The sequence below is a fragment of the Hyperolius riggenbachi genome, chromosome 10 (assembly GCF_040937935.1).
Source record: "Hyperolius riggenbachi isolate aHypRig1 chromosome 10, aHypRig1.pri, whole genome shotgun sequence".
Taxonomy (NCBI): domain Eukaryota; kingdom Metazoa; phylum Chordata; class Amphibia; order Anura; family Hyperoliidae; genus Hyperolius; species Hyperolius riggenbachi.
In genome coordinates, this window is record NC_090655.1 from 145,790,543 (window position 1) to 146,841,803 (window position 1,051,261).

Here is a 1,051,261-nt window from a genome sequence, read left to right on the forward strand (position 1 = left end):
AAAAGTCACTTATCTATCGCAAAGCGCCAACAGCAATTTAAACTAAATACTGTACAAACGTTTTAACTCATACATGAACATTATGGAAAATCCAAGTTGAAAATAAACTGTGAAGATAAACAATTTCATCCATCCTACTCCTGAAAAATGTATTCAATTTTTTAGAACCTCCCAGTTTTATTTTCTGTTTTAAAAAGCTAAAAAAGTAGGTTTAATGCTATTGTCTCATATGATAAGGATTCAGCTTTTCCCATAGTCTCGCAATTAGCAATCATGTGACCCCCAACAAGACAAATTCAGCAATCATGAGGCCCCCAACAAGACAAATTCAGTAATCGTGAAGCCCCCCGACATGACAAATTCAGCAATTGTGAGGCCCCCCGACATGACAAATTCAGCAATCGTGAGGCCCCCAACATGACAAATTCAGCAATCGTGAGGCCCCCAACATGACAAATTCAGCAATCGTGAGGCCCCCAACATGACAAATTCAGCAATCGTGAGGCCCCCACATGATAAATTCAGCAATCATGAGGCCCCCAACAAATCATGAGGCCCCCAACAAGACAAATTCAGCAATCTTGAGGCCCCCAACAAATCATAAGGCTTCCAACAAGACAAATTCAGCAGTCATGAGGCACATAAATAGACAGCATTTTACATAAATAGGCAGAATGCCCCTTAATATGGTAGCCCCTCAGGTTAGGTAGTGAGTGACAGGGACCCCAGTTAGTGAGTGACAGGTACCCCAGTTAGATAGTGAGTGACAGGGACCCCAGATAGTGAGTGACAGGGACCCCCGATAGTAAATGACAGGGACCCCAGTTAATGAGTGACAGGGACCCCCATTAGTGAGTGACAGGGACCCCAGTTAGTGAGTGACAGGGACCCCAGTTAGTGAGTGATAAGGACCCCAGTTAGTGAGTGACAGGGACCCCGGTTAGTGAGTGACAGGGACCCCAGTTAGTGAGTGACAGGGACCCCCGTTAGATAGTGAGTAACAGGGACCCCAGATAGTGAGTGACAAGGACCCCAGATAGTGAGTGACAGGGACCCCAGATAGTGAGTGACAGGGACCCCAGTTAGTGAGTGACAGGGACCCCCATTAGATAGTGAGTGACAGGGACCCCCATTAGATAGTGAGTGACAGGGACCCCCATTAGATAGTGAGTGACAGGGACCCCAGATAGTGAGTGACAGGGACCCCAGATAGTGAGTGACAGGGACCCCAGTTAGTGAGTGACAGGGACCCCAGTTAGTGAGTGAGTGACAGGGACCCCAGTTAGATAGTGAGTGACAGGCCTGTGGTGTAGTCTGTGGTGGAGGCGTGTGGCAGAGGCACTGTGGGGGGCATCGGCCGGGCAGTGGTGGTTGGTGGGTAACTGAGGCGGCGAGGCCTGCGGTGTTGTCTGTGGTGGAGGCGTGTGACAGAGGCACTTACTGTGGGGGGCACCGGCCGCGCAGTGGTGGCCGGTGGGGCACTGAGGCGGTGAGGCCTGTCTGCAGCGAGGCCTGAGGCCTGCTCTGTGGTGGAGGCGTGGGGGCAGTCTGATGGTCTAGCGGCGCCGCGGGCGGAGTCGGATCGTGCTTTGGCGGGTGCTCCGGGTGAGGAGGAAGCCGGCGCCGCCATGATGCCATTGCCTTGCCTGGGTCAGCCGCCGTCCGCAGTGGCCACGCAGGGGGCGGAGCTGGTCACGCTCCACACAGCTTCAGACCCCTGCCTTTCAATAGAACCCCCCTGCCAGGTGCTCCTCTATTTCTGATTGGAGCAGGGGGCGGATCAAGCCTGTCACTTTTTAAGTTGATGTCGAGACTCGGGAGCAGCCGGAAATAGAAGCGGCTGCCGTATCGTGCGAACGGCGACCGCGTGTTAACTTATAACTTAATTGCACCCAATACATTCGGGACACCTGTGTTGGGCACCCCACAGGTACAGATTAGGGGCACCCCTAGGCCAGGTTCATGGCACGTGCCACGATTGAATAGCGCTAGAAACGCCCCTGTGCTGTTTAAATGCAATGCAAATGCTAAAAAGAGAGTCCTCTGTGGCCAGGCCCTATCAGCATAAAATGCTAAAGAAATACCAGCTCACAACTATCTATATCCAAGTTCATTCATACAAATCGGGGTGCTGCAGGATTTGCCTAATAAGTCAGGCCAGAAAGTCCAAAGAAACAAATAATCTCTGTGCTCTCCCTTTTTCCACAATATGAAGCAGTAGTAAATCCCCTTGCGGGTGCAGACTCACCAGATCCAAACGGTCAGATTGACCAAATCTCGCATTCGGGTGTGTTCCCCCCCCCCCCCCCCCCCCCGTCGCCTCTGGCTCTTATGCAATGTCTCCTGCTTCTTCCGTCTGTTATATGCTCCAGGCAGTCCAGTGAGGGGAGAAAAAACAAAAAGGAGAGAAGGCCCGCCTCTAATAGTGCCTTACTCCTTTTATTAAAATATAATTAAAGCAAAGACAAAACAGCAGCAATCAAAGTACGGCTTCTCTGTACAGGCATAGGCTAGTAAGGGGACTTAGCTCCCGGGTGGCTGCCTCACTCACCGCCGCTGCCTCTCAGTACAATCTCTCAATGCGAGATTTGGTCAATCTGGCCGTTTGGATCTGGTGAGTCTGCACCCGCAAGGGGATTTACTACTGCTTCATATTGTGGAAGACGGGAGAGCGCAGAGATTATTTGTTTCTTTGGTATTTGGAAATAAGTTTATTTAAATAAGAAGGAGCTAGGTTCCCGTGAGTTTGAGACTACATAATTTAGGATCACAGGGCTTTGAATCCCCAGGGAGAAAAGCACTATACAAATATTATTATTATTATTAGGTTGTAAAGCGCTTTGTAGACTACTTTACATATCCCAACATTTTATCGTCTTATTACAATCTGGCCGATCCCAGCACACTGGCCCTTCACAGAAAAAGAGAAAGTCTCTGTTCAAACGAATTGGCTTTTAAATTCTGCACAATACTTGGGTTAATGTTAATCTGGACCTTTGAGCATTCAGTCTGCCATCTTATTTTTCTTTTTTTTTTCTTTTTTTTTTTTTTATGAAAGTGTTCTGTATAGCTTCATCTGCCACTTACTCTCATTTGAAATGCAGAAGGGGATGCATCTTTTTATACCAAATGTAATTTGAGCCTATGGCAGATACATGAAGAGGAGTGACAATTATGCATTCACGTTAAAGACCCAAGAGTAGTTGCTCCCTCGGTAGGCTGATCATGCGTCCTCTTTTGCCCGGACAGGTCCACTTTTTCTGACCGGTTTGAGCTGTCCTCCCGGGTTTTTGAAATGTCCTGGTGAAGAGAGCCGAACACGAGCGAGCCGAGCAATTAGCCACTTCCTTGCGGCTCTTTAGTGAGCCGGACTTCCCATCACTAACCTAACCACTATTCTGGGCTAGAGACGAGTCTCTGCCAGAGAGTCTCTGGCAGGCTGCTCCTCTGGCTGCTTCTGTGAGTCATGAGTCGACTCATGAGTCAAAGATTGCTGGCCTACAATCATTGACTCATGAGTCGACTCATGGGAGCAGCCAGAGGAGCAGCCTGTCAGAGACTCTCTGCAGCACGTGGAACCAGAGAGAGGCAGAGGGCGGAGGCAGAGAACATCAGCATGGAGGAAGACAGGAGGTGGGACTGGGAACACTCGGAGGAGCAGAGCAGGAGAAGGGGTGTCTACAGGGAGTGCAGAATTATTAGGCAAGTTGTATTTTTGAGGAATATTTTTATTATTGAACAACAACCATGTTCTCAATGAACCCAAAAAACTCATTAATATCAAAGCTGAATATTTTTGAAAGTAGTTTTTAGTTTGTTTTTAGTTTTAGCTATTTTAGGGGGATATCTGTGTGTGCAGGTGACTATTACTGTGCATAATTATTAGGCAACTTAACAAAAAACAAATATATACCCATTTCAATTATTTATTTTTACCAGTGAAACCAATATAACATCTCAACATTCACAAATATACATTTCTGACATTCAAAAACAAAACAAAAACAAATCAGTGACCAATATAGCCACCTTTCTTTGCAAGGATACTCAAAAGCCTGCCTGCCATCCATGGATTCTGTCAGTGTTTTGATCTGTTCACCATCAACCAGTGGCGTAGCTAGGGTGCTGTGGGCCCTGATGCAAGTTTTACAGTGGGGCCCCCCAAGCACTCTATACATAACAATTGCCACTGCGCACCAAACCTGCCAACGGCAACCACGGTGTCAGAGGTGCAAGAAGGGGATGGGGAGCAGTTTGTTAGTGATTACCACTATTCACAGTATCTATAGAAGTGATAATTATGAGCACAGGACCAATAGAGAGCTAATACTGTAGTTGAGGGAGGGCCCTTCGGGGCCCCTCTGGCCCAAGGGCCCCGATGCGGTCGCTACCTCTGCACCCCCTATTGCTACGCCCCTGCCATCAACATTGTGTGCAGCAGCAACCACAGCCTCCCAGACACTGTTCAGAGAGGTGTCCCTCCTTGTAAATCTCACATTTTATGATGGACCACAGGTTCTCAATGGGGTTCAGATCAGATGAACAAGGAGGCCATGTCATTATTTTTTCTCCTTTTATACCCTTTCTTGCCAGCCACGCTGTGGAGTACTTGGACGCGTGTGATGGAGCATTGTCCTGTATGAAAATCATGTTTTTCTTGAAGGATGCAGACTTCTTCCTGTACCACTGCTTGAAGAAGGTGTCTTCCAGAAACTGGCAGTAGGACTGGGAGTTGAGCTTGACTCCATCCTCAACCCGAAAAGGCCCCACAAGCTCATCTTTGATGATACCAGCCCAAACCAGTACTCCACCTCCACCTTGCTGGCGTCTGAGTCGGACTGGAGCTCTCTGCCCTTTACCAATCCAGCCACGGGCCCATCTATCTGGCCCATCAAGACTCAGTCTCATTTCATCAGTCCATAAAACCTTAGAAAAATCAGTCTTGAGATATTTCTTGGCCCAGTCTTGACGTTTCAGCTTGTGTGTCTATCTCACTGGTGGTCGTCTTTCAGCCTTTCTTATCTTGGCCATGTCTCTGAGTATTGCACACCTTGTGCTTTTGGACACTCCAGTGATGTTGCAGCTCTGAAATATGGCCAAACTGGTGGCAAGTGGCATCTTGACAGCTGCACGCTTGACTTTTCTCAGTTCATGGGCAGTTATTTTGCGCCTTGGCTTTTCCACACGCTTCTTGCGACCCTGTTGACTATTTTGAATGAAATGCTTGATTGTTCGATGATCACGCATCAGAAGCTTTGCAATTTGAAGAGTGCTGCATCCCTTTGCAAGATATCTCACTATTTTTGACTTTTCTGAGCCTGTCAAGTCCTTCTTTTGACCCATTTTGCCAAAGGAAAGGAAGTTGCCTAATAATTATGCACACCTGATATAGGGTGTTGATGTCATTAGACCACACAACTTCTCATTACAGAGATGCACATCACCTAATATGCTTAATTGGTAGTAGGCTTTCAAGCCTATACAGCTTGGAGTAAGACAACATGCATAAAGAGGATGATGTGGTCAAAATACTCATTTGCCTAATAATTCTGCACTCCCTGTATAACGGGGTGAGTGCTCGATGAGCTCAGAACATCCTCTCTGCCCTAAAAGATAGACAACAGCATGATAACCGTTATTAATTAAAGTGGACCTGAACTCAGAACATGCTTTCTGCTCTAAAAGATCCACAACTACACAACAGCATAATGCCCTTTATTAAAGTGGACCTGAACTCAGAACATGCTTCCTGCTCTAAAAGACACTTCTGCCAGAGGTAACGGTTCGTGCAGTTATGTGTCGGAGGAAACTATTGTTGCATTTCATTCCTCAGAGTTAATGGTTGCTGCATTTATCATTTTGACAGTCATTGTTGTCTAATCGCATTTTGTGGTCTGCCGGCCCTCCGCCATGTGGTCTGGAAAAAAAAACAGCCCTCCATGCCCGCGTAGTTGGACAGCACACTGCTAAGGTCTTGTATATTTGGCACCACCCATGACCACGCCCACATGCTGTTGTGATCGTCCTCTTTTTTGGAAATCAAAATATGGTCACCCTATCCCTCGGGGTCAAAACCAGTACAGTTAAAATGCATTGTTTTACTTCCTTCTGCTTAGAAATAGGCAGTGCAATACCTTCCTCAAACAGTTGAGTCAAAATTTATTTATATCTTGCTATTATGAAAGGCATTAAATGAAAAATGTAATTGATTTTGAATAGTTCAAACTACCTGGCAGAAAGCACAAGGCCATCTGTCTTTCACTGAGCCATGTATTATCTCGCCTTTCCTATTTTAAGCTTCTTCTTATAGCCATCCTCTCAGTCTGCAAGCACGTAATATAGTGAAATTCAGCAGTCTGGAATGGAATGGAACAGAATGGCATGGCACAGCAAAGCTGGTAAGGAGACACATGATTTCCAGATCTTTTGGATGACCTTTGAGGATTACTCCTGCATTTGATCATTCTGCCAATCATATCACAGACATGCTTGATGGAAGACCTCATCATAGGTGCTTCACTAACTTAAAAGAGCAGTCCACTGAACTGGAAATGAATAAGTGGTAATTGTACAAGATAAATGTGGAAATGTGAGCGGATGCCCGAAGACTGGTAGAGTGTAGGCGTTCTCACGCAGCATTTGTTGGAGGTGTTATTGTGGAAGAAAATCTTGAAAATACAACATGAAAGGCTTACCTAGTTAAAGAAAAATTTTGTTTGTTTAAAAAGCCAATTCTCATTCTAATATGGGACCCTCTCTGCTTAATACACAGCAATAAAAAAAAGGGAAAGATTAAGAATTATAACTTAATTCTGTATTATTGAAAAAAAACAACAACACACTGTTATTGTTAATACAGCTATGCAGCTCCAACAAGATCAAATTCTTTCAAACAGAATACAGGTAGTCCCCAACTTACGAACGCCCCACCAATACGAGCTGCATAGATTCTGTGATTCAGTGGCAACAAGTAAAAAAAAAATTTCAAATTGGACTTGTAGTTTTTGAGAAAATTGAGAATTGAGAAAATCATTGAAAGAAAAAAAATGGCTTTTGAACTTGTATAAGCAGGGACAGAGGGCAGAGGTGACACAGAGGGGGGAAGTGGAGGCACTGAGGGGCACAGGGGAGGTACAGGGGACAGAGATGGCACAGTTTTCTGACTTAAGAACAGATTCAGGTTAACCTCCCTGGCGTTCTAATAAGATCGCCAGGGCGGCTGCGGGAGGGTTTTTTTAAAATTAAAAAAAAACTATTCCATGCAGCCAACTGAAAGTTGGCTGCATGAAAGCCCACTAGAGGGCGCTCCGCATCCGTAATTCTGATCGCCTCCGGCGACCAGAATAAACAAGGAAGGCCGCAATGAGCAGCCTTCCTTGTTTTGATTACCTCGTCGCCATGGCGACGAGCGGAGTGACGTCATGGACGTCAGCCGCCTCCAATCCAGCCCTTAGCGCTGGCCGGAACTGTTTGTTCCGGCTACGCTGGGCTCGGGCGGCTAGGGGGACCCTCTTTCCCCGCTGCACGCGGCGGATCGCCGCTGCACGCGGCGGATCGCCGCGCTGCAGCGGCGATCAGGTAGCACACGCGGCTGGCAAAGTGCCGGCTGCGTGTGCTGCTTTTTATTTGGAGAAAATCGGCCCAGCAGGGCCTGAGCAGCAGCCTCCGGCGGTGATGGACGAGCTGAGCTCGTCCAGACCGCTCAGGAGGTTAAGAACAAACCTACAGTGCCTATCTCATTAGTTAACCGAGGATTACCTGTAGTAAAATGAAGAAACATGCAGGGTGTGGTGGCTCCACAAAATACCTGACATCTAGTAGCCATCAGTGATCCACAAACAACATTCATACAAAGCATACAGAACATGCTCATTAAATGATCATTGTAAAAGTTCATAACCTGCTTGGTGAGGTGCAGACATAATTTACACTTACAATTATTGTGTTTCATTTTCATTTTCACCATATATAGAAACACTGAGCAGCTCTGTCCAAAATGTATCTAATGAACTTCGCCCTAAGGGAGGTTCGTAATGATGGGGGCTGTGCAGGGGCTGTGTAGGGTGCAGGGGTTATTTAATTACCTTAGGAGGGTTGTTCCCTCGCCCCCATCTGCAGGGCCGAGGCAGAGGCAAGAGAGGCTCCAGCCTCAGCTATCATTCCCTTATTGTGTTTGTGTTACGATTCATGTTGTATCATCTCCTGCCTGCTGGTGGTGGTATTGAGTTGCTGACTCTGTTATTTCCGTTTTGACCTGTCTTCGCCTGCTCCCTTTGATACCGCGTTATTGTGTGTATATATTTGCTTGTACATATATATCTCCTGCACGCAGTTTGTAGATAGATAGATAGTCAGGGTTTTGGTTATATGTGTGCACACTGTTTTGTTTGGTTTTGCGGGAGATTCACTGTATATATTGTTTGCATATGGTTGTATATTATTTGCATGATTTGGTTCTTAATAAAACACCTTTTTACACATTCCTGTCTCAGTATCAGTGTTTCTGCAAACTGTGGTCATTCCTTGCAATACCTGTCTATTGTTCTGTAACAGTTTGAAGCAGAGAGAAATATGAAAGGGGATACATGGCAGTGACTGCAAGCCAGATAACTAGATATTATGGTGTTGGGGCAGTTGGGGACTCTGGGGCGCCTCTTAGTCTAATAGCAATCAGTGTGTGATGGTTGGAGGGCTCTCTTAGGCGTCTCAGCCTTGGGTGCTGGAGGACATTGTCCTGGCTCTGCCCATCTGTATGGGCTTCTACATCTTTTCTCTCCCAGCTGCACATGCAGTAGATAAATGTGCCTAGCATAGCTCCAAACAGTCCCTCTTTTAGAGGGACAGCCCCTCCTTGAGGCGTACGTTAAAAAGGGGCGCTGGGAAAAAAGGGCGCCGGGTTTTAAACGATAAACATGGATAACGTTTAAAAATATAATGTACTATATTTCGTTTAAAAATAACGTTTTATAAAGTTATAAATCATTAAATAATGTGCATGAAATTGGCAATTGTGAAAACGTTAATCTTCCGTTTAAAAAGTGAAACGTATAATAACGTTTAAAAAAAAATAGTAAGTAACCCTCCCTGTACCTACCCCTAACCCCTAGACCCCCGTGTTGGTGCCTAAACCTAAGACCCCCCTGGTGGTGCCTAAACCTAAGACTCCCCTGATGGTGCCTAAACCTAAGACTCCCCTGGTGGTGCCTAAACCTAAGACTCCCCTGGTGGTGCCTAAACCTAAGACCCCCCTGTTGATGCCTAAACCTAAGACCCCCCTGGTGGTGCCTAAACCTAAGACCCCCCTGTGATAAGCATTAATAACGTGTGAAAAAAATATTGTGCTGTTTTTCGTTTAAAAATAATGTTTTAAAAAAGATTGTACTGTTTTTCGTTTAAAAATAATGTTTAAAAAATTATAAATCATAAAATAATGTGTAATCATGAGAAGCAGTTATAAAACAGTAAAAGTCTCCGGGCGCCGCTTATAAAACGTTATTTTTCTCCGGCGCCCTTTTTTCCTGTCGGGCGCCCATTAAACGATATTTATTATGGGAGTGAATGGCGGCGCCCGATTTGTCCACTTGCCTCAGGCGCCCGAATTTACTGTTACCCTCCTTGAGAACCAAATCCCTCTGTCCCTCTTTCTTTCTCATTTGGCTCTCCTTCAGGACTGATGTACATACATATACATATATATATATATATATATATATATATATATATATATATATATATATATATATATATATATATATATATTCCTACTGAAAAATTAGTTTCATTGACTCTAAACTTTATTCTCATCCTTTAAATTGATATATTTCTTACTTTCGTATGTTAATATAAAGTAAAATGAACCAGGATAGAAAGGACCAGTGTGGCTGAAATTATAAAACAACATATTTTCCTTATGACATCTTTATGCAATATTTATGGCATGTGTGGCCAAGGGTGTGATTAGGGGCGTGACAGGGGCAGGGCTTAAGCGTCTCTCTTTCTTATCTAAAAAAAAGGGAGGTTAACCCAGCTTAACCCCAGTCGCTGCAGTGCATGCCAGAATATGTACTCCTTTAATGTGACTTCTTTCTTATTCTCAGGGCAGGGTTATTAAATCTGCCCCAAACAGCCCACACATTACAAATCATAATGGCCCTGATATTACTTGTAAAAACTTACACTGTAATGACTTCTCACTTCAGCGTTTATCACTATTTTTTAGCTTTTTTTACTCTGAAGCCTGAGCGTTCTCATTCTGTAGGAATCAAGTAAGTAGCCCTTCTCCGTAAGCTAAGTTCATTCACTTTCTGTTTATAATTTACACATCCATCTCTCTCTAACTTTTGCACCGGTTCACCGTGTTTTACAGGGTACAAATAAAATCCTAATCTCAAAATGCAAGACACACAACAATGTTATTTATTTTCTTTTAAGGGTACCTGCAGAGATCAAATAACTGTTAATATTGTGTCCTAATCTGCCATAGCTTTCCTTGCTAGGAAGGAAAGCTATAGCAAATTTGGACACGTTACTAAAGGATAGTGATGTCACTAACAAAGATGAGGATACTTAAAGCTATAGTCTTCCCAGTAGTAACATATGGCTGTAAAAGTTGGACTGTAAATAAGGTCAAATGTAAATTTGCTGAATTGGGATCAGGTCTAGGTTTTGTGCAGGTCTGTCACATTCTTCCACACCAGATCTAATTTCTTTTATGATTTCTTTGTGCACAAGGTCTTTCTTATACTAAAAAACAAAAGAGCCCTTTACGAGCTGCTGTCAGAAAGTTAAAAACATAATATTCTATAAAATGTCAATATATGTTGTAACATGCACTGTCTGCAATGAAATGAAGGGGTGTAGCCCAATCCATGAAAACCTTAGATCATTAACTATTGTGTCTTCACCATCAAATTTTACAGACGACACAATTGGCCCAAACCAAATCACATTTTCGTCTACGTTTTCTCCTAGACATTCTTTTCACATTGTAAATAAAATGCCCTTTAAAGGAAACTAGAGCTCATTAACATAAAAAGATTTATACATACCTGTGGCTTCCTCCAGCCTTTAAAGGAAACTAGCCTTTAAAGGAAACTAGAGCTCATTAACATAAAAAGATTTATACATACCTGTGGCTTCCTCCAGCCCCATCCGCTCGGATCGCTCCCATGCCGCTGTCTTCAGTGATCCTGCAGCTCCGGTATCGGGTCCCCACACTTCCGTCAGTCGGAGCAGTCTGATGTAAGAGAAGTGCGCCCTCTACGGATCTCTCCAGCGGCTGCTGGAGAGATACGCAAAGAGCACACTTCTCCTGCGTAGACTGGCTCCGACTGACGGCAGTGAAGGGACCCAATACCGGAGCTGTGGAAAAACTGAGGAGCAACCCGAGTGGATGGGGCTGGAGGAAGCCACAGGTATGTATAAACCTTTTTATGTTACTGAGCTCTGGTACACTTTAAGCCACCAGCAAGTAAGAAAATACTCATAATAATTTTGATCAGTACTTCACCTACTTTTGGTACTTTTTCAATTTCAGAGTGCAAAGTTTTTTTTAAACAGAAATTGAAAAATTATATCCTAGGAGAAAACTTAGGAGAAAAAGTGATTTAGATCGGGCCCAATGTGTGCACTCTGTCAAACCTAAATGTGCCTATCAGACTGTTAGATGAAGAATTTCTTATCTCAGAGAATGCCTTTCCACTGCTCCTGTCTAGCTACAGCAGGCAGAGCAAGGTCATGAGAGAAGTCAAAGGATCAGTCCCAGAAATAGCTGAAGAGTTCAGGAACAGGTGCAATGGAATCAGGGACCAGATTTTAGCTGCACTTAAAAAAGGTTGAACAGTGTTAGGTTGCACAGTGGTAGGAAGTAGAAATCTTGAATAGTTTGTAACTGTGGTACTGCCGACAGATGAAGGAAGGAACTGCGGGTCAGATGTGAATGGTAAAATCGTAACCAACTCAGTGCCATAAAACGTGCAGCTGTTTTGTAAATAGTGCCACCAGTACGTAAGGCAAAGCATCCCACAGTTCTGAAAGTCCTTTTTAGGAACCAAAGTAGAGTAATAAATAGGAACAGGGAGTTATAAGTAGAGATGGCCCAAACGGTTCGCCGGCAAACGGTTCCAGGCGCACTTTGGGTGGTTCGCGTTCGCATGCGATCGCAAACTTTCCCGGAAGTTCGGTTCGCCCCCATAATGCTTCATTAGGGTCAACTTTGACCCTCTACATCACAGTCAGCAGGCACATTGTAGCCAATCAGGCTACACTCACTCCTGGAGCCCTTTCCCCCCTTATATAAGGCAGGGAGCGCCGGCCATTACACTCACTCGTGTGCCTGCTGTAGTGAGAGAAGTGCAAGCTGCTGCAGACTCTTTCTCCTAGGGAAGGATTAGTTAGGCTCTTGGCTTGTTAGCTTGCTCCTGGCTGATTCTTATTGCTATAATAGCACCCCACAACAGCACTTTTGAGGACTAATCTTGTTCTTATGATCTATTTTTTTCTGTGAGTCCCACTGATCTAACTGACACTTGTGTTGCATAGACAGCTTTTGCAATTCATACTGTGTGTGTGCCACTGCCCGGCCCAACACATTCAGTGACTACCTGTGTGTGTGATAGGCAGCTGCACATTGTAATACCCATTACTGCATATACCAAGCTGTTGTGTTGAGTGAACCCACCTCATCACTGCATATACCTACCTTTTGTGTTGAGTGAACCCACCTCATCACTGCATATAACTAGCTGTTTTGTTCAGTGAACCCACCTCATCACTGCATATACCTAGCTTTTGTGTTAAGTGAACCCACCTCATCACAGCATATACCTAGCTGTTTTGTTCAGTGAACCCACCTCATCACTGCATATACCTAGCTGTTGTGTCGAGTGAACCCACCTCATCACTGCATATACTTACCTACCTTTTGTGTTCAGTGAACCCACCTCATCACTGCATATACCTAGCTGTTGTGGCAAGTGGTGTCATCAATATGCGCCATAACAGATTCTCGTTAAAGGATTTAAAGTTAATTAATTTCAAATACAGCAAGCCCTCGAAAGTCCTCCTGTATTGTTATTTTTGGTCACTACCTCGGGACGTGCATGCCATGCCTGCTGCCTTCCTTGGATGTGTGGTGGTGGTAGCCGTTTCTTAGGCTCCCACTCCAGACCGGAATCGAACCAGGATTCCCCGGCCATTACCGCTGGTCAGTCACCATGGTACTGAGAATGTACCATCAAAAGTTTCACACAGTTCAATGAATAGCAGACTTGCCATCCATAACACATTCTTGACAAATGCATTTGAATTGGTTTGTCTTCCGCTGGGTCAAGGGTCCATCTGACCACAGATGCCTGGTCTGCAAAGCACAGTCAGGGCAGCTACATCACTTATACACCATGGGTCTCAGGCTCCCACTTCGGAACGGAATCGAACCGATTCCCCGGCCATTACCCACTGGTCACAATGGGAGACTTGCCCTCCAGAACAGATTCTCGTGAAAGGCAAGTGGTGTCATCATTGTCCGCCATAAAAGATTCTCGTTAAAGGATTTAAAGTTAATTCATTTCAAATACAGCAGGGCTTCGAAAGTCCTCCTCCTGTATTGTTATTTTTGGTCACTACCTCGGGACGTGCATGCCATGCCTGCTGCCTTCCTTGGATGTGTGTGGTGGTAGCCGTTTCTTAGGCTCCAACTCCGGACCAGAATAGAACCAGGATTCCCCGGCTATTACCTGTGGTCACTCACAATGGCAGACTTGCCCTCCATAAAAGATTCTCGCCTCCTTGAGGAGGAGACCAACCTGGTGAATCACAGTGAAGGCACCATCAGACTTGCCCTCCATAACAGATTCTTGTTAAAGGATTTAAAGTTGATTCATTTCACATACACAGCAGGGCCTCGAAAGTCCTCCTCCTGTATTGTTATTTTTTGTCACTACCTCGGGACGTGCATGCCTGCCTGCTGCCTTCCTTGGATGTGTGGTGGTAGCCGTTTCTTAGGCTCCAACTCCGGACCGGAATAGAACCAGGATTCCCTGGCCATTACCCGTGGTCACAATGGCAGACTTGCCCTCCATAATAGATTCTCGTTGCAGGTACTAAACCGCAAGCATGTAAATGTAATGTAAAAAAAAAATAGATGTAAGCTTTAACTATGGTAGAGAAAGAACCATGGAAAGTTGATAAGGCAGTCAGACATTGCCTAACCTGACATCACTGAGGGAGGAAGAGCAATCTCGCCATGGTGCGCAGTAGTCCAGCACGGTGCGTTACACACTGAGTTTTCAGTGTCAGTGTGAAGCAGTACACTAATTACACTACCTGATTGATGTATACACATGCAAGATGTTTTAAAGCACTTAGGCCTGCAATTTAGCATTAAATGTGATTTCTGCCCTTAAAACACTTATTTGCATCAAATCCAGATTTTTCCCCGGGACTTTTGGCATCTATCCCACTCCACCATGCCCCCCTCCAGGTGTTAGACCCCTTAAAACATCTTTTCCATCACTTTTCTGGCCAGCATAAGTGTTTCTAGTTTTCCAAGTTCACCTCCCCATTGAAGTCTATTGCGGTTCACGAAAGTTCGCGCAAACTGAACCTTCCGCGAAAGTTCGCGAACCGAAAATCGGAGGCTCGGGCCATCTCTAGTTATAAGAATTTTGGTTTTAAAATCAGTACTGAGGAAGAACTTGTGTGCATGGATAAGGAACTGGCTAGCTATTAGAAAAAAGGGGGAGAGATGAGCGAGGTGGAGGCGGCGCACTGACGGGGTGAGAGGCGTGACCTGATCCGCCCCTCACCAGGAGATAATGTGCGAGATGCCACGTGTGTTGCGGCGACTCTGACCGGAGTTTGGGCTGGAATCCTGCTGGGAGGCTTGGATGTGCTGCAGGGACATTGCAGACCTATCTGCCGATCTTGTGGGAGGAAGAGAGAGACCCTGAGGGGTAAGGAGGATTGTAAGGCAGAAGACAGACTAGCACAGGACATAAAAAGCTACAGTACAAGAGGTGGTGAGCCCGCAATTATATGCATATTGACGATCGTCAGAAATTGGAAGCAGCAAGCTGTGTGTGTATCCTGGTGTGATTGGCCAGAAATGTTGTTCCTATTTGACAAGTGCTGCAAGTCGCAACATATTGGTGATTACAAAGTATTGATAACAGCAGACTGTGTATGTATTCTGGTGCGATTGGCCAGAAGTTTTTAACAAGTGTTGCAAGTCGTGATATATTGGTGGCCACAAGAAATTAATAGCAGCAAACTCTGTATGTATTTTGGTGCGATTGGCCAGAAGTTTTGATAAGAGCTACAAATAGTTATATATATGGTGAACGTTAGAAATCGATAACAGATTGTGGGTATAGTCTGGTGTGATTGGCCAGAAGTTCTGATTATTATGACACGTGGAAGACAAAGAGGGAAGACTAACAGTTGTTCACAAACAGGAGATATTAGGAGCTTTATGGAGGTGAAATCTGGAAAGTCTGATGAAAGAGGAGAAAGAATGGAGGAGACTTCTAGTGAACCCCCTGGGGAAGATGGTGGAGCGGGTAAAAGCCCTGCAAGAAAAAAGAGAACTCTATCTGGAACTGAGGAAAAGGAGGAGGAGGATTGGAAGGAGCGGGTGAGGTATTTAACAACCTTATCTGAAGTTTTGATTAACCACCCTGGCGTTCTGATTAAATCGCCAGGGTGGCTGCGGGAGGGTTTTTTTTAAATAAAAAAAAAACTATTTCATGCAGCCAACTGAAAGTTGGCTGCATGAAAGCCCACTAGAGGGCGCTCCGGAGGCGATCTTCCGATCGCCTCCGGCGCCCAGAATAAACAAGGAAGGCCGCAATGAGCGGCCTTCCTTGTTTTGCTTATATCGTCGCCATAGCGACGAGCGGAGTGACGTCATCGACGTCAGCCGACGTCGTGACGTCAGCCGCCTCCGATCCAGCCCTTAGCGCTGGCCGGAACTTTTTGTTCCGGCTACGCTGGGCTCAGGCGGCTGGGGGGACCCTCTTTCGCCGCTGCTCGCGGCGGATCGCCGCAGAGCGGCGGCGATCAGGCAGCACACGCGGCTGGCAAAGTGCCGGCTGCGTGTGCTGCTTTTTATTTCATTAAAATCGGCCCAGCAGGGCCTGAGCGGCAGCCGCTGGCGGTGTTGGACGAGCTGAGCTCGTCCAGACCGCTCAGCTGGTTAAACGCTTGGAAAAATCGTTCCATATGGAAATGGTGAAGATTAAAAATGAGATGATGAATATAGGTCAGAGAGTAGCAGCTGTGGAGAGTAGAGCAGAAAAAGTGGAACAAACTGTGTCTGGAATGAAAAAAACAGAGGCGCCAATAGAATAAAAATGATGCCAAATAAAACCAATTAAAATGTGGGTGGCAATGGTGGACTTGCCTACCCTACAAAAAGCCAAAGACCACTTTGTATGGTAAAAAATATAAATTTAATCAATTTAGCACTCCAAATAAAACAATTAATCTGCAACGCGTTTCACGGGACACAAGCCCGCTTCCTGAGGCCAAACACATACAAGCAGGAGCAACCAAGCAGTAGTCAGTACTGGCATGACAGAGGCGCCTCCAATAAAACCTTTATTGGAGGAACTAAGGAAATCAGGAGCAAAATATAAGTGGGGGTGTCCTTTCAGTGCTACCTTGAATGAAAAATCTGCAATTTTGAAATCCAAGGATGATGTAAAAAACTTTTGTGAGACTCTGGTAATATCATCAGTAGATTTTGAAGATTGGAGAAGTCCTAGCTTTAACCACTTCAGGACCACAGTCTTTTCGCCCCTTAAGGACCAGAGCCTTTTTCTCCATTCAGACCACTGCAGCTTTCACGGTTTAATGCTCGGTCATACAACCTACCACCTAAATGAATTTTACCTCCTTTTCTTGTCACTAATACAGCTTTCTTTTGATGCTATTTGATTGCTGCTGCGAGTTTTACTTTTTATTATATTCATCAAAAAAGACATGAATTTTGTCAAAAAAATGACTTTTTTAACTTTCTGTGCTGACATTTTTCAAATAAAGTAAAATTTCCTATACATTTGAGCGCGAAAGTTATTCTGCTACATGTCTTTGATAAAAAAAAACCCATTCAGTGTATATTTATTGGATTGGGTAAAAGTTATAGCGTTTACAAACTATGGTGCCAAAAGTGAATTTTCCCATTTTCAAGCATCTCTGACTTTTCTGCGCACCTGTCAGGTTTCATGAGGGGCTAAAATTCCAGGATAGTACAAATACCCCCCAAATGACCCCATTTTGGAAAGAAGACATCCCAAAGTATTCAGTGAGAGGCATGGTGAGTTCATAGAAGATTTTATTTTTTGTCACAAGTTAGCAGAAAATGACACTTTGTGACAACAACAACAACAACAACAAAAAAGTTTCCATTTCTTCTAACTTGCGACAAAAAAAAAATGAAATCTGCCACGGACTCACTATGCTCCTCTCTGAATACCTTGAAGTGTCTACTTTCCAAAATGCGGTCATTTGTGGGGTGTGTTCACTGTCCTGGCATTTTGGGGGGTGCCTAATTGTAAGCACCCCTGTAAAGCCTAAAGATGCTCATTGGACTTTGGGCCCCTTAGCGCAGTTAGGCTGCAAAAAAGTGCCACACATGTGGTATTGCCGTACTCAGGAAAAGTAGTATAATGTGTTTTGGGGTGTATTTTTACACATACCCATGCTGGGTGGGAGAAATATCTCCGTAAATGACAATTTTTTTATTTTTTTTACACACAATTGTCTATTTATAGAGATATTTCTCCCACTCAGCATGGGTATGTGGAAAAATACACCCCAAAACACATTATACTACTTCTCCTGAGTACGGCGATACCACATGTGTGGCACTTTTTTGCACCCTAACTGCGCTAAGGGGCCCAAAGTCCAATGAGTACCTTTAGGATTTCACAGGTCATTTTGAGACATTTGGTTTCAAGACTACTCCTCACGGTTTAGGGCCCCTAAAATGCCAGGACAGTATAGGAACCCCACAAATTACCCCATTTTAGAAAGAAGACACCCCAAGGTATTCCATTAGGAGTATGGTGAGTTCATAGAAGATTTTTTTTTTTTGTCACAAGTTAGCGGAAATTGATGTTAATTGTTTTTTTTCACAAAGTGTCATTTTCCGCTAACTTGTGACAAAAAATAAAATCTTCTATGAACTCACCATACTCCTAACGGAATACCTTGGGGTGTCTTCTTTCTAAAATGGGGTCATTTGTGGGGTTCCTATACTGCCCTGGCATTTTAGGGGCCCTAAACCGTGAGGAGTAGTCTTGAAACCAAATGTCGCAAAATGACCTGTGAAATCCTAAAGGTACTCATTGGACTTTGGGCCCCTTAGCGCACTTAGGGTGCAAAAAAGTGCCACACATGTGGTACCGCCGTACTCAGGAGAAGTAGTATAATGTGTTTTGGGGTGTATTTTTACACATACAGATGCTGGGTGGGAGAAATATCTCTGTAAATGACAATTATTTGATTTTTTTTACACACAATTGTCCATTTACAGAGAGATTTCTCCCACCCAGCATGGGTATGTATAAAAATACACCGCAAAACACATTATACTACTTCTTCTGAGTACGGCGATACCACATGTGTGACACTTTTTTGCAACCTAGGTGCGCTAAGGGGCCTAACGTCCTATTCACAGGTCATTTTGAGGCATTTGGATTCTAGACTACTCCTCACGGTTTAGGGCCCCTAAAATGTCAGGGCAGTATAGGAACCCCACAAGTGACCCCATTTTAGAAAGAAGACACCCCAAGGTATTCCGTTAGGGGTATGGTGAGTTCATAGAAGATTTTATTTTTTGTCACAAGTTAGTGAAAAATGACACTTTGTGAAAAAAACAATAAAAATCCAATTTCCTCTAACTTTTGACAAAAAATAAAATATTCTATGAACTCATCATACACCTAACAGAATACCTTGGGGTGTCTTCTTTCTAAAATGGGGTCACTTGTGGGGTTCCTATACTGCCCTGGCATTTTACGGGCCCAAAACTGTGAGTAGTCTGGAAACCAAATTTCTCAAAATGACTGTTCAGGGGTATAAGCATCTGCAAATTTTGATGACAGGTGGTCTATGAGGGGGCAAATTTTGTGGAAGCGGTCATAAGCAGGGTGGCCTCTTAGATGACAGGATGTATTGGGCCTGATCTGATGGATAGGAGTGCTAGGGGGGTGACAGGAGGTGATTGATGGGTGTCTCAGGGGGCGGTTAGAGGGGAAAATAGATGCAATCAATGCACTGGGGACGTGATCGGAAGGGGGTCTGAGGGGGATCTGAGGGTTTGGCCAAGTGATCAGGAGCCCACACGGGGCAAATTAGGGCCTGATCTGATGGGTAGGTGTGCTAGGGGGTGACAGGAGGTGATTGATGGGTGTCTCAAGGTGTGATTAGAGGGGGGAAATAGATGCAAGCAATGCACTGGCGAGGTGATCAGGGCTGGGGTCTGAGGGCGTTCTGAGGTGTGGGCGGGTGATTGGGTGCCCGCAAGGGGCAGATTAGGGTCTAATCTGATGGGTAACAGTGACAGGTGGTGATAGGGGGTGATTGATGGGTAATTAGTGGGTGTTTAGAGGAGAGAAGATCTGCGGGCGATCTATTGGTGTGGGTGGGTGATCAGATTGCCCGCAAGGGGCAGGTTAGGGGCTGTTTGATGGGTGGCAGTGACAGGGGGTGATTGATGGGTGGCAGTGACAGGGGGTGATTGATGGGTGATTGACAGGTGATCAGTGGGTTATTACAGGGAATAACAGATGTAAATATTGCACGGGCGAATTGATAAGGGGGGGTCTGAGGGCAATCTGAGCGTGTGGGCGGGTGATTGGGTGCCCGCAAGGGGCAGATTAGGGTCTAATCTGATGGGTAACAGTGACAGGTGGTGATAGGGGGTGATTGATGGGTAATTAGTGGGTGTTTAGAGGAGATAAGAGATGTAAACAATGGATTTGGGAGGTGATCTGATGTCGGATCTGCGGGCGATCTATTGGTGTGGGTGGGTGATCAGATTGCCCGCAAGGGGCAGGTTAGGGGCTGATTGATGGGTGGCAGTGACAGGGGGTGATTGACGGGTGATTGACGGGTGATTGACAGGTGATTGACAGGTGATTGACAGGTGATCAGGGGGGATAGATGCATACAGTACACGGGGGGGGGGTCTGGGGGGGGTCTGGGGAGAATCTGAGGGGTGGGGGGGTGATCAGGAGGGAGTAGGGGGCAGATTAGGGACTTAAAAATAAAATAGCGTTGACAGATAGTGACAGGGAGTGATTGATGGGTGATTAGGGGGGTGACTGGGTGCAAACAGTGGTCTGGGGGGTGGGCAGGGGGGGGTCTGAGGGGTGCTGTGGGCGATCAGGGGGCAGGGGAGGGGGAAATCAGTGTGCTTGGGTGCAGACTAGGGTGGCTGCAGCCTGCCCTGGTGGTCCCTCGGACACTGGGACCACCAGGGCAGGAGGCAGCCAGTATAATAGGCTTTGTATACATTACAAAGCCTATTATACTTGTTACATGCGGCGATCCGGGTGCTAGTAACCCGCCGGCGCTTCCGAACGGCCGGCGGGTTACAACGAACGGTGGGCGGAGCCAGTCCCCGGCGGCTGATCGCGTCACGAATGACGCGATCGCCGCACAGCCACTCCCGCAGCCGCCCCCGCCGATGGGCGTATTGCGGTCGTTTGGGCCCGGTCTTTGCCGCCGCCCATCGGCTGGGGGCGGTCGTTAAGTGGTTAATGTAACCTTTTCTCAACAGGATAGATGGCAGAAGAAATAAGGAATGATTTCTAATGCAATAGATTTATAAAGGTTGTTTAAGTAATAATACTGTTTTCCTGGTGGTGGTGGTGGGGTGTTAATGAGCCTTTTCAAATCTCCTAGAGTGTCTCTATGGGGTTGGAGATAAAGAGAATGGGGTTCTGTGGTGGGGTGTGTCTTGAGGAGATGATTGGGGTTTTTTGTTGTTGTTTTATTTATTTTCTGATCATTTATTTTTTTCTTCTTTTGGATTTTTAATTTTTTCTTCGCCTTCTAGTCTCCTCTAAACAATTAATGGAGTTTATGTTTGATGTCTCAGAAGGGTGATAATTTAAGGATTCTCTCCTATAATGTTAAGGGTCTTGGTTCTCCAGTTAAGAGAGGAAAATTATGGATGGAGTTGCATAGACGCAAACCTCAAATCCTTTTTTGCAGGAAACTCATTTTTGTGGAGATAAGATGCCTGGTTTGCCCTTGTCCATATTTGATAGGTGTTTTTTTTTTTGCATTCTGGGATTAAAAAGGCTAAAGGAGTTGCAATAGCAGTGAGTAAGACATGTCAGTTTGTATTTTTGGATAAAAAGAGTGATGGAATGGGTAGATTTATCTTTTTGAAGGGTCAATTAATGGGTCAAGTATATACTTTTGTTAATATCTATGTGCCTAATGAATCACACGCTGTTGTTTTTTAGATTGGTGCTTGAACAACTTAAAGTGTTCAGGGAGGGATGTTTGGTTTTTGGAGAGGATTGTAATTGGGTCTCTGAGCCTAAAATGGTTGTGTAATCTGGTTCCAGGAGTATTACGGCAGTAGCGAATAAATCTATCAAAAAGATTTTTCAGAGTGTCCGTCTTATAGATGTATGGAGAGCACTTTTTCCTTCTGTGAAGGATTATTCATTTTTTTTTGCGCATGTGCACAAAATATATACAAGGATAGACATTCTGTTTTTGGATCAATATTTTTTGGATAGAGTAAAAGGGGCGGGTATAGGAAATATAACTATTTCAGATCATACTCCTGTGTGGTTTGATTTGGATTTGATGGTAAGAAATAGGCATGATTGGCATTGGAGACTCAGTTGCAACCTTCTGGACAATATAGAAGTTAAAGATAAGATTAAAAAAAAAACATTAGTGGAGTATTTTGAGGACAATGAATTGGTTGATATGGAAAAGGGCATAGTATGGTCGGCCCCTAAGGCGGTGGTAAGAGGGGTCTTTATTTCTTTGGGAGCCAAAAAAAGAAAGAGTATAATGGTAAACAGTGGTGCTCAGCAGAGCTCGAATATTCGAGTAGCTCGAATATTCGAGCTCTTTTTCAGCTATTCGAGCTCGGTATTCGAGCTCCGAATAGCTGGAGCTATTCGAATGGGCTATCCGAGTACACTCGAATAGCCCATTCACTATTCGAGCTATTCGAGCAACCCGGCGCTATTCGAGCTCGGTACCGAGCTCGAATAGCGTCATAGCCCAGATTGATGTCCTTAGAGCCAATCAGAGGGCTCCCAGGCCCTCTGACGGCAGCCAATCACAGAGGGGGACCCTGGCCAGCCCCTACCCTATAAATAGCGGCCGCCATGTTCCGTTTCTCCGTGCTTGCCTGAGACTTGTACAGAGAGAGAGTTGCTCCTTTGTGCTTTGGCTTAGCAAGAGCTCTATTGTGGTCATTTACCTAGCGTTTTTGCTCACATACACCTCCTATACACACCTATATTGTTGTTAGTTATTTAGACATTGTATTTTAGTTAGTAGCTTGTGTGTTACATTAGAGACAGGCAGCTGCTGCAAGCTTACAGGTTTAGGCCTCAGGGGGGCCTTGCCTCTGTGGGCAGCTGTCCTCTGTTTATTTCTCTCATCTATACCAGTATTTCTGCTGTCCTTTACTAATAGTATTGTAGTTATACTGTACTAGGAGTAGGACACTCACTGACTGTCACTGTTTATAGGCTACTAGCTAGCTCCTGCGTGTGTGCACTCACTCACTGTCTGTGTGTACACACACTCTATTTCCTTCTGATTACTGATAGATTATTGTTAGTTAGTTGTACTTACTTACTACTTACTCTTACTGTACCCGTAGGGACACTCACTGTCACTGTTCATATAGGCTACTAGCTCCTGCGTGTGCGCACTGCACTCACTGTCTGAGTGTACACACACAACACACACTCTATTTCCTTCTGATCGCTGATTGATTATCGTAATTAGTTAGTTGTACTTACTGTTACTACTTACTCTTACTGTACTAGGAGTCTAGGACACTCAGTCACTGTCCATAGGCTACTAGCTCCTGCGTGCGTGCACTCACTGTCTGAGTGTACACACACCCACACTCCATTTCCTTCTGATCGCTGATTGATTATCGTAATTAGTTAGTTGTACTTACTGTTACTACTTACTCTTACTGTACTAGGAGTCTAGGACACTCAGTCACTGTCCATAGGCTACTAGCTCCTGCGTGCGTGCACTCACTGTCTGAGTGTACACACACCACCCACACTCCATTTCCTTCTGATCGCTGATTGATTATTGTAATTAGTTAGTTCTACTTACTGTTACTACTTACTCTTACTGTACTAGGAGTCTAGGACACTCAGTCACTGTGTTCATAGGCTACTAGCTCCTGCGTGCGTGCACTCACTGTCTGAGTGTACACACACCACCCACACTCCATTTCCTTCTGATCGCTGATTGATTATTGTAATTAGTTAGTTCTACTTACTGTTACTACTTACTCTTACTGTACTAGGAGTCTAGGACACTCAGTCACTGTGTTCATAGGCTACTAGCTCCTGCGTGCGTGCACTCACTGTCTGAGTGTACACACACCCACACTCCATTTCCTTCTGATCGCTGATTGATTATTGTAATTAGTTAGTTCTACTTACTGTTACTACTTACTCTTACTGTACTAGGAGTCTAGGACACTCAGTCACTGTGTTCATAGGCTACTAGCTCCTGCGTGCGTGCACTCACTGTCTGAGTGTACACACACCCACACTCCATTTCCTTCTGATCGCTGATTGATTATTGTAATTAGTTAGTTCTACTTACTGTTACTACTTACTCTTACTGTACTAGGAGTCTAGGACACTCAGTCACTGTGTTCATAGGCTACTAGCTCCTGCGTGCGTGCACTCACTGTCTGAGTGTACACACACCCACACTCCATTTCCTTCTGATCGCTGATTGATTATTGTAATTAGTTAGTTCTACTTACTGTTACTACTTACTCTTACTGTACTAGGAGTCTAGGACACTCAGTCACTGTGTTCATAGGCTACTAGCTCCTGCGTGCGTGCACTCACTGTCTGAGTGTACACACACCCACACTCCATTTCCTTCTGATCGCTGATTGATTATTGTAATTAGTTAGTTCTACTTACTGTTACTACTTACTCTTACTGTACTAGGAGTCTAGGACACTCAGTCACTGTGTTCATAGGCTACTAGCTCCTGCGTGCGTGCACTCACTGTCTGAGTGTACACACACCCACACTCCATTTCCTTCTGATCGCTGATTGATTATTGTAATTAGTTAGTTCTACTTACTGTTACTACTTACTCTTACTGTACTAGGAGTCTAGGACACTCAGTCACTGTGTTCATAGGCTACTAGCTCCTGCGTGCGTGCACTCACTGTCTGAGTGTACACACACCCACACTCCATTTCCTTCTGATCGCTGATTGATTATTGTAATTAGTTAGTTCTACTTACTGTTACTACTTACTCTTACTGTACTAGGAGTCTAGGACACTCAGTCACTGTGTTCATAGGCTACTAGCTCCTGCGTGCGTGCACTCACTGTCTGAGTGTACACACACTAAATTTACTTGTGATTACTACTGATTATTGTAACTGCTAGTTGTACTTCCTGACTGTTACTACTTACTTACTGTACTAGGGGACACTCACTCAGTCACCTCACCAACCAACCCACTCCATTAAAGTACCCCACTTTTCACCCGCCCTTTTAAAAAACTTTTGTCTATACGCCCAAAACATTGAAGATGTCTGGAAGTGGCAGCCAGCGCGGTTTGGGCAAGGGGAAGGGCAGCAAGGTAATCAGGAGGAGAGGGAGCAGCATTGTGGCAAGCCGCGGCCGCGGGCGCGCCACCATGCACAGTTCCGCAGCAGCAGCGTCAGTGGCTAACATTCCTCCCATAGCCACTGGCCGTGGACGCCTTGGGCGCCGCCCAGCAGGAGCATCTGCAACTCACGCTGCAGAGACACAGCAGCAGCAGCGTGTAGCACCTGCTCCCATTTTCCTCCAGCCGGGTCGGAAACGTCCCATTGAGGAAAAGGATGCAGACACTGTGGTGCAACTTATGACGGAGGATGAGCAGCCCGCCATCAGCTCTGCATCCGAGGCCTCCACCCTCACCACCACCACCACCACCACCACCACCACCACCCCTGTTCGCAGCAGCCGCCCAGCAGGGTCTGGGGAGGAGGCCAGTTCACCGTCACTCGCCGACCTGTCATTCAGCAGTCTTTTGACCCCAGGCATCATGAGTAAATTGTCTGCTGTTGTTGGCGATCTTGAGGAGGAGATGCTGATGGGCACTTTGGGGGATGAGGGATTGGACAGCAAGACTGTGGCGACAGTCAAGCAGCCCATCCATGCATCAGGAGAGGAGTTTGGGGGGTCCTCATCCCAGCAGGACATGTTTCAGGAGGGGGAGGATGATGATGACCCGGTGACAGACAGAGACTGGGTGCCACCACCTCCAGGGGATGTCGTCCTCAGCAGCTCTGAGGAGGAGGAGGAGGATGCGCTTGTGGGCCTTGCAAGGAGGCGCATCATTGCAAGCATTGGCAGCGTCCCACAGCCTGCTGGTGTCTCAGGCTCAGCAGCAGCAGCAGCAGCATCAGCCAGTACCACCACCAGCCGCACCCAAGCCCCCCCCCCAACCACCACAGGGAGACAGGCAGCAGCGCTTCCATGCCGTAGGGGGAAGTTTCTGTCACCAATCTGGCGGTTTTTCACCATGCCCACTGTGTACAGCAAGTACGCCACTTGCAACCACTGTCAGCGGAAGTTGAGCAGAGGTGCAGACCCCTTAAAGTTCAGCACCAGCTCGCTCATCAACCACCTTGCGGCTAAACATTTCCACCAGCATGAGGAGTTCCAGAGGCTGAAGGCATCTGCTGCTGGCAGTGGCACCACACCCATCACTGCACAGCCTTCAGCAGCAGCAGCAGCAACAGCAGCCACCCGCCCTCCTGCTCCTCCAGCAGCACCAGCAGGAGTGCGGAAACGCACTGCTCCTCCCCCCTCTGCAACTCCTGCCGCCGACACTGAGGCCTGTTCTGGCAGCCAGTCCTCAGTGGCCTCCTCTGCTGTGTCTGCTGATTCCCGTGTCAGCAAAAGGCCACGCCAGAGCCTTTTGAGCGAGTCCTTCCAGGGGGTGGTTAGGGCTCTGCCTCCCAGCAGCCGTCGCGTGTGGCAGCTGAACGGCTTGCTGGCACGGGCCATGTGCTCCCAACTCCTGCCGTACACGCTCGTGCGGGAGGGGAGCGACATTCGTGCGCTGCTTGCTTGCGCAGCCCCAGACTGGCAGCTCCCCAGCAGACACTTCTTTGCCCGCAAGGCCATTCCTGCACTGCACCGCTTTGTGATGGCCAATGTGGAGCGAGGGCTGGAGCACGCGGTTGGTGAAAGGGTCCACGTCACCATGGACTCCTGGAGCAGCCGCTTCGGGACAGGCCGCTACCTGTCCTTCACTGTCCACTGGGTCAGCTTGGTGGAAGGGGGTGAGGATGGGAGAGCAGCAGCGGGCACAGCAGCAGCAGCAACACAGTGGGTGGTGCCACCCCGCAGGGTCAGGGGAACTGCAGCAGGTTCCTCCGATCCTCTGCCATCCTCCGGCACACCTGGCCAAACCCCCCACCTCAGCAGCAGCGTGAAGGCCCGCCACTGCCAAGCGCTGCTGCACTTGGTCAGCCTTGGGAAGACCAAGCTGACGGCAACCCATGTGTTGGCCAAACTCCAGGAGCAGGAGAGGATTTGGCTGACCCCCAGAGGCCTCAGAGTCGGAGAGGTGGTGGCCGACAATGGGGCCAATCTGGTTGCCGCAATAGACAGGGGAAACCTGACCCACATCCCCTGTCTTGCCCACGTGCTGAACCTGGTGGTGCAGAAGTTCCTGCGCACCTACCAGGGGATGGGCGAACTGCTGGAAACGGCAAGGAATGTTGTGCGTCACTTCCGGCGCTCGGCTGCAGCCTGTGCGAGCCTGGAAGACGTGCAAAAGGAGCTGGATCTGCCACGCCATCGGCTGATCCTTGACGTTCCGACTCGCTGGAACTCCACCCTGGCGATGTTGGAGCGTCTGGTTGAACAGAGGCACGCTGTCAAACAGTACCTTGCCCTGGCCACTGTTTCCGCAGCTCAGAGAAGGGACAAGACCAGCAACATCCCGTCCATCGTCCCCGATGATGACTGGAGGCACATGCAGCAGGTGTGCTTAGTGCTGGCTCCCTTCCTGCAGGCCACAAACATGGTGAGCAGGGACCATGCTATGGTCTGCGAGTGGGTGCCCCTGGTTTCTCTGCTGAACAGGGCCCTCGATGCTTTGCTGGAACAGGGAGCGGCAGCCTTGGACCAGCAGGAGCGGCAACCAGCTGCGCAGTCCACCTCTGAGGGGGAGGAGGAGGAGGACTTGGTGGAGGTCCCTGACCTGGCTGCTGATGAGGGGGATCAGCACAGCGCAGCTGAGTTGGCGCGGGGGTGGAGAGAGGATGAGGCGGCAGAGGAGGAGGATGAGGACAGCACTGACGACGATGTGCCAGCAGACGTGGCCCGCCTCTTCCCAATGGCAGCGCACATGCTGACGTGCCTGCGCAGGGACCCCAGGGTGATCCAGATGAAGCAGAGGGAGGACATCTGGATCAGCATGATGTTGGACCCACGCCTCAAGGGGAAGTTGAGCCAGTTCCTGCCGCCTGCAGGAGGAGACCCAGCGCAACAAATAAGGAGCTTGCAGCAGGCCCTTGTTGAGCGCTTGGAGGAAGCCTTCCCCCAGCCTTCCACCCCCACTGTCCAGCAGCCAGCACAGAGGCAGCAGCAGGTGCCTGCATCCAGCAGCAGCAAGCGCCCCACAGACCTGCTGTCTCTCAGCCACGAGCTCTACAGGACTGTAGAGGCTCCGGCAGCAGTGACTAGAGAGGAGATGCATGCAGCAGCATCCTCCTCCGGTCACAGCCAGCGCCTGACCCGCATGGTGGCTGACTACATGGGGTCGTACAGCGGGCTTGACAGCGATGCCCCTGTTGATCCCATGGAGTATTGGGTCAAGCGCATGGAGATCTGGAGCGAGCTGGCGCAGTACGCCCTGGAAGTGCTGTCCTGCCCCCCTTCCAGCGTGCTGTCCGAGCGCTGCTTCAGTGCAGCTGGTGGCGTGGTCACCGAGAAACGCTCACGTCTGTCTCACAAGTCTGTGGACAGACTGACGTTTCTCAAGATGAACCAGGCGTGGGTGGAAGGCGAGTTCCTGGCCCCTGTTGTCGGCGAGAGGGGGACATGAACTGGCTGCCGGAACCATCGTTAATGTGCCTTACCACCCTTTACCACCTCCTGGCTCCTGCTCACTAAGCCAGCCTGGTTCACTTTGACTATTACGTCGCCTGCAGCCACACATTTTACACCTACAGTGGGCTGCTGTGTACTGCCCTTCTGCTGTCTGTCTGTGTTTCCCACTGCCAGGGTACACAGAATTACCTTCTTCTGCTGCCACTCTGCCACCAGCTATTACGTCAAACAATAGCTATATTGGTTGCAAAACCAAAACCAAACAAACCATTAAAAAAAAAAAAGGTTTAATTTTTCTGAGGTGCCCGGGTTGAAAACTGTGTTGTTCCAGTTGTGTATTGGACACAATGTGGGCTGCACGACCGCTGTCTGGGACCTCCTGTTGTGTTTATTTACAGCCCTGGTATCACCGCTAGGTACCAGGGCTATTATGTCACGCTGCCTACCTGCTGCCACACTCACACTGCTCCTCCATACCTCCTCCTGCTGCTGCTGCTGCTGTCTGTCTGTGTTTCCCACTGCCAGGGTACACTACACAGATGATTTACCTTCTGCTGCCACTCTGCCACCAGCTATTACGTCAAACAATAGCTGCTCGCCTACTCCTCCATTCCTCCTGCTGCTGTTGCTGTCTGTCTGTGTTTCCCACTGCCAGGGTACACAGAATTACCTTCTGCTGCCACTCTGCCACCAGCTATTACGTCAAACAATAGCTATATTGGTTGCAAAACCAAAACCAAACAAACCATTAAAAAAAAAAAAAAGGTTTAATTTTTCTGAGGTGCCCGGGTTGAAAACTGTGTTGTCCCAGTTGTGTATTGGACACAATGTGGGCTGCACGACCGCTGTCTGGGACCTCCTGTTGTGTTTATTTACAGCCCTGGTATCACCGCTAGGTACCAGGGCTATTATGTCACGCTGCCTACCTGCTGCCACACTCACACTGCTCCTCCATACCTCCTCCTGCTGCTGCTGCTGCTGTCTGTCTGTGTTTCCCACTGCCAGGGTACACAGATGATTTACCTTCTGCTGCCACTCTGCCACCAGCTATTACGTCAAACAATAGCTGCTCACATTACTCCTCCATTCCTCCTGCTGCTGTTGCTGTCTGTCTGTGTTTCCCACTGCCAGGGTACACAGAATTACCTTCTGCTGCCACTCTGCCACCAGCTATTACGTCAAACAATAGCTATATTGGTTGCAAAACCAAAACCAAACAAACCATTAAAAAAAAAAAAAAAGGTTTAATTTTTCTGAGGTGCCCGGGTTGAAAACTGTGTTGTCCCAGTTGTGTATTGGACACAATGTGGGCTGCACGACCGCTGTCTGGGACCTCCTGTTGTGTTTATTTACAGCCCTGGTATCACCGCTAGGTACCAGGGCTATTATGTCACGGCGAGCTGCCTGCCTCATTGACTGCCTGCTGCCACACACTCATCCTCCTCCTCCTGCTGCTGAATTTACCTCCTGCTGTCTTTGTGTTTCCACTGCCAGGGAGCACATACAATGGCGCTTCCAACATGCGTGCGCCCACCAGCTATTTGTTACGCTCAAAAATAGCTGCATTTCTTTAAAAAAAAATTTGAAAAGAGAAATACGTGAAGAAGAAGAAGACGATATTGAAAAAGAAGGAGAAGGAGAAGATGAAGATGAAGAAGAAGATGAAGAAGAAGATGAAGAAGATGATGAAGAAGAAGATGAAAAAGAAGAAGAAGATGAAGAAGATGAAGAAGAAGAAGATGAAGAAGAAGAAGATGAAGAAGAAGAAGAAGAAGAAGACGAAGAAGATGAAGAAGAAGAAGAAGAAGAAGAAGATGAAGAAGATGAAGAAGAAGAAGAAGAAGAAGATGAAGAAGAAGAAGAAGATGAAGAAGAAGAAGATGAAGAAGATGAAGATGAAGAAGAAGAAGAAGATGAAGATGAAGAAGAAGATGAAGAAGATGAAGAAGATTAAGAAGAAGAAGATGATGAAGAAGAAGAAGAAGAAGATGATGAAGAAGAAGAAGAAGAAGAAGACAATATAGAAGAAGAAGAAGAAGATATAGAAGAAGAAGATCTAGAAGAAGAAGAAGAAAGATAAAGAAGAAGAAGAACAAGTATATACAGTAACACTACTGAACAAAATTAAGGACACAACTTCTCTTTCCACCTTTTTTTTTAAAGGAACATCCCCACATAATCACTTGCTGTTGTTACTTGGAAAAAAAGATGTTTCTTGCATCATTCACCCTCAAAACAAGTGTTGGAAGCTATTTAAGGCCAATTCGAATAGTCAGCTCGAATAGTGAGCTCGAATACCGACTCGAATAGTGAGCTCGAAGTCCGAGGTCGAATCGAATAGTAAAAATTATTCGACTTGAATATTCGACTGACCTCGAATAATTTACTATTCGAATTCGACCAAACTCGAATTTTAAAAAGGGGTATTTGAGCATCACTAATGGTAAAATTACAGAATTATTATCGGAAATAAGAAAATTGGAATTAGAACATAAGGGTTCATTAGATCTGAAGGCATTAGATAGTTTGAACAGGACAAGGATCAAATTGAGAGTAGACTGAGTGAAAAAAATAGAATTTATTCTGCCAAATGGTTTGAGCATGCAAATAAGAGTGGAAGGTGGTTGGCAAGGGCATTAAAAGGACAAAGGAAAAGTGTGTATATTCCTAAGATTAAGGATGATAGGGGGGTGGTCGAGCTGCAGGCGCACAAAATAGCGAATGTTTTCAGGGAGTATTATTCTGCACTGTTGGCCTTCTGAAAAATGGATCTGGGGATTTTGATAAAGGGATGTGAAAATACTTAGAGTAAACTGGAATGATCAAAATATCACAGGAAAACAGAGATATAGTGGAAAAAGAGATTTTTCCAGAGACTCCCTGGGAGTCTGATGCGGAAGCGGAGTTGTGTACGCCTGGGGTGAGCAGCGGCTGGGAGAACACGTGTGGCGTCTCTGATCTCCGTGCACTCGGCGGAGGAGCGGGGGGACACGCTTAGACGAGCCTGCCAGCCTGGCCACCTAAACGGGGGAGAGCCCGTTCAAACAATACTCTATGCACTGATTTTATGAAGATTCATGTGAGTGCAATTGCGTTTTATCAATAAATATTTTTTAGCAGTATCACATTATGTGAAGTTTTTTTAAATGAGGTTTTGAACAAGAAGGCTGGTCTTATATGAAGAAGTGTTCTGGTGTAATCTGTGAAACTACTTTGCTGGAGAGGTGGGGGACGACCCAGGAACGTTCCCAAGGCGTATATAGACCATTGGTTGGTCTAGGACGGCGGTGATTGGATCACAAAGGGTGTTGGTGCAGGTCCGCAATACTGTCCAACTAGTCAGGAGATCCAGCATTTTGATGATTACAAGGCCTATGGAAGAGAAACGACTCTAGTAGCACATGTTGAAATTTTAGGGCATATGCACATGGACTTTCAATATAGTTACATGCAAGGACTTAAGAGGGACTTTTTAATATTGGTCAAAATCCATTTTATCTGAATATTATACTGAGTAGTTTGCAACCAGTGTTTTATATAAATCTAACCCAATGAAGGGGTGTGTTTAATGGGTGGGTTATGCATATCCTGAGCGCCAACCTCTTGATACATATTGTTTATTGAGTAAGAGGAGGCGAACAGGAGGGGTCTCAATTATTTTTTAATTTTGCATCAATCAATCAGCTGTGAGCGCTTACCTCTTGTGGATACCAGTTGTATATAAACTGCATTTAAACTCTCCTAGGCATAAAAAATATTATTCACGTTCTGTTTCTGTCCTTAAAAACAACAATACCATTGTAAATGTGGTACATTTAACAAGAAGAAAAGAAAAGAAACTCGGTTGCAGACACATACATATAAATACACATCGGCTATCACAATGCAAAATAATAATAACAATAATAGCAATCCCTGTAATCATAATGCTGTGGACCTCATTCAATCAAACTCCACTCCAGTAGTAGTAGGAAGTTTGCCACAGACAACAAATAGTAAATGCATTGAATGAGAATCCAATGCAATTGGGACCTACTCTATTCAGGGTACTAACCCTATCTCCACGATGGTTAATCAAATTAATTCATACAGCAGCGACCTGCGCTGTTAAAATATGGATGTAAATGTCAAAAAGGCTTACCTTAGAAGTGTGTGTATAAAGCACAGCACCCCTGTATCGGCCAGGCACTGTGCACAGTCAGATATAGTCTGCAGATACTGGCAAACTATGAGTGGAGACCGGGGGGCGTGGTCAGGGCGGAAGCTGTCATAGCACTGAACTAGGGTGGAAGTAGTCATCTATGGGCAAAAGCCTGCACGCCGCCATCATTGATTTTTTTTTTTTTTTTTACCAAATCCACCAGCAGAGGGAGACTCTCCCACATAAACAAATGAATAGCTATAATGGAGTTACACGACCCGAATATGCAAATAATAAAAAGGAGAGCACTTTAGGATCCCCAACTCCCCTCTGCCCTTCTGCTTCTTCCTTCTTCATGATATTTTTAACTCTAGCAATCTTATTTAGCTACTAACTAGGGGCGTTTCTAGGGTCCTTGGAGATCGGGGGCACCTGTGGGCACCAGGCGGGGAGGTATATGCGGCGCACGCAGCGCGCCACGGCAAAAATGGGCATGGCCATGAGGTGAGTGGGCGTGGCCATGGGTGGGGCCAAATGTACATGAACTTAGCAGCGGTGTAAGCTACAGATAACGGGCCTGCCCATCGAAATATTGGATGGAGCCCCCTCTCCTTTATTTGGATAATTTACAATCAGTATAGGCATAGATCAAAGATGTATACGCACATACAATTTTGATTGGTCAATCACCGACCCCCAATTTTACCACCCCCGTGCAGTAAGTGGGCCCAACAGACAATGAATTTTATGAACAGAGCTAAAATTGGCTAATCAAAATTGTATGTGTGTACCAGGCTTTACAGCTAATACTATACATACTGAAAGTAGCAGGGATCAGCATACAATATAGCTGGTTTACAATCAGTAAAGGCACAGAGTAACACCTTACACTGTACACACTGGAGGTAAATCAGCACACAGTGCAGGCACTAGAGAACAGCGTATACTGTACATACTGTAGGCAGCAGAATTCAGCACACTGCAGCTAGCGTGCCAAAAATATGAGGGTCACGTTGTGCGGCGTGCTTATCGCGCCGCACCGAAAAATGGGTGGGCCATGGACCAGAATATAGGTGTGGTAACGGGTGGAGACAAATTTACATGAACCTAGCAATGGTGGGACATTAGATTATGACAGTGGTGTCGAACCTTTTGGAGGCTGAGTGCCCAAACTGCAACCCAAAAGTCACTTATCTATCGCAAAGTGGCAACAGCAATTTAAACTAAATACTGTACAAACGTTTTAACTCATACATGAACATTATGGAAAATCCAAGTTGAAAATTAACTGTGAAGATAAACAATTTCATCCATCCTACTCCTGAAAAATGTATTCAATTTTTTAGAACCTCCCAGTTTTATTTTCTGTTTTAAAAAGCTAAAAAAAGTAGGTTTAATGCTATTGTCTCATATGATAAGGATTCAGCTTTTCCCATAGTCTCGCAGTTAGCAATCATGTGACCCCCAACAAGACAAATTCAGCAATCATGAGGCCTCCAACAAATCATGAGTCCCTGAACAAGACAAATTCAGCAGTCTTGAGGCCCCCAACAAATCATAAGGCTCCCAACAAGACAAATTCAGCAGTCATGAGGCACATAAATAGACAGCATTTCACATAAATAGGCAGAATGCCCCCTTAATATGGTAGCCCCCCAAGTTAGGTAGTGAGTGACAGGGACCCCCAGGTTAGCTAGTGAGTGACAGGCACCTCCAGTTAGGTAGTGAGTGACAGGGACCCCGATAGTGAGTGACAGGGAGCCCCTTTAGGTAGTGAGTGAGTGCCAGGGAGCCCCTTTAGGTAGTGAGTGAGTGCCAGGGAGCCCCTTCAGGCAGTGAGTGAGTGCCAGGTAGCCCCTTTAGGCAGTGAGTGCCAGGGAGCCCCTTTAGGCAGTGAGTGAGTGCCAGGGAGCCCCTTTAGGCAGTGAGTGAGTGCCAGGAAGCCCCTTTAGGCAGTGAGTGAGTGCCAGGGAGCCCCTTTAGGCAGTGAGTGAGTGCCAGGGAGCCCCTTTAGGCAGTGAGTGAGTGCCAGGGAGCCTTCAGGCAGTGAGTGAGTGCCAGGGAGCCCCTTCAGGCAGTGAGTGAGTGCCAGGGAGCCCCTTCAGGCAGTGAGTGAGTGCCAGGGAGCCCCTTTAGGGAGTGAGTGAGTGAGTGAGTGAGTGAGTGACAGGGAGCCCCTTTAGGGAGTGAGTGAGTGCCAGGGAGCCCCTTTAGGGAGTGAGTGAGTGCCAGGGAGCCCCTTTAGGCAGTGAGTAAGGGCCAGGGAGCCCCTTTAGGCAGTGAGTGAGTGCCAGGGAGCCCCTTTAGGGAATGAGTGCCAGGGAGCCCCTTTAGGGAATGAGTGAGTGCCAGGGAGCCCCTTTAGGGAATGAGTGAGTGACAGGGAGCCCCTTTAGGCAGTGAGTGAGTGACAGGGAGCCCCTTTAGGGAGTGAGTGACAGGGAGCCCCTTTAAGGAGTGAGTGAGTGACAGGGAGCCCCTATAGGGAGTGAGTGACAGGGAGCCCCTTTAGGCAGTGAGTGAGTGACAGGGAGCCCCTTTAGGCAGTGAGTGAGTGACAGGGAGCCCCTTTAGGCAGTGAGTGAGTGCCAGGGAGCCCCTTTAGGGAGTGGGTGAGTGCCAGGGAGCCCCTTTAGGCAGTGAGTGAGTGCCAGGGAGCCCCTTTAGGCAGTGAGTGAGTGCCAGGGAGCCCCTTTAGGGAGTGAGTGAGTGCCAGGGAGCCCCTTTAGGGAGTGAGTGAGTGCCAGGGAGCCCTTTTAAGAAGTGAGTGAGTGGCAGGGAGGCCCTTTAGGGAGTGAGTGAGTGCCAGGGAGCCCCTTTAGGGAGTGAGTGAGTGCCAGGGAGCCAGTTTAGGGAGTGAGTGAGTGACAGGGAGGACCTTTAGGGAGTGAGTGACAGTGACCCCCTAGGGAGTGAGTGAGTGACAGGGAGGCCCCCCCTCCAGCCGCTGCCACCGCCGCTCCCCCCCTTACCTCGCAGCAGACCTCATGATCAGCGGCGACCCGACCAGTACCAGCGGGTGCCGGACGCACCCGCTCGATATGCGGAAGTGATGTCACTTCTGCATATCAGTGCGGGCGCTGGGTCCTAGCGCCTTCACGATTGGTCGCCGGCTCGCCGCCTGATCCTGAGGTCCGGCGGCGGCGGCTGGCGGCTGACAGAGGGGGTGAGCAGCGGCCGGGCGGAGATCCGTGGCACCCCAGGACAGATTGGGGGCACGTGCCCCCCCAAAATAGGGCTAGCGACGCCCCTGCTACTAACTATCACTGCTAGTTTTTCCCCTAAGCAAGATGGCGGTGCGCAGGCTCATAGATGACTACAAAATAAGATGGGGGGTAAGGGTGGACTTACCTCCCCAGGACAAACACAATGATTCTATATGATCAAAAGTTTTAATTCTTACTCCAAAAATATGAAACGAGTTTCACGGGTCTCAAGCCCGCTTCCTCAGGCAAAAATACAACAGGCGTAACTGTAAAAAAAACAAACAAAAATATGCAAAATATGCAAAAATAAGCAATAAAATGCAAAAATATGCAAAAACATGCAAAAATATGTGCAAACAAAAATATGCAATAGTACAATCTCATTAAAAGTTGTCATGATTGTGGAATTACAGGAAAGTGTAAACTTACCAGATACTCAGACCCCAAAAAGGTCAGTACTCGCTCATGTAAGTCCCAGCCTCCCTGGTCGCAACTTAAGTGGCTCTGGCGGAGAAAATCCTCAGTGTTCAGCTGGCTCTTTACAGCATTACATGCAATGAACAGTCTGAGATGGTGCATTACTCTTATAACCAAATGTAGTTAAAAAACTAATACAAAACAATATTAGGAGGTACTAGAGCAGAGCATATACTCCAAGCAACAGAGACATTACTTATAAAAATATCAAAATGTTATTATTATTATTTATCAAATATCAAAAGAAACACTTACACATCTCCAAATAACATTAAAAGGAAAGAACAGCCCACTGGCCGTCAACACATCCCCCACTCACTCATACCGCACATACAACATTCACACCTGGCCACCTGGTTACAGTTGTCGCAATTGCTTAAAAACATGTATTTCCCATGCAAGGACTGATGATCAAAAGAAAGATGATATCCCCAAAAGTTCCTAAATTGGAGAGTCTGCTATATTCTGTAATGTAGTAAGCAGTCATAAAATGCATAACAGTATCCAGCACAGCAGTGTCCAGCAAAGCACAGCAGCCATGCAGTCAAGCATGGATTGGAAAGAAAAGGCAAGCTCTCTAGTTTTCCTAAAAGTCCAGCACAGAGTTCAAAGGATGTAAGTAGATATAATCACAAAAGGACAGGCAGGAGCGACAGACACTGTATGTAGCCACTTGTGTAAAAGTACAGATGAATATGATGCATATTCCAAACTGTCAAAGCCATACATATAGTACCAAGTAGAAGGTATCACGTCAGTTCCAATCAGCGTGTCCAATGGACATATCCTGTGTCACATGCAGCTCGACTTTATAATCACCAGCAGAGTCCTTGTGCCCTACCAAAGAATGCTTGTAGGAGTGCCTTGATGAAAATCCAACTTCAAAGCTGAAGAAGCATGGGAGAGACGAGCGATATCCAGCCAGAAGATGTAGTGGTCAAGCATTGTATAGCGGCATGGCCGGCGGGTGTGGACAGCCTCAGTTCAGCTGGCTCTTCACAGCATTACATGCAATGAACAGTCTGAGATGGTGCATTACTCTTATAACCAAATGTAGTTAAAAAACTAAAAACATAACACTTAACTTTTGTACAGGAGTTTTGGTATTGAGAGGACTTGCCATCTCTAATGAAAGCTGGCATTCCAAGGTCCTCTCCATTTGTCGGTGAAAATCAAGTGTGCCCGATGCTGTGGTTAAGCAGACCCGACAGTTTCCCCATGCTATGGTTAAGCAGACCTGACCAGTTTCCCGATGCTATGGTTAAGCAAACCTAACCAGTTTCATTTTGTAGAACTTTATCAAGTGTTATGAGGGCAGCGGGTGAGGACTCTACTTATATCCTGTAAGTTCTTCCCCATGGTGCCTCACAATTAATGTACATCTATCTGTTTACAGAATTCAAAATCCTCATAACTAAACTAAAATTTTATTTGGACTAGCAACACAGGACAAGACTACGGGATATCACCTGTAAAATAACCTCGTCTCACCCTATATGAGAATAATCAATTAGTACAAAGCATAAGGGAGCCTTAGGTATATACAAATTGGTAGCAAAATTTTATTCCTTATTACTTGCGTACAAAACACCCCAAAAGACACCCAATAAAAAATCCCACCCCTAAAACCACCGTAATCAACTGAATGCTTGGTCTGTGACCTGTAAAAGATAATTTCAGTCCTGGAGTGCACTCCTATTTGAACCAGCGCTGTTATTTTTAAATCTTCAGGCCCATTCAGAGATCACAGCATATATGACAGCCAAGTTAGTGTGGAGAGGGTATCTTCATCCTCAACCCGTATAATTACGAGGAGCACGTCGCCCTCTGGATTCGTTATGTGGACGATATATTTGTATTATGGAGAGGCTCTGAAACTGACCTGAGGGTATTCGTGGAAGAACTAAACAAAAATGATAGGAACATCTTCCTCACATATACATTTAGTCGGGACAGCATTGCCTTTCTAGACCTATGGATAGGAAAAGAGGGAAACTCCTTGACCACACGTACCTTCCGAAAACCAACAATGGGAAATACCCTCTTGTCCGCGGCCAGCTCCCATCTCCCCTCCCAAAAATGGGCAGTGCCCACTGGGCAGTTCCTGAGATTACGCAGGAACTGCGATAAAGTTGAAGATTTTATAAGAGAGTCTGGGGAGCTGCGGGCTAGGCTGCTGTCAAGGGGGTACCCCAATCGGATAATAATTACCGCATATCACCGAGCACTAGCAAAAAATAGGAGAGATTTACTCCTGAGAAAAAATTCCGAAATGGCGCAGGATATTCCAGCTGAAAATAGTCAACCTATTTCTAGGATAGTCACTACTTATGGAGCACATTTTAATGACATTAAAGAAATTTTGAATCGCCATTGGCATCTCCTTATGAGGGACCCCATAATACACAAAATCGTAGGGGATTATCCCCACATGGCAGCACGTAGATGTACAAATCTAAATGATTTACTTACTAGTAGTGAATTCAGCTGGGATAGACGTGCCAAAAAGGAGAAAGCCCGAAAGGGAATGTATCGATGTGGCGGTTGTGACATGTGTAGATACGTGGATAGAACAGATGTTTTTTACAATTTTGATCGCTCCAGATCTTTTCATGTGAATGACTTTATTAACTGTTCTACTGAAAGAGTAATATATCAAATTAGATGCCCATGTGACCTTATTTACATCGGGAAAACCTATAGATCTCTTAATGCCAGAATTGGCGAACATTTGTCAAATATTAGAAGTACAACAATTGAGAGAAAAAAGCTAAACCCGTTGGCATTACATTTTAAAACTGTACACAACTCTGAAACTAAAGATTTGAAAGTAATGGGGATTTTCAAACTGAATATCAGCCCAAGAAGAGGCGACTATGATAACCAACTATTAAGGAAAGAATCGTTCTGGATATATGAATGCGGAAGTCTGTACCCGCAGGGACTCAATCGTGACATGAATATTAAGGCTTTTCTGTAAACTCACAATAAATGCACCACTTCTGGTCCGCATGAACATTTGAACTTACCCAGACACTCTGCTTTTAATATGCGTTTTGCATACGTTTACATATTATACCCGCTTGCTTCCAGCATAAATAGGAGGCTTGAGTAACCTGGGTTACACGTCTGATGAAATCCGATAGGATGAAACGCGTCACGTGCGCCTGTGACGCCAACTAGGTGGGCGGTGCCGCGTCCTCCCCGTACCTCCATGCGCTTCCTCTCGCTCTGCTCCCGGCTAAGCGTACAGCACGCCATTTCGCAGCTCATCCCCGCCGGCAATACGGCTGTCTACTGCGGGTCTCCAGACCATCTTGGAGGGGTGAAAGAGCACTGTTCCGTGCAAGGTCACGTGAGTTGGAGGCTATAAAGTTATTACCTGAAGCTACTGCTGCCACACAGGGCTGGAGAGGTTAGACACAAGCCGTGGCTGTAATGCGCATGTAAAAACTACAATGTTTAGAGGTATGCTTTGAAATTATACGGGTTGAGGATGAAGATACCCTCTCCACACTAACTTGGCTGTCATATATGCTGTGATCTCTGAATGGGCCTGAAGATTTAAAAATAACAGCGCTGGTTCAAATAGGAGTGCACTCCAGGACTGAAATTATCTTTTACAGGTCACAGACCAAGCATTCAGTTGATTACGGTGGTTTTAGGGGTGGGATTTTTTATTGGGTGTCTTTTGGGGTGTTTTGTACGCAAGTAATAAGGAATAAAATTTTGCTACCAATTTGTATATACCTAAGGCTCCCTTATGCTTTGTACTAATTTAAAATTGTATTTGTGTTCTCTTCCATAAATGTGTATTATACAAACAGTTTAAGATAAAGGCCCATATGCATTTCACTTTTCCTCCTTAGTTTTCTCCAAGTTGATGTCAGGATCCCTCCTGTAGCATGTTCTGTCCGTTGCAGTGAAGCTGCAAACGGGCAGTACTGGCTTATCTGCTGGCATTCGGTTGTGCATTCGCAATAAGTCTCATTGTCATTTGCAATCACTATGCAGTTCAGGGCAGCTCAGGATGCTGTCATCATTCCACCAATTGCTTGCTGCAGCTGAACTGCAGCCAGATTACTTTGGATTTCCTGCATGCATGTTGTTGCATAATACTGCATGTATTTGCTATGGAAGTCCTTTGCATTCACAGTCAGCTAGCAGATCAGACCAGCTCAGGATTTAGTAATTACCATTCAGCTGTGTGGGAGTTTGCATGTCTGCATCCATTGGCTGATGTCCACATAAAAGTCTGCCTCCCATTTCAGACTCTGCCCGACATAGCGGTCAGTACGCTGGTCTGCTGGGCACTTTGTCACTCTGTAATAGATCTGTTATTGTAGTTCAATGTGACCTTATTACTTGTGCTTTAGCTAGTTTCTTGATAAATATATATGCAGACTTGCTAATATATATTTATCCTTTAGTGGAGCCATTTGTTATTTTTCTGGATTATTGTTTATTGCCTTGTTTCCATTCCTGATGGACGTTCGCTGCATTCGTGGTGGGTCAGTGAAGTCCACTATCCTGATAGCTTGGATTCTGCCATCACCACGTTAGTGACTGGTAGTATTCCTGCTACTCTAGTTTCTGGGTACGTAACTATAGGCTGCGGTTGCTATTAGTTACATTCCTTCTTTTAGTCTTGCCTGTGTGGATGCTTGCTTCTTGCTTCTGTGGACATGATTGTAAGCTGCGATTGCTACTAGTTATGCTCCAATCTATAGTCCTGTCTTGTACCTGGATGCTCGCTATCGCTAAGGCAGCACTTAGTCTTGCAAGCGTTCCGTCTGTCTTTCTTGTATCTGTTTTATTACTTAGCCAGAGGCTCAGACGGCATCCGCCCTGGGCAACAGTCAGTCAGTCTGTCTGTCTGTTCGTTCTTTGTCTGGTTACTCAGACCATAGGCAGCGCAACATCGCACTGCACTGCCATTGTATCTTATTTGTAGTGATATCGGAAGCCCAGAGCTGCAGATGCTCTGGGCAACCTGTGTAGCCTCTTCCATTATCCATGCCCCCCCAGCATTACATTATGCCTGGCCAAACACAAACCCACATGGAGGAGGCCTCTGACACAGTGTATTATGGTTCCTTGTTCTTTAAAAGATTTGAAAAGCTTGGCCCTGAAACAGCAGACACATTTGTGCCTGAATGAATGTGTTAGATTTTTGTCAAACCCAGAGTTCCAAGCTACACCTGTCTCTACTTGGGCTGTTCAGTTAGTTTACACTCTGTTCAAAGGTAAACTTTTTGATTGGGCAATTGATGTTTTGAATCACTCTAATTTGAGAGAAAAACCTTTAGAATTTATAGCCTTTGTGATTCATAACTGGTTACAAATATCTCCATTACCTTATCCTCTCAATGAACTACTAGCAGCTAGTCAGTCAGCTATATCCAAAAACAATCAGGATGCAGATGATTTGTTGATCAGTTTTCTCAACCTGCAGTGTCGTTGCCCATAGCAACCAGTCATTTGTGTAGTCACACTGACTTAAGACGTTCCATTTTTGATCCTGTGATGCTGAGAATCCCTAAGCAATTACCTTCTGTAAAGAAAAATGCTAATTCTGTTTTGTTATTGCCCTCAGCAATAATGCATCAGGTTCCTAGTAATGATTCAGTTAGTCAAGTTGATTCTCTGTCAGAAGTAAACCAAGCCAAGTCCTCTCCTGCTAACTTCCTGCAGACTGTTCAGACTGAAAATTATGCCCAGAATAATTTTTTAGTTTCTAACAAGAATGAATGGGATCCTCCATTTGAAAAATGGGAAATTGAAGCTTTGATTTATGAATTGGAGAATGATCGAGAATATTTCTATGAATTTTACACTGCTAAGAGTAAAATAACTTTGCATGCATGCATTGAGTCTGCTGTTTCTTTGATTGAAATGAATCTGTGTGTGCATGACTTTGTGATTCCGTTAATTGATGCATGGAATGAGATCTTGAATTATCGCTATGGGAGTCAGTGTGAGCAACACTCAGTAACCATTGTCAGTTCTGTCTCTCCGTTGCCCCTAGTAATGACATCACCTGCTAGCCTTGTTCCCGATGCACACCTTACTTCTCTAGCCCGTTATAATGGTGGCAATAAGTCTCTTTTGAATTTCTTGCAGAATTGAAAAATTTTGAATTCATGTTCTTTCTTCAGATCAGCTACAGCATTTCAGCAGTCCAGGTTTATTATCTTATACCTGCTTGATAGCACGATGAGAACCTGGGCTGAGGAAGTTGCTGATGAAAACAAGGAGGTTTTTGATGACCCCCTGGAATTTGTTAAATTGATTGCAAAACATTTTGTGAAAAAACACAAACAAATTCCTACTGATTTGTTTTCTGCATCCTGCAAGCCATATGATCCAACAGACACCAATAGAGGCATTACATCAGTGTAATGGATTGCGGAGATGCCGCCGCGCGGTCTGGCAGCAGAGCGGCTGTCTCCGCGTTGAGACCAGCGGTTTACGCACAGCAGCATGCGTCTGGTTTGCCTGGGCCTTCTAGTGCACACAGATGGAGAGCTACGCGCGCGCGCTAGAAGGCAGGCCCTTTATGCCAGTAGGAGAGGGATCAGCTGATCAGGTCGATCAGCTGATCCCAGCGCAGTTACTGATTAGCTGAGTGGCGCAGGGCGGCGCTGAGGAGTGCTGCAGTATATATAGATCTTGCTGGTCAGTCTCTGGTTGTCTGCCATTGCGAATACTTACGTGTGAGCACTCAGACCTCAGTCAGATCCCACAGTGTGTTAGAACCAGGTGGACCTGGGAATTCACACTTAGCCAGATTACGCTCTTGTTATACTTTAGACAAGTTCCGGGGTGTTGAGACCAAGGACCTCACACCCAAGCTTAGGATCACTGTGTCATTGCTGTGTTATACTTTAGACCAGTACCGGGGTGTTGAGACCAAGGACCTCACACCCAAGCTTAGGATCACTGTGTCATTGCTGTGTTATACTTTAGACCAGTTCCGGGGTGTTGAGACGAAGGACCTCACACTCAAGCTTAGGATTACTGTGTCATTGCTGAGTTATACTCTAGACTAGTTCCTGGGTGTCGAGACCAAGGACCTCACACCTCAGACTAGGACTGTGCTTTATATCTGTTATGACTATTTGCTCTGTCGACCTCTCTCTTGCTTTCTGATTCGGTACCTCTGCATATCTGCCTACCTGTTGCCAAACCCTGCCTGTACCCGGTTACCGAATCAGCCTTCTGTCTCTGTACCTTATCTGCTCGTGTGTTGCCGACCTGGCCTGCCCAACCCTCCAGGCTGTCACTCATCCCTTGAGTGCTCAGTCTATCTGTACTAGCTGTGACACTATTCCACCAAGTGTCAGTTAGCTATCAGGACTCCTGCTCCTCAGAGAGTCCGGCCTGCTAAGCAGCCAGTGGCCTCTACTCCTCTGGAGTCCCCTGGCTGCAGTACAGTCTATTATCTGATCACCAAGTATCACTGGTTGCCGGGTTCACTCTATTCCCTCTCTCAAGGAGAGAGTCCCTGCACAGCCGAGGGCCACCTGCCCCTCAGGTGGTTCCTGGACGAGCTGCTTGTGTCTCCCGCCTCACGGGAGATAGCCTACAGTTACACCAAACAATTACACTTCATTAGGTGTCCAGAGGTTAGTCATACTTGTATTATTGGTGATTCTGCAGATCATCCATAATAAAGTATACATCTGCATTATTGATGATTCTGCAGATCATCAATAATCAGATTCTCTCTGTGTGCTGACACCAATCGTTACAGAACGGCAGACCTGAAAAACAAAATGGACACACTAAACAGCCGTCTGGATGGACTAACCACCTCGGTGGAGAATTTCATCAGAGTGTTGGACGGTCAGCAGACCCAGATTACTGCTTTGTCTGGGTCAATACAGGTCCTTCAAATGGCTGTGAATGCAGTGCGATCTCCTCTAGTTACAGACTTGCGTATGTCTGTACCCAAAAGGTTTTCTGGTCATAGATCTGACTTTCAGAACTTTAGAAATCGAGTAATGTCATATTTTGAGTTAAGACACAATTTATCAGGGGCTGAGGCACAGAGAATTACATTTATTAAGACCCTTTTGTCAGGGGATTCTCAAACATGGGCATATAGCCTTCAGGCAGGGCATGAGGCTTTGACATCAGTTGAGGAGTTTTTTAAGGCCATGGCCATAATTTACGATGATCCGGACATTGCTTCTACTGCTGAGCGGAAGCTTAAGACTTTGCGTCAGGGTAAGAATCCGGTAGAAGTCTACGCAGCTGAGTTCAGGAAGTGGGCTGTGTCAGCTAGGTGGGGGACATTTGCGTTATTAGACTGTTTTCTATCAGTGCTATCAGACGCAGTCTCTGACTTGATGTTGGGACACCCTGAACCGAAATCTATTGATGAGGCAATCTCTTTACCAGTACGGGTTGATCGCCGTTTACGCTATCAGAAACAAACCTGGGGTAAGAACACTGTAAGATATGTCTCCTACGCCTCTCCTCCACCCGTTTCACTTCCGCCAGAGCCAATGCAAATTGGACAGTCAAAATTGACACGGGTGGAAAAAAATCGCAGGAAAACAGAACAGCTCTTTTTGTACTGTGCAGAGGAGGGTCATAAGGTACAGAATTGTTCTAAAAAGTCAGGAAACGCTGCCGCCTAGGTATAGTCAGAGGTAATACCCTAGGCGCGCAGTTATTACCTCGAAACAATAAACGTCTGCTCCTTCCCTGTTCTGTCACATGGGAGGGTCAGACTGTTACCACTGAAGCTTTTATAGACTCTGGTTCAGCGGCTAACTTTATAGATTACGAGTTTGCAAAGAATTTGGGGATTCCCGTACTTCCGTTAGACCAACAGGTTTTAGTCACTGCGGTAGATGACTCTCCTCTGCAAAGTAGACATCCCCTGTCTCGGACCCCGGAGTTGATGTTCAGTGTTGGGGTGCTACATAAAGAGAGTCTACAGTTTCTGGTCCTGCGTATGGCAACCTCCACTGTTATTCTTGGCATGCCATGGTTACAACTTCACTCCCCTCAGATGGATTGGGCTTCAGGTCAGCTAACGAGCTGGTCTACCCATTGTCATCATCACTGTTTAGCGAAAGTAACCGTGGGTAACACCAAGATTCAGGTTAAAGGTGTGCCAACTTAATACGCAGAATTTGCTGACGTATTCTGTCCCAAATCAGCAGATAAACTTCCCCCCCACCGTACCTTCGACTGTCCCATCGATTTAAGATCTGGTTGTATGCCCCCTAGGGGTCACCTCTATAATCTATCTGGGCCTGAGAAACTGGCAATGCAGGAATACATCAAAGAAAACTTGGCCAAGGGTTTCATCCGTCCCTCTCGTTCACCAGCAGGGGCAGGATTCTTTTTTGTAAAAAAAAAAAGGATGGAGGCCTTCGTCCCTGCATTGATTATCGAGGCTTAAACAAGATTACAGTGAAAAATCGTTACCCTTTGCCCTTGATTGACGATTTGTTCACTCAGGTTACCAACGCCAAGATTTTCTCTCTACTAGATTTGAGAGGAGCATACAACCTAGTTCGAATTAGGGATGGTGATGAATGGAAGATGGCCTTCAACACACCCGACGGGCACTACGAGTACCTGGTAATGCCCTTCGGGTTGTGTAACGCCCCGGCCGTCTTCCAGGAGTTGATTAATGAGGTATTCAGGGAGGTGTTGGGGAAGTTCGTCTTAGTATATCTGGATGATATACTGATCTTCTCGTCCAATCTCTTGGAACATCGTAAACATGTTAAATTCGTCCTAGGGAAGTTAAGACAGAATCTGCTTTACGCTAAATTAGAGAAATGTCTTTTCGAAGTAACCTCTGTTGCCTTCTTGGGGTACATTATCTCTACGTCTGGCCTCTCCATGGATCCTGGGAAGGTCTCTGCTATTTTGGAGTGGCCTCAGCCTGTGGGACTGAAGGCGCTCCAAAGATTTTTGGGCTTTGCCAACTATTACAGGAGGTTTATAAAGGGGTACTCTTCAGTGGTCTCGCCCCTCACCAGTCTCACCAAGAAGGGGGCTGATACTTACCACTGGTCAGCAGAGGCACATTCTGCCTTCTCTACACTGAAAAAGCTGTTCTGTTCTGCACCCATATTAAGACATGTGGATGTCACCTTCTCCTTTATCGTGGAGGTTGATGCCTCAGAGGTGGGTGCTGTATTGTCTCAGCGATCGGGTTTGCAGGGCAAACTCCACCCATGCACCTACTTCTCTCGTAGGTTTTTACCCGCAGAGAAAAACTACGATATAGTAAACCGGGAGCTTTTAGCTATCAAGTTAGCTTTTGAAGAATGGCGACATTGGCTAGAAGGTGCAGAACATACTATCACAGTTTATACAGATCATAAAAATCTGGAGTACATAGAGGGCGCCAAGAGACATAGCCCTCGTCAGGCCCGGTGGTCTTTGTTCTTTTCAAGATTCAGATTTGTAATTACGTATACCCCTGGTAGTAAAAACATCAGGGCCGACGCCTTGTCCAGGTGTTTCGAGCCCGAGACAGTACAGCCCTCAGCCCCTGAGACCATTCTACCTCAGAGAGTAGTTTTGGCAGCCACTGAGACCTGGAAGGATTGGACAGTCACTCTGAGTCCTTACCAACAGGATGTTCCAGAGGGGAAGCCCGATGGGGTTATGTTTGTACCACTGCCTTTTCGTCTGCAACTCCTACATCTGTTTCATTCCCACAAAAATGCTGATCATCCCAGGGCCACCAGAACTCAGAATCTACTGGCCAGATGTGCTTGGTGGCCTACGTTGGCAACAGATTGTAAGGAGTTTGTAAGAGAGTGTGCAGTGTGTGCAAGGAGTAAACCTTCTCGCCAGGCTCCTGTGGGTACTTTACAATCCTTACCAGTGCCAAGTGAACCATGGACTCATTTGTCCATGGATTTTGTAGGAGAACTCCCCAGGTCTGAGGGCAAGACGGTCATTTGGGTGGTAGTAGACAGATTCAGTAAGATGGCTCATTTTGTTTCATTGAAAGGACTCCCCTCTGCCCAGGAATTGGCTGATCTCTTCATCCAGCACGTTTTCCGGCTGCATGGCATTCCGGAAAATGTAGAGTCAGATCCTGGAGTCCAATTTGTATCTAAGTTTTGGAAAGCTTTTTGCCATCAGCTGGATATGGACCTTGCATTCTCATCAGGCTACCACCCACAGACCAATGGCCAGACCGAGAGAGTTAACCAGTCCCTAGAACAATTTCTCAGATGTTATGTTGCAGATGCTCAGTCCCACTGGGTAAAATTTTTGCCGTTTGCGGAATTTGCGCACAACAACCTGAAAAGTTCCTCCTCAGGATTTTCCCCATTCCTGGTAGTGTCAGGAAGATCACCCAAGTTTGCCCCGTTGCCTGTGGCGTCTACACCATTCCCAGCCTTGGAGGATTGGCAGAGGGCTTTAAAGGGATACTGTAGGGGGGTCGGGGGAAAATGAGCTGAACTTACCCGGGGCTTCTAATGGTCCCCCGCAGACATCCTGTGTTGGCGCAGCCACTCACCGATGCTCCGGCCCCGCCTCCAGTTCACTTCTGGAATTTCTGACTTTAAAGTCAGAAAACCACTGCGCCTGCACGCCCGTGTCCTCGCTCCCGCTGATGTCACCAGGAGTGTACTGCGCAGACACAGACCATACTGGGCCTGCGCTGTGCGCTCTTGATGACATCAGCGGGATCAAGGACACGGCAACGCAGGCACAGTGGTTTTCTGACTTTAAAGTCTGAAATTCCAGAAGTGAACTGGATGCGGGGCCGGAGCATCAGTGAGTGGATGCGCCAACACAGGATGTCTGCGGGGGACCGTTAGAAGCCCCGGGTAACTTCAACTCATTTTCCCCCAACCCCCTACAGTATCCCTTTAAAGGAGATTTGGGGAATGGTTAAGAGGAACTTGGGGAAGGCTTTCCAGACCCAGAAAAAACAGGAAGTTTTCTCCAGGAGACTTGGTGTGGGTGTCCACTCTGCATTTGGTCCTGAAGCAACTGTCACACAAACTGGGTCCTAGATTCATAGGACCATTCCCAGTGACCAGAAAAATTAATAATGTCACTTATGCGATTGATCTCCCAGCCAGCATGCGAGGTGTGAGATCATTCCATGTGTCTCTGTTGAAACCGGCAGTGCACGTGGATTCCTCTCCCCCCCCCCCGTGATGGTTGATGAACAACCTGAATATGAGATTGAAAAGATTCTGGACTCTCGATCGGTGCAGAATTCCGTGCAGTATCTGGTCTACTGGAAAGGATATGGTGTGGAGGAAAGAACTTGGGTGCCAGATTGTCGCATGCATGCAGAAGAATTAAAGAAAGAATTTCATGACTCACATCCTGGGAAGCCCGGTGGGAAGTGTCCGGAGTCCACTCCTCAGGGGGGGGTACTGTAATGGATTGTGGAGATGCCGCCGCGCGGTCTGGCAGCGGGGCGGCTGTCTCCACGTTCAGACCGGCGGTTTCCGCACAGCAGCATGCGTCTGGTTTGCCTGGGCCTTCTAGTGCACACAGATGGAGAGCTACGCGCGCGTGCGCTAGAAGGCAGGCCCTTTATGCCAGTAGGAGAGGGATCAGCTGATCAGGTCGATCAGCTGATCCCAGCGCAGTTACTGATTGGCTGAGTGGCGCAGGGTGGCGCTGAGGAGCGCTGCAGTATATATAGATCTTGCTGGTCAGTCTCTGACCAAGTATCATTTAAGTATCACAGTCTGATCACCAAGTATCACTGGTTGCCAGGTTCACTCTATTCCCTCTCTCAAGGAGAGAGTCCCTGCACAGCCGAGGGCCACCTGCCCCTCAGGTGGTACCTGGCCGAGCTGCCTGTGTCTCCCGCCCCACGGGAGATAGCCTACAGTTACACCAAATACTTACACTTCATTAGGCGTCCAGAGGTTAGTCATACTTGTATTATTGGTGATTCTGCAGATCATCCATAATCAAGTATACATCTGCATTATTGATAATTCTGCAGATCATCAATAATCAGATTCTCTCTGTGTGCTTACACCAATCGTTACAATCAGTTCCTCAGTCTCAGCAATCATGTTTGGTAAACTTAGAACCCCAGCATCTGAATTTTCCAACTTTACAGTTGAAGAACTGTGGTTCAGATTCGCAAACTCTGTGTCCTGATCCTCCTGTTTCAGCACCTTGCTCTAGTTCCGCGAATGGTTCAGAGCATCTGTTATGTGAACCTGAAATCACAGAATAATGATTCTGATGAATAATGAAGGCAATGGCCTTATCCAGAAAATGTTCCAGTAAATTCGCCCTGTACCATGAATTACTCAGTAGTTCTGTCCAATGAAGCTCAGGTCACAGAATCATTATGCTGTCCAGCAGGTGCTTCCATGGTTCTGCCCTTTAACATGGATTGTTTAGTGATCCTGTCCAGTGAAGTCGAGGTTGCAGAGTCTTATGCTTCACCCAGTACTTTGGATGCTTCAAGATCTCTAGCAGAGGACTCAGAGGCTCTGCTTACTTCAGTTGGTGTTGCAGTAATATTCACCTGTTTAGCAGCTGTCTTAGAATTACAGTCCCATCTAGTTAAGCTTGATGAATCTCTGTCCAGTGAAGCAGAAGCCATTGAAGCATTGTCCTCATCAGCAAGTGTGTTAGACGCCTTACCCTGTACACAGTCTGATTTAGCTAATGTTGTTGAATCCCTGTCTGATGTTGTAGCAGCCAGGGAACTTCAGCCCCGTCCTCTGAATGTTTCAGAAGTCTTGCCCTGTAACATGGATAATTCTGACACTCTGGTAAAAATTATAGAAGTCTCAGAATTTCAGTCCTGCATTGTATCTTGGAAAATTCTGGTTCTCTGTCCAGTGTGGCAGAGGTTCCAGAGTCCCCTTCCTGTCCAGTGAGTTCTTCAGTCTTGCCCAGTTCAGTGGGGATACAATACTGACTTGTTTTGCAGCTCTTTTGGAGCTCCAATCCAGTGTAGTAGGTGATGAGTCTCTGTCCAGTTCAGAGGAAGTTGTGGAGACTCTATCTAGTTCAGTGCATACATCAGAAGATGTGTCCTGTCCTGTTAATGCCCCTGAGCATGACTTGTTAATAACCTTGGTAGAATCAGTGACTCCTAAGTCTGATTCTGCATTCTTTAGTGAGAGTTCAGTAACTTTGAAGTCTAAGCATGATGATTTTCTGCCCTGTTCTGGTTTCGGTCTTATCGTGACTAACTCTGAGGTCCGCAGTTCCTTGACATGCCCAGAAGTTTCTCTTGTACCAGTGTGCCCAGATGGGCTATGTGTGCCAGAATGCCCAAGTGTGTCTTGTGTGTCAGCGTACTCTGATGCTTCCTTAGTGGTGACATGTTCTGATATTGCCAGTCTGCCTGCATGCCCAGAGATGGTTCTGGTCCCTGAAAGCCCTGATCTCGATGTTTGTCCTTGTAACCCTGACTCTGGAATTGCCCTAGGTTCCATAGGGGTTCTTGATAGTTCTTCATGTGAGCCTAAAGGGCGTTCTAAGCTTTTGGGATCTCTATGGAGTTTCAAAGTGTTCTGGGAGATTTCTGAGGAAACTTGTCCTGGTGCCTTGGACTGGTTCGACAGTGGGTACAGTGTTGGAAAGGACAATTCCGATTGGCATTTCATTAAAAGGTTTGGCATTTTTGGACAGTCCCTGGAAGGTGGTGGATATCGCTCGGAGAGTTTCGGGGGCTTTTTCCTGAAAATCACACTGAGGCTTGTAGTACTGATGGGAATGGTTCTGGAGGTTCTGGTTCCAATTGGTTCAGTCTTGGTGTGACTGATTCTGGAATTTGGTCTTGTCAGGCTGTCCCGACCTTCATGAGTTATCAGTCAGATCTGTTTGCTGGATTTTCTGCATCTGATTTTCTGGTTTGGGTGGTTCAGGAGAATTATGCCAGTTTCTATAGGCGTCTGGAAGCCGCCTTTAAAGGAGGGGGGTACTGTCAGGATCCCTCCTGTAGCGTGTTCTGTCCGTTGTAGTGGAGCTGCAAACACGCAGTTCTGGGTTATCTGCCAGCTTTCGGTTGTGCATTCGCAATAAGTCTCATTGTCATTTGCAATCGCTCTGCAGTTCAGGGCAGCTCAGGATGCTGTCAACATTCCACCAATTGCTTGCTGCAGCTGAACTGCAGCCAGATTACTTTGGATTTCCTGCATGCATGTTGTTGCATAATACTGCAGGTATTTGTTATGAAAGTCCTTTGCATTCACAGTCAGCTAGCAGATCAGACCAGCTCAGGATTTAGTTATTATCATTCAGCTGTGTGGGAGTTTGCATGTCTGCATCCATTGGCTGATGTCCACATAAAAGTCTGCCTCCAATTTCAGACTCTGCCCGACATAGAGGTCAGTTGGGCATTTTGTCACTCTGTAATAGATCTGTTTTTGTAGTTCAATGCGACCTTATTACTTGTGCTTTAGCTAGTTTCTTGATAAATACATATGCAGACTTGCTAATATATATTTATCCGTTAGTGGAGCCGTTTGTTATTTTTCTGTGTTTATTGCCTTGTTTCCATTCCTGATGAATGTTTGCTGCATCCGCGGTGGGTCAGTGAAGTCCACTATCCTGATAGCTTGGATTCTGCCATCACCACTTTAGTGACTGGTAGTATTCCTGCTACTCTAGTTTCTGAGAGTGTAACTATAGGCTGCGGTTGCTATTATTTATGTTCCTTCCTGTAGTCTTGCCTGTGTGGATGCTTGCTGGTGACTGGTTGTTAACCTGCTTGCTCTGCTTCTGTGGACATGACTGTGAGCTGCGGTTGCTACTAGTTATGTTCCAATCTATAGTCCTGTCTTGTACCTGTCTGGATGCTTGCAATTGCTAGGGCAGTGCTTAGTCTTGCAAGTGTTCCATCTGTCTTTATTGTATCTGTTTTGTTACTTAGCCAGAGGCTCAGACGGCATCCGCCCTGGGCAACAGTCAGTCTGTCTGTTCATTCATTGTCTGGTTACTCAGACCATAAGCAGCGCAACATCGCACTGCGCTGCCATTGTGTCTTATTTGTAGCGATATCAGAAGCCCAGAGCTGCAGTTGCTCTGGGAAGCCTGTGTAGCCTCTTCCATTATCCAGCCACTTAGCCTTGTTGCGCTGGGTGGTCAGAAAGTATGCATCCACCCCCCCCCCAGCATTACAGTTGATATTTTTAAACTTGCCAATAAAATGCCTTTTAAGCCACCAGAAAGCAAGAACATACTCAAAACAATTTTGATAGTACTTTTCAACTACTTTTTGGTACTTGTTTAGTTGAAAAGTGCTGAAAAGTTATTTTAAATTGAAAATGAAAAAATATCTTCTAGGAGAAAACTCAGGTGTAAAAGTGAATTGCATATGGGCCAATAAATGTTATATTCAGTTTACATTTCATAAGAAAAACTTTACCAACTCCATGAAAGCATGAACAAAATTCTGCCGACATTTTGAGCGCCAGTGCTCTTTCATTTATGCCAATAAAATCACCATTGCCATCTTGTGGCAAAAACACATATTGCATCTAATTGATAGTTAATGTATATTCCTGCATAGAAGACTACTTTTTAACCCTTAAAAAGCATCTGAAAAGTCAGGTGTCGTCTTATACGCCTGGTGTCATTGATGCTGGGTGATACGCCCTATCCTGTCACCGCCTCTCAGATCTCGCTGCTGAGGATTGTAGTAAAGCGGCGCAGGCGCACATGTGCAAGATCTGAGAGGGAGAGAAGGAGGTAAATAGGATACAAGGGTGGGCCAGACGGGTGAAAGAGGCGTGTTTTATGGGCACAGCGCAATCTATTCTTCCATACCACTCTGATAAACAGGGAGACCAGGAGAGCTGACAAATCCACATAGGGAGAGTTGACCAATCCAACCAGTCAATCACTTATATACAGTACTTTTATATACTGGGTACCACATACAGTACAGCACCAGTATCTGTTCATTCATAGCACCAGTATATGATGTTTTTTAACTTTTATTTTGTGTGTGTTGGAAGAGGGGTAGTCTTATACGGCGAATATATCCCAAACTCTATATTTTAAGTGGAAAAGTTGGGGGGGTCATCTTATACGCCCAGTCGTCTTATACGCCGGAATATATGGTATATAAAAGATCTGTGCAATATTTTTTTTTAAATGTCAAATGAACCTCCCCTAAGGGAAGTGAGTAAACTGTGTGGGCTGTGGTGGAGAAAGCAGGCATTTATTTACCTAACTGCTAGTTGCTCTGTTGCCCCCCCTTGTCTATTTGAATGCCTTCATCTTCTCTCCCCCATGCTGCACGGCTGCAGGTTTGTGCTGTGGTTATTCGTATGTCCCTTGCTGTGCAATGCATGTTGGGAATGCGGGATGAATGCCGGGAGATATAGTTCTCATTGATGTGATTTACAGATGTAACCACATCAATGGGAACTACATTTTCTGGCGCTGTCACCTGTTAAACATCTTCGACTTGCTAGGTCGAATATTGCTTTGGTAGTCTTTGGGCATGCTTTGGAAGTACTAGTGTCCCCAAGTACTTCTGAAGATAAGGGGCACCATACTGAGCACATGCAAGCCTAAGCCTGCCTAACGATTACCGGATGTCCAATACTTGGAGAACAAGAAAGATTAACAGGGAAAGGCACAGGAATGTCGGCTTGCACTGAGGAACAGGAAAGCTCTTTAGTATCCAAAGCATTTCCTCTACGTAGGTAAGTGAGTCTCCTTACTTCAGGTTTGCTTTAAATGCATAAGGCAATTATTTTTCACTTGCAACTGCTTTAGGCCTGAGGAGACAAAAATAAGTAAGAAAATGAGGTTATGAGGTGTCCAAATAATTTGGACATTTAAAAAAAAAGTTCATAGCTAGAGAGTAGAGAATGGTCAATACAATGTTTTTTGGCATATTTCACTGTAAGTTAAAATTATTTGTTTTGGAGGTCACGTGAAATATTATTCTTAAGGTGGACACATATATTAAACCTTTATCTGTAGAAATTAATATTTATAATTCATGATCATTTCGGTTGTCAATCCCATGTCTGTCAAGGCATCCCTCATTTTCTGCACCTGTTGAAATATGGGCAACAAGGAGTGGTCATGGTAGAATTGTTTTATCTAATTGCTTTATCATTGGGCACTTTAGTAAGCATCATGCTTCTTCTTCCCCTCTCCTCTCCACAGGACAGGATATCCCACTCGGATAAGTAAATGTGCAGGAACTGTCACAGGCTACAGGCTGACTGTTACTTAAAATGGTTATGAATGATTTTTTTGGCTGGTAAACTGAGATTGTTTGTACCAGGCTTCAATGCTGAAGTTTGTCAGTGTTGCTTACATAAACCTGTTTTCTACAATCATTTCTAGAAATGCTCATAAAGAATGCGTCACTACAAGGACTCCTTGCTTATGTAATCTCTATGTATCTCTATCTCAGCATCTCGTGTTTAGCCTTGACTTGAGGGGTTTATTGGATATGACTAATACACCCCACATTTTCTATAAACTTGTGTATAATGGCAATAGCTAGCATAGACTTCTTCTACCCAATGCACAGTGACTATGTCAAGGTCAGAACACACAGTGAGCATTACTAGATACACAGTATAAAGCAGGACAATTTTGTTCTATAGATAGCAAAACAGTAAAAAGGATGGGAATAAAAAATCTGCAGATGGAATAATAGGGAAGAACCATATGTTCTATCACAATAACAAAGAGAAAACTAGTTCAAGGTCTTCAAATAAATTGATTTTCTATTTCTTTGAAGGCTACCATTTGATAATGTGTTTATCATTAAGGGAATCCTTAGCAGTACTTTGTATAATAAATTTAACCTTTATTGTGTGGTATTAAATTATGTATCATTATGCAAACATTACACCTGCTAGCATGGAACTTACCCATTATCAAGAATCTATTTATCTGAAAAACTGATATATTTCATGGGCTAAAAACAAAGACATGGTTATTTTATTATAACACACCTTTGGGGTGTGCGGATAGGTTTCATCTGATAAGGTGGGCTATTACCGAAATAGCCGTATGTGTTTCACTTAGTTGTCGGGACCAGGCATATGTGGGAAGTCTGTGGCATCCGTTCATGGTAAAATAATTGAAGATTTTTGGATGGTATTGCTGGTCAACTACAGTATGTTCTTGGTGGTGTATAGCAGTACATTGGTATTATTTTTAATGTATTATTATTATTTATTGAATGTATATAGCATTGACATATTACAATGATAATAAGGGTAACAGACAACGCAATGCAGTTAATAAGCAATAAGACACACAATGCCAGATCAAACACTGGAGTAGTAGTCCAAGTAAGTCACGTTCACATTATTCTGTGAGCAGGATGCACAATCAGCTAGGATACACAAGGATGGAGGACCCTGCCAAAGTCTTACAAGCTAAAGGGTAATTCAATATAATGGTCTGTAGATATATGTTAAGGGGTCCTGGATGTGCTGTAACATGCACATCCCTGCAGGACTAAGGCTCCCTGCACACTGCAAATCCAATTTGCGATTCCGATTTGCGATTAGGATTTTCCCTGGATGCTATCAAAAGAAAAACGCAGAAAAAAGGCAGCATGCAGTACCAAAGAATCGGAAACCGGAATTGCATGTGAAAATTGATTAAAAATCGAAATTGGAATCGCATGCAGTGTGCAGGGAGCCTAAAGATGTCACTGCCTGTGATAAATTTCAGAATGGAAATCAGGGAGAAAATAGATTTCACAATTGACAAACTGAGTAAATGATTTAAGAATGAATATTGTAAAAAAAAAAATAAGCAACTTTATTAATTACGTATTTTCACTATAGCCCCTCTTTAAGCACTAAATGGTACAAATGCGCATACGGCTGTTTCTATAAAAGCCCACCTTATCAGGTGGGACCTGTCCACACGGCCAGTTATAATTTTCCTACAGTGACCACTGTTTTTTTGTCTTTTTGCTTCTGATTCAGTGTTTAGTCAAGCTGCCCCAGTCTTATCTTTATCAACTGAACGCTCACCATTACTCTTACCTCTGGATTGCATCCATGATTATTCCATTACTAATACTACTGAAGAATATTGATGAGAATAAAAACAAGAATTTAGAAAAAATATTAAGATATCTAATTGAGAAAATGAAAGGTTATTAATAAAACTTAATCCTGTTTTGAGATACCATACATTGGGCTCTATTCAATGAAAAATAATAATATTTATCTGCGCAAACAGCACATGTTCATTTTACCAGGCACTACGCAAAATATGTAGCACAAGTCATGTAGCTATTATTTGTAATAATCTTACCTGCCAGTGGCAAGTCCCGCGATGTCTCCAGCAGCGTCTCCGGCGGGACTCATTCGCGTACTGGGACTTCCGCTCCGCCGTACTCCAGCCGCATTCCCAGCACCCCTGCGGCGGGGGTTCGGCATGCGCAGTGTGACCAGATGGACACGCGCAGGACAGAGCAGCCTTTACAGGCTGAGAAGGCATGTCCATAGATGTCAGCTGTGATGCCATCAGCTGACACCTTTTTTGCAGGAGGTGCTATCTTTGCTGGGGGTGGGTTTAGGATCTATCCTTTGTGTATATAAGGCCAGAGTATTCACTTGCTCATCGGCCTTGATACTAATCAGTTCGCTAGTTTTTTGTCCTTATCCTAGTGAGATAGTCTTTGAGAGCTACATTTATATATTGCGCATTCCGTGATATATATGTACTCTAATAAGTCTAGAATTGTGTAATATATGTATTGTAATTATTATATTGTATTATTATTTTGTATTCTGTGTATGATCCGGCAAGTCCACCCTTCTGATTAAAGCCTCATCCCTTGTACCTCAGTCATCTGATACCCGTTATAGACCTCGGCTAGCCTAACGACCTTGTCTCTGTCTCATCCCTTCTGTACCTCAGCCATCTGATCCTATGTGTACGATCTCGGCCTGAATATTGACTTAGCACTTGTCTTGACCCTCTTGTACTGTAGCCATCTGACTTCCTGTGTAACGATATTAGCCTGTTATTTGACCTAGCTCCGCTTAGTCCTTCTGTACTGCACAATTCTGACTTCTCGTGTATGACTTAGCTTCAACCTGACCTCGATGTATTGTATTCTGTGTGCACACCAAACACCCAGCATCACATTATATTTTATTGATTAATAAAACACCAACACATTCTGTGGCGCTGTCAGAAACAAACATAGGGTGCAAAATAATACAGACAATGGTATACACCAATATACAAAATACAGAGTTGGTACAAAATACAAAAAAGGGTACAAAATACAGAAAGGGTACAAAATACAGAATTAGTAATTACAGTGACAAAATTTATATAAATAAATGTGTAACAGATTCCAAGACACAAAAGGGTGAGAGAGCCCTGCCCTTGCATGCTTACAACCTAAATCAATTGGTGGTGGTGGGGGGGGGGGGGGGCAAGAGGTAGGGTAATACACAATATTCCTACCTGGAAGCAGTGTGGCTTAGGTTATCTATTAGGTGTACAACTTGGCCAGAGGTCAAAAGGGGAACTGGCCTAAGGTAGAGCCACAAAGCGGTTTGTGGTCCACAAAGCGGTATGTTACAATAGTCCAGATGAGATATTATAAGAGCATATGGTGGGTACGGTGAACAAAAAACACAGAGACAACGGGAGCCCTGATGATGCAGTAAGTTACGACAATGGACAATTGAGGTAGAGTAGGTAGAGGTACTCACAAATGGAGGTTGGAGGGGGACAACTAACCACTGGAGGCAGTTGGAGATGCACAAACCCGACTCCAACTGGGTGTCCAGTCAAACTGGAGGCAGTCGCACTCCTGGTGCAAAAGATTCTAGATGGTTGTGGGGGTTGTGGGAGTGGTATCAGCCACCTGACCAAATAGAATACCCCTTCCGAGGGAGGATAGGTAACACAAAGGGGGGAAAAAAGACACTCAGGGTATAAGAAATTAGGTGGCTTACCTCAAGTATAACAAATTAGAATGGTAGACAACAAACTTTAACCACTTAAGCCCAACTGGACGAGATTTCTCGTCCAGTTGGGCTGGGCGCACTCCCGCGGGTCGCGCGCGCTCCCACGGGCCCCCCGTGCGCGCCCCCGCTGCTGGCCGCTAGCCCACCGATCAGTGAAAGGGATTATAAATCCCTTTCGCTGATCGGACCCCCCCCCCGGAGAAAAGCCGACAGCGTCTCTTCAGACGCTGCGGCTTTTCTGAGCTCTGGGCTCCTTTCTTCTGCCTGGGAGCGAGATCGATCGCTCCCAGGACATTTTGATTCTGGCCATCTTGTGGCCAAATAGCAAATTACACCCAAAAAAAAAAACAGTTTTAAAAATAAACATATAAATATATTAAAAAAAACCCTGTTTACCTCCCACACCCAAAAATACCCACATACAAGTTTAAATTAAAAAAAAAAAAATTACAATAATAAAAAAACAAAAAAAAACATAAATAGTTACCTAAGGGTCTGAACTTTTTAAATATGCATGTCAAAGGAGTATATCAATATTATTTAATAAATTATGGGCTTCTAAACAGTGATGGACGCAAAACGGAAAAAATGCACCTTTATTTCCAAATAAAATATTGTCGCCATACAGTGTGATAGGGATATAATTTTAACGGTGAAATACCCGGGGCATATGGGCAAATACAATACATGAGTTTTAATTATGGAGGCATGTATTATTTTAAAACTATAATGGCTGAAAACTGAGAAATAATGAATTTTTTCCATTTTTTTCTTATTCTTCCTGTTAAAATGCATTTACAGTAAAGTGGCTCTTAGCAAAATGTACCACCCACAGAAAGCCTAATTGGTGGCGGAAAAAACAAGATATAGATCAATTAATTGTGATGAGTAGTGATAAAGTTATTGGCAAATGAATGGGGGGTGAAAGTTGCTCAGATGTAAAAAAATTTCAACCCTTCGGGCTTAAGTGGTTAATATCCACTTGGCATTACAGAAGCAATGCATGCACTGTGTGTATAATATAAGTTAAAAAAAAGTAACATAATGTGCATTATGTAACTTGTGTAACACCTGGTAAAATTTGCATGCACTTTCTGCGCTCATACATTTTACCGGTTTTATTACTCATAATTTCTTATGTGAAGATCTGCCCCACATTTGGGGTACTCTCTGGCTCTTTATTGTTCAAGTGCTATACGACTTTTTGTTAATAAAAACCTTTTGAAACTAAATTTCACAGTTTTTTAGTGAATACACCCCATTGTCACTTGCTCTCAGTGCCGCTCTTATGACAAATATAATAGTATAATAATGGCGTGATAGAGGACAAAAACTAAACTCAACTTCTGCACGGAAGCATGACATATCTTCCTCCTCCTGCTCTGATTCTTGCACCCCACTTAACACTCAGTCGGCAGCCATCACCAAAGTGCCATCATCCCAGGGCTCAGCGGTGTGGAAACTGTTTTGTGTGTCTGCCTCAGATGACAGCGATGCCATCTGTACTCTATGCTACCGAAAATTGAGCCGTGGAAAGACCAAGACCCGCATAGGGACAACTGCCTTACGAAGGCACATGATGAAAAAGCACAAACTGCAATGGGATGACCACCTGAGGAAAAGCAGCACACAAAAGCAAAGCCACACACCGCAGTGGAAGATACCAGGCCGCAATTATTTCTCAAAAAAGGCGATGCCCAAACTGTACCATGATGTTGAAAGGCAAGTGGTGTCATCTCCGGCACACAGCGTTGGGTCAAGGGTCAATCTGACCACGGATTCATGGTCTGCAAAGCTTGGTCAAGCCTGCCCGAAGACTAAGCCAATCCCCACACACAGCATCTTTGCCTGCAAGCTGTGTGACTGCCTGCCCCAAGACTAAGTTGGTCCCCACACAGCATCTCTGCCTGCAGGCCGTGTGACTGCCTTCTCTGCCACCACCAACAGTGTCCAGGACTCCAGGTGGATTCCTGAATTTTTAGGCCGCTGCTTTTTCTGGTGCGTGTACATGGCTGCCTAATTTTTCTGGCTGCACTGCGACTGCAACAACAAAACAAAAGGCATGTACATGTGTCAATTCCCATTCGTGATCGTTACCTTGCCGCGGTGAAGAAGCTTGCATATCACAATGAAGCAATGACCGGCTATATGAGTTGTGTTGGGGGGCACACCTGACCCAAGATAATAAGGTCGCTGCTTCATTGTGGACAGACCAAATTCGATCAGCTGGACACTCAGTCACTGTTGTGACAAAATCAAAGATAGAGCTATAAATCAATAATTGATTCAATTGAGCTAAGCAACATGTTAAACACAACTAAGAAAAGGAGCCCAATCAAAAAGGCCATCAATTGTCAATAAATGCTGAAAATCGTCTCAATATATCAAAAATGTAGTTTATTGAAGACTGAATTACACATTTTATCAATTGTGATGTGTAATTCAGTCTTCAATAAACTACATTTTTGATATATTGAGACGATTTTCAGCATTTATTGACAATTGATGGCCTTTTTGATTGGGCTCCTTTTCTTAGTTGTGTTTTACTCAGTCACTGTTGTTCTGTCATTGAGCTACCTCAGCCCGACCATATGGGCTTGAAAACCACCATCGCCTGCACTCTGGCCATGGTGCGCACTAGTCCTGCACAGCCATCACTAAACAAACAGCTGTTTGTGGTGCGTTACACAGTGAGTTTGGTCTTTCAGTGTGAAGCAGTACGCTAATTACACTACCTGATTGATGTATACACACGCAAGATGTTTTAAGCACTTTATGCCTCCAATTTAGCAATCCAATGTGATTTGTGCCCTTAAACCCTGCTCTGCGTCAAATCCGGAATTTTCACGGGGACTTTTGGTGTGTATCCCACTCCGCCGTGACCCCCTCCAGGTGTTAGACCCCTTGAAACATCTTTTCCATCACTTTTGTGGCCAGAATTAGTGTTTGTAGTTTTGAAAGTTTGCCTGCCCATTGAAGTCTATTGCGGTTCGCGCGAACGCAAACTTTTGCGGAAGTTCGCGTTCGATGTTCGCAAACCTAAAATCGGAGGTTCGAGCCATCTCTAAACATTAGTGCCTTCCAAAGACATGTGTGTGTGTGTGTGTGTGTGTGTGTGTGTGTGTGTGTGTGTGTGTGTGTGTGTGTGTGTGTGTGTAGGACAAGGCTGTGTCTAGAAGTCCCTCTGACATAATGCAAAACTACCAAGTAACAAAGCTGAATCTCTTTTGAGTGATACAGTCTGCCAAGTTCCCTGGTGTGCAAACATATAAGGTACTTGATGAAGTAAAAACCCTATACTAGACAAACAGGATAAAAAGACCTTATAGTTTTTGAGAAAATCAATTTTAAAGTTTCATAGGAAAAAGTATGTATTTAAATGTAAATGACAGATAATGTAGCAGTAACGGTAGTGTAAATTCACATGTATCAAAAGAAAGAGCAATTAATTTCATGACGAGGTTTCCAGGGGGTCCGTACGATGTGCATACGGACCGCTGGAAACCCCTCCAGAGCCGCATCGCTTTGGCCAGGGATTGCTATACAGCCGCAATATAGCTGTATAAAGATCCCTGGCAACTTTTCCTACTTTTTTAAACTTTTTTTTATATTCTGAGTGTGGGAAATTGACTTGCGGTCCCCCCTCCCGAGCCTTTTTAACCCTTTGTCCCCATGCAGGCTGGGATATGCTTTGAACCCTGAGCTATACCAGCTGGCATGGTCCATGGTATGGGGGGGCATCCCCCTCCATCTCCCTCCTTGGGCCCTTAAACCCTGCTCTGCGTCAAATCCGGAATTTTCACGGGGACCTTTGGTGTGTATCCCACTCCGCCATGCAACCCTCCAGGTGTTAGACCCCTTGAAACATCTTTTCCATCACTTTTGTGTTTGTAGTTTTGAAAGTTTGCCTGCCCATTGAAGTCTAGTGTGTGTGTGTGTGTGTGTGTGTGTGCGCGTGTGTGTGTGTGTGTGTGTGTGTGTGTGTGTGTGTGTGTGTGTGTGTGTGTGTGTGTGTGTGTGTGTGTGTGTGTGTGTGTGTGTGTGTAGGACAAGGCTGTGTCTAGAAGTCCCTCTGACATAATGCAAAACTTGGCAATGCCCCACTGTGCACAATAATACATCAGCTACCAAGTAACACTGGAACCCTGGAGCACCCATAGCACCTATCAGGGTGCTCCAGGGTGCCATTGTAGGTAAGGGGGATTTGTGCAGTGTGCAGGGAGGAGAGCGGAAAGCCGTGGAGGGAGACGCAGCTCAAGCTATACTTTGTATAGCAGAGCTCAAAGCATCTTTGAATTTGGCTCCAAGGCTCACCATTGGTCTATTAACAGACCAATGGTAAGCCTTGGAGCCAAATTCAAAGATGCTTTGAGCTCTGCTATACTTAATATAGCAGAGTTGTATGCGGTGAGCGGCGGTGTGTGGCATCGGGTGCATGGAGATCTTCAATCAATGTAATAAGAAGAGGGTCGCAACATAGAGGATATTGGTGTGGGACCTTTTCTGAGGATATTGGCGTGGGAACAGGTAAGTATTTCTGGTTAATTAAGATTAATAAAGGACTTTTTTTCATTGTTGTGTTTTTATTTCATTTAACCCTTTGTGGAAATGGCTAAGGGGTACTTCGTACCCCTATACTAATTTCTCCTGGGAGGGGGCGGGCATCTGGAGGTCCCCTATTTAAAGGGGACTTCCAGGTGCCACCATGAACCCCCCACCCTGGGAGTTGTTGCCCCCACATCCTCCTGGGGCACCGGAGGTGGCCAAGAGCCCCCTGTCCATGAATTGGACAAGGGCTCAGGATGGGAGGGGGAGGGGACCATGCGGGCTGCTATAGCTCAGGGTGAAAAGGACCACTCGCCGGGGCTCCACATTCTGGCTATACCAGCCTGCATAGGGGACAAGCGGTTAAAGAGGCTCCGGAGGGGGGACCCCATGTCATTTTTTTTTTATTTCCCACAATCTGAACATAAAAAAAAGTTTAAAAAAATAGGAAAAGTTGCAAGGGATCTTTATACATATTCTATGTTCGTGACATCTCTATTTGCCTATTCTAAAATCTTTGCTCATCCTGATTTACATTTTGAAATTTATTGCAGGTGGTGACATCTTTAGTACTGTCAGGTGCAGCTCTGTGGAATCTTTGTTATTGAGAATTCTGAAGCTAGTGCAAACATTACTGGTCTCCCAGAGTGCTCTGGGAGGAGAATTCTGCATAGCTAAACAGCCTAGGCTAAGCATAACTAGAAGACCGTGGCTACATACTTACATACAGCAATGTACAGTATAGATATAGGAAGTGTTGCTGATGCTGAAACCAGGAAAGTTACAGTAAAACTGGGTAGCCTGAATAATTTACTGCATTTTACAATATGCGACATGGTGATCAGGCTTTTCATACACTTTAAGTGTTTCCGTGACCTGCCATTTTGCATTCCATACCATTCCAGAAATACGTGTCAAGTTGGGACTCTGTATTTTATACAAGTGGAAGTGAATCCTATTTTCAACAATACGATACCGCTTCCTGCATTGAGGAGGGGTTGCATAAAATATACTAAATGGGTACGTTTTCTGCACAAGTGGGAACCAAGCCATAGTGTATAGCCTGTGTAACAGCCATCATCATCATTGCTTTCAGTGTGGCTTATTGTAATAAATAATTTAAAGTGCAGCATATTATCACACTGAATTCAATCCTAAATATACTTCCATTTTTAGATTGTAAAGCACTGAGAGTAATTCCATTCTATAGCGCTACATGTTTGTCTTTGACTGTCTTAGTTTTACTGTTGTTAGAGGGTCCTCTGGTGCGCAGGAAAAGCAGTGCAGGGGCCCACACCGCCTGATATATAGTAGGCGCCCTTGGGGCTTCCGCTAAATGTATGGCGGTAAGGGCACCCAAATTTAACAGTATAGCTGCAATTTATAATGGCACCTATGGTGGTGCCCAAGTTTCTGCCGATAGCGGACACCCAAATTTCCCACTTCGGTCCTCTGACTCTCAACTTGGTTTCTTCATAATTTATGTCTAACGTTTATTAATACATAATCCCTTGCTTGAGTTATTTTTTGAATTGTCTGTTTCTTAATTGCTAAAGAAATTGTTATAAAAATTGATACCATTGTTATAAAAATAAAAGCAATTACTTAACATAATGTTCACTTGAGTTTCATTTTAAGGTAACCAGAAAGCAAGAAAATATCAAAATAAGTTTGATATTACTTTTTTAAATTGCAGTGTTGAACAGTTATTTTGTAGAGAAGATGAAACTATGTCTCCCAACCAGGGCTACCACTAGGCATAAGCGAAGCAGGCATCCTCTTGGAGCTACTCGCATCCCCAATCCTGCCACTATGACAGCCGGGCACAGACTGTCACTGCTGTCACTGAATAACTCTGCGCCATTGCGCGGGTGGGGCCTCCTGACAGGGCTGGTCTTTCAAACCCATAGCCTGTGTGCAGCTTATGAGTGACTTTTTGCCTCACTCCAAGGAGCTGCATGTGATTCGTAGCTATATTGCAGTAGCCCCACCCCCGATGAACCAGTGTAAAAGAAATGGGGCAGGAGATTCAATGGCCCCGCCACCCGATCAGCGAAGAATCAGAGAAGAAATGCAGGGCGGGATATTTAAGAGGCCTGGTAACTGTGCCATTCTTTTCTGAAGCAGGGACCACATCCCCGTTGGCGGAGAAGGTACAAAAGACATGTTGTCAAGCTCTGTCTCCTCATTCTACATAGCAACCTAACTTTGAGCCTCTCTTGCTCTCCACACTCTTAAATAACTTATATTCTCTGCTGTCTGTGGCCTCTCCCCATCAGCCATCACTTTTCCCTCAGCACCCATAATGTGGCCTCTCTTTCTCCCCCCAGCATGTGGCCTCACTCTCTTCCCTCCTGCACCTATAATGTGGCCTTACTATCTCCCCCAGCACCCATAATGTGACCCCTCTCTCTCTCTCTCCCCTAGCACCCTTAATGTGGCCTCACTTTCTCACTCCAGCACCCATAATATGGCCTTATTCTCTTCCCTTAGCACCCAAAATGTGGCCTAATTTTCCCTCAGAGGATCTCACAATCTAATCCTACCATAGTCAGTCTTATGTACTACTGCTGCTGCTGCTGCTGCTGCTACTACTACTACGTAACACTATTATTATGTATTTATATACTATATTATGTATTTATATAATGTAACACTGCAGCACCTCACAGAGTATATAGCTATGTGTTGAAAAACTCACAATCTAATCCCCACATGGCCATAGACTAATGTCTTGCCTTATTATTATGGATTTACACAGCATTTACATCTTCTGCAGCACTTTACTAAGTCATGTTACTGACGGTCATCAGAGGAGCTCACAATCTAATCCCTACCATATACGGAGATACAGAGGCGCCAAAAGAGTAACATTTTTTAAAAGGCTTAAAAGTATTCAGGTGGCGGTGGTGGCCCGGCAACACCCAAAAACAGACACGATGCTGTTGATTGAAGATACAATAATTTATTTACATACTCCTATATTAAAACTGCAATGCATTTCTTGGGCAGCATCCCGCTTCACCAGGCAATGAACAACTGGAGTATCTCACAGCGTGGGGTCCAATACGTGCTTGGCACCTCTGCCTTTACAGAGGTGCCAAGCACGTATTGGACCCCACGCTGTGAGATACTCCAGTTGGTTATTGCCTGATGAAGCGGGATGTTGCCCGTGAAACGCATTGCAGTTTTAATATAGGAGTATGTGAATAAATTATTGTATCTTCAATCAACAGCATCGTGTCTGTTTTTGGGTGTTGCCGGGCCACCACCACCACCTGAATACTTTTAAACCTTTTAAAAATGTTTACTCTTTTGGCGCCTCTGTATCTCCATATATCAAGTCATCCACCCTTGGTGGAAGGGTGATAAACCCTCTTCTCTTCCTTCTACAGAGAGCGACATCTTAGCCCTGAGTGGAGACAGGTCTAATCTCCCCACCTGCCTATGCAGTGGTTGCCTAAAGGGTAACCCTGGTTTGTAAGTATATTACTTACGTTTCGATATTACTTCATTTTCCAAAACATACTACACTATATTGGGCTCTCGGTCTCCATTTTTCTAATCCCTACTATAGTCATAGTGTAAGGTCCTACCATATTACTATTATGATTTGTATTGCACTGACAGCTTCTGCAGCAATTTACAGAGTGCATAGCCATGTCACTGACTATCCTTAGAGGAGCTCACAATCTAATCCCTACCATAGTCATAGTCTAATGTCCTACCATATTGTTATTATGTATTTATATGGCATTGACATCTTCTGCAGAACTTTACAGATTGCATAGTCATGTCACTGAATATCCTCAGTGGAGCTCACAATCGAAACCCTACCATAGTCATAATCTAATATCTTACCATATTATTATTACGGATCTATAGAGCATTGACATCTTCTGCAACACTTTACAGAGTGCATAGTCATGTCAGTGACTGTCCTCAGAGGAGTACAAAATCCATACCACCGATCTATCTGCAGTATTGTCAGCTGTAGCCCAGCAGAAACTCTCCAACCCACCAGACACGTCCACTCACTGCCACTGGGTGAAATAAGGAGTCTGTCCTTTAGCAGTTACAATTTAATCCCCTCATAATCATAGTCTAATGTATTGCCACACTAATGTTATGTATTTATATAGCATTGACATCTTCTGCAGCACTTCACCAGGTACAAAGTCAGGTCACTGAATGTCCTCAGAGGTGTTTACAATCGAATTCCTGTTATATTATGTATTTACTAGTGACCTAAGCCCGAATAAAATGGGCTGTAGGTCTGTTGCCGTGCACGAGCATCTGCCCCCCGGGGGGAGTCCTTGTTTTCCTTTGTTCCCGTAATCTAGGTATCACATTTTTTTGGAATTGCCCAAGAAATGTAAATCAGAGTGAAAATATAAGGTTAGTTACCTCACAGACTCATTGGAATTTGGGAAAAGTTATGAAGTGTTTTATTAGCACTTCGATTGTATTTTTAAGTTAATCTATGAGGTAAGTGTCCTTCATTTGGTTCTTTTATTAAAGGTATATACCCTGCAAAAAGAAAAACATTTTATGGCTGTTCATAGTCACCTTAAAGGACAACTGAAGTAAGAGGTATATGGAGGCTGACATACAGTATTTATTGCCTTTTAAGCAGCAATACCAGTTGCCTGACTATCGTGCTGATCCTCTTCCTGTAATGCTTTTAGCCATAGACCGGCCTCAACAAGTATTTAGCAGATTCTGTGTTTCTAACATTATTGTCAGCTCTGACTGGATTAGCTGCATGCTTGTTTCTGGTGTTATTCAGACACTACTCCAGCCAAATAGACCAGCAGGGCTGGTATTGCTTAAAAGGAAGCACAAATGGCAGCCTCCATACATCTTTAACTTCAGTTGTCATTTAATGTTATTTTTGAAGTGAAACTCACTTCAGGCAAGATGCTTACCTAAATAGAGGGAAAGCTATAGATAGTATAAAGCCTTCCCAGTCCCCAGTTCATCATGTCTTTCCTGCATGGGCGTAGCAATCACCCCTGCGACCCCTGCAATCACAAGGGGCCTAGAGGCTTTGAGGGCCCCTCCTCCTCTTTCTCCCCAACCGCAAGTGCAGCCAATTAGCAAAAAAATCTCCCTGTTTGCTCACAAAAACCATGTGCAGAAGTGAGTGCAATTTATTCCTGCTTTCAGACATTAATTCACAGCAGAACACTCTCTGCAGCCATTCGCCAGCTCCCGATCACGTGACCCGCATGGTGTTCGGGCACCAAGGGGGCGCCATGCTATCATTTTTGCAGGGGGGCCCTATTAATTCTAGTTACACCCCTGCTTTCCTGCTCTGTCCCCTGTTGAAATTAAGCAACATGCTGGGTCGTTAGTCCTCCTCAGGCAGCCTTCATATGTATTTGTATCCCCGAGTACAGCATGAATGTGCAGTATGGATGTGCTTATCATCGGGGATGTGAGTACCTTTGGAGGCTGCCTGAGGAGGCCTGAAGACCCAGCCTGTTCCATAACTTCAATGAGGGACGGTGCAGGAATGATGGGAAAGATTAAGGACCAGCAAGGCTCTATGGTATCCAGAGCTTTCTCTATACATAAGATATGTATCTAACCTGAAGTGAATTTCTTCACATCAGATTTGCTTGAAAATACATTCCTGACCATATCAAAAATGCTCATTGGCCTAAATATTTAGGATCACAGTAAAGTTTGTTACCTAACTGCATATTATGGAAAATAATGCCTCTCAAATGACAACAGATTCCTAAGCTTTCATAAGCAGGTCAGCCTGTCTTCCACTGTCTTTCAAAGCACATTAGCCTAATACACAGCACTGCTGATTTTAATTTGCTAAGATCAAGAAGAGTGCAGACTTGCAGTGTCTTTGAATGCTGTAATATAACTGAAGTATGAATGAGACCAAGCAGTCAGTGAGCATGTGCAAACAGTACATGCTCTTATATTTAAAGGGAGGCTGCATCTGTGCCGTCTAGCAGCAGCACATGGAAGTGGCTATTTGCAGCTGCACAGAAAGCACTCTTCTTCTCTGCATCAAAGGCATCAAACTGTCACAACTACTAAACACAGTCAGCTAGCATGACCTCTGTGTCTGTTAGAAAGGGCATCACCTGCCCTCCTCAGGATGCCAACTGTTCCAAGATTCTGGAGTCCCTGAATACCTGGAACAACACGGAAGTCAGCTCCTACAAACTTGTCGAACTTCCTCCAATATTTACCACTGTGGTAAGTCCTGCCATTCCTGCTGTTTTCTTATTTACTGTTGCTTATTTAGTTATACTGATACATATTAAATAATATTAACTGACTTGTGTGTACATTGGCAACCTCAGATATGAAATGAATGAGATTATTATTTCAACACCCCTGTTTCCTATCATTATTATAATACATTACTAAACAAATGGAATTTTCTGCAGAATTTTATAGAGTATAAGAAGCAATGTACAGCACTAATTGTCCCTATAGTGTGTTTGACATATTTTTCTTAGACACTACTTTTTGTTCCTCATTGCGAATTGCCTGATATTTAGCTCAAAGTAGTTTTAGAAAAGTCCCCGATGGACTTTATTTAATAAGTTGGTGATAATGAACAGTGAGGATGCAGTTGCCGTGACGATCATTTACAGCTCAGCTTTTTATGATTTTTAAATTCACCATAATATACACTATGTCTGGGTCGCTGAACATGGTTGTCATTGGAGCTAATCCCTTTTCCTCAAAAGCAAAAAGTTTGTATAACTAATAGCGTTTACTTAAACTCAAAATATGTTGCGTTTTGTAAGGTAACTTATGTGTTTACATTTGCAATAAAGGATTCTGTTTTTATAAATTAAAATATATAAACTGCTAAATAAAATGTATTGCACTATATGCACTATATACTATTGACTTAGTGAGGTGGACAATATATTCCCCTGGCATACATAAAAAGTGTAGGTGTGATTGAAGTAGGGTGAAGTGAAATGTTTAAATTGGAGATTGAAAACTGTGAACACTAGCAAAGGTGCAAAGTGGCTTAGAAGAGCAAGTGGAAGGGTGAAGGAAGGTCATGAATGTGGGTTACAGGACAACAATGAAAAAAGCTGTTTAGTTATATATAATAAAAGTAACTTTACATGAATCCGATTTGTCAAGCGTGTGACTTGAAAAAGAGACATGTTGTAGCACAAATATGTTTAGGCAAAGTACATGCTGTTGTCATACCTATGGTACTTACGATTACTAAAAATTCTTCATAAAAAAGCAGGTCTTCACGTAGCTACAGATATTTACAGGGTTGCCATTGGCAAAATAAAAAATATATACTAGGTAAACACTGGTGCTGCTGATTTAAAAGACAACTGAAGTGAGGAGAAAATGGAGGCTGTCATATTTATTTCCTTTTAAACAATACCAGTTGCCTGGCAGCCTTGCTGATCTGTTTGGCAGCAGTAGTGTTTGAATAACACCAAAAACAAGCATGTGGCTTATTTTGTCAGATCTGACAATAATGTCAGAAACACCTGGGGCTCGATTCACAAAGCGGTGATAACTCAGTTATCACGCCTAAAAGACTTTAGGCGTGATAACCTTTGCACTAGCAAAGTTATTACCGCTTTGTGCTCTAACTCGCGCGAAGCTACCGCGCGTACGTGCGTACGCGCGTACGTGCGAACGCGCGCGCGCAAAGTCCCGTAGGGCTTAATGGGAGCTTCGCGCGAAGTGCCGGGTGCTGCGCGCGTGCCTGCGCTCGGAAAATTCGCGCGAGTTTCTTCTTATCATGCCTAAACTGAGTTTAGGCGTGATAAAGGGCTTTTCACTGGCGTGCAAACACTTTGCACCGCTTTGTGAATCAGGCCCCAGATCTGCATATGCTTGTTCAGGGTCTATCGCTGAAAGTATTAGAGGCAGAGGGTCAGCAGGATAGCCAAGAAACTGGTATTGCTTAAAAGTGAATACATATGGCAGCCTACACATTCCACTCATTACAGTATGTAAATTACAGCAAGGGTAGAGCAGTAGTTGTCCAAGACAACCAATTATATTTCAGATGCTGAAATAAACCAGGATCTCGACTGGTTGCTCTAGGCAGTTTTATCACTGCACTGAGTTTCTTTGCAGCTGTTTGGAGACAAATAAGCAATATAATAATGCACCGCTTCAGTGCGGGTGCCCAATGCACACTGATACTCCACCAATAAATCTGCAATGGCACACAATCCACCACTGAACTATTGATAACTATAATGCATCATTTATTTTTTCTCATTGTAAGGGTTAAGAAACCAGGGGCCATATGCAATTACATTTTTCACCTGAGTTTTCTCCTAGGTAATATTTTTACAACTTGTGAATAAAATGACTTTTAACCCTCCTGGCGGTCTATTGGAATCTGCCAGGGGGCAGCGCAGCACTGTTTTTTAAAATTAATTTTTTTAAATCATGTAGCGAGCCTAGGGCTTGCTACATGATAGCCGCTGTACAGCGGCATCCCCCCGCCCACTTCGATCGCCTCCGGCGATCTTTGATCAGGAAATCCCGTTCAAAGAACGGGCTTCCCCCGTCGCCATGGCGACGGGGCGGGATGACGTCACCGACGTCATGGACGTCGTGATGTCTAAGGGAGTCCCGATCCAACCCTCAGCGCTGCCAGGCACTGATTGGCCAGGCAGCGCACAGGGTCTGGGCGGGGAGACGGTGCGGCGCGGTGATCTGCGGCTAATCGGCGGGTGGTGGCGGCGGCGATCGGGCAGTACACGCAGGTAGCAAAGTCCTAGCTGCGTGTACCAAAAAAAATTATGCAAATCGGCCCAGCAGGGCCTAAGACATCCTCCTGCTCAGCTCGGGCTTACCGCCAGGAAGGTTAATATTCCCCCAAGCAAAATATACTCTGAATAATGTTTTTTCAACTACTTTTTGGTACTTTTTAAATTGCAGGGTGCTGAAAAATTATTTTAAATAGAAGATGAAAAATGATCTTGGATAAAACTCAGGAGAAAAATGTAATTGCATATGGACCCAGGGCTCCAAATGACAGTTTCTTTGTAGCTGGGCAAATCAGACTCACCTAATACACCTAAGAGTAGGGAACAGTTTGTGTGTTTCAGTTCATGCGTCTGTATGGGAGTGGAATAACAATAAAAATCTGCCCCATGTGGCTAAGACAGTTCGATTTTTAACTTTTAAATACAAAATACCACCATGGGATTCCAAAAAATTCCCATTTAGAATAAAGCCCCGTTTTCACTTGTGTCTGCATCCGTCTCCATGGTAATGGATGTGAAGTGAGTCACATGCACAGCTATGGGGATTCCCAGGTGTAATGCTAAATAATGCTGCCGACCCTTTGGTTTTTCCCCCCCCCCCGCACAAAAATTCTGAATCACTCTTAGTGGAAATTAACCCTTAGGACTATAGATGCAATTGTTTATCTCATCAGTTAATTTCGCTTCAGGTTTATTTAAAGGACACCTGAAGTGAGAGGCATATGGAGGCTGCCATATTTTTTACTTTTAAACAATACCAGTTGCCTGGCAGCCCTGCTGGTCTATTTGGCTGCAGTAGTGTCTGAATCACATCAGAAACAAGCATGCAGCTAAATTGACAAAAATGTCAGAAGCTGACTTGATCTGCTGCATGCTTGTTTGGGGTCTATGGCTAAAAGTATTAGAGGTAGAGGATCTGCAGGATAGCCAGGCAACTGGTAGTGCTTAAAAGCAAATAAATATGGCAGCTTCCATATACCTTTCACTTCAGGTGTCCTGTAAAGTAAGACATTGCAACCTTTATTTGGAGCATATCAGACTAAAACAAGCACTGATAAATTGTGTTGCATGTTTTCAGTTGTGTGCATGCAGCCATTGTAAACATAAAAAAAAATCCAGTGCCCTGAATTTATTTAACAAAGATAATTGTGAGGCTGTGCACGTGACTGCAATGGCACAGTAATATGTAATCCAGGTGAATTGCAATTCCTTGCTACTTTATCTTATAGTAAAGTCACACCAGCTTTGCTGGATCAGTTTTGATGATTGATGATCATCACTATGTCAGAGCCTTAGCAACTATAATACAAATATTCAGACTGATAATGAACCCTAGTCAAAAGATGTTAATGGGTGACAGAAATGGAGTGCAAACAAATCAATTTAGAAACTTGACTCTTTTACTATGCAACCATGCTGTTGTAATATGTGCAGTATGCAGCTGGACATTGTCTTGCTGAAATAATCAAAGCCTTCCCTGAAAAAAAGGCATAATTTGGATGGCATACCATGTTGCTCTAAAACCTGTGAATATCATGATTCTTTCCCAGATATTCAAGCTGCCAACACCATGGCCCATATGCAATTCACTTTTTCACCTGCGTTTTCTCCTGCGTGATATTTTAAAACCACCAGCAAGCAAACAATTATTTAAAATAACTTCAATAGTATTTTTTACCTATTTTTTTAAATACTTTTTCCTTTGCAAAGAGCTAAAAAGTGATTTTAAATTGAAAATGAAAAATTATCTCCTTGGAGAAAACTAAGGTAAAAAAAGTGAATTGCATATAGGCCTATGTGTTCTTATGTTGTCTTAAACCAGCACAAATGCTGTTTTTTGAACTGTGCACTGATATCAAGTCAGATAGTTTTTCTTCTTTTGAGGATGCCCTTATTTACTAACAGAATAACTATGTAAGGGCCTGAGTATGGAAGGGCCTGAGAGCAGCCACGAACTTCAAACCGGCCCCCCAAACGGTGACCCCCAGCCCTCGGCTGGCGGAGGAGCACAATGAGTTCTACTGCAGGTTCGAGAAACTTCCCAACCAGCCAGCGAGCCAAACATCTCCGACCCCCCCCTCGGGTGAACTCGTTGCCCTGGCGCCGGGTGCTGTTCAGGAATCAGAGGTACTCCGGCACCTCCGCAAGCTGAACCCCAGGAAATCTTCCGGCCCTGACGGTGTGTCATCCATCTGCTTGCGTACCTGTGCCGATCAGCTAGCCCCTGTGCTCACCTCCTTATTTAAGCAGTCATTATCTGGTGGTACAGTCCCCTCCTGTTTTAAGAGGTCTATAATTGTACCGGTCCCAAAGAAAACAGGCAGTACCGAGCTAAATAACTTCCGACCAGTGGCCCTAACCTCAAATATCATGAAGCTCCTCGAGCGGCTGGTCCTTGCCCTCCTGAAGAGGTCCACGGACTCCCATTTAGACCCGCTCCAATTTGCTTACAGGTCTAACCGATCCGTGGAGGATGCCATCAATGTCAGCATGGCTCACATCACTGAGCACCTGGACAGCCCCGCCTCCTATGCCAGGATCTTGTTCCTAGACTTTAGCTCAGCGTTCAACACGATCTGCCCAGACATCCTGATCACCAATCTGACGCAGCTCGGAATTGATACTTCACTCCGAGCATGGATCAAGGACTTCCTGACTAACAGAACGCAACAAGTGAAGCTTGGCAACTTCTACTCCAGCGTCCGGACCACCAATACAGGGGCCCCACAAGGCTGTGTTTTGTCACCTCTGCTGTTCTCCCTCTATACCAACAACTGCATCTCATCCGCTGACTCTGTGAAGGTCATCAAGTTTGCAGATGACACCACCATCATCGGCCTTATTGGTAGCAACGGGGAGCACGAGTACCACAGCGAAGTCGAGAGAATATGCAAATGGTGCAGCGACAACAACCTGGTCCTCAACACAGCAAAGACTGTTGAACTAGTCGTTGACTTCAGGAGAAACCCTCCCCCCCTCCCACCTGTCCTCATTGGAGGGACAGAAGTCTCTAAGGTGTCATCGGTTCGGTTCCTCGGCACGACTCTCACTAATAACCTAAAATGGGGGCTAAACACCACCAAAATTCAGAAGAAATCCCAGCAGCGGTTGTTCTTCCTGAACTGAAGAGATTTGGCATGCCCAAGGAGCTGCTGACCAGCTTCTATACCGCCACCATAGAATCTATCCTCTGCTCCTCGGTAATTGTCTGGTATGCAGGCGCAGCGGCAAGCGACAAACACAAGCTGCAGAGAGTCATAACTGACGCGGAGAAGATCATCGGCTCTCCTCTTCCTCCTCTTGATCTCCTCCACTCTTCTAGGATGAGAAAGAGGGCAACCATGATCTCCCGCGACCCCTCCCACCCAGGCAGCCACTACTTCAGGCTCCTCCCATTGGGCCGCCGCTACAGGACTTTACCATCCAAAACTAATAGGCGGAAGAACACCTTCTTCCCCCAGGCTGTTCGGCTACTGAACTCTAACCTTCCCCGGCTTGGCCTGAATCTCTAACTGCCGGGTCGGTCAGCCGATCCCTGCCTCTGCCTGCCCAGGTTCTTTATCCGTAAAGGGACTGTGGACGTTTTAGTGCACCTTATTATTACCTGACTGCCCTGCACAGAAGTGGAATCGCCCGTACGGTCCTGACCATTGCATTCTATTTTTGTACTTTGTATTTGTATGCGTTTTGCTTTTGTCTTTACTCTGTCTGTCTTTACACTGCCTATGCCATGTGAACCACAAATAATTCCGATTACAGCTCTTGCTGTACTTGGCGAAATAAAACTGATTCTGATTCTGATTCTGATTCTGATTCTGATGTTACGATCACAGGAGAGATATGGTAGGAAAATGCAGGTACATTTCCTTATATCTCTTCCACTTGCGTCTGTGAGAAAGAAAAGCAAATGTAATTTGTCTGCAGCATGTGACATTCTATCATAAGTATTAGACAGAGCACATATTCATATTATATTATTCTCTGGGGGTAAAATAAGCTGAATAGAACTCAACCAAGTCATGCTGAATATACACCAATCATTTTCTTAATAAGTTTAATAGCTGCACTGGTAAGAATGTTGTATACTTATTTTCATATTATTAAATACATTTTAACAACTGTGATATGCATTCAGGGCTGGTGCACACCGAGCGGCTTTTTGGGCGTTTTCAGATCCGCTTGCGGCTGCGGATCTGCTTGGTCAATGTATCTCAATGGGGTGGTGCACACCAGAGCGGGAGGCATTTTGCAGAAACGAAAAATGCCTGGGTGAGGCATTTTTTGGATTGTGGATGCGTTTCTGCCTCAATGTTAAGTATAGGAAAAACGCAAACCGCTCTGAAAAACGGCACTTCAGAGCGGTTTGCCAGGCGTTTTTGTTACAGTAGCTGTTCAGTAACAGCTTTACTGTAACAATACAGGAAATCTACTACACCAAAACCGCTACACAAAACCGCAAAACGCTAGCTGAAACGCTACAGAAAAATAAGAAAAAGCTTTTCAAAATCTGCTAGCATTTTGCGGATCTGCTAGCGGTTTTTGGTGTGCACCGGCCCTCAGTTTCATTTATTTTACAACCACGTATTTGCAGTCTTCTTAGCCACAGTAAACGAGTGTTGTGATCAGTTTTATCCATTACTACTTAATGTACTTGACATACTTTTAATTCATGTGTGGGGTTTAAAGTGTGCATTAAAAGCATATGTGCCATCAGAGAGCGTCATGAAGGGTGACACGGCTTGCAGTATTGATCCCCTGGTTACAATTATTTCCTTAATCACTGACCTGAAGCAAGCATAGACCACAGGTGCTCTGACTTTCTTTACCTGTATCTTTTCTAGAGAAGCAAGTCAAAACTCTAAGGGCCCATTTCCACTATCGCGGAAACCGCCGCGAATCCGCAAAGTTTCCCCACAGGCAAATCGCGCGGGGAAACTCTGCCATAGGGAATAACGGCGCCGCCGGCCGAATCGCTTGCGGTAGCAAGCTGCCAGCACTTGCGGTAGTGATTCGGACGGAACCCCCCGCAGAATTCGCTGCGGAGGCTGCGATTCCCATAGCCGTGCATGGCATGGCTGATGGGATTCGCCAGCTTGCCCGCAGCCCAGCTCAGTGCCACACTAATGGAAATGAGCCCTAATAGCAAGTTGATTAACATCACAGCTAGGAAATCAGCATTTTTAGAAGGAAGACAAGTTGGCAGCCTACATGTGGAAATTGAATTAAGCAGTTGCATGCAAGTTAGCTTTGTCTTTAGCTTAAAGTGCTGCAAAGCTATTTAAAGGGAACCTAAACTGAGAAGGATATGTCTTGAAGGAAGAGGAGAAGCGGGCAACCCTCTCCCCCCACTGCAACCACTCTGTAACCCGGCCACAATAAAGGGATTTTACGCAGCAGTGCCCGCTTCTCCTCTTCCTTCAAGACGTTTCTGTAATCGGTGCACGTTGCAGGTAAACCCACCTGAGGCCGTTCCATCCCTGCCGCATACTGGTGCCAGTTTTTTCTGTTTTCTTTTCTTAAGTTTATCATGAGAAGGATATGTGTTTTTCCTTTTAAAATAATATTTATTTTATTTATTTATTTATTGTATGTATAAAGCGCCAACATATTACGCAGCGCTGGACATTAGTTTAGGTTACAGACAATATTTAGGGGTGACATACAGCAAAATGACAATACATGAATACAAGAAAGACCAGATCATGCAGCACAGTATGAGTACAAGGTAATGCTTAGTCAGTCACTGGAGGGGAGCATGGCAATTAGACAAGTTAGGTTCACTCAGATGCATGGCATGGGTTCACAGTAATGGAGGTGCATGATCAGGTAGGACACAAAAGGAGGAGGACCCTGCCCAAAGGCTTACAATCTAGAGAAAATAATACCAGTTGCCTGACTCTCCTGCTGATCCTGTGTCTCTAATACTTTTAGCCACAGCCCCTCAACAAGTATGCAGATCAGGTGCTCTGACTGAAGTCAGACTGGATTAGCTGCATGCTAGTTTCAGGTGTGTAATTTGGCCACTATTGCAGCTGAAGAGATCAGCAGGACTGCAAAGCAACTACAGGATCTTCTCAAAAAATTAGCATATTGTGATAAAGTTCATTATTTTCTGTAATGTACTGATAAACATTAGACTTTCATATATTTTAGATTCAAATATACACAACTGAAGTAGTTCAAGCCTTTTATTGTTTTAATATTGATGATTTTGGCATACAGCTCATAAAAAACCCAAATTTCCTATCTCAAAAAATTAGCATATTTCATCCGACCAATAAAAGAAAAGTGTTTTTAAAACAAAAAAAGTCAACCTTCAAATAATTATGTTTAGTTATGCACTCAATACTTGGTCGGGGATACTTTTGCAGAAATGACTGCTTCAATGTGGCGAGGCATGGAGGCAATCAGCCTGTGGCACTGCTCAGGTGTTATGGAGGCCCAGGATGCTTCGATAGCGGCCTTAAGCTCATCCAGAGTGTTGGGTCTTGTGTCTCTCAACTTTCTCTTCACAATATCCCACAGATTCTCTATGGGGTTCAGGTCAGGAGAGTTGGCAGGCCAATTGAGCACAGTAATACCATGGTCAGTAAACCATTTACCAGTGGTTTTGGCACTGTGAGCAGGTGCCAGGTTGTGCTGAAAAATGAAATCTTCATCTCCATAAAGCTTTTCAGCAGATGGAAGCATGAACCCACTTTTGAACCAGAAACAGCGGCAGAAGCGCCTGACCTGGGCTACAGAGAAGCAGCACTGGACTGTTGCTCAGTGGTCCAAAGTACTTTTTTTCGGATGAAAGCAACTTTTACATGTCATTCGAAAACCAAGGTGCCAGAGTCTGGAGGAAGACTGGGGAGAGGGAAATGCCAAAATGCCTGAAGTCCAGTGTCAAGTACCCACAGTCAGTGATAGTCTGGGGTGCCATGTCAGCTGCTGGTGTTGGTCCACGGTGTTTTATCAAGGGTAGGGTCAATGCAGCTAGCTATCAGGAGATTTTGGAGCACCTCATGCTTCCATCTGCTGAAAATCTTTATGGAGATGAAGATTTCATTTTTCAGCATGACCTGGCATCTGCTCACAGTGCCAAAACCACTGGTAAATGGTCTACTGACCATGGTATTACTGTGCTCCATTGGCCTGCCAACTCTCCTGACCTGAACCCCATAGAGAATCTGTGGGATATTGTGAAGAGAAAGTTGAGAGACACAAGACCCAACACTCTGGATGAGCTTAAGGCCGCTATCGAAGCATCCTGGGCCTCCATAACACCTGAGCAGTGCCATGGGCTGATTGTCTCCACGCCACGCCGCATTGAAGCAGTCATTTCTGCAAAAGGATTCCCGACCAAGTATTGAGTGCATAACTGAACATAATTATTTGAAGGTTGACTTTTTTTGTTTTAAAAACACTTTTCTTTTATTGGTCGGATGAAATATGCTAATTTTTTGAGATAGGAAATTTGGGTTTTCATGAGCTGTATGCCAAAATCATCAATATTAAAACAATAAAAGGCTTGAACTACTTTAGTTGTGTGTATTTGAATCTAAAATATATGAAAGTCTAATGTTTATCAGTACATTACAGAAAATAATGAACTTTATCACAATATGCTAATTTTTTGAGAAGATCCTGTAGTATTGTTTAACAGGAAACATCCATATCCCTCTCAGTTAAGGTTCCCTTTAAACAGAAAATGAAAAATTATCTTCTAGTAGAAAACTTAGCAGAAAAAGTCAATTGAATAAGAGCCATTGGTACTTATCCGTTAGCCAGCGCATCCGGCAGATGGCGCTGTTGTATCGAATTTCAATGCGCTGGGTTGTATCTAATTCCATTCATACTTAGTTAATGTAGCACTGTGTGAATGGAAGCGCTGCAGGTGGCGCTAATTACATTGATACGTTGATAACAATACAGTGTTAATGGCAAGGAATACATCGTATTTGAAGTGGCCGGCACTGGCACTTAATGGCATTCAAATGAAGGCGGCGGCAATGTAACAGATGAAGCCGCCGCCTTCGTCTGTTCTTCTTCTCCCCCTTTGCCCTCTCTCAACTATACAACCCTGCCAGCTGGGGGGGGGGGGGACACGCCTGTCCCCCCCCCACAGTCGTTCGTCGCTAGGAAACAAGCAGGATTCCCTGCTGCGACGAACGACTCTGGGGGGAGACGCATGTCCCCGCAGGCTGCCAGTATTGTAGAAGCGAGAGGAGGGCAAAGGGGGAGAAGATGAAAAAGAACAGACGAAGGCGGCGGCTTCATCTGTTACATTGCCGCCGCCTTCATTTGAATTCCATGTAAAAGTGCCAGCCACTTTAAATACAATGGGCCTGATTCACAAAGCGGTGCAAAGTGTTTGCACGCGAGTGAAAAGCCCTTTATCACGCCTAAACTCAGTTTAGGCATGATAAGAAGAAACTCGCGCGAATTTTCCGCGCGCAGCACCCGGCGCTTTGCGCGAAGCTCCCTCTTCGCGTGAAGAGCAGCACAAATCGGTGATAACTCAGTGGTGCAAAGGTTATCACGCCTAAAGTCTTTTAGGCGTGATAACTGAATTATCACCGCTTTGTGAATCGAGCCCAATGTATTCCTTGCCATTAACACTGTATTGTTATCAACGTATCAATGTAATTAGCGCCACCTGCGGCGCTTCCATTCACACAGTACTACGTTGAAGTATGAATGGAATTAGATACAACCCAGCGCATCGAAATTCTCTACAACACCGCCACCTGCCGGATGCGCCCGGCTAACGGATAAGTACCGAGCCATTGTGCCAGGTCCAATTCATTTTCTCACGTTTTCTCCTAGGAGAGCATTTTTCAAAAATTACTCTGCGTATTTTATCGCTTGCTTGTGGCTTAAAGGGCATTTTATTGATAAGGTATGAAAATATCATCTAGGGGAAAACTTAGGGGAAAAAGTGAATTTAATAAGAGGAATTATGTCCTATCCAATTGACTTTTTCTCCAAGAAGATTTTTTCATCTTCTGTTTAAAGTAACCTTTAACCTTTCAGCACTCTGCAATTGAAAAAGCACCAACAAGCAGGTAAAAAATAGTACTTATTCGTTAGCCGGACGCATCCGGCAGGTGGCGACAAAACTCCACCAGAGTTACATCTTTCCCTACTATCCATGTCGGCCTGGAGGGGGAATAGTAATTAGCGCCACCTACCGGATGCGCCCGGTTAACGGATAAGTACCTAAAAAAGTACTGCCAAAATTATTGCGAGTATTTTATTGCTTGCTGGTGGCTTAAAGTGTACCAGAGATGTTTGAATAGGTAGATTTTATACTTACCTGGGGCTTTCTCCAGCCCCATGTCGGCCATGGTCATCATTACCATCCTTTTGGGCCCCACCATTTTCCCGCTATGTCACCCTGCATGCGCATCCAGTCTGCGCATGCACCCCTGTCGCGCTCCTGTGGGCTGGACTGTTCTGCACCTGCACAGTACTAACTGAACAACGACTTGCTGTGACTGGGAACACAGCAGGGGAACGGAGGAGCCCAGGAGGATGACGATGGAGCCCACTGGGGCTGGATGAAGCCCCTAGGTAAGTATAAAAGCTGCTTATTTAAACATCTGGTTTCCTATAACCTCTTCACCTCCAAGGGTTTTTCCCCTTAAAAACCAGAGCAATTTTCACCTGTCAGTGCTCCTTCCATTCATTGATCTATAACGTTATTATTACTTATCACAACAAAACAATCTATATCTTTTTTTTTCACCACCAATTAGGCTTTCTTTGGGAGGTACTTTTGCTAAGTACAGGAAAAATAAGAAAAAAAATTGAAAACATTTATTATTTCTCTGTTTTCGGCCATTATAGTTTTGAAATAATACATACTACCGTAATTAAGACCCACACATTTTATTTACCCATTTGTCCTAGTTATTGCAAGTTTATTATTGTTTAAATAAAAAAATTACAATAAAAAACAAAACATAAACCTAAGGGTCTGAACTTTTTAAATATGCATGTGAAGAGGGAATATTACTATTATTTTTTTAAATTATAAACTTGTAAATAGTGATGTTGCAAAACTGTAAAAATGCACCTTTATTTCCAAATAAAATATTGGCGCCATACATTGTGATAGGGACATAATTTAAATTGTGTAATAACCGGGACAAATGGGCAGATAAAATATGTTAGTTTTAATTATGGTAGCATGTATTCTTTTAAAGCTATAATGGCTGAAACCTGAGAAATAATGATTGTTTTCCATTTTTTTCTTAATATTCCAGTTAAAATGCATTTAGAAAAAAATAATTCTTAGCAAACTGTACAACCCAAAGAAAGCCTAATTAGTGGCGGAAGAAACAAGATATAGATCAATTAATTGTGATAAGTAGTAATAAAGTTATTGGTGAATGAATGGGAGGTGAAAATTGCTTGGATGCATAAGGTGAAAAATGACTGAAGGCTGAAGTGGTTAAAAAGACACTGAAGCGAGAATAAATCTCGCTTCAGTGCTTATATTCAGCTATCGCGCCGCTAAACGGGGGTCCCTTACCTCCTAAATCCCCTCCGTGCAGCGGGGGATCACTTCCGCATTCAGGCAGGGCTAATGGCCGCAGCCCTGCCTCACGCGCGTCTGTCAGCGCGTATCTCCGCCTCTCCCCCGCCCCTCTCAGTCTTCCTTCGCTGAGAGGGGCGGGGAGAGGCGGCGATGCGCCGCTGATAGACGGCGCTGAGAGGCAGGGCTGCGGCCATTAGCCCTGCCTGAATGCGGAAGTGATCCCCCGCTGCAGCCAATAGCCATGCCTGAAGAGCAGCAAAATCTACGACCAAGTTAGTCGTTGATTTTGCAGGGGGGGTTTGGGGGTGAAGGGACCTCCGTTCAGCCGCGGGATAGCGGCATGTTAGCAGGGTCACACATGCCCCTGCTGAATATAAGCACTGAAGCGAGATTTATTCTTTCTAGTCTCTTTAAGGACCATAGGCTTACACCCCGCTAGTGACCAGGCTATTTTTTTAGAATTCAGTGCACTGCAGCTTTAAAAGCTTACTGCAGAAACATACAACTGAGCACACAAATGAATACACCCCCCTTTTCTTACCACCAACAGAGCTTTCTGCTGGTGGCATCTGATCGCTGCTGCCATAGTATTTTGGCAAATTAATTTTTGATTCCTTGCGGACCATCTCACAACAGGGACCTGATTGTTATGATGAACTTATGAATTGTTTTTGCCTAATTAGTCTGTAGAAACGACAACTACACACTGTATAATTTCTGGTGATCTGCCCTGCCATTTTAAAGATGCCCATACACTCATCTATTTTTACTGTAGAATCCCGGCAGATTCAATCACTCTGATTATTGATCAGACCTGACGGGAGATGTCTATTGATCTGGAGCAGAGAGGTAGATCGACAACATATAGCATTGCACATCACTGAGCACTGCAATGCTGTGGTTCAATAAATATTAAATAGATGTAATGCTGAAATCTATTGAATATCTTTATACTATGTGTAAAAAGAATAGATCCCATTCTGATCAGATTCCAATCAGAGAGGGATCTAACTTTTTGGGACATTGGGAGACAATCTATAAGTGTATACCTGTCTTAAGAGTGCCAATGGATATTATAGGCAATGGATAATATATATTATACAGGCACGATCTCACTTCCCTCACAGTAGTCCATCTCCAAACAGTTACCTAAAGTGGAATCTTTGGCTTGAATAAGTGCTTTCATTTACGTGAATGGGGATAAAATAGGTTGCACTTGAAACAAAAAGAAAAACCGAGAGCCCAATATAGTGCAGTAAGTCTAACAATTGTTGGCAAAATAATTAACAGATGTGGATATACTCACAAACACGGGTTACCACATAGGCAGCCACTTGAAATGCAGGTGGGGAGCATTAGAACCTGACCCCACTCAGGTTTAAGAAGTCGCTTTCTGTAGATAGAAAGAAGGGGACAGTCCCCTCCACCCAAGGTGGACTATATACTGTGCAAATTTGGACAGAGGCGCCAGGCAGGTTAAAATGATCTAAAAACAACTAAAAAGGAGGAGTACAGGTGGACTTACCTCCTGAAATGATGGACAATCGAGATTGTTCAAATCGCAAATAACAATTTATTTTGGCACTCTGCAACGCGTTTCGCAGGTATAACCCGCTTCATCAGGCAAGGAGTGCAAGCTCAAAAAGGTCCAATAGTGGCAATGCGCCTCTGTCAAGAGCCACTATTGGACCTTTTTGAGCTTGCACTCCTTGCCTGATGAAGCGGGTTATTCCTGCGAAACGCATTGCAGAGTGCCAAAATAAATTGTTATTTGCGATTTGAACAATCTGGGTTGTCCATCATTTCAGGAGGTGAGTCCACCTGTACTCCTCCTTTTTAGTTGTTTTTAGATCATTTTAACCTGCCTGGCGCCTCTGTCCAAATTTGCACAGGGGATAAAATAGGGTACGGAAGCTATCACACCTAATTGAGGATGGCAGTAATAAACATGCAAACTTGGCACACCCTAATCTCTTGCTGTCACCTCGCCTACCAATACATTTATTAATTGACACTTTACTCTTAGGGTAGGTGCACACATAACATAACATAACATAAAAGGCTGCGTTTTATGTCATGTGCAACAAAATCGGCATTTTTGAAAACACACGCATAGAAAACGCATATGCGTTTTGGATATGTGTTTTTTCCTGCGGCCCATAGGCTTCCATTAGCGGCAAAAACGCAGCGTTTTCCGCAACACTAGAGTTTCTGCTAAGTGTGCACCTAGCCTGAATGTTTGATGCAGTCATTAGAACTAGCCATCCTTTTTACATTTCAAAGGAAGTGGCACTTTATTGAATGGAATAGTACCAGGTTTCAAGTTGCTAAATCCACGCAGAAAATGATATATAAGTTGCCGCTCTGACGCTTATGCACTGAATAATTCAGAGGGCAACAGTAGGTAGGAACAATTTTTGTTAATTAACTTAATAGATATTATTATAAAACAAGCTAGTCATATTGTCCTCAAACCACAGATGAACTGTGACCAACTTTATTAGATAGTGAATATATTGATATCACTTTCTTTCCTAATAAATGTTTGGGCGGATCAATACTGCAGCAATACTGGACGCATTTACAGTATCAACCATAATACCCCTTATTAGAGTACTATATACCTGTACATTATATCTAATATAGTAATAGCTGGTTGCGCTCGCTATACTGTTTGGGCCTGGAGTACATAAGGTAAGGGTGTGTGCAGCAACTCTCTGGACACAAAGACACTGCACACATTTGCACCATGTTTGCAGATAATGTCGTAAGAATATTGCATCGCGTGATGATGATGATGATATTGTTCATTGCAACGTAATGGACACAGTGTGAGAGAACCCAAACACAGACACACTAATTGGCAGCTCACAGTATATGTAGCTCTAGTAGTTTTGGTTGAACTAGTATCAGTTTGGTTTGATTGGATTCACAAATTAGTCTTGAAAATTGAAGTCCGGGGGGGGGGGGGGGGGATTCTTGCTTGTGTTCTGGCCTCTGGAAAGCTGGAAAGCTTGTATAGCAGCCAAATATGGAAAAAGAAAAACATGGGATGAGCTCCACATGTGCGAGAACACTTATTTAAAAAAAATAAACATTTTCCACTCAAAATACATGCACCAACAGCCTGTAGCACAGACAGAGATAAAAGCCACTAAAGTTGGCAAACTAGGGGATGTTCCTTTCCTCAGCGATTTGTGCTAAAGCCAGTTCCCCGTGACACTGTTCATACCTTAAAACTGGCCTCTACCCACTTCAATCAGCATGAAAGCAGACACATCATGCTTTTAAACCTGAATCCCAAACTGGGTGCAATTTCTGGATCATAACCTTTAGATAAAGGGACACACACAAATATCAACTAAACTCTCTCCATTGGGCAACAATTTGTACCACTCAAACCATTTACAAATGAGTAGTACTGGCACAGAGTCAAGAGAATAGTTCTGCTCCTGCTCTGCTCCTATTCACACTTACTCTGCATTTACAAGGTCACACAGATTCACAGACACAGTGTTCATACTTCCAAAAACCACAAACAAACATACTCATGCTTGCTGTTACATACTCACACCCACACAAAGACTGCCAAACATAATGTACATGCTCAGTCCAGACGGAGGACAGCTTTCCTGCCATTTTCTTATATCCCAGCGCCGCTCCACAGCAAGCATGTGGTGAAGCGGCCTGACTGCATGCATCATTGGCATGGTAACAGCGATAAAGTGCTGTTCGAGGTAGGTATGCAAGCTTGGGTGGAAGTGATTGCTGGATGGGGCTCTGTGGGCATGAAGCAGCATGACCATGTCTGCGATATCTGGGGGATATCAGCCCAACTCTCTACTGCATGATGGGGGCCCATGGCAGATCTCCATGAGGTCTGCCACAGGCCCTCCTGGCTATGGGCCCCAAAGCAGTCCCTGTGGCTGCTATGGTGATCCCTACACCAGTTGTGCCTACATGAGTGGTACAATGTATTGTTCACTGGAGAGAGATTAGTTAATGTTTGTGTGTGTTCTCTTTACATAACGGTTATTATGAACCAAAAATTACAACAAATTTCAGATTTAGGTTTAGACACTTGAAGGGGATGCTTGCCTGTTTACTGGCATGGGTAGAGTATGGACCCATTCTCAGGAAAAAAAACATCTTGGGATAAACTAGAGGAAGTTAAGGTGACAAAGGTGTACAAACAGGCCCGGATTTACATCACAGGAGCATATAGGCACAAATGTGCTGGCACCATAGACTTTGCACTCCTACAAACACCTGCCAAACCGCACTGCAAATGTGATGGCTGTCCCAAATTTCACCTCTCCCTTACTTCCCTTGCCCATCATAGGTAGCTACAGGTGCCCCTTAGTATTATGTAGCCAGAAGTACCCTTATTATTAAGTAGCTAAAGATGCCCCTTAGTATTAGGTAGCTAGAGAAACCTCAGTATTAAGAAGCTAGAGGTGCCCCCAAGTATCTAAAGTATCTAGAGGAACCTCAATATTTGGTAGCTAGAGGTACCCGCAACTGAAGGGAGATCTTGTCAATGGAATGCCGAAAGCTGGGTGAGTAACCTCTCATTTACACTCTGCTCAGGACTTTGCATAGGGAAGGAGGCACTAGGGGAGGGGAGAGAACCACCTTTCCATCATCAGTTGTCTGCAGGCATGTGCCTATAGTGCCTTATGGTAAATCCGGCCCTGTGTACAAAGCTCAATCAAGTCTACGTACTGCATTTCTACCAGCAATTTAGTTACACTGCATTACTCACAACTGCTACTTAATTCAGTGACTGACCCACTGACCTGTAAAAGAAATATACCATATCTGTTAAGGCTTGTACAATCTGATTGAAGAGCAGCTGCTTTGTCATGAAACAGCTATTGTGAAAATGAAAGCAATAGCGACTTGAGCTCAGGAAGGGAGGCGTGTCATACACACACACACCTCCAAATGGGCTAAATTGCCGCACTAAGTAATCTAGCCTTAGCTTATTCCCAATCCCAATATAGCCCTGCTGTAAACTATATGCTGAACATTATCCATTGATTCATGTAATTCAGGCTATGACTATTGCTGTTGCGGGAACCCAAATTGCATTTAACAGTGATGGGTAGTGATGGGCCTAGGGTTAAAAGTGGGGCTAGATTAGAAATAAGATGTTTCTATTGCTTTCATTTTCAGCTGCAGACAGAACGGAGCAGCTGATTCATGACAAAAGCTATCAGACTGTGAAAGCTGCCATTTAAGTTTCACTGTTTATTTAACTTACCGTTACATTCTCCCTTTTAATGTCTTTCTTAGGAAACGCTAACAGATGAAGTTCATGGTGCACATGGTGTCTTCCCTACAGTTGATGCTCCTGATCATGTCCACTACACAATTGGAGCCGTGATCTTAGCAGTAGGAATAACAGGAATGCTGGGTAACTTCCTGGTTATCTATGCTTTTAGCAGGTATTGTCATACGCTTATAGTGATGATGCTAGTAGGTATTATTACTTTTAATATTACTATATTTCACTGGACAACATTGTTGGTGTTCAAAATCGGGTTATTGAAACTCGTATACCTTAATTCACCCGTCAGCACACTTCAGCACCCAGAAATGTGGACAGGGTCAGGGGGAGTTCACTTATTTGCACTTCATGTTGCGCTCAAGACTTCTCCACCTTATTCTGTAGAAATGTTTATCATCCTATCAGGCTCACCTTTCACTCCTACCTTGCAGCACAGGGTTCCCAGTTCAACTCCCAGCCAGGGCACTATCTGCAAAATGGGAATGTGGTCTCCCAATATTTAATAAGCCAAATTTGAACAACAACACTACTGGACAATAATGTATTAAGGGGTAAAGTTTACGTAAAGTTTACAAAAAACAAGACAACTACAAAAGCATAACACTGGAAAGAAAGAGGATACAACAAGTAAATGGTATCAACATCTGGAGGTGTTAGTGGATAGTTTTGGTAGAGAGGCGGAGGGTTTGGTACATTTAAAAGAAATATTTAGCATGTTAAAGGTGAGCCTTATAGAATGAGAAGAAATTCCGCTAAAAAAGGTCATTCTAAGAGAAAGACAAGTTAGTGCACAACTGGTGTAGCTGAAGATTTCGACTTGGAAAAGGATATATGAAAATAGTTCCAGTTAAGGTCCTTTTGGGTTCTCACAAGGCAAACAACCTGTGGGAGAAGTTTTGTTATACGGTGTCATACAGTGCAGCTTCCTCTTGCATGGGATGTATGTCTGGAACTGCAATAAAGGGATAGGGATAGTGCTCCTATGGTGTAACACCTTTTTTATTTGTATAAAACAAATGCGCTACATTGTTGCACTTACAAAATAAAAGTGAACTGTTGTGCTTATCACAAAACTGGGCAATCCACATGAATCTCCAAGTCCTTCATGGCCAGTGTGGATTGTCGGGCAAGACAATATCTAAAGTGGGAAATACCTCTGTGAGCCAGCTTTGTGTCAGATAGAAAATGCATTTCGACACTACAACGTGCCTTTGTCACATCAGGTGACCTAACAAAGACATGCGTTAGTGTCAAAATGGACTGTCTCCTGAATTAGCAAGAGTATGATTTGGAAAAGTGGTGGGACTTTGAGATGTGCTGAGTATGAGGGAAAATTGAAAAATCTGAGGTAGTTTGAAATGTCAGGTGGGATATGTGGCAACAGATCAGGAGTAGATAGAAAGATCTGGGTGTCATCAGGGTACAAATAGTATTTAAAACCAAAAAACACTGGTAAGTTTACCAGTTAAAGGAATTCTATCAAACTTTTACTATTTCTGTAAACACTATAAATCAATTTGCCAACAACAGTAAGAATGAGTACAGCATATATTTTTGCTGTCTTTGTCTTTATCTAACTTACTGTCAGCGTCCCCTGAGAAAACTGACCCACAGCAGAGCAAGTTATGCAGCATGTTATCCAGCTCATAAAGTTACTGTGAGGACTAGGAGCCCTCTCTCGCTCCTAGTCTGAAGGAGACTCTGTGCTGAGCTGCGTGATTAGTTGTTGCTACACAACGGCAAACATATGAGCTAGAGGAGGTTGCGTTATTGCTCTAAAGAGGAGCCATAGAGGAATGTTTATTATGTTAATAAATATTCCTCTACAGCTCCTCTTCAGAGCAATGACGCACCCTCCTCCAGCTCATATGTTTGCCATTGTGTAGCAACAACTAATCACACAGCGGCAGCTCAGCACAGAGTCTCCTTCAGACTAGGAGCGAGAGAGGGCTCCTAGTCCTCACAGTAACTTTATGAGCCAGATCACATGCTGCATAACTCACTCTGCTGTGGGGGGAGCATCAGAATAGAATAAACCACAGCTGTACTCTGCAAGAGGATTCACTTGCATAATGAACTGCCCAAATTCCCCGTTGCCGTCAGTTTTCTAAGGGGATGCCGACAGTAAGTTAGATAAAGACAAAGACACGCTGCTCAGCAAAAATATATGATGTGACCATTCTTACTGTTGTTGGCAAATTGATTTATAGTGCTTACAGAAATAGTAAAAGTTTGATAGAATTCCTTTAAGGTGATGAAGAGAAAGAGGACACAAAGCAAAGAATAATAGCGTGAGGAGCCGTGACACAAAGGCAGGTCATAGCAGGACGCAACCATTCTGACCTAATTACTTTAGGCCTTAGATGTTTATAAAAATGAAAACAATAGGGCTGGTGTTAGTGTAATTATTAAACTAGAGCTGTGTATTTTCTTCATAAGAAATACATAGAGGCTTGCATTGTTGATTTCTTATTAAACAGGCTAGTTCTCAGATTGCTGTCATCCCTCCAGGGCTTCAATATATTCATTCACTTCAGGTTAATGGTACTGCCTTTTCCTGACTTCACCCAGTGGGCTTGATTTACTAGGCCAAAGGACTGCAATTTGCAAACCTTTGGCTTTGTATTGGCTTGTGATTGCTCAATCTAGGCAGGGTGCTACCACATGCTGTGATGTACCCACAATGTGCAGAGAACCATAGCTCTCTGCTCAAAGTGACCATGACTGGCTTTATTGAAGCGGATAAGTAACAGTGCACATACATGCATTTTTACTTATTCATCACAGGATGATGCATGGCCTTGGCTCTGGATGGTACACACTATTCAATAAAAAATAAACAAGTTTCTCATAACTGTGTGCACATATGTATTGTGTAGAAAGTGAAGCAACCCTGGAAGTAAAGAAATAGGTACTCACCTATTAAGAGGGAAGGTTCTAGGTCCATAGAGCCTTCCCAGCCCTCTGTTCATATCCTCATTCCAGTGCTGTCTGACCAGGTTGAATAAGTCTTTAGTCCTCTGCAGGTAGGCTTCAGAAGTATTCAGGTCTCCTGTTATTTCTGAGCATGAGTAGCTCTGTACTTACAAAAGGCTGCTGAGGAGTCCCAAAGGTGGGTGTTTTAAACAGGGGGCAGTGGGGGACCACGGAGATGAAGAGAGGATGGGAAGGCTCTATAGAATCCATATAAGATCCAGAGCCTTCCCCCTCCATAAGTGAGTATGTAACTTGAAGTGAATTTCCTTGCTTCAGGTATGCTGTAAGTTATGGCTGGCGCTTATTTGAATTTTCCCTTACTGCTAATTTGAATAACTTACCTATGATCTTTCTTAGTTCATTTGTCTGGAACAATAGGGAACCCCATTACAAAATGCAAACAACCCATTGCTGGCCACAGGCAATAAGCCACATGTTTGATGGTTCCTTTTTTGTTCTTGCCTCAGGATGAAGGGTCAATATTGTTCAGAGCGAGGGGGCTACATTGTTTTAAAATAAGTTAAGAATGCAGATACTTTTATAATACTTATTTGATAAATACCTATTAAAGTTGACATAAGATTTACCTTTTGTTTACACAAACCATGTTTAGTGAGCAGAATGAGTAGCTGTTTGCTGGTGAATAATACTGCAGTCATTTCATGGAACTTAAAGAGGAACTCCAGTGGAAATAATGCAATAAAAAAAGTGCTTCATTTTTACAAAAATTATGTATAAATGATTTATTCAGTGTTTGCCTATTGTAAAATCTTTTATCTCCCTGATTTACAGTCTGACATTTATAGAATGGTGACATTGTTACTGCTGGCAGGTGATGTCAGTGGAAGGAGATGCTGCTTGCTTTTTTGGCAGTTGGAAAAAGCTGTAAACAGCTATTTCCCACAATTCAATGAGGTTCACAGACAGGAAACTGCCAGGACCATGGTCCTCACAGTTTCCTGTGGGAGGGGTTTCACCACAATATCAGCCATACAGAGCCCCCTGATGATCCATTTGTGAAAAGGAATAGATTTCTCATATAAAAGGGGGTATCAACTACTGATTGGAATGAAGTTAAATTCTTGGTCAGCTCATTCCCCTTGAGTTTTTTTATACGGGGGTCCCTCAACAGGCTGGACAGCATGAAAGACGCCATCTGCACAAAGTTGGATCCAGACGTACTATCCATCTCCTCTTGCTCTTCCTCAGCGACGTCAGGTAAGTCCTCCTCCCCCCAGCAACGAACAATACCACAGGAACATTGAGCAGCACAAGCCCCCTGCAACGCCTGCTGTGGTTGTTCTTCTGCCGCCGCCTCCTCCTCCAAAGAAACACCTTCCTCATCATCTGAGTCTGACTCCTCTTCTCCACACGACTCTTCCTCCTCCTCCCCCCTCTGTGCTGCTAAAGGTGTTGAGCAAACATCTGGTTCTGATGAGAATTGATCCCTCAATGCTTCCTCCTGTAACTGTTCCTGTTCACGCTCTTCCACAGCTTGATCCACCACTCTACGCACGGCACGCTCCAGGAAGTAAGCGTACGGGATCAAGTCGCTGATGGTGCCTTCACTGCGACTCACCAGGTTGGTCACTTCCTTCAACAGCCACATGAATCTGCATGCATTTCACATGAGTGTCCAGTTGTTGGGCCAGAACATCCCCATCTCCCCAGAGTGTGTCCTTCTACTGTAGTTGTAGAGGAACTGGGTGATGGCTTTCTCCTGTTCTAGCAGGGGAGAGAACATAAGGAGGGTCGAATTCCAGTGAGTCGGGCTATCGCAAATTAGGCGTCTCATCAGTAACTTGTTTGTCCACTGAATATCGGCAAACTGTGCCATGGCCGTGTAAGACCGCCTGATGTGCCCACACACCTTCCTGGCCTGCTTCAGGACGTCCTCTAAGCCTGAGTACTTTGACACAAATCTTTGAATAACTAGATTCAGCACATGTGCCATGCAGGGTACCTGTTTCAGCTTTCCCAAATTCAAAGCGGAAATGAGATTGCTGCCATTGTAACACACCATGTTGCCGATCTCCAGCTAGTGCGGGGTCAGCCACTGATCCACCTGTTTGTTATGAGCAGCCAGGAGAGCTGCTCCAGTGTGACTCTCCGCTTTAAGGCAAGACATGTCTAAGATGGCGTGACACTGTTGTACCTAGCATGCAGCATAGGCCCTGCGGAGCTGGGTCTGTGTAGCTGGAGAGGAGATTGCAGCACCAGTAGAGTTGAACTGCCACTCAGCCAAGGAGGAGAAGGATGAGGCCAGCGAAGAGGATGTCGCAGGAGGAGAGGAGGTGGCAGGAGACCTGCCTGCAAGCCGTGGAGGTGTCACAAGTTGGTCCACTGCACAGCCATGTACTCCCTGCTTGTCAGCAGTCACCAGGTTGACCCAATGGGCTGTGTAAGTAATGTACCTGCCCTGGCCGTGCTTGGCAGACCAGGCGTCTGTGGTCAGGTGGACCCTTTACCCAACGCTGTGTGCCAGAGATGACACCACTTGCCTCTCAACTTCACGGTACAGTTTGGGTATCGCCTGGCATCCTCCACCGCGGTGTCCCAATGGCCACAAATTTACGGAAGGCCTCAGAGTCCACCAGCAATACCATACCGGTAACAGCTGGCGAGCTAACAGTTCCGCCAAGCCAGCTGTCAGACGCCGGGCAAGAGGGTGACTGGCAGAAATTGGCTTCTTCCGCTCAAAGATTTCCTTCACAGACACCTGGCTGCTGTGGGCAGAGGAGCAGGAACCGCTCAAGGTCAGAGGCGGAGTGGAGGAGGGTGGCTGTGAAGGTGCAAGGGAGAAAGCGGCTTAAGATGCTGCACCTGAAGGAGGAAGAGGAGAAGGAGGGTGTATTTTCTTTTGTGTGCTGCTTTTGCTCAGGTGCTCTTCCCATTGCAGTTTGTACCTTTTCTGCATGTGCCTTCGTGAGGCAGTTGTCCCTATGTGGGTGTAGGCCTTTCCCGGCTCAATTTTTGGAGGCAGAGAGAACAGTTGGCCTTGCTTTGATCTGAGGTGGACACATTAAAAAATTTCCAAACCGCTGAGCCCCCCTGGGGTGATGGCACTATGGTGGCATCAGCAGCTGACGTTGAAGGGCATGTTGGCTGGCTGTCCATAGGTGGTGATGCATGGTGACGGACACTGCCACCAGCTGTTTCTGACGATGAGCTCCCCCTGCTTCTTTCAGGAACTCGTCTCCTGCTACTCCTCTCTAACTCCCCCTCTGAACTGTCCCCCGGTTCATCTCCTCTATTGGGAACCCACGTGGCATCTGTATCATCGTCATCATCATAATCATCCTGCCCAACTTCGCTTGCCTCAGACACCTCATAAACTGCACCAACAGCAGGTACTTCATCATCCTCCTCCTCACGTTACGTCCATAGTGTCGCCTAACTCAGACATATGAGGTGGTGTAACTTGCTTAGCACCTTCATCTTGTTGTAACAATAATGGATGTGCATCAGTGATTTTCCCACCAAATAACTCCTGCGAAGTGTCAAATGCAGCGGATGTGGTGCTTGTAGTAGCACTGGTGGCTGTGGAAGATGAGATGTTCTGTGTTAAATAGCCAACCACGTCCTGACAATCTTGGGAGTCGATGGGACGTGCCTTCTTCTGAGCACTGTACTTTGGTCCAGGTTCGCACGAAATCACATCAGCACGACCTCGCACAGACCTAATGGGTGGCCTTCCTCTGGGTCAGCCTCTACCTGTTTTGTCCGTTTTGTCCATATCGGGGGGGATGAAGTGAAATGTATGCACTAACTTGACTAATACAATGTGCAGTCACACAGGTGCAGTTAACAGGTATGCTCGGAGTGGTATATCACACTGCGTGCACTCACGTAGGTAGGTGGGTGCACTGAACACAACAGGTAGGTATATGCAGTAATGGGTATTACAAATGTGCACCTGTCACACACACACACACACACACAGGTACCGCCATGAACAGGTGCAATGACTGGTGGTATTAACAATGCGTGCGCTCACGTAGGTAGGTAGGTGCACTGAACAGTGAACAGGTGCACTGTTTGGGATGGGATTACAAATCTGCAGCTGCCTGTCACATACACAGGTAGTCACTGAATGTGCTGGGCCTGGCAGTGGCACCAGGGGCGTAGCAATAGGGGTTACAGAGGTTGCGACCGCACCGGGGCCCTTGGGCAAGAGGGGCCCCATAGGGCCTTCACTCAACTACAGTATTAGCTCTCTATTGGTCCTGTGCTCATAATAATCACTTCTATAGATACTTTGAATAGTGGTAATCATTAACAAGTTGTTCCCCATCCCCTTCTTGCACCTCTGACGCTGTAGTTGCCATTGGCAGCTTTTGGTGCGCCATATCAATTGTTATGTATAGAGTACTTGGGGGGCCCCATTGTAAAACTTGCATCGGGGCCCACAGCTCTTTAGCTACACCACTGAGTGGCACAGCAGGAATTAAGGTACCAAAGACCAGCTGCGACTGACTGACAGGGCTGTATATAATGCAAGAGGGCCACACACAAAAAAAAATAGATCACAAGAACAAGATTAGCTCTCAAAAGAGCTGTTGAGGGGTGCTTTTTTAGCAATAAGAAACAGCAAGGAGCAAGCTAACAAGCCTACAAGAGCCTAACTATGCTTTCCCTATGAGAGTCTGCAGCAGCTCTCCCTTCTCTAATTACTGCAGGCACATGAGTGAGTGAAAAGCCTGATGCTGCCTGCCTTTTATAAGGGGGGGTGGGGCTCCAGGAGGGAGTGTAGCCTGAATGGCTACAATGTGCCTGCTGACTGTGATGTAGAGGGTCAAAGTTGACCCTAATGATGCACTATGGGGGCGAATCGAACTTCCGGAATAGTTTGCGGGTCTACGCGAACGCAAACCACGGAACCATTCGCCGGCAAACTGTTCAGGCCATCTCTACTATACATGCGTTAGAGCCCTAGCAAGCACTTAGCACAGCATTGCAGAAATTCTAGAACATAGCGAAGATTGCAATGTTAACAATATTTTGATGTTTTGATTATTATCATGTTTGTAGTGTGGAAAGATTAGTAACTGCTTTGCATTTTAGACGATTTTAAATTATTTGGAATTCAAGTATTGCTAAATATTTATATAAAATCAAGTTCTAATAATTTGTAAAAGTTTCTTTTTTCCTGTGTTTTGGTGGTCTTTAGTACATTTTTGGGTGCCGAAGCTGCCAAAGAGAGTAAATAATTGTACTTCCAGAAGAGGGAGTGCACTGTGAAAACATTAATTTGCTAGGCAGTAATGGGAAATGGATAAGCATCAACATCAGATGCAAACATCTGATAGAGGAAAATACTGTAACTGTTAGGGTGTCCTACAGAGTCTTCCATTCTACTGTGTGTCTTGACAAACAGGACCCCCCGTGGTACTGAAATTACTTGTTTTTGATTTGTTGGTTGTACATGTTGTCATTACATTATACTGCTTTTGGTGGTGTGGACTGATTCCTCCAGAACGTGTGTTTTTGGAGAAACACTTCTTATGGTTGTAAAAATCATGATGGCCACACTTGTTTACTTAGTGACCCTTGCAAGATGGGCGCTCAGGCTATGAGGGAGGCAAGGGAAAGGGTGTGCACTTTGTGGGTTCCATCAAAGTGTTGCTGGAGGGTGGAGGCCCCCATGATTTGTACATACACCACTGGTCTGAGAGTACTACTTTACGATCTCAGCAAGGGGGGCTGCATCTAAAGCTGTACAAAGCTAATTATACAAAATTTTATATATATAGGTCCTTCTCAAAAAATTTGCATATTTTGATAAAGTTCATTATTTTCTGTAATGTACTGATAAACCTTAGACTTTCATATATTTTAGATTCATTACACACAACTGAAGTAGTGCAAGACCTTTATTGTTTTAATATTGATGATTTTGGCATACAGCTCATGAAAACCCAAAATTCCGATCTCAAAAAATTAGCATTTTTCATCCGACCAATAAAAGAAAAGTGTTTTTAAAACAAAAAAAAGTCAACCTTCAAATAATTATGTTCAGTTATGCACTCAATACTTGGTCGGGAATCCTTTTGCAGAAATGACTGCTTCAATGCGGCGTGGCATGGAGGCAATCAGCCTGTGGCACTGCTCAGGTATTATCGAGGACCAGGATGCTTCGATAGCGGCCTTAAGCTCATCCAGAGTGTTGGGTCTTGCGTCTCTCAACTTTCTCTTCACAATATCCCACAGTTTCTCTATGGGGTTCAGGGCAGGAGAGTTGGCAGGCCAATTGAGCACAGTAATACCATGGTCAGTAAACCATTTACCAGTGGTTTTGGCACTGTGAGCAGGTGCCAGGTTGTGCTGAAAAATGAAATCTTCATCTCCATAAAGCTTTTCAGCAGATGGAAGCATGAAGTGCTCCAAAATCTCCTGATAGCTAGCTGCATTGACCCTGCCCTTGATAAAACACAGTGGACCAACACCAGCAGCTGACATGGCACCCCAGACCATCACTGACTGTGGGTACTTGACACTGGACGTCAGGCATTTTGGCATTTCCCTCTGCCCAGTCTTCCTCCAGACTCTGGCACCTTGATTTCCGAATGACATACAAAAGTTGCTTTCATACGAAAAAAGTACTTTAGACCACTGAGCAACAGTCCAGTGCTGCTTCTCTGTAGCCCAGGTCAGGCACTTCTGCCGCTGTTTCTGGTTCAAAAGTGGCTTGACCTGGGGAATGCGGCACCTGTAGCCCATTTCCTGCACACGCCTGTACACGGTGGCTCTGGATGTTTCTACTCCAGACTCAGTCCATTGCTTCCGCAGGTCCCCCAAGGTCTGGAATCGGTTCTTCTCCACAATCTTCCTCAGGGTCTGGTCACCTCTTCTCGTTGTGCAGCGTTTTCTGCCACACTTTTTCCTTCCCACAGTCTTCCCACTGAGGTGCCTTGATACAGCACTCTGGGAACAGCCTATTCGTTCAGAAATTTCTTTCTGTGTCTTACCCTCTTGCTTGAGGGTGTCAATGATGGCCTTCTGGACAGCAGTCAGGTCGGCAGTCTTACCCATGATTGCGGTTTTGAGTAATGAACCAGGCTGGGAGTTTTTAAAAGCCTCAGGAATCTTTTGCAGGTGTTTAGAGTAAATTAGTTGATTCAGATGAGTAGATTAATAGCTCGTTTAGAGAACCTTTTCATGATATGCTAATTTTTTGACATAGGAATTTTGGGTTTTCATGAGCTGTATGCCAAAATCATCAATATTAAAACAATAAAAGGCTTGAACTACTTCAGTTGTGTGTAATGAATCTAAAATATATGAAAGTCTAATGTTTATCAGTACATTACAGAAAATAATGAACTTTATCACATTTTTGAGATGGACCTGTACAGTATATAATTTTTAATTATTTCCCTGAACTGAAAATCAGACCTAAACTGGTCAAACAGAGTTTTGATAGCATTTTTATTGAGATGCCAGTTTCCCTGCCAATGTAGCTTGTATGACTGTACTAAAAGAATTCTCTCCAGTTCAGGGCAAGCACCTATGTTCAATGTACTTTGTTGGCCACTGCCGAATAAAAAAATGATCTCTTTAGCACTAAACTCACATGTAGAATACATTTACAGTATTTACATTGCATGATGTTTATTAAACTGTCCCTCAGCAAGGACATCATAGAGGTCAGTATGCACAATGTGGCCTACTGGGACTGATCCCTGACATCAGACACAGGCTATTTCATAACCTCTAGTGCAGCTTTTTTTCAAATATGAAGCCAGAGGTTGCAGCAGTTTCAAGATCTGAAGAAGCAACTGATGCATTATGTAATCACAATGTGTAATCTCCATATTTGGCAGTCAGACTTAATCTTGTCAAGTGCATAAAATGCCCGTGATCCCTGGGCTCAACTTTGTTCAAATCCAGAAAATCAGTGAAGGAGGTCAATGTTAATTTCCTGCAGATGATAGAAGAAATGATGCAGTGTGGCAGTAGCAAACCAAAGCTGGATAATTAAAAGCTACTGAACAGTGGAATGGACGAAATTCAATTTCTGTTACATCACTTACCAGCTGTTTTTCACTGGTCATCTTAGCTTTGCATTAACAAAGCCCTAATCTTTCTTTCCCATATAGGAGTAGAAGTCTTCGATCTCCAGCCAACATGTTCATTATAAACTTAGCCATTAGTGACTTCTTCATGTCCGTGACTCAGGCGCCCGTGTTTTTTGCTGCAAGCTTACACAAGAGATGGGTCTTTGGAGAGAAAGGTAAATAAAGACTCTCTGTTAATCATGAGCTTCTGGTTACTGGAATCATGCATGTGGGACAGTAAGGGCTGGTTCACACAGACATTTTGCTGGCATTAAACGCAGCGTTTTAAAAGTTACGGTTTTAGGGATCTACCGCCCTCCCATGCAAGTGAACGGAAGCGTTTAGTACAAGCTTTTGCAGGCTTTCATGAAAGTCTGGCAGTTGATCCCAGCGTCTCGTCTCATCTCAAAAGCAACGTGCAGCTTCTAGAAGGCGTTTGGAAGCCAGCAAAAGCCACTGAAAGCCAATATGAGCCAATATGAGCTCATAAAAGCCGAAGAAAGCCCATAGAAGCCCAGCCTTTCCATATACTTCCTGTAAAAGCCACCAAAAGCCCAGAAAATGTAATGCTCTCCTAAAAGCCATTAAAAGCTAAGCTGTTAAATGCTGGCATTCTTGAAAAAAAAACACAGCGTTTGAACGAAACGCTAAGCAGAAGCTCAGCAGAAGACCATGTGAACCAGCCCTAAGTCAGGTTGTTGACACAATCTATTCTTTGAGTAAACATTTAGATGGAAAGAAAAAAGAAAATCAATGACATTAACCAAGTTGCAAAACATTGCACTAATAGACCATGCCACAGTTTGTCACATAATATATAGATTATTGTTTAATTTACGAGACCTGGCTGCACCCAATACAACTAGGAACAAAGACAAAATAACAGCTTCAACTGGGTATCTTTTTGGTGGTCTGGGTGTTTTGATGCTATTGTAAGCAACTTCATCGATGAATTTAGGAGAGAATCAGAAATCACAAAATAACATAGACTTGTCATTAGTGTTGTAACTACCAAGGGGGCAGCCTCTGAAACCAGGGAGCCCCAAGGAGTAGTGGAGGGCTTCTACTCCCTCACCTCCCTCCAAATGGGTCTTCCTTCTTCTGCCCACTTCCCTGGTAGCTGTCATCCACCATTGATATGTAGAGTGTGGCCACCAGAGCAGAGAAGCTACATACCTGCTCCAGCGTCAGTTCCTTTCTCCTCTTTACTGCCATCTGCAACCTTCCAGTGATACATTACCCTCTGTGTTACCCTCTGAGTGCTCTTGAGTCATTAGATGTGCAGGAATGTCAGTACCTACACAGGGGGATGTCTTTAGGTGGCTGCAGACAGCTGTGTAGAGGAGAATGGACATGACTGGAGTAGGTAAATAGCTTCTCTACTCCAGTGTGCCTAGTTTGCAATGTGGGGGTTGGAATCTGATGGCAGCACTAGATTTCTTGCCTGGTGGTGTGGTTAGCAGATAGGTGGTCACATATGCTATTTTCTGGATGGGGGTGTCATGTTGGTTGCAGTTGTTCTGGGCCACACTTGGTAAGGAGGAGAAAAGATGGGATATGCTGGTCAGGGGGGTAAGAAAATATGTTGGGTACACTTGTTATAGAGGGGATTGGGGGAGATGTCCTGGCCATATTTTTCATATGCTGGCCTCACTTGCTATGAGATGAATAGAGAGATATGCTCGCCATACTTTTTATGGGGGTAGAGGAATAATTGGTTCATTTTATACCTGGGTGGGTGGGAGTGGGATTGGTGGTCACACTTATGGGTGGCAGGAGTAGGAGGTTGGGGTGGCCATTCTTGCAGTGGATGGAAAGGAAGGTGGTTACACGTGATATGAGGGAAAAGGGGGAGGGGGGTCATGATTGCAACACTTGTTATGGAGGAGAGCGATTATTATCATCATAATAGTTGTATGATCACGAAGGTCAGTACACTAAGGGGGCCCATCACCATTTTTCTGTAGGTTCTCATGAGTTGAAGTTATATCCCAACTTACTGGTATTATGTGTAACTGGTGTATCAGGAACAGTTTGCTTTTACCTACATACCAACATACTAAGACAGAAGCATTTGTGACCCAATATACAAACACAAGCAATGCGGCTTGTGGTATGCAGTCCACTGTTTTGATAAATGCATACACCTGTACATTAGGGAGACAAAGCAACCCTTCAAGAGGTGCATGGTGTGAAATAGGATGGGTAACTCTGCAGGCCATGACTCTGGTCTTCCTACAGATCAAGAATAAGGGATACGCTTTTCATGATAATGAGCTATAATAAGTTGAATATTTTGGACAGAGAAGAAAACTGGTTTATTAGAGGGTTGAGAAAGGCAATCTCTGTCATACTAGACCAACCACCCCTAAACAGGGTACAAGGCCATTAAAAACATATTTTCAACATGCTATGTGGTTTGATGATCAGCCAGTCATGTTTAACAACTTATGCATTTTGGACGTAGCTCCTAAGTCCAAAGCTGAGGTCTCCTGTGCCCCAAACCTCCAGAAACCCTACATTTCTGGACATAGCCATCATATGTGAGAATGGATGTCAATACCTTTTCAGCCCCTCCAACAGGCATCAGAGGTCTCTGGGTATATCCTATGTAACTTTTCTGGGGTCATATACCAGCAAGTCAACAGTTTAAAATTTGACTCCTAAATAGAAGAACAAAATGGTGAGGTATGGGCCAAACTCAAAGCCGCATTATTCTGGGCCTCTTTATCTGGTACATCCATTCTTTCTCCTAATCTACCATATCATTAGGAATGTCCAAGTATACAGAATTTATCAACACGTTGTATACATTATTCATATGGAGTGCAGTAACAAAACTAAGGTCACAGCAACAGCCTAGAACTTATAGAAAATGGAATTGAGAAGAATTCTCCAAATCTCCTCATATGGACACAGACAGAATAAAAACCTGACCGAGCAGCATAACAACTCTTAATCATTTTATTTCCACTTTATAATTAATAATGGCTTTGGTGGCACGTGTCCACTGTTACCCACCACTTTGTTAGGAAGGTAAAGGTAGCCCTTACTACCCTAATGTTTTATACACAATAGCCTAGTATGACTCCCAAAATAGATCATTTCACTCATGATGCCCATACTCCATATATAAGAATGTGATGTCTCAGTGAGAACTTTATTAACCTGTTTTCATTTTTTTCTCTTGATGCTAGGTTGCGAGTTGTATGCCTTCTGCGGCGCCTTGTTTGGGATCACATCCATGATAACATTGATGGTGATTGCTGTGGATAGGTATTTTGTAATCACCCGACCTCTTGCCTCCATTGGAGTGATGTCTAAGAAGAGGGCAGTGTTAATCCTTTTAGGTGTTTGGCTGTATGCTTTGGCCTGGAGCCTTCCTCCCTTCTTTGGTTGGAGTAAGTTTGGATGACTGCTTTGAAGAGCTAATATGAATTAAGGAATCAGAGAGCGCTGTCAGAAACAGACAACACTGGCCTGTCATGTAAAAGAAATGGCAGGCTTGTGATTCATTTCTACATATTTAAATGAAAAAGAATTCAGCTTTTTATAGAGCTTCAGCCTTCAATGATTTAATTATTTGTGCGTGAAAATGTACTTAGTGGATAAAACAGAAAACTGGATTTAATCAAGTTCACGTCAAAATATACAAAACAAATTGCGTAACCTGAGACTGGAGAATACAAATAAGAATTGTTTAGACTGATAACTGCATCTGCCCCCACAACAGAGCACTTGGAGCATTTCACTAATTTCATAAAAATAAAGCTTTCTACTTATTAAGACTTATTCAATATACATGTTTTATTCATATACCTTGAATAATATTAAAATTGATAGCAATAGAATATTGGCAAAATGGTATTACCGATATTTTATAACAAGCTGTGGCATACTTCCTTCATTGGGGTTTTCAGTGGTCTTTCACATTCATTGGTTACCCCTAAACTATGCCCGCCTCCTTCCTAATACTTAACCCCACCCTCCCACCTAACATAACGTCCTTTCTGATGCCTAACCCTCCCCATATTGATTCTCTTTTAATGCCTAACTCTAACCTACCATTCCTTCCAAAATGTACAGTCCTTCCTTACCACTAACTCTAAACTCCGAGCCCTAACTGATACACACAACTTTTCCCAATCATATCCTGTAACCCTTCGAAGATGGTGCCTAACCCTAACTGACCCTTTAAGACATCTTGTTTTCAAGTGCTGTATTCAAGGCCACTTCAAGGCCATCATGTGGCTATACTATAGCCAAATGCTGGGGTCAATTTTAAGTACCATGCACTGACAATGCTATATAGGCACTAATTAATATTTGTATTTACAGTATATGGCAATGATAACTTTAGTAGCACTTTACAGAGTACATAATAAAGTGTTTAACTTTCTCTCAGAGGGAATCTAATCTAGTCCTGACCATGGGCTGATGTCTCTATCATAGCCTGGGTCCAAATTAGGGAGGAAACAAAAGGGGAGAGATGTGAGAGACATATGAAGGCTGCCATATTTATTTCCTTTTGTGCAATATGCCTGGCAGTCCTGCTGATCTTACTGGTCAGTAATGTCTAAATCACACACCTGAAACAAACATATAGCTAATCCAGTCAATTTTCACTCATATACATCTGATCTGCATGCTTGTTCAGGGTTTATGGCTAAAAGCATTAGAGTGTAGAGACTGAGGATCAGCAGGACATCCAGGCAATTTGCATTGTTTCAAAGGAAATAATGATATCAATCTCCATATGACTCTCTCCTCAGGTTTCCTTTAACTTATCAGTATGTTTTTGAAGGAGGAAACCAGATTGCTAAGAGGAAACTAATATAAACAGAGTGAGAGCATACAAATCCCATGCAGGTAGTGTCCTGACCCAGGTTTGACCCTGGGACCCTTGTGCTGTAAGGAGAAAATGCTATCTATTACACCACTGTTCCACCTTCATTTTCATAGTGAATAGTAGTGCTCAAATTAACAGGCACATTGCCAAATTTATGGTACAATTAGACTGTGTTCGCAGCCATATTGAAGTACTATTTAAAATGTTATTCTGCACAATAAAAGGAACCCGAGTTGTGAGACTTATGGGATCTGCCATATTCCCTATAATAGCTGCCAAATCTATGTAGTGCAGTACAATTGTGCTTAAAATGGTATCTAAATTTTGACCAAACTTTTATAATAAGAACAGGATGTAGAAGCATTTTCCACATCCCATACATAAAGGTGAGTAGACTGGGTAATAAATGATTAAAATATATATGCCCTTGTTTATAACAGTTACTGACACTAAACAATAAACAGTGGCTGCATCGAAAACCTGACGACTGTGTCATCATCGGATCACAAGATTCTTCAAAAGCCTATACCACCATATGCATGTAAAGGCCTCTGTACAAGCGAATAATCCTGCAAAACGGCTGCCTGGCTGCTGTCTTTGTCATTGATGCACTTGGCTTGCTAAATGTTGATATTTATTGGCATGGAAATATAAATATGAGCTTGTATGACTTAGAGCCCAGACTACTTTCCTTCATGTATGTAATAAATGCTTCACATCTTTTGTGAAAGCATGGATTTCTATACCGACCTCATCAATTTATAACAGCACAGTGTATACATTTACTGCCAGTAGCTCTGATTCATTACTCTGATTGTTTTTCCACATCTTGTTTTTCATTTTTTCTTTTAAAGGGACCCTGTCAACTTTTTCACACATAATGAAGTGCGCAATATTTTAAAACAAGCTATTTCAACCTTGCCTTTTTTAGCCAAAATCAAGAAAAATGTGTATATTTTTACCATTACCATAGCCGATTTTTTTCTTCTATTTCTTATATATGACATCAAAAGTGAGCCCCATCTTTTTTCTAAATAACAATATATAGGTTCGCTAGGTTGACTACAAAACCAATGTGTACTTTCCTGTTATATTCAGAACACTTCTAAGAGCTAAAAGAATGGTCAGTGTATATACAGAGTTTTAAAAATTTCAAAGGTTTTGAAGGCCTGTCTGACATATTGGGTTGCGTCAGATGATATAATTGCATAGCAAATTCAATGCAATTATCTAATGTCCAACGCTGCGTAATATGTTGGCGCTTTATAAATACAATAAATAAATAATAAATAAATAAATTATAAAGGAATGTTTGCATTGGCAAGTTAGCAGTGTGGTGTGTCAGAATCCATCAGAATCCATCAGAATGACATGAAGCATACTGTGTGGTACCTGACAATGTGCGCATTTACAGTTGCAGTGAAGTATACTTTGCAATCGCAATACAACGTACACTGTGTGAAAGGGTCCTAATGTAGTAACACCTTGAGGAAGCTCCTTCCATCTGGGAAAGGACACTGGGGTTTAACATTAATAATTAAATGGTCTTATTTCACAATTCTCAATTTGCTTTATTATGTATGAGGTGGTGAAAAGATCCCATTAAATCTGTTGTCTACAAGGACTGATGTATAGATGCATTTAACAATTTGTTTAGTCATGGCGAGGATATTTTTTCCCATGCTGAATACACAATGAAAACTTATGACCATCTCTGACCTGACTTCTAGAACAAAAGTATAAATAGCCAGTATCGGATATAAACAAGAGCACAGCATCAGCTGGTGAATGAGAGAAACCAATCTATGAAAAACACTCTATGAATGGGACCTCTTTTTTTATTTTTTGTTGTTGCATGTTTTGATGCTTCGCTTTGCTAAATAGAATTACTTTGGACGTCACACTTTAATCACTTGATGGTCACTGTGAACTTCTCTATGGGTCATATGGAGATCACTGGCAAAAAATCAAGCTTTTGCAATGTACTTTTAAGGCTAACCCTTTCCATGCCACATAATATTGGGACAAAAAGTTGTTTTTTAAAATGCTGATTAAAAGCCATAGCAGCAGTCTCATAAAATGCGCAAACTATTTTACTTTAGGTATTATGGCGCATTATCCAAGTTGCTAAAATTTAAAGGGATACTGTAGGGGGGTCGGGGGAAAATGAGCTGAACTTACCCGGGGCATCTAATGGTCCCCCGCAGACATCCTGTGTTGGCGCAGCTACTCCCCAATGCTCCGGCCCCGCCTCCAGTTCACTCCTGGAATTTCTGACTTTAAAGTCAGAAAACCACTGCGCCTGCGTTGCCGTGTCCTCACTCCCGCTGATGTCACCAGGAGTGTACTGCGCAGACACAGACCATACTGGGCCTGCGCTGTGCGCTCTTGATGACATCAGCGGGATCGAGGACACGGCAACGCAGGCGCAGTGGTTTTCTGACTTTAAAGTCAGAAATTCCAGAAGTGAACCGGAGGCGGGGCCAGAGCATCGGTGAGCGGCTGCGCGGGCACAGGATGTCTGCGGGGGACCATTAGAAGCCCCGGGTAAGTTCAGCTCATTTTCCCCCGACCCCCCTACAGTATCCCTTTAACTGAAATATTGCAGTACAAGAGCAGAAGAGCTTGCAATGAAATGCTTTGGTAATTCTTGAACAAAGCAGTAAATAACTGCATTTAACACAGAAAATGGAGTATCCAGACTTCAGGCAATCAACTTGAAGAATGCAGAATAAGGAAACAGTAATACGTTTTACAATTCAGCAGTCATTAAATGCTTCACCTATTTTAAGAGCTGTAATGCATCTCCGTTCTCCAACATCTATGAGACATAGACCTCAACATGCTGTCCAATCATAATTTTGATCAATTTCTTTCAGAAATCAACTAATATTAGCAATTGGTCAGTATGTTTTTTTGGTGGTTGATTGTGGGCACGGCAGTATTTATTCAGGGGGACTAGAGGCGATGAACCATCCCCCTGCTAATGCTGCTTTCCCTATGGCCCTATGAAGACCATTAGCATGACAAATTACTCTTAAGGGGCCCATACACTGAGCCGATTTTCTGGCCGACAGATCGATCCAGATCGATCGATCGATTAATCGGTTGAAAATCGATTGGCCAATCGACCGATCGATGGCCGATTTCGATGGATTTCTGTCGAACTGGCAGGATGGAAAATGTAGGTCGATCTGATGAGATTGCTTATCATTTTGCATTGGCCTTAATGGAAATCTGATGGCAAAAAAATGCCATCAGATCGAATTTCAATAGATTTCAAACTGAAATCTATTGGAATTCTATCCTGGTAAAAAATGTTCTAAAAACGCATCAGATAGATCATCAGATGCATTTCTTATCTATCTGCTGCCAATCTGACGAGTGTATGGGCACCTTTACTCACCTCTCCAGCTGGAGCACACCCTCATTTGTGCTGTTGTCATTTCCAGGTGCCAGTAGTGAGTGACTTGGCAGCAACCAGTGTTTCTCGGATACAATCCGTGACCACGGCATAGCCGTGATTCACGAGCAGTTTTTCACTATCCGACATTGTGATCCGAATCCGTGTTCGAGAATAGATCACGGAATTCAATCACGGATGCGGCCGTTATTTCGCATATTCGGCCCGTGATCACGGAAAAAATAGCCGTTATTATAAGCTGAAAAGCCGCCGACTTTATCAGTTAATAGCAAAGCCCTCTTACAAAGTATAAATACCAGATTTGCAGGATATATTAAGTAGAACAGTGGGAACAAGGTAAAACATTTTTTTCCCAAAAAGACCTTATAGTTTTGAGATAATTGATTTTAAATGTTTAAAGGAAAATAATATACATTGAAATGCGGTAAATGACAGTTATTGTACTTACCGCATTACATGTATACTTTTTCCTTTGAAATTCCCTTTGAACCATTAAAATCGATTATCTCAAAAACTATAAGGTCTTTTTGGAAAGTCTAAACATGTCCTGCAAATTTGGTGTTTGTAGCATGTAAGGGGGCTTTTCTATTAACCGGTAAAGTCAGCAGGTTTTGGCAGGATTTAATCACAAATACTTTTTCATTGGAAACTTTAAATTAGATTTTCTCAAAAAGTATAAGATCTTTTTGTAATTGACGTATGTACATCACTAGATCATGGGGTCACCACAGGCACCTGGAGATGATGGCAGCACTGAAGGAGAAGTGTGCTAGCTGGCGTGGCTTTGCTGCAGTAATAGAGCAGCAAAAGTAAAAGAGCAGCAATAGCAAGGGGACATCTGGGAGAGCGACAATAATTGATTTTTTATATATTTCAGGCTTAAATCTATTACAAATTGTGAAGCAGCAACAGATCCCTCTCTGATAAGACGTTGATCAAAGAAGGATCTATCTTTTGGGCTTGTCAGAAGAAAGTTGAGCTGTTTTTATGTTTTGTAACTGAGACATAGATGCTATTTAAGTGAAGTACAATAAAAATGTTTCTGCATAGCATTAATAATAATATATCTTTTGTTTTTCTCTTACATAGGTGCTTATGTACCCGAAGGCCTCATGACATCTTGCACATGGGACTACATGAGCTTCACACCCTCCGTGAGAGCCTATACCATGCTGCTATTTTCCTTTGTATTCTTCATTCCTCTTTCTATCATTATATATTGCTACATCTTCATTTTCAAGGCGATCAAGAACACAAACCGGTGATTGTTTTCCCTCTATTAGTTGGTTGTTGAGTTGATTGTTGTGATAAATAATCATATGTGTATAATGAAGAGCAGAAGAGAAGCTGCCTGTTATATACAACAGGGATGATTTTGACGAATGTTCGCAATTTCAATGCTTGCCATAGGCTCTATATTACCCAGATACGCCCCTGGCAGTAAATATATTCTATATAAATATCATGTATATTGACCACTTACATAAACATCATGTATATTGACCACTTAAGTGATGCTGGCACAGTTTTGGAACTCTTAAAGGAATACTATCGATACCCAAAAAATGACAGTGTGCAAATAATGTCTAAGTAGCTGTGTAAACATTTTCCTACTTTTCATGTTAAATATCAGAGGCAAAAGCTGTAATTTATTGAGGGTAGGATTTAGCTATAATGGGACAATTGCAGAAGGGGTGTCTGCTTCAATGCACAACCAGAGTTGCATATCAGACTACAGAAAGCAAATATCAAACATATCAAACTCTGAAAGCAAAAACAGTATGAATGTGAGGAAACGCGGAAAAGCCGCCGCGTGTACTAACGGCAGGACGGCTGAGTCCGCGTCCAGCACAGCAGCGGGCATGTGGAGACGTGCGCCTGGCACCACGAGGGAACGCGGAAAAGCCGCAGCTGGTACTGACGGCGAGGCGGCTGTTTCCGCGTCCAACGCGGCGGTTTGTACACGGCGGCGTGCGGTTGGTGTGGCTGGGTCTGTTGGTTCATATGGACGACATGGAGAGCTACGCGCGCGCGGCCCAGATGTCAGGACCTTTATACCAGCAGAGGAAGTGTCAGCTGATCAGGAGGATCAGCTGATTCCTGCTGGACTCATGATTGGCTGAGTGGCTTGGGCGGGGCGGCAGACTCCAGCAGCTATATATACAGCTTGCTTGCCAGTTGCTGGTTGTCTGCCATTGCAAATGCTTTATGTGTTAGCACACAGACTTCAGTCAGATCCAACAGTGTGTTTGAACCAGGAAGGACCTGGGAATTCACACTGAGCCAGATTACTTGTATTGTCAGTTCTATGTTATGCTTTAGACCAGTTCCGGGGTGTTGTGACTACGGACCTCACACCCAAGACTAGGATACTGTGTCAGTTCTATGTTATGCTTTAGACCAGTTCCAGGGTGTTGTGACTACGGATCTCACACCCAAGACTAGGATACTGTGTCAGTTCTATGTTATGCTTTAGACCTGTTCCAGGGTGTTGTGACTACGGACCTCACACCCAAGACTAGGATACTGTGTCAGTTCTATGTTATGCTTTAGACCAGTTCCAGGGTGTTGTGACTACGGACCTCACACCCAAGACTAGGATACTGTGTCAGTTCTATGTTATGCTTTAGACCAGTTCCAGGGTGTTGTGACTTTGGACCTCACACCCAAGACTAGGATACTGTGTCATTTCTATGTTATACCTTAGCCCGGTTCCAGGGCATAGAGAATAGGCCCTCACACCTAGTTAGGGCAAGCCTGTTTATATTAGCAGCAGGGCTTCCTGCAACCCAGCCTGGGTCCCTCTTCTAGGGAGTCCTCAGGCTACAGGAATATTCCCCACAGTCAGGGGAGTATTCCTCAAGTCTCTCAGGCCACCAGGGTCCCTGGTGGTCTATGCTCAGAGTAGTATTGTTACTCCAAACACTCACATCACTCAAGTGTCCAGAGGTTAGACATACCTGGATTATTAGTGATTCTGCAGATCATTCATAATCTGGTGTATATCTGCATTACTGGTGAATCTGCAGTTTACCAATAATCAGATTCTCTCTGCGTGTTGACACCATTCGTTACAATGAAGAGCTGTGATAATTCGTTACATTTCCTGTGCTCTCTTCAGACACTTCAGTCAGAAACAGAGCTCCCAACAGCTGCAGCTCCTGTGTCCTGTCTCTCTCTGTCACACACAGAGCTACACATAGACTTAACTGATCAAGTGTGAGGGGAATTTCCCCTCTCCTCATGGCTCAGTCAGCCGTCAGTTTTGGCGTCAGTAAACTTTGAAAGTATTTTGCTAACAGTAAACAAAGAAGTTGCTACTAAAATGTATACACCAGTACTTAGCAGCACTTCCCAAACAATTCCTGTGTCAATTGAAAAAAATATGTGAATCGATAGTATTCCTTTAATGGGCAGTCTTGAACTCTTTCAGATTTTAAGGATGTGGGTACTAAATGTAGTGAGAAAAAAAAGTAAAAAAACACAGCCTACGTCTAAGTGAAATTGGAACATACACATTAATCTTATTATATTACATGTCACTTTAACCTCCCTAACGGTCTGATTATTTTTGGATTTTAGGATCTGAAAGTGATGACATTTTTTCACAAGCTTTTAGACCCTAATAATCATACTGCTCGATAGATCTGCAGCAGCCCTGCACATTACACACCTCCCATGGATCCAGCTTGGGGGTAACCGCTATGAGCTGCTGATTTCTGTCCAGTGCCTGACTCGGGATTATCGCTAAGAAGGTTAAAGGAGACTTGGACATATTATGTGATTAACTTTTTTTTCCTGTGTTTTCTCCTTCTTGGCATTTTCACATAATGTTATTAAAATGCCTTTTAAGCCACCAGCAAGCAAGAAAATACTCAACATGATTATAAGGTTCTTTTTCACCTACATTTTTTAACTTTTTCTATTTCAAAGTGCTGAAAAGTTATTTAAAAAAAAAAAAAGTTGAACAATTTTCTCCTAGGTGAAAAACTCAAAGAGAAAAAAAGAAAAACCTCAAGTGAAAAAGTTAATTGCATATGGGCCTAGAAGTCAAAATGCGGGGCCCTATATGCAATTACGTAACTTTTTCTCCTGAGATTTCTCCTAGGTGATATTTTACCATCTTGTCAATAAAATGCCCTTTAAAGATAACCATAGATGAAGCACCCTCATGTATTTTACCATATATATTAATGGGAACATGACAGTAAACACCTACCCTGCTCTCTGTTTCATTCTTCTCTGCTAAATCTGCCTGTTATCAGCCCTGATAAGAATCCCCGACTGAGCATTCAGTCTAGCTTTCACCGGAATGATTATAGCTGAGTCAGTCTTCTGTGATGTCTTTTCAAGCCCAAGCCTGCCCCCTTGTGGCTCTGCTTTGCTGCTTTGAGGATAAATAGCAGCAAAGCAGAGCCACAAGGGGGCAGGCTTGGGCTTGAAAAGACATCACAGAAGACTGACTCAGCTATAATCATTCCGGTGAAAGCTAGACTGAATGCTCAGTCGGGGATTCTTATCAGGGCTGATAACAGGCAGATTTAGCAGAGAAGAATCAAACAGAGAGCAGGGTAGGTGTTTACTGTCATGTTCCCATTGATATATATGGTAAAATACACGAGGGTGCTTTGTCTCTGGTTCTCTTTACGCCACCAGCAAGCAAGAAAATACTCGGAGTACCATAATATTGACACTACCCTTTCACCTACTTTGTATTTAGTATTTATTTAGTATTTTTTCAATTGCAAAGCTCTGAAAAAAATTGTTTTAAACAGAAGATGAAAAATTATCTCTTAGGAGAAAAACTGAATTGCTAATGAGCTCGTTTTTTCCTAGGTGATGATTATCATCACTTTATCTAGTCTTTAAAATACATTTTCAGAACTTTTCTATTGAAAATTAACCAAACAATAATGTAAAAGAGTACTGTTAAAATTATTTTGAGTGTGTTCTTGCTTGTTGGTGATTTACAAGGCATTTTATTGACAATTTGTGAAAATGTCACCTAGGAGAAAACTCAGGAGGAAAAGTGAGTTGCATGTGGGTCTCTTTCTCCTAAATTTTCTCCTAGGAGATAATTTTTCATCTTCTGTTTAACATAACTTTTCCATACTGCAATCAAAAAAGTATCAAAAAGTAAGTGAACATCTATGTGTGTGTCACTTACTTTCTAGATTATATCAAGAGTTTTTATTTTAGTGGGCACCCAATCCCCACCATTTTTATTTCTAGACAAATGGAAGACAGCTTTGGGTTAAAGTGTGCAATCTAGTGCATAAGAGCACTCTTAATGTTTCTATGCAGGGATGCAACTTCAAGATATTATCATGGCGGTACTGCACACCGATGCTCTTTAACAATAGCTCTTTAGCTCGCAATCTGACCTCTGTTGGAGGTGTGAAGCTCAGCCAGGTGACATGCTCCACATCTGGTGGTCTTGCTCAAAGATTTCTGATTGTTGCCGGTAGGTTCAGACTTTGATTAAAACAATCATGGAATTTAACATACCTTGGGAACCTGAGGCATTTCTCTTTCATTTGATGACAGAGATGGACATGGGCTATAAGAGCGCTCTTCCTTGCCATTTGCTCAATGCTGCAAAATCTTGTCTCCCAGTTTTATGGAGATCCCCAAACCCACCATCAGTTAAAAGGTGGTTAGATAGGGTTCATGTTATTGCAGATGTTGAGGAGCTTCTTTTCTTGGAACAGGATAAAATGGATATGTATACCGCTACGTGGGCTCTATTGTTTGACTTTATAGAGGGGGATATCTATAAGGCTGCCATGATGTAAGTAAGGGGATTCTTTTGCTTCACATTGTTTTTGGTATATTTCTCTTGGATGGAGAGCTCCTGATCCTCTCTTTTTTTAATTCTTTTTGTTGCTGGGAAGCTATGGATAAATCATGAACACTTTATGGAGTGTCTAATGTTTATATTGCCCTGTATCGTTATCTTTTGCTGTACAGGTCTCACTGCTTCAACTGTATATAACTTTTCTAGATGTATTAAGAGACTTCTTGTGATCCAAAGATCTTTTTGCCTCTAACATTGATGGAAGAATGTGTTATGGCACATGTGTGCAATATTTCTTCTTCATATGCGCAAGTCTTTAACCACTTAAGCCTATCTGGATGAATATGTTCATCCAGATAGACTGTGCTGCTGCAGCTGAATGAGGCGCGCTCCCGCCTCATTGAATATACTTCCCATTCATCGATCTAAGTCCTCCCTATCAGAGGCCGTGGTCTTTCTGCTTAAAAAAAAGTTCCCCGTCCTAATTTTAGTTCCTAGAAGCGTGATCGCTCGCTTCCAGGACTTTTTGACTGTAGCCATCTTGTAGTCAAATAGTAAAACTACACCCACATACATTTTTTAATAAATAAATACATTATTTTACCATTAAAATTAGTACCTCCCATACCAAAAAATACATAAATAAATGTTTTAATAAAAAAATTAAAAAAAATTACAATAAAAAAAAAAAAAAAACAACATAAATAGTTACCTAAGGGTCTGAACTTTTTAAATATGCATGTCAAGAGAGTATGTCAATATATATTTTTTTAAATTATAGGCTTGTATAGGCTTGTAAATAGTGATGGACGCAAATTTAAAAAATGCACTTTTATTTCCAAATAAAATATCGGTGCCATAAATTGTGATAGGGACATAATTTAAATGGTGTAATAACCGGGACAAATGGGCAAATAAAATTCATAGGTTTTAATTATGGTAGCATGTATTCATTTCAAACTAGGATTTTTTCCATTTCTTTCTTAATCTTCCTGTTAAAATGGATTTAGAATAAAATAATTCTTAGCAAAATGTAGCACCCAAAGAAAGCCTAAATGGTGGTGGAAAAAACAAGATATAGGTAATTTCAGTGTGATAAGTAGTGATAAAGTTAGTGGCGAATGAATGGGAGGTGAAAGTTGCTCGGATGCATAAAGTGAACAACACTGTGGGCTGAAGGGGTTAAATAAAATTTGTTACAAAAAGTAGTTGAAAAAGCACAGTCACAGTTATTCTGAGTATTTTCTAGCTTGCTAGTTCTCTAAAAGGCATTTTATGACAACCTGTAAAACTATCAACTATGTTAAAACATATGAGAAAAAGTGACCTGATTAAGGGCTCAATTCACTTTTTCTCCTAAGTTTTTCTCCTTGGGGATATTTTTACATGTAAAAATAAATGCCTTTTAAGTCACAAGCAAGAAAACATTTTGACAGTACTTTTTTCACCTACTTTTTGTTACTCAATTGCGAAGTGCTGAAAAGTTATTTTAAACAGATGATTAACTTCTAGGAAAAAACATAGGAGAAAAATTAATTGGATCAGGCCCAATAGCCTCGATTTATAAAGGGCTGTGTGATAAAAAAAAAAATAAGATTGATAAAATATTGCATTTGGCATTTTAGACTTTTGTTTGCTAAGTTAGAAAGATTATCACAGGTAGAAGTTCGATGAGTTAATAAAGCAATGGGCTTCTAATTAACAAAAAACTGTTAAGTAACAGCAGTAATGGAGTTGTCTCTGTTTTACTACATGTTGTTCCGTGCAGTGACGGCATTACAATAGTAAGAGGCATCCTCGACATCCCTTTAGAACGTACATGCTTGTTATACTACCTCTGCTCCCTCTGAATCTGTCCATTTGTTTTTCTTAACATTTTATTTTATTGCAACTGTTTAGATGAACTTCAAAGAAACACTAAACATGCCATGCTTAGGTGATTTCCCCACTTGCTTCTCCAAATCTTGAAACAGGAACCTAAAGGGTTAAACTTCTGAAGGGCTGCAGGGGAAACCTCTTCCTTTCCCTCTCTCTCTCCTCCGCTGCCTGGGGGTTAGAGAGGCTTGTTCCTCCCAAGAAGGTGTTGCAGCCTATCAGAGGGTCTGGTAGGAGACAGAGGCTGTTTCTATTGGCTCTCTGCTCCTGTCAGTCATAGGTTATCCCTCTCTGTTTCTGTGAGTCCAAGGCTCCAGCACAGTTTCCACCACATCAGAGCTCACATATTTCTGGGCTTTACTGCATGTTCTAATCTTTATGAATTGACATTTGCTGACATTTATTGAGGTATTTACCGCACATGTCAGTAATTTACCTCACTGCTCAGTAATTTCAGCTTGCCATGGGGTAACAGCCTTTATGAATTGCCATTTTCCCAAGTGCTCGGTAAAGTCAGCTGTTTTCTGCATTACCGCATGTGGTAATGCTTTATGGATCGAGACCAATGTTTTTTTAATTTTTCTTGAAAGATATAGTCTGGTTTAGACAGCAGAAAATATTCCTGAATTCTGGGGACTGTAACAAGATCACTGAGACATAATTACTATGATGACCCCCACCCCCATCACCCTCTTTTTTTACAGTATATATAATTTCACATCCATCATTGTTTTGGTTTGTTGTCATACTAAAGTTAATCAGTAAAGTTACAATACAGAGTTTACTTGTTAATCGATCTACTTTACATAACTCTGTAGCCCAACACATTTAAAGCCCCCCCCCCCCCAAAAAAAAACCAATGCTTGTACTCTGCTTTAAACAATTGCTAAAACACACCTTTGATTGCTTCACTCGAGAGCATTGGTCTCTGTTCTCACCACTTACACTACAGCGTGACGTCAATCCCACGCTGCTTTGCTTAATTCTAAGAATAGGACATGTCACAAGGCTGCAGGCTAGCGAACCTTCTGTACAGTTTTGGCTCTGCAATGTTGTCCATGAAATTAAGTGCTGACTTCACCAGGCTACATGCCTTGTACATGTACAGTATACGAGGCTTGAATCTGCTGATAAATACAAACTTTCAGTCAACCTCAGTCATTCTGTTCTGTCTTCAGTCTTCAAGGAGTTATTTTTAAAATTGTCTGGGACATTGGGGTTGATTCAATAAACATAAGTAATATTAGCATGCACACACAGGCCACTGCACTATTAGCATTTCTTCCGCACATAAGATCTGCAAGATATGCTAGTAAGTTGACCCGTGGTACCGTAGTAACAGTCGCGCTACTGGAGTACCTTGGGGCATGCTACTGGCGTATCTTGCAGTACTTATGCACGGAAGTAGTGGTAATATTAATGCGCTGTGTGTGCATGGTAATATTACCGATGTTTCATGAATCAACCCCAATTAACTGGATATCACCCATTTGATTAGCAGATTCAGCCACATACTATATGTTCTTGTTGTAAAATGGAGCACACTTTTAACAATACAATCATGTTAATGATTCCATTTGTCCTATCACAGGGCTGTCCAAAAAATTGGTTCTGATGATAACAAAGAATCTCATAAACAGTATCAGAAAATGCAGAATGAGTGGAAGATGGCCAAGATTGCCCTGATTGTCATCCTTCTTTATGTGATCTCATGGTCTCCCTATTCTACAGTAGCACTTGTGGCCTTTGCTGGGTAATGTACGATATATAAAAAGTTTTTGTAACACTGAAGTTCAAAGAAAAATAAAAGTATCTTTAACCAGACAGGTTTTTCTGCTTTAGAATTTGGTTATCACTACTGGAAAGTATATTTTTCCATATCTTATCAGTGAAGGAATTTCTAGGCATTTTATTAGTAAAGGTAATCCACTTACTAGATGACGACATCATGCAAATGTAATTGTTTAAAGGGAACCTGGAAAGAGAGGGATATGAAGGCTGACATTTTTATTTATTTCTAAATTATACCATTTGCCTGGTTGTTCTGCTGATTCACTGCCTCTAATACTTTTAGTCATAAACCGTGAGCATGCATGCAGATCAGATGTTTCTGCCAAAATTCTGACAAGATTAGTTGCATGCTTGATTCAGATACTACTGATGTTAGAATTAAAATTTGGACAGCCAAGCAACTGGTATTGTTTAAAAGGAAATAAATATGGCAGCCTCCATATCCCTCTCACTGCAGGTTCCCTTTAAGAGCCCAGTTAAAAGTGTGTATTAATGTCAACCACTGTAAACTAGCATTCTATGCTGATGACAAATGGTTTTGTAGGCGAACTCCACTGTTTAGGGATAGATGTTTCAGTTGATATAGATTGCCTTTTTCATCCCTCTTGCAAACTAGTTTTCCTCTCTGTTCAAAATGAGCACCTCGCCATTCCCAGTAGAGTCCTGACCACAGAGTTAGCTCTCCTATGTTGAACTATTTGCTTACTCAGGGGTTGCATGGTCTCCTTAATGCACAAATCTTTTAGCTTCAGGGAATTGGGCTGTTGACTCTCACACTGGTAGTAAACAGACTTTCCCAAGGCACATAATCTAAGTAGCCAGTGATAGTCAAGGGCAAGCTGATATTTAAGGAAGGTGGCAAACAGGTAAGTCAGAATTCTGGCCAAAGGTCAGGGCAGATGATAGGTCAATAATAGCTGGTAACAGGCGGGTCAATTCAGACAATGGATGAAGTGGTGGTCAGTACACAAACAGAGGTCAATACAGGCAGCAGGCAAGAAAAAAATTCAAAGAGCAGGCAAAGATTAGCAACAGTTGCCCATGAGCGAGACTAGCAAAGGTACTTGATTGCTGATCAGAGCCAACATCACTTGGCTGCTGGAGTCTTAATACCCAACTTGATCACTTAGGGCCATGTGCGCCTGTGCAGTGCACTAGAGTACTGACTTGCATGCATATATGCATGGACATGGGCCACAATATTTGTGTGCACAAATGTCTGCAGATGGCCATAAGTCCACACACAGGCATGCTCACACACAGAATTTCACCCCTCAAGTAGACACAGGTAGGCTGACAAAATATTTGCACTCCTCAGTGCACTGGACTGCATACAACAAGTCGCCTTGCTTGTGTTAGGATGTTGAACCCTTAGGATGTACACATTTCTATCTCAGTGTTTTGATGGTTTTAAAGATAACAGGTATGTTATGTTTATTAAAGATCCTGCTGAGTGCATCCAGCACTCCATATGATGGGGATCACTCACTATGGTGATACTATATGGTGAGCTGGATGCAGGGTAAGCCGAATGACGGCTCACCCTGCTGCTGCTCAAATACCCCGTGGCATTAAAATACTATTCCCCTCTGACTCAGAGTTGTAGCAACCTGGAGGGAGATAATATTTGCAGTCCCCAATATACCACTGTATGCTGTAGCACTAGGTTAACAATGCTGCTGCGTGCTGCAACTCCACACTTGCAGGCCCTGTGCACATCAGATGCAACACTATCCCCAGTTGTCATCAATCCCAAGTGCATAAGTAAGCAATGTCTCTGGACTGCAAATAGCTGATCACCATGCAGCAGAGAGCATCAACAAACAGGCAAGCATATCAAATATCAGTGTGGTAAAGCACTTGGCAGCATGATTAGCAGAAAGCAAGCCACACCAATGTATGCGTGTGTGCCTCACCAGACTCCGGAGGACTGTTCATCAATGTGCATAGTTAGCTGGATGCTGTGCTGTACTGGATTAATGCATGTAGGCACAATCAAGGTGCAGATCCCCCATACCACCGGATCAGAGCAAGGCTCTCAGTGCTGTAGCAGGTCAGCATGGATGGCATACCCTCGTGGTGCTTGAGAACATTGCACTGTGGAGGAGAGACAGGTGGTAAAGAGGAGAGAGGAAATACCAGGGAGAGAGGGTGAGAAAGACATGGGGCACCCACTTCAGTGAGGCATAGAGGTAATTGGATTTAAGAGGGCTGTCGCATGAGCAGCCAGGGACCAGGAAGTATTCAGCTGCCTTATCAACTGGACCTCCCTCTTTGCTTGTTCTCCTATCACTACAGAAGTCAGATGATTGGGTAGGCATAGTTATCTGTATCCACTGGCATCTGTAGCATATTCAGTTTGGTGTTACAGGAGCCAATGAATACAGATAATAATATGGAAAGCTGACATCTGTAATGAAAAGGGAAGTAAAGCATACTGCAGGGTCCCGACAGCCTTCTTTAGTAGCACACAACAGGAACACAGGGCTGTGCTACTACCTGGCTCTGTCAAGCTCCCTAGAGCTGCTACATGCTTTGTACACATGCTGCTGCTACATCGAAAGTCAACCTTAGCCAGGAAAGAAAGGGGGCATAGTGCAGGCAGCAGTACAGTGCTGTGACCTGCAGGATGCCTCCAGACATTCTGGTGTCTCAACTTGTGCCTGTCACCAGACACTGCACCATCCTGGGCTTGAGAGGTACTCTAGGCACCAGAAATCCCCCCTAAATTTGACTATGAACGGTACAGTCTTGGTAGCCAAAAACATTTATGACTAATTCCACACATGGTGCTGTGCAATTGTCCTGCGACAGGAGACCTCACGGCAGGACAATCACACCGCACAATTTTATGTATACTACACCCTGCGGGAGTGCGTTGACAGGCTAATTTGCGTAGCTCCTCCCCCCCCTTCCGCACACACACACACACTCAGTGGCATGATCCCTTCTATACACCACTGGTTTTACGACAATCTGCGCACTGCTGCTACCACAACAATCTATTTAGATTGTCACTGCCATTGACTCTAATGCAACTGTGTGTCCAGCGATACCGCTTGGACTGCTCGGCAACGCACCCAGAGCTTGCGTCACCTCTGTGTCGTTGGAAGCACTTCTGTCATATTGCATCGCACTGCAGGTTCTGTGGACAGTCTCAGGCTCCCTGCACACTGCAAATCCGATTTGTGATTCTGATTTGTAATTCCGATTTTCCCTGGATGTTGTAAAAAAAACAACTGAAAAAATGCAGCATGCAGTACTGATTAAAAATTGGAAATCGGAATTGCATGTTGTGTTCAGGGAGCCTCATAGAGACTAATGGCCATTGTGATTGAGGAGCAGCAGGGGAGTGGTAAGGTGGAGTGACAAAATGCCCTAGTGTGAAAGGGGCCTTAACCTCCCTGGCAGTAAGCCCGAACTGAGTTTGGGCTATGCTGCCCTGGAGGATTTCTCAGGCCCTGCTGGGCCGATTTGCATAATTAGCACTTTGCTAGCTGCATATACAAACCGATCGCCGCCGCTCTGCGCCGATTCGCCGCTACCCGCTGCGCCGCGCCGCCCCCCCCCAGACCCCTTGCGCAGCCTGGCCAATCAGTGCCAGGCAACGGTGAGAGGTGGATCAGGACTCCCTCTGTCGCCATGGCGACGGGGGAAGCCAAACAGGAAATCCCGTTCTGAACGGGATTTCCTGTTTGCTCTGATCGCCGGAGGCGATTGGAAGTAGAGGGGGGATGCCGCTGCACAACGGCTATCATGTTGCTAGTACTAGGCTAGCTACATGATTAAAAAAAAAAATGTGTTGCTGCGCTGCCCCTGGCGGTTTTAATAGACCTCCAGGGTGGTTAAAGAGAAATTCCAGTGAAAATTATGTAATAAAAAAGTGCTTTATTTTTACAATAATTATGTATAAATGATTTAGTCAGTGTTTTCCCATTGTTAAAGCTTTGCTCTCCCTGATTTACATTCTGACATTTATTACATGGTGACATTTTTCTGCTGGCAGATGATGTCACTGGATGTAGCTGCTGCTAGCTTTTTTGGCAGTTTGAAACAGCTGTAAACAGCTATTTCCCACAATGCAATGAGGTTCACAGACAAGAAACTGACAGGACCATGGTCCTCACAGTTTCCTGTGGGAGAGGTTTCACCACAATATCAGCCGTATAGAACCCCCTGATGATCCGTTTGAGAAAAGGAATAGATTTCTCATGTAAAAGGGGGTATCAGCTACTGATTGGGATGAAGTTACATTCTTGGTCTGGTAGTTATCTTAACCTAGTGGTGTAGATTTCTAATAACACACAGCTTCTGATCCAGGGGTAGTGAGATTCAAAGAGGAAATACTGGCCAGTATAAATAGATTTCCTTTATACATTTTGTCTAAGTTTCCTCCCTTAACATGTATCACATAGTCCAAAGAGGCTATCTTGATGCTTTGATTGTTTTTTGTGTGAACGTATTATTTGTATCTACTGGTTTGGTAAACAGTTGTATGTCACATTTTGCTTTTGGCTCCTGTCAGCCACATACTTAACTCTTAAGCTGGCCACTAACGGTCCAATTTCTAGCGAAAAATCATTAGAGCGATCAGAAATTCTGATCGGATTGGTTGTAAATAATCTCCATTAGTGGACACAATCGATTATGAACGAGTGAAAAAAATGTCGCCCGAATGAATTTTCGTCGAACGAAAATTTGGATTTTCTTGGTGGTTGTGATAGATAGGAAGCAAAGATTGGTTAGTTGATGGTGTAGTGAACGATTTTTCGTCCGATCAGAATTTCTGATCGCTTGAACGATTTTTCGCTAGAAATTGGACAGTTAGTGGCCACCTTAATAAGTAGACACTACTTATAACTCCATACATTACCATTTTCTTTCACAGAAGGAATACATAAGAACAGAGATATGACATCTTAGGACATCATAGTTTGCTCTGTCCCTCAAATCAATCTACTGACCTTGTATTTTTTAGAATTTTAAATGTGGTGTACAGGGGCGTAGCTAAACATCATGGGGCCCCATAGCAAAGTTTTGGTTGGGGCCCCTCACTCCCCCCCAAAAATTAAAAGGCATGCTTTTTCCCAGTATAGGTAGCCAGCAGTAGCTCACCAAGCAGGGCCATTTTTGCCTTAGTTGTCACTCCAGGCAAGAGGACCTGCGTCCAGGGCCGGTTCTCCCAAGAGGCAAGGTGAAACATTTGCATCAGGCGGCAGAGATTACAGGGGCAGCAATTTTGTTTACTGTGTTTATGCTCCCAGCATGTAGCCAGCCAGTGTGGTGCTATTGAGCTGCAGCATGCCATGTGGAAACATTAATTGAAGCATAGTAAATTGTTGGGTGCTGGGCGATCATTCCAGAATAGGGAGGGGAGGGGGGGTCACTCGGCACCAGGGCCGGCCCGTCACTTTTTGCCGCCTGAGGCAAATTTGGCAGAGCTGCTGCCGCCGCCCCCCCCCCGGACGGCCGCCGAGCCGGAGGGGTAGCGGGCAGGTCGGGGGTATTGTGCCTAGCGGTGGGGAGGGGGGTCGGACCCCCCCCTCCCTCGCCTGGGTCCCCCGATCTGCGCTCCCCTCCAGCCTGTAATTAGTAAGCTGCTGCCAGATCATAAGAGGCACGGGCGGGGAGGACTCACCTTTTCCGCGTTCCATCGTGCGCTCCATTGACGTCACTTCCTGCATCGCCGTCCACTTACAATACAGTGGGCGGCGATGCAGGAAGTGACGTCAGTGGAGCGCTCGCTGGAACGCGGAAAAGGTGAGTCCTCCCCGCCCGTGCCTCTTACGATCTGGCAGCAGCTTACTAATTACAGGCTGGAGGGGAGCGCAGATCGGGGGACCCAGGCGAGGGAGGGGGGGGTCCGACCCCCCTCCCCACCGCTAGGCACAATACCCCCGACCTGCCCGCTCCCCCTCCGGGTCGGCGGCCGGGCCCCCCCCCCCCCCCCCGTCGGGTGCCGCCCTTTGAAGTTTGCCGCCTGAGGCAAATGTTTCACCCCGCCTCATGAGCGGGCCGGCCCTGCTCGGCATTTCCTCACAAGTTTGCCTCAGGCAGCAAAAAGTCTAGAACCGGTCCTGGCTGTGTCTCCTCCACCCCTTATAAAACAAAAAAGACTTATACACACATAAAACAAAAAGGTTTCCCTCAAATATAAACTTCTGAACAACTGAGACCTTAGTTGTCTGTTACAGTCTGCATAATACCTATAGGTGCTCTGGTGACCAATCTGTATATATTAAGTTGGTGTCATTTTCAATCTGTTTATTTAACTAGTATATGTTTACAATTTTTAAAGAAAGAATTAAGCTTAATTTCAGCAAAAAGTTAATCCTCTAATAAGGGGGTTCCTCTCTGTTTTTTGCATTTAGTCAGCCTTTTTAATGTTCTTAATTTGCTATGCACATAAACCAACCTGCCTGGTTGAGTTTACAAACTCATCAACCTATCCAATTATCAACCACATGAGGTAGACAGAGAGGGGCTAGGAGAAGGCACTAGGAGAAGGCACTTTTCTTATGCTCCACAGAAGGGAACAGTGGGAGGAGCTGTTTGAGGTCAGGGGAAGATTCTGTGCTAGGGAAGCAACTCCCACTCTACTGGCAGCACCATATTTTGTGTATACATGTGTGGATCATGTGATTCCAAAGGGAATTGCTCTGGAACGTCTGAACCAAATATAAAAATTGCACAGTCCTATTCACCTAGAGCTTTAAATTAAAAAGTACATCTATAATGTGTAGTTAGCATGCATATTCTATGTAGTGTAGACCTTTTTCTATTTTGATGACAGATGTGGCAAGATTCTGAGCAACTTTATTAAGCTTACATTAACAAATGTAGATGACGCATATTGTCCTTCAACAAAGATGTATTATCATGCTTGTTTTTTCTATTTTCTGCAGGTATTCAAACATGTTAACACCATATATGAATTCTGTGCCTGCTGTGATTGCAAAGGCATCTGCCATCCACAATCCAATAATCTATGCCATTACTCACCCTAAGTACAGGTAGGGTTTACTATTCTTAGTAAATATGACATAGTTGAATGCTTTGTACTAGATGGTGTGTAAAGAACATAAAGGCTAAATGTACTATCTCTACTCTCTCGTTAAATGCCCTAGAAATATACAGTATGTAGGTACAAAAGCCACATTTTTCTTTCACTTATTAATAGTTTTATGATGCTAAAACTTAGCAAAATTCTATATTTAATGATATTAAAAGGTTTCTGCACTGCTCGGAGTCCCTTTAATATCTTTGGCACATGTTTCTAGATACTCAGCTTAGTTTTTTTTAGCTATAGATAGATTGATAATTCTAGTCAACAGCAAGTGAAGTCTGCCTGTAATTTGTTGCTTTCCTTCAAAGATAATTAATAATGTTTGATTTATTTTAAGGGAAAGTCAATCAAAACTCTGATCCTACCTGCTGACCTGCAATCTGCTAGAATTTTCTGATCTGCATAGCAATTATATAATTATAAAATATCAGTTAAAAGACCACTATCATGAAAAAATGTAAAACCTAAAATACATACCGTACATATAAAATGTACATCTCTTTAAAAAATGCACTATGCATTACTTGTTTCCTATGTTGCTTCCACTTACTATATGTGGTCAAAAGCTGACAGATCTTTCAGGATGCGAACTAGTCGTTTATTTCCACATGAGGGATTCTCAGTATTAACTTTATTCCTTACAAAGCAACAAGAAATTATCTATACAAAGATGTAAGTCAGCCTCCCTACTAATTTTGGCAGTTGGACTGAGAAACTGCAGTTCAGTAAGTCATTGTAAATAATGAAATAACCGAGGAGATGGACTAGTCTAAAACCTGACAGAGCTTTAAGATTTTCACTACCTACTGTAAGTAACAGCAGCATAGGAAAAAAAAAGAAATTTATAGTGCAGTTTTACTCTTGATGAAACGTAGATTTATATGTATGAATGTACTTAAAATTTTACATTTTTGTGCTAGATGTCCTTTAAGAATGACATTGCATTGTTATCAACCTGTCTATGGCCACATTTAGGACCTTGTCACATGAGCAACTAAGTTACAAATGACTAGTTGCAGCAGCTAGCAGTTACAACTACACTTCTAGACATTCTAAATAGAGTTGCCTAGCTAGGACTATTGACTAATCACTAGTACTATCATCGAGTCGCAGCATAGGCACCAGATGCTAGCAAACTAGTTGCCACTAATAGGCACCAGTTGCTAGCAATTCAGTCACCCATATAATTTTGCCCTTGCTCTTCACTATAGCCTGGGGAGCAGGCATTCAAATTCTGTAATACAATATTTGTTCACAGCAATCAGCAAAGTATAAAGCTCTTAGCTAAAGATAAGAAAAATACACAACAACTCTTGCTTGAAGGAAATGGCAAATCTAACAAGCAGTGATTCATTCCTCCATTTAGGGGTAATATCAGTTGTTTACATCCTTGAGATGCACAGCAGGTATCCATCTCATTGTCTGTTCAATGCACTGAAAATATCTTGGCATTGTACCCAGAACAAAGACAATTGTTCATGCCTAGCAAAATGAGAAATGTAGCATGCAGCACTGTGCTCTCGTAATTTCAATCCATTTTTACCTTGTTAGGATAAAGTTTTTATCTGGTGTTCTAAAAATAATAAGCTTTTTGGAAATAATAACACGTAAAGTGCCAAGTTAAAGTTTTTGGAAGGTTGGATAGAACAGGCATACATGGGCACTTATGTACCGTGTCCTGAGGAGACCTTGGTGTGTGGAAATGGTATATAACAATCAAAAGTGAAATAGGCCAATCATGCGTAAATATGCATTACAGATATCATATGTGCAAATTACATAAAGTGGACCTGAACTCTTGCATGAGACAGAAGGGAAACAGAGAAATGCACCCTGCATATATTTAGAGAGTTTAGCCTGTCTAATTCCTCCTCATTTGTGTCTAATCCCAAGATGTAATTTGATCTCTCACCTGTGTCACCTGACCGCCATGGCAGAGATGGCAGATAAGCTCATTTGAAAGCACAGGATATTAACAATATGTCTGCTTCCATTAATCAGAAAGTAGAAACAGTGCAGATTTATTTTAGGATGTGTATCAACTGTAACAAAGAAATGGTTTTTTTTGTTTAAATGTTATTATGCTGTTGCGTATCTTTTAGAGCAGAGAGGACGTTCTGAGTTCAAGTCCACTTTAAGTACTTAAATAGCTTAAGTTAACTAGATAACTTGATGGTCACACATTAAAGTTGGCATTATAAGGTGCCAAGACATACCTTCTGTCCCCCACAAGAACGTTCTTGGTTGCCTAGGTCAGTTGTCCTCAATGTTCTACATCTACCAGTCCTGTTAAATGTTACAATACCAATAATCTCCTACATCTACTTTATACATCTCAATCTGACAATTCTTACTTTACATGAATGAAACTTAAATTAAACCTGACAAAACCGATACAAAAGCAAGCAGATGGATGGCCACAACAGTCTGGTCACCAAAATGGACACTTGCATGAATGATGCAGACTGGTCAGCCTTATACAATTTAGAATCTCTTTGTATTTTACTATCAATGGTTTCCATTGACTACACTATATTAATGATGTGAAGGTTACAGATGAGACAACCTCTATGAGAAAACCATCATCAATTTTATCTGAACCTTCTAAATTTTAGCAACATATGGAGAAAGGCCACTAATACACAGTTAGATCTTTTTGTCAGACAAGATAAAAACTCGTACATCTCCCTATGCCCACTTTAGTTAGTGGGTTGTTTTTGGTTCATACTTCAATACAAATGGGTTTCATACTAATCACCATATTGTCTATGTCACAGGAGCCCTCAGTGGCTGACCGCACTTAGCCTTCTAAACGGTGCCAGCGCACAGATCGTGCGAACTCTGGTCGCAGTCAATGCGCAGGAACCGTTAAGAATTAGCCGCAGACAACTCAGAAGGGAGCCTGTGAGACACGGGTGATTACAACGTCACCTACTGGTTCAGAGTAAACTGCCACCACCGCGGTTACTATGGGACCGTGGGGCCCACTAACTGACTGACTAATCCTGCGAATAAAACGGTTAAACACACGATATTCTGTCTAGCCAACAACAAACAAACAGTAGCGTATCTTCAGAGACCCGGGATCATTTCTGTGTGTGCTGATAAGCAGGGTAGCGGAAAGTGAATGACTTGGAGAAAGTCGTTTATTCACGCAATATAAATAATTAATATATACAGACAATTATGAAAATCAACAATTATGAAAACAGTAATAGCCAGTATGAAAAATAAAAGAAGGGAGAAAAAATACTTAGTTCCTGGAAAGATGTCCTTATTGTGGGAAGAATCATAAAGTCCTTGGTTTCAAAGTCCAGAGTTCAGACCAGGTGGATGCCAGCATATCCTCAAGCTGGCATCTGATGAGTGCAAGATGGTTCAGTGTGGAGGACACAGCCCGCCTGCTGGCTCTGTGCTTTTGATGAAGCTGGTTTGGGGGTGTGGCAATGCCAGCCCCCTCTGAGCTACCAGCAAATGACAGTTCATTCCCTCTGAGAGATTTTAGAGCTAAACTTATGAATTGCTGTAACTCCTGAACCATACACGTTACATTTAGGGGGGTAACAGCTTCATACTTGGAGGAAAATACAGATTAATATGATACCTGACATGGCTAGTGCATCAGATCAGGGTCCTGAGTAGATTCATACCTGGGTGGTAGGGGCCCCGGGCCCCTCTCGACTGGTATCAAGAGATCCAGCATGACCCTACGGATCCAATGATACCGCTCTCATAACCACCCTATTTATTGTATTCTGTAAATGGGCAAAAGATTATATTGTACATTCATTTCTTCCTGCTAAGGCCGGAGTCAGCCTGACTGGAGTCCAGCTGTGTCTGCTTCTTGTCTATGAAAAGGCCCTGTTGGCTCCTTCAATTAACATCTGAATGTGAAATCTGCTTAGACAACTTTGAGTTTACACCTCTGGCTTGATCAGCAGTCACAGGGCCAGTCTTCCTGCCAGCTGCTTGTCACCTTATACCTGATGGATGGGCCATCAGCACAGCTTGAAGCCAGGGACTCTCTGGGCCCAGGCTCATTAGCATATCAAAAGAGCCATCCTGCAGTTAAGGTGATGCTATTCCTCTGCTAAGAAGGGACTGCAGACCTCCTACACAATAAATCCAGATTCTATCGATTTGAAGCGCAATCGACGCAGAGAATCGAGTGCGATCGCTTTTCTTCACGGGCGGTTTCAGGACGCGCCTGCGTCCCCGCAATCGTCCGTGACAGCCCCCCCCCTTGTCCGTGGCTTAGCCACTCATCCGCAAGATGTGTGGCGGCGCCGCTAACCTGGCTGACGGGTCTCGAGTTGCCGGTACGGCGGGAAAACCTATTGGAGCCTGTGGCTCGGTTCCCCTGGACCGGTCGCGGTCGGCTACCCTCAGGGTTGACCCAACATGGACCGTTCTGGACAGGGCGTTTGCGCCACTGCAGTCGGACGTGGTGTCTGCCGGGACTGCGGACAACGGGCAGTGGGTTGGTTAGGTCAACAGCCAGCCCACGCAGGGTTCCCCTGCTGAGTGGCTGTGGACCTAAGGGAACCCCGCGGGAATCCCTGGACCTTCCCAGCTCCTGACAGACGGCACATGCCCTGCAGTAGTTGGCTACATCCCTTTTCATCCGGGGCCAATAAAACTGGTTCCGAATACCGGCGAGTGTCTTGCGGACCCCTGAGTGCCCTGTCAGAGGATTACCATGTGCGGATTTCAGCACATGTCCCCTGAACGCACTCGGGACCACAAGCCATTTGGTATTCGCGTGGGATCTACCTGTAGGGGGCTGTGCAGACTCACTGTACAGTCTCCCACCTTCCCAGTACACCTTGAATGCGGCCCCGTCTGCGAGGGGCTCAGCGGCTTGCTGCCTGAGCACCTCCAGGCTTGGGTCACTTTGTAGTGCGGCTGAGAATATGGCGCTGTCAGTTTCAGCCAACTGGCTCATGTCACACGAGGCCAGCGGCTGAAAGGTCTCATCCCTGTGGTCAGAGGAGGGGGAGGAGGCCGGAACCCCCTCCACCTGTCCTGAGCTCGGGTTCTGAGCAGTGCAGCTGCGCGGTACTGCTAGCACCGGTACACTGTCAGAATGGCACAGACGGACATTACTCAAATCATCATTGCATGCAGTAATGACATTGACAGGTATAGACATTTTTTCATTACAGACAGGTTGTACAGTAAACTCAGGTACAGTTACAGCATCATCACAACAGACAGTCTGTACATCAAACTCAGGTGCCTTTGAAGCAGGCACTGTTGAACCTGGTACCCTTGAACTGGGCACATTCAACCCACCTCCCCCTGGTGCTCCCCCAAGTGTATAAAGTACCTGGTGGTGGGTGGAGAGTCCGTCTCCTTCCGTGAGCGACAAGGCGGTCGTGGCAGGTTCATAGTAGGACACAAGCTTGCCCAAATCAGTCCCTAGCAACACAGGGACTGGGAGATCCTTCATAACCCCAACAACCCTTTCGTGGACCCCTCCCACTCCCCAATCCAGCTTCACTCTGGCGTGGGCTATGTGGAAAAGGGTGCCCTCTACTCCAGTAAGGGCAAGGGATCGGCTGGAGCTGATGCTCTCCTTTGGCACAAGGTGTGAGTGAACTAACGTGATGTCAGCTCCGGTGTCTCGGAATCCGGTGACAACTTTGCCGTTCACTCTAACAAGTTGCTGCTGGTCGGTTCGGTCGCGGATTTCCTTTCCGCGGGCAAACAGGACAAAATCTGATGATCCAGGCTGTGGTTCGCTGGCGGGTTGCCTCTGCTGTGGGTGAGGTGCAGGTGATGCAGATGATCCAGGTGCTGGTGGTGTCTGTCTCCGCTCCGGACAGTCGAATTTCATGTGTCCGGGCTGGCGGCAGTAGTGACAGGTGACCTCTCCAGGCGCTGCAGGCCTGGGTGCAGCAGCTGCGCTGGGTGGCCTCTGTGGCGGACGGCTCACAGGGGCAGGAGAGTCTGCCAGAGTATTGGGCTGACCTCCTCTCCAGCTGGATGGGACAGTTCTGCGGGTATCAGCCACCCGGGTAGTTGCAAAAGTCTCAGCAAGGTCTGCAGCGACAGTTGCTGAAGTCGGCTTGCGTTCTAACACAAATTGTCGTACATCAGCAGGGCAAATGTTCAGAAATTGCTCGAGGACTATCAAGTCCTCCAGGACGCCATAAGACCCTTTGGTGAGGCCTAGAGTCCACTGACGGAGTGTGGTGAGCAAGCTGCTGACCACATCTCGGTACGAATCAGAAGACTTTTTCTGCCAGGCCCTGAACTTTTTGCGATAGGCTTCTGGCGTCAGCTGGTACTTAGTAATGATAGCGTCTTTTATAGCAGCATAATCATTATCCTTCTCCGCAGGCAATTCTGCGAAGGCATCAAGCGCTTTGTAGCGCAGCAAAGGTGTCAGATGTCTGGCCCACTGGTCTTGGGACAGACGATACTGACGGCATGCTTTTTCAAAAGACCGCAAAAACAAGTCAATGTCTGTGTCTTTTTCAATATTAGCAAATTTAAACTTTGCACTTACGGGTGGTGCAGCTCCTTCAGCAGGGAGACTGGGCGGTGAACTCCGGCTGGCCTGTTGCACTTTTGCCATGTTTAGCTCATGCTGTCGTTGGCGCTCCCGTTCTCGCTCAGCGGCATCCCTCTCCGCGTGGCGTTCTGCAGCAGCGGCCTCCCTCTCTGCGTGGCGTTCTGCAGCAGCAGCAGCATTGCGTTCCGCAGATTGGCGCTCCTCATGCATGTACTGCAGGTACTTGTCCAGGTCAGTGTCCATCAGCTTTTGTAATGCCTGCTGCATTAGCGGATCAGTACAAACGGACAGTCCAGTACTGGCCGGTTCCAGGCGAGTACTTTCAGAAATTCTGGGATTGGGGTCCACACTGACAGTCTCTGGCGTAACTGTTGCAACAGGGCCCGCAGGATGCTCAACCTCTGTACGCCTAAGATCTTCAGCCTCTGGTTCCCCTTGATTGTCAGATGGGCTGGTATCCACCTCAGCGGACACTCCCGGCTCCCGCAGTTGCTGGGCATCCCATCTGGACAAGTCTGCTATCAGGTCCCGTTTTGTCTTGCGGAGGATGCCAATGCCCCTCTCTTCGCAAAGATTTTCCAGGTCTGCTAGGCACATGTTCTGGTAGTTCCCGGACATTTCCATGCCAAATAAAATAAAACTTTGGGGAGGGGTACTGGCTACACAGTCTCTCTGTATATATAAAAAATATATTGCCTTCCAGCTACACCAACGAATTAGTTCGTTTCTCGATAGCGCTAGCGCTATCGCAGATACTTTCAGCACAACACAGGTCCCAACCGCTGCCTAACACTGTCACAGGAGCCCTCAGTGGCTGACCGCACTTAGCCTTCTAAACGGTGCCAGCGCACAGATCGTGCGAACTCTGGTCGCAGTCAATGCGCAGGAACCGTTAAGAATTAGCCGCAGACAACTCAGAAGGGAGCCTGTGAGACACGGGTGATTACAACGTCACCTACTGGTTCAGAGTAAACTGCCACCACCGCGGTTACTATGGGATCGTGGGGCCCACTAACTGACTGACTAATCCTGCGAATAAAACGGTTAAACACACGATATTCTGTCTAGCCAACAACAAACAAACAGTAGCGTATCTTCAGAGACCCGGGATCATTTCTGTGTGTGCTGATAAGCAGGGTAGCGGAAAGTGAATGACTTGGAGAAAGTCGTTTATTCACGCAATATAAATAATTAATATATACAGACAATTATGAAAATCAACAATTATGAAAACAGTAATAGCCAGTATGAAAAATAAAAGAAGGGAGAAAAAATACTTAGTTCCTGGAAAGATGTCCTTATTGTGGGAAGAATCATAAAGTCCTTGGTTTCAAAGTCCAGAGTTCAGAGTTCAGACCAGGTGGATGCCAGCATATCCTCAAGCTGGCATCTGATGAGTGCAAGATGGTTCAGTGTGGAGGACACAGCCCGCCTGCTGGCTCTGTGCTTTTGATGAAGCTGGTTTGGGGGTGTGGCAATGCCAGCCCCCTCTGAGCTACCAGCAAATGACAGTTCATTCCCTCTGAGAGATTTTAGAGCTAAACTTATGAATTGCTGTAACTCCTGAACCATACACGTTACATTTAGGGGGGTAACAGCTTCATACTTGGAGGAAAATACAGATTAATATGATACCTGACATGGCTAGTGCATCAGATCAGGGTCCTGAGTAGATTCATACCTGGGTGGTAGGGGCCCCGGGCCCCTCTCGACTGGTATCAAGAGATCCAGCATGACCCTACGGATCCAATGATACCGCTCTCATAACCACCCTATTTATTGTATTCTGTAAATGGGCAAAAGATTATATTGTACATTCATTTCTTCCTGCTAAGGCCGGAGTCAGCCTGACTGGAGTCCAGCTGTGTCTGCTTCTTGTCTATGAAAAGGCCCTGTTGGCTCCTTCAATTAACATCTGAATGTGAAATCTGCTTAGACAACTTTGAGTTTACACCTCTGGCTTGATCAGCAGTCACAGGGCCAGTCTTCCTGCCAGCTGCTTGTCACCTTATACCTGATGGATGGGCCATCAGCACAGCTTGAAGCCAGGGACTCTCTGGGCCCAGGCTCATTAGCATATCAAAAGAGCCATCCTGCAGTTAAGGTGATGCTATTCCTCTGCTAAGAAGGGACTGCAGACCTCCTACACAATAAATCCAGATTCTATCGATTTGAAGCGCAATCGACGCAGAGAATCGAGTGCGATCGCTTTTCTTCACGGGCGGTTTCAGGACGCGCCTGCGTCCCCGCAATCGTCCGTGACAGTCTACTAGACCATAAAATACACATTTTTGTGGATTACATCTTTCTTTGGGAATGCCCAGAAACCCAGTCTATATAGGAGGTGTTTCCAGGTGCATTTCCACTAATTTCAGTCTGTACTGTCTATGCAACAACAGCAACATACAGTATGTTTGGGAATTGTCATGGAGCAAAAACGTAGTTCTTGAGCATTTCTGAGTTTTTCTTTCTCATGGCTCCATGCAACTTTGTTTTCAGGATGTGTATAGGTTGTCACTGTTACCTGGCTAGCCAGAAGGAACCCATTGCTGTAGGATGATGCACCGGCGTTAGTATGGTTGAGTTGAGCCAGTATGAAAGTCCATAGGGAAATTCCCCAAATGTGTTTGGGTGGACAGCACCGTTTCATACTACTAGATATCAGATACGTTATAATAACAATACACCCAACTATTCAGCCAGTTAGAATGCTTCAAGTTGTATACGTTGCTGTGATTGGAGAACTATTTCCTATGGACTTTCACGCTGGCTCATTTCAACCATACTAGCTCCCATACACTTTGCATCAAACAACAGCAGAAGCATACATTTACCTGTAAAGGGACACACACAGAATTGGTGATTAATCTGCGTGTTTCCACAAACTTGATTTTAGGTCATAATGATGTAGGTAGAAAAAAACAAAGTCTTGTAAAGGTCATACCTTTTAATGGCTAACCAGTGGCGTACCTAGGGCATTTGGCACCCGGTGCTGGGTATTAAAATACACACACCCCTGAAAAAAAGGGACGTGGCCACAACCTGCGGCATGCTTTGCACGCTGCGGTGGAAAATGGGCGTGGTCATGACCAGATGAGGGCGGAGCTAACTGTAATTTAAAGTATTAGCTAGTATAGTTGCCCCAGTATAGCTAGTATAGTTGCCCCCAGTATAGCTAGAACAGTTGCCCCCAGTATAGCTAGTACAGTTGTCCCCAGTGAAACTAGTTGCCCCCAATGAAGTTAGTATAGTTGCCCCCAGTATAGCTAGTATAGTTGCCCCCAGTATAGCTAGTATAGTTGCCCCCAGTATAGTTGCCCCCAGTATAGCTAGTATAGTTGCCCCCAGTATAGCTAGTATAGTTGCCCCCAAAATAGCTAGTGTAGTTGCCCCCAGAATAGCTAGTATAGTTGCCCCCACTCCCCAGTATAGTTGCCCCAGTAGTATAGTTGCCCCCAGTATAGCTAGTTTAGTTGCCCCCAGTATAGCTAGTTTAGTTGCCCCAGTATAGCTAGTATAGTTGCCCCCAGTATAGCTAGTATAGTTGCCCCCAGTATAGCTAGTATAGTTGCCCCCAGTATAGCTAGTTTAGTTGCCCCAGTATAGCTAGTATAGTTGCCCCCAGTATAGCTAGTATAGTTGCCCCAGAATAGCTAGTATAGTTGCCCCCACTCCCCAGTAAAGTTGCCCCAGTAGTATAGTTGCCCCCGGTATGGGGGAAGCTTGGAAGGAGGGGTGGCGGGGAGGGGGGCCAGACCCCCCACCTCCCTCACCTGGGTCCCCTCCTTCTGGCGCTTTCCCCCTCCTAATTAGCAGCAGCTTTAGATATGCGGGCAGGAGCGGACGGAGAAGACTTACCTGCTTCCTGGCGATGGCGCACACAATGCTGGTCTCCGACTTCTCTGTCGCTCACTGCGCTGCCACTAATCAGGAAGCACAGTGGGCGGTGGAGAAGGCGGAGAGCAGCGCCACGTGACGATGATGCTGTGCGCCATCGCCTGGAACGCAGGAAGCAGGTGAGTAAGTCCTCTCCGCCCGCTCCTGCCCGCATATCTAAAACTGCTGCTAATTAGGAGGGGGGAAGCGCCAGAAGGAGGGGACCCAGGTGAGGGAGGTGGTGGGTCCGTCCCCCCTCCCCGCCGCTTTCCCCACCACCCCTCCATTCTGTGTTGCTCCCCCCTCCTGCACAGGCCTCTGTGGAAGGCCTTGATGACACCCCCTGGGGCACCCGACACCCGGAGCGGGGCGCCCCCTGCCGCCCCATGGTAGGAACGCCACTGTGGCTAACTGATAAAGTTAAAGTATGCAAGCTTTCTGGGATCTAGTCCCCTTCTTCAGGCATATTTCAAGATGTTAGCTGAAGTAAAACACTGATGCAGGTAAATAGTAAACTCAAAAAACTTTCTTGCTTGTTCATTTTTGAAGTTACCTTAAGAATAAGTACTTTGAGATCTTGCATGCTGTGTCCTGGTTCACAGAAGTGTTGGCCCACCGGTGTGTCCATTTTACCATCATTAATTTTAAAGCGGCGATGGTTCTTTCTTGTGCGCAGTTTTTTGCCTGTTTCTCCTATATAGATAAGCAAGAAAGATTTTTGAGTACACATTTATGAAAATGTTTAAGACATTAACAGAAGGTTTAAATTGTGGAATGGGATTCATGACTCCTTATGTAACATGATTGACTTGGCTTCATGATCTTCAGAAACCTGCTGTATTTCATGTGTGCTTGCATAAGCTCACTGGCTCCAGCTTGCTGATCACCTGACATCTAACTGCTAAACAGTAACCAGCACAACTGCCATCTACATGTTTACTATTTACCTGCATCAGTGTTTTACTTTAGCTATCATCTGGCAATATGCCTGAAGAAGGGGACTAGATCCCAGAGAGCTTGCATAATTTATCTTTATCAGTTAGCCATTAAAAGATATTACTTTTACAAGACTTTGTTTTTTTTCTACCTACATAATTTGTTTGGCTAACACGGTACAGAAACATTTTTACTACTAGGTCATAATGATAAATTCATGATTTGTCACTCATCACAATAAAGCTTAGAAAATAAAAAAATAATTTAGATAATTTCTTGCTCACATGAACACATTGTTGCATTGCATATGCCCTTGCCTGAGATTTCTGGGTAACCACCTGGTTCTTACATGAAGAATTTTCAGTTTCTGTGTAACGTGAACCTTCTGTTTTCATGCAAAAGTCATTTTAGCCATGGCATTTTTCACATACAGGGCCATATGCAATTCTCTTTTTCACCTGAGTTTTCTCCTAGAAGATAATTTTTCATCTTCAATGTTAAATAACTTTACAGCACTTTTCAACTAAAAAAGTACCAAAAAGTAGGTGAAAAGGTACTATCAAATTTATTTTTTAGCATTATCTTGCTTTCTGGTAGCTTAAAAGGCATTTTATTCACGAGCTTAAAAATATCACCTAGGAGAAAACTCAGGAGAAAAAGTGAATTGCATATGGGCCACAGTATGTATCCGGCACTGGAGGGCCTCCCTGAATAAGCTTTGTCATTCGCTCGACACTCACATGTTTCTGATCTGAAAGTGCTTCCACCACTGAAATAACATTTCTGGAGTTTCATTGCCACTTTTCCTAATGAAAATTCAGTCACATACCTATACTGTACTCTCACATTAATGATTTCTTCATTCATCATAACGACACCTATGAGGTGCTTCTACTCACTGTGAAAGAACATTAAAGAATACAGTGGTCCAATTGCAGTGTTTTTTTAGATTGGCACCAGTTGATTCTTGCACTAATAGTAGGGTCAGGTTTTGCCAGGGAATACCTGACCTGAGAGTGAAGTATAATGCTGGAAATACACGGTTAGATCCGGCGGCTCGATTATCTTCCGCTTGATTTTCGCTATTGTCCGCCCGCGGGTATCGAGCGGGGAATCGATCCGCGTGGTGATCGGACATGTCGGAAATTATCAATCGAGCCATCAGCGGCTCGATTGATAAGAATCATTACCCGTGTATGCCCAGCATCAGACAAAGTCAGGAACAGACAAGAGGTCATGGCTGCTGGCAGAGTTGGCTTTACAAGTGATACAGTAGGTTGGGACCTGTGGCTAGCAGACATAGTCATGATGATTTAGGTGCAATGCACTTTACGTCTTATCCTTGCACATATACAGTACTCACTGGGGCACAATATGCCTGCACATTTACACTGTGCAAAGTACACTAGGGTTTTTATGAGTGAAACTTTTTTGATGAATCTTTTGGCACAAGGTAGAAATCTTGGCTGCAATTCGAATGTTGCTGAATTATAATTACACAGACGGAAACAACTACTCACCTTATTGCATGTATTGTTAAATAATTTCACAGTTGTATCTCTATGTTCCAATTCACAGGATGGCCATTGCCAAATATATTCCTTGTTTGAGACCAATACTCAGAGTGACTCGCAAAGACTCCAAATCCTTCACCAGCTATGCTTCTTCTAGACGATCTACTGTTACCAGTCACTGCAGCCAGTCTTCTGACTTGGCCGGACACCACAAGCTTAAAGGACGTCTACCTTCTGTCTCCGATAGTGAATCGGTAAGAATGATGATGTGTCACACAACCCTATTTATCATTACTGATTTCCTCATACCTCATTCCCAATTTCAAGTCACAATTACACCATAAGCAATGCCTAAATCCTGATACAAGAGAAGCAAGTGTGAAAAATAGTATGTATAACTGGTGCTGCACTAATAGTGTTCCAGAAGAATTTAATCAACAGAAATGAGACTGGCCAGGCAGCCAATGTATCCAGGTGGTAACCACCTCAGGCCCCATTTACAGTCAGGCACTTTCTGGCAGTGTTTTGCGCTTTGCTACATGTTATCCTATAGGATTACTTGCACTGCACCGCCTGCAGTGTGATTGCCATTTGCACTGAGCACAAACGCAATGCATGCAGAATTTTCCAGGTAATTGCGATTTGATTCTCTTTCTCTTAAATGAGAATCACAGACGAAAATTGCGGAAATCGCAATGGAAAAATGGTATTGCAATTGCTAGACAATTACGTTTTGAATTTTCTAGTGTGAACAGTATAGTACATAATATTGCAATAGACATCAAACTGAGTTTTGGCCACTAGGGATGATCATTGAGATGCTATTAATTTCGAATTATTGCCAAGGTGTTTGCTAATCTGATGCAAATTTATGCAGTGGAGAAATCAAATTCAGCAGAAGCAGCCTTTAGTCCATTTTCAAGGTGCATACATTTATATAACGTTAGCACAAAAATTATAAAAACAACCTACCACTAAGGGAGTTTTGTAAATGATGTAGGCTGGAGGGTGGGGGGGGGGGGGGGTGAGGTGCAAAGCATTTTATTACCTTTGGGGTGCTGCTCCCTAAGCACACACCCCTCCCCCTAATGAGTGTATGTGGTCCTTCATGTAATGGATTTCTGCCACAGCTGATACAGCTTGAGGTGGTCACAATGATATGGTGCATTCCCAGAAGCAGCAATGTAAACCTGGATGTGATTACATCTCCAGGCCTAGGTAGATGTAATCACAATAATGGACTCCTGGCATGCATTGCAGTGGCCAGACCACGTGCTATCATCACCGCCACTTCAAATAGATGTGGCAGGTAGACTTTTTGCTGCCTGAGGAAAAGTTGTGAGGATGCACCCCCACCCTCCGATTTGGAATGATCACACAGCACCCGACAATTTACTCTGCTTCATTTAATGTTCTCACACGGCATGCTGCAGCTCAACACAATAGCACACTGGCTGGTTGTGAGTCTGTGACAAACAATCTGCTCACCCTCAGCCACTCTATTCCTCCTCAGGTAGGTACACACAGTACTAAAATGCTGCCTCTGAAATCTCTGTGCCTGATGCAAATGTTTCACCCGGCTTCATGAGAGAACCGGCCCTGATTGTGCATTATTAGAGGAAGCAATATCATACGTGTAAATTGTGATGGTAAGCTTGCTCAGGATTGTGGTGTGTGTGTGTGTGTGTGTGCGTGCGTGTGTGTGTGTGTGATAGTAATGCACATTACCTTAGTTACTAACACTTTGTGCTAAGAGTCATGTAACTTTGGATACCCACCATGCAGTCAATAGTTATATTAAATGCATTTTCAATACCATTCATCACAATAAGAATTAATGCTGCATTTTATTACATGATTCCTATGATTTTGTCAATGTTTTCTCCTACTAGTTGAACCATGGTATTCTATACCTGTTCAAAACATATGTTTGTAGAGACCTGTAAGGGACATTTTCCATGGACATACAGCTGGGCAACTTGCTAGCGCTGCACTTTTGTCATTGACATAAGAAAAACAAACAAACAACTTTTTGATGTAATCATTTATATATATTATATATAGCAATTATTTTTTATAGTTAATCAGTAAGGTTTGTAGGCTTATAGTGACTATTGAGGTAATATATTATGAAGCCACTTGTTGGCAGTATAATACTGTATGTAACAGTGTGCACTTTATAATTGTTTTCTTTATTTCAATTATTTTATGTGATCAATGGAGAGCAGCAAGCTAATGAGAAAAATGCTGTGACAGCAAGGTCTAAATTAACATTTATTTTTCAAATATCAAGATATTACCTTTCATAAGTTTTAATTTATGTCCATTTTTGAAAACTTAATTGCTAGACCAGAGTGACATCGCTGCAACACAAAACTTACAGGATATAAAAAGTTTGCCAGACCTAAAGTTGGCTATTAACTATTAACGTTATGATTCTTCAGATGATCGATTCCCCCGATTGAATCGAAAGATTCAATCGGGGGAAAAAGTTCAAATCGATCCGTCTTTCACATCAATTCCATTAATCTAATTGAAATTGATAGCAGCTTTACTTCTGTTAGCAGGCCAAAATGATCAATATTACGATTAAATCGGAGAATCAATTATCCAAAGAATTGTATGGTTAATAACCACCGAGATAATTCAATAATTCACAGCCACATTCACAAATAAAATCCATCTACAAGGGGCCATAAACAATTCCACCAAATGAAAAGATTTTTCAATTTTTCAATAAAAACTAATGATATGTAAAAAATTAATCGATAGTGCTGTGGCGCACATGGCATGAGTCATGCCTGCACCCCTCTAGATACGGCTCTGCATAGAGATGGCAGTTGCAGATACCGGAAATGCTATGGGCAATAGCATACAAAACTGGAAACAGAGTACGGGTGACAGTAACACTGGACAGCTAGTGCCCACTTTGAGTGACATTTGACAAATGGAACACACTCAGTGTAAATCTGTGACAGAACATAGAGGGAATGGTACAAACTACAGATGAGGCAGTAACAAATTTACATACATTTTAGGAGGTTCCCCATATACATGTTTTCTCCATCTAAGAATGTCACAGGGATTTCCTATGAGGTTTATGCAGTACAGATTGCCACTGTGAAATAATTACCTAAGTATCTTTTTAAGAAGAGATGTTCCTGTACGTCAGGTAATGTTTTCATTCCTTTCTCTATTCCCACATACTCCTCACCACCAGTGCACTGTCTCATAATAAATAATCTGGCATCCGTAAAGCAGAATGTCTCTTTCCAATATATTTATTGCAGGGCTGGACTGACACTGAAGCTGATAGTAGTGTGAACTCCAGGCCAGCCAGTAGGCAGGTTTCCTATGAAATGGGCAAAGACACAACTGAGGTCAATGACATAAAATCCAAAGCTAAGCTGAAAAGTCATGACTCGGGAATATTTGAGAAGGTAAATTTTAATACTGTACTACAGTAACTGGTTTCAATTAATTTTAAGTTTTAGCCCTTCCCAGTACTTGTGGTGATGCCCAATCAATCTGTGTACTTGTTTATGCATTTCTTGCTTTATGTGACTATTTTGTGCATCATGATGTTTCAAATTCACGTGCATTTCAAGTTAAACTCCAGTTTTGTTTAAAAAAATTTAAGAACTTTTTAAAAGAGATGTTCATCTGCCTCTACTCTTATGCTGGGCATACACGGCTCAATTTTGCCGCTCGATTCTTCCGCTCAAGCGATTCCCCGCTCGATTCTGCAGGCGATTCTCTTATCTTCTGCTCATTTTTCTTATCTTTTTCCATTGTCCTCAATGTAGAATCGAGCGGTGAAACGATCGGGTGGGAGATCGGACGTGTCGGAAATTATCTATCGAGCCATCTAAATTACTCAGGATCGAATCGTGTATTCCCAGCATAAGACACTGAGATCATCCATTCTACTATTCAGATTTATAATTCAGTGTTTTCCTAACCAGTCCACAATTTTTATCAAATCGCACTGATGAGCCACTGGGAAAAGCAGCAAGCCAACTACTGGGACAGGACTTTGGCAATGGGGTGCTGCTGTTTGAAAAATATTGCTGAAATAGGTCATGGCCCTTATTCAATTTTTTTCTCTTTAGTTTTCTCCTAATTAATATTTTCACACCTTATAAATAAAATGCTTTTTAAAGAGAGTCTGAAGCGAGAATAAATCTCGCTTCAGACCTCATAGTCAGCAGGGGCATGTGTGCCCCTGCTAAACCGCCGCTATCCCACGGCTAAACGGGGGTCCCTTACCCCCCGAAATCCTCTCCGAACAGCGCATCTCCTCTTCTGCATAGAGGCAGGGCTAACTGCCGCAGCCCTGCCTCTTGCGCGTCTGTCAGCGCCTATCTCCGCCTCTCCCCTGCCCCTCTCAGTCTTCCTTCGCTGAGAGGGGCGGGGGAGAGGCGGCGATGCGCCGCTGATAGATGGCGCTGAGAGGCAGGGCTGCAGCCGTTAGCCCTGCCTGAAGAGCAGCAAAATCTATGACCAAGTTGGTCGTTGATTTTGCAGGGGGAGGGGGTTGGGGGGTCAGGGACCCTCGTTTAGCCGCTTGATAGCGGCGTTTTAGCAGGGGCACACATGCCCCTGCTAACTATGAGACAAGATGCGAGATTTATTCTCGCTTCAGTGTCTCTTTAAGCCACCAACAAGCAAGAAAATACTTTTGACAGTACCTTTTCATATTTTTTTTGTACTTTTTAAGTTGCAAAGTGCTGAAAAGTTATTTTAAACAGAAGATGAAAAACTTTGGAGAAAAAAATTGAATAAGGGCTCATATGTTTTTGGATAGCTAAAATAATGTTCAGCTGAGTACAGTAAAAAAATGGACTGGAAAGGTATTTTCTTATCATTATTCTGTTACAGAATGGCTTGTGTGGCTGATTGTGTGACAGATTCACATAGTTACATAGATATTTGGGTTGAAAAAAGACATACGTCCACAGGCTCGGACAGAGCCGCCGAACCACCGATGGTCCCATCGGTGGGCCCCGACTGCCCCTCCTCCTGGGGGCCCCAGAGCTAAGAGGGAGGGGGGCACAGCTTGGAAGGGGGGGAATTGGGCACAGAGCGGCGGGGAGGGGGGAAGCGTCCCCCCCTCCCTCACCTAGGGCCCCCCCTTCTGCGCACCCCTCCTCCAGAAGTGCAGCCAGGCTGAGCCAGCAGCGAGCGGAGAATAGCTACAGAGATGATGCTATCTCTGCTCCGCTCCGAGTCCGCATGCCGCTGCCCTGCTGGTCTCTGACTGTAGTGTGTGACGCTGTCCAATCACGCTCTCCCAGTACTTCCTGCGAGAGCGTGATTGGACAGCGTCACTACAGGAGACAGAGACCAGCAGGGCAGCAGCGGCATGCGGAGCGGAGCAGAGATAGCATCATCTGAAGCTGGTAAGCTATTCTCCGCTCGCTGCTGGCTGCACTTCTCGAGGAGGGGGGTGCGCAGAAGGGGGGGCCCTAGGTGAGGGAGGCGGGGGACGCTTCCCCCCCTCCCCGCCGCTCTGTGCCCAATTCCCCCCCTTCCAAGCTGTGCCCCCCTCCCTCTTAGCTCTGGGGCCCCCAGGAGGAGGGGGGTGCGCGGAAGGGGGGGCCCTAGGTGAGGGAGGGGGGGGAATCTTCCCCGCTGATCTGTGCCCTCTGCCCCCCCTTCCAAGCTGGGGGGGACTTGCTCTGTGTGGGGGTATCTCTGCCACCAACCTGATTGCATTGTGTGGGGGTATCTCTGCCACCAACCTGATTGCATTGTGTGGGGGTATCTCTGCCACCAACCTGATTGCATTGTGTGGGGGTATCTGCCGCCAACCTGATTGCATTGTGTGGGGGTATCTCTGCCACCAACCTGATTGCATTGTGTGGGGGTATCTGCAGCCAACCTGATTGCATTGTGTGGGGGTATCTGCACCCAACCTGATTGCATTGTGTGGGGGTATCTGCAGCCAACCTGATTGCATTGTGTGGGGGTATCTGCAGCCAACCTGATTGCATTGTGTGGGGGTATCTGCAGCCAACCTGATTGCATTGTGTGGGGGTATCTGCAGCCAACCTGATTGCATTGTGTGGGGGTATCTGCAGCCAACCTGATTGCATTGTGTGGGGGTATCTGCAGCCAACCTCATTGCATTGTGTGGGGGTATCTGCCATGGCTGTGGAGTTGGAGTCGGAGTCGAGGAGTCAGAGTCGGGGCAATTTTGGGCACCCGGAGTCAGAGTCAGAGTCGTGGTTTCAGAAACTGAGGAGTCGGAGTCGGGAGTCGGAGTCGCATGATTTTTGTACAAAATCCACAGCCCTGTTAAGTATCAGACTAAGGAGTCGGAGTCTGAGCAATTTTGGGTACCCGGAGTCGGAGTTGGAGTCGTGGTTTCAGAAACTGAGGAGTCGGAAGATTTTTGTACTGACTCCACAGCCCTGGTATCTGCAGCCAACCTGATTGCATTTTGTGGGGGTATCTGCAGCCAACCTGATTGCATTTTGTGGGGGTATCTGCAGCCAACCTGATTGCATTGTGTGGGGGTATCTGCCACCAACCTGATTGCATTGTGTGGGGGTATCTGCAGCCAACCTGATTGCATTGTGTGGGGGTATCTGCAGCCAAACTGATTGCATTTTGTGGGGGTATCTGCCGTCAACCTGATTGCATTTTGTGGGGGTATCTGCCGTCAACCTTATTGCATTTTGTGGGGGTATCTGCCGTCAACCTGATTGCATTGTGTGGGGGTATCTGCCACCAACCTGATTGCATTGTGTGGGGGTATCTGCCGTCAACCTGATTGCATTTTGTGGGGGTATCTGCTGCCATTTGACTACTTGATGAATTATCATGAGGCATGTAACTACTTGAATATTTTATCTAAAATGTATCTGGTCAGACCTAATCTCTGTGAATAACGCCGCTACTTATTTTGTGTTTTGTATTTTTTTTTTTAAGTCTGCCCATGACTCATCATGACCACGTCGATGTTCCAGTGCGTGGTGACGCCCATTTAGTTTCGCTGCGGCATTTAAACATATCCCTATTGGAGACTGTCCTCAGAATTGCTCACAATCTATTCCCTACCATTAAGTCATGCAAAATTTCTAGAGTACATGTGTATGTGAGCCCAAAATGGGGGGGGGGGGGGAGGGAGGAGGAGAGGGGGGTGGGCCCCAGGCTGAAACTTCCTTGGTGGTCCCTTGGTTTCCCAGTCCGACCCTGTACGTCCATAGAGTTCACATTATGTAAAATTCAAAAGATAGTTGGAGTTTTTCTTTTGGTGTAATATGTATTTGAAGCATGTGTGTCTTAATTATTTTATTTCCAGTTATTGTTTTTTACAGATTGTGCCCATGTATTGCCTCATTGTATGTTCACTTGTTTATGCTGTTTACCACATAAATAATAAAATATAATAATAATAATAACAATAATAATAACAGTGACATTTAACTATATTCTAGACCTCCATGGATGCAGATGACATATCACTGGTAGAAATTGGTCCATCAGATCGGAGCTCCCCTCTTGCTGTAAGTGTCCTTAAAATGATTAATGTTCTCACTCCAAAAAAGCTATGACCTTTGCATCATTAAATTATTACCAAAATACCTTTTAGGATAGTGATGGCAAACTAATAGTGTAATAATCCAGAAAAACAAAACCCTCCCTGATTCTTCTGATGCCTCATTGCTAAACTGAAAGTACATCAATGCATCGGAGTTCCAGCAATAAATTGTATCACAGTTTGATGCTAAACCACACCAGTTTCCTGTGATGCGTAGCATGGCAAGTGCAATATGCTGCAACCACAAGGGCCTGATGAACTGTGATTATGGATCCATGATTCAGAAAAGATATGGTATGGAAAAGAGGACTTGCTTTGCCTATAATGAATTCAGGAGAAGTCAAGAATTCAGTATGTGATTTCTGGCCATTGCTATTCTCCTGAAAATGGCTGCGGTCACCACACGCTGGTGATGCTGCTTTCAATTGTCAAAAACATGCAGGTATGTTTCTAGCACTCTCACTGGCATGAGCGAAAAGGGGATGAAAGGACACAGCACGCAGCAGTGGATTAGGTAATGTATGTCCGCTCTGCTGCATTCATACTCTGCATGCATGACACACAGATAGGAGAGAGGGGCGGGCAGCTGGGGAGTTCGCAGAGAAATACACTGTTCAGAGAGGGGTTTACCAGTAGAACGACGGGGTGGGGGGAACAGCAGTCACAGCAGCAGTATAAAGTTTGAGAAAGGTGCGCTGACCCTTGGCTATAATTTGAGGAATTTAGGTCTGAATCGTATATAAGGCGACCCCTATGTTTTAAGTGAGTCAGTCCTAAATTTCTCAACTAACAGCCAAGGATATTCCATATTAAAAAATTACGCAAATTTTCAAAATAGCGGTTCCTGATTACTTTTACAATTAAAATAAAAAAAAAATTTAAAAAAAGAAACAACCAGGTCGGCACTAAGAGCAGTAATTATAGCTCTTTATTCCATGAGCAGATGGACAACAGTGACTGTTTCAGGAGTTCACTCCCTTTTACCTGAAATTTTGCATTACAATTTTGCATTGTGATTGCAAATTATTATGCGAAATTACGATTATGCAAAAAAATGTGTGCTTATCACTACCAGGAAGGCTGGAATGTGCATGTGCTAAACTCCACCCCTCGCCAATACCAACCCACATAGCTTTTAACATTCTGACAGTACCTTGCGAAGGATAGGAGGAGAACTCTCCCCTGCCCCTTGCAAAGCAAAATTTTCCCTGTTCTTACTCAGAAAGGAAGTGAGGTTTTAAAGCTATCTGATCACCTCCTCTCAATAAGGATATTATTGATATGATTTCACTTGTATGTTGCATTGTAAATCACCTGTAGTTTTATTTACATACACTTATACATTCTAGAGGGAACAAATGCTAATGCAAGAAAGTCAATGCCATTCACAGAGTTTTCAGCACATACCGGTATTTAGGAATTCAATGGGAAGTAGAGTTTTGCTTTTAAATGGGAAGTTGGCAATTAATACAGGACTCTTATTACATAATTTAGGGATTCTATAAACTGACTACCAAACAAAATCAACATATTTCAAAGATCCTGATATTTTTGAATATAGTTTAGGGCCATGCCACATGCTTGTACATATTATTGTAAAAAAAAATGAAATTAGTATTTACAAAAGTCTTACATGTTCTAATAGTTTTCATTTTTTTCATTTGTCAACTCAGACAGGTAAAAGTTTGAATAACTATGGGCAAAGGAAGGGAGATCTTATCTCCCGTGTGTCAGCATCAAGAATACCAAGCATTGTTGTCACATACACTAACTACCAGAGTGGCCAAGCAGCAGCAGTAGATCACAACTCAGCCCTGCCTGGCAGTAGGACCAATGGACCAAAACAAAATTCAGCAGTTGCCATCATTACTGAGACCATACCAGAAAATAGCACTGAATCATTATCAAATCAATTATCAGCAAAAAGCACATGAGGTTTCCATGGAAAGGAAAACTTTGTATGTTGTCTGTTCACCCATTTCATGGTTAGTGGTTACCAATTACCATAAAGAGAACATGGTAAAGGGGCTCTCAATGTGGTGCACAAAGCTAATATAAAGCTAATATAGCATTCCACATCATAAGTGGAATCACAGTGTGTATTATTCATAAGTAGCAACCGAATAAATATTATTGACTTTAAAGTACCAAATTATGTAATTCAATCTTGTGGAAGTTTTGTTTTTTTTGTGGTCAAGACTTAATATCTTTTTGAACCACGTGAACTTTATAGCTCAAAGGATGTGAAAAAAACTAAATGCAACATAGACTGATAGAATTTACTTATCCAGACAAATATCCAATACATTGACCAACTTGTTTGAAAATGTATACTGTACTGTGCAAGTGCAATGTTCTATAGGTAACATATATTTAGCTACATCAAGATACATCAAGTAATGCAATTAAAATAAACAGTGAGACACCAATATAGTTTGCAATTATTACAATTAACAAGGGGTTGTGTGAAAAATGTTAAGTGTATTAGAAGAAGTATTATAAACTAAAAATAAATATGCCTTCAGGTAGATAAAGTAATATAAGCTTACGAAACATTGCTTTCTTTCTCTGAAACAATTAATTTAATTGCATCAAGAGATGTTTGGTATAACAAAAATGTCCCCCCACCTCCACATCACACAGGTAAATTAAACAATATCTCAGCTGACTACTTCAAATTTTGAAAATAGGGGATTGAGACAAAAAAAAAACCATGACAAAAGGGAGTTTGTGAGAAAATGCATGTAGGTTAGAAGGTGAGCTCAAAGACTTAAAGGGACTCCGAGCACCTCTCTAGGGCATGCCTTTAAGCCAGACGACTTCCAACAAAGTCGTGCTATGATCCCTCTGGAGGAGCCTATTGCAATGGCCATGCGTGTCACTTCCTCTTCCTGCTTCATTCAGTGATGCACTTCTCTAACAGAGAAGACATGGGAGACCCGGAAGTTATAACATAGCCAAGATGGCAGCTGTGATTTTTAAATTGAAATTAAATGAAAACTATGTGGGTATCATGAAAGAGGAGAGCACAAGCTACAGAAAGGTATGCATCTTTAAGTACTTTGCAGTACTGGCTGAAGTCTCTTTAAATGCACGGTTTAGCTGCCAATGGATTTCTAGTGCCTTCCAGGTTGCAAAATAATGCAACTGAAGGAGAGCCTTAGTAACCACAAGCCAGTCTCATCTATTGTCTTCCTGTTGTATGAAACTTCATTCAGTTGTGGTCCTGGGGAGTGAATTGCTTAGCATAAGGTTATTTGATTTGGACCTAGTCATTTCAAAATCCATCTTTAACCACTTGAGGACCTAGGGCTTTCTACCCCTTAAGGACCGGCCACTTTTTTTCCATTCAGACCACTGCAGCTTTCACGGTTTATTGCTCGCTCATACAACCTACCACCTAAATGAATTTTGGCTCCTTTTCTTGTCACTAATAAAGCTTTCTTTTAGTGCTATTTGATTGCTCCTGCGATTTTTACTTTTTATTATATTCATCAAAAAAGACATGAATTTTGGCAAAAAAATGATTTTTTTAACTTTCTGTGCTGACATTTTTCAAATAAAGTAAAATTTCTGTATACATGCAGCGCGAAAAATGTGGACAAACATGTTTTTGATAAAAAAAAAACCATTCAGTGTATATTTATTGGTTTGGGTAAAAGTTATAGCGTTTACAAACTATGGTGCAAAAAGTGAATTTTCTCATTTTCAAGCATCTATGACTTTTCTGACCCCCTGTCATGTTTCATGAGGGGCTAGAATTCCAGGATAGTATAAATACCCCCCAAATTACCCCATTTTGGAAAGAAGACATCCCAAAGTATTCACTGAGAGGCATAGTGAGTTCATAGAAGATATTATTTTTTGTCACAAGTAAGCGGAAAATGACACTTTGTGAGAAAAAAAAAAAAGAAAAAAAGTTTCCATTTCTTCTAACTTGCGACAAAAAAAAAATGAAATCTGCCACGGACTCACCATGCCCCTCTCTGAATACCTTGAAGGGTCTACTTTCCAAAATGGGGTCATTTGTGGGGTGTGTTTACTGTTCTGACATTTTGGGGGGTGCTAAATTGTAAGCACCCCTGTAAAGCCTAAAGGGGCTCATTGGACTTTGGACCCCTTAGCACAGTTAGGCTGCAAAAAAGTGCCACACATGTGGTATTGCCGTACTCAGGAGAAGTAGTATAATGTGTTTTGGGGTGTATTTTTACACATACCCATGCTGGGTGGGAGAAATATCTCTGTAAATGACAATTTGTTAATTTTTTTTACACACAATTGTCCATTTACAGAGATCTTTCTCCCACTCAGCATGAGTATGTGTAAAAATACACCACAAAACACATTATACTACTTCTCCTGAGTACGGCAATACCACATGTGTGGCACTTTTTTGCACCCTAACTGCGCTAAAGGGCCCAAAGTCCAATGAGTACCTTTAGGATTTCACAGGTCATTTTGAGAAATTTCGTTTCAAGACTACTCCTCACGGTTTAGGGCCCCTAAAATGCCAGGGCAGTATAGGAACCCCACAAATGACCCCATTTTAGAAAGAAGACACCCCAAGGTATTCCGTTAGGAGTATGGTGAGTTCATAGAAGATTTTATTTTTTGTCAAAAGTTAGTGGAAAATGACACTTTGTGAAAAAACACAATTAAAATCAATTTCCGCTAACTTGTGACAAAAAATAAAATCTTCTATGAACTCGCCATACTACTAACGAAATACCTTGGGGTGTCTTCTTTCTAAAATGGGGTCGTTTGTGGGGTTCCTATACTGCCCTGGCATTTTAGGGGCCCTAAACCGTGAGGAGTAGTCTTGAAACGAAATTTCTCAAAATGACCTGTGAAATCCTAAAGGTACTCATTGGACTTTGGGCCCTTTAGCGCAGTTAGGGTGCAAAAAAGTGCCACACATGTGGTATCGCCATACTCGGGAGAAGTAGTACAATGTGTTTTGGGGTGTATTTTTACACATACCCATGCTGGGGGGGAGAAATACCTCTGTAAATGGACAATTGTGTGTAAAAAAATCAAAAGATTGTCATTTACAGAAGTATTTCTCCCACCCAGCATGGGTATGTGTAAAAATACACCCCAAAACACATTATACTACTTCTCCCGAGTACGGCGATACCACATGTGTGGCACTTTTTTGCACCCTAAGTGCACTAAGGGGCCCAAAGTCCAATGAGTACCTTTAGGATTTCACAGGTCATTTTTGTTTCAAGACTACTCCTCACGGTTTAGGGCCCCTAAAATGCCAGGGCAGTATAGGAACCCCACAAATGACCCCATTTTAGAAAGAAGACACCCCAAGGTATTCCGTTAGGAGTATGGTGAGTTCATAGAAGTTTTTATTTTTTTGTCACAAGTTAGCGGAAATTGATTTTAATTGTTTTTTTCACAAAGTGTCATTTTCCGCTAACTTGTGACAAAAAATAAAATCTTCTATGAACTCACCATACTCCGTACGGAATACCTTTGGGTGTCTTCTTTCTAGAATGGGGTCATTTGTGGGGTTCCTATACTGCCCTGGCATTTTAGGGGCCCTAAACCGTGAGGAGTAGTCTTGAAACCAAATGTCGCAAAATGACCTGCGAAATCCTAAAGGTACTCATTGGACTTTGGGCCCCTTAGCGTACTTAGGGTGTAAAAAAAAGTGCCACACATGTGGTACCGCCGTACTCAGGAGAAGTAGTATAATGCGTTTTGGGGTGTATTTTTACACATACCCATGCTAAGTGGGAGAAATATCTCTGTAAATGACAATTGTTTAATTTTTTTACACACAATTGTCCATTTACATAGAAATTTCTCCCACCCAGCATGGGTATGTGTAAAAATACACCCCAAAACACATTATACTACTTTTCCTGAGTACGGCGGTACCACATGTGTGACACTTTTTTGCAGCCTAGGTGCGCTAAGGGGCCCAACGTCCTATTCACAGGTCATTTTGAGGCATTTGTTTTCTAGACTACTCCTCGCGGTTTAGGGCCCCTAAAATGCAAGGGCAGTATAGGAACCCCACAAGTGACCCCATTTTAGAAAGTAGACACCCCAAGGTATTCCGTTAGGTGTATGGCGAGTTCATAGAAGATTTTATTTTTTGTCACAAGTTAGTGAAAAATGACACTTTGTGAAAAAAAACCAATAAAAATCAACTTTTGACAAAAAATAAAATCTTCTATGAACTCGTCATACACCTAACAGAATACCTTGGGGTGTCTTTTTTTCTAAAATGGGGTCACTTGTGGGGTTCCTATACCGCCCTGGCATTTTACAGGCCCAAAACCGTGAGTAGTCTGGAAACCAAATGTCTCAAAATGACTGTTCAGGGGTATAAGCATCTGCAAATTTTGATGACAGGTGGTCTATGAGGGGGCGAATTTTGTGGAACCGGTCATAAGCAGGGTGGCCTTTTAGATGACAGGTTGTATTGGGCCTGATCTGATGGATAGGAGTGCTAGGGGGGTGACAGGAGGTGATTGATGGGTGTCTCAGGGGGTGGTTAGAGGGGAAAATAGATGCAATCAATGCACTGGGGAGGTGATCGGAAGGGGGTCTGAGGGGGATCTGAGGGTTTGGCCGAGTGATCAGGAGCCCACACGGGGCAAATTGGGGCCTGATCTGATGGGTAGGTGTGCTAGGGGGTGACAGGAGGTGATTGATGGGTGTCTCAAGGTGTGATTAGAGGGGGGAATAGATGCAAGCAATGCACTGGCGAGGTGATCAGGGCTGGGGTCTGAGGGCATTCTGAGGGTGTGGGCGGGTGATTGAGTGCCCTAGGGGCAGATAGGGGTCTAATCTGATAGGTAGCAGTGACAGGGGGTGATTGATGGGTAATTAGTGGGTGTTTAGGGTAGAGAACAGATGTAAACACTGCACTTGGGAGGTGATCGGACGTCGGATCTGCGGGCGATCTATTGGTGTGGGTGGGTGATCAGATTGCCCGCAAGGGGCAGGTTAGGGGCTTATTGATGGGTGGCAGTGACAGCGGGTGATTGATGGGCGGCAGTGACAGGGGGTGATTGATGGGTGGCAGTGACAGGGGGTGATTGATGGGTGATTGATAGGTGATTGACAGGTAATCAGTGGGTTATTACAGGGGAGAACAGATGTAAATTTTGCACTGGCGAATTGATAAGGGGGGGTCTGAGGGCAATCTGAGCGTGTAGGCGGGCGATTGGGTGCCCGCAAGGGGCAGATTAGGGTCTGATCTGATGGGTAACAGTGACAGGTGGTGATAGGGGGTGATTGATGGGTGATTGATGGGTAATTAGTGGGTGTTTAGAGGAGAGAATAGATGGAAACACTGCGCTTGGGTGGTGATCTGATGTCGGATCTGCGGGCGATCTATTGGTGTGGGTGGGTGATCAGTTTGCCCGCAAGGGGCAGGTTAGGGGCTGATTGTTGGGTGGCAGTGACAGGGGGTGATTGATGGGTGATAGGTGATTGGCAGGTGATTGACAGGTGATCAGTGGGTTATTACAGGGAAGGCCAGATGTAATTAATGCACTGGCGAATTTATAAGGGGGGGGGGGGGGTCTGAGGGCAATCTGAGCGTGTGGGCGGGTGATTGGGTGCCCGCAAGGGGCAGATTAGGGTCTGATCTGATAGGTAACAGTGACGGTTGGTGATAGGGGGTGATTGATGGGTAATTAGTGGGTGTTTAGAGAAGATAACAGATGTAAACAATACATTTGGGAGGTAATCTGACGGCGGGTTTGCGGGCGATCTAATGGTGTGGGTGGGTGATCAGATTGCCTGCAAGGGGCAGGTTAGGGGCTGATTGATGGGTGGCAGTGACAGGGGGTGACAGGTGGTGATTGATGGGTGATAGGTGATTGGCAGGTGATTGACAGGTGATCAGTGGGTTATTACAGGGAAGAACAGATGTAATTAATGCACTGGTGAATTGATAAGGGGGGGTCAGAGGGCAATCTGAGCGTGTGGGCGGGTGATTGGGTGCCCGCAAGGGGCAGATTAGGGTCTGATCTGATAGGTAAAAGTGACAGGTGGTGATAGGGGGTGATTGATGGGTGATTGATGGGTAATTAGTGGGTGTTTAGAGGAGAGAATAGATGTAAACAATGGATTTTGGAGGTGATCTGATGTCGGATCTGCGGGCGATCTATTGGTGTGGGGGGGTGATCAGATTGCCCGCAAGGGGCAGGTTAGGGGCTGATTGATGGGTGGCAGTGACAGGGGGTGATTGACGGGTGATTGACAGGTGATGGACAGGTGATTGACAGGTGATTGACAGGTGATCAGGGGGGATAGATGCATACAGTACATGGGGGGGGGGGGTCTGGGGGGGGGGTCTGGGGAGAATCTGAGGGGTGGGGGGTGATCAGGAGGGAGCGGGGGGCAGGGGGGGGATACAAAAAAAAAATAGCGTTGACAGATAGTGACAGGGAGTGATTGATGGGTGATTAGGGGGGTGATAGGGTGCAAACAGGGGTCTGGGGGGTGGGCAGGGGGGGGTCTTATGGGTGCTGTGGGCGATCTGGGGCAGGGGGGGGGGAAATCAGTGTGCTTGGTGCAGACTAGGGTGGCTGCAGCCTGCCCTGGTGGTCCCTCGGACATTGGGACCACCAGGGCAGGAGGCAGCTTGTATAATACACTTTGTAAACATTACAAAGTGTATTATACACTTTGTATGCGGCGATCGTCGGGTTAACATCCCGCCGGCGCTTCCGTATGGCCGGCGGGATGTTGCGGCGGGTGAGCGGCGCCAGGCGGAGGCGGAGGATCGCGTCACTGATGACGCGATCGCTCCGCCCATGCCCCTACAAGGACCGCCGCCAATTGTCAATACGGCGGTCCTTGCGGGGTGCACTTCCCGGCCGCCAATTGTACATACGGCGGTCGGGAAGTGGTTAATATCAATCCAGGTTGCTATGTAAGCTAGTGGTGAATATGAACTTCTCCATTTTCTGAATACAGTATATTTCTTGGAACCAATTGGCAATCAAAATGATTCCTCAGCCACTCAGTGACTAAGCTTATTTTACCTGCATAGAATATGCTTGAAAAGCTCATGCCTAACAAGCCACTTGTAGTAGGAGTAATAGGTCTGAAGCCCTTTCATCAGCAACTTCCTGCAGAATAGATGTCCTTCTTAGCTGTAGGCTGCACACCTCTTTAGACACTTACATTTGTCTTGGAGCTTGGACATCCTGGTGATGCTGAGCAAAGCAGCACTGTCTCTATTAGCTTTTTTGGCTGTGTTGCTTCATATCACCTGGTCACAGTTAAAAAATGAATTAGTGCAAAAGCTGCATGCTACACAAAATGGTGTTACTTAGGCACATTGGTATGTTTAGATCAGTGCCTGGTGTTTTGCTTTAATGTCAACCTAAATATCCCACGGCATAACAGTCTCCTAAACACTTACAAAACTCCTTGTCACATTGTAGGTGGGTCCTGAAGCTCTCAGGACTCAGGAGAGCAGAGAATGAGGTTTTCCAAGTCGTATAATTGCTGAGATTAACCAATTACAGCAATCACATGTGCAGGGAGAGAGCAGTCACTGCTGCAAGTCGGATCAGAACTCTGCTGCATGAGAGGGCAATAGGCTACTGGCTAGAGTGTCTGTGCATTTCTGTAAATAAATAGGAAGGAATACATACATTAATCATAGTTATAATAAAATAGAGATAATAAAAATTTAACAATAGATGAATGTGGTAACAACCATAATAATAGCAATACTAATAAAAATATAATACTATAATATTTAAACTATTTAAATAATCTTAATAGTAACAACAAATAATAATGCACCCGGTTTCTTAGCTAATTTAACTTTTTATTTGTTTGTTTTTTTGTTAAATTTAGGGAATAAAAATATTTGGTAAAGAAATCCATGTCTGTATAAAAAAGATGCTAGAATTGTTTACGTTGGGTAACCTGTATAAAAGCTACAATCTGAGAAAACCTCATATCACTAAAAGCAAAGAATCAAACAAATGATGTGTCCAATATTTGTACTGGTAAGGGCAGTTTCTCGGCTACCTAGCTCTCAGGGTGAGGGTGTAAAAATTATGCCCTCATCCCACCGGTAGACTCCCTGCCCTAGTATATAGGTATCCTGGATGCCCCCTCCCATATAGGTGGCCAGGGTGCCCTTCCTCTCCCTTATAGGTGGCCAGGGTCCCCACTCCCATAATGGGTGGCCAGGGTCCCCCCTCCTATATAGGTGGCCAGGGTCCCCCCTCCTGTAGGTAATCAGGTTTTCCACCTCCCCTTAGCGGCAGGAAGGGTGGGCACATCGGCGGAGGGAGCACGGGCACAGAGCAGTAGCAACTCACCTACCGGAATCCATACACAGCCTCTATATTCTTCCTCCTATGTGTCCGTCACATTGGTAACAGCACCCCCAGTGACGATGTACCCGCATGATGTTACCAATGCGATGGCCGGTCACCAGCTCCTCTCAAAAAACGGGGCTGATACTGTTGGTACTGAAGAGGTTAAATCTCAATTCCAAAAAGAAAAATACATACACCTTGTTGTAGTTCAAAATCATAGAGAAAGATTTCAGCCTTATTGTATTTTCTTCCATGCTGTGTTTATTGCCTGTGAGCCTCTTGGTGAAAGCATCACTTAATTTCTGTGCTCTTAATGCAAGCACACTCCTAAACCTAAGGCTACGTTAACACACATACAGTCACAGTTGAGCCATGCAGTTTCTGCATGGTTCATCCACCTAGCAGCAGGGGACCAATCATCATCACATGGGTGCATCATCACTGCCAGCAGTTGACAGACAGACAGACAGTGGGTAACTGGTTACTGTTGATAGGTGGCCAAAACACTGTAAATTAACTCATAAACTCTGCCTAACTCTCAAAGAAACCTGTATCAGATCATTTCTGGAATAATACTAGTGTTGTTATCTGACTTATCTGACTAAGTTTTCTTTCAACCAAAATTCTGTACACTGAAAAATAGAAATCAATTTGCATTTTATGCATTCTTTAATGGAATGACTTGTGTGCATAGGGTTTATTTCTTGCTGCATGACTAGGGTTATTCTTGAGCTTCAGTTTGTGGGCTTCTGTTTATCATATGTTGACATTTGCCAGATTTTTATTTATTTTTTGAATGATTTATTATGTGCTTTTTTTATTTAAAACGTTAAAGAGCACACAGAAAAACAAAATGGATTTAGGATTATTACATTATTACATAGAAATTGGAAATTCACCTAGTAGACACCATTAGAGAGAGACTTTGTTACCTAAATGTTTACTAAAGTTTTGTGTATGACACAGAAACCCTACATGACAATGTGAATAACTCATATAGAAAGTCTTTTGATTACACTGTGGAGACAGTGAAAAATGTTTGGGTTCATGTTAGCACTGTACATGTCAAATGTGATTCTCTTTATTTTTACGGTTTTATATGTTTGTTTTAGAATGCTTTTTCTGTAAATATTTGCACTGTTTTTTGTTTTTTTATAATTAAAAATAAAAATATTAAGCTGAATCTCTGAAATGCACTATATAGAAGTTTAGGAACACAGACTGTTTCATAATTACATAGTTATTTGGGTTGAAAAAAGACATACGTCCATCGAGTTCAACCAGAAACTAAAGTACAACACCAACCCGTTCCCTCACATATCCCTGTTGATCCAGAGGAAGGCAAAAAAAATCCCTTTACAAGGCATGGTCCAATTAGCCCCAAAAGGGGAAAAAATTCCTTTCCGACTCCAGATGGCAATCAGATAAAATCCCTGAATCAATACCACTAGGCATTACCTAGTAATTATAGTCATGGATGTCTTTCAACGCAAGGAAAGCATCTAAGCCCCCTTTAAATGCAGATATAGAATTTGCCATAACTACTTCCTGTGGCAATGCATTCCACATCTTAATCACTCTTACTGTAAAGAACCCTTTTCTAAATAAATGGCTAAAACATTTTCCTCCATGTCTTCTAATCCTTTGTGACAGCCTAAGGACAAAAAAGCTCATCTGCTTAGCTTTTATATTGCCCTCTGATGTATTTATACATGTTAATTAGATCCCCTCTAAGGTGTCTTTTCTCCAGACTAAATAAACCCAGTTTATCTAACCTTTCTTGGTGAGACCTTCCATCCCTCATATCAATTTTGTTGCTCGTCTCTGCACCTGCTCTAAAACTGCAACATCTTTCATGTACTGTGGTGCCCAGAACTGAATTCCATATTCCAGATGTGGCCTTACTAGAGAGTTAAACAGGGGCAATATTATGCTAGCATCTCAAGTTTTTATTTCCCTTTTAATGCATCCCAAAATTTTATTAGCTTTAGCTACAGCAGCTTGGCATTGAGTACGATCTGTCGATAAGTACCCCTAAGTCCTTCTCCAAGTTTGATGTCCCCATCTCTATCCTGTTTATTTTGTATGGTGCTAGACCATTGGTATGACCAAAATGCATGACTTTAGATTTTTCAACATTGAATTTCATCTGCCATGTATGTGTCCATATAGCCATCCTATCCAGATCCTGTTGCAATATGTCGCTATATTCATGTGAGCTGATGATTCTGCACAATTTTGTATCATCTGCAAAAATAGCAACATTACTTTCTACTGCATCTACTAGATCACTAATAAATAAATTGAAGAGTCAAATCTGCTGCATTCCTTTTTGGGTATGGCAGTTAGTAAAACAGAATTAAAGGTAGATTTGCAGCAGTAAGTTAAGTAGCCAGGTTGAGCTTTAATTAAGGATCTGTGTTATGCCTGGTACACACCATGCAATTTCCTGTCAGATTGACAGGTTGAAGATAATTTCCAATCAGGTTTTTAATCATTTTTTTTATGGATTTTGTAAAGAAATGATCAGAAAAACAATCTGAAACCTGATCCGACCTGTCGGAAATTATTGTTTCCACTAGTCAATCTGACAGGAAATTGTATGGCGTGTACCAGGCATTAAAGGTTAGCTATTCAGCTGACCAGCCCCAGTGACAGGTACCCTTAGATTACTGGTGCTTGGACAGCTCTCCAGTGAGTTGGGAAACTTGTGTAAAGAATGAGGCTGAGATTGCACCCATCACATCAAATACATTGTGCAACACAGCAGCACAAAAGATGATGTTACTATAAAAAGCCAAAATATTAATAACTAGCTGATGGCCCAGCGTTGCCCGGGGTATGTATTTGGCTGGTGTTGGCTCAGCCCAATTTTTCTAACCCTAACACACAATTACTCAATTTCTCAATGTCCTAGTTTGTCAGCTTTGCGGTCTTCAATAATTTGCATTGAAATGAAACAAATCTCATTGGCTGTGGCTCCACCCTCTTTTCTGAATTTGAACCCCAGTCACCCAATGATCAACTGTATCAGGTTTGAGGCTTATGCTTTTAACAGTGCAAAAATGGCAGCAATAAATATTCCTGTAACAATCCCTGGAGAAGCAGCTGCGGGCAGTCTGGATGCCTCCGCAGCTGCTTCAGTTTCCCTGTCAGGCATGTCTCCTGTCCCTCCGGCGTCTAGCATGCCGAGGAGTGGACTGTCAGTGGCTCACAGAGTAGCTTTGTCGCGCGCGCGCACAGATGAGACCTTTATGCGGGAAGGAGGCGCGTCATCTGACAGGCCGGTCGGCTGACGTCAGCGGAGACTCTCGGCGTCTCCGATTGGCTGATGAGCGGAGGCGTGGCCGAGGGGTCTCCTCCGCTTCTTACGCAGCTTGGAGTCACTTGCAAAGTGTCTGCTGTTGCGAATGCTACATGTTAGCACTCAGACCCTTAGATAGATCTGGTGTGCTTTGATCCGGGAGGAAACCGGGGATTTCACACAAGACTAGGATTTATTACTGTTTGATATATATTGTTTGATATTCTGTGTATGACTCTGGCTCTCTTCTGACTTTGCTCTCGCCTTACGATTTAGTACTTTAGCCCATCTGATCTTGTTGCTAACCCTGCCTGATATTCTCATCCTATTGCTTGCCGATTTTGTACTGTACCTTCCTGTCTGTTGCCAATCTGTCTGACCACTCTACTCACCAGTGAGCCCTTGTCACTGGTGAGGTTCATTACTGATAGTTCCCACCAGCTCCTCTGGTGAGGTTCTGCTCTCCACTCACCAGTGAGCCCTTGTCACTGGTGAGGTTCTTTACTGATAGCACCCACCAGCTCCTCTGGTGAGGTCCTGCCAAACTTATCAGTATTACTGTTACACCAAGCACGTTACACCTGTTACACCTTTTGTATTTGTTGTCACGGCAGCTTCTGATATACCAGCATTATAGGTGATTCTGCAGATCACCTTATAATCAGGTATATATCTGCATTATTGGTGATACTGCAGATCACCTAATAATCAGAATTCTGCCTCTTGCTGACACAAATCGTTACAATTCCCCTTGAAAATCAATAGGTGAATTTTGATTGGCTTTTGTAGGCTCCAACCACTTTTCTGAATATTAATCCCAGACACCCAATGACCAACTGTGCAAAGTTTGAGAAGCCTGCCATTAACAGTGTAAGAATGGCTGCAGTTTACATTTTCCCAGTGAAATGTGTATTTGTCTCCGCCCACACTCTTATGGGGATAAAATATATTCTATATGTTATTCCAGGTAATGTACTATGTGTGTGCCAAATTTCATTCAAATCCGTTCTGCCATTGTTGCGTGATTGAGTAACAAATATCCAAACTTTCGCATTTATATTAGTAAGATATGAATGCCAGATCACTATGGATTAATGGACTCAGAGGATACCTGAGTTATTCTCAGGTATCCTCTGTTCAAAAGCTCAGTCTGTGTTTAATCCATGGCAGATGCCATCTTATGTTATAAAGAACAGTCTGTTACAGAGAGTCTTTTCATATTGGTTTCTGAATATATGTAACACTGTAATGCTACAAGGACAGCATTATATTCTGAGACATGGGTCTAATTTTATCCCTAAACATGTTTTTATTAAACTTATTGCAAAAAAGGTAAAATAGCTGCCACATTAGCATTTTAAAATTAGGTCTTGCATAGAATGTAATGCAATGTTGTGGCTATTTGGTATAGGTTGTGTAATTTGGGTGACAGTGCTCAGCTACACAATAGGCAGTTACATCCAAACGGTAGTTCGGCACTGGCTGTTGGTTTCAGAAGATCCAAGGTTTACAGCTTTGTGCTGCTGCTCAGCTATGTTATACAAGAGCACTACTGGTGTTACAGATTGTAAGGCGAGTTGCCAGTGCTCAGCTATACAATAGTTGAGTCGTGACAATTGAAATAAGCACAGGACAAGGAAGACCACGGAAAGTGCGTATCGACTAGGGTCCCAAGTTAAGGTTAGGTGTAATTAGGAAGATTAATGTTAGAGGATAAGGTGTAGGTGGGGTTAGGTTATTAAGAAGGCGTTTTCATTTGAGGGAGAATAGGGTTAGGAATCAGAGGTTTTTTTTTTCAGGGACAATGGAAAATATATACTAAAAACCCAACAAAGGCGCTGTCACAAAGCCGATAGCAGTACATCGGTAACAGCACATTACCAATATCTTCAATGTCAGCAGCATCAACCAGTGCCCAAATAAACAGGCCCGTCTGATAAATGTACACTAAAACATGCAGCATTATATGCATCTTGAAATAACAGTATGGGGTTTATTCAGTAAAACTAGAGGAAAATGGTCTTGAAAACCAGGAATGCATTTTTTAAAATTATAATCATTTAGGGCTGGTGCACACCAAAACCCGCTAGCAGATCCGCAAAACGCTAGCAGATTTTTAAACGCTTTTTTTTATTTTTATGAGGCGTTTTGCTAGCGTTTTGCGGATTGCTGCTGCGGTTTTCAGTATAGTAGATTTCATATATTGTTACAGTAAAGCTGTTACTGAACAGCTTCTGTAACAAAAACGCCTGCAAAACCGCTCTGAACAGGCGTTTTTCAGAGCGGTTTGCGTTTTTCCTATACGTAACATTGGGGCAGAAACGCATCCGCAATCCAAAAAATGCCTTACCCAGGCATTTTTCGTTTCTGCAAAACGCCTGCCGCTCTGGTGTGCACCACCCCATTGAGATACATTGACCAAGCAGATCCGCAGCCGCAAGCGGATCTGAAAACGCCCAAAAAGCCGCTCGGTGTGCACCAGCCCTTAGAGAGTAAAGGTGAAACAGTTCTTGCTTAGGTGTTATGAGAACACAGTTGACATTGCTGAAAGGTCAATTAATTAAACAATGTTACTTATGTTTCTTATTTTGATTTTCAAATTTTTATTTTGACAGTAATTTCATGATTGACAAAGATAAGTACAAGCAAGCCTTAAGGTAGCCATACACTGGTAAATGTATGGGTAGATCGACCATAAGATAGATTCCTCTCTGCTCAAATCTGATAAGAGATGGATCTGTTGCCTGCCCATACACCACACACTGATTTCAGATAGATTTCAGCATGAGCACCACCACCTCTGTCCATCTGCCTGGTCTCCCCACCAAGTTTAAAAGTGTTGTTTCAAAACCCCTGAGGCCAGTGCCCACCTGTCCGCCAGCACCACTCCTGGCCTCTTAGGCATCTAGGCCCTCCGAGTCTGTGCTGCTATACCCTAAGACACTGTTACATTACCTGAGGAAGTGGCAAGTCCCAAAAAATGCATTGTTGTTTTCTGTCCAATAAATATATGTTTAAACCTTTGTACTGAATTAAGATTGTTTTGATTTATTCCATTTACATCCTGTCCTTTGCATTTTGTGGCACCTTCTCCCACTTTGTATAGTCCAAACCCCTCCTACGAGGGGTACCCCCTGTAATAACAGATCCAGTGGTTACTTTTTTTTTGTTTTTTGGATGCAACCCACCAGATCCAAAGGAAGACATCAGATCCGCGTGGAGACGGAATTCTCTACATGCTCGTTACAGTGGTTGCCTATTAGCAACACATGTCTGTAAATAGTATTTGCTTAAATAATGATAGTCCTACATCCAGAAAGGCTACACCATATTGACACTCCTGGGCCCATATACAATTCACTTTTTCTCCTGAGTTTTCTCCTAGGGAATCATTTTTCATTTTCTATTTAAAGTAATTTTTCAGCACTTGGCAACTTAAAAGTACCAAAAAGTAGGTGAAAATGTGCTATCTAAATTATTCTGGGTATTTTCTTGCTTGCTGGTGGTTTAAAAGGCATTTTATTGACAAATGACAATTTTGAAAATATCACCTAGGAGAAAACAAAGGAGAAAAAGTTAATTGCATATGGGCCCTGGTGTTCTGAATCCCTCTTTTGATAGTGGACTTCAAAAGGCGCCCTCCCACACCCATTCCAGTCTCCATTGAAGGCACTGACGTCTCCGTGGTGTCGAGCGTTCGCTTCCTAGGTACCACCATCACAAATGACCTAAAGTGGGCTGAGAACACCTCCAAGATACAAAAGAAGGCTCAGCAGAGGTTGTTCTTCCTGAGGCAGCTGAGGAAATTTGGGATGCCGCGGGAGCTGATGTGTACTTTAAAATACTGCCACTATTGAGTCTATTCTTTGCTCCTCCATCATCGTCTGGTACGCAGGCGCTACCGCGAGGGATAGCCTCAAGCTCCAGAGAGCTATCAATGCCGCAGAGAGGATCATAGGGTCACCTCTTCCACCTCTAGACCTCCTACACAGCTCCAGACTGTGGTCCAGGGCAAACAGGATACGGAACGACCTAACTCACCCCGGCAGCTGCAAGTTCGACCGCCTGCCATCGGGCCGCCGCTACAGGTCCATCCCCACCAAGACCTCCAGGCATTTAAGCACCTTCTTTCCCCAAGCTGTCCTCCTGCTGAACTTGAGCCACCACCCTCGCAAAACCCCCTAGCCTTGCTCCGCTGCCCAAATCATCACGTATGCTTGAAATGGTTTAGCATACTCGTACTTGTAATCTTTCTGCTTCTAGAATGTGCTGCCCAAATCATGTTTTACAATGTCCTTGGTGTGCCATGTTGTAATGTTTAGTATGCTTCTATGCTCGTCAGGATGTATTGTTAAGGATACTTTTTAGATTGTTTTGTTATGTGTAAGGTTTATGCTGTCTGTATTCTGCTGCTAACTCTCGTTTCTACCTTTCTACTCTTTACATCTGATCGTGCCAAATGCCTCATATCTGTAAAAACAGCTTTCCATGCCGTTGTGTACCACAAAAAATTCCAGGTGTGATGTTTGTCACACTTGGCGAATAAACTTATTCTGATTCTGATTCTTTTCTTTCCAGTCCCTGGAGTTTTACATCTGAATTTCTTCTATTGGACACTTTAGAGCTAAAAAAAAAGATCTCAAGCAATTTTAGAGGCAATAGATTCTGAACAGCTTTTCATCTGCAGGCACATTGTTCACCATGTGAGGTTTAAGAAGCATTTTTAAACCTAGAGAAAACATTTATTGCACAGTCCAGTAGTGCTCCTGTTATATTACGCTACCATTGCTGGGCTCACTCAGGCATTTTTTCTGTAAAAAAAACAAAAAACCCCAAATCAGAAAAAGGCAGTGTGGCCCCTTTGTTATATCCACACCAAGTAAGGCAGGAAGCTGGCACATCCAATATAATTCTTTATTAATTTTGTATAAAAAATAGATTTTTTTTTTAATACAAAATAGTACAGCGGGCACAGCTTGAATGATCTTCGTGTCACTGCCCTGAAGGGTGGCTTCAAATTGTCAAAAGATAGATTAATAGCAGAGACAAAAATTATAACTTGGTTCTAAACTGTGGGAAAAGGCTTGAATAAGGACAAAACATTTATATTGGTATGAGGGTGATGATATTTAAGGCCATAACTCTTTCTAAGCCTATATTGCATCCACTGTGCTTGTAGCTAAACGTGTGAACTCGGAATTTACAATGTCTCCTCTGTGACAGTCTGAGTCCCAATTGGTGTGTAAACAAGGGGTCTCATCTATTAATCAGCAATCAACCTCTCACCCCATTTAGATGTTCTGTTTCATTTATATTATCTTAATGACATGTATTTATGCCTGCAAAAAAATCTATGTATCTCCTTTTGATGTTGCATGTATTTGGCTATCTGTTCCATCAGCTTGTAAGCAAACAGGATTGAGTCTGATGAAGGCTACATAGCCGAAAGCTTGCTTACTCTTATAAGTTAGCCAATGAATGGTATCATCCTGATTCAAAACTTCTTTTTTATACAAAACAAATAAAGAATTATATTGGATGTGCCAGCTTCCTGCCTTATTTGATGTCATATAGGGGGTGTCATCCCTCTTCTATAAGCTGCAGCACTCCTGGGTGTCATCATGGTTTAATTCACGAGTGTGTGCGAAACAATACAAGCCTACATATCCAAACCAGCCTCGCCCACAGGTCTGTGAATTGTCAGTCTGCAGGAAGGAGACCCAACATCTCGCTGACCCTGTCAGCTAAATGTAGCAGCCCCAATGGTTTTTAGGGGGGTTGATAGCAAGACATTAGCAGAGAACAATGGTTGCACAGATATATCAATGATTATTTTGGAGCTTAGTAAAACGACAATGATTCAACTCACTAGATAGAGACAGAGAGAAGTACAACAACGGAACACAGTGGTTGCAATAGGATAATCATGTATGGGCAATAAATATTTATATAATAAGGAGAGGTCACGGCTGAGCCGGCAGCCAGCACAGTTGGAGTTCAGAGGGCAACCCACATTTACGTCAATATTTGCAGATTAGCATAGCAAACCCCTGAACCCACTGATGCTAACTTGCAGGTTTATCAGGCAACTGGCAAACCGCAACCCAAGCAGTTCACTGATCATGTTAATCCAACAAACAGCACTGCAGCGAGTTTGTCCAACACCAGCATGGCATGGCTTTGCTATATCTACAGCCACTCTCTTTATCTAATTGCCTTTCAAGTATGGCTTGTCAGAATGCGCAGTATCTACAGAAAAATACAGATATTGCTGAAATAATAACATGGACACGAATTATTTTGCTTTTTAATGTGGACTCCACTTTCTTTCACCTCTGTTTTGGTCCTTAGAGTGACCGATGGATTCAGTGACCAATAGAAGACTCGGAGGCTCAATTCACTTTTAGCTAGTGTTGTTTGTTTTTTCTCAGAATTCCATGGTACAAACCATTAAAACGACTAAAATGTTTTGACATAACTTTAACTGTGTATTTTTTCCATCATATGCCATTTCTTGTTGTCTGCGCCAGGTTGCTTTAAGTATTTGCAATCACAGCTACCACAGCTTCTGAAACTGTCCAGCCTTCCATCAGTTCTATGGTAACGTGTGTCACTAATGAACGTTACTGTTAGTAGCGTGTGTAACATTAGCAACGGTCACGCTAGTCGAGTACTGCAGGTCACGCTAATAGAGTAACTTGTGGTACACACAGAGCCGGTTGTGAGGGTAATATTGCCATGCGATGTCTGTGCATGGCAAAATTCCCACACGTTTGTGAATCAAGCCCAAAGCCACTTCTCTTGGATAAAAAACTGGGGTATGAATGCTGTTGCTCACGTTACAAGACTGTATGCAATGTCTAGGTACAGATTGATGCCTCGATAAACCATGGTAAAAAGGAAAAAAATTATATATATATATATATATATATATATATATATATATATATATACTCTGTATATATGCACACACACAGACATTGTCTTTTTACAGTATGTGTATATATACGGGGGAGGGGAAGAAGAAAGAACACAAAGGACATCACAACAAGGAATAGTTGTGAAGCTTGATTGACCTACATTTTGGTGGCGAAAGAAACTGTCGGCAGGATGCCAGGATAAATGCATTGAAGTGGTTGTGTAATCCCCTGCTTCCCCTTGCAGTCTATGGCTTTGCTGTAGCAATGTTGGATTCGGTTTCCCTGATGCTAAGGATGGGTTATTTATTTGTCAACTTGTGTGTCTGCCGGTCTGAAAAACAGGAATTTCATGGAATTAAATGTTTGGAATGAACACAACTTTGCTTCTTTTTTGCTTGCTCTTTAAATCACTCCTCTCTCTAAGATGGTTTGGTTAGCTATTTATTCTGGGCTGTTACCAATCTGTGTTTAGTTAATTTTTATTATTGTATTTATAAAGCGCCAACATATTACACAGTGCTGGACATTAGTTAAGGTTACAGACAATATTTAGGGGTGACATACTGTACAGCAATAAGACACTATAGGAATTCATGCAAACCAGAACATGCAGCATAGTATGAGTACAAGGTAATGCTTAGTCAATCACTGGATGGGAGCATGGAGATTAGGCAAGTCGAGTTCACTGAAGAGTCACTCAGATCCACAGGATGGGGAGGTGCATGAACAGGTAGGAGACACAAGGAGGAGGACCCCGCCGAAGGCTTACAATCTAGAGAGAAAGGTATGGACACGAAAGGTAGGGGACCAGACTTCAGCTGCGAGTTTAGAGCACCAGTGATAGGGGTAGGCCAGAGTGAAAAGGTGCATTTTGAGGGCCTTCTAGAAGATGTTGAAGGAGAGGGAAACCCTTCTGGGGAGGTAGGGAGTTCCATAGAGGAGCAGCTCTTGAGAAGTCCTGGAGGCATGCATGGATGATGGGGGTGCAGTCAAGCAAAGTTAATTGGAGGAGCGGAGTGAGCGGCTAGGTGTGTACCTCTGAGTAAATGTAGGTTGGACAGGTTTTGTGGATAGATTTGTAGGTCAGACACAGTATCTTGAATCTAATTCTGGACTGGATAGGAAGCCAGTGGAAGGATGCACAGAGGGGAGCCGCCATGGTGGAGTGATGGGAAGAGTGGATTATTCTGGCTGCCACATTCATGACGGACTGCAGCGGGGCAATTTGGGTCATAGGGAGACCAGACAGAAGGGCACTGCAGTAGTCAAGGTGGGAAATTATAAGGGCATGGATGAGGAGGTGGTGACAGAGGTTAGGAAAAGGCTGATCTTGCAAATGTTGTAGAGGTTGAAGTTGCTGGACTTTGTGAGGTTTTGGATGTGGGAGGTGAAGGAGAGTGCCGAGTCCAGGGTGACACCCAGACAGCGGGCTTGAGACGTAGGGCAAATGGTAGTGTGGTTAACAGTGATGTGCTCTTATTGGAGGGTCAGGGATGGCCGGGGTGGAAAGATCATACATTCCGTTTTATCTAAGTTTAGTTTCAGGAACCTATTATTATTTATTTATAAAGCACCAACATATTCTGTGGCGCTGTACAATGTAATAAAACAAACAAGGGATACGTAATGTTACAGACAATGATGTACATCAAATATGAACACTGGTACAAAATACAGAACTGGTGATTACAATAGCAATTTTAACATGATGACTAAAATGTATAAATGTATAACAGAGTGCAAGCAATTAAATTAATAACATTCCACGACACAAAAGAGTGAGAAAGTCCTGCCCTTGCGAGCTTACAATCTAAAGGATGGGGTGGAAACAAGAGGTGGGGAAGTATACAGTATATGTACAGGCAGTGCACAATTAGGTTTTTTAGTAAGGAGTAAATGTAGACGCGAGGTTAAAGGGTGCATGGCCTAAGCTAGACATCCAGGAGGAGATGGCTGATCCAGGAGACCTTGTCCATGGTAGTGGTGGATAGGTCAGGGGTGTGAAGGTAGATCTGGGTGTCATCTGCATACAGATGATAGTTAAAACCCATGGAGGAGATAGCCTTTCCAATGGATGATGTGTATAGAGAGAACAGTAGGGGACCAAGGACCGAGCCCTGGAGGGGGGGGGGGGGATCCCACTGTGTCAAAAGCTGCTGTAAGGTCAAGGTGGAGGAGAATGGAGTAGTTATTAGTTTCTATGTATAGATTGCAACCTTTAAAACTCTTTAAGGAAATGCACTGACATTGCATCATGTTCCTAGGCATTCAACGTTTCCGCAGCAGAGAGATCATTTTTATTTTCATATTGCTTGAAAATGGTGGTCTACTTAATAATGTGGAACTTCTTTAATAGTTTTTCCTTTCACTGGGCTCACCTGGCAAACTAATTATCACAGGTGTCCAAGATTGATTTCAGTGATCAAAAAAGCCTTGAGACACAATATCATGCAGGAGTTTAATTGGAAAAAAAAAAATCTTTATAGGATAGTAAGTCCCTGAGGTTGTCCTTAAAAGGAGAAGCCCTGGTCACCTGTGTAATAGGGAGAGACCAGGAGCCAAATGGTGCAGTAATGTAGGTTATTTGGTGGTACTCAAATTTAAGTGATTATACTCACAAAGGTCGGTTGCAGTCCCTGCAACCACTGTATATCTCCTGTGGGGAAATTACTGTTCCCACTCAGTATTCCAGGTCCTGCCAGAACCTAGGATCCTTTTGTAGTTGTGGGTGACGCCAAACCAAAAAGGTAAAAAAACACCTCCCAAGGTGGTATGATCGATACAACAGGGGGAAGGTGGAGGCAGCCAAACGTTTCAAAAATTCAAGTTGGGTATGCAGTAATATATATAGTATATAGTATACAAAGAGGTCTCTTACCTCTCCAGATGACAAACGACCAAAAAGTGGGATATTTTTGGATAGGATTTATTCAAGCATGATAATAAATGACAAAGCGTTTCATGAGTCTCAACCTGCTTTTTCAGGTCCTTAAAACAACAAATCAGTAAAAGTGCCTTTTATATAACTGTGTGTGGAGTGTGGGGGCCTTGTTGTTTTACTGACCTGAGGAAACATGCTGAGACCAATGAAACACATTGGGCCATATCCTATTCAAGGTGATAAGTAGCTTGCAGATGCGAGCTACTTATCACCTAGCCATCGCGCGAGGATTACCGGCACATCCTATTGCCCATATCCTTCACGCGATGGCCGATCGTTAGGGAGCATTACTCAGGCGCTGTGGTGCTGGCCTCACTCCCCACACATGCGCACTCGCCTGCCAAACATCACCGCCATCTTCCGCCGCAGTATCTGGGGGTCTCCTTTAATAAGGAGACCCCCAGAGCTCCCCGTCGGGTCGCCACACACTTTAGAAGCCCCCGCGCAGCTCTGCAAAGGCTCCCCTGTCATTATACGTACCGCCGCCGATCACCTGACGCCTCTCGCCGCAAAATCCATTACATAATTACAGTGTATCTAACACTGTAATTACTGTCTGCATAGGAGCCCGGGCAAAGCATATTTGAATATGCAGCCGGGCTCCCCATTGGTCCGCTGTCTGAGCCATTTTATTGGTTCAGACAGCGGACCAATGGGGAGCCCGGCTGTAGAGTCAAAGATGCTTTGCCCGGGCTCCTATGCAGACAGTAATTACAGTGTTAGATACACTGTAATTAGGTGATGGAATTTGCGGCGAGAGGCGTCGGGTGATCGGCGGCGGTACGTATAATGACAGGGGAGCCTTTGCAGAGCTGCGCAGGGGCTTCTAAAGTGTGCGGCGACCCGACGGGGAGCTCTAGGGGTCTCCTTATCACGGCGATGACGTGCGTTAGCTGGTTTAGACCTGCTTTTTGCAGGTCTAAGCTAACGCTCATGTCTGCCGGGAAGCATCGCTTCCCGGAGGCATGAACAGGGTAATTGGATACTGTGTTAAGAACTCGCTGGACGATTATATCGCCCAAGCAAGTTTTTTTCCGCTTGGGGGGGGGGGGGTCTAAAGTTTAGTAAGATTAGGCGATGCCCCCATTGCCTGAGTTAAGAACTCGCCAGTGCTTAGCGCTGGCGAGTTCAGCAATAGAATATGGCCCTTTGGCTTTTATTATCACACTTGAATAAATCCCATCAAAAAAATACCCCACTTTTTTAGTGGTTTGTCATCTGGAGAAATAAGATACCTCTTTGTACTATATACCATATAGGTTATTGCATAACTGACTTTATGACACTTAAAGAGAATCTGTATTGTTAAAATCGCACAAAAGTAAACATACCAGTGCGTTAGGGGACATCTCCTATTACCCTCTGTCACAATTTCGCCACTCCTCGCAGCATTAAAAGTGGTTAAAAACAGTTTTAAAAAGTTTGTTTATAAACAAACAAAATGGCCACCAAAACAGGAAGTAGGTTGATGTACAGTATGTCCACACATAGAAAATACATTCATACACAAGCAGGCTGTATACACCCTTCCTTTTGAATCTCAAGAGATCATTTGTGTGTTTCTTTCCCCCTGCAGCTATCTTCCACTGAAGTGTCAGGCTGTTTCTTCCTGCAGAGTGCAGACAGCTCTGCCTGTATGTAATTCCTCAGTATGTGAAAGCCCAGCCAGCTCAGAGGAGGATTTATCCAGCTTGTCAAAGATAAGAGAGAAGAGAGAAGCTGTCCTAATCTAAATAATACACAGGCAGTGTGCAGAGAGAGGCCTGGAGGGGGGAGATGCATCACAGAACCACAATACTGAAGAACTTGGCAGCCTTCCAGACATAGGCTGACAAGTCTGACAAGAGAGAGATAAGTTGATTTATTACAGAGATGGTGATAGTAGAACGTGCTGCAAAAAGCCAGAACACATTAGAATAGCTTTTGGAACTTGTAGGATGATAAAAAACAGGATGAAATTTTTGTTACGGAGTCTCTTTAAGTACAATGTGCATAATAATTTGGATTGCAGTGTACTTCTGACAATATTAAACTGATTTTAAGGTACAATTTACATGATGTACATGCAATATTGTTCTTTGGACAGATCCTTCTGTGTCAGAGTTCCTCCTTTGTCTTAAAAAGCTTCGTTCAAAAGTCAGGCAATTATTACCCAGTCTACTCATTTGTGAGTTTGGGCAGTGATTATGCAACTGTACTGTTTCTCAGAAGCAACACTACTAGGAGGAATATCAACTGGCTGCAGTTTCAGCATATTGACATTCATCTTCTGCGACTATGGGTATTAGTCTCCTGTTCCTCTGTATAGGGAAGAATATGCTTACTTGGCCAAAAGGAAAGATAGTCTTATGTGGGTACCAGGTTTTTAGAGGGTTGCTGCTGTACAGATCTGGAAGCTTGCAGTTAGGCAGAAAACAATATTTAAGAGTAATAAGAAAAGCATAAATCCATTTCACATGCCATAAATAAAGACATGTTAGAAGCTAGAAAAAAAAACACTCCTGGGAAGTAGGACATTTGGAGAAGTGTAAAGTGCTTCTGATGTCTTCAGCTCATGCCACACTGCTAAGGAATTCTTGTGGTAGTTCTTCAAGTACTTGACCAGAAAAATGTTGTTAATCTTCTTGTGCATAGGTTGAGACAAAACAGAGGAAAGAATTATAATTAGACATCCTCAGTAGTCATGGGATTAAATAGACTATTGCGAGGGAAAACAAATCACTTTGGAAAACCAGTATACTGAGATGACACATGGTTGAGAACTAAAAGGCTGAGCAAAGTATGCAGTGTAGTACACCATTGATCCACTATTGTATTTAGAGTGTAACTGTTGGGCATAAGATCAAAAATCAATTATTTATTTTTATTTGGTAAACAAGTAATAAGGATGCTAACCAGGCAATCCAAAAGTTAAAAATAACTCTTAGTTTTCTTATCCATAAAACAACATTCCCAGTTTTATTTGGTCCATCTGCAGCACAATGGAAGTTGCAGGGCATGCTGGGTTGTCTTTTTTTGCCTCTTTACTTTCCTCTCAGACTTAACTAACGCAGCCTGATTGGCTAAAGCCTCTCTCCTTCCTGCCCCCCCCCCCCCCCCCGCCCACACACACACACACACAACTCTGTTCTTCTCTGATTGGACAATATTTCTCATGCTGAGATAATGCACTGTCTATTGCAGAGCTGGGTGGGAGTGCCTGAAAACTGGGAAGAGGGCGGGCAATGCTACACAATCAGGCACAGGAGAGTAATGGAGGAAATTACATCAGGATTGGCCTATGGATATACACAGTTAAAATGGAGAATCCTAAGAAGGATGTTCTCCTTTTTTACTATAGAAAAATCACTAAAATCAAAGAATGGACAGTTCAATACATATGTTATGTAAGTAGAGCAAGTATTTATCTACTTATAAATGTTTTTTTTTTCTGAGATATTATGGCTGACTGCTTCTCTTAAAATTGTCTCTGTTTGTGCCCACTGGTTGGTGTGCGTGTGTCATGGAACAGCCGTGAGAAACGCAGGCGAATCGGGAAGATTGGCGCAGTAAATTTTCTGATCGCTTCTTGGTTAGATTTGCCCAGTCATTGCAGCGATCAGAAAATGACATTCCTTCTTTTAAAAGACAGTTTTTTTTCCTTTGACCAAATGGCAGGAAGCCTGCAGCAGAGTGTCCCAGGCACCCAGCTGTGCTAAGGGCCCATCCATCAGATGAAGTCAGATAAGCAGCCTGACAGAACCAATTTACTGGAGAAAGAGTCAGACTCTCCAGCTACAATCTCAGCAGGGAAGCTGACACGTAGCCTGCTGTCCTAAGCTTCAAAGAGCCACTCACCCAGACCTGACCTGCTGTAAATCCCAGATGTATATAATAATCCATAAACTGCTATATTTGTCATATTTCCTGTATTTCAAGGCTGCTAGGCCCTCCAAACTCACAGAGTGGGTCAGGCTTTGTCTGGCGCTGGTACTGAGAAAGTTTCAGAACATTCTGAGGTAAAGACTGTCAGTTAGGCAGTTCGAAAGTGCCCTGGTGATACCACAGGAGTCCTACCCCTCATGTCTGGTATCAGGGTGCTGGGTAAATCGGGACGGATCTGAAAATGTTAGTAAATCTGCCCTGACCTGTATGGTTCTGTGAGATAGAGCCCATATATGGTTAGATATGATTTCTGGTCCCCAGGACAAGGGGAGGATTCATCTCATATTCTAAGGGGGTTTGTGGCTCTTCATGAGTTTTCCCAGAAGGACATATTTCCAACGAACTCTAAGTATTTTCTCCCTTTTATTTTCATACTGGCTATTAATGTTTCTATAATTCTTGATTTTAATAATTTTCTGTATATATTAATTATTTATATTGCGTTTTAATAAACGACGCTACGTCATTTGTTTATTCAGCTACCCTGCTGTTCAGCCGCACAAACTGAACCCCGACTTCTGAAGAGTCGCTACTATTGTTGCTAGCTAGACAGAATAGAGTATGTTTACCCGTTTTTATTTGCAGGTCTAGAATCAGCCAGTCAGTGGGCTCCTCTGTCCCATGGTAACAGAGGTGATGGCAGTTATACCCTGAAATAGTGTGTAATTTGTAATTACCGTAACTCACAGGCTCCCTTCTAGTCGGTCTGCTGCCAAAATTCCAGCGGTTTCTGCGCACCGATTGCAACCACAGCTTGCATGATAATGTAGAAAAAGGGCTGCTACACAGCTTGCATGGTCTGTGCGCTGAAACCGATTGGAAGGCATTGTGCGGTCCGGCCACTAGGGGTCCTGTGACAGCGTGGACCTGCATTATCATGTGGCGGATTTAATCACTCCTTACCCATCGCTACAAGCTGAGATGTCACATGTAATGGCTGCAATGACTGCCAGAAAATCTCAGAGGATGCTGCTTTGTATTTTAGAAAAAACAAATGTTATAAACGAGTATAGGTTCAAAACTTCCTTAAAAAAAGCACTTAAGACAACGTGTTTTGCTGTCTATCAATCGCTTCCACAGGCCAATCGAGTGTGCCTCAGCTGTGTCATGATATGATGTCTGCACTGCAGTGGCTGGCCTTCTAGGTTGTTAGATAATTGAGTAAAAGTAGTCTTTTTTTAGACCCCCAATTCATTCGGACAAATGGTAAATAGTAATAAAAATACCCACACCGATGTAAAAAAAATAATAATGAAATGTATCATGTATGCCTGCTTCTAAAATAAAAGAAGATATATGTACTTTATATGTCTCAACAGCATGGGTGGTGCCAGAAGGGTGCTTTGGGGTGCTGAAGCACCCCCAAAAATAGTCCAAGCACCCTGTGTAGCTAGGGCAGCTCTACTACCTATTCTGGGGCAGCTCTACTACCTATACTGGGGCAGCTGTACTACCTATATTGGGGCAGCTCTACTACCTATACTGGGGCAGCTATACTACCTATATTGGGGCAGCTCTACTACCTATACTGGGGCATCTCTATTACCCATACTGGGGCAGCTCTACTACCTATACTTGGGCAGCTCTACTACCCATACTGGGGCAGCTCTTCTACCCATAATGGGGCAGCTATACTACCTACACTGGGGCAGCTATACTACCTATGCTGGGGCAGCTATACTACCCATACTGGGGCAGCTCTTCTACCCATAATGGGGCAGCTATACTACCTACACTGGGGCAGCTATACTACCTATGCTGGGGCAGCTATACTACCCATACTGGGGCAGCTATACTACCTACAATGGGGCAGCTATACTACTTATGCTGGGGCAGCTATACTACCCATACTGGGGCAGCTATACTACCTATACTGGGGCAACTATACTACCTATACTGGGGCAATATTACCTATACTGGGGCAACTATACTACCTATACTGGGCAATTATACTACCTATACTGGGGCAACTATATTACCTATACACACCCACTTTCCAGTGCATAGACCAGAGCTCCAGCACCTGCATAGCACTCCCTAAAAAAAATTCCTGGAGCCGCCCCTGCTCAACAGTAAATAAGAGCAAGGGTTTTTTTTCTTCACCTGAGCTTTTCTGGCTTGGATAAACAGCAACCACCTGGCCAGATATAACTACTACATTCCTGCTGGACCCATTGACAGATTATTCAAAATTTCCTCTGAGAATTTCCATAGGTCCATTAGGAGTGAGGTGGCTTACCTCAAAAATGACAGTCTTGTCCCAAGAGACTGTCATTTTTGAGGTAAGCCAACTCACTCCTTCTTTTGAGTTTTACTGTTGTTTTTAACCTAGTTTTATATACACCTGCGTGCCTCTTTACCCTTATTGTGCTGAACAGTGGTGTGAGGAGTTTGGTCTGGTCTCACAAGGTCTATGCCATTGTGAGAGCCAGCTTTTTACCTTCAAAGAGAGCAACCACCCCCAGTCCTGGTTGGAAACCCTGATTGGAGTCAGGTTCATTGTCTCCACCTGCTTCAAGTGGATGGTTGCCCCTGCCTTTGTGAGTAGCCCTTTTATATATTTGTGTTCATCCCACATTTATTGAAAATATGCTATCTGGGATCCAGTGTTTGTTTTTCTGCATTCTATTCCCTAGGGGGTTGAGACACCCCACCCCATCTTACCCTATATGCTGGAGCATTTTTCCACCCTCAAATGTATCAGGTCATAGCCAAGGTTGCTGAAAGTTTGTAAATTAGTGGTTGAGCAGCCAGCTACTTTAATTTTCTCATTTCATAGTGAAAAATACACTCTGTAGCATTATTTCAGAATCAAATATCTTCACCATAAATTGTGACCGGAACATAATCTAAGTTTTGTAATAAGCAGTAAGAATAGCCAAACAAAATGTGTGTTTTTTATCTACAGTAGCACTTTTTAGTTTTAAACTGGAATTGGTAAAACTGAGAAATAAATGTTTTTCTATTTTTTTCTTTGATTTCCCATTGAAATTCATAGAAAACTAAATTGTTGGAGGGAAAAAAATGGCATACAATAAAAGCCTAGTTTGTCTTGAAAAAAACAATATATATATTTCATTTCTGTGTCCAAAGTAGGGATGAAGTTATTTTTGATTAAATAAGGACATAGCTAAACTGTCAAAACTGCTCTGGTCAATAATCGGGAAAAAGGTCTGGATGTGAAGTGGTTAAACAAAATATGAAAATATCTCAGAGGAGAAAACAAAGGAGAAAAAGTGAATTTGATTGGGCCCAAATGTATTTTAATACACAAATTCACCTAGCGCTATAGCTTTTAGCATTTCTAACTTTTCCATTTATTCCCTCTAAAAATGTATGAAAAAAATGATTTATAGTAAATACATTCTGGCATTAGGAAAGAACATTTAGAACCATTCAGATGGGGATGCCACACCAACATTTTGTGCAGAGCACCATGCCTTGTAAGGGCAGCCCTTGTTCCATTTTAGAGAATCTTAAGCACCAATACTTAATGTATGCATACAATGTAAAGATTTCAGAGAAAATGGATGTGTATGTTGCAGATATGAACCCATGTGTTGTGTTTTTCACACACATATATACATTTTCACATTCTGGTGTTTTTAAGTTTTGTTTTTTTGTTTTTTAAAGTTAAACAGCAAACATCTAGCTATTGTTGTTTAACAGTAGTTGTTAATGATTATAATAGTATATGTAAGTATTTCCACAAGTGTTCAACCATAAATCACAAAGTGAAATTATCGTAAAAGAAGTACACTACAAAACTATTGTTCAATGAAAATAAGTAATAAATAATAAATACACATAGTAAAAAGCTTCTCACGTGTTATCCAGAAGATAATGTTTGCCTGTTAACACTCTGAAATTATCTTATCTGTTTTGAGTCGGGATTCCTCTTTTGAACAAAGCAAAAAACTGTTGAATATTAAAAATAAATAAAATACATAGATTCTTTCGGAAGATGATATCATTCTGTTATCATTCTTTATTTCCCTTTGAGGAACCATGTTCAAGTAAAACACTTACAACTGTAAAACACTTACAACTTATAGGTCCACCTTAAGAGCTCCCCCCTCCTCTTGCCCTCTCCAGGAGAATGACGTCACGCTGGATGCAGGGATCAGATAAATGTGCTTATGGAGCAACTGTTGAGCCACCAGAGCACCAGAAGGGATCTGCAGAACAGCTCCCAGGTAGAATCTAATGCATTACCGTCTATCTGCCAGCACTAACAACTCTTCCAAAGACACAGGGCAGCTGCCACCAAGTTTCCCCTTCTAACTTGTTGCATGATTAGCTCAGTACAGCTCTTCTTTACTTCTAAACAGGCAGTATTGTGTTGTTTGCATTGCCTTTGCCTGCTCTTGCTGTGCCAGCTGGGAGTTACAGCAACCCATTTGTTCACTAATCACAGGGGATCAGCTGTTTTGCAAAGCTCCTAGCTAACTGCAGGGAGACTGATGATGCTGGTTACAGCACTACGGTTGATCAATTGCACTGTATTGTATACGGGGTCACTGCTTTCAATTACGTTGACATTTCACTTACTAGCAACACTGCTTTCCATACTTTTAAAAGGTTATTCGGCATCATTCATTATATTTAACCTTTCTCCAGAGCACAACTAACGGGATAAGATGAACATGCTAATGATAGTTGATGACGGCAGCTAAAGTTGACTGTGCAAATCATAGTGAAGATTATATAACGTACATCCACACAACGATCATACAAAAAGTTTGCAGTCAATGAGACCTTTAAAGTTTAAAGCAAACTAAATGTTGAATACTCTATGTACAGTTTTGTTTTCAGCAAAAGATTTTGACCTAGCAAAGTGATGCAAAATATTTTAACTATCATTAGTTATTGGAATGTTTATTTTTATCAATTTGAATTCAGTGAGCTACGAAGGCCAATATTAGATTGGTTTCTTTGAACCAGAGGACAGAATTCTTCTCTGTATCATGTTGCTAGGTAATGGCCAAAGGTTAGTCAGTGTATATTTAATATATTCTATTCATATCATGCATGCATGACAGAATGCTGCTTATAAGGCTCCTGAAAGAGGGACACCTAAATTCAAATTGACAAGATCTGGAGAGAAAAAAACCCCTTAAAAATGGTAACAGCGTTTCACGATAAAGTCTTGGAAAAGCTATTATGCTGTGTGAGGTACATTAATGCATACAATTGTAAGAACAGCCATACAGGGCTGTGTAGGGTGATAATTTACTGTAATGGATCACAGATATGTGCTAAGAGAACCTCCTTATGGTGTAGTTTAGATTGTTAGGCTAAGTTCCCAGTTGGCATTGCCTTCCCTATAAAAGCAGGAAGTCAATGGAACAGGAAAGTTTTGCCCCGTGTTATTAGAGCATATCCATTGCACACAGTGAAGCATGCAGTCACAGAAAAGTATGCTTGCACTGTCACTGTTAGTACCTGCGTTTTGTGGTAATGCACTGCATGCAGTGCATTGGGATGCAACACGCTGTTGAACTGCTCCAGCCGCACTGTGAATGTCGCATAGGTGGTGCACTGCAGTGACAAGAAGCCCCAGTACACTGCACCCCAACACACCACTTTGAATGTAGGCTTACCACAACTCTTATGTAACTTGGAATGTTCACACTGCTGTTCAAAGGTTTCATGCAAATACTGTATATTTCCTGTGTTTGAGTAGCAACTGCATCATAATAGGAAAACTTTCCAAATTCTTGAGAAGATTTGTCAGGTGCTTACTGTAAAACACAATGCATCTCTATGGCTAGTATTAACCTAGTGTTTGACAAGCTGCACCAAATACTTAGAAGATGCGATGAAATGCTCTATCTAATGCAAGAAAACACTGGTCACAATTTCTTGACTTGTGACATGAATGCCAGCATAAACATAGTCTTAGGGCCCGTTTCCACCTGCGCTGCTTCCACGCCGAATCTGCAGTTTCCATAGGGAGGAATAGCACCGCCGGCCGAATCGCTTGCACTAGCGATTCGGCCAGCATTTCCATCTGAAGTTGTGCAGGAGGCTGCGAATCCCATAGCAGTGCATGGCACGGCTGATGGGATTCGTCTGCATACCCGCAGACCCGGAAGTGCCGCCGCGCGTCTCGCAGACGCATGCGGCACAAGTGGAAATGGGCCCTCAAGCTCCATACTCACCAGAAGATGGCTCAGGGAACTCATGGGGATGTGACTCGACAAATGAGCATTTTCCTGATCAATCTTCCTACCACAGGAACACATGACAACAAATGACAGGTGCAAAAGAAAGTTCAAACAATCACATCTCTTTGCGCGGGAGTCATCAGGGATCTTAACCCCCCGTGATGGTTGTAATTGCCGCACATCACAAAACATCATTCATGTAATCACGCACAGGTACCCACGTTGCAAAATCACCAAAATGATTGCATGTTGCAAAGTTGTGTCGTGGGTATGTGCTTTTTAGAAAGATCACAGTGAGGGCCATTACTCTAAAGGCTTAGGTCCTCTAGAAACTGCAAATCGCTCTGAGAGATTTCAACACTGAAAAAACAGTGCATTTCTGGAGCAATTGCAAATTTGTCAAAATGGCAATCGCGGTGCCTGCAGTTTTTTCGAGGTGATTTCATTTAAATTGCATTCCTTGAATAAAATCCCTCCAAAAATGCTGCAGGCAGCTCGATTGTAATTTCTGCAAATCACAATCACTCTTGTGGAATCACCGCCGTACACTCCTGTAAGCACGCAAGTGGGCCCCAGGGCTAAGTATGAATTTCAAGATGAACTGGTGCTGAATACCATTGCACTGCATAAGTAATATTCTTCTATATAGGGATACAGCAATCAATCAATAACTTATGTAGAGTGATTCATCAAGTGCACTAGTAATTGTGCAAGAGGTGTAATCCAATAGCAGCCAATCACAGTATATTGTTGTTAGGTAAGCAAAGTAAGGATTTTGATTGGTGTTTATAAAATACTAACCACTGAACATTTATTTGTATCATTCAGATACATTATATCGTGTCTTATAGAGCACGTAGAAAAATTCACATCTGTCCTAGTCCAGATGTATATATTAATTGGGATGGAATGTCTATGGGGAGTTTGGATGGTCAAAACTATGGTTAATGGCAGTCTGTGGGCTGGCAGGAGGAAGCGTTGAGTGAGGCTTCTTCCCAATGCTGTAAAGCCTTGTAAGCATGCTAGACTGTTCTCGCCCAGGTGGCTGGTAGGAACTGACTTCCGGGAATTTAGCGAGTGCACTTGTGTCCCTCAAGATAATAATAATAATAATTGCAGTATTTGTATATCGCCTTTCTCCTGTCGGACTCAAAGCGCTTACGAGGCAGCCACTAGAGCGCACTCAGTAGGCAGTAGCAGTGTTAAGGAGACTTGCCCAAGAAACTCCTTACTGAAATAGGTGTTGGCTTACTGAACAGGCAGAGCCGAGATTTGAACCCAGGTCTCCTGTGTCAGAGGCAGAGCCCTTAACCATTACACTATCCAGCCACTGCTTAAGATCCACTAAGGTTGCTCAAAGATCTGGCATGCTAGATATTTAAGCCACAATTGAGGGCCGAGACCATTGTTCCTTTCATTTCTCCTCCGCCCAAAAGCCACTCCGTTGTGCGCTGCTCAATGTCTTTCATCTCACCGCAATAGCAACAGATGTGTGGCACTAATATAGCATCTGACTCTTGGACTGTTACTGAAGGGATCGATTCCCAGAAATTTTAGGCAAGAACCCCCGGGGTGCGTACACACCTTAACACTTATGGCTTTTTACCACTGAAAATCACAGGAAAATTACAATTGTTAGCCTATAGCAATGACAATTTTTGGGCTGTTGATGTGAGACTTTCATTTTGGGAATGAGAATTGCAGTGTGATCATTCCGGAAATGCTGCATGCAGCACTTCTGCTATTGCAATGCTTCAGTGTTCCCACAGGAAGACACTACACTAGCAATTTGCAGATTGCAGGCGATCGGCAATCAAAACGCAAATATCCCCCAATCGTACCCAGTGTGAAAAAACCCTTATCGGGGCTTTATAAAAAGAGAGACCCTTCCATACTAATAAAAAAAGGTTACAATGCAGGTTACAATGCGGTGGGACAGGGAATACCATGTTAAAAAAAAAAGAACTTAACATGGTTGCTACTGCTCTTTTATACAATATATTAACAGAAATATCAACAATACATTATCAGAAATAATGAAGAAAAAGCCACAATAAATTCATACTGTATTGCTGTATTATCATGGTTTCACTCTTGTATGACCATGTAAAAAAAGTGTTGGGCAGCTGACCTCAGAAGCCAGTAACCCAGAAAAAGCTGTGTCTGTCCTGTGTTTAGCCTGTCAGGAGCAAGGAGGAGATGCTATGCCTCTGCCCACTTCCATCACTATGAATGACATAGAAGAAGGAACGCTGTGTATTTTAAACACATTCCTAAGTTCATTCACCAAGAAGGAATGTCCACCCATAAAAGCAAGCGAAAAGGTAAAAATTGCAACTCCCAAGTAGTAACACAGACTCAATAGCTCATAAAGCCTATGTGTAATTCAAACACAATCCCAAGATGGGCAGCAAGGGACAGACCACATTGGGTGTGCAGAACATGCAGCTGGAAGACCTACAGGCGTTATGAACTGTTGAGCCTGAGTTCCTATCTTGGGTGTTGCAATCTGTACTTTTTTACTTTACTTTTTGGGTGGCAGTGCATTGTGTGAGTAACATTTACAGTTTTCTGTGTTCAGTAGATATGTGTACTTGCATGGGGATCACCACTGGAAAATGTTTATTTGGAATCTTTGTAGTTATTTATAATTATGCTTCCATCACTATGACATATTTAGGAGGTGGAATGGTAGCTTATTTTTTCCCTTATTACATTCATGAAACTGTTAAAAGTACAGGATACCATATCAATATTTTTTCCAGAAAATGGGTCTAGGTATTTTTGAATCATTATTGAGGTAGTGTTGTCTTACACAGCTAGCTTCGATGGCAGTACTTAGAAACAGGGGCATATATGGGTAATATAGCGCCTATGGAAAACACTGATATAGGCCTGGTGCACACCAAAACCAGCTAGCAGATCCGCAAAATGCTAGCAGATTTTGAAACGCTTTTTCTTATTTTACTGTAGCGTTTCAGCTAGCGTTTTGCGGTTATGTGTAGCGGTTTTGGTGTAGTAGATTTCATATATTGTTACAGTAAAGCTGTTACTGAACAGCTTCTGTAACAAAAACGCCGGGAAAACCGCACTGAACAGGCGTTTTTCAGAGCGGTTTGCGTTTTTCCTATACTTAACATTGAGGCAGAAACGCATCCGCAATCCAAAAAATGCCTCACCCCGGGAGTATGCGTTTCTGCAAAACACCTCCCGCTCTGGTGTGAACCACCCCATTGAGATACATTGACCAAGCGTATCCGCAGCCGCAAGTGGCTGCAGAAACGCTGAAAAAGCCGCTCGGTGTGCACCAGCCCATAGAGTTAGCTCCCCAGTATAAGTACCCTAAGGTAATACCCTTGTATAGGTAGCCAGAAATAGTCCACCTAGTATAGGTAGCTCTCCAGTTTAGGTTGCCCTCCCAGTATAGGTAGTGGGAGGTGTATTCCCAGTATAAATAGCCACCATTAGCATAAGTAGTGATAGGTGTACCCCAGAATAAAAAAAATAATTATTTCTCAGTTTTCGACCATTATAGTTTTAACCTCCCTGGCGGTAAGCCCAACCTACGTTCGGGCGAGCCGCCGGAGAGGATCACATAGCCCCCGGAGAGTTTTTTTTTTAAATAAAATTTGTTTTATATGCTTAAGCTAGCACTTTGCTAGCTAAACATGCCCCCCAACTTCCTCCGCTCTCCCCCGATCCCCCCGATAGCCGTCATTTTACGTACCCCCCCCCCCAGCGATCTCACGATGGCGCAGCCTCCCAATCAGCTCCAGGCTTCGCTATGGGGAGGATCGGGATTGCGCATGACGTCATGACGTCCTCCCGCGGACGCAGCATCGGAAACTGCGTACTGCCAGGGAGGTTAAGATAAAACATACTACTGCGAATAAAACCCATGTATTTTATTTGCCCATTTGTCCCAGTTATTACAACATTTAAATTATGTCCCCAGTACAATGTATGGCAACAACATTTTATTTGGAAATAAAGGTACATTTTGTTAAGTTTTGCAGTTTTGCATCCATCACTAATTACAACCACATATATGCAAATATAACAGTAATATACGCTCATGCCACACAAGGTAAAAAAGTGGTGTCTTGTGTTTTATTTTGTTTTATTTTGGTAACTATGGTGGGGGGAGGGGGGCAGGGGAGGGGGGACGGAGGTATCAATTTATTTTTTGTTTTATTTAAAGTGTGTAAATGTTTTTTGTTTTCTTTTACTTATGTACGTCATTTTTTTTACCACTAGATGATTTCAAATTCACTGTCTCTATGATTGTTACAACAAACCTCAAGCCTCATTGGCTTCCAGGTGAAGCCATGATCTTTGCATAGCACTTTTATTGGTTTAGGGATGTTTTCTTCCCTTTCACCAATCGCAGCTCTGCGGGTTTCGATGGGTAAGCACTGTGGGGGGGTCGCTCCGGGATGTTAGCGGTGGTGGGGGCGGACATTTTAAAACATCCTGGTCCATTCAGAGGGAGGGACCAACAGGATGTTTTAAAGTGTTACTGTCGGGCATAACATCAAATATCAATTCTTTATTTTTATCTGGTAAACAAGTAAAAAGGATGCTAACCAGGCAATCCAAAAGTTAAAATCACGATTACTTCTCTTGTTGATAAATGATCATTCCCCAGTTTACCTGACGCTTATTTGGTACACACAAAATTTGGTACACAAAAAGGAAGTTGCAGGGCATGTTGGGTTGTCTTTTTTTGCTTCAGTACTTCCCCTCAGAAGTAACTATTGCAGCATGATTGGTTGAAGCCTCTTTCCCTCCTCTTTTCCCCTCCCACACCTTTGTTCCTCTCTGATTGGCCAATATTTCTCATGCTGAGACAATGCACTTTCTACTGTATATTGAAGGGCGGGCAAATCAGGCAGAGGAGATTAAGGGAGGAAATGACATCAGGATTGGCTTCAAAATAGCCAAAGTTAAAATGAAAAATGCTAAGGATTTTCTATTTTTTCATTGTGGAAAAATCACTAAAATCAGAACATGGACAGTGCAATACATGTTATGTAAGTAGAGCAAGTATCTATCTACTTATATGTGTTGTTTTTTTCTGAGATAGTATGGCTGACAGCTCCTCTTTAAAGTGGTGAGTGGGCAGGTAGTGGTTAAAGATTAATATTAGTACCACCATTTGTTTGCTATTGTTGTGTGTGTCTCCACTGGGGGAAGCTTTTTATTTCTTCTTGTATTTTGTTATGCCCATGAGAGACACAGACATCACCCTGTCTTCCTTTGTACTGCTGTGCCCATCAATAGGAATTTATTCTCCCATTCTGTCACATCCTAACCTTTGTGTCACCTTAAAAAGGAACAGAAAAAAAAACCTAGCAGTGTGTAAGCTTGCACTATTCAAGGCCACAAGAACACTTCATGTGAGGCTAGGCTTTAATGGAAAAAGCCATTTTTGTAACGATCGGTGGGCGCAGAGAGTATCTGATTACCGGTGATCTGCAGTATCACCGGAAATACAGATATATACCAGATTATAAGTGAACTGCAGTCTCACCGATAATCCGATATACAAACTAACCTCTGATCACCCGAGTAGAGTGTAGTGTTTGGTGTAACTGTAACACTAAGAGGACAAGGCCTCAATGCAGTAAGGAGTACTGCACAGATTCCTTCCGCAGACCTGAGCTCTCCAAGACGGGAGGAGTCAGACTGATAGTAGGAAGGGATATCTGAAAGTGACCCTCAGGAGGAAGGATCGCTAACAGAGCGAGGAACCGCCTCTAACGGTAAGGTTGGTTCTCGAGGTCGGACAAGCCAGGTCGTACACACACGGACAGATAAAGTACAGGATCAGGAGGCAAAGTCAGAGTCAAAGTACAGGCAGGGTTCAGCAACGGGGTATCAGAAATATCGGGGTACAAAATCAGGAGGCAGAAGCAGAGTCAAGGAACGAGCCGGGGTTCAGCAACAGAGTATCAGAAATATCGAGGTGCAAGATCAGAGTTCAGGAGGATAGTCGAGGCAGGCAAAAGTCATAACATATAATCACAATCAAACTAGTACTTTAGCTATCAAATATCTAGCTAAGTGTAGGATTACAGCTCCAGCTGGTCCCGGCACACTTCAGGATCTGACTACGGATCTGGGTGCTCCCACGTATGTGATCGCACGCCAGACAAAGAGCAAGTGAACAACCAGCAGTATATATACTCTAGGACCTTTCCAGGACCTCCCTAATTGCTGGTCCAATGGGAGCAGTGGAATTTGTCAGCTGACCCAGCTGGTCAGCCGACACCCCTCTAACTGCTATTTAAACTCTGCCTCTGTGCTCGCGCGCGTGTAAGTCTGAATCTTGGTGGACTATCAGTCCCAGCCACACCAGTACTGTTTTGCAATGTATCTAATGCGGGGGTCGCCTCTGATGTGGATTCCGCCGTTACCAATGCGGATTCCGCCGCACTGCCCATGCGGCATGCAGCGTTTTTTCCGCGTTGTGACGCCATGCTGGACGCGGAAACAGCCGCCTCACCTCGAGAGACGGCGGCTTTTCCGCGTTTCCTCACAGTACCCCCCTCCCGAGGAGTGGACTCCGGACAACTCCCACCAGGCTTCTCGGGATGTACAGCATGAAATTCCTTCACTAACTCGTCCGCATGCATGCGGTTCCTAGGTACCCATTGCCTCTCCTCAATCCCGTACCCCTTCCAATGTACGAGGTACTGTACCGAGTTCTGTACAGTACGTGAATCTATGATCTTCTCCACTTCGTACTCGGGTTGGGCATCCACCAACACGGGAGGAGGAGGAGTAGGACCTACCTGGACTGCTGGTTTAAGAAGGGACACGTGGAAGGACCTCACCCCCCGCATGCTGGTGGGAAGGTCAATGGAATAAGTAACATTATTAATCTTCTTGGTCACGGAAAATGGGCCCACAAACCTGGGACCCAGTTTGGCAGATGGCTGCTTCAGGGTCAAGTGACGTGTGGACACCCAGACTAGATCCCCTGGCCGAAACTTCCATTCCACGGACCGTCTCTTATCTGCTTGACCCTTCTGACTCTGGAACGCCTTCTGTAAATTCCCCTTAACAATTCCCCAATTGTCCCTGAGTGATCTCTGCCAATTTTCCAGTGCTGGAAATGGAGACGAGACAACTGGAAAAGGGGAAAATTTGGGTGACCTCCCTGTTACAATCTGAAATGGGGAAAACCCAGACGAGGAATTCTTTAAATTATTTTGAGCGAATTCCGCGAAGGGCAAAAATTTCACCCAGTCACTCTGCGCCTCAGAAACGTAGCATCTCAGAAATTGCTCCAGGGATTGGTTAATGCGTTCTGTCTGCCCATTGGTCTGTGGGTGGTAGCCTGACGAGAAAGACAATTTCATGCCCATTTGGTGGCAAAATGCCCTCCAGAATCCAGACACAAACTGGACTCCCCTATCAGACACGATGTCTTCCGGAATGCCATGCAGCCGGAAGATGTGAATGATAAACAATTCAGCCAGTTCTTGAGCCGAGGGGAGTCCTTTCAGGGGCACAAAATGGGCCATTTTGCTAAACCGATCGACTACCACCCAAATGACCGACATGCCTTCAGACCTGGGCAATTCCCCCACAAAATCCATGGACAAGTGGGTCCATGGCTCACTCGGGGTGGGCAAAGGCTGCAACCTTCCTACAGATGCCAGCCGGGAGGGCTTACTCCGGGCGCACACCGCACACTCCCTAACATACTCCTTGCAATCTGTTGCCAAGGAAGGCCACCAAGCACACCTGGCAATCAGATCCTGCGTTCTGGCAGCTCCAGGATGACCAGCATTCTTATGGGCGTGAAAGAGTTGCAGAACCTGTAACCGGAATGGTAGTGGTATGAACAAGACCCCTTCGGGTTTCCCTTCAGGAACCTCCTGCTGAAAGGGACCCAAGATCTCTGTCCACTCTTCCCAAGACTCCGTGGCGGCTAACACCAGTTTCTGCGGAATGATGGATTCAGGAGTGTGAGGCTGTGCTGTCTCAGGTTCGAAACACCTGGAGAGGGCATCTGCCTTGATGTTTTTGCTACCTGGAGTGTATGTGATTATAAACCTGAATCTCGTAAAAAACAAGGACCACCGGGCCTGACGAGGACTAAGCCTCTTAGCCCCCTCGATGTACTCCAAGTTCTTGTGGTCGGTGTAAACAGTGATCGTGTGCTCTGCCCCCTCCAACCAGTGGCGCCACTCCTCAAATGCCAATTTAATGGCCAGGAGCTCTCTGTTGCCTATATCGTAGTTTCTCTCCGCCGGAGAGAACCTACGGGAAAAGTACGCACAGGGGTGTAGTCTTCCCTGTAACCCTGATCGCTGAGACAGCACAGCCCCTACCCCGACCTCTGAGGCATCGACCTCAACAATGAACGGATAAGTGGTGTCGACATGTCTCAGGATTGGTGCGGAACAAAACAATTTTTTCAGACTAGAAAATGCATTCTGAGCCTCCGGAGACCAGTGGGTAGTATCTGCCCCCTTTTTTGTGAGACTGGTAAGGGGTGCAATGATCGTGGAGTACCCTTTTATAAACCTCCTATAATAATTTGCAAAACCCAGGAATCTCTGGAGGGCTTTCAGACCCACAGGTTGCGGCCATTCTAGGACAGCTGTGACTTTAGCAGGGTCCATTGACAGACCTGAGGTAGAAATCACATACCCCAGAAACGTGACGGATGTCACCTCAAAAATACACTTTTCTAACTTGGCGTAGAGTCTATTCTGTCTTAATTTGTTTAGGACAAATTTCACATGGACCCTGTGTTCAAGGAGGTTATTGGAATAAATTAATATATCATCGAGGTATACCAGTACGAATTTACCCAATACCTCCCGGAATACCTCATTGATTAGTTCCTGGAAGACGGCGGGCGCATTGCACAACCCGAAGGGCATCACTAAGTATTCGTAATGCCCGTCGGGTGTGTTAAAGGCCGTCTTCCATTCATCGCCCCTTCTAATGCGGATTAGGTTGTATGCCCCCCTCAGATCTAACTTAGAAAAGATCTTTGCAGTAGTGACCTGCGTGAATAAGTCGTCTATCAATGGTAACGGATAGCGATTCTTCACCGTGATTTTATTGAGACCTCGGTAGTCGATACAAGGTCGAAGACCCCCGTCTTTTTTCTTAACGAAAAAGAAACCGGCCCCAGCAGGTGACCGAGAGGGCCGAATAAACCCCTTGGCCAGGTTGTCACGAATGTACTCCTGCATGGCCAACTTCTCGGGACCGGACAAGTTATACAGGTGACCCCTAGGGGGCATACAACCAGCACGGAGATCAATGGGGCAATCGAACGGGCGATGAGGAGGTAATTGATCAGCAGACTTGGGACAAAAGACATCAGAAAAATCGGAATACACCTCGGGAACACCCTCCACGTACACCTTGGTCTGACCCAATGTCACCTTTCCTAGACACTGTTGGTGACAACGATCAGACCATCTGGTTACCTGACCCGTGGCCCAGTCGATTTGTGGAGAGTGGGCCTGTAACCAAGGCATACCTAAGATAATAGTGGAGGTTGACATGTTCAAAACGAAAAACTGTAGCTGTTCCCCATGCAATACCCCTATCGTGACCCTCACCTGCGGAGTCTGAGACAGGGGACGATCCCGTTGCAGCGGGGAATCGTCTACTGCCGTGACCTGAATGGGGGGACTTACTGGAGTGAGAGGAATACCCAACTCCCGAGCAAATTCAAGGTTCATAAAATTGGCCGCTGAGCCAGAGTCAATAAAAGCTTCAGTGTCCACAGACTTATCCTCCCACGTAATAGTACAGGGGAGAAGTAACTTCTTCTCTTTTTGGGGTGAGAATGAAGTGCCTAGGGTGTCACCCCCCACTACTCCTAGGCAGACCCGTTTCCCGACTTGTTAGGGCAGTTTCGCACCCTGTGCCCTGCTTCTGCACAATACAGGCACAGTTGTTCTGTTATTCTCCGCCTACGTTCCACCTGGGTCAATCTTGATCGACCAATTTGCATGGGTTCGGGTGGTGGTGAGGCTGGAGAGGGTGACACCGGTGGAGATGCCGTTACTGCGGGCGTACCAGAAGGTGCCACATACGAAGTCACCCTGACCCGGTGACTGCCCCTAGTCTGCCTCTGATGGCGTAGTCGACGATCGACTCTGATGGCCGATGATATGGCCTCATCGACTGTTGCGGGCTCGGGTAAGGTTAGCATCAAATCAGAGACCTCCTCCGACAACCCGGATAGAAAATAATCCATCAGAGCAAAATTGTCGAATCTGGCGGTAACAGACCACCTACGAAATTCTGCTGCGTAATCCTCGACCGACCCTCTGCCTTGCCGCAAAAGTTTGAGCTTCCGCTCTGAAGTTGCCGCAAGGTCAGGGTCGTCGTATATTACGGCCATAGCCTTAAAAAATTCCTCGACTGAGGTCAGAGCTAAACTAGTGGGGGACAGGTTGTATGCCCAGGACTGGGAATCACCAGTTAACAGTGTTTTAATGAAAATGACCCGTTGGGTCTCAGTCCCCGAGGATCGGGGTCTTAACTCGAAGTATGACAACACTCTACTCTTGAAATTCCGGAAGTCAGACTTGTGGCCGGAAAATTTATCAGGTACAGGCATACGTATGTCATCACTAGGAGGGGATCGCACTGAATCAACTGACGTCTGGAGGGTTTGCACAGAGCCTGAAAGGGCATCAATCAAAGCTTTGTGCTGGCCCAGTGCTTGATGAAGGTTATCCACCGAAGTGGCAAGCATACCCAGACGACCAGTGTTTGCGTCCATTTTGTTTTTTGGTCTGGCGTTCTGTAACGATCGGTGGGCGCAGAGAGTATCTGATTACCGGTGATCTGCAGTATCACCGGAAATACAGATATATACCAGATTATAAGTGAACTGCAGTCTCACCGATAATCCGATATACAAACTAACCTCTGATCACCCGAGTAGAGTGTAGTGTTTGGTGTAACTGTAACACTAAGAGGACAAGGCCTCAATGCAGTAAGGAGTACTGCACAGATTCCTTCCGCAGACCTGAGCTCTCCAAGACGGGAGGAGTCAGACTGATAGTAGGAAGGGATATCTGAAAGTGACCCTCAGGAGGAAGGATCGCTAACAGAGCGAGGAACCGCCTCTAACGGTAAGGTTGGTTCTCGAGGTCGGACAAGCCAGGTCGTACACACACGGACAGATAAAGTACAGGATCAGGAGGCAAAGTCAGAGTCAAAGTACAGGCAGGGTTCAGCAACGGGGTATCAGAAATATCGGGGTACAAAATCAGGAGGCAGAAGCAGAGTCAAGGAACGAGCCGGGGTTCAGCAACAGAGTATCAGAAATATCGAGGTGCAAGATCAGAGTTCAGGAGGATAGTCGAGGCAGGCAAAAGTCATAACATATAATCACAATCAAACTAGTACTTTAGCTATCAAATATCTAGCTAAGTGTAGGATTACAGCTCCAGCTGGTCCCGGCACACTTCAGGATCTGACTACGGATCTGGGTGCTCCCACGTATGTGATCGCACGCCAGACAAAGAGCAAGTGAACAACCAGCAGTATATATACTCTAGGACCTTTCCAGGACCTCCCTAATTGCTGGTCCAATGGGAGCAGTGGAATTTGTCAGCTGACCCAGCTGGTCAGCCGACACCCCTCTAACTGCTATTTAAACTCTGCCTCTGTGCTCGCGCGCGTGTAAGTCTGAATCTTGGTGGACTATCAGTCCCAGCCACACCAGTACTGTTTTGCAATGTATCTAATGCGGGGGTCGCCTCTGATGTGGATTCCGCCGTTACCAATGCGGATTCCGCCGCACTGCCCATGCGGCATGCAGCGTTTTTTCCGCGTTGTGACGCCATGCTGGACGCGGAAACAGCCGCCTCACCTCGAGAGACGGCGGCTTTTCCGCGTTTCCTCACAATTTTGCTTTGGTAGCAGCTGACATGGAATTTGATGGATCAGGGGCGTAGCTAGAAATGACTGGGCCCCATAGCAAAAAAAAAATGTATGGGCCCTCCCCCCCCCCCCCACAACCTTCCAACCCCACAGACCTTGGACCTCCAACCCAAACATTTTGCGGGGAAAAGATTTCCCCACAAAATGCAACCAGATTGTCGGCAGATTTCCCCACAAAATGCAACCAGATTGTCGGCAGATTTCTCCACAAAATGCAACCAGATTGTCAGCAGATTTCCCCACAAAATGCAACCAGATTGTCGGCAGATTGCTCCACAAATTGCAACCAGATTGTCGGCAGATTTCCCCACAAAATGCAACCAGATTGTTGGCAGATTTCCCCACAAAATGCGACCAGATTGTCTGCAGATTGCCCCACAAAATGCAACCAGATTGTCGGCAGAGTTCCCCACAAAATGCAACCAGATTGTCGGCAGATTTCCCCACAAATTGCAACCAGATTGTCGGCAGATTTCCCCACAAAATGCAACCAGATTGTCGGCAGATTTCCCCACAAAATGCAACCAGATTGTCGACAGATTTCCCCACAAATTGCAACCAGATGTTTGCAATAACAATCTGGTATGCTAGAAACTCACAAGCAATATGATGGCTGTGTGCTATAACAATCTGACATGTTAGGAGCTCACAGGCAATATGATGTCTGTGTGCTATATGATTCTGATATGCTAGGAGCTAACAGGCAATATGATGGCTGTATGCTATAATAATCTGATATGCTATGAGCTCAGAAGTATTATTATGGCTGTGTGCTATAATAATCAGATATGCTAGGAGCTCACAGGCAATATGATGGCTGTGTGCTATAATAATCTGATATGCTATGAGCTCACAAGTATTATTATGGCTGTGTGCTATAATAATCAGATATGCTAGGAGCTCACAGGCAATATGATGGCTGTCCGCTATAATAATCTGATATGCTATGAGCTCACAAGTATTATTATGGCTGTGTGCTATAATAATCAGATATGCTAGGAGCTCACAGGCAATATGATGTCTGTGTGCTTCAGAATTCTGATATGCTAGGAGCTCACAGGCAATATGATGGCTGTATGCTATAATAATCGGATTTGCTATGAGCTCACAAGTAATGTGATGGCTGTGTGCTATAAAAATCAGATATGCTAGGAGCTTACAGACAATATGATGTCTGTGTGCAACAATAATCTGGTATGCTAGAAACTCACAGGCTATATGATGGCTGTGTGCTATGGCAACCTTGTCTGCTAGGAGCTCACAGGCAATATGATGACTCTGTGGTATAGTAACCTGGTATGCTAGGAACTCACAGGCAATATGATGGCTGTGTGCAACAATAATCTGGTATGCTAGAAACTCACAGGCAATTTGATGATTGTGTGTTATAACAATCTGTTATGCTAGGAGCTCACATACAATATGGTAGATGTATGCTATAATAACCTGGTCAGCTAGGAGCTCACAGGCAATATGATGGCTGTGTGCTAACATAATATGACATGCTAGGAGCTCACAGGCAATATGATGGCTGTGTGCAATAACAAACTGGAATCCTAGGAGCTCACAGGCAGTATCATCATGGCTGCATGCTCTACCAGTCTGATATGTTATAGTGTGATGTGGGGTATTTTTACTCTCAGAAAGGGCTTTATATTCTGTGGATCATAAGGTAAATCACATAGGAAAATGTATACCTAACATCCTTTATGTCATCTCTCATCTGTAAATATAATATTAAATTAGTAGCCACAATTTTGTTCACTAGCTCTGTAAGCACAAACTAGCACTAAAACCTATTTATATTCTTCCCATCATAGTAACAAGAGGAGGAAGAGACAGCCCTGTTTCAGACAAGCATGAACTCAGTTTTCACATTAGCCATGTGAAGTCCTGATGGTCTGACCAGCTGCTGTAGACAGCTCTGAAGAGCTGCATTCAGTGAGACCTCCTCCTCTGACTTCCTCCCCAGTGTGTGCCAGCACTGAGGGCTGCATAGTGAGATTGATTACAGCAACACCTGTCACATAGCACACATTCAGGGGTGGATAGTGTGACAGAGTGGACTGGCCTGTATAAAACACATTTAGGAGACTCATGGGCCAGGAATTCAGGTGGCTTTACAAGAAAAGCACTCGTTAAAAGCCTTACAGTTTGGCATTTTACCTTTAGTGACTTTGTCATCATCTATAAACAAACATCAGTTTGGCATAACAATCGAGCAACTAGAATGGGGACCAATTTGATGGCATAAGATACACGGAATGGAGATCATTCTCACCATATCTGCTTGCCTGACAGATTAAGTCACTGCAAAAAGCTATTATTTTTCATTTATGTGGATAATTATAAGAGCAGAGTGCAAGTAACTCTATACTGTCCTTTGCATCTGTACAGTCTAGAAGTAGTGCTATGGATTTCTCTGGTGATCTCAGTTGACGGCATTTGTGGTTTGACTTCATTTAGAGATCTTCTGACACTTAGACAGGCACTTAAAATGAGATCAGCAAGGGTAGGAGACTTAGTTAAAGGGTATCAAAATAAAAACATAATTATAGCTTGAAAACTGTATACTAAACTCTTCATGAAACCTCTGCTTGTGTCTGAGTCTCTCGCTCTTTGCAGATTTCTTCTCTTCCCATCCTGCTGTGTTTGATGAATGCCCCAGTGCCTTTAGTACTGTACACACCAGCTCTCCAGGTCATAGAAAATGGGGAGTGGCCCTGGTCATCAAAGCTTCCCCTTTACTTGCCCATCAGTTGTGGACTGAGTAGGAAGGAAGTCACAATTCAGGACACTTGTTTCCTACATGCGGCGGTGTCTCCACCACCACACACACACACATTTCCCCATTGTTGTGTGCATAGTGATTGAACAGCTTGAAAGATAGAGAAGGGGATAAGCCATAAGGAGAGACCCCAGATGAATTTAGAGGTGCAGGATCACCGAATCACATTAAAGAATTACAGGGAGCTTCTATAGCAGTCCTGTGCAGCCCCTACTGCAGACAAATTGTCCCTACACCACTTTATGGTTATCCATATGATTGTCAAAAGCAGTCCCCATGCACCTCCTAACTGTCACAGGTCGTCCCAACAGTCACCAGCTGACCCCCAAGAGTCATAGCTGCCCCTACAACAATCATGTGTGCCCCCCACAGCAGTTATAATGGCTACAGAGCAGAATGGCTACAGAAAGCCCATCAATCACCTGTTCCCCTTCAGAAGTCACAGTGTGCCATCTTCTGCAGTCAAAGACAGTGCCACCCCAATCTTGGTCAGCACCAGTTAGTGCAGTCCCCCAATCTCAGCTAGGCTCAGTTCATACTATGCTAGAGTGGTAGTTAATCCATATATATTAGTTACACTGTACCATTCTGAAGGTTTATGGCAGTGGTAGCTGCACTAAGGAGTGGATGTGTTCCATTTAGTAGAATGAGGGGAGCTGTATCCACTGTCCCAAAGAAGGTAAAAAGTCATTATAAATTGAATATAATAGTGCAAAACTATGAAATTTGTTCTTGCCACGTATGAAATGTTCTTGCCAAGTATGAAATACCACCAAACATAAAAGGCTAGGCACCACCAGGGGGGTGGATAAGGGTTAGGCAACACCGGGGGTGTTAAAGGGTTAGGCACCACCATGGGTAGGTTAACTTCTTTAGCCGCAGGGATTTAAGTCGCACGTCCACGGCTACTGCTGCTACAGCTGCAAGGATGCGAGACACTCGTCCCTGCACTTATTGGGGGTGCACTATCACTATGGTCATGGTGACAGCAGGGATTTGGTGGCAGGGGTCCGAAGTCCCCTGAGCCAATTCATGCTTTTCCAGCGAGAATGATCACTGTTTTTGTTCAAAAACAGTGATCATTCTCAGATTTGGTAGCGATCGTGCTACCGCTCTCCCTACCGCTTGCTCGTTCCCGTTGCTCCTGCTGATCATTAGATTAATGAATGGGAACTTCACATTCATCTCCCCTCAGGTCCTCGTAATCAGTGAGATGCCTGCGTCACCTAAGTAATGCATTACTTCCGATTTGCGTATTTATGGTACGCTAATAGAAAATAATGCCCAAGAACATCTTGTGGCCAAATAGTAAAATTACACCTACATACATTAGGGACTGATTTTTTTAATATGTATGTCAAGAGGGTGTACATTGTTAAATTATGGGCTTGTAAATAGTGATGGATTTAAAACTGAAAAAAATGCCCTTTTATTTCCACATAAAATATTGTCACCATACATTGTACTAGGAATATACAGTAATTTAAGCGTTGCAAAAACTGGGACAAATGGACAAATAAAGTGTATGGCTTTTATCCACAGTAGAACTATAATAGATGTAACTGGCCGAAAACTGAGAAATACATTCTTATTATTCCCATTAAAATGCTTTGAGAATAAAATATTACATAGCATAATGTACTACCCAAAGAAAGCCTAATTGCTGGTGAAAAAAACAAGGTATGGATCATTTAGTTGTGATAAGTAGTGATAAAGTTATTGAGGAATGAATGGGAGAAGCGCTTAAAATTCCTCTTGTTGGTAAGGTGAAAACAAGCCGCGGGCTGAAATGGTTAAGACAGGGGTTCTCAAACTGGGTGCCGCGGCACCCTGGTGCGCCTTGAGCACCTGCCAGGGGTGCCTTGGCATTCATCCCCATCCTTTGGGGGGTGCTGCTGAATAAGGGTCGTAACAGCATTTCAGTCGTTATTTTTGCCGAGGGGTGCCTTGAAAAAAATTGCAGAGCCATCAAGGGTGCCCTCAACCGAAAAAGTTTGGGAACGACTGGGTTAAGCGTTAAGCAAGGCTTAGGCAACACCAGGGGTTTAGAGTTAGGCAGCACCAGGGTTGGATGAAGGCTTAGGCATTGGGGGGTTTCTGTGTCAGAGTAGGGTTAGGTTAGGTCATAGTAAACTATGGGTAAAGATAACTGATATTTTATTATTAAAATTAAGTAGTAGAATATCTGTAATTTTGCCATCAGCTAATAGTATTACTCATTCCTATTACCACTTTATATTAGTTTACTACACAAAGCTTATTATTTTTATCATTTATTACTTTTGATAATGCACATTGGATATTGCAAATTAAGTCTCATAATTGAACTAATCCTTTTGCGCACAGCCATACACCAAGTTTCTGTATAATCTTAGTAACTTTAAAAGATTCAAAAAGTAAGCTTTCTGCCAATACTGTAGGTACATACCAACAATAGTAACTACATAAACTAAATCTGAAGAAGAGCTATTGTCTGAAAGCTTACCATTTGAATTTTTTAAAGTTATCAAATAAATGGTATCATCCTTATTCAAGAAACATTTTAATTTGAATACTGGGCTCATAAACCTGAGCATGCAGAATAGTTTTAACAATTTCCTTTCTGATTTTAAAACTACAACTGTGAAGTATCAAATTAATTGTGTAAAAGTATGGTCTGTGTTTGAAAATATGTGGCTAGAAAGTTTACCTAAATATTCTCCCAGTTAGGATTGAACATAAGAACCACCGACATACAGGCTAATAGACCTGACCAGTATTGTACTGACTAAGCCTCCATTTCTTTTCTATTTTTGTAACAAGCAAAACAGTTGTCAGGAGATGTCATGGACCACACAATGTCAAAAAATATACTGCAGCCTCTTAGGGTTTCTTGACACTTGATCAATCTTATCAAGAAATGTAAACACCTATACAATTCAGTCCTAATTTTTCCCTTTCTTTGATGACCACCATGGGATATTACAAAAATTCTAAAAAAGTGCTAGAGGTCTCAATATTTTGGACATAAGCCTCTAAAAGCCAAGTGTCCATCACAACAGTGTAACTGTAGTTTGACCTATTTAACAAGGTAAAGCCAGGACCTTAAAGAGTACCCAAGCCGGGGCTCGGGTACACAAAATCTGATACTTACCTAAATAGAAAGAAGCCTCAGGATCCTATTGAGGCTTCCTCCCGTATTCTAATGTCCCCCATCGCTGAGCGATTGCTCCCTTTTAAATAAAGTGACCTATTGATATCTGACCTCTATTCCTTTAATACCCGGAGGTGGATGCCATCTGAGCGAGGTGCCGTATCTATCTTGATCTTATTTAAATATGCCTGCACATCTTCTTGTTTTAGGCGATTTATGCTAAATGAGGTACAATGGGAACAACCTAGAATCATATTATGAGACTAGGGCATCACCTAAAGCCGTAATACATTTAAAATCTCAGCTTTAGCTCAATTTTCCACATTCAAGTTCCCAAAATGATCCTATATTCTCAACTTTCTTTCTTTTTGTATTTGTATATTTGTAAAACTTTTGGAGATTTGACTTTATATCACTAAGAAGTTAGAACTTGTTTTTCAGCTTCCAGTTTTGCAAGTCTGATTCTTCTCATGCTTTATGGCCCTAAAGACACTCATTTTACACTTAATCATGTACAATATGTGGTTGTTTATTCATATTGGCATTTTTTTTATTTTTTTGTGAATTTTTATTCTCATAGTATTTATAGTCTACAATAGTCATTAAGAATCTGTTTAAAGTTTCCCATTTACTTGATGGGATTTCCCATTTTGTTATTCACATTGCCCAGCAACTGGGAGAGGTGATCAGCACACAGGACAGTTGGAACTGTGTTTCAGGCTCCCTGTCACCTCCTTTCAACCAAAAAGATGGCTGTCCCCATGAAAAGATGTCTGCCCTCATGAAATCAAACATTTGCCTGTTCTTTTAAAACAGTGTGGGTAAGAGATTATATCATGTATCTATTTTAATTAACATAACTAATGTAACTTAATGACAGTATGTTTGTTTAGGCTGAAGTTCCTCTTTAACCATCTTAGCGGTATGGACGAGCTCAGCTCGTCCATCACCGCCGATGGCTGCCGCTCAGGCCCTGCTGGGCCGATTTTGTTCAAATAAAGAGCAGCACACGCAGCCGGCACTTTGCCAGCCGCGTGTGCTGCCCGATCGCCGCCGCTCTGCGGCGATTCGCCGCGAGCAGCGGCGAAAGAGGGTCCCCCCAGCCGCCTGAGCCCAGCGTAGCCGGAACAAAAAGTTCCGGCCAGCGCTAAGGGCTGGATCGGAGGCGGCTGACGTCAGGACGTCGGCTGACGTCCATGACGTCACTCCGCTCGTCGCTATGGCGACGATCTAAACAAAACAAGGAAGGCCGCTCATTGCGGCCTTCCTTGTTTATTCTGGGCGCCGGAGGCGATCGGAAGAACGCCTCCGGAGCGCCCTCTAGTGGGCTTTCATGCAGCCAACTTTCAGTTGGCTGCATGAAATAGTTTTTTTTAAATTTAAAAAAAACCCTCCCGCAGCCGCCCTGGCGATCTTAATAGAACGCCAGGGTGGTTAATGAATCCTTTAGCTTCTTAACCACTTGAGGACCACAGTCTTTTCGCCCCTTAAGGACCAGAGCCTTTTTCTCCATTCAGACCACTGCAGCTTTCACGGTTTATTGCTCGGTCATACAACCTACCACCTAAAGGAATTTTACCTCCTTTTCTTGTCACTAATACAGCTTTCTTTTGCTGCTATTTGATTGCTGCTGCGAGTTTTAGTTTTTATTATATTCATCAAAAAAGACATGAATTTTGGCAAAAAAATGACTTTTTTAACTTGCTGTGCTGACATTTTTCAAATAAAGTAAAATTTCCTATACATTTGAGCGCGAAAGTTATTCTGCTACATGTCTTTGATAAAAAAACAACCATTCAGTGTATATTTATTAGATTGGGTAAAAGTTATAGCGTTTACAAACTATGGTGCCAAAAGTGAATTTTCCCATTTTCAAGCATCTCTGACTTTTCTGCGCACCTGTCAGGTTTCATGAGGGGCTAAAATTCCAGGATAGTACAAATTCCCCCCAAATGACCCCATTTTGGAAAGAAGACATCCCAAAGTATTCATTGAGAGGCATGGTGAGTTCATAGAAGATTTTATTTTTTGTCACAAGTTAGCGGAAAATGACACTTTATGACAAAAAAAAGAAAAAAAAAAAGTTTCCATTTCTTCTAACTTGCGACAAAAAAAAAATGAAATCTGCCACGGACTCACTATGCTCCTCTCTGAATACCTTGAAGTGTCTACTTTCCAAAATGGGGTCATTTGTGGGGTGTGTTCACTGTCCTGGCATTTTGGGGGGTGCCTAATTGTAAGCACCCCTGTAAAGCCTAAAGATGCTCATTGGACTTTTGGCCCCTTAGTGCAGTTAGGCTGCAAAAAAGTGCCACACATGTGGTATTGCCGTACTCAGGAGAAGTAGTATAATGTGTTTTGGGGTGTATTTTTACACATACCCATTCTGGGTGGGAGAAATATCTCCGTAAATGACAATTGTTTTATTTTTTTTACACACAATTGTCTATTTATAGAGATATTTCTCCCACTCAGCATGGGTATGTGGAAAAATAAACCCCAAAACACATTATACTACTTCTCCTGAGTACGGCGATACCACATGTGTGGCACTTTTTTGCACCCTAACTGCGCTAAGGGGCCCAAAGTTCAATGAGTACCTTTAGGATTTCACAGGTCATTTTGAGAAATTTCGTTTCAAGACTACTCCTCACGGTTTAGGGCCCCTAAAATGCCAGGACAGTATAGGAACCCCACAAATTACCCCATTTTAGAAAGAATACACCCCAAGATATTCCGTTAGGAGGATGGTGAGTTCATAGAAGATTTTTTTTTTTGTCACAAGTTAGCGGAAATTGATTTTAATTGTTTTTTTTCACAAAGTGTCATTTTCCGCTAACTTGTGACAAAAAATAAAATCTTCTATGAACTCACCATACTCTTAACGGAATACCTTGGGGTGTCTTCTTTCTAAAATGGGGTCATTTGTGGGGTTCCTATACTGCCCTGGCATTTTAGGGGCCCTAAACCGTGAGGAGTAGTCTTGAAACCAAATGTCGCAAAATGACCTGTGAAATCCTAAAGGTACTCATTGGACTTTGGGCCTCTTAGCGCACTTAGGGTGCAAAAAAGTGCCACACATGTGGTACCGCCGTACTCAGGAGAAGTAGTATAATGTGTTTTGGGGTGTATTTTTACACATACCCATGCTGGGTGGGAGAAATATCTCTGTAAATGACAATTGTTTGCTTTTTTTTACACACAATTGTCCATTTACAGAGAGATTTCTCCCACCCAGCATGGGTATGTGTAAAAATACACCCCAAAACACAATATACTACTTCTTCTGAGTACGGCGATACCACATGTGTGACACTTTTTTGCAACCTAGGTGCGCTAAGGGGCCTAATGTCCTATTCACAGGTCATTTTGAGGCATTTGGATTCTAGACTACTGCTCACGGTTTAGGGCCCCTAAAATGCCAGGGCAGTATAGGAACCCCACAAGTGACCCCATTTTAGAAAGAAGACACCCCAAGGTATTCTGTTAGGAGTATGGTGAGTTCATAGAAGATTTTTTTTTTGTCACAAGTTAGCGGAAAATGACACTTTGTGAAAAAAAAAACAATACATATCAATTTCCGCTAACTTGTGACAAAAAATAAAATCTTCTATGAACTCATCATACACCTAACAGAATACCTTGGGGTGTCTTCTTTCTAAAATGGGGTCACTTGTGGGGTTCCTATACTGCCCTGGCATTTTAGGGGCCCTAAACCGTGAGGAGTAGTCTTGAACCCAAATGTCTCAAAATGACCTGTGAAATCCTAAAGGTACTCATTGGACTTTGGGCCCCTTAGCACAGTTAGGCTGCAAAAAAGTGTCACACATGTGGTATCGCCGTACTCAGAAGAAGTAGTATAATGTGTTTTGGGGTGTATTTTTACATATAACCATGCTGGGTGGGAGAAATATCTCTGTAAATGACACATTTTTGATTTTTTTTACACACAATTGTCCATTTACAGAGAGATTTCTCCCACCCAGCATGGGTATGTGTAAAAATACACCCCAAAACACATTATACTACTTCTCCTGAGTATGGCTATACCACATGTGTGACACTTTTTTGAAGCCTAGGTGCGCTAAGGGGCCCAACGTCCTATTCACAGGTCATTTTGAGGCATTTGTTTTCTAGACTACTCCTCACGGTTTAGGGCCCCTAAAATGCCAGGGCAGTATAGGAACCCCACAAGTGACCCCATTTTAGAAAGAAGACACCCCAAGGTATTCCGTTAGGGGTATGGTGAGTTCATAGAAGATTTTATTTTTTGTCACGAGTTAGTGAAAAATGACACTTTGTGAAAAAAACAATAAAAATCCAATTTCCGCTAACTTTTGACAAAAATAAAATCTTCTATGAACTCATCATACACCTAACAGAATACCTTGGGGTGTCTTCTTTCTAAAATGGGGTCACTTGTGGGGTTCCTATACTGCCCTGGCATTTTACGGGCCCAAAACTGTGAGTAGTCTGGAAACCAAATTTCTCAAAATGACTGTTCAGGGGTATAAGCATCTGCAAATTTTGATGACAGGTGGTCTATGAGGGGGAAAATTTTGTGGAACCGGTCATAAGCAGGGTGGCCTCTTAGATGACAGGATGTTTTGGGCCTGATCTGATGGATAGGAGTGCTAGGGGGGTGACAGGAGGTGATTGATGGGTGTCTCAGAGGGCGGTTAGAGGGGAAAATAGATGCAATCAATGCACTGGGGAGGTGATCGGAAGGGGGTCTGAGGGGGATCTGAGGGTTTGGCCGAGTGATCAGGAGCCCACACAGGGCAAATTAGGGCCTGATCTGATGGGTAGGTGTGCTAGGGGGTGACAGGAGGTGATTGATGGGTGTCTCAAGGTGTGATTAGAGGGGGGAAATAGATGCAAGCAATGCACTAGCGAGGTGATCAGGGCTGGGGTCTAAGGACGTTCTGAGGTGTGGGCGGGTGATTGGGTGCCCGCAAGGGGCAGATTAGGGTCTAATCTGATGGGTAACCGTGACAGGTGGTGATAGGGGGTGATTTATGGGTAATTAGTGGGTGTTTAGAGGAGAGAAGAGATGTAAACACTGCACTTGGGAGGTGATCTGATGTCGGATCTGTGGGCGATCTATTAATGTGGGTGGGTGATCAGATTGCCCGCAAGGGGCAGGTTAGGGGCTGATTGATGGGTGGCAGTTACAGGAGGTGATTGATGGGTGGCAGTGACAGGGGGTGATTGATAGGTGATTGACAGGTGATCAGTGGGTTATTACAGGGAATAACAGATGTAAATATTGCACTGGCGAATTGATAAGGGGGGGGTCTGAGGGCAATCTGAGCGTGTGGGCGGGTGATTGGGTGCCCGCAAGGGGTAGATTAGGGTCTAATCTTATGGGTAACAGTGACAGGTGGTGATAGGGGGTGATTGATGGGTGATTGATGGGTAATTAGTGGGTGTTTAGAGGAGAGAAGAGATGTAAACACTGCGCTTGGGAGGTGATCTGATGTCGGATCTGCGGGCGATCTATTGGTGTGGGTGGGTGATCAGATTGCCCGCAAGGGGCAGGTTAGGGGCTGATTGATGGGTAGCAGTGACAGGGGGTGATTGACGGGTGATTGACGGGTGATTGACAGGTGATTGACAGGTGATTGACAGGTGAGCAGGGGGGATAGATGCATACAGTACACGGGGGGGGGGGGTCTGGGGGGGTGTCTGGGGAGAATCTGAGGGGTGGGGGGGTGATCAGGAGGGGGCAGTGGGCAGGGGGGGGGATAAAAAAAAATAGCGTTGACAGATAGTGACAGGGAGTGATTGATGGGTGATTAGGGGGGTGACTGGGTGCAAACAGTGGTCTGGGGGGTGGGCAGGGGGGGTCTGAGGGGTGCTGTGGGCGATCAGGGGGCAGGGGGGGGGAAATCAGTGTGCTTGGGTGCAGACTAGGGTGGCTGCAGCCTGCCCTGGTGGTCCCTCGGACACTGGGACCACCAGGGCAGGAGGCAGCCAGTATAATAGGCTTTGTATACATTACAAAGCCTATTATACATACGTGCAGCGGCGATCCGGGTGCTAGTAACCCGCCGGCGCTTCCGAACGGCCGGCGGGTTACTACGAGCGGTGGGCGGAGCGAGTCCCCGGCGGCTGATCGCGTCACGAATGACGCGATCGCCGCATAGCCACTCCCGCAGCCGCCCCCGCCGATGGGCGTATTGCGGTCGTTTGGGCCCGGACTTTGCCGCCGCCCATCGGCTGGGGGCGGTCCTCAAGTGGTTAAGCTGGCCTTTTTAAAATTCATAGTTTTAGTTATCCCTTTGCCCACAACTCTGTTAAGTCACAGGTCAAATGGCCACTATTTTCCAAGTTTTCTCAGAATTCTCCTGCTTCCTTTCATGTGAAGCCTTTGGCAGAAAAAACACAACCTCAAAGGTTCTTGCCTTGATTTTATTTTCTAGTTCCCTGAAATCATTTTTACTATATTCCACTTGACATTGATACCAATGTGTACCATAACAGCTGGGTCCTTCATAAAAAAAAATCCATTCAATAATACTTTCATGGCCCGTCCATGCTGATCCCTGTTTAAAGAATCTAATTCTGACATCTCCACTTGCCCTGCTTCAATTCTACTTCATATCTCTGAGAGACAGTTAAGTGACTAGACTATACATAATCAGTACAGTGCTGCAAAAGATGTCAGTGCTACGCAAATACTAAATAATATAATATTAATAATACTATGTCTGCTCTACTTACCATCTCTGTGCATGCCTTATTAACACTTTATACAGTGGGTTGCAAAAGTATTCGGCCCCCTTGACGTTTTCCACATTTTGTCATATTACTGCCACAAACATGAATCAATTTTATTGGAATTCCACGTGAAAGACCAATAAGTGGTGTACAGGTGAGAAGTAGAACGAAAATCATACATCATTCCAAACATAAAAAAAACAAAAAACAAATCCTAAGTGGGGTGTGCATAATTATTCAGCTCCCGGAGTCAATACTTTGTAGAACCACCTTTTTGCTGCAATTACAGCTGCCAGTCTTTTAGGGTATGTGTTTACCAGCTTTGCACATCTAGAGACTGAAATCCTTGCCCATTCTTCTTTGTAAAACAGCTCCAGCTTAGTCAGATTAGATGGACAGCGTTTGTGAACAGCAGTTTTCAGATCTTGCCACAGATTCTCGATTGGATTTAGATCTGGACTTTGACTGGGCCATTCTAACACATGGATATGTTTTATTTTAAACCATGCCATTGTTGCCCTGGCTTTATGTTTAGGGTCGTTGTCCTGCTGGAAGGTGAACCTCTGCCCCAGTCTCGAGTGTTTTGCAGACTCCAAGAGGTTTTCTTCCAAGATTGCCCTGTATTTGGCTCCATCCATCTTCCCATCAACTCTGACCAACTTCCCTGTCCCTGCTGAAGAGAAGCACCCCCAGAGCATGATGCTGCCACCACCATATTTGACAGTGAGGATGGTGTGTTCAGAGTGATGTGCAGTGTTAGTTTTCCGCCACACATAGCGTTTTGCATTTTGGCCAAAAAGTTCCATTTTGGTCTCATCTGACCAGAGCACCTTCTTACACATGTTTGCTGTGTCCCCCACATGGCTTGTGGCAAACTGCAAACTTCTTATGCTTTTCTGGTAACAATGGCTTTTTTCTTGCCACTCTTCCATAAAGGCCAACTTTGTGCAGTGCACAACTGATAGTTGTCCTATGGACAGATTCCCCCACCTGAGCTGTAGATCTCTGCAGCTCGTCCAGAGTCAACATGGGCCTCTTGACTGCATTTCTGATCAGCGCTCTCCTTGTTCGGCCTGTAAATTTAGGTGGATGGCCTTGTCTTGGTAGGTTTACAGTTGTGCCATACTCCTTCCATTTCTGAATGATCGCTTGAACAGTGCTCTGTGGGATGTTTAAGGCTTTGGAAATCTTATTGTAGCCTAAGCCTGCTTTAAATTTCTCAATTACTTTATCCCTGACCTGTCTGGGGTGTTCTTTGGACTTCATGGTGTTGTTGCTCCCTATATTCTCTTAAACAACCTTTGGGTCTGTCACAGCTGTATTTGTACTGACATTAGATTACACACAGGTGCACTCTATTTAGTCATTAGCACTCATCAGGCAATGTCTATGGGCAACTGACTGCGCTCAGACCAAAGGGGGATGAATAATTACGCACACCCCACTTTGAAGTTATTTATTTGTAAAAAATGTTTTGAATCATGTATGATTTTCGTTCCACTTCTCACGTGTACAGCACTTTGTATTGGTCTTTCACGTGGAATTTCAATAAAATGGATTCATGTTTGTGGCAGTAATATGACAAAATGTGGAAAATTTCAAGTAGGCCGAATGCTTTTGCAAACCACTGTAAAAACTAAGCACAAAGTACAGACTTTGCCCTGGGTCAAAGGTAATCATGGCTACATTGCGATAACTCATCTGTCCCAGTGTGTTGCTCCATCCATGCTCTTTCTTCAGCCCCTCTGCCTGCCTCTTCTTCATTCTGCGCCTGTTATGCATAAATAACCTGTGGCAGGTCATGGAGAAGAGGCAGGCAGCAGGGGTGAAGACGGAGCCCGGACAGCATGCCAAGAAAGATGAGTTATTACAATGCAGCCATACATTGTGCAGGGGCCCCGGGGACTCAGGAGCAGTTGAGGGGGGAGTCCACCTGGGGGGAGGGTCCAGCAGCACGGGGGCCAGACAGTGGTCTAGGGCCCTGGGGCAGTTGTCCCATTTGTCTTAATAGCATTTCAGCCCTGTATATAGGTACAATAGCTGTTTAAAGATAAACTCTATGCACAGCTGTAAATAAATCTGACAGCTTAGTAACTGTATTGCTCCGATGCTAGTTCTGTTTTGGCAGATGAGACTTCTTGAGTCTTCCTCTGCAGTCAAAAATCTGATCAGCACACAAGAATATTTACATATGTACCACATGTTTAATTAAATTACATTTATGTTTAAGACATGAACATAACACTCTACATCTAACTAATTTCACTGTTCAGTACCAGTAGTGCACTGTCATTAATTGCACACACACACGTAGTGCACAGTATATGCACTATCCACACTATCAGAACAGCTGTCTCTTAGATTTTTAACTATTCTGGGTAGAGAGTTCTGCAAAGGGTAACCTTTGTTTGCTCTGCGTGTGAAGTTCATAAAGACCTGCTCACTGCTTTGTAAGATGTTCTGGATACCCACTTAGATATTATCTGAAAGAAAAGTTTGGATATAGTATGGAGGGCACCCATTTAGAATACCTGGCAGTATGGTACAGCTTTATCATAGAGTGCTAATCCTTCACACTCATTAACACATGGTCATTTAGAGGGAGTTAAATCATCTTGAAGAACAAAATCCTGTCAGTATAGCTATTTCTCTGTCTCCCAAACTGTGTTACGGTCTTCATTTCAAGGACATGCCATTTAGCTTGGTTCTGTAGTATCATCAGTTGTAAGTAAAATAAACAGCCATTTTATTTTACCTTGAGCTGGAACACACCATTATGCAGTCTAATATTGGACTAGAGAAAAGTAATACTTGTTCAAAAATAATCATAGCTAAATTAACTAGTGCTGTTTCAGCCCTTTGATCCTATTTTGGTTTTGCTTAAACTCTCTGCCATTCAGTTTCTGTTGTCTGTTGGATTGCTGTGCAAAAAGTGATCCAATTAATTTTCATAACCCCTTTTCCTGTAACTTACCAAAATGTGACAAGCAAGGGTCTAGTAAACATTATGGTGTCGAATCATAAAGCATTTGTGCATTCGGTAATGCAGAAAATAGCTGACTTTAGCAAGCACTTAGGAAAATATCAATTCATAAAAGCTGTTACCGCGTAAAAAGCTGAAATTACCAAGCACTGAGGAAAAATACCAACTTCTGCGGTAATTACCTCAACACGTCAGTAAATGTCATTTCATAAAGCCGGCAACAAGCGGTAAAGCCACAAAGAATTACCATCTGCTTTTGAAGTGGTAAAAGGAGTGCGGAGATTGTGCTGGGAGCCGGGACTCACAAGCAGATGCAGAGGCAGCTGTGACTGACAGGAGCAGGGAGCCAACAGAAACAGCCCCTGTCTTCTGCAAGTCTGAATGGTGGAATCTGATAGGACCCACAGCCTTCGCAGGCAGGAAAAGCTTTTCAAACACCCAGGCAGCAGTAGAGCTAAATTGGAACAAAACAGGCATCCCCTGAATACCTTAGGCTGTGTGTCTTTTTAACCTCTTGGGTACCAGTTTGAAGATATGTAGGGACTAGGATAGAAAATCACCTAAGCATGGAATGTTTAAAGTTTTTGGGAGGTTAATCTAAGTTGTGGCAATTAAATAGAATGTTAAGAAAGACTAATAGACAAATTCAGAGCAGATTCAGAGCAAGCAGAGGCATCTAAAGGGATGTCGGGATGCCTCGCAATGCCCTCACGGCACAGAACAACTTGTAACAACACAGAGACACGCCACTCTCTTTTAATGTTAATAACAGGTTTTTGTCAATGGGCTTCAGTAATTTACCACACTTCTACTGTATCTTTGAAAATTTTTATGAATTAGCACACAAAAGTCTAAAATACAGAATGCGGTATTTTCCCAACCAGATTTTTATTTTGCACAGCCTTTTATGAATTGACCCCTTTGAGTATAATAAAAGCTTGAAACACAAAATCAAATCAAAACTAAAATTTGATAATTACTCCCCAAAATCACTGATCATTTACACTTCTGAGCTGCAGCTGCTCATCCTGCTCTAATACGAATGTAAAGGTAGCCATACATTTAGCGATGATTGACAGATTCAACCAAGAGACAAATCTCCCTCTGATCAAAGCTAAATAGAGAGAGATCTGCCAGCAGCCCATACACTGCAGGGTGATTCCCGGTCGATTTCAGCATGAAATCTCTTGAGAATCGGCAGTATCTGCCGCCTTGCCGCTACCCCCAAATGTATAAATGTACCCCCATGTGTGTGCATTCGGCATTCCCTGCGGGTTATTGCATTGAATTCAATGCAGAAAAAAAATTAGTTTGCCGCCAGATGTTGATGATGGTGTGTGACCCTGGCGTCATCAACACCGATCATCAGGGAACATCTCACTATCGGAGGTACATGACGAGGGATCAACACGCCAATGGTGAGTAAAAGTGCCCACAGTATAGGTAGCCAAGTATCGGTGCCCCCAGTATAGGTTAGCCAGCTATAGGTGCCCCAGTATAGTAAGACAGCTATAGGTGCCCCAGTATAGTTAGCCAGCTCTAGGTGCCTCAGTATAATTTGCCTGCTTTAGGTACTCCTAGTATAGTTAGCCAGCTTTAGGTGCCTCAGCATAGTTAGCCAGCTTTAGGTGCTTCAGCATAGTTAGCCACTTTTAGGTAATCCAGTATAGTTACCTAGCTACAAATGCCCCAGTATAGTTAGCAAGCTACAAGTGCCCCAGTATTGTTAGCAAGCTACAAGTGCCCAAGTATAGTTAGTAAGCTACAAGTGCCCCAGTATAGTTAGCAAGCCACAAGTGCCCCAGTATTGTTAGCAAGCTGCAAGTGCCCAAATATAGTTAGCAAGTTAAAGTGCCCTAGTATAATTAGCAAGCTTCGGGTTCCCCAATATACTTAGCAAGCTACATGTGTCCCAATATAGATGAGCTAGCTACAAGATGTAGCCCAATATGGGTGCCGCCCCCCCTCACCAATCCCCCCATCTCTCTCCGCCTCACTCCTTTTCCCTCTGAAACAATAGCGGGTGACCGATTCCCCTCATCTCCACATCCATCTCTCCCTCCCTTCATCTTCCGCTGGACTGATAGCAGGGGGCAATCGCTGTTACTTACTGTGCCTCTCGCCCGCACTGATCACCCACTTTGGTCTTTACTGTCCACAGCTTGATGAAGTCATCATGCCGTGTCCTAGTACTGTAATAAGAGAAGACAAGAGCGGGTGGTGGGATGAGGCACGGGGGTAAGAGGCACAGTGAGTAACACCACCAGCCACCCGCTATCAGTGCAGAGGGGGAGGAAGGGATGGATATGGAGAGAGATGGGGGGGAAGAATCGCTGCGTGGGAGGGGGGGGGAATTGGAGAGGGGGCATCTATACTGGGCCTCCTATAGTTATCTAACCTATATGTTGGTAGTGGAACTTACGCTCACCTGTCCACCTGCGTTCTCCTCCAGTGTCCTCTCTCTATCGCTGCTGGACTGCCTGTACCTAGTGACCCAGTACTTACATTATGTGATCACCTACATGTCATTGGGTCACGGGACAGAGGCACCCCTGCGGTTATGAAGAGAAGACAAAGGAGACAGGAGAAGCATGTCAGTGGACTAGTAAGCATATGCTCCCCTGTCAACACCCTGCACGGCCCAGAGGGAGCTCAATTTAGATGGGGGAACCCAGCCGTGGTCCAGTCCATCGTCCCTAAATTGAACACTGTTGCCGTGCACCTGACCACCCCCTTTTGAGCAAGATCTTACTTGACTGCCCAATCAATAGTTTAGCACAATTTTACATGGAAATTGAACAAAATTATAATTGGGCAGCCATGAAGTGGCATTAATCATAGTGATCGAATCTGCCAGGGAAATCTCACACGTGTATGGGCACCTTTAACTAATTAACGACTAAGGGTTTTTTCCCCTTATGGACCAGAGCAATTTTCACATTTCAGTGCTCCTCCCTTACATTCGCCAATAACTTTATCACTACTTATCACAACAAAATGTTCTATATCTTTTTTTTTTTCCGCCATCAATTAGGCTTTTTTTGAGTGGTAAATTTTACTAAGAATAATTTTTTTTCTAAATGCATTTTAATAGGAATCATAGGAAACAAAATGGAAAAAATCAATTATTTCTCAGTTTTCAGCCATTATCATTTTAAAATTAAAACATGCTACTGTTCATAAATGCTGCACATTTTATTTGCCCATTTCCACAGTTATTACAATGTTTAAATTATGTCCCTAGTGCAATGTATGACAACAATATTTTATTTGGAAATAAAGGTGTATTTTATCAGTTCTGCGTCCATCACTAATTATAAGCCCTTACTTTGAAAAATAACAGTAATTTACTATCATGACATACATATTAAAAACATTGAGTCCCTAAGGTAACTATTTATGTATTTTTAATATATATACAGTGGGATGCGAAAGTTTGGCCAACCTTGTCAATCGTCATGATTTTCCTGTATAAATCGTTGGTTGTTACGATAACAAATGTCAGTTAAATATATCATATAGGACACACACACAGTGATATTTGAGACATGAAATTAAGTTTATTGGATTTGCAGAAAGTGTGCAATAATTATTTAAATAAAATTAGGCAGGTGCATAAATTGTTGTCATTTTATTGCTTCCAAAACCTTTAGAACTAATTATTGGAACTCAAATGGGTTTGGTAAGCTCAGTGACCCCTGACCTACATACACAAGTGAATCCAATTATGAGAAAGACTATTTAAGGGGGTCAATTTTAAGTTTCCCTCCTCTTTAAATGATCTCTGAAGAGTAGCAACATGGGGGTCTAAAAACAACTCTCAAATGACCTGAAGACAAAGATTGTTAACCATCATGGTTTAGGGGAAGGATACAGAAAGCTGTCTCAGAGATTTCAGCTGTTTGTTTCCACAGTTAGGGACATATTGAGGAAATGGAAGACCACAGGCTCAGTTCAAGTTAAGGCTCGTAGTGGCAGACCAAGAAAAATCTTGGATAAACAGAAGCAACGAATGGTGAGAGTCAACCCACAGACCAGCACCAAACATCATCTTTCTGCAGATGGAGTCACTGTGCATTGTTCAACCATTAGCGCACTTTACACAAGGAGATGCTTTATGAAAGAGTAATGCAGAGGAAGCCTTTTCTGAAACCCACAGCACAAACAGAGCCGCTTGACGTATTGCTAAAGCACATTTGAACAAGCCAGCTTCATTTTGGAATAAGGTGCTGTGGACTGATTAAACTAAAATTGAGTTATTGGGGCATTATGCATGGAGGAAACAGAACACAGCATTCCAAGAAAAACACCTGCTACCTACAGTAAAATATGGTGGTGGTTCCATCATGTTGTGGGACTGTGTAGCCAGTGCAGGGACTGGGAATCAAAGTTGAGGGACGCATGGATTCCAATCAGTATCAGCAGAATCTGAAGATGAATGTCCAGGAATCAGTGGCAAAGCTGAAGCTGCGCCGGGACTGAATCTTGACTAAACAAGACAACGACTCTAAATACTGCTCAAAATCCAACCAAGGCATTCATGCAGAGGAACAAGTATAACGTTCTGGAATAGCCATCTCAGTCCCCAGACCTGAAAATAATTGAAAATTTGTGGTGTGAGTTAAAGAGAGCTGTCCATGCTTGGAAGCCATCAAACCTGAATGAACTAGAGATGTTTTGTAAAGAGGAATGGTCCAAAATACCTTCAACCAGAATCCAGACTCTCATTGGAACCTACAGGAAGCATTTTGAGGCTGTAATTTCTCCAAAAGGAGGCTCTACTAAATATTGATTTCATTTCTTTTTTGTGGTGCCCAAATTTATGCACCTGCCTAATTTTGTTTAAACAATTATTGCACACTTTCTGTAAATCCAATAAACTTCATTTCACTTCTCAAATATCCCTGTGTTTGTCTCCTATATGATATATTTAACTGACATTTTTTATCGAAACAACCAACGATTTATACAGGAAAATAATGATGATTAACAAGGTTGCCCAAACTTTCGCACCCCACTGTATATGTGTATATCTATATCTATATATCTATATCTATACACACAGGAATGTGCAGAAAGGGGGACCTGGGTGCCCAAGCACCCCCCTTTTAAAATACCCATAAAAAGGCCCCCTTGGCAGCAAAAATAAGCCCCCCCCACCGCACACAGGACGCCCAACCCACCACCCATGGGAAGCTCCTCCCACCACCTGTGGGAAGCTCCTCCGTATCTGGGACACTTTGGAGTAAAGAGGTCACATATAGGCTTCCTAATGTAACCATGCCTGCAGCTGTATGGGAGCAGGTAAGATGGTGTCTCTCTGACAGCAGTTACCTATCCCTCCCCCAGTATTCACAGTGACCTCTCCCTTAACCAAGCACCCACAGTGACCTCTCCCTTCACCTAGGACCCATACTGATCTCTTCCTCCCCAGCATTAGCACTACAGTGATCCTGCCTCCCCCAGCACCCACAGTGATCTCTCCCTCCCTGGTGGCACTCTTCTTGTCCCCAGCAGCACCCATAGTGACCTCCATCAGCACCTAAACTGACCTCTCCCTCCCCCAGCACCCCTAGTGACCTCTCCCTCCCCCAGCACCCCAATTACTTAACCCTTCCTGCAGCACCCATACTGACGTCTACTGATCTCTACTTCTCCTAACATCCACCCACACCCCTTTCCCCCATAGTTGCCACCCAGTTCTCACACTCACATGACACCAAGTACCTGCACCCAGGCCTGACATTGCACCCAGTACTCACACCTGCACACAGCCTTCACATGGCACTCACTATCTGCACAAAGCACCCACTTAACCAGTACCCACACACCAAGTATTCGCACCCATGTCACACCCAGTACCTGCACCCAAGGCCAGCACTGACATGACATCCAGTACATGCACCCAGATCTCACATGGCAGTACTTGCAATCTACACTCGCATGACACTGGATACCCACCTATAGCCAGAATGCACATGACACCCTGTACCCACAACCAGAACCCACATGGCACCCAGCATCTGCATTCAACACCTACATGACAACCAGTACCTCCTAGCCAGAAACAAGAAGGGAGAACCATGCGGCCACCGGTGACAGGTCCAACTGACTCCACACCATTAAATGCAGCCAGCGCTTCTGTGACTGAATATATATGTCAAGCGGAGGGACTTAGGGGTATGGTTTGGGACAGTTAGAGAGCCAGGGTGGGTGAAGGTCACATGTCACTGCAGGACAAGAGGTACCACTTGTAGTAGTACTGTGCATTTTGGGGCTGGGGGGGAGCGAGGCCACTTTTTTAATTTGAGCACCCCCCACTTAAGGACCCTCTGCATGGCCCTGTATATAGATAGATAGATAGATAGATAGATAGATAGATAGATAGATAGATAGATAGATAGACATATACAAATTTTTTATTTTGGGCAAGGTAAGAGGTTAATTTTGTAACGGGGTTTATGTATTTTTATTAAATTTAATGTGTTAGGCTGTAATTTACTATTTGGCCACTAGATGTATCCTCCCCCAGTTTACTCCTCCTGTGTACTGAACAGTACGCAGAGGAGGTAAAGCGCATATGTTTCACTTTTAAAAATGACCACCAGCATCTCAATGATGATGCCGGTGGTCGTTAATCACAGGCACTTAGATCAATGAATTCACTGATCTGTATACTAGTGGGCAGCGATGAGAACAACTGTGGTGTCGCAATGCACGTAAATAGCGTGATCCCCCCCCCCTCCTTCCATTGATATCCTGCAGGATGTCCAATGTAACAACCTACTGTGAATATAACCTTATACAAAGTAAAGGCTGGGATTACAAATTACAATTGACAAAAAAAATTGTGTGTTAGCCAAGTTGTGCCAGTTAGCCAAACTATAAGTGAGGCTTTCTAGCACTCACTTCCTGTGGCAGAAATCCGAATTGCAAGGAAGTGTATTGAAAAAAATACACTTCCATGCATGCGTACCACAACGCCAATGAGAAATGGTTGAAAATGTCTGTGGCACCATTGAATTAAATGACTTCCGGTCTATGCCCGTCGCTGTGGATGTTGACCCATAATACGCTGGTGCTTTCACGTCGTCCAATAGGAAACTTCCGGTGCATCACATTGCATCGCATCAGGTATGAAATGTCCCGTAGACTTTAGCGTTACCCTGTGGTAAAAAAGTGTGACGCAACTCAATGAAAACATTCTAGTATGAACGGGGCCTGAAGGAGTATTCTGAGAAGAGAAGCCTGCAAATTTTAAAAGGAGGCTGTAAATAGGGGCGGGTGCTGGTGCAAGAGAGCTGTACATAAAATAGAAGTGATGCTGTACATGGATAGTACACATGGAGTAGCCAGGCTGAACATGGAATGGGGGGATCAGTTGCACATGGAGGGGCAAATTGACCTAGGAATGCTAAAAGTATAAATCAGGCCAATGGCCATACAGATCTGCTGGGAAAAAAGATGACTGGTAGCAGGGCTGGGCCGAGGCATAGGCGAGAGAGGCTCCAGCATCGGAGTGCAGTGGAGGAGGGGAAGCACAACTCACTCAGCTATCCTTCCCCTACTGTGTTTGAAGCAGAGAGAATTAAGAAAAGGGGATACATGGCAGTGGCTGCAAGACAGATAACTAGAGATTAAGGTGTTTAGGGCCCTGGGGCGCCCCTTAGTCTAATAGCAATCAGTGTGTGACGGCTGGGGTGGTGGGATGGAGGGCTGACTTTGGTGTCTCAGCCTTGGATGCTGGAGGACCTTGTCTCAGCTCTGACTGGTAGATTTGATCAAGATTACTGAAACAGCCAGAAAAAAAAATATGTTTATGGCCACTGAAACTCCTAATGCAAGTCTACATGTCACAGCTGCTACAGACACCGCCTTGGGAGACATATGGTAGTAATATTTCATTCAGACAACTTGGTAATGCATGAAGAGCAGTAGGGAACAGCATGAAGTATGCTGCACAGCCTGCATAAGTGACAAGCAGCTATCTACAACCGATGTGCATATTTACACATCTCAATACAAATTAAACAAAGAAATACACACACACAAGCGCGATGTGTTGAAAAATACAAAGTTGAAGGAGTCAAAGCATTAAAGGACAACTGTAATGAGAGCAATTTGGAGGGTGCCATATTTATTGCCTTTTAAGCAATGCCAGTTGCCTGGCTATCCTGCTGAACCCCTACCTCTAATACTTTTAGGCATAGACCCTGAACAAACATGCAGCAGATCAGGTGTTTCTGACATTATTGTCAGATCTGACAAGATTAGCTGCATGCTTGTTTCTGGTGTTATTCAGATACTACTGCAGCCAAATAGACCAGCAGGGCTTCCAGGCAACTGGTATTGTTTAAAAGGAAATCAATTTGGCAGCCTCCATATTCTTCTGACTACAATTGTCCTTTAAGTTAGTCTTTAGTGAACAAATTGAACATTTAACAAGGCGGATTGCAAGTTACTACTACTACTACTATAATGACAGTCAAAATATGTCATTTAGAAAGGGCACAATAGAATTGTCAGTGTCCTGCAGACATATTACTGAATGCAGACACCTGGTGAGATCACAGCAGACACACAGTGGACTAAACATTCGAGAATGCTAAACGCAGTGGCGTAGGTAGGGTATTTGACTCCCGGTGTTGATTATTTACAGCCAGATCCACCTTTTTCCAAATGTAGGAGGTTGAGAGGGTGGTATGTTGAGCGTGTTGCTGCAAAAGTTTGGTTAACAGGATATGAGTGTGGCGCATTAAGTGCCATGTGGCAGAAATGGGCGTGGTTATGACATAATGTGGGCTAACTGTAATGTAAAAGTGTAACTCAAAAAGAGTGGGCCCAAATGTCCTCTCAAAACACAGGCTAAGCTAAGGGTCATTAGATTACACCCCCCCCCCCCCATCCCCCAGAATACCAAATGCTGCAACAATAATGCCAGAGAAGCAAATGCAGCCACTTTGACCATCAAATAATAAATGTAACAAGCAACAAGAAAATGTTACCTCCAGCACATGAAATGCAGCAAACGTTACCTCAGACACATAACATGCAGTAAATGTTATCTCCAACAGATAAAATGCGGCAAATGTTCCCTCAGACATGCAATGCAGTAAATATTACCTCTGACACATAAAACTGAAGTAAGCATTAAAGAGACTCTGAAGCGAGAATAAATCTCGCTTCAGAGCTCATAGTTAGCAGGGGCACACTGTTAGCGCCGCTAAACGGGGGTCCCTTGACCCCCAAACCCTCCACTGCGACACTTGGTCGCAGACTTGGTCGCTCCTGGAGGCAGGGCTAACGGCTGCAGCCCTGCCTCCAGTCGCGTCTATCAGCGGCGCCTCGACGCCTCTCCCCCGCCCCTCTCAGTGAAGGAAGACTGAGAGGGGCAGGGGAGAGGCGGAGATACGCGCTGACAGACGCGCGTGGGGCAGGGCTGCGGTGGTTAGCCCTGCCCCAACCAGGAAGCGCTCCCCCGCATTACGGAGGGGATTTGGGGGATCAGGGACCCCCGTTAAGCCGCTGGATAGCGGCGGTTTAGCAGGGGCACACGTGCCCCTGCTAACTCTGAGGTCTGAAGCGAGATTTATTCTCGCTTCAGACTCTCTTTAACTCCAACACAAATAAGACAATACTAAAGTTGCATTAACAAAGTCTCACTGACCATCCCATGGCGGGTTATTAATAACATCAGCCCGCATTAAAGGTGCATACACACATCCAATCTTGATTGGTAAATGTTACCACTTCTATGTAGCAGGAGAGCTTACCTACACAATCTGTTCATAGTATTTAAGATAAGTTGGATAAGTTTACATTGGAGCGTCACAGTGGGCAGTTGTTTTCCCCACCCTGTTCCTGTACATAAACACACTCTTGACATCCTAATTTTTGCACAGGCTGTAGGATAAATTTATAGAGGTATACTTAAACTTCCACTGCACAAAAGAATGGACAACAACACGATCCACTGGGGTTCACATCTGGGTAATTTTGGACTTTGATGGGGTAGACAGTAGTGGTAGTCATGAGGCCTATATATAAAAGCGTAGAGAGGAAAAATGGGTGTGAGATTTTGCTGATAGTAGAATATTGGTCATGTTACCTATATTTTACTCAACCTATTCTCACACTAACCTTCCCTGCATCTATGTGTAAAGCCTGGTACACACGTCCAATTCAATTTAAATTGGCTAATTTGATCACTTGCTTGTAACAGAAGAGCTTACCTACACAATCTGTTCTTAGTATCCAACAGCTGTTAGCCCACATACCACATGGAAGTCATAAAATTGGCCAGTAGTTGGCCAATTAAAATTGGATGTGTGTATGCCCCCTTAAAGTACCCCTGACCTGATCCCCTCTGCCCCAATACTTTTAATATTGTTTTATTACTGGTGCTGTGACTAGCACACCTCATCCCTCCTCCAGCGCCCCCGTAGCCCTCGTTCTGCGCAGTCGTAATCTTCAACTGAGCAGAACGTGGAATATGGGCCGAGTGGAAGTGGCAGTTCTTCCTCCCCTCTGTTCATCCATAATTCCACCCCTCCACTCGCCGCTATAATTCCCCTTATGATTCACTGCACACAGCGTGCCAGGGATCTGTGTTGTATGTGGCCTTGTGGCAATTGAGGTTGGATATCCTTCTGACCTCAATTACCACAAGCCCGCACACAGTGCAGCTTCCATGCGCGCTGTGTGCAGTGAATCATAAGGGGAACCATAGTGATAAGTGGAGCGGGTGGGACTCTGGTCCCCTACCTTTCATGTCCTTACCTTTCCCTCTAGATTGTAAGCCTTTGGGCAGGGTCCTCCTCCTTTTGTGTCCTACCTGATCATGCACCTCCATTACTGTGAACCAATGCTATGCATCTGAGCAGGGCCGGATTACCGACCAGGCAAAAGAAGCAGTCGCTTGGGGTCCCATTCAGAGTCAAAGGGGCCCCATCAGCACATAATCCAGCCCTTGCCATCCTGTCAAAGGACGCCGCCCGCTGCTGACTGTCTTCAGAGCCGGCTCTCCTCCTGAGTTCCTCTCCTGCTACTTTGCGCTCTGCCGCTGCCCGCTCCTCCCTCCCTTCCCACAGAGAACGACAGCTGCAGCAGGCAGAAATGATAGCAGCAGATGACAAACGCCCACTCACCTATCCGTGATACAAGCGATAGAGGTCCCATCATCTGAAACCCATCTGTCTCCTCTATGGTGCCGCCGCTTGCTCTGAACTTCCTGATTCTCAGATCAGACAGGAAGTAGGAAGTAGTAATAGTAGTAGTAACAGAACAGCGGCACTGTAGTGGAGTAAGATGGGCTCTGGATGACGGGACCTCTATTGCTTGGATCGCAATAGGTGAATGCGAGTCATCTGGTGCTGTCAATTTTCCCCACTGCGGCTGCCTTTCTCTGCAGGACTACCGTATTCACGGGGGTGGAGGCTGCATGGTGGATGTGGCTGTCTAGTTTGGGAGGAAATTGGTTGTTCAGTGGTGGTGGTGGTGGGGTTTATGCAATTCTGTCTGGGGGGCGGCTTCCGGGTTGGCGGTGTCCAGAGTTTTCTGTTATTGCCAGGCTGGAGATGCAGGGGGAAAGTGCTGCTGCTGTGATATCTAGCACCCCTCTTACAGGGGTGCCCCGAGTGACAACGTCCCGGCCATTCATCTTTCCCTCTGCATGTTGGCGCTGCTATTCCATGCATTGTGCACCCGCAGAGGAAAGCGGGCTGTTGCCCATAGCAACCAGTAGAGCGGCTTTCCCGGTGTGTCCGGCATGTTACTGTGCACACAGCAGCTGCATCTTCCCATTTTAATATGGCGGGGTGGGGGGCCCAAATCAGTTACTTTGCTTAGAGCCCCATTTAGCCTTAATCAGCTCTGCATCTGAGTGAACCTAACATGCCTAATCTCCATGCTCCCCTCCAGTGACTGATTAAGCATTACCTTGTACTCATACTGTGCTGCATGATCTGGTCTTTCTTGTATTCATGTATTGTCATTTTGCTGTATGTCACCCCTAAATATTGTCTGTAACCCAAACTAATGTCCAGCGCTGCGTAATATGTTGGCGCTTTATAAATACAATAAATAAATAAATAAGGATGGGCAGAGGGGAGGAAGAGCTCCCACTTCCTCCCCGCCCATATTTGGTGGCAGAATGGGATCACAGGGGCGCTGGAGGGGGAGGATGGTTCTGTGTCCTAGTCACAGCACTAGTAATAAAACAATATTAAAAGTATCAGGGACCAGGCCAGGGGTCAGGGGTACTTTAAATTAGCCTACCCCCTACCTATTCCTAAAGCTAAGTAAACATATGAGATAATTGTCACTAGTCTGGGATCGGGAAACGATCCCTAGGGCGATAATTTGGATCCGATGCTGTACAGACATATTGCTAGCCTGAAGGCTAACAATATCTTCTATCTATTGCTATCGAGGGGGTGGAGAGATGACCATTGGAAAATGACAGAGTAAATTCCTGCGGTGGGGGAGCAAACATAACATTTGATTGGTCCTACTTGGGCGTTGGGGCCGTTAAAGATCTGACATGACTTAGCGCCGTTACTACAAAATACAGGATTTTCTCCTCCACTAATAATTGTGGCTTGCATGCAAATGTCATGTAAATGTTATAGTAGTTGGAATTAGGTCAATGAAATGCATATCCTGCCGATTTTGATTAGCCCAATGCCAAGCTCCATATAATTTGCATGTAATTTCTATGCAAGCTGGAATTATAATTATTTTGTGGCTCCTTTCTGGAGGAGGGTAGCAAGGCTGCAACTATACACTGCTACATGATTTATGTTTAGGAACCTTTGGCTCACTTTAAGTAATGTTTGCAAAAGTTTGATTAAAATAAACTGTTACACTTTAAATCTTCTTGAATCTGTCATACGTTGGATTAAGTTAAACACAACCACACATTGAAATAACTTGCAGACAGCCATTTTCTTCATGTGCATGGTTACCTAATGTCTATCTAATAATTGGACTGTATTGTTGATGTGCTGCTATGTTAATGCAATTATGAAGCATTTAGCACTACAGAGAATTGGAGAACACAAATGGGGAGTGAAATGCTTGAAAGATCCTCTTGAGTACTATGAGGCAATAATAGATCTCTGAGTCACAGTATCCTTGCATGGGAGGTATTTGGTTACATACCTTTTATGGACCCTGCTCAGCTGGGATATCTGTATCTGCATTATACCTCCCTTCTATTCTTAGTGGCACTTCAAGTCGAGTGAACAGGCAAGATTACAATAACCTTATAATTGTGTGAAGCGAGCCTTTTTCCTCCTCTGTGTTCCTGACTTAGTTTGACCTTGGTGAAACCGCTGATTTTTTTGTGTTTTTTTTTATTCCTCTCAGAGCCTTCAAGTGGCTGCACTAAAAGTTGGGTAAAATGGCTTTCAATGTATCTCTCGCTGGACCCGGACCGTGGGGATTCCGCCTGCAAGGAGGAAAGGACTTTAACATGCCTTTGACCATCTCCAGAGTAAGTGAAAATATATATTACATTTTGTGTGTGAGAGTGTGTAAGAGAGACAGTGAGAGAGAGAGACAATGTGTGAGAGAGAGAGGTATGAAACTACGTTGTAGTATGTAGGACCCTTCAAGGCATATGCAGGAATTGTACAGCAAAGTTAGAAGCTATGCATGTGCCATATTAATCCATATCACTTTTATAACTGATTCTTATTTTGCACAAACATGCTAATAAAGCAATGCACTGAAGAGCAGAAAAGATTCATTGTGATCGCTTCAAACATCCAATCACAAGCACAACAGTTTTCCATTTGAAATTCCCTTGCACATGATTGGATGTTTAAAGGGATAACAGTACAAGTTCACTGAAGCTAAAGTGTTTCAAATGCAAATCAGATAACCAGGTCAAGGATTGTGATTGGCTGCTATGAGCACCTGTTCACTTTTGCACCTGTGTTACACCAGTTTTATGCACAATAGTTTTGATAAACTGTTTCACTGTTTAATGTAAATTAGCTTCTATAGAGAGGAACCCAATGGAGACCAGTGCTTGGTAGGATATACGAGATGCTGATGATAATACTATATTATGTTCTAGTAAAAGCACCTGACATTTGTATCTGGCTCTAATATGGTTGTTATGTTTGTAGTCAGCTTGTGCTGTTAAAATTTTGTGAACTACCTGCATGCATTTTGTTTATTAGTTATAAATTTAAAACATTTTTATTTTACAATACCTGCTAGTGTGCCAGATTTATCCAGAACAGCACAAGAAATATAGAAGTAAAGCGGAGCAGGTACCAAGATCAAGCACTCTGATTGGCTGCTCTAGGCAGCCACTCCACCTTTGCACCATTTTTGCTCCAGCTATCCTTCGTCTGTTTTTGATAAATTGGCAATATTGTTCTGATTCCTGGGCCCCCTCACCATCAGCATTCAGCTGTTTTTAAAATGTGTGTTTTATGGAAGTCACATATCATGAATATATCTTAGGGCCCTTTCACATTGTGTCTGTTGCTTTCCATCTCAATGGAAAATATTATTGCATTGTAACATGATGCAATGATATTTCTATGTGGCCCTCACATTGTGTGCGGTGCAGGAGGTACCAATGGAGAAACATACAGCATGCTGTGTGTTTATCGTGCAACATGTGTGCTTACAGTGGCAGAGAAGCATCATTTCATAGTACTATACATGTCTAATGTGGGGTACAACTTTTCAGCAGCATTGCAATGGTATCGCAGTGCAAAAGGACCCTTAAGGGTGTTGGATTTTCCCATTAACTAGTAAGAGCAGGTTCAGACTGTAAGGTTTGTATGCCACTATTTCTTCTGCTCTTTTGTTTAAAGTTTCAGTTGTGATAACTGATAAAGCAAGAAACTATAGCATAAGGGAAATCAGTGATTGCATCTTTATATAGAACATTTTCTGTCCCTCACACACTTCTGGGGCTGGGAAGGGTTGACCTCATCCACCCACTGGACTATGGTTTATTCATCAGATCACCGTGGACCTCTTATTTTAAAAAAATACAGCATATAAACCCAATAACATGATGTAGACTGCAAGCTTTCAGTATGCTACCAGATCTTTCATGTCATGCAGATCTCTCATTATCATATACAGTACATGCTTTCACTATGATTGCAACATGTAGGAGGCTTTCTCTACATCTTTACATCATTCTTAAAATTTTCTCCAGAGCACTTTTGCCATATAAAAGATTACACGCATCCTTAAAAATTTCCATAAATTAATGACCTACTTAAAATTTTATAACAATGAAGTATTTTTTTTTTAACTCTTATCTTATTAATGCTCCAATCAAATGCAAGTGATTGGAAATACTGTCTACCTTATATAGCAAATAAATAATACTAAAGCGGTATACTGAAAGATTTGCTTACGTTAATGTATTAAATACAGATAAAATACCCATTTTCCCTTGAACTGGCGAAAGTGACAGCTGTTCATGTTCTGAACAGCAGGTGCCAGTTTTATACACGTCCCTGAATGTAGTCTCCTGCACTGGGAGACATGCTAAGAATAGCATGCTGTCATTACATGTATAAGGTGTATTACTGTCAGATCAGGCTTTTAGGGCTCGTTTCCACTATCGCGAATCCGCATGCGTCCAACGCATGCGGATTCGCACATGTAATGCAAGTGGATGGGCCTGTTTCCACTGTAGCATTGTTGAGGTGCGTTTTTTTCAGCGGTGAAAAAACGCACAAAAGAGCCGCAGAATTCACCTGCGAGTGGAATGCATGTGAATCGCATGCGAATCGCATGCAATGTATTTAATAGGGAAATCGCATGCGGTTTCCCCATGCGTTTTTTGCCGCGAATTCGCATAGGTACCAATGTAAATTCACACAGGCAGTGACATGGTTAAAATCGCATATACCCTCACCTATGCGAATTCGCATGCGAATTTGCGGCAAAAAACGCATGGGGAATCACATCCGCATGCGATTTCATCAGCGGTAGAATCCAGGTGATTCCGCACCGCAATAGTGGAAACGAGCCCTTACAACTGTTTTAAAATACTGAAATCTTGGTTATGTGGATGCATTTTGGTTGTAAGGTTGTGTGATATCCAGTGGACACTTTACTAATATTTGTAGAACTGATTTCTATGTGTATGTTAAAATTAAGGAGGCTACTATTGTACAGATATACATAGTCATTTTAGCCAGAAAGGAGTAGCAGGGTATCCTTTGTGAAAGGATGTAATGTTGTCGTTGGTGTTGGTGTGGTAAACTTGAGCGCAGCGTAGACCGTATATTAATTGCAGCTATATTTTGGGCACCAGCGGCGCACCATAATCAGTAGCTACAGGCGGCAGAGATATCAGTAGAGGGAGTTTTTATCAGAGGAGATCACAGTGCAGATATTGGTGGGGGGGGGGGGGTAGATTCGTGTTAGGAGTAGGTAGAGGGAGGTTTAGTGTGAGAAGATGGTGAGGTTAAGTGATAGTAGATTATTGGTAACAACAATTACTGATATTCTACAATCGGTATTAGTCAGACTATCAGTAGAATATCAGTAATTTTACCAATATTCTGCTAGTTGCTTCCTCTGGCGCCTAAATTATGCTCCCTTTTTCAGGTATTCTTTTTGTCCCTATTGGGAATCCCACTGTATGTTTTGAAGGAAATCTGTATACAGCAAAGTCCCCACTATCTGGATCTCAGGCAACTGGAAGTCTCAATTAGCCGGCATGCCTGAGGGGATAACAGGGTCTGTTTTGGGGGGGGTTTGGAGGGGTTTGCAAGCCTTAAAATACTTGCCGAGCTTCCAGTGATGTCCTGTAGCTCCAAGCGGCCTCCTAGCAGCTTTTCGGTGTCCATGCAGGCTCCCGGCATGTCACCTGACCCAGCACAGGTCAGGTGACATGCCGGCAGCCGTACACGGAGGATGCCGGAAAGCTGCCAGGAGCCTTCTATGAGCTACAGGACGTCACTGGAGCCAGCAAGCACTTGTATCCAGCATCAGGCGATCCCCAGTGGTGCCAGATACTAGGGACTTTGCTGTATTAGTAACTTTATGTGTCTAGTTTGTTAGGTAGTAGCAAAATAGTTTCTGTACTATGTTAGCCAAAGAAATTAAGTAGCTAGACAACATAGTTTTTCGGTAAAGGAGTAGTTATAGCCTAGCACGGTCTGGCTACACAAGGATGTACATAGGTAAAGCCAGTATTTAAATAAAAATGAACACAAAAATGTAAACTTCTGATTTGTGCATGCAAAAGTAAAAGCCACCTCAGAGGAGTAGGCCAAAACCAGGATTCTACAAGGTTGTACATCTGTTGCTATGGCATAATTTTCCAAATTTGTATTAGTCGTAAAACGCCTTCTTTAAGTTTTCAGGCCCAAGCCAGGGTGTAACAATGCCAAACCAATGGAATAATTTCCTCCAAATGCTACATTAACTATACACTGGTAACAATCAATCATGCGTGTGACTTTGAATAGCTGTGATCATTAACAAACTGTACCCCTCCTACTATGCTTACACCACTCTCACTCTTGGAAAAATGTATTAGTGTTCCAAATCATGAAGCTTTGTATACAGTGTTGGTAGGGTTCTTTAGTGAAAAATGTATACTTTGCTAATAGCTTCTCAGCTATGCCACTGGATCCAAGTGCCACTTGTGTTAAAGACAACAGGGCCTAATTTATTTTATGCACAGGCAAGTCAGGCAAGAGATAATCATAAGTCATTGTACAAAATGGCCAGGATTTATGGGAAAACAAAAGTCTGCTATTAGCTGCTAAAGGTATGCAAAGGTGACCTGATTAGTTTCAGGCAATAGTGAGGCTTTCTGAAGGATAAGTGCATCGAAGTACCGACGACAATTTAAGTGGCACAGGGGCCCCTGAGTAAAGGTAAATTGGGGATCCCCTACCATCCCCAGCAAACTCAGCCCCTGGGGCTGCCAAGCCAGCTATCAACCCACACCCCCAGTATCCCACCGACTGCTCCCCGGGGCCCCTGAACAATGTGTGGCCGCATTGTAAAAACTGACCTGTCTTGGCTGCTCTATCCATGCTCCATCCTCCTGACTCTTCTCCATGACCCGACGCATGTTACATCAAAATGAACTGTGCCGGGTCATGGAGAAGAGGTAGGCAGCGGCAATTAAGATGGAGCATGGACACAGCAGTGTTCTGGAACGGGGGAGTTATTACAATGCAGCCACATATCATGCAGGGGCCTCAGGGAACTCAGGGACAGTTGAGCGGAGACCGCATGGGGGTCCAACAGCAGTCGGGGACCCTGGGGCAACTGCCCCCTTTGCCTTAATGGCAGTGCCAGTCCTGGAAGTACCCATGCTCGCAGCAAGAACCTATTTTTAAATAATAAATACAGTCTGACCTGTTGCAAAAGTACATTCTTTGAGTTCAACCTGTATAAAAACAAAACAAAAAACAAGTTATTGCTATAGTTGGAAACCGTTGACACTAGCATCAATATAGATCTGTTGTGTATGGTCACTTATGATCCTCACTGACCCCTGGTTGGACAGATATGATTGGTCACCATCCACTAGTCAATATTTAGTCAATGTTTCTAGCATATCTGATCACTGTGACAACATCTGCAGGTAAACTATTGATTCCAGCAAGCCGACTGATAAGTGTCCAATTAATTTGGGACAGTTTATCAGCTGATTCTGTGATAAGGCAAAACAGTAGTTTTTATCGATAAGACAGGGGATAAGCGGCATGGCTAGGAATAAAGCTACTGGCCACAGCGGTTTATCAAAGAGAAACCATAACCAATAATTGAGCTTCATCCCAATCAGTAGCTGATGCCCCCTTTCCCATGAGAAATCTTTACCTTTTCTCTAATAGATCATCAGGGTGCTCTGTATGGCTGATATTGTGGTGAAACCCCTCCCACAGTGTGAAGTCCATGTCCCTTTCTTTTAAAGTGAACCTGAAGTGAAAATAAGCTTATGAGATAAGGAATTGTATGTATAATGCATATGATAATAGAACATTAGTAGTAGAACTGCTGTTACTGTTTAGAATCTACACTCTGCCTTCTTGCTGCCTTCTTAGCTGAAAAAGAAAAGTAATGACCCTTTGAACTTTCCAGCACTTTTCCAGCTGTTTTAGCTTTTATTTACTTCTCATGAAACCAGACTTCATTTCACAAGCTGTTCGACAAGCTCTTCTGCATAGATAACAAATCAAGTTTTTTTTACTCTTGCTGTACTGTAAAACAGAAAGGAGTTTCACATAATTTCTTAGTAGGGCTAGTACTATATGTGTAAATTTGCAATGACAAATAAAGAATGACACCGAGAGCCTGATATAGTGTAGTATGTACTGGTAAGGATGAATTGATAGAGTAAGTATCTTTATACTCACAAGCCAGGGTTACCACTCAGGCAACTACTGTAGATGGACGTGGGGAGATTAAGCCCGTCTCCACTAAGGGTTAAGGAGTAGCTCTCCGTAGATCAGAAGAAAGGGGTAACACTCCTCCACCAGGGGTGGACTCATATAGTACAAGGTGAGCAGAGGCACCAAAAGTGTAAAAATAGATAAAACTTTTATAACATGGGGAGGCAGTGGTGGACTTACCTCCTCCAAGTAGACACATAAACATATTAATGTTTAAAACATAGAAAATGTATTTATACACTCCAAAGTTCTTTGCAATGCATTTCGCAGGTACGACCCTGCTTCATCAAGCAATGAGGTAGGAGTATGTGGCAAATGCAGGTCTCAGTCTGGGCCAAGCGCCTCTATATGTGTAAATGTTTATCTCATAATGTCACATGTCACTTCAGGTACGCTTTAAATAAGAATTCCACAAACTATTAATGTACTTCTCAAATGATATCAGTTATTGCAATTTATGTTCACACTTTTTTACCCTTTTTCTTTTAAACCATACTGAAAAATCACTGAAAATATATATAAAAAACGACACATAGTACATTAAACTTATATTTTGCACAAATCATGTTGTCTTCTACATCCTCAGTTGCAAAAACAGAAGTGAATTCCAAAGACTTGAATGGTATGGTTTAAAGTAAAACACATGGGAAAAATGATTACCCATGAAAATCTTCTGTCAGTCATAAGACAGCAGATGGGCAGTAATTCAAAGCACTGCAGACAGACATTTTAAATGTTTCACAGAAATGGCTATATTATTAATACATGTGGTAAGATGGTGAAGAGAGCAAGGGTGTGCAGTAACCCATAAGAATCAATCACAAGTAATTTTTTACTGCTGTGACTACTTATATTACTATTGTTAAATGTTGTCTCTTACTGGCCCCTTACAGAGCTATTTGCAGTACTCAGATGTTCATTTGACATCTTGAATGGTTTAAAATACTATACATAGTTGCTCATAACAACCACTGTTCTCTTTATCTGAATTTGGCCCTATTGTACAAAATGCCTGTAAATTTTCCATGCACAAAGAGTGCACGTAAATTTTACCAGTGCTAAGGCACGAAAAGCACTGTCCATTGACATATTTGCCCCACACACCTTAGCGAGGTAATGGACGGGTTGGTAAGGTAATGTGCATTACACCGTAGGCCATATGCAATTCACTGTTTCTCCTGAGTTTTCTCCTAGTAGATCTTTTTACATCTTTGATTTAAAATAACTTTTTTAGCACTTTGCAATGGAAAAATTACCAAAAAGTAGATGAAAAAGTACTGTCAAAAATTATTTTAAGTATATTCTTGCTTACTGGTGGTGTAAAGGGCATTTTATTTACAAGTTGTTAAAATATCACTCGGGAGAAAACTCAAGTGACAAAGTGAATTGAATATGGTCCCCTGCGTTATCACAGTAACAAGTCAGGTGGTAACAACGTAACGGGTGGTGCTGCACTGGCATTAGTACTGGTAAAATTGCCGTGTGCTCCCTGTGCGTGGCAAATTTACTAGCTTTTTGTACATTAAGCCCTTTATGACATATTAAACAATGCAACTCCATTGCTGATCAGCAGTTGTAGTATCTCTTCTCTTCATTTTATTAAATGAAAGGTAATCTAAAATAAAGTTAGGTATACACCAGGGGCATAACTAGAAACCACTGGGTCCCCTTGCAAAACTTTGGATGCCCCCCCTCCCCCCCCCCCCCCCACTCCTCTCTTCCCCCCTCAAAACAGAAATTGGAAAGGCAGGCCAGGTAGGATAAAAAAACATACTTCCAGTATAGGTAGCCTGGTGTAGGTGCACCCAGTATAGGCAGCGGGGTATAGGTGCCTCCAATATAGGTAGCCAGCTATAGGTGCCCCAGTGTATGTAGCCTGGTATAGATGCATCTAATATAGGTAGCCAGGTAAAGGTGCCCCCAGTATAGGTAGCCAGGTATAGGTGTCCCCAGTATAGGTAGCCAGGTATAGGTGCCCCCAGTGTAGCTAGCCAGGTATAGGTGCTCACAGTATGGCTAGCCAGATATAGGTGGACCAGTATAATTAGCCAAGTATATTTGCCCCCAATATACAGTAGGTAACCAGGTATAGGTGCCCGCTGTATAGGTAGTCAGGTTTAGGTGCCCCTACTATAGATAGCCAGTTATAGTTGCCCCCAGTATAGGTAGCCAGGTATAGGTGCCCCCAGTATAGGTAGCCAGGTGTAGGTTACCCCAGTATAGGTATAGGTTCCCCCAGTAAAGCTAGCCAGGTATAGGTGCCTCCAATATAGGTAGCCAAGTATAATTGCCCCCAGTATAGGTATCCAGGTATCCAGGTAAAGTTGCCCTCAGTATAAGCAGCCTGGAGGGGAGCAGCGGGCACACCCAACTGGGGGGAGGGGGCCTGACTCCCCCCTCCCTCACCTCAGGCCCTTCAGCCCTTCGCCCTCCAGAATTAGAGCAGCAGCTGTGCAGGTAGACCCACCTAGAGCTGGGACAAGGTCCTCCCGCACCCAAGGCTGAGACACCAAAGTGTGCCCCTCCATCACCCCCACCCCAGCCGTCACACACTGATTGCTATTAGACTAAGAGGCGCCCCAGGGCCCCCAATCCCACCAACACCTTAATCTCTAGTTATCTGGCTTGCAGTCACTGCCATGTATCCTCTGTTATTATTTCTCTCTGCTTCAAACACAATAGGGGAATGATAGCTGAGAGAGTTGTGCGCCCCCCTTACACTACGCCCTGAGGCTGGAGCCTCTCTCGCCTATGCGTCGGCCCGGCCCTGGACCCACCTCACTTCCACATTCCATGTGCTTGGTCTTCATGCGTGCCGGTCTTCTCTGTCTCAGCAACTCACTTTCTACTTCCGCTAATCAGGAAGTAGAGAGTGAGCAGCGGAGACCGAGAAGAGCAGTGCGCATGAAGATCCAGCGTATGTAATGCGGAAGTACCAGACACTGCTCTAATTCTGCAGGGGGGAGCACTGAAGGGCCCGAGGTGAGGGAGAGGGGAGTTGGGCCCACCTCCCTGTGGCTGTGTGTGCCCGCTGCTCCCTGCTCCTTCACTGTGCCCCACCCCCAAAAATGGCCCTGCGTGGGCCCCAGTGCAGGAGCCTCCCCCCAGGCTTCTCACCCCGGGGCTCCCCCGCAGTTGCATCCACTCTGGGGGTGATTGTTACACCCCTGGTATACACCCTGGTTTAAACATGGGCCAAGGTATTTGTTAAGGACTTTTGCCCAAGAATCTAGCATGCTGAAAACAGTCCTCTAGCATTGCCTAAAGATCTGGCATTGCAGATCTTTAGTGACAATGATACCCAACCGACCCCCAAAGCGCATTGTTCTTTTTCTTAAAGGACCACTATCACGAAAAAAGTAGGCAGTTAAAAACCTGACAGAACCAAGGTTTTGGCCCAGTCCATCTCCTCGTGGGGATTCTCAGGGTTTTCTTTGTTTTCATCAGCATTTCCTGAACAACAGTTTAACTGCCAAAATAGTAAGATACCAGCCAACCTCCCTACTCACTTGCACATTATTTTCTCAGTTATGCCTTGCAACTGCTGTTCAGGAAAACAAAGAACCCCCTAAGTATCCCCCATGAGGAGATGGACTGGCCCAAAACCTGTCGGTTCTGTCAGATTTTAACTGCCTACTTTTTTCCCAATAGTGGTCCTTTAACCATGCAGCTAGTAGCAGCGCCATCTGCATCATCCCTCCCCCATAGCAACAGATGCCTCTCTAGGCTACAGCACTATGCCCTAAAACGTTGTCGAGGGACTAGAGTCCCAATCCCTGCAAGCGACAATGCTTGTATATATGTAGGAGCCTTTAGGAACACTGTTAATTCTATTTCTTACTTGGCTTTGTAAATACTTACTTAAATCAGGGGACTGGATTATATTAAGCACAAAAAAAACCTAAAAAACTTTAAGTGTTAAAATAGTTCTTCCATACTGCAAAAACTTGGTATACAGAGGCGCCAGAGTAGAGTAAAACGTTTTAAAAACCGCTTAAAAGCAGAGGGGGATGTTAAGGTGGACTCACCTCCCTCTTACAAAAAAGAAAACTCACTTGAGTCTCGATAAAACAGAATTGACAAATAATTTATTCAATTCCACAAATGCAACGCGTTTCGCGTGCGTGACCCCGCTCTTCCTCAGGCAAAAATGGGAGCACAACTCAGTGGGTCAAGCAATAGGTTTGAGCGCCTCTGTGACCTATTGCTTGCCCACTAAGTTGTGCTCCCATTTTTGCCTGAGGAAGCGGGGTCACGCCCGTGAAACACATTGCATTTGTGGAATTGAATAAATTATTTGTCAATTCTGTTTTATCGAGACTCAAGTGAGTTTTCTTTTTTGTAAGAGGGAGGTGAGTCCACCTTAACATCCCCCTCTGCTTTTAAAGGAATACTTAAGTAAAAAAAAAATGATTTTTACTCACCTGGGGCATCCCTCAGCCCCCTGCAGCCTCGCTCCGATCCTCCTGTCCCCGCCGGCAGCTACTTCCGGGTCCATATACATATACGCTATAGCAGCATAGATGGTGATATAGCGGCTGGGAACGCGAAGAATCACTCAGCCTGTCGGCGGCTGTCGCCGAACCTGGAAGTAGCCGCCGGCAGGGACAGGAGGATCGAAGCGAGGCTGCGAGGGCACCATACAGCTTCAGGGGGCTGAGGGATGCCCCAGGTGAGTAAAAATCATTTTTTTGGGGGGACTTAAGTATTCCTTTAAGCGGTTTTTAAAACGTTTTACTCTACTCTGGCGCCTCTGTATACCGAGTTTTTGCTGTTTTGCTGATCTTCTAGTCCACCCTGGGTGGAGGGGTGCATCCCCATCTACTATCTACAGAGAGCGACTTCTTAACCTGAGTGGGGTCAGGTCCTAATGTTCCCCACCTGCATTTAAAGTGGTTGCCTATTGGTAACCCATGTTTGTGTACATACACATAAAATTGTATTGAACTCTTCATTTTACCTGACTGCACCATATTGGGCTCTCGATTCTCTTCTTGTTTTTAAGCATCCTTCCATACTGCATTTCTCTTTACACCTGATACAGCTGAAAACTATCACTTACATTGTTGGTGTGTAAAAATAATCATCTCGTATATAAAACGTGCATTAAGATAGTATTTGTAGGTGTATTTGAGGGTCTTTTCTCAGTTATTAGTAGACCTTGGTTTTTTTATGACTTGGTTAAATCACTACTGAAGAAGCCTTTCATAGTGCACTTCCTCATACATTACTTTATTATTTAAATTGGGGTTGCTGAGATCTCCCCAGTACTTTAAGGGAACCTTAACTGAGAGGGATATGGATGTTTCCTTTTAAACAATACTAGTTGCCTGGCAGTCCTGCTGATATCTTTGGCTGCACTAGTGGCTGAATACACACCTGAAACAAGCATGCAGCTAATCCAGTCTGATGTCAGTCAGAGCACCTGATTTTCATGCTTGTTGAGGGGCTGTGGCTAAAAATATTAGAGACACAGGATCAACACGAGAGTCAGGCAACTGGTATTCTTTTAAAAGGAAAAATCCCTACCCTTCTCAGTTTCGGTTCCCATTGAAGCGGACAATTAGAGTGCAGATGGAAATCCTGCAGCCTGCTAGTAAGAAAAAATTATATTTACCTGATAAGCCTTGTCCCGCGAAGGCATCATCACGAAGACCCTGCATCACCCGACTTCGGGTGCCTGGCCCTGCCACCCCCTCTCTCCTCTGAGAAAACTGCCAAGCTGTCTACTGCAGTAAATGTCTTGGAATTTTTCTCAGAGGAGAGAGGGGAGGTGTGGCCAGGTGTCAGAAGTCGGGTGATGCAGGGTCTTCCGGAGGGCTTCGCAGTACAAGGCTTCTCAGGTAAATATAACTTTTTCTTACTAGCAGGCTGCAGGGTTTCCGTCTGCACCCTGGAGGTCTGCTTTAAGTAATTTTGAATTATAAATAATGAAATTTCTAGTAGGTGCCATGCCAAGTGGGTGATTCAGACACTACTGATGCCAGAAAGATCAGTATGACAGGCAGGGAACTGATATTGTTTAAAAGTAACTCAATATGGCCACCTCCATATGCCTCTTAAGTCAAGTTCTCCTTAAGTATTATTGTAATTTAAAAGGTTGGCATAGTAGCACTTCTTATGCGGGTGTGTTAATACTACACTTGTTATATGGGGTGATATATTAATGGCAGATCAAAGTTTGTAGGAAAACTGTAAGCAATATAAATATAGCTAGTAACATTTTAATGAATTAAAGAGGAACTTCAGCCTACACAAACATACTGTCATTAATGTAAATTAGTTATGTTAATTAAAATAGATAGGTAATATAATCTCTTACCCACACTGTTTTAAAAGAACAGGGAAATGTTTGATTTCATAAGGGCAGCCATCTTTTTGGTTGAAAGGAGGTGACAGGGAGCATGATATACAGTTCCAACTGTCCTGTGTCCTGAGCACCTCTCCCAGTTGCTAGGCAACGTGAATAACAACATGGGAAATCCAATCATGCTTTGCACAGCATCGGGGGGAAAAAAGTTTTCTTTTATGGGTGGAGCTTAGCTAAAATGCAGCTAAAATGATGCTTTGGTAAGAAAAACAAGTTCTGATGCTGTGAAACTGTTAAAGAAACACCAAGCCTTTTCAGTTCTGCTGAGTAGATTTTAGTCAGGAGGTTCACTTTAACTAAAGAAGGCATTTACAGCATCTAAGAGGCAGTTTACTAGCTAAACATACTAAAAGTTGTGTTTCCATGGTAACTCCTCTAATGAATGAACATAATCAGAAACAGTTCAACTTAGTGGTAATTACTGTGAAAATGGTAAATACTTAATGTGATACACTTTAATGAATGCTGCCCTACAACAATAAAACACCTAAGCAATTAGCAATATATCAGTAATTGATTCTACTGGATGGCATGGGCATTACACTAAAGGACGCCGAAAGCTTATTGTTATGTTATTTTAGAGAATAGATTACAAATCTGTAAGCATTACTTTATCGTCAGTTATAATGTTAGTGTTTAGGTTGGTTTACAATAAGAATGAAAGGTTAGGGCCTGAGCCTGCAGGTAAAAAGATGTATGTACAGCAACCTGGCTATGTGACAGTATATATGGAAGTTCTGTGTTTACTTTCTGGGGGGTTGCTTTGACCACTCAAGTTTTAACAGAGTGCATGCTGGTTAAGTTGGTCTTAAGATGGACTAGTCCAATATCTGTCAGATCTGTTAGCTTTTTACTACCAATTAAGTGACAGCAACATTGGAAAAAAGTAATTAATAGTGCATTTTACTCTGGGAGAAATGTAAATTTTATATGTATGTATTAGTAGCAAAAAAGTTTCTGTACCGTGTTGGCCAAACAAATTATTAATTTTTCTACCTACATAATATGTATGTATTTAAATTTTAAAATTTCTTGTGATAGTGGTCCGTTATTATATACATCTAGAGGGTTCATTTGCTAAAAATATATCTGGTTGATCACATACAATTCCCTTGTGTGTTGTATAAGGGCTTTAGAACCTGTGGTACACGTACCACTGGTGGTACTTTGCTGTTGGCCAGGTGGTACGCACCAGGTGTGCCTGCCACTTAAGTGGCTGCCTGCTGCTTGTCCTGGTCCTGTCCAGCCTCCTCAAAGTGTGGCTTCCCCTCACTGGCTTGTAGTTGTGCTGCCTTATGGCATACTTCAGACCTCAGTTCAGTGGTGGAGAGACAGCCAGGCAAACGGTGCACAGTGACAGCACATAAAATCTGTAGGCTAGCATTTTTATTTAATTCCTTTTCCCCACCTATGACTCTTGCTTTTCCCCTCTCATATGTCCCCCTTTTCCTTAAAGTGTACCTGTAAGAAAAAAGTGGCCCTGGGGGGTACTTACCTCTGGAAGGGGAAGCCTGTGGATCCTAAAGAGGCTTCCTCTTCAGTTGACGGGATCTGTTGCTAGGTCCCCCCGAAGATCTCCTTGTTGGCTTGCGTGCATGCGCAGTATCGGCTTTCCTCTCGGTATCTGGTGGAAACAGCCGAGTCCGATCGGGTCCGCTTTACTGCGCAGGCACACTGGTGGTACTTGAACATTTTCAGGCGATAAAAGTGGTACAATTAGTGAAAAGGTTGAAAAGCCCAGTTTTAGCCAAATGCTTGTGATGGATCTCAGTGGTGTCCAGTCACATCAAGGACAGCAGATCTCTCATTATCTGTCCTAAAAGTCCTAGACTGATTTGTTGACAGATGCTAGATATATTATCAGCTTTGTTTAATAGAGGAACATTTTACACAGCTACATTTATTTGTATATCTGAGATTTATAGGCATTAGCTCAGTTAGACTGCACTTCTATTCTAAAAATATGCTGGTGTGTAGTATAAGGACTATTTTTGCACTGAGAGTTATCAACAGATGTACAGAAGTCTGAGCCCAGTTTTATATATGCCCTTTTTCTGTATCCCTTTGAAGTGCTGTTATCTCCTAATTATAGATACACAGGATTAGCCTAGGTTCAGGTGATTAGAAGTTGCAGGAGGTTGTCAGGGTGGTCAGTGCAGGCGGTCATAGTCAATCAAACTGTGACAGATGATGACCCATTTGTGTGCCATAGTCACAGAGAGTATTGTCCCTCCTTTTCTCCACTATAAATAAACCTTGAAACATGTATGTGGTGTTATCTAGCTGTCAAGTTATCACAGACACAATCTGATAATCCTGGGTTATTGGGTAAACTGACAGTTATGAAATGTAGAGGCATCAAGTCTCCCCGATCCAAAGAGCGACATCAAAATACTTCAAAAAGTGTTCTTCTCAGTACGACAAATTCTTGTGAAACTTAAGACCCCTGTAAATCTGTGTAGGTGTCAGCACCAAATGCCTTTACACCTAAATCATTTTGAGTGGTATACATAAAACGTTTATTTAATTTTGAGAAAAAATAGGATTTTACATTACTTACATTGTTTTTCACACTCTGTTCTGTTGTCAGTGAAGATATTCTTTTAATGTTGGATATCTATCACCCACTATTTAGGTTTAAATATAAAAGAGTACCTAAAACTGGATTCATTTGACTAACTTAAATAAATTGCATATCGTAGTGATACATTCATAAACTATAAGGGCTTTTTCACAGTGCTCAGTTGTATTGCAGAATAGTTCTGCATGTCAGCTCACTACCCATACAATTCTATGGGCTTGTTGACAGTACTGAGTTGGAATGGATCATGTTATTCTAACTTGCTGCATGCAGGCTTTGTATTTACAGTACAGTATATACTCGAATACAAGTTGACCTCATGTTTAAGTCGACTCCAATATTCAACCTTCTTAACCCATTCGCGTTCCGTCGTTTTCACTTGAGCAATGTTCACCTCCCATTGATTAGCCTATAACTTTATCACTACTTATCACAATTAACTGATCTATATCTTGTTTTTTCCGCCACCAATTAGGCTTTCTTTGGGGGGTACATTTTGCTAAGAGCCACTTTACTGTAAATGCATTTTAACAGGAAGAATAAGAAAAAAAACGGAAAAAATCATTATTTCTCAGTTTTCAGCCATTATAGTTTTAAAATAATACATGCCTCCATAATTAAAACTCACGTTTTGTATTTGCCCATATGTCCCGGTTATTACACCGTTAAAATTATGTCCCTATCACAATGTATGGCGACAATATTTTATTTGGAAATAAAGGTGCATTTTTTCCGTTTTGCATCTATCACTATTTACAAGTTTAAAATAAAAAAAATATAGAAATATTTCATCTTTACATTGATGTTTAAAAAGTTTAGACCCTTAGGTAAATATTTACATGTTTTTTTTTTATTGTAATGTTTTTTTTTTTATATATTAAACATTTTGTCTGGGTATTTTTGGGAGGGTGGGATGGAAACTATAGGTTTTTAATGTAAATGTGTGTTGATTTTTATTTATTTTAGTTGTAGTTTTACTTTTTGGCCACAAGATGGTGGCCATGAGTTTGTTTACATGACGTCACTCTAAGCGTAACACACGCTTAGAGTGACGCATGGGGGAGGCGACAGCCAGAAAAAGCACAGCTTCCGAGAGAAGCTGTCGCTTTTTCAGCGGCGGAGAGCAATCAGTGATCGGGCACCGTAGCCCGATTCACTGATTGCCTGGCTAACGAACTGCGGGCCGGGAGCGTGCGTGCAGGAACCAAAGTAGGTTAAGCAGAAATTTTTTTAATCACTCAAGTATAAGTTTACCCAACAAAGTTAATGGCTGCACTTGAAGCTCAGAAGGGGTTAATGGCTGCACTGCATTGCAGCCATTAACCCCTCCTATTAAGTGCAACCAATAACTCCTTCAGGCTCCCAAGTGCAGCAATTATTCACCCCCTCCTGCAGCCTAGTATCTTACCCCTGCACCTGTCCTTGTTAATTGTTGTGGCCAGGACTTTCAGACCTGTGTTTTCTTGGCATTTCCTTTTCTCAAAGTGTCATTTATCACAGGGTAAATTGCTGCAAAAGGGAATGTCACTATTAGTACACACATTCCTCAGTGTGCTCTGTGTTGCCTGTGACTCGTGCATAAGTTGTCCCCTATACTTTTATGAAGTGAATCAGACCTAAATATCTAGACTTATACTCAAGTATATACAGTAAGTCTATGTCCAGTATCCATTGCAGTTAACACACATTATAAAACATATGGTATGTAATGCAACTGACCATTGTGAACCTAGCTTAACAGTAAATAAATGCTGATAAGTACTTTCAGAACCAATACCATTTTTAGTCAAGTTGAAGAAGAATCTAATTTCTGGGTGGGTCGATGGCATTGTGGAAAGTGCTAGGGTCCCAGGTTTGTATGGAGTGTCTGTGTTCTCCCCATATTTATCTTGTTTTCCCCCAGGCACTCTGGTTTCCACCCATATTCTAAAAACCTAATGGTAAGCTCGTTGGCTCCTTCCCAAAATTGGTCTTAGACTATGAAGAGCACACCAAACTATGGCTATGATTGGGATTCGATTGTGAGTTCCTGTGAGGGACAGTTAGTTACATGACTATGGATTCCGTAAAGCGCTGTGGAACATGTCAGTGCTATATGAATACCAGTAGCCAAATCCTGTCTCGTAAGAAATTATCAAGTGATCAGATAGCCTAGGCATCCTAGCCTCCTCACTATCCATCTCCCTAATAAGATAGCAGGCACAATTTTGTCCCCCTCCATTTCAGCAAAATGAGTTAACTTCTTAATAATACAGTCATTTCAAAGTTTCTCTGTTTGTAAGCACTTTTACTAATAATGTGACTTCCCTTGTAGCCCTCATATATAACAGTGTTTGAGCCTTGTAATCCTCATCAGTAGTAGACATTTCAGCCTCGTAGTCCTCATCAGCAGCAGATATTTTAGTGGCAGTGTTTCAGTCTTGCAGTCCTCATCAGTGGCAGTATTTCAGCCTTGTAGTTCTTATCAGTGGCAGTGCTAAAGCCTTGTAGTCATCATCATGTAGTCAATTATTCTGGTGAGCACCTAACACACTGGAAATGCCGTTTAAGGAAATTAACTTTGTTATTAAAAGGGAAAGAATGTCAAATGTATGGGCTCTAATTTTAGAAAAGGACAAATATGTTTTCCAGCACATGCAACAGATTTGATTATAAAAAAAGTTGCAAATGTGGTCATGAAATGCCAACAAAATGTCCATGGTATTATAAACCTGGTACTCTAGTTAACATGCCACTCGTGCCTGCTAAAGTTTGCCACATTTCCAATGACTTAGGTGTACTAATGACCCCAAGACACAGTAACTTCATTTTCACCTTACCCCCATTCTCTAAACTCTCTGAATTATAGGTGTATAAACGTCAAACTGTGCTGTCCACTTGTATCCTCTGGTTTGACTAATTATGGAGCTATCTTTGGAGAAAGGCAAGCACTACAATGATGTAATCATTCCCATCAAAACAGAGCAAACAATTATTAGGAAACTAGTGACAGCATGGAGTTTAAGGTGTCAAATTGTGTCGCAATGTGGAGTTAAACCTGCGTTAGACGTACAGTGGAAAGCTTGAGGCTATTTTTATACAGGCCTGTGCACAGCAGTCTATTTTGGACTTGTTAGTCAGTTCCATAAGCCTGTTGGAATGCATGCTGAGGACAGGACATTTCAAACCAAATGCAAATCCTGCTCAAATTCATCTTGGGTGCATTCCATAGCTCAAGTGGACATCCAGTGACAAATCAATTAACTGGATTCCCAGTATTTTTATGCAAAGAATTTTCTACTACAATAAAATGCAGAATTTGTATTTGTTTCAATGAGGACTTCAGAATATCACCTGTTTTTTTGGAATCCCCAAATGTTAGTATACTGTTGTGTACTGTTGTGGAAACAACTATCACACACACACGCACATACGCACACATGTTGCAGCACGGTGGCGTAATGGTTAGTGCTCTTGCCTTGCAAGCACTGGGTCCCTGGTTGGAATCCCAGCCAGGTCAACATCTGCAAGGAGTTTGTATGTTCTCCCCGTGTCTGTATGGGTTTCCTCTGGGTACTCCGGTTTCCTCCCACACCCCCAAAAACATACAGGTAGGTTAATTGGCTTCCCCTAAAATTGGCCCTAGACTACGTTACATACACTACACTAGACATAGGACTATGGTAAGGATTAGATTGTGAGCCCCTCTAGTGACAAGACAATATATTCTGTACAGCACTGCGGAAGATGTTGGCGCCATATAAATACTAAATTATATATATATATATATATATATATATATATATACATATACATACATATATGTATATATATATATATATATATATATATATATATATATATATATATATGTAAAGACTTCTCCCAGAGTAAAATGCACTATAATTTACTTGTTCCCATTCATTGATCTAAGTCCCCGGCAGAAGCCACAGTCTTTCTGAGAAAAAAAGCTTCCCGTCCTCCCCATACTTCCTGGAAGCGAGAATGTTTGCTTCCAGGACTAAAAATTTTTGTTTTCACTGTGGCCATCTTGTGGCCAAATAGTAAAACTACATCCACATGCATTTTTTTAAATTAAATAAACACATATTATTACATTTAAAATTAACTGTTTACCTCCCACACCAAAAATTACCCAAATACAATCTTTAATGAAAAAAAATTACAATTAAAAAAAAACAAAAACAAAACATAAATAGTTACCTAAGGGTCTGAACTTTTTTCATATGCATGTGAAGAGGGAGCATTACTAATATTTTTTAAATTATAAGCTTGTAAATAGTGATGAACGGAAAACTGAAAAAATGAACCTTTATTTCTAAATAAAATATTGGCGCCATACATTGTGATAGGGACATAATTTAAATGCTGTAATAACCGAGACAAATGGGCAAATAAAATACATAGGTTTTAATTATGGAGCCTTGGTGTCTGAGGAGGCGTGGTTTCATGTGAAACAGCTGTCGACACAGGCAGTTTTGTAACCTGTTGCAAGTTGTATGCCGTGCTTGAATAAACTACCTCTGCATGAGTGCTGGAGTCCGCTTTCTTCATTTAATATTGCATAAGTTTTAATTATGGTAGCATGTATTACTTTAAAGCTATAATGCCCAAAAACTGAGAAATAATGAATTTATCATTTTTTTTTCTTAAAGAGACTTTGTAACATCAAAAAGATCCCCTGGGGGGTACTCACCTCAGGTGGGGGAAGCCTCCGGATCCTAATGAGGCTTCCCACACCATCCTCTGTCCCACGGGGGTCTCGCTGCAGCCCTCCGAACAGCCGGCAACAGACCCGACTGTCAGTTCAATATTTACCTTTGCAGGCTCCAGCGGGGGCGCTGTGGCTGCTCTCGGCTCCGAACTACATGGAAATACTCGATCTCAGTCGGGTCCGCTCTACTGCGACGGCGCCGGAAACTTGCGCCTGCGCAGTAGAGCAGACCCGACGGCGATCGGGTATTTCCGCCTACTTCGGAGCCGACAGCCGTCAGAGCGCCTGCGCAGGAGCCAGGAAGGTAAATATTGACGTCATCTTTCTCGGAGGGCCGCAGCGAGACCCCTGAGGGACGGAGGGCGGCGTGGGAAGCCTCATTAGGATCCGGAGGCTTCCCCTACCCAAGGTGAGTACCCCCCAGGGGATATTTTGATGTTACAGATCCAATATTCCTGTTAAAAAGCATTTAGAAAAAAATAATTCTTAGCAAAATGTACCACGCAAAGAAAGCCTAATTAGTGGCGGGAAAAACAAGATATACTGTAGATCAATTCATTGTGATAATTAGTGAAAAAAGTTATTGGCGAATGAATGGGAGGTGAAAATTGCTCGGATGCATAAGGTGAAAAACGACTGAGGGCTGAAATGGTTAATAGTGGTGTTCACTAGTATTTGGTTATGTTCAGTCATTAGGGCAGTGGACTTGAATCCTAAAATCCATCTGTTTAAAGAAGTTAAGGAGGGAAAAATAAGGTTTGTTTAATCTATGTCAGTCTGGGTAGTGTTTACCCTTTTTTATTATTGTTATTAATATTAAAGTGTACCTGAGATCAGTAGTAAGAAAGATTTTATACTTACCTTGGGCTTCTTCCAGCTGCATGAGCACCGCTGCTTCCCTTGCTGGCCTCCCATGTTGCTCCGTTCGACCACAATCAGCACCGTTAGCTCTTCTGCGCATGCGTGGATGGCTGCGTATGCGCAGAAGAGCCCGACTGGCGTTACCAAACCAGATTACCGGGCTGATTGTGGGCGAACTGAGCCATCTGGGAGGATGGCGAGGGACGCAGCAGTGCTCATGGGGCTGGAGGAAGCCCCTAGTAAGTATAAAATCTTTCTTACCTCAGATTTCAGGTTTCCTTTAAGGCAATATCAGCTTACCTCTTATTTTTTACACATGTTTATACAGTTCTGAATCATTAAATTCTGCCCATGATGTGTTCTATCTTGTTTTGTAAATTGTATTTCTTCCATATCATAAATCTATCCATCCTATGACTGCTTCATCTTGGGGACATGGATTGACTTCCATCATTTAGGGATTTTTGGGCTGTACAGTATTTTCATGAAAACAAAAATATTACTTGATTAAATCACATTTCATTGAAAGTGCAGTTTTCTAGATTAACCTGTGAGTTGTGTGTCATTTGCTGCACTGAGCATAGTCTGATCATGGCTTACACTTAGAGTACACAGGAGAATGTGTGTCTCTAAATGTCCATACATTATTCATAAAGATTAATGATTCCCTCGTAACTGTGGATTATCCCGGTGATGGTGCTGACAGTGGTGTAATTTTTCTTTTAGCATCCTGTAAAACACTTAAGCAGTCAAGGCTGGGCAGAGTTATGAGCTGTAGCTGTACTCACTCTAAGAATGTAGAATAATGTATACATTGCCTTGTGATGCCTGCAATGGAAATGTGGAATGTCAGGTCAAAATAAATGGAGCAGACATACAACACACAGGCCTGGATTAAATAAACCATAGGGCTAATATGTAGGGTGGGTGTTTGATTAGTTATGTTTTAGAGAACTACTTAACATTAGTTCATTCTATTAGCAGATCCTTCTAAATGGGCCATTTCCACAGTCATTACTTCCAGTGTCATGTGGATGTTATTAAATGTGCCAGAACGGAAAAAGTTTGTGGGATGCCAAAACAAGTTGAAACATACAAGACAGTACAATTAAAATCACTAGGATACAATTAACAACTTTGCAAGCTTTAGGACTACTTATAACATGGCAGGATGTGAAATGCTTGGCATTGTATTTTTATCTGGTCTGCACTTAAAGAGTAACTGTCAGGCTGCAGAAGCTAATTTAAACCTCTATTCTCCTGTGTTAAACAGTTTAGACAGAAGCCAAAAAGACATTACTAAAGATAAAGATCTCTCTTACATTTAATGTGTGCTTATCAGCACATCTAAGCTCCTAAGGAGGACGCAAGCCGCATTCCATACTGCAAAGCATTCTGGGGCCCTCCCCTCGGCTGCTAAGGAGAAGACGGGATCAAGTTTCAGCAGCTTCTAACGCAGTCCAGCCACAGCACAGATAAATCTCGGGGAAGATTACTCTGCAGGAGTCCGCTATTGTTCCTAGCCACATGGCTCATTAATATTCACTGCACACTGTGTTATTCTGTACTAGCTCCTCTGTGATCCGAAGCAGGCAGGACATGACGACACATTTGGCTTCACAAACATGGAACCTGCCATGGGCTGTCAGGAGCATCATTCTCTGCATATACTATATAAAAATTCTGTGAAATCCAAACGTGGACAGTGAAATGCATATGTAATGTAAGTACAGCCAATCTTTAGCTACTGATATATGTGTTTATTTTCTCTGAGACCTTATACCTAACAGCTCCTCTTTAACAATAGCTGAGAATAGCCGCATTATTAGCTGCACTAACAGGCACTGTACAGTAAGTACTGTGATCAGATAATTCAGGAACATATATAAGCGTAAAGCTGGAGGATTAGCACAAACATAAATAGCAACGGTGAAGAATTTCATATGACACAGGATTTAAATCAGCTAGTTACAGAACCTGCCCCATTCCCACTAACAAAAAAGATAACTATTTCTGCATTTCAGAAATGGACATGTTCAAGGATCCATGTTATTTATTGGATCCGTGCACACTGCATCCATTTCATCCGCACAAGTAAGTGGAATGCAAATTTGGAACCTGTATGATTTTTCCCTGATCACCAACAAAGCAGATGCCAATGGAATCAATGCAAGTGTACGTTGTCTGTAATCTTTTCTTGTGTTCAGTAGAATTAACTTGAAACATTTTTACAATCTTGGCCAAGGATTATCCAGTGTTTTCACAAAAAGAGTTATACTTGTCTAGGTGAACACCTGCTAAACCCTGGTAAAAGACTTTTAGCTCAGATCCTCCAACACAGATCACTCTAGTACAGGCATGGGCAAACTTGGCCCTCCAGCTGTTAAGGAACTACAAGTCCCACAATGCATTGCAGGAGTCTGACAGCCACAGTCATGACTCATAAAGGCAGATGCATTGTGGGACTTGTAGTTCCGTAACAGCTGGAGGGCCGAGTTTGCCCATGCCTGCTCTAGTAGGTAAGCAATACTTTACTCCCGAGGTTCTAACATCCTTCCTTCCTGGAAACACCTTGCTTTTAATCAAACACTTCACAAAAGTTTGACTGCAATCAGGAATGGTGGGGGAAGCTCTGTATGAGGGCTGGTTTCTATTATGCTTGTGTGCGTTTCACTTTCTTAGCACTTGCAGTGATGCAAGTACGCACCCGAATCTCTGTAGCCATTCCAAGCATAGCTATAGGGATTCAGGCTGGCTTGTGATTCGGATGGCAAGCCTATTGACGAAATAGGCAGCATTTACTCACTTAAATCACCTGCAAAGAAACTCTGTTGATTTCTCACAATTGGAAATGGGCCCTTGTGGAAAACATGTGTGAACTTTTTTTCACATTAAAATCTGCATTCATATGTGTTTTTTTTTCCATAGTGGCTAAAGTCAATAGGAAATTGCATGCAATGTGCAAATTTATACAATAAAGAAATGTGTTTTTTTTTCAATGCAACACAAACACAAAAACATGAAATTCTCATTAGATTTGCAGTAAATATATTTTAAATAAATAAATTTTAATAAGTGTGAACACTGCCTAGGAGAACTACTGTATGTACCTACTGGAGAGAGTAATTTTGGAGGGTATGCCAGCTGCAGGCCGGCCATTGTGTGCCATCATGGGACACTGGAAGTGTAAAGGAATTAGCAGAGATTTAAAGAGGAACTGTAATAACATACAGTAGAATGCAGTAAATTATTCAGAATACCCACTTTTAAGCTACGTATCCTAGTTTTAGTATCAGAAACACTTCCTATAACTACATATTGTGGTTGGTTTTTGGCCCCAGCCTCCCACTGAGGCTTAGTCTAGGCTGCTTATAATGCAGAATCCCCTCCCCCCTCCCCCCCCCCCCCGAGCATTCTAGGAGACCAGAGATCTTTACTACTGCCTTTAGAACTTAAGAACTGTCAGTTAGCAAACATTCAGAGAAATCACCTGCCTGAACTGAAGCTGTTGCCGCCTGTGATAAATTTCGGTAAGTAAGCCAGGATGTGGAATGTTTAACCATGGGCAAGATTAGATGAAATATTTTACAGATGAATATTGTAAAAAAAAATATAATCAAATTTACTTAATATGTTATTTGACTACAGCTCCTCTTTAAGCCCATTATGCTTGTATGTATCTGCTGTACCGATGAAGAGATACTGACAGTTGCAGAAACAGACCCAGAAAGGATTATTTTTAGTAATAGTGACCCTACAACATGACCTGGTTCAGTGTTACAGATAATTCATTCTTGACCTTTCAAACCCTACCTAGTTATAGGCCTCAATTCACTAAGCAGTTTAGACTAGTCTACTGATGGTTTTTAGTCTACTGGTAGTTTGGTCAGTTGCATCAAAGGGGAATTCACTATTACAAAATGTTTTAGACCTGGTTTTAGACCTGGTCTAAATCATTTGGTAATTAGGTCGGTAAAGCAGGGGAAATGATCAAAAGATGCAATTCATGAACAAGTAGCTATGACTAATATCCTTCTCCTTTGATGAGCTCTCCTCTGCATACAATTAAACTCCTGCATAATTAATTCAAAAGGTTCCATACTCACATCTAAAATACTTCACGGAATTACTTTACCAACAAGAAATCAGCTGGTCTAATATCTGTCAGAAAAAGTGGGCGTGGTTACTCCTTGTTTGCCTTTGTGAATTGTGTAATTGCTGAATGTTAGACCAGTTCTAAAAGCAGGTCTAAAGCATTACACCAAACCATCAGTAGAATAAAAAACACATGTAGACTAGTCTAAACTGCTTAGTGAATTGAGGCCATTGTAACCTGGCCTTAGTCAACCTTCTGTAGGAAGTTTAGTTAAAAAAACAAACAAACCAACAACAAAAAAAACAGTCAATCAGGGAGGGCATGGGAAGCTTAAGAAATTATGTACCTGCTGGAGTGGACCATGTTGGAGGGTAGGCTAGAGATGGTGACAACTGACCACCTGGAACTCCTTAGTGGGGGAAGTAGGGATGGGAAGGAAAGAGGCTTTAAAGAATGGAAAGGATTCTGTGGAATAATAACAAGCGATAAACAGGTGGAGTGTGTGTATTTGTCCGTGTGTGTGTGTTGTGTGTTATTTATATTATGATGGTAGAATATGTCACATAAGCTTCACTGACTACAACATGCCTTAGGTAGGATGTGTAATGATTGTGGAGCAATTAGCGCATTCGAAGAATGACACTCTCCCAAAGTTTGAGTATAAATGGGACTCCGGAATTCATTTTACGGCCTCACCAGGAGAGTTATATTTTAAAGTTAGGATGTAATTTGGGTCATTTTATTATTCTGTAGCAAAAACTACCTTTTTCTAAAGGCCTCAAGGTCTTGACGACATGACTTAGGGCTGTCATGAGCCTGACTTAACGGTAACTTTATAGTGCCGATGATTAGAAGCTAAGATTCTTCATTTTTTAAACTATGGTACTTTTGATATTCTGCTATTGTGTGTTTAAAATAGAATGTTAATGTTATTGTTGTTGATGTAGGCACTTATTTAACAACCAAACGATGGAGGGAAAGGTGGAGTATGTTAAATAGGAACTCCAGCCTAAACAAACATACTGTCATTAAGTTACATTAGTTATGTTCATTAATATAGATAGGTAATATAATCTCTTACACACACTGTTTTAAAAGAACAGGCAAATGTTTGATTTCATGATGGCAGCCATCTTTTTGGTTGAAAGGAGGTGACAGGGTGACAGGGAGCATGAGACACAGTTCCAACTGTCCTGTGTCCTGAGCAACTCTCCCAGTTGCTAGGCAACAGGAATAACAACATAGGAAATCCCATCATGCTCTTCACATCATCAGGAAAAAAAAGCCCGGGCTTTTTTTTCATTGATGGGTGGAGCTTAGGTAAAAATGCAGCTAAAAAGGATGCTTTGGTAAGAAAAACAAAGTTCTGATGCTGTGAAACTGTTAAAGAAACACCAAGCCTTTTCAGTTCTGCTGAGTAGATTTTTTGTCCGGAGGTTCACTTTAAGGGATACTTAAGTTCTTAAATGTAAAGAGGGGAGAGACCTACGCTTGCCTGGGGCTGTGTGGTGTACATGTATGTCTGAATGGAGGGATGCTTGGATGTATGAGTAGGTCCTGATGTATAGTTGAGTTTTTGGATAGCTAAGAGGTTTTTTTTTTAATGTTTAGGCCAGCATAAATTGTCCAGTACAGGGCTATTGGAAATGACGGGTGGGCACTACAGTATTAAGGAAGATAGATACACTTTATGTCTATGATTTACATGTATTTATGTAAAAAAAAATTCACTCTATAATCTCGAGATCTATTTTCTATAAATTAATTATTACTAATATTAAGTATCTATCCACTTTTTTCAAACTATGATGCAAGCATTGCAATGAAGCTCTTTATCTACGTCGGGCCAAACCTTTAGAAGGTGTGCTGAGTTTGAGGGAAAAAAAAGAGTATTAATGTTCACTTAAAGAGGAACTACAGTGAAAATAATGTAATCAATAAAATTGGTTATTTTTTTTTCTTACAATATCAATTTACAAATCATTTAGCCACTGTTTTCCCATTGTAAAACCTTTCCCCTCCCTCATTTACATTCTGAAATATAACACAGGTGGCGAGATCTTTAGTGCTGGCCGGTACAGCTCTGCGGAATCTTTCATTATTGAGAGTTCTGAAGCAAAATACACCTGGCCTTCCAGAATGCTCTGGGGAGGAGAATTCCAAATAGCTAAGGGCTCTTTCACATTAGGGCAGATTTTCTGCGTTTCAACGCAAAGGATAAAGTTTGCATTACCCAAGGTGAAATGAAAGTCCATAGACTTTCATTTTAGCTTTCACATATAACGCAGCCTTTTTGTGCGTTGCGTTCCACTGCACCCAGGCGCAGTTTTTTGGCCAACGCTAGCTTTATGCGTTACAATGTTAGTCAATGTAAAACGCACACTATGCGCGTTTTTAATCCGTTAACGCAGGCAATCAGTCCCAGAATGCAACAGAGGAACAATGTAGAAAGTTGACAACTAAAAGAAAAAAAAATTACCTGCGTTTTTCTATGTGCAGTAACGGATTGAAAACGGATTAAAAACGCACACTCACTGCAGTGCAACGCATATCAAAACGCAGTAAAAGGCATACAACAAAACGTATGCTTTGAGCGTTCTCTAACGCAAGCTCTGATGTGAAAGAGCCAGACTAGGCTAAGGATCACTGGGAGGTAGGGCTACATACCAAATATACTGCTGTATAAAGATATAGGAAGTGTTTCTGATATCAGAAACACTTAACATAAAAAAGGGTATGCCTGAATGATTTACTGCACTCTTCTAGGCCCCTTCTTCTACAATGCCTCTTTAATAGTCGGCCGAGAGCCACAATTCTGTGTCACAGAGAAATAACTTTATTGGGAAGAGGCTTATGATAGCATGTTAATTATCAATATCAATAAAAATCTTTCGTAAATGGAAGCGCTTGGAGGATGGCGAGAGGGAACTCAATGGCTCCTCCCTCACTTTTCACCTAAAAAATAAATACATTCAGGTTTACCTGCAAATGGAAGAATCAGTGCAACAGCTGCCGGTTACATTGTGCAGTGTTTTTAACCACTCTCTTTAAAGGTTAACGTTCAGACTCATCTCTAGCTGTCTGATACTTAGAGGTTCCTGGGGATCCTAAACAATTTGTGCTATTCAGAAAGGTCCCTTAAGAACACTTCTCAGCCAGCCACCTGGTTTGTCAGTCTTATTTAATATTGTGGCTGCAGGTGTCACATGTCCTGCCTTGTCGCTGAGAGTTTAAGTTGCACTTAAAGAGGAGCTGTCAGCCATACTATCTCAGAAAAAAAACACATATATAAGTAGATAAATACTAGTTCTACTTACATAACATATGTATTGCACTATCCACGTTTTGATGCGAGTGATTTTTCTACCGTTAAAAAAAAGAGAACATTCTTTTTAGCATTTACCATTTTAAGTGTGGCTATTTTGAAGCCAATCCTGATGTCATTTCCTCCCTTACTCTCCTCTGCCTGATTTGCCCGCCCTTCACTATAGAAAGTGCATTGTCTCAGCATGAGAAGTATTGGCCAATCAGAGAGGAGCAGAGATGTAAGATGGGAAAACAGGAAAGGAGGGAAAGAGGCTTCAGCCAATCGGGCTGCATTGGTTAAGTCTGAGGGGAAGTAGAGAAGCAAAAAAAGGACAACCCAGCATGCCCTGCAACTTCTTTTTTGTGTATCATATGTTGTGTGTACCAAATAAGAGTCAGGTAAACTGGGGAATGATCATTTATCAATAAGAAAAGTAATAGTGATTTTAACTTTTGGATTGCCTGGTTAGCATCCTTATTACTTGTTTACCAGATAAAAATAAAGAATTGATTTTTGATTTTATGCCCGACAGTTACACTTTAACACTAATGAAATTTGGTGACAGTGGACATTGCTATTGTACCAATAAATAACGGCCCGATAACAAAAAAATGGCAAAAAAGAAAAATGTGATGTCTGGTGCCTAGTATACTGTGATGCATCTAGATTCATATGAGCTTATGTAAAACTCACATTTTGCTACGATTTAACTTCTCATTTTAGTGTGACTATGCTTTTCTAAGTCAGCCATCCTTTCCATAAGGCTGGTTTCACAGTGGGACGTTACAGGCGCACGTTAGAGCAGCCTGTAACGCAGCCCACCGCACAGTAATGAAAAATCAATGGGGCTGTTCACAGTGCCCACGTTGTGTTACATTGTAACGCTGCGTCACAAGACAACGTACTGCATGCAGTACTTTAGACGCGGCTGAGCCGCGTTAGACTGCTTGCACATGCTCAGTTGTGTTGGGGAGGAGCGGAGAGCGGCCAGGCACATGGCTAATTAATATGCACTGCACATTGTGACGTGCAGTGTTTACTTCCTGGAGCGGCCGCTCCGTGCGGCGATTGGCCGGCGGGACCACGTGATGCCGCATGCGCACAAGAGTACGCATCACGGCATCACGGACGCCAGAGTGAGCTGCACAACGCGGCTCACTCTGACGTCCAGATCCAGCACCACCAGGCGTTCCGTTAGGGGGACGTTATGCGACCTTAACGCCCCCTCTAACGCAACGTCCTGGTGTGAAATTAGCCTAAAGGTGTAAATGAATGCTACAAAAATGTGACTAGCATGTTGAAGTGGTGCTTTAGTTATGGTCAATTATTATGGACTTTAGATTTTTTTAGCCAAAATGTTTATTGATGATTGTCTCTGACACACAGTTAGATATGTACGGGTATTCCCTGATCTCATTGGCCTCCCCTCCAGCACTCCATTGGGTCAGATTGATTTGGCCTGATCACTCTTTCTGCTATAGGAAATTCATTTGATGGTCAAAATAAAGAAAAAAGAAGGTGTGCGCTCTGACCAGGTGTCACCTGACTTATATACTGTATATATAGAGGCTGACTTATATATGTATACAGGCTGCCTAATTGTCTATTGCCTAATTAAAATGGCCAGCATTTGCAATTGCATCTGCTTGACAAAATACCCACATTCTAAAATGAACTACCTGCTATGCCTTGCAGAGTGGGCCACACTTTGCATCTTAACAGGGGCACCACGTGTAGGCCTCCCATGCACCCAAGAAATGGGGAGCAGCGCTGGTACCCCCTCAAGCACTCTCACTGCCCAGGAGAGCTGTAACTGCCACATGGAGGGAGCAGAGAAACGTGGACAGCCCACCTAAAGATTCCTAGAAGATAATCCATTACGCCTTGAATTTTGGCTGTTTATACAGTCTGTGGAATGCTATAATGTAACAGGCTTCTAATATAAAACCATAAGTTTAAGTCACCACCTCCTGTAATTCTCCATTATTCTATATTTTGAAGCACAGTAAAGACAGATAAGACAATGAGCTCAACTGTCTTCCTTTTTTAATTTCCTTTTTCGTCTAAGTACTTTGAAGCCGATATAAAGTAAGAAAACAAAACAAACTAAAAAACAAACAAGGGAGTGTTGCTAACTAATTCAGTGTTGCTGTGCTGCTCTCACCATGGCACCTGTCAGTACGTTACTAAGGTGAGGCTTCTTCAGCTCCATGGCACTTGTTGTTTTTCTGATGCCTTGTCTCTGCATTCCTGACTGCCATAGACTAGTAATAGGAATACTTGCATGAGGACCACTGGAAAAGGCAGGGCGGGACTGTAAGGTAAAGTCAAAATAGTACTAGCTTATCAGTTTTGTAATTTTTTTTCACTTTACATGGACTGAATGATTTGATGAAGAATTGAATGTCACAAGATCACATTTTCCAAGCCCTGAACTCCATGCAATAGTGCAGATCTGCAAAGGTCAGGACATTCTGTCTTCTGACTTCACAGAGTTAGTAAGAGCATTACTTTGCTAACCTATGATACAGTGGCAGTCCCCTAGAGCCAGAAAAGGACATGGAGAAAGCAGCCAGAGTAGTCATGTTACAGCCACCACAACAAAAATTTAACTATTTGCTGGTATTATATTAAAATCACTAGTCAATAGTAATGAAGGAAGATGATGCATCCATTTTATTTTGGTACAGAGAATTTCTCATTAAAAATATTTATGACATAAAATGTACTTCATACTTACGGCTTTTTATACTTAAATGTACTTTAAATAAATTAAAATAGAGCTCTGGTGATCAATAAGGCAATATACCAGCTTTACTGATTTTAGCCCTGTTTTAAGCATATCATTCCTATTGATTAGATTACAAAATTGACACACCATCATTCTTTATGCCCATGTTTGTTGAAGTGCTGGGATTGGGAAGTTGCGCATAAGGTTGTATGGAACTAGAAAAAAAAAACATTTAGAGCAGGGGTAGGAGGGACAGTTAGAATGTTTTAGAAGCACATTGCAGGGATCAGCATATACTGTAGCTAGTTTACTATTAGTGTAAGCACAGGGTGCCATGTTATACCATACATTCTGGAAGATGGCATGCAAATTTAAAATGAGGTAATTTCAGCAATGCAAAAACCTCATAATATACCGCCCGCACTAAAACTTTACAATGGGACAGACAAAAACTAAGTAAATGAACATATTTTAAGAATGACATTAATCATTTTGAACTGCCTGTCCTGTTTGTATTCATTAGATGATCACATGAATGCATTAGATCAGCTTCTCTAGATGCTAATTTCTCTGCCCTGCAGCCACTAGACCAGTGGTGGTCACCTCAGTAGACATACAGAACCTCACCTGCCATCTTCAGAAGGTTGTGCATTATATTCTGAGATGCTCAACACTGGTCTGGACCTTGCAATCCAGGTATGACTACAGGTGGCCACACAGGATACAATAAAATATTTTATTTTACTGCTATTTGATAAGTCGGGAGTGGCTGATTTTGCTGATCATTTTGTTTTTTATGAAAACTGGATGGTGTAGGATAGATTGTCAATTTCTTCATTTACAGACCTAAGCAATTTTTTTTCAGAGTTTTCATCATTTCTTTTTCATAATCATAGAAATATGTAATACATGTGTGATACATTGTCTATTTTTTTTATTTACAATCAATCATAAAAATGAATTGTAATTCTCAAATTGAAAAGAAATATGAAAAATTGTGTGGCCACCTTTAGACTCCTACAGCCCACAATAAGTACCTTTTAAAGTACTTGATAGATTTGACTCCTCCTACAAAATTTCGTAAGAAAGTAGAGTGCAGTTGCTTTACCTGACCACTTCTGACAGAGTGAGGCAACATCAGAATTTCTGCAAAGAAACCATTATTGGAAAGCCTTGATCAATTACTTTTGTTCCTGGTAATATAGTACTGGAGGAGTTTGTGTAAGCATCCCTTTCATTGTTGATTACATTTGTGTGCCAGTATAGACCCACCTGCACCCCCCTCCTCTTCCTTGCTCCTTAGCCTTGATTTGCTGAGTATCATAAACTATAAGCTTCACATTTTGTTTTCTTTATAAAAGTTCATAGACAGGTGAAACAGAGAAATGGAAAAGAACCTGTATGGCTTTGACGCAACGCCCAGAAGTCAAACTTTTCACCCTCACACTTTCTGATCATTTTTTCCTATAATCATTAGCATATTGTTACTTCTAGTTCTATGAAAAAGCATTTGTTATCTCTTCTAATAAAAGATACATTGATGATTTTAGCTTCTCTTTTTTTAAACGGAAGTAAAGCTCTGGGCTTATACACAAAAGTCAAACAAAGACCTGCTCACATAAATAGTTCCAGTCAAGGAATGCAACCATCCCGGTCTATGTCCTGTGACTATAGCCTTCCCTGACTGTGATCGGTCAGTAGAGTTCACATAACAATGCCTTGATAGATGGGAGATACTTAGAAATGTGTTTTTCTCTGAGTTATAATTACTTAACTAGGGAAACTTCTGAACATATTATAAGAACTTTATTCAGAATGCCAGTTTCCCTGTCATCAATTTTTGATAAATGTTTAACATATCTCAGAAAACCGTTGTTAAGTTTCTGCAATTGCATTTTCCAAGTAGAACTGATTCGACTACATTAAAGCCTATTACCGAGATTTGTTATTTTGTTGTTTGTTTTGTTTTTGTATTTATATGTCTCAATTCTTTATTCATTTTTTATTGCTAACAAGTTTGTTCTACTATCTGTAAAAGTTTGGGTTACCTTTCAGAGTCTATGGCCCTTATTCAACTTTCAACTTCAACTTTTTCTCCCATGTGTTCTCCTGATATTTTCACGTCACACACTTACCTCAGCAGCGTTTCCACAGCGATTTCCGAAGCCAGTCTGTACAACCCGCTCCTTCAGCTTGCCGTGGCTCCCTTAGAAGTTGACTTGGCCACACATGGCCACACCAGCAGTACTACTGGAGTGCAGTTTTCAATTAAACGGACAGAGTGACCAATTGGTCACTCTCTTGTTTTAGCAGCAGAGGCTTGATTAGACCTCATGTTATATAAGCCTGCCTCTCCCAAAGTCCCTTGATAGAGAAAGGTGCCTTGCTACTCCACTGGTTGTGTTTATTATTGGATCTCTGTGCATGACCTTGCTTTGCCTTTTGACACTGTTATTAGATTGCCACCTGGACTGACCTTTGGATCTGTTCTTGACCTAATACTGCCTTATCCCATAGTACTGATATATTCTGTTCTACTGTGTATGACACCTGGACTGTTATTGGATTGACTATGTTTTGAGATTCTGTACTGTGTTTTCGTGATTACCCATTGCTGACCTGGGCTGTCTTACTTTTTTTTGCCTTTGCCTCCCCAGTGTGGTTCTGTTGGTACCTCTGTCTTGCCAACTTATATACTGTATCATTGCATATCAAGGCCTGGGTGTAACCTGGTGCTGGGACAACGCACTTTGCACTGACCAGGGACGTGCCCACCCAAGGTGAAGACTGTGGAGGAGATTGGGGCATAGGAACTGAAGTAAGACAGTCGATCCAGCAGGCCTCTCACTCATCTTCTCAATAAAATTATTTTTTAAGCCTCTGGCAAGCAGGAAAAACTGAGAATAATAGCAATTTATTTTAAACTGAAGATGAAAAATTATCCCCTAGGACAATACCTCCTAGGAGATAATTTTTTATCTTCTGTTTAAAATAACTTTTCAACATTCTGCAAATAACGAAGTACCAAAAAGTAGGCAACACAAGTACTGTAAATTATTCTGTTTATTTTCTTGGTTTCTGGTAGCTTAAAAAGCTATTTATTGGTAAGGTGTGAAAATATTATATCTCTCCTAGTCAATTAGATCATGTTTGTTACAGTGAGAAGCAGATATAGGAAAAAAGGTTTTTACCTAATGATTTTTAAAAATGCATTGATCCTGGCCCATGGGTCCTCAAGGTTGTGTAAAGTACAGGGAAGGAACTATAGGATCTTGATTCGATGGTTTCACACCCCAGCACAGATCTCAAGATGGAAGGAGGAAGTTTCAGGGGCATGCTGGAGATGTGGGAAAGGAATGGGGGACTATATATATATATATATATATATCGCAGGCAGTGATCGTATTTTGAATTTGTGAAGGCTTGCTTTTGAGAGGTTTGAGGAGATCAACTCATGTCAAATAGAGCATGCCCCTGAAATTGCCCTACTTTCAATGTTCCCAGGCCTAATAAAATCTGCAAAAGGGTCCCTCCTTGTGCATTTGATAGCCTCGGTCAGGTATTTCATAGTTAAGAATTGGAAATTAGATGCCCAATCGGGGGCAATAGACCTGGCCGAGGCCCTCAATGATACAATGAGGATGGAGGAACTGGTTCTAACAGCACAAAATAAGTCTGAAAGGTTTTATGGCCAATGGGCAGCTTGGTTGGAGTTCAGGGAGAGGCTCCATTGAGTGTTATAGAGACTACCTTCGCTTAAATGGGGACCAACTAATGACGGGGGAAGATTCCCTGTAAAAGCTTTAGGAGACAACTGCATTTAAGGGATGTATCTAAATCGACTTGCGTTCCTGCTCTTTTTCTGATCTGATCTTCTCTTTCTCCTCTCCTTTGCTTTTTTTGTTTATTTCTTGTTCTCTTTTTGTTGTTGTTTTTGTTTCTGTTCTTTGTATAATATTCATATATAAAAGAGGGTTTGGAGCATCCTAGGGATTGCTAGGTCAACTGCTTTTGGGGGTATGGGGTATTAGTATGCCTTGTAATGTAAGAGGAATGTTTGAAAGACTCATGTACTGTACTGTTTTCTGTGTTGTCTATACTTTGTCTTAGCAATGATTGTTTATATACAACTTGGACCAAACAAAAATTTTGATTGATAAAAAAAGCAATTTATTGGTAAGGTGTGAAAATATCACAGAAGACTTAGGATAAAACTTGAATAAGGGCCCATATCTGTTGTAAAGTTATGGCATAGACACAGAAAGTGACCTGTGTTTTGCAATTCTGATCTACAGTGGTGAAGAGCATTGTTCTCCTCACTCATCCTGCCCACTGCATTATATCACTGCTGCGACAGCGACACTACACCGGTCCTCCCCCTTGCATAGCAACAGAACACATTACTAGCCTGTAGTCTAGCCGGGCATCTGTACAGCCTTAGCCCTGCAATGTCATCCAAGGGATCGAGTTCCGTTCCCGACCAGGCAACATGCTTTGCCTGTGTGCACAAAGACTAAATGGAGGCTCTTATCGAGCAAAATTATATTCAATTGCAATTATTATTGTGGCATTGCATTGCTTATAATTTTTCATGTCACATAATTAACTTGTGAATGCCATATTAAAAAGTGTGTAAAGGGTATACTGGCTCGTGGATTGCTGCCATAATAGCATTTACAAGCTGCTTGCAGTCTAACAGTAATAAGGAAATTCATTGATAGATTCTGCATGACTGATGTGAACTTGGTGATTTGAAATACTTTTACAGAGGGTACAGGTATAGATATGAGAACTGAAGCTTCAGTCGATCAGTCAATGTTTGCGTTAACGATTTCACAGCAGATTTGAGCACAGTGAGGGAATCTGCTGTATATTGACAGGAAGTTGGGCTAGTCTATGGGTAACTTTAGATTGCCTTTATCTCCTCTCATCTTAGATTCACTTTCAGTTCACTCCTCCAGATCTTTTTTTAAAGATTCTTTATTTTTGAAAATAAGTTTTTACAACAAGTAACAAGCAGGTAAAGCTAATCACAGTATCTTGCATTATACATTACGAGCATTCCATACAGTAACAAAAGAAGAGAAGGTCATAGGAGCGCAATATTCACGGCCAAGCAGTGCCGTGAAGGAATGCTCGTGTTTTCAAGGGCAGCAAGTTAAGGGGAAAAAAGTAGACACCCAGGACACATCATTAGTAACTTTGATCTCATGACTGAGATCATGGCAGGTTATATTTCGCATATCATGGAATATGGATAATAGAAAGCAAAAGAGAATGGGCTTAATCTTAGTGCTACTGCCAAGCTATAGCTCGTGTAAGTAGTGATATAAGGGTGGGTCTCGGGGCCCTAAGGGATCATTTCCCCGAGTCCCAGCCCAACTTACAATCTATAAGTTAGCCTGGTTGCGAGAGAAAGATAGCTAAACTAGGATGGGTCCAGGTATCCACTTAGGCCCTAGATACTTCATATGGGTATCTTGCCCTTAGAAGGGCAAAGGAGGAGGAGAAAAGAAAGGGAGGAAAAAAGGTACAGTTTAGTTAAAAAGAGAGTAGGTGAAGAAAACAAGATAGAAAAAGAGAACCACAGGTACTGACAATTGGAAGACCAGGCACAGAGGCATTCAATGCATGGGGAGAACGGTCATCCTCCCCATGGTGCAGGACACGATACCTCAATCACACCCATGTCAGGGGGGGGGGGGGAGGAGAGGACGTCACTTTGCACATAATCACGAGACTAGGCCATCAACTGTTTGAACTCATCAGACTCCTCATATTCATTCCACGGGGCCCATGTACGGCTAAATTGTTCATCTCTTTTATGGATTGTGTGAGTCAGATTTTCCATTAATTTGATATTTTGAATCTCCTTGACCCACTCGGCCACAGGGGGGGTCTGGGTCGACTTCCAATGACGGGCAATGATCAGTCTCGCCGCATTGATCAAATGCTTTGAGAGAGATTTCTTGTATTTACCAAGCCGTCTTGGTGTATTGTGTAGCAGGTAATAAGAAGGGTCGTCTGTGGAGTCCACCCCTGTGACCTTCGTGATCACGGATTTAACTTTATCCCAAAAAGGGGTCAATTTTGGGCAATCCCAGAAAATGTGTGTTAAAGTACCCCTGTGAGCTGTACAGCGCCAACAGTTGGGACTAGAAGATGGGAACATTTTCTGTAATCTATCAGGTGTATAGTACCATTGAGTGAGTAGCTTATACCCAGACTCTTGCAATTTGGCTGAGATAGATGATTTTTGTGATAAGATGAGAATCTTGCGCCACTGATCTGCCGAGAAAGTTTTATTTAGTGCTTGTTCCCATTTGAGCTTTAGGGTATCTGATAGGTCAGGGTTAACTACAAGCAGTGAGTACAACTGAGAGATTCCCTTAGTTACAAAACCCTCCCCCGCACATAGCCTTTCGAATTGAGTGAGATTCCTAGCAAAAGATTGCCTGGGGGACAGGCTAAGAAGATAATGCTTAAATTGTAGAAAAGACCAGTGGTCCAGTCCCGGTGCCTTCAATTGAGCACGTAAGACTGAAATGTCTCTCCACTCTCCATTGTCGAGTAGGTGGTAAGCCCTCAGGGGACGAAGACCTCTCCAGTGTCCATATGCAGCACTCCCAACTCCCAAGGGAAAGCCAGGGTTATCCAGCAATGGGATCAAAGGAGAGGGCCATGGGGAGAGTTGGAGAGAGTTGTTAAATCTATGGAACAATTTTATCGTGTCCCCTATCAGAGGGTGCAGTGGTCCCAGAGCAGAAGCATGTTTTCCTGCCCATGGCAAATGCAATAGTTGGGAGCCAGCTAGGTCTCTCTCCATCTCAACCCATCTCTTAAACGAGCCATGCCGGTGCCAGTCCACTACACGAAGTAAAACAGCAGCAGCGTGATATAATGCCATATCCGGCACTGCCATGCCACCCATGCTCTTTGGTTGTGTAATCAGGGTATATTTGAGTCTAGGCGGTTTGCCCCGCCAGATAAATCTCCTGAAGCACAGTCTGATTTCTTTGAAGAAAGAGGCCGGGGCCGTTATAGGTAAAGTCTGAAAAACATAGAGGAGCCGAGGGAGCACGTTCATCTTAATGATGTTGACTCTGCCAAACCACGTAAATTTGGCTACGTCCCATTTTCTGAGGTCTGATTTAATTTTAGATAAAAGGGGGGCATAATTAAGGGAGAATAGTTCCGAGGGATTATTCGATATTTTAGTGCCTAAGTATGTGATGGCCTTGGGAGCCCATCTAAAGGGGAAGTTATTCTCTAGGAGGGATTGTTGGGGGGGGCTCAGGCCTACATTCAGCGCTTCACACTTGTCATAATTAATCTTAAGGCCCGCCAAATTGCCATATGTTGAGAATTCCTGTACTAAATTGGGGATAGTGATAAGAGGGTTGGTGATAAAGAAGAGGAGGTCATCAGCATAGGCTGCAACCTTATGCTGAGATGAAGGGAGTTGTATGCCAGAGATGTCAGGGTTGGCTCGGATCGTACATAGTAGAGGTTCCAGAGAGAGGGCAAAAATGAAGGGGGACAGGGGGCACCCCTGGCGTGTGCCATTATATATGCTTAAGGGGCCGGAAAGTTCTCCATTAATTTTAATCCTGGCTGATGGTGCTTTGTATAGCGCCATAATATGCGTCAACAATTGCTGAGGGAGTCCGACGTGGCGTAAAGCACCCTCTATAAATTCCCATCGGACACGGTCGAAGGCCTTCTCCGCATCAGTGGATAATAGCATCATCGGTGTGGCCCTCGACCGTGCCCAGTGGACTGCCGACAATGTTCTAAGGGTGTTGTCTCTGGCCTCTCTTGTCGGGATGAAGCCCACCTGATCAAAGTGTATTAGCTGGGATATATGGGGGGAAAGGCGGTTCGCTAAGATTTTTGCATAGGCCTTAAGATCAATATTAAGCAATGATATGGGCCTGTAGTTTGCGCAGGAAGAGGGATCCTTACCAGGTTTTTGGATTACGGTAATATGGGAGGCCAGCATGTCATCAGGGAAAGTCGTGGGGTTGTCCAGGTCGGTCAGGGAGTTTAAAGCTTTAAGTAGGGGGGCTTGAAGGGTCGGTAAATATAGCTTATAGTAATCTATGGAGAAGCCATCAGGCCCCGGGGCTTTGCCAGTGGGGATCTGTGAAAATGCTAGTTGGAGTTCCGTCAGTGATATAGGCTCCCCCAGCTCCTCCAATTCAGCTTCTGGTACAGAAGGCATACCTGACTTTTGAATGTACTCCCGTATTAACTGCTGCAGGGAAGAATCGGTCTGACTATGAGAATGGCCATGTATGTCATATAGCTTTTCGTAAAAGCTCTTGAATATTCGAGCTATTGATTGAGTTTTGTAGTGCTTTTTAGAGCTAGTGTCATTAATATGCGGAATATAGTTTGTCGCCCGCTGGACTCGGAGTGCTCGCGCCAAGAGGCGCCCACATTTATTACCAAATTCGTAATAATGGCGCTGACATCTAGAAGCTGCATATCGTGCCTTAAAGAACAGAAGAGCTTTAAGCTTCTCACGTTCGGAAGTAAGTGCCGATAGGTCCGAGTCCAGCAGGGAACCTTTGTGTAATAGTTGCAGTCTATGGATTTCCCTAAGTGATTTTTCAATGGCTTCATTTCTTTCCCTCTTGATTCTGCTACCCTCCTTAATCAAAACCCCCCGTATAACGCATTTATGGGCAGCCCACACCGACATCGGTGACATCCCCTCCACTGCGTTGAGCTCAAAGTAGTTTTCCAGGGCCCTTTTCACTCTCCCCTCTATTTCCTTATCTTTTAACAGAGAATCATTCAGCCTCCACGTGAAAGGTCCTCGTCTGCCCTCTAATACCTCTATGTATGCCGAGACTGCAGAGTGGTCTGATAGCACCCCAGGGAGAATCTCAACCTTTGATACTTGTGGTATCAAGTTGTGTGAAACAAATATGTGGTCAATGCGGGAATAAGTCCCGTGAAGTGCGGAATAATACGTGTACTCCCTGCCCGATGGATCCCGTAGCCGCCACATATCAACAAGTTGCCTGGCTCTTAGTGCTAGCTTACATTTTAATAAAATTCTGTGGGGGATAGCAGACCTGCCTGTGGAAGTATCCAGGGGCGGTTCCAGCACTAAATTTAGGTCTCCACCAAGGACTATGGACCCCTCCGCAAAGGCATCCAATTCATTAAGAAATTTTTCCAAGAAGGTGTGCTGGCCCACGTTAGGCGCATAATAAGAGCCAAAGGTGAACATTTTATTATTGATTAGGCCCTTCACAAGGAGAAAACGTCCCTCCGTATCCGAGCTATGTTGAATTTGTGTCATGCACACCCTCTTAGAAAACAGTATAGCGACTCCCTTTGTTTTTGAATCTGCAGCGTTGCTGTAAAACACCAAAGGAAAATATTTGTTGTCCAGCCTAGGATGTTCTGTTCCTTTAAGATGTGTTTCCTGAAGAAACACCACATGCGTATTCGTTCTTTTAAGCTCAGTTAGCAGTGACGACCTCTTCTCTGGCTTATTTAACCCCCTGACATTGAGCGTTTTAACATTAAGTAATGCCATAGATCGTGGGTAGTGTATCAAACTGATCTAGCCCCTTTGCCCCAGCACCCACGTCAGCCCCCGTAGTAAGAAGAGAAGAGAAAAAGAGTAGTAAGAAGAGTAGAGAAAGTACAAAGGAAAGTGAAGAGAGGTAGAAAACATACCTCCATTGGTGAGACTCTCGAGGGAGAGATCTCTCCGAGTACACCACTCCAATTAGGCCAGTCTTCTCATTCAAAGTTGAAGAGAAGAGGAAAAAATCAACGCACTGGCCCGTGAGGGAGAGGAGAAGGAACCAAAACATGTCACCGTGACCTCCTAGAGCTCCCGGCTCGTGTTCTACCCTTAACATCCCAATCATAGCAATGTATCACTCCAAACTCTCACCTGTTAACATAAAATCTACATTATAATACAGTAGGCAAGTGTAAGCTATATTAACCGACATATCTATGTAATTAAACGTATGGCATTAGCCCCTCTCCTCCCAGCCACCCCGGTTCTCCACTCCCCCCACCCCGAAGCAGCCATCAAATGTTATTCTCTCTCCCTTAGGCCTCGGGTGTTAGTTAGGTCAAAAAGCATGTATGATTGTCATGTGGGGGTTAAAACCTCATCACATTAAAGCAGAGGAGTCTGTACACTTTAGGGTGCTTTGCATAGGGAGAAAGAATCAGAGGACCCTTATGCCGACTGCATAAGAGAAAAAAGTGTCCAAATGACCGGCTGCGTAGTAGGACCATCGGTCGGACGGTACCAGGCTTTTTCAGGTGTCTGGGCCACAGTATCTGTAGGCTCATAGGGATCAGGTGGGGGCAGGGGGGGATCAAAGCGGCAAGCAAATGGGGGGGGAAAGAAGGGGCACCCACACGGATCGTCTTCGTGGCAACAAAAATGTCAGTTCAGGCAAATTAAGAAAGCATTGAGAATACTTCCCTCAGGCATCTCTGGAAGCATAGCTCCTCGACCTTCGCTCACGCGGTGGGCGCGCAAACTCCACCGAATCCGGGTCCCATTCCGGAACTGCAACTGCTGTAATTCCTATGGTTTTGAAAAACTCAGGTAGGTCTCTCGGGTGCTTAAGAGTAGCGGATTTGGATCCCCGCGTTGCGTACAGTTGGAACGGGAAGCCCCACTTATACTCCGCTCCCGCCTGGTGCAGGGCCAGCAGGATGGGTTTCAGTGCTCGCCTCTGTGCCAAGGTAGTAGGGGCAAGGTCCTGATAGAAGGTGATCGTGGCGCCGTCGAAGTCATAGGATCCCGCCGCCCTGGCTGCAGCCATGATAGCCTCTTTAAGGGGAAAGTCGTGGATTCTGCAAATTACGTCCCGCGGGGGATCAGCATTTTTAGGCATTGCGCGCAGTGCGCGGTGGGCTCTGTCCATCTTAACCGGCGTACCTTCTGGTCTACGCAGCAAGCCATTGAAAATGGCCCGCAAGGTATCCGAGAGGTCCTCCGCCCTGGTTGCTTCAGGGAGGCCGCGCACCCGCACATTATTCCTCCGGCTCCTATTCTGTAGGTCCTCCATCTGTGAGCGCATCTGGCTTTGCCGAAGCTCCGACTTCTCCTTATTCTCTTTGAGAGCTGCCACTTCGGCTTTAAGTGTTGCCACGTCCGCCTCCAGGCTACACACCCTTTGTGTTGTGGCCGTTATGTCAGCCCTCAGAGCGGCGATTTCCTCCTTCGTGGAGCTAACTATGTGCTCTGTCTGCTGCTGCATGTCGGCTTTTGTGGGCATTTCTCTTAAGTAAGCCCATAATTCTTCCATCGCTCGTGCTTTCCCAGAGGAGCCCGGAGAGCTCGCGGGGGAGGTGCCCGAGGCCGGTGTGTCAGCCATCTTGGTTGCCTTGCTGCGGGTGGCGGGAGGAGAAAAGTACTTATCTAGCGTCTCTTTTGTTCGTCTTGAGGTCTTGGCTCGAGATGCTCTACCACGAGAACGACTTGCCATACCATTCCGGGCAGAGAGAGAGTGAGATAACTGGGGTAAAAGTTGATAAAATGTTACATGTGGCCGGGAGCTCTTCTTCTTCACGTCCTCACACGGCCATGCTTAGCTCCGCCCCCCCCACTCCTCCAGATCTTCTGCTTTCAGTTCAGTCTTCTTTGCTTGTTCAGCAGCCTTCACAATTGCTGCCACCAGAGGCGTAGCTAGGGCTTTCAGCGCCCGGGGACAAAGACTATCAATGCGCCCCCTAAGGTGAAGGCTGCGCTGCGCCAAAAAGGGGTGTGGCCACATAATAAATGTGGGCGTGGTTATGGGTGGAGCCAAATGTACAGGTTGGTTGTACAAATGGAGGTTAGCAGGCTCACGCTTACCCACCCTCCCTCAGTATGTACCTTCCAGCATGTTCCAAGACAAATTCAGCAATCATGAGCCCCCCCATCAAGACAAATTTAGCAATCATGAGGCCCCCAACAAGACAAATTCAGCAATCATGAGGCTCCCAACAAGGCAAATTCAGCGATCTTGAGGCCCCCAACAAATCATGAGGCCCCGAACAAGACAAATTCAGTAACCATGAGGCCCCCAACAAGACAAATTCAGCAGTCATGAGGCACATAAATAGACAGCATTTCACATAAATAGGCAGAATGCCCCCTTAATATGGTAGACACCTCTCACCTGGCAGCAGTTCCCCAAAATACACTCAATCTGACCAGGGGCAAACGCAGGATTTTTAAGGGGGGGGTTCCTGAAAGGTCCAGAAGCACGTATGTCCCCAAGTGCTTCCGAATGCAGGTGGCTCCATACTGCCCATGCACAAAAGTGCGCTGGCGTATTACGGAGCTGCCTATCTTTGGAAGTACTCAAGGACACGAGTGTTTCTGAGGGCTTCTGGTAGCAGCAAATGTGAACGGGGTACAGCGCTGGAACAACTCCCCAAGAGAGGAACAGGAGATTCAGTGGAATATGCTACATAGTGTCACATAGTACAAGCGATACCCATATGATGCAGGGATATATGCATCTGCGGAAGATGTCGGCACTACATAAATACTAAATAATAATATTTTGCCTCACCAGGATTGCACTTTTATTTAGCTTTCCTGTAAGACAAGAACACACAGCCAGCACTAGGGGAAAAGGGAAACAAAGGTGAATGAAGGAGGGCTGGTGCACACCAAGAGTGCTTCTGATCGTTTTTCAAATCAACAGTGATTTGAAAAGCGCTTGGCTAATGTTACCCTATGTGGGTGTTCCCACAGCAGCGTTGTGATTTTTTCAAAATCGCAGGTATACTGCATGTAGCATGTTTTTGAGCAATCCATTCAAAAATCGCTCTGAAAATCACTTCACAAAATCACACTCACAAATTGCTAGCGATTGCTATTGTGATTTTGGCGTTGCACTAGCCCAGAGAGAGGAGTGGAGAAATTGAGAATAGCCTGAGATGGAGCAGAGAACTTATCTGTATTGAAGTCCCACATCACACAGGCTACTTGCCTGTAATCGGACTCCTGTCCATGTCAGTCTCTCACACAAGTCAGAAAGAAGCCCTCCTGGAGTCTAGGGACTGTCAAAAACTTTTCAGCTTGTTATCCACACCTTACCCACACATGCAGTCATTATAACAATGGGGAGAGACCAGACAGATATTTGCGCACAGACCCTGAGTCCAGGCAAGCTCTGCATCATGCTGTGCATATTTACCAGCTTGCCTGCACTCTAATTTCATCATGTCTGACACTTCTGTGCTGTGGAGAGTCCAGGACTCCATAATCAACATTCTCTCACTGCAGGCTGCATCTTCTTGTGAGGGTTGTGAGGGAAGCTCGGCTGCCTCTCTCATTCTATTAGCTGGAGGGAGGCACCAGAAGTAAGAAGGGAGGGAGAATGAGGCTGTTTATATTATGCAGGCTTCCCTGGCTGAATACACAGCTCAGTGCAGGGGGGAGGTTCCAGACACCCGGAATAGCCCCCTGAGTTCACCAGTGTAGGGGCCACCTGCAAAATTTCCCTGCCACTCTCTGCCTGCATCTTCTTCCTCGGGTGCAGCTGAGGAAGTCTATTGCTTTCACTGCTTTCATTTTCAGTCAAGAAAAAGGTATAACTCTCTAAGACTACTCGCACTACATATGCCTGCTGTTCTCCATCTGAGCCAAGCAAGATTATTCATCCATTGCCAGAGCACTTGCAGCAAGATAACTCTGATATTCAAGCAGCATGCTTTTGTTCGGTCATACCTGGTGTCAACTATAGAAAAATACTACGCAGTAGGCACCCTAACAGAATTTTAAAAAAAGCAAAAATTTGAAAGAGAAGTTTTGTTGGCTTACCTCGAATGTAGAGACAACCAAGTAAGTGTGCATAAATAGTTTATTCATACGTAAAAATACATGTTTTACAAGTTAACCTACTCTTCCAGTTCAATCACAGAAAAAAAGGTGCGATTCAGCTGGATAAAATTAGGTAGACCTGAGTATTTGCAGATGAGTGACACCTTTTCTGTGACAAACTTCTGTAGTCCCATTAAAACCAGTTTAACTCCTTTCTAAACATTTTTGTTAAATGCACATTGGCAAATTGGACATAATTAAAATTCTTTAAACTACCAAGTGCTTCCTCTAACTTGTGCAGTCACTGCTAACATTTAGTTAGTAGTACATTGACCCAAACATTGAATTAAGGCCCGCATACAGCTGGCATCTATTGATATTACACAGCAGAGCTGTCTTTTAGTTATGAAAAATAGACCACCCCAGTGTTGGACTGGGAGGTGGTAAAGCTGAAGAAATCCACTCGCTTGCCAAACAGCAGTAATCAGGTGTTGCTGCTCACAGTGAAGACCTGCTACAGGCTTCTATTGGGAATGATAACACAGGGTTACTGCTGCTTGGCCAGCAGGTGGTTTTCCTCAGTTTTTCCACCTCCCAGTCCGACACTGGACCACCCTGTGGCTTGGATTTCCTTCTTTTTTATTTTTTAAACGTGTAGCGTCCTGGGACGGTTAACCGCTGCGGCTAATGTCCCCCTGTGGGGGAGAAAAACGCTGACTGCTACTGAACACCAGGGAAAGCCACTGAAAGCTCAAAAGCGACGCTGCCACAACGCTGCCGAACGCAATGCCTCCGAAAGCCCGTGTGAACCAGCCCTTACTCAAAAAAGGCTGCTGTGAGAACACCTCCAATGCATTCCATTGCCACAGTGCTTTGCTGCTCATTAGTGGTCAGACATGCTGAAAATCACCTAACAAGTGATGTAGTATAAACTTGGTCTAAGCAAGTTTTTATGGAGGATTACATTTCCCTGAATTCAGAGCAATCCGATAAGCCAATAAAGCTAATGTATATATGGCCTCGTACATGTTGGTCCACTGTGTAAAAGTTAAGAGTCAATAAAACACATAGGGAATTGCAATTCTAAAGTCTTATATAGGACTCCTGTCTTCATTACCAGCATTGATTGCAGTATGGCCAGGGGCGTAGCTTGGGGGGGGCGGGGTAGGACATGTGCCCCCGGGCGCTGGGTCCCTAAGGGCGCCCAGCCGCAGCGCAGTATCATTCTTTTTTTTTAAATCCTCTCCACCTTGCTCGCAACTTTGCCCCCGTGACGTCACACGTCACCGCCGCACTGCGTGCACTATAGGAGCGCACGCAGATCCAGCCAGCCAGAGCCGTTTGCTGATGGTGAAGAGGAGCCGACGAGAAAGGAGGGGGCGGAGACAGAGTACAGTGGAGCCAGCAGCAGGGCTGGATTTATCATAGAGAAGCCGAGGCACGAGTTTATAGGCATCTGATTGGTGGAGGGGCGGCTCCCAATCCTCCCCGAGTACCGGCCAAACAGAAGAGAAGTTCACCCACGTGCTGACTCCCGCTGTCTCCCGGTAGGACAGATGCACGCTCTGTTTCCACTGTTCAGCTACTACTCCTGCCCTCCAGCTCCAGTTATTGGTTAGTCAGCAGTCAGTGTGTGGCCATCATGTAGCACAGTGCCCCAGCATCATCCTCTTGTACTCTGCACATTTCCCCAGCTTGCAGCCTGAAATCTGCTTTAGCTTCTGTATCCTTCTGTCTGTCCTGGGTGCAGTCAGGCAGGTTCATGAATAACAGTGCATTGTTTTGCAAAGGGTGTTCGGGCTGGAGAGGGAGGAGGGGAACGGAATTACAGTCAACTTCACCAGGCTTTGACACAGCCTTTTCATGCTCCCTTCATCCTCTCTCCCGCCCCCCCCCCCCCCAGCCTGTCTACTTCCCCAGCGTTTGCATCTGTTAACACAGACACTTAACTGCTCTTAATCTATCTATGCAGGCTGCAGCACTTATCTGCTAGATGTTTTCCTGCTGGATCTCAATCTAATAGCACTGAATGTTATGGAGCTTGAAAAGTTAAATTCAGGTTAACTTCTAAATTGCTGATTATCTGCTGCCAAACACAAGCTGGTTTGAAATATCTAAAACACTGACGTCCTTGATGGGTTAATATTCCTTGAAAGATTGGTCACTATTTCATAAATGAACTGCAGCTAATATGTATTGAGTTTGATAAATTATCAGAAGTTACTCCTCTAAATGAGTCACTATGTGGTTGCTAGGGGTTAGTCTTAAATCATTCTGCTCTAAATGTGCCCATACACTTGTTGACTTTACCTGTTATCTGGAAAATGTAATCACTGTGATTCATTTTGCTAGAAATCAGGGCTGCAAATTATGCCCAATTTCCATCTTAAATCAATTGATTTGGTAAATTGGGCAGGACAGAAACTTTTGCTTGATCTGCGGTCGGGAGCATTTCTCTAGCAGTGTTTGATTTGGCAATGACTGACGTAGTGTTGGCAGCAGAGCTAACTCTCACCTGTCCCGCTGCCATGCCTCCTCCCATGTCCAGCAGTTCTCCATACAGCGGTGCCCCTCTTCCCTGTATCTATGCTAGAGGTCAAACACTTGGGCTCTGGCAGCATACATGCACCTCTAATGATTGGCCTCCAGCTTTTGTCACAGGACTCAGCAAGAAAAGACACAGAGGAGGAACGCCACTGCATGGAGAAGAGACATGGGAGGACGCACGCCAACGGGACAAGTGAGGGCTTGGGACGGGTACCAACACCCAGGGGAGCACAAATTGGGGAGACCTGGACAGCCAGGCAGGAGGGGCTGGCTTTTCCACAAATACACAGAAACTTATTGAAAATCTATGTACAGTGTGTGGGCATCAGAGAGAGCTTTATATGATGGTTGATCTGATCTGCTGGCCATCTATACGTGTGTGTGGCCACCTTTATAATTAAGCCTACACAAATGTCATAGCCAATTCGCACTGTGTCAGTGGGATGCAACAAGTCCAGAAGTGTTTTTTTTGTTTTCTGTACAAGTTAGGTTAAAAATAGGTTGTAACTGACTGACTAGGCCTTAGCCAGACCTGAGGCTTGCTGCCCAATACGCCTGAGCTCAGAGAAGCACCCTCTAATCCTACCATCCTCCTGGCCTAATTTCTTCCCATATTATTATGTATTTATATAGCACTGACATCTTCTGCAGCACTTTACAGAGTACATAGTAATGTCACTGACTGTCCTCTGAGGAGCTCACAATCTAATCCTACCATAGTCATAGTGTAATGTCCTACCATATTATTATTATGTATTTATATAGCACTGACATCTTCTGCAGCACATTACAGAGTACATAGTCATGTGGCTGACTGTCCTCAGAGGAGCTAACAATCTAATCCTACCATAGTCATAGGCTAATGTCCTATCATATTTTGGCTCCATCCATGACCACGCCCACATACTATTGCGTGGCCACGCCCCTATTTTGGTGTGACTTTTCCTTTAAAGGGCGCATTAATAGTGTTTGTCCCCGGGTGCTGAAAGCCCTAGCTACGCCTCTGAGTATGGCTCCTGTTTTACTGATATAATTCATCTATTTCTGTTACTTGCAGTCTGCTGTCATACTTTAAGATTCTCTTCTGTTCTTCTGCTGAACTAACTGGTCAACTCCTCATCTAAATATAGACTCAACCAAGAGGCTGTCTATAAATAGAAGAGGAGCTGACAGCAGATCACTCTACAAACCCTCACACCCTTTATCAAACACCCCACCAGGCATAGGGCTCATTGCTTGAGATGTCCTCTCTGTCATGATCGGCCTTTGAGGGAAAAATAACGCATAAAAAACTAAACACACTGGAGGAAAACCTTTAAGTTTTCTTTTGTAATTTGCTGTCCAGTAAGCTGTGGTACTCACTGGTGATATGTATGCAGAGTACCACAGCTCCCTGCATGGTTTTTACAGAGTATGAAGATAGTGACCCAGAACCACTAGGACAGTATAAGCAGCTAAAAGAGACCAAAAAGCCACCTTAAAAAAAATAAATTGTTAAATATAATTTTGCCATCTAAAAAAATGTTCATTTTATTTTGCCTTCAGAAAAGACACAATATTTGCAATAATTCAGTTTTAATTGAGCGTGGTGGTGTGTGGTTTCCCATGATACGTCACTCCCGATTATGCAAATCAACTCTTTAGGCCCCTGGAAGAAAGGCATCCATCTAGAACCGCTGGTGTATAGTAACCCTATAGCTTATAATTTTTCAATCAGTAGCATGGATTAATATGGCTTAATAGAATAGGGTTTGGACTAGTACTACAGAGTACCCAGATAGCTCATGGTGGTTTTTGTGATCATTATTATAAGAAATAATTTTGCTTTTCAGTTTGTCAGCAGAATACATTTTTTAGACATGGGAGATGATTCAAAATATGCTTACATGCTACTTTACCAGCAACTCCCTGGTGAATGACACTCCCAGAACTCCATTTCCACTCAGTCTGCTTCTCATCTGGCGACACAAAGACCACTACCACGTTCTATTCAAATGCTCAAATGCGTGGTAGTATTCATTTTTTTTAACAGAGAGTTTTTATTGTTTTTTATAAGAAGCAGTACAACAAAAAAAACATAAAGTAGAAAATAAGAAAGAAAAAGAAGGACCATTCCAGCACACATGCGGATATTGACATAGAACAATAGTTTGATTACAATTGACACTGGGTCAGAACATAATTATAGTTTAGACAAAACTTTGATTTCTCACAACTTACATGTATTATTGACATTCATTGTAATGAAGGTGACGATGAAGCATATAAATGTATCTATAAAAACCTTTTAAACCCATTGTAGGCCTTGAACAGCTACGTTTATATCGAGATTAGGGATTGTAGTTTCTGTAGCATTTACCCATCTATACCAGATTTTATCAAATTTTTTAAATTGGTTTCGTGACTGGTATGTGATTTTGTATAGTGGGAGCGCTGAATTTACTATTTTTTTCCACTCTCTTATTGAGGGGATTGACGGTCGTTTCCATTTTAAAGTTATAGCTTTTCTGGCATAATGTAGAAGAATTTTAATTAGGATAGATTGATTTTTGCTACAGGGTATATCTCCCAATGTCCCCAATACTCAAATTTTCTGAGACCTTTAACGAAGTACAAGATTAAAAAAAAAAAAAGAGAGAGTCTGTAATGTACTGTAATGTAATGACTCCCTGTCATTGCCTCCATCAGCAAAACTGGCGTAACTTTTTTTTCCTTAAAGGGGTTCTGTGGATAGTTAAAAAAAACAAAAACTGACACTTACCTGGGGCTTCTATTGGCCCCCTGCAGTTGTCATGTCCCGTGCTGTCCTTCTACAATCCTCCATTCCCCGCCGCCATAACCGGTGAATTATTCGTCTAATTAAACGAATAATGCACGTTCCCGCTCGTGTCTCCGGGAGCTTACTGCGCAGGCGCAGTATGAGGATTTCTCATACTGCGCCTGTACAGTAAGCTCCCGGAGATGCAGCGGGAGCAAGCACGCATACAGCCGCAGTTGCATTATACGGCTAAGTGGACTGGGACCGGCGGCGGGGAATGGAGGCTCATAGGAGGACAGTGCGGGACATAACAGCTGCAGGGGGCCAATAGAATCCCCAGGTAAGTGTCAGTTTTTGTTGTTTTAATAATCCACAGAACCCCTTTAAGTCTTCCGAAGCTTTGGCCACCCTCACCTGTGTTGCCTCAGCCTGCTACCAGTTCTGTTGCTGCCAAGCCGGAGAGGGCTTCAGCAATGCAGGTGGGGGTGGCCAAAGCTTTGAAAGACTTCAAATAAAAATGGCCATAGTGGATGAAGGGGATCAACCGTTCTTTATCAAGTGATAGCATCACTTGACAAAGAACGGTTGATCTGTTCGAAACGGCGACAGTCCGTTGTCAGCAGAATTGTGCTGCAATGAAGGTGTAACCTATCCTTGAGGAGATCTTCATGCATCTGTATGCAGCTAAGAACTATTACTACTACTGAGCTATAGTTACATTCTGGAAGTCCGGATGTCATGGCTATACTTTGTTCACACTTTTGTGAATACATAACCTGCTTTTTTAGAATCGGCAAGTGATGGTCATTTTTTGCTTGTGGTCTACATCAAGTCTGTGCTAGCCACACGGACTAGACCTGGCACAGCCATTGAAGCAAGATAGGTGTGCTGTCCGAGAAGTACAAATACTTTACTTCCCACTATTCATGCTCCATATTTTTTCTTTTTTTTTTACATTGGAATGAGTAGCCTTCCCCCCCTTGCAATATACCACTGCCCCAATGTTGAGGTACAAAGGCCCACTTTTGTGTCATACCAAAGAGGCAGTGGGGGTAATGGAAGGACTAATAGTGCCATAAAGAAACCCATTTTATGTAGAAAGAGGCCTCCATTTATATGCCACTCTCCCTACCAGTGTGAATAAGTGTAATGGCCTTTGCAGTCCCATTACCAATTCAAAAAGGGTCAAAAGTTGTACGATGTACAAAAGGCATTATTGTGTAAAAAAAAAAAAAAACATTTGTCAGCTTTTATTTACATTGGAGCAAAAAGTGTCCAGTACAAAATTATTCATACCCTTCACAAACTGTCACAATCTGTGGAAAAATCCAAAGTTCTATACCATACCAAATAGTCCAATTTGTTCTAAAGCATCCTAATTACCCTGATTAATTGGGAACAGCTGTTTTAATCAGTTCAACAGGTGAAAAAGAGCAGCTCTCTGCAGTTGGTTTGTGGACAGTCATGGCTAAGACAAAGGATCTCAGTGAGCACCTGCGGTTGCGCATTGTGGCTGCTCAGGTCAGGAAAGGGCTACAAGGCCATTTATAAATGTTTTCCAGTTCCAGTGGCTACAGTGCAAATTATTATTAAAAATACAAGATGTTCTGCACTGTGGAAAATCTCAGAGGACGTAGTTGGAAGCCAAAAGTGACACCTGTGCTTGCCAGGAGGATAAAGAGAGAGGTGATAAAGAATCCAAGGATCACCACCAAGGCAATCCTGGTGAATCTGGGCTCTGCTGGTGGCAATGTCTCAAGGCAGACAATCCAATGGACACTGCACACTGCTGGGTCCCACTGATGCAGAACAAGGAGGACACCACTTCTCCAGATAAGGCACACAAAAGCTTCCTTCGCCCTAGCAAATGCTCATCTGGACAAATAAGACGACGTCTGGTCTTCTGTGAAACAAATATTGAACTGTTTGGTCACAATGATGCTTCCTTCATTTGGCGTAACAAAAGGAGAAGCCTTCAACAAAAAGAATACCATCCCCACTGTCAAACATGGTGGTAGGCACCTAAAGCTTTGGGGTTGTTTTTCAGCCAATGGAACAGGGAACCTAATCACAGTAAACGGCACCATGAAAAAAGAGTAATGCATGATGTTTCGCAATGACAACATCAGGTTATCTGCAGAAAAACTTGGCCTTAGCCACCAATGGACAGTTCAACATGACTATGACCCAAAACACATGGCAAAATTGGTGAAGAAATGGTTAGCAGACAACAACATTAAAGTTTTGGAGTGGTCCAGCCAGAGTCCTGACTTGAATCCAATTGAGAATTTGTGAAGGGAGCTAAAGATCAGAGTGATGGCAAGAAGAAGACCCCAACCTGAAAGATTTGGAGTTCATTGCTAAAGATGAATTGACAAAAATACCCATTGAGACATGCAAAAAGCTGGTCTGCAATTATAGGAAGCATTTGATTGCTGTAATACAGTAGCTACTAAATGCTTTGCTTTTGATTATTGAGAAGGGTATGAACAATTTTGGACTGGACACTTTTTGCTCAAATGTAAATAAAAGCTGAGAAATGTTTTTTTCCCACAATAATTCCTCTTGTACAGCGTCTTATTATCTTTCGGGAGACACCTGTCATTTCCTATCAAAAAATGACTTGCTGGTTGAATAAAAGTAACTTTAAGTCAAAATTTGCCAGGGGTATGAATAATTATGGGCAGCAATGTATGTATGTATATATATATATATATATATATATATACATATATATATATATATATATATATCTACTGTATATATATATATATATATATATATATATATATACTGTATATATATATATATATATATATATATATATATATATATATATATATATATATATATATATATATATATATGTATATATATTCCCTAAAAATCCTTTTCCAGTATAGAAAAAAAAGCATTAATTGCCCATGCTGTGATCTGGTTCACAAGTGTCCAAATTGTTGTAATCCATCTGTGGCCTTAGCAAATTCCTGCATGAAGCACCCCTTGCCCTCTGTCTGCTCTGTCACTCAATCAGCGCTAACTGACACCAGTTTGTGGCTGCTACCTAATGGCCCATACACACGGGGCACAACTGTCGCCACAAACACGTGGCACGCTTGTTGCGGCGACAGGTCCCCCGTGTGTATAACGCGCGCGCCATGAACTGGCGCCGGGAAGTGAAGTTGCCGTGCGATTGAAAAGTTCAATCAACGGCAACTTCTGTCTCCTCAACGGTCGCTAGTCCGCCACGCGTACTGCGTGTGTATGTGGACTAGCAACGGGAGACAAACGCAAGTGAATGGAGCATCCGGCCGGGGGATGCTCCTTTCACAGACAGCTTCTGTTGCGTCTCTGCCTTTTTGGCGAGATGTATGGATAGTGGTCGCCGCCAGCGAGCTGTCGCTCCCTGGTCTCTCCCTGGTCTCTAGTCTGCTGGCAACAGTGTACGAGGCTTTAGACTCAAAAAGTCCCCAGTAATGACCAAATACAGCTTCCAGGATGTGATTATTCAGCTGAATGGGGGAGTTCAAGAAACCCTACCCTGTGTTGTTTTAACTGTTTACAGTATTTTTCTTTTCTTATTTTGTGATCTATTAAAGCAGTTTGAATACATTTTAATGCATCATAGTGTTCTCTTTTAAACAGCTGTTTTTCTTTTTGTTGTGCAGTTTGATACAGTATAATAGAAAATTATTAGATTATCTAAATTGGTTGGTTTCCAGCAAAAGCATATTTGTCAGACTGTAGTAATTTTATGTTAAATTATTATTTACCCAAAGTATTCTGCACACTCCAGCCTAGTGTATCTATTTTTTTTAAATAGTTGATTGATTAATTAGCATAGAGGACATAGATGTGTAGAATCAATCGTCAATTCATGTGGATGCTATGCTGCCAATCATATCAAACAAGTCATAGCTCCAGAAAGTAAAAAAAAACTAACAAGAATAGTTTGCTGCCATAAAATGCATAATTTGGTTATTAAGTATTTCAGAGAATATGGATCAGAACATGGATCAGAATAGCGTGTAGATGAGGCAGTGGTTACATCTTCAGCATACAGCAGGCTTGTCCAAATTCAGTCCTCAAGGGCTTAGGTCCTCAGACTTTTTTGGCACAGCTCAAATTAATTGACGAGACTGAATCAGGAATGGTAAGTAGAAAGGAAGGTAGAATATATTTCTCCATTTCTCTGTCCACCCTAAAACACTGGCATGAATATGGCCCTCAAGGACTTGGATAAACTTGGCATACAGAGATGCATCTCCCAGAACTCCTGGCAAGTACGCATAAGTACGCCCCTGAATCCTGAAGCAGTTTCCATGGAAACGGCCGCTCGTATGAGCGGCCGTTCCATGTCAGTTCACGCAGGGTGTCTCCGTGAACACCCTGCGAGCCTCCGATCACGGCTTGCAAGGTAAATGTAAACACGCGGGGAAGATCTCTCCCGCTGTTTACATACATACGGCCGTAGAGGAGATCGGCGATCCCCGGCCTCTGATTGACTGGGGATCGCCGGCATCTGATAGGCTGAAGCCTATCTGAGGCTGCGCAGGACGGATTTCCGTCCTGCGCAGCCCATAATGGAGAGGGGAGGGAGGGAAGGAGGCAGAGGGAGGAATAGCACTGCGGGGATCGCCGGCACTGCACCGGCACTGCGGGGATCGCCGGCACTGCGCCGGCACTGCGGGGATCGCCGGCATCTGATAGGCTGAAGCCTATCTGAGGCTGCGCAGGACGGATTTCCGTCCTGCGCAGCCCATAATGGAGAGGGGAGGGAGGGAAGGAGGCAGAGGGAGGAATAGCACTGCGGAGGGGGGCTTTGAGGAGCCCCCCCCCCCCCCGCTAGGCACAACAGCACGGCGGCGATCAGACCCCCCCCAGCAGGAAAAAAGGGGGGAAGTCTGATCGCCCTGCCTGCTATCTGATCTGTGCTGCGGGCTGAAGAGCCCCCACAGCACAGATCATCCAAAGGACTAGAAACCCGGAAGTGGTTAAAGATACAGTATAGCTCGATTAATTTGTCCTTTCAGCATTGTTTTGTTAATAGACTAAAATGAAGGCATTACAACTATACTTTGGTAGCAAGCTTTGTTGAGAACTTTATTCTTTAGACATTTGTAGAAAAAAACTGGCTTTTCTCAAAAGCTTGGATTGAAATATATAGTACTATTTATTGTTAGCTAATGAAATTTGTCTTTTCCATTTTCTCTTTCTTTATTCAATTTCAGTCGTAGTCTAGGATGCATAACCAAGTTTTAGCCAGAGTTTAACCAATTATATAGAAATACATTTTGCTTGTACACATTTTCAGAACTTTTGAGCCTGTTTTTTTAAAAAGTGAATCCAACAATAAACAATCGGATGAAGAGCTGGTTTAGAGATTACTATGTGTCAAATTGTTTATAAGAAATCGGACCAAATATTATAACATTTCTCATATATGCAAAGTCTTGATGAACCTTGAATGGATTATGTTGAGACAAATCACTAGTACCATATACCATCTCTCCACAAAAATATGCTTGCCAGCTCAAAGATGGCACGTCATTCAGTTCTATAGGACTATATAGAAACTTATGTTTATCAGTGATCAAACCAATTGTAACTTCACTCAATTTTGTACAAAAATCTATCAAAATTATTGACTGGACTTTAAGGAAAATCTCAACCCACCAAGGGTGGGGCAGGAGTGTCAGTTGATCAACAGCCCATATAATTTTACTGCATCGAGCAACGCTGTGGTTCCATTGATTTTCCTTAGATTTTATGCTGAAATGTATTGAAAATGTATGTGCAGTATGTGGAAGGAATAGATCTCTCTAATTATATTCAGATCAGAGAGTGGTATAACTTTTTCCCACATTGAGTGGCAATCTATTAATGTGTGGCTACTTTTAAGCTTGCTGCAGATGTTTGTTGGCAATCAATGGAGATAACCAGTTATCAAGGTCATATTTGTAACATGCATAGTTATATTTGTTCCCTTCGTATTGAACATAATCCAGTTATGAATGGCTCTCCAAAGCATTTATTATTTTAAAACAGTAGTATGGTTCGTAGCTAGATACTTGGCAATTGTTGCATGCACTATTTAAAAGCATCTCGTTAAGCTGAAATTCTTTGTTAGGCCAAGGCTCTGGCTGTACATTTGGTAAAGAGCACAGCTGACAATAAGATATCATACTGATGTCCTTTGAGAGACCCTGATGTCTTTGTTATCATATGTGACCTTTGGAGAATGTGTTACATGATCACCCCTAGGGAAAATAGCAGTTAGCTGGATATTTTTATGGCTTGAAGTCAGAAATGATAGAGTCATGCCTAATTTAGAGGCTGATAAGGAGTAGTAGATATGTCCTACTACATGGACACTACAAAACCAATTTGTCAGCACGTGATGGTAAAAATTAACATACATGCAACTGGAGAGGCTTAACTTTGCACTTATACACGGTATTAACATTTCCGATAAAATGCACTCTTCAGCATGGAGTCACTCAGTGGAACTTCAGATTATCTCTGTTTACCAAAAACTACAGTACATTAAAGTACACCTGTCATCTGACCCTCTTAAAATGCTAGAGTGGTATAGTAAAGTTTATGAACTCTTCTGAATTTGCTGTGTAAATACAACCTATAGCATTGTTTATCACACACATCCTAAAATAGATAAAACAAAACAATCAAAAACATCATACTTGTTCATTTCTTTATTGGGATTTTTTTTTTAGTGTTATATAGTTGTTTGTGGTAAAATTATGTAAGCCTTTGCTTTCAATAACTCCTGGTAGTTGTTGCTATGGCTTGTGCATCAGCTTGGAGAAATGTAATCAATTTCATCTTAGGCCTGGTTCACATTAGCGTTTTTTTGCGGATCGGAACCAGACCGTATACTGTACAACGGAACGGACGCAAACAGATCCAATGTTAATTTATGAGACCGTACACATCCGTCCGTCCGGATACATTACCTACGTTCCGGTCCCCGGATTGCAAAAATGCTGCAGGCCCTAATTTTCCAGACTATTGCTCCCTGCGGACCTGAAACGGAAGGTTTTGCAGGGCAATAGGATCCAATAGAAAACGGAACTTAACAACACACTACTATAAAAACGGACCTTTCTAGCCGCTTCCTGTGTACTCTCTATGGTACACCGGCCATCTTGGCTTGTTTGACACATGGGCCTAGCAGTGCTGCAGGAGTGGGATCCATCCCAGTTCATTGATTTCTGGTAAGAGATGGAAGACATCAGGCCATACAGCATCTAGGACCCGATTGTCCAAGTGCAGGGGCAACCTTTAGAGGAGTAGAGGGTGCACCCACCATCTCCTGTGAAGAGCAGGCCTCCGTCCCACATGGTAGTAAGTGAAAATTAAAAACGAGGATATTCCAAGCCAGAAGCTGAAGAAAAACACTGGATCCATTGTCCAAACACAAAGCTCTTTCCTCAAAAATGACCGCAATGTATTTACAGATCATTCCGAGCTCTGGTGTATATATAGCTTATCTTTAATGCTAATTTTAGAACTTCCCCTTTAAAGTGGAAACTGATACAAAACGTATGCAAAATGGATACAAATGGAACTGAACTGAACGGATCCATTCGAACAGACAACAGATCCGTTGAAAATGACAGTTTTGGCATGAAACGCTAATGTGAACCGGGCCTTAGAGAACAATTTAATTTCAGAGAGGTTGGCACCAGGCTCCCTCTCATTAACTTTTTGCTCCCAGTCCCTCCACAGCATTTCAGTAGGATTAAAGTAGGGACATTGCACAGTTTCAAAAACATTCACTTTTTATGCTTTAGCCATCCTTTTGTAAATTGACTCGTGTCTTCAGGGTGACTTCCTTGATCTCCGAACCAATTAAATTTGAACTTTAGCTCACATACAGATATTGTCCTGCAGCATATACTGTTTCAATTCAGAATGTATAGCTTCATCAAGAATGGCAAGCCGTCTTGGTCCAGAGACATCAAAACATGTCCAAATAATAATCCTGTCACTATCATGGTTTACAAATAATAGAGTAACCAAGCAGCTCAGGGTGACCCAAACTACTAGGAATGTATAGGGTGATAAAAGGGACCAAAAAGCCCTCCTACTAAAAAAAAGCAAAGCTTGGTGTATTTGCCTTCTTAAAACAGAAGGAAATCTGCAATAATTCAGCTATAAATCAACATTTGTGGTTACCCACAATACACTACTACTGAATATGCAAATTATCCCTTTTCGCCCTTGGTAAGCCAAGCAAGCATCCAGAACCGCTGGTGTATAGCAAGCCTATAGCTTTAAATTTTACACAGCCATATCAAACCCACATGTAGACAGCCTGTTACAAATAAAATGACTTTTGTCCATCGTAATGCTTTGTAATGCTTTTTAATAAAGTCTAAAAGTTATATATTTTTACGACTACACAATGTCCCTTTCAGTAGCCTTCTGGCTTATCCCCATGTTTGGAAAATTGAAGATGTGCAGCAATGTGCTTTTTGATGGGGGTGGCTTTCTACTTGCAAAGTTGACATGTACAACAACATAGTTGTTAACTTTTTATGATGACATTTACCAAGAAGAACGGTCATTAGTTCCTTAGATGTTAGCCCGGGGTTCTTTGAGATCTCTCACAGAATTATTTGTCTTAGGCCCGGTTCACACTTGCGTTTGCAGCCCAAACTGTCAGTTGAAACAGATCCGTTGAAGTCCGTTCCGTTCCGGCTCCCTTTTGGTTCCATTCAGTTTCCGTTCCGTTTGTACCCAGTTTTTCATACGTTCTGCATACTTTTTAGAACAGTTTCTGTTTTTTAAAGAGATAAGATACTGTATATATACCTGGGATCTGGAAGGTGTGGAAATGCACTGTGGTCATTGTTGGAGAGAGCCTGCTGTGTGGACGTCATCGTTGGAGACAGAGACTGCTGTGTGGACCATGAATCCAGTGTATTTATACAGCTTCTGCCTTGGAATAGCATCGTTCCTGATATTTATCTACTACTATGTGGGACGTAAGCGTGCTACTCGCAGGAGATTGAGGGTGCACCCTCTACTAATGAAAAGACAGAGGAAGGGACAGTTCCAGACGCTGTACCGTGACCTGAGACGACACCCAGAAAAGTTTTACAGGTACTGCCTGATGTCCATATCCCTGTAAGTATCCATACCTAAACACCCCACCCCCACAACCCCTTCATCCATACCTAAACTCCCCACCACAATCCCTTTATCCATACCTAAACTATACTCCCCCACAACACCCATACCCCTGTATACATAGCTAAACACCCCACCCCCACCCTCCCCACAACACCTTGTCCCACAGAAAACTCTATTCTTCCTTTCCATCTCCTGTCATAGGTTTGATACCCTCCTGGACATGGTGAAGGATGACCTCAGGAAGAAGGATACCAGGATGCGTAGAGCTGCCACACCACAAGAACAACTATTGATTACTCTGAGGTTAGTAAAAACAATTTTTTTTTTAAACAAAACAAACATTCCAACAACTTCCAACTTGGAAGTAAACAACATTCTTCCAACATGGAAGAGATCAAACACATTTTAACAAATTGTAGATAAATGGTACAACAAATGGGTGCGGGTACAATGGGCCACAGAGCCCAACACTACTAGTGCAAAGAAGGGACACTAGTCCCTGGATCATAAAGTGTACACGGTGGGTACAGAGCAGGGCAGAGCAGGACATGGCCTTCTAAACCTGGGATACAGGAATGTCAACATGACATGACAAGGCCAAGTGGCCAAGCCATGTCATGTTATGTTTCCTGCGTCACAGGTTCTGAAGGCCATGTCCAAGGGGAGGCCAAGACTAACAATTTCCTTTACAATTTGGGTTCTGCACCAGTTCCATGGAAAAGGTTTGGTGAACTTGTGAGGTCAGGAGTGTTAGGGGTACTAACCGTGGAAGTGCTTGAACTTGTTCCTAAGTACCTTCTTTCCTCAAAAGCAATCCCTCTATACCCTTGGTAGCTTTGGGAATTTGATTGCCAGGTGACAGGTGGAGGTGGAGGTGCTCTGTACATGGCCTGTAGGGTCTGAAATTGTGGGTCCATATGAGATTTGACGGCCTCTAATAAACTGTACTGGCACATGACCATGCTGACACTTGGGACTTTGTCCACAAAAGGAAGAAGTGACATGAGGGTGTGGTAGGCTGCGTGTGATTGGTGTCGCATAAGGTCAGCACTTTGATTTTGCATCTGTTGCATCTGCTGCTGCAACTGTGAAACTTGTTGGTGATGTTGCATTTGCAGTTGGTCAAACTGTGCTCGATATTGTTTGTGCAACAGTGCCTCCATCAAATGACTTCTGTCCTCATCCTGCAGCTGCCTAGTTAGGATAGTTTCCTGGCTTCTAATTATGCCTAGTAGGCCTGACACTGCACCCGACATCTCGATCTCGGTCTCCCTTCTTGTGGGTACAGGACCAGGAGCAGCTCTACGCCTACTTGCTGGAGGGGTGTCCTCACTTGGTCGGACTCTGGTTTGGGAGACTTGGGTATGAGTAGTGCGAGGGGGTGCAGGTGCGGATGCCTGTGCCAGTAGAATGTCCTGTGTGGGTGGTTCAGGGTCAGGAGTACCAGGGAGTACAGGGGCTGGAGTTTCAGGGAGTACAGGGGCTGGAGTATCAGGGAGTACCAAGTCCTCACTAGACCTCCTGGAGTCAGACGAGTCTCGTCTTGCTGGTGGAGTGAAGTCTTTGTCCAAGATAGGGTCATCAAGGATGTCATCCTCAAAATCTTCCTCACTGTCCTGTAGATAGACCTAATTTTTGTCAATGTCCACATCCTCCATAAAACTATCTTCAGTGCTGTAGATAATACAAAGGAGAATGTTAACATCATATACCATGTGTTGTAGGTGAACATCATATACCATGTGTTGTCGGTGAATGGTCAAAGTAGTTGAACTTACTCTCTAAGGTCCACAGAAGATTTTAGGAAAGACAGCTGTCACTCTTTAGCCGAGATCCTCAGATCCTTTATGTAGGCGTCACGAACACTTCGCCATCTGGTTTTTAATTTTTCAACTGCAAAGACAAAAAAAAATTAATTTGATTATTTCTCTCCTAGGTTCATCGCAACTGGAAACGTATGCATCACTACACGTAACATTCAGTATAGGGAAGAGCACGGTGGCAGGCATCATTGTGAGGACTTCCAGAATCCTCTGGAGAAGGCTGAGGCCCACATATATGCCTGTTCCGGACACCCAAAAATGGGAGGAGATTGCAGACCTATTCTGGACCCAGTGCAAGTTTCCTAATTGTATTGGTGCGATCGATGGAAAGCACATTAGGATTCAGAAACCATTGAGGAGTGGCAGCCATTACTTCAGTTATAAAAAGTACTTTAGCATTGTGCTAAATGGCTGTGGCGGATGCGGACTACAAGTTTGTTTACGTGGATGTGGGGTCATACTTGAGTGCCAATGACTCCGGCATTTTCCAACGTACGACCCTGTACTAGCGGCTGGAGCAAGACCAACTACAGCTACCCCGTGACAAACCGTGGCCTGGGACAAGGACACCCGCCTACCCCTTTGTGTTTGTGGGAGATGAGGCTTTTGCCTTGTCTACCCACGTGATGCGGCCATATCCGGAAAGGGGCCTCAGTGAGAAGCAGACCCGTTTCAATGCTCGGCTCAGCCGTGCTCGGCGAATGGTGGAGTGTACATGTACATTTGGAATCCTGGCGTCAAAATGGAGGATGTTCCACACACCTTTGCTGCTGAAACCGGACAACGCTGTCCACGTTGTCAAGGCAGCATGCATTCTCCACAATTTTGTGCGCCAGGAGAAAGTGGACGTTTCTGAACCTCCAAATGTACTTCCACTTCAGCAGATGCGGAGGTTTGCTACAAGGCACAGAATAGTCTGCCTCCGAAACAGGGACAAATTGGCAGATTATTTCATGTCCTCTGCTGGACAACAATAAAAACGTTTTATTTTGTTCATATACATTTGTTTAGTTGACCTGTTATGTTGGTTTTTTTTGTATTTTTAATATTTTTCTACTGGTTTTTAATAAATTAGACACAGAGCATGTGTCTCTGGGCCGCAGGCCTGTAGGCCATGGGCCTGCGGCCCAGACACACATGGGTGGGACACAGGTGGCACAGACACACGTGGGGGGACATAGGTGGCACTGAACATGGGTGGGTGGGACACGGGTACACACAGAGCGTGCGTGTCAGGGCCACAGGCCTGTAGGCCTTGGGCCTGTGGCCCAGACACACATGACTGGGACACAGGTGGCACAGACACACGTGCTTGGGACATAGGTGGCATTGAACGTGGGTGGGTGGGACACGGGTACACACAGAGCGTGCGTGTCAGGGCCGCAGGCCTAAAGGCCTTGCGCTTGCGGCACAGACACACGTGGGTGGGACACAGGTGGCACTGTACGTGGGTGGGTGGGACACGGGTACACACAGAGCGTGTCTGGGCCGCAGGCCGTCGCAGGCGGCCCAGACACACATGGGTGGGCAAGGCCTGTGTGCTACACATTCAATATGAAACTCACCACAAGCAACAAAACACAGATGCAACACCACAAGCCCCCCAAATCGTTGTAAACATACCTTGCGCAGTTTTTCGCTTCCGATTCATTTCATCGAATCCCTCCACATAGATTTTGGCGAGCACGAACTGGGAGGAATCCCAGTCAAACCCTGCTGGGCACATGTGTCTGCAAACAAAGATGGCCGCTGTAGAACTTTTTTCTATGGTCCTTTCTATATACATGAAGTACCATAGAACCATAGAACCATAGAAAGCATACAGGAAGAGGGCTAGAAAGGTCCGTTTTTATAGGCAGTGTGTCGTCAACTTCCGTTTTCCATTAGTTCCTATTGAGCTGCAAAACCTTCCGGATCAGTTCCGCAGGGCTAAACGTTGAAAAATAGGGTCTGCAGCATTTTTCCGGACCGGCCGCCGCAACGTAAAATCTGTGTGATCTTTACCAGCTACCAGAGGCGGGACAAGGTCCTTCAGCACCCAAGGCTGAGACACCAAAGTGCGCCCCCCATCCCTCCCACCCCAGCCTTCACACACTGATTGCTATTAGACTAATAGGTGCCCCAAGGCCCCCAACCTCCCCAACACCTTAATCTCTAGTTATCTGGCTTGCAGTCACTGTCATGTATCCCCTTTTCTTATTTATTTCTGCTTCAAACACAATTGGGAATGACAGCTGAATAAATTGTGCGCCCCCTCCTACACTGCGCCCTGAGGCTGGAGCCTCTCCAGCCTCTGCCTCGGCCCGGCCCTGCCAGCTACTCACAAGGAGAGTAATAGTGTCGTTGAATTTGTTTTGTAAAACTCTGCCCGATGGTACACACACAGTCTTTAGAAATAATTTAGCAACCTTGTTCTGGTTCTCTGAGCATTACTGTTTGCCAGAGGTTGTCAGGAATCTCTTTTGTTTGAGATTTGACATCCCTCAGAAACCTGCATTGTAAGGATTAGCCTTATTATGTTATAATGTAAAAAAAATGATGCTCTTGCTTGTTGATATTTGCTTGGATAAATACTGTATGTTATTTGCTTGGGCATTAATGAAAACTTGAAAACTCTTGAAATCATAACACAGCTTAACTAGACTGTGCTGTGCCTAGTGTTGGGCGAACACCTGGATGTTCGGGTTCGGGCCGAACAGGCCGAACATGGGCCAGATGTTCGGCATGTTCGGCCCGAACGCCGAACTCAATGGGAGTCAATGGGACCCCCGAACATGCCCATTTTGGGGGCCCTATGGGGTCGCAGGCATAAGGGGGGAGCATGCCCCGGTCGCGGGGGGGGTCGGAAATTCCCCCCACCCCCTCCGCTAGCGCTCCCCCCTCTGCCCGCTTCTCCATACAAAAAGTTTGAAACAAGTTCAATAGTACCTGGCTGGTGGCACTGGCTGGCAGTGGAGTGAGGAGGAGGAGGAGTCCGAGTAGCAGAGTGACGTTGAGGCCGGGCAGCGGGCGGTTCAGCGCTAGTACCCTTGTGGTACTTCCGCCCTTTCTCTGACCTCACGTCCTCTGCGTGATGACGCATACGAGGGTACGCGTGATGCGTACCCTCGTATGCAGAGGACGTGAGGTCAGAGAAAGGGCGGAAGTACCACAAGGGTACTAGCGCTGAACCGCCCGCTGCCCGGCCTCAACGTCACTCTGCTACTCGGACTCCTCCTCACTCCACTGCCAGCCAGTGCCACCAGCCAGGTACTATTGAACTTGTTTAAAACTTTTTGTATGGGGAAGCGGGCAGAGGGGGGAGCGCTAGCGGAGGGGGTGGGGGGAATTTCCGACCCCCCCCGCGATCGGGGCATGCTCCCCCCTTATGCCTGCGACCCCATAGGGGGCATAGGGGGGCAGTATTCGGCCGAACAGGGCCCTGTTCGGCCGAACAGGGGCCCTGTTCGGCCATGTTCGGCCATGCATTCTGCAGTTCGGGCGAACCCCGAACAGTTTGGCCGAACACCACCAGGTGTTCGGCCGAACTCGAACATCACCCGAACAGGGTGATGTTCTGCAGAACCCGAACAGTGGCGAACACTGTTCGCCCAACACTAGCTGTGCCTTCCTTTTTTTTTATATAACCACACCCTTTGCATGAAGACACAGATCACTGCAATAAATAATAAGGCACCAACCTTATTTTCATGCTGTACAGAATCTACCTAAATTCGGAAGCATTACTAGCAGACCAGTGCACATAGTGTTGTTATTATTATACAGTATATATATTTATATAACACTGTTATATTTATACAGTGCACACTGTCAAGTCACCAGCTGTCTCTTAGAGGAGCTCACAACCTCAACCCTACCATAGTCATAGTCTGATCTCCCTGTCATAGTCTAAAGCCAAATTTGGAGGAAATTGATGAGCGCAATATGTTTTTGAACATGGAAGGAAACCAGAGACCAGAGTTCCTAGAGGATTAAGACGAAACAGGGTCCAAAGCATAATATTAGCTTTGGCTCCCTATTATAGTCTCTCTGGTAAACTGAGGTCAAAGAAGGTTGCAGCCAGGCCCCTTGACACCCACTAGACCCCAGGCACTTGTCTAGGTTGCCTTGTGGATGATCTGCCTGAAGAAAACCCATGCAAACATGGGAAGAATATACAAACTTTATGCAGATAGGGTCCTGGTCCAGATTTGAAATGTGCCACAAAGTACTCCTTATGGGAGTTCTAAAATTACCACTTTAGAGGAACTTGATTATTATTTGAGCACATTTGCTGGTAGAGTAAAGAAGCCACCCATCTTGGTTTCCATAAGTAACTGTTCAGCCTAGCTAGAAGTCTGTCCTGCCCACCCAAACCTACAGATCTGTGCTTTTTATGGGTTTAATAGGCGAAACAAATTGTATCGTTCTCGAATTACAAGAGTTGTAATTCTTATACATTTAATTATTTAATTCATGTAATTCTTTAGGTTCTAAGATAGGCCAAATTAAGGGTCTTGTCTGATTTGCATGGATTTAGGAGGTTACCTTGTAGTTATTCTTTCACACTCTTCTATTGTTGCTCATTTGGGTTTCTCAGGCAGTTTCTGGGTTTGCGTCCTTGATGTGAATTTAAAGTGATATAAAAAAACCTAGCTACTTACCTAAGAACAGGGAAGGCTCTGGACCCTATAGAGCCTTCCCTGGATCCTATAGAGCCTTCTCAGTCCTCACAATGTATTCCCTACCACAGTCATAGTCTTATGTGCTTGTAGTTAACTAAGTCCCATTGTGGAATGTACAATTTAATTTACCTATATGTGTTTGGGATGCAGGAGGAAACCAGAGTGCCTAGAGGAACCTGAAGCAAACACAGAGAGAACATACAAACTCTGTGAAGATAGTGTCTTGGAAGTACAACATGATTGGCGGGTCTTGACCTGGATTTAAAGGCTAGGCTATAAAAGTTAAATTCTTTATTATGTCACAGCATAGGCACACACAACGTTTTGGCACGTAGGCCTTTGTCAAGTGCTTACTCACCCGACAACTGTCATAATTTTATCACAAATAATTTGCATAAAACACACCCTCCATTGCCATAATGCAACAGCAACAACACCCTTTCTGCTGTTGCATTATGGGAATGAAGGGTGTGTTTTATGCTAATTATTTGTGATAAAAGTATGACACTTGTTGGGTGAGTCAGCACTTGACAAAGGCCTACGTGCTAAAACATTGTGTGTACCTATGCTGTGATACAATAAACAATTGCGTTTTCATAACCTTTAAACCCAGCTTGGGGCCCCAGTCATTTCCTAGTTTGAGTACGTTTTTCTGCACCTTCTCTGGGCCCAGGTGCTGACTGGTTGACTCCCTGGTGTTTAAACCATTGTAAGCAGTCCAACGATTGGACAACCTATCTTGATCAGATAGTGTCCTGGCCCAGATTTGAATTGCAAGGCGAGAGTGCAATACACCATGCCACCATATGTTCAAAAGAACAGGCAACCATACAGCATGCTTAAAACAGTGGCAGCCTCCCCCAAATGTTTAAATAAAAATGTAATTGTTGCATCTATGATATCAAGATGATTTGGCACTGAGGAGGCGAACAATGCTGTGTGGTGCTTTTGAGCAGTGATCATTAATTAAATAAACTTTTTAAATCCATAACAAGGGAGCATGCAGTGGGGTTTAGGTGTACCAATGTTTGACATCAGTGTGTAATTTAATTCCCATTAAAAGCCATAAAGCTTATACATGTAAAAGCTGCAAAACAATATACACACCTGCATCAGAATTGTACATGTATAACCAGTAATTGTGTAAAGCAATTGGCACCACACAAGCTCTTGATAAGAAACAATTTCTCACAATAGGAAATACATTTTCTTTTTCAAATCCTTCTGATGTTTTGATTCCATTTCAAAGACTTCTTCTGAAAGCCATAAAAAAGACTGAACAACAGGAAGAAGTGTTAATGGAAAGGAAACGGCTATGATGACAACTCTCTACACTAAAGCAATTTTAATCTGTATGTCAAAGGATTGAGAAAGTTTAGTTATTGTAATGGGAACTACAATTCCATTAAAAGGAGGTCACAGCCATTTAACAAAGCAAGCGAGTTACTTCTTAGCTACAAAATGAACAGTAACTGAGAGATTTTGTAACAACAGGAAAGGGTGTATATAACCAAACATATATTAAGGATCTCTAGAGGAAAACAAATGAAGAGGTTCAATAAGTTTATATTAACAGTACAGTAGAGATAGTGATGGTCAACATAAGGCCACATACAGTGGGATGCAAAAGTTTAGGAAACCTTGTTAATTGTCATGATATTCCTGTATAAATTGTTGGTTGTTACGATAAAAATGTCAGTTAAATATATCATATAGGAGACACACACAGTGATATTTTAGAAGTGAAATGAAGTTTATTGGATTTACAGAAAGTGTGAAATAATTGTTTAAACAAAATTAGGCAGGTGCATAAATTTGGGCACCACAAAAAAGAAATGAAATCAATATTTAGTACACCCTCCTTTTGCAGAAATTACAGCCTCTAAACGCTTCCTGTAGGTTCCAATGAGAGTCTGGATTCTGGTATTTTGGACCATTCCTCTTTACAAAACATCTCTAGTTCATTCAGTTTTGATGGCTTCTGAGCATGGACAGCTCTCTTTAACCAACACCACAGATTTTCAATTATATTCAGGTCTGGGGACTGAGATGGCCATTCCAGAATGTTGTACTTGTTCCTCTGCATTAATGCCTTAGTGAATTTTGAGCCGTGTTTAGGGTCGTTGTCTTGTTGAAAGATCCAGCCCCTGCACAGCTTCAGCTTTGTCAGTGATTCCTGGACTTTGGCCTCCAGAATCTGCTGATACTGAGTGGAATCCATGCACCCCTCAACTTTGACAAGATTCCCAGTCCCTGCACTGGCCACTCAGCCCCACAGTATGATGGAACCACCACCATATTTTACTGTAGGTAGCAGGTGTTTTTCTTGAAATTCTGTTTTGTTTTTCCTCCATGCATAACGTCCCTTGTTATGCCCAAATAACTAAATTTAGTTTCAGCAGTCCACATCACCTTATTCCAAAATGAAGCTGGCTTGTCCAAATGTGCTTTAGCATACCTCAAGCGGCTCTGTTAGTGCTGTGGGTGGAGAAAAGGCTTCTTCTGCATACAGCATCTCCTTGTGTAAAGTGTACCGAATGGTTGAATGATGCACAGTGACTCCACCTGCAGCAGGATGATGTTGTAGGTCTTTGGTTCTGGTCTGTGGGTGGACTCTGACTGACCATTCGTCGCTTCTGTTTATATGAGATTTTTTTTGGTCTGCCACTTCGAGCCTTAACTTGAACTGAACCCGTGGTCTTCCATTTCCTTAATATGTTCCTAACTGTGGACAGCTGACATCTCTGAGACAGCTTTCTGTATCCTTCCCCTAAACCATGATGGTGAACAATCTTTGTCTTCAGGTCATTTGAGAGTTGTTTTGAGACCCCCATGTTGCTACGCTTCAGAGAAATTTAAAAGAGGAGGGAAACTTACAATTGACCTCCTTAAATACTCTGTCTTATAATTGGATTCATCTGTGTATGTAGGTCAGGGGTCACTGAGCTTACCAAGCCAATTTGAGTTCCAATAATTAGTTCTAAAGGTTTTTGAATAAATAAAATGACAACAGTGCCCACATTTATGCACCTGCCTAATTTTATTTAAACAATTATTGTGCACTTTCTATAAATGCAATAAACTTCATTTCACTTCTCAAATATCACTGTGTGTCTTCTATATGATATATTTACCTGACATTTTTTATCATAACAACCAATGATTTATACAGAAAAATCATGACAATTAACAAGGTTGCCCAAACTTTCGCATCATTTGTTGTGAAATACAGACTGTAAAAAATGGTCCCCAATTAATTTAACTTTTGAGTCTTCATCCCATCATCAAAATAATTTAAAGGACCGCTATGGCGAAAAAAGTAGGCAGTTAAATATGACAAAACCGACTTTTGGGCCAGTCCATCTCCATCTATTTCTACTTTCAGATTAATGGAAGCAGGCATATTGTTAAAAACCTGTGCTTTCAAATGAGCGTATCTACCATCTCTGCCATGGCAGCCATGTGGTAACAGGGTGAGATCAAATTACAACTTGTGATTAGAAGGGGAATTAAATAGGCTAAACTCTCTAAATACATACAGGGTGCATTTATCTGTGTTTCCTTCTGTCCTGTGCAAGAGTTCAGGTCCAGTTTAAGGGGTTTAGTGGGAAAAAGTCAAACTTTTTCAAAAAGACCTTGTAGTTTTTGAGAAAATCGATTTTAAAAATGGAAAGGAAAAATGGTTTTTCTGAGATACATTTTTTTTTTTTTTTGCAAATTTAAAATAGCTTTTCTCAAAAGCTACGAAGTCTTTTTGAAAAATTATTTTTCTCCCTTATTCCTACCCCATAACATACAGTGGGTTGCAAAAGTATTTGGCCCCCTTGAAGTTTTCCACATTTTGTCATATTACTGCCACAAACATGAATCAATTTTATTGGAATTCCACATGAAAGACCAACACAAAGTGGTGTACACATGAGAAGTGGAACAAAAATCATACATGATTCCAAACATTTTTTACAAATAAATAACTGCAAAGTGGTGTGTGCATAATTATTCGGCCCCCTTTGATCTGAGTGCAGTCAGTTGCCTATAGACATTGCCTGATGAGTACTAATGACTAAATAGAGTGCACCTGTGTGTAATCTAATGTCAGTACAAATACAGCTGCTCTGTGAGGGCCTCAGAGGTTGTCTAAGAAAATATTGGGAGCAATAACACCGTGAAGTCCAAAGAACACACAAGACAGGTCAGGGATCAAGTTATTGAGAAATTTAAAACAGGCTTAGGCTGGCACAGGGAAGCTGGTCATAGTTGAAGGGAAGATGGATGGAGCCAAATACAGGGCAAACTTGGAAGAAAACCTCTTGGAGACTGCAAAAGACTTGAGACTGGGGCGGAGGTTCACCTTCCAGCAGGACAATGACCCTAAACATAAAGCCAGGGCAACAACAATGGAATAGTTTAAAACAAAACATATCTATGTGTTAGAATGGCCCAGTCAAAGTCCCGATCTAAATTCAATCGAGAATCTGTGGCAAGATCTGAAAATTGTCCATCTAATCTGACTGAGCTGGAGCAGTTTTGCAAAGAAGAATGGGCAAGGATTTCAGTCTCTAGATGTGCAAAGCTGGTAGAGACATACCCTAAAAGACTGGCAGCTGTAATTGTAGCAAAAGGTGGTTCTACAAAGTATTGACTCAGGGGGCTGAATAATTACACACGCCCCACTTTGCAGTTATTTATTTGTAAAAAATGTTTGGAATGATGTATGATTTTTGTTCCACTTCTCACATGTACACCACTTTGTATTGGTCTTTCACGTGGAATTCCAATAAAATTGATGCATGTTTGTGGCAGTAATGTGACAAAATGTGGAAAACTTCAAGGGGGCCGAATACTTTTGCAACCCACTGTATATAGCAATTTTGGTGACAATAGCATGTATAGAGGCTTTTCCATTAACCCCTAAAGTCGGCACAAAATTACGAATGGCTTACACAAAATCGGTTGAATGTCCAAATCGCAATTACGTATGGCCCTAATTGTGAAATTGTATGTGAAATTTTACGTACCGTAATCGCAATTAGCTCATTATGATCATCGCTACTGAAGTGTGGTGATGGGTGAGTTCAGGCTTCTAAATTTCAATAACCCGAAAAGAACACCAATAAATTGTGCCCTCTATTTATGCAAGTTAGTGACAGGAATTGTTGTATGTACTCTGCACAGCGCTGCAGAAAATGTCAGCTCTATATAAATGCCTGATGAAAATAATGTAGGATAAAATGTAACAACAACAACAAAAACACTGCATAAATTGTACTTCCGCGTTGTAATAATTTAAATGTACATTTATTGACAATGTCATAGTCCGGTTTAGTGCTTCCTGCCAGGTAGAATTTCTCAGCAGCTGTCATACATACCTGTTGTTGGTTGTTTGAACAAATGACTTTCAAGAGGATATATTTGGAATTATGAAAACACATTAACCCTTAATGATAAGACCAAATAATCAATGTAAACTTGTTTGCTAGTCACAGATTTTTGAAAGTGAAAGGCTATATCTCTTGAATTATGCAGCAATGTTTTGTGAGATCTGTGAGAAACAAGATATATAAATACCCTATTGTGTTAGAAACCTTAGACATCCAATCAGACATGTCTGTCCACTGGCTACTTTTAAGATATTCATCATCTCGTCCCCTCTCTTTCTTTCCCACTCTGGCCTGCATGACCGTCTTTTGTTTGCTTGCTGATTACTAGTTAAGGTGGCTCATCACTTCTTACAAATGTACAGTATACAGTATTTGCATCAATGGCAGTGGAATTAGAACTCAGCAATCTAGCTCGCAACCAAGCTCAGTTTAAGCAATACAAGAGGATCTTGCGTACTTTGTATCACCGGATAAACCTTTTAGTTTTTTATAGAACATAATGGGATTTCTAAAGTTTAAAACCAGATACAAACAGCACAGCTTTGTTGTCTGCCATTACAGTGCAGTATATGTGAAAGTACTGAGATAAAAGTGATAAAACACTTTCACAGCTAAACCTTGCATTAAATTTGGCTAACTGATTTTTCATGCAAATTAGCAGAGCATGTTGCACTTACATTCAAGATTCGCAGATTCACGTTTATGTTCACATGTTTATTTACATTTACATGTTTATGTTATGTTACATTTACATGTTTAGGTTATGATTACATGTTCATTTACTAAGGTTTACTAAGGTTGCACATTGCATTATGCATACATTTCAATAGCGCATAGAGGATGTGATGTGGCGAGTGCACTCAACAAAAAAGCCGTAAACCATATACAATAATGATGGTACAACATCCAGAATCAATAGAAAGCCCATTCAGTAATATCAAGAGAAGTAAAGCATTCCAGGAGCAGCTCATCCCAAAAACACAGTGGTAACACACGGCTTAAAAATACAAAACTGTAAGATACTTAACAGGCCATTGCAGATGGATAGAGGTGCGGAGGTGTAGTCGACGGCCGTTTCGCCCCACAATGAGGGCTTTCTCGAGACCGAAGGTTTTGGGGCGAAACGGCCGTCGACTACACCTCCGCACCTCTATCCATCTGCAATGGCCTGTTAAGTATCTTACATTTTTGTATTTTTAAGCCGTGTGTTACCACTGTGTTTTTTTACAAGAAAGCAAATTAAAAGTTCAAGTTTTATATGGGATGAGCTGCTCCTGGAATGCTTTACTTCTCTTGATATTACTGCATTATGCATACATGCCTGTCTCTCTGATCATGTGTAGTTTGTGAAGTGGGAATTTTCGAAAAGAAAATAATAATACTAATAATAATAACAACAATAATAATATTAATAATAATAATAATTTAAAAAAAACCTTTAAAAATAAGCAAATGGGGGTCATTTTTTATATGATTAAAACATGATTAAATCTGGACTTTATTTGCAAGCCAGATGATACAATAAGAAAATACCAATAGAAGACTAGAATAACAGAGAATCTGAAAATCAAAGAATTAGAAACAAGTATACAGGTGAAAATGACAGACAATAGAAACATACAGAAAAAGATTACATTACATCATAAAGAAACACAGAAGAAAAACAAAAAAATATAGAACAGAAAAAAGAAATTAATAAAAATAGAAGAGTACAGATAAAAAAAGAAGAAAATGGATTTTATTATCTTTGTTGTTTGATTTGTATTTCATATAACATTTATATTTAACTAGTTATAAATAGGTAAGAAGACATCAGGGAAAGTGTGTGTGTGTGTGTGTGGGGGGGGGGGGGTCCCTTATTATTTAAGAGGGCTCCACCTTATGCTTATAACAGTATCGTTCCTTATAATTGTATGTTAGTTATCTTCACCACCACTACACTGATGTAGACATGTACTGGACAAGGGAAGGGTCAGGCCTATAGGCACAGATGTCCTGGTACCCAAGCTTCACCTTTCACCTACAAACTCCCTCTGAACCGCACCGCAAGTGTGTTGGCTGTCCCAGCTGTCACGTCTCCCTTAGTTTCCTTGCCTGTCATAGGTAGCTACAGGTGCCCCTTAGTATTAGATAGCCAGAACTATCCTCAGTATTAATTAGCGAGAGGTGCCCCCAAGTATTATGTAGCTAGAAGAGCCCCTGACTGAAAGGAAACCTGGTCAGTGGAATGCCGAGAGCTGGATAAGTAACCTCAGATTTACACTCTCATCAGGACTCTGCAAAGGGAAGGCGGAAGGCACTCGGGGAGGGCAGGAGTGAGCAACCTTTCCATTGTTAGGCGCTTGTAGGCATATGCCTACAGTGCCTTATGGTAAATCCAGGCCTGGAAAGGGTTGCAACATGGAGGTGGTCTTGCTGTCTCCCTTTTTTTAGATGCCCCTCTTCCACCAATGTTATTGACCATGCGGGCTGGTATTGCTCAGATGGCCTCTTCTTTTTCTATATTTTTTGGAAGTGGGAGGGTTTGCACACATTTGTTTAAATAATCTATACAATGTACATATTTCTATTACTCCTACTTTACTCTGCCTCAAACATAGTAGGGAATTTGCAAACATAAGAGCACATATAACTACTTAGGGCCCGTTCAGATCAGAAATGCGGATGGCTATGCGTGCGGAACGCGTGCGGACCGCAACGCGTACGAACGCATGGCCATCCGCGTTTGTGTGCGTTGCGTGGCTGATCCCATCACTGAAAAGTGAATGGGACAGCCACGCGTTTTTGCAAAATCTGCGTGCAGCATGCGTTCCCGGACTGCACAGGTCCGGAACGCATGCAGTGTGAACATCAGACATTGCACTCTATGCAATGTCTGATGTCGTGCGTTTTGGCCACCTGCATGCGTTTCCAAAACGCGGCTGGAAACGCGTGCAGTGTGAACGTACCTATCATTCCTAGGGGCCTCCATAATCAGCTTCACCCAGATAGTTTCCTGGCTGTCTACTGCTCGGTATTATGCCACCACTGTATAATGTGTATGCTAATGCTTTATATAAGAAAGTCAGCAATGTACAGTCTCTCAGATGTCTAGCCATTCAGTTATTGCATCTGACTGTACTTTCCTTAAAGTGCACCTGAACTCTTGCATAGGACAAAAGCAAAACATAACAGAAATGCACCCTGTATGTATTTTGAGTGTTTAGCCGGTCTAATTTCCCCTCATTTGTGCCTAATCACTAGTTGTAATTTGATCCTCCGCTGTGTTACATGACTGCCTATGAAAGATAAGCAGATAACCCCATTTGAAAGCACAGGCTGTAAACAATATGTCTGCTTCCATGAATCAAGAAGTAGAAACTGTGCAGATTTATTTTAGGATTTGTATCAGCTGTAACAAAGACATTTTCTTTCTTTGTTTCATACATTTACTTTAGTGCAAGCACAGTTTAAAGTACACCTGCTATGACAATCATTTTGTGATCTCCTTTTACTCCTTCTATAACATTCTAGATTTCTGGCCGTGATGCTGATTTTCTGCCCGCAATAACATCTCCTTCACCAGAAACAATTAAATCAGATGTTCTGACTTTTCTCTACAAGCTTATCCGATGTGCATGACTCTAAGTACAATAAAAAAGTGACTTTTTTACAAGAAAGTGAAGCTCACAGCCTCCAGGGCTATGCAAAATAGACAGCTGCCCTCTTAAAACAGAAGGTATTTGCAATTTTTCAAGTTGGAGTGAGCGTATGAGGTGTCCCACAATGCATCACTAGTGAATATGCAAATCATTCCTTTGATGTCCTTAAAGCCGTCTCCAGAACCTCCAGCACAAGTTGACATGTAAGCATGTTTTACATCATTGCATTCCAGTGGTTCTAGAGGTGTGTTTGGCTTTCAGTGACAGTAAATTGATGATTTGCATATTCAGCTTTGTGGCACACCTCATATGCTCACTCCAACAAGAATAATTGCAGATAACTTCTGTTTTAAGCAGGCAAATTTCACTGCTAAGAGTTCTGGTTCACTGTAAGCTTGCTGGGCAATCTGTAGCCTCCAGGGCTGTTCAATAGAGGTTTACATTAAGAAGATGAATTCTTTCTCCAGACAGTTTTGACTAGATCAAGTGATGCTTATATCTGGCCAGCAGATAGTTCCAGCTAATCTTTCTGAATAGATTTTTTTCAGCTGGTTGGTGTTGCTTCCCTAAAACATAATGGATGCCAAGAGGCAGCAGCATTCCAGTACCACAGGGAATCTGGCACTACTATTTATACACAAATAGTTTAAAATGGCAGCTCTTTAGTTGTCAGGTAGCATAGGAATCATTTCTTGATGTTACAATAATTCAGTCTTTTCAAAACACTTCACATCATACAAATTTTTACTGTTGGAACAAAGTGTCACTTTTTGGAAAGTATTTTCCCACTATGTGAAACGGTATTAAGCACGGTATTAATCGTTCGCTCCTGTAGCTGTAAGTTTAATATAACTTTCTAAAATGATCTGTGGGCTTTCATTGAATATCAGATGGAAAATAGTCTAATCTGCTACATGAATAAATGTTTGGGATATATTTACATGAATTGTTCTACTGAGGCTTTTCTCACTGAGGGGTGTAGTTCATGTCAGCTATCCACACAAAACTACACGCTAAACTCATATTATATTACTAGCTCATGACTCGGAATTGCCTGGGTATGTATTTGGCTGGTGTTGGCTACGCCCACTTTTTCTAACCCTAACACAAAATTGCTCAATTTCTCAATGACCAAGTTTGAGAGCTTTGCAGTCTTTGGAATCAATAATTTGCATTGAAATGAAACAAATCTAATTGGCTGTTTGTGGCTCCACCCCCTTTTCTGAATTTGAACCCCAGTCACCCAATGACCAACTGTACCAGGTTTGAGGCTTGTGCCATTAACAGTGCAAGAATGGCAGCAATTAACTACTCCCCTTGAAGATCAATAGGTGAATTTTGGCGTTTGTAGGCTCCACCCTCTTTTCTGAATATTAATCCCAGTCACCCAGTGACCAACTGTGCAAAGTTTGAGAACCCTACCATTAACAATGTAAGAATGGCTGCAGTTTAAATTTTCACAGGGAAATTTGTATTTGTCTCTGCCCACTTTTTGGTTATGGGGATAAAAAGTATCCTATCCTATATGTTATTCCAGGTAATGTACCATGTGTGTGCCAAATTTCATTCAAATCCTTTCAGCCATTGTTGCGTGATTGAGTAACAAACATCCAAATTTTCGCATTCACAATATTAGAAAGATGCGTGCTTAATCTGTTTAATGTCTTCTCTTTGTATGGTTTCATGGACCTGTGTTAAGTTGACTTCTTTAGCTCAGGTACATCCCCATACCATACTATACTATACATCAATGAGCGCTTGGCCAATCCATGGTGCATAGTCACATCCCCATCCTATATACCAGTGAAAGCTTGGCCAATCAATGGTGCATACTCACATCCTCATCCTATATATCAGTGAGAGCTTTGCCAATCAATGGTGCATACTCACATCCTCATCCTATACATCAGTGAGAGCTTGGCTAATCCATGGAACATACTCACATCCTCATCCTATATATCAGTGAGAGCTTGGCTAATCCATGGAACATACTCACATCCTCATCCTATATATCAGTGAGAGCGTGGCTAATCCATGGAACATACTCACATCCTCATCCTATATATCAGTGAGAGCTTGGCTAATCCATGGAACATACTCACATCCTCATCCTATATATCAGTGAGGGCTTGGACAATCCATGGAGCATACTCACATCCTCATCCTATATAACAGTGAGAGCTTGGACAATCCATGGTGCATACTCACATCCCCATACATGGCTAAGTGGCTGCCTTACGCTATAGCATATAAACTGGTAACCTTTGGCTGACCAGTATGTAACTGGGCACAGATGCCAAAATCATTCACCTGTAAATGAAAATCCACATTCAGCTATAGGTCCTCAGATCACACATTTACTGAGAGGATGAATATGATGATATGATTAGGCAAGGCTTCAGGAAGGAGTTTATGGGGGAGAGGTTGAGGACTGGCATCAATAAGAGTTTCAGGTTTACTTCAGAGCAGAAAGCTAAGGTTAGGCTTCAGGAAGGGGCTAAAATGGGTGGGGGGAGGTGGGCAATGTTGTGTTAAGCATCAGAAAGGAGAATAAAAAAGTACAGAGATAAACAATTGATAGGCCATACACAAGCCTAATGCCAAATTATTTTTTAATTTTCATTGCCTGCTGTTGTGGTTAAAAGATTGCAGCTCTATTGTTATTTCATTAAAACATAGTGGGATTGCTGAAAGATTGCTGGAAGATTATGGAACTAGCAGTTGGGTGATTGCATCCTCAGTGAGGCTACATCAGTGAGTACATGACCACTAACTCATAAACCTTCCAGTAACCCTGAAGGTGTTTTATATGACACAGGTGAGGAAGAAAAACCTGAAGCATTTTTTTGTAATTAATCCAGTCCATGTTTGCTGGATCACTTATCACCAATCTTGTCAGTAGAGATCTCAGGAGATGCCTCGGTACATGACGCCCCATTTTCTTTATGACTGCTGAACGTTTATCTTTTTGTCTTTTTGTCTATCTTCTTCACTGCAAGTATCTATGCTGATTCCATGCAAACTTATACAGCATAAAAACAGACCATTTCAATGATTTTGTTGTGGCATTTAATTGCTCCATTTTCAAGCTGCATAAATCTGCACACAATTAGCCTTAAATCTGCATCAACATCTAATTATTTACATCACACTGACCATCCCTAAAGCTGAGTAACGAAAAGAAAAAATACAATTTGTAATTAGGCAAGCAGCATGGTGGTGGAGTAGAATAGAGCGGTGGTTGATTAGTACCAGCAAGACAATTCTTATAATGTTCAGATTTGCACTTTTATAAAAAAGGAAAGAAAATGATCCTATCAAAGTCAGTGGCTGCTAACTAAGTAGCTAGCAGCTGGTTTGTTAACTAAGAGTTAAGGTCCGTACACACGCCCGACTGGAGGCAACGACGGGTCCGTCGTCACCTCTCGCTGGGTGGGCGTTCCAGAAGCAGCCGTATCTGAGCGGATCGCTCAGAAGCAGCCGTATCAGTCCGCCGACAGTGCGTACACACGCCGGACTGTCGTTGGAACGCCCACCCAGCGAGAGGTGACGACGGACCCATCGTTGCCTCCAGTCCGACATGTGTACGGACCTTTAGGGTCTTTGGGATTGACTAAATTAAATCTCCTCCCTGGTGTAAGGAGAATTTTCTGCTGATCACTGCTTGATTGCTATATTTCTCGTTATATTGCTATATTTCTCGTTATTGCTATATTTCTCATTATTTATCAGCTACAGGGTACATTAAACACATGATGTGAGAGAAGCTTTCAGCATGAAGACGTCACATATGCCACTTGTTTAAACTTGTCTAAACTTCTGCTTATTTTCTATTTTCTTATTTTTTGTGTATTTCCAGGTAACTCCCGGCAGTAAATCAGCACAATCCAATGTTAGTCAGGGAGACTTGGTGGTGGCCATTGATGGAGTTAACACAGATGGCATGACTCATTTAGAAGCCCAGAACAAGATAAAGTCAGCGAGCTACAATCTGAATCTCACCTTGCAAAAGTAAGTCAACTACTAAAGAAACAGCCTGTTTAGGAATATGAATATAACCATTTTCCAGAGAATGAGGGAGTCGAAACTCTATCACCAAGACGGTGGTCAAACACTGATTAATTTTTTTTAATGTTGATATCCAGGCCAATTTCATAATTTTATAAAACATGCTAGAAATGCCACAATGATTCCGAAATCGATCAAATTGGTCTATTATGCCAGACAGAAGATATTGCTTGATTGGTGGTGGGTCGGGAGCTTGGCCGTAGCGGTATTTGATTTTCGGGGACCCTGAGTGTAGGCAGGAGAGCTTACACTCACCTGTCCGCCGTAGCACTTCCCATGTCTTCTTTTCACCACTAGGCACTCCTCCCTGTTTCATCTTTCCCACAGCCCCTGTTTCAAGGGATAAATGCTAGAGGCAGAACAATAGAAGCCTTATAGGTCATGTAAAGTACATGCCACATTGCCTCTAGTGTCCAGCCCCCTTTTACTTGAGAAATATAATGCTTTTCACAGACAGACCATCAGGGGGCGCTGTATGACTGATTTTGTGCTGAAATCCCTTCCACAAGAAGCTCTGGGACTGTAGTACTTTTGGCAGTTTGTTACAATGTAACAAGGTTCACAGACAGGAATTAGCTGTTTACAGCTGTCTCTAACAGCCAAAACAGCTAGGAGCAGCTACATAACCTGCCCACAGTAACAATGTCACCATGTAATACATGTCAGAATGTAAATCGGGGAGAGGAAAAATTTTACAATGAGCAAACACTGACTAAATCATTTATACATAATTATGGTAAAAATGAAGCACTTTTTTTACTACATTATTTTCACTGGAGTTCCTCTTTAAAGAGAGTCTGAAGCAAGAATAAATCTCGCTTCAGACCTCACAGATAGCAGGGGCATGTGTGCCCCTGCTAAACCGCCGCTATCCCGCGGCTAAACGGGGGTCCCTGATCCCCCAAATCCCCTCGTTTTAGCCGGGGAGTGCTTCCTGGTTGGGGCAGGGCTAACCGCCGCAGCCCTGCCCCACGCGCATCTGTCAGCACGTATCTCCGCCTCTCCCCCGCCCCTCTCAGTCTTCCTTCACTGAGAGGGGTGGGGGAGAGGCGGCGATGCGCTGCTGATAGACGCGACTGGAGGCAGGGCTGCAGCCGTTAGCCCTGCCTCCAGGAGTGACCAAGTGTCGCAGTGGGGGGTTTGGGGGTGAAGGGACCCCCGTTTAGCGGCACTATAGCGGCGGTTTAGCAGGGGCACACGTGCCCCTGCTAACTATGAGCTCTGAAGTTAGATTTATTCTCGTTTCAGAGTCTCTTTAAGTTACCTCCTCTGTAGTTATTTTCACATGCAGTTAATTAGCAGCCTGTCTTTAACTTTAGAAACCGGGAGTTATTTTAAGAATTGAAGAGTTAACTTCAGGTTTGCCTGAGGTAAAATGTTTCCTGAATACTACATGCCTTATCACCATGGTGATAACTCTAGAAATGTTATTAAAGACGGGAGTTAAGCTTCGTGAATTGAGGCCATAGCCATGCAGCTGACCAAAGAATTTAATTTTAACCAATCACTGATTGCCCTAGAATTATTTTTCTTCTAGCCAAAGGCTTGTTGGGAATCAAACTATTAATGGTGGGATTGAACAATGATCTTTGCATGACTTTATGTTGCTTTGTTCGTGAATTGTTTTGCCAATGTTGGATGTGAGGATGTTGATTATAATTTCTTAAACAGTCTGCCTTGGACTGTGTACTTTTGATTATATTTTTTGCAGAAACTTAAAAGTTAGTCTTTTTTACAGAGTGGTTCTTGGAAAGAATTGCAGGTAATAATGTAGACTTAAGTAGTTCTTTAACTTTTAACAATGAAGCTCCATTTGTGTAAAGAAAACCAGAAAGCAAAGAAATATTGCCCAACAAAACCTGGGAAAGAACACATTAATAGATAATAAATATAAAAACCCTTCAGTGAATGCTTCATCAACACTACAAAAATTGTTTTGGTGAAGACAGAAAATGTCATAAAGTTTATTCTTTTTGCTCCTGGAAACAACATTGATGTATAAAATAGAGAAAGAACATTGACACATAACAGCTGCTAACAGTAGTTTAACTGAAAATCATGGGGCTTCACAGCAAAATTTTTAACATGTTCATGTGGCCTCTGGGCCTCGAGCAGTGATGCTATCTTTCCCATCTTTTTGGTTGGATTTACATTTTCTTTGACCAAAGGTCAAGGTTGATGTAAAGTAACAGTTTTATTAGTATAGCACCATTGAAGGGAAACTAAAAATCTGGGTACTGGTTAACAAATTTAGGTACAAAGAAATAGATTTGCATCCCTCTTTAAAGCAAATATGAAGCAAAACTAAACATATGAGATAATGAATTGTATGTTTAGTTTGGATAATAAATATAACATTAGTAGCAAAGAAAGGGGTCTCATATTGTTTTCCAGTACAGGAAGAGTTAATAAACTTCTCTGATCTAGTGGACTAACTTAATAAAACTCAGTCCTGTTTTCTGAAGAGCTGAAACAGCCAAGAAACAGTTAAAAGCATTACACATTTACATGTACAGGAAGCATTCACCCACAATGAGTTATTGCTCTATAATCAACCAATCCTCCAATCTATATTTCAAATGGTTACGTTTAACTGAGATCTCTCTAATATACTGCCAGAACTAAAAGAGTGAAAATGGATTGACTGAACATTTAAGTGTAATTCCATTTTCATTGGGTGCACTAGTCCATATCCCCATTGGAGATTCTTAGGGCTTTATTTATTTTCAAAAGCACTTACTGGACAGCAGTTGCTCAGTCTAAGTGTCAGATGTTTACTGCCTACTGTAACTGAAAGCCACATAAAAACAAAGTAATTTATAGAGCAAATTATTCTAGGGAAAATGTAGGTCTTATATGTATGTGTTTACATGTACAGCCATGGCGGAAATTGTTGGCACCCCAGAAATGTTTCCAGAAAATCAAGTATTTCTCACAGAAAAGTATTGCAGTAACATGTTTTGCTATACACATGTTTATTCCCTTTGTGTGTATTGGAACAAAACAAAAAAGGGAGGGGAAAAAAAGCAAATTGGACATAATCTCACACAAAACTCCAAAAATGGGCTGGACAAAATTATTGGCACCCTTAACTTAATATTTGGTATCATACCCTTTGGAAAAAAATAACTGAAATCAGTTGCTTCCTATAACCATCAATAAGCTTCTTATGCCTCTTGTGTGAAATTTTGGACCACTCTTCCTTTGCAAACTGCTCCAGGTCTCTTATTGGAAGAGTGCCTTTTTCCCAACAGCAATTTTAAGATCTCTCCACAGGTGTTCAATGGGATTTAGGTCTGGATTCATTGCTGGTCACTTCAGAACTCTCCAGCGATTTGTTGCCATCCATTTCTGGGTGCTTTTTGACATATGTTTGGAGTCATTGTCCTGATGAAAGACCCAAGATCTCGGTCACAAACCCAATTTTCTGACAGTGGGCTCTACAGTGCGACCCAAAATCTGTTGGTAATCCTCAGATTTCATGATGCCTTGTACATATTCAAGGTACCCAGTGCCAGAGGCAGCAAAACAACCCCAAAACATCATTGAACCTCCATAATATTTCACTGTAGGTACTTTGTAGGCCTCCTTCCATTTTCGGTAAACAGTAGAATGATGTGCTTTACTTGTGTTTGTGCTTTTTTAAAAAGTTCTACCTTGGTCTCATCTGTCCACAAGATGTTTTCCCAGAAGGATTTTTGGCTTACTCAAGTACATTTTGGCAAACTGTAGTCTTGCTTTTTAATGTCTCTGTGTTAACAGTGGGGTTTTCCTGGGTTTCCTGCCATAGTGTTTCATTTCATTAACCACTTGAGGACCTAGGGCTTTCTACCCCTTAAGGACCGGCCACTTTTTTTTCCATTCAGACCACTGCAGCTTTCACGGTTTATTGCTCGCTCATACAACCTACCACCTAAATGAATTTTGGCTCCTTTTCTTGTCACTAATAAAGCTTTCTTTTGGTGCTATTTGATTACTCCTGCGATTTTTACTTTTTATTATATTCATCAAAAAAGACATGAATTTTGGCAAAAAAATAAAAAAAATTTAACTTTCTGTGCTGACATTTTTCAAATAAAGTAAAATTTCTGTATACATGCAGCGCGAAAAATGTGGACAAACATGTTTTGGATAAAAAAAAACCCATTCAGTGTATATTTATTGGTTTGGGTAAAAGTTATAGCGTTTACAAACTATGGTGCAAAAAGTGAATTTTCCCATTTTCAAGCATCTATGACTTTTCTGACCCCCTGTCATGTTTCATGAGGGGCTAGAATTCCAGGATAGTATAAATACCCCCCAAATGACCCCATTTTGGAAAGAAGACATCCCAAAGTATTCACTGAGAGGCATGGTGAGTTCATAGAAGATATTAATTTTTGTCACAAGTAAGCGGAAAATGACACTTTGTGACAAAAAAAAAAAAAAGTTTCCATTTCTTCTAACTTGTGACAAAAAAAAATGAAATCTGCTACGGACTCACCATGCCCCTCTCTGAATACTTTGAAGGGTCTACTTTCTAAAATGGGGTCATTTGTGGGGTGTGTTTACTCTCCTGACATTTTGGGGGGTGCTAAATTGTAAGCACCCCTGTAAAGCCTAAAGGTGCTCATTGGACTTTGGACCCCTTAGCGCAGTTAGGCTGCAAAAAAGTGCCACACATGTGGTATTGCCGTACTCAGGAGAAGTAGTATAATGTGTTTTGGGGTGTATTTTTACACATACCGATGCTGGGTGGGAGAAATATCTCTGTAAATGACAATTTGTTAATTTTTTTTACACACAATTGTCCATTTACAGAGATCTTTCTCCCACTCAGCATGGGTATGTGTAAAAATACACCCCAAAACACATTATACTACTTCTCCTGAGTACGGCGATACCACATGTGTGGCACTTTTTTGCACCCTAACTGCGCTAAAGGGCCCAAAGTCCAATGAGTACCTTTAGGATTTCACAGGTCATTTTGCGGAATTTGATTTCCAGACTACTCCTCACGGTTTAGGGCCCCTAAAATGCCAGGGCAGTATAGGAACCCCACAAATTACCCCATTTTAGAAAGAAGACACCCCAAGGTATTCCGTTAGGATTATGGTGAGTTCATAGAAGATTTTATTTTTTGCCAAAAGTTAGCGGAAAATTGATTTTTATTGTTTTTTTCACAAAGTGTCATTTTCCACTAACTTGTGACAAAAAATAAAATCTTCTATGAACTCACCATACTCCTAACGGAATACCTTGGGGTGTCTTCTTTCTAAAATAGGGTCATTTGTGGGGTTCCTATACTGCCCTGGCATTTTAGGGGCCCTAAACCGTGAGGAGTAGTCTGGAAATCAAATTCCGCAAAATGACCTGTGAAATCCTAAAGGTACTCATTGGACTTTGGGCCCTTTAGCGCAGTTAGGGTGCAAAAAAGTGCCACACATGTGGTATCACCGTACTCGGGAGAAGTAGTACAATGTGTTTTGGGGTGTATTTTTACACATACCCATGCTGGGTGGGAGAAATAGCTCTGTAAATGGACAATTGTGTGTAAAAAAATCAAAAGATTGTCATCTACAGAGGTATTTCTCCCACCCAGCATGGGTATGTGTAAAAATACACCCCAAAACACATTGTACTACTTCTCCCGAGTACGGCGATACCACATGTGTGGCACTTTTTTGCACCCTAACTGCGCTAAAGGGCCCAAAGTCCAATGAGTACCTTTAGGATTTCACAGGTCATTTTGCGGAATTTGATTTCCAGACTACTCCTCACGGTTTAGGGCCCCTAAAATGCCAGGGCAGTATAGGAACCCCACAAATGACCCCATTTCAGAAAGAAGACACCCCAAGGTATTCCGTTAGGAGTATGGTGAGTTCATGGAAGATTTTATTTTTTGTCACAAGTTAGTAGAAAATGACACTTTGTGAAAAAAAACAATAAAAATCAATTTTCCGCTAACTTTTGACAAAAAATAAAATCTTCTATGAACTCACCATACTCCTAACGGAATACCTTGGGGTGTCTTCTTTCTAAAATGGGGTCATTTGTGGGGTTCCTATACTGCCCTGGCATTTTAGGGGCCCTAAACCGTGAGGAGTAGTCTGGAAATCAAATTCCGCAAAGTGACCTGTGAAATCCTAAAGGTACTCATTGGACTTTGGGCCCTTTAGCGTAGTTAGGGTGCAAAAAAGTGCCACACATGTGTTATCGCCGTACTCGGGAGAAGTAGTACAATGTGTTTTGGGGTGTATTTTTACACATACCCATGCTGGGTGGGAGAAATAACTCTGTAAATGGACAATTGTGTGTAAAAAAAATAAATCAAAAGATTGTCATCTACAGAGGTATTTCTCCCACCCAGCATGGGTATGTGTAAAAATACACCCCAAAACACATTGTACTACTTCTCCCGAGTACGGCGATACCACATGTGTGGCACTTTTTTGCACCCTAACTGCGCTAAAGGGCCCAAAGTCCAATGAGTACCTTTAGGATTTCACAGGTCATTTTGCGGAATTTGATTTCCAGACTACTCCTCACGGTTTAGGGCCCCTAAAATGCCAGGGCAGTATAGGAACCCCACAAATGACCCCATTTCAGAAAGAAGACACCCCAAGGTATTCTGTTAGGAGTATGATGAGTTCATAGAAGATTTTATTTTTTGTCACAAGTTAGTGGAAAATGACACTTTGTGAAAAAAAACAATCAAAATCAATTTTCCACTAACTTTTGACAAAAAATAAAATCTTCTATGAACTCACCATACTCCTAACGGAATACCTTGGGGTGTCTTCTTTCTAAAATGGGGTCATTTGTGGGGTTCCTATACTGCCCTGGCATTTTAGGGGCCCTAAACCGTGAGGAGTAGTCTGGAAATCAAATTCCGCAAAGTGACCTGTGAAATCCTAAAGGTACTCATTGGACTTTGGGCCCTTTAGCGCAGTTAGGGTGCAAAAAAGTGCCACACATGTGGTATCGCCGTACTCGGGAGAAGTAGTACAATGTGTTTTGGGGTGTATTTTTACACATACCCATGCTGGGTGGGAGAAATACCTCTGTAAATGACAATCTTTTGATTTTTTTACACACAATTGTCCATTTACAGAGTTATTTCTCCCACCCAGCATGGGTATGTGTAAAAATACACCCCAAAACACATTGTACTACTTCTCCTGAGTACGGCAATACCACATGTGTGGCACTTTTTTGCACCCTAACTGCGCTAAAGGGCCCAAAGTCCAAAGAGTACCTTTAGGATTTCACAGGTCATTTTGCGGAATTTGATTTCCAGACTACTCCTCACGGTTTAGGGCCCCTAAAATGCCAGGGCAGTATAGGAACCCCACAAATGACCCCATTTTAGAAAGAAGACACCCCAAGGTATTCCGTTAGGAGTATGGTGAGTTCATAGAAGATTTTATTTTTTGTCAAAAGTTAGCAGAAAATTGATTTTTATTGTTTTTTTCACAAAGTGTCATTTTCCACTAACTTGTGACAAAAAATTAAATCTTCTATGAACTCACCATACTCATAACGGAATACCTTGGGGTGTCTTCTTTCTAAAATGGGGTCATTTGTGGGGTTCCTATACTGCCCTGGCATTTTAGGGGCCCTAAACCGTGAGGAGTAGTCTGGAAATCAAATTCCGCAAAATGACCTGTGAAATCCTAAAGGTACTCATTGGACTTTGGGCCCTTTAGCACAGTTAGGGTGCAAAAAAGTGCCACACATGTGGTATCGCCGTACTCGGGAGAAGTAGTACAATGTGTTTTGGGGTGTATTTTTACACATACCCATGATGGGTGGGAGAAATAACTCTGTAAATGGACAATTGTGTGTAAAAAAATCAAAAGATTGTCATTTACAGAGGTATTTCTCCCACCCAGCATGGGTATGTGTAAAAATACACCCCAAAACACATTATACTACTTCTCCTGAGTACGGCGATACCACATGTGTGGCACTTTTTTGCACCCTAACTGCGCTAAGGGGCCCAGAGTCCAATGAGTACCTTTAGGCTTTACAGGGGTGCTCACAATTTAGCACCCCGCCCACTTGCCAGGACAGTTAACAAACCCCACAAATGACCCCATTTCAGAAAGAATACACAACAAGGTATTCCATGAGGGTAATGGTGAGGTCATTGAAAATTTTATTTTTTGTCACAAGTAAACGGAAAATGACACTTTGTTAAAAAAAAAATAAAAAAAAAATTCTGCTAACTTGTGACAAAAACTAAAATCTTTTATGAACTCACCGTGCACCTCACATAATACTTTAGGGTGTCCTCTTTCCAAAATGGGGTCATTTGTGAAGTCTGTCCTGGCATTTTAGGGTCTCTGCAATCATTACATGTATGGCCAGTATTAGGAGTTTCTGCTATACTCCTTATATTGGGTATACGGGTAATGCACTCTGGGCTGAAAGGAAAAATGAACGGCAAACATACCTTGCTCCACATCAATGGCAGATCTTCCTCCACATCAATGGCAGTGATAACCTCAGGAGAGAGACACCCCGTGCCACCCTGCACTCAGGGTGAGCCACCAACTTATGTGACTGGGCCTCAGAACTTTAGTATACAGCATTATGCCTGTAGGATACAGCAATATGCCTGCCAATACAGATGACTCTGTGTGGCATTAAAGCATCATCATAGGCCCAAATCACATATAAACCGGGGGTGTCCACACTCAAGGGAAATTCAAACATGCCGTCTTATATCGCCAACCCAGGACAGATCAGCAATATCAAGCATGGAAACCGATCCTTCTTCCGACTTTTATGCTTACCCGTTTGGTTTTCAAGCTTACCTCTCCTTTCCCTGCGACAATGTGCGAAAGACCACTGAATGTGTGCCTACTCCTGTGTCTGGAGTTCCCTAGGTTCTAATAGTGTACCTGCTCGTGGTACCTCTCAAAACACGGCCCTACGCATAGGCCAGGCTGGTCAGGACAGCGGGGACAATAATAAACGGTGTTAGTCCTTGTTCCAGCCCTGCTGCAGACACGGCAACGTTTTCTTCGGATGCGTTGACCTGGGGCACACGGAAGCTGATAGGCGTAATGCCTTCCATGCAGTCGGCTAGTTGCATCTGGGGGGGGGGGGGGGGGGGCCTGGCACCTCCTGGATACAGGATGTCCAGAATAATCTGTTCCTGAAATTGGAGGAAAGATCCAGTTCTCCCAGCCTTACTGTAGAGAACAAAGCTGTTATAAACTGCCAATTGAATCAGATAAAAAGACACTTTCTTATACCAGCGTCTTGTTTTCCGGGTAATTAAATAGGGCGCTAACCTCTGATCATTGAAGTCCACCCCTCCCATGTTGACATTATATTCGTGGACGACAAGGGGCTTTTCAATGACCTTAGTTGCCCGTTGAATTTGGACTGTCGTGTCTGTGTGAATGGTGGACAGAAAGTAAACGTCCCTCTTGTCCTTCCATTTCACCGCGAGCAGGTCTTCAGTGCGCAAGGCGGCCCTCTGCCCCCGTTCAAGTCTGGTGGTAACGAGCCATTGGGGGAAGCCCTGGCGACTAGGCCGCGCAATGCCACAGCATCGGATTCCTTCTAACTTTAAGTGCTGAAAGAGGGCCACACTTGTGTAATAATTGTCCACAAAAAGATGGTACCCCTTCTGGAACAAGGGCGACACCAAGTCCCACAAACCTTTCCACTGCTCCCCAGGTAGTCAGGGCATCCGACCGGCTCCAATTTTGAGTCTTTTCCCTCATAGACCCTAAAACGACATGTATAGCCTGTGGCCATTTCACAGAGCTTATACAGTTTCACCCCATACCGGGCGCGCTTGCTTGGGATGTACTGTTTGATGCCAAGGCGCCCGGTAAAGCGTAAGAGGGACTCGTCTACGCAGATGTGCTGTTCAGGGATATAAGCATCTGCAAATGTTGATGACAGGTGGTCTATGAGGGGCCGAATTTTGTGGAGCCGGTCATAAGCAGGGTGGCCCTTTTCATGACAGGCTTCGCCGTCGTTGAAGTGCAGGAAGCGCAGGATGGACTCAAATCGTGTCCTGGACATGGCAGCAGGGTACAAGGGAACATGATGTACTGGGTTCGTAGACCAATACGCCCGCAATACATTCTGTTTCATTAGTCCCAAGTGAAGGATAAGGGCCAAAAAGATTTTAATGTCGGAAACTTGGACTGGTTTCCACCCGAAAGGCTGGGCATACATGCTCTCCGGGTGCTCGGTGATGAATTGTGTGGCTTTACGGTTGGTCTCAACCACAATTAAGTCCAAGAGAACCTGGGTGATGAACAGCTGCAAAAAGTCTAGGGCCGTTCCTAGATGAGCTGTCGCCACCTGGACTCCAGACTGGGCGGTGAAAGGGGGCACTACGGGTGCGGCGGAATCAGGGGATTGCCAATCTGGTTGTGCCAGCACCTCTGGGAGTCTATGGGTAGTAACGGGCCCGTCTTCTTCTTGGTGGCTGCGACAGGGGTACTACTGCACTTGCCACCGTACCAGTTTCAACTTACATGCTGACGCTCACCACTTCGCCAGGGTCTACAGAAGTACTGGTACCAAGTCCAGGAGATGCTGCGCTGCTGGTGCCTGCCTCACCAAGAAAACTATCAACAGCGCTAGCACCACCCTGCTGCCCTTGAGGCGGATCCTGCTCCACCTGCGGTCTAACAACTTGGGGTCTGGTACGCCTGGCTCTAGCCGGGGCCAAAGCCTCGTCATCACTTTCGGTCAGGGAACCACTGCTTTCTACAGGTTCAAATTCGGACCCGGAAAATTCGACGGAGGATTCTTCCCAAAAGAACTCATCCGACTGGTCCATGTACCTGTATACCTCGTCATCGGAAAGCCCCCTTCTTGCCATTGTGGATTGCTAAATTTATGGGGTTTTCCTCCGAGACTACCCAGAAAAAAAGAGCACCTACCTAGCAAAAAGGGAGTATTTGAGAGGTATTGGGGTTGGTGGGAAGTGGGGTCTCAGAGGCAATCAAACAATCACGGGACAATCAAATACAATTACAGCACAATCGACTCCAATCACAGCACAAGCAAATCTGATGCACTCGGAAGGTGGTGGTTGGGTGTGGTGGGGGGGGGAGGGTGGGGTGGGGTTGGGTGTGGTGAGGGGGGGGGAGGGTCGGGGTTGGGTGTGGTGGGGGGAAGGGGGGGTTGGGTGTGGTGTGGGGGGGAGGATGGGGTTGGGTGTGGCGGGAAGTGGGGTCTCAGGCAATCAAACAATCACGGGGCAATTGAAGCCGATCACGGGACAATCAAATACAATTACAGCACAACCGAATCCAATCACAGCACAATCAAATCTGATGCACTCGGAAGGTGATGGGGGGAGGGTGGGGTTGGGTGTGGCGGGAAGTGGGGTCTCAGGCAATCAAACAATCACGGGGCAATCGAAGCCAATCACGGGACAATCAAATACAATTACAGCACAATCGAATCCAATCACCGCACAATCAAATCTGATGCACTCGGAAGGTGATGGGGGTGGGGGTGGTGGTGGGGTGGGGGTTGTTGGGAAGTGGGGTCTCAGAGGCAATCAAACAATCACGGGACAATCGAAGCAGATCACGGGACAATCAAATACAATCGCAGCACAATCGAATACAAGCGCAGCACAATTGATACAATCACAGCACAGTCAAATACAATGCACTTGGACGGTGATTAGGGGGGGGGGGGTCTGAGGGCAATTTATGGGGGTGGGGGGTTGATCAAGAGCCCGCACGGGGCAGACTGAGTCTTGATCTGATGAGAGGCAGACACAGGGGGTTACTGATCAAAGATCAGTTAGTGATTGCTGGGGAGGACAGATGTAAACAAAGAGCAGGGGATGTAATCAGAAGGGGGGTATGAGGGCAATCGAGGGCCTGGGCAGGTGATCAGTTACCCCCACGGGGCAGTTAGGGTCTGCTCTGATGGGTGGGGGTGCTGAGGGGTGATGGACAGGTGATAGACAGGTGATCAGAGGGGGATCAGAGGGGGATCAGGGGGTAAGGTAGCTGTATACAGATGTATACAGTATACAGGGGGGTAGTCTGGGATGGGGTGTGGGGGTGATCTAAAGGTAGGGGGGGGATCAGGGGTGACTAGGAGGCAGTTAGGGACCTAACGCAGGGGATAGCGTTTAAAGTTAGTGATAGGTGGGGGGGTTGGGGGTTTTACAGGGGTGCAAGGGTGCTGGGCAGGGGTCTGCTGGGGTGATCAGGGGGGGTATGAGGCCTGGGGTGGGAGATCAGGGGGGCTGTAGGTCAAAAAACCACGTGTTCTGAAGAACTCACAAAAGGCTTCCTCCTCGCTGGTGGTCTCTGCAACAATGAGACCACGAGGCGAGGAGGAAGCACGTATAAGGCACTTTGTTTTATCTAACAAAGTGCCTTATACATCCTGATTGGTCAATTGTGCGGATTCCTCCGCTCGCCGGCGCTGCAAAGTGGCCGGCAAGCAGAGACAAAATGCCCGTGCAACGATCCCGGGCGGAGGATCGCGTCACGGATGATGCGATCGCTCCGCCCATGCCCTTAAATGGACCGCCGCCTCTGTGGGTGAGCCGGTCCTTAAGGGCTCCACTTCCCGGCCGCCCCTGTGCGTTAGGCGGTCGGGAAGTGGTTAAATATCGATGGATAGTTTGTGCTGACACTGATGCTCCCTGAACCTGCAGCACAGCTTGAGTTTCTTTGGAACTTGTTTGGGGCTGCTTATCCACCATCCAAGCTATTCTGCGTTGCAATCTTTCATTAATTTTTCTCTTCCATCCATGCCCAGGGAGATTTGCTACAGTGCCATGCATGGGTTGTAAACTTCTTAAAGGAACACTATTGATTAACATGTTTTTTCAATTGAGATACAAATAGTTTGGGAAGTGCTGTTAAAGGACAACTAAAGTTGTCCTTTAATAGATGTAGGCTATATGGAGGCTGCCATATGCATTTCCTTTTAAAAAATATCAGTTGCCTGGCAGCCCTGCTGGTCTATTTGGCTGCAGTATTGACTGAATAAAACCAGAAACAAGCATGCAGCTAATCTTGTCAGATCTGACAATAATGTCAGAAACACCTGTTCAGGGTCTATGGCTAAAAGTATTAGAAGCAGAGGATCAGCAGGACAGCCAGGTAACTGGTATTGCTTATAAGGAAATAAATATGGCAGCCCTTATATACCCCTCACTACAGTTGTCATTTAAGTACAGGTGTATACTTTTAAATGCTTATCTCTTTGTTTACTGTTATTAAATTCCCTTCACACTTGCTTACGGCATCTGAGGAAAAATCTGAAGGGACTACTCATTCTTGAAGGGAGGGGGATTCCCTCACACTGCATCTGTTAATCCTGTGTGTGTTAGCAAGCTCTTACTGCCTGTCTCTGACTGAGCTCTCTTCAGAGAGCAGAGGAAATGTAATTTGTTTGTAATTGTGTGTGAAACCTGACATCCCTTTTCATATGCAGTCTCACAAGCAAAGAACAGTGTTTTATTGAAGCAAACCTTTGCAAATAAAACTTTCCAACTGAACTAAAATCTACACACATTGAGTTAAAGCTTCTGCCTCTGATATTTAAAATTGAAGGTAGGAAAATGTTTACACAGCTACTTAGACATTATTTGTACATTTTCATTTTAGAACACTTGGATTGATAGTGTTCCATTAATAATGTTGCACTCTATGGACAAAGGCAAATCTAAATCTTTGAAGATGGATTTCTTCTCCTCTTTCTGTTGTCAGTGCTTAGTGTGGCACACACAGGCACACAATGCAAGTGAACATCTCTCCTTTTTATCTGTTTTCAGGAGTGATTTTTAAATTGCCCACACCTGTTACTTGCCCAATGTGAGTTTCAAGGATCATCACTTGCTTGAAACAATCTATTTATCCACAGTTTTGAAAGGGTACCAATACATTTGTCCAGCCCATTTTTGGAGTTTTGTGTGACATTCTGTTCAATTTTCTTTTTGCCTTCCTTTTTTTGTTTTGTTCCAATACACACAAAGGGAATAAACTTGTGAATAGCAAAACGTGTTACTGCTAGACTTTTCCGTGAGAAATATTTGGTTTTCTAGAAAAATTTCTGGGGTGCCAACAATTTTGGCCATGACTGTATTTTAAGTTCAGAGTGAAATAAATTTCCTCACAGGTATAAATGATTAGCCACAGCATGCTAACTTATGGACAAAAAAATATTTAAAAAAAACACTTTAGCTCTGCATACCAGTAGTAAGCATGATCCCTCTCATGCTCCATGAGGCATTTTTTCTATACCACACTGAAAGGGTAAGATGATTTTTTTTCATCTCTTTTGCTTATCTCTTTTTTTCCTCATAACACACTCTCTTTTCTTTTGTTTTGTAATAAAAAACCTCAACACAGCAGTAGATTTCTTCAGCAACTATATGTGGAATATGGCTTTTCATTGTGTGCTGTGCAAGAGTTCAGTTCATTTTCATCTCATTGACCAGGGATGATCAATGAGATACAAATATTTCCACGTTCATGCAGAATTTTGTACATTTTTATGCTAATATATGTAAGCTTGAAAATGGACCAATCAATTTAAACCTTGTTGGGACTTGATTTGTCTATTTTCAAGCTTCATATATTTGTATAAACATTTACATAATCCTGTATGAACTCGGAAATATTTGCATCTCATTGATCATCCCTAGCCTAAAGGGCTTCAACCCATAGCAACATTTATAATCGCTGTGAGTTTAAAAAAAATCCTTTTTGCCTCATTGGACATGGCTTGTTACTTGACTTTGCACAGTGATTCAATAACACTTATTCAATAATGTTGTGTCATTGAGGGCCTAATGATGTGTTGGCAGCTGGAGAATAGGGTTAGTTAACTGTAGTTCCATACCCTGTGCTGGAAATGTTTTCCACTGACTTTAGGTACAAATGTCTGAACATAATGGAGATTAAAAGTAGAGGCTGACGCTTCCTGAGAATATAATCTGTAGGCTCAGTGCTTCAGTGATTGCTTGAAGTCAAAAGTTGAATAAAAGGAAATAGACAGTTCAAAACTACAGTATACAAAGGAGTTTTTTCTACTAATCAGAGGGCATTGTGATGTGATGTGAGGAAAAAATATAGTTCATAACTACATTATAGCAGAATACTTCACTCGCATGTTTTTTATTTTTTGTGTGCTATTGTTTGGATGACTTGCTGTTTTAAATCAGAAATCCATCTTGGATTCAGTCATCCAATTTTCTTTTCTGACATTATCTAATGCTCATAAGCCAGCTTACTTATTTCATACTAGATGGGACTTAAATGATTTTTCTGTTCTTCACATTCCTGGGGGGGCTCAGCGCATCTCTGATAGGAGGCCATTCGGAGGCGGCCTGGTGTTGCGCTGATCCACCTTTTGCGCAATGTTCTTCACATTTATCAGTCACATTTCAAAATTCATTGCAGATCAATAAAGTCATTCTTGTTCTAAAAGTGGGAAACCTTTTTACCTTTTGTTATACAAAAAGTATAAAAAACAAAACAAACTTATTTGTATGCACAAACCACAACTGACTAAGTAAACAACTTTTGTTGTTATGTCTTCGCAATAAGTTATCAGTAAAATATCCAATACATTTTGGATTGATTTGATTAGTTTTTTTATTTATTTTTTATTAATTTATTGCATTTATAAAACGCAGCTGGATTAGATGTAAGAGATGTTCTTATCATTCAGCCCTAGAGCTAGGAATCACAGATGGTGGCATGTATGTTGGTCATTCTGTAGTGTTTTTTACATATCATTGATGCCTTTGCATATTGTATGTTAATTTTGTCACCCTATGAGCTAGATAAAAGTGTTAAGCATTGACCCTTTTGCTGGATCCACATGGTGCGTTCGCGCACTCGATTTCCCGCTCGATTCCCGTCGATTCCCATTGATTTGTTTATTTCCAACATGTCCGATTTGGATTTCGATGGATCGTTAGGTTGATTCGCATGCAAAGTATGCCAAATCGACCTAACGATCCATTGAAATCCAAATCGGACATGTTGGAAATAAACAAATCAACGGGAATGGAGCGGGAAATCGAGTGCGCGAACGCACTGTGTGTATCCAGCATTTGGTCTACTAGAAAGCAGTGAGCTCTTACCTCACACATAGTATGACTTATTGTTTGCACTTATTTCTAGGTGCAGTTAGAAAAGTCATGTTTGGGTTTGTAAGACCAGCAGGGTTAAATATAATAGATTTAAACTGGTAATTGAAACCAAATTCTTTAAATTGTTGCATCCATTTGCTAATCCATCTGTACACTGGCAAAGGGCAAGATTTACATTAAAAAAATCAATTTGCATGTAACTGCATCAGATAAAATTTTATGTCAGCAATGCATACACAATGGCCTCAATTCACTAAGCATTACCGCATTCAGTAATACAGAAAACAGCTGATTTTACCAATCACCAAATTCCAAATCATTAAACCTATTACCACTCTCAAAAGTAAAATGACCCACTAGTGAAGTAAAATACTGATCTGTGAGGTAAATACCTCAAAAAATTTCAAGAAATATCAATTAACAAGGATTAAACCATTCAGTAAATCAAGTAACAGTGTTCGATATTTATCTCCAGCTCTGACCAGCTGGAAACTTACAATATCCATGCAGTAAAAGTTCACAGATGTAGCAGACAGCCAATAGGGAGAGCGAGACAGCCAATAGGGAGAGCTACACAGCCCTGCTTCTTACTTTATTTGATATGATGCTCTGAAGGCCGGAACTTCAGAATGGCAGAGCAGGAGAAGGAGACACATAAAAAGGCTTTTCTGTATCCCTTTAGATGTGCATATCTGTATACCGATACACTGAAGCGCTCTCTCTAGTTAGTGTAGATGCACATCTAAAGGGGTGCTGCGGATGCACTGGACAGAAAATAGAATGGCTCATGCACAGACTTGTTAGAGAAGACTGATAGCTTGCTGGACCTGCTCCACAGCTGGTGAGACTACCAAACAGGGCTTAGTGAATTGAAGCATTTTTGGGGGTATTTTTTTTCCGAACTTCTACCACATGTGAGAAATCTTAGTAAATTTTGAAAAAAAAAGTGTAAAATACTGAATGTAGTATTTTACTATCCAAAATTATTTTGCCGAACTGCCTTTAGTGAATTGAGGACAATATCTATATTACAAAGTCAAAATCCCATCTATTAAAGAGAAGTCTAAAGTAAAATACCGAATGCTGTATTTTACAGACCAAAATTATTTTACTATTTTGCTGAACTGCTTTTAGTGAATTGAAGCCAGTATGTATATTACAAAGTCAAAATTCCATGTATTAAAATAAAGCCTGCTGTTCTAAGAAATCCTTTGCTGATCCAAAATTCGTACTCAAGGAGTGTTGAGCACAACATCAGTTCTCATGCTTAGTGTCGTCTTTGCAAAAAAGTTTGTTAGAACTGGATAAAGCTTCTGCGCCATTGTTTGGATCTACCTTGATTAATATGAATTTTTGCGTATGTTATGGCCAGAACCCGAAGTCTAGCCACTTTGGGATCTGACTGGCCAATACACACTGTGTGGCCAACTGATCTGACCAATACAGGAAGAGGTGTACTCACTTTTGTTGCCAGTAGTTTATACATTAAGGGCTGTGTGTTATTTTCATGGGACAGAAATTTTACACTGATATAAAATATTTAAAACAATGTGAGAGGTGAGCTCTCTTTTGTGAGATACTGTCAGTCAGGATTCCCTTGCATTGAAGTAGAGCTCATATCATGTTGTGGTTTATGTATTAGTCCAAGGCAGATAGTTGACGGTACTGTGCTCTGCTGTTGATGGTACTGTGCTCTGCTGTCACATTAATATAGATTATTGGCACCTGCAGAGTCACTGTTCTACAATTTGAGGGTCCTTATTCTTACAGCCCTCCTATTATAAAGACACCAGTCTGTGCTTGGCAGGCTTAAGAAGTATCTTTGAAGATGGGGGCTTATTTCCTCAGTTAAAAAGGTGGATTATCAGATCTAAATCCTGGGAATAATATTGTGCATGTGTGTCAACAGCTAAAGGTGCATATGATAATATAGTTGTGTGGCACTGGTGAGACAGGCAACCGCAAAGGATAAATTAAATAATTTTATTCCAATTGTTCCGGAACATATTAACAGTCCAGTCAGCATAGCCATAAACAGATAATCCACAGCTACAAACAGCAACAGGAAATACAAATCCACATGTGTCTCCAATAGCAAAGTCCATCCACAGCAAGGGAGACAAAGCTTCAAATGTTCACATCTTCTCCTCCAAAGCTCAAATGACTGTGAACTCTCCCTCTGCCCTATGAATCTAGCCTGATAGATAAACTGCAGACTAGCTGTCTCTCAGGCATTATACTACACAGCAGGAGATAATCAGAAGACAATGCACCAGAGATAATGACCAGTCTCGACCAGTCCTGGTCAGCACTAATGTATACTATGGTATACACATGTAACGATCGGTGTCAGCACACAGAGAGAATCTGATCATTGGCGATCTGCAGTATCACCAAGAATACAGATATATACCTGATTATTGATGATCTGCAGAATCACCGATAATACAGATATATCGCTAACCTCTGGGCACCTGAAGCGTGTAAGTGTTTGGTGTAACAGTATGGATCGGACCACCGGGGTAGCAGGTGGTCCAATAAGTAGAAACAGACTCTACTGCAGTCAGGGACTCCAGGAGGGAGCAGACCTTGACTGGTATGCAGCAGTGCCCCCTCTGAGAAGCAGGGGACCCCTGCAGGAGGACTGAGCACCCAAGGGGTGGGTGACAGTCAGACAGGTCAGGCAGGCCGAGTTGACAACACACAGACAGATAAAGTACAAAGACAGAAGGCTTATTCGGTATCCAAGGCAAGCAGGGTTTGGCAATGGAATATCAGAAGTGCAAGGTACCGAATCAGAGATCAGAAGAATAGTCAGGAAAGCAAAGTCATAACAGATATCAAACAATGCCTAGTCTGGGTGTGAGGTCCGTGGTCTCTACACCCTGGAACCAGTATGACATATAACAGAATGATAACACAAGTTCCCTAGTCTGGGTGTGAGGTCCGTGGTCTCTACACCCTGGAACTAGTCTGAAGGATAACTGAATGATAACACAAGTTCCCTAGTCTGGGTGTGAGGTCCGTGGTCTCTACACCCTGGAACTGATCTAATGAATAGCACAGATGATACACAGTATTCCTAGTCTGGGGTGTGAGGTCCATGGTCTCTACACCCTGGAACTGGTCTAATGAATAACACAGATGATACACAGTATTCCTAGTCTGGGGTGCGAGGTCCGTGGTCTCTACACCCTGGAACTGGTCTAATGAATAACACAGATGATACACAGTAAACTGGCTAAGTGTGGATTCCCAGGTCCTCCTGGTTCCACCACACTGAAGGATCTGACTAAGGTCTGAGTGCCAACACATAGGTATTCGCAACGCCAACTAGCAACTCAACAGCAAGAGATATATATGGTGAAGCGCTCCTCAGTGCCGCCCAGCTCCCATCAACCAATCATCTGCTGAGCTGGGGTCAGCTGACCGTCCCGATCAGCTGACCCTTCTCCTATTGGCATAAAGAGCCTGCTTTGCAGCGCGCGCGCGTGGCTCTCCATCTGTGTGCACTAATAGGTCCAGATAACCCAGACGCATGTTGCTGTGAGGAAACCGCCGCTCTGTGCGCGGAAACCACCGCCTCACTGTCAGCACAAGCGGCGCCTTCTCCGCAATCCTTCACAACACACTATTAGATACAGTAAACAGCAAAATACAATAAACTGCAAAAATTACATGACAGAAATAAAACTATTTTCAGTAGTCATCACAGTGCATACTCACACATGAGTGCTGTAGCCTACAGGGATCGGAACTCAATCCCTTGGATGTCACTTCCGGGCTGAGTGCTGTACAGAAGTGCCCCTCCTATCCTGAGGCTAGCAATGTGTACTATTGCTATGTAATTAGGAGGAAATATGATGCATGGTGAACAATGGAGTGGGAGAACAATGCCTTTGGCTAGCAGTTGACTGATTTGCCAATTGCCACTCCAGATCTCCTAGCAATGCATCAGGCTGGGTCTGGGGTTGCCATATATACGCATGCCAGGCCTTGGCAGAGATGGACTCAACTAGCTGCCTTGACAGACAACTACTGTATATGATAGGTGTACAGGGATTAATACTGAAAAATGTATGGCTTGCGGCAAAGACTTGGAGCACTTGCTTGTGGAAGAGGTGGAATCACATCCTGAAGTTTTACCTTTCTTCTCTTCAGAGAGAGGAATCCTGAAAACTAATGTGTGTAAAATAACATGTATAGCCTGACTTTTCTAACCCATAGCCTACTGTTACTAGATAAACATAGAAACCAGGACGACTAATTCGACTTTTTTTCATTAACAGATCAAAACGCCCAGGACCAGTTCCCACAGCCACTCCTCGAATGGAATCACCTTTCCCAGGAATCCCACATCAGAAGGTACTTATATTGCTCAGTTTTGCTTATGAAATATTTTATCTAGAATGCATAATATGCATATCCATATGTACAGATCAATGAAGATCATCTGGTTTAATTACGTTAGTAGTTATAATAATAGTCCAGAATAACTTGTCTTTATTTTATTCAGATCAGTAATTCTTATATATATTTTGGGTTATACACTAAATCTTAACTGTACATGTTTAGTTAACCTAGGAAATGTATATGGGTCACCAGACTTCTACTTCTCATCCTACTGGCATTAATTATATGCAAGTATCCAAAAAGCATCTTGATAGCTGCAAGAGGCCAACGGTTATGATACTTATCTATTATTGTACATAGATCAGGTTTATTCATAAGAAATCTCCACCTTGTCACCATCTACAGACTACTGTAAAAATATGAATTGGACAGTTGTGAGATTCATTCATTAAGGCTAAGTTCACAGTGGGGCGTTGTGGCGTTGGTGTAACACAGCTATTGTAATGCACAGCATGGCACTGCAATTAAAACCCCATGCGATGTTTACAGTGCATCCTGTGTCCCCCAACAGACCCCAATATCCCAATGCACTGCATGCAGTATGTTACTGCATAATGTGTACGTCAACAGTGACAGTGAAGTATACTTTTAATAGACTGTTTGCTTCACCGTATGCAACAAAACACTTACTTAACGTGTCATGAAACTTTTCTCCACTGTTGCAATCCTGTTTTTACAGGGTATGTACTGCAGCTCCCTCTGTGAACCTAGCCTTAAAGAGACTCTGAAGCGAGAATAAATCTCGCTTCAGAGCTCATAAATAGCAGGGGCACGTGTGCCCCTGCTAAAACGCCGCTATCCCGCGGCTAAACGGGGGTCCCTTCACCCCCAACCCACCCCCCGCAAAAGTGTGTCGTAGAAAAAGTCGCTGGCTGTCTCTTCTTGGAGGCAGGGCTAACGGCTGCAGCCCTGCCTCCAGTCGCGTCTGTCAGTGGCGCATCGCCGCCTCTCCCCCGCCCCTCTCAGTGAAGGAAGACTGAGAGGGGCGGGGGAGAGGCGGAGATACGCGCTGACAGACGCAGCCCTGCCCCAACCAGGAAGCGCTCCCCCGGTGTATCGAGGGGGATTTGGGGGTGAAGGGACCCCCGTTAAGCCGCGCTATAGCAGCGTTTTAGCAGGGGCACACATGCCCCTGCTATTTATGAGGTCTGAAGCGAGATTTATTCTCGCTTCAGACTCTCTTTAAGTGTAAACAAAATTCCAGATTGTGAAAAATCCAGGTCCAGTATACTGTGTGCATTGGAGTTTAGAGCAGCTGCTGACTATCTGCAGTTTTATTTTTCTAAACAGCTCCCAGAGAACTCTGCCACAAAAAATGACCAAAGGGTTTGTGTTGTCAAGTTGTACATGGAGACGCAGTCTTGTCCATATACAACAACCTTCATCATTCAGCATGAATCAATCTCCAGGATTTTTTTTCTTTATTTACTTTCTTATCCCCTCTCCATCACTGTACAATTCTTTACCATTCTTATCCAGTCTGTATCCATTCCCTTACCATCATCACTACATTCTCATCCAATTGCATACCATCCTTATCTCACATTTTAAGCGAGCTTATACATTTAAATGAGAAAAACTCGAACAAATTACAAATGTGTATTATTTATGCTTAAGGTTAAAAAAGTATGTGAAAAATTTAAAAGTAGACCTAGTGCCACGATTATATCATGTATAAAAGCATATCAGGCCGTTTGCCAATTACACCCAGAGCTGTACATAATGTGATTTCTGCCCTTTAGGGATTAAAACCCGACTTTGCGTCAACTCCGTAATTTTTGGTGGGACTTTTGCCATGGATCCCCCTCCGGCATGCCACAGTCCAGTTGTTAAAACAACTTTTCCTTGAAACAACTTTTCCATCACTTTTGTGGCCACTTTTTGTAGGTTTTAAAATTCGCCTGCCCATTGAAGTCTATGGTGGTTAGCCTGTTCTCGAACATTTGCGGAAGTTTGCAGTCGCCGTTCGCAAACGGAAGATTCTATGTTCGCGACATCTCTATTTACCACCTTCCCATCACTTTGCACACCCCTATTGTGTTATCAACTAAATGTTCTGAAGTGATATTATGAGCCAGTGCTGAAATGACTTGATCCTGTGGTGCTACTATTGATCATTTAAGGTCTCTACTATTGCTTTCCTGGCACATGCAACAGGATAATATGCAAGTTCCAGAGCAATTAACAGCCATACAAGAACTCCCATCTTCTTTGATTGTGCTGTTCATTTCCAGAGGTCAGGTGACAATGTCTGGAGAAAACACATAGCAGAACAGTACGAAGAAAGGGCTGAGGTCTTCTTCAGTCCTAGGGAATAAGTTAATTGATTTAAAGGCAACTGTCATCTCTGAAATAGTTTGTCAGGAGAGCATGCTTAACAGCATCGTTACCTGCTGTGATAAGCCCTCCTCAGCTGCTCCCCTTTTGCATCTTTTCTGCTTACAAGCATGTCTGCCATGTGACTGACTGTATGACTGTAGTGTCACATGATCATCAAGCTTGTGAAGAGCTGAGAAGCACTTGTCCCAAAAGATAACAATGCTAATCAACACAGGTCAGTACCAACTCTGCTGGGATGTGGGTGGTCATTATACATGATATGAGGCTCTGATGAAGGACACCTGTTTTAGGATTATATGCAAAGAGTTACTGTAATGGAGGCAAATGGGTGCATTATAATAGGAACACGTGTAAATGGGGTACTGTAATGGAGGCATCTTGTTGGGGCAAATTCAAGAGGTAGCATGTTTAACAGAAACTTCTGTAATGAGATATACACATAGTCTTGGTTAATTTACCCACTGTGTTTACATTCAGCATCTCATCAAAAAAAAGCTTTCCACCTTTCCTTGATTCGGTCTTTATCATCTATGAGGTTAGCATTATTATTTCAACAGATGTCTGTTATAGGTGGAAAACCTCTTTAGTTTTTTTAAACCCAAGATAAAAGTTACTTGCATCCTTTTTCTTATATACTGTACATCGATTTGTGCTGTTAATTTTTATTCTATCCTTCCCCTACTTTCTTATAACCTAATAATCTCACTAGCTTCTCCTCCTTACTGTTCAGCGAAAATGACAATATTCTTTTTGCCTTATTTTCGCGAAAAAAAGTATAATTTTTCCTTTTCGACAAGCAAAAATTTACTCAAATATTTTAGCGTTTTCTTTTTGCCTAATGTTTGCCGACTTTCGCGGTTAATTGCAAAGACCCCTCACCAGCTAGAATCACCAAATTTGCAGGATATGTTAAAGAGAAAAGTGAGTACGAGAGGAAAACATATTTTTAAAGAATCTTATAGTTTTGGAGAAAATCGATTTTAAAGTTACAATATGAAAAAAATATACATTTAAATGCGGTAAATGACAGATAATGTAGCAACCTAATGGTAGTCTAAATGTACATATATCAAAAGCAAGTGCAATGAATTTCATGATGTGGTTTCAGAGGGGGTCCATACGCAGTGTGTACGGATGCCCTGGAAACCCTGTGGAAGTGTCAACGCTTTGGCCAACGATCGCTATACAGACGCAATAAGGCTGTATAAGGATTCCTGGCAACTTTACCCCTTTTTGAAACTTTTCTTGTTGTTGTTCAGAGTATGGGAAATTTAAAAAAAATAACCCAGGGGCCCCCCTCCCAAGCCTCTTTAACCCCTTCTCCCCCATGCAGGCTAGGATAGCCAGAATGCACAGCATGGGGTTTCGTACCCTGAGCTATACCATCCTGCATGGTCCATGATATAGGGGTGCTGCAGAGGAGAGGGGAGGCCAAACTTCTGCCGGAGCCCTTGTCCATTCAATGGGGCACTGGAGGTGGGGGCAACAAAAGGGACCCCAAGATGCCTGCATCTCCCCAGGGGAAAGGAGTATAGAAGTACCCCTTACCCATTTCCACAAAGGGTTAAATGAAAATGTAATACAACCACAAAAAAGTCTTTTAATATTCTTAATCAACCAGAAATACTTATCTGTACCTGTACCATGTCAATATCCTTGGAAATGTCCCACACCAATATCCTCTAATGTTGCGATCTTGATTGAAGATCTCTGCGCACCCGCCACCAAACACCATCGCTCCCCGCACAGCTCTAGATGTACTTAGTAGAGCTCCATCTGTCCTACCTACATGGCTTTTCACTATACTCTCCGCCCACCTCACCTATTTCGCGCACCCACACCGATACTCTGCAGCACCCATAGCATAGCAGGGTGCTATGGGTGCTCCAGGGTGCCAGTGTGGGTGGGGGTGATAGGTGCAGTGGGCAGGGAGGAGAGCGGGAGCCACAGAGGACAGAGCTCTAGCTATACTAAGTATAGCTAGAACCAAATCATCTTTGAATTTGGCTCCAAGGCTCCCCATTGGTCTAATAATAGATAGATCAAAGGTGCTTCGGCTCTAGCTATACTTAGTATAGCTAGAGCTGTGCGGGGAGCGGCGGTGTGTGGCGGTGGGTGCACGGAGATCTTCAATCAAGATCGCAACATTAGAGGATATTGGTGTGGGACATTTCCAAGGATATTGGCGTGGGAATTTTTTTTTCAAAGGTAGAGGTAAGTATTTATGGCTGGCTAAGAATAATAAAGAACTTTTCTCGTCGACATGTTTTTATTTCATTTAACCCTTTGTGGAAATGTTTTTTTCCTTGGGAGGGGGCTGATGTCTGGGAGTCCTCTTCTTAAAGGAGACTCCTAAATGCCACCATGAACCCTCCCAGAGTGTCATCACCCCCACCTCTTCTTGGGACACGGATTGGACAAGGGCTCTGGGGGAGAGGGGGAGGCTTGGCTGCTCCTCTCCTCTAAAGTTCCCCCATTTTAAAAAAAATAGGTAAAGTTGCCAGGGATCCTTATACAGCCCTATTGTGGCTGTATAGCGATCACTGGCCAAAACGTTTCCACTTCCACTGGGTTTCAAGGGGGTCTGTGTGCACTGTGGTTAAGGGGGCTTTGCTATTAACCCTGAAAGTCTACAAACATTAGGCGAAAATGCAAACATTTTAGCGTATTTACATGGAAAATCTCTAAAGCGAAAATGCGAAAATGTTAGTGTATTTTTGTGAAAAAATCTGAAAAACAAAAATTTGCAAGCAACACTGCTCCTGTTCCATATTTCCTGACATGTACAGTACTCTTCCAATCCTATTCAGCCTTTTCATTCCACTTTCCCGCCATTATCACATACACATCCTGGCACATTAGGTTTTTACCCTCTTTTTCATTCTAGCTACAGGTGCTGCTTTGCTATCTCTTCAACTTCGGTCTTAGTTTTCACTTCGCTTTCACATTCAGCTACTTTTTGCAATCTTTTTTTCCCTTCCTGTATTTGTTGTTCCCTCGCATTCCTTTTTTCAATTTTACAATATCATATTCTTCTCCTTTGTGCTTTTTCTCTGGGTTTCTTTCCTTGAGTTTCACCTGCTGATATGTTATCCTAAGCATGAAATGTAAGCACCATCGGATGATCCTTGCAGTTTTCAGTTCATGCTCTACTATTATGTTTACTGTGTACCATCATGTGTATATTTAGGCTAACATCCTTTTGACATGAGGTTAGGTAGCGCATTTATTTCTTTGAACCGTGTTTCACAAAAAATAAGACATGGTCTTGAATTAATTTTTAGTCAAAAAGATGTGCTAGGGTTTATTTTCAGGGGATGTCTTTTTCCATGTACAACAATCTACATTTGCCAACCCTTATTGTTTTGGGTCTCATAGATTTTTTTTTAGCATGATTTTGGGGTGTCTTATTTCCTTGGTGAAGGGGCTATCTTTCCTGCTGCATTCTATTGCTAATTGATTTTACATTTTTACATATATACTGCAGCTGCCTGAACACTATTTTGGGGGTAGGCCTTATTTTCAGGGAAACAGGTTATGTCTTTTCTTTGTAAAATACAAACTACTCATTATTACTCCCAGTCTTTTAGCAAACTTTCTTATAAAAGTCCAAAAGTCTTACATTAGATAGGTTACTCCAAGCTAACCCCTATGCTTCCCTCAAAGTCATCTTATAATGAAAGATAGGGGATACCAAGGATTCTCTTGTCCAGTCATTGAGTACTTGGTATTACACAATGTAAATTAATAGAAGAGAGGATTATTCTCTGCTCTGTCACTGGCTCGGCAGAAGTAAAATGCTAAATACATTACTGCCCATGAAGTTCACTAAGTCAGTTCATGAAGTATACTGTGCAGTGATGTTCTCCATCCATTCTGGACCTATTCCCATGGATTCCTTAGTTTTCCCTTAAAATGTACACTTTTCTTCTCATTCATGAGGCTGTGTAGAACTGGGATGCTCATCTATTTGAACATATACTCCTTCACCATGTGATCATCTTCCCAGTATTATTTTGTCTTGAGTTTGGTCTCTTGCAAGTCAAATACCACAATCATGCATGGGTTAAAGTTATGTGAACTGTGGGGGTGGGGGTGAGTGTGGGATGGGGAAGGGAATAGTCAGGCCTAAAGTAACCCCTAAACTAGAGAACCAGTCTTTATGGTTTGGTAGTGCTTAACCTCTTGAGGACCATGGGCTTAAACCCCCCTAGTGACCAGGCAATTTTGTTCAAAATTGGCCACTGCAGCTTTAAGGCCAAGCTGCAGGACCGCACAACACAGTACATAAATGATCCCCGCCCCCCCTTTTGTCCCCACCAATAGAGCTCTCTATTGGTGGGGTCTGATCGCCCCTGCCAATAGTTTTTTTTATTAAATTTCTGTATTTTTTAATGTATCTTATTCCCTCCATCCCTCCCACCCCCCAGGCAGCCAATAACCAACGATCGGCTGTCATATGCTTCAGCCTATGAGAGCCGATCGCTCTCTTGCCCTCCAGGGGGACAGCCGTGTCACACGGCTGTCCCCAGTACAGCGCTGCTGCCGATCGCAGCGCTGTACAATGCAATTAAGCGGCGGTTTCGCCGTTACAGTCTCCCAAGCGGCAATCGCCGCTCGGAGACTGAAGGCGGAGCTCTGCTCCGCCCACCAAGTAGGAGATGCGCGCGCAGCGTGCGCGCGATCTCCTGCAAATGCAAGCCCCAGGACTTTACGCCAATCGGCGTCAGGCGGTCCTGGGGCTGCCGCCGCGGCCACGCCCATCGGCGTGTAGCCGTCGGCAAGTGGTTAATTTGTTTCTTTCAAAACAAGCCAAACAGTTTTGAGAACATAAAAGGTGTTATTTGATAAGAAGTTATTTTTGATTGAAATGCTTTGTTGCTGACAACTTCACTTTATTTTATAAAAACATTCAAATCTGATTACATCTAAAATAAATTAGAGATTTGCCAAGTGTTCTGCTTTAAGAGAGTGCTGACATTACAGTGCCCACGGTTTTACCTCAATCCTTTAAAGTTTTAACCATTATCCATTAAGTTTAATCCTTCTGGGATCTGGGTCTAATTTAACCTGGATTGTGGTGGGATTTTAAAGAGGCTTACTACAGAAATTTCTATTCAAACTAGGTTTTGGATGTTTTAAGTTCACAAAATAAAAAAATCTATAAAATGCTTTTATACACTATGTGGTTTGGTCCAGTGTTAAGCATGGATGGATCCAGTAAGGTTTTTTTTTATGTTTGATTTGTTTGATACTATTTAAAGGGACTCCGAGCAGTGCCTGTGGGTATGTCTTTAAGCATACCCACAACTAATTAATTGTATCCTCACACCTACCAGCATGATGTCTGTAATTATATCCCCCTGGATTCCTTGTATTTCATTGCATTGTGCTGAATGGAGCTGCAGACACTGGGGAAAGTGTCGTCCTGTGTAATACAAGTAACTATGGGAAGATGCATACCATTTTGAAGCTCTCTTTCTCCTCTTTCCAATGATATATAAACCACTGCTTTACGCCTTTTAGTTTTCGTTATTTTCGCGGCCGCGATTTCGATCATGAAAACAGCGAAAACTAAAAGGCTTAGGGCGGCGGTTTATATATCGTTGGAAAGAGGAGAAAGAGAGTTTCAAAATGGTATGCATCTTTCCATAGTTACTGCACTGCTCGGAGTCCCTTTAATGACTAACAGCAAATAGAGTTTTTTTCTGCATGCGTTTCAGGCAGATCTTATCTCTGCATCAAGAATGAACTGTAGTGGGCTAAGAAATCTCAAAGCATGCAAAAATTTCTATTTATTAGTTATTAAAGAAAACCTGTAACATCAAAAAGTTCCCCTGGGGTACTAGCCTCGGGAGGGGGAAGCCTCAGGGTCCCAATGAGGCTTCCCACGCCATCCTCCGTCCCTCGGGGGTCTCGCTGCAGCCCTCTGAACAGCGGCGATGTAAATATTTACCTTCCTGGCTCCTGTGCCGGCGCTGTGGCGGCTCTCGGCTCCGAAATAGGCGGAAATACCCGATCGCCGTCGGGTCTGCTCTACTGCGCAGGCGCAAGTCTCTGGCGCCTGTGCAGTAGAGCGGACCCGACTGAGATCAGTATTTCCGTCTACTTTGGAGCCGAAAGCCGCAACAGCGCCCCCGCTGGAGCCTGGAAAGCTAAATATTGAACAAGCTGTCGGATCTATCGGGCCGCTGTTCAGAGGGCTGCAGCGAGACCCCCATGGGACAAAGGACGGCGTGGGAAGCCTCATTGGGACCATGAGGCTTCCCCCTGCCGAGGTGAGTACCCCCCAGGGGAACTTTTTGATGTTACAGTGTCTCTTTAAATGGTGACTTTCATGATCATACCACAATGTACATTCATAGATTTTTTTTTATATAATCTGAGCTCCAGAATATTAAATGACAGGTGAAATCTAATGTATTACAACTCAATTCTGTTCAGAACAGAAGTTATCTGAATGGAGTGTTTCATGTACTTCCCCAGAGATTTTCTGGCTATCTCTGCAGTTTCATAAATCTGCCATAGTTTCTATTCTGCTATTTCTTTGCTTCAAAAAGTAAAAAGAGAAGAATATTAATAACACATTCTTGCTGAACGTAAAAGTCTAAAGTAATGAGCTTTTATTACTATTTGCTATAACTGGTTTCATTACCATTAAGTTGCTATGCAATCAGTTTCCTTCTGCTTTATCAAATATGTCATTTATGTCTCTAACACTTGTATTCTGTGAATACCATGCACAGGGTGCTCTGATATTAAAATAACACTTTGAATATTCGCTTTTAGAGATGTGAAAAATATGTGATATGGTGTATTTTGGAATGCCTTGCCTGCTTTTGCTTATGATGTATTTGTTGACCTATGAATGTTTTTTACTGTCCTGTCCTATCATAGAAATATGTTGTGTTTTTTGTGCTCTCTGCATGTTTACCCTGATTGCTCTTTTTCCCTTTGGCCTGCATGGATGCTCTTCCAGGATCACGCTTTGGAAATAAATGGCAGACCTGACTACAGTGGTTTCTCTAGCCAATCCACTGTGCCTCTGGGTGGTGCTGTGACCACCAATGGGACAATGTCTGGCTACCTCAACAAGCAGGAGATCCACCAATTACATAGCTCGTCTTTTGTAAAGACAACTCAGAGACCTTCCCTGTCTTCTCAGTCTGTGACTTCTGAAACATCTCCCATCAGGCACAGCTTAAGTGCAAAGCCCGGGGTTTTAGTAAATGCAGAGAACCATCCAAACAGCCAGTTTAGCCCGCCTAAAAAAGGACTGTATAACAATCCAATTGGCCTTTATTCAGCAGAGAACATTAATGAAATGGCTGAGAACCATAAATTAAGTCACAAGGGAAGGGCTTCAGACAGCTTTCTTCTTCGAGGGTAGGTAATTTGATTTTTCCTTTAACTTTAAGATATAAATCTGTATCAATATTTTGTATGTATGTATGTTTGGCACAATTCATCAGCTATCTCAAAACAATATGCAGGTGGATTCAGAATAACTAAAAGGTTTAATATACTCAAAAAGTGTTTGGATCTCAAAGCTAGAGTCTCTAAGAGGCAAAAGAAGCCAATGGGTGAAGTATTCAACTAGCACACGTACATAATTGAAACATTAGCTTTACGTATAGTTTCACATGGCCGGCGCTCATGTCTGCATGCTCAAACACTCTTCAGCTACTGAACAGAAAAGTGTTTGACATGGTTACCCATTAATTGGTTGAGTTTTGAGCACCCAGAGGGATAGGGACATTAAAAAATACATGCAGCATTTTGGAAAATCTAATTGATTGCAGCCCTTACGCAATAGATAGCAAACACATTGAGATATATGCTTTAATTCATCTTAATGTGGGCATGTCAGATCTCTGTGTCAAACAACGAGAATGCACACCTGCAGCCGTCCGCCAATACTGGCCCTAAGGTTGAACTTCTTAATGAAGAGATCATGGAAAAAAAATATCTGTCGGCTATGTAAAAGACTACAGCTCCTGTACCTATTGTGAATCATTTTATATAATCTGATCAGTAATATATGAGAAAAGTCTAGTATATATTTCAGAAGCTGCCTTTATATTATGTTTCATGCCTGTATATTGTGTTTGATGAATTTGGCCTGATGTATGGTGGATTTTAATATTGGCTTTTGGATCTGCATTAACTGATTGTGTTTGGGTATATATTTTGGAGAAAGGTTGCCTTCCCATCCCTGGCATGAGCTTTCAGCATTATAACAATGTTGTAACTTTAGCTTTGACCTTTCCACTGCCCATCTTGCACTTTAGACCTGTTATACATGTCCCAGGCGTAATACTATTTGGAATTTGTTGTGCTAAGCATAACAAAATGCCACAGCACTGTCAGTGTGGACAGGCAGACAGGGGAAGAGGAGAAGGCATCATTGTGCACCTTACCATATAGTTTTGAGATCTGGCTTATTTATCAGTACACCAATATGGACTAGAACCAAAACAGGAATACAGAGGCGCCAGAAGAATAAAATGTGTAAAAAGTTTAAAATTTGTGGAGGCAGTCGTGGACTTACCTTCTCCAAACAGACACAAGATATGCCAACAAAGTTAAGCAGAACAAATTTATTTACATACTTCAGGGGAAAATGCAGCGCGCTTCGCAGATATGACCCCACTTCATCAGGCAATAGGTAGGAGTAGGTATAGCGCAGGTCTGTAGCTGGACCAAGCACCTCTGTCTAGACCCAGTTAAGGTTTAGGTGGAGCCTTTAGGCATTATTATGTCAGAATTCAAAAGTGCACATTCTGTATATCTATATATCTTCAGTAGCTATGTAGGCCTATCTGAGACACGGACAACTATCACAAAAATCTGTACGACTATAAACACACACACATATAAGACATTTCCTCCTGAGTAAAATGCACTATAAAGTATTTTGGATAAGTTGTATGACAGATCTGACAGGTTTTGAACTAGTCATGTCCTTATGGCAGGTTCTCAGCATTTCCTTTATTATTTACAAAAGCAACCCCTGTAAAATATCTATACAAATATGTCAGCTATCCTCTCTAGTTATTTGCACACTATTTTGGCAGTTGGACTGAGCAAGTTCCATTCAGTAAGTGCTTTTGAAAATAAAGAACACCCTGAGAATCCCCTATCAGGAGATGGACAAGTCCAAAACCTGTCAGATCTGTGAGATTTTAACTACCTATTCTAAGTGACAGAGACATAGTAAAAAATACATTTATAGTGCATTTTATTCTGGATTAAAATGGGACATTTTTTATGTATGAAATGTATTTTTTTTCCTCTATAGTGGTCCTTTAACCACTTGAGGACCCACCCTTTACCCCCCCTTAACGACCAGCGCTGTTGTTGCTGATCTGTGCTGGGTGGGCTCTCCAGCCCCCAGCACAGATCAGCGTGCAGGCAGAGCGACCAGATCGCCCCCCTTTTTTCCCCACTAGGGGGATGATGTGCTGGGGGGGTCTGATCGCTCCAGCCTGCGGGTGTTGCGGGGGGGGGGCACCTCAAAGCCCCCCTCCGCGGCGAAATCCTCCCCCTCCCTCTCCTACCTGGCCCCCCTGGTGTTCCGGGCTGCACAGGACGCTATCCGTCCTGTGCAGCCAGTGACAGGACGTCCCCTGTCACATGGCGGCGATCCCCGGCCGCTGATTGGCCGGGGATCGCCGATCTGCCTTACCGTACAAATGTAAACAAAGCGGATTATTTCCGCTTGTGTTTACATTAAGCCTGCGAGCCGCCATCGGCGGCCCGCAGGCTATTCACGGAGCCCCCCGCCGTGAATTGACAGGAAGCAGCCGCTCGCACGAGCGGCTGCTTCCTGATTAATCAGCCTGCAGCTGGCGACGCAATACTGCGTCGCTGGTCCTGCAGCTGCCACTTTGCCGACGCGCGTTATGAGTGCGCGGTCGGCAAGTGGTTAAAGAGACTCCGTAACAAAAATTGCATCCTGTTTTTTATCATCCTACAAGTTCCAAAAGCTATTCTAATGTGTTCTGGCTTACTGCAGCACTTTGTACTATCACAGTCTCTGTAATAAATCAATGTATCTTTCCCTTGTCAGACTTGTCAGCCTGTGTCTGGAAGGCTGCCAAGTTCTTCAGTGTTGTGGTTCTGCTATGCACTCCCCCCTCAGGGGGGAAAGAAACACACAAATGATCTCTTGAGATTCAAAAGGAATGCTGTATACAGCCTGCTTGTGTATGGATGTATTTTCTATGTGTGGACATACTGTACATCAACCTACTTCCTGTTTTGGTGGCCATTTTGTTTGTTTATAAACAAACTTTTTAAAACTGTTTTTAACCACTTTTAATGCGGCGGGGAGCGGCGAAATTGTGACAGAGGGGAGTAGGAGATGTCACCTAACGCACTGGTATGTTTACTTTTGTGCGATTTTAACAATACAGATTCTCTTTAAGAAGTTTACATCAACCAACATATCAATTCAAAACATCTTGTCCTTAAATAATGGCATGTGCTATTGCCAAGTACCAGAAACATCTTATCTGCATTAGCATTATGTGTGTTAAAACACGTGTGATACAATAACCTTCTTCACACTTCAATTCACGCCAACATATGCTACAATCTCTGTGATAACAACAGGATTCTCCATAACACATTTTTTAGAATTACATATTTTGACATATATGATTAAACCAGTCAACAGATTAAGATTGATTCTTTGTATAGACGTCACTACTATATTATATTAACAAATTGTCAAGTACACCGTGTATACTTCTTTTTTATAAATAAATCTGTGATGCATAATGGGTATAGCAGTAGTTGGTAGGAAACTAAATACTAGGTCTGGTCACATGACTTGCACAACACAAGATACTTAGTAAAACATCCTTAAAGTGGTCTAACACCCAGCATTTCAACTTTGCTTTAAAAGATTGCTTACAGCTTAGAAAGTATTATGCCAGAATTTTTTTTTTAGCAGAAATTCACTGAATGGATTAAAACATGACATTTTAGTGCTGCATTTAGCTAGAAATCCTCCTCCGTGGTTAGGTTTAGTTACAAATGTATCTATTTACAATGTAATAAACAAACACCTCTCTGACCTCTCTGAGAGAACAAAGAGGGCTTCCCTGGCAGGCTTTTCAGAGGTCTATTTGCATTCCAAACAAAGATACATTTGTAACTAAAGCTAAGCACGGATGCGGATTCCTAGTTAAATCCAACACTAAAATGTCATGTTTAACCCAGTCAGTGAATTTCTGCTTAAAAACAAATCTGGCATAATAGTTTCTAAGCTGTAAGCAATCTTTTAAAGCAAAGTTGTAATGCTGGGTGTTAAACCGCTTTAAGATTAGATCCAAACACCACTTAAGCTTCGCACACACGCTAGATGTAAATCTTTAAATCACAACAACAGCCAAACACATTGTTCCACTCCTAATCCCGCCACTTGAGGCTGCTCGATTGTGCACTGTGCAGTTATCCTTCCTCCCATCACCATAGAGACAATACATGCTGCTCAAGTATACCTGGGGTTCGTCTCTGTACAGCAAAGTAATTAACAACTTATTTTGAGTATTTATTTTTTTGCTTGAAAATTGCTAACAAGTTATTGCAAAGATAAGGTGACCATTAGTTAAAGAGAACCTGAGATGAAAGCCATTTTAGGTTTTATACTTTTATACTTTCCTGGGGCTTCCTTAAGCCCCCTTGAGGCCACTCAGTCCCTCGCTGTCTCCCCAGGTGGCTCCTGTCACCCACAATACTGCCTGAAAGCCTGGACGAGTCGCGCTTCATCACAAATGCGCAGCCTGGCCAGGTGCGCTCCCCGCTCATGAAGCCTAGTGAAATCAATAGGTTGCTGTCTGATTCGTATAAATAGTCGTAGCTGTGCCTGTGCATGGCACAGCTAGAGATATTAGTATGCATCTTGCATCACAGCTGTGCAAACATCCGGTCTCGCAACACGCATGCCGGGCACAGTGGAAATGGGCCCTGAGGGCCCGTTTCCACTAGTGCGGTGCGAATCGCTGGGATTCCACCGCTGACAAAATCGCATGCGGATGCGATTCCGCATGCGATTTTTGCCGCGATTTCGCATGCGATTTCGCATAGGCAGGCTATCAGCGATTTTAACCATGTCACTGCCTGGCTCAATGTACATTAGTTTTAGTGCGAATTCGCACGCGAAATCGCGGCAAAAAACGCATGTGCGATTTCCCCTATTAAATACTTTGCCTGCGAATCGCCTGCATTCCACACGCAGGCGAATTCTGCAGGCCCTACCGTGCAGAAAAATCCTGCACAGAAAAACGCACCAAAAAACTGACAAGTGGAAACAGTCTCATCCACTTGTATTGGCTATGCGAATCCGCATGCAGACAACGCATGCGGATTCGCTCTAGTGAAAACGGGCCCAAGGCTTGGTTTGTATAGACATTTTTTAAACAAATGGAAAAGTACATAGATCGCTTGTATGTATTTGTATGCATTTTCCACACCTATTTCAAATGTTTATTGTAAATTTGGAATCATATTTCAAAATCAGTGCCCAGAAATGCTGTAGCTATGCACTTGCCCCAAACCAGCATGCTTTCTTTACTTTGACAGCCTCAAGCATGACTCCCAAACATGCTTCTTGGGTATTCTGCAACATTAGTATGGAACACATTTCATAAAAGATAGACATAAAAAAAAACAAGGTGGAAAAATGTCCATGTAAACAAAGAGATGAGAAATTAGGGGCTTAGGATAAAATAATCTACAACCAAGTCTCGAAACATAATAAATGAATCTGTTCAGTTCTGTTCACAACTGTTCCATAGCCTGGACACAAGGGGCTTTATCCAATTCACTTGTTCTCCTAAGTTTCTCCTAGGAGATTATTTTACATCTTCTTTTTAAAATAACTTTTCAGAACTCTGCAGTTGAAAAAGTACCAAAAAGTACTGTCAAAATGATTCTACTTCTGACTATTTTCTTGCTTGCTGGTGGCTTAAAAAATGCATTTTATTGATCAAATATGAAAATAGCACCTAGGAGAAAACTTGGAGAACAACTGAACTGTATTGAACCCAAGATCGGATTCTCAGAACTAGCCTACTGGTCTAGCATATTTTTGTTAATGTTTAATTATTTAAAACACTGTTCTGTATTTGTTAACACTGGATAATGTATGAGAAAGTATCCAAAATGGTTAAATTCATCATTGCTTGCATGTATTGGTACCTTAGCTTAATGCATGGATGTGGCACAGGTTATTTAGCATATGCAAATAGTATAGCAAAGCAGTAGAGTGGACCCCATCGGGCTTGTGCTGCTAGTGCACCTGTGCGCAGCATCGACAAGCCCTTGTCAATGGACTTTTGGGGCTCCCACCGCTGCAACAGAACTGAAGGCTTTAGGATCCAGAGGCTTTTTGCAGGTCACTTTAGGAAGTTAACTTTGTGGTGAAAAAATACTTTATAATGGGCAAACACTGACTAAATAATTTATAGATTAATACTGTAAAAGAGCAGCTTAATTCATTAAGTTATATTCAGTAAAGTTCTTATTTAACTGTAACATCTCCATAGCCCTAACCCTCCTAATCAGCCCCTGTCTCTAAGTCCGGTTCGCACTGGCACTGAAAAACGGTCGTAATGGAACGGATCCTAACCAAAGCGAATAGATCCAATGTTAACCTATGGATCAGTTTACATTGGTCCATTTGAACTGATCCAGATCCATTTAGCACGCTTCGCTGAACGGACCTCAAGTTTACCGACAGCAGAGCCCAGCGAAATGGAAACAGAGGCTGAAGCACTGTAATGGTGGCCATACATGGTACAATTTTTTCATACAGTCTTACCATTTCTATGTAGTATAAGGGTAAATTAAGTGAACATAGTGAAAGGATAATTTAGGCAGTTCCCTTATATTACATAGAAATGCTAAGATTGTATGAAAAAATTGTACCATGTATGGCCACCATTAGGGAGGCAATGGGAAATTGATCTGTACAACACACTGACTACAAAATGGACCGTTCAAGCCAGCAAACATCTCCTTTGGCGATGGGGGTCTGAAATACAGCAATCAATGTTCTGTACTTGTGACATGGCTATATACTCTGGTACATCGTTGAAGAAGATGTCAGCGCTATATAAATACTAGCTCTTTCTAAACATCAACACATATACACTGGCGTTTTCCCCTGCAGCTGTTCAGCACCTTCTGTTGTAAAATGGATACCAACTGAACGGAAACTGATCTGTTTACCTGAAAGTACCAGTGTGAACCGGCCCTAACTGATATGCACCTTTGATGCCCAGTCCACCACTCATCAGCAGATAAATTGAGTAATGGTGTTAAAGCTGCATTGTAGCCAAATACTGGCACCCAACACTAAGCCCTTTGCTGTTAACTTTATTGTCAGCACTTTAGATACACTATAGTTAATCATTGGCGCACAATTCAATGCCTACTCCCTCCAAGTAATGGCTTTTGCCTCATTTTTTTTTCTTAGCACATGTGGGCGCCAAATCCACTAAATCAACCTGCTTCAAAGATCCATTATGACTAAATAGATTTGTGATATTGCTATGGTAAACTGTAGACACGATTGTGATTATTAAAAACAGATGTATCTACAGGATGCTCTGATAATAACTTTTAAGAGAAAGGCATAGCTATGCATGTAGTGCACAAAGGGGCATTCTGTAAACACCCATTAGTTCCAACAAGAAAAGTATGCCCATTACCCACTGCTTGCATTTGATACATAAGTGAGTTACAACCAATGAATTAAAATAAACTTTATAGACCTTTTAGACTTTTCTTTCTGATATTCAATGTTACAATTCAACCCTTACTACATTATCAGATTTTGCAAAACAGTTGTAAGACCACCAGCTGTAACACAAATTTTTCTTTGTGAATATTGAAAGTGGACCAGTAGGGAAAAAGGTGCCCCTATAGCAGAAAGTCTCTGGATCCTGGAGTGACTTCCATCGACCTTTTCCACCTCCCCGTTCCAGTGCTGAGACCCCCAAAAATTGCTTGTTGACATCTTGCGCATGGGCAGTAGCACCGACCCGCTGGGGCTCCAGCGGAAAAAGCCAAGTCCAAGCAGGTCTATGCTGTTGTGCATGTGTGAGCCATCTGCATGGACCCAATCGGGCTTAGCCTTTTCTGCCAAAGCCCAAACAGTTCTGTGCTACTGTGCAGGCACTTTGGGGGTCTCATCACTGGATCAACCTGAGGAAAGCAACTCCAGGATCAAGAGGCTTCCCCTTCTCCAGGTAAGTATTTGGCTATAACAAAACCTCACCGGTTTGCTTTAAAGGGAACCTGTACTGACTAAAATATTTAAAATAAACACATGAGGTAAATTCAAATGAACATTAAATAGTTACCTTGCCATCAGTTCCTCTCAGAAGCTCACCATTTTCTTCTTACAGTGATCCCTTCCAGTTCTGACAACATTTTGTCAGAACTGAAATATATCAGTTGCTGTCAGTTATATATCAGTTGCTGTCAGTTATAGCTGAGTGGACAACCGATGTGCCCGGTAATGTGCATGTTTTCCTATGGCTCAAGTGGACGATGTTACAGTTTAACAGTGTGCTGACCAGCAAGCTGTTATGGGGTAATGGCCATTTTCAAAATGGAGGACGGAGAATTCCCTTGATCACAGTGGACAAACAGGACGCAGGAGAGGAGAAAGAGATTGAGGAGTAGACTACACGGGAGGTAAGTATGAGTTGTGTATGCTTATTTTGACTTTTAATTTTCAGTTCAGGTTTTCTTTAAGTGTGAGATACCTAATAATAATGCTAACAGTTTTATAGGACTTTTCTCCTGTCGCACCCAAAGAGCTTGAGAGTTGCAGCCAGTTAGGGCGCATTCAATAGGCCACCCTGCAGTGTTAAGGAGTCTTGCCCAATGACTCTTTATTGAATAGGTACTGCCCTACAATAGCTCTAGTAAGAGGTCTGTGACAGCAGGCAGAAGGGGTCCCTCTCTCTTTGAATTCCAATGGCTGCCTGAACAGGGGTACTTTCATTCTGTTTCCAAACAGCAGTGGAGCAATCTAGGATGCAAAGGTTGTGACCCCACCAGGGCCCATGAAACAGAGCCTACCTTAGCTCTTTATTGGGCCACTGGTAGTAATGATCACCTTATATGTGCTTTCAATAATAGTAGTCATTAAAAGATCACCCCCTCCCTTGCTCTTGAAACGTTTTGGTGCTCTATATCAGTGTTTATCTAGAGAGTGCTTGAAGGAGACTAATGCAAAACCTGCACCTGGACCCATAGTCCCTTAGCTATGCCTGCACATTTCTAAAGACCCCTCTTTTCAGAACCATGAAGAATTTTACTTTTTTCTATATCTAGATTGCTGAGCCTCTTCCTGGACCACTAAAACAAGTTCTAATGGGTCATCTAGTGTTCACCTGATGTAGGGCTTCCATGTCCCTAGCGCTCTCTACCATTCAGTCTCAACTGCCTTTATTTCTGTCAAGGAATGTTGTGTTTAATATTTCTATGCTGACTTGACTGTTTACTGCAAATGGGTATTACTGCTGCTGGCAGAGCCATGTAATAAAATGGAACATCTGGAGTATGTGAAGTTGTGTATATTCATTCAGTTCTGAATGAATGTATTTCCACTTCATAAATAATACATAGCTTTTTTCCACCTTGTCCACCGTGTAATAAATTAGATTTTTCTCTAAACCTTTACCTCCTGTTCTACCTTAAAAATGTCATATGACGTGCATGGATGAGGTTCAGGGGATTAAAACAGACACAGGGACCTTTTTTTACCAAATGATACTGTTACACTGTGTTTGACTGTAAGGGGATGCTCAGCTGTTGAACACATACCTAAAATGGCTATATGACTATCTGCTTACAGACTCCAGCTCGTTCCTAATATATCTCAGTAGTAGATACTATAGCAGGCAGATATTTCAGAGACCAAGAGAAATGGTACAGTACTTCTCACAGCGAGAGAAGTAATTCAGTGTTTTCCAATAGGAATAACGGAATAAGCATTATATAAAATACTGTAAGCCAGTTCATTACTTATAAGCAGTGTCCCAGGGGAAGTGAGATGTTAGATAAAAAGAAACAAGAGGAAATATGCTAGTAGTAAACAAAAATAAGAGAAGACTCAAAATAAGCAGATTGCTGAGTTGTGTGCTTGCTTAGCTATGTATGTACAGTATATAAATACTGTCATATATTATTTAAAGGTTGGAAACTGAAATCAGTGCATATAACATCTTCATAAACTATTCTCTAAGCTAAAGCACATAAAGGATAAGGGAGTTGATCCACTAAATAGTGGTAATATTGCTGTGCACAGACCTCACACGGCAATACTACCTTCATTACCGCACTGTGTACCGCAAGTTACGCTATTAGCGCGACCCACAGTACTCGACTAGCATGACCATTGCTAAGGTAAGGCGCGCCACTAACAGTAACGCTCATTTGTAACAAGTATTGCAAGTCGCGCTAATAGCTTAACTTGCGATACACAGTGCCAGCAGTAAGGGTGAAATTGCTGTGTGATGTCTGTGCATGGCAATATTACTGCTATTTAGTGCATCAACCCCAAAGAGATGTGCACAGCATAGATGCACAGAAAGTATATCTTCATCATAGAGGAAACAATGACTTGCTGATAGATAAGAAAACAGTGAGGATTGTAGCAAAATGAATCAGCTTGTCAATTATAGATGATAAACAATGACATGAAGGAAGGAAAAAAAAGAAGGGAACACCGAGAACCCAATATAGTGTAGTATGTACAATAATGGGTAATGAGAGGTATATAAATGAATATACTCACAAGTCAGGGTTACCGTATAGGTAACCACTGTATAGGCAGGTGAGGAGATTAGTCCTGTCCTCACTCAGGATTAAGATGTCGCTCTCTGTAGATAGGTAGAAGAAAAGGGGGATTCAACCCCTCCAGCAGGGGTGGATGCTGATATTGTAAGGAGAACAGAGGCGCCAAAAGAATAAAATGTATTAAAAGCTTTAAAATTCCTCGGGAGGCGTTGGTGGACTCATCTCCCCGAAGTAGACATAATACCGTCAATTTTAATACAAACAAGTTTATTTATATACTCCAATAAACAGTGCAACGCGTTTTGCAAGTATATTCCCACTTCTTCAGGCAATAACAAATAGGAGTACACACAGTACAGTCTCAAGGTCACGATAAACGCCTCTGAAGGAAATTAATGTATAAACATTCGCACTACTAAAATGTTTTGGACACAGGATTTTTATGAGCACCTAACAGAATGTGACAAATGAGATTGTCTGCACTTAGCCCAGGCTTGTGACACTGAAATATGACATTCTGTCATTTGCTTTCAGGATAACCAAGCCAAAAGGTAAAAGGAATTCTTTACTTACCTTGGGCTTCTTCCAGCCCCTAGCACCTATGTGGTCCCACACTGAAGTTCCATTGCTCTCCAGTGCGCCACTAGACCCTCCGTAAAATCACCGACCCCAGCTGTGGTCACTGGCTTCAGTGCATGCACACGGTTTACGTTTTTGTGACCTGAGCAAGCACAGAATGCTCCTAGCTACAGGAGCATGATTGAAAGATGCGCACACATATGCCCACAGATGCGCAGATGACAGTGACCACAACTGTGGTTGGTGATATTACAGACGGGCTAGTGGCGAACGGGAGGGCAGTGGAACTGTAGTGAGGGACTACATAGACTGCTAGTGACTAGAAGAAGCCCCAGGTAACTAAAGATTAACTTTTACCTTTCAGCTGAGTAATCCTTTAAGATGTGCATCCTCTATCCCTACATAAATGAATTGCTTGCTCCAGCAAACCTTTTGCCTGGGGATACAAAATGTAGGTTTTTGTGTTTGTATCCAAGTATTCACTTATACAAAGGGGAACTTTGGGCATGCCCTATACACTGTTTGGTGGTCCAAATATTGTACTATAGCCATGGTCACAGATATTTGAAATATGAATTATGTGGCAGTTTTTAAAAATGTGTAGCTGGGCATGAACTCAAATGGAAAGATGATTTTTACTGCCGTTTAAGCATAATTGCATATAAAATGTCCCCTCTGCACAAGTGGATTTGCCATACTATTATAAGTACAAACAAAAAGTGCCTGAAGTAGTTAATAAGTTTACTTTCACTTTCCCTGGAGCTATCTCATGTGATTGCCATAAGTGGCTGTTGTGCTGCACTCAGTTCTAGACCTGGACCAATATTAAGTATAAATAGGAATTAACAGATCAATAAACCCATTAAAGGATGTTTTTGCTGGGGGTCTCCTATCAGTATAGAAGAGGTATAGAGGTGGCGTACAGTGGTCCAGACGGATCACTATGGGGTCCTTAAAAGAGTTGTCAGGCAAAAATTAATAAAATAAGCGCTACTTACCGGGGGCCTCCTCCAACCCCAAGCTCCCAGCACGTCCCTCACCGCAGCTCTCCCCGCAGCCGTTCGCGGGAGCTCCGACCCGGTCCCCGGCGATGACGTCAGAGCGACCTGGTCAGAGCGACCTGGAGGTCGCTCTGTACTGCGTCTGCGCGATCGGCGCTGTCAATCACCACCACATGGGCCGGAGCGGACTGCACAGGAGCAGAACTATTGCACCTGCGCAGTCCGCTCCGGCCCAAGTGGCGGTGATTGACAGCGCCGATCGCACAGGTGCAGTACAGAGCGACCTCCAGGTCACTCTGACATCATCGCCGGGGACCGGGTCGGAGCTCCGGCGAACGGCTGCGGGGAGAGCTGCGGTGAGGGACGTGCTGGGAGCTTGGGGCTGGAGGAAGCCCCCGGTAAGTAGCGCTTATTTTATTAATTTTTGCCTGACAACTCCTTTAAGTATGTTTTACAGAGCAATATTCTACTTTGGTAAAAGAGAATCAGGATTTTATTTTGGGGGAGGGAGAGATATCATTTTTATTGATATATTTTATCAAGGTGTAGTGTATTTTTTACAGTTAACTATTTGTAGGAAAGAGAAAGGAGTACTATTGTGGCATTTATTATCCAGTCAAAACAACAGAACAGACCTCGGACCTTTATTTAAAGCTGATCCTAATACAAGAGATTCCTGTGGAGCTACCCGAGCTTGGGCCTCTGTTAGGGACGGTTAGTAAATGCATATATTCCCAAACTGATGTGAAGTGTGTGCTAATTTTATAAAAATGTATGCAGCTTGGTATTGGACCAATTAATTGTAGCAGCTGCTTTATTTGATTGGCCCATTTCCAAGATGCCTAAAAATCCTACCTAATAACACCTAAGTGTCTCTGCGTCCCATGTCCCTGTGTGTGTGTTTTTTCGCTCTGCGTATGTGCAGAGACACAGAGACACTGATGCGCGGCTTGCAGGGGAGGACGGGGCCAGGAGGGGTGGGCAGCAGGACATGTGCGCGCGCACAGCGGCCACACAAGCGGCGGGCCCATGCGCTCTGACATGTGGTGATGACAGACCTACAGCTCGTTTTTAAACAGGCTTAGGTCGCCTAGTATAAACTTAAAATATGCCACATCTTAGAATTATTTACATCTCATTCACCATTTCTGGTCACTATATTGTAACTAGTTTACCAATCAAATCAAACTACAACTTGTGATTAGTCACAGGTGAGAGGCGAATTACACAGGCTAAACTCTCTAAATACATACAGGGTGATTTGTCTATGTTTTTGTCATGTGCAACAGTTCAGGTCCACTTTAAATTATGTTTCTTGTAATTGTTGCTACAAGACGAGGCAGCAGTCCATTGCAATCTACTTTGGATCATATTTACAATCCAGTCAAATTACTGACAATACAGCAACTTTTAAACTGTTTATGTTGCAAGATTTTGCCAGCTGACATGTCCAAAAGGGTTGGCGCATGCCCAAGAGCAGATTGTCAGATTATCAGTACTATTTGACCCTTGCCCTTTGCTAGAGATTACTGTATATCCATTATGCACTATGATCTAGCTGGTTGCAGATTTGCAAACCATCTTTGTGCAAGTATAGGAATACCAGGGGACACAAAATGTTCACGCTTGTGAAAGCCGGACTTAACATATAGTCTCAGGGTGTCTAAACGAAAATACTTTTCAGAGTCAGCCAGCAAACATTAAACCACTGGAGGACTCATAGGATAAACTGTAATCTGCAAATTTTATGTCTATTACTCACAGCCGTATTTTAGTTATACAGTTGTTTTCTTCTTCTATTTCTAGATAATATATAAACAGCTTGAACTCTTCAGTTAATGTTAGATGCCCTTCAGATGTGCTTAGTGTAGCTATGTTAATACTGGTGCAAAAATGTTTTTCTCTGTGACTAGAACTGTAAGTACATTATAGTAGATACATCTATTTTTAATCGAACACATGCAGTTTAATTGTATTAAACATATCGAGGCCCCCTGCACTAGTGTTGGGCGAACAGTGTTCGCCACTGTTCGGGTTCTGCAGAACATCACCCTGTTCGGGTGATGTTCGAGTTCGGCCGAACACCTGACGGTGCTCGGCCAAACCGTTCGGCCATATGGCCGAACTAAGAGCGCATGGCCGAACGTTCCCCGAACGTTCGGCTAGCGCTGTGATTGGCCGAACGGGTCACGTGGTTCGGACCCGAACGCGCTCTGATTGGCCGAACGGTCACGTGGTTCGGGTAAATAAATACCCGAACCACGTCATATCTCCGCCATTTGTCTGTGGGTTTAGCTTTGGGTAGGCAGGCAGGGTAGTTCGCGCTCCAGCCACGCTAGCCAGGGTCCCCCCTGTCATTGTGTCACTGCTGGGAACAGTAGTACACCGCTTGCTCAGCCACACTATATAGCATTCTGTTTACTGCCACTCTGTGTACCTCGCTCAGCCACACTATATAGCATTCTGTTTACTGCCACTCTGTGTCTGCTGGGAATAGTAGTACACCGCTTGCTCAGCCACACTATATAGCATTCTGTTTACTGCCACTCTGTGTACCTCGCTCAGCCACACTATATAGCATTCTGTTTACTGCCACTCTGTGTCTGCTGGGAATAGTGGTACACCGCTCGCTCAGCCACACTATATAGCATTCTGTTCACTGTTCTGTGTCTGCTTGGAATAGTGGTACACCGCTCGCTCAGCCACACTATATAGCATTCTGTTTACTGTTCTGTGTCTGCTGGGAATAGTGGTACACCGCTCGCTCAGCCACACTATATAGCATTCTGTTTACTGTTCTGTGTCTGCTGGGAATAGTGGTACACCGCTCGCTCAGCCACACTATATAGCATTCTGTGCACTGTTCTGTGTCTGCTGGGAATAGTGGTACACCGCTCGCTCAGCCACACTATATAGCATTCTGTTCACTGTTCTGTGTCTGCTGGGAATAGTGGTACACCGCTCGCTCAGCCACACTATATAGCATTCTGTTTACTGTTCTGTGTCTGCTGGGAATAGTGGTACACCGCTCGCTCATCCACACTATATAGCATTCTGTTCACTGTTCTGTGTCTGCTGGGAATAGTGGTACACCGCCCGCTCAGCCACACTATATAGCATTCTGTTCACTGTTCTGTGTCTGCTGGGAATAGTGGTACACCGCTCGCTCAGCCACACTATATAGCATTCTGTTCACTGTTCTGTGTCTGCTGGGAACAGTAGTACACCGCTCGCTCAGCCAGAGTATATAGCATTGTGTTTACTGCCACTCTGTGTACACCGCTCAGCCAGACTATATACCATTGTTTACTGACACTCTGTGTACACCGCTCAGCCAGACTATATACCATTGTTTACTGACACTCTGTGTACACCGCTCAGCCAGACTATATACCATTGTTTACTGCCACTCTGATTCTGCTGGGAACAGTAGTACACCGCTCGCTCAGCCAGACTATATACCATTGTTTACTGACACTATATAGCAGACTATATAGCATTGTGTGTACACCGCTCAGCCAGACTATATACCATTGTTTACTGCCACTCTGATTCTGCTGGGAACAGTAGTACACCGCTCGCTCAGCCAGACTATATAGCATTGTGTTTACTGCCACTCTGTGTACACCGCTCAGCCAGACTATATACCATTGTTTACTGACACTCTGTGTACACCGCTCAGCCAGACTATATACCATTGTTTACTGAAACTCTGTGTACACCGCTCAGCCAGACTATATACCATTGTTTACTGCCACTCTGATTCTGCTGGGAACAGTAGTACACCGCTCGCTCAGCCAGACTATATACCATTGTTTACTGACACTATATAGCAGACTATATAGCATTGTGTGTACACCGCTCAGCCAGACTATATACCATTGTTTACTGACACTCTGTGTACACCGCTCAGCCAGACTATATACCATTGTTTACTGCCACTCTGATTCTGCTGGGAACAGTAGTACACCGCTCGCTCAGCCAGACTATATACCATTGTTTACTGACACTCTGTGTACACCGCTCAGCCAGACTATATACCATTGTTTACTGCCACTCTGATTCTGCTGGGAACAGTAGTACACCGCTCGCTCAGCCAGACTATATACCATTGTTTACTGACACTCTGTGTACACCGCTCAGCCAGACTATATACCATTGTTTACTGCCACTCTGATTCTGCTGGGAACAGTAGTACACCGCTCGCTCAGCCAGACTATATACCATTGTTTACTGACACTATATAGCAGACTATATAGCATTGTGTGTACACCGCTCAGCCAGACTATATACCATTGTTTACTGACACTCTGTGTACACCGCTCAGCCAGACTATATACCATTGTTTACTGCCACTCTGATTCTGCTGGGAACAGTAGTACACCGCTCGCTCAGCCAGACTATATACCATTGTTTACTGACACTCTGTGTACACCGCTCAGCCAGACTATATACCATTGTTTACTGCCACTCTGATTCTGCTGGGAACAGTAGTACACCGCTCGCTCAGCCAGACTATATACCATTGTTTACTGACACTCTGTGTACACCGCTCAGCCAGACTATATACCATTGTTTACTGCCACTCTGATTCTGCTGGGAACAGTAGTACACCGCTCGCTCAGCCAGACTATATACCATTGTTTACTGACACTATATAGCAGACTATATAGCATTGTGTGTACACCGCTCAGCCAGACTATATACCATTGTTTACTGACACTCTGTGTACACCGCTCAGCCAGACTATATACCATTGTTTACTGCCACTCTGATTCTGCTGGGAACAGTAGTACACCGCTCGCTCAGCCAGACTATATACCATTGTTTACTGACACTCTGTGTACACCGCTCAGCCAGACTATATACCATTGTTTACTGCCACTCTGATTCTGCTGGGAACAGTAGTACACCGCTCGCTCAGCCAGACTATATACCATTGTTTACTGACACTCTGTGTACACCGCTCAGCCAGACTATATACCATTGTTTACTGCCACTCTGATTCTGCTGGGAACAGTAGTACACCGCTCGCTCAGCCAGACTATATAGCATTGTGTTTACTGCCACTCTGTGTACACCGCTCAGCCACACTATATAGCATTGCGTACTCTGCCAGTCAGTGTGTATATTGCTGGGATCAGTAATACTCCACTCACCGTCAACCACTATATGAGCTCAACATGAGTTCCCCAGAGACCTCCGCTGTGAGCAGCACTCCCAACAACAGCAACAGCCAACGCCCCACGCAAGCTATAACATCCACCCCAGCAGCCAGTGGTCAGCAGCAGCCCTCCCCGGAGGAGAACGTTGTGTCCATCAGTCCGTCGCCAGAGCGATTAATGAGGGCTGCCATTGAGGAGATGATGGGGCCTGATGTGGAGGAGGAGGTCTGGCTCAGGCCAGCATCCCAAGTTAATGTTGAGGACGATGAGGGGTCTGTGTCTGGGGATGTTGAGGTGGCAGAGGTGGTGGGTGGGTCAGACTCAGGAGAAGAGTTGTATGATGAGGATGATGATCGGGACCATCTGTATGTGCCTCAGAGTCCGACCCCGGAAAACATGTTGTATCGTGTGTTTAGGTACTAAAATCTGCGTTCCCTCCCAGTAGTGTTGGGCGAACAGTGTTTGCCACTGTTCGGGTTCTGCAGAACATCACCCTGTTCGGGGTGACTATATAGCAGACTATATAGCATTGTGTTTAATGCCACTCTGTGTACACGGCTCAGCCACACTATATAGCATTGTGTTTACTTCCACTCTGTGTCTGCTGGGAACAGTAGTACACCGCTCACCCGCCACTGTATAGCATTGTGCTCTGTGTCACTGCTGACAATAGTGGTACACCGCTCACCCACCACTGTATAGCATTTCTGTACTGCCACTGTACTGCTGCCAGTCAGCGTGTACTTTAAGGATAAGTGAAATGAGGAAGAAATCCGGTGAAAGAGGGAGGGGCAAGGGAAGAGGTGTTTCCCCTGACAGTTCACGTACAGGCCACAGGGGAGCACCCAAGAAAACCCACTCAATACTGCCCATGTTGTCCAGGACAACAACCCTCACAGATCCAAAAGAACAGGACCAGATAATTACTTGGATGACCTCTCAAGCGTCCAGCAGTGGGTTAAGCAGCACCAGCACATCACGCACGAGGTCCGAGTCCTCAGCCAGTTAAAGTCTGGGCTTTCTTTGAAGACTGCACTGAGGATGTTACCATGGCGATTTGCAAGGTGTGCAAGACCCGCCTGAGCAGGGGGAAAAGTATTAACAACCTCTCCACCACCAGCATGAGCCGCCACATTCTATCCAAACATCCCACTCTGTGGGCAAACGCGGCAGGACAGGGTACCACCAGCAACACTGCCTCCCTTGGGTTCACCAGACTCACCACCAGACCCGCCTCAGCAGCAGCAGTAGCCCAGCCATTGCGTGGTTCACAACATTCACAAACATCAGACGATGCTGACACTGTCACTTTCCGGACTAGTGCTCTTGAGGTCTCCCAGTGTTCATCAAACACAACAACCAACAGCCCTTCGGTGTGCAGCGCTACGGTTGAGTTGTCTGTCTCTGAGATGTTTGAGCACAAGAGGAAATTGCCAGCAAATGACCCCCGGGCCGTGGCAGTAACAGCCAGCCAGCATAGCCAAGCTTCTGGCCTGCGAAATGCTGCCATATCGAGTGGTGGAGACAAACAGCTTCAAGGGCATGATGTCAGTGGCCATCCCACGTTACGTTGTTCCCAGCCGCTACCACTTTGCGCGCTCTGCAGTGCCTGAGTTGCATGAGCACGTGGTCAGCTAAATAACCCGAAGCTTGAAGAATGCCGTTGCCTGCAAGGTTCACCTCACCACTGACACCTGGACGAGTGCGTTCGGCCAGGGTCGATACATCTCCCTTACCGCGCACTGGGTGAACCTTGTGGAGCCTGGCAGCGATTCCTCACCTGCTACGGCGCGGGTGTTGCCCACGCCGCAAACAGCTGGATAACAACAGCAGCACCTACCTCTCTGACTCCTTCTCCTCCAACGCATCTCAAAGCTGTACCTCATCCGGAAATGCTAACCCAGCACCAGCAGCAGTAGGATCGTGGAAGCAGTGCAGCACAGCTGTTGGCATGCGTCAGCAAGCGTTGCTGAAGCTGATCTGCCTTGGGGATAAGCAGCACACAGGGGAGGAAATTTGGAGGGGAATAAAGGAACAGACGGATTTGTGGCTGGCACCGCTGGACCTGAAACCGGGCATGAAGCTAGACACCTGGCACGAACTGGCAATGTACGCAATAGAGGTGCTGGCTTGCCCGGCAGCCAGCGTTATGTCGGAACGCTGTTTCAGTGCTGCCGGAGGCATCATCACAGATCGGCGTATCCGCCTCTCCACAGAAAATGCAGACCGTCTGACTCAAATTAAAATGAATCAATCCTGGATTGGAAACGACTACGCAACACTCCTGGACCCCAACCAAGTAACATGACCGATGAACATCTGGGATGGTTTAGCGTTTCCGGTCCCTGTTTATTGAACCTCTCATCTGTATTACATTTATGACTGCATGGCGGCAAAAAGCATTGCTGCTATATCCGCACGCTTTTTGTCCTCATGCAAGGCCTGGGTTGTTGTGTCTCACAAAGCGTGGCCTTCTCCTCCTGCGCCTCCTCCTGTTCCATCACGTGTGCTGCTGCTGCTGCTGCTGCTGCTGGGTTACCGTTGCCGCGTGGTCCCTGTTTATGGAACCTCTTATCTTTATTACATTTATGACTACATGGCGGTACAAAGCATGCTATCCGCACGCTTTTTGTCCTCATGCAAGGCCTGGGTTGTTGTGTCTCACAAAGCGTGGCCTTCTCCTCCTGCGCCTCCTCCTGTTCCATCACGTGTGCTGCTGCTGCTGCTGGGTTAGCGTTGCCGCGTGGTCCCTGTTTATTGAACCTCTTATCTTTATTACATTTATGACTACATTGCGGTACAAAGCATGCTATCCGCACGCTTTTTGTCCTCATGCAAGGCCTGGGTTGTTGTGTCTCACAAAGCGTGGCCTTCTCCTCCTGCGCCTCCTCCTGTTCCATCACGTGTGCTGCTGCTGCTGCTGCTGCTGCTGGGTTACCGTTGCCGGTCCCTGTTTATGGAACCTCTTATCTTTATTACATTTATGACTACATGGCGGTACAAAGCATGCTATCCGCACGCTTTTTGTCCTCATGCAAGGCCTGGGTTGTTGTGTCTCACAAAGCGTGGCCTTCTCCTCCTGCGCCTCCTCCTGTTCCATCACGTGTGCTGCTGCTGCTGCTGCTGCTGCTGGGTTAGCGTTGCCGCGTGGTCCCTGTTTATTGAACCTCTTATCTTTATTACATTTATGACTACATGGCGGTACAAAGCATGCTCTCCGCACGCTTTTTGTCCTCATGCAAGGCCTGGGTTGTTGTGTCTCACAAAGCGTGGCCTTCTCCTCCTGCGCCTCCTCCTGTTCCATCACGTGTGCTGCTGCTGGGTTAGCGTTGCCGCGTGGTCCCTGTTTATTGAACCACTTATCTTTATTACATTTATGACTGCATGGTGGTACAAAGCATGCTATCCGCACGCTTCTTGTCCTCATGCAAGGCCTGGGTTGTTGTGTCTCAAAGCGTGGCCTTCTCCTCCTGCGCCACCCTCCTCCTGTTCCATCACGTGTGCTGCTGCTGGGTTAGCATTACCGGTCCCTTTTCCTGGAACCTCTTATATGTATTACATTTATGACTGCATGCCGACAAAAAGCATGTTACCTGTGCAAAGAAAACAGACATTTCCCGCATTTAAAAGACAGTTTTCCCTTTGAAACTTTAAAATCGATTTTCTCAAAAACTATAAGCTCTTTTTGCTAAATTTTTTTTTCCTCTTGTACCCACTCCCAAGGTGCACATACCCTGTAAATTTGGGGTATGTAGCATGTAAGGAGGCTTTACAAAGCACAAAAGTTCGGGTCCCCATTGACTTCCATTATGTTCGGAGTTCGGGTCGAACACCCGAACATCGCGGCCATGTTCGGCCTGTTCGGCCCGAACCCGAACATCTAGATGTTCGCCCAACACTACCCTGCACACCCCAAATCCAATTTGTGATTCTGATTTGCGATTTTCCCTGGATGCTATCAAAATAAGAAGAAAAAAACGCAGAAAAATTGCAGCATGCAGTACCCCCCAAAAATGTGCAAATCGGAATGGCATATAAAATCAGGTAAAAAATATGTATGCATGTAGTGTGCAAGAGCCCTAAAGGTGACCTTGTGTTTTCTGTGTTCACTTCCCAGTTACAAAGCCAGCACCTTTCAAGGTACATGGGTACCCGGAAGCAGGGCTGTTTTTAGGCATAGACAAACCAGGCATATGCCTCAGGTTACACTTACAGGAGGGCCACCAGAGATTTTTAGCGCACTTTGCTTTTTGGTATTCTTATATGCAACTGCTAGTTCAACTAGAAAAGGGATGGATGTTAATTGGAACACTTACATGGGTACTGCTGATTAGCATCACAAAGGAGGATTAAATTACATAATAATGATATGGCATGTGCTGTTAAGGTGCTTATCTATTTAAGTTGTAATTGTTCTAGATTTGGTATGATTACTGCCACTCTTCTAGATTTAAAGGACAAAATTGTTTTTATCAGGGATGAGCTTCGAATGAAATCTGAATACCCAGCTGCTGTCTGCTTCAATGCGTCCCACGTTGCGTTCATGTCACTACCATGCTTCCAAGATATTAACCACTTTACCCCCCACGGTACGAATTTCTCCGTCCCTCTTTCCCCCCTAAAAAAACCAAGGGACGGAGAAATCCGCACCTTCTGCGCTACCGCTGCTGTCTGCGCTCCCGCTGCTCATGCGCGTGCTCCCGCCGCTCGTGCACGCCGCCGCCCGCTAGACCGGAGATCAATGAACGGGAAAATCTATTCCCATTCGTTGATCTAAGCCCCCGCAATGATCCGCTGCTTCTATTAGAAACAGCGTGATCATTGTGATTTTCCCAGCCTCGTACTGCTTCCTGTAAGCGTCCTTCCGGACGCTTGCAGGTCGCATGTAAACAAACTCATCTTGTGGCCAAATAGTAAAACTACACCCTAAAGCATTTTACATATACAAATACATTAGTTTTCCACAATAAATTAACTCATTAACTCCCACACTCCCCAATTATTATTTTTTTGTAATTAAAAAAAATATATATACAATAAAAAAAACATAAATAGTTACCTTAGGGACTGAACTTTTTAAATATTTATGTCAAGAGGGTATAACACTGTTACTTTATAAACTATGGGCTTGTAATTAGGGATGGATGCAAAACTGAAAAAAATGCACCTTTGTTTCCAAATAAAATATTGGCGCCAAACATTGTGATAGGGACATAATTTAAATGGTTTTATAACCCGGACAAATGGGCAAATACATTTTGTGGGTTTTAATTACAGTAGCATGCATTATTTAAAAACTATAATGGCCGAAAACTGAAAAATAATAATATTTTCCCACATGTTTTCCTATTTTCCCTTTAAAACACATTTAGAATAAAATAATTCTTGGCATAATGTCCCACCTAAAGAAAGCCTAATTGGTGGGGAAAAAAACAAGATATAGTTCATTTCATTGTGATAAGTAATAATAATGTTATAGATGAATGGATGAAAGGAGTGCTGAAAGGTGAAAATTGCTCTGGTGTTCAAGGGGTAAAACCTCTCAGTGGTGAAGTGGTTAAAGACCTTGGTATTGACAGATATACACGTCCATACAAAACATGCTGTGAACAGTATTGACATGCATACACGTCAATACTCTCCAGCACTGTATACTAGACCCCTGCTTGACACATTTTGGCAAGTTACAGGGTTAAAAAGGTTATGAAAATTAATTAAATTACTTTTTGCACAGAAATCTTGGGGAAATTGAATGCCAGGGAGGTTAAAAAAAATACTTTTTTTTAGATATCCCATGGTTTTATTTTATATTCAAACATTTATAAAGTAGATTGAATGTTTTATTGACTCTGCTCAGTGGCAGTCTATTAAGTGTCCCAGAGTTAAATTAGATGAACTGCTGACTTTTTTCGATCTCTCCCCTACACTCCAAACTTGTATTCTGCCATGAAAACTTTTATCACTGTAATTTGCATATCAGAGCGTTTTACTATGTGCCTGAAACGATACCGACAAGAGAGAAGCTGTGACTTGCATATCTGAAAATTAACTCTTTCAGGCAGCACAATAAAAAAAATAAACTGTCTTAAAGAGTATGTGTACATTAAAGTACATAAATGTCATTTGCATTGTAATAATGGAAAGCTCATTTTGACTCCAGATTAGGTGTAAATGTTGCTACGTATGAAATGGTTTACGCAGCTGTGGAAGTCATTATCTTGTTTCTTCATGACAGAAGCAAGCCGTGACGTTTGGCTGAGGCTTCATTTGTATGACCTGTGCATTCTAAACTATTTCAAGCTGTTGACTGCAGCCAGTACTGTGATTGAATATGTCTTAAATCAATGCTAGATCCATGCACAGAGCCCAATAGCAGAGATTTTTTTTATTGCTGAATTCAGTTGACCAAAAGTACCAAAGCTGAGCACAGAATTGAAACAGCCTGGATCGGTCAAGTCAGAAAATTTCTGTCAATCATTCAAATATCTGATAATTTGAATGGGTTTTGAGAATTTTAGATCAATTCCTGTTTGATCAAAAAAATGTTGAAGCTTAAAGCTTTTCCTGGTTCTCGATTTAGTAAGCATTTTTAACAGTGTCTGTTCTAGTGAATTTACATTTGAATACCTTAGATTCAGGACTGTTTGTCTGTTTTTTGCTGCAACTGGTTCTGAGCTGTCTAATCTCCCTACTACCATGGACTCTTAGGGCATAGAGTTACCAATGCAGCACTGTTTAATTTCACCGCCATTTTTGAGAACAATGGACTCAAACTATTGGGAGCTGGGCATTAAAACACATTAATACTAAAAAAGGTGTTAAAACAATAAAATTCAATAACAAATTACGGGAATGTCTGCTGATTTTAATATTGAAGTAGGCTGGTGCAGGACCATTTTTGGCTGCTAGCTCTTGGCTATAACATAACCTATGGTGACATCGAACGGGGGGGGGGGGGGGGGGGGTGTTAAGTTCTGTATTGGCATTTAGCTATTGAATAGCTTAAGCTGGCTGTTAAAATCTTGGACCACAGTGCTTTGATTCAGTGCTGGGGATAATGATGATGTAAGTGTTTATTGGTTATTATTGGCTGTGATGTTGGAGGGCTGCAGGACAGTAGGGTGTGGTTAGATTAAGATGTTCAGTAGTTGGTAGAAAGGGATATCCTCACTGTGTTGTGTGCATATAACTGCAATCACCTAGCCAATATCTACATACCTTATTGTAGCCCATGCTATGGTCTTGTCTGACCTAACAACTGAACATTGATAAAACCAGACTGTGGGATGACTTATATTCTGCAGTGTCTCCAAAACATTGTAAGATAGGCCTCATGAAATGTTAGTCACTCTCATGCTCAATGTACACAAAAGAGAAATAATGTTATGGTCATTATTGTTATATATTTTTCATAGATTTAAACATCATTTGTATTATCATTGTTATTATATTATGCACAATGTTTTGATGTGTAATTTTTTTGTTTTCTTTTCCTTTCTTTTAATAAAAAAAAAAATCTAAGGTGCAGCAATGACACTTATGAGTTTAAAAACAGATCTCTGGAGAAAACTTGGTATATAATGCTGGGAATACACGATTCGTTTTTTAGCTGATTAGATGGTTCGATAGATAATTTACGACATGTCTGATCTCCCTTTCAATTCTTTGGCCGCTCATTTTCTGATAGAAGTGAATGGAAAAAGATAAGAAAAACGAGCGGAAGATAAGAGAATCGACTGCAGAATTGAGCGGCAAAAATGATCGAGAGCAGAAACGCACGGCAGAAACTAACCGTGTATTCCCAGCATTAGACCCTTTTGAATCTGGCTCTCTTTTTGCTGAGAGATGTCAGGTTGTGATGTAAGGTGATCTGAATGGAGACCTATGCCTGATACCTAACCAGAGCTTGGGAAACTTGGCTTCATCTATTGCAGACTGTGAATGTTCCACATTATCATAATTAGTAGTTTAGTAAACCTGGGCAAATCAAAAGATTTTATACTTGCCCAGGCTTCCTCCAGCTCTATTTGCATCAATGCGTCCCTCACCGCCCTCCTGAGTGCCTCCGTTCACCTGGTATCGGTCCCGGTAACTGGCTCAGCCGTGCCAGTCAGGCTCTTCTGTGCATGCGCAGAAAAACCAACTGGCGCACCAGAGCCAGATTACCGAGACTGATACCAGGCGAACAGAGGCACTCTGGAGTATGGTAAGGGAAGCATTGGTGCTCATGGGGCTGGAGGAAGCCCCAGGTAAGTATAAAATATTTTAGGGTACTCGTCTCAGGTACACTTTAACACATACTGTAAAATATAGGAGGGCACTGGCATGACATCAACCTCCCTGTCAGTTCACTGATTTATCTCTGATTCTCTTCTAATTCACTTCTCTTCTTTATTTCAACAGGTTATAGCCAACACTGTTGCCAAGTTAGTATAAAAGCATTACATGTCTTTCAGGTCTTTTGTATTGCTGTGACTGTTTTTTTGTTGGCATGGTCTGTGGCTTTACTCTATGGGAGTAAGAGATATTTAATTGTTGGTGTGCCTACAAGCATCAATTAAAGCATGTGATGGGAATCTGCTGTAAGATTTATCACAGCATCTTAAGTAGCAGTACTGTGGGGATTGACTAAAGGTCCGTACACACGCCGGACTGCAGGCAACGACGGGTCCGTCGTCACCTCCCGCTGGGTGGGCGTTCCAGCGACAGTCCGGCGTGTGTGCAGTCTGTCTGCAGACTGATACGGCTGTTTCTGAGCGATCCGCCCGGTGGATCGCTCAGAAGCAGCCGTATCAGTCTGCAGACAGACTGTACACACGCCGGACTGACGCTGGAATGCCCACGCAGCGGGAGGTGACGACGGACCCGTCGTTGCCTGCAGTCCGGCGTGTGTACGGACCTTAAAGCTCCGTAAACACGCTAGACCACGGTCATCAGAAACAAGCAATCCTGACAGTTAGGGATGAGCGAACAATGCCCGATCTCAGACCATAGTTATGCCATTGCTGAATTCAAATGTGTGGCGGCATTGTGCAGTCCAGGACCTTGAGGTGCAAAATTCACCACACGTACTTTGGATTGACTGTATGTTATAATTCAGTCCTCCAGGACAGATTGGTCTACATGAATGATAATCACTGTCTTTTACCATAACTGAGACACATTTTTTTAACAATTCTCAGATGTCATCTATTGTTCGTTTATGATGACCATGGTCTAGCATGTGTTCAGAGCTTAATCACTTGAAGACCGCAGTGTTAAACCCCCTAAAGACCAGGCCAATTTTTGCATAATTGACCACTGCAGCTTTAAGGGATAGCTGCAGGGTCGCACAACTTAGCACACAAGTGATCCCCCCCCCCCCTTTTCTCCCCACCAACAGAGCTTCCTGTTGGTGGGGTCTGATCCCCCCACAGTGTTTATTTTTTTTTAAACAAATATTTATATTATATTTTTATTAATAAATGTTGTTGTTTTTTATTTTTCCTAAAACCTCTTCCTCCCCCCAGCCGGCCAATCCTGGCGATCAGCTGTCATAGGCTTCTGCCTATGAGAGCCGATCGCTCTCTAATGTCCCAGGGGGACAGCCGTGTCACACGGCTGTCCCCAGTACAGCGCTGCTGCTGATTGCAGCGCTGTACTAACTGAAAAGATGGCAGTTTCGCCGTCTAACAGTCTCGCCACTCAGAGACTAAAGATGAGGCAGAGCTCTGCCCCTCAAGCAGGATATAAGTGCACAGCCTGCGTGCGATCTCCTGCAGTAGCCGGCCCCAGGACCTGATGCCAATTGACGTTATGCAGTCCTGGGGCTGCCACCGTGGCCAAGCCCATTGGTGTGGGGGGGTCGCTAGGTAGTTAAAGAGTTAGCTCTCTTGCATGATAATTGTAAGGGACCTAGATGAAATCCTATTACATACACTGTACATAGATTTTTATGTTCTCTCTGTGTTTGCATAGGATTCCTCAGGGTACTTTAGTTTTCTTACTAGGTCCCAAAACATAAAGAGGTGCCAAAACTCATAACATATTTAAAAGATTTACCAAGAGTCTCAAAATCTTACAGAAGATCAACTGGTGTAGATAAATAAAGACTGCATGTTTTGGAACAAAACTAAGCATTTTGAGGGGCCTATACACTTTATCAAATACTTGGTTCTTAGTCAGACCATCCCACTATCTACTTCTCCTCTACAGCACCAGCTGTCTATTGCCAAGTAAAAGACCTAACAAAATATTGTTCCTTGAAAGGTCTGTCACCCCAGCATCTTCAGAACAACCTTAATCTGAACGGAGTGATCATAGCTTAGACCTCAACTCCATGGTCCTTAAAACTGCTATGTATCAACAGCCTTTTAGTCTATTTTCTTCTTTATGCATCAAACGTTCCACACCTTTACATCATGCATGATGATTTGATAGAGGAACTAGACAAAGAGGGATGCAAACTGGAATCACAATGGCACAAACATTAGTTCTCAAAGAAAAAACATTCTCTATTTCTTCTCCAAAACAATACCATGCAATGATCAACTAGAAAAAGTCTTCTTTTTATCACAGGAAATTGCAAAAGCAGCCAATAAATCTGCCCAGCTATTTTGCACAGTTTATATTCTATGCAACACATCTTGCCGGAAACCCAACATTATATCCTCAAAGAACCTATATGAGAAATTTGCCCTATTTTTCACAAAGTCTCATCTAAATGGTTTGTCATGAAAACAACAGCAAAAAATCCTATGTAGAGCCTGATAATGGATGCAAAACCATGGTCTGACTTCAAGGCAATTACCAAAAAAGATATCTCAAGTATCTTTCTAAACCTTTGCTGGATTATCTGCTACCTGGGCCCTGGCACAACACAGGTCATGTTAAAATGCCCTGATCTGCTTAGTCCAGAATTTCACAAAATAGCAAAAACTGTTCCTTACAGGGAAGTTTCCTATTTGCCTGAAATCATCAGGCCAAGAAACCATTATTAGGTTCATATATTTTGAGCAGCTATGTCCAACCTTTTCTTTCTGGGGAAAAATATTGAAAAGGCTGTGTATCTCCAACTTGAAGCTATACTCTAAAGGAATATATTTGACCTTCTACAATTTGGCTTCAAGAAGCACCAAAGCTTTGAAACAGCCCTTATCCAGATTTGCAATTATCTGTTCATGGCCAGAGACAGAGACAAGAGTTCCATTCTGGTACTGCTTGAACTTTCAGTGGCTTCTGATACAGTTGATGATGAAATCTTTCTCAACAGGCTGCAAGAGTAATGTGGCATTGATGGTTTATTCCTTTAATGGTTCTCCTCCTTCTTGGTTGGCAGAACACAAAGGGTAGCCTTTGGATCTTTCTGGTCCAACCTGTGCCACCAAAATATCATGTGTCCTATTAACTATACTCTTTGTTGTTAACCATTTACAAGCTGCCAAAAATATGATCTGACATACCACTTCTATACTGATGACATTCAGCTATATCCAAATCCAAATCCAAATCCAAAAAAGCTTTATTGGCAGGACCAAATACATTTAGCATTGCCAAAGCAAAATAGAACATTAACGTGGGGGGGGGGGGGGGATTGTGGGAATAAGGGAAGGACATGGGTATACAGTCCATAGGAGGATGTACGGGATGGTATGGGGGGGATGGGGTATATAGTCCATAGGGGAGGGGGGTATAGGCATACAGTCCATAGGGGAGGGGAGTATGGGGTTATACAGTCCATGTGTTATCATGTTCCTCTCAGTTGGTGGCAGGCCGTGACATATCGGGCAGCTATTTGCACAGTTTTTTCCTCTTCCCCCAGTATGATATAGAGTTTCCTCTCCTCATCTGTGGAGGTGAAATCTGCAATGTGGGCGGAGAGTCTTTGGAAATGGGCGGTCCTCAACGGTGTATATTTGCTGCAGTGTAGCAGGAAGTGGGCCTCATCCTCCAGGACCCCCTGGTCACATTGCCTGCACAGTCTCTCCTCCCGGGGCTTCCATGTCTGTCTGTGTCGTCCTGTCTCTATCTCCAGGTTGTGGGCGCTCAGACGGTACAGGCTCAAGGCCTGTCTATCTTTGTGGTGGTGTAGCCTCTCCAGATATGGGGCCATTGTGTACTCCCTCTGTAGTGATTGGTAGATAGTGAGTTTCTGGGAGTTCTTTATGTCACTTCTCCATTCCTCTATGTATCGGTCCTTGCAGCTTTCTATCATTCCTTTTATTTGGGCTTTTGTCAGCCTGTGTTGGTGGTCTTGGCTGGGCTGGCTCTTGACGTTTTGTTTCAGAGAGCGTGGTATGGCCTCCCCACCCTGGCTCAGTGAGGCTTTATGGTGGTAAGTGCTGGGGTTGCTGCTCTGTATATGCGCCCAATATGAGAGCGCCCTCTGCTGGATAGTCAGCCATAGTGGGAATCTGCCTAGCTCTGCCCGGCAAGCTGAGTTCGAAGTGCTGCGATGGACTTGGAGAAGATACTTGCAGAACTCTAGATGGAAGATTTCTGTTGGAGTCCCATTTTGATTGGTCAGGGTAGGTGACCGGGCCCCATACCTCACTGCTATAGAGCAGGATTGGGGTGATGATGCTATATATATCATTTAAATCTGACATGACAGACCCCATTCCAAAAATAAAACATGCTAAGCAGAGCTTCAGGAGTGGATGATGACAACTGGCCTAAACTATATGTTGCCAAAACTAGGGTTATTAATCGAACATCAATGCCTAGTAACAAAGCAAAGCAGACTCAGTCAGCACTACTGAGGGCAGGTGCATTATTAGCTGTAACATTGTGCACAGCTTGGGGGAATTATTCAGGAATCAAATTTCAGCTGTTGATAAACATTCCTTTTGTTCACCTAAGGAATATTGCAAAAATTAAGCACCTCATTCATTCAGAGGATCTTCCAACCCTAGCTCACATCTTAATCACATCTTGGCTGGACTATTGCAATGCCCTCTATGCAGGCCTTCCAAATAAAGACCTGCACCACCTACAGCTAGCACAGATTGCTGTCATAAGGCTGTTAACAAGGCAATCCTGTCATTGCCATGTAACAGCATTCCATTGCTCACTCCACTGGCTACAAATACAATGGTGAATCCTCTTAAAAATTGTAATGCTAACAATCAAATCTGTTCATGATCTAGGCCCTGGATACCTGAAGGATGTATTGCAACACCTTCCACTGCTTCAGATCAACAGGATCTAATAATTTTACCACCCAGAGAGTTTAACTCAAAAACTTTGCAGCCAAAGCCTTCTGTCAGGCTGCCCCTACCCTTTGGAATGCCTCGCCACACCCAATATAGACAGCTCCAACTCTGGAGGCATTTGTGGTTACATAAATTCTTCCCCTGTAACACATCACAAACCACATCTATGTACTGATGTGAGACAAACGTATGCACTTTGGATCCGGGAGCACTTTAAATATGTTTTGATGTTCTATCCTTGTGCTGTTTAGGCTAAAACACACTGCAAAATGTGTAGTTTTGTGCTAAATACTAAAGTCCTTTGGATCTTACACCAGTACATCCTGAAATATGTATTCCTTTTTAACCTAAACATAATTTAATCAATTTGGCACCTATTCAATTGCTTTTTTTTATATTGTTCTTCCTAATCTAATCGTCTTCCCATTTTAAATATTGAAGTGTGGCATTTAGGCATCAGCTGTAGTTTTATAAACAGGGGTAACTTTCATTCAGTGAAGATACAAATGAGGGTATGAAAGGGGGCGCCACCAATTTTTCCTTCAAGCACTACAAGTGAGTGCTTGACTCTACTGAGTGAATAGATACAGTTCCTCAAACTGCTCACTGTTTCTGTACCTACTACACTTTAAGGCCTCATTCACAGTGGGACGTTGCAGAGCTGTGTTATAAACTCTTATAACGCAGCTTACCGCACTGCAATGCTAATCATATGGGACCTTCACAGTGCGACGTTAGCATCTCATTGTAGCGTGTAGCGCTATGGTAACACACTGCTTGCAGTGCGTTACCTCTCTAAGCGCACACGTAACCAGGTACAGGAAAGCATACTTTTCATTGCCTTTATGCTTTACTGTACCTTCTGTATGCGATGGTAACACAGCGTTAATGTACATTACCACCTTTTTTGCATTGCGTTGTAATGCTGTGTTGTGACTTTAACGTTGCATTACAACACAATGTTCCACTGTGAATGAGGCCTGAAAGCTTTAAAAGCTATTCATAAAGGTAAAGAATCTTGACACTGATTGGGAAATTTTAAATTTCTCTCGCAGTCTGCCCTAGCACTAACCCTACGCAAAAACACGTTTCCTTATGCCAGCCAGCATAATGTCAACTCTCTCAACACAAAAGAAAACTCCAGCAAAGGGAGTGCGATGAAGTAAATGACAAAAGTATGATATGTTTTAACTCTTCCGTCTGAAATAATAATAAAAAAGTTCTAGCTGGAGTTCTGGTGAAGGACCCAGTACCCTGTTTGTAGTTGTTATGCTAAATGCCTTTTCTGTGTTTCTCTATCTAAATAATAAAGGTGGCCATACACTTATAGATTTACAGCAGATTCGACCATCAGATAGATTTCTGACAGATGCCTGTCAAGTCGAATCTGACAGGAATTTATCTGATGTGTGCCACACACTAGGGACAGATTTCCAATAGATTTCAGAATGAAATCTGTTGGAAATCTATCTAAATGCATTATTAGACACAGCAGTAGTAGGTAATCGGTTGTGCAGGCACAATGTGACCACCTTCAATAAACCCATCTTCTGAGTGTGCTACAAACAGGAGCATTAAACTTAGGAAAATACTCTGGTTTATGTTGTGAAGAGGGAGGTGTAAAGAAATGATAGTGGTCAGGCACCATTCTCCACCCCTCATATTGCTTTGCTTCCTTTCTGGCTGTTTGCAGTCTGAAGGTAATCTGTAGACATGGGAGTAACATCCAAGCCAAGCAATTACATAATTATCTTTACAGATCTGTAACTAACTTTACACTTTGTGCATAGTAGGAAAATGGTAATTTTGATGGAGGCCATGAATCTATTTACAGAGAGCAGGTATTGCCTACTATAGCACACATGGCCCATAACCTTAGGTATGCTTTGCAAGACTTTACATTATCATTTTTGGGAATTGTGCTATAATATGCCTTGCTGAAAGTATCTGATCCAAGCTAAAACTGCAATGTTCTTTAAAAGTGCCTTGGAGCCTGAGGTCCCAACTCCTATCACAAAAGTTGGTCAACAGTAGCCATAGGAAGCAAGAGTAATCTGGCCAAGTTTAGCTTCAGTCTCTGAAGTGAAATTTGACCAGGAGACTTATGAAGAGCTTTTAAAGTTGGTCATTAAATGCTAGAAGTAGTATTAAGGGTGTCAATCAAACATTCATACAGTATAAATATGGATTTAGGTTAAGCGCTAAGACCAGCCCCTTCTGGGATTACACCCACAGACTTAACAATACAATAGTGATAGCTGAGCTACTGGGCAAAGTAAAACAAGCAAGAGGTACTGTTCCTTAAAGTATAAAAGTCACATTACATTTACAATGTTTTTGCATGGGGAACCCTGGACAGAAATATAACATGTTTAAATATATGTTATTTTGATAATGAAACAGCTTGTATTTAAGCCCTATAATATAGTATATACAGTAGTTTTTATGGAAACAGTGCTTTTGTTTTTATTTTATTGTTTAGAAAGGAAGTCATGATTTGCATTATCTGTAATTGTTCTATTAGCTGTTAAGTTGTTTGATCAGAGATGCATGCCACAGTCCCTTGGCCAGCTGACATTTACCTGTGGCCCATTAGAAGTTACAGTTTGAGATCAACTGCACTGAATCTTTATCTAACAAATTGTATCAGTAATATGGATCAGGCATGGGCTCACGAGTCCGTAAGGACTCCAATTCGTGATTTAAATGAGGCTTAATTGCCTTAGGTGTGCGGCTGGGAGAGAGGGGGTTACTTACCAATAAGTCTGCTGTCTTCTATGTGTTTCAAACGTCCTGCACATGTCCTATTGGACGCATTGCAAGACTTACTACTGAACACTTCCTCCTTCCAGCTTGAAGGAGAAAGTGCAGTAGTGAGTTCTGCAATGCGTCCAATAGGACGCATGCAAGACGTTTGAAACGCATAAAAGACAGCGGACTTATGGGTAAGTAACCCCCTCTCTCCCAGCCGCACACCTGAGGCAATTAAGCCTCATTTAAATTTGAGTCCTTATGGACTTGTGAGCCCACCACTGATATGGATGAAAAGTTTCCTAGCAAGACTAAACATTTGTCTGTTCAATATGATAAACTGTTAAAGTTCTGTTCAGATAAAAATGCCAACAATATCTCCGGTAGTGATGGAACTCTTGCATATTATTCTTGAAAAATGGAAAAAAAATTACGCAAGGGAGATATTCATGATAAGATAAAAAGTGAAGCAAATGTGCAGATGTTGTTACTATTTATGTTTTTGAAATCATTATTAGAAGCCAGGGCTACATAACCATTAATAGACAATAAAACCAAAGCACTGTCTATGATTAATTCCGAGTATTTCCAACTCCAGCCTAAACAATCGGTGTAGGTATTGGGGATTTTCTCATTTTTCATGTATGGGGAATTTTTGGGGATGAATTTGACAAGGAAAATCTTCATAATCCTCATTTTTTAAACAATTGGCTGAGATAAAATTACTATGGCAACAGGGGCGTAGCAATAGGGGTTGCAGAAGTTGCAACCGCATCGGGGCCCTTGGACCAGAGGGGCCCCAAAGGGCCCTCCCTCAACTGCAGTATTAGCTCTTTATTGGTCCTGTGCTCATAATAATCACTTCTATAGATACTTTAATTAGTGGTAATCATTAACAAACTGCTCCCCATTCTCTTCTTGCACCTCTGACACTATAGTTGCCAATGGCAGGTTTTGGTGCGCCGTATCAATTGTTATGTATAGAGTGCTTGGGGGGACCCCAATGTAAAACTTGCATCAGGGCCCACAGCTCCTTAGCTACGCCACTGTATGGGAAGAACTATAAAAGGCCAACATTAAACGTTATAGATGCATATAGACATGTCTTTCTCCAAGTGGCTGCTAGCGACAGTATTTATTAGATAAAAGGTACAGGGTAAAGCAATGATCACCATTGCAATCAGCCAATCAAAGACTAACAAAAGCAGGTAGGAAGGAAACTAAAGCTTCTTCATAAACACATTTGTAAGTCTGTGACTTGCTGGTTACAATCATGTGACCATGTTTCACTTCGGCTTACTTTTTTATCTTACATAATTTTCCTGCAAAAGAAAACCATAGGTGAAATTAATTGTGTATAATCACTATACTTTCCCCCTCTGTTCAAGTTGCTTCATGACCAACATAGCAATAATAATGTGTTGTGTCTGATGACATGAGAGGAACCTCTGGCTCACAGTTTTTTATTGCAACCACCTTCTATCCACTGCAGCCTGTGTACTGTGTTTACTGCAATATGTAAGGCATCTGCTGCTCTTCCATATGCTATATCTGAGCTCTGAGGCTAGTACTGGCCATTTCTCTCTGTACAACACTTTATGGTCCTGCCCAAGAAGTAATGTACAGTGAAGAGGGATATTGGAGCGCCCTCTATCTGAAGAAACGTGGGTGCCGCCATAGGCACCATTATAAACTGCAGAGTGCCTGTTATTTATCGGAACCAGGGTCATAACTAGAAATCCCTGCCCCCCCCCCCCTGAAAAACTTTGGATGCGCACCCCCTCCTGCCAACCCAGTAACCCCCCCCCCCCCCCCCCTCACTTTCTACACAAGTTATGTTATTCAATTGGTTAGTGCACACTTGAATGTTTTCCCCATGCAGATAAAAACAGACTGCATGCATTTTCTCCATCAATTACATTAGCTTCTGTGATAAAACGTGGCTGTTTTCACTAATACAGACACAAGAAGTGCAGAAAACGCATACAAAAATTATTACACTCACTCTGTTCATCTTTGATGGAGCAGAACTGACTCTGCAGACTTCTCCAGCATTACTACAGTACAGAGCACTTGGGGAGGGGTAGAGAGTTTGGGGAATGGGCATTGCACACAAGACACTGCTGCACACTGAATAGGGACTGTCTACAAATCTTTGTCTGCAAAACATTGTATAATTCCTCATCAATGGCTAAGCAGATGCAGTCATTTGAACAATTGTGCAGAGAGTAGAAAGTTTTCCTCTGTGCCCTTAGTTGTCAGTCTCTCAGGATGGGACCCCCTGTGGCTTCTGGGCCCCCCTGCGGTTGCATCCCTTGCAGGGTCTATTGTTATGCCCCTGATTGGCACCCAAATTTCATTCTATAGTTGCAATTTATAATTGTGCCAATGGCAGCACCCCACATATCTTGATAGAGCCAGATTGGCGTGCACTAGCAATTCGGCCTGCATCTCCTTCCGAAATGGTGCGGGAGGCTGTGAATCCCATAGCCGGGCATGGCAGGGCTGATGGGTTTTCGTCTGCGTCCCTGCAGACCCGGAAGTGCCACCGCGCGTGCGGCACAAGTGGAAACAGGCCCTAAAGCTTTCATGCAGAAATGTTAGGGCTGTACACATTACATAGGCTGCTGTGGAAAAAAAGGTTTTGTAATGAGGGGTTAAAGCTCTTTAGGGGAGAAACTCCATAATATATTATAATCCATTTGCATTTTAGCATTTTATAAAGTACAATATATTCATATTTCTTGGATCTGAAAAGCCAAGTTTCTGTTTGCTATATGCAGCATGCAGTTACGTTTGAACTGAACTTAAAAGACAGCTTTCCTCCTGGGTAATGTTCTTGGAAACTATGCATGGTATGACTTGTGTAAAGTCAGTGCATGTATTAACCTCCTTATACTGCCTGGTCTGACTGCAGTGCGACTATGGAATTTTGATCTGGTATCCATTTAACACTTCCCGCCCTTTTCTTTATTTTTCTTCTGCGTTGCATTATTCACAACTCACTTCACTTTTCGCCAGCCCTGAGTTTGTAGAACGATTCAATCCCAGTGTTCTGAAGGACTCAGCTCTCTCTACCCACAAGCCCATTGAGGTAAAGGGACCAGGAGGCAAAGCCACAATCATTCACGCCCAGTATAACACTCCCATCAGCATGTATTCTCAGGATGCCATTATGGATGCTATTGCTGGCCAGGCACAGGCCAGGGGCAATGAGCTCTCAGGGTAAGCATTTTACAATTCTTTTTTGCATGATCACTCACTGTAGTCACCTGTATGCCAATGGGGCACAACAATTAAATCATTTAAGCTACCATATTAGGAGGAATATCTGGCTTTGGGCTTTGGTTCACTAGCAATGTTCCTTCATCTGTTGTTTTCAATACTTTTATGTTTTGCGCTAGGGTTTAGGCTAGGTTTACGGTAAGAGCTGAGTTGCTTGTCTGTAAAAACAGGAACATATTGCAGCAGAAAGAAAATTTGCACCACACGTTATGCAACTGTTGCTTTGTATATAGTGAAGCATACAGTCAATGTAAAGTATGCTTCACTGCCACTGTTATCGCAAGCATTATGCGGTAACGCACTGCATGCAGTGTGTTACCATACCGCAACCCGTTATACTGCATCGCCCCCACTGCACTGTGAATGTCGTATAGGTAGTGCAAGGATCACATTGCACTGGATGCAGTGCGACTTTCTGTGGTAAAATGCCTCCGTACAGTTGCACCACAACGCCTCACTGTGAACGGGGTCTTAAGGTTAAATTCCACTTTTCAGAACAGTTGTATACATTGCAAGGATTTTGTAACACATTGTTATATGTGTGCATACTAAAATCTTTTTAAAGGGATCCTTACAGACAATGGGGTTGATTCACAAAGGTTACTTATTTTTCACCTTAACTGTAAGGAGTGCTAGTGCAGGAGATAAACAAATAAAGAGAGATAATTCATGAGATAAATAGATAAGGAAAGCTAAACCATGATTTAAGTCAGTTAAGGAGAGTTATACAATGAATTAAGTCAGTTAAGGAGAGCTAATCCATGAGTTAAGTTAGATAAGGAGAGCTAAACAATGAGTTAAAGGAGTTATCAGGGCATATAAAGTAAACTGAGTGGTACTTACCGGGGGCTTCCTCCAGCCCCAAGCTCCCAGGACCTCCCTCGCCGCAGCTCTAAAGAACTACTGCACCTGCGCAGTCCGCTCCGGCCCACGTGGCGGTGATTTACAGGGCCGATCGCGCAGGCGCATTACAGAGCGACCTTCAGGTCGCTCTGACGTCATCGCCGGGGACCGGGTCGGAGCTCCAGCAAACGGCTGAAGGCAGAGCTGCGGCGAGGGAGGTCCTGGGAGCTTGGGGCTGGAGGAAGCCCCCGGTAAGTACCACTCAGTTTACTTTATATGCCCTGATAACTCCTTTAAGTCAATTAAGGAGAGCTAAATCATGCGTTAAGTCATTTAAGGAGAGATAAAAAGTGAGTTAATAAGTAAGGTGAGATAATTTAACAGAAAAGCTTTGTGAATCAGGCCCATTGCTTGTTGTGTGTGGCAACTGGCAATATACTACAATCATTTTAGTTGTCTAGATGTGCAAAAAGAGTTCGGCAGGGGTCACACTGGTTCCTGCATGCAGGACAAAACTTGCTGCCTGCAGCAGAATAACACACTCTGTGATTTCCAAAGGCAACACTCAGCTGCTGTTAGCTGACTTTGGAATGCATGTAACCCCTTGTGTGAATGTCTGATGTGGTGCGATTACCAATATAATATATATATAAATATGCCGCACTCCTGTGTGTCTCAGAGAGGTTGCTGCCTCTTCACTGCCCATGCTGCAAGTGCCTGGCTGATGCAGGGGAGCAGCTGACAAGCTGTACATTAACTGCCTTAATTAAGCCTGCCGTGTAAAACAGGCCTTAAGGTGGCCATACATGAAACGATTTGCAGCAAATTCGACCATCAGATAGATTTTTGTCAGATGCCTGTCAGGTCGAATATGACAGGAATCTATCTGATGTGTGCCAAACACTAGGAACAGATTTACTGAAAATTGATCTAAAGGCATTACTGCACCATTAGATCCAATACAACTCTATGGACCATCAGCAGCAGCAGCCAGCAGCAGATTGACCTAGATTTTCCATCCTGTCAGATAGATCAAATCGATCGATTGGCTGATTTGAAAGAATTGATTTCTGATCGATCGATTGTATAGAATCAATCGATCCATGGCTGAAATCGACTAGTGTATGGGCCCCTTTACAATGCTTCTTGCAATTTTCACCTAATTATTCATGCAAGCGGGTAGGAATTTGTGGGCAGTCGGTACAGCATAGAATGCACCAATGCTGAACAAAATGTGAAAATTGAATTTACATTAAGTTTTAAAACTGCATAGCTAGTATTAAATGAAACTGAAAAATGCATATTAACCAAAAAAGACTTCTGTAGCACTGCTATATGTTTGTAACATTTTCTATGGAAAGTGGAATTTCACTTAAGGGCTAGCTCACATTGCTCAGTTAAGTTGCAGAATAATTCTGCATTTCAACTCACTGCCTATACATGTCAATGGACTTGTTCACAGTAGTGCATTGTAAACTATCACAGTATTGTAACTCGCTACCTTCAGGCTTTGTATTAAAGTCTATGTTCAGTTTCCATTACAGTTCACACTCATAATGTGTGCGTTATGCAACTGACACCAGTGTTTCTCAAACCTGTACTCGTGACTCCCCAATGGTGCATGGTTTGCAGGTAACCTTGCCTATGCCCAGTGGGGGTAATTAGTGTCTCAGCTACATGGAATCCACCTAGTTGAGACACTAATTACCCCACCTGTGCATAGGTCAGGTTGCCTTCAAAACATGCACAGCTGGGGAGTGACGAGGACAGGTTTTGAGAAACACTGACCTAGCCTGAGGGCCCTTTCACACTGAAGCGGGCGGTGCAGTATTTTTAAGGCACACCACCGCTGTGCAATTAAAGTCTATGGAGGATTTCATACTACGACGTTCCACGTGCGACGCAACGGAAGCAATATTTTCTCTGCATCCCCGGCGCAGTTCAAGAACTACGTTGACGCTGCAGCACTGCGTTAAGTTGCAGCGAACGGCGGCGACTTGGAAGTCATGTTAGTCTATGGTGATGCGTGGATGTTTAAAAAATTACCAATGTGAGCAGAAGTGTATTTAAACAATACACCTCTGCATACCCAAAGAAGGAAGTGACAGCAAGCGCATCACTTCCTGCTTGGCCGGTAGCCAAACAGGGAACGCGGTGCAAAATGCCTCTGCATATCCCACAGCGAACTAAGGTTAGCTTATTAAGAAGAAAATAAATGGCTGGGTCATGGTCTTTCACATGGTGCTGTAAGCAAACTATGATGTACAGTATTATATATATATATATATATATATATATATATATATATATATATATATATATATATATATATATATATATATATATAATATCATGTGGTTACTGCTCAGAGGTTGGCAGGTACATGGGGTATATGTAGAGTGCTTCAAAATATTTCCAGGAAAATAGTATGTGTCCCTGGATAGCATTTCAGATGGCGAAGTGACCTTTCGAAGCCTAGACATATGCATAACAGCAGTAATAAACCAGTGTATATATACTCCTGAGGCACAGACAGATATGTCTAGTTAAAAATAAACTCCAGTTATACTATGCTTTACCTAAAAAAATAACTTGATAGTGAACTAAGTAAGAAAATAATTGCGCAGCCTCCCAATCCCAATCCATGGGGCAATGATTAGAGGGAAAGATAGAGTGCATAAATATGTACAGCACATGTGATGGGGTTCCATTTTGGATACACTGCAGACCCGATGAGGAAATGTAAAGTTGTATTTATTGTTATAATTGAAATCTAAAATGATTATATGGATAAGTCAAAAAGTTTGACCCTTCTTTCTCAAATCATTGCAGAATCTGCAATGATTTGAGAAAGAAGGGTCGAAATGCCTGTGCGTCATCATCAAGCAGACCTGTTTTTACTAATGTCTTTTTACTAAGAGCTATAAATAAAAAAACTTGAATACTGGATGGTGCGGACCTTTGATGATTGCTGATTACTTTCTGTCGTGAAGGTGTGGTGCCCTTTTCCACTATCTGCATTTTGCGATCTGATTCTGAATGCTTTCAGATCGCAAAACGTTAAGCATAATCAAATAGGGCCCATTTCCACTACTAAATGATGCGAATGCGGCTACCTAGCAGCATCGCATCACTTCCTCCGCCGGCCACATCACTTCCGCATCTCCCGATGCGGAAGTGTATTGGAGGAGATGGGACGCGGCTGCGGGACGACGCGGCCATGCGAGAATCTGCAACATGCTGCAGATTCTTGGATCGCTCCGCACAACATGCACGCAGTGGAAACTGTTCCATTGCCGTGCATGTGTTTCAGGACACCTATGTAGCCGCATCGCACCGCTCCTAGTGGAAACGGGCCTATAATGTCCCAGTTACAACTGCCATTTGGCTGCATTTTTGCTGTGATTCAGCTCCTATACTTTGTATAAGAGTGCAGGAAAATCTCATAGCATTCGTAACTGTTATGCGATTTTCCATCAATTTGGCAATTCAAAATATTTTCCCGCTTATTTTTTTTCCCCCCCTCCGGGCGAAAATTCAAAAGCACACAATCACGCATTACACCTGACAGATCTCAGCGGGATTGAGGTAGTGGAAAAATACAAACACGCCCGAAAAAAAGCACTACTGTAAATATTTTATTTATATTCATTAGGAATGTTTTGGACAGATCTATACAGTCAAATGCTGAATGGATTAACAAGTTTAGATATTATAATGAAATTGTTATGCTTCAGACAGAGGCGAGACTCTCACTACACCTATTTTGAAGCACTAGCAAGGAGAATGTGTCTAAACTTTGAAAGCTTGCATCTGTAAATACTGTGTATTATTAATTTACCCAGTAGAATGTATTGCCTGTGACATAAACCTTAAAACTCATTCAGTTCCGATGAATTTACAAATGTTGCCTGCCCTCATGTGGCCATGGTGAGAAACTACAATTTCAAATCCAAATTTGCAGAGTTTCTATTGTTGGAAATCTAATTGAACTACCCATGGTAGTACTTTCTTCTGAAAAGGAAACATTTATGTCATAAATTTATAAATAAAATGCTCTTGAAATAATAACTACAATACTACTGTGAAGTTGGGTTGTTTGTGTTAGACATCCTGGCTTCTAACAAGCACCTGTTTAAATTCTGCATGATGTCATGTCTCCATAAATAATCTGTCATGTAATCTCCCACCAAGAACACAGAGTGCAGACAGATTAGATTAATGGTGTGTGTCTGACATCCCCATAAACCGTGATAAACTGCAGGATAGGATTTTTATCATATGCTGATGCATGAACTGTAGAACTAAAAGTGTGTTGGTTATAAATCATGTTTCTTTTTCTCAAGATAAAACAGATGATGATATGTCTGCCCTTATTCAGGAGTTAAAGCTAATCTACACTGTAAATTAAAAATGTACAACAGAGTTAGTTCTGACGAGCTCAGCACTGCCCTGTATTACTCACAGACTCCTGCTGTATGTTTCTATAGGTAGTGGGCATGTGGCCTCCTTCTCTCCCAGGTGTCTATGTACTGCACTCAGAATTAGAATTGCATCACCAGTGCACATTTTCAGCATTCTTTGGTGGTCCTAACTCCAAAAGGCTAATGTTAGATGAGGTGTACATGCACTATGTATCTGTCAGAAGTGGGACCTGCCAAAAACCAGCCAGCAGCTATGGAGTCCTATCTCTAAGTGGCTGCTATGGAAAATTGGAAGGGGAATAGACTGCATTTCCACTATCTACAGAAAAATGCTGCAAAGATCAATACAGATTGGTGGTGAACTGTGCAGCATTAATTCTGTAATGCCTTTTTGTAATTTAAAGCTTAGATAAGCTTAAAGTGTTCCCAAAAGATAACTGAGAAAAGATCCTTTATAATAATAACACTAATAAAAAATAACAGTTAGTTTAGTTGCTAGTGGGTTTTTACCATCCAACACAAGTGTATCATACTCATATATCCAATGAAATAACTGCCTCCCCATCTATCAACACCCACGATGTAGTCATTTGAAAGCACACACATTTAGGGGGAGATCACTTGGGTGACAGAGGAGTATATGGAGCCCAAGACCATATGATTGTTTTCTATTTCAGTTGTTCTTGATGGCATATGTTATGTCCTGTATGCATGGAAAAGGAAGTAGGTACATATTTTTTTACTGTGCGGTTATTCTTTACTGACAAAAAGCAAGAAAATGGCATATTAGGAAAATGAAATTGCCTGAAGGCCATTAGAAACTCTTGGCGACTCCATATGCCGGAAGATTTTCCTAGTTGTAGCTAATCTACCATAACATTTCCTGAATCTCACAATTATACATTTTTATAAATCAATGGTCAATGTTATATACTGAAATATTAGTACAGTATCTCATGCCAGAAAGTTCACAAGCAGTTGGTCAGAGTGACGTGCTAGTGATGCTAGCGATGTTCTCATAAGACACAGGCATATCGCTGAACCCTGTGCTCATCTAAATGCACCTCTTATATAAATAGAGAGCTCGTAGGAGACGGGTATAATGCAGACAAGCTGAAGATCCAAAAGACCTGTAAAATGATAGCTAAAAACAACAAATACAACGGTTATAGTAATCAACTACAACTAAGTGCAGGGCATACATCTAGGTACAGATATTTACATGTCAGGAAAATGCAGTCTGTAAACTGTCTTGTATCACTGTAGACCTGTGAAAAGGTTGAGAAGGATATCTTAAAGTTTATTGACCTGCTTTGTTCAAACTACCAAAGAGGCCAAAAGCCCCCAAAAAACTAAAATAAAAATCAATATTCTCTGCAAGAAGATATGTGTAATCAGTTTATCCACTTTGTGTTTATGGCTATGTAAATGTCAAAGGAAAGCATAAACTGCATAGTGAAGTGCAAGAATCTTTAGTGACCAATCAAGTTATAGCTTAATGCCCTCACTCTCAAAGTGAAAGTCATGTTTTTTAAAGCTTTCTTTAGGTTTGTATTAGACCGAGGATTTAGAATTTTTCTATCGGAATTCCTGCCATCTACGTCCTTCATGTTGAAATTTCTCTTCAATTCCAATCATGCCACCAACAACAGGAATCCCACTCTTTAGCGGGAAGTAGGAAAGCTATAAATGGAAAAGGAATTTCATACATGAGGAGATAGGCAGTGCAATATTTTTTCAGAGGTTCAAACATCTCCCCTCTTTTCCAAAACTAATAAAGAGATGTGGCTTTCATTTCACTTAAAATTTACTTTGATTAGTTACAGTGGAGTTCTGCACTCATTACACTGCATATGTCAATACTTTTGTTGCTTAATGGTGTTCACATACATTTCTCTCCCACAGTACACGCCTTATGACTCATCATTATAGACACTGCAGACGAAAAAACTGATCCAAGCTTTCAGTATTGGATGATCACCTTTCTGACCAGCCAATATATGAAAACCTTGAATAACTGTATGTCTGAAGGCTGATGAATCAATGAAGCATCTAGTCTGCCTTTGTTAAGTATATATAGATCATCAGACAATTGCGTTTGCATCTTTTCACAACAAGACATTTTCAGCAAACTGTCTTCAATCCAAACTCTGATTGTTTCACTGATGACTGTTGTTTTCAAACTGTAGGTTCAGTAATCACAGTTAAGGGTACCACAGTATATTATTAAGTCTATTAAAAACATACTGTAATAGTAAGAGCAGTAATCCAGACCCACTAAAGTTTATAGTAGTCAGTCCCATGAGTAGTAGTCAAAATGTAAAAAAAGAAACATACTGTATTCTACCATTGGTTAGTAGAGATTACATCATGTGGTTGTGCTTAGAATCATGTTTGTTTGTTTGTTTTTATTAAAGACCTGTTGTAGGGAACTGTTTCTTTTTTGCTTCCAGAGAAAAATAGGCAAACCAAGAGACCACACATCTCATATGGTTACAATGTGAAAGTAGCAATAAGTGAAAATTATTCCCTAGAGTAAGGCAGGCTGAGGAAAGTCTTTGCTGACATAACAGTAGTCCTTTCTATCTTAAATACTTAACCTTCCATACTGTATGTGCTTGCAATGCATTTTCCCAATAACGATTAAAGGACAGCTATCAATAACCAAGTGTTATAAAACTACAGTGTAAATCTAATGTCTAAGTATTATGTAATAGCTTTGTAAGTATTTTCCCAGAAGTAAGCAGAGGTAAGTCTGTGTTTTATGTGAATATGCATCAGCCAGTGCTGGTCTCTGCACTTCTCAGAAAGTTACAGTGAAAGATGTTTAGCTTGTCTTGGTATCAGGTTTCACACACAATTAGCAGAGAAAGTTTACTCATTTAGCAGATAAGAGATACATAACTTTCTTTCCACTTAGCACAGCACAATGGTTTCAATGCATCTTCCTCAGACACTTCAGCCATTCCAAGGAGAAGGCACCTTATCTGGACAGCTTATTCAGAGAGAGAAATGTATACCTTTTGCTCTGACTGACTAAACTATACACACTTGGTTAATAGTTGCAGGGAGGGGGTATTACAAACACCTGTGCAAATTGGCTTTTCCATTCCTGATGCTGTCAGTGAATGAAATGGAGCGTTCTAAAAAAATAAAGGAAGAGATAAGAAGGGAAATGTTTACAACAGTACTTAGGAACACTTATGCTGGGAAAACACGGGTCGATCCGGCGGCCGATTAGCCGCCAGATCGACTCCCGCACCGTCCCCGCTCGTCCGCGCGTGAGTGCGGATCGATTACCGCTCGTCCCCGCCGGCACTCCTTATCAGCTGCTCGATTCCCTGCCATTGTCCGCCGGCGGGGATCGAGCGGGTGGGGGTCGAGCAGCGTGATCGGACCAGCTGAATATTATCAGCTGGCTGGATCAGCTGCTCGATACACGGTACAGAAACGTACCGTGTATCCCCAGCATAAGACAAACTATTCCCATCCCTGTAAAAAAAAAACTTGTTTATTGATAGTTGTCCTTTAAGTTATCAAATGAATGCTATACAGTTAAAGAACCAGTAATCTCCAAATCAAGCCAAGGTTAATTGTATCTATATGGTGAATCAGCAATACATCAACCACAATATTTTAACTGGTTAATAGCTTATCATGAACCATTCCATGCATGCCTTAACCACATCTGTACAAAGATGTTTTAGGCTAGTCAGCTTCCTGAAATATTAGATTTATTTCAGCTAGATGACCAGCACTAGCTTCCCATGATACGCAAAAGGTGGAGAGTGATATCTTCAAACTAGGGTAACTCCTAATTTAAAAATAATTTATTTTTACTTTATAGAATGTTTGCTGATAATGGGTACTGATTGGCAAACTGTCAAGTCAGTGATCCATCCTGCTGCCATTTGCTTTGCCTTTTCACTATCACTTACTCACAGCTTTATCAGACCATGGTAACATTTCCTTGTTAATTTATCATCTTGTTTCCTTCATAAGGGCATCTTTTTTTTTTCTTTCTTGTTAATTTTGCTAATGATTTCCTTTACTGAATATATTCTTCTTTTTTTCCTCTTTATCCATTCTTTCTTTAATACCTCACTTCTCATACTAACACTATTCTGTGCCCATCACATCACCATATTGCTGGTTACCAAACCTCAATGCACTGGTCTGTTGGGTTTGGTCGTTTCACTCACAGTGAAGCTGAATCTACGCTGCTGTAAGTAGACCACAAATTCTAACTTAACCACAACAGAAAATAGGCTGATTCCTTTCAGGTGGATAGTCATCTGCTTAGACTTATGTTCAGCTGTCTTTACTTTTCTGCTGGTCATTCTAAGTATTCCTGCGTCATTAACTCACTTTTATTCATGCCTGCTATTAAAAAATAATTTTCCCATTATAATTCAAACTATATCACTGAGTTTAACTAGAATAAAAAAGGACAAGATTATAAAACAAATAAACCAATGATTTAGGAGTGGACAATTTATAACCAATTTACATTTTCATTTTTGCATCAGCATGGTAAACCTTGTTATCAGATTAAACTTTTTTTTTTTTTTTATATATGTACAATTAAAATACATTCTTACAAAGCATTGCACGTTGGCTGATTTCAATCTACATAGAAATAAAATAGGTCATAATTGGACTTTGTGAAATGTCCTTTCTTTCCCAGTGGGAAGGATACTGAATATATTCTTCACTGGCCCATAGTAAAAAATTATATCAGTAGTGTGTTTCCTTGGTGTCTAAGTCTCCAATGCCTTGATGCCTTGGAGTCTAACACCCAATCAAAAATAAAAGAAGGATTTATTCTTATAATGTCTCGGTGGAAACACCAACAGTAATATCCAGTTGTATTTGTTTGATGCTACGTTATCCCTGAATGTTCTGTTTATTTTGTAACTTTTTTGTAACTTTAACAAGCATCAAATCTGTTTCATTTTCCTGTTGCAAACAAAGCTGTTTTGAAAGATCAAATGAACTGGAATACTTATCCAATGGAAAATAATACACTTCCGGAAAACACCTTTATAAAGTAATATATCTCCAATGAATATAATACATAAACACAAACAAATATGATTGCGACATGAAACAATGTAAATGCCCTGACTCCTGACTTTTTTATATACTGCCACAGCAGGAGAGGATCTTATGAATACAATCACCAAGTAAAAGCATCAGGGTCTCTCCATTCTATTGCTTGATTCTGTATGTGACTGTCACATGTCTGCATACTGCGCTCTTCATACTCTTTTTGACCATGTTTACTGTTTTCTGTGTCTTACCAACACATTTAAGACAGACTGATGACATGAGATGTTAGAGAACTTAATAAGATTGGACATCTACCATTCCATTTTAAAACCTTAAAGAGAATCTGTACTGTAAAATTCTTACAATAAAAAGCATGCCATTTTATTCATTATGTTCTCCTGGGCCCCTCTGTGCTGTTTCTGTCACTCTCTGCTGCAAACCTGGCTTGTAAGTACCAGTTTTAGGCAGTGTTTACAAACAAAAGACATGGCTGCTAAAAGCTTGTGATAGGCTCAAGTAAGCAGAGTGTGTGAGTCACACAGAGCTTGCAGGGGGCCTGGAGAGGGTGTGTATAGCTTCTATCCAATCACAAGTAGCACAGCACATTCCAGCAAGACTGCCTGAGCCTGACAGACTCGGCAGAGGAGAGAAGATTAGATCATATAACAGAGATAACACAGCCACTGTGCAAGTAGGAAAGGTGCAGTAAGCCAGATCATATTAGAACAGGCATAGGAACTTATAGGAAAGAAGAAATAAGGATGGAAATTTTGTTACAGAGTTTCTTTAAATAAATACCTGTGAATATATAATTAACACACCCCAAAAACTCAATAAATCACCCAGACTCTATATTTACACTAAGAGTGGCAAAAAGAAAGTGTATATTTTTTATATTTAACAGAATACTGATGTAGGGAATGTGGAAGAAATAGCATTACTTATTATTCCATTTTGTCACAGTGTGCATCAAGTATGAAAGTGTCTGAAAGAAGAACAAGATGTATTGCCCCACAGCAAACTAGCTTATCCTTGTATTTTCAAACCTGTATTAGTACCATTTCAGGTTGCATTCATTCCTATGGGCATCACAGGTAGTTTTTCCTTCTGACACTCTTAGAGGTTATGTTAGGCAAGTCAGCTCAGCTGTACATTTTGTCTGGTCCTCCAAAAAATACGACAAAAAAAGTGATATTTTTCTGTTTGAAAAAATATATTCCTAATACCAAAGAAAAAAGGTTTGCAAAGGCAAGTCACATTAATTTGCCGTTACAAAATGTTGTAAATTAGAACTAAATCAGATAAGAAGACAACCTAAAAAATTATTACATTGACATACATTAATTATTTAGCATAATAGATTTTTTCTATTAGTATCAATGAGCCCTGAACTTTCATCACAAATAGGAGCACTGATGTTAAATGACTTCTAGTCAATGCAGAATGTTTTACAAGCTCATGCCAGAATTGAAACGTTCAACCAAATCTGCTCTGGGTAATGTAAAGTTAAAACATTTTCTTGAAAACTTTATCTGTTACAAAATATACCAAGAACCAAAAGTCAATGTCATATTTTGATGTTCTGAAGCTAGTCCAATCAAACCTCTAAAGCAAAGATCCCCTCCAGCTCTTCAACATGATCCACAAGAATCTCTCTTTTTCTCCTAGTTTTCACCTAGATGATATTTTCACACCCAGTCAACATAATGTACAGTATTTTAAACCATCAGCATGCAAGAACACAGTCCAAATGACTTTGTTAGTATGTTTTTGCTTACTTTTTGATACTTTTTAAATTGCAAAGTACTGAAAGGTTATGTTAAAGAGAGGATGAAAAATAATCTCATAGGAGAAAAAGTTTATTGCATATTGGCCATCCATTATTCAACTTACTTTTTCTTCTAAGTCTTTTTCTAGCAGATGATTTTTCATCTTCTGTTTTATCACTTTTCAGCTCTTTGCAATTAAAGTACCAAAATTAGGTGAAAAGTATGGTCAACATTAATTTGGGTATTTTCTTGCTCACTGAAAGCTTAGCCTCTTGCCGACTGCTCCACGCCGATTGGCGTGAACAGTGCGGCAGCCCCAGGACCACTCCACGCCAAATGGCTGGGAATAAGGTTTGCAGGAGATCCGCATGGATGACGTAGATCTGCCCCACCATCAGTCTCCCAGCGGTGATCGCTGCTCGGAGACTGTTAGACAGCAAAACTGTCGTCTAATAGGACTGTACAGTGCTGCGATATAAGGCAGCGCTGTACTGGGGACAGAAGGGGGATGTTAAAAACAATTAAAAAATAAGGAAATTTAATAAAATAAATAAATATTTATAAAAAATAAATAAACATTCCTGGGGGCCTCACAAACAGAGAACAGGGGGGGGGGGGGGCTATTTTGTAAAAAATGGCCTGGTCACTAGGGGGGCTTAACACCGCAGTCCTTAAGTGGTTAACCACTTAAGGACCGGGCTATTTCTCTGTGATCTGTGCTGGGTGGGCTCTCCAGCCCACAGCACAGATCACCTTGCAGGCAGGGCGATCAGACTTCCCCCCTTTTTTCCCCACTAGGTGGATGTCCTGCTGGGGGTGTCTGATCGCCGCCGGCTATTTTGCTGTAGTGGGGGGGCTCCTCAAAGCCCCCCTCCGCATCGCTGTTCGGCCTCCCTCTCTTTCCCTCCCTCCCCTCCTTCCCATGGGCGGCACAGGACGGCGATCCGTCCTGCACCGCCTCTGATAGGCTTCAGCCTATCAGATGCCGGCAATCCCAGGCCAATCAGAGGCCGGGGATCGCCGATCTCCTTTATGGCGCTGCTGCGCAGCAGCACCGTGTGACGTAAACACTGGGGATTTTTTACCCTCGTGTTTACATTTAGCCTGCGAGCCGCGATCGGAGGCTCGCAGGCTGTTCACAGAGCGGCCATTTCCATGTAAAACCACTTACGACCTGCCGCCGCCTATCGGCGTTAGGCGGTCATTATTTTATTGATAAGGTGTGAAAATATACCCTAGGAGAAAAATTAGGAGAAAAGGTGAAATGAAATAGGGCCATAGAGGTTAGCTGAAAGATAAAATTAAATAACTTATAAGCTAGAATTTTTGATTATTATTACTTTTTAATGCATAGTTTGTCATATTCCCTTATGTGATCTTTGGATCATTGGCAGAACAAGGATGGGGATCTCTGCTACAACAAATAGCCATAGTCTTGATACTTCCTTTAAAATGTTTAGTATTTAATTTGGTAATTCTGAAATTATTCATTTGTATGTTAAATAGAATCTCAGATTTAATTTTGCATGACTATAATACACTATAAATGCAAAATCATTAGAGGTTTGATTGTTTTTCAAAAGTTGTTTTAAAAGCATGCAAAGGAGAGTTCGAAAAATGTTCTGTGTGTATACAATTAACTCATGTACATTTCCCTTTTAATAAAAATAAATGTTATGCAAGCATGATCTACTGCTACAGATTCTGATGACACCTCAAATGGCAAAATATAAATAGTACAGCAAAAAAATAAATGATAACAATGTTGTTGTTATACTGGCTTGTTTCACTTGATGTGATTTTTTTAGTTAACGTTTGTATTTACACTGGCATCTGCTAAATTATTTTCTCTTAATGCCTTTCTAGTCTTCTTAGAAAATGATTAATAATTGCACTGTAGTGATGATCATAATAATAACAATAATAACAACAACAACAACAATAGTTTGTGAAAGGAGCAATCTAAGTTGTACATACCCTCATTATTCTTACACTGAGATTTTGGGGAACCGGTGTAATGGTTTTCAGTTATACTACTTTCTGTAACAAGTCAGAAAAAATAATTATGAATGGTACTGCTTCTGTAACACTTGACATGAAGCACCAAACTCCGCAATGGGCATGATTCACAAAGCTTTTTCACCTGTTTTTCTCCTGTTTTCACCTTTCACCTTTTTGCTCTTTGGGAGCTTAAAATGTAATATAATTAAGATAGGAAAGGTAATATTGAAATGGAATTAATCAGGAACAATTTAATGTGCTGAAAGGTTATTTTTATTAATCAGGTGATAAGTCATTTATGAGAAGTTTTTTTTAATTGAGTCCATTGTGTAGTTAAATTTGCGATAGATAACACTTCACACACTCACGTTGCATTTTACACAATCTTTTTTTTCTGGCTAAATTTTGTAGTATTGTTATATTTTGCCATTTGTCTAAATAAAAAGCTTTTTTTTTTCATCGTCAGTAGTTGTTTGTTTGCATTAATTGTATGTGGCTTGACATTAATTTGTTAGGAATATTCCCAGATAAATGTGGGATTGTTTTCAGTGATAATCTTACGTCATCGTGTATTGGAGACCTAAACCATGTTGTAGCAGATCTTCACCTCCCCCTTTTCTACATTGCAGTAACATCCCAGTTAAAGATCCTCACGTAGACATTGCTTCTCCAGTATATCAGGCTGTGCTTAAAAATCAGGTCAAAACCGAGAGTGAGATTGAAGACTGGGCACGTCGTGCTGCCAACCTGCAGTCAAAGTCATTCCGTGTCCTTGCACAGATAACAGGAACAGAATACAGTAAGTGGGCTTTACTACCTATTAATTGGCATGCTTCTAAATCATGTTAGTAATTTTTACTTCTTCCTTGTGAATAAGTGTTTGATTCTTCTACATTGTTATAATTGTTATGTATTTTGATAGGATTAAGTATTATTGCTCAAATCAGTAATTCTATCTTTATTATGCAAAATGTATTATTTCTGCGTGTGGGTGAGGGCCTGCAGGCTTTACGTAAAATGGTACCCTTCCATAAGTACAGCTGCAGGGTCTGATAAAAACTGGACCAATGTGACCTGTTGCTGTGTAGAATTGGACCTCCCAGCATTGGCTAAGCACAAAAATCATTATTTAAACCATGAGCAACATTTCACTTTTAAGTGAAATTAATTTGTCTTGCTTTAAATAATGTTCTCACTATACACAATGAAAATGGTCCAGACAGTGGACCAGTGAGGAGCCCCAGTGGGAGCATCAAAGATGCTTTGATGGGGCTCCGAGATACAGTAATTACAGTGAGATACACTGTAATTACAGCCTCAGCACTTGCAGCGAGAGGCAGTGGATGTCCAGTGGTGGTAGGTAAATTGATCAGGGCTAATTTTTGCAGCTTCGGGGGGTCGTCGACGATGTGCAGTGGCCCTGACGGGGAGCTCTGGGGGTCTCCTTATTAAAGATGCAGCGCGATGATGTGCATTAGCATGTTTAGAGCTGCTCTTTGCAGGTCTAAGCTAATGCTCATGTCTGACGGGAAGCATCACTTCCCTGCAGCATGAACAACGTAATAGGATAGGGTGTAAAGAACTCGCTAGGTGATAATATCGTCCAAGTGAGTTCTTTACCGCCGGAAAAGGGATGTGTTCAATTAAATGGGATTAGGCGATGCTCCCATCGCCTAATATAAGAGTTCAGCAATAGGATATGGCCCTGAGTGTCTTAAGAAGATTCCACAGCTATCTTAGGGGATTCCCTTTCTACTGTAGGTGTTACGCTCGGTGGTATATTCTCCAGTCAGCACATAATGCAGATCCTGACCTGAAGGAGACACGCAAGCACAAGGAACCAGGATATCCCCAGTTGTAGTGGAGGAGAGGACAGACTCCAGTAGGAGATGTGACGCACAGAGCAGGCGTAGATCAGAGCAACCACAAACAATACTTAACAATAGTGGCTCAGCGCAAAAGTAGCGTGGAGCGTATAAATTGTATAAATCAGAACTCAGAAAGGCAGGGACAGGTAGACAGAATGAATGCTTGCTAAACTAGTCACTGCCACAGTGAAAGCAAGCGCTCATAACAGGACAGACTGAAACGAGGTAGCCAATCGTGAATGCAGCAATGGCTTACCTCACAAGGACAGGACAGAATATTCAGGAAATAGCAGAATCTAAGGCAGGTAAATGCTATACATACAAATATACAATAGATATGATATTCCTAGCGTATTATAATTACAGCTATCAATGAAACTACAAACGACTGACTAACATATGTATATATCGGCGATGAACCAATATATAACATAAGCTAGGAACACTGGCTAGGAACTGGAGCAATACAGGGAACAGGACTAGGAAGGATTCGCTACTTCTACGCAGAAGTGAGCGCAATCCACGCAAGGTAACAGGAACAGGACTGAACTAACTAAGCACGGGTGATCACGATAAGCGCAACCTACTGAATCGTGCTAAAATTGACTGACTGAACACAGGATATAAACAGTTTAAGTACGTATATATCAGCAGCACTGATATGTTAATGTAACACGAATACAAGGAAAATAACAAACGCGCTAGTATGCGTATATAACGGCGATTAACCAATATATGATGCAAGACTAGCAAAGTAACAAATACTGATAAACAGGAACAGGACTAGAAGGACTCACTGACTCCTACGCAGGAGATTAGTGCAGTCCACATGAATTACACTAGAACCAGGAACACGGTCAGGGCCCAGAGTAACAGCGAGACAGGCTGATGCTGAAACTATGACAGCCCATGGAGCATTGCAGGAAACAGCTCTTTATACTGAGGTCATCCAATGGGAGCAGACATGCAGATTCCCACACAGGTGAATGATAATCAATCACAAGCTGAAAGCAGGAAAAGGCAGACAAAACTATGCAGCCTGCATGAAAGGAATTGCAGCTTCACTGCAACAGACAATGTTTGATTTCACAAGAGCATGTTAAACTGCAATGAACTGCAGAGCGACTGCAGATGGAATCAACACTTAGTGTGAGTGCAAGCAAAACTATGCGAGCAAATGCATGTAAAGAAATCAAAGACTGCTTGTCTACAGAACAACTGCAGCCAGCAGTACATGCTGCAGAAGTGATCATAACAGTAGGTCCATAAGCCAAGTAATCAATTGCCAGTTATCTTAGCGTTAGATATGTCTTTTCTCTTAGCAAGTTATGTTATTTCTGTAATAAATATTCGAACAGATCTAATAATATTTCTCTCACTTCATTAAGGTTTACTCTTTTTGCTTCTTTCCTACAGTGCAAGACCCTGATGAAGATGCACTTAGAAGATCAAGGTAGGCAACTAGCAGCAGAACAATGTGGCCATCTTAATAGATAACAAAATGCATAAAGCTCTGAAGCAAAATTAATAAACACAAGTTAATATCAGATTTAACATCTATGTTAATCTGCTATTGATTTTCAAATTGGCAATAGTTCACAGACCCAAACAAATAGTGAACTATGTTTTTTCTTATAAAATACAGAAAACCTGTTTCTAAAGAATTCATCTATAAATGATGTTGTGGCTTGTTGACATGTGAGCAATTTATTTGGATATGATTACCTAGATGTAAAAATATGTACATTTCATTATACCTGCAAGAGCTTATCTTACTAAAACTGTAGAATAGACTAAAAAAAATCCTAAAATGATGTAAAAAGTTGTGTATGGTATCGTGTTAATAGTTAATATGCACCTGCTAAAGTCAAATGTTATTGAGGTGAGATGTAAATAATTCCAAGCTGATGTTGATTTATGCATATGCAGTATACAAATGTATGCAGCTTAAAAATAGACCATTTGAATCACGCCGAGCTGGAATTTGGCTGGTCCATCTTAAAGTTGCATACATTTGTATACAAAATTTGCATAATCTTGCATCAATTCAGAATTATTTTCAAATTATTGGCCATCCCTAAATGTTACACAGTTAACTTAGGTGAAGCTTATATGAAAAAGCAATGCCTGCTGGACACTGGCATGCAGTGATTACCTTTTGACCCCGGCTGTTCCCCCTGTTGCAGCTACTGCAGATGCTACAATAGATGGTTTTGTTTGTTAATGGAATCAAAGAAAATATTATAAAACAGCACAGCTTTTCCAGAAATAAGTATATACAAAGCTATACCCAGATCATTTAATACATATTAATCATGGATCACTGTAGGTTCCCTGAAATATAACCTCTGTCCAGGTAATATATTATTACCTAGACAACCTGCTCCCCTTCCCAGTAGCCTAGCAATTATAGTGCAACATAGTAAAAAACCTCTAAGTACTTAAGTTATGATGTGCTCAGTAGTAATGATATGACCAAGGATTCAGATTTTCAGACCTCTCTATGATGCACTTCCTTCTGATATGAGAGACATGGCAAAGCTTCTGTTACCCACCCCTCCTAATCTGAATGTAAGAAGGGACATAATCAGCCTGACAATAAACCTTTCTTATGTAGCAGTCAATGTAAGGGAGTTTTGCTACCCTCGGGGGGTGAAGTTTGGATGCCACAGTTTTCTGAATCAGACAATGAGCACTACACCATTATTGGAGGGGCTAAAAGTGGCCATCATTTAACTGTTGCTGCGCACATCAAAATGACAGTGTTTAGGGCCCTTTTTTTAATATATACAGAAAACTGTACAGGAATAATGATGAAAATTTAAAGAGACTCTGAAGTGAGTCTACAAGCATGTGTTTACTGCAAAGCACATTACATAGTGCTAAACTGCCACTATCCCGTGGCCAAACGAGGGGGTTTTACCCCCCAAATCCCCCCTATGAGCTGCAGCTCTGCCTCCATGTGCATCAATTGCTGCACGGATCTCCTCCTCTGCCCCACCCCTCTCTGTGAAGGCAGATTGAGAGGAGCGGGAGATCAGCGGGGATTGACGCGCTGGGAGGCAGAGCTACAGGGTTAAGCTCTGCCTCTTCAGGAAGTGCTCCGCCGAGGTTACAGAGGGGATTTGAGTGGTATAAACCCCTCGTTTTGCCGCGGGATAGCGATGGTTTAGCACTCTGTAAGGTGCTTTACAGTAAACACATGCTTGTAGACTCACTTAAGTCTCTCTTTAAAGTGGACCCAAATTAAAAATACAAGATTTCAGAAATAAAATCTATTTTCTAGCTTATAATAATAAATAGCAGCCTTTTTTCAGTTGCATGATGACAAATATAAAATATTTTACATTTATTGGAGGAACCCCTCCCTTCCTTTCATATTTCCGGGACAGAATCCGGCAGACTGGTGGAGGAGATAAAAAACAAAAACAAAACACAGGCTGCTACTGATGATGTCACGGGGAGGTGATCTCAGCTTGTGTGAGATTTCACATAGACGACGCCCCTGTGAGGGAGGGTAGCTGATGACAAACACACCCATGATCTAAAACCTCCTACTAAGCTCAGAAGTAATGGCTGCCACCTGTATAACCCTAGTTATGAAAAAAGAAGGGTGAAAAGCATGCACGGAAATGCTCATAGGCTTGAAGGAGTGTTTATTTATCTTTGTATTTGTCAGAGTGGTGCAACTAAATATTTTGAATTAAAAAAAATGTTTGGTTTGGGTCCGCTTTAAGTGAATTTAGAAAATAGCTTTTAAAACATTTTGTACATTTACCTTAAGCATTGAAGCATGCAAATCTACTTTTATGTTCAGTCCAATAAAAATGTTGAGATCATTAAGTGTTCATAAAATCTCTGGATAAACTTAATGCAACAGTCACTGTCTTTTAGTTTCTTTTAAATTAATCTACCCTTTTTTTCTAAAGAAAAATAAGAATTTCAGGTGGATACCCTTATTTTCTCAGTAAGTGATGGCTGGTTGTGCTAGGCATTTTTGTATTAAGTCTGCATTGTAATATTAAGCTGGCTATAGGCATATGAGGGTTGTCAAATGTGGAGGCCAGAAGAAACGGCACAGAGGATGCTCAGCTTGGATAAGTTTGCTTATCCATTGCAACATTAGAGAGGTATAAGGGAGGTGTGAGCGATGTCAGGTTCCAATCTTTCCCAGACAAAACAGCAGTCATTAATTGAGAAGATCCAACCTGGCCATTTGTTCTTCCCAGTCGGACTTGGGCCTGGTCAATGCAGATGTGTGTACTGTGCAAGCATCAGATTTATTACACAATTAAATGCTTGGACTGGGTGGCTTATTATCTGATGTTTGTACTCAAATTTACATATACATAAACCGAACCAGCTAAAATTAGCTGTATATGAACGCTCTTTAAATATGGCTTTGACTCCTCCTGACCATTGAGTTAAATCTATTATTCACTAGTAAAAAATAAATGTAGACACATAATAGCATGCGCACTTAAGAAAAATCAAAGACTAATAGCTAGATTATTAGCTATCTTAGCAAATGTAGGTGAATATCCAAATAAATTGCTTTATCTCTAGGCAGGGGAGTGAAGGTCACTATCCCTAACCCCTCTCTTTATTCCTCCCCTCTCTTTCTTTCTGTTTCTCCATGCCACAGGGAAAAGTTTGAAACGGAACGTAACAGCCCACGCTTTGCCAAATTGCGCACCTGGCATCATGGCCTTTCAGCACAAATCCTTAATGTTAAAAGTTAAATGCCCACGTGTAACATGATATCTATTGAAAAGCAATAAAACACTCTCAAATGTCCTGCATCTGTATGCAGAGATAATCTATCGTATATATAAAATATAAATATATAAATAGAAAAAAATAACCCACAGGGACGTGCTCTAGTAGTACCTGTCATTAGCCTATTTTTCTGTTAGGCTTTTAACCCACTGTTGTCAAACATAAAAATAACAGTTTTGATATTTGCTTTGTGTTGCATTTAAATTGTAGAAGTGCTGTTTGAAATCATGTAGCTCTAGCACTTCATTTACTTCAAATAAAAAAAAGCTAAAAAAATCAAACTAACCTTTGTCAGGTGTTGTGTGATCTTTGTAGATAGTAATGATTCGGAAAGTAGGGATGAAAACATTTGTTGTAGGCCTTGGAAGGATTCATGCCTGCTATGCAGGTGGGTGATGGACAGTGGTATGGTGGAAGAGAAGAGATTCATGGTGGTCAGTGATTTGAATGGAAATATAAGTTAACTGATATATTTTTTTCTGTAGTTTAAATGATAAGAGTGCATTAAAGCTAAAGGTCCGTCTGTGTTAAAGAACTACAATACTCAAAAAAATTTGCCAACAGACATACGACTGAATTATTCTCAATGTCTTCCTATATAGCTAGAGTAGAAGTAGAATGGGTTTCTTCAGGAAAGTATCATCTCCCAGAAACCCTTGCATTTTTTAAACTCTTTGATCCCTCATGTGGTGGGCACTGGCAATATCTGTACATTTAGGGGCCTTGTTAATGATGGTGCACATAGTTGTTGTAAGCAAATAGTTAAGGTTTCATAGCGTTTGTGTGCCTTTTATTGTTATAATCCAAAAACACTCAACATTTCTAATATTCAAGAATAGTTAGTAAGAGAAGCTCCTGGACATCTCCATATATATAAATATTTGTTTCTATTTGGTAGATCATAAAGTAAGGTAGTCATTAATGGTTTATCATCTAATATGCAGATATCAGTTTATTTTTTTATGGTAGTGATGCAACAACATATGTCTATGAGAAATATGTGGTCAAGTTTATTTTTAAACCTTATCGCTTGTTGGGTATAGATATTAGTTATAGGCATTGCATTTGGATTTAAGTGAGATGATGATGCTACTCTTTAGTATCAGCTATATATTTTTGCATATTAACAAATGCCTAGACTTGTTACTTCTATCAAAATGCATTCACTAGGGTGTTCCTAATTAGACATTTTATGATGATCCAGGATGATGTAATATAAGTTTTATGAACTGAATATGATGTTGTGGTGCCTAGTTGTTTGATTTACAAATTAACTTTCTCGTACTGCTTTTGCTCATGATATTCTGTAATAGAGCCACGTTATGTGTTGGTGTTTTGTGTTGTGAAAATAAAGTGGTTCATTAAAACAAACTGTATTTGCTCAAATTAATTAACAAGGGTGATTGACAAAAGCAAAAGAATGTGGTAAAATCAATAAGCCTAAATGATCTGCAGATCGCAATATTGGAGGGCACATACATCCATTTCTACCAAATTATGCATATGTGCAAATAAAACATGGAACATCATCAAGTTAACTTCAATCAAGTAGTCTAATAGTTTTAGAGGTTTTAATGTTTTTGTTTTTTTTAAACCTGAAGAAGTACAGGATATGACTTTTGAAGGTTTCCCAAAGCAATTAAATGGCAACTGGGTTTCAACCCTGGCCTGGGTCTTTTCAGACCGACCTTGGCAAGGCAAGATCTGATACAAGTTCTACAAGCAGCAATTGTTTAATTGCACCTGCATGCATGCACCTTATTGTAAGATTTTTTTTTAAATTAAATTCTAGGTTATCCTAGATGCATTGTTAAGTGTTTATCTGCAGGTGTGTGCATGCAGCTGCAACTGCACTACTATTATTTCACTAACTTTTAGACAAACCTCACTATGCTCTCATATGAGCCAGGCAAGAATTACTATGCCCTGTTTACTGTCTTTTAGGCCTGCCAGGGTGTAGATTTTAGTTTGCCATCGTGGTGTGCTCCCTTTGCTCTTGCAACCATCCCCACCACTGTCTAATGACAGCTGAGCTTCATGCCCCAGTCAGGAGCAAGAGCCTGTGATCACAGTGAGCCAATCACAGTGATCTCAGCATTAAAATGAAGGATAATAAAGGTTCTTAAAGAGAACTGAAGTTGGTTCTAGAGGGGGGGGGGGGGGCAGATGGGACACATAGGTATGTTCTCTGCCTTATGGCATGCCTCTGTGTCCCCACACCGCAGCTCTCTGCCCTCCCCCACAACCTCGCTATAGCCCCCTGAGGCTACCGACAATATTTGTAGCTATCTTGAGGGTAAACATTGAGGAGAGGGATTCCCTGTTCAGAACGCCCACCAGGGACATTTTTGCAGGGTCTCCAGAGCTGCCATTAGGCAGCTCTCTCTCCTAGCCCCCCTCCTGCTGCTATCCCGCCTCACTGCAAACTGGTGAGAGACACACAGTCTCTCCTTGCAGCATCGTGACACAGAGGTCATGAAAGTGTAAGTGGGCCATTACAGCCCCCAGTATCTATGTAGTTAAAAGAGGTGCCAAAAGAGTAAAATGAACTAAAAAAGTTAAAAATTGCTTGGAAGGCAGCGGTGGATTTACCTCCTTAAAGCAGACACATAAACTGTCAATTTCAAAATGACATACATTTATTAGATATTCCACAAAGTATTGCAACGCGTTTCACAGATATAATCCCACTTCTTCAGGCAATATAAAAAGGACTATATACAGTGAATGGTCAGGGATGCACAGAGGCGCCTGGTGCATCCCTGACCATCCACTGTTTGCACACCTGAAGAAACGGGATTATACCTGTGAAACGCGTTGCAATACTTTGTGGAGTATCTAATAAACTTGTGTCATTTTGAAATTTACAGTTTATGTGTCTGCTTTAACCACTTGCCGACCGCGCACTCATACTGCGCGTCGGCAAAGTGGCAGCTGCAGGACCAGCGACGCAGTACTGCGTCGCCAGCTGCAGGCTGATTAATCAGGAAGCAGCCGCTCGCGCGAGCGGCTGCTTCCTGTCAATTCACGGCGGGGGGCTCCGTGAATAGCCTGCGGGCCGCCGATGGCGGCTCGCAGGCTAAATGTAAACACAAGCGGAAATAATCCGCTTTGTTTACATTGTACGGCGCTGCTGCGCAGCAGAGCCGTAAGGCAGATCGGCGATCCCCGGCCAATCAGCGGCCGGGGATCGCCGCCATGTGACAGGGGACAGCCTGTCACTGGCTGCACAGGACGGATAGCGTCCTGTGCAGCCCCGATCCCCAGAGGAGACAGATAGGAGAGGGAGGGGGAGAATGTCGCCACGGAGGGGGGCTTTGAGGTGCCCCCCCCCGCAACACCCATCAGGCAGGAGCGATCAGACCCCCCCAGCACATCATCCCCCTAGTGGGGAAAAAAGGGGGGCGATCTGGTCGCTCTGCCTGCACCCTGATCTGTGCTGGGGGCTGCACAGCCCACCCAGCACAGATCACCTAAAACAGCGCTGGTCCTTAAGGGGGGGTAAAGGGTGGGTCCTCAAGTGGTGAAGGAGGTAAGTCCATCGCTGCCTTCCAAGCAATTTTTAACTTTTTTAGTTAATTTTACTCTTTTGGTGCTTCTTTTTACTACATAGATACTGTGTCCACCCCTGGTGGAGGGGTGTTATACCCTCTTTTTTCCTATCTACAGAGAGTGACTTCTTAATCCTGAGTGGGTACAGGTCTAATCTCCTCATCTGCAGTTACACTGGTTGCCTTTGAGGTAACCCTGGTTTGTGAGTATATATTCTTGTACTCTTTTAACATATTACAATTGCCAGTACATACTACACTATATCGGGCTCTTGGTTTTCCTCCTTCTATTACGGCCCACAGGAGCAGCAGGGAGCAGCGTTTTTTGAGGCTACTTGATCCGCTCAGTTCCCCCGGATCAAAGTAGCCTACTTTTTTTTATTTTATGAGCTCATCTCAGACTGTCTTTAAAGCGGATCCGAGACGAAAAATCTATCTATATCTTATATAAAGTTTAGATGGTTTACACAGCAAATCTAGCTGCAAACAGTTTTAATAGAATATGATCATTTATTCCTGTGATACAATGACAGCAGCCATGTTGTTTGTAAACATTACACAGAGGAAGGCTTATCTGTATCTTGAGCCATCAACCTAATCCTCTCTCCTCCTCCCTCCTCCCCTCTGCCTCTGAAATCAATGGCTAGTAACATCTCCCCCTCCTCCTGCCCAAACTGAGCTCCCATGAGCCCTTGCTACTGCCAAGGTTCTCTGAAAACCTGTGGGCATGGCTTTTTTAGTTAATAGGGAATTAGAGTATTAAAACAAAAACAAAAAAGTATTTGGCTTGAGGAATGCCCTATAAACAATAGGAAAGGAACACAATTATGCAATATGTAAAAGTTCACCTCGGATCCACTTTAAGGAAACCTGAAGTCAGAGGGGTACGGGGGGGGGGGGGGGCTGCCAAATTTGTTTTCTTTTAAACAATACCACAATACCAGTTGCCTGGCAGCCCTGCTGATTATTCTGGCATCAGAAGTGTCTGAACTACACATGTGAAAAAAACATGCAGCTAATCTTGTCAGACTTATATCAGAAACATATGATCTACAGGCTTGTTCATGGGCTATCTCTAATAATATTAAAGGCAGAGGATCAGGCAAATGGTATTGCTTAAAAGGAAATAACTATGGCAGCCTCCAGATTCTTTTCACGTCAGGCACCCTTTAAGGGGCCAAAGCCTGCCGATCCTTAACGGGTATAAGCCAAGTTCAGTCAAATTTATATTTATATGTATTTAATAGAACATTGCTTTATATAAATTAAGCATAAAGAGAATAGGTAAAAAAAACCCATTGCAGTTTTTGCAAGACAAAAAAAGGGAAGTTCCTGCCGCATGAATTCACAGTTTCTCAATTCCTCCTTAGCAGTCTCTCCCTGCCTACTCACAACCACTCTCTCCCCATCCAGTCACTCTGAAGCTGTGATAAAAGGGAGGTGTGGCTACAGCTTACAAAGAAGTTAACCTTCCTAGTGCATGCTTATGTGACTAAAGAGAAAGCAAAGGATTAAAGTTGTAGATATTTTCATGTTTACTCTGCAAAAACTTTTTATACATAATTAACATAAAACAATGGTCTGTTGGATGTGTATAAAATGTTGTACATATCTAGGACTTTAAGTTCTCCACTGTAAAATTTAAATCTGACACACAAAACTTAACTGATAACCAGAAGTTATGTTTTTTTTCAGTGAATTTACAAAATGTATATAGGGGTATACAATAGGCAACTAAGGAACTAGTACGTTATTACTCTAATATAAGACACATACATTTTTCAATACAATGCATGCAATAATATTGTATAGGTAATATGGCAGATTTGCCCAACCTCATTAATATTTAGCTCATTTGGCAGTCATACGTATCGAACTGCTAACGTCAAAAAGTCCCCTATAAAAAGTACAAACAGGAATGATGAACTAAGTCATTCATATAAATCATAGATCTAAGGAAACACCCGTAAGGATGAATGAGCACAGTTTTGGGAGATGCAAGCCACTACACTCTTGTGTTCAAAGAAGGGTCTGCTGCAAAGAGGGTTCATTTACCCCAGAGGATGACTTCCTGCCTACCTTCCTGTTTCACAGCCAAAACATCTACCATAAAACCGGAAGTGCTGGAATAATGGAGTGCAGGGTGGAAAGCCATGGCAAAAGGGTATCTTTAAAATAAATTAACCCTCTCTGCAGCAGCCCCCTCCTTAGGCACTAGCAGTACAGATTTGCATCTCTTGAAACTGTGCTTACTCACCCTAATGCTGGGAATACACCATACAATTTTCTGTTAGATCCTTCTGTTAGATTTTCTGTTAGAATGCATAATTAGATTATTTTCTGTAGAGACTGGTCATTATCTCTGGTGCATTGTCTTCTGGTTATCTCCTGCTGAGTAGAACAATGCCTAATCGCTAGGCAGATAGATGGTTAGATATATAATTTCCAACATGTTGGAATTTATCAATCTGGCAGGTAAATCTTACAGAGAATCTTACAGAAAATAGTATGGTGTATTCCCAGCATTATATACCAGTTCCATTTATTGCCATAAGATGAGACTCATGAATGTTCTAGATATGTTGTGAGATAAGCCAATTAGTTGGTTGTATAGTGATTTCTTTTTTTACTACAGGGAATTTTTACCTCAGTCTTAACTTGCAACATCATAGTTTTAAATCAAAAAAGTATTTACATGTCATCAAAAATTTAAGCAGACATTCCGCAGTGAGAATGTATCCATAGGGATACATTAGTTGCAGTGCTTCGCTGATCGCCAGCGATGAAAAAGCGCCAAGTGTGAACCAGCCCTAAGTCTTAAATGCAAAGCCACTTACCAACCTCCATATAGCTGGTACATGTTTCTTACCCTTCATCAATGCAGGATATGGATACCCCATAACTGAAGCGGTTTCCTAACTTATATGCAGCTTGTGACTTATTAACATTGATACAGTTGCATTTAGCATCATTTTCCATTCTATCACCTGGTTATACTGCAGCATCCGATCCATCCTAATAAAAATAAATTACAATTACTGTGTGAAGAAGAATATAAAGTGAACTCATTTGTATGTTGAGTAACTAAATTTTATTTACTGGTCTACACTCATAATACACTGTAACAAAGAAAACATTGAAAGCTACTTAGAAATTAATTACACACACTGATATGTGTTGTGGTACATAGAATTGCATTAGATGTTTTCTATGTGTAAACTAAGCAAATTAAATGTAAGTGGCTTGTAATACTGTCCATATTCTACACAACAGTTAACACACAATTTAATAGTCCTTTGATGTAAATCTTCCAAAATTGAGCTGCTTGTGAGGGGTTGACTTACTAGATTGAGAACAGTAGTTTTCAACTGCAAAAACTGAAGGGAAAATAGAAAACATTTCTCCTCACAATGAGCCAACTTTTTTCTTTCAATTTTTAACTTCATTAGGAAATTGATAGTTTTTGTGCGCACCATCCTTCTAGTTTTCCTGCATGAATAACAAACTAGACTCATGATAGGAAAATGTAGTCTAACTAGGGTGGAATTGTATATATAAGTCAAAAAAGAAAAACTTCAGTAGATAAAATGTGGCACGTGGGCAACCAATCCATCCTGCAAACCCGTACTGAACCGATAAGCTGCAAGCTTGTGCATCCGTGAAGATGCTACCATTGGTCTGTCAGTCTTAATCTAAAAGCAAATCAAAAATACCAGCTTTAAAGGTAAAATTGCTTGCCTGGTTCCTCTAAAGGAAGCACCCTTTCTGCTGTGGCCTGTGCTTGTTTAATTGGACTAATCTCTTATCCCTTTCCCTCCCCCTTCCACGCTATCCCTTTATCCCATTCACACTAAACATTAGTGATAAATGCAATGTTGAAGAACTGTATTTTGCACGTGGTGAATGCAGTAAGGCTGCATGCTGTATACACCAATACAATGCATCTACCTTCTTTGAAGTGACAGAGTATTAGTATTGTCCATTGGCAACTTTGAAGGCATAGTACGTCTGCTCCTTGCATTAGAGATGTGACCTGAGGCATGGAGATCTGGCTTATCTAGTCCACTGGCACTCAAGTGCTATGTTATGCTATATTAATTGCATTGTTCTGATAATCATTGCTTAATATGCTTGCATACATATTTCATTCTAGAGTAGAAGTTAATATTGTTAGTCTCGTTGTATAAATGCTTAAAGTGGAACTAAACTTAGAACGCCCTCCCTGTTCTATAAGATTAGCAACAGCATGATTACCTCATGGAAAAAAAAATCTTTGTTACAATTTATGGAAATCCTAAAAAAAAAATTCTGAAGTTTAACTTGGTTTCACTTTTTCAGAAGGCACTGAAAGAGTTAAGACTCTGTGCTTCCAACATGAAGAGCTGCCTTGGCAGAGCTCTCCTGCAATCTATTGACAGTTTATGTAAGAAGTAATTAGATATCTTATCTGCCTAAACAAACACATAACATAGAGAAGTGATTTCTTCTGCAACTATCGGCTATATGCAATTCACTTTTTTTCCTGAGTTTTCTCCTAAGAGATCATTTTTATTCTTCAATTTAAATTAACTTTTTAACACTTTGCAAGGGAAAAAGTACCACAAAGTAGGTGAAAAAGTACTATCAAAATTATTTTGAGTATTTGTTTGCTTGCTTGTAGTTTAAAAGGCATTTTATTTATAAGTTGTGAAAATATCACCTAGGAGAAAACGCAGGTGAAAAAATGAATTGCATATGGCCCTATATGTGGAATAAAGACTTTTCACTATGTGCTGTGCAAGAGTTTGGGTCCGCTTTAAAGCACTGATAATCATTTTTTTGCATTTCATGTTCATGTTTCCGATAAGAACTTCATCTATAGAAATAGTGTAATAAAGGGGTGGTGCTCACTTATGTAGTATAGTAATAAATTGACTCTCAAGGTGTAGGTAGAAAAGTTGCACAAAGGCTTCTAAAGGACTTACAACCATTTGCATTTGCTTCTTTTTCTTGTATATAAAATCATTAGCCTATACATAAATGTGAATTATATCTTATACCTAACCTGACTAATTGGATATTAAACATGTCTCTGTTTCTCATAATTACCATTAATAAATAATCTTGAACTTTGTTTCATGATTATCATCTCTGTCATGGTGATTTACTAAGAGCATCCAGTCAGTGCATGCAGTTGAGTTTCACTTAGTTCACATTACACATCCAATTATGAGCAGACAACAAGAAGTTCCTGTCTTTTAAATTCCCTTACATGATTGAGCCCATTGCAGGAGAGCCTGCCACAGGATCATTGCACCGCGCAAATGTACTGACAGGGTCATATGCATAGGCCCGCCCCCATTCAGTGACGTATTCCGTGCTGGGCAGGCCAGGAAGTATGTCACCGGGATTTCCATCTGTACATGCGTGGCATTGCACTGCACTCCTGCGTTTACACTTACTACATCATTATAGACCTGCATTACTGCATAATGTATGTGGTGGGCACGCATCATGTAGTAGAACAGATGACTACTTCCACCACAGTGCAATGCATTGTATAAGCATGTGACGGGGGAGCATACCCCATAGTGACATAATGCAGTATGTGCAAAAGGGCTCTGAAATAAGCACACTGAAACTCCACTGTTCTTCACTTTATTTTGCCTTTGGTAAATCACCCTGTGTTTCCCCCTTTGGTTTACGTATTACTTTATCCCTTGGCTACCTTTTTTCTTAAACATGGGCTAACATTTTCAGCATTGCACCTTCTATGCTATCCTTGTCAGAATTTATATCACACCTTTCTATACAGATTATTTCACTCTGTCTTGTGAAGATTACCCTATATTTTTGTTTCTCTGAAGGGGTTTGAATTCAAGTATATAAATGACATACGATCTTCAGTCCTAATGGCCCATACTCACGGGCGAGAAATGTGGCCTGTCGCCAGCACACGTGAGCGTGTGGGCGACAGGCCGGCGACAGCTTCTCGCCAGGTCCCTCCGCGTACACACGCGGAAGAGGGACCAGCGGCAAGGCGGAAGCTGTCGCTGACGTTCCTCCTCCCCCCGCCGGAAGCTCCATGTACCTACATGGAGGTTGCTGTCGCTAGTCCGCGTACTCACGCGGACTAGCGACAGTTGCGGCGGGGGGGCAGCGGCGACTGTCGCCATGCGATTGAAAGTTTCAATCGCATGGCGACATGAGCGGCGGGCGACAGTTCGGGGTGCGCGCGTGTGCGACGGCCCATACTCACGGGCGACCTGTCGCCGCAACACGCGCGCGCCGCGTGTTGAGGCGACAAAAGTCCCTCGTGAGTATGGGCCATAAGTCTCTTGCATAGCACAGAATCAATTCTAACTGCAGGGAATTCATAAAAAGCTCAGTAGTTCAAGATGGGAGCTGTAGAACATTTAAAGACTGTGTCATTTAGCTGAGACAATAACACATTAAAATTACATTTTTAGCTTTAAAAACACAAAATATAATACTTTGAGATCCTAGGAAAGCCCTATTTAGAAGTAGGACTAAATATACAACTGTTTATCTCATTAGTTTGTTTTTAGTTCAGGATTGCTTTAAAGTAATAGAAAATCATCAATGCATACTTATGGAAGACATTTCAGTCGCTTTCTAGCATAAGCCCCGAGACATTAACTTTCCCTCACCAATTCTCAAGTCAATAATTCTTCTCATCAATTCTTTATCATGTTTTTTGTACTTTCAGGGTACTGAAAATTACTTATATAGTTGAAATATGTATCATGAGGAAACTAACAATGAGAATAGTTTAATTACATAGGAAAATTTACTTTAAAAAATTACAAAGCAGTGCAATCACTGGCGTAACAATAGGGGAAGCAGCCCCTGCCCCCATGAGGGTCCCATTCAGGGAAGTTTTGGGGGGGCAGGAGGGGTCACAGCATGAGGGGAGAGCTTTGCACATCAGCGGGGAGGGGGGACAATCCCCCCTCACCTCGGGCTCTCCCCTCTGCGCTCCCCTCCTGCATCTATCTAAGTGGCAGCAGCGGTGGCGGCAGCAGCTATAATTAACTCCATTCATCACGGAGGTCTCCGATCTGCAAGGGCTTCACATTACTTCCTGTTAAAACAGGAAGTAATGTGAAGCCCTTGCAGATCAGAGACCTGGAAGTAATGTGAAGCCCTTGCAGATCGGAGACCTCCGATGGTGAATGGAGGTAATTATAGCTGCTGCTGCTGCCGCTGCTACCACTTAGATAGATGCAGGAGGGGAGTGCAGAGGGGAGAGCCCAAGGTGAGGGGGGGGACTGTTCCCCCTCCCCGCTTATGTGCAAAGCTCTCCCCTCATGCTGTGACTACTCCTGCCCCCCAAAACTGCCCTGAGCGGGCCCCCCTGGGGGGCCCACTCAAATTCTTGCAGGGGGGCGGCGGGGACTTCTAGTTATGCCCCTGAGTGTAATATACATAAATGCTTAAATTACATAGCTAAATGTCTGGTGTGAACCAGCCCTGAAACAAACAAATTAAAAATGTTGGGAGGTGATAAGAGAGATGTGTAGGAATCTGAAAAATCTGTGTACACTGGACTGTTCAAGCAAAGTTTCACTCAGAGGTCTTACGATAGTAACCAACTACTTGGATAGTAAAGCAAACATTATTGAGTTGAGATTGACACCTACTGTACAAAGCTGTTATTTGCGCCAGCTATGTGACCAAACAAGAAGGATTTAGATCATGTAAGCTGGTGCTCAAGCACCATGGGATGTCTTGTTAGGATTGATAAGAACTGATTTTAAAAGCTTTTCAAACTTATATCATATTCTTTGGTGCCTTTTTAAAGTACACCTGTCAACGGCTTAAACAAAGTAACAAGTGAAAGGATACTTTAGCTTAGGAGTGTTTCATTTGGCCCCCTTTCAGTTCAGTCTAAGGTTAAATTCTTGATCTCTGCTTTGCATAGAAAACACAGACAAATGTGGCTTGATGCAGTCTAATGCAAGGATATGCACAGTGCAGAGCGCATAAAGACCTCAGATTGAAAGAGAATTCACTAGAACACTGCTATACTAACTTAAAGCACACTGTCAGCTAACTTGGTTCTTCTTTGCTTAAAGCTAGCCATAACTTTTGAGTTGAAGTCTGATTTAAGTCAGCTATGATGAAGTTTAAATTAAAGTAATCTTATTCATATCTTAGTCGTTCAAGGTCTGTATTATAAATGTAATGTTCCATGTTAATAAGATTCTGCATTTAGGAGTTTCCATACTAATATCAGCATACAGAATATTTCCCTGTGTTAATCTTACATGTAGATTTCACTTTGTCAATGCAAGGGTGATTTGTTGCTAAGGCCTGTGGCGTGGGCTGTTCATGTTTTCCCTAAGTGGCTGAGAGGAGAAAACACCTAATTTGTTTCATAAAAGCCATACACTAAGTGTAGAATACACTTGTGCAGGTTTATGGTCACTGCCAAAACAGAGGCATTCCTGATGCAATAAGGATTTTGAGTTAATTTTGTGTTCACAAGTAATTGTTCATGCATTTATCATTTGCAATTTACAACTACATTTTGAACTTTATAGTCGAACAAATTGCACAGTGGCTGTATGTACTGCACAAGTATGTGTATAACCATAGCAATGCATGGGATTCATATATATATCTGTATAACAGAAACATGATTTATTTATTTTTCTTTTTGAATTATTTTACTAAGTATACATTCACTGTTTTGTGCAAGTAAAAACAAAAATTTAGTTTAACTTAAATATAAGAATAAAAATATTTACACATGTTTTTGCTACTAATTTTCATTGATGGATTTAATTTTATTTGCAATGATAAGTTTTATCATTCATATATGTTTTACAGATTTTTGTTTTGTAGAAAATAATATACAAATATTTGACATTAACATATTAACACCACTAGATATTTATACCAATGGACTTTTGTTTCAAACAACCAGCAAAGTTAAAATAAAACTATAAATTTAATTTTGTTTTTTTTCCATCTAACCAAAGCACTTGTCAGTGAACATGAGTTTGCTGAAATGATGAAAATTAGGTAAATTACCACAGGGATCTTAATGATCTTAAGTTAAATCAGTACAAAATATATGTATCTACTTTATTGTTTCTGATTTTTATCTTTAGGTACCAGTTTAACCACAATTTTGGATTTTATATGAAAACATATATACATATTTTCTACCTCAAAATAAAAGCAAGTGCACCTTAGATGTGTCAACTAAATTACTGATACAAACAGAGGGTAGACACAATAGAACCGGCACTGCAGCTGCTGCAAAGCATGCATAGAGACAATGATGAACTGCCAGAGGATTAGTAACAGGTTATGCTGTCATTTGCGTGCTCAGACTTGAAGAGAAGCAGGATATAATAGGCACAAAGCAAGAGGGTAGTCGGCACATGCAAGCAGGATAGCATAAAAAAGCTTTATTCTTGAGGCTTCGTGCAAAGTAGCATAACATCAACGTTCATGTAAAAAATAGTAGTCCTACCCGTTACTTAAAGTGGCTGTGGGGTGAGGTGGGAGCAGTGGGGGCCGCCTGACGACCGTTTCGCTCTCCTGAGCGTCTTCTGAGGCAATGCGCATTGCCTCAGAAGACGCTCAGGAGAGCGAAACGGTCGTCAGGTGGCCCCCACTGCTCCTACCTCACCCCACAGCCACTTTAAGTAACGGGTAGGACTACTATTTTTTACATGAACGTTGATGTTATGCTACTTTGCATGAAGCCTCAAGAATAAAGCTTTTTTATGCTATCCTGCTTGCATGTGCCGACTACCCTCTTGCTTTGTGTCAACTAAATTACTGTAGTACTCCTAGTGTCCTGTATTAAAATAATGTAAGTCTAGGCATAATCATTATTGTGCATACATTTTGAGAGTAGAAGAAAATGAAATAATTGGCAGAGAGTTATATAATAATAAAAAAATAATAATAATGATTAATTATTCTATTATAATTAGTAAAAAAGGTATAAAAGACTTTTACATTTTAAAATCAACCATATTACGAGTAACCATGAATGATTGAAAATATAACTTTATGCAGGAAGCCAAATAACAATTGTCATTTAATACATAAAAGGAAACATATAAGTAGACAACACAGGCTTCAGTAACACATTTTAAAATATAGTGACACATTGCTTGTAAGTCAAAAACCATGGGTGAACAAACATGTTGTGATATTTGTAGCCCTACAAACCATTCCTTGTTATCTGTGTGTGTTAACACATTTTATTTTTTGTTTCATCCTTCCTTCTTCTCCTAACTCAAATCAACTCCCCTGCCACCTGTCTCTAAAGTCCCACATTATGTATAGGTGAACAGAATGAATATATTCTTGTTTGGAGCAAATTGCATTTTAAACCAAAATTACATAACCAAAGGCCTAATGCTGCTAGAAGCCTTACCCATCTGCTTGCTTTATACTGGAAATCTATGAGTTTCTGAATCATCTTGCTGTATTGGACATGCTTCTTATTTCTTGCTTTGAGTGTTCTTTAACTTGTGCTGCATGAACTTTTGAGGTTCTTGGTATATTATTGTTTTCACTTCACTTTTACCCACTGTTTTCATCCTTTCAGATTCACCAATCTACACTCAGATCCATGACTCACCATAAACCATGAATTAGTGCAATGCATTTATATGTTAGGAATCATCATAACCTAGCAATATGTAGAAAAAAAATCAACATGTACTACCAAGCAAGAACTAAGTACCAAATTACTTAATTGATAACGAAAAGGCTAAAATTTGTAATTTGTAACTAACAAATAATTATCTACATAGACCAGTGTTTCTAAACTCCAATACCGAACTTCCCCAAACAGATCATGTTTTCTGAGATTAAAAACCTATAGTTGTTAAGCCAGAAATGAATGTTGAAGGTAATCCTAAAACATACCCTGTTGGGGGTGTCAAGACCAGAGTCAAGAAATGCTGATATTAAATTGACATGTGGACAAAGTAAGAGACAGTAAACAAGGATCTGTTATAATGGTGATGTGAGTGAGTCATGGTTCCACAGCTAATCAAACATGGCAAGTATGTTCCACATCCATCATCATTCCTTCTCCTCAAGGCTGGGAACTCTTGCCTTGAACACATTCTGCAACTGATTATTTTAAAGCACATTTATCGTGTCCTCTTCTTTCACAGCAGCAAGGAAAATATACCCAAATCTCCTGAAGGAAGGTAACTTGTGCAATTAATTGTTTTTATAAGGTTTTGTCAAAACACATTTTATAAAGATAAATTAATATTTTTTAGTATTAGTACAGTGGCACAAAATTTACATTAAATTACATTTAAAAAGTTATTGCCTCTGTTTGCACAGAGCTGTAGGAAATAAAGTTAAAGAGATCAGCAACTTAATTTATAAATCTTATATCCACTGTTATTTTTCCATTACACATTTTTATAAAATAGTATACTCACACCATATGTTTCACTTGTATGTAGAAATTTAAGGATTAATTAATTCTATGAGTTTAGGAGTCTTTTATATATTTAGTGTATGCAAAGATAATTATACCTTAGTACTCAAGACATCATCTATAGCATTAAAATCTTTCTCTGTCAGACATTTTTTACATAAATTTAGGAGTACAAAGGATGGATAGGTTGGAGTAGAAATGGTGAGCAGAACCAGGAGCTTGACAGTAAGATTTCACCACATGAGTTTTCAATATATCTATGGAGCTGGCAGATAGTAAGCACACATCGGGGGGAAGTTATGGAGGCTATTACTTTAATGTGCATTTAAGAATACTAGTTTCTTGGCTGTAATGTTGATCTTCTGGCTATAATACTTTCCAAATCACTCACGTGGATTGAGCATGCAGGTAGGAGAGTAAGTACACCTGATCTATAGATTTGTTCCAAATTATTGATTAAGGAAGTACAGAAAATACTAAGCCAAACTTTTGACAAAAACAGCAAGGAAACAAGCATTTCCGGTACAAAGTCAAGAACATAACCTCACAGCTCACTAAAGACAAGTGTACTTTAACTTGGATTTATAAAATAGGTCATCTGTGCATGAAATGGCAATCCTGTTGCATCCCACATGTTTATAGCACATTGTACAGCGCCACGGAATATGTTGGTGCTTTATAAATAAATAATAATAAAATAGTATTACTGAGGTATTTAGCATCCACTCGAATGCTTTAGGGACAAGAAGGACAAGGATTCATAGACAAGACAGTGGTTGTGCAGGAAGAAAATTATCATATATACATGAAATGTGATTAAATATATTAATTTATATTCAGGAGTCAGCCTTGAGGAGCTGTGAAAGTCACAGTAAAAAGTGTTATTAATATAAACCATTGTAAGTTACTTCATGAGTCTCTATGCAACAATTATTGTAGTGAAAGTCAGGGTCAGAAGATCCACAATGTATAACACTAAAAAAAATTATATCTAGAGTTCAGATTTAAAGAACCATATTGATGTAGTACATGAAACCATTTTAAATAAAGACTTTGTTTAGGATATAAATGCTTTGGAGGGGTTGCTTTATTTCATTTGAGAAATCACATTGATGGTCATCTAACAAATCTAATGTTTTATACATTTTCATTCAGTAGTCAAACATAAAAAATATTAAAAGGCGAATTACCCAAGACTGCGGAGCTTGAAATCCTGTCATATCAATATATCATTTAGATGGTTATGATAAATTACCTGACTTCATAAGCATGATAGACAAGGTGATATATGCCATTTGTCACCCTTCAGATTTTATTGAGGAATGTGAGGTTTAAATATACCATTGCTGTAGTATTTGAGTTTGTCACTCAGATGTTTTCAAAAATGGATAGCCTTGCTCACAGTATTGAAAACAAATTAGGCAAACAATAAAAATTAATATTAGAAGTAAAGAAAAATAAATACAAGGAATAGTCTTGGGCATTTCCAGTCCAAATAAGTTATGGGTTGACAATAAATGTGCATCTTTATTTTCCAGGTTTAAAAAGGATATAAGAAGGTCCACACTCCACTGCTGCCTCTTCACAACCTTTATTAGCTCAAATCAAGCAGAACAGGGTGAAGGTGAGCACATAAACTATAAGATATTTCACGTCTCTATTCTTACTCATGAAACCATAAGAAAGTGCCATGGGTATGAAATGCATTAGATTTCACTTGGTTAGCTGATATGAGTTAATAACAGTTTTAAGGTGCAACAGTGACGTGAAGACCTTCTTATAACCATTGCATCACAGGAGAGCCAGGAAGGGCTTGGTTGTGCTCCTATTGCAAAGGGTATGCTATCCCCTGACTAGAAATTGTTAAAGTGGTTATATTTTTACCTTCTATGGAGTGTGCTGAAAGCACATCCTCATCTCTGTTACCCAGTCCTGCAGGTACACCAATGTCACAGAATATCACCGCTAAGGTTTGGCAAGCTTCTAAGCCAGCTACCATGAATGCCAACCCTGCCCATACAAATGCAGTGCCTGCCAGAGGTTATTCCATGAGGTTTGGTGCCGATACAAGCCAAAGAAAACCTACTTTCACCAGCCAGAAAGTGGCTAAACCCTCACCCCCTGTTACCTCCTCGTATAAAAGGTATTAAGTTAACAGATATTAACATCATAATCAACATTTTTCAGATTGAAGTTTTTCCTGATAACAGCTTCCTAACAATATACTGGTACAGCTGTTGCCCATTTGATTAAATTCAATATTGCGGCATTACTTTAAAACTTTTGGACAGAAATAGATTTAAAAACCTCATAGTTACTATTATTTCATGGGAAACATATTAAAAAAGAGATAAGATGCATACTCAGCCTAATTTTTTTCAAAGACACATCAGTATGAATAAATATCACTAAAAGCATATTTTGAATTACAGATTTCTTAAAGGAGCTTTGAAGTGAAATGGCTCTGGAAGAATCCATTGCTGACTCGCTTTTTAAAAATATGTCTGCCTGGTTTTATGCTGCTCATCTGCTGATTATCTGTTTTTAATTTACGCAAAAAAAAACATTGGCCTAGAAAGGATATAGAGATCAGTCAATCAGGCTCTGCCCTGAGCCCATTAACTGTAAATTTTCTGTAGGCGTAACTCAGACACTATGGGAAGTAAGAGATGAGCATAATTGGCATGGTACTAGCATTTTTGAAATGAACAATCCATATCCATCTCACTTCAAGTAGTCTTTAATTATTTCTTTCACATATTTATTGGGGATACCCAAGTACATACACTCATAATGTAACGCACTGTGACTGAGGCTTAAAAAGTAGCCCTTATTAGCAGCTGTTATAATGGTAGTATTGCCTTTACCAAATACATGCTACCCTTGTAGTTGAGGCAAGAATTACAAACAATTTAAGTGTTCTCAAACTTGTTATCAGATCCCACCAAGAGTGAATGTTTAGTGAATTTCCTTCTCAGACATCACTGATTAAACTGGTTAGCTATATTCTCCCTGTACCATTATAAAATACAATAGAAATCTTTATCGTCATTTGTAACAACGAAGATTGTACAACTAAATTGCACAAAAGTGTGATTTTCCAGTTAAAATAACCTTAAACAAAAAGTAAAAAAAAAAAAGCCTAAACAAAACATTTCATTCGCACATACTGTACATTCAGAGGGGGATATCAACCTCGGCTAGAAGAGGTCATTTTTAAAATTTTGTTTAGCAATAATCTTTTTTTGTTTGCATATTGTGCTCTTTAAATCTTTATAAATGTCCACTGCGCTCTCCCAATCATTGTTGTAGAAAAACATGAAAAACAGTGCGATACATACAGTAGCATAATACTGTCTTCAATGCTTCAACACACACAATCCCACAGTGCAGGTGAAAAACGTGGTCACACTTGTGATTACCTTAAATCCCACCGTAAAGAGGCTCACTTCCATCGTTCCACCACAAAAAAAAAATTATATATGTGTGTGTGTGTGTGCGTGCGTGCGTGCGTGCGTGCGTGTGTGTGTGGCCCACATATGGGCTTATCTCTTTCTTGAGGTCAAATTTATTTTAAATATATATAGTAATTTCTAAGAAGCATACATCTGTCATTTTGCTCTCAATGGCTGTAAATGTGACATAAAAGTGTTATAATTCATATCTACGAAAAGCATACAGAATCTTGCAAGTTTAACTGTCTAATCTCAATGCATTCTATCTTTCTTTAATTATCTCCTGCTGCTTATGCACAATATATATTTGTGCACTTTTCCAGTATCCCTAACACATTTCAAATTCATCAAAAAGTGAATGTAAAGATTAAAGTTAAAAAAAAATCACAATGTTATATAAGTTTAAAGGAGACTTGGATGGTTGACTTTTCAGTCTGCATTGCCTGTTCCTTAAAACAATCTATGTGTGAGCCTTTGTGGTTACACACTAGAAGCAAAGGTTTATGACCTTGGCAAATCTTTAACCACCACCTTACCCCATGTGACCATGCAAAAGGGGCATGGCTGTACGTCTGCTACCTTAAAATATGGGTATTAGTGGGATCCACTGGGTCTCATGCTCTTGTTATTTTAAGAAACATACAGTAATCAACTGGTAACTAAAACTTTTCTTTTTTTCAGTACATCCCCAGTGGTTCAGGTGTGGTTTAACACAGGTTGCCATTAAACTTTCATTTATCAGCTAGGAAACCCCTATAATAGGCTTTGAAGTACCAGGGCAAATTTTCTTGAAAAAAAATTCATTTAGGCTAGGTTCACAGTGGGCGTTGAAAGTCATACCGCACATTTTCCACGCAATGGGTCCCATACAGTGAAGCAGTCTATAAAACGTATGCTTCACTGTTAACGCATGTGTTTTGCGGTAACACACTGCATGCAGTGAATTGGCATGCCTCACACCATTAGACTGCTAATGCCACACTGTGAACATCACTATAGGAGGTGCATTGCAATGAGACATCCTGTGTTACAACACACCACTGTGAACATAGTCTTATAGTTCTGTCTACTATAATCAGGACTTGGTCAAGATGCTGCATCCCTACAATGTTATATGAAATGAAAAATTATTTCCTGTTTCCAGCCAACCAATGAAGCCCACATTTTCAAATGAAATATTTTTATTGCCCATTTTTTCTTCTCTCATTTTAAATATATTTCCTTTTGTGTTAGTATAAAACAGAGATTTCTTTACCTTGTATAATTTAAAAGCATTGTTTACTATCATTTTCGGACACAGTTCTTTTCACCTAATTTAATTCTCTATAATGCTAGGAATACACCATACAATTTTCTGGCAGATTTACCTGCCAGATCGATTATTTCCAACATGTCCGATGTGAATTTTGATCGATTTTTGTTTTTCCAATCGATTTTCCGATTGATTTTTTGATAATTTTTCCAATTGATTTTCATAGAAGTAAACGAAAAACGACCGGAAAAAAACTAAAAATTATTGAAATTCAGATTGGACATGTTTGAAATAATCGATCTGGCAGGTAAATCTGCCAGAACATTGTATGGTGTGTACTAGCATAAGATCTTCTAAGATCTAAAGGCTCGTTGTTGCAACCTTTTGCACATTTTTTTTTATCATTTCCGTGATCTCGCGACAGAACTAAACTTTAGGATCCCCGACGATGCTCGTGCAAAATGCTGCGATTGTTTGAACTCCTGTTCATGCATGTTGTGTGTCATCACATGACGTCATGTGTTCCTGCGGGTAGGAAGATGGATTGGAGAACGCTTGTTTGTCGGGAGGCGTCGCTGTTTGGTTCCCTGATCCATCTCCCCGCATCTTCAGGTGAGTATTCCGCTTAGTCAGATCTTTGCAAACAATCTGCCCAACTCAAGCATTGTATTTTTGTCTCATAGCATGTAGCTCATCTGTGTGTCATCTCTGTCCCTCAGCCTGCAGCTCATCTGTGTATTATGCTCACTGCTTGTGGTCATTTCTATATTTTAGTACAACAGTCTTGAGTCCTTTCCATTCCATAACATGTAGATGTTCTTCTCTCGTCCACAACACCAATGATAACATCTACTGTATATATGTTGCAGTTGTTCACTCAAAGTTCACCTGCTACCATGCATGATAATCAATGTTTTTTCCGAAGCATTTATCACACCTGCCATTTCCTTACCATAGCATGGATCACACCATCCTTTTCTATTACATTAGCATCCTTCTTAGATTACTATAGCATGAAGCTTTTTTTTTCTTTCCCTGCCTGCATGGTGATCACCTCTGTCCTTTCCAGGTTATATCATGAACCTCATCTGTTCTTCACGGCACAGATCTTACGCGTCCTTCCTAGTCCATAGCATAGATTTTCTAGTCCTTCCTTACCCACAGCATTCAGATTACTTGTCCTTTCTTGAACATAGCATGATTCTCATCTGTCCCTCTCAGTTTATATCAGCTTCCTTTTCTATTACATTTTTTACTTTATTACTTTCTAGCAAATTATCCTATTCCTGCAACTGTGTAGCATGGCACTTACCTGGCTTTCCTAGTCCATAGCATGGACCACACCTGTTGTTCCCAGCCCACAGCATGGAGTACAGATGTATTTCCAGACCACTGCACAGTTCTCACCTATCCTTCCCAGGAGATCAATAGCATGGAGCTTAGCTGTCATTCCCAGAGCTCAGAAGTTAGGGTCAGTTCCCACTTGTTTCAAAACCGTATCTGTGGCTCTATTTTTTTGCTCTGGACAACAGAGCCACGGATACCAATATTAAAAATAGCGTCCGTCTTCACACAATTAAAAAAATGGATCCGTGGGCTCCGTTACGGAAAATTGAACAGAGAGTTCGGATTTTGCAGATTTTCATGGAGCCTGGATACCTGCGGAGGTAATGAAAGGCAACACAAAAACGGATCTCCCTCTACACAGAAAACGTTTGCACACAAAACGGATGCCAAAGCAGATTGCGTAGTGCCTGCTCCTCCCCTCCCCTCAAAGAGCGGGCGTGTGCACGCGCGGCGGATGTGCAGGTGCTTGTGGCAGACAAGCACAATGGGCGGGTGCGTGCATGCGTGCGGCAGACGCGCGGTGGCAGACCTAGCCCGTTTTTAAACGGGCTAAAGTCACTAGTTACACACAACTTTCTATCTTTCTACTTTCTACTTACTTCAGCATTTTGCATGTGGCAGTTTCAATTTTGTGCCATGGAATTCTTACATTGTTTCTAGTTATTTCCTTTCTATACTGTGAAGATTATCTTTTTTTTTTGCTGTGTTACTCAATTCTCTTATCACATGTCCTTTCTATCCATTAGCTTGGCACTCAGTTGTCCTTTCTATCCCATAGCCTGGCACTCAGATGTCCTTTCTATCCCATAGTCTGTTACTCACCTGTCCTTTCTATTGTATAGACTGCCCCTCATTTGTCCTTTCTATACCATAGCCTGGCACTCACCTGTCCTTTCAATCCCATAGCCTGGCTGGTAATCAGCTGTCTTTTCTGTACCATAGTATGGCACTCACCTGTCCTTCCTATCCCATGGATGGCACTCAACTGGTTTTTCTATCCCATAGCCAGGAAATCGCCTGTCCTTTACTTTCCATAGCCTGGCACTCAGCTGTCCTATTCCATCCAACAGCCTGGCACTCACCTTTCATTTGTATCCCATAGACTGGCACTCAGCTGTCTTTTCTATCCCATAGCCTGGCACTCACGTGACCCATAGCATGACACTAAGCTGTCCTTTCTATCAAATAGTGTGGCACTCAGCAGTCCTTTCTATCCCGATGCATGGCACACAGCTGTCCTCTCTATTCGTTAGCCCGGCACTCACCTGTCTGTTCTATTTCATAGCCTAACACGCAGCTATTCTTTCTGTCCCATAGCATGACACTCAGCTCTCTTTTCTATACCATAGCCTGTGAGCTACTTATACTTCCTACTCATGGCCTGGCACTTAACTAAACTTTCTGTATTGTAGCTTGGCGCGCAGCAATCCTGTCTATCCAATAGCCCGGCTGTTATTTCTATTCCATAGCCTGTAAGACACCGGTCCTTTCTATCTAATACCCTGGCACTCATCTGTCTTTCCTATCCCATAGCCTAGCACTCAGTTGTCCTCTTTATCAAATAGCCTGGCACTCAGCTGTTATTTATATCCCATAAGCTGGCTCTCAGCTGTCCTTTCTATCCAATAGCCTGCACTCAGCTGTCCTTTCTGTCCCATAGCCTGCACTCAGCTGACCTTCCTATCCCATAGCCTGCACTTAGCTGTCCTTTCTATCCCATAGCCTGGCACTTAGCTGTCCTTTCTATCCCATAGCCTGGCACTAACCTGTCCTTCTTAACCCACAGCCTAGTGTGACAATCCAGCCCCGCGATCCCGTCGAGATCTGCTCCCGTTAGCGTACGCAGGAAGTACGGGCGCAGACGGACAACGAGACCGGTTGCTGGATCGTCAAAGGGAAGAAGAAAAAAAAGGAGACAGAGCGTGCCAATCCCGTCTAATCTGCTCCCGTTAGCATACGCAGGAAGTACGGTGAACAGACTGACAATAAAGATTGGTCACGCAGCTGCCGACAATATGTAATGGGACAAACATCCACCAATCCCGTATTACTAGGCCACTGTTGCCATGCAGGTCTCATGCACTAGAGACTGCTGGAGGCAAATTCACTGTGTGCGTAGTAAACGGTTAAGATTGGTTGGAGGTGCCCATACATCTACAATTCTGATTGTATATACAATCGGTAAACTAAAATTATCGATTTCACGCTGGAAATCGGGTAAACTGCCACCACTGTCTGATTGGATGAATGGAGCAGACAGTCTCCAACTGGGGCGAAGAGACCCCAACGCTATCATAATAAGGTAGCCAGCCCAATCACGTTCAACACGCTCCAGTCACCGTTCGGGGGATAGTCACTTCCGACGGCTTAAAGACTGTGAGCAATGTGACGGTAAAGAAAGGTTGCTGGGTCCCTATATGATGCAATCTCGAATTGTATTTACCATCGAGAAACGAAAGTTATCGATTTCGCACAGGAAATCTGGTACTAGCTAATCCTAGAAGGAAGAAGCGGTTATTTACAACCTAGCTAGCAAATCAACAATCATAAGCAAATCATAAAACAATGCGGTAGTATGACTGACTCTTCAGAGGGCAGATTCGTTATAGCAGCAATCAGATGACCAGAAAAGGCACACAACTGAACGATAAAATCGTTAGTTTATTTCTAAACTACATACACACAGCTTATTTTAGAACAGATTGATTGACAGAGAGAAGAGAGGAAAAGAGAACAGAATGTCCGATTATATACAGTTCAAATACCGTTATTGGTAGTCCATGCGGCAATCGCAAGTCTTTGGCGAAAGTCCCAAAATGGCGGTTGCCATGCGGCCAACAGGCCTTTGTTAGGAATAGTTCCAAGATGGAGGTTTTGGCCCGTGTCCTTGCGGGCTGCCAGGATGTTACTCGGCATCAGATTGAAGGTAAAGGACTCAGAGCTTTCTGGGCTCTGTCTGGTTATAGCCCCCACTCCAGCAAGGAGGGGTTAGGGGGCGTGGATCACACACCTCTTTGGAATAGGAGATCTCTGCCCCTCTCATAGAGACACAAATTTACCTGAATCATGATAAGTGTGCTCATCTGCAAACCGTACAAGTTAGGTTAAATCTAATAACATTTTTAGGTTTGTCAGAATTTATCAAGAACGTTGATACCAAACTTGGGGGATCAGACCCCTGGGGTATTAGAGGGTTATTTTAAAACAATCTTACGCTAGATCTGGCAGTCCGATTGGTCCGTAAACCTGTCAGAACCAGCGCCCTGTGGAATCCTATAACCTGTGCAGATTTCATGGCCAGGGAGATCTGCTATGCCAGGAATTATGAAGGAAATATGGAGAACATATGAATATTGGGATTCCTGAGGTCACAGCAGGTTTTCCTAAGGTCAGAAGTCTTTTGAAGCTCAGGGAGCAGCCGAGGTGTCATATCTCATGCTGAGACTGGGGCCGATCAGGCTGGAGAAAGCTACAATTTATGAGCTTCTGTCAACTGATATCTACCCTTCACCTGATGGATGAGGTCATAAACACCTCAGGGGGTCCCCTGTGCTGGCAGAGAATCTTTTCACAGGAGGCTAATTAACTGACCATGAAAAGATTCCGCCAGCCCTTTGGCGAAGGGGAAAAAAAAAGTGTATTTAAACCAAAAACTGTCGGTTTGGTTGGTTTGCAAAGAACTAGCGTTCGTAACTCCATGACGCATTTGATATGTCATATCGACGGCGTCACACCTAGCACTCAGCTGTCCTCTCTATCCCAAAGCCTGGCACTCACCTTTCTTTTTTATCCTACAGATTGGCACTTGCTTGTCCTTTCTCTCTTGTAGCCTGATAATCAGCTGTCTGTTTCTATCCTGTACCACAGCACGTGTTTGTCCTTTCTATCCTGTGGCATGGTACTCACGTGATATTTCTATCCAAAAGTATGGCATTTACGTCCTCTCTACCCTGTACCCAGGCACTCAACTGTCCTTTCTGTCACATAGCATGGTGTTCATCTTTCCTCTCTATCTCATAGCCTGGCACTTACCTGTCCTTTTTAGACTATAACAAGCTACACACCTGTCCTTTTTATACTATCACTTCTATTTTGTGTAGCAATGTTTGTCTTGTCATGTGTACCAATGTTTGTACATTATGTACCCTTGTCCCTTTCTGCCATTGTACAGTGGCATGAAAGAGAAATCATCATTAATAATAATAATACTATAGTACCCCACTCTATCATGTAGCCTAGTGCCCACCTGTCCCCATTTATGCCCTACCTTAGGCATTGATATGTTTTTTCTATCCTATACCATGGTATTCACGTGTCCTTTCTATCACATATCCTGGCATTCAGTTTTCCTTTCTATCCAATAGACAGTCACTCACTTGTCCTTTCTATTCCACAGGATAATACTTACTTGTCCTTTCTGTGCCATAGCAAGGCACTCGCCTCTACCGTCCCTTCTATAGCATGTCATTCACCTGTTCTCTCTGTCTCATAGCCTGGTGCTCACTGTTGTCGTCTATCTTGTAGCCTGGCATTAAAATATCCTTTCTATTCAATAACCTTATCTCACTTATCATGGAGCCTGGAACTCACTTGTTTTTTAAATGCTGTAGAATGGCTTTAGCCTATCAATCCTATAATATGACACTCGCTATCCTTTCTAAGTAATAGTATGGGACTCGCCCGTCCTTTCTGTCCTATAGCCTGGTGTTAATCCAATGGTTGGTTCTTGCGCCGGAGGACAGATTTAATTTTTGCTAGCTGATACCCTAAAAAAGTGGTGCCCCCAACCACAAGTAGTATATGAATAAATAATAACTATGGGGTGCGCTTATGGACTATTTAGACCATACACCATATGGAAGAATAATATATAACATTTAATGATTGGTTTCAGCAAAATAAGGCATAACAGTTAAAATAAATTGATAAATTAATAAGCAGGATCCTGCTTCCACTTTCCCACACAGTCACTACACACAGCCATATACTACTTCTGGTGTTGATATGTCCTTTCTATCCCATAGCATAGCACTCAGCTGTCCTTTCTATCCCATAGACTGGCACTCAGCTGTCCTTTCTATCCCATAGACTGGCACTCAGCTGTCCTTTCTATCCCATAACCTGGCACTCAGCTGTCTTTTCTATCCCTTAGCATGACTCTCTCCTGTCCTTTCTATCCCATAGCCTGGCACTCAGCTGTACTTACTACCCCATAACCTGGCACTCAGCTGTCTTTTCTATCCCTTAGCATGACTCTCTCCTGTCCTTTCTATCCCATAGCCTGGCACTCAGCTGTACTTACTACCCCATAACCTGACACTCAGCTGTCCTTTCTATCCCATAGCCTGGCACTCAGCTGTCTTTTATATCCCTTAGCATGACTCTCTCCTGTCCTTTCTATCCCGTAGCCTGTCACTCAGCTGTCCGTTCTACCCCATAACCTGGCACTCAGCTGTCCTTTCTATCCCATAGCCTGGCACTCAGCTTTCCTTTCTACCCCATAACCTGGCACTCAGCTGTCCTTTCTACCCCATTACCTGGCACTCAGCTGTCCTTTCTACCCCATAACCTGGCACTCAGTTGTCCTTTCTACCCCATAACATGGCACTCAGCTGTCCTTTCTATCCCTTAGCAATGCTCTCTCCTGTCCTTTCTATCCTATAGCCTGGCTATCAGCTGTCCTTTCTATCCCATAGCTTGGCACTGAGCTTTCTATCATGTAGCCTTGCCCTCACCTGTTTTTTTTTCTAAACTGGCATCCAGCTCTCTTTTCTATCCCATGGCCTTGCATTCACTTGTCCTTTCAATCCCACAGCCTGGTACTCACCTGTCCTTTCTGTCCCACAGCCTGGTACTCAGCTGCCCTCTCAATCCAATAGCCTGGCACTCAGCTGCCCTGTCTATCCCATAGCCTAGCACTTTGCTGTCCTTTCTATTCCAAAGGCTGGCATTTAGCTATCTTTTCTATCCCATAGCCTGGCATACAGCTTTCCTTTCTATCCTATAGTCTGGCACTCAGCTGTCCTGTCTATCCCATAGCCTAGCACTTTGCTGTCCTTTTTATTCCAAAGGCTGGCACTTATCTATCTTTTCTATCCCATAGCATGACACTCAGCTGTATTTTCTATCCCATAGCCTGGCACACAGCTTTCCTTTCTATCCTATAGCCTGGCACTTGGTTTTCTGTTCTATCCCATAGCCAGGCAATCAGCTGTCCTTTCTATTCCATAGCCTAGCACTTGCCTGTCTTTTCTATCGCATAGCCTGACACTCAGCTGTCCTTTCCATCCTATAGCATGGCACTCGCCTGTCTTCTCTATCCCATAGCCGGGCAATCAGCTGTCCTTTCCATCCCATAGCATGGCACTCGCCTGTCTTCTCTATCCCATAGCCGGGCACTCAGCTGTCCTTTCCATCCCATAGCATGGCACTCGCCTGTCTTCTCTATCCCATAGCCTGGCACTCAGCTGTCCTTTCCATCCCATAGCATGGCGCTCGCCTGTCTTCTCTATCCCATAGCCTGGCACTCAGCTGTCCTTTCCATCCCATAGCATGGCACTCGCCTGTCTTCTCTATCCCATAGCCTGGCACTCAGCTGTCCTTTCCATCCCATAGCATGGCGCTCAGATTTATTTTCTATCCCATAGCCTGGCATGCACTATACTTTCTGTCCCATAGCAGGACACTCAGATTTCTTTTCTGTACCATAGCTGTACCTGTCACCTACCTGTCCTTTCTACACATAAGTAAACTTTATATCTAGTAGCTTGGCACTCAGCAATCCTTTCTTAACTGTGGCCTGGTGCTCACCTGTCTTTCCCTTCCATTAGATTGGCACTTGCTTGTCTTCTCTATCTTGTAGCCTGATACTTAACCGTCTTTTTCTACCCTGTAGCACAGCACTCATCCCTCCCTTCTATCCTGTGGCATGGCACTCACCGGATTGTTCTATCCAACAGTATCGCATTTACAGGTTCTCTCTATCCTGTACCCAGGCATTTAACTCTACTTTCTATCACATAACATGGTGCTCATCTGTCCTCTCTGTCTCATAGCCTGGCATTTACTGGTCATTTTTATACTATTACACCATGACACTGATCTCTCCTTTCTATCCTGTAGAGATGGCCCGAATGGGTCGCCGGCGAACGGTTCCAAGCAAACGTCCGGGGTTCGCGATTGCGGAGAACTGCAAACTTTTCTGGAAGTTCGATTCCAGCTGCAGACTCTCATAGGGAAAGCTTAGTTAGGCTCTTGTAGGCTTGTTAGCTTGCTCCTTGCTGATTCTTATTGCTAAAAAAGCACCCCTCAACAGCTCTTTTGAGAGCTAATCTTGTTCTTGTGATCTATTTTGTGTGTGTGTGTGTGTGTGTGTGTGTGTGTGTGTGTGTGTGTGTGTGTGTGGCCCACTTCCATTATATTTATATACAGCCCTGTCAGTCAGTTGCAGCTGGCTTTTGGTCCCTTAATTCCTACTGTGCCACTGCCAGGCCCAGCACAGTGACTACCTGTGTGTGTGACAGGCAGCTGCACATTTGTAATCCCAATCACTGCACCTGTTCACTGTTTAGTCCACCTACCTACCTACCTACCTACCTACCTACGTGAGCACACGCATTGTTAATGCCACCAGTCATTGCACCTGTTCACGGTACGTGTGTGTGTGTGACAGGTACACATTTGTAATACCCAGCAGCACTGCATATACCTACCTACCTGTTGTTCAATGCACCCACCTACCCACATGAGTGCACGCAGTGTGATATTTAATATTTAATACCACCAGTCACTGTACCTGTTCACGGTACATGTGTGTGACAGGTGCACATTTATAATACCCATCGCTGCATATTCCTACCTGTTGTTCAGTGCACCCACCTACCTCTGTGAGCGCACGCAGTGTGCTATTTATTACCACCAGTCACTGTATCTGTTCACAGTACGTGTGTGTGACAGGTGCACATTTGTAATACCCATCACTGCATATACCTACCTGTTGTTCAGTGCACCCACCTATCTACATGAGCGCATGCCGTGCATACCTGTTAACTGCACCTGTGTGACTTCACATTGTATTAGTCAAGTCAGTGCATACCTTTCACTTCATCCCCCCTCCCCCGATATGGACAAAGCAGGTAGAGGCAGAGGCAGAGGAAGACCCAGAGGAAGGCCACCCAGCAGGTCTGTTCGAGGTCATGCTGATGTGATTTTGTGCGGCCCTGGACCAAAGTACAGTGCTCAGAAGAAGGCACGTCCCATCAACTCCCAATATTGTCAGGACGTGGTTGACTATTTAACACAGAACACCTCATCTTCCGCAGCCACCAGCGCTACTTCTAGCACCACATCCATTCCATTTGACAATTTGCAGGAGTTATTTGGTGGGGAATTAACTGATTCACAGCAACTACTGTTACAACAAAATGAAGGCGCTAAGCAAGTTACACCACCTCATATGTCTGATTTAGGCGACACTATGGACGTAAGGTATGAGGATGAGGATGATGAAGTACTTGCTGTTTGTGCAGTTTATGAGGTGTCTGAGGCAATCGAAGCTGGGCAGGATGATTATGGTGATGACGATGATACGGATGTCATGTGGGATCCTAAGAGACAAGATGACCAAGGGGACAGTTCAGAGGGGGAGTCAGAGAGGAGTAGGAGGAGACGAGCTCCTGAAAGAAGCAGGGGGAGCTTGTCGTCAGAAACTGCTGGTGGCAGTGTCCGGCGCCATGTATCGCCACCTATGGACAGCCAGACAACATGCCCTTCAACGTCAGCTGCTGATGCCACCGTAGTGCCATCATCCCAGGGGTGGCTCAGCGGTTTGGACATTTTTTAGTGTGTCTGCCTTAGATCAGAGCAATGCCATCTGTTCTCTCTACCTCCAAAAATTGAGCCGTGGAAAGGCCAACACCCACGTAGGGACAACTGCCTTACGAAGGCACATGTAGAAAAGGCACAAACTGCAATGGGAAGAGCACCAGAGGAAAAGCAGCACACAAAAGAAAAGGCACTCTCCTTCTCCTCTTCCACCTTCAGGTGCATCATCTTCAGCCGCTTTCTCCCTTGCACCTTCACAATCACAGCCACCCTCCTCCACTCTGCCTCTCACCTTGAGCGGTTCCTACTCCTCTGCCCACAGCAGCAGTCAGGTGTCCGTGAGGGAAATTTTTGAGCGGAAGAAGTCAATTTCTGCCAGTCACCCCCTTGCCCTGACAGCTGGCTTGGCGGAACTGTTAGCTCGCCAGCTGTTACCATACCAGCTGGTGGACTCTGAGGCCTTTTGAAAATTTGTGGCCATTGGGACACCGCAGTGGAAGATACCAGGCCGCAATTATTTCTCTAAAAAGGCGATACCCAAACTGAACCATGAAGTTGAGAGGCAAGTGGTGTCATCTCTGGCACACAGCGTTGGGTCAAAGGTTCATCTCATCTGACCACGGATGCCTGGTCTGCCAAGCACGGTCAGGGCAGGTACATTAATTACTCAGCCCATTGGGTCAACCTGGTGACCGCTGACAAGCAGGGTGTACGTGGCTGTGCAGCAGACGTACAGTACCTGTGACTTCTCCACAGCTTGCAGGCAAGCCTGCTGCACCTCCTCTCCTCCTGCTACATCCTCTTTGCTGTCATCTTCCTCCTCCTCCTTGGCTGAGTGGCAGCGCAACTCTACTGGTGCTGCGATCTCCTTTCCAGCTACACAGCCCCAGCTCCCCAGGGCCTATGCTATGCCAGGTACGACGGTGTCAAGCCATCTTAGACAAGTCTTGCCTCAATGCGGAGAGTCACACTGGAGCAGCTCTCCTGGCTGCTCTGAACAAACAGGTGGATCAGTGGCTGGCCCCACACCAACTGGAGATCGGCAATGTGGTGTGTGACAACGGCAGCAATCTCATTTCGGCTTTGAATTTGGGAAAGTTGACACATGTACCCTGCATGGCACATGTGCTCAATCTTATAATTCAGAGATTTGTGTCTAAGTACCCAGGCTTACAGAACGCCCTAAAGCAGTCCAGGAAGGTGTATGGGCATTTCAGGCGGTCTTACACGGCCATGGCACACTTTGCCGATATTCAGCGGAGAAACAACTTGACGGTGAGATGCTTGATTTGCAAAAGCCCGACTCGCTGGAATTCGACCCTCCTGATGTTCGACCACCTGCTACAACAGAAGAAAGCCATCAAACAGTATCTCTACAACTACAGTCAAAGGACACAGTCTTGGGAGATGAGGATGTTCTGCATCCAACTTTGTGCAGATGGCGTCTTTCATGCTGTCCAGCCTGTTGAGGGACACACGTATAAAAAAAACTCAAGGGGAATGAGCTGTACTGGGTGGCCACGCTACTAGACCCTCACTATAGGCACAAAGTGGCGGAGATGTTTCCAAATCACCAGAAGGCAGAAAGGATGCAGCACTTGCAGAACAAGCTGGCAACTATGCTTTACAATGCGTTTAAGGGTGATGTCACAGCACAACGCAATAAAGGTACCACTGCCAGTAATCCTTCTTCCATGTCCATGCAGGCAAGGACAGGACGCTCCAGCAATTTCATGGTGATGTCGGACATTCTTTAGTCCAACGCCTCGCCTTAGCGCTTCCAGATCCACCCTCCACAAATGTCTCGACCGGCAGGTAGCCGACTACCTGGCCTTAAGTGTGGATGTAGACACTGTGAGCAGCGATGAACCCTTGGACTACTGGGTGTGCATTCTTGACCTGTGGCCAGAGCTGTCCCAATTTGCCATCCAACTTCTGTCTTGCCCTGCCTCAAGAGTCCTGTCCGAAAGGACCTTCAGCGCAGCTGGAGGCATTATCACTGAGAAGATAAGTCACCTAAGTCACGAAAGTGTTCAGTACCTCACATTTATCAAAATGAATGAGGCATGGATCCCGGAGGGCTACTGCCCACCCAAAGACTAAGTCAGTCTCGGCACACAGCATCTCTGCCTGCACGACGGGTGACTGCCTGCCCCATGACTAAGTCGGTCCCCACACAGCATCTCTGCCTGCAGGCCGCTTGACTGCCTTCTCCGCCACCACCAACAGGGTCCAGGACTCCAGGCAGATTCCTGAATTTTTAAAGCTGCTGCTAGCAGCGGCTGCTATAATAATTTTTCTGGTGTGTGTACATGCCTGCCTATTTTTTCTGGCTGCACTGCGGCTGCAACAACAAAACAAAAGGCATGTACATGTGTCAATTCTCCTTCATGATTATTACTTTGCCGCGGTGAAGGGGCTTGCGTATCACAATGAAGCAATGACCACCGGCTATATGAGTGTCTCGGGCGGTGGCACACCAAAGATAATAAGGTTGTTGCTTCATTGTGGACAGACCAAATTCGATCAGCTGGACAATCACTGTTGTTCTGTCATTGAGCTACCTCAGCCTGGCGACAATATGGGCTTGAAAACCGCTAACGCTTGCACTCTGGCCATGGTGCGCACCAGTCCAGCATGGCCGTCACAACACAAACAGCTGTTTGCGGTGCGTTACACAGTGAATTTGGTCTGTCAGTGTGAAGCAGTACTCTAATTACACTCCCTGATTGATGTATACACATGCAAGATGTTTTAAAGCACTTTAGGCCTCCAATTTCTGCCTTTAAAACGATGCTTTGCGTCAAATCCAGATTTTTCCCCGGGACTTTTGATGTCTATCCCACTCATCCATGCAAAAACTCAGATGTTAGACCCCTTGAAACATCTTTTCCATCACTTTTGTGTCCAGCATAAATGTTTCTAGTTTTCAAAGTTCGCCTCCCCATTGAAGTCTATTGCTCAAGAACGTTTGCGGAGGTTCACGAACCTAAAGTTGGAGGTTCAGGCCATCTCCACTATCCTGTTGTCTGGAACTCTCTTGTCCTTTCTACTGTAATCTTAAACCTACCCCATAGCATTACCCTTGCATGTCCATGTATACTCACCTGTCCTTTCTGTCTCATACCATGAAGCTCACTTGATTTATCTATCATGTAGCCTGGCACTCACTTGACTTTTTGTTGTATGATAGCACTAACCTGTCCTCTTAAACCTTCTGTTCTTTCTGTCTTATAGCCTGGCGCTCACATGTCATTTCTATCCCATTGCCAGACACTCACCTCTCCTTTCTATTCTATAGCCTGGAACTCAGCTGTCCTTTCTATCACATTGCATGGCACTCAGCTGTCCTTTCTGTACCCTAGCCTGGCACTCAGCTGTCTTTTCTATCCCATAGTCTGGCACGCAACCATCTTTCTATCCCATAACATGGCACTCAGCTGTTTTTTTCTCTCCCATAGCCTGGCACTTAGCTGTCCTTTCTATCCCATAGCCTTGCACTCAGCTGTCCTTTCTGTCTCCTAGCCTGGCACTCAGCTGCCCTTTCTGTCCCATAGCCTGGCACTCAGCCATCTTTTCTATCCCATAGTCTGGCACTCAGCTGTCCTTTCTCTCCCATAACATGGCACTCAGCTGTCCTTTCTATCCCATAGCCTGCACTCAGCTGTCCTTTCTCTCCCATAACATGGCACTCAGCTGTCCTTTCTATCCCATAGCCTGCACTCAGCTGTCCTTTCTGTCCCATAACATGGCACTCAGCTGTTTTTTTTCTCTCCCATAGCCTGCACTCAGCTGTCCTTTCTGCCCCATAGCCTTGCACTCAGCTGTCCTTTCTGTCCCATAGCCTTGCACTCAGCTGTCCTTTCTGTCCCATAGCCTGCACTTAGCTGTCCTTTCTATCCCATAGCCTTGCACTCAGCTGTCCTTTCTGTCCCATAGCCTTGCACTCAGCCATCTTTTCTATCCAATAGTCTGGCACTCAGCCATCCTTTCTATCCCATAACATGGCACTCAGCCATCCTTTCTATCCCATAGTCTGCACTCACCTGTCCTTTCTATTGTATAGACTGCCCCTCAGTTGTCCTTTCTGTCCCATAGCCTGGCACTCAGCTGTCCTTTCTGTCCCATAGCCTTGCACTCAGCCATCTTTTCTATCCTATAGTCTGGCACTCAGCTGTCCTTTCTGTCCCATAGCCTGCACTCAGCTGTCCTTTCTGCCCCATAGCCTGGCACTCAGCTGTCCTTTCTGCCCCATAGCCTGGCACTCAGCTGTCCTTTCTGTCCCATAGCCTGGCACTCAGCCATCGTTTCTATCCCATAGTCTGGCACTCAGCCATCCTTTCTATCCCATAGTCTGCACTCACCTGTCCTTTCTATTGTATAGACTGCCCCTCAGTTGTCCTTTCTATACCATAGCCTGGCACTCAGCTGTCCTTTCTGTCCCATAACATGACACTCAGTTGTCCTTTCTATACCTACTTTCTTTCTATCTGATTAGCCTGTTCTAGTCATTAACATGGCACTTACTGGAAATTGCTCCTTATTAGCACGCATCTTACATCCTTTTTCTGTACCAAAGCACCTAATATTTTAATGCTGTATTGTTTAGTTCTTCAACACTGTGCAGTCTTTTAGACTCGGTATAGCTGTTTTTCACCATTCACTTACATGGAACTTGACTTTGTTGCGTTTTCTATAGCTACAGCAGAAGATGTCTTTTTATACTATTGTGCAGCGTTTGTCTGTACTTTCCACTCTTTAGCATGAAGCTTGGATTCCTATATATTGCATACGGTAGTACTTAGTTTTCCTCTTCTTTTCATATTGCTTCCACTTGCTTCCACACAATGTGGTATGTATCTCTCCTGTCCTATCAGTCTTCATCATTCCATTGCATGGAATTTTCATTTTCCATTTTATTTCATAGTATGGATCTCACCTTCCCTCTCTGTTTTTGAGAAATTCACCTATCCTACTTTATGCCTTAAAGGGAACCCAATGTGAGAGACAAATGGAGGCTGACATATTTATTTCCTTTCAAACAATACCAGTGGCCCGGCTGTCCCGCTGATCCACTGCCTCTAATACTTCTAGACTTAAGGCAGCCATACTCTGGTCGATTGCCACCAGATCGACCAGCAGATAGATCCCTCTGTGATCGAATCTGATCAAAGAGGGATCTATTGGTTGCCTACATTGCAAACAGATTTTGAATCGATTTCACTATGAAATCAATTCAAAATCTGTAGTGCTGCCGCCGCCGTCCCCTGCATGCATTAAACGTAAAGAAAGAGACGGCACTCCACTGGCTGCAATCAAGATGCTGTGTATTCACGAACAAGAACACTACATGTTACGGAGGAACAACCTCCTTCATCAGGTGTAAAACAGCATTGAAACATACCCAGCCACATATATATACAAACACATATAAAGGACCACACCCTTAGTGGATCCACCCACCAATACATTAACCCTGCGATTCCAGGTTATGTAATTCAAGCGGTCATATGGCACTCCTCATCGGCTACCAAAAGATAAATAAAAGACATAAAGAACTGACCGTGTTTCAAGCACTTCCGATAGGGGACTGCCACAAGACCACCTGTGAATAAAACATGCAATTAAAATTGATGTACATAACAACCTTTACAGCAATATTGCACTGTCGCATTTTATACAATGACATATAGCACTACAAAAAACATTTCAAGGGCAGACGTTCATTCATCCCCCTAGGGGATACAACATCCAAGTCATGGATCCATCGTGCCTCTTTTTGTTTTAAAACCTTCTCTAAATTCCCACCTCTATTAGTGGGTGTAACAGCCTCTAAAACACACCATCTAAGCTGTGCTGCATTGTGTCCTGCTGCATCAAAGTGTCTGGCAACAGAGGTGTCATAACTGCCCCGCTTTCCTTCTGCGAAGTTACTAATGGCCCTCTTGTGCTCCTGTATGCGGGTCCTTACAGTTCTAGTGGTTTCCCCTACATACATGAGCCCGCACGGGCATTTAAGCCCGTACACTACCCATGTAGTAGAACAGTAATGTCGCCCTTTGATCTCAATATTACTGCCTGTGTAAGGATGTCCAACAGTGTTACCTCTAATAATGGCGTTACATACATTGCAGCTAAGGCAGGGATAGGTCCCCGCCCTACCTGTATTACTCAATATCTTCATAGGGGTCCCCCTGCATGCATTACCTGATCCGGCCGGTGCAAGTCCCCCGGTCTCCGCTGTCTCTTCTCCGCTCTGGGATCCAGGTTCACTTTACTTCCTTTCGGGGGAAGTTTAAACAGTAGAGGGTGCTCTACTGTTTAAACTTCCCTCGGCAGGAAGTAAGTGAAGCTAGCCTGAGCCCAGTGCGGAGAAGGGCCTGCGGGGACAGCAGGGACAGGCGCCGGTGGAACATGTAATGTATTGCCGCTAGCATCGGACGTCGGACATTCGAATGCCGCTATCGACGCACTCCCGACCCGCCGCGATTGAGCGAAATTTTCTGTGTGGACAGATCGACGGGATCGATCGATTTTGGACGGAAATCGGTCGATCGGTCAGCGTTTGCGCATTGATTTCACATCAGATTCGATCACAGTGACTATCGGCGGGAAATCGAGCAAGTGTATGGGCACCTATAGACTCTGAACAAGCATGCAGATCACAAGTTTATGATAAAAATCTGACTGGATTAGCTGCATGTTTGTTTCAGCTGTGTGAGTCAGACACTACTGACTAGAAAAATCATCAGGACTGCCAGGCCAACTTGTATTATTTAAAATGAAATGCATATGGCAGCTTCCATGTGTCTCTCACCTCAGGTTCCTTTCAAAACTATTTCACATGTCTTCTCAATTCCATTACACAGAGGTCCCCTCTCCTTATGATTACTTACACAGAGCTCACCTGTCCATTCTATCCCATAGCATGGAGCTCATCTGAATTGTCCTTTCCATTACATTGCACAAAGCTCACCTCTCCTTTTGATTGTGTTACATAAATCTCACATGTCTATTCTGTCCTATAGCATGGAGTTTATCTGCCTTGTCCTTTCAATTCCACTGTGCTCAGCCTACCTACCTTTCTATTCCATCATGAGGAGCTTACCTGTCCATGACCCTCTTCTTTCCATTGCCTGTTTGTTGACTATTTATTCTCCTTGCCCCTTCTATTCCATAGTAAATAATATTTACTATATACATATTTTCATTCTGCATGTCAGACACATGTTCACATACTTACATAAGTATTTAGCTCTTACACCCTTTTTTAAACTATTGCACATAAATCATCTTATTTATTTTCCATTGTGCAGCACAGAGTTTTACTGTCATTGTATATTTTATAGTATGTAACTCTTGTATTTCCAGTCTCTTGCACAAAGTTAATCTATTCTTTCTATTCTTTATCATAGAACTCATGTTCACCACTCTTTTCCATTTCACAGAAACAAGCTCACTATGCTATTTATTGCAATTAATCCTCCTTCCCACTTCATTCTGTTGCACAGAGCTTACTTTTCCTTACCACTCTATATTTTGGCGCTCATGTGTTCTCGCCATGCTATAGAATGTAGCTCACCTATCCTTTCTTCAAATGCAGTGTGTCGCTTTTCTTTAATCTTCATTCCAAAAGCATTCGTTTCTCATTTTGTTCAATACTGTAACATAACTATTATTAGTCCATATGGTGGCCTCACCAGAGCACCCAGAGAAGACTGCACTCCCAAATAGGCTTACAATTTAATGGTGCCATAGGTTTTTGTTTCAGCTGATTTGCACCTTTAATTTATAATTATATATTCATCCCCACCCAGACCAGCTTTTTACATTACACAGTCTCCTAATCTTTCTTAACACTTGTATATGGACAGCATTCAAATACACAAATAAAAAAGGACAATGCCAAATGTACAGGCTCAAAAACCTATTCTGATGAATATTATTCTCTTCAAACTAATTTGTTCAGCAAACCTGAATCACACACATACCCATAATAGCTATACCATAATTGCTCATGCCATCAGGAATTATGCAATTCCTTTCTTCTCTGTATAAGAGATATAATGTAGATTTTAATAAAGATAGCATCCTACATTTCCATTCTAAAAAACAGGGTGGCATGCTATGTTTACACTTCTACTATCAACACCCTTGCCATCAAGGATAAGACATATAATGTATTTCTTAATTTGTTGTGTACATTTAATTAAGAGTATCTGTAGAGGAAGAAAAATAAGAAAACCATACACTAGTGCATTCTGGAATACCAGGTATTATTTCCACTGGCTCCAGAAATTTAGTAAACAAACCTTTTGAAGACACCTGACAGCACTAAAGATGTTGTCATCTGTGATAAATTTCAGAATATTAATCAGGAAGAGGAAAGGGTAAGGGGAGGTTTTACAATGGGCAAACACTGACTAAATACTTTATACAGTAACTAGCAGACCCAAGCCCATTTAAAAACAGGATCTAGGTTCTGTGTTTCTTGCCACCGCATGTACAGCACACGCGCGCGCACCCGACACGCGCATGCACCCATCACACTCCCGCCCACGCCCGCCTGGCTCCCTGGCCCCTCCCTGTCTTCCTGTTTCTGTGAGGCTGGGTGCATGCTGCGCACATGCGCAGTAGCAAAAAGCACGAACCAGCTACACAGAGACAGCACACGCCGGGACACAGGGGTTTTATTATAGTGGATACTGTATTGTAAAATATAAGCAAATTTATTAATTACTGTTTTTTTCATTACAGTTCATTACAGTTCCTCTTTAAAAGATTTAGACAAATAGGCAAACATGAATGTATATCTAAATCAACATTTGTCGGCTTGATGTTAGCATATCTGCTCCATAACCAATGCCGGACCATACCTCACTTACACTATTGAAGGTCCACTTTTTCAGTTTGAAAGCCATAAAGATATGTGGCTACTAGCTACTAGAAAAAAAACAACAGCTGATTGAAACTAGTTAGGTATGGTCTAGGGTTACATATAGAGCAGATCTGCAGACATGAAACCAACAAATGTTGATTCAGGTAATGCCTTTAACCTTCTTGGCGGTAACCCCGAACGTAGTTCGGGGTAAGCCGCCGGAGGGTGCCGCTCAGGCCCTGCTGGGCCGATTTGTTTAATTTTTTTTTTGCTGGACGCAGCTAGCACTTTGCTAGCTGCGCCAGCACCCTGATCGCCGCCGCCCCGCGCCCGATCGCCGCTATACGGTGCGGCGCGCGGCCCCCCCCCCAGACCCCGTGCGCTGCCTGGCCAATCAGTGCCAGGCAGCGCCGAGGGGTGGCCCGGGACTCCCAATGACGACCCGACGTCAGTGACGTAGGTGACGTCATTCCGCCCCATCGCCATGGCGACGGGGGAAGCCCTCCAGGAAATCCCATTCTTTGAACGGGATTTCCTGATCGGAGATCGCCGAAGGCGATCGAAGAGGGCGGGGGGATGCCGCTGAGCAGCGGCTATCATGTAGCGAGCCCTGGGCTCGCTACATGATATAGAAAAAAAAAATTAAAAAAAAACTGCCGCGCTGCCTCCTGGCGTATTTTTTTATACCGCCAGGAGGGTTAATTGCTGTACACGATTTCCTTGCAAGTTTTCAAAATTGGATCCAGTTCCATGTCATGCTTGAAAAAGAAAAAAAAGTCCGGAAAGCTTGCAAGAAAACTACGTACAGTTTGTCATTAACCTCTCTGCCGTTCTAAATATTTGCTGTGCACGGCATGGAGGGTGTTTTTTTGCATTTTTTTTTTTTTTTTAGCATGTAGCTAGCCTAGCGCTAGCTACATGCTTCCCCCCTCCCTGCGGCGTCCCCCCCGTATGCGCCAATCGCCGCCGGCGCATATGCCCATCCGGAAAACCCGTTCTGAACGGGATTTCTATGAGGGCTTTCCCCGTCGCCATGGCGACGGGCGCGATGACGTCACCGACAACGTGACGTCAGAGGGAGTCCCAATCCACCCCTCAGCGCTGCCTGTCACTGATTGGCCAGGCAGCGCACGGGTCTCGGGGGGGGGGGGGCACCCTCTGATGCGGCGGGTAGCGGCGATTCGGCGCGGAGCGGTGGCGATCGTAAGTGACACGCAGGTAGCAAAGTGCTAGCTGCGTGTATAAAAAAAAATTATGCAAATCAGCCTTGCTGGGCCTGAGGAATCCTCCGCGGCAGGTTACCCCGAGCTGAGCTCGGGATAACCGACAAGGAGGTTAAAGGTATTACATAAGTTGAAAATAAATGAATCAAGGTTTTAAGGTTTGTTAAGATGACACTCTACTAAATATATGTGCCCACCAGTCATTGCTGTGCAAATAAATAAATAAATCCCCAACTCACAGAGTAGACAGGAGGATGGGTAGACAATATATATAAGAGGTGGATTTTGATACAAGCTGTACCCACCTAGATGTTCAATATGCAAGGGGAGCATGTGAGTAGACTGCTCATTGGTGTTTACATTATTGGTCTGTACAGAAATGTAATAAGAAAAGCATACACTATTGCATGCCAATAGACAGTTTAGGTTTGCCCCCTCTGGAAGCATTCTCACTTGGTGAGTTGGTTGGGTATTTTTATGAGGAAAACATTACAGATGACCAGGACTAGGACCAGGACTAGGGCTGAAAGTTGTCCCTTTCTGTTAGGTGAATCATGATATCTTATATCAGTATAAAGCCACAAAGACTCTGCGTAGTAATTTGTAAAGTGTGGCAGATGCATGCTGAGGATATCAGCTACTCCCTGCAGGTATTAACCAGCCTGGCGGTATGGACGAGCTCAGCTCGTCCATTACCGCCGGAGGCTGCCGCTCAGGCCCTGCTGGGCCGATTTTTATCAAATAAAAAGGTGCACACGCAGCCGGCACCTTGCCAGCCGCGTGTGCTACCTGATCGCCGCTGCAGCGCAGCGATCCGCCACATGCAGCGGCAAAAGATGGTCCCCCCAGCCGCCCGAGCCCAGCGCAGCCGGACCAAACAGTTCCGGCCAGCGCTAAGGGCTGGATCGGAGGCGGCTGACGTCAGGACGTCGGCTGATGTCCATGACGTCACTCCGCTCGTCACCATGGCGATGAGGAAAGCGAAACAAGAAAGGCTGCTCATCACGGCCTTTCTTGTTACTCCTGATCGCCGGAGGCGATCAGAAGTACGCATCAGGAGCACCCTCTAGTGGGCTTTCATGCAGCCAACTTTTAGTTGGCTGAATGCGATAGTTTTTTTTTTTATTAAAAAAAAATGTCCGGTCACCAGCCTGGCGATCTTAATAGAACGCCAGGCTGGTTAAAGGACAACTATCAAAGTTAACTAAAATTCTAAATGCCACACATATTACTAGTAAATACTAGCAAATAGCAATACAATGGCTTTTTGTCATCTTTTCATTTTTTTATGTGAAGAAAATATGACATTTACAGAGAACAGTTTTCACTGTGGGCATTACTATGGGGGACTGTACCCAGCACATCCAGCATACAGAAACAGTCCTCACTGTCTGTAATCCTGTAACAGAAATGTCTTCAGAATGATAGAAAGCAGAAATATAGCATCAAATAGTGTGTAAATAACTCATCAGCTGCTTATGTGTCTCTCTGCCTCATGCAGTTTTAAAGTAAACAGATTGCAGTCAGGAAGAGAGCTCATTCTGAATGGTGGGTGTAAGCATGCAAGCACAGGAATAAAGTACAGGTCCTTCTCTTTCTCTGTAACTGAAAAATCTCTCAGCTATTTCTCATATGATCTGTGAGAAAGCAGTGTGTGGGGGCAGGGCAGAAACAAACAGTAAATCATTCCTCAGTAAATAGTGACAGAGAAGTCACACATATCTACATGGCACAGCTGTGGCCCCTAAACCAACTTTGTTACAAAAAGCTGATACACAAGGTATTCCTTTCACACAAGCTGCGATAAGAGACTTCTGAAAAGCATTCCATTGTTACTGGGTTACTGGCTAAAAGCTCTATAGGTATGTGGGGTTTACAGAATTACAGTTTCTTTGATAGTTCCTCTTTAAAGAGGAACTTCATCCTAAACAAACATACTGTCATTAAGTTACATTAGTTATTTTAATTAAAATAGATAGGCAATATAATCTCTTACCCACCCAGTTTTAAAAGAACAGGCAAATGTTTGGGATTTCATGAGGGCAGCCATCTTTTTGGTTGAAAGGAGGTGACAGGAAGCATGAGACACAGTTCCAACTGTTCTGTGTGCTGATCGCCCCTCCTAGTTGCTAGGCAACGTGAATTAAAACATAGGAAGTCCCATCATGCTTTGCATAGCATCAGGGAAAAAAAGCCTGGGCAGTTTTCTTTGATGGGTGGAGCTTAGCTAAAAATGCAGCTAAAAATGATGCTTTGGTAAGAAAAACAAAGTTCTGATGCTGTGAAACTGTTAAAGAAACACCAAGCCTTTTCAGTTCTGCTGAGTAGATTTTTAGTCCGGAGGTTCACTTTAAGGAATACGTTGGGACCACAGCAGGTAAGTGAAGAGTTTTTATTCAAGAGTTGCAGTCAGTAACATCATAGATTATCATAACCTTCTGGTTGGAAACATATCTCCTACACATCCTCAGGAGCCTGGGGTGGAGATGACTAGTGCTTAAGGAAAATCTCTACCCCAAACCCAAGTTTTAGTTTTCTATGACTGTGATGATATGATGCATGCCACATATCCTTCTGGATTCAAGATTCTACAGTTTTAAAATTAGTACAACTGTAGTAGGTATCATGGTGGCTGTGGGTGACACGATAATAGTTTTATCAAATGAGTGCAGGGGAAGTGGGGGAGATTAAGACATAAAGTACCGCAAGGAAGTTCTATTACTGGAGTTTCCAAGAGAGAGCTGATTCACTCCTGTGGTAAAATATGTAATTAGGACACAGGATTCAACCACATGGTTAGGAATATTCATGGTATTGCTTAAACAAACCATCATCAGAATATATTTTTTTATTTTATGAACTTAGTGGACTGCTGCAAACTTTTCAGTCAAAAGTGTTGAAGGGATACTTGGAAAAACTTTGCGATAAATCCTTACTGTGTATGAATGTAACCAATATCACTATACTATTTCCTAAGGCAGAACTGAAGTGTCAGAAAAAATAAATAAAATATATATATATCAATTTTCCAGTTTCCAAATAAACTACATGGAAATATCATACTGTTGTGTATGGTGATACTGCTCACATATGCATGGTAATATTCACTCTAACTTCATTTTTTCAGGTTGCACCCGGTTTTGTTTTTCCTTCTCTTTCTCGGTCTTTTTAATATTTTTTACTTCATTCTTTTACTTGCTTACTAGTTTTAGATGGTGATATAAATTTTGTGCTGTTACTACATTAACCACCTTCATCCAATGCAAGCTCAGCAGGGTCTTTGCTGTTGACAATAATTCAAGTGACAGACCTGTTTTCAAGAGTAATATGGCAGGATTTCCTGTCACTTTTAACATATCTAAAAATTCAACCAATTGGATTCTATTACAATTTGCTGTCTTCTTACCTGCTCTAACTTTACTCAGTAGCCCAGCTGAGCATGCTCCAACACCAACAACCACAGACTTTGTGAACAAACCTGCTGCTTCTGCAACGCATACTGCTACCGCTGAGCTATACACAACCCAATATACAGCCTCTCCGCTTCCAGCTGCTGCTCCTTCCTATGTTCCGCCTGCTGCTTTATCTCCTTCCAGCGAAAGGTAATGCTTTTATTAGTTTCTATTCTGTATGTTTTTGCTGGATAAATTCAGATATATCCAAAGGACTCACTGAATTCAGTGCTTTTGTACAACTTTTAAAGTGAACTTGTCACCATGGCAAGCAGATTAAATTAATACAGCTACCAAAAGGCAGGAACTATGCACAGCTCCTCCATGGTTTAGGTGTCTATGAAGTTAGGGACCTTTATTATCCTGTTTTATCAGGATATGAAAATGGTGTTATGTAGATGTTTGGAAGAAGTTTAAACCTCCTGTTTGACTGTATTCATGGTATCCTGTATAGCCGTACAGGTTGTGCATATTCAGGGGCAACTTTAAGTATACTGTATGCTTGAGTGATATAAAAAAGTATTTCTATACAGTATCCAGGTTGAGAAGAAAGTTCTGACTTCCCTGAGTCAGAGAGCTTATTGAATTCACTTTTCTCCTAGGAGATAATTTCTTTATCTTCTGTTTAAAATAACTTGTCAGCACTTTGCAATTGAAAAAGTCCCAAAAAGTAGACAAAAATGTGCTGTCATTTTATTGATAAGGTTTGAAAATATCTCCTGGGTAAAAACTTAGGAGAAAAAGTGAATTGCATTTGAATATAATGGAGGGGGTTTATCCAGGCAGGCACAATGAAAACTGGAGCACAAATGAGTCCGTTACTGAGAAAATTTTTTGATTTGACTGCTTTGAATAACTATTCTAGCTGTTGTGTTGAGTTTTGGAGTTCCTGGGTTGTGCCTAATCTTATTACTTTGTGTGAGTTTGATACGGTTGCGATAGTGAAGCTTTACTTTAGCAAATGTTTGTTGAATTACCGACTGCATTGCAAGTATATGACGTAACTATGGACAAGATAGTCAGCTATATTTTATTATGAGAAAAGCTAAAATATTTGATCATAAGTATTTTTGTTCTTATGGGAAACTGTGTGGTGACTACTCATTCTGTTCAAAATGACAGACCATGTTTTACAGGTAATGGGATATTGATAGGTTTTTCACATATAAACTGTATATCACATAAATAATCACAAATAGCTGTGGGGTTTTATACTATAATTACTGTCCAAACAGTCTCGTGTCTTCTACCATTGTTAATGTATGTTGTGTACTTTATGTGCTAATTAAATGCAATCATTAAAGATTCGGTTCTACTTAATGTACACAAATAACTACTACAGTTAACAGTAAACAAAAATGGTGTTTTCATTGAGATACAAAGCTTTTTAGAAAATCATCAGTATCCACATGGTACAAAATAATATGTAAAGAAATCAACGATGGGCAGATGTTTCTTTTAAGGGAGAACTCTACTCATCCTATATAATAATAGCTAAGTGTCCCTGCGGAGGATGGGGCACGCAAGCCGGGCGGACGAGTGCACGCGGAGGATGGGTGTGCACGCGCAGTGGCTGGGTGCGCGCACACTGCAGACGGGTGAGTCTGCATGCACACTTACATGCTGCGTTTGCTTACATGCGGCATTTGAAGAGACCTAGAGCCTGTTTTTAAACGGGCTTGGGTTAACTAGTTTATCCTACAGTAGCTTAGGGGGAGGAGCATTCATTTGTGAGACTGATACTCACCTTCCCGTACTTCTGGCCACCACAATTTTTCTAAGAAACTGGGGGCCATAACTTTTTCACCTAGGTGAGACTAACTGTCCCTCATGCTGGGCATACACGGGCCGATGCGCCCTTATCAACCAAGCCGCTGATGGCTCGATTGATAATTTCTGACAGGTCCGATGACCTGCTGGATCGATACCCCGCTCGATCCCCGCGGACGGACAATAGCGGGGAATCAAGCGGAAGATAAGGAGCGACCGCGGGGACGAGTGAGAATCGATCCGGCCGCCCGCGGGGCCGCGCAGAGATGCGGCGGGAGTCGATCCGGCGGCTAATCGAGCCGCCAGGTTGACTCGTGTATGCCCAGCATCAGAGGGCTCACAATCTGATCCCTAATCCCTGTATTATCTTGTTTGCTGGGGGTTTAAAAGGCATTTGATTGACAAGGTGTGAAAATATCAACTTGGAGAAAGCTAAGGAGAAGAAGTGAATTGCATATGGGCCTAGGTGATATTTTCCGACTATGCCACTCTACTATGAACAAAAGTAGATTACATCTTCAAGGTCATTCACCAGACAAATCTTGTGATGTCCTAAAAATCCATTTTTTTGCACCCAAAGCATACTTGCCTAGCTCTGCATTGCTCATATAGCTATGGGTATAAATTGTGGGCCTAATTTAACAGGACATATGCAAAAAGAAGTAGACAAAAGTGGTGAAGTTGCCTAAAAGCTACTTATCTGAATCCTTTTTAAAAATTATTTTGTTACATGTGGTTATATTTTTCTATTTTATGCTAGAATCAGAAAATGTAGAATCTTAAAGCACCATAATGAATAATTGGAATTCATGTACATTTTCTCAGTCTGAAAGTTACAAAGTGAACATGGTAGAACAGTATCTTGAGCTCATGTTTGTTGTCTGGAGCTTTCATTGTTAATGAATGGCTTGTTGTGCAATTCATTATAATGGAATTCTAGTTGCATTTCATTGGTCTCCGTGTTGTTTGTCTTATGCATTGCTGTGTCATTTGCAGACTGCCAACTACTGCCAGCATCTCTCCTTCACAGAACAAACCCAACCTGGGAACTAAGAACATATCTGCTGCAGCCTCCACTATATCTTGTGCCATTTCTGCTCAGTCTAGGTATTCATTTGCTTATTTGCTTCATGTTTGATCCTGTATGTACATTTATTTGCCATCCACAATTCATTGCAGGTCATCTATATGCAGAATCATGTTCACAGGTTGTTTCAATGACCCCTTCACCGTAGCAACCATCAGATCCACCCTATAAGATTACTGATGCAGCCACTAGCATACCCAATTAAACTTAAACTGAATGTACAAAGATATCTCATTTGAGGTGTTTACTGATCATTGTACTTTGTAATCATCTTCAGTCATAAAAAAGGTCTCAAGGTGTTAGTGCATTTCTGCTGGAAATTACTGCAGTTATGCAGTCAGTCTCTCTCTCATCCTTGCTATAAAAAGATGAGCTCTGATTGGTTGCAGTGTCATGTTTCATACTCCCACTGCATCAGAACTGCAGAACTAAAATTACATTATATCTATATAAGAGTATATGAATGTGCAGGTAACATTGAATTTGTAGTTCATTTTCCTATAAGTTAAGAACTTCACAACCATTTTCTTTCCCAGAAAAGAGAAGAAACATAAGACTTTAGGAGGCAAAAATCTTTATCCACACAGGAAATAATGTGGTTTTATTTTCAGACTAATTTCTCTTGAAGTTCATCATTTTCTTTCTTGCAGGATTATGAGATGAAGACTTGTGAATGCATCTGTGAAATGTTAACAGTTAAATGAATTTTCCTATTTTAGCTTTGATGGTCAAAGGGAGTTAAAAAGTTTCTCACAGGTGTGCATCAAGTAATCTAGTAAGAGTGTTATGAAACTCAAAAATATATGTTTGCTCTTAAACACTAAACAGGGACAAAAACTGAAAACAGTAAAAGACTCATATGTCTCTTGAAGACATACAGTATTTTCACTCAGCTAATTGATAACATTGCTGGTTGCAGGAAAAAATGTCAGATAGACTTGTAAAGTTAAGTAATTGCTTCCCTCTTGGATGCAGCAGAAGCTATTCTGCATTGTTTACATAGTTCAGTACAGCTCAAGTAAGTCTGATGATTTTGGTACAGCAACGGCAATCTTATCAATTATCTTATAATAATAATAATAATAATAATTCTGGTTGAAGTAGAAGATTGAGTATTAACCCTTCTAGTAACTTGGAAACCATTTATATATTTGTTGCTATTAGTTTTATGCTGTGTTTAATGTTTTAGACCAAAGATAAAATGTGAGTTTCATACCACTTTAAGTAACTCTAATAATTTTTAATTTAGATCCTTTAATTGATAACTTGCCTTATAGGGTAGTATTTGGTTGATATCACTACTGTACAAAATGGCATTTTGCTGTAGCGTTATAATGAAAGATTATTATTATCTTTTATAAAGTTTTGTCATATTGTGTGGTGCCACACATTAAAGCAGTAGGATTAGCCATACTATGCCAGGGGGAAAAAACACATATATAAGTAGATAAATACTTGATCTACTTACATAACACATGTATTGTACTGTCCACGTTTTGATTTCAGTGAATTTTATATAGTAAATGAAGAGAATTCTGTTCCTGGTGGGGGCCATGTCTTTTGCCCACAGTTTAGGCTAAATCCTGATGTCATTTCTGCCCTTTACTTTTTTTCTTTTCTCCTCCAATCGCTGAGTCACTTCAGTCTTTCTTGTAAACACAAGTGAGCAGGGGATCGTGTTTCAGATAAGCAGCCAGGCAGGGAAATAAATGGAAGAGGAGGAATATATTATAGATAAAAAAAAAACCAGCATGCAACTGTTTGGCACTGACTACTAAAGGGCCAATGCTCCTTAAAGAGAAACATTCTATTCATTATGTTCTCCTGGGCCCCTTCGTGCTGTTTCTGCCACTCCCTGCTGCAATCCTGGCTTGTAATTGCCAGTTTTAGGCAGTGTTTACAAACAAAAGATATGGCTGCTAACCAGCTTGTGATAGGCTGAGAGGAGCTCAGTCTGTGACTCACACAGAGCCTGCAGGGGGCGTGGAGAGGGTGTGTATAACTTCTATTCTATCACAAGCAGAGCAGCACATTCCATTCCTGCCTGAGTGCCTGAGCCCAACAAAGCTGACAAAGGAAAGAAGATTAGATTAGATAACAGAGATAATACAGCCACTGTGCAACTAGGAAAGGCTGCAGTACGACAGACCAAATTAGAACAGGTATAGGAACTTATAGGATAGAAGAAATAAGGCTGAAAATTTTGTTACAGAGTCTCTTTAAGTATGTGATAACTCCAAATCATAACAGCAGAAATTTTTTTGAAAGTTTTGAATGCAGGAATAGTATCTTTATCACTTAATACACTCAGACCAGTTGCTGTTGAAATTTGATTTTTATGGTGACACTACTGCTTTAAATAAGAAGAGTAATTTACATACTTGAGATGGAAAATCACAAAGGCTTGAAACAAGAGAGCAGAAGAACCCTTCTGATAGATCTAAAAGAAAGCTAAACTTTTGATAAAATAGTGATTTAAATGTATCAGTGCTTCACATGCCATTTTACAATTTAACGTAATTAAAATTAGCTTTATATTTCAGTCTGAAGCAAGGTATGATTTTCTATACAAGGCAAGGATGAACCACAATATGCTTCCTTACAGCCATTATAGCAGTACACTCTTTAGTGTATGGCACATAAAAACCCAGACCTGACAGTGGTAGCACTTCCAACACTACTTTGCACACATTCAGAAGTTCACACACAAACACAACCAACCAGCTGCCACACAAGGATTTTTTTTTCATAAAAGTTCAGATTTTCTTTGATAAATTGTAGACTTAATTATATGCAATAGTTCAGGCATTCTATTTAAAGAAGTCACCTGATCTGACTCAGAAGCTTATACTTTCAAACCAATAATTGCATCCTTGAGCTGATTTATGATATGTGTACAATATTAACCTTGTACAGCAGGTTACTTCTGTATACAACGAATGAGGTGAGTTCACACAAAATTAGAAAGCTGCTAATCTACCAAAATAAATATTTAATTAACAAATCCAGTTATTCAAAACCAAATTTAAAAAAAATGCAGACTTACATCCTAAGGAACAATTTTTTTTAAAAAAAAGCTACGGTATATAGAAGTTTCACTTTACACTATAAACACATTTAAAGAGACACTGAAGCAAAAAAAAAAATATGATATAATGATTTGGTTGTGTAGTACAGATAATTGTAGTATGGATAATTAGTAGCAACAAAAATGTTTTCATATTTTTATTTTCAGTTATATAGTGTTTTTATAACATTGCATCATTCTCTAATATTTTCAGTTTACACACTACTCAGCACTCTAAATGATTTTACAGAGCAGCCTACTGAACTTTTGAACCCCTTCCCTGCAGAGAAAAAGAAGATACAATGACAGGCAGTTGAGATAACAAGCTTCAGAAGACAGAGCTCTCTGAGACTTTGAAAGCCGTGGAGCTCAATGGCTCTTTTGCATAGATAACAACTGGAGTTTCTTAACTCTTCCTGTACTGGAAACAATATTAGACTTATGTCTCTGCTCCTAATTATTTATTTCTTAGCTGTACTACACATTCAAATGATTATATAATATTTTGGGGGGCTTTAGTGTCTCTTTAACTTGTATGTTTTGATGTATTGAAGTGACTCTTTTACTTTTTCACACAAAATAAAGTAATCTTAAGTTTGTAAAAAAGGGGTGTCTATTTAGCTTGATTGCTGTTACTTTGTCAGAGCACGCTACCATTGTGTAGATATAAGAACTTGAAGACAGCAAAATTGGTGCTGCACAAAACTCCTCTGAGGTACATGTAAACAGATTAACATTTTCCTGCCTAAGGGCTGGTTCAGATGGGCGTTTTTGTGGCGTTTAACGCAGCGTTTCAGACGCAGCGTTTTTTGGGATCTACTGCCATCCCATGCAAGTGAATGGGAGCGTTTAGAGCTGGCTTTTGCAGGCTTTCATGAAAGCCTGGCAGTAGATCCCAGCGTTGCGTCTAGTCTCAAAAGCAACATGCTGCTTTCAGAGGCAGTAAACGCGAGGAAACAATAGCAGAGACCAGAACTGCTAGCCTTGAACGCTTTTCAAAAGCTTTCAAAAGCTAGCTTTTAAACGCTGGCGTTTGAACGCAATGCCAAGCAAAAGCTCAGCAGACGCCTATGTGAACCAGCCCTTACTCTATCAAAAGTGGGAAAATAAGGCAGAAATACGGTTGTGGGGAACAAACCTTATTTATTCAATTTTATCAGAACATCCTTAAATCTAAACAATGGGAGAATGTTTGACAGCCAATATAAGAAAAAAAAACACCTAATTCTACAAATTTAAATATACTTCACTGTGTTTAAAAGTGACAGAGCCATTTTAAGAGGATATATACTGAAACTAACTGGGAACAATAAATAATAATAAAGTGAAATTTATACTGACTGTGTTTGTTTTAATGAACAGATTTAACTCCTACAGTTTGCAGGTACTCTGTGTTTCAGGCAGTGAGTAAGGCGTATCTGTGCTATCATCACAGTTGGTCAGTTTTAGAAGGTGTTCTGAGTTCTGACAAAAGAGTTTTTCAAACCTGTCCTCAAATCCTTCCAACACCTTCACATTTGTTAAGGTGGGGTAATTATAAACAGGTGTCTGGGCTGCAGAAAAAGTTTAGTGTCATTAAAAAATTGCTTTTACATTCCAATTTGTTGACAGCTTTGAAATTCCAAAACATACTCCAATGCCTGTAGCTCTGCTTCACCTCCAACTAAAAAAAATCCATGTACTGTGCAGCTTTTCTTAAATCTCATTTTCCAATTGTTTCTGGTGGCACCTGTTCAACTGTAACACCTGTCCCATGCCAACTTTTTGCAATGTTCTTCACATTTAAACCTCAATCCTGTTGAACTGCTAGTACCCCAATAATCTGTGATGCCTCACCCTCAGATGCCCTACCTAAAACACATTCTACTATTTTTACCCCAGCCTAGAATACTGTACCTTACTCTTTATTCCACCTCCTTTGTCCTATAATAAGTGAAGTCTGTAGAACGCAAGAGGTTGGAAGCATCGGGCAAAGATCTGTAGACTAGAGCCTCTTAACTGCTGGTAGCCTGTGCAACAACACAGTCCATACATACCCAATTCTGACTGCTTTTATCTAATTCATTGACCTTTAAAAAGCATGCAGTCACTAAGAAATGAATTGTGACAGACCTGGAGCTTATATATTTCAAGCAAGTAAAAAAAGTTCCTATTTCAAAGCTGACACTCATCTCATCCATATGTGGATTTCCACAAAGCATGAACTGCTGTTGGATTTAAGGACAGGTTTTTTTTTTTCAAACACTGATGCTTTGGTTTGATCGATACAGAGTCTTGTAAAAACATGGCACTAAGCTGCATGCAGAATAACTGCACTGCACTCCGAGTGCATATTTGCACCATGCAATACTGTATTGCTTGAATTAAGGATTACTAATAAATGCTAAAATGACAAATTCTATTATCCAATATCATTTAGAAGAGTTTGTGTTTATTTATGTACAAGCTGGTACTGTATCACAAATACATACATTACTAAAATAAGAGTTTTGATATGCAGAGATCAGTAATGTGTGTTGACTGGGAAGGTTGGCATTGCAGTCCCGTTTTTCTGATTTTAGCTACTTTTCAGCATAAGCTTTTTTTTTGTTTAGCATCTCATACATATGCTGAAGGTATGTACTCTTTAATAAATACACAGGTGTCACCTCCTTGGAGAAATAACGTAAATAGTTTTATTTAGTTAATACATTTCTGCTTGAGCCAATTTCTAGTTCTGCTAAGGTCTAAGTAGTATTGGCTATATCCTAGTCGAGTGCACCTCCCATCTTTATGCAAACTACTACTTTTAATTATATTGCGCTGACATTTTTTGCAGCCCTTTGCAGGGGATAGTCTTGTCACTTAACCTCCCCGGCATTCTATTGAGATCGCCAGGGAGGCTGCGGGAGGGTTTTTGTTTTATAAAAAAAAATCTATTTCATGCAGCCAACTGAAAATTGGCTGCATGAAAGCCCACTAGAGGGCGCTCCAGGGGCGTTCTTCTGATCGCCTCCGGCAAGCATAATTAACAAGGAAGGCTGCAATGAGCAGCCTTCCTTGTTTGGCTTTCCTCGTCGCCATGGCGACAAGCGGAGTGACGTCATGGACGTCAGCCGACGTCCTGACGTCAGCCGCCCCTGATCCAGCCCTTAGCGCTGGCCGGAACTGATTGGTCCGGCTGCGCAGGGCTCGGGCGGCTGGGGGGACCCTCTTTCGCCGCTGCTCGCGGCGGATCGCCGCAGAGCGGCGGCGATCAGGCAGCACACGCGGCTGGCAAAGTGCCGGCTGCGTGTGCTGCTTTTTATTTGAGGAAAATCGGCCCAGCAGGGCCTGAGTGGCAGCCTCCGGCGGTGATGGACGAGCTGAGCTCGTCCATACCGCTCAGGAGGTTAATGTCGCACAGAGAGGCTCAGGCCAATTATGAGCAAAGCCAATTAACGTATCTGTATGTTGTTTTGGAATGTGGGATGGAACTTGAGTCCTCAGACAAGCAAACATAAGGAGAACATACAAACTCCATACATATAATTTCCTGGGCTCCAGAGCTGCAAGGCGAGAATGCTATCCACTATGCCCCCAAGCTGCCCCAAGATCTGCATAACTCAACCAATATGTATCGGATAATTTCTGTAGCACAACCACCAAGTATCCAGAACACAGAGTGAGGCACTATGAACTGGCCTACTCCTTTACCAACAATACCTAATGATGCCTTTTGAGTACAGTAGGTGGTCTAATATCGGAGAATCCTAATGAGAGTGAAACAAGAAAATAGGAGAATTCAGCTGGGATTTTTTTGGATAGGGGAGCAGCACACAGGCCCTTTCTGCACCAGCTTCCTAATAAAAAATGATTGCTGCTGCGCATAATTTGCCTGTTGCCTCAACAATTGTAGGCTTACGGTGCCTGCAAGGCATGATTTCATTACCCATTTTGATCGTACCAATGGTCTAGCACAATACAAAATAAATGGGATACAGTTGGGGACATCAAACTTGGAGAAGGACTTAGGAGTACTCATCGACAACAAGTTAAATAATCATATTCAATGCCAAGCCGCTGCAGCTAAAGCTAATAACATTTGGAGATGCATTAAAAGGGAAATAAAAACTCGAGATGCTAGCATAAGCTCTAGTAAGGCCACATCTGGAATATGGAATTCAGTTCTGGGCACCACATTGCAGAAAAGATTTTGCAGTTTTAGAGCCAGGGGCAGAGACGAGCAACAAAATTGATACGAGGGATGGAAGGTCTCACTTACCAAGAAAGGTTAGATACACTGGGTTGATTTAGTCTAGAGAAAAGATGCCTCAGAGGGGATCTAATTAACATGTATAAATACATCAGAGGGCAATATAAAAGCTTGGCGGATGAGCTTTTGTGCCTAGGCCTTCTCAGAGCCATTTATTTAGGAAAGGGTTCTTTATAGTAAGAGTAATTAAGATGTGGAATGCATTGCCACAGGAAGTAGTTATGGCAAATTCTATACCTGCATTTAAAGGGGGCTTAAATGCTTTCCTTGCTTTGAAAGACATCCATGGCTACAATTACTAGGTAATGCCCAGTGATGTTGATCCAGGGATTTTATCTGATTGCCATCTGGGAAGGAATTGTATCCCTTTTGGGGCTAATTGGACCATGCCTTGTAAAGTTTTTTTTGCCTTCCTCTGGATCAACAGGGATATGTGAGGGAGCAGGCTGGTGTTGTACTTTTAGGTAAAATACTTAAAGTGCACCCAAGATATATTTTTTGTATAAGGGAGGTTCTCGATGCAGTGTGCCGTTGGGGGATCTGGGGATTGGGGAAGCATAATTGCTTATCTACAAAGGGCTGCTCCTCTATCACCTGTCCATGTGCATTGTGCCAAGTGTACGCAGCAAATGTCAGTTTAAAGTTTCTGCCTGTGGAGCGCATGCATGCTGGAAGAACTCTGTACTCACATCTATGGACTACATCTCCTGGGATGTATTGCGGCTTGCATTGTGGCAGTTGCCTCTAGCCCCCCCCCTCCCCCCATAAGTAAGCAATGGCACTCCCTAACCCCTGGCCCCCCAATGGCACACTGCATTATTATAATCACTAATGGGTAGGTTCATTGTTAAAATGTATTTTGAGTGCTCAGTGCACTTTAAGTAGCATACAAGCATTGCAAATAGCAAGTGAAGAAAAATAGCACACTTATGAAAAGGTGGCTGATGGACAGGAATTTGCAGCAAACCAACAGGAGGCAAGTAAGACTACAGCTCCATGCACAACTAGATAAGGGGCTCAAGCAGATGAATGTTAACCACCATAACTGGTTCATGCCAACAGACAGCAATGTCGCTAATTTGCCAGGCCTTGGGATGTGTAGCAAAGAATGTACTTTGCTGTACCTCACTGACATTGTGGCAACTGTGATGCAGTTTATTCAAGAGTCTAAGTTCTACAACAAAAATAATCACTTAAAGTATGCCTGATCTTAGTCAAAGGTACATAAGGTAAGCATGGAGGTAAGTTCATGTTGGATCCACATACCTCTGTGCATTGTCTGTTCCTTTCCTTACTTCCCCTGTAATCAATCAGCTTAAGTACGGTTTCTAGACAGGAAGAGGAAGACTTGTGATGATGGCATGTCTTATCACTCTTTCATAACCCCTCTCTTCCTTAAGATGAGTGAAAATTTTACTTCAGCCAAAAGTTACATTTTTTAGGATTTATTACAGGAACAAGGTGAAGAACTGACAGTGCACAGTGGTATGTGGTGCTTACTTTAGGCAGCTTTATCTCAGGGAAGGTATACGTAAGGGTCAGATACAGTACAGTATTGTGCCATTTTATCCATGAGTTAAAGCAGGAAGTTTTTATTTAAGATGATGCCACTTATTGGCTAACATTAAAATATTTGAAGATTAAAGCTTCCAACCAACAGTCTTTCTTCACACAGAACTTCAGAGGGATATACACAGTTATCTGCTAATAAAAATGAGTGTCATTAAGATGCATTATTATAAATATTTATTATTACTGTATTATTATGCATTATTGTAATAGGATACCAAAAGAGTTTTCAAAATAGATGCAAAAAAGTTGTTGAATCTCTGATGAGAAATAGAGCCCTTGCTTATTTTACACATGCCTAGGATGCAGCCTGACCTATAGACCTGGACAGATCGTAAATACAAAATTTACCAGATTAATTAGCAAAAATAATTAATTAATACTAATTCATGTAACTTAATAAAACACATTTTTATTAGCAAAAAGTCTGTTCTCCCTTCAAACATATATGAGCTATGTGTTTTAGCATTGTTTTTTCATTGTATGCAAAAATAGTCTGAAGAAGGGCTATTGGTGAAAGCTTACTCTTTAAATCATTTATAGTTAGCCAGCATCAGCCTGATTCTAACTTCCTGCTCAGAGGGGCCAGATAGAATAGTTCCAGGACAATGCTTTAAGACACTTCAATCTTATAGTACATCCTGACATGTTCCTTTTCTTCTTATGCAACGGGTAGACACAAATATAAGTCTCCCATGCTGCCGCCAGCCTTGGAAGCCCTTTATATATCTCCTATATTCACAACTTCACCTCTGCTCAAGAAGAGAAACGTACCAACCAAAAGAACTGGTCTGTCATATCTACCAAGAAAAGGTTTTCCGAGGTACAGCTACAACAGCTGGCTAGATATTAACAAGCCCCCTCCTTTAGTGCTGAGAGGTCAGCAACTCTTCATCCACAGTCAGACAACTAGAAGGAAAACTGAAAATGCTGCTTAGTATCACTATCTAGTTCTACCTCCCTGTTGTCAGACAAGGCTTAAAGGGAAATTATTACTGATCTTGATTTAAAGCCCTTTACTCTAGAAATGAGTAATAGTAAAAACATTTACTGATTTTTTGCTGCCGGTGTTCCCATAGAACAGCATAGTTTTTCTTATTATCTAGTCAACAAAAACAAACTATCATCCAACATAAAATAAAAGGGAAAAAAGGTCCAAGGTCAGCGTTCTTGGAATATGCCTGGTTTTCAATGCAAACAAGAAATTAAGCAATACAGCGGAATTAGGACACATTTGTAGTAGCAATACAGTTACTGCTGCACTTAAGATTGATTGCTTACCTATTGCATATTCTTCGCTTTCTGTTTCAATTATGTCTTACTGGAAAAGGAACTGGTATTTTTATAGTTCACAGGAAGAAAGACACAAGTGAAAAAGTGTGCGTAGGAAGGTTTGGCAATTGGTGATTTACTGCCCATGTTTCTGTTGGAGAAATTTCAATCTCTTTCAGTCTTTTTGCCACTGTATCATCAATTAAACTAGCAAGCAAAACATTTTTTTAACAATAAGATGCAAAAAGTTACAATGGTCAGAATTTTTTTAACAAATTGATTCAATGGTGGCACTTATTTTTATTATAAGAAATTTCATTTTCTACCAGTTAGTAATTGTATTAGCTGTACTCATTCAAATTCCAAAGAGCTATATTTTTTCAATTTCAATTAGTCTAGTATAGCTAAATTATCCAGAAAGAACATGAAAATTATTGCCCTTTTCTATGTGATGATTTCCCTTTAAGATGGAATGTTTTGTTGGCACCTTGCAAGCACTTAAGGGCTTTGGATAGTATATGGACTTCCAAAAAGCTTGTGTTTCCCTGGTGGTGTTTACACATTTTACTCTGACTAAGCTTGCATTCTCTTTGCTTGGTAACATTGGCTAACAATAAGCTTTTAAGCTTCTGGTGTTTTCTTTCTTCTTACATAATGATCATTCCATCTTGTTAAAAAAAAAAAGAAAAAAAAAACATTCCACAGTTTAACAGTGTGGTCATGATTCATGATTTTCTGTAGATGTTCAATCACAGCCTTCCTTACTGTATAACATTAAGCTTTAAATGTCTAGAGCTAAGTCAATGCTCATAATGAACTGTTCTTATGCTTTGTATCCATATCACACAGTTTAATAAAATCCATCTATGTACTGTAACCATTATTTGAAGAATACAACTCACAAATTATCTTATTTCTTGGCAGAAAAAAAGCAATTTTAGTAGCAACTAGAAAAAGGTTTAAAGCACTCCTGAGATGATTTAAAAAAACGTTAGATACTTACCACGGTAGTTAGAAGGCTTTGGATGGTACAAAGCAGTGATAGGCAAACTTGGATCCCCAGCTGTTAAGGAACTACTAGTTCAACAATGCATTGCAGAGTCTGACAGCCACAGTCATGATTCATAAAGGCAAATGCATTGTGGGACTTTTGCCTATCACTGGTCCAAAGTCTTCCTGGATCCTGGTGGATCCCACCCGCTGCGCTTCTGGCTGTGGGCTATCACATCAGAAGCGTACATTCACAATGCCCAGTAGAACAAAAGCGTTCATATACTGCCTCTTTCATCTGTGCATGAGCACTTCATTCTACTGGGCATGCATGGGCCTTACTTGTGCATGACCAATCCAGACGCACTTGTCCACGGCCAGAACTGTGGCTGGAAGAAACGTATTCGACTAGTGACAGTAAAATAGGCATAGAAGGACACTGCCCTGGCTTCCCCTGGATCTGGGAGGCCTCTGTACCATTTAAAGGCTTCTACTACTGAGGTAAGTATCTATTTTGTTATCGCTTCAGGTGTATTTTAACAGAATCAGGGTGATTTGCAAGGGTATTTGCACAGTGTTTGCAGAAATGTCTTGATTATAATTTGTAACATATGTATATGATATAGAAATGTTGCTCAAAATATGTTACAGTTAATAAATTTTTGCTATCTTTAATATAAAAGTAAAAATACAGGCATTGCAATATGAAGTATTTAATATTTTAAAGGGAAGCTAAACTGTGAGGTATATGGATGTTTCCTTTTAAACAATACCAGTTGCCTGTCATCCTGCTGATCACTTTAATTGCAGTAGTGGCTGAATCACAGACCTGAAACAAGCATGCGGCTAATCCAGTATGACTCCAGTCAGTGCACCTGATCTGCATGCTTGTTCCAGGGCTGTGGCTGAAAGTATTAGAGACACAGGATCAGCAGGAGAGTCAGGCAACTGGTATTATTTTAAAAGGAAAAACCCATATCCTTCTCGGTTTAGGTTCCCTTGAAATATTGTAATAACATAGGATGATCTCACACAAGCTATTATTGGCTATACACTTTAAATTGTTTAAAATCATCTTTTCATGTCTTGCTGATAACTTCAGCAATAAAGATAATGTCAAGACTAGTTTGCAGGTTTTCTATAATGCAGCATTAGCCATACCTTTATATATTCAGCAAAAAAGCATCTTTTAATTGGCTTTTGTGTTTTTCTTATTTTATCCATATGAGTCAAGTAGTCAAATACTTCATATTTATGCAGTATTTGTGCTTCGAGGGTCAACTCAAAATTGTGTGTGCTCTGACGTTTTTATACAAGATCCTGCTGTTTGAATAGAGAGTCTACCCCTCGATTTTTTCTTGTTAATTCAGCAGATTAAAAATCATACCTGTAATTAGGGAGACACATATTTGACCATTGCTCACCGCCTTCCAAAACTAGTTTTTTGGCTGTAAAGTTGATTTTAGGGGGAGGGGGGGGGCTTAATCTATTGCAAATCCCCCACCATGTTTGCTAGCTATTATGACACTCATCTATTAATCCTTATCTGTAACCTTTTTTATTTATTACACATTGGAGGAATAGAATCAGAATTATAACCAGGCAATCAGCGTTTCTCAGTATAATGTGCCCAGAACAATAAACAGTTTGGGAGCCATCCAGTTAAGTGGACTAGGAGGAAACCCACGCAAACACAGAAAGAATGTACAGATTGTATGTGAATAATGTACTGGTTAGGCTTCAAATCTGCAAGAGTGCTAACCACTGTGTCTTTAATAGCTTGCAGAAAAGCTATCCTTTCTGAGAACCCTTTCAATAAAAATAATGCCTACATTCTTTTCCTCTTCAAATGAGTTTTTAAGAGGCATTGAACCTCGTCCTGTTCTCAAGAGTTGTTTTAACATCAGCAGATCAGCAGACTTTTCCAAGTGATGGTTTGGAAACATTTATAATAAAATCTGTTCTTATTAATCGCCTTTGTGACAGGGTCAATTTTGTTCGGGTGCTGCGACCCTAAGCGGTCCACCGAAATGGTTGTCCAATCTTGCTTTTGCACTATTCTCCTTTTTGTTTCATATGGTGGTGGTTATACAGACAGCACATTACCTGGCTCACTGTAGATTGCTATCTTTGATGTTTTCCAATGCATAAGAGGTGACTTCTTATTATTTTTGTAGCTTTCATCAGCAAGCAACCTTCTCTTCCAGCTACCAGTCAAAAATGAGGTATTGCAACTATCTATTAATATTAATAGCACATCGTGTTACTTAACTCTAGTATTGTTTTAGCAACATAGCTATGTATAACACTCAACTTACCATGAACCTTACACTAAGGTATTGGCAAAAGGAGTGGGGTGGGGGGTAGTAAAATGGGGTTGAAAAGACAAAGTTCCCCTTCTGATTGAAGTGCTTTATGCTCTAACAATATGTTAGGACTAGATGCAAAAGCAACAGCAGAGACAAAGTTTCCATATCCTCTCCTTATCCCATTTCCAACCTGCTACTTTGGCAATTGCGATCTATCCCCCGGTCAGCTATGTCCCTTCATTACCTGGCTGATGCCTCAATGTAGCAATTGGAGAGAGTAGATTCAAACTTTATTTCTCTAGAGTCAGTAACACCATGAGTGACACAGATTTAAAATTCATCCTTATCAGCTTCTACCTATTTACCGCATGGCCTGTTAGGTCATGAAAATGGGTGGTTATGGGTTGTGTCCACAAGAAGAAGAAAGGCATTTGATACACCAGTGTGTTGGAAGACGATAATCAGTGGGTCAGGATTCATTACAGTAGACACGATGACTTCATTCAGATATATGAAAGCCTTAATGTTAACACCATGACTTGGGTTTGGAGATAAAAAAAAAAGAAAAACTTGGTGTGTACAAGTACTATTCTCATATTCTCAAGCTAGATGCTGTGCTATGTTAATGTGTATGTCATACTTGCCAATGCTCCTGGTATGGATGAGCTGGATGGGATATATATATATATATATATATATATATATATATATATATATATATATATATATATATATATATATATATATATATATATATATATATATATATACAGTATATATATATTATCTTGCTTGTGAACACCAATCATGGGGTACTGTGTATGATGATAAAAAGGAATGTTGGCAAGTATCTTTGTAACAAAATATTAAACATGCATGATCTCGTCATATCTGAGAATATGTCTCTGTACATGCATGTAATATTTTAGTCCTCTGAAAAATTGTTTTGCGTCTATTTGTGTATTCATTTCATGAGCAGTATTTCATTTTCAAAACTAGAATTACTGAAAAAAGCAAATTAGTTTTAGCAGATTATGAGCTAACATATCAACAAAATTTGATTTTGGTCATTAAGGTTGCCACACAGGCTAATACTAACATGCTATTTACCATATAATTTAATTGCTAAGTCAGGGGCCAAGGTAATGCAGTCTTTTTGGTCAAGTAAGTTATTATTATTAGATATCATGGAATACTTCTTTACAACACTTGTGCTTTATACTTAAAATGTGTTCCACTTTTAGTGCATCTAGCCAAGGATTTTCTTCTGCGACTGCTGCCAAAGGTCCTGTGCCTTATGGAGGATACACTGAGTCCTCAGCTCCTGCTCCCAAACCACGAGTGGTAACAACTGCCAGTATCAAACCATCAGTTTACCAGCCACCTCCAGGTAAGAGATAAATGACAATAAGCAATCCCTTTGGTTTTAAATACCTTACTTGTGGACGTTTTAGCATGGTATGCATAGTTAGATGCTAAGGGAAGTATAACAGACTTGAGTTTTGATTCACTTGCAACTATCAATAAAGGACTCCTAACATGAGAAAGATACAGAGGCTGCCATATTTATTTCATTTGGAACAATTCAATGCTGCACTGCTGAACCTGTGCTCTCAGCCAGAGCCGGGACAAGGTCCTCCAGCACCCAAGGCTGAGACACCAAAGTGCGCCCCTCCACCCCTCCCACCCCAGCTGTCACTCACTGATTGCTGTTAGACTAAGAGGGCCACAGGGCCCACAACCTCCCCAACACCTTAATATCTAGTTATCTGGCTTGCAGTCACTGCCATGTATCCCCTTTTCTTATTTCTTTCTGTTTCATACACAATTAGGAATGACAGCTGAATAAATTGTGCGCCCCTCCTACACTGCGCCCTGAGGCTGGAGCCTCTCCAGCCTATACCTCGGCCCGGCCCTGCTCTCAGCCATAGGCCCTGAACACGTATGCAGACCAGATACTTAAGAATCATTTATTTCACCAAGTACAAAGGAGTGGGGAGTTGTACCAGGAATTGGTTTTGGCAAGGAGGGAAAGTGTCTGAAGGCCAAGAGCCAAGGCTAAGACACTACAGATGCATGATAGATGAGCAGGATGCCATCCAGACCATTAATTTGACTTCCATAGGAAAATGCCTTTCAGCCTCGAGATCCCTAGCAAGTGCCAGTCAATACCAAAACAAACCAATCTGCAAAATAATTTATGAGACATTTAAAAAAAAACACATTTTCCTGGCGTGAATACAGTAGTGTGTTTGGGGAGATTCTAGCATGGCCAAGCATTTTTAGGAACTAGGATCTTCCTAAAGACATTATTGTATTGAGATGAGGAAGCAGAGACACCTGTGAGAAATGCTGTTGGTTAGTTCACCTTTTTTAAGGCAAGTCCATATAAATCATTAAAAAAAATAAAAATAAAAAAGGGTAAATGGTAGACTTTGGAAAGCCACAATGGCTTAACAAGTTATTGGATTTAAAGAGTTACCATCATGCAATGGGACTGTGAGGATGAAAGCAGTCAGGATAGAGTGCAAGTAGGTGAAGGACAACTGACCTGAAAGGCTGCCATGTTTATTTCCTTTTAAAAAATATCAGTTGCCTGACATCCTGTTAACCTTTTTATGTAATAGTAGTGTCTGAATCACACCCCTGAAACTAGCATGAGGAAAAAGCAGTCAAACATACCTCAAACATCTGATCTGCATACTTGTTCAGGGTCTATGGCTAAAAGTAGTAGAGGCAGAGGATCAGCAGGGCAGCCAGGCAATTAGCATTGTTTAAAAAGATACATGTCCTTGAAACAGAACATGAAAGGTCGGAAAGCATTTCTAGTTATGGGTGGAGTGAATATAATAGAGTCATAGTGAAAGCAAAATTAGGATGAAGTACAACCAGTTAGAACGTTGAAGGTTCAGATAATTCCTACCAGTTCTGGTATACAGGACCAGAGATAGTCGAGTCCTAGATCAGGGTGGAAGGAAAGATAGTAGTTGCTTTAACCTATTAACGGCAATCTGACTTATTAAAACGTCCTGTTTTACCCTGTTAACGGCAACAGGACGTTTTAGTAAGTCGCTCGCTCCCGCCGCCAATCCGCACGTGTGCACGCCACTCCCGCTGCAGTTTACCGTCGGATCACCGCGTTCCATGATTGGGGAAGAGGATCGAGCGGTCCTCGACCCAATCGCAATGCCTGGAATGAATGGACGCGATCGCGAACAGCGGCCGCGTCCATTCATAAAACAGGAAGCCCTCACAGTGTAACCAAATGTAAAAAAAAAAGTGAAACCTACCTATGAAATGGGAATGTGTTCCCTAGCGCCATCTTGTGGCCAAAAAGTAAAATTACACATACAGACACATACATACACATACACTTATACACAATATTAATAAAATAAATAACTTATACTTTCAAAGCTCCCCCCCCCCCAAAAAAAAACACTTGTAAAAAAACAAGTTTAAAAAAAAAATACATACCGTACATACTTGAGTATAAGCCGAGTTTTTGGGACAAAAAGGTGGCCCAAAAGTGGGGGTCTCGGCTTATACTCGAGTCATAGAGGTGCTGTCTTGACCCATCTCCCAGCATGTGGTGTCCCCCCCCCCCTCCCCTCCAGTATTTCTAGTTTCCATTCCTCCTCTCTGTTCCCCCGGTATGTGCCAGACCCACCGCTAGATCGGTATTTCTAGTTTACCTCCCCCCCCTCCCGCATGTTGTCGGCTCACCCGGCCCCGCTAGAGCGGTATTACTAGTTTAACTTGCTTCTTCTCTTAACCCCCGGCATGTGCCCGGTCCCTGCCAGAAGGCGATGCGCGGTTTCCTCCACGAGTGTCCCCAGAATATGCAAATCCTTACACCGCGCAGTGTTCAGTCACCGCTGACAAGATTCATCTTCAACTCTATCACTGGCTCATCTCAATTACATGCGCTACTGCATAGCGTCACAGAGATGAGCCAGTGATAGAGCAGAAGATGAATCCTGTCAGCGCCGGTGATTGAACACTGCACGGTGTAAGGATTTGCATATTCAGGGGACACTCGTGGAGGAAACCGCGCATCGCGTTCTGGCAGGGACTGGGCACTTGCCGGGGGGTTAAGAGAGGAAGTAAGTTAAACTAGGAATACCGCTGTAGCGGGGCCGGGTGAGCCGCCGACATGCCGGGGATCAAAGGGGGGGGGGAGGTAAACTAGGAATACTGCTCTGGAGGGGGGTAGACCACATGCTGGGGGATCAGTGCAGAGGAAAGGTAAACTAGGAACACCGGGCCAGGTACATGCCAAGGGAGAAGGTAAACAAGGGGGGAGGGGGGCACATGCTGGAGGATCAGTGAGGGATAGTAAACTAGGTAATATCAATGAACATACTCCATGGACACTGGTGGAGGAAATAATGGGGAATCAGATGTTACTACTGTGAGAATGGGCTGTGGAGGTGAGGACAGGAGACAACAGATGGCAACACAGGGAATCTCATTTACTGGTCAACAAACACTTTCAAAAGGCAGATAACATTTTCTGACTTTGCTAATGTGTGGCTGTGTAGCGTGTGCAGCTGTTTGTGTGTGAGTTTTGGGAGTGCAGAGGTCATTGATCAGTGATGAGGTGGAAGGGAGCTAGTCCACAATTAGTCCCATCTCCTTGCCAAAATCACAACCCGCCTGTGAATTGTAGTCCAGTGACTCCTGAGGTAGTAAAAACACAATCAAAGCAAGGTCCCCTTACCATAAATGGTGCTGCATTTTCTATCCTCGGCATATACTCGGGTCAATAATATTTTCCTATTTTTAAAGGAAAAGGTTAGGGGTCGGCTTATACTCGGATTGGCTTATACTCGAGTATATACGGTAAATAGTATTTTGGGACTCGCCTTTTATATTTTATTAGGAAATATTACTTTAACTTTACTACAGAGGGGCATGTAATTATGGACCGGACAAAACAGAAAAATAGCATCAATATTTCCACATAATATTCTGTCGCCATACATTGTGATAGGGACATAATTTAAACGGTTTAATAATTGGGACAACTGGGCAAACAAAATGTGTTGGTTTTAACCACAGGAGAAAATTTCATTTTAAAACTACAATGGTGGAAAACTGAGAAATAATGAATTTTTTCCATTATTTCCTTATTTTTCCCGTTAAAACGCATTTAGAATAAAAAAAATTCTTAGCAATATGTACTACCCAAAGAAAGCCTAATTGGTGGCGAAAAAAACGAGGTATAGAGCATTTTGTTGTGATAAGTAGTAATAAAGTTATTAGGGAATAAAAGGGAGGAGCACTGACAGATGAAATTTGCTCTGGTCCGTTAGAGTAAAAACCACTTGGGGGTGAACTGCTTAATTCAATGCAGGCTGCATTGGAATTGTTAAAACAAAATTTTGTATTGTAGGTTTGGGCACAATCATAAATTTACTAACATTGCAAAAGCCCTTGATATGACCTGATATGGCCTATGTGAGGACTAGAAAATCTTGTCAGCTCTAAGTCCTCAAGAAGCCCAGGCAAGGTATTTAGGATTGTGTTTAATCTACAGCTCTGGAGAACTTTGGTATGTTAGATCGCAGCCCTGATTCATAATTGTTTTCTTACAGGAGATGTTTTCTAATTTTACCTACAAAATACCTCTTCAGACCCTAGCAAATGAATAAGTATTAAAAAAACTAACTAAAAATATCAGTTCTTAGTTAGCATAGGGCAACATATATTAGCAATGTTTGCTTGCTACAGCAGAAAAGAATGGCAGCGCTTCCAAACAGAAGCTGCACCTGAATCCGGTGCAGAGTCTGTTTGGAAGTGCTGCCATTCCTTTCTGCTGTACAAAAACTTAGATATACTTTAGGCTAGCTGCCTCCATGGGCGTCAGCTTGCATTCAAATATTAGAATTTAGATTAGTGTTTAGCACCTAAAATGCATTTGATTTGTATTCAAGGTATGTAATTAGCCTCAGGGGGGCTGTGCACATCTCTGGAGCCTTCACTTCACTTGCAGCCTGTGAGCGCTGCCCATTGCTTGCTGTCTTTTGAACGAATGTTTGCTTGATGGGGGCTGAAAAGGTATTGTATTGAAAAGTGCCAAAAATGTCACCTGTGAAAAAAATCGAGTTGACTAAACTGGACCAATGTGTAGAAATGTAGTAACTGCAGTTTATAGAATCTGCCACTAGAGGGCATTCAAATCCTTATATGTTGTGTAGTTGTGCTTGTATAAAGCTCTTCTCACATTAGTGCGTTTTGTCTTCACAGACACTTTCTCATACCAGCTAGAAACATAAAGTTAGTATGCGAAACAAGGGGCAGGGACTTTAACTAAAGACATACGTATTTGGCTGACTGCAAATTATCTGAATACACCTAAAGTTAATGCTTCATGCAATTCTGGACAGGCTGAGCAAGCAAAAGACATTGCAGGGCATAAACATACTGTTACATCTAAAACATTACAGTGAAACACTGGGCAAAATTTTCTGTCTTCAGACACAGAGTAATAGAGCAAATACAATTTTTCTCTTTTTTTTGTGTCAATCTGGGTCTTGGGTGCCCATAAACGGTACTTTTTTTTTCAATAGATGCAATCTTTCAGCGAGTTTTTGAATGATCATAACTAATCAGAGGGCAATTTTAGAATGTTTCCCATTAACAAAACAATTTAAAAAGGTTTTACATTACGATTCGTTCATAAAATCCAACTTTTGTTTCGATCATTTTTCCTTTTCCAAGAAGTTTTGAATCAGGATGATATCATTTATTGGCTAACTGAAAAGAATAAGAGTAAGCAAGCTTTTGGCTGTATAGCCTTTGTCAGACTTCAATCCTGTTGCTTACAAACTGATGGAACAGACAGCTATATACATCCAACATCAAAAGGGGATACATAGATTTTTTTCTTTTACCAATTGACCAAAGAATTGTATCACATTAAATTGCGTCACAAACAGCGCAGTTTTCTATACAATTCGATCATAAAAAGTGCATCGAAAGTTCAAACCTGAAGGAAAAAATGTACAGTTAATGGGCAACTTTAGAGAGATTTGTCTAATTTCCTGCAGTCAGTAACATCACAGAGAAAACCATGTTCCATTTTAACACTTTGGAGATGTTATTACTGGACATCTAGCTGCATACAGGTAAAAATGGTTCCAGGGAAAGCCACTAGTAAGATAACGGTAAAACTACTTATATTCTACGTTTGGGCACTGGGCAATGTAATATATCTGTAATTTTTACCGATATTTTACTATCGCTAAACATAACCCTATTCTCACTTGAACCCTTTCTATTTATGCTTAACCCAAAACCGACCCCTCCTCCACCACAATTTCCACCTATATCTGCATCGCCTTCACCGCTAAAGACCTCCTTCACCAACATCTGTGCCACCTACTTATGAAATTTATTGGATTGTGCCGGCGCCCAAATGACTCCCTAGGCGCCGCTATAGCCGCAATTAGCATTGTAGTCTATGTGCCGTCCATTATACCATTCTACTGCAGGCTCCCAAATTACCTGCTTCACATCTAGCCATCTTCCACTTATTTGGGGAACAGCTTCTTATGACTGGTACCCACTGATAGATGAAAATTCTGGGATCAATTATTCATCTTAAAACATTTCAAATATTTACTGATGGCTACTGTTCTCTGCTGAGTAAACTACCGTATGTGCTTTCTCCTATCATTCTAAACAGATTTTATAGCAACTTTTGTCTACCTGTTACTTTCATGTTGTGCTTGGTGGTGAGAGGGTATGCATGGTAGTTACCTAAGCCCTTCACCAAAGGCAACAGCCTAAGGGCTCATTTCCACAGGCAGTTGAACTGTGTGCTCAGCAAGGAGTTAACAGGCAGCAGTGAGCAGTTACCAGGCAGCAGCAAGCAGTTGTGAGAGTTACTTGGATTATTCACTGCGCATGCTTCTGTTGCCCTATAAAACCATAAAGCACATAGTGCCCAGTACTGCTAAAAACAAGCTATAGATAGCACCCCGTGTTGCACACCTGGGGGTAGTGCCACCACCTTATAGGGAAAGCTCAGCGGGTCCCCCCTCCGTGCTTGCACTCACCAAAAGCGCGTCTTGCAATATAGCATATCACACATATGATCCACACTCCTCTGCCAGCCAAGGGGAAGTAGACAGTTTGTTAAGCGTGATTCCATTTAATGATAAAAGACATCTCGTAGGCTCACAGTTTGTAAAGAAACGGCTCCACCGCGGACAAACAGAGCCGCTCGCTTCCACTGTATCTTCCTACTTCCGGGTGATGTCACTACGTACCTCCGACTCCGCCCTACGCGTTTCGTCACAATCCGTGACTCATTCAGGGGCTGGAGGACAACAGCGACGCCGGACTTTTAACCGCACAGCGCCCCCTCCGCCGTAACTCCGCCCGCAACCCGCCCACTCTTGTTGCTAGGCATCGCCACAGCGTGCTGGCTCTGTTTCCGCTGTGCAGCTTACATCAAATCATATACCTATACACATATGAAACTATACAACAGACCTTAATAAAATATCCATCAGGATTAAACTATACATTTCAACCCTTACATCTCCTCATTTTGGTACCCTATATTTCACATCAATTAAAATTTAATACCTGAATTAAAAATCGATACATGAATTCCCATGCATACATCCTCGTATAAAACATTATTCATTATCACCCTATCTGGACCCTTTTAACATCATCATTACATATAACTCCCCTAATTCTTATCTAATATATATACCCCATTGCAATAACCTCATATCTAAACTCCCTGTAAACCGCTCAACTTATTTCAATTAATAGATACATTAATGTGCAACAAAGTGGATTGACAGCCCCTCCACTTCTAATCTTTTAAATTTTATCTTATTTATCTTATTTATTTAAGGGATATTTTGGTGCCAAGTTGCGTCGACCCGCCCGCTCAGGTTGTTATTCCTTGGCAGAGACCGGGTTTCCACTTATGTAGGGGGTGCTGCATATGTAGTGAAACCTCTAGTGTGAATACAGATGTGATTAGATCTAATGTTTTCCATCGGGATTTTAAAGTGAGACAATTTATGACGTATGTGGTATATGTTCTTATCTGTGGTTGTAGCCTCCAGTATGTGGGCAGGACTACGCAGCCACTTAAGAAGAGAATTTACCAGCATATGTATAATATTAGGAAAGGGTTTAGGTGGCATAGCGTGTCGGCCCACTTTCTGGAGGCTCACAACAAAGACCCAGGGTGTCTCAAAGTTGTTGCAGTGGAGCATGTGCGGTCGCATTGGCGCGGATCTAATCGACTGCAGCAGCTTTGCAGAAAAGAAACTGAGTGAATCTATAAACTGGGCTCTTTCACCCCAAGAGGTTTGAATATAGAGCTAGACATCAATTGTTATATTGCTAATAATTAGGGATGGGTTCACAGTGTTTTAATGTTTTAGTGTTGATATGGTTAGTGTGTATATACAATTTCATGATACAAAATTGGTGTGAGGGGTGTGATATGGAGATGATGAATTATAATGAGTTATAGTATAAATTGTTTGTGGTATGGGAAGGGGAGCTTTGTATTGAGTTGATAGAGGGGCAATTCATTGGGTGATGAAGGATGTAGGGATATGTCGTTAGTTCCCATATAGTTCCCATATAGTTCCTGGCCTTTAATTAGAGGATGATGGGGGCTTATGGAATTCACTGTAGTGGTGAGTGTATAGGGATGCACTGTCACTTTAAGGGAAACAATGGTGATATAATGTCACTTTAAGGATTAATATATGGTATGAGGGTAGTATATTTAGTGTCCAGGCCTCTATTGAGACGTTGATGGGGGGTGGTGGGATATAAATGTAGCATAGTGGTGATTATATAACGGGATGCACTGTCACTTTAAGAGGTGAATGTGACCGGCAGTATGGTATACTGCCGATCAGTAAGTGTAAGGGGCAGCACTGTCACCTACTAAGATGCACAAGGGTATATGATAAAATTTAAAAGATTAGAAGTGGAGGGGCTGTCAATCCACTTTGTTGCACATTAATGTATCTATTAATTGAAATAAGTTGAGCGGTTTACAGGGAGTTTAGATATGAGGTTATTGCAATGGGGTATATATATTAGATAAGAATTAGGGGAGTTATATGTAATGATGATGTTAAAAGGGTCCAGATAGGGTGATAATGAATAATGTTTTATACGAGGATGTATGCATGGGAATTCATGTATCGATTTTTAATTCAGGTATTAAATTTTAATTGATGTGAAATATAGGGTACCAAAATGAGGAGATGTAAGGGTTGAAATGTATAGTTTAATCCTGATGGATATTTTATTAAGGTCTGTTGTATAGTTTCATATGTGTATAGGTATATGATTTGATGTAAGCTGCACAGCGGAAACAGAGCCAGCACGCTGTGGCGATGCCTAGCAACAAGAGTGGGCGGGTTGCGGGCGGAGTTACGGCGGAGGGGGCGCTGTGCGGTTAAAAGTCCGGCGTCGCTGTTGTCCTCCAGCCCCTGAATGAGTCACGGATTGTGACGAAACGCGTAGGGCGGAGTCGGAGGTACGTAGTGACGTCACCCGGAAGTAGGAAGATACAGTGGAAGCGAGCGGCTCTGTTTGTCCGCGGTGGAGCCGTTTCTTTACAAACTGTGAGCCTACGAGATGTCTTTTATCATTAAATGGAATCACGCTTAACAAACTGTCTACTTCCCCTTGGCTGGCAGAGGAGTGTGGATCATATGTGTGATATGCTATATTGCAAGACGCGCTTTTGGTGAGTGCAAGCACGGAGGGGGGACCCGCTGAGCTTTCCCTATAAGGTGGTGGCACTACCCCCAGGTGTGCAACACGGGGTGCTATCTATAGCTTGTTTTTAGCAGTACTGGGCACTATGTGCTTTATGGTTTTACAGGGCAACAGAAGCATGCGCAGTGAATAATCCAAGTAGTCTGATTGAGGTGGAGTGAACCTTACGTAACTGCGATCCCCTGAACTTTGTGAGTTTGTTAATCCATTGGAGCGCAGTGTTTCTTGGAAAAGTTGTGAGAGTTAGAGAGGCTTATCACTGCCTATCAACTGCTCTTGGAAAAGGGGCCTTAATTAACCAGTACGCTATCCAGCTGACCAATCAGACCAGAGTCAAAGTATCTACAAGCTCAATCTGGGCCAATAAGGTAATGTATTAGTGGCACAGAAGTCAGGCAATTGGCATAATTAGAAATGAAGATGACAGCCCCTATATTCCTCTAGCTTCAGGTACCCTTTAAAGGGAATCTGAAATGAAAATAAACTTATGATATAATGAATTGTATGCATAGTACAGCTAAGAACCAGAAAATTAGTAGCAAGGAACAGTTTCAAATTGTTTCCAGTATAGGAAGAGTTAAGAAACCTCACTTGTTATCTATGCAAAAGAGCTGGTCTGAGCTATTAGGACAGTCCTATTTTCTTTTTACATAAAAAGTAAGACCCAGCTTTAGATAAGGTTTTATTGCAGGGAAGTTCAAAAAGTCATTAGTTTTGCTCTGTTTCATAGTTTAACCAGTTCGGCCTATCTGGACGAGCTTCCTCGTCCAGATAGGCACTGCTGCTTCTGCCGCATGGTGCGCGCGATCGAGCGCGCTCCCGCGCGCGCACCCGCCGCTAGCCCCCCGATCAGTGAATGGGAATATAATTCCCATTCACCGATCTAATTTCCCCGCAGAAATACCGACGCTTTCTAGTGAGAGAGCGCTGTATTTCTGCCCCCCCAGGAAACTTCTTCATGTACTTTAGTTCCTGGATGCGAGATCGTTCGCATCCAGGACTTTTTTTACTGTGGCCATCTTGTGGCCAAATAGTAAACTGCACCCACATACATTTTTAATAAAACAATTCTTTTATTTTACATTTAAAATTAGGAGTTTCCCTCCCACACCAAAAATTACCCACATACATATTTTATTAAAAAAAAAATAAAAAAAAATACAATTAAAAAAACAAAACAACACAACATAAATAGTTACCCAAGGGTCTGAACTTTTTAAATATGCATGTCAAGAGAGTATGTTATTATATTATTTAAAGTTATAAGCTTATAAATAGTGATGGACGCAAATTGAAAAAATGTACCTTTATTTCTAAATGAAATATCGGCACCATCATTTGTGATAGGGACATCGTTTAAACGGTGTAATAAGCGGGACAGATGGGCAAATAAAATACATGAGTTTTAATTACGGTAGCTTATATTAATTTCAAACTATAATGGCCAAAACATTTTTTTCTTAATCTTCCTGTTAAAATGGATTTAGAAAAAAATAATTCTTAGCAAAATGTAGCACCCAAAGAAAGCCTAATTAGTGGCGGAAAAAACAAGATATAGATCAATTCATTGTGATAAGTAGCAATAAAGTTATAGGCAAATGAATGGGAGGTGAACGTTGCTCGGATGCATGAGATTTTCGGCACTGCGGTGCTGAACCAGTTAAAGCAGAACTGAAAACTGTAAAAAAATAAGAGATTCACTTACCTGGGGCTTCTGCCAGCCCGCTGCAGCCGACCTGTACCCTCGCAGTCCTGGACCAGTCCTCCTTTCCCCCGCCGCGGCTCACTTTTTTTCCTGTAATGGAGGTCGACTCCTAAGTAGACTTAAATTGCGCCCTGACCACCCGTATCCTAGTACGCGTTCCTGTAGCCAGGGGAGTCCTGCGCAGGTGCAGTACGAGAAAATCTCTACTGCGCCATCCGTATCTGGCTACTGGAGCATGAACGAGGATGTGCATGGCAAGGCCGCGCAGGCGCAGTTCCCCGTACTGCGTGACGTGAAAGTGAGCCGCGGCGTGGGACAAGAGCATCGGTGAGTGGCTGCATGGGAACAGGTCGGCTGCAGGGGGCTGGCAGAAGCCCCAGGTAAGTGAAACTTATTTTTTTACATTGTTTTTAGTTCCACTTTAAAATACAATGTGTGGTTTGTAATTGCAAGTATGACAGAATGATGCAATGTTATTAAAAAAAAAAAAAAAGCTAGATAACTGAAAATAAAATATGAGGCTCTTTTCTTTGCTACTAATGTTCTATTGATTATATGTGCTACACATACAATTCATTTTTTCATACGTTTTTTTGCTTCAGTGTCTCTATAAATGTGAAACATTGCTTAAAATAAAAGACGATTTAAGAAAATGTAACTAAAACAAACATTTTCTTTTCTGCAGCCTTCCCTTTTTATCTGTATACTTTTATTTTTTCTTCAGTAAATTCGTTCTTCTTTTGTATGCCTGTTTTGTGATGACATCTTCTTCTGCATACTTCTATCTTTGTCTGCCATTTTCATCTGTAAACTTTCTTCATATCCTTTCTGGCCATACACTGTACAATCTTGTTTGTACTGATTTACCAAATCAGAGAAGTAAAAGGGTCAAGAGATTGAAAATACGTTGAAAATATTGTTTTGATAAGTTCTTATAGTACATGAAGAGAGTGATATTGAACAACCAAGATTGTATAGTGTATGGCCAGCAGCTACTTTTCTTCTAGACGTCTGTACTTGAATTTTATTTTTCTAGCAGTTGTCTGCCTTCATTTCTTCCACAAATGTGATTGCAGAGCAGCATGCTGTGCATTGGTTCCTTTCTCAGCTCTTCTGACCAGTACACTCGAAAGGAGCCCGGCAAAAGCATATCTACATGCCCCACTGAGGCTCCCTACTGGTCTATTGATTGGACCACTGAGAATTTTCAGAGTCAGAATCCAGTCAGACAAAAGGATTACTGGGAGGCCCTGGCAGAAGTATCAATGATGCCTCATGCCCGGGCCTGTATACTCTGCTACATATGCTTCATACCTGAAAACCCTGGCAAAAGCATCTCTGAATTTGCTTTTAAGGATTGCTGTAATGTGAGTGGTTTAACCTGTAAATAGTATGCCGTAAGCAGGAGGTGAAGTTAATGCAGGAGTTTGTAAAGAGATTACCATATTCTTCGGAATATAAGACGCACATTTTCTCCCCCAAGAAATGGGAAAAAAGTCCCTGCATCTTATTTTCCAAAGACAGAGAGTCCCAGACTTACGAACGCTCACCGATACTAACTGCCTACTCTAAGCGATGTCCCCTCTGCTCTTTGTGTGTACAATTAAGTGCAGCAAAATATGTCTCACCTCATCCATCAGCTCCAGGGGCGTTTGCAGACCTCTCCTCTGCCACACTGTTCCCCTAGTGCCGGCTTCTGCTGACCACATCATCATTACTAGCCGGGATTAGGAGAGCCATGAGGGAGAGGAAAAGTCTATGATCGCCGTTGGATGTGGTGAGACACAGGAGAGTGGAGGAGACACAAAAGGACAGAGAGAAAGACAAACAGGGCACAAAGGGGAAGACAGGAAGACAAGACAAGACAAGACAAATAACATTATATTGCACTTTTCTCCTGGCAGACTCAAAGCTACAGAGCTGTAGCCACTAGGATGCGTTCTATAGGCAGTAGCAGTGTTAGGGAGTCTTGCCCAATGTCTCCTATTGAATAGGTGCTGGCTTACTGAACAGGAAGAGCTGAGATTCTAACCCTGGTCTCCAGTGTCCAAGGCAGAGCCCTTAACCAGTACACTGTCCAAAGACACAGGAGTGCAGAGAGGGGGACAAGCAGGGCACAAGGGGACACAGGAAGACACAGGAGGGCAGAGAAGGGGGAAAACTGGGCACAAAGGGGGACAGAGAAAGACACAGGAGGGCAGACAAGGACACCGGGGGAGGCAACTAGGGCACAAAGGAGGACACATGGGGACACAGGAGAAAACATGGGGGACACAGGAGGTACAAGAGGGAAACAATAATTGGGGGGGAGAACATCTACAAGATGCTCCTGGACCAAGGACACACTAGGTTTAGTATAATTTTTTCCTTGGTTTTTACCCACTACATCTAGGTGGGCCTTAAAGTCTGGAGCGTCTTATATTCTGAAACATATGGTAGTTCAGCCTGTAAATACATTAGTGGTTCTGATTAAAATGTACCATATATAGAGTGTTTCAGCATGTGTAATAAAGTACTGTGTAAATGTGTGTACAGAGCAGAAGTGCAATTCTTTGTGGCCATAGAGGAAGTGATGCTAGGTTGTATATGTTGGGCGGAGCTTCATACTATTACAGTGGGTTGGGTTGGTAGATATGTGAAGGTGTTGTATGGTTCGTTATTCACCCTATGGGATGTGAAAATTTAAAGGGGGTGGTGTGCCAGGATGTTCAGTGTATAGGGGTGTTGACCATGGCGGTGGTGGAAGTCTCTATGGGTGTGGACAGTGAGGGTGGTGGAAGTCTCTGACATCATAGGCACTCACCAACCAGGTCACTGCTCAGATTACTTTAATTACATATTGTATCCAACCCAGGATTGTCCTGACATTGATTGAGATCCTGCCACCTGCAACTGTAGTTTCTTTCCTAGCTCTGGCTGTTTGAAACCAAGTATTTATTACCATAATTTCACACAAGTGCTTCCTAGCCACATACCCCAAGTAAGGACTCTTCTGTTTAAAGGAAGTGTAGGAGGACCCCATGATGTAATTAACATCCTCAGCAGTAGTGGCATATCACTAAGACCTTTCCAACTAAACTGGATAAATGAAACCCACTGATCTCCCACCTGGTTTATTTGATTCATTAGCCAGTGAGGGAAACGGTCAATGAAGGCGTGCTAGAGCTGATTTGTTACTGCTGTCAATGTTTTTCTACCATAGTTCAGATACACTTCAAATATACTTGAAAGTTATGATTTTGAAAATAAATTTCAGAATATATATTTTGTATAATTATACAAATTTATGCAGCTTGAAATTGGACCAATCAATTCTCACTTGAGCTTCATTCATATGTCCATGCATAAATTTGCATACAAAATTTGCATGATCTGGCATCGACCTAGAATAATTTGCAACTCAAACACCATCCCTAATGACAATACAGTACAGAAATGCATACTATTTCTGTGGACTTTGGTTTCAATTATCACTTCAAAATAAATAGATTTAACTTACTTAGAAGAAAAGATGGATATTCTGCTCTATGCAGTGATAGAGAAAACATATTTTAATTCTAATGGTGCCCATACATGGTACAATTTTTTATTCCATCCAATCATACTATTTCTATGTAGTATAAGGGTAAATAAAATGAATATACTCAAAGGATAATTTAGGCAGTCCCCTTATATTACATAGAAATGGTAAGATTTGATAAAAACAATTCTACTATGTATGGGGACCATAATAAACAATAGCATGAAAAATATGACCTTTTGTTATCAATTGCCAGCAGCCAAAAGCCATGCTTAAGCACACATATATTGCGCTTATCTCAATACTCAATTCCTGCTGTTCAAATGTATGCTGTACACAGGCACTAGAAGATACAACATTAAAATAGTATATCGAAGAATTTTATTTACCAGCATTGCGTGATTCCTGTGCTGTGCACATGACTGCTTGCTGATATCATCCCATGCTTATTCACATTCATGAAGCAAATATCCACTACAACATTACACCAGGATGACTAAATGAGGGCTTTATCAAGTAACTGATCAGTGTCGTGTGTTACATGACTGCTGTATGCTAAGTCTATATTTGTACATGTTTTTGTGTCACTGGAGTCACAATATTACAAAACACATTAAAGCTAAACAAGGTTCTGATTTATTTAGGCATCTCCAAGCTGATGATCATATAAACATCGTAGGACAGCTTGCAATCTTGCTCAAAATTAGCAATACTTGTTACCATAACTCTATTGGAAGGACATTGATAAAGGCTTTCAGCACGTCAAAGGGATCAGAAATGCAGGACAGTTTTAATTGACTCCTAAAGCCCCATCTACACCATGGGACATTGAAGCGAACCGGCGGCTCGATTAGCCGCCGGATCGCATCTTCCGCGTGCCCGCCGCGTCCCCGCTCGCCGCGCGTCGCATTCGATTCCCCGCTTGTGCCCGCTCATCCCCGCCGGCGCCGCTTATCTCCCGCACGATTCCCTGCCATTGTCCTCTCGCGGGGATCAAGCAGGGAATCGGCGGTGAGAAGATCCGTCCTGTCGGATCTTATCAATCGAGCCGCATCAGCGGCTCGATTGATAAGGAGCATCGCGGCTGCATCTACTCGTGTAGATGCGGCTTAAGAGATTAACCACTTCGGTACCAGCAGCCTCTGTCCCCTTAAGGACCAGAGCCTGCTGGTACACTAAAACGCTGCATCCAGATGAATCGCCGCAATAATCCGTCGCTCCCGCCGGTCACGCCGCTCTGTCCCGGCCGCAGGCTGCTCTCCCTGCCGTCTCTATGACGGCAGAGCGCTGTGCGCTGGTCAGGAGCCGCTTTCATTGACTCCTGACCCTGTCACTCAATGTAAGCCAATGGGATTGGCTTATAGTAATGACAGGGCCAGGAGCCAATGAAAACGGCTCCTGCCCGGCTCACAGTGCTCTGCCGTCATAGAGGCGGCAGGGCAGCACATTGCGGCGGGTAGAAAGCGGCGAGAGCGGCGGGAACGAGCGGGGACGCGCGGTGAATGGGACATAGAGCTTTCGTCAAGTCAGAACCGCAGCGCCACCCACCGGACGTAGATTTGTACTGCGTCGGTCCGAAATCGGTTAAAGCAGGAGTCATACTTGCTAGATTTGTGTTACCATGATCATTATTGTAGTCAATAGCCTACTCAGGAATTAGAATTTCTTTGCATTCATTAACGTTTTGTGCTTTTTTATCTGTTTCTCAGGCAACCACTGTGAATGAAGGTGGGGAGATTAACCACTTGAGGACCCACCCTTTACCCCCCCTTAACGACCAGCGCTGTTGTAGCTGATCTGTGCTGGGTGGGCTCTGAAGCCCCCAGCACAGATCAGCGTGCAGGCAGAGCGACCAGATCGCCCCCCTTTTTTCCCCACTAGGTGGATGATGTGCTGGGGGGGTCTGATCGCTCCTGCCTGCGGGTGTTGCGGGGGGGGGGCACCTCAAAGCCCCCCTCCGCGGCGAAATCCTCCCCTCCCTCTCCTACCTGGCCCCCCCTGGTAAGCCGGGCTGCGCAGGACGCTATCCGTCCTGTGCAGCCAGTGACAGGCTGTCTCCGGTCACATGGCGGCGATCCCCGGCCGCTGATTGGCCGGGGATCGCCGATCTGCCTTACGCAGCAGCGCCGTACAAATGTAAACAAAGCGGATTATTTCCGCTTGTGTTTACATTAAGCCTGCGAGCCGCCATCGGCGGCCCGCAGGCTATTCACGGAGCCCCCCGCCGTGAATTGACAGGAAGCAGCCGCTGGCACGAGCGGCTGCTTCCTGATTAATCAGCCTGCAGCTGGCGACGTAATACTGCGTCGCTGGTCCTGCAGCTGCCACTTTGCCGACGCGCGTTATGAGTGCGCGGTCGGCAAGTGGTTAAACCTGACCCCACTCAGGATTAAGAAGTCACTCTCTGTAGATCAGAAAAAGGGGTAACACCCGTCCACCAATGGTGGATTCAGACAATGTTGGAAGAAACAGAGGCACCATGTAACGATCGGTGTCAGCACGCAGAGAGAATCTGATTATTGGCGATCTGCAGTATCACCAAGAATGCAGATATATACCCGATTATTGATGATCTGCAGTATCACCGATAATCCGATATATTGCTAACCTCTGGACACCAGCAAAAGAACACAATAAAGATAGTAATATATCACGGAAGTGTGGAAATATCCACCACACGGCAATTCCTCAGAGGTGTGGTTACCTCTGAATGGGAACCCAGTGAGTGAGATCCTCTAACCAGGGAGAGTGAGGAATCTCGACCCCTAGCAGTAATCGTCTGCTTGGGGCAGGCGTCTCGGAGAGGCAAGCCTCAGAGATAACCCTCCAGTGGGAGATGTTCCACTGAAGGGAGAAAGGTCAGACAGGCAAGGGTTCAGCAACAGAGATGACGGCAGCAGTACAGGAACGGAAGGCAGAAGAGTAATCGGTAATCAGGCAGAGGTCGGCAACAAGAATCAGATAGGCAAAGGTACAATAACGTAGAGAGAGAGAGTAGTCAAGGATAGCCGAAGTCAAAACACAGATACAATATCAAAACACAATCCTAACTAAGGTGTGAAATCCTTAGTATCAACACCAGGGCACTGAGCTAAGGTCTGAGCGCTAACACAACAGTGTATTCACGACAGCAGACAAGGAGCAAGTGAAGTTCAGCTCCTTATATGCTGAGAGTCACTCAGCAAATCCGCCCAGAGGCCTAACCAATCAGGACACCTCCTGAGGTCAGCTGACTGGAGAGTCACCTGACCCTCCTACGTAGGAGATACAAGTCCTGACAAAGACCCTTTGCCTCTAAACGTTGGAGAGGCCAGACCCTGAATCCGCGCCCGAACGCGGACTGAAGTCCGCATGCCGCAATAGAGGACCCACCGCCATGACGCCAGACGCGGCGGCGGTGTCCCCATGAGCCTGCGCCAGCAACTCCGTATGAGCGGCGGAGTCTGCCGGCTGAGAAGCGGAGACCGCCGCCATGCTGCCCTGCATGGCGGCATTGTCTCCGCTATCCTTCACACACCAAAAGGATAAAAGTAGCTAAAAAGGTTAAAAATAGAGGAACTAGAGGTGGACTTACCTCCTCCAAGTAGACACAAGATATTGTTGATGTTGTTCAATAAAACAATTTTACTTACATACTCCAATGGTTCAGTGCGTTGTGTTTTGCAGGAATGACCCTGCTTCATCAGGCAATATGGCGCATATAACAAATGCAGATGTAGATCAAACCAAGCCCCACAGAGGAGCTTGGTTTGATCTAGACCTGCATTACAGGACTGAAAGCATCTGCTGCTAACATTTTGACGCCAGACACTAGTACACTACTCACACACTGGCTAACAAATATTGCTATGATATTATAATGTACTTCAAATGATGGTAGCACACTCTAAAGTAAACAGCACAAAGTTAAATTGTATTGTATTGTATTATTTAAAAGGAAATATATATGGCAGCCTCCATATACTGTTCACTACAGTTGTCCTTTAATCATCAATAGTGATCACATGGTGTGTTCATATGGACAAGAGTAGAAGCCTGCTTATCTTCTAATAGATCATTGTGTTATATTTTAACAGGCCCTGCTCCAAGCTATACTCCAGCTGCTCCTTGTTACTCTGCTCCACCGGTACCTGCCCCTGTGCTCACACTCGGACAGGATCCCTCAAGCCGTCCACCTTGGGTGACTGATGACTCTTTCTCTCAGAAATTTGCTCCTGGAAAATCTACCTCTACTGTTACCAAGCAAATTCTGCCAAAAGCAGCACCACCACCACCAGCTCCAATCTCCACTCCAAGCTACTCTCCTCAGCCAGTGAGCCACCCTCCTCCACAGGCACCTCGTGGGATGATCCAGCGAGCTGAGAGATTCCCAGCAAGCAGCAGGACTCCACTGTGTGCACAATGTAACAGCATTATAAGGTAAGTGTCACAGGGCCCCTAGTGGTCGGAATGCAAATTGCCTTCCAATCGGTTTCAGCACGCAGATCATGCAAGCTGTGGTCGCGATCAGTGGGCAGAAACCGATGGAATTTGGGCAGCAGCTCGACTAGAAGGGAGCCTGTGGGTTACAGAAATACACTTTGCACACTATTTCAGGGTATATCTGCCACCACCACTGGTATGGGCCAGTGGTCCCTACCGACTGACTGACTGATCCTGCAAATAAAACGGTTAAAACACGCTGTATTCTGTCTAGATATCAATAATAGTAGCGACTCCTCAGAGACCTGAGTTCAGTTTCTGTGTATGGCTGTATAGCAGGTGTAGCGGAACAGTAAACGACTTTGATAAAGTCTTTATTTACGTGCAATATAAATAATTAATTATATACAGAAAATCGTTAAAATCAACATTTATAGAGACATTAGATAACGCAGTATGAAAAGAAAAGGATACAATACTCAGGTTCATGGAAGATGTATTTTTGTGGGAAAACTTGTAAAGTTCAGTTTCAGTTTCAGCAAAATTCTTTTGTTGAAGATCAGAGCAAAGTAAAAACAAGATGGCCGCTAGCCATGTGTCCTCTAGCTGGCAGCAGACAGGCTCTCATACAGATGGAATTTGGAGGACTGAGGTCCGCCTGCCGGCCATGTGCTTTTGATGAAGCTGGTTTGGGGGTGTGGCAATGCCAGCCCCCTCTGAGTTACCAACCAACCACAGTTCAAGCCCTTGGGGAGAGATTTAGGCTTAAACTTCTAAAATGCCGTAACTCATAAACGGTACATGTCATATTTAGGTGGATAGCAGATTCCTGATTGTCAGAAAATACTGATTAATATGACATCAGACATTACCCAGGCAGCGGGTCAGGTTCCTGAGAAGATTCATAACCCAATAACTGGACGAGATATTGCCATGAATGTTATATCAGCGTGTTGGGCAGTCTTTACCGAATAAGACTATATGAATTGTATAGCTGTGCGATATACGGTCTCCATATAATAGGTGAGAAACCATACATCACATGCATTCATATCTGTCCTTGTCGGTGCCGCCCCGGCTGGCTCTCTCAGGGCCCACCTGTGAAGCCAGTTTCCTGGCTCTTTTTATGGAGCCATTTGGCTGTGGGGAGAATGAGCTGGTCCCTGTGAGGGGAATGCTTTGCTTACAGGGGGACAGATCTCTGGTTTAAAAAAAAGGAATACAAAAATGTCATTTTCTGATCGCTTTCACGACTACACAACCAATCTAGGTCTAGCACATCAATGGCAATCGGCATTAATAAACCGATTGCGATTGCGTTCTCGTTTCTCACGGCTGTTCCGTGACACCTCCCCCTCCTGATGCTGTGTTGGGGGGTGTCACCAAGACATCCTCCGTAGCAGCCATTGGCGCTGTTAGGTCTAGTTTCCCCTGACAGCGGGACAGACCATCTGCGTTTTGGTGTCGGCTGCCTGCTTTGTGTTGGATCATAAAGTCGTACTGTTGCAATGACAGGCTCCACCGTAGGAGCTTGCCATTGGTCCCAGCAGTACGGTTTAGCCAACTGAGGGGGTTATGGTCGGTAATGATCGTGAAGGAACGGCCGTACAGATACGATTGTAGTTTCTGGAGGGCCCACACGATCACTAGGCACTCCTTTTCAGTTGTGGAGTAGGCTACCTCTCGGGGCAGGAGCTTCCGGCTCAGGAAGAGGATAGGGTGTTCGTCTCCCTTTCCATCCTCCTGGCTGAGGACTGTGCCGAGACCGTAGTCAGAGGCATCGGTTTGCACAACAAACCGATGACTGAAATCCGGGGCTTGAAGCACAGGGGCACTCGCGAGTGCCTGCTTCAATGCACTCGCAAGCATGTTTCTTGCTAGTGGCATCAGTCAGGGACTTCGCCAGGGTACTATAGGCTGGAACAAATTTCCTATAGTAGCCGGCAGTCCCCAGGAATGCCTGGACCTGCTTCTTTGTGATAGGGCGAGGCTATGCCAGGATGGCATCAACCTTTCCCATGTCAGGTTTCAGGGTGTTACCCCCCACCCAGTGTCCTAAGTACTGCACCTCGGTCATGCCAATCTGACACTTACTCAGTTTACCTGTCAGATTGGCAGCGGCCAGCCTTTCTAGTACCTGGGACAGGTGTTTGAGGTGTTCCCCCCAGGTGGGGCTGAACACTGCAATGTCATCCAGATACGCTACAGCGAACCCTTGCAGTCTCTCCAGCAGGTCGTTTACGGCCCGCTGAAACGTGGCAGGTGCGTTCTTCATCCCAAAGGGCATCATCGTGAACTCGAAGAGGTCGAAAGGGGTGATGAAGGTCGACTTTTGCCTCGCGTCAGGTGCAAGTGGAATCTGCCAGTACCCCCGGCTCAGATCCATGATTGATAGGTACCTGGCGGACGACAGCGTATCCAACAACTCATCTATGCGAGGCATGGGGTAGGCATCTGTACTGGTGATAGCGTTCAACTTCCTGTAGTCCACGCAAAACCGAGTTGTCCAGTCCTTTTTGGGGACCAGGACAACAGGGGCTGCCCATGCGCTGCAGGACTTTTGAATGACCCCTAGCTCCAGCATCTCCCTACTTCTTTCTGCATGTCCACTTGCACCTCTGGAGAGACGCGGCAGGCGGATTGCCTGATGTGGGGATGGGTTTTTTGTATCCACTTGGTGAACTGCCAGACTGGTTCGCCCGGGGATAACTGAGAAGGTGTGCTGGTATGGGGCCAGCACTTCTTGTAGCTGTTCTGTCTGGGATGGAGAGAGTTGCGGGTTGACATTTATGTCGCCGTCCAACTCGTGGGTGTCAGCCAGCAGATCTAAAAGGGGGTCTGCCTCTCCCTGCTCTAACCGGCTGCACACTGGCAACACATAGTTGACCCTGTCATGGTGGGCCTTCAGCATGTTGACATGGAAGCTTTTCTGTTTCCTGCCTCCCATGTTCACTAGGTACGTCAGGGGGTTAAATGATTCACTATGGTGTAGGGCCCCTCCCAGGCAGCTTGCAACTTGTTTTGTCTCACGGGGATGAGGGCATACACTTTGTCACCTAGTTCAAATGACCGCTCTCCAGCAGTGTGGTCGTACCACACTTTTTGTTTGGCCTGAGCTTGGGTCAGGTTTTCGGTCACCATTGCTGTCAGGGACCCCATTTTGTCCCTGAACTTGAGAACATAATCAACTACGGAGACATCTGTGGGGTCGCCCTTGCCCTCCCACGTCTCCTGCATCAATTGTAGGGGTCCTCGGACATTCCTACCATACAGGAGTTCAAACGGGGAGAACCCGGTTGATTCCTGCAGCACCTCCCTGTTTGCAAACAACAGATGAGGCAGGTATCGCTCCCAGTCCCCACCTTGCAACTCAACAAACGTGGTCAGCATCTGCTTCAGCGACCCGTTAAATCTTTCACACAGTCCATTGGTCTGTGGGTGGTAGGGACTGGAGACAATGTGCGTCATCTGTATCTTTGTACACAGGGCCTCCATGAGTTCGGACAAAAACTGAGGTCCCTGATCAGAATGCATTTCCGCAGGGAATCCAATTCGGAAGAAAATGTTAAGTAGCGCATCCGCTACTTTGTCCGCTCTCAAGGAGGGTAGTGCCACGACCTCAGGATAGCGGGTGGCGTAATCCACCACCGTCAGGATGTATCGTTTGCCACTGCTGCTGGGAGTAGGCAACGGTCCAATTATGTCGACTGCCACTCGGTGAAATGGCTCACTGATGATTGGCAGCGGACACAAGGGAGCTTTGCGGGGGTTCCCAGCCCTTTTTACCTTTTGGCAAGCAACACATGAGCGGCAGTAGTTTGTCATGTCTATCCGCATTTTAGGCCAGTAGAAATGTCCCTGAATACGGTCAAGGGTCCTGTAGATTCCCAGGTGCCCGGCCAGGGGGATGTCATGTGCGGATTTCAGCACATGCCCCCAGAACGCGCTAGGTACCACAAGCAACTTGGCATTCAGCCCCGTTTCCCCTCTGGTGGGTTGTACTGGCTCACTGTACAGCTTACCACCTTCCCAGTAACCTTGAATGCCGACCCGTCTGCGAGGGGCTCAGAAGCCTGTCTTCTGAGGGCCTCGAGACTAGGGTCGGTCTGGAGTGCCTGCCTGAAGGCAGCACTATCAGTTTCAGCCAGCTGGCCGGTGGTATACGAGGTCAGTGGCTGAAAGTCATCATCCCCGGGATCAGAGGAGGTAGAGGAGGCCGGAGCCCCATCCACCTGTTCTGAGCTCAGGTTCTGAGCAGTCTTGCTGCGAGTCACCGCTAAGACAGGTATAGCCTCAGAGGGGCACATTCCAGAGTTAACCACATCAGTTTCACATGCAGGAGTGACCATAACAGGTATAATAACATTTTCATGACAACTTACAGGGGTAGCATTGAACACAGGTACCTTTAATCCAGGTACTAGGGAACCAGGTATCCTTGAAAGGGGCATATTTAACCCACCTCCCCCCTGTTCTTGCCCCTGGGTGCAAAGTACCTGAGTGTGGGTGGAGTGTCCGTCTCCATCCTGGGGTTCCACAGGGCTTGGGGCAGGTTCATAGTACGACACAAGCTTGCCCAGGTCGGTCCCCAGCAAAACAGGGACCAGCAGTTGGTCCAGGATCCCCACAACCTTCTCTTGAACCCCCACCCCCCAGTCGATGGACAACCGAGCTTGGGGAATGTGAGAAAGAGTGCTCCCCACTCCAGTGAGGGTGAGGTACTTGTCTGGAATGATGTCCTCTGCGGGGACAAGGTGCGCACGCACCAGAGTGACATCTGCTCCGGTGTCTTGGAAACCAGTGACAAGCTGGCCATTCACAGTAACCAGCTGGTGATTGCTCGTGATGGGGGAGTTCCCTGCCCCCTTGGCAAACATGATGTTGGATGCTGCTCCTGATGGGCTTACACTGGCGGGTGGTGTCTGCTGCGGGTGAGGTGCAGGTGGTCCAGGTGTTGGGGTGGTCTGTCTCCGCTCCGGACAGGTGAACTTCATGTGTCCCGTCTTGTGGCAGTAGTGACAGGTGACCTCTCCAGGTGCTGCAGGCCTGGGTGCAGTAGCTGCACTGGGTGGCCTCTGTGGCTGACGGCTCACAGGGGCAGGAGAGTCTGCCAGAGTATTGAGCTGACCTCCCCTCCAGCTGGATGGTGCAGTTCTGCGTGTGTCAGGCACCCGGGTAGTCGCAAAAGTTTCAGCAAGGTCTGCAGCGACAGTTGCTGACGCAGGTTTGCGCTCCAGCACAAACTGTCGTACATCAGCAGGGCAAATGTTCATAAACTGCTCTAGGACTATCAAGTCCTCCAGGACATCATAAGACCCTTTGGTGAGGCCTAGAGTCCACTGGCGGAGTGTGGTGAGCAAGCTGCTGACCACATCTCGGTAATAATCAGAAGACTTTTTCTGCCAGGACCTGAACTTTTTGCGATAGACTTCTGGCGTCAGCTGGTATTTGGTAATGATAGCATCTTTTATAGCAGCAAAATCATTATCTTTTTACGCAGGTAACTCTGCGAAAGCATCAAGCGCTTTGTAGCGCAGCAAATGTGTCAGATGTCTGGCCCACTGGTTTTGGGACAGACGATACTGACGGCATGCTTTTTCAAAAGACTGCAAAAACAAGTCAATGTCAGTGTCAATATTAGCAAATTTAAATTTTGCACTTATGGGTGATGCAGCTCCTTCAGCAGGGAGGCTGGGCGAGTAAATCCGGCTGGCCTGTTGCACTTTTGCCATGTTTAGCTCATGCTGTCGTTGCCGCTCCCATTCTGTAGTTTGCGCTCCCGCTCCTTACGCGCTTCCATGTACTGTAAGTACTTTTTCAGGTCAGTGTCCATCAGCTTCAGTAATGCCTGCTGCATTACCGGGTCAGCACAAATGGACATTCCAGTACTGACAGTCTCCTACGTAACGGTTGCCGCATTGCCCACAGATTGCTTAACCTCTGTACGCTCAGGCTCTTCAGTCTCTGGTTTCCCTCGACGTGAGTCAGATGGGCTGGTATCCACTTCAGCGGACACATCCAGCTCCCGCAGTTGCTGGCTATCCCATCTGTACAAGTCCGTTACCAGGTCCTGTTGTTTCTTGCGGCCGACGTCAATGCCTCTCGCTTGGCAAAGATTTTGCAGGTCCACCAGGCACATGTTCTTGTAGTTCCCGGACATTTCCATGCCAAATAAAATAAAACTTTTCGGGAGGGGTACTGGCTACACAGTCTCTCTGTATATATAAAAATATATTGCATTCCAGCTACACCAACGAATGAGTTCGCTTCTTGATAGCGCTAGCGCTATCTTAGATACTTTCAGCACAACACAGATCCCAACCACTGCCAAACACTGTCACAGGGCCCCTAGTGGTCAGAACGCAAATTGCCTTCCAATTGGTTTCAGCACGCAGATCATGCAAGCTGTGGTCGCGATCAGTGGGCAGAAACCGACGGAATTTGGGCAGCAGCCCGACTAGGAGTGAGCCTGTGGGTTACGGAAATACACTTTGCACACTATTTCAGGGTATATCTGCCACCACCACTGGTATGGGCCAGTGGTCCCTACCGACTGACTGACTGATCCTGCAAATAAAACGGTTAAAACACGCTGTATTCTGTCTAGATATCAATAATAGTAGCGACTCCTCAGAGACCTGAGTTCAGTTTCTGTGTATGGCTGTATAGCAGGTGTAGCGGAACAGTAAACGACTTTGATAAAGTCTTTATTTACGTGCAATATAAATAATTAATATATACAGAAAATCGTTAAAATCAACAATTATAGAGACATTAGATAACGCAGTATGAAAAGAAAAGGATAAAATACTTAGGTTCATGGAAGATGTCCTTTTGTGCGAAAACTTGTAAAGTTCAGTTTCAGCAAAATTCTTTTGTTGAAGATCAGAGCAAAGTCCAAACAAGATGGCCGCTAGCCATGTGTCCTCTAGCTGGCAGCAGACAGGCTCTCATACAGATGGAATTTGGAGGACTGAGGTCCGCCTGCCGGCCATGTGCTTTTGATGAAGCTGGTTTGGGGGTGTGGCAATGCCAGCCCCCTCTGAGTTACCAACCAACCACAGTTCAAGCCCTTGGGGAGAGATTTAGGCTTAAACTTCTAAAATGCCGTAACTCATAAACGGTACATGTCATATTTAGGTGGATAGCAGATTCCCGATTGTCAGAAAATACCGATTAATATGACATCAGACATGACCCAGGCAGCGGGTCAGGTTCCTGAGAAGATTCATAACCCAATAACTGGACGAGATATTGCCATGAATGTTATATCAGCCTATTGGGCAGTCTTTACCGAATAAGACTATATGAATTTTATAGCTGTGCGATATACGGTCTCCATATAATAGGTAAGAAACCATACATCACATGCATTCATATCTGTCCTTGTCGGTGCCACCCCGGCTGGCTCTCTCAAGGCCCCCCTGTGAAGCCAGTTTCCTGGCTCTTTTCATGGAGCCATTTGGCTGTGGGGGGAATGAGCTGGTCCCTGCAGGGAATCTGGCCATGTGCGACATTCCTGAGGGGTGAGGGGAATGCTTTGCTCACAGGGGGCAGATCTCTGGTTTAAAAAAAAGGAATACAAAAATGTCATTTTCTGATCACTTTCACGACTACACAACCAATCTAGGTCTAGCACGTCAATGGCAATCGGCATTAATAAACCGATTGCGTTCTCGTTTCTCACGGCTGTTCCGTGACAGTAAGTCCTTCACTTCTAAAACTAACATTAGAATCAAAGTGGACTTGACTTTAGAATAAAAAAGCTAAGCTGAGACTGTATTACATGCCTCTTTACTTACCAATGGCATCTGCTATTTCAGGTGTTTCTTATATTTATTATGGTGTCCCTTACATCCCAGAAGACAAAAGTTTTTGTGATATTGGTGTCACCTGCCAACTGACACACATAACCAGGCTCTGGCCTCTGCACTGTTGCACAGGCTGTTTTTTGACAGTAGATTAGACAATAGAGGTTATATTTACTATCTGCTGGTAAAATGTACATGTGTATGTAGGATATGTAAAGTTTTATGGGCTTTTTGCAAATGCTATGTTGTCCTTGTATATAATTTGTGAAACTTGTACTATACATGCAATGCCTGTGTTGCTTGTATTATACATGCAATACCTAGGTTGCTTGTAAAACAGGAAACGCCATTTGAATACCATGGTATGTAGATTGCGTAAGGCTTGGTAAGTTTAATGTGCGTTCTTCAAGCCGGTACATTTTACCAAGGTTTTGTGAATATACCCCTAAAGTCTACATATATATTGGGCCTTATGCATTAACTAGTGGTAAGATTGCCATGAGCAGGTTGCGCATAGCTATGGTAAAGTGCTGCGTAGCATGGCCCCAATGGGATACTAGCATTGTCAGGAGGATGTAGGTGTTGATTGACTCTATAGACATTCAACTGTCACCCAGTTTGGATGGGGTCATAGATAATGAATGTACATAGTTTAATTTAAATGAGCACAAACACAATAGTTTAGATGCAGTAACTTTCCCCAAAAGGTTCAGTAACTTTTGCAAATGGCATTGTTATGTACAAAAGGATATTTGTAAGGTGAGTTTTTGCTAATGCATTTTAGTGTTTTTTTAAGTTTTTGGCCTTTAAAGCATTTTAAATCTTTAGGATACAGTAACTATGGCTGTTTGTCTGACATATGTCTTTTGGATGATTACACAGAGGACCTTTCTTAGTAGCTATGGGTCGATCATGGCACCCAGAGGAGTTTAATTGTGCCCACTGCAAGACATCCTTGGCCGATGTGAGTTTTGTGGAGGAGCAGAAGGGTGTCTACTGTGAACGTTGCTATGAGCAATTCTTTGCTCCAACTTGTGCTCGCTGCAACACCAAGATTATGGGGGTGAGTATAATTCTGCCTCTACAGAAATACTTTGCCTAATAATACATGCATACTATTTCAAGAAAATCTATTTCTACCTTACATTTTCTAAACTGAAAATCAGAATGATATGCAGAGGCTTCCATAGTCTTCATATTTTCTCCCCAAGACTGCAGAAAATATCAACGTCAGATTTTTGACAGCAGAGAACAATGCCTTATGGCCTAATATCTCCTTAAAGCGGAATATAACCCTGCATTTCAACTTTGCTCTAAAGCATTATTTACAGCATATTATATGCAACCAGCATGTTTTTTTTTACTAGACCAGCATTGGAGGGGTTAAACACAGAAGTTAAAAGTTCCGTGGAGAGATATGCAGAAGTTCAGATAGATACATTTAACTAAATAGAATGTAACAAGTGATAAATGTTACACACTCTTTGGCTGTCCTCCAGCTCCTTCTCAGTCAGATAGAGTGTCACATTTGACACTTAGATACATTTATGTAAACAAAATGTATCTATGTAAGCTTCGGATGCGTCTGCAGTTCTCTCCAGGAACTTTAAAGCTCTGTGTAACCCTTCCAATGCTGGCCTAGTAAAAAAAAAAAATGCTGGTTGCATATAATATACTGTAATTAATGTTTTAGAGCAAAGTTGAAATGCAGGGTTATATTCCGCTTTAAGGTTTATTTGCCTTTCAAGTGATTTTGATATTGTAAGGTTATTGTGATTGTTCCCAGTCTGAAACAAACTAATAATTGATATCAATTTAGCATGCATACTGGCCAGGTTTAGGTGCAGGATTTTATATACTGTATATATTATACACGGTCATGCTTAAATAATATTGGGAATTGTGAAAAGGCATCAAACACTCATCTACTTGTAAAAAGAAGAAGTGATTCAATTATTAAAACAGTAAATTACTTGGGTTGACAAAGGGTTGTCCATACATTTACCCCCAGTAGGGAAACATTTTCCGGTATGGAGTATCTATAAGATTAGGGCAGGGATTTTTAGAGAGTAATTCTATGCTATACCAAATGGTGAGGAGGTTTCGGTGACTAAATGTAATACATACAGTATTCTCCGCTTAGTAAAAGCATTAATCAGCAGTGCATAGAATGCAGTGCAGAAATAACACTGATCTCTTTTTATTTATGCTGAGGGCATTATATTTTGATTTGGTATGAGTTTATAAGTCTCTTGTTATCACTGCATTGCATCCTATTTACTTCTGATGACGCCCTTCTGGGTGAAACATGTTAAGTGGGGTGGTAATAGCACTGTATATATGAGCACTGTGTTGTCACCGTCACGGCATACGGGGTTGCAGCACCACCAGTCTAGCTTGGTACCTGTAGAGAGGCCTGCTATACTTACAGCAGATATAACTAGCAGTAGACAGTGTATCGTAGATCTCCAGGCACCTGGCATTTATTATACTATATAGACTATAGATAAGATTCCCAGGGAGCTGGGGAATAGCAACCCCCCCCCCCAAAAAAAACACTTTGTACTGGGGTAGTGGGGGAATCGACCAAGACCCTGCCTTCCCCCCCCCCCTTTTGTTTACGTGACCTAAACCTAACTAGCCTACAGGCAGTGATGCACGCCTATTTGGAATATATGACAAGACTGTCTAGTCTTTTTAACCACTTGATGACCCAGCCTTTACCTCCCCCTTAAGGACCAGCGCTGTTTTAGCTGATCTGTGCTGGGTGGGCTGTGCAGCCCCCAGCACAGATCAAACACCAGGCAGAGCGACCAGATCGCCCCCCTTTTTTCCCCAGTAGGGGGATGATGTGCTGGAGGAGTCTGATCGCGCCTGCCTGGGTGTTGCGGGGGGGGGGGCACCTCAAAGCCCCCCTCTGCGGTGAAATTCTCCCCCTCCCTCTCCTCCCTCCCTTCCCTGGAGATCCGAGGCTGCACAGGAACGGATCTGTCCTGTGCAGCCTCTAACAGGCTCCTGCCTGTCATGTGACAGCGATCCCTGGCCGCTGATTGGCCGGGGATCGTTGATCTGGTACAACGCTGCTACTGTTAGCAGCGTTGTACAAATGTAAACAAAACGGATTATTTCCGCTTGTGTTTACACTTAGCCTGCGAGCCGCGATCGGCGGCCCGCAGGCTATTCACGGAGCCCCCCGCCGTGAATTGACAGGAAGCAGCCGCTCGCGCGAGCGGCTGCTTCCTGATTAATTAGCCTGCAGCCGGCGATGCAGAACTGCGTCGCTGGTCCTGCAGCTGCCACTTTGCCGACGCGCGTTATGAGTGCGCGGTTGGCAAGTGGTTAAATACATTTGAATTTGCATATCTTTTTCCCATATACAGTTATCATATTGTTTGCAGCCTACTTTATTTACATCAGCACCAATGTCATACATCCAGTAGAGAGTGGATTTGGACTCCCCAATACACATGAACTAGAAGTTACTTTTTTAATTTATGTGCTGTAACTTCCTGCTATCCCCAGACACATAATAGTACCATGACTGAGGCAAAAAAAAATTCTCTTTCTCAACATAAATCAGAAGAAACTGCATTAAATAGTCATATCTACAGGAGCTGGGGAGTTAATGCTTCTTGATCTCTGATTGGCTGAGCCCAAATGAAATCTTGATTCTACTCATTTCCTAGCAGTTTTCCATTTAGAGGATCAGCTACAGTTCAATCAGATTTTGATTACGATAAAAACATTATCAAAATAACTCAGTTATTAATTCCAAGTTAGGGGAAAAAAGCATTTAAACAATGGCTGTTGCTTTACTTCAAACTTAAAAACTGTCTTCAACCACAGCACCAGCAGTTCTATGCTGGGGAGCAAACATGCTTTTTTGCTGAAAGTAATGATTAGCTCTGTTTTACTCATTACTTATATTAATTTTTAAGACGCGAGAGGACATGAAGGAGGATATAGCAGACAAACAGTCAGAAACATGTATGAGGAAGGAGTTAAGGTTTGGGGTCGAGGGGTACAGTGTATAGTCTGGATATAGGTGGTATTGAAACCAAACAGAGTTGATTAGGTTGTCAAGACCGTGCATGTAGATGGAAAAGAGGAGGGGGGCAAGGACAGAGCCTTGAGGAACACCCACAGACAAAGGATGAGGAGAAGAGATCTAATCTGAGTAAGAGACTGTGAAGGACCTTCCAGAGAGATAGAAAGATAACCAGGAGAGAGCGAGGCCCTATATGCCTACAGGTGAAAGTATCTGAAGGAGTAAAGGTGGCCAAACACTCATTAGATTAGCAGCAGATAGATCATCAGATAGATTTTCTGATCTATCTGATGTGTTTAGGAACATTTTTTACTAGGAAGAGATTTCCAATAGATTTCAATATGAAATCTATTGAAAATCGAACTGATGGCATTTTTTTGCCATCAGATTTCTATTAGGTCCAATGCAAATTGATAAGCAATCTCATCAGATCGACCTAGATTCTTCAGCATGTCAGATCGATTGAAATCGATCAAAATCAATCGGAATCGGCTACAATCGATCGATCGGGCAATCAATTTGCGAGTGTATGGGCCCCTTAAAGTGAACTTCCGGACTAAAAATCTACTCAACAGAACTGAAAAGGCGTGGTGTTTCTTTAACAGTTTCACAGCATCAGAACTTTGTTTTTCTTACTAAAGCATCATTTTTAGCTGCATTTTTAGCTGAGCTCCACCCATCAAAGAAAAAAAGCCCGGGCTTTTTCTCCCTGATGCTGTGCAGAGCATGATGGGATTTCCTATGTTGTTATTCATGTTGCCTAGCAACTGGGAGAGGTGATCAGGACACAGGACAGTTGGAACTGTGTCTCGTGCTCCCTGTCACCTCCTTTCAACCAAAAAGATGGCTGCCATCATGAAATCAAACATTTGCCCGTTCTTTTAAAACAGTGTGGGTAAGAGATTATATTACCTATCTATTTTAATTAACATCACTAATGCAACTTAATGACAGTATGTTTGTTTAGGCTGGAGTTCCTCTTTAAGGTGTGGTCAGCAGTATCAAATGTTGATGACAGGTCAAGAAGGATGAGTATGGAAAATTGACCTTTGGATTTACCTTTAAGCCACTTCAGTAAGGGCAGTTTCTGTGGAGTGGTTAGAGCGAAAGCCAGACTGGAACTGATCAAGCAGGGAGTTAGCAGATTAATAATGGTTTAATTCAGCATGTATATGGCGTTCAAGTAATTTGAATGCAAATGGGAGAAGACACTGGCTTCTATTTAAAGAACTATAGAACACAGCTCAGACACTGTCTCGTATTGACCTGAGGAAGCGGGCAGGTCTCGTGCAACGTGTTGTCTTTTTATTGGTGTCTAACAATAAAAATCTTAACCTCTTATCATGAAGAGGGCAGGTCCCATGAAACATGTTGTCCTTTTATTGGTGTCTAACAATAAAAATCTAAACCTCTTATCATGAGGTAAGACTGTTCCTATTATTTACCCCCACTCACTACACATCAGTGTTCTCCCCAGAGCCTTTTAACTGGGCGGAGCGCCCGGCTGGTCTCAGTCCCCGCCCGGCTGGTCTCAGGTCCCCCCTGTCTACGGCATGCCGTCCTCCACACTCATCCAGCACTATGTGCAGTGGCTGTGGCATTGGAGCTGGCCCGCTGTCACTCTAACACTATCTCCGCCCTCCTCCTCAGCTCCTGCGTATCAGAACTGACATTATAAGCCACCGCGGGAGCTTTGAAGGAGTCGGAGCACACAGAGAAAGGGCTGAGAGAATGTGGACTTGCTGTGTTCCCTCTGGAGTCACTGATCTGCCCGAGACGGAGTAGTGCAGAGGATGGGCTCTCCTCCTCCTGTCTTCCTATCATGCAGGGAATTTCCCAGCACGTGCTCCAGCCTCCCCCGATTAGAGATCAGAGCACATAGAGAATAGTGTGTAACTCGTTCCTGCCGGGGAGAGCAACAGCAGGGCAGATGGTTATCTTATAGCGGTAATAATGGTCCCCCAGCAATGGAATCCCTGTGGTGATTGTCAGCTGCCATCTCTGTGCGACTAAAACAAGTATTAGAAAACTTTACAGGCAGCTACTACTGCTTCCCTTCCCCCACTGCTCTGCCGGAGACGTTACATAGCTGTGAATCTAGCTGTCCTGGACATCAGTCTGCAGACTTCCTGCAGTGTGCTGTGCACTCACACATTTTCATTCCTGCATTAGTCTGTTTCTCACTCTCCCTCACATTTCCCTCTCTGTCTGTCTACACACTTTCTCCCTCTTTTTTTCTTTCCCCTTTCCCAGTCTTTTTCACACACACTCTGTCCCTCAAAGACAATCTTTCTCCCTCCCAGACACTCACACCTATTCCTCTTCCCTTCAGTTTGTATTCACTTTTTCTACTCAACCCCCTCTATCCTCCATATACTGTATTTCCTGTATATGTATGTCTGCTTACCACTGCTTGAATTTGTTTAAGGGGAGAAGCCACAGCAGAAACCCCCAAGCACTTTTATTTTCTTTTGTAGTGCATGATGTTTAGCATAGACACACAACAAACATGTCTACAGGGGTTTACTACCACCATGTCAGCCAAAACTATTCTGTGACTTTTTGAATGAGATAACAGAACAGTTTGTGGGCATGTGTGGTTTTTGGGCCTAAATTAGTCACCCTGTCTACAGCCCCTTTCTTGTATTAATCCGGCTTTGGCAGCACTTTATCGGATTGCCCATCAAAACAGCACCACTCCGTGCAAGATGCCTCTTAATCCATTAGCATCATTTAGTGTAATCCTCTACCCCTATTGGCAGTGCCTAGCATTATTACCTCACCAAGTAACAACCAGCGTGATCCACCTAATCTTCTCCCTAGCGAGCAGCACCTAGCATGATCCTCCCTGCCCATTTTTGCCTAGTAGTAGCAGACATCACCCTAGTAGCAGAGGTCACCCATTGTGACCTTAATTTCCCACCCGGCTACTTTTTCATGCCACCCGGCTGGAAAAAAATTCTGGGGAGAACACTGCACATTGTATCACAATTGGGGCGCCTCCTACCATCTTAATTACTACTACTCTCTCCCTCTCTCCCTGCTTTAAAATCATCCTTCATTCCTCACACAGCTCACAAATATACTTCACTGTGTCTCTGTGTGGGGAGTCTGATGAGGAGGCTGATCTGAAAAGGTAACAGATAGCTAGATGTGTGTGGGCAGCACGGAGGCGTAGTGGTTAGCTCTCTCGCCTTGCAGCGCTGGGTCCCTGGTTCGAATACCAGCCAGGGCACTATCTGCAAAGAGTTTGTATGTTCTCTCCGTGTCTGCGTGGGTTTCCTGCGGGTACTCCGGTTTCCTCCAACATTCCAAAAACATAAGTTAATTGGCTCCCCCTAAAATTGGCCCTAGACTACAGTACTTACACTGCATAATATAGACATATGGCAATAGTAGGGATTAGATTGTGAGCTCCTTTGAGGGACAGTTAGTGACAAGATATATATATATACACTGTACAGCGCTGCGTAATATGTCGGCGCTATATAAATAATAATAATAATAATAATAATGTGCTGTAATATTTCTGTAATATAACTAACAGTCAGAGAGATACGAATACACTACTCCTGACTGACGGGCTTCTTGTGATGTTACACTCCTGGCTGCTGTGTGTTGTCCATGCTGGGAGGGAGAGACATACTGATAGAGACCCTGATAATGCCTTTGTAAACAGTTAAGGTGCGTACACACGCACTACTTCTGCCAACGACGGGTCTGTCAGACCCTCCCACTAGGCGGACATTCAGCCAACAGTAGCTCGTGTGTATGCGCTGTTGGCAGACTGATAAGGCTGTTTCTGAACGATCCGTCTTCCGGCAGCGCGTACACATGCGCTACTATCGGCTGAAAGTCCGCCCAGTGGGAGGGTCTGAAAGACCCGTCGTTGGCGGAAGTAGTGTGTGTGTACGCACCTTTAAAGAAGTGAAGACAATAAACACACATTGCTGGCATTTTAACCCCTTACCACCATCTGAATAAGATTATTTCAGGTAGCTGATTACTAGACTATACACTGAGGGGTTGAAAGCAACCCCACTGTGCAGGAACATGGTCTAGTCCTGCAGAGCCCAACATTTTTTGTACCTGGAACTGACAGGATGATTTTACAGCAGAGAGGCAGAGCTGTGTGCAGAAACAAATTGCACCTAGCACTTGTAGTAATGTGTGCCCTAACATACAACATTAAAAAAAGTTATTTTAATCGATAGTGTTCCTTTAAGTACATGCATATAATATAAAGTACAAAATATTCACAAACACAGAAAATGCTAGGTAGATGCAATGATGCAAATTAAAACACAGTAGGGGGAGAACACTTCCCTGCTCTTAAGAGTTTACAACTGAGAGTAGAGGAGGCTGAAAACACTAGGGAATAAGACACAGTTGGAGCCAAAGAGGCAGTAGGTTATTTGACATCTGGATTAGGAGTAGGCAGATGTTATGTGCTTGTGAGGAGGTGTTTTTTAATGGTATGTTTGAAGGCTTAAAGACTCAGAGCATGATGACCATAATATGGAAGAGTGTTCCATAGGAGGGTTGGATCCGGTGAAAACCCTCTGGGTACAAGAGTGTTAAAAGGTGACCATAGTGGAGGCGATAAGAGTTTCAAGTTCAAAGTGCAGACCTTGGTTCAAGAGATAACTTCTGGAGATTAAGGAGAATATGTATTGAGGGGACAGGTCATGGAGTACTTTAAACATGAGTTTGCAGCTTAAACTGGAATCTTTGAGTTATTAGTTATCTGTAGGGATTAGTAGACATAAACATGGGGAGAGGTAGATAAGTTGATTTACTTGTTAAAAATGGATTGGAGAAGAACCAGTCTGTTAGTAGGCAAGCTACCAAGGAGGATGTCGCAGTTTTCAATGCAACATCCTCCTTTTTTAAACACACACATTTCTTGAAAGTCCCCGTTCAGGCACCACTGTCACAGGATATTACTTTTAAACAAATTATGCATAAGTTTGTTTGCAAAATTCCCTTTAGTTTTTTATGCAAAATAAAAAAGTGAACAATGTGCTCCTTGGGTTTAGATATACTTACATACAGATAACTGCTTGCTCACACCAGACTCACTTCCAGCCACACCAAACCACTCCCCCTTCAGTCACATAAGCATGATTGCCCTGTCAGCTGAGCCCATACATCCCTGCTAACTGGCAACCTATCATGGTTTCAGGCTGACTGGAAAGGGTGGAAGAGGCAGTGTGCAAGCAGCTGGAGCTTGCTGAGGCAAGATTGAGAAGATATGATTTCATTTAGCAGCCATTTTCCTATTTTATTTAACAATAACTGATTTTTTTTAAACAAAATGTTTTGGGTAAAATTTATATAAAACAATGTTCTATTAAATGCATATAAAAAAGTCTGTGTCTAAATGAGGGCTCATAGTGAAAAATAAGGCTGGAAAGCATGTGTTAGGTCATATATTTCACACAGACTGTCTAGATATTACTCCAAAGCTGTGAATAGACCCAACAGTGCATTACAAGGTCACAATGCACCACATTAGCTAGATTAGAAGAAGCCTGGCAAAACAACAAAAAAACTGCATGACCTTATTTTGCTATACTCACTCCTGCATTAGAAGAGGAGTGACAAACACTTGGGAACCATTTCTGGGAAGTGAGTCTCCTATGGATGCCTTCTCTATCTGCAAGATTAGACATTATTTCCAGTTAGGAGTAAACAACATTCAGGGCAGTGGCAATCATGCTTGGCAAACAAAGCTGAATATTCCTGTCTTTGCTACATCTGGTGCCAGAAACCCATTTTTTTTTTATTTAGGATTAATCATATGGGTCCCATATAGCAGCAGCTGTTTTATAACGATAGTGTCTATCTAAACATGTTTGGGAATTAGTAAGTAAATTTAATTTACTGCATAGTACACCTTCTATTAATTTTATGGGAGACATTTTCTTCCAAGTAGGTCTATCAAATTACTGATAAGAACTCTGGCAAGACCAATGCATTTTCAAGAAAGAGTTCTTTATATTTCTACTATTTTTTCTTTTTTTTTTTAATAACAAGCTATGATTGAGTCCAGGAAATCCTACTTTTATTATTTTTCTAATATGCTGCAAATCTTACATTTATTCTTGGTTGAAGCACAGCGTTGTAAGTGTGTGCGTGTATGCGTGATTAAACTCAGCGCGAGGAGAATATGAGCAAAACTGGCGCAAAGAGGAAAAGGAGCTTACAACAATTACTGAAAAATGTATCTGAGGTGCTACTCTGCTTTTGCACTCGTTTTGCTTCACTTTGCCTTGCACTGATTTTGATAAATCTGCCCAACTCCGGCTTTGGGGGGTTGGGACTATGCAATTAGTGTAAAGCAGTAATGTAATCTTAAAGTAAATCTAAAATACATTTTGAATAAATAGCCCTCATTCCCCTCTCTCCCTGTCCCCGTGTGCACAGCCCAAAACAATAAAGTGTTAGTGGTAAATTACATTTATTCTCCCCACTCTGGCATTACTTGATCTCCTAAATCTTAATGCTTCTTGGATGTGGGCAAAATATCCACTTATGTGACTGTCAGAGTGGCCAATCACTGGTCCCAAGAGCAGTCATCTACTGTTTGGAGTTGATATGTAAATCTTGAAACCTCAAGATAAGCATATCAGATAATTCAAAGGGGGAGTTCTAATGCTTGAGGACAAGTATCAGTTGTGTACTGGGAGGTGTTGGGAAACTTTTCAGAACTTAGTTAAAGTTTACGCTTTGGGTTCTGCAGGAGAAAAGTGCTTTACAAATGTTTCATTGTTGTTTATCTCAAATGTACCCAACCATTTATTCAAACGTACATACAGTGGTTTTACATTTGGTGGTTTTTATTAAATGCATGGTATAAAACACTGTCATCTCTGGTTTGTGGAAAAAAGGAAATCATGGGATAGATATCTCAGTGCTTGGGATAAAATGGGGGGTTCAGTTGCATATGAGCTTGGTTTGAGCAGTGCTTGCACTGCATTGTGGTTTTGCAAACATTTCATATTCTGATCCCTGTATTTGAAAAACTGAGACATGAAAGAATGAGGGGACACCCAAATTGTCCAGTAGCTGCATGCGCCCAAATTTTCTGCTTCCATTGCTAATAAAGTTATTCAATGCAGCTGCTAACAACTATAGGATACTAGAGCGCGAACAACCAGATGCTGTTATCTAGCATGGTGACTATATTGCATAACATTAGTAACTGCATCTTGGATTATTAGTAGTCGCGAATGGTAATTTTCTCACGCAACATGGTCCAAAGAGGCACAGAAAAAAAAACTATAATAAATGATGACTCATATTAACCACTTCACCACTGAGGGGTTTTACCCCCTGAGCACCAGAGCAATTTTCACCTTTCAGCGCTCCTTCCATTCATTCGTCTATAACTTTATCATTACTTATCGCAATGAAATGAACTATATCTAGTTTTTTCCGCCACCAATTAGGCTTTCTTTAGGTGGGACATTATGCCAAGAATTATTTTATTCTAAATGTGTTTTAATGGGAAAATAGGAAAAATGTGGGAAAAAATTAATTATTTTTCAGTTTTCGGCCATTATAGTTTTTAAATAATGCATGCTACTGTAATTAAAACCCATGAAATTTATTTGCCCTTTTGTCCCGGTTATAAAACCGTTTAAATTATGTCCCTATCACAATGTTTGGCGCCAATATTTTATTTGGAAATAAAGGTGTATTTTTTTCAGTTTTGCGTCCACCCCTAATTACAAGCCCATAGTTTATAAAGTAACAGTGTTGTACCCTCCTGACATAAATATTTAAAAAGTTCAGTCCCTAAGGTAAATATTTATGTATTTTTTTTAATTGTACATCTTTAAAAAAAACTTTAATTACAAAAAAAAAAAAAAAAATGGGGAGTGTGGGAGGTAATGAGTTAATTTTTTGTGTATAACTAATTCATTTGTATGTGAAAAATGTTTAGGGTGTAGTTTTACTATTTTGCCACAAGATGGCAACAGTAACTTTTTGTTTAATGCGACCTCCAAGCGTCCGGAAGGACACTTGGAGGAAGTAGTAGGAGACTGGGTAAGTTTTTTTTTTCACAATGATCGCGCTGCTTAGCGGAAAAGCAGCGGATCATTGCGGGGCTTAGATCAACGAACGGGAATGGATTTTCCCGTTCATTGATCTCCGGGCGAGCGGCCAGCGGCGTGTTTACCCGCAGGAATGCGCGCTAGAGCGAGCGGGAGCGCGGGCAGCGGCGGAAGCGCGGAAAGTACGGATTTCTCCATCCCTGGGGGTTAAAGGATGGAAAAAGGGATGGAGAAATTCGTACGGGCGGGGGTAAAGTGGTTAAGACATAGATAACATCTTGATTTGCAGTAGTTACGGACATCCAAAATTACATTTTTAGGCATGTTCACTCTCAAGCTTGCAATACAGTTTATCATGTGATTTAAATTTTCAGTGTTCATTTGAAACATTTGTAAAGGTGATCAAATGTTTTTTTACAGGAAGTGATGCATGCTCTGAGGCAGACCTGGCACACCACCTGCTTTGTCTGTGCTGCTTGCAGGAAGCCATTTGGTAATAGTCTCTTCCATATGGAGGATGGGGAGCCATACTGTGAAAAAGGTAATGAAGAGAATTGTTGAAGTTATTATTATGTATTTGTAATGGACTGACATTTCTCCAAAGCACTTTATAAACTGCATTAAAGAGGAACTGTCGCAAAAATCTTAAAATTCAAAACACATACAAATAAGAAGTACATTCCTTCCAGAGTAAAATGAGCAATAAATGACTTCTCTACTATGTTGCTGTCACTTACAGTAACTAGTAGAAATCTGACATTACAGACAGGTTTTGGACTAGTCCATCTCTTCATGGGGGTTTCTCAGCATGGCCTTTATTCTTTATGAAGACACTCCCTGAAAAGGATTTACACAAAGATGCTGGACAGCCTCCCTGCTCACTGTAGACGTTTTTGGCAGTTGGATGGAGCAACTGCCATTCACTAAGTGCTTTTAAAAATAAAGAAAACCCTAAGAACTCCCTATGAGAAGATGGGCTAGTCCAAAATCTGTCGGTAATGTCAGATTTCTACTACTTACTGTAAGTGACAGCAACATAGGAGAAAAGTAATTTATGGCTCATTTAACTCCGGAAGAAACATACTTCTTATGTGTATATCTTAACATGTATTTTAAATTGTAAGATTTTCGCGACAGAGGTCCTTTAAATAGTTCACATTACTCACCCAATCTAGCAGTGAAGTACACCTGAACTTATAAATATCTATGGGGTATATTTCCCTTTTTTCTTTACCTACAAGCTTTATGTAAATTGCTTGTTTTTTGTTTTTGCACTTTTTGATAAATGATGTACAGCTGTTCTTCTAATACTTAACTATGTGATTTATGCTGTTAAATATTGTGATTTATGTATATTAAGCCTGGTCCTTTAATGTGAATGTATAGTTCAGCTGTTATTTCTTAATGAAACAAATAAAAAAATAAATATACCAATTACACCTGAACAGAGAGAGATACGGAGTTTGCCATATTTATTTAGTTTTGAACAATACCAGTTGCTTGGCATCCTTCTGAGCTTTCATGCATCAGCGGTGTCTCATCCCCACACCTGTAACAAGCATGCAACAAACTTCACTCAGACATTTGATCTGCATGCTTGTTCAGGGTCTATGGCAAAAAAAGTATTAAAGGCACAGGATCAGCAGCACAGCCAGGCAATTTGTATTGTTAAAAAGGAAATTTATAGTCCAGACTCCATACCCCTGTCACTTCAGGTGTCCCAGCAAAGTCTTTAGCATTGTAGCCTAGTTGTTTAACATTAACACACTAGATAAAGGTTTTATATCACAGTTGTGTAAGTTTTAGCACATAGAATTTTGTGTGTGGCATAGGAAAATGATCTAGAACAAAATATTTTGACTGCTGACAGAGTGATTTTCATATGATGTTTAACCACTTCACTACCCTGTTAAATTTTCACAGTTCAGCTCAGCTCTGATTACTTTGGCAATAACTTTATCAATAATTATCACAACTAAATGATCTACATATTGTTTTTTTCAGGACAAATTAGATGTTTTGTAGCTGATATTTGTTATTAGTAATTGCCTTATTTCTATGCATTTTAAAAGGAAAATAAGGCAAAAAGTGAAAAAATACACAATTTATCCACCTTCATGCATTATATATTTAATGTAAACAGTTCTATTATACATGAAACTCACACATTTTATTTGTCTATTCATCCTGTTTATTTAAACAGTTAATTTGTTTTGGTAACATATTAGATGTTCCAACAACAAAATAAAGCAGCGCTTGATGTACAGAAATATTATATGGCACTATGTATGCACTGATAGTGAAAGTTCAAATATGACTGTTAATGCCCACTCCAAGGGCGGATCGCTCTGGTAAGATGCATGTATATCTTCAACAATATTAAACAGATTTCCAGATAGCGCTCATCAACAGTTCATCACTTTAGAATGTCATCATAGGGCCCCCCCCCCCCCCCCCCCTTCATAGAGCAACTCACCGAAGGATGCAGCTCAGACCGGCCTCAAATCGCCTCTGGAGTATATGGCCACCCCACTGCCTCCACCTGGCAACCTCCAACAGTTAACAGTCATCTAGAAGTACAAAAAGGGGCTTCCATAGCGTAAAAGTGTATTTAAAATAGTTGTCAACCAGTCATACAACTCGGTGACATGCGTTAAAAATATAATACACAGAACCCATATGGTATTATAGGGTTTGCGGTATGTGGCCAAACTATGTGCGGGTATAAGGGTGTGTGTAACACACTGCTAGCACCGCAGCTCGACGCCCGTTCACAATCACATAGACGCCACTCCGCTCAAATTAGTTGCAACACCGGCCGCGTCCAGCCAGCGCTCTGTATGACGTTGTCGCTCCGTAGCTCCGCCCTACGCGTTACATTGTAAAACAACTCATCATGGAGCTACGGAGCCTCAGATGCGACAAAGTTAAATCCTAATATCGCATGCAAATTAGCCTCCCCTTGGCCAATCCACATGCCTAGATAGCGTGATCACACGCCGCAATCCCCTTACAGGAAATTCAAACATATCTTCATAAGACATTTACAATCTTCCATAATAATATACGATTAAGAACAAAACTGTAATTAATAATAACTACTCCCATTAGACTAGGAGATATCTCCTTCACGGGCAATTCTTTTTCTGGTGTCATTTTAGCATAATTATCTGCATACTATATAACTAATATAAAATACAAACATCAATGCCGCGATAAGATCAAAATTAATCTTATTATGTTGTGTATAACACTTTACTGCAGCCAGATACCCTAACGGGCACATTAATTCATCAGTCCATATCTATTCAATATGAATGGTTATCACATCTTACTGCAGTCAAAACCCAATATGGTAAATAACACTCTACTACGGCCAAATACCAGTGCCATCAATCGCAGACCGCCAATGTGGCCAATGTAGATATTGTTAGACCATTTATTCTTTCTTCAATTATATACAGATTGTCACAACATTAGGCTATGGTCTCTGGATGAGTGCCACACCGTATACTTGGGCATCTTTACTACACAATATGCCATGGTGTCCTGTTACCACCCTTGTCCCCAGAGGGACTATACTATCGGGGGACCCCAATCTCATGGGAAAGTGAACTAACCAAGAATACCATCACCCTTACAATTCACATTAATAGAAATTCATATATCACATTTCTCCACTATACTCCCCCTATCAATAGCCTGTGGGTGTTTACCCCCATAAGGTCCGCTGGGGGGCACCTATGACTCGCAGCATCCATCAAGGAACCTAGTTCCAGATCGCTGCGATATCATGCTGAGGCAGCCCCCGAAGCACGTCATCACCCCACCTAACTATTACTGATAAAACAGTTGAGATCAATTTCAATATTAAGGCCTTTTGGTTTGAGTGTCTCCATGTTGAAGATCCACTGCTTCCCCAACCTGGACACAGCTATTTCCTTATTACACCCTCTCCACCCTCTCCACCCAGGTACCGTTTTTTCCACCCCACATATTTTCAACCCCCTACAGTTCGCTCCATGTTGTTCCAAAAAATGTTGAGAGACACTATGCTGTATAAAATCTTTTCCTATATTATTAATGTGTTCTCCCCATCTCTTACACAGTGCCCTGGTCGTCCGGCCCAGATACTGTAACCCACAAGTACACCACATCAGATACACCGCATGGGGTGTATTGCAGGTTATAAACCCCCTAACTTTAAATGTTTTATTATTGGCATAAGACCTAACTTCCTTGGGCTTAATTGTATAGCCCTCCTTGCAAGCTCTACAGCTTCTACAAAGGTAGAATCCATCTTCTTACCATGGACTCCAGGTAATGTTTTAAGTTCGGGACCTTTTTATATAGGAACTTGGGTCTATCCGGCAGAGCCTTCCCCAAAATGGGGTCCTGTTTAAGTATACCCCAATGTCTTTTAATAATACTTTCCAGTTGTCTATGTTGTCTACTGAATTCTGTTAAGCAACCAAAGTCCATACCCTGTGTATTCCTGGGTCTTGCCTGAAAAGTGTCGCTTCGCTCCACTGCACCCACTTCTGTTCTCTGGGCTTCTATCTCAGCAGGAGAGTACCCTTTATCACTAAACCTCTGAGCTAATCTGATTGATTGTTCATTATAGTCCTCCATATTGGTGCAGTTTCTCCTAATAAGCAGAAACCGCCCCTTGGGGACTGCCTTCATCCATTGGGGTGATGGCAACTTGTAATGGGTATAAAGCCATTCCTGTCCGTACCCTTGAAGTGTGTCCTGGTCCACAGTCCATTCTCCCCCTTGTGGATCTCCAAGTCCAGAAAGACCACACTCTCAAGGCTACTGACAGCATTCAGCTCAATATTTAAATCATTATTATTCAAAAACTGGATGTATTTCTCAAAGTCTGATGTACTGCCCTCCCACATAATTAGCAAGTCTTCAATATACCTTCAACACTTGAGGACCCGCCCAGATTCTGCCCTGCTCAACATGACAACTATTGACAACTATTTTAAAGGTGTAAGCCTATATTTTTTAATAAAATACACTTTTACGTTATGGAAGCCCCTTTTTGTACTTCTAGACGACTGTGAACTGTTACATAGTAACATAGTTATTTGGGTTGAAAAAAGACATACGTCCATCGAGTTCAACCAGGTGGAGATAGTGGGGTGGCCATATACCACAGAGGCGATTTCAGGCCGGTCTGGGCCGCATCCTCCGGTGAGTTGCTCTATGAAGGGTCTGATCATTGGTGATCTGCAGTATTACCAAGAATACAGATATATACCTGATTATTGATGATCTGCAGTCTCACCGATAATCAGATATATTACTAACCTCTGGACACCTGAGTAATATGAGTGTTTGGTGCAACAGTAAAACTTTGAGAACAATATCAGGAGGACAGGTACAAAGGCAGTACGGAATACTGCACTATAGAATGAGTACCTTTCAGCAGCCTGAGAATCTCTCGCAGGGAGGAGTCAGACTGGGAGAGGAAAGGACCAGAGCGTGAGTGACACCAATGGAAGATGTCACTGACTGATCTGTGAACTATCTCTTAACTGAGGAGATAGTTCTCAAGGTCAGGCAAGCAAGGTCGGCAACACACGGACATACAAAGTACAAAGACAGGAGGCTGATTCGGTAATCCTAAGGCAAGCAGGGTTTGGCAACAGAGTATCAGATATAGCGAAGTACCGAATCAGTGAACAGAAGAGTGGTCAAGACAGCAATAAGTCATAACAGGTAATAAACAATGCCTAGTCTTGGGTGTGAGCTCCGTGATCATCAACACCCTGGAACTAGTCTGACATATAACAGAATGGGGACACAAGTCCCTAATCTTGGGTGTGAGGTCCTTGATCATCAACACCCTGGAACTAGTCTGGAGTATAACAGAATGATAACCCAAAATCTGACAATAAGGTCTGAGTGCTTCCACATAGTGATCGCAACGGCAGACAACCAGTGAATGACCAGCACCCGGTATATATAGCACAGCGCTCTCCAGCGCCTCCCCTAAGTGCTGGACCAATGGGAACTGGTTGAATCTTCAGCTGACCGGCTTGGTCAGCTGACTCCTTTCTGGCTGTCATAAAAGTTCTGCCTCTCAGCGCGCGCGTGCGTCCTTCTGAACCTGTGTGGCCTATCAGTCCCAGCCACACCAGACATGTGTTGTGTACCACCTGCCGCACTGGACGCGGAACCAACCGCACCGCTATCAGCGCATTCGGCGGTTTCTCTGCGTTTAGCCATACTGGCAGATGTAGGCCCACGTGTGCAAACCGCCGCGTTGGATGCGGAATCAGCCGCCTTGTTCTGAGCACACGCAGCGGCTTTTCCGCGTTTTCTCACACATACACTGGTTGATTTCAGCCATGGAATCGATCGGAAATCGATTCTATCAAATCTATGGATCGATTTGTGGCCAATTTTGATCGATGGCCCATAGATTTGCATTGGATTTAATGGTCCAATAATGCATTTAGATCGATTTCCAATTTCCATTCTGAAATCTTTTGGAAATCTGTTTCCAGTGTGTTGCACACATCAGATAGATTCCTGTCAGATTCAACTTGACAGGATTCTGACAGAAATCGATCTGATGGTCGAATCTGCTGCAAATCTACAAGTGTATGGCCACCCTTAGTAATGTATACAATCTGCTAATGTCTGCTCCAGGAATTTGTATTTCAGACTTGTTTACTAATTAACTCTGCCATTGAATTCCCTGGGAGGAGAAGAGGGGTTCGCTGTCATTATTTTACAACTCGGCAGTTATGTTATCAGGTCAGAGATAAATAAACAATGTTATGTAAGATTTTGTAGGAAGGAGAGCGCAGAGACTTATTTTTGCGTCATAGGGCAGGAAGTGGTTAAAGGATGCCTGAGGTGACATGTGACATGATGAGAAAGACATGGATATGTACACTGCTTAGCACAAAAATAACTATGCTGTGTTCCATGTTTTCTTTCTCTGCCTGAAAGAGTTAAATATCAGGTATGTAAGTGGCTCACTCAGTCCTGACTCAGACAGGAAGTGACTACAATGTGACCCTCACTGATAAGAAATTGCAACTATAAAACACTTTCCTAGCAGAAAATGGCTTCTGAGGGCAGGAAAGAGATAAAAAGGATCAAAAGTTCATAGATTTTAGCTCTGGCATACTTCAACTAATGTCATTGAACAAAAACAATAAAACAGTTAAAACTTAAAAAGTAGATTTAAACAAAATAAAACTGTGGAATATCTTAAAAAGTCATTTTTAGGAGAATGAAGATAGATACAATTGTTTATTTCATTAGATTATTTTCACCTCAGGTGTCCTTTATGGAGTAACGTTTTACCTGCAGGAAGAAGAAGGCATTTGTTCTCATACAGTCCAATATTTTTTTTTAAATGGTATGCTTGCCCAAACATACAGTGGGTTGCAAAAGTATTCTGCCCCCATGAAGTCTTCCACATTTTGTCACATTACTGCCACAAACATGAATCAATTTTATTGGAATTTCACATGAAAGACCAATACAAAGTGGTGTACACGTGAGAAGTGGAACGAAAAACCATACATGATTCCAAACATTTTTTTACAAATAAATAACTGCAAAGTGGGGTGTGCGTAATTATTTGGCCCCCTTTGATCTGAGTGCAATCAGTTGCCTATAGACATTGCCTGATGAGTGCTAATGACTAAAGAGAGTGCACCTGTGTGCAATCTAATGTCAGTACAAATACAGCTGCTCTGTGATGGCCTCAGAGGTTGTCTACGAGAATATTGGGAGCAACAACACCGTGAAGTCCAAAGAACACACAAGACAGGTCCAAGACAGGTCAGGGATCAAGTTATTGAGAAATTTAAAGCAGGCTTAGGCTACAAAAAGATGTCCCAAGCTGTGGACATCCCACGGAGCACTGTTCAAGCGATCATTCAGAAATGTAAGGAGTATGGCACAACTGTAAACCTACCAAGACAAGGCCGTCCACCTAAACTCACAGGCCGAACAAGGAGAGCGCTGATCAGAAATGCAGTCAAGAGGCCCATGGTGACTCTGGACGAGCTGAAGAGATCTACAGCTCAGGTAGGAGACTCTGTCCATAGGACAACTATTAGTCAAGCACTGTACAAAGTTGGCCTTTATGGAAGAGTGGCAAGAAGAAAGGCATTGTTAACAGAAAGCATAAGAGGTCCCGTTTGCACTTTGCCACAAGCCATGTGGGGGACACAGCAACCATGTAGAAGAAGGTGCTCTGGTCAGATGAGACCAAAATGGAACTTTTTGGCCAAAATGCAAAACGCTATGTGTGGCAGAAAACTAACACTGCACATCACTCTGAACACACCATTCCCACTGTCAAATATGGTGGTGGCAGCATCATGCTCGGGGGGTGCATCTCTTCAGCAGGGACAGGGAAGCTGGTCAGAGTTGATGGGAAGATGGATGGAGTCAAATACAGGGCAAACTTGGAAGAAAACCTCTTGGAGACTGAAAAAGACTTGAGACTGGGGCAAGGGTTCACCTTCCTGCAGGACAATGGCCCTAAACATAAAGCCAGGGCAACAATGGAATGGTTTAAAACAAAACATATCCATGTGTTAGAATGGCCCAATCAAAGTCCAGATCTAAATCCAATCGAGAATCTGTGGCAAGATCTGAAAACTGCTGTTCACAAATGCTGTCCATCTAATCTGACTGAGCTGAAGCTGTTTTGCAAAGAAGAATGGGCAAGGATTTCAGTCTCTAGATGTGCAAAGCTGGTAGAGACATACCCTAAAAGACTGGCATCTGTAATTGCAGCAAAAGGTGGTTCTACAAAGTATTGACTCAGGGGCCCGAATAATTACGCACACCCCACTTTGCAGTTATTTATTTGTAAAAAATGTTTGGAATGATGTATGATTTTTGATCCACTTCTCACGTGTACACCACTTTGTATTGGTCTTTCACGTGGAATTCCAATAAAATTGATGCATGTTTGTGGCAGTAATGTGGAAAACTTCAAGGGGGCCGAATACTTTTGCAACCCACTGTACATACACTAGCAAAGCAATCGAGTATGTGGGATGGATGTCAGCAGGAAGTGATATGGAGCATATAGACACCCTTGTTACCTCCTACTGCATTCTTGCGCTTTAGAAAGTTGTTTGGCTTCCAAATGAGGAGGGCAACTGAAAAGCCCACACCACTCACAGAGCTTCAGTGCCCAGTGCTAATAAGTACCAGGCATCATCTTTCTGTTACTAAATTAAGGTGTTGGTACGGTAATTAAAGGAGAATGGGTTATGTACTGCCTGCTCTGGCGATTGAGCAAACAGATACTGACCGACTTGCCCATCATAATGTAAAGAAATATTTTACCAGATCCCTTATATATTAACTGTAAGTATAAAGGTATGTATGTAAGGGTAGACTAAACTCGTTTGAGGAGGTAGCTCTGGGCCATTTTAGTTGAGAATCTAGGGTCTGTACAGGTGTCCTCCGAGCTGGTTAAAAGATCCGGCACTACTAGAACTGTTTCAGATCACTGTCATTCTAAACTGGATGGTAGAATGAGGACTTCTCACTTCTCAGGGAGGCTGCCAAGAGGTATATGGCAACTTTGAAGCAGTTAAGGGCCATGATACTTCATTCAGAATATAAAGGCCAAGTTCAAATACTGTATATTGATATTCATTGGCAAACTGATTAACTCCGACTGTCAGAAAATCCGATGTGAATTCTGCTACATATCATGTACAAACAACCTACAACTGGGTTTTTAGATGAGCTGTTTTTCAATTAAACATATTGGTTGTCATAGATGGATCATACATCAAACTTTGTGTATGTGTAAGGTATTAAATGAGACAAGACACTGCTCAGAAAAAACATTGGATATCTGTGCTTTGCTATTGCATTCCCACCTGTTTAATTAGTGGTCAGGCCATTGGGAAGATTAATTGGCCATGAGACAATATGGGTATTTGACTATACGTATTCAGTCTCATATACAAACTGGATTGAGCTAGGCCAAGGCAAAGCAGTCACTTGTGGCCGTCTCAGCCAAGAACGTAGCCTGTAACCCGGAGTTTGTTTTAAAGATTCAGCACACCGGATTTTTAAACAAAAGCAAATCATAAATACACTGTTCTCCTCCTTACCACACCCTTCTGAAGCCACTCCATAATACACCACACTGTCATCCCTCCTCCCACTTCCATGGCAATAGTATGTGTTGCTCTGGTATGGTTTCTGCAGTTCGTGCCAGGACGAGCTCGATCCCAACATGTGACATGAATGGTGCTTATGTGCAACCTTATGACATAAAGCAGGGGTTGGCAGAAGGCTAAGAAATATAGATTAAATATAACATATTTTTTAATGGCCAGATTTGATATCTTTCATCATCCTTCAAAAAAAAAAAACAACTGTAAAGTTGTGGATATGCTAACAGAAGCAAAAGTTTGGAAGCACATCAAGAAGTCAGTTAAAAGGGATTCAGCTAATGGCTCACTTGTATGCTTTACAGATTATGTTGCTCTCTTCAGTACAAAATGCCATGGATGTGATTTTCCCGTTGAAGCCGGGGACAAGTTCATTGAGGCTCTTGGCCACACTTGGCATGATACCTGCTTCATCTGTGCTGTGAGTATCACTTTCCACATAACTCATATAACTCATGTTATTATAATCACACCATGATTTGTATTAATATTACTGTATGTATTTATGAAACAACATTTTCTGCAACACATAGTAATCTTATTAACTAGCTCACAGAGGAACACACAGACTGATCCCTACCATTGTCTACTTTTCCTGACATGTTTTTTGATATAGTGCCCAGAGGAAACCCACACAAGCATGACCCTCATCAGTTTGTGATAAAGATCCCCTCTGCACAGGGATGAATTGCCCCCAAGGCAGCTGAGGCAACTGCTTTAATTTTTGTGGATATGATCTATGATCAGGGGACAAGCCGGAGGTCTCCATGAATCCCATAGTGGGAATGCAGAATGATGAATAGTGTGGAAACGTACATAACTCACCTGACCAGGTGGTATGATCATCCCTCCTTCTCTGGTCAGTGCAGTCTGTCTCCATGGATCCCTGCAGTTGCATCTCTACTCACATAACCTGCATGGAATGTCAAGTCATACTTGTCAGTGGGCCGTGGGAAACGAGTGAGTCACGGGAAATAAGTTAGGGAGACATAGGAATCTTGGGAGCTGATTAGCTGGAGGATAGGGTGCGGCAAAAAGACATGTGAGTGAATTCAGCCTCACTCCTCTGTTTTCTCAGTCTTTGGGGGAGCAGAAGGGGCATACAGGGCAACTTCTATCTGTGGGGTAATAAAGTGTGGCCCTGAGATAAAAGCTTAAAGCAGAATGAAACCCAACATTTCTTCTTTGCTCTAATAGAATATTTACAGCATATTATATACAACCAGCATTTTTTTTACTAGAACAGCATTCAAAGGGTTACACAAAGGACTGAACAAAGTCAGAAAATAATAAAATAAAGCATTTATAAATAAAATGCAAAGTCAGCTTTCAGAGCAAAAAAAAGTGTACTTTGGGAACATATAATTTCTAAATGAATACTAACACCTATGCTCAAAAGCAAATATGATAACCATATGGCATATAAAAAGTAGGAAAACATGTTTTTAGTGAATATTATGTCAGGGTTTTATACCGCTTTAACTCTGCCTCAGCGCCTGCTCTGCCCAGTCTTAGTCTGGGTATGCTTCCACAGAGCCAGAGGACAGAATGGAAACTACCCTGTTATAATAGAGTAACCAAGCAACTCGGGGTGACCCTAACCACTAAAAAGTATAGGGGGATAAAAGAGACCGAAAAACCCTAATAAGCAATGCTTAGTGAAATGTGCCTTCTTAAAACAGACGGAAACTTGCAATTATTCAGCTATAAGTGAACATTTGTGGTTACCCACAATGCACCAATATGCAAATTATCTCTTTTTGCCCCTGTAAGCCAGGCAAGCATCCAGAACCGCTGGTGTATAGCAAGCCTATAGCTTTAAATATTACACAGCCACACCAACCCCACATGTAGACAGCTTGATTCGGACTTTTGGCCCTCATCAGTACATGGCAGGGATTGATATGACAGTATGGGATAGGGCTTGGACCAGTACAACAGAGTAACCAAGCAGCTCGGGGTGACCCAAACCACTAGGGATGTATAGGGGGATAAAAGAGACCGAAAAGCCCTTCTACTAATAAGCAATGATTGGTGAAATTTGCCTTCTTAAAGCTGAAGGAAACTTGCAATAATTCAGCTATAAGTGAACATTTGTAGTACAGTCTTCATCTACATACAGGCTCTGAATCTTTGTAATCTGACTCTTTGTAGTATAAATATGACCGATCCCCCAACATCAGTTTTTCCCTTATTGTGATATACTGAATTGCACACTACTCAGCAAAATTGTTGCTGTTGCAAGCTTCAGCTAGATATTCTCTGCTAACCCATCAACCCCCAACCTTTTCCATAGATCACAAAGGGTTGCTTGGCACAATGGGCTTGACCGTATTTCTGACAAAATAAAAAGTTTTGGAGATACATTTGTCATATTAAAGGTCAAACTCGGAGTAGATTTTCTCTTATCTGGTTTGAGACTGCTTGGCAGAGAGCCTATCAGAAGTGGTGCTCAGATACCCCCACAATCACGTATTGGACCTATTCGGCTGTGGTTGAAAAAAAATCCGGAAATTCCGTGATTAATTTCCGGATTTGAAATGGACTCACGAATTCGACCTAGATTTTTTCCGTGAATGAGGCAATCATGGAAATTCATGGCCGTGATCACGGAAAAGCGTTTTAGCTAATAGCAAAGCCCCCATACATGCCACACTCACCCAAAATTCAAAAAGAACTTTTAGTATTTGAGAAAAACTGGAAAATGGAAAAATATTCCGTCATTATCACCCTCCGACTTTAGCGGTTAATAGCAAAGTCCCCTTACATTGTAGAAACACCAAATTTGCCAGATATGTTAAGAAGAACAATGGGAACAATTGGAAAACATTTTTTTTTTCAAAAAGAACTTATACTTTTTGAGAAAATCGATTTTAAAATTTCAAAGGAAAAAAGTATACATTTACTGTAAATGCGGTAATGACAGTTCTTAGGGAAACAATTCCCACCGACTTTAGCAATTAATAGCAAAGGCCCCTTACATCCTAGCAACACCAAATTTGCAGGATATGTTTTTTTTTCGTTTTGTTCAGATAGTGGGAAATGTAAAAAAAATGGAGTGGGGTCCCCCCTACCAGTGGCGTAGCTAAAGAGCTGTGGGCCCTGATGCAAGTTTTACAATGGGGCCTCCCAAGCACTCTATACATAACAATTGATACGGTGAACCAAAACCTGCCAATGGCAACTACAGCGTCAGAGGGGCAAGAAGTAGAGATGTAGCCAACGGTTCCAGGCGAACTTTGGTGGGTCGCGTTCGTCTGGACCAGGCGAACTTTTGCGGAAGTTCGATTCGCCCCATAATGCACTATGAGGGTCAACTTTGACCCTCTGCATCACAGTCAGCAGGCACATTGTAGCCATTCAGGCTACACTAAGCCCTGGAGCCCCACCCCTTCTTATATAAGGCAGGCTCGCTGGCCATGACACTCACTCGTGTGCCTGCTGCAAATAGACAGACTAGGGAGAGCTGCTGCAGATTTTTTCTCCTAGGGAAAGATTAGTTAGGCTCTTGGCTTGCTCCTGGCTGATTGTTATTGCTAAAATAGCACCCCTCAACAGCTCTTTTGAGAGCTAATGTTTTCCTGATGTTTTTTTTTTGTGTGTGTTGCTCACTGACACTGACATTATACAACCCTATCTGTTGCAGCTGGCCCTTGGTAATTGTTATTACTGTGCCAGCCAGGCCCTGCCTAACTATCTATACTGGGACACGTACCTATGCCTACCTAACTACTGGGGCATCTACCTATGCCTACCTACCTATACTGGGACTCCTACCTATGCCTACCTACCTATACTGGGACTCCTACCTATGCCTAGCTAACTACAGGGACACCTACCTATGCCTACCTACCTATACTGGGTCTCCTACCTATGCCTAGCTAACTACTGAGGCACCTACCTATGCCTACCTACCTATACTGGGACTCCTACCTATGCCTACCTACCTATACTGGGACTCCTACCTATGCCTACCTACCTATACTGGGACTCCTACCTATGCCTACCTACCTATACTGGGACTCCTACCTATGCCTACCTACCTATACTGGGTCTCTTACCTATGCCTAGCTAACTACTGGGACACCTACCTATGCCTACCTACCTATACTGGGTCTCCTACCTATGCCTAGCTAACTACTGAGGCACCTACCTATGCCTACCAACCTATACTGGGACTCCTACCTATGCCTAGCTACCTACTGAGGCACCTACCTACACCTACCTACCTATACTGGGACTCCTACCTATGCCTACCTACATACAAGAAGATAATAAGGTTGTTGCTTCATTGTGGACAGACCAAATTTGATCAGATGGAAAGTCACTGTTGTTCTATCATTGAGCTACCACAGCCCGGCGACCATATGGGCTGGAAAACTGCCACGGCCTGCACTCTGGCCATGTTGCACACCAGCACAGCCGTCACTACGCAAACAGCTGTTTGCGGTGCGTTACACAGTGAGTTTGGTGTGTCAGTGTGAAGCAGTACTCTAATTACACTCCCTGATTGATGTATACACATGCAAGATGTTTGAAAGCACTTTAGGCCTGCAATTTAGCATTCAATGTGATTTCTGCCCTTAAAACGCTGCTTTGCGTCAAATTCAGATTTTTCCCTGGGACTTTGGGCATGTATCCCACTCCGCCATGCCCCCCTCCAGGTGTTAGACCCCTTGAAACATGTTTTCCATCACTTTTGTGGCCAGCATAATTTTTTCTATTTTTCAAAGTTCGCCTCCCCATTGAAGTCTATTGCGGTTCGCGAACTTTTCCGCGAACTGAACCCTCCGCGAAGGTTCGCGAACAGGGTTCGCAACCGAAAATCGGAGGTTCGCGACATCACTAGCAAGAAGTGGATGAGGAACAGCTTGTTAATGATTACCACGGTTCAAAGTATCTATAGAAGTGATTATTATAAGCACAAGACCAATAGAGAGCTAATACAGAAGTTGAGGCAGGGCCCTTCGGGGCCCCTCTGGCCCAAGGGCACCGATGTGGTCGCAACCTCTGCACCCCTTATTGCTACGCCCCTACCCCCTACCCAGCATATTGAACCCCTCGTCACCCATGCAGGCTGGGATAGCTAGAATGCGGAGCCCCGGCCGACTGGGGCTTCGCACCCTGAGCTATACCACCCTGTATGGTCCATGGTATGGGGGGGGGCTCCAGGGGAGAGGGGCATCCAAGCCTTACCCTCTCCCACGGAGCCCTTGTCCAATTCATGGACAAGGGGCACTTCCCCACCTCAGGTGCCCCAGGAGGAGGTGGGGGTGATGACTCCCTGGGGGGGTCATGGTGGCATCTGGGAGTCCCCTTTAAGAAGCGGACCACCAGATGCCCACCCCCCACCCATTTCCACAATGGGTTAAATGAAATAAAAACACAAACACGGAAAAAGTCCTTTGTTAGTCTTAATTAACCAGAAATACTTACCTGTACCTTTAAAAAAATGTTCCCACGCGAATATCCACGGAAAACGTCCTACACCAATATCCTCTATCTTACGACCTTCTGTATCAACTTGATTGAAGATCTCCGCTGCATCTCTCAGCTATACTAAGTATAGCTGGGAACGCATCCCCCTATGCGGATGCCTTGCCGCCGGCTCCCGCTGTCCTCCCTGCATCCCCACCTGTCACCCTCACCCATGCTGGCACCCAGTGCACCTATGGGTGCACTGGTGTTTCTACAATGTAAGGGGTCTTTGCTATTAACCGCTAAAGTCGGTGGGTGATAATCACAGAATATTTTTTTTCTGTGATCCCGCGATCACGACCCGTGATTGCGTTCCGAATATTTTCAATCACGGAATTTCTGTGGCCGATTTCCATGATCCAGAATCGATCATGGATTCGGAATAGTGAAAAAGTGCTTGTGAATCACGGCTATTCCGTGATCACGCATATTATCCAAGCAACACTGCCTATCAGCCCATCTGTACAGTGATGGGGTAAACTGTCACCTGAAAGATTATTTTGAGCAACATTTATCCAATCCCAATTGAGACATATCTTTAGCATTCAGCAACAGTGAAATCTATTTAAAGTGAACCTAAACCGAAGAAAAAGAGTTTTGTTTACCTGGGGCTTCTACCAGCCACCTGCAGCCATCCTGTGCCTGCGCCAGTCATCAAACATTCTCCAGTCCCCCTCCGCGGCTTAGTTTCATTTTCTGCTGACTGACATTCGGTGGGCCACTGTGCCTGAGCGGCCCTGGCCGCGCGCATCTTCGTTTGTGTTCCAGACAGCAAGAACATAGTGCGCTGGCTCAGTACAAGGTTTTCTCTTACTGCGCCGGGGCAGGATGCTATTTCGGGCGGGAACGCAAACAAGGACGTGCAAGGGCAGTGCCGCACAGGCACAGTGGCCTGCTGTCTGTTAGTTAGCAGAAAACGAAAATACATTGACGACCGGGACAGGACGGCTGCAAGGGGCTGGTAGAAGCCCCAGGTAAGTGAAACTCTTTTTATTTACTTTGGTTTAGGTTTACTTTAAACATCAATTCCTCCCCAGTGTGGCAAACCGATTCAAACACTCTCTGAGCTGAATCTAATTGGATTGTGATTGATTCCTACCACACCCAGCACATCATTTTTCAATAAATTTCAGAAGGAAATCTATTGAAAATCACTGGAACTGCAATGTTGCACTGTTCAATGCAGAGCAATGCTATGGCCGATCAATCCACCACCACTGCTGCCCCACTACTAAGCAAAGTACATTTTCTGTCTTGGCGGACTGATACTTCCAATCAATTTTCAGTGAAATTGGATCCATATTTGATCGATTGGACATGTTGTTGGTGCAACAGATTTTCGGCAGATTTGATTAGATTTATCAAATATGCTAGCAATCAAATGGAAAAATTCATCTGTTTGTGGTCTGCTTAAAGGAGAACTATAGTGAGAGGTATATGGAGGCTGCCATATTTGTTTCCATTGAAGCAATACCAGTTGCCTGGCTGTCCTGCTGATCCTCTGCCTCTAATACTTTCAGCCATAGCCCCTGAACAAGCATGCAGCAGATCAGGTGTTTCTGACAAATTTGACAGATATGACAAGATTAGCCGCATGCTTGTTCCTGGTATGATTCAGACACTTCTTCAGCCAAATAGACCAGCAGGGCTGCCAGGCAACTGGTATTGTTTAAAGGAAATAAATATGGCAGCCTCCATATACCTCTCACTACAGTTCTCCTTTAACATGTGGCCATAGAGCAGGGTTTTCCAATAATAGCACCACTGCAGTATTTGCAGAAATCTGAATAATTCAAGAGGACCATGTGGGTCCATGCCTATTGAAAGATAAAATAATTGAATTTTATATATAGCAGACTTCCCCAATAAGGAGTAACCTTTTGAGGACCACAGGTTTATTTCCCCCTAGTGACCAGGCCATTTTTCACAATTCAGCACTGCGCTGCTTTAACAGTTTATTGCTCACTCATACAACTTAGCACACAAATGAATTTTATCTCCTTTTCTTGTCACTAATACAGCTTTATTTTGCTGGTATCCGATTGCTGCTGCGCTTTTTTTTTTTAATTGATAAAAACAAATCATATTATTAAAAAAAAGCCTATTTCTTTTAATCCTCCAACCCCCCAAATTAGCCCTGGACTATGATCCATGCCCTACAATGCCTACACATAGGCATCATCCTTTGTATGCGATTTGATTGTAAGCCATTGCTAGGGACAGTTAAGTGACAGAGCTGTCCCCTGTACACATGTTTCTTGCCTTTTTTTTTTTTTCTTTTTTTTTACTTTACAGCCTGCCAACTGCGATCTTGGCTGGCAGGCTGCTCACGGATCCCCGCTCTGTTTACTAGCATTGAACACGCGCAAGCGAACCTCGCCTCCAGGACTTTGACGCCAATCGGCGTTAGGTGGTCCTGGAGGTGCCACCCTCCCACCGCCCATCTTTGTGAGGCGGTCGGGAGAAAGTTAATAATAAACCCCTACAGGAGTATGACCCATGTCATATGTACCTGAGAGCAATTATACTTAAAAAACAAAGTGCCTGTGCTTATAATAAAATTTAGAGAAACCGAGAGCCCAATATAGTGTAGTATGTTATGCAAAAATAAAGTAAGGATAATCAGTGAGAAGAGTATACTCACAAGCGTGGGTTACCACATAGGCAACCACTGTATAGGCAGGTGAGGAGATTAGACCTGTCCTCACTCAGGGATAAGAAGTCGCTCTCTGTAGATCAAAAAAGAGGTAGATCACCCCTCCACCAGGGGTGGACACGGTATAGCAGTAGGAGAACAGAGGCGTCAGCAGGATAAAAATGGATAAAACCTTTAAAATTTGCTTGGAGGAAGTGGTGGACTTACCTCCATAAAGCAGACATGAAATACTGTCTGAATAGTAGCAATCACATTGCTGTACTGCACTTTTTGGGGTACTATATAATAAATGTGATTGCTACTATTCAGACAGCTCCTATAGCTATTAGAAACCAGGACAAGCTGCAGAAAAAAAAGTGGCACCTGGTTCCCTTTAAAGGAGTTCTTTCGCGAAAAAAGTAGGCAGTTAAAAAATGTGAAAGATGACAGGTTTTGGGCCAGTCCATCTTTTTAAAGGGGATTCTCAGGGCTTTCTTTGTTTTCAACAGCATTTCCTGAACAGTTGCAAAATTTAACTGACATAATAGTGTGCAAGTGATTAGGTAGGCCGGCTGGTATCTTGCTATTTTGGCAGTTAAACTGTTGTTCAGGAAATGCTGTTGAAAACAAAGAAAGCCCTGAGAATCCCCCTTAAAAAGATGGACTGGCCCAAAACCTGTCATCTGTCACATTTTTTAACTGCCTACTTTTTTCGCGAAAGAACCCCTTTAATGTATAGCGTGGTCAATAAACCACTTCATCAGAAGGGCTATACATCAATGGCCTCAACTTAACTTGCTTTATTATTCATCTGTATTAACTTCCTGTGTAGTCTCAGAAGTAAGACCCCCACATAGGCTGGCTTAACTCTTGTTTGAGTTTAATGTTAATGACGGGCACACTCTTTTGCTTCTACAGGGGGATGGAAAAAACAGTCTAGCATTATCAATAGTGAGCTGGAATTAAATCTGAAGGCTTTCATATTTGACATCTCAGCGTACTGATGATGAGGGAATCATGCAAGAACTTAGTTTCCAAGCTGAAGATAACATTTATATAATGTTCACATTAGAATGTTGAAGAGCTATGAAGGCTGCTTCTTTTTATCTAGTTTGCAGGCTTCAGTGCTAATTATTTGATTATACTCAATCATCTGCATCCAATATTTAACAGTCCTTGCATGTGTATACAAGGCTTAGCTTATTGATAGCTGTCCCCCTGGACATCAATGAAGGGGTGTAATCTGATTGGAATGCATAGGAAAAAGATTGTAACCCAATCCAGATGTTTATGTCATTTTATTTCTTTGGGTACTTAAAGAGTGTTGTAAATATTGTAAATGTTCCATCACTGGCCGTTTTGGCCGGGACACGGACTGTTTTGGCCAGGTGCTCCGCGCTAGCTGTTACTAATATGTGATAAGCAAAAGTTCTTAGTATATTTAGAAATCATTGCTTCCTTCAAATAATATTACTAAAGGTTACTAAAGACACTTTAGCCTGCAAATAGTATGCTGAGAACCATCTGTAGAGTGATCCATACGACATTACAAAACAATGGTTCATTGCTTGCTGTACAGGGTCTACTGACAATGTTTCAAGCTGCCACACTTTGGCAGAAGGTGCTATTATGGCGGTGAATAGAGTTTCTCCATTCTCAGCCGGTTGACATTGCCAAAAGTAAACTATGCTATCTCGCCAAGCCAATCAGATGTCTGTTCAAAAATATTTTAGTTGGAATAAAAAAAAAAAAAAGAAGAAGAAGAAAGAAATACTGCCTGTAATTTCTTTTACAATGTTAGCTTGCTACTTTTCTTTATTTAGTGATGTTTGTTGTAACAATTTTTTTTATATTAAAGAGGAACTTTACAGATTGTAACTTAATAAATAATTTTTTTTTTGTTTTGTTTTGTTTTACTATATTCATTTATAAATGATTTAGTCAATGTTTGCCCATTGTAAATTTTTTCTTCACCCCGATTTACATTCTTAACTTTCTCGGCGTTCAGCTTCTGCTGGATTTCTGTGCAAATGTGATCCAATTTCCATAACCTTTTTTCCTATAACTCAACAAAATGTGTCAAGCAAGGGTTGCAAGCAATTTTGAGTGTAATGAAAGCTTGAAACACAAAATCTAAACTAAATTTCAAATTACTCCCCAAGATCTCTGATCATTTATACTTCTAAGCTGCAGATGCTAGACCTGTGCTAACACGAATGTAAAGGAGGCCATACATCTAGAGATGATGAGCAGAGTTGACCAGGAGATAAATCTTTCTCTAATCAAATCTGATGAGAGATAGATCGATCGGCTCCCCATACTCTGCAGGCCAATTACTGATAAATTTCAACATGAAATTGGCCACTGACCCCAAGTGTAAAAATGTACTCATGGATGTGCATTTATACATTAGCTGTGCGCACGGTGCCCATCTGTCTTCAGAATCCCCCGCAGATTATTGTTGGTAGGTAGCCAGGTCTAGGTGCCCCCAGTATAGGCTAGAAAGGTACAGGTAACAATAATAACAGTAACATTTCTATAGCACTTTTCTCCCATAGGACTCAAAGAGCTTAGGCTCTCTCAGATTCAGCAGACTTCTGCAAATGCCAAGCTGATCAGGTGGGTTTTCAGTCTGGATTTAAACACATCCAGAGATGGAGCTGTCCTGATCTGCTGTGGTAAGGAGTTCCATAATGTAGGGGCAGCATGACAAAAGACTCTGGGACCAAAAGTTTCCAGGTGGATTCTGGGTATGACTAGATTATTAGAACCTGTGGATCTGAGATTGCAGGGATTGCTACGCAGCTGCAACATTTCTTTCATGTATCCAGCGCCCAGATTGTGTAGTGATTTAAATGCCAGTAGGCTGATCTTGAATAGGATCCTCGATTTTATAGGTAGCCAGTGAAGGGAGTGCAGGACTGGTGTTATGTGGCAGTGACGAGGTTGATGGTCAACAGTCTGGCAGCAGTATTCTGTATCAGCTGTAGGCGCTACAGGTCCTTTTTTGGAAGGCCAATGTAGAGAGCAGGTGTCGCTCAGTATAGGTTATGTAGGTACAGGTGTCCCCCTATATAGGCTAAATAAGTACAGGAGCCCCACAATATAGACTAGGTAGGTAAAAGTGTACCCCTGTATAGGCTACGTAGATACAGGTGTTGCTCACTATAGACAGGTGGGTACAGGTGCCCCCCTCTATAGCTAGGTAGGTACAGGTGTCCTCCTGCATAGGCTAGTTAGCTATAGGTGTCGCTCAGTATAGGCTAGGTAGAAACTGGTGTCGCTCAGTATAGGCTAGGTAGGAACAGGTGTCCCACTATATAGGCTAGGTAGGTACAGGTGTTTCCCTGTATAGGCTAGGTAGGTACAGGAGCCCCACAGTATAGACTAGGTAGGTACAGGTGTCCCACTATATAGGCTAGGTAGGTACAGGTGTTTCCCTGTATAGGCTAGGTAGGTACAGAAGCCCCACAGTATAGACTAGGTAAGTACAGGTGTCCCTCTGTATAGGCTAGGTAGATACAGGTGTCTCTCAGTATAGGCTAGGTAGATACAGGTGTCACTTAGTATAGGCAGGTAGGTACAGGTGTCCCCCTGTATAAGCTAGCTAAGTACAGGTGTCACTCAGTATAGGCTAGCTAGGTACAGGAGCCCACCAGTATAAGTTAGCTAGGTGTCAGGGCTCCTGTACAATGTAGGCAGCAATAGCAAAGTTAGAATTAGTGCCCCCCCAACCCCCTCGATCCAGCCACTTACTTATCAACTGTGCTCCAGTGAGCGCAGCATTCCTCTCTGCACAGCTCCGGTATCCTCCGGTATGAGGAGGATCAGGACTGAGCAGCGTCATAACGTTGACGTCGTCATGACATAATTGACGTCATGATGCTGCACAGTCCCCGTATAGCTATAGGAAGGGTTTCTGATACTGAAACCTGGATAATTAACATAAGATTGTCCTGAATAATTCATTGTTTTCTACTATATGTCATTATAGTTCCTCTTTAATTAGTCTGCTCACATCTTAACTTGGTGTTATTGGTATGTTTAAACCAGAGAACCCGATACAAACTATTACAAAAAATACATTGAAAAGGTTTAAACTTTACAAACCAGTTTATTATTTGGGTTGCAGGTTTGCCATGTGAATCTGGAGGGCCAACCCTTTTACTCCAAGAAGGATAAGCCTCTGTGCAAGAAGCATGCCCATGCCATCAATGTGTAAGAATCACCTCTGGCTCCGCTACTAGAGACAAGCAGCTGAAAGAAACGCAAATAGAAAAAAAAGTCATGTTTTGTCAACATATATTGCTGTATATTTTAACTTACTGCACAAGATGGTGCAATGAATCCAGTTTTGTACATCTATGCAAGTAATATCATATGGCAACAATTACATTGTTTGAATTTATAAATCTATGCAACAACAACATCTGAAAAATGGTTGCTTTTGAAAACTTTAACATTGCTATGCACATAAGTGTGCATTATTTTTTTTTAGTAGGGAAGAAAAGTGAATAAAATGTAAACCAAGACCTTGACAAGCTGGGGGTAAAGAACAATACTTACAGCATTGGTTATACCTAGAATGATATTTGGATGCTACTTGCATCTCTTCCTTCCTTCTACTCGTTTACTAGTTGCCCTTAAAAATTTCAACTGAAACAACATTTTTTTGCTCTAGAAAGGTCGTAAGTATTTTAGGCTCTTGTGACAGGTATTGAATGTTATTATATTTTATAAAATGTTTGCAAATGTTTTAATGCTGATTGCTTTTGCTTCAATCCGCAAGGCCTGCTTAGGCCCATGTTTACACTAACGATAGATACAGTATAGCACCACTCACAGCATGGAGTGTCTAGCAAGGTGTGGGGTCCAAAAATGGCATAACAATATAAAATGTGTTAATTCTATTTTAAAACATCACAATGTCCTTGTTTATATTCACCACCTGATATATATTTTGCGCCACAGGAAAAAGTCACTTCCTTGACGCCAAAGGGGCTTAATAGACACACATTTCTCAAGTCTGCTGCAGCTTTGTACAAGCACTCAGAGAAGTCATTGTTCTGATGATGCTGATGGGAGATTGAACACAGAGCTTCAGCCCTAGCAGAAAAATAAGCAGAGTGCCAAGCAGCCAGATGTATGGTATTTTTAGAGCTGCCATGGATAGTGTTTTAAAATAAATGAACTGCATCTTCGCCAAAAAAGGAAGTGCAGCTCCACTGTTTATATGATAGTCCCCCGGCACCTTTCTAAGCTTAGAGGGATTCGGCCATGCAGTCTGGTTGTCAGAACAGAGCAGTCCCAAAACAATGCTCAAAAGAAAGAAATGAATCTTTAACCATTAGCCAAATAGATGCTTTGAGGATGTACGTAATCTCATAATACAAATTTTTTTTTTAAATACTATTAAAGTTTACCCTCCTAGGCACATAGTGATCCTCTGCTCAAATAACAGGTTTTAGGGAAATGCCAAAGTGATCTGATTAACTAATACTGAAAAAATGGACCTTTAAAGGGACACTTAAGTAAAAAAAAAAATATGTTTTACTCACCTGGGGCTTCCAATAGCCCCCTGCAGCTGCCCGGTGCCCTCGCCGTCTCCCTCCGATCCTCCTGGCCCCACTTCCTGTTTCGGTGACAGGAGCTGACAGGCTGGGGACGTGAGTGATTCTTCGCATTCCTGGCAACAATAGCTCCATCTATGCTGCTATAGCATATATCATATACCATATAGCAGCATAGAGGGTGCTAATGTGTCTGGGAACGCGAAGAATCACTCGCGTCCCCAGCCTGTCAGCTCCTGTCACCGAAACAGGAAGTGACTGCCGGCGGGGCCAGGAGGATCGGAGGGAGACGGCGAGGGCACCGGACAGCTGCAGGGGGCTATTGGAAGCCCTAGGTGAGTACAACTCATTTTTTTTGTTTGACTTAAGTGTCCCTTTAAGGCTAGGTTGAGATGGGCATGCAAGTATGCAAACTGAATGCTAAGTAAATATCAGGGACATGGACCTTTATTCTGCTTTCCAGTGTATCTAACGTTCATCAACAATCAGAGTCAAGCAAGAAATCTCAGATGTTATGGTGTTTGAATAGATACATCAGGCAGTATCAGGCAGCAAACCAAATACCATTAATGAATGATTGCTGGTTGACATCAACCATTGTACCATCCATCTGCACCTAGAAAAATGACAAAGTGTACCATCCATCTGCACCTAGCCAAACACTATAGTGAAAGCAAAACTGAACTGTATGCCTTGCATGTAGTTCATGAGAAATGTCAGCATCAGTAGTTTAATATATATATATATATATATATATATATATATATATATATATATATATAATGTATTCAATTGATTTGCATCAAGGCAGACATACAGTTTTTATATTATATAAGGCAGATAGACCATATCATGTATTTCAACAATTCAAATTAAACCACATAGTAAGTGGAGGTTATGGCAGGTTTTGAGGCGATTTAGAGAGAATGGCATTGTGAGCTTTATACTTTATACGGTGCATATTTCTGAGTAGCATATGAAAGTTAGGGCTAAAGCAGTGAAAAGCTAAGGTCCATGGTGAAAAATTGTATCGGTAAGTTAGCACGAACCCTTTTAATCTGTATATTGTCATTGCTTATTGGCCATTAAGCTCAAGGAATGTGTCTTTAAATATTGTTAAATACTTAACCATTGAGATGATGTAAATTTCAAAAAGAAACAAAGATTATCTATCCGGCCATTTAGAAGACAACTAAACAGAATCTGACACAATCTGTGAAATATAGGCAAGCTTTAACACTGGCCACTTAGAGACAGACAAGTGTTATAATTGGCTTCTGAGAGACAGTTCTATGAAGTTGTTTTTGAAGTAAAACAAAAAAACTGACAAAAAAGTTAAACACAAGGCTACGCTGATCTGGACACTTGTTTATCCAGTGTGTTTAATATTAACATTTCATGCAATATGTGTTGTATCACAAACCAGCACATACAGTACTTGCCTTGAGCTTGTTCTATTGGCAGCTGTCTCCAATTTAAACTTGAAATATTTATAACTTTTTTATACTACATAAAAAAAAACCTCTTGTTAATCTCACAAATATGTTGTTTAACTGTTGACAACAACTGAGATACGCATATATAATATTATTGAAACAACAGAATACATGTGTAAACCATTCCCATGAATATTTATACTAGTAGAGCGCACTCAATTTTAAATTGATATGGCTCTTTGGCTTTCTGGTGCTTTAAAATACTATCAAGTAATTCAGTTTAAAGCTTTGAAAGGAGAGCTATTTCAAAGTTGACACTGACAAGTCTTGATTTAGTGTAATAATAGTTTGCATAACTGAATTCATTTGTATAATGCTTTAGACTGGATGGGTTCATCAACTTTCTGTAAGAAAGACATACAGATGTTTAAACGGTCAGTAGACCATTATTGCCAAAGGATGAGGCAGAATATTGATATGGGCAACTTACCCCCAAATCAAACAACACCAATAACCACCCAAGAAACATCCATTCCTACATACCCTCTGCAATAGGTCAGGTCTAGTTATTTAATTCAATAGCAACTATGGAATATAGGCTAGATAGTGCGTGCTGTTTTCATATAACTAATATATTAAGACTTATTTAATATTTTTTCCCTGTTTGTGCCAACTTTATATGGCTTGAATACTTTTTTGAACTATGTTATATACAAGCTTTTAAATCAGCAGTATTACTATAGTAACAGACAGCAAGCCATACTTTGCTTTTAATGCAAGTGCACTGTTACTTTTGCATCACAATACGTGTGCCTTTTTATGTGTGTATATTTATAAAGAATTTTGCATACAGATATTTCTTTAAATAGTTATAGAGTTTAAAAGTTTTTAAATTTAAAAGCATGAAATACTGCCGTACTAATTAAGGCACCTAGTTACGCAACGATTTTATCTAATTATGCCTTTTGAGTGTGACTAATTACACAGGTAATACGTTTTAATACGTTTTTTACTGAAAAAAAATTAAAAATACAAAAATATTTATGATAAAAATAGCTACTTATTAACAAATTATCAGAGGAGAGATTTTATTTTAAAAGCAGTTATTTATAGATTTGAAATTTGCTGTACTCTATTGTGTTGTGTGTTATTTAGTGTGTGAATAATGATAGATTTGGAATTAAGCTGTTTGATAAAACAACTTTAGATAAGTGTGATATCTTGAGGGATTTAACTTCTTCGGTTCCTCTAATTGCTTATATATTTAATTTAGTGATAAACAAGTTGAAATGGGTTTTAGGACTAAATACCGCTCTGTCTTGAATTATGGTTACATGACACAAAGGAAAAAGCACATTAATATCTAATAATTATAATAATTAGTTTAGATGTGGGGCATAGTTTTTCTCTGGATGCTTATTACACACACTTTGATCATCTTATGTTACACCAGATCAAACTTTTACCCCAGTTAACTGCCCTGCAAATTAATGGTGGCAGATGTGTCTTCAGCATGAGGTCAATGGTCTTGGTAGACTAAGCCATGCTAAAAATAATTTTAGGTTCCTGTAGACAGATATGTTTACTTTATTGTACTGCAGGTTTCCAGATTATGGATTTACATATTAAAACGTGCAGTCTTTGTGAGGATTGGTCAGTGTTTACAGAGCAGTAAAAAGGAACAAAATGCAACTGTACACTATATGTAATAAGTTTACGATGCCCACGAATTGAAATCATAAAGGGAAAATCCACTTTATTTTGCAACTAATTACTCTTGAATTTCTCAACAATATCACAGAAATAGTATTTCAGGAAGATTTTTCTGAAATAGTATTTCAGGAAGGGTTACAAAGAAGTACAATTTGAGTTTTGGAAATGCTTACCTGGCTACATAGTTAAATGGAAAAATAATTTCCAATGCAAAACAATTTGTGCAGCACCCATCTATGTTTATGGTCATTTTAAAATTAAAGTGGAATTTTCATTAAATGTTGTAGTTTGCTTGTATCAATACATTGGGTATTGTGTTTTTGCTTGTACCAATTAAATAATAGCGCATCAAGCTTCAACAACAAATTAGAACGCTTTATTACATAAGGCTGACTCAGTTTCTAAATTGCTGTTTTTTAGTGTTGACATCAGGTAGGTGAAAAATGGCTCTGCCGGTAAACATTGCAGGTCTCTGCTGTTCTATAGAGAAAAGCTGAATATGAATTATAGCTAGCTTTTTTATTTATTATATTTTTTGTAAAGGGGTGGGTCAAATAGGAATATTTAAATTTAATATATGAGTTGTGACCTAAAACGTGTGCAACAGAGGATCAGACTTGTTTCCCTCCATACTGCTAGAAAGATTTACCATGCTTATTCTCCAATTATTTATAAGCGTATTTAGGATGCAACGCCGCCCAGAAACTTTCTTCTGCTTTGAAGAGAGAAGGGACGGCTGCGAACTAGAGAAGAGCTTCAGTTTCATCTAAGCCAATGAGGAACAGTACCTGCTATTTTAATTAGCTGGCAGCTGGTTAATAGTCCAGCAGATACTGGACTTTATTGTCAGTGGATATTTGCATGGAAGTTGGAATTGGAACTGCATCTGCATTACAAGTCTCTGTCAGGTTTTATTGTTCTATATGTCACCCAATAACTAATAGCCTCCCAACACCCTTCAAGACAACCCCTGTTAAACAGGTTACATTTAGCTTGTTATATACAGGAGAAAACATTTGACCTATGCAGTCAAAATGTGCGGCTATCCCATATTTGTGGATATCATAAGACAACCTAAGTCAATTGGTCATTTGGAAAGTGTCTGTTTTGAGATAATCTGCCATTGATAGGTCTTACAGCACACTCTTCTGCCCTTTTAGACATAAACTCATAGCACAAGCAAAAGCATGTTTGCGCACCAATCTGTGAAAAACAAAAAGTGATGGTTATATGGTCAGCTTTACCACACATCATTACTCATTGCAGTATTACAGGCCAATAGTGTAGCTTTATGATACTTAGGATGAGTAGCTCTTGGGACATTTTTACAGTTTTGCCCAAATGTACTTACCCTAACTGGCTGATCCGCCATGGTCACAGTCATTCTCCCAGCAGGCTGTGCAGTATGAAGGTGGATGGGATACAGATCTACCAATCTGCATAGTCATAAGGAGAAAATAAAAAAAATAATAAATGTATGTCATGTCATGATAGCATACTATTTCTTTTGCTCGCCTCCATGTTTTATATACAAATCGTTATGGAGGTAATGTAACAATGTACAAATATTTAGTAGCAATAGTATCTGGCCGGCTAGTAATTTCAACAATCCAGCAAAATCTGGCACACAGAACACCAATGTGCTTTCTTGTTATGATTTACTGTACTTAGTACAATGTTAGTGAGTAAACATTGTGGATTTTCTAACACTGCCTATCACAGCAATGAAGCTGGAAAATAAAGCATTGATATTTTTAAACAGTATATTTAAATGTGAAACAAATAGCTTTGCTACACAAGAGCTATTTAGCTAAGTTTTGTTGACAGAAGCTACAGCATAGTTGATTTTGTAACTGTAACAGGAATGCATGTAAAAGAAAGTTTTTTTTGTATGTGTTCTGTCAGTTAAAAATATGTATGACATTGTTGCTTTCATAAGGAATGTACATTCATTTCCATGGACATTAGCACACACATATCTACTGCACAACACCCGAGGGCTTTTTACAGAGAAATATCATACAAGTTTATTATATTAAAATGTGACCTATTTACAGACTAAAAGGCAAGCTTCTGTAGTGTACAAAGTCAGGACAAAGGAATAACATTTCATTCGTGGCACTTTTTATACACATACTGTGTACATTGATCAACCAAAACATTAAAGCATACCTGAGGGGAAAAAAGATACTTACCGCTGTAGAGGGACGCCTCTGTTTAGTCCAGAGGCTTCCCTGATCTTCTTACAGTTCTTGTGCTTGGTCCCTGTAAACATATCAATATTGTTGCCATCCGTGTATGAGTGCGGCTGAATTGCGCAGGTGCCAGTACGATCCTTGCCTGCGCAGTAGCATGAAGTTGCACAGGCACAGATTTCTTCTCTGTGTATGAGCGGCTTTGTGCTACTGCTCAGGCACAAACCCTTCTGGCGCTTGGACTCATACATGGAAGGGAAAGTAGATGATCCTGGCCAGCAGTGAAGTGGTTGAGGAGAATCAGGGAGGTCTATTTTTTTTTTTTTTTTTAGCCTACCCCTGTGCTACCAAAATTGTTCTGACTGGTCAAGGCATGGATTTAAAGAGAATCTGAAGCCAGTTTAAAAACTGTTTTTTACCTTATATATATCTGAGGCATGTTTGCCCCTGCTAAAACGCCGCTATCCCGCGGCAGAACGAGGGGTCTTTACCCTCCAAATCCCCTGGGGCACACTTCCTGTAGAGGCAGAGCTTTCATTCATAGATCTGACTTTTTTCCCCAGCATATCCTACAGATGCTTAATTGGATTGATATCAGGGATCACTCATATAAATGTAAGTGATTTGTCAGACCAGGCCATATTTTTCCATTATTCATTGGTCCAGACTCCAGCTCTGATAATCACTGTAGACACTTTCATTGGTTGGCAAGACTCAACATGGGTGACTGGTATGCAGCTCTGTACACTGAAAGCTGTGATGCACTGTGCGTTGTAATACTTTTACAAGATTTTAGAGCTTTTTTGTCATTTATACTACAGTAGCTTTTCTGTGAAATCAGACAGGTTATTCTTTACTGCTGCTTGCTTCAAGGATGCTCGGGAGTCTGTGTAGCCATCACAATTGTCCCTTGCAAAAGTTACCACCCTCCCCCCTTCCAGTTATTCCAATGCAACATCTTCAAGAACTAACTGTTAATTTTCTGTCTAATATATCCCACCCCTCAGCAGGTGCCTTATCCACTTCACCTGTCAGTGGTTTTAATGTTGTGGATGATCAGTACATGGTGTAATAGGTATTATACAACATGAGTTGTGAGTTTTTACTATTTTACCTATTGCAATAATATTTATGCCTTAAAAATTATATTAGTCTGCAAATAACCACAATTTATTTTTCTCTGTTGGTCTGTGTGGTGTATTGTGTGCTTGTAATCAAAATGCTTTACTTAATAATATTGCGAAAGAGTTCATCGACAGCCAGTCTGTACATAGTAGCTCTTGAAATACAATTGCTATGGGTATATTACATATCATGGCCTTTATTCATTACATTTTGGGCCTTAGTCAATTCACTTTTTCTCCTTAGTTTTCTCCTAGATGAAATTTTCACACCCCACCAATAAAAAGCCATGCCAGCAGCAAGCAAGAAAATAATTTGGTAGTACTTTTTCATCTACGTTTTGCAGAGTGCTAAAATATTTTAAACAGAAGTGGAAAATGATCTCCGAAGAGAAGACTTAGGGGCCCATGGCCCTTATTCAATCCACCTTATCGCCTAGGGTTTCTGCTAGGAGATCATTTTTCATCTTCTGTTTAAAATAACTATTCAGCACTCTGCAATTCAAACAGTACCAAAAAGTAGATGAAAAAGTACTATCTAAATTATTCTGAATATTTTCTTGCTTGCTGGTGGCTTAAAATGCATATTATTGATTAGTTGTGTAAATATCACCTAGCAGAAAACCTGGGGGAAAAAGGGCCCACTGCCCATACACAATTACATTTTCTCCTGAGTTATGTTCTTGGAGCTATATGTAAAAAGAGAGCCCAATATAGTGTAGTGAGTATTGACAATTGGGTAAATGAAAGAAGTATAATATATACTCACAAACCAGGGTTACCTCCAAGTAACCACTGTACAGGCAGGTGAGGAGATTAGCCTGTCCTCACTCAGGTTTAAAACGTCGCTCTCTGTAGACAGGAGAAAGAAAGGGGTAACCCCCATATCAATTATAACGTAATGAAGAACAGAGGCGCCAACAGGATAAAATCAATTCTTAAAACTTTTAAAATTGCTTAGGAGGCAGTAGTGGACTTACCCCACACAAGCAGACACAAAAAATGTGTATTCAAAACAATCAAATTTATTAGTACACTCCAGGGTTTTTTGCAACGCGTTTCACAGGTATATTCCAGCTTCCTCAGGCAATAAATCGTCTATTGAAATGTATGGGCAGGGGGTGGTGAGGTGTGGGTGGGGAGGAAGTGTGAGGAGAGAAATAAATATCCTAGTGGGTAAAGGGGATGTATACCCTCCCATCCCCTTTACCCACTAGGATATTTATTTCTCTCCTCACACTTCCTCCCCACCCACACCTCTCCACCTCCGCCCATACATTTCAATAGATGATATTAATTACTGTAAAAATAACACTCAACAATATGTACATTACTCTGAGGACACCTTATTTTTATCTGTCTTTTCAGTGTGCACTCTTATTTTTTATTGCCTGAGGAAGCGGGAATATACCTGCGAAACGTGTTGCAAAAAAACCCCTGGAGTGTACCAATAAATTTGATTGTTTTGAATACACAGTTTTTGTGTCTTCTTGCGGGGGGTAAGTCCACCACTGCCTCCTAAGCAATTTTAAAAGTTTTAAGAATTGATTTTATCCTGTTGGCGACTCTGTTCTTCATTATGTAACATATGTTCTTGGAGCTAATTTTCATTCTCTTTACAATAACCTTTCAGCATTTTACAATAGAAAGCGTACCCAAAAGATGGTGAAAAAGTACTATCAAAATTATTTTGAGTATTTTCTTGCTTGCTTGCAATTCCATTTTTCTCTTGCATTTTCTTGTTAACTTGTTAATAAAATGTCTTTTTAAGCCACCAGCAAGCAACAACATTTTCAGAATAATTTTGCTAGTAGTTTTTCACCTACTATTTGGTACTTTTTTAATTGCAAAGAGCTGAAAAATTATTTTAAAGAGAAGATGCAAAAATACCTCTTAGGAGAAAACTTAGGAGAAAAAGTGAATTACATATGGGCCCATGACTCTTATACTATTATTAATTAAAGCCAAAAGCGTTTGGTAATATTGACATCTAGGCAACCCTGTCTCTCTTCATATATTCCTAATTGTTTACTTCACAGTTGTAATTTGTGAATGTATCATACCTATGTTTTCTTCTGTAATAACAAATCTTAAGCAAATAACAGCGTGGACTTACACTGAATGAAAAATAAAAGTGTTTTGCTGCCCGCATGTCTAAGTATCATCTTTCAGAAATGTTATTGCTTCTTTAGACCGATTACTACACTGTATTAAAATGGCATAGCTGGACCTATAGATCCAAAATGCAGCTGGCTTGCAGAGCACATCCACTTTGATGTCAGCCAACTTGGCACTTCTAGAAATGGTATGACCTTGTCTGGACAGTGGCAACAGTGGCACTGATGCATTAAAATCTATCTACATAATCTTAATAATGTTTTACGCCTAACAATATGAAGGCCTTTCCTCGATATTCATTACATACTCTCAAGAGCATGGCAAAAAAGTCAATCTGGGGCTTCCAGCTCGAGTCCTGCTGGTTTTTAAAGAGGATTGCTGCAACTCAGCTATGGCCCAACCATATCACACATCACTCACCATCTCCACTGCCTGTTTGAGGGGGTGAATGTCTGCTGCAGGCACAATCCTCTCCATCTCACCTTCTTCATTGTCTACAGGCATAGTTTTGGCAGGGGTGACATAATGGAGGGGGCACACCACTGTGAGAAAAACATGGGGCTCTGGGATGCACAATGCCAATGAACCACCATCCTGTCATTTGCTGTTGGAGGTAGCTGTGGCTTAGGAAGGTGGTAGCGACACAATCTCAGCACTGGCTCAAGGAGGAGATAATTTGCTGGGGTAGGTGTGAGTGTGTGTGTGTGTGTGTGTGTGTGTGTGTGTGTGTGTGTGTGTGTGTGTGTGTGTGTGTGTGTTGATATAACCTCAAAAATCCAAGGTTCCTTAGGTGAGAATGTAAGGTGGGGGGTATGAGTGGGTAGTTCATCTTTTAGGTGGGTGGGGCAGAATGGTGGTAGACAGTTTAATAGGGACAGCATAAAAGAAATGCTCCAATATAGGCACCAGCTGTCATTTCTAGGGAGCCTTGGCTACCTGGTTCTTGGAATTTCTCCAGTGCTACTTAAGGTTTTAGCATAAGGTTGTTCATTTTGGCCTATATCCTATTAATTTATCTTCTGAGCTTTCTCCAAGAAGATATTTCCAATCCTCACAAATAATAATAATAATAATAATAATAATAATAATAATAATAATACCTTCAAAGACTTTGCCATGCAAGAAATAATCTAAATAATGGTGCCCAAACACGGTACAATAAAAATGTTAAATTTTCCTGTTTATTTGACCAAAATTATTGAATTAAGTGAAAGTAAAAAATAATCTTTTTATTATTCAAGAAAAACAAACAATTATACTGTTTTTTCAATAAAAATCCGATCGGACATGTTGGAAAAATCTTTATATTCGATCTATTGGAATAATCAAACGAAATTATCTAATAAAAAAAAAATGTAAACATTGTACCATGTATGGGCTCCATAAGTTTGATATTAATTAGTATAATTACTTTTTAGCAGTTTTTCAAATACTAGGTGCTGAAAAGTTACTTGGATAAGGGCTGTTATCTTCACCCTATTTTTTTGGTATATAACACTGAGCACTTAGCAAAAAAAACCACAAAAATAAGGAGATAAAAGATATAACATTGGAGACTACACATGTTCTTGGTGGCCCAACCCAGTGATAGGAGTTGAAAGAAATCTCTTGAGCAACAGATCAAAAACTCAGAGGCTCTGAGGGCCGATTCACACCATGCTCGCTGCCCAAAAAATGACCACAATGGAGTATCAAACGTGCAGAATGTGTTGTGGCATTAATTGTTGTGGTCTGTTGCAGAAAATTCAATCTGGTAAATATTTTCCAGACAGCAGATTCTATTGCTATTAGTCAGATGAATGGCATGTGTCTGCACCACAATAGCATCTGACCCATTTCATATCCCTATTTAAACTATAATTGTAGTTTATATTATTATTACTGTATTTTAAAAACATATTAACAATGTCCAACAATTTCCTTATCTAAAAGCTTACCTCCAACCACTCAAGCCCATTTGCAATTAACTTTATCTCCTGAGTATTCTTCTAGGAGATAATTTTTCATCTTCAATTTAAAATAACTTTTCAGCACTTTTCAACTGAAAAAGTACCAAAAAGTAGGTGGAAAAGTACTATTAAAATTATTTTGAGTATGTTCTTGCTTACTGGTGGTTTAAAGGGCATTTTATTGACAATTTTGAAAATATCACCCAGGAGAAAATGATGGAGAAAAAGTTAACCACTTGCCGACCGCCTTAAGCCGATGGGCGGTGGCAAAGGCTGGGCCCAAACGACCGCAATACGCCCATCGGCGGCGGGCGTGGTTATGCGGCGATCGCGTCACGTGTGACGCCAACTGCCTCCGCTGACAGGCTCCACCCACCTGGCGCAGTAGCCCGCCAGCCGTTTGGAAGCGCCGGCGGGTTATTAGTTGCTCGATCGCCGCATACAAAGTGTATAATACGCTTTGTAATGTATACAAAGCGTATTATACAGGCTGCCTCCTGCCCTGGTGGTCCCAGTGATCGAGAGACCACCAGGGCAGGCTGCAGCCCCCCAGGTAAGCACCCAAGCACATTGATCTGCCCCCCCCTTCCCTCTGATCACCCACAGCACCTCTCAGACCCCCCCTGCCCACCCCCCAGACACCTGTTTGCACCCAATCACCCCCCTAATCACCCATCAATCACTCCCTGTCACTATCTGTCAATGCTATTTTTTGATTAGGTCCTAAACTGCCCCCTGGGGGCTCCTGATCACCCCCCACTCTCTCAGATCCTCCCCAGACCCCCCCGTGTACTGTATACATCTATCCTCCCCTGTAATCACCTGTCAATCACCCGTCAATCACCACTTGTCACTGCCCCTATCAGATCAGACCCTAACCTGCCTCTTACGGGTATCTGATCACCCACCCACACCATCAGATCGCCCGCAGACCCACCCTCAGATCACCTCCAAAGTGCATTGTTTACATCTGTTCTGCCATCTAATCACCCACTGATCACCCATCAATCACCCCTGTCACCACCTGTCACTGCTACCCATCAGATCAGACCCTAATCTGCCCCTTGGACACCCAATCACCCGCCCACACCCTCAGAATGCCCTCAGACCCCAGCCCTGATCACCTCGCCAGTGCATTGCTTGCATCTATTCCCCCCTTTAATCACACCTTGAGACACCCATCAATCACCTCCTGTCACCACATGTCACCCCCTAGCACACCTACCCATCAGATCAGGCCCTAATTTGCCCCGTGTGGGCTCCTGATCACTCGGCCAAACCCTCAGATCCCCCTCAGACCCCCTTCCAATCGCCTCCCCAGTGCATTGATTGTATCTATTTTCCCCTCTAATCACCCACTGAGACTCCCATCAATCACCTCCTGTCATCCCCCTAGCACTCCTATCCATCAGATCAGGCCCTAATCTGCCTCCTGCGGGCTCCTGATCATCCAGCCAAACCCTCACCCGTCCCACCGCAGTGACAGAATTTTTTTTTCTGATCACTGCTGGTCTCTACGACTTAATTGTGGCTGAGACCAACCGTTATGCCACACAATACGCAACCGCCAATCCAAGAAGCTACCATGCCCAGCCTTTTCAGTGGAAACCACTCTAAGTTTCCGAACCTAACATTTTTTGGGGCCTTCTCCTTAACATGGGTCTAGTCAAAAAGTCTACGCACCCAATACATCACATGCCCATGTTCTCTGCTGCCATGTCCAGGTCACGATTTGAGAACATCCTGCACTTCCTGCACTTCAGTGCCAATACAACCTGTAATCTAAGAGGTCATCCTGCTTATGACCGGTTCCACAAAATTTGCCCCCTCATAGACCAGCTGTCATCAAAATTTGCAGATGCTTATACCCCTGAACAGTCATTTTGAGGCATTTGGTTTCCAGACTACTCACGGTTTTGGGCCCCGAAAATGCCAGGGCAGTATAGGAACCCCACAAATGACCCCATTTTAGAAAGAAGACACCCAAAGGTATTCCGTTAGGTGTATAACGAGTTCATAGAAGATTTTATTTTTTGTCACAAGTTAGCGGAAATTGATTTTTATTGTTTTTTTTTTCACAATGTGTCAATTTCCGGTAACTTGTGACCAAAAAAAAATCTTCTATGAACTCACCATACTCCTAACAGAATACCTTGGGGTGTCTTTTTTCTAAAATGGGGTCACTTGTGGGGTTCCTATACTGCCCTGGCATTTTAGGGGCCCTAAACCGTGAGGAGTAGTCTTGAAACCAAATGTCTCAAAATGACCTGTGAAATCCTAAAAGGTACTCATTGGACTTTGGGCCCCTTAGCGCAGTTAGGGTGCAAAAAAGTGGGCCCCTTAGCGCAGTTAGGCTGCAAAAAAGTGCCACACATGTGGTATCGCTGTACTCAGGAGAAGTAGTATAATGTGTTTTGGGGTGTATTTTTACACATACCCATGCTGGGTGGGAGAAATATCTCTGTAAATGGACAATTGTGTGTAAAAAAATCAAAACATTGTCATTTACCGCGATATTTCTCCCACCCAGCATGGGTATGTGTAAAAATACACCCCAAAACACATTATACTACTTCTCCTGAGTATGGCAATACCACATGTGTGGCACTTTTTTGCAGCCTAACTGCGCTAAGGGGCCCAAAGTCCAATGAGCACCTTTAGGCTTTACAGGGGTGCTTACAATTTAGCACCCCCCAAAATGCCAGGACAGTAAACACACCCCACAAATGACCCCATTTTGGAAAGTAGACACTTCAAGGTATTCAGAGAAGGGCATGGTGAGTCCGTGACAGATTTCATTTTTTCTGGTCACAAGTTAGCAGAAATGGAAATGTCATTTTCCGGTAACTTGTGACAAAAAATAAAATCTTCTATGAACTCACCATGCCTCTCAGTGAATACTTTGGAATGTCTTCTTCAGAAAATGGGGTCATTTGGGAGGTATTTATACTATGCTGGAATTTTAGCACCTCGTGAAACATGACAGGTTGTAACGATTGTGGAATTCTCTCCGTGGTCAGCGCACAGGACGCGCGCTGACACTGCGGAAATCCTCCACAAGCGTATAATTTGAGAGAACCCAGCAAAAGGTGCAACGCACCTGTAGAGGGAAATTCCTGTAGGCAGATGGAGCTGTGGAGTACAGAGGAACAGATCCTCTGCCCTGCCAAAGACGCCAGATAGGAATTGTACGAAGGGAAGAAACGCAGGGCAAGATAGCCCTTCAAGAGAGAGAGTAAAGCGACAGAGTGTATGTGTGTCCACCAATCTAGTCGCCACCCTGCGACGATGAACACACAACCATGAAGATCAGGTGAGAAGGCAATCGCAAGAGATGGCGATTGCTAACAGTGACACAAAACAGAATAAGCACAGAGGAGGAATGTATGTATGTCCACCAATCCCGTCGCCAACCTGCAACGGTGAACACACAACAGAGGAAACCAAGTGAGAACGCAATCGCAAGAGAAGCGATAGTGAATGAGAATGAGCACAGGGACAGAATGTATGTGTGTGCACCAATCTAGTTGCCAACCCGCGACGGAGCACACACAACAGCAGAAACAGAGTAGGAACGCAATCGCGAGAGAGGCGATTGCCAGAGGTGACACAAGACTAAAGCAAGACAGGGCACGAGAGTAGCAAAGGCACAGCAAATCATACGATGAGAAGATAAGGAAAATAACAAACGCTAACTAAACGCGAACACTGCACTCATTCGCAACAGCGAACGCGTTTACAGCGCGATCTCCGCACGTTAAGCACAACAGAGACAAGCACGCCTAACTAACCACCGACACACAAACACTACAGAGAGAACGCGAGCGCTTGCTTAACGGTTAACTCAGCGAGCCTACAGCAAGCGTTCTTATGTAGAAAGAACAGAGGCGCCAGCAGGATAAAATCAGGTAATAAAATGTTTAAAAGTGCTTTGGAGGCCGCGGTGGACTTACCTCCTGTAAGCAGACACTATAAACTGTCAGTTCAAATCTAAATACATTTTATTGGCATACTCCAAGGGGGTCGCAACGCATTTCACAGGTGTAAATCTGCTTCCTCAGGCAATATAACATAGGAGCATACAACAGTAAAAGGTCTGGGTAACACCTGGCGCCTCAGACTGAGGCGCCAGGTGTTACCCGGACCTTTTACTGTTGTATGCTCCTATGTTATATTGCCTGAGGAAGCAGGTTTACACCTGTGAAATGCGTTGCGACCCTCTTGGAGTATGCCAATAAAATGTATTTAGATTTGAACTGACAGTTTATAGTGTCTGCTTACAGGAGGTAAGTCCACCGCTGCCTCCAAAGCACTTTTAAACATTTTATTACCTGATTTTATCCTGCTGGCGCCTCTGTTCTTTCTACATAATATTAATTATCCATCCTTGGTGGAAGGGGATACCCCTTTTTTCCTGTCTACAGAGAGCGACTTCTTATTCCTGAGTGGGGACAGGATAATCTCCTCACCTGCCTATACAGTGGTTGCCTGGAGGTAACCCGGTCTTGTGAGTATATATATTGTACTCTTTACATATATCCATTTTTGCAGTACTTACTACACTATATTGGGCTCTCGGTTTCCCTCTTCTGTACAGCAAGCGTTCGTATCTGACAAGACAGACAGACGGACGGACGGGAAGCAGGATAGGAAAGATCCACTGCTCTTTCCGCCAGAGCGAGTGCGATCCAAGTAAAGCAACAGAGCTTAGCAGGATCCACTGCTCTTTCCGCCAGAGCAAGTGTGAACCAAGTATAGAAACAGAGTTAGCAGGATCCACTGCTCTTTCCGCCAGAGCGAGTGCGATCCAAGTTCAGGGACAGGATCACAGATCAGAAGGATCCACAGCCGCTACCGCTAGGGGCTAGTGCGATCCAAGCAAGAGAGACAGATGAGATAGCCGGTAGCAACCGCTGCTCCAGCTATACTCCAAGAAAGCAATCAGAAGGATCCACAGCCGCTACCGCTAGAGGCTAGTGCGATCCAAGTAAGACAGATAAAACAGAAGGGGCTACCAGTAGCAACCGCAGCTCTGGTTAGCACCCACAGACAGACAGGACGATTTCCTATCGACCACCGTTGGCGACAGGACAATCACAGCAGAGAGGCAACATTGACAAAACAGATAAGCAGGCTAACTGCACTAGAGAAGCTGCCTAGTGCAGTCCCCAGAATTATTCTAAGATAACTATAACAATCCAACAGGGAAGGCTGACACTCCAGGAGTGTATTTAACAAACCGTTATGACCAGCAAAGCCTTCTGGGAGCAGAAAGCTTTTATACTGCCAGCCCTCAAAGGAGACAGCTGTGCAATTTGCATGTATGCAAATCCCTCAGCGAAGCAACTCTGAAAGTTGCAAGATGAAGCCAGGTCTCTTTTCCTAGAGACCTGCGTCTCTCAGACATAAGGAATGGTCAAATAGCTGTCTGCCTGTGCAGCCAGCTGAGCGGATCATTACACAGGTGCTCAGAAAAGTCAGAGATGCTTCAAAATGGGAAAATTCATTTTTTGCACCATAGTTTATAAACGCTATAACTTTTACCCAAACCAATAAATATACACTGAATTTTTTTTTTTATCAAAGACATGTAGCACAATACATTTGGACAAAAATGTATACAGAAATTTGACTTTATTTGACAAGTTTTATCACAGAAAGTAAAAAAACAAACATTTTTTTGACAAAATTCATGTCTTTTTTTGATGAATATAATAAAAACTAAAAATCGCAGCAGCAGATAGCACCAAAAGAAAGCTGTATTAGTGGCAAGAACAGGAGGTAAAATTTATTTAGATAGTAGGTTGTATGACCGAGCAATAAACCGTTAAAGCTGCAGTGGTCTGAATGGAAAAAAAGGCTCTGGTCCTTAAGGGGCGAAAAGACTGTGGTCCTTATGTGGTTAATTGCATATGGGCCTCAGTCTGGTGCTTACCTCATCTGGCATTTTTATCCTTGCTTTGGATGATGACTGTATACCTAAACACAAATTTCCCTAATGTCAGACCTACAGTTGTGTTCAAAATTATTCAACCCCCAATTCTGTTGTCACGCTCGGTGGTATATTCTCCACGGTCAGCACATAATACAGATCCTGACGTGAAGGACACACACGCAAGCACAAGGAACCAGGATATCCCCAGTGTAGTGGAGGAGAGGACTTACTCCCGTAGGAGATGTGGTGCACAGAGCAGGGGTAGATCCGAGCAACCACAAACAATACTTAACAATAATGGCTCAGCGCAAAGTAGCGCTGAGCGTATCAATGAAACTACAAACGACTGACTAACATATGTATATATCGGCGATGCCGATGAACCGATATATAGAACATAGGCAAGGAACACTGGCTAGGAACTGGAGTAATACAGGGAACAGGACTCAGAAGGATTCGCTACTTCTATGCAGAAGTGAGCGCAATCCACGCAAGGTAACAGGAACAGGACTGAACTAGCTAAGCACGGGTGATCATGATATGCGTAACCTACCAAAACGTGCTAGAGCTGACTGACTGAACACAGGATATAAACAGTTTGAGTACATATATATCAGCAGCACTGATATATTAACGTAACACGAATACAAGGAAAATAACAAACACGCTAGTATGCGTATATATCGGCGATGAACCAATATATGATGCAAGACCAGCAAAGTAACAAATACTGATAAACAGGATCAGGACTAGAAGGACTCACTGACTCCTACGCAGGAGATCAGTGCAGTCCACATGAATTAACATAGAACTATGAACACGGTCTGGGGCCAGAGTAGCAGCAAGACAGGCTTATGCTGGAACTATGATAGCCCATGGAGACTGCAGGAAGCAGTCCTTTATACTGAGGTCATCCAATGGGAGCAGACATGCAGATTTCCACACAGGTGAATGATAATCAATCACAGGCTGACAGCAGGAAAAGGCAGACAATGATATGCAGCCTGCCTTAAAGGGATTGCAGCTCCATTGCAAAAGACAATGTTTGCTTTCACAAAAGCATATTAACCACTTGCCGACCGCCTTAAGCCGATGGGCGGCGGCAAGGGCTGGGCCCAAACTACCGCAATACGCCCATCGGCGGTGGCAGCGGCGGGCGTGGTTATGCGGCGATCGCGTCATTCGTGACGCGATCAGCCGCCGGCGACAGGCTCCGCCCCCTCGCGCTGTAACCCGCCGGCCGTTCGGAAGCGCCGGCGGGTTACTAGCACCCGGATCGCCGCTGAGAATAGGTATAATAGGCTTTGTAATGTATACAAAGCCTATTATACAGGCTGCCTCCTGCCCTGGTGGTCCCAGTGTCCGAGGGACCACCAGGGCAGGCTGCAGCCACCCTATGTCGCACCCAAGCACACTGATCTCCCCCCCACCCCCTTATCGCCCACAGCACCCCTTAGACCCCCCCTGCCCACCCCCCAGACCACTGTTTACGCTCAATCACCCCCCTAATCACCCATCAATCACTCCTTGTCACTATCTGTCAACGCTATTTTTTATTTTTAACCATAAACTGCCCCCTGCTCCCTCCTGATCACCCCCCCACCCCTCAGATTCGTCCCAGACACCCCCCCCCAGACCCCCCCTGTGTACTGTATGCCTCTATCCCCCCTGTAATAACCCACTGATCACCTGTCAATCACCTGTCAATCACCTGTCAATCACTAATCAATCACCCCCTGTCACTGCCACCCATCAATCAGCCCCTAACCTGCCCCTTGCGGGCAATCTGATCACCCACCCACACCAATAGATCGCCCTCAGATCCGACATCAGATCACCTCCCAAGTGCAGTGTTTACATCTGTTCTCTACTCTAAACACCCACTTATTACCCATCAATCATCCATCAATCACCCCCTATCACCACCTGTCACTGTTACCCATCAGATTAGACCCTAATCTGCCCCTTGCGGGCACCCAATCACCTGCCCACACGCTCAGATTGCCCTCAGACCCCCCCTTATCAATTCACCAGTGCATTATTTACATCTGTTCTTCCCTGTAATAACCTACTGATCACCTGTCAATCACCTATCAATCACCCATCAATCATCCCCTGTCACTGCCACCCATCAATCACCCCCTGTCACTGCCACCCATCAATCAGCCCCTAACCTGCCCCTTGCGGGCCATCTGATCACCCACCCACACCAATAGAGACACACATCAATCACCTCCTGTCACCACCTGTCACCCCCTAGCACACCTACCCATCACATCAGGCCCTAATTTGCCCCGTATGGGCTCCTGATCACTCGGCCAAACCCTCAGATCCCCCTCAGACCCCCTTACGATCACCTCCCCAGTGCATTGATTGCATCTATTTTCCCCTCTAACCACCCCCTGAGACACCCATCAATCACCTCCTGTCACGCCCTAGCACTCCTATCCATCAGATCAGGCCCAATACAACCTGTCATCTAAGAGGCCACCCTGCTTATGACCGGTTCCACAAACTTTGCCCCCTCATAGACCACCTGTCATCAAAATTTGCAGATGCTTATACCCCTGAACAGTCATTTAGAGAAATTTGGTTTCCAGACTACTCACGGTTTTGGGCCCGTAAAATGCCAGGGCAGTATAGGAACCCCACAAGTGACCCCATTTTAGAAAAAAGACACCCCAAGGTATTCTGTTAGATGTATGACGAGTTCATAGAAGATTTTATTTTTTGTCAAAAGTTAGCGGAAATTGATTTTTATTATTTTTTTCACAAAGTGTCAATTTCCACTAACTTGTTGTAACGATTGCGGAATCGTCTCCGTGGTCAGCGCACCAGACGTGCGCTGACGCGGCGGATTTCCTCCACAAGCGTATATTTGAGGACACCCAGGCTAGGTGCTAAGCACCCGCAGAGGGCAATTCCCTCCGGCAGATGGCGCTGTGGAGTGCAGGCGAACACAGTCGCTGCACAGCCACAGATGCCAGACGGGAATTGTACAGATCCAGGACAAGGTACGATCAGGCGGGGCTGGATAGCCCACAAGAAACGGAGCAAAGGGACAGAACCAATGTGTGTCCACCAAACTAGTCGCCGCCCAGCGACGGTGAACACACAACGGCGGAAACGAAGTGGGAATGCAATCGCAAGAATGGCGATTGCAGACAGAGACACAAGACTGAGCAAAACAGGGCACGAGGGTAGCAAAGGCACAGCAAATGATACAATGAGGAGATACGGAAAATAACAAACGCTAGCTAACCGCGAACACCGCACTCATTCGCAACAGTGCACGCGGTTATGCGCGGTCTCCACGTGATAAGCACAATAGAGACAAGCACGCCTAACTAACCATTAACAGACAAACATGAAACAGAGGACGCGAGCGCTTGCTTAACGGTTACCTCACCGAGCCTCCAGCAAGCGTAGCAGACAAGACAGACACACGAAAAAAGGGACAAGCGAGAGATAGGATCCACAGCACTAGCGAAAAGTGGCTAGCGCGATCCCAGGAGACAGAACAGAAGGATCCACAGCGCTAGCGAAAAGTGGCTAGCGCGATCCCAGGAGACGGAACAGAAGGATCCACAGCGCTAGCGAAAAGTGGCTAGCGCGATCCAAAGAGACAGATCAGAAGAGGTAGCTGGTAGCAACCGCTGCACCAGCTATACTCCAAGAACAGAGATCAGAACCATTTCCTGTCGACCGCCGTTGGGACAGGACAATGGCAACAAAACAAACAAACAGATAATACAACCTGACTGGGCTAGAAGGGGAGCCTAAAGCAACCCCCAGGAATTAACTATACTAGATAGCAATGGCTGACACTCCAGCAGTGTCCATCAGGAACAGACCATGGAAGGCAAATGACCAGCAAAGCCTTCTGGGAAACATAAAGCTCTTATAGTGCCAGTCATCAAAGAAGGCAGGTAGGGGGTTTGCATAACAAATGTATGCAAATTCCCCAGCAAGAGAACAGACCAGAAACTTGCAATGAAAAGACAGGTCTCTGTTCCAGAGACCTGCAGCCCACAGACTAGAGGAATGGACAAACAGCTGTCTGCCTGTGCAGCCAGCTGAGCGGATCATCACACTTGTGACAAAAAATAAAATCTTCTATGAACTCACCATACACCTAACAGGTCATTTTGAGGCATTTGTTTTCTATACTACTCCTCACGGTTTAGGGCCCCTAAAATGCCAGAGCAGTGTAGGAACCCCACAAGTGACCCCATTTTAGAAAGAAGACACCCCAAGGTATTCTGTTAGGAGTATGGTGAGTTCATAGAAGATTTTTTTCTGTCACAAGTTAGCGGAAAATGACACTTTGTGAAAAAAAAACAATTAAAATCAATTTCCGTTAACTTGTGACAAAAAAAAATCTTCTATGAACTCACCATACTCCTAACGGAATACCTTGGGGTGTCTTCTTTCTAAAATGGGGTCATTTGTGGGGTTCCTATACTGCCCTGGCATTTTAGGGGCCCTAAACCGTGAGGAGTAGTCTTGAAACCAAATGTCGCAAAATGACATGTGAAATCCTAAAGGTACTCATTGGACTTTGGGCCCCTTAGCGCAGTTAGGGTGCAAAAAAGTGCCACACATGTGCTATCGCCGTACTCAGGAGAAGTAGTATAATGTGTTTTGGGGTGTATTTTTACGCATACCCATACTGAGTGGGAGAAATTTCTCTGTAAATAGACAATTGTGTGTAAAAAAAACCCCAAAAATTGTCATTTACGGAGATATTTCTCCCACCCAGCATGGGTATGTGTAAAAATACACCCCAAAACACATTCTACTACTTTTCCTGAGTACGGCAATACCACATGTGTGGCACTTTTTTGCAGCCTAACTGCGCTAAGGGGCCCAAAGTCCAATGAGCATCTTTAGGCTTTACAGGGGTGCTTCCAATTAGGCACCCCCAAAATGCCAGGACAGTGAACACACCCCACAAATGACCCCATTTTGGAAAGTAGACACTTCAAGGTATTCAGAGAGGAGCATAGTGAGTCCGTGGCAGATTTCATTTTTTTTTTATCACAAGTTAGAAGAAATGGAAACCTTTTTTTTTTTTTTTTTTTGTCACAAAGTGTCATTTTCCGCTAACTTGTGACAAAAAATAAAATCTTCTATGAACTCACCATGCCTCTCAGTGAATACTTTGGGATGTCTTCTTTCCAAAATGGGGTCATTTGGGGGGTATTTATACTATCCTGGAATTTTAGCACCTCATGAAACATGACAGGTGCTCAGAAAAGTCAGAGATGCTTCAAAATGGGAAAATTCACTTTTGGCACCATAGTTTGTAAACAGTATAACTTTTACCCAATCCAATAAATATACACTGAATGTTTTTTTTTTTATCAAAGACATGTAGCAGAATAACTTTCACGCTCAAATGTATAGGAAATTTTACTTTATTTGAAAAATGTCAGCACAGAAAGTTTTTATATTATCCTGGAATTTTAGCACCTCATGAAACATGACAGGTGCTCTGAAAAGTCAGAGATGCTTCAAAATGGGAAAATTCACTTATGGCACCATAGTTTGTAAACGCTATAACTTTTACCCAAACCAATAAATATACACTTTTTATCAAAGACATGTAGCAGAATACATTTGGACAAAAATGTATATAGAAATTTTACTTTATTTGAAAAATGTCAGCACAGAAAGTTAAAAAAACATTTTTTTGACAAAATTCATGTATTTTTTGATGAATATAATAAAAAGTAAAACTCGCAGCAACAATCAAATAGCACCAAAAGAAAGCTGTATTAGTGACAAGAAAAGGAGGTAAAATTCATTTAGGTGGTAGGTTGTATGACCGAGCAATAAACCGTGAAAGCTGCAGTGGTCTGACTCTGAATGGAGAAAAAGGCTCTGGTCCTTAAAGAGAACCTGTACTGAGTAAAAATATTTAAAATAAACACACGAGGTAACTTCAATTGAACATTACATAGTTACCTTGCCATCAGTTCCTTTCAGAATCTCACCATTTTCTTCTGACAATAATCCCTTCCAGTTCTGACAATATTTTGTCAGATCTGAAATATATCAGTTGCTGTCAATAAAATATCAGTTGCTGTCAATAAAATATCAGTTGCTGTCAGTTATAGCTGATAGGAAAACTGATGTACCAGGTAATGTCCGTTTCCCTATGGCTCAAGTGGGCCATGTTACAGTTTAACTGTGTGTACCAGAAAGCTGTTATGGATAATGGGCATTTTCAAAATGGAGGACGGAAAATTCCCTTGATCACAGTGAACAAACGGGACGCGGAACAGGAGAAAGACACTGAGGAGTAGACACATGGAAGGTAAGTATGACTTGTGTATGCTTATTTTGACTTTTAATTTTCAGTTCAGGTTTTCTTTAAAGGAATACTATGGATGTATGCATTTATTTTTAAATGCTGTATGTTGTAGCACACATTAGGACAAGTACTAGGAGCAATTTGATTCCTCACACAGCTGTTCCTCTCAGCTGTAAAATCCTCCGTCAGTTTTGGCGTCAGTTTTGGATACAAAATGTATCTAAATACTGACTGCTCCCAGAGGACTAGACCATGTCTCTGCACAGGGGAGTTGCTATCAACTCCTCAGTTTATAGTTTAATTATCACCTTGCTGAAAGAATCTTCTTGATATGGTGGTAAGGGGTTAAATATTCTAGCAATGTGTGTTTATTATCTTTGCTTCTCTTGACTGATAAATATACTAATAATGCTAATTGTAGACAGTGGTCTGCCCCTCTCAGCAGCTTGTAAAGTGGATGCAGCCTGGAGTGAATCACCACAAGCAGAGTGTAAACACAGACTAGTGTTATAGCTAGTTATATTTCAGCAATATTACTGCTCATTTAGTTACCTGTTACCACCTCAGATCAGCCTATTTCTCCTCATGTCTCTTGAATGCTGTGAGTGACACAGTGAAATATATTTGTGAGCTGTGTGACAGAGTAAGGGCTCCTTTCCACCATGAAATGTGATTGCGATCGCGATTCCCGATCGCGATTGCAATCGCGTTTCAATTTCTACCATGCGATTGCGATTGAGCTACTATACTCATTATAGTGCAGCTCAATCGCATACAAAACGTGGCAGGACGACGATTGTGCTTTGACCAAAATCGCATCGCAATCGGATCGCACTAATGGAAATTGCTGCTGCAGTTTCCATTAGTTTAATGTACCTTGCGATTTGCGATCAGAAGCAAATCGCAAATCGCAGGCTAGTGGAAAAAGGCCCTAACCAAGCAGCTCAGGGTGACCCAAACTACTATGAGCTGTGTGAGAAATTAATTTTTAAGCAGGGATAGCGAGAGAGAGAGACCTGGGTGAATAATTAAAGTGCCCCTAGAACTAGTGGTAATGTGTACACTAATATAGAGTATTAAAAAAAAAAGTTGTTTCAATCGATAGTATTCCTTTAAGGGGCGAAAAGACTGTGGTCCTCAAGTGGCTACACTGTTATTAACTTCAGAGCGACTGCAGATGGAATCAACGCTCAGTGTGAGCATAAGCAAAACTATGCGAGCAAATGCACGCAAAGAAATCAAAAACTGCTTGTCTGAAGTAAAACTGCAGCCAGCAGTACATGCTGCAGAAGTGATCATAACAGCTGTAAAGGGTTTTAGGGAATTTAGTGTACATTTGTAATTGTGTCCAGAATGAAATCTTACAAGGACTTTTTAAAGAACCAAATGCAACTAAAATGACATCAATTGTTTATGTAATACAGTATTAAATGTTTTTTTTTTGTGATTTCTTCATTGACACAATTATTCAACCCTTTAAAGATTACCACTCTTAAGAACAAAGGTTTATTAAAGTGTTTTCGATCAGGTATTGAAAACACCTGTGGATGTTAACGAGCAGCAATCAAGCATAATAAGCACCAATTACTGACTGACTGACTGTGATACTCAGCTCCTTCTAGACATTTACTGGTGTGTGTAACGAGCGGCGGGGATACGGCGGTCACGGAGAGCAGTGTGGCCGCTGCCGCCATCCCCGCCGCTCAGCTGCGCACGCCGCGCACGGGACTCTCGCCCCCGCACAGCATCAGAACTATGCGCGTGCGGCCAGCTGCGAGACCTTTACGCATCTCGGAGACGCGTCAGCTGACCTGCGGGGCGGTGGATGTCACAGGGGGTGCTCCTCGCCCCTGATTGGCCGGGCTGGCGGGGGCGTGCCTGGGAGTCCCCTGCCAGCATAAAGACAGCGAGCTGCCAGTAGCTCGCTGTCTGTTGTTGCGAATACATCGTGTTAGCCCTCAGACCTTAGATAGATCCGGTGTGCTTTGATCCGGGAGGAAACCGGGGATTTCACACAGTGATAGGATTTATGCATTATATTGTTTATTATCTGTTTATGACTCTGGCTCATTTCTGACTATTCTTACTCTCTAGTGATTCTGTACCTTTGCCCATCTGATCTTGTTGCCGACTCTGCCTGAATATCGTTACCTCTCTTGCTAAGTGATTCTGTACTTTAGCTCATCTGATATTGCTGCCGACTCTGCCTGTTAACCGTTTCTTCTCTGCCTTCCGATTCTGTACTGTATCTGTCTGTCTGTTACCGACTCAATTAGTCTGACCTTTCTACTCACCAGTGAGCCCTTGTCACTGGTGAGGTGTTTGCTGTGCTGACAGTGCCCACCAGCTCCTCTGGTGAGGTATAGTCAAATCTGTCAGTACTTACTGTTTGCACCAATCACTACACTCAGTACAATAAAGTGTGACTAAGGTCTCAGTATTTCTCAGTGTTGCTATATTTGTATTATTGGTGATTCTGCAGATCACCATATAATCAGATATAGTATCTGCATTATTTGGTGATACTGCAGATCACCAAATAATCAGAACTTTGTTATTGCTGACACCAATCGTTACAGAACAACAGACCAATATGTCTATGGACGCTTTGTGCAGCCAGGTTGAGGCCTTGACCACAGCGGTGAACACTTTAACCGAGACGGTCAATAACCAACAGGCTCAGATCAACCAGCTGTCTGAGGTCGTGCGGACCCTCCAGACTGCGGGCGCACCAGGGCAGTCCCCTCAAGTCGTTGAACGCAGAATTCCCATGCCCGAAAAATTTTCTGGGCATAAATCTGATTTTCAGAATTTTAGGAACTGTTGTCTTTCTTATTTCGAAATAAGACCCATTTCTTCCGGTTCCGAGAGCCAGAGAGTGACTTTTATTAAGACACTGTTATCAGGGGATTCTCAGTCATGGGCTTATAGTCTACCCCCTGGTCATGAGGCTTTGTCTTCGGTACAGGATTTTTTGAAAGCCATGGCGATAATATACGACGATCCTGACATTGCAGTTACTGCTGAAAGGAAGCTTAAGACCCTCAGGCAGGGGCATAACACTGTGGAAACCTTTGCCACAGAATTCAGAAGGTGGTCTGTGTTGGCTAGATGGGGACCCTTTGCTTTATTAGATTGTTTATTATCGGGTTTGGCTGATCCCATCTCTGATGTGATGCTGAGTCACCCGGAACCTAAAACCGTTGACGAGGCCATCTCATTAGCAGTTAAGATTGATCGCCGCATTCGCTGCCAAAAGCAAACTCGCGGTAGATACTCCGGGAGATCCGTTCCCACCGCCTCTCCTTCTCCTTCTCCTCCTCAGGATGAACCGATGCAGATTGGACATTCAAAGCTTTCATAGGTAGAGAAAAATCGGAGACGAACGGAGAGGCTCTGCTTATACTGTGCGGAAAAGGGTCATGTAGCACACAATTGCCCGAAGAAGTCGGAAAACTTTGCCGCCTAGGTGTAGCTAGAGGTATTACCCAAGGCGAGCCAGCTTTACCTCTAACCGATAATTCGTTTATTACTCCCTTGTTCTATTACCTGGGAAGACCAAGTTTTGTCTACCCAGGCATTTATAGACTCGGGTTCTGCCACCAATTTTATTGATTATGATTTTGTTAAGAAATGGGGTATGAGGGGTGGAGCTAGCCATGGAAGCGTGAGGACGCACTCTGAAAGAGCTCTCCCTTTGCCTAACCTCCGGAGTCAATTAAAGCTATCCGATCCCAGCTACCTTCACCTCAAAGTATGTCAGGGAGACCTAAGAAAGGATCTAAGACAAATTCGCCGGTGCAGAATACCTCGGTAGGTCAGCAACAAGTCAAAAAATACTTGAGAAGAAACGAGGCTACGCAGACACCCTCCAAGATGGCGGAGGCTGCTCCAGGCCCGGCACTGAATACAAAGGAATCTGCTGCACTCGAGGCTACGAACAAATCTCTTAATGAAATTGTAACGGTGGCGGGGTCGTTTTCGTGGTCAGCGCACAAGACGCGCACTGACACAACGAAAACCCTCCACCAGCGTATGATTTTGGGAAACCCAGGCTAGGTGCTATGCACCCGCAGAGGGCAATTCCCACCGGCAGATGGCACTGTGGAGTGCAGGCGAACACCGCCGCTGCACAGCCACAGATGCCAGATGGGAATTGTACAGAACCCGATAAACGGGGCTGAAGAGCCCGTAAAGAGAAAGAGCACAAGGACAGGATGTATGTGTGTGCACCAAACTAGCCGCCACCCAGCGACAGTGAACACACAACAGCGGAAACAAAGTGGGAATGCAATCACAAGATTGGTGATTGCCGATAGAGACACAAGACAGAGCAGGACAGCGCACAAGGGTAGCAAAGGCACAGCAAATCATACACTGAGGAGATACGGAAAATAACAAACGCTAGCTAACCGCGAACACCGCACTCATTCGCAACAGTGCACGCGGTTATGCGCGGTCTCCACGTGATAAGCACAATAGAGACAAGCACGCCTAACTAACCATCGACAGACAAACATGAAACAGAGGACGCGAGCGCTTGCTTAACGGTTACCTCACCGAGCCTCCAGCAAGCGTAGCAGACAAGACAGACACACGAAAAAAGGGACAAGCGAGAGATAGGATCCACAGCACTAGCGAAAAGTGGCTAGCGCGATCCCAGGAGACAGAACAGAAGGATCCACAGCGCTAGCGAAAAGTGGCTAGCGCGGTCCCAGGAGACAGAACAGAAGGATCCACAGCGCTAGCGAAAAGTGGCTAGCGCGATCCCAGGAGACAGAACAGATGAGGTAGGCAGAAACAACCGCTGTTCCAACCTACACTCCAGACTCAATCAGAAGGATCCACAGCCGCTAACGCTAGGGCTTGTGCGATCCAAACACAAGACAGACGGAACAGGCAAAACTGATAATGCAATCCTAACTGCACTAGGGAACCTGCCTAGTGCATTCCCACGAATTACACTAAGATAACTTTAACAAACGGGAATGGCTGACACTCCAGGAGTGTCCATCAGGAACAGACCATGAAAGGGAAATGTCCAGCAAAGCATTCTGGGAGCAGAATGCTTTTATAGTGCCAGTCATCAAAAGAAGGCAGGTAAGGGATGACTAATGTATGCAAATCCCTCAGCAACACAAGCTGCACAACTGACAGAAGGTCTCCTTTCCAGAGTCCTGCAGCAAGCAAACCTAAACAATGGTCAAAAGGCTGCCTGCCTGCGCAGGCAGCTGAGCGGATTCTCACAGAAATCAGAGATTTTCTACATCACCTACCGACAAAAGATGACTTGGCGGAATTGGCTGACCATATAACAGCAGCGTCCAGAGCGGAATTACAGGAGGTAAGAGACGAGGTGGACCATCATGGCGGCCGCATTCGCGCCCTCGAGACAGATGTAGAAACCATGAAGGCGAACATCAAACGGCTGAAAGAAGCACACGACACGCAATCCAATGTCAACACTATGCTTCGCTTAGGTCTGGAAGACCTACAAAATCGCAGCAGGATGTGTAACATTCGAGTGAGGGGCCTACTGGAGGACATAGAACCGCAACAGCTAGAAGAAACGCTGAACGCCATTTTTAATTCCATACTTAAGAGGCCAGATAATACTATCAAGATGGACAGGGCGCATAGAGCTCTCAGACCCAAACCACAAGCAGAAGAACTGCCGCGTGACATCATATGCAGACTTCACCACTATGCAGTGAAGGAATCAATCATGCAAGCGGCACGGAATATGGAGGCCATAAGATTTTATTGTTTCAAGACCTGGCGCCACGCACCCTTGCACAGAGAAGGGCACTACAGCCGCTCCTGAAGATACTCAATGAGCACGGCCTGATCTATAAATGGGGGTTCCCTTTCCATGTAGTCATTATAAAAGAAGGTAATTCCCACATCTTGAGAACACCAGCAGAACTACCAGATCTACTAAAGACCCTCCATCTTCCACACGTAGAGGTTCCGGAATGGCAGCCTGACAAAATAATTACGGATCTACCACAAAGAGTTCGGCGAGAAAGGAGACAGAATGGCAGAAACCCGGCATAGACACCCTCACCACACAGATAAGTACAATACGATTCATTTGAAACACTGTGTCGCCCCTTGCTCCTTCCCTCCACAACTTTCCGTATTGGATTGTATGACTATCTTTATTGGAGCCTAACGTAAACTCCTAACTTTGATGCCCGCTTCACTCTACATGCCCTGCTTGAGATAAGGGATCTCCTGACCTATGACTTGGGGGGTCTTGTGCAGGTACTGTGCTATGTTATAAACCCCTGCGCATCATGAAGTAAAAAGGCATCTATGCACGGGTATGGTGTCCTCTAGACATTCCGTAAGCACTACAGGGCCATCATGCCTCTTAAAACAGCGCACCTCTGGGGTGCTATTATATAACACGAGCCAGTCTAACCAGACATAGGACACCCTTCTCCATAATCTTGCGCATTGGTTGGATGGCTCAGAAGACGGCGCACCTCTGAGAGTGCATTTTGAATTAAAATTAGGCTAGCGGGGTAGGCCATTTTGTTAACTGAGCGCACAGCCTGTGGAAGCCAGCATCTTGAAGACGGCGCACCTCTGAGGGTGCAATTTGCAGCCAGAGACCCAATGAGACCCTTTATACTCAACGGCATTCAGGCGGGTTTTGTGGAGATGCAAGAGTGGGTATTGAGCTTTAAGAGCGTCAGGCTATAGTACGGGTTCCATGTAGATGGTATACGCATACATATGGCATGTACTGGATACCGCGGGGGAGGGGGGGGGGCGATCAGGTGTGTAAACATGAGAAAATGGAGTTTGAATCTTGCCTAAAAGGGTGCTTATAATCCTATGTCCCCTCAGTGTCTTGCCGGTGTAGCTGCTGCTCTCTCTCCTCTTGTCCGGCTCTGCTGCTCTCCTTTCTCCTCCTCCCTCCAAACCCCTCTAGTAACAGATAAGATCCCCCCATGATATGGGGGTGAGAATATGGAATTTAGTTGTCCCTGCGGTGGGGGGGGGGGGGGGGGGGTGGGGGGGGGGTTGGGGGGTCTGGACGCGGGCCGGAGGGGCTGCAGTAAACAGATTACAACGCAGGTAAAGACAATGGACCTGGATAGCGGGATCATTGTATGGATGCTCTCTAACCTGGCTATTGTTGAGACTCGGGTGGCGAAGGGAGAGCTCAGTTGCTCACGAAGGATTATGGTTACTTTGTGCCCACGTAGGGACACCTACTTGGTAATAACCCAGATGTGGGTAACAGCTACCATAGTTGTGTTCTTCATGTTGAAGACACTTATAATGTTTATGTTAGTACATTTGTTGACTAGGATTTTCAGATCTCAAGGTGTGATCCGTGCAATCTGGGGCTTTTGTACATCTTGCTCATGGCTGCACTAAAGTGCATCTCAATCAACTCTCAGGGACTAAATATCCCTGAAAAAAGAAGAATAGTGCTCAGGGACATGTGGAAACAGGGAGCTCAAGTTGTCTTTGTCCAGGAGACGCACTTCAAAAAAGATCATCACCCAAAATTGGGGGATAGAAATTACCCAACATCATAATTGAGTGTGTCTCCTGGGTCTAAGACAAACGGCACAGCTATCCTCCTGAGCCGATCTATACCCTTTTCGTTACTAGAGACATATTCTGACGAATCAGGTCGCTTCATTCTGGTCAAGGGCTATATCTAGGGTTTGAAGTACACCCTAGGCTCAATATATGCTCCCAATGTGGATCAGGTGACGTTCATGTGGCAGATTCCTTTGCAGAGGGGAGTGTCATTCTGGGAGGTGACCTTAATTTGCCTTTGAACCCAATCTTAGATACATCGGGGGGACGTTCAGTAATCTCCTATGCAAAACTAAATAAAATTAAGAGGATGCTACATGAGCGTCAGTTGATTGACGTATGGAGACTCACTCACCCAGACACAAAGGATTATTCATTCTTTTTGCATGTACACAATGGGTATAGCAGAATCGATTATATTTTGATTTCCCACAACCTCCTCTCACAGCACATAAAGGCAGATATTGGGATAATTTCCTACACAGATCATGCCCCAGTGATTGTCACACTTAAATGCAAAGACAAAAGAGAAACTCCCTTCACATGGAGGTTAAATGTTTCGCTACTACAGGATGAAGGCACAGCCTCAACAATTGAAAAACATATAAACGAGTTCTTCAAACTTAATGACACAGAAGATGTGACCCTACCCATTTTATGGGAATCGCATAAATGTGCTTTGAGAGGAAGGTTGATACAAATAGGTTCCAAAAGAAAGAGGGAAAGAGAAAAGGTAACACGAGAATTTATGAAAGAGGTACACGTGCTGGAATGCAAACACAAAAATTCTTTGGCCAATGATGACAAACAGGCCCTAAATCAGGAAAGGCTCCGGGGCCAGATGGATATCCCATTGAGTACTACAAGAAGTTTAAGGGCATATTAGCCCCATATCTGTGTAGAGCAGGGGTCCTCAAACGTTTTGGGTTGAGGGCCGGGTCAACATACTGCAGACAGCTGGGGGTCGGAGTATACATTAAATTATGTAAAAGTATTTGCGGGCCAGACAGTGAAGCAAACCCAGGTGACAGCCTGCAGTGGACAGCAGTGTCACCTGATGTGGAATTTCATTGGAAACCAGCGAATTACTGCGTTCTGGCTTTCATGTGGAAGGGTTTATGCCAGCACTGCTATTCTATGTGCGGACCCCCAGTATTTAAAGATGTAGCCGACCGCATCTATCAGTAATACATTTTGTGTGTGGGGGCTGTGGTGATATATTGGGGTGCTGATGATGTTAGGAATAAAGGAACATATTCTTTCATTTTTCTGCCTGTGTTCCGTGTAGGTCTGCCAGAAGGGAGCTGTTACCTTGAGTTGCTTGGGGCAAGGAAATGGGTGATTGTCTTGACCATATGAGGTGCTTTGAGTTTCTGTATGCAGTTCCTCTGAGAATGCTAATGGGATTATCTGCCTGGCTTTTTGAACCCAGGAGACAGCCCATTGTCTCAATACACAAAGCAAGAGGACCAGAGTCTGGAGACTAACACAGGAATGTTGGAAATGTACATGACAGGCTACTGGAAATTAAATTATTAGTGGAGGTGCAAACGATACCCTGTAAATTACATCTATTGGAAGGGGGTTGGAATCTCTGCAGACTTTAAAAACGGAGACAGGAAAAAGCCTTAATCAAGTTTTCACCTGGAGTTGAAAGCCTCACTTCACAATCTTTGATGTATAGACTTTTACCTGGAAATGGAATATGTCTGAGATTTAATTAAAACCTAGTTCCTCCCCTCCCCAAGGAAGTTGCAGCCTCCAGGCGTAGCTCAGAGTATAAAAAGCAGAGGCAGATACCTAGTAAGAATCTTCTCTTGGAGATAGCGCATAGCTAGAGATGATCTCGACTTCTGGTCGAACAAGCGGCATGCTCCTGCCGACAACGTTGAGACCTTCAAGTTGGTAACGTTTTTAATCCCCATTTTTATTTTTACGCAAATATCCGTGTGTGTGTATCTTTGTAACCTCTTATTTTTGTAACTTTTATCTTGTAACATTTTTACTTTGTCTTTTTGTAATCTTTTGTATATATTAAGTTCTGCATTGTTCTATGTTTTTATGGAATATTAAATCATTGTTTAATAAGCTTGACTTCTGCTGTGCTAAACTAACACTCATAGCCTAGAAGAGACTGAAGTGTAACCGTGTATAAGTTCATGCCTAATTGTACGCTTGAGCAACACTACCGTATGAAATTGTAATTGCATTGTGTGTATGAGGCACTTCTGTGCTCGACAGCCAAGTGGGAAGTCTAACAGTATCGTTCGGAACGACTGTTAGTGGTTTTGCTTCATTACAGCGTAAGATTGCAACTGTGTGTGTGTGCGTGGCGTTCTCGTATTCGGCCTAAGCGCAAAGCTGACCCAAATACGAAAACGCGGAGTGCGTGTTGAGCACTTGACAGCTGAGTGAACGTGTCTAGCAACGGCTAGTGGTGGCAGTGGGAAGTGTTTGAGGGGTCCCAGCCTTGTTTTAGCTTAAATAAGGCTGTTCCCCGCTTGATCAGGTCAAACCCGCAGTCGGGAACCGTATACGCAGGCGTGCCGCGGGCCGGTTCCTGACATAATTGGTGGCAGTGGTGCCATCGTTTAGTACATTAGTACGCAGTTTAGCTCGCTATTCTGAGTAGTAAAGGCTGGAAGCTTGCTAGAAGCAACTAGCCTACAGAAGTCTACTCAGTGCAGAATCTATATACGTTTTTTTTGTTCAAAGATACACACTTGGTGTTTGCTTTCCCTCCCCCCCCCCCCCTTTTTTCTTTTTATTTTTTGCAACACGATGGCTCAGAAAGCATCCATCTATGCAAGGCAAAACAAGGAGATACTACTCAACCTGTGTGAGCACAAAGGCATCGAGACGGTGAGCGGCCAGACTAAGGAGCAGTTAGTTCGTGCGCTCGAGGAGTATGATGAGGCAGAGCAAGCCCGTGCTTCAACGCCAGCGGATGCAGCTCACGACATGCCAGAGGAGGAATCGCTCCCGCCACAGAATGCGAGTGAAGACGATGTCGTGGATGATCCACCGAACACGGAGATGACATCTCTGGAAGCTGATCTACAGCTGCTGAACTCGGCTGATCCTGAACTGCGCCTAAAGCTGATCCTACTGCACCGACAGGCAGAGAAGGAACAAGCGGCACAGCGACTCCAGGCTGAGAGGGAACAAGCTGCACAGCGACACCAGCTGGAGCTGGCTAAACTTCAGCAGCAGAACCGGTCTGCTGAACCCGCAGAACGCGAAGGTGAGCAAGTCCACAGAATCCCCCTGGATAAGTTCCCCGCTATGGACAAGGAATCTGACATAGACACTTTCCTACAGGGGTTTGAAAGGACTTGTCGGCAGTATGGGGTGCCCCGCGAGCAGTGGGCAAGATACCTCACACCAGGGCTGAGAGGCAAGGCCCTGGAGGCGTTTGTGAGTCTCCCCCAGGAGGAAGAAACAGACTTTGAGGCGATTAAGAAAGCCATTATTGTGCGATACCACCTCACGCTAGAGGTGTATCGCAAACGTTTCAGGACAGTGCAGCGAGGTCCTAATGACAGTTACCTGGATCATGCTTGCAACCTGCGCACTGCCTTCCAGCAGTGGTTAAAAGGACTGTCAGTCAAAACCTTGGATGCCCTGCAGGAGCTGATGATAAAGGACCAGTTCCTACACACCTGTCCTGTTGAGGTCCGGCTGTTTGTGCTAGATCGAGAACCAAAGACAGTGGATGAGGCTGCGGAAATGGCCGATTTCTACACGGCCCATAGAGCACCTGGGTCCCGGAGGACTACTACGCCCAGCTGGAGGGGAGAACAGATTGCTAAACCTGTGTCATCCAGCACCCAGAGGAGGCAAGCACCGCTGTCTTCTGGATTAAGGCAACCAACCACTGACACTCGGAAATGCTTTGTATGTGACAGGGTGGGTCATATCAGCATGACTTGCCCAGAGAGGAAGAGGGAGGCCCCAAAATCCAGTGAGGCCTCAAACCCCAGTGAAGTCCCAACTGCTTTGTGTGCTACCAGGAATGCCACTGGCTATGCAGAGAATCTGCAGCTTGTCACGGTTGGAGGTACAGTTGCCACTGGGCTGAGAGACACTGGACTAGAAGTGACTCTCATACATCCCCAGCTTGTAAACCCGGAGCAGTACATACCTGGGAAAATGATTGCTGTCAGAGGAATTGGGGGTGTCACCCCTGCAATACCCACCGCCTTGGTCCACCTGGATTGGGGGGCCGGCAGCGGACTGAAAGAAGTTGGGGTAACTGACAAAATCCCCACTAACGTTTTGCTGGGTACTGACCTGGGACGGTTAGTAGCCCGGTATGAGCCTACTCCAACCCCCGTGGAGCCCGCTTCCCCAGCAGAAGTTCAGGACTCTTGCAAGGTACTGTTTGATAATGCTGTGCAAGTCGGGGGTGCTAGTGGGCCCCCAGGGGCTATGGACTGTGTACTAGGAGCCAGCCCTAGTGATTCTCCAGTGCCTAGGCCTGGAGTGGGACATGTTGATACAAAGACTGCAGAAACTGATGGTGTCATTCATGACGCACGGACTATCGAGGTGATCGATGCAGGAACTGTTGAGGCTACTTGGGAAGTGCTGGGTAGCACTGGGTATAATGCGGCAGATGTTGATGTGGAATGTGATGTTCTAAATGTCAGTATGTGTAAGACGGATAATGCTGATGTCATATGTGTTGTGCTACATAATGCTGTGTGTCACGTGGACACTCCGCCAGCTGCAGGAGTAACCAGCAGTCCTCGCTGGGCTGCAGCAGATGAACTGCCCACTGAAGGGGCAGACGGCACCAGGCCAGATCTTTCCCCTTCAGATGTTTTTAAGACCAAATGTGATGTGATTCATGATGTGTATAATATGGGCACTCCCTCAGCTGCAGTGGTAACCCGCAGTGCTAGCGGGTCTACAGCACAGGGACTGTCCACCGAAGTGGCAAATGTTGCTGGGTCAGCCACATCCAATTCGGAACCTGGCCCGGAGGGCCCAGGAGCCTCTCCGTCTGCAGCCTTCCTGGAATGTGTGACAGACAGCACTGAGCTCTCTAAGGCTGTTCGATTTGACAGCAGCCTGGAAGAGCTCAGGGGTCTGGCCAGCAGGTCACCAGCTGGGAGGGGCGGGCTGAGAGGGTTCTGGGAAGTTATTCCCATTGAGCTGTCCGAAGGGGAGGAGGCAGCCCGGCAGAGAATCGTTCCCCAAAGGGACCGAGAGATAGCTCCTGCCACTATAGAGAAAGTGCGTGTAGCGACGGTTGGAACCCTTCCCCAGCTGCAGCACTGTCTTTATGGTCGCGAATTCACGGTCATCACTGACCCACATTCCCCTGGGTGGTTACGTCCGGTTGCCAAGGGCAACGACACATTGCAGAAACCTGACCTAGCTTTCCATTCGTATAACTAGGAGCTAACTGACAGGTGAGGAACCCTCTTGAGGATGCTAAAGGGTTTCCCCACCCGGCCAGGCCGTCAATGTAGGCTTTGGCAGGATGATTAGTTAGATTCACCTGCCAGCGCCATCTGGAAGGGGAGCAATCAGGGGAATGCTGATGGGCTGTCCCGTCAAGCAGAACCAACAATGTAGGGGCAGGCAGGATAATTTGGGAAGATCATCTGCCTTGCCCCATTCTAAAGAGGGGAGGTGTGGTGATATATTGGGGTGCTGATGATGTTAGGAATAAAGGAACATATTCTTTCATTTTTCTGCCTGTGTTCCGTGTAGGTCTGCCAGAAGGGAGCTGTTACCTTGAGTTGCTTGGGGCAAGGAAATGGGTGATTGTCTTGACCATATGAGGTGCTTTGAGTTTCTGTATGCAGTTCCTCTGAGAGTGCTAATGGGATTATCTGCCTGGCTTTTTGAACCCAGGAGACAGCCCATTGTCTCAATACACAAAGCAAGAGGACCAGATTCTGGAGACTAACACAGGAATGTTGGGAATGTACATGACAGGCTACTGGAAATTAAATTATTAGTGGAGGTGCAAACGATACCCTGTAAATTACATCTATTGGAAGGGGGTTGGAATCTCTGCAGACTTTAAAAACGGAGACAGGAAAAAGCCTTAATCAAGTTTTCACCTGGAGTTGAAAGCCTCACTTCACAATCTTTGATGTATAGACTTTTACCTGGAAATGGAATATGTCTGAGATTTAATTAAAACCTAGTTCCTCCCCTCCCCAAGGAAGTTGCAGCCTCCAGGCGTAGCTCAGAGTATAAAAAGCAGAGGCAGATACCTAGTAAGAATCTTCTCTTGGAGATAGCGCATAGCTAGAGATGATCTCGACTTCTGGTCGAACAAGCGGCATGCTCCTGCCGACAACGTTGAGACCTTCAAGTTGGTAACGTTTTTAATCCCCATTTTTATTTTTACGCAAATATCCGTGTGTGTGTATCTTTGTAACCTCTTATTTTTGTAACTTTTATCTTGTAACATTTTTACTTTGTCTTTTTGTAATCTTTTGTATATATTAAGTTCTGCATTGTTCTATGTTTTTATGGAATATTAAATCATTGTTTAATAAGCTTGACTTCTGCTGTGCTAAACTAACACTCATAGCCTAGAAGAGACTGAAGTGTAACCGTGTATAAGTTCATGCCTAATTGTACGCTTGAGCAACACTACCGTATGAAATTGTAATTGCATTGTGTGTATGAGGCACTTCTGCGCTCGACAGCCGAATGGGAAGTCTAACAGTATCGTTTGGAACGACTGTTAGTGGTTTTGCTTCATTACAGCGTAAGATTGCAACTGTGTGTGTGTGCGTGGGGTTCTCGTATTCGGCCTAAGCGCAAAGCTGACCCAAATACAAAAACGCGGAGTGCGTGTTGAGCACTCGACAGCTGAGTGAACGTGTCTAGCAACGGCTAGTGGTGGCAGTGGGAAGTGTTTGAGGGGTCCCAGCCTTGTTTTTAGCTTAAATAAGGCTGTTCCCCGCTTGATCAGGTCAAACCTGCAGTCGGGAACCGTATACGCAGGCGTGCCGCGGGCCGGTTCCTGACAGGGGCCATTAAAAAAACATCAGGGGGCCACATTCAGCCCACGGGCCTTAGTTTGAGGACCACTGGTGTAGAGTATTTAATGCTTTGGCAGAGGGTAGTCCAGATGTTTGCATACCTACCCAAACACAGGAATCTCACATTACAGTTATTGCCAAACCAAACAAAAATCCATCTGCCTGTGGAAGTTACAGACCGATTTCTCTCCTTAATTTAGATCTAAAATTTTTTTTTAAGATATTGGCTAATAGATTAGCAGCACATTTATGAGTGTTGATACACTGGGACCAGGTGGGGTTTATTCCACACAGAGAGGCGAGAGACAACACCATCAGGTTGATTGATGTGACCCAGTCTGCCCGGTCGAGGGACATTCCATGTATGCTACTTTCTACAGACGCGGAGAAGGCCTTCGACCGAGTGGACTGGACCTGTATGAATGAGGTCCTAAGGCAGACTCAATTGGGGGAGAGAATGTTGGCATGTATAGAAGCACTTTACACCTCGCCAACAGCACGTATTAAAGTAAATGGTATCTTATCAGATCCCTTTGTTATTAAGAATGGGACAAGACAAATACTAAAATATATAATAATAATAATATATATATATATATATATATATATATATATATATATATATATATATATATATATATATATATATATATATATATATATATAAGACAGGGCTGCCCACTGTCACCCCTTATCTTCGCCTTGGCCCTGGAGCCCTTTCTATGCCACGTGAGAAAAAAATCAAAATATCAAGGGAGCTACTATAGGCCCCACTGACCAAAAGATTGCGGCCTATGCAGACGATCTTCTATTTTTTCTGACTGAGCCATTGACCACCCTCCCAAATTTAATTAGGGAATTTGAGAAATTTGGTCGCCTGTCTAACTTTAAAATAAATTTTGATAAGTGCGAGGCATACAGTGTTGGTCTCCCTGATGACCTGAAACAGAGTCTCGAAATAAACTTCCCCTTTAAGTGGAACGACAAATTCATTAAATATCTTGGCACGTCTCTCAAGTTCTCTGACTGATATATTTGACTATAATTTCCCCCCATTCTGAAGACATTTACGACCGACCTGACAAGATAGGACCGCCCTCATTTCTCCTGGCTAGGACGTATTCCTATAGTAAAAATGAATATTTTGCCCAGATTGTTATACCTCTTTCAGACACTACCAATAATGATCCCTAACTCCTTCCTCAAACATGCACAAATGGCCTTTAACAAATAGATATGGAAAGGGAAACCTTCTAGGTTAAAGAGACAGATTCTGTACCAGCCAAAACAAAAGGGTGGCTTAGAAGTTCCAAATGTAGCTTATTATTACTACGCCTCAGTCTTAACAAGGGCTGTAGATTGGTCCAGACATGATTTGTGCAAACAATGGACGATGATAGAAAAACATTTGACACCTCATGACTAGAGGTGTAGCGAACGGTTCGCCGGCGAACGGTTCCAGGCGAACTTCGGGGGTTCGCGTTCGCCTGCACCAGGCGAACTTTTGCGGAAGTTCGATTCGCCCCATAATGCACTATAAGGGTCAACTTTGACCCTCTGCATCACAGTCAGCAGGCACATTGTAGCCATTCAGGCTACACTAAGCCCTGGAGCCCCACCCCCCCTTATATAAGGCAGCCTCCGGCGGCCATTACAGTCATTCGTCTGCCTGCTACTAGACAGACTAGGGAGAGCAGCTGCAGAGTTGTTCTTCTATGGACAGATTAGTTAGGTTCTTGGCTGCTTAGCTTGCTCCTGGCTGATAGTTATTGCTTTTATAGCACCCCTCAATAGCTCTTGTCAGAGCTCATCCTGTACTTTTTTTTTTTTTTCTGTGTGTCAAACTGACACTTTTGTTGCATGCACAGCATTGCTAATTGATAGTGTGTGTGCCACTGCCAGCAGCCCAGCACATTCAGTGACTACCTGTGTGTGCTGCACATTGTACTACCCAGTACTGCATATACCCCAGTACCTGTTGTGTTTACTTAACCCACCTCATCACTGCATATACCTAGCGTTGTGTTGAGTGAACCCAGCTCACTGCATCTAACTAGCTGTTGTGTTGAGTGAGAACCCACCTGGCCACCTCACTGCATCTAACTACCTGTTGTGTTGAGTGAGAACCCACCTCACTGCATCTTAAGTACCTTTACTGTTCAGTGAACCCAGCTCACTGCATATAACTACCCAGTACCTGTTGTGTATACTTAACCCATCTCATCACTGCATACAGTATACCTAGCCTTGTGTTGAGTGAATCCAGCTCACTGCATCTAACTAGCTGTTGTGTTGAGTGAGAACCCCCTGGCGACCTCACTGCATCTAACTACCTGTTGTGTTGAGTGAGAACCCACCTCACTGCATCTTAAGTACCTTTACTGTTCAGTGAACCCAGCTCACTGCATCTAACTACCCAGTACCTGTTGTGTATACTTAACCCACCTCATCACTGCATATACCTAGCTTTGTGTTGAGTGAACCCAGCTCACTGCATCTAACTAGCTGTTGTGTTGAGTGAGAACCCACCTGGCCACCTCACTGCATCTAACTACCTGTTGTGTTGAGTGAGAACCCACCTCACTGCATCTTAAGTACCTTTACTGTTCAGTGAACCCAGCTCACTGCATCTAACTACCCAGTACCTGTTGTGTATACTTAACCCACCTCATCACTGCATATACCTAGCATTGTGTTGAGTGAACCCAGCTCACTGCATCTAACTAGCTGTTGTGTTGAGTGAGAACCCACCTGGCCACCTCACTGCATCTAACTACCTGTTGTGTTGAGTGAGAACCCACCTCACTGCATCTTAAGTACCTTTACTGTTCAGTGAACCCAGCTCACTGCATCTAACTACCCAGTACCTGTTGTGTATACTTAACCCACCTCATCACTGCATATACCTAGCGTTGTGTTGAGTGAACCCAGCTCACTGCATCTAACTAGCTGTTGTGTTGAGTGAGAACCCACCTGGCCACCTCACTGCATCTAACTACCTGTTGTGTTGAGTGAGAACCCACCTCACTACATCTTAAGTACCTTTACTGTTCAGTAAACTCAGCTCACTGCATCTAACTACCCAGTACCGGTTGTGTATACTTAACCCACCTCATCACTGCATATACCTAGCGTTGTGTTGAGTGAACCCAGCTCACTGCATCTAACTAGTTGTTGTGTTAAGTGAGAGCCCACCTGGCCACCTCACTGCATCTAACTACCTGTTGTGTTGAGTGAGAACCCACCTCACTGCATCTTAAGTACCTTTACTGTTCAGTGAACCCAGCTCACTGCATCTAACTACCCAGTACCTGTTGTGTATACTTAACCCACCTCATCACTGCATATACCTAGCGTTGTGTTGAGTGAACCCAGCTCACTGCATCTAACTAGCTGTTGTGTTGAGTGAGAACCCACCTCACTGCATATAGCTAGCATCCCCCCGAAATGGACAAAATGGACAAACCAGGTAGAGGAAGAGGTAGAGGCAGACCCAGAGGAAGGCCACCAGGCACCGGCAGGTCTGTGCGAGGTGGTGTTGCTCTGATTTCGTGCGGACCTGCCCCAAAATACAGTGCTCAGAAGAAGGCACGTGCCATCACTTCCCAAAATCGTGAGAAGGTGCTTGAGTATTTAACACAGAACACCTCATCTCCCGCAGCCACCAGCGCTACAACAAGCACCACATCCGCTGCATTTGACACTTCGCAGGAGTTATTTGGTGGTGGTGGTGAAATCACTGATTCCCAGCCACTACTGTCACAACAACAAGAAGGCGTAGGTACACCACCTCATACGTCTGAGTTAGGTGGCGATAGTATGGACGCAACGTGTGTGGATGGGGATGATGGTGGACCACCTGAAGTTGGTGCACTTGAGGAGGTGTCTGAGGAAAGCGCAGCTGGCCAGGAGGATTATGATGACGATTAAACGGATACCACATATGTTCCCGGTAGAGGAGATGACCAGGGGGACAATTCAGAGGAGGAGTCAGAGAGGAGTAGGAGGAGACGACTTCATGATAGAAGCAGAGGGAGCTCGTCCTCAGAAACAGCTGGGGGCAGTGTCCGGCGCCATGTATCGCCAGCTATGGCCAGCCAGCACACATGCCCTTCAACATCAGCTGCTGATGCCACCGTAGCGCCATCACCCCAGGGGGGCTCAGCGGTTTGGAAATTCTTTCACGTGTGTGTCTCAGATCGGAGCAAAGCCATCTGTTGTCTCTGCCAGCAAAAATTGAGCCGTGGAAAGGCCAACTCTCACGTAGGGACAAGTGCCTTACGAAGGCACTTGGAGAGAAGGCACAAACAGCTATGGCAAGAACACCTGAGGAAAAGCAGCACCCCTCAAAAGACAAGCCACCCTCCTTCTCCTCTTCCTCCTTCAGGTGCATCGTCTTTATCCACTTACTCTCTTGCACCTTCACAGCCACCCTCCTCCATACCGCCTCTTCCCTTCAGCGGTTCCTTCTCCTCTGCCCACAGCAGTACCCAGCTGTCCGTAAAGGAAGTATGTTAGCGTAAGAAGCAAATGTCTGCCAGTCACCCTCTTGCCCGGCGTCTGACAGCTGGCGTGGCGGAACTATTAGCTCGCCAGCTATTACCATACAAGCTGGTGGAGTCGGAGGCTTTCCGTAAGTTTGTGGCCATTGGTACACCGCAGTGGAAGATACCAGGCCGCAATTCTTTTCGACAAAAGGCCATACCCAAACTGTACCGTGCAGTTGAGAGGTTAGTGGTGTCATCTCTGGCACACAGCGTTGGGTCAAGGGTCCACCTGACCACGGATGCCTGGTCTGCCAAGCACGGGCAGGGCCACTACATAACATACACAGCCCATTGGGTCAACCTGGTGACCGATGGCAGCAAGCAGGGAGTACGTGGCTGCGCAGCGGACCGACTTGTCACACCTCCATGGCTTGCAGGCAGGCCTCCAGCCACCTCCTCTCCACCTGCTACCACCGCTTCGCTGCCGTCATCCTCCTCCTCCTCCTTGGCAGGTGCCTCGATCTCCTCTCCAGCTACACAGCCCCAGCAACCCAGGGCCTATGCTGCATGCCGGGTACGACGGTGTCACGCAGTGTTAGACATGTCTTGCCTGAAAGCGGAGAGTCACACTGGAGCAGCTCTCCTGGCTGCTCTTAACAAACAGGTGGAGCAATGGCTGACCCCGCACAAGCTTGATATCGGCAACGTGGTGTGTGACAACGGCAGCAATCTCATTGCTGCGTTGAATTTGGGAAAGCTGACACACATACCCTGCATGGCACATGTGCTGAATCTGGTCGTGCAAAGATTTGTGTCCAAGTACCCAGGCTTAGAGGACGTCCTGAAGCAGGCCAGGAAGTTGTGTGGGCATTTCAGGCGCTCTTACAAGGCCATGGCACGCTTTGCGGACATTCAGCGTAGAAACAACTTGCCGGTGAGAACCCTGATTTGCGATAGCCCGACTCGCTGGAATTCCACCCTGCTGATGTTCTCTCGCCTGCTAGACCAGGAGAAAGCCATCACCCAGTACCTGTATCATTACAGTACAAGGACACAATCTGGTAGGATGGGGATGTTGTGGCCCAACAACTGGACACTGATGCGAAATGCATGCAGGGTCATGGAGCCCTTTGAGGAGGTGACCAAACTGGTAAGTCGGGATGAGGGCACCATCAGCGACTTGATCCCCCACGCCTACTTCCTGGAGTGTGCCGTGCGTAGAGTGGTGGATACAGCTGTGGAGGAGCGTGAACGAGAAGAGTTACGGCAGCAGGAGTCGTGGGAGCCATTTACACACGAACCCGATGTTTCCACAACACCGGCGGCAGCACAGAGGGGGGAGGAAGAGGAAGAAGAGGAGTCGTGTGGGGAAGGAGAGGAGTCAGACTCTGATGATGGTGATGATGAGGAAGGTGTTTCTGTGGAGGAGGAAGAGGCGGCGGAAGAAGAACAACCGCGGCAGCCATCACAGGGGGCTTCTGCTGCTCCACGTTCCCGTGGTATTGTTAGTGGCTGGGGGGAGGAAGAGGAGTTGCGTCCTGTCATTGAGGAAGAGCAAGAGGAGATGGAGAGTACGTCTGCATCCAGCTTTGTGCAGATGTCCTCTTTCATGTTGTCCAGCCTGTTGAGGGACCCCCGTATCAAAAAACTCAAGACGAATGACCTGTACTGGGTGGCCACGCTACTAGACCCTCGGTACAGGCACAAAGTGGCGGACCTCTTAGCAACTCAACAAAAGGCGGAAAGGATGCAGCACTTGCAGAACAAGCTGTCGATGATGCTTTACAATGCATTTAAGGGTGATGTGGCTGCACTACGCAATCAAGGTATCACTGGCAGTAACCCTCCTCCTCCCAAGTCCACGCAGGCAAGGACAGGACGCTCCAGCGATCTCAGGGTGATGTCGGACATGCGGACGTTCTTTAGTCCAACACCTCGCCATAGTCCTTCCGGATCCACCCTCCACCAACGCCTGGACCGGCAGGTAGCCGACTACCTGGCCTTGAGTGAGGATGTAGACTCTGCGAAAAGCGAAGATGAACCCTTGGACTACTGGTTGCGCAGGCTTGACCTGTGGCCAGAGCTGTCCCAATTTGCCATACAACTTCTCTCTTGCCCTGCCGCAAGCGTCCTGTCAGAAAGGACCTTCAGTGCAACTGGAGGCATAGTTACTGAGAAGAGAAGTCGCCTAAGTCACGACAGTGTTCAGTACCTGACCTTTATCAAAATTAATGAGGAATGGATCATGGAGGGCTACTGCACCACCGAAGACTAAGTCAGTCCACACACACAGCATCTCTGCCTGCAGGCCGCTTGACTGCCTTCTCCGCCACCACCAACAGGGTCCAGGACTCTAGGCGGATTCCTGAATTTTTAAGGCTGCTGCTAGCAGCGGCCTCTACACTAATTTTTCTGGTGCGTGTACATGTGCCCATCCCCCTTCGTGATCATTACCTTGCCGCGGTGAAGGGGCTTGCGCATCACAATGAAGCAATGACCGCCGGCTATTTGAGTGTCTCGGGTGGGGGTGGCACACAAAAGATAATAAGGTCGTTGCTTCATTGTGGTCAGACCAAATTTGATCAGCTGGACAGTCACTGTTGTTCTATCATTGAGCTACCACAGCCCGGCGACCATATGGGCTTGAAAAACACCACGGCCTACACTCTGGCCACGGTGCGCACCAGTCCAGCACGGCCGTCACTACGCAAACAGCTGTTTGCGGTGCGTTACACAGTGAGTTTGGTGTGTCAGTGTGAAGCAGAACTCTAATTATACAATACAATACAATAACATTTCTATAGCGCTTTTCTCCCATAGGACTCAAAGCGCTTAGGCTCTCTCAGATTCAGTAATTAGTAGGATGAAGTATTCACACAACAAAAGTTATATTTCTGCAAATGCCAGACTGAACAGGTGGGTTTTCAGTCTGGATTTAAACACGTCCAGGGATGGGGCTGTCCTGATCTGTTGAGGTAAGGAGTTCCAAAAAGTAGGGGCAGAAGGCTCTGGGACCAAAAGTTTTCAAGTGGACTCTGGGTATGACTAGATTATTAGAACCTGTGGATCTGAGAATGCGGGGATTGCTACGCAGCTGTAACATATCTTTCATGTATCCAGGGCCTAGATTATTCAGGGATTTGAATGTCAGTAGGCCGATCTTGAATAGGACCCTCCATTCTATAGGTAGCCAGTGAAGGGAATGCAGGACTGGCGTTATGTGGCAGTGACGGGGTTGGTTGGTTGGTTAGCAGTCTGGCAGCAGTATTCTGTATCAGCTGTAGGCGGTACAAGACCTTTTTTGGAAGGCCAGTGTAGAGAGCATTGCAGTAGTCCAGTCGGGATGTGATGAAGGCGTGGACTAAGGTTGGCAGATCTTCTGGGGGTATGAGGTGCTTGATTTTTGCAATGTTCTTCAGGTGAAAATAGGATGATTTCACCAAAGCAGAGATTTGAGTTCTGAAGTTTAAATCCCCATCAATTAGAACTCCCAGGCTACGCACATGATCAGAGCTGCGTAGATCCGTGCCTCCTATTCCCAGTGGTGAAGACTGCAAGTTAAGTTGTTTTGTTATCATGCTCTGCCCTCCAATTAGAAGGACTTCAGTTTTGTCTACATTTAGTTTCATCCAGTTGTCATTCATCCATTGCTGTAGTTCACGTAAGCAGGCGTTTATAGTTAGAGTTGGGTCTGTCACACCAGGCTTGAAGGAAAGATATAGTTGGGTGTCGTCTGCATAGCAGTGGTATGTCAGGCCATGTTTTTGGATTAGTTTTCCCAACGGTAGCATGTAAATCGTGAAAAGCAGGGGAGAGAGGATTGAGCCCTGGGGCACCCCATATTTAAGTGTTACAGGGGTGGACAGGAAGGGCCCCATAGACACTTTGTGGGTTCTGCCACTCAAGAAGGATTGGAATCACTGAAGTACTATGCCATCAATGCCGCAGTATTCCTGTAGCCTGTTTATCAAGATGTCATGGTCAACTGTGTCAAAGGCTGCAGAAAGGTCTAGCAGTATGAGGATCGAGCACTCCCCTCTGTCTCTTGCCATGAGCAGGTGGTTGCATATTTGGATGAGGGCAGTTTCAGTGCTGTGGTGTTTCCTGAAGCCAGACTGGAATGGGTCATAACTGTTATATTGTAGGATTCTGGCTTCTAGCTGGAGGTATACAGCTTTTTCAATTAGCTTGCCCAGAAAGGGGAGGTTAGAGATAGGTCTGTAGCTGGTCATTGCATCTGGGTCCAGGGAGGGTTTTTTGAGGAGAGGCCTGATGATTGCTTCCTTCAGTAAAGCAGGAAATATCCCTGATTGTAAGGAACAGTTAACAATTTTGAGGAATACCGGTACGAACAGGTCGGGGCAGTTCAACATGAACTGTGTTGGGCCAGGATCCAGGTCACAGGTAGTTAGGCGGACGTGAAGGAGGATGCTTGATGTGACTTCTTCATCAATTTCTTTGAAATCTGCTAATGGTCTTCGGCGCTATATTAGGCTCAGATGCTGTAAGTTGGATGGCGGACCTTATGGCGGAGACTTTGTCTGTGAAGAAATGGGCAAATTGGTCACAGAGGTCCTTTGAAGACTCGATATTAAGTTTTTGACATGCCGGGTTGCAGAGTTTTTCCACTGTGCGGAACAGTTGGGCTGGTTTGTTAACTGCATTTGCAATCTCTTGTGATAGAAAGGATGATTTTTTTCCCGTGATTACCTTTTGGTAGCTCTTCAAGTGGAAGATTAAGGCATGTTTGTCTTCTGGGGACTGAGATTTGCGCCACAGCCTCTCAAGTTTTCAGCCTTGTCTTTTCAGCTCTTTTATAGCGTTATCAAACCACTGTGCATGATGGTGTGGAGTAAGATATTTGGTGCGCAGAGGAGCAATGGTCTCAAAGGTGGAGGACACACATTTGTTGTATTTAAACACCAGAGTATCAGACAATTACACTCCCTAATTCATTAATACCCATGCAAGACGTTTAAAAGCACTTTAGTCCTGCAATTTAGCATTCAATGTGATTTCTGCCCTTAAAATGCTGCTTTGCGTCAAATCCAGATTTTTCCCCGGGACTTTGGGCATGTATCCCACTCCGCTATGCCCCCCTCCAGGTGTTAGACCCCTTGAAACATCTTTTCCATCACTTTGGTGGCCAGCTTAATTTTTTCTATTTTTCATAGTTCCCCTCCCCATTAAAGTCTATTGCGGTTCGCGAACTTTTCCGCGAACCGAACCTTCCGCGGAAGTTCGTGAACCCAGTTCGCGAACCGAAAATCGGAGGTTCGCGACATCTCTATGACGTCACGGATTTGCTTTGGATAGGAGGCGCAGATAGTACTAAATGGGAGTTACCCCCCCTGGTCCTGACTACACTAAAGATCATGGATAAAATAAGACAATACCCAGACATATCTCCTGGAATTTCCCCTCTTTTCCCATTAGCAAATAATCCAGATATACCTTTAGACCTACAAAGGAAACGGGGAGTAGATTCAAGTAACATTAAAGATCTCGACAATGGGGGATCAAACGGGTTGGCACTCACTACAGACTATGCAACAAAAATTCCCATCCCTCCAATTAAACTGGTGGTCACTCTTTCAGATAAGATTTTATTTACGAAGCAGAAAAATAAAGCCAACACAATGGAGACAATTCACTGAATTCGAATCACTATGCATAGGGAAAGAGCCTATGAAAAAAATCCTATCCTCATTATATCTTTTGATCCTTGATCAGAATCCCCCATATCTGATGTTTGTTGATAATTGGGAAAGGGAACTTGGGTGCTCCCTTTCTCCGGGACAGATATCCAGGATGTGCATTTTCGCTCACAAGACCTCTCTATCAGTGAGAATTCAGGAAATCAATTATAAAATTCTAACAGATTGGTATTGGACCCCTGTTAAGCTTCAACAGGTTTTCCCTGATAGAGACCCTAACTGTTGGCGATGCAGAGAGGCCCCAGGCACCTTGTTGCACCTGCTGTGGATGTGTCCCGGAATCAGGGAGTTTTGGGAGGGAGTTCATACATTAATACAACACCTAGTGGATGGGGAAGTGCCTTTTACTCCAGAAGTATATCTGTTACATTTGAATGAATGGTCTATGAAAAAATATAAAAAATCTATTATCAGACATGTTTTAAATGCAGCAAAGTGCTTATTGGTACGCCACTGGAAAGATGAAGCAGCTCCAACATTTGGAGAAACTGATCAGGGAAATTGACCAGATCCAAGTAATGGAAGAAATGGCGCATACAGCTTTGAATAGGATAGAAACGGTACATAAAACTTGGGCATACTGGTCAACCTTCCGCATCTCGGAAGAATTTGACCTGTTAATTCACAACTTTGGCATTCAACCCCTGTGGAGTTGATATCCCTTTTGTATACTTGTAGAGCACAGACGCCCCATAGAGGTAGATGCCGGATCACACCCAAGGATAGGAGGTATACTACTCCCATGAGATCATACTGGTTAAATTATCTGTTCAATTCATATAATTGTTTATATCTCCTGTTTTTACATACGCATTTATTAATCACCTGGTTAGGTACAGGTATACAATGCCATGGAAGCAAGAAACCAATCTATGCCCAATTTTGTAATATCTTGCTACATTTTAGCAGCAAATGATTAAGAGGCTTGTTACCAATTGTTATGTCTACTGTCAATCTGTGATGTTTTTATATATAGCCGTGTATTCCAACTGGCAATTGTCATCCGAAAATGTACCTTTTTGTGTATGTAGATTAACAGAAAATAAAGAATATTTAAAAAAAAAAAGAAATGGGGAATACCTCTACTTCCTTTATACAGGCAAATTTTCATTACAGCAGTTGACGACTCACCATTACAGGGCAGTCAGGCCCCTTCACACACACCCAGTCTCCGGTGTCACGTGGGAGTATTACACAAAGAGAGTTTACAGTTTTTTGTACTCAAGATGGCCACTTCCACCGTGATTCTTGGGATGCTATGGCTACAAAACCACTCTCCCCGGAGAGATTGGAGTTCTGGCCAGTTGTTAAGCTGGTCTCCATTTTGCCATCAAATTTGCATAGAGAGAGTTGCGATTTGTGCCACCCAGGTTCAGTTGGAAAGCTTGCCCTCCCAATATGCGGAATTCGCTGACGTATTTTGTCCCAAGTCGGCAGACAAACTTCCTCCGCACCGGAGTTTTGATTGTCACATTGAATTAAGACCAGGTTGTATGCCCCCTAGAGGTCATTTGTATAACCTTTCCGGTCCTGAAAAACTTGCTATGCAGGATTACATAAAAGAAAACCTAGCCAAGGGGTTCATTCGCCCTTCTAAGTCTCCGGCCGGAGCAGGATTCTTTTTCGTCCAGAAAAAGGATGGTGGGCTTCGCCCATGTATTGATTATCGAGAACTGAACAAAATTACCATAAAAAAATCGTTACCCACTCCCTTTGGTTGAAGATTTGTTCTCCCAGGTTACGGATGCATATATATTCTCTAAACTTGATCTAAGAGGGGCAGACAACCTGGTACGCATAAGGGAGGGTGATGAATGGAAGACGGCGTTTAACACACCCGACGGGCACTACGAGTACCTCGTTATGCCCTTCGGGTTGTGTAATGCTCCAGCTGTCTTCCAGGAGTTGGTCAATGAGATCTTCAGAGAGGTGCTAGGACGGTTCGTTCTGGTGTACTTGGACGATATACCGTACTGATTTTCTCACCTAACTTGACAAAACACAGGGAGCACGTAAAGTTTGTTTTAAAGAAGCTCAGAAAACCCTGTTATACGCCAAACTTGAAAAATGTCTTTTTGAAGTGTCTGAAGTTCCTTTTTTAGGGTATGTCATTTCCACTTCCAGGCTCTCCATGGACCCCAAAAAGGTCTCGCAGTTCTGGAATGGCCACAGCCCATGGGGCTAAAAGCACTCCAGAGATTTTTGGGCTTTGCCAATTACTATAGAAAGTTTATCAAGGGGTTCTCTTCTGTGGTATCACCTCTCACTGATCTTACCAAGAGAGGGGCGGACACCTACAATTGGTCACCAGAAGCACATGCTGCTTTTTCAACTTTGAAGAAATTATTTTGCTCCGCCCCTATTTTGCAACATGTGGACGTCACCTGTCCCTTTATAGTGGAGGTGGATGCCTCAGAGATCGGGGTTGGGGCTGTACTGTCCCAACACTCTGGTTTCCAAGGCAGATTACATCCATGTGCATTTTTTTCACGTAAATTCTCTCCCGCCGAGAGAAATTATGATATGGAAACTGGGAATTGTTGGCCATCAAACTGGCGTTTGAGGAATGGCGACATTGGCTCGAAGGGGCAGAACATGTTATTATGGTCTACATGGACCATAAAAACTTGGAATATATTGAGGGGGCCAAGAGACTCAGTCCCCGACAGGCTTGCTGGTCTTTATTCTTTTCGAGATTCCGATTATCATTACCTTCAAACCAGGGAACAAAAATATTAAATCGGATGCTCTATCTAGATGTTTTGAGCCTGAGACAGTACAGCCACCAACCCCCGAAAATATCCTGCCCGAGAAAGTCGTGGTGGCTGCCACTGAAACTTGGGAAGATTGGTCACGTACATTAGGCCCCTATCAACAAGATGTCCCCGAGGGGGAAACCTGATGGGGTTCTGTTTGTACACTTCCGATTGCAGATTTTGCAGTTGTTTCATGCGCAAAGATTTCAGGGCATCCTGGGATTGCGAGAACCCAGGATCTACTTTCTAGATGTGTTTGGTGGACATCTCTGGCCCCGGACTGTAGAGAGTTCATGAGGGATTGCTCGGTCTGTGCCAGAAGCAAACCATCCAGGCAGGCTCCTGCGGGTACTCTCCAGTCCTTACCAGTACCCGAGGAACCTTGGACCCACTTGTCCATGGACTTTGTGGGCGAATTCCCCAGCTCTGAGGGGAGGACGGTCATTTGGGTGGTAGTAGACAGGTTCAGCAAGATGGCTCATTTTTATCCCTCTGAATGGACTCCCCTCTGCTCAGGAACTGGCAGATCTCTTTATTCTACACATTTTCCGGTTACACGGTATTCCGGAGAATGTGGTGTCTGATAGGGGAGTCCAGTTCGTATCCAAATTCTGGAGAGCCTTCTGCCAGCATTTGGGGGTGAATGTAATGCACCTAGTTGTATGGATACCGATTTGCTGAGGGCAGCAGCTCTTGCGGCTTATTAACCAGAGTCCCTGGACTGGAAACAGGAATCTCCGGTGAACAAGGGGCAGGAGTGCTTGCAGATCCAACAGTGTGATCTGGTAGGAACTGGAGACTCCCGCGAAACGGGACTGGTACTGCAATGACCCGTTAACCAGGCAGGATGACGGATGATTCACTGGTTGATCACTTGGTACACTTGGATAGCAGGAAGTCGGCAACAGAGCAGGTTCTCGGACAGGCCGGAGTCGGTAACTAAGCAGGTTCTCGGACAGGCAGAGGTCGGCAACAGAGCGGGTAGTCAGGCAGGTCAGAGGTCGGCAACAGAGCGGGCAGTCGGACGTAGCAAAGGTCGAAGCCGGAGCGGGTAATCAGACGGGCCAGGGTCAGCATCAACAGAGCAAGGAACAGGCAGACAAACGTCAGGTCACGGGAGAAACTAGCTGCAATACTACAGCACTGAGCTAATCCCTCAGCGAGCTTAAATAGGCCGTTTGGCGAGTTAATTGACGCCATGCGTAATGACTTCATGCGTAATGATGTACGCACGCGCACCAACAAGCGGAACTGATGTACACGCGGACGTCTGTTCGCGTGCGTGTGCACGACACACCCACCACTACACCTTCCGGCGCAGCAGTTTAAGCGTGCACGCACACGGCGCCCGCGGACACCCATCACCGGACCCCCAACAGTGGCAGCCCGATGACGAGCCTTCGGAAGCCCACGGACATCCGTTTGTGCCAGCCGCCGCACTCGCCCAGGTGACTGACCGTGACAATGAACCTGTCGTTTTCATCCGGCTACCACCCACAGATCAATGGCAAAACAGAAAGGGTTAATCCGGCTCTGGAGCAGTTCCTTAAGTGCTATGTGGCGGACGCCCAATTGGAATGGGCAAGGTTTCTGCCATTCGCAGAATTTGCACACAACAACTTGAAAAGCGCTCATCGGGCTTTTCCCCTTTTCAGGTGGTCTCAGGGAGATCTCCCAAATTTTCTCCATTGCCTGTAGTGTCCTCTCCTTTCCCTGCTTTAGAGGATTGGCAGGGATCCTTTAAGAAAATTTGGTATATGGTCAAAAATAATTCGGAAAAGGCTTTCCAGTCTCAGAAAAGACAGGCAGATAAGAAACGGTCAGTGGAATGGGACTTTTTACCAGGGGACATGGTTTGGGTTTCGACCCGGCATCTGACACTGAAACAACCCTCGGCAAAATTAGGCCCCAGATTTATCGGCCCATACCCAGTTTCCAAAAAGATCAATGATGTGACATACGTGATTGCACTGCCGTCTAGTATGAGAGGTTTGAGATCTTTTCATGTGTCTTTGTTGAAACCTGCTGTGCATGTGGATTCCTCCCCCCCCCCCCTCTGTAGTGATTGATGGGGAGCCTGAGTATGAGATTGAGGAGATTCTCAATTCTCGTTGGGTTAGGAATTCAGTGCAGTATCTGGTCCACTGGAAGGGGTATGGGCCGGAAGAGAGGTCGTGGGTACCGGGCCATCGGCTTCATGCGTCAAGAGTTGAGATGTAGGTTTCATGAATTACATCCTGAGAAACCGTGTAAGAAGTGTTCGGAGTCCACGCCTCAATGGGGGGGGTACTGTAACGAGCGGCGGGGATACGGCAGTCACGGAGAGCAGTGTGGCCGCCACCGCCATCCCCGCCGCTCTGCTGCGCACGGGACCCTCGCCCACGCACAGCATCAGAGCTATGCACGCGACCAGCCAGCGGCGAGACCTTTACGCGTCTCGGAGACACGTCAGCTGACCTGTGGGGCGGCTGATGTAACAGGGAGCGCTCCTCGCCCCTGATTGGCTGGACTGGCGGGGGCGTGCCTGGGAGTCCCCTGCCAGCATAAAAACAGCGAGCTGCCAGTAGCTCGCTGTCTGTTGTTGCGAATACATCGTGTTAGCCCTCAGACCTTAGATAGATCCGGTGTGCTTTGATCCGGGAGGAAACCGGGGATTTCACACAGTGATAGGATTTATGCATTATATTGTTTATTATCTGTTTATGACTCTGGCTCGTTTCTGACTATTCTTACTCTCTAGTGATTCTGTACCTTTGCCCATCTGATCTTTTTGCCGACTCTGCCTGAATATCGTTACCTCTCTTGCTCAGTGATTCTGTACTTTAGCCCATCTGATATTGCTGCCAACTCTGCCTGTTAACCGTTTCTTCTCTGCCTTCCGATTCTGTACTGTATCTGCCTGTCTGTTACCAACTCGATTAGTCTGACCTTTCTACTCACCAGTGAGCCCTTGTCACTGGTGAGGTGTTCGCTGTGCTGACAGTGCCCACCAGCTCCTCTGGTGAGGTATAGTCAAATCTGTCAGTACTTACTGTTTGCACCAATCACTACACTCAGTACAATAAAGTGTGACTAAGGTCTCGGTATTTCTCAGTTTTGCTATATTTGTATTATTGGTGATTCTGCAGATCACCATATGATCAAATATAGTATCTGCATTATTTGGTGATACTGCAGATCACCAAATAATCAGAACTTTGTTATTGCTGACACCAATCGTTACAGTGTGTTTACAAACATGGTGAAGTCAAGAGAATGGTCCAGGAAGACAAGAGAAGAGGTGATTTGTCTTCACAGGAAGGGCAATGGATATAAGAAGATTGCAAAGATGTTAAACATACCAAGAGACACCATAGGAAGCATCATTCGCAAATTCAAGGCAAAGCGCAAAGTGGAGTGGATTTGTCAAATGCGGGTACTGAAGTTTCAGCTCAGACAATAAGGCGCACACTGCGTAATGAAGGCCTCCATGCCAGAACTCCCAGGCGCACTAACTTGCTGTCTGTAAAGAATAAGAATAGTCAACTGCAGTATGCCAAAAGTCATGTGGACAAACCACAAAAGTTTTGGGATAGTTTTCTGTGGACTGATGAAACAAAATTAGAACTGTTTGGGCCCATGGATCAATGCTATGTTTGGAGGAGGAAGCACAAGGCCTATGAAGAAAAGAACACCTTGCCTACTGTGAAGCATGGCGGGGGGTCAATCATGCTTTGGGGCTGTTTTGTTTCTGCAGGTGCAGGGAAGCTTCAGCGTGTGCAAGGTACCATGAATTCTCTTCAGTACCAGGAGATATTGGGTGAAAATTTGATGCAGTCCGTCACAAACCTGAGGCTTGGGAGACGTTGGACCTTTCAACAGGACAATGATCCCAAGCATACCTCCAAGTCCACTAGAGCATGGTTGCAGATTAAAGGCTGGAACATTTTGGAGTGGCCATCGCAGTCACCAGACTTAAATCCGAATGAGAACCTCTGGTGGGACTTAAAGAAAGCAGTTGCAGTGCGCAAGCCTAAGAATGTGATTGAACTGGAGGCTTTTGCCCATGAAGAATGGGATAAGATACCCGTAGATCTCTGCAAGACACTTGTGTCAAGCTATGCTTCACGTTTAAAAGCTGTTATAACTGGAAAAGGATGTTGTACTAAGTACTAAGAATGAATGTCATTTGGGGGTTGAATAAAACTGATAATGATGTGAGCACAGAAAAGACATTTGTGGTTATTTCATTATAAATGTTATGTTATATTTGTCTGACTTACAAGTGCCTCTTTGATTTAATTGTAAACAAGATGACTGAAATGATCAAAATCAATGTCAATCTGGCCAAAACACTCAATTTCAGTGGGGGTTGAATAATTTTGAACACAACTGTATGTATAAGATGCAGTTATTTAATGAGAGACATTTGTACACAAAGACCACTATAGAAACATACAGCCCTAGACACGCTCTTGCCCACCCTCCATTTCCATGAATGTCAAATTCAGGAACCAACAAAATGCAGTTTGCTATGAACTATGAAACAACCATGTCATATGACCCAGCCCCGTGACAAGCCAGCAGAGACAGGACATGAAGATTTTTGACCAAATTGAGAGGAGGAGCAGCCTAAAAACTGAGCAGTAGACTTAAAAATTTCCATGAACTGCTAACCCACTGTATCCCTTCCCCACCCCTGTTCCATGTCCCCCATTCCCCCGCTGCTTTGGCAATGCCTGTATGAATCTTGGTCATGCCAATAAAGCTATATTTGATTTGATTTGAGCAGCCTTATTTAAAAGACAAAACAAGGCTATCACCCTCCTCAACCACAACTTGCAAGACTCAGCCATCACTAGCAGTCATCTGTGAGCGAATCTGCTAGCCACCATACACACAGACTCCTGTGCTGCAAGGTAATTTGTCCCTGTCTATGGAAATTACAAACATTTCATACACCCTACCAAACTGTATGCACAATACAGGCACTGGTTTTAGAATGATCTGCACGCTCTCTATGAGAAATGTAAATTCTCCACTTACACAGACGCCAAACTTATTAAATACTGGTAACAAATATGTCACGAGAGAAGCTTAGGACTGGTACACAGGATTCAATATTTACTCCTTATTCAGGTCTTCATCTCTGTGGACTTGACGTTAAATCCACTGGCTGGATGGTGTAATGGTTAAGGGCTCTGCCTCTGACATGGGAGACCAGGGTTCGAATCTCGGCTCTGCCTGTTCAGTAAGATAGCACTTACATAGTTACATAGTTACATAGTTACTTTGGTTGAAAAAAGACATACGTCCATCGAGTTCAACCAGTACAAAGTACAACTCCAGCCTGCTCCCTCACATATCCCTGTTGATCCAGAGGAAGGCGAAAAAACCCTTACAAGGTAAAAATTCCTTCCCGACTCCAGATGGCAATCAGATAAAATCCCTGGATCAACATCATTGGCATTACCTAGTAATTGTAGCCATGGATGTCATTCAACGCAAGGAAAGCATCTAAGCCCCCTTTAAATGCAGGTATAGAGTTTGCCATAACGACTTCCTGTGGCAATGCATTCCACATCTTAATCACTCTTACTGTAAAGAACCCTTTCCTAAATAAATGGCTAAAACGTTTTTCCTCCATGCGCAGATCATGTCCTCTAGTCCTTTGAGAAGGCCTAGGGACAAAAAGCTCATCCGCCAAGCTATTATATTGCCCTCTGATGTATTTATACATGTTAATTAGATCTCCTCTAAGGCGTCTTTTCTCTAGACTAAATAAACCCAGTTTATCTAACCTTTCTTGGTAAGTGAGACCTTCCATCCCACGTATCAATTTTGTTGCTCGTCTCTGCACCTGCTCTAAAACTGCAATATCTTTTTTGTAATGTGGATATCTTTTTTGTATTCAGTAAGAGACCTTTGGCAAGTCTCCCTAACACTGCTACTGCCTATAGAGTGCGTCCTAGTGGCTGCTGCTCTGGCGCTTTGAGTCCGCCAGGAGAAAAGCGCGATATAAATGTTATTTGTCTTGTCTCTTGTCTTGAAGAACAACTGGAAACAACCAATAAATGATTTTTTTATTGGCCAGTGAATGATTGAATGTGTTGTTAAACATTGTTTGTCCTGTACATGCCACCCTGTGTACATGTGCAGCCAACAGATCGTCCGTCCTTCCGGAGGCCCTCTATAGCAATATAATGTGTCATTAGCCTGTAGGCTAGCACTGCATCTGTACAGAACTTGGACCTGAACCGTTGTTTGAGGGACCAAGTCCTGATACTCGTGGGTGATAGTAATTTTATGCAAGTACACACCATAGTTATTAGCAGCTGTATTGGATAACATTAGCAGCAAATACTTGACTTGATAGAGAGACTAGTGACATTTGTTAAGACATATGCTTAACTATAATAGAGTGAATTAATCTCTCTCTCTTTTCCTTGTCATATGACTTTGTATTAGCACATGTGCTTTTACCGTGAGTTTCCTCCAAATGCATTAAACCATGTACATGTCATGTTGAGAATGACAGCTGTGCATGCAGCAGTAACCTAACTAGTGAAACACGTAAACTATATATTTCTGTCAGTGTCAGCGGCCATGTATTGGCTATGAAGTGTATTACACTGAAAGTGCTTGGGTATTGTACGCTCCTCTGTCACCATTCATCATCCCCAGGCGTTTGTTAATACACTTTGGAAAGGAAATAAGAGCAGTACTGCAGGAAATCCTCAGCCCGCCTCAAAGTGACCAATACTTACAGTTTTATGTAAAAAGGAAATAATTAATTGAGCTAGAAAGGAAGTCAGTTGTGTTTCCTGCTGCTTTCCATACAATAGATATTGCTCTTTTGTACAATGCAGTTATAATGCTAACAGACAGATCCCAAAGGCTACCTATCATTGTAGTTACAAGGCAGATTGAACTGATATGGGCTATATTACACATCAAATCATAAAAAAACACATGAATTAACTGCGTACAATAAGAAATTAAACATACAAATAAAAAAAAAGATCAGATTTTGCCAATTAAATAGCAAATTCAGTTATCCACAAAAAAAGAAATAGTGCTAATACTATTCAATGGAACTATACCAAAGGTCACAACACACTCTTAGACATTTTTTATTAGACTAGAAGTTAAGATTTCATAAAAAAACAAAAACAAAAGCAAGGACCTCTTGATTTGATCGATATTTGACTGTCCATTTATTCATATTGATGTTGCTCACAGTGTTGGTGGACAGTACATCCATAACCGGTACAGAAGATCTGCATACTTATGCCATTTGAATGCCAGGTATGATGAACAAATGTTTCACTGTCCATGGAAACATTATGGGCTACTTTCTTCCCTTCCCATTTCTGGTGCACAAGTAACATCAGTTACATTCTGATGTGGAGTTTATAATGGTTCACAAACTGCTACATTCTTGACTTTAACCTAGAGATGAGCGTAATGACCTAATTACGATTTTGCGAAATTTCGCGTAATTAGTGTAATTACGATTATGGCCGTAAGTACATAATCGTAATGAAGAAGGATTTCGCGAAATTTCGCGTAAGCGTAATTTTCGCGTAATTTTCGCATTACAGTCGTATCATGCCGTAATTTCGCATTAAACGCTACCGTAATTTCGCGTTAAACCGTAACGCTCCGTATAATATAAAAAAGCCGCCGACTTTAAGGGTTAATAGCAAAGCCCCCTTGAATGCTAAGAGCCTCAAATTTGGAGAATATATTAAGGAGATCAGGAGGAATAAGAGGAAAATTTTTTTTTTCAAAAAGACCTTATAGTTTTTGAGAAAATCGATGTTAAAGTTTCAAAGGAAAAATGTAAACATTTAAAAACCCGCCGACTTTAACGGTTAATAGCAAAGCCTGCTTAAAGTTTAGGAACACCAAATTCCCAGGGTATATTAAGGGGATCAGTGGGAATAAGAGGAAAAAAATTTTTTTTCAAAAAGACCTTATAGTTTTTGAGAAAATCGATTTTTAAGTTTCAAGGGCGAAAATGTCTTTTAAATGCGGAAAATGTCAGTTTTTTTTGCACAGGTAACAATAGTGTATTATTTTCATAGATTCCCCCAAGTGGGAAGAGTTTTACTTACTTCGTTCTGAGTGTGGGAAATATAAAAAAAAACGACGTGGGGTCCCCCCTCCCAGACCTCTTTAACCCCTTGTCCCCCATGCAGGCTGGGATAGCCAGAATGCGGAGCACCGGCCGCGTGGGGCTCCGCACCCTGACTATACCAGCCCGCATGGTCCATGGATTGGGGGGTCTCGGAAGGGGAGGGGCAGCCAAGCTTTCCCCTCCCCCTCCGAGCCCTTGTCCAATCCAAGGACAAGGGGCTCTTCTCCACCTCCGATGGGCGGTGGAGGTGGAGGCCGCGATTTCCTGGGTGGGGGGTTCATGGTGGAATCTGGGAGTCCCCTTTAAAAAGGGGTCCCCCAGATGCCCACCCCCCTCCCAGGAGAAATGAGTATAGAGGTACTTGTAGTACCCCTTACCCATTTCCTTTAAGAGTTAAAAGTAAATAAACACACAAACACATAGAAAAAGTATTTTAATTGAACAAAAAACATAACCACGAAAAAAGTCCTTTAATATTCTTAATTAACCATTAATACTTACCTGTCCCTTTAAATAAATGATCCCACGCAATATCCTCGGAAATGTTCTATCAGTTACAATGTAACAAAGTTATTATGTAACAACTTTGTTACATTGTAACTACGCCGCACCCGACGCCACTCGCCGCTCAGCCGCCGCATACGCGTCCGTGCAGGACGCTAAGTCCCCGCAGCTCCCGCTGTCCACCCCGCCCACATCTGTCACCCACATGTCACCCACATGTGGGTGACATGTGGGTGACATGTGGGAGAGGCGGGGAGGGCAGCGGAGCCGGCGGGGACTTAGCGTCCTGCACGGACCCGACAGAGCTCTGAGCTATATAGCTCAGAGCTCTGAGAAGCATCTTTGTATTTGGGCTCCAAGGAGCCCCATTGGTCCTTAGCAGACCAATGGGGTTCCTTCAAATCAGAAGGAACCCCATTGGTCTGCTAAGGACCAATGGGGCTCCTTGGAGCCCAAATACAAAGATGCTTTCGAGAGCTCTGAGCTATAGCTCAGAGCTCTGTCGGGTCCTGCAGCGCAGACGCGGCGGCGGCGGCGGCGGCGGCGGTGAGTGACGTCGGGTGCAGCGTAGTTACAATGTAACAAAGTTGTTATATTGTAATAACTTTGTTACATTGTAACTGATAGAACATTTCCGAGGATATTGCGTGGGATCATTTATTTAAAGGGACAGGTAAGTATTAATGGTTAATTAAGAATATTAAAGGACTTTTTTCGTGGTTATGTTTTTTGTTCAATTAAAATACTTTTTCTATGTGTTTGTGTGTTTATTTACTTTTAACTTAAAGGAAATGGGTAAGGGGTACTACAAGTACCTCTATACTCATTTCTCCTGGGAGGGGGGTGGGCATCTGGGGGACCCCTTTTTAAAGGGGACTCCCAGATTCCACCATGAACCCCCCACCCAGGAAATCGCGGCCTCCACCTCCACCGCCCATCGGAGGTGGAGAAGAGCCCCTTGTCCTTGGATTGGACAAGGGCTCGGAGGGGGAGGGGAAAGCTTGGCTGCCCCTCCCCTTCCGAGACCCCCCAATCCATGGACCATGCGGGCTGGTATAGTCAGGGTGCGGAGCCCCACGCGGCCGGTGCTCCGCATTCTGGCTATCCCAGCCTGCATGGGGGACAAGGGGTTAAAGAGGTCTGGGAGGGGGGACCCCACGTCGTTTTTTTTTTATATTTCCCACACTCAGAACGAAGTAAGTAAAACTCTTCCCACTTGGGGGAATCTATGAAAATAATACACTATTGTTACCTGTGCAAAAAAAACTGATATTTTCCGCATTTAAAAGACATTTTTGCCCTTGAAACTTAAAAATCGATTTTCTCAAAAACTATAAGGTGTTTTTGAAAAAAATTTTTTTCCTCTTATTCCCACTGATCCCCTTAATATACCCTAGGAATTTGGTGTTCCTAAACTTTAAGCAGGCTTTGCTATTAACCGTTAAAGTCGGCGGGTTTTTAAATGTATACATTTTTACTTTGAAACTTTAACATCGATTTTCTCAAAAACTATAAGGTCTTTTTGAAAAAAAAAATTTTCCTCTTATTCCTCCTGATCTCCTTAATATATTCTCCAAATTTGAGGCTCTTAGCATTTAAGGGGGCTTTGCTATTAACCCTTAAAGTCGGCGGCTTTTTTATATTATACGGAGCGTTACGGTTTAACGCGAAATTACGGTAGCGTTTAATGCGAAATTACGGCATGAACGAAATGCGAAATTTCGCGTTGAAAATTACGCTTACGGTATTTTCAATTACGATTTTAATGGCAATTTCGCTACGCTAATTTCGCATCATAATCGCAAATTTCGCATGCGTAATTATAGTAATGCGAAATTCCGAAAATTTCAGCTCAACTCTACTTTAACCTACTCAACTATACCTCAAGGAACCTGTTAATATTTCAGAGAGTAAGTAGGACTTAAAGTGAAACTACACTAAGTGCAGTCTACCTAAGCCTACCTGGGATAAGAACACAGCCTACCTAGGCAAAGGACCATCACCTCGTGCTCATTATGCAAAGTACTGTCTTGGAGAACCATTAAAAAATGTGCAGAATTATGACACAGTGATTAAAAGACAATGCAGACAAATGTATTTTATTATATTTTTTCATTCATTAAATAACTATAATTTTACCAATAAAGCATCAGTTCACTCAAAATTATATTTCAGTTACGTTTTGGAAGGCTGAACCAACTAATGGCACCTACTAATTTGTGAAGTCTTCAGAAGCTACAATATTTTACTTACTGCCCCATATCTGAAGCTGTGAAAATAAGTTCCTTATTGAAGCAGCCAGGTATAGTATTATATGAATATTACTGTCAAAATAGGTCTTCTCAGCACAAGCTGGAATGTATAGGCACCAACATTTACTTATCGTAGAGCTGGCCACAGGCTAACTAGAATGTATGGGAGAACATGCACCATTCATATCTGGTGCTTGCTATACAATAACTGAGTACCAACATCTAAAGGTTCCAGCTGCTTCCAAAGATAATATAAGGTATCCCCTAGGGTAGGAGTAATTTTAGGAGGATTAGTGTTAGGAAATAGGGTAGGAGAAAGTTAGATCTAATAATTAGGGTTAGGATAGGAATACCTACAATGGGCATAAAAAGGAATCGCCTCTCAAAATATTCTAACAGAAATGTGAGAGATATAATAGTAACAATTCAGAAGACACAATAAATAATGAAACACAATCACTAATGCTGGGAATACATGTCTCGATTCTGAGCCATTAAGATGGCTCGATAGATAATTTTCGACATGTCCAATCTCCCGCCCGATTGTTTCCGCGCTCGATTCCGCATTGAGTACAATGGAAAAAGATAAGAAAAATGAGTGAAAGAGAATCGCCTGTGGAGTCGAGCGGGGAATCGATTGGGTAGGAGAATCGAGCGGCAAAATCGAGCCGTGTATGCCCAGCATAAGATTACTTTAGGAAGAGGTTGGGGTTAGGCATTAGGAAGCAATTTACATTAGGAGGGGGGTTAAGCAGCAGGAAGGGGTGTAGGGGGGAGAGGAAGGAGAAGAGATCATTAAGGAACAGCCAATCGATATAAGTGGTCCAGAAAGTGAAGCACTATAGATACAGTTATATTGTTTAATGAACAATATTGATTTATGTTATTGTTCACAAAAGGTTGCGTATTACCGGTATATGCATACACTTAATATTGGCAGTTTGCACTAAAAAAATTGTTCCAGGATTACTGCCTTTGGGAATCACACCTTTAATTACTGTATATACTCTCATATAAGCCTAATTTTTCAGTACAAAAAAATGTGCTGAAAAGTTACCCCCTCAGCTTATATGCGAGTCAGTGGAGCAGAACAGATGGTGGAGCAGGTTTTGTTACTGGCAGGTTTTGCTAGTGGCTCCCTGCTGTGTCCGTGCCTCCCATTCCCTGCAACATGATGTGCAGAGTGCGCTGCTTAGGACTACCTGTGTCCCCTGGCTTGTGGACCGGAGCATGCAAGCAACATGTCAGCAGTGCAATGTTCGGGGATTCTTTCAGTGTGTGTTAAGCTTGGAGGCGTAATCTCCACAGTCAGCATACAACACATAAGCTGACGTGAAGGAGGTACACACACCAGCACAAGGGATCAGGATATCCCCAGTTTAGTGGAGGAGAGGACTGACTCCAAAAGGAGATTGTGGTGCACAGAGCCGGTGTAGATCCGTACAGCCACAAACAACACTTTCGTAATAACGTCTCAGCGCAAAGTAGCGCTGAGCGCATAAACCAGGACTGAGGAGATCAGGACAGGTAGACAGAATGAACGCTTGCTTAACTAGCCACTACTTAGTGACAGCAAGCGTCCACAATAAAACAGACTGGAATGAGGTAGCCAATGCGTTTGCAGCAATGGCGTGCCTCACCAAGACAGGACAGGATAGTCAGGAAATAGCAGGATCAAGATAGATGAACGTAACACAGATAAATATACAATAAGTATGATTTCCTAGCGTATTACAATTACAGCTACCAATGAAACTATTTGTAACGTCTGACTACCATATGTATATATCGGCAAGGAACCGATATATGACAAAAGCAGGAACTCTGACTAAGACTGGAGTAATACAGGGAACAGGACTCAGAAGGATTCGCTATCTCTTCGCAGAGATGAACGCAATCCACAAACAGGACCAGGAACAGGATTCAGAAGGATTCGTTATCTCCTCGCAGAGATGAACGCAATCCACAAACAGGACCAGGAGCAGGATACTAGCTCAGCACGGGTGCTCACGATACGCGCAAACTACCAAAACGTGCTGGAAGGCTGACTAACTGAACACAGGAAATAAACAGTTCGTGTACGTATATATCAGCGACACTGATGTATCAACGTAACACGAATACAAGGAAAATAACAAAATGCGCAAGTATGCGTATATATTGGCGATGAACCAATATATGACACAAGACAAGCAAGTAACAACTTCTAGAACAGGAGCAGAACTAGGAGGACTCGCTGACCCCTTCGCAGGAGTCAGCGCAGTCCACACGGACTAGGAACGAGGTGGGGCACGAGCAGAGTAACAGACTGAATCTGAGACTATGGTAGCCCATGAGGCATTGCAGGAAGCAGTTCTTTATACTGAGGTCATCCAATGGGAGCAGACCTGCAGATTCCCACACAAGTGAATGGTAATTAATCACAGGCTGATAGCAGGAAAAGGCAGACAATGATATGCAGCCTGCAGGAAAGGGATTGCCCCTCCATTGCAGCAGACAATGTTTGTTTACACAAAAGCATATTAAACTGTCATTAACTTCAGAGCGACTGCAGATGGAATCAGCAACTAGTTTAAGTGCAAACCAAACTATGCAAGCAAATGCATGTAATGACATTAGAACTGCTTGGTTTGCAATACCACTGCAGTCAGCAGTAAACGCTGCAGAAGCGATCATAACAGTACCCCCTCCCTTAAATGCGGCCTCTGGACGCCTATAAAAACTGACATATTTCTCCTGAACCACCCAAACCAAAAAATCAGAAGTGGGAAATCCAGCAAACTGATCTGACTGAAAATTCATGAAGGTCGGATCAGCCCGACAAAACCAAATTCCCGAATCAGTCTCACCAAAACTAGACCAATTGGAACCAGAACCTACCAAACCATGCCCGTCACCACTTCAAGCCTCAGTGTGATACCCATCAGAACCACGACTTCCAGAAAACAACCCCAGAAAACTCTCTGAGCGATACCCACCGCCTTCCAGGGACTGTCCAAAAACGCCAAAGCCTTTGAAATGCCCACCGGAACTGTCCTTACCAACACAAAACCCACTGTTGAACCAGTCCAAGGTACCAGGACAAGTTTCCTCAGAGATCTCCCAGAACACTTGGAAGCTCCAAAGAGATCCCCAAAGGTCAGAACGCCCCTTAGGCTCACATGGAGAACTATCAAGAACCCCTATGGAACACAGGGCAACTCCAGAGTCAGGGTCACAAGGACAAACATCAAGATCAGGGCTTTTAGGGACCAGAACCATCTCCGGGCATGCAGGCCAACCGGCAACATCAGAACATGTCTCTACTAGGGAAGCACGTGAGCACGCTAACACAGACACATCTGGGCACTCTGGCATACGAAGCACATCTGGGCACACCGGCACAAGAGAAACCTCTGGGCATGTCAAGGAACTGCGAACCTCAAAGTCAGTCAAGACAGGACCGAAACCAGAACTGGGCAAAAAAAATTCATCATGACTAGACTTCACAGTTACTGGATTCTCACTAAAAACTGCAGGATCAGACTTAGATGTCGCTGATTCCAGCAGGGTTATTAACTAATCATGTTCAGGGGCATTTACAAGACAGGGCAAATCTTCTGATGTATGCACTGAACTAGACAGGGTTCCCATAGCTTCTTCTGGACTAGACAGAGACTCATCAAATACACTGGATTGGAGCTCATGAAGGGCTGCAAAACAAGTCAATATTGCAGCAATCCCCACTGAACTAGGCAAAACTGAGAAACTCACTGGACAGGAAGGGGACTCTGGAACTACTGCCACACCGGGCAGAAAACCAGAATTTTCCAGGATACAGGGCTGGGTTTCAGAAACACTCATTAACCCGGACTGAAATTCTGAGATTTCTATTATTTTTTCCAGCGAGTCAGAATTATCCATGTTACAGGGCAAGACTTCTGAAACATTCAGAGGACAGGGCTGGAGTTCCTCGGCTGTTCCAACACTGGAGAGGGAATCAACAACATTGGTTAAATCAGACTGTGTACAGGGCAAGGTATCTAACACACTTGCTGACGAGGACAATATTTCAATGGCTTCTGCTTTGCTGGGCAGAAATTCATCAAGTTTTATTAGAGCAGACTGTAATTCCAAAACAGCTGCTAGACAAGTGAATATTACTGCAACACCAACTGAGGTAAGCAGTGCTTCAGACTCCTCTGCTAGAGGGTTTGAAGTATCCAAAGTACTGGGTGAAGCATAAGACTCTGCGACCACAGCTTCACTGGACAGGATCACTGAACAGTCCATATTGCAGGGCAAAACCATGGAAGCACCTGCTGGACAGCATAATGATTCTGTGACCTGAGTTTCATTGGAGAGATCTACTGCACAATTCATGGTACAGGGCAAATTCACTGGAACATTTTCTGAACAAGGTAATAATTCTACGATTTCAGGTTCACATAGCAGATGCTCTGAACTATTCACGAAACTAGAGCGAGGTGTAGAGACAGGAAGATCAAGACACAAAGTTTGTGCATCTGAAGCACTATTCAATTGTAAAATTGGAAAATTCAGATGCTGGGGTTCTGAGGTTTCTAGACAGGATTGCTGGGACTCAGAAACTAATGTAGTGCATCTATTGGCATCTGCTGGATCAGACAGGAGTTGAACTTTATTAACACAGGTAAATTCTACAGAAGTGTTTGCAGAGGCAGGCAAAGATTTTCTAATGTCTGTTTCACTGAACAAAGACTCATGAGTACTGGCTAGGCTGGACTCAGAAGTCAGCAGGACCTCTGGATTCTCTGCTGAGAAATTTGTGCAGGGCAAAGTTAAGAAAGTATCAGTGGCTTCTGTTTTACTGGGAAGTAACACTGAGTTATCCATGGTACAGGGTGGAGTTACAGGAACATTCACAAGACATGGCAGGGACTCAGTAACTGGAAAAGTGGGACAGTCTCCAATTGACAGTGTGTCTTCCCTGGTATCAACTGATTGAATCGCATAAAAATCGTCCAAAATCATCTTCCACACATCGATCAATGGAGCCACAAAGTCATACCCACACACACCAGTTTTTATTAGGTTATAGGCAGACTTAATGCATGCATTCAATACTAATTCACTTTTTGCACTGTAAAACTGACAAAATGAACTTGCATCTTTCTTCCATTCATAGACCAGGGCTTCCATCTCTCCTATCTCAAATGGAGGATCCCATGCATATTTAACAGCTGAGCATTCCGGCTGATCATAGTTTGCAAATGTGTTAGTGGCAGAAACATACATTGGGTTATTTAGCAGGTGATTGGCCGATTTCTTATTCCTAAGGATCTCCAATACCTGTAGCAAGTGTTGAACTGTAGTGTATGCAAATTTCCCTTGCTGCACGAATAAATTGATCTGTTCAATACTCTGTAATATATCTTCATAATCATATTCAGATAATTCATTTAAACAAGAACTTTTATTTTCCCTGGCTAGCAATGAAAGTTCATTAGTAGTTTCATAGGTCCATTTGACTCCCCTGAATGGTGACTGAATTTCATTATCTGCTACTGGCGGAGTCTCATTACAGATCTGATGCGCAGTCGCCAAGGGCAACGACTCCGCTGATTGTAACGCTTTTCTTTTGGAGCGTTTACGTTTGGCTTTAGACCCTGCTGCCTTAGCAGAAGAAAAGTTATCAGAACAATTATCTGCTTGCTGATTATTTTTGTAGGCAGTAGAAGGAGCAGCTGATTGACAAGCTGCCAGGAGCTTATCAAAAGGGCTAGGCAAATCGGTTTTGCGCAGCCAGTTATGGATCACAAACGCTAGAAATTCCAGTGGTCTCTCTTTTAAATTGGTATGATCCAAGACATCGTAGGCCCACTGAAACAATCCTCCCTTAAATAAAACATAAACTAGCTGGGGGGCCCACGTTGAAACAGGAGTAGCCTGGAGCTCGGGATTGGCCAGGAACCTGGTACATTCAGAAAAAAACTCATTTTCTGTTTCAGAATTAAGTTTCTCAAATTTCTTAAAGGAACAGGAACCATAACAAACAGTGTCATTTTTGCTGGGAAACCCCCCCCCCCACAATGGGGATTGGTAATGGGGCTACCATAATGTTAAGCTTGGAGGTGTAATCTCCACAGTCAGCATACAACACATAAGCTGACGTGAAGGAGGTACACACACCAGCACAAGGGATCAGGATATCCCCAGTTTAGTGGAGGAGAGGACTGACTCCAATAGGAGATTGTGGTGCACAGAGCCGGTGCAGATCCGTACAGCCACAAACAACACTTTCGTAATAACGTCTCAGCGCAAAGTAGCACTGAGCGCATAAACCAGGACTGAGGAGATCAGGACAGGTAGACAGAATGAACGCTTGCTTAACTAGCCACTACTTAGTGACAGCAAGCGTCCACAATAAAACAGACTGGAATGAGGTAGCCAATGCGTTTGCAGCAATGGCGTGCCTCACCAAGACAGGACAGGATAGTCAGGAAATAGCAGGATCAAGATAGATGAACGTAACACAGATAAATATACAATAAGTATGATTTCCTAGCGTATTACAATTACAGCTATCAATGAAACTATTTGTAACGTCTGACTAACATATGTATATATCGGCAAGGAACCGATATATGACATAAGCAGGAACTCTGACCAAGACTGGAGTAATACAGGGAACAGGACTCAGAAGGATTCGCTATCTCTTCGCAGAGATTAACGCAATCCACAAACAGGACCAGGAACAGGATTCAGAAGGATTCGTTATCTCCTCGCAGAGATGAACGCAATCCACAAACAGGACCAGGAGCAGGATACTAGCTCAGCACGGGTGCTCACGATACGCGCAAACTACCAAAACGTGCTGGAAGGCTGACTAACTGAACACAGGAAATAAACAGTTCGTGTACGTATATATCAGCGACACTGATGTATCAACGTAACACGGATACAAGGAAAATAACAAAATGCGCAAGTATGCGTATATATTGGCGATGAACCAATATATGACACAAGACAAGCAAGTAACAACTTGTAGAACAAGAGCAGAACTAGGAGGACTCGCTGACCCCTTCGCAGGAGTCAGCGCAGTCCACACGGACTAGGAACGAGGTGGGGCACGAGCAGAGTAACAGACTGAATCTGAGACTATGGTAGCCCATGAGGCATTGCAGGAAGCAGTTCTTTATACTGAGGTCATCCAATGGGAGCAGACCTGCAGATTCCCACACAAGTGAATGGTAATTAATCACAGGCTGATAGCAGGAAAAGGCAGACAATGATATGCAGCCTGCAGGAAAGGGATTGCCCCTCCATTGCAGCAGACAATGTTTGTTTACACAAAAGCATATTAAACTGTCATTAACTTCAGAGCGACTGCAGATGGAATCAGCAACTAGTTTAAGTGCAAACCAAACTATGCAAGCAAATGCATGTAATGACATTAGAACTGCTTGGTTTGCAATACCACTGCAGTCAGCAGTAAACGCTGCAGAAGCGATCATAACAGTGTGGCAATCACTGTGTATCATATCTATGACGCCATCTAGTGGGGCCTTGAGACACAGCTGTATTATCCTTGGGGCACATCTGCCTATAGGGAGGGGGGCTAACTTGTACTGGGGGCACACCTGGCTACTGTGGAGGGGGCTATACTGGGGAGCTTATACGCGAGTCAATCACATTTTTCATGGTTTCTGAGGGAAAAGTGGGTACCTCGGCTTATATGCGAGTATATACGGTAGTTAGCTTGAGATCTAATCCTGTAACTTATTTTTTGTAATTTTTATTAATTTTTACTAACACAGTACTTGGGCTTCTTTGATTATATTGTTCATTGAGCTGCATCAGCAACACTTGGCTCCAAATGTTCACTTCATGGTGCAGCTGGCAAAGAATCACTTTCAAAGTGCCACATTTATGAATACTGTACAGTATCTGCAGAGTACACTGAAAATATTAATATTTACAGTTGTAATATATAACAACTCAGCCTCTAAATGATCATCAACATTACAGTCAAGGGGATAGCAATCTCCAGCTCCGTATTGCTCACTTCAGCTTTACATTAAGATAACTAGAAGTACAAACACCATCCAGCCTCCCTAACTATTCTCTCTATAGGTGTGCAACAGACAGGACAGCTCAGCTTGGCAATGGGCAGGGTGGAGCAGAAACTGCTGGGGCTGGCTTATTTGAAAAGCAATAACTATTTGGAAAAGTGTTCCTGCACTTGACCAATAGTAGAAATGGAACACAACTGTTTAAAGGGCACCTTAACTGAAGGGGGGGGGGGGTAAAGAGTTTCACTTACCTGGGGCTATCACCAGCCCCCTGCAGCAGTCCTGTGCCCTCGGAGCCGCTCTGAATCCTCCGGTTCCGCGCTGTCACTTAGTTTCGTTTTTGACGACTCACCAGTCGGACGGCCGCCATGCGTATTATTGGACGCATTCCCTACTGCAATTAACGCTGTTGAGGACCGCAACGCGTACAAAAATACGCGTTGCCGCATTCTGCACACGTAGATATGCAGCAACGCGTATTTTTGTACGCGTTGCGGTCCTCAACAGCGTTAATTGCAGTAGGGAATGCGTCCAATAATACGCATGGTGGCCGGCCGACTGGTGAGTCGTCAAAAACGAAACTAAGTGACAGCGGGGGACCGGCGGATTCCAGAGCAGCTCCGAGGGCACAGGACTGCTGCAGGGGGCTGGTAATAGCCCCAGGTAAGTGAAACTCTTTACCCCCCCCCCCCCCCCCCCCGTTCAGTTTAGGTTCCCTTTAAGTACTTCTAAAGTCAGAGGCAATACAGTAATATATTAAATGTGTCCAGGCTGATATCCAGCAGTCCGTTATTATTAGAAATTGTTTTTATTACATCCTGAAATTGTATCCTCAGACGGATGTACAAGTGTCCTCCCTTCTCCTGTTTAACCCTGTTTCCAGCCTGCAAAACCTCCCTATTGGACAGACCATAAGAAAGTACATCTAGTTTCACCTCTGGGTTTTATTTCAGTTCTAAGCAATTGCCTTTTCTCCTGGAATAAGTCATCTTTAGCTAATTAATGTGTGTATAGGTCCACAGTTGTAAAAGCATCAATAAATGGGACAGAATAGAAGGGATACTGGATTACCGAAGTCAAAGGATATTTCCAGACAGAGGACGAATAACCTTCACCCAGGTTACATAATAGCAGCTTTGGGCTTCATAAGACATACAGGTCCATATGCAATTCCTTTTTTTCTCCTGAGCTTTCTCATAGGTGATATTTTTAAACTTGTAAATAAAATGCCCTTTAAACCCCCAGAAAGCACGAAAATACTCAAAATAGTTTTGATAGTACTCTTTTACATAATTTTTGGCACTTTTTAAATTGCAGAGTGCTGAAAAGTTAATTTAACTTCCCTGGCGGTACGCAGTTTTAGACGCTGCGTCTGTGGGAGGATTTTTTACAATAAAAGTTGCACTATATGTGTAAGCTAGCACTTTGCTAGCTAATCATGTCCCTCAAGCCCCCCGGCACCGCTCTGATCCCCCCCGCCGGCAATAATTACCCGTTTGCGATCCTGCGAGAGCCGCAGCTTCACGATCCAGCTTCACTCGTAGCTATGGTGACAAGCAGACATGACGTCATGCGCAGTCCCGATCCTCCCCATAACGAAGCCTGGAGCTGAAGGCTGCGGCTGCGCCATCGCGGGATCCCTGGGGGGGGGTACATATTACAGCGGTTATCGGTGGGGACCGGAGGCACTTGGGGGGAAATAATTAGCTAGCAAAGTGCTAGCTGAAGAATATAGCGAAAATTTTTATTTAAACAAATCCTCCCGGGGCCATGTGATCCTCTGCGGCACCTAGCCTGTGTCGGGCTTACCGCCAGGGAGGCTAATAGAAAATGAAAAACTATCCTATAGGAGAAAATTCAGGAGAAAAAGTGAATTGCATATGGACCACAGTATTTGGATGATTTGTTACATAAAACATGATCTATGTACTTTCTGAAATGGGGAGGAAATCTTTGGTAGAAAATCTTTGAGGAACTGACTACACATGAGAGGAAAATCTAACAGCAGTTGCTGAAAACGGATAAATCTCACCCATCTTGTGCTGCTAAGGAAGAGCAGTCAGTAACCAGGGGTTTAAAGAGAACCCGAGGTGAGGTTCTAACAATGAAATTCCCATACAGAGGCTGAGTCTGCTAATAGAGCCCAGCCTCTGTTGCTATTTAGATTCCCCCTAAGCCCCCCCTGCGCTCAGCGAGACCCCATTATTCACAGCGCGGCTGTGTTTACTTTTGTAACGTCAGTCTCCGCTCTCCCCCGCCTCCTGCAGAGCTCCGGTTCCCGCCCGCGTCCCTTCCCTCCAATCAGCGTGGAGGTAAGGGACGTGGGCGGGGACTGGAGAGATGCAGGAGGTGGGGAAGAGTGGAGACTGGCATTACAAAGGTAAACTCAGCCGCTGCTGATACGCTCAGTGTCGGCAGCGCGGCTGTGAATAATGGGGTCTCGCTGAGCGCAGGGGGGGGCTTAAGGGGAATCTAAATAGCAACAGAGGCTGGGCTCTTTAGGCAGACCCAGCCTCTGTATGGGGATTTCATTGTTAGAAGCTCACCTCGGGTTCTCTTTAATGTTCAGGTAACCTCTCTGAAACAAAAATTATATTTACTGATTATGGTATACTAGCTGAAGGCCCGGGTATGTATTTGGCTGGTGTTGTCTCCGCCCACTTTTTCTAACCCTAACACACAATTAGGCTCCTTTTACACCTGATTTGCTGCGTTTGGCATGCGTATACGTTAATACGCGTTAGTGCACGTTTTTCCCTGAAATGTAACAAAAACCTATTTGATACACTCTCCACACGCTGGCATCCGCAAAATAGAGTATTGTACTCTTTTTTTTGCAGATTGCAGTGTGTGGGGATTGTAACAAATAGGTTATCTATTACATTTGGGGAAAAAACACATACTAACGCGCACTAACGCGTACCAATGTGTACTAACGCATATGCATGCCAAACGCAGCGGATCAGGTGTAAAAGGAGCCTTACTCAATTACCTAGTTTGTGAGCTTTGCAGTCTTTGGCATCAGTAATTTTCATTGAAATTAAAGAAATCTGATTAGTTGTGGCTCCACCACCTTTTCTGAATTTAAATCCCAGTCACCCAATGACCAACTGTACCAGGTTTGAGGCTTGTGCCATTAACAGTGCAAGAATAGCAGCAATTCAATATTCCCCTTGAAAATAAATAGGTGAATTTTGATTGGCTTTTGTAGGCTCAATCCACTTTGTGATTAGTAATCCCAGTCACCCAGTGACCAATTGTGCAAAGTTTGAGAAGCCTACCTATAACAGTGTAAGAATGGCTGCAGTTTACATTTTCCCAGTGAAATTTATATTTGTCTCCGCCCACTTTTTGGTTATGGGGATAGAAAGTATCCTATAAATTAATCCAGGTAATGTACTATGTGTGTGCCAAATTTCATTCACATCTGTTCAGCCATTGTTGCGTAATTGAGTAACAAACATCCAAACTTTCACATTTATAATATTAGTGAGATTGGGGTAAGGGGGAGTGATGACAGTAATACATTTTGCAGCCAAGGAATGGGGTATTAAAAGTGGGTATGGTATTGGTAATGTGAAGTGGCTACTCAGGGGATTCCAGATGAGGGGTGAAGCACGTGTTATGGGGAAAATTAGGCCTTGTTCACATTATAAATCGCCAACGCTATCGCAAGTGCTGAGCAATTTATTGAGCTTTTTTCAAAGCACTTTTCCTCCGTTTTGTGCTTAAAAAAGCACTTTTGTAAGCACTTTTCTAAGAGCTTTTGCTCAGCGATTGATATTTTCACTTCAGGAAGTGAACTCTTACCTGGAAATAAATAAATCCAATGTATTTATTCAAAAAAAGATTGGGAAATTGTTATACAAAGCGCTTTTTCAAGCGCTTTCGATTTCTCTATACCTTCCATTGATTCAAAGTGCTCAGAAAATGGTACATGTAGCGTGTTTGCGATTTCGATGAAATCAAAACTCTTTCATGTGAACACTCTCATAAGGAATCATTGCACAAGCGCTTTTGGGGGGATTTCTAAAATCGCCAGCGCTTAAAAAACCCCACCAATGCTCATAGTGTGAATGAACCCTTACTGAGTTCCTTCTATGAGACATCAGTTAGCCTTAAAGAGAAACTCCAACCTAGAATTGAACTTTATCCCAATCAGTAGCTGATACACCCTTTTACATGAGAAATATAACGCTTTTCACAAACAGACCATCAGGGGGCGCTGTATGACTGATTTTGTGCTGAAACCCCTCCCACAAGAAGCTCTGAGTACCGCGGTACTCTGGGCAAACTGCCACAATGTAACAATGTTCACAGACAGGAATTAGCTGTTTACAGCTGTCTCTAACAGCCAAAACAGCTAGGAGCAGCTACATAACCTGCCCACAGTAACAATGTCACCATGTAATAAATGTCAGAATATAAATCAGGGAGAGGAAAGATTTTACAATGAGCAAACACTGACTAAATCATTTATACATAATTATGGTAAAAAATGAAGCACTTTTTTATTACATTTTTTAACTGGAGTTCCTCTTTAAGCAGCATACACACGCTCAAACTGTTGGGCTGACGTCTTTTCAGTCTTATTAGTTGTGTGAACAATAGCAAGCAACTTTATTTTGGTTGTGTCAACTTGTTTTACTACAAATGTTGTTTGATAATTGTGCTGTATAAAAGACCGCTTTTATCGCAAAACTGACAGTGAATGGCTCCTATTTTATACATAAGAACCATTCACACGTCGGTCTGCAATAGATCCATTGGATCCGTTGCGGTAAGCATGCCGCACTTCTGCGCCATCCGCGATAATCTCAGGCAGGCGGACACCATCGGACACTACACTGTCCGCTCTCGCTGGCTGCATGTTGTCCAACTGCAAATTGGAACCAAGTCTTATGCTGTGCATACACCATTTGATTCTTTGGTAGATGGATGGTTCAATAGATAATTTCCGACATGTCTGATCTGATTTTCGGTAGTTTTTCAGATCGATTTCTCATAGAAGTGAATGGAAATTGATAAGAAAATCGATTGAACAGTAAATCCGCTGAAAAATCTCATTGTGTATTCCCAGCATTAAACATGCCTGCACACTTTAGGCAATTTATGCTGAATGAGGTATGGGGACAATTACTGGGCTTGCTGTATTAGGGAGGACATTGGTTAGCCTTGATGTTTTTGGGACAATTACTGATCTCCCTCTATGAGATAGGATATTGGTTATCCTTGATGTTAAGATGACAATTACTAACTTCACTCTATGAGATAGGACATTAGCTAACCATGGTGTTATGGAGGCAATTACTGAGCTCCCACTATGAGGCAGGACACTATTTTGCTTTGTAACTTGGACAGTGACTAAGTGACCTCTATGAGGTAGAATGGTTGTTAGTATAAAGGTGTGTACACCTACAAATTTTGATTGGCCAATTTGACAATTTACATGTAATATAATGGCCAACAGATTTTGAATACTATGAACAGATTGTGTAGATAAGATTTTTTTCTCACTAAAAGCATGTGGTAAAATTGGCCAATCAAGAGTATTTCCTGCAGTAAATAGCTTGGCGTTTTTTCTCCAAGGAGAGAGGGGAGGGGGGCCAGGTGCCGTAAGTGGAGTGATGCAGGGGCTTTGGGATGGCTTCGTGGGACGAGACTCCGCAGGCAAATATAACTTTTCTTTACAGCTGCGCTGACGGGTTTTTAATTTTTGGACGGAGATCCACTTTAACTGAGTGCCCTCTATGAAGCGGGACACTAATTTGCTTTGGTGTTATGGGAACTGTACCTGGATCCCTCTACGAAGTACAACACCATGCTTACCTCCCAACTTTCTGAAGTTAGAAAGGGGGGAATTTTTAGAGGAATAATATTTGGGCAAAAGATGCAGCCCAAAGCCACCTCTAGTCAAGCACAACTTGCAATTTAATATCTTTGCAAAAAAATAAAGATACATTTTATATATATATATATATATATATATATATATATATATATATATATATACATATATATATATATATACACACACACACATACACACATACATACATACATATATATATATATTTACTTTTAAAATAAATGTATTACAAAATGTTATGATAAATATTTAAATTACTGCTTTGCTTATCTTCAAATGTTCATATAAAGAAAGTTTTATATATATGTATACATATACATTTAATCATACACATCTGTGCATTAGACAAAAAGTTGGACAATAGAGGAGGAAAGCGGGGCAGAACATGCTTAGAAAAGTGGGACAGTTGTGAGCTATGCAACAGGCTGTTCTATGAAGAAACATATTAAGATGCCTATTAACGATGCAATCCTATGGCTGATCGATCACTTTCAATTGCTGTGGTAATCGACTGGAAACGATCAGACGTGCCCATTAACAGTTGAACAATTAGATGGACCAAGGATTTAGAAGGATCTATGGCAGCAGGGGTGTCAAACGCAATCACATTAGGGGCCAACAGTGTTCTCCCCAGAAATTTTTTCCAGTCGGGTGGTATGAAAAAGTAGCCGGGTGGCATGAAAAAGTAGCCAGGTGGGGCGAGCTGAGATAATGCAGGGCCAGTGCTTCTGTGAGCAACTCTGCTTACAGCATAGGAGGAGGTGAGCCGATTACAGCTGGGTGGTCACCAAAACTAGCCGGGTGGAGCACCCGGCTAAAAGAGCCTGGGGAGAACACTGGGCCAAAATCTAAAACCTAGTTTAAGGTTGTGGGCCAAATTGTTTATTAATATTAAGCAATTATTAAACAGTCTCAAACTAAGTGGCGTAACCATAGCAAACATGGAGGGCTAGCTCCTCCCCCTTCGGCAGAGTAGCACAGTGGAGCATTTTAATATTTCCCTGGCCCAGTGCAGCTTCAGCAGGAAAAGATCAAGCTGAAATGTGGCCCAAGGCAAAATGCTAGTGTTCGTTTCCCCAATAATAGTCTTTTAAGTAAGTTGAAGGGTGAGTGCGTGAAGGGGATTACAAGCCGCATGAAGGGGTTGGAATCCAGTGGGGGCCTCATATTAGTTTTGCTTAGGGATCCAGTGGGGTATCGCTGCACCCTGGCTCAAACTGACAATGTTTCAGCCAGTGACAACAGTCACCAGTGAGCTCCTTTGGATGGAAAGGCAGTGTGCTGTTGCTCTTTTATTGCTTGCAATGAAGCATATTTAAAGCCCTGGAGGGCCACATAAAATCGGAAGGAGGGCTGCATTCGGCACGCGGGCCTTGTGTTTGATGCCGATGCTCTATGGTGTCCAAAGCCTTCCCTCTACATAGATATGTATCTAACCTGAAGTAAGGTTGCTAAAGGAAACCAGAGCTGACAAATATAAAAGATTAATACATACCTAGGGCTTTCTCCAGCCCCATAATCTCGGATCGCTCCCACGCCGCCGTCCTGTCTTCTGCTGCGCCGGTACCGGGTCTCGTCACTTCAGCCAGTCTGGCGTAAGAGAAGTGTGCTCTTTGCGTTTCTCTCCAACAGCCGCTGGAGACATAAGTAGAGGGCACAATTCTCCTGCATAGACTGGCCCAAGTGACGGGACCCAGTACTGGGGCAGCAGAAGACTGAGGACGGCGGCGTGGGAGCGATCCGAGCTTATGGGGCTGGAGGAAACTCTAGGTATGTATACATGTTTTATATTTTTCAGCTCTGGTACACTTTAACCAGCTGCCGACCGTTCCATGCTGATCGGCGTGAACGTAGTGGCAGCCCCAGGACCGCTCAACGCCAAGTGGCGCAAAGTCTCCGCATTAATTCTCAGTTCTGTCATCAGTCTCCCAGTGGCGATCGCCGCTAGGAGACTGTTAGATGGCGAAACCGCTGTCTATTTACAATGTACATCGCTGCAATCTAAGGCAGCACTGTACTGGGGACAGCCGTATAACTTGGCTGTCCACTGGGGAGGCACAGGAGCCATCGACTCTCATAGGCTGATGCCTATGACAGATTGTGGTGATTGGCTGGCGGTGGGAGGGAGGGGAAAAAAAGAGAAATTTAATTTAAAAAAAACAACCAAATAAATATATAAGTAAACAAACAAACATGTCGGCAGAGTTCAGAGCCCACCAACAGAAGTGTTTTGTTGGTGGGCTGAAAAGGGGGGGGGGGGGATTACTTGTGTGCTGCCTTGTACGGCTCTGCAGCAAGAGCCCTAATTAGTAAAAAATAGCATGGTCACTAGGGAGGTGTAAGCTTGTTATCCTGAAGTGGTTAAAGGGGTTCTGTGTTGTTTTTTTTAAAAACAAAAAAACAAAAACTGGCACTTACCTGGAGCTTCCACCGGCCCCCTGCAGCTGTCATGTGCCTGCAGTGACCTTTACGATCCTCCTTTCCCCGCCACCGGTCACTGTCTAATTATTCATCTAACTAGACAAATACAACTGCGTCTCTAGGAGATTACTGCGCAGTTGCAATACGAGAAAACGTTGTACTGCGCCTGCACAGGAAGCTCCTGCAGACGCGAGGGGGCGTGCAGGCGCAATTGTATTCGTCTAGTTAGACGAATAATTAGACAGTGACCGGCGGCGGGGAAGAAAGGATTGTAGAGGACGGCATGGGCACAGCACAGATGCAGGGTGCCGTTAGAAGCCCCAGGTAAGTGTCAGGTTTTTTTTTTTTTTTTTAAACCCACAGAACCCCTTTAAGTGAACATCTGTGGTTACCCACAGTGCACCACTACTGAATAAACGCATTCTATAGGACAGAATGAATACAAAAACGAACCTGAAAATGCATGTTAGTTAATTAAACGCATATTGGAATATTCGGATAACAATGATAACTCGTTGTCAAACAAGCACTCCTAACACATGCATGAAGCAACCCACAACATATGGTACTTCAGTACACACCGTCCTTCTAACGTGACAAGGTGTACAATGGCAGCACAAGCCATAGCTCTGTGCTAGGGCAATGCAGGTAGTACACTGACTGAAACACAGGACGTGCTTCCAGCATTTTCCCTATTGGCTGTAGGTAGGGAGATGATTCCATGACGTCACCGCATGCGTGTCTCGACTTCGCTCGGTTGCGTGGCGGGGACGTGCACGGAACGGCGGCAGCGCGCATTGTAAGGCGGCGGAGAAGTGGATGTACGTAGAGCTGGGGAGGATTTCTCGGTGTCCCGGAGTGGAGCAGCAGTGTGAGCGGCGGGAATGGAGGCCGGGGGCAGCGGGTAGGTGCAGTGTCCGGAGAGTGTGTGAGTGGAGGAGGCTGCGCTGGGATGTGTGTTGTGCAATGTTCCCAGCTCCTCCTGTGTATATAGGTATGTGGCGGCAGGCCTGGCTCCTGTGTGTACATTGTGCTTCTTGCTTGCCTTGTGCTGCTGGACATCGGCCAGTCCCGCTTTACACAGACTTTATAACAATAATCCGCTGTAAATGCTGTACGAGTGTGTTCATCACCTGGGACCAGAGACACTGCCCCCACTCTCTGCAGGACTTAGTTGGTGTTTCGTGTAATTTCAGGACTGCTTCGGAGGATGGCTACTAGCGGCTATGGGACAGTGATACATGCACAAGTAGTAGTCTAAGCAGAGCTGGAGTAGTCCTCCTATACCAGGCAGGCGGGCACCTGGTGCTCCTGCTGTGCCTCCTATGGATAGGCCTTCTTACTGCTTCCCTGAAGTAGCTTTACCACTCTGTCATGCAAACTGTGCCTGCCAGGATCATCTCCTCACACCCCATGCAGTTCAGATCCTATTTGAGTGAGCAATCTGCTCAATATTTAGATCTGATGTTGATTGGATGTTGAAAGGGCTTGTCTGCTTTCATCAGGGGATCCAGCAGAAAACCTCAAAAGGAAATTCCACTAATGTGATTGGGTGGAGGGCACCCTCTTGAACTTTTAAGTTTCAGATAGGTTGTAGTAAACTACGCCCACACTATTCAGCCAATCACAACACAGAGTTCCAATATTTTTCCAGATTGGCTGTGGAATACAAAAAAACAATCAAAAGGACAAATTAGGAGCAACTAATTTCATGATTTTTCAGTATGCCCGCTAAAAAGGAAACAGATTTTGAGCTTGGGCAAAGTCAATCAGCAATCAGCATTTTGTATAGATTTTTTCCCCCATATCTGATAATTTTCTCGATTGGAAATAGGATCTGAAGGGAAAATTGTATGGGGTGTGCCAGGCCTATAACTTTTTTTTTTTTGCAGAATGTTAATCGGAACAAAGTGTGTTCAATTTAAAATGTCCATACATGGACCAATTAATGTGAACATATATTATTATGCTGGGAATATAACATGAGATTTTTTGGCAGATGGTTTGATAATTTCTGAGAGATCAGATCTGATTTTTCAATCTTTTTTCTGAACGATTTCTCATAGATGTGAATGGAAATCGGTTGGTAAAACGATACAAAAATAGAAAGGTAAATCTGCTGAAAAAATCTCATTGTGTGTTCCCAGCATAAGTCACCACTGTAAGATTGGTTCATATCCTTGATGATTGATGTAGTGAACTGCATGTCATTTGAATTGTGCCAGTGTGATCAGTTTTAATAAGCAAATTTAATTTTTTTTTGTGCCCTAGACTGAGGGTGAATTCCTCTGGATTAATCACATTTGGAAGACTGATTGATGCCTGTAATTGAGTGATCAGCTGTCAAGTTAATGGTTCCTAATAAATGAGATGCTAATGTTTTGTTTTTTCTTATAATTTGCATGCAGTTTGGCACTGGTTCAATTAAAAGTGGTTGTTTTGTATCTGCCCAATCCCAAATTGTATACAAACTGCAACAAATGTTTGCAATAACTCCAGAACATTAACATTTCACTCATTCTCTTTAGTTCTGTAACTAGTCCTGTACAAAGTTCTGCTCCCTGTGGAGAAAGAAAAACACCTAAAGTTAAATTTGCAGTTGTATCCTAGATTTATGTATGGCCACAACAATTTGAGATGGTAGGTTGATAATTCCAGATTGCAGGCAAAGTACAGAATTGTATGCAGTTTACATTTGGCACATCCACTGGTTTTTTTTTTTTTTTTTTTTTTTTTTTTTTTTTTTTTTTTATTAGTTCTGCTAATTAGTTTGGTTATTGTTTACTTGATCATAAAAGGTTTAGAGCATTAAGTAGGGATGACCTGGCAGTTGGGTTTTTGATTTTTTTTTTTCCCCTGCTTACATGCTGCACAGGAACCAGAATGAGCAGAACCAGTAGTATTGGAAACTATTAATTATTTGATTAAATTGTGATGTGAAATAAGATGAGGTAATTTATCTTGCGCTTTATGCTGGTAATACACCTTTTGTTTCTGTTCTCAATCGTTTTTGCTGCTCGATTCTGCACTCTATTCTCTTCCGCTCGTTTTTCTTATCTTTTTCCATTCACTTGTATCAGAAATCGAGCAGCAGAAGAATTGAAAGTGAGATCAGACGTGTCGGAAATTATCTATCATACCATCTAATCCGCTAAACGAACCTTTATTCCCAGCATTAGTGATCAAGTATTCCTATGGGCCTAAAGGCTCATACACACATCAGACCATAGTCTTTGGAAAATGAAAGATCACAGACCAATTTTACCCTTTTCCATGTAGTATGACAGCCATACCTACACAGTCTATTCTATGGAGCTGAACTCCCCATCAGACAGAAATCTTTACAAGATGCTGCACACAAAGATGCTGTAGACATTCAAAAGATCAGTATCTGCAAAAGATTGTTCCTGCAAAATGCATTCATAGCCTATATCTGCAGATCATCATACACACCTTGTTTAACAGACATTCATCTGCAGATCAGATCCACCAGGATGGATTTTCAGATCTGCAGATGATTGTCTGATCTGCAGATGAATGTCAGTTAAACAAGGTGTGTATGAGGATCTGCAGATCTCATAGACTATGAATGCAATTTGCAAGAACGGATCTTTGGCAGGAACAGATCTTTTGCAGATACTGATCTTTTGTGTCTGTACAGCATCTGTGTGTGCAGCATCTTGCAAAGATTTTTTTCTGATGGGGAGTTCAGCTCCATAGAAAAGACTGTGAAGGTATGGCTCTCATACTACATGAAACGGGGTAAAATTGGTCTGTGATCTTTCATTTTCAAAAGACTATGGTCTGATGTGTGTATGTGGCCTAAGGCTGCTTTCACAGTTAGACGTTGCAGGTGCACGTCAGTGCAGCCTGTAACGCAGCCCACCGCACAGTAATGAAAAGTAAATGGGCTGTTCACAGTGCCCACGTTGTGTTACATTGTAACGCAGCACGTCAAGTTAAAGTGCTGCATGCTGTAAGTTATAAGCGACTAAGCCACGTTAGAGTGTTTGCACATGCTCAGTAGTGTTAGAGGAGGAGGTCTCCCCTCCTCGGCAGCTACATGGCTAAATAATATTCACTGCACGGTGTGATGTGCAGTGTTTACTTCCTGGAGTGGCCGCTCTGTGCGGTGATTGTCTGGCGGGACCACGTGATGCCGCATGCGTCCAAGAGTACGCATCACGGACGCCAGAGTGAGCTGCACAATGCGGCTCAGTCTGACGTCCACATCCAACACCACCAGGCGTTGCGTTAGTGGTACGTTATGTGACCATAACGTCCCCTAAAATGCAACGTCCTGGTGGGAAAGTAGTACTTACTTGTGTTTACCTACCATTGCCCAAAAATCTTTTAAAAAAGGTCCAGCTCGTCCATTACCGCCGGAGGGTGCCGCTCAGGCCCTGTTGGGCTGATTTTCTTCAAATAAAAAGGTGCACACGCAGCCGGCAATTTGCCAGCCGCGTTTGCTACCTGATCGCCGATTCGCCGCGTGCAGCGGCGAAAGAGGGTCCCCCCAGCCGCCCGAGCCCAGCGCAGCCGGAACAAGCAAGGGCTGGATCGGAGGAGGCTGACCTCCATGACGTCACTCCGCTCGTCGCCATGGCGACGAGGAAAGTGAAACAAGGAAGGCCGCTCGTTGCGGCCTTCCTTGTTACTTCTGATCGCCTCCGGTGATCAGAAGTACGCATCGGGAGCGCCCTCTAGTGGGCTTTCATGCAGCCAACTTTCAGCCAACCTCCCGCAGCCGCCCTGGCGATCTTAATAGAACGCCAGGGAGGCTAAACAGTAGTTTATGAATCCAGGGCTGTGGAGTCGCCGAGTCGGTACAAAAAAAAAAATCTGGCTGCTCGGTTTATGACATCTCCAACGCTTGGTACTCAAAATTACTTTTCAGGGCTATGGAGTGGGAACAAAAATCATCTGACTCCTCAGTTTGAGACCTCTGACTCCAGGTACCTAAAAATGTCTGACTCCACAGCCCTGTATGAATCTGATTAGTCCTGTTTAAAGTTCTGGTTAGGCTTATGTTGAATACACATGGTGCGTTCGCTCACTCGTTTTCCCGCTCGATTCCCGTCGATTGGTTTATTTCCAACATGTCCGATTTGGATTTCGATGGATCGTTAGGTCGATTCGGCATACTTTGCATGCGAATTGACCTAACGATCCATCAAAATCCAAATCGGACATGTTGGAAAAAAACGAATCGACGGGAATCGAGCGGGAAATCGAGTGCGCGAACGCACCGTGTGTATTCAGCATTATAGTAACTGCTTTGGAAGGAGAGCAAGTTGAATAGCTGACTGGTATCATTTATTGATCTACTGGATCTGATAAGTCCTGTGTAGAGACCAAGCTGTCAGCTAATTACTTATTGACTTTTTAAAAATCTAAGTAACCCTATGTAGTGTTTTGATTTATTCCCTGCTAATTGCTTTTCCTTTTAAAGCGGACATTAATTCAGAACTTCCTCTCTGCTCTAAAAGATAAGCAACAGCATTATAACCTTTAAAGATTTTTTTTTACAGCTGATATAAATCCTGCAATAAATCTGCAGTGTCTAATTCCTGCTTTCATGGAAGCAGACATAATAATATCCTCTGCTTTTAAATTGGCGTCTCTGCTGTGGCATTCAGCTGACACAGCTGAGGGATCAAATTAAAACTTGTGATTAGACAGGCTGAACTCTTTAAATACATACAGGGTGCATTTCTCCATTTTTGTTTTGTGCAAGAGGTCTACTTTACTACGCGACGAACGACTCTGGAGGGGGACATGAGTGCTGCCCATAATAAGAGAAGGAGAGAGAGGCGGGGGGGGGGGGGGGGGAGGAGAGAGAGAGGGGCAGAGAAAAAGCCGGCGGCTTCATCTGTTTCATTGCCGCCGGCTTAATTTCATTAAAATAACTAAGTTGCGATACGTTTGGCCGCTGCGCTGGGGCCAGAATATACATGAATATGATTCATTCCATTCCTCACATTGGCCGGCCAGAACCCGAAGTGGCCGGCCAGAACTAGAAGTGGCCAAACTTCGGGTTCTGGCCGTAACATATATACTAAATAACATCTATGCTGTAAGAATAAAGCCTGATGTGTAGCCGTGTCACTAATAGAGATGGTCAATGAGATAGAAATAATTCTGTATTGATGCTGGTTTATGCAAATGCACGCACTCTCTTTGCTCATGAAATCAAATAATTTGATATGTTGTTAAAATTTGATTTGGTGACTACAAATTAAAGGGTACCTGAGACGGATGAAAAGAAAAGTGTTATACATACCTGGGGATTCTTCCAGCCCCCTTCAGGCTAATCAGTTCCTCGCTGTCCACCTCCACCAACTAGATCTTCTGCTATGAGTCCTGGTAATTCAGCCAGTCAGCACAGTCTGGCTACGTACTGCTTCCACAGCCAGGAGCATTCTGCACCTGCGCAATAGTGCTGCGCAGGTGTAGTACGTTCCTGGCGGCGGAGTGTGTGCATGCGCACTACACCAGACTGGCTCAAGTACCTGGACTCATAGCAGAAGATCCAGGTGGCGGAGGAGGACAGCGAGGGACTGATTAGCCTGAAGGGGGCTGGAGGAAGCCCCAGGTATGTATAAAACTTTAATTTCATCTGTCTCAGGTTTACTTTGTTACACAGTAGTACTATACTCTACATATGCAATCCCCACAGAGCTGCAGGGAATCCACTGAGAATGTTGTGCACATTGAACACAGAGGTGTTGTTTATCACCCATAAACCTGGTTCAGATTGTGCATGAAGAATGTGTAATAGAAGAAGAATCTCCTCATTCCCCTGCAGAGTACCTGCACATCACTCTTACATGTACCCACACTTACATTGCCTAGGGCCTGATAGATGTTCTTTGTTCCGGTTTGTACCTTTTACAAGTACTCTTACCAAGAACTAGTTTTAGTCTAAAGGGAATAAATATAGTAGTCTACATATCCTTCTCACTTCAGTTGTCTTGTAAAATTCCTAAGCGTTGGCAGTTAAGAGACGAATTTCACGTTACATACTGTTAATCAACAAAATTGTAATATGCAAATGAGAGGAGTCGGTGGAATCCTAAACTGAGGAGTCAGTGGATTTTTGGACCGACTCCACAGCCCTGGTGCATGGAAGATACGAGTCGTGCGGTCGGCCATGTCATCGGGTTGGTTGTATGCTTTTTTTGGGGGGGATTAAAGCCTTTTGCCAATAAGCCAAATCACTCAGCAGGTAAGTAAAGTGCTACCTATTAAGTACCTGCTGAGTGATTTGGGTTATTGGCAATTTATTTATTATATGGGTGCCGCGCCACCTCTTTACCTTATTATTTAATTGTTTTTAATTTGTATGATGTTTAATGAGATTATTTTCTATTACCCTATCCATTGTGGTGCGTTTTTGTTAGGCCATCCTTTTTTCTTTTTAGAGATCATCGTCCGTATTTGCCTTTAGTGCATAAGCTGGGTTATTAAATTACTTTAATTACTGTACTTGTAGTTGACTGTGGTTATAACTTATGATGGTGCTTGCCCATTGGGTGCTTTTCTCATCTATGGTAGTGAGCAGGGCTGCGGAGTCGGTATAAAAATCATCTGACTCCTCAGTTTATGAAATCACCGACTTCAAGTCCGACTCCAGGTACCCAAAATTGCTCTGACTCCTCGACTCCGACTCCACAGCTCTGGTAGTGAGAGGGATGTCGGGTGCGTCTTTAATTTTCTTATGAAATGCTGTTTGGCTGTTATGCTGATCCTTTGCGTATAATACTTTGAATCAGTCACTTAAGCTGATCAGGTACTTTGACTACGCTTGTTGCGTGCTCGTTCCAGGTGTATAACTACCAAAGTGAAAATATCAGCTTAAGAACCCAGCAACTAGCATGTTTGTAAACTACATTTATTTGCAAGTTAATTGATTTTAGTTAAATCATCTGTTTACAAGGACTCAATCCTTAAAGGGATACTGTAGGGGGGTCGGGGGAAAATGAGTTGAACTTACCTGGGGCTTCTAATGGTTCCCCGCAGACATCCTGTGTTGGCGCAGCCACTCACCGATGCTCCGGCCCCGCCTCCAGTTCACTTCTCGAATTTCTGACTTTAAAGAGAACCCGAGGTGGCATTGTATTACGTTAGTGGGGCACAGAGGCTGGTTGGTCACACTAACACCAGCCTCTGTTGCCCCATCGTGTGTCTCAAAGACCCCCCTGCTCGCCGCTATACCCCCGCAGTGCTGGCGACACGCAGCGTGTCGCCAGCACAATGTTTACTCTAGCGCTGTCTGTCAGCGCCGCTCCCCCGCCTCCTCCGCATCGCCGCTACCCGCCCTCGTCCCTTCCCTCCAATCAGCGGGAGGGAAGGGACGAGGGCGGGTAGCGGCGATGCGGAGGAGGCGGCGGAGCGGCGCTGACAGACAGCGCTAGAGTAAACATTGTGCTGGTGACACGCTGCGTGTCGCCAGCACTGCGGGGGTATAGCGGCGAGCAGGGGGGTCTTTGAGACACACGATGGGGCAACAGAGGTTGGTGTTAGTGTGACCAACCAGCCTCTGTGCCCCACTAATGTAATACAATGCCACCTCGGGTTCTCTTTAAAGTCAGAAAACTACTGCTCCTGCGTTGCCATGTCCTCACTCCCGCTGATGTCACCAGGAGTGTACTGCGCAGACACAGACCATACTGGGCCTGCGCTGTGCGCTCTTGGTGACATAAGCGGGATCGAGGACACGGCAACGCAGGCGCAGTGGTTTTCAGACTTTAAGTCTGAAATTCCATAAGTGAACCGGAGGCGGGACCGGAGCATCGGTGAGTGGCTGCGCCAACACAGGATGTCTGTGGGGGACCGTTAGAAGCCCCGGGTAAGTTCAACTCATTTTCCCCTGACCCCCCTACAGTATCCCTTTAATAATGGTTCTTAGTTGAAGCGGCTGGTCGGTGCCAGGGATGGGCTTTCGAGTACTGAAATACTCGAATTGGGAATGCTAATGAATAATTAATGCACCTGTGCCCACAGGATGGGGGGGTTAACTTACCCAGACAGCGTATAGGCGGGTGATTGGGTGCCCGCAAGGGGCAGATTAGGTTCTGATCTGATGGGTAACAGTGACAGGTGGTGATAGCGGGTTATTGATGGGGTAATTAGTGGGTGTTTAGGGTAGAGAACAGATGTAAACAATGCACTTGGGAGGTGATCTGCGGGCGATCTATTGGTGTGGGTGGGTGATCAGATTGCCCGCAAGGGGCAGGTTAGGGGCTGATTGATGGGTGATTGACAGGTGATCAGTGGGTTATTACAGAGGAGATAGAGGCATACAGTACACGGGGGGGGGGGGGGTCTGGGGAGAATCTGAGGGATGGGGGGGGGGGGGGGGTGATCAGGAGGGAGCAGGGGGCAGTTTAAGGAATAAAAAAAAAAGTGTCGACAGATAGTGACAGGGAGTGATTGATGGGTGATTGGGTGCAAACAGGGGTCTGGGGGGTGGGCAGGGGGGGGGGAGTCTGAGGGGTGCTGTGGGCGATCAGGGGGTAGGGGGGGGGGATCAGTGTGCTTGGGTGCAGACTAGGGTGGCTGCAGCCTGCCCTGGAGGTCCCTCGGACACTGGGTCCACCAGGGCAGGAGGCAGCCTGTATAATAGGCTTTGTATACATTACAAAGCCTATTATACGGATGGATCGGCGGGTATGTGTATTCCTCCGCCCGCCGGCGCTGCTAAGTGGCCGGCGAGCTGGAGGCTAAATCCCCGGCCATTGATCCCCGGTGGAGGATCGCGTCACGGATGACGCGATCGCTCCGCCCATGCCCGTTCAAGGACCGCCACCTCTGTGCATGCTGTGGTCCTTGCGGGATCCACTTCCCGGCCGCCCCTGTGCAGTGGGCGGTCGGGAAGGGGTTAAAGTGGACCTGAACTCTTGCACAGGACAGATGGAAAACAGAGAAATGCACTGTGCATGTATTTAGAGTTTAGCCTGTTGAATTCCCCCTCATTTGTGTTTAATCACAAATTGTAATTTGATCCTCTCCCTTGTGTCAAATGACTGCCGTGACAGATAAACTCATTTAAAAGCACAGGATGATGACAATATCTGCTTCCATGATTTGGGAAGTAAAAACGGTGCAGACTTATTACAGGATTTGTATCCGCAAAGAAATATTTTTCTTTAAAGGTTATTATGCTTTTGCTTATCTTTTAGAGCAGAGAGAAAATTCTGAGTTCAGGTCCGCTTTAACACAACATGCATGGTATGTTAGGGCCCTTAAAGAGAAACTCCAACCTAGAATTGAACTTTATCCCAATCAGTAGCTGATACCCCCTTTTACATGAGAAATATAATGCTTTTCACAAACAGACCATCAGGGGCTGCTGTATGACTGATTTTGTGCTGAAACCCCTCCCACAAGAAGCTCTGAGTAACGCGGTGCTCCTGGCAAACTGCCACAATGTAATAATGTTTACAGACAGGAATTAGCTGTTAACAGCTGTCTCTAACCACCAAAACAGCTAGGAGCAGCTACATAACCTGCCCACAGTAAAAATGTCACCATGTAATAAATGTCAGAATGTAAATCGGGGAGAGGAAAGATTTTACAATGAGCAAACACTGACTAAATCATTTATACATAATTCTGGTAAAAAAATGAAGCACTTTTTTTACTACATTATTTTCACTGGAGTTCCTCTTTAAGCACTTTGCATCCAGACCTTGTTTTCAACTTATTGACCAGAGCAGTTTTGACAGTTTAGCTATGTCCCTATTTAATCAGAAATAACTTTATCCCTACTTATGACACAGACATGAAATATATATTGTTTTTTTCAAGACAAACTAGGCTTTCATTGTATGCCATTTTTTTCCGTCAAACAATTTTGTTTTCTATGAATTTTAATGGGAAAACAAAGAAAAAAATAGAAAAAATATGTATTTCTCAGTTTTACCAATTCCAGTTTAAAAATAAAAAGTGCTACTGTAGATAAAAAACACAAATTTTGTTTGGCTATTCTTACTGCTTATCACAAAACTTATATTATGTTCCTGTCACAATTTATGGTGAAGATATTTGATTCTGAAATAATGCTACAGAGTGTGTTTTTCACTATGAAATGAGAAAATACAAGTATTTTTAATAGTAAAAATCAATCTCATAAGCTCAGGAAACTTATATTCCCATTCACCAATTAGTGCTGCATCAGATAGTGCCAGAAATGTACACAGGAGAAAGCCCAATCCTGCACAGCACTGCTTCTGCTTCAAGACGTATATCTACTGACCTGTGGCTTAGATGAAGTCCCAGAGGACGTATATCTACTGACCTGTGGACGAAGTGGTTAAGCATTCCGTTGTGTATGTACTGTGTACAAATGTGAACAATCTGTTGTCTTGCTATGGTAGGAAGTAAGAAGTCACCTACATTCATTCCCGTATATAAAGCTATAAACTACTGTATTCCTTATACCATTTTGCGGTGGGAAACACATCAAGTTAAATAATTCCCAGGAGTTTTTATGTAATGAGAGAATTTCTAGATCTAGAGATCTTATTTTTTTTTCTGTAATTTTTAGAAATTATCAGTGGCTTGTTTTTTTTTTTTTTTTTTTAAATTTTATTATTATTATTATTATTATTATTATTAGGGTCTTTGGGAGTATATGGGAGCATGCATATGCTCATGCTCCACACGTGATTAGAAAGCAACCACTATAAGCATGTGCACTGCAATACATTAGCAAATGTATGTAAAACTAATATCAGATGGGTATTAGAAAGGCCAAGAAAGGAAAAATATATAATGGCAATACACATATAATAATGAACACCACCGGATCTCCAACAATATTAACAGCTCACCGGTGCTTATCGTGACCTTGAGACTGTACTGGGGTGAAGACGCTACAGGTTTTCTTGCCTAGGGTGGTGATAAGGCCAGAAACGCCCCTGTCTGGAAAGCTTGGAAATTGGTTTTTACATGGTCTGGATTAAATATTTTACTACGTGATGGAAGCGATTGCTGTGTAGTCATTGGTTGACAACATACGCTAGACCCACCTGGATGTGAGGTGGTTACAATCCGGTGAGTGGTTAATATTGTTGGAGATCCGATGGTGTTCATACACTGGTTTATAGATCACACGTGCATCACTTTTGCCACCGGGGGAGTCTGGTCACCTGTTTATAATACAGTAACGCACTATGTGCAGTATGTTTACATTGCAGATATAAAGGATTATAGAAGAGGAGCGCTGTCATTCATCAGATGTGTGATCCCCATTGGACTTGTGATAGCGAACACTCTAATGGTGGTGTACCTGGAGGAACTGATTATTCATAGGACCTAAGGCAGGCGCAGTTTGTGTATTGATTATATAATGGCAATAACTTTAGGTAACGCGTAGCTAGTGTTAATAGCCAAATGAGCTTGAAAAGTTTAATATAGTGTACTTACCAGTATGTACATTTTAATGGCTGAAACATTGTAATACAGTATCACAAATAAGACTCTCATGCAGAAATGCTAACACTAACTGCCCAGCTAGTGAGAGTTAAGCAGGCCCACATGCTCATTGCAACGCTTTTTTTTTTCTTTTTTCTCCCTCCCTCTCGGCAGATTCGATCACTTTTGATAGTAATTTTGATCAACTTACAGCAAAAATGTATCAAAATTATGATAGGACCAAACATAAAATTTCAAGTAACCCGACACTTTTGGTGGAATAGTGGTATATCAGCGGCCCATAGCGTTACACTGTATTGAACGTTGCAGCGTTGCATTTTAATAGATTTTCAATTATGTCAAGGTGAAATTTTATAAAGAAAAAATACAAATCTGTGTGTGGTTGGAGAGGGATTTGATTCCTCGCTGATTAGAGCGGGATTGATCGGTTTTGTCACATAGGGTGGCAATCTAAACCTGTATGGCGACGTTATTAGAGCTCCTTTATGATAGGATCAAACCAGAGTCCACCTGCAGGGAGCCACTCTGACCTGCACCATGCATCATCCCAGAGGGGGCTCTATAGCAACAGACATGTCAGAAGTTAGGGAGGTGTCTGCACACAAATGAATTGTTGTGAGTTTGCATCTCAATGCCTGTGGGTGACAGTCATGATGGATTGCTATACGGTGAACCAGTGCAGTTGTTTTGAATTGTTCTTCCCGCTGTGGGGCACTACTCTCTTGTCTGCTATGCGTTGTCATCCCTTCTCTCTCCACAAAAGAGGTTGCTTGGCTATTGCCAATCAGTGTCTCTATACAGTGCTGATACTTGCTTTGTCACCCAGAATGATCGGTTAATGATGCTTGGATAAATCCATTTTTGGTGCTGTTTGGAGAAGTGTCACATCCCTCCACACCTAAAGCAGGCAGTATACCTCTGCAACAGCCATTCTTTATTCTCTCATCTGATATGCTCGCTAACGCTCATTTTCGTGCAACCATTTTTGAGTGCTTGGAAGAGCCCTAACAGGTGTCTGCAAAAACAGGAGTAAAGCTAGCATTGAGACTGCCTAACCTGCATGCTTCTAAAGGAGGGAAGACAATGATTGGTACAAAGCAGCAGGACAGGGAACACTAAGGCCACTTCTACCCTATGAACATTTTGAAATATTTGATTGTAACGCTGTGGAAAAGTTGCATCATGTGATTTGATTATATTGTCCATTGCAGTGTAACATATGCAGTGTATAAAGTGGCCCAGTACAAGAGTCTAAGGATTGGTAATCCATTTCAGGGTAGAGTATAATAAATGCCCAAAACAACATGCTATTGGATTTTAGCTTGGACACATGGTAAGCAATATGGTCCTCTTACTGTGACCAGAGAGGGCCTTTAATATTGAACGTGCTTTATAAACACTCAATTCCTGTGTTTTAGTCATACGTAGTGGTGTATTGTGACTGGGAATTGTGAAATGTGAAGGTCAGGCAACATGAAAGGCTGTCAATAGGCCATTTAGCAGCACTCTGTGTGCCCAGCTGCAGACACTGTGACAATTACACGGAATGTTGTTGATATAAATTCTTTGGTGCGCAAGTATTATCTGCCATTTAATATTCAGCTTACACTGAAAGTGTATTGTTCCATTGGCTGAAACAGCCTGTGGGACATGCATGTCTTTATACCATGTTTTGTTCTAATGTCATTCCAAAAAGAGAGAACACATCTTTGGCTCTCCTTTAATAAGCTGGATGATTGTAAATATTAACTTTTAAATGGTCTTTGGATGAGATGCTGCAAAGGATGTTCATGTTGCCTATTGCATCTTCGGATATCCAGTCAGATTGGTGAAACACAAAAAAGTGAAATGTGCATTCTTTTGAACATCAGCGCCATTGTGTCGGAATATAATAATGAACTATTTTTTACGTGAACATGTGCTGGTTTCTTTTGAGAATTGTTTTTTCCAAACCTTGACTGAAAACGAGTATATGGCACTTTGATTTCTGTTTTGTAAACTCTCATTAGATTGAAGCTCTTTCTAACCTTTACAGAATAAAGTGGACAAATAGTGCAGCATTTGTGAATGTACATGAGAAAAAGCTCTCTCACCATGTCAGCAGTCTCATCATCCCTTTAGCAGCCAAAAAGTAACATTTTGATTTGGCTGCAGGGACAATTATTTATTTTATTTTATTTATTTATTTTTTTGCCTCTGGGGAAGTGTGTTTTCTGCCACCTGGCAGCCTTGGCAGAATAAGGGTGGCAGCAGGGAGCTCAAATGCAAACCTGTCCGGACGGCTGAATCTGCTGCTTCTTCATGCAACATGGTGGCGACGTACTCCTGGCAGGTCTCCTCTGTTCCAATCACATGGTATGACGTGATTGGAATCCAGGAGACCGCGTGGAAGTGTATTGCAAAAAATACGCTTCCGCACATGCGTGACGCATGCAATCTGCGGTGAGTGTTTACACTTAAGCTTGGAGTGCGGCCGCCAGGACTGTGGAGTCGGAGTCGAGGAGTCGGAGCAATTTTGGGTACCCGGAGTAGGAGTCGGTGGTTTCATAAACTGAGGAGGAGGAGTTGGAGTCGGAAGATTTTTGTACCGACTCCACAGCCCTGGCAGCCGCACCACCCCAGTGTAAATGGGCCCTCAGGGTTTTCTTTCTTTTCAAAAGCGTTTCCTGAATGGCAGGACTAAGGGCCCATTTCCACTTGTGCAGTGCAAATCGCCGCGGTAAAAATTCGCATGCGGATGCAAATTTCGCATGCGGTTGTATGCGAATTTTCGTGCGAATTCGCATGAAAGTTCGCATGGATGACGCTGTATGCGAATTTTTACCATGGCAGTGCCGGTGTGCTTTTCCATTGATTTCCATGCAAATGCGCATACCAAAGCCGCAGGCGATTTCCCTATTAAATACATTAGCGGCGATTCGCATGCATTCCACACGCAGGCAAATTCTGAGGGTTCTGCCGTGCAGAAAAATCCTGCACAGAAAAACGCTCAGGAGAACTGACAAGTGGAAACAGGCCCATCCACTTGTATTAGCTGTGCGAATCTGCATGCAGATTTGCGATAGTGGAAACGGGCCCTAAAGCCTCATCTACAAGTGTAGATGAGGCGGCAATCCGGCGGCTCGATAAGCCGCCGGATCGCCTCTTCCGCGTCCCCGCGCGTGCGCCGGAATAGATTCCCGCTCGATTCCCTGCCATTGTCCCCTTGCAGGGAGCGAGAAGGGAATCGGCGGTGGGGAAATCCGTCCTGCTGACAGCGGCTCGATTGATAAGGAACATCGCGTGTAGATGCAGCTTACCTGCTAAAATAGTAAGATACCAGCCAGACTCCCTACTCAATTGCACCTTTTTGTCAGATAGACTAAGCAACTGAACAAAGAAATTCCTAATGGCCCGTACTCACGGGCTGCAGAAGTGGCCTGTCGCCAGCACACGTGAGCGTGTGGGCGACAGGCCGGCGACAGCTCCTCGCCAGGTCCCTCCGCGTACACACGCGGAAGAGGGACCAGCGGCGAGACGGAAGCTGTCGCCGACGTTCCTCCTCCCCCCGCCGGAAGCTCCATTTACCACAATGGAGGTTGCTGTCACTAGTCCGTGTACTCACGCGGACTAGCGACAGTTGCAGGGGAGGTGCGTCGGTGACTGTCGCCATGCGATTGAAACTTTCAATCGCATGGCGACATGAGCGACGGGCGACAGTTCGGGGTGCGCGCGCGTGCGACGGCACATACTCACGGGCGACCTGTCGCCGCAACACGCGCGCGTCGCGTGTTGAGGCGACAAAAGTCCCTCGTGAGTATGGGCCATTAGTCTCCAATGGGGAGATATACTAGTTTAGTACCTGTTGGTTCTGTCAGGGTTTTTTTCTTTTTTTTTCCCCTGTAGTAGTCACTAATGGATAATGGTTTGGGATGTGATAGAATGAGGGAGTAATGATGTAAGTCTCGTAAATGATGGTTCTTGGCCAATGCAGCCTATCGGGGGCATCTTTGTAAGGAATCTAGCATGTGTACACTACACAATCATTCCTGATACATTGCTGAGAGATCTGCAGTTCTGGATCACCATTGTTTTTCCTTTTTTTTTTTTTTTTTTTTTAATTCCTTTATTGAGAAGAAATATATTAGGCATTTGACAAAGTCTGATAAATACATATCAAACATAGCTTTAGCATTGAACGTATAAACAGGTTTACAGTAGTCTTGTCCGCTATTATAAAAGAAAGCCAATGAATATACGAATCAGAATATAGCTTCAATGTATATCAGATAATTGTCTTAACTACCAAATGCCCAATGTAGCTCTTAATCTGGACCTTCTCAAAATAGACGGAATATACTACCTAAAAACTTAGTTTTAACATCAACATATCCAGTACCGTAACAGAAATATATTATGGGTATTAGCTTTTAAGGCCTTGCAACCAGTAGCGTCACTAGGGGGGTGCGGTGGGTGCGGACCGCACCGGGTGTCACTAGCAGAGGGGGGTGACAGCAAGCTCCAGGCTAAGGGAGAGTGGAGTAAGCTATGTAAATACAGACCAGGCTATTGTCTGATGTACTTCTCCCACCTGCTCTTCTCCCTACTGGCTGCTCCTTGTTGAGCTGATAACAGAGTTCAGAGGCCACCAGGACCACATGGTGATCATTTTACCCCCCCCCCCCTCTTATAACAACCAGCGTTGCTGCATAGTGAGGTTGGAGGTTCATGGAGTAAGAGGGGGTGACACAATGAGTTTGCGCACCGGGTGACACCAACCCTAGTGACTCCTCTGCTTGCAACCATATAGAGTCTCAATGCATCAAAAACAGGAAAAGAATAGTGAGTAAATGAAAGCAAAGGAAGAGAGTACACTGTAATTCCCCTTATCCCTTTATACCCCCTCATGTTCATAATTGACATTCCAAAAGTCCCAAACCTGTTTAAACAGTTCTTCCTTTTCATTGCCTTGAGCAGTCAGGTATTCCATAGTTTTAACCCAACATATCCTTCTAAACACCATTTCTATACTAGGAACCGAGCTCCTCTTCCAGTAAGCTGCCAAAGAAATACGAGCTGCCGTCAAGATATGGTTAAGCATCTTCTGGGTGTGAGATCTTAGACCCCCTTTTGGTTTGCCCAATAAATAGATCCAGGGATCTAAAGGGATATGTTTTAAGATAACCTTCTGGATTAAAAGTTGGATTGATTTCCAGAATATTTCGGCCTGAGGGCAAAACTAGAAAATGTGTTCAATTGTTCCCACCTCCCCACAGTTTCTCCAACAACTATCTGACGTACCTGGGAATATCTTACTTAATCTGGCAGGAGTCATATACCAATGAAATAATATTTTGTAGATATTTTCCTTAGTTTGGGTACATATAGATGTTTTACGTGCGTTAAGCCATATATCTTCCCAATCTGAGAGTTCCAAAGAACTCCCCAGTTTATTTTCCCAATCCAGCATGTATTTGTGTTTTGGAAAGGAGGATGGTCCCGGGATCAACAGATTTAAATATAACCGTGAGATTAAGCCCGGTTCTCTCTCATGGTCTAATAGAAGTTGTTCAAAAGGGGAGTATGAAGGATATGGTTGATTACCCTAAAGTTTAAGAGCGCAGGACCTAATTTGTAAATATTCATAAAATCTCCATTCAACATCTGGGTATTTGCTACGTAAATCTGCATATGAGAGAATCTTTATAGGGGGGGTTTCAAAAAGATCATATAGATAGATTGGTTCAGGTGTTACAGAATCACTCTTATATCTAGTAATTGAGTTCAAAGGAAAAAGTGGGTTACCTTTCAACCTCAAAAGTTTAGATGGAAATTTAGACAAATTAAATTTAGTACGGGTCCTATGCCAAAGATTCCAGGTAAATGTTATTGTTTTGAGCAATGTCCCCTTTATCCCTGTTATATCTAAAAGGCTAGGAAAAGAACCAATGGTATATGGGGATACCGATTCATCTTCTAGCTCAGCCCATTTAGTCCTAAGAGGGACAGAATGTCATTCTGCTAATTGGCGGAGGTGTGTCGCCAGATAATACAAATTAAATTGCGGGACCGAGAGGCCTCCCCTGGATCTATCTGATTCCATTACCCGATATGAGACCCTGGGTCTCCCTTTAGTCCATATAAATCTCAGAACGTCTTTTTGCAACTTACGGAGTACAGAATAAGAGACAGTTATTGGGAGAGTCTCGCAGAGATATAAGAATCGTGGTGGTAAGTTCATCTTGATAGAATATATCCGCCCTATCCAGGAAATATAAGCATCCCATCTGTCTAAATCCTTCCTCAACTGGTTAAAAAGGGGGGTAACGTTCAAATCATATAGAGACTTATATGAGGTGCCCAAGAGAATCCCCAGATATTTAATACTTTCTTTCTTCCATTTAAACTGGAAATTATTCTGCAACACCCGAAGCTCTCCCTGGGGAATGTTTAATGGGAGGGCTTCCGTTTTATCTTGATTGATCTTAAAGCCGGACCAAACCCCAAAATCATCAATCACTTTGAACAGGTTAGGGAGGGAGATGGAGGGGGATGTCATAGTCAATGATATGTCATCTGCGAAGAGTGACAATTTGTATTCCCCCTGCTACCCACCATTACCCCAGAGATGTCCTTAGATTTTCTGATAGCTATTGCCAAAGGCTCTATGCATAATGCAATCAAGAGAGGGGAAAGGGGGCAGCCTTGGCGTGTCCCATTTGAAAGAGTGAACCAGGCTGAGTTTGTTAATGGAACACGTACTTTAGCCTTTAGGCCACAATAAAGGCCTTCAATAGCTGAGAGAATGGAGCCCGTGAAGCCAAATTGCCACAAAACCTCAAATAAGTAAGACCAGGAAACCCTGTCGAAGGCCTTCTCTGCGTCCAAACTGAGAAGCAGAGAAGGCCTTCCTTTTGCACCCACCCAGTCTATAATATCAATTGCCCTTCTTGTATTGTCCCCCGCTTGTCTCTTTGTAATAAACCCAACCTGATCCCCATCAATAATTGAGGGTAAGATCAAGTTAATTCTGTTGGCCAAAATTTTAGTATAAATTTTCAGATCAGAGTCAATCAAAGAGATGGGGCGGTAACTTTTCACATTTTGTGGGTCCTTCACCCTCTTTATGTATCATGATGATATCTGAGGTCTTCATAGAGGTTGGGATAGCCTCTCCCTTTAAGAAAGAGTTAAACATTTTAGACATATAAGGAATAAGTAGATCTTTAAATTTCTTGTAATAAGCATACGAAAATCCGTCAGGGCCTGGTGTTTTCCTAGAAGGCAGTGCTTTAATCACTTCACGGATCTCACCCTCATCAATAGGTTCATTTAACCCTCTGGGCGATACAATTATATCGCCCAGGAGGTGGCGCAGCACTATTTTTTTATTTTTTAAATCATGTAGCGAGCCCAGAGCTCGCTACATGATAGCCGCAGCGCAGCGGCATCCCCCCACCCACTCCGATCGCCTTCGGCGATCAGAGTAAGCAGGAAATCCCGTTCAGAACGGGATTTCCTGCTGGGCGTCCCCGGTCGCCATGGCGACGGGGCGGGATGACGTCACCGACGTCTTGGACGTCGTGACGTCAGAGGGAGTCCCGATCCACCCCTCAGCGCTGCCTGGCACTGATTGGCCAGGCTGCACAAGGGGTCGGGGAGGGGGGGGGGGGCTGCACGGCGATCGGCGGCGATCGGAAGTTACACGCAGCTAGCAAAGTGCTAGCTGCGTGTAACAAAAAAAAAAAAATTATGCAAATCGGCCCACCAGGGCCTGAGAAATCCTCCTGCGCGATATACCCAGAGCTCAGCTCGGGATTATCGCTCAGGAGGTTAAGCTAAGTAGTTGATCTTCCGACAATTTAGGAATCCCCAGATTTTTCTAAAATAATGTCTCATATTACCTCCTGTTTCCAGGAGGAATTGAGGGATCCAAGTTGTAGAGTTCATTATAATATGCTTCAAATGTTTTTGCTATATGAGAGAGGGGTCTGCAGACACACGTCCCGTCCTATCCGCAACTGCGTAAAGTTCTCTCTTTTTTTTAAATTCCCTCAATTTCCTGGCTAGGATCGTATGAGGTTTATTACCTCTTTCGTAAAACAATTGTTTCGTCCATGCCAAAGCTTTTTCTGCTCTACTGACCTGAAGATCATAAATCTTTGTTTTTGCATCTTGCCTTTTTCTATAGTTAATTTGGGAGGGACAGGACCTGTATCTGCTTTCTGCCTCTCTAGACAGCCGTAGTCTCCAATCAAACAGAGCTTTATCATTTCTTTTTTTCATGACTGCTTCCCTTATCAGTACCCCCCTAATGGTAGCCTTATGGGCTTCGCATAAAATCGCAGGGCTGGGAACCGAGTTTTGATTATTATGGAAATATTCCCTAAGTTCCCGTTTTACTACATCATGGACTGTTTCGTCTCTCAGAAGGGACTCATTAAGACGCCAATGAAAGGGGCCCCTGAATCCAGATCTGCAATTTAGGTCTAGGGAGATAGGAGCGTGGTCGGACCATGTTATATCATGGATATCCGTCTGTATGATTTTACTAATAAAAATTTTTGACGAAATAATCTAATCTACTGAAATGGTCATGAGGAGCGAAGTAAAAAGAATATTGCCTTGACCACGGATGGTTCAATCTCCAAGTATCTACTAGATGGTTATCTCTAACCCATATACGGAATGCCTTTGCTAAAGCATTTACTCTGGATTCAGAGGCCCCAGGTGGGATCTGAGACCGATCCCATAATGTTGAAAACACCAAGTTGAAGTCCCCGCCTAATAACCAACAATCTGCTTTAAATGACCTGAGCTTTTTCTGAACTCGATTAAGAAACTGTGACTGTTGGGTATTAGGGGCATAGAGATTTCCTAGGATTACCTCCGTGGAAGCCAGCATTCCCTGAAGTAGTAAAAAATGACCATGAGGGTCAGAGTAAGATCGAGTGACATTAAAAGGAGTTCCCTCCTTTAACAATATCGCTACCCCTCCCTTCTTGTTTGGACCTGAGGCATAATAGACCGTGGGGTAATGTCTTGAAAGTATTTTAGGTTGTTGTTGAAATTTAAAATGGGTCTCCTGGACCAAGACGATGTCTGCCTGTAGTCGTGTTGCCTCTTTTAGCAACATCTTTCTTTTGAGGGGGGAATTTAACCCTTTAGCATTAATTGAGACAAAGCGTACCATGGTTGTGTTTTGCATAAGAGCACTCATAACTTAATAACTCTAAAACATGCTGCAAGGAATTGGTTAGTATAATAAAGCCAGAGCCATACCCACCGTCTAGTAACATAAAGTGAGAACTGGTAAAAAAAAATATAGAAAAGAACCTAAACAGTATTTAACACAAAACACCATGTCCAAAAAAGAACGTGGTTCTGCCTGAGCCTCCAACATTTCCCGTATCAGGGTAGCGGGAGGAAAAAAAGGCAGATCGTGGGGAAGCATGTGGTTTAAACCATAAACGGTCCCAGTTAGAAAGATCTCGCCATAAATGCCCTTCTTTAAGCAGAAATAAAATATGGAGGGTCACCTTGATAAAGTTGGAACCTCATTCTCCTATATTGTCAGGGGAGTCCTGAGGAATTAAGGCAGGAGACAATGGGGGTGAATCCGAAAACTTTGATCCTTGACGGCGTGGACGTTGGGTCGTCCAATCTGGTGACATGCAGTGTTGAGAGCGAGTGTCCGATGCAGAGTCACGATCTTTTCCCGGGGAGCCCCCCTGAGAACCATTACGGGCAGATTGCTTGTCAAGACCTATTTTCTTTAGGGACTCTGATGCGTCATCCGGATCGTGTAGTATAAAAAATCGCGAGTTCTTCGTTGCTATCAATTTAAAGGGGAATCCCCATTTATAGCGGATCCCCGCTTCTCTCAAAGCCTGGGTCACTGGCTTTAATGTCCTTCTTTTTTCTAATGTAACTGGAGATAGATCGCTATAGAAAGATAAAATTTCACCTTCAAATTCTATGCGCTGCATGTTCCTTGTTGTATTCAATAAAGCCTCCTTACTTTCAAAATAGTGGAAGCTTAAGATCACGTCTTTAGGTGCCTGAGTGTTTCGTATGTTGCCTCCCAGAGCACGGTGAGCCCGGTCCATTCTCCAGAGAGAAACCTCCCATTCCGGGAGCAAGTGCGTAAACAAGCGCAAGAGGTAGGCCCGAAGCTGATCTGGTGAGATTGAGTCGGGTACCCCCCTAATGCGTACATTCTGACGGCGATCTCTGTTTTCGGCGTCTTCTTGTGCCAACTTGAGGAATTTAACGCCAGTTTGTGTCTGAGTATGTTCTTCATCCAGTGCATTATGTCGCTTGATCATCTCATCTGTCTTTTCTTCCAGCTTGTTAGTCCGCTCCCCTATAGCTGCTATGTCAGCTTTAAAGAGAATCTGTATTGTTAAAATCGCTCAAAAGTAAACATACCAGTGCGTTAGGGGACATCTCCTATTACCCTCTGTCACAATTTCGCCGCTCCCCGCCGCATTAAAAGTGGTTAAAAACAGTTTTTAAAAGTCTGTTTGTAAACAAACAAAATGGCCACCAAAACAGGAAGTAGGTTGATGTACAGTATGTCCACACATAGAAAAATACATCCATACACAAGCAGGCTGTATACAGCATTCCTTTTGAATCTCAAGAGATCATTTGTGTGTTTCTTTCCCCCTGTTCTCATGCACTGAAGTTTCAGGCTGCTCTTTTCTTCCTGCAAACAGCTTTGCCCTTGTCTGTAATTCTTCAGTATGTGAAAGCCCAGCCAGCTCAGAGGACGATTTATCCAGCTTGTAAAAGATAAGAGAGAAGCTGCTCTAATCTAATTAACACACAGGCAGTGTGCAGAGAGGGGCCTGCAAGGGGGAGTTCATAGCAGAACCACAACACTGAAGAACTTGGCAGCCTTCCAGACACAGGCCGACAAGTCTGACAGGGGAAAGATACATTGATTTATTACAGAGACTGTGATAGCAGAAAGTGCTGCAGTAAGCCAGAACACATTAGAATAGCTTTTGGAACGTGTAGGATGATAAAAAACAGGATGCAATTTTTGTTACGGAGTCTCTTTAATTATTATTATTATTATTATTTAGTATTTATATATCGCTGACATATTACGCAGCGCTGTACAGTGTGGTACAGTGTGTGTGTGTATATATATATATATATATATATATATATATATATATATATATATATATATATATATATATATATATATATATATCTTGTCATTAACTGTCCCTCAAAGGAGCTCACAATCTAATCCTTACCATTGCCATATGTCTATATTATGTAGTGTAAGTACTGTAGGCTAGGGCCAATTTTAGGGGGAAGCCAATTAACTTATCTGTATGTTTTTGGTATGTGGAAGGAAACCGGAGTGCCCGGAGGAAACCCACGCAGACACGGAGAGAACATACAAACTCTTTGCAGATAGTGCCCTGGCTGGGATCCGAACCAGGGACCCAGCGCTGCAAGGCGAGAGAGCTAACCACTACGCCACCGTGCTGCCCAACTTTAAGCTCTTTAGTAGCAGTAGAAAGTAGTTTGTTCATACTGTTTAGGAGCGATTGCCTGTTTCGTTCTAGAAGCTTTTCCGTCTGTTCCATAGTGACTGCTGCAGATTGTTCTTCCACATTGCGTATAGCGGCATGTGGAGTCTGGGCGCCATCTTCTTTGGCCGAGGGAGTGAGATACTTCTCCATGCGGTCTGGTTGCGCGTCTCCCCCGCCGGTTCTTTTTGCTTGTTTCGGAGGCATTAGTGGAAGGGACCCTCTCGCCACTAAAATCGCCGCTGTGTAGCCACTGTAAGCTCGCCTGGAGGGGATATTAGGCGGATCGCTCTATGGAGCTCATAAAGCCGCGGCTATCTTGGTTTACCGCGCGCATGCGCCCCCATTGTTTTCCTTTTTTAAGCTCCAGAGTGTGCCACATTATTCCCCTCCTCTCCATAGCAAGCTGTACAGCATCCTGCCAAAAACTTTTGCCCGAAGGATTGAGTTCCGATCCCTGCCAGCGACAGTAGTTGTGTGTGTACTAATTAAGAGCTTGTTCACACTACAAGAGCTTTTCTAAGTGCTTGTGATTTTAAAAGCTCTTGCTAATGCTATCCTATGTGAGTGTTCACACTGGAGCAATGTGAATTTTTTTTTTTTCAAATCCCCCATGGCCTTGCATTAGCAACAGCTTTTAAAATCTCTAGCGTTTAAAAAGAAAAGCTCCTGAGTGTGAATCAGCCCTAACTGTGCGCATGACAAATGTACAGAAATTGTGTGGTGCGGCATCCACTTACATAGGCATTAGGCTGTTTTGAGGGCAAAGGGAAGCACTAAGCAATATTAATACATTTCTCTGGGAGATTAAAACCCAGTTTCTTTGCTGTACATTTCCAATGGAGTACATTAGTTTGATTTTGTAGAATTGTCATGTGGTTTTCTTGCATATAAGCATCAATAGTTTGTATTTCTTATTAAGGGTGAGTTTGTCTTTTTGTTTGCCCCCCCCCCCACCCCTTATATTCCATACATGTGACAGTATTTAGCGTGGTCTGTTCCAACATCTGGTTCTCATATTGTTCAGATATTTTGGTTGAGCAAACAGACTTTTTTTTTTTTTTTTTTTGCTTCCCCCACTGCCTTAAAAACTAAGCTCCAGCAGAATTCTGCTGTAACCATATTGCACTGTTTTCTACAGCCATTGACCTCATTTTGCTGTTGGGGTCAGGTAGATCCTGAAGTCGCTTAAAGGGGTAAAAGGTCAATGCTCAATTTTTGTGATGTATGAGTCTGCTGGATGAACTGCAATTATCTAAAATCATGAAATCGCATCTCCAATGCCATCACTTATGTCTGATTTCTATTTTTCCTCCCCTTCTTTACGAGTGAGAAAGAACTTAAAATGCTAAACAGTACAAATGTGTTTAAAAGAATGTCTGCCATTGCAACCTATCTTCACACATCCACTTTTTTTTTTTTTTTTTTCTTAACTGGGTCATGTGCTGAACAAAATTTTATTTATTGTTATTTTTCTTTATCTTTTAAATTGAATAGCTCTGGCTATTTGAGGCATAGGCTCATATGCAATTAACTTTTTCTTCTCAGTTTTTTCACCCAGGAGGATCATTTTTCATATTTTATTTAAAAGACCCTTTCAGCGCTTTTCACATGAAAAAGTACCAAAAAATAGTTGAAAAAGTACTGTCAAATAGTTTTGAGTATTTTAACCAGGACTGCAGCCTTAAAACCCCTCGGGGTGCGTTTCCACTAGTGCGATGTGGAATCGCTGCGGATTCCCCGCGGACGAATTCGCATGCATGAGCGAAATCAAATACGGTTGTATGCGAATTTTACCGCAAATTCGCATATGATATGGCATGGATGACGCTGTGTGCGAATTTAACCATGGCAGCAGTGCCTGTGTGCTTTTTCATTGATTCCATGCAAAATCGTATGCGAATTCGCATGAAAATTTGCATACAAAAAACACCATGTGAATTCCCTATTAAATACATTGTATGCGAATCGCATGTGCGGTGTCCGAATTCGGATGGCTCTGCTGTGCAGATTTTTCCTGCACAAGAAAACGTTCACAAGTGGACACAGGCTCATTAACTTTTATTGGTTATGCGAATTTGCATGCGGGGAATGTATGCGAATTCGCGTTAGTCGAAACGTACCCTTAAGGACCAGACACTTTTTTTTTTTTTTTTTTTTTTTTTTTTCATTCATACCACTGCAGCTTTAACTGTTTATTGCTCGGTCATACAACCTACTCTTTAACCATTTGAGGACCACAGTCTTTTCGCCCCTTAAAGGGAACCTTAACCGGCGGGGAAAAATAAATTCACTTACCTGGGGGCTTTCCCAAGCCCCCTGCAGCCGTCCTGTGCCCGCGCCGGTCCTTCGGTGCCCTCCGGTCTCCCTCCGCCGCTAAGTTTCGTTTTCGGCCGACCGCCAGTCGTCCTCCAGCAAAGCGTCCTCTTCTTCCGCATTCCCCGTCGTAAAGCGTGTCCGCATGACGCCAAACACGTCATGCGGATGCGTTTTACGGCTCTTTACGACGAGGAATACGGAAGAAGAGGACGCTTAGCCGGAGGACGACTGGCGGTCGGCCGAAAACGAAACTTAGCGGCGGAGGGAGACCGGAGGGCACCGAAGGACCGGCGCGGGCACAGGACGGCTGCAGGAGGCTTGGGACAGCCCCCAGGTAAGTGAATTTATTTTTCCCCGCCGGTTAAGGTTCCCTTTAAGGACCAGAGCCTTTTTTCCATTCAGACCACTGCAGCTTTCACAGTTTATTGCTCGGTCATACAACCTACCACCTAAATGAATTTTACCTCATTTTCTTGTCACTAATAAAGCTTTCTTTTGGTGCAGTTTGATTGCTGCTGCGAGTTTTACTTTTTATTATATTCATCAAAAAAGACGTGAATTTTGTCAAAAAAATGACTTTTTTTTTTTTTTTTTTTTACTTTCTGTGCTGACATTTTTCAAATAAAGTAAAATTTCTGTATACATGCAGCACGAAAAATGTGGACAAACATGTTTTTGATAAAAAAAAAAACCCATTTAGTGTATATTTATTGGATTGGGTAAAAGTTTATAGCGTTTACAAAGTATGGTGCAAAAAGTGAATTTTCCCATTTGGAAGCATTTCTGACTTTTCTGAGCACCTGTCATGTTTCATGAGGGGCTAAAATTCCAGGATAGTATAGATACCCCCCAAATGACCCCATTTTGGAAAGAAGACATCCCAAAGTATTCAGTGAGTAGCATGGTGAGTTCATAGAAGATTTTATTTTTTGTCACAAGTTAGCGGAAAATGACACTTTGTGACCAAAAAAAAAAAAAGTTTCCATTTCCTCTAACTTGCGACAAAAAAAAAAAATGAAATCTGCCACGGACTCCCTATGCTCCCCTCTGAATACCTTGAAGTGTCTACTTTCCAAAATGCGGTCATTTGTGGGGTGTGTTCACTGTCCTGGCATTTTTGGGGGTGCCTAATTGTTAGCACCCCTGTAAAGCCTAAAGATACTCATTGGACTTTGGGCCCCTTAGCGCAGTTAGGCTGCAAAAAAGTGCCACACGTGGTATTGCCGTACTCGGGAGAAGTAGTATAATGTGTTTTGGGTTGTATTTTTACACATACCCATGCTGGGTGGGAGAAATCTCTCCGTAAATGACCATTTTTTGATTTTTTTTTTACACGCAATTGTCAATTTACAGAGATATTTCTCCCACTCAGCATGGGTATGTGTAAAAATACACCCCAAAACACATTATACTACTTCTCTTGAGTACGGCGATACCACATGTGTGGCACTTTTTTGCACCCTAACTGCGCTAAGGGGCCCAAAGTCCAATCAGTACCTTTAGGATTTCACGGGTCATTTTGCGACATTTGGTTTCAAGACTACTCCTCGCGGTTTAGGGCCCCTAAAAAGCCAGGGCAGTATAGTAACCCCACAAATGACCCCATTTTAGAAAGAAGACACCCCAAGGTTTTCCGTTAGGAGTATGGCGAGTTCATAGAAGATTTTTTTTTTTTTTTTGTTACAAGTTAGCGGAAATTGATTTTAACAGTTTTTTTTTTTTTCACAGTGTTCTTTTCCGCTAACTTGTGACAAAAAATAAAATATTCTATGAACTCACCATACTCCTAACGGAATACCTTTGGGTGTCTTCTTTCTAAAATGGGGTCATTTGTGGGGTTCCTATACTGCCCTGGCATTTTAGGGGCCCTAAACCGTGAGGAGTAGTCTTGAAACCAAATGTCGCAAAATGACCTGTGAAATCCTAAAGGTACTCATTGGACTTTGGGCCCCTTAGCGCAGTTAGGGTGCAAAAAAGTGCCACACATGTGGTGCCGCCGTTCTTAGGAGAAGTAGTATAATGTGTTTTGTGGTGTATTTTTACACATACCCATGCTGGGTGGGAGAAATATCGCTGTAAATGACAATTATTTGATTTTTTTTACACACAATTGTCCATGTACAGAGAGACTTCTCCCACCCAGCATGGGTATGTGTAAAAATACACCCCAAAACACATTATACTACTTCTCCTGAGTACGGCGATATCACATGTGTGGCACTTTTTTGCACCCTAACTGCGCTAAGGGGCCCAAAGTCCAATCAGTACCTTTAGGATTTCACGGGTCATTTTGCGACATTTGGTTTCAAGACTACTCCTCACGGTTTAGGGCCCCTAAAATGCCAGGGCAGTATAGGAACCCCACAAGTGACCCCATTTTAGAAATAAGACACCCCAAGGTATTCCGTTAGGTGTATGGCGAGTTCATAGAAGATTTTATTGTCACAAGTTAGTGAAAAATGACACTTGGTGAAAAAAACAATGAACATCAATTTCCGCTAACTTTTGACAAAAAAATAAAATCTTCTATGAACTCGTCATACACCTAACAGAATACCTTGGGGTGTCTTTTTTTCTAAAATGGGGTCACTTGTGGGGTTCCTATACTGCCCTGGCATTTTACGGGCCCTAAACCGTGAGTAGTCTGGAAACCAAATTTCTCAAAATGACTGTTCAGGGGTATAAGCATCTGCAAATTTTGAGGACAGGTGGTCTATGAAGGGGCAAATTTTGTGGAACCGGTCATAAGCAGGGTGTCCTCTTAGATGACAGGTTGTATTGGGCCTGATCTGATGGATAGGAGTGCTAGGGGGGTGACAGGAGGTGATTGATGGGTGTCTCAGGGGGTGGTTAGAGGGGAAAATGGATGCAATCAATGCACTGGGGAGATGATCGGAAGGGGGTCTGAGGGGGATCTGAGGGTTTGGCAGAGTGATCAGGAGCCCACACGGGGCAATTTAGGGCCTGATGTGATGAGTAGGTGTGCTAGGGGGTGACAGGTGGTGACAGGAGGTGATTGATGGGTGTCTCAAGGTGTGATTAGAGGGGGGAAATAGATGCAAGCAATGCACTGGCGAGGTTATCAGGGCTGGGGTCTGAGGGTGTGGGCAGGTGATTGGGTGCCCTAGGGGCAGATTAGGGTCTAATCTGATGGGTAACAGTGACAGGTGGTGATAGGGGGTGATTGATGGGTAATTAGTGGGTGTTTAGGGTAGAGAACAGATGTAAACACTGCACTTGGGAGGTGATCTGACGTCGGATCTGCGGGCGATCTATTGGTGTGGGTGGGTGATCAGATTGCCCGCAAGGGGCAGGTTAGGGGCTGATTGATGGGTGGCAGTGACAGGGGGTGATTGACAGGTTATCAGTGGGTTATTACAGCGGGATAGAGGTATACAGTACACGGGGGGGGGGGGTGGGGGGGTGGGGTGGGGGGGGGTGTCTGGGGAGAATCTGAGGGGTGGGGGGGGGTGATCAGGAGGGAGCAGGGGGCAGTTTAGGGTAAAAAAAATAAATAGCGTTGACAGATAGTGACAGGGAGTGATTGATGGGTGATTAGGGGGGTGATTGGGTGTAAACATGGGTCTGGGAGGTGGGCAGGGGGGGGTCTGAGGGGTGCTGTGGGCGATCAGGGGGGGAGAAATCAGTGTGCTTGGGTGCAGACTAGGGTGGCTGCAGCCTGCCCTGGTGGTCCCTCGGACACTGGGACCACTAGGGCAGGAGGCAGCCTGTATAATAGGCTTTGTATACATTACAGAGCCTATTATACACTTTCCGTGCGGCGATCGGGGTGCTAGTAACCCGCCGGCGCTTCCGAACGGCCGGCGGGTTACAGCGTGGGGTGGCGGAGCCAGTCGCCGGCGGCTGATCGCGTCACGAATGACGCGATCGCTGCATAACCACGCCCGCCACCGCCGATGGGCGTATTGCGGTCGTTTGGGCCCCGCCCTTGCCGCCGTCCATCGGCTTAAGGCAGTTGGCAAGTGGTTAAATGAATTTTTCCTGTTTTTTTTTGTCACCAATACAGCTTTCTTTTGGTGAGATTTTTAGTTTTTATTATATTCATCAAACAAGACACGAATTTTGTCAAAAAATGTTTTTTACTTTCTGTGCTGATATTTTTCAAATAAAGGAACATTTCTATATACATTTTTGTCTAAATTTATTGTGCTACATGTCTGATCAATAAATAGACACTTATTGGATTTTTTTTTTTTGTTTGGGTAAAAGTTATAGCGTTTACAAAGTATGGTGCAAAAAGTGAATTTCCCCAGTTTGAAGCATCTCTGAATGACCCCATTTTGGAAAGAAGACATCCTAAAGTATTCACAAAGAGGCATGGTGAGTTCATAGAATTTATTTTTTGTCCCAAGTTAGCGGAAAATGACAAAAAAAAAAAAAGTTTCCATTTCTGCTAACTTGTGACAAAAAAAATGAAATCTGCCATGGACTCACCATGCCTCTCTCTGAGTACTTTGGGGTTTCTACTTTCCAAAATGGGGTCATTTGTGGGGTGTTTACTGTCCTGGCATTTTGGGGGGGGGGTGCTAAATTGTAAGCACTCCTGTAAAGCCTAACTGTGCTCATAGGACTTTGGGCACCTTAGCGCACCTAGGCTGCAAAACAGTGTCACATGTGGTATCGCTGTACTCAGGAGAAGTAGTATAATGTGTTTTGGGGTGTATTTTTACACATACCCATGCTGGGTGGGAGAAATATCTCTGTAAATGAGAATTGTTTAGATTTTTTTTTTTTTTTTTTTTTCACACACAATTGTTAATTTACAGAGATATTTCTCCCACCCAGCATGGGTATGTGTAAAAATACACCCCAAAACACATTATACTACTTATCCTGAGTACGGTGATACCACCTGTGACACTTTTTTGCAGCCTAGGTGCGCTAAGGGGCCCAAAGTCCAATGAGTACCTTTGGGATTTCACAGGTCATTTTGAGGCATTTTGTTTCTAGACTACTCCTCACAGTTTAGAGCCCCTAAAATCCAGGGCTGTGGAGTCGGAGTCGTGGAGTCGGGCAATTTTGGGTGCCTGGAGTCGGGGAAAAAATGCACCGACTCCGACTCCTAATGAATTTGTAACTGTAATTAAAATAGAAAATATGATAAAATGTTCTATTTCTCAGATAATCGTCATTAAAAATAATGTATATATACAGTAATAGCTGTGCTTAGTCCACAAAAATGAAATAAACCAATCAAAATTAGTTACTTGTGCTGCTTCAATAAAGCAGTCCCCGTATTTTTAAGGTCAGATATACATATCTGATTGTGACTGTATATATGATGTGTACACAGGAATCTCTTATATATACTAAATAACATCTATGCTGTAAGAATAAAGCCTGATGTGTAGCTGTGTCACTAATAGAGATGGTCAATGAGATGGAAATAATTCTGCATTGATGCTGATTTATGCAAATGTATGCACTCCCTTTGCTGATGAAATCAAATAATTTGATATGTTGTTAAAATTTGGTTTGGTGACTACAAATGAAAGGGTACCTGAGACAGATGAAAAGTAAAGTTTTTTTTATACATACCTGGGGCTTCCTCCAGCCCCCTTCAGGCTAATCAGTCCCTCGCTGTCCTCCACCACCCGGATCTTTTGCTATGAGTCCTGGTAATTCAGCCAGTCAGCGCTGTCCGGCCGCATGCCGCTCCCACAGCCAGGAACATTTTGCACCTGCGCAATAGTACTGCACAGGTGTAGTATGCTCCTGGCGGCGGAGTGTGTGCATGCGCACTACGCCAGACTGGCTTAAGTACCTGGACTCATAGCAGAAGATCCAGGTGGTGGAGGAGGACAACGAGGGACTGATTATCCTGAAGGCGGCTGGAGGAAGCCCCAGGTATGTATAAAACTTTAATTTCATCTGTCTCAGGTTTACTTTGTTACACAGTAGTACTATACTCTACATATGCACCCTCCACAGAGCTGCAGGGAATCCACTGAGAATGTTGTGCACATTGAATACAGAGGTGTTGTCTGTCACCCATAAACCTTGTTCAGATTGTGCATGAAGAATGTGTAATAGAGGCAGAATCTCCTCATTTCCCTGCAGAGTACCTGCACATCATTCTTACATGTACCCACACTTACATTGCCTAGGGCCTGATAGATGTTCTTTGTTCCGGTTTGTACCTTTTACAAGTACTCTTACCAAGGACTAGTTTTAGTCTAAAGGGAATAAATATAGTAGTCTACATATCCTTCTCACTTCAGTTGTCTTGTAAAATTCCTAAGCGTTGGCAGTTAAGAGACGAATTTCATGCTACATACTTTTAATCAACAAAATTGTAATATGCAAATTAGAGGAGTCTGAGTCGGAGTCGGTGGAATCCTAAACTGGGGAGTCGGAGTCGGTGGATATTTGGACCGACTCCACAGCCCTGCTAAAATCCCAGGGCAGTATAGGAACCCCACAAGTGACCCCATTTTAGAAAGACACCCCAAGGTATTCCATTAGGAGTATGGTGAGTTCATACGTTTTATATTTTGTCACTGCGGTGGGGCGGATGAGGGTTTGGCCGGGTGACCAGAAGCCTGCAGGGGGCACATGCGTATACGGTTCCCGACTGCGGGTTTGACCAGATCAAGCGGGGAGCAGCCTTATTTAAGCTACAAACAAGGCTGTGACCCCCCCCCCCCAGAACACTTCTCACTGCCACCACTAGCGGTTCGCTAGACACTTCCACTCTGCTGTCGTCCTCAGCGCGCAATCCGCGTTTTCGTATTCGGGTCAGCTTTGCGCTTAGGCCGAATACGGGAACGCCACGCACCCACACACACACACACACCGTTGCAATCTTACACTGTAGTGAAGCAAAACCACTAACAGTCGTTCCGAACGATACTGTTAGCCACTCTGCTGTCGCTACTCGCACTGGCGTTTTCGTACGTTGGGTCAGCTGCGCGCTTTAGGCCAACGTAAGACAAACGCCCCACACTCAATGCAATTACAATTTCATATGGTAGTGTTGCTCAAGCATACAATTAGGCATGGATTTATACACACTTCAATCTCTTCTAGGCTATGAGTGTTAGTTTAGCACAGCAGAAGTCAAGCTTATTAAATAACGATTTAAAGACTACCTAAAGCCAAAAAAAGTTTGAACAGCAATACATATATGCAATCTATGCACTGTGTACAGTTAGATAAACATAAAAAGTTTACATCTGGTATATTGCAGTGCATAGAATAGACTCACATTTATATCTGCTGTAGCACCGCCATCTTGCTTCTCATGCTGAAGCCAGGGACAGTACACCCTCAGCTTTGTGCCTCCCCTCCAGCAATTGTCCTCCCCTCCAGTCTTCTGCCCTCCCCTTTGTGTAACTATGTCTGGGAAATCCCGTGCAGATAGGAAGGACTGATGACATTGTAGATAACCTCCTGCAGCCGTCTCTAAATCATCTCTCTCCCCGCTGTGCAGCCACCAGCCTCTCTCTGCCTTTTCCCCGTGTAATTAAGCCTGTCACTCCCCGCTGTGCAGATGCTTCAGCCTGTGTTCATAGTCTCACTCGTGAGATGATGCAGAAGTTTACCATGCATCATCTCTCGAGATTTTGCAAATTGAGCCATTCGTGGGTCGGGCTCTGTAAGTGGGATTGCCAGTGATGTCAGCAATCCCACAATGCTGTGCAAGCTGGCCAGGCAAAAGAAAAATCGCCAGGGGCAAAATTGACAGGGGGGAGTGGCTTATGAATGAATTGATTGATTGCAGTAGCATGTGGTAAGAATTAGATATTATTTTTATCACAAATCTATATATTTTACTAAGTTAGGTTATTTCATTATAAGTTATATCTTAGCTTTTGAGTCTCTTTAATATTCCATAAAAAACATGGAACAATGCAGAACTTAATATATACAAAAGATGTACAAAAACAAAGTAAAAAAGTTACAAAGATAAGTTACAAAAATACACACACGGATATTTGCGTAAAAATAAACGGGGGAAAAAAGAACGTTACCAGCTTAGGTTAGAATGTTGTTTGATGGGAGGACGCCGTTTCGACCAGGAGTCGCGATCATCCCTAGCTAAAGCGCTACCTCCAAGAGAAGATTCTTTCTAGGAATCTGGCTCTGCTTTTTATACTGTGAGATACGCCTGGAGGCTGCAACTTCCTTGGAGAGGGGAGGAACTAGTTTTTAATTAAATCTCAGACATAATTCCATTTCCAGGTAAAAGTCTATACATCAAAAGATTGTGAAGTGAGGCTTTCCAACTCCAGGTGAAAACTTGATTTAAGGCTTCCTTCCATTCTTTCCTAGCATCAAAGCTTTCCTGTCTCATCCCTTAAAGTCTGCAGAGTTTTCTAACCCCCTTCCAATAGATGTAATTTACAGGGTATAGTTTGCACCTCCACCAATAATTCAATTTCCACAGGTAGAAAATGGTATCAAAAGGACTTCACCCCTTCACCCATTTCCAGTAGGCTGTCAAGTACATTTCAAACATTTCTGTGTTAGTCTCCAGTCTCTGGTAGTCTTGCTTTGTGTATTGAGACAATGGGCCGTCTCCTGAGTTCAAAAAGCCAGGCAGATAATCCCATTAGCAGGGAACCACTCTCAGAGGAACTGCATACAGAAACTCAAAGTACTTCATATTGACAAGACAATCACCCATTTCCTTGCCCCAAGCAACTCAAGGCAACCGCTCCCTTCTAGCAGACCTACACGGAACACAGGCAGAAAAATGAAAGAATATGTTCCTGTATTCCTAACATCATCAGCACCCCAATATATCACCACAGTGGTCTAATGGGATAATCGAGGGGGGGGGGGTGCTGTGGGCGATCAGGGGGACAGGATCGGTGTGTGTGTGTTTTTACATACACAGCTGCCTCCTCCCCTGGTGGTCCCTCGGTCACTGGGACCACCAGGGGAGGAGGCAGCCAGTATAATACTTTGTTAGCTTAACAAAGTGTATTATACACTTTATATGCGGTCGATCGTCCGCATACAACCCGCCGGCGCTGCTAATTGGCTAATTAGTCCCCCAGGTGCCGCCGCCGCTTGGCGTTACGTGGTCCTGGGGGAGCCACCTTGCCGCCGCCCAGGTATTGGGCGGTCGGCAAGTGGTTACAGGACACATCATCGCACTAATAAAATAAAAAAAATCCAATTTCCTGGGGCTTCCTCCAGCCCCTGCCAGCCGTCCCATGCTCTCGTCGCAGCTCCACTCCACACTGATGGTCTGGATTCCCTGCCGGCGAAAGATCCTCACTGGGCATGTGCGGCATCTGCACTGAGCAGGCGCAGTACAGTCCAGATGACGTCAGCTCAACCAGTGAGACGCATCCTGGAGCGCAGAAAAAGCAGATGCGGAAGCAGACCTGGCGAGGTCTGCTTCTCCACTGGAGGAGACCGGGAGCCATCGGAGCTGCGGCAAGGGCACAGGTTGGCTACCAGGGGCTGGAGGAAGCCCCAGGTAAGTGGATTTTTTTTTATTTTAATGTTGCTCGGACCTTCCCTTTTAAGGCTTAAAGAGAGTCTGAAGCCATAATTAAAATGGCTTTTTTGCTTGTATATAGCAGGGGCATGTGTGCCACTGCTAAAACGCCGCTATCCCGTGGCTGAACGAGGGTCCTTTCCCCTCCAAATCCCCCCTGTGCTGCCCGGGGAGCGCTTCCGTGTGAGGCGGGGCTATGAGCTGCAGCCCTGCCTCACACGCGTCTATCAGTGGCGGATCTCCGCCTCTCCCCTGCCCCTCTCAGTCTTCCTTCACTGAGAGGGGTGGGGGAGAGGCGGAGATCAGCCGCTGATAGATGCGTGTGAGGCAGGGCTGCAGCTCTTAGCCTTGGCTCACACGGAAGCGGACAGGGGTAGCAAAATCTACGACCAAGTTGGTCGTGATTTTGCAGGGGGGGATTTGGAGGGGAAAGGACCCTCGTTCAGCCGCGGGATAGCGGCGTTTTAGCAGGGCCACACATGCCACTGCTATATATAAGGAAAAAAGCCATTTTTATTATGGCTTCAGACTCTCTCTTTAAAGGGCATTTTATTAATGAATGATGAAAACCTCACCTAGGAGAAAAGTGAATCGAGTAAGGGCCATTGACTACAAGTCTTCTAAAATGTTCACTGTAGTGTTTGGCATCAATATGTTAGCTGCAGGTCTTTAAAGCTATGTTCACGCTGGGGAAGGTACATTGCGCTGGACAGTACACGGTTTACATTGATGTGTTAGCAGTGGGGTGCAACAGAATCCATTAGCGCTGTACTGTGTACGTTAACAGTTACAGTAAAGCATACTTTCTGTGTACTGTATGCTTTACTGTATGTTTCACCCTGCAATGCAACTTTCTCACTTTGTAGTGATCCTGCTTTTAGAGGGAACGCAATGCCCCAGTGTGAACCTAGCCCAAGTATTGAAAGTTGCTAGGTGGGGCTTCCATGGATTAAACTCGTTTTCTAGCATTTCCCAAAGATGTTTGATCAGACTGAAAACTGGAGGATTTAGAGGTAAAAAAAAGTGATCACTTTTCTCAATCCACCTTTTTTCATTGTTTCATAGTCTGGTTCTGACACACTCGTGATCATTGTAGGCGAGTTTTTTTTTTTTTTTTTTTCTTTTTTGTGGTGGTGAGGGGTCAGCATTGGCACTTTGTGCTTGCTAAGTTTGTGACTTTGCCCAGTTCAGCTTCAGGTCTAAGGTCCTGTTTCACCATTAGCATGCTTCCTCTTTAATGTAGATCAATAATGAATTAAGAAATAGAAGATATTCTCTGAACTTTCTTCCAGTGGCCATCCAAAAAGGAACCTAAGCCAGAGATTTGCCACAGCCACTTAAACTGCATGGCATAAAATCTATAGGTGGACAGCACGGTGGCGTAGTGGTTAGCACTCTCGTCTTGCAGCGCTGTGTCCCTGGTTTGAATCCCAGCCAGGTCAACATCTGCAAAGAGTTTGTATGTTCTCTCCCTGTGTCTGTGTGGGTTTCCTCGAGGCACTCTGGTTTCCTCCCACATCCCAAAAACATACAGATAAGTTTATTGGCTTTCCCCTAAATTGGCCCCAGGCTACGATACATGAGCTACACAATACATACATAGACATATGACTATGGTAGGCACTAGATTGTGAGCTCCTCTAAGGGACCGTTATTGACAAGACAATATACTCTGTACAGCGCTGCGTAATATGTGTGTGCTATATCAATACTTAAATAAATTAAATTATGCCATACACGTCTCTGGCTGGAGTGCAATGAAATGTGCAAACTGTAGTCACGTGATTCATGAACCACGTACTTGGGGTCTACCTCATCCGTCACCCTATTGAAAACATTTGTTACATTATGAAATAAATATCCTAAACTGTTTGTCTGGTAAAATCATATGTTGGGCAAGAATGGCAAATGTCACCTTCGGCGCAATGGTACTTGGCATCATCAGCGCCCAGATGTTTACAGAGTGTAGTAATAAAAAAAAATCAAAAAAAAAAATCAGCCAGATACTTAAGGAGCTGGAACGCTCTGGGTCCTATAGAGCTTTCCTGTTCCTCTCTCTGTCCCCTCCGTTAAGCGCTGGTTCTCCTGTTTGAGTTCTGCGCTATGGGGGGGTCTTCAGAAGCCAAGTCCTCCCGAAGACAGGCAGCTTTATACTGTGTAAGAGTGAGTGAGCGAGAGAGCGCGCTTGCGCAGTGTGGAGCGGCCCATCTTTGGGAGCACTCAGGCTCCTGAAGACTTCCGAAGCCTCCTTTGGTGTCAGAGAGAACAGTGTTTGACCAAATTAGATGCAAAGTGCTACCGGGGAGCCAGCGCTGAAATGGGGATTGAGAGAGGAGTTTTTTACCAATTCCCATTGACTTTAAAGAGGTAGTGAAACTCTAGTCATTATGCTCCTGTCCTCACTTTTTGAAATGTTTGTGGAATTAAAATTCAAAATTGACATAAAAATGGATTCTTCGTTTAAACGTTTGCTTTGTTATGTTTATATAGAACACAAAAAGTACAAATACAACTTGTGCACTGGATAATTTTCTGCAAAGGGACTGTAGAGGCTTATTTATTTTCTTGGTGCATCTTCAACACTGATATTTTTGCATGTTTAATGCTGGGAATACACGGCACATTTAGATGGCATGATTGATAATTTCCGATGTGTCCGATCACCCGCCCAATCAATTCCGCGCTTGAGACCGCATGGGGGACAATGGAAGAAGATAAGAGGATCGCCCATAGGGTCGAGCAGGGAATCGATTGGGCGGCAGAATCGAGCCGCGGAAACGCACCGTGTATTCCCAGCATTACACAACTTGAAAGTCTGTTATCCTTTTGCACCTTGTTTTTGCATTGACTTGTGCGTTTTGACTGATAATTTCATGTCAGCCGGTTTCTTCCTGTATCAATAACTGAAAAATAACATGTAGTTTTGTAAAAATATTCTAATAGACACTTACCTGGAATAAGCCAGAAATATTAGAAATTGAGTTTTTTTTTCCATCTTTAGCTTAAAATTATGTGATCAATTTTTAAACACATTTTTGCATGCTGGTGATTTACCTATTAAAACGTAGTTGCCAAATGCAAATGGCTCTAAAATGTGAAAGCTTGTTTGTTTCACACCCTCAGAATGCTGTTTTAGAGGAATCTGTTTCCATTTTCATGAAACGCTTCTGCCTCAGAAGTCTGAGCTCAGCTTCTTGGCATAAGCTTTTTAAAGAAGCTCTACCTCTGTGTCGTTGGATTAATTGCTTGATTGGTATAACATATTTTTTTTGTTTTTTTATTATTTTTAAAGGGCCAACATATTACGCAGCGCTGCACAATAGATAAATGGGTTAACATACAAGGTAGAACATACATTTAACTCGCAACAAAACAAGATAATTTGTAAGTTATATCTTTGTTAGACCTTTTTTTTCTTTTTCCCCTACAGGGAAAACCCAATTATGTCATGTCAGCTGGCTTATATGAATGTAAGACCTGGGCAGAGAAAGATCTACATAAACCTTACACACAAGTCAAGAATGTAGCATGTGCACAGCCAACTTAATGTGTCGCCAAAAGATTGCTGGGTCATATCAGACTAGTGCATTCCCCCCCCCCCCCTAAAACCCATAATGTACCTGCAAATTAATATTACATACTTACCTTCCGCTCAGTAATTTCTTCTGATTACTTCCAATTTGTCAGAACTGAGATATAGCAGTTGCTGTCAGTTATAACTGAAAGGACAACTGATGTGCAAGGTAATTTTCATATTTCCCTATGGCTCAAGTGGGCGATGTTACAGTTTAACAATGTGCTGACCTGGAAGCTGTTAGGGGTCATCGCTATGTTTAAAATAGAAAAGTGAGAATACCATTGCTCACAGTGGACAAACAGGACACAGGAGAGGAGAAAGAGATTCAGATGAGTAGACTACATGTGAGGTAACTACGTGTATTTTTTTTTTTTACTTTTCAGTTCAGCTTTGCTTTAAAGAGAATCTGTATTGTTAAAATCGCACTAAAGTAAACATACCAGTGTGTTAGGGGACCTCTCCTATTACCCTCTGTCACAATTTCGCCGCTCCCCGCCGCATTAAAAGTAGTCAAAAACAGTTTTAAAAAGTTTGTTTATAAACAAACAAAATGGCCACCAAAACAGGAAGTAGATTGATGTACAATATGTCCACACATAGAAAATACATCCATAAACAAGCAGGCTGTATACAGCTTTCCTTTTGAATCTCAAAAGATCATTTGTGTGTTTACCTTCTGTCCCCTTCTTCTCTCATGCACTGAACATTACAGGCTTCCTGCAGACAGCTCTGCCTGTGCCTGTGTTTGTAATTCCTCAGTATGTGTCAGCCAGCTACTTTCACAGCCTAATGCTGGGAATACACGGTTCGTTTTTGCCTTCGTTTAAACGAGTGTTGAAAACGTATGTGAAAATAGTCATAATCTCATTATAGTTTTGATTAATAGACCCCAAAAACGAACGACTAGTGATCGAACATGTTTGATATTATCTCTCTTTATCCATCTAATCGAGCCATTGGTAGGCTTGATGGCTGTTCAGATCGATTATATATTCGTTTATGCTAGTCCGTCCCTGTAAAAAGGGATTTTCGTTTCGTTTCTTTGCAGCCTTCGATCATTGGAAAAACGAAACCATCAGAATCGAAAAAAAAAAACGAAACCGTGGGTGGTGATATTAACCGTATGACCGATTATTTCGGGATCGAAAAGGACAAAAGGCACAATCGAAACGAAGGTTTAAACGAAGGCAAAAACGAACCGTGTATTCCCAGCATAACAGAGGAGGATTTTTATCCAGCTCTCTTCTATCACTGATAAGATAGCAGAGAAGCTGCTGGCTTATGTAAATAAAACACACACTGGAGTGTGCATAGAGGAACAGACCAGCACGGAAGAGTTGGCAGCCTTCCAGACACAGCCTGACAAGTCTGACAGGGGAAAGATACATTGATTTATTACAGAGACCGTGATAGTACAAAGTGCTGCAGTGAGCCAGAACAGATTAGAATAGGTTTAGGAACTTGTAGGATGGTAGAAAAAACGTTGTAATTTTTGTTACAGAGTCACTTTAAAGTGAATGTTAACTAAAATAAAGAAAAAAAAAAAAACCCCAGATACTCTCCTATTGAGAGGGGAGGCTTTGGGGTCCTCTAAAGCCTTCCCGCTTCTCTTGGTCCTATAAAGCCTTCCCGCTTCTCTCCTGGTCTCTGCATTCCAGCATTTTCGCCCCGTAAACTGTATCCGTCTGATCGGTAAAATACTGCTCTTTGCCACTTCATTAGGGTGCAGAAGTCTTCAGGAGCCCCAAGCACTCCCGAAGATAGGTAGCTTTGTACAACGCATACAAGAGCGCTCTCTCGTGCACTCATGAATGCGCAGTACAGAACTTCCAAAGCCTCCCGTGGCAGGGGAATCGAACCGGGGTGACATTGCTGGAATACGGGAACTATGAGAGGGATGGAAAGGCTCTATAGGACCCGAATCCTTCCCCCTCCATAGGTATCTGTGTTGTTGTGTTTTTTGTTTTGCGTAACATTAGCATTAATGTAAACAAAGTTCACGGCTGTAGTGCATGTTGGAGATCATTGAGGTTGGGAAGTGATGCGTTAATAAGAATCCATGCTAAAACCACCTACAGTGGTAACACTGATGATGATGATTTATTGAAAAAAATATATATATGGCAATGTAGACACACAACTGATCAACAATAACCCCCCCCCCCCCCCCCCCCCCCCGGACCATCTACACGTGTCCCAAAAATAGAAGTGTGCTTCCTATATTGTCGAGATCCACACATGCATGTGCATTTAATTTCTTCAGGCTCAGATGTCTGCAGAAAAGGTGACCTCCAAAACCAGAATAACAGCGTGCTGGAAGAATCCATGCTAGTTGGGGAGGTCCATCATTCCCCAGGGTTTCAAACAGCTCCAGAGTTGACTTTCGCAGGATCTGAAACTATCACTCAGCTGCAGCAATCTAAAACGTAGAACTATCATAATAAGCAGTGAAACTGCAGCATGCAGATCTAAGTACAAACTTCAATTTGTAAAAAGCTCAGAGTACAAATATTATACACAAGACAAACTAGTGTTATGTGCATCATATGTGCAACGCATTTGAGAATGTTGCGCAAAAAAATTACATCTGTTTTATTGGTAACTGTAGAAGGGAATCTGTTACGTCTGCCCAGTTTCTGCAAAGGGTGCGGTACAGTTGGATTTGATCTTGGGAGAAGGAAGCCCGGTCTTTCCTCTTTAGATATGGGACTCATTCACACAGATGATAGTGTATCTCGAGACGCAGGAAGTCTTGTGTGTGGGGCAGTCACAGCTGATAGACGCTGTACTGAGTTATCACAAGCGAACATTCAAGACAAACATGCGGTGATTGTAGGTGTGGTTGTCAGTTTTACTTTGATTTATTATTTCCAACCAACTTCTTTGTCCCAGTAGCTCACTGTAACTCTTTTATAAGATTTAATTTTTTATATTTTAAATTTTCTTCTTGAACATTGAAAGAATTGTTATGAAACTAGATAAATTGACATTTGCATAGTACCATTGTTACAGGAAATGGGTTTATATCCTGTCTGTTTGCCCATTTTTTTTACCTACACCTACTAGCTGTACTTCTGTGGGATTTTTTTCCTGCTTGCCTTCTATAAAAGTGCTTGTCATATCCTGCTACTGTCAGAATTCATTGATATGATGTTTTTAAGTGTGTTATTGATCAAAAATCTGATCTGATGAAAAACTTCTCCAGTTTGGATGTTGTCAGTCGGTGGTTTCATAAACGGAGCATTGGATGATTTATGAACAGACTCCACAGCCCTGTTTAAATCCCCGTCTACACGGGGAGATGTTGGGGCGATCGGCGGCCTCTTGCGTGTCCCCAGCATTCGATTCCCCGCTCGTCCCCGCCGCATCAGCGGCTCGATTGATAAGGAGCATCGTGGCCGCATCTACTCGTGTAGATGCGGCTTAACAGTGCAGACAGCAGCAAGGAACTGGAAAACCTGTGTTAAGCGGTGCCAATAGCGGGTTGGAGGTGATCTGGGGCTAGGGGTGCAGGTAATATGTAGCTGAACCCCACATAGCCACTAACTGACTTAGCTGTACATAAGGGCTGGGGTTTAGTGCTAGGTATAGGTTGGTTAGTGTTAATTGTAGGAAAGGAGAGGTTAGCTTTAGGTGTGTATAGGGGAGAGTTAGTGTGAGAATTGAGTTACAGTGGGGGTGGTAAAATATCAGTATAATTATAATCTATTAGCGGCCTCACAGACGACCACATTTCCGGACTTTTTTTTTTTTTTTTTTTGATGGATGCCTCATACACAGAACATGGGCACCTAAACAGAGTAGGGATTTTGTGAGTAATACACACCATGCAATTTCTTGTTAGACAGGTCAAATAGATTATTTCCCGCAGGTCCAATTTGATTTCCAATCATTTTTCTGTTTGATTTTGAATAGAAGTGATCAGAAAATTGATGAGAAAAATGATTGGAAATTAGATGGCACCTGTCGGAAATTATCTAATTGACCCGTCTGACGGGAAATTGCATGGTGTGTACCAGGCATAAGTTGATTGTCCGAGTCATCCATGCAAAGAAAGGAAAAAATGGGTAAATACAGTAACATTTTATTTTGTCCTTCAAAAGTTCTAACTACCAAAACCTGTGAATGGTGTGCAGACCCTGTCCACTTGTCTCCCTGCCCATGTAACAGAACAGATAAACGGCGTACTTGTGTGGAAAAAGATCACGCAGTTATCAGGAATATATCAAACAACTGTTGTTGCAAATGTGTATGTGCCTGAAGTCTGAAACATTTTTAGAGAGCAATTTCTTGACTGACGTTTTGAAAGATAAGTCAGCCTGATGAGCAATAGATTCTGCCCAGGAGATCTTCCTTATCTGTTAGCTCAGCAAGAGGTATAGAACATCTCTCTGCAATGTCATTTACCTGGGAGTAAAATGAAGCACACACATTAGATAAGTCCTTGCTTATGAATGGTTCCACAAGAACTGCAATTAGTGAGCAATATGGTGCACAAGGATTCTTTGTTGTTTGCCACGCTGTACAGGCTGCAGAGAAGCACACTGGGAATGCTCATCCAAAGTATGTGTAGGAGCCATGCGTGGGTACTTAAACAAATTATCTTTTTTTTTTTTTATGTAATGTTTGTTCAGATGTCCTCACGTGCACTATAACTGCCTGGATGGAGCAGCTTTATGACTGGTCCAGTATTAATCTGCATTCAAATTGCAACACGTTTTCACCAACTCAGAATTGTTACCACTTCATTGATCTTCTATTTCTTTGTAATGCCACAAGCTATACTATAAAGCCATATCTAATCCAAACCTTGTTCTGGTTAAAACCATACAACCTTAAAGAGGAACTTCAGTGAAAATAATGGAATAAAAATGTTTCATTTTTACAATAATTATGTCTAAATGGTTTAGTCAGTGTTTGCCCATTGTAAAATCTTTCCTTTCTCTTATTTACATTCTGATATTTATCTGATGGTGACATTTTTACTGCTGGCAGGTGAGGTCACTGGAAGGAGATGCTGCTTGCTTTTTTGGCAGATGGAAATGGCTGTAAACAGCTGTTATTTTACCGCAATGAAAGTCTATGGGACATTTCATACTTAATGCGGTGTGATGTTCTGTAAGTATCGCTTCTAATGTGAACGCATCAGTGCATTATAGGTCAACATCCGCGGCGAAATGCGCTGAGTGAAAGTCATGTAAGTCAATGGCACTGCAGATAATTTAAAATGTTTCACGGTGCACATGCGCGGAAGTGTAGTTTTTTCAATACGCTTCCTTGTAATTTGTATTTCGCCACAGGAAGTGAGTGCTAGAGAGCCTCACTTATAGTTTGGCTTGCTCCTAAAAGTTGTGTAAACTCTTAATTCATAATGTATTCAAGGCTGCCTCTAGGTGTGTGTCTGGAGGCAGCCTTAAATGATACAGACAAGGCACAGAACATTAATATTGTGCTTTTCTCTTGGGGAACTAAAAATGCCAGAGCTGCAACCACTAGGGTGTGCTCAGTAGGCAGTAGCAGTGTTAGGGAGTCGTGCCCAAGGTCTCCTTACTAAATAGATGCTGGCTTACTGAACAGGAACAGCCAAGATTCAAACCCTGGTCTCCTGTGTCAGAGGCAGAGCAGCTTTCTAATGAAGCAATGAATGAAGTTAAGTGTCTGCCAAAAGGCATAGTGGAAAGAATTCCAAGGCGCTGTGACATTCCAGGTACCTTTATTAGTTTAGTCATGGTCTGCTGGGTGAAAGCTGGGCACCGTGTGTAAGATTATCTGCTTACATTCCTGAAATCTCACTGACCCTGCATGATGCCATATAATATCCTCACTATTGAGCATTTTACTGCACCCCCTACTTTCCTTTTTGGTGTGGTTAACAATATACCTTTATTTTTTATAACTTGTTAATGCCTTTAGGCTGCTTACACACCAAGACGTTACAGGCGCACGTTAGTGCGCCTGTAACGCTCCCCCAACGCACAGCAATGTAACACAAGTGGGCTGTTCACACAGCCCACGTTGCGTTACATGTAACGCTGCACATTCTCCGCAAAGTGCAGCACGCTACGGCGTTGGAGCGGCTATAGCCGCGTTAGACGGTTTGCACATGCGCAGTGGGGGGCGGAGAGGAGGCGGGGAGAGCAAGCTACAGTAGCCGCGCACATGGCTACTTAATATTCACTGCACTGGCGGGCGCTGATTGGCCGGCGGGACCACATGATGCGGAGTGTCTCGCTCCGCATCACGTGGACCCGCTGGCCAATCAGCGCCACTCTGGGAGACATTATAGGAATCGAGCCGCCTAACGCGGCTCACTCTACCGTCGGCTCTTGCAGCACCATACGTTGTGTTAGGTGCACGTTATGCGACCTTAACGTAGCACCTAACGCAACGTCTTGGTGTGCAAGTAGCCTTAACCTACAGATGCAGCAGCTAACATTATTTTAATGCTTAGAAATTTTTTTTCTGTTAAATGTTGACTGTGCTATTACGTTACTTGGAGTGCATAGGTGGCAATATTTGATTATGATTTTGGCATATTGGTAAAGCTGATTGCATAGGATACAATAATCAGTTCTGCTTTACCCTTAATCCTCTCTATGCAAGAAAGTTTTGGTCATTGGTGTCTGGTATACTACTGGTTTACTCTTGGCAGCAGGTTGGTAAAGTGGTTAACCCTATTGCCTTGCACCTTGGAAAAGCCCTAGACTAAACATACATTGCACTCCTACATAATGAGAGGCTATTTGTAGTAAAAAAAATAAGTTTTACAAATGTCAGTAGTTCCATATTAAAATCAAAAATACAACTTTGAACTGGTCTCAAGTGCCAATAATGGCCTCATTCTCAATATTTTACAGGGACATATGCAATGTTTTGTATGTCTGATACGTTTTATGGCTACGTGTACTAAAATCTGCATGTCCAGATCTACATTCAAGACCCTGTTTACGAAAAATGCCAGTGCTTTCTGCAAATATGTAGCCTGCTGTAAGTTGTGTTTTAGGGCTCAGAAATGCAATAGATGTGAATGACAGTGGTGTAAATATAGGTAAGCATTTCCCATGGTCTCGACGTGCCAGTGAGGACAGGGTCGGCTACTTCCTTCCATGTCCATCAGGGCCTCCCTCCAATGCTCCATTGGCTTATCCAGACCCACAGGTCAGCACGGCCAGTTAAGGGGCTTACCTCTTTCACAGATGGCCTCTCCAGCCACTACGGCACACTCGTTAATGAAAATTGCAGTCGCCCAGCGATTGCAATTTTGCATTACTTTTTTTGTCCATTTTTCGGCGTTTAACGTTTTGTGATTCTTATTCTAGTGAGTGAGAATCGCTATGCAATCACCGGGAAAATGCTGCATGTGGCACATGTGCGATAGCCGATAATCGCAGACGCACCACAATCACTGCAGTGAGAGTAATCCCATAGGATTACTTGTGCAGCAGCGCTTTGGAATTTCAGGAATTTCGGGGGGGGGGGGGGGGGGGGGAGAAAGTGTGAATAAGCCCTAAGTGTCCTCCGTTTCTGTAGGTGTGGAAAACCAAGATAAAGGCATAGACCAAAAAACGCTTGGGTCTCTCTGCTGCAGCCATTGACAGTGAAAGATTTAAAGGGGCACTATGGCGAAAAAATTTACAATTTTAAATCTGTGCAAACCTAAACAAATCAGAAGTACGTTTTTTCCAGAGTAAAATGAGCCATAAATTACTTTTCTCCTATGTTCCTGTCACTTACAGTAGGTAGTAGAAGTCTGACAGAAGTGACAGGTTTTGGGCTAGCCCATCTCTTCTTAGAGGCTTTTATTCTTCATAAAGATATTGCCTAAAAAGGATTTAAACAATGCTGGCCAGCTTCCTTGCTCACTACGCAGTTTTTTGGCAGTTGGACAGAGCAACTGTCATTCACTAAGGTGAGGTGATGTCAGTAGAAGTAACTGCTTCTTGCCTTTTTTTGGCAGTTGGAAACAGCTGTTACTTAACACAATGCAACAAGGCTTCCACAGTGTGATGTCAGTACCATGGTCCTGACATCACACTGTGGAAGGGGTTTCACCACTATATCAGCTATGCAGAGCCCCCTGATGATCCGTTTGAGAAAAGGAAAAGATTTCTCATGGGAAAGGGGGTATCGGCTACTGATTGGGATGAAGTGCAATCCTTGGTCACAGTTTCTCTTTAAGAACCCCTAAAGCCACAAATTACATTTGGATTTAAGCCTATGATCGGTCAGATAACGTAGTACAGAAACTCCGGCCCATCAGTTGTATCCAGTAAGTGTGCCACTTTTCAACTGGTCATACTCAAGTTTTGAACTGTGCATACCCAGTAAAAGAAGGTATAAGTGCTTTCTTTCACTGTGAATGCGCGGTTTGGAACTTGCACATGCCCAGTTGATGGAAACCTGATACAAAACAAATATGACTTCATACTTACCGGGGGTTTTCTTCAGCCATCTTTAGGCTGTGGGATCCCTCTCTGTTTTCCCGGGATACTCCCATTCTCTATTGGCCGGCACGGTCTGTTCCACTACTTGCCGGCTGTATTGCACACTGGGGTGACTGGAGAAAGAGCCTTGGCCAGCAGGTTATCCGAGCATTCTGGGAGGTTGGCGAGATCCTCCTCTTATTCTTCTTTGCAGAGGCATGTGGCCACGTTGTGTAGGTGCAAATATAGACCACGCCTGTGCAGTAGCATGGAGACGTTCGTGTTCAGAGGAGAAGGACGCTCGTACACGGACAGGAACGCAGACAAAATGTCTAAATGAGCATAAATTGAAATGGATTTAATCGTTTGAAGAATGACAATCAAAAACAAAAATGGGTGATAATTGAATAGTATATGGCCAGTTTAAGTTTAGCGATTTTTCTGCTTTGGTCCGCTTAAAGAGAGCCCGAGGGTGGGCTCATATCCTTTAAAAAAAAAACACAAACAAACCGAGGCTGCATGATCCGGGGTGCTGGGCGGATCAGGTAGCAGTCATCCCTTGCTCTGGAAAGCCTGCAGGAACGCCCCTAGTGGGTGTTTGAGCAGGGAATCCCTCTCCTCCCATTACCCTCCAAGATAGCGACAAATAGTGTCGCTACTTCCGGTGGGGGGGATATAGTGGGAGACCAGACACAGAGGCATGTCATGAGGCAGAGACTATGCCTCTGTGTCTCATCTAACACACACACACACACACACGCACACACACACCACCTTGGGTTCTCTTTAAGAATTAAAAATGCTAGCAACAAGAATTAAGTGATGTGTTGATTTAAGCTTTGGAAATGTTTCAGATTTCATTCGAGCGATCTGTAGCTGAAACTTTTCAGAACAATGAATGTCTGAAGGACGCTGAGCTCATGTAAAACATTCCTTCTCTCTGCCAGGCTGAAGAATGCTTTGAGTTTCAAGATGTTAACAGTTTAGTAACCACTTTAATATTCATAAAATATATATACATTTTTCCCCTTTCTAGAAAGGTGACTTCTTGTTTAGGCTGAGCACTCTGTTGTGCCATTCTGTTACAGCTCAAATTACTTGCTAAATGTGGCTGAGGGAAGAGGAGGAGGAGGGGGGGGGGGGGGGGGGGGAGACAGATCAAGTTACACATTCTGCGTTCCAGAGTTTGCAGCTACACTTGAAGGCTGGAGCCTGAATGACTAGAGAGAATATGCAATCTCTGCATTTGTTATTACCCTGCCCCCCATCTTGGAAAGGAAGGGATATAGGAGAAATGTACTGCTGTACAGACAAAAACAAAGACTGTCTAGACTTCAGAATGTCTCTATAAAAATGTATAGAGTAACACTAATGTATACCAATGTAACTCTGTGGTTTCATAGGCTGACACAGTATGTTTGTGTAACATAATTTAAAAGTTACAACTTTAGGATGATTTCTGTGAATCAACCTATAGATCTTAAAGTGGCCATACATGTTTATATTGCCAGTGTGGCAAACAGATCCATCTCTCTCTGATCTGAGTCTAATCAGAGATGGATTGAATTGCCCCATACTCTGCACACAGATTTTCAATAATTTCACTATGAAATCTATTGAAAATCTTTCCAACTGCAGCATTGTACAGTTATAAACAGCACACCTCTATGGGCTGTTGATGTACCAGCCGCTTCCTCGCCACGTCTGATTGATTGAAATGTACCATGTGGTTTGATTGCAATTTTGATACATTTTTGTTGCAAATCAATCCAAATTACAAAAGATGGGACTTGTTGCGTCATAGATAACCATTAGATTTGATCTGGGCGACCCAATCTGCAAGTAAAAATCAATGTGCGCATCAATCTCTTTTTATATTGCAACCAGACTAGGTAACTGTTTGGACTATCATACCCGATGAGTCGATGTAGGAAAAACTTAAGAGCATTCCCTTGTTTGGATCTTGACTGCACAGTAGCTACTGTCTGAAACTTAAGAGACATGAAATCTTTTACTTTTTTTTTTTTTTGTCTAGGGTTATTTTCTGATTAATGGGGAAACAAACTTTTAATAATCTGGATGGCTTGGAGGGACACCTGCATACTACATTGTGAAATTCAGTACAGTATACTGAACTGCAAGGGTTTACTGTAGACTTTTTTTTTTTTTTTTTTTTTTTTTTTTATGAGTAGCCAAGCAGAAGATTTCAGTGACATGACACAAGCTGTAGCAATGAAAGTATGATGAGCATGCAGCACATTACATGGAAATTCTTGGAGAAACAGTAGTCCGTGAGTGTGGTTTTCTTGTTACCATTACAGTTGCTGGAAAAAGTATTCTTCAAAAGCCTATTACATTATAATCTGCTTTCTCTGAGCCTTCCATTTAAAGGGAGAGAATATGGTTACCAGATCTGTAGCTCTACGACGGGCAAAATATCTACCTTGCGTGACCTGCACTGATTTATGTTGCTTTTTATGATTGTTACTTGATCATTAAAGTGTACCTGAGCCTATTACACATAAAAGATGTATACATACCTGGGGCTTCCTCCAGCCCTCTCTGCACATATTGCTTCCATGACACTGTCCTCAGCCTTCTACAGCCTCGGTACTGGGTGCCGTAACTTCCTCCAGTCATAGCCAGTCTGACGCAAGAGAAGTGCGCTCTTTACGTATCTATCCAGCAGTCACGGGAGATATGTATAGGGTGCACTTCTCTTACGTCAGACTGCTCGCGACTGGCTGAAATTACAGGACCCAGTACCGAAGCTGCAGAAGGCTGAGGATGGTGGCAAGGGAGCGATCAGTGCGGATGGGGCTGGAGGAAGTCCCAGGTATGTATAAAACTTTTGTATGTAATTGTCTCTGGTTTCCTTTAAGATGACTTTACAGGGAAAGAGCTCTGTGCACATGGATAGGGGAGGACAGATGATGAGGTGGTGCATGAGCAAGTGTGGCTTATAGTGGGCAAGTAATGGTGTGTACACCCTTTGATTAGGCAGTTTTACCACTTGCATGCAGTATGAGAGCTTACCTACACAATTTGTTCAGTGTGTTGAAAATCTGCTGTTTCTCATACAATATATGTAAGTGGTAAAATTGGCCAATCAAGTTTTGACGTGTATGTACCCTAAAAGTAAAGTGGGATCACTTAGTGATCACATCCCTAGTCATTAAATGCCTTTTTAACCTCCGACAATCAAGAAAATACTCAATCATTTTTACAGTACTGTTTCACCAATTTTGACAGTACTTTTTCAATTTTATAATGCTGAAAAGTTATTTGGAAGAGAAAATCTCTGTGGTAAGGCTCTAGTGATATGTATCTTTTTTTCACAATATGGCCTCAGTTCACTAAGCAGCGCTGCTTTTGGTAATGCTGAAAACTGCTGATTTCACAGATAATAATCTCAAATTCCAAATCGCCAAACCTTTTACTCCACAGAAAATTACAATTACCGACTATTGAGGTAAATTCCCGACTTGTGTGGTAAATATCTCAAGAAATGTTAAGAAATTGCAATTCACAAAGATTAAAGCATTCGGTAAATCAGTATTTGGTATTTTTCTCCAGCTCTGACCAGGCGGTAACTCACTCCATGCAGTTACATTGACAGACAGCCAATAGGGAGAGCCACACAGCCTTGTTTCTCACCTGATTTGGTCCGACACCCTGGAAGGTGGGACTTCATTCTGGCAGAGCAGGGGAAGGAGACATTTTATATGGCTTTTCTGCATCCCTTTAGATGTAAAAATCTGTATACTGTTATACAGAAGAGCGCTCCCTGGTGGCTGCAGCACATAAAGGGAGAACATGATACGCTACGATACAGAAATCCTAACTCGCACACACAGTTTCCTGCATGATTGCTGATCTGCTCCACAGCTCTTACCGGGCACGGCTTAGTGAATTGAAGCATGTTTGTTGGGTAAATTACTAAACTTCTGCCTCATGCAGAAAATCTGTAGTGAATTTAAAAAAAAAAAAAAGTGTAAATACCAAATGCGTTATTTTACCGACCTAAATGATTTTATTTAGCTGTCTTTAGTGAATTGATGACTGTGTAGTATGCTAATATGCAGTGCATTTAACTGATAGATGCCTTGCATCCCGGGGCATCAGAAACGTGCACTGCAGCACACTGGCGTGAATGGCAACAGTGTTTGATTCAAAATCTCAGCCAGCAGATGGTTTAGAGCCTTACCATATGATAAGAAACCCAGCATGCCCTGCAACTTTCTTTGTGCGTCAGTGTACCAAATAAGAGTCAGGTTAACTGGGGAATGATCATTTATCAACAAGAAAAGGAATAGTGATTTTAACTTTTGGATTGCCTGGTTAGCATCAACATTACTTGTTTACAAGATAAAAATAAAGAATTGGTTTTTGATTTTATGCCCGACAGTTACGCTTTAAGGCCTGATTCATAGTCGAATCATAAAAATCTGGTTCAAAATGTTGGCAATTAGGCGATTGCACTATGCAATTCCCATTTAAGAACACAAGCATCGCTATGCAATGCTGCATTAAGCACATTTGCAATTTCTGCAAATTGCAAGCGCTGCAGTGACAATGATTCCATTGTGGTACATATGACACACTGCCAGCAATCATTGCGCTGAAACTCTCCCCAAAAGGGAGGGCTTCCACAAGGAATTTCAAAACGCATGCATTTTTTTTTTTATCTTCAGTGTCTATTTTGGTTCAAATGCAAAGTACTGAATAAGACAGAAGCGCAATTGCACCAAAACAAAAATGCAGCAGGTTGTGTCTATGATCCCACAAGAATTGCATCACAGTAGTGGGAACAGAGTACCGATCTACGGTATTCAAACTTGTCCTTGTGATATGCAAAATGTGAGCACTTCAAAAATCAAATTGCACATCATTACTTGTCCAATTTCCTTTCAGTAATGAAAACTGCTTCCAGGGCTTTATGTAAAATGAGTAGTTAGAAAGGTGTGCCTAATAACACAGCCAAACCTTCCAGGATCCCAAGCCATACCTGATGAGATAAGCACTGCTAATCAAATACTACATTAACATACAGATACTTAAAAAATACAAATTCAGTGGCTGTGAAAAACTCAGTAATGCCTAGCACACACCATACAGTCTTGTTAGATTTTCCTTTTATGCTGGGAATACCCGTGACGGTTTTTGCGGAGAATCGATCCGATAGATGCCCATCGATCCGATGATAAAATTCCGACATGTCAGATTCTCAGCTTGATTCTGTTCTGATCGATTTTTTATAGAAGTGAATGGAAAAAAAGATAAGAAAAACGAGCAGAAGATAAGAGAATTAAGCAGAGAATTGAATGGCTAATAGATCGCACGGAGAATTGAACGTGAAAAACGGAACGTGTATTCCAGGCAATCCAAATTAAAAATCACTATTACTTTTCTTGTTGATGTAATGATCATTCCCCAGTTTACCTGGCTCATATTTGGTACACTGACGCACAAAGGAAGTTGCAGGGCATGCTGTTTTGTTTTTTTTTCCTCCCCCCCCCCCCCCCCTTCTTTATTTCCCCTCAGACTTAACTAATGCAGCCTGATTGGCTGAAGCCTCTTTCCCTCCCACACCTCTGTTCCTTTCTGATTGGCCAATATCTCACATGCTTAGACAATGCACTTTCTATTGCAGAGCTGGGTGGGAGTACCTGAAGACTGGGAGGAGGGTGGGCAATGCATACACAATAAGGCAGAGGAGAGTGAGGGAGGAAGTGACATCAGGATTGCTTCAAGATACACAATTAAATGGAGAATCCTAAGAAGTATTTTTTTTTTTTTTTACTATAGAAAAATCACTAAATCAAAATGTGGACAGTGCAATTTTATGTAAGTAGAGCAAGTATTTATCTTACTTGTATATGTGTGTTTTTTTCTGAGATAGTGAGGCTGACAACTCCTGTTTAATGTCCAGGTCTGCTGAAGCAAGGACTGAAGATGATTTGAGAGAGAGTTTTCATAACCTAGCTGCAAAGCTTATCTGATGCAGAATTCAGCAATATTTTTGGGATGTGATCAGGCCTGGACAATTTATCGTTTTGGGATCGAAATCGCGATCACAGAATCAACGATGTTTCGATTTTCACGCTAGTGCTAGCTGCTTGTTTGAAAAAAAAAATTGTCCAAATCGACCCACCAGGGCTTGAGCCAGTGCCCTGCGGCGTTACTGGACGAGCTGAGCTTGTCTGTAACGCCCAGGAGGTTAAAGGAGAACTGTAGTTGAGAGGTATATGGAGGCTGCCATATTGATTTCCTTTTAAGTAGGGGTGGGACGGACGAATCCAGCGAATCCACGAATCCCTCGAATATTAGGAAATATTCGAGATTCGTGGATTTCGAATCCCGACGCCATTTTCCACTATACGAATCCGCCGAATCCCGACGCCGCATCGCCGCGCACTCGTCCTCCTCCGAGCGCCCGCGCCTCCTCCGCTCGCCCCCCGCCCGCATCCACTCACCTATCCATAGCGGAGCGCAGAGCGGCAGACCTCTCGCCGACTTCCTGGTTCCCCCTAGTGACCGGCTCTTACAATGACGTCATTAGTAAGAGCCGGTCCGGCCACTAGAGGGAACAGGGAAGTAACGAAGAGGTCTGCCGCTCTGCGCTCCACGGGAAAGGTGAGTAGATTATGCAGGGGTGAGCGGAGGAGGCACGGGGGACGGAGGGGGCCGTGGGGGGGTTGGCGGGGGAGGGGGGTTCTATCTACCTACCTACCTACCGACCTAAACACTATCCCTACCTACCTACAGGCCGCTATAGCTACCTACCTACAGGCCCCTATACCTAAAAGGCCCCCTATACGCACCTACCTGCCTACCTAAGGCCCCTATACCTACCTAAAGGCCCCTATACCTACCTAAAGGCCCCTATACCTACCTACCTACAGGCCACTATACCTACCTACCTACCTACAGGGCCCCCTATACATACCTACCTACCTAAAGGCACCTATACCTACCTACCTACCGGACACTATACCTACCTACAGGCAACTATACCTACCTACAGGCCACTATACCTACCTACCTACCTACCGGCCACTATCCTTACCTACCTACAGGCTGCTATACCTACCTACCTACAGGCTGCTATACCTACCTACCTACCTACAGGCCACTATACCTACCGTTCCCTACCGGCCACTATCCTTACCTACCTACAGGCTGCTATACCTACCTACCTACCTACCTACCTACAGGCCGCTATACCCACCTACCTAAAGGCCCCCTATACCTACCTAAAGGCCCCTATACGTACCTACCTACCTACCTAAAGGCCCCTATACCTACCTACAGGCCACTATACCTACCTACCTACCTACCTACAGGCCCCCTATACGTACCTACCTACCTAAAGGCACCTATACCTGCCTACCTACATACTTACCTATACTTAAGGCCCTATACCCTGCTACCTATACTGAAGGTCCCTTTACCTACCTACCTACCTACCTAAAGGCCCCTATACCTACCTACCTACATACCTACGTATACTTAAGGCCCTATACCCTGCTACCTATACTGAAGGTCCCTTTACCTACCTACCTACCTACCTACACTGAAGGCACATGTACCTTACTACCTATACTGAAGGCCCCCTATACCTAGCTACCTACCTATACTGAAGGCACATATACCCTGCTACCTATACTGAAGGCACATATACCCTGCTACCTATACTGAAGGCCCCTATACCTAGTTACCTACCAATACTGAAGGCCCCTATACCTTGCTACCGATACTGAAGGCACATGTACCCTGCTACCGATACTGAAGGCCCATATACCCTGCTACCGATACTGAAGGCCCATATACCCTGCTACCGATACTGGAAGGCCCATATACCCTGCTACCGATACTGAAGGCCCATATACCCTGCTACCGATACTGAAGGCCCATATACCCTGCTACCGATACTGAAGGCCCATATACCTGCTACCGATACTGAAGGCCCATATACCCTGCTACCGATACTGAAGGCCCATATACCCTGCTACCGATACTGAAGGCCCATATACCCTGCTACCTATACTGAAGGCCCATATACCCTGCTACCTATACTGAAGGCCCATATACCCTGCTACCTATACTGAAGGCCCATATACCCTGCTACCTATACTGAAGGCCCATATACCCTGCTACCTATACTGAAGGCCCATATACCCTGCTACCTATACTGAAGGCCCATATACCCTGCTACCTATACTGAAGGCCCATATACCCTGCTACCTATACTGAAGGCCCATATACCCTGCTACCTATACTGAAGGCCCATATACCCTGCTACCTATACTGAAGGCCCATATACCCTGCTACCTATACTGAAGGCCCATATACCCTGCTACCTATACTGAAGGCCCATATACCCTGCTACCTATACTGAAGGCCCATATACCCTGCTACCTATACTGAAGGCCCATATACCCTGCTACCTATACTGAAGGCCCATATACCCTGCTACCTATACTGAAGGCCCATATACCCTGCTACCTATACTGAAGGCCCATATACCCTGCTACCTATACTGAAGGCCCATATACCCTGCTACCTATACTGAAGGCCCATATACCCTGCTACCTATACTGAAAGGCCCCATATACCTGCTACTATACTGAAGGCCCATATACCCTGCTACCTATACTGAGGGCCCATATACCCTGCTACCTATACTGAAGGCCCATATACCCTGCTACCTATACTGAAGGCCCATATACCCTGCTACCTATACTGAAAGCTACCCAATATTAAAATCACCCATACCTAGCTAGCTATACTGAAGGCACCTTTACCTTGCTACCTATGCCTGGGTACCTATACTGCGGGCAACTATACCACGGATCGCACAATTTTTATGTGCAGGATTCGTTAGATTCGGGATTCGAAAGGTTCGAGATATTCGAGAACCTTTTTAGATTCGGATCCGGATTCGGATTCGAAGAAATTGTGGATTCGTCCCATCCCTACTTTTAAGCTATACCAGTTGCCTGGCAGCCCTGCTGATCTATTTGGCTGCAGTAGTGTGAATCACACCAGAAACAAGCATGCAGCTAATCTTGTCAGATCTTACAAAAATGTCAAACACCAGATCTGCTGCATGCTTGTTCAGGGTCTAGGGCTAAAAGTATTGGAGGCAGAGGATCTGCAGGATAGCCAGGTAACTGGTATTGCTTAAAAGGAAATCAATATGGTAGCCTCCATATACCTTTCACTACAGTTCTCCTTTAATACTCTAATTCCCTATAAACAAAACAAGCCTCGCCCACAGATCCTTTTGTGCCTTGCCTTGGCACTGTAGCTAGGGCTTATGGGAGCTCAGTCTGGGCAGGAGGAGGAGGAGGTTACTAGCCATTGATTTCAGAGGCAGAGGGGAGGAGGAGACGGGACTGAATTTACACACCGGCAAGCTGATAGCATCTCCAGCCCTCAGCATGTGACAATGTGACAAACAGAACATGGCTGCCGTCGTATCACCGGAATAAAATATTCATAAACTTTTGAAGCTGTTGGCAGCTAGATATGCTGTGTAAACTATCAAAACTTTAGATAAGATATATAGACAAGTTACTTGTTATAGTTAGTTTTTCATCTCGGATCCGCTTTAAGGCGTAGCATGCTGCAGTTTTCTCTTGCATGTGAAGATTTAAAGGGAACCTCAAGTGAGAGGGATATGTAGGCTGACATAGTTCATTTTAAACAATACACTTTGCCTGGCAGTGCTACTGATCCTTTGCTTCTTATTTTAAGCCATAGACCCTGAACAAGCGTGCAGATTAGATGTTTAAGACAAAAAAGATTAGCTGAATACTTGCTTCTGGTGTGTGATTCACACTACTGAAGCTAATGGCCCATACTCATGGGCTACAATTGTCGCCGCAACATGCGGCGCGCGCGTGTTGCGGCGACAGGTCGCCTGTGACTATGCGGCGTTGCAACGGGCGCGCACCCCGAACTGTCGCCCGTCGCTGATGTCGCCGGGCGATTGGCGCGGTCAATCTCCTGGCGACAGTTGAGTACGCGGACTAGCGACAGGAACATAATTACAAATAGACGGCGCTTCCGGCGTGGGGAAGGACAACAGCGACAGCTTCCGCCGCATCAGTTGCCAGGTCCCTCCGCCGTGTGTATGCGGAGGGACCTGGCGATGAGCTGTCGCCGACATGTCGCGCACACGCTCTCGTGTGCTAGCGACATGCCAAAAAGTTGCCCGTGAGTATGGGCCATAAAGAGATCATCTGGACAGCCAGGCAACTGGTATTTATTAAAAGGAAATCAATATGTCAGCCTCCATATCACTCGCACTTCAGGTGTCCTTTGAGTAGCAGGCTGCAATTCTGTCTTGCATGTGAAGATTTAAGGAGTAGCTCCGTATTGCTTTACTCACACTGTGTATTCATACATTTTGTCTTATTTACAAAGGACAGTTGTATTCAACCTACATTTCCAATCTTCTCCAGCGGTACACACCTTGCTGCTGAGCGCTGTGATTGCAGCGCAGGAGATTTGGGTGCAGCCGTCGCCACCATAGGGTGTAATAGGAATTACAGCTATAGCGGCGCACAGTCAGTAACTTTGTCGCCGTCAGAAGACTGAGCTGAAGTTGCTTCTAAAACACTGTAATTTGCCTTAATTACATTATTCCCCACTATCCACGTAGGCCTAGAGGGGGAATAGTATTTAACCCTGTCAGAAACTTGTGCCAGCAGTAGGATAAGCCATACCGGCTGTATCCTGCGCCCAAGTCTCCCAGTGGCCAATTCATATGCTGCTCACTCTGCTCCTCCAATGAACTTCGCCTAACTGCCCCACGCATCACCCGGTTCTATGCACGCCTCCAGGACTTCTGAAGAGCTTCTTCAACACTATGAAACAACCTACCTCCCCCATTAGGGTTTCCCCCTCCATCATCTTCCAGAAGGCCCTCAAAACTCCCCTTTGACTCTGGCCTACCCACCTCACTTCTGTTACTTCTAAACCCGCAGCTGAACTCTGGTCCCCTACCTTTCGTGTCCCTACTTCTCCCTCTAGATTGTAAGCCTTCAAGCAGGGAACTCCTCCTTATGTCTCCTACCTGTTCACACACCTCCATTACCATACACTCATCCTATGGATCTGAGTGAACTCTATTTGCCTAATCTTTATTCTCCCATCCAGTGGCTAAGCATTACCTTGTACTCCTACTGTGCTGCGTAATCTGGGTGTATGTCACCCCTAAATATTGTCCAGCGCTGTGTAATATGTTGGCGCTTTATAAATACAATACATATTAATTTCTAAAAATCCCCAACAGGATTTCTCCATTTCTGTCTGCACAGGTAAACAAGGCTAGAGGAAGATTCCCCCCCCCCCCCCCCCTTTTTTTAAAGTTTACATAAACCTGTTTCCACAAGTTGTAAATTGCTGAGGTCACTACAGTCTCTATTCTACTTTAGAACATACTGTGTGGTTCATAAACAATAGTCTGGCCTGACGTCTAATGTATTAATGGACGATCCTGGCAGTCTTGGCTAAAAGTGTGTGGTCAGGTCACTAAATACTTCACAGTATTATTAAATGTTTAGTGAAGTCTGTGTGCATCATTTTCAGACCTCTTGCATGTAGTTTTAAGGCTTTTTCACACTATATAGTTGCATTTGAGGCATGCAAAAACATGTATTACCTTGTGTTTTGATTTATTTTATACACGTATGCTTTTTTGTGTGCATTTTTTTTGTCTCCCTACCGATGGGAAAATAAATGTGGGTTGGAAGAAAAATGCAATACTTAGTACAAAAAAACACACGTTACAAGTGCTGTTGAAGTCAATCGCCTATATGTAATTAACTTTTCCTCATGAATCTTCTCCTAGGAGATAATTTTTCTTCTTCACTATAACTTTTCAGCACTTCACAATTGAAAAAGTACCCAATAGTAGGTGAATAAGTACTATCGAAACTCTGAAGTTATTTTGAGCATTTTCTTGTTATTTAAAAGCATTATATGAACAAGGTGTGAACATATCACCTATGAGAACTCAGGAGAAAGACTTAATTGCATACTGGTAACTGTGTATTGCAGTTTTAGGGCTCGTTTCCACTATCGCGAATCTGCATGCGTCCAACGCATGCAGATTCGCACATGTAATGCAAGTGGATGGGCCTGTTTCCACTGTAGCGTTGTTGAGGTGCGTTTTCTTTTTTTCAGCAGTGAAAAAACGCACAAAAGAGCCGCAGAATTCGCCTGTGAGTGGAATGCATGCGAATCACCACTAATGTATTTGATAGGGAATTCGCATGCTGTTTTGGTATGCGAATTTTCATGCGCATCCGCATGCGAATTTTGCCGCAGCGATTTCGCAACGCAATAGTGGAAACGAGCCCTTAATAGTTCATTCACTTTTAAAGAAGGCATACAAACACACAGTGCAAAAGAGCCCTTAAAGTACACCTGTAACCAGGGCGGGGCGCCAGGGCTGTGGAGTCGGAGTCGGAGGAGTCGGAGCAATTTTGGGTGCCTGGAGTCGGGAAAAAATGCACCGGCTCCGACTCCTAATGAATTTGTAACTGTAATTAAAATAGAAAATATGATAAAATGTTCTGTTTCTCAGATAATAGTCATTAAAAATAGTGTATACATACAGTAATAGCTGTGCTCAGTCCACAAAAATGAAATAAACCAATCAAAATTAGTTACTTGTGCTGCTTCAATAAAGCAGTCCCTGTATTTTTAAAGTCAGATATACATATCTGATTGTGACTGTATGTGTACACAGGAATCTCTTATATATACGAAATAACATCTACAGGATCTTCTCAAAAAATTAGCATATTGTGATAAAGTTCATTATTTTCTGTAATGTACTGATAAACATTAGACTTTTATATATTTTAGATACAAATACACACAACTGAAGTAGTTCAAGCCTTTTATTGTTTTAATATTGATGATTTTGGCATACAGCTCATGAAAACCCAAATTTCCTATCTCAAAAAATTAGCATATTTCATCCAACCAATAAAAGAAAAGTGTTATTAAAACAAAAAAAGTCAACCTTCAAATAATTATGTTCAGTTATGCACTCAATACTAGGTCGGGAATCCTTTTGCAGAAATGACTGCTTCAATGCGGCGTGGCATGGAGGCAATCAGCCTGTGGCACTGCTCAGGTGTTATGAAGGCCCAGGATGCTTGGCCTTGATGGTGGCCTTAAGCTCATCCAGAGTGTTAGGTCTTGCGTGTCTCAACTTTCTCTTCACAATATCCCACAGATTCTCTATGGGGTTCAGGTCAGGAGAGTTGACAGGCCAATTGAGCAGAGGAATACCATGGTCAGTAAACCATTTACCAGTGGTTTTGGCACTGTGAGCAGGTGCTAGGTAATGCTGAACAATGAAATCTTCATCTCCATAAAGCTTTTCAGCAGATGGAAGCATGAAGTACTCCAAAATCTCCTGATAGCTAGCTGCATTGACCCTGCGCTTGATAAAACACAGTGGACCAACACCAGCAGCTGACATGGCACCCCAGACCATCACTGACTGTGGGTACTTGACACTGGACTTCAGGCATTTTGGCATTTCCCTCTCCCCAGTCTTCCTCCAGACTCTGGCACCTTGATTTCCAAATGACATGTAAAATTTGCTTTCATCCGTAAAAAAGTACTTTGGACCACTGAGCAACAGTCCAGTGCTGCTTCTCTGTAGCCCAGGTCAGGCGCTGCTGCCGCTGTTTCTGGTTCAAAAGTGGGTTCATGCTTCCATCTGCTGAAAAGCTTTATGGAGATGAAGATTTCATTTTTCAGCACGACCTGGCACCTGCTCACAGTGCCAAAACCACTGGTAAATGGTTTACTGACCATGGTATTACTCTGCTCAATTGGCCTGCCAACTCTCCTGACCTGAACCCCATAGAGAATCTGTGGGATATTGTGAAGAGAAAGTTGAGACGCAAGACCCAACACTCTGGATGAGCTTAAGGCCGCTATCGAGGCATCATGGGCCTCCATAACACCTGAGCAGTGCCACAGGCTGATTGCCTCCTGCCACGCCGCATTGAAGTAGTCATTTCTGCTAAAGGATTCCCGACCAAGTATTGAGTGCATAACTGAACATAATTATTTGAAGTTTGACTTTTTTTGTTTTAAAAACATTTTCTTTTATTGGTTGGATGAAATATGCTAATTTTTTGAGATAGGAAATTTGGGTTTTCATGAGCTGTATGCCAAAATCATCAATATTAAAACAATAAAAGGCTTTAACTACTTCAGTTGTATGTATTTGAATCTAAAATATACGAAAGTCTAATGTTTATCAGCACATTACAGAAAATAATGAACTTTATAACAATATGCTAATTTTTTGAGAAGATCCTGTATGCTGTAAGTATAAAGCCTGATGTGGAGCTGTGTCACTAATGGAGATGGTTAATGAGATGGAAATAATTCTGCATTGATGCTGATTTATGCAAATGTATGCACTCCCTTTGCTCATGAGATCAAATAATTTGATATGTTAAAATTTGGTTTGGTTACTACAAATTAAAGGGTACCTGAGATGGATGAAAAGTAAAGTGTTTTTTTTTTTTTTTTTAATATATACATACCTGGGGCTTCCTCCAGCCCCCTTCAGGCCAATCAGTCCCTCGCTGTCCTCCTCCACCACCTGGATCTTCTGCTATGAGTCCTGGTAATTCAGCCAGTCAGCGCAGTCCAGCCATGTGCCACTAGCACAGCCAGGAACATTCTGCACCTGCGCAATAGTGCTGCGCAGGTGTAGTACGCTTCCGGCGGCGGAGTGTGTGCATGCGCACTATGCCAGACTGGCTCAAGTACCTGGACTAATAGCAGAAGATGCAGGTGGTGGAGGAGGACAGCGAGGGACTGATTAGCCTGAAGGGGGCTTAAAGGGAAGGTTCAGGGAAACCTTAAAAAAATAAAAATCCATATCCACTTACCTGGGGCTTCCTCCAGCCCGTGGCCGGCAGGAGGTGCCCTCGCCGCCGCTCCAGAGGCTTCCGGTCGTCTTCGGTGGCCGACCCGACCTGGCCAGGCCGGCTGCCAGGTCGGGCTCTTCTGCGCTCCAAGGACGGGCTCTTCTGCGTCCCACGCGGGCGCGCTGACGTCATCGGACGTCCTCCGGGCTGTACTGCGCAGGCGCAGAACTACTGCGCCTGCGCAGTACAGCCCGGAGGACGTCCGATGACGTCAGCGCGCCCGCGTGGGACGCAGAAGAGCCCGTCCTTGGAGCGCAGAAGAGCCCGACCTGGCAGCCGGCCTGGCCAGGTCGGGTCGGCCACCGAAGACGACCGGAAGCCTCTGGAGCGGCGGTGAGGGCACCTCCTGCCTGCCACGGGCTGGAGGAAGCCCCGGGTAAGTGGATATGGATTTTTATTTTTTTAAAGGTTTCCCTGAACCTTCCCTTTAAGGAAGCCCCAAGTATGTATAAAGCTGAGCTGCAGGGAATCGACTGAGAATGTTGTGCACATTGAACAGAGAGGTGTTGTCTATCACCCATAAACCTGGTTCAGATTGTACATGACGAATGTGTAATAGAGGAAGAATCTCCTCGTTCCCCTGCAGAGCACCTGCACATCATTCTTAGATGAACCCACAGTTACATTGCCTAGGGCCTGATAGATGTTCTTTGTTTCGGTTTGTACCTTTTTACAAGTACTCTTACCAAGGACTAGTTTTAGTCTAAAGGGAATAAATATAGTAGTCTACATATCCTTCTCACTTCAGTTGTCTTGTAAAATTCCTACGCGTTGGCAGTTAAGAGACTAATTTCACGTTACATACTTTTAATCAACAAAATTGTAATATGCAAATTAGAGGAGTCTGAGTCGGTGGATTTTTGGGCCGACTCCACAGCCCTGCGGGGCGCTTCCCTGATCTACTATGACCCCGCAGCTGCATTCCGCTATGTGACCAAGCGCGGTGCGCACTGCGCAGGTGCTAGGGGGGTGTTAAAGTATCAAAGGACAACTGAAGTGAGAGGGCCATGGGGGCTGCCATATGAATTTCTTTTTAAGTAATACCAGTTGCCTGGCTGTCCTGCTGATCCTCTGCCTCATACTTTTAGCTATAGACCCTAAACAAGCATGCAGCAGATCAGGTGTTTTTGACATTATTATCAGATCTAACAAGATTAGCTGCATGCTTTTTCTGGTGCGATTCAGGTAATGCTGCAGACAAATAAACCAGCAGGGCTGCCAGGCAGCTGGTATTGCTTAAAAGGAAATAAAGCCTCAATATACCGATCACTTGAGTTGTCCTTTATGATAGCCGTACATCTAGCGATTTGGCTGTATGATTGACTATTCGATTCAATCATTTTATAGAATCGAGAGAGTCGAGTGTGTTCCAGAAATCCCAATCGATGAAAAGTGGCTGATTTCATGTTGAATCGACCAGCTTAGTCAAGCGAGCAGGATGCAAGATTTCGGTCAATCGCACATGAATTGGCTATTGTTCACATGTCATTCAGTCTACGCTGAAACCATTTTTGCATTCATAGGATGGAGACACAATATCGGTCAGATCGAATGTGAGCGTGAATTGCATTGGATATGGTTTTTTTTTTAGTGTGTGGGTCACTAGTCAATGGACTTTTGATTGACCATACTGAAGTTGAATAGCAGAAAGTCGAATAGAAGCTGATCTTACACTCTCAGTTTGCGACCTGATGTGGCAAAAGATTGATTCCTCTGTGATAGGAATTGAGACATGAAGGGATAGAGATTACTACCATGCACAGTACATTCGTTTTTGCCAAGGAAGCAGTTCAACACTGTGACCTATTGATCGACTACGGCTCCTGCCCCCAATTGATGCTCTTGATGGATTTTTGGTGAATATCGATTGATATTTGTTTCCTGCATGGGGGTACCTTCAGCTGACATCCTGAAAGTAAATAGTTGGCAAAACAGTTTTATCTGGCTGATAAGATGTTAGTGCTGAAAGGTTCAAAGGTCATTACTGTAAGGTAGTCCCCGTTTAACGAACAAGATAGGGACTGTATGTTCATTCTTAAACTGAATCCTTTCTTAAGTCGGAACATTGTGCCATCTCTTTCCCTTGTGCCTCCAGTGTCCCCCTCTGTGGCATCTCTGTCCCCCTTTGGGCCTCCTTAGGTCTCCCTTGTGCCTCATTGTGTCTCCCTTGTGCCTCCTTATATCCCCATTGTGCCTCATATGTCCAGCTGTGTCTCCTTAGTGTCTCAGAGATGAAAGCTATTAAAGATTTTTACTTACCCGGGGCATCCTCCAGTCCCATAAGCATGGATAGGTCTCTCGCCGTCCTCCCGCATGCCTCCGTCAAGCCGCGATCAGCTCCCAGTGTTCGTCTTTCGGGCCCATTCTTACTCAGTGACGTCAGCCAGGGTCTTCTGCGTACACTTTAAGCGGAATAGACGCAATGGAAGCCGCATCAGCGACGTCTCACCTGTTCCATGTTGGTGAAACATCTAATCGAGCTGCGCACCCCGCCCTCTCTCCCTTCACAGCTTCCGGGCAGCACGATTAGACGTTTCACCACCAAGGAACAGGTGATATGTCGCTCATGTGGCTTTTGCTGCGCCTACTCTGCACAAGGTGCAGGCAGCAAAACAGGTTGTCCCCCACATCGTGATGTAATCTCCCCCCACATTGCTCCGCCCCTCAAGCATGAGATGCCCGCACAGCCTGCGCACGATCTCCTGCAAACTGCAGCCCCAGGACTTGACGCCAATTGGCGTTAGGCGGTCCTGGGGCTGCCGCCGTGGCCACGCCCGTTGGCGTGGGGCGGTCTTCAACTAGTTATGGTAATTTTACATCAAATTGTCAAGGCTGCGGTTGAGAATTCAAAGGTGGCCATCTAGTGGTTTGGCTGTACGATAAGCCATTAGATTTAGATCATTTTTAAATATTGAGAGAATTGAGTGTTTTCCAGTATGCTCGAATGATGAAAAGTGGCCGATATCATGTTGAATCTACTAACTTTGTCAGTTGAGCAGGATGAAAGATATTGGCCGATTGCACAGGAATCTGCTACTGTTCACATATCATTCAGTTGACACTGAATTGATTTTTGGATTCAGAGCATGGAGGCACAACATCATCGATTAGTGAAGTCGCATCGATTAGTGAAGGTGAATCGCATAGGATATCACTTCTAGTGTGTGGGCCACTAGCTGATAGACTTTCAATCAACCACACTGAAATTGATCGCCCGATAGTCAATCACTTAATTGATTGAAGCAAAATTGATAAAGGGATTCTGTGGAGGAGTGTTGAAAATAAATACAGACACTTCGGAAACTTACTACGCAAGTGCACAGCCGCAGTTGGATGGCATGCCGCGCTAGACTGGGGCCGGATGCGGAGGACGGCATGGGACATTACTGCTACAGGGGGCTGATAGAAGCCCAGGTAAGTGTCTGTTTTTATTTTTAACACCCCCCCCCCCCTCCCCCACAGAACCCCTTTTAAATATGGCATCCTCTAGATATTCAGATCTTAAAGGAAACCAGAGACGAAGAGCGCACTGCGCTTGCGTCGACTGGCCGAAATGACGGGACCCGGGAACCGGACAGAGGCAGCGGAGAAAGGCGGCGTGGAAGCGATCCAGGCTTATGGGGCTGGAGGAAGCCCCAGCTATAAATCTCTTATGTTCTTGTCTCTGGTTCTCTTTAAACTGATAAATAAAAGCATGAGACTCAATTTCTAAGTTCTATATACTATTACATCACATACAATTAGTGATCTCAGTTTTTTTTTTTTTTTTTCACTTCAGATTAGGGCTGGTTCGTTCACATGGGCTTTTGCTGAGCTTCTTCTCAGTGTCTCGTTCAAACGCAGTTGTTTTTTTTTTCAAGCATGCCAGCGTTTTACAGCTCAGCTTTCAATGGCTTTTAATGGCTTTCAGGAGAGCGTTGCGGTTTCTTGGGTTTTATTGGCTTTTGCAGGAAGTATATGGAAAGACTGGACTTTTATGGGCTTTCATTGGCTTTTACTGGCTTTTGCTGACTTTTAAACTCCTAGAAGCTGCAGGTTGCTTTTGAGATGAGACGCCGGGATCAACTGCCAGGCTTTCATAAAAGCTTGTACTAAACGCTCCCATTCACTTGCATGGGACAGCAATAGGTCCCTAAAAACGTTACTTTTAAAATGCCATGTTTAAAGTGAACCTAAAGCCAAGGAAAAAAAATGAGTAACTCACCTGGGGCTTCCCTCAGCCCCCTGCAGCCGATCGGTGCCCTCGCAGCCCCGCTCCGATGGTCCAGGACCCGCCGGCGAACACTTCCGGTTTGGCCTACCGGCATGGGAACGCGAGTGATTGTTCGCGTTCCCAGCCTGTATATCGCCCCCTATCGCCGGCGGGTCCTGGACCATCAGGGAGGGGCTGGGAGGGTACCGATCGGCTGCAGGGGGCTGAGGGAAGCCCCAGGTGAGTTAATCTCATTTTTTTTCCCTTGGCTTTAGGTTCACTTTAATGCCAGCAAAACATCCATGTGTACCATCATCCCTTATGGTACAGGACAGTTTCCTGTATTTGACCACTCCACTGGGAAGAATGCAGATCATAACCCACAGATAAGCACTTTTAACAAATTTTGTGTAAATTCTGTGTAAATGTTTCAGTTTTTTAAATGGCTTATTTCCAGACATGCAATGGGAATGTTTGTATGTGAAGTAAAATATCATAGATGTGTGACAGGGTCTTGGGCCTATAGACTTATGATACTAAAATGTATTTTCCAGAGCTGCTTGTCTGCATGATGCTATAGGAACTAATGCCATTTGATATGCTCTGCAGGGTAAGGTTCCCTGGTGTCTACTGTAGAGTAAACAATGGCATATTACAAGTGACTTATTCTAATGGATTGGAAGAAAGGAGGCTGGTAACCTTGGGAGGAGGTCACGCGGATCCTGGAATTCTTCTTTAGTGCTGCCATGAGTAGATAAGATTACCCACTGGGTGGTGAAGCCAGGATTATTACACACTGACATTTTTTTCTGTCTGCAACTGTTTCCCTCTAGTGTAACACTGAAAGCATAAACCGAGAGGAGGGAAAAATGTTAACCCTAGAGTTCAACTGCATTGACTGATTGTTTTAACCCTTATCTGCATAGTAGATTAGTTGACATTTGCTTACGTAGCCTTCAATAGCAACAGGTAGGGCTGCCAGTGCTTTTTAAGCACAAGTGATTTGAAACGCTCTTGCTAATTCAATGCTATAGATGAGTTTTATAAAATCACTTCACGCAAGTGAGAATATGCTCATAGCACTACATTAGCAAGTGCTTTTAAAATTCAAAGACAAAGCTTGCAGTGTGAACCAGCCCATAGAGGAAGTCTTTATCACGTTACAGTGATGTTTGTTTATACTTTTATAATCAATGTTGTCCTTTCTTGTTTTAGGACTGTGGAAATATGCCTCACTTTGACACTGCTTTGGAATTAATGACTGGAAATTCGGGTAGAATCACTGCAGATGTTTCAGAAGATACTTCAGGCCTCTACTGATGTTAAGGTATATTCCCTTGAGCCTATTTCCTTAATGGTATAGGTATTCTAATAACTTCTTAGGTATTGATTTTGTTTATGTGAGCAGTCCTTAGCTTTTATAAACATGAAATGGTTGTTTCAGAGTCTTGCTACTGATTATCTTAGCCTCCTTAGTGGTATGATCCTTTCCTGATTTCAGCTTCTAAAAGCGGTACAATGTTTTCTCTGGAAAAAATCATAGTATAGGCAGCCAGAGTGCTCCCCCAGTTTAGGGAGCCAGAGAGTGAACCCCTAGTGTAGGTAGCCAGTGTTCCCCTCTGTTATGGGTAGCCAGGAAGTGCCCCCCCTCCTCCTCCAGTTCATGTAGCCAGAGAATGAACATGAGCATGAAATATTTGCATGACGAAGGCCTGTCTGGTTCTACCGTTATACAGTTCACATGCATGCACATACATCAGTCTTAAAGGGAAGGTTCTGGGACGCTACAAAAAAAAAATCCACATCCACTTACCTGGGGCTGGCAGGCAGGAGGTGCCCTAGGCGCCGCTCCCCAGGCTCCCGGTGGCCGACCTGGCCAGGCCAGAGGCCAGGTCGGGCCTCTTCTGTGCTCCATTGTGCGTTCCACGCCGGCGCGCTGACATCATCGGACATCCTCCGGGCTGTACTGCGCAGGCTCAGAACTACTGAGCCTGCGCAGTACAGCCCGGAGGACGTACGATGACGTCAGCACGCCGGCGTGGAACGCACAATGGAGCGCAGAATAGGCCCGACCTGGCCGCTGGCCAGGTCGGGTCGGCCACCGGGAGCCTGCGGAGCGGCGCCGAGGGCACCTCCTGCCTGCCACAGGCTGGAGGTAGCCCCAGGTAAGTGGATGTGGAATTTTTTTTTTTTTTTTGTAGCGACCCTGAACCTTCCCTTTAAAGCGGGATCGTCACCATAAAAATCAAATTTCAACAACTGGTCTGAGTTTATTAAGTGATAAAGATTCTAATCCTGCATTCAAAACTTTCATAACTTTTTCTGCTTTTATGATTTGGAGTTATCGCATACTTTAGGCGTACTGGCCCTTTAGTAGTCAGTGCCAAACAGTTTCATGCTGGGGGTTATTTTTATCTATAATATATTCCTCCTTCACTTTATTTCCCTGACTAGCTGAAACCTGATCCCCCCCCCCCCCCCCCCCCCCGCTCACTTGTGTTTACAAGCAAGGCAGAGGTGACTCAGCGATTGGAGGAGAAAAAAAAAGTTAAGGGAAGAATTACATCAGTATTATGCCTCAGCTGTGGGCAAAAGACATGGCCCCCACCAGGAACAGAATTCTCTTCATTTACTATATAAAATTCACTGAAATCAAAACCTGGACAGTACAATACATGTGTTATGTAAGTAGATCAAGTATCTATCTACTTATATATGTGTTTGATTTTTCCCTGGCATAGTATGGCTGATCCTCCTGCTTTAAGCTAAGTACTCACCCTGCGATGCAAAGAGATGGATCCATTGACGACGAGCACTCTGGCAATCCATCTTCCTTCATTTTCCAGACGGCGGGTATGCGTGGTGTTAGAGAGGCGCTTCGTTCTTGGCTCTAGATACATCTCTGATCTGAGGAAGTGGGTGTTACATCCACGAAACGCGTTGCCTGTGCATGATTAAACTTCATATGTGTATCAATGTGTCCTTATTGACGTAAGCCACCTCTCCCTTTAATATTTTAGCAGTTTTTAACACAGTTTTATCTATCATTGGGTGCCTCTTCCCCCCCCCCCCCTTCCCCCCTCCTTGTGCTTTTTCCCCTCCTTTGCAGGGTTGTACTCTGTGCAGGGTTGTACTCTGGTACCCAGTGGCTCTGCCACTGATAGGTCCTTTGTTGTTTTGCCAAGTATGCGACCGGATCCAATTCCAGCTGGTCACCCGAGTGGAGTTGGGTTTATAAATCTCGACCTGCCTTCAGTGGTTGGTTGCCCTCTGTGCAACCTTCCTTTGTGAGTACCACAACCTTTTTGTAAATTTGCCATTGAACTTGTGACATACTGCACTATTTGTGCTCCCGTTTTTTCTGTGTTCTTCTTTTTTAACCTCCCTAGCGGTATTGACTGTGTTGCTTTCATAAAACGTTTAGTTTTAATATTTTATCAATAAATATGTAAATGGTTGCATAAACCAAATTTGCTTTTGGCTTGCTTGAAAATTTTCCTAAAAGGGGGTTTTTATTTTGCAAGTCTGCAGCTAAGATTACATGGTGTGTTCATACCAGTCTTGCCTTCATTCTTCCTCTCCTTTCACACTTGTTTTTCCTGCCTTGGCTTCTCTTGCCGCTGTGTGCACCACCACCAAATCCTCAGACACAGCAATCCAACTGCTGCTGAAATGAGGCAGTTTCATTGCTTGCTGTGTCTGTGCTGTCTTGTACAGGGTTTGAAAAGCCTCTTTGTGAAATGTGTCATGGAGCTCTGGCCAGTACAATTTTGTTTTAAAGGCCAGATGATGAGCTGAAATTGTTGCTTTTTTTTTTTTTTTTTTTTTTTTTACATACTTGTCATATTTGTTTCAGTCATTTGTAATTTTTTTTCTAGCATTAAATATAATAAAGCAAAAATAAGCTAAATCACCATAAATGCTTTGTTACACATGAATAGCAAATGCTGGCCTTTAACTGCTCGTTAATTTATTGGCTGACAGTTTGGAATGTGCCCCTAAGGGGCCCAGTTATTTTCTCCTCTTGGCCATTTGTAGAATTTTTTTCCAACGCCTAATCATAACCCTTAACACCATTTATTTGCAGGTAAAACCCACGTTCACCTGTTCACTATCTGACTGCCTACTCTTATCCTGGAAGATCTTTCATGCAGTCTGTTGGGTGGCCAGGAAAAATCAGAAAGTGTGCAGCCACACAGTTTCTGTATCTATACTAGACTTGGATGCCGCTTAAAGGATACCACAACTGACATGTGGCATAATGAGATAGACATGGGTATGTATAGTGCCTAGCACACAAATAACTATGCTGTGTTCCTTTTTTTCTTTCTCTGCCTGAAAGAGGTAAATATCAGGTATGTAAGTGGCTGACTCAGTCCTGACTCAGACAGGAAGTGACTACAGTGTGACCTTCACTGATAAGAAATTCCAACTATAAAACACTTTCCTAGCAGAAAATGGCTTCTGAGAGCAAGAAAGAGATAAAAAAGGGGGAATTTCTTATCAGTGAGGGTCACACTGTAGTCACTTCCTGTCTGAGTCAGGACTGAGTCAGCCACTTACATACCTGATATTTACCTCTTTCAGGCAGAGAAAGAAAAAAAGGAACACAACAGTTATTTGTGTGCTAGGCACTGTACATACCCATGTCTATCTCATTATGCCACATGTCAGTTGTGGTATCCTTTAAAGCAGTACGATCAGCCATACTATGCCAGGGGGAAAAAAACACATATATAAGTAGATAAATACTTGATTTACTTACCGTATTTTTCGAACTATAAGACGCTCCGGACTAGAAGACTCACCTAGGTTTAGAGGACAAAAATCAGGAAAAAAATAAAAATACTAAACCAGGTGCGTCTATGGGGCAGGGGCGTCTTATGGACCTTTTCCCCCAAACTGTCTCTACTTAAGCTTCACAGCCCAGCTACACTAACTCCTGCTGCTCCACTAGCTAAACTAACTACCTTACATTAACTCTTGCTGCCCCACCAGCGACACTAACTCTTGCTGCCCAACTAACTACACTACACTACACTAACCCATGCTGCCCACAAAATCTACACTAAACAACAATGCACCCACTACCTACACAAGCTACAAATGCCCCCCTACCTACACAAGATACAAGTGCCCCCACTACTTACTCTAAGCTGCAATGCCCCCACTACCTACACTATCTACAAATGCCCCCACTACCTACAAATGCATTTTTCATACTTACCGATCCTAGGGGAGAGGCGTGCTGCCAGGATCCTGGGCTACTGGCAATAGGATGGCATCCAGTGTCCCCTGCAGTCTTTCTCAGAGTGGCAGGGTCGCACTGTTCTATCTTGTCCTAGGTCCAGGAAGCAGTGGTAGAACAGCAGGGACAACAGCAGGGACATAGGTGAGGAGACTGGATCCCTCCTGGACCTGGAGTCACATGGGCAGCTACAGCTGATTGCCCTCGTGACTGAAAGCAGCCGATGTCCTGGTAGAGCAGCGGGGACATCCCTGGCAAGGACCGTGTGCCTTTTGAAGCCAGAGCTGGAGCCTCTGTGGGAGCCGGAGTCACATGGGCAGCTTTAGCTGATTGCCCATGTGACTCATAGCCGCTGATGTCCTGGGTCCCGGCAGCAGCGGCGGAAGAGCAGAAGGGACATCAGTGTGCGACTATGTGACTCATAGCCACCGATGTCCTGCTCCTGGTAGCAGGGAGGAAGAGCAGAAGGCGAAGACTGGAGCAGGAAATGGAGCCGTTAGCCGGAGTCACGTGGGCAGCTCCAGCTGATGACCCACGTGACTCATAGCCGCTGATGTCCTGGTCACTGTAGCAGCGGCAGAAACACAGAAGAAACATCAGTGGCGACCATGTGACTCATAGCCACCGATGTCCTGGCCCCAGTAACAGCGGCGGGAGAGCAGCGCGGACCTCACTGGCGAAGACTGGAGCAGGAGATGGAGCCGTTAGCCGGAGTCACGTGGGCAGCTCCAGTTGATGGCCCACGTGACTCATAGCCGCTGATGTCCTGGTCACTGTAGCAGCGGCAGAAACACAGAAGGAACATCAGTGGCGACCATGTGACTCATAGCCACCGATGTCCTGGCCCCAGTAACAGCGGCGGGAGGGCAGCGCGGACCTCACTGACGAAGACTGGAGCAGGAGATGGAGCCGTTAGCCGGAGTCACGTGGGCAGCTCCAGTTGATGGCCCACGTGACTCACTGCCGCTGATGTCCTAGTCACCGTAGCAGCGGCAGTAAAGCAGAAGGGACATCAGTGGCGACCATGTGACTTATAGCCACCGATGTCCTGGCCCCAGTAACAGCGGCGGGAGAGCAGCGTGGACCTCGCTGGCGAAGACTGGAGCAGGAGATGGAGCCGTGGCTTGAGTCACGTGGACAGGTGCAGCTGAAGGCCCACGTGACTCAGAGCTGCAATGTCCTTATCAAGCAGCGGGGACATTGATCGATGGTAAGGACCGGATGCCTCTTGGAGCTGGAACGTATACGGGAATGACTCTGCACTGGCTTGCCTCCTTTCCCGACACAGCTCTCAGTGGATAATGAAGGAGGATGCAGGACTCGGAGCCCGCGGCTGGATAGGTGAGGGCTTCCGATACATCCTGCACCTGCTTGTGGGGGACATCTGGCTGCACATTCGGACTATAAGACGCAGGGACTTTTTCTCCCCACTTTTGGGGGAGAAAAAGTGCGTCTTATAGTCCGAAAAATACGGTACATAACACATGTTTTATACTGTCCACGTTTTGATTTCAGTGAATGTTATATAGTAAATGATGAGAATTCTGTTCCTGGTGGGGGCCATGTCTTTTGCCCACAGTTAAGGCTAACTCGTGATGTCATTTCTGCCCTTTACTTTTTTTCTTGTCTCCTCCAATCGCTGAGTCGCCTCAGCCTTGCTTGTAAACACAAATGAGTAGCGGATTAGGTTTCAGATAAGCAGCTAGCAGGGAAATAAAGGGAAGAGGAGGAATAGTTTATAGATAAAAAGAACCCCCAGCATGCAATTCTTTGGCAACAACTACTAAAGAGCCAGTGCTCCTTACGTATGTGATAACTCCAAATCATAACAGCAGAAAAAAATTTGAAAGCTTTGAATGCAGGATTAGCATCTTTATCACTTAATACACTCAGACCAGTTGCTGTTGAAATTTGATTTTTATGGTGACGATACCGCTTTAACATTGATGAGTACCTCGCAATAAATGGGTGTTCCCTGAAAATTACACTTGTCCCAATGATAAGGATCAATGAAAGGGATAAAAGCGCTCAGTTTTCTGGCAAGGTAAATTGTTCCCGCTTGTGTACAAGGAGGGGGCTGCCGCAGAGAGGATTGAATTTCTGCGGTGCTCCACTCTGTGCTCCATCCTTCCGACACTTTCTGCTTCGCAGCGGATGTTCCAAGTAAAGCGCAGCTTCAAGAGGCGGGCCTGCAGGTAAATTAACTCTCCTTGTGGCAGCCCTCTCCTCGGACACAGGCAAGTACAGGTTCACTTCTCGAAACTGCTCACTCCGGGCCACCATCTTGAGCACACTTTGCCTTCGGGACACAAGGCAGCAGGAAAGACGACTGTGACTAGGGGCTAGTCACAGTCTTCTTTCCTGCTGCCTTGTGTCCCGAAGGCATAGTGTGCTCAAGATGGTGGAATCTGTAAGCCGACTTAAAAAGTTAGTCACCAGATCTATGTCCCCTCCCAGGGAATGATTACAATAATAGATTAGTTCCTCTAAGTCCCAGAAAGGGTTAAAAGTAGAAAAAGTGTACTAACTCCATGAAAAATCATTGCAGTAAAGCACAACTGTAACGAGGGATATGGAGGCTTTTATATTTCCTTTTAAGCAATACCAGTTGCCTGGCTATCTTGCTGTGGTCAGCAAAGCAGCAGATCAGGTGTTTCTGACATTAAGGTCAGATCTGACAAGATTAGCTTCATGCTTGTTTTGGGTGTTCTTCAGACACAACTACAGCCAAATAGATTAGCAGGGCTGCCAAACAGACTCACCTCGGGAGGGGGAAGCCTCAGGGTCCCAATGAGGCTTCCCCCTACCATGCAGCTGCAGGCAGTCCAGCGCTGGCTCCCCCGAAGTGTCCCGTAATCCTCCCTTGCTAAGCGCTGATTTATTTACCTTTCCTGGCTCCAGCGGGGGCGCTCTTGCGACTATCCGCTCGGAGATAGGCGAAAATAGCCGGTCTCTGTTGGGTCTGCTCCACTGCGCAGGGACTTGGCAGCCCGACAGCGATCAGCTATTTCCGTTTATCCCTGAGGAGCTTTATCACCGCCGCCGTGGGACCAAGGAGGATGGGAGAAGCCTCAATAGGATCCGGAGGCTTCCCCCAACCGAGGTGAGTACCCCCCAGAGGAGGTATACCTCACTTCAGTTGTCCTTTTAGGAAAAATACATGCATTAAAATGTAATTACTGTAGTTTTCAGCCCATAAGACTCTTCTGACCATGAGAAGCACCTACGTTTGGATGGAAAAAATATATTAAACCTGGAGCGTCCATGGTGCATGAGCGTCTTGTGGATTCCCCCCCCCCCCCCATCATTATGTCCTCCTTGTACCTCTTGTGTCTTCCTTTAATCACCCTGTCGTCCTTTGTGTTGTCCTCTGTGTCCCTTGTGTCCATCTAGGTCCTTTTCAGTCCCCATGCCGTCCTTTGTGCCACCTGTGCCCATCTGTGTCCTCCTTCATCCCCCTTGTGTCAATCTGTGGCCATCTGTATCTCCCTCTGTGCCCTTGTGTCATCCTCCTTGCCCCTGTGTTCTCTTCCGTGCTGCCTGTGCAAAGTGCAGTGTATCCGAAACGGAAGCAGCCTCTCACTTGCTCTGGGCGGCTGCAGAAATGATCAGGGATGTGTCCTCTCTCTCATGGCTCCACTTAGTGTTGGTCGCATATAGTGATGCAGTAAGCAAAAGCCAGCACTAGAGGCAGCTGGAGGGAGAGGAGATGTCGCTGATCATCGCTACAGCCACCCGGAGCATGTAAGAAACACTTCCGCTCCTGCTGCATATTACTCTGCACGGGGAAGTACAAGAATTCCTTCGCATCACAACGGGTGACCGGTGGTTCCTTTTCGGGCGTTTGTGAGTCTGGGGCTGCTTGTATTCGATCCATAAGACGCAGTAACTTTTTCTTCCCACTTTTAGGGGAGAAAAAGTGCGACTTGTGGTTCGAAGAATACGGCAATGCCCGAAAAATAAGTTATTGATCTTGTTGTCCAATATGCCAGGCTTCACTCAATATCCAAATGTGACATTACATATTGCATTACAGATAACCAGTACAATGGCAGCCACATCCCTAGTTACCAGGCCGTGGGATAAATTATAGCTATAATTGGGCAGCCAATGACTTAAAGGGAAGGTCCAAGCAAAAATAAAAAATCTACTTACCCGGGGCTTCCTCCAGCACCTGGGAGCCGATATGTCCCTTGCCGCAGCTCCGCTTCCAGCCGGTGGCCTGGGCTTCCCTCCGTTGCAGAAGCCAACCTCGCCAGTTTGCATCTTCTGCGACTGCGTACAGCAGTTGGGCTCTCGTGACTGTGATCACGTGGCTTGGAGCATTCTGCGAAGGCGCAGAATGCTCCGGACCACGTGATTGCGAGCAGCATGGCCGTGCGCTTGTTCAGGTTGGAATCTGCAACGGTCTGCATCTGCAACGAAGGGGACCTAGGGCCGCCGTCTGGAAGTGGAACTGAGGCAAGGGACATATCGACGGCCAGGATCTGGAGGAAGCCCCAGGTAAGTAGATCCTTTTTTTTGTTTTCTCCTCGCATCTGTCCTTTAATTGTCGCCACGATCCAATCTTTTTTTTTTTTTTTTTTTTTTTTCTGTCCCAGTTTTACCAAATCTATGTAGTAGAAGGGTAAACTGAGTGAATATACTGGATACAGTATTTTAGGCAGTTGCTTATATCAAATAGACTAAAAAAGAGTGAATCATTAGTGGCCACTAACAATACAATTTGCCGAAGAATTGTTCACAAACTATTTGTATGAACGATCTGAAATAATCGTGTGGGAATCTCGTCTGATAAAATCCATTCCATCAATATGATCGGATTGATTAGCAGATTTTTGTCCGTTAGTGGTCCCAAATGATCATTTCTGATCGTTTATATGAATAATCGGTCATAAACGGTTGTTCTTGTATTGTTATTGGCCACCTTTAGACTGTTAAAAAGTCTCTGCTGGACCAGAGGAACTGCCACTGATGTTTCTGATTGCAGTGGACCCTGCCAAAGTCCTGAACAGGGTTGCAGTAATATTCCTACTCCAGTTTCGTTACCACTGACCTCAATGGGTTTTTAATGCAGGTTGGCTCTTTTTTTGGGGGGGGGGGGGGGAGGGGGATAGGTTATTTGCCAAACTGCTGTATAATTGTTCGACTAATACTTCCTTTCAGCCAACTCCTTACGGGTCCCTGAAATACAACCTGGATAAAACAAAATTAATAATCTTCTTTCGCTCACCCTCAAAGCCATGTGGCTATTTTTTTGTAATAAACAGCATATTTGTCCTTTTCTGTGATATGCTGGTGATTTATAAATTAAAGGTAATAAAAATGTCCTTTTTAAAGCAGACTTTAAGTCTATTTCCATTTTCTCAGGAAACATACATTATTAATGCTAAAATCATTTCTTCCTCTTTCCTTATTTTTTGTGGCTCGAAAGCACTTAGCGTTATGTTCTTTTGTGTAAACATGAAGGGAGCCATATTGGATTCCACAGTTTGTAAAACACACTATATGCTGGAAACCTGATCATTATATTTGAATAAAATTAGGTCTATGAATCATGATTGCGTTTTGATACAAAACTGTGAAGTTCAAAATAGTTCCCTTCTGTTGTTCTGAGGTTATGTGCAATATCTCCATACAGTGGGTTGCAAAAGTGTTCGGCCCCCTTGAAGTTTTCCACATTTTGTCACATTACTGCCACAAACGTGCATCAATTTTATTGGAATTCCACGTGAAAGACCAATACAAAGTGGTGTACATGTGAGAAGTGGATCGAAATATCATACATCATTCCAAACATTTTTACAAATCAATAACTGCAAAGTGGGGTGTGCGTAATTATTTGGCCCCCTGAGTAAATACTTTGTAGAACCACCTTTTGCTGCAATTACAGCTGCCAGTCTTTTAGGGTATGTCTCTACCAGCTTTGCACATCTAGAGACTGAAATCCCTCCCCATTCTTCCTTGCAAAACAGCTCCAGCTCAGTCAGATTAGATGGACAGCGTTTGTGAACAGCAGTTTTCAGATCTTGCCACAGATTCTCAATTGGATTTAGATCTGGACTTTGACTGGGCCATCCTAACACATAGATATGTTTTGTTTTAAACCATTCCATTGTTGCACTGGCTTTATGTTTAGGGTCATTGTCCTGCTGGAAGGTGAACCTCTGCCCCAGTCTCAAGTCTTTTGCAGCCTCCAAGAGGTTTTCTTCCAAGATTGCCCTGTATTTGGCTCCATCCATCTTCCCATCAACTCTGACCAGCTTCCCTGCCCCTGCTGAAGAGAAGCACCCCCAGAGCATGATGCTGCCACCACAATATTTGACAGTGGGGATGGTGTGTTCAGAGTGATGTGCAGTGTTAGTTTTCTGCCACACATAGCGTTTTGCATTTTGTCCAAAAAGTTCCATTTTGGTCTCATCTGACCAGAGCACCTTCTTCCACATGGTTGCTGATTCCCCCACATGGCTTGTGGCAAACTGCAAACGGGACTTCTTATGCTTTCTGTTAACAATGCCTTTCTTCTTGCCACTCTTCCATATAGGCCAACTTTGTACAGTGCATGACTAATAGTTGTCCTATGGACAGAGTCTCCCACCTGAGCTGTAGATCTCTGCAGCTCGTCCAGAGTCACCATGGGCCTCTTGACTGCATTTGTGATCAGCGCTCTCCTTGTTTGGCCTGTGAGTTTAGGTGGATGGCCTTGTCTTGGTAGGTTTACAGTTGTGCCATACTCCTTCCATTTCTGAATGATCGCTTGAACAGTGCTCCGTGGGATGTTCAAGGCTTTGGAAATCTTTTTGTAGCCTAAGCCTGCTTTAAATTTCTCAATAACTTGATCCATGACCTGTGTTGTGTGTTCTTTGAACTTCACGGTGTTGCTCCCAATATTCTCTTAGACAACCTCTGAGGCCCTCACAGAGCAGCTGTATTTGTACTGACAGTAGATTACACACAGGTGCACTCTATTTAGTCATTAGCACTCATCAGGTAATGTCTATAGGCAACTGACTGCACTCAGATCAAAGGGGGCCGAATAATTATGCACCCCCCACTTTGCAGTTATTTATTTGTAAAAAAAATTTGGAATCATGTATGATTTTCGTTCCACTTCTCATGTGTACACCACCTTGTGTTGGTCTTTCATGTGGAATTCCAATAAAATTGATTCATGTTTGTGGCAGTAATATGAAAAATGTGGAAAACTTCAAGGGGGCCGAATACTTTTGCAACCCACTGTATGTGAGTATGCAGACACTTATACTGCAGTGTTCTCCCCAGGCTCTTTTAGGTGGGTGCTCCACCCGGCTAATTTTGGGGAGCACCCGACTGTCATGTAGCTGCTGTATGGGGATGAATCCTCACATCCAAAGGTAAAACGTAACATTGCTATTTAACAGCGCAGATATACTCTTCTTTAATGGTGTATCTCTCCATGTCACCACCTGTGTGCACTCAAGGTGCAGATAGAATAAACAGGGATGCTTTCAGTGGATAGTATATATTCGTTTATTTCTGGGTAAAAGCAAAACAGGCAATGCAGGGTGGGCACTTACTTCTAGAGGGTCCCAATCCACTTAGGACCCCCCTTAGCTAGTTGCGCTTCCCACTGATTGTGGTACTCAAACCTCACCACCCGATCCTGTCTCCGTGCTGCCCGCTCTTGTCCCTCGAATAACTTGAATGAATACAGCGGAGTAACTAGGGTACGGAGAGATATAGAGTTATAGCACAGCACTATGATAGAAGTTCCTGTTTTGTTAACCTCCCTGGCGGTATGATTTTTTTCCTGATTATAGTCTAAAAGTGATAAAAACATTTTCAGTGCTTTGTCAAAGATGTCTGTCAGCCTACTCACTTCCTCACTATTTTGGAAGTTAGATTGATAAACTGCAGTCTAGTATGTGCTTTTGCAAGTAAAATAACAGAGTACCCCCATAAAGAGATTGACAACAACACAGAACATTTATATCGCGCTTTTCTCCTGGCGGACTCAAAGCGCCAGAGCTGCAGCCACTAGGACGCGCTCTATAGGCAGTAGCAGTGTTAGGGAGACTTGCCCAAGATCTCCTACTGAATAGGTACTGGCTTACTGAACAGGCAGAGCCGAGATTTGAACCCAGGTCGCCTGTGTCAGAGGCAGAGCCCTTAACTATTACACAATCACCATTACACTATCCAGCCACTATCTTACACTATCCAGCCACTATCCAGCCACAGATTGACTAGTCCAAAACCAGATTTTCACCATTTATTGTAAGTGACAGTGACAGGAGAAAAAATAAGTTATAGTGCATTTTACTGTGAGAAATATACATCTTGTATGCATTTATTTTAAATTTGACAATTTCATGATAATTATTCTTTAATAAAGCAGCAGCTAGTACTTCTCTATAAACTGTCCCAGGAACAAGATCTCAGCAAGAATTAGCTATGCTAGTGATTTCCCCCCCTCACAAACCAGTGCCATAAAGTCTGCTTATGCCTCAGGTAGACATTGGGAAAGAGCAGCTATATTTTCTGAATGAGGGTAAAGGCTTTCACCCAGGAAGAGGATATTTCCTGTTAGTGGGATGGAGACTGTTGCTGTTGGAATGTAAACCTAACCATTGCACCCTGCTTTTGTATACTTGTTGAAAGAGTATGGTTCCTTTTGGCACCCTCTTTGAATTGTTTGAATTGTTGTTTGCTCAGTCTAGGGGGTGTATGCATTTTAAGTAATGAGAGTTTAGCACACTGCTTAGCAGTGTGTTAGGACAGGATTTATCACCCCTCATTGTATCACAGTTTATACGTGCGAATAAAAGCATAGGCTAGCAAATATGGCCTCACACGCTGAACTGATCACGGCCGGGCAGCAATAAAAACTGCTTTCGGTTACAATCTAGTGCAGGGGTCTGCAACCTTTAAGAATGAAAGAGCCACTTGGACCCGTTTCCGAAAAGAGAAAAAAAACTGGGAGCCGCAAAACCATTATAAAACAGATATGTCCCCAATATGCACAAATCGTTAGCAGATATGACCCCAATATGCACAAATCGTTAGCAGATATGACCCCAATATGCACAAATCGTTAGCAGATATGTCCCCAATATGCAGATATAACCCCAATAAGCACAAATCGTTAGCAGATATGTCCCCAATATGCACAAATCGTTAGCAGATATGTCCCCAATATGCACAAATCGTTAGCAGATATGACCCCAATATGCAGATATGACCCCAATATGCACAAATCGTTAACAGCTATGTCCCCAATATACAGATATAACCCCAATAAGCACAAATCGTTAGCAGATATGTCCCCAATATGCACAAATCGTTAGCAGATATGTCCCCAATATGCACAAATCGTTAGCAGATATGACCCCAATATGCAGAAATGACCCCCAATATGCACAAATCGTTAGCAGATATGTCCCCAATATGCAGAAATGACCCCCAATATGCACAAATCGTTAGCAGATATGTCCCCAATATGCAGAAATGACCCCCAATATGCACAAATCGTTAGCAGATATGTCCCCAATATGCAGAAATGACCCCCAATATGCACAAATCGTTAGCAGATATGTCCCCAATATGCACAAATCGTTAGCAGATATGTCCCCAATATGCACAAATCGTTAGCAGATATGTCCCCAATATGCAGAAATGACCCCCAATATGCACAAATCGTTAGCAGATATGACCCCAATATGCACAATTCATTAGCAAATATGACCCCAATATGCACAAATCCTTCAGCAGAAATGACCCCAATATGCACAAATCCTTCAGCAGAAATGACCCCAATATGCACAAATCCTTCAGCAGAAATGACCCCAATATGCACAAATCCTTCAGCAGATCTGAAAAGAAAACCCCATTTACTCACCTAGTAAGAAGACCTCCTGTCACGATCTCCTCCTGTCCCGACCTCCGGTCCCGACCTCCTTGTGGCGCGCAACTCCGTCGGCTCCTCTTCCTTCCCGACGTCACGTCCTGCCTGCACTACACTGCAGGGCTACGGGAAAATGGCCGCCCGAAGCCCTGCACTGGTCCGGCGGCCTCTCTGATAGGCTGCCGGCCAGCGGCAGCACACGTGACGTCACACGCGCAAACGTCACACGCGCGCCGCAACCACTGACACCCAGTCACCCACTATGGGTGTAGTGTCAGAATGGGCAGCCCTGCAGCACCGGAGCCAGGACTGAGCCGCGGCAAAGGGGAAAAAGAGCCGCTTGCGGCTCCGGAGCCGCGGGTTGCCGACCCCTGATCTAGTGTGTACAAGATTGCTCCAATGTTCCTGGCATGCTGGATCTTTAGCGGTGCCCAAGTGACTCTCAAGCACATTATTTAGTATTTAAATAGCACTGACATCTTCCGCAGCTCTTTACAGAGTACATAGTCATGTCACTAAATGTCAATCAAAAGGGGGAAGCCTATTAATTTATCTGTATGCTTTTGTGATGTGGGAGTGCACAGAGAAAATTTACATAGACATGGGGAAAGCACACAAACTCCATGCTTATAGTGCCCTGGCTGGGATTGGGGACCCAGTGCTGGCGAGAGTGCTATTCATTATGCAGCCATGCTTGTTCTTTCATTCACCCTCATAGCTGGAAACAGCCCTTCGATGTGTCATCCCTTCTCCTTCCTCAGTAGCAACAGATCAGATGTATCGCTGACCTGTAGACTAGTGACCGGTCCTTAAACTGTGGCCGTAAGCTAAATACTCACCACCTGATGGAGGAAGATGGATCCATCACCTTCCCCCTGACAACAAGCGTCACATGATACAGCCGGCAGTTACACAAGGTGCGCGCACAGGAACTTAGTCAAACACAAGTACTTTGCGCTGAGTCATCAAAGATCTGATACAATGTCGTTATCACTGTTCGACGCTAAACGTTGTTTCGCGCGCCTGTACCCATGTACCAAAAATTGCCGGTCGTTAGAAAAATTGTCTGAAAGACTGTGTAGTGGATACGGTCCTTTAGCTATCGAGTTCTGACCCCTTTGGATGACAGTAATCGTATGTGTTTATATCTGTACCCAGTGGTGGGCTTATTTGCACTGCCAGCAGTTTTGCACAGTTTAACTTTAGCATAATGCTAATACAATGTGTATTGCTTTGTTCTCGATGACAGACCAGAGCAGCGTGCTGGCTGGCATTGTTGCGGCTGTCATTTTGTGTGCAGTGATTAGAAACCTAAAATGAGAGAATAGTAGGGATACAGAAATGCTTGCCAGGTTCAGGAAAAACTGTTCCAAACTCCAGCAAAAATGCTATGCGGTGCCAATCAACATCTGGCAGAAAGGGAAGGGCTGGAGCTGCTATACGAGGTTATTAGGGAAAAGCAACCGATGTTAAAGCTGACCTGAACTGTATATGCACATGTTTCCATTCTCTATGGTATAAATATCTGTTGTCAATAGTAAAATGATTTCTGCTTCTTTTCCAAGTTTCTGTGAATAGAAAGACACTTGCAAGTCCATTTCATGGCATGGTGAATATACACCCCAGCAACCATCCCATTGTGAAGCCTCGTACACACATTGGGCAGCTGTTCACTTATGATTAGGGGTTTCCACTTTTAAAAGCAGCCATCGTCCACAAAGTGGGACCAGAAAGATTAAAACACCCCTGTTGTGCATTGAAGCCAAATGCTATTTGGTAATAACGCTGCGATCAAACTAATTGGCCCTTTAGAAATAAGGTGAACAACCTTTTTTTTGCTGATTAAGGACATCAGTCACAACAAAATAAAAAAATAATAATCCTTTACATTTTTATAATATATAGTGATCAATAGTGCATATTTCACATTAAAATACTTCCAGGTTTTACATTAAATCACTTTTAATTGTTTAGGCCCTGTTAACATTGAGGCATTCCATTAAAGTCACACTTTTTTGTAAATTGTAAATCTATGTGACATTCAGAGTATATCCCGTGCATTGCTATCCAACCGATTACCGTGCATGCAGTGAAGCATACTGTTATTTGACTGTATGCTTCACTGTGTGTGATGCAAAGCTTGCGTAGCATGTGGTGTAACTTTTTTTAAATTCTGTTGCATTCCCATTTTTACAGCCAACAGAACTTAACCCCTCCTGTAAACCTAGCCTTAACCACTTCGTCCACAGGTCAGTAGATATACGTCCTCTGTGACTTCATCTAAGCCACAGGTCAGTAGATATACGTCTTGTAGCAGAAGCAGTGCTGTGCAGGATTGGGCTTGCTCCTGTGCACATTTCTGGCACTATCTGATGCAGCACTAATTGGTGAATGGGAATATAAGTTTCCTGAGCTAATGAGATTGATTTTTACTATTAAAAGTACTTTATTTTCTCATTTCATAGTGAAAAACACACTTTGTAGCACTATTTCAGAATCAAATATCTTCACCATAAATTGTGACAGGAACATAATCGAAGTTTTGTGATAAGCAGTAACAATAGCCAAACAAAATGTGTGTTTTTTATCGACAGTAGCACTTTTTATTTTTAAACTGGAATTGGTAAAACTGAGAAATACATGTGTTTTCTATTTTTTTTCTTTGTTTTCCCATTAAAATTCATAGAAAACAAAATTGTTTGAGGGAAAAAAATGGCATACAATGAAAGCCTAGTTTGTCTTGAAAAAAACAATATATATTTCATTTCTGTGTCATAAGTAGGGATAAAGTTATTTCTGATTAAATAGGGACATAGCTAAACTGTCAAAACTGCTCTGGTCAATAAGTTGAAAACAAGGTCTGGATGCAAAGTGGTTAATGTAATAACCTGATAAATGTTTGATTTTTTTTTTTTTTTTTTTTTTTTTTAAGAATAGTTGAAGTAGGAAGCAGATATTAGTAACGGTGTGTTCATGCACAATGCTGTATATGAATGCACTTTCCATATAAAGGTATGGGCATGTTTACATCTCTGCAATTTAATGGACCACATTATCCAAATGCACTTTCTGCAATGCAAGTTTGAAAAACCTGTGTGAAAACAAGCTGATTACTGTAACACTATAGTACTATAAATACTATAATAAAGGGGCACTACAGCGAAAAACTGTAAAATTTAAAATATGTGCAAACATATACAAATAAGAAGTACTTTTTTTCCAGAGTAAAATAGCCATAAATTACTTTTCTCCTATATTGCTCTCCCTTACAGTAGGTAGTAATCTGATAGAAGTGACAGGTTTTGGACAAGTCCATTTCTTTATAGGGGATTATCGGGGATATATTTATTTTCAAAAGCACTTAGTGAATGGCAGTTGCTCTGTCCAACTGCCAAAAAAAACCTGTGTAGCAAGCAGGGAGGCTGGCCAGCAACATTGTTTAAAGAGAAACTCCAACCAAGAATTGAACTTTTTCCCAATCAGTAGCTGATACCCCATTTTACATGAGAAAGACAATGATTTTCACAAACAGACCATCAGGGGGCGCTGTGTGACTGATTTTGTGCTGAAACCCCTCCCACAAGAGGCTCTGAATACCGCGGTACTGCTGGCAAACTGCCACAATGTAACAATGTTCAGAGACAGGAAATAGCTGTTATTAGCTGTCTGTAACAGACAGAGCAGCTAGAAACAGCTAAATAACCTGCCCACAGTAACAATGTCACCATGTAATAAATGTCAGAATGTGAATCTGGGAGAGGAAAGATTTTACAATGAGCAAACACTGACTAAATCATTTATACATAATTATGGTAAAAAATGAAGCACTTTTTTTACTACATTATTTTCACTGGAGATCCTCTTTAAATCCTTTTTAGGGAATATCTTTATAAAGGATAAAAGCCTTGCTGAGAATCCCCTATGAAAAGATGGACTAGTCCAAAGCCTGTCACTTCTGTCAGATTTCTACTGCCTACTGTAAGTGACAGCAACATAGGAGAAAAGTCATTTATGGCTCATTTTACTCTGATAAATATGTACTTATTGTTTGTATTTGTTTGCACATGTTTTAAATTTTACAGTTTTTCGCTGTAGTGCCCCTTTAATGAGCATGTTGCTATAGCAATTCTATATGCTATGAGGAAAAAAAATGCAGAGTGTGTTGCCTTATGCCTGCGTTGCTACTCGGCCGTTGTGCAACACATAAAGGACTGGTAAATTTGCTGTGCACAGGTAAAACTGGGGAGAAGTGCTTATTCCACTAGAGTCAGTGCATGGTGCTAATAATATAACACGCTGCTCCCCTGCGTTAGTACCAGTTACATTGCTGTGAGCTGTCTGCCCACATCAAATTTACCAGCCTTTCGTGCATCAGGCCCGTAGTGTGAACTTGGTCTTAGACCTAATTTTATTTGAGAGCTGATATACCTGTAAGAATGTCAATTTAGTTGGCCCCGTCCATTTTAAAACTAGTGACCCTGAAGTTACTGTTGTCAGACTTAAAGGGAACCTTAAAGGGAAGGTTCAGGGACAGTTAAAAAAAAAAAAAATCCAAATCCACTTACCTGGGGCTTCCTCCAGCCCGTGGCAGGCAGGAGGTGCCCTCGCCGCCGCTCCGCAGGCTCCCGGTGGCCGACCCGACCTGGCCAGGTCGGGCCTCTTTTGCGCTCCATTGTGCGTTCCACACTGTCGCGCTGACATCATCGGACGTCCTCCGGGCTGTACTGCGCAGGCTCAGCCCGGAGGACGTCCGATGACGTCAGCGCGCCGGCATGGAGCGCAGAAGAGGCCCGACCTGGCCGCCGGCCTGGCCTGGTCGGGTCGGCCACCGGAGACCACCAGGAGCCTGCGGAGCCCCAGGTAAATGGATTTGTATTTTTTTTTTTCTGTCCCTGAACCTTCCCTTTAACTAAAATAAAAAATGAGTTTTACTTACCTGGGGCTTCTACCAGCCACCTGCAGCCATCTTGTGCCCTCGTAGTCATTGACGCTCCTCTGGTCCCGCGTACCTTTGCACACATTACAGCTGGTACAGGAGGCTATCGCGGACGTGAACGCGTATCTTTATACACGTTGCAGGGCACAGGATGGCTGCAGGGGGCTGGTAGAAGCTCCAGGTAAGTAATACTCCTGTTTTATTTTGAGTTAAGGTTCCCTTTAACTATGGCAACTGGAGATTTCGCTTAAAGTGTACCCCAGGCGATATGTGACACAATGAGATAAACGTGGTATGTACAGTACTAAACACATTAATAACCAGGCCGATTTATTTTGCAGCCTGAAAGAGTTAATTTCTAGGCATGGGAGTGACCGCTTCTGTCTAGTTGGTACCTTGGCAGGAATGTAGTAAACATCACTGATGAGCAAATTACAGCCATAAACGCCTTTTTCTAACTCCGGGGCATGTAATTGGCTGACATTGATTAGAGACAGTAAAACATACAACCTACTTTGTAAATGTTTAAATATAAAAGAAAACCCTGGGATACATTTTTAGGAGTAGGATAAATTTAATAGTTTATCTCATCAGTTTATATTCGCCTCAGGTTCACTTTAAGACCTCTTTCAGACAGGAGGCAGAAAGGCACATTTGGTGAGCAGCGTCCCTTCTGCCACCCACCAATACAATTTGAGTGCAAATGTAGCAGAATTGCAGCGGTATTAACACTACGCGTGTCTAGGGCTGACGTGCTGTGGTGTTAACTGGCAGCAGAGGGTCGTGACTGAGCACAGATGTGGAGTATGTCATTCATAGTTATGCTGGGTACGCACGTTGCTTTTACCCGCTCGATCCGTGGGACTGAGCGGGATCGTTTATTTCCGGCATGTTCAATTCAGTTTCGTTCGATACAGTCATCGATTTTGCATGATAAGTATGCAAAATCGAGGGCTGTGTCGAACAAAACCGAATCGAACATGTCGGAAATAAACGAATCGAGCGGGAAATCGTGACGTGTGTACCCAGCATAAACTGAAGACATTGTTTTCCTCAGAGCAAGTAAAGTTGGAGTTTCCCTTTGTAGTTACGCGGGGCAAGTTTGTGGCTGGTGGGACTTGCTGTTCTCTTTTCAGCTAGACATGAGTTTGCAGTTGATGTACATTAAACTGGTATATGGTGTGTTAACACACTTTTTCCCACATTGGTATGTTTGATACAAAGCAATTGTAAAGAAAACTGAAATGTGCCTGTGCATCCCATGGATGAGAAGTTTATTATCCTCCAGCAACTTCTGTTTTCATTTTAACAAATTAAATTGTGAAACGGAAATTATCTTGTCATAGATGGTCCTCCAGCAATGATGTAAAGCTTGTTTTACACTTGTCTGGTTCTGTTTAATCATTGTTGCATTTTTAGACTTGTTTTTACCCTTTTCTGCTTCTTAACGAGTTTTGCTACAATCTGTTTTAGTGTGTTATAAAATAATGAAAATGTCAACAGGAAGTAACATATAATCTGGCATAAGGGCACTTTCTGTATTGCCTGCCATGTGTAGCTGAAGTTTTCAGTGGAGTCCCCAGCACAGGCTTAAAATAATAGGCATGCGTTATGTGATGGTCTGTCGTCACTTTCTAAGTGTTAGAATTTCTAAGAGGCTCTGAATGGGATGAAATGATTTGTGGAGAAATAATATCAAGGAAGGGGGAAACCTTGCCATGTACAAGCCTCAGAAAGGGAGGGCTATTGCTTGGATTTGCCTGCTTGAAGAGAGGATGGTATTCTTATGCTAATCCATGACTTGGATAAGGAGCAAAACAGCCCCCTGCACACAATGGAAGTGGAGCCAGGATGTCTGGCCTGTAGTGGAGCGCGCCTTGAAAAGCATGTCAGACTGGGCGCCTGAGGCAGCCTTTGGGGGCAGGAGCTCAAGGAAGAGGAGGGTCCTTACTTCCCTGATTTTTTTTTTTATTGTGCTGGCACTTGGCCAGTAAAGAAGACTGCAGATGGTAATTCAAGAAATGCAGCACAATTACTGTTTTTCAGCTGGCTTTAGTCTTCTATGTGTAACCCTTTCTGGAAGGGAAATATGCACCTCCAGCTGGAAGCAGGAGCAGAGGCACACGGAAATAGGTGCTTAGATTACACACTTGTAATTAACTAGCCTTTTGAAAGTTTTGCCTAGCGAGGATTGTAAACAGCGTGTGTGTGCGTTTATGCACTTTTTTTTCTTTCCACATTCCATGTAAATGCTATACTGTCTCTAAGGTTAAATTGTTTGCAGATGCATCATATTTTTTTTTTTTATAAAACACTGCAGTCTTGTGTCAGCTATTGAATGCAGCGATGGAAGACAAAATCTTAACGCAGACACAAGCTTATGCTGGTAATACACGGTACGTTTTTCGCGCTCGATTTCGCGGCAGATCAATTTTCGCGTTTGATTCCACGCTCGGCTCGCTTATCTTCCTTATCTTTACGCATTGTTTCCTATGCGAAATCGAGCACGGAATCGATCCGGCAGGGTATCGGAAATGATCAATCGAGCCATCTTAATGGCTCAAAAACGTACCGTGTATTCCCAGCATTAGGTACTATCTGTGCACAGGCAGTTAATTTGTGGGCATCTCAGGAGGCTGTCCACTCTCGCTATCCGCATTCCTGTCTAGTGCCACTGGCTTGTCTGCAATACTTTGTAGGATATATACGGGTATTTTCAATCATCAGATTTTTAGTTTTGAATTTAATTTAATCAGTCAGGAATGTGTATAAGATAATTTTTAGGAGTCCTCTTTAATACATTCCAGACATGGAAAGTATGTGGTTGACCATGTATTCAGTACACCTGACAAAATGGTGATGTAGCAAAATAATCTTAGTTTATCTACCGTGAAAATAGAAAATCTAACAGCAGAGCTAGTACTGTGATTACAGCACTGCCCTGGGTGTTGTACCGGCTAATATGCAGTATGCACTTTTTTCAGGCAACTTTTAACCTAATTATTTCTCATATACAAAATAAATATATACTGTATAGCACTACAGATATGTGGATATATTGGGGGTAATGTGTGCGGCAGCCCCAATATGCAGAGTGAACTGCTGAGCTTGCTTCAGTATATATAACTACCTGTCCTCTCCTTAGCTTGCTTCTGCTAGTGTTCCTGGCAGCTTTCCGAACTGGCCACTAGAGCTCCAAGCTCACTGCGGTCACATGACATTGAGCCTGGAGCTCTATTGGCCAGTTTGGAAAGCTGCACAGGACACCAGTGGAAGCAAGCTGGAGCAAGGACAGTAGCTATATCATCTGCAGCTATATCATCTGCAGCATGCTCTGTTGATCACTCTGCACTTGCCGGGACACGCAATAGCATTCTCCATGGGGTCGATTATTTGCATTGCAGCATTCGGTAATGCAGAAAAAAGCTGACTTTATTGAGCACTTAAGAAAATGTCAATTCTGTTACCGAATGAAAAGCTGAAATTACCAAGCAGTGAGGTAAATTACTGACTTGTGCGGTAAATACTTCAACACATTTCATTAAATGTCAATTTATAAAGCTTACAATATGTGGGAAAGCCACGAAAGAATACGGTCTGCTTTGAAGTGGTGAAAAAGTTTAGTGTCTGTGTGAGAAGACTGTGCTGCGAGCTGTGACTCCCAAACAGAAGCAGTAAGAGATGTGAATGACAGGAGCAGGGAGCCATTAGAAACAGCTTGTCTTTAGCAAATCTGGATGATGGAATCTTATAGGACCCGCAGCCTTCTCAAGCGGAACAAGCTTTTAAACCCTCCAAGCAACAGCAGAGCGAGATAGAAACAAAACAGGCTTCCCCTGAATACCTTAGGCCAGTGTTTCTCAAACCTGTCCTCGTGACTCCCCAACAGTGCATGGTTTGCAGGCAGCCTCACCTATGTACAGGTGGGGTAATTAGTGTCTCAGGTAGGTGGATTCCATGTAGCTGAGGCACCTGTGCATAGGTGAGGTTGCCTGCAAAACCTGCACCGTTGGGGAGTCATGAGGACAGGTTTGAGAAACACTGCTTTAGGCTGTTTAGCTGTTTAACCTCTTGGGTTCCTATTTGACGATTTGTGGGAGCTAGTGGTGAAAAATCACCTAAGCATGGCATGATTCAAGTTTCTTGGAAGTTAATTTAAGCTGTGGCAATTAAATAGAATGCTAAGAAAGACTAATAGACCGATTCAGAGCAAGCAGAGGCAGTATAACAAAACTTGTACATCTAAAGGGATGTCTGGGATGCCTCTTACTATTGTAATGCCCTCACTGCACAGAACAGCTTGTAACACAGACACTCCACTCTCTTCTGCTGTTATGGACAGGTTTTTGTCAATGGGCTTCAGTAATTTACTGAACTACCGCACCTGTGAACATTTTTATGAATTGGCACACACAAGTCTAAAATACCGAATGCAGTATTTTCTAGACCAAATGTTTTCGCCCAGCCTTTTATGAATTGACCCCATTGTATAGTACAGTCAGAAATTAAGAATGACCAAAATGCATTATTCGCTTACTCTACCATAAGCCTCTCTGTTGGACACTGCGTGTTATTTCCCCCTCTCTCCCTCCATAGAAATTGATGCCTCTAGGTTATAGATGTCTATACAGCACTGTGCTCCAAAAAGTCACCCGTTAACCATAAATAACGACCAGCTTTAGCCATGGGTAACCACAGAAAAGAATATCCAGTAATAACTTTTTGGGGATAGCCTGATGATCAGAACTTGAACCCTTCTGAAAGCTCACTTCTGTAAATATATTTAGTAAAATATAAAATGTATATTATAAAGCAGTTATCCTCCTCCTTTCTTCTTTTGTAAGCTGAAACAGTGTCCAGCAGCACAAGGGCCATCACCTGCAGGGATCCAGACTCAATCCCTTGAGAGCGATAGTTTGGGGCCGAGTGCTGTACAGATGCGGTGCTAGTGCTTGGACGATATGTTCCAGCAGGGTGGATCTCTCGCCGACTTATCAGGGCCGCTGTATACTTGGCCAGACAGACAGCCTCTCTCTGGCTATGACCATCTCTAGCTTGTGTATGAAGCCCTCATTGACAACCTTTTAAGATTGGCAACATGGTTGTGAAAGCACAAACTATAATCCACACTGGATGATAAAGTTATTATTCAATTTATCTATCTGATGCTTGAGTGAAAGAACCGATTCAGTCTGCCACAAACAAGTATTTAAATACAAACACAATCACTTAGCCTGCAGATAGTATGTATGTAGATGTATCATATCTGTGGGTAACTTAAAGGGTCGTACATACATTCAACAAAAGTGCACATCCAACCCAATCGACATAACCAACCGCATGACCTGTATTGTCCGCACACCAACCAAATGAACCACCAACTCATTTGCATACTGCAAAGGCAAGCGGACCGAGGGACTGCACGATATGGCCATATTCAAAACAAGCACAAGTCGTTCAAATGACGTGTACACATGTGGCCAACTGCACAATATCAGTCGTGTGGGTTGATCTGCCAGTTGGATCGGGCAAACCGCCTGTTATCAGTTGCTCGTCTAGTCGTTTGTCATGCGTACACACACCCAACTATTGTCGAACAGACCCAAGTTTGGATGATAGTTTGGCAGAAAAGTTGCATGTGTACAGGAGCCTTTAAAAACTGCAGGATGAATGGAAATGCTTTTTGTTTTAGGAAGCTCTGCTCATGCTAGGAGGTGACCCACCCTGCTTTCCAAGATAATAATCCCCAGAAACAAAAAGTGTTGGTGAGAACTGATTGTATTCTTCATGCAGTGATTGCTGTCTCTAGCACATCCTCTCCTGGGGCAGGCAACTCAAAGCGTAAACAAATGCACCCTTTGCTGAGTTTATTTTTGTTTGAACTAGGAAGGATGTTATAATGTTTCTGAAATGAAGACACCAGAGACACATCAAAGGGAGCAACTAGTCTTGTGTCTGATTTCTAGACCTCCATGGGATTTACAAGTGCTGTGGTGCACTGTATGATAGGATTTAAAGGTAACATTAGGTGAATATTTTGTTGGCAACAACCTGTTTGTATAGTCGGTGTGCAGTTCTACTGCGTCCGATACTAGAGGATGGAAAAAGGTATATAGAAAACTATCTGAAAATGGGACCAGGGAACTACTAACCATACACCGTATGTCCAACTGGACCTGCCCTATAGGTACATGATAAAAAAAGAATGGTCTCTTTATAATACATACAAAGCGTAAACATTAGAGACTGTCCTGCATATGGACATATATATAAAATATATATCTGATTCCCCACCACTTCTGCGGTCTGTTGGGAGTGTGGTTTTAGCTATCCCCCAGCCCCCCAGGGTGCATATGCTCATGAAATGATGATATAAGGTGTGATTAAAAAAAATATCTGGGCAGTTTAAATAAAAATAAACCAGTCAATATTTCCTAATAGATAGAACTCCACCTATCAGCAGACAATAGGGGGCATCTAAAAAAAATAAAAAAAAAATACACACTTATGGGGTGCTATAACAGTGAAATAGCAGATTGTCGCTAGCCTGGCGCTATTTTTAAGGGGGGGAGGGGGGACAGCAGAGCCCGGGTGGGGGGCTGGAGGCAGCAGTAGAAGGCCACAGAGGCATGTCATTGTGCACAGAACATGCCTCTGTGTTCTATTAAGATTTGAAAAACACCCCTCGGGTTCTCTTTAAAGAAACAAAAAACCCATACATTTTTACACAAGCAATTTGAGGTTATAAGTAAAACATTCAAATTGGGGTTGAACTCTAGAGGATTGAAGACCTTTTAATAACTCTTTTAAAGGGCAGCTAAAGTGAGAAGAATATGGATACTGCCACATTTATTTCCTTTTAAGCATTACCAGTTGCCTGGCAGCTCTGCTGATCTATTTGGCTGCAGTAGTATCTAAATCACACCAGAAACAAGCATGCAGCTAATCTTGTCATATTTGACAAAGTCAGAAACACCTGATCTGCTGCATGTTTGTTCAGGGTCTATGGCTAAAAGTATGAGAGGCAGAGGATCAGCAGGACAGCCGGGCAACTGGTATTGCTTAGAAGGAAATATGGCAACCTCCATATCCCCCTTGCTTTAGTTGTCTTTGAAGCTAAATCGCTTTGTTTAACATACTGCTAAAAATACTGAAGGATATCATAGTGGGATGCAGACCTCTTCGGTTTTAGTTGTAGGCAATACAGCTTCTTTAGGAAATCTATCATGGCTCTGAAAAAAATAAACATTTGTTGATGACCAGAAGTGAGCAGATCATTTATGCAGAGTAGCCGCAAAGGCCACATTACCCACCACTGGAATGCAAGCTGAGGCCTGTGAGCCTAAGTTATATTTAGCACAGTTCCATATTTGTGCATTAACCTAACTGTATGGGAGTGAATTTAATCCCTTCCAAGAGAGATTTTGGTAGGCTATAACAGAGGATGGGTGCACTGGAGCAAGAATTCCGCTAGGGCTCATCTACTATAAGAGGGCTTCATGGTCCTGGCCACTAACTGCCCCAAGTTGCCAGCTTGATAAAACAAATATCCAGAATTGAGATTCTTTTGTGAACTCTTAAGCTAATAGAGCAAATCCCTATATTCTAGGAGTCTTAGGGCCCTTTCACACTGGGGCGGTGTGGTGCGTCAAATTGACACACTGCAACTGCACTCCAGTGCAAACTTATGGGGTCGTTTATATTACCTGTTTTGCAATGTGGTCTGCCGGAAGTCCTCGATCTGGCGCTGGTCCAGAACTACGTTACCACACGGCTTCTACGGGGACTTGCGGTGATCTGTGTCGGCCCGAAAGTCATGTTAGTCTTTGGCGACGCATGGCTTTTTAATCATTTTCTGATGTGATGTTGCATGCGCAGAAGCTTTATTTTTATAATACGCTTCCCAGTAACTTCCTCATAACCGAAAGCAAGAAGTGAACGCAAGGGCGTGTCACTTCCTACTTGGACTGATGCCAGATGGGCAATACCGCGTAGTAACCGTATTCCCCGAAGGCCTGTTTGCAGTGTGAAACCAGCCTTACGGTTCCAGGTAAACCCATGTATTTATCGAGGACATATTATTATTATTATTATTATTTAGTATTTATATAGCGCCGACATATTTCGCAGCACTGTACAGTGTATATATATATATCTTGTCACATATATTTGGGACCAGGAATCTTTCACAGTTACAAGTGAGAATGCATAGAGGAGCTATTGTAATAAGTTAATTTCTCATAATCCTGTCTATAAAATAAAATAGTTTGTCCTATTCTGTTTACTTCTATTAAACGTTTAGCAAATTATATTTTGGTGCTAGCTCCATTGGCAATACTTAAAGAAAACTTTTTAAGAGCCCTGACTACCTGGTTCTGTGGATTTGTCCAACCCTGGTGTATTATATGGGTGTCAGAATTTGGCTCTTCAGTCTGTTACCATTTTTTATTTTTTAATATGACAAGGTTTGTTTTAACCCCAGAGGAAATTTAGACCATATCTGAAAACATTTCCTAATAACACCACCATATTTTTGAGTCCTATTTAGGATGGAGAAACATGGAAACCTACTACAATGAGTACATAACTCTGTGGAGATTAAGGTTTTGGGTTTAATTCCTGTAAAGACTATAGTGTACCCCTAGCCTGGTCCCCCCCTCACCCCATCCTTATACTTTTAGTACTGTTTTATTATTGGTACTGTGACTGTCACAGCACCATCCTCCCCCCTCTTCTTCCCCCCCCCCCCTCTTCAGTGCCTCCTGTGACCCCTGTTCTGCTCAGTCATATTCTTTGACTGAGCAGAACGTCGAATATAGTCAGGGAGGAGATGGTAGTTCTTCCTCCCCTCTGCCTATCCATAATTCCGACCTCTCCACCCCCGATTTAGTTCTAGATATGACACACAGCGTGCAGGGGAGCTGCGCTGTGTTCGGGCTTGTGGTCATTGAGTTTGTATATCCTTCTGAACTCAATTACCACAAGCAAGTACACAGCGCAACTCCCCTGCGCACTGTCTGCAGTGAATCCTATCTGGAACTAAGCGACGAGTGGAGGGGGTGTAGTTAAGGACAGGCTGAGTGGACCGACCCATAATCGATGACAGAACGGGGGCTACTGGGGTGCTGGAAGGGGAGGACTAACACCTCCAGTGGCCCCTGTTCTTCCGTCGTTTATAAAAGTATTGGGGGGGAGGGGGCAGGACCAGGTCAGGGATACTTTAAGGACAACTAAAGTGAGAGGGATAAGTAGGCTGCCTTATTTATTTCCTTTTAAAGAACACCTGTTGCCTGGGTATCCTGCTGATCCTTTGCCTCTAATAATGTTTTAGCCATAGACTCTGAACAAGCATGCAGCAGATTAGGTGTTTTACATTATGGTCAGACCTGACAAGATTAGTTGCATGCTTGTTTTTGGTTTTATTCAGGGAACTTGAAATCAATATAGGATCCTCCATGTATCTCTCACTTCAGGTGTCCTTTAAAGCTTCAAGGCACCATTTAACCACTGTTTTCTGGAGACAAATGTCGAGTTTTGGGTTCACCTCGTTTCCCCTTAAATGTCGTTTTTAAATCCAAAAGCTTTCCGCTTTTTTCAGCACGACACGAGGGTACTCTATAACTGTGTATGCCGCTACAAATGAAAACCATGGAATGATAGCTACAAAACGTTTGCGGAAAACGCAATTGCAAATTCCAAAAGAGAACCAGGAATTGCAAGTGTGTTCCCTCCCTTAAAGTTAACAGTGCCGTGTGATTCTCTATCAAAAATCTCACAACTAGGATTGCAGCTTGTGTCTTGTGAATGGGATCCTCTTGCCTTGTTTGTTTTTCTCCCCCCCCCCCTCCCCTTTCGCTAAGATTTGTATTTTTGTGTTGAGTAGGTGCCAAGTTGGATGTATCTATGCGCACCCCTATCCTGCAGCACATGACCATCTTTAAGTGCTTTCTGTTTTTAATATGGTTCCCTCCTGTTGCTAGGCTGTCTCCTTTCCTTTGTGGTGATGAACCCTCTTTGTTTCCTAATTACACAGAAGTCACAGATGTGTGAAAAGTAGGCCACAGGTCACAGGCTGTGTGCCCCTATACCCAGTGGAATTGGAAGTGACAGGCATCTCTTTGCTCCACCACTAATTTGCCTCTGTGTTAAATAGCTCCAGAGCCCCAATTAAAATGAAAAGTTCCTGGGTTCTGATGAACAGACAGATTGAGTTATTTATGGTGGAAGCAGTCACCAACAGTAATTGAGGCACATCCTTGAACAAATACAAATTTTTCCATTCAGGAATAGCGCCAGGCTGACAGGGTCATGCAGGTCAAGCTCACCGAAACAAGAGGCCAATGAAAGCCAAAACTTGCTTTCCATTCATCTTAACACAAGTCTCCTTTGTGCACATTAACTGTTGAGGTGTGCAAGTTGCACCAGCAGCTCTTTGAGGTCCAATTATGTCTTCTGTATTAATCAGCGTATAATAAAGCGTCTGAGCCATCTATACATCTTCAGTTTTAAGTTTAAATGTCTGATTTATCATCAGTTTGGTCATGAGAAAACATTTTTCTAACATTTTGTCTAGGCATGGGAAATAACATTGACATAAAAAGAAAAAATGGCAGAATTACGCAGAAGAAACAACTTTTTGGAGTTATAGCAACATTGATTTTAGCACCAAGCTGGTTTAGCTACCCAACTGTAATCTCAGGAGTGCCAGAAGAAAAAAAAAACTAAACAAGTTTTTTTTCTTTCTTTTTTTTTTTGCTTGTTTTTTGTTTGAAGTACATGTAGTAACCACTTGATTATGTTGCTTCCTTGCTTGGTAAACTCTACACTGTGTGTGTTTTATGCAACTGGTTGGGTAACACACTGTTTTTTATTTATTTGCAGTGATATTTGCAACCAAAGAAGACAATACCTAAAATTGTGAAAATAATCTCTTTTCTCCTGGCTTCTGCTAAAATGCTGCAGTTGAAAAACAAGACAATGATTAAGCATGGTTTTGCTGCTTTGTTGGGATGCATTCTTCTAACAGTATATATTCAAGGTTAGTAACAGATTCTTTCATATTCTTTGTAAAATGCATTATTATTATGCATTGCTCAAGTTTACGTCTCTTCAGATTATGATTCACAACCTTATAATCATCCTTCAACTGTGCAAACACCTGTTTCATCAATTTCTCAGGGTAATGAATTGCACCACATAGAGCCTCCAAGTCTATCAGATTTGCAGAAGGAAGTCTATTACAACCTGCTACACTCTAGTTGCAACTCTGCTGTATGAAGCACTACTGACCTAAATCCGTTATTACAGTTGACCAGTGTTTGGCAGTCTTTGCGAGGTTCATCAGTCCATTGACCTGTTTTTATTGTTGCAGATGTGTATGCATCTGCTTTGCCTGGGACTTGTAGTCCTATCCAATCTTCTATATTTCGTAAGGCAGCACTAGAGAAATGGCCATTCTTTTAAAGCTTGCTTAATTGTGACCAAATAAGGCAAATGATTTGTTTTCCTAATTGATGAAATAAACTGAGAAGTGAATTTGTTGGAAAAATGAACCTGTGTACTTTATAACTAAAGCAGGTAGCAAGTGTCAAAACTCTTTTCAGGCTTTTATTGCATTATTTTGGGAGACTTCCCTGCACTGCTACGTCTACTCTGCGTTCTTGTTGTGAAAACAGTAGTTTAATAAATGTTCAATCTGGAGCACAAGCCACAATAGCAACCTAGATGTTCTTGCCTACTGTACACCCTCCCACTGATTTTGCTTCTGGTCCTGAAAGAAAAATGGCTGTAACGGTTGGAAATACTTACTGGTAAATCACCTTTTGTCTGGATGGTGTAATGGTTAAGGGCTCTGCCTCTGACGCAGGAGACCAGGGTTCGAATCTCGGCTCTGCCTGTTCACTAAGCCAGCGCCTATTCAGTAGGAGATCTTAGGCAAGTCTCCCTAACACTGCTACTGCCTATAGAGCGCGCCCTAGTGGTTGCTGCTCTGGCGCTTTGAGTCCGCCAGGAGAAAAGCGCGATATAAATGTTATTTGTCTAGTCTTTGTCTGGATTGCTACTTTGTGTGGTTTTGATTGGCAATTCATTTTGTTAAGGGACATTATTGTAAGTAATCAAAGTTGATTGAAAAAATGCCATTTTTGGGGAAACCTTTAGAGCTGGAAGGTCAAGAGTAAACTCTTTCTCCATTTGTATGCATCTTACACTGTGACTGTATTGACCTGCTAGAATCAGAAGAGAGAGATTTTTACTGCATTTCTTGTTGAATTTAACATTAATTTTGCTTGTGTTCCGGTTTCCTGTTTAGACATTTAAACGATACCTTCTCTATGCTAAGAACACCGGGAGTGAGGGGGATATGGATGCTGCCAGATTTACTTTTAAACAATACTAGTTGCTTGGCAATTCTACTGATCTTTAATACATCAGTAGTGTCTGAATCGCTCACCGGAAACAAGCATGCAGCAGATCCAGTCACACTTTAGCGTGATCAGCAGGACAGCCATATTTGCATTGTTATAAAAAATTTATATGCCAGCTCTATATCCTTCTCACTTCAAGTGTCCTTTAAAAGTGCCTTGGCTGTAGCCAACTAGCAGAACTGTTTCTAAAGCTCTGTGTATATCACAGTGCCTTTCAATAGTGCACCTCTGTTTTTCAGGGTTCCTAATCTATAAACTGTGCTAATTCTGTACTTTGGACTGGTCAGATGACAGTATTGCCTGGCTACAGATATTGTACTGTTATTTGCTATGGTCATTGCTTTTAGTTAAAGGAGAATCCATGTATAAGGGAAATATATTGTAAGCCTCTTTGAAAATCTCTCCACAATGTGGCTCTGGTGGGTCAACTAACCATTGAGGTGTTCTACTGGGACGGAGGACTAAGCCAATTCCCATGTCCAGAACAGCTGTATCAACAGATCTGCCACTACATGGAGTGTATGTATTCAGATGCATTGCACAACTAAATATGTGATAATGCAAGTGGAGTTTGCGGGCATGGGTGCATACAAGCCGATGCCATCTGTGATTAGATGGTCAGAAACACCAAAACCACATACAGATGTGCAATGGCTCTTCCAAATGATCCTTTGTTCCAAGTAAAGTCCTGTACGCATGCTAGATGAAATGCGGTTGATAACGACCACCCCTTCCGAGACTTCAGTGTGTACAGTAGCCCTCACGCCTCTAAACTGCTTGGCCATCGATCTTCCTTTCGGATCGCTTCAGCCATCTTGCCCACCATGTCATGTCACCAATTCAAAGCAGCCCCCCACCAGCATCTGCCCAGCCATGTCGCCTGAGGGATCGGGTACCCATCCCCGATGGACTACATGCCTAGAATGTCTGAGACCTGTGTTTCCATGGGATTGGGTTAGATTCCATATGGCCCAACTTGTTCAGAGCCACTTGTTGTGTACTAGCAGACCAATAACTGATAAAATGATGGCGTACTGGATATTTCTAGTTAGAAGTGAATTCTTCTGCAGCCTGATCAGCAGACAGTTTGTCAACCCAGAGTGAATATGGGCAAAGTCCTTATGTATTAGCTCTATAACACATCTATACAACATATAAAAGCTTGATTTTCATCATATGCACATGATCTTTGTAATTGTTTTATATCTGCCAAGCTTCCTTTATGCGTGTTAAGTTGAAGAGAAAATTTATACTAGTCAGGTCATGCATTAAATTCCGACTTGATTTTTTTCTTTCCTGAAATTATTGTAGTTCATGACGGTTCAGTGCATCAGTCAATGGCATGTTAAGTGAATTTCCACCATAAATCACTTCTTCATTTCACTCAGTGAAATATTTTCACTTTGTCTTTGACAGTCGACATGCCCTACAAATTTTTCTTGTTCACATCCAAACGCTTCATGTGCCTGGCCTTTTATACTGAATTTATGTAGGAGAAAGTTGGGCTGAGATATGACAAGCATTTCAGATATGTGAATTGTGAACAGTATCCTTGTACTGTCGTTGTATTTGTACCTCATGACCAAGCAAATAAAAACAATTTGAAACATGAAATCTACATTTGCTGCGATTAACATTAAAAACCTATTATAAATAAAAACAGGCTTTTAAAATATGTATAAAGAAAAGAGATGTTGTGCTCCTCTGTTATTCCACTTGAGTGCTAGCTCCACTAATCCAGTCTATAATACCGGTTCGCAACACCAAAAAGTCACCACGGTATATAAGTTCACATAGATGTCTGCGCTTTAAATGATATTCTGGATTATTATCCTTATAGCAATGTCCGCAGATGAACCAATATGAATAATCCACTTTGTTCTGCAGTTTTTATATCCTCAGATGAGGTGTGTGTGTGTGTGTGTGTGTGTGTGTGTGTGTGTGTGTGTGTGTGTGTGTGTGTGTGTGTGTGTGTGTGTGTACCTCTCGGTGTTACAAGCCCTACTTCATAGAGCCAAATTAATCCATGCCATGCACTGATGAGAATCAAACAATCCGAAACAGTCTGTATGCATGTTTGATTATTATGACTCTGTACAAATTAACAAGCTGACACGTCATTGCATTCCAACGGTTCTGGAGGTGTGTTTAGCTTCTAAGGGTACAATGGTTAATTTGCATATATTCAGCAGAGATGCCCTGGGAGACATCTCAAGCTCACTCCAACCTGAATTATCGCAAATTCTTTCGGTTTTAAGAAAGCAAACTTTTGTTTTTCTTAACATCTTAGTAAGGGGGCTTTTAGGACCATTGTAGTCCCTTACACACTATCACACCTTATATCATCATTTCATGAGCATATGCACCCGAGTGGCTGGGGGATAGCGACACTACACTCCAACAGGCCGCAGAAGTGGCGGGGAATCAGATATCTCTCTCTCTCTCTCTCTCTCTCTCTCTCTCTCTCTCTCTCTCTCTCTCTCTCTCTCTAATGATTATTATTATTATTTAGTATTTTTATATAGTGCCGACATATTACGCAGCGCTGTACAGTGTGATATATATCTATCTATCTATCTATATATCTATCTATCTTGTCACTAACTGTCCCTCAAAGGAGCTCACAATCTAATCCCTACCATTGCCATATGACTATAAATCGTGTAGTGTAAGCACTGTAGTCTAGGGCCAATTTTTTTAGGGGAGCCAATTAACTTATCCGTATGTTTTTTGAATGTGGGAGGAAACCGGAGTGCCCGGAGGAAACCCACACAGATACGGAGAGAACATACAAACTCTTTGCAGATAGTGCCCTGGCTGGGTATGAACCAGGGACCCAGCGCTGCAAGGCGAGAGAGCTAACCACTACGCCACCGTGCTGCACTATATATATATATATATATATATATATATATATATATATATATATATATATATATATATATATTTATTCATATTACTGCCACAAACCTGAATCAATTTTATTGGAATTCCACATGAAAGACCAACACAAAGTGGTGTACACGTGAGAAGTGGAACGAAAATCATACATGATTCCAAACCTTTTTTAAAAATGAATATCTGCAAAGTGGTGTGTGCATAATTATTCGGCCCCCATTGCTCTGAGTGCAGTCAGTTGCCTATAGACATTGCCTGATGAGTGCTAATGACTAAATAGAGTGCACCTGTGTGTAATCTAATGTCAGTACAAATACAGCTGCTCTGTGAGGGCCTCAGAGGTTGTCTAAGAGAATATTGGGAGCAACAACACCATGAAGTCCAAAGAACACACAAGACAGGTCCAAGACAGGTCAGGGATCAAGTTATTGAGAAATTTAAAGCAGGCTTAGGCTACAAAAAGATTTCCAAAGCCTTGAACATCCCAAGGAGCACTGTTCAAGCGATCATTCAGAAATGGAAGGAGTATGGCACAACTGTAAACCTACCATGACAAAGCCATCCACCCAAACTCACCGGCCGAACAAGGAGAACGCTGATCAGAAATGCAGTCAAGAGGCCCATGGTGACTCTGGAGGAGCTGCAGAGATCTACAGCTCAGGTGGGAGACTCTGTCCATAGGACAACTATTAGTCATGCACTGTACAAAGTTGGCCTTTATGGAAGAGTGGCAAGAAGAAAGGCATTGTTAACAGAAAGCATAAGAAGTCCCGTTTGCAGTTTGCCACAAGCCACGTGGGGGACACAGCAACCATGTGGAAGAAGGTGCTCTGGTCAGATGAGACCAAAATGGAACTTTTTGGCCAAAATGCAAACTGTGGAGATATATTGGGGTGCTGATGCTGTTAAGGATAATACAGTAATATATTTTCATTTTCCCATTTTTATATCTGCTGTGGTATGTCAAAGGTGTAGAGATGCAGGCTAGATTCATTGACTGTTCCTGTATTTGTGTGGGTGGGTCACTAGACCTACATTTGCATCTAAAGAGGTCTTCAGTGAATACGACCAGTCACCTATCACACAGGACATCCTGCTGCAATGTGAAAGCCTTAATCAATTGTCACCTGTAACCTGGGGAGATTGGAAGTGAAGGAAGTCTTTTGTTTTGTGTGTGTGCTATAGTACCCTTTTCATGTATGTGGATCTCTGGAAATCCCATTTATGTCTGAGAACGGAGACAGGAAAACGCTTTAATCAAGTTTTCACCTGGAGTTGAAAGCCTAACTTCACAATCTTTGATGTATAGTAGACTTTTACCTGGGAAATCAAATTATGTCTGAGGATGTTATTAAATCTAGCTTCCCCCCGTCCACACAGGCTTACAGCCTCCAGGCGTATTTCATAGTATAAAACCGCAGCTAGGATAGCCACAACTGGTAGTTCTTGGAGGTAGCTCACACGGCTAGAACTAACCTGGTTCCTGACCAGAAGTGCGTACCGCCCGCAACAACACCAGATCGATACGCTGGTACGTTTATTTCCCGTTTATTTTGGTAAGCAAAATCGCTTTGTGTGTTATCTTTGTACATTTTATCTTGTAACTATTTTTACTTTGTTTTTTTGTAATCTTTTTGTATATATTCAGTTCTGCACTGTTTTATGTTTTTTCTGAAATATTAAATTATTATTTAATAAGTTTGACTTCTGCCGTACTAAACTAACACTCATAGCCTAGAAGAGACTGAAGTGTAACCGTGTATAAGTTCATGCCTAATTGTACGCTTGAGCAACACTACCGTAGGAAATTGTAATTGCATTGTGTGTGGGGGCGTTTGTCATACGTTGGCCTAAGCGCGCAGCTGACCCAACGTACGAACAACGCCAGTGCGAGTAGCTAACAGTATCGTTCGGAACGACTGTTAGTGGGTCTTTGCTTCACGACAGTGTAAGATTGCAACTGTGTGTGTGTGTGTACGTGCGTGGCGTTCCCGTATTTGGCCTAAGCGCAAAGCTGACCCAAATACGAAAACGCGGAGTGCGCGCTGAGGACTCGACAGCAGAGTGGAAGTGTCTAGCAACGCTAGTGGTGGCAGTGAGAGGTATTTTGAGGGGTTCCAGCCTTGTTTGTAGCTTAAATAAGGCTGTTCCCCGCTTAATCTGGTCAAACCCGCAGTCGGGAACCGTATACGCAGGCGTGCCGCGGGCCGGTTCTTGACATAATTGGCTGGCAGTGGTGGGATCGTTTAGTACATTAGTACGCAGTTTAGCTCGCTATTCTGAGTACTAAAGGCTGGAAGCTTGCTAGAAGCAACTAGCCTACAGAAGTCTACTCAGTGCAGAATCTATATACGTTTTTTTTTTGTTCAAAGATACACACTTGGTGTTTTGCTTTCCCTTCCCCCCTTTTTTTCTTTTTATTTTTTGCAACACGATGGCTCAGAAAGCATCCAGCTATGCAAGGCAAAACAAAGAGATACTACTCAACCTGTGTGAGCACAAAGGCATCGAGACGGTGAGCGGCCAGACTAAGGAGCAGTTGCTTCGTGCGCTCGAGGAGCATGATGAGGCAGAACGAGCCCGTGCTTCAACGTCAGCAGATGCAGCTCACGACACGCCAGAGGAGGAATCGCTCCCGCCACAGGATGCGAGTGGAGACGATGTCCTGGATGATCCACCTAACACGGAGATGACATCTCTGGAAGCCGACCTACAGCTACTAGGTTCGGCTGAGCCCGAACTGCGCCTAAAGCTGATTCTGGAACATCGGCAAGCAGAGAGGGAACAAGCCGCCCAGCGACTCCAGGCCGAGAGGGACAGACTCCGGGCAGAGGAGGGAAGAGCTGAACGGCAACACCAGCTGGAGCTGGCTAAACTTCAGCAGCAGAACCGGTCTGCTGGACCCGCAGAACGCGAAGGTGAGCGAGTCCACAGAATCCCCCTGGATAAGTTCCCCGCTATGGACAAGGACTCTGACATAGACACTTTCCTACAGGGGTTTGAAAGGACTTGTCGGCAGTATGGGGTGCCCCGTGAGCAGTGGGCAAGATACCTCACCCCAGGGCTGAGAGGCAAGGCCCTGGAGGCGTTTGTGAGTCTCCCCCAGGAGGAAGAAACAGACTTTGAGGCAATTAAGAAAGCCATCATTGCACGATACCACCTCACGCCAGAGGTGTATCGAAAACGTTTCAGGACAGTGCAGCGAGGTCCTAATGACAGTTACCTGGATCACGCGTGCAACCTGCGCACTGCCTTCCAGCAGTGGCTAAAAGGACTGTCAGTTGAAACCTTGGATGCCCTGAAGGAGCTGATGATAAAAGACCAGTTCCTACACACCTGTCCTGTTGAGGTCCGGCTGTTTGTGCTGGATCGAGAACCAAAGACAGTGGATGAGGCTGCGGAAATGGCCGATGCCTACACCGCCCATAGAGCACCTGAGTCCCGGAGGACTACTACACCCAGCTGGAGAGGAGAACAGATGGCTAAACCGGTTTCACCCAGCACCCAGAGGAGGCAAGCACCGCTGTCTCCTGGATTCAAGCAACCTGACACTCGGAAATGCTTTGTATGTGACAGGGTGGGTCATATCCGCACGACTTGCCCAGAGAGGAAGAGGGAGGCCCCAAAATCCAGTGAGGCCTCAAACCCCAGTGAAGTCCCAACGGCTTTGTGTGCTACCAGGAATGCTACTGGCTATGCAGAGAATCTGCAGCTTGTCACGGTTGGGGGTACAGTTGCCACTGGGCTGAGAGACACTGGAGCAGAAGTGACTCTCATACATCCCCAGCTTGTGAACCCGGAGCAGTACATACCTGGGAAAATGATTGCTGTCAGAGGAATTGGGGGTGTCACCCCAGCCATACCCACCGCCTTGGTCCACCTGAATTGGGGGGCCGGCAGCGGACTGAAAGAAGTTGGGGTAACTGACAAAATCCCCACCAACGTTTTGCTGGGTACTGACCTGGGACGGTTAGTGGCCCGGTATGAGCCTACTCCAAACCCTGTGGAGCCTGCATCCCCAGCAGAAGTTCTGGACTCTTGCAAGGTACTGTTTGATAATGCTGTGCAAGTGGGGAGTGCTGGAGAGGCCCCAGGGGCTATGGACTGTGTACTAGGAGCCAGCCCTAGTGAGTCTCCAGTGCCTAGGCCTGGAGTGGGACCTGTTGACACAGAGAATGCAGAAACTGATGATGTCATTTATGACGCACGGACTATCGAGGCGATCGATGCAGGAACTGTTGATGATAATTGTGAAGTGCTGAGTAGCAATGTGTGTAATGATACAGATAATGTGGAGGTTTTATGTGATGTCCCAAATGACAATATATGTAGGGATGATAATGCTGATGGCATATGTGTTGTGCTACATAATGCTGTGTGTCATGTGGACACTCCGTCAGCTGCCGGAGTAACCAGCGGCGCTCGCTGGGCTGCAGCAGATGGACTGTCCACTGAAGGGGCAGACGGCACCAGGCCAGATCTTTCCCCTTCAGATGGTTTTAAGACAAAATGTGACGTGATTTATGATGTGTGTAAGGTGGGCACTCCCTCAGCTGCAGTGGTAACCCGCAGTGCTAGCGGGTCTACAGCAGAGGGACTGTCCACCGAAGTGGCAAATGTTGCTGGGTCAGCCACATCCAATTCGGAACCTGGCCCGGATGGCCCAGGAGCCTCTCCGTCTGCAGCCTTCCTAGAATGTGTGACAGGCAGCACTGAGCTCTCTGGGGCTGTTCGATTTGACAGCAGCCTGGAAGAGCTCAGGGGGCTAGCCAGCAGGTCACCAGCTGGGAGGGGCAGGTTGAGAGGGTTCTGGGAAGTTATTCCCTCGGAGCTGTCCGAAGTGGAGGAGGCAGACCGGCAGATACTCGTTCCCCAAAGGGACCGAGAGATAGCTCCTGCCACTATAGAGAGAGTGCGTGTAGCGACGGTTGGAACCCTTCCCCAGTTGCAGCACAGTCTCTATGGTTGCGAATTCACGGTCGCCACTGACCCACATTCCCCTGGGTGGTTACGTCAGGTTGCCAAGGGCAACGACACATTGCAGCAACCTGACCTAGCTTTCCAGTCGTGTAGCTTGGAGCTAACTGACAGGTGGGGAACCCTCCTGAGGATGCTAAAGGGTTTCCCCACCCGGCCAGGCCGTCAATGTAGGCTTTGGCAGGATGATGCGTTAGATTCACCTGCCAGCGCCATCTGGAAGGGGAGCAATCATGGGAATGCGGACGGGCTGTCCCGTCAAGCAGAACCAACAGTGTAGGTGCTGGCAGGATGATCTGGGAAGATCGTCTGCCTTGCACCAAGTTAACGGCGGAGGTGTGGAGATATATTGGGGTGCTGATGCTGTTAAGGATAATACAGTAATATATTTTCATTTTCCCATTTTTATATCTGCTGTGGTATGTCAAAGGTGTAGAGATGCAGGCTAGATTCATTGACTGTTCCTGTATTTGTGTGGGTGGGTCACTAGACCTACATTTGCATCTAAAGAGGTCTTCAGTGAATACGACCAGTCACCTATCACACAGGACATCCTGCTGCAATGTGAAAGCCTTAATCAATTGTCACCTGTAACCTGGGGAGATTGGAAGTGAAGGAAGTCTTTTGTTTTGTGTGTGTGCTATAGTACCCTTTTCATGTATGTGGATCTCTGGAAATCCCATTTATGTCTGAGAACGGAGACAGGAAAACGCTTTAATCAAGTTTTCACCTGGAGTTGAAAGCCTAACTTCACAATCTTTGATGTATAGTAGACTTTTACCTGGGAAATCAAATTATGTCTGAGGATGTTATTAAATCTAGCTTCCCCCCGTCCACACAGGCTTACAGCCTCCAGGCGTATTTCATAGTATAAAACCGCAGCTAGGATAGCCACAACTGGTAGTTCTTGGAGGTAGCTCACACGGCTAGAACTAACCTGGTTCCTGACCAGAAGTGCGTACCGCCCGCAACAACACCAGATCGATACGCTGGTACGTTTATTTCCCGTTTATTTTGGTAAGCAAAATCGCTTTGTGTGTTATCTTTGTACATTTTATCTTGTAACTATTTTTACTTTGTTTTTTTGTAATCTTTTTGTATATATTCAGTTCTGCACTGTTTTATGTTTTTTCTGAAATATTAAATTATTATTTAATAAGTTTGACTTCTGCCGTACTAAACTAACACTCATAGCCTAGAAGAGACTGAAGTGTAACCGTGTATAAGTTCATGCCTAATTGTACGCTTGAGCAACACTACCGTAGGAAATTGTAATTGCATTGTGTGTGGGGGCGTTTGTCATACGTTGGCCTAAGCGCGCAGCTGACCCAACGTACGAACAACGCCAGTGCGAGTAGCTAACAGTATCGTTCGGAACGACTGTTAGTGGGTCTTTGCTTCACGACAGTGTAAGATTGCAACTGTGTGTGTGTGTGTACGTGCGTGGCGTTCCCGTATTTGGCCTAAGCGCAAAGCTGACCCAAATACGAAAACGCGGAGTGCGCGCTGAGGACTCGACAGCAGAGTGGAAGTGTCTAGCAACGCTAGTGGTGGCAGTGAGAGGTATTTTGAGGGGTTCCAGCCTTGTTTGTAGCTTAAATAAGGCTGTTCCCCGCTTAATCTGGTCAAACCCGCAGTCGGGAACCGTATACGCAGGCGTGCCGCGGGCCGGTTCTTGACACAAACCCTATGTGTGGCAGAAAACTAACACTGCACATCACTCTGAACACACCATCCCCACTGTCAAATATGGTGGTGGCAGCATCATGCTCTGGGGGTGCTTCTCTTCAGCAGGGACAGGGAAGCTGGTCAGTTGATGGGAAGATGGATGGAGCCAAATACAGGGCAAACTTGGAAGAAAACCTCTTGAAGACTGCAAAAGACTTGAGACTGGGGCGGAGGTCCACTTTCCAGCAGGAGAATGACTCTAAACATAAAGCCAAGGCAACAATGGAATAGTTTAAAACAAAACATATCTATGTGTTAGAATGGCCCAGTCAAAGTCCAGATCTAAATCCAATTGAGAATCTGTGACAAGATCTGAAAACTGCTGTTAACAAACGCTGTCCATCTAATCTGACTGAGCTTGAGCTGTTTTGCAAAGAAGAATGGGCAAGGATTTCAGTCTCTAGATGTGCAAAGCTGGTAGAGACATACCCTAAAAGACTGGCAGCTGTAATTGCAGCAAAAGGTGGTTCTACAAAGTATTGACTCGGGGGGCCGAATAATTACGCACACCTCACTTTGCAGTTATTTATTTGTAAAAAATTTTTTTTGAATGATGCATGATTTTCGATCCACTTCTCACATGTACACCACTTTGTATTGGTCTTTCACGTGGAATTCCAATAAAATTGGTGCATGTTTGTGGCAGTAATGTGACAAAATGTGGAAAACTTTAAGGGGGTGAATACTTTTGCAACCCACTGTGTGTGTGTGTGTGTGTATCTATCTATCTATCTATCTATCTATCTATCTATCTATCTATCTATCTATCTATCTATATATATATATATATATATATATATATATATTTCAATCACAAAAACCAAGTAACACGTATGTAGTGTAGTATTTCCTTGATAACTGATGTACCTCCACCTCATCGCAGTGTCAACCTTTACATTGAAGCACACCCCCAGTGAAGCACACCTCTAAGTATATACAATGTGCTCACCGGATATAAGGGCTGTCAAATCACAAACGGCAATAAGAGCATAATCACAATCCTCCCAGGCAATTGGTTCCTCAGACCGCAGCTTCTCCTCCTCGCTGCAACTCGTCACGGCACTTTTACTCAGACACATGGGGAGCAAACAGATCATAGTGTAGTACTGTATATCCAGGTGAAAACACATCAGTGTCTCTCAGTCATCATTTGACCTTCACCAAATAGCAAACCTATGCTCTCACCAGATCCTAATGCTGCTTAGATATAAACAGCCTCAGTGCTTTGACACTCTGTGTCCACAATGGCCTTTCTTAACTTCACAGCGATGCATGAGCCAATCCCCTTAAAAAGTAAAAACACGTTACCATAGCGCAAATAAAAGTTTTTAATATGGCAAATAAGATAAAATATTCTACTCACATTTCCATGAATCTAAAAAGCATTGAAAGTGAAAGTCCAGCAACCTGAATCATCTGTGCATGCAATCGCCGTCTGCCTCCTTGAAGCTCCGCCCAACACGTTTCGTCACTAGGACTCATCAGGGGTTGATGAGTCCTAGTGACGAAACACTTTGAGCCTGCTCGGTGCTCTGAGTCTATTTAAAAATAGAAAAGGCAGGATGGGTCAACAATCGCACTTTCCCTTTCAAGGCAGACTATCATATGATCATATGTATTGCCACATGTATAATGGCCTGTACATGGTTACTTGGGTTGAAAAAAGACATTCGTCCATCGAATTCCACCAAAAAATAAATTACTATACTAGCCTGCACTCTCACATACCCCTGTTGATCCAGAAAAAGGTAAAGAAACCCTTACAAGGCATGGTCCAATTAGCCCCAAAAGAGGAAAAAATTTCTTCCCGACTCCAGATGACAATCCGATAAAATCCCTGGATCAACACCACTGAGAATGACCTAGTAATTCTAGGCATGGATGTCTTTCAAGGCAAGGAAAGCATCTAAGCACCCCTTAAAGGGAAGGTCCAAGCAAAATAAAAAAAAAAGTTTCACTTACCTGGGGCTTCTACCAGCCCCATGCAGCCATCCTGTGCCCTCGTAGTCACTCACTGCTGCTCCAGTCACCTGCTGGCAGCTTGCCAAACCTCGGAGGTCGGCGGGCCGCATTGCGTACATTTTTACGCATTCCCGCTAGTGTAGGAACATTAACACATACATTTTTACACGTTACTGGTTCAATGCGTACATTTTTACGCATTGCACCACTAACGCGTAAAAATGTATGTGTTAATGTTCCTACACTAGCGGGAATGCGTAAAATGTACGCAATGCGGCCCGCCGACCTCCGAGGTCGGCAAGCTGCCAGCGGGGGACTGGAGCAGAAGTGAGTGACTACGAGGGCACAGGATGGCTGCATGCGGCTGGTAGAAGCCCCAGGTAAGTGAAACTCATTTTTTTATTTTGCTTGGACCTTCCCTTTAAAGGATACCCGAAGTGACCTGTGACATGATGATAGACATGTGTATGTACAGTTCTTCAGTAAAAGTGGTTAAGCGCTCTTCTCTGCCTGTTCCTTCTTAGACACAGCAAATATGTCATATAATGAAAAAGCACCCCCTTCGGGGAGAGACTCACCAGACTTCTAGGCCTCCAAGGCCAATGCTCGCATTCGGGGTATTGGCCACCCCGCAGCCTCTCTGGCAGTCCTCTCTTGGCTATTCCCAGTCTGTGTAAGCAAAAAGCGGATTCCACATCACGTAAAAGCGTACCAGTTTATTTTTAAAAAATTTAAAAACAGTTCAGTGGTGTATAACCACTCATTGGGTCAGAAAACTTCATCAAAAATGAAAAAACACAGCCAGCCCCTTGTTTTACAAGCTACCTGATTCCAGGTACAGGGGTATGCAGAGATGAGATGCACTAAGCTGGTGACAAGGCGCACGCCTCTGTCATTTAGCGTCCCTCTCCGCAATAGCTTACTGGCTAGTGCTCTAAAACCTAGGTTCTCAACGTGCGGTACACGTACCCCAGGGGGTACTTCTGATGGTTCCTGGGGGTACTCGGGCCTGATATACCTAACCAAGAATAACAAATTTAGAGTTTTAGAAAATGATACATCTAATTTAAACAACATCAAATTAGTATTTTAGCTAATTAAAAGCAATAGTAAATGCTTGGAAATTGTTTACAACCAATTATCATGTACTACGATTAAATATATATTTGTCAAGGGGTACTTGTGATAATGTGCACTATGCTAGGGGGTACTTGGTGAGTACAGGGTTTTAAAAGGGGTACTTACCAATAAAATGTTGAGAAACACTGCTCTAAAAGATACCGAGCCTGCTGCACACAGACAATCCCGCCGCGTCCAGCGAGCGTCGTGCGCTGTGATGTCACTCCGTGGCTCTGCCCAACGTTTCGTTGCCCTAGCAACTCCTCAGGGGCCCTGACAGAGGCGTGCGCCTTGTCACCAGCTTAGTGCATCTCATCTCTGCATACCCCTGTACCTGGAATCAGGTAGCTTGTAAAACAAGGGGCTGGCTGTGTTTTTTTCATTTTTGATGAAGTTTTCTGACCCAATGAGTGGTTATACACCACTGATCTGTTTTTAAATTTTTTAAAAATAAACTGGTACGCTTTTACGCGATGTGGAATCCGCTTTTTGCTTACACAGACTGGGAATAGCCAAGAGAGGACTGCCAGAGAGGCTGCGGGGTGGCCAATACCCCGAATGCGAGCATTGGCCTTGGAGGCCTAGAAGTCTGGTGAGTCTCTCCCCGAAGGGGGGGCTTTTTCATTATATGACATATTTGCTGTGTCTAAGAAGGAACAGGCAGAGAAGAGCGCTTAACCACTTTTACTGAAGAACTTTATTTTGATGGTTGCACGCATCTAGGAAGAGCGCTCCTACATGATAATTATTATATGAGCAAGGACATTATACATGTGGTTACTGCCTGCTATTGTGTTTTTTACTTAGAATTTAGCACATGTAATATGAATGTTTGATGAATGTTTGATTCATTATCTTTTATATAAAACATTTTTTAGAGGTGACCTATATAACATCTGACTCAGCATATGAGCGCAGTATCAGGGTGCTGTAATTGTTGTGAATATGTGTATGTACAGTGCCTAGCACACAAATAACTGCTGTGTTCCTTTTTTTCTTTCTCTGCCTGAAAGAGTTAAATATCAGGTATGTACCGTATATACTCGCATACAAGCCGAATTTTTGACCCCCAAAAAGGGGGCCAAAAGTTGGGGGGTCGGCTTGTATGCGAGTCGTGGGTGGTGGTCTGCGCCCCCCGCCCGCTCGCTCGCCCGCCCCCTCCCTCCCTCCCTCCCTCCGCTAAATTACCTGCTTCAGCGGCCGCTTCCTAATCCGGGTTCCCCTCTTCATCCTGCGGACTCCGTAACTGTATCACATCAGCGCGCCCGGCGCTGCTGCTGTGACAATGCAGGGGGCAGGAAAGAGCGATTCCCCTGGTAACGGCGCATCGCCGTTACCAGGGGAACCGCTCTTTCCTGGCCCCTGCATCGTGACGAGGCGGGCGCGCTGCTGTGATACAGTTACGGAGTCCGCAGGATGAAGAGGGGAACCCGGATTAGGAAGCGACCGCTGCCTAAAGCAGGTAATAGCAGCAGCAGCAGCGGCCGCGGAGGGAGGGAGCGTGTGCGGGGCAGGGCACTACACTGGGCACTATACTAGCTATACTGAGCACTATACTAGCTAAACTGGGGCACTATACTAGCTATACTGGGCACTATACTAGCTATACTGAGCACTATGCTAGCTAAACTGGGGCACTATACTAGCTATACTGAGCACTATACTAGCTAAACTGGGGCACTATACTAGCTATACTGAGCACTATACTAGCTAAACTGGGGCACTATACTAGCTATAGTGAGCACTATACTAACTATACTGAGCACTATACTAGCTAAACTGGGGCACTATACTAGCTATACTGAGCACTATACTAGCTATACTGAGCACTATACTAGCTATACTGAGCACTATACTAGCTAAACTTAAGAGGGGAACCCAGATTAGGAAGCGGCCGCTGCCTAAAGCAGGTAATAGCAGCAGCAGCGGCCGCGGAGGGAGGGAGCGTGTGCGGGGCAGGGCACTACACTGGGCACTATACTAGCTATACTGAGCACTATACTAGCTAAACTGGGGCACTATACTAGCTATAGTGAGCACTATACTAGTTATAGTGAGCACTATACTAGCTAAACTGGGGCACTATACTAGCTATACTGAGCACTATACTAGCTAAACTGGGGCACTATACTAGCTATACTGAGCACTATACTAGCTATACTGAGCACTATACTAGCTAAACTGGGGCACTATACTAGCTATACTGAGCACTATACTAGCTAAACTGGGGCACTATACTAGCTAAACTGGGGCACTATACTAGCTATACTGAGCACTATACTAGCTATACTGAGCACTATACTAGCTAAACTGAGCACTATACTAGCTATACTGGGGCACTACCTACCCATACTGGGCACTTTACTAGCTATACTGGGACACACTAGGGGAATAAGGTGGCCAGCATTTCCTACCCCCGGCTTATATGGGGGTCAATCATTTTCCACTGTTTTTTCAGGTAAAAGTTGGGGGGTCGGCTTATATGCGGGTCGGCTTATATGCGAGTATATACGGTAAGTGGCTGACTCAGTCCTGACTCAGACAGGAAGTGACTACAGTGTGACCCTCACTGATAAGAAATTCCAACTATAAGGGCCCACTCACATTTGAGCATTTGCGCTAATCACCGCGAATCGCCCAAAAATGCTAAACGCAAACTCGTAACCTGCACCATTTTCAGGCGATTTCCCGGCGATCGCGTTTCAGTGCTATTGAAGCGCAAAACACGATCGCTAAAAAATCGCCAGGTGTGAATGGTGATTTTTTTGGGGCGTTAATCGCCAAAAAACGCCAGAGCAAAACTCTAGCAAAATCAGTAGCATTTTGCGATTTGCAAGTGTGAATGGGCCCCTAAACACTTTCCTAGCAGAACATGGCTTCTGAGAGCAAGAAAGAGATAAAAAGGGGAATTTCTTATCAGTGAGAAGAGTGGATTGAGTGTCATTAAACCCCATCTACATGGTACAGTTGTCCTTCAAATCGATGGATCTATTAGATAATTTCTGACCGGTGCGATAGGATTTTGATCTATTTTGCGATCAAATTTGGGTACTTATCAATGCAAAATCGATCGGAAACAATTTGGACATCTACACAAAATGCATTTTCTTGTCAGATCGCTGGTTGATCTGATGGAAAATGGTGCCATGTAGATGTGGCTTTAGATGTCCCACATCAAGTTGTTCTATTCAGGAGTAGACTGGAATGCAAACCAGGAGGCCCAAAGCAGAAAGTAAGTATCATACTGGTTTCCAGCAACTAGAATAGTTTCCTCTGCCTCCTTCATTGTATTGCATTCTTCTTCTGTGTCTAACCATAACCTTAAAGAGACACTGTAACTAGAAAAACGGCCCCTGGGGGCTACTCGCCTCGGGAGGGGGAAGCCTCCGGATCCTAATGAGGCTTCCCCTGTCGTCCTCTCTCCCACGGGGGAATCGCTGCAGCCCTTCAAAGCCGGTCTGACAAATCCGTCAGCCTGTTTATTATTTACCTTTCCAGGCTCCAGCGGGGACGCTGTTTCGGCTTTTGAAGTAGACGGAAATACCCGATCTCAGTCGGGTCCGTTCTACTGCGCAGACGCCGGAGACACCTGGAGTCGGGAAGGTAAATATTTACATCGCCGACGTTCGGAGGGGCACAGCGGGACCCCTGTGGAACGCAGAAGGACGGGGGAAGCCTTGATAGGATCCGGAGGCTTCCCCCTCCCGAGGTGAGTAACCCCCAGGGGCCGTTTTTCTCAGTACAGGTTTTCTTTAAAGAGAATCTGTATTGTTAAAATCGCACAAAAGTAAACATACCAGTGCATTAGGGGTCATCTCGCTATTACCCTCTGACACAATTTCGCCGCTCCTCGCCGCATTAAAAGTGGTTAAAAACAGTTTTTAAAAGTTTGTTTATAAACAAACAAAATGGCCACCAAAACAGGAAGTAGGTTGATGTACAGTATGTCCACACATAGAAAATACATTCATACACAAGCAGGCTGTATACACCCTTCCTTTTGACTCTCAAGAGATCATTTGTGTGTTTTTCCCCCTGCAGCTATATTCCACTGAAGTGTCAGGCTGTTTCTTCCTGCAGAGTGCAGACAGCTCTGCCTGTATGTAATTCCTCAGTATGTGAAAGCCCACCAAGCTCAGAGGAGGATTTATCCAGCTTGTAAAAGATAAGAGAGAAGAGAGAAGATGCCCTAATCTAAATAATACACAGGCAGTGTGCAGAGAGGGGCCTGGAGGGGGGAGATGCATCACAGAACCACAACACTGAAGAACTTGGCAGCCTTCCAGACACAGGCCTGACAAGTCTGACAAGAGAGAGATAAGTTGATTTATTACAGAGATGGTGATAGCAGAAAGTGCTGCAGTAAGCCAGAACACATTAGAATAGCTTTTGGAACTTGTAGGATGATAAAAAACAGGATGCAATTTTTGTTACGGAGTCTCTTTAAGCCTTTCCTAGCTGCACACTGCCTAGCAATAGGCTTTAATTACAGTGAATCGTTTGGTATGATAAATAAAGCTTTCAGGTAGTGAATAATAAGGGCCCTGTAATTGGAATACGTTGCTCAAACCATTACCTGCATGGCGGGGGCTCACTACTCAAGTAGCCATTAGAAAACCTGCCACCATCGGCGCTTGGACTACTTTATTGCTTTAGTCACTATACACTTGTTTTCACTAGACCTAAAGTTGAGTTTATTTTTTAAACTATTCCAAATTACTGCTGAGGTTTGACTATCCCAGCAATGTTTTCAGGGATGTCTTCTGGTTTCCAGGGCTGTTCCTGTGCCAGTCATCTGTTTTCAATGGCACTTGGTGAAGGGGTCCCACAGCTTCTCATTTCAAGCTTATACTAAAAAAATAAAGCATTTTTTCCATTGGCGCCAAGTAAATCAGACCCAAAGGAAAGTTCGCTTTATCACCTTGACAAACATAAATGCACACTTGTTCATTTCTAAAATATAGTTTATTTTCTTAGTCTTGTACTTCACCTGTGACACACAAAAAGAGAAAATAATTAGTTTCACACGCGCTTTTTCCTTGACGTTTGAAAGGTCTTTCGAACTCGCACTCTTAATTTGTTGCTGCCTCAGAGACCTGTTTAACATGGCACAGTACAGAAAACATTGTGAAAGCCAGACTGAATGTACCCACTTTTGTGAATCGAATTCACAGGGGCGAACCGAAACACATGGTATGAATTTGGTATATGAAAATGGGCTTATGTTCCCTGGTTACTCACAGTGAGGTGGGCTGGATTAGCATTCTTTGGTATGCAGTCCATCAATATGTAAGACAGAAATTCCTACGTACTGGGCTACTTAGTACTGTAATGTACAGGACTTTCTGTGCCTTACAGAAGTTTCTTTTCTGTGCAACATATATAAATTGTCAGTAGTTATTGAGACTATAGCAACATGGTGGATATGGATGGTCAATGAGCTGCAAATCAGAGTTCATACGTGGTTATGCCAATTTTGTACGCAAATATATGCAGATTGAAAAAAACCCCCACAATCAAATCCTGCCGAGATGGAATGTAGTATTATATTTTCCCGCTGCATATATCTGCATACAGTATTTCAGGTTGCTTTCCATACTTGGTTTTAAAGTTTTAGAGGTTAAAAGTCTCCTTAGGTTTGTAATGATTTCCTCCCACAGTACAAATATATGTTTGGGTTAATAGGCAATTCTAGGCATTTTTTTTTTTTTCAAATAAACCCTGTTGTGTTTATGAACATGCTTGGGGCTTGGTTGAGACCGTGAAACTATTTCCCTTAAGGGACAGTGGAATGTGACACTAGCCCTTTATATGTAAATCTGAGTGGGCGACACCCACACTATACATGTACATCTGAACGGGCAATAGTTATCCACTACATGTACATCTGAGTGGGTGGCACCCACTCTCTACATGTATATCTAAGGTGGAAATACCCTTGCTCTACACGTACATATGAGAGCGTTGCACTTGGCCTCTCAGATGTGGTATGCGGCAATTTAGTCCTGCACAGTAAACACATCTTGTGTCCTCCATTTACACATGGCCATAAACTCTGCCTTTTGTTTCATTACACAACACTGTGCTCTTCGCCTTGCAGATTGGCAAACGTGCAGTTCAGCTGTTTGTGTGAAAGAGACCTAAGGCGTGGATCAGGAGAGTTCTTGTGTAGGGTAGGGTCGAGGTTGGTAAGCTTTAGTTCTTGGTTAGGTGTCAGGAAGTCAATGTTAAGAGATGGAAGGCATCACGAGGGGTTTGTTAAAAAGACAGGGAAGAAGTTTGAGTAAGCTGCAAGTTAGTTGATTGCCGGAGGAGATGCAACAAATTCATTGATGCAGACTGTGTCTCAAGCCAAAAATAACAGGGCATCTGTAATCTCATGTCTTAAACTTTATCAGGTGCTCATGCCAAACCCGCCAGTGCTAAAATCAAATATTCCCACCACACCCTAAGAAGCTTTTTACGTTTGCTGTTAGCTTTTGTAATATCCTAATGCTCCAAATGTTTATAAATGTGTGATAGGTTTGATTCTGATATGTTCAGGCAGAGAAGGTGTCGGGTAAAGGTATTTTTGTTGAATACTTTGGGCTTGATTCACAAAGCTGTGCAAACTGTTTAGCACGGGTGTGGTAAACATTTAGCACGTGAAGTGCCGTTCGCGGACTTTTGCGCACGCAAAGTGCCGCGCTTCACGCGATCGCGGACTCTTGCGTGTGCAATTTGCTGCACGTGGACTTTTGCACGCGCAATTTGCCGTGATCGCTCCAAATTGCGCGAATTCCGGCACTTTGCGCGCGCAAAAGTCCGCGAATGGCACTTCACTTGCTAACTGTTTAGCACACCTGTGCTAAACAGTTTGCACGGCTTTGTGAATCAAGCCCTTTGTCTTTTCTCAGTATCTGTGTTGAGCACCAGCCACTTTACCTCTGTATACAGGAGGTTTCCATGCAGAAAGGAATTGTTTGGTATCCTGATGAAAACCATCTCTCCTGGGGAAGTCTGGTGGAATCATTCAGGGGGCATCCCCTTATTTGCATACATTGTAACAGTAGCCTGGAGATACCCGGAAGGTTACAGCTTTCACCAAAGCTATGAAACAAACTAGCAGCTGCGCTTATAGCTGTAAGCTTGTTTTTAACCTGTAGTCTGCCATGGCATGTGGTATCTTATTGGCTATTAAAGTGATGATGCTTTGTAAATCAGTAAAGGTGGCTATACACCTGTCAATCTGCCTCCAGATCAACCATTCCTTTGATCGAATCTACTCAACAGTGCTAGCACCACTGCCTCTGTCTGCCCAGTCCCCCCCCCCCCCCCCCCAAAGGGTATATGTCCCCAGGGTGCCGTGGTGAGTGTTCTAAGGCTCACCTGTCATGCAGGCCCAAATCCCATCCTATTGTATGCAGCTTGAAATCGGGCATAGTCTCTTTTTATTGACTCAGTTTCAAGATAGTTTGCATGAAATTTGTATGCAAGCTGAAATGATTTGCATTCCTTTGTCCATCTCTAACAGCCAGTGTTACCCTGTGATCACAGAGCAACCCCCTCCATGTGTTTTTATGGCCAGCACTTCAGCTCTATGAAATTACATTTTCAGCTCCTGTCTAGTTCCTCTCTGAATGTCGCATTTTTTTGGATTGCGTGCAAATTGCTAATCCTAAGGACATCAAGACGATAAAATCAGGGCTGTGGAGTCAGAACAATTTTGGGTATCTGGAGTTGGAGTCTGAGTCGATGGTTTCGTAAATGGAGGAGTTGGATTGGGATGATTTTTGTACTGATGCCACAGCCCTGGATAAAATTTAAATTGTGCACAAGCTGGATACCCGGTTCAAATCCCAGTCAAGGCGCTATCTGCACAGTGTTGTATGTTCTTCTTGTGTCTGCATGGATTTCTCGGTTTTCTTCCCACTTTCCAAAAACGTGCAGGTAAGTTAATTGGCTTCCCCCTAAATTGGGCCCATGCTACGATTCATACACTACATTATACATACATAGATATATGACTATGGCAGGGATTAGGTTCTGAACTCTGAAGGACAGTTAGATAGTGGTGGTCAAGTAGATGCAAATAACTTGTGCTACGTACACACATGCGACAACGATCGTTCGTTGAGAACGACGAACGAACTTTTAATTGATGAAAGAACGACTTATGTAAAGATAGTTTTAAAAGGTGTGTAACGATCTGATCGTTAGAACGAACGTTACATCACGTAAAGCAACTATTGCGCCTGCGCATAAAAATGAGAAGTTTCACAGAGAAATAGTGAAATGCGCATGTCAAGCCTAGTACGAACGACCGTTTCCAACGATGTACTACTTTTGCAAACGATGGTCGTTGGTTAAAATCCACCGAGACAGAACTTACTTTTGTAGCGATTTGGCTCGTTCGTCGTTTGCCTTAATAGTCGGTGGTTCGGTTTTTTTGTAACGATCGTCGTTGGTAAAGATCGGGGAACGATCGTTACAAACGACTACAGTCGCATTTGTGTACGCACCTTTAGAGTTGATGCAAAGTTATACAGATTTATATAGCTTGAAAATGAACCAATCAAATTTTACCTCAGCAGGATTTGATTGGTTCATTTTCAAGCTGCATACGTTTGCACAAAAATGTGCATGCATTTGCATCAACTCAAAGTTATTTGCATCTACTTGACTATCACTACAGTTAATTGACAAGATAATATACTCTACAGTGCTTTGGAAGATGGCAACACTATTGAAATACTAAAAATTATATTAGTTCTGGCAACTGTTCTGCTTCTGCAATTACATTGTTATACAAACGTGGTGTGTGGTTCACTTTTTTTGTGTTCGTTTGGATTAAAGTTCATGGGGCTGCAAGAAAAGTGGTGTTATACAAATCAAAAACTACAGTGTGGCTCAGCCCTTAACCTTTAAAAAATTGTGATTGCGTCTCAGTGCATTTGTGATTTTCATTAGAAAAGGGCCGTAACCCATTACACAACCTCTTAAGTTTGTTTCTTAAAAAAAGTCCAGTGACCAGTGGGAAGTGGCTTCTGTTCACAGGCAGGTCAACGTGGTGAGTGGTGCGCATGGCTTTTTAGAATGCTGCTGTGCTGGCCACAAATGCTTAAAGCTGGCCATACACTGGCCCGATTTGCCGCCGTTTCGACAGCAGATTCGATCACTGGGATCGAATCTGCTGCCATTCGTTCACGCTACACGCCGAATTTCGATCCATTCCGTCCGATCCCGTCGATCGCGCCGTGCGGAAAATAACCGTCGATCGCCCGCGGGTAAAGAGCGCATCGCTAGCGGCGTTCGAGTGCCCGACGACCGACGCAATAGAGCCGCATACATTACCTGCTCCGCCGGCACGACTCCCGGGTCTCCGCTCTTCTTCTCCGTCTCCGCTCTGGTCTGGTCTCCGGCATGCTTCCCTTCTTCCTGTCCCGGCAGGAAGTTTAAACAGTAGAGGGCGCTCTACTGTTTAAACTTCCCCCAGACAGGAAGAAGGGAAGCATGCCGGAGACCAGAGTGGAGAAGAAGAGCGGAGACCCGGGAGTCATGCCGGCGGAGCAGGTAATGTATGCGGGATGGGGGGGGGGGGGGGGGAGCGGCGGCAGCACCACCACCACCACAGATTGTGAACGGTTTCAGGCTGAAATCGGTTCACAATCTGTTTGCAGTAAAGGTAGCCATACGATCCCTCTCTGATCAGATTCGATCAGATAGGGATCTGTCTGTTGGTCGAATCTGATGGCAAATCGACCAGTGTATGGCTACCTTTCGACAGCAGATTCGATCCTGGGATCAGTGACACAGGAAGCGCCGGGATGGAGCCGGAACAGAGCCGTGCAGCGCGGAGAAGATGCCCGGGAGCCAGCATCAGGTAATGTATACGGGGGGTGGGGTGGGGGGGGGGGGGACAGGCGGCAGGAGTAGCTCAACAGATTGTGATCGGTTTCAGGCTGAAATTGATTCACAATCTGTTTGCAGTAAAAGCAGCCATACGATCCCTCTCTGATCAGATTCGATCAGATAGGGATCTGTCAGCTGGTCGATCTAATGGCAAATCGACCAGTGTATGGCTACCTTTACTGTGTTAGCAGCAAGAGAAGGTCAGGTGATCTACCTTTGTGCTAGAGAAGGTACTCCCACGCTTCTTACTCTTAGCCTTGCACACACGTCACATAAGTAGTTTGAAATGTCTGACAAACCACAGATATTTGTATAAAAATGTATCCAAATAATGATGAAAGACCGATATTGCGTATTTGGGTTCATTCAACTGGTTAAGTCTGATGATTTTTGGGCAGATCGTGTAGTCTGACAAGTGTGTACAGTATTGCTCAAAAATTTCATAGCTTCTAGTTCTAGAGCATGCATGATTCTCATGTAAAATGTCACTTCTGCCCGGATGCACAGTATTTGAACGACATAATCATTTGGAATATTGGTGTGTGTATTGGTTGTTTAAGAGACTTATTGTTTTTGTCGAGTAACATTGTTTGACACTGCTTTTTTGCGTGTGTGTGAACCTTTAGGACATACTGGATGTGGCTTGTCAGAGACCAGCCTGGTACTGTACTTTCACTATCTGCAAAATGTAAGTGCTTGCAGAGATCGTAATTCATTGCTAATTACTGCAACTTTACTATCCTATGCATGGAGCTGAACTAGCTCAGATTTGGGCACGGATGACTTCCTTGTCCTGTGTAAGCATTCCAGCACAGCTTGTTTTCTTTTGATTAAAGGTCAACTATCATGAAAAACTGCAAAATGTAAAATACATACTTCAAAAATATATATTTCTGCCAGAGTAAAATGCACCATAAATCATATTTTTTTTCTTACTATGTTGCTGTCAGGTTTTGGACTAGTCTAGCTCCTCATGTGGGATTCTTAGTTTTTATTTTTATTTACAAAAGTATTTACTTAACTGTAGTTGCTCAGTCCAACTGCAAATGCAAGTAGGGAAGCTTGGCTGAGGTCTCTGTATAGATCTATTCTAGGGAGTGTTTTTGTAAAGAATGAGGCAACATGAAACGTTGCATTGTAATGCAACGGTAAAGTCACAATGCAGCATTACAACGCAACAAAAAAGTGTTAACGCATAGTAACACTGCGTTACCATCGCATACAGGCAATGCAAAAATGCTTTCCTATACCTGGTAACATGTGCGTTTAGAGGTAACGCACTGCAGCAGTGCGTTACCATAATGCTACATTTTAGAATGCAGCGCTAATGTCGCACTGTTAACATCCCATAGGCTTATCATTGCAATGCGGTAAGCTGCGTTATAAGAGTTTATAATGCAACTCCACAACGTCTCACTGTGAATAAACCCTGAAGGTAATACTGAGAATCTCCCTAATCCAAAATATATCAGATCTGTCTATTTTCTACTACTGTTATTATTATTAGTATGTAAACTCACTTAAAGGATTATTAGGAACACCTGTTCAATTTCTCATTAATGCAGTTATCTAAAGAACCAATCACATGGCAGTTGCTTCAATGCAGTTAGGGGTGTGGTCCTGGTCAAGACAATCTCCTGAACTCCAAACTGAACGTCAGAATAGGAAAGAAAGGGGATTTTTTTTTTTTTTTTGTAAATTCTTTATTTCAAACCAACAGCAGATATACAATAATCCAGCAATCCTTTTGTATAATAGCAAAGCGAAATATAAGGTATGCCATATACAGAGATGTGATGTATAGGTCAAACAGTGGCATTATTACCATTAGTACAGATTGTTGCCGAATGGGGCTAGAAATCTAGTTATAGCCATATATGCTAAATTCAAAAGTAACATACAGGGTTACCTTGTAGCATGTTCTCATTAGCTAAGAAAGTGATCAACAATGACCACCTTTAAAGCACCTTGACTGTAAATGGCGTATTTTCAAGAACTTTCTTAGTTTTTGCTGTAATGTTATAAACTAATAAGAAAGATGATTTAAGCAATTTTGAGCGTGGCATGGTTGTTGGTGCCAGACAGGCCGGTCTGAGAATTTAACAATCTGCTCCGTTACTGGGATTTTCACGCACAACCATTGCTAGGGTTTACAAAGAATGTTGTGAAAAGGGAAAAAAATCCAGTATGCGGCAGTCCTGTGGGTGAAAATGCCTTGTTGATGCCAGCGGTCAGAGGAAAATGGGCCAACTGATTCAAGCTGATAGAAGAGCAACTGTGACTGAAATAACCACTCGTTACAACCGAGGTATGCAGCAAAGCATTTGTGAAGCCACAACACGCACAACCTTGAGGCAGATGGGCTACAACAGCAGAAGACCCCACGGGTACCACTCATCTCCACTGCAAATAGGAAAAAGATGCTACAATTTGCACGAGCTCACCAAAATTGGACAGTTGAAGACTGGAAAAATTCTGTCTGGTCTGATGAGTCTTGATAGTCAGAATTTGGTGTAAACAGAATGAGCACATGGATTCATCATGCCTTGTTACCACTGTGCAGGCTGGTGGTGTAATGGTGTGGGGGATGTTTTCTTGGCACACTTTAGGCCCCATAGTGCCAATTGGGAATCGTTTAAATGCCACGGGCTACCTAAACATTGCTTCTGACCATGTCCATCCCTTCATGACCACCATGTACCCAGCTTCTGATGGCTACTTCCAGCAGGATAATGCACCATGTCACAGAGCTCGAATCATTTCAAATTCATTTCTTGAACATGACAATGAGTTCACTGTACTAAAATGGCCCCCACAGTCACCAGATCTCAACCCAATAGAGCATCTTTGGGATGTGATGGAACGGGAGCTTCGTGTCCTGGATGTGCATCCCACAAATCTCCCTCAACTGCAAGATGCTATCTCTATCAATATAGGTCAACATTTTTAAAGAATGCTTTCAGCAACTTGTTGAATCAATGCCACGTAGAATTAGGGCAGTTCTGAAGGCGAAAGGGGGTCAAACAACGTCTGTATTAGTATGGTGTTCCTAATGATCCTTTAGATGAGTGTATATAGCGCAGAGATCTCCCACAGCGCTGTACTGTAATTGACAGCTACATTGGAAAAAAGTAATTTTTTTAGTTTATTTTACTCTAAGGCTGCTTACACACCAAGACGTTAGCGCCTGTAACGCTCCCCCAACGCACAGCAATGTAACACAAGTGGGCTGTTCACACAGCCCACGTTGCGTTACATGTAACGCTGCACGTTCTGTGCAAAGTGCAGCATGCTATGGCGTTGGAGCGGCTATAGCCGCGTTAGACTGTTTGCACATGCGCAGTGGGGGGGCGGAGAGGAGGCGGGGAGAGCCAGCTACAGTAGCCGCGCACATGGCTACTTAATATTCACTGCACTGGCGGGCGCTGATTGGCCGGCGGGACCACGTGATGCGGAGTGTCTCGCTCCGCATCACGTGGTCACGCTGGCCAATCAGCGCCACTCTGGGAGACATTATAGGACTCGAGCCGCCTAACGCGGCTCACTCTACCGTCGGCTCTTGCAGCACCATACGTTGTGTTAGGTGCACGTTATGCGACCTTAACGTGCCACCTAATGCAACGTCTTGGTGTGCAAGAAGCCTAAAAGTAATGTACATTTTATATGTATAGATCCTTGACCAGATGACCATCAGATTATAAATTACTTTATGGTACCCTACTCGAGTACCTCCTTAACACCCACTTCCTGCAGGACAGACATCCAGGATCTCCACCTCCTTTGCTTTCTGCATTGTACAGTATAAAGCTTACCCAACAGAGAGTGTATTAAGTTTCATTTTGGCTGCTTTAGGTCACAGGACCACAGTTTAGTATTATAACTTCACAGTTGTCATACTGTGCTTATAATTGGGCTTTGTCCTTTTCTACTACCACCCATCACAGAAGAGGAGACATAATATTGTTGTCAAGCGTAGAAGGGAAGTGGGACAGCAACACTAGACAGTTTTGTTTTTTTTACTTAGGGGGAAAAAAAGTAAAAGCAACAGTTGGAAGAAGGGCTGATTCAGTGCATACTGCCAGACCTCAGACTCCTTTGTGACTGCAGAAGTAATAAAAGACACACATGTGGAGGCAAGTTCTGTGCTAAAATTCCATGTCACGTGCTCACCCTTCATGTATTTTTCTTTTAACTCCAACACTTGAATTCTGTTTGATCTTTCGTCACCTTTTTATTGTGCTTCCTTTAATTCATTGTGCTTTTTTGTTTTCATGAAAATTATTTTCGATACAAAGTTGTAAATCTGCCTCATGCAGATGTTGGCTCCAAGTATTAAAACCTATATAAATTCTCAAAGTTTATAGTCATTGTTGAAATGAACCCATTTTGGGGTTTTACAGCAGTTTATGCTGAGGACTGTTCCAACTTTGTGTCTATTAGCCGTTCTTTATTAGTTGCTGCTGCTGGACTTGTGTAGTCTGACCATGCTCATGTAAATTACTATCTGCCATTTGTGTTATATTAGGTCATTAGCACTCTTGAGTGTTTATTTCTCCTTTGGAATGAAAAGGCAAAGAAACTCTTAAGGCTTATTGATCTGCATTACACGAGCAATCTGCTTGTCTATACATTGTCTAGCCATGAGATAATAATTTGTCTCCAGTGGCGAGTTATGCAGGCTTATATCCTTAGCAAGGATCAAGGTTAGAGCTAAGTGCTGAGTATTTTTAGTTGTTACAATTTGTATATTTTCTCCACATTAAGGTTCAAAGAAATCACTTGTATGTATGCGGTTTTTAAAATAAAACAATCTTGTGTGTGTCTGTCAATTTTACAATACCCCGTTCCTTATCAATTTGAAGGTTTTATTTGTGAAAACCCGTGTTCTCTAATGCGATTTAGAAGAATTACTTATGCGTTAGCTTTTTCCAATTTAGAAATCGGTGTCAGGCCTGAGGCCCACTACAGTCAGTTCAGCTTTTTGGGCCCCATTGCAAAATATATGAGCATAGCAAAATAGCTTTAGAATCTTTCAAAATTTTCAAAATTGATTTTTGCAGCAACTTTGTGGGCGATTTTGCATGCAAAATAAAATTTAAGTACCTTCCAGTCTCCCAATGTCAATCTCTGGTGCTTAGCCCCGCGTCTTTGCACAGTAGGTCATCGTTGCTTCTCTACCTCCAAAAAGAGAAGTGCCTATGACCTTTTTTTTTTTTTTTTTTTTTTTTGCAAGGGGGCATGGCTAACCACCAGAAGCCAGCAGAAATGGACATTGGCAAACCCGGCCGGTGCTTAGATCTTTAACACTGAGTTAAATAAAAATGCTAATCTGTATGAAACACTGTACAATCACTGACATTAGATTGTACAACACTAGACTAACGGTGACAGGAGATTGTACAGTGCTTCCAATAATAAATAGTGATGGACGCAAAACTGAAAAAATGCACCTTTATTTCCAAATAAAATATTGGCGCCATACATTGTGATAGGGGCATCATTTAGATGGTATAATAACCGAGACAAATGGGCAAATAAAATACATTACATTACAATTTTAATTATGGTAGCATGTATTATTTTAAAGCTATAATGGCCAAAAACGGAGAAATCATGTTTTTTTCCCATTTTTTATTCCCGTTTAAAATGCATTTAGAAAAAATAATTCTTAGCAAAGTGTACCACCCAAAGAAAGCCTAATTGGTGGCGGAAAAAAATATAGATCCATTCATTGTGATAAGAAGTAATAAAGTTATTGGCGAATGAATGGTAGGTGAAAATTTCTTAGGTGCATAAAGTGAAAAACGACTGAAGTGGTTAAGCAAAAAACTTTTTGAGACAAAAACAAGCTCTGAGTGTCTATGCAGGACTAGCAAAACATTTGTTCTGCAAAAGTGGCATTAAGGCTACTTGCACACCAAGACGTTGCGTTAGGTGCCACGTTAAGGTTGCATAACGTGCACCTAACACAACGTATGGTGCTGCAAGTTAGGACGGTAGTGAGCCGCGTTAGGCGGCTCTATCCCTATAAGGTCTCCCAGAGTGGCGCTGATTGGCCGGCGGGACCACGTGATGCGGAGCGAGACACTCCGCATCACGTGGTCCCGCCGGCCAATCAGCTGCCGCCAGTGCAGTGAATATTAAGTAGCCATGTGCGCGGCTACTGTAGCTGGCTCTCCCCGCTTCCTCTCTGCCCCCCACTGAGCATGTGCAAACAGTCGAACGCGGCTATAGCCGCTCCAACGCCATAGCATGCTGCACTTTCGGGAGAACGTGCAGCGTTACATGTAACGCAACGTGGGCTGTGTGAACAGCCCACTTGTGTTACATTGCTGTGCGTTGGGGGAGCGTTACAGGCGCACTAACGTGCGCCTGTAACGTCCCTGTGTGTAAGCAGCCTAAATGGAACCTGAAGTAAGAGGAATATGGAGGCTGCAATATTTATTTCCATTTAAGTAATACCACTTGCCTGGCTGTCTGATATTGCTGTAGTATGTCTGAATCACTCACTTGAAACTGGTATGCCACTAAACTTGTCAGAAACACCTAATCTGCATGCTTGTTGAGGTGGCCATGCATCTAGCAATTTGGCGGCCCAATCAGCCAACTGATTCGATAAATGTATTGAATCAAGAGAGAGTTGAGTGTGTTCCAGTATGTGAGCGCGACAAAAATTGACCAATATTTGGGTTATTATAGAGTATCAATCGAGCAGGATGTCAGATATCTGTCGATCGTAAAGGAATCTGCTATTGTTGACATGATTTTGATCAAGACAATCAATTTTTGGTTTCCGAGCATGGAGGCACTACATTGTTCAGATCATGTATTGAAGGTGAATCTCATAGGATATCCCTTTCTGTGTGTGGGATACTAGTGGATCGATTTTTGATCAACCACTGTATTTGATCGCTCAATAAGTCGATCTTTTAAATGCTCAATGCAAAGTTGCTAGATGTATGGCTACCTTAAAATTATTAGAGGCAGAGGGATCAGCAAGACAGGCAGGCAACTGGTATTATTAATAGTTGAATATATGTCAGCCTACATCTGTCATTCACTTCAGGTTCCCTTTAAAGGACTACAGGGAGGCACAATATGCGGAGTATTACCATATCCCAGACCACTGCCTGTAGACCTGCATATATTCCTGAATTTTGCATTGTATAGCTTGGGGACCAAGCTGGCTTGCTATTGACTTGAGGCCATTTTCATAACTGAATCAGAGTTCTCTACCTTGGCACCCGTAGAATTTTTTTTATTAAACATTCTTATTCAATATTATACTACATTTTAGTAGCTTTGACAAACATGTGATCAGGCAGACATATGATCACAGCTTAATTTCTGACCTTAATCTGGCTTAAGCTTTTTTTCTTAATGGGAAGGAAAGCATTTTTCTGCTAATGTGAAACACTGGTGTACAGAGAGTGGATAGCATCTTGTATTCAATGGCTGTGGTTCCGATGTTTATACTACTGGTCTGCAGGTCTCCTCCTTGAATCCTCAACGCCTGGCACAAAGCTAGTGACTGGGGACTGGATTCTGTGCTAACTTCGTGTCCAAATGAAACAGTGCTGAGGAATTGCTTGCTACAGGAAAAAGGCAGATTTAAAATGAATTTGAGTATGTCTGGAAAACCTGTCTGCAAATTCTTCTACAACTGCCAAAGGGATTTGGACCTTGTTTCATTTTACTTTTAGTCTCTATATAAAACTGTAGAATTCACTAGCTTTCTGTGGCTTTCAGTTTTTCCATAATATCATTTTAAAGGAAAATACCTCACGATTGTAGAAAAAAAAAATTAAAAACTTCAGCTTCATTTTAATTTTTAATGAGTGTTCTTTTCTTTTCTTTTTTTTTTCTTTTTTTTTTTTTTTTAAACTGCCAATAAATTCAAGCTTAACTTTGTGCAATTGTGGCAATAGCGTATTGCATACAGGAGTTAAAAATAATCATTTTTCTGCTTGTGTATTTGAGACTGTGGTTTTCCCACTGGTCTGTACAGAGCATGAGATAAGATTTTTAATATCCACCAGTGCAGAGTTTGCGGGTAGGAATGAAATATCCATGGCATTGTGTTTAAAGCTAGGTGCGCACACTAGTTTGAACTTCAGCCTGGCCGATGATAAAGACCACCTTGGCCAATAATCGTCAAACCAGCTTGTGTACAGCAGCCGCACAATGTCTGCTAAAGATCTTACGTGTTAGATCTGTAGTGATCCCCAGTGCCCGAGCACATTGTTCTCCCCATAATACAAAGTTTCACACTCTCCGCCCCCCCCCCCCCCCTCTCCCCCCCCGCCCTCCCCCCAACAGAGGCATCACTAGCCAGGAGGCTGATGGCTTGTCAACACAGCATCAGCAGTGCTCTGTTGCCCATCCCTGCTGGGCCACTGCGATCCCCTGGTGTGTACAGGGCTTTAATTACAGTATGTACAGACAAGATAGTCAGGCATTTAAATCGCACTATAATGGTGCGTACAAACGCGCAATCATTAACTCTTAAATCATTAAGTTTAAAGGTGCCCATACATTTGTGATTTCCCACCGATAGACAACAGATTTGATCACTGTGATCAAATCTGTTGAGAAATCGATTTTGCAACCGTGGACCGATCGACCGATTTCCATCCGAAATCGATCTTGCGTCGATCTGTCCAGGTGGAAAATTTTGCTTGATCTCTGGTGTGTCGGGAGCGCGTCTTTAGCGGCGTTCGATTCGGCGACGACTGACGCATCAATAATCTCACCTTTTCCGCTGGCTCAAGTTCCTGGGTCCGTGCTGTCTTTTTTTCCAGCTGGCCTTCTTCATCTTCACTTTACTTCCTGTCCTGTTCTGTGACCAGAGGAAGTTCAAACAGTAGAGGGCGCTCTACTGTTTGAACTTCCCCTTTTCACAGGAAGGGACAGTAAGTAAAAGGAAGACAAAGAAGGCCAGCTGGAGAAAGTGTCAACACAGACCCGGGGATTTGCGCCGGCGGAACTGGTAATGTATTGCTGCTGTTTGGGGAGCAGGGGCAGAGAGGCAGGTGGCAGCTCCACAGATTGAGTCGATTTCATGCTGAAATCGATTCATAATCTGTGTGCAGTTTATGGGCAGCCAATCGATCCCTCTTTGATCAGATTCGATCAGAGGGGGATCTATCTTTTGGACGATCTGGTGGCAATCGACCAGTGTATGGCTGCCTTTATTTGGTTGCATTCCTTAAATCATTACGTTTTTTTTTTGGTTGCACAAATGCACGGTATTCGCTTCCAGGATGGGATTGCATGCAAAAACATGCTCTACTAAATCCTTTCACCAGAGTTGAGGTTCCCTCCGAAAGTATCCCTACTCTACTCACACGAGTCAGCCAGCAAACATTTCATGCTTTTTAACATGAGATTCACACTGAGGCCTGCCAGGTTCTACTTCTATAAGGTACATATGTAAGCTCATAAGTTTAAAATCTCCATTGAGGGACAAACTGCGCTACATGCACAATTACTGATGCCTGCGGTGATTGAGACTTGATCCCTTGAGTTCAGAGCTGATTGCTTTACAAAGACATCACTACCTTATAGGCTAGCAACAGGTTCTGCCGCTGCATACATATGAAATCGGCGCAGGATACAGCCTGTATACGGCTGATCCTGCTTCTGCACAAGTCTGGGCTGTGTTAATTACTATTCCCCCCTCTAGGATAGTGGGGGAATGATATTCCCGCCATGGATAGTGGGGGAATGATATTCGGCTTCCAGCGATTGCTGGAGGCAGAATTATTGGGTTTTTAAGCAATTTCTGCTCCGTCTTCTGACGGAGCCGACGTTACTCACTGAGCGCGCTATAGCTGTAATTCCCTTTATAGTCTATGGTGGCGCCGGCTGCGCCCAAATCTTCCTGCGCTGAAAAGGACTGCTCCGTCTTTTGCTATGGAGAGGGAAGGAGGGACTGTAGGATAGGGGTTGACTGAGTGGCTTTGATCACATGCAATGGCCTCATTTCACTAAGTTTTATCAAACACTTTACCGAACGTTTGATAATTTACCTCATGGTTGAAATCTAATTTAGAATTCACTAAGGTGTTGCAGGTTTATTGAATGTTTGATCGATAAAACATTTGATAAATGAATTCAAAATTAGATTTTAACCATGAGGTAAATTATCAAACGTTTGGTAAAGTGTTTGATAAAGCTTAGTGAATTGAGGCCAATGAGTAAGGATACTGTGAGATCTGCCTGTGCTTGACAGAGAGAATCCGGTACTCCAGATCTTGTAGCGACGCATCAGGGCTCCAATACACTCATTAGACTTGGCAGAGAAGCCTCGCTTTGGCTGCCTTGGCCAAGAATCCGTCAGTATGTGAATGAGACTTAACGGTTACACTCAAAGATGGATGCAAGCGTTGCATGGCCAAGCCTGCTTATCCATATGCATCTAATGGGTGACATAACTTAGACATACATGCATTAAAACCTTACTTCAGGCTTGTGTGAGTTTTTTGTTGTGTTACATGTCATAATTTGCAATGCACAAAGTTTTGTATGTTGCATGTTATGTTAGCATTTTGACATCATTAATTTTTTTTTCACATTTCAAAGGTTTTTAGTTCATAGCACAAATTATTATTGTTCAAGTACAGATATTGTCCCCTCGCAGGGAGACTAAGTAATAACATAATGATAGTATAATGCGCATCAAATTGGATTTTATTTTTTAAAAATTTGTTTTACTTAAAAGGATCTGGTTGAGAGATTGTTAGTCAGTTTTGTTACATGTTGCAGTGCTGAGCTTATAAAACTTGGACAGAAAGAGGAGTGTATGACAGGGATGAGGTCATCTTGGGCTGCAAGAGTAGTTTTAAAGTGAGATTCCACCCTTGTTGAAAAAAGGTAACAAGCAAGAAGGCGCAGCACATCAAGAGCTCTAAGAAAACTATTATTTCAATCCAAGTCACATGACATAGTATAATGAGGCTTTTTGTAAAATGATTACACGTATTGGTGGTACACATGCCATTTGTTGTTGAATGTATTAGTAAACTTTCCATTTCAGTTTGCAGCATGCTGTACATGCTTCAAAGGGCTTTGCCACTCAGATAAAATTATTTTCAAGGATGAATTTTATGCATTTGAATTTTCTATATTAAGTACTCACTGGCCAGAAATGTCACATTACCTTCATGTTTTATTAGCTACACAAACTGGAACATTGTAAGTAGTATTCACCTGTAATATCAGAAAACTGATGCACCCCCAAAAGCCTAAAATGCTAAAGTCACTGGGAGGGAGAAGGCGCCCCAAAAAATAAACATGGATGTAATAAATGTAAAATGTCTTACCTCTTAAGAAGGGGCAACGCCAATATTAGAAAGACATTTTAATAATCCGACACAAAAACGAGAATGCATTTTGTGGAGCACAGTCCGCTTCCTCTATCTTTAGGCATTTCAATCTCTGCACCTTGGCTACCCAGACACTACTTTATTTGATCTGAGGAAGCAGACTGTGCTCCACGAAACGCTTCATTATTTGTGTCCGATTTATTACAATTTCTTATATTGGCGTTGCCCCTTCTTCTTAGTGGTAAAATTTTACATTTACTTCATCTATGGTTATTTTTATTAAAATGTGTGGCTTGGAGCCTAAAGCTTGATACACACATCCAGTTTTGATTGGCCAAAGACTAGTCACAGAGGTGCCTGGCTCTTCTACTGACCACATATGCTATTGCTCCGTTGTTATTGCCTGACAAAGCGGGATCAAACATGCGCACCGCGTTGTGTATTTGGAGTTCATAAATAAAATATATTGACTGTCTTTACTACAGTCGTGTGTTTACTTGGAGGAGGTAAGTCCACTATTTACCAACAATTTGGTTTTTAAGCTCATTTAGCTTCCTTTTATCATTTTGGCGCCTGTGTTCGCCAGCATAATATTGAGTCCACCCTGGGTGGAAGGTTGAACCCCCTTTTTCTCATCTACAGAGAGCGACTTCTTATTCCTGACTGGGGTCAGGAAAATCTTCCCACCTGCCTTTACAGTGGTTGCCTAATGGTAACCCTGGTTTGTGAGTATTAATATTTACTCTATCTAGTAACCATTTACCAGTACATATTACACTATTGTGGCTCTTGATGTTCCTTGTTTTTATTTAGATTGTGTAGGTAAGCTCTGATGCTACATGGTGGAGGTAAAAAAACGCTAATCATCATTTAACAGGTTTTATATACTAAATTCCCCCGGAATAATAACTGAAATAACTGAGGAGAACTGCAGTTTTTATACACCAAGGCCTCTTTCACAGTAGGACGTTGTGGTTTGATCAGGGCTGTGGAGTCGGTACAAAAATCCACCGACTCAGACTCCTCAGTTTAGGATTCCTCCGACTCCTCAGTTTAGGATTCCGCCGACTCCTCGACTCAGACTCCTCAAATTTGCATATTACAATCTTGTTGATTGAAAGAATGTAACATGAAATTCGTCTCTTAACTGCCAATGCTTAGGAATTTTAAGACAACTGAAGTGAGAAGGATATGGAGACTGCCATATTTATTCCCTTTAGTCATAGACTAAAACTAGTCCTTGGTAAGAGTACTTGTAAAAGGTACAGACCCGGAGCAAAGAACATCTATCAGGCCCTAGGCAATGAAACTGTGGGTACATGTAAGAGTGATGTGCAGGTACTCTGCAGGGGGATAAGGAGATTCTTCCTCTATTACACATTCTTCATGCACAATCTGAACCAGGTTTATGGGTGATAGACAACACCTCTGTGTTCAATGTGCACAACATTCTCAGAGGATTCCCTGCAGCTCTGTGGAGAGTGCATATGTAGAGTATAGTACTACTGTGTAACAAAGTAAACCTGAGACAGATGAAATTAAAGTTGTATACAGCCCCCTTCAGGCTAATCATAATCAGTCCCTCCCTGTCCTCCTCCGCCATCTGGATCTTCTGCTAGGAGTCCAGGTACTTGAGCCAGTCTGGCGTAGTGCACAAGCACACACTCCGCCGCTAGGAGCGTACTACACCTGCGCAGCACTATTGTGCAGGTGCAGAACGCTCCTGGCTGTGGAAGCGGCAAGCGGCCGGACTGCGCTGACTGGCTGAATTACCAGGACTCATAGCAGAAGATCCACGTGGTGGAGGTGGACAGCGAGGGACTGATTAGCCTGAAGAGGGCTGGAAGAAGCCCCAGGTATGTATAAAACTTTTCTTTTCATCCTTCTCAGGTACCATTTAATTCATAGTCACCAAACCAAATTTTAACAACATTTCAAATTATTTGATTTCATGAGCAAAGAAAAAAAGCAAAGCAAAAAAAAAAGAGTACATTTGCATAAATCAGAATCAACGCAGAATTATTTCTATCTTATTGACCATCTCTATTAGTGTCACAGCTACACATCAGGCTTTATACTTACAGCATAGATGTTATTTTGTGTATATCTAAGATTCCTGTGTACACATCATATATACAGTCACAATCAGATGTGTATATCTGACTTTAAAAATACGGGGACTGCTTTATTGAAGCAGCACAAGTAACTAATTTTGATTCGTTTATTTTATTTTTGTGGACTAAGCACAGCTATTACTGTATGTATAAATTATTTATGATGACTATTATCTGAGAAATAGAAAATTGTATCATACTTTCTATTTTAATTACAGTTTAAATTCATTCGGAGTCGGTGCATTTTTTCCCGACTCAGACTCCGACTCCAGGCACTCAAAATTTCCACGACTCCCGACTCCACAGCCCTGGGTTTGATGCGACGTTAAAGTGAATCTGAAGCGAGAATAAATCTCGCTGATACTCTTATATATAGCAGGGGCATTTTTCCCCTGCTAAAACGCCGCTATACCGCCGCTGAACGGGGGTCTCTTACACCCCTGCAAGATCTGCAACCAACTTGATTGTGGATTTTGCTGCAGCTGGAGGCAGAGCTAATGGCTGTAGCTCTGCCTCTCAGCGCATCTATCAGCGGCGGATCTCCGCCTCTCCCTGCCCCTCTCAATGAAAGCAGACTGAGAGGGGCGGAGAGAGGTGTCGATCGGCGCTGACAGACGCGCTGAGAGGTAGGGCTGTAGCAGTTAGCCCTGCCTCACCAGGAAGTGCTCTCCGCGCTACACGGAAGGGATTTGGGGGGTAAGGGACCCCCGTTCAGTGGCGTTTTAGGCTCCTGCTATATATGAGAATCGGCGAGATTTATTCTCGCTTCAGATTCTCTTTAGTCTTAAAGTCGCAACTCAAATTACAACGCAATGCCCCAAAAAAGTTGCAACTTAATGCCCTGTTAGTCGCATACAGGCAATGAAAAGTATGTTTCCAAGTCATTACTGTGCATGTGCAAACAGTCCAACACAGCTAATAACGTGTGTAATGCACTGCATGCAGTATTTTCGCTTAACGTGCAGCGTTAGTCACCAGCGCAACGTGTGCACTGTGAATGGGGCATTGATTTTTCATTGCAGTGAGTTATTCTGTGTTAATTGTTGTTTTGACGTGCGACTTTAATGTTGCAATGTGAAAGAGGCCTAAAGGTGGAATTATATCTATCTATCTATCTAAATAATTTTGCAGCCCGATCCACCATCCAATTCGATAATGTTTCATTAAGCGTGTGTACCCAGTTTTAGTTGCTACCGAGCTTTTTATCCCTAATTTTTGTTTCCGTTTGTGGTTTAAATAAAATTAATAAAAAGCTCTAAACCACTGGCTTTGCTCCATATTATGTAATTATGATTATATGGTAGGCTGAAGATGGAATTCATTTTAGGTCAACAGTAGGTAGGATAACTACACCGGCAACGAGGAGTTAGCAGACAGGTTTTTAATTGTATGCTTATGCCACAATGCAATCTAGCTATAAAACAAACCTGTGGAGGTTTGCATAACTTACAGGTGAAAAGCTTATGTACTGGCCTGGTCCTATCCCACCTCCTAGTTATGACATCACCAGGCTTCTGCACAAACACTGAGGCCTTGCTGTGAGCACAGAGGGAGGATTCTTCTGTTAGTGATGCTAAAATCATTTATGCTTATACCTCCCTCTTCTATTTGACTTACGGGCTTATTTATAAATTTGCATAAAACATTTGATGTTGCATCCTGTTTAGAAATGTGATGATGCTTTACATGTTCTTGCAAGAACAGGTTTGCCAATTATCAAGTGAAAAAATAGGCTGTAACATGCACCAATGGATTGTACAGTGCCCGCAATTAAAGAGAAAGAACTGAACGTCATCCTAATCAGTAGCTGATACCCCCTTTTACATGAGAAATCTATTCCTTTTCTCAAACGGATTATCCGTGGCCCCGGTTTGGCTGATTTTGTGCTGAAACCCCTCCCACACTGTGATGTCAGCACTGAGGTACTGACATCACACTGTGGGAGCCTTATTGCTGTGTGGGAAAGAACAGCTGTTTACAACTGCCAAAAAAAGCAAACAGCATCTCCTTCCATTGATAACACCTGCCAGCAGTAAAAATGTCAATATGTGATAAATGTCAGTATGTAAATCTGGGAGAGGAAAGATTTTACAATGAGCAAACACTGACTTAATCATTTATACATAATTATTGTAAAAATTAAGAACTTTTTTCTTACATTTTTTTCGCTGGAGTTCCTCTTTAAGTACTACGAAAGCGCAAGAATGACCAATAATTGGAACCAATCTTTTATACTTCATTCACTTTTAATCAATATTAACAGGAAATGAATGAAACCATTTAAAAACCTATAGTCCACACTAGTCACCATTTTTTTGTCGAAAAATCATTCGCTCTGTAATCATCACCTTCATGGCTCAGTTATAAGATTGGTGCTAATTATTAGTCGTTGGTGCCCTTTTTAGATTTGCCAGTTATGTTGCAAATGCTATTGGTGTCTGTAGGGCTGCAGAAGAGCTTGTAATCTGTGAAAGGAAGGCCATACAACAAAGATCTGACTGTAAAGAGCTAATGGGCAGCTGGTAGTCACAACAGTGGTGTTCCTTCATTGCAAAGAGCATCAGCCTATGATAAATAGTGTGTTTTTGCATACCTCTGTGAGCAGCAATGACATGGGGCAAGGTACAAAGTAGTGATATACAATATATTTGCCCATATTGTGACTTAAAGCGGATCCGAGATGAAAAACTAACTATAACAAGTAACGTGTCTATATATCTTATCTAAAGTTTGGATAGTTTACACAGCAAATCTAGCTGCAAACAGCTTTAATAGAAAATGATTTCTTCCTGTGATACAATGAGAGCAGCCATGTTGTTTGTAAACATTACAAACAGGCAGGCTTATCTGTATCTTGAGCACTCAGCCTGTGAAAAAAAAACTAATCTCCCCTCCTCCCTCCTCCCCTCTGCCTCTGAAATCAATGGCTAGTAACACCTCCTCCTGCCCAGACTGAGCTCCCATGAGCCCTTGCAACAGTGCCAAGGCTCTCTGAAAACCTGTGGGCTTGGTTTATTTTGTTTATAGGGAATTAGAGTATTAACACAAAAACAAAAAAGTATTTGGCTTGAGGAATGCCCTATAAACAATAGGAAAGGAACACAATTACGCAATAAGTAAAAGTTCACCTGCATGCATTTTAAGCACGCTACATCAAAGATTGCATCCTCTACACACATATCAATTTCTCTACCCTGAACATGTATAAAGGCTTGTGCACACATCCAACCTTATGTTCAACAACCGCACAACAAGAGGTTTACCTGACCAGTACATACACACACGACAACCACCTCACTTAAAAAAGCGTGCTAGCTAAACGTCAAACTGCATAGCATGTCTACATTGAAAAAACAACAAAGTTGTTCAAAAGACTTGTACACACATTCCAACCTGCATGATAGTTGGGCAGATTGATCCACCGGTTGGATCTGGCAAACAATCTGTTATAAGTTGGTCATCTGGTTGTTTCCAAGCTGTACACACACCCAACTTATTTTCCAACAGACAAGTTTGAAAGATAGTTGGACAGATTGTTGGGAAGTGTGTATGAGCCAGCTGGCCATACACTGGCCCGATTTGCCGCCGTTTCGACAGCAGATTCGATCACTGGGATGGAATCTGCTGCCAATCGTTTGCGCTACACGCCGAATTTCGATCCATTTCGTCCGATCCCGTCGATCGCTCCGTGCGGAAAATTACCGTCGATCGCCCGCGGGTAGGGAGCGCGTCGCTAGCGGCGTTCGAGTGCCCGACGACCGACGCGATAGAGCGGCAATACATTACCTGCTCCGCCGGCGCGACTGCCCCTGGTCACCGCTGCTCCGTCTCCGCTCTGGTCTCCGGCATGCTTCAGTTCCTCCTGCCCGGCAGGAAGTTTAAACAGTAGAGGGCGCTCTACTGTTTAAACTTCCTGCCGGGCAGGAAGAAGTAAAGCATGCCGGACCTGGAGACCAGAGCGGAGACGGAGCAGCCGTGACCAGCGGGTCATGCCGGCGGAGCAGGTAATGTATGCGGGCGGGAGCGGCGGCAGCAGCACCACCACAACAGATTGTGAACGGTTTCAGGCTGAAATCGGTTCACAATCTGTTTGCAGTAAAGGTGGCCATACGATCCCTCTCTGATCAGATTTGATCAGAGAGGGATCTATCTATTGGTCGAATCTGATGGCAAATCGACCAGTGTATGGCTACCTTTAAGGTTAAATCAAAAAGGTTAAATCAAAAAGACCTACAGTTCTTATGCTGGGCATACACAGCTCGTTTTTGAGCCATTACGATGGCTCGATAGATAATTTCCAACATGTCAGATCTCTCGCCCGATTGTTTCGCTGCTCGATTCCAGTTTGCAGTGAATGGAAAAAGATAAGAAAAATGAGCAGAAGATAAGAGAATTGACTGCGGAATCGAGCTGTGAAACGATCTAATGGGAGAATCGTGCTGCAAGAACGAGCCGTGCATGTCTAGCATTATACAAAGTAGACTAAAATCTAACAATGCCCACCAAAAATGAACAATTATTCATTGGCATGTGTGCACCAGATCTGACAATAGCTAACAAGCAGCTCAAAAAATATTTGTTGACTACTATTGTCAAACGATTGTCTGTTGTCTGTGTAGGTAGTTTCAGTAAAACAGATATGCAGATATATGTTTTAATGCAAAAAAAAAAATGTCGGATGCTAAGCTTATGCATGCCAATTCCTGACCCAAAATTAGAAATGAACTGGGGAAGGGTGTCTTCTTATTGCAATATCCGTTTGCATATGTTTACCTGAAAGAAATGTAGCATTCTGTATGTGGAAAAAAGGAGAACTTGCAAGTTTGAAGGCACCTTGAAACCAGGGATGTGTTTTTGAAGTCGGAGCAATTTTGGGTACAGGGAATCTGTGGTTTTATAAACCGAGTAGTTGGAGTTCCAAGTTAGGATGATTTTTTTTGTACTCTCTCCACAGCCTTTGCTTGGAACATCACCCACTTGTGCTCCTGTTTTCAGTGTCTTAAGTGTTTACAGTTTATCTGTTACTAAGGACATAATTAGTACTTAGTTCATTAATTAAGTTCAGAAGTCATAATGACCATGATTACCATAATCCTTCCTGATGTAGCTGATGGATGTGTGGATTTCTTTTTCAGTGTAATCTGATCAGGCTTCAAAGTTTTGGTCTCTACAAATAGAGAATTATTTTTTGCTATGCTTTGTCATGTAAAATGTCTTCAGCACAGGAATTCATGATGACCCATAATACCTCATATATGCGGTCAAAAAAAATGCAGGGGTCAAAACTTGAGAGGATCTGTTTATGTGCTCTTATCTAAACAATTCTCTTTGCATGCATGTTAGCATTTTAGTGTTAAATTTGCTCATGGATTTCCCATTGAGAAAATTACTTTACTATTTGCAGTGGGGAGTGATGGGTGATCTTGGTGGAAACGTAGAGGAAAAATCATTTCAGTGTTCAGTAACACAGTTCAGTCATCTCCACTCTTGACAGTGTGGTGAAAAAAAGGTACAAAAGCACTTCATGGGTACCAAAACAACTTGACATTGAATACCCCATTTGTTTAGCAGGGGTTTGTTTTTGGTGGGGAATTTATTTAAATTGCCCAGAAAGAGCCCATTGATTCCTGGATAACATATAAAGTGTAGGCAGATCCTGAGATACTGTGCTTGCCAGGAATCAAGCTCACTGGAAACCACTAGCTTCAGTGCTCCCATAGCCATGTTCGGAAGAAGCTTGATTGCTTATTAAACTTGATGATTAACTTACTATTTGGAGATAATTGAAATGATCAATATGTTGGCCATGTTTGTACCTTGGATTAAAGAACTCCTCGTGTACTTTTTAGATTTAATATCTAGGTGATTGCATTAACTTGTTCTGCTTACCTGTAACCAGATTTTCTACTTGCTTTTTCCCTTAGGCCAGAATTTTGACATCTTGCCTCACAGGACTGGAATGAAATCAAACGCTGACCCTAAGAAGCAGGAAAATGGGGCCACAATAGCGCCAGAGGACACACTGCCATTCCTAAATTGTTACTGTTATGGTTACTGTCCAGAGAATCATAAAAATAACACATGCATGTAAGTTATACTTATTTTATGGTTTTATTTGTTTTGTTGTTGTACAAGAAGCGAGCTGTTTATAAAGAATGACTGTATTTAACAATATCACCAATTTACCAGATATTTTACAGAATTACCTATTCAGGGAATTTTAAAGGGAACCTTAACCCTGGAAAAGAAACAAAGTTTCACTTACCTGGGGCTTCCCCAAGCCCCCTGCAGCCATCCTGTGCCCTCGCCGGTCCTCGACTGCCCTCAGGTCCCCGCCACGGGTTAGTTTTGTTTTCGGCCCCCGGCTATGCGTATTCTTTGCTGTCCTGCATAGACGTACTGCGCAGGATGCGCTTAACGGCGGGAAGGTGAAGGAGAATATGCGTGGCCGGGGGCTGAAGTGAAACTAACCCGCGGCAGGGACCGAAGGACACTTGAGGACTAGCGAGGGCACAGGACGGCTGCAGGGGGCTTGGGGAAGCCCCAGGTAAGTTAACTTTTTCTTTTCCATGGTTAAGGTTCCCTTTAAGGCGGTATTTGGTCCTTACAAGTCTTTTGGGCTTTATATCACCCTCTTAATTTAAAGGACAACTGTAATGAGAGAGATATGGAGGCTACCACTTTATTTCCTTTTAAGCAATTCCAGTTGCCTGGCTGCCCTGCTGATCCTCTGCCTCTAAAGGCGCGTAGACGTTGAGCGGATCTGTCAGAAACAGTCTTATCAGTCTGCCGACAGTGTGTACACACGTGCTACTGTCGGCAGAACGTCCGCCCGCCCGCCCAGTGGGAGGGTCTGACAGACCCGCCGTTTGCTACAGTATGGCATGTGTATGCACCTTAATACTTTAAGGCACAAGTGTCGAACTCCAGGCCTGGATGGCCAGATCCATGCCGGTGTTTAGGATGGACAGAGAAAGCGAGGAATGTGTTCTACCTGATGGACCACACCTTTCCTGATTCAGACCCATCCATTAATTTGAGCAGTGTCAAAAATGTGTGAGGACCTCGGCCCTCAAAGGACCGGTTTGACATCCCTGCTTTAAGCAATAGACCCTGATCAAGCATGCAACAGATCAGATGTTTCTGACTTTATTGTCAGATCTGAGAACATTAGCTGCATGCTTGTTTCTAGTGTTATTTAGACACTACTGCAGCTAAATAGATCAAGAGGGCTGCCAGGCAACTGGGAATGTTTAAAAGGATAAAAATATGTCAACCTCCATATCCTTCTTACTACAGTTGTCCTTTGAGGAGGGAACTGTATTTAAAGAGACACTGAAGCTAAAAAAAAATATGATATAGTGAATTGGTTGTGTACTATGAATAATTACTAGAAGATTATCAGCAAAGAAAATATTCTCATACGTTTTTTTTTAGGTATATAGTGTTTTTTCTAACATTGCATCATTCTATAATATGTGCAGATTACACAACACTCAGCATTCAAAATGAGTCTTTCAGAGCAGTCTGTGAAGTAATGACCTCTCCTCTAGCAGAGGAAAAGTAAACAGTCCAGGAACAGTTGAGATAATAAAAGTCAGATAACAGCCCTCTCCACGACTAACTTAGTCGGAGAGCTTAATGGCTTGTTTGCATAGAGATAACAACTGGAGTTTCTCAACTCTTCCTGTACTGGAAACAATTACACTGATGTATCTGATCTTAATGTTTTATTTCTTAGCTGTACTACACATACAAATCATAATATCATAATTTTTTTTCGCTTCAGTGTCTCTTTAAAGAGTACGGCTGCAATACCCTTTCTCAGCCTTCTATATGCCCTCTACCATTAGCTTATAAAATGCCAAGTCTGTTCTGTGATTCTGTGCAGCCCTGGCAACTGCAATCATGTGACTCTTTCCAGGGTTGTTAAAACATGCCATTACTGCAGTCTCTTGGATTGCAAACCTCTTGCACACTTAAGATAAAAGGCTTAAGGTAGTAAACTCTTAAAGGCCACATTAGGAATGTCTGAAAATGTACACTACACTATTTGGAAGCATTTGGGAAATGCATCTGGCCAGCTATATGAGCAGCGGTATAATTCTTGGAAGATTTGAACACTTGGCAGAAATTTAAAGCTGATTACAGCTTTGAGGAGAGGTAGGTGCAATTTTTTATTGCCATTGCATTTCTCTTTCAATCATTATAAGCATTGGCTTGAAAGTGTAATGGTTAAAGCCTCATCTACATGCTACAATTTTCCATCAAATCGGATCCATTAGACAGATCTATTACATAATTTCCAACTGGTCCAATGGAATTGTTAGATTTTCAATAGATTTTGGGTACTTATCAAAGCAAAATCTATTGCAAAATTCATCTGGAACAATTTGGACATCTACACATGATGCAATTTCTTTAGATCTATCTAATGCCTAGTACACACCATACAATTTTTTTGTTAGGTTTTCTGTTATGCTGGGTACACACTAAGATTTTCTGGCCGATTTACTTCCAGATCAATTATCTCCAACATGTCCAATTTGCTTTCCGATCGATTTCCGAGCATTTTCCGATCAATTTCCTATAGAAGTGAACAGAAATAGAGCGGAAAGCAAATTGGACATGTTGGAAATAATTGATCTGACAGTAAATCGGCCAGAAAATCTCAGTGTGTACCCAGCATTAGATTATTTTCTGTAAAGTACTGGTAGAGACTGGTCATTATCTCTGGTGCATTGTCTTCTGGTTATCTCCTACTGAGTAGAACAATGCCTAGTTGCTAGGCAGATAAGATGGTTAGATAGATAATTTACAACATGTTGGAAATCTATCTGGCAGGTAAATCTAACAGAAAATCTAACAAAAAATTGTATAGTGTGTACCTAGCATTATAGAGTCGTCTATCTGATGGAAAATTGTACCGTGTAGATGAGGCTTATGCTGGGAATACACCATACAATTTTCTGTTATGCTGGGCATACACGGTTCGTTTATGCGCCGGAATCGAGCCGCACGATAGATTCCGGCCGGATAGATTCTCGTCCCCGCGGGCGCCTGCATCGATTCCCGCTTGTCCCCGCGAGCGCTTCTTATCTTCCGCTCGTTTTCTCCCATTGTTCCGCCCGCGGGTATCGAGCGCGGAATCGATCCAGGCGCTGATCGGAAACGTTGGATTTTATCAAACGAGCCATCAGCGGCTTGATTGATAAACAAAGAAGAACCGTGTATGCCCAGCATAAGATTTACCTGCCAGATAAAGTTCAACATGTTGGAAATGTATCTATCTTACCATCTATCTGCCTAGCAATTAGGCATTGTTCTACTCAGCATGATATAAACAGAAGACAATGCACCAGAGGTAATGACCATTCTCTACAGAAAATAATCTAATTATGCATTCTAACAGAAAATCTAACAGAAAATTGTATGGTGTATTCCCAGCATTTAAGCCCAATCTACACGATACGATTCTTTATACGATTTGATTACGATTACTTATTCGGGATTCGATTCGATTTGTCATTGCAAAACAATGGCAAATCGAATTGAATCGAATCCTGATTGGACATGTCTGATTTAATCGGATCTTAAATAGAATCGTAATAGAATCGTATAAAGAATCGTATCGTGTAGATTGCGCTTTAAACGGATCCGAGATGAAAAACTAACTATAACAAGTAACTTGTCTATATATCTTATCTAAAGTTTAGATAGTTTACACAGCAAATCTGGCTGCATACAGCTTTAACAGTTTGATGATTTAATCATGTGATACAATGAGAGCAACCATGTTCTGTTTGTCATCATTACACAGGTAATCAGCAAATACATCTCCACCCCTCAGCCTGTGAAAGATTCACTCCCCCTCCCCTCTGCCTTTGAAATATCTGGCTAGTAACCTCCTCCTCCTGCCCAGACTGAGCTCCCATAAGCCCTTGCTACATGGGTCTGATTGCATTGGCGTTCTGGAGAGGCTGTGGGCAAGGCTTGTTGAGTTTATAGGGAATTAGAGTATTAAAACAAAAAAAAAGAATTTGGCTTGAGGAATACTCTATAAACTATATGTAAGGAACACAATTATGCAATGAATAAAAGTTCATCTCGGATCCACTTTAAAGGGATACTGTAGGGGGGTCGGGGGAAAATGAGTTGAACTTACCCGGGGCTTCTAATGGTCCCCCGCAGACATCCTGTGTTGGCGCAGCCACTCACCGATGCTCCGGCCCCGCCTCCAGTTCACTTCTGGAATTTCTGACTTTAAAGTCAGAAAACCACTGCGCCTGCGTTGCCGTGTCCTCGATCCCGCTGATGTCACCAAGAGCGCACAGCGCAGGCCCAGTATGGTCTGTGTCTGCGCAGTACACTCCTGGTGACATCAGCGGGAGGGAGGACATGGCAACGCAGGCGCAGTGGTTTTCTGACTTTAAAGTCAGAAATTCCAGAAGTGAACTGGAGGCGGGGCCGGAACATCGGTGAGTGGCTGCGCCAACACAGGATGTCTGCGGGGGACCATTAGAAGCCCCGGGTAAGTTCAACTCATTTTCCCCCGACCCCCCCTACAGTATCCCTTTAAGGGCTCTGCCTCTGACACAGGAGACCAGGGTTTTAATCTCTGCTCTTCTTGTTCAGTAATCTAGCACCATTCAGGGCAAGACTACCTAATGCTGGGAATACACGGTAAGATTCTGAGCCATTTAGATGGTTCGAGAGATCATTTCCAACATGTCCGATCTCGCGCCTGATCATTTCCACGCTCGATTCTGCATGGAGAACAATGGGAAAAGATAAGAAAAACGAATGAAAGATAAGCGAATCACCTGCAGAATCAAGCACGGAAACCGATTGGGCGCGGAATCAATCTGCAAAATCAACCAGTGTTTTCCCAGCATAACACTGCTACTGCCTGTAGAGCACGTCCTAGTGGCTGCAGCTCTGGCGCTTTGAGTCCACCAGGAGAAAAGTGATTTGTCTTGTCTTAAGGGAAATTTTGCAAGTGCTCCAAAAATTGGATAGTAAGCCCACAGAAAAAGCATTTGAATTTTTTCCTGTGCACATTATGATCTGAAGTGGGAACAATTTGCTTTAAAGTAAACTTGTGGGGAAAAAGTTAGACACTTACCAAGGTAGAAAGAAAACTTAGGACAATCCAGAGGCTTCCATATCCTCCTCGACCTCACCTCTTCTTGCTAGGACACTATGCTTTGTGGCCGTGCTACCCTCCTTGTATGAGTTTGCATTGCCCCTGCGCGAGTTCTGCCTGTGCAGAAGCATGAAGCTTGCATATGTATGGAGGTTAAAGCTGTGGCTCAGAGGAACTGTTACGGCGCAGACAGGACTTGGGCGACCGCACTCGTACACTGAGGGGAGTGCGGCATGAGGGAAATTTGACAATCTTTTGTCACTGGGGTCAGAGATGAAAGGGAAGCCTCAGTATTATCCAGACTAATTACATTTTTACTTGAGTTTCACTTTAGAAGAGTTTTACCTGCAATTGATTTTGGCACAGGCAGGGTCGGTGATAGTTCAGTAACATAAAAGTGCATACAGTTGATACAATACATATGCAGTAGGTAGTATATACAGTGCATACAGATACATACATTAGGTGCATTGCATATATAGGCACAGAATGAAAGCATAGACAGGATACATATAAAATGGACCCAGGAGAAGGACTAAGGGGATAATCCGCTTCCAGCTAGGCACTCAAAACATTTCTGCAGTGTTATTTTTAATTAGATGCCCCACGGTCTGACCCAGGGAAGAGAGCGAGGAAAGATAGGAGTGAGAGAGAGAGAATAGGTTAAAATTACGTGAGTCCCCTTAGGATTCCGATGTAATAGCTGGTTAGTGTCCTGATCCTGCCTTTACCCCCTTGACTGCGTGTTGCGAGTCCTGAATCATGTGCGTGGGTCTAGCCATGGGTGAGCAGGGTGAACTGCAGGGACCCTTCTGACTACCGTGATTTTGTGGCCTAGTATAGTGTGTGTGTGTGTGTGTGTGTGTGTGTGTGTGTGTGTGTGTGTGTGTGTGTGTGTGTGTGTGTGTGTGTGTGTGTGTGTGTGTGTGTAGTAGCCACAAGGCTATGACCCAGGGGCAGGGGATCAGAGAAACCAGTGACTGCTGTGGTGAGTGGCTCCTCTTACCTACTTAGGTGTTGTGGAAAATGAGTTCGCTGAACCTGTTGGAGAGGGACCGACCTGGCTAGCTTCTGGATAGAGCTGATCAAAACAAAGAGCTGCTGATTGGCCAAAAGAGCAAAAAGGCTGGGTCCCAGGGCGGCCTGGCTGAGGCAGATGGCTTCCAGCAGAAGGCTTCTGTATGGTGTGCTGGCAGGGTGAGGTGGCCTGGTGTGTGGTGGCTGCAATGTATGCAGGCAGCAGTGGCAGCGGTGTCTGGCTTTTTGTGGCGGTGAAAGCGGCCACTGTTCCTTTAAAAGACACATCCTGGTTCCCCTGGCAGCGGCAGTGTAGAAGCCACGTGGTTCATTGACGTGTATGCAGGAGGCGGCTCCGTCGGTATTGAGGTAGAGCCCAGGTTCCCGCATGCCTTGCTGGCTGTACGGTGTCCCCAGGCAGCGGTGGTCGAGTGCTAGAGCTGTGGAAGCAGGGACCGGTTTCCTCTGGAGTAGCATCATGTCTTCAGGCAGTGTGGTGTCCCTTGGCAGCGGCGCTGAAGAGGAGTTCCCAGGCAACGGCAATTTAGAAGGCAGCAGTGGTGGTAAGGAGTGGCTGAGGCTGGGGCCACGTGGGTCATCAGCTGAGCTGACCACGTGGTGAGCCAGACCTTAGTGGAAGTGCCATGACACCGGAGCACCGGGTACCAGAGTTTCTGCCATCCGCCCAATGGTGTGGCGGAGCTGGAGGGAGACCACCAGAGCAGTTTGGCTGTGGCTCCATGGGGGGGAAAGAGTGAAAAAAGTGGTGTGAGACGGAGCCCTGCCAGGTCCCATTTTAGTGGAGAGCTTACCTTCCTTGCTTGGTATGTATGTTGTTCTTCCATGGTCATTTGTAGATTTGTGTTTAGATGGCAATCCCATTTTTCCTGGGGCTGGCTTTTAAGTAATTGGGTGGGACTTGGCAGACATTTTAACTCCAGTATCTTTGATTTGTGGCAGATCAGGTCCACCAGGATGTTTCTTTCTTGAGAAAGTTTTCAGCAGGGTCAGAAGATCTGTCTTGACTCCTGACAAAATCAATTATTCCAAAGCTGTGAGGCTGAGGATACTGGCTGCTGAAGGTGGCCATACACTTATAGATTTGCAGCAGATTCCACCATCAGATAGATTTGTCAGATGCCTGTGCAGTTGAAACTGACAGGAATCTATCTGATGTGTGCCACACACTAGGAACAGATTTCCAATAGATTTCAGAATGAAATCTATTGGAAATCTATCTAAATGCATTATTGGACCATTAGATCCAATGCAACTCTATGGGCCGTGGATCTGCTTCCAGCAGCAGGTCGACCTAGAGTTTCCATCCTGTCAGATCAAATCCATCGAAATCGGCCGCAAATCGATCGATCGATAGATTTGATAGAATCAATATCTGATCAATTTTATAGAATTGATCGATCTCTGAAATTAACCAGTGTATGGGTCCCTTAACACAGAAAGCGAAGGGTGGTGAAATGGATTTGAATGTGACTGCAGGGTAGACATCCAGTTTTATGATAAGTGCTGTTAGCATACCCCTAAGCATTATCTTGTGTTCACTGTCTGCTCCAGGTAACATAACCGTTAAAGTGGTGTATGTGTGTGTGTGTGTGTGTATATATATATATATATATATATATATATATATATATATATATATATATATATATATATATATATATATATATATATATATATATATATATTGTTTTTGCTTCTGCTGTTGTACATGGGGGCAGCTGCTTGCCTCCATCTTTCTGACCTAGCCTTGTATGTCCAGGCAACTACAGGAAGTGTTGCTGGTCAGAAATAGTTTCCTGTGCTCAGTCCTCCAGTGCTGCATGTGCAGCCTCCTACACTGTCATCTCTGAACCTAGGAATGCTGGAGTGTTGGATGATACCAAGTGCGTAACTTCTTACCAGTCTGCTTCTGCATTACAGTATTGGGTTGTGCCGAGAGAGGCCAGTGCAGAGAAACTGGGGCCCTAAAATGGGGGACGCTGTATCGGGGGTACTGTGACTAGCATTATAATGGATTTTGGTCCTCATTGTACTCTTGGTTGTACTCTTAGGGCCCGTTTCCACTATTGCGAATCCCTGTTTCCACTTGTCAGTAATGCTGAGCATTTTTCTGTGCGGGAGAAATCTGCACAGAAGAGCCCTCAGAATTCGCACCCCGCACACCGCTATGCGAATCGCCGCTAATGTATTTGATAGGGTAATTACATGCGGTTTTGGCATGCATATTTTACCGCGATTTTGTATAGAAACTAATGTTAAATCACACAGGCAGTGACATGGTTAAAATTGCATAAATACTAACCTATGCGAAATCGCATGCAAAATTGCATGCAAAATAACGGTAAAATACGCATGCGGAATCGCACCTGCAAGTGGAACCGTCCCTTACTGTATTTTAAATTCATCCACAACTTAAACACTGCTGATTAGAACATTCAGAGTCACCTGCCGGTTTGCTAAAGCTCTCTAGGATTTCAGGCAAGGATATTTGTTTAGTGACCCCCTTTTTATATGTAATGTGCTGACTTCATACCAGGCTCACACGGCAATAGCGTTATTGTTAGCCCAAATAATCATTAGGCCCAGTTTTTTTCTTCTAGCCATCCAGCAGGACACTTCTCTTCATGTATAGAAGGGAGCCCAATGATGTCTTGCTAAACTTTACATTTCCAGCCAAGATGATCAGGAATGGCTCAATTGCAACCTGCAACCTTCCCTAATCTATATTGTGCAATGTGGAGGACATGTTAAACGATGGATGGCAGGATGCTATCAATTGTTTACCTATTCTACCACTAATTCCAAGTGTGTGCCTAGGTTTATGACTCCTTTTTATGAAAAGATGTATGAACCGTCACACTGGCTTTGTATTGCTGGTGTATGCTGACACCTAGTGGCCAATACTTATTCTACCTCGAGTCATTTAGGAATGTTTGTAACACTGCTTAATTTGCATATATTCAGCAGTGATGCACTGGGAGACATCTCAAGCTCACTCCAACCTTTTAAATATCTCAAATTCTTTCTGTTTTAAGAAGGCAAACTTTTGTTTTTCTTAGCATATTAGAAAGTGTGTTTTTTAGGACCATTGTAGCCCCTTACACACTCCAATGAGTTCTGGTTCACCATGAGCTTGCTGGTTAGGCTGTACCTCTGTGTTACAAGCCCTACTCCATAGAGTTAAATTAATCCATGCCATGCACTGATGAGGATCGAACAATCCAAAATAGTCTGTATGCATGTTGGATTATTATGGCTCTGTACAAATTAACAAGCTGACACATCATTGCATTCCAGCGGTTCTGGAGGTGTCTTTAGCTTCTAAGGGTAACAATGGTTAATATGCATATATTCAGCAGTGATGCACTGGGAGACATCTCAAGCTCACTCCAACCTGAATTATTGCAAATGCTTTCTGTTTTAAGAAAGCAAAGTTTTGTTTTTCTTAACACTGCTTAAAGAGACTCCATAACAAAAATTGCATCCTGTTTTTTATCATCCTACAAGTTCCAAAAGCTATTCTAATGTGTTCTGGCTTACTGCGGCACGTTCTACTATCACCATCTCTGTAATAAATCAACTTATCTCTCTCTTGTCAGACTTGTCAGGCCTGTGTCTGGAAGGCTGCCAAGTTCTTCAGTGTTGTGGTTCTGTGATGCATCTCCCCCCTCCAGGCCCCTCTCTGCACACTGCCTGTGTATTATTTAGATTAGGGCATCTTCTCTCTTCTCTCTTATCTTTTACAAGCTGGATAAATCCTCCTCTGAGCTTGGTGGGCTTTCACATACTGAGGAATTACATACAGGCAGAGCTGTCTGCACTCTGCAGGAAGAAACAGCCTGACACTTCAGTGGAATATAGCTGCAGGGGGAAAAACACACAAATGATCTCTTGAGATTCAAAAGGAAGGGTGTATACAGCCTGCTTGTGTATGAATGTATTTTCTATGTGTGGACATACTGTACATCAACCTACTTCCTGTTTTGGTGGCCATTTTGTTTGTTTATAAACAAACTTTTAAAAACTGTTTTTAACCACTTTTAATGCGGCGAGGAGCGGCGAAATTGTGTCAGAGGGTAATAGGAGATGTCCCCTAATGCACTGGTATGTTTACTTTTGTGCGATTTTAACAATACAGATTCTCTTTAATGCTTTTTTTATGTATTTACATAGTACTTCTTTATTTGATGTATTTACATGGCACTAAGATATACAGATGTAGAGAGTTGTAAGTACCTACGGGTTTCCAATTATCTGTGTTTTGCAGCATCTTAAAACAAAACTTTAGGTGGACATCTTAATGCATAGGAGTACAGTATATGTGAAATGTTATACATTAACAAATCACCCAGTCTGCTGATAGACTAGGACAAGCCAACAGACAATCGCCCTCCTTTTCATCTGTTTTTATCAAGCTAGATAAACTCCATCATACGGTTGAGTCTAAATGGTTCGCAGTGCAGACCTGACCCTTAAGGTGCCCATACACTCATCAGATTGGCAGCAGATAGATAAGAAATGCATCTGATCTATCTGATGCGTTTTTAGAACATTTTTTACCAGGATAGAATTCCAATAGATTTCAGTTTGAAATCTATTGAAATTCGATCTGATGACATTTTTTTGCCATCAGATTTCCATTAAGGCCAATGCAAACTGATAAGCAATCTCATCAGATCGACCTAAATTTTCCACCCTGCCATTTCGATGGAAATCCATCGAAATCGATCATCAATTGATCGATTGGGCAACCGATTTGCGATCGATCGATCGGCATCGATCGGTCGGCCAGAAAATCAGCTAACTGTATGGGCCCCTTTACAGACATTTATTGTGTATCTGTACTTCTTGAGGTAATATAAAGACAAAATTGGGAGCTTTTTACTGACAACTTAGGATTTTTTTTTTCCCTTTTACAATAACTTGTGCAGTCCACAGCATCACCATAATGTACTCGCTGTGTGATTTCAGGCTTTCTTGCTCCCCTCTGCAAAGGTTAATGTGAATGTATTGCTTTGTTGACTATAGCCCCAGATTGATGCGTACGTTAAGAAGGGGCGCTGGGGAAAAAAGGGCGCGGGGTTTTAAACGATAAGCATGGATAACGGTCGAAAATATATTGTACTATATTTCGTTTATAAATGTTTTATAAAGTTATAAATCATTAAATAATGTGCATGAAATCGGCAATTGTGAAAACGTTAATCTTCCGTTTAAAAAGTGAAATGCATAATAACGTTTAAAGATTTTTTAGTAACCCTCCCTGTACCTACCCCTAACCCCTAGACCCCCGTATTGGTGCCTAAACCTAAGACCCCCCCCCCCCTGGTGGTGCCTAAACCTAAGACCCCCCCCCCCCCGGTGGTGCCTAAACCTAAGACCCCCCTGGTGGTGCCTAAACCTAATGCTGGGAATACACGGTTCGTTTTTGCCTTCGTTTAAACCTTCGATTCGTTCGGTAAACGAATCGAGTGTTGAAAATGTATGTGAAAATAGTCATAATCTCATTATAGTTTCGATTAATAGACCCCAAAAACGAACGACTAGTGATCGAACATGTTTGATATTATCTCTCTTTATCCATCTAATCGAGTCATTGGTAGGCTTGATGGCTGTTCAGATCGATTATATATTCGTTTATGCTAGTCTGTCCCTGTAAAAAGGGATTTTCGTTTCGTTTCTTTGCAGCCTTCGATCATTGGAAAAACGAAACCATCAGAATCGAAAAAAAAAACGAAACCGTGGGTGGTGATATTAACCGTATGACCGATTATTTCGGGATCGAAAAGGACAAAAGGCACAATCGAAACGAAGGTTTAAACGAAGGCAAAAACGAACCGTGTATTCCCAGCATTAGACCCTCCTTAGTGATCACTGTATTGTGTGTAGAATAATGTTTTAGAAACAGTAAGGGATAAAATATATTACAATTTACGTTACGTACTGATCGCTTTATTTTGTGAATAATAATGTTTTACAAACAGTAAGGGATAACATTTAAAATAATGTTTTATTGAAATAGGAAACGTAAATAATCACAAGCAGTTATAAAACATTAAAAATCTTCTTGCGCCGTTGGAAAACGTTATTATTCTCGGGCGCCCTTTTTTCCTGTTCGGCGCCCAGTAAACGATATTTATTATGGGAGTGAATGGCGGCGCCTGATTTGTCCACTAGCCACCTGCGCCCTTTTTTACGGTTTCCCAGATTGATGCCATTCTGGTCTGATGATACAGACTGTTTATGACAGGGGTCCCCAAATTTTTTCAGTCAATTTTTTTGGGTCAACATACTTCAGACTGCCGGGGGGCGGAACATACATAAAATGATGTTGAAAAAAATTACATTGAATCTAGGTATTGATTCCCCCCCAATCTATGCCCAGAGGAGAACTCCCAGCAGCAGCCATTCAGTCATTCTGCGCCTGAAGTACACCTTGGTGCACCAGACAGTGAAGCATACCCAGGTGACAACATGCCATCCAGTTGGATAGCAGTGTCACCTGATGCAGAATTTGATTGGAAGCCAATGAATTACTTTCTACAATATGTGGATGGGTGGTGCCAGCACTGCTATTCTATATGCGGGCCACTGATATTTAAAGGTGCAGTGGGCCACAAGTTATACATTTTGTGTTTGGGGGCCAGTGAAATAGCCTCGGGGGGGCCGCATTCGGCCCACGGGCCTTAGTTTGAGGACCACTCTTTTATGATGTAAAGCTCTCTGCAAATTATTTTTTTTGTTAAAGAGCTTGCAGTTTAAAGAGAATCTGTACTCTAAAATTCTTACAATAAAAAGCATACCATTCTATTCAATATGTTCTCCTGGGCCCCCTCTGTGCTGTTTCTGCCACTCCCTGCTACAATCCTGGCTTGCAATTGCCAGTTTTATGCAGTGTTTACAAACAAAAGACATGGCATGTGATAGGCTGAGAGGAGCTCAGTCTGTGACTCACACAGAGCCTGGAGGGGGCGTGGAGAGGGTGTGTATAGCTTCTGCCTAGAACAGCAGACAGCACATTCCTGCCTGAGCCCTACAAAGCCGTCAGAGGAAAGAAGATTATATTATATTACAGAGATAATACAGCCACTGAGCAACTAGAAAAGGCTGCAGTAATCCAGACCACATTAGAACAGGTATAGGAACTTATAGGATAGAATAAATAAGGCTGAAAATTTTGTTACAGAGTCTCTTTAAGATAGATTGCGATTAGCTATTTCATTGGTAAATTACACAGAGGTCTCTTTGTACACTGATTCAGGAGCGATTTTGCAGTGCTCCTATACTAAAGTATTGGCGCGCAAACACTACCCAAGAAAAAACAATCCTGTCGCTATGCTTGCCTACAGCTGTGCACCTATCCATTCGTAAGGTTTGAGATCCTTGTTGTCTGGCAAATATAACCAGTGGTTATGGAGTTGGAGTTTGCACTTGTGCTTAATTAGCTGTAATTTAACAGTTTCTGACTTGTGCTATTTTGTGTATGCCTATAATGTGTTCTTTGTTACAGTACAAATGGGCATTGCTTTGCGATAATTGAGGAAGATGAACATGGTGAAATTACTTTAACGTCTGGCTGTATGAAACTGGAAGGCTCTGACTTTCAGTGCAAGGTAAGCCATCATTATTTAGATAGAATGTGTAGTGTTTTTATTTTTCCTAATTATAAAAGTAACAAAATGAAAACGAGGTACTATTAGTTTATAGTGCCACCTTGTAGTCAGACATTTAGAAAGGTCTCTAGTTAATTCGATCCAGTGCTAAGGTAACTTAGGGATTCACCTGCATTTGTCCATTTGAGGGACAGTTGAAGTGGTATTGTCATCAAATGTTTTTCCTCTACATTAAACACAGTAAAATGAATATGAATCACTGAGGGCTCAAACCCACTAGCAGCCTTTTATAAGCGCTAGTGATTTGAAAAAGCTCTTGCTAATGCAATGCTATTGGGGGATTTTTATAAAATCGCATCACTCCAGTGGGATCACACCCATAGCATTACATTAGCAAGAGCTTTTCAAATCACAAAGCACTCAGAAAAGTGCTCCTAGTGATTCCAGGCCTAAGGGCCCATTCACACTTGAGCGTTTTGCCGGCGATTACGGCAAAATGCTCAAACACGAGTGCCTTTGAAAGCGGTAGTGTAATTAAACACTATGGGCCCGCTGTTGGGCGATTTGCACTAATCTACGCAAATCACCCAAAATCACGAAATGCAAATGCGTCGCCTGCACCATTTTCAGGCGATTTCCTGGCGATCGCGTTTCATTGCTATAGAAGTGCTAAACGCGATTGCGGAAAAATCGCTGCAGTGTTCAGTGATTTTTCCGCTGAAAAATCATTCATGCAAAACGCTGCCGGAAAGCATCGGCGTTTTGCGCTTTCAAGTGTGAATGGGCCCTAAGACTCCTTCGATGTCTTTTGATTGCATATTTGCAGCTCACTGAAGCGGACTGAGATTTGCACCTCACTACTGAACTGATATTATTGGGCTGCAGGACAAATTATCAGAAGTACTTCTAAAGAGGTACCGTATTTTTCGGACTATAAGACACTCCTGACCATGAGACGCACCTAAGTTTAGAGGACAAAAAAACTATTTGTGAAAAACTATTTGCCCCCTTCCTGATTTCTTATTCTTTTGCATGTTTGTCACTCTTAAATGTTTCTGCTCATCAAAAACCGTTAACTATTAGTCAAAGATAACATAATTGAACACAAAATGCAGGTTTAAATGATGGTTTTTATTATTTAGTGAGAAAAAAACTCCAAATCTACATGGCCCTGTGTGAAAAAGTGATTGCACCCCTTGTTAAAAAATAACTTAACTGTGGTTTATCACACCTGAGTTCAATTTCTGTAGTCACCCCCAGGCCTGATTACTGCCACACCTGTTTCAATCAAGAAATCACTTAAATAGGAGCTATCTGACAAAGAGAAGTAGACCAAAAGCACCTCAAAAGCTAGACGACATGCCAAGATCCAAAGAAATTCAGGAACAAATGTGAACAAAAGTAATTGAGATCTATCAGTCTGGTAAAGGTTATAAAGCTATTTCTAAAGCTTTGGGACTCCAGCAAACCACAGTGAGAGCCATTATCCACAAATGGCAAAAACATGGAACAGTGATGAACCTTCCCAGGAGTGGCCGGCCGACCAAAATTACCCCAAGAGCGCAGAGAAAACTCATCCGAGAGGCCACAAAAGACCCCAGGACAACATCTAAAAAACCGCAGGCCTCACTTGCCTCAATTAAGGTCAGTGTTCACAACTCCACCGTAAGAAAGAGACTGGGCAAAAACGGCCTGCATGGCAGATATCCAAGGCGCAAACCACTTTTAAGCAAAAAGAACATTAACCTCCTTGGCGGTAACCCCGTGTGTGACACGGGGTAAGCCGCCGGAGGGTGCCGCTCAGGCCCTGCTGGGCCGATTTACATAATTTTTTTTTTTCAAAGCTTCGTGTTTGGTCTGATCGCCGCCGCCGATGCGCCGCTGCCCGGCGCTAGGCTAGCTACATGCTAAAAAATAAAAAAAAGTGAAAAAAAACCTCCTGCGCTGCCGCGGGAGTCATACCGCCGGGGGGGGGGGGTTTAAGGCTCGTCTCAATGTTGCTAAAAAAACATCTCAATGATTGCCAAGACTTTTGGGAAAATACCTTGTGGACCGACGAGACAAAAGTTGAACTTTTTGGAAGGTGCATGTCCCGTTACATCTGGCGTAGAAGTAACACAGCATTTCAGCAAAAGAACATCATACCAACAGTAAAATATGGTGGTGGTAGTGTGATGGACTGGGGTTGTTTTGCTGCTTCAGGACCTGGAAGGCTTGCTGTGATAGATGGAACCATGAATTTTACTGTCTACCAAAAAATCCTGAAGGAAAATGTCCGGCCATCTGTTCGTCAACTCAAGCTGAAGCGATCTTGGGTGCTGCAGCAGAACAATGACCCAAAACACACCAGCAAATCCACCTCTGAATGGCTGAAGAAAAACAAAATGAAGACTTTGGAGTGGCCTAGTCAAAGTCCTGACCTGAATCCTATTGAGATGTTGTGGCATGACCTTAAAAAGGTGGTTCATGCTAGAAAACCCTCAAATAAAGCTGAATTACAACAATTCTGCAAAGATGAGTGGGCCAAAATTCCTCCAGAGCGCTGTAAAAGACTCATTGCAAGTTATCGCAAACGCTTGATTGCAGTTATTGCTGCGAAGGGTGGCCCAACCAGTTATTAGGTTCAGGGGGCAATTTCTTTTTCACACAGGACCATGTAGGTTTTGAGGTTTTTTTTCCTCACTAAATAATAAAAAAAACATCATTTAAAACTGCATTTTGTGTTCAATTATGTTATCTTTGACTAATAGTTAACGATTTTTGATGAGCAGAAACATAACATTTCAGTGTGACAAACATGAAAAGAATAAGAAATCAGGAAGGGGGCAAATAGTTTTTCACATCACTGTGTGTGTGTATCTATCTATCTATCTATCTATCTATCTATCTATCTATCTATCTATCTATATATATATATATATATATATATATATATATATATATATACAGTGGTGTGAAAAACTATTTGCCCCCTTCCTGATTTCTTATTCTTTTGCATGTTTGTCACACTTAAGTGTTTCTGCACATAAAAAAACGTTAACTATTTGTCAAAGATAACATAATTGAACACAAAATGCAGTTTTAAATGATGGTTTTTATTACCTAATAACCTAATAACTGGTTGGGCCACCCTTTGCAGCAATAACTGCAATCAAGCGTTTGCGATAACTTGCAACGAGTCTGTTACAGCGCTCTGGAGGAATTTTGGCCCACTCATCTTTGCAGAATTATTGTAATTCAGCTTTATTTGAGGGTTTTCTAGCATGAACCGCCTTTTTAAGGTCATGCCACAACATCTCAATAGGATTCGGGTCAGGACTTTGACTAGGCCACTCCAAAGACTTCATTTTGTTTTTCTTCAGCCATTCAGAGGTGGATTTGCTGGTGTGTTTTGGGTCATTGTCCTGCTGCAGCACCCAAGATCGCTTCAGCTTGAATTGACAGATGACCGGACATTCTCCTTCAGCATTTTTTGGTAGACAGTAGAATTCATGGTTCCATCTATCACAACAAGCCTTCCAGGTCCTGAAGCAGCAAAACAACCCCAGACCATCACACTACCACCACCATATTTTACTGTTGGTATGATGTTCTTTTGCTGAAATGCTGTGTTACTTCTACGCCAGATGTAACGGGGCACGCACCTTCCAAAATGTTCAATTTTTGTCTCGTCGGTCCACAAGGTATTTATTTTCCCAAAAGTCTTGGCAATCATTGAGATGTTTTTTTAGCATAATTGAGACGAGCCTTAATGTTCTTTTTGCTTAAAAGTGGTTTGCGCCTTGGATATCTGCTATGCAGGCCGTTTTGCCCAGTCTCATTCTTATGGTGGAGTCGTGAACACTGACCTTAATTGAGGCAAGTGAGGCCTGCAGTTCTTTAGATGTTGTCCTGGGGTCTTTTGTGGCCTCTCGGATGAGTTTTCTCTGCGCTCTTGGGGTAATTTTGGTCAACCGGCCACTCCTGGGAAGGTTCATCACTGTTCCATGTTTTTGCCATTTGTGGATAATGGCTCTCACTGTGGTTTGCTGGAGTCCCAAAGCTTTAGAAATGGCTTTATAACCTTTACCAGACTGATAGATCTCAATTACAGTACTTTTCTTCTCATTTGTTCCTGAATTTCTTTGGATCTTGGCATGATGTTTAGCTTTTGAGGTGCTTTTGGTCTACTTCTCTGTGTCAGATAGCTCCTATTTAAGTGATTTCTTGATTGAAACAGGTGTGGCAGTAATTAGGCCTGGAGGTGACCACATAAATTGAACTCAGGTGTGATAAACCACAGTTAAGTTATTTTTTAACAAGGGGGGCAATCACTTTTTCACACAGGGCCATGTAGATTTGGAGGTTTTTTTTCTCACTAAATAATAAAAACCATCATTTAAAACTGCATTTTGTGTTAAATTATGTTATCTTTGACTAATAGTTAACGGTTTTTGATGAGCAGAAACATTTAAGTGTGACAAACATGCAAAAGAATAAGAAATCAGGAAGGGGGCAAATAGTTTTTCACACCACTGTATATGTATACACATATATATATATATATTTATATATCTATTTTTATATAATATATATATATATTATATTTTATTTATTTATATTTATTTATATTTATTTATTCTATATAATATATACCTGGTGCATCAATTGTGAAGGGGCATCTTGTGGATTATGCCCCCTTGTGCCTCCTCTGTCCCCCTTATGTCCTCCTCCCACTTTTAGGAGAGAAAAAAGTGAGTCTTACAGTCCAAAAACCAGTAAATAGAATAAAGTTCTTTGTTTCCTCCATGTATACAGCAGATACAGAAGAGGGAAACCGAGAGCCCAATATAGTGTAGTAAGTACTGCAAAAATGGATATATGTAAAGAGTACAATATATATACTCACAAGACAGGGTTACCTCCAGGCAACCACTGTATAGGCAGGTGAGGAGATTATCCTGTCCCCACTCAGGAATAAGAAGTCGCTCTCTGTAGACAGGAAAAAAGGGTGGATAATTAATATTATGTAGAAAGAACAGAGGCGCCAGCAGGATAAAATCAGGTAATAAAATGTTTAAAAGTGCTTTGGAGGCAGCGGTGGACTTACCTCCTGCAAGCAGACACTATAAACTGTCAGTTCAAATCTAAATACATTTTATTGGCATACTCCTAGGGGGTCGCAACGCGTTTCACAGGTGTAAACCTGCTTCCTCAGGCAATATAACATAGGAGCATACAACAGTAAAGGTCCGGGTAACACCTGGCGCCTCAGTCTCGGGCGATCACGGCGGCTGTCCTCTTTAACCTGCACTGAAGAGTGGCGATCGCGGCGGCGGCTGTCCTCCATTCCCTGCACTGAAGAGGGGCGATCGCGGCGGCGACTGTCCTCTATTCCCTGCACTGAAGAGGGGTGATCGCGGCGGCGGCTGTCCTCCATTCCCTGCACTGAAGAGGGGCGATCGCGGCGGCTGTCCTCCATTCCCTGCACTGAAGAGGGGGGATCGCGGCAGCGGCTGTCCTCCATTCCCTGCACTGAAGAGGGGCGGTCGCGGCGGCGGCTGTCTTCCATTCCCTGCACTGAAGAGGGGCGATCGCGGCGGCGGCTGTCTTCCATTCCCTGCACTGAAGAGGGGCGATCGCGGCGGCGGCTGTCCTCCATTCCCTGCACTTGCGGCAGCTTGATAGAAGAGGTAACGAGTACCGATGCCTACTTCCTTGTTTACTGGCGCCTCCTCATGATGCTGCCACATGTGCGTCACACGTCATGAGGAGGCGCCAGTAAACAAGGAAGTAGGCATTGGTACTCGTTACAGCCGCTGTAGCCACAGCCGGGATTGCCCCTTCTATCAAGCTGCCGCAAGTGCAGGGAATGGAGGACAGCCACCGCCGCGATCGCTCTCTTCAGTGCAGGGAATGGAGGACACAGCTGCCAGGATCGCCCCTCTTCAGTGCAGCTGCTGCAAGCCCAGGGAGTTTGAAGGACAGCCACCAGTATGCTGAGATGCCTGGATCCCGCTGCTGTTGGAGTGGCCGGCACTAAGGAGCCCATCATCAGGATCACCACAATAGCTGGAAAGGACCTGATAGGTGAGATCATCCACTTTGTAATTGTAATGTTTAGTAAGTGTAGTTTCTGGGGAGGCAGGGGTTAGTTTAATGAGGAGGTGAGCGTGTACGGCGTGACGCCATAAAGGCGGAAGACGCTGACACGACACACCAGCAACCCACGATGCGCCGATACCGGACGTAAAAGCCGGAGGAGCCAACAAAACACCGGGACCCAGATAGTGCAACACCGCCCCTCTGATGAGGCCCACCGATAGCTAGGGCGAAACGGCTGTAAGGGCAGTCACCCTGGAGAATCCCTGAGCATCAGTGCTTCCATCCAGATCCACATCTGCCACCATAGGGGTCACGCAAGTATAGCCTGCACTGCATAAGTCTACGCTCCCTGCATGTCATGTGCTTTGCAATCTGCTTTGCTTATGCTGATGCTGAATAATGGGCATGTTTCGAAGTGTATGGTCTGAAGATCAGAGTGTATTGTCACAAGGTGCTTGATGCATAGCAGTGACTTTGAAGCCTATTATGTGAATAAAGTGGTGACAGGTTTTTATCCTGAAGTGCTTGCCAAGTTTGTCTCTTCTTTTTTTGAGTTAGTTTAATGTAGTGTAGTGTAAATGGTGGGGCAGCAGGGGTGGGGTAGTATAGTAACTGGTGGGGGCATCAGGGACTAGTGTGGTGTAGAGCAAGGTTACTGGTGGGGCAGTGGGGGTGGGTTAGTGTAGTATGTAGTGTAGCAAATGGTGGGGCATCAAGGATTAGTGTAGGGTACTTGGTCTAGCTGTCGGGGACAGCAGGGGTTAGTGTAGCTGGGCACTGAAGCTTAGACAGGGACGGCTTGGGGGAAGGTGGTCTACAAGACACCCCAGCACTATAGATTCACCAGGTTTAGTATAATTTTTTTTCCTGGTTTTTGTCCTCTAAACCTAGGTGCGTCTTATAGTCCGGAAAATACGGTAAGCATCAGGAATCAAATCTCAGCTGTTGTGAAACATTCCTTCTTTCACCTAAGGAATATTGCAAGGATTAAATACCTTATACCTCCAACGGATCTTCCAACCCTAGTTCATGCCTTTATCATATCACAGCTGAACTACTGCAATGTTCTCTATACAGGCCTTTCAAACAAAGACCTGCATCGCCTGCAATTAGTACAGAATGCTGCCGCAAAGCTGTTAACTGGCCAACCCCACCATTGCCACATAACACAAACCGTCTTTGCTCACTCCACTGGCTGCCGATAAACTTTAATCTGGGATTTATGAACACTGACTGTTTCCTCTTTAACACAGTCCACCCTGTAACCGTGTCTTGATCTGAGACATAACTATGCGCTTTGAGTCTTATGGGAGAAAAGTGCTTTAAAAATATTATTATTGTTGTATCTTTACTGCTGACAGGTGAAGTCTGGAAGGAGATGCTGCTTCTTTGGTAGTTGGAAACAGCTGTTATTTCCCATAATGCAACAAGGCTCACACAGTGTGATGTCAAAAAACTAGGAGGGGTTTCACCACAATATCAGCCATGCAGAGCCCACTGATGATCCGTTTGAGAAAAGATAAAGATTTCTTGTGGGAAAAGCGGCATCGCATACTGATTGGGATGAAGTTCAATCCTTGGTTACAGTTGCTCTTTAACTGCACTTTGTATGACAGTAGTTGCATGTAAGCTCTTGACAGTTGGTCAGAACTACATGCATTACAAAGAGCTGCCCACCAACCCCAGAAGGTTCAACAGAGCAGTGGACAAACTGTTCTTACATTGATGCTCAGCTGACCATGTGAACCAAGCCTTGCATTATAATGTGGTAACAAAACAAAGCTCACTGTTTTAAATAGAGAAACAGAGAGGTAGGAGAGGGTGGTAACATATGTTACCTTTGCTTGACACATTTTTAAGCATTCTTCCCAGAGTTCTAATGCCTCAGATCAGGGGTTACATTTCTAGGTCTGTGTAGGCTCGCAGTTGCAGAGCTTGTTTTATAGCTTTGTAGAAGCTCCTTTATTAGCTGATGTCAAATAAATCACTTGTAGAATGCTTGCTCAGGAGCCTAGAGGCAGCTTCTTTCTGCTCTGCTTCTGCAACTGTGCCCCTGAATTGTGAAAATGATGCAATCCAGAAACCAAGAGTAGCCTCACCATGGGTCATGTGATCGGAATATCAAGACAGGACCTGCAGAAAGCTTATTTCACAAAGATTACTAAGCATTTAGATGGTGTTTTCATATCTGTTCCTTCAATGGATTTAGCTGTGTTTTTAAAGCATTTTACTCAGATTTTATCCAAAACAAACCTAACATTGTTATGTCTTGTTGCTGTAAACCGAAAGGTTGTTGCCATTTGGGAATGCTTAAAAAATGTTTTTTATTTTTTATAAAGGATTCTCCTAAAGCTCAAGTACGAAGGACAATTGAATGCTGCCGTACTAACTTTTGCAATAAGGATTTACAGCCCACCTTACCTCCATATGAAACACAAGGTAAAACACTGATAACAAGCATGAGTGAATATTTTCAAACACGTTCGTTGTTTATTGAAGTGTACTTTACAGAATAAAGAAAGAATGCCTCCGACCGCTTGTCCAACAACACAGGGTGCTTGCCAAGTATCCTCTATTCCAAGGCTTTTCAACCTGTGGTACGCGTACCACCGGTGGTACTTTGCTGTTGGCCAGGTGGTACACACCAGTTTCCTCAGATCAGTGGGCAAATGGTGCACAGTAATGGTGCAGATACAGAAAGTGACATCACTGCTCACTTCCTGTATTTGAAGTATACACACCGTCACCATGCACCGTTTGACTGTCACTTCTCTGCTGCTGGCTTACCAATGATCTGAGGTGTGAACTATTCCGCAGGGCAGCACAGCTTGCTGTGAGTGAGCAAGGGAAGCCGAACTTTATGGTGAGTTACTGCCTAGCTCTCAGCTCTCTGAAGGTGGGACTAGGCTACTTATAATTATGCGCAGGGGGGGGGGGGGGGGGGAGCACTGTACTGTAATAACATTGCAGGAGATTTGGGCGCAGCCGGCGCCATCATAGGCCGAAATAGGAATTACGGCTATAACGGCGCACAGTCAGTAACTTTGGCGCCATCAGAAGACAGTGTTGAAGTTGCTTTTAAAACACTGAAATTCGGCTTTCAGCAATAGCCATATACCAGCTGTATACTGCACCCAATCTCCTGCCGGGCAGTTGATATGTATGCGGGGGAGGGGAAAGAGAATTGGCAATCTATCTACAGATTGCCAATACTGACAATATGTAGGCTTGCAATCTAATGGTAGTAGTTTTCCCCACCAATGCCTCCTACTTTTACCCTCCCATATGCCCTCTTCTTTTCTTAAAGTGTACCTGTAAGAAAAAAGTGCCCCGAGGGGTACTTACCTCAGGGAAGGGGAGGCCTTTCTATCCTAAAGAGGTTTCCCCCTTCCTCCACAGTAGAAAGGATTCAGCTCTGGGAGCCCCAAAGTTCTCCTTGTCGGTGTGTGCGCATGCGCAGTAGTATTTGTTTTCCTTGACTGCAGTGCTTGAGTTTAGGTCTTCTTTAACCACTTGAGGACCACAGTCTTTCTACCCCTTAACCCTCCTGGCAGTAGGGCTCGCTACATGATAGCCGCTGCTCAGCGGCATCCCCCGCCCGCTTCGATCGCCTTCAGCGATCTCCGATCAGGAAATCAAAGAACGGGATTTCCTAGAGGGCTTCCCCCGTCGCCATGGCGACGGGGCGGGATGACGTTGTGACGTCATTGGGAGTCCCGGCCCACCCCTCAGCGCTGCCTGGCACTGATTGGCCAGGCAGCGCACCGGGTCGGGGGGGGGGGGGGGGGCGGCACGGCGCGACGGATGGCGGCGATCAGTATGCTGACGCAGCTAGCAAAGTGCTAGCTGCGTCCAGCAAAAAAAAAAATTACGCGAATCGGTCCAGCAGGACCTGAGAAAACCTCCTGCGCATCTTACACCGCCACGAAGGTTAAGGACCAGAGCCTTTTTTTCCATTCAGACCACTGCAGCTTTCACGGTTTATTGCTCGGTCATACAACCTACCATCTAAATGAATTTTCCCTCCTTTTCTTGTCACTAATACAGCTTTCTTTTGGTGCTATTTGATTGCTGCTGTGATTTTTAATTTTTAATATATTCATCAAAAAAACCATGAATTTTGTCAAAAAAAATATTTTTTAAACTTTCTGTGCTGACATTTTTCAAATAAAGTAAAATTTCTATATACGTTTTTGTCTAAATTTATTCTGCTACATGTCTTTGATAAAAAAAAAATCCAATAAGTGTATATTTATTGGTTTGGGTAAAAGTTATAGCGTTTACAAACTATGGTGCCAAAAGTGAATTTTCCCATTTTGAAGCATCTCTGACTTTTCTGAACACCTGTCAGGTTTCATGAGGTGCTAAAATTCCAGGATGGTATAAATACCCCCCAAATGACCCCATTTTGGAAAGAAGACATCCCAAAGTATTCACTGAGAGGCATGGTGAGTTCATAGAAGATTTTATTTTTTGTCACAAGTTAGCGGAAAATGACACTTTGAAACAAAAATAAAACAAAAGTTTTCATTTCTGCTAACTTGTGACAAAAAAAAAAAAAAAAAATCTGCCACGGACTCACCATAGCCCTCTCTGAATACCTTGGGGTGTCTACTTTCCAAAATGGGGTCATTTGTGGGGTGTGTTCACTGTCCTGGCATTTTGGGGGGTGCTAAATTGTAAGCACCCCTGTAAAGCCTAAAGGTGCTCATAGGGCGTTGGGCCCCTTAGCGCACCTAGGCTGGAAAAAGGGGTCACACGTGTGCTTTCGCTGTACTCTATAGGAAAAGTAGTATAATGTGTTTTGGTGTGTATTTTTACACATACCCTTGCTGGGTGGGAGAAATATCTCTAAATGAGATTTTTCAGATTTTTTTTTTTTTTTACACACAATTGTCCATTTACAGAGAGATTTCTCCCACCCAGCATGGACATGTGTAAAAATACACCCCAAAATACGTTATACTACTTCTCCTGAGTACGGCGATACCACGTGTAACACTTTTTTGTAGCCTAATTGTGCTAAGGGGCCCAATGTCCTATGAGTGCCTTAAGGATTTCACAGGTCATTTTGAGGCATTTGGTTTCTAGACTACTCCTCACGCTTTAGGGCCCCTAAAATGCCAGGGCAGTATAGGAACCCCACAAATTACCCCATTTTAGAAAGAAGACACCCCAAGGTATTCTGTTAGGAGTATGGTGAGCTTATAGAAGATTTTATTTTTTGTCACAAGTTAGCGGAAAATGACACTTTGTGAAAAAAAACAATAAAAATCTATTTCCGCTAAGTGTCATTTTCCGCTAACTATACTCACCACTTGCCACAAAACTGCATCTTACAGGCACGAGACACTTTACCCCCAAGTGAGTCTGTAAGACTCCAGCAGCAGGCTGCAAAATCAGTATTTAGCAACACCAACAACCAATTAATGTGACATACCTATCTTGGGACACCACTACTCACAGGAGGAAACCCATCCCTATTCTATCAAGCAATAGCACCAAGCTATTTTATCAAGCTATTTTATTTTGTTTTTATGGACTTTTTGCGGGATATTATCCCTGATTAACACTAGCTTTTTACTAATTAACCACCCTGGCGTTCTGATTAAATCGCCAGGGTGGCTGCGGGAGGGTTTTTTTTAAATAAAAAAAAAACTATTTCATGCAGCCAACTGAAAGTTGGCTGCATGAAAGCCCACTAGAGGGCGCTCCGGAGGCGATCTTCCGATCGCCTCCGGCGCCCAGAATAAACAAGGAAGGCCGCAATGAGCGGCCTTCCTTGTTTTGCTTATATCGTCGCCATAGCGACGAGCGGAGTGACGTCATCGACGTCAGCCGACGTCGTGACGTCAGCCGCCTCCGATCCAGCCCTTAGCGCTGGCCGGAACTTTTTGTTCCGGCTACGCTGGGCTCAGGCGGCTGGGGGGACCCTCTTTCGCCGCTGCTCGCGGCGAATCGCCGCAGAGCGGCGGCGATCAGGCAGCACACGCGGCTGGCAAAGTGCCGGCTGCGTGTGCTGCTTTTTATTTCATTAAAATCGGCCCAGCAGGGCCTGAGCGGCAGCCGCTGGCGGTGTTGGACGAGCTGAGCTCGTCCAGACCGCTCAGCTGGTTAAAGATATCAGTACCAATTCAGCGCAGTCTGTTAATTGTACATTTCAGTATAGGAACCCCACAAGTGACCCCATTTTAGAAAGAAGACACCCCAAGGTATTCCGTTAGGAGTATGGTGAGCTCATAGAAGATTTTTTTTTGTCACAAGTTAGCGGAAATTGATTTTTAGTATTTTTTTTTTCACAAAGTGTCATTTTCTACTAACTTGTGACAAAAATAAAATATTCTATGAACTCATCATACAACTAAAGGAATATCTTGGGGTGTCTTCTTTCTAAAATGGGGTCACTTGGTGGGGTTCCTATACTGCCCTGGCATTTTAGGGGCCCAAAACCGTGAGGAGTAGTCTGGAAACCAAATGCTTCAAAATGCCTGTTCAGGGGTATAAGCTTCTGCAAATTTTGATGACAGGTGGTCTATGAGGGGCCGAATTTTGTGAAACCGGTCATAAGCAGGGTGACCTCTTAGATGACAGGTTGTATTGGCACTGAAGTGCAGGAAGCGCAGGATGTTCTCAAATCGTGACCTGGACATGGCAGCAGAGAACATGGGCATGTGATGTATTGGGTGCGTAGACCAATAAGACCGCAATACATTCTTTTTGGCTAGACCCATGTTAAGGAGAAGACCCCAAAAAATGTTACGTTCGGAAACTTGGAGTGATTTCCACCGAAAAGGCTGGGCATGGTAGCTTCTTGGATTGGCGGTTGCGTTTTGTGTAGCATAACGGTTGGTCTCAGTGACAATTTAGTGAGTGATTACAGGAAAGAATAGATGTATACAATACACAGTGGGGGGGGGTGTCTGGGGAGGATCTGGGGGGTGATCAGGAACCCCCAGGGGGCAGTTAGGACCTAACCTAAAAAAAATAGCGTTGACAGATAGTGACAGGGAGTGATTGGTGATTGGGTGCAAACAGGGGTCTGGGGGGTGGGCAGGGGGGGGGGGGGGGGGTCTGAGGAGTCCTGTGGGCGATCAGAGGGCATGGGGGGGGGGGGGGCAGATCAGTGTGATTGGGTGCGCACAGGGAGGGCTGCAGCCTGCCCTGGTGGTCCCTCGATCACTGGGACCACCAGGGCAGGCGGCAGCCTGTATAATATGCTTTGTATACAATACAAAACATATTACACGTTTGTATTGCTGCAGATCGGGGGTTAACAACCCGCTGGCGCTTCCGAATGGCCGGCGGGTTGACGTCGCGGGTGGGACAGAGCAGAACGAGTCGCTGCCAATTGGCGTATTGCGGTCATTCTGCGGGCCACTTTGCTGCCGCCCATCGGCTGTGGCCGGTCGGCAAGTGGTTAAAGAGTTTCTGTGGGATTCTAAAACTCAATCAAACAAGCTGACACTTATCTGGGGCTTCTATCTGCCCCCTGCAGCTGTAATGTCCCGTGCCGTCATCCTCTGATGCTCTATTTCCCGCCGCCGGTCCCAGTTTAATATTTGTCTAAACAGACGAATAACGTTAGCTCCTGCTCGCGTCATCGGGAGCTTACTGCATAGCCGCAGTGTAATAACTCGTGTGATTACACTGGGACCGGCGGTGGGGAACGGAGCATCAGAAGAGGACGGCGTGGGACATTACCGCTGCAGGGGGCCGATAGAAGTCCAGGTAAGTGTCAGCTTGTTTGATTCTTAGGCTGCAAAAGAACTCCTTTTAAGTGAGAAGAATACGGTGGCTGCTATATTAATTTCCTTCTAACCACTTGAGGACCGCCTACAGCCGATGGGCGGCGGAAATGGCTGGGCCTAAACAACCGCAATACGCCCATCGGCGGCGGGTCCTCTTGTGGCTGCTGGCCGGGGGTCACGCGCTGTTATGCGCGCGCATCCTCCGGCAATAGGCTCCGCCCACCCGCGTCGTCAACCCGCCGGCCAATCGGAAGCGCCAGCGGGTTGTTAACCCGGCGATCGCCGCATAGGAAGCGTATAATACGCTTTGTAATGTATACAAAGCGTATTATACAGGCTGCCACCTGCCCTGGTGGTCCGAGGGACCACCAGGGCAGGCTGCAGCCACCCTAGTCTGCACCAAACACACTGATCCTGCCCCCTCTTCCCTCTGATCGCCCACAGCACCCCTCAGACCCCCCCCACCCACCCCTCAGACCCCACCCCCCACCCCTCAGACCCCTGTTTACACCCAATCACTCCCCTAATCACCCATCAATCACTCCGTCACTATCTGTCAACGCTATTTTTTTTATGCCCTAAACTGCCCCCTGGGGACTCCTGATCACCCCCCCCCACCCACCCCTTAGATTTTTCCCAGACACCCCCCACCCCACGTGTACTGTATGCATCTATCCCACCTGTATTAACCCACTGATCACCTGTCAATCACCCCCCGCCACTGCCACCCATCAATCAGCCCCTAACCTGCCCCTTGCGGGCAATCTGATCACCCACCCACACCGTCAGATCACCTCCCAAGTGCATTGTTTACATCTGTTCTCTCCTCTAAACACCCACTAATTACCCATCAATCACCCATCAATCACACCCTATCACCACCTGTCACTGTTAACCATCAGATTAGACCCTAATCTGCCCCTTGCGGGCACCTAATCACCCGCCCACACCCTCAGAACGCCCTCAGACCCCAGCCCTGATCACCTCCCCAGTGCATTGCTTGCATCTATTCTCCCCTCTAATCACAACTTGAGACACCCATCAATCACCTCCTGTCACCACCTGTCACCCCCTAGCACACCTACCCATCAGATCAGGCCCTAATTTGCCCCATGTGGGCTCCTGATCACTCGGCCAAACCTTCAGACCCCCTTCCGATCACAGTGCATTGATTGCATCTATTTTCCCCTCTAACCACCCCCTGAGACACCCATCAATCACCTCCTGTCACCCCCCCCCCCCCCCCAGCACTCCTATCCATCAGATCAGGCCCAATACAACCTGCCATCTAAGAGGCCACCCTGCTAATGACCGGTTCCACAAAATTCGCCCCCTCATAGACCACCTGTCATCAAAATTTGCAGATGCTTATACCCCTGAACAGTCATTTTGAGACATTTGGTTTCCAGACTACTCACAGTTTTAGGCCCGTAAAATTCCAGTATAGGAACCCCACAAGTGACTCCTTTTTAGAAAAGACACCCCAAGGTATTCTGTTAGGTGTATGACGAGTTCATAGAAGATTTTATTTTTTGTCAAAAGTTAGCGGAAATTGATTTTTGTTTTTTTTTTACAAATTGTCATTTTTCACTAACTTATGACAAAAAAAAAAATCTTCTATGAACTCACCATACTCCTAACAGAATACCTTGGGGTGTCTTCTTTCTAAAATGGGGTCACTTGTGGGGTTCCTATACTGCCCTGGCATTTTAGGGGCCCTAAACCGTGAGGAGTAGTCTTGAATCCAAATGCCTCAAAATGACCTGTGAATAGGACGTTAGGCCCTTTAGCACACCTAGGCTGCAAAAAAGTATCACATGTGGTATCGCCGTACTCAGAAGAAGTAGTACAATGTGTTTTGGGGTGTATTTTTACACATACCCATGCTGAGTGGGAGAAATATCTCTGTAAATGGACAATTGTGTGTAAAAAAAAAAAAAAAAAAAAAAAAATTTCAAAAAATTGTCATTTACAGAGATATTACTCCCACCCAGCATGGGTATGTGTAAAAATACACACCAAAACACATTATACTACTTCTGAGTACGGCAATAACACGTGTGGCACTTTTTTGTAGCCTAACTGCGCTAAGGGGCCCAAAGTCCAATGAGCACCTTTAGGCTTTACAGGGGTGCTTACAATTAGGAACCCCCAAAATGCCAGGACAGTAAACACACCCCACAAATGACCTCAATTTGGAAAGTATACACTTCAAGGTATTCAGAGAGGAGCATAGTGAGTCCGTGGCAGATTTCATTTTTTTTGTTGCAAGTTAGAAGAAATGGAAGCTCTTTATTTTTTTTTTTTTTTTTTTTTGTCAGTGTCATTTTCCGCTAACTTGTGACAAAAAATAAAATCTTCTATGAACTCACCATGCCCCTCAGTGAATACTTCTTTGGGATGTCTTCTTTCCAAAATGGGGTCATTTGGGGGGTATTTATACTATCCTGGAATTTTAGCACCTCATGAAACCTGACAGGTGTTCAGAAAAGTCAGAGATGCTTCAAAATGGGAAAATTCACTTTTGGCACCATAGTTTGTAAACGCTATAACTTTTACCCAAACCAATAAATATACACTGAATGGACTTTTTTTTTTTTCTATCAAAGACCTGAAGCACAATAAATTTGGACAAAAATGTATACAGAAATTTTCAGGGCTGTGGAGTCTGAGTCGGAGCAATTTGGGGTGCCGGGAGTCGGGAAAAAATGCACCGACTCCTAATGAATTTGTAACTGTAATTAAAATAGAAAATATGATGTTCTATTTCTCAGATAGTCCTTAAAAATAATGTATATACAGTATATATACAGTAATAGCTGTGCTCAGTCCACAAAAATGAAATAAACCAATCAAAATTAGTTAGTTGTGCTGCTTCAATAAAGCAGTCCCCAGTTTTTTTAAAGTCAGATATACACATCTGATTGTGACTGTATATATGATATGTACACAGGAATCTCTTATATATACTAAATAACATATATGCTGTAAGTATAAAGCCTGATGTGGAGCTGTGTCACTAATAGAGATGGTCAATGAGATGGAAATAATTCTGCATTGATGCTGATTCATGCAAATGTAGTCACTCCCTTTGCTCATGAAATCAAATAATTTGATATGTTGTTAAAATTTGGTTTAATGACTACAAATTAAAGGGTACCTGAGACGAATGAAAAGTAGTTTTTTTTTTTTCTTTTTTTTATACATACCTGGGGCTTCCTCTAGCCCCCTTCAGGCCAATCAGTCCCTCGCTGTCCTCCTCCACCACCTGGATCTTCTGCTATGAGTCCTGGTAATTCAGCCAGTCAGTGCAGTCCAGCCACGTGCCGCTCCCACAGCCAGGAACATTCTGCACCTGCGCAATAGTGCTGCGCAGGTGTAGTACGCTTCCGGCGGCAGAGTGTGTGCATGCGCACTATGCCAGACTGGCTCAAGTACCTTGACTCATAGCAGAAGATGCAGGTGGTGGAGGAGGACAGCGAGGGACTGATTAGCCTGAAGGGGGCTTAAGGAAGCCCCAAGTATGTATAAAACTTTAATTTCATCTGTCTCAGGTTTACTTTGTTACACAGTAGTACTATACTCTACATATGCACTCCCCACAGAGCTTCAGGGAATCCACTGAGAATGTTGTGCACATTGAACAGAGAGGTGTTGTCTGTCACCCATAAACCTGGTACAGATTGTGCATGAAGAATGTGTAATAGAGGAAGAATCTCCTCATTCCCCTGCAGCGTACCTGCACATCATTCTTACATGTACCCACAGTTACATTGCCTAGGGTCTGATCCATGTTCAGATTGTACATGAATAATGTGTAATAGAGGAAGAATCTCCTCGTCCTGCGAGCACCTGCACATCTTTCTTACATGCACCCACAGTTACATTGCCTAGGACCTGATAGATGTAAGTACTCTTACCAAGGTCTAGTTTTAGTCTAAAGGGAATAAATATAGTAGTCTACATATCCTTCTCACTTCAGTTGACGTGTAAAATTCCTAAGCGTTGGCAGTTAAGAGACGAATTTCTCGTTACATACTTTTAATCAACAAAATTGTAATATGCAAATTAGAGGAGTCGGAGTCGGTAGAATCCTAAACTGAGGAGTCGGAGTCGGTGGATTTTTGGACCGACTCCACAGCCCTGGAAATTTTACTTTATTTGAAAAATGTCAGCACAGAAAGTAAAAAAAAAAAAAATTTTTTTTTTGACAAAATTCATGTCTTTTTTGATGAATCTAATAAAAAATAAAACTTGCAGCAGCAATCAAATAGCACCAAAAGAAAGCTGTATTAGTGACAAGAAAAAGAAGTAAAATTCATTTAGGTGGTAGGTTGTATGCCCGAGCAATAAACCGTGAAATCTGCAGTGGTCTGAATGGAGAAAAAGGCTCTGGTCCTTAAGGGGCGAAAAGACTGTGGTCCTTAAGTGGTTAAACTATATGAGTTGACTGGCAGCCCTGCTGATCTATGTCTCTGCAGAAGTGTCTGAATCACACCAGAAACAAGCATGCAGCTAATCTTGTCAGATCTGACAATGTCAGAAACACCTGATCTGCATGTGCTTGTTCAGGAGCTGTGGCTAAAAGTATTAGAGGCAGAGGATCAGCATGATAGCCAGGTAACTGGCATTGCTTAAAAGGAAATAAATACGGCAGCCTCAATATGCCTCTCACTTCCTTCAACTACTCACTTTTTTTCACTGTAGTGGTCCTTTTAAACAGTTGAAATTTGACAGTTGGAAAATGACAGTTTAAATAAGACAGTTAGAAAAGGGCAGTTAGAAAAGGGCAGTTGGAAAATGACAGTTGGAAAATGACAGTTGGAAAATGACAGTTGGAAAATGGCAGTTGGAAAATGGCAGTTGGAAAATGGCAGTTGGAAAATGACAGTTGGAAAATGGCAGTTGGAAAATGGCAGTTGGAAAATGGCAGTTGGAAAATGGCAGTTGGAAAATGGCAGTTGGAAAATGACAGTTGGAAAATGACAGTTAAAAATTGGCAGTTGGAAAATGGCAGTTAAAATTTTAACTGTCATTTTTTAACTGTCATTTTCCAACTGCCATTTTCCAACTGTCAAATTTTAACTGCCATTTTCCAACTGTCAAATTTTAACTGCCACTTTCCAACTGTCAAATTTTAACTGCCGTTTTCCAACTGTCAAATTTTAACTGCCGTTTTCCAACTGTCAAATTTTAACTGCCGTTTTCCAACTGTCAAATTTTAACTGCCATTTTCCAACTGTCAAATTTTAACTGCCATTTTCCAACTGTCAAATTTTAACTGCCATTTTCCAACTGTCAAATTTTAACTGCCATTTTCCAACTGTCAAATTTTTAAACTGCAATTTCTCAACTGTCATTCTCCAACAGCCAAATTTCAACTGTTTTTCGACTGCCATTATTTTCCAACTGTCATTATTTTAACTTCCATTTTTCGACTATCCTTTTCCAACTGTTTTCTTCTTCCTTTCCTATTTTATTTATTTCGCAAGCACAAGCCTTGAGATCCTCAATGTTCAATGTTGATTTGCCACCTCATTTTGTGTTTTGGGGGCTACATTAGTCGAATATCACGATCAAGGACCAAGGATAATTTTGGGAGAAGTCAGTCAATATACCAATATGCTTTGGTATGTGTGAAAGTGCCCTGGAGCCTTTTAGCCTCCTGCTATCCTGTTAAATATTCTTTGTAAAGCTCTGTGTAATGTCAAAACTAAATAAATATACCACAGGCTTGTGATCCTATATGCGATTGTGCTTATTTTCTTCATAAGGTTCCATTTTCATTAGGGCCAAATCGCTCCATTTTCCACATACAAAAATGGAACGCAAATGACAGCCTATTAAAATCAATAGGCTGCTTTTGATTTGTGTATGGGAAAAGAAATAAGGCATCCACCACGTGTTTGTTTGTTTTTTGCAAAGCGCCTCCGAATCCCCATTGCCATGGCAGAGGAATTCGGATGCGTTTTTTGTAGCCACACAGATCTGTCAGTCCATTGGAATCAGGACCCAAAACTTACAAGCATTCTGATCCTTACTCTCGCCTACAAAGCTCTCCACAACATAGCTCCTTCCTATCTAAAGGCTCGTACACACGTCGGATTTTTCCAAACGACCAGTCGTTTGGTCGTCAAATCGGGCGTGTGTACAGTCGGTTGTTCAGCTGATAAGACTGGGTTTTGACGGATCCGCTTTAAACGTCCAAATGCTTGGTCGTTTGGACAAATCCGACGTGTGTGTGTGTGTGTCGTAAGTCAACTTATTTCCAGATACCATTGTACATGCAATCTGTGCTCTGCTAACAATATCCTTCTGCCTTCTTCCCTGGTCACTTCTTCTCACTCCCGCTTACAAGACTTCTCTTGATACCTCTCACCGCCTCATCTGCCACTCACCCACTCTTACTCTTTTTTTCAGGCGCAATCTGAAAACTCACCTCTTCAGGCAAGCATACTGTCCTACCCAGGATACTTTGCCCACTGACCACCATTTCTACCACCCTACCATCCACCCTACCATCCTATACCTTAACCACTTAATGACAGCCTAATGCCGATAGGCGGCGGCTGGTCGTAAGTGGAATCACATGGAAACGGCCGCTTGTATGAGCGGCCTTTCCATGTCAGTTCACGGAAGGTGTCTCCGTGAACAGCCTGCGAGCTGCCGATTGCGGCTCGCAAGCTAAATGTAAACGCTGTTTACATCATACGGCGCTGCTGCTCAGCAGCGCCGTACAGGAGATCAGCGATACCCGGCCTCTGGCCGGGGATCGCCACAGTCTGATAGGCTGAAGCCTATTAGAAGCGGCGCAGGACGAATCTTCGTCCTGTGCCCGCTCATAGCCTGCGGGAGAGGGAGGGAAGGACTGGGAGGCTGGGAATTGCTGCGGAGGGAGGGCTTTGAAGACACAAAGTAGCTGGCGGCGATCAGACCCCCCCAGCAGGACATCCCCCTAGTAGGGAAAAAAGGGGGAAATCTGATCGCCCTGGCTGATTCCTGATCTGTGCTGTGGGCTGGAGAGCCCACGCAGCACAGATCAGCCATAAATCCCCTGGTCCTTAAGTGGTTAAAGGGGAACTGAAGAGAGAGGTATATGGAGGCTGTCATGTTTCTTTCCTTTTAGACAATACCAGTTGCCTGGCAGCCCTGCTGATCCTCTGCCTCTAATACTATTAGCCATAGCCCCTGAACAAGCATGCAGCAGATCAGGTGTTTCAGTGGTTCAGACTTATAAGTCTGATCTGACAAGACTAGCTGCATGCTTGTTTCTGGTTTTAATCAGATACTACTGCAGAGAAATAGACCAGCAGGGCTGCCAGGCAACTGGTATTGATTAAAAGGAAATACACATGACAGCCTCCATATACCTCTCTCTTCAGTTCCCCTTTAAATCTTTAGTAAGGCCTTTTGGCCAGGCCTCTCTTCCCGATTTTTATTACTATCCTGTGTAATGGGTGTACATACCTCCCACCCCTGTGTAAAAAAAAAATGTAGTAGTAAAAAAAAAAAAAAAAAAAAAAAAAAAAATGTACTTAATGTGTTCACTGCATTAGCTGTGAACCACTCTTGTCTTGTATTAACTGTTGTATTGTGTATTTCCCATTGTTAAACCCTGTATGCTGTTGTACATGCCACCAAAGATTAAACAATAATAATAATCCTTTACTGATAACGAACATAAGAAAATCTTCAATGACTGGTTTTATTTTGTATGTCATTTCTGTAAGCTTTACTACCTGTGTTATTTTATCTTTGCAGAGGGAAGAAGCATACACCTTATAGCTCTCGTTATATCTATTGTAGCCTGCCTATGTATCTTGGTGGTCTTCATCCTCATAGCCTTTATCTGCAAGTAAGCACTGCATTCATATTTTGCTTTTACATTACATTTTGTTTTCCAATATACATATGTATTTAATTCACGATGTGAGTTCTTCGCTTGTTGTTTTCTTTTCTTTCACATTTTAGTAAGCTTTTCTACTTTTAGCGAGAGAGGCCCATTTTTCCCTTGTCTTTCGGTGTTCTATGATTAAGATATATATACCATATTTCTGTCTTTGATAGGGAGAATCTGTTTCTAATAAATATGGTAATTGTTGGATTAGCATACGCCATCTAGTGCTTGCTTACTTGAATGCAAGTAAACCTAATGTGATTTATGTTGCCCTATTTAGTAGTTATGCTCTTCTGCTTATTCTCTCCCCTCCAGTTCTATTTTCTATTTTTTTATTAACCACCTGAGCGGTCTGGACGAGCTCAGCTCGTCCAACACCGCCGGAGGTCGCCGCTCAGGCCCTGCTGGGCCGATTTTTATCAAATAAAAAGCAGCACACGCAGCCGGCACTTTGCCAGCCGCGTGTGCTGCCTGATCGCCGCCGCTCTGCGGCGATTCGCCGCGAGCAGCGGCGAAAGAGGGCCCCCCTAGCCGCCTGAGCCCTGCGCAGCCGGAACAAAAAGTTCCGGCCAGCGCTAAGGGCTGGATCGGAGGCGGCTGACGTCAGGACGTCGGCTGACGTCGATGACGTCACTCCGCTCGTCGCTATGGCGACGATATAAGCAAAACAAGGAAGGCCGCTCATTGCGGCCTTCCTTGTTTATTATGGGCGCCGGAGGCGATCGGAAGATCGCCTCCGGAGCGCCCTCTAGTGGGCTTTCATGCAGCCAACTTTCAGTTGGCTGCATGAAATAGTTTTTTTTTTATTTAAAAAAAACCCTCCCGCAGCCACCCTGGCGATTTAATCAGAACGCCAGGGTGGTTAAATAGTAGCAGTAGTGTTGTTACGTGTTAGCTTATTAACCAAAAGCTTAATCTTTTTCTCTTTGGTTAGCCAATGAATGGTCTCATCCTAAATCAAGGCATTTTGCTTTTATTTTTAATAGGATCTAATCTCATTACTGTTGTGAACTCTTTTTAAGCTTCCCCTCTGTGATCGTAAGAAATGAAAAGCATAACATATTGTGCTTTCGTTCCTCTGCAGGAATAAGCTGGCCTCTCAGAGGATGCTTTATAACAGAGACCTGGAACAGGATGAAGCTTTCATACCAGCTGGGGAGTCACTGAAAGCTCTCATTGACCTGTCACAAAGTTCTGGCAGTGGCTCGGGGCTTCCTCTTTTGGTAGGTTATAGCCACATTTTATTAGCATTCCATTACAGTTAGATAAGCTATTACAATAAAACTGATGTCTGATATCTTGCTTTGCAGGTGCAGAGAACCATTGCTAAGCAGATCCAGATGGTAAGACAGATTGGAAAGGGGCGATATGGAGAAGTTTGGATGGGCAAATGGAGGGGTGAAAAAGTAGCCGTGAAGGTTTTCTTCACTGCTGAAGAAGCCAGCTGGTTTAGAGAGACTGAAATCTACCAAACCGTGTTGATGCGGCATGAGAATATCCTCGGTAAGGGTGGTTTTCACCAGGAAAATGGTTTTCTTTTATGTTTTTGTAGTAGGGAGAGCTGAAGTACATGTTAGACTGACTTATTAGTTCTAATTTCTTATACTTCCCCTTTGTATCTTTAGCTTTGCACTATCCAAGTAATAGAAGTTATTGACTGTTGTCTTTATATACATTCCCTATTGAGTTTAACCCCTTCAGCCCTCAGTCATGTTTCACTTTATGCATCCAAGCAATTTTCACCTCCCATTCATTCGCCTATAACTTTATCACTACTTATCACAATGAACTGATCTATGTCTTGTTTTTTTCCGCCACCAATTAAGCTTTCTTTGGGTGGTACATTTTGCTAAGAGCTACTTTACTGTAAATGTATTTTAACAATAAGAAAAAAGGGAAAAATTCATTTTCTCAGTTTTTGGACATTATAGTTTTAAAATAATACATGCCTCCATAATTAACCACTTCAGCCCGAGAGCAATTTTCACATATAGGCGCTGCTCCCATTCATTTGCCAATAACTTTATTACTCCTTATCACAACTAACTGATCTATATATTGTTTTTTTCAGGACAAATTCGGCTTTTAGTGTGTGTTCATTTTGTTTAGTAATCACCTTATTTTCTATGCATTTTAAAGGGAAAATAAGGGAAAAGGATGAAAAAAACAATCTATTTCTCCATTTACATCCATTATAGCTTTAAATTAAACAGTGCTGACTAAGTTAAACCCACTAATTTTATTTGCTCATCCATCCTGGTTATTGCAACATTTAGATTATGTTCCTAGCACAATGTATGGAGAGAATATTGTATTTGGAAATAAAGGTGTCTTTTTTTCTGTTTTGTGTTTTTTGCTTTCTCATTGTACACTGTCAATGATTACAAGGCCTTATTTTGAAAAATAATCGTAATATACCCTTATAGCAAGACAAGACAAGACAAATAACATTTATATTGCGCTTTTCTCCTTGCGGACTCAAAGCGCCAGAGCAGAGCAGCAGCCACTAGGCGCGCTCTATTGGCAGTAGCAGTGTAAGGGAGACTTGCCAAAGGTCTCCTACTGAATTAGTGCTGGCTTACTGAACAGGCAGAGCCGAGATTCGAACCCTGGTCTCCTGTGTCAGAGGCAGAGCCCTTAACCATTACACCATCAGCCAACAATATTTAAAAAGCCAGGTTCCTAAGGTAACAATATATGTTGTTTCTTTCATATTCTGTCACTTTGTTTTCATTTTACAAGTCTTTTATTTTGGTACAGAATATGCAAAAATGTAATTTCTTTTGATTCAGTTTGTGACTAAAAAAAATACGGGAGACATGCGCCTCAACCCTAAAACTCTTTAAACTCTATTCTACTACTTATCACGGTTAAAATGATACCACATATGTCTCTTGTAGTGTTGCTAAAACTTTCCCAAGTTTGATCATAATTCCGAAAATGACTTTTTATATTTGATTGAATTTGTCCCTACCTATTTTTCATGTGACGTGGTTCACAGGTTTTAGACACACCAAAATGGATTCCACAACTCGTCACGGTTAAAATGATACCACATGTGCCTCATTTAGTAGCAAACTGGTGGTGCACTCTCCACAACAACACTTGACAAATATATTTGTCCAGTTGGGCTTAAGTGGTTAAAACACACGTATTATATTTGCCTAATAGTCCCGGGTATTACACTGTTTAAATTATGTCCCTATCGCAATGTATGGCGACAATATTTTATTAGGAAATAAAAGTGCATTTTTTCCGTTTTGCATCTATCACTATTTACAAGCTTATAATAATAAAAAAAAAGAAGAAATATTTCATCTTTACATGGATATTTAAAGTTTAGACCCTTAGGTAAATATTTGTGTTTTTTTTTATTGTAATGTATTATTATTTTTTTAATTAAACATTTTATTTGGGTATTTTTGGGAGGGTGGGATGTAAATAGTAATTTTTTTATGTAAATAGGTTTATTTTTTTTTATTTTTTTACATGTAGATGTAGTTTTACTTTGTGGCCACAGGATGGCAACCTTGAGTTTGTTTACATGACATCACTCCAAGCGTAACATGGACGTAGGGGCGTAGGAGTTTTTTCTGCCGGGGAAAAAGGTCAGTGATCGGGCCCCATGTCCCAAGTCACTGATTCCCTGGCTAACGAACCGCGGGTCGGCAGCGAGAACCTAAGGTGGGTTTGTCTCCTATTAGGACACAGAGGCAAGTGCTATAAACAATGAGCAGCCTCTGTGTCCTTACAGACTGTCTCCAGGCTCCCCCCGGGCTCTGCTGTCCCCATAAAAAAAAAAAAAAAAAAAAACGGGCTAGCAACACGCAGATTTTTGCAAGTCATTATCAGTCACATGACATAAAAAAGGCTACATGCAAAAAAGGCATTCTTTAAACAAACTGCTCTCTGAAGCAGCTAAAAAAGCCCTGAGATTTTCAAAGGCTAAATTTCTTGTTTATGGCAATGCTTCGAGCACAATGTTTGCAAGGAAATTGCAACAGTTTTACAAACCGCCCCATCTGTATAAGCTTCAAAACAGGAGAGGATCACTGGAAACCCTCCCCATCAAGGTTATGGAGATCTTTGAACAATATTATCAAAAGTTATTCACTGCTCCCCATAAACCGGGTGACACGAAGATAGACGATTGGCTAGATTCGCTCCCAATCCCCTCACTGTCAAGCACTCAGTTATCACATCTTAATGCTTCAATTACGACCAAAGAAATTGAGGATGCAATTTCTTCTTTTAAAAATGGTAAGGCCCCTGGGCCAGATGGCTTCTCGAGCCTGTATTATAAAAAATTTGTACAAATACTCACCCCACAACTTCAACTTCTATATAACAATATATTAAAAGGCCAGAAATTCCCAGTGGAATTAACTAATGCCTTTGTTTCGTTAATCCCTAAAACAAATCTGGATCACACTCTTCCACAGAATTTCAGGCCAATCTCTTTACTAAATAATGACGTGAAGATTTTCTCCAAAAAAATGGCCAATCGCCTGTCCTTAGTGAATACTGATTTAATCTCCCCATCTCAATCTGGGTTTATCCCATCCCGTCAAACTACAGATAATACTCGTCTGGCCTGCAATATCTTACAGGACTCTAAATTAAATAATCAACGATTTTTATTATTAAGCCTCGATCTGCATAAAGCAGTTTTATGGCCGTACTTAAATAGGGTACTAAGGAAAATGGGTATATGTGGTCCCTTTTTGGAAGCAGTATTAGCCTTGTATGATAAACCGCAGGCCAGACTACGTATCCCAGGGGTCCTTTCTAAAGCAATCCCAATCACTCGCGGCACCCAACAGGGGTGCCCTTTGTCACTCTTATTATTCGCAATGGCAATGGAACCGTTGTCCCTTGCCATTCAAACTAACCCAAATATTAAAGGGTATATTAAACAGGACAAGGAATATAAAGAGAGTCTATGCACCGACGACGCATTATTATTTCTGTTGCAGCCCATTACCTCTATGCCCATTCTGTTTCAGTTATTAGATAAATTTAGTGATCTTTCTGGCTTAAAAGTTAATACCTCCAAATCTCAGGCCCTCCCAGTTAATTTGCCATCACAGGTAGTCAAATTGTATAAAGCCAACTTTGACTTTAAATGGGTAACATCTAGAATTTCATACTTAGGCATTAAACTAACAGATTCATATGAATCTTTAATTAAGGCAAATTATCTTCCTCTATTGAAATCTGTCACTCATACTTTGCAAGAATGGTCACGCTATAAAATTTCTTGGTTAGGTAAATCTACTGCTTTAAAAATGGTCATATTACCGCATATTCTTTATTATTTCAGAGCCCTTCCAATTAGCCCTGGCCGCTCTCTAATAATAAAAACGCAAAAATTATTTACTACATTTATTTGGGATTCCAAACCTGCTCGTTTTAAGAATGCAAACTTGTATCGACCTCCATCAGATGGTGGAATTGGCCTTCCAATCCTATGGTATTATTTCTTAGCTGCTAGATTTGCACAAATGTTGTCGTGGTTTGCTCCAACCCCAAATACACCTTGGACACAATTTGAGGTAGACTCAGTACTCCCCTATAATTTAGCCTCTTTACCCACTCTGTCACCTAAGTTTAAAGCACCTATACAACGTCTAAATTTGATAGTGAGTGATAATTTCTCTTTATGGTCTTCTCATGGGGAGGATATGAAGCTTTGTTCCCCTAAACCTCCCCGATTATCCTTTATTGGTCATCCGGACTTTCCACCCGCCTTTCAGGATAGCTCCAATTTTGAATGGTGGAAATCTATTTTAATGACTACATCTAACCGCTTCTGGATAGCTGATAAATTTCTCTTTTTTCAGACTTTACGTTTTGGAAGAGACCTACCCACGCAAGAATACTTTAGATACATTCAATTGCGCCATTTTTTTTTTTGAAACACTCTAGCCCTTTTGGATTGTATAATGCCACTTTTTTCAAACGTTTATATCTTTTCGCAGATTTCCACGCCCCTACAACTGGAGTAATCTCACAGCTGTACACACATATGATAGCTATTTTACATCAGAGTAAATCAAAAAGTATGGAGGAATGGGAGGCGGAGCTTCATATGAACCTATCATTAGAAGAGTGGCATAAAATAGGGGATAATATGATGTTGGCCACTAAAACCCCAGCGATTAGAGATACAGCAATTAAACTCTACACCAGATGGTATAGGACTCCCTTACAGTTGCATAGAATCTTTTCCTCATTATCTCCAATGTGCTTTCGTGGATGTAATTTGGAGGGTTCCTTTCTTTATTTATTTTGGGAATGCCCAATTATGAATTCTCTTTGGGGAAAATTTAAGGGGCATTTATCTCGTACTTCCTCTGTACAAATTAGCTTAGAACCACAACATGTGCTGTTATTCAAACATAATGAGTATTCCCAAAAAGTGGAGGAGAATGTACTATGTGGCTATTAGTGCAATCTTATGGGTAGTAGCTAGGAATTGGAAAACTTCTATCATGCCTGTCGCACAGATACGTCAAAGAATAGAGGAGATACGCACCATGGATTATCTGTTCCACACTTTACATGATTCCATGCCAATATACTTGTTTAACTGGGAACTTTGGTCCCAAACAATATTGTTTACTGATTAGGTGCACTTTGACCTTGGAGATAATTTATCATATTACCCAAGAAAAAAGTGTATGGAGAGGATCTTGGTTTAACTATGACATTGTAGTGTTAATTTGTAATCTGCATATTATCTGTCCTTTACAGACTCATGACATGTTTTGTGGTTTATTCATAGATCTTAAGTATATCATAATTTCTGTTCTGGATGATATCTGGTTATCAAAAGGTTGTAATTTTTCTTGATGACTTTTCAACTGACAATAAAATTGAGTGAAAAGAAAAAAAAAAGTCTACATGCAGCTCCAAACATCAGCAGGAGTGAGGGCTCTAAATAATCCCATTGTACCTTTCATGCTATAAGTTGCAGTGCACTTGCACTTTCATAGTGTTTTTAAAACACATTGTATACTGCATCTCTGAATACTTCTTTGCTCTTTTCCATTCATTGTAATTGAGTGGATTCTAGAGAGAAAAAAAAATGCACATAACAGTGATCCTTTTTAGTGCATTTATTGTTTACATGTTATGATAGAAGATACTTGCCCATTGCAGCCATTACTTCATGTTCAATTAGTGCTTCTTTCTAAGGCCACATTCACAGTGGCTGTTGTGATCCTTTTGACAGCAGGAATGCAATAGATCGATACAGCGCCGCCGCATGTTATGCTTGCGCTGCGTGGGGTACAGTGCAGCATACAGTGAATGAGAAGTATGCTTTATTCTTACTGTTAATGCACACTTTTAGCAGTAACGTACTGCATGCAGCATATTACAATGCCACAATCCATTATACCGAAACACATCCGCAGCGCTGTGAATGTTGCTATAGGTCAGCGCTTGGCAAACTACGGCCCGTGGGCCGAATCCAGCCTGTGTGCGCTTCGAAACTGGCCCGCCACTGAGTGACGGGATTCCTCTTCTCCCTCCTCCCTGCTGAGTAGCGAGCGGGCAATGAGAAGAGGGTCAGCCCACATAATCGCCACTTCTAGCATCGTGTCTCTAAGGCAGGGGTGCCCACACTTTTTCGGGTCGCGAGCTACTTTACAATTTGCCGAGGCCAGGAGATCTACCAACGTCCCAAATGCTAAGCACGCCCCCCCCTTGCGTAGGTTAGACAGGTATATGTGCCTGCAGCATAGGTTACATGCCCTCAGTATAAGTTAGCCAGGTATATGGGCCCTCAGTGAAGGTTAGCCAGGTATATGGGCCCTCAGTGAAGGTTAGCCAGGTCTATGGGCCCTCAGTGTAGGTTAGCCCGGTATATGGGCCCTCAGTGTAGGTTAGCCAGGTATATGGGCCCTCAGTGTGGTTTAGCCAGGTATAGGGGCCCTCAGTGTAGGTTAGCCAGGTATATGGGCCCTCAGTGTAGGTTAGCCAGGTATAGGGGCCCTCAGTGTAGGTTAGCCAGGTATAGGGGCCCTCAGTGTAGGTTAGCCAGGTATAGGGGCCCTCAGTGTAGGTTAGCCAGGTATAGAGGCCCTCAGTGTAGGTTAGCCAGGTATAGGGGCCCTCAGTGTAGGTTAGCCAGGTATATGTACCTGCAGCGTAGGTTAGCCAGGTCCTCTGGAGTCCTGGAACCTCCGTCAGGCAGGCCGCTGGCCAATAAGTATGCAGGGGAGAAGTCGCGGCGAGGAGAGAGGCGGCGCGGCCGCTACCTCATGGCTGGGGGCGGCGCCGGGCACGTTACAAGCGCGCACATTGCAGGCTGCCCGCCGCTGCCCCCAGCCATGACGTAGCGGCCGCACCGCTCCTCTCCTTCCTCTTTAACTCGCAGCCTCTCCTCCTGCATCCTTATTGGCCAGCGGCCGGCAGCTAAACATAATGAGCTGCTGGCAAAATTCAACGAGACGCGTCCGAGAGGCCGCGATCTACCGAGAAGGCGGTCGCAATCTACCAGTAGATTGCGATCGACCTATTGGGCAGCCCTGCTCTATGGTCACAGCAGCTTCAAGTGACCCGCTTTCAGGACGTGCACTTGGGTAATTACTACTTACTTACCCTCACTTACCACCTCCAATGCAGTAAATATGCACAGGGCAGTTACTAATGTAGACTGTTGTGGTTATTTTTTTGTTTGTGTGGTGGTGCTTGTAACTTGCTGATGGTCTTCACTTGTTTGCCATTAGTTAATTATGGTTCCCAATGCTTCACAGGTTTCGTAGCTGCTGACATTAAAGGCACAGGCTCCTGGACTCAGATGTACCTGATAACAGAATATCATGAGAATGGATCGCTATACGATTTTCTGAAATGTGCCACTTTGGATACAAGATCTCTCCTCAAGCTGGCCTATTCAGCTGCCTGTGGGCTGTGCCACCTGCACACCGAAATATACGGTACTCAGGGAAAACCAGCAATTGCACACAGGGACCTGAAGAGCAAAAACATTCTGATCAAGGAAAACTGGACATGCTGCATTGCTGACCTTGGACTGGCGGTCAAATTTAACAGGTATTAGTCTGATCATTGACACTTGACTCAGCAAAGACATTGTAAGTAAGTTTAGATATGATCTTTATGCCATAAAGCCTAATTCCAACTAAACACTTCTTCATTGAGACCTCTGTTCCTGCTGTAGAGATTTACCAATTTCCTTGTCTGGATAGGAGTTAATGGAAATTCTTCCTAATGCACACAGCAGTGAAAAACAAATGGGTGTACACACCTTGCACTATCCAAAACTTGATATGGCATTTGTTTTCATTGACATTGGGCTATAAAAAATATTTGAAAGTGTTACTAATAGCCTTTGGAGAGGGGGGGGCATAATAGTGAGTCTGCATATTATTCAACACTGATATAAAATGTAGGTTGTACTTTGTGCTTTTGAGAGGTTATAGAGAGAATTCACATTTAGTAACCCGCAACAGCCAGTCAGAATTCCGCTTTCAACAGTGTTATTATTCAACAGCTGACCAAAGAACATTTTTCTGTTTACTACTGTCTGGTTGAAAAGTCATTGTTGTGTTCATGTTTTGAAGTCTTTGTTGTGAAATATCAATTAAGTCGGGTATAACCTTTCTTTTTAGTGACACGCATGAAGTGGACATTCCGTTGAACACACGCGTAGGTACAAAACGTTACATGGCACCTGAGGTTCTAGATGAAAGTTTGAATAAGAACCATTTCCAAGCTTACATAATGGCGGACATCTACAGCTTTAGCTTGATCATATGGGAAATGACCCGGCGCTGCATTACTGGAGGTAAGGAATCACAGTTTAGCAGTTATTCTACAATTTATCTCTCTCAACCTTCTCCCCTCCCCCGCCCTCCCCCAAATCATCTGTCCTAAAGATGTACCTCAATCCTCCAAATACCACCTCATTTTTACAGTTCGGCCCAGGCCACACTGGCACTAAATATGGTCCGTTACATTGTAATGGAATGGATGCTAATGGATCCAATGTCAACCTATGGATCCATTCTCATTGGCCCGTTCTAACTGATCAGTTCTACACAATCTGCTGGACGAACCACAAGTTTTGATTTGCAGTCATTTTTCCAGATCGACAGATGTGTCGCATTGACCGCACTCTAACGGAAAGGAGCGTCGGAGAAGGAAAACTGATACCTTTAAAAAGTGTGACCCAAGCTGCATTCCCCTCCTTTGGGGGATCTCCACTTCCACCATGCTTTATGAACACTACAACTTTGTTGTGAGGAGCAATATTACCTTAGTAAAAATTATCCCTACGGCGCTGTTTGAAATAGTTATTAGTATCATAAAGGGCTTTTATAATGTGCAGTTCTGTACTATAAAAGAACTGTACAATAAAATATAAAAAAATAGAGTATAAATAGCAGACATGAAGCAGTCACAAGAACATGACACAGGTCGGAAAGCCAAACTGCTCCAGCATGCTTATAATCCAAAAGATGGTAACAGAGGCATCAGTGTCTGAAGTGATCCGTGTATCGCACAACCCTCATAGTACATTACAGTACTCTGCGTCTGTAACTTTACCCATTGTTAGTGTATGTACATTTACCACCACACCCACCTGCTATTAATGTACCCAATGCTTTATCATTTGGACTATCTAATAGGCTTATCTTTGTAAGTTCACTGGACCTGGCTAACAAAAAAATTACATTTTAAGTCAGTTAGTCAGTAAGTTTTTTTTCATATATTAAAATATTCTAATGTAAAATTTCAACTTTTATCAGGTATTGTTGAAGAGTACCAGTTGCCATTTTATGATATGGTGCCAAATGATCCATCCTTTGAAGACATGAGAGAAGTTGTGTGCATAAAGTGTTTACGGCCAACGGTGTCAAATAGGTGGAACAGTGATGAGGTGAGTTGTTAATTTTTTGTTTATAGTGTATAAAAATATATGAATCCAAAGGCACATATCTCACTTGTAGCATCCCCATATCAAACCACATACTAGTTGAAAGGCAGCAAAGCTAAACTTGTTCAGAAATCCTGGAATTAGCATATGGTTTGAGTTGGGGATAGACCACTTCCTGGACACCCTTATCTTGTAATTCATTTGACCAGGCCCCCTTATTTCATTGCTCTATGAACCATTTCTGCCACTCACATGGCCATTGTAGGTTCTGTTGGTAGTAGACAGTTTTGAAAAGGAAAATACTGAACAATTTGTGGTGATTTGCATGTTCTGACACCTTTTTCTCATTGCTAACATTAAGCAGTTTTGGTTTTGTTTTCTTAAAATCACTTGCTTCCAAAACATAATGTTAAAAGAGTGTTAACTTGCTACTTAATGTACAAGCCCATTCACAAATACCATTAAAACAGGATCCCTGTATAGACTTGTGGAAAAATGAAGTCCCAAATTTTTACCAGACAAAATGTAAAAATGGTTGACCCAACAGAGAAGTCCTTTACTTCCTCACTGCCAAAACCATCACTATTCTTGTTCCATTGCATGCAGGATGTGCATAGAGTGTGTGCTGGAGGAGGACTGGTTTAGCTCGCTTTCTTCATTCCAGCTGATGAGGCAGAGCTCTGAAGGAAGTTGAATGGCAGCAGTGGGACCTCAAGTGCACAGGTTGGCAGTGGCTGGCCAAGGGAAATATTATGGCGTGAACATGGAAAGTTGGCTATACCAAACCTTGTCCACTATGCTCTTACTGCATGCTTGGCGCCATTGACCCAAGTATACGCAAAGATGTGTTATTGCCTCTTCGGCAAGAGGTGGTAGCATAGGGGAGTCAACACTCTCAGATGTGGCTCACGCCCAACAGCACATATCACAACTGAATGAAGTACTTAGGGGGGTGTGAGATCTATTTAAGTGAATATATATATATATATATATATATATATATATATATATATATATATATATATATATAATATATTCCGCCAACTGAGCTGTAGATCGCTGCAGCTTGTCTAGAGTCACCATGGCCTTCTTGCATGCATTTCTGATCAGCGCTCTCCTTGTTCGGCCTGTGAGTTTAGGTTGACGGCCTTGTCTTGGTAGGTTTACAGTTGTGACATACTCCTTCCATTTCTGAATGATCGCTTGAACAGTGCTCCGTGGGATCTTCAAGACTTTGCAAATCTTTTTGTAGCCTAAGCCTGTTTTAAATATCTCAATAACTTTATCCCTGACTTCTCTGGTGTATTCTTTGGACTTCATGGTGTTGTTGCTCCCAGTATTCTCTTAGACAACCTCTGAGGCCGTCACAGAGCAGCTGTATTTGTACTGACATTAGATTACACACAGGTGCACTCTATTTAGTCATTAGCACTCATCAGGCAATGTCTATGGGCAACTGACTGCAATCAGACCAAAGGGGGCTGAATAATTACGCACACCCCACTTTGCAGTTATTTATTTGTAAAAAATGTTTGGAATCCTTTGATTTTCGTTCCACTTCTCACTTAGTATTGGTCTTTCACGTGGAATTCCAATACAATTGATTCATGTTTGTGGCATTAATGTGACAAAATGTGGAAAACTTCAAGAGGGCCGAATACTTTTGCAAACCACTGTATCTATCTGTCTATTTTTATATTACATCTTATTGATATCTATTTGCCAGTGCTTATATGGAACACTACTGAAGTACTTTATATAAATACACTTATAGTTTTACATGGCTTGACAAGCAAGGTACCACAGTAAATAAAGTATTTCGGTGATAGTTGCATATAAGCTTTTATTTGACAAATAACACAAACACCAGTTTCTATGCTAATAATATAAAGTATAAATATTTACAAAAGTTCTTTGAGACAGTTACTTTTTTGCTTTATTGTTTTTGTTTAGTTCCAAGCAGATGTTTTCCAAGGTTTTTTTTTTATGCGTTTCTGTTTATCAAACACATTTTTTTTCCCTTTTTAGTGTTTGAGAGCAATCTTGAAATTAATGGCCGAGTGTTGGGCCCAGAACCCTGCTTCCCGTCTTACAGCCCTAAGAATCAAAAAGACGCTTGCAAAGATGGTAGAGGCCCAGGATGTCAAGATTTGACAGTGAATATTGGCTCCAGCATTAAGACTCTGACCAGAGGGAGCAGAGTGCAACAGGAGGTACCTGGACATGCCAGCCTCCCTGTAGCATTCTGCAGGCTGCTATAATAATGACTTTCCTTTGTTCATCATGTTGCGGAGTACATCTCTAATGGGAACCTCTGCGTGCATCAGAACAGAAATATTTTTGTTTTTCTATTTTATCAAGACTTTTAACATTGACTTTAAAACTCCAGTTCAATGGGTAATGAATTGCATGTTCAGATTATTTTGCTTTCCATGAAAGCAGCATTCATGTTAAATCCCATGTGTGTTTTTTTTTCCCTTCGTTTTTTTTTGTTTGTTTTTTTTAAATCGTTAAACCGCCGTTGTGGAGAAGAAAAGTTATTGTATTGCCTTTATAGTGTTTGTATGGAAACCAAGTATCTTGCTGTGCCAGACATCATTTTTTTTGCCATATGTTTTGGTTTCTGGAAGTTATTTTTATCCCTTTTTTATTAAAATGCCAAACTTATTCTGGAAGATCTTTTCTCCCCATCACACAGACCACTGAGATATTTGATGGGAATTTTCTACAAGAACTGTTTTATTCTAAATGGATACCAGCTTAATACATAACTCTATCTTAAACTGAAACTGAAATTACATGTGTACATAAAGCATTATGGGTAAGAATACTTTGCCTGGGTTAAAAATAGTATCTACTTTTTTTTCTAAAGCAAAACATTTCAGGTGTTCCTTCACTGCTGCTTATTTAGCATTTTTGTGATTTTTTTTTTTTTGCCATTACTAGAATGTGATCAAAGGTATTAATCATACATCAGAGTCAATTGGATGTATTTAAATTTTCAAACTGAATTTTAGTGCCAATAATATTGATATGTTTAAAGTTTTGCATAGTAAGCCAAACCATTTTTTTCTTTTAAATGTGCCAATTTTTTTTAATGCCAATCTATTTTCTTAGATCCAAGGAGTAAGTCTCTGGTTTGATTGAAAATAAGTACACCTCCCTATGTAAAATGATTTTTTCAACCACAATCACACAACCCACATTGTACTGCCAGGCACTTTCCCCTTCTTGTACAGGAAGATGTGGTTAAAGCCACCCTCATCCCCTTCTTTTTTGAATGAATTGGGGAGGAGTGGTCTCCCAAGGAGTTTGAGAGAGCCTGTAAGCTTAAGTGGCCCAGGACAGTGTGGGTCATGTGACTGCATTCTTCAGGCTTTGAGTTTGGGTTTATACGTTCTTTTGTTTCTTTACTCGGCCCTTAGGTTTATTAATTTAGAAAAAAAGACTGATAGGGTAGTGTTTATTATACAGAGTGAAATGATAGGCTGATAAAATTACATGAAAGCCCTTGTTCACCCTTCCAGATTTTTCTTTGTTAGTGAAAAGGAACAGATTAATTTGTCCCTCCAGTTCCTCCATGTACTGCTAAGAAATTAACTCTATGGCCAGCTCAGCAGATCATCATCATGAAGCTATTCTGTAGCTGCAGTGCTAGTCACAAAAAGTTAATCTCTAAGCAGAGGGGAGAGGAGGTGAATGAGATTAGACAATCTGTGCTCATAGGAAATGACTGTCTGCTCTCCGCTCCCCTCTGTCTATTTCATCAGGGGGTGATGGCATGGGGAGGAGTCTAGTCAGCTCTCTGTCCAGTGAAATTACCAGATCATCACGAGGGAAAGAGAAGTTACAGGATACAGCCAGCTAGCTTGGTGCATTAAAGCGGAAAATAACCCTGCATTTCAACTTTGCTCTAAAACATTATTTACAGTATATTATATGCAACCAGCATTTTTTTTTTTACTAGACCAGCATTGGAAGAGTTACACAGGGCTTTAAAGTTCCTGGAGATTTCTGCAGACGCATCCGAAGCTGACTAAGATACATTTTGTTTACATAAATGTATCTAAGTGTTGAATGTGACTCACTCTCAGGAGCTGGAGGACAGCCAAAGAGTGTGTAACATTTCGCAATAGATACATATAACTAAATAGAATGTAACAATCTGAACTTCTGCATATCTCTCCCGGAACTTTAAACCTCTGTGTTTAACCCTTCCAATGCTGGTCTAGTAAACAAAAAATGCTTTTTGCATATAATATGCTGTAAATAATGTTTTAGAGCAAAGTTGAAATGCAGAGTTATATTCCGCTTTAAGAATATGTGTAGCAAAACATTGTTTATTTGCATTTAGTGCAATTTCACTACAATATACATTAAAAACGGGAAACTGAATGTAGGTTTTTATGTTTATTTGATTTTAAAGAGAACCAGAGACGAAGAGCATAACAGATTTATACATACCTGGAGCTTCCTCCAGCCCCATCAGCCTGGATTGCTCTCACGCTGCCTTTCTCCGCTGCCTCTGTCCGCCGGTACCGGGTCCCATCATATCGGCCAGTCGACACAAGGCTCCCTCCATACTGCGCATGCGTAAAGAGCCGGAGGGAGCCCCTGCGCATGCTTAAAACTGGTCGCGTCCGGCAGAAGTGACGGGACCCAGTACTGGCAATAGAGGCAGTGGAGGACAGCGGCGTGGGAGCGATCCATATGGATGGGGCTGGAGGAAATCCCCAGGTATGTATAAAATCTTTCATTTTGTAGCTAGTCTTCGTCTCTGGTTCCCTTTAGGGCGAGATTGGACAAAAACCCACTAGTGATGTAAAATCACTAATCATATTCATCTTTTTTCTCTCTTTGCCACCCCCCCCCCCCCCCCCACTTTGACCTATACTCATCATCTATTTGCATGTTTGCTTACCTGGATTAATGACATTTGTGGCTAGCCAAAAGGAAATGTATATTGGGAGTGTTAGTGGGGTTTGTTTGTTTTGTGTTTTTTGTTTTTATGTTTAGTGCTAATAAATATTTTTAAGGCATTTTTTCCCTTAACCAAGAAAAAATGAAATATTCCCAATCATCAAAATGCAAAATCTTCCCTGCTTGTAAATACAATGGCTCTGGATAGTAAAGGGTCAAAGAGTTTCATAGAGAGTTTGCTTTTTACAATGTTAAGAGCAAAAGCAAATAGTAAGGCAAAACACTGCTCTGCTCACAAAGGAGAAAGTGCAGCACTGTAGTGAAACCTCGCATTGTTTTATGAGTTTCTATTTAAAAAAATTAAATAATAATTTTGGCTTTAAACACAATACATAATTAAGCTATAAAAGCTATTTATGCCTTTACAGGCTAATATAGATATCAAAGCTATCCGATGCCGTGGTTAATTTATGAATGGGATCTTCTGAAGCTGCATAAACTTGCATTTGTTTTTTACAATCTTTGCAGCAGGCATGCCTTTGTAAGTGCTTTTCCCCTTGCCCTGAGGTGAATGGAAGCACGGTGAAAACACAACAGGCCATCTCAGAAGCAGCATAAAGCCAATCCAATTCTTCCGTAAGTCTTGCTTTTCACTGCTGCTTTTACTTTAATTTTGCATCTGATATTCATCTACACTTGCCTTTATAATTGCAGTTTTAGTGTGCCTTGGAAAATCTAAAACAATAGTGCTGTTGATGTCTTGGAAATTTGCTCAAAAACACATGCACAGAAGACAGAACCCTAATTGAAATTGTGTGTGCGCGCAAGCAGAAATTTTACTGAGACAGAATAAATTAACCAAACTAGGTTAAATTTAAAGTACAATTCCAGTTTGTTCAGTAAGTAATATCCTCCCTATGTCAGTTCTCTACACTACAAGACTTTTAGCATTGTTCATATACAGTAAAAGCAGAAGCTAGTATCTTCATAATAGAAAAATCTAAATTGGTGTGTCAGTTAGCTTTAATGATTTAAACCATCCATCCTTTCCAAAAAGAATAAAAAGGATTCTTTTATCCCTCTTGAATATGTCAGATCTCTAAGCTTAAAAACCCACAAATGGTGCCAAAGGATGCTAAGAATTTGTCTGCTGTGTTGTATAAATTACTGATGCAGGCAGATGGGAATTTGCGTGCGCTTTTGTGCTCTAAACAGAGTAAAGTTGACATGGATGCAAAAATTATCCAAAATTTGAACCTTCTAGCGATTTTAGAAAAAATTCTAGTTGGTGTAAAACTGAAATAAGAAATTAGTTAAAAACAATCATTACATTGTAAAATGGTTTCTATAGCACTGACAGATGTTATCGTTCTCAGTTTCAATTTTTTATGGTATTGCCTCCTTAGGGCCTGAGTCCACTAACGCAGTTATACGCAGTTGTGTCCGCTTTTCAGCATCTGTAGCATTGATGTGTTTCTGAAAAGCGGACACAATTGCGTTCGTTAGTGGGCTCAGGCCTTCACAGATACTAATTGTTGCAAAATTATGGTCTGTTTCATTTACTTCTCAAGCTTGCTTGGAAGTACATGTGTAACCTCTGTTCAAGATGCAGTTTGAGAGTCATTCCCAGTATACCTTATAAGAGACTAAAAGACCACCACCCCCGACCCCCCCCTTCTCCCATACAGCCAGCTAGGCAGAGACGTTTTGATTTAGGCATCAAGAAAGGGGTTTGCTTTGGGGGTGGGATTGGGAGTAGTTGGTGGCATTTAGGAAGGGGATTTTTTTTTTTAATAAGGGAGGGTAGGCTAAGCAGATAGAAATAAACTGAAAATACAAAAATAACACACACTCTACCTAGCTGCAACACCTGGCTCCCAACGTAATTCTATAACTTTAAAGCAGGACAGCCAATGTGCCTTGTTTAAAGAGAACCAGAGATGAAGCACCCTCATGTATTTTACCTTATAAATCAGTGGGAACATGACAGTAAACACCTAATCTGCTCTTTGTTACATTGTTCTCTGTTTAATTTGCCTGTTATCACCTCTAAGATAAGAATCCCGACTAAGCAGTCGGCTGGCTTTGCTACAGAAAGATTATAGCTGAGACTGTGGTCTTTGGTGTCTTTTCAAGTCCAAGCCTGCCCCCTGCTGGCTTTGCTCAGAAATCATTATAGCTGAGTCATTATAGCAAAGCCAGACTCAGTGCACAGTCCGGGATTCTTATCTCAGCTAGATAACAGACACTTTTAGCAGTGAGGATGAAACAGAGGGCAGGGTAGGTGTTTTCTCTAATGTTCCCACTGATTTCTATGGTAAAATACATGAGGGTGCTTCGTCTCTGGTTCACTTTAAAGAGACACTGAAGAAAAAAAAAAATTACAATATAATGAATTAGTTGTGTAGTACGGATAATTACTAGAACATTAATAGCAAAGAAAATATTCTCCTATTTTTATTTCCAGTTATATAGTGTTTTATATAACATTGCATCAGTCTCTAATAATTGCAGTTTACACGCTACTCTGCATTCTAAATGATTTTAAAGAGCAGGCCAGTGAACTATTGACATATCCTCTGCAGAAAAAAAAAACAATACAGTGACTGACACTTGAGATAACAAGCTTCAGAAGATAGAGCTCTATGCGACTTTGAAAGTCGTGGAGCTCAATGGCTGTTTTGCATAGATAACTGGAGTTTCTAAACTCTTCCTGTACTGGAAACAATATTAGACTTATGTCTCTGCTCCTGTTATATTTCTAAGCTGTACTACACATACAAATCATTATTATTTTTTTCGCTTCAGTGTCTCTTTAAAGAAAACCTGTAACTAAAAGAAGTTCCCCGGGGGGGGGGGGGGGGGGGGGTACTCACCTTGGGTGGGGGAAGCCTCTGGATCCTACTGAGGCTTCCCCTGTCCTCCTGTGTCCCACGGCGGTCCCACGTGCCTCTCCGAACAGCGGGGCTGTAAATCTTTACCTTCCCGGCTCCAGCGCAGGTAGTATCTCCGCTCGGAGATAGGCGGAAATAGCCGATCACTGTCGGTCCTCTGTACTACACAGGCGCAAGTCTCCTGCACCTGCGTAGTAGTGCGGACTTGACAGAGATCGGCTATTTCCGTGCCGAGAACCGCAGCAGCGTCACCCAATGGAGCCAGGGAAGGTAAATATATCAAGGCTTGTCAAGCGAAGATTGTGGGATGCTTCGGGGGAGCCAGCGCTCGATTGCCTGCAGCTACAGGGGCAGGGAAACCTCATTGCTCATTGGGACCCTGAGGCTTCCCCCTCCCGAGGTAAATACCCCCCAGGGGATGTTTTTTTTTTTTTTTTTTTTTGTAGTACAGAGTCTCTTTAAAGAAAATGGATATGGATGAGTCCATATCACTTTCAGGATCAGTTAAACTTGTCATGAGTTGGCATCACACAGACTTTGTGACAAGGATGCAGAGTGTTGGGAGCCACTAGAATTATTTTGTGTGTGTGTGTGTGTGTGTGCGTGCATGCGTGTTTTGCTAGGATTTTTTCAGTAAGTTAGACTCCTTGGTAACACATCCACTTTCATCTAGCGTGGACAAATTCTTCTACAAAATTTTGTTGTAAACGACACGTTTTATCACTTTGATAGATCAAACAATTACAGTATGTTTTGTGTTCGAAGACGCAACTGATAATCTTTTGCTAATGAGTTAAAGGAAATTTTTTACTTAAATTGAATAATCTAGAATCACAACTACCGTATTTTTCGGACTATAAGACGCACTTTTTCTCCCCCAAAAGTGGGGTGAAAAAGTTGGTGCGTCTTATACTCCGAATACTACTTTTTTTTACTTCCCATGTCCCCTGTCCTTTGGCCCACCTGTTCCCTCTGCTGTCCGCTGTGCCACCTCCTTAGTCCTCTGCAGTGTTGATACCCTCGCACCCTCAGTCCTCTCCAATGTCGCTGTTCCCCGCCCCTCTAGAGAGTGGCCACCATCCTGTCCCCTCCGGCGTCCATTACATGCCTGAGATGACGGCTGCAAACGTTTTCGTCAGGCTACGTCCCCTCCGGCGTCCATTAAATATCGGAGGTGAAAGCTGCAAAAGTATTCTTCAGGCTATGTCCCCTCCGGCCATTACATACCGGACATGACCGCTGTACCCAGAAGTGGCTACGGAACTACCGTAGTAGCCTCACAACTTTGAAAAAGATCGGCGAATCAGGCGGAGGGGCGCTGCCCCAGACCGCCAATCACAGCTCTCCCTGCTCATTCCTCCTTGCTGATAGGAGCCGCGGTCTTTCGGGCGGGACAAGTCTCGGCATTGGGGCCAATCACTGCTGTCCATGCATGGAGTGCAGTGATTGGCCCCAATACCGAGACTTGTCCCGCCCGAAAGACCGCGGCTCCTATCGGCAAGGAGGAGAGAGCAGCGAGAGCTGTGATTGGCGGTCTGGGGCAGCGCCCCTCCTCCTGATTCGCCAATCTTTTTTTCAAAGTTGTGAGGCTACTAGTTCCGTAGCCACTTCTGGGTAACTGCGCAGCGGTCATGTCCGGTATGTAATGGCCGGAGGGGACATGGCCTGAAGAATACTTTTGCAGCTTTCACCTCCGATATTTAATGGACGCCGGAGGGGATGTAGCCTGAACAAAACGTTTGCAGCCGTCATCTCAGGCATGTAATGGACGCCGAGGGGACAGGATGGTGGCCACTCTCTAGAGGGGCGGGGAACAGCGACATTGGAGAGGACTGAGGGTGCGGGGGTATCAACACTGCAGAGGACTAAGGAGGTGGCACAGCGGACATCAGAGGGAACAGGGGGACAGGCACTCCAACACACAGGGATACTGGAAGGCAGGATGACACGGGTATGGAGGACACAGGAGGATAAGAGACATGGGGACAGAGGACACAGGGCTACATAGAGGCAAAGAGGACATCAGGACACATGGGCATAGAGCACACAGGAGGACAAAGGACACAGGGGGACAAAGGACACAGGACAGAGAATAAAGGAGGACACAGGGAGACACAAGAGGTATCAGAAAGGCACAAGAGGAACAATCATTGTGGGAGGGAAGATATAGAAGACACAACGGCACTATGGATGCACCAGGTTCAATATAATTTTTTTTTCCCTTAATTTTTGTCCCCTAAACCTAGGTGCGTCTTATAGTCCGGTGCGTCTTATAGTCCGAAAAATACGGTATATATGTTGGCTACAAATACATTTTTTTCAAGTGCTGCTATACAACAGTCTTTATTAGCAAGCCTTAAAACTATGTAATGTTTAGTGAAAGCAATAAGAAAGTTTAAGAAAAAATTTTTTTTTCATGGTTATTTAGTAGCTAATGCTAGGTAAGGGGTCAGCCGTCCAGTATAGAACTTCAATTTTCGTATATGAGCTGACTTCAGGCAAGTTGGATAATTTTCTGTTGCACACGATCCTCATTCTGTGTTAGGATAGCCACAACCATATAACATGATCAGACATGATTTGTATGGGTACCAGTTACATGGTCACCTTTGAAATGAATACAGGTAGTCCCCGGTAACTTAATTTGAATGATTTCTGCTTTAGCAGCAATTATTCACTATTGAATGGGTGCACAAGCGTGCGGTCGTATGATTGCAGTGTTGGCAGTTTGTAGTGCTGGATGTGAGACCCGCATCCAGGAATCATTACAGTAGCTAATTTGAAAGTATGACTCGCATCACAGAACAAGAAATGGCTAAACATTTTTTTATTCGAAAAAATTAATTTTCTCAAGAACTACGAGGTCTTTTTGTAAAAGACCTTTTTGTTCCCACAGAATCAAGCTTCACATTTCCAGGCCATTCATACTGGTGGGTGGTTCATGAGTCTTGGACTATCTGTAGCACACATTTCTCGAAAGCTACCTACAGACATTACTGCTCTCACCTGATTTGTCTAGAATCAGAATCAGACTTAAGAAATGGTAAGCAATGCTTACAGTCCAGTTGCGGTTTCTCATTCTCAACACTAAAAGAAATGTAGCTCAACCAAGCTGTACTGTCATGAGATCTAATCTTTAAATACGTTAGATCTCATAGGTTTTCTATGTATTGGGTTGTTTTTTTTTTCTTTTCCTCATTCACTATTTACCCACAGTGGTTATATTTGTATTTTCCTTCCCTCCTCCACAGCAAAGAATAGGCAAATGTAGCCACGTAAAGCCTGCATGTTTGTAAATTATTCATTAGATGGGCTGATGATAGTTTTATCTAGGTTGGATATCTGTGGTTAAGTTAGCAGCCAGTTATAATATCAGTGGCCTCAATAAGATTAAAACTTAAAGGAATACTATCGATTGAAACGACTTTTTTTTTTACCACTCTATAGTAGTGTAACCATTACCACTAGTGCTAGGGGCACTTTATTTATTCACCCAGGTCTCTCTCTCGCTATCCCTGCTTAAACATTTATTTCTCACACAGCTCATAGTAGTTTGGGTCACCCTGAGCTGCTTGGTTACTCTGTCACACAGCTCACAAATATATTTCACTGTGTCACTCACAGCATGCAGCAGACATGAGGAGAAATAGGCTGATCTGAGGTGGTAACAGGTAACTAAATGAGCTGTAATATTGCTGGAATATAACTAGCTATAACACTAGTCTGTGTTTACACTTAGTAGGTTGTAATTGCGCTCTCAGCATGAGACTTCATTCATCCACCTCTCCCCCCTTCATGGACTCGCTCACCAGATGTTGCGGTCTATAGCTAGACCAAACAGCGCCTCCGGGGTGTATGGCCCCCCGTCGCCTCACGATCTCACTTGTTCCCCTCCTTGATGGATACAGGGCTGGACCGTGTCTGGTTAGGTCCACTGCTCTGTTCCTCTCTAGGGGCTGAAGGAGGGGAACAAGTGAGATCGTGAGGCGACGGGGGGCCATACACCCCGGAGGCGCTGTTTGGTCCAGCTATAGACCGCAACATCTGGTGAGTGAGTCCATGAAGGGGGGAGAGGTGGATGAATGAAGTCTCATGCTGAGAGCGCAATTACAACCTACTGACTTTTTATTGCTGGCTATAACCCAGAGAATTCATTGCAGCACCCGGCAAATTGCAATTGCGGACTATTGACTGTTCAGTTTTAGTCAAATTCATTTATTGATCACTGATGATATCAGTGTGGAGCGAGCGCTTTTATTATTCTGTTTTGTGTTTACACTTAGACTGTTTGCCTGGCTGCCTGCTTGTGGTGATTCACTCCAGGCTGCATCCACTTTACAAGCTGCTGAGAGGGGCAGACCACTGTCTACAATGAGCATTATTAGTATCTTTATCAGTCAAGAGAAGCAAAGATAATAAACACACATTGCTAGAATCTTTAACCCCTTACCACCATATCAATAAGATTCTTTCAGCAAGGTGATAATTAAACTATAAACTGAGGAGTTGATACCAACTCCCCTGTGCAGACATGGTCTAGCCCTCTGGGAGCCTTCAGTATTTAGATACATTTTGTATCCAACACTGACGCCAAAACTGACGGAGGATTTTACAGCTGAGAGGAACAGGTGTGTGAGGAATCAAATTGCTCCTAGTACTTGTCCTAATGTGTGCTACAACATACAGCATTTAAAAATAAATGCATACATCGATAGTATTCCTTTAATTGTTATTGACTTTTATTTTTTCTATTAAAAATATTAGTTGAATTGAAACTCTGAAGGGACCCATACACCTAACAATTTTCCCGCCGATATACAGCAGATTAGATTACTGTGATAGAATCTGCTGTGAAATCGTTGCGCAAACGCTGACAGAACGATCGATCTCCGTCCGAAATCAATTGTTCCCGTCGATCCGTCCGTGCGGAAGATTTCACACGATCGCAGGCGGGTCGGGAGTGCATCGATAGCGGCATTCGAATGCCCGATGACTGACACTAGCGGCAATACATTACTTGCTCCGGCGCGTGTCCCCTAGTCTCCGCTGTCCCTTTTCCGTGCTCGGCTCCTCCAGCTTCACTGAACTTCCTGTCCCGGCAGGAAGTTTAAACAGTTGAGCGTCCTCTACTGTTAAAACTTCCCCAGCAAGAAGTTCAGTGAAGCTTGAGGAGCCGAGCACGGAGAAGAAGACAGCGGAGACCAGGGGACACGCGCCGGCCGGAGCAGGTAATGTATGCGGGAGAAGAGGGCGGCGGCAGCTTCACAGATTGTGATCGGTTTCATGCTGAAATCGATTCACAATCTGTTTGCAGTAAAGGCAGCCATACGATCCTTCTCTGATCAGATTCGATCAGAGAGGGATCTGTCTGTTGGTCGGATCTGATGGCAAATCGACCATTGTATGGGCTACCTTTAACACTTTTTTTTAAAGCCCTTGTAGGAAGAATTAAACCTGCTCTACAATGTAGGTGGTTGTAGTGAATGTCCAGTGAAGTTTCAATATATGGATTATAAAATTCTAATTAGTTGCTGAGAAAAAAAAAAAAAAAGAGTACCTAAAAGTTAACGAAGATGCAACTGCATACTTTAAATTATGATTCTGAAAATTTACTTTCCACTGCAAATTTCACTTGTATATCAGTGATCACTTACATTGTGTACTAGATTTGATTTTGGCTCAGTTTAATATTTGTATTTTATGCTCATTTCAAATTCAGAAGTAACGCTTTTTTAATCCACTTCCAACTTCTGTATTCACATGGTAGCAACTGGCTTCCACTTCCCAGTGACCGATATTTGCTTATATAACTGGTACACAAACGAAAGCTATATTTTTGGTGAATGACCATTATGCATTGCTGTTACAGTCCAATATTTGTTCAATGTTTTCCACTGTCTTTTGCTGTCCTGAAAACGTTTATTTAAAAAAAAAAATGTAACTTCCTCCGTCCTCATCACAATGTTGCAGTGAACTTTACTTGCCTTAAGATTTATTTCTTTGTGCAATAGTTTAATGCAGAATTGCACCCATAGTATACCGAAACTATGAGACTATAATCACAAGTGTTCTTACTGGAATATTTGTCATCTTAAAGGGGATCTCTTGTCATTTTTTTTTAAAGTTTTGTAAAGTATGCAAAGGTATTTGATACTGTCAGATTTTATTGTTGTCTGTGTTTTTGGGGGAGATCTTCTCTCTCCCTCCTGCCTTGGTGACAAAAAGGGCTTTTCTATGAGCTGAACTTCCTGTCTTCCTCTTTTGAAGTTTCCTATATACTGCTAAAGAGAATTCTGTAAAGTGTCCAGCTTCTTGCAAATGAGAAATCACTCTTATGCTCAACACACACCATACAATCTTGGTTGTACAGATTTACCAAATCTATGTAGTATAAGGGCCAACAGATTGAAAATACCTTGAATGTATGATTGGCTAAGCTCTTATACTACATGAAAGTGGTAAGATTGAGCAACCAAGATTGCATGGTGTGTGTTGAGCCTAAGGAAGGAAATTGGGAAAATTAGCTCACAACATAGACGAAGTTGGTAATTTCTCCAGCAAAGACAGAGAGCACAATATAATTACCTACTTTAAGGCCCCGTTCACACTGCACGCGTTTCCAGCCGCGTTTTGGAAACGCGTCCGAGAGGCCGACACGCACGACATCAGACAGTGCATCGAGTGCACTGTCTGATGTTCACACTGCATGCGTTCCGGACCTGTGCGGTCCGGGAACGCATGCTGCATGCATTTTTTGCAAAAACGCGTGGCTGTCCCCTTTACTTTTCAGTGATGGGATCAGCCACGCAACGCACACAAACGCGGATGGCGTGCGTTCGCATGCGTTGCGTTCCGCACGCATGGCCATCCGCGTTTGTGATGTGAACGGGGCCTTAGAGTTCCTGTCCAAAGAAGTCTTTGTTTGGAGATATACTTTTTAAATTCTGATTTTCAACATGGCCATTATTGACCAGTTTAATAAAATGTTCGCTTTTAATTAATGTGATATTTATTATTACTATGTGATCTTTTTGTTCCACTGTGAGCAATTTCACTTACATGAAGGTTAAAATCCTTTACAACTGTCCTATCATTAGGTACAGACCATTGACCTCTCATCCGACCATTAGTCAAACTTTTTCTTCCCTTTTCTTTTGTTTCCTCGATTCCTCATCGTCGGAGTTCGACGAAAGCATTATATTACCTGTTATATCCTAATATACTGATGTCTGATCTAAACTGTGTATAATAATGTATACAAAAAGATAACCTTGTAGGTAATATTGTAAGTGTAAATAGCTAAGAGAATGATAACATAAAATTGTGGCTATACTATTATAATATATATGCCATAAATGTAGAATAACCCTAAAAAAGTGTAACGCTAAATGTATTTTGTACAGCATCTGGTTTCAAAGGTGCCTTATATTAAGTTTACCATAAATTGCTTTGTTCTGTACACAGACAATGTCCAATGTATCATTTCTAAGTAAATAAGCTTATTTTAGTAAACTTGTCTCTCTGGTGTGTTTTTTAGAACCTTCTTTAAAATGTGAAAACTTTATCTAATTTGTTTGTTTGTGTTGAAGCTGGTCCTCCGTTAAGTATACACATAATTAGAAAGGTATGTAAACAATAACTGACCACCTCCTAAAAATATTAACTTGCTGGATGTTCTGTTGACCATCCAGCCAAAATGGTTTAAATCCCTCATCTGCAACTGGTATGCAGGTAAAGAAAGCAAGGGCTGGTTCGCACGGCTGCCAGCAGCTTGTTTCACCGTGGCCAAACTCCTTTCTACTACTGCACCAAAAGAACATTTTTTTGCCATCAATTTGTCGTCCTGTATGAACTCTAGGGGGTAACTGCAAATGTCGCCCACACCAGAAGTTGCATGTAGCGTATATACTCGCGTATAAACCAAGGCATTCACTTTTTGCTTAGAAACCAAAAAAAAGCAGTTAACTTGTGTATAAGCTCCCTACCCAGTGTAGTCAGATGTGCCTATGGTTTGAGGCATCAGCGATGCGTAATATGTTTGCGCTTTATAAATACAATAAATAATAATAATCCCCCTACGCAGTACAGTACAAATAGCCAGTTGTGCCAACAGTAACAGTGAGCACACGTACAAGTCCTGCATACAGCTATGCCTAGTTCTTGGATCTCATTGGGTAGAGCAAAGGAATTGGCAGCAGAAGGTTTGCAAAACTCTGAATGAGAAGATCCCAGAAACAGCAAGGGACGGTGGATAATACTTGGCTGTTGGCAAGCAGAGCTCATTGTAAGTACAATAAATCTCAAGTACTATCTGGAAGTCCTGTATGGTAGACTTATACATGTGCTCACTGTTGATATTACTGTACAGAGAGGACATGTACATATAGCTAACCTCAAGATTGTACCGGTTTAGGGTGCCTATCAAGGTCTGCCTGCCATCAATCCCAGTTATCTACTTATAGTGCTGGCATCTACTGTGGTATTCCTTTTTATTACCTGATTATCGATATTTTTGCAGTCCAGTCCAAGAGCACTCCTTAGCCCTGTTAGTTCAGCCATTCGCTCTGTCTCAGGACGCTTCTTGAGGGTGTCAAAGACATGAGAGAGAGCTTACGTCGCCACCTGCATGCTTTTCGCTCTCTCCACCAGCTCATCTATGCAAATCTGTGCAGCGCTGCAAATGCTGTTGTCTCCCGGCCTGCAGCCCTGCAAAGTCCACTTTCTTTCACATCCTGGCCACTCATCTGATCAGAGGCAGGCACCAATGATTGGTTTCTGAGTAGCTAAGAGCTCGTAGCTGCTCATAATTAAAATGTTAATCAAGTTTGATTACACCAGGTGTGACCGCGGGAGACTGGGTTAACTTGCCCAGAAGTCCACGGAAACTTCTGCACATAATTTGCGGCACAGGCAAAGTGTTGGCCGTGTTCCACGACTCAATACGGCGTTTCCTGCTCCTGGCCGGAAGGAGGAAGTGCGGTAGTGATTGTGGAACGCGGCCAACACTTCGTCTGTGAGGCGAATGGAACACAGAGGATCCTGCTGATTTCTGGGCAAGTTAACCCCCGTCTCCCACGGTTACACCTAGTGTAATCAAATTTGATTACCATTTCAATTCCGGAAGCCCATCACTGGCAGGCACTAAAATGGTTTGCTCGGAAATGCCCATTAGCTGCATAGAGTGCATCGGCTGAATTCTAAACTCGTTCTCTGATGGCTGCAGGCCCGCTCTCACATCAGGTGCCGGAAATGCTGCACCCTTATCCGGCTATGCACTCAGCACCCTGGAGCACACCAGAAAAGAGGGGGACTATTTGGTTTATATGTGACCTTTGGTAAATCTCAATCCACTGCAGCACTTGACTAAACAAAGGCAATTCGTCTCAATACCGACACTATCCTGACAGTGGATCTGCCTTCAGTGATTAATTTGGGCCCTAGGAAAAGACTGAGCCTAAATTACAATAAAAACTACACAATTCGGCGGAATAGTAATTAATGCTGCCGGCAAATTAGCCACATCAGGGTGAGACGTTTTTCGTCTTCACCCTGCGCTCAAATTTCACAGGGGCCCTTTTTGCATGTATGTGTTCAGACACCTGAAGTGAAAAGAATATAGAAGCTTACACATTTGTTTCCTTTAATGGTTTTTCACACTGCATGTTGCGTTACCACGTTAGATGTGCAATCCGACCATACTGTGAAACATACAGTACAATAAAAGGATCTTGTGCCTTTCGGCTGATGGGACCCACCGCTCTACACTGTATGTGACACCATGGAAATATCATTGTATCATGCTGGGATGCAATGATATTGTCTGTTGCGAAGGAACACAACCCCTTCAGTGTGAAAGGACCCTTAGGCCTGGGATCCACTACAAATCAGAAATCACTATCAAAAACACTAGTGCTTTTGATAGTGATTTTTGCAGTAAGCACAGTGATTTCCAAAGTGATTACAGGGAATGCAGTTTTTGACCCTGCATTCCCTGAATGAAATTGCACCAAGAATGCTATGATGTTAAATCATAATCACTCCTGTGTAATCACTGCCATACAGGCTCTTGTGGAAACAAAAAAAGGCACAGGGAGACCGGGAGCCGATCTGGTGTATTATCAACGAGACACCAGTAAGTGTGTATAATATGAGGAAATATACTCACAATGTTGGGTTGCTATCAAAGGCAACCACTTAATTCGCATGTGAGGAAGTACCGTCCTCACTCGGCCTTGCTTCAGATATTGGGGTTGGTCGCAGCTCCAAGAAAGAAAATATGCCACTGGAAGGGACTTCCGAGTGTGCACTCCCCTGTGTAGGGGTTAAGAGTACTGGGAGAGGGTAGGAGGCGCCCGTGGACGTGTATCTGTGGTTCTTATATTAAATGTAACAATTCAAACAGGGTATTTATAGTCCTACCTTATAGTAGTACGACTCACATGTAAAATAATAGTTGTTTCTGAGACTTTATTAGGGCACAATTGACAACGCGTTTCGCGGCCACGCCGCTTCCTCAGGTCTATAGGTGTGCCTTTAAATACAACATGGCAACAATCAGGATAGACACACCACTACGCGTAAGTATAAACATAGATAACAGTAAATAACAGTATATCACACCAATAGATACATAATAAAAAATATTCGGAACGCATCACAGTACTCCAAGGGATAAAATGTATGCATCCACATACATGCACATACACATATCAATATGCACATATATATATATATATATAACCTCTGAGCTCCTACTTTCAGGTAGACATTTTAGATCAATCCCCATACACACAAATAGACTAAAAAATGGCTATTTTACCATCTGTCATAAACCTGTTAAACTTAAATCTTCTCTGAAATAATTAACACTGTGTACAACATTTTGAAATATTTGGCATACTTGTATAATTCCCCTATTTCTACCTTTGTTACTATCATTACCGTATGTTCCGTGTATGCACCGTGGGGCCGTCATTAAAAGTAAGTCTGTTGTGTTGCACAATGACAATAAAATGATTAAATCTGGTTTAAAAAGAAATATGTCAGCCACCATAGACTTCTAACTTCAAGTTCTCGATAGCAGCATGCATATCTCTCTAAACACAGGTCGACTTTGACTGGTTACAAATCTGACAATTTCGAGCTGTAATCAAAATGATAAATGATTTGAAGAAATGATCGGTTCTACTTGGAGGGTATATGAGAATTGACTGAAGCAGTAGAGATGGCCTGAATGGTTCGCATGTGAACTTGTTCGTGCGAACAACGCAGGTTCGCGTCGAATCGCGAACTTTATGCGAGTTTGATCCGCCCCCTATACTACATCATTAGGCTAAACTTTGACCCTCTACATTTCAGCCAATCAGGCTGTACTCACTCCTGGAGCCCCCCTTCCCTCTTATATAAGGCAGCATCGTCGGCCATTTTCTCACTCTGTGTGCTGCTGTATTAGTGAGAGAATGGAGAGATAGGGAAAGCGACAGTTAGGTCTGTTAGCTTGCTCCTTGCTGATATTAGTTGATGAAAAGCACCACAAAACAGCTCTTTTGAGAGCTAATGTTCTTGTGGTGTTTTTTTTTTTTTTGTGTGTGGGGCCCACTGACACTGCATATACAGCCCTGTCTGTCGCAGCTGGCCCTTGCTAATTGTTATGCTGTGCCAGGCCCAACACATTCAGTGCCTAGTGTGACTGCTGCACATTGTATTAGAATACCAGTCACTGCATACCTACCTTTCACTGCACCTTTGTGACTGCACACTGTTTTATATACCTTTCACTGCATACCGTTCACTGCATCTGTGTGACCGCACGCTGTTTTATATACCAGCAGTCAGTGCATCCATTTTCACTGCACCTGTGTGACTGCACATTGTTATACCAGCAGTCACAGCATACCTTTCACTGCACCTGTGTGACTGCATATTGTATTATACCAGCTGTCAGCCAGGCTGCAATTATTTTTCTAAAAAGGTGATACCCAAACTACCGTGATGTTGAAAGGCAAGTGGTGTCATCTCTTGCACACAGCGTTGGGTCAAGGGTCCATCTGACCACAGATGCCTGCTCTGCAAAGCACGGTCAGAGCAGGTACGTTACTTATACAGCACATTGGATGTGTGGTGGTAGCCGTTTCTCAGGCTCCCACTCTGGACCTGAATCAAACCGATTCCCCGGCCGTTACCCGTGGTCACCATGGGACTGAGAAAGTAATTATGGAAGGTTTATCACACAGTTGAATGAATGGCAGACTTGCCCTCCATAACAGATTCTCGTTGAAGGAACTGAAGGCAGCAGAAAAAGTAATTTAAAGTAGATGTAAGCTTTAACAATGGTAGAGAAAGAACCATCGAAAGACAGTCAGAGATTACCTGACATCACTGAGGAAGAGCAATCTCTCCATCGTGCGCACCAGTCCAGCACGGCCATCACTACACAAACCGCTGTTTGTGGTGCGGTACACAGTGAGTTTGGTCTGTCGGTGTGAAGCAGTACACTAATTACACTACCTGATTGATGTATACACATGCAAGATGTTTTAAAGCACTTTATGCCTCCAATTTAGCAATGCAATGTGATTTCTGCCCTTAAAACACTGCTGTGCGTCAAATCCATAATTTTCTCTGGGACTTTTGGCATGTATCCCACTCCGCCATGGTGTTAGACCTTTTGAAACATCTTTTACATCACTTTTATGGCCAGAATTAGTGTTTGTAGTTTTGAAAGTTCGCGTGCCCATTGACTTCTATTACGGTTCGCGCAAACGTGAACTTTTGCGGAAGTTCGCGGTCAAGGTTAGCGAGCCTAAAATCGGAGGTTTGAGCCATCTCTATGAAGCAGTCCGCAGACACAAGATAATTTTCCTATTATGCAAATATACTGTCTCTTTTCTACTTCCCATAACCACTTCCCAACTGAGGGGTTTTACCCCTTGACCACCAGAGCAATTTTCACCTTTCAGCGCTCCATCCATTCATTCGTCTATAACTTTATTATTACTTTTCACAATGAAATGAACTATATCTTGTTTTTTTCGCCACCAATTAGGCTTTCTTTAGGTGGGACATTATGCTAAGAATTATTTTATTCTAAATGTGTTTTAATGGGAAAATAGGAAAACATGTGGGAAAAAAATGTATTTTTCAGTTTTCGGCCTTTATAGTTTTTAAATAATGCATGCTACTGTAATTAAATCCCATGAAATGTATTTGCCCATTTCTCCTGGTTATAAAACCGTTTAAATTATGTCCCAATCAGTGTTTGGCGCCAATATTTTAATTGGAAATAAAGGTGCATTTTTTTCAGTTTTGCGTCCATCCCTAATTACAAGCCCATAGTTTATAAAGTAACAGTGTTATACCCTCTTGACATAAACATTTAAAAAGTTCAGTCCCTAAGGTAACTATTTATGTATTTTTTTTAATTGTAAATTTTTTTTTTTTAATTACTAAAAAAAATAAAATTGGGGAGTGTGGGAGGTAAGGAGTTAATTTTTAGTGTAAAACTAATTTATTTGTATGTAAAAAATGCTTTAGGCTGTAGTTTTACTATTTGGCCACAAGATGGCAACAGTAACTTTTTGTTTAATGCAACGCTTGCAGGAAGTACTAGGAGGCTGAGAGAGTTTTTTTTTTCACAATGATCGTGCTGCTTAGCGGAGAAGCAGCGGATCATTGCGGAGCTTAGTTCAACGAACAGGAATGGATTTTCTCGTTCATTGATCTCCGGGTGAGCGGCCGGCGGCGTGTTTATGAGCGGGAGTGCGCGCTAGAGCGAGCCGGAGCACGGGCAGTGGCGGGAGCGCGGAAAGTACGGATTTCTCCGTCCCTTTTTCCATCCTTTCACCCCCGGGGATGAAAGGATGGAAAAAGGGACGGAGAAATTCGTACGCGTGGGGGTAAAGTGGTTAACTTTAGTTGTGTGTATAAATTTGAATATAAAATTTGCATAATATTGCATCTACTCAGAACTATTAACATCTCATTGACCATCTCTTATAGCCAGGAGAGAATCTAGCATACTGAGTAACAATCACAACATAAAGTGCATATTTATGAATGCAAAATTGACCTATACGGTCATAATTGGCTTGTTCTGCTAGACTCTGGGCTCTTACTGAAGCTCTAACATGAACACACAATGACAATTGAAGTGGACCTGAACTCTTGCACAGGACTGATGAAATACATAGAGGAATGCACCCTGTATGTATTTAGAGAGTTTAGCCTGTTTCATTCCCCCTCATTTGTGTCTAATCACAAGTTGTAATCTGATCTCTCCCCTGTGTCACATGACTGCCTATGGCAGATAAGGCCATTTGAAAGCACAGGAGGTGAACAATATGTTTGCTTCCATGAATCAGGAAGTAGAAACAGTGCAGATTTAGTTTAGGATTTGTATCAACTGTAACAAAGAAAATGTTTTTATTTAACGGTTATTATGCTGTTGCGTATCTTTTAGAGCAGAGAGGACGTTCTGAGTTCTGGTCCACCTTAAACTACCCCGTTACAAAGTTACTGTGAGCATGCCGGTTTTTTGTTGTTGTTTTTTTTTTTTTTTGCTGTAGAGCCGAATTAAATCGCAATGTAACCTCAAATACAGTATAATCTTGTTACAATAAACTCTGATATAGTAAACATTCTGCAGGTCCCGGCCAATCTCCATTATAAGTCTTTGGGAGCTACTCCTGGTACAGTAAACACTGATATAATAAAACTTCTGTTATAGTAAACATGTTTTTTGGCCCCTACATGACGCTGACTCTGGATGTAGTAAACAGTGGGCGGTGCATGCTGCATATGTCAGTGTGAAAACAATCTTTGGCTGCTCTCTCCAGGCTGGTTGCAAGTGACTTGATGCCTGATAACATTTGTAAGATTAAGAATGGCACAGGCGCTGAATACAGCCTGGGGAAAATGATGATTCATGTGAATGTAAACAAGAGGATGCAGCTTTACCATTTCCACTTTGCAACCACTGATAAAAGTATCGTTACAGTCCTCCCACGGGATTGTACACACTCCCGGGTATCTTTTCCCTTGTTAGAGATGACGCTCCTGGTAGCACGGGGAGATGCAAGTGGTTTATCCTGATTGGCTGCATTTTGAAGAGAGGCTTCATGATTGTCTCAAGTGTGAGCAGAAAGTTTTGCAGGATGTTTTGCAAGTCTGAGTCTCACCTGCAGAGGTATCTGAGCCACTCACAGGAAGCGAGTAGTTGACTATTCAGTGATGGCTGCAATTTTTATAATGAACCAGAGGTGAGAGGTATGTGGAGTTTGCCATATTTATTTCCTTTTAAACAATACCAGTTGGCTGGCAGCCCTGTTGATCTGTTTGGTTGCAGTAGTGTCTGAATAACACCAGAAACAAGCATGCAGCTAATCAGATCTGACAATAATGTCAGAAACACCTGATGTGCTGCATGCTTGTTCAGGGGCTATGGCTATAAGTATTAGAGGCAGAGGATCAGCAGGGCTGCCAGGCAACTGGTATTGCTTAGCAGGAAATAAATATGGCAGCCTCCATAAAACTCTCAGCTCGGGTTCACTTTAAGGAGCCATGGATACTGTACTAGCAATTTGTCCAGCCATGGCTATGCAGTACTAACGTATATTTGCCTTGTAGTACACCATATGTGCAAGTACTTGTACTCTACCTCCAGTGGGAGGACAGTGTTGGTCTTTTGCAGCAGAGAATGTACCAGGGCATGCTGGGCCATTTCTAGGACAATATAGTAAACTTCTGATATAGTAAACCACTTTTCTTGGTCTCTTGGAGTTTACTATAATGAGATTATATATACTGTAATCAGCATAGGACAAATTATAACTAAATAGTCAAGAACAGAGCACCGTGCAAAGCTTCACATGATGTCCATCAAAACCGTTCCCTAAACATGCTACCTATTAACTTCTAGCACCATAATCTGCCATCTCAGGAAGAGCAGGACCAGTATTTCAAAACGTATAGGAGGAAGGCAGTTCTTCAGCTATGGTCCCTCAGAGGTTATTTCCATATGTGACGCTTCCTCTCCTGCAAACTGAGGTGTCATCATACTGTGAAAACATCATGTTATCTGCTTCTAAACCTGGCATCTCATTTGCCTTCAACACCATACAGTCATCAGCTTTAGATACCAGCTTATCATTTATATTTGTAATAAAAAAAAATATTGAATTCATGGTTTTTTTCTTGTTGGTCAGGGGGCAAGAAGAAATTCTCTCATATAATCATAGTCTGTGTCCTGTCAGCCAAGTACACCAGGTGGAAGTAATAGGAGATTTGGGATGACATATTTAATAATGTAGCATGCCAAGCAACTGTTTACAGCTCTTGTGTTTAATTTATGTCTACAATTGCTGTAGATGTTAAAATATGTTTTTCTATATCATTTGTAGGGCTTTCAGAGGTCACACATGCCTTCCAGAGAGGGAACAAAAATAGATAGACACCAGGAGCACAATATAATGGAGTATGCCAGGTAAATGGTACAAAAAGATACAAGCCTAGGTTGCAACAATAGTGCTGAGCATGTGGAGAAAATGTGTCCATCTCCAGGGGAACACAGGTGATCCTGGGATCCAAGTGGTCGCTTTAAAGAAAATAAAAAAAAAAAAACTACTATTGACACTATACCATGTTGGAATAAGAGCATTAGTGGGTGCAAGGAATCACCCCAAAGTGTAAAAAAAATTCTATTTGTGTTGGCAGCTGAATGTACCACCTTGTACATTGTACTGAAATGGCCGCTTTGCTGTCTTCCAAGTTAAAATTATGAGACTGTAGGGAGAATTAATATACTATTGCTACAACACATACAGTACAACCCATTATCTCATCGTATTTTACTTCAGGTTTGCTTTAAAGGATACCTGAGGTGATGTGACATGATGAGATAGATATGGGTTTGTACAGTGCCTAGCACACAAACAACTATCCTGTTTTCCTTTTTTTCAATGCTCACCACCTTTAGTTACACCAATGTCTAGTCTGCTGCCTGCTGCCCAGACAAACAAATCAGAGTTATGCAGCTGCGCCTCTAGTAGTCAATCCTGGTTCACACTATTACGCTCATTTTAATCCCTAGAATGGAAGAGGCAGGTATATAACGGGTAACTTCCAAACACGGTACACCCATGTACCCTAGCAAACCTGTATATGGATAGATGGGAAGAGTTACCCATCGCGAAGGGCACCCCCAACATAATTTTGTGGGGCCGTTACATAGACGTCCTCTTGGTTATGTTGAGAGGTACTAGTGTGGAGCTGCAGAACTTTTTTGACCATCTGGCCAAACATTAAGCTTTCACTTGAATTTGATGCACAGAATATCCACTTTTTGGATCTAAACATTTTTATTGATAATGGTGAGATAAAAAACAAGTGCTTTTTCAAGCAAACGGACAGAAATGGCTTCATACCCGTGGACAGTTGCCACCATCCACAATGGCTGAGAGGTGTCCTAAAAGGCCAGATGGTCAGGGTACGGAGAAACTGTGCCAAGGTACAGGATTATGAGGGATATTCTGAGGAATCCCTAAATTCTGTCATGGATAAAGTAAGAAACCTGAATAGGGGTACATTGGTGGCTGTAAACCCTAGGGTGCCAAATACTCAGGGTGACCTTGCCCTTATTAGTAAATATAGCCTTCAATATAGGAAAGTAGAAAAAAAATTCAAAAAACACTGGCCAATTCTCACTAGTGACCCGGTGTTGGTGAGGGCACTCCCAAAAAACCCACTTTTATACAGGTCCTTCTCAAACAATTAGCATATTGTGATAAAGTTCATTATTTTCTGTAATGTACTGATAAACATTAGACTTTCATATATTTTAGATTCATTACACACAACTGAAGTAGTTGAAGCCTTTTATTTTAATATTGATGATTTTGGCATACAGCTCATGAAAACCCAAAATTCCTATCTCAAAAAATTAGCATATCATGAAAAGGTTCTCTAAACGAGCTATTAACCTAATCATCTGAATCAACTAATTAACTCTAAACACCTGCAAAAGATTACTGAGGCTTTTAAAAACTCCCAGCCTGATTCATTACTCAAAACCGCAATCATGGGTAAGACTGCCAACCTGACTGCTGTCCAGAAGGCCATCATTGACACCGTCAAGCAAGAGGGTAAGACACAGAAAGAAATTTCTGAACGATTAGGCTGTTCCCAGAATGCTGTATCAAGGCACCCCAGTGGGTAGTCTGTGGGAAGGAAAAAGTGTGGCAGAAAACGCTGCACAACGAGAAGAGGTGACCGGACCCTGAGGAAGATTGTGGAGAAGGACCGATTCCAGATAGAGTTGGGCGAACAGTTCGGCTGTGTTAGCCGAACTGCAGCCGAACTGTTCGGCTGCCCAAGCTGTCATTTATCTGTGGCTCTTACTACTTCCGGGTCGCAATGACCCGGAGTAGTACGTCTGCGCTGGCCCGGCGGAGCGCGTCCTAGATCGCGCTCCCGTTGCCGGGCACTCTCTGCGCATGTGTGTGACGTCATGAGTGACGTCACACACATGCGCAGAGAGTGCCCAGCAACGGGAGCGCGATCTAGGACGCGCTCCGCTGGGCCAGCGCAGACGTACTACTCCGGGTCATTGCGACCCGGAAGTAGTAAGAGCCACAGATAAATGACAGCTTGGGCAGCCGAACAGTTCGGCTAACACAGCCGAACTGTTCACCCAACTCTAATTCCAGACCTTGGGGGACCTGCAGAAGCAGTGAAGTGAGTCTGGAGTAGAAACATCCAGAGCCACCGTGTACAGGCGTGTGCAGGAAATGGGCTACAGGTGCCGCATTCCCCAGGTCAAGCCACTTTTGAACCAGAAACAGCGGCAGAAGCGCCTGACCTGGGCTACAGAGAAGCAGCACTGGACTGTTGCTCAGTGGTCCAAAGTACTTTTTTCGGATGAAAGCAACTTTTGCATGTCATTCGGAAATCAAGGTGCCAGAGTCTGGAGGAAGACTGGGGAGAGGGAAATGCCAAAATGCCTGAAGTCCAGTGTCAAGTACCCACAGTCAGTGATGGTCTGGGGTGCCATGTCAGCTGCTGGTGTTGGTCCACTGTGTTTTATCAAGGGCAGGGTCAATGCAGCTAGCTATCAGGAGATTTTGGAGCACTTCATGCTTCCATCTGCTGAAAAGCTTTATGGAGATGAAGATTTCATTTTTCAGCACGACCTGGCACCTGCTCACAGTGCCAAAACCACTGGTAAACGGTTTACTGACCATGGTATTACTGTGCTCAATTGGCCTGCCAACTCTCCTGACCTGAACCCCATAGAGAATATGTGGGATATTGTAAAGAGAAAGTTAAAGAGGAACTTCAGCCTAAACAAACATAGTGTCATTAAGTTACATTAGTTATGTTAATTACAATAGATAGGTAATATAATCTCTTACCCACCCTGTTTTAAAAGAACAGGCAAATGTTTGTGATTCATGGGGGCTGCCATCTTTGTCATGGGGGCAGCCATCTTTTTGGTTGAAAGGAGGTGACAAGGAGCAGGAGACACAGTTCCAACTGTCCTGTGTCTTGATTACCCCTCCCAGCTGCACACGCTAGGCTTCAAATGTCAAATTCAATATGTAAGAAAAAAAAAATGCACCAAAACAGCAGAACGAGAGCAACAAAATCAGAAATCCCATCATGCTTTGCACAGCATCAGGGGAAAAAAGCCCGGGCAGTTTTCTTCTGTGCAGCTAAAAATGATGCTTGTATAAGAGAAACAAAGTTCTGATGCTGTGAAACTGTTAAAGAAACACCAGGCCTTTTCAGTGGTGCTGAGTAGATTTTTAGTCTGGAGGTTCACTTTAAGAGACGCAAGACCCAACACTCTGGATGAGCCGCTAAGGCCGCTATCAAAGCATCCTGGGCCTCCATAACACCTGAGCAGTGCCACAGACTGATTGCCTCCATGCATTGAAGCAGTCATTCTTGCAAAAGGATTCCCAACCAAGTATTGAGTGCATAACTGAACATAATTATTTGAAGGTTGACTTTTTTTGTTTTAAAAAAACTTTACTTGTATTGGTCGGATGAAATATGCTAATTGTTTGAGATAGGAATTTGGGGGTTTCAATATTAAAACAATAAAAGGCTTGAACTACTTCAGTTGTGTGTAATGAATCTAAAATATATGAAATGAAAGTCTAATGTTTATCAGTACATTACAGAAAATATTATGAACTTTATCACAATATGCTAATTTTTTGAGAAGGACCTGTATATCGTAGGGCACCAAATCTTAGAGATAGCCTTGTTCCCAGCTGCATTGATCCACCCGTAAGGAGAGGTGATAATGGATGGCAACAACCGGGCTTTTACCCTTGTGGAAATTGCCAGGGGTGTGAATTACAACATAGAAGAGAAACAGTGAGATCTGTCACTTCCCATTCAAATCAGATGGTTTTCGGGATTCAAACATTCCTGACATGCTCAACCACATATGTTGTCTACCTGATATGGTGACCATGCGGATTCCAATATTTGGGCAGAACTACTAGGGATCTAAGGACCTGTATAAGGGAACACATATATAAAATAAAAAAGGGTAATGAAGACCACAGTGTGTCTGCCCATTTTAAAAAATATCATGCACGCAATCCAGAATACATGAAGTTTAGTGCTCTGGAAAAACTAATTCCAAAATGGAGGGGGAATTATGAAAATTAGAAACACGATGGATTCACACATTGGGGAGTCTGGCACCCCACGGATGAAATATTGAGATTGATATTAATTGATATTAATTGTTTAATTGCTAATGACTAATACTAATATCTGTAGGGTTCTCTTATATATTTTTGTAGTGGGGCGAGGGTAGTTGGTCAATCTTAAGAAGCAAGTGAATTGCTCATATGTTCATTTTTCCATCTATATAGAAATGATTTTTAATATATGTGTATGAGTTTTTTAGGTGCTTAACACTTTAAGTGGGACATGGGGGAATAATAGGGGGGTGGGTTTAAAATAGAATGGGGGGGGGGGTTCTGGATACTGGCGTATGTACAGCTATTTTTAATTCTTGTCTAATTTTGATATTCATTTTTTTTCCAACAATGTATTTTTATTATATTTTCAGAAGCAGTAATACTGAGAATGGAATTGAAAACATTTGTTAACATACAGCATACAGTTGAGGATAATTCTACATTGCAGTGAGATAGTTAACATGCGGTCCTAGAGTAAGCAAATTTGGAGTAGATGGAGTAGGTGCAATATCGGCTTATTGCCGGGTTTACCTTATCTCAGAGCATCCATAAACCTATAAGGCTGGTTGATTAGACCAGGCGCCCAGCTGAACTGGACAATTGGAGCAGTGATCAGACGATCTACCAATTGTTATGATGGACAAGTTTTAGCAGGCCGATGTTTACAATCTAATGAGGCTGAAGTGATATTTAAAGGTGATTTGAGTGGTTTTCAACCTTATGACTAATCATACTAGTAGATTAATTTTGATATTCATTTTTAGATTAATTGAATTTTGGTGAATATGCCCTAATAACAATAAGGATACGTGAAAATGGTGGGGGTGGAAAGGTATGGAAAGTCTGTTACATTGGCTATTTCTGGAACGGCGATCGGGATAAAAGTATATGAGTATATAAAGATATGCATTAATTCTGTTTTAATCATGTAACAAATTTTTAAGGTGGTGATGAGGATCAAGTATGATTGTAAGTATGGATGATTGGATTGTATGTATATATATATATATATATATACAGAGAGAGAGAGAGAGAGAGAGAGAGAGAGAGAGAGAGAGAGAAGGTAGCTGTTTGTAGCATAGGAAGGTAGCATGTAGCGGGTAACAATTTATTACTTCCCAGCTTAGATCTCTGCCCCATCTCGTCTGTGGACCAATGACTAGCACCCTAGTCGGGATAGGTAGAGATAGGGGAGGACAATGGGCGGGCATTCGCACATGAAAAGCTGTAGCGTGTCATAGTCCCTGATGAGTCACGCCCTCTAGTGATTAAATGCGTTGGGCGGAGCCTAGATACACACGCTACCTGACCTTGCTCAGAACAGACGGTTTACAAGCGGGGATGTGGAGAGATCGGAATGCCACAACCTGAATATACTTTGGATGTGAATTGTTGATACGCATTGAGGCAAGAAGATTGCCTGTGAGCAGGGAAACAGGGGGAGTGGCTGTCCCCATCCTGCATGTGGTGGTAGTAACTCCGCACAGTGTGTTTGAATTGCACAAGGGTGTACCGTGTTTGGAAGTCACCCGCTATATACCTGCCTCTCCCATTCTAGGGTGAAAATGAGCGTAATAGTGTGAACCAGGATTGACTACTAGAGGCGCAGCTGCATAACTCTGATTTGTTTGTCTGGGCAGCACGCAGCGGACTAGACATTGGTGTAACTAAAGGTGGTGAGCACTGTATCATTTTAAACAATACAGGAATACATGCAAACCAGATCACGCAGCAAAGTCTGAGTACTAAGGTAATGCTTAGTCAGTCACTGGATGGAAAATTAGGCAAGTCGAGTTCACTCAAGAGTTCACTCAGATCCATAGTGTGCATATACGGTAATGGAGGCGCATGAACAGGTAGGAGACATAAGGAGGAGGACCCTTTCCCTAAAGGCTTACAATCTAGAGGGAGAGGTAGGGACACGAAAGGTAGGGGACCAGAGTTCAGCCGCGGGTCTAGAGCACTAGTGTGGGGGGGGGGGGTGTAGGCCATAGTGAAAAGGTGAGTTTTGAGGGCCTTCTTGAAGATGTTGAAGGAGGGGGAAACCCTAATGGGGGGAGGTAGGGAGTTCCATAGTGTTGGACCAGCTCTTGAGAAGTCCTGGAGGCGTGCATGGCATTGGGTGATGTGGGGGGCAGTCAGGCTCAGTTCATTGGAGGAGCAGAGTGAGTGGCTAGGTGTGTACCTCTGGGGAAAAATTGGAAATGTAGGTTGGGCAGGTTTTGTGGACAGATTTGTAGGCCAGATACAGTATCTTGAATCTGATTCTGGACTTGATAAGAAGCCAGTGGAGGGATTCAAAGAGGGGGGACGCCGTGGTGGAGCGATGGGAGGAGTGGATAAATCTGGCTGCCGCATTCATGATGGACTGCAGTGGGGCAATTCAGGTCATAGGGAGACCAGACAGAAGGGCGTTGCAGACTGCAGTAGTCTAGGCAGGAAATTATGAGGGCATGAATGAGGAGTTTGGTGGTGACAGAAGTCAGGAAAGAGCGGATCTTGCAGATGTTGCGGAGGTGGAAGTTACAGGACTTTGTGAGGTTTTGGATGTGGGGGGTGAAGGAGAGTGCGAAGTTCAGGGTGACACCCAGACAGCAGGCTTTAGAGGTAGGGCAAATAGTTGTGTGGTTAACAGTGACATTCACATCTGGGAGGGTCAGGGATGGCCAGGGTGGGAAGATCATAAATTCCATTTTATCCAGGTTTAGTTTCAGGAACCTAGCGGACATCCAGGGGGAGATGGCTGATAGGCAGGAGGAGACCTTGTCCATGGTAGTGCTGTATAGGTCAGGGGTGTGGAGGTAGATCTGGGTGTCATCTGCATACAGATGATAGTTAAAATCCATAAAGGAGATAACCTTTCCAGTGGAGGATGTGTATAGGGAGAACAGTAGGGGGCCAAGGACCGAGCCTTGGGTGACGCCTACCAAGAGGTGGTTGGGGGTGGATGAGGACTCATTGAAGGTTGTCGTGAAGGTGTGGTTGGAGAGGTAGGATAAGAGCCAGGCCCGGTCGAGGTCATGAATGCCCATGGACTGGAGGGACTGGAGGAGTAGGGGATGGTCCACTTTGTCAAAAGCTGCTGAAAGGTCAAGGAGGAGGAGAATGGAGTATTTGCCTTCAGCTATAGCTAAAGGTGGCCACACACCATACAATTTTTTAAATATCTGTTCAAGTTAAGAATTGCAATCAATTTTTCTGACTGATTTTACATTTCAAAAATATGACCAATGTACCACACACGTACGTTCAATTTTTCCCCAATTATGATAAAAATGATTGGAAACTGACAAAATTGCTAGGGTGTGTATATTAATAAATTGACAATCCAACACACACCATATAATCTTTAGAAAGATTGAAGAAAAATATCTGGCATTCTGGATCGATTAAAATCGAAGAAAACGGGAAATCCGATCGTATTTTTCAGTCAAATGAAAAAAACGATTTCGATTTTCCGGGAGATACGATCGTTTTTTATCGAATTGCCGTAAAATCGGATAATTTTATTGTATCGTGTGTGGCCACCTTAAAGAGAATCCGCATTGTTAAAATCGCACAAAAGTAAACATACCAGTGCGTTAGGGGACATCTCCTATTACCCTCTGTCACAATTTCTCCGCTCCCTGCCGCATTAAAAGTGGTTAAAAACAGTTTTAAAAAGTTTGTTTATAAACAAACAAAATGGCCACCAAAACAGGAAGTAGGTTGATGTACAGCATGTCCACACATAGAAAATACATCCATCCACAAGCAGGCTGTATACACCCTTCCTTTTGTATCTCAAGAGATCATTGTGTGTTTCTTTCCCCCTTCTGCTCTCATGCACTGAAGTTTCAGGCTGCTCTTTTCTTCTTGCAAACAGCTTTGCCCTTGTCTGTAATCCTCAGTATGTGAAAGCCCAGCCAGCTCAGAGGACGATTTATGCAGCTTGTAAGAGAGAAAAGAGAATCTGCCATAATCTAAATAACACACAGGCAGTGTGCAGAGAGGGGCCTAGAGGGGGGAGATTCATCACAGAACCACAACACTGAAGAACTTGGCAGCCTTCCAGACACAGGCCGACAAGTCTGACAGGGGAAAGATACATTGATTTGTTACAGAGACTGTTATAGTAGAAAGTGCTGCAGTAAGCCAGAACACATTAGAATAGCTTTTGGAACTTGTAGGATGATAAAAAACAGGATGCAATTTTTGTTACAGAGTCTCTTTAAGGCGAGGTCATTTACTGCTTTTGAGAGCTGTTTTGGGTTGAGTGGGCAGGCCAAAATCCAAATTGCAGTGGATCTAGCAGGGAGTTGGCAATGAGGTACTGGGTCAGGCACTTGCCTCAAAACTCCTTGAGTGTCTGGTTCACAAAGGGGAGGAGGGAGATAGGGCGGTAGTTGGAGGGTTATGAGGGGTCGAGGGAGGGTTTTTTGAGCAGGGGTAGTACAGTATCCTGCTTGAAGTCTGAGGGGAAGGTGCCTATGGATAGGGAGAGGTCAAATAGGGCAGTGAGAACTGGGGCCAAATCCGAGAAGTAAGGACGGAGTCAGAAGGGTCAAGGGGGAGGTAGTGCTATGGGTCTGCAGTAGGTGGTCGACTTCCTTAACCCTTTGCGCTCGTATGTCCCGCTAAGCGGGACATTTGTTCAAGTGCTGTTTGCGGTGCACCTGGACCCCCCGAAAACCCCGATCTTGCTCCTCACCTTAGTGGGCATGTAAATCTACATGCCCACACAGTCAGTGCCCCCCAGCCCCTCCACGATCCCGGCTGGCAGGAAGTGACATTTATATTTAAATGTCACTTCCGTTTCCTGGCTTTTTTTTTTTTAAATAAAAAATTGTTCCTGATTCGTTTAGGCAGGTTCTATCCAGATTCCATGCAGATTGCCTGCAAAGTTGCATAGGGAATCAATGGAATCCTATGGAATGGACTGGGGGAGGGTGTAAATAGTAGCCAGTATTTTATTGCTAATCTGCCCAATCAAAATACCAACGATTGCATTGTGTGTAAGGACAGTAAGACCCCGAGTGGTGGGCATAAAACCACCTATTATTGCGAAACTTGCTCACGCAGGCCCGGATTACACCCAGGAAACTTTTTCAATTTACCATACCTTGGCTTTCTCCTCTGCTACCAGCCAATAGAAGATGCCAAACTGTCCAAATAAGGTATCAAATGAAACGTTATAATGTGTTCTTTAAAATAAGATATACCATGTTACGGTGTTACGTTCCATGTTAAAATGAGAGAGAGAGTAAGAGGGAGAGTACATTTCTTAAAAAAAAAAAACTCAGAGCAGAAGCGACTTCCTTTAGGAAAGAACTCCGAGTGGAAAGGGTTAATGGTAGTAGGAGTGAAGAAGGTGAGGAGAGGCTAGGGTGGAGGATTGAAGGCTGGATGTTTCCTTACAAATGGAGACAATTTTGTTGGTGAAGTGGGGGACTATTGCTTGAAGTGGTGTGGCCCACTAGTTGATCTACTGTTGATTGACCAAGCTGTTTTTGATCAAGTAATACTGTTGATTGCTTTATCTTTTGATGGGAACTCACTTAATGTAAGGGTACATTAAGGTGACGGATCTGCTGCCTGCAAACTTCTTGGTGCCAAATAACATCTTGTGGGATCCATGTCTAGATGGGTTAGAGCTCTCCTAGTGGCACAAGAGGGACCTACACAAAATAAGCTGGGTCCAATATTTGAGTATTGGTGAAGACACTATCTGTGTAAATGTTTTATTATCTGTGTGTTTCTTCTGGGCACTCTGGTTTCCTATTGCATCCAAAAAAAACTAAAAGTTAGCTGGTTTGCCAGACGCGTGTCTATGTTGTAGATTAAATTATCACCTCTTCTAAGGGATGGTTTTTAACATGAACTGTTTGATGTACAGTGTAAATCACTGTGGGAAATATTTGAGCAATATACAGTAAATAAAGAATAATAACAGAGAGGCACAGATCATAGTTTAAAAGTGTTGTTGATGTCTTTTATTAAATTTAGCCACTAGGTGGCAGCATTGTATTATGTTTTACCTTGACCTTCAACATCACACAAATCTTCCTTCATGGCCCACTTAAACTGAAAGCAGCTGTTGCTGGTAAGGTGTAAATTTTATGTCATCAGTCTTGATTAACAAAGATGTATTTCATGTATTTGAGAAGCATAGTCTGTTGTAATTTTACATAATATGAAATCTTAATTCCAGCAAAACTATTTTAGTAACTTCAAAACTTTTTTTTTTAGGAACAGAATATTTGGTGTGGTGTTTATTGTGCTCTTTTTAATATATGGACCAGGTGACTCTCAATCCATACGTACTACATGTATGCCAGACTTTTATGGTACGCCCCCTACAGTGTAGTATTACAATCACTGAATATTCATTACTGTCTGTAGACTGGCACCAACATAAGTAAACCATTCATATACTTTATTTCATTTTGACATTTTGTCACAATTTTTGAGGGGGGCGAAAGGAGGCACATTGAGACAGAAGGAGGCACAGGGGGTCAGAACAAGGCACAAAGAGGCACAGAAGCATGCAGAGGAGACACATAGAGACAAAAAGAGGCACAAAAGAGGGCAAAAGGAGGAACAGGGGGACAGAAGGAGGCACAAAGGGACAGAAAGATGCACAAAGGGGCACAGGAGGACAGAGGGAGGCACTGAGGGACAGAAGAAGGCACAGGAGGACAGAGGGAGGCACAGGGAACAGAGAGAGGCACATGGAGACAGAGGGAAGCAAAAAGGGGGATGGAAAGAGGCATAGCTGGACAGAGAGAGGCAGGGGGGGGGGGGGGTGGTGACACAGGGAGACACAATGGCGGCTGTCTGGAATTTACACTATCCAGAAGCATTATAGAACACCCGTGGGGATGGGCCTTAGCCCAGGGCATGGTTTAATTCAGGGCAGGGCTTTATACAGGGGCATGGCGCCCACCAGGACCAACGGCACTCCAGGCAGTGGCCTTGAATGCATGTGTTTAAAAACGTCCCTGCTGGTCTGTGTACTAATCTTCTGTGATAAGTGACTGACAAAAACAGGGAGACAGGGATGCAGATGATTAGTTCTGTCTCCACTGGCTTGCATGGCTGTTGAATATACTGAATACGGTATAGTTTAGAAAAAAATAAAAATGGCAGACTCCATATTGCAATAGTCTTGGCTTGAATTTGCACCACTGGTAACATATAGTGATACATCACTATTAAGCTAGCCAAGCAAGGGTCAGTAATAGCTCTCAAAAGAGCTGTTGAGGGGTGCTATTTTAGCAATAACAATCAGCCAGGAGCAAGCTAACACGCCTACAAGAGCCTAACTAATCTTTCCCTATGAGAGTCTGCCAGCAGCTGTCCCTTCACTAATAACTGCATTCGGGCCATCTCTATTGATTAGCCCCTATTGAAAATCAATCAGATAGTAGTGATTAATTTACAATCTAGGTATAGATTTCAACATAATTTGAATTGAGAATTAAGTGAACAGCTACTTGCTTTTCCCCACATTGAAAGTTCATGGGTCAGGCATGTTGTAGTCAATATATTCCTGGCCAACAGATAGCTTGAGTAATTAATACATGTATGATCAGCATTAGTTCCTGAATGTGGGCCTTGTATATGGCGAGGCATGAAGATGTACATTTATGTAAATCATTTGTGCTGTTCACACTTCACCACCAGTGATGCTTGGATAATTTTCGTGATGACGGAAGAACCGTGATTCACGGGCATTTTCCCACTATTCGACTGCCGAATCCAAAGCTGTGATCGATTTTCAATCACAGGATTCGGCCACGAGGCAGACCGGATTACAAATATTCAGGCCGTGATCACGCTCGTGATCGCAGCAAAAAGCCATGATTAGATAGGTCGTGATTAGGTGGAAATGACGTCTCTGGGCCAATCAGAGGCCCCCCTAGCAACCAAACATAGGAGGGGAGGCTATGCCCTCCCTCCTGTATAGAAAGCAGCGTCCATCTTAAAAAGCTCCGTCCTTGCTAGACTGTGGCACTGAGAGGATCATTCCGAGGGCATTTGTTGCTTAAGCAAGCGCGTTTTGTCCTAAAAACATAGAGTTTTTACTCCTAACAGTGCTCTTATACTGAAGTATATACTTGTATTCAGCTAGCTAGCCAGTGAGTGATTACTTAAGTTAGTTGTAGTCAGTGTAGTTCAGTGAGAGAGTGTAGTGATTGATTGCTGTGCTTAGTGCAGTGCAGGCAGGCTCACTGATTCTATCTACTACTGCTCTATTACTGACTGTATACTTGTATTTAGCTAGCCAGTAAGTGATTACTTAAGTTAGTTGTAGTCACTAGTCAGTGTAGCTCTATTTCTGTATACTTGTTAGCTAGCTAAGCCAGCCAGCCAGTGATCAACTTAAGTTAGTTGCAGGCAGTCACTGCCACTGTTGTTCAGTCACTAAGTTTATTCAGTGACATTGTACTGTTCTATTAGTCCAGGCAGTTACTTTGCTGTGCACATAGTGCAATCAGACTGTGGCGCTGTCCAGTGATTTTCGTGTTCTATTACTGTATTCAGTATTTGCGGCATCTGCGCATTTGTTTGTAATTTTTTTTGTTTGTTCTTTGCTGAACAATTAATAAAAGCCCCCTATTATATTCCGTCTGTCCCCAGACTCACACACACGTATTGACTGTAAAAAGCAGCACACTTTCTCCACCTTGAAATCTTGTGCATAGTATACAACATGTCTGGCAGGGGTCGTGGGTGTGGCAGGAGAGGGAGTGCCATTGCCTCCGCCACTTCTGGGACTGGTCCACGGCCAGGGAGGACGCTCGGCTGTAGGGGGGGCAGCAGAGAGAGGCGTCTATCCGCAACACAGCCTGGGCCGAGTTAGCCAACACCGGTATCATCCATTTTAAGCACTAATCAGAATTATTATTTTATATAACAGTCCAAATCTGATAGCTGAACTAGGTAACGCCTGCACATTTGTGATAACTTTTTTTTTTTTGCACTGATCTTCATAAACTTCTTACTCAATATTTGCTCCGGCTATGTTACAAACAGAGCTCCAAAGCCTTATACACACCCTAGGTTGAACTCTGCTAAGACGGGTGATAATGACCATCTCTGCCAAGAATTTATCATGTGTACAGCGGCACCCTATCTTCCCAGGCGTGAAGGCGACCAATTGGCCTGGCGGATCTGCTTGGGCCGATCGCTGACGCTCCGTGATGGTTGTTGTGTGCGGCTCCATCTGCACACCTGTCCTCTGCATAGCGGCATAATGCTGGAGGCTAGCGACACATTTGTACAGCTTCAGCCCCGCACTATTGCCCAAGGGATCCCAATCCCCCTGTGGGGGCATTTCAATGCACTGGTCCTGAATGCATATCGCTTCACACAATTCAGAAACAACAGCATTTCAGAGACTGCCATTAACGTAGCTGTGTATTAAACATATCCCATAATAATTCACATTGCTCCGTTTATTAAGTGCTTCCAGAGCACACACAACTTTTTATATATTTGTACAAGAGCATTTTTTTCCTGAAAGGTAAAATAACTAATATCCCTTTGTCTACAAATATCTACACATTTTTTATAAAATCTGATGATAAAAAACTACAAAACAATATTATTACAGAATCAGCAGTACATAACAGTAGTACATATGAAACAGTTCAGTGCTATGGCTATCTGTACATACAATAAATAAGAGAGAACAATGACGTGACAGCTGTTGAAGTCTAAAGATCAGATTATCAACGTGGATTTCAGTAGTATAAATTATTCAGATTCTTTATTCTTCACTTGATAAACAATACCCAGCAGACTAACGCTTGCAGTCTTGCAGTCCAGTAAGTGTGAGCAGGAGCTACCAGTATATCCAAGTTGATGCTTGGTTGGTCATAACTACTTTATTAAACAAACCTGTAAGGTTGAGCATGAGCTACCAGTATATCCATTAAAGGGGAACTTCAGCCTAAACAAACTTACTGTCATTAAGTTACATTAGTTATGTTAATTAGAGTAGGTAGGTAATATAATTTTTTACCCACCCTGTTTTAAAAGAACAGGCAATTGTTTGTGATTCATGGGGGCTGCCATCTTTGTCATGGGGGCAGCCATCTTTTTGGTTGAAAGGAGGTGACAAGGAGCAGGAGACACAGTTCCAACTGTCCTGTGTCCTGATAACCCCTCCCAGCTGCACACGCTAGGCTTCAAATGTCAAATTCAAAATGTAAAAAAAAAAAAAATTTGCACCAAAACAGCAGAACAAGAGCAACAACATCAGAAATCCCATCATGCTTTGCACAGCATCAGGGAAAAAAAGCCCGGGCAGTTTTCTTCTGTGCAGCTTAAAATGAGGCTTGGATAAGAGAAACACAGTTCTGATGCTGTGAAACTGTTAAAGAAACACTAGGCCTTTTCAGTGCTGCTGAGTCGATTTTTAGTCTGGAGGTTCACTTTAAGGTGGGTGTTCACTGGTGTAGAACCATAATGGATATACTTGCAAACGAGATAAACAGAGGAACACCAAGAGCTCCAAAAGTGTAGTATGTATTGACAAAGGGGATAATGACAAAGAGTAATAGTTGTCATACTCACAAGCATGGGTCACCAATAGGCAACCACTGTAAAGGCAGGTGGGGAGATTATCCTGACCTCACTCAGGAATAAGAAGTCGCTCTCTGTAGATAGTAGAAAAGGGTCGCAACCCTCCACCCAGGGTGGATACAATATTATATAGGAGAGAACAGAGGCAACAAAAGGATATAAGGGGTTTTAAAGGAGCTTAAAAGCCAAAAATTTGGTAATTCGAGGAGGCAGTGGTGGACTTACCTCCTCCAAGCAGACACAACACGACTGTACATTCAGTCTATTTATTAAAGAACTCCAGATAAAACAAAGCAACGCGTTTCACGGGTCAGCGCCCGCTTCCTCAGGCAATAGAAAAAGGAGTTACAGCATCTAGCAAAACAAACAACACTCGGCACCTTTGTTTTCCTAGATGCTGTAACTCCTTTTTCTATTGCCTGAGGAAGCGGGCGCTGACCCGTGAAATGCGTTGCTTTGTTTTATCTGGAGTTCGTTAATAAATAGACTGAATGTACAGTCGTGTTGTGTCTGCTTGGAGGAGGTAAGTCCACCACTGCCTCCTCGAATTACCAAATTTTTGGCTTTTAAGCTCCTTTAAAACCCCTTTTATCCTTTTGGCGCCTCTGTTCTCTCCTATATAATAATGGATATACTGGTAGCTCCTGCTCACACTTACAGGACTGTTTAATAAAGTAGTTATGACCAAACTGATATATGATTGATTGGCATGAATTACTGTACTATTTACATTTGTCCTTAAACAAGCTCTGAAGGATAATGTAAGTAAGCATTACATAGGCAACTTTGGTAGGATGTGGGAAACTTAGGGCCATATCCTATTAACTTTTCTTAGGAGTTTTCTCTAAAGAGATATTTTCAAATCTTACTAATGAAATACCTTTACAGATCCTACCCAACAAATTATTCAAAATTAGTCTGCCATTATTTTTTTACCTTCTTTTTAATACTTAGATAATACAGATAGATAGATAAGATTGAAATTCATTTTGATTAAGGGCCATTGAGTATATTTATAAGAGGTACCTGTTAATTTGGAAACCAGGTGATGCCAAAACATAGAATACTGGTAATGTTACCTATACACTACAAATGGTTGTGGGGCAGTATTTTCCTTAGAGTTGTTGCAATGTTCCCTATTGATTTCCGATCCCTGAATGAAGCTCTACTCCTTACTAATGTCTAATTCAAATACCCCCCTTCCCCCAGTATTTTCCCCTTGCCTTCACATTAATTCCATCCTAAAAGCTAAAGTTCTCTAATGCATCCCCTTTCCATAATCTTAATTCTGTCACCACCTAACCCTAATCTTCTCCACAATGCAAACCCATTCCTAAATGCCTAACCCTAACCTCCTAATCTACCTGTTAACTCTAACCTCCCCATACCCTATCTTATAACACCAATATTTTAAAATCAATGCCTTTGATGGTCTTCCTTCAGCAGTGTTTGATTCAGCTGCCGGGACTTGGCCATTGTAAAGCCAAGCATTGGCCATCAGTTTTCGTGGATGAATGGGACATCTGAATATATCCAAATGCAGGCACCTCATATACTCTGAAAACTTGATAGGAGGTGAGCTATATAATAGGGGAATGTAGGCACCCAAACAAAGCACTCTACACCCTGTAGCCAAAGTTTGCTTTACGGTCTTATGGTGGCACCCAATTTTAACACCTAACTTGGCACCCAACTCACCTGCTTCAGGAGATTTTCCCTCAATATCTGTCTCTAGGGTATTTATTGAGATAGATTTCTGGCTTCAATATGAAAACTAGTTCTCCCAGAAAAAGAAAATGAGGGGCAACAATAAAAACTAGTTATCCTTCACTCTAAACAATGCTTTAGTTGTTGCGGTTTGTGTCACTCTTGGAAATATTTTCAGTGTGTGTGTGTATTCATCTATGTACATGCGCGCATGTGCACATATGCACATATGCTTGCATGTTTGTGAGATTTGAGTGCTGAAGGCCCTTATATCTCTTTGCTTTCTACTGCCAGGGACATATAATGCATAGAACTCAGAGTTAACACTGATGTATTGCCACCCGAAGACATGCAGGTGCCAAATAGACATCTGCATCCAGAACAAGGCATGGACTGTATTTTTGCGAATTGGCATTTGTTGTACATCTAATGTATTTCAATGGCATCCCGTTTTGTTTTGTTTTTCTGTCTTCTGAAAATGTTCTGTTTTAAAATTGTGTTATAGGTATTTTTTGTGTGCAATGTGCGATACGAGTTTATTGCAAGTTATTGTCAACACCAATAATTGCATTTTATGCAGAAAATTTCAATTTTGACGTTTACATTTTCATGTAAATAAACTTCACTGATACGCATGGAAAGATCACAGTCCAAAAATTTGCATACAAATTTGCATTCAGGAAATCGCATGCATTAAATGATAGGACAAGTGTAAATGATGCCTAACTGCCAATACATTTAAAATGGGACAGAACAAATGTAAAGGAAAAGTATGAAGATTCTTTAAGAAGCATTATAGATCACTATGTGTTATAAATATACAACTGTGTATAAAGTAACATACACAAATGAGGAGTAGGAAAATGAAAGCAAATATGTACATATACTGCTGTTATATTTTCTACTAATCATTTCCATTTTTGAATGCAGAAAGAAACTGTTGTCACTGCTGCACTGATGTCGGCAGTCCTGGACATTATATCTTGGCTATGGAAGGAGCTTTGTTTCTTTTAGAACTGGCCTAATTGGCCTTTTATCAGAGCAATAACAGAATTTCAGATAAGTGCTGAAGGACGGTTTCCTTTTTTGTCCATATCTTAAAATAAGTTTGTGACATTTAGTGGTTCTTAGAAAGCATTTACTCTGAAGGTTACAGTTTGGAGATGCAGTTTATTGTGTCCTACAAAGCGAGATGGTTTAGAGTAGCCATTAAAAATGTGTCCATAGGGAGACCTTCACGTTTTGAAGATCATGTAGCCAAACAAAAATGTCCCTGGTGTGTTCTTTTTAATTGAGCCTCTAAGCAATTGAAACCACACTTTGTCGTTCTTCTTCAGTTCAACCACTGCAAATTTTTGCTTAAGGTTCTCTGCTGATGGAGTGCTGCTATTGTCAATAACAAGTGTTTGCCAACCTCCAAAAATCAGGCGACCTTCCGCAATATCGACACCAAAATCAACACTAATTGCAAAGGCATAAATGCCGCTGTAAGGTGCTGTGAAATGACCATCTTCTGGGGCAAAGACATTGCCATGATTTAAGACTATATCGCTGAATCTGATAATTTTGAAGCCATCAGCACCTTCAGAAAATCTAGCAAAGAATGCAACTGTAGAGTCTAGAAGAGAAAACAGGGACACAGTTTAGGGTCATTTTACATTCTTAAAGAACAAATTCCATCTTAACATACATAATTACATAAAAGGTAAGTGGCCCCTACTGAGAACAGCTAGATCAGAGGCGGCCTTAGAGTATGCGGGGCCTGGGGCGAGTGCTGTATGCAGGGCCTATCGCCATAAGTGTAGGCCATATACTGTACCACCACACGCACGGACTTTTAAAGGGAACCTGAACTGATTATTTAAAAAAAACACATGACGTAGCTGCAAATCAGTATTACATACTTACCTCACCTTTAGTTCCTCTCAGAAGCTCACCATTTTCTTTTTACAGTGATCCCTTCCAGTTCTGACAATCGTTTGGTGGGAGGGTAGGTAGGCAGACAGGCTACACCGCTGGCTGGTGGAAGGGTGGGAAGGCTACACAGCTGGCTGGTGAGAGGGTGGGTAGGTAGGTGACTGCTGGGTGGGCAGGTAGGCTACAAAGCTGGCTGGTGGGAAAGTGGGTAGGCTACAAAGCTGGCTGGTGGAAGGGTGGGCAGGCTACACAGGTGGGCTGGTGGGTAGGTGGGCTACACAGGTGGGCTGGTGAGAGGCTAGGTAGGCTATGCTGCTGGTGGGTGGGTGGGTAGGTAGGCTATGCGGGTGAGTAGGTAGGTAGGCTATGCGGGTGAGTAGGTAGGTAGGCTATGCGGGTGGGTGGGTAGGCTATGCAGGTGGGTGAGTGGGTAGGTAGGCAATGCAGGTGGGTGGGTGGATGGGTAGGTAGGCTATGCAGGTGGGTAAGTAGGTAGGTAGGCTATGTGGGTGGGAGGGTAGGTAGGTATGCATGTGGGTGGGTAGGTAGGTAGGCTATGTGGGTGGAAGAGTAGGTAGGTAGGCTATGCAGTTGGCTGGTGGGTGGGTGGGTGGTTAGGTAGATAGGCTATGCGGCTGGTTGGTTGGTGGATGGGTAGGTAGGTAGGCTGTGAAGTTTGAGGGTAGGTAGGCTATGCAGGTGGGTGGGTGGATGGGTAGGTAGGCTATGCAGGTGGGTGGGTAGGTAAGAAGGTAGGTAGGTATGCTATGTATGTGGGTTGGAGGGTAGGTAGGTAGGTATGCATGTGGGTGGGTAGGTAGGTAATGTGGGTGAGAGGGTAGGTAGGTAAGTAGGCTATGCAGTTGGCTGGTGGGTAAGTAGGTAGGTAGGCTATGCGGCTGGTTGGTAGGTGGGTAGGCTGTGAAGTTTGAGGGTGGGTAGGCTATGCAAGTGAGTGAGTGGGTAGGTAGGCTATGCAGGTGGATGGGTAGGTAAGCTATGCAGGTGGGTGGGTGGCTAGGTAGGTAAGTAGGTAGGTATGCTATGCATGTGGGTGGGTAGGTAGGTAGGCTATGTGGGTGGGAGGATAGGTAGGTAGGTATGCTATGCATGTGGGTGGGTAGGTAGGCTATGCAGCTGGCTGTTGGATGGGTAGGTAGGCTATGCAGCTGGCTGGTGGGTGGGTGGGTAGGTAGGTAGGCTATGCGGTTGGTTGGTTGGTGGATAGGTGGGTAGGTAGGTAGGCTGTGAAGTTTGAGGGTGGGTAGGTGATTGCAGGGTATTTAGAGATGCTACAAAGCTGGCTGGTGGGAGAGTGGGTAGGTAGCTGTGTATCAGCTGGTGCTGTTGGGGAGGTTAGATGGGCTACTTATGTGCAGTGAATGGCCGCCTGGGCCAAAGTGTTGCTGATTGCTGAAGAGGGCACGGAGGGGAGCCTGACTTCTGCCCTCCCTCCCTCCCTCACCTAAGGGCCCCCCCCTCCTGTCATGCAGTTACAAGCGCGGTGGAAGATACAGCTTACCTCCCAGGCTCTGGTCTCCAGAAGACGTTTGCACTCCACACTGCCTCCTCTGTAATGCCGCTCACGGTGAATCCGGAAGTAGAGTGAGCAGCATGCAGAGGAGACAGCGTGGACCTGAAGCCCTAGCGTCTGCTGAAGTGGAGGCCGGTCCCTGTAGCTGTATCTTGCGCCGTCCTTGTAACAGCATGACACGAGGGGAGCCCCGAGGTGAGGGAGGGAGGGTAGAAGTCGGCTCCCCTCCTCGCAGCCTGCTGCAGCATTTTGGTCCAGGGCGCCTCTGCAACCCTGCCGAACAGTCAGGGCACTTGTGGGTGGGGATTCGTGGGCAGTGCACCGAACCTATGCCCCTAGCGACGCGCCTGCCGCCTAAGGAGGCTTAAGCTGGGTCAGGCTGCCTCATAGGCAGACCAGCGCTGCTAGCATGTGGCAGTGCGGGGCCTCTTCAAGCGTGGGGCCTGGGGCGATCGCCCCACTTGCCCCCCCCCCCCCAAAGGCCGGCTCTGATCTAGATAACTACATTTGTAAAATGGGCACAGGATAGGTGTTATTTGGTCAGTAAAAAGCTGAGTGCTACACAGAATACTTTTCAATGCATTTTCTCTGCACTACTTTAATGAACAAGCTTGCTTGTTACTGGACTTCTTCGTTAATTACACCCTGTGTCATTAGATAATTGCAGGCATAAATCCCTCACATATGTTTATGAGAACCTGGAGCCTAGCTGGAACACTCATGTTCAGGGTAGTAAAACAGAAAGGAATGGAGGATGACAAACTGAGCTAGAAGCCATTTGTAAATTATTAGAATATTTGGTGGAATACATTGAGATCTTCCTTCCAAAGTAGAATACTTTTGAGTTTCAAAATAAATGAATTGAAGACATGGATGTTACAGTAGCCACACGCCCAGTACTTGCTTACAAGGCAAGGCACCACTTTTGAGGTTGTTGTCCACTACTGGGAGCTGCCTGCTTTCAGAGACTCTACTAACATGTCCACAAACATTGATGTTGGCTATTCAATACATATGCCACATACAACTGCCTTTCCCTTACAGTCTTTGCCACCCATTCCACTTTCTGTATCCCCATGCTCCTGGTGCTCTATGCCACAGTCCATTTACTTTAAAGTCATCTTTTCACTTGTTACGCATTTGAATCTATAGGGCGGGGGTAAACAATTAACTTGTTGCATCCTGAAAGGGAAGGTTCAAGCAAAATAAAAAAATGAGTTTCACTTACCTGGGGCTTCTCCCAGCCCCCTGCAGCCATCCTGTGCCCTCGCAGTCACTCACTGCTGCTCCAGTCCCCCACTGGCAGCTTGCCAACCTCTGAGGTCGGCGGGACGCATTGCATACATTTTTACGCATTCCCGCTAGTGCAGGAACATTACCACATACATTTTACGCATTACTGGTTTAATGCGTAAAAATGTACGCATTGAACTAGTGATGCGTAAAAATGTATGTGTTAATGTTCCTGCACTAGCAGGAATGCGTAAAAATGTACGCAATGCGTCCCGCCGACCTCCAAGGTTGGCAAGCTGCCAGCGGGGGACTGGAGCAGCAGTGAGTGACTGCGAGGGCACAGGATGGCTGCAGGGGGCTGGGAGAAGCACCACGTAAGTGAAACTAATTTTTTTATTATGCTTGGACCTTCCCTTGAAGGGAGTATCCTAAAGCAATATACAGTCTTTTGATTTCAGACACACAAAGCTATCTTTTTTGATTACTTTGGGTGACATTGTGTTAGCAGACCCCATACAGCATACTTGCCCATCTCTTTGCTGTATTGTCCAACAGAGGGTGGAGGAGGAGACATATTGCTGTGAGGAATGCAACAGCAATAATGGCTGCCATATTTATTTCCTTTTACAGAATATCAGTTGCCTGCCCTGTTGGTCTGTTTGGCTGCAGTAGTGTCTGTTAAGGATGCTGGTTTCTGGTGTGATTCAAACTGTTTTCTCACTCTAAATACATCCCCCTGGCATTGCAACTGTCCTTGTTAGGTTTGGGGGCTTCACATCAATAGAGTGCTTGTGGCCTCACGTAAAGCTCGCACTGGGGCTCCAAGCTCCGTAGTTACGCCACTGTTATAAAATACATGGCAAAACTTAAGTAGACTGCCCCCTCCCCCCCCCCCCCCCCAGCAAGGTTTGACAGGCATATGCCACAGATTAGGTGTGGCTTAAGCAGTAAATGTTTGCTTATTGGCTGCTGAAATTAAATCCTGCTGTTTATGTAAGTGTTGCCATTAACCATTTACAAAATTCATTAAGAATTTTCTAGGGATGGCCATCAAATTAAATGGTTGCAATCACTTCAAATACTTTGGAGCAGAAGGCTCAGATACTGTATATATGTCATGCTACAAGCGAGGCCATGGTTTTATTCCTCTAGTCCAAATTAATTAAAGTGTACCCAAGGCGACGTCACATGATGAGATAAACATGTGTATGTACAGTGCAAAACATATTAACCTTTTGGGGACCGACGTAGGTTAAATGTATGTCCAGCAGGTGGTGCTGCTGCCCTGACTGGATGTTGATTCAACATCCGCGCTAACGAACCACCCCGACACGATCATGCGCACCGGAGAGGGGAGATTAAGCTGTCATATGACAGATGACATCTCCCCTCAGTGATCAGTAGAGATGGCCCGAACCGTTCGCCGGGCGAATCTCTCTGTGCCCTGTACTAATTCCGGGTCGCTATGACCCGGAGTAGTATGCCTGCGGTGGCCCGGCGTTGCGCGTCCTAGATCGCACTCCTGTTGCCGGGCACTCTCTGCGCATGAGCGTGACATCACTCATGATGGGAACCGTTCGCAACATCGCGACCGGTAGGGGGGGAAAGAAGAGGATCCACTCACCTCCCTGCCGTTCCCGCGACGATCAGCGCTCCCCACCGCTCTGGCCGGCATCTCTGCTCCTTCTGACGTCAGCACCGTGTCCCGGCTTGATGACGTAATCAAGCCACAACCCGGAACTGAGCGGCAGTAGGAGCAGAGATGCTGGCCGGAGCAGAAGGGTTTGCTGCAGCTCGTCGCTGGAGCCTGGAAGGGGAATGAAAGAAGTTGCTGAACGGGGGACACCTGGCCACACAGGGGGACACAGCCCAGCAAGACCCTGCAGGGATCCGGCTGCCCTAGCCCCCAAACGCGCCCCCCCCCCACTTTCAGCAAAACCGCCTGGGTTAGGTAGCTGGTCCCGAAAGGGTTAATAACCGGGCTGTTTATTTTTCTTTTTTTATTTTGCTGCCTGAAAGAGTTAATTTTCAAGGATGAAAGTGACAATTTCAGTCTTGTCGGACCTTGTCGAGAATATAGTAAACCTCGCGGATAAGCAAATTACAGCTATAAAGGTTTTTCCTGCAGCATACACCTTGTGAGGGCAGGGAAGATAGTTCACGTATTTTAACTCTGGGGCACTTAATAGGCTGCCGTTGAGCAGAGACAAGAAAACATTCAATCTACTTTGGAAATGTTTAAATATAAAATAAAGCCTTGGCATAGCTAAAAGTTAAAAAATAATAGAAGTAGTGGGGTAAATACAACTGTTTATCTAACTTAATTAATTAACTGTTTAGGTGAAAACCTCGGGTTCACTTTAATGCTAGTGATCACAAAAAGAAAGGTCATTACAAATGGCTGTTTATATATGTCTGCATATCTGATGTATTTGTGTTCAATTACTTGCAGTGTACAATAACACAGCTAGGAGCATTTTTAAACCATGTCAGTCTGTCCTGGTAATGTATTTTGCTGGCATGATACTACCATTTTCATCTCTTTATCTCTTAGTTTTGCCCTGCATGGGGAACCCTTTCTTACTGGTAATGCTGTCATTTCTCTTCCTAAATGGCTTTCTTGATTATTACCAGTTCCCTGCCAAGGAAAGATGCTGAAACAGCTCCAATTTCTATTACACTAATTGAATTGAATAGCTTCCTATAAATAATAAATCACATTGAAGCTTGCAAAAGATATGCACAGGAAAACCAATTTATAAGCTAGGATCTAATGTGAGAGTCTGAGAAGTTAGAACATAGTTTCATATACTCCTCTCTCAGTGAACCAGCAAAGGAAACTTCCATTTTGACAACTAAACAGACCTGCAAGACATGCAGACCTGCACATGTGTATTTTTGAATATCTGTAGAAGTATGCTATAGCTGCTGAGTTGTACCGCTATCGTTGGAAAAGTGCTAGCATTGAACAAACCAACAGAACTTCATTGGGCTGGTCAACCGATCAGATATCTTGAACTTGCTGGTTTCATTTTGAAAATGAAATTCATTACTGTTTACAAAGCCCACCCCTACTGCAGATATCCGCACAGGAGGGGTGGACCCTGAGTGAAGCCTCTCCACTTTATGACTCGCATAAAGCACCTTTGAAACCCACCTGGTCCGGTGTATCAGTTCACTCACTAGGCAGTGGTGTAGGGATCACCCTATGGGGCCCATAGGAAGGTGTGTGTGTGTGGGGGGTCCCAAGCTGCCCTTTTTGTTTTGTTTTTCTCCTGTCTGCTGCCACTGGATGCTGCTGCTCTAGCTCTCCCCTCAGGCGGAAATAGCAGAGACTGATCAAATCCGCTCTACTGCACAGGCGCTAGGTGTCTAGCTCTTCTATTTTTGCCTAAGCTTGAATGAAAGCCACAAGTGTGCCTGCACAAGGCTCTCACAGGATTGTTATGATCCTGGAGCCTGCAAGCACCCCCAGTGGCTCTTTTTTTCATTACAGGTTTTCTTCAAATGCACTCTTAAAACACACCTCTTCACATATGCTTGTAATTTGTTATAGCTAAAATTGCAAACTCACTTCCTTATCCACTGAAACCTTATCTCTTCCCCTGATATCTCCACCCTCTAGATTGTAAGCTCACTAGGTAAAGGCCTCTCCCTAGTGTTCCTGTAGTATTTTATCAAATGTATCAGTATTGGTAATGTCTCAAACTATTCATCAATTGTATTTACTTGTACTGTCCTTACTTATGTATCTATGCACCCACTATTGCCAGCCTCCTTTAAGCTGCACAGGGATTAATATTGCTAGAATGGCTAAACTATGTAGGTTGGAAATATACATGTGCCCATCAAGTCCAGCCTATTGACCCTCACTGCACCTCAATCCATATAAATGAAAAGTATCATGAAACAAAGTGCAACAGTGCCAAAAACAGGGGAACAATCATATATACAGATACAGTATTTTAAATACAGAAACAAAGTGCAACTATGTGATGTAAATCATATCAGCCCATGTAAAAATATTGCAGGTCCATCAATAAATAAGAAACTGCCATTGAGTGCATATGCAGAGAGAAGAGGGAAGAGACCTGCCTCATTACATCACGTTGCCCAGCTGCTTTGTAAGAGGCTTTTCTGTGTGTCTTTAGTAGCAATGGTCATGTCTAGGAGAACTCATAGAGAAGCATGTGATTTGTTTGATCAACTATAGATTTGCAAAGGTATGATTTGCTATGATCACATCCTGCTTTAGCACATGATCATGATTAGCAAATTAGAGACTTACTAATCTATCACCTGCCCAAACTGATCACATGATTCTCTATGAGTTCTCCTAGAGATGACCATCACTAGTCTTTAGCACTGGCACTCTTTGTTTCAATTAGCACCTTATACAATTGTGCTTGCTGTACTTTTACAGACCACTGAACCATGATGGAAAAACATACCTTGATTTGATATTGATATTTCATCAGATTGCCATTGTTCCTCACTCTCCTTTTTATCCAGTTTTTTATTGTGTTTTTCTGCCACTTTCAATTTCTTCATCTTCTTGTTAATGACAGAGTTAATCCTGGCAATGTCAAGAGTCACATTTGAAGAAACCAGATGCTCATATTTCCCAAATATTTTGTGGAATAATTGTATATGTCCATTATAAAATTCTCTTAGGTTTGAAAGATCAGCCTTAATGGAGGCAACGGAAAAACTAAGTGGTTGTAATGTAGCCTCAATTGTTTCATTGCTATAAAAATGTCCATCAGTAATAGAAGACTCCAGTTTATCTACTTTCTCACTTAGTTGCTTTATGTCCCTCTTCAAAATCCCAACATCGCTATATTCTAAGTCATCAGCACCCCTTGATGCTTCTTGATTTGCTTCCATGTGGACTAAATTGCCTTGCTGGAAAGAGTCACTATGCTGTTCAACATTAAAGATGGTAGATTCAGTTGCTGAATCCTGCTTCTCTGGCTCTATTTCAAGAAAATGCAATCTGTCTATAATAGAATCTGTCATGATCTGTTGCTTGTCCAACCTGTCCAGAGTATTATTCAACATTTCATACATTTGTATTATTGGTAAATGCAGTATCTCAGGGTTATCTACTGAGAAAAGTTCTACAGCTTCTTCACCTAGCAAAGCTCCTAAGATCCTTTCATGTCTTGTTGCGTCCTCTAGGAGAGAGCTAAATGAGCTATCAAGGTTTTCAATATGCTCATAAATGCTACTATTGTCCACCTTGAGAAGCCGAACATCATTAGTAATGTTTTTCACTTGAGATTGCAGCTGTGAGGTGATGAGCATGAGATTCCGTCCTTGTTCTTGCTGGGCTGTTAGAGACTGACGATTAAGCTGGAGTTCCAGTGAAAGGTCTTCAACTGTATTTTGCAATGATATCTTTGAACTTCCTTCCTTTTGCTTCACATCTTCTATACCATATAGAATATCTCTAAATTGATTTGAGAAATTCCTTTGGATTTCCACTAGAGCTAAAATATCCGAGTTAATTTTGTGACAATCACAATCCTGAAATAGCTCATCATAACTTTCTTGCATGTTGGCAATGGTGTAGTTAAGTTCCATTATCTGCCGAAGGATCAGGTCTTTATTTTCCTCCATAATGAGGCTTTTTTCCATAAACTGAATCTGGACCCTTTCCGTATTCTTTTTAAAGTCTGTACGAAGCTCTTTAATCCATTTTTCTAAAGTAGAAATATTCTCAAAAGCAACATCAGTCTCTGTTAATAGTTCCTGAATGTTTTCCTCATGTTCTTTAAGAGTCTGATTAATCTGGGATGTTGTAGTGGATGTCGACTCGCTTACTCTTGGTGCACAGTGTAATGTGAGATTCTGACTTAAATCTAAAAGGTCATCTTGAATTTGTTCCTGTCCTCTTTGAAGCTCACCAATGCTAGTGTTCAGATAGGAATATTGTGTCTGTTGCATCTTTAGGATCCTCTTGAGTTTCACATCTGTGTCTGCCTTAAACATGGTGAAATTATAATGGATCACAGCCTGCTGTGTGTGGAAGTGCTTATCCATATCGTGTTTGAGCTGCTCAAGCTTTTCAACATTTTCCTGAATTTTTGATTCAAATTTTGTTCCCAGCTCATAAAGGTCTTTTTTTGGAACCATATTCTCCAAGAATATGTCCAATTTCTTCCTGTTGGACTCAACATTTTCTGAGAGATTCTTTACCATTCCGTGAAGATTTTGAAGGCTTTTATTAAAACTGTTCCACATTGGGTTAAAATGAGCCCTGAGGAAGCTTTCCACATGTGGTAAAAACACTTCTCTGAGGAGATTGCCATCAATTTCTGCAAATATTAAAGAAAAAAATATAGATTATATTTAATTTTTGTCAATTTAAATATACAACTGTATTTGAACAGAATTAATAACAAATTACATTTTTTTTTAACATGATAGATACCATAAACTGTTACTCTGGCTCAGATATAAACAAAATTGTCCACCCCAAGTTTCTTTACCTGAATTTTAGATGCCAGCGGAGAAAATTTATCAAAGCAGGTGCAATGAAAACTGGAGCAAATGTGGAGTCAGAATCCTAGGGTGACGCTTGCAGGAGGGGGCACCACAGAGGTATATTTAGCACGCTGTGCTTTATGGAAGTCAGCAGAGCAGCCAGTCTCATAAGAAAGGTATAGATGGTAATTTTAACACCTAAATATTGATAAATATAACCAAGGAGGCAGGAATACTATAACAATTATATAGTAGATGCTATTAATTAAGTAGTTATGGCAAATTCTACATCTGCATTTAAAGGGGGCTTGAATGCTTTTTTTTTTTTTACATTGAAGGACATGTATGGGTAACTACTAGCAAATTTCCCACAGTGTTGATCCAGGGATATTATCCGATTCCCTTCTAGAGTCGAGAAGGCATTTTTTTTCCCTGTTAGGGCTAATTGGTCCAAACTTTGTAAGGGTTTTTCACCTTCTTCTGGTTAAAGTGGAATATGAGAGGATGTAGGCTAGTGTTGTATCATGTTTTCTGGTGTATGGATGGATGTCATTTTTTCAACCCATCTAACTATGTAAATATGTACTGTATATTCCAGCATATAAGACTACTTTTTAACCCTTGAAAATCTTCTGAAAAGTTGGGGGTCGTCTTATACGCCGGGTGTCATTGATGCGGGGTGATACGCCCTATCCTGTTACCTCCTCTCAGATCTCCCTGCTGAGGGAGTGCAATCTATTCTTTCATACCGCTCTGATAAACAGGTAGACAAGGAGAGTTGACCAACGCAACAAGTCAATTGACTATATACTGTTATATACTGGGTAACACATACAGTACAGCACCAGTATCTGTTCATACACAGCACCAGTACATGATTTTTTTATTTTAATTTGGTGTGCGTTGGAAGAGGGGTAGTCTTATATGGCGAGTATATCCCAAAACAAACTCTATATTTTAACTGGAAAAGTTGGGGGGTCGTCTTATATGCCGGTATATACGGTAATTAAGCTTTATTTGTTTTAGACTTGGAATCGCAGAGGCCAATTCTTTGCTTGCTGGTCTCAAAAATAAGTTTGTTCCTATCAGAATACTATATATTATAAAAGGGTGATGTAATTAAATATGGTGGCAATCAGCGGTTTGATTACCTACTGCAATTTCTCCAAAGTGACAGTTCCTAGTTCCATTCATTTGCAGTATTTAGCAAACAGCTGTACAACAAAAATCACCATTGACTTATATCGTTCCCATCAATCATCACTTTCATCAATCATCAAAACTTTTGCGCCATAGTAGCGAATAGGTTATTTTTTTTAATTAGCAGCAATAGTGGAAGCCATGGGAAATTAGCAAGCACATATAATAATAGTGGTCAGCTAAACTTATTGCCTCTTTTAGAAATATATAAAATTGCAGAATCTTTAGGTAAGTACCAAAATAATGGCATTTTTCTGAGCATCTTCAAATTTCCAGGGAAGCTATGTTCACCCCAAATACTCAATTACTGATATTTTTTATTCTAAATATGACTTGATTTCAGGAGAACATATCTCTACTGTTGCTGCACATTTTCACCCACTCTTACCCCGTGGGAGTTATGGTAAGTCAGATATGGCATCTGGTATGAGACATGGGACCTGATGCAGAAAACTTGAGAAGGCTCATCATCTGAAATGGATATAGTGAGAGGTAATGAGCAGTGCATTCAAGTGAGTCTAAAGGGACATCTTTAACAAACGGGAGTAAGCCTCTCTATAGTTGTGAGGTGTTCCCCATTGTCCTCAACGCCACTGATCCAGCACTGGGATCCAGCACTAAGCAAATCCGACAAATTTTTTACTAGTTGGGACCTTCTTTTGCTTTCTAAAAGACAATAGGCACAAAAAGCCGGTTTGTGATAGAATGAACTATGCGAGCAGCACGATCTAACAATGGGGGCATAGCGGCAGCTATATTTTCCACAAGAAGAGTCTACCGTCTACTCAGTGGAGTCTGTCCAAATCTGGAGGCCACCTTGTCGTTCCTCAGAGACCCCATAATTCAAGGAAACTGACTCAGAATAGACACCAGGAAGGAATATGAGGGCCACCAAAAAAACACCTGCTCAACCCGATCCTCTATCCATGACATATTGTGTGGTCGAAGAAAAAAAAAAGAGGGAGTCTTCCCTGTTGCCAATGCCCCATCCTTCCCCAGCATGCCACACACAATCTGTCATGTCACACATCTCCCCCCTCCCCACTGCCAACCTTATTATCATTCCTGTATTCCCCAAAGTAGTTACCAAGGACCTGTATCCATTCCATCTTCTCTTTAATCGAGGGTAGTTGTATCCAAAAGATTCTCTCTTATGTTCCCCCAAACTTCTTTTATTATTCTTGATTAGATATGGGTTCTACTGTAGGCATCATTGAACTTTTGTATAGTTCTTCCATCCCCTAAACCATTCTTTAATACAAGGTTCATCTGAGCTCTTACAATTTTTTGTGATTATATTCCTGATTAGTAGCATGCCCCCTTCCTTTAAAAAAGTATGTTTCAGGTTTTCCTCCTGATCTATTTAGATCTATCCTGATCTATTTAGATCTATCCAGGTTTCGGTGAAAAAAGCATCATCAGGGGATCTCCTGATGACAGCTAGAGATGGTCCGAACGGTTCCCAGCGAACTTCCGGGGTTCGCGATCGCGGAGAACCGCAAATTTTTTACGGCAGTTTGGTTCGCCCCCATAGTGCATCAAGAGCGTCAACTTTGACCCTCTACATCACAGTCAGCAGGCACATTGTAGCCAATCAGGCTACACTCCCTCCTGGAGCCACTCCCCCCCTTATAAAAGGCAGGCAGCATCAGGCTTTTCACTCACTCATGTGCCTGCATTAATTAGAGAAGGAAGAGCTGTTGTGCAGAGACCTATAGGGAAAGCTTAGTTAGGCTCTTGTAGGCTTCTTAGCTTGTTCCTTGATTATTCTTATTGCTAAAAAAGCACCCCTCAACAGCTCTTTTGAGAGCTAATCTTGTTCTTGTGATCTATTTTTTTTTGTGTGTGTGTGGCCCACTTGCATTATATACCTGCCCTGTCAGTCAGTCGCAGCTGGCCTTTGGCCCCTTGGTGGTATAATTACTGCTGTGCCAGGTGCACATTATAATACCCAACACTGCATATACCTACTACCTGTTGTTCACTTCACTGCACCCACCTATCTATGTGAGCGCACGCAGTGTCACTGTGCCTGTCCGGTACCTGTCTGTGTGTGACAGGTGCACATTGTAATGCTCATCACTGCATATACCTACTATCTGTTGTTCACTTCAGTGCACCCACTTACCTACGTGAGCGCACGCAGTGTCACTGTGCCTGTCCGGTACCTGTGTGTGTGTTACAGGTGCACATTGTAATACCCATCACTGCATATACCTACCTGTTGTTCACAGTGCACCCACCTACCTAGCCCGACTCGCTGGAATTCGACCCTCCTTATGTTCTCTCGCCTGCTAGAACAGGAGAAAGCCGTCACCCAATACCTCTACAACTACAGTAGAAGGACACAGTCTGGGGAGATGGGGATGTTCTGGCCCAACAACTGGACACTCATGCGACATGCATGCAGGCTCATGCGGCCGTTTGAGGAGGTGACCAACTTGGTGAGTCGCAGTGAAGGCACCATCAGCGACTTGATCCCGTACGCTTACTTCCTGGAGCGTGTCTTGCGTAGAGTGGTGGATCAAGCTGTGGAGGAGTGTGAACAGGAACAGTTACGGGAGGAAGCGTTGTGGGATAAACGCTCATCAGAACAAGATGTTTCCTCAACACCTGCGGCAGCACAGAGGGGGGAGGAGGAAGAGGAGGAAGAGTCGTGTGAGGAAGAGGAGTCAAACTTGGATGATGAGGAAGGTGTTTCTTTGGAGGAGGAGGCGGTGGCAGGAGAACAACCGCAGCAGGCGTTGCAGGGGGCTTGTGCTGCTCAACATTCCCGTGGTATTGATTGTGGCTGGGGGAGGAGGAGGACTTACCTGACGTCACTGAGGAAGAGCAAGAGGAGATGGATAGTACGTCTGGATCCAACTTTGTGCAGATAGCGTCTTTCATGCTGTCCAGCCTGTTGAGGGACCACCGTATAAAAAAACTCAAGGGAAATGAGCTTTACTGGGTGGCCACACTACTAGACCCTCGGTATAGGCACAAAGTGGTGGACATGTTACCAACTCACCTGAAGGCAGAAAGGATGCAAAACTTGCAGACAGCACAACGCAATAAAGGTACCACTGCCAGTAATCCTTCTCCCATGTCCACGCAGGCAAGGACAGGACGCTCCAGGGATCTCATGGTGATGTCGGACATGGGGACATTCTTTAGTCAAACGCCTCACCTTAGCCCTTCCGGATCCTTCCTCCACCAACGCCTGGACTGGCAGGTAGCCGACTACCTGGCCTTAAGTGTGGATGTAGACACTGTGAGCAGCGATTAACCCTTGGACTACTGGATGTGCAGGCTTGACCTGTGGCCAGAGCTGTCCCAATTTGCCATCCAACTTCTGCCTTGCCCTGCCTCAAGTGTCCTGTCAGAAAGGACCTTCAGCGCAGCTGGAGGCATAGTCACTGAGAAGAGAAGTTGCCTAAGTCACATAAGTGTTCAGTACCTCACCTTTATCAAAATGAAAGAAGCATGGATCCCGGAGGGCTACTGCCCGCCCCAAGACTAAGTCAGTCCCCACACACAGCATCTCTGCCTGCATGCCATGTGACTGCCTGCCCCAAGACTAAGTTGCTCCCCACACAGCATCTCTGCCCACAGGCTGCTTGACTGCCTTCTCCGCCACCACCAACAGGGTCCAGGACTCCAGGTGAATTCCTGAATTTTTAAGGCCGCTGCTAGCAGCGGCCGCTATAATAATTTTTCTGGTGCGTGTACATGCCTGCCTAATTTTTCTGGCTGCACTTAAGCTGCAACAACAAAACAAAAGGCATGTGCATGTGCCCATTCCCTTTCATGATCATTACCTTGCCGCAGTGAAGGGGCTTGCGTATCACAATGAAGCAATGACCAACAGCTATATGAGTGTCTTGGGGGTGGGGGGGCACACCCAAGATAATAAGGTCGTTGCTTCATTGTGGACAGACCAAATTTAATCAGCTGGACAGTCACTGTTGTTCTATCATTGAGCTACCACAGCCCGGGGACCATATGGGCTTGAAAACGGCCACGACCTGCACTCTCCAGTCCAGCACGGCCGTCACTACACAAACAGCTGTTTGCGGTGCGTTACACAGTGAGTTTGGTGTGTCAGTTTGAAACAGTATTCTAATTACACTCCCTGATTGATGTATACACATGCAAGATGTTTTAAAGCACTTTAGGCCTGCAATTTAGCATTCAATGTGATTTCTGCCCTTAAAATGACATCCATGGCTACAATTACTAGGTAATGCCAATGATGTTGATCCAGGGATTTTATCTGATTGCCATCTGGAGTCGGGAAGGAATTTTTACCTTGTAAGGGTTTTTTCGCCTTCCTCTGGATCAACAGGGATATGTGAGGGAGCAGGCTGGAGTTGTACTTTGTACTGGTTGAACTCGATGGACGTATGTCTTTTTTCAACCAAAGTAACTATGTAACTATGTAAAATGCTGCTTTGCGTCAAATCCTGATTTTTCCCGGGGACTTTTGCCGTCTTTCCCACTCCGCCATGCCCCCCTCCAGTTGTTAGACCCCTTGAAACATCTTTTCCATCACTTTTGTGGCCAACATAAATGTTTCTAGATAAGTGTTTCTATTTTTCAAAGTTTGCCTCCCCATTGAAGTCTATTGCGGTTCGCGAAAGTTCGTGCGAACCGAACTTTTGCGAAAATCGGAGGTTCGAGCCATCTCTAATGATGTCTTTCGCTAAAACCTGCTAGGAGTGGAGACGTGGGCAAATACTCTCAGAGGACGATTGCACTTTGCACTGTATGTGCGCACTATTTGAAGGCGTATATGTGCATCTGATGTGCAAGGACCCAGGATGTGAGTATCTGTTCCCTATTGTTTTAATGTAGACGTTTATTGGATTACAATTGGAGTATATGTGATCTGACCCATTGTGTTGGTTTATTTGGTGGTGGTCATCTGTCAAGCTGTTTGTGCACTGGGTGGCTACAGATCATTTCTGACAACAGCACTGAGGAATATTGCACTTTAATATAATGCAATGCTATACAAAAGGCTATATAGCTAAAAATAAAAACATGAGACTCTTTTCTTTGCTACTAATGTTCTATTCCTTATCCGTACTATACATACAATTCATTATATCATACTTTTTTTTTGTTTCAGCGTCACTTTAAAGAGACTCTGTAACATAAAAAAAACCCTCTGGGGGATACTTACCTCGGGAGGCGGAAGCCTCAGGATCCCAATGAGGCTTCCCTGTCCTCTGTAGCCTGGGGAAATCCAGCGCTGGCTCCCCTCAAATTCCCTCAACAAGGCTTGACAAGTAGTGCACTTGCGCGTAAATATTTACCATGCCGGGATCCAGCGCAGGTGCAGTAGTGGCTCTTTGTTCGGGCTGAAATAGCCGAGCCCGATTGTGTCCGCTCTACTGCGCAGGAGCAAAGGACTCGTGACTGGGCAGTAGAGCGGATACGATCGGGCTTGGCTATTTCCGCCTTAGTTCAGACAAAGAGCTGCTACTCCACCTGTGCTGGATCACGGCATGTAAATATTGACCTCGCCACTGTTTGGGGGGTCACAGCACTGGATTGTCGGGAGAGCGGAGGACCGGGGGAAGCCTCGTTAGGATCCAGAGGCTTCCCCCTCTCGAGGTAAGAATCTCCCAGAGGGGGGGTTTTATGTTACAGGTTTTCTTTAAGATCATCTGCCATATCAATGCTATGCTAATTAGCAGTGCCGATTTATGAATTACAGTGACTAGCTATTCTTTTCTTAATGGAATTAGCAGTTGTTTATAAAAATTCCATAAAACACAATGCACTAAAAATAGCTCTGTTGTACCCCTGCCTGTAGGTATCACCTGCCTGGTGTGTTTATGTTTAAAAATCAGCTCTGCCTATTGATGTTCTTTAACTATAACTACAGCAATTTTTTTGAAGTGTAATGTATAACACAACATGTTTTCAAAATTAGCACAAAACTTCGTAACTTTCTCCATTTTTCATTTCTTCCAATGTATAAGATAATAATATATTTGCATGTTTATGGAAACAGTTGGTGACATTTAATTTCATTAGTTCAGTACAAATTGAATTGCAACATAAAAGATTAACAGGTATACAGAAATACCCCATTATTTTCTCCTTTGAAGAAAATGCAGTTTCTTACCTTTCCTGGCAGCAGTGTCAGATACATTGTGGTTGTCTGTTAATACGATGCTGGTACTATGGTTCAAGGCATTCTGTAGCTCCATAAGATGACTGGCTGCCTGATGAATGTCATTCTGTATGTCTTCCAGCAAACTCTCTTGGCTTTCTACAGCTTCAGTAATTTCTTTCACCTCTGAAAAAAATACATAATGACACTGTGCCTAGGTAGGAGCCTGGAATTTTGTAGAGGACCATTTCACTTAAAGTATACTGCGCATCTGGATGCTCATGTGTTCAGCAATTATATAAAAGGAACACTTCCCTAAAGGTGCCCATACATGGTGCAATTTTTCATTTTTTTTCGATTGGATCATTTAGTTTGATTATTCCGTTAGATCAAATATAAAGATTTTTCAAACATGTCTGATCAGATTTTTATAGAACAAATGGCATAATTGTTTGTTTTTCTTGATCGAAAAAAAAGATTATTTTCAACTTTCATTCAATTCAATCATTTTGGTAAAAAAACAGGAAAATTGAACATTTTTATTGTATGGGTACTATTAGAGAGGTTTGTGAACTGATTGGGCTTTTGGAATGCAGCAATAATTTACTTACCTATGGGGGGCTGCTTTGTAGCTGCCCTGTCTATATGGAAACGTCCATCTCATCTCGCTTGGTGGCACAGACTGAAATTCCCATAGTGATATAGCTCATCTCCGACGGCCACAATGCATGTCTGGGACGAGCGATGCATTCGGGTGAGATGTAGCTCATTGATGTGGTTACATCTCCCAGCCAGGAGATGCATCATATCAATGTGAACTACATATCACGCCATGCATCCTGCGGCCCTGACCTGCATTGCGGCTTAAAGGATGAGCTATATCGTTTTCAACCTGCGGTCCTGCGGCAACATGCCAGAGAAGATGGATGCCTCCATATAGGCTGGGGGCTACATAGCAGCCCCCGATACGTAAGTAAATGCTTGCTGCACCCGTAAAAGGCCACTCAGTTTACGAATCTCCCTTAGGTAGCGCAAAGTTCTCTTTAAAAGGGAATGAAGCTTTCCATGTTTGTATTAATAACAATAAAAAATGCAAAACACAATTCATGTTGGTTGAATGCAATACAAACATTACAACTTTCAAAATTTCAGCCTATCTCTTTTTTTGTGCGTATGAAACGCAGCCAGTCCATTGCGTTTTTAACAAAAGCTGGCAGCATTTTGTACAGGCCTGTTTTTTAATTACTCATGCAGCAAGGTGAGGGTATATGGACAATTTGTACCCCAGAGTACGTTTGCCATGGTTGTAAAGAGCTGCAGTTTGCGCTCACTGCCAGTGGTGGAAACTCTTGGCTGGTTAGAGATTTAAATGAAAGTTAAGATAGTATATATACATGTTGATAAGCCAACCTGTAGATAACCCGACCCTGAACTTATCCCTCAACAAGTGGAAAAACAGCATGACCATCAGATAAGACTACCTCCCAGCTTGAACAGTCAGCAGATGAGGTGAAATGGAATTAACAAAAAAAATTGTATTAGGTAGTCAGTGATCTCCCCCAAGTAGTACTAAATAACCAAATTTGTCAGCCAGGTATTAGGAAGCCAGAGGTCTCCCAATATTAGGCAACCAGATGTCTCCCCATGTATTAGGTAGCGAGAGGTGTCCTCCAGTATAGAGTAGCCATAAGTGCAACCCTGAATATGTGGTCAGTGGTAGATCCCCCAGTATAGGTAGATGATAATTACCCCCGGTATTGGACTTGAAGAGGAACACGGCCTCCAATGTGATGTAAGACAAGTCTTTGTCTAATCTCTGGAAGGTCCGTGCCCAACGGTGGGGGACCAGAGGACAGTGAGGGTAGCCTCATTAGGTATTACTGCGATTTTGTACCTGAGCTTCGGCTCAGGTACACTTTAACTCCTAACCATTCCTTAATACTACCCTTCCCCCCTCATCTATCCCTTATACTATATCTGTCTGCTAACTAACAAATACCAACATGACAGCCATAGCCTGATACATGCATAAAAATTAAAATGAACCCAATCCTGTAAATATTATACCTGTTTCTATGTTATGGTTGCTCCATGCTTAAATTTTAAGTGTAATTTTCATTTGGTTTTATTTTATTATGTCTATGGAGCAATTCTCAGACCTGTACATTTATTTTGCCTGTCCCTTCCTGCCTCAGTAATCTGCTCCTACTTGCCAACTGTCACCATCTGTAGACAAGCAATACTGGTGACATGATTGGTGGGCACCATGTACAGTTAGCCCAAAACAGCTTTCCCTGTGAGACAGTTAAAACTACAACTAAGGGCCTGTTTCCACTACAAAGTGATGCTAATGCGGCTACGTAGCCACATCGCATTACTTCCGCTGCCGGCCGCATCACTTCCGCATCTCCTGATGCGGAAGTGAATTGAGGAGATGGGACGCGGCTGCGGGCGAATGCGGCCGTGCGAGAATCTGCAGCATGCTGCAGATTTTCGGATTGCTCCGCACCGCACCGCACAACATACATGCAGTGGAAACTCTTCCACTGGCGTGCATGTGTTTCAGCATACACGCGGTGCGATGCGGCTATGTAGCCGCATCGTACCACTCCTAGTGGAAACGGGCCCTTAGGGTCAAATGTGTGTGAATTTTTTTTGTTTGTTACACATAGCAACTAGTCATATTTCTTGTTTAATTTGGAAGTCAGCACTGTAAAATGACAATGTCAGCAGGACAAACAGTTTAGAAAAGCCAGCAGTTATGCAGGGCACAGCCTCTCTGTAAGCATGTTCCCCCCTGATAGGGTGAAAACATGAATTAGAAATTATACAGGTAACAAATATGAAAACAGATAGCAAACAAGTCCTTAATATCACCTATTATGCCTGGATCTGCCTCAGACCATTTTCACAGTGGTTGTTGCGTTGCATTCCCTGTGACAACAGATATGCAACAGATCGGGACAGCGCAGCGCCGCACATTATTCACACCCTGCTTCGGGTTCAATTAAACATACAGTCAATAAAACATTTGCTCCACCCTTATTGTTAACGTGTGCGTTTAGTGGTAATGCACTGCATAAAGTGCGTTACCATACCAAAACCCGCTATACCGCAACACACCTGCCGCACTGTATACATCGCATAAGTGGTGCATAGCAGTGCGGTAAGCCGCGTAACAAAGTGGACATTACACCGCACCTCAATGCACCACTGCGAACGTGGCCTTGGACATAACTCATTAGGGACATTTTTTAGTCATTTTCTTTAATACCTTGTAAAGCAAACCAAATTTATATCTGAGCCAAACATTTCTTATGATGCCTAATATCTATAACTCAATCTATTTCTATAATTGACTTTGTACGATACTTCCTTCTTAACTTACCCCTAGATGAAACAGTATTGTTCCTTATGCTCGGCATACACGGAGCGTTTGCGCCTTATCAATCGAGCCGCTGATGGCTCGATTGATAATATCCGACAGGTCCGATGACCTGCCGGATAGATTCCCCGCTCGATCCCCGCGGGCAGACAATAGCGGGGAATCGAGCGGAAGATAAGGAGCGCCCGCGGGGACGAGCAAGGATTGATCCAGGCGCCGGCGGGGACGAGCGGGGATGCGCCGTGATCGATCCGGCGCATAATCGAGGCCGTGTATGCCCAACATAACACTAACTGAAACTTGTAAACTTAAATTAAAAACAAATTAAACCTTTAAAATGTGAGGACATTACCTGTGTTCTCTTGGAGTTCCTGTGTTTTCTCAGCTTCTAGTGTATGTTCCAGATGAATGGGAATAGCATTGGGATCTGCATATTCAACAGTGAAGATAGCAAAAATTGTGTGAGATAAATCAGAATCTACAGTATATCTTAGTGATTAAAAAAAAAATTAAAACAATAAGTTCAATTAGCAGCGGCAGTGTGAGCAAAATAAAGGTATTTCTTGTTGTACCAATTTTTTTTCTTCAAAATTTACACTAACGTATCATTTTACACTCAAATGTACACTCCAGAAATATTGTAAACCTAGGATCATGTCCCCTACTCTAACCTTTTATTTTCTTCTGAAAAGGGTACCCAGCTTTATGGTTTGACAAAGGGGCCTGTAGGACCCTTTAATAATTTACTGTTGTGTGCTTTAGCACTGCAGATGGTGTTTGGACAAGAGCACAAAAGAAAAAAATTGATATAAAAAAGAAAATGCTAATTTGGAGACCAACCAAAAACCACACACACACTCACGCACGCACCCACAAGTAAGACAGTAAACAAGTCACCAGTACTATCCAGGCTGGAGAGGTAAGAAGTAAGGCCTTTTTGGAAACCTTGCTGGGAAAATCTAGAACAGTGCTTAGAGAAAAGAAGAAAGAACTATTGGATTTACCACTTAACTCTTTGCTGTGCAAGTGAACTGATAAGGGGCCAAAAAGAAGCCTTTAATTAGTTAACTTCAGATGGTTGATATGTCCTTGCCTCCATGGGTTAAGCCAGAAACATCACACCTAAACTCCATCTGAGCACCAGCTGCATCAAGTATCAGGTCTTAAGGCAAGGTGCCACCTCCCGTTCCTAAAAGACGCACAAGTTCACCCTCGCCGGTAAAGCCAGCCTGCATGCATGATGTTCTGGACTGGCACCACTGAGATAAGGGGCATCACACTGTGCTTCATTTTATTTTAATAAAATAAATTGTTAAATAACTAGCCCTGAGACAGTTAAATCTGTTTGACACTGTTTGATTACCATAACACAACAGATGCATCACACTGTTCTGCCAACAATTCAAATAAAAGTATTCATTCATAACCCCTGCAAAGCCTGAAACTCTGAGACAAATTCATTTTAGTGTGAAAAGAAATTTGTACTTCACTGTGTGCAGATATTTCAGAATAATGACTCCATACCCCAAAACTTCACAAAAATATGATTGGAGAAAATAAAATAGTTCCACTTTTCCAAGTGTGCTACAGAGTTTTGTCAGAGTCTTAAAATAGACTGAAAAATATACTGTACATAGAATATATATATATATATATATATATATATATATATATATATATATATATATATATATATATACATACATACATACATACATACATACATATACACATACACACACAGTATATACTGTGCATATTAACCTCCTTAGCGGTATACCCGACACTGTGTCGGGCATACTGCTCTGTGGCCCCAGGAGTGCCCCATAAATAAATAAATGTGGCAAATGGCTATAAACCCTCTAGCTAGCACTAGGCTAGCTAGTAAAAGTCTCCAGCACCCCTAGATCCCCCGTGATCCCCCTGTTTATACGTTACCCCCCCTGGATCCAGCGATCGCGCAGCCTACCGGCACAGCTAAGGTCTCTCTATGGGGAGGATGGGGTTTGTGCATGACGTCATGATGTCGGCGACGTCATCTGCGATCCTCCCCATACTGAACACCGGAGCTGTCCGTGGAGGCTGTGCCGATCGCTGGATCCAGGCTGGGTAACGTATAAACGGGGGGGGGGGGGGTGGTGCCGGAGACTTCTTCTAGCTAGCTAGAGGGTTTATAGCCATTTGCCACCTTTATTCAAAAGAAATCGGGCAAAATGTAACAAAACAAAAAAAAGGTGTATTAACAGAGTATTTATATTATTGATAAACAGGCTACAGGAATACTGCGGCATTGATGGCATAGTTCTTCAGTGGTTCCAATCCTTCTTGAGTGGCAGAACCCACAAAGTGTCTATGGGGCCCTTCCTGTCCACCCCTGTTTCACTCAAGTATGGGGTGCCCCAGGGCTCAATCCTCTCTCCCCTGCTTTTCACAATATTCATAATACCGCTGGGAAAACTAATCCAAAAACCTGGCCTGACATACCACTGCTATGCAGACGACACCCAAATATATCTTTCCTTTAAGCCTGGTGTGACAGACCCAACTCTAACTATAAACGCCTGCTTACGTGAACTACAGAAATGGATGAATGACAACTGGCTGAAACTAAATGCAGACGAAACTGAAGTCCTTCTGATTGGAGGGCAAAGCATGATAACAAAACAACTTAACTTGCAGTCTTCACCACTGGGAATAGGAGGCACGGATCTACGCAGCTCTGATCATGTGCGTAGCCTGGGAGTTCTAATTGAATGGGATTTAAACTTCAGAACTCAAATCTCTGCTGTGGTGAAATCATCCTATTTTCACCTGAAGAACATTGCAAAAATCAAGCACCTCATACCCCCAGAAGATCTGCCAACCTTAGTCCACGCCTTCATCACATCCCGACTGGACTACTGCAATGCTCTCTACACTGGCCTTCCAAAAAAGGCCTTGTACCATCTACAGCTGATACAGAATACTGCTGCCAGACTGCTAACCAACCAACCCCGGCCGTCACTGCCACATAACGCCAGTCCTGCACTCCCTTCACTGGCTACCTATAGAATGGAGGGTCCTATTCAAGATCGGCCTACTGACATTTAAATCCCTGAATAATTTAGGCCCTAGATACATGAAAGATATGTTGCAGCTACGTAGCAATCCCCGCATTCTCAGATCAACAGGTTCTAATAAACTAGTCATACCCAGAGTCCACTTGGAAACTTTTGGTCCCAGAGCCTTCTGTCATGCTGCCCCTACGTTTTGGAACTCCTTACCTCAACAGATCAGGATAGCTCCATCCCTGGACGTGTTTAAATCCAGACTGAAAACCCACCTGTTCAGTTTGGCATTTGCAGAAATATAACTTTTGTTGTGTGAACACTTCATCCTACTAATTACTGAATATGAGAGAGCCTAAGCGCTTTGAGTCCTATGGGAGAAAAGCGCTATAGAAATGTTATTGTATTGTATTGTATATTCCAAAAGTCCGAACACCTTGGTGCCTTTAGGAGATATTTTTCCTTAGTCCACACCTCAAAATTATAGAATCTCAGCTCTGTCATTATATCTTATGAATGATCTACAGAACTATGACATACAATAAATTATTGACGAATTTGTCATGCAACTCTTACCGGCATATTCACAAGTGGATCCAGAAAATCCAGGGCAGCATTTCCATTCTAAACTGGTGACAAATTTCCTCTTAATTTCATAAATTGGTCTCTGAGCATGCCTGTACCTACAACAGAATAGCAGATATCACATGTGGTCATTGTTAGCAAAAAATGTTTTTTCATATGTAAATTGTCATGGGAGTCCCCATTGTTCTTTAGCAAGTCAGTGATCTAGTGCAATTATGAAGTCAGTGGAGTTAGAAATGCTAAGTCTCTGAAGATCAGAACAAGAACAGCTTCCATATTTCCATCAAACACTTTGCTAGCAGTGACACAGGGTTTGAAGTTCTGCTGGAAATTCATCGCTGTCCATGACCCAAGCAGAGACATTTTCAGTGAATACATTTTTCATATACCCAAAGGATAAGCTAGAAGGTCCAGTAAAATGACAATGTGCTTTCCTTGCCCCTCCCCAGTGATGAACCATAGGACTGTATGGGTGTATGTAATCTTAGATGAAAAGACGCATAGGTTCATTACTTCATTATTAAATGGTTTCCACCTTCAACAGTGATCCTGAATTTGAACTGACCACATGGGACTTTTGTCTAAATGTATCAAAATGACATCACACTGATGTACAGTATTCTTTTACGCACATTTTTTTTACTAGCATGTATAAAACCTGTTTGCACTTAAATACATAATTCTCCCATTATTAGTTTTGAAGAACAACTTTTGTCTCCATTTCAAATGTCATAGGGGGAGGGGCCACTATTTATTCTCTAATCAGGTTGCTTTTGCAGCATGTGGCATTCACTGGAAATTGCCAAATCGCTACAACAGCGGAATCCCATGAGGGTTGTTCCACTTGCAGCATTGCAATCGTGGAGAAATCGCCAATCACTGCAACAGAACTTCATTCTTGTCAAACTTATTTTGTCACTTGCGTGACACATCTCTTCCTGTAAAGAGAATATGCAGAGGACTTACACATTTAATTATGGACCACAGGGGCGTCTCTACCCATTTTGTCACTCCAGGCGAGAAAACCTGTGCCCCCCCCCTAACGTGTGGTGCCCCCTGATGAAAATAATCATAACGCAGCAATGTTTCACCATAAGATAAAGGTAATGCGGCAATCTTTCACCAGAAAATAATCATATCGCAGCAATGATTCACCATAAAATAATTATAACACAGCAATGATTCACCATAAAATAATCGTAATGTGGCCAGCGTTTACCATACAATAATCTTAATGTGGCCAGCGTTCACCAGGAAATAATCGTAATCAAACCAGCGTTCACCAGGAAATAATCGTATGTGGCCAGCGTTCACCGGGAAATAATCGTATGTGGCCAGCGTTCACCAGGAAATAATCGTAATGTGGGCAGCGTTCACCAGGAAATAATCGTATGTGGCCAGCGTTCACCAGGAAATAATCGTAATGTGGCCAGCGTTCACCAGAAAATAATCATAATGTGGCCAGCGTTCACCAGGAAATAATCATAATGTGGCCAGCGTTTACCAGGAAATAATCATATGTGGCCAGCATTCACCAGGAAATAATCATAATGTGGCCAGCATTCACCAGGAAATAATCATAATGTGGCCAACGTTCACCAGGAAATAATCATAATGTGGCCAGCGTTCACCAGGAAATTATCATAATGTGGCCAGCGTTTACCAGGAAATAATCATATGTGGCCAGCATTCACCAGGAAATAATCGTAATGTGGCCAGCGTTCACCAGGAAATAATCGTAATGTGGCCAGCGTTCACCAGGAAATAATCGTATGTGGCCAGCGTTTACCAGAAAATAATCGTATGTAGCCAGCATTCACCAGAAAATAATCATAATACGGGAAGCGGTTTACTAAAAATGTAAACCTGTAAAAAGAAAAGCATTTACTCACCTGCAGAAGACTCCTCTCCCTGGGCGCAGCTCCCCCGACGATCTTCCTGCAGCAGCGCAGCCAGCCTCCGAAAGTCCCGCGCTGACAGGCAGAGCAGGGCTACAGGAAGATGGCGCCCGAAGCCCTGTACTGGAGACACAAATAGTCTCAAGTACAGGGCTTCGGGCACCATCTTGCCGTAGCCCTGCTCTGCCTGCTGGAAGACTATGCAGGCTGGAGCAGTGAGTAGCGGGCTGCGGGGATGAACTGGCACGGCATCTATTAGACGCCGCGGCCAGTTCACCACAGGGGTCGCATAGTCTGGCGGGGGAAGGTGGGCACTCCCCCCCCCCCCACGGCGGCGCTCCTCCCCATACCTGGCGCTCCAGGCCACCGTTTGTCCTTGCCTGGTGGCTGGGACGCCTCTGATGGAACCTATATACGGGAGATTTGTAGGAATTTAGAGGAACTGCATAGGCCAGTTACTTTCTGTATTTTCATGGTGTAGTGAAAGTTTGGATACCTCTCTCTTGGTATTAGCCAATGCATAAGTCAAGACCTAAAATATTTTAAACTTCATCAATTCAATACTGATTCCCTAAGTTCTCAGTTTGCATACTCACATAGTCTTTTGGCAGTCAGGTGTTCCGAACGGGCAGGGCTGTTGGGACCTTATCACATACTTCTCAGTTTTGCACAAATTCACATATGTAACTACTTGATTGCGAACTACTGAACACCATTTTCTAGACAGGAAAAAGAAGACATGCATTATTTATTATAGAGGATTACATTTCAACAACCTTGTACAGCGAAAGAACAGATACAAAAGGATTAAAGCCCTAATTAAGGCTTATGTTTGTTTAATGCATATCACATGGAACAAATCCGAACTTTAAGTGCATAAAATTTAGCAAGTTTTGTTCATTGCACATAAACCACGTATGCATAATTATTTTTTTTAAACTAGCCTGTATGGGTTTGAAAAGCTGTATGCTTGTGCCAACCCCAGCTACTGCTTGCCAACAGGTCTGTGAGTTGCCCAAATTCCTACCCTTATTAAAGGGAATGTCCAAGCAAAATAAAAAAATGAGTTTCACTTACCTGGGGCTTCTCCCAGCCCCATGCAGCCATCCTGTGCCCTCGTAGTCACTCACTGCTGCTCCAGTCCCCCGCTGGCAGCTTGCCGACCTCGGAGGTCGGCGGGACGCATTGCGTACATTTTTACGCATTCCCGCTAGTGCAGGAACATTAACACATACATTTTTACGCATTACTGGTTTATTGCGTAAAAATGTACGCATTAAACCAGTAATGCGTAAAAATGTATGTGTTAATGTTCCTGCACTAGCGGGAATGCGTAAAAATGTACGCAATGCGTCCCGCCGACCTCCGAGGTCGGCAAGCTGCCAGCGGGGGACTGGAGCAGCAGTGAGTGACTACGAGGGCACAGGATGGCTGCATGGGGCTGGGAGAAGCCCCAGGTAAGTGAAACTCATTTTTTTATTTTGCTTGGACATTCCCTTTAAGTTATCACCCACAAAAGGGAGGAGTTAAGAGGGTGGCATGAGTTAGTCTTTCCCTCTGAGTACAAAGCCGACACTAAAGGGAAGGCCTGTACAGACACCAAACTGATGGCTGAAATGATCACAAACTATAATTTCTACTGTCAAACCTTTCATTCCTATATCTACCTAAGGTTACACTACAGAGCAATATAACAACATCAGCTTGCTCACTAAATGCATGCATGCTCATTGGCACAAGACTGAGTGTGGTCATAGCAAGGAGAGGAATATTAGATCAGCTCTGTTGAGATCTGTTCTAATATCAAGTGGGGTATTGTGGTAGAATGGCAAATTATCAATTTCAGGAAAATCACATCTTAGAATTGCATGGCCAGCAATGCAAAGTCACTGTACTGAACTTGAAGACAACTGTTCGAAGTTATTTAGCATTCATCATTCATCAGTCTGAGGGTGTTTACATACATCCACTTTTGATTGGCCAATTTTACCACTTCCATGTGGTATGAGACCTTATTCACACAGTCTGTTCATAGTATTCAAAATCCGTTGGCTCTCATACTCAAAGCAGGTAATTTGGGTGCCAGCATCCATCTAGTAAAATGGATGCCGCATAGACTATAACGTTAATTGCAGTTATAGTGGCACCCAGTGTATAGTTTGGGTGCCGGACTTTGGTTTTGCTCAATTGCCAAACAATACTGATAGAAGGTGGAGCAGATATCTGGTGGGTGGTGGGGTATTGTAATGCTCTGCGGGCGACTTCCAGTCAGCGCACACCATGTGCGCTGAAGCAGAAGGAAATTCCCACAATCATAGAAGCAAAGTACCCAGTATATATTTGTAGAGGAGAATTCCAACCAGCAGATGGAGCTGTGGAGTACAGAGGAATAAGTCCTCTGTACAGCCACAGATGCCAGTTTGAAATTGCACGATTAAGCAAGACTGGGCAACAAAGTAGCAACTCAGAAGAAAGCAAGATCAGAGACAGACTATGTGAATGTCTACCAATCTAGTCACCACCCAGCGACGGTAGACATATCACATCAAAACAGACCAGAGTAAGAAAGCTAATCGCAAGAGAGGCGATTGCTATCAGCAACACAAGACTGAGCATGAACTGAGTAAGGAAGACACAGCAAATATCTACAATCTGAACGCCAAGGAAACTAAAAAATGAACTGGCTACGTTATGCGCAACAGTAACAAGCACGTTAATAGTACAGTCACCGCACATTAAGCGCAACAGTGACAAAACGTACCAACCCTGACTAACAAATGAACACGGAGAACAAAGACAAACAGATGGTAGGAACGCTAATCGGTTGTCTCACACTAGACAACAGCAAGTGTTCGTTCCAGACAAGACAGACTGAAGGAGTAACCAGTAGCAACCGCAGCTAAGGTTATACTCCAAGATACAGACAAGAGAGGAACGTGTAACGATCGGTGTCAGCACACAGAGAGAATCTGATTATTGGTGATCTGCAGTATCACCAAGAATACAGATATATACCCGATTATTGATGATCTGCAGAATCACGGATAATCCAAGTATAACTAACCTCTGGACACCTATATAGTGTGAGTGTTTTGTGCAACAGTAATGACTTTGAGTAAGACCACCCGAGAAGCAGGTAGTCTTTGGCAGTGTGGGTGATACTGCCTTCTGAGAAGTGCAAAAACCTTCCAGCAGCCTGAGACCTTCAAAGGGGTGGAGTCCCAGGCTGAAAGTAGGAAGGACCTGTGAGTGAGTGACACCTGAAGGTGGATGTCACTAGCAGGTCTGGAGACTATCTCTTAAGGAGAGAGATAGCTCTCAAGGTCGGGCAAGCCAGGTCGGCAACACACGGACAGACAAGGTACAGAGACAGAAGGCTGATTCGGTATCCAAAGGCAGGCAGGGTTGGCAACAGATAATCAGATATGCGTAGGTACCGAATCAGAAAGCAGAGGGATAGTCAGAAAAGCAGTAGGTCATAACAGATATCAAACAATGCCTAGTCTTGGGTGTGAGGTCCGTGGTCTCTACACCCTGGAACTAGTCTGGAGTATAATATGATGGTACACAGTATCCCTAGTCTTGGGTGTGAGGTCCGTGGTCTCGACACCCTGGAACTAGTCTGAAGTATAACAGAATGATAACACAAAGTCCCTAATCTTGGGTGTGAGGTCCGTGGTCTCCACACCCTGGAACTAGTCTGAAGTATAACACAATGATAACACAAAGTCCCTAATCTTGGGTGTGAGGTCCGTGGTCTCGACACCCTGGAACTAGTCTGAAGTGTAGTCATACCCTCTTAGTGGGTTTTAATTACTCAATACATATGTTAAACAGCAAATGGGATAAATTCCTCTGTAGTCCATATATCATTAGTAAGTAATAATGTCCAAGTGCTTAGGCCCTAAATTTTCAACACTTTGCGGCTGGAGCTAGTCCTCTTCCAGATGTCACATATACTCCACTCCAGGCTAATGGTACAATAGCAGACCTCCACCAACACCCTTTGTGGTCCACTCACCGCTGTCCTAGACCAACAAATGGTCTATATGCGCCTTGGGACCGTTACCGGGTCGTCCCCCACCTCTCCAGCAAGATAGTTCCACTGTTAACACCAGACCATTTCTTCAAAAGGAACCAGCCTTCATATTCATCCTCATGTAAAAAAACTTCATATAGTGTAATACTGCTAAAAATTATTTATTAATAAAACGCAATTGCACTCACATGTATCCTCCTTAAAACAGCGCATAGAGTATTATTTGAGCGGGCTCTCCCCCGCATAGGTGGCCAGGCTGGCAGGCTCGTCTGGACGTATTCCCCCGTCTTCCGCCGCACGTTCGGAGATCAGGTACGCCACACGTGTCCTCCTCGCCGCCGCTCACCCACACGCATACACTTCCGCCTTCACGTCAGACTCCGCCCTATCGATTTCGTCACACAGTGACTCATCAGGGGCATGGCCCTGATGAGTCACTGTGTGACGAAATCGATAGGGCGGAGTCTGACGCATCTGCAACATAACATCTCAGAAACTGTTCCAGGGACTGATTGACTCTTTCGGTCTGGCCATTGGTCTGTGGGTGGTAGCCTGATGAAAAAGAAAGATCCATGTCTAACTGATGGCAGAATGCCCTCCAAAACTTAGATACAAATTGGACTCCCCAATCTGACACTATATTTTCCGGAATGCCATGCAGCCGGAAAATGTGCTGGATGAAGAGATCAGCCAATTCCTGGGCCGAGGGGAGTCCTTTCAGGGGGACAAAATGATCCATCTTACTGAATCGATCTACCACCCAAATGACCGTCATGTCCTGATACCTGGGGAGTTCGCCCACAAAATCCATGGACAAATGGGTCCAAGGTTCACTCGGAACTGGCAAAGGCTGCAATGTTCCAACAGGTGCCTGACGAGAGGGTTTGCTCCTAGCACACACTGCACACTCTCTTACATACTCCTTACAGTCTGTTGCCAATGACGGCCACTAAGCACATCTAGCAATTAGATCCTGAGTTCTGGTGGCCCCCGGATGCCCAGCATTCTTGTGGGAATGAAACAGCTGCAACAGTTGTAGGCGAAAAGGCAATGGTACAAACATGACCCCCTCAGGCTTCCCCTCTGGAACATCCTGTTGAAATGGACTCAGAGTGACAGTCCAGTCTTTCCAGGTCTCAGTGGCTGCCAGGACCACCTTCTGAGGTATAATGGTCTCAGGGTCTGAGGGCTGTGCTGTCTCGGGCTCAAAACACCTGGATAAGGCATCAGCCTTGATGTTCTTACTACCAGGGGTATACGTGATTACAAATCTGAATCTTGAGAAAAATAACGACCACCGGGTCTGTCGGGGGCTAAGTCTCTTAGCGCCCTCAATGTACTCCAAATTTTTGTGGTCAGTGTAAACTGTAATGGTGTGTTCTGCCCCTTCTAGCCAATGTCGCCATTCCTCAAAGGTCAAATTAATGGCTAGAAGTTCCCGATTGCCTATATCGTAGTTTTTCTCTGCGGGTGAAAACCTATGGGAAAAATAGGCACAAGGATGCAGTTTTCCCTGTAAACCAGAACGCTGAGACAGCACAGCCCCTACCCCTACCTCTGAGGCATCTACCTCCATGATAAAGGGAAAGGTGACGTCTACATGTCTCAATATGGGTGCAGAACAGAACAATTTCTTCAGAGTGGAGAAAGCAGCATGGGCCTCTGGGGACCAGTGGTAAGTATCTGCCCCTTTCTTGGTGTGAATGGTGAGAGGCGAGATCACCGTAGAGTACCCTTTTATGAACCTCCTGTAGTAGTTGGCGAACCCCAGGAATCTCTGGAGAGCCTTCAGTCCCACAGGCTGAGGCCACTCCAAGACAGCTGAAACCTTTCCAGGGTCCATAGAGAGGCCAGAGGTCGAGATTATGTACCCCAGAAAGGCGACAGAGGTCACTTCGAAAATGCATTTTTCCAATTTAGCATACAGCTACAGCATATTCTGTCTCAACTTCCGTAACACAAACCCAACATGTTTCCTGTGTTCTGAGAGGTTGGATGAGAAAATCAGTATATCGTCTAAGTCAGTGCTGTCCAACTTCATGGGCATGGAGGGCCATTTTTTTTTCAGACCCCATGGTGGAGGGCCGAAGGTTCTTGCTAGAGCCCCCCCCCCCCCCCGGAAAAAATGCAATTAAAGGATAATTAGATTGGCAGCACTTTTCACAAAATGCAATTTAAAATAATGGTGAAGTTACGCGCGCCAGAAAACATGAGGGGCCCATTGAGCGGCGCGCGTAGCGCCCCGCGCCGAAAAGTGGGTGTGGCCATGGACCAGAATGCAGGTGTGGCCACGGGTGGAGACAAATTTACATGAACTTAGCAATGTGGGACATTCGATTAGGACAGTGGTGGTGAACCTTTTGGAGGCCGAGTGTCCAAACTGCAACCCAAAAGTCACTTATCGCAAAGTGGCAACAGCAATTTAAACTACATACAAACGTTTTAACTCATACATGAACATTATGGAAAATCCAAGTTGAAAATAAACTGTGAAGATAAACAATTTCATCCATCCTACTCCTGAAAAATGTGGTTTTTTTTTAAAAAACCTCCCAGTTTTATTTTCCGTTTTAAAAAGCTAAAAAAGTAGGTTTAATGCTATTGTCTCATGATGACGATTCAGCTTTTCCATAGTCTCAGAGTTCGCAATCATGTGACCCCCAACAAGACAAATTCAGCAATCATGAGGCCCCCAACAAATCATGAGGCCCCCAACAAGACAAATTCAGCAATCATGATGCCCCCAACAAGACAAATTTAGCAATCATGAGGCCCCCAACAAGACACATTCAGCAATCTAGAGGCCCCCAACAAGACAAATTCAGCAATCGTGATGCCCCCAACAAATCATGAGGCCCCCAACAAGACAAATTCAGCAATCATGAGGCCCCCAACACGACAAATTCAGCAGTCATGAGGCACATAAATAGACAGCATTTCACATAAATAAGCAGAATGCCCCTTTAATATGGTAGACACCTCTCACCTGGCTTCTAAATTCTCCTCTACTGGCTGCTGTGCCTGGCAATTGTGTTTTGGGCCGGATTGGGGATGATGTGTGGGCTGAAATGCCAGGTGACAGGTGTCCCCCCAGTTGAGGTAGTGACAGGTGTCCCCCCAGCTAGATAGTGACAGGAGCACCCCCCCAGGCTAGATAGTGACAGGAGCACCCCCCCAGGGTAGATAGTGACAGGAGCACCCCCCCAGGCTAGATAGTGACAGGTGCCCCACACTTAGATAGTGACAGGTGCCCCCCACTTAGATAGTGACAGGTGCCCCCCACTTAGATAGTGACAGGTGCCCCCCACTTAGATAGTGACAGGAGCACCCCACTTAGATAGTGACAGGAGCACCCCCCCAGCTAGATAGTGACAGGTTCCCCCCACTTAGATAGTGACAGGTGCCCCCCCCCCCCCAGCTAGATAGTGACAGGTGCCCCCCACTTAGATAGTGACAGGTGCCCCCCACTTAGATAGTGACAGGTGCCCCCCCCAGCTAGATAGTGACAGGTGCCCCCCACTTAGATAGTGACAGGTGCCCCCCACTTAGATAGTGACAGGTGCCCCCCCAGTTAGATAGTGACAGGTGCCCCCCCAAGTTAGATAGTGACAGGTGCCTCCCCCAGCTAGATAGTGACAGGTGCCCCCCAGCTAGATAGTGACAGGTGCCCCCCACTTAGATAGTGACAGGTGCCCCCCACTTAGATAGTGACAGGTGCCCCCCCAGCTAGATAGTGACAGGTGCCCCCCCAGTTAGATAGTGACAGGTGCCCCCCCAGTTAGATAGTGTCAGGAGCCCCCCCAGCTAGTGACAGGTGCCCCCACCAGTAACGAGCCCGTTACCTCGGTGTCCCCGCTGGCCTCTCCGGTGTCCCCGCTGGCCTCTCCGATGTCCCCGCTGGCCTCTCCGATGTCCCCGCTGGCCTCTCCGGTGTCCCCGCTGACGATGCCGCTGCTGCCTCACAAATCAGACCTCACAGATCGCGGCGACTGAAGCAAGCAGAGCGTGCGCATGACACCCGCGCGGCAGAACGTCACATGCGGAAATGACTAATGATTCACTTCCGCATGTGACGTACTCCGTGCGGGTACCATGCGCCCTCTGTTTACCTCAGTCGCCGCGATCTGTGAGGTCTGATCTGTGAGGCAGCGGCAGCGGGGGGACATAGGAGAGGCCAGCGGGGACACAGGAGGCCACAATACGAGGGAGCAGGCATGGCGCCGATAGCGCAAGCCATGCCTGCATCCCAGGGACACGAGCGGGCCGCAGCAGGTGGCCTGGCGGGCCGGATGCGGCCCGCGGGCCGCCAGTTGGACAGCACTGGTCTAAGTACACCAAGACGAATTTTTCCAACACCTCTCTGAACACCTCGTTAATCAGCTCTTGGAAGACGGCCGGGGCGTTACACAACCCGAAGGGCATCACTAGGTACTCGTAATGCCCGTCGGGTGTGTTAAAGGCCGTCTTCCATTCATCACCGTCCCTGATACGCACAAGGTTGTATGCACCCCTCAAATCCAGCTTCGAGAAAATCTTAGCATTGGTGACCTGGGTAAACAAATCGTCAATTAAAGGCAAAGGGTAACAATTTTTTACTGTAATCTTATTTAAGCCCCGATAATCAATGCATGGACGGAGGCCTCCATCCTTTTTTTTCACAAAAAAGAATCCTACCCCTGCTGGTGACCGAGAGGGACAAATAAAGCGTTTAGCTAAGTTTTCTTGGATGTATTCTTGCATAGCTAATTTCTCTGGCCCAGATAAATTATAGAGATGGCCTCTAGGGGGCATACAACCAGACCTGAGATCAATGGGACAATCAAAAGGACGGTGAGGAGTAAGTTTATCTGCTGACTTGGGACTAAACACGTCCGCAAATTCTGCATACTGGCTTGGCAAACCTTCCACCTGAATCTTGGTGTTATACAAGGTTACCTTCGCTAAACAATGATGATGACAATGGGTAGACCAGCTCGTTAGCTGACTTGAAGCCCAATTGATCTGAGGAGAGTGAAGTTGTAACCATGGCATACCAAGAATGATCGTGGAAGTCGTCATCCGCAAGACCAGAAACTGTAGATTCTCTTAATGTAACACCCCCACCGTAACTGTGAGAAAACGCGGAAAAGCTGCCAATACTCAAGGTGAGGCGGCTGACTCCGCGTTCAACATGGCAGCTGGCACGCAGTCGGAGCGCGGAGAAACCACCGCATGCTCTAACAGGACGGCGGATTCCGCGTCCAATGCGGCAAGTTGCTCGCATAGGCCTGCTCCTCTCAGCAATGCGGAATGCTGAGAAAACGCTGCACGCACTGACAGCGGTGCGGCGGTTTCCGCATCCAACTCAGCAGAAACATTACAACACATGACTGGTGTGGCTGGGACTGATAGTCCACACTGGTTTAGGAGGACGCGCGCGCAGAGAGGCAGGGCCTTTATGGCAGTCAGAAGAGGGTCAGCTGGCCAAGCTGGTCAGCTGACAAGTTCAGTAGCTTTTATTGGTCCAGCACTTAGGGGAGGCGCTGGTGAGCGCTAGTGTATATATACTGGGTGCTGGTCATTCATCTGGTGTCTGCCGTTGCGATCACTACGTGGTAGCACCTTGTCTGTATCTGTGTTATTAGACCAGTTTCCAAAGGTGTTGATGGCCAAGGATCTCACACCTTAGTCTAGGAATTCTGTTATTATCTGTATTGTTATCTAGACCAGTTTCCTAGGTGTTGACGGCCAAGGAACTCACACCTTAGTCTAGGGATTCAGTATCATCTGTATCGTTCACATTATTCTAGTCTAGTTCCTGGAGTGTGAGAATCTTGGAGCTCACACTCAAGTCTAGGCATTGTTGATTATCTGTTATGACTTTCTGCATTTCCTGACCATTCTCCTGATCTCTGATTCGGTACCTTTGTCTTTCTGATACCTTGTTGCCAATCTCTGCTAGTTCCTGGATTCTGCTTCTGTCTCCTGCCTCTGTACTGTATCTGTCCGTGTGGTTACGACCTGGCCTGTCCGACCTTGAGAACTATCTCTGCTGTTAAAAGATAGTTCACAGATCTGTTAGTGACACTACCCTTGGTGTCACTCACATTTTGTCCTTCCCACTGTCTCAGCCTGGCTCCGCCCCTTGGGGAGCATCAGACCTGTGGAGGGAATCTGATCCTTAGCAGTAGCTCTTACTGTCTAGCATCCATCTTCCGGGTGTGTTCCTCAAAGTATTACTGTTGCACCAAACACTCTCATCTCTCGGGTGTCCAGAGGTTAGAAGATATATCTGATTATCGGTGATACTGCAGATCATCTATAGTCGGGTATATTCTGCATTCTTGGTGATACTGCAGATCACCGGTAATCAGATCCTCTCTGTGTTACACTGATCGTTACAGTAACCCTTAACTCTGGGGTCTGAGACAGAGGGTATTTACTCTGCAGAGGAGAGTCGTCCACTGCAGTGACCAGAATCCGTTGATTCAAAGGGGAAATAGTAATCCCCAATTTCTTACCAAATTCGTAATCCATAAAATTGGCTGCTGAGCCAGAGTCGATGAAGGCCTCAGTGGCCTCTGTTTTATCTTCCCAAGATATAGTACAAGGGAGGAGCAAACGTTTATCGTCTAGAGGTAAAGACTGCGCGCCTAGGGTATTACCTCCGACTACACCTAGGTGACAGCGTTTCATGACTTCTTGGGACAATTATGCACTCTGTGACCCTCCTCTGCACAGTATAGACAGAGCTGTTCTGTTTTTCTGCAATTCTGCTCCACCCGGGACAATTTTGACGGACCAATCTGCATTGGTTCTGGTGGAGGTGAAACGGGTGGAGGAGAGGCGTAGGAAACATATCTCACATTGTTCCTACTCCGAGTCTGTTCTTGGTAACGTAGGCGACGATCAACCCTGACTGCCAATGAAATGGCCTCATCAACAGACTTCGGCTCAGGATGACCCAGCATTAGGTCAGATACCGCATCTGACAACCCTGACAAGAAACAGTCCAGAAGTGCGAATGACCCCCATCTAGCCGAAACTGCCCATTTTCTGAACTCAGCTGCGTAAACTTCAACCGGATTTCTGCCCTGCCGCAAAGTCTTGAGCTTCCGCTCAGCGGTAGAGGCAATGTCCGGATCATCATAAACTATAGCCATAGCTTTAAAAAAATTCCTCAACCGAGGCTAGGGCCTCATTCCCTGTCTGGAGACTATATGCCCAGGTCTGGGAATCCCCTGACAACAGAGTCTTAGTGAACGTAATTCTCTGTGCCACGGTTCCCGATGAATTAGGTCTCAACTCAAAGTACGATAACACTCGATTTCTAAAGTTCTGAAAGTCAGATCTGTGACCAGAAAACTTTTCGGGCACAGGCATACGTAAGTCTGTACCTGGAGGAGATCGCACTATATTCACAGCCGTCTGTAGGACTTGTGCAGACCCAGACAAAGCGTTGATCTGGGTCTGATGACTGTCCAGCACTTGGATGAAATTTTCCACCGAGGTGGTGAGTGCATCCAGACGGCTGTTAAGTGCGTCCATTTGGTTTTGGTCTGCCGTTCTGTAACGATCGGTGTCAGCACACAAAGAGAATCTGATTATTGGTGATCTGCAGTATCACCAAGAATACAGATATATACCCGATTATTGATGATCTGCAGAATTACCGATAATCCAAGTATAACTGACCTCTGGACACCTATATAGTGTGAGTGTTTGGTGCAACAGTAATGAGTTTGAGGTAGGACCACACGAGGAGCAGGTGGTCTTTGGCAGTGTGGGCGATACTACCTTCTGAGAAGTGCAAAAACCTTCCAGCAGCCTGAGACCTCCAAAGGGGTGGAGTCCCAGGCTGAAAGTAGGAAGGACCTGTGAGTGAGTGACACCTGAAGGTGGATGTCACTAGCAGGTCTGGAGACTATCTCTTAAGGAGAGAGATAGCTCTCAAGGTCGGACAAGCCAGGTCGGCAACACACGGACAGACAAGGTACAGAGACAGAAGGCTGATTCAGTATCCAAAGGCAGGCAGGGTTGGCAACAGATAATCAGCTATGCGTAGGTACCGAATCAGAAAGCAGAGGGATAGCCAGAAAAGCAGTAGGTCATAACAGATATCAAACAATGCCTAGTCTTGGGTGTGAGGTCCGTGGTCTCGACACCCTGGAACTAGTCTGAAGTATAACAGAATGATAACACAAAGTCCCTAATCTTGGGTGTGAGGTCCGTGGTCTCGACACCCTGGAACTAGTCTGAAGTATAACATAATGATAAACAGAAGTAATATGGCTCAGTGTGAATTCCCAGGTCCTCCTGGTTCTAACACACTGTAGGATCTGACTAAGGTCTGAGTGCTTGCACATTAGTGTTCGCAACGGCAGACAACCTGAGACTGACTGACCAGCAGTAACTATATATAGAGCAGCGCTCTCCGGCGCCACCCATCAGTGATTGACCAATAGTCACTTGCTCTGAGGTCAGCTGACCAACCTGGTCAGCTGATCCCTCCTCGGCTGTCATAAAGGTTCTGCCTCTCAGCGCGCGCATGCGTATTTCTCAATCTGTGTGAACTAACAGACCCAGCCACACCAGACACACGCTGCTGCATGAAAACCACCGCGCTGAACGCGGAATCAGCCGCCTTACTGTCATTACATGCGGCGGCTTTTCCGCGTTTCATTACAAAACGCTTGCTAATCGGTTGCAGGGACGGATCAAGACCAAGTTGCGCCTGGGGCAAGGTCAGGTTTTGGCGCCTAAACTGCCATTCATTTTGCCGCCTTTTTAAGAATTCAACAAATTGCGCCTGGGGCAAGATACCCGCTTGCCCCCCCCCAGATCCGTCCCTGATCGGTTGCCTTACACCAGACAACAGCAAGCGTTCATTCCACACAAGACAGACAGAAGGAGTAACCAGTAGCAACCGCAGCTAAGGTTATACTCCAAGATTCAGACAAGGAAGATCCACCGCCTCTAACGCTAGGGCGAATGTGATTTAGGAACAGGACAGAATGATTCACTATCAGCCACCGCTGGCAATAGTACAATCGCACAGACAAGACAAGACAGAATAGGCAGTACAAATTATACACAAAACTGACTGCACTAATAGGAGTGCAAGGTGCACTCCCCAAGAATTAACTACACTAGAATATAGCAACAAAGATGCTGAGGCTCTAAGGTTAGTTTAACTGAACAGGACCTATTACGAGCAAGGAATTCTGGGAGGAAGTGACATTTATACTGGAAACCTTCAAAGGAAGCAGACAAGCAGATTGCAAGATAAGTAGATGCAAATCAGTCAGCCTTGCAAACTGACAGAAAGGCCTCTTTTCCCTGGACTGTACTATGCAACCTGCATAGGAAACAAAACTGTCCAGGGAATCAAGGCCAGCAGAGCGGATTCTGACAGGTATGCAGGGAAAGGATTAGTGTGAGAGGAAGGTTAGGTAAAGTGATGGTAAAATATTGGTAAAAATTAACGATATTCCTCTATCAGTATTAGCCAGTGCCCAGTAGTAGAATATCATTAATTTTACTGATGTTCTACCACCGGCTTCACCCAGCACCAAAATTATTGCATTGTCCTATTTCAGCATACATCATATACTGGTAAAAATTGGCCAGGACATTGGCCAAACAAAATTGAATATTGTGTATGCAGCCTAAGATGTGGATTTTAATGTCTTGTGAAGGTAGTAATCTAGAATACTCAGGTAAGCTATGGAGACCCAACCTGGCTTATAGGGACATACGTGAAACATCCAGTCCCAATTTTACACACATGAATGTGAGCAAATACAAATAATCTTTAAGAAGTTTTTACTGTGCTTTTGCAGTGCTTAGTAGAGGGACTTTAGGTTCCTTTTGTCACACTAAAGAAATCTATCTTGGTGGTTTTGGTTCGTTATAACTTAAACTGGTATCCTGTTATGCTGTTTTATGCAACAGATGTGGATAGTAAACTATACAGGGAAGCCTAAAGAAACGAAAGTACCTTTTTTTTAGATGCACTACAGACTGTCTTTACACAAAGACAAAGCTAAGAACTTAACACCTACTTTAGTGTGGTTGCATAGGAAGGTCAGTCATTCCTTCTACAATCTTTTTAAATGACTGTGTGCTAATGCTTGTCCACTGGCTTGCAGGAACTGGAGATGCTGGTCATGAAACAATGTCAGGAAGTGGGGACTTTTCAGAGGTCATTGTCTGTTTATAGTCACACTCATTTTTGTTCTCAATTCCCAGCACATTATCACGCTCAGTGGACTGTATGGCACGGGAATCTTCATTAAAACTGAGGTGTGTGCATATTCCCATGGAAAAAAAAGTAGGAGAAAAAAAAAAAAAGAACGTAATCTTGATTCCCCTGAGATGTCAATGTGAAGTCATATCTTATAGAGTTTTCAGAGGTAACAAAAACCTCAAATTTCCTTTCATGAGAATATAATTTTGAGAATTTCCAACTGAAAAACCCTGCAAAGAAAAGATAAAATAAAATCCACCAAAGAAAAGCACATTGTACCATTTCTCTTCCTCACCACTGGCATGAACAGAGAGGCTAGATATTTATTACATTAAGTCTGGTAAGAGAACCATGGAGACTTCCATTGCTAATTTCCTTTTAAAAATGCTACTTGCCTGGCCATCATGCTGATCCCTGTGCCTTTATTGGTCTGTCAATCACCATCTCAGAACAAGTATAAAGTTCCAAGTGATCTCTCTTCAATTGTTTGCATGGCTGTTCCAAGCCATTGACTCAAACTCCGAAAGCCAAAAGATCGGCATAAGAACTAGGATATTGGTATGCATGAAAAAAGGCATGCCAATGGCAGCTTAAACTCATATTTCATTTAACACCGAAATCCAGAAAAATCCATCCAAATGTTTATTAGATGTCAAGATGGCATTAAAGGGAGGTTAGGTTTGGGCATCAGGTAGGGGTTAGCATTATGGAGGAGGGTAAGGCATTTGGAAGAGGTAATATTAAAGAGGAACTTCAGCCTAAACAAACATACTGTCATTAAGTTACATTAGTTATGTTAATTAAAATAGATAGGTAATATAATCTCTTACCTACCCTGTTTTAAAAGAACAGGCAAATGTTTGATTTCTTGAGGGCAGCCATCTTTTTGGTTGAAAGGAGGTGACAGGGAGCATGAGACACAGTGTGCTGATCACCCCGCCCAGTTGCTAGGCAACGTGAATAACAACATAGGAAATTCCATCATGCTTTGCACAGCATCAGGGAAAAAAAGCCTGGGCAGTTTTCTTTGATGGGGTGAGCTTAGCTAAAAATTCAGCTAATAATTATGCTTTGGTAAGAAAAACAAAGTTCTGACGCTGTGAAACTGTTAAAGAAACACCAAGCCTTTTCAGTTCTGCTGAGTAGATTTTTAGTCCAGAGGTTCACTTTAGGGGGTTACTTAGAAAGAGGAAAATGTTGGGAAGGAGTTTATAGCTTGGCATCATGAAGGGTTTAATGTAGAGGTCAGCGGGTAGGGATCAGGAAGGGGTTTACATTAGGGAGTAGGTTAAGTTTAGGACACAGGAGCAAGAATCCTGAACAAGGGAATTCATTGACTATCGATGAAGAAGCACCAAAATCACTGCCCAAAACAGCATTGCATAACCAATAGACCACTGGAGCTTTGGTTCTCAACACATGGTATGTGTACCCAGAGGTACTTTATTTGGGCTTAGGTGGTACTTGTCATAGTGAATCTATTATATTACTTTACTAGCGGAAAATGGAAAAAACATGTATACATTCATCTGAATAAGTATAGTTAGTTAAAAGCATCAAGGAATGCTTAAAAAACATTCATACACACAAATTATGAAGCACTCCACAGCAATTTGTATGTGTCAAGGGGTACTTGAGATGCTGCTGCTCAGTGCTCACAACAAGGGTTCTTGGTAAAACGGTCACTAGTAAATAGGTACATGCTGTAATAATGTTCAAAAAACACTGGAGTATCAGTAGCCCCATTTCACAGATATGTTCACTATCACCCCCCTCTCCTTCCTCAAATCACGCAGGTAACATGTACACAAACCCCCTGAGCCATGTCTGAACCCTCTAATATGCTATGCAAAACAACAAAGATACACCAAATCAGAAGAGAGGGATGAAGCCAAGAGCTGGAAAATATTTTTCTCAGACATTCTGGGAAGTCTGCAGGAGACTGTAAAATCAATTGTGGTTCCACTCATTTTCCACTATTTGACATAAGAGGAATTATTATACTAGACCATGGACTAGACCCAGCTAAGACATGCTAGAAAATCTATCACTGCATCAGATCAGATCCAGTCTCCTCCTTACTGTAAAGTCTGTGTTGCCAGTAACCTAATTTTATTCCTTGAGAGGACAGAAGGAAACATTGGAATCGTTTTCTGGCATACAAAGAATAAAAGCATTTTCACTTGAATTAGAGCTTGGAAAACGGACATCTGGAATGATTCACTTTTAGATGACAGCATCAGGGAGAGGAGATTAAGGGATAAAAGTTGACATTTGGACAGCTGAGCTATGTATAGTGTGTGTGTTATAGGAACTGACTGAGCAGCAGCTGCCTGAGAATGAATGACTGAATGTGTTACAGGCTGCAGACTAGACTACAGGTAGACCATAAGAAGCCCAGGCCAGACTTTACTAGAAGGGTTTCAGGTTTCTTCTATTCTTAATTAGCTAAATACTATGTTGGTGTATTAACGCTCACAAAAATATGTTTACTTTAAAGGGAATATGAAGTGGAAATAAACGTATGAGATAAACATTTGCATGTGTAGTAAAGCTAAGAAATATAGCAATCGTAGCACAGATATGAGTCTCATATTGTTTACAGTACAGAAAGAGTTGAAGGACAACTGAAGTGAGAGGGAAATGGAGGCTGCCATATTTATTTCCTTTTACGCAATACTAGTTGCCTGACGGCCATGCTGATCCTGTGCCTCTAATACTATTAGCCATAGACCCGGAACAAGCATGCAGCAGAACAGGTGTTTCTGACATTATTGTCAGATCTGACTGGATTAGCTGCATGCTTGTTCCTGGTGTTATTCAGACTCTACTGCAGCCAAATAGATCAGCAGGGCTGCCAGGCAACCGGTATTGTTTAAAAGGAAATACATATGGCACCCTCCATATCACTCTTGCTACAGCTGTCCTTTAAGAAACTTTAGTTGTTTCTCTACGCTCCCCAACCAAACTTAGTCAGCTACAATCTCAACCGGTCTCTCACTGTTTCTTGTTTGTTTCAGGTTTACTGCAGGAAAGTTCAAAGGGTCATTAGCTTTGCTCTTTTTCATAGTTTAAAATACAGAATGAAGTTTGTGAACTGCAAATATTAGCGAATGATGCAATGTAAAAAAAATCTATATAACTGAAAATTAAAATATGAGACTATTTTCTTTGCTACTAATGTTCTATTAATTATCCATACTACACATACAATTCATTATATCATATTTTTTTTGGTTCAGTGTCACTTTAAGTTATGATTAATCTATATACCTGCTGTAGGACCCTGCAACTTTAAGAGGAACTGCCGCAAAAATCTTAAAATTTAAATTGCATACAAATAAGACGTTCATTTCTTCCAGAGTAAAATGAGCCATAAATTACTTCTCTCCTATGTTGCTGTCACTTACAGTAAGTATTAGAAATCCAACATTACAGACAGGTTTTGGGTTAGTCCATCTCTCTCCATAGGGGATTCTAAGCATGGCCTTTATTCTTTATAAAGACATTCCCTAAAAAAGATTTCTACAAAGATGCTGGCCAACCTCCTTACTCGCTACACAGTATTTTGGCAGTTGGATGGAGCAACTGCCATTCACTAAATGCTTTTAAAAATAAAGAAAACCCTAAGAATCCCCCTATTTAAAGATGGGCTAGTCCAAAATCTGTCGGTAATGTCAGATTTCTACTACTTACTGTAAGTGACAGCAACATAGGAAAAAAAGTTATTTATGGCTCATTTTACTCTGGAAAAAAACATACTTCTTTTTTGTATATGTTTACATGTATTTAAAATGTCAAGATTTTCGCGACAGAGGTCCTTTAAGCAAGGCATTCAAATTTGTTGCTACAAGATCATTTATTTTTATAATTATGACATAGTATAGTTACTGTGTGTGAGTTTGTCTCATGGTGGAATTTGGAGAAATAAAGAGAAAAAAATTCCACAGCCAATATAAAATGACTTCTCGATTGCAGGTGAGGTATCTTTTGTGCATGCATCTAAAAAAGGCATTCTGTATACTAACCCTATCTAAGTCTAACACTACCCCCTCCCCCTATCTACACCTAACAATAACCCCCTACCTATGCCTAACACTTAGCTATAGCTAAGGTGGGGTTTGGCTGCCTAAAAACAACCTCAGGCACCCAGATGCTTGATATTTGTAGCCAAACTCCTGGCGACACTTACAGACCTCAACCGTAACTTGAATTTGGAAAAATAGTAACAGAACTTCTTGCATTGCCGCAGCTACTTACACCTCTTTTTGATACTATAAGCATCATCTAATGTGAAACACGTTAGTAAATCTGCTCCTTTACAGTTCTGTACATACTGTACTGTCTTTTTATAATCCCTTGAGTACAGACCATTTCTTGTTTAGCTGAACCCCGTGCACCACGGCAGCTATTTACACCACTATCTGTGTCGCCACATGCTCCCCTCTGAAGATCGTTGTATATAATAGCCAAACTCTGATGCCCAAATTATACTGTCAGTACCACCATAGCCACAATTTACATTGTGGTCTATAGCGGTGCTCAAGTTACCAGCTGGGCTATGCACCCATATTACCTGCTTTGATTTTTTTTGCCTGGCATTATTGACTATTTTCCACTGACTACAGATCTCCTTTAATCTCTCCTTTGTGCATAATCACCTTGCATGCAACTCTTGTTCATGCTCAGCTAATCAGCACCTGCCATGATACCATGTTTTTTGCTGCCTGAACTGTGGTAGTTTATGCTGAATTTGCAGATTTTTTCTTGAAACTGCAACTGTGTTTTTTTTTTTTTTTGCTTACATACTGTATATTGATATACTAGTAAGATTTTTTCACTCTTTTGTTTCTTTTGCTGTCTGGTTATACAAAAAGCGACCATACATTCACAATGGACTACGAATACAAATATTTAACTTAGGCCCTCTGACATGCAGACACTCGGTCAGCATTCAAGAGCTTCTGTTGCTAAGAGGCAATGGAAGATGGAAAACATCTGAGCACTGCAAATGCAATAACTAAGCTGACCTGTCATTTCACATGTCTGATACCCATCAGGTTGTAACTTGTCTTAGGAGCTCACATCATTTAACATAAACAGAATCTAAGCTGGCAAATATTGCATGAATCAGCAGCACTTGACAATTTAGTTTTTTAGATTTACTCTTCTAACACTGATTATTGACGTGTGTTATTTTCTATTGGGTATACAATGGATGTTACCATGCAGTCATCAATGGAATGTGTACTATGGGATGTGTTACCATGCAGTGATCCATAATATCAGGATATGAAAGAAAAAAACACAAAAGAAGTGACAGCCAGGGACACCGGAAGCCCAATCTGATTTAGTAACCACGGTCCCCCGGTTGTATGGGGGCATTGGGAATCCTCCCTGTGGCGCTCTTGGATAGTGCTAATGTGGCATGAACTAATTCTCGCAGGGCGACCGCTTTGCGGTATTCGTTTTTTGACCCTGCATAGTTTGGCGTGCGAAAGCAAATGCATATTTGCATGAGCATTGCCTCATGAATAGCCAATTGAGCCAGATTTGCAGAGCCAGACTTGCTAGGGTTAAAACTTGGTGTTAGAGCACGCATACATTTTCCTCAGGTAAGCATTTTTTGCAGTGTAAAAGGAGGAAGCAGGAAATTTGGGTGCATGGAGCAAGTGGACAAAAAGAGCGCCACCATTCACTCCCATAATAAATATTGTTTGAAGGGCGCCGAACAGGAAATAAAGGGCACTCATAGATTATTAATGTTTTCAAACGGCGCCTGGAGATTATTAACGTTTTCAAACTGTGCTTGTAAGGATTTAAGTTTACAAAATGTGGCCATGATGAATTACTTTTACAAGTATACGAAACATATGTATCATATTTAACTAAAACTGGATTTACAATGTAATCACTTACTGTTTGTAAATAATTATTATCCACATAATAAAGTAATCAGTAAGTAAATTGTAATGTATTTTTTTACAGTCACTATTTGTAAAACTTTATTATCCACACAATAAAGTGATCACTAAGGGGGGTCTTAGGGTTAGGCACCACCAGTAGAGATGGCCCGAACCTGGGCATGGCAGAGTGGGATACATGCCAAAAGTCCCTGGGAAAATTACGGATTTGACGCAGAGCAGGGTTATAATCCCTAAAGGGTAGAAATCACATTGCATTCCTAAATTGGAGGCATAAAGTGCTTGAAAACATCTTGCGCGTGTATACATCGATTAGGTAGTGTAAGTAGTGTACCGATTCACACTGACAGACCAAACTCACTGTTTAACCTGCCTGGCGTTCTATTAAGATCGCCAGGCTGGCGACCGGACGTTTTTTTTTTTTAATTAAAAAAAACCTATTGCATGCAGCCAACTGAAAGTTGGCCGCATGAAAGCCCACTAGAGGGCGCTCCTAATGCGTACTTCTGATCGCCTCCAGCGATCAGAAGTAACAAGAAAGGCCGCGATGAGCGGCCCTTCTTGTTTTGCTTTCCTCGTCGCCATGGCGACGAGCGGAGTGACGTCATGGACGTCAGCCGATGTCCTGACGTCAGCCGCCTCCGATCCAGCCCTTAGCGATGGCCGGAACAGTTTGGTCCGGCTGCGCTGGGCTCGGGCGGCTGGGGGGACCCTCTTTCGCCGCTGCACGCGGCGATCAGGTAGCACATGCGGCTGGCAAAGTGCCGGCTGCGTGTGTTCCTTTTTATTTGATCAAGATCGGCCCAGCAGGGCCTGAGCGGCCAGGCAGGTTAATGCACCTCCGCAAACAGCCGCAAAGGCTGTTTGTATTTGTGTGCTGCTTTTATTAATGTGTGCATACCATCAGGGGCGTAACTAAGCCTCACCGGGCCCCCCTGCAGAAATTAACAGCGGGCCCCCCCCCCCGGGGCCCGCTCGTGGCCGTTTTTTAGGGGGCTGGAGGGGTGGCAGCATGAGGGGAAAGCCTTGCCCACAGTCGGCGGGGAGAGGGGAAGTTCCCCCCTCTCCCTCACCTTGGGGCTCTCCCCTCTGCGCTTCCCTCCAGCTAGTGTACTAGCTCCAGTGTGTGGGCAGCGGCGGGCAGATACATACCTTCTTCCGTGCGTTCCATCGGAGACTTCTCGCTCTACCGGCTGACGTCACTTCCGGAAGTGACGTCACTTCCGGAAGTGACGTCGGCCGCTAGAGCGAGAAGTCTCCGATGGAACGCACGGAAGAAGGTATGTATCTGCCCGCCGCTGCCCGCTGCCCACTGCCCACACACTGGAGCTGGTACACTAGCTGGAGGGGAGCGCAGAGGGAAGAGACCCGAGGTGAGGGAGAGGGGGGATCTTCCCCTCTCCCCGCCGACTGTGGGCAAGGCTTTCCCCTCATGCTGCCACCCCTCCAGCCCCCTAAAAACGGCCACGAGCGGGCCCCGGGGGGGGGGGGGGGGGTTACGCCCCTGCATACCATTGGTGTTTGTGTTTTGCGATCAGGTGCCTTTGCAAAGCAGTTGTCCCTAGTTAGGTGTTGAGCTTCCCATGACTCAGTTTCTTTTGGCAGAGGTTTCAGATGGCATTGCTGGTATCAGAGGCACACAAACAAAAAAAAATGCCACACTGGTGAGCTTTGGAATGTCAGCATTCGGGTGGTGGCAACAGCAGGCCTTAAGGGCGTGTGTAATCAGTGTCAGCACACAGAGAGAATCCGATTATTGGTGATCTGCAGTATCACCAACAATACAGATATATACCTGATTATTGATGATCTGCAGAATCTCCAATAATACAGATATATAACTAACCTCTGGACACCTGATAATGTAAGTGTTTGGTGCAACAGTAAGTGAGTCTGGACCACCTGAGGAGCAGGTGACTCCAGACTGTATAATGAGTATCTCCTGATGGTCTTGGAGTACACAGAGCGTCAATGTTTCCCTGAACTGTTGGGAAACAGACACTACTGCAGTCAAAGGACTCCTGTGAGATTGAGTCCCTGACTGGATTGCAGAGAGGTCCCTCTGAGAGACAGGGAGTTCCTGCAGCTACTGGGCACCCCACTGGGGGGTGTCACAGGTAGAAGGGTCGGTCAGGCCGGGTCGGCAACACACGAACAGAAAAAGTACAGAGACAGAAGGCTGATTCGGTAACCAGGGACAGGCAGGGTTGGCAACAGGAAATCAGATGTGCAAAGGTACCGAATCAGAGAGCAGGAGCAGAGTCAAGAGAGCAATAGGTCATAACAGATATCAAACAGATGCCTAGTCTAGAGTGTGAGGTCCGTGGTCTCAACACCCAGGGACTGGTCTAAGATATTCACAATGATGATACAGTATCCCTAGTCTTGGGTGTGAGGTCCGTGGTCTCAACACCCTGGAACTAGTCTTAAGTATAACACAATAATAACACAGAATTATGGCTAAGTGTGGATTCCCAGGTCCACCTGGTTCCACCACACTGGAGGATCTGACTAAGGTCTGAGTGCTAACACATAAGCATTCGCAACGGCAGACAACTGGCAACTGACAGGGAGGAAGTATATATAGCAAGGCGCTCCTCAGCACCACCCAGTCCCAGTCAGCCAATCACCTGCTGTTCTGGGATCAGCTGATCGTCCAGATCAGCTGATCCTTCTCCTATTGGCATAAAGGGCTTGCCTGTTAGCGCACAGCTCTCCATCTGTGTGCACTACTAGGTTCAGACAAACCAGGCGCATGTTGCTGCGGAGAAACCGCCGGTCTGAACGCGGCACCAGCCGCCTCATTGTCAGACCGTGCGGCGGTGTCTCTGGACTCCGTTACAATCCCTCTCCTATTGGCATGAAGGGCTTGCCTGTTAGTGCGTGTGCGCGTAGCTCTCCATCTGTGTGCACTACTAGGCTCAGACAACCCAAGCGCATGTTGCTGCGTAGAAACCGCCGGTCTGAATGCGGCACCAGCTGCCTCGCTGTCAGACCGTGCGGCGGAATCTCCGCACTCCATTACAGCGTGTTGGCTGGATGACCCCAAGTGTATCACTAACTGCATCATGTGTGAATAACTCTTCTGACACGTCAAGTGGAGCAGCTGGGTTGCTAGTGGTAGTAGTGTTAAGTTTTTGTGTGAAATCAGAAGCAGAGCAGGATAACGATGGTGCATCAAGGAGGTTCTGTGCGGAAGCTGTAGAAGATGTGGTGCGCTGTTTAAGCTAGTCAACCATGTCCCTTGGGGGTTGAGGGTACGTGCCTTCTGAACACTGTTCTTTGGTTGAGGGCCGCACGAAATCACGCCAGCATAACCTTGAAAAAATACCTGCGGGGTGGCCTGCCTCTGCCTGTTATTTTTCCCATATTGGGGGTATGCAGTACTATTAACAATATTCAATAGTAGTAGACAGTGTGTGTAATCACAAAGAGGCACACAATCAGTATCAAATACACAGCAACAGATACAGTGAAAGATATGCACTGGACTAATACAGTGTGCAGAGAGTCACACAGATGCAGTGAAAGGTATGCAGTGACTGGTATAATACAGTGTGCTGGGCCTGGCACAGTACAGCAAGGGCCAGATGCGACAGACAGGGCTGTACTTATGAAGTACTATGGCACCCACACACAAAAAAACACATCAGAAGAACATTAGCTCTCAAAAGAACTGTTTTGAGGTGCTTTCAGCAACAATATCAGCAAGAAGCAAGCTAACAAGAGCCTAACTAATGCTTTCCCTATCTCTCCCTTCTTTCACTAGCAGCAGGCAGCAGACAGAGTGAGAAGAAACCCGACGCTGCTGCCTTTTATAAGTGGGGGGCAGGGGTCCAGGAGGGAGTGCAGCCTGATTGGCTGCCATGTGTCTGCTGACTGTGATGTAGAGGGTCAAAGATTAGCCCAATGATGTGGTATAGGGGGCGAATCAAACTCGCTATGTGTTCGCAGTTTGCTGCGAACACGAACTCCGGAAATTTGTGCAAACAAGTTCGCCGGCGAACCATTCGGGCCATTTCTAACCACCAGGGGAGATTTAGGGTTATGCACCACCAGGGGGGTCTTAGGGTTAGGCACCATAAGGGGGGTCTAAGGGTTAGGGATAGAGGGAGGGTTCTTTGTGAGAGTAGGGTTAGGTTTAGTTGTAGTAAAATGTTAGTAATATTTATTAATGCTTTACTACAGTTATTACAAAAATACTTATATTTTTTCATTGTTATAAACAATATTTTCAGATTTCATTACATGAAGAAACGATAAATTAACACATTATTATACCATTATAACGATTATACATATATTATTGTTATATTATTATTATTGTTTTTAACAAACGTAATTATAAGTTTCACTTTTAAAACAGGGAAATTTTATCGATTTCATAGACATTATAGACATTATTAACCTCCTTGCCGGTTATCCCGAGCTCAGCTCGGGGTAACCTGCGTAGGAGGATTTCTCAGGCCCCGCTGGGCCGATTTTCACAATTTTTTTTCCTGCACGCAGCTAGCACTTTGCTATCTGCATGCAGTTTCCGATCGCCGCCACTCGCCGCCGATTCGCCGCCGATTCGCCGCTACCCGCTGCGCCGCCCCCCCCCCCCTCCAGACCCCTTGCGCAGCCTGGCCAATCAGTGCCAGGCAGCGCTGAGGGGTGGATCAGGATTCCCTCTGACGTCCCGACGTCCATGACGTCGGTGACGTCATCCCGCCCGGTCGCCATGGCGACGTTCTGAACGGGATTTCCTGCTTAAGCTGGCCACTAACGGTCCAATTTCTAGAGAAAAATCGTTCGAGCGATCAGAAATTCTGATTGGATTGGTTGTAAATAATCTCCATTGGTGGACACAATCGATTATGAACGAGTGAAAAAAATGTCGCCCGAATGAATTTCCGTCGAACGAAAATTTGGATTTTCTTGGTAGTCATGATAGATAGGAAGCAATGATTGGTTAGTTGATGGTGTAGTGAACAATTTTTCGTCCGATCAGAATTTCTGATCGCTCGAACGATGTTTCGCTAGAAATTGGACCGTTAGTGGCCAGCTTTACTCTGATCGCCGAAGGCGATCAGAGTGGATAGGGAGATGCCGCTTGTCAGCGGCTATCATGTAGCGAGCCCTCGGCTCGCTACATGATTTTAAAAAAAAAATTTAAGAAAAAAGTGCTGCCCTGACCCCTTGCCGCCAGAATTGTAACGGCAAGGGGGTTAAAGGTTTTTTAGTTTGTAAAACATTATTGTAAATGAAATACAACACAATATTTTTATAAACGCTATTACTGCTTATCGTTTACACCACGCGCCCTTTTTTCCCGACGCCCTTTTTGCATGGACGCGTAAAAGGATATATAGTGACTGCATGAATTTTCACAAATCTGGCTTGCTCTCAAGGCAACCACTGTAAACATAATTACATAGTTTTGTTGAAAAAAGACATCCATCCATCAAGTCCAACCAGAAAATAAGAAAAAAAATTAAAAACACCATCCTGAACCTGCACACATCCCAGTTGATAAACTTATGTGGGGAGTGGCTATTGTAAAAACCAGTACATTCATTATATTGTATTATGTCTCATAAGGGCAGTTGTAAGGCACATAGGTTCTATTTGTTTTTCTTTTAGGGAAGGGGGCTTTGTCCATGCTTTTGCTGAGGGGCTTCCACTGAGTTCTGGTTACACTCCTGTTAGGTTCAGATGCGCTTTGGCACTCCACAAACGGAAAGGCCAAACCCATTTGTTATGCAACTCACACTATGCATCACAAACTCCCTTCTCAACTTGTTCTGTGTGGGGGTGTAGCAATAGGGGGTGCAGAGGTCTGGGGTCCCCTGCTCCAAAGGGGCTGGCTAGGAGCCCTCCTTCCACTGCTGCATAAGCTTGTCATTGGTGCTATTCTAACAATCACCTTTGGATGTGTTTTGGAAAGTGGTAATCATTAACAGTTCCCTTCCCGTCACTGCATACATCTCCCTGACAATGTGGCTGTGCTTGGCAGGTTTTGGTGCTCCAGGACAGAGTACTTGAGGTGGCCCAATGTAAAGCTGCCTTTGCGGTCTATAGCCCCTTAGCTATGCCGCAGGCGGGAGTAGGCAAATTAATAGACTCTTGAGATAATGCTTGGAGCTGAGTGTTATCGCAGCAGCTTACATAAGATAAATCTCACAATTACATAATTAATCAAGTGCTCAAGCGTGATAGGCTGACTGTTAATGATACAATCCCACAGATGATCATTCGTTTCTGATCACCATGGTAATCGTTTGGAAGCGATCTGTCGTGGCCATTAACAGCCGAAAACACAATTAAAAATGGATTGATTCCATTCATCTGGTCGAATTTGTTAGTGGGATTTTGGCTGTTAATGAGAACAACAGAGCATTTCCAATTGATTACTGTAGTGATCGGAAATGATCATTCGTCTGAAGGATTGCATCATTAATGGTCACCTATAAGCAGTTGTGTACAATAGGCTTACATAGTTACATAGTTACACAGTTACATAGTTATTTTGGTTGAAAAAAGACATACGTCCATCGAGTTCAACCAGTATAATGTACAACACCAGCCTGCTCCCTCACATATCCCTGTTGATCCAGAGGAAGGCGAAAAAACCCTTACAAGGCATGGTCCAATTAGCCCCTAAAGGGAAAAATTCCTTCCCGACTCCAGATGGCAATCAGATAAAATCCCTGGATCAACATCATTAGAACTTCATTGCATCAGGGAATGTCATTTTTGTGGTAACAGTCCAGCTTTAACATGGATGTACATGTTGTATATGTGGGCATTTTGGCTGTGACTTCTGGGTGGCGATAAGTAAAATAATGAGCTGAGCTCATGGAAGGTTTCTACTGGAACAGAAACTAAAGGAAAAGCTTAATCATGACTTGAAGTGTTTTCCTGTTAAAGCAATACACTGTGAGCGTTTTCAAATGTTTGCATTGTTCTCATTTCCTGCTCTTGCTTTTTCTAACAAGGGTATGTACACTTGCTTGGTTTGATCCTCTTCCAGATTTCATTTAGGGTTTCTACTTCACAAAATATTATTTCATTTTCAGCACACAAAAATGAATTAAAGAAAAAAGTGAAAAATCCTAAGCTTAAAGAGGAACTGTACCGACATATAGTAGTATTTTTAAAAATGCCTTAAAAGCGCTTGTGCAATGATTCCTTATGGGACAGTTCATATCCGTGCCTTTTTGTCCACTTTCCGTTCAACAAAACGCTGCATGTACCATGTTGGGGGGCAATTTTGGAAGGTATAGGAAAAAATCAAAACGCTCACAAATCACTTTACCCGGCGATTATGTTTGCGATTTTATGAATAAATACAATGGTCTTGATTCACTAAACCGTGATAAGACAAATATCACACCTTATCAAAGATATCACACGTTATCAAAGTTATCACATGTTATCAAAGTTAACACGCCTTATCAGAGTAGCATAGCTAGTGCTACAAACCCGCAGGGGCTCAGGGCAGGATGAGTGCCATTGCCAATTAGCAGGCATAAGTTTGTAGCGCTCTCTATGCTGCTCTGATAAAGCATGTTAACTTTGATAAGGTGTGATAACTTTTGATAGCATGCAGAGGCGGGACAAGGTCCTCCAGCGCCCAAGGCTGAGACAGCAAAGTGCGCCCTCCATCCCTCCCACCCCAGCCATCACAATGAATGCTATTAGACTAAGAGGCACCCCAGGGTCCCCCAACACCTTACTCTCTAGCAGGGATGGTCATAGTCAGCCAACTTCGCTATGCTGGAACTACGCATAGTTTTACGCAATTACGCTTCGCCAAACTACGGCTTCGAAATCATATATTTGCTTCGTATGCATTTCGTAGAATACGCGTTAAAATACGCAATTACGCGTATTGCGAAGCGTAGTGTATGCAGATGCTTATGTCTGAATGCAGATAATTTTACGCATTAATTCCTCTTTGGATGCTTATCCTGGGAACTCTTCTATGCGTACATTCCCCTTTCCAATGCGTAAATTTGTAAGCATACAATCGAACGCGGAAAAATAGACGCAAGTAATGCATGCGTAGTTCACTACGCAATACACATGTTAACTACGCTTAGTAAGCGTAAGCTACGCGTAGCGGCACTTTGCTACGCGTAAATTCGTAAGCGTAGTCCTGCAACTTCAACTACGATGCGTAGATGCAAACTACGATGCGTAAATTCGCACTGGCGTAGTTTCTGCTCATCCCTGCTCTCTAGTTATCTGGCTTGCAGTCACTGCAATGTATTCCCTTTTTCCCATTTCTCTCTGCTTCAAACACAATAGGGGAATGATAGCTGAGTGAGTTGTGCGTCCCCTCCTACACTGCGCCCTGAGGCTGGAGCCTCTCTCGCCTCTGCCTCGGCCCGGCCCTGATAACATATGATAACTTTGATAACGTGTGATATTTTTAAAAGGTGTGATATTTGTCTTATCATGGTTAAGTGAATCAAGACCATTGTATTTATTCATTTCTGGGTGAAAAAGTTCACTTACTGACTAACGTCAGGAAGTGAAAAAACAGAATCGCACTCTTTGCACAAAATTGTAGCGCGCAGTGGAGCACTGGAGGGGCAAAAAAATGCGCAAAAAAAGAAAATCGATGGCATCAGCGATTTCGATTTTAGATGCAAACAAAGCCTTAAAGAGGGATTGTCTGCCACAAAATCAAATTCCATTCACCCATTGCACTGTATTCATTATACAGCCAGGAACCTCACCCTGCATTGCAAGCACTCCAATCTAATCAGAAATGTTTCTGCTGTAATACATTTCATCTGTCAGCCTGGCTCTATTTGGTACATTGCCAATGAGTAGGAAGCTTGTTATCTCCCCTTCTACATTCCTGCTCCTCAGTGATTGGCTGAAGGAAGTTCAGTGTGCCATGAGGCTGAAATCTGATCTTCCTGTGCTCACATGTTTACAAAGCCAGCTAGCTGTGACAGAGCAGATTCTAGGAGAAATAAAAAAAAGAGTAAGGGAAGAAATTATATCAGGATTGGCTTCAGTGAGAGAGAACCAAGATGGCAAATGCCAGGAACAGAACTCTCTTTATTTACTATATAAAATTTACTGAAAACAAAATGCGGACAGTACAATACATCTGTTATGTAAGTGGAACAAGTAGTTATCTACTTATATACTGTATGTGTGTGGCTTTAGAACTCTCAATAAATGAACATTTGTCAGAGATCACCTACTGTTATAATTTGAGTAGGCCTCAGTTATTTGGCCTGAGTTTTATGTAAAAGGCTTGTCCGCAGAGTATGCCTTTAAAATAAATAGAGTTTCTTGTGATGCAGACAGAAGCATCTCGGTGTCTGCGTGTAGCAGATGATACACGCAGATACCGAGAACATGTTCCTGAAAGAAGGCCACAGGCCTACACTGACCTCAACATGTACACCGCAAGAACAATTAACATAGGCCATGTTTACCAAAATACCACATTCCAGTAAGTAAGGGAAAAGTGACATTAAATATTAATCGAGTAGGTGGGTATTATGACACCAAGAGGGGGCTCAGCCAATAGTCTGGTCTGTGGGAGGGCGAAGATGAGGTCACATTTAACTCTTTCCTAGTCGGTATTAAAGAAGCGGACGAGCTGAAAGACGGCTCTCTGATACCTGCTCTGCTTCCTACTTCATGCTACCTAGATGCTGACTAGGACCTCTAAGTATCTTTATTCTATATGTAATCTGATATAATGTATGCTGTACATAGGTAGTCTAGATGTAACTTAGAATAGATCTAAGAAGACCTGATTACAGTCGCTAGGAAGGGAATCAAGAGCTGTAACGCCAAGAACTTAAACATGAAGATTGGCTTGGCTAGGATATGATGAACTGTATCTATCTGTATTTCTGTTTCCTGAATAAATAACGAATATTGAAGAAGCCTGAGAAAGTCTATCTCCTGCTTGCTGTGATGAGTCGTGTGTGCAACTCTTGCTGATGAGTTTGCTGGTGCTGGAAAAAAGGTGATTTAGAACAGTTTATAACAGTGGTGTTGAAACCCTTCGCTGTCTAGCAAAACAGGCAGACAGGGGCCAGGGGCCGAAGTTTTCAAGACATTCAACAGCGACACAAGCAGAGTAGACGCGGACTGTAAAGCTTATCAAGCTGATAAGTGGTGTGGGTGTGCGTGAGCCAGCACAGGGGCTGCAATTAGAAGAAATCAGTGGCGAAACTCTTGGACGTTAAACTTTAGCTGCAGGTGCACAGCAGTTAAAAGCCTAAAACAGGATCGCAGGTGCTGGAACGCTCCGAGGCTGGCCGCAACTGCCGCGGGAGAAGTACTGAAGATGCTGCTGCCTGTAATAAATTTCAGAAAGTAAATCGCATAGCTCCCAACTGTCCCTTTTTTTGAGAAGGACAGCCCTCTTTGAGAACCAAATTCCCCTGTCCCTCTTTCAGGAATTATGTACAGGTCTGTGAAAGTATATGTATGTTTCTACTGAAAACATTTTTTTTATTGACTCTAAACTTTAAGCGCTTGCTTTAAATTGATATACTGTATACTCAAGTATAAGTCTAGAAATGTAGGTCTGATTTAATTCATAAAAGTATAGTGGTCACCTTATACACAAGCCACTGGCAACACTGAGCACACTGAGTAATGTGTGTACTAATAGTGACATTCCTATTTGCAGCAATTTACTCCACTGAGCATTAGCACTGCTTTGTGAATCAAGCCCAATGAGGCTTAACCCTTTCAGTGCTCCCAGGAAAGTGATACCACGTTTAATCTTCAGGTTTTTTAGGATTTCCATACATTGTAATGAATATTTTTTTTCCTTTAGGTTATCATGTTCTGGCTAATCTTTTAAAGCAGAGAGGAAGTTCTGAGTTTAGATCCACTTTAAATTACCCCTGAACAGGGTTTTGAACAATAAACCTTCTAAATATTATTTGATCCTCCTCCCCCTCCAGCTCCCCCTCTATCCCCCGCTGTAGTGAGTCTTTTGGCTTGGGCTGGGCGGAAGTGTCCATAATTCCTCCCCTCTGCCCGTTCTTAGCTCCGCACCCTGCACTCGCTGCTTATAGTTATTAATGTCAGTACCGCACACAGCGCGCAGTGGAGCAGCGCTTTGTGCGGGCTTGTGATAATTGAGGTCACAAGCCCGCACACAGCGCTGCTACCCTGCACACTGTGTGCAGTACCGACATTGGTAACTATAAGCGGCAAGTGCAGGGTGTGGAGCTAAGAACGGGCAGAGAGGAGGAAGTACAGACACTTCCTCCTAGCCCATAATCAACATTCTGCTCAAGTCGAAGATTTCGACTGAGCAGAACGGGGGGGGGGGGGGGGGGGGGGGGTCGCTAATGGGGGAGCAAGATGCTGTGAGGCATGTCACATCACATAAAGTTAAACTGGCATGAGTGTCCTTTTCAACCCGGTTCGGGGTACTTTAATCACATTGCTGCCGTTGTCTCCACTGGCTTTAATATGAAAACTGGTATCTCATGGATAAAGTATAAGGACAGCAATAAAACTAGTCAGGGGATTCTAACTACTCTTAAATCTTCACTCTTTATTTTTTCCTGTCACTTTTTGGGAGAGATTTATTAACTTGCTGGATTGGATGCAGTTAAAATTATCACAGATAGGAACACAAACAGCAATAAAAATCCAAAGATCTAACTCCTTATCTCGCTTTCCAAAACTATAAGAAAAAAAAAGTGTTTTCCTGTAATTGGGCTTTAACAGCAGTGAAACTTGTAGCAGGAGTTCAGCATGATATTTTCTAACACCTATTATGGCCAACAAAACACACTAAGGGCCCTTTTCCACTAGACTTCAAAAAGCAGATTGTAGCTCTCTTGCCGATTGAAGCATTATGCTACATGTAAATTGAGGTGCGCAATTCTTCATGTGACCGCCCTTTGTTCCTAGTAGCTTCATGGCACTAGTGTAAATTGCGCACTGCACAATTGCGCTTGCGAACGAGCTTCCCAGTAGAAAAGAACCACTAAGGCTCATACAGGTTTGCAATAATGATCATCATTTTGTTGTTTTAAACAATCCTGCCCTGTACAAACATACTGTTCATCTATTAAAGGGATACTGTAGGGGGGTCGGGGGAAAATGAGCTGAACTTACCCGGGGCTTCTAACGGTCCCCCGCAGACATCCTGTGTTGGCGCAGCCACTCACCGATGCTCTGGCCCCGCCTCCAGTTCACTTCTGGAATTTCTGACTTTAAAGTCAGAAAACCACTGCGCCTGCACGCCCGTGTCCTCGCTCCCGCTGATGTCACCAGGAGTGTACTGCGCAGACACAGACCATACTGGGCCTGCGCTGTGCGCTCTTGATGACATCAGCGGGATCGAGGACACGGCAACGCAGGCGCAGGGGTTTTCTGACTTTAGAGTCTGAAATTCCAGAAGTGAACCGGAGGCGGGGCCGGAGCATCGGTGAGTGGCTGCGCCAACACAGGATGTCTGCGGGGGACCTTTAGAAGCCCCGGGTAAGTTCAGCTCATTTTCCCCCGACCCCCCTACAGTATCCCTTTAAGCTTTCTGCCAAACAATATGTTCTGCTATTTGGAATGGAGAGAGGATGAGCAGATGTGAGCAGCTGGCACTTGTAACGGTCCATAACAATGGTGACTGGGCATGGTTTTCCAGCAGTCCGCGGACATATATGCACACATGGAAAAGACACCAAAAACCTACATTAGAAGTGTAATAGGCCTCAGGCTAAACAAGGAAATATTAGCTATGTTGTTTTTTTCCTTACCACTTCTTTTTTGTTATTAGTTAATATAATGTGTGGCTCTGTTAACCAGTGCTGATGTACGCAAGGTGGCTTGGCAGATCTTGGCTTTCTAATGTGAAAACTTATGCTTCATACACACTTGAGATAACAGTCTTTGGAAAATGAAAGATCACAGACCAATTTTACCCCATTCCATGTGGTATGAGAGCCATACTCTACACAGTGTATTCTATGGAGCTGCACTCCCCATCAGATAAAATCTTTGCAGGATGCTGCACACAAAGATGCCCGTACACACTCAAAAGATCATTATCTGCAATGTTATAGGAATATCTGTTCCTGCAAAAGATCCATTCCTGCAAAATGCATTCATAGTCTATGAGATCTGCAGATCGTCATACACACTTGGTTTAACAGACTTCATCTGCATATCTGGCAATCATCTGCAGATCTGAAAATCCACCCTGTTGAATCTGATCTGCAGATGATCTGCAGATGATTGTCTGTTAAACCAAGTGTGTATGATGATCTGCAGATCTCATAGACTATGAATGCATTTTGCAGGAATGGATCTTTTGCAGGAACAGATCTTTTGCAGATAATGATCTTTTGAGTGTGTACGGGCATCTTTGTGTGCAGCATCTTGCAAAGATTTTATTTGTTGCGGAGTGCAGCTCCATAGAATAGACTGTGTAGAGTATGCTCTCATACTACATGGAAGGGGGTAAAATTGGTCTGTGATCTTGCCTTTTCCAAAGACTTTTATCTCAAGTGTGTATGAAGCATAAGTGTAGCATAAAGAGGAATGTTCATTTTCTGCTTTCAAAGGTGCTGAAACATTTTGTAAATCTAAATGTGATTTTTTTTTTTAAATAACATCACTATTTTTTTGTCCTGCTCATCTGTATACAGAACACAAGGCCACTAGCAGAAAAGTGCAATGTGTGCCTAATAGATTTATCTTCTCAAATAAAACCGCATAGTGTATTAGACATTCAGCAGCAATCATTCATGGAAGACAGCTGACCTGAAGGAAGGGAGCATGAATTCAACCCAGACTTTATGAATTACTGAAGTCTGAACATCCAGAGTTTGTAGAAATTATCATTCTTTCCAGCGCTGGTAGACACAGGAAGTGACCCCCATTCATTGCTATGATGAACTGATATAACTGGGTAGGATGAGGCACACAGTGCTTCTCTGTTAAACTGAACTTATACTGAGAGATTATCAAAGCTGCAGTTACTGACCTAACTCTAAGAAAATGCCTATTGCTTGGCTGCCAAGCTTATCTTTTGATGACAGTAGTTTCTAGTCTTGTAGTCTCGATAGACTTACAGTAGGCATACTGTACATGAGGCAGATGTAGTTATCATATTCCTCCCCTCACCAGGGTCATAAGCTTTGTACTGCCAGATTTGTGGTGCCTCACTCTTTTGCCTCTCCTGCCTGCAGCCCACTCCCCATACTCTAAGGGCTTAATTCACAAAGCAGTGCTAAGTCTTAGCACGCTTGTGAAAATCCCTACAACAGGTGTAAACTAAGCTTACACATGTAAAGTAATCACGCGATCTGGTGTGCCCTGAAAACGTTGCCCTGGTGTGCTTTGTAAACGAAAACGATGCATAGGATGCGCCCAATGCGACATTTAGGGTACATACTATGCGCCGTTGTTTACAAAGCACTGATGGATACATTTCACATGAAGCGGTTATCGTGAGAAGGGTGCGTCGTTAAAGTCGCACCGCGCATCGTTTTCAAGGCACACCAGATCGCGTGATCTGTGGTCGTGCTAACTGGTTAGCACCCTAGTTAGCATGCCCAAACCCTCTAGGCATGCTAACTAGGTTAGCACCAGTTAGTGAATCGACCCCCAAATGTCTGATCAACAAAATGCATTAAAGGGGAACTATAACTAAAAAACCCTGTAAAATTCATATGTACACATACAAATAAAATGCATGCGTACCCCAAAATAAACGCACAATGTTTTTACTACCTATGTAGCTCTCACTTACAGCAGACATTGTGGTCAACCCCTCTGATCCCCTTACACACAGGTTTTGGACTAGCCCAAGGATTTATTTTTATTTTCAAAAGCACCTCTTGAATGGTAGTGGCACAGTGTAGCAGCCAGAATAGTGGCACATGAGTGAGTAGGCAAGCTGGCTGCCATCTTTGTACAGATCCTTGCCAGGGAGTGCTTTTGAAACAATTAAAAATACACTTTTAGAATCATCCGTGAGGAGATGGTCTAGTCCTAAACCTTTTAGTAAGAGGTTCAGAGATGTCAGATTATAATACCAACTGTAGGTGACACAGCTACACAGGTAATAATCATTTACAGTGCATTATTCAATCCTCTTTTTTCTACTAAGTGATATTTTCACACCTTATAAAAAAAATGCCTTTTAAGCCACCTGCAAGAAAGGAAATATTAAGAATAGTTCTGATAGTACTTTTTCACCTACTTTGGGGCACTTTTTTCAGTTGCAGAGTGCTACAAATTTAATTTAAACAGAAGATGAAAAATCTCCTAGGCGAAAATTTAGGAGAAAAACTGAATTGAATAAGGGTCTTACTGTGGGACAATTGTATGTACAGTACATGTTCGGATGTGTTTTAAAATTTCAAGTGCCCCTTTAACATTGATCGAACTTTTAAAGGCAAAGTGAGCTAATGATCCTTTGAACTCCCCTGCAGTAAAACCTTATCTGAAGCTGTGACTTACTGTTTCTTTGACAAATAAGTGCTTCAGAAAAAATCACTGTAGCCGACCCGAGTTAGGTCGAAGAGCTCAGAAAAGCTTCTTTGCATAGATAACAACTGAAGTTTCTTATCTCTTCCTGTACTGGAAGCAACATGAAACTCTTTTCTTTGCTAATAATGTTCTGTTGTCTAGCGGTACTACACATATAATTAATTATCTCACTTCTGATTCTCTTTATGTAACGATTGGTGTCAGCAAGAACAGATTTTCTGATTATTGGTGATCTGCAGTATCACCAATAATACAGATGCTATACCTGATCATGTAGTGATCTGCAGAATCACCAATAATGCTAGTATAGCAAGACACAGGACAATCGGATGTAAGGATAGGTGTTTGGTGCAACAGTAATACAACATATAATGATCACCCGTGGAGCGGGTGATTCAGACTGCAGTCGGTGGTCACCCGAGGAGCAGGTGATACAGACCGTACTGCAGGTACTGATCACCTGAGGAGCAGGTGATTCAGACTGTACTGCAACTACTGGTCACCTGAGGAGCAGGTGATTCAGACTGTACTGCAGCTACTGGTCACCTGAGGAGCAGGTGATTCAGACTGTACTGCAGCTACTGATCACCTGAGGAGCAGGTGATTCAGACTGTACTGTAGCTACTGATCACCTGAGGAGCAGGTAATAAAACTGTACAGAGAATCCCTCACCAGAAACTAGACTCACTGGTGAGGGCAGAAGAGTCAAACAAGCAGATTCGGCAACAGACGGACAGATACGGTACAAAGACAGAAGGCTAAATCAGAGTAGTATTCAGGCTGAGTCGGCAACAGGATCAGATAGGCAGAAGCACAGAATCAGTAGGCAGAAGAGTAGTCAAGGCTTAGCAGAAGGTCATAACAAATAATACAATTCAATTAGTACTTTAGCTATCAACAGAATCTGACTAAGTGTGGATCCCCAGCTCCTGCTGGTTCTAGCACACTTTGGGATCTGACTAAGGTCTGAGTGCTAACACGTAGCATTTGCAACAGCAGAAGAGGAGCCACTGACAGGCATGTCCTATATATACTGAGAGCGCCCCATAGCGCAGCCCCAGTCACTCAGCCAATTAGGAGCACTGCTGGAGTCAGCTGAACGGCCGATCAGCTGACTCCCCTTCTATTCGCATAAAGGTCCAGTCACCTGATGCGCGCGCGCGTAGCCCTCAGTCTATGTGCAACTGAAGGACCAGGAAAAACTTCACCATGTAATAGCACGGCAAAGGCTGCCGGCTGAGACGCGGAGACAGCCGCCATGCCGCTCACCGCTGTGGCGGCCTCTCCGCTATTCATAGTCCCAGGCAAAACTCCACCATGTATTAGCGCGGCAGAAACCGCCGGCTGAGATGCGGAGACAGCCGCCATGCCGCTCACTGCTGCGGCAGCATCTCCGCTATCCATTACACTTTAATATATATTTTTTTTATTAACTTAACACCACTATCTTACACAGCATATTAACCCCATATTTCTCCTTTATATTTATGAAAGAATTATTTTCTTGAGAACCACAAACAACACTATGCATTATGCTGAACTTAACTTTGGTGTCGTTTTGTTCAGCTGTCAGACAAATCCCCATGCATATTATGTTGATGCCTGAGAATAGCATTCATTTGTATTTTAATTGAATTTACCACTATATTGCTTTGTTTAGTGAAATGCAGGCTCAGAGTGAAGTAGTAAAAGAGGAACTCATTATGGGGCCCCTGACTTCTATACAGGTGTCAAGATGCTATAGAAACAGGAATGCTTGGTTGTATCTATGGTAACAGCTGGCAAGCATCATATTTCCCAGGGCAAAAACATCAAAAATTCCCCCCAAAAAAGCTAAATATCACAGAAATGTATACTTATGTAGGGTCACCAGCATTAAACGATGCTATGCTATGTGTATTAAAAATGTATAACGTATAAACACTAAACAGTAAACACTACAGGAATTATGATTATTACTGTGTATTTATATTGCACTTACATCTTCCACAGCTCTTTACATGGTTTATATATACTTATGTCACTAACTGTTCCCCAGATGAGCTCACAGTCTAATCCCAATCATAGTCAGTCATTATTGTCTAAATTCCTATCTCTACTGTAGACTAAAGGGAACGTGACATAAGAGGAATAGGGAGGCTGATATATTTATTTTTGAACAATACCAGTTGCCTGGCAGTATTGGTAATAATTGGACTTTGAATACTTTTAGACATAGACCCTGAACAAGCATGCAGATCAGGTGTTTCTAACAAAAATCTGGCACAATGAGCTGCATGCTGGTTTCAGGTGTGTGACTCAGGCACAAACGTAGCCAACGAGATCAGCATTACTGCCAGGTAATGGGTAGTGTTTAAAAGGAAATAAATATGGCAGCCTCCATATACCTCTCACTTTAGGTTCCTTTTAAGGTCAGTTTAACCACTTACCAATAGCCCACTGCACAGGGGCGGCCAGAGAGTGGATCCCGCAAGGACCGCCGCATGCACAGAGGCGGCGGTCCTTGTACGGGCATGGGTGGAGCGATCCCGTCATCCGTGACGCGATCCTCCGCCGGGGATCGATGGCCGGGGATTTAGCCTCTAGCTCGCTGGCCACTTAGCAGCGCCGGCGGGCGGAGGAATACAGAATTCTGCCAATCAATACGTATAATAGGCTTTGTAATGTATACAAAGTCTATTATACAGGGTGCCTCCTGCCCTGGTGGTCCCAGTGTCCGAGGGCCCACCAGGGCAGGCTGCAACCACCCTAGTCTGCACCCAAGCACACCGATGTCCCCCCCCCGCCCCCTGATCGCCCACAGCACCCCTCAGACCCCCCCCCGTGCCCACCCCCCAGACCCCTGTTTGCACCCAATCACCCCCCTAATCACCCATCAATCACTCCCTGTCACTATCTGTCGACACTATTTTTTTTATTCCCTAAACTGCCCCCTGCTCCCTCCTGATCATCCCCCCACCCCTCAGATTCTCCCCAGACCCCGCCCCCAGACCCCCTGCCCTGTGTACTGTATACCTCTATCCCCCCTGTAATAACCCACTGATCACCTGTCAATCACCTGTCAATCACCCATCAATCACCCCCTGTCACTGCCACCCATCAATCAGCCCCTAACCTGCCCCTTGCGGGCAATCTGATCACCCACCCACACCAATAGATCGCCCGCAGATCCGACGTCAGATCACCTCCCAAGTGCATTGTTTACATCTGTTCTCTACCCTAAACACCCACTAATTACCCATCAATCACCCATCAATCACCCCCTATCACCACCTGTCACTGTTACCCATCAGATCAGACCCTAATCTGCCCCTTGCGGGCACCCAATCACCCGCCTACACACTCAGATTGCCCTCAGACCCCCCCTTATCAATTCGCCAGTGCATTATTTACATCTGTTCTTCCCTGTAATAACCCACTGATCACCTGTCAATCACCTATCAATCACCCATCAATCACCCCCTGTCACTGCCACCCATCAATCACCCCCTGTCACTGCCACTCATCAATCAGCCCCTAACCTGCCCCTTGCGGGCAATCTGATCACCCACCCACACCAATAGATCGCCCGCAGATCCGACGTCAGATCACCTCCCAAGTGCATTGTTTACATCTGTTCTCTACCCTAAACACCCACTAATTACCCATCAATCACCCCCTGTCACTGCTACCCATCAGATTAGACCCCTATCTGCCCCTAGGGCACTCAATCACCCGCCCAAACCCTCAGATCCCCCTCAGACCCCCTTCCGATCACCTCCCCAGTGCATTGATTGCATCTATTTTCCCCTCTAACCACCCCCTGAGACACCCATCAATCACCTCCTGTCACCCCCCCTAGCACTCATATCCATCAGATCAGGCCCAATACAACCTGTCATCTAAAAGGCCACCCTGCTTATGACCGGTTCCACAAAATTCGCCCCCTCATAGACCACCTGTCATCAAAATTTGCAGCTGCTTATACCCCTGAACAGTCATTTTGAGACATTTGGTTTCCAGACTACTTACGGTTTTGGGCCCGTAAAATGCCAGGGCGGTATAGGAACCCCACCAGTGACCCCATTTTAGAAAAGAGACACCCCAAGGTATTCTGTTAGGTGTATGATGAGTTCATAGAAGATTTTATTTTTTGTCAAAAGTTAGCGGAAATTGATTTTAATTGTTTTTTTTCACAAAGTGTCATTTTTCACTAACTTGTGACAAAAAATAAAATCTTCTATGAACTCGCCATACACCTAACGGAATACCTTGGGGTGTCTTCTTTCTAAAATGGGGTCACTTGTGGGCTTCCTATACTGCCCTGGCATTTTAGGGGCCCTAAACCGTGAGGAGTAGTCTAGAAAACAAATGCCTCAAAATGACCTGTGAATAGGACGTTGGGCCCCTTAGCGCACCTAGGCTGCAATAAAGTGTCACACATGTGGTATCACCGTACACTCAGGAGAAGTAGTGTAATGTGTTTTGGGGTGTATTTTTACATATACCCATGCTGAGTGGGAGAAATCTCTCTGTAAATGACAATTGTTTGATTTTGTTTACACACAATTGTCCATTTACAGAGATATTTCTCCCACCCAGCATGGGTATGTGTAAAAATACACCCCAAAACACATTATACTACTTCTCTTGAGTACGGCAATACCACATATGTGGCACTTTTTTGCAGCCTAACTGCGCTAAGGGGCCCAAAGTCCAATGAGCACCTTTAGGCTTTACAGGGGTGCTTACAATTATGCACCCCCCAAAATGCCAGGACAGTAAACACACCCCACAAATGACCCCATTTTGGAAAGTAGACACTTCAAGGTATTCAGAGAGGAGCATAGTGAGTCTGTGGCAGATTTCATTTTTTTTTGTCGCAAGTGTCATTTTCCGCTAACTTATAATAATAAAATCTTCTATGAACTCACCATGCCTCTCAGTGAATACTTTCGGATGTCTTCTTTCCAAAATGGGGTCATTTGGGGGGTATTTATACTATTCTGAAATTCTAGCACCTCATGAAACATGACAGGTGGTCAGAAAAGTCATAGATGCTTCGAAATGGGAAAATTCACTTTTTGCACCATAGTTTGTAAACGCTATAACTTTTACCCAAACCAATCAATATAGGCTGAATGGGTTTTTTTAAATTAAAAACATGTTTGTCCACATTTTTCGTGCTGCATGTATACAGAAATTTTACTTAATTTGAAAAATGTCAGCACAGAAAGTAAAAAAAATAATGTTTTTGACAAAATTCATGTCTTTTTTGATGAATATAATAAAAAGTAAAAATCGCAGCAGCAATCAAATAGCACCAAAAGAAAGCTTTATTAGTGACAAGAAAAGGAGCCAAAATTCATTTAGGTGGTAGGTTGTATGAGCGAGCAATAAACCGTGAAACCTGCAGTGGTCTGAATGGGAAAAAAGGGTCTGGTCCTTAAGGGGGGTAAAGCCCGCGGTCCTCAAGTGGTTAACCTACCTGTATTTTTGGGGGGATATGGGTGGTCACAAACTCAGGGAGGGCAACTAAACTCCATACTAGATGATGTCCAGGCCTAGATCTGAACCAGGTTCCAAATTCTGCAATGCAAAGGTGCCATCAGCTCTGTCACTGTATTATTTTAGGAATCTAAAAATATAACATACGTAGAATATAGAGCAGAGCATAGAATGTATAAAATAGGACAGGCAAATGGCACATTCAAAAGGTGGTCAGCAACTACCTCTACATTTCTAGTAGTAAGTATAAAACTTTATTCAAGACTAATATAAACTTGTATTTCCGTTGACCTTTAGAGATGACCTGTTCAGTGATTTAAATTGGACTTGCATTACCTGAAGAGCTCATACTTGAAATCTGCCATGTTGAGACAGACTGGCTACTGGAGTAGATGCTGACTCAAATATTGAATGTCTGGATATGTAAAAGCACTTCCAGTCTTTGTCTCTGTATTTGCTGAGGTCAGAGGCCTAAGTTCTCCATAATATTTGTATTAGTTGTTCAGGCAATTCAGTGGAGTAGTGTACAGAAATACTGCAGCATCTGTGGAAACACATCACTGTCTACAGCTGGCCACTTTCACTTGAAGATGTGTTGAAGCAGCGATGAATAAAGTTTCTCTATGCCCCAACATACAGTATGACCACATATAAATGACACCAACTCATCACTCAGCCAGAAGAATCTGTTCTAATGAATCTGGATTAGTTTTTCTGCTGAAAAAAATCATTTGTTTAGTAAACTGTTCTTGCTGCAAATGGTTGGCCAAAATGTTTCAGAAGTGTAGCAATAGGAAATATACTGTAGAAGTTGGAACAGTTTTAGGCAAAATTGGCCCTGGGGCAAAAATGAATGTGCGGTAAGGGCACAAAAGTATAAATCCAGCCCTGAGTACCACTTATCTATCCTTGCTCCATACACACTACATTATCCGGGCACCCATTATTTCTGTGTTTATTTTTCAAGGCACATTCTATCTCTCACGTCATGCAGATATAGAGGTGATCATTATAGGATCAAACTGGGCAGTTTCCCAGGGCCCAAGTCAGGGACTGTAGAGGTCACAAGTCAGTCTAGTATGAAAATGTAAAGCCCAATCTACACGATACGATTCTTTGTGCAATTCAATTACGATTCTATTTACGATCCGATTAAATCCGACATGTCTGATCGGGATTCGTTTCGATTCAATTCGATTTGCCATTGCAAAACAATGGCAAATCGAATTGAATCGAATCGAATCCCAATCGGACATGTCGGGTTTAATCGGATCGTAAATAGAGTTGTAATCGAATCGCACAAAGAATCGTATCGTGTAGATGGGGCTTTAGGCCATCGAAGTATGTTTTGGCTTCCCTTTCATGTGCAAGCAGCACCCCTCCCATTCCATGTGCAGTCTCCTCCTACATGTGTATCATCCATTTACTGCAGCCCCTCTCTTTCATGAACAGATCCCTTGGGCATCAGTTTTACTTTTTCATATGTTGCTCCCCATTTTCAACCTCCTATTTCATCTGCAGCAACCCCTCTTTGAATCCCTCTTGCATGTCCAGGTGCCTCCTTGCACTGCAGCCGCACATGAAACATGAAAGCCACAAAGACCTCTTTGTGGCCTCGCCAGAAATCTATGGCCCTTATCTATTCATTTAACCTGGTATTGTGTTTAAGGCTAATATATATATAATAAATTATACATATTTTGTTTATAACACATTGACTCAAAAGTCAAAATGGTAATCAGCTCATATTGGACCTATGATGGATTCATCAGCATGCATTCTTTACTCTTCCACTTATGTTCACTTCAACTCGATATTGGTAGCAGAGGCGTCCGAGCTAAGAGTTCGTAATCAGTTACTCGACCGAACAAGTGGGTGAAATACCTGCGAAACGCATCGTACGGTTTTTTTCATTAGAACTTTCGAGACTACAATGGGGAGGTAGGTCCACCATTACCTCCCATTTTTAAACTGCTTTAGTATATTTTATACTTCCTGGCAATTCTGTTTTATGCCACTACCTATAAGTTTGTCCACACTTGGTGGAGGGGTGCACTCCTTATTCTTAACCCTTGTGGAGTTGGGTATAATCTCTCCACCTGCCTATACAGTGGTTACGTTAGTGGTAACCCTTCCTTGTGAATATTCACTTGCATTGATTTTATTATATGCAAAGTGATTCTAACAAACTACACTATTGTGGGCTCTCTTCTCTTTTTTTTTTTTTTTGTTCTTGTTTTGGTTTTACATCTATTGGTAGCAGTGATCCCCTGCAATATATTCAGGTCAGACAGTGGATACCTAACCATTATAAGAATTTTTATAGGAATTTCCTAGACTTATGGTAAGATGTTGAATCCTAGCTTAACATGGTTGTACCCACTTAAAGTGGCTGCTGCTGGGCCTTCTCATTGCACTGCTAATGTCAAGCAACCTGTATACTTATTGGCTTCCATCCAAATGCTTCCTTCTTTTATGTGAGGCTAAATAAGCATTCCTTTTTTAGTACACTATAGAGGAAATGCTTCTAACAAGCAAACTTGGCACTAGATGTGTTTAGAGACCCAAAGCTTAATTTAGAAAGGCCCGTAGCAATGATTAGAAGACTACTCCGGTGGCAGGATGTGTGACCTCACACAAAAGAGGGATATAACTATTTTTTTGCTCGTGAATGACAGATAGTGCATCTATGCAAAATAAGCGTCAAGGAAAATGGTAGTAATTTTACAGGTTTTCTATAATCCGCTAGAGTACAAAAATCTTACCGATATTGTATTATCCGCAATAGTAGAATATCAGTAATTTTACCGATATTCTACTATGCCCCTCTGTACCCTAACTCTCACAAGAAACCTCCCTTATCAATGCCTAATAATTACTCTGCAACCTACTCCTAACACTAAGCACCCTGAACCTGTTTCTATTTTGCATCGTAGTTCGACTACTGTGTAGCCAAACTACAGCGACCTACTGTTTCCATCATGCCCACCGCATTTCCTGCAGAGATGCGCTACACTGCGGCGCTGCTATTTGGGATGCCCAAATGTCTGTCTGTAGCCGCTATATTCATAGGCACACATGACGAGCCCAAATAGCCCCCTGGTGCCGCCCAAGCTGATATTGTGGATAATAGCACAAAGGATTTTCATATGCTACCAAGGTACTGTTAAATGACTGGGACTGTTCACGTGTGACTTAAAATTAGCTAATTTTATGGAACGCACTACAACAGACCTATGGACATGTCAATAGATCATATGTTAAATACAGGATCTGTTTAGACATGTTCTGACATGTCCATTGTGGTGACAGAGACAATGCTATCTGTAACATGTCCATTACAATGGAGGGGAGAGAACTATGGGGTTGTGCATCAGATCTGCTGTGACAATCCATGGCAGGACCCCATTGTAATGTGAACCTGGGCAGATCGACCAAGAGACAGATCTCTCTCTGATTGAATCTGATCAGAGAGAGATCTGTTGGGCTCCATAAACTTTAGGCTGATTCCTGATCAATTTCAGCATGAAATATTTTGGGAATTGGCCTAGTAACATTGCCTGGTCACCCCCTACTAGGGCTGCTCAGTTATTAATGCCCATACACATGCTTGATCAATGTTGCCTGACAGGGTTCGGGACCAGAACCCTTGGGTGATATTGCAGGGCCGAGGTTGTCCAGACAGGTCGCTCACTTGCAAGCAAGTAACGTGCTCTGTTCTATGCAGAGGGCGGAGCAGCACAGGAGTGATGTTGCACGGCAGTCAGGATAAGTGAGGGAGAACAATTCTATCGTGCCGAAGTGACATGCGAGGATGGATTGCTGGCCAATAGGTTGGAGGGCATCAGGGCTAGCCATACACACGCTGGATTCTCCACAGAAGCAGTCAATATAGATGGACATATTAAGGCCTGTACAAAGATATCCTGCGCTCTAAGTCAATGCTGCACAGTCAAGGGGTGGCTCTCCAGTTGGCTGATGGTGTAATGGTTAAGGGCTCTGCCTCTGACACAGGAGACCTGGGTTCGAATCTCGGCTCTGCCTGTTCAGTAAGCCAGCACTAATTCAGTAGGAGACCTTTGGCAATCTCCCTTACACTGCTACTGCCAATAGAGCGCGCCCTAGTGGCTGCTGCTCTGCTCTGGCGCTTTGAGTCCGCAAGGAGAAAAGCGCAATATAAATGTTATTTGTCTTGTCTTGTCTCTCCTTTACACATTCAGCACCCTGCAGCGCTCTGACGTAGGGTAATTTTGCAGAAGTACTAGAAGAAGATAAAGCGCGCCATAGTGCATTAAATGTGGAGGAGATTTTATTAACAATTAAAAGTTCTACTCACAAACATGAGTGATATAATTCGCATCTCAGCGGACTGCCAGCCGCTTGCCTCTGCAGTGGGAGATGACGCGCTGTCATGAGGCAAGTATAACTTAATTGTTAATAAAATCTCCTCCACATTTAATGCACTATGGCGCGCTTCATCTTCTTCTAGTACTTCTGCAATATTAAAGAGAAACTCCAACCAAGAATTGAACTTTATCCCAATCGGTAGCTGATACCCCCTTTTACATGAGAAATAGAATGATTTTCACAAACAGACCATCAGGGGGCGCTGTGTGACTAATTTTGTGCTGAAACCCCTCCCACAAGAGGCTCTGAATACCGCGGTACTCTGGGCAAACTGCCACAATGTAACAATGTTCACAGACAGGAAATGGCTGTTTACAGCTGTCTGTAACAGCCAGAGCAGCTAGAAACAGCTACATAACTTGCCCACAGTAACAATGTCACCATGTAATACATGTCAGAATGTGAATCTGGGAGAGGAAAGATTTTACAATGAGCAAACACTGACTAAATCATTTATACATAATTATTGTAAAAATGAAGCACTTTTTTTATTAAATTATTTTCACTGGAGTTCCTCTTTAAGGCCTGTACCCATGCCAGCTGAAACTCTGCCAAGGTGGTTTTGCCAAGGTGGTTACCTTGGCGAGAGTTTCAGCTGGCACGGGAACGTGCCTTAACCTCCTTAGCGGTAACCCCGTGCTGGACACGGGGTAAGCCGCCGGAGGGTGCCGCTCAGACCCTGCTGGGACGATTTTCATAAATTTTTTTTTGCTGGACGCAGCTAGCACTCTGCTAGCTGCGCCAGCACTCTGATCACCACCGGCCCCCGCCCGATCGCCGCTATCTGATGCGGCGCGCGCCCCCCCCAGACCTCGTGCGCTGCCTGGCCAATCAGTGCCAGGCAGCGCCGAGGGGTGGTTCGGGACTCCCAATGACGTCCTGACGTCGGTGACGTCATCCCGCCCCGTCGCCATCTTTGAACGGAATTTCCTGATCGAAGCGGGCGGGGGGATGCCGCTGAGCAGCGGCTATCATGTAGCGAGCCCTGGGCTCGCTACATGATTAAAAAAAAACCAAAAAAAACCTGCTGCGCTGCCCCCGGCGGAATTTTTCATACCGCCAGGGGGGTTAATATGTCCATTATGATTAGCCAGACACATTCTACTTCAGAGTTAGAGAACCCCCCTGCACCATCTTCTTCATTTTTTTCCCTTGCTGTTTAGCTGGCCTTGTTATTTCCCTCTGAGCTACCACAGTTAGCCTGTTTTCCTCAAAATTAATATGTTGCTTGTGATGAATGTTCCTATGCTTGCAATATAGATGTGCACACAAAAAACACAATAGATCTGGCAACCCATGTAAAATCAATGGGTTGTTTCCATTTTTCATTAGTGGAAGAACTGACAATACACGGCTTTCTCTCAGACACTGCGCACGTTCATGCTATCAATGACATTGTGCAGATAGGGAAGATGTGAATGTTTTTTCATGTGTGAAATGGCAGGATATCCAGGAAGCCGATCACTAAAAGACGCGCCCAGAAATGTTCACTATCAGTGGCTGAAATAGTGTGCTGGTTAAGGGCTCTGCCTCTGACACAAGAAACCTGGTTTTGAATCTCAGCTGTTCAGTAATTCTGTACCTATTCAGTGGGGAGACCTTGGGCAAGACTCCCTAACACTGCTACTGCCTATAGAGCGCGTCGTAGTGGACGCAGCTCTGGTGCTTTGAGTCTGCCAGGAGAAAAGCGCAATATAAATATTTTGTGTTTGTGTCTTGTACTAGAAATGAGGCCTTAAAATAATTCTGTGCTTGATTACTGCAAGTCAATCTGGCAGAAAAGCTTAATAATATGCAGTTTTACCAACATAACAACACTTTCTGTTGCCAGTAACAGGACTTCCTTGAACCACAGCAGGGTTCTCACATTTTTCTGGAGCCTGTAATAGCCGCTAATCATAGCTCTAGTGGCAGATAGGGTTAGGGGGTGGTCTTTAAGGTTAGGTATCGGTGCGGGTGAGGGCCTTTAAGGTTAGGCATTAGTGGGGGTCTCTAGGGTTAGGCATCGGTGGGGGTGTGGGGGGTTTCCAGTTGAGTTCCCTGGAAGTGAGAGGTCCAGGGCTTGCCAGCACTTCCCTCTAAGTATTGCATGGTGGTTTGGGGGCCCCAGCCAGTAAGAGAGACTGGGGCCCCCGGCTGTCGTGCGGACCAGTGTTTGTGATTTTAAATTTCTTTTTTGCAGCTTCCAGGATGAGGTTGACAAGTGAGTGGTTAGGGAAGGGACCGTGTGGGAGATGTGCCTACATGGGGCGTCCCTGTAACCGATGCAATCTACGATTGCGTCCAACCAAAGCCTCTCATCTGAATGCTAATTTATGCAATTCCTGCTAGATTTGGTACAGCAGGCAAAGGGTGTATAATAGTACACCTGATTGGCTGACCGACATCTGCTGACCAGATAAAGGCAGGAAATTGCTCAAGCTGGGAGTTAGCAATTGTGTTTGTTGCAGTAAACTCAGTGACCCCTGACCTACATACACAGGTGAATCCAATTATGAGAAAGAGTATTTAAGGGGGTCAATTGCAAGTTTCCCTCCTCTTCTAATTTTGTCTGAAGCGTATCAACATGGGGGTCTCAAAACAACTCTCAAATGACCTGAAGACAAAGATTGTTCACCATCATGGTTTAGGAGAAGGGTACAGAAAGCTGTCTAAGAGATTTCAGCTGTCTGTTTCCACAGTTAGGGACGTATTGAGGGAATGGAAGACAACAGGTTTAGTTTAAGTTAAGGCTCGAAATGGCAGACCAAGAAAAATCTCGGACAGACAAAAGCAATGAATGGTGAGAACACTCAGAGTCAACCGACAGAACAGCCCCATAGACCTACAACATCTTCTTGCTGCAGATGGAGTCACTGTGCATTGTTCAAACATTTGGCACACTTTACACAAGGAGATGCTGTATGCAAGAGTGATGCAGAGGAAGCCTTTTCTCCTCCCACAGCACAAACAGAGCTGCTTGAGGTATGCTAAAGTACATTTGGACAAGCCAGCTTCATTTTGGAATAAGGTGCTGTGGACTGATGAAACTAAAATTGAGTTATTTGGGCAAAAAAGGGGCATTATGCATAGAGGAAAAACAACACAGCATTCCAAGAAAAACACCTGCTACCTACAGAAAAATATGGTGGTGGTTCCATCATGCTGTGGGGCTGTGTGGCCAGTGCAGGGACTGGGAATCTTGTCAAAGTTGAGGGATGCATGGATTCCACTCAGTATCAGCAGATTCTGGAGACCAATGTCCAGGAATCAGTGACAAAGCTGAAGCTGCACCAGGGCTGGCTCTTTCAACAAGACAACGACCCTAAACACTGCTCAAAATCCCCTATGGCATTCATGCAGAGGAACAAGTACAACGTTCTGGAACAGCCATCTCAGTCCCCAGACCTGAATATAATAGAAAATCTGTGGTGTGAGTTAAAGACAGCTGTCCAAGCTCGGAAGCCATCAAACCTGAATGAACTACAGAAGTTTTGTAAAGAGGAATGGTCCAAAATACCTTCAACCAGAATCCAGACTCTCATTGGAACCTAGAGGAAGCATTAAGAGGCTGTAATTTATGCAAAAGGAGGATCTACTACATATTGATTTCATTTATTTATTTGTGGTGCCAAAATGTATGCACCTGCCTAATTTTAAACAATTATTGTGCACTTTCTGTAAATCCAATAAACTTAATTTCACTTTTCAAATATCACTGTGTGTGTCTCCCATATGATATATTTAACTGACATTTTTATCGTAACAACCAACAATTTATACATGAAAAACATGACGATTAACAAGGTTGACCAAACTTTCGCATCCCACTGTATATCAAACCCACCCCTTCCTTAGGACATGCTATAGAAAATGTATTTACCCTTTCCAATTCTGTGCTGGAGTATGTGGGAGTTTGGCATTTATCTACAGTTCACACAGGAAAAATGGCTGCCACTAGGGGGCACTGTTGCTGGATCAAATCCGTCACAGTGTCGGCCCCTTTGGATCAAAGTGTCGGACTAAGTCCAACACTTTGATCACTGCCGGCCCCATCGACTGCTGTTGGGCCATGTAAATTCAATATTGCGTAGGTGCAGTAGGGTTTGTCATTGGTTGTACCGTCGAACACTGCCATTCCAGCGCAGGAGACTTGGGTACAGCAGTGAGTAACTTCAGTGCCATCAGAAGATGGAGCTGAAGTTACTTATAAAACACTATAATTCGGCCTCCAGCAATTGCTGGAAGCTGAATTATTTCATTCCTCACCATACATGGCGGCCTGGAGGGGGAATAGTATTTAAAATCAATGGGAATTTGTGCAGTCATACAGGCTGTATCCTGCGCCCGATTGTCCTGCGCCGATTCCTCTCATACGCTGTACCATTGCCAGATTCCTCTCATACGCTGTACCATTGCCAGATCTATCACGGCACAGCGGCGCCATGTCATAGCATTATTCATGCTGGTGCATGTGCAAAGAGGGTGGGGCTACAGTGCATACACTGGTGCCGCCCCTCTCATGCATTCATTGCCGGGCTGCCTCCTTGCTCTAGTGTGAGGAGGTAGAGAAACCCCCAGCTCTTCCATCTTCTGCGCTCACATAGGACACACACAGCAAAAAAATAAAAAAGTACTGGGGGGATGTGGGTGATCACAAAATTGTATTGGCAAGGGTTAAACAACTGCTGTCATGACACCTGACATTATGCATCGGGCATCTCTTGGAGTACAACTTAAAATCTAATGACCATCCAATCTAGTTAAAATATTTCCTCCAAGTGAATGCTGTGACAATACTAATTAAAGAACTGTCAGTTTATTACTAATGACGTAATTTAAGGTTACCAGTCACTAAGGTGTTTCTTGACCATATATAGACTTAGACCTCCCTGTACCCTCCTCCAAGTGAATGTGGTGACTATACTAATGATATAACTGTCAGTTTAAAACTAATGACGTCATTTTGGATTACCCTTCACTAAGGTGTTCCTTGACCATATATAGACCTAGACGTCCCCTATACCACAGGAAAGTGAGATCACTCAGAGTAAAGTTAGTTAAATAATTCAATAATTCAAATGCGTTGTTTTATATATAACAGTTAGAGTTTTAAGTGAATATTTGGAAGAGCCAAATAACATATCTCAGTGGAATACCAATACATTAATACACCTGTGCACACATACAGAAAAAGTAATAATAGGTTATCAATATTAAAGTATTGAGGAAAATTCTATTTCCTACATGACACTTACCCAAATTTTGGTTTAGACATCTCGGGGTGGGGAGCGGACTGTGTCCCCTGACTTTCTGGAAGGACAGTGTCCTTTGAGAGCTTCGGACCATGGTGTAGATCTCTCTTCTCCACAGAGTCCTCATGTCCAGGCAACCCATGAGCAAAGGATGATATGCCATGCACTTCAAGTGTAGAGGCTACAGGTGAAGATCCAGCTGCATAGATATGGGGCTTGACCAAAGTAGCAGTGACCAAATTAATCATCCCTAGACAGCACATCAAAACACTCAGCTTTCCTGCCATGGTCCTCTCCTTTCCTCATGCAGATCCACTTCAGCTGCTAAGTGCTGGAACTGAATGAGTTTAAGAAACCTCTTTGAAATGACTTCAAGTTTAAAACTAGGGGTGGGGGAACTTTTTTAACAAAGAGCGGAAAAAACGCACAATCCCTCCCAGCTACTGTGGAAATGTGAAAGGTCAGCAGACAATGTGAGGGCCTGTTCCTGTGTGTAGAGCACTGAACTTACTTAGGAGAGCCTGCAGAGGGAAAAAAAGGAATATTTTTTCAAGGAAGCTGGGCTGCTGGCAGGCTCCTTAGAAACACTGCGCTCAAGAACACAGGCTTATCAGAGCCCCTATGCCTGGCCTGTGTGAAACAGAGCTGCTGTAACTGAGAGGAAAAGGATGTTAGTTTAAGACCGAGCAAATATTGTAAAGTTTACATTGGGTTTCCTTAAAACCATTACATATACACAAGCATACCTATTTAATGTTATGCTATATTATCCAAAATCTGTGAAAGAAACAAACAGAGCAAAGAAAATAAGCCAAGTCTGAGCATGAATGCTCATTTTACGTTGAGTAAAGTCAAAACTTTAGTTTTGTCTATGCCTGAAAAAAACTGATATTGTTCTGCATAATAACTACATTGTTTTCAGCAATCCTGTGTTTTGTTTCAGTAGATCTGTCATCTACACACAACAAAATTGCCTGAAAAGGCACCTAAAGTGTTATGGTTCTATGTCAAGTCCTATGGTTACTAATTCCCCTGTGTGTGCTATTACCATTGTAAATACTCATTATTATTATTATCCATTAACTTCCTTGGAGACAGCCAGTGTACTACTATACTAACACAGTGCATGCCCATGTGTACCCAGAATGCACCACCGAACTGGAGTGGAGTGAAACAGATGTGACAGTAACCAAGCAACCGAAATACAGCTTTTACTTTGGCTTGGGCAACACAGGCGAGGGGTCAGTGAGCTCAGTCACAAAAGAAACTTAGGGTAGAAGAGGGCATCAGATTACAAAAAAGGCAAATATGTTTTCTGCCAAATGCCGGTCGGCTTTAAAGTGAAATTTCAAATGAGCTGGACATTTCACATTTGCATCAATTCACTAACAAGCATTATTGTAAAGTATAGAAATATTATTTGTGACAGCTAAAAGAGGACCCGAGCTGAGAGTGATATGGAGGCTGCCATATTTATTTCCTTATAAACAATACCAGTTGCCTGGAAGTCCTGCTGATCCTATGTCTTTAATACTTTTAGCCATAGACCATGAACAAGCATATGACTCAGGTTTTATTGGATTAGCCATATGCTTGCTCCAGGGTTTTACATATGCCAGAAGATGAACAGGACTCCCAGGCAACTGGCATTGTTTACAAGGAAATAAATAAGGCAGCCTCCAGATCACTCTCACCTCGGTTTCCCTTTAAGAGCCTCTGTATACATACTTGAAAATTGTAAATACAATACAACTGTGTGGTAAAAATGCAATGTTTGCTGATCAAGTTTGCAATGGTTTTGTACTGTGGTTTGTGTACATAGATAGCTCAGCATGTAAAGTTCTGTACCCACTCAGGCTTTTGCAAGGCAGTGCAGGCACCAGTTCTGATGTTTATAACTTCCAGTGGGGGCAATGTATATGTGAGTATGAACCTCCCATGAACAAGTTACTGGAGCTGAGTCTACATTCATAGATTCTTACTCAAGGAGTTGAGTTGTAACAGAAGCTCAGAGTTTATGGTGTCAATTCACCAGAGGTTACCAACCTATTTATCTCTTGGGAGGTAATTTACCTCCTGTGATGTCTGCAAATAGCAATTTTCCAGAAGTATAGGGGAAAATATTGACAGAGAGAAATGCAAGAGATAAATGTGAGATAAGTATGAGATAAATAAGTGATAGTTAGTAGTTAGTTTTTCTCCAAATCACAATTCACCAGGGAAGAAAGGGGGTGTGGCCATTCGTTATTTTTTCATCTCTTTATCCTGAATGAACCTGGAGATATCGTGGTTTTCACACAGCAGCTGCTGCTGTGGAAGATGGAGCCTTTTGAGCTGACTCTGTTAGGCCTGGTGCACACCAAAAATCGCTAGCAAATCCGCAAAATGCTAGCAGATTTTGAAACGCTTTTTCTTATTTTTCTGTAGCGTTTCAGCTAGCATTTTGCGGTTTTGGGAAGCGTTTTTGGTGTAGTAGATTTCATGTATTGTTACAGTAAAGCTGTTACTGAACAGCTACTGTAACAAAAAACGCCTGGCAAACCGCTCTGAAGTGCCGTTTTTCAGAGCGGTTTGCGTTTTTCCTATACTTAACATTGAGGCAGAAACGCCTCCGCAATCCAAAATCTGCAGCAGCCCGGGAGTATGCGTTTCTGCAAAACGCCTCCCGCTCTGGTGTGCACCAGCCCATTGAAATACATTACCCAAGCGTATCCGCAGCCGCAAGCAGATCGCAAAACGCAGCCGAACCGCTCTGGTGTGCACTACGCCTTAGAGCTTGCTTCTATTATGAGGAGATGAAGGCGCAGGAGGAGGGTCTTTTTAATCGCCCCTCGTATTTTTCGTGAGAGAACAGTTCTTGATAATTTTACTGAGACAGAGGTGGTGAAGAAGTTCAGACTCACTCGTGATATGATTTATGATATGATCCGGCAGTAAAAGGCGGGAATACTCTGGTCACGTAGTGGTAAAACTCCGCCTCCTACCCACAATGCTTCACTTTCAAGCTTACAGAGAGGAAAAGTATCCCATGTAGATCATTAATACCGATTACCTAACTCTCTGCTTTCTCACACTTTCCTCATGCATATCTCTCCCTTATCCCCTGCTATCGAACACTTTTCTCTCTGTCCTCTCACACTGGTGAATTGACTCCAGAGTGTTAAAATACCTCATGAGATAAACTACCTACTTTTTTTCTCTTAGTAAATCCTCTCTGGTGAATTGACGCCTATGTGCTGACCTCACCCACCTCAAAAATTGAAAATGGTGGTACTGGTGGCCAGCAATTGCGAGAATGGGCACATCAAGTTAAATACTTTTAGTTGCTGCAGGTATTTTATACCTACACAATATATTACAATGGTGCTCAACACAATACAGAGTATAAAAAGTAACCTTTATTGGTATCCATGCAATAAATAACAATCCCCAGTGTTCATCCCCTGCTGTATTCAATGGTGCTACAGGTAGGTGTGAAGGGATGCTTAGATAAAGTCAGGATAGATAAGGTGCCTGACCCAGATGGCATCCACCCCCGAGTATTAAGGGAGTTGAGTTCAGTCATCGATAGGGCACATTACCTTATTTTGTACTACAGGTAGTCCCCGGTTAACAAACGAGATAGGGACTGTAGGTTCGTTCTTAACCGGAATCCGTTCCTAAGACGGGACGCTGTGCCTTCTCTGTCCCCTGTGCTTCCAGTGTCCCCCTCTGTGTCATCTCTGCCCCCTCTATGTCTCCTTGTGTCTCCTCGTGCCCCCTAAAGCAGAGTATGCGCAGCAGAGGCTACTTCAAGTCTCACCTAATCCTTTCACCATTCCTCCCAGCGGCTTCACTAGTAGTGTCACGTAATGACGTAATCAGAAGGAGCCGCGGGGGATCTTTTTGATTGCGTCATTACGCAACGCTAGGGAAGCCGCTGGGAGGAACATTGAGGGGAGAGAGGACGCTGCTGATTGGCCTGGAGCCGCAATGGATGAGGTGAGGCTTGTAGTCGCTTCTGCTGCGCATACTCTGCTTTAGAAAAGGGGGCACAAGAGGTAGTCCCCGGCTGCGTGATGTCATCGCGGCGGGTCGGCGGGGGTTACTATTGGCGGGTCGTTCGTAAGTTGGGCGTTCGTAAGCTGGGGACTACCTGTATTCTCTTTCAAGCAGGTCAGTTCCCTATGACTGGTGTAAAGCTGATGTTTTTCCCTTATTTAAGAAGGGAACAACTTTGGTTAACATCGGTTTTGTGTAAACTGGCATTCTAAGATGCTATACATGATTTTATAGCACAGAATAATCACATTTCAGGTCATCAGATTGAGTTTACAAAAGAAAGGTCTTGTCTCATAAACAGGTTCAGTTTTTATGAAGTGGAGAATGCACATTTAGATCTTGGAAAAGCTACAGATGTAGTATACTTGGAATTTGCAAAGGCTTTTGACACTGTTCCCCACAATAGCCTGGTGCAGAAGCTGAGGATACTGGGACTAGCAGAAAATGTGTGTTTGTGGACAGAGAACTAGTTGAGCGACAGAAAGCAAAGAGTGGTGCTAAACGGGTTCTATTTAAAATGGGAAACTTTTAGCAGTGGGGTCCCACATGGATCAATACTAGGTCCAATCCTTTTTAATCTATTTATTAATGATCTTGCGGATAGAATACAGAGTAATGTTGCCGTCTTTGCAGATGATACAAAATGATGCAGAATTATAATCACTAAGCAGGATAATGACATTTTACAACAGTATCTCAACAGTATGGCTATATGAGCAGACATAAATGTAATGTAGATAAATGTAAGGTCATGCACTTTGAATGTGCCAACATGGATGTTGGCACATCCAAATGTGGATGAGCAACATATAAGATAAATTGCTTACAGCTGGGAACATCAGCCTTGGAGAAGGACTTGGGGATACTGGTTGATACCAAGTTAAACATCCCTATTCAATGCCAAGCAGCAGCAGCTAAAGCAAATAAAATTATGGGATGCATAAAATGGGAAGTAAAATCAAGAGATGCTCACTACCTTTGTATAAATCACTTGTAAGACCACATCTGGAGTATGGAATACAGTTTTGGGCACAACACTATAGGAAGGACATTAACACACTAGAACAGGTACAAAGAGGGCAACTAAATTAATCAGGGGGATGGAAGGTCTCAGTTACTAAGAAAGGTTGGACAAGCTGGGTTTATTTAGCTTGGAAAAAAGATGGCTAAGGGGATACCTGATCAATATGTATAAATACATCAGAGGTGTAATGATCCGCTCAGCTGGATGCACTGGCAGACAGCTGTTTGACCATTCCTCTAGTCTGTGGGCTGCAGGTCTCTGCAAGAGAGACCTGTCTTTCCATTACAAGTTTCTGGTCTGTTCTGCTGCTGAGGAATTTGCATACACTCGTTATGCAAATCCTCTACCTGCCTCCTTTGATGACTGGCAGTATAAAGAGCTATGTTTCCCAGAGTCCTTGGCTGGTCATAAGGGTTAGTCCTGTGGAACACTCTTGGAGTGTCAGCCTTGCTCATTGTTTGAAAATTAGTTTAGAGTAATTCCTGGAACTGCACTAGGCAGATTCCCTAGTGCAGTTAGGATTGCATATCTGTTTTGTTTGTCTGTTGCGATTGTCCTGTCCCAGCGGTGGTCGACAGGAAGTCGTTCTGAACTTTGTTCTTGGAGTATAGCTGGAGCAGCGGTTGCTACCAGCTATCTCATCTGATCTGTCTTGTCAGGATCGCACTCGCCTTGCGCTAGTGCTGTGGATCCGTCTGATCTCCATCTCTCTTGCTGTACTTGGATCGCACTCGCCTTGCGCTAGTGCTGTGGATCCTTCTGTTCTGTCTTCCTGGATCGCACTAGCCTCTTGTGCTAGTGCTGTGGATCCTATCTCTCGCTTATTCCTGTTTTGGCGTATCTGTCTTGTCTGCTACGAACGCTTGCTGGAGGCTCGGTGAGGTAACCGTTAAGCAAGCGCTCACGTCCTCTGTTTCATGTTTGTCTGTCGGTGGTTAGTTAGGCGTTAGTTCTCTGTTGTGCTTAACACGCGGAGACCGTGCATAAACGCGTGCACTGTTGCGAATGAGTGCGGTGTTCGCGTTTAGTTAGCGTTTGTTATTTTCCTTATCTCCTCATTGTATGATTTGCTGTGCCTTTGCTACTCTTGTGCTCTGCCTTGCTGTAGCCCTGTGTCACCTCTGACAATCGCCTCTCTCGCGATTGCGTTCCTACTTCATATCTGCTTTTGTGTATGCACCGTCGCGGGTTGGCGACTAGTTTGGTGCACACACATACAATCTGTCCCTTTGCTCAATCTCATTCGCAATCGCTTCTCAGGCGACTGCGTTCTCACTCGGTTTTCTTTGTTGTGTGTCTGCCGTCGCAGGTGGCGGCTAGATTGGTGGACATACATACATTCCTTATCTGTGCTTATTCGGTCTTGTGTCGCTGTTAGCAATCGCCATCTCTGGCGATTGCCTTCTCACTTTGTCTTCATGGTTGTGTGTTCATCGTCGCAGGGTGGCGACTAGTTTGGTGGACACACATACCCTCTGTCGCTTTGATCTCTCTCTTTCAGGGCTATCTTGCCCTGTGTTTCTTCCCTTCGTACAATTCCTGTCTGGCGTCTGTGGCAGGGCAGAGGAGCTGTTCCTCTGCACTCCACAGCTCCACCTGTCGACAGGAATTTCCCTCTACAGGTGCATTGCACCTTTTGCTGTGTACCCTCAAATTACACGCTTGTGGAGGATTTCCACAGTGTCAGCGCACGTCTTGTGCGCTGATCACGGAAAGAATTCCACAATCGTTACAGTATGACCAGCCCAAACCGAAATTCCCAGTGTAGAGGGAATTTTCGATTTGTACGATTTGGTCAAATATGGGTCCTGTGTCTTTAAGAGGTTTAAGATACTGGACTCTGAAACCAGAGATGAGTTTTTTCCTGCAGTGCATGACGCTGATCAGATTAGGTTATGCAACATTTCTGTGTCATTACCATATGTTAATGAGTTGGCGCTTGCAGGCCAATCTGCTGATTTGGCTTGTCAGCCAAAAGATTCGTTGCCCCTAGCAACCACAAATAAAGAGGTTATTTCTGTCAAGTCTGAAATGTGCAAAACCATTCAGTATGATAATGATGTTTACCATGATGTTGCTCAGTCTCTGGGTTTTTTGTCCCAATCAAAAGCTTATGTGGATCCTATTATAGCTAGGATCGCACACTATATTAAAGCTGTTAAAAAATCTGTTCTTGTTTCTGAACTTCATCCATATGGAGATTATCTGGATACTGGCCTGTTTGAACCTCCATTTGCCTCATGGGACATTGGGGCCTTGATGGAGGAATTTGATTTTGATTGGAAAGCCTTTTGCGATTTTTACATCGCAAAAAGCGAAGATGTCTTGAATGATTGTCTCGATTCTATGTACCTTTTGATTGATTCCGATGAATGTGACGAGGGTGATGTGGATCTGGTGATTTATGTATGGCAGACGATTTTGGATGAGTTGCACACACACCAATCAATTGATTCCAATAAAGAGACATCGTTGTCGGATGATTGTTCCTGCCTTTCTGGGGTAAAGCATGTGAGTCGTGACATTGTGCGATCTGAAATGAGTGGGTGTGCCACTGTGGTTGATTCCTGTGCGAATCCTGGAGGATTCTCTCCTGACTGCGTGCAGTTTGAATCTCTGTGATCTGATGCCTGTTTCTCTGATATTCCTGCAGATTGTGATCAGCATGAATGTGCCAGTTTTCTCAAGGATGTGTGGGACCCCTTGTCATTTAGAGACAGATCTTTAAGATCTTCCATCTGTGATCCTGGTATGGGGAAAATTCCTAAATTATGCAGCATCAAAAGTAAAATTAATATGTCTAATAAAGTTTTTCCTGATGTTGTCGCTATTTCTCACCCTGTTCACACCTGTAAGGGCCCGTTGCCTGGTGACAGTTGCTCCAGTGTTTCTGTCCTGAACGCCTTACAGTCTGCCCCGCAGATCGCGGAGGTTTGCGCTATGGAAGCGTCAGTTTCACAACCTAAAGCGATTTTTGATTCGCAAGTTTTGTGTTCTGACTCCTCGGATTTAACATTGTTAGCCGAATCTAAGAGTGAGACAGCGCTTCGGTTTTGCGAATCTGATGCTGAAGCCTCTTTGCTTTGCCCAGAGAAGCTTTCTCTGAATCTGCCCTGTACCATGAATGAAAACATGATCTCCACTTGCACTGACATTTGTGAGTCCCTTTCTTGTTCTGAGGAAAATGCTGATTCTTCACCCTGTACTCTGGATGAGTTAATATGGCCTTGTTTAGAGTCTCCTGCAGTGTCCCTAGAGGTCTAGGTATTGCTACTATACTCACCTGTTTTTCTGCAGTTCTGGAGTTGCAAGCTAGTTTGACTGCTACGCAGAATTCTGGGTGCAGTGAGATTAAAGTTAGGGAGTCAGTGTGTGTTCCAGTAAATATTCCTGTACATTCCACTCATGATGATGAAATTCAGTCTCAGTTTATGGTGGAACCTTCCCTGGGACATCTACCCTGTCCACAAAATAAAGTTCCAGTTTTGCCCTGTAACATGGATAGTTCAGAATCCTTCTCAGAAAACTTGGAAAATGATGTTCCTGAGGTCTTGTCTGATGTCCTGGAGACCTCCGAGTTCCTCCCAAAGGGTGCAGAACTTGTAGGAGATGTCTCCTGCCCCCCAAGTCCTTCTGAAGTGTTGCCCACTTCAGTAGGCATTGCTGTTGTGCTGACTACCTTTGCAGCTCTGGTGGAGCTTCACTCATATGTAGTCAATGATGATATTATTGTCACAGAGATTTCTAGGTTTGAGTCCAAGCCTTCTTTTGAAAATCCAGTGCTTGTGATCACTGCTCGTGATGATTCTCTGCCCGGTTCTGGTCTTGTCGTGACAGACTCTGAGGTTGGCAGTTCCTCGACGTGTCCTGAGGTTCCCCTTGGGCTAGTGTACCCCGATGTGTTCTGTGACCCAGAAAGCCTAAGTGTGTCTCGGTTGCCAGCCTGCTCAGATGCTCCCTCGGTGGAAACCTGTTCTGATGTTGCCTGCCTGCCTGCATGCCCAGAGGTGGTCCCTGAAGGCCCTGTTCTTGATGCTTGTCCTGGTAATTCTGAATCCGGAATTGTCATTGTTTCCATAGGGGTTCTTGATAGTTCTCCATGTGAGCCTGGTGATCGTTCTGCCCTCCTGGGATCTCTGCGGAGCTTCAAAGTGTTCTGGGAGATCCTGAGAGTAATATTTCCTGGTACCTTGGATGAGATCAGCAGTGGGTGCTTTGTGGAAAGGGACACTTCGAATGGGTATTGTGGCAGGTTTGGTATTTTTGGACGATCCTTGGAAGGTGGTGGGCATGGCTCGGTGGGTGTCGATGGCTTCTTCTCTGGCATTCACAGTACTGATAGGTGTTACGCTGAGACTTGTGGTGCTGATGGGCATGTTTCGGTGGCTTCTCCTTCCGATGAGGTCGGTTTCGGGTGGGCTGATTCTGGAATTGCGCCTTGTCGGGCTGCCCCGACCTTCATGAGTCTTCAGTTAGAGTCTTTTGCAAATATCAGTTTAGAGGCTCGTCTGGAATCCGAAACTAGAGGAGGGGGTACTGTAATGATCCGCTCAGCTGTATGCACTGGCAGACAGCTGTTTGAACATTCCTCTAGTCTGTGGGCTGCAGGTCTCTGCAAGAGAAACCTGTCTTTCCATTACAAGTTTCTGATCTGTTCTGCTGCTGAGGAATTTGCATACACTCGTTATGCAAATCCTCTACCTGCCTCCTTTGATGACTGGCAGTATAAAGAGCTATGTTTTCCAGAGTCCTTGGCTGGTCATAAGGGTTAGTCCTGTGGAACACTCTTGGAGTGTCAGCCTTGCTCATTGTTTGAATATTAGTTTAGAGTAATTCCTGGAACTGCACTAGGCAGATTCCCTAGTGCAGTTAGGATTGCATATCTGTTTTGTGTGTCTGTTGCGATTGTCCTGTCTCAGCGGTGGTCGACAGGAAGTCGTTCTGATCTTTGTTCTTGGAGTATAGCTGGAGCAGTGGTTGCTACCAGCTATCTCATCTGACCTGTCTTGTCAGGATCGCACTCGCCTTGCGCTAGTGTTGTGGATCCGTCTGATCTCCATCTCTCTTGCTGTACTTGGATCGCACTCGCCTTGCGCTAGTGCTGTGGATCCTTCTGTTCTGTCTTCCTGGATCGCACTAGCCTCTTACGCTAGTGCTGTGGATCCTATCTCTCGCTTATTCCTGTTTTGGTGTATCTGTCTTGTCTGCTACGAACGCTTGCTGGAGGCTCGGTGAGGTAACGTTAAGCAAGCGCTCGCGTCCTCTGTTTCATGTTTGTCTGTCGTGGTTAGTTAGGCGTGCTTGTCTCTGTTGTGCTTAACATGCGGAGACCGCGCATAAACGCGTGCACTGTTGCGAATGGGTGCGGTGTTCGCATTTAGTTACCGTTTGTTATTTTCCTTATCTCCTCATTGTATGATTTGCTGTGCCTTTGCTACTCTCGTGTTCTGCCTTGCTGTAGCCTTGTGTCACCTCTGGCAATCGCCTCTCTCGCGATTGCGTTCCTACTTCATATCTGCTGTTGTGTATGCACCGTCACGGGTTGGCGACTAGTTTGGTGCACACACATACAATCTGTCCCTTTGCTCAATCTCATTCGCAATCGCTTCTCAGGCGATTGCGTTCTCACTCGGTTTTCTTTGTTGTGTGTCTGCCGTCGCAGGTGGCGGCTAGATTGGTGGACATACATACATTCCTTATCTGTGCTTATTCGGTCTTGTGTCGCTGTTAGCAATCGCCATCTCTGGCGATTGCCTTCTCACTTTGTCTTCATGGTTGTGTGTTCATCGTTGCAGGGTGGTGACTAGTTTGGTGGACACACATACCCTCTGTCGCTTTGATCTCTCTCTTTCAGGGCTATCTTGCCCTGCGTTTCTTCCCTTCGTACAATTCCTGTCTGGCGTCTGTGGCAGGGCAGAGGAGCTGTTCCTCTGCACTCCACAGCTCCACCTGTCGACAGGAATTTCCCTCTACAGGTGCATTGTACCTTTTGCTGGGTTCCCTCAAATTACACGCTTGTGGAGGATTTCCGCAGTGTCAGCGTACGTCTTGTGCGCTGATCATGGAAAGAATTCCACAATCGTTACAAGAGGGCAATACAAAAGCTTGGCAGATAATTTTTTTGTCCCTATGCTTGTACAAAGATATATAGATAGTTGATGGTAACAGAGGCGCCAAATTAGAATAAAATGATTAAAATCAGTTTAAAAGGAGGGGGGTTGGTGGTTACCACCCTCAAGTATATAATGACCAGCCAATAAGTCGTTATATATAAACAATATCATTTATTGTAAAATCTCCAGGCATGCTAGCATGCCTGGAGATTTTACAATAGATTTTACAATAAATTATATTGTTTATATATAATGATTCATTGGCTGGTCATTATATACTTGAGGGTGGTAACCACCAACCCCCCTCCTTTTAAACTGATTTTAATCATTTTATTCTAATTTGGCGCCTCTGTTACCATCAACTATCTATTGATCTAGTCCACCCTTGGTGGAGGGGTGTATCCCCAATCTTCCTGTCAACAAAGAGCGACTTCTTAATACCTGAGTTTGGTCAGGTTATAATTCTCCCCACCTGCACATCCAGTGGTTGCCTTTGTGGTAACCCAGACTTGTGAGTATATTACTCGTTATTGTTTTGTCATACTCCATTTATCGTGACATACTGCACTATATTGGGCTCTCGGTTTTCATTCTTTGTATTCTTCCATTGTACAAAGATATGATCTGCGTATAGTGGAAAAAATTATTTGCCATCTATTTAGGGAGGGGTTTTTTGCAGTAAGAGTTGTTAAATGTGGAATATTTTACCACAGGAAGTATTTATGACAAATTCTATATCTGCATTTAAAAGAGATTTGGATGCTTTTCTTGCATTGAAGTCATCCGTTGCTATAATTCTTAGTTAATTCTTAGCAATGTTGATCCAGGTATTATATCTTACTGCTACCTGGAGTCGGGAAGATTTTCCCCTCAAAGTGGAACTAAACTCATTCACAGGACACAAGGAAAACACAGATTAATCCACCCTGTTTGTGTTTAGAGTAAAAAGCTTGTCTAATCCCCCCCTCAACTGCAAGTAATCCTAATTATAATTTGATCTCTCAGCTGTGTCAGCACAAGAATCTCTGCAGTCACAGCAGACCCAGCTACTTTTTAAACACAGGATGTTAACCCTTTGTCTGCTTCCATGAAAGCAGGAAGTAGAAACACTGCAGGTTTATTGCTGGAGTTCTGTGAGCTGCAACTAATAAATGTTTTTCTGTAAAGGTTATTATGCTTTTACTTATCTTTTAGAGCAAAGGGGAAGTTCTGAGTTCAGGTCCGCTTTAAAGGTTAATTGGCTCAAGCCTTGTAAGGTTTTTTTTTTTTTTTTGCCTTCCTGGATCAACTGGGCTATGTGTGGGTGCAGTTGAGAAAAGTACCTAATGCTTAATTATTTATTTTTTTCTGGTTGGACTTCATGGACAAGTGTCTTTTTTCAACCAAACTAACAATTATTATTATTATTATTATTATTATTATTTATTGTATTTACAAAGCGCCAACATATTACGTAGCGCTGGACAATAAATAGGGATACATACATTGCAACAAGGGGTGACAGACAGAGAGGTAGCAAACGGTTATACAACATAGCACAAGGTTATACATACAATCAGGGCAGGGCCAGGCCGAGGCATAGGCTGGAGAGGCTCCAGCCTCAGGGCGCAGTGTAGGAGGGGGCGCAGAATTCATTCAGCTGTCATTCCTAATTGTGTTTGAAGCAGAAAGAAATAAGAAAAGGGGATACATGGCAGTGGCTGCAAGCCAGATAACTAGATATTAAGGTGTTGGGGAGGTTGTAGGCCCTGTGGCGCCTCTTAGTCTAATAGTAATCAGTGTTTGATGGCTCGGGTGGCAGGGATGGAGGGGCGCACTTTGGTGTCTCAGCCTTGGGTGCTGGAGGACCTTGTCTCGGCTCTGAATCAGGGTATAAAATGCGGTTTACAGAGACCCGGCAAAACAAGTACGAGTTAGTCCATGAGAAGGGTGTAATTGCTGGGGTAGTAAAATTAAGAAGGACACACTAAGGGAGGGGGGAGGCCCTGTCAAGGCTTACAATCTAAAGGGTGGGGGGACACATAAGGTAGGACTGTGAAAAGGGTGATTGACAGTGAGTTAGAGTGTGGTAGATGTGGGGTAGGCTATTTTAAAGAAATGTGTTTTGAGGGCTTGCTTGAAGGTGTTGAAGGAAGGAGCGAGTCTGAAGGGGAGTGGAAGAGAGTTCCATAGGGTGGGGGCAGCTCTTGAGAAGTCTTTTAAGCGTGCATGGGAATGAGAAATGCGTGGGGAGGTCAGGCGGAGATCATTGGAGGACCAGAGGGGACGGGCAGGTATATATCTGTTGACGAGCTCAGAAATGTAGGTTGGGCAGGTCTTGTGCACAGATTTGTACTTAAGGCACAAAACCTTAAAACTGATCCTGAAGCTGATAGGGAGCCAGTGTAGGGCTTCGCAGAGGGGAGAAGTGGAAGTATAGTAGTGGGAAAGTCTGATGAGTCTAGCTGTTGCATTCAGGACTGATTGAAGGGGTTCAATGCGTTTTAAGGGGAGGCCAGATAGTACGGCATTGCAGTAGTCAAGGCAGGAGATGATGAGGGCATGAATGAGAAGCTTGGTAGTGTCTGGGGTCAGAAAGGGGCGGATTTTGGAGATGTTTCGAAGGTGGAAGTTTCAGGTTCTGGTAAAATTTTGGATGTGTTGGCCGAAGGAGAGGGCAGAGTCTAGGGTGACGCCAAGGCAGCATGCCTGGGAGGTAGGGCGGATGGTAGTGCTGTTGATAGTGATGTGAATATCTGGGAGGGGTGGTGCAGAGCGGGGCGAGAAAATTATGAGTTCAGTTTTATCCAGGTTAAGCTTCAGGAACCTAGCTGACATCCAGGAGGAGATGGTTGATAGGCAGTAGGAGACCTTGTCCATAGTGGAGGGGGAGAGATCGGGGGTGTGGAGATAGATTTGGGTATCATCAGCATATGGGTGGTATTTGAAGCCCAGGGAGGAGATGACTTTGCCAATAGAGGAGATGTAAATTGAGAACAGTAGGGGGCCCAGAACAGAGCCCTCGGGGACTCCAACCGTGAGGGGTGTGGGAGTTGAGGAGGAATCATTAAAAGAGGTGGTGAAGTGTCGATTAGAGAGGTATGAGGAGATCCAGGCAAGGGTGTTGTCACAAATCCCTAAGGACTGTAGGGATTAAAGGAGGAGGGGATGGTTAACTGTATCAAATGCCGAGGAAAGGTCAAGCAGTAGCAGGATGGAGTAGTTTCCTTCAGCTTTAGCAAGGGTAAGGTCATTTACTACCTTGATGAGAGTGGTTTCTGTTGAGTGGGCAGGACGGAAACCAGATTGCAGAATATCTCGCTACACTTTTTGGCTATGCCCCACAAATCCATTCTCTATTACCCGTCCTTTCTCCCTATGCTACATATCCCCCTGCTAATTCCCCAGGCTGTGCTCATATACTCATCACTAAGGACCTGAGCCCACTGACACAGTTGTGACTGCTTTTCAGTTACACATCAATGTTATAGATTTTGAAAAGTGGACAAAAGCGGACAAAACTTCATTAGTGGGCTCAGGCCCTTACTACAATATGTATATTTCCAGCACATGTTAGATTTGGTGCAAGAGTACCTAACAGTCAGAGACATAGTAGTGTATCTGTAACCTTTACTTCTTGATACTCTGCTATGTGATGTCATTTCTGTCTGCATTCCTCTCCTCAGTTGCTCCCACTTTTGTCATACGTTATACTGTACATCCCCTGCTCCCCCCCCCCCCCCACACACACACTGTATTATCCTCCCTAACACTTTAACCCCCCCCAAAAAAAGAAAATTAATAATAATAATAATACCAAAAAATCTTATATATCCTTTATTCCTCTCCCCTAGTCCCCACACAATATATAGCACAGATTACCGCCTCACTCTCCCAGTCCCATGATTCCCTATCAGCCAGGGTCTTTGCAAGTAGAAGAGTGGGGTGCCATATTCACTCCACCCTTTCTATTGCTAACTGGTGCCTCCTCTATGTTCTCCTCGTGTAGTGAGTGGAAACATACTAAAACATTTTTCATGGAGGGCAGTAAGAAAAAAAGAACCACTTTTAGCCAGTGGCATAGCTAAGGAGCCAGGGGCCCAGTGTGAGTTTCAGATGGGGCCCCAACTACTTTATCGGTATGGAGCCTCAAAGCATACCAAGGACATATTCAGTGTAAGAGGTGCAATCAGGGAAGGGAAAAGAGGGAGCTAAATTGATGTATGAAGGAGGCCCCCTAGTTGGCCCCTCTGGTCCAGGGGCGCCGGTGTGGTCGCATCTTCTGCATCTCCTATTGCTATGCCATTGCCTTTAGCCATCCTTGCTGCTGCAGCCAATTAGAGGCTGTGGGTAGGTTATCTCATCCTCCATCACCCACCAAGACAAATCCATGTGTGTCTGCGCTCATGAAATAGGGAGAAAGGGGCAGCACAATGAATGAAGGGTGGGTGGCTATGGACACACCCCTCTGATGCCCAACACCTCTCCCCTATTAGCATTGTTATGAGCCACTGCCCAGTAGTGAAAGTGGAAACAGTCATCTCAAAATATAATTAAAGGAACCACACAGGTGCCATCCCTGCCAGTAGCAGAGTGCCTACTGAGGTCTAGACATTGATGTCTGAAGTGTCTAAAGTCTTAATAAAAGCCCTCTTTGCATATGCAGAAACCCTATTCTGTATTCAGCAGCCTCCCTATATATATCAGCTGTAAAGCTGGGTTAAGACAACACAGGGCCCCAGGCAGAACAATGGATTTGGACCCTCCATCCCAGGTTGCTGCGTAGTCCAGTGGGTGATGGAAGATTACAGTGCATTATACAACCATAAAGGCAGTCTGGCTTTTATCTGCAGGTTTCCCTGTTGTCTAAGATAGCCGTTTGGCCTCCATATACTAAAAGTGACCAGCTGGATTACTTATATACCAGGACTAAAAAGCGATGTGCCCTCCAGATATCAAATAAGTCACCGTGCCCCTTCCTCCCTCTTCCCCTAGAGGCAAGAATTAAGTAACCATGGCCTCAATTCACCAGTGGTTACCGACCTACAGTGGCTTGCAAAAGTATTCGCCCCCTTGAAGTTTTCCACAAAGTGGTGTACATGTGAGAAGTGGAACGAAAATCATACATGACTCCAAACATTTTTTACAAATAAATAACTGCAAAGTGAGGTGTGCGTAATTATTCAGCCCACTTTGGTCTGAGTGCAGTCTGTTGCCCATAGACATTGCCTGATGAGTGCTAATGACTAAAAAGAGTGCACCTGTGTATAATCTAATGTCAGTACAAATACAGCTGCTCTGTGACGGCCTCAGAGGTTGTCTAAGAGAATATTGGGAGCAACAACACCATAAAGTCCAAGGAATACACCAGACAGGTCAGGGATAAAGTTATTGAGAAATTTAAAGCAGGCTTAGGCTACAAAAAGATTTTCAAAGCTTTAAACATCCCACAGAGCACTGTTCAAGTGATCATTGAGAAATAGAAGGAGTATGGCACAACTGTAAACCTACCAAGGCAAGGCCGTCCACCTAAACTCACAAGCCGAACAAGGAGAGCACTGATCAGAAATGCAGTCAAGAGGCCCATGGTGACTCTGGACGAGCTGCAGAGATCTACAGCTCAGGTGGGGGAATCTGTCCATAGGACAACTATTAGTCCTGCATTGCACAAAGTTGGCCTTTATGGAAGAGTGGCAAGAAGAAAGCCATTGTTAACAGAAAAGCCTAAGAAGTCCAGTTTGCAGTTTGTCACAAGCCATGTGGGGGACACAACAAACATGTGGAAGAAGGTTCTCTGGTCAGATGAGACCAAAATGGAACCTTTTGGCCAAAATGTAAAACGCTATGTGTGGCAGACAACTAACACTGCACATCACTCTGAACACACCATCCCCACTGTCAAATATGGTGGTGGCAGCATCATGCTCTGGGGGTGCTTCTCTTCAGCAGGGACAGGGAAGCTGGTCACAGTTAATGGGAAGATGGATGTAGCCAAATACAGGGCAATCTTGGAAGAAAACCTCTTGGAGTCTGCAAAAGACTTGAGACTGGGGTAGAGGTTCACTTTCCAGCAGGACAACGACCCTAAACATAAAGCCTGGGCAACAATGGAATGGTTTAAAACAAAACATAACCATGTGTTAGAATGGCCCAGTCAAAATGCAGATCTAAATCCAATCGAGAATCTGTGGCAAGATCTGAAAACTGCTGTTCACAAACGCTGCCCATCTAATCTGACTGAGCTGGAGCTGTTTTGCAAAGAAGAATGGGCAAGGATTTCAGTCTCTAGATGTGCAAAGCTGGTAGAGACATACCCTAAAAGACTGGCAGCTGTAATTGCAGCAAAAGGTGGTTCTACAAAGTATTGACTCATGGGGCTGAATAATTACGCACACACCACTTTGCAGTTATTTATTTGTAAAAAATGTTTGGAATCATGTATGATTTTCATTCCACTTCTCACATGTACACCACTTTGTATTGGTCCTTCACGTGGAATTTCAATAAAATTGATTCATGTTTGTGGCAGTAATGTGACAAAATGTGAAAACCGTCAAGGGGGCCGAATACTTTTGCAAGCCACTGTATTTATCTCATGGGAGGTAATTTACCTCCTGTGATATCTCCAAATAGCAATTCTCCTGAAGTATAGGGTGAAATATCGACAGAGAGAAATCCATGCGATAAATGTGCAATAAATGTGCGTTAAATAGGCGATAGTTATTATTTTTTCTCAAAATCACAATTCACCAGGGAAAAACTATACTAAGCAATATTAAGCATTTACAATACTAAGTGGACGGGTGAAACGGAGGAGGTATTTGAAAACTTTTTCACACTCACGATGAAAAATGTATCCAGATTCCTCCTTTGTTTCACCCATCCATGAAAAAATAACGAATGGCCACACCCCCTGTGTGGCCATTCGTTATTTTTTCATCTTTTTATCCCCTGAATGTACCTGGAGATATCCTGTTTTTCTCACAGCTGCTGCAGCTCACTCTGCAGCTAGTTTACTAGCAGCACACAGTAACAGCTTATAATGTACATATTTCAGGCACCAGAGAGCAGCCCAGTTACAATATTTGGCATATTAAGCAATATTAAGCATTTACAATATTAAGTGGATGGGTGAAATAAAGGAGGAATCTGGATACATTTTTCATCGTGAGTGAGTGTGAAAATGTTTTCAAATTCCTCCTCCGTTTCACCCGTCCACTTAGTATTGTAAATGCTTAATATTGCTTAGTATGCTTAATATGCAGAACGGAGGGAGGGATTTGTAATGGAAGGAGAGGGTCAAAAAAGGGAGGGAAACCCTCTGAGGTCACATGCTGGTAATAACCTCCTCCTCCTGTCCACAATCCTTTACTTCCAGCATCCAGAGAGGCAAAGTATTGCATGCAAATCACTAACACCGCATAACTATCGACAGTTTATCGCACGGTTTTCGCATCCATATCGCTCCATTATCGCACCATTATCACCTGCTACCAAACACTCCTCTCTCTATCCTCTCACAGTGGTGAATTGCAAACAAAGTGTTTATACTGACCTTTTATCTCTTACTAACTCTTCTCTGGTGAATTGACGCCATGTGTCCCCAGATCAGAGAGGCAAGTAGCACTTCCTCCCTTAATACAAAAATTAAGTAGCCATGTCCCCCCAGTGTTAAGAATTATATTATTATGATTTATTATTTATATAGCGCTGACATCTTCCGCAGTGCTGTATAGAGTATATTGTCTTGTCACTTAACTGTCCCTCAGAGGGGCTCACAATCTAATCCTACCATAGTTATATGTTACTGTATGTAACATGTAGTGTATGTATCATAGTCTAGGGCCAATGTTAAGGCATAGCCAATTAAATTATCTGTATGTTTTTGTGATGTGGGAGGAAACAAGAGTGCCCGGGGGAAACCCACACAGCCACGGGGAGAACAGATTTGAAATTGGCTGGGATTTGAACTGAAGACCCAGAATTACAAGGCGAAAGAGCTAACACCACCGTGCTGCCAGATGCTTGTCTAGAAACACAAATTAAGTAGCCATGTGCACAAAGATAAAATAATTAAACAGCTAGGAGCCCCTAGATAAAAAATTAAGTTGCCAGTTGGCTTCAGATATCACAATAAGGTAGGTATGTGTGTTCCACCCATAAATAGTATTAGGTAGCAATGCCCCCCCCCCTTTCCCCATTAGAGTTTAGCAAAATCGTGGCTGGTAAGATTAGACAAACTGTCATTAAAATGTCTCCAAATGCATTGAAATCTATGGGCATTAGAATACATATTAGGAAGTTAGAGCCAAACGTTAATGTCTCTATGAGGCCCTAAGTGGACCCCCTTATCGTCAGCCGGTGAGACCGGTCCCCCCTTGGCTATGGGCCACATTGTAGTTGCTATTAATGTTATGGTGAACACCATGCCACTGATTGCATTATCGGTGCTAGCATAGCCGGCCTTTGACCTGAGCGACTGGAGCGGTCGCTCAGGGCGCCGACTTCCAAGGGGGCGCCTATAGCTGGTTGCCTATACTGAGGACACCTACACCTGATTTCCTATACTGGGGGCACCTATAGCTGGCTACCTTTACTGAGGGCACCAACACCTGGCTACCTATACTGGAGGTACCTACACCTGGCTACCTATGGGGGGATGGAGACCTTCAACTGACTTCCTATACTGGGGACACCTATGCTTGTGAACCTATATTGAGGGCACCTACACATGAGATCCTATACTGAAGCACTTATACCTGGCTACCTACCTATACTGAGTCTGAGGGTGTTTTTTTGGGGGGCGTACTGCGGCTATAATGCGTAGCGCAAATTGTCGGTGCTGTGCCATCATTCTAAATGGGGGGGGGGGGTGTTAGGGGCTAACTGTCCCACCGATTGTTTTTAATAATATTCCTGAAAGGTTCTAGCCTTCATTTTTAAATGTATTTAGGATAATGCATTCTTTCCATCCATTCGTGGTTATTAATAGTATTTTTTCTATTATACATATGTGCCGTGTCACGGAGATCTGAGCATTTGTGTCACAATGTCAAAAAGGCTGGGAACCACTGTCCTAGGAGATATCTCAGGATTATAGGTGAATTGTATATGGGCCTGTGTGTGCGTGTGTGTGTGCGCACGCGGGAGGAGGATGAAGGGGGGGGGGGGGGCACAAAAATCAGGTTTCGCTCAGGGCGCTGTGAAACCTAAGGCCAGCCCTGGGTGCTAGAGATGGAAAGTGAGATGCAAACGATTCTGCCTTGTCTACCAATAGCGCAAATTATTTGCATGGCCTAATCTAAACCGACAGTAAGTTTGATTTTCCCACTTCCAAGCTGCATGCAATAGACTTTGTATGAAATTTGCATGCAAGCTGAAAATATTTGGATCTCATTGACCAACTCAGTTAGGAACTTCAAGGAAATTGCTGGTAGCAGGAAAAAAGGGCGCCTGCGGCTAGTGGACGAAAAGGGCGCCGCCATAGACTCTAATGCATTTATCGTTGAAACAGCGCCCAAAGCAGAAAAAAATGCACCCGATAAATATTGTTAACAACAATACAGTTTTTGAAATACGTTATCGTTTTAGAAACTTGCAATGTTATAGTTTTTGTCATATTATCTTGTTCGTATGTACAGATTTTACGTTATTAAATATATTATCGTTTCTATGTGTGTAAGAGTATTTGTGCAGGGGGAGTGGTTAAGGTTAGGCACCACCCCTGGGGGTTAGGGTTAGGCACCACCAGGTAGGGTCGTTAGGGTTAGCCACCACCAGGGGGTTTGTTAGGGTTAGGCACTGTGTGAGAGCAGGGTTAGGTTAAGCGGTTTTGTTGAATTATGTAATGATTTTTAAAGTAAATATCTTTTAGTTTTCATCTCCAGTCTGCTTTAAAACAGTATTTATCATTAACACATTTTGGTAATGATGTTCATCGTTATTGATATTTGGTCATCCCCCGGCTCTAATTTGTTTTCCAGCTGGGTCCTTTTTTCCTGGCACCCTTATTTCAGGCACCCAAATGGCTGTTGCTATTCTGGACCTACAATGATCAGTTGTTATGCATGTACTGCATGCTGAAATTTACTATTTTACAATTATTTTGGCTCAGACACTAAAGTCAGGCAACTGTAACAGAACGTTAAAGACAGATAATTGATTGTTGTAAAATATCCTGGAAAGATTGGACTAGGTCAGAAGATATAGGCTGACTCTTATTTAAAGCCAGATATTTTGTACTTAATATAATGCAAACTTCAAACGGGTTGAAATGTTTGTGGAGCTGTGATGTCCTTGGTTAGCCTGATGCCCTTTGCTCTCCTCTCACACCTGTTGGTTTTTGAAAGGGAATAATTATATTTACTTTGATGTTATCAACCCTAACATCTCCCTTTAGATCCTTCTGTTACCTTTCAAATATGTTTGGAAGTGGGATTCTATTTAACCATGGAATGAAATGGTGCCACAAGTCACATAAAAACAAAAACAAGACCCGCATAAAGGTTAAGTAAAATATGCAGCATAATTTAAACCTTTACGCATTACCAGGTTCAAAGCCCTTAGCAACCTGTAATCACAATAACTAAAGCGTGTGCCTCAAAACTGTGTATGTATGTTTTGTTTTTTTCATCTGGAAGAGGATTGGATAGTCAGTTTCACTGACATACTTTATAATTTAGGGGACAGGCTTTATATATAATTTAGAGGCTGGAAGATACTGGTACGTATTTAATTGGAGAAAACACCATATCATATAAAACAGCAAACTAAACCTTCCTTTGAGGATTGAACATGCCAAATTGATATCACTTACAAGTAAAGCTTCGCCTATTACCTTTTCATCAAAGCTAGGTGTACAGAGGCGCCAGAGTAGAATAAAAACGTTTAAAAACAGTCTAAAAGAGGGGGATGTTCAGGTGGACTTACCTCCCTCAAAAATATAAAACTCAATTGAGTCACAATATATCAATACAACATTTTTGACAGCCAGACTAATGGCACATGAGTAGGTAGGCTGGCTGACATTGGAAGACATTTGGAGCAAAACTGATGCAAAACAGATGCAGAGGTGGAGCAGCCAATAGGAGTGACCAATCGGAATTCAGAATCTCAGAAACTGCTCTACTTTTGCACCAATTTTGCAATTTTCTTTGCACTGATTTTGACAAATGTGCCCCAAAGAAAATGGCATTAGATGATACTTGTAAGTTTTGTCTCTGATATGTCCAATCAGTGCTTCAACAAGTTTAGAGACACTGATACCTGGAGAAGAGGGTGGACTCCACTAAACATGTAGACCAAGGAAGTTACATTCCTGTTGAAAGAGTTAAACATTATAGATTGTCTATGTAAAAATTCTATAATGTATTAAAATGTGTGTTCTGTATTGCATGTTACACCTGATAAAGGGTTATTGCCCATTGTTGCCGATAGTCAATGCCAGTGGAGCACTTCTTTACTATTTTTCCAATACATTTCCACTAGTAACATGATGTCACTGCCAAAAAGCCCAGCAAATTCTTGGTAGATACGTATGTAAATAATAGATTGGTGCTATAAAGGACATAGTTACATAGTTATTTGGGTTGAAAAAAGACATACTTCCATCGAGTTCAACCAGAAACTAAAATATAACACCAGCCTGCTCCCTCACATATCCCTGTTGATCCAGAGGAAGGCAAAAAACCTTTCAAGGCATGGTCCAATTAGCCCCAAAAGGGAAAAAATTCCTTCCCGACTCCAGATGGCAATCAGATAAAATCCCTGGATCAACATCATTAGGCATTACCTAGTAATTATAGCCATGGGTGTCTTTCAATGCAAGAAAAGCATCTAGGCCCCCTTTAAATGCAGATATAGAATTTGCCATAACTACTTTTTGTGGCAATGCATTCTACATCTTAATCATTCTTACTGTAAAGAACCCTTTCCCAAATAAATGGCTAAAACGCAAAGCTTTTATATTGCCCTCTGATGTATTTATACATTTTAATTAGATCCCCTCTAAGGCATCTTTTCTCTAGACTAAATAAACCCAGTTTATCTAACCTTTCTTGGTAAGTGAGACCTTCCATCCCTCGTACCAATTTAGTTGCTCATCTTTGCACCTGCTCTAAAACTGCAATATCTTTCCTATAATGTGGAGCCCAGAACTGAATTCCATATTCTAGATGTGGCCTTAGGCCTGGTGCACACCAAAAATTGCTAGCAGATCTGCAAAATGCTAGCAGATTTTGAAACGCTTTTTTTTTTTTCTGTAGCGTTTCAGCTAGCGTTTTGCGGTTTTGTGAAGCGTTTTTGGTGTAGTAGATTTCATGTTTTGTTACAGTAAAGCTGTTACTGAACAGCTACTGTAACAAAAAACGCCTGGCAAACCGCTCTGAAGTGCCGTTTTTCAGAACGGTTTGCGTTTTTCCTATAGTTAACATTGAGGCAGAAACGCATCCGCAGTCCAAAATCTGCAGCAGCCCGGGAGTATGCGTTTCTGCAAAACGCCTCCTGCTCTGGTGTGCACCAGCCCATTGAAATACATTACCCAAGCGGATCCGCACCCGCAAGCGGATCGCAAACCGCAGCCGAACCGCTTTGGTGTGCACTAGGCCTTACTAGAGATTTAAACAGGGGCAATATTATGCTAGCATCTCAAGTTTGTATTTTCCTTTTAATGCATCCCCAAATTTTATTAGCTTTAGCTGCAGCAGCTTGGCATTGCATACAATTATTTAACTTGTTGTCGATGAGTACTCCTAAGTCCTTCTCCAAGTTTGATGTCCCCATCTGTATCCCGTTTATTTTTTATGGTGCTAGACCATTGGTACGACAAAAATGCATGACTTTACATTTTTCAACATTGAATTTCATCTGCCATTTATGTGCCCATATAGCCATGCTATCCAGATCCTGTTGCAATATGTCACTATCTTCCTGAGAGTTGATGATTCTGCACAATTTTGTATCATCTGCAAAAATAGCAACATTGCTTTCCACTGCATCTACTAGATCATTAATAAATAAATTGAAGCGCACTGGCCCCCCGTGGGACCTCACTGCTAACATTCACCCATTTTAAATATGATCCAGTTGACTACAACTCTTTGTTTTCTGTCCATTAGCCAGTTCCCTATCCATGCACACAGACTCTTCCCCAGTCCTTGCATCCTCAACTATTGCACTAGAGTTTTGTAGGGAACAGTGTCGAAGGCCTTTGCAAAGTCCAAATATATCCCATCTACAGCATTCCCAATGTCCACATTAGCGTTCACTACCTCATAAAAGCTCATAAAAGCTGAGACATGTCCAGGTTAAAAATATTTTGAAATTTGTAGTCAAGTAAATTACACTAACAATAAAGAGATCCACATTTTGAATTTGTCCAGAGCTTACTGTGTATCCTTTTGCTGGCTCTTCTCGTCAGGTACAACTGACTGGAGTCTCCCAATTGATATTGTTAGGAGCAACAAAATAATTTGGGGTTTGGGCAGAATAGTAGGCTTAACTGGCATGAGGTACATTCAAGTTCTGATCTGACAACATTTACGCATACATTTATTTAGTATGTATATAGTGCTGACATCTTAAAGAAAACAGACAAACACTTATATAGCGCTTTTCTCCTGGCCGACTCAAAGCGCCAGAGCTGCAGCCACTAGGGCGCGCTCTATAGGCAGTAGCAATGTTAGGGAGACTTGCCTAAGGTCTCCTGCTGAATAGGTGCTGGCTTACTGAACAGGCAGAGCCGAGATTCAAACCCTGGTCTCCCGTGTCAGAAGCAGAGCCCTTAACCATTGCACTTTCCATCTTAAATAGTCAAGTCATTTACTGTCCCTTAAAGGGCTCACAATCTAAGCCCCACAATAGTTAAATGTAAATCATAGTCTAAAGCATTATACACACCCTTGATAGTTCTCGGTGGCTGGTTGGGGCAACCTCTGGTGAGAATTTATAGCAGCCCCAGTGCATCACCAAGAGATCCAAAGTGTTTTGGAATAAAGGAGGAAACCAACCCATCACAGATTTGAATCAAGTGCAGTGCTGCAAGGTGAGAGTGCTATCCACTATCCGTACACCGCTAATTTCAGTGCAGCGGCCAGGGATTTGGGTGCCACCATAGAGCGTAATGTAAATTACATCTATAGTGGCGCTAAGTGACTAATTTGGTAGTAGGTAATAGCCAGATCCTGAATTACATGGGCTCAGAAGTTACTAGGTATTCAGTTGGGAATTGTTTTTAACACTGACCGGAGTTTAGCTAAAGCAGGGTAAGTCATCGTTCATCTTCACCCTGCACCCAAATTTGACTGCAAAATGTTGGAATGTACATCACAGACCACCCAAATAGTGTTAAACTTACTTTTAATCTTTGCTCCCCAATTGCAAGATCTCATTCCTTGACTCATCCAATGACAATTCATTGTTATAGCTGGGTGGAATGAAGACCAGTATGACCTCTAGTTGCTTATCATAGATTTTATCGTACTAAACAATTGAATTTGAGTTGAAATTGTATCAGGATAGCTTAGCAAGTAATGTTGGCCATGCACAACATAATGTATATGTTTTGATGCTGCAGACAGGAAGAAATGGTGCGTTTCTTCTTCACAGATAATAGGTGAACTCATGAAAGGCTTCTAAAACAAAACAGAAAAATGATCACATCACACAGACTTGGCTACGGTTGGGGGTATGACTTCATATTGAAAAGAAAAATAATATATGAGTCACAGGAAAAAGAACTTATTAAAGGAGAACATATACAAACAATGAAATCAATAGGCCAGGATACCACGACGCAGGAGGCTGAGTAGAGACAAAACTTCACACTAGAACAGGAAGAGGCGGCCACAATAATATGTTTTTATGGGTCTGTTTTGAATGTGGATGTTTGTAGGATAAAATCAAGAGAGCAGAAAGAAAACCACAAGGGGATTAAAATAAGTCAACTATCTTGCCAGATTCTCAGCGCTTCAGCTGTGATAAAGATAAAATTGTTTCCTTACAGATTGCATCTACCTTTGACTTGCTTACACATTGCCCTCTGTTTTTGTGCTGCAAGAGAGATGTTTTTTAGACTTTGCTGCATACCGTATATGTAATGCTTTTATTTGATATTACAGCAGAATAACAAGTCAGTGGGACAGCACTGTATGTACAGTCTCAGTAGCTATTGTGGTGGGATAGTCTTTTGGCTATTTCCGATTCAGCCACCGCTCTTGTCCCTTACTGCTTGAATCACTAAGCTGTGCCATGCATGGCTATAGGGATTTGGGTGCTTGCTGATTTGCATTGTAAAGCAAACTTGCACCGTAGTGTGATCTGGACAAACCATTACAGAGCTAGGCAGCATAGCCCCCCACCCCCCAATCACATGCGGGGAAAGGCTGCAGATTTGCCCAAGTCTGGACATAGTGGAATCAGGCTCTTATAATGTAATATAACAAAAAATAGGGCAGTGATTTCCTAATGGCATTATTAATTAAGAATAGTAGGCAGTGACTGTGCCCACGTCACTTCACGCATTTATTATCTGTTTATCATGAACGCTACAGGTAAATGCCCTCTCTCCTCCCCCACCTCTCTAGGTGAAAGCAGCAGTGATTGTCAACAAACATAGTTAGTTAGTTGGGTTTAAAAAAGACATACCGTACGTCGATAAAGTTAATCCAAATTTGAACACTGTGGGAACCTCAGAGAGGAGAGAGGGAGAGAACAGGGGGAAGCATAAGTAGGGATGGTCAATGAGATGCAAGTAATGTCGAGTAGATGCAGCATTATGCAAATTTTGTATGGAAATGTATGCAACTTGAACATGAACCAATCAAATGCAGCTGAGGTAAGATTCGATGGGTCCATTTTTAAGCGGCATAAGTTTGCATAATCCTGCCTCATTGATTTGCATCTCGTTGACCATCCCTAAGCATAAGCCATCTAGGTGCAACAGTTTGTGTGTGAACTTTTGTGAGTAATTGAGTTCAATATTGCTCACATTGGATTGGTGCCCAAATATAAATGAATTTTTGCTTGTGGAGATTGGAGAAACCCATCAACACCACTGGTGTGCGGATCTCAAGGAGGAATTGCCCTGGAGGAGAGGGGTACCCAAAAGTAACTTGTAGCTTTCTGTCATAAGAGCTTACATTTGGGGTGAGTGTCATCCTCAGCATTTTTTGTTTGATATAATCTGATTTGAATAATACAGAGGTCTGATATATTGAAGATATCCCTTAAAGAGAAAGCAAGAAACAAACAGTGTTCATTAACTGAACTTCTACAACGACTTTTTAAAACTGAAAAAAAAAAAAGATATTTGAGTCCATTTTACATCTAGAAACAGAGAGTGAATTTTTTTTATTTATACATACTTATTTAGAATATGACAATACTAGAGCTCTGTCATTTTGTTGTGCTAGAATGATAGATGAACAGTTTTGTCTGTCTTCTTATAGCTTGAATCAGAGTGGCAGAGCAGCCACAAGCAAATCAATAGGATTTAGGGCTGAAGCAAATTATCTTACATCATGGTGTAGCCTTCATGCTGCTGTAGATAAAAGTGGACAGCTTAATTAGCCAGGAGAAACAGCTGGACGGGTTTGAGTAATGTCAAGTCCAGCCTCATTGAGTGGAAGTACTGCTTCCTGCTCTGCACAAATAAAAGTGGAAGAAACATTCGAGCACCCTGACAAGGATCAAGAATAATTATACCACTGAACAGATATATATTTATATTTGTCTTTGCTATTTCACTGCAATTGTGCCCCTAGAAAAATCCTTATTTGGTATGAAGTTTGTTAAAGAGGCCAAATCTAAAAAAAAGTGAAATACCTGCATCACATTTGAATGCACGGAGGACGCCGTCCACGCCCTCCATGCCGTTCCGTCGGGTCCCCGCCGCTCAATAGCCACCCTGGTCGGCTCCCGACCGTACGGCCCGGGTTGGGCTCTCCTGCCTCCACTAAGATGGCTGCATGCGCTGGGCATGGCTGCGCAGTCCGCATAGCCACAGGTGCGGCTGCGCAGTTCTAGGGCCTACCACCGATCCATGCTACAGGCTGTCTCCTGTAGCGTGGAGCTGGGGGTAGGCCCTAGAACTGCGCAGCCACACTCGCGGCTATGCGGACTGCTCCTGCGGCCATGTTAGTGGGGGCAGGAGAGCCCAAACCGGGCCATGCGGTCGGGAGCCGGCCAGGGGGGCTATTGAGCGGCAGGGACCCGGCGGAACGGCATGGAGGGCGCGGACGCCGTCCTCCGTGCATTCAAATGTGATGCAGGTATTTAACTTTTTTTTAGATTTGGCCTCGGAAGTCTTTTAAGATTGTTCTAATTTTAGCTGCATTTGCATATTTGGTTTGTGTGTTGCCTTTTGCTGATGTCCAAAGCTTGCAGTGTTCAGTATTGTCAATAGAGATGGCCTGAACTGTTCGCTGGTGGGCAGTTCCTGACGAACAATGCGTGTTCACATTCACGTTAGCATGCGAACACATGTCGAGTTGGACCCACCCCCCATACATCACCATGGAGACAAAATGTTACCCCTTACCCCAGAGTCAGCAGACACATGGAGCCAATCAACTATCCCTCCCTCCTGGACTCCCCCTTTCCCTTTAATAAAAACACCAGCATGGCAGCCATTTTACAGTCTGCATCTAGGCAGATTAGGGAGAGAGCTGTGCTGTAGGGATAGCGTTAGTGAGGCCTGTGTTCTGTGTTTTCAGTGCAGTTTCTTGCTGCTGCAGTACCAATTTACCATCTACATTAACCAATAGTCTTTCTGAGGGCTGTGCTTTTTTCTTGTGATATCCCTGTTCAGTGTGTCCACACAGTGCACTTTAGCTGTTGGAGACAGGTGCAGTCAGTGCTGCTAGTGCTATAGTAGTTCACTTAATAACCCTTCTATGTGTTGATTTTCCTTTTACTGCTATTTTTATATTGCAGACAGTTCTGTGTGTCACTGTCCAGTGAACACGTTAGCTGTTGGAGACAGGTCTGCTGGTCCCAGTAGTGCACCAACTAGATAACCCAATAATCCTTAACCACCACTACTGGCATCTAGTATCCACCACTGCCTGGCATTTCATCTGGCAGTTTAAAGCAGGCCTAACCCTTACACTACCGGATCCTCTACCTCATCATCTTTACTTCTGGCAGACATAAAAAGACTAGCACCAACTGCACTTATTATAAGCACACTCACAAAAGATGTAATAGACTAAAAGGTTTCACAGGGGGAGATACTGCCTGCTTGGCAATTGGAAACAGACATTATTTCCTACAATGCAACGAGGTTTACAGGTAGGAAACAGGGCCATGGCAATGACAACACAGTGTGGGAGGGGTTTAACCAGGGGTTTAATCAGCCACACAGAGGTCTCTGGTGAACTATTATACAAAAAGGGGTATATAAAGGGGGATATATTATGATCAAAGCGATTCTGCCTGTCACCAGTCTCTCAGGCTTCACCAAGAGTTATTTTACCCTCCCCTCCTTTCCACCTAGCTCACAGAATTCTGTCATTCACGTGGAGTCCATAGCAATCTCTGTTACACACACATACTAGCCCCCACCACCACTGTGGGGGGTGACAACCACGGACATCTATTTCCTGCTGAAACGCCCACACTAGGGGGTGTGTCAGCAATTGACTAGCCCACACCTACCCCCATGTCCAGTCTATAAAGATCTCAGTGTGCATGCTGGTGAGCATTACCTGACAAAGTTGTGGAACGCTGAGATCCGTTGTAACGCAACCAGCACACTAAGGTCTAGTGATGGGGCTCCTAGGACTCCATTCCAACCAGTCCATAAATGGCTGTTGGCCATGGCGGTTTGAGGCTGCACCCACCCAGGACATACTGAAGGGCTGTATGCCCATCAACACGCTTGTTTTTACTTCTACACAGTAAGTGTAATTTTATTGCGCATTGTTTCTAAATAAAATGTTATCACACGATGGAGCGCACCTCCTGTCTTGTGTTTCTCTTATCCAAGCCCACCCTACAGCTGGGTTCCACAGGAGCTGCTTGTGTGTGTTGACCCCAAAGATCTGCTAATCCCAGGGGCAAACCCAGGATTTTCAAGGGGGGAGGGGATTGGGTTTAAAAGGTCTCTCTCAGCCGCACACAATATAATATGGTAGGACATTAGACTATGACTACGGTAGGATTAGATTGTGAGCTCCTAAGGACAATCAGTGACTCTCTAATGTGCTGCAGAAAATGTCACTGTCATATAAATACATAATAGTAGTTAGTATGAGACAATGTTACACTTTTTTTATTTTTTAAAGTAAGTAAGTTTTTAAAGAGTATGGTGGGAGAGAGATGGAGAGACATAATACAGGAGAAGTGGGCTGATTGCAAGCATTGCTATCTGTATCCAATGGTTTCTGCAGAATATTCAGTGAATACAGATAATAATGAGGACAGCTGACAGCAGTAATGAAGGGGGAAGTGACACATTCTGAAAGGTCTCAACTTCCTTCTTTATTAGCACACAGCAGGGGCACAGGGCACACCTGGTTCTGTGCTCTGCCAAGTTCCCCAGAGTTGCTCCATGCTCTGCAAACACACTACTGCTTCATCCAAAGTCATCTGTAACTGGGAAAGAAAGGGGGTGGCACTGAAGTGCAGACAGCAGCATGGTGCTGTGAGCTGCAGGATGCCTGCAGACATTCTGGTGACTCGACTTGTACCTGGCCACAGATACTGCACCGGCCCAGTCTGATGGGGGAGATGGGGATTTTGGGCACCAGTAATCCTCCCTTAAACTTGCCTATGGATCCCTTATTCCTGACCCAGCAGTGCACAATTTCACATCTCTTGTCCTACTAGTTGTATTACAAGGTTACTTGAGATGAAATTTAACAGAGCTCCAGATATCATCATAACTGTAATGTAATTCATCTAAATATGCACATGGGACAATAGGAACGAACACATGTCCCACACAGGAAGTTTCAGACTCAGAACTTTGAGTTACCTTCCTTTTCAGATGAAACTAATCTAGACATACAATTTCATTTCCCATGAGACACTCACATGAACCCGACAGCATCCTTGAAAAAATGTTTGCACAGTTGTTCTTCAAAAGATAACAGTTGTTTATCCGGAAGGTTTTATTAGACAAGATTAATTGAAATAATGAAGAATGTGTCTTTTTTTCAGACTTGACAAACAAATGGGGATTTCGGCTAGAACAAATATATTCTGCTCTTGAGTCACAGCCTTTCCCAGTAAAATGCAGCTTCTGCAAGCTAGTTATTCACTGCTAGCCAGACAATGCTGTATTCTTATAATTTATTTGGCCTAAACAATCGTCATAATAGTCATAAATGTTTAATGCTTCTTTTCAAATGCACATTGATTTTACTGTAGCTTTTACTCGGTTTTATTATAAATGGTTTTATGTGGGCAGAAGAAAAAAAAAAACAAAAACATAATTATCTGTGCTTGGCTATGATAGGATGGCTACAAAAACACACTCTCTAGAAGTGGACACTCTCTGAAGAAGTAAAACATAAAAATAATTGATTAAAAATAAATCTGCTTAGAAATACAGGAGTTGTTCTTTATTTTCTACAAAGAAGGACCCCATGATAATTATTATTGTTATTATTTACTGCAAATTCTGCATTGTCTCCATCCCCCCCCCCCCCCCCCAACCACCACAAATGCTGTAAATAGTAAACATTTATCAATGATCAGTGTTCTGTTTCAGAGTGGACTGCCTGGATCCATTCTGCTCTCCCAGGAAACTATAAGGCTCAGGCAATGCCCCTCATTCATAGGGCTTGCCTCCATCTACAATGTTGGTCCAAGCCATACTTTCCTGCACTGCCTGAACTGGGGCACTGCATCAGAGAACTGTGAGACCTGACATCTAGCACCCTGCCTCCAGGTGGAAATAGCTCATATATAATCACGCAAATGGGCCCAGGAATCTTACAAACAGAAATCTAGTTTAGCTACCTTCTTTCCCTGAAATTAAGACATCCCCTGAAATTAAGCCCTAGCAAGAATTTAAAGCATGCTCAAAATATAATCACTACCCCAAAAGTAGGTCCTGGTAAGTATGGTAACTTGTGTTATTACTGCACGTGACTGTGGGGAGTAAAATTATTAGGTTTAACTACCACATTGCAGTACAAGGTTATGTGTAGGGGTGGAGGAATATAATGCAGGAGCTATCTATAATATGAGATGGCAACCTCTTTTCAGGATAGACCTCAAGTAAGAATGGACCGCTTTTCATGATTTACAACCAAGGTAATTTATCGGTTGGGACAGAGGCTGTGATGGAAAGTTTCATCCCTAGTAAGGAATATTCTCCCCAGGTGCGTAACAACTAGCAATTCTTCAGCAACACCAATTTATAGTCAGACACAGAGATCTTGTAAGGTTAACAGGGTTGAAAAGGAACTACCACTTCAGACATTGACAACTAGATGGTCAATTAGATACAAAATATTCCAGCTTATCTGCAAGTTCAATGCAAAAATCCTTTGCTAATTGGAATTGGTTCAGTCAAATGATCTTCCTCCTGCCTTTTTAAATTTGCGCATGTCCAAGTTGCATACAATTTACATTACATTTGCAGTAAAGCTGGAAGAATTTGCATGTCACTGGCCTTCTTTCTTAAATAGACTTGGTATACTGGGATTGGCCCAATGGCCCTGCTATTAACTGAAAGCAAGGGCAAGACTTTTAGATAGCAGGCCCCATATGCAGTTATCTTTTTCTCCTTAGTTTTCTCCTAGGTGATATTTTTTAAATTGTCAATAAAAGGCTTTTTAAACCACCAGCAAGCAAGAAAATACTCAAAATAATTGTGACAGTACTTTTTCACCTTTTTGGTGTTTTTTCCATTGCAAAATGCAAACAAGTTGTTCTAAATCGAAGATAAAAAATTATCTCCTAGGAGAAAACTCAGGAGAAAAAGTGAATTGCAAATGGGCCCAGGTATCTTACAAACAGAAATCAAGTTTAGCTACCTTCTTTCCCTGAAAATTAAGACATCCCCTGAAATTAAGCCTTAGCAAGAATTTAAAGCATGTTCGAAATATAATCACTACCCCGAAAGTAGGTCCTGGTAAGTATGGTAACTTGTGTGATTACTGGAGCTCAGAAAGACTTTCCCCGAGCTGCAGTCTATGAGACAGCAGCATGGAGCTGGGGGAAATAATTGGGTGCAGGATCTTATCGGAGGACGGGGGGACACCAGGAGGACACGGGGAGAGCGGAAGATGCAGCAGAGGACATAGAAGGACAGGGGATAGTGGAGGACACGGGAACAGAGGTGGACACCAGGTGGACACAAAAGGTACAGGAGGGAACAGGGGCACACAAGAGGTGGATCCAGCAGAGGAAAAGGTGACACAGTGAGGAACGCAGGACACACAACACAGGAACTTGTGTGTGTATATATAAATATAAGACATCCCTTAAAAATAAGCCCTAGCACATCTTTTGGTGCAAAAATTAATAAAAGACACTGTGTTATTTTCGGAGAAACACAGGTAGTTTACAGGTGGTAGCAGTGAGGACAGCTTGTGTCCAGATTGCAACACTACAATCTGAACCATCCTCTACAATCACGACTGGACACAATTATGTTGTATGACAAGGAGAGGAGATTGATTTGCTCTGCCTGTCAGTCATGTAAGGTATGTTACTGCGTGTTTAGTGTTTAGTGTTTAAGCATTTCATACGTATTTATTTTCATAAAATAGCATTTCTTTAAATCTTGGCTTTGGTATACCTGTTGACATGCTACTACTTGTATTGATAAAAGTAAAACCTCCCATCACATCAAACGTAACGCCTGACCACTATAAATTGTATTTTTACAGTGGTAAAATCAGACATTGCAGCTTGTGAACTGAGAAAATGTAGCGGTGGGATGTGGTCAGACATAAAGCTTAGATGCATGAAGGTCACATTCCTAATAGAATTACTGTGGCCTTCTGATGCAGTAAAGGCATTCTGTGTGTCCACAGAGAATCACATTTTTGTTTATGCTAATGAAATTAAGAAGATGAATAGATAAATGACACGTGAGTAATGTAACCTTGTTTACAATAAGAATCACAGGACTCACGCTGTAAACACTTCCCATATTGAATATGACAGCAGAGGGAAGGCACTTTGATTGACCCTGGGCTTAAAGTGGACCCAAATTAAAAATACAAGATTTCAGAAATAAAATCTAGCTGCATGAGGACAAATATAAAATATTTTACATTTACTGGAGGAACCCCTCCCTTCCTTTCATATTGCCGGGACAGAATCCAGCAAACTGGTGGAGTAGATGGTGTCCAGCAAAGGAGGAATTGCTAATGGCTGCCACCTGTTTAACCCTAATTATAAAAAGAGAAGGGTGAAAAGCATGCACTAAAATGCTCATAGGCTTGAAGGAGTGCCTATTTATCTTTGTATGTATGTGTCAGAGTGGTGCAACTAAATATTTTGAATTAAAAAAAATGTTTGGTTTGGGTCCGCTTTAAACCCCCCTAGTGACAAGACAATTGTTTACAAAATAGGCCACTGCAGCTTTAAGGCCTCACTGCAGGGCCGTACAAATCAGCACACAAGTGATTCCCCCCCCCCTTTTTCTGCCCACCAACAGAGCTTTCTGTTGATGGGCTCTGATTGCTCCAATAATGCTTTTTTTAATATAAATATTTATTTCTTTATATATTTTTTTTAAATGTACAATTTTTTTCACCTCAACTGTCCCTCGTCCTTCCCCCGCCAGCCAATCAGCACAATCAGCTGTCATAGGCTTTAGCTTAAAATGCTATTTACTGTTTTAACTACCTGCCGACTGCCTAACGCCGGTAGGCGTGGCCGTGGCGGCAGCCCCAGGACCGCCTGACGCTGATGGGGGTCAAGTCCTGGGGCTGCAGTTTGCAGGAGATCGTGCGCAGGCTGCACGTATCTCCTGCTAGGGGGCGGAGCTTCGCCCCGCCCTCAGTCTCCGAGCGGCCATTGTCTATTTACATGTACAGCACTCCGATCAGCAGCAGCACTGTACTGGGGACAGCCGTGTGACACGGCTGTCCCCTTGGGGGACAAGAGAGCAATTGGCTCTCATAGGCAGAAGCCTATGACAGCTGATCGTCGTGATTGGCCGGATGGGGGGAGGGAGGGATTTGAAAAAATAAATAAATAAATAGTAAAAAATAATACAAAAATAAATAGATAAATATTTATATTAAAAGATTAAACAACTTGGGGGCGATCAGACCCCACCAACATAGAGGTCTGTTGGTGGGGGGAAAAGGGACGGGAAATCACTTGTGTGCTGTGTTGTGCGGCCCTGCAGCTTGGCCTTAAAGCTGCAGTGGCCATTTTAGTAAAAATGTGCCTGGTCTTTAGGGGGGTTTACCACTGTGGTCCTCAAGTGGTTAAAGTAAATACATTAAACGGTAAATAGCGTTTTATGATAAATGTATGGCGGAACGGTGTGCCATTGAAAAATGTGGGGGGCTAGTGTTAGGCAGCGGAGTTGGAGGGAGAGGCAGCGGGACAGGCAGTGGGGTGGAGGGAATAGGATTAGGTGGAGGAAGGATTTCTGCAGAGGCACACATTACCTTGTCCCTGCTGGCGATTGCTCCTTCACTTCTTCTGTTAGTTTGCAGGAGTCCTGCATCCAGCCAATCACCATGCGGGGACTACCGTATATTACTTTGTCCCCGCATGGTGATCGCTCCTTCACTTCTTCTGTTAGTTTGAAGGAGTCTTGCACCAACCAATCACCATGCGGGGACTGAAGCAGCATGGTGATTGGCTGGATGCAGGACTCCTGCAAACTGACAGAAGAAGTGAATGAGCGGGGACAAGGTAATGTATGCCTTTGCAGACATCCTTCTTCCACCTAATCATACTCCCTCCATCCCGCTGCTTAGTGTCCCGCTGCCTCTCTCCCCCCGACCCCGCTGCCTAGTGTCCCATTGCCTAGTGTCCAGCTGCCTCTCTCTCCTTGACCTCTGCTGCCTGCAGAACAGTTAAAAGTGGTGCACATGTTTTACCTTATAAAACTATAAATATTGTTTTATAATGTAAATTAATGCGGCGCCTTGTTTATACTGTTGGCACTGTGCGCCATTTTTAACTGTTCCGCTGCATGCCCCCTCTAGGCTCTGTGTGCAGACAGCCTCATTGTTCTCAGATTCAGCTTATCTGTGATGCAGTATGTGAGGCTAAGGGGGGAGAGAGCTGCCTGTCACATGCTGAGAAACTGTGAGAATCCCACAACTGGAGTGCAGATAATTCACAATGTAAAAAATGTAATAAAAACTTGTAGTATACTGTAGCATGAGATATATATATATATATATATATATATATATATAGTATATATATTTATACACACATACACACACACACACACATATTAATGTATGTGTGTGTATATATATATATATATATATATATGTATATATATATATATATATACACAAACATCGCTTCCTGGTTAACGGCCATGCTTTTTGTTTGTAAACACTGCTTAAAAGTGGCGATTAAAAGCCAGGATCGCAGCGGGGAATGGCGGAAAGCTGATCCCATGGACACATCTGGCTATAAAGAGGGGCACTATTCCTGGAGGCGCATCTGTCTCTATCTATACTGGGGGTGGCAAACACAGGGGACACATCTGGATATACTGGGGGCTAATATTGGGGACACATCTGGCTGGCTATACTAGGGTGGGGCTGATACTGGGGACACATCTGACTATCTATACTCGGGCGGGGGGGGGGGAGGGGGGGAGCCTTAAATTGGTATGGATATTATCATAGCAGCACTTTTTATTTTTAAACAGGAATTAGTAAAAACTGAGAAATAATGCATTTAAAGAAAAAAAAAAGCTGCTTTGTCCCATTAAAATAAATAGAAAAGAACATTTTTCTTGGAACCAAATGCCCCCGAATGAAAGCGTAGTTTGTCTTGAAAAAAGGATCTATAGCTCTTCTAAGTGTCGTGAGTAGGGATGAAGTTATTACTGATTAAATAGGGACACAGCTAAAGCATCAAAATTACTCTGGTCCATAAGGGGAAAACAAGGTCTGGATGCGAAGTGGTTAAATAAAGTATTCTAATTGAATATATGAGCTACTGCCAGGACTGTTTCACTACGAGGCAGGCTGATAACTTTTCTTTGGTGTATTTCAGGTGTTCATAAAGGTTTATATGCCTTTACAAGGCATTGTCAAGCTCTATACACACACCAGATGAAACTTGGCCGAGATGGCCAATAATGACTGATTCTGCAGAGAATACAGCATGTGTACAGCAGCTCTCAACTGCTTGGCCAGTGATCTGTCCTGGCGGACCGATTCAGCTGAGAGCGTTGTTCTTTCCATGTACCCCGCTTTCACATAACGTACCGTATTTTTCGGAATATAAGACGCTGCGGGCTATAAGACGCACCTAGGGTTAGAGGGCAAAAAACAGAAAAAAAAACCTAAAACCTGGTGCGTCCATGGTCCAGAAGCGTCCTATGAACCTTTTTCCTCCAACTGGGGAGATAGAGAATGGAAGCCTCCATATAGACAGGGGCTACTGAGCAGCCCCCCAGGGGTAAGTAAATGCCTGCTGCACATCACCTCAAAACACACACAATTAATGAATCTCCCTTAGGCGGAGGTTTATTTGAAACAGTATCAAACCCTAAGAGCACCCTGGTGCTCGGTATTCTTTCAGCACTGTGGAGGTAGGAATACACTTGTTTACTGTGGTTTGCATTTGAGAGGAGGCAAACAATTTCTATGTATTAAGACAGCCCAGTCATCTTTTAACAATAACATCCTAATGGTATTAATAGTGATGAGAAGAAACAGTTGAAGTAAATCAATTACTGTATATCTATGTATATATGAGTTTAGAATGTATGTCATGTCACATATTGCTGTCATATGACTGGCGTGACAATTTTACAGCTCACTTGGTTGGTTACACCTAACAGGGAGGACATGTAATTGCTGGCTTGAATCAGCAGTCTTTAAAGTGTTGTAATACTTAAGTTCTCAAGTTCTATGTTTATAGAAACATTAATGGTATGTAACTAGCTTGATTTATCAATGTACAGTTTTTGTGAGTCATTGGAGAACAGTACACTTCAATGTATACATCTATAGTGAATTACTGAGTACATTTTTTTATGAAATGGTATTTTGCACTGCTACACCCATAAAATCCAGAGCAATAGTTAAATGTTCAATCAACACAACATTCATTTTTTTTCAAATAATAAATAATGATGTCCAATGCAAAATGGAATTGGATGACGCATTAAAGAGAGACACGTCTTTCTCTGTGTCACTTTTATATTGCTTGCCTACTCACTATCCAATGCAAGGCCTAGGCAGAGGCTAGGAAGGCACACAAAGCAAGTGGCTACAATTCACCTGTCAGCGGTCCTGTGATCTTCACCATGTCTTCATCCTGTTGCAGAGTTTATCGTCTCCTCTCATTATACTGTGCTGCTGGCAGAGAGGAGGTGCTGTGACAGTGTAAAGCTGGCCACTAACGGTCCAATTTCTAGCGAAAAATCGTTCAAGTGATCAGAAATTCTGATCGAATTGGTTGTAAATAATCTCCATTGGTGGACACAATCGATTATGAACGAGTGAAAAAAATGCCCGAATGCATTTTCGTCGAACGAGAATTTGGATTTTCTTGGTGGTCGTGATAGATAGGAAGCAAAGATTGGTTAGTTGATGGTGTAGTGAACGATTTTTCGTCCGATCAGAATTTCTGATCGCTCGAACGATTTTTTGCTAGAAATTGGACCGTTAGTGGCCAGCTTAACATGCTGAAGTTCCCGGTGATGCTGACAGGCGATTTTACCCACACGTTCTGCTCCACATCACTCTGCATATGAGGGCAGGCTACCTAGTACTGGGGCACACTGGCTTTCTATACTGGGGGGGGGGGGGGGCTACCCAACACTGGGGGGCATAACTGGCTTATATATGGAGTGAGCTACATAACACTGGGGGGCACACCTGGCTATCTATCCTGGACAGGAAAGCTACCTAATGATGTGGCATATCATGATATGTATACCTGAGTTAACAAGATGATTACTGAAATGATCTCAGCAGGTCCTTTAATGACAGCAATGAAAGGCAGTGGAAAGGTTTTTGGGGGGATTCAGTTAATTTTCATGGCAAAGAAGGACTATGCAATTCATCTGAACACTCTTCATAACATCCTGGAGTATATGCAAATTGCTATTATAAAAACTTAAGCACCAACCTTTTTCATTTTCAATATGTTTGACAGTCTCAAAACTTTTGGCCAGGACTGTATACTAGGGAAGGTTACCCCTAACACTTGGGGGGGGGGGTAAGGGGGGGGGGGCACATCTGGCGATTTATACTAGTTTGGGCTACCTAATACTGTGGACACATCTGCCTATCTAACCTGGGGGGGGGAGGGGGGTGCTGATACTGGGGATACGCCTGACTAACCTGGAGAGGAAGGCTACATCTGACTATCTTACCTGGGGAGGGGGACTGCCTAATACTGAGCCTACATCTAGTTAATTTACCTGGGGAGAGGGGCTATATAACACATCTGGCTATTGGGGCTGCTTAATACTGGAGGCTAGTGTTGGGCGAACATCTAGATGTTCAGGTTCGGGCCGAACAGGCCGAACATGGCCGCGATGTTCGGGTGTTCGAGCCGAACTCCGAACATAATGGAAGTCAATGGGGACCCGAACTTTTGTGTTTTTTAAAGCCTCCTTACATGCTACATACCCCAAATTTACAGGGTATGTGCACCTTGGGAGTGGGTACAAGAGGAAAAAAATTTAGCAAAAAGAGCTTATAGTTTTTGAGAAAATCGATTTTAAAGTTTCAAAGGGAAAACTGTCTTTTAAATGCGGGAAATGTCTGTTTTCTTTGCACAGGTAACATGCTTTTTGTCGGCATGCAGTCATAAATGTAATACAGATGAGAGGTTCCAGGAAAAGGGACCGGTAACGCTAACCCAGCAGCAGCACACGTGATGGAACAGGAGGAGGGCGGCGCAGGAGGAGAAGGCCACGCTTTGAGACACAACAACCCAGGCCTTGCATGCGGACAAGAAGCATGCGGATAGCAATTTGCTTTTTGTCGGCATGCAGTCATAAATGTAATACAGATGAGAGGTTCCAGGAAAAGGGACCGGTAACGCTAACCCAGCAGCAGCACACGTGATGGAACAGGAGGAGGGCGGCGCAGGAGGAGAAGGCCACGCTTTGAGACACAACAACCCAGGCCTTGCATGCGGACAAGAAGCGTGCGGATAGCAATTTCCTTTTTGTCGGCATGCAGTCATAAATGTAATACAGATGAGAGGTTCCAGGAAAAGGGACCGGTAACGCTAACCCAGCAGCAGCACACGTGATGGAACAGGAGGAGGGCGGCGCAGGAGGAGAAGGCCACGCTTTGAGACACAACAACCCAGGCTTATCCTTAAAGTACACGCTGACTGGTGAGCGGTGTACTACTGTTCCCAGCAGAGACACAGAGTGGCAGTAAACACTAAACACAATGCTATACAGTGGTGGGTGAGCGGTGTACTACTATTCCCAGCAGCGACACAGAGCACAATGCTATACAGGGTGAGCGGTGTACTACTGTTCCCAGCAGAGACACAGAGTGGCAGTAAACACAATGCTATATAGTGTGGGTTGTTCCCAGCAGCGACACAATGACTGGGAGGACCCTAGCTAGCCTGGTTGGAGAGAGAACTACCATGCCTGCCTACCCAAAGCTAAACCCACAGACAAATGGCGGAGAAATGACGTGGATCGGGTATTTATTTACCTGAACCACGTGACCCGTTCGGCCAATCAGAGCGCGTTCGGGTCCGAACCACGTGACCTGTTCGGCCAATCACAGCGCTAGCCGAACGTTCGGCCATGCGCTCTTAGTTCGGCCATATGGCCGAACAGTTTGGCCGAACACCATCAGGTGTTCGGCCGAACTCGAACATCACCCGAACAGGGTGATGTTCTGCAGAACCCGAACAGCGGCCGAATTTCAAAACCAATAAGGTTGTTGGAACAAGAAATCTGGTATCTGTTTTGTTCTGCGGAGAGCAAAGTTCAGCTGCCGAATGCACCAAAAGGAAATAGGAAGTCTGCCACATCAGCAAGACTGCTAATAAAAAACATGGAAACACCTGTAAAGTGGCATGGAAAGGCTATTTTATGTGTTTTTGATGAAAAAACAAACAAATCCTTGAACCTACAGCTATGTGTGGTCACTTGAAGTTGGAAATGCTGGGATGGAATCACTAAATATTGCTAAGATTCTGTACATTGGCAGCATATCCTTTTCTCTATGTGTCTTTATAAAAACTATTAAAGAGATGCTGTAGTGAAAATAACATTATATATATTTTTTTACAATATTCATTTATACATTATTTAGCCAGTGTTTGTCCATTGTAAAATCTGTCCTCTCCCCAATGTACATTGTGAAATTTATCACATGAGGTGACACATTTAGTCCTGTTAGGTGGTCTATGCAGAATGTGGATACAGAAAGTTCCGAAACCAGTACAAAATATACCTGGTATCCCAGAATGTTTTGGGAGAGGGTAATGGGGGAGAATTCCTCATTGCTAATAAGCCTAGGCTAAGCATCACTGGGAGGGCAGGGCTACATACCAATATACAGTAATATACGGATATAGGAAGGGTTTCTGATGTTGAAACTAGGAAAATTAGCAAACAAGTGGGTATCCTGAATAATTTACTGTATTCTACTTTATGTCTTTACTTTCATTTATCTTCATTATTTATTTGTACAAACAGATCAAAACAGTGCCCCACAATGTTCTGCTGAAGTGAAAATAAGCAGAAAAGCATTGTGCCAGACATTCTGAATGATGATACTTGGCTTCTGGGAAGAGAGCTTAATACACATGGATCTGCAATTTCCATCAGAGGGTTTGGGAGAGGCCAGCCCAATGCATGAGTTTCAGGGTGAAGTCTGGCAAGTGACATGATTTGCATCTCCTAATTCCAGGTAATAAATATTTGGGGAGTGGAACATACTTCATTGTTTGTTCCATTTTAATTGAAGCATATATTAAATTATAATTCATTATATCAATTATCAAGTGCTGCTTTCTCATAAACCGTAATGAATTATTAGGCCATGTTCGAGATGGTTTCCATACATATACCCTATTTATATTAACCTGTATAATAATTCAAATTATGATTGGTGTTGTTATGAAGATTCTTAAATGGAACTTGAGGCAAAAGACATATGGAGGCGGCCGTATTTATTTTCTTTTAAACAATGCATATTGCCTGGCTGTTCTGCTAATCATCTACTCTAATAATGTTAGCCAAATATTCTGAACAAGCATGCAGAGCAGATGTGTCTGAGAAAACCCAAGGTTAACTGCATAAAGCACTATATATATATATATATATATATCCTCCTTATTAGTATAGTATAACCAACCAAACAACACAAAAGTAGGGTTTAAACAAAGCTGACACCGAGTTTATTCACAAAATGCATCGCATTTATTATCTCACAAATTCTTCCGGATTCATATTATATGAGAAATAGCATGTAGCTTCATATGTAGAGTTTAAAGATTGCTGTGTTTCCTCAGAGGCACATGAAATAGTGCATACAATCGATTCTAGGTGATACAACATCTCATAAATCTTTAATAAGACCCTGCACACCACACCAGGCGTGTCTTTCCATTAGCTACATGCTTATTTCAGGTGTGTGATTTTAACACTACTGAGCAGAAAGATACAGGAATGCCAGGCAACTGGTATTGTTTATAAGGACATAAATATGGTAGGCTCTATATGTCTCTCCCCTTGGGTTTCTTTTAAAGCATAGACAAAGTTCTCAATTAGATGCATAAATACACTCTAATGCACAGGTGTCAAACTCCAGGCTTGGAGGGCCAGATCCATGCCAGTGTTTAGGATGGACTGAAAATGAGGGGAGTGTGTTCTACCTGATGAACTTTCCTGATTCAGACCCATCAATTAATTTGAGCTCGGCTTGACATCCCGTCTCTAGTGTGTATGTTGATCCCAGCTGCACCACTGCCCTGTCCCCCTTCAGAAATTATTACTTTAATTAAGGATTTATAAAGCACCAGAATATTCCATGACACTGTCCATATTGGTATTTTATAAACACGCAAAATGCATAGAAAAAAAGGCAACAGATAACACATAGGTGAAAATGGTAAGCACGATTAAAAAAAAAATGTTGAACAGTGGGTAATACGGTGCTTCCAGAGGACAAAGGGTAGAACAGGAGAGAGGGTCCTGCCCATTTAAGCTATGACAATCATCCTTTTTTCCAGCTTCATCTCAGTTATGTCTCCAAGTGCAATCTGCTCTTCAAGTCAGAAGATAAAGGCCTGGAAATGATACCTTAGACAAAGGTCAGCACTTGTAAGTTCCCTTAACCAATTCGTACACTTTAAAGGGTAGTTTCATGTGACCAGTCACTTCCTTTTATAGGTGCCAGAGACTAGCAGATAGAAACCGCTGTTATGGCCAGAACAAGCTCTTACCACTCAATGGGACTATGTCCTCACGGTGGCACAGTTGACTTCCGAGGTTCCTATGTGTACTTAGTATACCGCTACGATCTCACCGATTGGGTTATGGCTCAAGCCTCCTGCTCATACCGCTGTTTTCAGCTCTATCCTGGCTTTACTTCCCTTTCACTTCCTGCTCTCAAGCCCAGGCCTTTCTAGGCCAAACAGCGTTTTCCGGTGGAGTCTGTTCAGTTCGTTTATTGGTGGGGTATGGCCAGGGTGAGCCAGAAACTTTGTTTAAAGGGAGCACCAAAACCCTTTTTTGTACTGTTGGATTGTTTGTTGAACACTCTTTGGGAACAGAGTGTGTATCAGTTCTGGGAGCAAGGATGTCCAGTACCAGAAGAGTAATAACTTTTGTTCTACTAAGATGGAAATCTAGACTGTGTAGGTTAAATCCAGGGTCTAAATTCCCAGTTACTTCAGCCACACATTGTAACAATATTTAAGCAGTAGCCAACTGCTTATAAACAGACGGAGATCAGGATGCAAATGCTCCACTGCCCAGTCTGCCCCTTTCTGTCAGTCAGAGACCTGAACCAAAACAAATTGTGGAGGACGCAGGGTGAAGACTAACCCACAGGTTGTAATACAGGTCACAGCAGGCATACAACTAACTTGATGAAGGTCTTCACTCAAGCATGATAGTCTCATTTGTTTTGGTGAGGCTTATCCTTCAGTATTATACTGACCGCATTAGGTGATGTAGGCTTTTCTATTTCCGTCAGCTATGACAAGCTATGTATGCCCCATGTAACTCAGGCAGTATTTGGAAATGCACTGGTATTTTACATGTGGGTTTAAAACATGTGTATATATATTTTACATGTGGGTTTAAACCACCCATGGTGCCTTTAAGATAAACCTTACATTACATAATGTCCACCCTCAGTGTCTCCACATGGTGGAATAAAGAGAACCTGCACCACCACCTGTCATGAGGCTGGTTCTGCATACTATCACCAGCCTCTGTGTCTGTACTGTGTGTGTCCCCCCCCCCCCCCTCGCGCTCTGCTGGCCCCCAGAAAAAAAACGCCGTGGGAGCAGCGGTGACAGGCAGCACAAAGGTGAAAAGCCTGCTAGTGACAAGGTGCATGTCGCTAGCATGCATTTTTTTCTGGGGGCCAGCAGAGCACAGGGAGGGGGGCCTGGGGGGACACAGTACAGTCCTAATAGTATTCTTCAAACCCACCTCGGGTTCTCTTTAATAAGCAGTAGGAAGATATCTACACATCAGTGCAACAGAGACATTTATGGTGGCTTTTTAGATCTTACAGTGATATAGTATATAGTACTGTGGTACAATATTTTCAGTGGCGTAGAAATAGGGTTTGCAGAGGTCTTGACCGCACCGGGCCCTTGGACCAGAGGTGCTTGTGATTATCACTTCTATAAATGCTTTGAATGATAATAATTATTAACAAGCTGTTCCCCTTCCCCTTCTTGCACTTCTGTCCTTGACAGGTTTTGGTATGCCATATCAATTGTTATGCATAGCGTGCTGGGGGGAGTTGTTTCCAAGTAATACTCACACTGGGCCCATAGCTGAGTCACTGAATATTTTCTATAGGGATTAGGGCAAAGTTGGATTTTCAAAGGGGGCAGTTTAAACACCAGAGCATCATCTTTCTTCATCATCTTGGTGTAATTTTCATGTAATTTCCAAGGGGGGGGGGGGGGGGGGACACCTCACCATCACTAAGGGGGGGGGGAGGAGGGTTGGAAGTTCTGCTTCTTTCTTCCTCTGATCCAAGGAACTGCCTTTGCGGCTCCCCTACTAACCGCTGCCCACGCCCCAAAATGAAAGAGCAGTGCAGCAGATCTGTATTCACATTAACCGCTCTAGTACTTTGTCTGATCCTTTAGCCTTTACTGTGCAGCCTCCCTCATTTATAGGGGAAGCATTTCTTATAGAGGAACATAATGAACGAATTAGAGCTAGGATCCCAGAGGAGGAGCTTTATTATACGGAGGTAGTAATGTGGGGAATGGGAGTGTGAAAATATTATTAGGGTGGAGGATGGGTGGCATAACCTCACCTGGGGAAAATTGCTGTAGGTACTGTGTGCCAATGGAATATTGTTAAGGGCACCAAATGGCTATGGTTCTTAGTAGCGTAATTTAGAGAATTATCTAGTTACATGATCAGCTTTATTAAAGGACACCTGAACTGAGAAGGATATGGAGGCTGCTGCCATATGCATTTCCTTTTAAACAATGCAAATTGCCTGGCTGTCCTGCTGATCCTCTGCCTCTAACGCTATTAGCCATAGACCCGGATCAAGCTCGCAGGTCAGTTGTTTGACTGCAGTTTGACTGGCTTAGCCATATGCTTGTTTCGGGTGGGTGATTCAGACACTGCTGATGCGTGAAAGATTAGCAAGATACCAGATAACTGGTATTGAGGGAACAACAATGACAGCCTCCATATTCCTCTCACTTCAGGTATCCTTTAATACTAGCCTCTACATTTCTTTCTTGACAGCATAAACATGCTGGTGGGGTGAGGGTGGAAGGTGGTGTACTCGTCATCTGCCAAGCTGTGCTTTACTATCCTATTCCTATCCAGCAGGTTATGTGTAAATTATTTCCCCGTTCACAAACACACTCAAACTAAACTCTCAGTTAGTGATTAGCCAAACTAATTGGTGAAGCAGGATTCAGGAATTCAACATATTGTCTGGAACTAGTGAAGAGATTATTCCAACACACAGGTGTAGAGTAGAGGACACCAGTAATAAATGAGTAGAGGCTGTATCTTTTTTATTATCAATACTAAGACATACATTCTGTAGGGCTGAATGTAGAAAAGGGCAGAGTGACACGTGAATGGCATAAAGTGGGTTAAAGGAGAACTTAGCCACAGTGGAATGTATAGGGACTTCAGAATATGAAGGCCACAAGTTCTCGGACTATGTGGAAATACAAAAACATAAGCAAGGCAGCCCAATCTTTCCACCACAGCCAAGACACACTTCCACACTTCCACACCCACATTTCTTTTAGAATCTCAGTGGAAACAATATGTTTCAGTATTCTTTTCACAGGGGCTGGATCTATGCACATAGCTGTCTGTACATAGTGCTGCTGCCACCTGGAGCTGTGGTGTAAAAATGAACTGTACTTCCTGTATTGACTACATGCCCAGAAGGATTACATGTGTATGTGTGCCCATCTCCAGGCAGATAAGGAATTGTGTCCTAATAGCATTCTTTAAAAATAACCCGAGGAGGGGTTCTAACAACGAAATCCCCATACAGAGGCTGGGTCTGCCTATAGAGCCCAGCCTCTGTTGCTAGTCAGATTCCCCCTAAGTGCCCCCTGCGCTCAGCGAGACCCCATTAATCACAGCCGCGCTGTGCCGGCTATGTTTACCTCTCTAATGTCAGTCTCCGTTCTCCCCCGCCTCCTGTATCGCTCCGGTCCCCGCCCGCGTCCCTTCCCTCCAATCTGTTGTGAGGGAAGGGACGTGGGCGGGGACCGGAGCGATACAGGAGGCGGGGGAGTGGCGAGACTGGCATTAGAAAAGTAAACACAGCCCGCTGCGACACGCTGCATGTCGACAGCGCGGCTGTGATTGATGAGGTCTCGCGCTCTGCAGGGGGGCTTAGGGGGAATCTGACTAGCAAAAGAGGCTGGGCTCTATAGGCAGACCCAGTCTCTGTATGAGGATTACGTTCTCAGAACCCCACCTCGGGTTCTCTTTAAACCCACCTTGGGTTCTCTTTAACCACTTTACCCCCGCGCGTACGGATTTCTCCGCCCCTTTTTCCATCCTTTCACCCCCAGGGACGGAGAAATCCGTACTTTGCGCACTCCCGCCGCTGTCCGCGTTCCCGCTCGTAAACACGCCGCCGCCCGCTCGCCCAGAGATCAACGAACGGGAAAATTCGTTGATCTAAGCCCCGCAATGACCTGCTGCCGCTCGGCTGAGCAGCGCGATCATTGTGAAAAAATAACAAAGTCCCAGCCTCTTTCTACTTCCTGCAAGAGTCCGGAAGGACGCTTGCAGGTAGCATGAAACAAATTGGTAATGTTGCCATCTTGTGGCCAAATAGTAAAACTACACCCTAACCATTTTCTACACACAAATAAACTTGTTTTACACAAAAAATTAACTCCTTACCTCCCACACTCCCCAATTTTGTTTTTTTTGTAATTAAAAAAAAAATAAAAAATTTACAATAAAAAAAAAACATAAATAGTTACCTTAGGGACTGAACTTTTTAAATATTTATGTCAAGAGGGTATAACACTGTTACTTTATAAACTATTGGCTTATAATTAGGGATGGACGCAAAACTGAAAAAAATGCACCTTTATTTCCAACTAAAATATTGGCGGCAAACATTGTGATAGAGACATAATTTAAACGGTTTTATAACCGGGATAAATAGGCATATACATTTAATGGGTTTTAATTACAGTAGCATGCATTATTTAAAAACTATAAAGGGCGAAAACTGAAAAATAATAAATTTTTTCCCACATTTTTTCCTATTTTCCCATTAAAACACATTTAGAATAAAATTATTCTTGGCATAATGTCCCACCTAAAGAAAGCCTAATTGGTGGCGAAAAAAACAAGATATAGTTCATTTCATTGCGATAAGTAATGATAAAATTATAGACGAATGAATGGAAGGAGCGCTGAAAGGTGAAAATTGCTCTGGTGGTCAAGGGGTAAAACCCCTCTGTTGGGAAGTGGTTAAAGAATGCTGTTAACCTGTTAATAATCCCTATCCCGATCAATGAGATGCAAATTTTTCTGAAATCATGCAAATTTATATGCAAATTTATGCAGTTTGAAAACTGACCAATCAATTTAAATCCAGGTTTAAATTTATTGGTTCATTTTCAAGCTGCATACATTTGCATAAAAATTTGCAAGACTTTGCATATCTGTGATCATCCCTACCTGTTAACTGCATCATCCAAGTCAGATCTTTTGAATTCTGCAGTCCGAAGTTCCAATGAATGAATTCCACTAAGGAAAAAGCTATTGATGGAAATTAATTTTTAAACACACAACTTTAGGTGCAGTTGCTTAACAATTCAGGTTTTATGCTGGTGATAAAGTGCAACAAATGTATGGCCTTGTTTAAGCTCAGCTCAAGTAATCAATACTACTGGAACATCTGGTGCTGTGTAAGCTTAGATATCCGACCTTGAGAAAGTCAATAGTCACTTGCTAATGCTGCTGTCTGATGACTACATGAGAAAATTACAGATGACGCTTGCAGCTTAGGTACACTGATTTCACCACTTCAGTCCCTGCATGCTCCAGGAGGCTGTAGAATGATGCAGCATTTAAAAACTACAATGTCAGGTTTGGACATACTTGGTTGTTAAGAAAAAGAAAGTCTGAAGCTGCACTGATCAACCACAACATTAAAACCACGGACAGGAGAAGTGAATACTATTGATTACTACTTCACAATTGCATTTGTCAATAGGATGGATATATTAGGCAGCAAGGAGAATATGCTGTTCTTAAAGAGACTCCGTAACAAAAATTGCATCCTGTTTTTTTATCATCCTACAAGTTCCAAAAGCTATTCTAATGTGTTCTGGCTTACTATCACAGTCTCTGTAATAAATCAATGTATCTTTCCCCTGTCAGACTTGTCGGCCTGTGTCTGGAAGGCTGCCAAGTATTTCAGTGTTGTGGTTCTGCTATGCAGCCCCCCTCTATGCACACTCCAGTGTGTGTTATTTACATAAGCCAGCAGCTTCTCTGCTTATCAGTGAAAGAGAGCTGGATAAACATCCTCCTCTGTTAGGCTGTGAAAGGAGCTGGGCTGTAACATACTGAGGAATTATGGCCCGTACTCACGGGCTGCAGAAGTGGCCTGTCGCCAGCACACGTGAAGCTGTCGCCGACGTTCCTCCTCCCCCGCCGGAAGCTTCATTCACCTCTATGGAGGTTGCTGTCGCTAGTCCGCGTACTCACGCGGACTAGCGACAGTTGCGGGGGAGGTGCGGCGGCGACTGTCGCCATGCGATTGAAACTTTCAATCGCATGGCGACAAGAGCGGCGGGCGACAGTTCGGGGTGCGCGCGCGTGCGACGGCCCATACTCACGGGCGACCTGTCGCTCCGCGTGTTGAGGCGACAAAAGTCCCTCGTGAGTATGGGCCATTATTACACAGACACGGGCAGAGCTGTCTGCAGGAAGCCTGTCACTTCAGTGTGAGAGAGCTGCAGGGGGACAGAAGGTAACACACAAATGATCTCTTGAGATTCAAAAGGAAGGGTGTATACAGCCTGCTTGTGTATGGATGTATTTTCTATGTGTGGACATACTGTACATCAACCTACTTCCTGTTTTGGTGGCCATTTTGTTTGTTTATAAACAAACTTTTTAAAACTGTTTTTAACCACTTTTAATGCGGCGAGGAGCGGCGAAATTGTGAAAGAGGGTAACAGGAGATGTCCCCTAACGCACTGGTATGTTTACTTTTGTGCGATTTTAACAATACAGATTCTCTTTAAGGCTGGTTTCACACTGGAAACCAGCAGTAGCAGTGCAATCGGGTGATCGCATCGAACCGCAGCGCTAAAAATAGCCTTCGGGGATGTCCGTGTTAATACTAGAGTTGGGCCGAACCTCCGATTTTAGGTTCGCGAACCGGGTTCACGAACTTCCGCGGAACGTTCGGTTAGCGGAAAAGTTCGCGAACCGCAATAGACTTCAATGGGGAGGCGAACTTTGGGGAAAAAAAATTCTGCTGGCCACAAAAGTGATGGAAAAGATGTTTCAAGGGGTCTAACACCTGGAGGGGGGCATGGCGGAGTGGGATACACGCCAAAAGTCCCCGGGAAAAATCTGGATTTGACGCAAAGCAGCGTTTTAAGGGCCGAAATCACATTGAATGCTAAATGACAGGCCTGCAGTGCTTTAAAACATCTTGCATGTGTATACATCAATCAGGTAGTGCAATTAAGGTACTGCTTCACACTGACACACCAAACTCACCGTGTAACGCACCGCAAACAGCTGTTTGTGTAGTGACGGCCGTGCTGGACTGGTGCGCACCCTGGCGAGAGTGCAGGTTTTGGTGGCTTTGCAGCCCATATGGTCGCCTGGCTGATGTAGCTGAATGACAGAACAGTGACTGTCCAGCTGATCAAATTTGGTCTGACCACAATGAAGCAACGACCTTATTATCTTTTGTGTGCCCCCCAAGACACTCATCTAGGCGCCGGTCATTGCTTCATTGTGATACGCAAGCCCCTTCACCACGGCAAGGTAATGATCACGAAGGGGAATGGGCGCATGTACATGCCTTTTCTTTTGTTGTTGCAGCTGCCCGCAGTGCAGCCAGAAAAATTAGGCAGTCATGTACACGCACCAGAAAAATTATTACAGCGGCCGCTGGTAGCAGCGGCCTAAAAAATTCAGCAATCCGCCTGGACTCCCGGACCCTGTTGGTGGTGGCGGAGAAGGTAGTCAAGCGGCCTGCAGGCAGACATGCTGTGTGGAGGGACTGGGAGCGACTTAGTCTTCTTGGGGCAGGCCAGGCAGCCAGTCACACGGCGTGCAGGCAGAGATGCTGTGTTTGCGGGGACTGACTTAGTCTTGGGGCGGGCAGCAGCCCTCTGGGATCCATGCCTCAATCATTTTGATAAAGGTGAGGTACTTAACACTTTAGTGACTTAGGCGACTTCTCTTCTCAGTGACAATGCCTCCAGCTGCGCTGAAGGTCCTTTCTGACAGGACGCTTGTGGCAGGGCAGGAGAGAAGTTGGATGGCAAATTGGGACAGCTCTGGCCACAGGTCAAGCCTGCGCACCCAGTAGTTCAAGGGTTCCTCATCGCTGTTCACAGCAGTGTCTACATCCACACTTAAGGCCAGGTAGTCGGCTACCTGCCATTCCAGGCGTTGGTGGAGGGTGGATCCGGAAGGGCTACGGCGAGGCGTTGGACTACAGAACGTCCGCATGTCCGACATCACCATGAGATCGCTGGAGCGTCCTGTCTTTGACTGCGTGGACACGGGAGGAGGATTAGTGGCAGTGGTACCTTGCTGGCGTTGTGCTGTCACATCACCCTTAAAGGCATTGTAAAGCATAGTTGACAGCTGGTTCTGCATGTGCTGCATCCTTTCCACCTTCAGGTGAGTTGGTAACAGGTCCGCCACTTTGTGCCTGTACCGAGGGTCTAGTAGTGTGGCCAAACAGTACAGCTCATTCCCCTTGAGGTTTTTTATACGGGGGTCCCTCAACAGGCAGGACAGCATAAAAGACGACATCTGCACAAAGTCGGATCCAGTACCCTCCATCTCCTCTGCTCTTCCTCAGTGACGTCAGGTAAGTCAACCTCCTCCCCCCAGCCGCGAACAATACCACGGGAAGGTTGAGCAGCACAAGCCCCCTGCGACGCCTGCTGTGGTTGTTCTCCTGCCGCCGTCCCCTCCTCCTCCCCCAAAGAAACACCTTGCTCATCATCCTCTGAGTCTGACTCGTCTTCTGCACACGACTTCTCTTCTTCCTCCTCCTCCCCCCTCTGTGCTGCCGCAGGTGTTGAGGAAACAGCTGGGTCTGATGAAAATTGGTCCCATGCCTGTTCCTGCCATAACGGTTCCTGGTCATGCTCATTCGCAGCTTCATCCGCCACTCTACGCACAGCACGCTCCAAGAAGTAAGCGTAGGGAATTAAGTCGCTGATGGTGCCCTCACTGCGGCTCACCAGGTTGGTCACCTCCTCAAACGGCCGCATGAGCCTGCATGCATTTTTTATCAGTGTCCAGTTGTCGGGCCAGAACATCCCCATCTTCCCAGACTGTTTCATTCTACTGTAGTTGTAGAGGTACTGGGTGACGGCTTTCTCTTGTTCTAGCAGGCGAGAGAACATGAGCAGGGTCGAATTCCAGCGAGTCGGGCTATCGCAAATCAGGCGTCTCACCGGCATGTTGTTTTTCCGCTGAATTTCCGCAAAGCGTGCCATGGCTGTGTAAGACCGCCTCAAATGCCCACAGAACTTCCTGGCCTGCTTCAGGACATCCGCTAAGCCAGGGAACTTTGCCACAAATCTTTGAACAACTAGATTCATGACATGTGCCATGCAGGGTATGTGTGTCAGCTTCCCCATATGCAAAGCGGCAAGCAGATTGCTGCCGTTGTCGCACACCACGTTGCCTATCTCCAGGTGGTGCGGGGTCAGCCACTCATCCACCTGTTTCTTAAGAGCAGCCAGGAGAGCTGCTCCAGTGTGACTCTCCGCTTTGAGACAAGACATGTCTAAGATGGCGTGACACCGTCGTACCTGGCATGCAGCATAGGCCCTGTGGAGCTGGGGCTGTGTAGCTGTAGAGGAGAACTGCCACTCAGCCAAGGAGGAGGAGGACAGCGAAGAGCATGTAGCAGGAGGAGAGGAGGTGGCAGGAGGCCTGCCTGCAAGCCGTGGAGGTGTCACAATTTGGTCCGCTGCACCCTGCTTGCCATCGTTCACCACCAGGTTGACCCAATGGGCTGTGTACGTAATGTAGCGGCCCTGCCCGTGCTTGGCAGGCCAGGCATCCGTGGTCAGGTGGACCCTTGACCCAACGCTCTTCGCAAGAGATGACACCACTTGCCTCTCAACTTCACGGTGCAGTTGGGGTATGGCCTTTCTCGAAAAATAAGTGCGGCCTGGCATCTTCCACTGCGGTGTTCCGATGGCCACAAATTTACGGAAGGCCTCAGAGTCCACCAGCCGGTATGGTAACAGCTGGCGAGCTAACAGTTCCGCCACGCCAGCTGTCAGACGCCGGGCAAGGGGGTGACTTGCCGAAATTGGCTTCTTCCGCTCAAACATTTCCTTCACGGGCACCTGACTGCTGCTGTGGGCAGAGGAGCAGGAAGCGCTCAAGGGCAGAGGCGGCGTAGAGGAGGGTGCCTGTGAAGGTGGAAGGGAGAAAGCGGCAGAAGCAGATGATGCACCTGAAGGAGGAAGAGGAGAAGGAGGGTGACTTTTCTTTTGTGTGCTGCTGCTGCTTTTGCTCAGGTGGCCATCCCATTGCTGTTTGTGCCTTTTCTCCAGGTGCCTTCGTAAGGCACTTGTCCCTACGTGAGTGTTGGCCTTTCCACGGCTCAATTTTTGTTGGCAGAGCGAACAGATGGCTTTGGTCCGATCTGAGGCACACACATTAAAAAATTTCCACACCGCTGAGCCACCCTGGGATGTGGGCACTATGGGGACCTCAGCAGCTGATGCTGAAGGGCAAGTTGGCTGGCTGTACATAGGTGGCGATACGTGGTGCCGGACACTGCCACCAGCTGTTTCTGACGAAGAGCTGCCCCAGCTTCTTTCAGCAACTTCTCTCCTCCTACTACTCTCTGACTCCCCCTCTGAACTGTCCCCCTCTTCATCTCCTCTATTGGGAACATACAGAGGATCCCTATCATCGTCATCATCATAATCATCCTGCCCAGCTTCGCTTGCCTCAGAAAAATCCAAATATGCACCATCAGTAGGTCCTTCATCCTCCTTACACGTTACATCCATAGTGTTGCCACGTAACTCAGACATATGAGCTGGTGAAAATTCATCTGGCTGTAACAACAATAGCTGTGCATCAGTGATTTCAACACTAAATAATTCTTGCGAAGTGTCAAATGCAGCGGAAGTGGTGCTAGTAGTAGCGCTGGTGGCTGAGCAAGATGAGGTGTTCTGTGTCGCTAAATACTCAACCACGTCCTGACAATCTTGGGAGGTGATGGGACGTGCCTTCTTCCGAGCACTGTACTGTGGGCCAGGTCCACACGAAATTACATTTACACGACCTCGCGCAGACCTGCCGGGTGGCCTTCCTCTGGCTCTGGCACTACCTCCTCCTCTACCTGTTTTGTCCATATCGGGTATGCACGGAGTGGTATATCACACTGCGTGCACTCACGTAGGTAGGTGGGTTCACTTAACTGCACAGGTATGCACACTGATGCGGTGGGTTCACTGAACAGAACAGGTATACAGTGGCGGGTTCACTGAACAGTACAGGTATACAGTGGCGGGTTTACTGAACACAACAGGTATGCAGTGGCGAGTTCACTGAACAGAACAGGTATACAGTGGCGGGTCCACTGAACACAACAGGTATGCAGTGGCGGGTCCACTGAACACAACAGGTATGCAGTGGCGGGTTTACTGAACACAACAGGTATGCAGTGGCGGGTTCACTGAACAGAACAGGTATACAGTGGCGGGTCCACTGAACACAACAGGTATGCAGTGGCGGGTCCACTGAACACAACAGGTATGCAGTGGCGGGTTCACTGAACACAACAGGTATGCAGTGGTGGGTTCACTGAACAGAACAGGTATACAGTGGCAGGTTCACTGAACACAACAGGTATGCAGTGGCAGGTTCACTGAACAGGTATACAGTGGCGGGTCCACTGAACAGAACAGGTATGCAGTGGCAGGTTCACTGAACACAACAGGTATGCAGTGGCGGGTTCACTGAACAGAACAGGTATGCAGTGGCGGGTCCACTGAACAGAACAGGTATGCAGTGGCGGGTTCACTGAACACAACAGGTATGCAGTGGTGGGTTCACTGAACAGGTATGCAGTGGTGGGTTCACAGAACAGGTATGCAGTGGTGGGTTCACAGAACAGGTATGCAGTGGCAGGTTCACTGATCAGGTATGCAATGGCGGGTTCACTGAACACAACAGGTATGCAGTGGTGGGTTCACTGAACAGGTATGCAGTGGTGGGTTCACAGAACAGGTATGCAGTGGTGGGTTCACAGAACAGGTATGCAGTGGCAGGTTCACTGAACAGGTATGCAGTGGTGGGTTCACTGAACAGGTATGCAGTGGTGGGTTCACTGAACAGGTATGCAGTGGTGGGTTCACAGTACAGGTATGCAGTGGTGGGTTCACAGAACAGGTATGCAGTGGCGGGTTCACAGAACAGGTATGCAGTGGCAGGTTCACTGAACAGAACAGGTATGCAGTGGCGGGTTCACTGAACACAACAGGTATGCAGTGGTGGGTTCACTGAACAGGTATGCAGTGGTGGGTTCACAGAACAGGTATGCAGTGGTGGGTTCACAGAACAGGTATGCAGTGGTGGGTTCACAGAACAGGTATGCAGTGGCAGGTTCACTGAACAGGTATGCAGTGGCGGGTTCACTGAACAGGTATGCAGTGGTGGGTTCACTGAACAGGTATGCAGTGGTGGGTTCACTGAACAGGTATGCAGTGGTGGGTTCACAGAACAGGTATGCAGTGGCGGGTTCACAGAACAGGTATGCAGTGGCAGGTTCACTGAACACAACAGGTATGCAGTGGCGGGTTCACTGAACAGGTATACAGTGGCGGGTCCACTGAACAGAACAGGTATGCAGTGGCGGGTTCACTGAACACAACAGGTATGCAGTGGTGGGTTAACTGAACAGGTATGCAGTGGTGGGTTCACAGAACAGGTATGCAGTGGTGGGTTCACAGAACAGGTATGCAGTGGCAGCCTGGCAGGTTCACTGAACAGGTATGCAGTGGTGGGTTCACTGAACAGGTATGCAGTGGTGGGTTCAATGAACAGGTATGCAGTGGTGGGTTCACAGTACAGGTATGCAGTGGTGGGTTCACAGAACAGGTATGCAGCCAGGAACAAGCTAAGCCTAACTAATCTTTCCCTATGAGAGACAGTCTGCAGCAGCTCGCCCTACTCTCACTAATGCAGGCACACGAGTGACCGTAATGGCCGCCGCTGCCTGCCTTATATAAGGGGGGTGGGGCTCCAGGGGCTAGTGTAGCCTAATTGGCTACACTGGGCCTGCTGACTGTGATGTAGAGGGTCAAAGTTGACCCTCCATGGTGCATTATGAGCGAACCGAACTTCCGCAAACGTTCGCCTGCGGGACGCGAATGCGAACCACGGAAGTTCGCATGGAACCGCTCGCAGGCGAACCGTTCGCCCCAACTCTAGTTAATACGCCATAATCTCCCTTCTGGCTGACAGCCAAACAGGAAGTGAGGCTCTCTAGCGCTCATTTCCTGTGACGGAAATATGAACTGCACGGAAGTATATTGAAAAAATATGCTTCTGCACATGACCACTGCAATACCGATGTGAAAACTGTTAAAAAAGAGTCACCATAGGCTTCGATGACTTCCGGTCCGCCTCACGATGCTGCGCAAGCCAGCCACCAAAGCGCAGTTGCCCTACTGCTGGCCGTGCAGTGAAAAGGGCACTTCTGGCACATTGCATGGCGCCAGTACAGTGTGAAAGGCCCCATAGACTTTCATTGCTGAGCATTACCCTGCAGTAATGCAACACAATGAAAACGCCTCAGTGTGAATGGGGCCTGAGGCTGATGTGTTGGAAGCAGGAACAAATGGGCAACTATAAGGATCTCAGAGAATTTATACAAGAGTCAAACTGGGACAGCTATTATCTTTAGTGTCTTTAAATTCTATTTATAAAGCGCTAACATATTAACCTCCTGCCGCCCGCGTCACGCCAGTAGGCGTGGCCGTGGCGGCAGCCCCAGGACCGCCTAACGCCAATTGGCGTAAAGTCCTGGGGCTCTGTTTAGCATGAGATCGCGCGCATGGTGCGCGCGCATCTCATGCTCGGAGGGCGGAGCTCCGCCCGCCTTCAGTCTCCGAGCGGCTATTGCCGCTCGGGAGACTGTTAGACGGCGATTACGCCGTCTATTTACTAGGTGCAGCGCTGTGATGAGCAGCAGCGCTGCACTGGGGACAGCCATGTGACACGGCTGTCCCCATGGGGGACAAGAGAGCGATCGGCTCTCATAGGCAGAAGCCTATGACAGCCCATCGCCATAATTGGCCGCCTGTGGGGAGGGAGGGAGGGAGGGGGGGAGGGAGGGAATAAATTTAAAGAAACAGTTTTTTTTTTTCTAAAATCCCATAACAATAATATTTATTTAAAAAAAAATAAACATGGGGGGAGCGATCAGACCCCACCAACAGAGAGCTCTGTTGGTGGGAAGAAAAGGGGGGGGGGATCACTTGTGTGCTGAGTTGTGCGGCCCTGCAGCTTGGCCTTAAAGCTGCAGTGGCCAATTTAGCTAAAAATGGCCTGGTCACTAGGGGGGTTTAGCCCTGCAGTCCTCAAGTGGTTAAATAACACTGTACAATAAATAAGAGAGGCATTACAACAGTAAGCAATGTTACACAGTACATTACAGTGTTCAACAATGGTACACAAAATAGTGATGTAACAATGTAGACATCAATATCTACAGAACTAAAGGTGCAAGAGGCAAGGACAGATGGTGGCCTGGAGCACCGGGTGGGGGAGGGGTGCTGCCGCGGGGGGGAGGGGGAGTGCCGACCTTCCCCCGCTAGACTGTGCGACCCCTGTGGTGAACCCAGTTCATCCCAGCAGCTCCCTGCTCCAGCCTGCAGTCTTTAGGCAGGCAGAGCAGGGCTACGGCAAGATGGCGTCCGAAGCCCTGTACTGAAAACCATTTGTGTAGCTCTGCACGTCAGCGCAAGACTTTCACAGGCTGGCTGCGCTGCTGCAGACCGTCGGGGGAGGCTGCGCCCAGGGAGAGGACTCTTCTGCAGGTGAGTAAATGCTTTTGTTTTTACAGGTGATTATACATTTTTAGTGAAACGCTGTCCACATTAGCATAATTTCCTGGTGAACGCTGCCCACATTAGTATAATTTCCTGGTGAACGCTGTCCACATTAGCATAATTTCCTGGTGAACGCTGCCCACATTAGCATAATTTCCTGGTGAACGCTGCCCACATTAGCATAATTTCCTGCTGAACGCTGCCCACATTACAATTATTTTCTGGTGAATGCTGGCCACATTACGATTATTTTCTGGTGAACGCTGCCCGCATTACGATTATTTTCTGGTGAACACTGGCCGCATTACGATTATTTCCTGGTGAACGCTGCCCACATTACGATTATTTTATGGTGAACACTGCCCACATTACGATTATTTTATGGTGAATCATTGTTATGGTTATTTTATGGTGAACGATTGCTGAGTTATGGTTATTTTATGGTGAATGATTGCTGAGTTATGATTATTTTATGGTGAATGATTGCTGAGTTATGATTATTTTATGGTGAATCATTGCTGCGTTATGGTTATTTTCTGGTGAAAGATTGCTGTATTACGATTATTTTAAGTGAATCATTGCTGCGTTATGAATATTTTCTGTTGAAAGATTGCTGTATTACTTTTATCTTATGGTGAAACATTTATTTATTTAAGTATTTATATAGCGCCGACATATTACGCAGTGCTGTACAGAGTGTATTGTCTTGTCACTAGCTGTCCCTCAGAGGGGCTCACAATCTAATCCCTATCATAGTCCTATGTCTATGTATGTATCATGTAGTGCATGTGTCATAGTCTAGGGCCAATTTTAGGGGGAACCCAATTAACTTATCTGTATGTTTTTGGCATGTGGGAGGAAACCGGAGTGCCCGGAGGAAACCCACACAGACACGGGGAGAACATACAAACTCCTTGCAGATGTTGACTTGGCTGGGATTTAAACCATGAACCCAATGTTGCAAGGCGAGAGTACTAACCACTACGCCACCGTGCTGCCCATTGCTGCATTACGATTATTTTACGGTGAAACATTGCAGCGTTACAATTATTTTCATCAGGGGGCACCACACGGGGGGAGGGGGGGGGCGCCACAGGTTTTCTCGCCTGGAGTGACAAAATGGCTAGAGACGCCCCTGCCAAATTCTTTGGGTGTTCCTGATATGCAGTGGTCAGGGGCGCAACTACAAATCATGGGGCCCCCCAGCAACACTTTGATAGGTCCCCCAATGTTCACAACCCTTCCTTTGTCTCTGTTTGGTGACCCCTCACAACATGGGGATCCATCATACAAGGGTCATAAAACAAGTGTGGCCATCAGGATCTTCATACCCATTGAATGTGTAGCCACAAAAACACCTAATCTGAAGTATCAGAGAAAGGGAAGATTAGTAGTTGCCCCCCCCCCCCACACACACACACACCTCTGGGCCCCCCTGCAGTTGCTGCTCCCCCAGTTACACCCCTGGCAGTGGTCAGTGTTTACCATGTGTGGTCATTCTGATAGCCAGTGATATGGTCATGAGGGCCAACTGGCACACTGATGCATATGGGGAGCAAGGTTTAGCTTGTCTGGACCGATCACATAGTAGTGCTACTGTAGCATCCATTGCTAAAGAAAAAGTATCTTGACCATTTAGAGAGAATTTACTATAGGGCTTCTTAGCTGCAGATCAGCTAAAGTGACCCTTCTGACACTTGTCCAATGGCCATCACAAAAAGTGGCTACAATGGGCACATGGACATCAGAACATGACCATGGAGCAATGGAAGCACCTGCCATGAGGCAGATTATCAAGAAAGGCCCATGGCTATAAATTAATTGCCTTATGTGGCACCATTATATTGAATGTTATAAAAAATACATTATCCTTTGAATATTCATTCTTTTCAAAGTAGAATGCTAGAGGTCTTTTTATGGAAGGTGTTTTGATATGTTTAGCTACATATCTTTGTTTTTGCAAATTTCCATTGCTAACATATTCCCAATGGCAGGAAGTGGGAATATCTAACAATGGGGACTTCACAGACACAAAATACAAGTACACAAATAATCATGCTATAAAGAATAACAAACAAATTGTAACGATCGGTGTCAGCAGTGGCGTAGCTAAGGAGCTATAGTCCCCGGTGCAAGTTTTACATTGGGGCCCCCCAAACACTCTATACATAACAATTGATACGGTGCCCCAAAACCTGCCAATGGCAACTACAGTGTCAGAGGTGCCAGAAGGGAATGTGGAACAGTTTATTAATGATTACCACTATTCAAAGTACCTATATTATGTCATTATGTCATTATTATAAGCACAGGACCAATAGAGAGCTAATACTGCAGTTGAGGGAGGGCCCTTCGGGCCCCTCAGGCCCAAGGGCCTTGATGCGATTGCAACCTCTGCAACCCCTATTGCTACGCCCCTGGGTGTCAGCACACAGAGAGAATCTGATTATTGGCGATCTGCAGTATCACCAAGAATACAGATTATACCTGATTATTGATGATCTGCAGAATCACCGATAATCCAAGTATAACTAATCTCTGGACACCTTTATAGTGTGAGTGTTTGGTGCAACAGTAATGACTGAGTAAGACCACCCGAGGAGCAGGTGGTCTTTGGCAGTATGGACGATACCGCCTTTTGGGAAGTGCAAAAACCTTCCAGCAGCCTGAGACCTCCAAAGGGGTGGAGTCCCAGGCTGAAAGTAGGAAGAACCTGTGAGTGAGTGACACCTGAAAGGTCTGGAGACTATCTCTTAAGGAGAGAGATAGCTCTCAAGGTCGGGCAAGCCAGGTCGGCAACACACAGACAGACAAGGTACAGAGACAGAAGGCTGATTCGGTATCCAAAGGCAGGCAGGGTTTGGCAACGTGATATCAGATATGCGTGGTACCGAATCAGAAAGCAGAGGTATAATCAGGAAAGCAATAGGTCATAACAAATATCAAACAATGCCTAGTCTTGGGTGTGAGGTCCGTGGTCTCTACACCCTGGAACTAGTCTGATGTATAACAGAATGATAACACAAGTTCCCTAGTCTTGGGTGTGAGGTCTGTGGTCTCTACACCCTGGAACTAGTCTGATGTATAACAGAATGTATAACAGAATAATAACACAAGTAATCTGGCTCAGTGTGAATTCCCAGGTCCTCCTGATTCAAACACACTGTTGGATCTGACTAAGGTCTGAGTGCTTCCACGTAGTGATCGCAACGGCAGACAACCAGCAACTGACAAGCAAGCTGTATATATAGTTGCAGGACTCTGCCGCCCCGCCCAAACCACTCAGCCAATCAGGAGTCCAGCAGGAATCAGCTGATCATCCTGATCAGCTAACACATCTCCTGCTGGCATAAAGGTCCTGACTTCTGGCGCGCGCGTGCGTAACCCTAAACCTTTGTGAACTAACAGGCTCAGCCACACCAGCTGCACGCTGCTGCGTGCAAACCGGCGCGCTGGACGCGGAACCAGCTGCCTTGCTGTCAGTACATGCGGCGGCTTTTCCGCATTCTGTCCTGTCACTAGATGCACGCTTCCGCGTGCAGACCGCCGCGTTGGACGCGGAATCAGCCGCCTTGCTGTCAGTACACGCGGCGGCTTTTCCGCGTTCTCTCACACAAATATATTTAAAAAAAATAGCTACACTTATGCCTTCTCATGGGCAGGCCCAACGGCTAAGGTGCCTGCACACCCTCCCCCCTTTATGCAAAGCAGCGCAATGTGCACATACTTCCATTGCCGCCAATCCACTCTCTCCTCTTCACTCTGCAACACGTCAGTGTACACCAGCACCCCTCCAAAAGGCCCCAATGCATGTCACGTGACATCAGGGCCTTACAGAGGAGCTCTGGTGCACACTGCAGAGTGAAGAGGTGGGAGTGGAGCCGTGACGATGTAAGTATGTGCACTCTGTGCTGCTGCTCTAATTAATGGAGGCCCAGGAATCACAGGCAAGCCACACGTGGGGAAGGAGGCAGGGGGTTGCATAGGTTATTATGGGACCTCACTACGTTTTTACAGGGCATCATGCAGCCCAGTTAAGCCGCTGATTCTTCTCTTAAAATGACAAGACAGTCAAGGGGAGAGGGAGCGCTCCAATGGTGCATTAAAACTTTTATTATTTAAAACATGCAACCAATGTTACACTTACAAACTTTGTTGGTAAAATTGCGTTTGAAAGTCGCCAACGAGCTCTCTCGCAGCCCCTGAGCTTGGCCTGAGCTAACAGGAGCGGTGGTGATCAGGTAGAGGCGAACAGCGGGCGGATCCTCTTCACAGCATGCCGTCTGACATCACTACGCATTTTGGCGCTTAACCACACCTTCTTTGACCCTTCTTCGACCTGTTAGCTCTGGCCAAACTCAGGGCTGCAAGAGAGAGCTCATTGGCGGCTTCCAAACGCAATTTTAACCACAAAGTTTGTAAGTGCAACATTGTTTGCGCGTTTTAAATAATAAAAGTGTTAATGCACCATTGGAGCGCTCCCTCTCCCCTTGCTATTCTATACAGATAACTGGCACCACCCAGCAAGCACCTGGATCATATCACATCAATTAAAGGGCCAGAGTGTAGTTAGACTAGTGCAAGTTAAAGTGCACTCTTATTGAGAAGACAGTACCAGAGTCATTGATGGGGGAGATTAACAAAAAAAACTGAAATTAAAATTAGAACAAAATTGGTGCAAAAGTGGAACAAATACCCCAGCCAAGGATTCTGATTGGTCCCTTTGACAAATTGTTCTTGAACTGGTTTTAACAAGTCATTTCGACCAATAATTGTGTGCATGCAGCATTTGCTTCTCAGTCCCTATACTATAGTTGACAGTTTAATCACAATGTTAATTTTGCCTAAAGAAAGACTATACAGATTGGGTTTTTTTCAATAACCTTATAGTTCCTTTTGATAAATGGTTAATGCGTGGAATATGCTTTTAACGCTCCATTATTTTAAAAAGCAACTTTATGCATCACTGGGAGGTTCAACCATCTTATAGGAAGCACACATGACATCATTTTGCAGCAAAAAATGCATCTGACTTAACATATGCTCGCTCTAAGAAGAAAAAAAAAATACTGATTATAAAAAGTATAATTATATACTCTGCTAAAGCTCATTTAACACCCACAAAATACAGATTGAAAATACACTGATGAGAATTTATTATTGATATTATGCACATTAATCCTTTATATCCGAAAAGATTAGGATGTAAATGGATCTGCAGAGGGCGTACTGGCTTTGGCAAGTAGGTGTCCGCCTTTCTTCCCCTCCACCCCCGTTCCAGAAAAACTGCAGAATCATCCTGTGCTGTATTGCTGTAATTGTTTGCCATTTTCTTTATCCTGTTACCTAGCACAAAACTTTACTAGCAATCCACTTTATCTGCTGTTAAATACAGTACAAGCCATTAGTCGCATGCAGAGGATCAGCAGCTTATTATTTTGAAAACACTTCTTGTTTTAACAACTGCTCATGCAGATAGCTTTATGCGTTATTACGGTAAACTGACATTTATTATATTACATTATATTACACCTGTTATCTGTTCTAATGCATTTTCTATATGGGTCCTGGAAAGAAAAGGTTAAGAGCACATTTCTGCAGAGCTGGGACTGATTCTTCCAGCAGCCTGCAGGATGTGCTGGTACAGCATCTCTCCCTGCATCAGCAGCTTGTCCTTGAATGAATGTATCATATTGCAGCAGAACACTTTACCAGCTCTAGATGTGGCTGGAAATGTTCCAGTGGTCCTTCGCATCTCCACATATCCCTCCTCCCCTTGCTCTGCTCTTACCCATCTTTTCTTGAGCAGTCTGCTCCTCCCTTCCAGTACCCTCGACCCACCTAAATGTACCATTAATATTTTAGAGCTGGATAGTCGTGGTCATTGGTCAGACTGCACTGCAGCACTTGATAAGAAGCTCACAAAATCTCTGAAAACTATTACACTGCCACCGCCCCACTGAGGACCAGCACACCAACGCAAGTTGCACCTAGGCCAAGCAAAAGAGTTTCTTAAACTTTCCTGCCTGTACAGTGCCAGTATGGATGTCTTTAAGAAAGGTTTCTCCATGGCTAAGGAAGGTGTAGTGGCTGCAGCGGAGAAAACCAAGCAGGGTGTGACTGAGGCTGCAGAGAAGACCAAGGAGGGGGTCATGTATGTAGGTAGGTGAACACATTATTGATCATTTACAAGAATAAAATATGGTACTATGAATTAAGCTTACTGCGCATTCCCCACACTAAAGTCATAGCTTGTCCAGACCTGCTGTGACACATCTTTACAGTTTCACTGATAGGGGAATAATGTTGATTTGCCTAAAAAGTACCAGTAGTCTTATCTGAATCAATTACAAGGTGACCTTGAATCTCTACATTGAAATCCTCTATTATTCATACAGTGTGATATTTAATAAAGCTACTATGAAACTATATATTGACAGACAGCCTGTATGCAAGAAATGACTGTTCAGTGATATTTTCCAATCTGTGTTAGATGTGCATGGAAGTAAAGCTCTAGGCAGAGGAAAACTTTATTAACACAGATCTCATGTACAGATCAGCCTGGTTTTGTTTCTGTACAGAAGGTGAAGAGAGGTTAAAGGAAATGTTCATAATTGCAGTCAGCCCTGCCCATCCTTTTCATGCTGTGGAGGGATTACTGCAGATGCTCCAGAGACGACGAGAGACTAAAATAGACCAGAGATCAATGCTTGCCTTAATTAAGAGTCATTTCGCAGTACAAAGCTTTAAGACAAACCAACCTCTGATAAATGGGACTTATGCTGCCATCTTTCCTTTATGAGCTGTCCTTAGTGCTGAATCTGATCACCCCTGCTTATCTCATACACTCCTAGGATACCCCGTCCTAAAACTGAAACTATGGCTTGGATGCAAACTTCAAAGAAATGTCATTGTCCTTAAAAGACAAGCTTTGGCCTACTATGAATCATGTTCATATTTGAATTTCCTGTCAGGTTATAGTATTACTAAGTAGCATGAGTACATTTTAGAATTTTCACATTTACTGATTTCATTGTTACATAGATCTGTTTAAAAAGTTTGTGAGAAAACCTAAACTTAATATGCCTCCTGATATGCAAAATGTAATTGGCCACAGGTAAAATAAAGGACAATATGTTAATATACAGGTGTGTTCAGAAAAGGTGACTTCATCTGCACACATTTTCTGCAAGAGAACAATGTTCACTTTGCATTTTTCTTCCTCTTTGCACACACTCATATATACATATTGCAGACACTCCTTGATAGTATTTCAAGGAGGAAAAGTGATTCTGCAATTATTTGGCTGACTGTATGACATTAATGCTCTTATTACAAAGGCTATGTATCAAAGCCCTGTGGCACCTCCCTGAGTTGCACAAGATACAGACAGGTTTGTATCTGTTGTTGGGTGGAGCACACAGAGCACAATAGCTAACAAGTGTGTGGCTGGGTGTGTCTGAGGCACTGCAGTAATATTGAGTTCGCCTTTATGTCAAAGGAAAACATTCTGTTACAGTAAGTCCCTTATCTAAAGACGTTACATCATTATTAAGAAGTCAACTCACACAGCCGGGCTTGGAGAGATCTGAGATGCAGTAACTGACACAATAAGAAATGCCTTCATAGAGCTGAAAGTCACTTGCATTATGATCGAGTTATATTCTTAGGTGATTAAAGCTAGATGTATACAAACCGGTCGCTTGCCATTGCTCTCCAAACTATAATATTCTCTATATCGTATGCATTGTAAGAGGAACATTTTACTGACTGGTGGGCTGGTCTTAACTTAGTTGTAATAAAAGAATTCTGATATGACGGCATATACAAGTTTACATTTAATGTATGATATGAAAACATGTTGGGAATTTCGGATGTTCTATACCTGCAATTATATTTGTTATAGGAAACAGTATATTAATTCTTAGCATGTAAGAAACTTAAACTGACTGTCTGAAGCAGTTAAAGAGTAGACAATAAGGACTCATAAACAATACTTTTGCATCTGTCATCGGCAAATAGTATGACTAGGCAACCTAGATCTAAATATGTAATATATATTACTTTTATGTTATACACATATTTTGCCATTTAAATTCAGTTTTAGTGACTTTTATGTCAAGATATATCAGTGGTTAAAATAAACATCTTACTTATTAAACCAGGAGGCAAAAAAAAACTATTATACCAAAGGACATTGTAGATGAAGGGGAAATAAAATATGTATATTGCTGAGACACTTGCATCTGAGATGTTAAAATGAATTAGCAGTCTGGAAAGTGATGCAAAGTCTGCCCCTAGCTGTCTAGCGGGGTAGTGCAATATTTACTCAAGGGGCACATTTTGCCCTAAAGGCCTTGGAAATACACTGAATCATTTACTTACAAATAATGCCAGTAACAGTAAAGGTGGCCACTTACCATACAATTTTTTATATTTATTTTCAATTCAAGAATTGAAAACATTTTTTTCTGATTGATTGTAACATTTGAATAATCTGACCAATGTATTACATGCATGTGTTCAATTTTCCTCCAATTATAAAAAATAATTTATTGTAACCTCTTAAAAAAATTGCTCCAATCTTTATATAAAGAAATTGACTATCTACCCTACATCATTCAATTTCATTAAAAAAATCATCCAAAAAAATCTACCACTCCTGATTTTTTTAAATAAAAGTAGAACATTTGATCACATTTCTAGAACGAATAAAAAGAAAAAAAAACCTTTAGATTTTTCTATGCATCCGATCATTTTAATAGAATTGCAGTACAATTGAATTGTTTTATTGTATCGTGTGTGGCCACCTTGATGCTAACCTATAGCTACATGGATGACTTGAATACTAATGATGTGAATAAAGTGAATAAGTGATAAAAAAATGTGAATAAAGCTTTTATCTTTAATTCAATTACCCCTATTTATTCTTATTTGTAACTACTCCTCTCTGCTCACAAATAATACCGGTAGCTTAAAATTTGGAGCTCGAAGTAGTTTTTGTGATGATCCACAGGCAAATGTAGCAGGGAAGCTTTAAAGTAGTTATCATCAGAAGAGCAGTTTTATGGATAAGTATACAGTCCATGTCTGCTGAAATACAGTCTGCAGTGCTCTACTGTATTGATTGACTTCAAGCTTAAAAGCCGGATTCAGTTTATTTTAAAGTTGCCTCGTGATAGAACACGTCAGGTTTGGTGTGGTGATGTCCATTTGTCAGAGTACTGCAGAGGCTTGGGTGTGGCTACCATGCCCTGCTCAATTCAATTATATCCACACCTAAAAGAAAGCTTATTATCCTGGGAAAGTCAAGGAGTACAGGGCAGGGCTAGGGTGAAGGAAAACATATGGAAATACATCCAGAAACTTGCTACACCTATGGAATAACCTTGGTGCCAATTTGGAAAGTCATCATATAATAATTATGCTGCCCTGATTAAAGTTAATGTGAAACACTTTAAAAAAGGAAGAGGAAAAGGGATTCTCAACAGAGAGTATACTATTATATGTTACATTGCACACGCTGTACATGTTATTAACTTACATAATGAATATTTGTATACTTTGCTTTTGTGCTCCTTTGTTTCCCTTTCGCTGGACACCCAGAATGCTGGGGAGAAAAAGAAAACCAAAAAAAAAAGTACACATCCTGTTTTCAACAGCATAAGCATATATTTCAGTATCTGACTACTGTATATAGGTAAATCTGATGGGAGGCTGGGGACATTTTGTTCTGGATTCTCTACCACTAACTGTTTGCATGTGAGTGTGCGAAGGGTTAATAGATTTTTGCTGTTTTCTAGCCACACCCCCTTCAGCACCTCCCTTTCCCTAATAATTTATTTAATGTCCTAACTAGAGGCGATGTGCCTGGATATATGTATTTCCATTTTACTACTGACCCCTGTGGCTAGGGTCTAATTCAGTGCACTCCCTCCTTCCCCTGTATGTATTTGTCAGCATGCACACAGTTTATGCTGGTGTATGCGCATGGTGCACATGGACACATAACGTTAGCTCCCTTGTGCGATTGGTAAGATGCACCGTCTTTCCCAGGAGAGGAAGTTAGGATGTGTGCTCCTAATCCATTGATAGGTTTGATGCAATGAATGTGTTTGCATGTCTGCACTATGCATGTTACAGGGCCAGAGTTAGGACACCTATGTTTACCTGGGTACTTCTGCGCAGTATAGGTGACTAAGCATAAGAATGCATTCTTCTGTGAACTAAAACCCTGGCTTTTAATTTAGCTGTAGGGATAACAGTTGTGCCTGGATGAGTGAATCTGTGAATGCATTTGTTTGAACATTTGCATGTGAGTGTGCGAAGGGTTAATAGATTTTTGCTGTTTTCTAGCCACACCCCCTTCAGCACCTCCCTTTCCCTAATAATTTATTTAATGTCCTAACTAGAGGCGATGTGCCTGGATATATGTATTTCCATTTTACTACTGACCCCTGTGGCTAGGGTCTAATTCAGTGCACTCCCTCCTTCCCCTGTATGTATTTGTCAGCATGCACACAGCTTATGCTGGTGTATGCGCATGGTGCACATGGACACATAACGTTAGCTCCCTTGTGCGATTGGTAAGATGCACCGTCTTTCCCAGGAGAGGAAGTTAGGATGTGTGCTCCTAATCCATTGATAGGTTTGATGCAATGAATGTGTTTGCATGTCTGCACTATGCATGTTACAGGGCCAGAGTTAGGACACCTATGTTTACCTGGGTACTTCTGCGCAGTATAGGTGACTAAGCATAAGAATGCATTCTTCTGTGAACTAAAACCCTGGCTTTTAATTTAGCTGTAGGGATAACAGTTGTGCCTGGATGAGTGAATCTGTGAATGCATTTGTTTGAACATTTGCATGTGAGTGTGCGAAGGGTTAATAGATTTTTGCTGTTTTCTAGCCACACCCCCTTCAGCACCTCCCTTTCCCTAATAATTTATTTAATGTCCTAACTAGAGGCGATGTGCCTGGATATATGTATTTCCATTTTACTACTGACCCCTGTGGCTAGGGTCTAATTCAGTGCACTCCCTCCTTCCCCTGTATGTATTTGTCAGCATGCACACAGCTTATGCTGGTGTATGCGCATGGTGCACATGGACACATAACGTTAGCTCCCTTGTGCGATTGGTAAGATGCACCGTCTTTCCCAGGAGAGGAAGTTAGGATGTGTGCTCCTAATCCATTGATAGGTTTGATGCAATGAATGTGTTTGCATGTCTGCACTATGCATGTTACAGGGCCAGAGTTAGGACACCTATGTTTACCTGGGTACTTCTGCGCAGTATAGGTGACTAAGCATAAGAATGCATTCTTCTGTGAACTAAAACCCTGGCTTTTAATTTAGCTGTAGGGATAACAGTTGTGCCTGGATGAGTGAATCTGTGAATGCATTTGTTTGAACATTTGCATGTGAGTGTGCGAAGGGTTAATAGATTTTAACTGTTCTTGGGGACACTGATATTTTGAAGTACTTTAGTCAAATAGTACCATACTTTATTCCAATTGTTTATTTTTATGTTTTGTGTTTGACAGTGGTATATAAAGCTGGTGCTGTCAATGTCTTCACTTTCAGTAATTTGAATAATTGAAAAAGTGACCTTCCAAGACCATCACCAGATGTCTGTAAGCAACGGTAACAACTGCATGCAGTTAGGCAATGTTCCTCTCCACCCATTCAACTTACCAGGTACCTGCAGTTGCTGGGTAGTAGTGGAAGTACTTAAAGTGAACCTCCGGACGAAAAATCTACTCAGCAGAACTGAAAAGGCTTGGCGTTTCTTTAACCCTCCTGGTGGTCAATTAAAACCGCCAGAGGGCAGCGCAGCACTATTTTAAATTTTTTTTTTTAAATCATGTAGCTAGCCTAGCGCTAGCTACGTGACAGCCACTGTGCAGCGGCATCTCCCCACCCTCTTCGATCGCCTCTGGCGATCAAGCCCGTCCGGAAATCCCGTTCTAAACGAGATTTCCATTAGGGCTTTCCCATTGCCATGGCGACGGGCGGGATGACGTCATCGACGTAGTGACGTCAAAGGGAGTCCCGGTCCACCCCTCAGCGCTGCCTGGCACTAATTGGCCAGGCAGCGCATGGGGTCCGGGGGTGGGGGGGGGGGGGCGGCGCGCCGCAGCAGGTAGCGGCGAATCGGCGCGGAGGCGCGCTTACCGCCAGGAAGGTTAACAGTTTCACGGCATCAGAACTTTGTTTTTCTTACCAAAGCATCATCTTTAGCTGCATTTTTAGCTAAGCTCCACCCATGAAAGAAAACTGCCCGGGCTTTTTTTCCCTGATGCTGTGCAAAGCATGATGGGATTTCCTATGTTGTTATTCACGTTGCCTAGCAACTGGGAGGGGTGATTAGCACACAGGACAGTTAGAACTGTGTCTCATGCTTCCTGTCACCTCCTTTCAACCAAAAAGATGGCTGCCTTCATGAAATCAAACATTTTCCTGTTCTTTTAAAACAGGGTGGGTAAGAGATTACATTACCTATCTATTTGAATTAACATAACTAATGTAACTTAATGACAGTATGTTTGTTTAGGCTGGAGTTCCTCTTTAAGTGGGAGTTTGAAAACAGGATTTCTGGTGTTGGGTTGCCTATAATGCAAGAAAGACTGCATGTTAACCACATGAGTCCCTCCAACAATTTCCCAGAAGTAGATCACCCAACTGCTTTTAGTGCCACACAATGTCTCACAAATCAATTAGCTATCAAGGACAACAAAGAGATAATTTGTATATTCAGCAGTGATGCACCGTGGGACACCTCAAAAGCTCACTCCAACCGGAATAATCGCAAATACCTTCTGTTTTAAGAAGGTAAACTTCTATTTTGTCCCACCAATGGGAGATTGCCTTCTGCCGTTCAGGCGCGTTGAGCTCCGTTACTAGCCTCAGTAATGTCAGTCCGGGTCTACTGTGCATGGGCGGGAGGTCTACGCATGCGCAGTAGACCCTGACTGGCATTGACTGAGCCTGGTAACGGAGCTCACTGCGGCTGAACGGCAGACCGCGGGAGGACGGCGTGGGAATTAGACATGTTTATGGGGCGGGAGCAAGCCCCGGGTAAGTATTAGAGATGTACTTATGTTCGTCTCTGAGTCTCTTTAAGCTGGGTACACACATCCAATTTTGAATGCCCATTGATTGGCCAATAATTTTTTTGGGCCAGTTTTACCACCTCCATACAATATAAGGCCCAACAGATTTTGAATAACACGAAGAGTTGTGTAGGTAAGCTCTCCTACTATATTGAAATGTAGTAGGTTAATCATCACTCAAAATTTTATTTGTGTACCAGGCTTTAGCTAGGTGGTAGCTGTGTGACAGCATTTGGGAAGTGATCCTTACCACATTTCTTTAAAGCACACCCTTTAACCTCCTTGGTGGTAACCCCGTGTGTGACACGGGGTAAGCCGCCGGAGGGTGCCGCTCAGGCCCTGCTGGGCCGATTTACATATTTTCTTTTTCAAACACGCAGCTAGCACTTTGCTAGCTGCGTGTTGGGTCTGATCGCCACCGCCCGCCGCCAATGCGCTGCCACCCGCCGCGATATAGGGCCCCCCCCCGCATACCCCTTGCGCAGCCTGGCCAATCGCTGCCAGGCTGCGCTATGGGGTGGATCGGGACTCCCTGTGACGTCGCGACATCGATGACGTCATTCCGTTCATTGCCATGGCGACGGGGGAAGCCCTCAAGGTAATCCCGTTCAGAACGGGATTTCCTTATGGGCAAGCGGCGCCGGTGGCGATCTAAATATACGGGGGGATGCCGCAGGGAGGGGGGAAGCATGTAGCTAGCGCTAGGCTAGCTACATGCTTAAAAAAAAAAAAGGTGAAAAAAACCCTCCCGCGGCCGCGCAGCCGCGGGAATTATACCGCCAGGGAAGTTAAAGAAATATCAGAAGTCAGAGGAATATGGAGGCTGATATATTTATTTCATTGCAAACAATGCAAACTGCCTGGCTGTCCTGCTGATCCTTTTCTTCTAATACTTTTAGCCACAGACCCCAAACAAGCATGCAGATTGAATGTTTCTGACTGAGGTCTGACTAGATTAGCTGCATGCTTACTTCAGTTGTGTGATTCAGACACTACTGCAGCCAACATAATTAACAAGACAGCTAGGCAACTAGTATTGTTTAAAATGAAATAAATGTGGTAGCCACCATATGACTCTCAAGCCATTTTCCCTCAACATTGTTGGTATTTGGAAATGCCGAGAGTAAGGCATGAGTTATTGGGCATCAGCAAGTAGGAGTGTCTGTCTACTGTTTGCTTTGAAATAGACAAATTAAACTTTCAACAGCTGTGAGAAAGCTGCATATCTTCTTAGATATGCAAGATTCTAGATTTAGGAAAAGTTGCTATAATATAAACTACTATTTAGGTTATCAGAATATTAGATTATATATGTATATCCCCCTGTAATATAGACTATAGCCCCATATACTGTATGTACACCCTTCAAGCTAAAGGATAACAATACTTTCACATATTTTAATCACAGAAAGCTTTAAAATGAATGTTCAATAAGCCACATTTATTGCATCACTGAATGTATCCTAGAATGGAGACATCCTTTCAGCTGAAAGTTTTGTCTGTTCTTCTTTGCTAAAGTTCATGCCTTCACTCCAGCCAAACTCGAGACAGTGGGGCAGATATTCCAAAACCAGTGCAAAAAGCAAACTTGATGCTAAACAGATGCAATGATAAAGCAGTTGCTCAAATCAGGCAATCTGTATCCATGATTACAGGTGTAACTCCAGTCCTCAAGGGCCATATCCATGCCAGTGTTTAGGATGGACAGAGAAATGGTGAAATGTGTTCTACTTGATGAGCCACAAATTTCCTGATTCAGTCTCATCAATGAATTTGAGCTCTGCCAAAAATGTTTGAGGACCTCAGCCATTGCGGTAACTACAAATCCCCCCCCCCCTGCAAAACTTTGATGAGGCCCCCATTGTTCACACCCTTTCCCTTGCCTACTCCTGGTGACTCTAACTAAAACATCTGAAGAATGGATCCCTTTATTAGGGGGAGCAAAATGGTAATTGGGGCCCCGTACAGCTCTGGCCCCTGCTGCAATTTACAGGGGTTGCTCGCCTGTAGGTATGCCCTTGACCTCAGCCCTTGAGGACTGAAGTTTGACATCCCTGATATAGACATCTGCTCCATTTTGCACCAGTTATCCTCCAGCTTTTTTTTTGCGCTGGTTTTCACAAATTTGCCCCACTGTAATTTTGCCATGTAACAAAAAGAACATATTCACTACAGAGGATTATGAAACTGCACTGTGATGTTCTAAATTTTGATACAGGGCCATACTGTATATTTTCATCATCACTGTCTAATTGCTGACATATTTACTTATAAGGTATTTATAAAGCTGTGATGTTCCACAGTGCGATTAAAATATGACACCACATTTTAAAGGAAACCTGAAGTGAGAGGGATATGGTGGCTACCATATTTATTTCCCTTTAAACAATGTAGCCTGGCTGTCTTGCTGATCCTCTGCCTCTAATGCTTTAGCCATAGCCCCTGAACAAGCATGGAGATCAGATGTTTGACTGAAGTTTGACTGGATTTGCCGAATGCTTGTTTCAGGTGTGCGATTCAGGCACCAATGCAGCCAAAGAGATCAGCAGGACTGCCAGGCAACTGTCATTGTTTAAAAGGAAATACATATGGCAGCCTTCATATCCATCTCAATTAAGGTGTCCTTTAACATCTCTTCCTTGAAGGCAGCGATGCCTACTCTTAAGAGAGCTTATCCTGGATTAATCTTGCTCTAGGGGGTGCATTTTGCAATGATGCAGTAATTTACCCTTTTAAATAGGTGAACCTTAGACATTGACTAGTACTGTTTTGGTGCCAAATGACCATTGAAGGACAACTATTGTGAACAATTTAAAATACATACATATAAATGTACATTTCTCCCAGAGTAAAATGCTCTATAAATTATTTTTCCCATGCTGCTGTCACTTGTGGTAGGCAGCAGGGTCGGACTGGGACACTGGGGGCCCACCAAAGAAATTTCAACCTGGGGCCCACACATTCCATGATTGCGGTGAAAAAAGGGCATGACCATGCACCGGAAGGTGGGCGTGGTCATGATTTATTATGGGCAGGGCCAAATGTACATAATCTTAGCAGCATTGTAATTCAGAGACACTGCTGCCCAGCAAAACTTTGCATAGAGTTCCCTCCTTCAATATAAAGTAATGTCCTACTTTGCAGAGGTAGCGACCACATCGGAGCCCTTGGGACAGAGGGGCCCTCCCTTAACTACTGTATTACCTCTCTATTGGTCCTTTGCTCATAATAATCACTTCTATAGATACTTTGAACAGTGGTAATCATTAAGCTATTTCCCATCCCCTTCTTGCATCTCTGACACTGTAGTTGCCATTGGCAGGTTTTGGTGCGTCGTACTAATTGTTATATATAGAGTGCTTGGGGGGGGGGGGGGCATTGTAAAATTTGCATCGAGGCCTACAGCTCCTTAGCTACGCCACTGCTCTCAGCATGAGTGATTACAGCACTGAGAAGAGAATTTGTGCTGCAGGCAGCAATTGGAGCTCTGTCAGACAGGGGAAAGGGGGAGGGGGCCCACCAGAGACCTGGAGGGGGGGCCCACCGAGGGAAAAAAACTGTACTACTGTGGCCCAGTCCGACCCTGGTAAGCAGTAAAAAGCTGACATATATGACAGATTTTGGATGAGTCCATTTCCTCTTGGTGTTCAGTATTACCTTTATTCTTTACAAAAAGAACCCCATCTGAACAGAGCCGGGACAAGGTTCTTCAGCACCCAAGGCTGAGACAGCAAAGTGCGCCCCTCCATCCCTCCCACCCCAGCTGTCACACACTGATTGCTATTAGACTAATAGGTGCACCAGGGCCCCCAACACCTTAATCTCCAGTTATCTGGCTTGCAGTCACTGTCACATGTATCCTCTTTTCTTATTTCTTTCTGCTTCAAACACAATTGGGAATGACAACTGAATGAATTGTGCATCCCTCCTACACTGCCGACAATCCGCATTCCATTAATGCGAATTATCGCTACCGTTTCCGATTACGATTTCCGCATTCCGATGCGGATTTTTCACGGTAATTTCTGCCAACATTAACATTGATTTTCTCAAAAACTACAAGGTCTTTTTAAAATATTTTTTTTCCTCTTCTTCCCATTTGTCTGCTTAACATTTCCTGAAAATTTGGTGTTTCTAGCTCCCATGGGGGCTTTGCTATTAACCTATTTTGGTTCCTGGACGTAGTTTCTACGGCCAGGAACCATGCGCGCTACTGCGCGCCCCCGCGGCCGATCGTGCACGTGCACTCCCGGCCGCGGATTCGGTAGCCAAGGAATCAATGTATCGGGCTACGGAGCCCGATCATTGATTCCTCTCCCCCGCTGAAAAAGCGACAGCTTCTCTCGGAAGCTGAGCTTTTTCTGGCCGTCTTCTTCCTGATGCGTCACTCTAAGCGCGTGCTACGCTTAGAGTGACGTCATGTAAACAAACTCATGGCCGCCATCTTATGGCCAAAAAGTAATACTACACCTGAAAAAAACAAACAAACAGAATTAACACACACTTACATTATAAATCTATTGTTTACCTCCCACCCTCCCAAAAGTACCCAAATAAAATGTTTAGTATAAAAAAAAAAAAACATTACAATAATAATAAAAAAAAAACATGTAAATATTTACCTAAGGGTCTAAACTTTTTAAATATCAATGTAAAGATGAAATATTTCTATATTTTTTTTATTTTAAACTTGTAAATAGTGATAGATGCAAAATGGAAAAAATGCACCTTTATTTCCAAATAAAATATTGTCGCCATACATTGTGATAGGGACATAATTTTAACGGTGTAATAACCGGGACATATGGACAAATACAATACGCGAGTTTTAATTATGGAGGCATGTATTATTTTAAAACTATAATGGCTGAAAACTGAGAAATAATGAATTTTTCCATTTTTTTCTTATTCTTCCTGTTAAAATGCATTTACAGTAAAGTGGCTCTTAGCAAAATGTACCCCCCAAAGAAAGCCTAATTGGTGGCGGAAAAAACAAGATATAGATCAGTGCATTGTGATAAGTAGTGATAAAGTTATAGGCTAATGAATGGGAGGTGAACATTTCTCACGTGAAAACGACGTAACCTGAATGGGTTAAGCTCTAAATTTAATGTCATACCGCATATCGGTAATGCAAATTTTCTGCATTTTACAGTCAACAGCGGCCAAATTTGGCGGTTAATAGCAAAGCCCCCGTAGGGTCTACAAACACCACATTTTCAGGGTATGTTAAGCACAAAACATTACATACCGTAGAAGTGAGAATCTCAGGGACATTTTAGTGCATAGTACGTATACTAAACGAGAACAAGGACAATCACACCTCACATGGCTACCACCCAAACCAAGGGGCTCATTCAAATGTGGCCATTGTAAGGCCTGCCCATTTATGCCCACAGTGAAAGATTTCGTAGCTAAGGCAACGGAAAGGAAATTCACTATCAGGTCATTCTTTAATTGCAACACGAGAGGCCTGGTATATGTTGCTAGATGCCCCTATGATTTATTATATGTAGGCAAAACCACCAGGGCCCTGAAGGACAGGGTCCTGGAACATGCAGGTGATGTCAAGCATAAAAGTGTTACCCCACTTGCCCGTCATATGAACAGTAATCACAGTTTAACCCCGTTGGCCCTGCAATTTTGGGGACTCCAACAATGGAAATGTGGGGTCAGCCTGTGGGTTTTGGACAGGGAACTATTACAATTAGAAGTCTCGTGGATCTTTAGAATGGACACCCTAGCACCGAAAGGGTTAATTGAAGATTTTTCTGTCAAGTGTTTTTTATAATTCTTCACAATATCTCCAATTATGTAATGCTCCGTTTAAACCTACCTACACATGCCTGGATTAACTGCCCAGACATCCACTAGGATAGTGCGATCCATCCACTCATTATGCTTTGATTCATATAATGGCATCTGTTTGAGAGATTTACCCATGCACAGTGGACCCTCTCCTGCCCTCCCCCCCCCCCCCCCCCCGTTCTGTGGCACCTTATAAACAATATCATGTTCACCTCATCCTTATTAATTTCCTACCATCTCGCAGTCCACAATGTGATGCCAAGCATATTAAGGCCTCAATTCACGGAGCATTATCAAACGTTTATCAAACACTTTGTCAAACGTTTGATAATTTACCTCATGGGTAAAATCTCATTTTAAATTCACTAAGGTGTTATATATTTATCGAATGTTTTACCGACAAAACGTTCAACAAATATATAACACCTTAGTGAGATTTTACCCATGAGGTAAATTATCAAACGTTTGATAAAGTGTTTGATAAACGTTTAATAATGCTCCCTGAATTGAGGCCTAAGTATGCTAGTTGTGGGGTACTAGATGCGGTGTTCATGCATCACCCCGCACTCATTAGAAATACTGTACAATGCATCACCTACTCCATTAGGTTTTACTTGTTCTTGCAGAGACATATTGGAGGAGGATTCATTATACATGTCCAAAGAACCACATTCCATTTGTCCTGGGCTCCTATCATCTATGCCAAATCAACTAGATGTTATACCTCCTCAACTATGCATTGGTCATACACCCAGCAATAGTGCTTGATCAGTGCTAGAACACTTTATTAATTACACACAGGCATTGCCAGCGTCGATTTCAGCATAAAAGATTATCTTTGCTGTACAGCAGCGCTATAAACAATAGATTAGTGTCACAGCATTTTATTTTTCACACACAGGCACTGCCAGCGTCTGCTTCAGCATAAAATACTTGATCTTTGCTGTGCAGCAGCACTGTAAACAATAGATATGCAGAATAGTGTTGTCCGGATCATGAACGATTCGGATCTTTGATCCGAATCTATTTTGTGAGTCGAATCATCCGAATCATCAAAATGAGTGATTCGGATCGCAAAAGGGGCGGGGCCAGGAGCGGCACGCCCCCTCTCAGCGGGGTCCTGGAAGCAGAGCAGAGATGGATCGCTCTGTTGGAGGGGACTCAGGGGAGCCAGCCTTGCAGGGACAGGTAGAGGGGACATGGGTGCCACTGCCAGATATGTGTAGAGCACACATACTGGCTATAACGTGCTGCTAATTATAGGCTGTCTGCAGGGCCGGCCTAAGGTTTCACAGCGCCCTGAGCGAACCAGATTTTGGTGCCCCCCCCATTCATCCTCTTCGCGTGTGAGCGCACCACACACATACACTAATGGGGGGGGGGGGCTTAGTAGTGTGTAGGTAGATAGGTAGGTGCCCCCAGTACAGGTTAGATAGGTAGGTACCTGCAACATAGGTTAGATAGGTAGCTGCCCCAGTATAGATTAAATAGGTAGATGCCCCCAGTATAGATTAGATAGGTAGCTGCCCCCAGTATAGGTTAGATAGGTAGGTGCCCCCAGTATAGATTAGATAAGTAGCTGCCCCCCAGTATAGATTAGATAAGTAGGTGCCCCCCATATAGATTAGATAGGTAACTGCCCCCAGTGTAGATTAGATAGGTAGCTGCCCCCCAGTATAGGTTAGATAGGTAGCTGCCCCCCAGTATAGGTAGGTGCCCCCAGTATTGGCTATATAGGTAGCCGCCCCCAGTATAGGTTAGATAGGTAGCTGCCCCCCAGTATAGGTTAGATAGGTAGCTGCCCCCCAGTATAGGTAAGTGCCCCCAGTATTGGCTATATAGGTAGCCGCCCCCAGTATAGGTTAGATAGGTAGCTGCCCCCCAGTATAGGTTAGATAGGTAGCTGCCCCCCAGTATAGGTAAGTGCCCCCAGTATTGGCTATATAGGTAGCCGCCCCCAGTATAGGTTAGATAGGTAGCTGCCCCCCAGTATAGGTTAGATAGGTAGGTGCCCCCCAGTATAGGTTAGATAGGTAGCTGCCCCCAGTATATATTAGATAGCTGCCCCCAGTATAGGTTAGATAGGTAGCTGCCCCCAGTATAGGTTAGATAGGTAGGTGCCCCCCAGTATAGGTTAGATAGGTAGGTACCCCCCAGTATAGGTTAGATAGGTAGCTGCCCCCAGTATAGGTTAGATAGGTAGCTGCCCCCAGTATAGGTTAGATAGGTAGCTGCCCCCAGTATAGATTAGATAGGTAGCTGCCCCCAGTATAGGTTAGGTAGGTAGGTGCCCCCTAGTATAGGTTTGTTGCCCTCTAGTATTGGCTATATAGGTAGCCGCCCCCAGTATAGGTTAGATAGGTAGCTGCCCCCCAGTATAGGTTAGGTAGGTAGGTGCCCCCCAGTATAGGTAGGTGCCCCCAGTATTGGCTCTATAGGTAGCCGCCCCCAGTATAGGTTAGATAGGTAGCTGCCCCCCAGCGTAGGTTAGATTAGGTAGGTGCCCCCCAGTATAGGTTAGATAGGTAGCTGCCCCCAGTATAGGTTAGATAGGTAGCTGCCCCCAGTATAAGGTAGGTAGGTAGGTAGGTGCCCCCCCGCATAGTGGAGGGGGGAGCCGCGGGGAGGGCAGCCTGACCTCTCCCTCCCTTCCTCTCCGGGCCATCCTCTGTGCTCCCCCCTCCGATGCAGACTGCAGCAGAAAGAACTCACCTCCCTGGTTCCGATCGCCGGCGCCTCTCACTTGCCGCTGGTATCTTCTACATTAGTTACTGATGCACACTAAACTTCCTGCTTAACAGGAAGTTTAGTGTGTATCGGTAAACTATGTAGAAGAGAGTAGACCAGCGGCAAGTGAGAGGCGCCGGCGATCGGAACCAGGGAGGTGAGTTCTTTCTGCTGCAGTCTGCATCGGAGGGGGGAGCACAGAGGATGGCCCGGAGAGGAAGGGAGGGAGAGGTCGGGCTGCCCTCCCCGCGGCTCCCCCCTCCATCACGGCGCACGCACATCACCCCCAGCAGCGGCACCAGGGGGCGGAGCGGGAGTACCCAGCCGGGGCCGCAGCGGCAGCATTGATATTAAAACACGCAGCCAGGGGAGAGGAGCGCCCCCTGGAAGCCGGCGCCCTGAGCGATCGCACCGGTCGCTCAGGTCAAAGGCCGGCCCTGGCTGTCTGTTCCGTAGTTGTGCACAGTGAACACATTGGAAACTTTTGGCACAGCTCAGTAACTTTGCAGGCACTGTGATTGCAGCGTAATATGATCCTCCTGCACTCGGCACAGCTGCACTTATCTTTGGGCAATGCTTTCTTTCACTGTGCGACGTTTCCATTCAAGGTATACAGATGAACATGTAGGTGAAATACATGTAAAGCATATGATTGCAGCATGTGGGTATTGTGTGCAAACAAACATTTCTGCTCCCTGCTCGTCCCTCCTCCCTTCTCTGTCCACTCCCTGCCCTCTGTCCATCTTCTCCCCTTCTCTGTGTGTCCACCCCCCTCTCCTTCTCCTGCCCTGCTAGTCATTTCAACCCCCGAATGCTTCCTTTGTAAAATGATCCGAGAATCGGATCAAAGATCCGGATCTTTTCAATGATCCGATTCGAATCATCCGGATCATTGAAAAGATCCGAACTTCCCATCTCTAATGCAGAATCAAGTGGTTACTTGACAACCAGAGGGGAAGTGATGTCACAGGATGTGACATCACGGATCCCAGAGTGAGGCTTGGACAGCAGCAGCTAGTCTATGAGGAAGTATTCCTCACACAGCAGATGGGGCTGGAAAATTCCTTGTGGATGTGTGATGGGGAATCGTTTTTAACACTGAACATGGATTTCCATTTGGAGGGAGGCACTGCTTAGATTGAATGCAGATGTGGGGAGGTCCCATATCAAGTATTTAAACCTGGCTAGCATACTAGCCGACCAGCTCTGACTTGGGCTGATGCTGGGGGAATTTTTGTTGGTTGGTTGGTGGGGGGGGGTTATGTATACTGTATTTTGATTTGTGCACTTCTGTTCTCCTGATGACGCCCTAATTAAGGGGTGAAACAATTGTTGAGTAGCACCCACTGTCTATATATGTATGCACCCTTATATTTCTTTCCTCATACACCCCAGCTACACCTTCTGTGAAGGCTTACAACTGTTTCAGTGAAGAGGCATAGCTAGGGCTTTCAGCGCCCGGGGACAAAGACTATTTATGCGCCCCCCAAGGAGTAATTGCGCCGTGCCAAAAAGGGGTGTGTCCATGCATACGAGTGTGGGCGTGGCCATGGGCGGAGCCCATGGATGGAGTCTCTGCATTTGCAGAGACAAGATGGATTTGGCTGCTGCTCAGTGGCTCCGCTCGGCGCTCTAACTCTAACGCGGCGGCCACGTGTGACGTCACTAGGGACCGGTGGCGTACCTAGGGCATTTGACACCCGGTGCTAAGTAGTAAATGACATCCCCCCCACACACATCCCCCCACACACTCACACAAGAAGGAAAGGAGTAAGTGTGTCATGCTAGGTGCGCCACGGCGGGTAATGCCAGGTATAGGTGCCCCCAGTATAAGTAGCATAGAATAGTTGCCAGCAGTATAGGTTTACTGGAATAGCTGCCCACAGTACAGGTAGCCTGGAATAGTTGCCCCCAGTATAGGTCGCCTGGAATAGGTTCCCCCAGTATAGGTAGCCTGGAATAGTTGCCCGCACTAGGGAACAGCAGCAGCGCAGTACGTGGCGGCAGCAGCGAATCCTGGGATCTTAGGAGGTAAGTAGCTCAGCTGGGGAGGAGGAAGGCTAAGTAGGGAGGGTAAGTATTTGCGGGAGGTAGAGTAGGTAGCTGCTGCTTGAAGGGGGAGGGGGGAGTATAGATCGATAGGGAGGTTAGGTAGTTGTAACTGGGTAGAAGAAAGGTCGGTGCAGTTGGGTGAGCTGTAGGGTGGGTAGGTAGGTAGCTGGGGCTGACCGAACGTATGGAGGGTAGGTAGCTAAATTTAGGTAGGAGGTAGGTAAGGTGGGTAGGTAGCTGCGGATGGTTGGGCTGTATTGAGGTTAGGGTAGCTGCAACAGGCAGGAGGGAGGGTAGGTATTGCAGTCAGGAGGGCATATGGAGGGTAGGTAGCAGCATCTGGCTAGGTGGTAAATAGGGAGGGTAGGCACCTGTGGCTGAGTGGGTTGTATTGAGATTAAGTAGCTGTTAATGGGCAGGAGGGAGGGTAGGTGGCTGGGCGGGCACATGTAGGGTAGGAGGCTAAAACTTGGTAGGTTGGTAGGGAGAGTAGGTAGCCCGTGTCACCTTCTGTCCCCCTCTGTCACCTCTTGTCCCCCTCCCTGTGCTCAGTCTCCATTCTGCTTCCCGTTGTCTCAGTTCTGCTTCATGCTGTCACCTCTGCTCCCCGCTGTGTCACCTCTGCTTCCCCCAAGTCACCTCTGCTCCCCCTAGTGTCACTTCTGCTTTCCGCTGTCACCTCTGCTTCCCCATGTCACCTCTGCTTCCCCCAAGTCAACTTTGCTCCCTGCTGTGTGACCTCTGCTCACCTTGTGTCACCTCTGCTTTCCCATGTCACCTCTGCTCCCTGCTTTGTCACCTCTGCTCTCCCTTGTGTCACCTCTGCTCCCTGCTGTGTCACCGCTGCTCCGCCATGTCACCTCTGCTTCCCCATGTCACCTCTGCTTCCCCCAAGTCACCTTTTCTCCCTGCTGTGTGACCTCTGCTCCCCCTTGTGTCACTTCCGCTTCCCCATGTCACCTCTGCTCCCCGTTGTGTCACATTTGCTCCCCCCTTGTGTCACCTCTGCTTCCCCCATGTCACCGCTGCTTCCTGCTGTGTCGCTTCTGCTTCCCTCATGACCTCTGTTTCCCCATGTCACCTCTACTTTCCCGTCACCTTTGCTCCCCACTGCTCCCGGCTGTGTCACATGTGCTTCCCCCTCCCCAATGTCACCTCTGTCCCATCACCTCTGACCCCCCCCCTCCATGTCACATCTGCTCCCCTATGTCACCTATGCTCCTTGTGTCACCTCTGCCCCCCCACCTCTGATTCCCCCCCCCCTTCCATGTCACCTCTGCTCATCATGTCACCTCTGCCCCATCACCTCTGATTCCCCTCTGTGTCACATCTTCTCCCTCCCCCATGTCACCTCTTCCCCCATCCCCTCTGATTCCCCCACCCACCTCCGTGTCACATCTGCTCCCCCCTTCTCTTGCGCTCCGTGGCCGCCCGCTTTCATTTGCTGGAGATTAAATAACTCACATTGGCCCCGATCCAGCGCGGAAATTCACCGCTCTTCCACCTCTCAGCTCGGGTCACCATGGTTACTTCTGTCCGCTGCCTCTCGTGATGACTTCATCATGAGAGACGCGGACAGAAGTAACCGGAAGTAACCCTGTTTCAGTGACCCCTATGGGTCAATAGTATGTGAGTGATAGATAGTGACTTACCACAGTAATTCTAAGACTGGCTGTGGGAGTCGGATTTATCATATCAATACAGGTTATCCTTTGACTCATGTGCAGCCACAGAGTGGAGTGTGATGGGAGGAGATAGCTACTTGATCATATAGGTGTGTGTGTGTGTGTGGGGGGGGGGGAATCAGCAAAGGCCCTCAGCCCCCAGAACTCTACACTGCCATTGAGTCACATGTTGTAGCACACAAAAGTGTCATTCTACATGAGCCTTCATTGCTTGCTTTTTTAGATATGTGTTTTTCACAAGTGGGGGTATTACGAATCAGACACCCACCACGTGTGAATTTTTAAGATTACCTTTGTAATCACCCTCTTTTGTACCTATGTGGCCTGAGCCCTATGGGCAAAGTGTGATATTGATATTTTTTTTTTGCCAGTACTGTTCCACGAAAATCCGCATTGGAACCGCTATGTGGTATGATGCCGACTTTAGCAGTTAATAGCAAAGCCCCCATAGGTGCTAGAAACACCACATTTTCAGGGAATGTTAAACAGAAAAGTAGGAACAAGAGGAAAACAAAAATTCAATGTACATTTTTATAAGTATGCATTTTAAATATTTACACAATAGTTGTCCTTCAAGTATTATAACTTGTAAAGGTGTGATGTCCAACAATGAAAAGTCATGGTTTATCTGCCAAATCACAACTTTCGTATTAGTGATCCCTATGTTTGCCAGTAGGGGACTCTATATTATTGTTTAGATATACAAGCACATATTTCAAAACCCTAAGGCATCTCACTGATATCAATGGATTGTAACCTGTTCGAGCTGTTTAGCAGAGAGTACAATTGGCTGAAATACATAACAATGATTTTCTGGGTCATGTTATGGGAATGAACAAGTGTAAATACAACAGCATTAATGACAAATGCCTATTTAATTAGTATATGTAGCATACATGTGTAAGTATAGGATCCGGCCATGTGACTAGGTTTGGGCTGTAACCTCTAATTAGATGTAAATTTGTTTTTTTGGAATCCATAACATGAAGACTTGCACAACAACAATGTCATGGTATGCCATTTTTATTACAGGTGCCAAGACCAAGGAAGGTGTGGTGCACAGTGTCAGCACAGGTAATGCACATTAATCTCATAGTCCTTTTTAGTACGAGCACAAGGTGTAGCTGCCATACTGCAAATACTTGACAGACTGTTTCTATGAAACTGTGACCCTGATTTACTGAAGTCAATGATGCAGCAATCCTTGGCTCGATTTTTTCAAATCCCATCTGCTATTAGGTGATAAAAGTTTGGTCAGTTGGGTCTCATCAGAACATATAAGGATTGTTAATAGGTGAACGATACATACAATGTTTGTGCAATAGCAATACCCTACAAGTATCTTCGGTAAGAATATTTTGTAATGAATTTAGGACTATTTGATATATTACAAACATTTTGCACTGAAAGTGCTGCACATAACTGTAGCTGTAGGTCTGTTATTTCACTAACCTTTTAGCCAGGGCAGTTTTTAGGTGTAGGCCATTTAGACAAGCCTAGGATACCACTTGCTGGAGAGGGTGACCCAGGGCCTTCTCAAGTACACTGTTCTTCCTGAAATTCTTAAAAAAAACTGCAAGTTAATTTATGAAAGCAATAGTATGGTAATTTAAGATCTAAGGGACCCAGTTTGATTAGCACGACTAGAGAGTAACCTGTTTAATATAGCAATGGGATGGCAGCTGCTGTATGATTATTGAGTTACAATAATTTTAGGATTTGGTCAACACTGATTGTTGCAACATCTTTGGTTTTGTAAGACTATATTCAGACCAGTAGAGACCAAGGCTAAACATAAGTAGTATTTTTTTTTAATAAAGGTGCTGTGCACTCCCATAATTATTATATAATATAGCCTATTTACAAGCTTGGAGGTGGGGATGCCATAAAAGTGAACACGAATGGACTTTCTCTCTATTACTCTCCTACCTTAGCAAATCTTGGCCTATGTGCCATAATAAAGTGCAAGAAAGAAAAAAAAAAGAAACATAAAATACATTTTGCAGCCCAGCTTTGATAAACATCTGACTCAGAAACACTGTTTTAAAGTCATGTAAAAAGTTTAAAAGTAATAAATTGAACCACTTAGCTTATATTGGGTCCCTGTATTGACATTTTCAAATGACTGTACATAGTTTTAAGGATTTTATATACAGTCTAACAATTATAAGCTCATTCCCCTGAGACACAGTATGGAGAAAATGTGTGTAAACACAGAGATGCTTGAAAACAAATGACCATATCTGCCTGACCATCAGCAAGTAACAACATCTCAGGAAATTACAGAGAGCAGATTCAGCATATTTATCTGGAGACCACAGAGGCTATTTATAATGTTGCATTAAAATGCTGAAGTCACTGTGCATCTTTTCTCCTAGGAAGTCATTGTGCATCTTTTCTCCTAGGAATTTTTCACCTTCTGTTTAAAATAACTTTTCAGCACCTTGTACATGAAAAAGTATCAAGAAGTAGTTGAAAAGGTACTATCAAAATTAGTTATTTTTTTGTTTGCTGGTAGCTTAAAAGGCATTTTATTGACAAGATGTGAAAAGATAATTTAGGAGGCCCATGGCTCATATGCAATTCATTTTTTCTCCTGAGTTTTCTCCTAGGTGATATTTTTACACCTTGTCATAAAATTCCTTTTGAACCACCAGCAAGCAAGAAAATACTCTAAATAATTTTGACTGTTCTTTTTCACCAACTTTTGGGTACTTTTTCAATTGTAAAATGCTGAAAAGTTATTTTACTCCCTTAAGACCACTCCATACCCATGGGCGTGGCCGCGGCGGCAGCCCCAGGACCGCCTAACACCGATTGGTGTCAAGTCCTAGGGCTGCAGTTAGCAGGAGATCGCGCGCAGGATGCACGTGCACCTTCTGCTCGGGGAGCGGAGCTCCACCTTCTCTTCAGAAGCCTGTTAGACGGTGTAATCGCCGCCCATTTACATGTGCAGTGCTGCGATCGGCAGCAGCTCTGTACTGGGGACAGCCGTGTGACACAGCTGTCCCCTCCTGAGGCTGGGGAGTAATCTGCTGTCATAGGCTGAAGCCTATGACAGCGGATCACCCTGATTGGCTGGCGGGGGGAGGGAAAAGATAATAGGTTATGGGCCAATGTTTCTAATATTGTTACCTAATTTCACCAATCAGGTGCTGGCAGTAAAAGTATATTTGTATCTGTATCTAATCTGTAGTAATCAGTTTTACAATCTGTCCACAGGTGGTATATACTGTAGAAAATGATCTGGTTTCTCACTACTAGCCCACACTTCAGCAACTCAGTGATAATGAACACACTGTGACAACCAGCATATAACTCAGGAGCTTACATGCAGGAAATAGACCCAAATTATCAGGACCGGGTTTAAGTCAAGGCCCCTTAGGCCATGGACTAGGGCACCACAGGATCAAAGGCGGGTGGGCAGCAGGCTATGCAAAGGGGAAGTGAAGGGTCACCTGGCTACCTATACTGGCGGGAGGGGAGTCATCAGGCTATCTATATAGAAAGGGGGAGAGTCATCTGGCTTCTTATATTAGAGGGAAGGGGGGAGGGGCCATTGGCATACCTATACCAGAGGGGAGGGCAATTAGGCTATCTAAACTGGAGGAGGGGAGGGTCTAAACTATCTATACTATTCTGGAGGTGGGAAAGGTCAACAGGCTACCTATACTGGAAGGGGGGGGGGTCATCTGACTATCTATGCTGAAGGGGGGTGGCTGCTGACAGTGGCCTTGGGCGGTAAAGAGAACACATCCAGCCCTGCAAATTATGAGGTCTATACCACCAGCATGTCGGGGCGGAGGAGTCCATGTGAATAAGCTTGTATCCCCACAAGATGGAGAGAGAAGTGAAATATAAAATAAAACAGATTCCATAATCATTTTGTGGCATTTTATTAAATGCACCCTCAAGCAAAGACTAAAACATAATTAAACACCCTGCTAATATGGAGTGCATTATAACAGATCTGGTGCAGCATTGATGCACAAGTACTTCATATCTGGGGTCCATTTGCATATGGACCCTCCAATGGGAGTGTTTTTATTCATGTTTTAGTGTTTTTTCCAAAGGGCCCATTCACACTCGGGCGATTAGTGGGCGTTTACCACACATTTCCGGCAATCGCTAGTGCTTTTTATAGCACTAGTGCAATAAAATGTATATGGCAGTGGTGTCACTGTCGCGATCGTCGACGATTCACGATTAGCGGCACATGCGGTGCTTACAACTCTTTTCATGATTTTTGAACAATCGCGATGATAGTGTTAGCAAACGCTAATGGCGATCACTCAAAAAAATCACGAACGTACAGTAAAACATTCATGTTTATAGTGCAAAAATCGATGCACAAAACGCTAGCGCTAATCACTAGCGTTTTGCGATTGTCAGTGTGAATGGGCCCTTAGTCCTGAAAATATACCACTATTTGGATGGGTATTTGGGATATGTCTATACTCCTGGCACCACATTGACCTATTTGCCACCCAAATGGACTGCTTTAGTCTGCTGGAATAGTTAGATCATTCAAATATAAAATGTCATGTTGCTATTTTTCTCTCTCTGTCTCGCTCTCCCTCTTTTTTTTTGTTTGTAAAAATAGCAAAATTTTACTGTATCATCCACAAAACAGAAAGGGAAGCCAGCCCCAGTCAAAACATACTGCACAAGGATAACACCCGCCGTGTGGGCAGGAAGTTGTTGTTCAAATATTTACTCATGTATTTGCTTTGTTGTCATTTTTAGTTGCTGAAAAAACTAAAGAGCAAGCCAATGTTGTGGGAGGAGCAGTGGTGACTGGCGTAAATCAAGTGGCCACAAAGACTGTAGAAGGAGCAGAAAATGTTGTAACTTCAACTGGTGTTGTAAGAAAGGTAACCTTCTCAAGCTGTTCTCTTTGCACACTGAACATAGCACAATACATTATTTTCCATTATTAGATATTAGGATTCTTTCTGTAATTAAGTCTGATATTGTATACTATGGCATACGAGCACATCCTATGATGTATAGAGGCACTGATATTTTTTATTTCCTCCAATACCTAATAGTAGAATATTACTAGTTATCCCAATATTGTGCTATCCTTCTCTGCAGCCTAAGACTTACACAACCCTAACCTATATATGCCTAACACTAACCTTGCCCCTACTACTCCTAACACTGACCTTCACACTACATATGCCTAACACTAATCCCCCCCACCTATACCTAACAGTAACCTACCACCAAACTACAACTAGTAACCTTTCTCATACCTAACGCTTAACGCTAACCTCCTACATACCTAAACCTTATACTAACTTCCCTTCTACCTACACCTAACATTAACCTCCACCTACCTACACCTAACACTAACCTACCCTCTGTCTACAACTAAGGCTAACATCCCTCTTACCTACACCTAACACTAACCACCTCCGTCCTATGCCTAAAACTAACCTCCCCCTACCTACAACAGAGATATTATTATTATTATTTTTTATTTATATAGCGCCAACATATTCCGCAGCGCTTTACAAAGCACAATTAGACGACAAGGGGAACATAGATACAACTAACAAATATACAGCAGAGTTCCAAGCAGCACAAATATTGTTACAAAAACAGTAAACATTAGGAGGTTGACCCTGCCCTTGCGAGCTTACAATCTAATGGGTAGTGGGGGACACACTAGGTAAGGGAGTGGAGGATGGATGAGGCAGTGATTCTTTGCCTCTGATTACATTGTGACAAATAAGTAAATAAAGGGCTATAGAATGTTATAAGCTTGTCTGAAAAGGTGTGTTTTAAGAGTGCGTTTGAAGATGTCCAGGTTTGGAGCATGACGTACAGGCTGTGGAAGAGAGTTCCAGATAAGGGCTGATGCTCGTGTAAAGTCCTGGATGCGAGCATGAGAGGAGGTGATCAGCTTAGAGGCCAGGAGAATTTCTTGGGAGGAGCGAAGGTTGCGGGAGGGACAATATCTTGAGATTAGTGAGGAGATGTATGAAGGAGACAACTCGTGGAGGGCTTTGTATGTTAGAGTCAGGAGTTTGAACTGGATCCTCTGGGTAATGGGTAACCAGTGGAGAGAATGGCACAGTGGGGCTGCATCAGAAGAGCGTGTGGAAAGGTGAATGAGGCGGGCCGCTGCATTTAGAAGGGATTGGAGAGGAGCTAGCCTGTTTTTTGGTAGGCCACAGAGCAGGGTGTTGCAGTAGTCTAGGCGGGAGATGATTAAGGCATGAACAAGCATTTTGGTGGCCTCTTGTGTGAGGAAGGGACGGATACGGAATATATTTTTGAGCTGGAAATAGCAGGTGGTGGTTAATGAGGCAATGTGAGGTTTAAAGGATAGCTCTGAGTCAAGTATAACCCCCAAGCAGCGGGCCTTAGTGGTTGAGGTTATTGGGGTGTTGTCTACCGTTATGGTTGCAATTGGTGGGGGTGTAGATAGCAATGGTGGAAAAATCACAATTTCCGTTTTAGTCATGTTGAGTTTGAGGAAGTGGGAGGACACGAATGCAGAAACGGCACGTAGACAGTCGGGGACTCTGGATAGTAGTGAGGACAGGTCAGGAGCTGAGAGATAGATTTGGGTGTCGTCCGCATAGAGGTGATACTGGAAGCCAAAAGAGTTAATTAGTTGTCCCAGGCCACGGGTGTAGATTGAGAAAAGAAGTGGCCCAAGAACAGAGCCTTGAGGTACACCAACAGACAGTGGGTGTGGAGAGGACTTGGTGTTAGAGAAGGAGACAGTGTAAGAGCGTCCAGAGAGATAAGACGCTCTTACACTGTCTCCTTCTCTAACACCAAGTCCTCTCCACACCCACTGTCTGTTGGTGTACCTCAAGGCTCTGTTCTTGGGCCACTTCTTTTCTCAATCTACACCCAATCTACAGAGATGAATTAAGATGTAATGGGGCCCTTGGAAAGGTGGTTTTGGGGCCCCCTTGTGGTCCTGTTGGTAAGCTGAAGCTAAGAGAGGTAAAAAAAAGTGGCAGGTGGGCCCCTTCATACCCATTAGGCTCCAAGCACCTGCCTAGGTTGCCTGGTGCATTATCCTGCGCTTCCTACACCTAACACTAACCTAACCACTACCTACTCCTAACACTAGCCTCCCCCATACCTACACCTAACACTAACATCCTCCATACCATACCTACTCCTAACACCAACTTCCCCACTGTATATACCTAAAACTAACTTAACCCAGCGCTGCTAAACTAACTTCCCCTTACCTACGCCTAACACTAACCTCTACCCTATATTTGCCTAACACTAACCAGATAACCCATCGCCAGACTAACCCTTCTTACCTATGTCTAACATTAACCTCACCTCTGTATATGCCTAACACTAACCTGATAACCCAGCACTGCTAAACTAAACCCCTTACCTACTGTACTCCTAACACTAACCTTCCTCCTGTATATGCCTAACACTAATTGGATAACCTGGCACCAATTAATTATGATAACGCAGTGGCAGCCCTGAAATTGTAACTGCAATTACTGCTCCTCTGCCCAAATTGCTGATGAATAGCAAGGGTCATGTCTAGGAGAACTCATGGAGATGCATGTGATTTGTTTAATCAGCTGATAGATTTGCAAAGCTCTGATTTGCTGTGATCACATCCTGCTTTAGAACATGATCATGATTAGCAAATCAGAGACTTACATATCTATCACCTGACCAAACTGATCATGTGTTTCTCAATGAGTTCTCCTAGATGTGACCATCACTACCAATGAAATAAAGCAGTATCCTTTTTACTTTGTGCTTATTAAACTATTCTCTGAAGGTGCAGCGGAGGGGTCACAGCTCTTTAAAGTGAATCTGAAGCTATTTTTTTTTAAAAATCAGATAGCTAAGGAAAGGGAAGGCTCTGGGTCTTAATAAACCTTCCCGTTCCTCTCACGGTCCCCACTTTCCAGCGCTAGATCCCCGGTTCAAATCTACCACTGGCGGATCAAGACCAAGTTGCGCCTGGGGCAAGGTCAGGTTTTGGCGCCTAAAGGTCAGGTTTTGGCGCCTAAACTGACATTCATGCCACCTTTTTAAGAATTCAACAAACTGCGCCTTGGGCAAGATACCCGCTTGCCCCCCCCCTAGATCCGTCCCTTCCACTGGGGGAGTCTTTGGGGCCCTAAGTGCTCCCAAAGACGAGTGGCTCCGTACTGCGCGAGCCAGCGTGCTCATGCATGCCCAGTACAGAGCTGCCATCTTCAGGAGCACTCGGGCTCTCGAAGACTTCCGAAGTCTCGGGCAGCGGCAGAGAGATCGGTTGGAGACTGCTAAAGGCGGACCCAGCGTTGAAATGTGGGAACTGTAGGAGGAAGGAGAAGGCTCATTAGGACACAGACCCTTCCCTCTCCTAAGGTATCTGTTTTTTTTTCTTTTTTTGTTTGTTTTTTAAATAAGCTTCAGACTCATTTTAAAAACAGTTTTGCTACAGTTTCAATCCATCAATAGCTTTTTTTTTATGATCCTTAAAATCCCCCTTGATTGAACCATGAAATCCTTCCACAAACCTACTTTGTGAGGATCAGACCTGCATAATGAAAACCCAGATTTCTCCTATTTAAAGGACAACAGAAGCAAGAGGGACATGGAGGCTTTTAGGCAATGCCAGTTATATGGCTATCTGGCTGATCCTCTTCCTCTAATAAGTTGAACCGTAGACCCTGAAGAAGCATGCAGCAGATCAGGTGTTTCTGACATTATTGTTAGATCTGACAAGTTAACCTACCTTCTTGTTTCTGGTGTTATTCAGACACTACTGCAGCCAAATAGATCAGCAGGACTGCCAGGCAACTGGTATTGTTTAAAAGCAAATTAATATGGCAGCCTCTATATCCCTCTCATTACACTTGTCCTTTAAAGCAGTAGGATTAGCCATACTATGCCAGGGAAAAAAAACACATATATAAGTAGATAAATACTTGATCTACTTACATAACACATGTATTGTACTGTCCACGTTTTGATTTCAGTGAATTTTATATGGTAAATAAAAAGAATTCTGTTCCTGGTGGGGGCCATGTCTTTTGCCCACAGCTGAGGCTAAATACTGATGTCATTCTTCCCTTAACTTTTTATTTTTTATCCTCCAATCGCTGAGTCACCTCAGCCTTGCTTGTAAGCACAAGTGAGTAGGGGATCCGGTTTCAGATCAGCAGCTAGGAAGGGAAATAAAGGAAAAAGTATTATAGATAAAAAGAACCCCCAGCATGCAACTGTTTGGCACTGACTACTAAAGGGCCAATGCTCCTTAAGTATGTGATAACTCCAAATCAGAAAGCAGAAAAAGCTTTGAAAGTTTTAAATGCAGGATTAGCATCTTTATCACTTAATACACTCAGACCAGTTGCTGTTAAAATTAGATTTTTATGGTGACACTCCCGCTTTAAATAAGGCAGGATCTCCCACTCAGATCATACCATTGATTGACACTCCTCACTCTTCCTTCTTTCTATTTTGCTCAAATGAAAAAACATATGATTTTAGGCTCTATAATTTAGACTCTCAATATTATTAGACTTGAGGAAAAACATTTCAACTACTGGTTTATCTTTATTTTTGATGTCCAAAAAAAAGCAGTCAGTTGTTAAATTGCATGCTAAAGCATGTGATAGTTCCATATTAACACTAGAGGGCAGTAAAGCAGCTTTCCATAATTCAGTTTGAAACACATCAATGTATCCATTATTTTGTGAGTGAAAAACAGGTTGCTGTGACATGGTGCAGTGTAGTAATTTCTTGCAAGTTACAGATACTAGACTATAGGATGAGTTATCATTTAAATGTAGTGGCAACTGTCCAAAAAATATACACCCTTCACACAAAACAGATTTATTTTGTAATGACACAACTTATATCTTGTCTCATCTCTTCTCTGACCTGACCTATAATATTTAATGCACACAGGGGCGTAGCAATAGGTGTTGCAGAGGTTGCGACCGCATCAGGGACCCTTGGGCCAGAGGGGCCCTGAAAGGCCCTCCTTCAACTACAGTTTTAGCTCTCTATTGGTCCTGTGCTCATAATAATTACTTCTATAGATACTTAGAATAGTGGTAATCATTAACAAACTGTTCCCCATCCCCTTCTTGCACCTCTGACACTGTAGTTGCCATTGGCAGGTTTTAGTGCGCCCGATCAATTGTTATGTATAGAGTGCTTGGGGGACCCCATTGTAAAACTTGCATCGGGGCCCACAGCTCCTTAGCTACGCCACTGAATGCACAAGCAGTTTGAAGCCTGTTACTGATGATTATTTTAACAAAATGTATGTGTAGAAATTAAACTGTTATTTTCCTAATCACCATTATATATGTAATATCGCCCAGCTTAACAGTGATGGCAAATCCGGACCATCTGACCTGCCAACTCTGCTGAGTACTGCTCTACACGCTCGTCCGCGCGGATCAATTCCCGCTCGTCCCCGCGGGCACTTCCTTATCTGCGCTTCGGTTTTGCCCTTTGTCCGCCCGCGGGGATCGAGCCGGGAATCGATCCACGCGGTGATCGGACACGTCGGAAATTATCAATCGAGCCATCAGCGGCTCAATTGATAAGGAGCAGTCGAGCCGTGTATGCCCAGCATTAGTCTTTTGGGAAGTTGATTGATCAGATCAATTTCTAGGTTAATAATCAATCAGGAAAGAAATTGAGTGCTGAAGTCCTTAACACAGGGAAAACATGAGGGTGTGAGGTGGTAGAGCTGCAAGGAGCTAAAGGTTTAGGTGGGTTGTGTGGTGTGGGAAGCAGGAAGTGGGTGGTGTCACATAGAGAGTTGAAAAGCAGGTGTGGGTGGGGCCTCCCTTCCATTCCAGACAAGACAGTAAACAAATTTCTGACTCATCTGCATTCTGAGAACTTAGGTAGCATTAACACAGTCTACTGTCATGACAGCCTGACAGGGCAAATTCTGTTGAAGTCTCAAATAGTAATTTAGTGCGGAACCCGACTTCAGTACATGTTCCCTTGAAAAATAGTTATTGGCTAGCAATAAATGTACATTGTGGTAGTAAGGTATACACACTGGTTTGTTATAGAGACAGGTTTAGGGCTGTTGCTGATGTGTGAGGGGAAAAAAATATTTGGGCTCACTACACCTTGCCTCATTAATAGGCACTGAAATTTGGTTTAAGAGCGCTTTGATATACAAGCAAAAAAATTTGGTGAAATTTTGACTCGATATACAAGCAAAGTATACATGTGTCACATCACCACAATTGAGCCGATAGTTCTGCCTTTGGCGCTGCAGGATTGTACTTAGCTGTACTTAATTTGAGTGTAGAAACTGTGCAAAGCCACATTTTCATGAAATCCTCAAAAGTAACTGTCATTGGATAAGTTCCTTGTTTAAAGGGATACTTAAGCCATGGATAAAAAAAATCAGTTTTACTCACCTGGGGCTACTACCAGCCCTCTGCAGCCGCCCTGTGCCCTTGCAGTCACTCTCGGATCCTCCAGTTCCCCACCGCCAGCCAGTTTCGTTTCACCGACAGGTAGTCACAAGTAGCCTTCTTCGCGTTCCTGTCCGCAATATCGTCCAGCGCAGGACACTATTGGGGACGGTAACACGAAGAAGGAGACATGTGGCCAGGCCTGCGCAGGTGCAGTAAGCCTTTTGGCGAAAACAAAACTAGCTGGCGGTGGGGACAGGAGGATCGGTGAGTGACTACGAGGGCACGGTATGGCTGCAGGGGGCTGGTAGAAGCCCCAGGTGAGTACAACTGATTTTTTTATCCATGGCTTAACCACTTGAGGACCACAGTGTTAAGCCCCCCTAAAGACCAGGCCATTAGCTTAATTGGCCACTGCAGCTTTAAGGCCTCGCTGCAGGCCCACACAACTCAGCACACAAGTGATTCCCCTCCCCCCCTTTTCTCCCCACCAACAGAGCTATCTGTTGGTGGGGTCTGATCGCTATTTTTTTAAAATTAAATTTTCCTATTTATTTATTTATTTATTTTTCCCCTAACTCCCTCCCCCCAGCCAGCCAATCACGACGATCGGCTGTCATAGGCTTCAGCCTATGAGAAACAATCACTCTCCTGTGTCCCAGAGGGACAGCCATGTCACAAGATTGTCCCCAGTACAGCACTGCGTTAGATCGCAGCACTGTACTATGCTAATAGACGGCGGTTTCGCTATCTAACAGTCTCCGAGCGGCTATCACCACTGGGAGACTGAAGGTGGAGCAGGGACTACCAAGTGGAGATGCACGCGCATCGGCATGCTTGATCTCCTGCAAAATCCAGCCCCAGGACTTGACACCAATTGGCTGTAGGCGGTCCTGGGGCTGCTACCACGGTCACGCCCATTGGTGTGACGTGGTCATTAACCACTTCTGTGCCAGGGGGGTATTTTTCTGATCGGTGCTGCGTGGGCTCTCCAGCCCGCAGCACCGATCAGATAGCAGCCAGGGCGATCAGACTTCCCCCCCTTTTTTCCCCACTAGGGGGATGTCCTGCTGGGGGGGGGTCTGATCGCCGCCGACTGCTTGCGCTTGTGGGGGCCTCTTCAAAGCCACCCTCCGCAGCGCTTCCTGGCCTCCTTCCCCTTCCCTCCCTCTCCCTCCCCCTGTGAGCGGCGCCGTATATATGTAAACACCGGGGAAGATCTTCCCCGCGTGTTTACATTTACCCTGCGAGACACCCTCCGTGAACTGACATGGAACGGCCGCTCGTACGGAATCCACTTCAGGATTCAGGGGCGTACTTAAGCGTACGCAGAATCCTGAAGTGGTTAAGTAGTTAATTATCCCTTTAAGCCCCACATAAAAAAAAGGTTGTTGTGAGCCAACAGATGGCAATGATTCTGTTAGTTATAATGAAAGTCTTGTTTACATTTTTATTTTATACTATTTTACTAAACTGTTTTTGGATTGTGAATCATATGAATGTTTATGTTGATGGTTTCTGCGATTGTAACAACCCCAGGCTCATCTAAAAGACAAAAAGGAGACCAGGAGCCCAATGGTGCATAATTGTGTAAGATTCAGGAAAGCAATCTGCTAAGGATGCATATACTCCCAAAGGTGGGTTGCAAGGATTTGTCAGAGCAGGTGGGAATTAACCGTCCCTGCTTGGTTTTCCAGGTCTGTGACAGGAACTGGGTGGTCACACTCCTAATGTTCTTTAGGACATCTAAAAACTATCACCTCTAAAGAGGTATGGCAAGACACGTAAAACATGGGCGGAGGCATCCAAAGTATAGAAGATAGACTAATAAGCTGTTAATCTAATAAACAGAAAGGTAATCTTACCTCTCTTGAAGAATTTGGACCAGTTTATTAAAAAAAAAAAAGGTCTTTTATTAGAGCACATAAAATCGACAATGCATTTCGCGGGTGCTTGCCTGCCTCCTCAGGTCAGTGAAAAAACAGATGCCTTAATTACTATAGCTGTGTAGCAAGCATGAGCACTTCTCTGCTATCTGTTTATAAGATTAAAAGCTTATTAGCCTATCTTTTATGCATTGGTCACCTCCACCCCTGTTTTAAGTATATGAATGCAAAGAGATCAAGGAAGCAAACTTGATAAAAAAAAACTTCTTATGAAGGGAGGAATGACTTTCATCAGCATACATATCATACATTCTGGCCACCATATCAGTGAAGTTTTTTTTTTTTTTTTTTTTTCAAGAGAATATACACTGTTTAAATGATGGATTACTTTTAAGTTAGTGCCTGTAATACACAACCACAACATAAGGAGTCATCTGTGACTAAACATTGATCAGTATCCGTATAAATTAACAGTATTAAAACCTTTGAGAGGTGAAGTGAATAATCTTACTGTGTTGCAATGGTACCTGCCAAGGCATGGAATCTATGATCCAGCAAGTGAAAGGCCAGTTCTTAACCTTCCTGGCGGTTCGATTATTTCCAGATTTTAGGGTCTAAAAGTGGTGCGATTTTTTTAGCATGCTTTTAGATGCTAAAATCAAGGGGGAAAAAACACACCGCAGAGAGTTCTGTGGCAGCCCAGCATTCACTCACCTCCCTGGGATCCAGCGCTGCTATTCTACCTCTGTCCTCTGAGTGGAGCTGTAACCCTATAGTCCTCTGTAAAGGACAAGTGGGGGAAAGGAAGGGGAGGTGGAGAGCGCACGCAATAGACAATTTGAGAAAACTGGTTAGCCAACCGTGGAATAATCTCACCTGAGATTCTTGCCGATTAGCCCACAGGGCCGGTTTTAGTAACTGTGGGGCCCCAGGGCAAAATTAACCCAGACACCCCCAACTAAAAAGAGTGGCATTAGGGGCCCATGGTAGCAGCCAAATTTCTCTCCTGGGCCCTTTGGCAGTGTTGCGTCTCATCATCTGCCCACCAGCACAGGTAAGACACCAGGGTTGCCAACTCATCCCTTTAAATACTGACACATCTAAGTTATACAGGATCTGGGGCTTCTCACACATAATCAGTGCCTAAACTGCATCTAACTAGCCACAAGACATGTATAATTCATAAGCGTCCGTATTTAAAGGGATGAGTTGGCAACACTGTAAGACACTACTCTGCCAAAGACTCTGTAGAGGCCCCAGGGAGCAACAGTTGAGGAGACACCTTGGGGGCCCCAACAGGCTCTGGGGCGATTGCCCCCTTTGCCTCTATGGTAGCACCGGCCCTGTTAGCCCATATGGGTTGGTCGGCTGAAGAGCTTTTGTCCCACTCAGAACCGGGGACCAGGTCTTTCCAGCGATCTTCCTCCCCAAGATGTACTCGCACATATGCTCCTCCGTCCACTAAACTTCAGTCCTGGATCAGATGTATTTCCACTCCTCACAAATGCTACCTACTGCTATAGGCAGCCGCATTTATGCATAGGAGTGTCTGCACAGAGGTGTCTTGGATGTGCAGCAGGAACCAAGTTTGTGCCTAGATTACTCCATGCAGCTCTGTATGTTTTACACTTGTAAGCTACAGGCTGCAGGAGCTCTTAGAGCCAGGAGCTGTCTCAGTTTGTGTGAAGGGTAATGGCTGGGAGAAACTCCACTCTGCTCTGCGTGTTTCGCACAAGTAAGCAGCAGGCAGCTGGAGGGAGGTTTGTGAGCTGACAAGCAGGTGCGTGGTAGAAAGGATAAAAGGCAGCAGTCGTGTAGTGTAGTTCAAGTATTTATTCTAATTAACAGCTATATTCTATAAAACAACCCTATAGTGAGATCTGTTGTCATGAATAGGGATGGTCGGAAATGTCAATTCCGATTTCTGCCATTGGTGGTTACCGATTTCACAGATTTCCGAGTTTGGATTTCCGAGTAGTGTTTTTTGGGTCATTTTTTCCATTCTCTGATTGGCCAAATACTTCCCGAATTGACTCTGCAATCTCTGATTGGTCCAATGATTCCGAGGTCTGTGATTGAGCTAAAATTACCGAGTTGTGTTAATGCAGTATTTCTACAGAAATCCGATGTCCGAGTTCAGATTTCCGAGTAGTGTCATTTTGTAATTTTTTGCATTCTCTGATTGGCCAAATACTTCCGAGTTGTTTCTGCATTCTCTGATTGGTCCATTGATTTCGAGTTCTGTAATTGGGCTAAAATAACCGAATTGCAGTAATGCAGTATTTCTGCAGAAATACCATTTCAGAGTTCTATTTTAACATCTTAAGAATGACAAATCTTAGAGAATGTTCCCAGTAGGTACTGATTAGTTTATACCAAAAGTGGTCCAAGGAAGGACAACTGGTGAACTGACAACGGGGTTATGGACACCCAAGGCTCATTGATACATGTAGGAAGCAAAGGCCAGACTATCTGGTCAAATCATACAGAAGAGCTACTATAGAACAAATTGAAAAAAAAAAAGTAAAGCTGGTAAAGAGAGAATGGTATGAGAGCACACACAGCAGCAGTGCCCATACTGTCTCCTGTCCACCTATGAAATTGTCTACCATGTCCATGTGTGCATCAAACTTTGACCATTTGGTCTAGTCTCGCGGAGTACATTTTATTAGAGATTATCTATATGGCTGAGGGCGTGTTTATCTATGGGAAATGCTGGAAAAACAAGTCCAGTTCATACACTATAGTGATGGCTTTAAGATCTACTACAAACATCCTTATAGGATATGTTCTTATGTCTTGTCGAGTCAGTGCTTTGTTGGGTCAGAGCTGTTTTCACAATACTAGGCTGTTTTATTGTAAAGGCTACTCAGTTTATTTACCTACAATGATTCTTAAAGAGACTCTGTAACAACAAAAACCTCCCCTGGGGGGTACTCACCTCGGGTGGGGGAAGCCTCCGGATCCTAATGAGGCTTCCCACGCCGTCCTCTGTCCCACGGGGGTCTCGCTGCAGCCCTCCGAACAGCCGGCGACAGAGCCGACTGTAGCTTCAATATTTACCTTTGCTGGCTCCAGCGGGGGCGCTGTGGCTGCTTTCGGCACGGAAATAGACGGAAATACCCGATCTCTGTCGGGTCCGCTCTACTGCGCAGGAGCCGGAAAGCCTCATTAGGATCCGGAGGCTTTCCCCACCTGAGGTGAGTACCCCCCAGGGGACGTTTTGTCGTTACAGTTCCTCTTGAAGGTGCCCATGGATCTAGGGATGATGGGCAGATACAACCAAGAGACAGATCTCTCTCTGATCAAATCTGATGAGACAGAGATCTGTTGGATGCCCATACACTGCAGACTTATTCCTAATCGATTTCAGCATAAAATATCTTGGGAATCAGCCGCTGCCCCAGTATATAAATGTGCCCCCATGTGTGCATTTATACATTACCTGTCGCCCACCCTGCGATGCCCATCCATGGTCAGAAACCTGCTCCTCAATTTGCGCTATAGATGCCAGCAGCATATAGCACATGGCGCAGGTGGCGTGCATAGCTCAAATGGTGGAGCGGGGTTTCGAAGACAGACGGGCACCGCGAGTTGGGCGACATAGCAGAGGTAATGTATACATGCACGCATGGGTGGAACATAAATACACTAGGGGAACAGTTCCAGGGGATTTGTCACTCGTCCCAATATTGCTTACATTGTTGATCAGGTGTGCTCTTGGCAGCCCCGACATTCATCTGATTCGATAATAATTATGAGATCTGGTGGTCGATCAGCTGACTATGAGTAGTGTATGTCATACTGTAAGATAGAGAGCCACAGCAGTTATGTCTTGTGTCAGGTCACACCCCTGTTTTGGTGCTTGTTGCCTATGTGACCAGTCTGTATGCCTGAGTGTGGTCACATGTGTATGAAAATCAGGGCACTGAAGAAAAAATGCGACACTTCGCAACTGGTAAATATTAGCCTCAGCTAACACTGTATGGTCCTGTGTACGGCAGAGAGGAGTTAGCTATATCTTTTTAGTTAAGGTCCATATTCACTGTAGGCACTAATCCTAGGCTAAAAATAAGAAAATCACAATAGCTTGAGTGGTGAATACAAAGCGCTAATAAAATCTAAAAACTGTAATGAGCAGGATAGTTTTATTACAGTGCTTAGTTTAAACATGATAGTGTTGACTTCATCTTAGGCTTCTGAATGTCATGTCACAGAGGATTACACACCTGCCTGGGAAAGAAGATGCTGGTCGGGTGGCTTACATTGAATAATACAATTTTATTGAAGTATATTAAAGGAACATAGTAGGACGAGCCACAAAGCAAAAAAGTACCCGAAGGCCTGGAACCCACTAGCAGCACTTTTCTAAACTTTTTTCTGAGCTCTTGTGATTTGAAAAGTTCTGCTAATGTAATGGTATGGGTGTGATCCTACATGAGTGATGTGATTTTATGAAAATCGCCTATAGCATTGCATTAGCAAGAGTTTTTTTCTAATCACTAGTGTCACAGGAGCCCTAGTGGTCAGACCGCAAATTGCCTTCCAATCGGTTTCAGCACATAGACCATGCAAGCTGTGGGCGTGATCTTTGCGCAGAAATCGACAGAAATTTGGGCAGCAGCCCGACTTGAAGGGAGCCTGTGAGGTATGGTAATTACAACTTTACACACTATTTCAGGGTATAACTGCCACCACCTCTGTTTCCTGAGACAGAGGAACTCACTAACTGGCTGAGCCTAGATCTACAAATAAAAATGGTTAAACACACTCTATTCTGTTTAGCTAGCAACAATACAATAGTAGCATCTCTTCAGAAGTCAGGGTTCAGTTTGTGCAGCTGAATAGCAGGGTAGCGGAACAGTGAATGACTTTGATAAAGTCTTTATTCACGGGCAATATAAATAATTAATATATACAATCATTAAAATCAACAATTATTAAAACATTAATAGCCAGTATGAAATAAAAAAAGGAGAAAATACTTAGAGTTTGTGGAAATATGTCCATTCTGGGAAAAACTTTTGTTCAGTTTCATCAAAGTTCAAGCAAAATGGCCACCACTTTTTCCTCACGGTGGCGGCGCGCTCATGAAGGTGGAAAATGGAGGAATGAGGGAAGAGCCCCTCGCAGATACTTTTGATGAAGCTGGTTTGAGGGTGTGGCAATGCCGGCCCCCTCTGAATTACCCACCAATGACAGTTCACTCCCTCTGAGAGATTTTCGGTTTAAACGTATAAAATGCCGTAACTCACAAATTATACAAGTCATAATTAGGTGGATAACAGATTCATACTTGTCGGAAAATACAGATTAATATGACGTCAGACATGGCTAGTGCAGCTTCTCAGGTTCCTGAGAAGATTTATACCGCAATAACCGGACGAGATATTGCCATGAGCGTTATATCAGCGCGTTGGGCAGACTTTAACGAATAAGACTATATGAATTTTATAGCTGTGCGATAAACGGTCTCCATTTAATAGGTAAGAAACCATATCCCACATGCTTTCATATTTGCCTTGTCAGTGCCGCTCCGTTATGGCCCCCCTGGAGAGCCAGTTTTCTTTCTCTTTTCAGAGAGCCATCTGGCTGTGGGGGGGGGGGGGGGGGGGGGGAGGAGCTGGTCCCTGCAGGGAATCCGGCCACGTGTGACATTCCTGAGAGGGAGGCATTCCTGAGGGGTGAGGGGAATGCTTTGCTCACAGGGGAACAGATCTCTGGTTTAAAAAAAAACAAAACACAAAAATGTCATTTCTAGTTGCTTGCACGACTACACAGCCAATCTGGGTCTAGCACGGCAATGGCAATCGGTGCAATAAACCGATTGCATTCTCGTTTCTCACAGCTGTTCCGTGACAACTAAGGCTTACAAAAGGCTGCTAGTGGGTTTGAGCCCGAAAGCAAACCTGAAATGAAGGGAATATGGAAAGTGCTATTAGTTAAGTGGACCAGTCATTAGGACTTAGAAGCTTTCATTTGCTATTCCAAACATCTGCCTCCATGTACATTTAAAAAACGGACCGCAGTAAAATGACAGATGTTTCACTACTTAATTCCAATAGTAAAATATCGGTAATCGTATCATGATCTTACGAAGGGGACAGAGGCGGCCTGGAGAGCAGTGTAACATTGGCGTGGACCTGACAGGCTTCTAGGTCACCTCATGTATCCTTTAAGACCATTCACCTCCCCCCAACAAGGCGTAACCCTGGGCTATCCAGAGGCTTCCCTCTACCTAGGTAACGTAAGTATCTAACTATTGTTTTCTTTAAATCGCTTCGGGATCACTTTAAAAGGAACCAGAGTTAGAAGACCTATGGAAGCTGCCATATTTATTTCCTTTAAACAATACAGGTTGCCTGGCAGTCCTGCTGATCTTTCTGGTCAGTAGGGTCTAAATCACACATCTGAAAAAAGGCATGCAGCTAATGTTGTCAGATTTGTCATAGACATCGGATCTGCATGCTTGTTCAGGGTCTATGGCTAAAAGTATTAGAGGTAGAGGATCAGCAGGACAGCCAGGCAATCTGCATTACTTATGGAAATAAATATGGCAGCCGCCATATCCCTCTCATCTTGGGTTCCTACACATCCAAACTTAACTGGCAAATTTTACAAATTTCATGGAGTATGAGAGTTTACTTACACAATGGGCTCTATTCATAAAAGGTTCCTGCAAGTTTTCCGCTCAAAACAGCGGATTTTCCCGTCCATTTAGCAAAGTGGGCATTCATAAAAGCTGTTCCCGCATGAAAATCTACAATGCCCCAGCAGAGCGAGAAATTTCCGCCTTCTCCTGTGTTTTTCTAGATTTATCTAGAAAAAAGTAACAAAATGGCCATTCATAAAGATTAGAGGAAGCGGTATGTGGACGGGAAATACCGCTTCCTCTGATTTTGCGGATTACATGAAAGTGAATGGGACAGACCTCCCAGAGAGAGCAGTGCACGGAGGGACTCTGCCGGCTGAAGTGTTTTCGCATGCCTTCCGACAGCTTACCGCCAGCCTTCAGCGGGAGATCTCCGCACTTGCATCGCAGCTGGCAACATTTTTTTGAATGACCACCCAGAAGTCTAAAATACCGCTGCGGTATTTTCCCTCCAGGAGTTTTTTCGCCACAACTTTTTTATGAATAGAGCCCAATCTGTTCAAAGTATTCAATAGCGGTCGGTCCTCTTACTGGTAAAGTGCTGTAATTGGCCATTCATATTAGGATGTGTATACGCACCTTGAAGCTAGGTTTACATTGGTCATTTGCATGGCAGAATAATTCTACCTGTCAACTCACTTCCCATACATTTCCATGGGGCTGTTCACAGTGCTGTGCTGTAACTGATCATGTTATTATAACTCACTGCATGCAGGCTTTTTATTAACGTCTATGTCCAGTCTCCATTGCAGTTTGCATTCACTATAACGCTTGCGTTTTGCAACTGACTACTGTGAATCCAGCCTCAGCCCTGCAAGCAAGGAAACTAGAGTTAGGCCTCCTTTCCACGAACTGTTGATAGGCAGTGAAATGCCTCTCAAACTCTCTCAACTGCTCACTGCTGCCTGGTAACTGCTTCTTGCTGCATGATAACTGCTCACTGCTGCCTGGTAACTGCTTCTTGCTGCATGATAACTGCTCACTGCTGCCTGGTAACTGCTTGCTAACCACACGGCTCAACAGTTCGTGGAAAGGAGGCCATAGTCATTGAGGTGCTAATAATTTTAGTGTGCATGCAAATGTAATGCAAATTGTACGCAGCTTGGAATAGGGCCATTACCATTGTCAGGAAGTGCTTTTGCTTGGCACACTTACAAGCCTCATTAAAATACAATTTGCATTAAATTTGCATATTACCCGTAATCCTTATCACCTCACTGACCAGCTGTAATATGCTGAACCACAGTGAGTAATAATGAAGTTGAGGTCATTTGTTGAATTCAGAAAGTCTGAGAATTGTATGATACATTTATATCCCACCTAAAACAGAAAATGAGGAAGTGAAGAAAACCTGCATAGCATTGCCAGGACCCATGGACCTGAGGTGTTAAAAGAAGGCCATATTTAAGTTGTTGCCTTAGCTCTTTATAATTGCTGTAGTGGTTATGATCACTTCTATATGTGGTACTCATTAACAAACCTTTCCATCTCCTCTGCTTACACCTCTCCGAGGCCCTTTTCAGACAGACAGCTGAACTACGCATTTGACGAGCAGTCTAGTCTCCTGTCTGCCGCTCGCCAGTCCAATTTGGGTGCAAATTAAATGCAGGTGAATTGCAGCTGTTGTAACACCACGCCTGTCAAGCATTGACACGTAGTGGTGTTATTGGACGGTGGAGGAATGCGACGTTGAGACAGAACTCACTCCGTGGTGGGCCGCCTGTCTTGCGCCGGTAATGGGCACTAACAAGCCCTGACCAGTGCAGGAGAGCAGCTGACATGCGGTGATTTCACTGCATGTCACCTGCCCATGTAAAAAGGCTCTTAAGCTGGGAGCACACTTGTGTTGGCGGTTTTAGGCCTCTTTTCCACGGACAGTTGATGGGCAGTGAAATGCCTCTCAAACACTCACAACTGCTTGCTGCTGCCAGGTACTGCTCACTGCTGCCTACTTACTACTTGCTGAGCACACAGTTCAATTTTCCGTGGAAAAGAGGCCTTAGGGGTATTTCCAGTGCTCTGCGTAATGCGTGTGCTATAGCATTTTGCTGTGCGTGGCAAAACGTGCACGATTCTACACTATGTGTGCACCCTGCATCACACTGTGTCTGCATTTGGTGGTCTCAGGGGCGTAACTAGAACTTTGGATGGGGCCTTCTCCCGCCAAACCCTCCCCATGCAGATAAAAACAGACAACAGTGAAGCACTGCATGTATTTTCTCTATCAATTACATTAGCTTCTGTGATAAAATGTGCATGTTTTCACACATACAGAAACACATGGGGCCTGATTCACAAAGCGGTGATAACTCAGTTATCACGCCTAAAAGACTTTAGGCGTGATAACCTTTGCACCGCTGAGTTAGCACCGCTTTGTGCTTTTTATCAATCGCGCAATTCCGCGAGCAGTGCCCACAGGGTTTAATGGGCGCTTCGCGCAGGAATTTCACGCGAGTTTATTCTTATCACGCCTAAACTGAGTTTAGGCGTCATAAAGGGCTTTTCACTGGCGTGCAAAGTGTTTGCACCGCTTTGTGAATCAGGCCCTTGGTGTGCAGAAAACACATACAGAAATCCGACAGATGAGTGTGCTCCCAGCCTCAGCTTGCAGTAGGTAGTGTCCCATAGAAGACTCCTGTATGTACAGGGGAGCGTTCTGTAGTGGTGTTATACAGTGTGTAGGCTGAGGATAAAAATGGTGGTGGTGCCGCTCTCTGGAAGCCACTGGGTAGTGGTGCAGGTATCTGTATAGACAAGGGGTGGGAGGAATGAGCACACTCTATCTCCACACATAGGCTATCATTCATAAAGGTGCAGTCGGTAGTGCGGGAAAACACCGTTCATCTCCGCAACCGGTACTTAAGACTTCTGGGTGGTCATTCATAAACAAGTTGCCTGCTGCGGTAGAAGTGCAGAGGTTTTCTGGAGGAAGCTGGCAGTAGCGTGGCGGAAGACAAAGATAAAAGCTGCCCGATTCCCTCCGTGCGCTCCTCTGTCTGATGCTGCTTGGGAGGTCCGTCCCATTCATTTACACGTATTCCGCCCGCCTATCGCTACTGTCGAGCAAGCGGTATTTTCCTTCTGCATACCGCTTGCTCTAATCTTTATGAATGGACGTGTTTGTAACTTTTTCTAGATAAATCTAGAAAAACTCCGCACAAGGCGGAAATGTATCGCTCTGTCAGCTTTTCATGCGGAAAGAGCCTTTATGAATGGGGATTTTGCAGAGTGGTTGGTAAAGTCACCGGTATTAAGCATTTCCGCATGCGGAAATGCTTTATGAATGATAGCCATTGTGGAAGTTCAGTGTGCGGCTAACAAACTTGCATACATGCCTCCAGGCACTACATTCAGCAAGACCCAGTGAGTGGCCATCTATGGAGATCAGCTGATGTGACTGATCCTGTTTGAAAGCACCACTGCTGCCTGAGTCAACGGTATAGAGAGGGACAACGTTAGACTGCTGACAGACCCATATGGGCTAGTCAGTCCTAAAGGTGAGATCATTCCCCGGCAGGCTTGCCAGTGACAACTGCTACTATGCCACTGCTGCTTTGTATCATTATTTAAATTAAAGAAGAAACTACAACACGATGAACTCTTGTAAGATTACTCCCAGTTTCTAATGACCTGTTTCTACATGCTTCAGATTTCCATGAAACAGGGTTGTACTAGAGAAATAAGAACAGGACACAATAGCACACCTGGTATTTGGAGTTAAAATTAAAATGATACTTGAAGTTTCTATTTCCTCTTCTGCTTCCCTGAAAAAGTTTATACTAGAGGTGATCAATAAGATGCAAATAATTCTGGCTTGCAATCAGATATAATGCATGTTTGAAATCGGATTAATCAAATTCATCAGGAAGTTATTTTATTTTGTCTAATTTCAAGCTGCATTAAAATTGCATAGTGGAATTATTTGCACCTTATTCGCCATTTCTTCTGGATTCAGACAATCAGGCACTGACTGTGTTGGGTGTACTGGGCAACATGATGGCTAAGTGCTCTCACCTTGCAGCAGTGGAGTTCATGTTTCATCGTGGCAACCAGTATTTTCATTGCGGTGCGATTAGAGTATCACACAACACACGACAAAAAACATGCTTGGTAGATACCTGTGTTAATGAGTTTTACTGTAATTCTTGGCACCAAAACACACGATAAATGAGGCTCTCTACTGCTCACTTCCTGTGGCGGAAATAGGTATTGCAAGCAATATGTTCCGTTGCAGAGCCAGATTGTTACTTGGTGTTTTGGCGATTTTAATTTTGCGGCACATGTTGTACTTTCGGTATGGCATTGTCAGGAGGTGGTGGGTACATAGTGGTAGGTACAGCCAATACTTGAGGAGCGCATTGAAAATGATAGTTTGAAAAAGGCATCTTGATAGTTAGCAAACAGGATGCACGTCACAATAAAATTGGCGTCAGTGCATGCACTCTGCAAAGCTAACGCAGTCTCATAATGCTCTGTTGACCTAGCGTCAAATCGGACACTTCCGAGACATCGCATCCGGTAGGAAATATACCATAGACCTTCATTGCTTTAGCATTGCCCTGCGTTTAAAATTGGGTAACGCAATGAACTGAAAACGCACCAGTGTGAAGGGGGCCTTAAGGTTTAAAGGACAACTGAAGTTAGAGGTATATGTAGGCTGCCATATTTATTTCATTTTATACAACACCAGTTGACTGGCTGTCCTGCTGTTTCTCTGCCTCTAATACTTTTAGCCATAGACCCTGAACAAGGATGCAGCAGATCAGGGGTTTCTGACATAAATGTCACATCTGGCAAGAGTACCTGCCTGCTTCTTTCTGGTGTGATTCAGACACCACTGCAGCCAAATAGATCAGCAGGGCTGCCAGGACACTAGTATTGTTTAAAAGGAAATAAATATGGCAGCCTCTCACTTCAATTGTCCTTTAAATTCTGGGCAGGGTGATATCTGCATGCAGTTTTTATGTTTGCCTGGTGCACAGATTTGCATTGTACAGAATGCTGGCTCCTCCAGATTGGATGGTAACACAGCTTCTAGTTTTGCCCAACAAAAGAGTAAAGCTTTGTATGGAAAATACATACTGTGTTGTTCAGTCACTGTGTTCTTCTGCCTGGTACCTTTTCTCATAGTTTGGGCAACATTCAGGAAAATAGCAACAAGCAGTGCAGGGGACTGTACTACTTCCTGCACTAGATGTAGCACCCCTTCCTGTCCCGTGGGCAATGTGTCTCCTCGCTCGCTACACACAGCCTGCAGTGAGTTATTGTGCAGAGCAGCAGAGTGATGCTACGTACACACATGCGACAACGATCGTTCGTTGAGAACGACGAACGAGCTTTTAATTGATGAAAGAACGACCTGAGTAAAGCTAGTTTTTAAATGTGTGTAACGATCTGATCGTTAGAATGAACGTTACATCACGTAAAGCAACTATTGCGCCTGCGCATAAAAATGAGAAGTTTCAGGGAGAAATAGTGAAATGCGCATGTCAAGCCTAGTACGAACGACCGTTTGCAACGATGTACTACTTTTGCAAACGATCGTCGTTGGTTAAAATCCGCCGAGACAGAACTTTCTTTTGTAGCGATTTGGCTCGTTCGTCGTTTGCCTTAATAGTCGGTGGTTCGTTTTTTGTAACGATCGTCGTTAGTAAAGATCGGGGAACGATCGTTACAAACGACTATAGTCGCATGTGTGTACGCACCTCGAGTAGAGAGAATGATTGCTGTGCTGCAGCTGGGACAATAGCAGGTGGAGGTGGCAGGATGTGTTTAGTGCTTCAGAAGTTGCCTTTCATTAGTAGCCATGTGCACTGGCTGCTGTAATACCAGAGTGCCCTGGGCTATTGATTATTTATCCTGATCAGAGTAATTAATCAATAATGCAGGGCAGTCTACTGTTGCAGAAGCCAGTGATACAGGGGCTGACAGCCAACTTCTGTAGTGAGCAGAGAAGCAAGCTCCAGGCCATTTAGATTAGCTTGATTGCAGGTAATCTTATCGCTTTTCCCAGCTCCCCCTCCCACCATGTTGTCTTCCCCATGACTCTTTCCTCTTTTCAGATTTTAGTGGCTTCTTTTAGGCTGCTTTCACAGTGGGACGTTAAAGTCCCACGTTACAGCAGCCTGTAACGCAGCCCAACTCACAGCACTGAAAATTCAATGTGCTGTTCACAGTGCACACGTTGCGTTAGAGTATAATGCTGCACGTTTAATGAAAGTGCAGCATGCTGTGCGTTACACTCGTACTTTACTGCGTTACACTGCTTACACATGCTCAGTAATGTCTGCTTTTTTTTTTTTTTTGAAGCATGCGCCGTTTTCGTTGTATGTGCTATTGAGATTGTGATTATATATAGCTGACATGGCTCTGTGTCCTCCGCCGGCCCTATGCTGTGATATTCAGTGCAGGAGAGGAGGAGGGGAGAGTCCGCTATTGTGACTAGCCACATGGCTAATTAATATTCACTGCATTGTGCTGACATAATGTGTTTACTTCCTGGAGAGGCCGCTTTATGCGACGATTGACTGGCGGGACCACGTGATGCGGATTGTTCTGATCACGTGGTCTCCACAGTCTTTTGACGAATGCGCCGTTTTCGTTCTATCAGTATAGAACGAAAACAGTGCACCAAGAGCCGCATAACAAGCCTCAATTTGTCCAACTTCAACACCACCATGCGTTGCGTTAGGGGAACGTTATGCGACCTTAACGTCTCCTAAAACGCAACGTCTTGGTGTGAAAGAACCCTTAACAGCACGTACCTGCCAAACAGCACTGATGATGTCTGCAGTCCTGGTGAGAGGTCATCCTGCCATTTCTCCTCTCCCACCAGGCTCTCTGTCTTGTGCCTCCACTTCTTTATTCCCCCCTCCTCCTATGCATCCCCCTCTTTAGTATGTCCCCCTTTTCTGACTGTCCTCAGAGGAGCTCTTACAATCTATTCACACCATAGTCAGTCTAATGTCCTACCATATTATTATTGTGTATTTATATAGCATTGGCATCTTCTGCAGCACTGTTTAGCGTACAGAGTTTCATAATTGTTAGCTCCATCCACATCCTGACTACTTTTCCCCCCAAATTCACCCAAATTTGCAGCGACAAGCTCGGCGCCCCAACCCGTCAACCCTCCCATCAAAAAATATTGGTCACTTTTTTTTTTCAAAGGGGGGGGGGGGAGGGGGGGGGGGGGAGGATGTGTGTCTGTAAATAATAAGTGCCAGGTGTCAAATTCCCTAGGTATGCCACTGTTGCCACCTATAATTATCATTTGTGATAATTTATGGTGACCGTCTTTTACCTGTACATGTTCAGCTTTGTCCTCTCCCCTGCAGGCTAGACCTATTTTCCACTAGTAGTTGATAGGCCGGGAATAAACTCTCAAACTCTCACAACTGCTCGCTGCTGCCTGGTAACTGCTCACTGCTGCCTGGTAACTGCTCACTGCTGCCTGGTAACTGCTCACTGCTGCCTGGTAATTGCTTGATGAGCACACAGTTCAACTACCCGTGGAAATGAGCCTTTAGGCCTCTTTTCTATGGGCAGATGATAGGCAGTAAAATGCCTCTCAAACTCTCACAACTTCTAACTGCTGCCTGGTAACTGCTTGCTGAGCACACAGTTCAACTGCCTATGGTTAAGAGCCCTTACACAGTTTGGGAACATTTCAAATCAATGGGTTTGATAATTATATATGCAGACGGAGGCGCTAAAAGATTTAACATTTTCTAAAAATTCCCCCCACTTTTTTCTTAACTCTAAAAATGTTAAAATGAGGAGGCAGAGGTGGACTTGCCTACTCCAAGCAGACACAAAAGACTTGTATATATTCATAACAACGGTTTATTTGTATACTCCAGAAAGTGCACGTCCTACAAGACGCGCTGCGGCACTTCCTCTTCTGCGAGTATGCAGCCGAATCCCAGAAGCCATGCCATGCATGGCTATGGGATTTGTTGTCACTTGCACCAAAACTAATAGCAGTGTTGGCTGAATTGCTATGTTAAGCGATTCGGCCAGCTGCACCATTATCCTATATGGCAGAGTTTCCCTGCACGATTTACCGGCGGGGAAACTGCGGATTCGGCCCAATATCCACTGTAGTGGAAACGGGCCCTCAAACAGAGATTCAAACCCTGGTCTCCTGTGCCAGAGCCCTTTACCAGTACACTATCCATCCACAAAACGCATGCCACCACTTGCTATGAGGCAAATACCTATCCACATATCTGTAACCATGCCATGAATGCCATGAACAGCTATAGGGATTCGGGTGCATGCTGCAATAAACTGGATGGCATGCTATTGAGTATAGGAAGCCTTTTCCCATGCAAGCTTGTTAGATGTCCAGTTGATTATCAAAGGGAATCACTGCTACCTGGCAGGTGCTTGCTGAACACACAGTTCAACTGCCCGTGAAATGCCTCTTAAACTGCTTGCTGCTGCCTGGTAACTGCTCGCTGCTGCCTGGCAAGTGCTTGCTGAGCACCCAGTTCAACTGCCTGTGAAAAAGAGGCCCCAGTCTCTTTAGCAAAATCACAATCGCAGGACATGCAGCATTTTGGGAGCGTTTGTGCTTCAATGTAAAGTATTGAAGCGCTGGCAAATCACTCATGAATTGCTACACTTAGCAATTTGTGTGTGATTTTAAATTACTGCAAACTGTAAAACAATTATAATAATTTGAAGGACCAATCAGAATTAAAATCGCTACTCGCAAGTTGCTAGCAAAAATCTCACACTTTTTAAAAGTGTACTTTTTTTAAAATCGCTACCAAAATTGCTTAAAATCGCTTACAAAACACTAATGAAAAAACACTAGCGATTGTGATAGCAATTTGTGACTTGTAGTTGGTTCCAGGCCTTCAGCTACCACTGCTACTGCCTATAGAAAGCGCCCTAGTGGCTGCAGCTCTGGCACTTTGTTCTGTCTCTTCTCAGGACACACACTGGTTCAGTTGAAACTGGCCCTAAATTTATTTATTTTTTTGCAGAGGTGAAATTTCAATCTATTCTGAGAGGATTTTGTGTAAAAAAAAAAAAAAAAAAATCCTAATGAACTATTCTCATCTGCACAGGACGCTTACAAATGTTAATCTGGACTTAACCACTTCAGGCCTTTACCCCCCTTAGGACCAGCGCTGAACCCCAGCACAGATCAAATAACAGGCAGAGTGACCAGATCGCCCCCTTTTTTCCCCACTAGGGGGATGATGTGCTGGGGGGGTCTGATCGCTCCTGCCTGCATGTGGCTGGTGGGGGGGGGGCACCTCAAAGCCCCCTCCACCGCAGGATTCCCCCTCTCCCTCTTCTCCCTCCCTGCCCCGGAGATCGGAGGCTGCACAGGAACGGATCTGTCCTGTGCAGCCTCTAACAGGCTCCTGCCTGTCATGTGACAGCGATCCCCGGCCGCTGATTGGCCGGGGATCGCTGATCTAGTACAACGCTGCTACTGTTAGCAACGTTGTACAAATGTAAACAAAGAGGATTATTTCCGCTTGTGTTTACATTTAGCCTGCGAGCCGTGATCGGTGGCCCGCAGGCTATTCACGGAGCCCCCCGCCGTGAATTGACAGGAAGCACCTCGGCTTCTCTATAAGAACTGTATGTAAATGAGTGTGCCATTGAAGATAATGCAGAAATGATATTCAAATATTTCACAGAAATGAGGCTCCCTTTGCTGATCGGCTATTTGCAATTGGCACTGTTATTGGCCTGAGGAAGAGGCACCTCTTTACCCAAATTGTGCTTTATGTACCCCCCACCCCCCCCAACATACCCTGTTGGAGGGGTATAGACAGACCACACATGGTTTAAGCCATAGCAATAATCTGTCACTTTTAACAAGAAAAGCAACCACTACCAGGTCCGGCCGGACCTCCCTGAATGGAGTAGGGTTTGTTGTCTCCACCTGTTTCCTATGGTTGGTTGTCCCTCTGCAGCCCACCTTTGTGAGTAGTACAATTACCTTACCCATTGATATCCCGTATATGAAAACATATTGCGCTATTGGGCTCCCAATTTTTTGTCTCCTGTGTCTTTTTCTCTAGGGTGCTGAGACACCCCTACTACTCTACATATTTCACAGAATTATTTTGATTTTTGATTTCTGATTTGCTAGGCCTCTTTTCCATGGGCAGTAGATAGGCAGTGAAATGTCTCTCAAACTCTCACAACTGCTTGCTACTGCCTAGCAACTACTCACTGCCTGATAATTGCTCACTGCAGCCTGGCAACTGCTTGCTGAGCACACAGTTCAACAGTCCATGGAAAACAGGCCTCAATTGAGTGACTTTGAACATTTTGGTGTTTCTTATGGTACGTACACATTTGCGATAACAATCGTTTGCAAGGAACAATAGTTACCAGACGAACAATCTTTGAATAATTGGAATGCAACAATGGGATGCAGCGATCATCATACACATTTTAACGATCATTCTCGCAGAAAAGAACGATCAGAGGGAAATGCTGCGTACATATTTATATAAAATAAAAAAAACCACTAAAATGGATTTACAATAGATAAAAATATGATAACTTGAAAACAAAGTTTTTAATTGAAATTTATAATGTAACAATCTTTACGGGCCATGCTACACAGGAAGTACGGAAGCTGGGCAGAATCCAACGCAGGCGCATTGGCCCTTGTAACGATCGTTCTGGGCCGATGTCTGTACACACTATAGTTTTGTAACGATTGTCGCTCGATATGATCCGTCCTGTTGGACTTTCTCATTGTGCCGATATCGTTCGTTCTTCGTTGTACTTAATGATCGTTTGGTAAAGTTCTTTACCCGATTGTCCGGTCATTAAGCTGCTGTTTCAAACGACCATAGTCGCAAGTGTGTAAGTACCATTAGACCCAATCTATAGGGATGGTCAATGAAATGCAAATTCAAGTTGATGCAGCATAATGCAAATTTTGTATGCAAATTGACCTGGAACCCACTAGGAGCACTTTTCTGAGCGCTTTGTGATTTGAAAAGCTCTTGCTAATGTAATGCAATGGGTGTGATACCACTTTTAGCGATGTGATTTTATAAAAATCCCTCATAGCTTTGCATTAGGGAGAGCTTTTTTCAAATTACTTGCAATTAGAAAAGAATGCTAGTGGGTTTGAGCCCTTATGCAGCTTGAAAATGAGCCAATCAAATCCTGCTGAGGTAAAATTTGATTGGTCCATTTTCAAGCTGCATACATTTGCATACACAATTTGCATAATCCTGCATCAACTTGAAATTATTTGCTTCTCAATGGGTATCATTCATAAAGCATTTCCGCATGCGGAAATGCTTAACACCGGTGACTTTCCCGACCACTCAGCATAAGCCCCATTCATAAAGGCTCTTTCCGCATGAAAATGTGACAGAGCGATACATTTCCGCCTTGTGCGGAGTTTTTCTAGATTAATCTAGAAAAAGTAACAAACACATCCATTCATAAAGGAAGGAAAATACCGCTTGCTCGACAGTAGCGATAGGCGGGCGGAATACATATAAATGAATGGGAGGGACCTCCCAAGCAGCATCAGACAGAGCAGCGCAGGGAGGGAATCGGGCAGCTTTTAAGTTTCCGCATGTCTTCCGCCACGCTGCCGCCAGCTTCCTCCAGAAAACCTCCGCACTTCTTCCGCAACAGGCAGACTTCTTTATGAATGGCCACCCAGAAGTCTTAATTACCGGTTGCGGAGAAGAACGGTGTTTTCCCGCACTACCGACAGCCTGTTTATGAATGATACCCAATGACCTAGCTATATATACACAACTCTATATTACACAATTCTAATGGTTTTTGTTTTCCAAAATGACAGGACGAATTTGCACGTCCAGAAGAAGGTGCGGCAGAAGAACCAGCTATGGAGGCCACAGAAGAACCTGAGCAGGTAAGAATTCTGTATAAACTGGAGACTCAGCATTAGGCTATGTTCAGTGGTCAACTGCATAATGCACTAGAGAAAGAGTGGGCTGTTGCTCTACATAGAAGAGTCCTAAACACAAGAAAATAAACGCGTCTGTCCCCGCCGCTGCCCACCTCCTGTGAGCTTCCTCCAATCGGAAGCTAAGCCGGCTTAGTACTTCCCAGGTCGCGTTTAAGCTTTCGATTGGAGGAAGCTCACAGGAGGCGGACAGAGGCGGGGGAGCGCGCATTGAATGACATACAGTAGGTAAACAGATGGCTAGCGACAAGGACACTGTCGCTAGCCGGGCGCTTTTTACAGGGGGGCACAGGAAATCCGGGGGGGGGGGGGGTGAGGGAACTAGAGGCGGCAATAACGAGTCCTGTGCATGTCATGCACAGGACAGGTGTCTGTGGTCTCTTAAGATTTCAAATACCCGCCTCGGGTTCTCTTTAAAAGGCATATTCTTGATGAGGTGTGAAAATATCACCTTGGAGAAAATGTAGGCCCCTTTTCAACGATCAGTTGATAGGCAGTGAAAAGCCTCTCAAACTCTCACAACTGCGTGCTGCTGCCTGGTAACTGCTCATTGCTCCCTGGTAACTGCTTGCTGAGCACACAGTTCAACTGCCCGTGGAAATAAGACCTTAGGAGAAAAAGTGAATTGAATAAGTTAAATTCACTTTCTTTGAAATAAAAACTAGAATGTGTACATGGGGAATACCACTGAGAAGCAATCAGGTCTGCTTTTCATGAGCATCTGACAGCCCCCCCCCTCCATGCAGTTTCATCTGAGCACAGCGGTTGCTGAATGACGGCTCACCATGCTGCCGCTCAAATTCCCAGCGGCGTTAAATACTATTACTCTTTCAAATCATAGAAGGGAGAAGTAATTCAGGGTCTCAAATCCTGAATTACCTGAGCATGGGCTGCAGACTATAGCATTACTGCTATAGCAACGCCCAGCTCAGGTGCTATGCGGACCGTGCTCTGTGCTGAAAAACCACATGCTTCGATCAGAGTTGTATAAATGCATAATAATATTAATCTATGGAGATGACATTTGAATAGTATAAGGGTGCTTAATCACAAAGTCATGCTCCCCAACTGCTCACCTGCTTACAAGTCCAGATAAGTGGCCTTGGCCTGAGGTGGTGAGCAGTGGAGGCCACCTGCTTATAAGTCGGACTCTGCTCGAGTACTGAAGCACATGTAAGTACTGAGTGAGCAGGCAGAGACTTAGCTATGGGCACTACCTGCACTATTATACCAAAATGTGTGGGCAGTAAAAAAAAAAAAAAAAAGTAAGGGTAATGTTTCCACAGGCTTATTTTATAAAATGAGCATTGTAGAAAGGGTAGGGGGCAGCACATGGATCCCAGTAAACCTAAGATGGGTCTCATCCAAGGTGGCTGGACAGGGTTACCTCTGCCAAGAATCTTGCCTGTGTGCCCTCGCTATTTCTTGGTCCCGCGGTAAGTGATCTACCTATCAGATGAGCGCATGTGGAGGGCATTGTTTTCCTACTCACCCCTGTATCCACCTGGTCCATTACAGCCCATCACATGCCATGGCTATGGCCCATCTCCCATCATGGCAACAAACTTGGCCCTGAAGTGTTTCCCAAGGTATCAGGCCCCGATCCCTACCGGCCCAGAATCCTTGGACATATTTAAAAGGCTTTATCTTTAGAGGGCACTCTGTCATGCAGGTTTACTGCAATAGCTACAGCATTGCTACTTCAGTAGCTACAGCCTTGCATTCATCTAGTTATTTAAACTAAAAAAAACATTGTTCAGGCAAAGTATTCAAATATTCAAGTCTAAACAAAACAAAGTAAAAAAAAATAGAATAAACTAATTGGGCCATAATCATCCATTCATAGATTCCAAGTGCTTGAAATAAATGAAAGACAATTGTAGTGAGAAGAATATGGAGGCTGCCATACTTCTTTCCTTTTAAACCATACCAGTTGCCTGGCAGCCCTGCAGTGAGTTTGGCTGCAGTGGTGTCTAAATAACACCAGAAACGGGCATGCAGCTAATCTTGTCAGAACTGACAATTTCAGAGACACCTGATCTGCTGCATGCTTGTTCAGGGTCTATGGCTAAACGGATAAGAGGCAGAGGATCAGCATCATAGCCAGGGCCGGCCCGCTCATGAGGCGGGGTGAAACTTTTGCCTCAGGCGGCAAAATTCCAGGGGCGGCACCCGCCCGTCCGTGGGTGCGGGGAGCCGGCCGCCGAGCTGGAGGGGTAGCTGGCAGTATTGGGCCTAGCGGCGGGGAGGGGGGGGGGGGTCGGACCCCCCCTCCCTCGCCTGGGTCCCCCGTGCTCCGCTCCCCTCCAGCTTTAAATACAAGCAGCCGCTATGTGTAAGAGGCACGGGCGGGTAGGACTCACCTCTTCCTCGTTCCAAGCGTGCGCTCCACTGACGTCACTTCCTGCAGCGCACGTGGAAATTTTTTTTTTGCCTCAGGCGGCAAATAGTCTAGGGCCGGCCCTGATCATAGCAGGCAACTGGTATTGTTTTAAATATAAATAAATATGTCAGCCTCCATATGCCTCTCATTACAGTTGCCCTTTAAAATCAAAAAGTAGTGGAAGGTTTGGTTATGCTAGGCCTGCTGCCACACTATTGTTGTGTCAAGTGGCAGTAGACTAACGGACATGTAGAGTAGATCCATTCATACAGTCTGTTTGCAGCAGATATGGATATGTCCTTTGCAAACCCAAGCATATGACACACTTTTGCTCCTCAGTGCGAGCACCTCCAGTGGTTACAGTGGATTAGGTACACTACTTGCTTCCGCTAGTCTGTCGTACTGTGGACTAAACTTTTGTAAAAATGCACCTCTAAAAGAAGGAACAAATCAGAAATGTTTAAATGTGATTACCACCAACAATATGGTTCACCAACCTTAAATTCTTTTGCACTTTGCCTATATTTTATGTGCCCTTAAAGAAACTCTGTAACATCAAAAAGATCCCCTGGGGGGTACTCACCTCGGGTGGGGGAAGCCTCCAGATCCTAATGAGGCTTCCCACGCTGTCCTCCGTCCCACGGGGGTCTCGCTGCAGCCCTCCGAACAGCCAGCGACAGACCCGACTGTCAGTTCAATATTTACCTCAGCTGGGGGCGCTGTGGCTGCTTTCGGCTCCGATCGCCGTCGGGTCCGCTCTACTGCGCAGGCGCCGGAAACTTGCGCCTGCGCAGTAGAGCAGGCCCGACGGCGATCTGGTATTTCAGCCTACTTCGGAGCCGACAGCCGTCAGAGTGCCTGCGCAGGAGCCGGGAAGGTAAATATTGACGTCATCTTTCACGGAGGGCTGCAGCGAGACCCCGTGGGACAGAGGACGGCGTGGGAAGCCTCATTAGGATCCGGAGGCTTCCCCCACCCGAGGCGAGTACCCCCCAGGGGATCTTTTGACGTTACAGATCCTCTTTAAAGGAGTTATCAATTCAATTTTAATCAAAATAAGTGCTACTTACCCGGGGCTTCCTCCAGCCCCAAGCTCCCAGCATGTCCCTCACTGCAGCTCCGCCGTCAGCCATTCGCCGCCTCCACCTCCCGGACCCCGGCAATGACCTCAGGCCATCCGCCACGTGGAGCTGAGCGTACTGCGCAGTATGCTCCGATCCACTTGGCGGTGATTGACAGCGCCGATCGTGCAGGCGCAGTACAGGCCGACCTGTAGGTCGGCCTGACGTCATCGCCAGGGACCGGGAGGCAGCGGCGGCGAACGGCTGACGACGGAGCTGCGGCGAGGAACATGCTGGGAGCTTGGGGCTGGAGGACCGGGTAAGTAGCACCTAATTTGATTAAAATTGCCTGACAACTCGTTTAACCCTCTGGGCGATACAATTATATCGCCCAGGAGGTGGCGCAGCACTATTTTTTTAAATGTTTTATTTTTTAAATCATGTAGCGAGCCCAGGGCTCGCTACATGATAGCCGCAGCGCAGCGGCATCCCCCCACCCACTCCGATCGCCTTCGGCGATCAGAGTAAACAGGAAATCCCGTTCAGAACGGGATTTCCTGCTGGGCTTCCCCGGTCGCCATGGCGACAGGGCGAGATGACGTCATGGACGTCGTGACGTCGGAGGGAGTCCAGATCCACCCCTCAGCGCTGCCTGGCACTGATTGGCCAGGCTGCGCAAGGGGTCGGGGAGGGGGGGGACTGCACGGCACGGTGAGCGGCGGCGGATCGGCGGCGAGCGGCAGCTATCGGAAGTTCAGAAGACAGCAAGCAATGGGCAGCGCTCACAGGCTGCAAGTGAAGTGAAAGCTCCAGAGATATGCCCAGCCCCTTGGGGCTAAATACACACCTTGAATACAAATCAGATGCAAATTATGTGCTAACACTAATCTAAATTCTAAAATTTGAATGCAAGCTGACACCCCTGGAGGCAGCTAGCCTGAAGTATACTTAAGTTTTGTACAGCAGAAGGAAATGGCAGCGCTTCCAAACAGCTATCGGAAGTTACACGCAGCTAGCAAAGTGCTAGCTGCGTGTAACAAAAAAAAAATTATGCAAATCGGCCCACCAGGGCCTGAGAAATCCTCCTGCGCGATATACCCCGAGCTCAGCTCGGGATTATCGCTCAGGAGGTTAAAAGGTGGCCACACACCATACAATAAAATTATTTTTTTTTTTGGGGGGGGGGGGGGGGGGGGGTAATTCGATAAAAACTATTGGTTGTCCAGATAAATTTTTTTTTTTTTTTTTTTATTTGTTCACAAAATCTGATCGAATTTCCCATTTTTATTCAACAAAAATTTTTATGAAAATTGAATGGCGTGTGGTAGATTGTCAATTACTTGATATACATAGTTTTCAATCATTTTTTTTATGATTGGGTAAAAATTGAACATACGTGTGTGGTACATTGGTCAGATTTTTGAAATGTTACATTCAGTGAGAAAAATTGATTGCAATTCTTGAATTGAAAACATATTTTAAAAATTGTATAGTGTGTGGCCACCTTTAGTTCATATTCAATGCTGGTATTGTGAAACATACATAGTGAAATATAGATATAAAATATACATTATGCATGAAAGGGCTAAAATATAACCTCTGGAGATATAATCCAATTTTATAAATTATTAAAATCTATTCTAATATTTAGAAACTTAAGGTGCGTACACACGCACTACTGTAAGGAACGAAGGGTCCGTCAGACCCCCCCGGTGGGGTGGGTGTTCTGCTCAGCGGATCGTTCAGAAACAGCCTGATCAGTCAGCCGACAGACTGTACACACGCTCTACTGTCAGCAGAACGCCTGCCCAGTGGGAGGGTCTGACGGACCCGTCGTTCCTTACAGTAGTGCATGTGTACGCACCTTAAGAAATTTACTTCACGATTGATATAATATGTAAATGTATCCATCATTTGCATTTTCATATTCAGTCATTTGAAAATAGTTCACGGTATTTATGATGCTAATTCACACATTATAAATACTATGATATCAATTCTAAACTCTAATAAAGAAAGGACTCCTATTGGTCCACATCAATGTATTATTGGGAAGTGTTTGTTGGATCCAAGAAGAAGCAGCCTTCTATAACCCCTTTTTAGACGATATATAAATAAATACATAAAATAAAGTGGCAGTACAGATATCCAGCTGACAATCTGGGACAGTTTTAGGTGAAATGGGGCCCTTGGGCAAAATGAATGTGAGGCCTCTAATGGGGGCCATACATGGTACAATTTTTTCATACAATCTTACCATTTCTATGTAGTATAAGGGCTGGAACCCACAGGAGCGCTTTTGGCAGCGTTTTGGCAGCACTGCGATACGCTAGCAGTTTGCCAAAACGCTGGGCTAATGTTAATGGATGGGGCAACTTCCACAGGAGCGTTTGCGTTTCCCAGAAACGCAAACGCAGGACCTGCAGCATTTTGGGAGCGTTAGCGCTTCAATGTAAAGTATTGAAACGCTAGCAGAAACGCTCAGCAAAACCTAAACTGAGCGGTTTTGCTAGCGTTTTGCGGTTCAGCACACTGTAACAAAATGAAAAATTCACAGGACCAATCAGGATCAAAACGCAAAACGCTACGCACCCGCTGGGCAAAAAAATACAATGTTGCAAAACACGACCAAAAACGCGCATGATTCCGCTTGCAAACCGCTCAGACAAAACGCTAGCGGTTGCGTTTGCTGATTTCAGTGGGTTCCAGGCCTAAGGGTAAATTAAGTGAATATACTGAAAGGATAATTTAGGCAGTTCCCTTATATTACATAGAAATGGTAAGATTGGATGAAAAAAGTGTATCATCTATGGCCACCATTACAGCCTCATACTGCGTGGACAGTGAACTTATGACCTGATCCTGACTTGACTTGTGGGAGTCTTTAGGAGCTTGGAACCCTGAACAATTGCTTTGATTTTTTTTTTTTTAGAAATTAAAGTACTTTTTCATGGCTTCTTTAATACATCTGGTTGGAGAAATACTGAAGGGTCCCTTTTTTCCTTTGCTGAATATATAGGTGACTGTTTTGACAAATACTTCTAACACAACTGAAAACTGGAATGCCATAGTGATTTGGGAATCAAATAGATCAGTACACTCTCTATAAACTTTCCTATAGGAACATTCATAAAAAAAATCTCAATCTCAGAGGTTTATGGAGGATTTTATTCTGTTGTATGCTTATTGCACTTGAAAACAGTGCAACGCAGCTGGTGTTCATGGTAACTGAGGATATTATGGAAAAATATATATTTTTTTTTCTTTCAGGTTGCTGAAGAAGAAAATTAGTCAATTATCCTAATTTGCTGCTGAAAATTGTTGAAGTTATTATTTATTACCACAGCAGGGAAGCCACAAATGCCACAGCTATAGGCACTATCCATTGTACAGTTTAACATGTATCAGTATGGATTCATGTCCTTGTAGTGTATATTCAGCTCAATAAGTTATTTTGTCATACATACCCATCAGTTATATTCCGTACTGTAAAGTTTATTCCCCGTTTTCATTTTTTTTTCTCAACAACTAGCCATCTGTTGTGTGTCAGCAGTCGGTATCCAAATTATGGCCTGCACATTTTTGGAGAAAACTGACATCTTTTGTTCTCACCTGTCCTATTTAATCCAATTTCATCTTTCATTTCCATTCATTTGCATTTGTAAGTTTTTGCTTACTGAATGTGTCAGACTTATGTTTGTCATTAAACCCCTATTGTATAAAGTTTTGTTCCTTTCCTGGCATACTTGCACTTAAAATTTTATCTTGAATTTATTTTTCTTAACACAAATAAAAAGGAGTAAAATGTGTGATTTCTATTGTATATTTTCAAAACCAAACTAACTAAAATATTTTAGTGGCAGGCTGTAGAGACAGAACCTCTATTGGGTCCTATTGCTTTCCTTGTCACTGTTGAAGAGAATTTTCCTCACTGGAGGCTACACTCACAGTGCAGCATTGCAGTGCATTGCGTTGGACAATATAATCACATTGTTTATTATATTGTAAGGATACATTCACATTGGGGCATTAGAAGTGTGGTGCGGTGGAATCCATCAGTATAACGTGGTGCATTCAGTGCGGTACTTTTACAGTTGTAGTGAAGCATGTACTGTTTGCTTTACTGTATGCATCTTATAAAGGGTGATGCAACCTTTCCTCTCCATTGCATTGTGATCCTGCTTTTGCGGGATATGCAGCACCTCACTGTGCATGTAGCCTTACTATTCTGGTTACATGTTCTCACGCTAACTGGGGCCCAGAGCAGTTACTGAGACAGTAACAATAATAAATGTCGGCCAGTCCTCAGACCTTCCTCAAATTGTTCAAAGGATATTTAAGAGAAATCTCCTTGTTGCATGATCTGATGATGACATCCACTTGTTTTAATTGGCTGGGGTTCTCACTCTTTCCCATTCTATTACAAGGTTTCCTTTTTTGTTTGTCGGAGTTCTTGTTGAAGAGTTTATCTCTATTTTCTGTCTCCTTGACCATTTGTCTTTAGAACCGGAAATGATGAATGTTCTCCCTAATAGGGTCCAAGGCAGTTAAACTTGAAAAGATTAGGGCTCCCTGCACACTGCAAATCCGTATTCTGATTCTGTTTCCGATTCTGATTTTCAATTCCAATTTACCCTGAATACATTCAACAGAAAAATGGATCAAAAAACGCAGCATGCAGTAAAGATTAAAAGTCTGAATCGGAGGTAAAAACCGATTAAAAAGCGGAATCGGAAATGCATGCAGTGTGCAAAAGGCCTAAGGCTTCCTTTCCACAGACTGCTGATAGGCAGTGAAATGCCTCTCAAACTCTCTCAACTGCTCACTGCTGTCTAGTAACTGCTCGTTGCTGCATGATAACTGCTTACTTCTGCCTGGTAACTGCTTTCTGAGCACACAGCTCAACAGTTCGGGGAAAGGAGGCGTAAATGTAGGGATGATCAATGTGGTGCATATAATTACACCTTTCATGTAAATTGAATGCAACTAGCTTGCAGCTTGGAAGTCGGCCTTTGAGGGCTCGTTTCCACAATAGCGAATCCGCATGCAGGCACCGCATGCGGATTCGCATAGGCAATACAAGCGGATCGGATTGTTTCCACTTGTGCGGGTGCGTTTTGGTGTGCGGGAGAAATCTGCACGGCAGAGCCGTCAGATTTCGCGTGCGGCTGGAATGCGGGCGAATCGCCCGCAATGCTTTTATTAGGGAAATCGCATGCGGCTTTGTCATGCGGTTTTCCCAGCGATTTCGCATGTACTGCTATGACAATTTACACAAGCAGTGACATGGTTAAATTCGCCTGCTTCTTAGCCATGCGAAATCGCATGCGGAATTGCGGGGAAACCAGCATGCGAAAACGCATCCGCATGCGATTTCATCTGCGGTGGAATCCAGGCGATTCCGCAACACAACAGTGGAAACGAGCCCTCAGAATTTACCAGACGTGCATTTGATTGGCACAGCTCTAACATTGCATACATTTTGAATTCAATTTGCATGCAGGCTGCAATTATTTGCAGTTCATTGATCATCTCTAGCTTGGATTGAGTTGGGTTTTTGATAAAATTACATATGAAATTTAAGACATTAAACATGAGCAAAAAAAAAAACACAAGACATTGCAGTTCCACACACTGTTGAAATTAAATGGCTGTGGTTGGTAGTCCTCTACATTGACAAAGGGCACCCACTGTGGCCTCAAAACAATCCTCTGTAATATTGAAACATTGCATGTGTGTATTATATATGAGTGATTGCATTTCATGAATGTGCAGACCTGCTATCTTTTCCTATGCTGGATGAAGCCTATCATCTGGTCCAGCACCAAGGGAAGGTGTGCTGAAGGACTGAGGAACGAGGAACACCAACTGGAAGTGAAGAGGGTGAGAAATAGTTACTCTTAACCTCCCTGGCGGTAAGCCCGAGCTGAGCTCGGGCTATGCCGCGCAGGGGGAGTTCTCAGCCCCTGGTGGGGCGATTTTCATTTTGTAAATTGCTGTGCGCGCAGCCAGCACTTTGCTAGCCGCGCGCACAGCTTGATCGCCGCCGCTCCGCGGCAATCGGCCGCACGCAGCGGCTGAAGAGGCCCCCCCCCGGCCAGAGCCCTGCGCTGCCCGGATCAATGAGTTCCGGGCAGCGCTATGGGCTGGATCGTGTGTCCCTGACGTCAGGACGTCGGCTGACATCCATGACGTCATCCCGATCGTCGCCATGGCGACAGGAGAAGCCAAACAGGGGAACGCGTTATATACGCGTTCCCCTGTTTGCTATAGATGCCGGCGACGATCGGACTAGAGGGCCACATGCGCCCTCTAGTGGTGTTTCATGTAGCTACCACTCTGGTAGCTTTACATGAAACATTAAAAAAAAATTAAAAAAAAATTGGAATTCTGCAATTTTTGCAGAAAAAATTAACCGCCAAGGAGGTTAATAGAGATCTGGAATGAGTGTTTGCATAAATGAGAGAACCAATAGAAGACAGTGTTGCAAATACAAAGGAGTGCAGACTCAGAAGCATAAGAGGAGTGTCCATACTGTCAAAAGCTGAGAAAAGTAAAAAGGGAAAAGTTTCTTTGCAGTAAAGGTTAAAGCCAAGTTGCAAACAGGTTGTGAATCGATTTCAGCCTGAAACCGATCACAATCTGTTGAGCTGCTCCTGCCGCCTGTGCCCCCCCGTATACATTACCTGACGCTGGCTCCCGGGCGTCTTCTAAGCGCTGCACCGCTCTGTTCCGGCTCCATCCCGGCGCTTCCTGTGTCACTCCTTGACCAGGAAGTTCAAATAGAGCGCCCTCTATTTGAACTTCCTGGTCACTGCAGTGACACAGGAAGCGCCGGGATGGAGCTGGAACGGAGCAGTGCAGCGCGGAGAAGATGCCCGGGAGCCAGCGTCAGGTAATGTATACCTGATCGGATTGGCAGCCGCTAGCGACGCGCACCCTACCCGCGGGCGATCAAGGGTAATTTCCCGCACGGCGCGATCGACGGACCGATCAGATTTCGGGAGGAAATCGGATCGGCGGGTGCGTTTAGCGCGAACGATTGGCAGCAGATTCGATCCCAGGATCGAATCTGCTGTCAAAACGGCCGCGAATCGGGCCAGTGTATGGCCACCTTTAAGGTGGCCATACACTGGCCCAATTTGCGCCCATTTCGACAGCAGATTAGATCACTGGGATCGAATCTGCTGCCAATCGTTCACGCTACACGCCGAATTTCGATCCATTCCGTCCGATCGCGCCGTGCGGAAAATAACCGTTGATCGCCCGCGGGTAAAGAGCGCATCGCTAGCGGCATTCGAGTGCCCGACGCAATAGAGCCGCATACATTACCTGCTCCGCCGGCGCGACTCCCGGGTCTCCGCTCTTCTCTGTATCGGCTCTGGTCTGGTCTCCGGCATGCTTTCCTTCTTCCTGTCCCGGCAGGAAGTTTAAACAGTAGAGGGCGCTCTGCTGTTTAAACTTCCCCCAGACAGGAAGAAGGGAAGCATGCCGGAGACCAGAGCGGAGACGGAGAAGAAGAAGAGCGGTGACCGGGGGCAGTCGCACCAGCGGAGTAGGTAATGTATCGGTTACAGGCTGAAATCGGTTCACAATCTGTTTGCAGTAAAGGTAGCCATACGATCCCTCTCTGATCAGATTCGATCAGATAGGGATCTGTCTGTTGGTCGAATCTGATGGCAAATCGACCAGTGTATGGCTACCTTTAGAGTCCTTAGCCACTTTCATGGAGGTAGAGAGTAAATATGAGATAAGTGGAGATTTCTCCAGTATAGGAAACACAAGTGCATGTTTGACTAAAGGCTGCCATACACTGGTCGATTGCCACCAGATCGCCCAGAAGATAGATAGCTCTGTGATCGAATCTGATCAAAGAGGGATCTATTTGCTGCCGTACACTGCAAACAGATTTTGAATCAGTTTCTTTATGAAACCGATTCACAATCTGTGGAGCTGCCGCTGATCCGGCCGGCATGAGTCCCCCAGGCTTTGCTGTCTTAAACACTCTAGGCTCCAGCTTCACTTTACTTCCTGTCCAGGGAAGTTTCAGGGCTCGTTTCCACTGTAGCGGTGCGGAATCGCCTGGATTCCACCGCAGAAGAAATCGCATGCAGGTGCGTTTTTTTACGCGTTATTTTACGCTATTACGCATGCGATTTCGCATAGGTTAGGCTTTGTGCGTTTTTAACCATGTCACTGCCTGTGTTAATTTACATTAGTTCCTATGCGGAATCGCATGCATAATCGCGTAAAATAACGCGTAAAAAAAACGCATGCGATTTCCCTATTAAATACATTAGCGGCGATTCGCATGCATTCCACTAGCAGGCGAATTCGTTGGCTCTTTTGTGCGTTTTTTCACCGCTCATAAAAACGCACCACGCAAACGCTACAGTGGAAACAGGTCCATTCACTTGCATTACATGCAGGGGCGTCTGAGTCACTAGGCAACTCTAAATTTTTGCCTATAGCGCCATGGGTGGAAGTGGGCGCCCTCCCGACAAGTCACCGCTCTGTTCGTGTTTATTTTATTTATTTTTTTCAGCCAGGTCGGCGCCGGCTGTGACAGGCAGCTCAGCCTGTGCCCGGCGCCGCCTACTGGTCCGCCCCCTTCCTCTCCTCTTTTCCGAGCGAGCAGCAGCAGCACGCACATTAGTTTATGTGGGAGTGCTGTGCCGCCGCCTACTGGTTCGCCCCCTCTCCCTCTCTGTTTAGAGCGTGCGGCCGCCGCACGCTAGTTTGTTTACACGCCGCGCCGGCGCCGCCCCTAACTCCGCCCCCCGCCTGTCACACGTGCTTGAAGGCACCGTGTGTGACGCCAGACGGAGGGACCAGTGCTACCGCCGGCTGACACCTGACCTGAGTCAGTGTGCACACAGCGCACAAACTAGCAGAGCCTGAGAGACGACACACACACAGACAGTGAGTGCCAATCCTCAGATCTGACTGCTGCTCTTGATAATTTTTTTATATGCATCCTGGCTGGCTGGCCGGCCCTGATTCCGCCCCCCCGCTCGCCCATATCCCCCCCGCTCGCCCAGTGGCTCCTGGGAATGGATATTAAACACAGGCATATATAGCATCATGCCTGCTGCTGTGTGGGTCTGGGCAGGACTCGGAGGGAGGGAGACACACTTGCTGCGCAGTGTACAGAGCAGCAGAGGAGACACCCTCATAGTGAGTGGCGTGACCCCTCTTGATATTATATGCCCCACTCTCCCCTGGCTGGCCCTGAGATTTGAGTGTGGGGGGGGGGGGGCGCCACAGGTTTTCTTGCCTGGAGTGACAAAGTGGCTAGAAACACCCCTGATTACATGTGCGAATCTGCATGCGTTGGACGCATGCAGATTCGCGATAGTGGAAACGAGCCCTCAACAGTAGAGGGCACTCTACTGTTTAAATTTCCTGTCTGGACAGGAAGAAGTGAAGCCTGCCAGAGCCCAGCGGAGAAGGAACAGCGGGGATACGCGCCGCCGGATCAGGTAATGTATTGCCGCTAGCGTCGGTCGGATATTCAGACACCGCTACCGACGCACTCTCGACCTGCCAGTGATTGAGCAAAATCTACCGCGTGGACAGATTGATGGGAACGATTTTCGGATGGAAATCAATCGTTCAGTCAGTGTTTGCGCAACGATTTCACAGCAGATTCGATCACAGTGATCGAATCTGCTGTATATCAGCGGGAAATAGTATAAGTGTATGGGCCCTTTAAAGGGGCACTATGGCGAAAAATTTTAAATATGTGCTAATATAAAGAAATACGAAGTACTTTAAATATTTGAACTTTCAAGTGATGCCTTCCCTTAAAGGGGCACCATGGCGAAAAATTGCAAAATTTAAAAATATGTGCAAATATATACAAATAAGACGTATATTTTTTTCCAGAGTAAAATGAGCCATACATTACTTTTCTCCTATGTTGCTGTCACTTACAGTAGGTAGTAGAAATCTGACAGAAGCGACAGGTTTTGGACTAGCCCATCTCTTCATAGGGGATTCTCAGGGATTTATTTATTTTCAAAAGCACTTAGTGAATGGCAGTTGCTCTGTCCAACGGCCAAAAAACTGTGTAGTGAGCAGGGAAGCTGGCCAGCATCATTGTTTAAATGCTTTTAAGGGAATTTCTTTATAAAGAATAAAAGCCTTGCTGAGAATCCCCTATGAAGAGATGGACTAGTCCAAAAGTCCAAGTGACAGCAGCATAGGAGAAAAGTAACTTCCCTTTAAGGGAAGGCATCACTTGAAAGTTCAAATATTTAGTCAGTGCAGGCCAAATATGAGGGAGCAGACACAGAGTAAGTCGGGGGGATTAGGTCAAAATGACAGGAAGTGAAGAGAAATATGAGAGAAGAGAGTTGACTTGTCTTCAATGTCAGGTCTGACATCAGTGAGATAGGTTGTTACTCACAAATGTATAGGGTGGTGCTGGCGTATCACGTCTCGCAGGGTTAAGTCTAGGGTGGATATCATTGCAGTAGGAGGAAATGGTGCTCAACTGAGGATGGAGAAAGTCAAAGGTGGAAAAAATGCAGAGAGCAGCATTTAAGTGCTAAAGTTAGCTCTGTGTTCAAGGATATAGCTGTTGTGGCCTGATGTCCTCCATTTCCGTTCATATATGCATGCAGATTGATGTGATGGAAACTGATAATGAAAGAAATGCCTAGAAAACAAAGTAAGATTTATGTAGTCACAGTTTAATCTACAGCCCTGTCTACGCTTTTACTTTCCTTGAGGCTGGTTTCACAGTGGGACGTTACAGGCGCACGTTAGAGCAGCTTGTAACGCACCCCACCGCACAGCAATGAAAAATCAATGGGCTGTTCGCAGTGCCCACGTTGCGTTACATTGTAACGCAGCACGTCCAGATAACGTACTGCATGCAGTACTTTACACGTTAGACTGTTTGCACATGCTCAGTACGGGTGTTTTTTTTAATTTTATTTTGGGGGCGGAGAGGAGGCGGGGAGAGGCCACTACGTAGCCAGGCACATGGCTACTTAATATTCACTGCACTTGCAGTGTTTTCTTCTTGGATCAGCCGCTGATTAGCTGGCGGGACCACGTGATGCGAAGAGCTCCGCTCACGTGGTCTCCGCAGTGCCTCCGACAGAGCAGGCGCACCAAGAGCTGCTTGTAACGCGGCTCTTGGTAGCGTCCTGCTCCAACACCACCAGGCGTTGCGTTATGCGACCATAATGTCCCCTAAAACACAACGTCCCACTGTGAAACCAGCCTGAAGGACATCCGAGGTGAAAATAAACTGAGATAAACAATTGTATCTGTCATCCTCCTACAAATTACTTTTTGGTTATCCTACAGTTTTATTTTATTATTAAATCTACTTTTTAAGTTTTTACTGTTTCATGGCCTCTTCTCATTGACACATTGATTGAAGTATGCCAGAGCTAAAATCTGTGAACTATTGATCTTTTTTATCTCTTTCCTGCTCTCAGAAGCTATTTACTGCCAGGAAAGTGTTTTATGGCTGCTATTTATTAGTGAAGTTTACGCTATAGTCAGACCGGGTTCCGACCCAAACAAACTGTCCCTTGCATACCTGATTTTTAACTCTTTCCGGCAGAGAAAGAACAAAAAGAAATACAGCATAGTTATTTGTGTGCTTGGCACTGTACATACATGTCTAACACATCATGTCACCTTGGATGTCCTTTAACCTGTAGAGGACCACATCACGCCGACAGGCGTGACTGCGGTGGTAGCCCTAGCACCGCCTAACACCAATCGACGTAAAGTCCTGGGGCTGGCTTTTGCAGGAGATCACGCGCACGCTACGCGTGCATCTCCGCTTGGTATTCAGTCTCCCAGCGGCGATCACCACTAGGAAACTGTTATACGGCAAAACCGCTGTTTATTCAGTATGTACAGCGCTGTGTCACTCGTGCTGATTGGCTGGCGGGGGGAGGGGAAGAGGGGAAAAAGTAAAAAATATTACAAAAATAAAGAAACATTTAAAAAAAAAACCTGGGGTGCGATCAGACCCCCACCAACAGAGAGCTCTGTTGGTGGGGAGAAAAGGGGGGTGATAATCACTTGTGTGCTGAGTTTTGCAGCCCTGCATTGAGCCCTTAAAGCTGCAGTGGCCATTTTTGTGAAAAATGGCCTGGTCTTTAGGAGAGGTAAAGCCTGCGGTCCTGAAGAGGTTAAAGAGTGAAAATAATGTAGTGAACGAAAGTGCTTAATTTTTACAATAATTATGTATAAATGATTTAGTCAGTGTTTGCCCATTGTAAAATCTTTCCTCTCTTACATTCTGACTTATCACATGGTGACAATTTTACTGCTGGTAGGTGATGTCAGTGAAAGTAGCTGCTGCTTGCTTTTTTGGCAGTTGGAAACAGCAGTGGGAGGGGTTCCACCACAATATCAGCCATGCAGAGCCCCCTGATGATCAGTTTGAGAAAAGATAAAGATTTCTCATGGGAAAAGGGGCAACAGCTACTGATTGGGATGAAGTTCAATCCTTGGTCACGGTTTCTCTTTAAAGGTCTTCTGTTAGTTGAACAAGTAAAAATGTGTGTGTAATTAATTTGTGTGATAATAACCTCTGGGTCATGAAGATAAGGATTTTTCAGCTACGTTTAGACCTCTTTTCCCTGAACAGTTTACAGGCAGTGAAATGCCTCTCAAACTCTCACAACTGCTTGCAGCTGCCTGGCAACTGCTTGCTGAGCACTCAGCTCAACAGTTCGTGGAAAAAAGGCCTAAAGGTCATTATGCTTTCTGAGGACCAGCTCTAACTACAAGTGGGCCCTGGGCAAACATTAAATGTACACCTCCCCACTGGGAACCACAGAGTAAGCTGCTGGGCCTCTCTAAGCCTTGCTCCATATGAATAGTGGTTTCATCTCCATGACACAGATACATGAACATATGTAACATGACGCAGGGTCACAGAGCAAGGACAAATACGAAGGCTCACCGAGTGAAGGAAGAGCATGTGACAGGTGGGTGCGCCCCGCTGCACATACTCTACAGGGGCCCTGGGGGAACAATGTCAAAATCGTAAGATGCCTGTGGAGGGAAAGTCCCAGCTGACTCTGGGGCCCTGGGCAATTGCCCAGCTGTCCCTACAGAAATGCCTGTCCTGCTGAGGAGTTTTATAGCATAGTAATATCCTAACAAGTAGTATCTATGAAAGCTCTAGTACATAAAGGCACTTAAACAAACCTCCAAAACACAGCAGTATTACACATCATAGCAACTAATCTTACAAGGTATCTACATGTGTAATTACAGTTAACCCATAATTACCCCACCCAAGGTCTTGGACATAACAAGAAGCCTTCTCTGCTCAGAGATGGGATTGTCAGTGGAGAATCACGCACATGCACTTCCATTAGCTACTATAGCATCAATAGCAATAATACTGTACCTTTTACTTCTCCATCATTAAGGATGGAATGTCAGAAGTGTTGGCTTAGGTAGCACCCTGATTTGTTTGCAATGCCATTCTAGCTAAGATACGTGCACCCAGGTGATTTTCCACTGGCAATCCTGTTGCTAAATGGAAAATACCACACGTGACTCAGGCCTCACCCAGCTAGTTAATCCCCAATTAATCCATTAATAGGGATTAATTAGAGTTGCGATTAACCTCTTCCTTCCACTTTTCTCCATCAGATTTTATCATGTTAATCACCAATTAACCTCTTCCTCTTTGCAATGACAAAGTTACTGCCAAAACAAGAGTGGCATAGCTGAAACGTGAAAATTGATCTGGTACATAACAGCCAGTTCACTTATTTGCATTGCGCTAAGGTGAGTGTCTAGTGCAACACATTGACCTTTCTAGTCGCATTCTGCTGCCTGGAAATATGAAAACTAAACTGTGGTAAAGTGTAAAGACACATTCACAGTGGTGAGTTGTAGTGCAGTTTAATGGATGCTTTGTAACACGGCTTACTACACTGTAATGGATCACCTATGTCGCGTTCACAGTGCAACGAGTGCATCACGATATAACGGGTTGCGGTATGGTAATGTATTGCATGCAGTGCGATAACGCCTAACATGCATGTTAATAGTAAAAGTGAAGCATACTTTAATTGACTGTATGCTTCAGGGCTCATTTCTACAGGCAATTGAACTGTGTGCTCAGCAAGCAGTTACCAGGCAGCAGCAAGCAGTTGTGAGAGTTTGAGAGGCTTTTCACTGCCTATCAACTGATCATGGAAATGAGGCCTCACTGTACCCAACACATAGATAACTTTTATTTGAGCGCTATCATTTAAAAAATGCTGCAGGACCTGCAATTGTGATTTGGGAAAATTGCAATCACCCCTGTGGAAATGTAACCCTGACTGGTGTTCTTCTTTAATTTTAAGTCAATAAAGAAAAAGTCCAGAGATCACAGTATGAACTCGTTTTATGCTGAATAAATGTATAACAAGCTTAATCAAGTAGCACCGCATAGGAAATATTCTTCTCGCAGGAAGATCTTGTCTTACAGTAACACCCATTTCAGAGAAAACAGTTCTTCGTTCACTATAAGGCAATGGGCCTGATTCACAAAGCGGTGATAACTCAGTTATCACGCCTAAAAGACTTTAGGCATGATAACCTTTGCACCGCTGAGTTAGCACTGCTTTGTGCTGTTTATCGCGCAATTCCGCACGCAGCGCCCATAGGGTTTAATATGCGCACCGTGCGACTGCGCGCGAGTATCTTCTTATCACGCCTAAACAGAGTTTAGGCGTGATAAAGGGCTTTTCACTGGCGTGCAAACAGTTTGCACCGCTTTGTGAATCAGGCCCATTGTCTCTAACAGGGCTATGAAACAATCTCCCTTCAATTTAAATGGCATAGCAAGCAATGCAGAATATTCCTCTTTATCTCTTATACCTAAAATATTGACCAGTGAACTTCTTCCTGTGACTGAACAATGTAGGATTTGTTTCACATTGCAAAAGAACACTGTCCCTTTAAGGATTTCTTTATGCACATAATAGTCACAGGTGAGGCGATTCTTGCAACTGAACAACGTTACAATAATAGGATATCTTCACTTTGCAATATAACACTGTAGCTTTAAAGGGAACCATAGATGAACATGCAAAAGATTTTATACATACCTGGGGCTTCCTCCAGCCCCATACGCTCTGATCGATCCCACGCCGCCTTCCTCCGCTGCCCGCAGCTATGAGAATCGGAACTCCACTCTGCCGTCAGTCGGAGCCAGTCTAAAGCTACATACACACGGGTCACAATTGTCCCCCGTTGCATGGCTACAAGAGACCAGGGAGAAACAGCTTCCTAGCGGCGACAGCTATCTACACGTCTCGCCAGAAAGGTAGAGACTGTCTGTGAATGGAGAATCCCGCAGCCGGATGCTCCATTCACTTGCATGGAGTCTCCTGTCTCTAGTCCGCATACACACGCGGACTAGCGACAGTTGCGGCGAAGTTGCGGCTACAGCTGTTGACGGCGATTGACCAAGTCAATCGCCCGGCGACAGCTCTGAGTAGCGACGGTTCGTGGCGCGCGCATTATACACATGGGCGACCTGTCGCCGAAACATGCGCGTGCCACGTGGTTGCGGCGACAGTTGTAGCCCATGTGTATGAAGCTTAAGGGAAGTGCGCTGTTTGCGTATCTCTGCAGCAGCCGCTGGAGAGATACGTAGAGGGCACACTTCTCCTGCGTAGCTAGCTCCGATGACGTCAGTGACGGGACCCGGTTCCCATAGATCCAGGCAGCGGAGGACAGCGGCGCAGGATCGATAAGAGCGTATGGGGTTGGAGGAAGCCCCAGGTATGTATAAAATCTTTTTCATGTCCCCATCTCTGGTTCCCTTTAAGGATTTCTTTATCATCATAACATGCACAGATTAGGCTTTTTTTTTTTGTGCAACCAAGTAATGATGAACAGTAGAATACTTTCTGCTGGCAATATGTAAAATCTCTCTCTGGAGCGACAAAGCACAGGTAGTCTGGATGGCCTGAGACACACCTCTGAAGAATGTGGCGGGTTATTCCTTCATTCTTCTCCTCTAATAATGACTACTGGCACTTCTAAATGTCCAATATCTCCCCTCAATAATCCTCACATGCAACTTTCAGGGCAAGGTGTAGTTTACAGAATAGGAAGTCTTTGGGTCCCACTGCAGCAACAATGGTGCACTAGAATAGTAGGGACAAATGAGTGAGTAGGGAGCTAACGAGGCCCAGGGATGATCTCTCCTTTAGGTGAGTGTGAGACTTTACTGCAGTGCTGCAACCACATGCAGCTTAGAAGACTGGAGTCCTGTCTGTGGATGCTGGGGTGTCTGCTCACTGTTCTCCTCAAACCAGATTGTACTGTCCTCTCCTGAAGTGAGACCTCTCCTACCCCTGCAGACTCCTTTCAGTTCCATCTGGGCCCACTTTATCAGTCTTCACTCTTCTCCCCAAAAGGAACAACTTTATTGTCCTAAAACAAAACAGACACAGACATCCTCAGAGCACAGCCAGTGCCTCCCAGGCCCAACCTTCCTCCAAGAAGGAAATTAACCCTCAGCCATCCGGACCACTGTGAGTATTAAACCCTGCTTGCCTGCTTTCTCAAAAACACACATATAGGCCTGGTGCACACCAAAAACCGCTAGCAGATCCGCAAAATGCTAGCAGATTTTGAAACGCTTTTTCTTATTTTTCTGCAGCGTTTCAGCTAGCGTTTTGCGGTTTTGTGTAGCGGTTTTGGTATAGTAGATTTCATGTATTGTTACAGTAAAGCTGTTACTGAACAGTTACTGTAACAAAAAACGCCTGGCAAACCGCTCTGAAGTGCCGTTTTTCAGAGCGGTTTGCGGTTTTCCTATACTTAACATTGAGGCAGAAACGCATCCGCAATCCAAAATCTGCAGCAGCCCGGGAGTATGCGTTTCTGCAAAACGCCTCCCGCTCTGGTGTGCACCAGCCCATTGAAATACATTACCCTAGCGGATCCGCACCCGCAAACAGATCGCAAACCGCAGCGGAAACGCTCCGGTGTGCACTAGGCCATAGGCAGCCAAGCACCACACAGTTTGCACTTCACATATGGCCCATATGGCCCGCTGAATTTTTTGAGCATCCCTACTGAGCACACAGTTCAAATGCCCGTAAAAAGAGGCCGGTACTTATCCGTTAGCCGGGCGCATCCGGCAGGTGGCGCTAATTACATGATAACTTCACATTAACACAAAAGTGTTAATGTAACCGCTTCTTGGCAGTGAGTGAATTGAATGACAAATAAGGCGGCGGCAATGTAACAGATCAAGCCGCCGGCGTCGTGTCTCGCTCTTCTCCCCCTGCCTCTCTCCTATAGAACACTGGCAGCCCTAGGGGAGGGGGGGGGGGGCACTCGTGTCCCCCCAGAGTCGTTCGTCGCAATTAAACAAGCAGGATTCCCTGCTGCAACGAACGACTCTGGGGGACACGCATGTCCCCGCCGGCTGCCAGTATTGTATAGGAGAGAGAGGGCAAGGGGGAGGAGAGCGCCAAAGCCGGCGGCTTATTTGTCATTAAATTCACTCACTGTTTTAATATACATTTGGCCGCAGCGAGCCGGCCACTTCAAACAGTGCCGACAAGCGGTTACATTAACACTTTTGTGTTAATGTGAAGTTTTCATGTAATTAGCGCCACCTGTCGGCTGCGCCCGGCTAACAGATAAGTACCAAGAGGCCTAAGTGTAAAAGGACCCTTAGGCTAATGAAAGGCAATGGAAGTGATTCTGTTACCCCCATATCATATGCCCGTCCGCGAGAAGGAATGGTAAGACTGCCTGCTCCGCTGCGCTCTTTACTCTGCAAATAGGGGGGACACTGGGGGCAAATGCGGAGGAAGGCAGGGAGGGACAATATTATGCCGGACCCGCATCCCACACACCGCATCCGCCGGCTGGGGCCTCGATCATTTCTTTTACCTCCTCACCCATGGGCACCCTCTCCCCACCCACAATTATTTTTTTTAATAAAGGATATATATATATATATATATATATATATACATGATTGACTAGGGGTGTGTCAGGGTGTGTGGTTGGGGGGGGGGTGTCGGGGGCGTGGCTTAAGTGTCCCGCTGTCTCATCTCAAAAAGTTGGGAGGTATGCACACGCTGCTACACTCACCGCTCAGCTCTCTGTGTCCCTTCACCCCGGCATGTCAGCTATAGATAGGCTGCATGCAGACAATGGAAAGCTGCTAGTTCTTCTCTTGTATAAAGATCACAGCCTCTCTGCTATGCACGTTTCTTTACTCGTCGCTCATTTCCCTCTGACCTTTCACCGGCATGTCAGATTTATGGTAGCAGCGTCCTGACAAATAAAATCAGCTGGATCCTCTCCCCCGACAAAGCTCACAGCCTCACCGCAACTCACACTGCTATATTAGCGGCTCAGCGATCTCTCTCTTCACCCGACATGTAAGATTTATATAGTGGGCAGCGGGCAGACACATTAACACATTGCTAATTCTTCTCCCTGAATATGGTGCTCACAGCTTCTCTGCTATGTTCACATAGCTTCTCACTTGCTGTTCAGCTCTCTCTATCGCTTCACCAGACAAGTCAGCTTTAGATATGCAGGGTGCAGACAATGAAATGCTGCTAGTTCTTCTCCCTGAATATGGTGCTCACAGCTTCTCTGCTATGCTCACATGCTTCCCACTCACTGCTGATCTCCCTCTATCCCTTCATGTCAGCTTTACACAGGCAAATAAAACATGCTAAAAATAAAATAGGAAGCTCCACAAGATTCCCCTGCACCATGGATGCACCAGGGTTAGTATATTTTTTCCCCCTGATTTTTACCCTCTAAATTTAGGTGCGTCTTATGGTCCGAAGCGTCTTATAGTCCCAAAAATACGGTATATTGCCATCCTCTTTCATGGCACTGTGCAGTACATACAATAGTAATATTAGTGGACCAATTAGATATTCCAGCAACACAAGTACACAAATACATAGTTAATGCATGGTATGCTAACATCTAGCAGTACAGGTACAAGTTCAGTTGATACAATTAGTCCTACAGAAATGAGTAGCAGTACATGGAGGGCCACATACATATTTTACCATAAAAAGAAGCCGTCTTCATAAACCAGTGTATGGAGATAATTAGCCATGGGGAGAGACTCAGAGCAACTTTACTGAATATAGTTTGATGAATAAAATTGCTAAAAAACAAACAAAAAAAAACTTTTATTTTGAATTTTAAATATTAAAGCAGCTACATACGGTTGAAAATAACCAGTGGCAGACATTCAATAATAAAAGTCTGCATAAAAGACCTTGCCTCCCATGATGAGAAATCTGGCATTTAGTAGGTATAAATGTGCAAATCTTAGATGAAACATACAGAAGCAAACCACTTCCAATTAATGGTCAAAATCTCAACCCAACCATATCCCTTAAAACAAGTAACTCCACATTCCTCCCTCTTCTCACTCGCATTATTCTCTCTCCCAAAAGCTACTTTTAATCAATCAGTTAGAGGCTTCAGCTGATAAAGTTTTCCGTGTATCAGTGTGACTATCTATTTCCAGTTTGCCGAGCGTACCTCCCAGCTCATATGCGTACCACTTAGAGTACTTAAAGGGTTCCATGTAGGCTGTCATGTCCATAGCTGGTATTGCACAGTGGCATGCAAAAGTTTGGGCAACCATGTTAATATTCAAGATTTTCCTGTATAAATCGTTGGTTGTTATGATAAAAAATGTCAGTTAAATATATCATATAGGAGAAACACAGTAATATTTGCGAAGTGAAATGAAGTTTATTGGTTTTACAGAAAGTGTGCAATAATTGTTTAAACAAAATTAGGCAGGTGCATACATTTTGGCACCACAAAAAAGAAATGAAATCAACATTTAGTAGATCTTCCTTTTGCAGAGATTACAGCCTCTAAACACTTCCAATGAGAGTCTGGATTCTGCTTGAAGGTATTTTGACAAATAAGACAAGACAAATAACATTTATATCGCGCTTTTCTCCTGGCGGACTCAAAGCGCCAAAACTGCAACCACAAGGAGGCGCTCTATAGGCAGTAGTAGTGTTAGTGAGATTTGCCTAAGTTCTCCTACTGAATAGGTGCTGGCTTACTGAACAGGCAGAGCTGAGTTTCGAACCCTGGTCTCCTATGTCAGAGACAGAGCCCTTAACCATTACACCATCCAGCCAAAGCCAAATTTTAAACCATTCCTCTGTACAAAACATCTCTAGTTTATTCAGGTTTGATGGCTTCTGAGCATGGACAGCTCTCTTTAACTCACACCACAGATTTTGAATTATATTCAGGTCTGGGGACTGAGATGACCATTCCAGAACGTTGTACTTGTTCCTCTGCATGAATGCCTTAAAGGATTCTGAGCAGTGTTTAGGGTCGTTGTCTTTTTGAAAGATCTAGCCCCGGTGCAGCTTCAGCTTTGTCACTGATTCCTGGACATTGGTCTCCAGAATCTGCTGATACTGAGTGGAATCCATGCGTCCCTCAACTTTGACAAGATTCCCAGTCCCTGCACTGGCCACCCATCCCCACAGAATGATGGAACCACCACCATATTTTACTGTAGGTAGCAGGTGTTTTTCTTGGAATGCTGTGTTCTTTTTCCTTGTTATGCCCCAATAACGCAATTTTAGTTTCATCAGTCCACAGCACCTTATTCCAAAATTAAGCTGGCTTGTCCAAATGTGCTTTAGCATACCTCAAGCGGCTTTGGCTTCCTCTGCATCACTCTCACATACAGCATTTCCTTGTGTAAAGTTTGCCGAATGATCAAACGATGCACAGTGACTGCATCTTCATCAAGATGATGCTTTAGGTCTTTGGTGCTGATCTGTGGATTGACTCTGACAGTTCTCACCATTTGTCGCTTCTGTCTATCCGAGATTTTTCTTGGTCTGCCACTTCGAGCCTTAACTTGAACTGAGCCTGTGGACTTCCATTTCCTCAATATGTTCTATAGGTAGAAAAAACAAAGTTTTGTAAAAAAAATAATACCTTTTAATGGCTAACTGATAGTTAAATTATGCACGCTTTCTGGGATCTAGTCCCCTTCTTCAGGCATATTTCCAGATGGTAGCTGAAGTAAAATACTGATGCAGTGTTATACTCAATTTGTTCCTAACTGTGGAAACGGTCAGCTGAAATCTCTGAGACAGCTTTCTGTATCACTCCCCTAAACCATGATGGTGAACAACCTTTGTCTTCAGGTCATTTGAGAGTTGTTTTGAGACCCCCATGTTGCTATTCTTCAGAGAAAATTAAAAGAGGAGGGAAACTTACAATGCCTCCCCCCCCCCCCCCCCTAAATACTCTTTCTCATAATTGGATTCACCTGTGTATGTAGGTCAGGGGTCACTGAGCTTACCAAGTCAATTTGAGTTCCAAAAATTAGTTCTAAAGGTTTTGGAATCAATAATATGACAACAGTGCCCAAATTTACGCACCTGCCTAATTTTATATAAACAATTATTGCGCACTTTCTGTAAATCCAATAAACTTAATTTCACTTCTCAAATATCACTGTGTGTGTCTCCTATATGATATATTTGACATTTTTTTTTATCATAACAACCAACGATTTAAACAGGAAAATCATGAGGATTAACAAGGTTGCCCAAACTTGCATCCCACTGTATATAAGATTACGTGTATATAAGAAGTAGGGTTTCCATTTCTTGAAAAAAGTTTTGGGCATACATCCAGTATTGACTATTTGGGATTTTGTGGTGTCTCTGCAGTTCTTTAAATGTTGCTCATCTATTCTCATCTAGATTAAAAAACAATCCCAATTTATTTAGCACCAGGTCTTCCCAGACAGCATAAACCTTATGCATCATACTCGGTGCAAAACCTAAGTGGTCCCAAAGAGGAATATATTTGGAAATATTCCATGGGAGTTTAACAATTTTGCGCACCTCTTTCCACGTTAAGATAGTGTCTCACATAAGCTGACTGTGGCAAAGTCTTGATGAGAGAGAGGCCCATGGTGTATGTAACAGACCCCTTAAGTTCCAGGGTTCAGCTATAGCACTCTCCAACTCATAGTTGGAGAAGGAACTGGTTTCGGAAAACCCAGTTTGACATGGCATATCCGGCCAACCAAATTGTATCTATGCACATCAGGAATATTCAATCCCCTACAATCCTTGGGAAGTTGCAATCTATTTAATTTAATCCTCACCTTTTTCCCAGCCCACAGAAATCTAGTGAACGCCTTGTCTTACGCGTTGGACATGTTTATGTTTATGTTTGGTGGGTAGTGGTAACACCAGTAATGGATATAAAAGCTTTCCAAAACTTCCCATTTTTAATAGGGCGGCCCTCCCCACTAAACCCAGGGGCAGGGGCGTTGCTAGCCCCAAAGATCAGTGGAATGTGCCCCGGATCTATTCTGGGGTGCCCCAGATCTCCCCCAGGGCAAGTCAGCCATGATGTCTCAATGGTGGGCATGCTGGGAGTTGTGGTGCCTCAATGGGAGGCCCGTAGGAGCATTAGAGGGAGTTCACTAGAAGGTCAGTGAATGCTATGGGAGGACTGCCAGACAACCTGGCAACAGGCAAGCCTGCCCAGCAGAAAGCCAGACCAACCAGCACAGAAGCCTATTTACTGCCTATTTATATGCTGCATTTTTTTTTGTTTTAATGGAGAGGGGGCTTTATCCAACATTTTGCTAAGCAGGCCTACATAGATTGCTGTTAAAGCGGAATATAACCCTGCATTTCAACTTTGCTCTAAAACATTATTTACAGCATGCTGGTTGCATATAATATACTGTAAATAATGTTTTAGAGCAAAGTTGAAATGCAGGGTTATATTCCGCTTTAAGTTCATGTAAATTTGTCTCCACCCATGACAATACCTACATTCTGGTGCGTGGCCACACCCATTTTCTGGCTGAAGTGCCCAAAAGTGATCTCTTGGGATCCTAGCAATGCCCCTGCCCAGGGGTATGTTTTCCCTCCCTTGTATTTGTGTAATCACTTTATTTATTGTGGGAGTAATATTAGTTGCATATAATTGGATAGGGACTCTGTGTATTATGAGGCCTAAATAGGTAATGTTAGAAAGGGCTAATATGACTCCTAGGGACTTCACTAGTTCAATATCTGCCTTTTTCAAAAGCATTAGAAGTTCTCTTTTTAGCTTATTTATTTTAAAACCAGATTTTGCTCCTCTTTTATCTATTTTGTCGAGCATGATTGCAACCTCTGCTACTGGATCATCAAGAAAAAGCAAGATATCTTCGTCAAAAATAGCTGATATCACCTTTGGATCTTCAAAAGTGATGGCATTTAACTTGGACAGTAGGACCCTGGACAGAGGCTCAAGTGCAATGTTGAAGAGCGGCAGTAACAACGGACATCCCTTGCGTGTGCCTCTAAGCAGCGTAAACGATTTTGATAGGAGACCTGGGCTAGAGACTCTAGCATCTTGCTTTTTGTATTTAAGCCTTAGCAGATTCATAAAGGCACCTTGGAATCTCATTTTGCATAATACTGCATCTAGCCAATTCCATTGCGCGGCATCAAATGCCTTTTCTGGCATCACGCCAGGAGCCTTCTGACATTAGTCACCACTGGTCTTCCCCTCACAAAGCCCGTCTGATTGTGATGGATTAGCTGAGGTATGAATTTCGGGAACCCATCAGCCATCAGTTTTGTTAGTATTTTCATGTCTTGGTTGATGAATGATATAGGCCGGTAGGACTCTGTCTGGAGAGGATCTTTAACATTTTTGTAAATTGGCTTAATATGGGCAACATTGCTAGAAGTAACAAAGCTCTCCCCCTTTAAGACTCTATTATAGACTGCCACCGGGGTTGGGGCTATCTTCATTTTAAAAATGTTAATGAATTCGGAAGTCATATTGTCAGGGCCGGGGGCCTTGTGATTATGCAGGCTAGTGATTACTGCCTGTATTTCATCCACTGAGAGGGCGCATTTAGTTCCTCTAACTGAGTCTTATTTAGTTTTTTTAGTGATATGCTGTCCAATATAGATTTCTTGGGGGAAGGGTGTTTTCTAATGGGTTTCTATAAAATTAAGTGTAGTAAACACTTTACAGCAAACACTTACCCCCCAAGTCTCCCGGCACTGTTCAACCCCCCGCCCCCCCTATCGCCGCCGGCGATATTTACCTGGCCGCAATCCTGCGGGGACTTCTGCCATAGCTTCAAGCGTTGCTATGGCAACGATCGGGCATGATGTCAATGACGTCATGCGCAATTCCGATCGACGCCATAGCGACCCCTGGAGGCTATGGAGAGGCTGCGCCGGTGCGTGCTCGGGGGGGGGGGGGTTGAATCATGTATTGGGCGGCAATCAGGGGGGATCAGAGCAGGCCGGCAGCGATCAGGGTGGGGGGGTGATGTAGCTAGCCAAGTGCTAGCTACACCCCGGGGAGTGTGTGGGGGGGGGGGGTGATGTAGCTAGCCAAGTGCTAGCTACACCCCCCACAGAAAATTTTATTAAAAAAGACCCTTCAGGGGCTGAGCTCGTCATTACCGCCAAGGTTGTTAATCCCTCCTTTTCTTTCCCCCCCCTTTCAGTATAGGTAGCCATCTCAACTTCACACCACAGCAGCCATCAGTGTTAATCATTTCTCCGCTCGTCTTCAGTGCAGAAGCTTCCTCTTCCTTTCTGACTCCAATGCTACCCAAGTCCATAGCAGCCAGCCACAATGCAAACATGCACAGAGCGAGGTGGCTGCTGCACTGGCGACTAGCAGCAGAGTACCGCGGTCAGGCACTAGTCCGATCTCCCTGCATTGCAGCATTTGCAAGCTTGCAAATACTGCACCAGTTTAGCCTGCTGCTTTGGTGCCCTTGCTCCTGTGGTGCCCTAGGCCTGGCCTAGGAGGCCTTGGCCTAACTCCGGCCCTGTGTGCCTGTAGGTGGTGGCCTGACTTGCTGTCATACTTCCCCTCAGAGTAAGAGAAAGTAGAAAGTAGAGCTTAGTGCATGGCCTGAAAAATTGTTCTGGTTCCCTTGCCCACCTATCTACCCCCTTCTTCGCTAAATTGCTTATTTTTTACAATATTACTTGATGATTTAGTCAGTATTCGCTCATTGTAAGATCTTTCCTCACCCCAATTTACATGCCTGCATTTATCACTGCTGGCAAACATCACTGAAGAATGTGTAACATCATTGCTTAGGCTAAACATCACTGGGAGGGGGGGTTACAACATACAGCAATATATAAATAAAGGAAGCATTCCTGATGCTTAAACCAGGATAATTAATGTAAAATTGGGTATCCTCAGTACAGCACCTCTTCAAATGAATTGGGACTGCAGATAGTTATTGCTCTTTTATTCCTCACATTCACCAGCTCCATCTTCAACTCAAAAACATATCTTGCATCAAAACGTTTCTTAATCAGTACACATATAAAATATTAGTTGGTAGTCCACAAAGTAGTATGTTACAACAGCCCAGATGAAATATTATAAGAGCATGTACTAGCAGACTATCACCACTACAGGGTGTAACTACAGGGAAGCAGCCCCTGCAACCACAAGGGGGCATAAAGCTGTAATGGGGCCCCAACTATTACTTTACTTCCTCTGATAAAGGGGTTCATGCTTCAGATCAGGTGTTTTGTGACTACACCTGTTTTGGGTGTGAAAATGATGATGGCCACACTTGTTTTATGACCCTTGCAAGATGCAGCCCCCCCCCTCCCCCCAGGCTGTGAGGGTCCCCGGGGTAGGTAAGAGAAAGCGTGTGAACTTCAGCGGGCCCCAACATTTTGCTGTGGAGCCTGATGATTTGTATTTATGCACCTGCACCACTCAATCTGTTCTGAAATTGGCTGCTTGTCTCATTTATCTTTTTTCTCACTCTTCCTCTACTTCTCCTCTCTGTCAAGCTCGTTATTGGCTACCAATTAACCAGAGGATCCAGTTCAAACTCTTATGGTGCGTACACACAGAGCCGGATTAAGGCTAAATGGGGCCCTAAGCAAAGTAACTGATTTGGGCCCCCCCATCATGTCAAAATAGAATCAGAATATGCAGCTGCACAGCAACATGCCGCACACACCGGGGCAGCCGAGCTACTGGTTACTATGGGCAACAGCCCGCTTTCCTCTGTGGGTGCACAATACAGGGAATAGCAGCGGCAAAATGCAGAGTGAGAGATGAATGACTGGGACATTTGCACTCAGCGGCTGGGGCACCCCTGTGAAGAGGGAGCCAGATATCACAGCAGCAGCACTTTCCCCCTGCATCTCCAGCCTGGCAATAGCAGAAAGCTCTGGACACCACCAAACCGGAAGCCGTTCCCCAGACAGAATTACATAACCCCCCCAACCACCGAACAACCGATTTCCTCCCAAACTAGACAGCCACTATGCAGCCTCCATCCCAGTGAATACGATAGTCCAGCAGAGAAGGCAGCCGCAGCGGAGGAGAATGACAGCACCAGATGACTCACATTCACCTATTGCGACCCAAGCAATAGAGGTCCTGTCATCCGGAGCCCATCTGTCGCTCTGTTACTACTACTATTACTACTTCCTACTTCCTTTTTGATCTGAGAATCAGGAAGTTCAGAGCGAGTGGCTGCACTGTAGAAGAGACAGATGGGTTTCAGATGACAGGATCTCTATTGCTTGGATCATGGATAGGTGAGTGAGCGTTTGCCATCTGCTGCTATCATTCTTTCTGCAGCTGTGGTTCTCTGTGGGAAGGGAGGGAGGAGTGGGCAGCAGCAGAGCGCACAGTAGCAGGAGGGGGACCTAGGAGGAGAGCCTGGCTCTGAAGACAATCAGCCACAGCATCATTTGACAAGACAAATAACATTTATATTGCGCTTTTCTCCTGGCGGACTCAAAGCGCCAGAGCTGCAGCCTCTAGGACGCGCCTAAGGTCTCCTACTGAATAGGTGCTGGCTTACTGAACAGGCAGAGCTGAGATTCGAACCCTGGTCTCCTGTGTCAGAGGCAGAGCCCTTAAAGGGACTCCGAGCAGTGCCTGTGGCTGTGGGTATGCCTTTAAGCATACCCACAACTAATTAATTACATCCTCACACCTACCAGCATAATGTTTGTAATTATATCCCCCTGGGTTCCTTATATTTCATTGCATTGTGCTGAATCGAGCTGCCGACTTTGGAGAAAAGTCGTCCTGTGTAATACAATGTAACTGTGGAAAGATGCATATCATTTTGAAGCTCTCTTTCTCCTCTTTCCAATGATAGATAAACTGCCACCCTACGCCTTTTAGTTTTCGCTATTTTCACGATCGAAATTGCCGTGCCGCGATTTCGATCGCAAAAATAGCGAAAACTAAAAGGCATCGGGCGGCGGTTTATATATCATTGGAAAGAGGAGAAAGAGAGCTTTAAAATGATATGCATCTTTCCATAGTTACTGCACTGCTCAGAGTCCCTTTAACCATTATACCATCCAGCCACCGCTGACAGGATGGCAAGGGCTGGTTTATGTGCTGATGGGGCCCCTTTGACTCTGAATGGGGCCCCAAGCGACTGCTTTTGTTGCCTGGTCGGTAATCCGGCCCTGCGTACACACGCACTAACAAAGCCAACGACGGGTCCGTCGGACCCTCCCGCTGGGCGGACTTTCAGCAGACTGTAGTGCGTGTGTACGCACTGTCGGCGGACTGATAAGGCTGTTCCTGAACGATCCGCCCAGCGGTGATCGCCACTCGGGAGACCGTTAGACGGCGAAACCGCCTACTTTTTACTCAGTACAGGCAGCGCTGTACTGGGGACAGCGGTGTGACACGGCTGTCCCCTCCATTGGCTCATGATTGATCAGCTCTATGACAGCCCATCACAGTGAATGGCTGGTGGGAGGGAGGGAGGGCGGGGTTGAAAAAATAAATAAATAGTGAAATTTATTATAAAATTAAAGCAATAAATGTTTACAAAAAAAAAAAGTAAACATCTGAAGGGCGACAAGACCCCAACAACAGATGGTTGGTGGGGAGAAAAGGTGGGGGGATCACTTGTGTGCTGAGTTGTGCGGCCCCGCAGCTTGGCTTTAAAGCTGCAGTCGCCCATTTGTGGAAAGCTGGCCTGGTCTTTAGGGAGGGTTTAACATTGCGGTCCTCAAGTGGTTAAAACGAAAAAAAAAGTACAGTATTTGGCTTGAGGAATGCCCTATAAGCTATATGAAAGGAATACAATAATGCAATGAGTAAAAGTTTATCTCGGATCCACTTTAAGCATTGGCCAAAGTTGTTGTATAACTTCCTTAATTATCTGTGCCATTGAGGAGTAGAGATGGCTCGAACCTCCGATTTTCGGTACGTGAACCGCAAATGCGAATGTCTGCAAAAATTTGCGAAGCGGCAAACATCGCGAACCGCAATAAACTTCAATGGGCAGGCAAAATTTCAAGACTACAAACACTGTTTCTGGCCACAAAAGTAATGGAAAAGATGTTTCAAGAGGTCTAACACCTGGAGTGGCGGAGTGGGATACACGCCAAGAGTCCCCGGGAAAATTCTGGATTTGATGCAGAGCAGGGTTATAATCCCTAAAGGACAGAAATCACATTGCATTCCTAAATTGGGGGCCTAAAGTGCTTGCAAAACATCTTGCGTGTGTATACATGGATCAGGTAGTGTAAGTAGTGTATTTCATAGGTAGAAGATAAAGTCTGGCACTGCTTCCACTTTCCATAAAAAGAGCTTTATTGTGTTCGGCTCATGATAATACAAAAACCTGTCATAAACAGTTCTCATAAAAGGACACATACCCATTTGGAGATTGAGTCAGGTTGTGGGGCATAGTGATGGCTACTGTCCGTCTAACGACCGTTTCGCTAGGTTTAGCGTGCCACACACGCCTCATAAGACGCTAAACCTAGTGAAACGGTTTTTAGGCAGGCGGTAGCCACCACTATGCTCCACAACCTGAGTCAATCTCCAAATGGGTCCAAATGGGTATGTGTCCTTTTATGAGAACTGTTTATGACAAGTTTTTGTAAAATCATGAACCGAGCACAATAAAGCTCTTTTCATGGAAAGTGAAAGTGGAAGCCGTGCCAGACTATCTTCTACCTACGAAATATTTGATGCTGATCTACTTTTTCTAGTCTGAAGCACGCTATAACCAGTCCATTGTTTATACCCAAGGGATCTGATTGTGAAGTTTGGATCTGTTGTTTATTGCACGTTGCCATAGTGCCATTTTTCCTTGTTTGCTACTAGTGTAAGTAGTGTACTGCTTCACACTGACAGACCAAGCTCACTGTGTAACACACCGCAAACAGATGGTTGTGCTGGTGTGCACGTTGGCGAGAGTGCAGGTGATGGCGGCTTTCGAGCCCATATGGTCTGGCTGAGGTAGCTCAATGACAGAACAACATTGACTGTCCAGCTGATCGAATCTGGTCTGTCCTTATTTTCTTGGGTGTGCCCCCCAACACACTCACATAGGTCATTGCGTCATTGTGATATGCAAGCCCCTTCACCGCGGCAAGGTAATGATCACGAAGGGGAATTGACACATGTACATGCCTTTTGTTTTGTTGTTGCAGCCGCAGTGCAGCCAGAAAAATTACGCATGTACACGCACCAGAAAAAATATTCTAGCAGCGGCCTTAAAAATTCTGGAATCCACCTGGAGTCCTGGACCCTGTTAGTGGTGGAAGGGAAGGTAGTCAAGTGGCCTGCAGGCAGAGATGCTGTGTGGGGACTGACTCGAGCAGGCAGTAGCCCTCCGGGGTCCATGCCTCATTTATTTTGATAAAGGTGAGGTACTGAACACTTTTTTGACCTAGGCGACTTCTCCTCTCACTGACAATGCCTCCAGCTGCGCTGAAGGTCCTTTCTGACAAGACGCTTGAGGCAGGTCAAGCCTGTGCACCAAGTAGTCCAGGGGTTCTTAGCTGCTCAGAGTGTCTATATCCGCACTTAAGGCCAGGTAGTCAGCTACCTGCCTGTCAACAAGTAAACACGTTGGTGGAGGCGCCCAAAATGATATAGTGGTAACAGTATGATATAGATGCTTAAATTAATAAATACAAATAATAAAGGAGGTTTCTTACCTCCAAAGAAGACTCACTGGATGGAAAAAAGGAGTTTTTATTAAAAAAAAATGGTTATACTGTAGACAACGCGTTTCACAGGACTCAGCCTGCTTCCTCAGGTCAATAAAACAGATATGCTCAATTACAAGAAAATGTATGCGTGCTCTACGCCAAGCTTAACCCTTTCAAGTCTAGCTGTGCAAATCTGGCTAAAATGGCTTATCATGAGACATGCTCATGCAGAAATGCATCTGCTTTCGCATGCCAAACTTTGCAGGGTCAAAAACCAATACCGCGAAGCGGTTGCCCTGCGGGAATTAGTTCATGCTATACAGCACTATCCAGGAGCGCCTCGGGGAGGCTTCCCATTGCCCCCATACAACCGGGGGGGCTGTGGGGCCCCAGGCTCTCTCACTGCCTAGGGACCACAGCAACACCCCGGAGGTGGAGGCTGGGTAGCGCAGACGACCCCCCCAAGCGTGGCCGGCGCCGGGGGGGGCCATCCGCACCCATCTCCCAAAAATTTAAAAACAGGCACTTACCTGAACGTCCATTGCGTTCTGCTGCTGCGCATCGACTCGGGGCACTGCATGGGAAAGGAGTGACGCATGGGTCACCCCGAGCTGTGGGGCTCAGGGCTGGCTCACACACATCACTCCAGAAGGGGGGGGAGGACAGGCACAGACAGCCCACTTATAGAGCAAGCCATCCACCACCTGCCTCCAAAGGACAGAATGCAAATATGCTCAATTACAAGAAAATGTATGCGTGCTCTACGCCAAGCTTAACCCTTTCAAGTCTAGCTGTGCAAATCTGGCTAAAATGGCTTATCATGAGACATGCTCATGCAGAAATGCATCTGCTTTCGCATGCCAAACTTTGCAGGGTCAAAAACCAATACCGCGAAGCGGTTGCCCTGCGGGAATTAGTTCATGCTATACAGCACTATCCAGGAGCGCCTCGGGGAGGCTTCCCATTGCCCCCATACAACCGGGGGGGCTGTGGGGCCCCAGGCTCTCTCACTGCCTAGGGACCACAGCAACACCCCGGAGGTGGAGGCTGGGTAGCGCAGACGACCCCCCCAAGCGTGGCCGGCGCCGGGGGGGGCCATCCGCACCCATCTCCCAAAAATTTAAAAACAGGCACTTACCTGAACGTCCATTGCGTTCTGCTGCTGCGCATCGACTCGGGGCACTGCATGGGAAAGGAGTGACGCATGGGTCACCCCGAGCTGTGGGGCTCAGGGCTGGCTCACACACATCACTCCAGAAGGGGGGGGAGGACAGGCACAGACAGCCCACTTATAGAGCAAGCCATCCACCACCTGCCTCCAAAGGACAGAATGCAAATATGCTCAATTACAAGAAAATGTATGCGTGCTCTACGCCAAGCTTAACCCTTTCAAGTCTAGCTGTGCAAATCTGGCTAAAATGGCTTATCATGAGACATGCTCATGCAGAAATGCATCTGCTTTCGCATGCCAAACTTTGCAGGGTCAAAAACCAATACCGCGAAGCGGTTGCCCTGCGGGAATTAGTTCATGCTATACAGCACTATCCAGGAGCGCCTCGGGGAGGCTTCCCATTGCCCCCATACAACCGGGGGGGCTGTGGGGCCCCAGGCTCTCTCACTGCCTAGGGACCACAGCAACACCCCGGAGGTGGAGGCTGGGTAGCGCAGACGACCCCCCCAAGCGTGGCCGGCGCCGGGGGGGGCCATCCGCACCCATCTCCCAAAAATTTAAAAACAGGCACTTACCTGAACGTCCATTGCGTTCTGCTGCTGCGCATCGACTCGGGGCACTGCATGGGAAAGGAGTGACGCATGGGTCACCCCGAGCTGTGGGGCTCAGGGCTGGCTCACACACATCACTCCAGAAGGGGGGGGAGGACAGGCACAGACAGCCCACTTATAGAGCAAGCCATCCACCACCTGCCTCCAAAGGACAGAATGCAAATATGCTCAATTACAAGAAAATGTATGCGTGCTCTACGCCAAGCTTAACCCTTTCAAGTCTAGCTGTGCAAATCTGGCTAAAATGGCTTATCATGAGACATGCTCATGCAGAAATGCATCTGCTTTCGCATGCCAAACTTTGCAGGGTCAAAAACCAATACCGCGAAGCGGTTGCCCTGCGGGAATTAGTTCATGCTATACAGCACTATCCAGGAGCGCCTCGGGGAGGCTTCCCATTGCCCCCATACAACCGGGGGGGCTGTGGGGCCCCAGGCTCTCTCACTGCCTAGGGACCACAGCAACACCCCGGAGGTGGAGGCTGGGTAGCGCAGACGACCCCCCCAAGCGTGGCCGGCGCCGGGGGGGGCCATCCGCACCCATCTCCCAAAAATTTAAAAACAGGCACTTACCTGAACGTCCATTGCGTTCTGCTGCTGCGCATCGACTCGGGGCACTGCATGGGAAAGGAGTGACGCATGGGTCACCCCGAGCTGTGGGGCTCAGGGCTGGCTCACACACATCACTCCAGAAGGGGGGGAGGACAGGCACAGACAGCCCACTTATAGAGCAAGCCATCCACCACCTGCCTCCAAAGGACAGAATGCAAATATGCTCAATTACAAGAAAATGTATGCGTGCTCTACGCCAAGCTTAACCCTTTCAAGTCTAGCTGTGCAAATCTGGCTAAAATGGCTTATCATGAGACATGCTCATGCAGAAATGCATCTGCTTTCGCATGCCAAACTTTGCAGGGTCAAAAACCAATACCGCGAAGCGGTTGCCCTGCGGGAATTAGTTCATGCTATACAGCACTATCCAGGAGCGCCTCGGGGAGGCTTCCCATTGCCCCCATACAACCGGGGGGGCTGTGGGGCCCCAGGCTCTCTCACTGCCTAGGGACCACAGCAACACCCCGGAGGTGGAGGCTGGGTAGCGCAGACGACCCCCCCAAGCGTGGCCGGCGCCGGGGGGGGCCATCCGCACCCATCTCCCAAAAATTTAAAAACAGGCACTTACCTGAACGTCCATTGCGTTCTGCTGCTGCGCATCGACTCGGGGCACTGCATGGGAAAGGAGTGACGCATGGGTCACCCCGAGCTGTGGGGCTCAGGGCTGGCTCACACACATCACTCCAGAAGGGGGGGGAGGACAGGCACAGACAGCCCACTTATAGAGCAAGCCATCCACCACCTGCCTCCAAAGGACAGAATGCAAATATGCTCAATTACAAGAAAATGTATGCGTGCTCTACGCCAAGCTTAACCCTTTCAAGTCTAGCTGTGCAAATCTGGCTAAAATGGCTTATCATGAGACATGCTCATGCAGAAATGCATCTGCTTTCGCATGCCAAACTTTGCAGGGTCAAAAACCAATACCGCGAAGCGGTTGCCCTGCGGGAATTAGTTCATGCTATACAGCACTATCCAGGAGCGCCTCGGGGAGGCTTCCCATTGCCCCCATACAACCGGGGGGGCTGTGGGGCCCCAGGCTCTCTCACTGCCTAGGGACCACAGCAACACCCCGGAGGTGGAGGCTGGGTAGCGCAGACGACCCCCCCAAGCGTGGCCGGCGCCGGGGGGGGCCATCCGCACCCATCTCCCAAAAATTTAAAAACAGGCACTTACCTGAACGTCCATTGCGTTCTGCTGCTGCGCATCGACTCGGGGCACTGCATGGGAAAGGAGTGACGCATGGGTCACCCCGAGCTGTGGGGCTCAGGGCTGGCTCACACACATCACTCCAGAAGGGGGGGGAGGACAGGCACAGACAGCCCACTTATAGAGCAAGCCATCCACCACCTGCCTCCAAAGGACAGAATGCAAATATGCTCAATTACAAGAAAATGTATGCGTGCTCTACGCCAAGCTTAACCCTTTCAAGTCTAGCTGTGCAAATCTGGCTAAAATGGCTTATCATGAGACATGCTCATGCAGAAATGCATCTGCTTTCGCATGCCAAACTTTGCAGGGTCAAAAACCAATACCGCGAAGCGGTTGCCCTGCGGGAATTAGTTCATGCTATACAGCACTATCCAGGAGCGCCTCGGGGAGGCTTCCCATTGCCCCCATACAACCGGGGGGGCTGTGGGGCCCCAGGCTCTCTCACTGCCTAGGGACCACAGCAACACCCCGGAGGTGGAGGCTGGGTAGCGCAGACGACCCCCCCAAGCGTGGCCGGCGCCGGGGGGGGCCATCCGCACCCATCTCCCAAAAATTTAAAAACAGGCACTTACCTGAACGTCCATTGCGTTCTGCTGCTGCGCATCGACTCGGGGCACTGCATGGGAAAGGAGTGACGCATGGGTCACCCCGAGCTGTGGGGCTCAGGGCTGGCTCACACACATCACTCCAGAAGGGGGGGGAGGACAGGCACAGACAGCCCACTTATAGAGCAAGCCATCCACCACCTGCCTCCAAAGGACAGAATGCAAATATGCTCAATTACAAGAAAATGTATGCGTGCTCTACGCCAAGCTTAACCCTTTCAAGTCTAGCTGTGCAAATCTGGCTAAAATGGCTTATCATGAGACATGCTCATGCAGAAATGCATCTGCTTTCGCATGCCAAACTTTGCAGGGTCAAAAACCAATACCGCGAAGCGGTTGCCCTGCGGGAATTAGTTCATGCTATACAGCACTATCCAGGAGCGCCTCGGGGAGGCTTCCCATTGCCCCCATACAACCGGGGGGGCTGTGGGGCCCCAGGCTCTCTCACTGCCTAGGGACCACAGCAACACCCCGGAGGTGGAGGCTGGGTAGCGCAGACGACCCCCCCAAGCGTGGCCGGCGCCGGGGGGGGCCATCCGCACCCATCTCCCAAAAATTTAAAAACAGGCACTTACCTGAACGTCCATTGCGTTCTGCTGCTGCGCATCGACTCGGGGCACTGCATGGGAAAGGAGTGACGCATGGGTCACCCCGAGCTGTGGGGCTCAGGGCTGGCTCACACACATCACTCCAGAAGGGGGGGGAGGACAGGCACAGACAGCCCACTTATAGAGCAAGCCATCCACCACCTGCCTCCAAAGGACAGAATGCAAATATGCTCAATTACAAGAAAATGTATGCGTGCTCTACGCCAAGCTTAACCCTTTCAAGTCTAGCTGTGCAAATCTGGCTAAAATGGCTTATCATGAGACATGCTCATGCAGAAATGCATCTGCTTTCGCATGCCAAACTTTGCAGGGTCAAAAACCAATACCGCGAAGCGGTTGCCCTGCGGGAATTAGTTCATGCTATACAGCACTATCCAGGAGCGCCTCGGGGAGGCTTCCCATTGCCCCCATACAACCGGGGGGGCTGTGGGGCCCCAGGCTCTCTCACTGCCTAGGGACCACAGCAACACCCCGGAGGTGGAGGCTGGGTAGCGCAGACGACCCCCCCAAGCGTGGCCGGCGCCGGGGGGGGCCATCCGCACCCATCTCCCAAAAATTTAAAAACAGGCACTTACCTGAACGTCCATTGCGTTCTGCTGCTGCGCATCGACTCGGGGCACTGCATGGGAAAGGAGTGACGCATGGGTCACCCCGAGCTGTGGGGCTCAGGGCTGGCTCACACACATCACTCCAGAAGGGGGGGGAGGACAGGCACAGACAGCCCACTTATAGAGCAAGCCATCCACCACCTGCCTCCAAAGGACAGAATGCAAATATGCTCAATTACAAGAAAATGTATGCGTGCTCTACGCCAAGCTTAACCCTTTCAAGTCTAGCTGTGCAAATCTGGCTAAAATGGCTTATCATGAGACATGCTCATGCAGAAATGCATCTGCTTTCGCATGCCAAACTTTGCAGGGTCAAAAACCAATACCGCGAAGCGGTTGCCCTGCGGGAATTAGTTCATGCTATACAGCACTATCCAGGAGCGCCTCGGGGAGGCTTCCCATTGCCCCCATACAACCGGGGGGGCTGTGGGGCCCCAGGCTCTCTCACTGCCTAGGGACCACAGCAACACCCCGGAGGTGGAGGCTGGGTAGCGCAGACGACCCCCCCAAGCGTGGCCGGCGCCGGGGGGGGCCATCCGCACCCATCTCCCAAAAATTTAAAAACAGGCACTTACCTGAACGTCCATTGCGTTCTGCTGCTGCGCATCGACTCGGGGCACTGCATGGGAAAGGAGTGACGCATGGGTCACCCCGAGCTGTGGGGCTCAGGGCTGGCTCACACACATCACTCCAGAAGGGGGGGGAGGACAGGCACAGACAGCCCACTTATAGAGCAAGCCATCCACCACCTGCCTCCAAAGGACAGAATGCAAATATGCTCAATTACAAGAAAATGTATGCGTGCTCTACGCCAAGCTTAACCCTTTCAAGTCTAGCTGTGCAAATCTGGCTAAAATGGCTTATCATGAGACATGCTCATGCAGAAATGCATCTGCTTTCGCATGCCAAACTTTGCAGGGTCAAAAACCAATACCGCGAAGCGGTTGCCCTGCGGGAATTAGTTCATGCTATACAGCACTATCCAGGAGCGCCTCGGGGAGGCTTCCCATTGCCCCCATACAACCGGGGGGGCTGTGGGGCCCCAGGCTCTCTCACTGCCTAGGGACCACAGCAACACCCCGGAGGTGGAGGCTGGGTAGCGCAGACGACCCCCCCAAGCGTGGCCGGCGCCGGGGGGGGCCATCCGCACCCATCTCCCAAAAATTTAAAAACAGGCACTTACCTGAACGTCCATTGCGTTCTGCTGCTGCGCATCGACTCGGGGCACTGCATGGGAAAGGAGTGACGCATGGGTCACCCCGAGCTGTGGGGCTCAGGGCTGGCTCACACACATCACTCCAGAAGGGGGGGGAGGACAGGCACAGACAGCCCACTTATAGAGCAAGCCATCCACCACCTGCCTCCAAAGGACAGAATGCAAATATGCTCAATTACAAGAAAATGTATGCGTGCTCTACGCCAAGCTTAACCCTTTCAAGTCTAGCTGTGCAAATCTGGCTAAAATGGCTTATCATGAGACATGCTCATGCAGAAATGCATCTGCTTTCGCATGCCAAACTTTGCAGGGTCAAAAACCAATACCGCGAAGCGGTTGCCCTGCGGGAATTAGTTCATGCTATACAGCACTATCCAGGAGCGCCTCGGGGAGGCTTCCCATTGCCCCCATACAACCGGGGGGGCTGTGGGGCCCCAGGCTCTCTCACTGCCTAGGGACCACAGCAACACCCCGGAGGTGGAGGCTGGGTAGCGCAGACGACCCCCCCAAGCGTGGCCGGCGCCGGGGGGGGCCATCCGCACCCATCTCCCAAAAATTTAAAAACAGGCACTTACCTGAACGTCCATTGCGTTCTGCTGCTGCGCATCGACTCGGGGCACTGCATGGGAAAGGAGTGACGCATGGGTCACCCCGAGCTGTGGGGCTCAGGGCTGGCTCACACACATCACTCCAGAAGGGGGGGGAGGACAGGCACAGACAGCCCACTTATAGAGCAAGCCATCCACCACCTGCCTCCAAAGGACAGAATGCAAATATGCTCAATTACAAGAAAATGTATGCGTGCTCTACGCCAAGCTTAACCCTTTCAAGTCTAGCTGTGCAAATCTGGCTAAAATGGCTTATCATGAGACATGCTCATGCAGAAATGCATCTGCTTTCGCATGCCAAACTTTGCAGGGTCAAAAACCAATACCGCGAAGCGGTTGCCCTGCGGGAATTAGTTCATGCTATACAGCACTATCCAGGAGCGCCTCGGGGAGGCTTCCCATTGCCCCCATACAACCGGGGGGGCTGTGGGGCCCCAGGCTCTCTCACTGCCTAGGGACCACAGCAACACCCCGGAGGTGGAGGCTGGGTAGCGCAGACGACCCCCCCAAGCGTGGCCGGCGCCGGGGGGGGCCATCCGCACCCATCTCCCAAAAATTTAAAAACAGGCACTTACCTGAACGTCCATTGCGTTCTGCTGCTGCGCATCGACTCGGGGCACTGCATGGGAAAGGAGTGACGCATGGGTCACCCCGAGCTGTGGGGCTCAGGGCTGGCTCACACACATCACTCCAGAAGGGGGGGGAAGGACAGGCACAGACAGCCCACTTATAGAGCAAGCCATCCACCACCTGCCTCCAAAGGACAGAATGCAAATATGCTCAATTACAAGAAAATGTATGCGTGCTCTACGCCAAGCTTAACCCTTTCAAGTCTAGCTGTGCAAATCTGGCTAAAATGGCTTATCATGAGACATGCTCATGCAGAAATGCATCTGCTTTCGCATGCCAAACTTTGCAGGGTCAAAAACCAATACCGCGAAGCGGTTGCCCTGCGGGAATTAGTTCATGCTATACAGCACTATCCAGGAGCGCCTCGGGGAGGCTTCCCATTGCCCCCATACAACCGGGGGGGCTGTGGGGCCCCAGGCTCTCTCACTGCCTAGGGACCACAGCAACACCCCGGAGGTGGAGGCTGGGTAGCGCAGACGACCCCCCCAAGCGTGGCCGGCGCCGGGGGGGGCCATCCGCACCCATCTCCCAAAAATTTAAAAACAGGCACTTACCTGAACGTCCATTGCGTTCTGCTGCTGCGCGTCGACTCGGGGCACTGCATGGGAAAGGAGTGACGCATGGGTCACCCCGAGCTGTGGGGCTCAGGGCTGGCTCACACACATCACTCCAGAAGGGGGGGGAGGACAGGCACAGACAGCCCACTTATAGAGCAAGCCATCCACCACCTGCCTCCAAAGGACAGAATGCAAATATGCTCAATTACAAGAAAATGTATGCGTGCTCTACGCCAAGCTTAACCCTTTCAAGTCTAGCTGTGCAAATCTGGCTAAAATGGCTTATCATGAGACATGCTCATGCAGAAATGCATCTGCTTTCGCATGCCAAACTTTGCAGGGTCAAAAACCAATACCGCGAAGCGGTTGCCCTGCGGGAATTAGTTCATGCTATACAGCACTATCCAGGAGCGCCTCGGGGAGGCTTCCCATTGCCCCCATACAACCGGGGGGGCTGTGGGGCCCCAGGCTCTCTCACTGCCTAGGGACCACAGCAACACCCCGGAGGTGGAGGCTGGGTAGCGCAGACGACCCCCCCAAGCGTGGCCGGCGCCGGGGGGGGCCATCCGCACCCATCTCCCAAAAATTTAAAAACAGGCACTTACCTGAACGTCCATTGCGTTCTGCTGCTGCGCATCGACTCGGGGCACTGCATGGGAAAGGAGTGACGCATGGGTCACCCCGAGCTGTGGGGCTCAGGGCTGGCTCACACACATCACTCCAGAAGGGGGGGGAGGACAGGCACAGACAGCCCACTTATAGAGCAAGCCATCCACCACCTGCCTCCAAAGGACAGAATGCAAATATGCTCAATTACAAGAAAATGTATGCGTGCTCTACGCCAAGCTTAACCCTTTCAAGTCTAGCTGTGCAAATCTGGCTAAAATGGCTTATCATGAGACATGCTCATGCAGAAATGCATCTGCTTTCGCATGCCAAACTTTGCAGGGTCAAAAACCAATACCGCGAAGCGGTTGCCCTGCGGGAATTAGTTCATGCTATACAGCACTATCCAGGAGCGCCTCGGGGAGGCTTCCCATTGCCCCCATACAACCGGGGGGGCTGTGGGGCCCCAGGCTCTCTCACTGCCTAGGGACCACAGCAACACCCCGGAGGTGGAGGCTGGGTAGCGCAGACGACCCCCCCAAGCGTGGCCGGCGCCGGGGGGGGGCCATCCGCACCCATCTCCCAAAACTTTAAAAACAGGCACTTACCTGAACGTCCATTGCGTTCTGCTGCTGCGCATCGACTCGGGGCACTGCATGGGAAAGGAGTGACGCATGGGTCACCCCGAGCTGTGGGGCTCAGGGCTGGCTCACACACATCACTCCAGAAGGGGGGGGAGGACAGGCACAGACAGCCCACTTATAGAGCAAGCCATCCACCACCTGCCTCCAAAGGACAGAATGCAAATATGCTCAATTACAAGAAAATGTATGCGTGCTCTACGCCAAGCTTAACCCTTTCAAGTCTAGCTGTGCAAATCTGGCTAAAATGGCTTATCATGAGACATGCTCATGCAGAAATGCATCTGCTTTCGCATGCCAAACTTTGCAGGGTCAAAAACCAATACCGCGAAGCGGTTGCCCTGCGGGAA

The 1,051,261-nt window shown here is 43.7% G+C and overlaps 5 protein-coding genes and 2 long non-coding RNA genes across 24 annotated transcripts; 4 read left to right on the plus strand and 3 right to left on the minus strand.

Moving 5' to 3' along the window:
• Window positions 1–68,493: 68,493 nt before the first annotated feature.
• Window positions 68,494–145,578, plus strand: OPN4 (opsin 4). 2 transcript variants are annotated; one of them, XM_068258592.1, is made up of 11 exons: window positions 68,496–68,845; window positions 87,194–87,345; window positions 98,264–98,397; window positions 101,419–101,622; window positions 107,584–107,755; window positions 115,758–115,919; window positions 122,863–122,970; window positions 135,934–136,123; window positions 139,160–139,309; window positions 143,315–143,383; window positions 145,092–145,578. In XM_068258592.1, the coding sequence occupies exons 1-11, from the start codon at window positions 68,699–68,701 to the stop codon at window positions 145,350–145,352; spliced, it is 1,749 nt and encodes a 582-aa protein (XP_068114693.1). In that variant the 5' UTR covers window positions 68,496–68,698; the 3' UTR covers window positions 145,353–145,578. The 2 variants fall into 2 exon arrangements, with proteins under 2 accessions (XP_068114694.1, XP_068114693.1); XM_068258593.1 differs by lacking the exon at window positions 139,160–139,309 and having other exon boundaries at window positions 68,494–68,845.
• LOC137536408 (uncharacterized) lies at window positions 97,832–222,964 on the minus strand. 2 transcript variants are annotated; one of them, XR_011024558.1, is made up of 4 exons: window positions 222,933–222,964; window positions 164,122–164,292; window positions 98,198–98,383; window positions 97,832–98,085 (listed from the first exon to the last, which is right to left on the minus strand). It is a non-coding gene; the product is annotated as an uncharacterized lncRNA (long non-coding RNA). The 2 variants fall into 2 exon arrangements; XR_011024557.1 differs by lacking the exon at window positions 222,933–222,964 and adding an exon at window positions 217,725–218,056.
• On the plus strand, window positions 174,952–507,772 carry LDB3 (LIM domain binding 3). 7 transcript variants are annotated; one of them, XM_068258600.1, is made up of 14 exons: window positions 217,725–217,811; window positions 217,932–218,058; window positions 296,275–296,426; window positions 316,875–316,950; window positions 352,313–352,335; window positions 362,875–363,078; window positions 377,857–378,026; window positions 380,512–380,548; window positions 444,832–444,977; window positions 463,674–464,016; window positions 472,713–472,893; window positions 484,362–484,482; window positions 494,434–494,549; window positions 506,374–506,646. In XM_068258600.1, the coding sequence occupies exons 2-14, from the start codon at window positions 217,966–217,968 to the stop codon at window positions 506,461–506,463; spliced, it is 1,752 nt and encodes a 583-aa protein (XP_068114701.1). In that variant the 5' UTR covers window positions 217,725–217,811; window positions 217,932–217,965; the 3' UTR covers window positions 506,464–506,646. The 7 variants fall into 7 exon arrangements, with proteins under 7 accessions (XP_068114698.1, XP_068114701.1, XP_068114697.1 ...); XM_068258597.1 differs by lacking the exons at window positions 217,725–217,811; window positions 377,857–378,026; window positions 380,512–380,548 and adding an exon at window positions 174,952–175,022 and having other exon boundaries at window positions 506,374–506,683; XM_068258596.1 differs by lacking the exons at window positions 377,857–378,026; window positions 380,512–380,548 and having other exon boundaries at window positions 506,374–506,683.
• Window positions 506,332–585,458, minus strand: LOC137536407 (uncharacterized). The gene is made up of 3 exons (XR_011024556.1): window positions 585,338–585,458; window positions 512,312–512,396; window positions 506,332–506,498 (listed from the first exon to the last, which is right to left on the minus strand). It is a non-coding gene; the product is annotated as an uncharacterized lncRNA (long non-coding RNA).
• Window positions 585,459–586,122: 664 nt separating this feature from the next.
• On the plus strand, window positions 586,123–934,297 carry BMPR1A (bone morphogenetic protein receptor type 1A). Of its 9 annotated transcripts, none has more exons than XM_068258612.1 (14): window positions 586,123–586,244; window positions 653,501–653,612; window positions 683,234–683,390; window positions 726,718–726,880; window positions 740,488–740,590; window positions 749,014–749,113; window positions 762,184–762,277; window positions 763,404–763,542; window positions 763,630–763,822; window positions 771,085–771,382; window positions 771,961–772,136; window positions 773,101–773,231; window positions 797,440–797,522; window positions 934,209–934,297. In XM_068258612.1, the coding sequence occupies exons 3-14, from the start codon at window positions 683,306–683,308 to the stop codon at window positions 934,237–934,239; spliced, it is 1,596 nt and encodes a 531-aa protein (XP_068114713.1). In that variant the 5' UTR covers window positions 586,123–586,244; window positions 653,501–653,612; window positions 683,234–683,305; the 3' UTR covers window positions 934,240–934,297. The 9 variants fall into 9 exon arrangements, with proteins under 9 accessions (XP_068114713.1, XP_068114714.1, XP_068114716.1 ...); XM_068258613.1 differs by lacking the exon at window positions 934,209–934,297 and adding an exon at window positions 814,969–815,091; XM_068258615.1 differs by lacking the exon at window positions 934,209–934,297 and adding an exon at window positions 778,677–778,784 and having other exon boundaries at window positions 797,440–797,521.
• MMRN2 (multimerin 2) lies at window positions 812,920–892,573 on the minus strand. The gene is made up of 7 exons (XM_068258607.1): window positions 892,244–892,573; window positions 842,029–842,151; window positions 839,526–839,632; window positions 836,255–836,329; window positions 832,530–832,703; window positions 823,174–825,042; window positions 812,920–815,656 (listed from the first exon to the last, which is right to left on the minus strand). Exons 1-7 carry the CDS (start codon window positions 892,525–892,527, stop codon window positions 815,274–815,276), a joined length of 3,015 nt encoding a protein of 1,004 aa, XP_068114708.1. The 5' UTR covers window positions 892,528–892,573; the 3' UTR covers window positions 812,920–815,273.
• A 21,940-nt stretch (window positions 934,298–956,237) lies between the features above and the next one.
• Window positions 956,238–1,015,037, plus strand: SNCG (synuclein gamma). Of its 2 annotated transcripts, none has more exons than XM_068257588.1 (5): window positions 956,238–956,686; window positions 976,942–976,983; window positions 980,656–980,783; window positions 1,007,659–1,007,730; window positions 1,014,499–1,015,037. In XM_068257588.1, exons 1-5 carry the CDS (start codon window positions 956,566–956,568, stop codon window positions 1,014,517–1,014,519), a joined length of 384 nt encoding a protein of 127 aa, XP_068113689.1. In that variant the 5' UTR covers window positions 956,238–956,565; the 3' UTR covers window positions 1,014,520–1,015,037. The 2 variants fall into 2 exon arrangements, with proteins under 2 accessions (XP_068113689.1, XP_068113690.1); XM_068257589.1 differs by lacking the exon at window positions 956,238–956,686 and adding an exon at window positions 973,210–973,342.
• The last annotated feature ends 36,224 nt before the right edge of the window (window positions 1,015,038–1,051,261 follow it).

Coding starts and splice junctions, on each gene's coding strand:
- SNCG (XM_068257588.1), top strand. CDS start 956,566: ATGGATGTCTTTAAGAAAGGTTTCTCCATGGCTAAGGAAGGTGTAGTG. Junction 980,784..1,007,658: donor CAACTGGTGTTGTAAGAAAG/GTAACCTTCTCA, acceptor CCAAAATGACAG/GACGAATTTGCACGTCCAGA. Junction 1,007,731..1,014,498: donor CCACAGAAGAACCTGAGCAG/GTAAGAATTCTG, acceptor TTTTTCTTTCAG/GTTGCTGAAGAAGAAAATTA.
- BMPR1A (XM_068258608.1), top strand. CDS start 683,306: ATGCTGCAGTTGAAAAACAAGACAATGATTAAGCATGGTTTTGCTGCT. Junction 762,278..763,403: donor CTCATAGCCTTTATCTGCAA/GTAAGCACTGCA, acceptor GTTCCTCTGCAG/GAATAAGCTGGCCTCTCAGA. Junction 763,823..771,084: donor GCGGCATGAGAATATCCTCG/GTAAGGGTGGTT, acceptor AATGCTTCACAG/GTTTCGTAGCTGCTGACATT.
- MMRN2 (XM_068258607.1), bottom strand. CDS start 892,527: ATGGCAGGAAAGCTGAGTGTTTTGATGTGCTGTCTAGGGATGATTAAT. Junction 842,152..892,243: donor ATGTCTAAACCAAAATTTGG/GTAAGTGTCATG, acceptor TTTCCTGTCTAG/AAAATGGTGTTCAGTAGTTC. Junction 815,657..823,173: donor AATATCAATATCAAATCAAG/GTATGTTTTTCC, acceptor TTTCTCTTCTAG/ACTCTACAGTTGCATTCTTT.
- OPN4 (XM_068258592.1), top strand. CDS start 68,699: ATGACCTCTGTGTCTGTTAGAAAGGGCATCACCTGCCCTCCTCAGGAT. Junction 107,756..115,757: donor GCGATCAAGAACACAAACCG/GTGATTGTTTTC, acceptor GTCCTATCACAG/GGCTGTCCAAAAAATTGGTT. Junction 136,124..139,159: donor CTGTCTCCGATAGTGAATCG/GTAAGAATGATG, acceptor TATTTATTGCAG/GGCTGGACTGACACTGAAGC.
- LDB3 (XM_068258600.1), top strand. CDS start 217,966: ATGGCTTTCAATGTATCTCTCGCTGGACCCGGACCGTGGGGATTCCGC. Junction 352,336..362,874: donor ATAGCCAACACTGTTGCCAA/GTTAGTATAAAA, acceptor ACTTTTCGCCAG/CCCTGAGTTTGTAGAACGAT. Junction 494,550..506,373: donor ATACCTGCTTCATCTGTGCT/GTGAGTATCACT, acceptor TTTGGGTTGCAG/GTTTGCCATGTGAATCTGGA.